This window comes from Loxodonta africana, chromosome 8 (genome assembly GCF_030014295.1).
Source record: "Loxodonta africana isolate mLoxAfr1 chromosome 8, mLoxAfr1.hap2, whole genome shotgun sequence".
NCBI lineage: Eukaryota > Metazoa > Chordata > Mammalia > Proboscidea > Elephantidae > Loxodonta > Loxodonta africana.
Window position 1 is genome coordinate 78,749,703 of NC_087349.1, and position 1,153,433 is coordinate 79,903,135.

A 1,153,433-nucleotide genomic window follows, 5' to 3' on the forward strand; every position below is an offset into this window, starting at 1 on the left:
AAACCTCCAACCTTTCAGTTAGCGGGGAACACATTAACCATTTGCACCACTCAGGGACTCATTTTATAGGTAACGCATAGCAAAGGAGGATAAGGCAAGGAGTAGGTGTAGATCTTGAAATAGTGTTCTCTTTAACAAAACATTTTATACTCTTATATGGAACCTTACCAAAACACAAAATCCTCTCACGTTCCACAGATCCTTTTTTTAATTTCTTGGCTAATGCATTTTGCTTGTATCAGCTTCTTGATATTATTTTAACACATTTTTCTATAATTTTTTTAAAATGTGCCACTTGAGTTTTCAGGAGTGTTCTGAGCTGTGATTGATCACTGTACGTGCATTCTGAGTAGGGACATCTGTCTCTGCAGCATATTACATCTCCTGATACACCATTGCTCAGATGACAGTGGAGCTCTAGGGGGCGTAGGTTTTAGTTAGAGAGAGTACGTGATTTTTTTTTTCCTTCACAGAAAGTGGGTGGTGTTACATTTTCTAATGAAATAATAATTAGTTGGGATGGCAGATGATCCAATTTGCTTTCCTACATGGACTGAATGTAAAACTAGAAATAATGTGTATTCATTTTAATCTTTGTAATCACTTCAAAAAATTTTAATAGAACATTCACTAAATCAATTTGTTTGTCGTCATGGTGAACAGTGACAAAAGTGGTTTCTTGGTCTTTTCCCCCAGATTTTTCTTCCTGCATCCTTTTCATTTTTCTTCAATATTCTAAATTTTTCTTGCATTCTATCATATGAGCATAGTTAATAATTTTGAAGCAAGTTATAATTAATTTGAATTAATTTTGATAGCATTTTAGTCCAGTCATTCAGTAATCATATGACAGTGATAAAAAGAATGGAGGTACAGAGACAATTAAATGAGTTTTGTGTGGACTCTGACCTTGAGGAGGTCCCTGTTTAGTGTGAAAAGTAGGTGAAAGCACCTTCATAATGACAAGATGTGGGCACTCAGGCAGAAGTAGGAATGATGGCCCATGGCACGCTGACAGAGAAGACACTTAACCCAAGTCTAAAAAGTGAATGTGAGTTTGCCAGCAAAGAAGGAGGGGAGAAGGAGCAGACAGTGCAAAGGGGAGAAGAGAGAAAGGTCTTGTCCTTTTGAAAGAAAGTTGAGAAATTCCTGTACCTTCAGTAGTAGGTGTGCGGGGAAATGACAGACGAAACTGGAAAAGTAGACTTTTCATTTCAACATAGAATTTAAAGACATTTTCTTCCATTTTGATAGTTTCTGCCTGCCTGCTGTGCAGCCCCTAGCATTTGCTAGGGCCACTTGCAGTTATTTGTCTAACGTATTTTCTCGTTTCCTCATAACTTCTTTCAATTGTGTTGATTAATTTCCAAATGTGAGAACCAATTTCAGTTACCATGATCAAAAGATTGTATTAAAAGGTCTTACCTTTGATCCTGCTAAATGGTTAGCGGATTTACTAATTGCTTTCAGATATACTTTATAGTTAATTAATAACAATTTTTTTAAGTCAAAGTGATTAATTCTTCTCTTTGCTTAATTTAACTGTTTAAGAGGTTAAGTATTAAATCTTTTGTGTATAGTTTTTTTTTAAAAATGTAGCTTTTATGCAACTAGTTAAGGTTAGTCCTTTTCCATAGCTATATCATTGCACTTCTTTGGGTAATAACATCAGAACCTTTACTCTACTCGCAGCACCCGACAAACAGAGAGGAACACCATCTTAAACTTTTCTCTGGTGAAATGTCATTCCCCTTTATTGTAATTATTACTTAACTAGCTAATTACCACTTCTGGTTATTTTGGTAGGATTTCAGAGCATTTAAAAATCATATATGCAGCTCCTTTCAGTTGCAGGTACTTAAGGTAATTAAAACACTTCAAGAGATTGCCTACATGTCCAGAGTCTGTGCTTTATACAGCTCTAAAATATGTTTTATTTGTTCGCATTTAACAATTTTTTTATTTTTAAGCTGAATACATTGCTTTATTAAAATAATAGAAGAACTTGGTAGAGAAAGAGCTCCCAGGGAAGAGGTTAAATAATATAAATAGCTCTGCTGAGAGTGCAACAAAGTTCTCTACTGTGCTGTTGCCACAGCAGCACCAATAATTCAAAACAAGGAAATGGAGTCTCGTGTTTAATATAATACAGACTTTTCCCTAGAACTTCTGTGGTCAAGGGTTTTTCAGGGATCGGCATGTTTATCTACATATGTCTAAATTTAGACATAGCTTTTATGTAACATGGTAAAAGAGAAGTACTTAAAATTCTATAAGATGCAGTTATTTCTTAAGCATATTTTTGTTCTAAATGGACTTCAAAACATCAGAAATTTTCCGTGGTGAAATAATGCCCCAGGATATTATGAATATGTGCATATGAAGAGAGACATGATCCTTTATGCACTTCATTTCCAATTTTGAAAGGTCACTTTGAAAGGTATGAAGAGGTGTTTGGTAATTCAAGAAAGAAAAACGCTTTTTTTCTACTGAATTTTTAACACGAGAGCTGTCGCTTGTATGGAAGTAAGTACTCTATTCTGAAGTGAGAACGTAGACTCTCAAAAACATGCATGTGGAACTTCTGGTGGGGGGTTTAAAGTAAACTTTATGTCATTTTAGAAAAAATTTTGAAAGCTCTTGAACCGCAATGTCAGGCATGCATAAGCTTCGATTCACAATTCAATAAAGTACAACTAGACCTCCACCAAAAATAGCATTCAAATACACAATAAAAGTTTGTTTATACAGAAATATTTGAAGGTAGCAAACTATTTTTTATTAAATGCACCTGACACAACATAGTCCAGATACAGACTTTTTTAGATTTTTAAATTTTTGCTATCCCTAGTGACTTCATCTCCCAGCTGGCCTGGCATTCATACTACTGATTTTCCCTTTGTTCTTAGTGAAGAATAAATGTGAGTAAATCAGAAATTCTGATTGCTGTGGAATAAGAAATGGCTAGGGAAATTTTCATGTTCTGATGTTTCCTACCCAGTGTGTTCTAGATGAGCATGATGCAAAAAATGAATCAAATACAGTTAAGTCAAATGTATATCCAATAAGTATGTGTGTTTGCATTTACCCATTTAATAAGGACAAATATTGCCTAGGAATATGTTTTTGCAAAGGTTTAAATTATGTATCCTGTGCAAATTGACCAAATATTGTTTCTTGCATGAAAATTCTATTACAAAATTATGACTCCATTTTTCGTATACTTCATCTGTTGGACTGAATGTTGGAAGGGGATTTCTCAGAGGTTTAAGAAAACAATTGTGAATTACCCTTGACTATGATCGAAAAGTAAAAAAGTAAATGAAAATGTATTCATCTATTTAGTAATTATTTGTTAAGGACCTTCTTTGTCAGGTATGTTTTTAGACACTATGGATAAAGTATTGAAAAAGACAGGATAAGCTCATGAAGCTTATATATAATCAATATTTGAAGAGGATATTTGGATAATAAAATAACCTGTTGACATTTTTCCAGTATTGTTATGATTTTTCCTTTCGTGCAATCGTTCATCCAGACTATATTTATTCATGAGTACATAAAAATTTTAATTTTGTACCCATATCTCCCTTTCTTCATTCAGTGTTACCTTTTCCAATCCCCCGCCAAAGGAAAATTAAAATTAAATGTACTTCATGTGTCACTTAAAAACAGAATCTGGATTATCCATTCCAGGCTTTTGTTATATTTTGCTGTTCTCATCTCTACCTTCTGGATACTTTACTTTTGTGAGAGTATGACTGAGTTAGACTAAGTGTGAGATACAAGGTTCAAACAGCTTAGTCTGTGATCTGAACACAGGATCAGGCAATGATATATGTTTTCTGGAGGATAATAAGCTTTCTACAAGGTGGCCGTGTTTTATTGTGGTATTAGTGAACATCATAATTAACCATTGACTTCTATTCATAGATTTTCTCAAGGGTTACAAAAATATTGCATGGGCTTTGTGGCCCAGTCTTTCTGTTCAGACTTACCATGCTTTGTGGAGCTTGCTTTTATAGGTTCTGTATTCTTTTTAAGAGAGAGAGGCTGACAAAAGCTTCCATGACTTCTAGTCTTTGAAAGATCAAAATTGAGGACCTGGTGAAGGATTTCAGGAAACCACTTACTTAATTGGCTCTCTTTTCAAGTAAAGTATATTTCAAGGAAAAATAGCCTAAGATTTGACTCCACAAGCTTAAGCGTAGATGAGAAATTCTTCTGGCTGAGCTATATAGCTAATGCTCAATTACCTTAGCTTTTATTGAACCATATTCTAAACACCTTCCTTTGTAACCATCACCTTGTGCAGAAGTCTATATTTTTAGCCTTTAAGCAGAGCTCAAGCACTGTATTTAGACATCTGACTTGAAGACTAAAATTTGCTCAGTGAGCAGAACAAATGTTCAGGAAATAACATTTCAAGGTTGGAGTTGGTGTCCTGAATAAAATTTCTTTTCTTCTTTTTCTCTCTATTGAATATAACATAAATAATGTACCTGACTGACTTTCAAGATTAAAAATCAGAGAATAACAGTGAACTTGGAGAGGGAAGAGGGAGTAATTAAAAATTGAAAGGGTTTCTGTTGAACAATTGTTTGCTTGAAACTAAGTACACGTTTTAGTCTTGATTCTGTAGGATTATGAATCTTAAAAGGATTTAAAAAACTATATAGTAAAGGTTTTAGAAAAGGGGCCAAAGTGAGCATACACCTACTTTAAAAATATTAAAAGAAGCACGTGCGCACACACACACACACACACAATCCACACACAAACACATGCTGTATACCATATACAAAGTCATCATAATATCCTTTGTACTATGGAGAGGCTAAAACTAAACTATTTAAATATTGCATATTACTGAACACTATAATTGTAGCTATCAATTTTTGACCATTTCCAAGATGCTAGTCACTGTGCTAATAGTGACCTTATTTAATTTTTACAATAATCCTATGAAATAGGCATTATTTGACATCAAATGAGAAAATAAAGACTGGGAAGTTCAATAACTGTCTTAAGTTGATAGAGTTAGTGAGCGGTACTACATTATGGAGATTTCTCCCCCAAATCCCAAAATAGTATCTGAGACTCCTTAGCTTTGAGAGATAAAATATTTTACTTCTTAATGGAATAATCCAGTGCCACCGATAGGGTCACTATGAGTCAGAATCGACTCGACGGCACTGGGTGGGTTGGGTTTTAATGGAATAAATGAGACCGATATATTATGATTGTTATTCTTAAACAAGACATTCCAAGGTCTCAAGACTCCCCTGAAAGAGAAGTTTCATATTTGCAGTGATGGAGAGTGGGTAACATTTCAGGATCTATCCTGAAGTACAACACCATCAGTGATAGAATAATATCTATGTGCCTACAAAGATGAACTGCTAACCAAAGGGTCGGCAGTTCGAATCCACCAGACACTCCTTGGAAACTCTATGGGGCAGTTCTACCCTGTCCTATAGGGTTGTTATGAGTCAGAATTGACTCGACGGCACTGGGTTACAAAGATGAACTATTATTTAAATTTATGCATCAACCACTGATGCCAGTGATGAAGAAATTGAAGTTTTTTATTAACTTCTGCAGTCTGAAATTGATCAAAAATGCAACCAAGATGCACTTATAATTGCTGGCTACTGGAATGCGAAATCTGAAAATAAAGAAGAAGGATTGATAGGAAAATATGGCTTTAGTGATAGAAACAACACTGGAGATTGCTTGATAGAATTTTGCAAGACCAATAACTTCTTCATTGCAAATACCTTTATTAAGCAGCATAAATATTGACTATGCATGTGGATCTTGCCAGATGGAATACACAGGAGTCAAATTATCTGCATCTGTGGAAGGAGACAATGGAAAAACTCAATATCCATCAGAACAAGGGCAGGGCTGATTGTGGAACAGACCATCAATTGCTCATATGCAAGTTCAAGGTGAAGTTGAAGAAAATTAGAACAAGTCGACAAGAGCCAAAGTATGACCTTGAGTATATCCCACCTGAATTTAGAGACCATCTCAAGAATAGATTTGATGCATTGAACGCTAATGACTGAAGACCAGATGAGTTGTGGAATGACATCAAGGACATCACATATGAAGAAAGCAAGAAATTGTTAAAAGGACAGAAAGAAGGAAAAGATGTAAATGGATGTCAGAAGAGACTCCAAAAGTTGCCCTTGAACATAGAGTATCTAAAACAAAAGGAAGAAATGGTGAAATAAAAGAGCTGAACAGAAGATTTCAAAGGGTACATCAAGAAGACAAAGTATTATGATGAAATGTGCAAAGACCTGGAAGTAGAAAACCAAAAGAGAAGAACACTGAGCATTTCTCAAGCTGAATGAACTGAAGAAAAAATTCAAGCCTTGAATTGCAATATTAAAGGATTCTATGGGGAAAATATTAAGTGACACAGGAAACATCAAAAGAAGATAGAAAGAATACACAGAGTCACTGTACCAAAAAAGGACTGGTCAACCGTCACAATTTCAGGAGGTAGCATGTGATCAAGAACTGGCAGTACTGAAGGAAGAGGTCCAAGCTGCACTGAAGGCACTGGTGACATACAAGGCTCCAGGAATCGACAGAATACCGATTGAGATGTTTCAACAAATGGGTGCAGCACTGGAAGCACTCAATCTCCTATGCCAAGAAATTTGGAAGACAGCTACCTGGCCAGCCAACTGGAGAAGATCCATATTTGCACCCATTCCAAAGAAAGATGATCCAACCAAATGCAGAAATTATTGAACAATATCATTAATATCACATGCAAGTAAAATTTTGCTGAAAATCATGCAAAAGCAGTTGCAGCAGTACATTGACAGGGAACAGCCAGAAATTCAAGCTGGATTCAGAAGTGAACGCAGAACAAAGGATATCATTGGTGATGCCAGATGGATCATGGCTGAAAGCAGAGAGTATCAGAAAGATGTTTACCTGTGTTTTATTGACTATAAAAAGGCATTCGACTGTGTGGATCATAACGAATTATGAATAACATTGCAAAGAACGGGAATTCCAGAACACTTAATTGGGCTCATGAAGAACCTGCACTTAGACCAAGAGGCAGTCATTCGAACAGAACAAGGGAATAGTGCACGGTTTAAAGTCAAGAAAGGTGGGTGTCAGGGTTGTAGTGTTTCACCATATTTATTCAGTCTGTACACTGAGCAGATAATCTGAGAAGCTGGACTATATACAGAAGGATGTCGCATCAGGATTGGAAGAAGACTTATTAACAACTTGCAATATGCAGATGACACATCCTTACTTGCTGAAAGTAAAGAGGACTTGAAGCATTTACTGATGAAGATCAAAAATTACAGCCCTCAGTATGAGTTACATTTCAATATAAAGAAAACAAAAATCCTTAAAACTTGACCAATAAGCATCATGATAAACAGAGAAAATATTGAAGTTGTAAAGGATTTCATTTTAGTTGGATCCACACAATCAATGCCCCTGGAAGCAGTAGTCAGGAAATCAAAGGATCCATTGTATTGGGCAAATCTGCTGCAAATGACCTCTTTAAAGTGTTAAAGATGTCACTTTGTGGACTAAGGTGCAGCTTACCCAAGCCATGGTGTTTTCACTCACCTCATATGCATGTGAAAGCTGGACAATGGATAAGGAAGACTAAAGAAGAGTTGATGCCTTTGAATTATGGTGTTGGAGAAGAATATTGAATATATTGTGGACAGATCTGTCTTGGAGGAAGTACAGGCAGAATGCTCCTTAGAAGAGAGGATGGCAAGACTTCTCACATACTTTGGGCGTGCTATCAGGAGGGGCCAGTTCCTGGAGAAAGACATCATGCTTGGTAAATTAGAGGTTCAACGAAAAAGAGAAAGACCCTCAAGGAGATGGATTGACACAGTGGCTGCAACAGTGAGCTCAAGCATAACAATGTGAGGATAGCACAGGACCAGGCAGTGTTTCATTCTGTTGTACATAGGATCTTTATGAGTCAGAACCGACTTGATGGCACCTAAGAGCAACAGCATCTATATATCTGTACCACTAACCATCCATCCGTCCATCCGCCCATCCCACTTCCTCAAAACTTTAAGAATTCAGTGGGCTTGGATTGTGCATGAATTGGTGAGGAGTTTATTCCCTTGTGTTCCAGGCAAAAGGATGTTGTAATTGCATTTCATGATGGGACCATACCTTTACCCCTGGGAAAAATAATAAATGAGTCTGGGCACTCACTCCTCTTTGACACCTGGTTGAGGCTATAGAGTCTTCACTCAGTGTCACCCAGTCTCAATGTGAACAGCACCTGCTAGAACCCCAGGCCATTTGAATGATCAGAGATTCCCATCTTTGGAAATAGGGTTGAAAGAAATGTTAGAAATGCTGGATATTTTTCAGGCAGTGCATTTAGAAGAGAATAAAATGCATGTGAAAACTGTTGACCTTTCTGTGATCCTTGATGTCCTGAAATTTCTATTGTATGATTTTTTTAAATACTCAAAATACAATCTTACCCACCAAGTAGAGCCATTCCATAGCGGGGTACCGTAATACAGAAGAGAGAGAGAGTAAATCAAAGGTGAGTTAGATATTTATTTATTTTTCTCATTTTTAAATATTTTCTTGTGGTAAATTATAACAAAAATTGCCATTTTAACTATTTTTAAGTGTATTATTTGTTGATGTTAATTACTTTCACCACATTGTGCAACCTTCACCTCTATTACTAAAAGTTTTTCAACATCATGAATAAAACCTCAAAAAAAAAATTTTTTTTTTTTAATTCCTTAAGCAGTAACTTCCCATGTCTTCCTCCCTCAAGCCCCTGGTAACCGCTTTGGTCTCTATGCTCTTCTAGATATTTCATGTAAAAGAGATCATACAATATTTGTCCTTTTGTATCTGACATGTTTTACTTAGCATAACGTTTTCAAGATCGATCCTTGTCGTAGCATGCATCAGAGCTTTCTCTTTATGTTTGAATAATGTTCCATTGTATGGGCGGACATACCAAGTTTTGTTTATCGTGAATAATGCTGCCATGAACATTGGTATACAAGTATCTGTTTGATTCCTCACTTTAAGACTTGTGGGTATATACCTAAGAGTGGTATTGCTGTGTTATATGGTAATTTTGTTTTAACTTGAGGAACTGCTGAACTCTTTTCCGCAGTCGTTGCAGCATTGTACATTTCCACCAGCAATGCACAAGGGCTCCAATTTCTCCATAATGTTGCCAACACTTGCTATTTTCTTTTTTTCTGATAATAGCCATCTTATTGAGTGTAAAGTGGTGTCTCATTGTGGTTTCGATTTGCGTTTTCCTAAGGAAGAAATAATGACATAAAAGAGCTGAACGGAAGATTTCAAAGCGCGCCTTGAGAATACAAAGTAAAGTATTATAATGATGTGTGCAAAGACCTGGAGTTAGAAAACCAAAAGGGAAGAACATGCTTAGCATTTCTCAAGCCAAATGAACTGAAGAAAAAATTCAAGCCTTGAGATGCAATTTTGAAGGATTATCTGGGCAAATTATTGAATGATGTAGGAAGCATTTAAAGAAGATGGAAGGAATACAGAGTCACTGTACCAAAAAGAATTGGTTGACATTCAGCCATTTCAGGAGGTAGCATATGATCAAGACCCAGTGGTATCAAAGGAAGAAGTCTAAGCTACACTAAAGGCATTGGGGAAAAACAAGGCTCCAGGAATTGATGGAATGCCAATTGAGATGTTTCAGCAAACAGATGCAGCAATGGACATGCCCACTCTTCTACGTCAAGAAATTTGGAAGATAGCTACCTGGCCAACTGATATATATATATATATATGTATATATCTATCTATTTTATGTATCTATCTATCTATATATATGGCTTTATTTCTGGATTCTCTATTCTATATTATACCAATACCACACTGTTTTGATTACTGTGGTTTTATGCTACATTTTGAAATCCTTTTACTTTGTTTTTCTTTTTCAAGATTGTTTTGGCTATTTGGAACCACTCTTTCAATTCCATTGGAATTTGAGGATTGGCTTTTCAATTTCTGCAAGAAAGGCTATTGGAATATTGATAGGGATTGCATTGACTCTATTGATTGTTTTGGGTAGTATTGACATCTTTACAATATTAAGTCTTCCAATCCATGAACAGAGTATGTCTACATTGTTTAATTCCTTTAAGGAAAGTTTTATAATTTTCTTTGTATAAGCCTTTCACCTCCCTGGCTAAATTTATTCCTAGGTATTTTTTTCTTTTAGATGTATATTATTAATTGTTCCATCAGTATCCTTTTCAGATTGTTCATTGCTGTTAGATAAATGCACAACTCGTTTTTGTGTGTGGATCTCGTACCCTGCAATTTTGCTGGATTCATTTAATAGCTCTAGTAGCTTTCTTGTGGATATTTTGGGATTCTCTGTAGATAGGATTGTGTCGTCTGTGAATAGAAATAGTTTTACTTCTTTCTTTATGATTTCGATACCTTTGATTTCTTGTTCTTGCCTAATTGCTTTGGCTAGATCTTCCAGTACAGTGTCGAATAATAGTGGTAAAAACAGGAATACTTGTTTTGTTCCAAATATTAGGGGTAAAGCTTTCAGCCTTTCATCATTGAGTGTTGATCTTAGCTTTGAGTTTTTTACAAATACCCTTTGTCATGTTGAGGAAAAGAGATTTATTTTTAACCTTAGTGCATTGCCAGGTTTATGAAACAGAAAGTATAACAGCAGACTGACTGTTATTTGGTGAACTGATTATCATTTCCTCTTTGCATAATGGATTGTCAGTACACATGGCCAAAAATGGTATCTTAATTCTTCATTTAAAATTTTAAATGTTTGCATTTCATTTTTAAGTCAAGCATGTTGTGTTGCTCTGAGATTTTTGAAGATACTAAAATATGATTTCATTTAGTCATTGAATCATTTACGTTTTCAGAACTCTTGGAGGTCATCACCATTATTTATAGATGAGAACATTCATCCTGGGAAATTAAATGGTTTGTTCAAAGGAGGACAATAGCAAATGGCCAAATCAGCCATCCAATTCTTTGTGTTTTGGAAAATTATTAAACATAAACCCAAACAACAAACCCCTCAGTTTTTGTGTTTGTGGAATATTATTCCCTTATCTCTCTCCCCGGCGTCCAGGCAAAATGAGGAGATAGAAAGAACATCACTATGAGAGTTAAATATGCGTTCAAACCTTGTCTCATGTCACTAGGTATAAAACTTGGGGAATTTACCAAACCTTCATTTTCTTAAATGCTACAGGAGTTTTATGTGTGTGCATAGAAATAAGTCTAGGAGGCCACTACATTTTAAACAACAGCTACTTTTTAGTAATTATGTGTTATTTTTTACTTATGTATTTTTTTGTTATTTAATTTTAATGATCATGTATTTCTTGTATAATAAAAATAGTTAGAAATTTCCCTTTAAAGTCAATAAAAATAATTATGAATTTTATTTGGTATTTACAAATAATAAACAAGATGGCAATTTAAACACCTTCTTTGTCATATATATGTTGTTGTTAGGTGCATTCAAGTCATTTCTGACTCATAGCGACCCTATGTACAACAGAAAGAAACACAGCTGTGTCCTGTGCCATTCTCACAATCGTTGTTATGCTTGAGCCCATTGTTGCAGCCACTGTGTCAGTCCACCTACTTGAGGGTCTTCCTCTTTTTTGATGACCTTCTACTTTACTAAGCATGATGTCCTTCTCCAGGGACTGGTCCATCCTGGTAATATGTTGAAAGTATGTGAGATGTAGTCCTGCCGTCCTCGCTTCCAAGGAACGTTCTGGCTATACTTCTTCCAAGACAGATTTGTTCATTCTTTTGGCAGTCTATAGTATATTCAGTATTCTTCTCCAACACTGTAATTCAAAGGCATCCATTCTTCGGTCTTTCTTATTCATTGTCCAGCTTTCTCATGCATATGAGGTGATTGAAAATATCATGGCTTTGGTCAGGTGTGTCTTAGTCCTCAAAATGACATCTTTGCTTTTCAACACTTTGAAGAGGTATTTTGCAGCAGATTTGCCCCACACAATGCGTCGTTTGATTTCTTGAATGCTGCTTCCATGGGTGTTGATTGTGGATCCAAGTAAAATGAAGTCTGCAGCAACATCAGTATTTTCTCCATTTATCATGATATTTCTTATGATCCAGTTGTGAGGATTTTTGTTTTCTTTATGTCGAGGTATAATATGTTTGGCAGTGGTCTTTGACCTTCATCAATATGTGCTTAGGTCCTCTTCTGAATATGTCTTGAATTTCTGGCAGTTCCCTGTTGATAAACTGCTGCAACTGCTTTTAAGTGATTTTCAGCATAATTTTACTTGCATGTGATTTTAGTGATATTGTTTGATAATTTCTGTATTCTGTTGGGTCACCTTTCTTTGGAATGGGCACAAATATGAATCTCTTCCAGTTGGGTGGCCAAGCAGCTGTCTTCCAGGTTTCTTGGCATAGATGAGTGAATACCTTCAGTGCTGCATTCATTCATTGGAACATCTTAATTGGTATTCCATCAGTTCCTGGAGACTATGTGTGTGTGTGTGTGTATATATATAAGTATATATATATATATATTTGGATTTTTTTTTGCTTGCTTTTATTTTTTATTCCCCCACCCCTCCTTAAACATTGGGCATACTTGGTGACTACATGAACCTTTGAGATTACTTCTATTTCGAATACTCTGATCATGTGTCTGGATTTTTCATTCAGAAACAGGGCCACAGTTGCATAGTCAATTGTTTATTTTTTTCAATTCTGTATTAGTTTTTATTTTATCGTCTACCATATTTACTACAGAGAAAGAAAGTGTGCTTCATTATTGTCCTTGTTGTTGTTGTTGTTAGGTGCTGTCGAGTTAGTTCTGACTCATAGCGACCCTATGCACAACAGAACGAAACAGTGCCTGGTCCTGAGCCATCCTTACAATCGTTGCTATGCTTGAGCTCATTGTTGCAGCCACTGTGTCAATCCACCTCTTTGAGGCTCTTCCTCTTTTCCGCTGACCCTGTACTCTGCCAAGTATGATGTCCCTCTGCAGGGACTGATCCCTCCTGAAAACATGTCCAAAGTATGTAAGAGGCAGTCTCGTCATCCTTGCCTCTAAGGAACATTCTGGCTGTGCTTCCTCTAAGACAGATTTGTTTGTTTTTTTGGCAGTCCATGGTATATTCAATATTATTGTCCTTAATCTTGTTTATTTCGTGATCTTTAAGGATTTTGTTCTTTAATCTGTTGGTTAATTTTAAGACTATCACAGGTGAACTATCTCCCTTCTAGAAAAAACATCCTTATATACTGCTAAATATTGGTTTTGTAGTAAGCATCATCTGTGGTCAATTCTGGGCCGCCATTTATCAGTGAGACCTGAGTCAATTTATCCAATTTTTTGAGTAAATTTAGTCTTCTCTTCTGTAAAATAGGTGTAAAAAAGCCTAACCTTCAGAATTGTGGCAATCAAATGTGTTAAAATTTGTTGAGTGCCTGGTGTTACAGAGACTAGATAAAAGTAAATTTCCTTCTCCTTCACTTGGTTAAATCCAATACCCATTGTTACTCTCATCCCAGCTAGAAATTTATATATTCATTTTACAGTAAATTGGATCTGATTTGTAGCAGTCTGTTTTTACAGGTAGTTGAATCTCTTGTAGAGTGAGTGAAAAAATGACCAGCTGATAATTTTTCCATATTAACCTATGGTTGATTTCACCCTAAATCTTCTGGGTTACCAAACAAGCTGTACTTTATCATGGAGTAAAATAAAAATCCACAGAGCCAAAAAAAAAAAAAAAAGATAAATAAAAATCAAAATCTCAAAGCCTAAGGACCAAGTAAGGGAAACCATGATACATGAAAATATTCTGCCACTCATGAAAAGTGCTGCAGATATTTTTGTGAATATTTTTGGTGTCTTTGTATTTATGACCAGAGCCCTGGTGGCACAGTAGTTAAGAGGTATTGTGAGCTACATTTGCTAACCAAAAGGTCAACAGTTCAAATCCACCAGGTGCTCTTTGGAGATTCTGTGGGTAGCTCCACTCTGTCCTGTAGGACCGCTATGAGTCGGAATCAACTCAAGGGCAACAGGCTTGAGTTTTTTTTTTGTGGGGGGGCTTGTATTTATGAAGTGTTTTTTTTCCTAATTCTCAGTGTAGAGACCTTGGAGTAAAGAAAATGTATAAAGAAAAATACTAAATTTATCTACAATAATACCAGCCAGAGATAATCACTCCTAACATTCTGGACTTTTCTTTTAATGTTTTTTCTATTGAATATGTAGGTAAATAAAAAAAAAACTAAAAAGTTTTTTTTTTTTTTTTAAAGAAAATGTATAAAGAAAAATACTAAATTTATCTACAATAATGCCAGCCAGAGATAATCACTCCTAACATTCTGGACTTTTCTTTTAATGTTTTTTCTATTGAATATGTAGGTAAATAGCGTATGTGAAGTGTGAGAATGTGAACGGTGTGCGTGGTCTCTGTGTGTGTGTTTGTCTTACAAGATCTGGATCATAATACGTATGTAGTTTTATACCTTCTTTCCTTATTTAACATTGAAAATTTTTAGTATAATTAAATATTTCCAACACCATGCTTTGTAGAAGCTATATAATTCATCATATAATTACACTATAATTTCTTTTATTACTTCACTTGTATTGATCATTTAGATTATTTGAAGTTGTCCAATGACATTTTAAAATAACATTGTGAAGGGTGTTCATTTACATAAGTCACTATCTACATGTTTAATTTTTTTTTTTTCCTTAGAAATGATTCCTAGAATTAGAATCACCTTCAAAGAGTATGAATTTTTCTTAAGGCTCATGAAATACTGTGATAATTTTTTGTCCAGGAAAAATGTACAAATTTTCACTCCTATCAACAGTATGTAAGAGTACTTTCCACATCATATGCTTATCATCATCATCTGTTATAACATCAATTGATAGGTAAAAATATAAATCCTTAATAATTTGTATTTGTTTAATTACCAATGAAGTTAAATACTATGCCTTAGCAATTGATGTTAATCTTACTGAGATATATATACGATCACTCTTCTGATTTGTTTTCAGTATATATATACATACATATATATATGTATATATATATGACTAGTCATGGAAACCCTGGTGGCGTAGTCGTTAAGAGATATGGCTGCTAACCAAAAGGTTGACAGTTCGAATCCACTAGGCACTCCTTGGAAATTATGGGGCAGTTCTATTCTTATAGGGTCTTTTTGAGTCAGAATCAATTCAAAGGCAATGGGTTAGGTTTTTTAGTTTATATAGTCATATCCTTTCTTTTCAGCAAATAATTAGAGACATTGTATTCCAATGGCAGACTTTAAAAAGTTTATTTGAGTATATGTCAAGAAGCAAAAACCTTGGCTAAAAATTATCACCTGCAGAAAGTTCAGTCTAATGCCTAAAGCATTTTAAAGAAACTAAATTAGGGATGGTTTTATCAGAAAGATGTGCTGTAAAAGATTTTTTTATCTCCTTTTATGCTGAAAAAAAAATTTTTTTTTTTTTGGGCAGTTGGTAATTTTGTGTGTTTACCCTGGGTTCCCCAATAATGGTGAACTAGCAAATTTCAAAGCAGCAGACATCTGCTTTTGTCATCAAATTGAAAGATACAACTGAAAGGAAAGATTTAGTTCACAAACTGTATAATCATTTGATTCTGCAGAAATGAAATGAATAAACCTGAAGAACATATGTAAAGACTTAAGCTCTAGTCAGCATATAGCTTAAAACAGGAGAAAGGGCAAATTTTCTTTCAAGGTAGGTACCAGCATGACTATAGTCACCGAGAAGAAGAGGTAACATCTCCAAAAATTTTATCATCATTTCCACACCAACTGCCATGCTTCTGAAAGTTGCTTTCTATGTAGTTGGGTGGTAATTTTTTACAAATTGCAAAAAATTAGTGGTAATTGCAGAATTTGTGGTATATATAGTTTTTTTTTTATAGTTTGTATGTTTTAAATGGTGTTATGAGGTATGATTTTTTTCAAAATGTTAGCTTATTTTTTAGGGTGTTGTTTTTGGTGCCTACAACATTTCTAATTAAATATTTCTAATTTGGGGGAAAATAAGTTTTTGTAGGAGTTAAATGTGGTCCAAGCCTTCTGCAGGTTGGAGGATAAGACTGGTTTATAAGAAGAGAGGCTTTATGAAGTATTTTTTAAGCCTTAGAGGAAGTTAATAAAGTAATTTTATTGCATTTGAACATGACTAAGCTTCTAAAATTAATTTTATAAATAGGAAAAGGGTAATTAAATTACTAAAACACCTTTATTTGAAAGGTTAACTTTATTATTATTATTAGCTCATAGGTAAGTTTATTTTCTATGTATTTTTAAAGCCCAGGCCTCTTTAAAATCTATGTAGTTATTTGTGTGCTTTCTACTTCATGCTCTTTAATAGAGTCAGATCCTGCATTGTGGGCTCTGGCCCTCTAATAAAGGAGATAAAACAATGACTTATATATCTGGAACATATACCTGTCTGGGCTTACTACTTGAGTACATCACTGTCCTGATTTCTCTGCAGCTTATTTTTTACATCTGGTCTTTAACCATTGCTTGAAATGAAGGAGAAGTGGATATTTGAGAGGGATTTTATTCATTTGGCCATTTTAACTGTGGTCCTTTCCGAATGGGTTCCCAGAGCTTTTCATAGCTACCTGCCTCTAACTTTTTTTTTACACTAAAGGTGTCTTCTATTCTTTTTTTGTCTGTAAAATCTTATGTGTTGATGTTAGAAAAAAATAGAAAATACTGAAAAATACAAAGAAAAATGAAAAAAATATCGGTAGAGAATTCCTGTTTTTTATGTATAATTCATATTTAGTTGTTTTTACAGAATGGGATCAAAGTGGTTGGTAACCTGCTTGCCACACTGATACCATATTTTTAACATTGAATTTTTTTTACCAAAATAATTTTAAACAGTGCCCCGTTTTCACACAAGGCATCAGTATTTTTGATTGAGCAACTATTATCTAGGACAGAGATCATGTCAACTTGCAGATGTATTTTGTTTAGCCCAAAAAGTATTCGCCAATCTTTACAACAGTACTTCGAATACAAATCTAGATGTCTCTTTATCTTGAAAGATGGGAGGTATGGCAACAGTGGGGTTCACAATCCTGCTTGACCACTGACCACAGTTAGCTGGAGCTCAGTGGCAGCTGTCTGCCTTAGCTGAGGTATGTGTTCTGCCATCACCCCAATTCTCTGGTAGTTTCCTTTACTCCTCAATGTTTCCCGCCTGACTGCGCGATTCAGCTAAGTTTGCAACCTTTGTCTAGGTTAGTGGTTTTCAGTGAAGAAGTACTGGCCTCTGAGGGGTGGTTTGGAAATTTGTGGGAATGTTTTTTTGGGTGGCATAATGCTTGGAGGGTGCTATGGCATTTAGTGGGCCAACATCAGCGGTTCTGCCTGTTGCCTTCAAATCGATTCCAACTCATAGCAACACTGTAGGACAGAGTAGAACTGCCTCACAGGATTTCCAAGGAGCGCTGGTGGATTTGAACTGCCAACCTTTTGGTTAGCAGCTGAGCTCTTAACCACTTCACCACCAGGACTCCTCAGGGGTCCTAGTAGTGCTGAAATGTGAGGGACAGCCCTACACCTGGAAGAATTTTTCTTGTGTCCTCCATTTTCAAATACCCTGTTGGACAGTCATGTAGGTGAATTACCTGTTTATAATTATCTGAACTTAGAAACTAATTGTATCACACAGATAGAAACTAAGTGTATTTATACAGTGTTAATGCATTTTTGTAGGACTACAACTACCGTATAGTTTGAGGTGAGACTGTTCTTTGTTTTATTAGAAGTTTTACTATGAGTTATTCACCATTTTGAATACCATTCTGACCAATATCAAGATATAACCTTGGGGGCTTAGAACAGTGCGGTCATTTCTCTTGAAGGAAAATTGTAGGTGGGATCCCAGAGCAAGGCATCGCTGACAATAATGTGGTTCATGGTATTTGAAGAACCAACACAGCACAGCCTTTTCAGTGTGCGCTGGAGTTTCTTTATTCAGTATAGAAGAAAGGAAACTTGAATCTCCTTTAAAAGGTTTCTCCCATAAGAAGATGTTACTCTTCCGGTTTCTTTTACTTCAGCAGTCTATAATTTGCCTTGACATATCATCTGGACTTTAGTGAACATCATTTTTTCTTTTACCATATGCCTGTAAGTCTGTTTTCTTATTCTAATACTAAGCTTTATTCTCATGTCTACTGAAATCTTCGGTCTTTCACTTTCTTATACTTCTTGTAAGGACTGTTTTCTTCTGTTCAATCCAGACTTACTCACTGGTTGTAGTGCAAGCATCAGAGGGCTTCTTTAAAGTGTAAATACTCACCCCCCCATACCCTTTTAACTCAGTACTGAGGTTCAATCCTGAGACTCACCCTTCAGCCAAAGATTACACAGGCCCATAAAACAAACAATAATATACGTAGCTCAACCATGTATACGAGACTAAATGGGCACACCAGCCCAGAGGCAAGGATGAGAAGGCAGGAGGGGACAGGAAACCTGGACAAATGGAAACGGAGAACCTCAGGCAGAGAAGGGGAGTGTATTGGCATATCGCGGAGGTGGCAACCAATGTCACAAAACAATATGTGTATTAATTGTTTAATGAGAAATTAGTTTTCTGTGTAAACCTTCATCTAAAGCACAGTTAAAAAAAGAAGCAGATTACAGCCTTGGAAACCCTATGTAGCAGTTCTACTCCATCCTGTAAGGTCACTATGAGTTGTAATTGACTCAATGGCAATGAGAAAGGCGCCCTGGTGGTGCATCGATTAAAGCGATTACCTGCTAACCAAAAGGTTGACAGTTCAAACCCATCAGCATGCTCTGTGGGAGAAAGACCTGGTGATCTGCTCCCATAAAGATTACAGCCTAGAAAATCCAATGGGGGCAGTTCTACCCTGTCCTACAGAGTCGCTATGAATCAAAATCGACTCGACGGCCAACCACAACAATGACAGCATCTGTGGCTATGGTGCTCCTTTAAAAACTGGTTACTCTAAAGCAAAAATGAGAAGATAAGGGGACAGGGAAACTAGAGTACTAGAAATGAATAACCAGAACACAGTTAAAGAGAATGTTAACACATTGTGAAAAAGGTAACAAATAACGCCATACAGTTTGTAAATTGTCAAATAGGAACCGAATTTTGCTGTGTAAACTTTCACCAAGAACACAATAAAATATTATTTAAAATAAAATGAAAAAGTGTAAATACTCATACCTGAGAGCACTATATTGGTTTCTTAAACTATACTGTACAGAGGTTGGTTATATAATCTGTGAGTTTCATTTTAGGTTAGTAAAAGAAAAAGAGCATCACAAAATACTTGTTTTAAAAAGGGTGCTTTGTGTTTGGTAAGCTTAATGATCTCGGTGACTATCAAGGGCATATATAAGTCCTAAAGAGGATTACAGCCTTCTAGAGAGACAATAAGTAGAAATAATTTATGGCTAGATTGAGAGGAGCTATGAGTCGAAATCGACTCGACGGCACTGGGTTTGTTTTTTTTTTTGTTTTTTAGATTAGGAGGATGTTTGAAATATACTCTAGGGTTTCTGAAAGGGGCAAATTGGTGTGTTTGAATGAGGGAGGAGAGCTTCTGGAAGAGGCTAAAGAGTAGCCATTGGACCTAGAGGATTGGAGAGGCTGTGTGTGGACTGCAGAGAAGAGAAGAACAGGGGCAGTTCTCTCCCTTTCTTCATTTTTCCAGTCCTTCTTTCTTTTTTTTTTTCTTTTCTAGAACTCTCTTTTACTCTTTCTTTCCTGAAGATACCGCAGCTACATATCGAAGTGAAAGGGACTAAAGCAACTTGGTCATTGTTATAAGTGCTGAGTTTTAGGTATTTGTTCTCACCTTAAACTCTTTTTTTTTAAACTCTGACCAATATCAAGATATAACCTTGGGGGCTTAGAACAGTGTAACTGTTTTTCTTGAAGCAAAATTGTAGGTGGGATCACAGAGCAAGACATCATTAGTATTTCACTTCAGTATAGTACATTTTCTTAGATCTAATTAAGAAACACAAAACACACATAGAAGTAAGAAATAAATGCAATAACTCTTCAAAATTTTTCCTTATTTTATTAGATGGGTAATATTGAGTGGAATGAATACTTAGGAGGGATGAAAGTAGTGAATTACTAGTTTCTTAACCTGTCTCAGCTTCCCAAATTTAGTTTCTTTGGACACCATCACCATGTGTGGCTATGTGATAGCCTTCAGAATTTTTCTCACTGGGCATTTTCTCAGCTAATCAATGGCCAAAGGCTCACAGACCTTCAGCGATGATTTGGTCTTTAGATATTCTCTTTGTTAATGTCATAATCCTTAGATGTGGTGGGAAATACACTTTAAAGTGAGTATTCTGGGCTTTAATTCAAATGCCACCATTTAAATAACTCAGAAAATTGCATGATGTCAGCTTCTGGGTTGTGCATATTTTGTGTGTTGCAATATTTTTTGGGTGGTTAGAAATATCAACGCATTTAGTTTAATTAAGTTACAGGCTCTGTAATTTCTTCTCCTTCATTACAGTTTTATACTAGGAAACAGTTGTAGCCTTCTTCTCAGGATGTTTAATTTTTCCCTCATTCAGAGGCACGTATCTGCTACGTTGTCCTATGTTTTAATTGCTAAGTTCCAGAGGAAGAGAGCCTTCCGAGCCAGGGCCCCAAGTTGTGGAAGTTTCTATATCCGGTAAACTGGCTTTGTTCCAGGGCAGAGTAATGTATCAACAAATGAAACACCAGCCACTTCCCACACGTCCTCTGATTTCATTAAAAAAAAATCACTCCCCCTCCCACCCAACTCACTGAGTTCGCTTACGGTATGAAGCTGACATTCTCTTTCCTCCTCCTCATTTTGTTGAATTGCTGGTTTCTGTAGCCTATCAGGCATCTTATTAATAGGAATAAGATGTTCATTCATTAACTGTCTCAGGTCTATGAACCAGATATAGTCACTCTCTTTGCCCTCAAGTTATGCTGTTTTTATAAAGTAGTGCTGTAGTGGGGAAGTGAGCTGGAAAACTGATTTTGCGTCTGTAGCATCAGGTACTATTTAACCAGTGGGAGGGACTGATAAAATTAGCAAGTTGACTAACCACTTCCCTTCCCTGTGGCTCTTTAATATTATAACGGATACAGAAGAGTTCAGAAGGACTGGGCTAGTTTTCTAAACCACAGCACACTTTGTCAAAGCGGGAATGCACAGCGGTACGGGTAAGTTTCTTTCTCTTATCTTTAAAGAGAACCAGGAAGAGGACATTGGGGTGGATGTTTTTATGTCTGACTATGCAAATAGCCTTTAGTAACAATTTGTAGGCTGTGGAAGGATAAACCTGTTAGAAGGAGGAAAGCAAAAGGTTTTCTAATCAGCAGCAGAAGCAGCAGCAACAACAAAAATTAGAGTGCAAAAAGAATGTCCTTATTGCTCCAAATGGAGAAGACTAAAATATTTTGGGGGGAAGATTCTTGAATTAGTGTAAGTTTTCATAAATAAGTTCATGTACTCTAAATTCTTGAAATTCAGACTTTGAAATTGTCAGCAGAGATATCAGTTATTGAACCTACATGTCCCTCTAGTTCCTGAAAAGGCTTAAGAGCTTCAGTTATCTGCTTTGTGGTTGAAATTTTTATTGCTTTTAACTTTTTATTATGGGACATATCAAACATTAACAAAAGTAGAGTCAACAGGATAGGGACGCCCCATGTGCCTGTCACACAGCCTCAACAGCTGTCAACTCATGTCCTATGATGTTTTGTCCACATCCGCATGTAATGCTCCCCCTAATTGTGAGTCGAATTGGAATATTTTGTAATGTCACCCTTTTGAATATTAGATGAAAGAGACCTGGAATCTCCTAAATGCTCATAGCTGCTCAGTAATATAATTTTTAGGGAAATATTATTACAGAAAATTAAATTATGAGTCATAGGAAGCGAGACCAAGTTTCCAGTGGTTGTTTTACCGGTGGGAGTGGGGAGTAGTATTTAAGACCATGGATGCTGGAGCCAGACTGCTTGTGGTCACATTTTTATTCCATTGCATTTCAGTGTCCTTGTGTAAGTTCCTTAACCTTTCTATGCCTTAGTTTCCTCACCTGCAAAGTGAAGGTAATAATAGTACTGATCTCCTGAGGATGAAGGACAATGAGACAACATATGTAAAGCACTAAGCAAATTTCCAGGAACACAGAGAGTGCTCACTGTGTGTCAGCTCTACAGCTGTTTACTGAAATTATTAGAGTAATGGTAGGGATGAGATTTGTTCACATGCAAGCCAAACCTCGTGTCTGAGCATACTGATTGTCTTCTGAACAAAACATTGCTTTCCTCCTGGTTATTTGGTGATGTGAGGCCAGGAGAGATCTCCATGGAGACCTCTTGTTTTCTCCTGGGCCCTTGAAAACTCCCTGGTCTTACCCATCCCCACCAGCTCAGAATAAATTCTTGGAAGATAAATAGGGCCAGAGATTTCTTGTCCATCCTGTCACTTTGAGGATGAGAGAGTAGAGATTGGTGTTAGCTCACAGATGAGGAGTAACAGATCTGAGGGGAGAACTAATGTCATGGGCTGTGAGGAGGTGTGCTCAAGTTGAGTTTAGGTAACCCTGCTGGGCCCTGTGAGGCTGCTTTAGGTCCTGGTTCTTGTCCTTTCCTCACAGAGACGGGGGTGTCCAGGACTACCTCTGACTTCTTCCATGGCTACAAGCTTCCCGTATATTTCCTTTCATTAGTAATGAGGATGAAATCTTGAGGAGGGCAACAAATGGGGAGATGAGGACCTTCCCTGCACCATTTTTCTCTACATTATTGATAATAGTAATGGATGCCATTTATTGAACATTTACTATGTAGTGGTAAATAAGGGAAGTGGTGGTTCAGTGGTAGAGTTCTCACCTTTCATGTGAGAGACCCATGTTTGATTCCTGGCCAGTGGTTCTCAAGCGCAGTCACTACTTGTGTGTCAGTGAAGGCTTGCATGTTGCTATGATGCTGAACAGGTTTCAGTGGAGTTTTCAGACTAAGACAGACAAGGAAGAAAGGCCTGGTGGTTTACTTCTGTAAGCTATTGAAAACCCAGTGGATTCCATTGTGCATGTGATCTCCAGAAGTTGGCTCCCAACTCTTTAGAAGCTAACAACAACAATATGTGCTTGGTACTATGCTGGATGGCTTTCTCATTTCATCCTCCCAATAACCCTGTGCGATACTTACTGTTAATGTCTTCATCTTATAGATAAGGAAGTAGGCACAGAGAGGTTAAGCAACTGACTTTTGATACCCAGCTAATAGGAGACAAAGCAGGGATTTTTGGGGGGGGTGGAGTAGGGGGACAGGTCTGTCTGATTTACTCACTTCTTAGAGAATTTGTCTGTAAGAATTTAGCTTATTCAAATATTTGCAATAAAAATACATGCATTATTTTGATCTCAGCCTTCTGGAAGGTGAAAGTTGTCAGTATTCTTTTAAAGCAAGCTAAATGGAAAAGGCTTTTATCTAGCAAGATATTTCCCATAGTGAATTTTTATGATGTCTAACTATAAACTGGGAATTTGTCATAATTTTTGACCAATACAGAGGCTGGCGGGATGGGGATGCAGTAACCACTGTAATGAAGTAAATGTTGCACTGAAAGAGTTAAAAAAAGAAATGTTCTTTTAGTAAGTTAACCGTGCCTCAGTGGTGGATTTTCTTTTTAAGGCCATTTGTCTCTCTTGAGTTTTTGTAGATGGTGGGTGAAATTCATCTAAGTCAATTTTCAAGAACATGCAGTGCTGTTGTAAAACAAATGATAAACACTGATGCGCTGCAGAAATAAAAACTGGCTGGATCTTCCAGGAGGTGCTGAAGAGAACTGGGACATGCACAGTCAGACATTTTAGAAACCTGGAATTGACTTTCAGTGCTTTTTCCCTAAGATTACTGGTACAACTGCAAAAATAGAACCAAATGTGTGAATGAAGAGAGAGGTTAATTTCACAACTTTGGAGAATTTTTTTTTTCAAGTGGAGCAGTGGTACTTTTACAATTTTTTTCTTTGTGGAAAGGGCCACTGTCTGGAATTTAGAGCTAAAAATAAGAATATCAGATATGAAATGATGGACTTGTCTTTTATCAGGCCATCTGATACAATCTGCAGGATTTCATCTTTATCTTTCCTTCACTGACTATAGTGTTATTGTCGTTTTGATAGTATCAGCCAAGCTTTACCTATTGAAAGAGATTTGAAATCACACTCTTTTTTTTGCAGAGAAGGGAGGCTATAAAGGGAGTTGGAGCTGCCTGGTGGGGGAGGGAAGGAAGTAGGCAGATGTTGTTATAAAGCATCCTTGTATTCTTGAACCATTGAGAGGGCACAGAGGCCCTTAAGCACTGGTGACTGCAGACCATTTTCCAGAGTTGTTTCATCACTTCTGTTTTTTTCTTTTCTCTAATGTCTTTATCTTATAAGAACACATCATTTATACCTCATAAAGTAAGATTCAGAGTTGGAAATTTTTGTCTCACTGTCTGTGCTTAAAGACAGACTCAGAAGTGCCCTTACGTTGGTCAAGGTTCTCATTATCTACATCTCCCAGATCTAACGCAGTGACTTCCCTGTGGGCTTGGTCACTTGGAGGGTTTCAGTCCCAGTGCCCCTGGATGCTTCCAGACCTCCTTTTCTGTTAATCTTTAACACTTACCAATGTTTTTATTCACTGCTGTTTTGAGATTAAATGTTTTATGGGAAGTCTTGAATAAGTAAAGCATTGTTCTTCCTTGAGATGAGTTTTCTCTTCATTTGTTTTTTTGATCATTTAGTCACATGACTTGAGTATCTTCTGGGATGGAGATTAGAGTCACTGGGTGGCACAAACAGTTAAGCACTTGATTACTGGTAATCAAAAATTTGTGGTTCGAGCCTATCCAGAGGCACCTTAGAAGAAAGGCCCAATGATCTGCTTCCAAAGGTCACAGCCTTGAAAGCCCTGTGTAACGCAGTTTTACTCTGCAACACATGAGGTTGCCGTGAGTCTGAATTGACTGAATGGCAACTGGTTTGGGGCTGGAGATGAAAGAGGTAAAGGAACCAGAGCTCCTGCCCCTACAAAGTTCACAGAATAGTGAGTGAAACAAAGTTGTGTGAAATGAATGAAGCAGTAGTTCATAAAATGTGTTTTGGAACACCTACCCTGGGAGAGGCAGTGTGTATGTGTAGATAAGAGCTGAAATTATAGAATGATACAGCCTAAGTTCAAATCTTGTTAATCTGTGATTTTGGATATCTAACTAACTTGCCTGAGACTTGTTTCTTCATCTGTAAGTGAGACCAAGCTCATAGGGGTTTTTTTTTTTTTAATTATATAATATGTTGTAGTTGTTCTGTGTCATTGAGCTGATTCCAATTCACAGCGACCCTATAGGACAGAGTAGAACTGCCCCATAGGGTTTCCTAGGCTGTAATCTTTACAGGAGCAGATTGCCAGGTCTTTACTTCCCCAGAGTACTGCTCCATAGCTTTTCCAGGGAGCAGCTGGTGGATTTGAACTGCTGACCTTTTGGTTAGCAGCCGAACTTTTAACCACTGCACCACCATGGCTCCATTATATAGTATACCGTTGCCATTGAGTCAATTCTGACTCATAGTGACCCTGCAGGACAGAGTAGAACTGTCCCATAGGGTTTCCAAGGATCAGCTGGTAGAGTCGAACTGCCAACCTTTTGGTTAGCAGCCTGAGCTCCTAACCACTGTGTCACCAGGGTGGGATCAGGGGGAGTCTCTCAGAGAAGACCCGTTGCCTTTGAATCAGTTCCTACTCAAAGAAAGTTGACTCTAAACTGAGACTGAATAACAGAGAGAGAAGATTCTTCTAGTCACGGAAACAGGAGGAGAGAGTTTGGCCTCTTTGAGAAAGAGAGTAAAGGCCAGTGTGGCCGGAATAAGTAAACACAGAGAAAAGTTGCTTGGAGGGGTCGGCGGAATCCAGATTGTGCAGGTTAGTGAGGCTGCATACTCTTTGATGCACACTCAGAAGTGACTGAAAGGTTTATAAGGGCACTGTGTGATCTGAATAATATTTTTAATTTAGTTGCAGAGTATAGTTGCTTGAAAAGCAAGAGTTGACACGTGGAAATGTGTTAGAAAACTATTGCAGTAGCCTAGAAATGATGTAACCTAAACTAGGTAATGGCAGCGAGAGTGAAGGCAGTGGACAGAGCTGGAAAATGTAATGATATAGTCAGTAAAAACCAAAACACCAAACCTATTGCTGTCAAGTTGATCCCGACTCATAGTGGCCCTTAGGAAAGAGTAGAACTGCCCCATAGGGTTTCCAAGAAGGGTGGATTCGAACTGCAGACTTTTTGGTTAGCAGCTGATCTCTTAACCATTGCACCACCAGGGCTCCATATAATCAAGAGGACTTGTTGAAGAATTGGGTGTGAGGGAAGTATCGAGAATGATGCTCTGGAGTGAGCAGCTTGGTTTAGGAAGATGTCACATATGAAGATGGGCATACTGGAAGAGGGGCAGACTTGAACACCTCAACTGAAATGCTTTTGAAATGTTTGAGGGAAGAGGTCATGTAGTCAATTGATGGCTTGTTGATGAAACATGAAGCCATAGAGGTATATGTAATCACCTAGGGAGAGGGTGTAAAGTGAGAAAGCTGAGGCCCAGTACTCAACCTTGGGAAATATCAAAATTTAGAATATGGGTAAAGGGGAAGCATTCAGTATAGGAAGTGGGCCAGAGAAAAGGTAAAATCAGAAGGTTGTACTCTTTAAGTAAGATGCAAGAAGCCAGCATATCCAGGAGGAAGGAGAGGTTACCCATGTCCAATGCTAATTAAAAAGCTAATAAGTGATTAAAAACCGTCATGGGATTTGGTAACATGGAATTCATGGACAGAAAATAAATAGGTGGAAAATTTAATTTCTTTAAAATATTGCTGCAATTTGACATACTGGTTAATCAATTTTAACTCTTGATTAATTGGATATATACATGAAGGCTATGTAAAATTCATGTTATTTTCCCAAGTGGCAGTATATTTATACATTTTCTTATTTTCAGGTAACCATATGATATTCAAAGAGAAAATAATAAACTTAATTATGCTGACCTGAATTTGTTTCTCCTAAAGTATAAACTGGTAACGCTGGTCATTAAGAGTTTGACTGCTAGTAGTGCCTGCAGTCTTAAAAGCCTGTGAGTGGCCATCTAAGATAATCCACTGGTCTCATCCCTTCAGGAGCAAGGGAGAGTGAAGAAAGCTAAAGACACAAAAGGAAAGCTTAGCCCAAGGGACTAATGGACTACAACTACCACAGACTGAGTACAGTACAACTAGATGGTGCCCGGCTACCACCACTGACTGCTCTGACAGGGATCACAATAGAGTGTCCGAGACAGAGCTGGAGAAAAATGTAGAACAAAATTCTAACTCACAGAAAAAGACCAGACTTACTGACCTGATAGAGACTGGAGAAACCCCCAAGAGCATGGCCCCCGGACACCCTTTTTGCTCAGTAATGTAGTCATTCCCGAGGTTCGTCCTTGAGCCAAAGATTAGACAGGCTCAGAAAGCAAAAATAGACTAAAGGGGTACACCAGCCCAAAGGCAAGGACTAGAAGGCAGTAGGGGACAGGAAAGCTGGTAATAGGGAACCCAAGGTAGAGACGGGAGAGTATTAACATGTTGTTAACCATGGGTTGTTAACCAATGTCAATATGTGTACTGAATGTGTACTAAAGAAGCTAGTTTGTTCTGTAAACCTTCACTGAAAGCACAATTAAGGAAAAAAAAAAACAAAACTCAGCAGCTAAACAAAAGGTCAGCAGTTCAAATCCACCAGGCGCTCCTTGGAAATCCTATGGGGCAGTTCTACCCTGTCCTAGAGGGTTGCTATGAGTCGGAATCAACTCGACGGCCATGGGTTTGGTTTTGGGTAAATGCCGCTAGTACCAAGATTGAGAAACCCTGAAATAGATTGTCATGCAGACTTGCTCATTGGTCAGCATGAGACCTTGGCAGTCGTGGCTCTTCACTAGAATTTTTCTGCAAGAAAGTGGGGGATCTCTTAATATGTTTGTAGAGTAAGTGATCTTTGAATTTGATTTTGAGATTGAGACTGCTTGGTAGAAAGAGGTTAATAAAGAAAAGTAACAGTGCATTTGTATGATCTAAAATCTATTGCTGTGGAGTCGATTCTGACTCATAGCGACTCTATAGGACAGAGTAGAGCTGCCTAATAGGGTTTCCTAGGCTGAAATATTTGTGGGAGCAAATCTCCAGGTCTTTTCTCCCTCTTGGGTTCGAACCTCCCCTGGTGGGTTCAAAGCACTGACCTGTTGGTTAGCAGCCATGCGCTTAACCACTGGACCACCCGGGCTCCTTTTAATGATCTACCTGTGCAGAGCTGTCAACAGATTACATCTATGGTTAGAAACAAAAACCAATGCTCTACTCGGTAGTCATTAGACCGCTTACATCAGAGCTGGGACCTTTAGGTAGAGTTAGTTCCTATTCTAAAGCACATCTTAGGGAAGTTTCGGTATGTAAATTTTTAAAAAAAGTTATTAGATTTGTGTTTTTTTTTTTTTTTAAACCCATTCCAAAAAACTGTTGCTGTCAAGCCAATTCTGATTCATGATGACCCCAAGTTCTTCAGAGTAGAACTGTGCTCCATATGGTTTTCATGGTTGTAAACTTTACAGAAGCAGACTGCCAAACCTTTCTTCCGTGGTGCCATTGAGTGGGTTTGAACCACTAACCTTTTGGTTAGTAGCCCAGCATGCCCTTTGTGCCACTCACGGACATTATTTAACCCTGTTAGGGACTTAAAACATATTGTTATTTTCGTTTTTTTATAAAATAAAGTTCATACATCTAAAATTGTACATATATATGTGTATATATCTACACAGAGACATCACTCTCTCTCTCTCTCTGCGTGTGTATGTGTGTGAGTAATAAAATAAACCCCTAGGTACTCCTAGCTGGCTTAGGAAATTGGATTTAACCATTATCAATGAAACCACTTGTGTGAGGCTCCCCACCCCACACTAAGGATAAACACAATTATGAAATTTGTGTTTATTGTTTCCTTAATTTTTCTTAAAATTACTACATATGTACATATCCCTAAACAAGGTATAAATTGTTCTAAAATGTCTGTGTGCGTAGGGTGGATTGACAAGTGGAGGAGTGGAAAAAATGAAACAAGCTTGATGACTCTGAGAAATACAGGTATGTGGCTGTGAGACCTTACACCAAGGATGGAGAAGTGGAATGGAAACCAGGGGAAATATATAACACCATTAGAAAGGAGCAGCCATCCATCGTGACCTTATGCATCCATGGATGAAGAACCCAAGGTCAAGGTGACAATGTTTTAAACACAGTGGTAGGATGGAGCTTTTATTAATAGAAGCCCAGGAAGAGGAAGGGGACAAGGTACATGCAGAATAAGATTGATTTTGTGTGCTTTGCCTTGTTTCAAGAAGTTTGAAATGTGGCAACAGGACATCTAAGAGTTTGCCTTCTCTAGACAATCCAAGATAGGTGTGTAGCTGTTGTTGAGATGACAGACCTAGAGATAGAGATTTGAGAGTCTTCAGTTGGGGTGAAAGTTGAAGCCATGTGAAAGAGGAAAATAGACACAAAGGGTATATAAAGTTTGGGGACTGCCCGTAGGTAATGTCAGAATTAAAAAAGAAAAAAAGTAAGCTTTTTCTATTGTTTTTTCCTTATTTTTATTTTTGAAATCCCCTATGAATTTATGTCTCTTTCATACACATCCTCTGTGTTTTTACAATATGTGTTAATATAGTGGATTAACGTTCAAAAGTAGGTTGGATCCTTGTGGTGGTCAATATGATGTGGTTTGGCTTGGTATTGTCTAAGAGTTGGAACAAGTTTTTAGTCCTGATTCAAAGGAGTTTATCAAAAGAACCAGAAATGAGATCAATGCTAGGCAAGATTGTGACCTCAGCAAAGTTTGTTTTTAGGGCTGCTGTTTTCCTTTTTCTTGGTTTCTTTGGTCCTAAATTTCCTCATCTTCAAAATAAGTTGGTCTAAATAAAGTGTAAAATAACATTCACTTTAGAAAAAAAAAAAAACTTTTTCTCTACCTTTTGAGCCTCTCTCCTTTTTACCTTCAGGAACCTCCTTTCACCTCTTAATGGTCCATACCTGAGGGATTTCACTCTGCTCTTTCCCCACTTATGCCCGATTTAAATATTACAGTTCTAAGTTCCCTTTTCTCAGAGTCCTGCTAGTTACTAATGTGAATGTGCTAAGTCTGTATTATTCACAGTAACTCACAATAAGCTATTATTGGTCTAATGTATTCACTCCCAGATGGCATCTTCACTGGGGACTTCATTGCCTGAACCTAAAGTAGTACTTAATGGTGAACTATTCAGGTACCATGCCAGATGCAAGTTAAACAGGGCTATATTATTATTTACTTTCACAAATACTTTTTCAGTCATATTTAACTGTAATATTAGAAACTGAAGACCTAAATTTTTACATTTTTTTCTCATTTGAAATTATTTTAAAAAAATATTTTTAGTTTTAAAGTGATTAACTGTCTTTTATTCAACCGGTACTTGAATTTCTGGTGGTTGACTGTTCTTTGGTCAATTTTTATTTGACGCACTTAGACATGTGATACAGCTGCTAGTTGTTTTAAATGTTCCTATGTGAAAAGTTAAAAAAAAAAGTAAATGTGCTAATATAGATTTAACTATAAGAGAACTGAAATTTTATTAAATTGCTGTACCAGAATTTTGTGGTTTTGTAATAATTCCTTGAATGAAAACCCAGTAGGTACCAGGTAGCTGTACTTACGGGTAGAATTGCATCCGTTTGATTAAAAATGTTAAGAGTTAGTTTCAAAAATTTTGGGGAGCCTGATTTTTCTAGTGTTTCCAAATGAATAAAGATATTTATATAATTAAATTCAGTTTATTATTAAAAACTGAGTTAAGATGACAGTGAAAGAACAGCCTCAGGTGTGTGACTCTGCATTTTAAAGTGCAACGTTTAATGTTTATGCAATAAAACTTTTTTATAAAATTTATTTAAAAAAGTGATTAGCACCTTGGCTGTATAGCTCCTAAGATTTTTTTTTTTTTTGTAACACTGCATAAAATTTGAAGCCTTTTTGCTTCAAAATTTGACCTACTTAGAAAAGTTCTGATAATTCCAATGTAATATATTCCCCCAGTTTTGTAAATGCCTTTAGGTAATGCATTGGAGAGGCAAGTAATCTCATCAAGGAACGTAATGGACCCTATCACATTTCAAGATGTATTTTTTTTTTCTACTACTTCTGCTTCAAATTTAGTTCTGTGTTTAATGATACCACACTCTACTGGCGAGTGTACTTTTCCAGTAGTTTAACTCTCTTTGCATACAAATGGTGTTTTTGGCCTGGCTGCCATTGCAGATCATTTCCTTGAATTGAGGTAACATCATTTAATTTTTACCGTGATAAAAAAAAAGTTCCTGTTCATCTTGAGAGGTTAGAGAAAGAAGGGTTGTCACTGAATAAATACATGACTTGACTGCATCAAAATAATGGGTTGTTGCTAGCTTGAGATGGCAGGCACCGGCTCTTGTTGGTTGCCAAGCACAGTTGGCCTGGTACTAAAGGAAAATCCCCAGAAGCAGTCACAGGGGGCTCTGCAGTGGAGATTTTAAGCTGTGCAGAGGGAAGGGGCCGAGTTCACCTTCACCTTGTCAAATACTCCTCCCCTTTCTGATTCCAATGAGTTGCATATTTTAAAGTCTTAGGTGTTAGATTTTGATGGCTCCTGAAGAGACTCTCTTGACAAGTAAGATACTTCTTACTATCTCAACTTTTACTCATGCGACATTTGAGGCCCCAAGAGACGTTAAGTAACTTTGCTAGGAACTGAGGATATCACCATCATAAAATGCAGGTCTTCCTTCTCTGAGAGCTGCCTTTCTGGAGGTACTGCCTTTTCCTAGGAGTATCAAGGGTAAGATCTGGTTTTAATTGGTTCAACTCCTAGTCAAAAGCTTGCTTGCTTCTGTAAGCACCAGGTTTTCTTTGACTTGCTAATAACTTAATAAAGAAACACAATGAATAAAGGACATTTTAGGAGTTGTGTGAGCCCCTAAAAAAATATTTGATAACCTAGAAAATATTCTGTTTGTATTAAGTGGAAAAACACAGATATAAAGCAATATGTTACTTATATACAGAGGTTATTTTTTATCAAAATAAAATTAAAGCATATGGCAAAAACAGATTGAGTTTGTAAATGTCTTAATTTATATTTTCTTAAGTAAATATCCTAATAAATATAAAGTTTACATTTTGAACTATGTACAACATAAACTGTTTGAAGCAAACAGGTAGATTATATTAAAAGCAAACAGGACCTTATCTTGTCTATACTTGTTAGAAATTTCCAATGTATTTTGCAAGACAAAAATAATTCCATGTAAATAATTGACAAAAATTACTTTTAAGAGAACCACAGTTATTTTATTAATGGTATGAAACAGCAGTTGAAAACCCTGAAATTTTGAGTTCTAGTTAATAAATGGAGCCCTGGTGGCGTAATGGTGAGGAGCTTGGCTGCTAACCAAAAGTTCAGCAGTTCAAATCCACCAGCCACTCCTTTGAAACCCTATGTGGCAGTTCTGTTCCATATATAGGGTCACTGTTTTTATGAGCGGGAAGCTACTTAACGGCACCTAACAACAACAACAGTTAATAAATAAGAGCTCAAACCATTCTTCATGCAGCATGCTGAGAAAAATACTGTCAAGTAAAGAATTCAGTGGAGTTAGAGAAATTAATTTGTTTCATTGAAACTGAAGTTAAGAAATGGAAACATTTTTGGTCTCTAGGTTAAAACAGTTTTTCCATTCATGCAATTTTTTCAAATAAAATGATTATTGCTTATGCATCTTTTATGACCATATCATACTCACTTTGTGTGAAATTGCTTAAATGAATAATCCTTTAAGATTTAACTCTTTCAATAGGTACTTTCTCTCATCTCCACATAGCCAGTAACCAGTTGCTGTCTAGTTGATTCCAGCTCATGGCAACCCTATGCATGTCAAGTAGAACTGTGCTTTATAGTGTTCTTAAGGGCTGATTTTTTGGAAGTAGATATCCAGGCCTTTCTTCCGAGGCACCTCTGGGTGGACTCAGACCTCCAGGCCTTCAGTTAACTGTTTACACCACCCAGGGACTCCATCTCAAGATAAATATCAGAACTGTATTTTAAGGTCGTAATATCCATGAGCTATTGTCTAAACGAGTTGAGGATGTAATGTCTATATTCTCAGATGGAGCAAGTTAATTTAAGTATGGCAGTTGAAGCTGCGTTTTCTGATAAGACATGAAGTTGTTGTCTTTTTTAACTTATACTGAATATAATTATAGCAAAAAACCATCTAGATACATTATAGACTTTTTTTGGCATAAGTAATTTAATCCTTTTTTATTTCAGATACTTACTTAGCTTTCATTTAATGTCCCACTGGGATACTAAATAGCTTAATACTTTCTTTGATATTACTATCCAAGCATTTAAATATAGAAATGGAGACCAAAACTGACTCCTACTACATTTGAATATATGAATTTACATATATAAAGATATGCAATAATAAATGTGTACAGAACATATCATTATAATATCTTTACTTGTAACTCATACTACAGAGGCCCAGAGATCAAAATAAAAATGCCCTCAAATGAGCCTCTTCTCCCATTTCTCCATCATATACTCGTGTTTCGTAATGAATGATCTGATGTAAAAAGGTGTATCTTGTTAATTTGATGTTCTCAGATGATAAAGTCTTAACATACTGCTGCTTTCCTATTCCTGCTTAACCATCCCAGAATTCAGTATTTAAGAAAATTGGTACTGTATAAGTCTTCTAAATTGGTCATCTTTGGGATATGTATTTGACAGCGTAATTAATTCATTTCAGTGCTTGGTGATTCTACTGCTTTTGAAGTTGTTGTCTAGTTGTTTGAAATCTAAAATGGTCAAGTGTTAAGAACAAAGGTCTCACCATCAGTTGGCGAATTCCTAAGTGGGGCCTAAGTTTAAGAGCTCAAGTTGTACAGCAATTAAGTTGAAAATGTACACGTGATTAATAATACTCCCCAGTCTGCTTGTTTATTTGCACTCCTGGGTCAGGGCTGCTGATTTTATGCACTTAATTGCCACTTGTGACGTACACCTATGTGCACAGTTCTATAATCATGTTTCCTACGGGAACTCACTTGGCATGTGTAGTTTTTGTGGATCATTTCAGTTAGAAAATGAGAAAAAAACCCAGACTACGATATTAAGTAAGCAGTATACTCTTATTTAAGAAAAAAAAAAAAAAAAGCAAAAACCAAACCCATTGCCATTGAGTTGATTCCGAGTCATAGCGACCCTATAGGACAGAGTGGAACTGTCCCATAGGGCTTCCAAGATGTGGCTGGTGGATTTGAACTGCTGACCTTATGGTTACCAGTCATCAGTCTTAACCCTTAACCACTGTACCCCCAGGGCTCCAGAGATGTTTGGTTAAGGCATTGTTAATAAGTGTGGTGTCGTTGGAGCTAGGGAGATGGGGAGTCATGGAAAGGGGTTGGAGCCAAACAGACTTGGGCTTTAACATAGGCTGTATCATTGACTAGCTGAGTGACATTTGCAAAGTGACTTTACCTTTATGAGTTTCAGTTTTCTCATTTATAGTGGGTATTCTGTAAGGAAGGAAACCCTGGTGGAGTGGTGGTTAAAAGCTGCGGCTGCTAACCAAAAGGTCTGTAGTTCAAATCCACCAGATGCTCCTTGGAAACTGTATGGGGCAGTTCTACTCTGACCTATAGGATCCCTATGACTCGGAATCCACTCGAGGGCAACAGCAGTGGGTATTCTGTAAGGTGGTAAAACAAAACAAAAACTAAACACACTGCCATTAAGTCGATTCCGACTCATAGCGACCCTATTGAACAAAGTGGAACTGCCCCATAGGGTTTCTAAGGCTGTAATCATTACGGAAGCAGACTGCTACATCTTTCTTCTGTGGAGCAGCTGCTGGGTTTGAACTGTCAACCTTTTGGTTAGCAGGCTCTGTAAGTAAGATGGTAGTGAAGGTAAATGATTTATGTACAGCTAGAAATTAGCTTTCTAGAAGGTACAGACAGTGTCTCGTCTCTAGTACAGTGTTAGGGCACAGTGTTGCTGTGGTTCTTAGGTGCCATCCAGTCAGTTCCAACTCATAGTGACCCTGTGTACAACAGAATGAAACACTGCCCAGTCCTGTGCCATCCTCACAATCGTTGTTATGTTTACGCCCATGGTTGCAACCACTGTGTCAATCCATCTCATTGAGGGTATTCTTTTTTGCTGACCCTCTAGTAAGCATGATGTCCTTCTCCAGGGACTGATCCCTCCTGTGACAGCATGTCCAAAGTATGTGAGACATAGTCTTGACATTCTTGCTTCTAAGGAGCATTCTGGCTGTACTTTTTCCAAGACAGATTTGTTCGTTCTTTTGGCAGCCCGTGGTATATTCAGTATTCTTTCCAACACCACAATTCAATGCCATCGATTCTTCCTAGGTCTTTCTTATTCATCAGCCAGCTTTCACATGCATAGGAGGCAATTGAAAACACCATGGCTTGGGTCAGGCACACCTTAGTCTTCAAGGTGACATCTTTGCTTTTCAACATTTTAAAGAGGTCTTTTGCAGCAGATTTGCCCAGTACAATGCATCTTTTGATTTCTTGACTACTGGTTCCATGGGTGTTCGTTGTGGATCCAAGTAAAACGAAACCCTTGGCAACTTCAATCTTTTCCCCATTTATCATGATATTGCTTATTGGTCCCGTTGTGAGGGTTTTTGTTTTCTTAATGTTGAGGTGTAATCCATACTGAAGGCTGTGGTCTTTGATCTTCACCAGTAAGTGCTTCAAGTCCTTTTCACTTTCAGCAAGCAATGTTGTGTCATCTGCATAACACAGGTTGTTAATGAATCTTCCTCCAATACTGATAAGCTGTTCTTCCTCATATAGTCCAGTTTCTCAGATTATTTGCTCAGCATACAGATTGAATAAGCATGGTGACATGATACAACCCTCACGCACACCTTTCCTGACTTTAAACCACGCGGTATTCCCTTGTTCTATTTGAACGACCGCCTCTTGACCCCTGTACAGGTTCCTCATGAGCACATTAAATGTTCTTCAAAATGTTTTCCATAATTTGTTATGATCTACACACTCGAATGCCTTTGCATACCCAATAAAACACAATAAGACCCCCACGTGTCTGTCAGTTTGTAGTACTGTGGGGGCTTGAGTGTTGCTGTGATGCTGGAAGTTATGCCCCTTGTATTCAGATACCAGCAGGATCACACGTGGTGGACAGACAAGGGCACAGTGAGTGCTCAGTAATTGCTCGTTTGAATGAATTAAGGCACTTAAAATAGTGGTAGATGTTTAACAAATATTAGTTCTATGTTTTTCTGTTTCCTGGGTTCTATATCTGATTGCTAATTGTAGCTAAGGCCTCAGTTAAGTAACTTATTCTTCCAGCTCCTAAATTCCTACATCTATAGTATTAAACAGGATTGTGTCAGTTGGTCTTTTCACAGCTTTTATAAAAGGCATATGATTTCCCTGGATGCAGCAGTGTAAAGAAGCCATCAAAATACGTACAGTTTTCATAGAAAGGGCACAAGTTACTAAGAGTGTGGTGAATTTATGAGCTTGCCTTCTCCACTGTAACATGGTCAAGTAATGGCATAATAAACTGTTAATATTCAGAAGTTGCAAAAGGGTAGTTATGGAATGAGACTTTACAGTCTTTATAGTGAAAAGCATAGTGTTAGAATCCATGGCAGATATTGTTAATTGTCTGCCAAAGTCCTCTTATTCTATGGAAGTGAAGTCATAGCTGAGCACATGGCCCGCTGGCTAGACACTGCAATTCCCAGTCCCCATTTGAGGTAAGTGTGGCTGTGTGACTAAGTTCTTGTGAATAGAATGTGTGTCACTTATGAATCTGGGCTTTAAGACATTGGTTTGTTACTCTCTTTCTCCTTCCTGTGGCTGGAATGTCAAACAGTTTTGATCCAGCTTCAACCGTAAGTTGACAGAAGTGCTCTAGGAGGTGCCAGGGCAACAAGGTGAAAAGAACCTCGGTTGATGAAGATGCTGCCAACCTGGAATGCTGCACAAGAGAGATTTGGTTTCTTTATGACAGCATAGACTCTGGTTGATCTGAGCTCTGCCCTTTGTTAGCAATGCAACCTGAGTCTCCAAGCCTTATTTCCCTTATGTTAGATGGTACTGTTGTGGCATTATTTAAGAGTTAAAATCAGCATTTATAACACGCCAGGCAGTGTGCTAAGTGCCTTACACATGCTGTCATTTAATATTCATAACCAATTTACGAGCTAGAAATTATCTGGATTTTATGGATGGGATACTTGAGGAATGATGATTGTAAATTACTTTTTCAAAGGTCTAGAGCTAGTAAAAAGGAGCCTTGCTTGCACAGTGGTTAAGCACTGGGCTACTAACTGAAAGATTGGCAGTTCAGATCCATCAGCTGCTCTGTGGAAGAAAAGATCTGGCGATCTGCCTCTGGTAAAGATTTTAGCCTACGAAACCCCATGGGGCAGTTCTACGCTGTCATATAGGGCCGATGTGAGTCAGAAATGACCTGATGGCATACAGCAACGACAATGAGAGCTAGTAACGATAGAACCAGGTTTTAAGCTTAGGTCACCTGACTCTAGAGCTCACAGTTTTAAGCAAAGAGAGGTAGCTTCTCTGTGACAAAAAGATAAATAAAAGGAAATATGGATCATTGAATCTTAGAACTTGGGTCATCTACCATGAGGTCATAGATTTTTGTCACATTCTGTTTGTATTAAATTCAATTAATAGTTAATAACTGAGGTACATGTACAAATTTCAGTGGAGATAATGCAAGGAAGGATTTTACTTATCTAAAAATAAGTTTTGGGATTTATCTAAAATAATTTCTCTAGGAGGATGGAAGGGTGGTACTCTGAGTACAAGATGTATCCACATCAAGCATGCTCTCCTAGAAATTAACATATGCCCCCACTCCCTCCTCCTCACTCTCCCACTAGTGAATCTGCCTTAACAAAACAGGTTGCCATAGCCCTCAACTTTATTGGAAATAGGATAAAAAGTTTAGGAGCCTACATTTCTGAATGATATTTCTTGTTATAATAAGAAATCAAATGTCCATTTTTCTTACATGCTCATCCTTCATGAGCCTTCCGTGACCAGCTCCATCTACATAGTCCCTTTCTTTCCTGATTATTCTCTTTCACTGGACTCTGTATATTTTCTCCATAACCCCACTTTTCATAATTCTGATTTTATTTGTGTAAGTGTACGTTGGTTTTTACTTACATATCGTCTACCTTCTCCCACCTCCACTTTGACTATAAGTGCCCGGCAGCCATATCCTCCCAACCAATGTGCAGCGATTAGTGCCTGACACATAGGAGGTGCCCAATAAACAGTTACTGAATAAGAAAACGGGTGCATTTATAAGAAATAAAAGATGACAGTGAGATAAGTTTAATTAACATTGGGTAATATGTGGGTACTTAGGAACTGACCAGTAGATTTTGAAGCCTTCCACACATAGTTTTGATCTCTCCTCACATAATTCTCTTATGGTACTCTTTGGTACTTCTCTCCAACACCTTGGGATCAAGGTGCTCCCTACTCACAATCCTTGGATGGATACACATGCTGGCAGGACCACGTCTTAACTCCTGAGACATTCATTCTAGACTTCCACAATCTTTAGAACTGTTTTTCTAGCTTCATCAATATTTCTGAATCTAAATCCTTACCCCAACAGGCTTGTTGGCTTATACTCCTTCTTTAAGCTTCTGCACTTCTGGACGTGTGAAGCACCTCCCACTCACCCAAATTCTTCCCATTCTCCATGTCCACTTCAGGCCTCACTGTAGTGTACTGAGCCAGCAGAGACCTCCCTTGTCTTCATTGCACAGTTCACGTTGTCACATGTCTTCTATTTATTAGTTTGAGTTGTTATTTCTCTCTTTTGTTATTTAATTTGTGAGGTGCCTGTTTCCTGGCTACAGAGCTAGATTGTGTACTCTTTGAGAGGAACAAAAAACAAAAAAAACAAACGTATCGCCATCGAGTTGATTCCAACTCATAGCGATCCTATAGGACAGAGTACAACTGCCCCATAGAGTATCTAAGAAGCATCTGGCGGATTTGAACTGCCGACCTTTTGGTTAGCAGTTGTAGCTCTTATGCTACCAGAGTTTACATTGAGAGGACAGTTCAATTCTATGTTTATGAAAAGCCAGAGTACCTGCTCTGAAGTCAGGTAGCCTAAGTTCCAATCCTGGCACCCTTTATTAGCTGTATGTCCTTGGAAAGTTACTGAAGCCTCCATTTGCATGGACCTTTATGCTGGTCAAACCAAGAGAACAAAAGGAGTTCACCAGAATGCAAGTACTGCTTAATGTCTGTTAGAAGATAGAGATCTTGACCTGAGAATCATCTTGAATATTTATTTTAGTTAATGGTAATTGTCTAGGGCTATTTAAAAAATGCCTCCTTTCTTACCCAGTCCTTCTTTTTACCCTGTCATTTTCTAAAGTTAAGTGGGCATTTTTAGATTCTAAAAGTAGTTTGCAACATTGTAAAATCATAATGATCAAAAGCATAGTGATATTTTAAAAACAGTTATCACACGTATATAAACAACATACATCACCAACTAGCAACAAAGATCAGTGTGGGAAAAGAAAGCTATTTATACCTATGATTCTCCATCTGGCCAGATGTACTTTCTAGGTAATACAAAAACCTGACGTCATTTCTGAGACCTGCAAATATATGTATATAAGAAAATGTTACAAATAAGGTAGATTCTTTCTTAAAAATTATCCCGTGATCCTGTAGAGTGATTTAAAATTTTTTTCTGTATGCATAAACACATCTTAAACTTAAATAAAATTTTACGTACTTTGTCTTAGTTTATGTATAAATTCCCAACAAGCTTCAACATTTTAACAGTGTCAGTAACTGATATTGATTACTAATAACTTCTTCATTCAATTTATTATCAGTTATCTTGGGTCTAGCAATCTAGTTGAACTGGATTAATTCAGTGTAAAATTTACAATTTTAAATTTACATAGAAAATTTTTAAACATTAAAGAGGAAAAATGTCAAATCATTGAATGTTGCTTTAACAGTCACATATTCTTGCTTGACCATGTATAAAAAAGGAAAATTTTTCCTGTGAGGAAAAACTTAAACTTGAACTCTGAGCTGTAATTACTTAACCTTGGAGGAGTCCTGGTGGCACAGTGGTTAACGCTCTCAGCTGCTAACTGAAAGGTTGGCGGTTCCAAACCACCAGTGGCTCTGCAGGAGAAAGATGTGGCAGTCAGCCTCTGTAGAGATTTACAGCCTTGGAAGCCCCACGGGGCAGTTCTACTCTGTCCTATCAGATCGCTATGAGTAGGAATCAACTCAATGGCAGTGGGTTTTTTTTGAAAAGTTCACAGCCTTGTTATCTTCTCCTGTAAACACACCGTACTTCCTCCTAAAGTGATATTTGACCTGCGTTTAGTTCTTGATAGTGGATTTAAAATTTTTTAAAGATGTAAAAATTTGGTGTCCTCTGTAGATGATTGAGGAGTCCTGGTGGCACAGTGGTTAACACTCTCAGCTGCTAACTAAAAGGCCAGCAGTTGGAATCCACCAGCTGTTCCTTGGAAACCCAGTGGGGCAGTTCTACTCTGTCCTATAAGGTCTCTATGAGTCAGAATTGACTCAAGACAACAGGTTTATAGATGACTGGAGATACACTACTTTTGGGAAAAATATTAGGTATGTCAGACCTGAAGAGAATATTCCGTTAACCCCTTTCTTGTGCCAGATTTACAGGAAAAAGAAGTGAAGAAAAGATAAAGTCAGTATAAATGTTATCTATATTGTGAAAATGAAAGGTCTAGCCATTATTTTCTCTCTTATTCCTGGCTTCTCTTAATTTAAACTCAAGTTCTGGGGATTACTATGAGTTTTTATGTAAGAACATGAAGGCAGGAAAATAAAGTCCATGCAATGCCTTTTTAATGTTGCAAATGGTTAAGTGCTCGACTACGAGCTGAAGGCTTGGTGTTTTGAACCCATCCTGAGATGGCTCAGAAGACAGGCCTTGCTGGTGTGTTTCAGAAAGGTCACAGCCTTGAAAACCCTATGGTACAGTTCTACTCTGCCCACATTGGGGTCAACAGAGTCGAGTCGAGATCCACTGGACAGCAGCTAACAACAGTGACTTCTTAGTACTCTCGCTTCAGGTCCAATTTAAAACAGGCTTTACCTGCATTTGCAGATGTAGAAACTAAGGTCCAGAAACACCAAGGAGCCTGCTCAACATCACATGGCTGGTGAGGAGGGTATTAGTTTCAGTTCTGCCTAATTCCAAAACCCAAGCTCCTGCTTGTACTTGTTCACGTCTGTACATCTATTTACATTATATATATTTCACAGCAGAATTGTAACTTTACTAAGACTTTGGCCAGCATTGTTTGTAAAGCTGGCCTTGTTTTATGGTGTTAGGGAAGAATTTGAAGTACGCCACCTCAAAGATAATGAAATAGTTAGCCCTTTAGTCAGTATTCGTTTCTGTCCTCCTGTTGTACACTCACCTTTGGTTTAAACGCCCATTTTCTTCAAGGTCTTTCTAAAGGGACTTTGCAATTTTTCCAAAAAATATATTGTGTCACTGACAGTTTACTCACCTTATGTACATAGTTCGAGGAACTGCTTGTTTAAATTTAGACATTGTCTCTGATGAAATGTTTTGACAAAGTAATACCGGCTTGATACTATTTAAAATATTTTGACAGATGGGAAAATTGTTTCAGTCTGAGTTGAGTGATACTTCATTGCAGTATTTTGTGAGTTAGGAAAAAAAAATGGTAAAGGTAGCCTCACAGTTCCCGAAAATAACATGCTTCCATTTTCCCCGAGAAGGGAAAGGCCTCCATTCAGTCATAGATTACGATATGTGTGCTGCATATGTTAAGAATTCATGCAGTTTAAACAAGAGGGAACATTTGGAGATTATTTCCAAACAGGAAACATTTATTCTGTAAGCAAACCGAACCTAAAGGACTTTTAGAAATATTTGTTGCTATAGCACTCTATCAAGGAGCCTTGGTGGCACAGTGGTTAAAGTGCTCGGCTGCCAACCAGAAATTCTGTGGTTCAAACCCACTAGCCTCTCTGAGGGAGAAAGATGTGGCAGTCTGCTTCTGTAAAGATTTATGGCCTTGGAAACCCTATGGGATGGTTCTACTCTGCCCTGTGGCGCTGCTATGAGGCAGAATCTACTTTACAGCAGTGGGTTTTGTTTGGGTTTGGTATAGCACTTTATCAGAATCCTCGCATGTGCTGGTGAAGGTACTCTCAATTAACAAAGTTAAATCAGCAGGAGTTAAAAACTGCTTGGTTGAAAAAAAATCTTCAAATCAAACTGCTTAATATCTAGAGTTTTTATAAAATGACATTGCAATAAAAAATATTTAAGCCTTTTAAATTAATTGAAAAGGAATAAAATACAGGTGGGCATTGTTTTAGATACACTGAACAAGTATGTTGAAGAGATATGATAGGGCATTGAGTCTCCAAATGTGGTTTCAGAGCCAGCAGGATCCTGTCACCTGGGAACTTGTTGGAAATGCAGATTACCAGACTTTGCCCCAGGCCTTCTGAATCAGACACTAGTGGGCCCCAGACATCTGGGTTTTAATAAACCCTCCCGGTCATTCTGATGCATGCTCTGGTTTGAGAACTGCTGAGATAGAGATAGAGACTTTTAAACTATCTCTTAGAGCTCCTTCAAGGTCTGCCAAGTGGAAGGAGGGGGAATTAGAGAGGGGATCAGCAAAGTTTCACCACCCTTGTTTCAACTAAGGGAGCTTTGATTTTCTATTTTACATATCAAAAGGTTTTGTATTGGGTTCAGCAACTAAACAAAGTTTTGGAGACGATCTGGGGGCATAGATCTTTGTCTGGAAAAGAATGTCTGGTGGCTCAGAAAGACTTGACAAGGTGACGGCATCTCATACTCTGTCCACACTGTTATAGCCATGTGTGTCCTGAAACTTGGTTTGCTCAGTAAAGTACATGCAGTTGGTCTGTGTGTCAGCGACAGCCTCATGCTAGCCAGACTCCTAAGGAACACATGTACAAATCACAAGGCTACTTTTAAAAATTTTTTTAAATTACAGTAAGAAGCATAACGATAAAAAATATGCAAATACTCATGTTTAACTCCGTCTGTCTCTTCTCACTGTCCACAGGTTAAAATTTTGAGTTAGGGATATCCTTGTCCAGTGACTGAATTGCCACTGATACTTATTCAGGCCCCCACCTTCCTCATATTGCTACAGGTGAGATATAAAACTACTAATGGACTGTAACTTTGCCAACATGGAACCAGAGGAATGGGAAGTTGATATGCTCTCTAAGTCATCATAAACCTGTATGAATCCTCTTGACAGCACAGGCACACAAAAGTTCATCATTTACTGGATTGATGGAAAAAAAAAAAACCCTAAATTCTGTCTTTCTTACCTAAAGTATGTTACTTAAACCTACTATAGATATGCTTTCAAATTCTGGTTTTTAAAAAGATATTCCAAGTTATCATTGACAATTATTTCTATAAAATTTTAATACATTATTAAACTCCAATAAGATCTGTACTTTATATATATATTATGTATATTTGCTCCCATCAATTATGTATTGATTTTACTTGTTTACCTCTCTGAATTCTGCAGATGACGATGATGATGATGATGATGATGATAAAGACAGGTTACCATCATTATAATAAAGATCAGAGCAGCTAACACTTATAGTGCTTACTAAGTGCAGGTAGTGTTCTTGGTACTTTGTGTTTATTAATGCATTTAGTCTTCATAGTCAACCTCTAACAGATACTTTTAACCTTCTGAACATGACCCCAAGTGAGAAATTAAGAATTAGTGTACATATATACCCTCTATGTGTATATTGGGGCCCTGGTGGCACAGTGATTAAGAGCTTGGCTGCTAACCAAAAGTATGCGGTTCGAATTCACCAGCTGCTCCTTGGAAACCCTATGAGGGAGTTTTATTCTGACCTGTAGGGTCACTATGAGTCAGAATTGACTCAGTGGCAATGGATTTGGTTTTCAGGTAATGGATATATTATATATGAATGAAAAATATTCATGAATTGCATTTTACTGTGTTATAGCTTATAATACTTTCTTTCCTATTCCATTCCCTTTTATTATTTTTTATTCCATTAAAGAAATGCTAGTTGATATTCAGTAAATTTATTTCTTTACTCACACTAATAGGTTAGAACCTGAAGAATGAAAAATTTTATTATCTATGTATTACAGATAAGGGTGTAGGTACAGAGAGGTTATGTAAGTTGCCCAACTTTATATAAGTGGGAAAGCCAGGGTGCAAACTTGTCAGTCAGTCTCCAAAACCCTTACTTGTGAAGGCTGTGTTCTGTGATGGCTACACAGTACCTTCAGATTGTACTACAGTCAAGAAGGGACTTACCTAATAGTGAATTTTTCTCCCAATATGGGAATGTTGTAGTGGTGGCCTCAGAATTTCTAAATAGAATGGCTTAGAAATGGTGGGTGGGGATTGGATGGGAATGGCTTTGTTGCCACCTTTCCACTGCAGCTACCCTGTTTTACTTAGAATGGGTGTTTGTCTGGGATAACTTTGTAAAGAGGCTGATGGAGATTATTATGGAGGGGGAGATGACTTATGCCACCAAACTACTTTCTCGTCACTACTTTAAATTTACTTTAAACAGTCCAAAGAACAGTGTGTGCCCAAATTAAAATAAAATCTTTCAGAGCTTCCTGGTGAATAATAAGATTAAATAGAAGTGATTTGATTATTTTATGACTTTTTGTTCTAGCTCCTTCCAGGGCATGCAGTTAGATGTGAAGGGCTGCTACTTTGGCTGAATAATTTTGGGCACAAGCCTTATTCTTTTCCTAGTGTTTATTGACTATGCAAAGGCATTTGACTGTGTGGATCATAACAAATTATGGATAACACTGCAAAGAATGAGAATTCCAGAACACTTAATTGTGCTCGTGAGGAACCTGTATATAGATCAATAGGGAGTCATTCAGACTCATCAAGGGGATACTACGTGGTTTGAAGTCAGGAAAGGTGTGCGTCAGGGTTGTATTCTTTCACAGTACCTATTCAATCTATGGGGTCGCTATGAGTCGGAATCGACTCACTGGCAATGGGCTTGGTTTTTTTATTTTTTGGTTTATTCGATTTGTATGCTGAGCAAATAATCTGAGAAGCTGGACTATCTGAAGAAGAATGGTGCATCAGGATTGGAGGAAAACTCATTAACAACCTGCGTTATACAGATGACACAACCTTGCTTGCTGAAAGTGAAGAGGGATTGAAGCACTTACTGATGAAGATCAAAGACTGCAGCCTTCAGTGTGGTTTACACTTCAACATAAAGAAAACAAAAATCCTCACAACTGGACCAGTAAGCAACATCATGATAAATGGAGAAAAGATTGAAGTTATGAAGAGTTTCATTTTACTTAGATCCACAATCAACACCCATGGTAGCAGCAGTCAAGAAATCAAAAGACACATTGCTTTGGGCAAATCTGCTGCAAGAGACGTCTTTAAAATGTTGAGAAGCAAAGATGTCACCTTGAAGACTAAGGTTCGTCTGACCCAAGACATGATATTTTCATTCACCTCATACGCATGCGAAAGCTGGGCAATGAATAAGGAAGACCAAAGAAGAATTGATGCCTTTGAATTGTGGTGTTGGTGAAGAATAGTGAATATACCGTTGACTGCCAAAAGAATGAACAAATCTGTTTTGGAATAAGTACAACCAGAATGCTCCTTGAAAGTGAAGATGCCGAGCAAGACTACATCTCAAATACTTTGGACGTGTTATCAGGAGGGATTAGTCCCTGGAGAAGGACATCATGCTTGGTAGAGGGTCAGTGGAAAAGAGGAAGACCCTCAATGAGGTGGACTGACATAGTGGCTGCCACAGTGGGCTCAAGCATAACAACGGTTGTGAGGATGGCGCAGGACCGAGCCATCGTTCTGTTATACATAGGGTCACTATGAGTCAGAATTGGCTCGACGGCACCTAACAACAACAGTGTTATTTGATAAAATATTAATAAGATTTAAAAGATATGTATTCGATGCACAAGGTACAATTTCAAAGGTAGAAATATTATATTATGAAAAGTCTCTCTCTATTTCCCCCTACACCTTGATTTCGAGCTTCTCTCCTCCAAATCTATTGCTGTAACCTATTTGAGTAGTCTTCCTGAAATGTTGTGCTGTGTGTAGCAAATGTTAACATGTTATAACACATTTTCTGAGCCTTGTTTTTTATTTCATCCCCTTACTATAATTCTCAGAGTTTGTTCCATGTATAGAAGTGTCTTCTTTTCCATAGCTACATAGTACTGCATTGTATGGATTTTCTAAAATTTACTTAACAGTCTTCTATTAAGAGAGAATAAGTAATTTAGAATCTTTTGCCATCCTGATTATTTTAAATATAAATTGTCATTGGCGTTGTGAATTCCTGCATGGTCTCTTATTCTTAGCCGGAGCTTCACAGACTTCTGGGTCTTCAGCAGAGATTGATAAAGATCAGATTCTTGAATTAGATCAGGTTTGTGTCAGGAAGTTGGTTGATCTCAGTTTTCTTGTGTGACTATTTTTAGCTTCCCAACAGTAATCGTGGTAAGAAATCTTTGTATCTTGCCCTAGACAATCTTCTCTTGAAAGATTAAAGTGGCCCCCTTTAAGAGTTTGGCAAATGCAGTTAGTGGGTTGATTAGGGAATTTGAGTGTTTATTTCTAGTAGGAGAAAACCTTTGTGTTTTGAAAATTCTATCTGCTTTATTCTCTACAGTTCTTAGAACATTTTCAGATTTATTATAATTCATGGAGATTTGGAAAATTATACATAAGACATATATTTTTATAACACGTGGTTACCTATTTCTTTGTCCTGTACTTTGAAGACAGTTCTGGGACTTGTTAGTTCAGTTTTATAAAGAAAACATTTCCTCACCGTCTGAGTTCTCTGTCATCCGTGCATTGTAAGAATATTTTAGTGATTTCTGGGGAAGAAGTATTATATTCAATATTAAAAAAAAAATTAGTAAGTGATAATTATATGAAAAATGGTGTCAGCAAAGCAATCAAGTGGGTAGTTGGTAGAGGTGTATGGATAAGTTATCTGGTCCATCCTGTGTTTTTCTGACCCAATTATATTCACACTAACTCAGAGATAAAGAAATTGGTGCTATGTAACAAATAATCTGAAGAAAACAATGCTGGAAATTCTTTGAGAAGTGATTTTAGAATTTAATTTTTTCCTGTCAGATTTATATCCTGACAATGAGAATTATTAAGGCTCAGATCCAAATACTTAGTTCATTTCCTCTACCTCAGCATCTAGTAAAGATGTGGAACACACTAACCAGATATTGGTTAGCCAAGCTTAGGAGTCAAGATTTGATATCCTTGTCACCACATGTGAACTTTTGAATATTTGGATTTTAATATATGCAAATGCTTTTATAATGTGTGATGTGTTAGGTGAAAAATTATTACACAAGCTAACAATTTAATTTAAAATGCTACTGTTGAATATTTTATAAATCACTGAAATAATAACAGATCTTTAATGAGCATCAGAAAGTTTCTGCTTTCTTTAGTAAATTTCATGGCCTCATATTTAATACACTGCCTCAATTTACCCTTTCGTGTTAGGGATTTCATGTTAAAAGGGAAAATGATCAACAAACCAAATTGGAGTGCAGTCACATTCACTTGGGGAGTTGCATTTGAAGACATCTGATGCATTTTTGGAGGCATTTCAGGGATATACATTGGTTAATTTGAATCTATAATTTGGTTATATATGAAGTTACAGTTAATCTAAGTGGACAGAATCAATAACCTTCTGAATTTAATTAGATGGCCAGCATCCAAGGAAGAGATTATTCTTTTTACTATCCTCCCATCCTTTTTTCCTTACAGGGTGAAATAATTCCTTTGTCAAAAGTATGTTGGATGATTCCCTGGTGACAGGTTCTATAGAAACTTGCAGCTATGTTGTTAGGAACACGAGACAGAGGGAAGGAAATGTGGGAGCAGAGGCCATTGTATTCTGGAGATGGTAATATGTGCACCCTATCTCCACGTCACAGCCTGGCCAAGGAGATAGTGTGTTTTATTTGTAGTTGATCCGCAGAGGCTCTTTCTAAACCAGACTTATAAAGCAGGATGGTGTTCTTCCAGGCTGAAGGATTCCAGGACAGAAAGACAGGAAAAATGAGGAAATAAACTACAAATTAGACTGGACTTGCAGTTGGAGGATCCTAAAAGTGATTGTTTTGGTTGATAAGGGATGTCTGGAAATGTGGCAATAAATTGAAGCTGAGATTTTATTTCAGGCAATAACTTTCTTTTTATCTTTGTTAGAGCATAGGTAAGATAACTACAGGAGTTTTAGAAGGCCTGGATCTTATAACCTTCATCTGTTTTCATGTTAAATGCCATAAATAGGTTTTTATGTTATTGAGGAGGAGGTTGTTTACAATATTTTAAGAAAGCAATTTGACTCTAGTCAAATTTGACTGGGTTGAGTTGTTATGGTAAATTTTATAAAATTACTTGTTGGGTAGATGCCTTTTTAGCAATAAATTCACAGTAAGCTTAGTAATATTTAAGATACATGGAAGTATTTCTAATTTTGTGGATTTTTAAGAAGTAAATGAATTCAAAAGTTTGTATTTTATACTTATGATTTTTATTCTTCATGTTGAATCATCATAGATAAATGTTTGTTAATCAGCTACTATGGGCAAAGCACAATGGTGAATGCAAAGAAATATGAGAAAGGTCCTTGTCCTCAATGGTTCTCAATAATCTGGGTGAAAAAGACATGGCAAACATACATGAAATAATTAAGTAGTGATACCACATAAAATTTGTAATCTTATTGTAGGTGTCATCCAAAGTGTCACGATGTAAGGCATTGTCTAAAAACCAAACCAAACCAGTTGCCTTGAGTCGTCAATAGCTATGGCCTTTTGGAAGTAGATCATCAGGGCTTTCTTTCAAGAGACATTGCCTAAATCGTCATATTAAAGGCTGTATGCATTTTTTCTGCCTCCTCAGTGTACTATGACTTTCTGGGAAGATCTTTATGATGACATGTGTCACAGATCACAAGAGATTCATCGAAGTCTCAGGTGTCCACACACTGAAAGGTTCCTTTATGGACCAAACAAAAACCAAACCCATTGCTGTGGTCGATTCTGACTCTTAGCGACCCTGTAGGACAGAGTAGAACTGCCCTATAGGATTTCCAGAGAGTGGCTGGTGGATTCAGACTGCTGATGTTTTAATAAGCAGTGGATATCTTAACCACTGCTCTACCAGGGCTCCCTTAGGGACCAGATGGAAGCATATTTCTTTTCAGAGATGGTCTTTGCCTAACGTTCCTTTTCATTTATGCCAGTGGTTGTCAAACTTTAGCGTGAATCACAATCACCTGGAGGATTTATAAAGAAAAATAGGGTTTATTGCGCTCACCCCCAGAGTTTCTGGTTCAGTGGGTTTGGAAAGGGGCCTGAGAATTGGCTTTTCTAACAGGTTCTCAGGTGAAGGTGACGCTGCTAGTTAGGGGACCACCCTTTGAGAACCACTGATTAACTCTAAAAATGTTAATAAAAGGAGATTTTAGGCCAGTGTCTCACTCTTTAAATGCCCATCCTTTTATTTAAAAAGATTAGAAGATCTAATGGACAGCTTTCTTGGTCCCTGGAAAGACTCCAGTACTTGTCTTAATAATATAGTAACCACTGATTAGATACAGTGATTTTAATAATCATTGCCTACATTTTTGAGTGCTTACTACATTGGCAGGCGCTCTGCTAGGCACACTGTCTATGTTTTATGTAATAAAACAGAGATCGGTGATATTCTTGTCTTCATTTTACATTGGGAAACTGAAGTTTAGAAAAATATGCAGCTTTCTCAAGATAAGAAGTAGAGCTAAAATTCAAATCCAAATATTGTTTGGATTCCAGTAGCCTTGTTTTTTTCCTTTTAATTCCAAGATGGGTGAGCTGCGTTTCAGTGAGACTTCGAGTTTCATCAAATACTGTCTTTCATTTTCATTTCTTCTTCTATTTACGTTTTTAAGCATCATAAAATTGCAGGCGAGAAAAATTGTATGACGACAGATTTTTAAAAGAAAATGCATACATGTAAATGGCTGCTGAAAATGTGACTTTTTACATTCCTAGTGGCCATCTTAAATTTTCAGGAATTAAAGTATTAGTGATGAGAAAATAAATTTTTGTGGTTTGGTATTTGATAGGTTCTCTTTACTTCTCAAAAAAAAAATTTTTTTTTTTTCTTTACTTCTCAGTTGTTTGGTAAGCTCCTGTATCTATTCACAGAAAGGCTTTCAAGAATTGATTCTTAAACTGTTTTTCGGGGACATAGATTCCTTTGAGAGTCTGTTGAAAACTATGAACCTTCTCATGAGAAAGGTGTACCAAACTTTGCATCCTACCTAAGAGATGAAGACATTTTGCCTTAAATACAGCACTGCAGAGAGAAACGAGTTTTCCTTCAGATGGAACTGGGTTTACATCTGTCTCTTCATATTTATGTGACCTTTGGAAAGTTATTCTATGGCACTGGGTTTTTTTGGGAAAGTTATTAGTGAATCTTTTTTCTTCATCCATAAGATGGATGATGATGATAATATCTACTGCATAGAATTGTTGTGAGGATTAAATTTGAAAAAAAAAAAGCATATATAAAGTGCCTTGCTCAGCAACTGCTACACTCGTGTTTTTCAAAATTTACAGTGCATAGGAACCACCTGGGGATCTTGTTAAAATGCAGATTCTGATTTGGTAGGTCTGGAGAGTGGCCTGAGATTTTGCATTTCTAACAAGCTCCTAAGTGATGCTGATACTGCTGATCCAGGGACCGCATGCAGCACTTTGAATAGCAAGATGCTACACACTATGCATAGAAGTGTTTCGGTTGATAAATTTATTTATAACTTCATATTCAGTTTGGGGCTATCTGCTAAAAGAAACATATACAATATGTAAATATTGAGAAGGAGGATGGTTAGAATATTCTCATTTGGGTAATAATGATTCTGCTGCACTGTACCCGAAAACTCAATTAAGAGCTCTTTTTGGAAAAAGAGTCCATTAAAAAAATTACCCTCTTTAAAATATTCATATGTGGTAATGGAGAATGTGTGTTGGGTAAATTTGTGTCATATGTTTACTTCTGGCAGCCAGATTTTCTTGACTAGAGCAATAACCCTGGCCTCTGCTCTCTGATCATTCTAAAAAGTAACTTTATTATCTTCTTTTGAGAGAATTGCTCTTTGTGTATTTTGAGTAGGAAATAGGCTAACTTTTGGCTGAAAAACTTAAATCATAAAGTAGATTTTAGAAGATATGAGAAGAAACCTATAGATACTCAGTCACTTCTGATATTAACAAAATAATAAAATCTATGACTTACATTTATCTTCCCCAAACACGGGTTGAGTAACTGGCTCTAGTTTGTCACTGATGGCAAGTTTCCCTAGCGCTCAATTTGTCTTCTCTAACTACTAAATCAAATGGCTGCTGAAAAGTAGTGGTGAGGCAAGGTGAATAGTCTCTGGTGACTTGTGGAATTGTTAAGGCTGAGTGAACTTCCTACTTGGGGAGAAATTTATTTTGTAAGGCCCCACTCTAGTTTCATTTCCTTTGGTTAGACTACTTTGTGTTGCTGAGATTTCTTCATAAAGTTTATTGCTCCATCTTGCCCAAACAGCCCAGTATAAAAGTCTTTGAAAATGGTTGGTTCTGCTGAAGAATTTCCCTGTAAAAATGGAAGTGGGCAGAGAGACCTGCCCTATTTAAACTCCAGAAAATATGATAATGGTCATCTGGAGGAACTCTGGCTAATCATGTATTTTCTAATCATGAGTCTTTGCCATCTAACTAGCCGCAAAGTAGAGAGGGCAAGAGCCACGTCATAGCCTGGTTCACCCCAGTGTCCTGGCCGCCTGGGGAGTTTCCAGAATGGAATGGGAACCCAGAGGATATGCCAGCTTCTCTTGAATCAATAACTTTTATGAAATACAGGAGAATTACAGAAGGACTATAGTTCTGGCCAAAGAATTCATTGAAAGATTACAGTTTGTGTGTGTTATGATCCAATAGAAAGGAACCCTGGTAGTACAATGGTTAAGCGCTTGACTGCTCATGGAAAGGTTGGTGATTCAAACCCACACTGTCACTCCCAGGAAAAAGGAGCCTGCGATCTGCTCCTGTGACGATTACAGCCTAGAAACGACAACAATTCAATAGAAAATGCTCAATAAATGCCTGACTTTTTCTAAAGGTGAAATCTTTTCTTCCCTCAAGCCCACGTACTTGACCCACATGAACATCTCACAGGTGCCATAACAAATGGAATACAGATGGTGTTTATCGTAGTAGGTTCAGACAGTTTAACAAATGAATAACTTTGGTGATTCCCAGAGTCACCTGTGGAGATGTTGAAACTATTTTGTATTCTCAATTCCCACCACATTTGAAAAAAGAAATTATACTGGAGTGGGGTGTAGGCATCTGGATTTTTTAAACAGCTCTGTTGTCGATTTGAATCAATTCATTGTGGATTAGTAGGTTCTTAGTCCACCCACCCACTGGTAGGTAGCCTTAATTACTGATGACAAGGGATCCTTTTCTGGAGAGATGAAGGCAGTGAATTATCTTAGATAAGACACGAGCCTTGGCTTTGAAGAGGCCCGGGTTCATATTTTGGTCCTGTCACTTACTAGTTGTATGAAATGCCTCTTTTCCTCAGTTTTCATGTTTGATAGCTGAGGATACTACTACTTGCATTCTAGAGTGGCTCAGAAAGTTAACTGTAAAAATATATGCCTAGTATAGGGCTTAGGACATTATAGACTTCTGCTCCTCAGAGTCTGATCTGCTGGTCAGCAGCATCAACATCACATCAGGCAGAGGTTGGAAATGAAGATCCCAAACCTCACCAGCCAGAATCTGCATTCTGACAAGATCCCCAGGCTCCAAAACCAAGAAATCCCCAGGCTATTCCTATATAAATTAAAATTTGATAAGCACCCATCTAGACTGACCTCAAATGTTTTTTAGTGTTGTAATGTTTTTTTTTTTTTAATGTTTATCTTGTTGTTGGGTGCCTTTCAGCTCTCAGCTGATTGCTCTAAAAACACATGATGATGGTTGAAACAAAAATACAGCATTTATTTTTTGGTACCTTCTCTTTATTATTTGTTTCTAACTAGTTTTCTCTTGCTAGTGAAGATTCGTTTTGGTTCAGTAAAACATTTGAAATTGTCTTTCAAATCTTGAGATAGCATTTAGTTATCTACTTCATCATTTTATGTTTATGCGTTTAAACATAAACTGTAAAGCCAGAGATACAGTTTGAAAGTAGTCACAATGTATTTATAAATAAAAGCTCATCTAACAACCAATAAAAGGGAAACTTGTGTATGTTTTCAGCAAATTGCCAGCCAGATTTAAAAAAAAGAAATCAGATCAAATATTTGGAAACTATGCTATTTGTTGATGTCCATAAATTTAAAAATAAGACAAACAAATCTGCTATTCTCGAGAAGCCTAAGTTTTATGAATTCCTCATCATATTGGAATGAAAAACCACTATTGTAAACATGTTGCTAAATTTAATTTCTTTATTTCACTTTTAAAACTCACCAATATATTGCCTGTAAGTTCGCTCTGGCAAAAAATTTAAAAAGTCTGAATTTAAGAGGCACTTCTGTTGTGAATCTCAAAAAAGTTTTTAGCCATTCACCTTTCAAAAGAAGATAAAGAAGTATTTGCCGTCTACACCCAGGCTTAAAAATTATTGAAGCCATTATCAAAGTCTTTTAAAAAGTTTCTTTGCAATTATTTAAACTAACAGCATTTGCCATTAACAGTAATCACAAAGTTCACCCGCTATTTTGATTTTTTTTTTCTTGGAGCACAAACTGAGAGAAAAGTCATTTTCTTTTTCATGTATAGAATCTGTTTTAGTTACTGTGGCAGTTTTTTGTTGCTGTTGTCATTGCTGACTGATTTTCAGTTCCAAATTTTATAACCCTAACACCTCCTGATGATGAAAACAAAAGATTTTCTCTCTCCCTCTGTGGCTCAAGTTATCTCAGCACCTGGTGCTCACCATAGGAAGCACAACCTTTAACAGGCTCATCAGCAAATCCGTGGGAGAAAAGTCTGGAGGACATTCAACCACTTAAGGTGCCCAGCGATCACCAAGGAGGCATGCAGTAACAGCCTATTAAGTTCAGTTAACAAGTTGGAGGCTATTAAGAGATCTGTGAAGATCTTTCAAATCAGGTTTGGACGTTCTTTTTTTATGGCCCGTATCATCTGCTTATGTGAGTAATTTTGGTTGACCAGATAGTTAACTATATTCTTTATCTTCTCTCCTCTCTGTGCTCCATGGTTGATCTTTCATTAAATCCTCTAGTGGCTTAGAAACCTGTCTTGAATTTCCATCTAAAGGAGATGCTGGTGTGTGAATGGTCTGAGCTCCCATTTTTCAGGATCATAGTAATGACCAAGGGTACGAAACCCTTTGCCTTGGCTCTTTCCTGTCCAGGCCTGCAAGATGTATCAGCAGGACCCACAGCTCTTTAAAGTATCCCTTATTATCAATCACACTGACTAATCACCAGCAGAGGACTTTGAATTTGGTGAATTTGGGATTTACTATCAGAAATACCACTGGCTCAGGGAACTTGGGAAACTGTCATCCTTTCTGCTGATTTATTTTTTATTCCTTCATTGTTCTCCACTTGAAAGAGAGCCTTATTTCGGTAGATAGAATTTTGTCCCTCAGTGAAATTCTTAGTGTGCAGAGAAGTCTGACATTTGCGCTTCCTCCCACTTTTTTTTCATATTTTGTCCCCCACCCCCCATTGTTTCCCTGGTGCAGTGGTAAGAGCACTTGCTGGGGAGTGAACCCTGACTGCTGGTCCCTGCTCTGATTATGGCTAGTTGTGTGGCCTTTAACAGTTGCTTATCTCTCCGGTGATTGTGGGAACCAGTTGGACCATATGAATATTTCAGTTACATACTTTCCAGCATACGTATTTATTATGGTCGAGCTGAGGAGACAGGAGAGATAATTAGGGACCTAATTGGATGTGGATTACTCAGCAATGACTGTAAACATATTTAGCTTAGACCATATAAAATTTCCATTTTTTAAGTCAGGCAATTTCGTATGGCTTGATCTAATAGTTTCCTCTATCCACACCTCAAGCCCTGGGGATTTTAATATATATAAGGCAAGTTTTACAGAAGATTTTCCTCTTGTCATAGTCATATCTGGCTTGAGTCCAAATAGTGGAACTCATGGAAATTGTTCTTAGTATCTATAGTTATTTTTTTCCCTGTCTCTTCCTTTTTATATTGTTCTTGCTTCTCCCTAGTTAACTCCCAGCCTTCAGAACCTTCATCCTCTTCCCATCTTATCCATTCATTGTCAGTCCATCTACTTCATTCATCTCCCCTCCTGCCCCTCACATGTTTTCAACACTTCCCATATGCCATGTAGTCTGTGAGATAAAGGAAAAGAAGACATGTGAAGAGGAGCTCAAAAATTATGATAAAACCAATAACCAAGGGGAGAAACAAAACCAAACAACACCAGTTGCTGTTGAGTAGATTCCAATTCATGGTGACCCCACATGTGTCGAAGTAGAATTGCTCCCTAGGGTTTTCATGGCTGTGATCTTTCAGAAGTAGATCACCAGACTTCCCGAGGAACCTCTAGGTGAATTTGAACTGCCAGCCTTTCAGTTAGTAGCTGAGTGCTTAATTGTTTGCTCTACCCAGATACTCCAAACTCAGTAACAGCCCATTATAAATGGATGATACGCCTTAATGTTACTAAAGATAATTCCATTTTAACCAAAGCATCATTTTGTAAGCTTAAAAAAAAAAATTATGTGTGTGTATATGTGTGTACTGGGTTGGGATATGTGTGTGTGTGTGTGTGATTGAGTAATTATAAGGATAAGAAAATTAGTTGGGAAAGTGGTTGTTTGATTTGAGTCAAAGAGCCCTCTCAAAATAGTATATATTGGTGAGTTCTAGGAAGAATAGTCCTTTTGAGAGTAACTTCATATATTGTGCTTTTTTGAAGACTCACATTCCCGTCTAATTTTAGGTAGCACATGAATAATTGCCTTATAAACTTTTCTTAACTGAGCCAAGTTCCAATCAAATCATACAGTGAGCCCCAGATAAGATGCACCCTGATGCATAACAGAACCATATAAATGCTGGTATCCATTTCTTTTAAATTGGAGAGCTGTACCTTTTTTTTTTTTTTAATAGCTTTGAATATTTCATTTAGAATTTATTTAAAAAGTAGAACAGGAATTGAAATATTTCTGCTTTCCATTATGTATTAGACTCATTTTCAAGGAAATATTTAACATTTCCAACTATTTAAATTTATTTTACCCTTCTTTTAGCTGAAAATTCCTTTGAGATTTCTCGTAGCAGTATATAACTCCTATGTCACTAAGCCTTCCATGGCCCTTTCCCTTTTATTTGAAAAATCGTTTGACAATTACATGTAGAAAATTTTTTTCTGTGGGAAAAGCTGATATTAAAATCATCCTTTCATCTCTGTAGCTTTAGCATCATGAAATGGTGTTCATTTGTAAAGTTGCGGCCAAATTGGAAAATTACTTTTTCTAGTCCAGTACTTCAGGATTTGAATGTGAGCAACATAATCTGGGATTACCCAGCTTGTTTCTTTCTCATAATCATAGATTTTGGGGGCATAAGAGAAAAGTGTTTTTAGATACCGATGAAGGAATATCAAGTGTAATTTCCACTATCATAAGCCATCACAGAGCAGCTAATTTTTGTGAATTATCACATCAGATACCACAGAGTCATTTCCCCTTCAGGATTTTAGTTAGATATATTGGTTGTCAGTGAAAATAATTATCAGGATTTCCTTGAAGGAAGTATATCATTTTTGATATATTACAGTGCCCATCGCCTATTTACCATAGGATTATGTTTTCACATTGGAAGGGCTTTATTCTATAGACAGTGTTTTTTTCCCTCCACCTCCACACTATGCTGGTGTGGATCATGTTAATTCTGGCATGGGTGTGCAAGGGGTTTTCCTAACTAGGGGTATGGGAGGAAAAAACAGACAGACATGGAGGATGATAGTAGGAACTTGAGAGCAGGATTGAGGGTGATTTATGGGGTCACTGTGGAGGGGGAAAGCATGAAGTCCAAGGACAGAGGAAAAAGCAAGAATCCAACCCCTTCTGGAGAAAAAGATCTCTCAGGTCTGGGGAAAAGTTGGGAAAGGATCTATGACAGAGAAGAAGTGTTTTGGAAAGAGTTGGAAAGTTGGCTTGGGGAAAAAAAAAGGCCTGGTTTAGGGAAGGCTATCAGGAAGGAGGGAACACTGGTGGCATAGTGGTTAAGAGCTATGGCCACTAACAAAAATGTTGGCAGTTCGAATCCACCAGGCACTCCTTGGAAACCCTCTGGGCCAGTTCTACTCTGTCCTATAGGGTGGCTATGGGTCGGAATTGACTCAATGGCAATGGGTTTGGTTTTTTTTTTTGGTTTTTTATCAGGAAGGAGAGAGCATGACAAGGAAAAGAACTTTCCCATTTCTAAAGGGTGCTGATCTCAGAGGTGGCTGGCCTCTCTTCTGAAATGAATACCATCCCATGCTTACATGTTACTCTTTTAAAGTGTTCATTGTGTTAGTAAGTAGCAACTGCAGTCTTCTAGTTGCTCAGGCCAAAAATTTTAGAAACATCCTCAATACCTTCTATGACCCAGACCCCACATACAATCATCTTCAATTCCTATTGGCTCTACCATGGATGCCTTTGAATTATGGTGTTGGGATAGGATATTGAATATACCATGGACTGCCAGAAGAAGGAACAAATCTGTCTTAAAAGAAGTATAGCCAGAGTGCTCCTAAGAAGCAAGGATGGTAAGACTTTGTCTCACGTACTTTGGACATGTTATCAGGACAGATCAGTTCTTGGAGAAGGACATCAAGCTTTGTAAAGTAAGGGTCATCGAGAAAGAGGAAGACCCTCTGAGAGATGGATTGACACAGTGGCTGCAACTATGGGCTCAAACAGAACAATGATTGTGAGGATGCTACAGCATTTTGTTTTGTTGTGTGTGGGGTCACTATGAGTTGGAAGTGACTCGATGGCACTGACGACAACAATTACCATGGAAAATATATCTAGACCCATGATTACTTCTTATCATTTCCATTGCTGCCCCCACCCCATCTAGACCACCATTCTCTCTTACTCGGAGTATTATTATCCCTCTTACTTGGTAGCCCAGATCTTGGCTTTGGCCCTTGGACCCCTGTAGATTCTTTTCAGCACATCAGCCAGAGGGCTCCTGTCAAAACTCTCCAAAGGAGGCTCACCTCACTCAGAGTAAAAGTCCAAGCCCTCACTATAGCCTATGAGGCTCCATGTTAGAGGTTATCACCTGGCAGAGTTTAAATCCCTGGGAATCTGGGTATTATATCTTTCAAAAACTCTGTGTTCTAAGATTTGGGGTTTTGACAATGAGTACGACTGAGTTCCGACTGTCAAGCTTTCAACACCTGGCGTGGAAGACCAGGGGACACAGGATTGCTGTAATATTTGTTAACAAGCACTATTCTAGCGGAATGAACAAATTGCTGGGGAACCTCAGGGGAAGCCAGGAAATTAAACAAAATGAAGAGAAGTCAAAGTGATGGCATCCTCTTGGGCTTTGAAGGATGAAGAAGATTTTCCCTGAGAAGGAAGGGGAGAAAGTACATCCAAGCTGACCTCATTTATTTTAGTTATGTTAGAGGAAGCATGTGTGATTAACAGTTTAGGTGTTTGAATCAGGCAAACCAGGTTCAAATCCTTGGGCAGGTTACTTCACCTCTTCATACCTCAATCTTCTTATCTATGAAATGGTGATAATAATAGTATGTAGGGTGTGAGAATTATCAACTGTTTGGCACATTGTAAGTGCTCAATAATGTTAGCTTTCTATAAAAGCTAACTAGGCATTTTTCTCGAAGAAAATTGAGACAAATGCCTTTAATTGGTCCCTGTGTATTCATGCCTTGTGTTGGGTGCTGTAGACTTCTGCCATTTACAGTGTGGTTCTCAGACCAGCAGCATCAGCATTAACCTGGAAGATGGTCAGCCTTGCAGTGCTACAGACTCCATCCCGGAAGTACTAGACAGAATCCTCATTTTAAAACTATCTCCAGGCAATGTGTACACATTCGATTTGAGGGGCATTTCTGTAGAGCATAAAAAGAAGCATAACATATAGCTCTTGCCTCATAAGGAGCTCTTGTGGTGCAGCGGTTAAGCACTTGGCTGCTAACTGAAAGGTCAGCAGTTTGAATCCACCAGCTGCTCCAAGGGAGAAAGATGTGGCAGTCTACTTCCATAAAGATTGGAGCCTCAGAAACCCTATGGGGCAGTTCTGCTCTGTCCTACAGTGTCGCTACGAGTTGGAATCAACTCCATGGCAACGGGTTTAGTACAGGTTTGTGCCCTTGTAGAGCTTAGAGTTCCATGAACCAACTTTAGTATTTACAGAAATAATTATAATGCAGGGTATAATGTGATAAATGACATGAGACATCTACACCAAATGCTAAAATATACTGCAGATTGTTTCAAGCTCAAGTTGAAAATAGTATGAAATCCCTTTTCCAACTGGTAAATCTGAAAGTTCTTACAGTTACAATCAACTCTTTTCCTTTTCTGCTACCCTCCAAATACTGTAAACCACAGAGCTTATGCTACATTTAAGTGAAGGGCTAAATTTATTTATGTATCTTAGGGACAGTTGACCTATGGTACAAGTTGAATCCACTGCTTGAAATAAAAGATGTACCAGAAGGTAATAAAAATAACCCAGTAATTTTGAGTTACCTGAGTTTTTGGTACTCAGTGGTTTTGAAAATAAATATTACAGTTACCTGAGTTTTTGGTACTCAGTGGTTTTGAAAATAAAACTAATTTTTAAATGCAAAAGCAATGAATAAAACAAAAAAAGGTTAATAATTTTCCGCTGTTGATGTTATGAGCAAAACATCATCTTATTCATTATTCTGTTTTTAATAATACTGATATCCTGTAGTCAATAATGTACCATTGCAAGTTACCAGAATAGCCAAAGATAAAGCTATTTAGTGAAAGAGGATGACTAAACTCTATAATCCCTGTTGTTGTTGTTAGTTGTTCTGACTCATGGCGACCCCATGTATAACAGAATGAAACCTTGCCTGATCATGTGCCATCTTCATGATTGTTGGTATCCTTGAGTCCATTATTAAAGCCATTATGTATTTTGAGTGTGTCTAACCTAGGGGGCACATCTGCTAGCACTGTATGGGACACTACTCTATTGTAATTCATAAGGTTTTCACTGGCTAATTTTCAGAAGTAGATTGCCAGATTCCTAGTCTGTCTTAGTCTGGAAGCTCTGCTGAAACCTGTCCACCATGAGTGATGCTGCTGTTTGGAATACTTGTAGCATAGCTTCCGGCATCAAGGTAACACCCAATCCACCACAGTTCAGCACAGTCTTTACAATGTACTTTTACTATTTTTAAAAGTATTAGCCACAAAATGAATTGAAATGATTCTTAAAATATAGAAGGAGGCTGGTATCGTTTAGTATGTCTGAAGCAGAGATGTGACGTATGTCTGTGATGTTTCTACTTTTGCCTCCCTCCAAAAAAACTTTCAAAGAAGATAACAGACAGATGCTTAAGACAGATAATTCCCATAGCATACAAGATTCAGTTCCTTCCCTGATGAAATGGAAATTGTTGGGTTTATACGGAGGCAGATAGCTTTGAATTTGAAGGCTGTTTCAGTAATATTAAAAGGAATCATGACATTTTATTTTAATTTACAAGTAAGTTTTTTTTTTTTTTTAAATGAGAACATAAAATTTTTTAGCTTAGGGATACCTCACATTGACTTGTGATAGAACCACATGGCCCAGTATAATATACTCAACAATCATATTTTGAAGCATTTAAATGTTTCTGCCACTAGCTATAGTTAATGATGTTTAACAAACATGATTAAATTCAGCTGAATTTTGTTCTCAATACACAGATGTAAATGGTGAGACATTTTTCAGGTGGCAAATTGAGCCATTATGATTCTGACGTAGTGGAAAGTGAAATTGTTCATGGTTAATTTTATTTGGTATTGTTTTTGTTATTGGTAAACTTAGACCTGTTATTGTCTTATTTCAAACTATATTTTTTGTCTGGCAGTAGTCTTAGTTTTTGCTTTTCAGAACTTAGACGTAAATTGAAATTTTCTACTTAAATTCTTCAAATAATATAAACCTGAATAAAGCTACCTAAGAGAATGTCTTTCTCTTAGAAATGGAAACGTTCTTAGGATTTTTTATGAGTTGTTTTTTTGAGGAGAGGAGAGGCTTGAAGGAAGCCTAAATTGGATAACAGGGATTGAGAAATATTTATATTATTTTCTTCGTTATTTCATGCAAATGCAAATACAGTGGAGACTCTACTTTCTCTTTAGGAATTTTCAGTTCTGAATTTCCTCTTCACCACCTTTATGTTTCTGATTTTTGTTCCAAGTAACAAAACATGCTGGCATGTTTTCATGCCTGGAACAAAGAGCCTGATTAGGAAATGGAGCATATTAAAGATGTATATGATTTATCTGTAATAAATATGAATGTATACTTTGGATTAGTTGCCACTATAAAATTTTTTTCTAACTCTCTATTAGAAGGACTAGTTAAGAGTTGTATACTGTGTGGGCCGTGTGCTTTGGTGAAATTCCATCTTTGCAAGCTGCTGCTTTCTAGTTATGTTCCCTTCTTTAGAGGAGAAATTTTGCAGAAATCTGAGGTCTTCATAGTTGGAATCCAGGGGAGAGTTGACGTTAGGTAGTTAATTGAATGACTAAGTCACAGAAGTCTTTCAGGTAAACACGGACTTTTGCCCTGAATGCCCTGTTTTCCATCATTTCATCATTTTTTTTTTATGAGTTTGGATGCCTCAAAGCGTCTATAAAAGTGATTAAGGATGGAGGAACTTTTTTCCACACGTCCCATCTGAAAGGACCCTTTGAAGTCCATATAAATAAATTCTTACATTGATTTTTCTTTGAGCTGGTCTTACATTTAACTTATTATTTATTGGACTTAAATTCATTCAGCTTGAGTAAGTAAACGTCTGTGTTTAATATTTAATTAGTACATGGCAAGCTTAAAACCAAAAAAAAAAAAAAACCATAACCCACTGCCGTCCAGTTGATTCCAACTCACAGCAATCTTACAGGACAGAGTAGAACTGCCCCATAGGGTTTCCAAGGAGTGGCTGATGGAGTCGAACTGCCGACCTTTTGATTAGCAGCTGAGCTCTTATATGATTACAAATAGGAAAGTAAGCTCTTTTTCTTAGATAAGCAGACTTACTTGGTATAAATTTAATTTAATCTGATAATAAAAATGTTATTATTTTTAGTTTACGTATTAGAAAATAGATATAATTAGCTGGAAAACCTAATGCTACAATATGACTTTTTCATCATAAAAACTACATTTTTTAGTAAATATTAGAGCCGTATGAAATTGCTGATGTTTGATCATTTTTGACCTACAGATATGGCAACCGCATATGGTTCAACCTACTATTAAAAACCAAAACGTGGAGTGTTACACTAATTAAAACAATAACAAAACAAAACATGGCATGAACAGCACATGACTCTGAGGGTGCAAATTTTTATGTTAAAAAAAAAAGTAAAAGCAAAATAATTATTTCTGAGAAACTTGTTGTTTTTTAAATCATTGCACAAATGTGAAAAAGCTAATTAAACCTATTAATAACCAGAAAACTGAAGACAAAGTTGAAGAGCCTATACCAACTAAAGTTGGATGAATGGCAAAAAATGCACATGATTACTCTAATTTTTTTTTTTTTTTAATGCTCTCTGACTAATATCAAATTCACCATCAAATTTAGTTTCTGGAGAACTCCTTAGTTATTAATCTACTTTTGGTATTTATTTCCTTTTTTTATTGTTATAGGATTAGATTATGTACTTTTGGTATTTATTTCCTTTTTTTATTGTTATAGGGTTAGATTATGTATTAACCCCAGTTTATTCCTTTGTAAAAGAGTAGGTTGGATTAGGAATGTTACTAAGGTACCTTTTAGTAATACGCTGCTATGCAAATAGGAAACATCTGACATGATTTACGGGGTATTTATTTAAGTAGTAGTTACGACCGGAAAATGTCAAGATGGAAATGAGGTATGGTTTAGAAGCCTCTTTGCTTTAGCTGATTTTTTTTAAGTTCATTAAAATACAGTGAAATTGTAAAAACTTAAAGCATGACTGTTTTTCTCTTTTAACTTTTATCCCTGTTGAAATTGGAGCCAAAACCACACAGCAACTTAAGCCAGTTAACAGGAGAGATTGGCTGCCCTCCGGGGGCTTTCACGAGGTGGCATTACCTTTACTCATTCAACAAAGTGCTTGTTATGTGTCAGGGGCTGGACTCACAGGTTACAGGGTGTGGATATAGCAATGGAGACAAGAAACTTACTTGGTTAGCATATTAAGACTACAGCTGTCATGTAGGGACAGTCTTGCGTTATTTTACAATAGGAACTCTTTGTTCCGCAGCTAGCTCAATTGGCATAACATAGGTTATAAAGAAAATGTTCTACATTCTACTTTGGGGAGTAGTGCCTGGGGTCTTTAAAGCCTGTGAATAGCCATCTAAGATACTCCACTGGTCTTACCCTTTGGGAGCAAGGGAGGATGAAGAAAACTAAAGATGTGAGGGAAAGATTAGTTCAAAGGACTAATTGACCACAACTACCATAGCCTCTACCAAACTGAGTCCAGTACAACTAGATGGTGCCCGGCTACCATGACTGTCTGCTCTGACAGGTATCACAATGGAGGGTCCTGGACAGAGCTGGAGAAGAATGTAGGGCAAAATCCAAACTCACACACACACACACACAAAACAGACTCACTGGTCTGACAGAGACTGGAGAAACCCTGAGAATATGACCCCCGGGGACACCCTTTTAGCTCAGTAATGAAGCCACTCCTGAGGTCCACCCTTTAGCCAAGACTAGACAGGCCCATAAAACAAAACAAGAGTAAAGAGGCACACCAGCTCAGAGGCAAGGACTAGAAGGCAGGAGGGGACAGGAAAGCTGATAATAGGGAACCCAAGGTTGAGAAGGGAGAGTGTTGACATGTCATGGGGTTGTTAATCAATGTCATAAAACAATATGTGTATTAACAATTTAATGAGAAGCTAATTCTATATACATTCTAAAGTTCAATTAAAAAAAAAAAATTCTTGGTTCCAAATAATTTAGAATACACATGTAAATCTGCCCAGTACTTACCACTGAAACTTATTCTACAGGGACTATCAAATTATAATTCAAACGCCACTTGGTGAGTATGGGCTTAAGAATTAACATCTGAATTAGATGATTCAATGTTTGATGATATTGGTCTCCTATATCCTGATACATCCGTTTCCACAGTCATCATGCACCTGCCTGAGGAAACAGCGCACTGAAGTCTGTGGGACAGAATATGCCTTCTTTAGAAGTTCTTGGATGCAGGTTGTCTTTTGAAGGTTTTCCTTTCTTTTCTGCATTTCACATTCTGAATACCGGCCCTGTTATTTTATATAAGTTTACTAACCCAACGCTTTAGCTTAATGCTTGACTCAAAAATACTCAAGAAACATTTAATCTATTGTTACTACCATTTAGTTAGCTACAAGATTTTTATTTTTGGTTTAAGAATGGTAAACATTTTACTTCTAAGATACTTTGAGTATATCTTACTGCTTCATTCTGTGGCATGGTGTGTTCTCACCCATCTGTGTGGATAATGGGAAGGACATCATATTTAACCTTCTATGTTTTGGAAAAACAAAAATGTTCTGATTATGTTATCTTGCAAAAGTTCTAGATAGGCTTATGTCTTTTTTGTTTGGCAAATAAATATTTAGATTGTGAAGTGTTTTTCTAGAGACAAAGCTTCAAAACTAAGTGAAGCTCAGAGCATCTCCAATTCTTCACAGTTTACTGATGATGGTGGTGGTGTACGTGTGTGTGTGTGTGTATGTGTGTGAGAGAGAGTGTGTGTGTCTCTGTGTGTGTGTGAGAGAGAGAGTGTGTATGAGAGAAAGAGAGACGTGCTTTTTAGATACTTGGAAGTCAATTTCAGATGCTTAGTCATTTTGCCAGGAATCTGAAACTTGTTGGCTCTAGTCTACCCTTCACCAAATGAATGATTTTTTTTTTCTCCTACAACTGCCTGACTATTATGAATATTAATGCATATACAAAATATCTTGTCAGTAAGTTGAACAGATAATTTTAATATTTTTGCCACAATTACGCAAGCATAAGTCTACAGTGTAGACTAATGGGTTGAAAAAGATACTAACTTCAGAAAAACCAAAGAGAATGAATCTTTCAAAATACTTCTGAAACCACCAACTTCTGTTTTTTATTTTTTATTTCTATACCTCAAAAAAAAACTTCCCTTCCACTCCCGCCTCTTTTTCTAAAAATAATTCACTCTGGTTTGTTACCCTATAACAAATGCCAGAATGCAGCCCAGAGTGAATTTTTGTAGCCAACTTGGAGCCCCCAAAATAGAAACTGCTGACAGTTCCTTAAATACAGCAACACTGGCAGGTGCCTGGGTAATAAATTCACAGGCTAAGAATCCACAAAACAATAAAGTTATGCAAATTGGAGCATGTAGGAAGAATAATCTAAAACAAATGGCAGAGCAGTAAGTTTAGTGCTGTCGCATCCTGGTTTTGCTAACATAAGGCAAATAACCCTGAGGAGAAGCATAGGGAAATTTAAGATCAAGAAGGGAGATACAAACATACTAAATAAATGAGTACAGTTAGAGCTGACCAGTGCGTTCCCTGTTACCACCACCATAAGCAGAGATGAGAAACTGAACAGAACGTTTTGCATTTCAGAATTTAACAAAAGGTAAATGGGAAATAAAAAGAGATCTTAACTTGATTGAAGCTGTCAGAGTTGCTGTTTTAATTGTTCCTTCAGCATCATTTCCATCAGTCATATTCAGATTAGTTGTTTAATTTTAGCCAAACAATCAAGCATGTAATACATTTATGAATTCTGTTTATTTTAAATGTACCCATTTAATTGTCTTTTGCTTTTTTTTCAAATAAAAAGAAAAAGCAGTATGATCAGTTACTTATTTTTAGGAAAAACATATTTTCAGTTAAAACTTAACATAGCTGTAATAACCACATAACCGCAGACCAAAATGGAGCTGAGGAATATAACACTATATATATATATATATATATATATAATTTTAATTTTTTTATGTACGTGGTTAAATGTAACTCTTTGAACCTATACTATTGCTTGTGGTGTGTAACAGGAATGTTTAACTTCTATTTGTTTTTGGCATCTTTTTGTAACTCCTAAAGGAGCGCAAGTTTTGTGCACAAGAAAAACATATTAGAATAATGGATATTTTCAATCATACTTGAGTTTTAGAAGTAGTGAGTGGACTAAAAGTTACTTGGAGGCTAACCTTTTTAGTGCTATATCCCATTACCTAGCAGTGTTGTCTGGCACATAATAGATGCTCAATAAATATCACCTGAAATTAAGAAAAATATCACCAGAAAACTTAGGTTCACAAAAATTGAGCTGGATGGAATGGTGGTGATCATCTGTGTAAAGCCTCTCAGGAGAGTGAGTTATAGAGAAGGGGAACGAGTTGGACACTAAGGTCATAGAGTCAGTGCTGGAAAGCAGATACTAGAATTCCATGAGGCGCAGTAGAACCACACTTGTCAGTAATTCAAGAGTTTTTTTTTTTTTTTTTTAAACAGTGCCGTTTATTTTCTTTTAAATTGGAGTTAAAATTCTTTCTAGGAGAGAAGTGGAAAATTCATACAGATACTTAATATTATCCTTGAATATTTCCTCACTTAAACATTTTCAAATGAACAAACAAAATATTCTGTTGGAAAGAAGGTTGCCTGGTAAATATCAAAAAGTGGCCTTTGTAGCCTATGTGTCCAGAGTTTCCCTGAGAGCCTTAATTGTCCCTACTCAAAGATGATTTTCCATTTTTTTCAAATATCTGTAATTTGTAGCAGTGCTTAAATGCATGTATCTGATTTTTCTAAAACCCATCTTCTCACTTAAACTTCACTGCTGCATCTCTTCTGGCATGTAATCTTTCTAATCAAATGAGCAAAATGTTCTGAAAATCAGTGAATATATCCCACAATTGGGTCAATAGGAAGAACCACATTAGAAGGTCAATAGAAAGAACCACATTAGAAGGTCAATAGAAAGAACCACATTAGAAGGGAACTATATAGCACCAGGCTCCAAAAAATGGTTCTGTCCTTAGCTACCTTGTATAAGATGTGGGACTGTAAGCAAGTCATTGAACCCCTGTGAGTTTCAATTAGTGCATCTGTAAAATACTTTTTAAAAATTCAAGATGGTGGTTATTTAAATGGTTGGAAAATATTTCATCTCAATGTGGCCTATCTTTTGGTGTTGAAGCTGTGGGAAATTATCCCTTTGCATGTAGAATAGGTAATAGTTTTGTTAGGCACAGGGAAATCAACATACGCTTTATAAAACTGGGACAGTGAGAACCTGGATTTATTTCAGAAGTAGAGCACACTTCGATGAAGAGATCCTATTGTAAAGAAATGAACTTACACTAAGTACCTGGTTCACAGTATTTACTATAGAATGTGAAGTTTATTCTTTATCATACCAAATTTAGTTGCTAATGTTGTTAATATTATGTGCCAAAAGATACTGTATATATCATATATTTTTACCACAATGTAATAAAACCAGAAATTACTTACAAAGAGCTATATTATAAAATAAACAACTACTTAGAAGAAATAAGTGATGACAAACTACTGAGTCAGAGGCAATTAAAACTGCGATTATGGGTTATTTAGAAAATAATAAATTATTTAGGAAAAAATTCATGAAATACAGACAAGGCTGTCATTACAGGCAAATATGTAGTATTAAAATGCTCCCATCATTAAACTAAATTAAAAAAAATTAAAAGGAATAAAATGAGATAAAACAAAATTCAAAGAAGCAGTAAAAAGTGGAGCTCATAAATCCAAGTGCTGGTTGTTAGAAAATAACAATAAAAAAATCTGGAAATATAACTAAGAAAAAACATAAAGCACAATTATTTTACCATGTATAAAGAAGTTGAAATGAAAAAAAAAAATCAATACCTATTCCTGTGGGAAAATGTTCATAAACTAGAAATAAACATTATTTGTAGGAAAATGTATTTCAATTAGATAATATACAATTTAAAGTAAAATGCCAGAGGCATTTTTGCTAAAATTGGGTGATTTATTTGATGGCATGTTAAGAATTATTAGCAATAGTCACTTTTTCAGATTATCAAATAATTCTTCCAATATATGAATAAAAGCATATGTTTGGAGCCACTATTTGCAGAGCCTCCCCTAAAGTAACAATAAAGATTTAAAAGTGTAAACACCCAGGGAGAATAAGAACAAGCGAGGAGATAATTCTGGACAAGAGATGTCAACAGATTTCTGGAAGATGGGAAGAGGGTAAAGGAGTGGCAACTGACTTAGTACCATGGAGGAAACTCAAACTCAATTGTCTGCAGAGAGAGTGACATAGAGAAATAAGATGATTCGCTCCCTCAAATTTTAAAGGGCCTTAGTGATTATAGTTGGGGTGAGGCTAAGGGGTGAAAGTTTTAGACAACAGGTCACCAGGTTTCCCAAACTCTCTGTTGCCCTCACCCATCAGAAGAGCCTACTCTCCTCTTTGCCTAGCAGGATTTGGGAAGTTTTATTCTCTGAAAAAATTAATCCAGAGAATTTTGAGACTTTAGAACACCAGGAATATGAGAAACTGGGGGTGAGGAATGAGATTGATAACTAAGAGATTAAGTGAAATTGTACATAGTGAATGTGAGTATTGTTAACCTGCTTTCTACCTGGCATCCAGAAGATCTGATCTTTCAAGAGAACTTCCAACCATAGGGAGGGAAATAAAGCCATGCATTCAGAAAAAAAAGGAACTCAGAAGAAACACATTTAATGCAGAGAACAGAAGAAAATTAAAACAATATAACATAGTCTCAGAGATAGAAGAAATACATTACATCAATTAAATAAGAATAGAATGCTATTTTGTTCTACTATAGATCCTTTTTCTCTGCTTTAAACTCAGTCACTCTTGTCTCATCATCATTATTATTATTATTTGACCCTGTCACCCTCTTCTTTTCTTAATACTACACAGCCTTTGTATCACCAAAGTTCCTAAGTTCTAGTCTTACCAAGACCTTGTGGCTTCTTCAGCTGGTAGGCCTGAGACTCAGAGATCCTATCTCCCGGTCCTGTATTGATCATGGTGGCGCTCCAAGACTAGATTCATGATATCTTCATATAGACGGCTTTACTGCTAACCTTTAGTGTGACGCTGGGAATGTTACAGGCCTGTTTTTCATTGCCTTGGTCACCGAGATTCTCCTGGACCCTGGGAGAAGTAAAGAGTGAGAATGATGCATCCTTAATAGAAATGTAGGAAGAACACTATAAAAAAAACAAAAAATTTTTATAGAAGAGATTAATGGGGGAAAGTAGCTTATTCTCATGTAAGGGATGGGGAAAAATGTTGAGCTTTAGAACGTCCTTCTCATAGAAGGGAGCAAAGAGGAAAAGGTTAGGGAAAAGGTTAGGATTACCAGCCATGCTGTATATAGGATGGTTGCAAATCATCACCTTCTTATCTATCAGCAATAATAATGAGTGGGGAAGGGATCATGGCAGGTGCAGTAGCAGGGGAGGGAATTTTACGTTTGGGAGGCTAATCCATATACAAGGCTCAAGCACAAATAAGTCATGCATTAGTATAATTCAAAAGCTTTTCAGGTACACAAATATTTTGTAGTTTGCAATTTTTTTTTCACTTATTTTATTGCTCAGGATGTTATATTGATGGCATAAATTATATACCTATAAAAGATAATTTTAAAATACATAGTTCAATAATTTTAAGTTTTTCATAAGAAAATTAAGAATTCACCCAGAAGGCCTAGGGTGAAATTTTCACTCAACTGTTTACTAGCTATAGAACCTTGACAAATGTTTCAACTTTCCTCCTTTAGTTTTCCCATCTGTAAAATGGGAATAATAATAACACATACATTGCAGAGTTCCATGAGTATCAAATAGCTATTATTATTATTATTACAGTGGTTTTGGTCTAGCCTCATTTTAACCCATTCATGTGATATTGCCTAGTTCTGATTATCTGTTTGCTGTATCCTAAGTCCCTGGGTGGTGCATATTACTAAGTACTCAGCTGCAAACCAAAAGTTTAGCAGTTGAACCCACTCAGTGGCCCCTCAGGAGAAAGGCCTGGTGATCTGCTTCCCTACAGATTACTGCCGAGAAAACTCTATGGGGTAGTTCTGCTCTGTCATATGGGGTTACTATGAGTCGGAATTGACTTAACAACCACTACCTCTCTTCTTACTTCTTGTTTTCGTATTCAAACACTGACCCAAATGCAGTCAAAATATAAGCCAGATCAGCAAACAAGGCACTGTGCAATGAATTCTGTAAACAGAGACCTGCTAGTATATTGTGAAGAAGGAGCCCTGGTGGCGCAGTCATTAAGCACTTAACTGCTAACTTAAAGTCAGTGGTTCAAACCCACCAGCTGCTTTGGGGAAGAAAATGTGACAGTCTGCTCCTATAAAGATTACAACATTGGGAACTCTCTGGGGGGCATTTCTACTCTGTGCTATAGTGTCACTGTGACTTGGAATCAACTTGATGGCAGCGGGTTTGATTTTTTGATTTATATTGTGAAGAAAAATATATTTTAACATAAAAGGCACTTTTCACTATGAATATATGTAAAATAAGTCTATATTTTAACGAATAAGCTGGTAGAATTTTAGCTGCAATCCTGGCCATTTGGGAGAGATTTAATTATTATTGCTAGTTTAATCTTATGTCAAACATTTCTAAAGAGTCACTCTCCAAGATGTGATGGGTATAGATGTAAACAGTAGGGCTGATGAGTGAGTTATGAAATTTTATTATGTTAATTTCATATTTCATGTGATGGCAAACTATTGCCACTATTTATTCCTTGTCTCTTTTCTTTTGAAGAAGCCAACTGAACGTTAAGTTCTTGTGGATGTATTTCTTTAAAAAGTAGTGGTGTCGTACCACCCACTGTCATCATTGAAAAACTGTGACATTCTGACAGTGTGTCAGAAACATGGTGGCTGAGTGAAATTTGCATGCCTAAGTTTGTAACTAAAACTAATTTTGTCAGGGAATATTTTATAATTACCAAATTAAAGAACTGTATAATTAAAGGAAAATGAGATCTGCGTGTGCCTAGAAACATAATCTCTTACTGCTTTTTGTTAGTTTTTCTCCAGTGACATTATTTTGTAATATATATGTAATTTATTACAAAAATAGTGACAGAGTGAGGTTATTTGCCAAGATTGCAATCATTTGGAGAAATCCGTGAACAATTTAGTGTGTTCAATTATTCTCACATTCAAGTTAGTGACTTCTTAAAGAGGAACAGCACATCAACCAACTTTCAAATGCCCCCCTTCACATACTTCTGTATTTTATTTATAGCAGAGGAAAACCTTTCTTCTTTTCTTCCTGTCAGCTGTGCAGAGGCAATTTTACTGAAATTGGGTAAAAGAATCTCCAAAATACTTTTAAGCACTTTGAGCAAGTCTCTATTAAATAATTTCATTAAGATGATTATTTTTCTTGCTTAAGGTGACTGCATAATTCCATGATGTGAGGCTAAAAAAAGCAGCTTATTTCTTTACATTCCTAGATAAAGCTTTAAAAAAAAGCCCCTTAGTAAAGGGAATTTATTTTTATGGAGTAAGTTGGGGAAGTATAATGGATATTATTTATATTTTGGGCTCCAGTGTTATAATAGTGTGAATTCTTAATTTCCTGATCTAGAGTTTTACTCACATGAGCATGTGCTCACTCCATGGCCGGTCAGATCATTTTGTCTTGAAATTCACTAATTTTTTTTTTCTCCAATGTCTGACTGGCCACTAGGTTACTTGCAAACTTTTTATCCTTTGGTTGCAGTTAGGCATAACTAGATTAGTGCTCATCTAGGGCTTATTTTTTCATAATACTGAGGGAAGACTTTTCAGCTTGTTGCACCCCATGTCCACTGAATTATGAGGCTTTTCTATCTGGTTGGTGAGAACAGGCATTTTTTCCAGCTATTTGTGACCATCAGGCACCAGAACCAAACCAAACCTGTTGGCATTAAGTCCATTTCAATTCATAGCGACCCTTAGAACAGAGTAGAACTGCCCCGTAGGATTTCCAAGGAGTGCTTGGTGGATTCGAACTGGCAACCTTTTGGTTAGCAGCTGTAGCTCTTAACCACTATGCTATCAGGGTTTCCACATTGGATACTGTTACCTCTAATCTTTTAGGATAGTTCTTTCCCTGGCTTCAGGAATTTTCCTTACATACATGTGCTAATCGTTATTCACCTGATTATTTGAGGGGACATCTGCTCATCATAGGAATTCTATCTTTTGGTGCTGCTTGGTTCTCTCTGGCACTCTGTCCTATGAACACTTTGGTGTCCCTGGACTTTCAGCTCTGTCATTTCAACAGTGGGAGTCTGCTAGGTTCTTCCTGGGTTGCCACTTACTGCACCGTCACCTGGAAAATCTTGAAAGACACTAACCTGGAGCCATCATTGGGCTCAGGTTGTTTACTTCACATATGTCAGGGATTACTATCTTTTGTTGCCTAGTGTCCAATGCCTTAAAACTGTTGCTTCATATATTTTGTTAATTTTTCAGTTGCTTCTGATGGGAGGTTAAATACGATCCATTATTCTGTCTCAATGGGAAGTGAAAGTCTTTGCTTCACAGTAATTTTTGTATCATAAATATAATTTCTTAAAGGATCCTTTTCTTTCTTTTTTTACTAAGAAGGTTAGTTAACCTCTACATGCCTCAATTTTCTCCTCTACAGAAATTGTAAAATTGTAATTAGAACATTATAGTTATAGTTGTGCCCACTTTCTAGGGCTGTTGAGAGATTTAATTGATATAATCCTATAAAGCGTTTGATAAGTGCATAGCAAGCCCTCAGTGAATTAGTTGTTATTATCATTATTATTATTTTTATGTTTATAAATCATGAAGCAATCTCTCACCCTTAAATGCATGCCCACTTTAAAAAAAAAGAAGCATTTTGATTTGATTTCTGTATAAAGAACTGAAATATTTATGTGATATTAAGCAAAGGTCTAAGTGGATTTACTGAATGTGACAAGAGCAATCGTACATCTTGAAATACAGACATGGTAACAGGTGAAGTTTCTTGGAGAAATTTTGCTAAGGACACTTAACGTGGTGCACAAAATACTCTTGTTAAGATGAAAGTCAAATACCCTATCCAGACAAAAGTTTCCCAGTAATGATTTTACGATGTCATATGTTTGTGACTTGGATCATCTCTGAACCCTACTGGCATAAAACCACCTCCTTTAAAAGAAAATACATGCTTAAAACCATCGTTCTGAATAAAATGTGGGCTGCTTAATCAAACAAGCTCAGCGGCTTGAGATTTTAGCATATCACTATGGTATCTTGCTCATCAGTTTTTTAATGCTTGGGTCACTGAAGTTACCTTTTGGAAACATTTCAACATTCCCTAAGGTGAAATAGAGAAGCTGTTTAATAGTAAATATATCACATCTAATGAACTTTTGGCAAAGGAAGCAATTAGTAACTTGCTATTTAAAACCTCCAGGGGAATTTATGCTATATAAATTCTTAATGCCCAGTTTTAATACATTATATAGTAGACATAGCTTAAAGGTAACAATATTGGGTATATTTCAAATCATCATAACATTGAGATTGTCTACAGAATTTCCCAGATGTACTGCGAGTTTGTAGGTCTGCTGTGTCTATTTGCAAAATATTGACAATGAGGAGGACTATTCTTTCCTCAAAACTAAAATCCAAATTCGTATTTTCATATTTTTGTTTTTAATAGAATACCGTTTAAATATATATATATAAAATTGAGTTTTAGATGAAAGTTTATACATTTGCACATTTAAAAACACACCAAAATATAAAGTACAAGAAATAAATATCTATCTTGATCTTAGCTGGAAGACTCATTTGTTTTCTCTACTTTTTTTGGATTCTGTAAAATAGCCATTTTAGCATAGATTTTATTTATACTAATGAAGACTTTCTTTTTTTAATTTTTGCTGTGCTTTAAGTGAAATTTTACAAATCAAGTCAGTCTCTTGTATAAAAATTTATATACACCTTGCTATATACTCCTAATTGCTCTCCCCCTAATGAGACAGCCTACTCCTTTCCTCCACTCTCTCTTTTCATGTCCGTTCCACCAGCTTCTGACCCCCTCTGCCCTCTCATCTGCCCCCAAGATAGGAGATCCCAGCATAGTCTCAAGTGTCTACTTCATTCAAGAAGCTCATTCTTCACCAACATCTTTTTTCTATCCCATTGTCCAGTCCAATCCCTATCTGAAGAGTTGGTTTTGGGAATGGGTCCTGTCTTGGGCTAACAGAAGGTCTGGGGACCATGACCTCCAGGGTCCTTCTTGTCTCAGTCAGACCATTAAGTCTGGTCTTTTTATGAGAATTTGGGTCCTGCATCCCACGGCTCTCCTGCTCCCTCAGGGGTTCTCTGTTGTGTTCCCTGTCAGGGTAGTCATCGGTTGCACCATCTAGTTCTTCTGGTCTCAGGCTGATGTAGTCTCTGATTTATGTTGCCCTTTCTGTCTCTTGGGCTTATAATTACCTTGTACCCTTGGTGTTCTTCTTTCTCCTTTGCTCCAGGTAGGTTGAGACCAACTGATGCATCTTAGATGGCTGCTTGCTAGCGTTTAAGACCCTAGACCCTACTCTCCAAAGTGGGATGCAGAATGTTTTTTTAATAGATTTTATTATGCCAATTGACTTAGATGTTCCCTGACACCAAGGTTGCCAAACCCCCACCCCTGCTACACTGGCCTTGGAAGCATTCAGTTTATGCAGGAAACTTCTTTGCTTTTGGTTTAGTCCAGTTGTGCTGACCTCTTCTGTATTATGTGTTGTCTTTCTCTTCACCTAAAGTAGTTCTTATCTACTATGTAATTAGTGAATACCCGTCTCCCACCCTCCCTACCTTCCCTGCTCATAGCCATCAAAGAATATTTTCTTCTCTGTTTAAACCATTTCTCAAGTTCTTATAGTAGTGGTCTCATACAACATTTGTCCTTCTGCAGCTGACTAATTTCACTCAGCATAATGCCTTCCAGATTTCTCCATGTTATGAAATGTTTCACAGATTCATCACTGTTCTTTATGGATGCATAGTATTCCATTGTGTGAATATATCAGAGTTTGTTTATGCATTTATCCATTGATGGGCACCTTGGTTGCTTCCATCTTTTTGCTATTGTAAACAGTGCTGCAATGAACAGTGATGTGTGTATATCTGTTTGTGTAAAGGCTCTTATTTCTCTAGGATGTATTCCAAGGAGTGGGATTGCTGGATTGTATGGTAGTTCTATTTCTAGCTTCTTAAGGAACTGCCAAATCGATTTCCAAAGTGGTTGTACCATTTAACATTCCCACCAGCAGTGTATAAGTGTTCCAGTCTCTCCACAACCTGTCCAACATTGATTATTTTTTGTTTTTTGGATTAATGCCAGCCTTGTTGGAGTGAGATGAAATCTCATTGTAATTTTGATTTGCATTTCTCTAATGGCTAATGATCGTGAGCATTTCCTCATGTACCTGTTAGCTACCTGAATGTCTTTTTTAGTGGAGCGCCTGTTCATATCTCTTGCCCATTTTTTAATTGGGTTATTTAATCAAAATTTTCTAAAAAATATATTTACGTTTTAGTCAATATATGTATATATACAGATATACGTATACACACACATATATATATAAAAAAGAGCTCATCCACAAGAGCCAAAATACAACCTTGAGTATATCCCATCTGAATTTAGAGACTATCTCAATAACAGATTTGACACATTGACCACTAATGATCATAGATCAGACTAGTTGTGCAAGGACATCATATATGAGCAAAGCAAAAGGTCACTAAAAAGACAGGAAAGAAAGAAAAGACCAAAACAGATATCAGAAGAGACTCCGAAACTTGCTCTAGAATGTAGAGTAGCTAACATGAATGGAAGAAATGATGAAGTAAAAGAACTGAACAGAAGGGCAGCACGAGAAGACCAAGTATGATAATGAAATGTGTGAAGACCTGGAGTGAGAAAACCAAAAGGGGAGAACACACTCAGTGTTTCTCAAGCTGAGTGAACTGAAGAAATTTAAGCTTTGACTTGAAATATAGAAATATTCTGTGGGCAAAATATTGAATGATGCAGGAAGCATCGAAAGAAGATGAAAGGGATACACAGAGCTACTGTACCAAAAAGAATTGGTCGATATTCATCCATTTCAGTAGGTGGCATGTGATCAAGAACTGATGGTATTAAAGGAAGAAGTCTGAGCTGAACTGAAGGCATCAGTGAAAAACAAGGATCCAGGAGTTGACAGAATGCCAATTGAGATGTCTCAACAAACAGATGTAGCACTGGAGGTGCTCACTTGTCTCTGCCAAGAATTTGGAAGACAGCTACCTGGCCAGCTGATTGGAAGAGATCCATATTTTTGCCCATTCCAAAGAAAGGTTGATCCAACAGAATGCAGAAATTATCAAACAATATCATTAATATCACCACCAGTAAAATTTTGTTGAGATCATTCAAAAGTAGTTGCAGCAGTACATAGACAGGGAACTGCCAGAAATTCAAGCCAGATTCAGAAAAGGACCTGGAACAAGGGATATCACTGCTGATGTCAGATGAATCCTGGCTGAGAGCAGAGAATAACAGCAAGATGTTTACCTATATTTTATTAATTATGCAAAGGCATTCGACTGTGTGGATTTTAACAAACCATGGATACCATTGCGAAGAATGGGAATTCCAGAACACTTAAATTGTGCTCATGTGGAACCTGTATACAGATCAAGAGGCAGTTATTCAAAAAGAACAAGGTGACACTGCTTGGATTAAACTAAGGAAAGGTATGTGTCAGGGTTGTATCCTTTCATCATACTTATTCAGTTTGTATGCTGAGCAAATAATCTGAGAAGCTGAACTATATGAAGAGGACAAAGGCATCAGGACTGGAGGAAGGAAGACTCTTTAACAATCTGTTATATGAAGATGACACAGGTTGCTTGCTGAAAGTGAAGAGGACTTGAAACATTTACTGATGAAGATCAAAGACTACAGCCTTCAGTGTGGATTATGCTTCAACATAAAGAAAACAAAAATCCTCACAACTGGACCAATAAGCAACATCATGATAAATGGAGAACAGTTTGAAGTTGCCAAGGATTTCATTTTACTTGGATCCACAATCAATGCCCATGGAAGTTGTCGTGTTGTTATTAAGTGCCGTCGAGTTAGTTCTGACTCATAGCGGTCCTAAGCACAACAGAATGAAACATGCTCGGTCCTGTGCCATCCTTACAATTGTTGCTATGTTTGAGCTCATTGTTGCAGCCACTGTGTCAGTCCACCTCGTCGAGGGTCTTCCTCTTTTCTGCTGACCCTGTACTTTGCCAGGCATGATGTCCTTCTCCAGGGACTGATCCCTTCTGACAACATGTCTGAAGTATGTAAGATGCAGTCTTGCCATCCTTGCTTCTAAGGAGCATTCTGGTTTTACTTCTTCCAAAGCAGATTTGTTCATTCTTTCGACAGACCATGGTATATTCAATATTCTTCGCCAACACCACAATTCAAAGGCATCAATTCTTTTGTTCTTTGGTGTTCCTTATTCATTGTCCAGCTTTCACATGCATATGATGAGATTGAAAATAGCATGGCTGCACCTTAGTCTTCAAGGTGACATCTTTGCTTTTCAACACTTTAAAGAGGTCCTTTGCAGCAGATTTACCCAATGCAATGCATCATTTGATTTCGTGACTACTGATTCCATGCTGTTGATCTTGGATCCAAGTAAAATGAAATCCTTGACAACTTCAGCCTTTCCTCTGTTTATCATGATGGTGCTCATCGGTCCAGTTGTGAGGATTTTTGTTTTCTTTATGTTGAGGTGCAACCCATCCCGATGGCTGTGGTTTTTGATCTTCATTAGTAAGCGCTTCAAGTCCTCTTCACTTTCAGCAAGCAAGGGTGTGTCATCTGCATAACGCAGATTGTTAATGTCTTCCTCCAATCCTGATGCCCCATTCTTCTTCATATAGTCCAGCTTCTTCGATTATTTGCTCAGCATACAGATGGAATAGGTATAGTGAAAGGATACAACCCTGACACACACCTTTCCTGACTTTAAACCAATCAGTATCCCCTTGTTCTGTCCGAAAAATGCCTCTTGATCTATGTAATGGTTCCTCATGAGCACAATCAAGAAATTGACCAAAACTTATATATGCTGCAAAAGACCTATTTAAAGTGTTAAAAAACAAAGATGTCACTTTGAGGACTAGGTACGCCTGGCCCAAAACATGGTATTTTCAATCCCTTCATAAGCATGTGAAAGCTGGATAATGAATGAAGACTGAAGAAGAACTGATGTCTTTGGATTATGGTGTTGGCAGAGAATATTGAAAATACCCTGGACTGCCAGAATGAACAAATCTGTCTTGAAAGAGGTACAGCCAGAATGCTTTTTAGAAGTAAGGATGGGAGGACTTCATCTCAAGTACTTTGGACTTGTTGTCAGGAGGGACCATTCCCTGGAGAAGGACATCATGGTCAGCGAAAAAGAGGAAGACCCTCAAAGAGATGGATTGACACAGTGGCTGCATAACACATAGGCTCAAGCATAACAATGATTGTGAGGATGGCACAGGATTGGGTAGTGTTTTGTTTTGTTGTACATAGGGTTGCTATGAGTCGGAACTGATTCAGTGGCACCTAACAACAACAACATATATATGTGCATATATACACGTACTCTTACCAAAAATGAAATAATCCTAATATTCTTTCATCAAAAAATAAAAATGTAAAAATGTGTGATATTTGTTATAAGGAACCTACTAAAGTAATAAAATAGCCTAATGTAGTCTAGAAATAGTTCAGGGAGAACCTGTATTGTTTTAGTAACTCAGCTTTATCGGGCTAAGACCAAAATATATCTGCCTTCTCTAGAATTTCCTCTGTAGTGGGTATTTCAATAGGATGATCCTTTTTTAGGTTTTAGTGAGTAATTATTTGGAAGGAAGACAGTATATATGACAGAAAATACTCAGTTTGTTAGCAGAATTCTCTCATTAATATAAAGTCCCTGGTTAGGAACGTCTGTTTTATCAACAAGTGGTACTTGCCCTTTAATGTTATGCAAATTCACGCTAACTTTGAGATGATTGAACCAATACCTACTGGCAACAAATTCCTCATCTCGAGCACTTTCACTTGCTGCATGTGCAACTTTCAAAGCATTGCAAAAGCTTTGAGCCTTTTCTTTCACTAAAGTAAAAAAAAAAAAAACCGTATGCACCTGTTCCAACTTGCCTAAGAATTCAACTTAAAGACACAGTAACAGATCTTGTTCGTAACCTGGAGACTGTCTGTAATGTCCAAAATCAGTGTATTTCAGATTTGAAGTTAAAGCTGGAAATGTCTTTTATTATTTTTCTTTTGCAGATGTTGTTATTAGTATCTTGAACCTAGTAGGTGCAAATATCTATTAGGATAGCATAGTAGGGGTAACATTTATTGATTACTTATGGTAGAAGTTAGGTTAGATATTTTAGAGAAATTTTCTCATTGACTCCTTTCAACAAACTTATGCAGTACTATTATCCCCATTTGACAGATAAGAAAACTGATGCTGAGAGGTTAAGGATATTGGCCAAGTAGCAAAGAAATAGTTCTAATAAATTTGTCCAGTTTCAACGCCAGATGATGATGGTGATGATTTCAAGGTATCTGTGTTGAGATATGGTCTCTAGAAATAGTTCAGGTAAGATTAGTATTAAAATAGCAAATCACATTAATCTATTCATGTATTGGTCTTTAAAGCATTTTTCTTTGCATCCAAAATTATCATTGTAAAGAGTTTTCAGGGAAGATAGAATCCACATATTTTGAGCCTTTGTCTTGGCAGAAAAAAACAGGAATTATAAATTTGCAATTTGTTCAAAGTGCAGATATGCTGTGGCATTCTGGCATTGTTCCAAGGGCACAGATTTAACTTGGAATTTTGGTGGCTGTTACCAGGAATGTACTGTTTATCAAATTCAGTGTTAACTGCACAGTTGAAGATTTTCTAGCAAAACTCTTTCTCTTTTTAACACTTAAAAAAATTCTTCCGCCAGCTTCTGAGGGTTGATAAGTGAAATCCATAAGGAGATAGAGTCTCTGATGAACAAAGTCTTCTATTAAAGGGTAGTCAACGAGATCCTTCTGTAGAATTTCTGTAATCAGAATTTAGATGACCTTGGCTTATGTACTGAAACCTCATGGCCTCCTACTATCTTAAGGGAAATAGGAAGAATAGAGTTACTAGCCTTTCACTGACTTAGTGAGTTAGAAAATGAGCCAGCAAACACCAGGCAGGTCGTAGTAGGTGCTCTTCAGAAATTTGACAGGTAGAGTAGAAATCAATTGTATTGGTAATTCTGTGATCAAAGGGTTATTGTCTTTCTAAAGGCTGGAATTTCCCTTCTTCTAGATAATACCTTGCCCCTGTGTATAAAATGCCTTCAAATGAAACTTTATGAACATGGAATATATTTCAGCCTGTTGCTGAAAACTCTTGCTGGCTAATACTTTTTTATTGCTTCCTCAAATTTTTCCCTTCTCTGTACTTCTATGTTAATTTATGCAGGTCATGTTAAGCATCAGTATCTTTCATGGACTAGAACAGATATGATGAAGGGACCATCACACTAGGAATCCTGACTCTCCTAATTGACCCCACAGTGCAATTAAAGAAATTGTTGATTTATTGTTGTTTAATGTAAGTATATGGCTGTATTCTAGCAGGACGACTTGTTCTCTTTATTAGTCAACAAAAAATTAGGTAAAAAAAGATGACAAGTTTTCAAGGTGCTAGTGGACTGACGAAGAACTGCTCTATTAACTTATTATGCTAGACAACATTTATGTTAGAAGAGGTGTGTTTTTTTTTTAATAAGATTGGTGAGGCCTACAGTATTTTTACGCAAATAACACACACCTCATTTGCCAACAGCACCCTCCCCCCCCAGCAAGGTATTTTCATAATTACCACTGTGCCAATTTTTTTTACACGTTGCTGTAAAAAAAAAATTAACATAATGTGCTTACAAAAATACCTTGTGGAGGGAAGGGTTGGGTTGGCAAACAAACATGGGAGGTGCACATTATTTTCATAAAAACAGAGCACTCTCAGTTAATTAATTCTTTAGGCCAAGGTCATAAAGAATCTGATTATCGGGTCTTGGGTGCTGACTCTTAGGCTGGAGCAGCAATCCTTTCTTTCCAGACTGGTCCAGGCTGTACCCATTTAGCATTTTTCTTTCATGTTACGTATATTTTGGGATTCCACTCCCTCTGCTGGCCCTGGCGTGAATTAGAGTTGAATCTTTTCCAAGGACTCTAGATAATTGTTCCTGTTTGTTTCTCTTTAAGACTTCTCAAGCACAGTAATATTTATGTTCCAAATACAGCAGCAGCCACCTAAGTTTAAAGGTAGATATGTTTAAGTGTTTAGGCTTTCATTTTTTTCTGAAAAATTTCTTAGAGAGATCAGAATAGACTGACGCTAGCTTAGAAAAGACATTCTGAATGCTAAATGGTAAATGTAATTGATCTAATTAAAAATAATTTTTGGAAGAACAGTTATGCTCTGGTCATTATGAAAGGTTCTTTTTTCCCTCTTAAGAGAGCAGTAATCGCTCTACAAAAAAGGAAAATCAAATGTTTCTATTTTAAAAGTATTCATAAAGTATTTCTTTGAAACTGATAACTTGATGTTAAAAATAAATCGAACTAGGTAATTTCAAAGTACATTTACTTCAACAATGCTTTGAAAGAAATATCACCTACTGTCATTAAATCTTTATAATTTATTTCTTCATGAGATACTTTGGATAATTTAAATCTCCATAATTGTCACATGCTATTTTAGCCTTTGTAGTTTTGCTTTTGCTGGATGCTCCAACCTGAGCTACACAACTTTCTTTTTTTCTTTCTATTTTGGTTGGACTAAAAGATGAATGTGAATATTTCCTGAAATCCATTTGCTTCAGGTTGAAGATTTGTGGTTTTCACTTTGCTCTTTTGTTGTCATTAAAAGAAAAAGAAAAGAAAAAAAAAAAAACCTGACCAGGAAATAGTATTTTTATTAACTGTATTCTCAGGATCTTCTTGCCATCTGAAAATCATTTAGGGCATTGTTGCTTTTTGATAAATTAATGGTCAATGAGATTGAAAGATGCTTTTTTACTTGTGCATTTATAATAGGCACTGACTGGTGTATTTGATTGCTGACTCTCAGAGATTTCATGGAAATCTCAAACACCAAGAGAAGGTGGAAGTTTCCCATTGTTTGCTTGGGGGTCAGAACTCATTTTTCTTGGTCTTGGGATAGTGGAATGGCCAATCTGCTACTTTCCTTTATTTCCTAGGTCTAAAAAGCTCTCCCCATCTTTCTCTATTCATAGATGTGGCCTTCATAAGAGGGGTTGGTGGCACAAAGATAATATGATGCCTACCAGATAATTTCTTTGCATCATTCCTTGGGGAGTTCTAAAATTTACCCTTTGTTATCTACACCATACTGAACGTATATTTTGTAGTATATTTTACAATACACAGCTTTGTGAAAAATATAATAATTCACCATTTGAATGTGAATCATCCAGTCCTAGTTAACAGCACTGCAGAGTACGCCTCAGCACTTGCCAGAATATACAGCAATGTGTATATTTATGGCATATTAAGTTTTTTCCAAATGAAGACTTTTCCTACTCTTACCAGAAAGTAAAGGAAAATTTTTTGAGCACTTCGTGGGCAACACTTTTATTTGTGTTACCAAGAAGAAAGAAAAAAAAAAATGAAGAGAAATTTCTAGATAGTGTGAGACTTGTAAGGACCTAGGAGGGAGTGCTTTTTTACAGTAAAGTCCACTGAAAATTTTCCAGCAATGAGAAAACCCTTCTTTAGATATTTTCTTGGATTCATAGCCTGTAATTGGAAAACAAAACTAAAAACAACTCTGGTGTAGAGTATGCTTATGTCCATCCAGTTAAAACGTGAATGGGATCTTAGACAAAGTCAATGCATTGCAACATTTTAAGAAAATCTGTATTGCAGGGCCCTCTGTCCTTGCAGAGTAGGAAGATAACCATTGGGGTTTGAATTAGGTAGAGGGATGAAAGGGCTATACGTTGCTACTTTCTTTTTTTAAAAAGAAGGAAGGACTAGGTAGCATTATAGAGTTGAAAGGAGATTATGCATTAGCCAGGTATTTCCCAACATTCCTGTATTATCAGTCTCCTGGATTGCTTGTTAAAAATACCGATTTCTAGACTACACCACAAAAGATGGGCTTCAGTGGGACATAGGAAAAGCACAAGCACCCCAAATGATTCTTATGATCAAGAGAATTTGGGAAACATTTATGTGGTTTAATGGATTTTAGAGGAAATATCAGCAATTTAGCAGTGAGATTTGGAGTGAAAATTCATATGTTGACTTCTAAGACATTTATTGAGTCCTTGCTATGGGCTAGGATTTGAGCACATTTATTAGATATGTGATTTTGGACATATCCTTTATCTTCTGTGGATCTCAGTTTCCTCATTTTAAAAATGAGTTTAATACCTTACTCATAGGTTGTTGGGAAGATTTGATTAGATATGCTCTAAGAAGTGCTTAATTTTAATGAGCAATACAACTATTCTTATCCACTGAATAATAATTTAATGATCCCAATTAGGTATTTGTCTTGTACACCCAGTTCTTATGAAATTGCACATCTGTTAGTTCTGAGCTATGGTTCTGACTGGCATCTTCTAGAGATTTATTTAGCAGTCAAGAGCCCCTTAACATCTTCCAGGATTCAGTCTTTTGGAACACCAACTTTCTCCTTCCACTTTCCCCCCAGCCCTTTTTGATTATTTGTATGTGTCCTTTCTAAGCACACATCGTGCACATTTTTCTAGCCACTAACGAGATTATTAACATGGCAGCTACTATTTATTAAGCATTTACTGTAATCCAGGCACAATCTTAGATGCTGTTTTTACTATAGAATCTTCATAATAGTACTACAGTGTAGGGATTATGACCATTTAAATGGAAGCTGAGAAAATACAGTAAGCAAGCCAGGATCTCAGAACTGTGACATGAAAAAGTAGAAACTGTTTTAATCCAGATATGCCTGTCTTCAAGTCCAAGTCCTAGGCACTGTGCCACAGGCACTATTCCCATAGCCTGAGTACCATCCCAGTGCCATTTCATCTCTCTCAGAGTAAAATTCAGAGTCCTGACCAAGATCCACAAAGCAGGGTAAGACGTGTTTTACAGGATCTAGAACTTTGCACTTACTGTTCCCTCTGCCTGGAAGTATTTTCCCCTAAATATGCCATATAGCTCTCCCCCACCTCACCAGAGATGCTGTCACACACAGATAATGCCATATAGGACCTTGAAACCAGCGGCTTGATGGTCACTGCTATTTCTCCAGTGCCAGGAACATAATAGGGACTCAATAAATATTTGAATATTGAATTTGGTAACATAGTTGATATTCTCTATATTAATAAGTTTATTGTAAATTTACCATTAAAGCTTCATTAGGATGTCTTGGTAATTACACTAATACCTTCTGTATTAATTGAACTGCTCATAACAAAGTCCCTGACCAAAAAAGGTATTGTTAGGATGCACATTTTATACCACCAGGAATATCACTCTACATAAAATAAAGTTCTATTTTCTGGATACAGTAGTAGGAATGAAATGTTTTTTAAAAAGACTCCTTAGTTAAGTAACTTAATAGCTTTTTAGTATTACTGTTCAGCATATTTCACTTGTTCTTTCCTTTAGGAATCAGAATATTAGAACGTATGTGAGGATTAGGCATTGCCTCAGTATTAGAAGACATCTGTTTGGGATAGAATACTTCCTAGATACCAGCTCTGGTCATCATTTATTATTATTATATAAGTGCTGTAACACTAATTCAAAAGGTGTCTTTTTTTTTTTCTTTTCTTTTCTTTCTGTTATTATTTATCTTTTACTCTTCAGTTTAACCTTAGGGCAAATTGGATTTATGGGTGGCCAGAATTATTGTACATGTGCGTAACTCAGTGATTTAAGGGCAGGTATCTGCCATGACTTTTTGTTTAAAAAATTCAAGAAAGTTCCAGCAATGTCATTGCTATCTCAAATAGTGTTAATGTGTAGTTTTGAACAGAAATTTATTTTTGGAACACTAGTTTGAAACATTTGATTTCATGAAAAAAAAAATCAAGAGTCAATTGTGTGCCAGGTTTGTCAGCATTTGTGAAAAACGTTTAGCAACTGTCAGCGGCAATGTGCATCCGATTTGTGTTTATCATTAGCAGGCTAATTATGTATCTTTGTCAATACTAGTATTTTAATTCCCTCTTTCAGGTATCTTTCTGTGTTTCCTTCCTCCTCACTCTCCCTTATTTTCCTTATTTTAAGTTACTTAAAAAAAAATAAAATAAAATTAGTGACGTTTAAGATGCAAATTAGTTTGGAAGTGAGAAGGTGGATATTTATATATGTGTTCTGTGACAAGGGGTTTCTAAGTCTGTCCCAATGGGGATGGTTAGTACATTCCATAGCCATAAGGGAAAAATACAAGTTTCCCAGAAATAGAGGTCAGGCGACATGGAACAACTTTTTTATTATTTGCTTTGCAAACAGAGGGGATATGATTTATGTAGGATATAAGCTGATGTCATAGCCTCGCAGGTGCTGCCGTGAAGCCATGACCCTGTCTAATCCCCATAACGACACTGGGCACTGACAGCATTTGCTTTGTTGTTACCGAGCTGCTTTCTCAGGGGCCTTTTAGTTTCTGAACCCAGCTGCTGGGTAGCCAGACGGCCCATGTTTGGTGCAAGCATATTGCTTCCTAAGTGCAACCTAAAGTACATTTTATGATCCTTTTCTGAGTGAAACGACTATAGATTTGAGATGGGACCTTGGTGATTGGAACTACAGTCTCATATAAACGCTCTTTATTCTTGATGAATTTTGTAGGCAATGATAAATATGTTTTTTCTGCTTTTTTTTTTTTATTGTAGGAAAGTAATCAAAATCATTTATTTAAAAAGTAGTAAACAGTTGCTGGAGCCCTGGTGGCACAATGGTTAAAGCGCCTGACTACTAACCAAAACTTCAGTGGTTTAAACCCACCAGCCACTCCTTGAAAACTCTTTGGGGCAGTTCTATTCTGTCCTGTAGGGTCCCTATGAGTCAGAGCCAACTCAGTGGCAACAGGGTTTCTTTTAAACAGTTGCTTTGATATTTATAAGATTAAATGTATAATTTTGATATTGTCTTTGATAAGTCATTGGCTGATTAGCTTATATATTTTGTATGTAGTATTAGAACAACATAGTTACTATTCTTCCATATTGTTTTAATACTTGGTTGAGTTTATTCCCCAAAGAAAAATGACTTAGTAAATGTTTGCAAGTCTTCACAAAGGATTGATTTACAATTTAATTCTGCCTTTCACTATCCATCTACCAGGATTTTAGTATTTTTTAAACTTTCCATGTGCCATGAATTAGAGATAAATTCTACCTGGAAGAGTATTTGAATTACTTTCAATCTCATTAATGCTTTTTTATGATGTGGAGAACAATCTGTCTATTTAAGATTCAATTTAAGTTAAATTCAAGAATTTAAGAACTGGACTCTGGAGAGAAACTGCTTGAGTTTGAACCCCATCTCAATCTGTGGCCAGCTCTGTGATTCTGAGCAGCTTGAGCAGCGAGTTCCCTTTTCCCATCTGTAAAATATCAGTATTGGTTGCCTTCAAGGTGACTGAGACTCATGGTGACCCTATGTGTGTCAGAGTAGAACTGGGCTGCATAGAGTTTTCAATGGCTGATTTTTTGGAAGTAGATCCCCAAGCCTTTCTCCTGCAGTGCCTCTGGGTGGACTCAAACCTCCAACCTTTAGTAAGCAGTCGAGTGAGAAGTTAACTTTTTGCACCACCCAGGGACTTCTCATCTGTAAAAGGTGAATGATAATAATAGTACCTATCTCATGGGTGTTACAGTAATCAAATGAGTTAATATTTGCAAAGTCATACATAAAGATTTGTAATATATTTTGCCATGAGTGGGAATCAGCTCGATGACACTTGGGTTTGTGTGTGTATGTTTAATGGAGATAGGTAAAGTTTAACTTTCCCAACTAAGTATTTTGATGGTTGATTCTTTTTTATTAAAGCATTTTGAGTCATTCACACAGGTTATTACAATTTTATCAAGAAATTATTAGCCTTAAATCTTGAAAAATGTTAACTTATGGTAAGTAAAAAACAAAACAACCAAACCTATTGTCATCAAGTGGATTGCAACTCATAGCGACCCTGTAAGACAGAGTAGAAAGGCCCCATAGGGTTTCCAAGGAAAGGCTGGTGGATTCAAACTCTTGACCTTTTAATTAGCAGCCGAACTTTGAACCACTGTGCCACCAGGGCTCCATAGTAAGTTAAGGGAAAGTGAAAATGTGGAAAATTGTCCCCTGTTGGTGTGTGGGACAGAGCAGAAGTTAGGTAATATAACTTTGGAAACAAAACTCAAGAAGAAAAAAGGTCAAAATAAATTTATATTTTTCTCAATAGCTGTGGGCACCTTTCAAGTTGCATTTAAGTGATGACAAAATTATTAAACTGTATAATATTCAGTTTCTTAATTGCTTGCAAGTCATCTTTCTGTGTGCCAACAAGTCATCTCTGAGAAGCCTCAGCTTGTTATGGTGTCCTTAGGCTGTTTAGTTATTTGTCTGAAAATTTTGCATGAATAAATAGGCTCTTCTAACCAAAGAAATACATATTTAATACTTAGGAAAAGCTGTAGCAAATATTACGTTTGAACAGGACAAAGGGAAATGAGATAAGATGGGTGAGGCAAAAAAATGTAATATTATGCTTATAAGAAAACAGTGGCTTATCAGTTATCTTTAGGTGTACTGTTTAAAAAACATTTGGGATGGAAGGCCTGAAATTGCAATGTGGCTTATGGCAACATGGTCTGTGGTCCCTCAAATCATTAACTGATGTAAAGTATTTGCCAAGGAGAGACCTCTGGAGGGCAGTGCAGTCTTATATTTGCTGCAGGAGCTCCAGGTACCTTTAAACTTTCCTGAAGTTCATATTAAAGTTTCCTGGTCTTGTCAGACATGAATCACCCTGTTTTTTGGTTTTGTTTGCTTGTTTGGTCGATTGTTTAATTTTAATAAAATATAGAGAACATGAAATTTTCTATTTTAACTATTGTTAAGTGGGGTATTCAGTGACGTTAATTATATTCACAGTGCTGTGTAACTGTCATCACTATTTCCACAATTTTTTCATCCCCCCAAACAGAAACTCAGTACCCTACAAGCAGTAACTCCTTCTTCCTCTCTCCCCCAAACCTCTGGTAGCCACCCATAAACTTTTACCTCTATGCATTTGCCTATTCTAGACATTTCAGGTAAGTGAGATAATACAATATGTGTTCTTTTGTGTCTAGCTTTTTTCACTCAGCGTAATGTTTTCCAGGTTCATCCTTATCGTAGCATGTATGAAACTTCGTTCTCTTTCTGGCTGAATAATACTGCATTGTCTGTGTGTGTGTGTGTGTATCTCACATTTTGTTTATCTCTTCAACTGTTGAGGGACATTTTTCACCCTGTGTTTTAAAGAATCAAAAGAGACTTAAAGGTAAAAGTAAAGTCTTCCCTGTAAGATGGTTCGCATGGTCAATCGGGGGTACATTACTTGAAAAAGGACTTTAAAATGATGACACTGAGTGGGTGAGGCTGTGTGGATATGTATACGGAGCTGAGTGATGCTTGTCTTTGTTTCACCTTAGTTCAAATACTCATGTACCTCCCCCTTTATTTTCCTTGTTTTGATCTCTGCCTTACTCTAAAGTACAAATCTGTATCTTCTAAGAAAATCTCTTGACAGTCTCACTATGTAGTGTCTCGGAGAAGGTCTGCCCTGCAGCCAGCAAAATATCTTCCAGTACCTTAACAAATCAGCAAAATATTTTCAGAAATGCTTTACTTTTATGAACAAAATACCCTGATAGTTATTGGATTTGTCACAGCATCTAAGGTTTCTCTCATAACCACACTGACCTTCGTGTGCTATTATGTTACAAAACCAACTCTTTATGTAATCAAACCGAAGCAAGAATGCTTAATTAGCTATACATGACCCTACGTTAAAATATAGGCATACACGAGTTATTTTCTTCAGCACTATCTGACTATGGTATAAAGAAACTCCTTTATACAGAAAGGCCTGGGCCATTTGAAGTCTCTGGAGTAAAGTAATAATCAGGGACTTTTTTTTCTCTGAATCTGTGTGAAAGCTTTCAGCGGGGAAAGACCACATTTAAAGGTTGCTTAGGATGTCATAATTCCAAGTGTCACAGAAATGTATAGGTTATGAAAGGCTTTTCTCGTGAGCAAAACAACTATGCTTTTCAGCCTTAAATCATGACATAGCCTTGCTATACACAAAGAATTAAAGAATGTCAAGTAAATGATTTTTTTCCCTCCCTCTGTGCCTCTGAGGACAGTTATTAGTACCGATTCTTTGCAGCTGAGTGATCCTAAAGCTACTGTCACAACCTTTTATTCCCTGAGTGTAAATGAATCCTTTTTGAGGTAATTGAAGGAAATTGATGACATTATTTGCTGTATCTTGGGTATCAACAGTATATAAATGAAAAACACAGCAGAATAACTGGCCCATGTTACCACACTGACGGACACATTTGGGTTAAAAAGATCTCAAGCTCTTTTCTACCTAAGCGGGCTTTGCACCTTTCTGTTTTATAGTGAAATAGCACGTACAAAAAATTTTTAAAACTATGAATTTCTCGTATTAGATTACCGTTGCCAGGTGTAAGGGCTAAGTTTTTTAGAGGCACAAAGGATCTGGACTTATCCTCTTTATTTTGTTCCTCTTTGTGTGTTTTAATGTAGCCATCACAGTCTGTGCAATGATCTGTTCCATAGTTTTTTATATTGAATGTTGGTGTACACACATTATGAGCCAAGGAAGGGTTTAGCCTTTTGTTAAATCTCACCATTTTGGACTTAAAAAAATTCTGGGTTGTGTGTGTTGTTGTTAGGTGCCGTTGAGTAGATTTTCAACTCATAGCAACCCTTGGGAAAGGGCAGAACTGACCCATCAAGTTTTCTAGGCTGTAATCTTTATGGGAGCAGATTTCCAGGCCTTTCTCCCAAAGAGCTGCTGCATGGGTTTGAACTGCCAACCTTCAGTTAGCAATCAAGGGTTTAACCATTGCACAACCAGGACTCCTTTGTGTGTGTTTAAAAAAAAAAGAAAAAAATCCGTTGCTCTCTAGCTGATTGTGACTCATAGCGACCTTAGAACTGGCCCATAAGGCTTCCAAGGCTTTAATCTTCATGGAAGCAGTTGGCTACATCTTTCTCCCAAAGAGTGACTGGTGAGTTCCAACCATCAACATTTTGGTTAGCAGCTGATCACTTAACCGCTGTGCCACCGGGCTCCTTGTGTGCATTAAGGGGGTGGGGGGAAGGCAAAAAGCACTAAGAAGAACATGCTTGAGAAACTTTATTAAAATATAAGTTATCAGTGAGTGATTTAAACAGATAAATTATTTTAAATCATCACTACTGAATGAGCTATACTAAATGAACATTCATTTACTTAGCTAGGGAAAAAGACATCTTAAGTACGGTCTCTAGTTACTTTTCTTTGCATTTATTAAGTTTGCCACCTCCTTGTGACCTTACTGTGACCTTGTAGTTTATGGGCTAAAGGTAACCTTTATGCCATAATGAAAATATGCAGAGCGAGCTTTACCACCTTGAAAGAATTGGTTTCTTGTATTTTGTTTAAATTAACACACTTTGCTGTTTATAAAACTCTGCTCCATGGTGCTTAAAAGAGGAGAGAAGCATTAATCACAATTAATGTGCAGATTTGGGCTTTTAGAAACTGTGTTTAGGGCAGGTGAGTCAGTAGGCCTTGTTACATTAATTATAGTGGTTTGATTCTCCACTGGTTTTGATTCACAAAGATATTCACTGTTCCTAACTTAAAAAGGCTTTAAACCATAAATTGCTTGGGGAAAAAAAAAACTGTAAATCAAACTATTAATACTCTTCTTTCCTGTTTGGTTTGATTGCCTTTATTTTACTTATCCAGTCCCAAATTTATTCCACTTTAATCTTGCCATAATCTGACCTCTGTGAATGCAGGCAGTTCGCCATTAGGATGTGGTGAGAGAAATGCTCTAAGAAGGAACCAAAACAGGCAATACAAAAAGCTGTAGAAGGAGGTTCACGTATTCATGGCATGTGCACCCTAATATATGCCTCCTCATCTTCTTTTGAGACCAGCCTTGGAATTCTTCCTGGTTGGCCCTTTGGCTTGGAAATTAATAGGCACTACAGCTGCCATCAAAGATCCACAAAGCATACAAGTCATTGTATATTCATTATTTAAAAAAAAAAAAATTCTTCAGGCTGCCTGTTGCCATTCGTTTTTCTAATACCAATCACAAACCCATTTTTTGCTCTGAAATCGAAATTACTATAAGTTCCTTGGTAAAATAACATTTAGATAGTATCGATGGGAACAGTTGCCGCAGACTGTGTTCCACGCATACTTCTAAGTATACCTCTGATAAAGATTCTCATTTTCTCCATTGTATGGAGAATGAAACTGAGGTAAGAGAAATTAAGTACCCTGCCCAGAATAACATAGTGAATTCCAGAGCTGGATCCCACCCCAGTGGAGTATCTGTGGCTCCCTCACCTTAACCTCTGATAACCTGGGTTTCTGAGCGAATCTTCAATTTCATCGTACAGTCTGCGTCATGTCACCTGGATTAAAATGCTCTTGATAGACTCAAAATGGAGATTTTTTAAAAAGCTCTTTAGTAAAGAAGTGAATAATTTGGAATTAAAAAAAAATTCAATTACAAATGAATTGCTATTAGCCTTTGGAGCCCTCATGGTGCGGTGGTTAAGAGCTTGGCTGCTAACCAAAAGGTCGGCAGTTCAAATCCACCAGCTGCTCCTTGGAAACCCTATGGGGCAGTTGTACTATGTCCTATAGAGTCACTATAAGTTGGAACCAACTCGATGGCAATGGGCTGGGGCTTTTATTAGCCATCAGAGAAATGCAAATCAAAACCACAATGAAGTGCCATTTCATTCCCACTAGGATGGCTAAGATTAAAAAGGGGGAAAAAAAAGGAAAATAACAAGTGTTGGATGGGGCGTGGAGACATTGAAACTGTCATTCATTACCGGTGGAAATGCAAAATGGTACAGCCATTGTGGAAAACAGCATGGTGGTTTCTCATAAAAACTAAAAGTAGAGCTGCCATATCACCCAGCAATTCCACTTCTAGGTATAAACCCTAGGGATCTAATAGAAGTGACACAAACACAGATACATGCGCCTTTGTTCATTGCAGCACTATTTACAACAGTAAAAAAATGGAAACAACCTAATTACCCATCAACTGATGAAAGAATAAGTAAAATGTGGTATTTACATACAATACAACTCAGAGATAAAGAAAAATGAGTTCTTAAAACATTGTGGCACCGAATATGAGTGAAGTTTGTACAACATGACTGATATAACTGATGTCAATAAATCTTCATAGGGAAAAGGGATGAATGGGCAGATATTAGGCTGTATATGGTTTTGCAACAATAACAACCACCAAATAAGGGGGGGTGGAGCTACAGATGCTGATACTAATTAGATATAATCAATCACCTCATGGGATTAGTTCTCTTGGTTTGGGTGCTGTTTTAGTCAACTAATGTTGCTATAGCAGAAATACTACAAGTGGATGGCTTTAACAAAGAGAAATTTATTTCTTCACGTTAAAGTAGCCAATCCAGGGCATTGGCTGCAGGGGAAGGCTTGCTCTCTCTGTCAGTTCTGGAGGACAGTCTTTGTCCTCAATCTTCCCCTGGTCAAGGAGATTCTCAGGCGCAAGGACCTCGGGTCCAAAGGACATGCTCTGCTCCTGTCACAGCTTTCTTGGTGTGATAAGGTCTCCAACTTTCTGCTTGCTTCTCTTTCCTTTTATCTCTTAGGAGATAAAAGGTGGTACAGGCCACAGGCCACACCCCAGGGAAACACCCTTTACATTGGATCAGGGAGGTGACCTGAGTAAGGGTGGTGTTACAATCCCACCCTAATCCTCTTAATATAAAATTATAATCACAAAATGGAGGACAGCCACACAACACTGGGAATTGTGGCCTAACTAAATTGATAGACACATTTTTGGGGGGACATAATTTAATCTATGACAGGGGCTTAGGGCCGTGGTCTCCTGGGATAATCCAGTCAATTGGCATAATACAGTTTTAAAGTTTATGTTCTACATTCCAGTATTGTGAGTAGTGTCTGGGGTCTTAAAAGCTTATGAGCCGCCATATATTATACAACTATTGGTCTTTATTCATCTGGAACAAAAGAGAAAGAAGGAAACCCAGGAATCAGAGAAGAAACTGGACTACAGGACTGTCCATATGAACCACACTGCCTTCTCTACCTTGAGACCAGAAGAACTAGATGTTGTCCAGATACCACTGCTGAATGTTCTGATCAAGAATACAATAGACAAATCCACATAAAAAGGGAGAAAAATGTGGAGCAAAACTTCAAATTCTTAAAGAATCCAAACTTACTGGACCTATTGAAGCTGGAGTTCTCCAGATTATGGTCTTGAGTTACTCTTCAAAACTTGAATTAAAACTAACAGTTTAACCCTAAGAATAAAGATTGTCACTCTTGAGTGTTGTGTTTCTTTAAAAAAAAAAAAAAAAAACCTATATGTATATGTATATATAGATATAAAAGACCAAAGAATCAACAGCTATTTTAAAGCATAGATAAGACAGTTGGGGGACTGGGAGACTAAATAAATGAAAGCGAAACAACCAGAACAGATATATCAAGAATGTTGACGCAATGTGAAGAATGTAACCAATGTCACTGATCATTATGTCTAGAAACTGAAATGGAAGCGGGTTTTGCAGTGTGTATTTCACCAGAAATTAAATTAAAAAAATAAATTGTTCATACCCAATCCACCACTTGTCTGTCAGTTTGTCATACTGCGGTGGCTTGCATGTTGCTGTGATGCAGCAAGCTATGCCACTGGTATTTCAAATACCAGCAGGGTCACCCATGGTGGACAGGTTTCAGTGGAGCTTCCAGACTAAGACAGACTAGGAAGAAGGACATGGTGATCTACTTCTTAAAAAAAAAAAAAAATTTGGGAAGTGAAAACCTTAGGAATAGTAGTAGAACATTGTCTGATACAGCACTAGAAGATGAGCCCCTCAGATTGGAAGGCACTCAAAATGACTGAGGAAGAGGTGCCTTCTCGAAGTAAAGTCAACTTTAACGACATGGATGTAGTGAAGCTTTTGGGACCTTCATTTGCTGATGTGGCTTGACTCATAATGAGAAGTAACAGCTGCGTTAAAATTGGAGTGTGGAATGTATAAAGTAAGAATCTAGGAAAATTGGAAGTTGGCAAAAATGATATGGAATGCATAAAAATTGATATCCTAGGCATAGTGAGCCGAAATGGACTGGTATTGGCCAGTTTAAATCAGAAAGTAATATGGTCTACTATGCCAGGAATGACCAACTGAAGAGAAATGGTGTCACATTCATTGCTGAAAAGAACATTTCAAGATTTATCCTGAAGTAAAAAGCTGTCAGTGATAGGATAATATCCACATGCCTATAAGGAAGACCAGTTAATACAACTACTATTCAAATTTACTCACCAGTCACTAAGGCCAAAGATGAAGCAACTGAAGATTTTTACCCATTTCTGCGGTTTGAAATTGATCAAACATGCAATTAAGATGCATTGATAATTACTGGTGATTGGAATTCGAAAGCTGGAAAAAAAGAAGAAACCTCAGTAGTTGGTAAATATGGCCTTGGTGATAGAAATGACACTGGGGTTGCCTGATAGAATTTTGCAAGACCAACAACTTTTTCATTGCAAATACCTTTTCTCAGCAACATAAACAACAATTATATACATGGATCTCACCAGATGGAATACACAGGAATGAAGTAGACTACATCTGTGCAAAGAAGACAATGGAAAAGCTTAATATTATCAGTCAGAACAAGGCCAGGGGCCAACTGCAGAACAGACCATCAATTGCTCTTATGCAAGTTCAGGTACACTTAATTGTGCTCATGAAGAACCTGTACATTGACCAGGAGGCAGCCATTCAAACAGAACAAGGGAATACTGTGTGATTTTAAATCAGGAAAAGTGTGTGTCAGGGTTGTATCTTTTTACCATGCTTATTCAATCTGTATGCTGAGCAAATAATCCAAGAAGCCGGACTGTATGAAGAAGAACGTAGCTTCAGAATTGGAGGAAGACTCATTAGCAATCTGCGATACACAGATGATACAACCTTGCTTGCTAAAAGTGAAGAGGACTTGAAGCACTTACTGATGAAGATCAAAGACTACAGCCTTTAGTATGGATTACACCTCACCGTGAAGAAAACAAAAATCCTCACAACCGGACCAACATCATGATAAATGGAGAAAATATTGACGTTATCAAAGATTTCATTTTACTTGGATTGATAATCAGCACCCATGGAACAGCAGCCAAGAAATTAAACGACATATTTCATTGGGTAAATGTGCTGCAAAAGCCCTGTTTAAAGTGTTAAAAAGCAAAGATGTCACTTTGAGGATTAAGATGCACCTGACTCAAGCCATGGTGTTTTCAATCGCCTCATATGCACGTGAAAGCTGGACAATGAATAAGGAAGACCAGAGAAGAATTGATGTCTTTGTATTATGGTGTTGGCAAGGAATATCGAATATACCATGGGCTGCCAGAAGAATGAGCAAATCTACCTTGCAAGAAGTACAGCCAGAATGCTTCTTAGAAGCGAGGATGGCAAGACTTCATTTCATGTACTTTGGACATATTGGCAGGAGGGACCAGTCCCTGGAGAAGGACATTATGCTTGGTAAACTAGAGGATCAGTGAAAAAGAGGAAGACCCTTGATGAGATGGGTTGAAACAGTGGCTGCAAGAATGGGCTCAAGCGTAAGTAACAAGGATTGTGAGGAAGGCACCGGATCGTGCAGTGTTTTGTTCTGTTGTACATAGTGTCACTGTGAGTTGGAACCCATTAATTGGCACCTAGCAACAACAACATATCCACTGAAAATGAATATTAAAATCATCAAGCCTTTATAAATCTTGGTATGTGGAACTTCTTATTTTGAAATGAATTGTTGACCTGTAATGCTAAGTGTCTGTTTCCTACCCATGGTTAATTTTCACATAGACATTAAGACAGATTTAACATCACCATTAAAATTGCAGAAGCTAAATATACATTGTGTGAGACATTTAGAATTAGGTATTTACATGTACTACCCCTAAAATTTTGTCTAGGTAAAGGATTTAATCCCTATTTCATGGCAATGAGCAAGGAAGACATTTTGAAGCATTACAAAAAAAAAAAAAAAGGAAATTGCCTAGATAGTTATGTGTAGAGTGTTTATATTTTATATTCATATTTCAAAAATTAAGTAAGAGGCAAATTTATGGAGATAGAGACTAGATTAGTGACTCCCAGTTAGGGAATGGGTGTGGGCATTAGCTGTCAAGGGAAGGAGTGATCTTACTGGGGATGATGGAAATATTTTAGAACTGGATTATGGTGATGTTGAACTATTTTGTAAATTTACAAAAAAATCATTAAATTGTATCTTTAAAGTAGTTGAATTTTATCATATGTAAATTACACCTTAATAAAACTGTTTATATATGCATGTAAAAAAACTAAAATAAGAAAAAAGTTGAAAGAAGATCCAGAGTTGTGTTTTCAGAGGGCATTGTATTATTTGCAGCAAATTCAGAATTTCCTTTCTATGATATTAATTTCCTTCTCAAATTTAAAGTCTGACACTAAATGTAATAAGTTAAGCCAGAAAAATAGTAACGATAAACATAAGCTCCTCTCACCCTCTGCCCCTTTACCTTTTTTATATTTTCAGGTTGATTCCTTTTTCCTTACAACCTCTAGAGGGAAGTATATGTGTTTTATTTGAAACACTAATGTCTTCAGAAGCCTTTCCTTCCCAGGACAAACTGCAGAAACTCTGAAAGCATTAGGAATGTCAGATTGCTTCACGTGAGCCTTCCAATTTCAAGGGTTCATCCTGAGGACCTTGACAGTTGAGGGTCTTCCTTCAGTGGAATGAGTCCTCCCTTCCTCCCTGTCAGCTGCCCCCTTCCACCTCTAGATATTTATACCCTGGAGACATCTTTTCTTTTGGCCCAAGAGGAAGAAGGAATTTCAATTGAGACTTTCACAATCTTTTTCCTTTAGAAAGCCTTGGTTTTCAATAAAAACGATCGTCAGTTAAAGAACAAAACCATTATTTGCACATGGTGAAGGGGAAACCCAGGAGATTGTGATAAGAATCTTTGAATCTCTTAAATTTATAAGGTTACATGGGAAGAATCAGGCTATGACTAAAGGCAAATGCAATACTAGTATTCACTTAATGTATGAACAGTTAGGAATGCAGAACTTTGAAGATCTGTAAGAAGTTTCTAAATTGTTAAATGTAACCAGCCTGTTTTAGTTCCCCCCCGCCCCCGTTCTTTTTATCTAAATATTATTAGTCTGGCATAGTGTAGAAAGAACAAATAATAATTGAAAGGGTAAATTAATTAGAACTAAGGTAGACACCTGAAGGTCATTTAAGAAATGACTCCCTTTCTCTCACCCCTGGTGGTGTAATGGTTAAGAACTATGGCTACTAACCAAAAGGTGAGCAATTAGAATCTACCAGGTGCTCCTTGGAAACCCTATGGGGGCAGTTCTACTCTGTCCTATAGGGTCGCTATGAGTTGGAATCGACTCGATGGCAACGGGGGGCTCTCACCCCTCAAATTCATGGCATTTTCCCTGTGGTTACTGCATTTTAAAAAGACCTGCAAAATTACACCATTCTGGGATATTATCTACATAAGAATTTATAGGAGTTGACAGTCAGCAATATTGTTATTTAAATGGCCTGATCTAGTTTTTAGACACTATTTCAAAATGTGTAGGAATCTGAAACAGAGCTTGGGTGCTAACCGAAAGGTTGGCAGTTCGAATCCACCAGCCACTCTTTCAAATCTCTAGGGGGCAGTTCTACTCTGTCCTATAGGGTTGCTCTGAGTTGGAATAGACTCAAAGGCAGCAGGTTTGTTTGTTTTAAAGTCTGTTTTATTTTTACTGAAATTCTTCCTATATCCAGTCCAGTGTATATGTAAAAAAGGGCAGACCAAAAAATTAAATAAAAAGATAAAAAATAACTTGAGAATTCTTCACAATCCAATGATAAAAAATTCTGTTTGGAGGAACATGGCAGTTAAACTCCCCCCACATCTATCGGTTTGTTATACTGTAGGGGCTTATATGTTGTTGTGATAGACCTGGAGATAGAAAACCAAAAGGGAAGAACACATTTAACATTTCTCAAGCAGAAAGAACTGAAGAAAAAATTGAAGCCTCAAGTTGCAATATTGAAGGATTCTGCAGGGAAAATATTACATGACACAGGAGCATCAAAAGAAGATGGAAGGAACACACAGAGCCACTATACCCAAAACAATTGGTCGACATTCAACCATTTCAGTACATAGCATATGATCAGGACCGATGGTACTGAAGGAAGAAGTCCAAGATGCACTGAACACACTGGCGAAAACAAGGCCCCAGAAATTGACGGAATACCAGTTGAGATGTTTCAACAAATGGATGCATTGCTGGAGGTGCTCATTTATCTATGCCCAGAAATTTGAAGACAACTAACTGACCAACCTACTGGAAAAGATCCATATTTATGCCTATTCCCAAGAAAGGTGATCCAATGAAATGCAGACATTATCAAACAATATCATTGTTATCACACACAAGTAAAATTTTGCTGATAATCATTCAAAATTGGCTGCAGCAGTGTTATCAACAGGGAACTGCCAGAAATTCAAGCCTGATTAAGAAAAGGGTGTGGACCCAGGGATACCATCGCTGATGTCAGATGGATCCTGGCTGAAAGCAGAGAATACCAGAAAGATGCTTACCTGTGTTTTATTGACTGTGCAAGGGCATTCGACTGTATGGATCATAACAAATTATGGATAACATTGCGAAGAATGGGAATTCCAGAACACTTAACTGTGCTCATGAGGAACCTGTACAAAGATCAAGAGGCAGTTGTTCCAATAGAACAAGGGGATACTACATGGTTTAAAGTCAGGAAAGGTGTACGTCAGGGTTGTATAATTTTACCATACCTATTCAGTCTGTATGCTGAGAATGTAATCTGAGAAGCTGAACTATACGAAGAAGAATGGGGCATCAGGATTGGAGGAAGACTCATTAACAACCTGTGCTATGCAGAAGACACATCCTTGCTTGCTGAAAGTGAAGAGGACTTGAAGCCCTTACTGATGAAGATCAAAGACCACAGCTTTCAGCATGGATTACACCTCAACATAAAACAAAAATCCTCACAACTGGACCAATAAGCAACTCATGATAAACAGAGAAAAGATTGAAGTTGTCAAGAATTTCATTTTTCTTGGATCCACAAGCAACACCCATGGAAACAGCAGTCAAGAAGTCAAGCGATACGTTACATTGGGCAAATCTGCTGCAAAAGATCTCTTTAAAGTGTTGAAAAGCAAAGATGTCACTTTAAAGACTAAGGTGTGCCTGACCCAAGCCTTGGTGTTTTCCATTGCCTCATATGCATGTGAAAACTGGACAATGAATAAGGAAGAATGAAGAAGAATTCACACTTTTGAATTGTGGCGTTGGAGAAGAATATTGAATATACTGTGCACTGCCAAAGGAATAAATAAATCTGTCCTGGAAGAAGTACAACCAGAATGCTCCTTAGAAGAAAGGATGGTGAGACTGTGTCTCACATACTTTGGGCGTGTTGTCAGGAAGGATCAGTCTCTGGAGAAGGACATCATGATTGGTAAAGAGAGGGTCATCAGAAAAGAGGAAGGCCCTCAACTAAGTGGATTGACACAGTGGCTACAAGAATGGGCTTAAGCATAACAACGATTGTGAGGATGGTGTAGGACCAGGCAGTGTTTTGTTCTGTTGCACGTAGAGTCACTGAGTCAGAACCAACTTGATGGCACCTAACAACAACAACAACAAGCAGTTAAATTAACATTTTTAATTCTTTCATCCCCTCTCTTCTCTTTTTCTCCTCTACATTCTTTGTTTCTGTCTTTCAATAAACAAACATCGATTGCCTGCTAATTGTGTGCTAGACATTCCATTAGGTCCTACCTATATATTGGTGAAAAAAGGAACATAGTTCCTGCGCTTGTGGAATTTTAGCCAGTAGACAACAAAACGTATAGACAAAATGTAAATGCATATTTATGGATCAAAATTAATTCTAAAAAGGAAAAGGACAAGGAGAGTAGTTGTTGGGGCCCACTTTAGGCTAGGTAGTCAGGAAAGGTGTTTCTGAGGAGGTACCTGTAGGGGAAGAGCTCTGCTAGGCAGGGGAACAGAGTTTGAGGAGGGCCTGGTCAGGAATGTGCTCGGCTTGTCCTGGGAGCTGAAAGACAGCCAACGAGGTGTCTCACTGAAGAAGGAAGTAGGAGAGGTGATGGGCCAGGTCAGAAAGGTCTTTGTGAGGCATTTGGATTTGTTTTTAGGTGCGATGATAACTTTAAAAAGGTAAAAGAGAAATAGAGACATAATCTGATGCAGTTTTTAAAGGATAGTTCTGGCTGTTCTGTAGAGAATGGAACGGAGAGGAGCTCAAGTGGCCCTGGGAAAAGATCAGAATCAGATGCAATATTCTGGACAGACATGATACTCAGGTCCCTGAGCTGAGTTCCAGCTGAGTTTGGTGACTAGGAAGTACTGTGTTGAGTTCCTCTGCCACACACACACACGTTGGGAGTAGAAAAAAGGTTTTTTTGTTGTTGTTGTTTGTTAAAGGTATGAATAGTCCCCAGCTTCTTAAATATGGCTACATTGAGACAGTAGTTAATGACCAGAGTGATATTTAAAAGTACATTTAGAAACATTAATATCTTGTATTTCTCTTGCAAATTGACATTGATTATAAAAATCCAGGCAGTTCAAACATCTTTGTTTGAGTGTTTCTCACTCCAAGGGATGGAATTTAGAGATGTCGCTGGTGAAATGTGGGAATAGATGAGAACACTAAGAACATGATAAATATATTTACATATCTTTTACTATTGTTTTGTTAGGAACTTCTCTTTTAATAAACACAGTAATAGAATGCTGAAACTTTTAAAATGTCAAAAAACGTGAATAATATTAAAACACTCAGGAAGACTTTATACATGTGCATCTACAAATACATATATGCTTATATTCAGGAATGCCTAAAATATTTTGGTAACACTTCAAAATCATGTGAATTTACAAATTTGTGACTGCAGAAGTGGTATGGAAAACAACATTTGGATCATTTTGTGTTTACTACATAAGATTCCTTCCTTTTGAGGAGGTTGCTGTGACATATAATGCTAAAAATAAAAATATCACAGATCTCCATTGCAACATGTCTGGGGGACCAGAGGGAAGAGCAGGACAGATAAACTCCACGGCATCATCAGTTGCTACTGCCCCTTCAGATTTACAGATTTGATGTCAACAGGGGTAAAAGGCTTAGAGCCTGGAGGTGGACTCTTATTATGACCAGTTGCCGTTGAGTTGATTCCCACTTTTGGTGACCCTTGTATTGCAGAGTAGAACTGTGCACCATAGGGTTTTCAAAGCTGTGACCTTTTGGAAGGAGATTGCCAGGCCTTTCATCCAAGGTGCCTCCAAGTGAGTTTGAATCATCAGCCTTTCAGTTCGTAGTGAAGTACTTAACCGTTTGCACCACCAGTACTTCTGAGATGACCTGTTGTTGTTGTTGGTTGCCGTGGGAGATAGATTGCCAGGCCTGTCTTTTGAGGTGCCTCTGCTTGAGTTTGAACTACCGACTTTTGGGGTAGTAGTCCAGCTCTTAGCCATTTGTGCCACCCAGAGACTCCTTGGGTTCAAATCTTGTGTCTGCTGCTTTCTCTTTTTGTGACCTAGAACAGCTTATTTAACCTCTCCGTGCTTCAGTTTTCTTCTCTGTATAATGAGAATAATAATAGCATCTACCTGGTGGAGTTCTTGAGATGATTAAAAGAGTTATATGAGAAGCATGTAGAACAGTATGTGGCACAAACAAAGTACTATACCAGTGTTGGTCATATTCGCCAGTAGCATCAGTCAGTCACTCAAGAATATTTGTTAAGCTGAACACAAGGCAAAGTGTGTCATCAGGTGCTACAAGGTATTTCTTAGGGAGCATAGGATTTACTGCTTTAGGCACCAGCGTGGACATACCATTTTCTGGGTACCTTTTTTCTTTAGTCAGGAACTGTAAGGTATGAACATATCATTAGAGTAAAAGTGATCCTTTGTCCAGTCATGCAGAGGTTACAACCCAGCCCAAAGAACTTTTGTATTTTGTTTCACATACAAGTAGTTTTAGAACACTTTGAATTAGTCATCAGCATAACAATTCTCATTTCTTCCTCCTTTTGAAAAATTAAAGATCTGTAAACATGGACCTGCTTTTCCACATGGCAACCATTGACTGGTACTGAGCAGTGGCTACTCCTCAAGCCCCACCCAATTGGGGGTGATCGCTCCAGTCCCCCAAACACATGTGTTACCTAACTGGGCCTTGCATTTTACTTCAACTTCAGGATAGCTTTGGGTTGGATGCATGTTAAATAAGCAAAGATTTAGAACGGAAGTGCTCATATGTTAGGGATGGTCCTTATGCTCAGGAACTCAGCATACGGTAAATCACAGTACCTTATATCCTTAATGATTCCCTCTCTATATTGTTTAGTAGCTAAGAAGACAGGTTATGGAGTTCATGAACCTAGTTCCTGTTTTGATCACTTCCTAGCTACGATGTTAAACACATGAACTCTCACTGAGCCTCTTCAACTGGAATATTGAGATATAACACCATGTTATAAAAATGCAGGGAAGATTAAATGAAATAATGCATCTGAAGTACCTGGCACATAGTCATTATTCAATAAATCCCAGATTAAGTGACTTGCCCAAGGACTCCAGCTAATAAATGGCAGAGATAATAAATGGCAGGCATGAACCCACGAGGTCTGTTACCAAAACCTGCACACTTAATAACTACCCTGTACCTCTTCCTTAATTGAGATGTTGGGGAGAGAGGGCAGGAGGGATATTTGCTGTTGTCTCCAGATTATCAAATCTGCTTCTTCCCATCTTTTCACTTTCATTTCCTCAATTCTCATTCACATTTTCTAAAATTTAAGAAGAAAAATTTCTGAGTTGCACAAAAGCAGAGAAACTAGTACATACAATGGCATTCCTTGTTATCCATAATCCCTAATAATTACTTTCTGTTTCCAGGGAACTACCAAGTTACCCTGGAGATTTCCAAACGAAACCCAAGAACGTCTTCTCAATTTCAGTTTCTTCTCCAATAGAGGCTGCTGCTGACCAACAACACTTGTGCTTTGAAATTCTCTCCCACCTTAGCATCACTGTACTCCTTCAGCCCCCCAGATCCTTCTCTTAACTACTTACTTCTTGGTCCTCTGATCATCTTTTTCTATGTTATTTTTTTTTAAAGCTCTACTTCCTTGGACTCAACTATAATTCCAGTTTAGATGGTCTCTACTCTAATCTCCAGTCATGAACTCCGACCCCTAACTGTATTTATTTCTACATTTTCAGTTAATTCTAAACATTTCTGAACAAACAGATTTCTCACTGACTAGAATTCCTTTCTGTCATCATTTTCCTCATCTTATACAAGTGAGGCTAATAAATCCTGCACGTATCCCAGGGTCCACTTTCATCTCATCTCCTTTTTAAAGACTTCCATCTTCTCTCAAAAAATAATGGCTTCCCTTTCTCTAGTTACTTCAGCACTCTTGGTACCACTCGTTTCAAAATTGTTATATACTGCCCTGCTGACATTTTTTATTTATTTGTCTTGCTTTACCAGTAAAAGCACTTTCCAAGAGCTGGGCTGAATTCTTATACTTACTTATTTACTCCCACGGTGTCTATGACATTTCTCTGTACATAATTTTTGATTGATCGATTGACTCTTGTACTTGAAATTTGTCAGTGAAATTATCCTTGTCTGTATTGGTTGTGTAACATACCACAGTCACAGGCAATTTTTCAGTTCATTAGCTTTATTCCAAAATAACCTGCTTCCTAAGAGTAGAATGGTGTTTCTCCTTGAATTATAAGGAAGTGTTTTAGTTAGCTTTTCCCCCATAGCTAGTTCTTTGTCTCTCTACCTTCCCACTGTTAACAATAATATATTTTAGACACTATACTAAATTTTCTAAAAGCTGGAGGGGCTTATTCTTTTCTCTGGTCTAGACTAGCAAGGAGAGAAACTGTGGGTTTTTTTCTCCTAAAATTATCATTTCTCATTAAAAACTCAAACAGTAGGCAGGTAAGTGAAAGTAAGTGACCAATGCCTTTTACTCCACCCACACCTCTCTCCTGAAGTTATCCAGTACAGTGGTTTCCGTCCCTTTAAAACATCTAATCTATTGCATGTTGATTTCATGTGTGAGTAGCATTTTTTTCCCCAGAAAGAACTTAATCCTTTAAATTAAATTTCAGTTTAAACATTCTCATTCTGTGTAGTTGGTAAATAATTACATTGAGTTATAGTACACCAGAGAAAGGAAAATATTCATTTCTTTCTTTTTGGAAATACTTTGACTGACTCAATAAGCATAACATTTTAGTGACGATTAGATTTCTGTTCCGTATGTGGTTAATACTACTTCTGTTTAAGGGAAAAAAGGCCTTGACTTGAATACACAGAGCAATGCTGTTGCAAATACGTAATTTTCCTAATTGTCCATAGTCCACGGAACACTTTAATGTACTATTTCCTTTATTGCAGAGAGTGAGAAAAAACATTCTGGCAGAGAACCAATTTATTACTGATACACCCAGGAGACACACTGTCAGCATATGATATGTTATTTTCCTCCAAGTCCTCCTTATATCTTTCCTTCTCTCCTTGCCATCCCCCAACCCTTCTGGAATTTCTTGGTTCAAGGACAAGTGCTGACTCAGCATGGACCACTGTCTTAAGCTAACGTAGTGCTTTCCCTGCTCCTGAAGACTCGCCTTGAGGGGAGCAAATGGAGCACCGGCGAATTCTCCAATTCTCCAAGGGGTCGTAGTTCTCCTCACTGATTATGAATTGTTTCTGGGAGAACAGAATGAGCTGTTAGGCTGCAAACGATCTAACCTTTCATACTCGACCGTGTGGACTTACAGCATTTGTAATGTTCCAGCCCTCATTTCCAAGTTTCACTTCAGAATTGCAGAAATTGAAGGATTCCGTGTCACAGAATAAAACTTTGTGGTGTTTATGTGTTGTACCCCTAGTGTCTTTCCATAGGGGTGTTAGGGGAAAGTGATAGATCTTAATAATAACCATGTACAAGAACTTTGGTTTTTAATAAAAATATGAATCATGGAAATGTAGAAATAGAATATGGCCCAGTCATCAAAATCATGATCTAGGTTCTAAAGATTGAGGAATTTGGAGATTTATGATTCATAAAGGCATGAAAAAGCAATGCATTTGTAGATGGTAAACAGATAGAAAAGCTATTATGTGTAGAAGTGTTAAGTGAAAAAGCAGTGACTTCCAAAAATGAACAGAGTGACCTAGGAACGAAGACATTTTTGTAACCCTTATTTGCATCATATGTCAACTTATCATGATGGTAATTTTAAATTTCATATACCGGCTGTCATGCTACATGTATCTCTTAGCAAGAATTATTCATGAGTCTCACATATGAAGACAAAACAATCCTGAATAGTGAGTTCTGGCTTATGTTTTTAAAGGTCAGAAAATATAAATTATTATGTTTAGTTTATATTTTTCTTCTAGTAAAAATCTCTGCCTGACAATTACCACAGTGTTGAATTTATGGGGAAAAAAAAGATTTATCCCAGATTGATTCATGTACTTAGAGGTGCCTATTTGAGACTTAGGTTGATAAAGCTTATTTAATTAGTAAACTCACTAATAAGCATTTTTGAATTTTGGATTGATTAAAGAATGTTTATGTGAAGAAAAGCACATTATGAAAGTAATTACAACCATTAATTGTAAATGATACTATTTATTTTCTTTGAAGAGGAAGGATTTAATAAGGTGGTTTTTCATAGAACTCTAATCCACAGCTTTTATTTTAACCACAGTGGATTTTCATATAATTTCCTTCTTTGCTTTCTCTTAATGTCGAACAACGAGGTATATATCTTTTGTAACTTCCTGGTGCCTGACCTCAGATACTTCTAAAGCTAATTGTGAGGATTAATGAGCAAGACTTCTGTCTAGTAATTTTGTGTCTTAGAGGAAACAGTAATTCTAGAGAAAGAACTGGCACCATTTTGCCTTTTTTTGCAGAATTTGGCTTAGATTAGGAAAAAAACAACAATTTTTGGAGGCTTCTGGTAGCTCGTTTTCCTAAGAAAGGAAGCACTGTTTTTTTTTTTTTTTTTTAAATCTGCATTTGGTACTATGCTATGTAGATAAATCAGTGAAAGCTAAGTTAGGCTTGATTTTGAAGTTCTGTTATTGATTCACTTAGTACCACTAAGTCACTGCATCTGCTTCTTATTTAGAAAATGGAGATGTTTTCTGCTTCTAATTTGCCCTTCAGAAGTGCAGTGTTATGAGGATTAATTAGGGAAGACCAATAGACTGAGCATTGGGGAAGACATAAACAGAGACAGTGGGCAACGTTACCAGGTGTCTCCTCTTTTTATGTGTGGTTCCTCTGGATCCTGAGACTCTTGCTTTTTGCCTTTTTATACAGAAGGCATCTCACTGTGTCAGTTTGTTCAATGACTTACTTTGTAAGGGTCTGAATGCCCCAGAGTTTGATTTTCCTAGTGAAACACCTTACCCTGAATATATTTTCACCACCTTGCTTGCCCTAAAGATTCTTTAGATTCTGGAATTTAATTCTGAATGGATGGAATGTATCAGATTATTTGGCTGTAGCAATTCATTTCACCCTTCCATCTTGTTCTCTCCAGCAGATTTCCTGTAATAGTTCATAATCTCTCAACAGCCTTTTCCCCTTTTCATCACACCTTTTATGCTCCTCTTCTCAGGATGCAACTTTGGCATCACTGGCTTGCTCGTGGCTTCTTGAACAACACTGGGGCGAGGCAGGACAGCAGATGTTAAGGACTGAATCCCTACTGCAAAGTGTTTGGGCAGTGTTGATGATGCTGCTTAAATTCTCTGTACCCCAATTTTACCACCTTTAAGATGAAAAATTTCTCAGAGATTCTTGTGAGGATACATTCGGGTAATCAATATAAGGCATGTAGCACAGTAGCCAGCACATAACAAATGTTCAAAAGAGTACTGTTATTTTTATAAGTATTAGAAATTTTTAATCTTTAGACACAAGGAAGAGGAAAAGAAGTCAGTCTACAAGGAGCCAGGAAAAGGGCAATTAGAAAATGGGGAGAACCAGCATGGGGGTGTGTTTTGGAAGGAAAAAAGAAGAGAGTTGCATACCACCTTACTACTCAAAGCGTGGTCCATGGACTGGCAGCATCAGCATCACCTGGAAGCTTGCTAGAAATGCAGAATCTCAGGCTGCAGCAAAACCTACTGGATGAGAGTCTGTAATGTAACAAGGTTCCGAGGGGGTTCATGCTAATACTTGGGAAGGTCTGTCTACAACATTAGGTGCTGCAGAGCAGACAAGTGGGAGCGAAATTAAACAAACATTGAATTTGCCTACTGGACTTTAAGTGGAGAAGAGGAAGGAAAGAATAGGTGGAAAAAAGGAGAGAAAGAGAGATGGAAAGCAAGTATTGATCATCCTTTCAAGAAGCTCAAAAGGAAGAAAGGATTGGAAAAAAGTTAGATGATAACTTTTAAATTATAGCAGGGTAGAGGGAGAAATTTGTTTATTTTTATGAACAGAAAAAAAATTGAGCATGTGTTTAGTTGGAATTTAAAGGAGGACACAGTGGGTAAATGATTGAAAAGTAATGAGTATGTGAAGGCATGAATGGCTAAAAGATGGGGCAAAGAGGAAGATGATTGATATCTGGTAAACTTTTCAAAGGGCAGCTTGAGAAGGCAAAGTAAAATATTACGATGACTTGTGCAAAGACCTGGAGATAGAAAACCAAAAGGGAAGAATATACTCGGCATTTCTCAAGCAGAGACAACTGAAGAAAAAATTCAAACCTTGAGTTGTGTTATTGAAGGATTCTATGGGAAAATATTAAAAGACACAGGAAGCAGATGGAGAAAAGTAGATGGAGGAAATACACAGAGCCACTATATCAAAAAGAATTGGTCCACGTTCAAGCATTTCAGGAGGTAGCATATGATCAAGAACCGATAGTACTGAAGGAAGAAGTCCAAGCTGCACTGAAGGCATTGCGAAAAACAAGGCTCCAGGAATTGATGGAGTACCAATTGAGATGTTTCAACAAATGGATGCAGCCCTGGAAGTGCTCACTTGTCTATGCCAAGAAATTTGGAAGACAGCTAGCTACCTGTCCAACTGACTGGAAGAGATCCATATTTGTGCCCATTCCACAAAAAGGTGATCCAACAGAGTGTGGAAATTATCAAACAATATCATTAATATCACACATAAGTAAAATTTTGCTGGAGATCATTCAAAACTGCAGCAGTATGTTGACAGGGAACTGCTAGAAATTCAAGCCAGATTCAGAAGAGGGCATGGAACCAGGGATATCATTGCTGATGTCAGATAGACCCTGGCTGAAAGCAGAGACCACCAGAAAGATGTTTAGCTCTGTTTTATTGACTATGCAAAGGCATTTGACTGTGTGAATAATAACAAAGTATGGATAACATTGTGAAGAATAGGAATTCCAGAACACTTAATTGTGCTCATTCGGAACCTGTATATAGATCAAGAGGTAGCGGTTCAAACAGAATAAAGGGATACTTTGTGATTTAAAGTCAGGAAAGGTGTGTCTCAGGGTTGTTTCCTTTCACCATACCTATTCAGTATGTGTGCTGAGCAAATAATCCAAGAAGCTGGACTATATGAAGAACATGGTATCAGAATTGGAGCAAGACTCATTAACAACCTGCATTATGCAGATAACACAACGTTATTTGCTGAAAGAAAAGAGGATGTGAAGCGCTTACTGATGAAAATCAAAGACCACAGCCTTCAGTATGGATTACATCTCAACATAAAGAAAACAAAAATCCTCACAACTGGACCAGTAAGCAACATCATGATAAACAGAGAAAAGATTAAAGTTGTCAAGGATTTCAGCAGCAGTCAAGAGATCAAAAGAACTGATTCGCCTTGGGCGAATCTACTGCAAAAGACCTCTTTAAAGTGTGGAAAAGCAAAGAAGTCACCTTGAAGACTAGGGTGCACCTGACCTAAGCTATGGTGTTTTCAGTTGCCTCATATGCATGTGAAAGCTGGACGATGAATAAGTAACACCTAGGAAGAACTGACGCCTTTGAATTGTGGTGTTGAAAAACAATATTGAATATACCATGGACTGCCAAAAGAATGAACAAATATGTCTTGGAAGAAGTACTACGAGAATGCTTCTTAGAAGCAAGGATGATGAGACTACATCTCATATACTCTTGACATGTTATTAGGAGGGATCAATCCCTAGAGAAGGACATCATGCTTGGTAAAGGAGAGGGTCATCAAAAAAGAGGAAGACCCTCAATGAGATGGATTGACGCAGTGGCTGCAACAATGGGCTTAAACATAACAATTGTGAGGATGGTGCAGCACAGGGCAGTGTGTCGTTCTGTTGTATATGGGATCGCTGTGGTTTGGAATCAATTCAAAGGCACCTAACAACAACAAGAAACTTCAGAAAAACACCTCTTTTAGACAAGTGCAAGAAGTAAAAGAAAGTGTAGATGGAAAGAACTTGAAGTCAACAAGGGGGAACACAAATGTGTTCTGATTGGATGTCTTCTGGGCTGCAGGCTTATTTGCTGGAATTAATTAGGGCGGGATACTATTGGTAGGTAACTGGTGTTTTGATAGGTTTGGAACCACTGTGGTGGTGATATAGGACTAGAGTGACAAATAATGTTAGATTTGGTGCCAAATTTGATTGATTGGTAATGGCTTCAGGGAATATGTATTGAGAGGGAATCTGAAGCCAATACTATATAAGCAGGTAAGAGAGTTTTGCTGTGGGTAATTAGGGAGAAGTGGAGTAGAAGATGTCCTGGCACAATATGAAATTATTGAGTAGAAATTAAGAAGTAACTTTAACATGAATCAATTTGTAGCATTATTTGATCTTTCTTCAGTAATATTTAACAGGCTAGGAGTAGAAAATATAGTCAAAGGAATAAAAAGCAGTAATATTTATTTTTATAATATCTGACTATGATACCCATTTTCCCTACAGAGTCAAGTAAAGACTGAATTTTCAGAATTACATATTCTAGGAAGTATAGCCTAATGCAAAAACAAAGATTATAGAATTTGATCACCAGATCTGCTATTTATTAGGTGCATTATTGGGCAAATTATAATTAACCTTTTTGTAGAATGAAAAACTCACTTTTCTTATCTTTAATATAGAAATAACAATAAATTTCATATGGAGTTTAAGAGAAGATTAAATGAATTTAACAAAGTACCTGATGTTAGTTTCTTTCTCCCTTTTTTGATGTTTCAATTGTTTTTTTCCTCCCAGTTTCTGCTTCATTTCTTCTAATTTTCTCTGAGCATTCAAGGCAACTGGAAACAGTGGAATGGACTTAAGAAAATGAAATGGCAGACTGGTATTCCCATTCCCATTCCTCATTACTGTAATTTAATTTATAATCTTCTTGATTTCCATTACTTTATGTGTTAGGAGATAAGCTGGAGGAAAATTGACCTTAGGCGATGTTGCTTTGCAAAATAGTTGTGGGCAAAGCTTCTTCAGAAATGGACAAATTGTTCATTGAGTGACTCAGGGAAGTGGAGCTTCCATTGCAAAGCAGAGTCAGTTATTAGTTTCCAATATTGTATAAAATATTGGAGAATAAAATAATAGACTTTGGGAATAAAGGTTTCTAGATCATCACAACTGGCTTGGAGCTTAAAACCTTGAAAATAACTTCGTATAGTGAAATCAAGATGTATTACTTACTCTTCCCTGGACTCTGGCCTTTTAAGACACACTTGGCCAAGAACCTTCTTGTCTGATGAACTTTCACAAGAATACACTGCAAAGGAGTATGGCTGAGAGCCAAAGGGTGGGATGCATAAATTCTATAGCCACCTTTTCCTTTTTATTCTTCAAGAAAATTCGAGAACATACGACGCTGACAGATGATGACATTTTTTGGCAAGTTTCTTAGGCCCTTGCTACAAGGCAGCTTTCCATCTTTGTAGTTGTAAAGTTATAACTCGGTTTATAAAAGAAATGCTCGTATTTATTCACCTAGCTCATATTCCATTCTCAGCTTGAAATTCCAATGTATTGACTCATATTTTTATTTAAAAATGATGCCTTTAGCTAAGTGATTACATTTCCCAATCTTACTTACTTCATTCAGTTTAATAAGAAAAAATAAGAAAAACAACTATAGAAAACATTTTGGATGGGATATTTTTATTAAAATGTCACAAATTTGGCTAGTTTTATTAACATGCAGTTGCTAACTGTAGCATTCACTACATATCTCATTCTCTTGTCATTTATATGAGAGTTCTTCCTTTTCTCTTGGAATATACACCAAAATAATGCTTGTTTCTTTCACACACATTATAAACATTCATTGCAGAAGAATAAAAAGCACAAATAAGCAAAAAGGAGGAATGAGACCATATTTAATTCTATCACCCAGAGAGAGCCACTGTTAATTCCAGTGCTATTCCACTGTTAATTCCAAGGGATTTCAAACTCAGATATTTAGAGGGGCCAAGGTGGTAACATAAAGGAACAAATCAAGCTGGATAGAGGTCATGGGACTAGAGGGAACAGTTTTTACTTGACTCCAGTGATTTTTGTACCATGCAAGAATGTGGGCCCTGAGTCACCAGTTCTGCCTGTTTTTTCAAGAGAAGGTGGGTACCAGATTTTTATATAACATAATTCGTATTGAAATTTGAGCAGCAAAATAAAAATTTGTGAAGACTGTGCAAACCAAAAAGAGCAGATATGCACATTTTTCTTTCTTTTGTACATGGAAAATCTGACATTACAAATTGCAATTGTGTTTGTAAATTTTAGTGCATGGTTTTATCCATACAGAAGAATATACAATTTATAACTTATTATGAAATAAATAGTCCACCAAACTCAAGAACTTTACCAATACCTCCTACAGTGCTCTGTTTTCACACCAATCCAATCCCATTATCGCTGTTACTCCCAAGTTTGTATTTTTTCATTCCTGTTTGTTTTTCATGATAAATATACTATATGTATATATTCCAAAACAATATTTAGTTTAGTTTTGTTTGTTTTAAAGGTTTGTAAACATGGCATGATACTGTATACAGTCTTCTGCAATTTGATTTTTTCACTGAATATTATGTTTCTAAATTTATTCTAAGGTTGTTATGTATAGCTGTAATTCATTTTTTTTACTGCACTTTAATTTTTCATTTCATTATTTGAATAAACCACATTCATTTATCCATTTTCCTCTTAATGGGCATTTACATTGTTTTAGGTTTTTGCTATTATAATCAGTGATTTTTTAACGTACTTGTATGTTTCCTGGTACACGTATAAGCATTACTTTAGGGCATATCTGGAAGTGGAGTTGCTGAGTTATAGGGTAGATGCACCTTCAACTTTATAGAATAATGTGAAATTATTTTTGAAAATGGTTGGTACCGATTTATACTCCCATCAGCAGTGTATGAAAGTTCCTGTTATTCCACACCTTTCCCAACACTCATGTGTACAGACTTCTTATATTTGTAATCTGGAGAATGCTGATATGACCTTAAATTGCACTTTCTTCATTAGCTTGACGCTGAGCATCCCTTGCTGTGTCAATTCACCATAGAGTTTCTTTTTATGTGAAACACCACTTTTGCCTCTTTTTCTTTTGGCTTGTTTTGTAGCTCTTTTTGGCCTATAGAAATTGTTGTAATAATCTGATATTAATCTAGTGTCAGCTTTATGTTGCCAATTTATCTTTTCCAGATTGTAGATTGTCTTTTCACTTTCTTTATAGTGTCCTTTAATAAACAGAAGTTTTTAATTTTAATGGAGTCAAATTATTATTTTTTCTTTAACAGTTGATTCTCTTTGTTCTGTTTGAAGTCTTTTCTACGAAAGGTTATGCAGATATCTGCCTGTTTTTTATTCTAAAGTTTAAGTTCCCTATCATATTTTACCTTTTAATCCACCTAGAATTTGTGTATGTGTGTGGTGTGAGGTAAGGATTCCGTTTCATTTTTTTTTCCTTATGATTAACCAAGTGTCCTAGGTTAGCTGGTGATCTGCAGTGCTATCATTAGCATATATCAAATCTGTCACATATCAAATGCATAGTTCTATTTCTGAATTTATTTGGTTCCATTGATGAGACGTTTGCGTCTCTCACACACATTCTTTTTGTTTATAAAACAAAACATTGTTTTCCTAAAATGTGCTTTATTTTCTAAAAAAATGTTAAAGTTAATTTTATGGCAAAAGACTGTGTCCTTTCCCTTCCACTTCCTTTGTCTTGGTTGTAAGTATTCACTCTTTCTATTGTCCAAGCCTCATGATAATCCACTTGTTTGAGTAGTGTTGGAGAAGAAGACAGACCACTTCCAGGTTTCAGAAACACACTCAGGTGGCAAAACTAAGTGCAGAAACTCTCATACCACCAGTGGCCAAGCCAAAAAGGGCAGGCGTCTCTGTGGCATCCCTGAGCAGGAAGAGGGCTTATAACTGATGAACTCACTATGTAGGCCGCAGCCTTGTGTGTGAATATTTTGCTGACAACAATCTTTATAAATATCTAAACGCAGTGATTATAAATTATCCTTTCCTCCATCTGTTATTAGTTTAAAAATCTACTAAACCCATTTTTCAGCCCCCCAAAATCTACCTCCTGACTGAGTGCTGTCACACTATTTATGTCTGGAGCACTGAGAATTAAAAACTTTTTTTTTCCTCTGTTCTACTCAATGTCCCTTATGTGTTTAAAATGAAAAGTACCCTCACCTTTTCCATATTTCTGACTATAAAGAAAAAATTGGCCATATCGTGCTATGTCACCCACTATTTTTTTGAATTAGAAATGGAATGAAATCCTGGGTTGTAGAAGTATTTTAAATCTACTCTGTCTCATGTAGCAGTAGAATATTTAAATGCTTATGTAAACTATTACATTTAAAACATTCATATTTAATGAACTTAAATTTAAGGAAAAGGTAATTAACAACTTATGCTGTTATTTTTCTATAGCGCTGTTTAGAATATAGCAAAAATATACTTACCCTGTTACCTGAAAATGATTCAAGAGGGTTACATGAAGATGATCTGTTCTCTTTTCCCTTCTTTTTTACTTTACCTTTCTTTTCCATTCCTTTCCTTTTTTTTCTTTTTTCTTCTCTCTTAAATGTCTGTAAGTTAGTGCTCTTACATTGCAGTCTTGAGAATGCTTTGTCTTGGGCTTCATTTCTAGTCTTCATTGATTTAATGATCCCTTCAATGGGATTTCTAATTATGTGTTGAATATACTTTCCATACATGATGTGGGGTTTTGCAGTAAAGGAGACTGTATACAAGGAAGATTAACTTGATAGCTAGCATTGTAATCCTAAAAACTTTTTAGAATGATGCATAGCAAGTCATGAAAAGTGTTTCATGGTCGATCAAGAAGAGACTCAGAGGGATGATTGAGGAAGTGTGCCTCTCACTGCGTCTGTCCCTACCATCATCCCAAAATGGGATTGTTTGCATCAGTGTAACTGCTGCTCTGAAGGGGAAGAGGTTTATAGAAAATCTTTAAATCATTCTAGTTAGGAATGAATTATATAAGGTCAACTTTCCCACCACCTGCCAATGCAATAATTTTTTTTTGTAGGTTCAAAGCGTATTGAGTTTTTTTTTTTTTTAAAAAAAAGCTCCCTAAGACTTACTTTCTCAGTTTCTTTTTTGTAACTGTAAATACAACTTGACGATAGAGATAATGATACTGCAAAAAAAAGTATGAATTTTAATAGACTGGAGTGTAGGCTATTATGACGGTAATTTATTCCTGCAATCCATTCTACATGTAGTCCTATAGGTTCTTCAAGCCCCAAATGGGTTACCTTCTTCCTGTACTCACTATCAAGCCAGTCAGCGTGGTTCTAGTTAGAATCCCATAAATCTGCAATATAATTAATTGCATATCCTTTCAAGCTAGCAGTGAAAAGGGTAACATTGGCCAGGATTTTGATGTCTTGCCATACTCTAAAATCAACATGATGGTCTATGACACTGCTGAAAACATTAATTTAGAGGGTGGCTGGAAATTGCTGAAAATATTGAAATCCAGCTAGTGAACCCAAACATTCTCCTTTTTTTCTACTCCTAGATCAGAGAAGTCCATATAGTTAAAACTTCACTCCTAATCTGATTCTCTGTTTCAAATATATATATGCATATGACCATATTTTTTTTGTTTAGCAGGCTGAACACTGCTTCTTAGAAGTTTATAAATCATATGCACGAGGCAATTGGATCATTGTGCTTTATAAGGAGCTTATTCCACAATCGCCAGTTTATTTTATTTGACTTTTATCTAGCCCTTGCTGGCAATATACTGGATTTTGTTTGATGCATTTTGCATAAGGGTTCTATTTGGTTCATAATGGTTTGTGTAATGAACTATTTGTCCTCTGCTAGATGACAACCAGTTGCTTAAAACCTATAATGAGATGTCAGGTGAATTGCACTGATTGGCATTGATGGATGGTTTTGTTGAAATATTGCAGAATTTCCTGTAGGGGCATGGAGGAAAATGGCTGTTTAGAGCTTTGGGTCTCCTAAGCATTGAAACCGTAATCACATAAACAGAACCACTTCTGCAGGTCTGAGGTGTCATTGTGAATTTTCTGGCTAATCCATCCATTCATCTCAATGGTCCAGAACTCGCGCTTCATGTCACTCTTTGCCTTTGTTCTGCACTTTGATCTTTCAAAATGGCTGTCAGAAGAAAAGTGTTTATATTGAATTATGTGTGGAAAGGGGTAGGGTGCATACTTCAGAAGCTTGGCATGAAATTTGCTAAACAAACCTTGCCAGTTGTTCTGCAGCAATATTCCAAGTATGGATTTCAGTTTAACAATAGGTCAATAGGTAGGTGTACATTTTTTCCCCTTCAGAAAACTTGCACGTTTAGGTGTGGAAGATCTTATTTTATTTTTACTGAAGAATGCATCTGGCACACTTATTGTTAACTGGTAAAATTATTGTTAAGATAGAAGATAAATGAAGTGTTTCTTTTTGTTTTTTATATCAACCTTTTCCTCCCAAACTTCTGATTATAGGAGTTAACTAGATGAATTAAAATGTTTGGGATGAGTATCTTGATGTGTATATATTTTATCTTCTTGGTTCTAGTATTATTTTAGATAGTGAGTCTATTTTAGTATCTATTATGTCTGTTATATATAATATGTGGATTAGAACATATTAGGAATTCCACAACAAAACCTAAAACAAACAAAAATAGGAACAGACTACACTGAAAGTACTATACAGACACAAAAGCAGGAAAAAAATGGGTGAACTACTTATTGCTGTATCGTTTCACAGCTATCCTTTTGTTCTCGCATCTTTTTAATAATTATGGAATGAAGATCTTTTTTTCCTTAGAGTATGTCAGATGGTTTAAGAACTCTGAGTCAGCTTTTATTCAAGCGGTGCTAAGGGCAAGAAGATACATACTTGTTCCATTCCCCAGAGCAACTTACTTTGCAGTGAGCAAAACCAGAATTCAGAGATCTTTTGATATTGGTCATATGTCTTTGCCTAATCTGGAGACATGAAGTATTGGGGCTCTCCACTTTTGTACCCTGAGCCTCTTGAGGTAAAGGCAGGTCTTGTGCTTACCTTGGGAGCCCTGGGAAATGAAATGGAATTTTAACCTCCAATGTGTATATATTGGAGGTTATATACATCTTGAATCAGTTGTTTTCTCACTACAAATAAGGCATTCATGTAATCCAAATGAGCTCAGCCAGCCCAATAAGGTAACACACACATGACAGATTTTGATGTGGGTTTGGATGAGGCCCAGCCATCAGTATTTTTGAAAGTTCCCCAGGTAATTCTAATGTGCAGTAAAAATTGACAACCACTGGACTAGGGAGAGTAGTAACAGTAGTTATAACTCTGGAAATGTTCAATTATCCAGACAAAATAAAATACCTGGACAGTAATGAGTCACATAGAGTGGTAACTTGCCCTGCTGGTCTTCAGAGGGCTTCTCAATCCTGAAAGCCAAGACAGGGATGGCAGAGTGAGAGAGCTTGCAAGGCAAGGGTAGTCTGTGTGCCATGTCTGGATTCCCCTTAGCTCAAGATCACCTTAGGTGTTAAATAAAATTTTTGATCCTTTAAAGAATGCTTTAAAGGTTACAGACACTCCTTCACCGTCCATAGGATCATTTTTGATTGGGTAGAACCATTTTGATAGAAGACCAAGGGGAACAGAGCTGTAATTATTTCTTGGAAAATTTTAAACCTGAGAACATCCTGGGCCCAGACCAGGCCTAGTTTATTCTGTCATCTTCCAGGGCTAGTAGGATAAAAAGGCTTTCCTGACGAGATGACTAGCTTCTGGCAGACTTGGTTGTGTTGGATGACACTGGTGATCATGTAGGTGATGTTATGGTAGCGGCTAGCTACCATAGATTATAAGAAGGACAAAGTATTTTGTACAAGCAAGCAGTGATATGAACCATATAACTGATTTCTCTATTCATAGCAGTGGATTTTAATAAGCTGGAAATTGCATGTTTACATAGTCATTTGCCTAATTTGGTTCAAAACATAAATGATTTGGAGTCAAAAGACTTGAGTTTTTCCTACAGTTTTAGTAGTTTTAGCTGAGCACTGTTGAGCAGGTTACTTTTTGTAGTGTAATGAGAAAAAGTAGGTATGTTTATTTACTTTCAATTTATTATTTATGTAAAGTCCATCTTATTTCAGAAAGATCCCTGGATGATACAAACGGTTAGTACTTACCTTTTAATAAAAAGGTTGGCAGTCCAAGTCCACCTCAGAGGTACCTTGGAAGAAAGGCCTGGAAATCTCCTCCTGGAAGATCACAGCCATTGAAAACCCTGTGGGGCACAGTTCTACTCAGACACATATGAGGTTGCTGTGAGTTGGAACTGACTCAACAGCAACTATTTGCTTATTTATTTATTTTTATAGTATTAATATCTATTTTATCTAACATGAGAAAGGATCACTTAGGTATATCTCTGTGCCTCAGTTTCTCATCTTTAAAATGGGGATAATAACAGCACTTACCTCGTGGGAGAGCCCTGGTGGCGTAGTGGTTAAGAGCTTGGCTACTAACCAAAAAGTCAGCAGTTGAAATCCACCAGCTGCTCCTTGGAGACCCCATGGGGCAGTTCTACTCCGTCTGTTAGGGTCGTTGGGGGTTGGAATCGACTCAGTGGCAGCGGCTTACCTTATGGGGTTATTATAATACTTAAATATGTATATTTGGTGGGTCTGAGCAATGACATTAATAATTCTGTTGAGTTTTGTGTCCAAATAATTCATAAATCCTGATGAACTTTTATTTGAATATTGAAGGCATTTTGTTAATTTAATGCGATTTTATAGTGGCTTAAACCCCATGCCAGGAAATAATGTGTGAATGCCACATTTGCAATGCTGCTTCCCTTGAAATCCAGGTGAAACTGAAGGAGCTTTGAAAGGAACTCACCAAAACCTGAACTCTTGAGGTAACCCTTCTTTATTAATCATTGACATTTTTTAGCTTTGCCTTGAAATTTTGCTTTGGGGGAAAAAAAACTGATAATATATTATTTTCTGGCATTTAATGGCATGTTAAATATTAAAGAGAAATAGGTAGACTTATGCTATGATCCTTTGAATTTCTTGTGGTTGACACGGTATTTTTAGAAACATAAAAGCACATTGTGATTAGACATTTAACCTGGGTACTTCCAAAAATAAATATTTTTTCTATACTTCCAAAAATAATGAGAGAAGTAAATTTATTAATGCCATAAAATTTTATAGAATATAGTGAATATAAAATTAATTCTTAAAATTACAAATAGAGCTAGAATATGACTAATTTTCTATCAGATGTGTTTCTTTTCCTTTGAAGTAATATTTATTCACTAAACCGTACATATACATAAACCAAAATATATGCATTTTTTTTTTTTTTCCCTTTCCGTCTCATATGTAGTAATAGGCAGCAGTGTTCTCAGAAAAGAGGATGGGCATTGACGTCAAGTGGGCCTGCCTATTTACTAGCTGTGTAGGAAGGAGCCGTGGTGGGGCAACTGTTAAACACTCAGCCGCTGCGTGAAAGGTTGGCAGTTTGAACCCATCCAGTGTCTCTGCAGGAGAAAGACCTGGGTATCTGCCTTTGTAAAGATTACCTCCAATAATGGGTATGTGGCAGCTCTACTCTGTCACATGGGGTCGCTATGAGTCAGAATCAACTCGATGCCACCTAACAACAGCGTTGAGGGGGTCACTTAATTTCTTTGAGGTTTATTTTCCTCTCCTGTAAAATGAGTATAGTAAAACCTTTTTCTTAAGATTGCTTGGGAGAATAAAGGAAATAATGTACATAAGATATCTGATATATAGCAGGCATTTAATAAGGTATTCTTCCCCTTTGCACTTAGCTGGGCCACCATGCAGGCCGTGGAGATGGTGCTCTGCATCTTGGTACCTGGCTGAGAGCTGAATGGGTGTTAAAGTCCTGCCTGCCTTCCTCCCCTGTAATCAGCCTCAAACCCTGGCACGGAGCTGAGTTCACACAAAGGCACTGTAAGAGAGAGTGGCGGCCCTGTCCTCTTAGAGCCCAGAGGTGAGAATCTGAAATTAAGTGAATTCTGAAGGGCCCTAACTAGCTAAGCAAACCTTTTTGAAGATGAAATAAGGTCTATGAAAAAATAATTGTAAAATTAATGGGTTATTTTGGAAATTCCTGTGTAGTAAAAATTATTTTTATGCAAACTAAAAAACTAAACAAGACCCTTGCCATCAAGTCAATTCTGACTCATAATGACCCTGTAGGACAAAGTAGAACTGCCCCATAGGGTTTCCAAGGAGCAGCTGGTGGATTCGAACTGCTGACTTTGTGGTTAGCAGCCAAATGTTTAACCAGCGTGCCACCAGTGCTCCGTGGAGACTAGGAAAAATCATAAAAATGTTCTTGAATATTGTTTAGTTAGGTGAGTGGTTTTAAAGAAGGGACCAAGAGATCTTTGTGACTCTTAGGGAACAGAGCTGCCATGTGTGAAAATATCAAGGAAGTTTAGGAGTGGGCCTAAAGAGAAGGTGGCCTAAGAAGCACAGCAGAGCAGGAATGAGAGACTGGAAGGCTGCCTTGAAATGCAAAGGTTAGAGCACAACGTTATGTTGCCTGGACAAGAGACATTGTGAAGGAGCAGGTGCTCTGCTTAACTATAAAATCTATCAAACTTAATTCAGTCTTGTTGAAGTAAAATTGCAGTTCCTCTTGGTGGCCTAGTAGTTAACAGGTTAGCTGCCAACCAAAAGGTCAATCATTATTTCACATACACTGGCTGTTCCTTGGAAACCCTGTGGGGCAGTTCTACTCTGTCCTGTAGAGTCACTACGAGTTGAAATTGACTCGAGGCAACAAGTTTCTTTGTTTCTCCTAAATAAGATTTGAAATGTGTACATTTCTAATAGTTCCTTATCTAAAACATAAATATTATTAAAAAAATAATAAACTTGCCCTTGTCTCAGAGAATGAATGCGCACTTTCTTCAGGCTTCATATGCAGAATGCACTGATTCATCATCTTTGAAATATTCGGCACTCTGACTCCCTGAATTGATGCATAATTCTACTTTTGCTGTTCAATTATTGAAGTCTTTATTCTATATTTCTACTGCTATGGGAGCCTTGATATTCACAAAGTAATTCTGGCATGTTATTGACACTGGCTTCCATCTATTAACTCTCAGGCTAAGGTAATGTTCCCGTCCCCTTGGCTGGAATTAAGAAAAAACTATGAGAGATGCTGAGGCTAAGGCCAATAGCCTAGAAGCATGTTATGGGCCAACACTTTGTTCATCTCCAGCCTAGAACTTCTACTTTACAGCCACCCTAAGTTATGGAAAGCTATGTTCTTTCCCCATTTAAAAAAATTATTGGTAACTTGGTTTCGTTGAGGTTTTCATTTAAAACGAGGGTTTGTTTTACCTACAAAATACTGTAGATATTTTATTAGTCAGTAATATTTATTAGGAGTCCCTGGGTGATGCCAATGGCTTATATGCTCAGCTGCTAACCAAAAGGCTGGCAGTTCAAGTCCACTCAAAGGTGCCTTGAAGAAAGGCCTGGCAATCTACTTCTGAAAAATCAGTCATTAAAAACTCTATGGAGCACACTTCTACTCTGACACACAAGGTTGCCATGAGTCAGAAATGACAACAACTAATGGTTTAGAGGAGTGGTTAAGAGCTATGGCTGCTAATCAAAAGGTCAGCAGTTCAAATCCATCAGTTGCTCCTTAGAAACCTGATGGGGCAGTTTTACTCTGTCCTATAGGTTCGCTATGAGTCGGAATCAACTCGATGGCAATGGGTTTGGTTTTTTTTTTGGTTAAACTATATTAACTACTTATTTACTTAGGAAAAATTTTTCCATATGTCTTTTATATTCAATGTCCGCATAATTGAATGACACTGGTGTTGGTTGAAGCTTAAGTATAGTTAAGATAATAGTTTCCATCTAAGTCTTAAATACTGTTATCTGAGTGAACATGGCAAATGTGTTTAGTATGATTTAAAATTTAAATATCAGTCTCCAGAATTCAGGCACACATTTTTCTTTCAGTAAATCCGGCTGACTACAGATACACAATAAGCAGGTACTGTGATCAAACTGTTATGCTTGGTGCTCCGAAGATAATAATAATGTAATAATGATTCCTTGTTAAGGATATGATTACATTTAAACATTTAAAAAATCTATAGCTGTTCCTCATAAATACAAGGATTTTGTTTTTTTACTACTTTTCCTTTTGTTCTCTAGATTTAATGTAGAAATTTGGTCCATAAAATAGACAAGGGACCATAGAAGGAAAGGATTCAATTTTACACCTTGAAAGATACTTAACATTTATTCCAGAAAACCTAAAGGAGTTCTCGGATTCCTCAGTAGGTGGAACAAAACTAGTAAATACCAGAGACTTGAAAATAGATGGTGTTTTAAATGATCAGTCAGCAAAATGAAGGGCTTGAAGGATTTTGAGGCAGCAAAAGACAGAGAGGCATACTAGCTAAATTAAGTGCTCCTCTGTCTAGTGAGAAAGTGGCCTATACTGATAGTACCCACCAACACCTACCCAGGGGCTTGCAAATATGACTGGATGATTTAGCCCAGCTTTAGGAAAATATAAAAGAGATTAAAGTAATTGGCAGATGACTAGTCAAAGGAGTTTCAAATGTACGAATGTCCAAGCCAATATAAATTTTCTTCTAGTATAAATGAATACCACAGCTAAATTTCTGAGAGAGTAAATCATTCAGTGAGTGAATATATGGTGGCACTGTGATTAAAGCACTCAGCCGCTAACTAAAAGGTCAGTGATTCAAATCCACCAACTGCTTCACGGGAGGAAGATGTGGCAGTCTGCTTCCATAAAGATTAATAGCCTTGGCAGTTTTATGGGGCAGTTTTACTCTGTCCTTTATCGTGGCTATGAGTCAGAACCGACTCAGCGGGAGTGGGCTTTGTGTTATATATAAATTTATCAAACTACAGTATCTATTTTCACATGTGTTTGTGTGTATACTTAGAAAATATATTTGTTTTGCTTTACATCATTGCTGATTTTATTACGTTGTTGTTGTTAGGCGCCGTCAAGTCAGTTCTGACTCATAGCGACCCTGTGTACAACAGAAACACTGCCCAGTCCTGCACCATCCTCACAATTGTTGCTATGCTTGAACCCATTGTTGCAGCCACTGTGTCAATCCATCTCATTGAGGATTTTCCCCTTTTTCGCTGACCCTCTACTTTACCAAGAATGATGTCCTTCTTCAGGGACTGATCCCTTCTGATAACATGTCGAAAGTGTGTGAGACATAGTCTTACCATCCGTGCTTCTAAGGAGCATTCTGGTTGTACTTCTTGCAAGACAGATTTGTTTGTTCTTTTGGCAGTCCATGATATATTCAATATTCTTCACCAACACCAAATTCAAAGGCATCAATTCTTCTTCAGTCTTCCGTATTCATTGTCCGGCTTTCACATGCATATGAGGTGAGTGAAAACACCATGGCTTGGGTCAGGTGCGCCTTAGTCCTCAAAGTGACATCCTTGGTTTTCAACACTTTGAAGAGATCTTTTGCAGCTGGTTTGCTCAATGCAACGCGTCTTTTGATTTCTTGAGTGCTGCTTCCATGGGTGTTGATTATGGATCCAAGTAAAATGAAATCCTTGACAACCTCATTCTCCCCTCTGTTTATCACGATGTTGCTTATTGGTCCATTTGTGAGGATTTTTGTTTTCTTTATTTTTTTTTATGTTGAGGTGTAATCCATACTGAAGGCTGTGGTCTTAGATCTTATCAGTAAGTGCTTCAAGTCCTCTTCACTTTCAGCTAGGAAGGTTGTGTCATTTGCATAACACAGGTTGTTAATGAATCTTCCTTTAATCCTGATGTCCTGTTGTTCTTCATATAGTCCAGTTTCTTAGATTATTTGCTCAGCAAATAATGCTGATTTTATTCTAGTAATAGTTTTTTTTTCATAGTAATGCCAGATACAAATATCTGAGACTGGATTAAATTCACATTAAGAATAGTGGGGGGAGGAGGGAACCTAACCTCAGAAAAGTAAAATTTTAGTAATCTAATTTTTTTCCTGTGAATGTTTATCAGAATTAAGTGGATTTCATATTTATCTATGTCTAACTGTAGATATGTATTTATTTATGCACACATGTTTATATGCATATAAATATGTTTATGTATATGAATAATCTGTTTTGGAGTAAAAGTATGAATTTTATAAAAGTGTAGACCATACCAAAACAGAGCAAAATGCCTTCGCTTCAATATGTCTGAGCTTTTGAAGTGATAAAGCAGATAGCAAAGGGAGCTTGTTTGTATTAAATGACATCTGTATCATTTTTAGCATAAAAATATGGAAAGCCTTCCCTTAATTCAATTTTATCTAAAGCTGAAATTGGTTATTTGATCTATGGGCACATCAGTTTTATTCAAATACCAAAATAAAATCAAAGCTTGTTTTTTAATGATTTTTATCTAAAAATCATTATTCGTTCCCCACATAGGAATCGATGTTTTCAGTCAAGGTGCAGTTATTGAGATTTATAACTTCATAGCTTGTAAATGACTTTTGCATTAGTAATACTTTTGAAAATCCTGCACTCAAAAGTTTGATTTTGTGAATAATACAAGATGCATTTAAGAGAATGAATATAAGAGCTATGTTATTTTTAGTACATCATCAATCAGAGTATATTGATGCTTAGATCAGTAGAGACTGAAATTGTAACCACATATTCTTACTCTTAGTTGTCGCTGTTCAATTTCTAGTTGTTCTGTCAGTAGAGCAAGCGATTAGGTTTACCAACTTAGCAAAACTCAACCAAGCCCATTGTCGTTTAACTGATTCCGGCAACCCTATAGGACAGAGTAGAACCGCTCCATAGAGTTTGCAGAGAGCTGCTGGTGGATTCCAACCACCGACCTTTCGGTTACCAGCCAAGACTTAACTGCTGTGCCACCACGCTCCCCAACTTAGCAAATAGGCCCCAAATTCATGTATAACAGAGAAACAACTCTTTTGCCTTGCAGAGAGAGAGCTGTTTATTTTCTGAACATGTCAGGAAAATCAGTATGAATTTTTCATGGACCCTTGAACATGCTGTGCTTTATTAGCTCTAGATGGCCTCCTGCCCTATATCAGAAATTGAACTGATTTTAGGTGAGAAATTGTGTAGCCCGCCAATTATGTTTTATTGAACTGACCTTCCCCCCAAAAAATCCAACTTCATAAGCAGTTCTTAAATGTTAAGATTAATCTTAAGTATGCAAGCCTTTCCTGTTTTAATTTTGCACCAGTTACAGGGCACTGAATCCTTTTCTCAGCACTTGCTTTTCTATATTACCGGGAGGATTGTTGTCTTCCTTTATTGCGTAGCTGCTTTTCCAGGGCTCACAGCACATTCTTAGAAAATCGTTACTACGTCTCTGGTTTCTGAACAAATCTAAGGGATCTCAGTTCCTAGTGACCCCCCAGAATTCCTAAATGCGTTGACTTGAACTTCTTGGAACAGTCTTGGATTGGGTCTTGCAGCTAGCTGACTCTTACCCAAAGAAAACCACCAGCAGGTGGGAGTGAAAGCCTCATGCTTCTCCCTGCTTGAAATGAAATGAGTGGAGTACTTTTGTCTTGCTCAACAAAAACAAAGCCAATTGAGTTCCTACAATAAAGCTTCAGATCCTGAAGTAAAATGAGACATTTAATTACGCCAATGAATTTGAATGCATCAAATTTTCACTTTAAAAGGCAAAGGCTTTCTCAGATTAAGTTAAAAAAAAAAGCCTCTTTTCCAAAGGTCTAAATAAAATGACATACAAAGATTAAAATAATGGATTAAAATGTATCAATTAAATGCAAACGAGGAAATTCACATAATATCCAGTAGAATATAAGACAAAAAAAAACATTAAATGTGAAAAATGGTATTATTTTATGTTTAAAGAAACACCCACAGTGAAACAGTTATGATACCTAACGTATCAAAAAATAAAGAGATGATGCTATTGCCTACCTAGAATATCAAAGTGTGTAAGGAGAAAATTATTAGAAATAATAACAGGAAATAGTGAGTTAGAAGGATATAAAATACATATAGAAGTAGTAGTTTTTAAATAGGCATTTAGAAGATGTAATGGACAAATGCTTCCGTTGGCAATAGCAAGAAAAAAGATACGTAGGTATAAACTTTACAAGGAAGGACTGGATGTATAATGAAAAAATACACATATATGAACATGTACCAATATGTATGTGAATAATACAAGATGCACTTAAGAGAATGAATATAGGAGCTACATTGTTTTTAGTATGTCATCAATCAGTGTATATTGATTCGTAGATAAGCATAGATTGAAATTGTGTGTTCATAAAAACACACATACACATATACACACATATGTTTAATTGAGGGTATTAAAAAAAGGCATGGCTAAATGGGATGATTATGTTTCTGTCTAGAAAGGCTCATTGTTGAAAAGATGTCAATTCCCATCATAAGTATTTATAAACTTAGTGCTATTGTACTGCTAACAAGATTCTTTGGGAAACTTGTAAAAAGAATATAGCACTTATGTGGAATAGTAAACCTTAAAGGACAACCATAAGTATTTTGATTAAGAAGGGAAATAAAAGGGCACCCAGGCTACAAGATTAAAATATATCATAAAGCTTCAACGGAATCGAGATGGAAAACCCAGAAATCAGCTATAAGTGCAGGATGGCACATTGGTGGTACAGTCACTGTCTTTTCCCACCTTCCTTGCCATGGCAGACACTGCTAACTCACCTTGGCACCCTTCCCTGCTGCTCCTGGACATGGTCTCAGAATACTCCAAAACCAAAAAAAACAAACCTGTTGCCACCAAATCGATTCTGACTCATGGCGACCCTATAGGACAGAGTAGAACTGCCCCACAGAGTTTCTTAGGAAAGCCTGGTGGATTCAAACTGCTGACCATTTTTTGGTTAGCAGACGTATCTCTTAACTACTATGCCACCAAGTTAGTAGTGGAGTGCAAACTGTTTTGTAAATTAATACCTTCAACTACTAGGGACCTTCACAAGCAGAATGGGGCTTATTTTATTTATATCTGTCATTCAGATCTTCCAGATGGTGATTTGATACATAGGAACATTTCTCCTATAAATGATGTTGGTCTTTTGAAGACTGAAATATCAGAATTGGGAAAAATATGAGCTCTTTCTGCTCCTATTTGCCGCTTGCAGATTTGAGTCTATGCTTGGAGATAATCCTTCAATACCTCTTTTCTGTTCCATCAACTTGTAAATCTTGTATTTGAGGTCTTATCATTGCCAAGAGTGTTACCGTGTAAAAAGGAAAGGTTCATTCCGTATTTTAGACAACAGCCTGGGGCATTTAATTCTCTGTGTTATAGGCACCCTGCTACAAAAGAGGCAAGGTGATGGGATCACGTGCATACAATGCACCCCCAGCTAAGAAATAAGCACTACTCAAATGCAGAAGTATTTTGGGACTGTTAATTATACTAGAGAGGTATACATTCAGTGAATCTTTCTTCTCTCAGCATGTACACATCTCAAGTTCCATCATTTACTTTTGAATAACAGCACAGAAGAAATGAATAAATTTTTGTTAGTATGATAGTGAATATAGCCAGTTTTCAGCTTTGGTCTGGTGCATGTTAGTCTATTAAAGCAAATCTGTGAATACTCTGGGACGGTTCATCATGATTGGTAGGCTGTATTGTTCTCTCGCCTGAGTTTGGGGCCTTTCTCTCCTTCTGGTGACAAAGGAACATTATTTGAAAACATCTAACTAGATATAACAAGGCTCAAATAGACTAAAGGCCACAGTTATATTGAAGTTATCGTTCCTCTAGAATTATTTGCTGATAGCAGTTTTATTCTAAACTGGGTTTAGACTACATCTAAACAGCATGATAGTGACCACTTTGTTTGACAGCCTCCCAAATTGTACAAACCCAGTATGCTGAAGATTTGATTCTTTTTTTTTTAAATGTAGCTTTATTGGCATTTTCTAGGAGTTGAAGAAAGAACTCCTCCGCACAAAGACTCATAAGCATGCTATAGTAAAGACAGTATTTACTTCCACTTAACTTTTTCCTTGTTCTGAATTTTCGGTAGTTACGCCATCGCTTGTCAAAAGAAGTCATACCCCACAGAGTCCAAGACTACATTTCAGGCCACTTCTATTAGTTAATGTACCCTTTGTTCCAGCCAAATTGTAGCATTCAGTATTCAGTTGGTCATTTCTTATTCTATTTTGTTGAGTTGTCCTGTTTTTGATACATCTTTCTCTTCTGTCTCTCGGTCTCTCACTGGTGAAATACTACTTGCCCTTAATGACCCAACCTAACTCCTCAGTGAAGCCTTTCCTCATCAAGAGCTCTGAACTCCTACAGACGCTAGTTTCTACCTCCTGTGTGGTACCATACACATTGTGTAGACCCTTTTAAAAGTTCTCTTGCTGATCCAGTTAAGCCTGCGACAGCCCCATGTTATGCACCTGAGCACATGCAACATGTATATGAAGCTCTGTAAGACATGGATAAATTCGTGTTAGTGTGCTATTGAATGTAGCCAGTTTTCTCTTGTTTAGTCCATTGGATAATTCTTCACTTCTCAACTCACTTGGTTTATATTTTCCATTGACCCCAGTTTTACCTCTTATTTTTATTAAACCTCTTGCATTGAAAACCTCATTTTATAATTTTTATCTTGAAATGGCTTCTTCAGTACATCTCTTCAGGGAAATTTTACTAGCTCTAGGGATGTCACCTAATACATTTTTAGTTCAGAAGGACCTTGAGATCAAACCATAACCTGAGACCCAGGTCACTGTCACCTTGTCTCTGCCCCTTTGCTCAGTACCACTTCCCAAAGGAGAGGAATTAAACACCTATGAGGATATCACATTTAATGTTGCAATACATGAGGTGGTTTCCTCCAGTCCCTTTTGTGGAGCCTAGTTAGAGTAACAGAAGTGACTTATTATAGTTAAGTCGTAGCTGAAAAGGAGAATATTCACTTTCTTCAGCTTCAAACAGTCTATTCCCACTCCTCTTCAGTTCTCAGGGTAGAGAAGATCCTAGACTGCCTTCTTTAGTCTTCTCAGAATTTTCACTGAGTTCTTCTCGTGGAATTTAGCCCTAGTCTCTTGGGGCACAAATCCATTCCTCACTTTTGGCGGAGACATCCCTCATGGGTCTTCTCCCTTGACTTCCCTTTTTCCCTCTCGCCATCTTCTTCCCACCCCATCCCCTGATGGAACAGCTGGTCAGTTACTTTATGTCCTTGTACTCTACTTGTGCCTGGCCTTTTATGGAGATTGTTAGTCTTGGATATGCCTAGTTCTGCTGATAGATGAAGAGGGATGAACTTCAGCTTCCGAATATAGAAGAATTTTTGAGTCCTGGCTTTAGAGTGCCAACCAGTTGTTGTTGAGTCAGTTCAGCCTCATGGCATCTCCAATTGTTTCAGAGTAGTACTACGCCACATAGCATTTTTAATGGCTGTGATTTTTTAAAACTGGATTGCCAGACCTTTCTTCCAGGGTGCTTCTGGTTGGATTTGAAGTGCCAAACATTTGGTTAGTAGCCAAGTGTTTAACCATTTACACCACCCAGGGTCTCCATTTAGAGTGACTCATGGCTTTACTAATCAGATAGTTTGCACTGTGCAGATGAAACTTCTGCTGCCCCATCTCCTGCTTCCTTTTTATAACCATAACCTTTTCTGTATTTCAGCATGGAACGAGTCAAGGTGGGAAGCCTGCTCTGTCATATCTTTTCTGCTCATAACCATTTTTTGCTTTTTTCAGGTTTATACTGCCAGCCAGTACCCAGTGAGGAGTCTTGCACGTAGAAAGTATTCAATTAAATACTGGATTCATAATCCTGTCCATATTTTCTTGAATTCTCACATGTTATTCATTTTTGCTAGAGTAGAATCTGAGTACAATTAAAGCCTCCAAATTGCCTGTGTTGTATATCTCAGTCAGATGCTTGCAAAGAATATTTTAAACAGTTGTCGTGTGGGCTTTTTCTGAAATGCCATGTCACTCCAAAAGTGATACTCTGCTATTTTGACTACTCACAGAAAATGAGGAAGGAGGTAGGCTGAACAGAGAGAAATTCCAACTGAAATACTATTCCTAACCAAGCTGGTGGTATAGGAACATTGCTTATCTTCAGAATTTTAGAAATAATTGAGGCATTGTTAGTTTTTTTAAATCCCTTTAATCAGTGGCAGAAAGTACATGACTAAACAGTAATAGGAATTGGCATGGGGTAAACTGTTGAATGAAGCATCTCCTTTCCTGAAATTGTCCACGTTGATTCCAGCAGTGTGATGTGGTTATATATACTTTGTTAGGGACTGTGTATATGCGAGTAAAACAATACATTATATCATCTAATTATTTGAAAAGCACCTTAACTTTTTTTTTTTTTTCTTGTATGTCTTAAATTAGATTACAGGACACAAAAATAATCAGTGGAGAAAAAGCTTTCCATTCATATTAAAAATGCAGTTACCCAGTGATTTCCTGCACTTTCAAGTGTTCCTGAAATTTTAGTTTTAGATTCTAGTAACGATACTTTAGATTATACAGAGAAGGTAGGTGGGTTCATCTCGTAGAAGGATCTATTTCACCTAATCCTGTGGGCTGGTTTTACAAAAACAATATAAATATTCTGACTAAAACACCCTGCTGTATTCGTATGTGTGGCAAAGACAGCCAAATGATAAACCAGAAAAAACAAACAGACAAACAAAAAACCCTAACCCATTGCCATCTGGTCTATTCTGACTCATAGCAACCCTATAGGACAGGGTAGAAACTTCCATAGGGTTTCCAAGGCTGTGATCTTTATGGAAGCAGAGAGGCTGGTGGGTTCAAATCACCAACCTTTCTCCGTTAGCAGCCTAATGTTTAACCACTGCACCGCCAGGGCTCTTTGAATGATATCCACCCACTGCTGTCAAGTTGATCCTGACTCATAGTGACCCCATAGGGTTTCCAAGGCTGTAAATCTCTGTGGAAGCAGACTGCAATTTCTTTCTCCCATAAAGCCTCTAGTGGCTTTGAAATCACAGACCTTTCGGTTAGCAGTAGATTGCTTTAACCACTGTTCCATCATACTACACCCAAAATTGTCCCTGGAACATTTTATTTGTGTTGTCTGAGGACCCTGCCACAAGCCTTTAGGAGGTTCTCCTTTGTCCATGACCCTTCCTAACACATCAGAGGTGGGCAGTGGGGAAGGTGACCATCTAGGGGGCTAATAACTTTTACAGCCCACTTCCTGGTAGCAGAAGTTTAGAGCCCAGTATGTTTTTTCAGCTTCTGAGAATAGAAGAGGAATAAAGGAAGAAGGGTTTTTTTTATTTTTTGTTTGCTTGTTTTTTTGACAACTGGCTTCAGAGAGCCTTATGAAAATGCTAATCAAATGGTTGGCTTCTTTTGCTGTAGGCTCCTAGTTTCTCCTAGTTTCTTGAGCAGTACAATTATCTATGAAATTTATTAGGTTTCTGATATATTCTTTCCAGTCAGTTTCAAGGCCAGGACCTACACCCAAAGTTTTTCTAAGCATAGTTCTTAACTCTGCTTTTTTTTTTTTTTCTTTCCCTCCATCTTTCATGTTTGTTTCTTAATTCAGTGGTGCCTCTTGAGCCCATCTGAAACAATAGGCTGTAGCAAGTGGTAGCGGTGGCGTCAGATACGATCTGCTGTTTCCCACCAAGCTAAATTTCTTTGTTTAACTGAGGATTGTTGATGGGCCTTTGTTGTTCAAAGCCTTTTACAGTTCGTTCATTTATCAATCAGAAGCAGTCAGATTTTCAAGCTACAACTTCCCAAATTTCTGGTCTTTCTCTAACCCTTTGCCATCTAGTCAATCCTGACTCATAGTGACCCTGTAGGACAGAGTAGAAGTGCCTCACAGGGTCTCCAAGGCTGGAAATAGACTGCCACATCTTTTTCTCCTGGAGCAGCTGGTGGTTCAAACAGCCGATCTTTCGGTTAGCAGCTAAGCGCTTTTACCACTGCGTCACCAGGGCTCCTTTGGTCTCTCTTTACTCCCTTTTATTTGTGTCTACAAACTGTTTAGTTTTGGCTTAGTTCATCTCTTTGTTTTCGTACATTGCTATAAGCAGCAAGGTAAAAATAATACAAACCCACATTATGGCCTTTTGCAATCTCTTATCCTAGAGCTACAGGTTCACAAGGCAATTGGTCACTGTAGGCTTCAATTTTACTGTGTGTTTTTTTAATGGCATGGGATGCCAGCTTTCCAGCTTGTTATAGCTGTTTTCTTGTTACCAGCTTCTAAACACTAGTGTTACCAGTGTTAAGGTTTAGGTCCTTTGCTATGGCCGCCTACCATTTCAAGTTGTCAATGAAATTTCTCTGTGAAACTAGGCTAGATGTGATAACAGAGAGACCCACAAAATGGCAATGGATTATTACAATAAAATGTTATTTATATAAGAATCCTGGGATTATAGGAGCTTAGGTGAGCATGACAGCTCTCCTTTACTCTGTTGTTCTCCTTCAGGGACCCATACTGGTGGTAGTCTTGCTGTGTTCCACACATTGCTTCCAGTGTTGCCCAGGATGTCAGCATTCCAGACACTGAAGGGAGACGGCATATGGAGGAGAACACATGGTTGTTCTTTATAGGCTGTATCTAGAATGGCACACGTCGCTTCTGCTCACACTCCATTAGAGAATGTTGACACTTCATCCAACTGCAAAGGATACTGGAATGTATATGAGAGGAGGAGAAAAGCATTTAGTAGATAGCTAATGATCTCTGCCACAAAATGGTGGGAAGAATTTTATGTGTATCAAGGATATGCATAAGGAAAAAGAAAATGAGTACATGAAAGACAGTTGTACTTGACGATTAGATGATAAAGGACCAAAGATGAAAAAGAAACTGTGAACTAGTCATGAATATAATGTGACAGTCTGAAAGATGTAACTACTCTGATTTGTTTTCAACGTAGCAAAAGAAAAATGGGAAGTTAATAAAAGTTGGTCTCCATGGTTATATTCTTTAAAGAGTATGTGACTTCCTGAGGATATAGTTTTTTATTTATTTTGGCATATTGTGAACATGACTAACATGTTCTCTACACACGTCAATTAGTGTAGTTGTTTTGAAAAAATAAAGTATTTTTAGATCTCAGTTGTACTTGCCCGTGGAGAAAGAAAAACAACACACACACACACACACACACACACACGCACCAATCTGAAGGGGAAGCAATGGGGGATTAGCTAAAGGGTGAGAGCCAAAAATTTGTTTAAATGTTGACCATAATTTTCCTGGCCTTTGATGGGAATGAATGTAGCTACATTTAAGCATAATTCTCGAATAATACTAGAGTCAATTAGATGGTATTCATGTGGCTTTCAGCAGCTGACTATTCCCAGGAGAAAGCTGATGGAACTGAAGAGGGCATTTCGGTGCCAGCCCTTTGGCTTCTTCAGAATTGTGGTGAAGATCCTACTAGGTCAGCATGTTCTATCTCTCACAGAAAATACTGGTCCATAGCAACTCCCAAGGTTTACTTCTGTTCTTGAATGTTTGATATCATTCTTGCTTCATGCTTTTTCTTCTTGCTACCTCCAAGACCAGGCCACTTTTCATGTCATTCCTGAACAACTGCAGTAATTTTGTAATGGCTGCTAATGTCTGTTTCCTTATATATATTCTGTACCCTGCTTTTTCCTGCTCATAAAAACTTAAATTGCTATGTCTTTTCTACATATATTTCAAGACATTTCACTAAAGGTCTGTGCCTAAGCCAGGCTTGGTCCAAGAGGCAGAGGTGTTCAGTCTGGCTCTGGGTTTGCCACTAACTAGCTGCATGACCACGGAGAAGTTGCTGAGGGGAGTATAACCTTAACCTGTTGCTGTGTGGAACAATAGCTATTCCTCGGGTTTAACCCAGCGTACCTCTCACTTAAAAAAAAAAAAAAAAAAAAATTTTTTTTTTTTTCTCACTTACTGCCCGTCAAATCCCTTTGTTCGTGCAGCATGTACTAATACACCAAGCAAGTGATGTTTCCTAAAAGATAGTCTGGAAAATAGTGGACAAAATTTAATGACACTAAGGACTTTCTAAAAATTCTCCACTTTTTCATCTTCATTTCCTATTATTTTTCTAGGGGATCTGAGACACTTTTGACATGGGAGGGGTTCAGTTGGATACATTAGCTGAAAAAGAGCCAGAGGCAGGCCAAGGGAAAGAATTGAATACACTTTCCTGCTGACCCTGTTTATTTGCTGGACTGTGACATAAACAGCTACCAGTTGCTGTAGAATTGGTTCCCACTTATGGTGACCCCATGTGTGCAGGGTACAGCTGTGCTCCATAGGGGTTTCAAGGCTGTGAACTTTTGGAATCAGATCACCAGGTCTTTCTTCCAAGGTATCACTGGGTGAATTCAAGCCATCAATCTTTTGGTTAATAGTTGCTCGCCTAACTGTGCCACCCAGGAATTGCTCTAGCAGTCTGCTAGAAGGTTCAAAAGACATGAAAGATAGCAGGTGCTGAATGTAGATTTGGAAAATAATTGACAAAATAATTTTAAAAATTAATAGAATAGCCGATATTCTGCAAAGAGTTGCTTTAAATATGAGTGTGAAGGTACAAATAAGCATTATTAGAAATAAAAGAGTATTATAATGATTTGATAGAGATTTTAAATTTATAAGGAAATATGAAAAACTATGTGCCAGTAATTTAAAAAACTTAGATAAAATGCATTTTCTAAAGAGAGAAACATAAATTGACTCAAGATGAAATAGAAAACCAGAGTAGACCAGTAAGAAGTAAAAAAAAATTAATTTAGGCTACGGTACAGAGTGAATTAAACTGGGAAAGCTTGTAAGACCAATTCTAGATAAAGGATAAATATAAAATTGGTCAAAATTAGAATTAGGAAAAAAAGAGTTTAGGAGGAGAGAAAATTTTGGCCTGATATGAACAGGGATGTTTCCACAAGATAGATTAGACCTGGATAGTAAAAGAGAAGAAGGGATAAGAGATTTGAAATGTGGGAAAATGTTAGCCTATTTAAAATCAGGCATGCTTCTCATATTATTTTTGCTACTTTTCTGTAGATTTGAAATATTTATAAGTTGAAAGTTAACTTTTTTAAACAATGGATAGAAGGAGGAGGGGAGTGGGGAAGGCATTTAGGACTATGAGCAGAACACTTCATCTAGAGTAGAATTTTGTTTTAGAAGTGCTGGAGAAGAATGAGCTCAAAGTCAAATCATAGAATCTGAGTATTATGTGAGCCTCCAATTTTCCATCCCTGCTACTCTGGCAGTGCTGCTTTTAATTTTCTAGATGTTGAAAAGCTAGAAAAAAAAATTTTTTTTTTAAGTGAAATCATTTTGGCCTTCCTTTTCTTGGTTATGGGAAATTGTTTCAGTGAAAATTTCCTACAGGCTGCTTGAAAGCAATGCACGGAACAATGGGCCTTGTGGCAAGTGAAATGTGTGTGGGGAAGTACTTAGAGTTTAACGTGAGTTATTTTTATTTCCATTCATAGACATGTCTGAGTGAAGTTCAAATTATCCCTTGGACAGTAGAAGGCAGTCTGTTAATTTAAAAGTAGACTTTTTTTGGTTCCATAAAGCCAAATTTAGGATAGATTTCAAAAGCTAAAATAAACAACAGTCTACCTCCCCATTAAAAATGAGTGTGTCAGGTTTCTGTGTACTTAAGTCTTTAAATAATCTCCACTTAGCATTTCTACAAGGGGCCTTAAATATTTAGGAAGAGACTATCCTTTACGTTGTCTGCGAAAGGGGCACTCAGAGATGGAGATCGTCTTAATCTTATTACTAAAGTTCTGTAGGTGTCTTGTTCATTTTAACAAATTAAAACAGAGGCTGGGAAAGTTGTGTGAACAGGGAGTGGTGTGTTTGTGAAATGTTAAGAGATTGCAAAGGCTGTGGTCCTTATAAACATTACTTGGCATCATTTTTCTATAATGCAATAAAATATTACTTTAAAAAATTGTCAGAGGACACTAATATTAAGCTTTATAGCAATGGCTCTGAATTTTGATTGTTTAACAAAATCCTTTCTGAGGTTTTTAAAAGGTACAAATATCTGGGTCCTTGGGAATTCTCATTCACTAGTTTAAGGTGACCAGACCTGGGTGGGTGGGTGGGGGTGTGTGTGTGTGATATATAAAGTTCCACAGGTTATGCTGGTGCAGATCTCATGATGTGTGCATATGTGTGTGTGTGTGTGTGTGTGTGTGGTATATAAAGTTCCACAGGTTATGCTGGTGCAGATCTCATGATTAGGGCCGTTATGATACACCGGATTTTTTCTTTGTGGAAATTCATTGTTTAAGAATTACAGTGTATAGATTTTCACACATGCGGAGCTATAACAAGCCTATTACTTACAGGATTACAGGTAAAGACTTAGTGTAACTGTTGTATGCATGTGTGTATCATTTCTATATCAAGGCATACCTTATAAACCAATAACAGAGTTATTTATTAATTATGTATTTTAGTTTTTAAAATTTGATTTGCCATAACTCAACAAAATGAGTGAAAAAAAAACAACAAAAGTTAGGAAATCTAACATTATTCTGATTAATGTAATAGTAAATAGGATTTACAGGAAAAAAAATCCATCAAAATGATAATATAGTAATTTTAAAATGTAGGTTTAAATTTGTAATTCATTATGTTTAATTGCCCTTACTGAGTGAGGATGTTTTTGTTAAAATGCCATTGTTTATGGAGGCAGTTATCATAAACTGGACAGAGCTTGATAATTGAATTAAGTTCAGGTTTTGAATCACGGCTCTGCCACTAGCTGTGTGACCCTTCAGGTAACTGAACTGTAAAATGATAATACCCCTTGCAGTCAAGTCAATTCTGACTCATGGTGATCTCATGTGCTACAGAGTATAAATGCTCCACAGGGTTTTCTTGACTCTAATCTTTACAGAGCAGATCACCAGGCCTTTCTTCCACAGCACCATTGAACAGTTTGAACTGCCAAACTTTTGATTAGCAGAGAAGCTCAAACCATTTGTGCCATCCAGGGACCCAACTTTAAAATAGGGCTAATTTTTTCAACTTTACAAAGCTATCTTAAGGATTAAATGATACAATGTGTGTCTTAGTCATTTGGTGTTGCTATAACAGAAATACCACAAGTGGGTGGCTCCAACGAAAAGAAATTTATTCTCTCATAGGCTAGTAGGCAACAAATCCAAATTTTGGGCATCAGCTCCAGGGGAAGGCTTCCTGTCTCTGTCAGCCCTGGAGGAAGTTCCTTGTCATCAGTCTTCCCCTGGTCTAGGAGCTTCTTAGCACAGGGACCCCAGGTCCAAAGGATGCACTGTTCTCCTGGCTCTTGTTTTTTGGTGATATGAGGTCCCCATGTCTCTCTGCTCATTTCTCTCTTTTATATCTCAAAAGAGATTGGCTTAAAACACAATCTAATCTTGTAGATTGAGTCTTGCCTCATTAACATAACTGCCACTAATCCCATCTCATTAACATCACAGAGAAAGGATTTACCACACATAGGAAAGTCACATCAGATGACAAAACGGTAGACAACCACTCAATACTGAGAATTATGAATGAGCCAAATTGACAGATATTTTGGGGGGACACAATTCAATCCATAACAGTGTGAAAAATGCTACCTAAATATAAAAGCAGTATGATTAATTATTTGGATTGGGACTGGCTTTTCATTTTTCCTCTATTGGAAAACGGTTGGCAAATCTGCTGCAAAAGACCTCTTTAAAGTGTTGAAAAGTAAAGATGTCACTTTGAGGGCTAAGGTACGCCTGACCCAAGCCACGGTATTTTCAGTCACTTCATATGCATGGAAAAGTTGGACAATGAATAAGGAAGGCTGAAGAAGAATTGATGTATTTGAATTATGGTGTTGGCAAAGAGTATTGAGTATACCATGAGCTGCCAGAAGAACGAACAACTCTGTCTAGGAAGAAATACAGCCAGAATGCTCCTTAGAAGCAAGGATGGTGAAACTTTGCCTCACGTACTTTGGACATGTTATTAGGAGCGACACATCCCTGGAGAAAGACATCATGCTTGGTAAAGAAGAGGGTCAGCAAAAAAGAGAATGACCCTCACAGAGATGGATTGCCACAGTGGCTGCAAGAGGGGGCTCAAAAACAGCACGACTGTGAGAACGGCGCAGGACTAGGTAGTGTTTTGTTCTGTTATACATAGGAATGCTATGATTTGGAACTGACTCGACGGCACCTAACAACAAAGACAAAATGTATACGGGAATACCATGTGGTAATTTTGTGTATGTAGATTGTGGAATCACAGAAGAAATACGTTATGCCAGACATTTTCATATTTATATTTTAAGCAGCCTAAGTCTTTCAAAAGGAACTAACTATAAATATCGCTATACTCTTTTTGGAAAGTTAGGGTGTTCTCAGGTGTGATTATTCTCCCCAGAGATTGGGTTTCCTTGGAATTATATATGATTACATAAAAAGATATATTCTATATGTTAGGAACTTGAAATTGCCAATACAAATTAGGCTTTTTAATGTGAAACTTTCAACTATTCCTTCCCCAACACCATTTTACTTACAGGAAATTATTTCAAAGAAAAAGCCTAAAGCTTTTAATTTCTCCTTAAAATTATAAAGCTGTAGAATTTCATGTTGATATCATAACATTTAATGCAATTTTCTGATGTGAGAAAAACTTTGGAGGTGCCTTCTTTTGAAGATATATGTATGGTCTAGTAGTTGATTCTACTTTAGATCATGTTTTCACACATGATGAATTACAGTATTTTGAAATTATGCTTTTTATTCTATTAGGAAGGATATAAGGACAAGACAATCATTTTATACTATTACCAGTTAAGTAGATTGTCCTGTCAGTGATTTTCAAGTTGTTTGCCATTTCTCAGTCCTTCCTACTTTTTCCCTTTCATTCTTCCCTTTTCTCCCTCCCTCCCTCCTCATCTTGCTTCCTCCCTTCTTTCCCTTCCCTTCCTCCCTCCCTCCCTTTTCTTTCCTCCCTTCCTTCCTTTCTTCTTTCTTTCCACATATGTTTATTGAGGGACACATAGGGATAGGCATTGTGCTAGGCATTTGGAGTAGATGTGTTTAAATAACACACAATCCCTCCTCATATAGAACTTATGTTCTAGTGAGGAAGACAGACAATAAATAGATTAAAAAATAGATGAGATGATTACAGAATATGACAAGGACCATGCAGATATTAGCAGGGTGCTGTTGTAAAGGGAACTTGGGATTTAGGTGAAGTCATCTCATTGAATGGGTCACAGGATGTACAATTAGGTTAATGATATACCAAAAGCATGGAAACAAAGAGCAATTGATATCCCATTCTCTTCCCCACTCATTCTCCTTTGTAATTTTTTTTTTTAATCCATTGAGGTTGCTCTTGCTTTTTATTTGAAACTGATTCTACCCCTGTAAATTGTTCTAAGGGATAGAGGTCAAGGTGTTGATTTTTACCTCTGGCTGGCATTCTTAAGAGATGATGCCCCTAAGTTTTACACTTCTCTATGGGGATCAGGTTTAAAAATTCCAGATGTAATTACCGTAAACAGCCATTACATTAAAGACTGCTTAATACTTGGAATTTTACTTAAGAAAAGATACTTAAGTTAACTTGTTCTCTCTGTATTTTTGTTTGCTTTTGATAGACTTTACTTGGGCCAAAGGTTGTCAACTTGTTCTAAAATATATTCCTTTGGTTTATCTCTTTTGACTTATAATGTATTACTTCACCCCCCACCTCCTCAAGATTCAGTCATCTAAGTGAGAGAAATCAATCCTATATTGAAAAATCATTTCTGTTTCCTTTCTTGAGGTAGAACAAGAGGGGATAAAGAGAATAGATTTAGGATGCATGGAAATAGGTTATTAAGGGAGGTGATGGATATGAATGTAAATATAGGGGCTATAAGCAGTGGCAGTGGGTTAAGTATAATAGGTGAATGTGTGTGGAAAAGAATATTTGGCAAAGGGTAGAAGAGAGTGGTCATTGTATGTTAGAGTTTATGTAGTTTTTGTTTTAAGAAAATTATATTTTCACATACCAGCTAGTGGCCATTAGAGTCGATTCTAACTCATGGTGACCTCATGTGTTTTGGAGCAGAACTGTGCTCCATAGGGTTTTCAAGGCTGTGGTCTTTCAGAAGGAGATCACTAGACCTTTCTTCCAAGGTACCTCTGGGTGGGTTCAAATAGCCAACCTTTCAGTTAATAACTGAGCACTTAACAGTTTGTGACACCTGGGGACCACTGTTGTTGCTGTTAGATGCTTTTGAGTTGGTTCCAACTCATAGCTACCCCACGTAGAACAGAATGCTATGCTGCCTGGTCCTTTGCCATCCTCATAGTCATTATGTTTGAGCCCATTGTTGCAGCCACTGTGTTAATCCATGGTAGTAAGTTAATTAAGAAATTTGCTGGTAAAAATACCAGTGTATTTTCTACTTAGAATGCCCTGAAAGGCAAGCAAATGCTTGTTTATAACAGAAAGAAAAACATGTCACAGAATCTGGAAATGGCAGTCAGAAATCAATAAAGCTCCTCATCAAGAACGATCAGCATAGGGATTATTCCCTGGGTGAATTTTTGGCAGGTGGATCATTCACTTTATTCATTGTTAGTGGTAAATTTAAACACCGCTTCCTTCTGAGAAAACGTGTAGCTTCTCTCCTCCCTGTGTTAGTGGGTGTTATTGAGAATGCTAAATTATTTTAATATTAACTTAAGCCAGACATAATTAAGAAATGCAATCTGGTTTTTGAAATTCATATACTATATGGAGAAGTTAAAAATTTGTTGTATGGAATATGTTGTTGTTGTTAGGTGCCATTGAGTCAATTCTGACTCATAGCGACCCTGTGTATAACAGAATGAAACACTGCCTGATCCTGTGCCACCCTCACAATCGCTGTTATGCTTGAGCGCATTGTTGCAGCCAGAGTGACAATCCATCTCCTTGAAGGTCTTCCTCTTTTTCACTGACCCTCTACTTTACCGAGCATGATGTCCTTCTCCAGGGATTGATCCCTTCTGTTAATATGTCCAGTGTCATGTGAGACATAGTCTCACCGTCCTTACTTCTAAGAAGCATTCTGTTTGTACTTCTTCCAAGACAGATTTGTTCGTTCTTTTGGCAGTCAATGATATATTTGATATTCTTCACCAGTATCACATTTCAAAGGCGTCAGTTCTTCTTCATTCTTCCTTAGTCATTGTCCAGCTTTCCCGTGCATATGAGGTGATAGAAAACACCAGAGCTTATTCTCTATGATATCCCCTCTCCATTACCTGATAACAAGAAGCCAGTTGCAGTGAGGTTTAGAGTTCAGAAGACAAAACATTCCACATGCCCGACTATTACTGAATCAATCTCTAGTACTGAATAAACCTAGAGGGCTAGAGAGAGGGCTTCCCATGGTGTAATTTTAACAGTTGATCCAACAGGCCCTTAAGCCAAAAGACTCTCATAGATATTATCTGTGTATTTTGTTCTAGAGTGTGAAACTGGAAAGGATCCTGGTAATTCCAAATCTAATCCCATTTGTTTTATAGGTGAGAAATCTGAAATCCATAGATGTTAAGTGATTTACCAGGGTTACAATAAAGAAATTTAAATTCCTAGTTTATTCCGAAAACAAATTTGTATTACAGGATGGCATAATTTATTTCTAAACCCTAAATTATCCCTTATGGTTTCAACTTATGACGATTTTCTACAACTGCTTCAAAATACTGCCCTTTTCAACTAATGGTATTTTAAAATAAGCAGAAGATTTTCATTGTTGCTGTTAGTTGCCACCGGGTCGGTTCCACCTCATGGTGATCCCGTGTGTGCAGAGTAGAACTGCCCCATAGGGTTTTCAAGGCTGTGACCTTTCAGAAGCAGATGGCCAGGCTTGTCTTCTAAGGGGCCTCTGGTGGGATCAAACCTCCAACCTTCAGAATAGCAATCAAGTGCTTAATAGTTTGCACCACCCAGGGACCCTATCACTGGTTAACATCACAGTAATGAACACTATCAGTTTTTTCTTTATTATTTCCATGTTTTAGCTAATAACTCCTAAAGAAGGCATTTTCAATGTGAATGCTGTTGGGGGAAAAAAACAAAAACAAACTTTTGTTCTTAGAAAATTCTTTTACTTTAAGCATTAGAAAGTAAAGAAATGCTTTAGAGTTGTTTATTTTTTATTTATTCTTTTTCTCCTTGTCTTTGGCTAGAAATATTGTGGTGTACTTCATAGATCCTTAGATTCAACAAGTGGAAAGCCACAGGGCTGTGGGTATGATCCTTTGCTCAGCTCGGTAATTGAGCCATGTCAGCCCAGTGGATTCTTTTAAGATGTACTTCAGTTGTAATTTTGTCATTGAAATGTGCCTAAACTGAGTTTAGTCAATTCTGGTACATTAAAAAAAAGAAAAAGAATTTGCTGCTGAGCTAAGACTCTATATGCCATATTTCAGCCCCAAGCAGATTTTTATGACAAAGTAATAAACCCCTGGAAACGGGTTTATAATGGAAAATGCAACTTGACCTTGACTGGAGCAGCCCAAATACACCTTACAATGGCACATTTTTGAAACATGCAAAATCCTTTTCTCCCAAGGGTGGTATCATAGAAGGAAGGTGTATAATAATAGTTGTATTTACCGTAAATACCTAACATATTTTATGATGATTTGATTGTATTAAAAATTTCACCTTATAGATTTTAATAAAACTGCCTATGGGCAAAGTTATTGCAGTTAGATTTCTTTTCCTTTGCCCACTGGTCTCAGTGGAAAGAAGCAAGCAACCCTTATAAAAGGCTTTAGTTTTTAGTACCTGGTTAATAAAAAATAATTTCCTCTCCTTTGGACTTGTTCACCAAGCTGAAAAATGACTCCACAGGTCAGTGGTGTGTGGCAAAGCTAATTTCTATAAGCTTTTTATCAGGTGGTACTGAGTAAAACAATATGGAGAAACTGAAAAACCCACCGTTCTGTACCAAATTTACAAGAAAGGAGTTATACTCAGTGTCACAAAATGGCAAAAAAAACCCAAAAAACAGCAAAAAAAACACTTGTTTTCTTCTAGATTTCTACTACAACACAAAATTCTGTGGTCTATAAAAGGTACAGAAGGAAAAACTATAGCATATGGGAATTTTCAGCTAAATATAGATTTTAAAATCTGACACAAATGGCACCCATTGTTTAAAATCCAATAAAACTCAACTTTCATTTGTTGTTTTGTTGACAAGGGAACCTCACAGTTAATAAGCATGAGTGAGTCGATGCATATCATAGCAACCCGGAGAGAGGTTGTCATTCAAATAAATGCTCTCCTCTGCAAGGTTCCTTTTCCCCAAGCATCACATTTCCTCGGAGGACCATTAGGACACTCTAATCAAGAAAAATCGGGCTTCTTCCCTTGAGGTTCAGCATAGTGTTTGCTGTGTGTCTTGCAGAGCATGACAGAGAGGAACATCACACCCCTCCTGTCTCTCCAGGATATTCACAGGCCACCTTCCAGGAAAGAAGCTGGGAGCAGAGCTGCATCAAGCACCCAGGCACCTGTGTGGCCGGCAGCTTCGCTCCCAGTAGACTAGAAGTCATCTTTCTTTCTCTGGTTCTTCAAGCCTGGGAATAGCAAGGATGTACAGCAGCAAAGTATGCTTGGGCGGTCATGGACCCCCTCTTTACTATCCTTGTTTAAAGGCAGCCCAGGCCTCCTTGCACTGGCCTGTCTCCCTCAGAGCCCAAAGGAAGAATCAGAAACTGCAGGAATCTGGAGAGGTGATGGGTGAGTCTTTCTCTGATTATTTTTTATTTCAATGGCTAGCATGGTGACTTGGAAATGACAACATTGTATGGGAGAAATAACGTGGTACTTCGGAGCCACGTCTGAGATGAAGGTGAAAGCGAAAAGCAATTATAAGTCCTTTGGAGGATGTAGCCAAAGGACTTATTTTCACTTTTTTAAGTTCATTTTTAACAACAACAAAAAAAGTAATGGCATGTGATGTGTAAACATGAGAGAGATTTTGGACCATTAGGATGGAAATATATAAAATTGCAAGTATAATGCTGTGTAGCAGCTGTGGGATTGTTTGGGATAGCTATGGACAGGGAGGAGAGCACATTGTACTACTGAAATGGGAGACAGGTATTAAGGATGGGTATGGAGTCAGGCAAATGTGCGGTGTGGGAGCCAAGGATTGACAGTGTACCTCTGCAAAAGATGACCTCTTAATTTCTCTGTGAAGTTGGGCATGCGGTCATTTATGACATGTGGGAAAGAAATGCGGTTGGGAACTTGAAGAAAGTGTTAAGTTTCAGGAACGGGAGAGGATGCTGACCAGTGACAGTGAAGAATCAAGAGCCCAGATTAGATTTATACATGGAATTATGTGAGTCAAGAACAGGAGAGATTGAACTGGGACTCTGCTGGATGGATTAGGCAGAGGAACAAGGAGGTGGAAGTATGATGAAAGAATTAATCCTGAGGCCTGGAAGAGGAAGAGTAACCTTCATTGATCATTTCCTTTAGGAATTGGAAGATTGTGTCATGTAAATCAAGTCTTCATTTTGGAAAATTAACTTCCTTCTTAGGTTTTCTTTCCCTAATGGAGTGGAGCATGAGTGTTTGAAGGAGCCCTGGTGGTCCAGTGGCTAAGCCCTCGACTGCTATCTGAAAGGGTGGCAGTTCAAACCCATGAGCCTCTCCATAGGAGAAGAGACCTGGGGATCTGCTTCCGTAAAGATTACAGACCTGGAAACCCTATGGGGCAGTTCTAATTGTCCTATAGGGCCATTATGAGTTGGAATTGACTCAACTCAATGGCAACAGGTTTGTTGTTTATGAGTGTTTGGATTGAGCTATCAGGTGATAAACACAGCAATGAAATTTGTGTAAACTAGGTTCAGAAACCATAGTTGTGGTATGAAAAGGATGGGAAACTCTTCTCCCTGAGATAGTCTATCACTTAATCATTTTTAGGCTGTGTGGCCCTTCTGGAGAAAATCAGTCATCTTACATTTTGCCCAGCTTTTGTTTCTTTTAGTCCTTTTGGTTGTGGCATGTCAAAGCTTTGAAAACTACTGGGAGTTGGTATTTTTATCACTATTGTACCTGTAAAATATAACACAGTTGGGATATTATAGGCTAATAGAAGATAAAATGAACTGCAGCTCCTCTGGGTTTTATGAAAGGGATTTATGTTCAAGGAAAGGATAGTTCTTCTCTAATCCTTAGAGAGCCCTGGTGACACAGTGGTTACAGTGCTCAGCTGCTAACCAGAAGGTCAATGGTTTGAACCTACCAGCTGCTCCACAGGAGAAAGATGTGACAGTGTGCTTCTGTAAAGATTTATAGCTCTAGAAACCCTATGGAACAGTTCCACTCTGTCCGATAGGGTCACTGTGACTCCACAGCAGCGGGTTTGGTTTTGTTTGTATGTGTTTCCCTAATCTGTATACATCTACTTGACATTTCTTTTCACCTTTGCATAGCTGCTTTGCAACATTCTAAGGCTGTTTACCTCACTTGGTGATGTGGTTGGGAAGAAGATGTAGGAGTAGCAGTGCTCAGGTTGGGGTGGATGTAGTCTCCTGCAAAAGATTCAGCTCTTCTAGACCTTCCCTAACCTGAGATCTTTGTTCTTCGTATGCCATTTAGCCATATTTAAAGTGATAGAGCTGGCATATACTCAGCTGGTGGTGTGATGTTGGTGACGGCACTATCCTTACTGCCTCAGCAGTATTAGATAGGCCGCAAATCATGTTCTTTCCTCTCAACCAGGCTCAAAAAATCTACAGTGGTTTTTGCCTTAAGAGCTACGGCTGCTAACCAAAAGGTCAGCAGTTCAAATTTACCAGGCGCTCCTTGGAAACCCTGTGGGGCAGTTCTGCTCTGTCCTATAGGGTCACTATGAATCAGAATCGACTCAACAACAGCAGGTTTGTTTTTTTTGTGGTTTGCGTTTTATGGACTAAACCGCTTAAATGGATGGGGCTTTAAAGAACCTCATATTCTAGCCCTATCCTCTTTTTCATTTTTATTCCATTTTACCCTGTTACGTATACTTGAGAGTTACTGCTTATTGTTCACAATCTGTTGTTACTGCCTCTGGGGTTTATTTATGCAGGCCATTTCATGGTCCTCTTTCCATTTGTTTCTAAGAAATTTTACCCATTCTGAGAGAGCTAATTCAGATATATCTCTGGTTTAGAAAGACCGCCTTGATTTTCTGAATCTGTTGTTTCCTCTTTCAAACTCTCATTAGTCTTTATTCATACACTCCTGTGCAACGATTTTCATATGAATTTCCTGATTTGTGGCTGTTTATATACTTGGCTCATTCTTCATCCTTCTAATCTGTTGTGTAAATTTCATTTAACTTTTTGAGCAGGGAAATGACTAATATTTATTAAGCGTCAATCTTGTGGTAGACACCATGGCCAACTTTTTTTTTTTTTTTAATAATTTTTACTGTGCTTTAAGTGCAAGTTTACAAATCAAGTCAGTCTCTCACGTATAAACTTATATACACCTTACTACATACTCCCACTTACTCTCCCCCTAATGAGTGAGCCCGCTCCCTCCTTCTAGTCTCTCCTTCCGTGACCGTTTTGCCAGTTTCTAACCCCTTCTACCCTCCCATCTCGCCTCTTGACGGGAGGTGCCAACATAGTCTCAAGTGTCTACCTGATACATGTAGCTCACTCCTCATCAGCATCTCTCTCCAACGCATTGTCCAGACCAATCCACGTCTGATGAGTTGGCTTCGGGAATGGTTCCTGTCCTGGGCATGGCCAACTTTTAATAGGGAGGCAACAAAGAAAAATAAGACATTCTTCTCTGTTTTTCAGTTCTCAAGGATCTTATAGTCTAGCCAAAAGTATGACAGATAAGCAGAACATTTCGATATGAAGTAATAAATGTAACCATACAGGCATCACAGAGTCTCCTGAGAAACAGAGTGAGTCACCTAACCCAGGATGGTGAGGTCAGAGAAGGCCTCCAAAATGAAAGTACTCCTGAACTAAAACAAAAGGTTGAGTAGACTAGCAGCTGGGAGAGTAGGGGGTTCTGGGCTGAGAAAGAGCACGAGCAAAGGCGCCAAGGTTTGAGGAGCTTATTGAGTAAGAGGAACTATGAGCTTTTTACTGTCAGTGGAGCATAAGATGATTAGATGAGATAGGGTGAGCTGGAGTAGAAGGTAAGGGTCAGTTCATGGAGGTTTTTGTTGGCCAAACCAAGGAACTTGAATTTTACCCTGAAGGTGTTGCAGAATCACAGGAAAATTTCAGACATATGAGAGGCATGATGAGATTGTTGGTTTAGAGAGCTCATTCCGTGGCAATATAGATGATGAACCTGGAAGTGGAGGACTGATTAAATATCGGGTATTGCTGATAGTTGCAATGAATTTTGTGTTTTTAACAACACCTAAAACAGTTTTATGAAAGGTTGCTTTCATGCCTTTCTTCATTGGCTAGGCACCTCTTTGAAAGATAAACTCAATAATATGCCGTTTGCAATGTAGTAGCCTTCCGAGAAAAAATTTGGGGTGGCAATTTTTTTTTTTTTTTTATAGCTAGTCTAAAAAAACCCATGGGAAATCTGATGTTCTAAACAGAGTGATTATATAAAATGCTGGCTTGTGGCTTAAGCAAATGCAATCAGAGAATTGCATAGTTGTGAGTCAGAGTCGACTTAGTCCTTAAAGTCCCTTGCTCAATAGTAAATTAGTGGCTTAGGAAAATATGCTTACATTTTATTTCTTATTGTACATCTGATTGCATGTTTTGAGAATTGGGTACAAAAAAATCTTTATTTACAAATTTGGAGCAGGGAATTATATTGGCTGTGTATACATACAGACTAAAGTTTCCAAGTTAAGTGTGTAAATACAGTGAGGTATATGCTTACATAGTAAGATATTGTTAATTCAGCACTTTATTGTATATAGAAAACATATCTCAGGTGTGATAATGAAATTCAATGGCTCTTAGGGTAAAATCTTCATTACTGTATAATCACATATTAGGTCTCATGGTGGTCAGTAATAATTTATTGGGGATGGGGGATGGGCTTAATTATTTTTTAACTATTTATTCCCGTGTACCCCCATATTTCTTTCTGTATAAAGTTAAAAACCTTATTACTCTCATTATTTTCTTCTAGATTTTGTATACTTTTTTCGAATGCCAGTTTAGCACAGATGCAGTGATTATGGCTGATGTTGGAATTGAATGGCCAAATGAATAAATGAGTAAATCAATGTAAACGAATAAACAAATGAACTCTAGCCCAGTCAGTGCTGAAGCACTCTAAGTAGTACCTGTTACCATTGAGCCGATTCTGACTTACAGCGACCCAAGAGGACAGAATAGAACTTTCCCATAGAATTTCCAAGGAATGGCTGGTGGATTCAGACTGCTGACCTTTTGGTTAGCAGCTGAGCTCTTAACCACTGTGCCACCAAGGCTCCCTGTAAGTAGTAGGAACAGCCATTTTGGATCCTTTTTTTGCCCACATTGAGCTCCCCTTCATCATTCGATCTGAAACACCACATCCACCATATGTGCTCGTCACTCAGAAAAGTGATGGAGGCTGAGGCATGAAAAGGAATGGAAATAAATTTCAAAATGCAAGACAATTTTTCAAGTAATAAAAAATATGCTGGAGAGATAAGGGAAAATTGACAGTGATAGAATACTTACACTTGAATTTTCCTTTAAAATACTCAAAACTGTGACAATAAGCTCACCTTCAACTTTAGCACTAAAAGCCATAAAAATAGAACCACTGGGCCAAGAGTGAGGTAGATTGTACTCCACTGTGTATGTGAATAGCCCCCCTCCCCTTGGTTTCTAGCTGGGTCAAATGTGGTTGCCTGGAGGCTCCTTTTGTTGCGTAAACCTGCTCTTGCGTAATTTGCTTCCCCTCATCCCTGGGCTGCGAAAGTCTTGTCTTTCAGAGTTGTCCTGGAACCAGCTACTTTCAGACCATCATTGGTGTTATAAATACTCATTTTAAATATAAAAACAATAACAGTTATAATGTCCCTGGGTGGCACAGTTAACTCGCTTGGCTGTTAACAGACAGGTTGATGGTTCAGGTCTATCCTAAGGTACCTCAGAAGAAAGGTGTGGTAATCTACTGAAAAATCAGTCCCTGAAAACTCTATGGAGCACAATTCTACTCTGACACACATGGGGTTGCCATGAGTTGGAATTGAATTGATGGCAACTTTTTTTTTTTTTTTTAAATAGAAGCAATGCAATTATATTACCTGAAGTTTTTAGAATAGGAAAAACATTATTTAGAAATACTGATAACCCAGTCACCCTATCACAACCAAGAGTACCATTCTGGTTTATACTCGTACTGTGACTTTACGGTTGTATGACTTCCCCATAATTGTGAGTATAGTGAAAACAAAATATTGTCCTACTCTTTGATTCAACCATTTTTATAGGGCACCTATTTTCTCTTTTTGCTAAAACACCTTCACGTGTACTTTTTTGGATGTCTAATTTTTTGGTCTAGTAGCTTAATATTTGTAACATTTCTCTCGTGGTTAGAATTTTAGGCTCTTTCTTTTTATATTTTCTCTCTCTTCTCTCCCTCTCTTGCTCACTTCTCACTATTAAAAATAACACAGCAATGAATGACAATCTCCATATACATAAATACATATTGCTTAAAATTATTCCCCTGGGATAGTTTCCCAGAAACAATCAGATAAATCTTCTTAGATAAAACAAAACAAAAAGCTTGGTTGCATGCTTTGAAAATAGTCATATAAGTATAGAAACTCTGTGTCTGTATGCAATTAAAGGTACTTCAAATAAATATAGGACCCAGCTTAGGTAGTTTCTCTTACTGAAATCTTCTGATCTCACCGCATGTATTTCTTTGTAAGCCTCCCAAAGTCCAAGGTCTGATTCTTTTTTCTTTTATTCCAGATCTTACTTCCCTCTCACATCTGTCAGAGAAAACTCAACTTTGCCAAGTCTTCAGGTTTTATTGACCTTTTTATTGAGCTGTTTGCTCTATTTCTAGGAAAACCTATGAGTTCTATTTAATCATCATTATATGTGAACCAAGGATCATTTCTTCTCTGCCAAAGGAAAATATTCAGTGCACATGCCCTGCAGTAGGCATCCTTGTTCTCCAGGGACAAACAACATTGTGCATTAATATTTTGCTTCTCTGTGGTTCCTATTCTGAGTTCTCACACTACTGGTACAAATCTAACAGTAAGGGGAAATATATGTAGACACAGAAAGAGTCCAAAAATGTGTGATCAGCCAACAGGAACAGGAGATTCAAAGACAGTGCTCAGCCCTCTGTGATTGGTCAGTTTACAAACTAAGATCCCTGGGAGAAAATAGTCCTATGTATGCAGCTCCCATAATCCTTAGCCCTGTGTGTCTAGGCACTTAGTAAATTATGTGTATTCAATTTCTCTAAATCTTACAAAGGGTTTATGCATTGTGTTAATGCACCAGGGATACATTAGTTTCATAGAATAAAATAGTAAAGCTTGTAAAACTTTTTTTTTCAGATGCCTATTAGGTATGTGGGAAACCCTGTGTGGCGTAGCAGCTAAGTGCTACGGCTGCTAACCCAAGGCTCGGCAGTTCGAATCTGCCAGGCGCTCCTTGGAAGCTCTATGGGGCAGTTCTACTTTGTCCTATAGGGTCTCTATGAGTCGGAGTCGACGGCACTGGGTTTGTTTTTTTTTTGGTTTATTAGGTATGTGTTCTGGAGACCATTAAGAAAAATGGTGCTGCTATTCTTGCTTGTTAAAGGAAATCTGTGTTGTGTTTCCTTTTGTCTAAATATATAAGTTCTGCAGAAAATTCCTTTATGTAGTAGGTTGGGATCCCCCAAGACCGGATCCTAAAATATTTCTCAGAGAGAAATAATGACGTGATAAGAACAAATGCATTGGATTCTAACAGAAGTGGGTTTGAGTTCTGGCTGTATCCAGTTGTGTGTTGGTAGGCAAGTTATTTAACCCCGTATTTGCATAGTACTTGCATCATGGAATTTTTGGGAGGATTAAATGAGGTAATGTATGTATAACGCTAATATTTATACACTTGGCACAAAGTTAGTACTCAATATGTACTAAAAACAAATAAACAAAAAACAAATCAAACCCATTGCCTTGGAGTTGATTCCAACTCATAGCGACCTCATAGAACAGAGTAGAACGGCCCCCACAGAGTTTTCCAAGGCTATACTCTTTATGGAAGAGGACTGCCTCATCTTTCTCCTGTGGAGTGTGCTGGTAGTTTTGGACCATTGACCTTTTAGTTAGCAGCCAAGCACTTTAACCACTGTCAGACACTTGTTCCTGGGTAAGCTTCTTGTCACCACCCAACAGGATGGACACATAGTGGTGGATCATACCCGTGAAAAAGGTGATGATAATGATGGGCAGGACTACCCAGAGGCAGACGTTGGAGTTGAGCAGTGGTGTCAACTAAGGGGGTGCGGAGGGTATAGACCACACCGAGTGACACTGTCAAAAGAGGTGACACCAAGATGACAGTCTATAAAAACGTCTATGTAGTTAGGTATAATAACAACAAAAACATTTTTGTAAACCCAGCTTACATGTATCAGTATACCTGTAAGGCTAAAACTCTGTGCTAATTTGCTTTTTGAGCCTTCTAACAAGCTCCAGTGAGAGCTGTCATTATTACCCAATTGCAATGATGCTTCAAATTATGTGGTTTCATCTGTACATACTACAAGCATGTGCTGCTTTCACTGTGGCTGGTGTTCTCATAGTCACTGATTTTGTCAAATTTTCTGGTGTTTTAGCTACAATATTGTGGTAATTAGTACTTGTAAACCTGTGTCAATAACTTTTTTGAGAATGAGGTAATAATTATAGGAAAAGAAGTAGTGATATACAAGAATTACGATTTGCAAGTAACAGTACAAAAAAGTTACTAAGGATTCTGTATGGCCTGGTACAGGAGGAGGTGGTGGAGGTGACACCATGAGTTACCACATTGGGTGACACCAGTCCTAGTGATGCCACTGAAGTTGGTAGTAGGTCTGGCTCTACCATCTTCACTGAGAGACCGCCCCACAGCCCAGAGTTGCCAGACTTCTCCCTGGGGTGCAGAGGCTCCTTTTTGGGTTTACCTCTGGTCCTTCTCACACCACTCAGCCTGGCTGGCCTGGACTCAGCAGTGGCCTCAGCCTCGAGTACTCCCGTCTGGGCCACCTGGCTGTCTACTTACATGCAGACTTACTACGTACTACATACATACTAGCTACTATCATCAATATTACTAGTTTGTGAATTTGGTGCTAAAAAGAAGAGATTCTGTTAAAGTTAGCAATATTAAAGAACCAGTCTAATGATTTGTCCTCACTAGATTATCAGATACAGGAGGGCAGAAGTTGTTGTCTTTTTTTATCACTGTTGCTGGAGTACCTAGTTCCCGAGGTGTAGAAGGCACTCAATAAAATCAGAACGAATATGAATGAATGAATGAATGAACAGATTAACCACTTCCTAAGTTCCTAAGATATGTTGGCCTTTAGGTATGCAGATATTCTTTCAACCACAGGAAAATCAGACATCATATACTACTTCCATGAGCTTTCTGGCATAAATCTTTTAATTTTCTCCTAAGAGCCTAGTTCACATAAATAAAACACTAGAAAAAGAAAATAGCTCTGCCTGGTATTGTAAGTTCGGAAAAATAACCAATTTCTTAATATGGTAGTAATTCCTAGTTTGACTCTCTGGGCTGGGACTGTAACCAAGGCCCTTGACACTAATGGACCATTTATGAAACTTCCATAGCCTGAAGTCATCCCATCGGAATGTTGTCAGTAACCCTCACCATTGTTACAGAAGAGAATCCAGGGGTGTTTTGTTTGTTTGTTTTGCTTTTTCAATAACTTTTTTAGGTTTTTATATTTTGTGAGTCACATATTTGGGATCATGGTTTGGGTATTTACATAAGAGCAAACAGTTCTAATAAATACATAATAATTTGGAGCACAACTTCTTTGGTAAGTAAAATAAAGCAAATTGCTCAGATCTGCAGGAGTCAGAATCGACTTGAAGGCAACGGGTTTTTGTTTTTGTATAACAACATTAGAGAAGGTAGAGATTGAACTTGAAACAAGAGTAACCTACTCTGGCTATAATCCTTCAGGTAGCAGCTTTTTGGAGATAATCTAATCCATTTTTGGACATCCATATTTTCACTAACTCTATGCCCTCCATAGAGTAATGTTTTCTTGATATGCGTTTGTGCCCATTTATTTCTTGGTGACCTGGGCAGAGAATCATGCCTGGAATATAGTTGCCTTGCAAAAAAAATTCAAGGGAATGTTTTCTAGGCTTTCCTGACTATGCCTTGGAAGCAAACAAGTTATGGTTCAGGGCTGGAACTTTACCTACTTGTTAATTGGCAGGTTAAACTTTTATGAGTTTCTGGTACCCTGGTGATACATGACTATTAAAATTTGCAGGTGGTTCAGGGGAAGAGAGATGTAAGTTCCTGTGCTAGTAATATATCATAAAAGTGCGTATTTCATGTGCCTGTTGTGAAAGTGGACACTTTAATACTCTTTCACAATATAAGCTGATTAAGGAATCTTTATGGATCTCATTAACTATGGGTCTTTTTTCATAGAAAAGTGAAAAGTGTAATGCTCATAGACAGAAGCATAGAGGAAAATAATTACCACAGTGGTACCCCTTTGAAACTAAATAAAAGCTTAGTGACACCCTCTGAATTCACCTCCCACCTCTCAGAACCTGCCCTTGTTTCAGAAGTTGTTTCTACCGCCTTAAATGCTGCAAATCTGAGGTTTTTATTTTCCCCTCAGAAGACTTGTTGGCTTAATTACTCTTATTTTTTTTTGTCTACCTTTTCATCAGGAAATTTTAAGACATATACTATGCCCAGATAAAGTAAATTTTGTAAAAAGCAATATGGTTGTATTCTTTGGAGGCTGTATATTTTTATAAGTGGTTTTAGGGAGAAAAAAAGGCACTTGAATATTAGCTAAATTAAACGTTTCCCCTTAAATCTTAGAAGTAACTCTTTGTAATTAGGATTATAGCTTGTTTTAACATAGGGAGATACTGAAGTGAATAGTTTTAATTAAGAGAAAATTAGAAAAATGAACATAGTGTTAGTTGATGCTTAATTTATAATTCAGCTTTTTTCCTTTACTGACTTTTTTGGGGAATTTCTGTTTGTTTTTCTTCTCTTAGTGTTAAATCATATTATAAAAATAGCTCTTTTGGAATACCTGCTTATGATTTAGTTTCTTCACTTTTTTTGTGAATAGTTTACATTTTAGTTGGAAAGAACTGCATTTAGTTTATACTTGTTTCTGAGAAAGAAAAACAGACTCTTCAAATCCATTCTTTGAAAAATTGATCACTTTCTAACTTGTTGGCAAGGCCGGAGGGATTGGGCAGGGGATGGAGATGCTGGAGGACAAAAGGAGCATGTTATGGAGAAGCTGAGCACCAGGACCCGAGAGAGCAGTGGTCAGTGCTAACAATGAGAAGAGGAAGTTGTGCTGGCTGGACAATCCTGTTGTGACTTGTAGTTTCTGCATCAATTGTTTAAGAACTTTGTCTCCAAAACTCTGTGTGCTTTGGTGAAGACTGCTTTCTGAGCATGACGATCTTTCTCTCTCTTACACACCCACCCACACGCACGCACGCACACATACACACACGTTCGCGTTCATGCGCATACATATAGTTGCTATTAATGTATTTTTGTTAGGGCTCAAAGTATAATTTTATGACTTTCTTTAGTTCAGCTATTAAAATCTCGTTTTAAAAACGTGACAGTAAAGTATAAAAAATTTGGTAGCAATACAGTCCTTTGAAATATTTATTCCTCTCATCTTTTTTTTTTTCTTTAAGAATCTTTTTCTTCAGGAAAAAAGAATTATAGGTTCTTTTGACCTTATGAAATGCAAGAGGGTGGAAATAGGGATATTTATCAAGGTTTCTGTGTAAATATATATATTTTTTAAGTACCCCAAATGAAATTCTTATGAAGTAAATAGTTTTAGAAATATGTAGTAAATAGAAGCTTTATAAAAATTTTACTGTTTTGTTGAGTAGTGTGGGAGGTAAACTCCAATTTGTAGGAAAGATGTTTAAAAAAAAAAAAAAGCTTTAGAGATTTATAATCCAGTCAAGGAAGTATTTGGGAATTGAAGCTCAGTTTTGGAAATCCATTTCTTGCCAAGTGAAAAGGTGCTAAGCTGCTCAGCAAGAAACAGCTTGTGGAATAGGCTTGTCTGTAATGATTGGGAGGTGCTAATAAGCCAAGAGCTCCAGCTCCGAGTACTTGGTGTATCCATCCATGGAGGGTTAATGGATGCCTCCCCTTAAGGAAAGATGCAAGTCAGTCCACAGGATTCGTTCTGTATAGAGCCTTTCACTAGGTACCTGTCTGGGGAAAGAAATTTTATTTAAAAATGGATCATGGGGATATGTCTTCTCTTATGTACTCTTTATATCCTAGCCAGAAAAACAAAGAAACAAATTTTACCTCACGAGATACTTAAAAAACATAAAAGTCTGAAATACAAATGGAGCATAGAAGTCAGAGGAGGAGGCAGGGTTATGGGTTTCAAAAAAGGAAGGCTTTCATAGTACTGCAATACTGAATATATAGTACTGAATGATAGTGATAGGGATTGCTTCCTGTTATTGAGTGACTACTCATTGCCTGGCTCTGTGCTATGTGCCTTATCATCATTATTTTCCTCGTTTAGTGTCATAGGAACCCAGTGATGGAGACATAATTCTCCTCCTTTTAGGTGAAGACCCTGAAGTTCACATGAGTGAAGTAACTTGCTGGGTGGGCATCATATCACTAAGAAACTCACACCTATGTCTCACCTGCTATAACGCCTGAGCCATTTATGACATGGCAGAAAATAAAGTGAATGTTATTCAAAATAAAATGTACATGGGACACATATAGCGACACACTTAAGTGTGCTCATAGTTCAGTTGTGAGATAAACATTATATACAAATCAGAAGAAATGACCATCTAATCAGTGAAGACAATTCATTTAATGAAAAATTGAAAAAGAATTAAAACAGTAGTGTAATTAAACTGATCATTTCTTTTCCCTTATCTGTGTTTAAAACAATGTTGGTTTTAAAAACTTTAGAATCTAATATAAAATGAGACAGTTTAAACAATAACATCAAATGTCACTTCAAGGTTTAAAATATGTACATTTTCAGAGTAATTAAAATATAATTTTCCTTAGGAAGCAAATTGTAAAAATTCTCCGTCAATAATATATATTTACTAAAGTTTTGTTCTTTAATTTAACTATCAACTAAATAGGGAAGGTGTCTTAGTTTCTTAGTGCTGCTATAACAGAAATACCACAAGTGAGTGGCTGTTTTGAACAGAAATTTATTTTCTCACAGTTTAGGAGGAGGCTAGAAGTCCAAATTCAGAGTGCTGCCTTTAGGAGAAGCCTCTCTTTCTTTCTGTCCGCTCTGGGGGAAAATTCCTGTCCCTTTCAGCTTCCCTTCCCTAGTTTCTTGGTGATCTCCATGTGGTATCAATCTTTCTCCATTTGTGCTTCCTTCTCTGTGCCCAATCTGCTCTCTTTATATTTCAAATGTATTTAGTTTAAGACATACCCTACACTGATCTGATCTCATCTCATTAACATAACAAAGAAAGTTCTATTTCCAAATAAGATTACATTCAGAGGAATAGGAGTTTAGAATTTATAACACATATTTTTGTGGAACACAATTCAATCCATATCAGAGGTAATGCCATAATTTGGTAGGGCATTCTAAATAATAGTATATAATTGATTGCCCTTAAATGTTTCAGTTATAAATTCTTATTTGATGTAATGCTATCCCAAAAGGAAAGCAGGGTGAGGGGAGATGGAGAAATATTAAACTTAGTCTGCAGAAAATTTGTGTCATATTTATAATATACTATTGGTTCTATAGGTTCAATTTAAGAAAGCATTAAAAAAGAAAGAAATTCTTAGAGCTAATGGTTCCACCTAGGGTCTTTCTGTGAATCCTTAAGGATCCACCAAGTTAAAAATTTGAGCTTTCATTGATATTTATTAAAAAACCCTACTGTAAATACCTTTACTCCAGTTAGGACTATATGGGACTTAGAATGTTGAACTCTTTCACTCTTTATTGTTATATTAATAAAAGAGTATGATAACACTGTGTTCTCATATACATGGGAACGTCTGATTGGCTGTTGCAAGCATGTTAGTTAATAAAATATATGAGAACAAATTAATTCCTTACAAAATTTGCTGGGTAGGCACCATCTTCAAAATAAATGGATAATTAGAGGAATAGATAATAACAAAAGGTATAATAAGTGTGGGGGATCACTATTTTTTGTATGCTTAGACATGTAGATGAATAAAATAACATCTCATATCGCAACATAGAACTAACACTGATGTTTATGTTATATATTTTTTTTAAATAAAAATCAATTTGTTGTTCTGTGTTCTATTTCACTGATTTCTGCTCTAATATCTAATATTTCCTTTCTTTGAGACTTTTTTTTTTCCTAGTTTCTAAAGGAGGAAGCTAAGGTCATTCATTTGAAATATTTTGTTTTTTTCTAATATAGTCATTTAGTATTAAGAAATTTCCCCTAAATACTGCTTTGACTGTATCCCACAAACTTTGATATATTGTGTTTTTTTTCATTTTTGTTATAAACTATTCCAATTTTTCTTTGATATAATCTTAACCTGTGAATTATTTATAATTATGTTATTTGATTTCCAAATATTTGGCCCTTTGGGGATCTTTCTGTTATTTTTTGTATTTTAATGCCGTTGTAGTCAAAGAACATATTTTGTATGACTTTAATCCTTTTAAATTTATGGAGACTTGTTTTGTGGCCTTAGGATATGTTTTTTCTGTGTAAATGTTACATGTGAACATGAAAAAAATGTGTTGGATGATATATTGTTGGGTGGTACATTCTACAAATGTAAATTAAGTCAAGTTGATTAAGTGTTGCTAATTCTTCTGTATCTGTACTGATTTTTGTCTGCATGTTCAGTCAATTAGTGAGAGATGGGTATTGAAATGTATGACTGTAATTGTAAACTTGTCTATTTCTCCTTGCAGTTTTGTTACTTGTTTGCCTCAGGAATTTTGAAGGTCTTTTGTAATAGTCTTCAGTATTGTTCTGTCCTATTGATTAATTGACTTTTTTTCGTTATGAAAAGATTTTCTTTTTGCTGGTAACATTTTTTTGTTGTTCTGAAATCTACTTTTTCTGACATTAATATAGCAATCCAACTTTGTTTTGACTAATGTTAGCATGACATATCTTTTTCCATTCTTTTATTTTTAACTTGTGTCTTTACATTTAAAGAGTGTTTCTTGAAGGAAGCATATAGTTTTTTTTTTTTTTTAATTCAGTCTGACAATATCTGGCTTTTAATTGGACTGTTTAGACCATTTATAATTAGTGTAATATTGATATGGTTAGGTTTACATCATTTTTTCTGTTTTTTTCATTTGTCTTTGTTTTCTCTGTACTTGTTTTCCTCTTTTCTTACCTTCTTTCAAATTAATTGATTTTTTAAAATTCCATTGTTGGCTTATTATCTATAACTTTGTTTTGTTTACATTTTTAAAATAACATTGTGTTTTTGGTGAAGTTTACAGAGCAAATTAGGTTCCCATTTTAGGTCTGTAAATTTTTATAGTCTAATGTCAAATGATATTATGCCAAATCACATAACCCCAAAACCCAGTGCCATCGAGTCTCACATACCATATATAAATCTCAAAATAGCATACTTCTATTTCATCTTCCCAAACTTTATGCTGTCATTTTCAAACCTTTTACTTTTACATCTATTCTGAACCCCACACTGTATGGCTTTATGTTTATTTAAACAACTATCTATAAGAAATTTAAATAGTTAAAAAAAAATACTTACATACTTGCCATAGTAGTTGCTATTTTTGGTGCTCTTCATTTCTTGTGTAGGTCCACTTTCCCATTTGGTATCATTTCCTGTTGCCTGATGGACTTCCTTCAACATTTCTTGCAATTTGGGACTGATGGTGATTAATTCTTTCATCCTTTGTACGTCTGAAAATGTCTTTATTTTGCCTTCAGTTGTGAAATATATTTTGCTGGATATAAAATTCTAGGTTGACCATTATTTTTTCTTTCAGTACTTTAAACATGTTGTTCCACTGTCGTCTTATATTGTTTATAAGATATCTGCTGTCGTTCTATTGTTTCTTTGGTTTTTTTTTTTTTTAACTCTGGATTTATAAAGTATTTTTTCTTTATTAATGGTTTTGACAAATTTGATTTTGTTGCACCTTGCTCTAGTTTTCTTATGCTGCTTGTGCTTGGACTAATGCCCATGCTTCTTTAGTTTCTTGGATCTGTGGATTTATGTATTATATCAGAATTGGATAATTTTCTTCAAATATGTTTTCTGCCTCTCTCCCCACCTCCTTTGAGAACTTGAATTACACGTATTAATTATAGCTTCTTAAAGTTATCTCCAGCTCACTGATTTTTTTTTTTCTTTTTCTCCCTGCTTCCTTTTGGATAATTCTGTCGCTATGTCTTCAAGTTTACTAATCTTTTCTTCTGCAGTGTCTGATCTGCCATTTATTCCTCCAGTATACTTTTCATCACATACCTTCTCATCTCTGGAAGTTCAATTTATATCTTTTTTATATCTTGTGTATTTCCACTTAAGTTTTTAAATATATGATTACAGTTTTAATGACTGTCTTAATGTCCTTGTCTGCTAATTTTACTGTGTGTCAATGCCAGATTGCTTTCTGCTGGTTGGTTTTTCTTCTCAATATCAATCATATTTCCTGCTTCTTTGCATGCCTGGTAAGTTTTTATTGGAAGCCAGGCATTGTGTATTTTAACTTGTTGGGTACTGAATGGGTTCTGGGTGTTTTTGTACTCCTATAAAGCTTTTTGAGCATTGTTCTGTTAAGCAGTTATTTGTAAAAAGTTTTGTTCTTCCGGGTCTTGCTTTTAAGATATGTTTGGCAGGACTAGATCGGTGTTTAGCTTTGGACTGGTTGTTTTCCAGTTCTGAGGCAATGCCCTCCTGGGCACTCTACCCAATGTCCTATGTATTGTGAGGTTTTCCAGTCTAGCTGGTGTGAAGAGGCACTATTCTGGCCTGTGTTAGTCCTGGTCACTGTTACCTCTAAGTCTTTCAGGTCATTCTTTCTCATGCTTCAAGTAGTTTCCTCACACATACGCGTTGATTGTTATTCTGCTTCATGCTTACTGGAGATTCTTTGTGGACTTTCAGATTTCTCTGTACAGCTCTTGTCCCTCTAGTAGTCTGTCTTGAAAACTCTAGCTACTTTATTCTACCTGGACTCTCGGCTCTGTATCTCAAATCTGGGAGTCCTCCAGGCTCCTCTTGGGTTCCCGCTACCAATGCAGTCACCTAGAAACTCTCCGATGGAAACAACCTTGGATGATTGTAGGGTCCACTTCATTTGTTCCCATCTCTCAGGAATTACAATTCTTTGCTGCTTCAAGTCTAGTTCTTGAAAACTATTGTTTCATTTTGGGTATGTTTGTTCAGTGTTGTAGGCAGAAGGATTAATTCAGTTTTTGTGACTCTAGGTTGAATTTCTTAACAGTACATTTTTTCTGTCTTTTTTATATCTTCTGTATTTCCACTAAACTTTCTAAATATGCTTATTAGTTTTAACAATTGTCTTAATGTCCTTGTCTGCTAATTTTACTATGTGCGTCAATGCTGCACAAAGTTAAGTTTCTTAACACTGGCTACAGAGCTAAAGTGGGGAGACTTTAGGTTGGACACTGAAGTTTCAGCTTTAGAGAGCAAGATGCAGAAGAATAAATCCTTCCTTTTTGGCTGTTGGATAAACCTTTATACTTAATTTTTTTTTTCACAAAAGAGCATCTTGCTCATTTTAAAAAATGGGAAAAAAGCAAAACCAACTACAATCAAAAAAATTAAAAAAAATTTTTTTTTTAATTTAAAGTTTTCTTTAATAAATTAATAACATAAAATAATTGTGGGTAATGATAGATTATGCAGGGTGATCCCAAAATGTCATGTCCATGGATGGTACTTTTCTTTAAAGAAGTTTTTTTTTTACCAGACCACAGAAGAGTAAGAAGAATGTAGGGAGTTTTTCATAAAACTAAATTTATCCCATTTAAAACATTTTATTTTTGGTTGTCTCCTTCCCACATTTTTAGTGATATAATTCCCTTATGTATTTAATTTTTTTTTATGGTAGAAGTGTAAACGATCAATCCTTTGTTGATTCCCCATAAAATCAAAAAAAAAAAAAAAAAAAAAAAACCCAGTGCCATCAAGTCGATTCCGACTCATAACGACCCTATAGGACAGAGTAGGACTGCCCCATGGAGTTTCCAAGGAGTGCCTGGCGGATTTGAACTGCCGGTGCTTTGGTTAGCAGCTGTAACACTTAAGGACTATGCCACCAGGGTTTCCTGATTCCCCATAAAATATTTGTTTTTCTGCTGTGTATGCCAATAGTCTGGAAACAACTCTTTGGCTATGTGCAGACATTTAGCTTAATCTATTTTTATACAATGGTTGATAACCACAAGCCTTTATTCAGGAAAGCAAATAAGGCTTCTTTTCTTGAACATCCTCACTTTGGGGAGAGTATGCTTTGCTCTGTACAACTCATAGAGTATGGACAATGGGGGAGTTCTGAGTGGTCAACTTATATCACTTTTATATGTTCTTGCTCTCTTTACTCCATACTGGCTGATGCAGCCCAAGTCATTCCTCCATATTTATAAGCAGTATTTCAAAACCAATGATTTGTTTGTTTCCTAATGTTGTTTCTCTATATTGTATGACAAGAAAACAAGACTTGACTTGGACTCTGCCCTTTTTGTCCTGAGCATATGGCCAGTGAGAAAAATGCCTTTTCAATTATGATATTAATTATGATAAATTCAAGTGTCAATTATCGATGTACTAAGAGGTATGAGTTGGAATTGACTCGACGGCACTGGGTTGGGATGGGAAGAGGTAAATTATATCATTCAGTATTCCCAGCAGCTCTGTGAAGTGGCTACCATTATCCTCACTTTACAGATGAAACAACTGAGTCTTAAAGAAGTTTAGTAATTGTTCAAGATGTCACAGCTAAGGTAAAGCCATGGACTTGACCTCACGTCTGTGTCACCAATGACTGTTTTCCACTGCCTCCTCATGAGAAGAAAAGTGTCAGTGTTTTCCAAATAGTGGCAGTGTTCCTCTCCAGATAGTCTTCTGTATCTCCACAGAGGAGCAAATGACTCTCTTCTATGCACTATGTATTGCTTCTGTATAATAACACAGAACTCTTTATTTGAAGAACAGAGTGCTGTTAATGATAAATTATACTCTGTTTTTGAAACAAGCCTTTTAGCCCCTTCAAGAGGGTTGGAAACTGAAGGAAACAGACATTCCAGAAGGGGCATGACCTGTTTTTCTTTTTTAAATAAATCTATTATTTTGCTAAAATCTCCTAAAAATATTTCCATTTTTATAAAAGTGTTCTGGTTTCTTTGTGAAAATAGCTGCAAGGATATGTCATTGGGTAGGTTCGTTAAAAATTACAAGCATGCACCATTACTGTGAAAAGCTCCTGCGGCCTGTTTCCTGCACTTGGAGAAGGGTGTAGTTTTCCAGTGATGGCTTCCCATGAATCTTGGAGGCCCGCACCTGCAGATTCCAGCCTCAGGCACCGGCACTGGGATAACAACCCCCATTTTGTAAAAAACGAAAAGCTCTGCTGTTCTGCAGAAATGTTTGGGACAGACAAGTGGACCTCTATGAGATAAACAAAAGCCATAAACCACTGAGATTAGATAAATTGCTAGACTTATTTGGAAGGCCAGGCAGGAACAAACATTCTCTTCTTAAATGTAGTTTTCCTGCACTTGGGACAAGCACACTATCTGATTACCCAGGATGATTTATTTATCTTTCTAGACTGTTGACATGAAGTCTGAATTTCAGGCCCAGGAATAGGTGTACTTCCTGGAGTTATTTTGTTTGCAGAAGTCACTAACTTCTCTCGTTACTTTTTGTGATTGCCCAAGTTAGCAATATCAAAGTTTAGTACACTCACCTCGTCTATGATGGTAATATCTTAGTAAATCACTCTGGGTTTGAAGTACAGATCCCAGCATACGAAATGAACAGTAAATAGAGTTACTGTTTTTTATATGGTTTTAGCTACCGCCTATTATCTGTGATACTTCAGTTTCTTCTTGACGTAAACTTTTGATGCTTAATAACTCATAAAACCTGTGCTGCAGGGTAAGTACACTTTTCTCAAAGTGTCCATCCATTTATTAATTTATATATTCATTGACTATACAACCTTTCATTGAATACTAAATCTTTGCCAGACATTCTTATGGATCATGGAGACTCAGTGGTGAACAAGAAAGTTAAACTCTTATTTTTTTTTAAAAGTTGGCGTGGAGTTGATTCTGACTCTTGCAATCCCATATGTGACAGAGTAGAACTACTACATAGGGCTTTCAAGGTGGTGACCTTTAAGAAGCAGATTGCCAAGCCTTTCTTTTGAGGCACCCATGGTGGGTTCTAACCTCCAAACTTGTGTTTATTAGTCGATGGCTCACCCGTTTGTGCTACCCAGGGGCTTCCTTGCTCTTATAGAACATACATGTCAGTTGGGTCAAGGGGGGAATGAATAAAACAAACAAAAAATATCAGGTAGTGATATATTTAAGAAAAAGTAAAACAAGCTGAAGCAATTGAATGTGCCTGGAGGCTTGCTTTAGTCTGGGTGATCAAGGAAGTCCTCTCTGAGGAGGTGGCTTTTGAGCTAATACCTAAATGAGGAGGAAGTCCCTGTGCAAAGATTTGATGGAAGAACATTCCAGGTACAGCCAAGAGCTAGTGCAAAGATACAGCTGTAAAGAAGACATGGATCGACACACATCACTTCACCTTAACTTGTTATCATGATTTGCTTTTACTTTTACCATTCAAAATTGTCCTTCTGTACTTTGCCCCACCCTACCTCACCTTCAAATATGTGCATTCTTAATGAAAACTATAATGTTTGGAGATTATAGAAATATTATTGTTTTAATTAATTGATTCTGTAGTGTTCTCAGGAAACTCAGTAATTTTGTAAAGCCATATTTAATTTAAAAGTTTATTTAAGAAACAAGTAAATTTAAAAACAAGCCTCAAAAAATTTTTTATCTAAAATCTCACATTAAAATGAGCAAATATAACATCTCTTAAAAACACACGCACACAAAAAGAAAAAGCACAAATCTTTTCATGTCTGGAAAGATATGAGAACTTTTTCCCAAATGAGCTAACTTTGAAGCTGGGAGACAGATTCACACGTTTGTAAAGTGAACTTCCAGGGCATAATTTCCTCAATTATTTCTTTCACTGCCCTCTTGGTAGCCTAGTGTCATGGATGAGTGAGTTTACCTCACAAGTAAGCATTTAGCTCCCCAAGAACAGACTCTTAACCTTAGCTCGCCACGTGATTAGACTCGGGGTGAATGCACAAGATTAATGAGGGCCCTGAGTGAAAACAGTCTCTTGTAAGGAAGGCACTAAATCTTGAAAGCCTGGTTGTTATTGTTTGTGGAGGCTGAGCCCTGGAACAACCCCAGAAGGGATCATGGCGGTGGTGGCCCCTGGTCTGGGTATATCTTTAATGCCTTGGCCCTGTTTCTCTGTGACTGGCATAATGTAGCTCTCTGTTAGAATCTATTTTTAGAAGCCATTGTGTATCCTTTTCTCACTGTGTCTAAATGTAGATTTTATCATTCTGCTTTTACTCCACTTATTTTCCCAGATGATAGAAAGAGGACACATTCTCACATCAGGAGATATATGCCTAGTTTATTCTTCCTCCGAGCACAAAGATTTTTTTTTCTCTTCCTAGTGTTGGTCTTTTAGTGGACAATACACTGGCGAGAAAAGTGTCTGCTAACACTTCCCGTTCAGTTTAATTTTCTGCTATCTTGTGTGCTTTTTTCCAGCTTGTCTCATTTTAGTAATAGAAATATGAGACAGTGATAGTTAGGAAGAAATGTCTAGAAAGGAGAAGTCATTGGTAACTAACAATTAGCCAAGCAATAGAAACAAGAGATTTAATACTGGCAGGCAAGATGGCCTGGTTGGAGAATGCATATTATAAATAGATTATTAACAAATACTTCTATACATGAGGAAAATCTGAATCGACTCCACTCTACCCAGTTTCCGTCAATTGACTGCTAATGATGGTCTCCAAAGAGCACTCTAATAGTCAAGAAAGAGGCATTGATTTTATAGAATAGAATCTTCAAAGGAGGGGGAAACCAGGCCTGTGGGGAAAGAAAGCAGAAGTCTGTCAATAGGTCATGGGAAAGGAAGGAATCACCATGGGGTTTGGACTCAGAGAGAGAAAGAAGTAGCAGCAGGCCACAGCCCAACCTGTCATTGGCTTAAAAAAAAAAAAAAAGCTACCACTAACCTCAGAATGGATTGGGTTGAGGATTATTTTTCTTCCCCTTTCTAGACTCATTTTCTATCTTAAGTTTATGTTAATAATTTCACTACTTCTCTGAAGCCCTGAGTTTTGGGAGGGGAAGAGGTTCTTAAAACTTTCAACCTAACAGTCCTGTGTATGCCCCAAAAATGCAATGTGAAGAGGTATCTGTTAACAGCTACAAATACATCAGTTTTCTATCAAAAGTCACTTTATAGCGGACTGCTATTGGGTAACTTAGATGCACTTTGCTAAAATCGTAACAGGTTTAAATAGCAGGTTTTATTAATACTTGCTTTTATATTTACAATCCAATTACCTGGAACAGTACAGTTTATTCAGAACAGGTACCTTTTGTTTTTATTTCAAAAATATGTGCTTTATTTTTGTGAATGTCTAAAATTAACAGCTTGATATGCCTTTGGAGAGTGAAAATTTCAGTAATTCTTGATTGTTCTCCATTTTGGGTATGTATTTGCTGTGCTTCATTTGTACCATAGAAGTTTTTACTTGGGGATATATATATTTGTTGTTAGTTGCCATGGAGTCAATTTCAACTATGTATTTGTGTGTGTGTGTGTGTGTGTGTGTGTAAGGCTTTCAGACATTCAGTAATCCTAAATTATTTGTTTTCTTAAACGATTTGAGAGAATTTAGTCTCTAGGTGCTAGATGTTCCATCAGGAGAGCGCTTTATTCCTAAAATATTATGAGGCGCTTAAAGCAGTAGCTTAAAGAGCAGATTTAAGTAGTCGCTATTTTCGTGTTCTAATGCTGTGTAACAAATCACCTCAGAATGTAGTGGCTTAAAACATGACCAATTATCTGCTTATAAATTTTGCAATTGGGATAGTACTTGGCAGGCATGGCTTTTCTCTGTTCTGGCATTCAGCCAGGAGCTCAGTTGGGACTGGGGATGAAAAATCCAAGAGAGCTCCTCTTCTCCAGGACCTTTCTCTACATGGCATCTTATCATTCGTCATTCCAAGCTTCTAACATGAAGGCTAGATCCCAAGGGAGTGAAAGCCTAGGCCTATTTCAAGGCTGGACCAGAACTGACACATCACTTCCACCGCATTATATAAGTCAAAGGAAAGTCACGAGGCCAGCCTGTATTCAAGGGAAGGGCAGAGGGACTCCATCTCTCATCGGGAGGAGTGATGAGCTTATGCAATGAGGGAAGGAATTGCTGGTCTACAGATTTTGAGACTGCCTACTGCACCATTGTACCAATACCTCTTTGAATAGAATAAGAAAACTCCTCAATTATTACAGGTCCTTTTGATACATACATATATATGCTATAATTTTGTATTCACTCTTAATCTTGCAATATGACAGTTTCCAAATGTTCACCGTTATTCATTTGGCAATCAGCTGAATTATTTTTGAAAACATGCCCTTCAGCATGGTATAATGAAAAGAAAATGGAGGCAGATGGATCTGGGTTAAAATACAGATCCCTGTCCTTATTAACTGTGTACACTTTTGGGCAAGTTCTTTAACTTCTTTGGGCCTTATTTTCCTCGCTTGTATAATGAGAATAATTATATGTACTTCATCAGGTTGCTATGAAGATTAAATAAAATAATTATACAAATCACAAAACAGTCACCAGGACACAGTAAGCTTTCCCTTTCCCTATGTTCCTTCGTTGTAATAAAATTTCTTTTTATTTATTTTTTATTGTACTTAAATGAAGATTTATGGAGCAAACTATTATCTCATTAAACAGTTTGTACATATTTTATAGCATTGGTTAACAACTCTACAACATGTCAACACTTTCCTTTCTTGACCTTGGGTTCCCTATTCCTTGTTCCTGGACTGGCATGCCCCTTTAGTCTTGTTTTATTGGCCTGTCTTAAGTTTTGGCTGAAGGGTGAACCGCAGGAGTGACTTCATTATTGAGCTAAAAGGGTGCCCAGGGGCCATATTCTCATGGTTTCTCCAGTCTCTGTCAGGTCAATAAGTCTGGTCTTTTTTCGTGAGTTAGAGTTTTGTTCTACATTTCTCTCCAGCTCTGCCCGGAACATTCTATTGTGATTCCTGTCAGAGCAGTCAGTGGTGGTAGCTGGGCACCATCTAGTTGTGCTGGACTCAGTCTGGTGGAGACCTTACAACAAGGTCATTGAATAAACTAATGAAGTTTTTTTCTCCAGTTAGCCATTGATAAATAAATTATAGTATAAATAAAGTAATAACAATGACAATGTATTTTATGATTATCTAATTCAGAATGTTCTATTGTACATTTAAACCGCATGGTACTCATGTGTTATGTGGCAGAGATATTGTAGGTTACCTAGGAAAGATTTATGAAAAATCTTTATTATGAATTACAGTCTCTATGTGTAGTAGATGAATTTTCTTCTTGTTATAAAACAGCCTTCAGAAAGTTAAATGTTGCCTTTTACTGAAATTGATTGGACCAGGAATTTATAGGCACCTGACAGGATTATGTCTAAGTAGATTAAAAATTTCAGAAAAATGAAAAACTATCATTAACAAAAGTGTTGCAGAAAATTTTGCCCAAATAAATATAGAAACAGTTGTAAAATGACAGTTTGTAGCTGAAATGTATCACAATGACTCTATTTTGAAAGTTGGATAAGCACTAAGATAATTCAGCAAGTACTCACATCACCATGAGCTGAAGGTGGTGTGACAAATTTTCCCATTCACAGCTGAGTGGGCAGGTGACACATGTTAGGGAGCTGCTTTCTTATTTCTCTCTGATGAAGCTTGCCAACTAAATTGAATTTGGGGCTTTCAGTGTATTAGAGTGGATGCCCTCTTCAACAAATGTTAGCATTTAAATAACTCTTATGCATGGCTTCAGAGAAGGATCTTTCTTTTCCAGTTAATACCAAATTATCAGTGCTTTGTCAGGAAGAAGAAAGTGCCACGTGGGTTGTGATTCTGGACAGTGAACATTTAAATACTTATTTATTGTGTGTTACATGTATAGCAAATGTTGTGAGGAAATTTCTCCTTGGCAAGTTGCATCCAAGGCTTGGGGTCTTTCTAAAATAAACTACAAGTCTTTATAACACCATCTTTGGGATCTATGCATTTAGGTGAGAGCATTGTATGTCTGTTTTAATAGATCCATTTTGTACTTCAGTAATTATATACGCTTATAATGAATTCAAGTCCAATCTGCCTCCTACCAAAAAAAAAGAAAACAACAAACAAACAAAAAAAGTTGCCATCAAGCGGATTCTGACTCATGGTGACCCCATGTGTTACAGAAATAGAACTGCTCCATAGAGTTTTGTTGGCTGTAATCTTTGTGGAAGAAGATAGCCAGGCCTTTCTTCTGTGGGCCGCTGGGTGTGTTTGAACTACCAACCTTTAAGTTTGTAGTCAAGTGCAATCCATTTACACCATCCAGGGATCTTGCTTCCTACCAAGCCAGTGTATATTTTTCAACTTTGGGAGGAGATAGCAGAAGAGAGATTCCTTTTCACTTTGGACAGAACTGAGTACTTGCTCTCTCGCAATAGGGGAATAGAGCCATACAAGAGCACACCAATATGTGGATATACAACGCAGCAATACAGACTCATTATTTGCCTTTCATTTTTGCTACTAGCACACATATCATGTTTCTTCTGAATAAATCAGGCATAGTTATGAGTCACATGTGACTAAAGCAGGTAGGGTAATTCTAGGGAACTGATTGGCATACATCGAGAGCTTTAGAAGAGAAATGTCAGTGGTTTATATTTATTCTCTTTTGTTCGTGGGAACCTCTAAAGGCAGCTGCTGTGCCAAAGTCATTTGCCATTCTTTCTCTCTCTCGCTAAGTGCCAGTTTGCCTAGTGAGTTTCCATTTCAGTGGAAGCATTTACTCAAATGATAATACCGCTTTTTCATCTCCGTGAGAAGCATGGTATCTGCATATTTTACTAAAGTACAAATGGCAGTGGTGTTTAATATCCAACAGCAACTTTAATCCAGGCATAGCTATATAATTTACAATTGAATTTGGCACAAATCACACACATTAAGAGTACTGGGTAACCATATTTAGACCATAATTTATCTGAAATATGAGCAAGCTGAAAGGAAATGTGAAATTGTCATTCAGCATCTTTAAAGAATAGAAAATGACTAACTACCTCAGGCATATAACAACCAAAAATTTTAGTTATGTATATATACACAATTTTGGAAATTGCTTTTATTTGCATCCTTATTTCAAGTCTAGTTGTATACTTTATGAATCCACAAATGATTGCCTTTATTGAAAGGTTTGTGTTATTCAAGATGACTTGTAAAGTTTACTTAATCTTCTCTAGCAAGGGAAACAGGAAATTCCAGAGAACACTAGACTCAGCAAACCTATAAAATCTGAGAAAGCAGACCATTATTTCTGGAGACTTTTCACATAACACTTTGGGAAGCAATACTAATTAGTTTTTGGTCTTAACAATAGCACTTTCAGTTTTTTTTTTTTTTTCCTCTTTTATTGCTTTCATAGTAGGCAAAGAAGGAAAATGGCTCTGAATGATGAAATACTGGCAACGTGTGCACTTGCTCTCTGTAGGAGCTCAGCTCTTTGATCCTTAGTACAATTACCTGCCTTGCCTGGCTGGTATTAACTGGCTAGAGAGTAACCATCAATTGTTGCAGGCACGGCAACTTCCTACTATGCTCTGCCTCTAGCTGATTATTTCAGATCGAAGGCTCTGTTTTCTCTGTTCCTAAATTCCTTGTTGGAAGTTAAGCCCTTAAAGAAATACAGGGGCTTGTTCAAACCCAGAGCATCTTCTTTCCCATGTTAGCACCTTGCCTAACAACCCACCCCTGGCTGCCATGGAAAAATTGGTTGTTAGCAGGGATAAAATTTATTCTGAGTTTTTGTCCCTAGGTAGTGCAGATGGTTAACATGCTTGGCTGCTAACCGAAAGGTTGGCATTCCAAGTCCACCAAGAGATGCCTGAGAAGAAATCCTGATGATCCACTTCCAAAAAACAGTCATTGAAAACCCTATGGTGCATGGTTCTATTCTGACACACATGGGGTCACCATAAGTCAAAACCAGTTGGATGGAAACTGGTTTATTAAAAAATTATACTTTCATAACTCTGGTGGCCTTCCTTGACTCTTTTCTCTCCTATTCTATATCGAATCCATTATTGAACCTATCAGCTGCAAATCTCTCCATCTCCACTATAATTCTATTCCTCCTGGTCTCTACTCCCTACGCTATAATTTTACTCATCCTGGCTCTTGGATTATTACAGTAGCCTCCTAACGGATCTTCTCGCTTCTGCCCTAAACTCTCTTTACCGCCCCTCCTACCCTTCCACCACAGTTTATTTTAACCCAGAAGCCCAAGTGAGGTCTTAAAAAGCCATATCATGTTTCTCTTCTGCTCAGAATCCTCCAGTAGCATCTTATGTCCCTTAGACTAAAAGCAAAAATGCTTTCCTACAAGAACCTACCAGAATCTGTGCCTCCTTCCAATTATATCTCCTACCACTCTTTCCTACCACACTGGCCTCTTGCTATACCGCCAACACGACAAGCAAGTGCCTTTGTACTTGCTATACCTTTTGACTAGAAAGTCATCTATCAGGTATCTGTGTGGCTCACTGCCTCATGTCTTCATGTCTGTACTCGATTACCACCTGCTCAGAGAGTCCTTTCTTGACCACCCTGTATAAAATAGCAGGCTTCTCTCTCTCCTTACCACAAGCCTATGCTCCCTTTTGCCTCACCCTGCTTTCTCCATAGCACTTATCACCAGTCAGCAAGCTATGTATTTGATGATTTGTTTGTAGTCTGTCTGCCCTCGTTAGAATATAAACTTCATGAAAGCAGGGGCTATCTGGTCTCCTTAGTGCCTAGTACTATAAATATTTGATAGTTGTTTACTGAAAAAATGAATAAAAGTTAATTTGTCTACTTTATACTCTTTTTGTTCTTTCATTTCCCTTATGCATCCCACCACTACTTCTCTTCATTCAGTCTAGTTCTTATGTCTGAAGAATATGGTATTTTGATGCTTTTTTTAGTTAGAAATGTGTTACCTATTCAGCCATTTTTGTGGAAAAGTTACTTTCCTTTGGATGCTTGAACTTTTTTTTTTTTTTTTAATGTCCTTAATTGCAAATGACTAGCAAAAGTTTGGAAACCCTGGTGGCGTAGTGGTTAAGTGCTACGGCTGCTAACCAAAGGGCCGGCAGTTCAAATCCACCAGGCGCTCCTTGGAAACTGTATGAGGCAGTTCTACCCTGTCCTCTAGGGTCGCTAGGAGTTGGAATTGACTCGACAGCACTGGGTTTGGTTTTTTGGTTAGTAAAAGTTTGACCCTGTGTGTGTGAGAGAGTGTATTGTATATGTGTTTTAAACTTTGTCTTTATACTGTTGCAAATCAAAAAAGGGAGACTAAAGATAACATGCTTCTCATATAACTTTCCCGTGTTGTTGCAAGCAATTCAAGAATGAAGACAAACCATAAAGCTTACACTTTTAGCAGCAGATTTTAAAATGTCTTTGAACCGAATCATGGAAATCCTATGCTATTTAGATACACTTTCATTTGAGTCTGAAAGCTGACATAGAATATAAATTATTCACAATAGTTAGACATGATTATTTTTTAAACTTTTTTTTCAGTATTTAAAGTGTTAAAACAATTCATTTCAGTTTCCTTCAACTAACATATACTAAGAAATTACAATGTAAAGGAATATAATTTATGAATACTACTTGGGTGTCAGGAACTCTACTAGACATTTCATAATTAGTCCCTTCAACTTTAATGTTTATAACAGTTCTGTAGAGTATCAGATATCACCCTTATTTCACGTTAGGAATTTGTGGCTTCAGAGAGAATAAATACGTTTCCCCAAGTCCACAGAGACAGGAATACCAAAACTGGAAATTGACTTCAAAGTCTGACTTCAGATCCTCAACTTATTCCTGTAGGCCAGTGTTTCTCAAACTTGCTGACCATACCCCAAGTAATAAAATAATTTTATATTATAATTATTAGTACACATACTTATAATCAAAATAAGTATTTCGTTATATAATATCCTTGCCCTGTGTGATGTACTGATCTATTCTGTTCTACTCAACTCTATCCCAGCTTATCCCACAACCAACTGAATCAACTCCCTGACGCACACGCTATTCTAGCTGCTGCTGCTCTGTGTGTGAAGTGCTGTAGACACAAAATGTGACAAAATCAGACCTTAAGGAACCTACAAAGGGATGGAAAAATTAATAGGTAGAGCAGTAATACAAAATAACATATTAAATGTCAGAGGCCTTTTTGTCAGTTTTATTGAGGCACAAAAGAGGTAGATATTCCCTGGATTTCTTCTCTCAGAGACATTTTTGAGGGCCCCAGCCTGATGAAACCCTGAGAATTGGGAAAATGACCCCCATAATATGGCCACACTGTGCCTGTGCAACTGTGCCATTTACTTTATGCTAATCTGTGATGCTGATTTTGATACTTAATCAAAGACTGTTAGGCTTTAATGTCATGTGTGCTTTTAATACAGTGTGGCCCTGGTAGTGCAGTGGTCAAGAACTTGGTCAAAAGTTGGCAGTTTGAATCCACCAGTCACTCCTTGGAAAACCTATGGGGCAGTTCTACTCTGTCCTATAGGGTCGCTATGAGTCAGAATCAAATCAATGGCAGTTTTTTTTTTTTTTAACACATACATATTATGTCCCCAATAACACTATGAACTCCAATTCAGGAAAGGAACAAATGAGATAGTAGTTGTCAATCAGCTTTTAAAACAGAGGGCTGAATGTGCACATTGCTGATGTACATATCATAGCTGCTAGCATTTTATTATTATTATTATTCTCATAATGCCTTGAAAAGCAAATACCGTATTGGTGAATGAGGGAATTATATACTGGTTTCAAAAAAAAAAAAAAAATTTTTTTTTCAATACTGTGCGATACTTGCAATCGTGTGTGTAACTGTGAATTACATATCTATTGCTCCATTCTCCAGCATTTATTTATGTGTTGTGAGAAAATCCGCTTACTCAGCAAGGATTCTTTGAGAACTTGGTTTGTATACAACACTGTGCTGAGTACTTTCATTATTGTTTACATCATAAAGTATGAATTCCTTAGCAAGTCTTCAACCTCCTCTTCTGCACGCTCTCCCTCACCTCCTGCATGCTCTACCTCACCTCCTGCACATACTACCTCATCTCCTGCACACTCTCTCTCCTCTCTTGCACGCTCTCCCTCACATCTTCTCTGTGTAAATGCTACTTAAAATGTCCTGAATAAAACATGCGTCCAGGTTTTTGGGCCTTAGCTCAGCTCTTAGCCAAATTTGCCTGACAAATCTAATTATGTTTTTCAAAATCCATATCAATTGTTGCTTTATTTCTTCAAGGGAGAATTATGCTTCCATCCATTGGTCCACCCAACAAATGCTTATTGAACACAACTAGGCTCCTTGTACTGAACTGGGCAGTGGTGATAGAGCAGCGAATATGGCAAATTCTCTGCCTTTGGGAAGCATCTCTTTATTGCTCCCCCCATCCATTACTGTTAGGGCTGAACTGTGTTGTTGTTTTTTAACCAGTTAACTTCTCTGTTTCATCTGGTAGATTATGAACTCTTGTGAGGACATATATTTTAAGTTATTTATCTTTGCATTTTCAGATTCTAGTATGAGGTCTTGCATACAGTTGGCACTCAGTAAATGTTGGATTGATAAATGGAGAAACATGCAATAAAAATGTATATAGAGTTCTCATTACACTTCTCACAATGCAAGCTACCCCAGTCCCTCATATTTTGGGCTGCTGTTGAAGCATTCTAATGCATTCATGTTTGTGTATTTACCTGCAATCAGGAATAATGGTATTTTTCACAACTGAACACTGAGGATGGTGCTGGAAATTTAAATGTTCATTTTGTGTGCTTGAAACTTCTGGAATGACAGATGCTTCACACAGTGATACACTGCTACAACAGGAGGATCAAAGCCTTTGGTTATATAGACTATCCCATACTAGAATCAAATAATAGTAATGTATAATAATTATGACTTCTGCATATTTTCTTTGAAGATACTGAAGTGATAGATGAGAAATAGTAAGTTTTATAAAATTGATTATTGCTCAGTCCCTAAGTGGTATTGATCAATCAAAATTTTATTGAAATGCTATTTTTAAGATTTGTACTCCAAATAGAGTAATGCAAAAGATTATTCTTTTGTCTCTATCTGAAAGGCTTAGGCAGTAATCTCAATGGGAAAAAAATCTACAGTTACTGAAAATTGGTGTAATCCTATTAAGAACTCTGGTGAATTGTGGCCAGGAAGATGGGTAAAGTTTCCTCAATCTATTCATTTTTCTGTTTAAAAAAAATCTAAATCTTTTGTTTTCACCCTAATTTAAAGATAGACAGACCTTTAGGAATCCCATCTGTCCTAATGGTTTTAAGCAGCGGAATTATGATGAGGAACTGTTTTATGCTTCATGTGTACAGTAAAAATTTCATTTAACTTCTTCGCAAGGGAAAGGGTGCAAAAAGGGTACAAAACCCTTTACCATCTGCTAAGAATGGTTGTCCCTTATAAACTGGAAACTCAATAGATGGTTTTCTTAAAGATTTCATATTTGTTAAATGAACCTCCATTGTAATTCACAATTTGTAGTTAAATCATCCATGTTTTAGCGTTAGCAGGTAATGAAAGTAGATGAGGATTTATCTGTATTTATTTATTTGAGGGAAGGAGCGGATGGATAAGGAATAGATTTGATGCAGTGGAAATAATGGGATTCCTGGTACTGAAATTCAACCTCTGTTATATCTCATTCACTGATGAGTAAATCTAGCTATACTAATACTTCTGACATATGTATTGTTAACTAATGATTCTCTTTAGGATGAGGCTAATGTGAAGAGAGAGGAATTTACTAAGGCTTTCTTCTAATGGGACTGGAGTTTTTATATACTAGTTAAAACTCTGTAAATCTCCTCGTAGCATTGGCAATCCAGTGTCAGGTTTTCTGAGCTGATTTTAATTAAAGTTGATTTTAGGCTCAATTTCACTTCATTTGAAGCTAAAATGGTCTGTGGAAAGTAGTCTTTCGTATATGAGGGGAAAAGAGAATTTTAAAAGAGTCTATGTGTGCATGTGGTATGTGTGTGTGTTTATGTATATGTAATATATTCAGGAACACTAAGATAAGACCTGCCAAAAATATCATATGTCTTTTTTGTTACTGCAACTTGTTTGAGCTCTAGCCAGAGGAATTTCAGCCAACTAAATTCAGACCTTCTTAATCATAGGGTGTAGACCTATTAGTTATATGATCATGGACAAGTCATTTAACTCTTTTCAGACTCTGTGTGTTTACAAAAAATTCTTACCAGCAAAATATATACTTCAGAAAACATAAAGGAAAAGATTGCAAATTTGACATGTTGCAGACTGAAAGATAATGTATGTAACCTATATATTAGGTGCTGAGTTAAGATATAAAGAATTCCTGCAAATCAGGAAAAAGAAAAACTCAGTGTATATATGTGGACAAGGGATATAAAAATACAATTTAAACAGAAGAAATTCAAGTGATCAATAAATATATGGCAGATGCTTAAGTTCATAAAGCATCGAGAATATTAAAATTACTATGAGATACCTTTCTTCATTCTGAGAATTAGTAAAAAATTTTCAAAGATTGGTAAAACCCAGTGTTGATGATGGCATGGAGAATGCTGGGAATCAAAATGGGAAGATTGCTACATAAAATTTTCAATCAGTCCCTCCTCCTTCATTCTCTCTCTTTTTCTCTGTGTGATTTCATAAAACTTTCGTTTCTCTATGTACGTGTGTGTAGCAAACACTGACATACGCATATGCACACATACACACGTGCATATCCTATGCAATATTTATTATTGAGGCTTGAGTTTAGAAAGTTCAAAAGTTTCTATTACACTGCCTATACTTAATGATACTCTGTAGTAATATCCTTAGCTTATATGAAAGCATGATAAGAGAAAATATTTTATGAAATCCATCATTGCATCTACTCTTCAGATGTTATCAAGGAAGTTATTCATTAAGATGACACTGGGTATAAATTCCTGCATGTGATTAATGTAAGAATAACTATACTTCTGCTAGTTTATTCTTTATCTTCGGGACACTGAAATGTGTGACAGAACAGTTTTACTTCTTTGTTGTTGTTTTTTTTTTTTTTTTGTATTTATATTGTATTTAAAAGCCTAGAGCTAAATTTGGGGTCTTTCCAAAAGTGAGTATGTAGGTTGTTTTGTCATGCAATTTCACTTTTTTTTATTCCTGACATCATTTTGTATCCCAACTCTTGTTTTCTCTACTTCCATTTCATTATCCTTATAGATTATCTTAAACCTTTTTTTTTCTAAAATAAAGGATAGATAGACATATGTATGTGTTCATAATTGTAAAAAGCCATTAACTACAGTTTTTGCCATGATAAACCAACATGACAAAACATGTAAAACTCTGGAATGTACTTGATCCTCTCACTACAGCCTCACATGTATCTTTTTCAAACCTTGATAATCTCATATTTGTATTGAAATGCTATCATCTCTGATAGCATTTGACTTCCAGGCATTCCTATTAACATTTTGTAAGCCAATCCCAAAATAAGAGTTAATGGTATGAGCAGAGCATGAGGGGAAAGGAGAGATCTGGCTTTTAGTTCCAACTTTACCGCTCTTTGATCTTTGGGAATTTGGCAATTCAGTGAACTCCTCTGGACCTTGTTTCTTCATCTATAAAATGGATATAATACTATCACATGTTCAAAAAAGTTGAAGGACGCATTAGATTCTGACTCAGAATCCTTTCTAGCTCTAATGTTTTTGTATCTAAGACCGTGCCATCCTAATGTTAATAGCAACTTCATAAATTTTTTCATGTCTGGAGCTACATAGACTTCTGGCCACTGCCTTTTAACTAGCCTATCACTTCACCCATATTACCTGTCAGCTTTTATTGTTATATTTAACTTAAGCATTTGTTGTTCCACTTTGGGATTACCTTTCATGTTTCATGAATTTTTAATATTTTAGCACTTGTGTGGCAATGTAAAATGTTACAATTATAAATATATATGGAAGGCTTTAGAAAGCACGCAAAACACACACATACTTATGTCCATATAGATGTGTGTATAGAATCTATTTTTTCTACACAGTGGTATGGCACTTACTTGAAAAGAATATGTTGTGATTTATCTCAGCCTTTATTGTCACACATGCATAAGATAGGTTGCACATTATCTTACATTCTGAAGATGTTTTTCAGTATTCACTTGTTTTGCAGTAAGACTCTCAGGAGACCAGTTTTAACAATTTAAAGAAAAGAAAGCAAATTATATATCATAGCCCCACTCTTCTTCCATCCGTCTTTCACTTTGAGAGGGACTTATACAGTTACAAGGGCTATAGAGACACAGAGGGGGAATTAATTTTCACACAAATTTTTAATGCCTGAAGTGTTCACTTTTATCTCCATTAGGGGGGCCCATAATCCATTGGTTACCTTGGAATTTCAATGGAAATCTGAGGGTCTACATTATCTGAAATACTACAGTTGTTCTCAGAGTAATCTGAACAGAACTATGCCTGTAATAGGTTTTATCCTTTTGAGCAGAATGAGTTTACACCATCCTACTACTTTGCAACATCTATTTATAATTCTTTATGCTGCAGTGCCATGGGAAAGCTGTATTTTTTCATCTCTCTGGGGTTTTCGGTGGACGTTCTATAAAGACAGTGGCTGGTTAATTAGCATCTGGTTTGTCCACATCCCCAGAGACTCATTCAGTCCCAGCCCAGCTACAAATGTACAGCTTCAAACCTGGAAAGGTAACTGACGTGAGGCTGATGTGATTTGCAAGGGGAATTGTTTGGAGATTTAGCTATAGTGAATGTACCAGCCACCAGAATGGTTACCCTTTGGCTGCTAATATCTGAATTATTCTCCTGAATCCATACAACTCGGTGAGAGTCCCTGATTTGCTGGAGTGCCACGGACAGAAATGGAATTCATAGCAGCCCTTGCCCTGATACAAACCCACTTCCAAGTAATTACTAATTTCTGACCAGCCAAGGATGGTAAGGTCCTACTTTACCTTAAGTGGTTTGTTGACTTGAGATTTTTTTAGAAGAAAACTGCTTTGATTGCTTTCGATGATAAATTTCCACAGGGATGTTGTATTTTAGCATTAGTTTTGTATATAATGGCAAAATAATCAGGGGAAATTATTGAGTGATTTAATGTAAGTGTATTTTGTCTGACAGAAAATTAAACTGAATACCAATGGTTAGTCTTGCCCTTCTAGTAAAAACCAGGTTGGAAACTGTTTGTTACAGGAAACGCACACATACACCTCATAGAAATAAATAGAACTAAACAAACAGGAGGTAGGTGAGTACTAGTTATACCATTGAGGATCTTTTTTTTTTTTTTTTTTTTAAGTCTTGGCTTTTCAGATGTTAGTTGTTGTCCATTCTAAAAAACATGTTATGTTCTCATAATCACAGCCCTGGAGACAAATATTAATGAAGCTCTCAAGACGGTATAGCTATGTATATGTTTAAACCTGAATGTTTAACTCTTCGTGTAACTAGTAGATTACCACTCTTCATTTATAAAATAGAATTTAAAAAAGAAAAAAAAAAGAATTTAAGAACTATAAAATGCTTTGAATGACAGAGGAACCCAGTTTGAAGTTGTGTACACACACACACACATTTGTATATGTACTGTGTGACTGTGTGTGTATGTGTGTGAGTGTATACATATATATCAGGAAGAGAAAGGCATCATTAACCCGTGCTTGGTGTGAGAAACCCTTTAAAACCCATTGCTGTCAAGTGGATTCCAGCTCTTAGTGACCCTATAGGACAGAGCAGGACTGTCCCATAGGGTTCCCAAGGAGTGCCTGGTGGATCTGAACCGCCGATCTTTTGGTTAGCAGCTGATCTCTTAACCACTTCGCCATCAGAGCTCCATAAGTGTGGTGATTTACTATAACAGCAATAAAATCGGTCTCTAAATAGGCATTTCAGTCTATATGTTTTAAATACTGAATGGTAGATCCTGTAAATAAGAGGGGAAAGCTAGATCACTATATTTCAACCTTCAAATACTGTATCCCTTACTTATCTTGATATTTAAATTTGCAATGTACAACTTTTTAATGAATATGAGGATGAGGTGACAGTACACGGGAGTCTGGTTATTTGACATTAACAAAACCTCTTTTTCCTTCTGAACTGCAGGTTAATAGTTCTTCATATTATGCCATACCCAAAGAATGCACTCAATAAATTAATATAATTTATTGCCAACTGTGATAGATAAATCTTTTATGCCAAAATATAAATTGTTTACATTCGGTTGCTGGTAACACTGGTTTATTGTCATTTTTCTCAAAGCAGGGTTTTACTAACTGCTCTTCTTGCTCATTACCATCAAGTACTATTTATAATCTTTTGTTATAATGTGAATTCCCTCTATTTAGTTTGGATATACTAAAGATACAAAATATTATCTTTTCATCTCTTTAGTGACTAAATTTTCCAGAGAATATGCAACTGATGTATTATTTAGAACTGGAAATATTTAGCTGTATGAATGCAAACCTGAAGCTTTCATATTTTATTTGTAACAGAACTTAATCATTCTATAAGCTGAGAAGGTCCTGCCCAATTGCCACTACATGTATTGTAGAAGTACAGGCAGTTATATTTACCATTTCAATGATATAAGAATTCACAGCTGCGTAAAAATGAATTATGCATTTTCTCAAGACAATAATCATTTCATGGCAACAGATTACTGTACTTAATCAACTGTAATCAGCTTTCACTAATCATGGAAGGTAAAATTAGTTCTATTAGCTTAAGTCACAACTTTCTTTAAGTAGTAATCTACATCCAATTACATTGAGTTACTTTAACTTTTTTGGTGAATACTTTATTGTTTCCACTAGAGGCTGTTTTTGAATGAGTTGTGTAATTTGTTTATGTATTTACATTATTTTCTGTATGGTGGTATAAACCGAATTTACATATTGAGAAAGTGTTAACTTTCTGCTTACTAAATTCCTTCCCTATGTTGTCATGTACACATAATGTTAAAATATACAGGGGCAGAGTGGACCCCTATAACGGAGTTTTAGATTACATCTACCACTACTGAGAGAAGTGCCTGTGATAATCTGTTGATTTTCAAGAGAGTTTTCTGGGCCACTTTTAATGAAAATTTAAACCTAGTACTGTTCATCAGTGCCAACAATTGTTTTTTTCTGTTTGTTATATCCAGGCCTATCTGTTCCCAAATGCCTGTAGGCAGAGCTCTTTGCAGATAGTTAGCAATGAAGGCGTTGTTTTGAAACTCAGCTTGCCTGAATCAGATACCTTCTTTTATGCATGGTTAGTTAATTAAATTGGTCAAAAACATAGTTGACAGCGATATTTGAAAATATCCTGAAAATGGCTTGACCTTTTCATTAGGTACTTGAAATAAAAGCAGAGAATAAAAAGAAGACTTTTGTTTAACTTTTGATTAAAAATCTGCTTACAAGTCAAACGCATCTTGGGTATGTGTGTGAGCTGCTGATGGCTTGGAGGCTCATTTGCTCCTTAAAGAACACAATTTGATCAGAAGGAAAGAAAACCTTTCTCTGGAACAAGTAAGCTCTATTTTAAAAAAAGTGTAGGTCTCTATTTAAAGAGTGTAGAGCTGGCAAGGGCCTTTGTCATCTGGCCAGCCCAGAGTATAATGTGCAGAGACATTTAAATTCAGTGGGACAAACACTACCCTTTGTTGGCTCACTCACTCTCAGACACATACACAGAGCTTCCACTGAAGTTAGAGGACTGTATCTAATTTAGAATTCAAAAGATAACCAAAAATAAATAAAGTTCATTGTCATATTCAGATTATGTTTATGGTTTTGTAGGTTGGCGCGTATGACATCACTGCTCTAAACCCAGCCATTCATCAACACTGGTCACTCTTCTTTCACATGCCAAGTGGGGGTGGATTTTAAAGAGAAATTAAAAGAGAATGTGTTTAGCGTAGATTTGATGAGCCTTGGAAAAAGAAAAAGACTAGGGATACATTTTAGAGTCAAATTGCCAAATCTTCTTTACCCTAACCTTGCTGTCTTTGTAAACTATGTATTATTAGTTTTCATTTCTTTATTACAAAATAAGAACATACTTATTGTTTAAAAATACTGACTTAAGAGTGAATAATTAAAAACAAAACAAAACAAATCTCTCTGCCTCTGTTTCCATTTCCTTGGACAAAGTACAGTTAATAACATGATCCTTCCAAGCTTTTTGCTGTACATTTACAAATATACAAATTTGCGTCTCTCTCTCTCATATTTATCTATCTACCTATCGATCATCTTTGCATATTTTCCTGCAAGATTTCTTTCTACTCAGCAAAATATTGAGGACAGCCTTCTATGTTGAAAGATATAAAAAAAAAACAACTATTAATTTATTTTAACAGTTGCATATTACCCACATTGTAGGTATACGTGATTACATTTTTCCCTAATGTCGGGCATTTAGTTTGTTCCCAGTTATTCTCTATTACAAAAAAAAAAAAAAAAATTCTTCAATGCATATCTGTGTATTTCTTAATCAGTGAATACTAGTGACCATGTGAGCTTTACATTAAGCAAAAAATTCTGAATATTTGAGTTAATGTTGAATTCTGGTTAAGTTGATACATTTTTTCTTTCTGGTCTAGTAATCATATAGGATTACTGATGTATTTAAAATAATAGAGATGTTTATTGGACCTGATGTATCTATAGCATTGCTGACCTTTTTAGAAAATCCAAATCTAAATATGAGTCAGTAGTATGAAAATAAAAATAGAGAACTGTTTTAAAATGATTTATGATGAGATACATTGCCATCTAAAATAAACTATGTGAAGAAATATTCTAGCTGTTTATTTTAATACGATTCCTGTATTTGACAGAAACATTTCTATACTGCTTGCCAAAATTCTGGTCTATAATATTATCCTATTTTTTGCTTTTTTTGAGGGGGGTGATAAATGCTAGATGATACTATGTTGCTTATAAAACAGGAGATTAAAATGTGTCTAATTTAATCATTGTTGTGTAACCATTTGTTAATAGTACATGTGGGGGATAAAACAGAAATGCAGCTATTTCCATCACCCTTTTTATTCATGTATAGCCTAGACTTTGAAATACGTAAAAATAAACGTAAGAGTAATGACCTTAAAAAAAATAGTTGTGAAAAATTCAAATTAAAGTTGAGGTCGTTTCATGAGTAGTAGAAGTATTTATATTTTTATTACTTATAAACTCTATTTTCCAGACTGAATAATATAGAAACCAAAAAACCCATTGCTGTCGAGTTTGCTGTGATTCTGACTCATAGCGACCCTATGGGACAGAGTAGAACTGCCCCATAGGATTTCCTAGGAGTGGATGGTGGATACAAACTGCTGACCTTTTGGTTAGCAGCTGAGCTCTTAACCACTGTGCCACCAGGGCTCCAAATAATACAGAGAGACCTTTATTTGTCATCATATAGATCTAAAATCACCGTACATTTTATGAAAACCACAAGTTTGATTCCCTAAAAAAATGGACAGTGGCTCATATTTTTATACATATTAAGATGTTTGGAAGAACACAAGAAACTAAAGCATGTCCAAAGAAGAGCAATTAAATTGCAGAAAGTCCAAAACCATGTAATGGAATCGTAAAAGGGTCTGCGAAGAAGAGTCAACTGTAACTCTTGTAAAATATTTCAAGAGCTCTCACGTAGGAAACAAGTTAAATTTATTCTGTGTGGCTACATAAAGGAGAACTAAGACCAGTAAGTAGATGTTGAAAGGGAAGCAAATTTCAATTTCAGTATAATCTTTTTGGATTTTTTCTACTTATAAATATAATGTTTATTGTACAAAATAGAAGAAAGTATTAAAACAATATCACCTTTACTCCCACCACCAAGAAAACTACTGTTTATAGTTTAGTATATTTTCTCTCAAGATTTTGTAAATGCACAGTTGTATTCAAATTATTTGAGTGTTCCTAGTTGGACTTCTCACAGTTATTAGGTTGCATAGTAAAAAAAAAAAAAAAAAATCAAATTGCTTTGTAAGAAAAAAACCAAAAACCAGACCTGTTGCCTTGGAGTCAATTCCGACTCATAGTGACCCTATAGGACAGAGTAGAACTGCCCATAAGATTTCCAAGGTTGTAACCTTTATGGGAGCAGATTGCCACATCTTTCTCCTGAGGAGTGGCTGGTGGGTTTGAACAGCCTACCTTTCTGTCAGCAGCAGAGCGCTTAGCATAGATAAGAAATGGTTATTATAACAGATATCTCATGGAAAACTGAATATTTATAACTTCTATTTTCACACAAATATTTCTTCTACTTGATTCCATTTTTTTTTTTTTTTTTTAATAAACTCACCTATCCAGTCAGCTTCCTATTTGGTCAGTCTCCTCTTGCTTTCATATACAATTCAGAAGGAATTCTTTTAAAAAAATATAGTCTAAATACACAGTGCAAATTGATTGCAAAATGAAATTGCATATTTTGCAAAAGAGTCAGGATTTTATTAACTTGCTGAAAGTCATGTTGGAAAATAATTTCAGCAGCAAAGCTACGGAAATTCTGGTAGAATTTCAGCGGTCGATAGGCCGATAAGAGGAAGTCGGTAAGATTTGTGGCATGGTAGATGCTAAAGAAAGAAAAAGAGAGTAATTTGCATACCCGATGAATAAGAAAAGTTCATGGGGAAACTGATAAAGCCCTAGGATATTTTTGCAAACCTGAAGACTGTAATGAAATTCTTAACTTTTTTGCTTTTATGTTAAACCCGGAACAGTTTATATTAAATCTGAACCTATGCCTACTCTGTGACCCAGCATTTACACCTCTGGGCACGTACCTAATAGAAATGTATGCATGTTTATCAAAAATTCATGTACAAGGATGTTTATAGTAGTCCTGTTCATAACAACCAAAAAGTGGAAAAGCCCAAATGTCCATCAATATTCAAATGTACAAATAAATTGTGATATAAACATGTTGTGAGTTGAATTGTCTCTGCCCCCCAAAAAATTCTCAGAGCCTACAGAAAGAACCAACCCTGCCAACACTAGATTTCAGACTTCTAGCCTCAAGAACTGTGAAAGAATACATTTCTGTTTTTTAGCCCACCCAGTTTGTGACAGCAGCCTTGCAAAACTAGTACAACCAGACGCGTGGGGGAGGGGCAGAGGGGGGTTGTTGCAGTGGGTGCAAGTCCAAACCAAACCCCACCCCACCCCGTTGCTGTCCAGTGGATTCCGACTCAAAGCAACCCGGTAGAACAGAGAACTGCCCCATAGAGTTTCCAAGGTGCCAAGTTGAAGGGAGCACCAGATGAGGCATGCAGTGACAAATACGAAAGGTGACTGACAAGAGGGGGGAAGGCGTTTCTGCTGACTGGTTGCCACTATCAACATCTATTCATCTTGAAACTGGTGGGGCATTGAGGAGGGGGGAGAGATTGCCCTTGGGTGCTCGTATTGGGGGAGAGGAACAATTTAGAGATTGCTCCTGGGCACTCCTTATCCTTGCTATGCCCCTGAATACAGCTCAAGTAATGGTGTATCATACAGCAATAATATTGATAAACTTCACAAATATAATGTTGAAAGAAAGAACCCAGATGTAAGAGTTTAATTTTTATAGAGTTAGAAACAAAACAAAACAAAACAAACAAGCAAAACTAAGGTATTAGAAGTCAGCTTAGTGATTACTTTAATGAAAATTAGTGATGGGGGGGCAGAAGGAGGGCTACTTTATCTTGGCTGGTTTCCGGGGTGTTTATTTTGTGTTAATTCACTGATACCTACGCAAAATTTGCCCAGTTTTCTGTATGTATATAGCGGTTGAGTAAAAAAGTTTGAAGAGAAAAACACCTCACCCCCGCCAAAAAGAAAAAACCCTTAATTCATTTTTTGTTCATTGTAAGAAGGGCTCTGAATAGTAAGTATAAACTATGTTTTGTTAAATTAATTAAAATCAACATATTTTTACAATATTTAATTTTGAGAAAAGATTTTTTTTCCACACACATGGTTTATTATGAAATTTAAGTTCATTAATAACCTTTTCCTGGAGTCCTGGTGACACAGCGGTTAAGCATTTGGCTGCTAACCAAAAGGTCGGCAGTTCGAATCCACCAGCCGCTCCTTGGAAACCCTGCGGAGCAGTTCTATTCTGTCCTATAGGGTCGCTATGAGTTGGAATCGACTCAAGCGCAACAGGTTTAGTTTTTTTTTTAGTTTAATAATCTTTTCCTAGTTTATCAGATAATGGAAATTTCCAATTTATACCACCAATATAGATCTTTTTTTTTTTTTTTTTAATTAAGCATAGTGAGAATCATACCTTTAAGATATGTTTTTACTTATTCTTTTTTTGGCATTTTTCATGACATTAATTATTTTTAATTGGAAATATTCCATCGATTGGAAGTACCAAAATATATTTACTATTTCCCTGTTTGGGAGAATTTAAGCTATTTTCACTTGAGGAAATACTTTTTAATCGAAGTGTTAACAGGTGAAACTAGTATCTCCAAAGCCTATGCTCCCTTTATTGGAAACATTCAAGCTGAGGCTGAGTGGCCACTTGGAGAAGTGAGGGGAATCAGAGTGAGAGGTCAGCACCTGGCAAATACAAGGCTCTTCAAAAATGTCTGTGGAATGAGTTAATGTTTTTTGCATGTCCTTCCAACTCTGGCTGCTTAGCATATGTTAGCAAGCAAAGTCAACAAGAATGTTGTGAAATGCTCACTGAGACTGTTGTTAGGTGCCGTCAAGTCGCTTCTGACTCATAGCGCCCCTACATTCAACAGAATGAAACACTGCCCAGTCCTGTGCCATCCTCACAATCGTTGCTAATTAGTGTATCATAGTGCCTGATTCTAATGATTACTTTCACATCTGTGATTCTTGATTGAACTCCACTGCTTTGATGTTTATCCATCAACTTTGCCATGTTTGGGAAACCCTGGTGGCATAGTGGTTAAGAGCTACAGCTGCTAACCAAAGGGCTGACAGTTCAAATCCGCCAGGCGCTCCTTGGAAACTCTGGGGCAGTTCTACTCTGTCCTGTAGGGTGGCTATGAGCCGGAATCAACTCGACAGCACTAGGCTTGGGCTTGCCATGTTTGAAAGACAGATCAGCCCCGTTGATATTTATGAGATCTTTTGCTTTTGGCAAATGCTAGACAACAGTCTCCAAAAAGGGCTTTCTTTCAGTGGCTGTTGAAAGTTTAACAGAGTTGTACACTTCATTTTTATTCCCCATCACCCCTGCACAGTGATGGTTACAAGGTAGGCGCTGTTAGTAGCCTTCTTTGCATGACCCAAGTATTTTGTAACAGGGAACCTATGATTTAATTGTTATTGACATCACTCTTCCCCTGGCCCTGTGTGAATAAACATGATCAAGACTAAGAAGGAAATGATTTCTTATTTCAAGCGTGTTAACATTCTCTTTTGTCTTACATAACAAAGAGATCTGACATTGAAATTGCACTTTTGTTGTTTTTATATATTTACACTATATCTGATACTATTTAATACTAAACATTTTAGTCTGTGCTTCTTTATTATTGGGAAGAAGTGAAGCTCCAGAGATTATATAACAGGTCGATTTCCTAATCAAAGGAAAGGAAGGTTTTTGATTAGATATCCCTTACATTTACCCTTTGAGTGCAATATAACAAGGCATGAAAAATGAAGGGAAAGTGGTAGGAAAGAAAGAGAGTACCCACTGCCATCAAGTTGATTCTGACTCATACTGACCCTATAGGACAGTGTAGAACTGCCCCATAGAGTTTCCAAGGAGCGCCTCGTGGATTTGAACTGCCGACCTCTTGGTTAGCAGCTGTAGCACTTAACCACTATGTCACCAGGGTTTCCAGAAAAAGAGTAGAAGAGGTTAAATATAATATGTGTTTCTGTATGGATATATATTAGTATATGGGTTATGTATAGATATGTGTACATATATGTGTATATATACATATATTCCATGGCTATAGTGTTGTTGCCGAGAAAGTAGTTTGGGCTTCATTTATCAAGGAAATTTGTGTGTAACTATAGGAGTTAAGCCTGTGATTTACATACACAGATAGAGGACATGTGAGTGGTCATGTGAGTAGTACTTACATGCTGCATCAGTATTGATTACTAAATAGATTGATAATATAAATGTATTGAAACTTGGAATCAGGGAAGCCAACACCAATGAAGTATTATCCTTGTCTCCAGTGGGAGTTCTACAATGATTTTCCTTTTGTTTCATTGCTGTGATACTTCTCACAATGTAAGTTACAAAGTTCTCATTGAAGAAATTTATACCTTCTTATCAGAATTTTCCTTAGGAACTTTGCTAGTCATGAGATCAGGGTAAAAAATGCTTTTTATACATCTGAATTTTCAAAGACTAGAATTTGCAGTGTATCTTTTTATGTATTTAAGATAATCGTCATGTGCTTCCAATACATTTCTCACATCGAGTTATTTTTAATAATAATAACCTAATTCTATGTGAAATGAAAGGAAGACCCGGTGGTATAGTGGTTAAGAGCTATGGCTGCTAACCAAAAGATCAGGAATTTGAATCCACCAGGTGCTCCTTGGAAACCTTATGGGGCAGTTCTACTCTGTTCTGTAGGGTCGCTATGAGTCAGAATCGACTCGACGGCAGTGGGTTTGGGGTTTTTTTTTTTTGGTTATCTGAAATGATGGTAAATACACAAAGGTCAGCATTGATACAAAAGGGAGTATGTGTTAATTCTGGAGCTAAAACCAGTTTAATTAAACAGATTCAGAGCATACTTAATAGATTGCTGCAACCATGTCATTAAGTTTTGGTCTGAGACACAAATAGGCAAAAAAAAAAAAAATTTCTTCCTTGGCGGTCAAATCCACAGAACCAGTAGCAGCTGCCTGGAGTACCGTATTAAGAAAGACGCTGAGGCCTGGGGGAAAGGAATTAGTAATGCTTGTCTAGAAGCGCTCAACCTAGTGACTGGGAGATTATGGTGGCACAGGTGCCACGACTTTTCGGTCCTTGCCTAAAAGTTTTCCTTAACTAGTCAGTTTAGCTAGTTCACTGTCTCTATATAAAATAATAATTTATTTTTTATTTTCCACAAATTTTCTACAGATATTTTAAGTAAATGTCAGGTTTTGTATGTAGCTGTTTGAGACTAAGTTATCAACATTTATGAATGATATCTTCTCGTTCAAGCAATATATTTTCCCAAGGAATCTACAGATGAAAACCAGAGTCCCGTTTAAACCTGCCTACAAATGGGAAGGGACTCGTCAGCCTTAACTAAATGAGGAAATTGTTCCTTTTCAATTCAATTGCAGAAATATTTATTTAGCAAATACCAGGATATTCTACGAATTAGATTATACACTGAGGGTTTCCTAATCTAGTATGAAAACAAACATAATATTCAGAAATTATGGTTGCCTAAATTAATACTTACAGAATTACTAAATTTTTCTTAAGTGATGATTATGGAACTATTAAAACATAATTTAGAAATATCAAAAAAGACCTAAACTTCGTCTGATACCTATATTAATCTTATGAAAATACTGGAAACTTCATGAAATCGGTTTTTTTTTTTTTTTTTTTGAGAAAAAAATCCTTTGAATTAGTAGTTTGATGAATTGTATTCTTCTTGGGCAATGTAATTAACCTTCTGATTTTAGGCGGGTCATGCCAATCTTCAGGTTAAAGCTTTAGAAAATTTTATGATAGCAGTATTTTATATTTGAATAATGCTTTACAATTTGCAAAGCATTTTGTTTTGAGGTACTTTACGTGGTGATAAAAATAGGCCAAGTGTTACCTCCATATTTCAGATAAGGCTACTGTGGCTCAGAATGTTTAAGTTAGCTACTTAAGTTTTCAAAGCCAGTGGAGCTGGAAGTCAAACACAAGTATTTGAACTTTTACTTTACTCCCAAATCCTTTTTTTTTTTTTTTAATGCTACGTTAAGTCCAACATAATATATTCTTGTAAATGGCTTAAAAATATAAATCATATTAAGGTAAAATAAAATTTTATTCATTTACTTTCCTTATTGCTCATTAAATTGAGAACCTGTGGATGGCAAGAAACCTGCTTTATTAACTTCCTAATTAAACAAATAAAATTGTCTTCTACCTTATTACACAGCTGTTGTTTTCAGCATTTATCCTTAAAAAAAAAGTGGCATTTGATAATTAACTAATTATACAAGTTTTATTTAACAATTCTGTCTATCTCATTCCTGGGTTAAATGTAATCATTTCTCTGTAACTGTGTGAAGTAGAACATCATAAATTACTTGTCATCATGGACCTTCGTTCTTGCTGAGACCAAATATTCACAGTAGAAATTTTCTTTTACCTGAAAATGGAAGCGGATAGTATCAGAATTGACTTTCTTCTCAACTGATTTCCAATTAATTGTCCATGAGCACACAGGTCATGTATAATACATGGCTGTCATCTGGATTTTTCTTTTAAAAAAAAAAAATTTGAGTGCTTATTTGCTTCCATCAAAGCCCAATATTTGCATAATAAAATGGAGGCAGGGCCATGGAAGTAAAGGCAGGAAAAAAGCCAGAGCTCTTCCTCTTTGCTTTAAGAATCTTGATATCCTGTAGCTCAAGTCATGTAAAATAACACCAAAATAAAATGAATTTGGCTTTTCCACTTTAAGTTGAAGATAATATTTAAAGTGTGTTTTTCAATGTTAAACGTAACTCAGAGGATCCCGTAAAACTTGAACTAGAATTACCCTGTGATACCCTTGGCCCCTTTTCCCATTGAATGTGACATTTTACGCCTTATGTTGATTTCATTACAGAATTAAAAAAAAAAAAAAATCCCATGCAATTAAAGCATGTAAATGAAATGAAAACAAACTCAGAAGGAAAATTCTTACAGTGAGTGTCAGTCAGCTAGGCCTGTGCTTCCATAGCAATCTATATGTAAATAAGTGTCTTTATTTAACCATCTTCCAAGGATGGATCTAAGCACAGGATCTGTTGCACACCCAGAAGAAAGTGCAAGAAGAATGGATGAGTTGGGGATGTAGCCAGCCGTCTAATAACACAAATAGGTTCATAGCACAGTTGGGTCACAAATAGTGATTCCAAACTTAGGAGATGAGCCTTGACCATAAATTATTGAAAAGCACACTCTGATCCTCCATTGTCCATATCCCACAAATTAGATTACTGAGAGCTATAAAGCGTCTTTAGAAAGTGTTATCCTTGCTGTTTTAAACTTTTCCTTTATCATCAATTAGTGCCAACTTTAAAAACATCAGCTGTAACCAGAAAACATTAAACCAAAAAATAAAATACAGAAGCAAAGACTTTCTAAAAGAAACAGAAGCTGATTTTTTACCTGTTAGGAAGATTTAACTTATTAATGAAATATTTGTGGATTTCTATATCCCAAATTTCCTTGGGATAGAAATGTAATAACATATTACATCGACCCAGTTTTGACATTTTATTTCCATGTTGATATCTGTTGTTGGTAAAATGATCATAGTTGGACTAGAATAAATTTTGTGAAGATAATTTCATCCTCTCATAAATCAACTCCCTTATGTTATTAGTCCACATTTAACTTTTAAATTCACACATAGTCACCATTTTGACTCATAAGATTAAAAAATCTGAAAAGGAGTTGGTGGAAGATATGAGAGAGTTTAGGAATAACACGACGCTAAATTTTAGAAGGTTTGGCCATTCTACTTAGCTTATAATTTTTTCTGTGTCTTCTTTCTGTGTCTATAAAATGAGAATAATAACCTCTTTTCCTTACTTACTAAAATGGTATGATCAACAAGCTTAGTTTGTTTTTGTTTTCCAAAATCTAAATTCAATATAGGGCAGTGGGCCATTTAAGTCAGAATCAGCTCGACAGCAACAGGTTGGGGGCAAGTTAGAAAATACCTAAAACTAGCTGAAATTAAAAGTGTATTTATTGGCTCACATAACAAAGTCCTAGAGGTAAAACCGGCTTCAGATAGAGCTATGTTCAGGAGTTGCAAAATGGATTTCTCCATCCTCCGCTCTGCTACCCACTGTGTGGACTTCAGACTTGAGTTTTATATTATAGAAAGGTAGCTCCAGTGCCTACCATTCTGAGATCTTAGTCCGATAGAAGAATAAGATTCCCTTCCCCAGGATTCCTTGCTGACACTCATTGAGTCACATGGGTTCTGATAAGTTCACATGTTCATCCCTAAACTTAACCCTTTTCTAATGAGAAAGGAAAAAATACGTTTTTTTTCCAGATCCTAGTTGTGTATGCCGCTCTGAATGTTTTTCCCGACATATTTTGAGTGAACTTCTTAGTGGCCATACATGATGGCAACTGCCTTACTTTCTTAGGACAAAATAGAATGAGTTGTCATTAACTGAAAGGGAAATTCAGTGGATATATTTCAGTAAGGGTATTAGTTAAGAAATAAAATTTATGAGACATTTAGGAATGTACTTGCTTTTAAAATGTTAATTTAATGTTTAAAATTAATTACAAAATAATCATTTTTTTAAAAAAAATCCCATTGTTCTTAGACTTTTAATTAGTGTTTCTTTCTGATTAGTTACTTCATGACTGTACATGGGTGACCCAAATTTATGTTTATAAAGTGGTCGATTTCTGCATTTGGGTCTTAACAGCTTTCTAACTATGTTATAAAAATCTGCTCTAATTCATCTTCTCTAATACCAACTGAATGTGACAGCATTGTTGGGGGATCGTCGTTGTTAGGTGCTGTTGAGTCGATGCTGACTCAGTGACACTACGCACAGCAGAATGAAACAGCCCGGTCCTGTGCTGTCCTCAAAATTGTTGCTATGTTTGAGCCCGTTGTTGTAGCCACTGTGTCAATCCATCTCGTTAAGGGTTTTCTTCTTTTTCGCTCACCCTTTACTTTACCAAGCACAGTGTCCTTCTCTGTGGACTGATGCCTCCTGATAACACATCCAAAGTATGTGAGATATAGTCTCGCCATCCTTGCTTCCAAGGAGCATTCTGGTTGTACTTCTTCCAAGACAGATTTGTTTGTTCTTCTGGCGATGCGTGGTACATTCAGTGTTCTTCACTGGGGCATCACTGAGTTTAAAAAATACTGAATTAACAAAGAGCTCCATTTTGTTGACTGGTCAAAAATATTGTTAAACTAATTTCACTATGTTGGAAGTCACAGATTTTCAGGTGGTAAGAATTTTTTTTTCTTTTTAAATTTTTAATGTGCTTTAAGTGAAAGTTTACAAATCAAGTCAGTCTCTCATACAAAAATTTATATACACCTTGCTATTTTATATACTCCTAGGAAACCTTGGTGGCGTAGTGGTTAAGTGCTACGGCTGCTAACCAAAGGGTCGGCAGTTCGAATCCGCCAGGCACTCCTTGGAAACTCTGTGGGGCAGTTCTCCTCTGTCCTATAGGGTCGATATGAATCGGAATCGACTCAACGGCACTGGGTTATATACTCCTAATTGTTCGCCCCCTAATGAGACAGGCCACATCTTCCCTCCACTCCCTTCTTGTCCAATCCACCAGCTTCTAACTGCCTCTGCCCTCTCATCTCCCCTCCACATAGGAGATGCCAACATAGTCTCAAGTGTCTACTTGATCCAAGAAGCTCATTCTTCACCAGCATCTTTTTCTATCTCATTGTCCAGTCCAATCCCTGTCAGAAGAGTTGGCTTTGAGAATGGTTCCTGTCCTGGGCTAACAGAAGGTCTGGGGGCCATGACCACTTGGGTCCTTCTAGTAGCAGTCAGACCATTAAGTCTGGTCTTTTCACAAGAATTTGGGGTCTGCATCCCACTGCTCTCCTGCTCCCTCAGGGGTTCTCTGTTGTGTTCCCTGTCAGGGCAGTCATCAGTTGTAGCCAGGCACCATCTAGTTCTTCTGGTCTCAGGTTGATGTAGTCTCTGGTTTATGTGGCCCTTTCTGTCTCTTGGCCTCGTAAGTACCTTATGTCCTTGGTGTTCTTCATTCTTCTTTGGTCCAGGTGGGTTGAGACCAATTGATGCATCTTAGATGGCCGCTTACAAGTGTTTAAGACCCCAGACGCCACTCTCCAGAGTGGGATGCAGAATTTTTTTTAATAGATTTTATTATGCCAATTGACTTAGATGTCCCCTGAAACCATTGTCCCCAAACCCCTGCCCCTGTTACTCTGGGCTTCGAAGCATTCAGTTTATTCAGGGAACTGCTTTTGTTTTAGTCCAGTTGTGCTGACCTTGCCTATATTGTGTGTTGTCTTTCCGTTCACCTAAAATAGCTCTTATCTACTGTTTAATTAGTGGTTACCCTCTCCCTCCTTCCTCCTTCCCACCTCTCATAACCATCAAAGAATATTTTCTTCTCTGTTTAAACTATTTCTCATGTTCTTGTAATAGTGGTCTTATACAATATTTGTCCTTTTGCAACTAATTTCACTCAGCATAGTGCCTTCCAGATTCCTCTATGTTATGAAATGTTTCACAGATTCCTCACTGTTCTTTATTGATGCATAGTATTCCATTGTGTGAATATACCATAATTTCTTTATCCATTCATCCATTGATGGGCACCTTGGTTGCTTCCATCTTTTTGCTATTGTAAACAGTGCGGCAGTAAACATGGGTGTGCATATATCTGTTCATATAAAGGCTCTTATTTTTCTAGGATATATTCTGAGAAGTGGGATTGCTGGTAGTTCTACTTCTAGCTTTTTAAGGTAGCGTGGAATTGATTTCCAAAGTGGTTGTACCATTTTACATTCCCACCAGCAGCTTATAAGTGTTCCAGTCTCTCCACAACCTCTCCAACATTTATTGTTTTCTGTTTTTTGGTTTAATGCCAGCCTTGTTGAAGTAAGATGGAATTTCATTGTAGTTTTGATTTGCATTTCTCTAATGGCTAATGATCGTGAGCATTTCCTCATGTATCTGTTAGCTACCTGAATGTCTTCTTTAGTGAAGTGTTTGTTCATATCTTTTGTCCATTTTTTAACTGGGTTATTTGTTTTTTTGTAGTTGAGTTTTTACAGTATCATGTAGGTTTTAGAGATCAGGCGCTGATCAGAAATGTCACAGCTAAAAACTTTTTCCCGGTCTGTAGGTAATCTTTTTACTTTTTTGGTGAAGTCTTTGGATGAGCATAGGTGTTTGATTTTTAGGAGCTCCCAGTTATCTAGTTTCTCTTCTGCATTGTTGGTAATGTTTTGTATACTGTTCATGCCATATATTAGGGCTCCTAACATTGTCCCTATTTTTTCTTCCATGATCTTTAGCATTTTAGATTTTATATTTAGGTCTTTGATCCATTTTGAGTTCGTTTTTGTGCATGGGGTGAAGTATGGATCTTGTTTCATTTTTTTTTGCAGATGGATATCCAGTTATGCCAGCTCCATTTGTTAAAAAAGACTTTTTCCCCATTTAACAGCTTTGGGGCTTTTGTCAAATATCAACTGCTCATATGTGGATGGATTTATGTCTGGATTCTCAATTCTGTTCCATTGGTCTGTGTATCGTTGTACCAGTACCAAGCTGTTTTCACTACTGTGGCGGTATAATAGGTTCTAAAATCAGGCAGAGTAAGGCTTACCACTTTATTCTTCTCTTTCAGTAATGCTTTACTTATCCAGGGCCTCTTTCCCTTCCATATGAAGTTGGTGATTTGTTTCTCCATCCCGTTAAAAAATGTCATTGGAATTTGGATTGGAATTTCATTAAATCTATAGATTGGTTTTGGTATAATAGATATTTTTACAATGTTAAGTCTTCCTATCCATGAGCAAGGTGTGTTTTTCCACTTATGTAGGTTTCTTTTGGTTTCTTGCAGACGTGTTTTGTAGTTTTCTTTGTATAAGTCTTTTACATTTCAAGTAAGATTTATTTCTAAGTATTTTATCTTCCTGGGGGCTACTGTAAATGGTATTGACTTGGTAATTTCCTCTTCGATGTTCTTTTTGTTGGTGTAGAGGAATCCAACTGATTTTTGTGTGTTAATCTTGTATCCTGATATTCTGCTGAACTCTTCTATTAGTTTCAGTAGTTTTCTTGAGGATTCCTTAGGGTTTTCTGTGTATAAGATCATGTCATCTGCAAATAGAGATACTTTTTCTTCTTCCTTGGCAATCTGGATGCCTTTATTTCTTTATCTAGCCTAATCGCCAACACAATATTGAATAAGAGTGGTGATAAAGGGCATCCTTGTCGGGTTCCCGATCTCAAGGGGAATGCTTTCAGACCGTCTCCATTTAGGATGATGTTGGCTGTTGGCTTTGTATAAATGCCCTTTCTTAGGTTGAGGAATTTTCCTTCTCTTATTTTGCTGAGTTTTTATCATGAATGGGTGTTGGACTTTGTCAAATGCCTTTTTTGCATCAATTAATAAAATCATGTGATTCTTGTCTTTTGTTTTATTTATTAATTAATTGTTTTTCTAATGTTGAACCATCCCTGCATACCTGGTGTGAATCCCACTTGGTCATGGTGAATTATTTTTTCAATATGTTGTTGAATTCTGTTGGCTAGAATTTTATTGAGGGTTTTTTCATCTAAGTTCATGAGGGATATAGGTCTGTAATTTTCTTTTTTTGTGGTGTCTCTATCTGGTTTTGGTATGAGGGATATGGTGGCTTCATAGAATGAGTTTGGTAGTATTCCGTCCTTTTCTATGCTCTGAAATACCTTTAGTAGTAGTCATGTTAACTCTTCTTGGAAAGTATAGTCGAACTCTGCAGCGAAGTTGTCTGGCCCAGGGCTTTTTTTGGTTGGGAGTTTTTTGTTTACCTTTTCAATCTCTTTTTCTGTTATGGTTCTATTTAGTTGTTCTCCCTCTGTTTGTGTTAGTTTAGGTAGGTAGTGTGTTTCTAGGAATTCATCCATTTCTCCTAGATTTTCAAGTTTGTTAGAGTACAATTTTTCATAGTGATCTGATATGATTCTTTTAATTTCAGTTGGGTCTGTTGTAATATCACCCATCTCATTTCTTATTCAGGTTATTTGCTTCCTCTCCTGTTTTTCTTGTGTCAGTTTAGCCAGTGGTTTATCAATTTTGTTGATTTTTTCCAAGAGCCAGCTTTTGGTCTTGTAAATTCTTTCAATTGCTTTTCTGTTTTGTGTTTCATTTAGTTCTGCTCTGATTTTTGGTATTTGTTTTCTTCTGGTTCCTGAGGGTTTCTTGTGTTGCTCTCTTTCTATTTGTTCAAGTTGTAGGGATAATTCTTTGATTTTGACCCTTTCTTCTTTTTGTATGTGTGCATTTATTGATATAAATTGACCTCTGAGCACTGCTTTCACTGTGTCCCAAAGGCTCTGATAGGAAGTATTTTCATTCTCACTGGATTCCATGAATTTCTTTATTCCTTCCTTAATGTCTTCTATAATCCAGTATTTTTTTAACAAGGTTTTTTTCAGTTTCCAAGTGTTTGATTTCTTTTCCTTGCTGTTTCTGTTATTGATTTCTACCTTTATGATTTTATGGTCAGAGAAGATGCTTTGTAATATATCAGTGTTTTGGATTCTGCTAAGGCTTGCTTTATGACCTAATATGTGGCCTATTCTGGAGAATGTTCCCTGTGCACTAGAAATGGAAGTATACTTGGCTGCTGTTGGGAGGAGTGTTCTGTATATGTCTATGAGGTCAAGTTGGTTGACTGTGACATTTCGATCTAACTGTGTCTTTATTGAGCTTCTTTCTGGATGTCCGGTCCTTCACTGAAAGTGGTGTGTTGAAGTCTCCTACTATTATTGTGGAGCTGTCCATCTCACTTTTCAGTGCTGATAGAGTTTGTTTTATGTATCCTACAGCCCTGCCATTGGGTGCATAAACATTTAATATGGTTATATCTGTTTGGTATATTGTCCCTTTAATCATTATATAGTGTCCTTCCTCATCCTTTATGATAGATTTAACTTTAAAGTCTATTTTGTCAGAAATTAATATTGCCACTCCTGCTCTTTTTTGATTGTTGTTTGCTTGATATATTTTTTTCCATTTTTTGAGTTTTAGTTTGTTTGTGTCTCTAAGTCTAAGGTGTGTCTCTTATAGGCAATGTTTTTTAATTCATTCTGCCAGTGTCTATCTCTTTATTGGTGCATTTAGTCTATTTACATTCAGCGTAATTATGGATAGGTATGAATTTAGTGCTATCATTTTGATGTCTTTTTTTGTGTGTTGTTGACAGTTTCTTTTTCCCACTTAATTTTTTGTGCTGATAATTTATGTTTATATATTGTCTTTTCCTCTTATTTGTTATTGTTGATGTTGTTTCTGCTGAGTCTATTTTTTTTCATATATTTTATTTTGATGCGTAGGATAGTTTGTTTCCTTTGTGGTTACCTTATTATTCACAGATAGTAAGAATTTTTAAATTGATTTTTATTTTCCCTGGACAGCCCCTATTCTGACAGGTAGGAGCTAGATCTCTGTCATTGGACAAGATCTTTTGCATGTGGCTTCACAGGATACACGTGTCTATGCACACACACATAGTGACACTGAGGAATGTAGTACTCTTGCTCTTTATGTCTCTCACCTTGAGGTTGTGCATGGGCATGCAGGCCTCAAATTCAGCTGTTTTTTATGTTAGGACTGAATCACATGTGTTTTGCTGTGACATTTGCTGCCTCACCATCAAATAGTAGGTGCAGTTGTGCTGGCAACTCCTTGGCATTTTGCCTTAGGGGAGTGTTACTTTATCAAAAAAGGTAGCTACTCTGTCAGTAATATGCTGCTAATTAAAATGTTGACATTTGAACATGATTCTCAGGAGAAAATGATGAAAAGAATATAGTGAAATGAAAGCATTAACCAGGCAGAGTCATCTCTAATGAGCAAGCGGAGAACTCTTTTAGACTCAGTATCTTAGATGAACATATGTGAAGTATGGTTAATGTTTCTGAAACAAGATGGTTACTAGGAAACTCTGAAAAGCTCCCTAATATGTGACCTTCAAATTGTGCAAATATATATAGAATTAAGATCATGTTGTTCTAAAACCAGTAGTTAACTAACCCACTGATATTCTTAATATCCTTTTGGTTTGTTTCAAAAGGCAGTAAGAATTACTGTCCATATTAAGACCAGATACTAGTTCAAAGAGGCTGCATTTACTTAAAAGTTCATAGACAATGCTATTGTGTTTTAGCTATTGCTTCTTTGTTTCCTATCAGAGTCTTGTATATCATGGCTACAAGTGGCAAAAGAATATCTTAATTTAAAAAAGGGTTTTTTACCTGCCCAAGAGCGCCAATTAAAAAAAATGTTAACCACTTGACCTCTACCCAAAGCGGTAACAGAGAACCAAAGATGTTGGTTCTTGCTTGCCACTCCTGTGGAGGGTCCTTACTTGCCAAGCCTGACTTTCCTATCTTAGCAAACTTTTTTATAATCATATGATATTAGATATAATTACAGGGTCACTGTGAGTCAGAATCAACTCAATGGCAATGGATTTTTGTATAGGTTCTTTGGATGGTGAGACACAACACTAAGACACTCAGAGAGATGAAAGGCAGACTCATTGTTAGTTGCAGCTCCAAAGGAGAGAAGGCTACCAGGCAGGGTCACACAGGGAGCTGCACCTGGGAACAGGGTAACAGCAAGCTGGAGTTGTCAGACATGGCTTATGTATGGCAAATGTAATGGGGTTAACTAGGTTTCACAGACTTCCTGGGTATTGGGTATTTTGAATAATTCCATAGGTTTGGGAGATAGGGGATACCCTTCATTGTTTGGCCCTGGTGTGATTAAGGCTGGTGTATAGTGACTCCTGTGGAAATGGTTAATCCATTTGACTACTAACTGAAAGGTTAGCACCTCAGAAGAAAGGCCTGCTGATCTACATCCAAAACAACACCCATCACAAGCCCTGTGGAGCAGAATTCTACTCTGACGCACGTGGGATTGCCATAAATTGGAATCAACTCGATGGCAACTGGTTATAGTGACTCCAGAATGTGAGAACTGGATAAAGGAGATGGAGTGGCTGAAGTGTGGACTTAATCAGCTAATCAAGAAGGGAAACTGACCAGTCTGTAGCTAGAGTCTCAAAACTGGGTCAAGAGAGCATTTTAAGGAAAAACTATATTACAGACCTCTAGTGGACCCTACAGCAGTGGCCACTGTAGTGTGTTCCAGGTAGATTCAGACTTCTCCCTGTTCCTTTGATTTCTTTGGAGTTGAGCTGAGCTTGACTAGATAACTTCCTTTTCCCAACTATTAGTCAAAGCTGTGGTCAAGACCAACTTTGGCCAAGATACCCCTAACCCAGTTCTGCATAGTGACTGAACGAGGGATTGTTTGGGAGTTGGCATGAGTCGGAGAGGAGCGTCATCAGCTGTGCAAAACTCTCGGGTTGATTGGGTGTGTCTTTGGGTCTTTTCACTTCTCTTTAGTCTTTTTTTTTTTTTTTATCTTACCTCATGTTCCTAAACTCCTTCCTCTCCTTAACCCCAAACACTTAAAATCTGTAATCTATTACTTCAAAATCAATGAATGAATTCTACTAAGTTTTAAAATTTAAATAGAGTTTAAAACACTAAGAATTAACTCATCTCCTTCTAGAAAAGTTGGATTTTAAAAGGATACTGTAGTGGGGTAGGAACTGAATAGGAAAGCATAAAAATTATATTAAAAAAATTAGGTTGAAATATAATTTTCTAAGAAAGTGATGAGCAAATAAAATAATATGTTGGTAGTATATCTTGGTAGAAGTTCCTGGCTGGTGAAAACTATTAATGTACCCAGCTGCTAACCAAAAGGTTGGAGGCTGGAGTCCACCCAGAGGTGACTTGGAAGAAAGGCTTATTGATCTACTTCCAAAAAATCAGCCACTGAAAACTCCATGGGGCACAGTTCTACTCTGACACAAATGAGGTTGCCGTGAGTCAGAGACAGCTCCAAGGCAACTGGTTAGTATATTTTGATAGTACTATGTTTAGATGGTTTATTTTTCTAGTTTTCTTGATGAGGCTGTTTCTGGGGAAGCAATTTTTCAACAGGTAAGATAAACTTCATTTCACTGGCTGTAAGTGACTAATGGCAACCATAGAAAGTGGCCCCTGGCCTCCAATTTTTGTTCCCTTGCCACTGAATCAGCCTGCCTAGGGTGATGGTTTAATTTTCATGGTGTTCAAATTACAAATTAATGTTTGCAAGTGTAGATTTGAGGGATTGTGCTCAAGCCTAGTAGAGTTCTCTGAGAATGGTGTGCCCCCTTGGGCCACATAACTTCCTTATTAAAGTAAAAGGAAATTGCCTTTTGATTTTCTTATATCATATCTTCTAGTCCTCATATTTAAGAAAGACATTAATCTAACCTACCGAATCTTTAAACCTCATAAATTTTCCTATGTTAAAATATTTCAGATCTTTGAAAAATCTACTTGTTGATTAAGTTAACTTACAGTGATTCGAACAGTAGACTGTAAGTTTCCTTTTAATAATTGGTGTTCATGATCACAGTGTATAATTCTAGCCCAATCATCATACTGATAATCATTCATAGTATTACTTGTATTTGTGCTTATAATTTCACATATACAGAATTATAAGGAAGAAACAACTTTTGACATTGGTCAAGCTTGGTTTAAGGGTAGGATAAGCAATTATTTTTTAATTATATAAAATGTGGAATTATAATATATGAGAGCTGTATTTACGGGACAAAATTAATAAAAAAATTTCATGGTTCTGAACTTTATTCTGTGGTACCAAGAATTGACATTTCTGAACCCAGATATAAAATATTTAAAGGGAAATACTAGTATGTTTTCCTGTAAGATTGAGCAGAAAAACTATAAAAACAACCTAATTCTCTGCTGTGCCTAACATTTGTAACTTGACCTCTCTAATAAAAAAGTGCCATAGTCTCTGGAAAATATGCAATGATTCCTATAAAAGAGTGAAAAAGCCAGAAAGAGAAAATTAAATTACTGGCGCTCTTTTTGTAAGGAACCCTATTAACTGTGGAAAAGAATAACAAAGTCAGACAAACTCTAGCAAACTCTGCATATACATACACACATCGTTCCTTCAGACATATTTGGACGTTGCAGTCAAAAAAATTTGGAGCTCCAAGTGTTTGGTTAAATGCCACAAACTGATACCAAATTGGTTATTAGAATGCAAAATTAACCCTTTTTGACATAAATATAAAACCAACAAAACAAAACAAAACCTGTTGCTGATGAGTTGATTCCAACTTATAGCCACCCTATAGGATTGAGTAGCGCTACCCCAAAGGGTTTCCAAGGAGCAGTTGGTGAATTCAAACTGCCAACCTTTTGGTTTGCAGCCAAGCTCTTAACCACTGTGCCACCAGGGCACCGCCATATACATAGATTGATCATATTATAAAGTTCACAATATTTGAAAATAAAAATCTATTATGGAACGCTGAAGTAGATATTCATAATTTTAGGTAAGTGAGTAAAGAGAAATTTTAATGAAAGTGATTTTTATAAGTTTAAAGATTTTCAAAGATTTTATTTACAATTCAAAAAAAAAAGCAAAAGGTCTTAAATCCAGTCATTCCTAAAATATTTTATAAAGTCATAACTTAGTAATAAAGCATTTGCAAGTAATTTTCTTAGTAGCAGTATTATGCTATCTGATAATAGGAATCTTAACATTTTGTTCTGTTATACACAGGGTCACCATGAGTCAGTGTCCACTCAACGGCAACTAACAAGATTTTTTTTTTTTTTAGTGCAAGGTAATGGTTTTATTCCTGAAATGTATGTCCTGGATTTATAATAACATAAAAGAAGATCCAATCTCTAGGATCCCACCTTCTCTTTAACCATTGGGATTATTTAACTTAATTACATCCAGTTCTTTATTATGTCTATACAATATGGTTATTTTTTTTATTTTAAATATTTTTTATTGTGATTTAAATGAAAGTTTACAAATCAAGTCAGTCTCTCACATATAAACTTATACATCTTACTACATACTCCTACTTACTCTCCCCCTAATGAGTCAGACCACTCCCTCCTTCCAGTCTCTCCTTTCATGACCGTTTTGCCAGTTTCTACCCAACTCTACCCTCCCATCTCCCCTACAGACAGGAGATGCCAACACAGTCTCAAGTGTCCACCTGATACAAGTAGCTCACCCCTCATCAGCATCTCTCTCCAACCCATTGTCCAGTCCAATCCATGTCTGATGAGTTGGCTTCAAAAATGGTTCCTGTTCTGGGCCAACGGAAGGTTTGGGGGCCATGACCGCCAGCATTCTTCTAGTCTTAGTCAGACCATCAAGTCTGGTCTTTTTATGAAAATTTGGGGTCTGCATCCCACTGTTCTCCTGCTCCCTCAGGGGTTATCTGTTGTGCTCCCTGTCAGGGCAGTCATAGGTTGTGGCCAGGCACCATCTAGTTCTTCTGGTCTCAGGATGATGTAGTCTCTGGTTTATGTAGCCCTTTCTGTCTCTTTTGCTCATAATTACCTTGTGACCTTGGTGTTCTTCATTCTCCTTTGATCCAGGTGGGTTGAGACCAATTGATGCATCTTAGATGGCCGCTTGCTAGCGTTTAAGATCCCAGACACCACTCTTCAAGTGGGATGCAGAATGTTTTCTTAATAGAATTTATTTTGTCAATTGACTTAGATGTCCCCCGAAGCCGTAGTCCCCAATCTCCCGCCCCTGCTCCGCTGACCTTCGAAGTATTCAGTTTATTCAGGAAACTTCTTTGCTTTTGGTCCAGTCCAGTTGTGCTGACCTCCCCTGTATTGAGTGTTGTCCTTCCCTTCACCTAAAGTAGTTCTTATCTACTATCTAATCAGTAAATAACCCTCTCCCACCCTCCCTCCCTCCCCCCTCTTGTAACCACAAAAGAATGTGTTCTTCTCAGTTTAAAATATATCTCAAGATCTTATAATAGTGGTCTTATACAATATTTGCCTTTTTGCATCTGACTAATTTCACTTAGCATAATGCCTTCCAGGTTCCTCCGTGTTATGAAGTGTTGCACAGATTCATCAGTGTTCTTTATTGATGCGTAGTATTCCATTGTGTGAATATACTATAATTTATTTATCCATTCTTCCATTGATGGACACCTTGGTTGCTTCCAGCTTTTTGCTATTGTAAACAGTGCTGCAGTAAACATGGGTGTGCATATATCTGTTCATGTGAAGGCTTTTATTTTTCTAGGATATATTCTGAGGAGTGGGATTTCTAGGTAGTATGGTAGTTCTATTTCTAGCTTTTTTAAGGAAACAACAGATTGATTTCCAAAGTGGTTGTACCATTTTGCATTCCCACCAGCAGCTTATAAGTGTTCCAGTCCCTCCACAACCTCTCCAACATTTATTTTTTTGTGTTTTTTGCATTAATACCAGCCTTTTTGGAGTGAGATGGAATCTCATCATAGTTTTAATTTGCATTTCTCTAATGGCTAATGATCGAGAGCATTTCCTCATGTATCTGTTAGCCGCCTGAATATCTTCTTTAGTGAAGTGCATGTTCGTATCCTTTGCCCAACTTTTAATTTGGTTGTTTGTCTTTTTGTGGTTGAGTTTTAGGAGAATCATGTAGATTTTAGAGATCAGGTGCTGGTCAGAGATGTCATAGCTGAAAATTTTTGCCCAGTCTCTAGGTGGTCTTTTTACTCTTTTGATGAAGTCTTTAGATGAACATAGGTGTTTGATTTTTAGGAGCTCTCAGTTATCTGGTTTCTCTATGTCATTTTTAGTAATGTTTTGTATCCTGTTTATGCCTTGTATTAGGACTTCTAACATTGTCCCTATTTTTTCTTCCACGATCTTTATCATTTTAGACTTTAGGTTTAGGTCTTTGGTCCATTCGCAGTTAGTTTTTGTGCATGGTGTGAGGTATGGGTCCTGTTTCATTTTTTTGCAGATGGATACATACCCAGTTATGCCAGCACCATTTGTTAAAAAGACTATCTTTTCCCCAATTAACTGACACTGGGCCTTTGTCAAATATCAGGTGCTCATATGTGGATAGATTTATATCTGAGTTCTCAATTCTGTTCCATTGGTCTATGTGTCTGTTGTTGTACCAGTACAAGGCTGTTTTGACTACTGGGGCTGTATAATAGGTTCTAAAATCAGGTAGAGTGAGGCTTGCCACTTTCTTCTTCTTTTTCAGTAATGCTTTACTTATCCGAGGCTTCTTTCTCTTTCATATGAAGTTGGTGATTTGTTTCTCCATCACATTAAAAATTGTCTTTGGAATTTGGACCAGAAGTGCATTGTATATATAGATGGCTTTTGGTAGAATAGACATTTTTACTATGTTACGTCTTCCTATCCATGAGCAAGGTGTGTTTTTCCACTTATGTAGGTCCCTTTTAGTTTCTTGCAGTAGTACTTTGTAGTTTTCTTTGTATAGGTCTTTTACATCTTTGGTAAGATTTATTCCTAAGTATTTTATCTTCTTGGGGGCTACCGTGAATGGTACTGATTTGGTGATTTTCTCTTCGATGTTCTTTTTGTTGATGTAGAGGAATCCAACTGATTTTTGTATGTTTATCTTGTAATCTGAAACTCTGCTGAACTCTTCTATTAGTTTCAGTAGTTTCCTTGCTGATTCCTTAGGGTTTTCTGTGTATAAGATCATGTCGTCTGCAAATAGAGATAATTTTACTTCTTCCTTGCCAATCCGGATGCCCTTTGTTTCTTTGTCTAGGCTAATGCTCTGGCTAGAACATCCAACATAATGTTGAATAAGAGCGGTGATAAAGGGCATCCTTGTCTGGTTCCCATTCTCAAGGAAAATGCTTTCAGGCTCTTTCCATTTAGGATGATGTTGGCTGTTAACTTTGTATAAATGCCCTTTATTATGTTGAGGAATTTTCCTTCTATTCCTATTTTGCTGAGAGTTTTTATCGTGAATGGGTGTTGGACTTTGTCAAATGCCTTTTCTGCATCAATTAATAAGATCATGTGGTTTTTGTCTTTTGTCTTATTTATATGGTGGATTACATTGTTTTTCTAGTATTGAGCCAACCTTGCATAAAAAAACCTGGTATAAATCCCACTTGGTCATGGTGGATTATTTTTTTGATATGTTGTTGAATTCTATTGGCTAGAATTTTGTTGAGGATTTTTGCATCTATGTTCATGAGGGATATAGGTCTGTAATTTTCTCTTTTTGTGGTGTCTTTACCTGCTTTTGGTATCAGGGATATGCTGGCTTCATAGAATGAGTTAGGTAGTATTCCATCATTTTCTATGCTTTGAAATACCTTTAGTAGTAGAGGTGTTAACTCTTCTCTGAAAGTTTGGTAGAACTCTGCAGTGAAGCCATCTGGGCCAGGGCTTTTTTTTTGTTGGGGGTTTTTTGATTACCATTTCAATCTTTTTTTTTGTTGTTGTTATGGGTCTATTTAGTTGTTCTACTTCTGTTTGTGTTAGTTTAGGTAGGTAGTGTGTTTCTAGGAAATCATCCATTTTTCCCAGGTTTTCAATTTGTTAGAGTACAATTTTTCATAGTAATCTGATATGATACTTTTAATTTCAGTTGGGTCTATTGTGATATGCCCCATTTCATTTCTTATTTGGGTTGTTTCCTTTCCTGTATTTCTTTAGTCAGTCTGGCCAATGGTTTATCAATTTTGTTAATTTTTTCAAAGATCCAGCTTTTGGCTTTGTTAATTATTTCAGTTATTTTTCTGTTTTCTAATTCATTTAATTCTGTCTAATTTTTATTATTTGCTTTCTTCTGGTGCCTGACGGATTCTTTTGTTGCTCGCTTTCTATTTTTCAAGTTGTAGGGACAGTTCTCTGATTTTGGCTCTTTCTTCTTTATGTATGTGTGCATTTATCGGTATAAATTCACCCCTGAGCACTGCTTTTGCTGTGTCCCAGAGGTTTTCATAGGAAGTGTTTTCATTCTCATTGCATTCTATGAATTTCTTTATTCCATCCTTAACGTCTTCTATAACCCAGTCTTTTTTGAGCAGGGTATTGTTCAGTATTTGATTTCTTTTCCCTGATTTTTCTGTTATTGATTTCTACCTTTATGGCCTTATGGTCTGAGAAGATGCTTTGTAATATTTTGATGTTTTGGATTCTGCAAAGGTTTGTTTTATGACCTAATATGTGATCTATTCTAGAGAATGTTCCATGTGCACTAGAAAAAAAAATTATACTTTACAGTTCTTGGGTAGAGTATTCTGTATAAGTCTAAGAGGTCAAGTTGGTTGATTGTAGCAATTACGATCTTCCATGTCTCTATTGAGCTTCTTACTGGAAGTCCTATACTTCTGCAAAAGTGGTGTGTTGAAGTCTCCTACTATAATTGTGGAGGTGTCTATCTCACTTTTCAATTCTGTTAAAGTTTTTTTTTCTATGTATTTTGCAGCTCTGTCATTGGGTGCATAAATATTTAATATGGTTATATTTTCCCTTATTTTCCCAGTAAATTGTCCCTTTAATCATTATGTAGTGTCCTTCTTTATCCTTTGTGGTGGATTTAAAGTCTATTTTGTCAGAAATTAATGTTGCCACTCCTGCTCTTTTTTGATTGTTGTTTGCTTGATATATTTTTTTCCATCCTTTGAGTTTTAGTTTGTTTGTGTCTCTAAGATGTGTCTCTTGTAGGCAGCATATAGATGGATCATGTTTGTTTATCCATTCTGCCATTGTCTGTCTCTTTCTTGGTGCATTTAGTCCACTTACATGCAGCGTAATTAGAGATAAGTGTGAGTTTAGTGCTGTCATTTTGGTGCCTTTTTTTGTGTGTTGTTGACAATTTCATTTTTCCACTTACTTTTTTGTACTGAGAAGTTTTTCTTTGTAAATTGTGTGTTCTTCTTTTTCATAGTAGTTGAATTTATTTTTGCTGAGTCATTATGGTTTTCTTGGTTTTTATTTTGAGCTATGGAATTGTTAGACCTCTTTGTGGTTACCTTAATATTTACCCCCATTTTTCTAAGTAAAAACCTAACTTGTATTGTCCTGTATTGCCTCGTTTTCCTCTCCATATGGAAGATCTATGCCTCCTGTATTTAGTCTCTCTTTTTTGATTATTGTAATCTTTTACATAATGACTTCAATGATTCCCTGTTTTGAGAATTTTTTTTCTTTTTTAAATTAATCTTATTTTGTTTTTGTGATTTCCCTATTTGAGTTGATATCAGGATGTTCTGTTCTGTGACCTTGTGTTGTGTTGGCATCTGATATTATTGATTTTTTAAAAAATTTCCTTTAGTAATTCTTGTAGCTTTGGTTTGGTTTTTGAAAATTCTCTAAGCTTGTGTTTATCTGTAAATGTTTTAATTTCACCTTCATATTTGAGAGAGAGTTTTGCTGGACATGTAATTCTTGGCTGGCAGTTTTTCTCCATCAGGGCTCTGTATATGTCATCCCGTTGCCTTCTTGCCTGCATGGCTTCTGCCAAGTAGTCTGAACTTTTTCTTATTGATTCTCCTTTGTAGGTGACTTTTCTTTTATCCCTGGCTGCTTTTGAAATTTTCTCTTTATCTTAGGTTTTGGCAAGTTTGATGATAATACGCCTTGGTGATTTTCTTTTTGGATCAATCTTGTATGGGGTTCGATGAGCATCTTGGATAGATATCCTTTCATGTTTCACAATGCCAGGGAAGTTTTCTGCCAACAGATTTTCAACTATTCTCTCTGTATTTCCTGTTATCCTTCCCTGTTCTGGAACTCCAATCACATGCAAGTTATTCTTCTTAATACAGTCCCACATGATTCTTAGCGTTTCTTCATTTTTTTTTTATTCCTTTATCTGATTTTTCTTCAACTATATATATATATATTTTTTATATTGGTGTCAATTGCCTTATCCTCCAACTCCTGCATTCTGCATTCCAATTCCTCGATACTGCTCCTCTGACTTCCTACTGAGTTGTCTAATTCTGTAATTTTACAGTTAATCTTTTGGATTTCTGAATGCTGTCTCTCTATGGATTCTTGCAGCTTATTAATTTTTACACTATGTTCTTGAATAATCTTTTTGATTTCTTCAACTGCTTTATCAGTGTGTTCCTTGGCTTTTTCTGTAGATTGCCTTATTTCATTTCTAAGGTCATCCCTGATGTCTTGAAGCATTCTGTATGTTAGTTTTTTATATTCTGCATCTGGCAGTTCCAGGATCGTACCTTCATTTGGGATTTTGATCCTTTAATTTGGGGATTTGCGGAAGCAATCATGATCTGCTTCTTTATGTGATTTGATATCGACTGCTGTCTCCGAGCCATCTATAAGATACTGTAATGATTTATTTTATATTTGCCCACTGAATTTTATCTTCTTGTTTTGTTTTGTTTCAGTATACCCAGATGGGCTACTAGCTTGAGCTGTCTTGGTTGTTGTAGCCTTTGAATCACTTATGTCTTATTACCAGCTGGTTTGAGCTATTACCAGATATATGAGCCTAAGAGTCCATTCACTACTCTTGAATAGAATCAGCTTAGGTGTCCTGATTTTGGGTCACCAAGTGTGTGATGTAGGCTGTCACCTATTAAGTTAGAGGAGTAGTGGTGATAGTTTTATGTGCCAGATTCTAGTAGTGTCAGGGGTTCATGCTCCAAGGAGGGCAGGATGCTGACAACCTTTCCCCACATGCCGTTGAGGTAGGTATGTCTCTATTCCTGGAACACTTTGGTGGGTGGGCTCTGCAGCTGTCCCTTAGGCACCCAAAGCTTGTACCTCTAAAGATTGGTAGGCATCACTATCCTCAGACCCCTTTAGCAGGTAGCTAGGTGGTGTGGGTGGAGCTTTAGCCCTCAGTTCCCGGCTGTGGATCAGTGAGGGCTCTGTTTAATAGGTAGAGAGGTATCAGACCTCCAAAACTTGTCTTTCCACTGCTCCTCTAAAACAATTACAGTCAGATCTCTGTCAGAATTGCCTTTGCATTATAATAGCCACCTTGTTCCCTGTAGTGATGAAAGCCAAAGACAGCGGATCTCTTACGCTTGTCTGAAGCTGGTTCTGCATTTTTATTCCAGTTTAGGGAAGTCAGGGAAGGATTCCGCCCCCTCCCCCGGGTTGTTAATTGCTGGTTCTCTCAGGCCACGAGAATGGGTTAGGAAAAAAAAAAAAAAAAGAAAAACCCACAGAGCACTTCACTACCTGGCAAGAATATTTTTTTATTATATAAAAATAACACTGAATTTGGTGCTTAGGAAAAGCTGGTGCTTTTTCTATCTCATTTTTTTTTTTTTCTGGAAAATTTGAACTGAAATCTTCATTTTCTTAGGAGTTACGTTACCTACCTGTATCTCCAGGGCAGAGTCTGACTAGAGATCCTCCAATTGTTTTAAGATCATTTTCACTGCATAACTGTTAGAAGATCTTTGGTCATAAATATCTAGAATAAATATATTTTCTTGTTTGATTTTTGTTTTCACTGTACCAAACCCCAAATCGTCTGTGATTTGTTTTATTTGGGGAGCTTATCAGTACTATCATATTATAGAATTTTGCAAGACTAATCACCTATTAGTTGGAAATACCTTTTTTCAATAACAAAAATGGAGACTATACACGTGGATCTCGTCAAGTGCAATACAAAGAAATCAAATCGACTTCATCTGTGGAAAGAGACAGTGGAAAAGCTCAATATCATTAGTCACAACAGGGCCAGGAGCCAACTGCAGAGCAGACTATCATTTGCTCATATTCAATGTCACGCTGAAGCTGAAGAAAATTAAAACAAGTCCATGAGAGCCAAAGTATGACCTTGAGTGTATCACATCTGAATTTAGAGACCGTTTCAAGAATAGATTTGATGCATCAAACACTAATGATGGAAGACCAGATGAGTTGTGGGATGACATCAGGAACATCATACATGAAAAAAGAGCAAAGGGTCGTTAAAAAGAAGGAAAGAAAGAAAAGACAAAATGAATGTCAGAAAAGACTCTGAAATTTCTCTTGAACATGGAGTAGCTAAATCAAATGGAAGAAATGATGAAGTTAAGATTTGAAAAGAAATTTCAAAGGGCAGCTTGAGAAGACAAAGTAAAGCATTAGAATGAAATGTGCAAAGACCTGGAATAATGAAACCGAAAGGGAAGAACATGCTAAGCATTTCTTAAGCTGAAAGAACTGAAGAAAAAGTTCAAGCCTCAATTTGCAATATTGAAGGGTTCTGGAGGCAAAATATTGAACTATGCAGGAAGCATTAGAAGAAGATGGAAAGAATACACATAGTTACTGTATCAAAAAGAATTGGTCGACATTCAGCCATTTCAGAAGGTAGCATATGGTCAAGAATTGATGGGATTGAAGGAAGAAATCCAAGCTGCAGTGAAAGCACTGGCAAAATGCAAGGCTCCAGGAACCGACAGAATGCTATTTGAGATGTTTCGGCAAATGGATGCAATCCTGGAAGTGCTCATTTGTCTATGCCAAGAAATCTGGAAGACAGCTACCTGACCACCTGACTGGAAGAGATCCATATTTGTGCCCCTTCCAAAGAAAGGTGATCCAACAGGGTGTGGAAATTAATATCATATGTGAGTTAACTCTGGCTGAAGACCATTCAAAAGTGATGGCAGCAGTGCATGGACAGGGAACTCCCAGAAATTCAAGCCAGATTCAGAAGAGGATGTAGAACAGGGGATATCATTGCAGATGTCAGATGGATCTTGGCTGAAAGCATGTAATAGCAGAAAGGTGTTTACCTGTGCTTTATTGACTTATGCAAAGGCACTCGATGATGTGGATCATAACAAATTATAGGTAACATTTCGAAGAATGGGAATTCCGGTACACTTAATTGTGCTCACGTGGAACCTGTGCATAGAACAAAAGACAGTTATTGGGACGGAAGAAATGATACTGCATGGTTTAAATTCAGGAAAAGTGTGCATCAGGGTTGTATCCTTTCACTACTTCAAACTGTATGTTAAGCAAATAATCCGCGAAGCCAGACTATGTGAAGAAGAACTTGGCATCGGAATTGGAAGAAATCTCCTTAATAACCTGCAATGTGTGGATGACACAACCTTGCTCGCGGAAAGGGAAGAGTACTTGACCCGTTTATTGATGAGGATCACAGATCACGGCCTTCAGTATGGATTACAGCTCAACATAAAGAAAACAAAAGTCTTCACAACTGGACTAATAAGCAACATCATTACAATTGGAGAAGAAATTAAAGTTGTGAAGGATATCACTTTACTTGGATCCACAATCAAGGCATATGGAAACAGCAGTCAAGAAATCAAAGTACATATTGCATTGGGCAATTTTTATTTGTAAGAAGATTTTTAATTATAGGTTTAATTTTTTAAATACTTGTTAGGGATAAACAGATTTTCGTTTTCTCCGTGTGCCACCTTTGTTTTGTTTGTCAAGGAATTTGTTAATTTTATTTAAATTTTGTTTTTTAATGGAAAACCATATTATGGTACGCTTAAGTATCTAGCCATGTCCCCTTTTATATTTCTGCATTAATGCTTTTATTGATTTTATTATTCCTTTAACTTTGTTGATCCTCTCTATTGTACATAATTTTTCTATTTAAATAATTTCTGTAGTTACTTTTAATTCATTTTAAAATTTCTTTTGATTTAATTTTTAGTTGTTTTTCTAATTTTTTATGTGGTTGGTTTATTTTTTATCCTTTCTTTATAATTTATATATTGGCAACTATAATTTACCTTCTCAGACTGTCTTTAGCTTTTGCCAAGTGTTAATGTTTTATTATCATCCACTTCAAGCTATTTGATTTCTTCTCTGACCCATGGGTTATTTATAAGTGTATTTCTTAACTGTGAAGCATACAGGTATTTCCTACTTATCTTTTGGTATGGATTTCTAGATGAAATCCACCATGAGTAGAGAACGTAATCTGATTTCAATACTTTGAAATATGTTGAGACTTCTCTGGTAATTCTTATAAAGCTTTTGTATATTCTTGAAAACTGTTTTGTATTATTGTGGTAAATATATATGCAACCATATATTTGCTATTTCAGCATTTTTTTTTTTTTTGGCATGTATAATTCAGGGACATTGTGTTCATCATGTTCAGTCATCACCACTGTCCATTTCCAATTTCTTTCTGTCACTCTTAAGAGAAGCTCAACATCCTCTAAGTAATGACTACTTTTCCTCCTCCCTCCTGCTGCTGGTAATCACTAATAAGCTTTGGTCTCCATATACTTGCCTATTTTAGATATTTCGTGTAAGTGGGATCAAACATTTGTCCTTTTGTCACGGAGTTATTTCATTCAGCAAAATGTTTTCAAGGTTCATCCATGTTGTAGCATGTATCAGGACTTCATTTCTCCTTATGCCTGAGTATATATATAACATATTTTGTCTATCCATTCATCTATTGATGAACATTTATGCTATTTTCACTTTTGGCTATTAGACTTTACTCTTTTGAAAGCATAATAATTCCTCATACATTCAGATTACTCCTTTCTTTGTCCAAGGCTCTTCTCTGCTTCAGTGAAACCTTATTCTTCCGAATTTCCTCCTTTTATTTTTCTACCACATATTTCTATGCCCTTTCTCTCCCTCCCTCCTTTTTTCTCCCTTACTCAAACTTTAAACATTTCTTCATCTTCATGACTAGACTATTTTCTCTCTTTTTCTACCTTTACCGAGGCCCTCTTCTTCACTCCAGTAGCTTTAATTACCATCTATGCACTAGTTGCTATGATTCACAATTGACTCGATGGCAACGGGTTTGGTTTTTTGGTTTATACACCTACGATCTCACATCTCTATTGTGAACTCCAGACCCACATATAAAAATGCCTATTTATATCCCTCCTTGCATGTTTCTTTATGTTTCACATCCCAATAAATTTTAATAAATCAATTAATTCACGATCATCTTTCCCACTCATTCATCCCAAATCTGCTGGTGTTCCAACATTTTCTCTTTTAGTTAATGGTTCCACAATCCTGATAAATTATGCAGGCCAGAACCTAGTAGTCATCGTTGATATATTTCTCTCCCTCATACTGCACTTCCATCAGTCACTGACCTGCAGATTATTCATATTATTTATCCCTTGAATGTTTCTGCTTTGCTGTATCTCACTGTCATATATTCTGGCCTTCATTTTACTCCAGGTCTCTGCTGTTTTCTCTGCCTAAAACAACTCTGTTGTTCTGCCTGCTCTTTTTGCCTAACTGTGTTATTCCTCAGACATGACATAAATTGTCACCTTCTCAAGAAAGCGTTTCATGACATAACAACCTATGGTTCTCTTTCATATCTCTTATCACAACTATAAATAATTGATAAATTATTTAACTTTATAAAATTATGTTTTTATTGTAGAAAATTTTATGTATTATTAACATTTCATATTACTCTATTACATTTGCCACAACCAAAGAAATAACATTGGCAGATTGCTATTACCTAAATGCCACAGGGTATTTGGATTTCAGAGTTTTTCCCTTTTATCCTTTTTCTATTCCAGTTTTTATTTCCGTCCAAGATACCATATTATATTTAGTCATCATGTCTCCTTAGGTTCCTCTTGGTCTGTGATATTTTCTCAGACTTCTCTTGTGGAGCCCTGGTGGCGCAGTGGTTAAGAGCTTGGCTGCTAACCAAAAGGTTGGCTGTTCGAATCCACCAAATGCTCCTTGGAAACCCTATGGAGCAATTCTACTCTGTCCTGTAGGGTTGCTATGAGTCAGAATCAACTTAATGTCAACAGGTTTGGTTTTTTGGTTTTGACAGTTTTGAGGAGTACTGGTCAGGTATTTTGTAGAATGTCCATTAATTTGAGTTGTCTGATGTTGTTCTCAAATGAAACTGAAATTACAAGCTTTTAGAGGAAAATTATAGACATAAAGCACCCTTCTCATCACATGATATTAGGGGATGGGTACATGATATCAATATGACTTATCCCTAATAATTTAAACTTAAACACTTGGCTGAAGTAGTGTTTGCTGTGCCTCTCCCCTTTTAAGTTCCTGGTTTTCCCCATTTTTATCCACTCTTGGAAAGCAAGTTGCTAAGCACAGCTCACACTTAAGGGGTAGGAAGTTGAGCTAGACCTTTGGTTTTTTTACATAAATTATTTGGAATTCTTCTGTATGGAAAGTTTGTCTCTTCTACCCTATTTATCTATGTATTTATATCCATGAGTATGGACTCACAGAAATTTATTTCATTCTCTGAGTTATAATCTGCTACTACATTATTTATTTTGTTGCTCAAATTATTCTAGCTTTGGCCACTGGGAGGTGTAATTTTTTAAATGTCTCTTTTCCTGGTTTGACTATAAACTCCAGAAGGATGCCTAGCATGTCTTGCTTTATCCCAAATGCTTCATAAAAAGCCTAGCATCTGGTAGAAATCAACATTTATTTCTTGCAAAAATAAATTCATGAATGAATGGAACTTGTAAAGATGAGATAATCCTTTTGTGCTTATTTAGTGTTGGATGATTCCTGAGTTGTTTTTATTTTCTAAACTCTTGGTTTTCATTTTCTTTGAGCCTGTAGACACTGTATAGGTGCAAATCGGATAATACAAAAATAAATTAAAAGAAAACAAAACCTCTCTGTGGTCAGACATTTTGTGTTTAGAAGGATGAGATCATTGCTACCTTGGGCATCTGTCTAATTCTGGACTTTTATTTGTGCTACTTAGTCATCTTGCCATTTTTTCAGGTCTTATAATCATCTCTGTATTGATTCAAACCCAAGCACAATTGCGGTGGCCTTTGCATTTTCCCATAAATGGCCAGCAGGTATTTATAACTCCTAGTTTTACTTCATTGGCCAGCAGGTATTTTTAACTCCTAGTTTTACTTCATTGTGGACCTAAATGTGTGTAATTTTTGTTTGGCTGTACATTGAAAGAGGAATAGCGTTAACATGTTTATAATATTCTGCCATTTTCATTTTGGGGCACAGCAGTACATTTTCATGTTCAAATTTGAAAACTTCTCACTATTACTCACCCTCAAGTACTGATCTTATAAATCAAAGAGCAGTTTTAAATGTCATATTTGTATATGCTATTTCTGGGAAACACCAGATCTAGTTTTATTTTGGGAAACTGTGGGTTGACCTTGCAAAAACTCACATTAACAAGAAAAACCCCCGCAGGTCTTAAACAGTGACACATCTAACAGAGAGCTTAAGAGAGCAAGAAAAAGTGTGTAGGTGTTCAGTAGTAGCAACCTAATGGTACCACATTGTATTTCATGAATGGGAGCAGTTCACAAAGTTCCCACAAATAGGACCTCACGCAAGATCATAAGTTGTAGCTAGCTTTCTTTATCATTCATTTTATCAACCTTTTACCAGTCCTTACTATGTACCAGGAGCCCTGGTGGTGCAGTGGTTTAGAGCTTGACTGCTAACCAAAAGGTTGGTGGTTTGAACGCACCAGCCACTCCTTGGAAACCCTATGGGGGAGTTCTACACTGTCCTATAGGGTCACTATGAATTGGAATTAATTTGACAGCAATGGGTTTGGGTTTTTGACTGTATGCTGGGCAGAATCCTGGTTACTATGGAAATAAAAAGGAGTGAGTTAAAATCTTTTTCTCTGTATACCTCAGTCTAGTGTGGGTACCTCAAGTCTTATAGGTGAGTCACTTATATTATTTATTATAGAACTAATTAATTGTAGATAAGATCAACTTTGAGGATATAATCCCATCAATAACAAATCTTGAACTAAAACAACCCCCAGAGGTCACCTTGTAGCAAAATAACAAATTGGCTCAAAAGAGAATGCGTATCATCCTTAAATACTGTGCTTCTTTAAAAAATCATTTATATGAGACCAAATGGTAAACAATTACTTTAAAACAAAGATGAGACGGTAAGGAGGCAGGGAAACTAGATTAGTGGAAACGAATAACCAGAACAGAAATGAGAAGGTTCATGCATTGTGAAGAATGTAACCAATGTCACTGAGCAACTTGGGTGGAAATTGTTGAATGGGAACCTAAACTACTGTATAATCTATCATTGACAACACAATAAAATATTTTTAAAAATCCTATCACCAAGGGTTCTGGGGTCACCAAGACTATGTGCCTCCTTGTATTCAATAAACTTGTTACAAAGAGGACTATAAGGAGGTATGTCAGAAACTTAACGGAGGTGATATCTCTGTGTTTCTCATTACTAGTGATTTTATAAATGTTCTATGGTTTCTCAAATGAGCATAGTTCTTTAAATTTAAGGGGAAAAAGCCACTTATTTCAAGCTACTGTAACTTACAAGGTTAATCTTTATGTCTCCTTGCATTTACTCTCAATGTTTAGCCTGTTGTAGAATTTTCTTCTCCTTAGTATTAAACTTAATTAAAAAAAAAAAAATCTAAAATGCAGAAGTAGGAGAAACTTTCACTACAGACTTTAGGTAAACTGCATGAAAATCACTTGAGGCAGAATTTGGCAAATCTTTTCTGTAAAGGGCCGGATAGTAAATGTTTTAGGCTTTGCAGGCCATGTGGTCTCTGTCACAGCTATTCAACTCAGCTTTGTAGCAGGAAAGCAGCTATAGACTATAAATGAACCAATGGGTGTGACTGTGTTCCAGTAATATGTTTGAAAAACAGATGGAGGGCCAGATTTGACATAGGGTTCTTATCCTTGAATTAGGACGTTATTTAAAAATGGAGATACCTAGTTCTCACACCTTACTATCTGAAACATTCCAGGGAGAGAGGCTCTAGGAATCTGTGTTTTTAACCATTTGCCAATATTATTATTACTTGCATGAATATTTAAAGATTACCACTTTATGTTTCATTTACCTTCCTAGATACCTGATGCAGGAATTTGGCTCTACAGTATCTCTGAGGGATTTTCATTTTTTTTTTTTTTGAATGAAAGTTAGTGGAGTATGTATCCATAGTACGTGGAACCTCTGTAGCAAATAATTGAGAAAATATGAAGAGGACATTTCCGTTGAGTGAAGGTCCAAAAATGGAATTTCTAAGAGCACAAAGACCTGTTTACTGCTATAGTTCCAGCACCTGCATGGTGCCTGGCAGAGGGGAGGAGTTTTGTTAAATGGTTGTGGAATGAACAAATGTACTTTCACATTGCTTCATGCTCTGCATACTGATGTCCCATATCCAAGTGGCCTTATTGTCCCTGTATTTGATATCTGAGTAAACAAGTCCTAGCCTTACCTTTCCAGCTTTTTACTCTGATCTTTTAGATTTTATCCAAAGCTCCATCTCTTCTGAGTAATTTTGGTGTTATGAATCCAGTCTTCAAGTATATCATTGTTATTCCCACATTCATGATTCCAAAGCAGGATGATGTTTATAAGAGTTGATGATTATATTAACTAGGAACTTCTGGCTATAACCAACAGAAATCAGTATGGTAAACTTAAACACAAAGCAGGTTTATTAAGAAATTAGGTTAGGTGAGATCTCAGTAGATCTCTTTGGATCTTCTCTCCGGAATGCCCCCAAGATATCTCTGTACCCAGCCTTTTTCCCACCTCTAGAAACTTTTGGTTAGCTGCTGAGCTCTTAACCACTTCGCCACCAAGGCTCCAGACTTTTCACATACTATGCTCAATGCAAGTTTAATATTCCTGGAGAGAGATTGGGATTGGCCTAGCTAGGGTTCAGTTGCCTGCTGTTTAGTTTAATCGCTTGACCAGTGGATTAGGGGTACCATTATGTAACTAACCCTGTAAAAGACTACCAGAAAGATGTGGAAGTGGGAAAAAGATGCTAGGAATACTTAGCTAGTTTAGACATGCTGATTTGGGTGCCTTTTCTTTTATTTTTTAAAGCTTGTAAATGACTATTCACACTCTGGTTTTCCAATGCCAGTTCCTATGTTTTAAATTCTGCTCCTAACCCAAACCAGGCTGCAAACCTCTAAGAGATCTCTGCCAGTACTCCTCTGCCTGCAGACTGCCCTGCTGTGAACGGTGCTGTTCTGTAATTGTTGTGGACTTCCTCTAAACCTGCAGATTTGGTTTAGAGCCCTGCTTTAGCTGCCTTTCACTGGAAGTTTTGATTCTGAGACCTGTTTTTGCTTTTAGATTATATTTATTTATAATATGTATCCCTACTTATTTCCAAGAAAAGATTTTTACTGGCAGTTTTAAAATCAAATTCCACTGTAGGAGACGTCATAGATAATATTCAGACTGTTCCCTCTAATTTACTCACCTCTGACTCTGTCAGTCATTAGCTGCCTCCCAGACAGTCATTACCCTAGTATAGCCCTGAACCCACCACACAACATTTAAAACCAAACCAGTTGCCTTCCAGTCAATTCTAACTCACAGCAACCCCATGTGAGTCAGAGTAGAACTGTGCTCCACAGGATTTTCAATGGCTGATTTGTTGGAAGTAGGTCACCAGGCCTTTCTTCTGAGGTGCCTGTGGATGGACTTGGACTACTAACGTTTTGGTTAGCAGCTCAGCACTTAGCTGTTTGCACCACACAGGGACTTCTACTACACTACATCAGGGCTCATACAAAGAAAGACTGAAGTTCTTTCCCACTTTGTGATCCATCTTCTACATACCAACCCCCCGAAGCCCTCTCTTTGTTCAGTATTGATTGTGGTCTGCAAGGCCTGACAGGTTCTGACTGCTGTCTGTTCCAGAAACACCTGTACCCCCTTGCTACTGCTCCGTTTGCCGTAGCCCCACGGGCCCACTTTCTGTTGCATACACACAGAAAGTCTATTCTCTCTGTCTGAGATGTGCTTTCTCCATGTCTTAACACCAGTAGCTCCTCCTTATTTTTCATGTCTCAGCTCCAGTGTCACCTCCTTACAGAGATGCCTTTTCTAAAATGAGGCATGCCTTCTAAGTCACTCCCTACCCCATTATCCCATTTTATTTCGATGTTGCAGTTACCACTATCTGACATCTCACTTCTTTGTGTACTTGCCTATTGTTTGCTTCCTTCCTTTAGAGTAAGCCCCCTGAGAGCAGGAATCTTGTCTCTGGTCTAGCCCAGATGATTAAAACAGTGCCTGGTGTACTAGGTGCTCATTTGAACAAATGAATGAATTAGGCCTTTTTGCAGTTTCCAAATTGTCTTTAATGCTCAATAGCCTATATGCACAGCGATCCAGATAGGCTCACCTATCTGGGGTATATCAAAGTCAAAGAGAACAAAGTTCAGGGATCAGCATGATTCAGACTGTGGGGAACTGAGATCCCTGGTCTTGCTGAATCTCTAGTCCCAGAAACAAATGCAGGCAGGGATCGCTAGTGTCACTTAACACTCATTCAAAGAAAGGTGCTGGGGATTTGCAGCAGCTTTTATACCCATGCTCTTGGGTCGCCCTTCTCAGTTTCTGTGCCAGCATGTTTGTAGAGCTCAGCAGAGAAATTTGCCAGGCTGGGAAGAAGTAACATGTGGTAGGTGTGATAGAACCTTAACTCAAGGCATACCTCTGACATGAACTCAGAGGACTTATTTTTGGTTCATCCTCTTATAAAACACCATCATTTTTATTTTCTGCTGAATCAACAGTACCAATAAATACATCAGCCTCACAAGTCTCTATGGGACAATATTTCTTTTCCACTCATACATACACCTATAACCCCAATGCACATGTACATGTACAAACAGACTAGCCACTGCATTTCTGAGAAGTGTTGGCATAAGCCAGGCCATAGCCTAAGTCACTAAAATGACCTCGGACAATATATGGAGCAATTATTTTAGAACATTTTGAGGTAAAATATAAGGGCAAAAGATATGTCAAGTTGTCTTTGGAAACCTTCATTTTTTTCCCCCAGTACCACTTCTTGGGGCAGCATGCTTAATTATTCACATTTTTTTATTATATAGTAATATATGGGAAACCCTGGTGGCATAGTGGTTAAGAGTTATGGCTGCTAACCAAAAGATTGGCAGTTTGAATCCACCAGGTGCTCCCTGGAAACTCTATGGGGCAGTTCAACTCTGTCCTATAGGATTGGAATTGACTCGACGGCAGTGGGCTTGGGTTTTTTATAGTAATATATGGAGTCCCTGGGTAGTGCAAACAGGTAACGTGCTTGGCTGGTAACCAAAAGGTTGGCAGTTCGAGTCCACCCAGAGGATCCTCAGAAGAAAAGCTGGTGATCTGCTTCTGAAAAATCAGCCATTGAAAACTCCGTGGAGCACAGTCCTACTTGAACACACATGGGATGGTGGTGAGTCAGAATTGACTCAACGACAACTGGTTTTTAGTGATATAAAATTGTTTCTTCTCACTGACTAGAGCCTTGTCATAGTGCTTTTGTTAGTGTGTCATGCTGATGGATAACCCTGTTGGTGAACTTGTAAAACAAGGCACTTAAAATATGTCAGAAATCAAACCTTTTGACTTCCTTGGGTAGAGGCTAAGAGCAACCGTCTGCTGTATCAGCTACATAGTAAATAATGCTGTAATAAGTCTCCTGTATGTGGTGTAGTGGTTAAGTGCTATGGCTGCTAACCAAAGCGTTGGCAGTTCAAATCCACCAGGTGCTCCTTGGAAACTCTATGGGGCAGTTCTAGTCTGTCCTATAGGGTCGCTATGAGTCGGAATCGACTCAACGGCACTGGGTTTGGTTTTTTTTTTTTTTTATGTGTGTATGGTGCTACACACACATTCCTTTAAAATGCAGGAATGAAATAACTACTTCTTAACTTGCCGTGGCCTACTGCTTCTCAGCTTCTTATCTGTGTTACTGGAGATCTTTTAAGAAGAAATGGAGGAAAGAGATTGCATCCCAGTACTTCTGTTGGGAAGGCTATTTCTGTCTTTCTGCTCATCACTGATACGAGCCTTGGTAATATCTCACAGCTTTTGTGTGTGTGTGCCTGTGTGTATACATTTACCGGAAACTAAATTAAGTTAAATCAAACTAATGGCAGTATGATGTGTCACAGTGTTAAAAATTGGTGAATCAGGGTATAGGGTATATGGCATTATGTGTACAATTTTTGCACCTTTTCTATAAATTTGAAAAATATGTAACAAAATGTCAGTGGCATGTAGGGTAGTCAGAGTCATGCTTTCCTTCCTCAGGTATCTAGCGTAGCTACCCCTGTAGCATCTGTTTCTCCTTGGGAGACACTAGCCAAAATGATCTCTAGGGCAGACTCCACTGAGCCGATGAAATCAGAGGCCTGAGGAAATGAACTTTGAAAAAATGAAGCTTATAACTAATTTTTAGAATGCATCAAAATGATCCTGAGGAAGTAACATTTTAAAACAATAGAATATTAATATATTCCTTAATGCGGAGAGATTTTATCATCTTCGAATACAACTTCTTCCCTTTGGGGGAGTAAGGCAGATCCATTACCAAATTTTAATAAACCTTTACATTCTTAGATAATTTGAAAAGCAAGTTTGATATATGATTATTTTGTGTGTGGCAGGTATCTTGATACTCATTTTCTCTAGTTTCAGGATATTAGAGAACGACTTCTTTAAAAAGACCTGAGAAACCTGAAAGTCAAAGACACAAAAACTGTTTGGTTTCCCTCCCTGCCTCCCCTCCTTTTTCCCTCCCTCCCTTCCTGTTTTTATTTAATCTCCTTCTCTTCTTTCAAGCCTTATTTTCAGAAAGCCATGTATTAAATATCAATTATAAGCAAGGGCCTATCCTAATCTTGGTCTCTCTCTGCATTTACTCTCTCAATTCATATACTCTTTCTCCACAAACACCCTGTTGGATATAAAACCATCCAAAGCAAGAATGTGAAATACTCAGGAGGGAAAGTGAAAAAAAAAAAAAATGCTCCTGGAAGGAAGGGAAGAAAGAAAGGAGGGAGAGAGAAAGGGGAGGAAGGAAAGGGACACCAGAAAAAACAGACAAAGAGAAAAAAAGAAAAGGGGGAGGAGAGGAGGGAGAGAGAAAGGGTGGGAGGAAGGAAGAAAAGAATGAGTAAAAAAAAATCTATAAAGACACATTGTGCAATGCTGTCTTCACTAGATTGGAAGTGTATAATTGAAAGCAACTGAACAAGCGTTAATAGAATTTTAAAATAACGTTCATCATATGGTGTGAATTTACCCTGAGGGGTTTGTGAAATCCCAGGCTGCAAGGAAGGCTGGTGCAGTGACAGGGTCAGGTAGAGCCTTTTGCCCAACAAGCAGAGGAAAGGATCCTGCTGTGGTTAATGGCCAGGTCTTGATCTTCCCACCCAAGGAAGCCGCCACCCTACCAAATCCCTGAAAATGGGAACAGGAACCTTTTCCTCTTTGGCCATTGCCAGAACCATATCACCAAATGTTCTGTTACTTGAACTAGTACAGAATTGTTCTGTCTATGGCATGAGTCTCCCATGTGTCTGTCAGTTTGTTGTACTGTGGGGGCTTGCGTGTTGCTGTGATACTGGAAGCTATGCCGCCGGTATTCAGATACCAGCAGGGTCACGCATGGAGGACAGGTTTCAGCTGAGCTTCCAGACTAAGACAGACTAGGAAGAAGGACCCGGCAGTCTACTTCTGGAAAGTATTAACCAGTGAAAACCTTATGAATAGCAGCGGAACATTGTCTGATGTAGTGCTGGAAGATGAGGTCCCCAGGTTGGAAGGCACTCAAAAGATGACTGGGAAAGAGCTGCCTCCTCAAAGTAGAGTCGACCTTAATGACATGGATGGAGTAAAGCTTTTGGGACCTTCATTTGCTGATGTGGCATGGCTCAAAATGAGAAGAAACAGCTGCAAACATCCATTAATAATCAGAACCTGGAATGTACGAAGTATGAATCTAGGAAAATTGGAAATCGCCAAAAATGAAATGGATCACATAAACATCAATATCCTAGGCATTAGTGAACTGAAATGGACTGGTATTGGCCATTTTGAATCGGACAATCATACAGTCTACTATGCTGGGAATGACAACTTGAAGAGGAATGGCGTTGCATTCATCGTCAAAAAGAATGTTTCAAGATCTATCCTGAAGTATAGCGCTGTCAGTGATAGGATAATATCCATATGCCTACAACGAAGACCAGTTAATACGACTATTATTCAAGTTTACACACCAACCACCGGGGCCAAAGATGAAGAAATAGAAGATTTTTATCAGCTACTGCAGTCTGAAATTGATCGAACATGCAATCAAGATGCATTGATAATTACTGGCAATTGGAATGCGAAAGTTGGAAACAAAGAAGAAGGATCAGTAGTTGGAAAATATGGCCTTGGTGATAGAAACAATGCCAGAGATCGAATGATAGAATTTTGCGAGAGCAACGACTTTATGAAGATGTAGGGGTTAATTTTACAGAGAGTGCCAAGCTTCTTAGAAGCAAAGCTCTGGGTAAATATTTTTAGTTTCTTTCCCCTCTGTCCCTGGAGATATCCTGCTATCATCATGAGAAGTTGATTATTATTATTGTTATTATTATTATTATTGAAGGAAGAGGTTCACTCTGTAGCCCCACAAAAGGCAAATGTGGCAATTGAACATTAAATCAATGCTTTAGCTGTCAGCATGGAGATGCATTTTTTTTCTAATTTTACAAACGCTCTAGCCAGTCCCCATGCCTCCCCAGTCCATGCAGCTGCATAATTATACATCAGAGCCTCAAAATGAATTAGTTTATTTTTAAAACAGCTAATTGCCTTAGCAGAGTCATGTTTTACCAGAAGTACAAAAGGGCTTTGTTCATTGCAGGGAAATTTTCTTCTGGAATGACTGTTAGTCTCTAGCTTCTGTGAATGTCAGTCAAAAACAGGAAAATATTAGCAAAAATTCACTAAGATCACTGATATTCCAGGATATCCCAATGTGATTTCAGCATTATTTACTACACATGTGTCTATGTGATCTTAAAATTAACATGGTATACTCAGGAATATTCTATAGTATAGTGATATGTCTATATCCCTTTATATATGGGGAGCCCTGGTGGTGCAGTGGTTAAGAGCTTGGCTGCTAACCAAAAGGTCGGCAGTTTGAATCCACCAATCACTCTTTGGAAACCCTATCTTATAGGGTCACTATGAATCAGAACTGACTTGACAGCAACAAGTTTATGTGTGTACATTCTATAGCACGAATTAGGTCATGTGTCTCGAAACCTAACTGCATATTTATAAGGAAAATCTTTGATTGCGTGGCTAGTCTCTGTTGTGAGTGATAAGCCAATTCTTTGAAGAGCTTTCCTCTATTACAGTAATAAATATGAACTTAATTTTGTTGTTGTTGCATGCTATTGTATTTAAATAGAAGAAGAAGGGGTAATATTTATATCCCACCACTCAGCAGAGGTAATGCTCTCAGAAAACACTGATTAAAGAATTTTGGCATAGGTCACCCTATCAACTACAAGTGCCTGCTAGCACACATTTGCAGGGTGACATTACCTTGGCAAAATCAGCAAAGCCCACAAAGACTAATGGATTCACTCTGAATGTCAACTGAATGCTACTCCCAATGAAAAGTGTTACCCAAGGAACAGTATCCTCATGATCTCTGACCAGCAAATTCTGGGAAACAAGATTACAATTAGAAAGATGATAGTGGGATTTTGACTCAAAACTATGCTTGTTGATTGTTGTTGTGAGGTGTCCTCAAGTTGGTTCTGACTCATAATGACCCTGTGTACAACAGAATGAAACACCGCCCAGTCCTGCACCATCCTCACACTCCGTGCTATGTTTGAGCCTATTGTTGCTGTCACTGTATCAATCCATCCCATTGAGGGTCTTCCTCTTTTTTCATGTCTCTGTACTTTACCAAGCATGATGTCCTTTTCCAGGAACTGATCCTCCTGATAACATGTCTGGCTTTCCTCGCTTCTGAAAGGAGCATTCTGGCTGTACTTCTTCCAAGACAAATTTGTTCGTTATACATTCAGTATTCTTCACCAACACCATAATTCGTTGTTGGTTACATGGTTTAATTGTTTAATATAGCATGGTGTTAAGAAGGCTGGATGTCTCTGCCACTGTGGGACCCAGATGTGGCAGTACCACCACAGAGAGTCTTGATCTGGCCCAGAACCCAAAATGAAGTAAGTTTTCGGACTTCGTTGCATTTCCCAAAGGCAGATTTAACTCCTTAAACTTTAAGGCTTAAAGCATTGGTGAGTATTTTAGACTACTGAAGATTTTCTATAGAGTATGAATACCACGCTTAACTAATTCAAACCTAATTTGAAATCACCATCAAATATTTTGGTTCTTCCCCTAACTTTCCTCCCTATCAGCCAATAACCGTATCTGTATTAGTTCTCTTTGTCCATACAGTTGCTCCAATACATTGTTATTGTCTTGAGCAATTCAGTTCTGGCTCCAATTCTGTATTCTTACTCAGAAAAGCAAAGCCTGGAGTTAGCTGAACCTTTTCTATTTTTCCAGTTTTGCTACTCGTTTGCCCCATTGAGATGTCACCTTCCATGCTAAATCTTTTATGAACATGTTCACTTAATAATTCTTAGGAAATCATTCTGCTGCCAAGCAAAATAAGATTTCTATTTATAATTATAGTGATTCTCTTGTGTCTGGGACTGAACACCATCTCCCAGAGCAGAGTTTAGATGAGCACTGATGTGTTCATCTCTGTGTTCCATTTCTTCTCTGATTTCGATGGTCGCTAACATACCTTCAGATATTACATTGAAGTCAACTATGACTGTCTGAGATCTATTATGTTTTTATACTGAAGTTAGCGCTCACAGGTTGTTATTCCCCTTTTTTCAAGTTCTTGGGGAAAACCTCACAGTGGCCCCAAATAACTGACAATTTGAGAATTGACAATATACAGCCAAAAGCTGACCAGGGCAGCTCAATATCCCTAGAGTCAAAATTGCTAAACCCAGGCTAGCAGAGGAAGTGACTGGTTTTAGAAATAAACAAATGCACACGTGTGCACATGCATGGGCACACATATTTATTTATTTGAGGAACCAGAAGATTATGTATTTACAAAATGTAATTGAGATAGGGATATTTATTCAGATCAAATTCAGTCCATAAGGAAAAAAAAATATTTCTTTACTAGTAAAATAGATTTTTATAATGGCCTTAAGATTGTCTCAAAATTAATTTCTGTTCATATTCCCTAGCATTCATGAATCATGGAAACTTAAACCTGGTAAAGACCTTATTACTTGACTGATTACAAAATTGAGATTTACAGAATGTAATGTCGATTCTTAAAATTTGTCATTCTCAAATTATATTTATTTCATATAATCATGAAAATCAAGAGAACCTTAGAATAATTATAAATCTTCTTTTATCTATTAATAACATTTCACAGAATGTTTTTTTTTTTTTTTAACTACATTCTGCCCTTTCTGCAGGTGGTATATTTATTCAGATATGTTTAAATAACTTCCAGTGTTTTTCATTTTGTTAAATTGCAATGTGTTTAGCTATCCTAACTCTACCTGTATTTTACGATTCTTGTATTTCACACTAGCGAACAAAGATCAGTCGGTACTTTAATTGCCTGAAGGCTGTAAACAGACATGAAGATTTCCTTAAAGCAGTAACCATCTTTGGAAAGGAAACTATAGTTTTAAGTGCAATTTATGCATTTACTAATTCTTTGCTGCACTCTTGAGCTGATGGCTGACACATTAGCGCTTTCCTTTTATGTTAACGTTACTTAATTTGAAAATCAACTTTTATTGCAGGTGCCATAGTAATTTCTCATTGTTGGTAGCATCATTACAATGAGAATATCTTGAAAAGAATAAATTTAGCTTAAATTTAAGCAAAAAAAAGAAAAGAGAAAGGTGAGCTTAGCCAAGATTCAATTTCAGATTTTACCCAGAATTTTTAGTTGCCTTAGAAAATACAAAGTGTCACTATTTCAAATGGAGATTTCTTCAGAAAAACCAACTTTTATGAAATGAAATGTTTATAACAAAGTAAGTTTTCACTATCGTGGTATAAGAGTTCGTATTACTCAACATTTATACTAATATTCGGTATTATTAGACTTAATTTTTACCTATCAGCTGGGCTTAAAATGATATCTCATTGAGCTTTGATTTTTTTATTTCCTGATTACTAGAGACTTTGAGCATATTTTTCTGTGTGGGATGGCCATTAGAATTTCCCTTTCAGTGAGTTGCCTATTCACATCTTTTGTTCTCTTTATTATAGGGTTATGTCTTTTCTAATCAATTCATAGGTATTATTAGTATATTCTGAATGCTCATTGGTTAATTAAATGTATCATAAATATTTTCCCTAATCTGTTATACTTTTTTCCTTTTTGTAATGGCATCTTTGCACAAACATTGTATTCTTATGTCATATTTACCAGTCTTTTCCTTTATGATTTGTGTTCTTCTGTGTCTTATTTAACAAGCCTGCCCTTAATTTCTAGACTGAAGCATACTCTTTTATACTTTTTTTCTAGAACTTTTAAAGTTTGATCTTTGTATATAGATTTTTAATCTACTGGGGGTTGATCTTGTGTGTGTGTGTGTGCGTGTGTGGTTTAATACAGGGATCTAATTTCTTCTCTTTCCCTAAATAGATCCCAGTGGGCTCAGCTCCATTTATTGAAGATCTCTACTAATCTATGGTACTAGTACTGACACATGTTTAAAATTTTTTGTATATATATATATATATAATGGGCTTCATCTTTGTTGCTCCAGTCAGTTAACTTTATTTGTCTGTATTTAAACCAATGATACCTTCTCTTTTTTATAACTAGTGGGTTATTTTGAAGCTCATTTTGATCTTCTTCAAAATTGTGGTGGCTTTTCCTGGAGCTTTGCTCTTTCATATACTTCTTAGAATTACCTTGTCAAGTTAAGAGTGATATTAATAATAAATATTGATTCTGTCCATGGATGTGTTCTATCTGGCCATTATTATGGTATTATTATTATTTTTATTATTATTGCCTTTCACCTGTGACTTCTAAAATAGAGTGCACTTTACCTAGTTTGATCGTCTCTGAGGCTGCCTTTATTAATATCATTTTAATATTATGTAATATACTAATCATTTATCATGTGTAAATTTTTTTTTTATGGAATAATATGTAATGAGTGATTAGCATATATATTACATAATATTAAGGTATATAAGTAGGAAGGAGCTCTGGTGGCACAATGTTTAAGCACTCAGCTGTTAATCAAAGGTTGGTGGCTCAAACCCATCCGTTGGCTCTTCAGGAGAAAGACCTAGCGATCTGCTCCCGTAAAGATTACAGCCAAGAAAACACTACGGGGTAGTTCTCCTCTGTCACATGGGTCACTGTGAGTAGGAATCTACTCAAGAACATCAAACAACAGCATGTAAGTAGGCCTATTTGTTGTTGTATTGTTGTGTGCTGTTGAATCAATTCCAGCTTGGAGCCCAAATGGCATAGTGGTTAAGTGTTTGGCTGCTAGCCAACAAGTCAGCAGTTCAAGTCCACCAGCAGCTCCTTGGAAACCCTATAGGGTAGTTCCACCCTGTCCTATAGAGTCACTATAAGTCAGAATTGACTCGATAGGAACAGGTTTTATAGGACAGGGTAGAACTGCTCCATAGGGTTTCCTAGTCTGTAAATCTTTATGGGAGCAGGTAGACAGGTCTTTTCTCCTGCAGAGTGGTTTGAACCACCAACCTTTCGGTTAGCAGCTGAATGCTTAACCACTGTGGTACCAGGGTTCCTTGGTCTGTTTATGCCTACACTCAGTTATCCTAGATTATAGGCTTTGAGGGTCTTATATATGCTAATTTTAGCTTTTCTTTCTTCTCCTATATTTTATAGATTCATCTCTGACTTCCTTTTACTGGAAGATTGCCTGTTTGTAGCAGGACCCTTTACCCCTTTCTATTTGATTTTTCTAATCTGTTGCTCACAAACTTGTTAGCATTTTGTCAAAAAGTAAAGTGAATACATTTTGAGTGTAAGTTTAAGAGTTTCTTCTATGAGAAGACATAATAATTGTATTAGTTACTATTTGATTGTAGCTTGTATAATTGTTATGTCTTCTCGTAGAAGAAACTCTTAAACTCATACTATTATGCACCAATATTTATGTGTGACATTTTGTTTGTCATCACAGCAACACTCCTATTAGGGATGTATGAGAACAGCTAATATGTGGATAAAACTGAGGATAACTTGCCTGTGGTTGTGGAGTTGGTGTTGACTGGGTTGAGTCCAAGTCTAGGCTTTATTCCTGCACCATTGTGCCTCTAGTAAGTCACAAGATGTTAAAATTGAACATTGAATGGAGACACCATGATATAAAATTCTAAACCCAGATAATCTGATCCTGAGGAGGGATCAGTACCTTCCCCTGCCCTGTGGGCTGTGATGCTCCTAATTTGCCGGACAGCTTCTGGGATGTTTTGGGAAATAGAAAAGAAAGAGGCAGTTTTTTAAAAAATGCTGGTGGTGGGCTAAGAAAAACATCACCTCTATGTCAGAGCAGAGGATTAGGAAGAGAGAGGAAATAAAGGGAGCTTGAAGATGTATGGCCTGCTTTACTACAGCACATGTTCCTGTAACAAAAATTAAATCAAGTGTGATTGGTAAATAGGGGGTGATAACAGTATAAAGGGGATATTGGTTTATATGTGATGTTTTTTTCTTGGCACGGGGAACCAGAAGAGCAGAAGGAGAGTAATAACTTTCTGTAGGAATGAAAAAAGCCATCAATTTGGTGGCTAAACTGGCAACAGGAGCCATTTTGACTGTATTAAAGAAAATTAAAAACCAGTGCCTGTGTCCAGGGAGTCCCTGACCGCAGCAGCACCTGCCCAGCCTTGTGCAGCTTCCAGCTCATGATCCGTCCTCCAACGCTCACCTCCAAGGAGCCCCAGCCTCATACCTCTACTTCTGTCTGCATCTTCTCAGCACCTGAGCTTCTCCTCCATACTCTTGGCTTTTTGTCCATTTGTCCACCCGCTGTGGCAGCCTCTGGTCAAGAGGTCTGATTATTTTTTTGTTCATTTGTTTTTTTCATGGATTCAATTTGTTTCCCGAATTAACAATTGTAAATATTGGTAATAATAGTGACATTATTATTATTATCTTTATGATGATTGTGATGATGGTGATGATGTTAGACATGTGACTATAAAACTACACTGGTTGGGGATACGTTGCTACTAACCCTATCATAACCATGAAGTTGCGATTTAGGGTGCATATTTTATAGAACATGAGTTTTCTCTGGGATGCAATTTCCATGTTAGAACTAAGGTGCATGTATTGCTTAGGGTCTGTTGTTTCCCTCATGGGGTTCAAAAAATAGAAATAAAGGACTTGTTTTAGTTTGAAATTACTTTTGGGTTAAAGCAAATGTGCCTTTCTAGCCATGACGCCACTGTAAACTACTGAACACAATGGAACAGCGCTTTTTGAAGGTTATATTTGGTTTTGTTAACTTCGAGCACCAGACCTTTCATCACCAGTAGTCAGCTTATGTGAAGGCAGCATCCATTACCACAACTAGAAGATGTATTTTTAACTTACGGCTTTACAAATAGCATAGAAAGATTTACTGTGAGTTGATAATTCACTCTATGCCTTATTTTACTGCATAAAGTTAGCAAAATTATATACAACAAAAGGTGAGTTCTGATACCAATCTTCAGTTCCTTCCTCACTGTGGAAATAATGTGTACCTTTATCGTATAACACCAAATGGAGCTAATTAATTCCAGTTTAGATTTCTTGTCCTGTGTAGTCTGAACTCTACAGTTTCTCTTCTGTGTGGCCTACACCATTCTTGTTCCATGATGATTTTTATCTAATTGTTACTTCCTCGTGTCAAGACCCTTGTTATTATTTGCAGAAAATGATTAGTCTGTAGGTCCCTTGTAGTGCCAAGTCATCACCGTTAGCATTTCTAAGGAGTTTTGTTTTCCCTCCGAACATTCATGAAATGCCTGTTGCAAATTCTGTTTTCCTGGAGCATGATCTCTCAGGTGCCTTTGTAGCTGACTGTGCTCTGTATTTTTCTCTGCAAGTTTGGGGCAATGGAAAAAATCAGATTCTGCTCTCTCTGGCAAGAAGAGAAACTTCTTCCAGGGGTCTGAACGGAAAACGGTTCCATCACTGGACAAACCATGGACACTGGCAAGCCCTGTCACACTGCTAAAGGGTCTCACTGGCTGCGCATTTAAGGGATTTCTTTTGAACAATTTTTCCCATCTGTGGGTATTGTTTGTTCTTTATCTTTATCTCGGCTATCTCCCAGCAGTGAAGACTTGAGATGTCATTGTACTAATCAAAGATTAGAAATGAATATGACAGAAAGGTAAAAATAGAAATTGGAAGATTAAAAACAGGAATTATGAAGGAAAAATAACCAAGCAAAGCCATCTATCTGTATGTATGTATCTGTCTGTCTGTCAGTCAATCTATCTATTCACTGAAACAGCAGAAAAATAAACCCAAAAAAGGAGAACTGGAGGGTAGTTTTTAGTGGTGTCGATTATTCCACAGCAGGAGAACCTTAATTAATAATCTAATTGGTATTGGATGTGTTTTAATGATTATTTATGAATTGTGTAAGCAAACATCACTGTTGTGATCAAAGGAAAATCCTGGGGAATAGTGAATAGTGGCCGTGATTGTCTAATGTGTCTTCTTCTTCAGTTTACCTCCATGTTAAGAGATTTTGTTCTGCAAAATTAAAATTGCTTCTCAATACACATACAAACTTCTGTGGGGAAACCTTTATTTCTGGAAATATGAACCCACTGCTGTCAAGTTGAATCTGACTCATAGCGATCCTATAGGACGGAGTAAAACTGCCCCATAGGGTTTCCAAGCAGCAGCTGGTGGATTCAAACTGCCAACCTTTTGGTTAACAGCCATACCTCTTAACCATTGCACCACCAGGAAAATATAAAATTTTTACAAGTCAAGCTCTTTCTTTTGATCTCAGTTTTTTTTTTTAAACTAATGCCACATTGGTGATTATGTCAAAGTTCAAAGTTAATAGATTTTATTTTCAAAAAAGCTAAGAAGATATCATGACTACCTGTGTATTGGACGTAATGGCAAAGATTAAAAATTTTGAGTATCATCTTAAACTTGCTCTTTCTTATCAACTGATTTTAATCCTATAGATTTGTATGTCTAAAAGCCAACATAGGAAATATTGTTCTATTTAATGATTCAAACATACTTGAGATGTTATGATAATTCATGATTCATTTGAAACAAAAAGAGTCCTTCAGTTTTACCCTTATTACTGGATATTAAAAATATGGCAGGAGGCGATATAACATATGGTACAAATTTGCCATGTTACAACAGGAAAAATAACAAAAACCAAACCCGTTGCCGTCAAGTCCACTCCGACTCAAAGCGACCCTATAGAGCTTAAAGGCAGTTATTGGTTCTTATGTCTCATCCCCCATATTGGCTTATTTTTTCTTTTCTCCCCCCATATAATGTTATATATGTAGTCAATCCTGTTTTCAATGAAGTACATATTTTAAATGAGGTCAGAAGCCTGAAGTTCTTAAATGTTATTTACTATTATTTTTTTCCCCCTTGCTTGTAAAGGGGTAGCATTAACCCATGCTTGAGAGCTCTTTTTTTTTTAGCCCTCAGAAAATTATTGCTTTTGGAATTTAGTGTCCTTTAACTAGTTGGGTTCAGTCAAGTCAATATACAATTATGCATAATGAAAATTATGAAAATGTGGTCAATTTAAATCTAACTAAGGTCTTGAATTTAAAATAACTGATTTTAGCTTACAAAGGGTCCCTTGTGTTTATAGCAAGTCCAATTGAGAATTCCCTTCAGATACAACCAAAATAACACTACAGGCCCACTTCATTACAAAAATAGGTTGTTATAGCTTCAGGTGAAGTAACTATTGTTAGCCTATTGATTTTTAAATAGACGGTCCTGCCATCTGGAAAGAAAACATTAGCTAGGGAAATGCATTGCGTATTAAAGATATTCTTAGGTTGCGATTAAATGGTAAACACATGTAATTCAGGGCACCCAGGGACATTCCTGTGTTTCATGTGAGTGTCGTTATTAATCTCTGCTTAATATGTTAAAATGCCACATTTAGCCTTACAAAGAGTATGTGGCAAACGACCTCCCATATACCATTCTCATTCTTGTTTGTTATTTGCATGTCTTATTTTGAAGTTAGGAATCAATGAGTTGGTGAATACACATGCCCTGTTTATCATCTTGGTGAGTGATATTAATATGATAAGACTTTTCATTTTAGTTTTTCTTATCTGTCTTACATATAATCATCTTTTCCCTTTAGGCAACGGGAAACTAAAGATCTTTAGATTCTCTTTTACTATGTACATAGTTCAGAATACAAAAATCCTCAATCATTCAATTCTGAATTTGTATGTTAATCCTGTGTTCTGATAATAATAATGATTGTGTATTGAATACTTACTATGTTCCTGTCAATATGCTATGAGTTTTTTTTTTTAATGCTATGGGTTTTATATTCACTACTTTAAAATATTAAAGCAATACTGCAAGGCAGATGTCAATATCCCCATTTTTAAGATGAGGGAATTGCGAGTCAGAAAGGTTAAGTCATTTATCCAAGTTAAATAGCTCATACCTAGCTAATAAGTGGAAGAGACAGAATTAAAATCAAATGCTGTTTGACTTCAGAGCCTCTTCTCCATCCATTAAGCCACATATTTGGAATATTATGTGTGTGGCCTTCATATAAAAGATATGCCATGGCTCTCATGAATAAAATCTAAATTAGTACTGAAGTGGAAGCTTTCCCATTTTCCAGAACATATCATTTTGATTTGGAAAATATGTAAACACAAGACTGCTTCTTCAAAGAGCTCAGTCCATATAGGATCTCTTGAAAGCTAAAAAGGAACCTTTCAAGTCAATGAGAATGTGAGGTAGAACTTTTTTTTATTTGAGCTTTGATGTTGTCAGAAGAGTAATATCAAAATGTCCTCTTAGGAACTGTGACATGAGCCAGCCTGGCCATTAGACAGAACCAGGGAGAGCCTTTAGAGCATAGGAACAATTGTTAAAATTTCTGAAATTCCTTTCTTTGTAGAAATGGAAATGTTTTAAGTAAATTTTCTGAACTCCTGAATTTCTAATTTCTTGTGCTTACTTCTAGGAAAAGAAAACATAATAGAATTTATAATCTCTATGTTTTACGTTGATTATTTGAAACTTATATATGGTGACAATATTATCTTAAAATTATTATACAGTAAAACTTGTGAAAGCCAAAACACATGTAAGGCAGAAATCTGTTAGAGAAGGAAAACTCAAATATTTTTCACTAAAAGGAGCGATAATAAAGTGGTAAGACTGCCAAAGGCGGAAAACCGGCGAGACCTGGAAAAACAAGGCAGTCCTGTCGAGTCCTGGCTCTCACAGGTTTCACTGTATATAATATAATCTTTATACTTATCTGACCAGGTTAGTGTTGGTGTTGGGTGTGGGAGGTGAGCCCTTCTGAGAGAGGAAAATCAAGTCCAAAGGTTAGATTTGGGAAGAGTGGTAGGTGAGGATGATGCAGAGGGTGGTAGACATTTTCTGCCTGACATTATTTGTGGGAAAAATTATTAGTGGAAGGGTATCATGTGAAATATGTGTAGTTTTTCACATATATCCATTCCACCAACTTGTATTGAGTGCTTATTGTTTGCAAGGCAGTGTGGGACAGGCACATGGATGAATGACAGGCCTGTTTTTGACTTGTTGAGGTCTTGTGTGGGGAACAGATATGTAACCAGATTGCTAAAATACCCAGTAATTCATGTTATGATAGAAGTAAGAACAGCATTAGGTCCTATCATACATGACTGCCCAGGTCAAGGAAGGCTTTGGACTAAGATTTGAAGCGTGAAAAGGATTTACTGTTTTTAGTTCCCGAGGAGATGATGAACCAGTAAGGGCTGCTATTTCACTTTCATGAACTTAGCACATGCAAGGGACTTTTATATTGCATAAAAGAAAAAAAAAAATCCAGAAACATACTGTCTATAAGAACTACTTTTAAAATAATTGGATGCAGAGTATGAAAATACAGGGATAGAAAAGCATTTATCAGGCAAATGTGAGTTAAAAGAAAGCCTCTTATAGTAATTTTAACCAAAAAAAAAAAAAGTCATAAGGGACAAAGAAGGACATTACATACTGGTAAATGGAAAAAAGAGTTTCCGAGATGGAAAAGAGTGGAAGAGCGTACCAGACTGATTAGGACAGCATGCGCCAAAGCACGAAGAACGAAGGATGTGTGTGAGAAATACCAAGAAATTGCCTGTGTCTGGTGCATGAAGCTCAAAAAAGAGAAAAAAGTTGGGGGGAAGGTGTTAAGCTTCTACATCAGATTGTGGTCAGAACATGAATGGCCTTAGACGACATGTGTCTCTGTTCTTGGCACTGAAAAAAGAGTCCTGAAATAGGAAAGATCCTATACCCATGGGATGTCTGACAAACTTAGTGATCCGTCCAATTGCAAATGTTTGTACTTTAGTTATATGCCATTGCTATAAATATTTTTAATCAGTCAGAAAATACGTAAAGTATGTTTTTGGTGCTCGCTATTTCTTAAACTTGGTAGTTGGCACCCGACTAGATGAATTATGAAGTCAGAATTTAATTGCAACATTAAAAAATGTTGTTGCTATTTTCAGAGGCAAACATTCTAACATTCTCTTGATTTAACTTGGTGATAGGCATGGTTTGGAATGATGAATATCAACTAGATCTTGGTAGCAAGAAATGATGTTAAAAGCTCTGGGTTGCTTTTTTTTGTCTGTTATATCCAAAGCCAAAAACCAAACCCATTGCCATTGAGTCGATTTCGACTCATATCAGGATGTGAAAAATCATTTCTATCACAGCTCTCAAATGTGGTATTTATTCAGATACTACACATGACTGTATTACTTTTTGTTGATCAGAATTCCATTTATTTCCAAGGTGATAACTACTAATGGTGAAGCTACATAAGAAAGTTATCAAAGTGCTGATTCTACTTGACTTCTCAGAATTTTTATTTTTCTAGTCCTGTAACTTCCAGTAGTGTTTTGTCTTGAAACTGAGATTCCTAATGAGGGAAACTGGTCTACATGAACACCTTGTAAATACAAAGTTTTGTAAATATAGGATAAGTAAGTCAAGGTTGATTCATATTTCAAGTAGATGGTGTTAAAAAGAGAAAATAATGCTTCATTATCTGTGTGAACCATTACATGCCATTTAGAGGAAAAGCAAGGATTTCTGGCTGAGGTCTACTGATACTTACATTCAGGCATATGTTATGCATATACTCATGCAAAATGGTGTTAACCCGCATAGAATGCTTGTCTGAAATATTAAGTTTTAAAGTCACAGAAATATTGCATATACCAAGTGTTACAAGTTTCTCGATTGACCTTTCAAGGGAGGGAAGATAAGAACCTGGAGCTGTATTATAGTCCTTTCAGAATCCTGGTATGAAAATGATGTACTCAATGGAATTCATCAATTTAAAATATAGCAGGTGGACACTAGCTGATACAGTTGATTACCAGACTTTTCTAGAAGCCCTGCCATCTATGTATTTTCTGGTTCTCTTAATATAAAGTGGAGCTACAAATGACTTTTCATATTTATTTTTTAGTGCCAATATCTGTAAGACACCTCTCAAGAAAGGTATTCTCATATTTTGTACATTCGAATTTTACCAGAGGCTGGTGATCACATTAAGTAATCTGTGTGGGATCGTTTCTGCCACCGTCTTATAGCTGACCTTTTTCACAGGTTATTCTACATTGTGAGACATCAGCAAGACAGGGGGAATGCAGTTAAACTACACTTAATTTCAACAGAAGATTCTTTTTTTGAGACATACACTTAGTCCTTTTTATTTTGAGTTATTATTGATTTGCAGATAATTAGTGAAATTTTGATACTAAGAAACTGATAAAATGAGTAACAGTGAAATATTAGATGTTGAATATTATAGTAGTGATTCCCTCTAAATCAGTAGTGACTTAATAGGATCTTTTGAAGAAGGAATCATTTATTCATTTCACAAATATCTGTTGAATGAAATATTGTGTCAGATGTCATGCTAAGCTCTCGCAAGACAAGGAGAAACAAAATAGGCTGTCCTTTTAAGTTGCTGAATGAAGCTTCTAAAGATATGGGTAAGGGACTCAGTGGTTAATCAATTACATAATTTCCTTTAGAATGTATACAGTTCTTTAGGAAATTAGACCAGTAACAGTTTTCAGTCATTTTAGTCACCATGAATTAAAGGCCCATATGGGATATTATTATTGTTATTAGTTATGTTAATAATGTGGCAGTGGCAGTTCAGTGATAGAATTCTTAACCCTCTATTCAGGAGACCCTGGTTTGATTCCTGGCCAATGCACATCAAGTGCAGTCACCATCCGTATGTCACTGGTGGCTTGGGTGCTGTTACGATGCTGAACAGGTTTCAGCAGAGTTCGGAGCTCTGGTATTGCAGTGGTTAAGCATTCAGCTGCTCACCAAAAGGTTGGCAGTTCGAATCCACCTCCCTATGGCGAGGTTCTACTCTGTCCTATAGGGTCGCTATGAGTTGGAACCGACTTGGGTTTGGTTTGGTTTTGTTGGTTTCCATACTAAGACAGACTAGAAAGAAAGACCTGGCAATCTACTTCAGAAAAATCAGCCAGTGAAAACCCTATAGATCACAACAGTCACATCCCGTTGTGCATAGCGTTGCCATGAATTGGGGGCAGACTGGAAGGCAACTAACAACAACAACAACATAGTAATATTAGTAGTAGTTACCATTTATTGAATGCCTAATTGCTAGTTGAAGTCCCTGGGTGGTGCAAATGGTTAATGCAGTCATCTGCGAACCTAAAGGTTAGTGTCTCAAGTTTACCCAGAGGCACCTCAGAAGAAAGGACTGGTGATCTACTTTCAAAAAAATCAACCATTGAAAAGCACAATTCTACTTTGACATACCTGGGGTCCCCATGAGTTGGAATCAAAACTATGGCAACTGGTTTCTGGTTAGTGGTTAATCTAACCCCAGATATGATATAATTTCCTTTAATCCTTGTAATAGATGTATTATTTTGAACTCATGGTTGTAAGTTAAAAATCAAGGAAGATTGAAATAAAATTAGAGTTATACAGTTTGTTACCAAACTGTATAGTTCATTTTTTCATTTTATTTTTTAAATTTTTATTTTTTATTATTGTACTTTAGATGAAGGTTTACAGAACAAACTAGCTTCTCATTAAACAATTAATACACATATCGTTTTGTGAATATCGGTTACCAACTCCATTATATGTTAACAGTCTCCCTTCTAGAGCTTGGATTCCCTATTACCAGCTTTCCTGTCCCCTTCTGCCTTCTAGTCCTTGCCCCTGGGCTGGTGTGCCCCTTTAGCCTTGTTTTGTTTTATGGGCCTGTCTAATCGTTGGCTGAAGGGTGAACCTCAGGAGTGACTTCATTACTGATCTAAAAGGGTGTCTGGGAGACATACTCTCGGGGTTTCTCCAATCTCTCTCAAGCAAGTAAGTCTGGTCTTTTTAATTGCCCATGTTCTTGACTAAAAATTCCGTGAAAGCAGAGGCTGTTTCATTGATCTTGGGTACCCTTGTAACTTCAGGGCTTGCACTAAGGATATGAAATAGTGTTGCTGTTTTTGTTAGGTGCTGTCAAGTCAGTTCTGACTCATAGCAACCCTATGTACAACAGAATGAAACACTGCCTGGTCCTGCACTGTTCTCACAATCCTTGTTATGTTTGAGCCCATTGTTACAGCCACTGTATCAATAAGTGAAATAGTAGATGCTCAATATCTGAATGACTGATGTTCATAGAAAAAACAAACCTCCCTTGATAGACCATTAAGTTTTACTTGTCCGTCTAATTACAGGGCTGTGCATAACCATATTGCTTTCTTCTGCCATGCTGGCTGATCTGAACTCTGCGTATAGGGACTGATGTGCAACTGGTAAAAATTAGAAAACTAGAAGCTACAACAAAGTACCTTAGCAAGGAAAAGCAGCACACACGCCCATCACCTTAAATGTACAATGCTGATGTTATTTGCAAGCTAGAGGATCCTTTTCTGGACAGTCCTTCTCAGTCTTTTCATACAGTGAATATTAATGGCCCCATTGTCCAGTCTCTTACCTAGTTTAAATTTTTCATTTTTAAAAATTGTTCTTAATCATATGGGCTAATTTGAAAATGTACCAAAAGAGATACTTTATCCATTTATATTTTTAACCATCGAATCATTGCTTTGAAAAGGACGATCTAATCTAGCCGTTTTCAAACTTCATTGTGCATCAGAATCACTTGGTGGGATTGTTAAAATGCAGAATCTCTCCAGAGGCTCTGATTTTGTAGTTCTCGGGTGGACCCACATAATTTGCATTTCTAACAGGTACCTGGGTGATCCTGATGCTCTGTACTCCCCTCAAAACAGAATAAATTATGGATCAACACATCCATTTGGAGGAAAACCAAACCCACTACTGTTGAGTCTGATTCCGACTCATAGTGACCCCATAGTGTAAATCTTCATGGAAGCAGATTGCCACATCTTTCTCCCACGGAGCCGGAGCCACTGGAGGTTTCAAACCACCGACCTTTCAGTTAGCAGTCACTTTACTACTGTGCCACCAGGAAGGAGGAAATAAATTATTTTCAGTGAAAGTAAGGCTGACAATCCCAGTCTTTTGATGTTGTTTTGTTTTGTTTTTCTTCATGTGATACCTTCTCTGTAGAATTTCATTGCAGATGTATTTTGTCAAACCCTTTACCCGCTTATGGGTCCAGGAAATATTTCATTATCTGTCTACCATCTGGTAACCAATTAGACTTTTCATGGAATTGTAACTGAATTTGGGGTCTTATTCTGTCCTCTTAGCCAATCGAATTAAGACAGACATACACCACCAATTGCAATGGAAACACAAAGTGGGAATTTATTGTTTACACAAACTAGGAGCAAGGTGGGGCCTCACAGCCGAAAGACCACATACTCCCAGCCCCAGGGAAGCTGGGAGCTTTTATGTCCTCAAGTCCCCAGGGGGCAGGGATTGGTGCCTGAAATCCAAAACCCCAGTCCTCCCATGCACAAATCTGGAGATCCAGGTGCTGAGTGATGTTGCAAAGGAAGTCTGCATTTTAGGACCTCCCATTTTGCAAAGGGGCTCAGATGCTGCAGTGTGCTAGAGAATATCTTCCCCTCCAGTGATGCTCAGGTCCGGGGTCAGGTAAGGACACAGTTCTTCAGGTCCTGTGGTTTGTGCATGTGCAGAGATCTGGTGCCATATTCAAACCATGGTTAGGGGCCCCGACTTGGCCGCCTCAGCCCAAACTGCAGTTAGAGACCGTGACTTGGCGGGCTGTGAATGGAAAGTGGAGGCGGGGGGACCTTGGCAAAGCAGGGGAAGCCTCAGCAGAGGCTTCAGAATCAGTTGTAAATTGAGTATCCAGTTTTCAATAAGAATTAGTGCTCTTCCTCTTGGAAATAGCAAATTCAGATAAATAAACTACTTAATTAAAAACCAAAAAGTACACTGTACTTTCTTCATCCTGTTTCTTGGAGTTCTAAGAGAACCAAGTTTATTGACTGAAGATAAATGGCAATAGTTTGAGAAATGTGAGGATAGGGGGACGCATCATAAGTACCAGTTATTGGCCAGTAATTTGTTGCTTTCTAGTAACACGAAATTTAGTCTTTGAGCAAACAAGTTTTGAATTTTATTTGTTCTAGATTCCAGAATCATAGGATTTAGTACTGCATGAAAAGTCTCTGCTTGCTTACAGACGAACATTAGATTCATTATTGTTGTAGAATACATTTGAGTATACTCTCTGCTTTGCTTCCTTCCAGCAGAGACTTCTGTCATCCACTAAGACAATTTGGGAAGAGGTCACTGTGAGCCTAATAGTACTAGAATTCTGAGGCCATATAGATATTTTTATACTTTTTTTGCATTGCTTATATACCTGCATAAAAAATTTTAATTATCAGAATAACTTGAATTCCCACTTCAGGTTCTCTTAGATGGGGAACCTTTTTTTTTTCCCCCTTATTCTGTAAAAATGTGAAATATAATATTTAGATCAATTTGAAAAGTGTGTATTAAATTGAATTAAAATGTATTATATTTAGATTTTTTATAACTCCCCATTGATTCTAACTTGGCACTTGTATAAAACTTGCTGTGGCCTGTAATAGAAAATATCTTTTTTATTTTTAAAATAAGTAAAATTGACTTTAAAAATACCCCCAAAAGAAACCTAGTGACATTTCTTTACAAATGTTATTGCAATGATGTGACAAGAATAAAAAATCAACTTGGACAATCTAACAATGGTAATCAATACACAGTACTTGGTGATTCTTTCAGTGATGCTTATTTTTCCTCCCAGAAACAAATATGGTCTATTTTATGACTTGCCAATTGTCTTTATACTGTAAAGAAATTTTCCATCATCAAGAGTTTAATGAAAGAGAAGGCTGGTAATGGGAATAATTCGGAAAGAATGCAGAGATGAAATGTAAATAAACTTCAAGTTAAAAAAAATTGGTCAAAAGAAAACGCAAATTTATAGAGAACAAAGTTTATTAGTGGTTACAAGGGGCAGGTGGGAGGGGGAAAAGGGGTGTTAACGGTGATGGAAATATTGATTTAATTAAGGGTAGAGTTGCACAGCTGATTATTGAAAAACCTTGGTGAAAATGAAGAAGATACAATATTTCTACCATGTTAATGTGGAATGCCCCTTCCTGGAACCTCTGTGGAATAGGATAATTACTAACTCACTCTTCTGGATTTTTTTATTTTTTTAAGTTTGGAGACCCTTTTTGTACATTGTTGCTTAAGAGTATAATTTAAACTTAAAATGACAAAATGTCTAGGCAAAGTATGTTAATACTGTGATTTTGTTCTTATATGTCTGTCATAGTTCTCTGGTGTTGCCATAACAAGAATACCACAAGTGAGTGGCTTTGAGGAACAGAAATTTATTTTCTCATAGTTTAGGAGGCTAGAAGTCTGAATTTAGGACACAGGCTATACAGGAAGACTCTCTTTGCTCTAGGGGAAGATTCTTGTCTCAGCTTCTGTAGTCCTGGTGTTCCTTGGTTCCTTAGGGATCTTCACATGGCATCCCTCCTGCCCCGCTCCTGTTTTTTTGTGCTTGCTTCTATGTCTAATTGCTCTTTATATAACTCAGAAGTAATTAGGTTTAGAACTCCACCTACACTGATGTGGCCTCATTAACATAACAAAGAAACCCTATCTCCAAATAGGATTATATCCATAGGTATACCGTTGCTGTGGAGTTGATTCCAATTCATAGCGACCCTATAGGACAGAGTACAACTGCCCCATAGAGTTTCCAAGGAGCGCCTGGTGGATTCAAACTGCCGACCTTTTGGTTAGCAGCCGTAGCACTTAACCGCTGTGCCACCGGGGTTTCCATCCACAGGTGTAGGGGTTATGATTTCAACACATATTTTGGGGGTACACAATTCAATCTCTAACAGTGTCTTATCACTATTTTTGTATGTTCTATCAAAAAAATCACTCTTAAACAATTAGGCAATGCTTCCATTTTGCATCAGTAGATGAAAAATATATTACATTTTATGTGACTATCTCAAATAATTATTTGTGTCATGGATTGAATTGTGTCTCCCAAAAATATGTGACAACTTGACTAGGCCATGATTCCCAGTATTTTGTGGTTGTCCTCCATTTTGTGACAGTAATTTTATGTTAAAGAGGATTAGGGTGGGATTTTAACACCCTTACTAAGGTCACATCCCTGATCCAATGTAAAGGGAGTTTCCCTGGTGTGTGGCCTGTACCACCTTTTATCTTACAAGAGATAAAAGGAAAGGGAAAGCAAGCAGAAAGTGGGGACCGCATACCACCAAGAAAGAAGCGTCAGGAGCAAGGCGTGTTCTTTGGACCCTTGCATGGAGAAGCTCCTAGTCCAGGGCAAGATTGAAGAGAAGGACGTTCCTCCAGAGCCAACAGAGAGAGAAAGCCTTCCCCTGGAGCTGATGCCCTGAATTTGAACTTCTAGTCTACCAGACTGAGAAAATAAATTTCTCTTTGTTAAAGCCATCCACTTGTGATATTTCTGTTATAGCAGCATTAGATAACTAAGACAATTTGCATCATTTCAGTAAGGGACAAGATGGTGGAATTCAAGAATGTGGATTCTAGACTTACTGGATTAATTAATACCTATTTTATGTTACCATAGGGACCTTGGTGGCACAGTGCTTAAGAGCTTGGCTGCTAACCAAAAGGTCAGAGTTGGAATCTACCAGTCACTCCTTGGAAACCCTATGGGACAGTTCAACTCTGTCCTATAAGGTTCCTATGAGTTGGAATTGACTCTATAGCAACGGGCTTGTTTTTTGTCTGTTTGTTTGTTTATGTTACCTCAAGCACTTCTCTTTAGTCCCAACTCTACTAGTGACTGTTTTTGTAACTTGTGTAATCTTTGTCAAGTCTCTTTAGTTTTTTCATGTGTAAAATGGGGAACTTATTTGGGCTAGGTGAATAGATTTCAATTTTTTTTTTTTTCTTAATGTAAGACGTTGGTGATCAGTAGAAATCTTAGTCAAATGTAATCAGATACAAATGGGCTGTACTGGTTAGAAGGAGAACCTCTTTTGGAGGAACCTGTGAGGTAGCTTGTGAGGTACTCTGGTTTGTTGAGGGATAAATTTGAACACCACTGCAGCCAATCTCTAAATTTCCTGCCAGGTCTAAAATGCTATGGTTGTTTATTTCATAAATATATCATCCCCAAGAAAATAGTCAGATTCACAATATTTCAGACCCTTGACTTTTGCACATAAATTTCTTAACTGATTAAAGGTTTACTTATAATGTCAGATGCAATCAAGTTGTTTTTGTTTTTTCACTGACAGGAATATGAGATTTTTTGGTTTAGTTTAAGTTAAATTTAGTTTGGGATAACTTTTTTTTTTTTTAATTTGTAACTTATCTATCCAAATATAAGTTGGCAAGCAGTATTCGGTAGGAATTAGTCTATGAAAGAATGGGAATTCAGTGCCATTTTCTACATCAGTGGTTTACCTGACTAATGATTAATATGTTCCCTGCCTTTCCCACAAACTCTCTGTCCTCTCATTCTCTTCCACCTTTCCTGCACAGTAGTTGACCAGAATCCCTCCTCCACCTGATGGCTCTGAGACTGTGAAACAATCTCATTCTTCCCTTTTGTTCCCTGTTGTTACTGATGATTTTGGAATTCTATTTTCCTTGCTGATCTAGTTCAGAAAAGGGAGCAGAGCTCCCACGAACAGTGAATTATCACTTTTGGATTTGCCTTTGGGGGCGGTTTGATGTCAGCATCCTAATTTGGAATGCAGAATTTATCTCTCATATGGAAATGATGTTATAAATGGACACCAGAGACTATAGAACTTTTAGTATTACATACTGTAGTTGATTTACCTTATAGGTGAATGCCACAAATGTGCTGATCTGGCAATCTAACCACTATCATAAATGCTATTTCTATAAATGCGTATATATTCCAGACAACTAATGTCGAGAGGAATGCAGAACATTCACAGTTGGGCACAGATATTTAACAATCTACAGGTGTATATCCAGTCATTCAGCATCCATCTGTAAGAAAGCACAGGCATTTTTTTTTTCCTTTTGCAGGTGAACTGAAGTTAGCTCGAGAGTCTTAAATAGAAGGCAGGTTTTCAGGTTTAAACCATATACATATTTTTTAATTTAGATATTGTAGAAGTTGGGTCAATAAAATTGATAGGTGATAAGGATTGTGAAGTGAACAATTGCCTTACATAAATAGTAAAAGGCAGAAAAAAAATCAAGCCAGTCCTTCATAAACATTTTATTCTGGAGTGTGCTTGTTTTCCAAAACTACCTCTACTAAATCTCCTGTCAGTCCTGAAACTAGAAGGCAGAAAAGCTGCTAGTGCTACAGCCAACTGCAGCGTAGCCAGAGAAACAGGCAACAAAAATAGAACACCAGGATTGCTGTGCGTGGGTGAGGCAGAAACCACATTACCAGCAAAAGCTTCCAGTATTATTTTAGAACCAATACAGAGCTCTGCACTGCTCTCTCGCTTCTTCTCTCTTCCAAAAACACATACTACAAAAATAAAATGAAATGAAATGTATGTGCATTTGCCCTCTTTGAATTATGATTCTTAATTTTTTCTTGCCTTTCTTTCTTTGGAAGCTGATCGCCTGCGTGGAAACCGTGTGTAAAGCAATCTTGAAGGAAGGAAAGAGTTAATAGCTTTTAAGGACCAGCAATAGAGAATTATGGTTTGAAAGATAGAGGCCGGACAGCTGGGTTTGCTAGGGTATTTTTAAATGCATTAATGCAGGCTCCAATCACTAGGCCATGCTTGACCTATTTTTGGCTCAGGCAGACCATTGTTCTATTTCTGTGCCTGTGGGCCATGCTGTTGTTGATTCATATGCAAATGGATTATCACTAGCTTTAGCCAACTTGAGCTGAGAGACCCAGAAAGGAGGAAGAGAGACACACACATAAACAGATAGGAGGAGGGCACCGGCGGGAGCCACTTGCCGAACTAAGAGTTCTTGCCACAAAACCCAGGCAGCCTGAAGAAATACAACCCAGGTTTAATTGGTTTCTTTTTCTCGTGGGGAGAATTAATATTTTTCTACTTATTCTGACAAAGAAATAACCCCGAAGCACATTCCTATTTCCCACCTGCTTTTAGTTTCCGGGATAACCTAAACTCCAGCAAGCTATAGCATCCACTCTGTCCTTTCTGCTTTGCACACAGGTTGGTAATCTAGTAAGTGTCTGGGTCTTTTAAAAAGTGTATGTCCATTTTCACAGAAAGGAAATCATTGTCGAAGTTGATCCTCTGCTGCTGCTTCTCCTCAGGGAGGAGGGAGGACCAGCGAGAGTAGCTCCTGGGGCCCGTGCACTGAGCAGTGATGAATCTTTCATGTAGCTGAAGTAAGAGTGATTGGAATATGCTGCAGACAATTTACGAGAGTGACTCGTGTTTTTCTTCAGATGGGGTGGCTGGACGAGAGCAGCTGTTGGCTCAGCAAAGAATGCACAGTATGATCAGCTCAGGTAAGATCCTCTTTCATAACCAAGACGTTTTATATTTGAAAGTGTACTAGCTTCAGAAATGCAGCTAAGAAAAGCACCTCTCTTAAGGAATTGCTGCTTTTTCGTGTTGATGTTGCTATTTTCTTGGTGCGTCTGTAGGGTTTAACTTAGATCCCTTCCATTACTGTTTCCGTGCATATTCAGAGTCTGTTTAGGGACTACTGCTTCTGAATGAAATTGCAAACTATTGCTTCCGATGAAAGATGAGACTGAGATAAGTAACATGTAGTCGGAGGTTTTGCCTTACTCTGCAGCTAGAAAACGGATATCTCTCCTGATTGTAAGCGTATTCAGATCGGGACTTTTAAAAATCAGGTAAGTTCACATCGGGGCTTCAAATTGCAGCCTCGGGCAGCCTGATGCTTTGATATTTACAGTGTGCTACAGAAGCACACCTATTTATAGACTCACCTTCTGAAATGTGTTTGCTGCGGAGTTGTGAAGGTAGTTTTATTCTTTCCATAATTTTTTTTTCAGCAGCCCAAAATGAAACTCTTCTGATGAAATAAAATTATTATTATCAGATGTTTGTTTTATTTTTCTTCACAAACATTTGGTAAGTCTAGCATTGTCAGGCAAATGCAATGCCATAGTACACATATAAATGTGTTAAAAGCAGGTGCAACGTTTTAAAGGCTAACAAGTCGCAGATTCCAATTTCTAGTTTCTCTGTGTACATCTTTGAGCTCTAAAGGAGATGTGATGGGATATGAAGCTTTTCAGTTTTGTCAGTTTATATTTGTTAAAAAAGCAGGCTCTCGATTCCCTGTAATTACTGCTTTTTGTATTTATTTCCTATAGCTCATTCAGAAAGCTTTTGGGACTTGTTGTTTCTCTCCTCTTCTGATTGCTTTACCCTAAATTGTCTTAAAGTTCTCCTTCCAATCTTTTACGTTCTCAGGTGGGTTTAATCATAATTAGAAGTATTATAGATCACCACTTAGACTCCGTGATAAGAATGCAACATAAAGCCACGTTTACTTAGTAGAAGTAGGTGTGAAAGAAATATTCCACAGGTTGGCATGATGTCTGTTTTGATGTTGACATACCTTCCCATCTGTTGATCTGTGTTTGAAGTAAATTTTCTTTAAACCTTTGTCAGTTAGGATGATTTTAAAGAGTGTTTTGTTGACTGAGCCTTTTCAGGGAATTAGAACAAAATATCAACTTTGTGTAATTTGGGGTGTTTACACTTAAGCGACAGGCATTATATCCATTGGTGGTGTCTGCTTAACAAAAGCAAATCTGCCAGAATTTCTGTACCGTGTATTATCTTCATAGCTTCAAAGCTGACAGGAGGCTAGGGGAGGGATACCTCTGATGGTACTGGTCATTTAACATGGCATTTCAGTTTTAACACGTGAATAAGACTCTTTCAAAATGACCATTTTAGGTATCTTTTTTCAGTACTATGCTTTATCTTTTTAGTCTTTACCTCTGTGCTACAGGTTTAATATTTCTTTCCTGTGATACAAACATAACGATGGCTTCCACGAAGCGACTCTGCTGACGATGAGGCTCCCTACAGGTGTTCGCAAGTTTTTCTGTGTCTCAGTATCCTTGATCTTCGCATACAACTTACTCAGATTGTATGATTGTCATTTTTCCTGACATTTAATGATTTTTGTACGATGCCACAGTATTTTCAAGGAGGGGTGTGCTGGAGACTCTGTGCTATTGTCAATTCGAAAGGAAATAACATTTAAGCATCAACTATTAAAAGAAAAGTGATATAGGTTGATGCCAACTCCCAATCCTGGGTGGTGTAAATGAACTCCAGGTTCTGTTTATTTTTAAAATTTGAAATATAGAAACAATTGCATCCTTCCTACACAGTTGTGCGACATTTGATTTTGTTTACTAAAAAATGTCCTTAAGTTTAATTCACCAAGACTTCATTTTATATCTCACTTGGGGTCACCAGGAACATTTTACAGAATGCTGATCCCTGGGTTCCACTCCCAGAGTTTCTGATTTAATTGGTATGGGGAATAGCCTGGATACTGGGATAATTTAAATCCTCTAGTGGTTCTAACCGACAGCAAATTCTGTGATGGTGATGCTGGTGAACCGTTATCAGTAGGGTTGTCTTCAGAGTTAATGACTAGATTAGAAGTGTTTTTGTATTAATTTAGACGTAAATCTTATTCAGCTCTCTTTTGGACCAGTGGCATCAATGTGATTGATAGAAGCGGATGGAGTCTTTGGATCTGAAAAGGAAAACAGACATATGGCAGCTGTGCATACTGGTAGAAAGAGCACTGTTCTGGGAGTCAAAAGCCCTGTTTACTAGCATGAGCTCTGCTGTGAGTCAGTTGTGTGACCAGTTTACTCATCTATAAAATGAATAATAATTCCCTCCTGTTTCTCTGAATATATATTTGAATATATCAAAATGTCTTTAAAGTATAAACTCACTGTTATTGTTACTATTATTGTGGGTTGAACCTGGAACCATGACTCTTCAGTGCCACACCCTATCTTGCTGGACAAGCCAGATGAGTAGATGAGTGAAATTGTACATCACAGGGAGAAATGATTTTTTGGTTTGTTTTGTTTTGATAATCAGTTCTTTTTAATTGTCTTATAAATCAGCTATGTTTTTGGTTACCTTGATCTGATAACAATAGACCTAATTCAATATGCTTAAATCTTTTCTTTTGCAAACTGTGACTGTAAATCAGGGTAGCTAGTGTGTGTGTGTGTGTGTGTGTGTGCGTGTGCACGCACGTTCTGTGAAATATCTCATTACCTAATAATCAATATTTGATTGATCAGGGAAACCCCCAACAGCAGATTTCTTGAGGTTATTTAAAAAAAAAAAAGTATTGTTTTGTTGTTCAATTGTTACTATCAATCGCTTCAGTGTTCCCATATGTTACTATAGTTATATTGTATATTACACATCAATGTAGAAGATTTGTATTCGGATCTTTTTACATACTCTTAGATTGCAAGTGGTTTATATAGTTCCTTTTTTTTCTTTTTTCTTTTCTCTTCTAATATTGATCCAGTCGGCTAGACATGTTAGGTACAACTAGGTTCTACAATGTAGTCAGCTGATGTCTTAGTTAAAAAGTCTATAATATTAAATCTTGGAATTCAGTGTGAGTGACACATTTTGCCTATCAATCTTGACTTTTGTGGCTTGTGTGGAACAGTATAAGTGATGACTGTGGCAGAAACTGAAGCCTGCAGAAATACTCAGGTCACTCAGCAGTTGCTGGCAGAAGTAAGGGCATTCCCCTGTTGCCCAGCATGTTGCTTAACACGTTGGACAGGAGAGCTGTCCAGATAGTATTGGAACAATTATTATGAAGGAATTTCCTGGAGTTTGTACAGCATTAAAGTAAAATACAGTTAAAATATGGAAAATTCATTTTTACATTGCATTCTTATTGTAGGATATATAAAAAAAAATAAATCTAAATTTCTTTCATATAAAATGTACCTTCATGCCTTTCTCAACCCTCTTTTCCCTCGGTGTGTGATATCAAGAGGAAGGCAACATTTGAGATTGAATAGTCATTTACGTCTACTTGAAAAGCAGAGTCTGATTATGAAAATGTAAGTGTGAAATTCTCCTGTCATGTCAAGAATCACTTCTGGTATTTCCCTTAATTACTATTTTTCTGTTCTCTAACTCAGGTTATCTTTACTTACAGGGCTGTTATCAATTGGGATATTGGATAGGTAGCAATCAAAAATCTAGTTATAAATAGGCCCATTGAGATGGGGACAAGAATGAGCATTTTATTGTTCTGTGGATGACACAGGTGGCATAATCGTTCTTAGTCTGCTACATAAGAAAATATAATAAAACTCCTCAGAAGACTGAAATAAACCAAAATTATGAATTAAAAAAAAAATGTTCTGAATGGTGATTGTGATTTTGGAGATGAGGGATTTGAAAGTGTACCACATAATCTCTCATCATTGAGAGAGAATGAAGTGAGCAAAAAACAGTATAAGGCAGCAAAAAACATACATCCACCCTGCAATATTAAGCAATATCTGAGCAAAGTAAATGATATAACCCAATGCAACAGACCTCAGAAACAAATAGCCAAGGGAAAAAATTGGAGACGAGGGTCTCTGATCAGAACAGAGACTTAACTGAGCTTGTCTGCTGGGCCTCCTTAGAATTTTACTGGCAATTTGACAACTTCCTGATGCTTCTCGCTAGCATTCTCAAATCTGAAAAGAAGCAAACTGAGTGGATATCCTCAGCTCTTATTTGCTTTTTTGCCTTGTGACCAAGGAATAGTATAAATAATTCTGGAAGAGAAATGGAGGGCAGTGAATGAACTTCTTCTCTGGAGAAATGAAGGCTTTAGAGCATCTATATACATGAGGAAAATGATACATAGCTTCTTCTGATGGGATAACCTTCCCCCCACTAAGGTTCAGAACCTTGAATGAAATCTTACCACAAGGGGCATTGACCATATGAAACAATTAGTATTGCATATTAACATTTTCAACTCTGAATATACTTCTCTGCCCTCCCCAGAGTTCTTGTATAAAATTGTGGAGGTTATGTACTGTCTGGATTCATGTGTACAAATTTGTATATTTTTTATACAAATTTCCAGGAGATGACTATAAAGTATACTGAGGAAGGAGAGGCTGTTTTTTCTTTGTTGTTGTTATTCACACAAAGACACTATTCAGGTCACTGGTTGCCCTGCTTCCCCTCTAATTCCTCAGTATACAGAAACATGGATAAACTACAATTTCCTCAACACTCCAACTCGGAGAGTCAGATACAGTAGGATGTTAGATAAAGTGGGAAGAAGGCCAAGAAGTCACCTAACTATCTATGCTATTGCAGATGGAAAAGAATAGCTGGTCAGAGCTGCCAAGCATAAGTAAAATGAAACAAAAGGGGTTAACAATTATGCAAGCATACTGTAGGAAAATTAATAGATGTAGAAGTAAAATAAAGAGAGGACAATTGCAAGGAAAGTCAGAGATTCTAGTAAGGACACATCAATTCTTTGAACAGATGGAATTGTCTAGTAATTGCTTCCCACAAGTAGAGCACCTTCATAAGAACATGAATTTCGTAACATAAGAGCTCAAAGATGCCATGATAAAACAATAGAATGAGATGAAAAAAGGAGATTGTTTTTTTAGATCTAACGAAACAAATTAAAAATGAAAAAAACATAATTATAGAACTAAAATATTTATTAGAAATAGCAGGAAACAGAATAGATACTAGTGCATAGCTTTACAAAGACAATAGACTTGAGACCGTGTGTGTGAAAGAGAAAAATGGTTAAAGCAACTGAAAGTATAGTAAGCATATTATTTGTGTCCCTGAAGTTGATAATCCAAAACAATAAAATGGAAGAAAATTTTGCAAAAATGAAGAAAGATAATTTCACATAAAAAGAATAATAAAAAAAAAGAAATCTGCAGTTGAAAGAGCACCCTGTGGTTTAGGAAAATCTGATACAAATGCTTAGCCCAGAGTCATATCCTAACTCGGTTACTGGATCTCAAATGATAAAGAAATTTTCAGGCATTTCAGGCAGGTAAAGCCAAGTATCTATGGAAGGAGAGGATATGGAGGAAGGGAATGTATGGGGATTCACTATGGCCCCAGACTTACCCAGTACTCAATACCAGAAGATAATGAAGAATCTCTAAAATTCTAATGGAAGTGCAATCCATGATTATTATACTCAGCCAAGATGTTATTAAACTACAGAGAAAATAGGTAGACAGGATAGAAATTCTCAAGCACAAAAGAGGTCTGTGAGTGTAGCTTCTAGGAGCCCTTCCTGGAAAGACAGCTTGACAATGAAACCTAGACAAGGAAGGTAGGAATTTTAAACAAAAACAAAAAACTGACTTTAGAAGTAGAGAAAACAGTGTACATAGTGTAAGTAATGGGGCAAGCATTGACTGTATTTAACAACCATAGGATTATGGCTATAATAATATAAGGAAAGAAAGTGTTATAAAGCAGGGCAATGTAAATATATTAATGAAACTTGTTGTTAGTTACCATAGAGTCCATTCTGAGTCATGGGAACCCCATATGTGCAGAGTAGGACTGTTCCTTAAGGTTTTTAAGGCTGTGACCTTTCTGAAGCAAATTGCCAGTCCTGTCTTCCAAGGCACTTCTGGGTGGGTTCCAACCTCCAATCTTTCAGCAGTAGTCAAGCACTCCACCATTTATGCCACCCATTGACCCTTATTGTTAAGAAAACTAAGCCTAACAGATAGGAGGCATTGGTGAAAGGTCAGATGAGAACATGTGGGAAAGTGCTAATATCCTCCCCTTTCAGAGCAAGGAGAGACTCTCCGCTGCTGCTTAAAATAGAAGCACATAGTTTTTTGTTTTTTTAAAAAAACAAAACTCCAAAACCTGATTTTTTTTTTTTTAATTAGTGTTTTTATATAACCTTAAAGAGATCTTTTAGGGAAAAGTATCTCTTATGGTGGGGAAGCATTTAGTGTGTTTTGTAATTCCTTCAATTTCAGTTTTATTTCTGTTAAATTCAGTTATATTCAAATTTAGTGTTTTTTTTTTTTTAATAAAAATAGTATCAGCAATAGGATCACACTTGTGTAAAAGTTTTTTCCTCTCCATCCAACTCCTAGAAGAATTCATATATAGATATTAAGACATCAGAAAAGATTTTCTGGGAATGCAGGGGGAGGGCTTTTTTTTCTTTATCTTCATACTTTTTTGGCATTGTATGAATTTTTATAATATGCACATATCTTCTAAAAAGTTTTTCTTACACACACAAACACAAAGCTAACGTGCCAAAATACTAATGGTGGTTTGTCCTAAGTAGTAGGTATATTAAGTTGTTTTCCGCTGCAAGTGACAGGAAATCTTACTCAAAGTGACAGGCAGCAAGGACACATCAGTTAATAACATAGCAGAGTGGTCAGGCAGTACCAGGTGCTCAATCCTGTCAACAGCATTCAGGTCCGTCCTTTCACACCACCCTCTGGCCTTAGCATTGGTATCATCACAAGGCCAGTTCCTCTAATGGTCACAAGTTGATTATAGCAGTCCCAGGCATTACCAATTTATGCAGGACCAATTTCAGAGACAAGGGAAACTTTGCTTCCTTGTGTCTCTTTTTAAGGAAGGAAACCTGACCTAGAACTGATTGGCCAGAATAGCCTCACCTGCCCATGCTTTAACCAGCATGGTTTAACCAGCCATTGAGGAGGAGAGAGGGACCACCTTAATAGGTCCCTAAGCCTTGGCTGAGCCCAAGAGGGTGGATACTTAAACTTAATTGTTTCTATTAGGAAAAAAAAAAAAAAGAGCTAGAGGAATAGATGTTAGCTAAGAAACACACAGTGTGTATATTGGTGATTGAAATTTTCTTTAGTTTTTAATTAAATATATAAAAATTAAATTAAAATTAAAAATAATTAGAATGAAATTTAAATATATAAATTTACGTAAATAATTTATAACTATAATGATTATCGAAGCCCTGGTGGTACAGTGGTTAAGCGTTAAGTCTGCTAACCAAAAGGTCGGCAGTTCAAATCCACCAGCTGCTCCTTGGAAACCATATGGAGCAGTTCTACTCTGTCCTGTAGGATCATTATGAGTAAGAATTGGCTTGATGGCCATGAGTTTGTAATGATTTATTAAAATAAATATAATTTAAGAAGATATTTATATTAATAAGTAAATAGACTATATTTTTAATTTCCCTTTCAATTAAATTCTGGGTGTTAGTTAATTTTCATGAAGATAGTACATTGATTTAAGCACTGGTATAGTTTTTTTTTTTTTTTTAGTTTTTTACTAGTATTGAATAGATTTTTTTTTTTTTTAGTTTTTTACTAGTATTGAATAGATAGCTTTCCTGAGTACTATTTTTTGTTAAAAAGTGCCCTAATAAAGAGACTACAGTAATTGTGGAAGAATCCTGTGTCCTTCTAAGTTGTAACTCATTTTTCAGAAGGAAGGAAAATCATCGTTGTGGACTGGGGCAAAACAAGCGCTTATTATAAAATCGAATAGAGTATGCCTTTAATGTTGGCTTTGAGGGATACAGGAAATACTAAATTTACCTAATACTGAATAAATTGTTTTCAGTATATGAAAGGAGGATTAAATATTTGGAATTCAATTTCTTTGCCAGAAGGTTGCCATAATTACTGCATTTTAAGAGTAATGAACAATTTTAACATTATGGAATGATACCTATATTTTAACTATTTTTTTCTGAATTGGAATACTTCGGAAACAGTCTAATTGAAATAAAAACCTAGGAAAATGACTTAAAAAACAAACTTTCACTGAATGAAATTCAAAGATATTTTAACGTACACTTCATATCAGCATGGCAATGGCCGTGGTCTGTCTTGTTATTGAAGAAAAATTGAAGTGTCAGTTTTTAGCTTGGAGGCATGGTGTCCTTACTCTTGCAGTTTTCCCCTTTTCTAATCCTAGGAGGTTGGCAATAGGAAGGCAGAAGGAGGAGAAAATACTTTTTATCTACTAGTTCAAGTCTTCTTCCACTTAGTCATTTGCACAAGACACGTTTAATTTAAACAAGATTTTACAACACTAAGCTACCTACACTTTTTTAAGTGTTATCAGAAAACATTATGTTTAGAGTTACCGTAAGCTGCTTGGTTCATGAATACAAAACAACATACGTTTTATATTCCATAAGAATATCAGTTTCATTCTTTATGGTAATGACAGCTTTGCCATGGAGCCCTGTTGGCGCAGTGGTTAAGAGCTATGGTTGCTAAGCAAAAGTTCAAATCCACCAACTGCTCCTGGGAAACTCTACGGGGCAGTTCTGCTCTGTCCTATGTGGTTGCTATGAGTTGGAATTGACTCCATGGCAAATGGTTTGGTGTTTCGGTGGTCTTTGCCATAGTAAAATAAGTGATGGGCTGTTTATGCGTGGTGCTTTTTAAAGCACCTAATAATTTTTAATAATTAAATCCAACGAAAACCACTTTAAGGAAGAAAGAAATTTATCAAACCACAGAATGTAACTAGTCATTTACTTACGATTAAACTCTTTGCATGTTGATAAGTTTGGAAATACCCAGAGCTTTATTTTCCTGCATCCTCGAACCCTCATGTTCCACCACTTGTGCTAGGAACTTTTTAATTAGTAGCTTAAATTCATCATTGGCCCAATTGTAGCCATATGGATTTCATTTTCAATTGTTTGATGTACATTTTAGTGAGTGTCTAAGGCATGTTTTCAAACTGGGTTCACATATGAGAAAGTCATGAAGCTTTTTCACATTTTCAAGTTTGAAATTAAGAAAAAAAATACATACAAAAATTTCACTGAATTTCCATTCAATCACATTGTGCCCTGGAAGTTCTTGGTTTAGTAAAAACATGTTTACCAAGAAAGTTTTCAGGGAACCCCATGTTGACTAAACTAGAAAACCTCTTGGTGAGTGCTCACTGTTTTAACTTCATTCTTGATGGTTCTTTTAAAAGCAGTTTACAAATAAAATTCAAATGTATTTTGAATCCATAATTTTACGTTAGGAACTAGAGATTTTAGATTAGAAAGGTAATTTACCACTGTCAGTTATCCTTTTTATGCTTTTTCTGGCATATCATCCTCTGATATTTTAGTAGTTTAGTCTTAATTCAGGGGGTTAGTGGTTGGTCTCATGTTTTTTTTTCATTTTTTATCAGTATCATTCTTCTTATTGATATAATAATAGTTATTATTTTGAGGGTTTTCTTTTTACCAGGCATTGTTTTATCATTTAATCCTTGCTGCAGTTTGGTAAGTTTTGCGGTAGTTTCAGCTGTATTCATGTTTTACATTTGAGGAAACTGGTTCAGAGAAATAAGTAACTTACTGAAGATCACCATGGCTAGGCAATGACAGGGTCAGGTTTTGAACTCGATGTTTACCGTGCCGCTGCCACAGAAAAATACTTAGCATAGGATAATTTTTTTTTTTTCCATATCTCATTGTTGTACAATTGCCAAGTCAGCTACATTTATAAACACAAATCTAGTCAAGCTTCTTAGGCCTGGGAGGCTTAAGGCACAAGTGGGCAACTATGTTGTAAAATTGTAAGCTTATTAATTCACATTCACAGTGCCTGACAATTAAATTGGAAGAAGTTCCACAGTAGTGGGTCTGAGATGAGTTTAAGACAGGGGTTTGAACCGGAAAAAAATGGTTTTTAACAAGATCGCCAGGTGATTCTTATGTATAATACACTTTGAGAACCACTGCCCTACTAGTGGTTCTCAAAATTGGTCCCTAACCAGCAGCTTTAGCATCACTTGGGAACTTGTTAGGAATGCAAATTAAGTCACCCTTGGTCTTTATCTAGAAATGGGGGTTGATAAAGTCTATGTCTATTCAAATTCAGATTAATGTGCAACTTGAAATCCTTGCACCAAAAGAAAGACCTAGCTAATAAAATTTAGATTCTTCTTATTTTGAATATAAATTGCATCAACATAGGACCCATTTGGACCATTTGGGTACAAAACCCATTGGCAGTGTTTGTATGTACTGTCATGTTGCTACATTTTCCTTTATCTTGAGTTAAACTTTATTTCACTGGATGAATATTGTATGTTCTGTAGGTGGCTTGTGCATAAATTCACCAATTAGATGCTAATCCAATTGTATAAGAGTCAACTCTTTGGCTTCTATCAACTAATTTTTTAAATCTTACTTGCTATGAGAATCTTGAATCATCTTTATGAATCAATACATTGTAAAAGCATTATTGATTATCATGTTAATGTCCAACATAATTTGTTGCCTTCTTAGGGGAAAGAAGCTTTCAAAAGATTATTAAATCCATTAAAATCTGCAGATGGCCGCATGTCTGTGGCTCCCTTTAGCAGGCTGACTCCTTTGGGTCAGTTATTCTTAGCCTCGGTATTTCTATCTTATGGCATCGCAGGTCTAAGATTAGCTTGTTAGGCGTTATCATTATCATGCCATCTGAGTTACCTCCTAATATAACTCTACGCTGGAATGATTATTTATAGAAAGAGCATTCTGTCATTTTTGGGTTATTTCCAGTAGTTTAAATAAAGAAGAACAACATTCAAGTGAAACCACAGATTCCTTCCTGCTGCCAAAACAGCATGATAACTGTCTGCTTAAGGGGCAATAATATTGTTTAAATGTGTGCTTAGGGTAATTGTAGAGTTCTTTTTATCTCTGCCACCTTGAGACAAAGGAGAGGGCTTTGGGTAGCAATGTGTGATGCTTGTGGAAAGGCAAAGAAGTGGCCTTAATGTTTTCTGTCACCGAGCTCACAAGATTCTGGTTGATGATGACAACAAGGGACACAAGTGTTTATTTTTAGAAACAGACATTGCTAAGCTCTCTGTTTGTTGTTAATATGGTTCATAAACAAGGTTCCTTGGCTGTTGACCCTTCCAGTGAAAATGCATTACACACACACACACACACACACACACAGACACGTTTTTCTTTTTTAAATTTGCAAGAATCACTCTAATTTTTAAAAATAATTAGAATAGTTTTCTCTTTTTGGCTAAAAAAATCTAAATTCTAGTCAGTTCCTGCAGTACGTGTGTGCATGTGTGTATGTGTGTGTGTATAATATATATATATATATACACATATATGTATATATTGACCCTGGTGCCATAGTGCTTAACAGCTACGGCTCCTAAGCAAAAGGCTGGCAGTTTGAATCCTCCAGGCGCTTCTTGGAAACTCCACAGAGCAGTTCTACTCTGTTCTATACCAAAAACCAAAACCCAGTGCCGTCGAAGTCAATTCCGACTCATAGCGACCCTATAGGACAGAGTAGAATTGCCCCCGAGTTTCCAAGGAGCGCTTGGCGGATTCGAACTGCTAACTCTTTGGTTAGCAGCTGTAGCACTTAACCACTATGCCACCAGGGTTTCCCTCTGTTCTATAGGGTCACTATAAGTCGGAATCAACTCAACAGCAATGGGTTCTTGGTTTATATGTATATATTGTACTTTCTATAAATTCCGTTAGAATTAGACTTACAAGATGGTTTATGAAAAGGAACTGAACGCTGTATTCTAAGCACAGTGAACATGCAGGTTGACCATAAGACCAAGGTGTGGGAAAATAGGCAAATATGCATCATAAATGGCTTGTTGGTAATATAATGCCTGTAAAGTAATATTATCAATGTTTCTAGCTTTACAGTCACAATATATAAAATGTAGCAATAAAAGATAATTCTGATTATAGTACATTAATAAAATTTATAAGTGAGAAGAAATTCTCAGCATATGAAAAAAGTAGGTATAAGCCTCTGCTTGTTTTTCAGGTATAAGTAACACTTGGTGTACCCAGCAAATTACATGTACAATAAGATATGCAGTTTCATATTTGAGAAGTAATATTTGGCCAACTTACATTGTGTGTTTAATCCAGACCTTAGTAACTGATAGTTTGCATTAAAATTAGGATTGTGATTTTAATTTAATATGTATTAAATAATATATGCATTTTTGAGAGTCACTATGAGTCAGAATCAACTTGATGGGGGTGGGTTTTTTGTTTTTTATGTCTTGATTATTAACTCATCATTGCTTGACGATGAAAATGTTACAATTGTGTGCTAAAACATTTCATGTTAAACATTATTTGAAATGCTTTTAGAATAGATAACTAATAGCACTCTCTCAGAATATTAATAGTTTTATCATTATTTACTGAAAAACCATCATGGAATCCCTTGACCATCAGGAATTTACAAAATAACAGACAAAGCCCAGAAAACATAGCAAATACAATGTATCTTAAAAGGAGCCAAGTTGTAAATAAATCCAGAGGGTAGAAGAACAAGTAATTGTTGGGAAGGAGTAAGAAATTGCATCTTTACCGCTCTTTCAATTAGCAGGTTGAAGGTTTTCAGCCTTTATTGGTTACTGATGAAATGTTTTGAAACTTTGGGATGTGAAATGAAATAATCATTCCTACCTTCATTTTCTTTCTTTCTTTTTTTTTTTTTTTTAACTCAAATGTATTTGAGAGCCAACCCTGTTCCAGGCATGGAAGGTGAGGTATAAGCATGATATAAAACAAGTGGATACATTGTTGACAGATTGCTCAATTGAATGATGAATGAATAAGACTACTTTAGATAGTAATACCTACTAAAGAAAAGTAAAATACGACACTGGATGCCGTGCAGTGAATTACTTAATACAGCCCTTCTAGCCATAGCCTTTGTGACTCCTACAAAATGATGGGGCAGAACTATGCAAATACCGTGTGGCGTACCAAGGGGGTTGTACAGCCTGCTAAGAATGCAAATAGGTGTATGGAACCCCTGTGGTGGTGGGACCATGCAAATAAAGTATATGGAACCCTAACAAGGGGATTGGTCAGTTTTGTCATCTGGCTAGGCTTAAAAAAGAGATCCAATCTCAGAGTGAGGGGGGACTTCACTATCACCAAGAAGAAGCAATGGGAGTGGAACATGTCCTTTGGACCTGGGGTCCCTGCACTGAGAGCCACCTGGACCCACAAGACAGAGAGAGAGGTCTGTAACACTGGAGATGGTGCAAGATGGTGAGAATGGCAGCAGAGAAATAATGGCAGCAGAACCAGGAGACTGGAGTGAGACAGTGCATTGGGCTTCCCGGCCCATGCAGCAAAGTGGTTACAGTGGGTGTGCTGACCCATGGAGCGAGAGAGCTGAGTGCTGTGAGACAGGAGGCTTCCTAGTGGAGCGAGGTGTCCTTGGGCACTTATTGGTAGAGCTAAAGAGCTTTTTAACACTTGTCCAAGCAGGGCAGAAGCAGAGCCGGCCCAAGAAGTGAGGGCTAAGAAGGCCCTAAGAAGGTTAGGGAGAGGCCTGTCTGTGGGCACAGCCAAGAAGCTGTCCTGATTGAAGAACTGTATCCCGAGTCAATCCTGATCCTGAATTGTAACCTATTACTTCCCTAATACCCCATAACTGTGAGTGTGGTCTGTGAATTTGTGTGGCCATTGCAATGAATTATCTAACCCAGCAGAGAAGCAGAGTGCCTTGGAAGGGATGTCTGGTGTCAGAATTGGTTAAAAGGCTGGAGAGAGGAGATATACCTGACCTCCGCTTCTGAGGAATTAGCCTTGGGCTGTTGATCTTGATTCTTCTTCCCTGTTGTGAAGTTCAAAACCCAAACCAAACCCCTTGCAGTCAAGTCAATTTTGACGCATAGTGACTCTGTAGGTCAGAGTAGAACTGTCCAGTAGGGTTTCCAAGGAGCGGCTGGTGGATTAGAATTGCCGACCTTTAGGTTAGCAGCCAAACTCTTAACCACCAGGGCTCCCTTGTGAAGTTAGAGGAGGTCAAATGCCCAGCCTATCATTTGTACAATGGAATAGAAAATGACGGCAATGTTTTTAATGGTAGCAGGATCCAGTAGCAGGAGCAGTGGTGGGTAGAATAGTCAAGTAAAGTCTTTTGGGAAGGCTAAGCCATGAAGGACATCTTCCCAATAAAAGTAGGTTTTCCCTCTACATTCCAATTGGTCTAAGTCGAATGGAATGAAAGCACAGTTAGAATAAAACAGGATATGTTCTGAGGCTATTTTAGTCTCCACTTCTGCTTTGTGGAAGGGATGGGAAGAGCTTTAGCAGCCGGTGGGTGAGGGAGCCAGGGAAAGGCTGTCAGCTACTATTTTCTCTGTTTTCCGCACAGGAAGACTGTGAAATCAGCTGACTCCTTACTAGGATTAACATTATTGACTGGAAGTCAAGGCCTTTTTAGAACCTTTACCTTCCCTTCCTCCTGAAAGTTCATCATTGCCCTTCCTTCCAACTCTACCCTGCATTGTGCTGAACCGTCTACACCAAGCAGTAGGAACTAACACTAGTAGTTTAGTGGAGCAAATGATCCCTCTTCACTGAAGACTGCAAAGTGGAGGAACAATGTATCCTCATCGACTGAAGTTAGAAATCTGAGTACATTTTTTCACAAACACCATATTGTAGTTTTCAGGAGTATAAATATAGTATTCATTAAACAAGTATTTATTGACCACCTACAGTGTACCAGACATTTAATTCATGGAAATCATGGGTCAAATAGCACCTTGTTATATGGCTGGAGAACTCTAACTCCCAAACAAAATGTTTAGAATATATCGTCTTCATGTGTTGGTGTATGGACAGACTTGCAGTAAGTTGTTCTAATAATTGAGTAAGGAAATATTTTGTGAAGATGATGGGTCTCTTTTAAAAATGGAGAAATAGCAGTGTATGCCAAGAGCTGTGTTGCCGACATACCATGCTTTCTCATGGATAGGGAACAATGATGGATAGACACAGTAGGCTGGACAAACATTTTTGAGAGTCTGACACATTATCTCACATGCTTGATGCCTCATGGGGTTTTCCCTCAACATTCCAATTGGTCTAAGTCAAATGGAATGAAAGCACAGTTAGAATACAGCAGGAAGCGTTCTGAGGCTATTTTAATCTCCACTTACTTCGGCCTTGTGGCAGGGATGGGGAAGCCTTTAGCAGCGGGTAGGTGAGGGAGCCAGGGAAAGGCTGTCAGCTGTGATTTTCTCCAGCCTCAAGAGGATGGGACTGAGCCAAACTCCTGGCTGACATGCTATCTGGATTCATAGCATAGCTTCAGGAAAATAGTTAATAGCCACTTAGTTTTATGTCCAGTGGCTGTCTCATTCAATCAGTATTTCAGTAAATATTGATTGAGTCATTGACAACTGTATTTTTAAGTTAGATTTCTTGTTTGTTATTGTTGTTGATTTTTTTTTTATATATAAGGGCTAAGGATCAGCTATTTTCTTTTTCCAAAATACTCTCCTGCTCTGTTCCAATGTGTCCACACTGGGGAAATCCTAACTCTTACAAAACCCAGTTCGGATGCCTCCTAATACCGGATGCCCTCACTGACTCCACCCTAATCCCCTGCAATACTTCCCCAGTTATGTCTATTTTCTTCTCTCCCTTAGTCCCCATAGTCCTTTATGACTCTCTTATGACATTTCCATCTTCTGGCTTACACTGTGGTTATTTATGTATGTGTGTTCCCATCCCCCCAATTAGTTATATTATAAACTCCAAGAGGAAAAGGATCATGTTTTACTTCTATTTTTATTTCTTACAGTGCCTAGCCCATAATTGATCCCTGAGACTATTTTTAGATGAATAAATGATTAAAGACTATAGCATTATTGCACAAAGTCTGTGTTGATAAATTTTTTACCCGTTTGATATGATTTCTTCTTTTATCTAGAAAATAACACCTATTTTCTTTGCAACTTTGAAAAATATAGACATTTTGGGGGTGTGAGAGCCTTTATTCAAAAGTTAAAACCATTTATTGTAGAATATAAGTTAAGGATGACCACCAGTGCTGTGAAAATATATATACAACCTTTAAACATTTTATTCTTAACAAAGGGAATTTTGGAATAGGCTTATTTGATTTTCCAATGAATAATATCAATAGAAATTTCATGAGATATGTGTCTGCATACAAAATGTTAAGTGTGAAATAGCTAATTTAAGACTGCCTGAACATAATTGCATACTTTTTTTTTTTAAGGAGAAGAATAAATTTGGTTGTGAAAATGATTACAGGTGTACTTTTTATGTTATTCAAATATCACTTCACATTTATTCCTAGTTTTTTTCTTCCTTGATATTTTCATGTGGAAATGTTTTTCTTAGATAAAGGACAAAAATGATTGGAATTTTCTAACAATAGTATCTATTTGAAACAGTTCTGCCCCTGGGACTGCTCTTTAGAGCTCATCTATATTTATTCAGGAGTCATTTAACTGAACATATTCTTCAAAAGGGGGACAATGAAAGAAGGGAGTTTTTTAAAATTAATAATTTAATAATCAAAATGTGAATGCCAAGGGTATCAGTAATCTTAAAAACTATCTAAAGTAAAATGTCAGAACGTGGAATTCATGTAGTGAGATACTAAGTTAAGACAGATGGAAAGAATGAATCAATCCTTATACACAGCTATTCAAGGAAAAGAATGAAATAAATATACTGGAGTCTAAGTGGGAGAGGGATGGTGAATAGAATAAGATGTAATGTAAGTAAGGAAAAAATATGTAATTCTTTTCAGGGTAGTCTTTCTGCTCTACTTTAGCCTTAAATCTCACCATAAAGTTAGGTTAAATAAAAGGCATTAAAGCTCAGAAAATTGAGCTTGGTGATAATGTAAGTATGGGCCAAAAGAAGTGTTGGGTCATAAAACCAAATTTTGCAGCACAGCTGTTTAACTCAGCTTGGTAGATCACTGTGAAACTTATGACAGTGCCCTTTCAGCTACTTTGTAAATGCTGCCAATTGTGTTTTCTCATCATTGTAGATCCAAGGTAAATTGTAGCTGGTATAATAATCATATTGAGATGAAAAATATTAAGGTTGGTCTGATCTTGGGCTTAGAAGTTTTCTATTATGATAGTATACATTAACAAGGCATAAGAATTAGTTCAAGCAAATTTCCAGAGGCTTATATCTTTGCAACTATAAACTTATTTAATTGGAATCACTCATTTGTTTTTGTTCCTCAAAGACGAATATAAATATGTTAGAAAAAATTACCTGGATATCACCTTAACCTAACTTTAATATTGCTTAAAAGTAGGTGAATAATTTAAACAACCTGAGGCATCTGATGATTAAATGTAATAAAACAATGCTTATAGTCTAAAATCATTTTCCCCAGACTTTAATCAAGAGTGAGCTCTGACTACCCATTCTCTCAATAAATAAATGGAAATTCTCCGAAATTCTTGGCCTGGAAAGATCAATGATCCTTCTTTTAACTTTTTTTCCAGCAGATAGCCTCAGACTAGAATAAAGATAAAACTCTAGAAAACCATATATGAGTCATTTTCAGATGACTAGAAAACATTAAATTGCTTTATAAACATAGAAGAGAACATCTTTCTCTTTGATAATCTACTTCCTGCTCTACTTCCTTGGGCACTGAACAAATTTATAGTAGAGATTATGTTTATGCTTCACCAGTAATATATGTGAGAACCATTTTCCCCACATTCTTGCCAACGTTGGATATTGTCAGACTTTAAATATTTTTACCAAAATGAAAGATGAAAAATGGCATAACATTACTTTTTATGTGACTTTTTCTGATTACTGGTAGGGTTGAATAGTTTCAATGTGTTACTTGCTATTTGGGTTTTCTTTTACAGAGAAATAACTCCAGGAATGCAAGAATGGTTAAAAGGAAAACATCTATCAATAGAAATAATTTTATTAACAGATTAAAGGAGAAAAAAATATGATAATCTCATTAGATACAGAAAAATATTTGATAAAATTATCAGTATCATTTCATCATAAAAACTCTTATTAAACTTGGAAAAGAAAAGGAAGCTTTATTACTCTAGTAAATGTGAAAAATCAACACCCATATATGAAACTTTCTTAGTGGAAAAATTAAAACATATTATCTCTTTAAGTCAGGAACTTTTGTCTTATAGGTCCTCGTTAATGATCCAGGACATAAACACTGGGTAAGTGGTATAAGAATCTGAAAAGAAGAGAAACTAATTGAATGAATAAAGAATTCAGTTAGATTGCTGAGTACAAGATCAGTACAACGTTAAAAATTTGAAAGAATTGCTTTATATCAGAAATAGCCAAACACAATATGTTATAAAAAATAATACCATTCACATTAGCAATCAAAGTTTTTTTTGAAGAAATTGGTAAAATTATTGAAAAACATATAAGAAAACCTGATCAAATTTGAGAGATGCCATATTCCTGGATGGGAAGCTGCATTAAAAATAATTATTCCTAAATTATCCTGTACGTCTCTTTGTCTTCACAATAGTTAAGTAACTTTCTTTAAAAAATAAATGATTCAGGCATAATACAGCAATCAAAATATACTAAGTGGTTTGTAGTAAAAAAAGTAAATCTCACTCCCGCCTCACCTCCACTAGCCAATCAATTCCATGCCTCATAGATAACCTGATACAAATTTTCCAAGTGCCTTACAGATACAATGTATATCAGTACAGTTTCAGTTCAGATTCTAATCTGTTAGAATCTTTCAGAGAACGTCACATAACTGATTCTAAAGTTCATACATAAAAGTAAGTGTGCACAAATGGCGATTTTGCAAAGCAGCAAGTGGAGAGGATAGGTACCAGATCATACAAAGCTATACTAATGGTCCATTTGGTCAGGGACACAGTCAAATAGATTAAAGGTTAAACGGGAAAAGTCCATCAGTAGTAGAAGTCACTTAGTTAACAGATTAAAGGGTAAAAAAAGAAGTATATCATCTCATTAGATACAGAAGCACATTTCATAAAATCCAATACTCTTTCATGAAAAAAACTCAAACTAGGAATAGAAGAGGAAGCTTTAAAAAAAAAAAAAAAAAAGAATAGGGTAATAAAGAAGAAGCTTTATTACCCTAATAAATATCATAGATCAAAACCCTACAGGAAACTGTATACTTAACGGGAAAATTAAAACAAGTTCTTTTATTTAGAAAATAAATCCTCAGTTTCTTTTTAACTTTGACAAATATAGACATTTTTAAATATAAAACTACAATGTTTTAAATAACTTTGTATGTGACAGATTTGGGTTATATATAAATCGAAATAGGACAGGCTATTAATTAAATTTTGGGGGAACAGTTAATGTATGCAATTTTAAGTTCATAGTCAAATTGTGTTGTTTATTTTTATACATAACAATGATAACCGATTGAGTGGACTACAATGTAAACTTCTGCAAAGCAGATGAATGTTAAATGCATGTAGGGTCTTGTGTGTATGTGCATATACATCTTCATCTAATGGAAGGAAAGGAAGAATTTTTATGAAGGTGGGGAAGGAGTTTTATTAGTTCAGGTGAACTAAACTAGGTAAGAGAAGTACTCAGTATTTATATGCTGTTGTTGTTGTTAGGTGCCCTCGAGTTGGTTGCAACGCAGAGTGACTCTATAGGACAGAGTAGAATTGCCCCATAGGGTTTCCAAGGAACAGCTGATGGATTTGAACTTCTGTCGTTTTGGTTAGCAGCCAGGCTCTTAACCACTATGTCACCAGGGTTCTTCAGTATTTGTATAGTTTACCAATTTTCAAAACAAAATAAAATAAACAATTTGAGACTAATTTAAATAAAAGGTAGAGATTTAAGAGTAAAGAGGGGTGCTAATTCAGTCAAGAAAGAAGGGTAGATAAGGCCTCACCAAATGTCAGTTATTGAGTAGTACATAAAAAGGCCAAGGAAGAAGCCCAGGTGCAAATGACTAGAAGGGCCCAGCTGTGCAAAGATCAAAGAAAAAGGCATTCCAGACAAAAGGAATAGCCAATGCAAAAGCCCCTAATTCCGCAGTACGTTTGACTGTTTTTAGAGTGATGGCCAATGTGACCACAGCATTTTTAGCAAAGCAGAGAAGGAAGGTAAATAGGTAGGTAGGGGGTACTTGAATATTGGATCTAAGCTATCTTTTGCAGCAAACTTGTTGCAGTACATGTTTTCATATTCATAAGTTAGGGTTTCACTTGCTCTTCAGTACACCGATATCTGATAGTCTTCAGAAAGTACAATTCAAGTTCTAAAGGAACAGAAGGTTCTATATTTTTTTTATTTTTCCCATAAACTGGATGTAATTCTAATCCAAATGTGTTAAAAAAAACATTTTTTAATTACACAGGATGTTGTTGTTGTTAAGTGCTGTCAAGTCGATTTCAACTCATAGCAAACTAATATGGCAAAGTAGAACTGCCCCATAGGGTTTTCTAGGCTGTGATCTTTCAGGAGCAGATCATCAGGTCTTTCTCCCTTGGAGCCACTGGGTGGATTCAAACTGTCAATTTTTAGGTTAGCAGCCAAGTGCTTAACCATTGCACCACCCGGGGTCCTTTTGCATGGTATGCTGGTTGCCATTGATGGTGACTCTATGGGACAAAGTGGAACTGCCCCATAGGGTTTCCAAAGCTTTAATCTTTATGGAACTGCTTCATCTTTCTCCTGCTGAGTAGGTTCAGACCACTGGCCTTTCACTTAGTAGCTGAGCACTTTAACAACTGCACCACCAGGGGTCCTTTTACATGGTATAACCCATTGCCCTAGAGTCAAATTCCGAGTCACAGCGAACCCTGTGTGACAGAGCAGAACTGCTCCATAGGGTTATTCCCAAGGCTATACATTTTTGCAGAAGCAGACGGCCACATCTTTCTCTCCTGAATGGGCTGGTGGGTTTCAACCGCCGACCATTTGGTTAGCAGAAAGTGCTTAATCACTGCACCACCGGGCCTCCTTTTACATGGAATAAACAAAAAAAAACCCAAACCCGTTCCTGTTGAGTGGATTCCGATTCTCAGTGACCCTATAGGACAGCGTTGAACTGCCCTACAGGGTTTCCAAGGCTATAATCTTAGAGCCCTGATGTCACAGTGGTTAAGAACTCCCAGCGGTTTGAATCCACCAGCCGCTCCTTGCAAACCCTGTGGGGCAGTCTGCTCTGTCCTGTAGGGTCTCTGTGAGTCAGAGCCGACTCAACAGCCACGGGTTTTGTTTTGGTTTAGTTTTTGCGGAAGCTGATTGCCACATCTTTGTTCTACATAGTGCCTGGTTGGTTTGGACCTCCCACCTTTTGGTTAGCAGCTGAGAGCTTAAGCACTGCACCACCAAGGCTCCCTATGTGGTCTAAACCAAAGAAACCAGAGTAGAACTGCCCCATAGGGTTTGCAAAGAGCAGCTGGCAGATTCAAACTGCCAACCTTTTGCTTAGCAGCCAAGCTCTTAACCACTGTGCCAGGCTAGTGGATGTAAAATCAGGAAAACCGGTTTATTTATGCATTGAGGTTTTTTTTTGAGCCTAGTCATGGTACTAAATGATTTTAGGAATAATAACATTGATGAAGAAATACCAGCTCCTGGTCTCATGGAGCTTATAACTTAGAGAGATTTTAGGCCGGGGCTTGCAACTGATTCTGTGAAAGTAGGTAATTTACTTGTCTTCCCTTGGCCGCTATAAAACATGAGAGGGGTTGCCTAGATGAGTATTAGGGTTCCCACCAATTTTAAAAATGTCAGAGATTCTTCCTTTTAATCACCTGACAAAGATAAGATCACAAACGCATATCTTTTTTGTACACCAGAAGTAATTTTGGTTCAGTGGGCATATTACCATAGTAATGTGTTAGTCAGATCCTGTCATTTATACCACTACATATTTTAGGCTTGGAATCTCATTCTGATCTAACTTATTTGAACTTTATTACTTATTTAGACACTTGTTTTTTGTTTTTTTTTTTACTGTGTCTGACTTTGGATTTAGAGTCCTACCTTTTCACAAAAGTGTTGTGGTCGGACATGTTCACAAAGAACGATTCAGTAATTGTCATGAATTATCTGACTTAGTTGGATAATTTAATACAGTCTCTCTGTACGCACACATATACACACACCCGTACGTGTGTATATATTCCCAAACCAAATCCATTGCTGTTGAGTTGAACATGACTCATGGCAACCGTGTAAGACAGAGTAGAACCGCACCATAGATTTCCAAGGCTCTAAATCTTTATGGAAGCAGACTCCCGTGGAGCAGCTGGTGGATTCTAACTGCCTACCTTTTGGTTAGCAGCTGAGCACTTTAACCACTGCACCACCAGGGTACCTTATATATGTACACGCACATATATATATAAGTTGTATATATGGCAATTACAATTGAACTATTTTTCTCTATGTATCAAGATTTATGACTTTCTTCTAATAGAAATAGAAGGAATTAAAAGGAAAAATGTGATTATATACTAAAATCATTATCATAGAGCTAGTTACTTGTTTCCATTTTAGTAATGGAGAATAGCCCCTTGTTGTTTATCAGAAATATCATATACCCAGTTTTTTAAGGTTTTATCAAGTCAGTGTTCTTTTTTTTCCTTCCCATCTTTTTGCCCAGTGACTACATTTGAATTTTATAGATTTCACTTAGGATTACATTTCACTTTATAAAATCATGTTTTATTTTGAATGTAGCAGAAATTTCAGTTTAAATATCACTTTAACAGAAATTGTTGTAAGGAAGCAGGAATTTTAGTCAAATATCTCAATGAATATTGCTGTTTAGTACCATGAATTATTGTACATCAGCTGCTTAACAGATAATGAATCACTTTCATTTATATTCTTTACCCAATTTATTTTAATCAAAAATATTCTTCTTTCTAAAAACAGTATTTTGGAAAAGTACTACAGAACCCTTAGTAATAATTTTTATTAATTTTCTTCTAAACCACATTTCATAGTTATAGGATTAGAATTTAAAAAGAGAGATCATATTGATTACTGATTGAAACGCCATAGTTTATTGGGTTTTTCACCAACTATGGCTGATATTTAAATGATGCCAAAACTACATGTTGCACTCAAGATAACAACAGTATTTTTTCCTTCTTTCCCATTCCAATCTTTAGAAATGTAATGCATGGAAATGTTTCTTTCATATGTTAAGTGTATCTCATTGCTAAATATAGTGTGCCTCACTGAATATTCACTTTGCCAAAAACACATCAGTCATTCACAAATATTCCGTACTCTGAGAATGAAATTTTTTTTTAGCTACTTGGGTAGTTGGTGAAAGCCAGTTTGCAAAGATTTCTAACTCCCACAGTTTTAGATTTATTATGTGGAATCTTAGGCTTAATATTAGCACTCATCGCATAAGGTTCCAGATACATCGGACCCTGCAGGCTACAATATTTTAGAGTAAGATGTGTAGAATGATGAAGTCGGTTAACAAAATGACAGTAATCCATCTTCTATTGTGTGGATGAGATAAAAAATTACGGTAATTTTGGAAAACAAAATGGGCTCTATCCTTGAACATATTCATTAACACTGAAAGTAAATAGCTATAAAATGAAAATAAAATCCATGAATTCATTAAGATATGGAAATTCAAATAGCAAACCAAAGACCTAGAAGAATGCCTGGCATATAATAGTTGTTTAGCAAATGTTTGTGGAATGAATGATTAAACAAATGGACTGAATATTATCCATATACAGCAGTTGATATTTAAACCGCACATGGGCTTTTGTGCTTTCAATGTTCTAGGCCCATTATACTGGGCTATATAAGCATAAAGATACATAAAGAATTTATTTTAAAAACCAATCTTTAAAAAAATAAATTAAGAGCTTCTCTTCATTTTTCACGATACTTTTATTAAAAGTATATGGTTATTTTTACCAATATTAAATATGTCATGCGTCAAATATAGGGATCCTTCAGCAGCACTTAAGGTTTTTTGGGTCTCTTTTTTTTCCTCTAGACAAAAATGGCATTTGCAGCTGTGCTTTTAAACTCTTCATCCTGCCTGTAGGCCTCACTCTACTGGACCACATTCTGTCATTTAATTTACTTTGCCACCACTGTCAGTTTGTTATAGTGTGGTGGCTTGCTTGTTGTTATGATTCTGGAAGCTATGCCACTGGTATTATGGGTAACCAGCAGAGTTACCCGTGGTGGACAGGTTTCAGTGGAGCTTCTAGACTAAGAGAGACTAAGAAAAAAGGCCTGACGGTATAATTCTGAAAATTAGCCAGTGAAAACCCTATGGATCACAACAAAATGTTATCCAATATAGTGCTGGAAGATGAGCCTCCTAAGGTGGAAGGCCCTCAAAATACAGTGAACTCCAGCATATCAATGATTGTGAAGATGGTGCAGGACCAGGCATCATATTCTCTTGTACGTGGGGTCACCATGAGTTGAAGCCAACTCGATGGCAAGTAATAGTAACAACAATTTACTATGTACATTATAGTCAGGGAAATTGGCTCTTAAATAAGAATTAAAAGATCCTCAGGAAGTATTTGTAGGAATTTCTTTCAAGTAAAGTATATCGAGTTAAGTTCATAGCCATAGAAAATATAGTTTGTCCAGTAAGATGCCAAATGCTTGGGTCGTTAGTAGTTTTCTGGATGTCTGAGGTTATTAGAGTAGTGACTTCCAGCAAAGAAAATGTTAGAGGACAAGCCTACCCAATATCCTATTTTCCTGAAAATACTTACAGGGAAGGCCCAGTGCAACCTTCCAGATCCCATTCAGAAAAGAGCACCAGAGGGTGTTCTTATGCATGTCAAATTCAAATTCTAGGATAATAGCACATTGAGCATCTAACCTGATTTAGCTGAAAAATCAAACATCTTCTTTAAGAGTAGTAAAAAAAACTAATAGAAAGATTATAAAAAGACCAGTATTTGATTTTAGGCATCTTTAAAACAAAAAAAATTTCAGTTAAGATTGTCTGTAGTTATGATTTCTCTTTAAATAAACATGAATATTGAGTTCCGTGTGGGTCCACAACTGGTGACCTCCCACATGGAATAATTCGCTTTCTTGTTTTAAAGACAAGTGTGTTTGCAGAGGTTATATGATGTGAAGAGTACCAAGTACTTACGGACATTGATGCCTTTTCATAGTTTCTTTCATAGGAGTGCCTCATTTCACTGCTTGACACCTGACTCTGTTTCCATGAATGATAAAAATTCAAAGAATGTGTTACAAAATGAATTTTTAGATGTTTTCTTTCCTTGCTGCTCTCTCTTTGTAGTTTCATGTAAAGTAGGGTCGCTTGTACATGCTAAGAACTCAGTACATTGAATGGGAATGAATAAAGGGTAAGCTTCTTAGAGGCAGAGACATTTCCTCCCCTAGCCTGTGCTCTCTGACAATCTCGGAGTCTAGAACAGCTGCCATTATGGCTCCATACATTTATTGTTCTCTATTTTTCAACCAGGGTTCATTTCTAATTCTTGACTTGACCACTTACCAATCACTGGGGACAAGCGCTTTCAGGTGGAAGAGTACAAGGACCTTAATTAAGGAAAAGGCCTTTAATCCTTTTTTTTTCACCCCTCTGTTTCCTGCTAGGATTGTGGCAGCAGGGTAGAAAGTGGACTTTTTTTGCTAATTTGACAGGGCATAGGGCAATGAAGAATAGATTTTCTTTCACATGCTAAGGAACTCTTGACTATACTTCTGACTGAAATACACAATTTTTAAAAAATACAAATGGCCCCCTTCATTTTCTTATCTGAGCTCTCACATTCACATGCTCACACTTATAGCATTATACAATGTTCACACATACATTTTTCATTGTTTTCTCATTTGAAATAACATAATAAATTTTCACCAAGTATAAATAATAGCATTTTTTAATATGTTATGAATGTTTACAAGGGTATTATTTATTATGATTTCATATAATTTAGAATTTGCTAATTTACTGTCTTTCACCATGGTTGTTGTTATTGGGATTTGTCTTCTCTGTTTAACTAGACTGACTTCTACTAATGATTCATGTATTTGGGCCTCCCCTATGTGAAAAAAAATCAAGAGTTTGAAGTAAACCAAAAAGGAATCTGGAGAGATCCAGGGATCTATGAATGGAGTTTAGACAGTTACGAGATACTCTGCACATTACTGAACTTATGCACACATGCATTTTTCTGGGGGTAGATTGCCTATTCTATGTCTAATGCTCATAGAAATGTATGACCCCAGTAAATTGAAAATTGAAGTGTTCATTTTCAGGAGTGATAACAAATTTGGCTCTTTGTGTTCTCAAACCACAAAATATTAGAAGACAAAGATTAAAGTCAGGAAATGGTATTAAAACAGTTGCCATCGAATCAACTCCTAGTCATGATATCTGTCATGTGTGTCACAGGAGAACTGTAGGGTTTTCAATGGCTAGTGTTCTGGAAGTAGATTGCCAGGCCTTTTTTTCACAGTGCAGTAACTGCCAGGCCCAGTGATGGCTTTGGTCCTCCACATTCTGACGTCTTTAAAAGCAGGGATAGTGTCATCTCTTTTGGTAAGAGGAACTGATACTTAAACTGACAAGCTTCAGACATCTGAAATGTTTGTTTTGTAGAGCCTTTAATTCCTCTATGAAATCAGATGGGTGTATGAGGGTGCAAGATCTGTCACCTGCTATACTGTCATGGAAAATGAATCTCCTCTACATCCTGAAGCACAGTGCTTATGTTAATAATTTTGCACACATCTTTGAGCTTCATTAAATGAGGGATACAAAGACTTTGTATAGAATAAACCTAAGGCTTGGCTTCAAGCACCTGCTTCACAGACCAATATGAAAAGAGTGCTAGCAGAAGCTATAGTTTGGATATTGTGCTTTAGAAAAATATTGCTATTTGTATTAATGAGCTTATGAGCATGGTCATTGCAACTCATTCTAGGAAAGATCTAGGCCAGTGTAATCCTACCTGGAGAGAGTCAAAAGAATGATGGTTGACTTGGCATTCTAAGTCAGGAACAAATTAAATAACAAATGATGCCACTGGTTTTCACAAAAAGACAAATAGGAAGTATTTACTACATGTTGGAACACTGAAGGAGTTAATATTTGTAATACACAAGTATAAACTATAAATCAATAAGAAAAAGACCGATGATGGAAAAATGATCAAAGCTATGAACAGCACATTCACAAAGAACCAAAAATAGCCAGTAAACATATGAGCAGGTGAGCAGTCTCAGCAATGATTAAAGTATCAATGAGGTACCATTTTTATATCCATTATATTAGTAAAAATAAAAACACTAATAATACTCAGTTTTTAATCAGGTTTGCAGGAAAAAAGCACTCATGTATTAGTGGAAGTGTCTACTAGAAGTATAAAATTTGGGGGGACTATAAACTTGGCCGTATTATCAAAATTAAAAATATACTTATCCTGCAATCTGATAATTCCACAAAACTGCTGTACAGAAATACTTGCACAAATACACAAGTACTTGTATACCAGGATGCTTATTTTCAGGGTTATTTATTGTCATAAGAAATTGAAGGCAGTTTAAATATTAGTTAATACAGATATAAATTGCCATAATCCATACTCTGAAATTCTATGTAGTCATCAAAAATAGTAAGATCTGAATATATTAACATGGGCTATATATATGTTATATATATAATTATATGTTATTTAGTTATATGACATATAATTATATAATGTATAGTGGCATTTATATGCATGCGTGTGTGTATATATATATATACATACACACATACACACACACACACACACACACACGAAAGTGGAGCCCTGGTGACGCAGTGGTTAAGAGCTTGGCTACTAACCAGATTATCCACAGTTCAAATCCAACAGCTGCTCCTTGGAAACCCTATGGAACAGTTCTGCTCTGTCCTCGAGGGTCGAGTCAGAATCGACTCGACAACAATTGGTTTTTTTATTTATGAGGGTAAGTCAAAAAAAAAAGTATTGCTGCAAAATTATAGAAACCTCCATTAAACGAAAATATCAAAATGTTAAGCTACTGTTTCTCGACATGTCCTCAATCTAGGTCTATACACTTCTGAAGACGATGTTTCCATCTCGCTAACCCTTCCCAGAAGAATTCTGCCCTCTTCGATTTACACCACACCAAAACGGCAGTTTTGGCATTCTCAAGGGAGTCCAATTGTGTTCCTTCTAAATGTTCTTTGAGTTGGAAACAAAAAGAAGTCTGAAGGTGCAAGATCAGGGCTGTAGGGTGGATGGGGTAAGGTTTTCCAATGAAATTTTCATAGGACAGCCCTTGCTACCCCCAGAAGAATGAGCACATGCATTGTGATGGAAAAAATTCCTCAGCACAACTTTCTTGGCCTTTTTTTTCACTAATGCAGGTTTCAGTTTTCTAAAAATGTCTTCATAATAAGCCCCCATGATCATCCTGTGCCCTTCGAGAAAATCTATCAAGGTTATGCCAAGAAATAGTCACCATAATTCTCTGAGCAATCTTCCTTCTCTTGGCTCGTCTTTGAGGTCTTCCCGACTTCCTTAAAATGCTTGATCAATCTAAAAACTGTTGGTTTATGTGGGGCAGCATTCCCATAAACTTGTCGCAGTGCTTCAATGATTTTGGACGATGTCCACTTGTGTTTTGTAAAAAAATTGATATTAGCTCTGACTAAATCATTTTTTTCCCATGGCCCAAAAGTATCTTTTTTTTTTTTTTGAAGACACGCTAATGAGACTAAGAGAAGTGTATTACTGAGAGAACTTGTCTGCAGCCATCCACTGATCGCAGAGATATAAATCCATGCATGTATGAACTGAAACCCTAGTAGCAATACTTTTTTGACTTATCCTTGTGTGTGTGTGTGTATACATAAACATGGGTTAGAATTATGTACATGTAACATGGTAAGCTCAACCAGTAGAGCCATGAAGTTGTCATTGTTTTATGGTTGTAGTAACAGAGGAAAAGTAGTAAATAAGAGCATTTCAATCTAAAGAAAAAATGATAAAATGAGAAATAGCAGTTAAAGGAAAATTTGTTAAAGCCAGCATATTAATTTTAGGCTGGCAAGTGTTGCTATGTCAGTGTGTTAACTTAAAGTTAAAATTAAAAGCTTTAATAAATTTACTTTAGCAATAAGAACAGTGTACTTATTTCTGGGAGTCTTACTGATATAGATCAGAATTCTAAAGTAATGATGTAATATTTTTCTTTCCATTCTGAAAACCACCTCTTGCAGGTAACTTCTGTTTATATTTTCTTACACTTTATTATTCTCCTTTTTTTTTTTTTTACTTTAGATATATCTCACAATCATAGAAGAGGGTTACCTGTTACTTAGAGCAATACCGCTCACTGCTAATATCACCTTGCAGCACAGGAAAGTTTTCAGCATAATTAGTGCCAACTGGCCTGCTTAAGTAGAGTGGTTAATTAAGTTATAAAAACGTAAGGGAGTATGATGAACTGCTAAGTAGACATATGTAGCTGGAGCTTTCTGTTCTCCTTTTTTATCAAATGTTCTGGCACCTGGTTTTTCTCAACTGCCCTTCTGTTGAATATGGTTTTCAAATTGATGTTAGGAAGAGTAGTACATTCTGGACAAGTAAGCTCTTCATTTATAGAGTAATGATATGTCAACACACATTTTCCAAAATAACAGCCCTACTACCCTCAGTGTCTTGGAAAGAGTTACGTGATACCCAGAGAGTAGAGTACAACTAGCCTCCAGCCCTACTCTGACGATAAGCAAGAGGGTTTATGAAAGAAGATAGCCCAGAAAGCTGGAGCCCTGCTCTGCTGTGTCGACATGTCTAGAGCTCAGAATAAAACTGAGTTTCCTGCTTTAGCCATAGCTAGGCCTTAAAATAACCTGAAGAAATTATAGTTCTGATTACATAGAAAGTGAAGGACTTAGAACATTCTCCTAATAAAGCCATGAGAATGACACAAAGCTTAGTCATCAGCAGTCCTTCTCTAACAGGCATTTTAGAGAGAAAAATAGAGCTTTGAAATTGGATAATTTGATTTGAAATTTTGCCTAATTATTTTAAAAATGTAGAAAACCTTTCTTTCTGGCAAAAAAAAAAAATGATCTGGAATCTAATTATGAGAGAACAAGCTTTTAAAATGTTTGATTATCTCCTGTAATGGAGAAAATCATGTCTTTAAAATTACATTCTGCTGAAAGTCTCATTCTTGGATGTCTTGATTTTTGCATTTTGAGTGGACGAATTTAAAGTAATTTCCTTTTGGAAACATGGCCTTGGAAAAGTTAGATGGGATGTTTAATTATATGTTGGATCGTATCTACCAGGGTACAGATTTTAGGAGCGAAAACATTTCTTGTTTCATTTTAATTCCCCAAGGGAGATATCTGACTTAACCAGATGCCTTGAGATTTGTCACAACAGAGATCGTTTATATGGAATCAGTGCCCAATCATCCATCTATTTGATTAGCATGCAGTGAATAAAACGAACAAAGTGGATAAAGCCTCTAATAATCCCAGTATTTTAAAATTTATTACTTTCCACCGTTAATATGCTATCTCAAGTGGCATTTATCACCCCACTGTCTCACCATGTTTATTCATATGCTATTGCTTTCTCATCGTACTTTTGATTCCCATAGTGGTTGAGTTGTAGCCATATCAATAATATGACTGACCATAACAATAGTCTTGTATTTCCATTAAAAAAATTATAAAACAAGTTAAAGGGAACCTATATTAAGATATTTATTACTTATAATTTTTAAAAAAATCATTCAGCTAATAAAACATTTGGATTAAAATCATGAAATGGTTCCAGTGATTTTTAACAAAGTTATCTGGACCTTCACAGAAGTTTTCTGTCTCACATGGGATTCAGATTTGACTAAGCCTTAACACAGTGCCTTGAAAGAAGAGGTTGACTAAACATTTATTGAAAGGAAAAATCAGCTATTGAAATATTGCATCTTGTGTATCATTCTTTAGAAATGATGGTACGACAACTTAGTAGAAGTGACTAACAACTACATATATACAGAAGACAGGATGCAAGTCTCCAAGGTAATCAAGACCATCAGGAGGCTGTTAGACCAAAATTAACACCGCAAAGAATGTGTTATGCATATATTACAGCCCACTTGTGGAAATCTGTTCATTTACAGAGAGATTGCCTCTTTGTGAATGGCTAAGTGGGCTCCACCAAGCAAGAAAGAAAATACTTAGGGCCATTCAAAAGTAACAACCGTATACTCAGATTTTAAACAATAAGATACCTGCTTAGTAAATGCATCTTTAGACATGAGGATGGAAATTTTAGCAGAAAGGGTAGGGGTATAGACTCCAGGGATAAGACTCAAATCTGAGAAGCACTGAGGGACCAGAATATTATAACAATATCCTCAGAGCTCACCCCAGCCATCTGACCACATTTTCATTTCTGTTCTTGATTCAGAGGATTGTTGATCTGTTCTCTCTTTTTTTCTCTTAGCCCTATTTCTTCCGAAGCCTACAACTGGGCAGATGCTCCATAAAACAAATCAGTTACTACTGAAAGGAGAGACAAACAGGTTAAAAAGCAAAATATAACAAAACAAAACAGAAAAAGTCTCTCTTATTCCTTAACCAAATACCAGACCAGCTGCCATCAAGTCAGTTCCAACTCATGGTGACCCCATGTGTGTCAGAGTAGAACTGTGATCCATAAGGTTTTCAATGACTGTGATCTTCCAGAAGTAGATCACCAGGCCTTTTTTCTGAGTGTCTGTGGGTGGATTTGAACTGCCTACCTTGTGGTAAGTAGCTAAGTGCTTAACTGCTTACACCACACAGGGACTCCATCTCTTATTCCTTACTCCTATCTAATAGTCAGAATGCTCCTCAGCAGCAAGGATGGTGAGAGGTCATCTGGTGTACTTTGGACATGTTATCAGGAGGGATCCGTCCCTGGAGAAGGACATCATGCTTGGTAGAGTAGAGGGTCAATGAAAGAGAGGAAGAGCCTCAACAATACAGACTGGCACAGTGGCTGCAACAATGGGCTCAAACATAGCAATGATTGTGAGGATGGCGCAAGACTAGGCAGCATTTAGTTCTGTTGTACAGAGTGTCACAGTGAGTTGGAACCCACTCATTGGCACCTAACAATAACAACAATTTTCACTTAGAACTTGTAGGTGAGGTGGTTGAAGTGGGACTAAGGATGTGTCTGAAGAAAGAATAACTTTCATTAAGCATCTATTGGAGCCCAGGTGCAACAGTTAAGAATGCAGCTGCTAGCCAAAAGGTCTGAGGTTTCAGTGTATGATATTTCCTATGTTCTTCCGAAGGACTCTCTCTGTAGGTAGTAAAATCATTTAAAAAGTGAAGAAACAGGGCTCTAAGAGGCTGAACAACTTCAATTAACAGCATTCAAGTAGGCCTACTGTATTTTAGGCCAATATTAATAATACAATATCTTGCTTCCAGTGGCACAGGGTCTAGAGTGGAAGAAAAAGGCAAAGAAGGTATAGGCGCCAAAGCCAGAGTATACAAGATTGGGAATGCCTGAAAAAACCTTTCAAAGGAGATGGATGAATGAGGGTGCGTTCAGTGTGCTTGAGGCTGGTTGTAGGCATAATGTATAATATTGCTGTGGCAGGAGATACAGCTGTAAACCAGGCAGGAGACAGATGATCAAGTGTCTTTAATTCTATGAAAATCTGGTGGCTGTGAACCTCTGAAGGATTTTAAGCAGTAGAGCTACAGGATCAGAAATACTTCTTGGAAATGTACCTGTGAATGTAGAGTAAAAGACGAGACACACCTTTAAAAAGTTCATGTAACTATTAACTCATTACCAATACCTATTAATGCCAGGCAGAAATAGAGGATAATGAGGGGGAACTGGAGGGCAAGAAATAGAGAAATCAGGAATTGAAGAAAAAAGGTAAAGGAACAAATCCAGAATGACTCTGAGATTTTTAGCATGCATGGTTGGGTAGATGTGATGCCACCATTTATTCATCCAACAAGTATTTTTTGGCCAGACATCCTATGTCCTAGACATTGTCTACGTGCTTGACATAGATAAGGAAACAAAACAGATGAACATTCCTCTATCCCTGCCCTGGTGGGATATTCCTGCTTTTGTAGAACTTGGAATCTATCCTGTGTGCATGCAGACATGTCTGTGTGTTTGTGGAGGGGGTGCAGGTAATGAACAATGACCATAATAAATAACTAAATTATGTAATTTGTTAGAAAGTGATAAACACCATTGAATAATGAAAAGATAGGCTAGAGAAAGGTGGATCAGGTGTTGGAGGAGAGTTACAGTTATACATAGAGTGGTGAGAATAGGTCTTTTTGTGAAGGTGAGACTTCCAGCAAAGGCTTGAAGGAGGATTGCTGAGGTGAGGAGTTACAGGAGAATAACAGGCAAGGAGGCAGATTACTCCGTATTTTCCAGATTCAAATGTAGAAACAAAACTCTTTTTTTTCTCCCCATTACTTGTTCTGCTAAAATAATCTACCCCACTGGACAGATAGAGGTACATGGTAGAGCCTGGTGGGGAAGGTTGACTGATATTTACTGAGTGAAGAGTAGGGGAAGGATGAAAATAGAAAACCTTAAGCAATGAAAGCATAGAAGGGAAAGAAGCCCTGTGGAAACTTGAGCATTTGGCCAGGTTAGCTGTTCTCAGGTTAAATATTCATGAAAGATACATGGAAACTGGACATTGTCATACACACACACGCACACATCTATATTAATACATATATTTACATATGTAGGAAATATGAGAAGGTTAGTGTACATATAATTAAATACTGTATTCCCTTCAGGACTAAGAGTTAATCTTGTGTACTTGAAGAAAACTCTATTGCTGGGATTTTAAACTTAGAATCACTGATCAGTTGTAAGCTTGAGATACAGACTCTTGACTTTTCCTCATTTAAAGCACTGAAATTACTTTGGCCATATGGTTTGTGATGAGGCCTGCTGTTGGCGCTGAAGTTCAAAGGTGCACACACTTCCTAATAGTCGTTGCCTGTCCACGTAGAGACAAGCACACAGCATGTACAGAGGTTGGGTTCAGGCTGGCAGTATAATGTGTTGTGGCTTCAAGATATTTAGACCTAAAGTTAATAGCATAAAATTAAAAAAAACTTTTTTTATACAATGGAAAATGAAGTTCACACTTGGAAGAAGAAGAAAGATTAAAAGTATAGAAATATCTTTTGACAGAGAGAGAGAGGTTGAGAAAGAGAACAGGAGTGAGCTATTATATGAACTATAGATTAACAGAATGTCATCACCCCAATTCCTGGCTCGTCAAAGTTTACATGGAGAGTTTATGTAAAAGATTTCAGGTTGGAGATTGTAATAAAAGTTAGCGATTTAGATGTATCTGAAATGAAGATAGAAAAGTATGTACATGGACAAAAATTTGCTTTTCTAAATGTAATGCAGTGCTCTCTCGTACATTACCCAGGAAATCTTAGGAGACTCCAAAATTGTATTAGAACTCAATGATAGTAATACATTTAAATTTTTAGGATATCATCCATTACAGACTAGAAAAGCCTGATAAATCAATATGAATCAGTAAAGCCTTGTAGATTTACATGGATAAGTGTGCTTAAATTTTTTTTTTTTTAAGCACACTTATCCATGTAAATCTAGGAAAAATTACTAATTATCTGATCATTTTAAATTAGGAGTAGATATGTTGACAGCTGAATAAAACATGTAATGGCTTGGAGAGATCAGATGTTAACACCATGCCAAATAAATTGAGGACTTAAAAAATAATAACTGATGAAAAAAATCTCATTGGTTTAAGTGACTAAAGCACCAAAGATTTGGTTTCTTTGGTCCTTTTTCTACTTGAAATTTCAAGTTCTCTTACTTAACTACTTTGGTGATAATACAAGATAAATCTTTAAAATTACTGAGATTGAGTATTCAAAAAAAATAAAATAATATTAATTTCAAACATTTTCCTTGACTCATATTTTTATAAACCCTGACTTGTTTTTTAAAGTTATTGTTTTTTGTTGTTGTTGTTGTGATGTCCTAGTTATTTATGTATAATGTTATTTAAAATTAGAAATGCTACTGAAACATAGACTGTAAAAAAAAAAAAAAACTGATGATTTAATGAAAACAGAGTTTCTCTTTGAGTAAACCATACACTAGGTCTGTCCTTACAGAGTCAAGTAGGGTACCAATTTCTTGTTCTTAGAACTTTTGGCCTTGGTTCCATTTGCATTGTGAGAACTTATTGCTCCTGGATCTCTTTTTTTTTTTCTTTCTTTCTTTCTACTTGTAGCTTTTGCTTTCAGAATAGACTCCTGGCTCACCTACTTAGTCATCCTCCATTTTATTTCACCTACTTATGTTCTAACTGCCAGTCTTGCCCCTGTGTAGCAGTTCATATTCTCGTACAATCTAAGACAGTTGTGATGGTTAAGGTCATGTGTCATTTTGGCTAGGCCATGATTCTCAGTGGTTTGGCAGATATTCTATAATCACCCTCCATTTTATTTTCTGATGTGAGCAACCAATCAGTTGAAAGGCCAATCAGTTGAAAATCAATCAGTTGAAAGCCAGTTTTACACATATATGCATATGTATATGCACATATAGATATGTAGATATAGGTGTAGATAGAGATGTTCTAGCAAAGTTCTCTCTGGATCCTGTATCTGACTCATTGTCTTTTGACCTCTGGTTCTCGGGACATGAGCCAGCAGCCTGCTACCAGACCTGTAGATCTTGGAATTTGCCAGCTCCCACAGGTCCGTGAGCCAGCAGCCTTCTGCCTGACCTGCCAATTTTGTCTGTCAGCCCCTGCAACCACATGAGTGAGGAGAAGCCTCCAGCCTGATGCCTGACCCACAGATTTGGGACTTGCCAGCCTCCACAACTTCATGAACCATTTTCTTGAGATAAATCTCTCTCTCTTTCTTTATACGTTTCACTGGTTTTGCTTCTCTAGAGAACCCAGCCTAAGACAACAGTGTTCTATGGTTTCTCCATTTTTGTCTCTTTGCAAGTCACTCAACAATTATTTATTGCTGTATTAGATTAAAGGCATTGTTCTAGGTACTATCTGGGGGACCCATAAAGAACCACTTCCCCTGAAGAGCCTGCAATCTTAATAGGAAAGGTTCACAAAGCAGTTTTAATGTAATTTAATAAGGTTTTATATAGTGGTTGTTACATGAACTTCTTGTTATATGGTTTTTGGACATGTATAGCCATATTTTTAAGTTGTTATTATTTGTGAATTCTTGTGGCTTTAATTATCTTTTTACTAGACTGATGCATAAATTCTCCCACTTAGTACGCCAACGCCAAAAGAAACATGGAGTGAAACTGCAAAATGATCTATTAGAATTCAGTAGCCCTCGCATATAAAGATGCTAAAATATTAAAAGGATGGGATTTTCAGAGCAGTAGAAAACCTTGTTGTAGGTATTTCAGTTGATATTACCTTCATTACTACTCTGTGTCTACATCTGAAGTCTCAGACTATGGTAGTTGAAATATAGTAAGTGTAAAAGGTGGAAGAAAAAAATTCTTGTCAATGTGTAACCAAACATATCATCAAAGTTAATCTCATAAGGTTGTCAGAGGAAATTAAAGTTGGTTTTGGCTCCATAAGAACTGACTGAAATTTCCAACTACCTCAGTAGGTGATTGTATACAGCAGCAGGAAGCCTTGAGTTTACTGCATCACTTCTATTTGTAGTATGAAGGATCTGTGATTTAAGATAGCCTACATAACTTAAAAAAGAAACAAAAAAACTAGATCTTAGCAGGATCCTAAAATACAGTCTGAGAGAAAAGGGTATACAGGGTTAGTTAGGAGCTAGTAACTAATTCAAATAATTATACTATAATTCTATACTAATTCAAAGAAGATAGTAACTAATTCAAAGGAGAAGGACCTTAGGTTGAACTTTCAAAAATGTTCTATCTAGTCAGTAAGTTATTCACTGAAAATTTCTTTGAAAGGAAGGTAAGCCAGAATGTAGAGCAACTTTCTATATTCTAGAGACTGTAGCAATAAAATTTGGCAATATAAAATGATTTAGTAGAGAAAAAGATGTACTTTTAGAAGAATGTTGGGTAGAAGAGTTCTTAATGTTATTAAATTGAATTTCACATAGATTAAATAATGAAGATCATTTCCACGTGATACCCAGTCTGGGGCCTTTTTCTAGGACTAAAGTTAAGGAAAAAATGGAGGAATATTAAGAGAAAGTTTTAGGGAGTAGTAGTGGTTCTAAGGAGCCCTGGTGGCATAGTGGTTAAGAGCTACAGCTGCTAACCAAAAGGTCAGCAGTTCAAATCCACCAGCCACTCTTGGAAACCCCCTGGGACAGTTTACTCTGGCCTATAGGGTCACTATGAGTAGGAGTCAACTCGATGGCAAAGGGTTTTTTGGTTTACTGGTTCCAATATTATTCTTTTATCCTTTGAAACTATAACTTACACTAATTTTTTTTGGGGGGGGGGACATGTTGGTTTGTGAAGCTTCAGTGTCTTTTGCATAATTTTTGTCAAAGCAGGATGATCAGAGTTTTGCCATCTTTATTCTTGGTTATTTGTTTTCCTATTTTTCTCCTCTGTCCTGCTGCTGTATGGATGATGTCTATTGAAGTTGTTGAAGAAGTTTTTAGAACATTGAGAAAATTGTTGATGCTCTCTGGGTAACGTAACAAAATTTAGATTTGAACGTCATTGAAAGAAATATTGTGGCTCAATGAGGAAGTTGTTAGGTTTGTGATAATTCTGAAAAACATCTCTATTTTGGTTTTCTCTAAATTGGGGCTAACAATACAAAAGTCATCCTGAGAATTGTGATTAGAATAAAAAGTCTAACATTTTGCACAAAATTTGGTAATTATCCGTAGAGCCAATCTATGGATTTCTTGTGTTAATATATTTATGTGGAATTTAAATGATGAAACATTCTAATATGAAATTATTTTTTGAGTTCTGAACTTACTGGAATGTTTATTCTATATGTGACTTCTATATAGAACATAATGATAAATAATTTTGACTAAAGAAGTGATTCCAAAAACACAACATGGAAACTCTTTTATATAGAGCATAGTTTGCATTAGCTGTTTTTAGAACCACTTGGAAGTCAAAACTATTTATTTTTCAGAAAATAAATTAGAGATGATAAATACTAAAGGAGGGTCTTAGAAGAAATAATCTTATATGTAAGTGAAAACAAAAATTAATGTATGCGAATATTCATAAACGGTGAAGGAAATGGAATACATTCTCTTTTGATTCTTCAGACCAAATGGACTTCCTGGTCCTTTACTTATAATTTTGATGTATCACTCGTAAAATTACTATTTTTTCTGATGTCCCTTTTAATTTAGTTTTTAAAAGTCTCTAACAGAGCATCAAAAATGACTTAACAATCTCATAATTATATAGCGGCAACTTTCTTTTTAGGAGTTTTATTCTAATAAATGACTTTTTTACAGTTTTACTAATTTATAAATATTTTTACACTAATGATAATAATAATAAATGTGGTAGTGATAAATACACAGGAAGATAGGAATCAATAAGAACAAGGATTTTTATGGAATAGAGCTTATTATCTTTCAGCATATGAAGTATTATTGGAAGGTAATACTTTTCCATCTCCACAGCTCTTCCCTTAACTTCAGCAATTTCCTGCCCATTCTAGGATGTATATATTTGGAACGATATTGGTTGCCAAAGGAACCACATAAGTCAAAACTTGAGGTATAATAGCTATTTCTGTCATCAGAGGTTTTCTAGGGTATTTGTATTACATTTCTGTTTTCTCGCTTTATGTCTTTTTTTTTTTTTTTTCCTTTTTGTGAATCTCTTGATTCCCAAACATATGTCTGGGCCTTTTCATTATATGACTCAGTATAAGAGGACTTCAAACAAAATAGTAATGAATGGAACATTTCTGTAGCCAAGAAGAAAATTAATAATTAGAGACAGGAAAGACCAGAGAGGAAAAAACTTCTGAGTAATGGTAAAAATGTTTTCAAGGTAACCTTCCAGGGAAAGATACCTCTCATCTCCTCCCTTTCTTTCCTTTTGTCATCCTCCTACTAAGACCATCAATTGTGTAGGAAATAAAAGCAAAGGAGAAGACAGTAGGAAAGCAGCCAATTAAGAAAGTGAAGGATGGTCCAGATCAGAATGAAAACACACATACTACTTTAGCCTGATTCTAAGTTGAGTTTTTTCCATCAAATTCTTAAGTTTTGAGGAATTGGTAGTTAGCAAGTGAATATCCCTATAGATTTTCATCCAAGTAAGTACTAAAGCAGACTGCGAAAGCTAGTGGGCCAGTCCCTAGGCTTTGTTGGAGGAATTTGAGAAGCTTCTTATCATGATTTTACATTAATAGAAAAGATAGCTGATAGCTGATACATTTATGTATTTATGCTTATACTAATTATGTAGTTTCTTCTATATATAGCCTGATTTTTTTCCCTCTAAGTCTTTGGATTGTTTTGTTTTCTTATAGAATTAAGAAAAGTTATTCATACATTACTGAGGAAAGAGTTTTGAACCAGTTGGATTCAGCCAATTTTTAAAATCTTTATTGGTTTCCATTGGTCTGATGTGCTTCAAAACTTGCCATGACATTGATCCTTTTAATATTAACTATAAAATTCAGCATTTGACTCCATTTGTCACATTACTTATCCATAAAAATTTGGTCTAATTTATATTCTAATCATTTTTAAAGAATATACATTTAGTTCTTTAAGAACCTTACAATTATAATGGATCTACTACCTGAAAATATGGCAATACATTCTTAACAAACTCCCAGAATTGAGAGAGGCTCCCTGATTTGAAGTGAGCCAACCTCATGACTGCTTCAAAAGATGAACAATGGTTTTACATAAATGGGGTTGAACAATAACAACAACAAAAATAATTACTTTGCTGAAAGCTACTTTCACTGCCATGTGACTCCAGCAAATGGTTTATACTGGTTTTCAGCTAATGCAGAATCATCTAGAAAGAAAAAATAGATAAATAAATAAAAACTATTGTTGAGAAGTCTCTGAAAGGTTATGAGGTTTCTGATTTTATATTCATAAAACTTTTCTAAAAAACTTTATTTTATTCAAAGTTCAGAAATAGAGTATTGGTCATGCATTGTGGACTTACCATCTGGGGCCACCTAGCTTCCTGAGGGGTTTCCCCTGAGGTCAAAATTGGCGATGTGGCTCAGGTTTGTAGAAGTATTGAGAGTTTAAAAAGTTTAAATATCTACGTGCATATTCTATGTACACATAATATATATGTATGCACATACGTACATACAAATACACATTCATATATACACACATACATGTATGTAAAGTGTATGTAACACTTGTAAGACTTAAGAGTTTAAGTGTATGTGTATGTGTTTATAGTTTTAAAAAAATCAATCCGTGTAGAAGGGCTTATTACAATGTAAAGAAATTGTTCCCTGTCCTACTTCTGTTTACTCCCCAGTTTTGCTTCCTGTATTAAACCAATTTCTGCCCTTTATTCTTCTAGTGACAACCTCTATATCCTTAAATAATCCACTTGACTTTTCCACATTAAACTTGGTAACTGAGAATAATTCACTAATTTTCCTCTTTCCTCCCCCGCTTCATAATATAATTACATCACTATTCTTAGTTCTTCCACTTACCGTGTTATTTTCTAGAAGTCTTTATTACTACTCGGTAAACCTAGGAACAGTAGAGTTCTTTACTGCTCTTCAGTGTATTGAGGTGTCTGCAGAGGCAGATGACTCGGGATGTAAGTAAGTAGATGAGCAACAGTAAACGCCATATAAATGTGCCTTATTAAGGACTGTGGTTACACTCACATTACTACTTTGGTTAAGAAGATAAGAATTTTAAACCACTTGACATAAACTGGAGGAAATTGCTGGATGATTTATCTTAATTGAATTTCTTAGAATTCTTTCCTCTGATGTGCTAATATGTATGCAGTTAAGAACCAAATAAGAAATGGATTCTAAATTTAAAAGAAACGTCACAGGTTTTCTATGATGAAAGAAAAATATCAAAACAACTTTAAAAGGTAATGCATGACATATATGTTGCTTTTGAACAGTCTTTAAGAGGGACACCCATAGATTCCTTATAAATAAGAAATGGGAAAGAAAAAGAAAATCCTCTGTTTCCTTCATGCTTTTCTTCCTGATTCACCAACTGTACAATTAGAATTCTGCTTTTATGTGCTTGTGTAAGCAAAACTCAATACCTTTAACCTCTCAGAGCTACACTTCTGCTGCCTGAGTTACACTGAACTCAATTTCGGTACAAACAAGTAAAGGAAATGTTGAAAAGCTGATGCCTGATGAAAAAATTAACTATATATGTTTTGTCCTGATGTTGGTGATTTTGAGGAAAAAAAAATTGAAAATGAAGTTTTTTTTTTTTTTGTCCAAAGCATTTGTTTTTCTCTTTTGTTTTTATTTAAAGAATAAAACAAAAACCTCCATGTTAAGTTATCACATTTCAGCTATCATCTCCAGGAATACTGTTGCCTACTATGTGAGGTCACTTGCTTTCTAAATATGTGTTTCTACAGCTAGATTTGAAAGGTTTATTATTTTAGAATATAGCATGGGAAGAGAAGTGGTCCTAATTGTTTATTCGGAATGTATTAACATAGACAATTAATTTGTACTTTCTTATTAAATAATACAATTTTAGTAGAATATCCTAAACTTCCCTTTTATTCCCCTTCTCTCTCAGCTCAATGTTAAGTATAATGAAACCCATTCAGGCTTTAAACTCTGATTTGAAGTCCAGGTCTCTATGGGATTAATAAGTAAAATTATTAAAATGTTATATGTTAATCTTATGCAATTTTTGTTTTAAATGCAAGTTTTTTTTAAGGCATGCATTGAGTTTAGAGATTCATAACTCTACAATGAAAATAGCAGTTTTGTGATCTGCCTCTCTCCAAGTAGCTTTCCTGCTATGATGCTTATTCTTTTCTTTTTTACCTCAATATTTCTAAATAATGTACTCATAGCAAATTCTTGATTTACCAGATTTAAGCATTATGTATTGTTTTCTTGCCCTGGGAAATCAGGAACTTCTTTGAACACCCATATATACACGTGTGAGTGCATGTGCTCACACACATATACACACACCCCCAATCACATGCGTGCGCACATGCTCACACACACACGTACTTTTTTTCCTTCTCCACCTTTCCTCCAATAGTCGTATCATAATGTTATGCAAAATCAACAGTTAGTATTTATATCACTAGTCAAATCGTGTCCACTGCTGAGCCAAGTAATGTACTGCAACTTTACTTCCTTTCTTGTTCAACTCTACTTTTTTCCTGGATTTCATTGCCCCTGCCACCTCCCCCAGTTTATCTAGTTTTCTATGCTTGGATGTCTTTGCCATGTGCTTTTAAAAATGTTTTCTACACCTGTAACAGACAAACTCTACTTTTTCCTGAAATTTCTCATCTTTTGATTCTATTGAGTACTGGTTGCTTTCTAGGCACAGCAATTGTCCTGTAACTTTCCTTTGTTGATCTCTTGTTTGATCCTCTCTTTCTTGATCCCTGTGACTCTATTTGCTTTTTCATTGTTTCTTTTCTGAGGAACATCTTACAGTAGCATATATTGATTGTTTGCTTGCCTGCACATGTCATTTTTCTGTCTTTTGATCGATTGTTTGATTGGCAGTAGAATTCCAGTGGAAAATCATTGTGAATTCCATTGCCAATTTGATTCTCTTTCCTTTGTATGTGGCTTCTCCACCCTCTTTGGAAGATTTTAAGATCTTCTTTTTTTATTTCCATTGTTCCAAAATTTTAGAATAATATGCCTTAGTCTTATTTTATGTATTTTGCTGGGTAATTCTATGGACTCTTTCAATTTTTAGGCTCATCTTCTTAAGTACTTTGATATTTACTTGAATTGCCTTTTTTTTTTTTAATTGTTGAATATTTTTAATGCATTATTTTCCCTGCAAAAATATTTTTTTATTGTAGTAAATATATATGTAACAAAATATTTGCCACTTCAACATACCTCACATGTATAATTCAGTGACACTAAGTGCATTCATTATATTGTACAACCATCACTACCACCAATTTTCGAATTTTATTTTTTAACATAACTTTTTCCCCTTTATTTTCTCGTCTTCCATTTTTTCTGGAACTTGAATTAGTTGAATATTAGACTTTCTGATTTGATTCTCTGATATGTTGATTTTATATTTTCTTTCTGGGAAATTTTCCTCACTTTGCCCTTAAGGGCATTTAGTAACATTTTAAGTTGTACTTTGAATTTCAAAGAGTTCTTTGTTTTTTTTAGCCTTTCCTTTATTAAAGCACACTATTCTTATTTTAAAGTACCAGATAAGTTCCAGTATTTGATTGGGAAGATTATTTATAGCTAATAAAATTTTTATTTTTCTACTTGCATTTTATACTTTTGCACCCAGCCTCCCCAACGTCATGTTTATTTTGATCTCTCTCCTTCGTGTTGGCAGCTTTCATACTTCAGAGTGAACTTTTGCTGATTGGAAGCACATTATTTGTGTGCAGCAATTATGGACTAGAGGGCTTCAGTGGAAGAGGCTTAGAAAGTTAGCAGTTGTTTGTACATGTGTGTTTGAGTGTATGTGGTTGAGGGGAATCCTTGCATATCAATGTCTTTGATTTTCTTCTTCTGGAGAGTTGTTCAGAGTCTACAGAGGAAAACCCACTGGGCTTCTACTTGAAGTGAATGTGCTTGCCTGGTAAAGTTCAGGGAATAGATTGGCAGGTAGGCTGTGCAGACTTGCACTCAGTCTGCCACTTTTCACCTCCAGACATGTCCTGTGTTTTCTCCTAGGCTGGGTCCCCACCTCAGTTTGCTTAGGGAATAACTCTGTAGACTTCTAGTGGTAATGGGAGGGTGGTATATGAGGAGGGTGGGAAGACGACTTGAAGAGGCAGAGAAACATCTTTGCTATGGGGAAAAGGACATAGTAGTTTAAATGTTCTGTAATCAGACTTTAAACAAGTCTGCTTTTGGCCCTGCACCTGACCACTCACCTTGCTTGGCGATTATGCCTGCAGATTCTGAGCATCCTGGTGATTCTCTGGGATGAGGCTCCTGTATATTCAGCTCACCGCAGTTACTTCAGTGGTGCTGTCTCCTTTCAGTGGGACTGTTTGTCACTATTCTGTTCACTTTCCCTCTTCAAATATTCATTGAACCCTCTTGAACATTCTTGACATCACTTATATTTTCTTTTTAGTTATAGGTTTATAGAATTTTAATTCTCTTAGTGATATTTTATGGCATTTCTGGATGGAACTGAAATAAATGCATTTGGTCAATCCATCATTTTTAATCAGAAGTCATACAATTTTAAAGTTATGCAAAATTACTATTATTAATATTATCGTTGTTCTTATTATTTGTAACATAAAGTATTTTAAAATATAACAGGTATTTTAATATTTAAGATAGTAATACTGGAGCCTTCCCAAGAAATTTCCTAAAATAGACTACAGTAATTTCCCAGGTTATGAACATCAAACTTACAGACAACTCCTACTTCCGATTTAATGTTATATAAATTTGCCCTCACTTTGAACCAACTGAACCAGCTCCTACTCACAACAAATTTTTCATCACAGTCACCTTCACTTGTTGCATGTGCAGCTTTTAAATCATTGAAAAGGCTTTGAGCCTTTTTTGCATTAAACCCAAAACCTGTTGGCATCGAGTCGATTACAACTCATAGCAACCCTACAGGACAGGGTAGAACTGCCCCATAGAGTTTCTAAGGAGCACCTGGTAGATTCGAACTGCCAGCTTTTTGGGCACTAGCTTTAGCTGTTAACCACTATGCTACCAGTGTTTTTTTTTCTTACATTAAAGTAAGACTCAATAAGAACCATATGCACCTGTTCCTAATTACCTACAAATTCCTAAAGACACACTTAGGAGCAGATCTCATTCATAACCCGGGGACTGCCTGTACTGAACAACAACAAAAAAAAACAACAAAAAAAAAACTAATTGCTGTCGAGTCAATTCCAACTCATAGTGACCCTATAGGACAGGGTAGAACTGCCCCATAAGGTTTCCAAGGAGTGGCTGACAGATTCAAACTGCCAGACTTTTGGTTAGTAGCCATAGCTCTTAACCACTATGCCACCTGGGCTCCACCTGTGCTGAGGAAGCCCATTATTGTCATGAACCTGATAAACCAAATCAAACTCACGGAGTCAATGCCCCCTCATATCAGCCCTGTACAGTGAGTGAGTGGAGCAGAGCTGCCCCATAGGGTTTCAAAGGCTGTAACCTTTATGGAAGCAGACCGCCAAAACTTTCTTCTGCGTAGTGGGTGTTTCACTTAGCGGTTGAGCACTTTAACCACTGCACGTGCCACCAGGGTTCTGATAAACATCTATAATTTTAATGAAGATGTCATAAGATTAAAATTTGTGATGGACATTTGTTTTTTTTTTATCAATGACATGTTCGTATCTGCATCATTCATTTCTTTAGTAATAGCTCATCCATCCAGAAATCAGCTATTCAGCAATCTCATTTTATTGGTAACAGATGCCAGAACAAAGATAGTATCGGAAAAGGCTTTGAAAAATCACAGATCTGTGCAGTGATCTGCAAATGTTTCTCTGGGAATAGCCTCCAAGGGCCTTAAGCAAAAAGGCATTTACTTCTATTTAATAACCAAGTATAACAGCTTCGAAATTTGGATTCCAAATACACAGGAATTAGAACCAACAAGGCAGGGGAAAGTAAGGGGGAAGCCTACCAGCAGGCAAGAAATAATCAATGAAACTCTTAAGCACAAAGGAAAGGTCAGGGGAGCTGGGAAGTGGTAAACAAAGGAATTCAAATTCCTGTTAGGAGCTTGTAGCAAAAAGCTATAGGTGCCCCTCCCCCCAGGTTTTTCAGGGCTTTGTCATTGTCATTTTCCTGCTCCCTGGACTGGCTTTTGCCAGCACAGATCTCTATTTGCTTAAGGGCTTTCTCTGGTAGCTCAAGCCTACACCACAGTCATAGCTCAGGTGCTTGACTGGTCAAAAGTGCCAGAGAATTAATGCCACTGGAAAGTAGCCCTCAACCAATGACTGACAGGAGTTGGTGTGTAAATATCCCAGCTTCCTTGCTGCTCCATTCGGATAAGTCTAAAATATGTGTTCTGCTCTGGTGACCAACATTGCAGAGATGAAGCTCCAGTTGTCCACAGTGATAACTTGCCTGCTTTCTTGGCCACCTTCCTTCCCTGTCTTACTTTCCACTATTCTACTGGTGTTTTCTACAATCATCGCCCAAATAAACCGCTTGCACTAAGGTTTTGCCTTAGCTTGGGAGAACCCAAACTAAGAAAGAACTATTTGGATTTGGGGAACAATTACATATGTCTCAATAGGGTGTTCTCATATGTACAGTTATATCTAATCAGTTATATCTAATATTTCTCTTTAAGAATGTGAAAATTATGTGTATATTTAAGAAAAATTTCCACTTAACATACCTAATAAAGTTCCAGTGTTTGACCTTATAAGGAAATTAAACTATCCAAAATGATTAATTTGATTAGAACTTTGAATATCCAAGATGGTATTTTGATAATTAAATATATGTGTGAATGATAAATTATTTTAAGAAAGTGGGATTATCTTCATAGTGTTGTTGTTGTTGTTGTTAGGTGCCTTCAAGTCAGTTTCAACTCATCATGACCCTACATACTACAAAATGAAACACTGCCGAGTCCTGCATTTGTCCCGCACTGTCCTCACAATTGTTCTGTGTTTGAGCCCACTGTTGCAGCCACTGTGTCAATCCATCTCATTGAGCCTTCCTCTTTTTCGCCGACCCTCTACTAAGCATGATGTCCTTCTCCAGGGACTGGTCCTTCCTGATAACATGTCCAAAGTATGTGAGACGTAGTCTCGCCATGCTTCTAAGGAACAATCAGGTTGCACTTCTTCGAAGACAGATTTGTTAATTCTTTTGGCAGCCCATAGTATATTCAATATTCTTCACCAACACAATTCAAAGGTGTCAATTCTTCTTCGGTCTTCCTGTCAGTTCTTCTTCGGTCTTCCTTATTCATTGTCCAGCTTTCACATGCATATGAGATGATTGAAAACACCGTGGCTTGGATCCTTAAAAGGACATGGACATCTTTAACACTTTAAAGAGGTCTTTTGCAGCAAATTTGCCCAATGCGGTATGTCATTTGATTTCTTGACTGCTGCCTACATGGGCATTGGTGGTAGATCCAAGTAAAATGAAATCCTTGACAACTTCACCCTTTTCTCTGTTTATCGTGATATTGCTTATTGGTCCAGTTGTGAGGATTTCTGTTTGCTTTATGTTGAGGTGCCATGCACACTGAAGGCTGTATTTTTGATCTTCATCAGTAAGTGCTTCAAGTCCTTTTTGCTTTTAGCAAGCAAGGCTGTATTTTTGATCTTCATCAGTAAGTGCTTCAAGTCCTTTTTGCTTTTAGCAAGCAAGGTTGCGTCATCTGCATATCACAGGTTGTTAATGAGGCTTCTTCCAATCCTGAAGTCACAATCTTCCTCATATACTCTAGCTTCTTGGACTATTTTCTCAGCATAGAGATTGAATAAGTACGGTGAAAGGATACAACCCTGGCACATGCCTTTTCTGATCTTAAACCACTCATCATCCTCTTGTTGTGTCTGAACAAAATCTGCCTCTTGCCTATGTACAGGTTCCACGTGATCACAATTAAGTGTTCTGAAATTTTCATTCTTTACAGTGCTTGCCTTCCATTTAGTCCTCTTCTTCCCAGTCTTAGTGGTGTTATCATGTTTCACCACTAATGACAGGTCCTGTCTATCAGTGTGTGAATTATCACACAATCAGCTACAGACTTGTGATATAAACACAGTAGCTCAAGTTTGTTGGTTTGTTAAGGAGTAGAGATAAAATATGTGCTTTGCCTGCTAGAAACAGTGACAGGAATTTATCGCTTCAGTTTTGTTGACATTTATTTTGAGGTAAATGAAAGGACAGCCTGGTAAGAAGGAAACATGCATTTAGAAATCAAATATTCATGGACTTCTGTCTCTTCTACCTTTTACCGGCTTTGTGCTAATTACTCCTTTGGGCCTCAATTCCCTTGTAAAAACAGGATGATAATATTTGGTCTCATGTGTGCTTTGAGGATTAGTGTAAAATGCCTTTACATGATAAAGGGTGAATAAATTAAGCTTGCAATAGTAGTAATAGTAATAATTGAAATTAGGGACTCACTCCCAATGAATGGAGTATAGAAGGGGGAAAGTAGTGCTTTTACAGTGGAGAAATCTAGCAGAAACCTCTTTAACCAAGTGATCAAGATTAACATCACCAGTGATAAGATATGAAAATGTAATGTATTCATGGGATAGGATGTGATGAAAAGAATACTTCACCTCTTTGGAATTCTTCCTCAAAATCCATAACCTCAGTCTAATCAGGAGAAAACATCAGACAAATTCAAATCCAGTGGCGTTATACAAAATATCTGATCAGTACTCTTCAAAAAGTGTGACAGTCATATAAATCCAGGAAAGACAGAGAAACCATCACAGATTAGAAGAGACTAAGGAGTCATGATGGTTAAATGCAGCGTGGGACCCCGGATTGTATCATGAAACAGCAAAATGATGCCAGTGGAAAAATTTGGTGAAATTCAAATAAAACCTGTAGTTAATAGTACTGTGGCAATGTTAATGTCTTAGTTTTCACCATGCTTATATAAGATGTTAACATTAGGGGAAGCTGGTTGAAGGGTACACAGGAACTTGATCATGGCAACATTTCTGCAAATCTGAAATTATTCTATAAGTTTTTTTTTTTTTTAAATGTTTAAAATTAAAAGGAAAAGAGATGGCTTAAGATGGCTGCTTAGTCAGTCACATCATGCCGTCCCCCTACAGCAAAGACCCAAGAAAACAAGTGAAACAGAAACAGATGACAATTCTGGAACCCTGAGCATCGAATGAAAGGATACAGAATTAGATTGAACACCAGTTGGAAAAAGAAACTAAACAAAAACAACAAATGAGGAGAACTACAGAGCAGAGGTGCTCTTCCAGCCAGCCAGGCACAGCATGGCCATCTTGAGACAAAGCCAGCAGTGATCATAGGTGAGGAGCACAGGAAGGTAACTTCATGGAATTCCCAAAAGGAAACAGAGAAACTGTCTAAACATACCTGGATTGAAGCAAGGTGAGAAGGACATGAACTGAATCTAAGGAGGAAAAGTACAGGAAGGTGGGTGATAGCCCCAGGAATCCTGGCATCCACAGAGCAGGGAGGGAGCCAGGATCTAGAGACGGGACTACTCACCAGTGGCAGGCCCTGACCATTAGGGTGAATGATGCACATGGAATAACAGACCCATAGAGTTTTTTTAGAGTATCAGCAGGAGGTCTACCACCCAAGTGAATTCTGGGTAGCCACCCCCTCCTACACTTGGTCGGGGCCAGGTTCCGAATGCTGGCTGCAGTCAATGGGAAGTGCCCAGGGATGCACACCTGGTGACCGGAGGAACATCCTCCCTCCCCTTGCCCTCCTGGCGATTAGAGGCAAGAAACCCCTCCATGCTTGCTGCCCTGCCCACCCAGGCATCATGGTACAAGCTCCCCCTTCCCCCCGCCCCGACCAGCCCTGTCCACCACCCTGCCCACCCAGAGAGTGGCAGTAAGTGCTCCCATGCCACTGGGCACCCATCATATTACTTGTCCACCACCCTGCCCACCCAGTGAGTGCTGAAGGGTGCCTCATGCTCTCAATCCTCCACCACACCCCCCACCCAACTGACAAGCAGCAGAGAATGCCCCTAACCACTGGTCACCTACCATACCCCCACCCACAGGCCCACCAACCTAGCAAGTGGCGGAGAGCGCTCTCATGCCCCCAGTCACCTGACACATCCCCTCGCCCAATGCCCCCCCCACCCAGTGAGAGGCAGTGAGTGGTCCCACACCCCTGGTCTCTCACCACATCCCCCTATCTACCACCCTGCCCGTGCAGCAAACAGCAGTAAGTGTTCCTGCACCCCTAGTTGCCTGCCACATCACCCTTCCCACTGCCATCCCACCTGGTAAGTGGCAATGAGCACTCCTGTGCCCCTCATCACCCACTGCACCTTTGCCTGCTGGCTCGCCCAACTGTCAAGGGGCAGAGAGCACCCTGCCCTCCTGGTCCCCTGCCACACTCACCTGCCTGCTGCCCCACCCACCCAGTGAGTGACAGAGAGTGCTCTCACTCCTGGTTGCCCGCCATGTGCCCCTGCTCGCTGTGCCACCCACCCAGTGAGCAGCAGAGAGCACTCCATACCCCTCACCACATTCCCCCGACCACTGCCCTGTCTACCTAGTGAGCTGCAATAAGCACCACCATGCCCCCATTCCCTACCGCACCCTTCACCTGCCAACCCACCCACACAGTGAGTGCTATCATGCTCTTGAGTGCTGCTGGACCAATGAAGGCAGGAGCCCATGCTCACCCATCCCACCCTCGGCCACCCTGCATGCTCCGTAAACATTGACACATGCTCACCCTGTCATCCACTGCCCCATTCACCTGGAGACAAATGGTGAGTTCTCTCTTGCTGCCAGATGAGCAATCAGCAGAGCACGCCTTCCCTGCCCTCCCTGATATATCAAAACAAAAAATCAGGACTAAACAAATAAAAATAAAATTAATCAACAAATACATAAATAAATAAAATAACATCTTAATGCCTCAGATACAGCAGACAATGACAAATCATATGAACAAAGCAGGAAAAGATGGCTCAAACAAGTAAGTAAAATAAAGGACAGAAAACCTTTCAGAGGAAGAAACAACAATAGAACTACCTGAGAAGGAATTCAAAAGACTTATATTTAGGATCCTCAAAGAGATCAAGAAAAACACAGAAAAAACCCTAGAAGAATTCAGGGAAACAATACAAGCACAAAATGACAGACTCAGTAGTCAGTTAGAAACCATACAAAAAGAGTGATTAGAAATTCAAAAGATTAACTATAAAATATCAGAAATAGGGAACTCAATGGAAGGACAGAGAGAATTGAATCAGTAGAAGAAAGAATTAGCAAAATAGAGGATAAATCTCCTGATTCTAATTTATAGAACAATGAGAAAAAAGAATGGAAAAAAAATGAAGAAAACCTAAGAGTTATGTGAGACACCATCAAGAGGAATCATTTATGCATAATTGGAATTCTGGAAGAGGAGGAAAAAAAGAAAAGTATACAGAGAAGTTTTGAAGCTATATCGGCTGAAAACTTCTCAATTACCCTGAAAGATGAGATTACCACTCCAAGAAGCTCAATGAACCCCAAAAAGGACAGACCCCCCAAAAAAACACCAAGACATATCATAATCAAACTTTCCAAAACCAAAGACAAAGAAAGCATTCTGAAAGCAGCTCATAAAAAATGAGATATTGTTTACAAAGGGTCAGCAAAAGACTAAGTGCTGATTTCTCATCAGAAACCATGCAGGCAAGAAGGCAATGAGATGTTATATATAAAATCCTAAAGGAAAAGAATTGCCAGCAAAGAATCATATATCCATCAAAACTGTCTTTCAAAAATGATAGCAAAAGTAAAACATTCCCAGATAAGCGAGAACTAAGGGAATTTGTAAAAAGTAGACCAGCCTTACAAGAGATATTAAAGAAAGTCCTTCAGATAGAGAATAAATGACATCAGACAACAACCTGAGATAAAGACACACGACAGGAATATCCAGATACCAACCCAGATAAAGAATTCACAAAAGCAAAATAAAGCTAAATAACTGACTACAGGGAATCAAAGCAGTTAAGCTGTAAATGACAACTTCAAAAACAAAAAGGAGGAATAAAAGATGTAGTTACAGAACTTCCATATGGGAAGGAAGTCCAGGCGATTTCAAGATATAACAGACTTTTAGTTTTAAGAGGATTAAGGTAAACTTCGAGATAACCACAAAAATGTAATAAATCTCACCAAAATGAAGAAGAAAACAAAAAAGATTCAGTAAACACAAAGACAGCAATTGACAGCAAGAAAATTAAGAAGAACAAAGAAACTAGGAACACTGCACACACACAAAAAGTATAACAAAATTACCTCAATGAATCCATATCTATTGTTAATCACACTGACTGTAAATGGATTTTTACATTTACACACCAGTCAAGAGACAGTAGCAGAGTGGATAAAAATCATGACCCTTCAATATGTTGACTACAAGAGACACACCTTAGACACAGGACATAAACAAGTTAAAAATCAAAGATGAAAAAGATTGTATCAAGCAAACAGTATCGAAAAGAGAGCAGGACTAGCAGTAATAGTTTTGGATAAAATAGACTTTAAGTCAAAATCCACTGTAAGAGACAAAGGAGGGCATTATATAATAAAGGGCCAGTCCACCAAGAAGACATAACAATAAATATCTGTGTATCATGACAGATCTACAAAATACGTAAAGCAAACTCTAACAGAATGGAAAAGAGGAATAGACAGTTAGTTATACAATAATAGTAGGAATTGTTAACACACCATTTCCGCTGATGGACGGAACAACTAGAAAGAAAACAAAGATACAGAAGATCTAAATAACACAACCAACTTGATCCCATAGATATATCCAGAAAATACCACAAAACAGCAGCACAGTACACATTCTTCTCCAACACATATGGACCATTCTCCAGAATAAACCATATTTTAGGCCACAAAGAAGACTCAATAAATTAAAAAATATTGACATACTAAAAAGCACCTTCTCTGGCCATAATTCCATAAAACTAGAAATCAATAACAGAAAGAGCAAGGAAAAAAATTAAATACATGGAAACTAATAACACCTTGCTTTAAAAACTACTGGGTCTTAGAAGAAATTAAAAAATTCTTGGAATCAAATGAGAATAAAGACACAACGTACCAAAACCTCTGGGACACAGCAAAAGCGCAATGCACAGAGGAAAATTTATAGCAATAAATGCACACGTCAAAAAACAAGAAAAATCCAAAGTCACAATTTAACCCGACAACTTGAACAGATAGAAAAGGAAAAGCAAAAGAAACCCAGTCAGTAAAAGAAAGGAAATAATAAAGATCAGAGCAGAAATCAATGAAATGGAAAAACAATAGAAAGAATCGATAAAACTTAAAGTTGGTTCTTTGAGAGGGTCAATAAAATTGGCAAACCACTGGCCAAATTGACGAAGAAAAAAAACGAGAAGACACAAATAGCCCAAATAAGAAATGAAATGGGTGGCATTACAACAGAACCAACCAAGGTAAAGAGGATTATTACAGATATTTTGAAAAATAGTACTCTAAATAATTTGAAAACCTAGAAGAAATGGACAAATTTCTAGAAACATACTATCTATCTAACTAACACAAACAGAGGTAGAAAACCTAAATAGACCCATAACAAAAGAAGAAACTGAAGATGTCATTAAAAAAAAAAAAAAAACTCCCAACAACAGCAACAAAAAGCTCCAGCCCAGATGGCTTCACTGGAGAGTTCTACCAAACATTCAGAGAAGAGTTGACACCACTTCTACTCAAAGTGTTCCAGAATGTAGATAAGGAAGGAATACTTCTTAATTAATCCTATGAAGCCAGCATAGCCATGTTACCAAATCCAGGCAAAGATGTCACAAAAAAAGGAAATTACAACAAATATCCCTCAAGAATATAGACACAAAATTTCTCAACAAAATTCTAGCCAATAGAATACAATAGCATATCAAAAAAATAACACATCACAATCAGGCAAGATTCATACCTGGAATGCAAGGGTGGTTCAACATTGGAAAATCAACATAATTCACCACATAAATAAAACAAAGAAAACGAAGTACATGATCATCTCAATTGATGCAGAAAAGGCATTTGATAAAATCCAACACCCTTTACTGATAAAAAGTCTCAGCAAAATAGGAACCGAATGGAAATTCCTCAACATAATTAAGGTCATGTATACAAAAACAACAGCCAACGTTATTCTCAACAGAGAGAGATTGAAAGCATTTGCCTTGAGAACAGGAAAGAGACAAGAAAACCCATTATCACCACTCTTGTTCAGACTGTACTAGAAGTCCTACCCAGAACAATAAGGCAAGAAAGGGAAATAAGGGCATCCAAACTGATAAGGAAGAAGTAAAACTATCCCTGTTCACAGAAGACATGATCCTTATACATAGAAAATTCCAGAGATTCCACAATAAAGTTACTGGAACTAATAGAAGTTTTCAACAAAGCAGCACTGTACAAAATCAACATACAAAAATCAGTTGGATTCCTCTACACTAACAAGGAGAAGTTTGAAAAAGAAATCAATAAAACAATACCATTCCCAGTAGCCCCAAAAGTATAAAATACCTAAGAATAAATCTAATTAGGGACATAAAAGACGTATGCAAGGAAAACTAAAAAAACACTACTGCAAGAAACCAAAAGCAGTCTACATAAAGGGAAAAACATACCATGCCTATGGACTGGAAGACTTAACATTTCAGCAATGTCAATACTACCCAAAGTGATCTATAGATATAATGCAATTCCAATTCAAATCCCAACAACATCCTTTAACAAAATGGAGAAACTAATCTCCAACTTTATATGGAAAGGAAAGAGGCCCCGAAATAACTAAAGATTTATTGAAGAAGAAGAACAAAGTAGAAGGCATCATACTTCTTGATCTCAGTACTTACTACACAGCCGCGGTAATTGAAACAGCATGGTACTAGTATAAGGACAGACACATAGACCAACCAACAGAATTGAGAAACCAAATGTAAATCCATCCAGGTACGGACATCTGATCTTTGACGAGGGGGTGAAGTCCATTCGATGGGGAAAAGATAGTCTCTTTAACAAATAATGCGGGCAAAACTAGATATCCATTTGCAGAAAAATAAACCAGAGTCTGCGCTTCACATCATACAGAAAAACTAACTTAAAATGGATCAAAGACCTAAATATTAAACCTAAAACTATAAAGTTCCTGGAAGATAACATAGGGAAAAAGCCATGGGTCTTAATTTATGCTGTAAATACGCTATCAAACATAACTAAAAATGCACTAGATAGCTGGAATCTCCTAAAATTTAAATACTTACGCTCATCAAAAGACTTCACTAAAAGAATAAAAAGAGAACCTACAGACTGGGAAAAATTTTGGGGGCAATGACATTTCTGACAACGGTCTAATTTCTAAAATTTCAGCACCTCGACAACAAAAAGACAAATACTCCAATCAAAAATGTTCAAAAGACACTTCACCAAAGAAGGCACTCAGGCGGCTAACAAACACATGAAGAGATGCTCACGATCGTTAGCCATTAACCCCCCCAGTGCCGTTGAGAGAGATGCAAATCAAAACTACAATAAGATATCATCTCATCATTTTAAAAATGGCACTGATCAAAAAAACAGAAGACAAATTCTGGCGAGGTTGTGGGGAAATTGGAACTCTTATACACTGCTGGTGGTATTGTAAAATGGTACAATCACTATGGAAAACGGTTATGGTGCTTCCTCAAAAAGCTAGAAATAGAAATACCATATGACTTAGCAATCCCACTCCTAGGTATATATCCTAAAGGAATAAGAGCAGTGAAATGAATAGAATATGCACACCCATGTTCACTGCAGTATTATACACAATAACGAAAAGACAGAAACAACCTAAGTGCCCATCAACGGACGAATGGATAAACAAATTGTGGTATATACGTACAGTGGAATACTTCTCGAGGAGAAAGAATGATGATGAATCCGAGAAACATGATAACGTGGATGAATCTGGAGTACATTATGGTGAGTGAAATAAGTCAATCACAAAAGGACAAATATTGTATGATACCACTTTTATAAAAAGCCAAGAATAGGCTGACACACAGAAAGAAACATTCTTTGATAGTTACCAGGAATGGAAGGGGAGGGAGGGAAAATCACTTACTAGGCAGTAGACGCATGTTAATTCTGGTGAAGGGAAAAGCAATACGTAGTATGTGGAAAGTCAGCACAGGGCGACCAAGGTAAATGAAGACACTGAAAGTTAGGCAGGAATGAAGGATAACTATGGTAAATGCTATAATATATACAATTCTGCAACAACAACAATAACAGCCTAAAATTTGTGAGTGGTTATATAGGTAGATATGCCTGCTGTGTAGGTGTGGGAGGGCATATGAGAGCACCGGAAAAACCAAACCTGTTGCCATCTAGTCAGTTCTGACTCATAGCGACCCTAAAGGACAGAGTAGAACTGCTGCATATGGTTTCCAAGGAGCACCTGGTAGATTCAAACTGCCAACCTTTTGGTTAGCAGCTGTAGCTCTTAACCACTGGGCCACCAGGGTTTCCGTATGAGAGAGTACATGCAAGTGCATATATAGCTATAGTTGCAGGCATTTGCATATACATATTTGTATATGCAGCATATATATCCATATAATAGAGCATACATGAGGCACAGTTATGGAAACATCTTCGACGTATCCAAACCCTCTGTAAGACTGAGTTACTGGGCTCGAAGGCTAAGGACCATAGTCTCAGTGGACATCTAGATTAATTGGCATAACACAGTTAATAAAGATACTGTTCTACATCCTAGTTTGCTGAGTAGCATTTAGGGTCTTAAAAGCTGAGAGCTGCTATCTAAGGTACAACAAACAACTGGTCTCTTCCCATGTGGAACGAAGGAGTGTGAAGGAAACCAAAGACTCAAGAAAGCAGTTAGTCCATAGGACTAATGGCCCACAGGAACCAGAGCCTCCTCTAGCCTGAGACCAGAAGAACTAGATGGTGCCTGGCTACCGCTGCCAACCACTTTGACCAGGGACACAATAGAGGTCCTGGTTAGAATACGAGAAAAATGTAGAACAAAACTCAAATTCATAAAAAAGACAAGACTTACTGGACTGATAGAGACTGGAGGAACCCCTGAGACTATTGCCCTAAAACAACTTTTAACCTGGATGTGAAGACACTCCCAGAGGTCACCTTTCAGCCAAATAATAGATTGGCCTATAAAATAAACAACACCACCCATGAGAGGAATGTGCTCCTTAGAACAATCAATTATATGAGACCAAACAAGCAACATCTGCCTAAAAGCAAAGATGAGAAGACAAGGAGGGGCAGGGAAACTGGAGGGATGGAAATGGAAAGGGCAGGGTGGAAATGGGGAGAGTGCTGACACATTGCAGGGGTAGTAACCAATGTCACAGAACAATTTGTGTATGAATTGCTAAATGGGAAACTAATTTGCTGTGTAAACTTTGACCTAAAACACAAGAAAATGTTCAAAAAAAAGAGTACATGAAGCAAAATTGATAGAACTTAAAATAGACACATATACAATTATAGCAGAAGATTTCAGTGTCTCTCTTTCAAGATTTGCTAGAATAAGTAGACAAAAAAAAAAAAGGAAAAACCTGTAGTGACAGAGAACAGATCAGTGGTTGCCAGCAATCAGGGTGAAGGAAGACTGTGACTACGAAGGGTAGCATGAGAGTGCTTTTTGGAGTGATGGACCTGTTCTGTATTCTAACTGTAGCTGTGGTTATGTGAATCTATACATGTGTTCACATTCAGAGAACGAAAAATGTCATTTTTACTGTATGTTAATTTGAAAAGTAAAAATGAATGGGCATAATTAGGTACCTTTACAATAAATATTGGATATAAGAAGTAAAATTCTGTGGTTTTATGACTCTATACATGCATTAAAACTCATGAGTTGTATAGCAAAAAGTCAGTTTTATTGTATGCTAGTTTAAAAAGAAAAATGTAAATGGGATGAATTTTGATCCTTTAGAATAAGGGAGAAGCAGAAAAAAAGTTTATAGACAGACTATAAAATTACAGCTTTTTTTCCTTACATTTAATACTGTCATCATCAAATCAACAAAAGTTTATTGAATAGACTTTATTCTTTCATTTAACAACTATGTGTTGAATCCCAATATGTTAAAAAGTGCCTGGAGCTGGACAAGAATTTGACATGCTCTAGGTGTTAAAAGAAGACCGTATTTCAAAGCAGGCCAACATATACGATAAAAAAGTTCTTGTGATGAGTCAGAGCGCAGATATGAGAAGTTAAACAGCAGCAAGATATGTAAATAATATTTCAAGGTAGTGTCAGTACTATATTAAGCCAAGTGCGTTATGATAACCTAAGTTCAGAGGAGACATGATATGGCCTTGGATTAAGAGGAAATGTTCATGAAGGAGGTACATAGAATTTGGGATAGTGTTTCTTGTCTGTGGTTTAAGATTATTATATTTAGGAAGGGAACTTTGGTATTTAAACAGCACAATAATTTTGTTTCTAAATTATTTTAAAATACCCAGTGTAAATGAGTATTTAGCCTATACACCATTTTAAGGATTTTAGAGGGCAGTAGTAGTTCAGAGGTGGAACTGTCGCCTTTCATGGGCGAGACCTGGATTCCATTCCTGATCTCAGGTGCAGCCACCACTCAGCTGTCGGTAGAGGCTCGTGTGTTGCTGTCATGCTGAGCAGGTTTTAGCGGAAAGTCCAGACTATCTACTTCTGAAAATTTTTCAGTGAAAACCCAATGGATCAGAACAGACTGATCCGATTGTGCATGGTGTCGCCATGATTCAGGGGCCAGCTGGATGGCAGCTAACAACAGCAACAAGGAAGACTTCACATGTATTAAACTATATAATTCTTGCAAGAATCCCAGGAGATAGATACTATTATTTCCCCCATTTTAAAGGTGAAGAAACCGAGGCACCAACAGTTGGTGAAATGATGTGCTTAAGATCATACAACTATCAGTGGCAGAGCCGGAATTTGAATCCATGTCTGGTCCCAGAGCACACACTTCAAACCACTAAAATACGTGGCAAGGTGGTTTAATTTTCCCAGCTTGAAACAAGCATCAAATATTTCAAATTTCCAGAACCCTGACTTTTCTGGAAAATCTACTTTAAAATACAACTGGTTATAACTTTTTTTTTTTTTGGAAGCAAATAGCCCATCCATGACCTCCAGTTGGCATCCTTTCCCTGCAAATGTGCGGGAACGGGTGCCTTCCACTCTGTTGCCTGCCAGCAGACATGACCTTGGCAGCCTGGGATACTCACCAGGATTCTGATATAGCAAAAGTAGCACTTAAGTTCCTGAAGAAACTCTGTGAACCACCAAGTATGCCTTGCCATGTCTATTGACATGGCAATAGCCGTTTCACAGGGTGGCATGATGCCAGCAATTCTAAATAGGCCTTAATATTTCCTCAATTTGCTTACAAAGTTATTGTGATTCTAATGTATTCTTCTCTACATTTGTGTATTTCTATTGTTGGTATTGCTGAACTTGTTTAAAATATTCCGTTTCACTATTCTCAGCAATGACCCCATTTGCTTGCAAGCAGTGTGGTGACAAATGTAATAATTATATGGGATTTTGTTTTGTGATTTTTTGTTGGGACAAAAATGGGGATTCTGACTTCTCTGTCCTTATTGAAAAACAAGGTTACTTTTAAAGTGAATTATATGTGGCTAAATGTTCATATTTTGTGGTCTATTTAATTCTGAAAAGCTTAATAATAAATTTGATATCAAGCTGCTAGTGAGCGGAGTTGTAGATAACAGCATATGTTCACAGTGATCGATAAAAATGTAATTCTTTATGCTGCAACTCTTATGTTGTTTATACCAAATCTTTCTCTCTGGCCTAGACTACTTTTCTGAGTGCCAAACTCTGTATAGATATATCCATTAGATTGGAATTTCAGTGCCAAACTTTATACAGATAAATCCATTTAGATTGGAATTTCGGCACTATTGACATTTTTTGGCTGGATAATTCCTTGTTGTCAATTGCCGTCCTGTACATTGTAGGACACTTAGCAGCATCGCTGGTCTCTGCCTACTAGATGCCAGTAGTACCCCCTTTAGTTTTAACAACCAAAAACGTCCCCAGGCATTGCCAAATGTCTCTGAGGAAGCAAAATTACCCCAGTTGAGAGCCACTCCTTTCGATGTCCTATAGGCACATGAGGAGGTCAGTGATGGTTCAGTGGTAGAAGACCTAGGTTCGAGTCCCAGTGAATGCACCTCATGCTCAGTACCCACCTGTCCCTCAGGAGCCTTGCGTGTTGCTATGATGCTGACCACATTTCGATGAAACTTCCGGAATAAGACAGAAAAGTCTACCAATCCATTTCCAAAAATCAGCCAATGAAATCCTTGAGGATTAAGACGGTCCAATCTTTAGCTGGTAATGGAGATGGTGCAGGACCAGGTAGCGTGTTTTTCTGTTGTACCTGTTGTATGCCATGAATCAGTGGCCAATTCTATGTCAGCTATCAACAACAACAACAAATAGGCTTACTAAATTCCATATATACAAAATTAAACCCACTTTTCTCTCAAATCTCCTGAAAAGAAGCTAAGAACATGTCTGAGGCAAATCTTAACTATCTCCTTGAATAGCTGTGTAACTTGATCAAGTTACTAATTTCTCTACACCTCAGTTTCCTTGTCTAAAATAGATTCATAAGATCTTCAGAGGGATGTTGTTAGGATTAAGTGAACATGTATAAAACACATAGAACGACTCTTGGCACTTAGTATAATGGTCTGCTCCTATAAAGATTACGGCCTAGAAAACCCTCTGGGGCAGTTTTACCCTGTCATATGGGGTCTCTATGAGTGAAAATGGACTCGACGCCTAACCACAACAACAGTATACCAAAACCAAATATTTGCAAGTAATAAATTAGTGCTATTAAATGTTAGTGATAATCATACAATCTAGGAAATGTCTAAGAATTTCCTTTCTAAAGGATGTGTGCAATTTACGAAGAGAAATACAAGTACCAATAAATATACAAAACAGTGCTCCAGATCACTAGTAATCAAGAAAGTACAAAATAGCATCATGATGTACTATTTAAATCTATCATATTTGAAAAGATTAAAAAATAATATTGATAAGAGTGTGCAGAAAAGCATTCTCTACCATTGGAAGAATGTGTGGCTATGTCCTTGCTGGATGATCATTTGGCAATATGTATCGGAGCTTTAAAACACTGGCAACTAGAGTAGAGAGAAAGAGCAGCCTCAAGGATAACTCTAAGGTTTTTGGCATGAGTAGCTGGATGAGTTACGGTGATATTTTCTGAAGTGGTGAGCGCTGGGTATGAGGAAGGTTAAGGGATGAAAGCATGGATCTTGACCATGTTAGGTGTGAGATGCCAAGCAGACATCAACGTGGAGATGTTAAGGGAGCAGTTGGACATGGAGGGCAGGAGTTCAGGAGAAGGGCTGGAAAAGAGATAGGGTTTTGGGCATCATCAGCATATTGTACTTAAAGCAATGGAACTGAATATGTCCACCAGGGCTGTGAGTGGAGATTTGTGAAGAAACAGGATCTGAGATCACTCCAACAGAAGGGGATCTGATAAAAAGATCGAGAAAGTGTGCTTAGTGAATGGGAGAAAAGCAGGAGAACGTGTTTTAAGAAAGGAAGGACAGTTTTAAGAGGGGAGGGGGTAATGGTCAGAGTCAAATACGTTAAGAATTTTTCACTGGATTTGAATTGTGGAGGTCATTGCCAAATGGCCACTGTTATTATGGCAATGATGCATTTCCTTGGCAAATGTTGATCAAAGGATCGGTTTCATCCGTTAAACGTATGATCCTCAACCAGGGGCGATTTTACCCTCCAGGAGAGATTTGATAATGTTTGGAGTCCATTTTTGTTGTCACAGCTGGAATGTGGGGTGCTATTGGCATCGTGTAGAGTAGAGACAAAGGGGGCTGCTAAACAATGTACAAGGCACAGAGCAGCCTCCTGATAATTTTAACAAAAAATTATCCAGCCCCAAATGTCAATACTGCCACAGTTGAGAAACCCTACACTACACTTATTCTCAAACTGTATGCTGAGCGACTCCAGAGTAAACCCATGGGAATCCTATGGGATTTTGTAAGTTTTGGACATACATATAAAGACATCTGTAAAATACGACATGAGTTACTTCAAGGTAGATTCGACATTTGATCTCTTCATTCCTTTTAATGACATCTTATGTTTTGCAAAACTGGATTTTCAGAGATTGCAGTGCTAAAAATCAAATACTTTGTGAAAATCAACATGGAAGAAGAAATGAGGATGGTGCTTTCTAATTTGATTCCAAGGTTTGAGAAGTGGTGCAGTACCTGAAAGGCAGAAATAGTTATTAACTTTTTTGTACCTGACCACTCAATAAACTCAATTGATAGATATTTCTTTAGGCCTAGGGGTGTAGTAAAAAATTACTGAGACACAAATGTGCCATGTAGGGGAAAGTGTGGAACCACTGCACTAGACTTTAAGTTCCTTGAGAATAGATGTTATGTATTAGTACTTTCTATGAGGCCATTAAGGAACTCTGGTGGCACAATGGTTAAGCGCTTGGCTGCTAACCAAAAGTCAGTGGTTCGAACCCACCTAGTAGCTTTTTTGGAGAAAAGACCTGACGACCTGCTCCTCTAAAGATTAAAGCCTAGGAAACACTATGTGGCAGTTCTACTCTTCCCTATAGAATCAGCTGGATGGCACAGAACAACAACAACATGAGGCCATTGGTGGGTCAGTGGTAGAATTCTCACCTCCCAAGCAGGAGCCCCGAGTTTGCCTATCTGCCAGTGTACCGCATGTGCAGCCACCCACCTGTCCGTCAGTGGAGGCTTACGTGTTGCTACGATGCTGAACGGGTTTCAGCAGAGCTTCCAGATTAAGATGGCCAAGAAGACATCCTTATGGAGAGTTCAGGAAATTTAATAAATATAGAATAGCATCCATGGGAGAATGAACGAAGGTGGCACATGTGCACTGGAATGTTAAGGTAACAATATAGTAAATAGTGAAATTTTGCCTACTGGTTCATTGTACGCTAACAGATCCCAAAATAGCTCTCTATTTATATGTGGTTAAAATAAGACAGAGAGAGAAATAAATAAAGCTTGGCTTTCTTCTTGGCCTGTGAGTCTCAAGACTAATATTTTTGAGGTTAGTACTTACAAGTTTACTTCCTCAGTCAGATGGCATTAATTTTTTTTTTTTTAACCAATCCAGGGTTTTATTCTCTCTTATATTATGCATGTTGATAAAACCATGATCTTATTCTGCAGGAATATGTGAGAGGAAAACATCTGACTATCTCCTAAATTTTTGGCTGCTTTTCTTCGTGTCCCTCTTGTCAAGCATTACACGCCCTTGCCTAATGATTACATAGATGCTGGAAAGAGATGTTATCCTTAGATGTAGTCATTCTATTTTGTTTTAAGGAAAAAAATAACCCTTTCAGTAGAAGAATATGACGTATGAGTATAAATTGACTTACAGTAACATTCTTGGCGCAGCTGGAAGAAGAAGACTCCTGCATCCCACCCTTATACAGGGGCTCCTTGAGCAAGGTGTTCAGCCCTTTGATTCCCAGTTTTGTAACCTATAAAACTGGAAAATTCTGTCCTTTTAAAATTGTTATGAGGTTTAAATGAGTTGGCAGATGACAAGTACCCAGAAAAGTGCCTCACACTAGAGTAGATGTTTCAGGAACTCTGCCTCCTCCTTTTCTCTCGACCTGACCCATCCTGGAACTTTTCTTCCTCTTCCCTGTTCTCTGTGTCTTTTTTGCTGGTTTGTTTGTTTTTTACTTTACCACTAGGTCGAATTTTGTAGAACATATTACCATTTTAAAGTAGACAAGTTGTTAGTTTTGTTGGTATATTGTATTATGTAATGATATTTTCCTCTTAATGGTATAGAACAGCACTGCATTAGAGGATGTAAGCATATCCACAGAAAATGACCCTGTAAGAGGGAGGCCTGGAGAACTGCTGCACCACCAGGGGCCCATTCTGGTCTTCCCCATCTGAGAGTATTCACAGTGAAATTCCCGCCCATGGTTGATATTGCTCAGTTGCTATAGACAGTTCTCAAGAATTTTAAATCATAGACTTCATGAATAATCATATTCCAGGGTAATTCATTAAGTCAGTTCTGACTCATGGTTAAATATTTTTGACATGTGACAATCAGCAAAAAAAAAAAAAAAAGATGGATGATTGTGCTTTCGAATTGATACCAACTCTTGGAGAACCCATGTGCGTCAGAGTAGAACTGTGCTCCAAAGGGTTTTCAGTGGTTGGTTTTTCAGAAGTAGATCTCCAAGCTTTTCTTCCAAGGGGCCTCTGAGTGGACTCAAATAGCCAACCAGAGACTGCTTCTTGCACCTTGGGAATATATTAAAAATTAACCCATGGGCCCATGTTCTACCACGTGGCAAAAGGGCAAAGCAAAGTTTGATCCTGAGGCTTTCTTTTCATAGATATAAAAGATGAAAATTGTGTATGTGTGTGCACATGCACTGTAGTTATATAATACATAACTATATGGATCCACAGTAGTTATACAGTACATACCTATATGAATCTATTGTAGTTATATAATACATAACTATATGGATATACAGAATAAGTGTATGTGAATGAATGTGTTTCCTTTAAAATTTTTTCCTTTAAAATTATTTTGAGGAAGTAGAGATAGTTTAAAGAGATAACATGACTATGCTGATAAACTAAATGCCAGAAAAAGAGGGATTTTTTAATCAATTTTTCCAGTATAGCTATACCTTTTTTAAATGAGCTCTTAGATTTATTGTTTTAATAAATGTATTTAATATAATCTTGTGACAGTATAAAAAACTATACCTTTGCAAACTATATATCTGACAAAAGATTCATATCTAGAATAAATAACTCAAAATTTGAAATTTGACAGTAAAAAAAAACAGTCCATTTAAAAAATAGGTTATTAAGATGGCAGATAAGTACATGAAAAAATGTCCACTATTAGCCATTAACCCATTGCCATGGAGATGATTCCAACTACTCATAGCGACCCTGTAGGACAGAATAGAACTGCTCCACAGGGTTTCCAAGGAGCAGTTGGTGGATTTGAACTGCTGACCTTTTGGTTAGCAGCTGAGCTCTTAACCACTGTGCCACCAGGGATCCTTATTAGCCTTTAGGAAAATGTAAATTAAGACCACAGTAAGATATCACTACGTACCCACTGGAAGACCTCAAATAAAAAATAATGACAATACCAAGTGCTGATGAGGATGGTCTAGCCACTCTGAAAAACTGGCAGTTTCTTAAAAAATATAAACAGGCACTCATCATATAACCCAGCAATTGCACTCCTGGGCATTTATCCCAGAGAAATGAAAACTTATGTCTACACAAAAACCTGTACAAGAATGTTCATAGCAGCTTTATTTTTAATAGCCTCAAACTGGAAATAACGACAATGGCACCCAATAAGTGAATGATTAAAAAAAACTACCTGGTACAGCCCTACCATGATTCCCTGGTACTTAGCAAGAAAAAAAAACACAAAAACTGTTGATACACAGGATAATTTCAGTGGATCTCAAGAACATTATGGTGAATGAAAAACGCCATTCTCAAAAGGTCATATCCTCTATCATTCCATTTATATATCATTCTCAAAATTCCAAAATTCTAGAGATGGAAAATATTTTAGTGATTCCCAGGGGTTTGGAATGCTGGGGCGGGGGCAGGGGGCGGGGGTGAGGGTATGTAAAGATCACGAGGGAGATCTTTGTGGTGATGCGACATTTATGTCTCTTGATTTTGGTGGTGGGCACCCAAGTCTACCCAGGTGGTAAAATGACATAGGACTAGCCACACACCTTGTACCAGTGTCAAAGTCCTGCTTATGATATTGTACCACAATTATATAAGGTGTAACCATTGGTGTAAACTGGGTTAAGGGTACATGGATCCTGTCACTGCTGCTTTTACAACTTCCTGTGACATAATTATTTCAAAATAAAAAGTTGTGGGGTTTTTTTGGTTTGTTTTTGTTTTATTGAAGCCATACTTTGCTGACTTTCCTGTCAGAAATTTCTTAAAGTTATTTTGAAGTAGATTGGGAGTATAAGCACTTCACTAACTCTGGCATAGTGCCTTCTGTCTTGTGCCTTTCTTTTTAGAAAGACAACTTCTGTCACCATTATGGATTCAGTTTTAGCTAATTAATTTTATTGTAATTATAATTTGCATATATGGTTCCTCCAAGGAGTCAAGATCATTTCATAGCTATCTCATTGTGTTTTTTGTTTTTTCTACTCAGCCTGATTTTTGCAGATTAGAGCTAACATGGAGAATACAGCAGGAGGCAGCAAAACTGGGTAGCAAAACTTCGAATAGCCAACTGCCCTACCAACCTGTTTTTTTTGTTGTTGTTCTATTTGGTCTACTCCACAGTATCCCAATCTATTTGATTCCATTCATTCTATTCTATAGGTAATTATTGAGCATCTGCTATGTGCCAGTTATTATTCTAGGTGGCTTGGAATGTGTTAGTGAACAAAATAGACAAAAACTGCTTCTCTTCTGAAATTTACATTCTAGTAGAGGGAGCTAGAAATAGACATAATGCATAAGTAAATTATGTAATATGTTAGAAGTTGGTTGGTGCTATGGAAAAAAGGAAAACGCCAAGCAGGAAAGCAGGGTAAGTGCGAGGTGAGGGGTCAGATGAGAAATTGTGTCAGGAGGTAAGGGATTAGCCATGAATGGATCTGAGGGAAGGGTTTTTGGGGCACTGGGCATAGCAAGCACAAAGGCCCTATGATGGAGGTGCCTGGAAGGTTTAAGGAACAGCAAGGAGGCCACTGTGGCTGGAGCAGAGTGTGTAAGAGAATAGTAGTTGATGGGTGAGGCAAGAGAGGAAGAAAAAGGCCTGATCACTAGAACCTGTGGGGTTTTTGTCTTTTACTCTGAGTGAAATGGGGAGAAATGTAGGGTTTTCAGCAGAGGATCACATGACCTGGATTACAGTTTAGGACCACTGCAGTCCTGTTGAGAAAGATGATAGCTTATACCATGGCGGTAGCAATGGAGTTAGAAGTCCTCACATTCTCTACCAGAAAAGTCAGAGTGTTTTATAGACAGAGCTAATAGGCTTTCAAGATGGATTCAGTGTAGATTGTAAAAGATGGCTCCAAAGTTTTGGGCCTGAGCAACTGGAAGGCTAAAGTTGCCAGAAACCAATATGGGTAAGACTATAGAAAGAGTAGGTTTGAGAGGGAAATCAGTGGTTTTAGATTGGTTACTTTGAGATATCTTTTAGACAAGCGGAAATGTTTTGCAGGCATTTGGGCATATGAGTCTGGAGTTCAGGAGAGAAATCCAGACCAGAGATAATAGATTTGAGAGTTCGCAACACTTAATGGTAATTAAGGAGCCCTAGTGATGCAGTGGTTAAAGCGCTTGACTGCTAACCAAAAGGTTCAGTGGCACAAATCCACCAGCTCCTCCTCAGGAGGAAGATGTGATCATCTGCTTCAGTAAAGATTTCAGCCTGAAACCCTATGGGGCAGTTCTGCTCTGTCCTATGAGGTCACAATGTGAAACCCTATGGGGCAGTTCTGCTCTGTCCTATGAGGTCACAATGAGTCAAAGTTGACTTGATGGCAATGGGTTTGGGTTTTTCTGGTAAGACTAATTAAAGTCATGAGATTATATGAGTTCACCAAGGAAGTGAGTGTAGATAGAGAAGAGAACCAAGGGCTTAACCCTGGGAAACTCCAGAATTACTGGGGTCAAAGAACCAGCAAAATGGGACCAAGATGAAGCAGCCAGTGAGGCTGGAGGGAAACTTAAGAGCATAGTCCTGGAAGTCAAATCAAGATAGTGTATCAAAAGGGATTCAGTTACTAAAACACATCCATTACAGCCAGTGCAAGTGGGTGTGATGTGATTCAATATCTTGCTGTACCCCTAGTGTCTATTTTTATTGGAAACGATCATTTTTGTTGTTGTTCATAATTTAGTCTGCTAATAAAAAAGTAGTCTTTTTGTTGTGCCTCAAGTTTCAAACAGAATCGACATGGTCTTAAATTGTTTTAAGAACTAGGTATGGTCTTTATAGTTTTTCTATCGTAGTTCTGTATTTATTTGACCTATTATTTAGAACAAATGATGGTGTGATATCTTGAGATGCCCATTAGACTTCTTCTGGGAAACTAAATTGAAATGTATTTTGCATATAATTATTGCAGGAAAAAGAAATTAAGCACCTTATGTTTGTTATGATCAGCCTTATTATAATTAGCATCTTTGATATACAACACCTTTTGCTACCTTTTCTCTAGCACCTATGCATGTTAAAAGATTAAATGTTTGCCATGAGATTATAAAATAACCTTTTGTAATAACTGTGATTAAAAATTATGTAATAATATATTTCAAGCTGTGTCTAATACAGGGAGGTTTACACTTTTCTTACTGAATTTGTCCATATATTGTATTCAGGGATATCAAGTTTTCATATGCCAAGTACATGTGTGATTATAGGTGAAAAATGTAAATTATTAGTAATGCAATTTTATTGCCCAGGGAAAGGGTCTAGATTTTCAGAATTTTATTTATTTAGAGCCTGCCGACTATCTGGATATTAATTTTTATGTATTTGGTGTATGTTTATATTGCCTTTTGCATATATTCTGCAGTTCAGGCTTCTGAGTTACCACCTGAAGAGCTGACTTTACAGTATCCACAAAGTACTGTAACAAAGTCAAAAAAAAAAAAAAAACTACCAAACTAATGAATTGGACTGCTGAGAACAGAGTTGAATACACACAAGCTTCCCTTTCTGCAGTGACTGTTCCAGACTAAGCAGAAGCTGCTGCTTTATTTCAGGGGAGGGAAATAATGACCTGGCTTCCTTTATTTTTTCTGGTGACAATTTGACTGCTACCTCCATTTACCATAGTCCCCAGTCCTTTCATTGGAATGTGGCTTTAACTGTAGGTATGGCATTCTTTACCACAATGTATATTTCCAGCCATGTTTATGAACACAGATATTTAGTTTCTCTTTGAGGTGTGGTCTAGGGGCAATTGTTCAGAGAGAAATCCCACACCAAACCTGGAGGTACAACCTGGTCCAGGCATTTAAGTGTGTGTGTGTTTGTAGAATTATGATGGAGAGAAGATTATTCTCCCAGATGGCATTACCTTAATAGCAACTGCTAATATGCACATGCCTGAAAACCATTTCTAATCCAAATGTACTGGCAATGTGTTATTTTCAGAAGTAGTTCAATTAACTCTCTGAACCTTTTTTTTTTTTTTTAGTTATCTTACACCTTTAAACTCGACTTTGTGAAAGATAACAGCTATCGCAAATAAGTTATACTTTGCGTATTGTGCATGTACATGTTTGTGTGTATTTGTGTTGTGTGCAAACCACTGTATATTTTGGCATGGCCAAAGTCAGCAGGAAGGCTCCAGGGTTGAGGCTGCTTTCATCCTATGTTACACCCTCACAACCTTCGTGTTTTACGATAATTCTGAAACCTAATGCTTCTGCCACTTTTAATTCAGAACTGTGTTTATTTGCCTGTGGCCTGTTTTATTGTAAAATAAAAATCTTAAGAACCTTGTGTTTTTAGGGTGCTTTTTTCTTAAGAACAGCGTGGTTGTCTTAAAGGCCAAATGACTGTGTTTTAATGGTGCGTAAAGATTCAGTAAAAAATAAATCATGGCAATTTTGTTTTAAGAAGAAATTTTTAAAGGTAATACATGCTGCAGACTTCAAAAAGTCAAAAAAAAAATTTTGAGAACAAACTGTACTTGTGTAAATTTATCATTTTAATCTGCATTTTCTGTGATGTGTAAAATCTTAAACTTCAGAGATTGTGATTCAATTCCAGATACTCATTGGTGGGAGATTAGAACCACAATTATTTAAAAATGTATTTTCACAGATCTTGAATGTCTCTAGGAATATCTTCCCAGCCCCTGGGGTCCCTGAGTGGCACAAACAGTTGGCAATCAACTACTAACCTAAAGGTAGGGGGTTCAAACCCACTCAATGGCACCAAGAAAGGCTTGATGATTTGCTTTCATAAAGACTACAGCCAAGAGGACCCTACGGAGCAGTTCTGCTCAGTGACACATGGGGTCAACATGAATTGGAATTGGCTCAAAAGCAAGGGGTTTGCATTGGTTTGGTTTTGAGGCAAGTGAAAGAAAATTAAAGCTGATTTGCTTTTCCTGCCAATGTAAATGATTAGATCAGTGGATGCTATCAGTTTTACTTTACAGCGTACGGCCTCGTCATTTTCTGGAAATGCCCTCCTGTGAAGCATGTTAAGTAGTAAAATAAATAATCAAACAACGGATGAGTGGTTTGAACATTTTACTAATTTTCATTTTAATCTGTGAAGAGTTATTCGTTGTGCGTGTATCCTGTATCCAGCCTCCAGGTGTTCTAGGTGTGAGGAGGGTAACGTGTATAAAATACATTTCTTGTCCTCAAGTAATATACAGTCTGGCTCATTATTTCTTAAGAAGGAGAAAAGTGGGAAGGGTCTATTGGCCTTACAGGCAGGACAGCCCTTTGTTGTGGGGGAATATTTGCAAACATTGCAGGAAGTTAAGCTTCCCTAGCCCCTGCCCACTGAATGTCAGTAGCACCATTAACTACTGTGGCAATGAAAAATAGCTTCATATACTTACCAAATGTCCATGAGAGAGACCATACCCCTTCATCCTGAGAACATTTCGAAGGACTGAAGTAGTTTCTACAGGTAGGAAGTAATTATAGAACTGTGTTGTTGAAACTATGTTAAATCAAATATTATTGTTGTTCGGTGCCTTTCAAGTCGGTTTCAACTTACAGCAACCCTACGTACAGCAGCACAAAACACTGCCTGGTCTTGCACTATTTTCACAGTTGTTATGCTTAAGCCCTTTTGTTACAGCCACTGTGTCAGTTCATCTTGTTGAGGGTCTTCCTGTTTTTCGTGGACCCTCTCCTTTACCAAGCATGATGGCCTTCTCCAGGAATGGATCTCTCCTGATAACATGTCCAAAGTATGTGAGACATAGTCTCACCGTCCTTGCTTCTAAGGAGCATTCTGGCTGTACTTCTTCCAAGACAGATTTGTTCGTTCTTTTGGCAATTCATGGTATATTTGATATTATTCCCCACCACCATAATTCAAAGGTGTCAATTCTACTTTGGTCTTCTTTATTCATTGTTCAGCTTTTGCATGCATCTGAGGTGATTGAAAACACCGTGGCGTGGGTACGGTGCACCTTAACCTTCAAGGAGACATCTTTGCTTATTAACACTTTAAAGAGGTCTTTTGCAGCAACTATATGTTGGGAAAAGGCTGGGACAATTGCAGCTGTGCACACCAGGTTGTATTACAGATCGGTCTTGCAGCTCATGCTGATCCTTCTGCTGCGACTGTCCTCATTCGTATCCCTACTTTTTGTCCTGGCAAACTCCTACTTAAGCATCATGATAAATTGCATTATTGCTTCCAAGAATGCTTTGTTAATTTTCTCTCAGGCTGGGCTAGATAATACCTATCTTTGTTCTTCTAGATCCTTGAGCATATCTCTATCATTGTCTTAAAGCATTATATTGATATAATCTGTTATGGATCAGCCATAGCTGCTCAGTAGATTGTATACTCACTGAAGACAGAACTATACAATACGTTTTTTCTACCTAGCTAAATGCCAGGTCTGTAGCACACGTTCAGTAAACTGGCCTGAACTTGACAGGTAAATGATGGAGGCGTATAACCTCGTGTTGTTTTGTTTCTTGACATCAAATTTAAATTGTGTTCAAAAGTTTCCTTTAGTGTTTAAACGTGCTCTTTCTAAGGACATTCTCATGCCCTGCTGTTGGAAATGTAATTTGCTATAATGCTTTTGGCAAGTCACTTGGCAGTGGGTATTAAGAGATTTACAAGTTCAAAGCATTCGATTCATTAATTCCATTTCTGGGAACCTCTCCTAAGGAAACAATTCTAATTATAGAAAAAATCACATGCACAAAAGTCTCCATTTCAGCACTGTTACTAATAGCAAAAATAAATAAATAAATAAATAAATTTGGGAAGTCTTCAGCAAGTCTGAGTAATAAAAATGGGGATTTTGCTAATTTTTGAGAAACCAATTCTAGCGGGCAATTTTTGTATAATGTTGGGGAATTGTGTATGAATGCAATCTAGCTACTAGATAAGATGAAATTACTCTGAAATAGGAAAGTGGAGATAGTTGATCCAGAAAAATAACATAAAATAACATATTATCTCATTTCAGTAAACACACACACACAGATGTGTTTTTAAATAAGAGATCTAACAGGATCCATTAAGATTTTAACAATGGTAACCCCTGGGTGGGAGAAACTGATATTTATATTTTCTGATTTTATTTCCTAGTTTTCTACAAAGCCTATTATATAGGTGTAGTAATAAAAAGGAGTCCCTGGGTAGTGCAAACGGTTATGCGCTTGGCTGCTAACCAAAAGTTTGGAGGTTGGTGTCCACTCAGAGGCACCTTGGAAGAAAGGCCTAGAGATCTATTTCAAAAAAACCAGCCATTGAAAACCCTAGGGAGCACAGTTCTACTTTGATACACATGGGGTTGCCATGAGTTGGAGCTGACTTAATAGCAACTGATGCTGGTAATAATAAAAACATATTTTAAAAAAATAAGAAAAAATTGAAAACAATTTGAATGTCTGCTGGTAACGTAATGATTAAATTAATTCTTGTGGGTTTACATTCTAGATTCTTTGATAGCATTTAAAGGCAGTATTTATGAAAAGTTTTAACAGCATAATAAGTGTCCGTAATATAATATTCACTGAAAAGAGCAAGGTGCAAAACTTAGTGTACAGGTTGGTCTCTGTTATATATGTAATCCAAAAATAGATCTCACTGCAATTGTTCCTAGATGGCAAAATCATGGGTTTTGTTTTTTTTTAATGTATGTTTTTGGTTTTCTGTAATGCACATATAATAGTTTTTTAATTGGAGAAAATATGTATCATCAGAAATTCTATTAGAAGAGCTTTAGCATATGTTTTAAAAGTTTTAGGCAGGCTTTTGTCCCAAGCGGAAACCCTGGTAGTGTAGTGGTTAAGTATTGCAGCTGTTAACCAAGAGGTCGGCAGTTCGAATCTGCCAGGTGCTCCTTGGAACTCTATGGGGTAGTTCTGCTCTGTCCTGTAGGGTCGCTATGAGCCGGAATCAACTCGACATCAGGGGGGTTTTTCTGGGTATTGTCCCAAGCAGTTCAAAAAAGTTTTGGCTGCAAATCATGGCTGTATTTAAATGAAATACTGATCTTCATGCTGGAAATACATGCGAGGAGGGGTTATATTGTGTCTTCTGTAAGGATAGGATGAGAATCTACAAACTTATTTAGGCAAAATGATCAGAAGGGTTATATAAATTCAGCATAAAAATTGGTTCCCTAATATTACTTTTTATTCATTCATTCACTCATTCATTCTTCAACAACTATTCATTGAGTATGAGTCTGAGTCCAGGGGACTTTGAAATAAGAAATATAGGAGAAGACAACCTAAAATCAACTGTTCCCTTTCCTTTTGGGCAGAAATTGGAAGGAAGTTTAATTATTTTATGACAGCAGCATCATATGTGATCAGAAGTCCAAAGCATGTTTGCTACCCACGTAATATTTACTAAATTTCCAGATGTTTTCTCAGCTCTTTAATTAGGTTCCCTGATTTCTGTCTTATTCCATCGCTGAAGTCAGCAGCCAAATGCCACATATGGAAAAAATGTTCCTCTGGAAGTAAATTGAATATTTTAAAATTTCTGTCATTCATCTTAATATTTAATTCAATAAAACTTCTGTTTTTTAGTGTTTCCCCACACATTTTCATGTGTCTGCTAAATTGTTGGTAATACTTCATAATTCAGCAGAAATCTAAAGCAATTAATTCTGCCTCATGATTTTAGCGGCAATGCGATAAATTATGAGTCAGAATCGACTGGACAGCAACGGGTTTTTTTTTTTTTTTTTTTTACATGTGATAAATTATTCTTTGGAATAATTAAAATAAATACATCTAACTCGTCTGCTAACCAAAAGGTTGATGGTTCAAACTCACTGAGCGGTTCCATGGGAGAAAGATCTAGAGATCTGCTTCTATAAAGATTTCAGACAGCCAGATCCTATGGGGCTGTTCTACTCTGTCACGTGGGTTTGCTACAAGTTGAAAATCGACTTGACGGTACCTGACAACAAAACAACAAAAATAAGTACTGTTAGATTTCTTACTGGTTTAGCCAATCTTTTTATTCCCTTCATAGCTCTTGAATATTACAATTTATTAAGAAGGCTTCTGAATCTTTCTCTTTTATATATAGGTTGTCCGTGAATCAGAATCAACTCAATGGCACACAACAGCTACACACAGATACACACATATGTCCCTGGGCAGCATAAATGTTAAGCACTGGACTACTAACCAAAAGGTTGGTGGTTCAACCCTACCCAGAGGCACCCAGAAGTAAGGCCTTAGTCATAGCCTTAAAAATCCTATGGAGCAATTCTACTCTGCACACATGGGGTCACCATGAGCTGGAATCTACTCAGCCACAACTAACGACAACATCTCTGTGTGTGTGTATGTGTGTGTATGTGTGTGAACGCATTTGCCATTTCAACATTTTTTATGTGTACAGTTCGGTGACATTGATTACATTCATCACAGTGCACAACCATCAGCACTATCCATTTCTATTTTTTTCCATCCCCTTTAAAAACTCAGTGTACAAAAATCTCTTAATGAGAAAATTTACTTCATGATAGTAGAGAATTAGGGAATCCAGTAGATTCAAGATCTCATTAACATTTTAGCTTTTAAGTTAAGAGAGAAGGCTCTGTGCTCACACTTCCAGCTACTTTAGGAAAAGTATGTTTGTGGTTATTTCTAAAGCCAGAACAGGCTATTTTGGAGTCCTGTTTGACATTGTAGATCTATTCCCCATATGATAGTGACTTAAAATTTAAAAAGCAGATGTAGGTCAAAGGAGATTCTGCAAACACTTTCAGTGTTTTATCTTGGGGGCTTGACGACTTTAAGGCAATGGCGAATATTTCTTTATCTCTAACCTAAATTCTCCTCCTGCATTTTAAAGTCATCTCTTCATAATCTTTCTTTATTACAAATGTAAATAAAAATATAATACGGTTGTTCTTCATTTCTGTGACAGCATCTGTTTTGTTCATAATACACAGACATCGAAACATAGCATTTCATGAAAGATAGGCATTATGAAGCAGACACAAGAAACAGTTAGTAGGGGTTTCCTTTAAAAGTAGTGGGAGATATGGAGAAAAAGGGGAAATTGTACCTCCCATTTTATCTCTTGTACTCTTGAGATATTTTACCATGAGCATAATATTACTTTTATAATTTGAAAGATGAAGATAAAATTTTGCTTATTGACACACTTAAGTTTATATTAAACTTTTGGCTTGTTAGAAGCTTAATAAATATTTAATTGAATTTCAGCATTTACTTACTTTTATTTTTACAAGTGAACCTACCAGCTGCCAAACTTGAAAGACTGTAGTATTTTTAAGTTCTTAACAATGTATGTATGAGACCTAGAAAAAACAAGCATAAAAGCTTTTAACGTTTTTAAAAGCTGTTTAAAGAATATTTTTATTTTTGTTAAACTTTGGCCCAGAAAGCTTTTCTTTTTATAAAAAAGGACCTGAAAACAAGACAGAGTTAATAAACCAAAATTACTGGATACATTTTATGCCACATAGAACTTCATACAATAGTCATATTTTCTGACCAGTCATTATTAATAGTTATTCTTTTCATGTCTTTCTTATTTTATTTTCAAGATCCTCAGAAAACACATTAATTTTTCCTATTATTAAAACAAACAGAATAACTTATTCCTAAATATAGTGTATTTCCAGTTATCAATGTTTCTTTCACAGGCTGTAATAAGTGAAGAAGCTGGAGAGAAATAAGAGATGAGAGGAGGCAAGAATGATGTCTTGAGAAGTTTTTTCTCCCAAAATCCTCTGAAAGAACTCTATCCAAATCAATATCGTGAAGTCAATTTTGACTCATGTTGACCCAAATCTAAATTCTTCCTGTATTTATTTTAGTAATGGTTTTAATCATTAATATTAATTTTACTAATTCAATTGTTTGAATAGGTAGCACATAACATGGTTTGAAATCTAACATGTGCAAAAGAATGTATAATGACAAGCATGGCTTCCTTCTGCACCCGTATCCTGGTCATTCCAAGAGGCAAACATTTTATTAGTTATTTTTAAAATTCATTTGTCAAATATTTGTGGAAATCTGAAGGTTCATGTAGATAACTGATCAAAACCATTTCCTAACTGGACTCAGACCATCCTGACTTACCTCCCCATGTATGTCACCGATGAGCAGAGACACTGGACATGGAACCATAACTACACTAAATCTTGGTGTTTTCTCTGTAAAATGGAAATCATAATACCAAAGACCTTGCAGAGTTGTAAGAATTAACTAAGCAAAATAGATTTAAATTGATCAGTACAGTTTCAGTTACAGAATATTTGCTCAATAAATATTAGTTTTTTAAAGTCCCAAACACTTTGTCATGCCATATAAGCTTCTACCTCCTCGCCACCCTCAACACTTCCTCCCTGCCACTAGCACCCTCTATGTTCTGTAACAATTGTTTGGAGTTTCCTGCATGTAAAAAATCCAAACCAGTTGCTATGGAGTTAATTCTGACTCGTAGCCACCCCATTTGTGTCACAGTAGAACTGTGCTCCATAGGATTTTCAATGACTGATTTTTTTGGAAGTAGATTGCTAGGAATTTCTTCCAAGGCACTTCTCAGTGGACTCAACCCTCCACCCTTTTGGTTAGCAGCCAGGCATGTTACATTTTGCACCACCCAGGGACTATATCCTGCTCCAAAACCTTCTTAAGTAACGTGTGTCCATAGTGCCTTGTGCATACTTCTGACATAGCACCTCCTCACCGTAGTGTAATTGAATGTGTATTTGTCCCCCAATTTAGTGCTGTATTCAGCATTCTGACACTCAGTGCAGTGATGGGCATGTAGTAAACAGTATGCCTTTGTTGAAATGAATGAAAAAATTGATAGCAGGGAAATGGAGAAAGGTGACAGAATTGTGGCATAGGAGTCTGGGGATCATTGGACTTAGTTCACCTAGAATCAGAAAGAGAGCACTAGGTGGGCGGCAGAAAGGTGATGTTAAGGAGAAGCAGAGGCAAAGGAGGACGTGAAAGTCAGATTACTTATTGAGAAGTTTCCATTGGAGCTCATCTTGCTCTCTCCTCTGCTCCAGGCATTAGAACTTGGTGATGTGATTAAGAAACTGGAGCCCTCAAAGGAGACCACCCATGTAGCTACATTCTTTGTCGTTCACCTGATAGAGCCTAAAGATCAGGGGAAAAGAAGGGATTAGAAAAGTGAATCATTTTTCCCTTGCTCACTTAAAGGATCTGATGCCTTGGTTAAAAAGATCGAGTTAGTCGTGGTGGCATTTTAAGTTGATGCTGTCACACAAATGCTGCTTCAAGGGAAGCTGATACTAGTATGAATTGAATTATTAATGTAGCCTTATCAGCTAGAGTGAGAACACTAATCAGGCATTGGCAGCTTTCATATTTCATACTTTAAAATTTCTAAAAAAAGTAACAGTTCCCATGTGGTTATCTTTTGTATTTCTGAAATGAAGAAATATTTTGTTATAATGTATATTAACTTTTTGTTATCCCTAGATCTCAGTGTATTTAAACAATTTCATTAGATTATTTAACAGCTTTATTGATATGTAATTAATATAGTATAAAATTCATCCATTTAAATAAGATAGTTTGATGCTTTTTAATACAGTCGCAGGGTTGTGCAACCATCAACACAACCTAATTTTAGAACGTTTTTGTCCCCCCTTAAAGAAACCAATTTTTTTTTTTTTTTTTAAAGAAACCCTTTATCCATTAGCAGTCAGTTCCCCTTCTGCCTTTGCCTCTTACCAACCATAAGCAATCACTAGTCTACTTTTTGTCTCTATAAATTTGCCTCTTCTGGGCATTTGGTATAAATGGAATCATGTAATAGATAGTCTTTTGTGACTAGTTTCTTTTACTCAACATAATGTTCTCAAGGCTCATGTATGTTGTAGCAGGTATGAGTACTTCACTTTTTTATGGTTGGATAATATTTAATTGTATGGATATACCACTTTTGTTTATCTATTCATCAGTTGATGGACATTTGGGATATTTCTGCTTTTTAGGCAGAAATATTAGGAACAATGTTGCCATGAACATTTGTGGACAAGTTTTTGTGTAGATGTGGTTTCATTTCTCCTGTTGTATAAACCTAGAAGAAAAATTGCTAGGTCATATGATAACACTTTTTGAGCCATTTTTACTGTTTTCAAAGCAGCTGTACCATTTTCTGTTTCCACCAGCAGTGTATGAAGGTTTCAGTTTCTCCACATCCTCCCCAATGCCTGTCTTTTTAATTCTAGCCATCCTAGTGTGTGTGTGAAGTGGTGTCTCATTGTAGTTTTGACTTGCATTTTCCTTAAGGCAGCAACTTCAGGAAATAGAGCAACTTTTCATGTGTTTATTGGCCCTTTGTGTATCTTCTTTGGAGAATTGTCTATTAGAAATCTTAGGCCATTTAAAAAATTTGGTCATTTACCTTTTTTTATTATTGAGTTGAAAGATCCCTTTATATATTTTTCATGCCTGTCTCTTATCAGATATATGATTTGCAAATATTTTCTTCCATTCTGCAGATCGCATTTTCACTTTCTTGATAGTATCATTTGCAGCCCAAAGGTTTTTTAAACTTTCATGTAGTATGATTTATTTATTTTCTTTTATTGTGCTTTTGGTTTCAAATCTAAGAAACCATTCCTAATCCTAGGTCATGAAAATTTACTCCTGTGATTTCTTCTAAGAGCTTTATAGTCTTCTCTCTTACATTAAGTCAGTGATCCATTTTAAGTTAATATTTGTATATGGTGAAAGATAGGACTTCAACTTCATTCTTTTGTATGTGGATATCTAGATGTACCGGCACCATTGGCTGAAAATATTGTTCTTTCCACATTGACTTACTTTAGCTTCTTTGTCAAATATCACTTGACCTTAAATGTAAGGTTTTATTCTTAGAGTCTTGATTCTATTTCACTGGTCTGTGTGCCCATCCTTATGCTAGTACCTCACTGTATTGACTAAGTTTTGATATCAGGAAGTGTAAGTTTTCTAAATTGGTCTTCTTTTTCAAGCTTGTTTTGGCTATTCTGGGTCCTTTCCATTTCCATATGAATTTTAAGATCAACTTGTCAATTTCTGTAAAAAACAAAACAAATGAACCAGCTGACATTGGGATCCTGTTGGATTTGTGGCTCAATTTGGTGAGTGTTGCTATCTTAATAATATTCAATCTTCCAATCTATGAACATGGGATGTATTTTTATTTATTTGGATGTCCTTTAATTTTTTTTCCATAACTTTTTTCTTAATAATTTCAGTTTATAAGTCTTTTCTTAAATTCTTACCTGCCTGTTATTCTTTCTGATATCGGTTATGTTTTATTGACCTTTCACTTAGTTTGATAGTATTTGCTGACCGAAAGTTTCCAAAAATTTCTAAATATATTAGATTGTGGTTTGGTACAGTTAGAAAACTTTTGATGACTAAGAAAATAGTTTATCAGCATTTAATCTGGGAAGTTTTATATGCTCCCATTTTTATTCTTAAATGAGTTTGCTTCTTTAAGAAAAAATGTTTATGTATTTTTTTTATCCTCTGATTTTACAATTAAGAAAAAAAAAAAAACTAAGTCCTGTTGCTGTAACTTTGCTACCATAATCTAAATATATCAGTGATTTTTTCCACAGGATTTTTACTTGTTTTACCCAATAGGTCTTCAGATCTTACTGACTATACCTTAAAAGGAGTCCTGGTTGCACAGTGATTAAGAGCTTAGCTGCTAACCAAAACTTTGGCAGTTCAAATCCACCAGTGGCTCCTTGGAAACCTTTTGGGAACAGCTCTACTCTGTCCTCTCAGGCCGCTACGAGTCAGAATTGACTTGACGGCAGCGGGTTTCATTTTATACTTTGAAGTTTCTCTCAAATTCATTCATTTTTTTTTTTTTTTTTCTTTCTGTTTGGTAGCCCTAAATATTCAGTGGTCATGTTCTCGTTAGCTTTTTTTTTTTTCTTTTCCCATTATCTACTCTCTATTTTGTACTCAGAAGACTTTCTTGAGACCTCTACAGACAGAGTTCATTTTTCTCATTTCTGTGTTTTCCTAGTGTATTTAAGGTGTTTAGCCTAGTAGCTTCAATGGAGGAAATGCTCAAATATGAGCCCTATCACCATTCCTAATATTTTAATAGTTAGTACATCCTTTATCACGTTCAGTGTCTTTTGCATGTTTTCTTCCCGTCTTGTCCTTCAGACCTTCACCCTGTTTAGACTGTAAAATGTTTGAGCACACTAACTTGTTACTCCTCATCTTTCTATTCTCAGTGCCTGCAAAGATTAGAAACAAGAAAACTGACTAAAGTTGGAAGAGTATATTAAAAAATTTTCCATTATTACAAATTAGTTAATTTTTCTTGACGTTGTAGCCATCAAATTATATGTAATACTTGGGGAGAACTTTTTTGATATATAAATGAGAAATTACAGCTTTCTCCAGTTCATAGTTGTCCTTTCTTTGTCTTGCCTATTACTATTAAGAAGTCCCCGGTTGGTGCAGAAGGTTAAGCACTTGGTTATTAACCAAAAGGTTGGGGGTTTGAATCCACCCAGAGGCACCTCAGAAGAAAGTCCTGGTCATCTGCTTCCAAAAGGTCACGGCCATTGAAGACTGCGTGGTGCACAGTTCTACTCTGAAATAGTTTGGGGTTGCCATGAGTCAGCATTGATTGCACAGCAACTTTTTTTTTGTTTTAGTTTTTGTTACTATTAAGCTTCAACAAAAATATTTTTCAAAGGTTTCATATCTGGCTTTTTAAAAACAACAATTTGGTTTTATTTATTCTATCTGTTCACAGACTGAGGGGAAGCAACCATTAGGAATCTAAGCTAAGTGGAAAATAAGTACTCAATCCTAATACACAAGAATAGGATCTAATAGATAATAGATAAGTGGTAACTTTGGTGAAGGGTAAGACAATACACAATACTGGGGAAGTCAGCACAACTTGACCAAGGCAAGTTCATGAACGGTTCACAGATGCACCCAAACTCCCAAATCACTGGGCTGAGGGCTGGGGACCAGGGTCTCGGGGGACATCTAGCTCTATTGGCATAACATAGTTTATAAAGAAAATGTTCTACCTTATACTTTGGTGAGTAGCGTCTGGGGTCTTTAAAGCTTGTGAGTGGCCATCTAAGACACTCCAGTGGTCCCACCCTGGCTGGAGCAAGGGAGAATGAAGAAAACCAGAGACACAGGGAAAAGATTATTCCAAAAGACTAATGGACCACATGTACCATGGCCTCCACCAGACTGAGTCCAGCACAACTAGATGGTGCCCGGCTCCCACCACCAATGGCTCTGATGGGGATCACAATAGAGGACCCGGAACAGAGCTGGAGAAAAATGTAGAACGAAATTCTAACTCACAAAGAAAGACCAGACTTACTGGTCTGACAGAGACTGGAGAAATCCTGTGAGTACGGCTCCTGGAGACCCTTTTAACTCAGTACTGAAGTCACCCCTGAGGTTCACCCTTCAGCCAAAGATTATACAGACCCATAAAACAAAACGAAACTAAACAGGCACACCAGCCCAGGGGCAAGGACTAGAAGGCAGAAGGGGACAGGAAAGCTAGTAATAGGGAACCTAAAGTCAAGAAGGGGAGAGTGTTGACACCTCATGGGATTGTCAACCAATGCTACAAAACAATGTGTGTATTAATTATTTAATGAGAAAATCCTTTGCTCTGTAAACCTTCATCTAAAGCACACGCACACGAACTGTATTCATTACAGTTATTCTGTACCACATGCTTATGATGTCAATTGGGTCTCTTATTCCTCTTTCTTTTGGTTAAGATATTACTTCTGTAGAAACATTTTACTATTATAGTTCATTAAAATACTGCTCAGCCTGTTCACTACTTCAATTTTATACCTTTCTTTACATAGCAAGTGCCATTTTTCTAAAAAGTTGTTTTAAGCTCATCTTTGAACTTCTACTGTTCCTTATACTTCCCGTTTTCATTTTAAACTAGAAAATCCATGAATTTAAGGACCACGTCTTAGTTGTCTTTGTATCTCAAATGTGTAAGCCAACATTGAGTGAATGTATTTTTAAAAGTATCCTATGGTTTGTTTATCATATAATGTAAAATGAAGAAGCCAAATATTTTTCAAAGAGAGGAGAATTTCTGAGACTGAATTTTTTCTTAACATCTTAATATCCGAACTCTGCTTTCTCACAAGATGACTTAATCAGCACCATATCAGAGACAGCTTGCTGTGTTTACCATTGTTAGTTGGGCCAGCATATGTCTAAAACAGTTGGAATGAGAAAAACAGCATTGACTTGAAGCCAAATTAGAGAAGTGGGGAAAAGAAGTTTTTTAGCTATTGAACAGGACCAAATGGTTTGGATAGTATAGGATGTTTTTTTCTGTAGAAAAATATGGAATCGTTTCAGCAGGGGGGAAAAAAAAGGATGTATTTTGCAATAGCTAAATGCACTCAAATAAAAACTAATTGGTGATACGGCTTTTATTTTGTTTATGTAAACCTTTGCAAGTGACATAATCTTTTTATGTTAACTAAAGAAGGGGATTCTAAAGTATTTATAATTGTGGATTTTTTTTTTGAAGTTGTACCCTTGTAACTTTAGTTGTTTTGTCATTGTTGTTTGTTTTTGTTTGTTTCTAATTGCTGACAATTTTCTGTTACTTTATTAAACAATGTGAATGCTCTTGAACATTCATCACATTTCCTAGGACCAGAATATTTCTACTATTTCTCAATTAAATATTGTATTGCTCCTTAGTAGAACTTTTTAGGAAATGTGTATTCTTTTTTCCGTAAGTAAGGAATTGAAAAATGTGGTTATTTTTGGTCATTAACCCTCCCTGAGAAGCAACTCTTGTAGAAAAAGGTATATTTTCATTGAAACATAAAACAGAAAGTAATGTTTTGCTATTTATAACGGAAACTTGGAGAAAGATTTCCAAACACCACAATCAAGCAATAAAACAATTTGTGCTGTAATTTAGTTTTGTATATCAGGCAAGGCCTTGCCCTAGGATAATTTTTAATTAGCTAAAGCATTTCGCTAGTGGTTCCTGCTTTTAATTCTCTGTCATTGCCCTTGTTTGATGGAAGCACTTCTTTTCCCTCCCGGGGACCTTCCCTTTCTCTATGGCCAGAACCTGCTGGTTATTGATTTACCCCAAGAGGTCAATGGTGGCCAACAGTAATTACCTCATTCATGAGATATACTTTCTAATGGATATATATATACACACACACACAGAATTTCATGTATAATTCTAAGACAGCGGGAGATATTCTTGGCATTAGAAAGAGCCTTGGGAATCATTACTTCAGCCTCTTTGTTTTATTTGTTTTATACAGAAGGAGCGGGGAAGTGGTGGTTCAGTGGTAGAATTCTCACCTTCCATTTGGGAGACTTGGGTTTGATTCCTGGCCAATGCTCTTTATGTACAGCCACCACCTATCTGTGAGTGGAAGCTTGCATGTTGTTATTTTGCAGGTTTTGGCAGCATCCAGTCTAAGATAAACTAGGAAGAAAGGCCTGGTGATCTACTTCCAAAAAATCAGCCAGTGAAAACCCTGTGAATCACAACAATCCCGTACTGTTGTGCATGGGGTTGCCATGAGTCAGGGGCCTACTCAACGGCAGGAAATTACAAACATACATAAGGAATCCAAGGCCCGTAGAAGTGAAGTGATCACGATTAGAATGGGGGACTCTGTTCTTTCTGCCATGTTCTGCTTCTGCTCATTGGCAAGATATTGGACATTAGCCAGTAACTGAGACATTGAGCGATATATTAATTTATTCTTGTATTTGTTCTCCAAAGTAATTGCGTCCCATGCTTTGGAGAATCAAGTAAGATAAAGACTTGGTTGTAACAATAAGGATATTACTGATGAGTTTGGTGAGAGCGTTTTCAGAGCTGCATAGAAAGTGGAAGTAGGTTTTTTTTTTCTTTCCTAGGACCTGGAGTGAAGAGATGGAAGTGGGAGTGGCCAGAGGGGGGATGCACCTTGTATTCAGAATCAAACCATCTTTCAGGTCTTGAGTCTTGGTTATCAGGTCAAGTGTATCAGAGTGGCTTCCTCTTTGCTGAAGATGAGTTTTTCTTAGGAGGTGCCTTAGTCATTTATGCAAATGGACATCTGTGCCAGTCCCACCTGTTCTCCAGACATGCCCAGAAATTTCCGGACACTGGCTTTGACTATGTCTTGCATCTTGCCACTTTCGCCTTGGGAGGAATAAACCCAACTGAAGGGCCATACATAAACCTCAACAGAAACATTCTTAATGTGGCAGGTTGAATTTCCTTACAGACCTAAAGAATCATAAAGGGCACTATAAGGAAGATCAGAGAATTGATACCTTTGAAATATAATATTGGTGAAGAATATTGAATATACCATGGACTTCCAGAAGAATGAACAAATCTGTCTTGGAAGAAATACAGCCAGAATGCTTATTAGAAGCCAGGATAGCGAGACTTCGTCTCACATACTTTGGTCATGTTATCAGAAGGGACCAGTCCCTGCAGAAGGACATCATTCTTGGTAAAGTAGAGGGTCAGTGAAAAAGAAGACTCTCAGTGAAATGAATTGACGAAGGGGCTGCAACAGCAGGAGTAAACATAGCAACAATTGTGAGGATGGCACAGGACAGGGCAGTGTTTTGTTCTGGTGTACCTACAGTTGCTGTGAGTCAGAACCAACTTGACAGCAACCAACAAGAACGACAGCACTATCTACCGACTTCTCTCCTGCCTGGCAGGGAGAGGGCACATGAATAACTCCTGTACAAATATGCCTCTTTTAGGCTGAATAAAAATTACATTTTTTTTAAATTCTTTTGTTTGACTTGGTAATTGACACTGTTTTTTTTTTTTAATTTCAAAGATTATAAATTCTAAACCATTGATTTAAATCTTTTTTTTTTTTAATGAGAACTTAAGCTGAGTGAAGTAAATCAGTCACAAAAGGACAGATATTGTATGATCTCACTAATGTGAAATACCCAGAATAGGCAAATGTAGAGAGATCAGAGTTTAATAATGGTTACCAAGGGCTGGAGGGAGGGGAAGAGCAGAATCATTATTTAGGAAACACTGAGTTTATAGCAATGGAAATTTTGGCAATGGATATTGGTGATGGTTGTACAACATGATTGATATAATTGGTGCCCCTGAACTGTACAAGTAAAAAATACTGAATTGGCAAATATTGTGTTATTTTTTATTTTTACAACAATAAAAAAAGATTTTAAAGTTTTTTTTATATCGAATAAGTTACTGAGCTGCTGAATCCTCTGCTGGTCTGCTCTGTGTTGTAAATTCTATGGGAAATAAAAAAAGAAGGCATTGAATTCAAAATGGCTTTGCTAAGCTCTATGATTAACAATATATTTCTTGTGATCTTGGGTTGCATTGATTTAAAATTACATTAATATCTGGAGGAACACTTGGATAACTTTTGGTTTTTTTCCATACATTTTTTCTTCATAATACCTAACTACTAGGACTATTTAGTTTGAGGCACCAAATTTCTTTTCGTGGTTTGGCTACAGATCTATCACAAGGGTATAATAGCCAACCTTGTAGTATTATTTAGAGCTGCTTGGAGGTACATAATGATGTTTCTTTAAAATCTCAAAGTTTTAAAATATTCAGTATAAACTAAATCAACCCACACATTATTATAAAAAATTTACATGTCGAATAAATACAATACTCTTTCATTTTCAAACATTCCTGTAAAAATGGCATGGGGGCAGGGCATCTGACCTCCTCTAACTTCACAAGGAGGAAGGAAAAATCAAGGTCAACAGCCCAAGGCTGATCCCCATGAGGCAGAGGTCAGAAGTGTCTCCTCTCTGCCATCTTTACCAATTCTGACACCAGCTGTACCTCCCCCAGCACTCTCCCCTTCTCTGCTGAGTTTGGTAATTCACTGCAGTGGCCACACAGAACTCACAGACAATACTCACGATAGTGGAATTTATTAGAGAAGTAACAGGTTACAATTCAGGTTCAGAAACACTCAGGATACAGTTCTTCCATCATGACAGCCTCTTCCGTGCTCACAGGCACGCCTCTTTCTGGCCCCTCTGCCTCAGCCCTGCTGAAGTTAGTGTTACAAAGCTCTTCTAGCTCTGCTAAGTGCCACAAAGCACTCCACTTTGCCAGTAAACCTTGTCCTGCAGCCACTCAGCTCTAACTCTGTGGATCCACAAACCTATTTCCTCCAAAGGCCCAGAGGCATGCTACTCTTCCAGCAAGGCTCTTGCCCAAACCGAGTCAAGCTTTATTACTCGGTGAGCTGTGAAGTCCACTGCCCCATCTCCTGCTGGTCTCTCCTGCTGCCATTTCTCTGCCACTGCTTCTTGCCATCTTCAGTGTTACAGCTCTCTCTCACAGTCTCCTGGTTCCAGAAGCTTCTCAGTGCAGGGATCCCAGGTCTAAAGGACACACTCCGCTCCTGGCTGTTTTTCCTTGGTGGTGGTGAAATCCTCTCTTTCCTGCCTCTGGGATGGCTCATTTTAAACCATTTTAAGATGACAAAGCTGACCAATCCCTTCATTAGGGTTTCATAGACCTTATTTGCATTGTGCCACCCAATCAGTTGGATGGGAGTTACAAGACCGTGGTGAGAAAGGCCACACAAAAGTGGACCCATTACACTGCAGTTCCTTTGCTAAAATCATTCAAACGTTGATTTCTATAAAATATACTGGTCTTTTTAGTTTTTATATACATATATAGTATATTTGTATGCTTAAAAATTACAGAGCAACTGCAAAACAGATTGGAAAGGTCTTATGTCATTGCTTCATTTTATTAAAAACATTTTAACTGAACAAGTATTTGTTCTAGACCTAGTTTCATACAGGGTTTCCTATCTCTGCCTTATGGAAAAGAGATAAATTAGGAGGAGAACCCACCTGAATCTTTTAGTATAAGATATGTTGTAGTGTTGTTGGTTTAACGCCATTCTAAATATATATCGTGTTTTGGGGAAAACAAGATAAAAAACTGTAGGACTTAAAAAAAATGAAGTTTGTGTACATGACCTTGGAAAATTCACTTGAGCCTGTCTAGCACTCATTATCCTCATCTGTAAGATGGGAATGACAGGTTGCAGTGATTATTAAATGAGGAAATTCCATATAAAAATCATGGTTAGTACTCAGAACATATTAATCATTTAAAACCACCATTCCGCTTACTTAAGTTTGTGTTTTCCAGTTAACTGCTTAATGTGAAGATCAAGGAATGAAGTCTAAAACTAATACATCAATCCAATAAAAATACGTAGAGCTTCTTTGAGGTGGTATTTTCCTTTTCGACGTACTCTGTTTCCTAATTATGTTTTATTTTAGACGAAATAAGCTATGGCAATTTTTAACTTTTTACATTAATCTAGTAGGATAGGGAGGAGGTTTGGGAATTTTAATTAACATAAGGAAGTTCCTTTGTTTGAGAATAAAAAATGGACATACATTGTCTACAACAAGGGTTGGCAAACTTTTTCTGTAGAGGGCCAGGTAATAAATATTTTAGGCTTTGAAGGCCATAGTCTCTGTTGTAACTACTCAACTCTGGCTTTGTAGGGTGAAAGCAGACATAGACAATATATAAACAAATGAGAGTGCCTGTGTTCCAATAAAACTTCATTCATTAGCATTGGAACTTTTAATTTCATATAGTTTTCACATGTCACAAAATATTTTTCTTAAAACAATTTTTTTTTCAAACAGACAGTAAGCAGGATTTAGCCCATGGGCCATAATTTGCTGACCCCTGCTTTACAATGTCCTGTTCATTTTTAATGCATTCAATAATTTCTTATGCTTTTGTTTATACAGATAGTACCACTTCGAATTGTAGACTGATCACCTCAAAGCTGTTCTTAAGATATTGAAAAGCATTCCGTAATGCTGACAGTTCTCTGAATACAGGCTATTTCTATAAACAGATACTATGAGTTCCACCAGAAATAGAAATTATAATGGCAATCTAATTAAAGGGAGGCCACACAGAAGAAGTATTATATTTTCATATGCCAAATTCTAAATTTCTTTAATTATTGCACAGATATAGACACATCGATCTCTATTTATTTATGTGGAAAAAGTAGATTTTCCTAATAGCTTCAGGCTCTTTGGGATAGGCTATTCCATTTATCTAATAAATTATGTCTTAATGGCAAATGATTATCTCTTACAATGCACAGGGAATCATGTAAAAAAAAAATGCACTGAATAAGAAAAAAATAAACCACCACAGTCTATCCTGTCAAATCTTTTCTCACACTGTCAAAAAAGCATCGGCCTCTTATTTTTTGTTACTACTTTCTTCAGTTAAGAAATATATATATGTATCTGTGAACAATACACTCAAACCTCATCAATGCTGTTTAGAGTTAATCATGATTCTGTATATTTACATTTGATGCCATCTAAGGGATTTAGTTAATGAAATACCAAAGAAGACTTCATTATTTCATTATTGAGCAGCCTTTACCTTCGAGTCAATAGATGAACAGATTGCAGAGTGAGGACCTAGTGAGAAGGAGATGGAGAAGAAGAAGAGGAGGAAGAGGAAGAGAAGGAGGAGGAAAAAAGAGGAGGGAAGGGGAAAAAGAGAGAGGGAGGGGAGAGGAGGATGACAAAGAATATTGTCTAGACCCACGGAATTTTCTGTAGTTAAAAGACTGAAATGCCAAATTTGGAACTCTTAAATACAAAATTCCTCCTAGGAAGAGCATTTAAACACACATATTAGAAAGACACTTTGAACTCACTTGAAATACACAAACGTGTCAAATATGCAGAAGTGTGCTCCATTACACATTTCTCTAAGAAATATATTGGCGACTACAAAGAAACACTTTTTTCAGCTCTAAAAATAAAAACCTATAGTATTATTCTGACAAAAACTTTTCAGTCTGTCTTTTATCAAGGCGCACTGCAAAGTGAACTACGTGGAAATAAAATTGAATACCTATTTAGTAGAACTCAAGAAGAATCAGAGTGTGATGGTTAAGCTTATGAACTGTGGAACTGAATGGTGGTGGTTCGGACTTCTGTCCTACCACTTTCTAGCTGTGTGACCTTGGCTGAGTTACTCTCCATAAAATGAGGATTGTAATTGTTCCTATTTCATATTTTACAGGATTGTACAACCTCATAGGATTGTAAAAAAGATGAGATGAATTAACATTTACTTTATAAACTATTCAAATTGTGCTTGACACAAAGTGTCATATTAGTGTTTGTTCCATAATGTAAATTAAACAAAACAAAAAAAAACCTCTCTAGACCCATCAAAATTATGCTATCGCTCTCTAAAAATAGATTTTTTCTTACCCAAGTTTGGAAGGCCAAACTTGAAACCAGCCCAGGCAAGTCACATTTTATTAGTATGCTTAAACCCTGAAAACTTTTCATAATTCAGAGCTTTCATAATTATTTTAAATCTCAAATCCAAAGCAATTCCTGACAAAAGTGGTGCCACCATGTGGCTATAAGATAAATATAGCTCCCAATCCATTAGGCTGGCTAGGTTTGCAACTATGGAAGGGTAGATGAATTTTTATTTTTTAACATTTATTACTTTTTTTAAAATTGTATGTACAAAGTATTAACTTTATATATAGTTTCAATTCAGAATTTCCAGATTCCCATAATTTTGATTCTCATAAAATAGGAAGGCACTGTTCTTCGAAAGAGCAGTAATATAATTTGCCTCTGATTTGAATCTAGCAAAATAAACAAAGAAATAACATTAGAACAGTGATTTTCAAACTGAGTTCCGTGGAGTTTGAAGTAGTCCCAGGGGAAGGGACAGGAAAGGAAATGAATGATTAGACTTTGGTTGCACTCAGTTGCATTATTGCTGGCTTTATGTGTTAGGCCTATTCATAAGATTTTATTTGAAGGAAGCATCTAGCTACTTAAAGAAATGTTTTTGTTTTTGAAAAACCAGTGCAATCCTATATTAGAAGGTTTCAGTGCCACTCTAAGACTTTTTTTGTTGGGGGGATGGTAAATATTTTTTTCAGATTTTAGGTAACAGTTGAGATCTGGATGAAGTCCTAGTCCCATTCTGCCGATCGAAGATGAGAGAATAGGAAAGGAAAAGACAAGGGCTGAATCAAAAAGAAAAAGGAGTGAAGTATCACCCATGGCATTTTTCCTTTTTCTCTTCCTACTTTTCTCTACATTTTAATGTTGGTTGTTGTGTTGAATGTATTAAGTATTAAAGCTTTCAGAAAATATTGAAGTATTTTTCTTGGTTAAAGGTAGTTGTTTCTTGCTGGCAGGGTACAAAACTGGTAAAGGTTTTCTCTCTACCCATTCACAAATAAACAGCACACAGATTGCAAAAGAGGGTGGCTCGAAGAAGGGCAGGAACATACTCTTTGAAAAGCTAACTACCTGAATGAAGAGTTAATTTGGTCAAAAATAGCATTGTTTGGGAGGAATATCTGCTGAAAGTCATTTATTCAACCAGTATTTATAAAGTATATACTGTTACATGCCAGATGACATACCAGGTTCAGAAGTTGCAAGGGAATTCTCTGCCTCAAAGGTTATGTTTTCATAATGAGAAGAAACTTTTGTTGGCCATTTGCAAATAACAATAATTTAGTACTTGTTTGTAACTTAGAAGAAATTGCAAACAGTAGGAAAAAACATGGAAAGGGGCTAGTTTGTTCCACCTTTGTAATTCCTTTCAAAGTCAGTTTGCTCTATATCCCAGATGAGCTGTTATATGTGACTAAATAACTCTTAGATTAATACCTATCTGGGAACACTGGTGGCATAGTGGTTAAGTGCTACAGCTGCTAACCAAAAGGTCGGCAGTTTGAATCCACCAGGCGCTCAGTGGAAACTCCATGGGGCAGTTCTACTCTTTCCTTTAGGGTCTCTATGAGTCTGAATCGACTCGACAGCAACGGGTCGGGTCTGGTTTTCGGGTTTTTTCCTCTTTTAAAACATTAAAATTCCTTATCTGTGGATGGTTTTATTTACAGGTGCCATTACATCAAATTAAATTTTTAATATGGATTAGGTTCTTAGCTCCTATTACCTTGAAGTCACATAAATAACTTAATTTTGTTTCCATGCCATGCCAAGCTCAATGAAGCTTTTACTCAGTCCTCAAATAGTAAAGAGCTAGCAAACACTGCAAGACTTTAGAACTAAGTGGGTATTACAAATTAGTTGGCAATTCATGTTCGTGTTATGGTTTGTTATGACTGCTTAATTCAAAAGCATATTTGCAGAGAGGGAGTTTGAATTAAGTAAATCAAAATAGTAAAGGCTTTGATTAAAAACTAAGCTTCCTTTAACTTAAATGCTGATATTTCAAGGCCTACTGATATTTTAGTCATTTGTGGTTATTTTTGTTTCCTGTTCAGACCCCAGGGAAATAAGAGACTAGTAAATCAAAGCCCAGATTGCTGTTTGCATTTATTTTCTTTTCATTAATGCCATGTATTTGTACACTTTAATGAAACTGAAGACATGTATTACTTGAACAGAATCACTTTGAGGGGGGATTGTATTTCTGGAATAAACAATATAAATAATCCTTGTTATTAAACCTATTCTTTTCATGTTTGATAATTTACTAGTTCTTTTTATTTCATGATGATGCTATCATAAATATTAAAGGTGAAAAATCAGCTAAGAATAGTTATATTACTAAAGTAGAATTGAGCAGTGTTGTCATCAAATCGAGGTTTTATTACTAGTTTTCCCGTTTTTGATTTAAAGCATTTTCAAATTTATTAATTTACTTTTTCATATGAAATGTGCTTTCTGAGACAAATTATAGTAATATACATTTTAATAAATAGGCTTCAATAGAAAGCACTTCAGCATTAAAAAAATAAGCTATTATGTTAAATAAAATGTCAAGGAATTCTGATTAAGTAACTTTCAAAGGGCTTATTTTCTATATTGATAATTATTGATTTCTTTATCTCTTCATCTTTTGAATAGGAGAACTGAGAAAATTCTTAGATTACAGCTTACCAGTATCTCGGTTCTGGGCTAATTTTCTAATAATGTCACATGGGGTCATCTTTAATGAACTGGGTACATTTAGGTAATTTGGAATCCCTGAGTGATACAAAGAGTTAATGGGCTTGGCTGGTAATCGAAAGGTTGGAGGTTCAAGTTCATCCACAGGTGCCTTGGGAGAAAGGCATGGAGGTCTACTTCCAAAAAATTAGCCACTGAAAACCCTGTGGAGGACAGTTCTCTTTTGACACCCATAGGGCTGCCATGAGTCAGAAACAGAAAACAACTGTTTTTTTTTTTTTTTTTGTTTACTGATTTAGATAATTTAGGATTATGGCCTTATATTTGTTCTCCCATCTCATTTGGCTGATTATCACCTGAAGAAGTACACCGGGATGTTAGTAATGTGAAGTGACACCTTGGGGTAGAAAAAATTTTGTGATTGTTTTCAAATACTTATTCAGTGTTGCCAGAAACTCATTCACTTATCAATAAGTTAACTAAAAACCCCCAAAACCCAGTAATATCTGTCTGAAATTCAAACAACCAAAAAACCCTAATAAGTAAATGCTTTAGGATTTTAATGGGGTATCTATATATGTGCTCAAGTGTTTTTCTAATTTTATTCCCAGAAAACTCTGTGACTATCATTCATTCATCCATTCAAGCATTCTAAGTGTGTATTGAGGTCCTACAATGCTTTTGTGCTGTTACTAGGCACTGAAAACACAGTTCCTGCTGTCATGAAAGTGAAAAGTGGGGAATGTAGACAAGTAACTAAGTGTTATGAAAGGGAGTATAAGGTTTAATGGGAAAAGCAATGAAACTCAGACATCCAACACCAAGTCATGTTTGAGCTAAGATATGAAGGATATGTGTCAGCCTAGAAAAATGAGGTGGGATCGGGGGAAAAGGTTTTAGACAGCATATATGAAGAACCTCTGAGACTTAGGACAATATGACCTTTGCATTCAAGGGACTGAAACTAGTTCAGTTTGGCTAAAGTGAAGAGAGAGTAGGCTGCAGACACAGGCAGAAACCACGTGATGGAGCAACAGTCAGGCTGTGTGAAGCAGTGGGATTCCAGTGAAGGGTTTTAGCCAAGAAAGTGACAGAGACCTGCTTTACTGTGCTAAAAATACCAAAACCAAACCCATTGCCATCAAGTCCATTCCAACTCGTAGCGACCCTATAGGATAAAGTAGAACTGCCCCATAGAGTTTCCAAGGAGCACGTGGTAGATTCTACCTGCCGATCTTTTGGTTACCAGCCTTAGCTCTTAACCACTACCCCACCAGGGTTTCCATTCTCGTGATAAGATATGAATAATAAAGGGAGAAAGGAGTCAAATATCCCTTCCGTGTTTTTCTTCTGGCTGCAGTTATTGAGATGAGAGACACTGGAGAAAGAACATAATGGGAAGGCTAAGTGGAAAGTTCTAGTAGTAGTTGTACATATAGGTCTGAAGTTGGGAATAGATGTTTAGGCTGGAGATAGAATTATTACTGTATAGGAAGCAAATACAACCCTGAGAGTAAAAGAGGGGTCACCATGGAGTGTCCCAGAGAGAAAAGAAGGCTCCAGAGGGAGCCTGGAGGAACACCATGAGTTTATGGGTCAGTTTTCCGCCTTCCTTGAGGGCAGAGATGGTTTTACTTGTCTTGTTGACTACAAGCTGTTTGACATTTAATTAGGCTTTACAAATCTTTGGTGAATAAACAAGTGAATGAAAATTGACATGTAAATCTTGTTGTTGTTGTTACGTGCCGTTGAGTCGGTTCTGACTCATAGCGACCCTATGCACAACAGAACGAGACACTGCCCGGTCCTGAACCATCCTTACAATCCTTATTATGCTTGAGCTCATTGTTGCAGCCACTGTGTCAATCCACCTCATTGAGGGTCTTCCTCTTTTCCACTGACCCTGTACTCTGCCAAGCTTGATGTCCTTCTCCAGGGACTGATCCCTCCTGACAACATGTCCAAAGTATGTAAGACACAGTCTCGCCATCCTTGCCTTTAAGGAGCATCCTGGCCGCACTTCTTCCAAGACAGATTTGTTCGTTCCTTTGGCCATCCATGGTATATTCAATATTCTTCACCAACACCACAATTCAAAGGTGTCAACTCTTCTTCAGTCTTCCTTATTCATTGTCCAGCTTTCACATGCATATGATGTGACTGAAAATACCATGGCTTGGGTCAGGCACACCTTAATCTTCAAGGTGTCATCTTTGCTCTTCAACACTTTGAAGAGGTCCTTTGCAGCAGATTTCTCCAATGCAATGCGTCTTTCGATTTCTTGACCGCTGCTTCCATGGCTTTTGATTGTGGATCCAAGTAAAATGAAATCCTTGACAACTTCAATTTTTTCTCCATTTATCATGATGTTGCTCATTGGTCCAGTTGTGACAATTTTTGTTTTCTTTATGTTGAGGTGCAATACATAATGAAGGCTGTGGTCTTTGGTCTTCATTAGTAAGTGCTTCAAGTCTTCTTCACTTTCAGCAAGCAAAGTTATGACATCTGCATAATGCAGGTTGTTAATGAGTCTTCCTCCAATCCTGATTCCCCGTTCTTCTTCATATAGTCCAGCTTCTCGGATTATTTGTTCAGCACACAGATTAAATAGGTATGGTGAAAGAATACAACCCTGACGCACACCTGTCCTGACTTTAAACCAATCAGTATCCCCTTGTTCTGTCCGAACAACTGCCTCTTGATCTATGTAAAGGTTCCTCATGAGCAAAATTAAGTGTTCTGGAATTCCCATTTTTCGTAATGTTATCCATAGTTTCTTATGATCCACACAGTTAAATGCCTTTACATCGTCAGTAAAACACAGGTAAACATCCTTCTGGTATTCTCTGCTTTCATCCAGGATCCGACATCAGCAATGATATCCCTGATTCCACATCCTCTTCTGAAACTGACCTGAATTTCTGGCAGTTCCCTGTTGATACACTGCTGCAGCCATTTTTTAATGATCTTTAGCAAAATTTTGCTTGCATGTGATATTAATGATAAAAAAATATATATATATATTGTTCTATAATTTCCTCATTTGGTTGGATCACCTTTCTTGGGAATAGGCATAAATATGGATCTCTTCCAGTCAGTTGGCCAGGAAACTGTCTTCCATATATCTTGGTGTAGACGAGTGAGCACCTCTAGCACTGCATCTGTTAGCTGAAACATCTCAATTGATACTCCATCAATTCCTGGAGCCTTGTTTTTCGCCAGTGCCTTCAGAGCAGCTTGGACTTCTTCCTTCAGTGCCATCGGCTCCTGATCATATGCCACCTCTTGAAATGGTTGAATATCGACTAATTCTTTCTGGTACAATGACTGTGTGTATTCCTTCCATCTTCTTTTGATGCTTCCTGCATCGTTTAATATTTTCCCCATGGAATCCTTCACTATTGCACCTCGAGGCTTGAATTTTTTCTTCAGTACTTTCAGCTTGAGAAATGCTGAGTGTGTTCTTCCCTTTTGGTTTTCCATCTCCAGCTCTTTGCACATGTCATTATAATATTTGACTTTGTCTTCTCGAGCCACCCTTTGAAATCTTCTGTTCAGTTATTTTCTTCATCAATTCTTCCTTTTGCTTTGGCTGCTTGATGCTCAAGAGCAAGTTTCAGAATCTCCTCTGACACCCATCTTGGTCTTTTCTTTCCTTCCTATCTTTTCAGTGACCTCTTGCTTTCTTCATGTATGATGTCCTTGATGTCATTCCACAACTCGTCTGTCACTAGCGTTCAATGCCTCAAATCTATTCTTGAGAGGGTCTCTAAATTCAGGTGGGATATACTCAAGGTCATATTTTAGCTCTCGTGGACTTGCTCTGATTTTCTTCAGTTTCAGCTTGAACTTGCATATGAGCAATTGATGGTCTGTTCCACAGTCGGCCCCTGGCCTTGTTATGACTGATGATACTGAGGTTTTCCATCATCTCTTTCCACAGATGTAGTCAATTTGATTTCTGCGTGTTCCATCTGGTGAGGTCCATGTGTATAGTCACCGTTTATGTTGGTGGAAGAAGGTATTTGCAATGAAGAAGTCTTTGGTCTTGCAAAATTCTATCATTTGATCTCTGGCATCGTTTCTATCGCTAAGGCCATATTTTCCATCTACTGATCCTTCTTCTTTGTTTCCAACTTTCGCATTCCAATCACCAGTAATTATCAATGCATCTTGATTGCATGTTCGATCAATTTCAGACTGCAATAGCTGATAAAAATCTTCTATTTCTTCATCTTTGGCCCTAGTGGTTGGTTTGTAAATTTGAATAATAGCCGTATTGACTGGCCTTCCTTGGAGGCGTGTGGATATTATCCTATCACTGACAGCGTACCTCAGGATAGTTCTTGAAATGTTCTTTTTGACGATGAATGCAACACCATTCCTTTTTGAGTTGTCATTCCCAGCGTAGTAGGTTATATGATTGTCCCTTTCAAAATGGCCAATACCAATCCATTTCAGCTCACTAATGCCTAGGTTATCGATGTTTATGTGTTCCATTTCATTTTTGATGATTTCCAATTTTCCTAGACTCATACCTCGTACATTCTAGGTTCCGATTATTAATGGATGTTTGCAGCTGTTTCTTCTCATTTTGAATCATGCCACATCAGCAAATGAAGGTCCCGAAAGCTTGACTCCATCTGCGTCATTAAGGTTGACTCTACTTTGAGGAGGCAGCTCTTCCCCGCTCATCTTTTAAGTGCCTTCCAACCTGGGGGGCTCATCTTCCAGCACTATATCAGACAATGTTCCACTGCTATTCGTAAGGTTTTCACTGGCTAATGCTTTTCAGAAGCAGACCACCGGGTCCTTCTTCCTAATCTGTCTTAATCTGGAAGCTCAGCTGAAACCTGTCCTCCATGGGTGACGCTGCTGGTATCTGAATACCGGTGGCATAACTTCCAGCATCACAGCAACATGCAAGCCCCCACAGTACAACAAACTGACAGACATTTGGGGGATGTGAATCTTAGGATAATGTAAAAACAACCACTTTGGTGTGATTTTACCTACATAGGATCGTAAGCAGTCTTTGATACTTTTTTACTTGGTATAAAACTTAAGAACTGATGCTGTAGTGCAGTTATTGAGTCAAAGGACTAAAGAAATCAGATACAAGACAGAAGGCATGCTCTCTGTCCACAATCAGATATAAACCAAACAGGATACAAAGAATAATAATGTAAATACAATTATAAGCTGTAGTTTTTTTAGTTCCAAATTAAATGTTTAAAGGGGGGATGTAAGTAGCAGGAAATTAGAGAATGGAGGTATCTAGGAGGTTTAAAATAATTTAAATTAACTTCATGGAGTTCAGCTCTGAAAGAAGACTTAAATTCTACTTAATGCAGCCTGTGAATTTTACCTGAAAAACTCTCTTTTATTTCCCTCAACATTTCTCCCATTTTCAGTGCTTTAATCCATGAGTTGGATAGAGAACTAAGATAGGCATGGATTGATTGATTGATCGATAGAGAGATAGACAGATAGATACAGAAAGAGAGTCTGAGACTCTTCTCCAGTCTCCCTCACTCCATGCCTTCCAGTCTATGCTTTTCATGTTTTTAAAACATCTGATGTCAATTAGTGCTCACAGAATAAGAGAGAGCACAATTAATTTAATCTGTTTTACTCCTCACAACAAAGTAGGTCAGATTTTGCAAGGGAATAAATTCAGGCTACCAAGGAGTTGAGTCACTTGTCTCTCTGTAGCTTGGTGCTGACGGCTATGGCCTCTGCCACATTGTTTGCTTCATGAAATAACTGCTTCTTGCCTATTTTTCTGACATTTTATACCACCTGTGCCTATTAGTATCCAGTCACACCAAACTATGTTCAGTTTCCTTTTTATTTTCCTGTTCCTTTGCACATGCTATTCTTTCTGCTCCCAGTTTTTTCCCGGCCTTTTTAATGGCCTTTGAAGGGTCAGGCAAACATAAGCCTTCTCTGACTTGGCCAGGAAAAATGAGTGGCTTCTCTTTTCAATCCCCTTTTAATAAATAAGACTTTTTTTTTTCGCATCTGTGCATATATCATGCTTTCCTCCTACCCACAGAAATTTTCACCCCATCCCACCCATCACCAAATTATATGTACTACATTGTGAGCTACAGCAAGCAAAGACCACATCATACTCAGTTTTATTTCCATTATATTTAGCAGAGTAAAAGCATAGCATAAAAAAAAAAAAAAAATCCATTGCTGTGGAGTGAATTCCAACTCATAGTCACCGTACAGGACAGAGTAGAACTGCCGCACAGGCTTTCCAAGGAGCAGCTGGTGGATTGAACTGCCTACCTTTTGGTTAGCACCTGATCTCTCAACCACTGAGCCACCAGGGCTCCAAAAGCATATCATAAAAAACCAAAAAAAAAAAAAAACCCATTGCCGTGGAATCAATTCCAACTCAAAGCAACCTATAGGACAAGGTAGAACTTCCCCATAGTGTTTCCAAGGACCTTCTACTGGATTTGAACTGCCCACCTTTTGGTTAGCAGCCGTAGCTCTTAACCACTACATCACCAAGGTTTCCTAGGTGCTCAAAATATGCTTGCTGAATTAAATTGATAAGGAAGAAATACATATGGGGAGAAGATGTAGTGTAAATATGAAAAGATATGAAGGTAGGACTATATGCTAGAAACTAAGATTTAGTTTCCTCAAGTGGTAGCAGGAGACAAGTCTAGAGAGGTGGGTTGAAAGCCTGTGATAATTTTATTGTAGGCAAAGCAATATTTTAGGAATCCCAGTCTAGTGATCCACAACATGACTGCAAGAAAGAGATTGTAAAAATGACTCATTAAAAAACCCTCTGACTGAACTTATCACAGACCTCCACCATGCTAGTGCCCGAGATGCCTTTCTCAGAGTGCTCTGTGCAGGGAAGGAACAGCTTCCTGGAGCTGGGAGCCATTTGGGCGATTGGAGCCAGAAGAACAAGATGGCGGCATCGACAGGCTTGCCATGAGTGACAGGCGTTCCTCCGGGAAGTAGCACTGCCTGAATTCACTGCCATGTTTTCCAGCTTTCATTGTCACTGCTAAAGCCAGAAACAGGTGGCCACTTCACTCATGGTGGCCTTGTGGAAAGAAACCTGACAGGGCCGCAGTGATCAGCTTCATCCTGGTGGGTTCTAGGCTCCATAACACTGAGAAGAGCCTCGGTTTTCTGTTCCTGATGCACCACCTCCTCAGACTAACCTGTGGAAAAGTCCTAGAGGTTCCCATCCTCACCTTGGAGCTGTAGAGTCTTGTCTCCGGGGCACCCAACCCCCCTTTTTCATTTCAGCATGGTGAACAGCAGCTCTCCAAGGCCAGATTCATAAATTCATTATCAAAGAGGAATATCAGCTCGTAAGAAAGATAAGGTCTAGTTTCTTCCGGGACATTTATCTGAGTAAGTGGCAATGAAGCTAAAATCTCAGAAAGCCACTATCCCTGATTGCTGTGTCAAAGCAGACTGTAAGATTCCTCAAGGTGAAGTTGGCATCCTCACATACCATTGTATGGTCAGGCAAAAGACTGCAATGTGCTGGTCATGGGTCTTCTTGGACTCAGCCATGAAGACATCATACTCAGTTCAAGAAGATTCCCAGTGAAAAATATGTTAGCTAATGAGATGATCAATAAAAATGAATATGTACACACAAAGAATTTTACACACAGAAACTTTAAACGAGATATCTTTCTGATGGGTAGCGGGTGGCACATTAGCGAATTATTTCTTACTGATTTTAGTTTGGCCAAAAAGTACCGAGACAACAGGGCAAGCAACACGTATTGACAGAGAAGATAATAATCTCCCTGGCACTGCCCTGTATACTAGCATTAGTGCACGTATTGGTATTGAGCAGTTTCAGACATGCCATGGTATTATCAGGATTCATGTTGATGTATGGAACCAGGTTGTTATGGCAAGGCCTAAAGCCTCCCACAAAGAAACAAAAATATGAAAAGATGTCTACTCCTGTTGAAGTTTTGTATAAGGGGTTTCCTGTAGAATTTGCCATGTACTTAAACTACCGGTATGGGTTTCACTTTGTGGAAACCCTGATTCCACGTATTTAAGACAGTTATTCTACATTCTTCTCTGGACCCAGAACTCCCAATATGACTACATAATTGACTGGACAATGTTAAAGCAGAGAACAGCACAGCAGGCAGCTTCTTTCAGTGGGCCGTGACAGGAGATGATACCTCCACAAGGTTTCTATGCATGAAAGGAAGAACAGAAAAGCAGAGTAGATGCTCATTGCCACACATTTTTTTCCTCCCCTAATGCAGAAATTTTAACTCATATATTCACTTGCCAGTGGTTGTGGACAATCATGTACTTAATATAAATTACTTCAGTATAAACTAGCTCTAGGCAGCTTTGTTGATGCAATAGCCTGACTTACAGGGGCTGGAATCATGAATATTAACAGAGATACTGAAACACAGTTCAAGTTTCTATTGCATTTTTTTTCAAGTGGAAAAATAAGTTGTTGATACACACACATGCACACATTGGTGGAGAGATTGTGCATAGGCCAAATTTTGGTAAAATCTTTGGTCTTGAACCTTACTCCTTTGAGATCTCATTTTAGAAGAATAATATGAGTTGCGATGGTTGTAAATGTTTACTATTGTGTATTCTTAGGGTTTTCCATCCCTGGGGTTTGCAAGTTGTTCACTTAAAACTTTCTTCCAGTGGTTGGCTTCTTGTTTGCAAGCAAGCTGATAAGATAGCAACCAAAGTTGCCAGTTTTTGAGTATATGAAAGCTTCTCCCTGCTTACCTGTGCTATAAATAACAGACTGTAAAATGAGTAATTAAGTAAAATTTCATGGCTTTTAGATTATCATCAGGGCTGTGAATTAACTGCATAGTGGTACTGATATTTTAAAAAAGCATATTTGTCATAGATATTTATTAACATCTTACAATCCAATATGTGTGTATATTGCTTAAATAAATGTAATAACTATAATCATCTATATGATCTGGGATTTTATTCTTATTTTGAATCGGGAGCTTTTTGTTTACAAGTTCATTGTAAAATAGAAGCTTTCTAAAATAACACTGCATGATTTGATGAACACTACACAGAAGTAGGAATAACTATAGGAATAACTATTCTTTACATTGGAAAGAATATAAAGAATAAAAAGGACTTTGTAAAGTGACATTTGAGAATGGTCAGTGTATCGAAATGTTCAGTAGAGCAGACAAATTTGATCATATAAGCTATGTAGCTTTCATTTCTACTTAAAACCACTTTCTATTGTAATAATAATAATTTGGTATTAGAATATAATAGAAATACAGCATATAAACCCATTGCCATTGAGTCGATTATGACTCATAGCAACCGTATAGGACAGAGTAGAACTGCCCCTATAGAGTTTCCAAGGAGCACCTGGTGGATTCGAGCTGCGGACCTTTTGGTTAGCAGCCATAGCTCTTAACCACTATGCCACCAGAGTACCCACAGCATATATATATAAAATCTCAGGCAAACAAGGTGAGTCCAAATAAAGCAGTATAGTGTCATAGTCCTTCCACATATCTGCTATGAGATCTTAAGATTTATTAAAAATTATGATTCATTTGTAACCCATGCTATTTGTTGTTATCAACTTCCTTCTAACATATGTATCCCTGCCTACCTGTTCTAAGTAATTTGGGAGGAATTTGCATGTTCCTAGACAAAGAATGGTGTGAACAGGGATGCTCCCCTTTCCTCACTGTTAAAACCAGTGGTTAATTCATTTCTTTGTAAGTTAGTTATTTCTAATTATGATAATATGGCAGCTGCGGACAATGGCCTTTCTTTCACATCTATGATATAATAGTCACTGGGACTTGTTGAAACTCAGCCCTGGTATTGTGTTACTATTATTGCTCCTGGGGAGGCTTATTAGCCTGTCACAGAAGATGTAAGAAAAATTCATCATTCCTTTTGGAACATGATGGGCATTTGTCACCCACAATGCAATTAATGTTCCAAATAGAAAGAATGGCTATGATATGATTATGATTAGCCAGAGATGAGCTATTGTCCGAGAAACAGGAACTAATCCAGCAGGCTAAAGATGACCGACACAGAGCCATCAGTTCGTTGATTGCCGTTTCTCTCTGAGTTTGATGAAATATTCATGCCTTTACTCTCCTCTGCAAGCACTATTGATTTCTTGTATAAACGCTGCTATATTTAGTCTAGACAAATGGAATGTGGATTGCTGCTGAATAAATTGGATGAAAGACTGGGATCTTGCCTGCCACTTTCTCTCAGTCTGGGGCAATTATTTATAATCAAGAGCAGTTTTTGTAAGTTGAGGGTGATTTTTCACAATTTAGTGATTAGTCTCTGAACAAAGGCAAGCAGTTATACACAATCATTTCTGTTGGGATAGTAGGTTAAGAAGTCAAATTACCCTTTGAGGTTTACAATAACTGTTTCAGAGAGTTGTGGAACTTTTTTTTTCTTCTTTAAAGGGTTTCGATGCTGGCAGTTTATGGAGAGTAATAATACGAGCAAGAAGAAGCCTTAGAGTCCTTTGAAATTTTACATTTTGTCTTTGTAGGGTTAAATTCTGACCTTTGTTTATTGGGATTTCCATGTAAAATTTAGAGGCTATAGTTTAGCCTTTTAATGTAATGTTTTGATTTTAATGTAAAGTCAAAATATGTCATTAACAGTCTTTGCTTTCAGTTGGAATTATGGTAACTCTATTAGGTCGTGCTCAAAATCTGAAGTTACTCCAGAGCCTTAACTGAAGGTTCTACATTGAACACTCCAACTAAGAGGTCTTACAGGCCATCATCTTCAAGTTGATTCCGAACTTGTCACAATTAATTTCTTTTCTTTCACAGATACTATGTCTTAGAAGACATTGTCCACAAATCTATACTTTATCATTTTTCCGTTTTAATTAAATTGACAAATGTAGAATCATCAGTGTAATCTTTCAATCACTACGTTGAAAAATAATCATTGGTAGCACTCCAAGATTGATACCAGTCTGCACACACCCACACACATTCACATTCAAATGAGAAGGAAGGACATTTAAAGTTTTATTTAGTATTTGCAGCTTTCACATCTATAGATAGGATTCTCTTAGGCTTTCTTCAGTTGCTGAAGATAGTTCTTAAATCCACATGGAATATGAACTTTGTAGTTCCCAACCTGGAATCTAGAAATCTTTTAAGTTATATTTACATGAAACTATAACTTACGGTGGTAGAACAATAGATGCAATTTGGAAAAATAGAGAAAAGTAGAATAAAAAGGGAAATCGTATTTCCACCTAAAACACAACCAGCTTCCGTATCTCACTAGCCTTTGCTGTTAGAATTCAGACTGTAATGTAATTAAAACTTCCCACTACAGTATATGCTCCATGAGGGCTGGAATTGTTGTTTCTTCTGTTAACTACTAAACTCCCAGTACCTGAGTCCATGCTGGCACTTAAAGGTGCTCAATAAATGTATATTGACTAAGTTATGTTTGTGTATTTTAAAGAGTTAGTATAGGGTATATGTCACTTATGCTGCTTTTCACTTAATATTATAAAACCATATTTCGTATTTCCATAAATATTATTTTTAAGTATTGCCTATTTTTCTACCAAATGGATGTGACATATTTCACTTACATATTTCCTTGTAGTTGGAGAGTTAGATTATAATCATAGTAGTAATAATCCAATAAAAATGTGGCATTAAGCTTTTTTTTCTCTATTAGTAATTTTTTCCTCAAGATACATTCCTTGAGTTGGCAAAGCTGAATCAAAGGGTTAAAAGAAAAAATTAACACCTCTTAATTCTTATCACCAAATTGTTTTTCAGAAGTTTTGTACCAATTGACAGTGTCACTTGCCATGTATAATTGTCTGTTTGGCCAAATGCCTGCTGTATGTATTGGGGCATCATTATACACACGCAAAAACATACACAACACACAAGTATGTAATTATAATTGATAATTAGAAAGTGATACCTTATTTTCCTTTGTAATTCTCATTTTTTCACTAGTGAAGGTGAAATTTTCAATTGTTTAGTTGCAATTTTTTCTTCATTCATATATCTAGAAGTTTTTTGTTTTATTGTCTAACTTTTAATAGAAATCATGTACCATTTCCTTTTCATATTTGCTCCTAAGGGTTTTTTTTTTTTTTTAGCCACTTAGTGTTGATGATTTAATACACAGAAAATTTCTCTTTTTATATAAAAACAGTAGCAACAACAAACATTTATTGAGAGATGTAAGTGTTGGTGGTAAAGTAATTAAAGAGCTTGGCTGCTAACCAAAAGGTCAGCAGTTCAAATCCACCAGCCACTCCTTGGAAACCCTATGGGGCAGTTTTGCTTTATCCTATAGGGTCGCTCGGAATCGACTCGACGGCAGTGGGTGGGTATAGGGTTGCTATGAGTTGAAATCGACTCAACGGCAGTGGGTTTGGTTTCCTTTTTTGGTTTGGTAAGTGCTTTGAATGTTTTATCCTTTTAATAACTCTATGTTGTTATTGTTACTGTCATTATCTGTATTTTACATATGAGGTAACTAAGACCTACAAAGGTTAAGTAACATGCCAGAATAACACAGGTAGAAGAAAGGGAATAGGCATTTAAATTTTAGAGCAGAGGTTGAAAACTGGCAGCCTACATGTCAAAGTCGACTTCAGAAGCTCTTCGTTTGTTTCCCAGAGTATTTAAATCTTTTCCTTTTCTTTTAATTAAAAAATTGAATGACTTCTGTCTACACTGGAACCTGTATTTCTTTTGTCAGTAATTAGTTGGATCTGATAGTAGCTGACCCCAGTGGAAGAGGCATGCAATGCAGTTCCTTACGGTTTCCTCTCCACAATTCCCAGTTGTCTTAAACTCAACCTGTTTAACCCAATTATATAACTTTTCTGATTCCTGTGGCCAAGGGTCATATTCAAAATATTTAGCAACTAGTTTGGCATAAGCACTAACCAATCAGAGTGGACACGACCATAAACAACTGATCTACCAGGTGATCTCTCCCACGTTTGTCAGCTTTGCTGTTTATGCCACTCTTTTAGAAACAGCGTTTTTAACTATTAGGAGTTGTGCTAAGTATCTTGTATACATTGTCTCTTTTAATTTTTAAGACATTTAAACATTATCTTCTGTAATTTATTTTTAGTTCATCAAGTTTTTCTTCAGTCATTTAATTAAATACTTGTTTTATATCCCCTCATACTTTTCCTGCCATGTTTATTTTAAGAACAAGGTAACTGAAATACAGATTATTACTACTTAAAAACCACTCATTCTCACTTCTAGCTGTTTGGAAAAGGCACCGTTGCTGCAGTTGATAAATTAATCTACTCAGCATTTCCCACATTTAGCATGTAAATTTGTATTATTTCTTAGCTAGGTTCAGTAGCCCTGCAATTGTGTTACTAACTTCACTTTTAAAGATAGAATATATCTCCTAACTTTGATTACAAAGTGATGGTCATAAGTGCACAGATTCAGTTGTGTTAAAAAAAAAAAAAAATCCCGTTCCCATTGAGTCCATTCCAACTGATAGCGACCCTATAGGACAGAGTAGAAGCACCCCATAGAGTTTCCAAGGAGCACCTGGTGAATTTGAACTGCTGACCTTTTGGTTAGCAGCCATAGCACTTAACAGCTATGCCATGAGGCTTTTCCAGTTGTGTTAGAGGTTCTCTATTATAACACCTTTCTCTCAGTTAACTTGCAAGTTTTATTCTAAGTTAACTTGATTTTTGCATGTGGTCCAGTAGAATGAGTCCAGTATGAACAACTTTGATACCAGAGAATAATTGCAGTAATCTTTTTGAGAAAGAGAAAAATGGAAGATGTGTGGCAAATTGTTGATGGAAAATTAGCATATGTTCTGACTTATGGAAAATTGTTGAGTGAAAATTAGCATATGTCCTGTTTACCAAAACTGATACGCAGAAAACCTTTATCATCATTTTAAAAACCTGACTAGATTTGTTTGCTTAAAATTTGTTGTTCAAGGTGTGGTGTTGCTGTATTTTTTGTTTATTTTGTTTCCATAGAGATGTGCTAATTTTCTATTTTCTCCCCACTTTCTTTATTTCTGATTCTCCAGTGGATGTGAAATCAGAGGTTCCTGTGGGCCTGGAGCCCATCTCACCGCTAGACCTAAGGACAGATCTCAGGATGATGATGCCCGTGGTGGACCCCGTTGTCCGTGAGAAGCAGCTGCAGCAGGAGTTACTCCTCATCCAGCAGCAGCAACAAATACAGAAGCAGCTCCTGATAGCGGAGTTTCAGAAACAGCACGAGAACTTAACAAGGCAGCACCAGGCTCAGCTTCAAGAGCACATCAAGGTAGCAAATGTTTTTTTGTCTCTGACCTTACCAAGGTGGCCTTCACGGTGACATGGGCACAAGAAGGAGCACTGGGCGAAAGTTCGTTGTGGTTAAGACACGGATGTATGGCTTTAAGGATATTGTGATTGTACTAGTGAGAACCATGGGTCAGTAGTAAGAATGCCAGCCAAAGTCCTGCTTTGCTTTTTGGCGAGATCTGTACCACTCCTGTATCCCTTAGCTTTATAACATAAATAGTAGGGCATAGTAATTTCTTATACCCTTTATAGATTTTCTTCTACTCAATTTTGTTCATTTCCCTCATTTATTCTCCCCTCAAGAACAACCATGAGCCTGAGAAAATCTATTTTATATTGCTAAAGAATATGCATATACTATTTATCAGAAGGAGCCCTGGTGGCACAGTGATTAAGAGCTATAGTGAGCTAAGGCTACTATTCAGAAGGTCAGCAGTTCGAATCCACCAGCCACTCCTTGAAAACCCTAGGGAGCAGTTCTGCTGTGTCCTACAGGATTGCTATGATTTATCAGAAAGAATAAATTAGTTACTTTGTGTGAAGAAATCACTTTTTTTTTTAGTCTTTTGTCTATAACAGGATGTTCTGAGTATGTCCAGCTCTTCCTTTTAGAGGGGAAAAAAAAAACCTCATAATGTATACATTCAAAATACTTGCATAATAAAAATCTCAAGACATATATGAAGAAACCAGTGCAAATATTTTCAATGTTGTTTTTATGAGTCTAATAGATTTTCGACGGCACTGGGTGGGTAACAGACTGTAAATAAGAATTTAGTGAAAAAATTCGGGAAATTGTTGACAATTTGAGATCCAACTTGTTTAAATTATTCTGGGAGAAATATGTCCATGTCCCAGAATTTTTATGTTTTCGTATAATGGCTGATTTTATTATCAGATTATTTTAGATGTATCTCTACATTTATTTATTATCTTGTATATTCAGGGGCAAGTATTACTGTACCATTTTCGTAAAATGTCAGCTTCTTGATTAAAAAGAAGTAATAACAGAATAAGTAGATGTTTCATTTAAATTTATCATGGCGGCAATAGTAAAGCACCAAATATTTACGGTACAAAATCCTCTTTTATATTCAACTCTTTCAAAGATGACTTATTTATTACATTATGTTATATCGTATCATATCATAGACCCTTGATGTGTTACTCAAGCACCAGTCCTTTGATGAGAGGTTACTATACCGGTATTATACACGTATAACATGCACCTTCTATGTTTGTCTGCCAACCATGCCCTCCCCACACAAGGTATTTTCGTAAGTGTGCTGTCGTAATTTTTTTTGTTTTACAGCAACATATAAAAAAAATGGCATAGGTGCACTTACGAAAATACCTCACCGGTCGAGGGCGCAGTTGGTAAACAAATGTAGAAGGCACATGTTAGTTACATAAAATACAGTAGATAACTAATCCTCAATAATATTATATACTTTTCCTCAATAATATTATATACTTTCACCTCATTAATATTACAATATCTGAAAAGCTAAAAATACTATCTGCTTCCCTATGTTTCTTGTTTTACAAGATATATCCTTAGCCTGGAAGGTCTGTTTTATCTTATTTCCCTAAAAAGGCTCTTCACCATGGGCTATAATCTTTTTTTTTTATTTTACTAGTAAACTTTACTTAAAAAGTTCTTGAATTTTATTGATCTATCTGAAACCCTGGTGGCGTAATGGTTAAGTGCTACGGCTGCTAACCAAAGTTCAAATCCGCCAGGCACTCCTTGGAAACTCTATGGGATAGTTCTACTCTGTCCTATCGGGTCGCTATGAGTCGGAATCGACTCGACGGCAGCGGATTTGTTTTTTTTTTATCAGATACCTTAAAAATAAGAGTGAGGATTTTGGATCCTATATGGAATCGGTAGCTCCTGGCTATATTTTGCAGTACGAATTGCCTTTCTTTGGTTTGTTGACTTACATTTGAATGAATGCCGAAGCATTATTTCAGTTTGACCTTTGAAATGATAACAGAAACAGTGATGACTAGATCTTCTTTTTTAGTCCTCCTTTTTAGGCCTGTTAGGATGGCAATGATGAATTAGTAAAATTTATATTCTTCACCATACTTTAAGATTTAAGGAACCATTTTGCTACTGTGTGCTAAGTCATATTTTCCTGGATGCAAGGCAATATTTAGAAATTACTGCTTTAGATACTTCCTTTCATTTAGGTTGGGTGCCTTTTGTAGCTGTATATATAAATAATTTTTTTTTAAGTTATTTGTTGCTTGATTTTAGTGAAAAATTAATAATAGTAAATAGGTAATTAATTGTTCCCTTAGTATAAACAAAGTGATATAGTAGATTTTACTGACATCTGGAAAATATTGAAGCAAAAGCACTTGAAAAAAGGAATCTGAGGTAGCTAAAAGGAAAATTTAGCTTCTAAAATTATTTTTCAAAGTAATAAATTGTTTTCTCAGAAACTAAAGGCATAGTTATAATTTTTCTTTTAAGAATAGGAAGTTTTTTACTTTTTAAAATTTTTGTCTTGTTTTTTTATGGGTAATGCTGAAAGTTGATATTTTTAACATTTATTTGGATTTTATTTTTCTGAGGAGACACAGTGCATGGTTAGCTTATACTAGCTTTTTTAATCTCTGGCTTCTGTAATCAGCATTTGTTGAATTAGATGCTCTTTTCCCATTTTTCCATCTACTAAACTGAGACAGGGAGAAATAATGTAACTTAGCCAAGGCCACACAGCTAGTAAGTGGTTGCTCCAGGAGTTGTAGTTATGCCTTGTCTGCCTCCAAAGCTACTATTCAGCCTGCTTCTCTCCTGGGCTAGAACATCTAGAAATAGAGGAGTGAAGTTTAGTTTGTTTTTATTTATTTTTTAAGCTTATCCCAGCAATCCTCGATAATAGTAGCTATGGAAATTAAATTGCTTGATTTTCTAGGTTACAGGAGAGATTACAGTTCAGTCAATTGGGGCGTTGGGTGAAATACTGAATCGATTTGACCAAGCCCAATTTCTGTACAGAATTAATAGTTAAGGCAGAGTTAAGTAGAAGTGCAAATTCTTCTGTTACAACAGAATATTTGGAAATATTAAGGGGCTAGAGTATCAAAGTCAAAATGACAAAGATTTTAATACGAAGTGTAACAAGAAATGCTTGTAACCATACCCCTTCTGGAGCTGGTGGGGGCTATCATGGTTGACATACAAAGTTGGCTTCCCGTTGTTCCAGGGTAACTGATGCCATTCCACATAGCTTTTGAGTCCCTGGGCAGTACAAACGGTTAAGCATTTGAGTACTAGCCAAAAGGTTGGTGATTCGTATTCACCTAGAGGCTCCTTGGAATACGGGCTTGGCTATCTGCTTTTTAAAACTCAAGCCTTGAAAAGCCTGAGGAACAGTTCTACTCTGTACACATGGGGTCGCCATGAGTCAGGATTGACTTGTCAGCAACGTACAGCAACAACAAATTTTCAGTGTAAAATTCAGAGTTTTAGGTACCTATCTAATGTAAGGAAACCCTTGGTGGCGTCGGGGTTAAGTGCTACAACTGCTAACCTAAAGGTTAGCAGTTCAAATTTGCCAGGCGCTCCTTGGAAACTCTATGGGGGCAGTTCTACTCTGTCCTATAGGGTTGCTGTGAGTCAGAATCGACTCAACGGCAAAGGGTTTGGTTTTGGTTTTTATCTAATGTAAACACAGGAAATTTATATTAATTTCAGTAATGTAATGTACATACAAAAAAACAAAAAACAAACCCAGTGCCATCCGACTCATAGCGACCCTATAGGACGGGGTAGAACTGCCCCATAGAGTTTCCAAGGAGCACCTGGCGGATTCAAACTGCCGACCCTTTGGTTAGCAGCTGTAGCACTTAACCACTACGCCACCAGGGTTTCCATAATCTTACATATGAGGAAACTAAGGCTCAAAGTAGATTAATGAATTGTTCTGATCTCATATTTTGTAATATCATAGCCTTATTAGAACTCAGGGTCTTTGGTTATTACTCCATGAGCACATTTACTGTTCCTCAAGAATGACCGTTTCTTAGTTTGAGAGGAAACTGACATGTCAAGATAGTTATAAAGAATGTTTTATATTCATGTTATTCATGATTTTGAAGTGAATTTAAAGGCTTCCGAACAATAGTGAATTAAAGCATAGTTTTATGGGAATGATTTCTTCTTGACCTGTGTCTTTAAAGGTTTTTATGTCTTTGATGAATGAACTAAACTATTACTGTTTCATAAAAAATCATGCATGTATATATAGATTACATTAGTCTATTGAGAATATTCTCTGTAAGGTTTCGAAATTTCTATCATTCATTCTATTTTAGATAACCAACCCAAAACTAAAACCATTGCTGCCAAGTCAATTCTGACTCATATTAACTCATATCCCACAACTCTAGTCACTTTGATTATTTTCAGGTTAAGAATTGAAGATTTTAGTTGTTTATTACTAATATGAGAGACTTCGTGAAATACACTTCTGGAAAGTCCCTTTATTTGCCCTGATTTCTTATATTTCAGTAATTTGTACAAAAAAATTGCTCAGGGAATTAAGGAGTTAACCAGTAAAAACAAAAAGACCTGAGTGAATTTGGTAACGATCTTTGATAAGGTAGCACAGGTAATGGAGCCACCTAAAAGCTAGCTTGTTGATAACATTAGAACCATCTATGTCATTAGTTGTGTGTCTTTAAACTCCAATAATTTACAAAAAAAGGGGGGTAAAAAATACAAACTAATATTATCAAGATCCAAAAGCTCATAGTATTTCAATTATGGTCAGTGATGACTCTGAAGCCTAAAAAAATTGCACACTCTCACGTCTTTCTCTTCTCGCAAGTTGCAACAGGAACTTCTAGCCATAAAACATCAGCAAGAACTCCTAGAAAAGGAGCAGAAACTGGAGCAGCAGAGGCAAGAACAGGAAGTAGAGAGGCATCGCAGAGAACAACTTCCTCCTCTCAGAGGCAAAGATAGAGGACGAGAAAGTAAGAGGCACCAGGGTAAAAGATGGATTCCCTTCCCTCATCTTTAGCTGATCATCATTCAGAAAGAAGTCTGATAAAGAGTGGAATTAAACCTGTCAAAATTGTCTGTGTTTAATTAAAAGAACAAATAACTTATTACAGACCTACACGTAAAGCTTTGACATTCACATACAGGCATTCTTTCTTCAGTCTACAGAGCATCTCAAGAAGTAAATATAACATTGGCAAAGATCCTAATTTCTGTTGTTTCAAACCTTAAAAATTATGTTACACTAAAGCAATCTAGTGTAAGCTTTTCTGTTAAACAATAGTCACGTCCACATTTTCTCACTATGCCTTCCTCCTGCTCTGGAAGTCGAGCCCTGCCTCCATTTAGTTTCCCAGTACTGAGGCTTCGTTCAGGATGATTTAAGGCAGAACACTTGCAAAAGAACTATCCACAAGAGGGAGACAGATCCAAATAATTCCCCTGTATGAGGTCAGTTCAAAATCAGGTCGTAGCAAGGTTTAAAATGTGATGACTTGAACAAGAATTGTCAGCAATATTTATTTGTTTAATGCTCAAAGGGGTTTAAATACAGTCCGGTTTTCAAACTAGCAATTCCAAAAAGATCGTTTTAATGTGCTTAAGGGGCTTATACAGTCTTGATTTTTTTTTTTTTTAAGTAGTGTTTTGTTTTTTCCTCAGCAGTATTTTTTAAAGCTTAGAAAATAATTAATATTAATTCTGGGAATCCCCTTTCTGCAAAAGCAATTAAAGAAAACATTGAATGTCTTGAAATTTGGCAGTTTAAACAATAGTTACAAAAAATTTCCATGCCATTTTCTAAACCCTATTTAGACTGGTTTTTCTTCAGCCTACTGTGTTCTTTTAATAGGTAAACTTTATAGGCTGTGACCGACGATGTTACTTTTTAATCTTTGCTAAATATTCTAAGGGCAAAAACCCACAATCAACATCTGTTTCGCTGTGTGTGTGTTTTAGGGGCAGTGGCAAGTACAGAAGTAAAACAGAAGCTTCAAGAATTCCTATTGAGTAAATCAGCAACGAAAGACACTCCAGCTAATGGAAAAAATCATTCCGTGAGCCGCCATCCCAAGCTCTGGTACACGTATGTTCAGTGTTCGCAGTTTTCATTCCTAGGGGGTAGTAAAGAGTATAGGTTCTGCATTCTGCTGGCCTGGGCACAAATCTTGAGCCTCACAGTTTTCGGCTGGGTGGCTATGGGTAAGTTCCTAAAATCCTCCAAGGCTCGGTTTCTTTCTCTGTAAAAAGAGGATAATGATAGTACTTGCGCTGGAGAGTTGCTGACATGGTCCCATGAAGTAACATGGTAAAGTGATTCACATTGAGCGGGGCTTAATAAATGTTGGTAATTATTGTCTTGCAAGGAAGTATATAAGTTTTTTTGTGAAATGAATAAATGACACATGGTGGGTGGGCGTAGATGAAATTAATTCGTATTTTGCATTTCCCTATTCTCAGATGGTGCATCTGATATCTATACAATAATTTCTGAAATTTGGCAGAGTGGGATTTTATCTTACTTGGCTTGATATAAGGTAGCAGAGGTCTGAGCTATTTTTAAAAGTTCAGAATATTTTGACTCAATTTAAAAAAAAAAAAAACAGGAAGGAAGGCATAAGAGGGAAGGAAAGAGAAGGGAGGTAATGAAATAAATAAATCTAGATCTTCAGTTACTAGTTTACCCCTGCCCATCACCTCATTCTTCCACACAGTAAAATGAGACATACAAGCTGATGACATAATACCTTGTAGTATTACTTTTTTTATGCAACCATGTTTCCCTAAGCCTAGTAAAGAGATGCTATGCAATGCACAGTTCTCCAGTAGCACAATCATATCTCTTTTACTCTCTCCACTCGGGAAAGGAAATAAATTCTTAAAAACGAGTTGTATATTGAAGAAGAGTGTGATTGCCACTCTTGACTATTGGCGTTACTGTGTACCTCAAGAGACGTGAGGCTTGAGGCATTGCATTGTCTCTTCAGTAGAAAAGCCACCCTCGTGCACTCCCTTGTACAATTTCATAATTTTCAAAAACGGAATCTTTCTATGTGTTTACTTTTGCATGGGTTGCTATACATTGTTGCTATAAAACCATTCAGATGATGACTTTCTTCACTAGTATGGCCCTTAAGAAAACAGACATAATCTCAGATTAACAAAAAACCTCAGGCTCTTAGTAAATTCTCTCCTTTAGGGAAGCTAACTTTTCTATGTGAATAAACACACTGTGTGCATTCTTGGAAATCCTGCATCATTCTGTAACATATGCTAAAATGAACTTGGTTACATGAGGCCATGGTTTGTACACAATCAGAAGAAAGAACGTAAACGCAGCTGAGACATGTGTACAGCATGTGACACTGATTACTGCTGACCAAGATGCAGTAAAATGTCCAGGGTAAATGGTGAGCCCTCTTTGTCTTTTGTAGGGCTGCCCACCACACATCATTGGATCAAAGCTCTCCACCCCTGAGTGGAACATCTCCATCCTACAAATACACTTTACCAGGAGCACAAGATGCAAAGGATGATTTCCCTCTTCGAAAAACTGGTAAGCTTGTTTAGCAAGAAGACTCCATTTGCTCTTCCATAACATACCTGTAATTTCATTTCTCCATGCCTCTAGAGGAAAACCAAAGGATATTATGCCTTCTAATCCCTTCCCCCAGTATAAACACTCATGTGCGCGCGCACACACACACACACACACACACCCATTTCTATACCAGTTGGTTCAGTATATAATCAGAGTACCTTTTTTACTTTAAAAGTGTATCATATGTGGATTCCAGAAAAAATCATTACCTTACTAGCAATAAAGCATAGAATAAAGGCAAATAGAAGTACGATTTCTCGGAAAATTTAAAGCTTCTCCATTCATAAAGACCTTTGTAATTTCTTCCATTCTTCTGATTTTCTGCTAAGCCTTAGCCATTTATTACAAAAGTGAGAATGATAAGCTTGTTTTTGTTGCAATTATTTAAAAAGAAAACTTCAAATTTTAATTGTTTAAGTAGTAAAAAGAGTTAAGGCCAAGGCTTGGTATTCCCGAGTAAGTGACTTGCCTAATGTCTCCCAGATTACAGGAGAACTCAGAATGAACTGTCTGTAGTCATACTAAAATTTGCTTAGGGAGACTGGAACAAGAAAACTTCTATTTGGAAGTTAGTAAAGAGCCCTGTAACTCCAAGGCCTATCCTTGTTTTCCCATCTTCTTATCCTTTCTGAGCACTTTGATATGTGCGTACTTAATGTGTTACGTTTTCTTACCATCATAATACATATATTTAAACCTTAGCTTAATAGGAGCATAAATAACATTTTTGTACATTCTGTTCTAAATTTTATGGTGTTAACTGAATATAATTCTTTGGAGAACATTGTAAAATTTTTAATTTTTATATCCACAACTGATCTGAAAAAGTATTCAGACAAGATAGTTTGGTCCATCATATTTTATTCAGGTCTATTTGAAGAAGTATATATCTATGTAATTTGTATATGAAATCTACAGAATGAAATGCTTTAAAATAATTATATTCATTTTCCCAAGTAATTGTGAGTAATTAAAATGGATATAGATTATAAAAACACATGCTGAAGCTATTTTCTGTCATATAATTTACCTGTAGCATAATGAAGCTTTAAAAATAAAATCAATCATGAGTAAGAATTTAATACCAACCATCTAGTGCATATCGTGCCAGACACTGAAGAAGAATGGTCAAGTATTGCAAAGCACTCTGTACTGTTCTGTTTTAATAGCCTATAGATTTTTGCATTTCTAATGTAAGGTGATAGGTATAATGATATATTCTCCAATAGGAAGTTATGCAAAGGGAAGAATGATTTTTATGTACTGCATCAGAATTTCACACTATGATCTATACATCAGACTGCCTTTTGAATAAATAAACTCTAGGATAAAAAAAGTGAGCTTCTATACATTTCTAAAACATGGAATAGCTTATGAAAACTGATCCATGAAGGAGGCGAGTTTTAGAACGTGGGGTCTTTGATCTACAGCCTTGACATTTGGGTCTACCAGTGGCATATGTAGGATCTATTGACAGAGATTTTGTGGCTATTGCCCCAGGTCTCAGGGCAGTGACTGGCATTCAGGAGTCACTAAAAGGAAAGAAAACATGAGTCGCCTTATGGCAGGAGGTTGCTGATGAGTGATACAGTTACTTTCACAGAGAAAGACTTCTACCCTGCTGTGCACACAGCTTTAAATGTATTTCTACCACTGGGAGATTGAAAACTGGCTGCAGAACTGACACTGACATTGAAAAGAAATGGCATTTAGAACCAGTATGGATCAGGACAGAAAATCTGATCTTTTCTAATACTTAAGGACAAGCCCTAACAACCCAAACTTTGTGTCCTACTGTTTCCCTGAGACTAGCTTAGGGCCTTTTCTCTGTGAAGAGTGAATAACGAGCTCTTAATTTGTTCTCTTAGAAATACTTGATGTACAACGAAATTCAAAGAGAGATCCTGCTCAGGATATATGTTCTAACCTCTTATTCAAATCGGTATTAATATATAAAACATCTTACGTGCTTGTCTGCAAGGTATATATAAGAATGAAAAGATACAATCCTGATTTTTTCTAGTAGAATATTTCTGTATTTGCTAAATATTTTATTTTTCTTCATTTAATATTGAAAATCTGATATATACGAAGTTCAGGTTGTTGATCTATAAAACCAAACATTTTCGGGCATTGTAACAGTAAATTTCTTGAACAGCCCTTAATACTTTTATATCTCTATAGGGGTTTCAAAATATTCCTTAATTCAATTCTCATTGTCCGTGTAAGAGAAGTATGATATAATTAAATACAGATGTTTTCTACACATTATCTAAAATACTTAGAGATACCCTTCATTAATTACAAATGGGTGGAACTCTTCCAGCTTTTATAAATAGAATCCATTCGGTATTTGTCCAGTCTTATCATGAGAAAGTTTAGACATATATTCGCATTAAATAGATGAGGACTGAAATATGGTCAAATAATTTTTGCTTCAGCATTTGTTGTCTTTTAGTGACTCAATAGTCATTACAAAAAAAAAAAAATACCTAAACACAATTTTACCATATTGAAATATATATGATGACTGGGGAAATTTAAGACAATCTTTGCCCAAAGCAACATCATATTAAATGAAACCTAGAGTAGTACCATTGATCCTATAATGGAAATATCAGGACAGCTGTTATAGAGCCATGCATTTCTGCTGAGGCCAAATTATGTACCTGTTTTTTCTACTTGGATTTCATTGAACTTAGTCTTCGATTTAAAAGAAATTGTCAAATGAATGAATTCTGTTACTTGATCTGCATATAATACTAAATTCAGTTTCTTTTTAACCTGTATAAGCACTGAATTGCCAATATATATTAGAAAGATTTAAGAGAGTAAAACTAGAACCAGAGCAAGAAAAATCCTAGTGACCTTCAATTGATTAAAGTAGGCCCAGGGGTGTCCCTTAAGCAGTGAGAACAATTTGGAACCTCTCTTGACCTTTTAGGACTCAGCCAGACAGTGATGACCCAGAAACAGTCATCTATAGAAGTCTCCTTTGCCTCCAGAAATCTGACCTTTGTCATGCAAAGTGGACCTTTACTTCCTTCCCCTTAGGAGAATCATAGTTGCCCCTAGAATTTGGGCATTTTGAAAGAATCTGCATGAGCTGGCTCTAATCATTCCCTTTCCTAGTTCACTTTTCTTTTAAATGTAGGAATTGGAGAATTCATTTACTCCTTTCACAACAAAGAATACCAAAGCCTTTACATAACTGGTCATGAAGTTGAGAATAAAATAATTGTTTTTTATATTTATTATCTACCTTTAAAGTAACAGTTCCTTCTAGAATTATCCTCCGTGAGTCCTTTTGTTTCATGAGACAGGAATATGATACTGAATTTTGGAATATTTTACGCTTTGGCTAAAGAAAATAGCATGGTGCAGTAGGTACCTTTTCTTTCTTTATAAAGCACACTGCTGGACCGATAAACTAAAAAATAGAGAAAAGAAAGTTCTGAGTCTAGGCACTTTGAAATAATATATATTTCTCACAGAGATGCTGCGTATGTGGTGACTGTGAACTGACCTTCAAAACCATTTGAACTGGATTCTGTTCCTATGACTGTGTGCATATGTTTCATAAAATATTATGGTAAAAAACTCTAGAGGTTTTATGCTCCATTATATTATCGAGGTCTTACCTAGTGAACTTGGCCTTTCTTTGAATGCTGCAGTCTTTCCATTTAATACTTCTGAACAAAGTGAACTGGCTGGCTAGATTAACATCTTAAAGTGCACAAGCCATATAAAGTTTGGCATGGACTAATAAGTCTATTCCAGCCCCACTTGAAATACTCATTTTAATGGTGAGCAACACTAGAATAAGACTCAAAGATGGAAAGGGTCCAAACATAAGCTAAGGGTTTGGAAGGCCAATGTCATTTTCCACACTGAGTAAATCGTAAAGAAGGCAAAGATGAGATATATAGCTTTATAAATCTCCCTTTAGTATAGCAGTCAGCAGTTATGATATGGTACCTTAGTGATCAGTTGTAGTTATTATAATCCACAATTAACACAAGATTTCTTTTTAATGTTTTAAAATCTCTCTGTCTTCTTCTCTCTCTAATTCTCTTTCTTATACATATACAAACATACAAGTACGTAAACACAGAAACATGCACACACATGTTTATGCACACAGAGCACTAAAGTAGCACTTTTCCTTAGAAGAATATCAGCTCAGAATCTTACCTCAGGTTGACAGAACAGGAGCATTGCAATATATCTCAGCACACCCTCTTAGTCCTCTTGGAGCTAATCTTGTTTAAAATTTTCAAACTATCCTCCTCATGATAAATTTTACACCAATTTTCTCAAAATTGAGAGGCAATATGGCACGGTAAGCCAGGCTTTGAATCCACAGATACTGTTTGAATAATCTTGGGTAGCTTATTTAACCTCTCTAGGCCTCACTTTTCACATTAATAAGTGGGGATAATAATTCCACTTGATTCATAACATTATTTTGAGGATTTGATTAAATAACACATGTCAAGCACTTAGCATCCTACCTAGGATTTAGGAAGTGCTTAGTAAATCTTGGAAAGCCTGGTGGCGTACTGGTTAAGTGCTATGGCTGCTAACCAAAGGGTCAGCTGTTCGAATCCTCCAGGCGCTCCTTGGAAACTCAGTTCTACTCTGTCCTGTAGGGTCGCTATGAGTCGGAATCGACTCTACAGCCCGGGCTTTGGTTTTTGGTTTGGTTAGTAAAACTTAACTTTATGTTTGTAGTTGATAAGGAATTAAGTTTCATTTATTTTCACCAGGTCAAAATGAAAACTCTTTTTGCTGTGGAAGATCTCCTTAAGGTCTTGCATTCTGCCACCTCTATTGATAAAACAAGTAAACTGAGGAGGAAGTGATAAACATTTTCCCTTTAAGCTATGCACCACGCTCAATGCTAATGTCAAGATGGGATTAAACGTCTTTGTTAATTTTGTATATTCCCTGCCATTTCAGAGCCCTGCATGGTGTCCAAAAGCACCAGCAGATTTGTTTCTCTTCTTCACCATATGAGGAACTCTTAATTGATGCTTTATACTCAGTAGGGCCAAAATGATTTTTAATTTCTGCTATTGACTTTTTTAAATTAATAAACCTTATTTTTTAGAACACTTTTTGACTTACAAAAAAATTGAGCAGATAGTACAGAGAGTTCCCATATTGCCTCCACACCACACACACAGTTCTTCCTATTATTAACCTCATCCTCTTGTATTAGTGTGGTACATTTGTTATATTTGATGAATCAATTACATTATTATGAACTAAAGTCCATAGTTTATATTAAGATTACTTCTGTGTTTTACAGTTCTGTGGGTTTTGACAAATGTAATGCATCTGGCCACCATAACAGTATCCAACAGAATAGTTTCACCATCCTGACAATTCCTTGTACTTCACCTATTTATCCATTTTCCTTCCTCCTCAAACTCCTAGGAACCGCCAGTCTTCTTGTTGTCTCTATAGTTTTGCCTTCTCCAGAAAGTCATATAGTTGGTGTCATGGATTGAATTGTGTCCCCCCAAAATATCTGTTAACTTGGCTAGGTGATGATTCCCAGTATTGTATGATTGTCTACCATTTTGTCATCTGGTGTGATTTCCCTGTGTGTTGTAAATCCTGTCACTATGATGTAATGCGATAGATTAGTGGCAGTTACGTTGATGAGATTTACAAGATCAGAGAGTATCTTAAGCCAATCTCTTTTGAGATATAAAAGAAAGATGTGAGCAGAGAGACATGGAAACCTCGTACCACCGAAAAAGCAGTGCCTGGAGAAGAGCACGTCCTTTGGACCTGAGGTTCCTGTACTGAGATTCTCCCAGACCAAGGAAAGACTGATGACAAGGACCTTCCTCCAGAGCTGACAGAGAGACAAAAAGCCTTCTCCTGGAGCCAGCATCCTGAATTCCGACCTCTAGCCTACTGAACTGTGAGAGCATAAACTTCTCTTTGTTAAAGCCATCCACTTATGATATTTCTGTTAGAGCAGCATTAGATGACTAAGACAGAATTTAGTATCAGGAATGGGGTGCTGCTCTAACGGATAACTAAAATGTGGAAGTAGTTTTGAAACTGAATGGATAGAGGACTGGCAGCAGCAGAGAACTGGCAGCAGCAAAGAAGCAGCAGCAGCAGCAGAGAACTGGCAGTAGCAGAACCCGGAGACCAGCGCCACACAGTGCTGGAGCCAAACCACAGAGCAGGAGAGCTGAGTGCCTATGCGCAGGAGGCTTTCTGGTGGAGTGGGGTGCCTCCAGGCATTTATTGGTGGAGCTAGGCTTGACAACCCATGGAACAAGAAAGCTAAGCCCCTTGCAGCCAAAGTTTACTTGTGGAGTGGGATGCCTCCAGGTACTTATCAGTGGAGCTACTGAGCTTTGTAACACTTGTGCTAGTAGGCAGATGTGGGCGTGAGGCTCGGGGGCCAAGAAGCCAAGGAACACAGGAAGCTGAGTTGCCTGAGTCTCAAAAGGTATGGCCATAACCTCTGGGGCTTCAAAGGGTAGAGCGATGACCTCTGGTGTTTCTAAGGGTGGAGTTGCCACTCAGGTGGACTAGAAGAATGGTGCATCTAAAGCCAAGGGAACAGAGATGCTGTCCCGGTGGGCCTGGAAGTGGAACTGAAGGCCTTCACTCAGAATCCAGAGAGTGTGGCCAATACTTACAGTCTAGAGAACAGGGCTATTGTGTAAAGTGTCTCAAGAGAACAGAGGATTATTTTCAAAGCCTTGAGGGCTAAAGTAATGTGTTCTGCTGACTTGCTTGGTGCCTATTATGCCTCCTTTCCTTCCAATTTCTCCCATTTGTAATGGAAATATCTACCTTGTGGCTGTGGCACCATTGTACTTTGGAAGTGGATAACTTGTATTCTAGATTTCACAGACAAAGGGGAATTTTTGAATTTTGGACTTGGAGTTGATTTAAGACTTTTGCTATGATATGATGGAGTGCATATATTTTACATGTGGCAAGGACATGAATTTTTGGCAGCCAAAGAGTGGAATGTCATGGATTGAACTGTGTCCCCCCAAAATACCTGTCAACTTGGCTAGGTCATGATTCCCAGTATTGTATGATTGTCTACCATTTTGTCTTCTGGCATGATTTCCCTGTGTGTTGTAAATCCTATCACTATGATGTAATGAGATGGATTAGTGGCAGTTATATTGATGAGATTTACAAGATTAGTCAGTACCTTAAGCCAATCTCTTTTGAGATATAAAAGAAAGACAGGAGCAGAGAGACATGGGGACCTCATACCACCAAGAAAGCAGTGCTGGGAGCACAGTGTGTCCTTTGGACCTGATGTTCCTGTGCTGAGATGCTCCCAGACCAAGGAAAGACTGATGACAAGGACCTTTCTCCAGAGGTGACAGAGAGAGAAAGCCTTCCACTGGAGCCAGAGCCCTGAATTCAGACTTCTAGCCTACTGGACTGTGAGAGAATAAACTTCTCTTTGTTAAAACCATTCACTTGTGGTGTTTCTGTTAGAGCAGTACCAGATGACTAAGACAATTGGAAACATAAAGTCTAGCCTTTTCAGACTGGCTTCTCTCATTTAGAAAATGCATTGAAGTTTCCTTCATATCTTTTTGTAACTTGATAGTTCATTGCTTTGTATTGCTGAATAATATTCCATTGTGTACATATACTACAATTTTTTATCCATTCACTTATTGAAGGATATCTTTGTTTTTTCCAGTTTAGGGGCATTATGAATAAAGGCACTATAACCATCTTTGTGCAATTTTTTGTGTGGGCATAAGTTTTCAAATGAATTGGGTAAATACCTAGGAGGGCAGTTGCACCATTGTATGGTTAAGACTATGTTTAGCTGAGAAACTGCCAAACTGTGTTCAAATTGTCTGTAAATTTTGCATGCAGTGGATAGATCTGTTGATCCATATCCTTGACAGGATTTGGTACTGTCAGTTGTTTGGATTTTAGCCATTCTAATAGGCAGTGGGTTTTTTTCTTTTTTTTTTAATAGGTATGTAGTGATTTCTCATTGTTTTTTAGTTTGTCATTCTATGATGACATATGTTGTTGAGCATCTTTTCATATGTTTATTTGCCATGTGTATATTATCTTCGGTGAGGTATCTGTTCATGCCTAATACACATTTTTAATTGGGTTGTTTGCTTTCTTATTATTAAGTTCTAAGTGTTTGTATACCAGATCCCTGGTGGCACAGTGGTTAAGAGCTTGGCTGCTGACCAAAATGTAGGCAGTTCAAATACACCAGCCACTCCTTGGAAACCTTTGGGGGCAGTTCTACTCTGTCCTGTAGGGTCACTATGAGTTAGAGTAAACTTGAGAGCGATAGGTTTGTTTTTGATTTTAATCTTTATGGAAGCAGATTGCCAAGACTTTCTCCCACAGAGCAGCTAGATGAGTTCGAACCTCCAGTCTTTAAGTTAGCAGCCAAGAGCTTAGCCAGTATAACACCAGGGCTGTTTTTATTTCGGATACAAGTCCTGTATTAAATATCTGTTGTCTTAGTCGTCTAGTGCTGCTGTAACAGCAATACCACAACCGAATGGCTTTGACAAAGAGAAATTGTTTTTTCTCACAGTCTAGTAGGTATCTAAATTCAGGGCGTCGGCTCCGGGAGAAGGCTTTCTCTCTGTGTCTGCCCTAGAGGAAGATCCTTGTCATCAATCTTCCTCTGTACTGGGGGCTTCTCTGGACAGGAACCCTGGGGCCAAAGGACTCACTCTGCTCCTGGTGCTTCTTTCTTGGTGGTATGAAGTCCCCGCTCTCAGCTTGCTTCTCTGTCCTTTTATCTCTTGTAAGATAAAAGGTGGTGCAGGCCACACCCCAGGAAACACGCTTTACGTTGGATCAGAGATGTGACCTGAGCAAGGGTGTTTCATCCCACCCTAATCCTCTTTAACCACAGGCAGAGATTATGATTTATAAGACATAGGAAAATCACATAATGAAGGACAACCGCCCAATACTGGGAATCATGGCCGAAGCAAGTTGGCACATATTTTGGGGACACACGACATCTGTTGTGCAAATATTTTCTTCCACTCTGTGGCTTGATCTTTGCATTCTCTTATCAGGTTTTCTTAGAGAACAGAAGTTTTTAATTTTATAAAATATAATTTACCAATATTTTCTTTCATGGGTCATGCTTTTCATGTTGTATCTAAAAATTCTTATCAAACCCAGAATTTCTCTTATGTTATCATCTAGAACTTTAATAGTTTTTCATTTTACATTTAGGTCTATGATTCATTTCAGATTAACTTTTGTAAAATTTGTAAGGTCTGTGTCAAAATTCATGGTTTCACACAAGGAAGTCCAGTTGTGCCAGCGTCGTTTGTTGAAAAGACTCTCTTTTTTTCTCCATGTTATTGCCTTTGCTCCTTTGTTAAACGTTCACTTGACTTTATTTGTGTGGTTCTATTTCTGGGCTCCCTGTTGATCTACTTGTCTATTTTTCACCAATACCACACCGTCTTGATTAATTTATCTTTTTAATTTGCTCTTCCTTCTCAAGTTTTCTAAGGTAGAAGCTTAGAATTTGTGGTAATTATTGATTTTAGACCTTTCTTCTTTTCTAATGTATGCATTCAGTGTTATGAATTTCTCTTTAAGCACTGCTTTTGATGCATACCCAAATTTTTTATATTGTATTTTCACTTTTACTTAGTTCAAAATATTTATATTTTTTCAATTTCCCTTGAGACGTCTTCTTTGACTCATGTGTTATTTAGAAGTGTGTTGTTTAATCTCCAAATTGTTTGGAATTATCTAGCTATCTTTCTGTTATTGATTGCTCATTTCATTCCATTGTGATCTGAGAGCATACTTTGTGTGATTTCTATTCTTATAAATGTGTTAAGGTGTGTTTTATGACCCATGATGTAGTCTGTCTTAGTGAATGTTCAATGTGAGCTTGAAAAGAATGTGCATTCTTATGTTGTTGGATGAAGTAGTCTATAAATGTCAACTAGATCCATTTGGTTGATAGTGTTATATTCTTACTGATCTTCTATTTTACGAATTTGTCAGTTACTGATAGAAAAGCGTTGAAGTCTCCAACTATAATTGTATATTTTTTCTATTTCTCCTTGCAGTTCTATCAGTTTTTGGCTCAAGTATTTTGATGCTCTGTTTTTAAGTACATACACATTAGGACTGTTATGTCTTCTTGAAGAATTGACTTCTATGTCATTATGTAATGCTGCTCTTTATCCCTGATAATTCTCCTTGTTCTGAAGTCTGCTTTGTTTCAAATTAATATTCGTACTCTAGTATTCTTTGTATTAGTGTTAGCATAGTGTGTCTTTCTCCATCCCTTTACTTTGAATGTATCAGTGTTTTCATATTGAAAGTGGATTTTTTGTAGACCACATATAGTTGGGTCTTGTTATTTTATCCACTCTGACAGTCTCTTTTAATTGATGTATTTAGACCTGTCACACTATTTGTAACTGTTTTCCATTTATTTTTTAATATCTGCTTTCTGACTTCTCTGGTTTTAATTAATCATTTTACATGATTCCATGTTTTCTCTTGTCTTAGCGTATCAGTTATACTTCTTTTTATTTTTTTAGTATTTGTCTTAAATTTTTAAATATATGTTTCAACTCATCTAAGTCTACTTTCAAATAACAGTATATCAGTTAATTGGAAGTATAGTTGCCTAATAACAGAGTATTTCCAATTCCTCCCTCACATCCCTTAAAACATTTCTCTAAATCATTTCCCTTATTCATATGCTATAATCACTGTGTACACTGTTGCTGTTATTGCTTTGAACAAAATTATCTATTAAAACAATTAATAATAAGAAACATAAAAGCTTTTGTCTAACTTTCCTTTTTTCTTTCTCTGGTGTTCTTCTTTTCTTATGTAGACCTGAGTTTCTAATGTATATCTTTTCCTTTCTGGGAAGAACTTCTTTTAATATTTCTTATAAGGTAGGTCTACTGGCAACAATTTTCCTCTGTTTTGTTTCTCTGATAAATCCTTTATTTCTCCTTCACTCTCGAAGGATAATTTTGGTTGATAAAGAAGTTTAGTTTGGTGGATTTTTTCTTTCAACGCTTTAAATATTTTATCCCACTGCGTTCTTATTTGCATGGCTTCTGATGGGAAATACATTGTAATTCTTATCTTCGTTACTCTAAAGGTAAGCTGCCTTCCCCATCCCCATTCTAACCCCACCTGGCCTTCTTTCAAGGCGTTCCCTTTGTCTTTGGTTTACTGCAGTTTCAATATGATATGCTAAGTGTAGATTGTTTTGAATAGTCTCTGAGCTTCCTGGATCTATGGTTTGGTTTCTGTCAATATTTGAAAATCCTCAACCATTGTTTCTCCAAGTATTTCTTCTTTTCCTTTGACTCTTTATTCTCCTTCGGTTATTCCCATTATACATATATTATATCTTTTACAATTCCACAGTTTTTTGGAATTTTTTTCCGTTTTTTCCATCCTTTTCTTTCTTTTGCATTTTGGTTTTGGAAGTTTCTGTTGACATATCTTCAAGGTAAAACTATTTTAGGTCACATTTTGAGTGAAATGCCATACTTTATGCTAAAGTCTTTTGCCTAATGATTCATTTTTTTTATCTATGCTCTCTTTTATGTGCATCTTACTCTTCCCTTCTTAATGATTCTTGTTACTTTGAAAATAAGTTTGATAAATTATTAGGTTGGAAACAAAGATAAACTGTGTTGTAAGCAAGACTTGGGAATCTTAAAGACCCCCCCACCCTGAATTTCCCTTACTTTTCTCATATTATTAAAAACTGGAGATTTGAGATGTTAAGAAAACCAGAACAAATGTTGGCTGTCCCCAAAATAGAAATTTCAGCTCCTTTTTAAAATAGGATTTAATATTTTAAAAGAAGACTTTTGCCATCTATATTATGAAAAGTTACCAATTTTAATATGCCATGCTTCATCGATTTCAAGATACTAATTTTTAAAATAAACACGTGAGATCTAAATGTGGCAAATTGATGGCATTTCATATTTAACTAGCGGTGTTTTCTGTTTGATTTTTTTAATGGTGTGTAAGATAATACTTCATCTTAGAATAATTGATAAGTTGCCGTAGTATTTACCCCAGAGTTAAATGGTTCAGAAAAGAAGATTTTTGTGATAATGAAAGAATACACATATAAATATCTGGTTTTTCCTTTTAAAATCATTTTAAAAAATAGAAATTAATGTACCTAAGAATTTTGTATTAAAAATTAGATAATATTGGGTTAGAATCAATAAACAAAGTCCTTTTAGTTTCACAGTTCGAAAAATGAGAAGCTGTTTTCATTGACTGTATATGCAATTTGTACAATAAATGGTAACAGGTAAGTGCAAGTTTCAATTGAGAATTGTGTGATAATTAATCAGCCTCTTAAAATTTTTGATAATGTAACTCAAATTACTTCCTTGTGGAAGAAACTAGTATGAAAAAAACAATATAGTCTAGAAAGACAAAGCCAAAAAAAACCAAACACAGTGCCATCAAGTCGATTCCGACTCATAGCGACCCTATAGGACAGAGTAGAACTGCCCCATAGAGTTTCCAAGGAGTGCCTGGCAGATTCGAACTGCCAGCCCTTTGGTTAGCAGCCATAGCACTTAACCACTACACCACCAGGGTTTCCCTAGAAAGACAAAGGCATGAAAAATATCATGCTTTGGAGTTAGATGAATCCGACTGAGAATTCCAGCTTGACACTATCACTTAGATTGGTGTGACCTTGTGTGCTATGCTACAAGACTTATCTGAGTCTTAGTTTTGTTTTGTTTTTTTCAAGTGTCAAGTATGGACATATTTACCTTGAAGGGTTATTGTAAGTAGTAGAGATATTTTATGAACTTGACCAGCACATTGCCTGACATATAGCAGAGTCTCAGAATATATTGCCAGTATCAGTTACTGAGAATACGGATGTGGTAATAGTGGTGGGAATTATTAATAGGAGCCACATGGTATAATTGCATAAGGATCAGAATGTCAAAAGGAGTTTTGAGTTCTGTTCCCAATTCTGCCACTAATATGTGACCTTTAGCATAGCACTTCATGATTTGGATCTCAGATTTCTCAATTAAATGAAAGATTTGGACCACATGATTACTAAAATTATATAAAAGGGGAAAAAAAATGATAGACCACTATGTTTCATGAAGTATAAGATAAGAACATGTTAATGATTTGGAGAATTTATATGTGAGAAGTAAATGACCTTACCTTTGCAGAATTGGATCTCTAATTCATTATAATTGTTAACTACAGCAAAGGCTAATAACATATTTTTCACTCTTTGTAAAATGCTCAACCAGAAACAGGCAGGACATTTTAGATAAGATGGAAATGAGAAATTGGCAAAAACAATAATTAAGCCTTTCAAGGCATCTAGCCATCTGTTGTAAAATCATGATGATGATTGAAAAATGTCTCCTAATTTATATATTCACAATTAAAGAGCTTGAAACACTGGGAAATATTTCATGCAAGTATATGTACTTATATGTGTCTTGATACACCTAATGAGATAAAAGATGGTACAAAATAAATAATGAAATATTTGAAATTGAATTTTTCTTAAATTTTCAACAGCCATCCACTCAATTACTTTGAAAGGAAGAGTCCTTTATGGCCTAGAACGCTCACGTGTATGTATATGTGTGAACGTGCACGCACATGCGCTTTGGCAAAATGAGGCTATGCCCCCTCTTTTCTCTAAAATTAAGAAACGTTGGTAATTAACCTTTTTTGCAAGTTTTCTATGTAATTTTTGGTGGTGAGAGAGTTTGCCAAGGAAAACTGGTCTGTCCCTGTGCAAAAAAGCATAAGTGATGTGAAGTCCTAATGTAGAACTGCCAGAACATTGTCTCATTTGTTTTTTATTTGTCAAATGACAATAATCGCTGCAGTACCAATCACCCAGCATTGTTAGAAAAACATCACTTGGTAGAGTACTGGGAAGTTTTTTTGTGTACTAGAGCAATAAGAAATGTAATGTATTACTGCTTGTTATTGTCCCTTTGAAGGGTTCTCTATCTGCTTGCTCAAAAACCTTCTCAGTGTCTATGATGGAAAATCATAACACTTTATTCTCGTATACAGGATCTTTCTTCAACTGACCTTAATTTACCTAACCAAAGTTATTTTTTTCTTTAGGTCTCAACAACTTCCTCTTTTGTACAACAGTTCAGTTTTTTAGCCTCTTTTTTTTTTATTTCAATAGTCATAGTGTTTCCTCCATTCTTTTCTACTTGTTTATGTACAAGGTAAATTCAAGAAGCCATTTTTTCATAAATAAAACCCAGCTTTATTCTGACATTTCCTTTATCTGAATTCCCATACCTCTGTGTTTTGTGCTATAAAAGCTGCAATCATATGTCAGTTGTTAAATATCATATTTCATAGTGTTGTTTTTATCTTGTTCTTCTCAAATTCATGTTAAAAAGTCCTTGAAGAAAGCATTTGTAACATCTTCATTAATCATGTGACAAAACCCACTCTTTTGGACAGACTATATGCTGGGCCTAGTAACCAATATGAAGGAAAAAAAAAAAAAAAGAATTTTGCCATATGGAGCTCACAGTCTGCATTAATGAGACACATATAGTAGGTTTCTGATAGGTTGGTTAAATGATGTTATCAGATCAATGTGTTCAAATATTGTTATTAAAAATATGAGTCTCCGTCTTGGCTCTGCTTGACTTTGTACGTAGTAATGATTTCTCCAAAGGGTGACAAGTATTACCGTTTTAGACCCTATTATTTTCTCCTTTGATTTTTTTGTTGCTACTATGTGTTTTCACTAATGAAGTCATGCTGGTTAACGGACCAATTCAGGATTTGTGTTATTAGTTATGGATTTTGATACCCATTATCTGGGATCATAGGGTCCCAGCTGACTCTGGACAACATGAATCCTGCCAATGTGAGTCAATGATGAAATCTTTTGTTTTTGTTGTTTTAATTTTATTTCTTGAAAATTTGCAAAACGTGAGGTAAAACGTGAAGGCAGCTAGGAATGACTGCACATACATTTTATTCTAGTTTTGTTTTTCTAAGCTTTTTTTATTATTTTTCATGAAAATTTTCGAAACAGGGTACAGTGCATTCTTCCTTACTGCGAAAGCAGTACTTAACAGCCCAAATAATATAAAGCCAAGGGATTTTTTGTCTCAGGAAAATTACCTTCTTCATTACTGCAAAAGTAGTACTACAGGCCAAACAAATAAAACTAAAGGAATTTGAATCTCAGGAAAATCACCACTGCTATGTATTCTTCATTATAACAAAAGCAGTACCAACAGCTACAAAGCAGGCGCAGTTGCCCTGGAATACTGCAGAACTGCTCACAGCAGTGCACTTCACCTGCTCCGTGTGGAAGCAATGATTGGGCCCTAAGATTGAAAATATAGGTTAAGAATAACTTATAGGAGTCACAGTCTTTTGAACAGTACCACTGCAGTGCATTGTTTCTTATTTCAAAGGCATTATTTATGGTTTAGAAGCTAGAAAAGCCAGTAACACCTGATAACAATGAATGGTGTCAAGTAGAAAATGGCAACTGCGACTGAAAGAAGACTGGCAATGGTTTATGCTCACAATAAGTACGTTCTTGTGAGAACATAGTAACTGGGAAACATAGTGACGAGGCTTATCTCACAGAAATAAAGGCAACCTGTCAAAAGTTTAGAAAATTCACATGTCCAGGAGGTATCACCTAAGACAATGCTCAGTCTACACAAAAATGAGGCTCCCGCTCAGGGTTCTTGAGTTTCACGCATTTCAAAAGGCTCCCATCTTGAGGCTAAATGCATTAAAATCAGGATACCTGTTTTCCAACTCCAGATGCAGAAAAGTTGGTGAGGTACAGTATGTCCCAGGGGTTTTCAAAGGGATAACCAAAGTAGCTCCAGGTTTACCTCTTAGCTTCACGAGCATAGTGAAAAAAAAAAAAAAATAGCACGTCTTTCCCAATAAGTAGTTGCCTTTGAGTCAGTTCTGACTCATGGCGAGCACATCTATGTCAAAGTAGAACTGTACACCATAGGGTTTTCAGTGGCTGGTTTTTGAGAAGCAGATCATCAGGTGTTTTTTCAGAAGTGCCTCTGGACGTTCTCGAACTTCCAACCTTTTGATTAACAGGCAAGCATGTTAACCGTTTGCAACACCCAGGAACTCCTCTTCCTCAATATTTCTGGATAAATTCCCATGACTAGCTCCCTTGAGCCACTTGAGTCACGTGCCAACCCTGAATGAATCACTTTCACAAAGGGAGATAAAATACACTGGGAATCTTGGCCTGCACCACTTGTTAACCAAACCCACTGCCGTCAAGTTGTTTCCAACTCACAGTGACCCTATAGGAAAGAGAAATTCCCCAGCCCCATAGAGTTTCCAACGCTGTAAATCTTTGTGGAAGCAGACTGCCATTATCTTTTTCCAGCGGAGCAGCTAGTGGGTTCTAATTAGCAGCCCAGCGCTTAACCACTGCACCATCAGGGCTCCTAAGGAGTCAACCTGAATCCACTGGGTAAGAAGTTAACAGTAGCTTCCAAATGACCAGGGCTCCTTATCCACAGGTATGTTGTTGTATGCCTGCAAGTTGATTCTGACTCAGAGTGACGCTGTAGGACAGAGCAGAACTGCGCCATAGGATTTCCAAGGTGGTGAATCTTTGCAGAAGCAGACTGTCACAACTTTCTCCCGTGAAGCAGCTGATGGGTTCGAACAGTCAGCCTTTCAGTTAGCAGCCCACCTGGGCTCTATATCCACGGGTTAAAACCAAAAAACTCAAACCTGTTGCCATCAAGTTGATTCTAACTCATAATGACGCTATAAGACAGAGTAGAGCTGCCCCATAGCATTTCCAAGCAGCGCCTGATGGATTCAAACTGCTGACCTTTTGGTTAGCAGCTGTAGCACCATGCCACCAACACATATTTTGAGGGACGCAATTCAATCTGTAATATATTCTCAATATATCATCGTTTCCTTTCCTGCCTTATCTCCTATTATTCCTTACACATATTACCTGCCTCTTGTACAGAATCCTCATACTTGGCTCTGGGCTTTCCTGGCTGCCATTCAAATCTGAATTGTTTACTCATCCCTTAAAAGCCATCTTAAGTACTATCATTTTTAAGAAGCTTTTCCAATCCTCTTCTCTCCCTGGGCTTAAGCAATGGTATTGAAATCTTTAAAATTTCAGCTTCTTTTATTTGCCCTTTCTATGTTATGTTAAGAAGCCCTGGTGGTTCAGTGGTTAAGCGCTCGGCTGCTAACCAAAAGGTTGGCAGTTTGAACCCACCAGCTGTTCCAAGGGAGAAAGATGTGACAGTCTGCTTCGGTAAAGATTACAGCCTTGGAAACCCTATGAGGCAGTGAGTCAGAATCAACTTGACCGCAATATGGTTTTTTGGTGTAACTTAACGTTATTCAATTGTAGACACTGCCCTCTATCATAATGACATTTACTCATTGGCAGGATTTGTATTTTATCTCTGTGTCTTCAACAAATGAAATCACAGTATTTTTATGTGGCATATCAGTGTCTTTGTTTTGTTTGTTTTTTGGCTCTTGCCCAGTACTGTACCACACTGAATACACATGAACATCTAAACAAAAAGAAATGCAAAATACCCTTATTATGTATAATACTTTCTTTCACATTGTTGTCTTTCCTTTTTTTTTTCATTTTTAGAAACGCTGGTCACAGCACAATAAATTCACATACCATTCCTCAGTTTGTGAAACACAGTAGGGATTATAAAATGAACACTGAATTTGCCACAGAGATCTGCACTGAGATCTCTGTGTCATAAGCCGTATTTTGGGAATAAAGAATGTGATATTAAGAAGAATGTGATGAGTGATGACATGGTGATGGTGTTTTACCTAGTTTAGATGCTGTGTTGCTCCACAGTAAAACCACAGACAAACAAGAGGGCAACACATTACGTTGGTGTGATATTTGATCAGGAATAAATGGGTAATCAGTAGATTTTGAGATCACAACAGGCAGAAATAATATTCTAATATGTTTTCAACTCTGTTTATTAAATAATTTTGAAGAGAATTGATGTTAACAGCTGAGTAGATTTATATGGTAGTAATAGACGATTTTTTTTTTTAATAGACGATATTGGTCATTAACCACGTGCTAGACACCATGCTAGGCATTTATTGACTTTCATACAATAACCTTTAAAATACATCTCATTATATATCACCAGTTTCATAGCTAAGGGAATAGTCAAGGGTTTAGTAACTTTTCTGAGTTCTCATTTATTATCTCACTAAATAGCAATGTCAGATTTGAATACAAGGAGTCTTATTTCTGAACCTGGTTTGTTAACCCCTATGATGTGTAAAGAAATATGTAGTATTTGATGGCATTCAGAAAGGCAGTTTTGCTAAAGTACCATGCTGCATCCATCATAATAAAGATAGTGAATTGTGACAATTTAGATTTTACCATTTATAAGTTAACTTTTTTTTTTAAGTTAACTTTAGTCCAGTGATGGATAATGTTAGAAATATTTTAGAAAGAGTATGCATTTGGACTATTCTTTGCAAGTCCAACTATGGCAAACATTTTCCATTGGAAGCAAATTATTTAAAAACACTAATTGATGTACTTTTTTTACATCTAAATATTTAAAGAGTTTCTAAAAATATTCCAGAAGTATCATCATATTAATTTGACTCTTCAAATATTTTTGCTACAAATACCAGAACTAATTTGTACATCAGTTTCAGAATTCTGAGAAACTGTAAGTGTAAAAATAGTGCCAAAATATGTTATTTTTCAGTTTCCATAGAAGGAAATACTTTTTTCCAAAGCTGCTAGATTTCATTAGGGAAATAGATAAGCTTGTGTACATAAAAGAACCAATAGACATGTTACTGTTGTTGTTAGGTGCCATCGAGATGGTTCTAACTCATAGCGACCCTACGTACCATAGAAAGAAACACTGCCCTGTCCTGCGCCATCCTCAAAATTATTGCTATGCTTCAGCCCATTGTTGCAGCCACTGTGTCAATCCATCTCCTTGAAGATCTTCCTCTTTTCCTCTGACCCTGTACTTTGCCAAGCATGATGTCCTTCTCCAGGGACTGATCCCTCCTGACAGCATGTCCAAAGTATGTAAGACACAGTCTCACCATCCTTGCTTCCAAGGAGCATTCTGGTTGTACTTCTTCCAAGACACATTTGTTTGTTCTTTTGGCCATCAATGGTATATTCAATATTCTTCACCAACATGACAATTCAAATGCACAAATTCTTCTTTGGTCTTCCTTATTTATTGTCCAGCTTTCACATGCATATGATGCAATTGAAAATACCATGGCTTGGGTCAGGCGCACATTAGTCTGCAAGGTAACATCTTTGCTTTTCAACACTTTAAAGAGGTCCTTTGCAGCAGATTTACCTCAATGCAATGCGTCTTTTGATTTCTTGATGCTGCTTCCGTGGCTGTTGATTGTGGATCCAAGCAAAATGAAATCCTTGACAACTTCAATTTTTTCTCCATTTATCATGATTTTGCTCATTGGTCCAGTTGTGAGAATTTTTGTTTTCTTTATGTTGAGGTGTAAACCATACTGAAGGCAGTGGTCTATGATCTTCATCAGTAAGTGCTTCAAGTCCTCTTCGCTTTCAACAAGCAAGGTTGTGTCACCTGCATAATGCACGTTGTTAATGAGTCTTCCTCCAATCTTGATGCCCCATTCTACTTCATATAGTCTAGCTTCTCAGATTATTTGTTCAGCATACAGATTGAATAAGTAGGATGAAAGGATACCACCCTGAAGCACACCTTTCCTGACTTTAAACCACTCAGTATCCCCTTGTTCTGTCTGAACAACTGCCTCTTGATCTATATAAAGGTTCTTCAGGAGCACAATTAAGCATTCTGGAATTTTCTTTCTTCACAATGTTATCCATAATTTGTTATGATCCACACAGTCAAATGCCTTTACATAGTCAATAAAACACAGGTAAACATCCTTCTGGTATTCTCTGCTTTCAGCCAGGATCCATCTGACATCAGCCATGATATCCCTGGTTCCACGTCCTCTTCTGAATCTGCCCTGAATTTTTGGCAGTTCCCTGTTAATATACCGCTGCAGCCGCTGTTCAATGATTTTCAGCGAAATTTTGCTTGCGTGTGATATTAATGATATTGTTAGAGAGTTTCCAGATTCAGTTGGATCACCTTTCTTGGGAATAGGCATAAATATGGATCTTTTCCAGTTGGTTGGCCAGGTAGCTGTCTTCCAAATTTCTTGGAATAGACGAGTGAGCATTTCCAGCGCTGCATCCATTTGTTGAAACATCTCAGCTGATATTCTGTCAATTCCTGGAGGCTTGTTTTTCACCAGTGCCTTCAGTGCAGCTTGGACTTCTTCCTTCAGTACCATCAGTTCCTGATCATATGTTACCTCTTGAAATGGTTGAACATCGACTACTTTTTGGTATAATGACTCTTTGTATTTCTTCTATCTTCTTTTGATGCTTCCTACATCATTTAATATTTTCACCGCAGAATCTTTCACTACTGCAACTCAAGGCTTGAATTTTTTCTTCACTTCTTTCAGCTTGAGAAATGCCAAGCGTGTTCCCTTTTGTTTTCTATCTCCAGCTCTTTGCACATGTCATTATAATACTTTGTGTTCTCGAGCCACCATTTGAAATCTTCTGTTCAGTTCTTTTACTTCATCATTTCTTCCTTTTGCTTTAGCTGCTCGATGTTCAAGAGCAAGTTTGAGTCTCCTCTGACATCCATCTTGGTCTTTTGTTTCTTTCCTGTCTTTTCAATGACCTCTTACTTTATTCATGTATGATGTTCTTCTGGTAGTTCTTGGTTTGTGGCAGCATAACTCTAATCTTGGACATCTTCCCCCTGCATCTTCCAGTTTGTATCTCTTCTCCTCTTAAAGGGACACCAGTCAGATTGGATTAGGTTCCGCACTATTCCGGTATGACCTCATGTTAGCTGAACTGATTCCATCTGCAAAGACTCTATTTCTAAATAAGGTCACATTCACTGGTACCATAGGTTAGACTTAGCTTATCTTTTGGGGGGGAAAAATCAACTCATAACACTTTTTTATTTAATTTGCCAGTTTAATTTATGTAATTTCTTGTGAACATCCTCAAGTTCTTTTGAAGGTGGTATGGCATAAATAACTAAATTACAAGATTGCCATTTCATATTTGTCAGAAATAGGAAAAAAAATAATAAACTGAAATAATGGGCAGGTGTGATGCTCCCTGAGTGAAGAAATGTTAAAAGTGAAATATCTCTAAGGATGGAAACCCTGGTGGCGTAGTGGTTAAGAGCTATGGCTGCTAACCGAAAGGTCTGTAGTTCGAATTCACTAGGTGCTCCTTGGAAACCATATGGGGGTGGGGGGCAGTTTTACTCTGTCCTGTAGGGTTACTATGAGTCGGAATCAACTCAGTGACAATGGGTATGGTTTGGTGTTTATCCCTAAGGATTAATGCCAGAATTGGAAGTTTTGTAGTTGATAAAATTATTAAATTTCTAATAAAAACTCCAGAAATATTTTCTCTGTTCCTGTTATGGCCCAGTTTTGGGCTATATTGATTCAGAATACATATTAAACAAGGATTCGGCCTTCACAATGCTTAGGATCTAATTGGTGAATACATGTACAGTAAATACAAATGGAAGATATGTCTGCCTATGTATTCATTTGATTTTTTTAACCATTGCCCACTTCACTCCCAAATATATTTGATAACAATTTAGAATGTTATGTGAGTAAAATGATAAACTTTTACAAGTTTTAGTTTTGTTTTTGATAGTTTTATAGGCAAGGAGTAAGGTTAAGAGTACTGAGGGACACTTTCGTGGAACGAATGGGTTCACGGTATATCCCAAATATTGGTTACATGGAGAGTTAAAAAAAAAAAAAATGTTGCCATCGAATCAATTCTGATAGGACAAGGTAGACCTGCCCCGCGGAACTTGCAAGGAGTGTCTGGTGGATTCGAAGTGACGACCTTTTGGTTAGCAGCAGTAGCACTTAACCACTATGCTACCAAGGTTTCTGGTGGAGAGTTAGTTAGAAGCAAAAAAGACAAGTTGATGAAGGTTGAGCTTCTTAAGTTTATAATAAGGTAGAGGATTTATTTTAGTCAGCAAGGAGAAACTTTTGCTAGATGGGGTCGTGCCAGATCATGGAGAGCCATGTGAGAGCCAGTTTCTGAGGATTCTCTTTCTTTTGATGCCTAGTGTGGTAAGAGGAGCAAAGAAGTCAGCTCACCACATTTTTATGTGTAAGATGAAGATGAAACAATAAATAAACACCTTAGAAAGATCTGTCTTGATATTGTGTGCATATCAGAATGAAAAGTAGAGAGCCTAGCTAACTGGCTTTTGTAAAAATTCACAGAGAACTTATAAATGTATCCAAGTTCACCCAGCTAATAAACGGCGCTGATAGAATTCTAACTCAGAAATTTCTGACACCAGAGTATGTGGGAATAAACATAACCTGTTCGCACTCTAAATACCACTAGAGATGGAAGAAACGATAATCCAATTGATGTAAGGTAAAAATGTTGTAGGGGTAATTTTTTCCAACTTGGGGAAAAAGGTGGGTTATGTTTTGATTATATTGTGAAAGATGGGTATAAGACATACAAATAAAAATATTCAGGATAAACTGACAAAGTTCAGAACTGGAGTTTTCTTGGAGTCAGTAACTAACATAGAATTATTAGTTTTGAGAGTTTTTGACCCTCCAAAACAGAAAGTGGGGGGAGGGAAGGAAAAAGGGGAGAAAAGGAGAGAGAGAGGGGAGGAAGAGAAGGAGAGGAAGAGGGGGGGAGAAAAGGAGAAGAAGGGAGAGAGAGAGAGAGAATGAATGGATATGAATATTAGACAGAGAATTGAGATACTCAAGGCAGACTCTAGGGTAGGGAAGAAGGTAAGAAGGTGTAGAATTCAGTGATGAAGGATTGTGTACTCTAGAAGAGAAATAAAATGTTGCATATTTCAAGGATAGGCATTGGAAACATAATATCTTTAACTTATTTAAAAATAAGTCATAATCTATAGGCAGTAGTAGGTGAAATCTAAAGATGAATAACATACAAACACAGGAAAATATTCAGTTAGAGAAGGGAATGGAGATACTGCCACAAGGGGATAATCATGATTATTAGAGCCCTTCTTTTTGGAAAGGTGCAAGTTCTAAGAGGAGAATGTAAAAGACAAAAATCAGTAAGATTCCTTTGGGAGTAAGGAAGAATGAAGGAAACTAAACATACAAGGGAAAGATTAGTGAAAAGGACAAATGGACCACATCTACCATGGCCTCCACCAGACTGAGTCCAGTACAGTGAGATGGTGCCCAGCTACCACCACTGACTGCTCTAACAGGTATCACAATAGAGGGTCCCAGATAGAGCTCGAGAAAAACGTAGAATGCAATTTCCAACTCACACAAAAAAGGACCAGACTTACTGGCCTGACGGAGGCTGGAGAAACCCTGAGAATATGGCCACCGGACGCCCTTTTAGCTCATAATGAAGTCACTCCCAAGGTTCACCTTCAGCCAAAATTAGGCCCATAAAACAAAATGAAACTAAAGGGGCACAACGGCCCAAGGGCAAGAACTAGAAGGCAGGAGGGGACAGAAAAGCTGGTAATAGGAAACCGAAGGTCAAGAAGGGAGAGTGTTGACATGTCCTGGGGTTGTTAACCAAAGTCATAAAAGAATATGTGTGTGTACTAACTGTTCAATGAGAAACTAGTTTGTTCTGTAAATCTTCATCTAACATACAGTAAAAAAGAAAAAAAAAAGTAAGAAATAAAATAAGGAAGTTCATATATTATATTCACAGTGATTTAAAAAAATTTCAGTATATTAAACGTTGAACCCTTAGCTTGATTAGAAGAAAGTTTCTGAACCTGTCGGTAGAACTATATTAAAATGTGTAGCCTAAAAAGTTGTGTATGTTTAACATATAATTAGAAAAAATTTAAAGTTGAGTAAGGGTTGAACAACAACTCATACAAGATAGATGAATGAGATGTCTTCCTTTGACTTTGAATATAGTCTGTTTTTTTTTGATGACTTCACAGAATGGAGATTGGTAGGGACTACAAAACTTGGGAAAACCAGTTCTTATGTTTTTTCATTCTTTTCCGAGTATCACTGGCAGTCTTAGAATTTCAAGCTATTACAAAGAAAGAAGTAGTTGCCCAAGGCTGCGCTTTTCACTTTTGCGGAGTGAGACAGGATAATGGGGGAAATAAGACCAAACATTTGTTCAGCACTAACTCTTGGCCAGAAATTGTGGTCACTCTGGGCCATAAGTAGTGGTCAGTTTGAGCACCTACAGCTGATTAAGAGACCATCTTTGCTTTCACGAAGATCAGAGTCTTTTTTAAAAGACTTTGTTCAACTATCCCCCTAACATAAGCATCTTCTATGCCTTCGGATTTACAGAATGCTGTCAACATTCAAAACTGATTCCTAAAACAAGTTTAAAAAATAATTTGTTCCTTTCCTTAAAAATAAATTTAAAAAATAATAATTCACTTAAATTGCCTACTACATGTAGTAGCTACAATTTTTTATTCCTCCTTTTTTTTTCCTTTTTTTGTCACCTGTACGATTCAACTCAGAATAACATTTGTTGAGCATCTATTCTGGATTAGCTATTCTGGTAGATGATGATGTTGCATACACAATATACACAGTAATGGACTCAAACATACCAAGGATCATGAAAATGGCTTAGGACCAGGCAACGTTTTGTTCTATCATACATAGGGGTCACCATGAGTCAGACCCAACTTAACAGCAACTAACAACAACAATCTGATATTATAGAGATGTATATCAACTGTTTCAACCATTTTTTTCTCTACTAAATCAGCTGTCTCACAGGTCACCAGTGATTACAAACCCCCAAACCAGTGGATTTTTCTCAGACCTTTTTCTTGATCTCTCTGTGGCTTTTGACTCCATTGACAAACCTTGCTTCTTGAAATTTTTACTTCGTATGCCACCCTTTCATTCATCTTTTTCTCCCTCTTTCTTCCCGTTACTGCATCCTTTTCTATCTGCAGTCCATGAAAGATGGGGTTCCTTAAATTCAGTCCTTGACTCTTCTCTACATGTTCTTCCATTGTTTTTTCACTTTCCCACATTTTAATTCTCATCTCCGTGTAAAGGTCTAGATTCTATTTCTTAGTCTAATTTCTAAATATATCTAATGTTTGGATTTACCCAGTTTTCTCATCTATAAAATGAAAAGACTGATATGGACCATTCTTAAACTTTTTTTTTTACTTTTAGTTCTTTCATTTGGAGTCTAAATCCACATCTGTAAATCTGTACTCTTGAACAGCCTCTAGGCCAACATTTAAAAGATATCCTACAGTTATTTAAACTCATCAGGTTTAAAAGTTGACCCTCCCATTTTCCACCTCAAGACCTGCTCCTCCTCCCGATTTCCACAGTTCTGCTAGTGCCTCATTCCCAGTCATCCATGCTTGATCATTGAATTCATCTTTGGCTCGGTCATCTTCTCTCTTGTTTCCAGTCCATCACCAAGGTAACACTTCTCTCTCAACTGATCTTGCTCCCTTTTTTTAAAAAAAAAAGTAGGAATTATCTTTTTAGATGTATTTTTCCTTTATAATGCCCAGTTTACAACCTTGCACAGAGGAAGTGCTCAGTATTTATTGGAGTATCTCATTCTTCTCACCCTCTTTTCTAGCTCTGTTAGTACTTGTTCAGAAATGGTGAAGCATCATTAAAGCCAGCAAAATACGAATCAGAGCAACATTCTCTTTTTTCCACCCCAGCTCAACATTTAAACCACCTGAAGTAAAGTGGTTAGAAAAACAAAGTTCTTCTTTGAGCCCCTACAGAACATAAATTCAGTGAAAATCTGTTCAAACCACAACTCTAATTAAAGGTTTTAGCTGCCAAATAATATCTTCTGGTTAAAGCCAAGCTAGTATTATGGAGTGTTTCATGAATAACGACACAAGCTGTATACTCTGATGTTGATTTTCTCATGGGAAACTCATGTAAAGGAGAGTGATACCTCCCTGTTGAATTTAACTTTTAGAAATGCAAAACATGCTGAAATTGTACATAATTCTCTTCTGAAGAAAAGGAAATAGCATTTCAATGGTTTTCCTCAGTGTCTTACTGAGTTATGGTAGGGCACAATTATGTCTGTTAAATTGATTTACCAGATGGAAGGTTACATTTAATATTTAGCTGATTAAGTTGTAAGAGACTAGAATTATATTTCTTACCATAAAGACCATATATAAAAGCAAAATTGTTTTAATTAACTCCATTTTGAAAGTATTTCATTAGAGGTTTAAACTGTTTTTCCCTCTTAAGTTTAACTAAAAAAGAAAATTGTTCTTAGAAATGGGCCTTATCACAGAGTTGTTATTTGGCTTAACAATTTAATATCTCAGATGGAATCTATAAAAAATTGTAAAATGTTCTCTCTCAACTTTAGGAAATATTATAGTTATTTAATATGTACAAAGTATTTTTAGTATTTTAGAGTTAAAATAAATAATTCTTAACTGACTGCCTTGTAGAACTTTCACAGAAAGTTTTAAAAGAAAGTTTATTTTCATCTCCTCCCCCCGCCTTGGGATCTTTTTGCAAATAAACAAAAATATTAATTAAAATCTTTACCTTGTATGCAAAATTAAATCATATAAAGTGTTGCATATTAATTTCAGGTAAATTATGAAGTAAATTATTTTGAAAAGTGATGGGTGTGGGTATAATCATTAGTAGTTCTCTTTAACATCCTACTTCATTACCTAAAACATAATACAATCAAAACAGAGCACAGTGAAACGTGGTCTAGTGAGACCCAGTGTTTCACAATGTTCAGACCTGCAAAGAAGCGCCAACCTTGGAATTTATTAGATGGCTGCGTTAGTTTCCTATTGCCGCCATGACAGATTACGAAAAACTTACTTGCTTAAAGCAACACAAATTCATTATTTTACAGTTCTGGAGGTCCGAGGTCTGAAATGGATTTCACTGGGCCAAAATCAAGGTCTCAGCAAGACTAGATTCCTTTAGGAGGCTCTGAGGGGACAATCCATTTCCTTGCCGTTTCTAGCTTCTGGAGGCAGCTCATAGTCCCTAGCGCATGGCCCCATTCAGCCTTCAAAGCCAGCAATGGCCAGTTGAGTCTTTCACACACAGCATCACTCTGACCTTCACTCTTCTGTCTCTGTTCCACATTTTTAAAGAAAAGGACATTGTGATTATATTGAGCCCACCTGTATAATCCAGAATAATCTTCTTATTTTAAAGTCAGCTGATTAGCAACCTGAGTTCTATTTGCAACTGTAATACCCCCTTGCCATGTCAGGTAACATATTCACAGGTTCTAAGAGTAGGATGTGAACATCTCTGAGGGGACAGGGGAAGGAGGGGGAGGCATTATTCTGCCTATCAAAACTGCTTAGAGTTTTCAGTAGGATGATGTTTTCTAAGCATGCTTTGACTTACTGGTTCTTTGTTATTTTATTTGAAGTTCTGTGTGAAGTTCCTTTATTCAGATAAGTCTCCCAGATTGAGAGACAGTTGATTAAATACAAGGTGTCTAACTCAAGATAAAGATAAGGATTCCAGGGAGACCTGATAAATCTGTACGTAGTTCATATAAATCTGAAATAGACAACAGTATTTTCTTAGAAACATATATTATAAAGGAAATTTGTATTATATACTAACGGAAAGCTATGACTTCCACTGAGGCAGAAGTAAATTTTCAAGAATATTCAAAAACCATAAAGATTACAAAATCAAAACTTTCAAAGGAAAATAAATAATAGTAAAACCTGCCTGAATGGCTTGGCAGGTTTCAAAACACAGAAAGAGTACAAGAAGCAGGTGGCATTTGTATAAGGTGGAGGCTAAACTCCTTTTGGTCAGAAGCTGTTGTTGACTCTTTGTCACTGGTGCTGCATATCTGTTGTACTGGGATGTATCTGAGCTGAGGGGTGGGGTGATGGTTTGGGGTATTTGAACGGCCAGATAGACTAGGGTTTGCCTGTAAAGACTTGAAATTATATTGAGGAAGATAACAGTTCTAAGGGATAGTAGTTAGTTTTTTTTTTTTTTTTTTTAATATGTATATGAAAAGATTGGCCAGGAAGCCATTTAAACTAAGTTGAACAATGTGATTTCCAAAAGAAATTAATAGAACCATCTTCTCTGTAATGACTTCATACAGAAATCTGGGAGGCACACCTGGCTCCTGGTTCACTTGATGTTATCAGATATTAACTTTTCTCATTGCTTGCTCTTAAAGCGCCTCTTCCTCGTCAAGCTTTTTGTTTCAGTTTAATCCCCATTCTAATTATCGACCGTGTTCTGCTTCCAGCACACCCCTGCCCAGTCTGTCCTTTCTAATGTTTAAATCTCTTCTTCCTACTCTCCTATTTAAGAACAATTTAACGCCTCTTCTATCATGTATAAGACTAAAGTCCCTCCATTGCAAGCACGATCTCTCTCACCCCTCCCCACTCTGCAACCCCATACCTCTTTGTCAGAGCAATACTGGACAAGTTGCAATTCCATGAACAATTCTGTTTCTCACTCACACAAGCCATTCCTAAAGTGTCTGCTTTAATAGTTTATTTAAAAAAAAAAAAAAAAGTTGCCATCAGGTCAATTCCGACTCGTCACAGACTGCCACATCATTCTCCTAGGAGTGGCTGGTAGGTTCAAATCGCTGACCTTTCTATTAGCAGCCGAGGGCTTAACCACTGTGCCACCTGGGCTCCTTTTAAAAGTTCATAAAAAACCAAAAAAAACAAACCCAGTGCCATCGAGTCGATTCTGACTCATATAAAAAAAATACTTATCTTTAAATGCTTAGTTCCACCAGTCCTCCCTAGGTACTCCATATTTTATACCAAAGATGTATGTCCCAATATGGGTTGTATATATCTCCATGTATAGACAGTGAAACCTGTGAGAGCCAGAACATGATGGGACTGTCTTGTTTTCCTGGGTCTCGCAAGTTTTCCACCCTTGACAGAGTGCATGCTGTCTTAACCACATTTCTGTTACTCATTTTAATGGAAAGTATTTGCGTTTTTCCTCTTGGACAGGTTTCTGCCTTAAACAGGTTCCAGCTTTCGTAGATTTTACTGTATCCCTGTGTTAAAAGTAAAATTAGTTACCTAGCTGAGAAATCTTTGAGGCAGCATCTGTAATTTCTTGGTACTGTATTTCCAGCATCTTCAGGGACCTCAAAATTGACATTCAATAAATTTTTCTCAAATAACGGAATACATATAGAGACTCGACGGCACTGGGTTGGGTCTCGGTTATATAGAGACTAAAATAGGAGCAGGTATGTATCTATAGAGTTACTATAGGGTCTCTGAACTGGAATTGATTTGATGGCAACGGATTTTTGTTTTTTTTTTGGTATAAATTTATCAAAAAGGGGTTCATATGAGTTGGAACTAACTCGACAGCAGTGGGTTGTTTTGTTTTTATTAAAGTAGCCCTAGCGATACAACAAGGAGCCCTGGTGGCACACTGGTTAAGAGCTCAGGCTACTAACCAAAAAGTTGGCAGTTGGAATCCACCAGCCTCCCCTCGGAAACCTTACAGGGCATTTATACTCTGTCCTGTAGGGTCACTATGAGTAGGAACTGACTGGGCAAGGGGTTTAGTTTAGTGGTACAACAGTTAAGTGCTCGCTGCTAACCAAAAAATTGGCTGTTGGAACGCACCCAGTGGCTCCCAGCTATCTGCTTCTGTAATGATTACAGCCAAGAAAACCCTATAAGGCAATTCTACTCTGTCACGTGGGATAGCTATGAGTCGAAATTGACTCAATGGCACAGAACAACAACAACAAAATACATCTAATTAAGTATTTTTAAAAGTTGAGAAATTTCTTTACCAAAAATTATTTAAGAATTTAATTTACAGTAAATTTTTGGAGGAAAGGGTTTGAGCCTTTGGATGGCTATAAACTGGGCAAGTCAAAAGAAAACAAAGGAAACAAAGTTTTCTCACGATCAAGGTGATGTTATAGTCCTTTTTATATTTTTATATTTCTTTTAGTTCTTATGGAGTGAAATGCCATATTAGAAGATGTTTTTACAATTTTATGGGAAGGAGCTAACATTTTGTAGATAAACATGACAGCAAAATTCAAAAGTAATGTATTTGAGGAAAGAAATTTGGCATTTAAAATTAGACAGTAGTTGACTTTTATCATTCTATTCAATACATGTGAACTCTTTAAAGTGAGGGGAAATGACGTTATTGTTCACGTATTTAGGCAAGAAAATTGAGGCACATTAAATACTTATCCCAAATTACATAGTTGGTGGTAGAGTCAAGACTGGAAAACAAATCCAAATTCTTATGAGTGATAACAAGGTGAGATTCAGGCTGAGAGCACAAGGAAGTACAATGACGTTTAATTCATGGCTATACCCAGTGAGTTAAGGGGATAGGTGTCACATTTCTGGGCTGTAGATTTCTGACTGTAAGGTGGTTTTCTGGGAGAAATTCTGTGCTATTCTAGCATGTGTCTCTCTCGAATATTGGGCTACTCCAATTCACATCTCACCCCCTAAAATGGTCCTTACCACCACATGAAATCAGTTCATATTTATGTTTACACATGTAGCTCTTATGAAGTCTCTGGGTTAAAAGGGCATTAGAAAGTTGTATATTCAAAAATAGAACTGCTTTTCTTGACATTTCTATTTGAAGAGTACATAAAAGATATATCTAACAGATGAGATCAAGAAAAGCATAAAGTACATGGTTTAGTTTTTTCATGCTTACCCAGGAATTAATTCATAACTGAAAGAAAACTTAGAACAGAATCAAATAATTCTGAATTTTTATTTATAATTATAGAACTTTAGAGGGCCTTTCTCTTAGACAAAAGATGAAAATATATGTATAAATCCAGACTTCTCTCAAAGTAGCACTTATTTAAGTTGTGAAATACTAACTCAAAGTAAGACTTTATTATAAACCTTCTTTAGACCTCAGCGGACACAAAAATTTATTTTAGAAAGTGGGTTGAAGAAGACTGAAACATGTTTATCATGTAGTTTTTTTTTAATGAAGATAATTAAAATATGTGCCATATAGGTTTTCAGAATTTATCTTTACTTAAAACTCATTGCCATCGAGTTGATTCTGACTCATAGTGACCCTACAGGACAGGGTAGAAATGCCCCATAAGGTTTCCAGGGAGCGGCTAGTAGATTCGAACTGCCGACCTCTTGTTTAACAGCTGTAGCTCTTAACTACTGTGCTACCAGGGCTCCTGTCTTTTCTTAGGAAAATAAAATATTCAAAAAATTAAAACATATAAAGGAATTAACATATGAAGGTATTCTAGGCTGTATAGGATATAGATTTCCTTAACTCCAAAATATAGTATGTATGATGCTTGCCAGAAAAATGAAATTCCTCCTGCATTCCACATGTGATCTTGCCCAGAACATTCAACACAAATAAATTCTTAGAAATTAGAAAGGTTAAAGTTTAGCTAGTTCTCTTCCAAACAACATTTGAAACCCAGCTTTTTAATGTAAGTTTCCTTTTATATTTGCATATATGTAGGCATGCATTTATTCATTCAAAAACTGCCTACTGAAAACCAGCATGTCTAAGTTGCTAAGGACTAAGAAAGAATAAACACAAAAATCAACTGTTAATTACATTTACTGTTTTAAGTGCTATCTGTGGTAGAGTAATTTCAGTGAAGTCGTGAGGACTAGAGCCATATTGCAGTGGTTTGAGGTTAGGAAATGGCGGTGGCAAGTCTAAAGGTAAACTCTTTTAAAAACTTGACTGTGAATTGACATATAGATGCTGGTGATAGCTAATAAGATGTATAGTTTTTTGAACCAGAAGGACTTGAGCTTGTCTACCTGATACGACTCATAGAGACCCCACGTGAGAGAGTAGAACTTCTCCATAAGGTTTTCTTGACTCTAATCTTTAAAGAAACAGATTACCAGCTCTTCCTCCTGTGGAGCTGCTGGATGAGTTGAAAAGTCAATCTTTGGGTTAGTAGATGAGCGCTTAACTGTTGGAATCAACTGGACGGCACCCAACAAAACAACACATGATAAGAATAAAGGGCCAGAAGAAACAGGGAGTTGGAAGATGTAGGTTGAATAGCCTCTGTCAATATGCTATAATTTAGCTAAATTTTTCTCGATATTTATCTTTGAAGCCTTATCTTCCATTTAGCATACTTAATTCCTATTCCTTAACCTTGCCAGTTCCATCACCTGAAGGTTGTTGTTTGCCTAGAACGTCACTTCCCTCCCAACTCTACCTGTTAGACTCTCACTCAGCTCCCCCAGGACCTGCACTAAAGGCAAATTAATTTCCTTTGCCTGTACAGCCCCACACTGTTTATACTTATCACATGGCATGTATCGCAATTAGTCTATTAATTTTTCTTGCTAGACCATGAGTGTCTAGGAGACACAGGCTTTCTGTCATATCTTTGAGGCAGTTGTCTCAACATTTAATACCTTTTCCCACTAACTCAGTCACTCATTCAGTGAGAAGCTAATGAGTTTATTCTATGTAGTGGGCTCTGTGGAGTCCCTGGGTGGCACAAATGGTTGAGCACTCAACTACTAGCTGAAAGGTTGTCAGTTTAAACCCACCCACAGGGGCCTGGCTATCTGCTTCCAAAAGATCACAGCCTTGAAAAACCATGTGGAATAATTCTACTCTGAATACGTGGGAACACCATGAGTCGGAATGGGCTTGATGGCAACTAACAGCAGTAGATACTTTATTGGTGCAAACAATGGGAACATAATTGGAAATGTTCTCAGTTTTTATGAAACTCACTTTGGTTTTCAGTATTGTTATTTATTAGCTTGTAATTGAATTTAATTAAACAATAAAACCACCAGTGGCCTTTGAATTGATTCCAACTCTTGGCAACCCTATGTTTTTCAGAGTAGAACTGTGCTCCATAGGGTTTTCTAGTAGCTGAGTTTTGGAAACTGATCACCAGGCCTTTCTTCCCAGGTGCCTCTTGGTGGACTTGAGCCTCTGATTTCTAACGTGAACCTCCAATTTAGCAACCAGAGTTTGCAACACTTAATGACTCCCAATTATTAAACAATGGAACCAACTGAATGCAACTTTAAGTTTTACTATAAAAAGTGATTAAATATTTTATAACTTATATTTTTTGTCTACCCAAAGTTATATTGTTTGGATTAAGGTACTTTATGTTTTAAAAATGGTAATTTGTACTTAAAATATATACAAAAATTAAAAAAAAAAAAATTAGTCCTTTGCTCCGACATTCAAAAACAACGACATTGATTAGCAGTTTGTGTATTAATTCATTCACTGAGTAAGTCTGCTGATTGCCAGCTGAGCCAGCTGAGCACCAAGCATTCTTATAAGTCTTGAGAAAACACCAGTGAGGAAAAGGCAGCAGGATTCCATGTACAGTACTACTCTTAAATTGAGGCAACGATAGTTCCTGCCCTGGGCATCTGAGCTTTAGAGAGCTCTGCTCTGGTCCACAGATACTAAAGAAAGTTGCCCACCCAGAGCTAGGAACCCTCCCATTCTAGACCACACGCCTGTTTGTCCCTCGCCTCCCCCCAAAAAAACATTGCTGTTGTATCAATTCCAACTCATAGTGATCCTACAGGACAGAGTAGAACTACCCCCAGAAGATTTCCAAGGCTGTAACCTTTACAGAAGCAGATTGCTACATCTTTCTCCCATGGAACCGCTGGTGGGTTTGAACCACTGACCTTTCGGTTAGCAGCTGAGTGAATAACTACCCAGGAGCCCCAAATCGTCTTCCTAAGCTGCCCTGAGCTACTTCCAAGGACTCAGTTGTACTCTATGCGTGCCCAGTGCTGTCTTTTCCTAATCGTAGTTTGCTCTTGTTGTTGATGCTTGGATGTGTGAGAAACATAAGAATTGAATTTCCATTGACACAGAGATTCACAGACATGATGTGTATAATCCTGCAATATTTAAACGCAGAACATTATAGACCACCTAAATGCTCAGTGTTCTCAAATGCTTAAACAAAATATGGCATATTCACACGTAAATGAGGATAAATAACATATGATATATTCACAAAATATATGTTTTAAAAGAACATTTAAAGCCTGGAAAATGACTCATAATGGTTTTTTAAGTAAAAAAAGAAAAGAAAAGAAATGGAATGCTTTTAAAGAATGTATAATTGCCTGGGAAAAGACTCATAATATATTGTTTAGTGAACCAAGAGGATACAATCAAATATAATACAATTCTCGTTTTCAAATACTTTTACAATGAAAACATTTTAGCAGAGTGTACCCAATCCTTCCTCTACTTTTTACCTTGAACTTGTATGACTTACGTAATCAGAAGCAATAAATGTTATTAAAAATAAACACTTTTCAGAAGACAGCACTGCAAATTGAGTAACATTTACAAATATGCTTTATGAAAAAGACTAACTCTCCTGACAAAGGCATAATTGGTATGTTTTCAGGAAGGAAATGGATAGATGTCTGCAGTAGTATTTCTGAATGAACAAAGAAAAGTATTATAATTTCTCCAGGAAATTGCATTTATATGGTACCTTAAATATGGCTAGTTGTTAGAAGTAAAATTATCAGAGAAAATTTTTTTTTAATTTTTATGTATTAATTAAAAGCCCGTTGGCATGGAGTGGATTCTGATTCATAGTGACCCTATAGAACGCAGTACAACTACCCCGCAGGGTCTCCAAGACTATACATCTTTACAGAAGCTGGTGGGTTCAAACTACTGACGTTTTGGTGCACAGCCGAGCCAAGCACTTAACCACTGTACCACCAGGGCTCTGTATGTAAATTAAAAAAAAAAAATTATATCATGTTAAATGAGTATAACAAAAATAGGTAGGTTAGAAATTTTGTTCCTCTCAGAATGTATAAAATCTGACTCATACCATTAAAGACTCATATTGTCCAAGCCAAAAAAAAAAAAAATGCAGTTTTGTTTTAGGTTAATTGTACTATGATGAATGCTGATTTTGAAAATACATACCATTTGTCTAATTATGAAACTTTTAATTAGAGTAACCTCTGCCTCTTGATCAACTAGATTAGAGAGTTTACTATATCCCCGAAGTGTGTTTTCATAATTGTAATAGTTACTTAGTTGAACAGTTCACATATGGCATAGATTTAGCCTAGGTGAGAGAAGTGACTGGGGCAGGAACTACTCCAGGAAACCAAATCTTCATGAAGTAACTTCAGAGTAGAGTCAGCACGTGATGGATTATTTGGGTTTGGTTCCAGCAGAGAATGTTAGGGAACGACAGTGCCTAAGGTAGTACCGTGGATGGGCGATAACAGCAGAAACCCATGAGAGGGAGAGGCTGTCAGATAAACCGACAGATACCCAAGCACAGAGGGGGAGAATAGGACAGTGCCAACTAAGGGATCTGAGGCTGATGGTGAAGTCCTGACTTTCACCTATGATGATAGAGCTAAAGGTGCATGCAGGTAGAATTGTGGCATCTCCTAAATATTCATTAGTATAAACATTTATTAATCTAGAACTAAAGTTGATGACTAATTAATAATAGTATTAGCCATGACTCAAGGGAAACATTTTTCTTTTCTCTTTAGATTCATTCCCACTGGGAATGAAGAATTCCAATATACCGTGATACATGGTATTGAATTTTTTGGGTAAATAATTGGTGGGGAAATTATTCATAACCTAGGATTAAAAACAAACAGAGACAAAATTCACACAGTAGGTAATCACTCTTTGTGGATTGTGATATATTTATGATATAGAACTAAATAGAAATTATAAACAGGTCAATTTAAAAAATGAGTTAAATTTACGTAAAAAGTCAATTATTGACCATAAGGTATTTTAAATATATACTGAGTAAAAGACCAGAGAACCATTGTTATTTTTGTTATTGTTGTAAACCATTGTACTAGGAAAAGGGGTAGACCAGTTGTAGTTGGTCTAGAGAAGGACGTCATGCTTGGCAAAATAAAAGGTCAGTGAAAAAGAGGAAGACCCTCAACGAGACGGATTGACACAGTGGCTGCAACGATGGGCTCAAGCATAGTAACAATTGTGAGGATGGCTCAGGACTGGGCAGTGTTTCGTTCTGTTGTGCATGGAGTTGGTATGAGTCGGAACCGACTTGACGACACATAACAACAACAGTTGTAACCATCTATCACTCTAGTTACCTTTTTTATTTTGTCTTGTTTTATTTTAATATAAGCTTCTTAGTCTTATACATGGACTGCATTAAAGACCCATTTATTCAACATGTATCTACTGAACACCCTTTTTGTAACAGCCAGCTAAGTGAGCTAGAATCTTTATTCCATTCCTTTAATCTCCCACCACGATATATGCTAGGCATTGATACTGCTCTTTTATAGATGATAAAATGATTCACAGAGATTACACAACTCGGCCAGGGTTACAGTTAGTATGTGAAAGAGTTAGCATTGGGAACTGAGTTTGGTTTATTTGTATCAGAGGTATGTGTGGTTTTACAAAAGATAACTGTGTGTCTGTTTCTGTGAGCACTTGTGTAAAATGACACATCAGTCTCCACTTAGTGAAACAACAAGTCTGGGCCTTGTCAGTTACTTTGCCTTGAAATCCTAATTTTTTAACCTGTGCTTCTGCTACCTGACTTTACTATTCTCTTCCCAATTTTATTCTCATACCTTGTCACCCTGAATTCATTCTACACCATGGAGATCAATATAAGAATAATGATTTGAAATACCTTTAGCTCTTGAGGCATTTTTTTCCAAATGTGTTTCATTTTGTTCAAAGTTTTTCAATTTTTTTTTTAAGTAAAAGGAGAAAAAGTTTTTTGGTCTGTCATCTTTATTTTAGTATTAATTGCTTCATTTAGGTAATGATCCATTTTTATGCAAGGTTATCTTCTCTGCAGGCAAATGCATTCATATGGGCAGACACACTATAAAAAGTTGCCTTCAGTTTCTTTGATTAATTGAGATGTAGAGAGTGATGGGTGTGGGGTGGAAAATAGAAAGGCAATTAGTGCAACTAAGCATGAAATACATTCAAATACAAGCAGAACCTCTCCCCAGGTAGTGATCTCTTTCTGGGCTCTGAGGATTTGCATCCCATTAGTAAGCCACTGGTATGGAAATCTTCAGCCTTTGGGGAGACCAGCACATTAAAAATGGAATTAACTCTAACTGCAGACTGAGTCAGCATAATAGGTGATTAATCCTACTATTTAGGCATATATCACGCAGAGCTTTGGTGTGTGGGCTTCAGAAATGTTAGGAGTGAGTTTATAGAGTGTGGCAAGGACCAAATGATGGCTATCTATCATCCCAACTCTCAGCCTCAGCACTGAGACACTCATATCTCTGTGACTCAAAACCAGTATTGAAATACAGGCAAAACCTTTAGCTAGAACCAGTGGAAATGGGTTTTAGTTAGAGAAGTTGTATATTGTGTAATTTGTGGAAATAAACTTACATTGCATTTTACAACATAGCAGTGATTCCTAGTTTTTAAAAACTTATGTCTTCAGTTAAGGAGCCCTGGTGCGCAATGGCTAAGCACTTGGCTGCTAAATGAAAAGTGGGCAGTTTAAGCGCATCGGCAGCTCCTCAGGAGAAAAGACCTGGCGATGTGCTATATTAAAGATTTCAGCCTAGGAAACCCTATGGGGCAATTTTACCCTGACACATAGAGTCGCTATGAGTCAGAATCAACTGGACAGCACACAACAACAACAATGTCCTTAACTGATAAAGATAAAAATATCACAATGCCTCAAATATTATCCTTCTCAATACTGAAATTTATGGCTTTTGCGTATCTCTACCAGCCAAGAGAAGTTGTCTAGCTTTACTTTCTTCAGAAATATTAGTGGTATTAAACACATTTTTTATTTAATTTCCAAATATAAAATTTATTGAAATCTTTATTTTTTAAAGCTGTGTGTAGTGCTTCCTGATTCCTGATAATCTTTCCTTTCTTCCCTTTCCCTCCTACTTCCCCTTTGAAAATCTCTTGATAGATGTTATTATCGCCTTTGAACAACTGCCCTTTAATGATTGCTTAGCCTAGGGTTTCTCACTGTTGGCATTATTGACATTTTGGGCCAGATAATTCTTTGTTGTAGGGGATTGTCCTATGTGTTGTGGTATGTTTAGCAGCATCCCTGACCTCTACTGACTAGATCCTCCCCCCATAGTGATCGGCAAAAATATCTCTAGACATTGCCACCTGTCCCCTGGAGGCAAAACCTTCCTGTGTTGAGAATCATTGGCTTACCCTAAGTAGACATTATTTCATTTGATTCTACACTAACCTTGCAAGACATGTAAAATCATTTGCCCCCAAATCCATTCCACATGTGTCAGAGGAGAACTTCAATCCACAGAGATTTCAATGGCTGATTTTTCAGAAGTAGATGGCCAAGCCTGTCTTCCAAAGCACCTCTGGGTGGACTTCAACATCCAGCCTTTCAGTTAGTGACGTAGTGAGTTAATTTCTTTGTACCTCCCAGGGTCTCTGCAGCATATGTAGGACTGTAGTAATCAAGGTTCTGGCACATCATACGAGTCCTAGACTCTTATGAAGGGACTACTTACAAAGAAGTGAGCAGGGTTAGAGGAAGTGCTTAGAAATGTTGAGACACTCAGAAAATGGCAACAGCAGGAAGCCATTCCCATCCCTCATGTTGAAGGAGCAAGGAGAGGAAATAGTGTTTTTGGAGCTCTGGAAGAGTTGGAGCCATGGAGCAGAGACTTCCAGAGGGAGTTGAAATGGGAAAGAGACAAGGCTATAGGGAGGGAAGCAGCACTATAGCAGGAGAACATGATCTACCCTGACCCCTCTCTCCTCCTTAGTCCTAATACCACCAGTGGGTTGAGCCCAACTGAAATCCAGCCAGCAAAGGCTAGGGGTGATGCAGTCCCTGTGGTTCAGCACCTGTAGGCTCAGAGAAGGAAGGAAAATGAATCTGTTGGAGCAAGTAGAGAAAAGCCAGCAAAACTATCCTCATTTTAAGATGAGAAACTAAGGCTTATAGATAAAATGTAACTCTCTTAGAGACAAATAGCTAATACATAAAACAGGCATTTAAACCCACATCTATTTGACTTCATCCACTACAAACCTGCCTGATTTGCGTGAACGAACTGATGTTCAGTGAGATTATGAATTATTCAAGGTTATTGATCTTAGTAGGTAGACTCAAAACCTGAACCCAGTTCTCATTCCTATATTGACAATCCCTCTTTTATGTTGACCACTAAAAGAAATTTAAGAACTGTATGCCCCTCTCATTCTCAAATAGATAGCCATAGTAATGAAAGCTATCTGCCAATTTTTAGTCTTTTTTGTTTGTTTTTCAGAAATGCTTATGGAGTTCTAGGTTACAGATAGGGTGTTTAAATGACATTATGCAGGTGTTTCCAAACCATTGGCACATTTTTGCCTTGACTGCGGAAACTCAGCCCCAGCAGTGAGATGTGTTAGGAGAAGGGGGAAGACTTGGATAAAATTCAGGAGATTTGAGATCCAGTCCCAGTTCTGCCATCACCATCATTGTAACCTTTAGCAATAGTATCAATCATATAAATTCCGTAAACATTTTTTCCCTTTCACATTTGCCCAGATCTTCACAGTTATCTAATGTGGTGGCCCTAAGCCTGTGAATTAATGAAGATACTAGACTTCATGTTTTACAAATGAATAATCAGGCTGAGAAAGAAGTGGTGTAGGTGGAACTCAACTCCACATCTTCTCGCTGAAGACAGTGCCTTTTCTACTCCACCCACTGCCTTTTGAAGTGATTAATCAATCAGTATACTCCCTCTGGACAACCAATCTGTAGCATTTCTTCCACTAGGTTTCATCATAAAGCTGTGTCTAGATCTGAGTGTGAGATACTTTGATTTTTGTCTTAAGGTTGATTTTAAGCAAGGCTACAGCTGATGCTAAGATACTTAGCACTTAGGGATTCACGGTTCCTCATTTTTCCTTTCTAAGTTGTAGATGAACATATTTATTACCTAGTGGTGCAGTTAAAGTGCTCAAACACTAACCTAAAGGTCAGTAGTTCAAACCCACCAGGTACTCCACAGAGAAAGATATGGCAGTCTGCTTCCATAAAGATTTACAGCCTCGGAAACCCTATTGTATAGTTCTACTCTGTCCTATAGGGTCACTATGAGTCAAAATCAACTCAGAGGTGATGAGTTTTTGGTTTTGCTTTTTCAGAAACTAGATTAGTATTTCTGGAGGAATTTTAATATATATATGTATAAACAGGGAAACCAATTTAAGTAAATTAATACAGCCCGATTTTCTCACACTAATAATGTCTGAATTGGATGCTAGTAATTGAGATTTGGGACTTCTCCCTTAAGTTAAATTGGAAAGTCTAGCAAAAACTTTAATCCTTCCCCAAAACTGTTTATCTACTTTGCCTTCAGGTGGGAAGCATAAGAAGCAATACATTTCAGCTCTCTCTTCCTCTGACTGACTCATTCTTGACTCTGATCCTTGAATTTTTTACTTTTACAATATTTCTAGGAATAAAATCAGGCATACAACATAAAAAAAGGTAACTTGCTTTATCATTTGTAGCTGAACTTAATCTTTCCTTCAAGTTCATATTAATGTAGAAAATCTAACCAACCCAGGAAAACCCATAGTGCAAGCCTTCTCAATCCAAGTTTAAAATTGCAGAGAAAGAGGGACAAAGAAAAGAATGAAGAGAAAACGAAAGTATAGACATTTGAAGTGTGAAAGCAAAAAAGATAGGAAAGGAGGGAGAAAGGGAGGGAGGGAGGAAGGAAGGAAAATCATTTGTAAATTCTACCTTTGATAGCTGTAGTCTAGCAAAGGTATGAAATCCCTTCAAAGAAAATAGTTTCACTAATCAAAAATATAGCTACATTACAACATTGTACTGATGGAGATAATTGGTCATACTTTAGAAAATCTGTGTTACAAATTTACGGCGTTCCTACAGAGGGAGGAGTGGAGGGGTAGTATTTTCAATGTTTAGAAGAATGGACTTGAGCCCGACTACCTGGGTTCAGATCTTGGGTTCACTCATTTACCTATGTGACCTTGGGCAAGTTACTTATCCTCTCTGTGTTTTGGTTTCACCCTTGATGTAATTAAGGTATAAATAGTATCTATTTCATAGAGATTTTTTAGGGCTAAACAAGTTAATATTAATAAAATTCTTAGAGCACTACTAGAACATAGAAGTAACTATATAAGTCTGTTATCATAAGTGTCCTGTTTATAATTATCATCATCATTAACATTGTCTTCAACAGTACTCCCACTGCCACCACCACCACCATCATATTGCTACTACACAAAGACCCAATCCAGTCTTTCCACTCTTCTAATGTATTATTGCTTAAAAACCTAATAAATAATTACAAATTATACAACCAAAGAAATATCAACACAATTTATCCTTTAGATAGGTATGTGAATATAGTCTGTCCAAATGCTTACTAAGTTAAAAAAAAATCATCTGTAAAACAAACAAAAGAAAATAATGTGTATTTGTATTTTGGAACATGTAATCTGAGTCAGAATTTCAATTTCAATAGTTGGTCATTCTTACTTTCATCTGATTATATACTGAATGTATAGAAAGGTTTGTTTAGCAATGACTCTTCTGGGTTTGGTGTTCTTCTACTGAGCTTGTTTTCCCAGGGTCTCAGGTTGGAAACTGCTGACAAAGAAATATTCCAGGAGTCAGAATAGTACATAAATTATATGCTAGAGACAATCAAAAGCTGCCACAGAGGTGTCTTCTTATTACCAGAAGTCAGGCCAGAGTCTCCAAAATCACATTAAGTTACTGTTTTTGTGGCTATCGAATTTCACCCTTGAGAGAATTAAGAGCACCGACAATGAAGTATAATAAATCTTACTGTGTCCCAAATATAATTAGTGATTCAACTTTCCGTTAACAAGCCCAATTCTGTTAAATAAAATATGTAGAAAACTTATATTTTTGCTCTTTTTTCATTTTAAGTAAAAAACATTTCACATGTTTCATAAAAATAATTACTATATTTGTCTGCTTAATTAATTGAATGCCAATGCCTATTTACATGCTTGGGGTTTTCATTTTAGAATGAGAAGGGACCAAGAAAATGGTGACCCTCTTTTCTACACAGGAGCAATCGGCTCTCTATTTTTTAATTTTTATCTATTCTCTTTGTCTCAATCCCCAGCCTCTGAGCCCAACTTGAAGGTGCGGTCCAGGTTAAAACAGAAAGTGGCAGAGAGGAGAAGCAGCCCCTTACTCAGGCGGAAGGATGGAAATGTTGTCACTTCATTCAAGAAGCGAATGTTTGAGGTGACAGGTAATTGAGGACTGGACAGACTCGCATTAACAAATGCTGGTAGTAGGACTGAAAAAAAAGTAGTTTAGAATAAACATACCTGCTGCTTATTAAAAGTTATTCTGAGGAAAAATATTTTTTGCAAGGAAATTATATTGAAAATTCTCAAGGAGTCCAGTGAACCTTGCTATGTATTCACCAACTGTGTCAAACAGGAAATGAATGGAAAACAGAGCTGTGTGTCAATCAAGGCGTAACGGGGGAATGGCAAAACTCACCTTAATCTTTTTCAGAAACAGGCAGTCCATTCTGGGAATGCCAACCAGGAGAATATAACTTTTAATGAAATTTGATCAGAAATAAGCAGAGGGAGGTCCAAGAGGAACACTTCCCCCATACTCAGGCATGAATGTACAAAATACATCTGGGAAAATTAAACTGCGTGGAACAGCAAAACCTTGACTTTTCAACAAATTTACAGAACTCATAAATGGCTTTATGTGTTTACTAGTGAACTGGGACTTATGGCAGGAGGGGGATATATTGGCTTTTATGAAGGGGAAGGAACTGTCATTTTCACTAGTCTCAAATGGAAGAGTTCTTATTTTTTTAGCTGCCTGGTTAGTAGTGGGGTGAACAGGTTAGGAAATTCAACCTGATGTCTTACAAACCCTTCTAGTCCCAGTTGTACCTGCTCTGAAATTAGAGAAGACCTAAGGATACAAGAACCAAAAAGGCTAGCCAAAATATTAATCCTGACTACTGTTTATTGAGTACCTGCATAGAGTCAGGCACTGTACCTGGTCATTTCATTTGGTTGCATGAATAAATGAAAAGTGATAATCTGCAACTATTTTTCTCCATTCTCAAGGAAAGCTGAGCTTATACCCATGTGGTCAGTGGATATTACTTCTCCAAGATCATATCTTAATCTTCACAGTTTTTTAAAAAGCCTTTGTTTTTTACATCTCCTTTGGCCATGACGGGAGTCCTGGTTGCGCAGTAGTTAAGAACTGCAGCGAGCTGCGGCTGCTAACCGAAAGGTCGACGGTCCGAATCCACCAGCCGCTCCTCGGAAACCCTGTGGAGCAGTTCTGCTCTGTCCTGTTGGGTTGCTATAAGTTGAAATCGACTCAATGGCATTGTTTTTTTTTTTTTTTTTCTTTTTTGGCCATCACAGTATCTAGTTTTGAAGGCAGTATGGGGGAGACTGGGGGGCAGAGGTAATAAAGTGTATTTAGATACAGAACACTAATAAAAGTTTGACAGGTTATTTAGAAAAAACAATTTTTAGTCTCCAATTAAAACATGACAGATTAATATGCTTATCTGAAGGAAAGTAGTAAAGATTTTAATGGGAAAGTTTTTTACTTGAGGGATAATAAAAAACAAACAGTGAAAAAAATTATTGAATTTATATTTGTTTCCTATTAAATATAAATTACTGGTTTAAAAAATTATTCAAATTTTTACAGCAAATATTCTTTTTTTATAAATACTTTTTAAGAAATACTGTCTTTTTTCAAGAAATATTGTGTTTGTCGTTAGGTGCTTTCGAGTCGATTCTGACTAATAGTGACTCAATATAACAAAGGCGAACTACCTCATAACTTTTGCTTGCTGTAATCCTTACAGAAACAGATCACCAGGTCTTCTTCCTGCAGAGCCGGTGGGTGGGTTCGAACCACCAGTATTTTGGTGAGCAGCTGACTGCTTAACCTTTGCATCACCCCCAACCCACCCCAAACGCCAACCCACCCAGGGCTCCTTATATTGTATTTAAGTAGATAACAATCTCAAGTTTCCCTGAGAGAGGTATTTGGTGGGAGTGGGGCATTTCATGAATGTAAAAGAATAATGAACATTATCAGTTGTCTAAGGTAAATGGTAAATGGAGATAGGCAGTTTTTTACATTTGGAGAGAAGGGACTCCTCATTACAGAAAACATTGAAGTATGTAGAAAACCATACATATTGCTATTGTTTTTTTGCCTTAGAATCTCTATCTGTGGTCATATTTATTTATCCCAGAGTTTCTTCTGTTCTGTCAGTTTCTTTTCTTGACCGTTACTCTTTCTCCACAATCACCAGTTATTTGCCTTTTTTTTCTTCTTGAATCGCAGTTGAATTTACTTCTGAGTAATGATTACTTCTGACTTATAAAGGTTATGAATTATCAGAGTTTTACTAGAGTTTCTTTACATGTGAAATATGGTATTTTTCTCTTCTTAATTTTATGAGGTAATAACTCTCCTTTTCATTTCAGAAAATAATTTGTAATCAGAGAGACTTGTGCATTTATTAGGTACACATTTCTGTTCAGTGAGCTGGGACACAGGGAAGCTTTGGTAGATGTTTTTAACTGGTGTGTTGCAGTTATTCCCAATGTCTTTGGAGAGCTCTGGACTGCCAAACACACAGCTGTCTTCATGTGTAACTCCTTCCCCTTTGTCTTCCAACTTTCATCCAATTTGGATGAGCTTTGTTTGGATTTCAACACTAATGAATGATTTTCAACAACTAGCCAGAGACCATCATAGCAGTTAAATAGCCACTGCTGTTCTCGCGCCTCTATATTACGTCTCTCTTCCACATCTCATATGAGTCAGAATCGACTTGACAGCAGTGGTTCAAATGTATACTCTTGTGAATCCATTCCACCTCACTCCTCCCAAAAGTTGACTTATTGACCACTTGTCATCTTCCTGTTTTTCAAATGTAAGTGTTTTCTGCCCTCTACTAACCTTAATGAAGGCTTTTAAAAATTACAGGCCTTGGAACATTCCTGTGTTTGCAATGCCCTCTCCTCCACTCTCTGTTCTCTGTTTGCCCATTTCATGAACTATGTTTCTTCAAGCTCCAGGTCCTCTAGTATCACTTCTTCTTGGAGATTTTCTCAGGGTTCCCAGCAAATTAATGCTAGCTCCTACGAGACCCCATCCAGTGTGATGATGTGGAATCTTCTATCGCAGTGTTTTTTTCCTTCCATTCTTAGTGCTTATCACAGTGAATCCTACAGAAAGAAACATTTTTATCTAAGTAGCACATAAAGCGATACAATCTAAAGTTGGTAAATTGGTAAAGTTGGTTTAAGAAAATTGTTTTTAAAAAAGACAGGATATGGAAATGAGACATATTATGAAAAGTCAGTACTTAGTCATACTGGAAAGACAAAACTAAATAGTCAGGGAAAAAAAGCTCCTATAAGGATTTTTCAAAATTTAAATATGCATTTTCTTAGTTAAAAGAAAAAGTAAAGGAGAAAAAGGCAAAAAAGAAAAAAAAAAACAGATTAATCAAAATGTAAGCAAGATACCTAGAAAGGCAGTGAGCAAGATGTGTTTTAGCATTTTATGACATCAATGACTTGTTCAAATCCCAGTCAGTGGCAGGATTAGAATTTTGTCATCAATCTGAGCTTCTTTCCATGACACTGACTTTGAGTAGAGAAATATTTTTAGTAGAAATTACGAAGCTATAGGAGTTCCAGGGGAGGACAATAAAACATTGTATGAAAATTGGGAGCTCCAGTTCCCTGGCAAAAAGATACCATGTGAACCAGGCTTTGAGCTTCAACTTGAGATTGCCCTTCCAATGAAGTACTCCAAGTGGAGGAAGAGAAGATAAATAACTATGAAATGGGGAAGTGTTTGGCACTTACAGCAAGTAGGTGATTTAATTTGCCTGAGTGCAGAGTGCCGGGGAATGATGTTGCTGTGTCTATTCCCACTCATGGCGACAATAGTAGGAATAATGATGAGTTCTGTTTTGGAGCACAGGGACATGGGGAAAGCTGTCAGTGTGGAAGACAATTTTGATAGTCCATTATAACAACTAAGAAATATTAAGAAATTTTGCTTATACTCCCTGAGGAAATAATGGAGGCTTAAACTGAATGATTGTACTTGAAAATAGATGTGAGATAATGTAAAAAAAGAAATTGAAGGGACCTAGTAACTGATTAGATTTGGAAAGAAGGGGGAAATGAGGATGACTCTTAAAGGAGGTGGTAAAATTAACAGAGATAGGCATGGTGCGTTTTACATTGGAATACATTGAGTTTGACACACTTGTAAGAGGATGTTAAAAATGTCCAGCATTTCATAGGGATTTGGGCTGGAATTTACGATTGTTAAACATGAGAAATATAGATTTCATACGAGTTGTCTGCCTGAAAATAACAGTTTATGTCACAATATTGAATCACTTTCACAAGGGAAAGAAAATGGCTAAGGCACAAAGTCAGGTGAATTTAAGAAATGGTGGAAGACGAGAAGTCAGAGAGATGGGAAGACAGACAAGGGGGTAGAGAATGTTGCTATTGAAAGTGTGAGAATGAGGATTGTGGTGTCGAAGGTCTTCAGATTTGGTGGTGCTGGAGAGAACACTTAATTGATAGTGAGAAAGCCAGATATCCAGGGCTGAAGAGAAGAGACATTGTGAGAGAATACTACTATTCAAGAATTATTTGTGTGCTTTCAGCTAGGGGGACAATTCTGGTGGAGACGGAGAATGTAAGGGTTCAAGATAATTGATGGAGTAAAGTCCTAAAACAAGTGTGAGGGAATGGGATCATCACTAAGAGTGAATTTGCTGGCACTGAAAAGGGAAGAGGGAGAGAAATACTTTGCCTTAGATGGGAAAGGAGAATGTGGGTAAGATAATCATGAGATAAAAGGAAAAGTCACTGGTAGAAATCATGTCAGAGGTCTTCAGTCTCTGAGAAGTATGAGGCTGGATCATTTGTACTGAGTTGGGTTCACAAGATATAATAAGAATGAAGGAACTAGAAAATTTTTGAAATGAATGAACTATGGAATGTGCTAGGGAGTTGATTAGAGCTGAATAAATAATTTGCTGAGGCTTGACAAGATGACTTGTATTTTTTTAATTAAATGTTTTAATAAATACATTAGTCCCTTTATAAGTTGAGGTACAAGATAGTTTTATATATGATGATAAAACACATGAGTTAATCCGTATTGTTGTTATTTAACTTTGACTGAAAGGAGTTTATTGTTGTCATTATATTGGTGTTTGAAGTTTTGCATATTAAATTTGGGCAACTGCTCATCTTCTGAAAAATAAATTGGGCACACTTAAAGTCAATTGATGCTGCCATCAATGCAATCTTAAGATTTTATACCCTGCCATATTTTCTTCATACAACTCTGAGTAAAAAAAGCTCTAATGAAGTATAACCTTAGTATTTCAAATAAGGAGCAATTTATAGCACATTGAAGCAATTTTTCAGACACAACAGGAATGTCTCTGGGCCTCGTGTGTTGATGGTATGTTTTTATGGCCTTTTTGAAGAGCTGGTGTCACAGTGGTTAAGAGCTCCGCTGCTAAACAAAAGGCTTGGAAGCTAGAATCCACCAGCCACTTTTTGGAAACCTTATGAGGCAGTTCTACTCTGTCCTGTAGTGTTGCTGTCAGTCAGAATAGACTTGATGGCAACAAGTTTGGGATTTTTTGGTTTCTAAGTCCATTATTTCTATTACTGTTTCTTCTCCCCCCGCCCATAATACAAGAACAAGTAAAAGAAGCTTCTTTTCTACCCCTCCTCCCCGCTGCCAATTACAAGCTTATACAACACTCCAACTGTGTATCTTCACTTCTCTAGAAACTATTGAATACTATGTTGTTATAGTTTTAGCAATGGAAACAAAGGAGGAAAAATGGTATGAAAATTCAGAAATTCTCTAGACATTTTCATAGTTCTTTGTATTTAGTGAAAGGGTGTTCGTCATTTACATAGAAAAAGAAAAAAAAAAGTCCAATACTGTTTATTATTAACAGTAACTAAAAAGTTCATCTTTGTATGTTTTTCATAAATAAGTTTGTACTTCACGATGTTTTTCAGAATCCTCAGTTAGTAGCAGTTCTCCAGGGTCTGGTCCCAGTTCTCCAAACAATGGGCCAACTGGAAATGTTACCGAGAATGAGGCCTCGATTTTGCCACCTACTCCTCATGCTGAGGTAAGACACTTATTATTTTGGCTCTTTTAGAAATGCTATTCTTCATTAGCTACCTAATAAAGAGTGATATTTCCAAACTGAAGATTAAAACCTTCTATCTCAGTTATTTTTCTTCTAAGTTTGTCATGTGTAGAATTGAATAAGCTTGACCTTATTTATAAAGTTTAGATGACAATCAGAGTTTGAACAGTATGGAAACTTAATCCTCAATTAAAGTGTGCTTAGTGACCCTGAGTATAAACTACTGAACCCTTATGCAATTCAGTAGTCCTGAGTTATTTTGGTGGGGTAGACCAATCAATAAGTAGAGACGACTTCATGCAGACCTCTTAGAAAGACAGCCTACAAAAGGTGGGCTTTATTCATTTGACCTGAAGAGTGATGAAAAATATTTGGATATAGTTGAGGTACATAGGGCTCCACTGAATGTTTATTGAGTACCTACTATGTGCCAGTCATTTTGCCTGGTAATAGGCAAATAAAGGTGAATAAGAAATGAACTCTGTCCCTGAAGAATGATGTGTGTCTAAAATAACACATGGCTTATGTTAACCAATGATACAAGACGGAGAGAAAAGTAAGTGCTGGGACTCAGCAAGAATTTGGCTACGTGGTTTCTGTACTAGGCTAAGCAAATGCAACTGTCTGAAAATAGCCACCCTTCTGTCATCAGGTGTTCTGAAGTAATCATCAGTTGCCTCCTTCACCATGCATTGCTCTATACCGGGATTGCTGGTATGATAGGTTTTCGTATATGACCATGACATGTTTCTTCCTCTTATTTTTTATAGAGTCATCCAAACCTTGGGGATAAAAGGGGCTGATCTCTGATTCTTGGATCACCTTTATAGCTTTCCTACCATGTGATTATCCAAACTTTGCTTGAATACTTCCACTTATAGGGAACTCACTTCACTGTCTCTTGAGGCAATCCGTTTGATTTTGGACAGCTGGCTTTACTGATACAAATGTTTTTCCTTACATTTTACCAAAATCTGTCTCTCTGTAATTTTATATACATAAACACACGATAAATTGTTTATAAATTATAAAGTTATCAGACCAAAATGTAAGTGAGGCAGAAAGCAAGAGGGATAAAGAAAGAACCGAAGCCATTGAAATCACTTTTTCTTTGAGTACATTTGCAGACTTGAATTTCGAGCTTTGGTTTTTAGGATTTCACAAAAGTCAGGATATGCAAAACAAAGCCCAGTACACACCAAGGAGGGTAGTCTAATAGGAGATTCTCCAGACATAAGCTAGTATCTCAGAGGACTATATCTTTGCTACATGGGTGAGTTCCTCCCAGTTCCCCTCTCCTCCCCACACACAGTGCTGTCTTGGTGCTCAGCAGAGCAGGGAGCAGAATTTCACCCTGTTGTAGTCATAAGCTGGTCCTTGCATGGATTTGCAGTACAAATTCACGTAACCTCAAGCGGTTAATTTTGTGGAAAGTGATCTCAGTTTTGCAGTGCCTTCAGGTGTCTGGAAAAAGCAAACAAAATTTTTTTCCAGAGGAACACGCCTTCATTCTAGTTTTCTAAATTTTCCCTGAAATACTTTGCCAAGGAAAATGAGCAGAATAGATAGATGCTCTCTCACTCTTGACCGTCTTTCAGTTATTTGAAGAACAGCAGTCATGGCCTCTACATGTCCAGGTTCATCTACTTCTTACCTCTTAGCATCCTGTTGTCTTTATCAATACTGTTTCTAAAACATGATACTAAACTGAATGAATACTTCGCATATATTTGCAGCTAGAGATGTAAATAGGATTATTGGATCCTTAGTTGTATTTTTATTAGGGTAATTATATCTAGATTTTTGATCAGTTTTATACATCCCTTTAATCAATTTCCAGGAAAGAACCACTTGGCACAAGTATTTCTGAAAATTTTTGGATTTCAGTTCCCTCTCAGTTTGAAGAATGGATTCTCAGTAATTGAAGAAACACTAAAGAACCTGGGTTCTAATCAAGCTCTAGATGTATTTTATTCCCTTGGAAAATGAAAATGACATACTACAAGTATCTACCACAGCATGTATGAATCTGAGAAACACATTGTTGAGTCCAAAATGTTGCAGAGGACCACTTACCATGTGATAGTATTTTATTAAGTTCACATACAACAATGAGTAGTAAAAAAAAAACAAAAACAAAAAAACACCCATTGCCATCAAGTCGATTCTGACTCATGGCAACCCTATAGGACGGAGTAGAACTGCCACATAGAGTTTCCAAGGAGCACCTGGATTCGAACTGCCGACTTTTTGGTTAGCAGCCATACTCTTAACCACTATGCCATCAGGGTTTCCGATGTGTAGTAAAACTGTACTTAAAAAAAGGCAAAGGAATGATAAATGCAAAATTTAGTAGTTGCAAGGAAGGGGGGTAACATGGTTTGGTGGGTACTGAAGACAAAGATACATGTATCAGTTTATCATAAATACATATATATGTGCGTATAGTACTTAGTACAACGTATAAGGACATCCAAGAAATGTATATTTCTGAGATTGGATAGAAATGGAAAAGGCAAGAATTTTCTCTTTACTTCAAGACTTTTATTGACTTATTAATCTAAATTGAGTGTCGTAGATTGTGTGACTTTATCTTTAAATTTCAAAATATATACAGGGGAGAATGTAAATTAAAGGAGTTTACATATATGTTTTTAATCTGCTTTATATTCCCAAAATTTTTAGTGACGCAATTATCTGTTTAGATGCCCCAGCTTTTCAGGAAATTGTTGAACATATTCTGTCACTACAAACCTTTCCCTCCACCCCCACCATTTAAAAAAAAGGAAAAGAAAAAAACAGAAGGAAATGTGATTTAATGGAGTTTGAAAGGGTAGAGGTATTTCTTCAGGTCAGTGACAGGACATTCACCTCCAAAGCGGGAATGACTAGTTCAAAAGCAAGCAGCGACTTACCTCATAATGAATTAATTGTGTGCCTGAACTATGATCCAGAAGGCCAGGTGGGCAGACCTTTATGCACTGATGGGTAGCCTCTCTGTGGCCCAGAACCAAAAATGCAATGCTGATGGCTAACATGTGTTTTTCTCCTGCATGGCAATTACAGAGATGTGGGGTGTAATTCATACTGGATAGGTGAGGAAACAGCAGAATTCAGACCAAGACTGTCAGCAAATTAATACGCTAGCTTTGTAACACTAGATGCTTCCACTCAAACCACAGAAGAGAGCCAAAGAAATATTTTCGGCCCATTATTGATTAATAGTTATTTAGAATTTAGTGTGATTCTTTCAGAGGTTTTCTAAGACTAATAATAGCATATAATTTCTTACGAACAGAAATATTTTGGGGGTAGAAATGATTTACATCAAGAATTGCACTCTCAAAAACCAAGTTAGTTGCATACTTCACCATTTACAAAATCGATTCATTCGACCACCTTGCTTGAGTAGCACAGGTGAGTTTTCATTTTAAAATAGTACAGCAATGTATATTCAAACAAACCCTTTATTCTGTGGCCTGTAAGTAGAAAAGCATGTCACATAATTATTTCAGGAGTCATGTAAATTAATGGGATCCTACCTTCCTGATTAGGAAATGGGAAAGTAAGGCTGCATTTAAGGATCTTAAGGCCTAGATTAAAAAAATAATAATATATATATATACACACACACACACGTATATGTATATGTGTGTGTATATATATATATATATATATATATATATATATATTTAAAACTTGTTCAGTATCATTTAGATTACAGGCCAGCACAGAAGTAGAAAGTGAAACTACTCAGTTAAATCAAGGCTCAGGGAACAGTACAATGTAGTTCAAATAATGGCCTTTCCATTCAGAAGGTGCAGCATGAACCCCGCACCAGCACCACCAACTTTGTCATCAATGATCAGATTGCCAAGCTTCCCCTCAACTTCGGATTCCTTACCTAGTAAAAGGTAGTCATACCTAGTGCAACAGCTTTGTTGTTAGGAATCAGTGATGTGGAGGCAGGTGGTAAATGGTGATGTGCAAAGCAAGTTCAGTTTTTGTTGTTATTATCAGTGCTGACTCCTGGTAGGGAAAACTCATTAGCGTGTTTGTCTTCAAGCCAGCAACTCTCATGTGAGAGTGAGTCTCCATCTGCTCTGACCACTTCTGTTCCATTTCTTCTATTTCTTACATATGCTCAGTCCCCGGACTCAGATTGTTGGAGCTACTTGCTTTACTCATTTGTAAACTTGGTTGAGGAGCTGAAACCTCAGGGCTTTCTATTTCCAACTCCAGTCAGAGACGTCTTTACCTGTCTGCTTACTTTATTGTTAATTTCTGTGGGCCTGTGGCTTCAAATGTTTCCATGGTTATCAACACCATTACTTTAGCTTCGGTAGATTTATTTGATAGCTATTTTAACGGTAGCCAAGCCAGCTGGTTTATTGCTACTTGAACATTAGTGGCTGGCCCTGCTATGCAATTTTTTAAATAATTTTTTCCAGCAGATACAAACGATTTTAAAAAAGGATTGTAATAATAAGGTTAAGTGCTCTAAAATCATCTGAAATGTCACTTGTTTTTGCCCCAATCTCACATGACTCGTTTGCCTATTGTTTCATAATAGTTGTTGTGACATTTGCTGTAAATGTTATGCTCCCTTCTGAGTGGGTGTAGAGCTATGGTTTTAGATGGCAGCGAGTAAAATACCATTCCTCCCCTCAGGGAAAGAAAGTTGCTATGACAAAAGAATCATATACTGGGAATAATACGAGTCAATACTGTAAAGCAAAATCTTTAGCAAAACATCAATGCCTTTTAAACTCAAAGCAAGCCATGTCAAATGATTTTTTTTTTTTTTGGTCCCGCAGTCATTTTATAGTAATACATTATTGAGTGTCCAATAAAAATGAAAGGTTAGAGATCTTTTACCACCTAAACAATTTTCTTCATTACATGAGGGTTTTACTTTTCTATCAGCTGCCTGAAAGAAGAGTAGAAAATAAATACTATCATGGAAATTACTATGCAAGTCATAGCCGAACATTATATGATTAAGAGTTTTGTTTTTGTTTTTAATGTGGCTCTCTTCTTTTTAGATAATCTAGATTTGGGGATTTGGGACCTCTCAAAGGCAAAGTGGATTGAGTCATAGAAGTGTGTCTTCCTGGATGCTGTTCTAATAGGCACAGATGTTTACTGATAGAGTTAGGCAGAGGTGTAGACACCAGCCTGTGCTGTTCTTTTCAGTCTATGCTGAAGCTCAGGGAAGATAGGTGGCTGCCCAGAGTCACAAGCCAGTAAGCGGTAGAGCCTCAAGTATAACATCTCAGACCAAAGTGCCTTTTACTAGTCCAGACTGTTTCTCACCAACGCTCTGTTTTTGTTTTTTTCTGACTTTCATGCATACTGTAGGAAATTTTGAACATGCAGAAAAGTGAAAATTCTACATTTCAGTTTTCCTATGAGCATCTTAAAAAGTAGGTTGTTATTTATAAAACTAGTATTTTAAGGAGTCAGTTGACTTCTTCATCCTCAAGAGTGAAAAAGTTGTTCATCTAGTTTTCTTCCTTCCTTCCTTTCTTCCTTCCCTCCCTCCCTCCTTCCTTTTCTTTCTTCTTCCCTTCCTCCCTCTGTATCTCCTTTCACCACGTTCATTTTCCTTGCCCACATAGGTAGTCATTCTCTGCTGTTTAATGTGTATTCTGCTTTGTATGTGTTCTTATATCATATTTTTTTTTTTGCTTTGAGGCCATTTATTTTAATGTGTATAAATGGCATGGTGTTATCAATCTCGTTCTGTTTCTTACTACTAAGCATGTGTTTTTAGATGCAGTCTTTATGTTGAATGTAGACATCTAGTGGTTTGCTTTTGATGGCATAATCCTCCCCAGTGGGCACTGCCCTACTTTACTTGCCCATCCTCCAAGTGAATTCCCAGGTGCCGTTCATTCCTGCCCACCACCCAAAATTGCTTCAGTGTATATGCTTTGGCCATCACCCTCAGCAGAGAAATTGCCGGATCATGATGTGTACTGTAATACTTTGTTTTATAGTGCCAGGTCTCCTTCCAGAATTGTGTCAGTCTGTCACCTGCCAGCAGTGTGTGAGGGTTCTTACCTTTCTAAATACCTGTCAGCTTTTTACATTTATTTTTCTAATTTTGCCAGTGGTATATTTTTGAAGAGATTTTGGGCCTTTCTAATTAAAACCAGATTCTGGATTTCAATGACTAAATATATAGCCCTGGTGGTGTAGTGGTTAAGCACCCAGCTGCTAAACGAAAGGGCGGTGCATTTTGAACCCACCAGCTACTTCATGGCAGAAAGATGTGGCAGTCAGCTTTTATAAAAATTTACCAAAAAAAAAAACAAAAACAAACCAAACCCATTGCTGTCCAGTCAATTCTGACTCATAGCAACCCTAAAGGACGAAGTAGAACTGCCCCATACGGTTTCCAAGGAGCGCCTGGCGGATTTGACCTGCCAACCTTCTGGTTAGCAGCTGTAGCTCTTAACCACTATGCCACCAGGGTTGGAAATCCTATGGGGCAGTTCTGCTGTGTCCGTTAAGTGTCACTGTAAGATGGAATAGATGTGACAACTTTTTTTTTTAATTGAGAGACACGATGTTTCCGCCTATGTATATTTTATTCATCTGGATTGGAAATAGTCTCCATAAGATATCCTTTCAGTTGGCGTGATGGTGAAAAAATAAGTCAAAATTTTGAAGGACATTATTAAAATGTGACTAGGCCTGCACTTCCCCAACACCTGGCTGAATTCATCTACCTGTTCCCAACATCGTACTCTTTGTGGCAAAATGCTAGTTAGCCATCAAAGTCTGGTTTAAAATAGACACCCTTCTCTGTGCCATCAAAATGCTTTAACCATACTTTAATTAGTAATTATCACAAGTCACTCGAGTTGGTTTTCTACTTTTTTGTGCACCTGACTGACATGTGAACTTGCGTGGTATAGGGCATCTTTGTATACCTAGCACCTAACACCGTTAATCTAACATAGAGGAGTTCCTCATTAATTGTTTTGTGAATGTTAAGTAATAGTCATTTATAATTTAATATTTGCATTTTATCTAACTATAAACTTTGTGGTTCTGAAAATGTTTCAGATTAAAACCGTCTTTCTTATGTTCTAAGGTATGAACTGTTGGCATCTTAACTCAGCCCTGATTTAAGGGCTGGATCAGTTTCAAAACTACTTTCTGGAAAAATCCTGGCTTGGCCTGCAAATAATTGTGAGCTTGCTATGTTGCTAAGGTGGGGTGACTTTCCAGCCTTGCAGGAGTACTGGTTAGGCGTCTTCATTGAGTGGCATGTTACCCTCACCACCTGTTCGTTTGGCTTTCAGATCTGGGTGCACTTGGTTAGTAGTGTAGAATACAGCTCCAGATTCTCACCAAGAGACATTAACCTGGAACAGACAGACTAGTCCTATCAAAAGCCCAGTTGAGGGAAGCTATATTTAAAGAAGATAATTTGACGAGGACTGTTCTCCAGTTCTGTCATTTGTAATTCTAGGCCATTGGAAATCTACATAAACTCTTAATCTGTTCCCTTATCTGTAATTGAAGGAGTTAAACTGAGTGACCCCTAAGTCCCTAATGGTCTATGATGTGATACTATACCAATCAGTTTCTGTTGGAAAAACCAACTCTACCCAGCGGGCTTGGGAAACACCGGATTTAGCTTGCTTCCTCAGGAAGCTCAAAAATGGTCTCTATGACTTGAAGATCCTCACATCTGTAAAGTCCCCAGGACCTTCTTCTGCTCAGGTCAGCAGGCTCCCAGTTGCACACTTGTATTCCTTTCCATAAACCTTAGGGCCTGAGTTTGCTTCCTTTTCTTCTCTAAAGCTACTACTTTTCTCCGTACTTTTTATGATTCCTCTCTCTTCCAACAATGACCGCGGAGTGGTGTGTAGTCTGCAGCAGCACCTGAAGACAAATTACATTTAAAAGCTTTTTTGTTGATGCCACTTGGGAGCATGACTGGGGAAATCACTCAGTTTCCTCATCTATAAAAATGAACAGAATGGTACCTAGAGAGTGCCTATGAAGAAAATGTTCACAAAAACCAAACCGGTTGCCACTGAGTTGATTCCAACTCATAGCAACCCTCTAGGACAGAGCAGAACTGCCCCATAGGGTTTCCAAGGAACAGTTGGTGGATTTGAACATGCCAACCTTTTGATTAATAACCAAGCTCTTAATCACTGCACCAGCAGGGCTCCAAGAATAGTCTAGCCTCTGAAAAAAAACCCAACACAGGGCAAGGCATATGGCACAAAAAAAACCCAGTTGTCACTGAATCGGTTCCGACTGATGGTGACCCCATGTGCCACAAAGTAGAAGTGCTCCATAGGGTTTTCAAAGCTGTGACCTTTCAGAAGCAGATCAGCAGGTCTTTCTTCTAAAGCACCTCTGGGTGGGTTCAAACTGCCAACCTTTCACTTAGAGGTCAAGCACTGAATGGTTTGTACCACCCAGGGATTTGTGGTAGTTGCTGAAAATCAATACACTGTTCCAGGAAGTGGAGGCACCATCCCAAGTCTTTTTTTTTTTTTTTTAAATGAAACTGCAGGAGTCTGCAACACCACAGTAAAAATATCTCCAACTAAATTTGCTTTAGTCAAACCCGTGTGAGCAGCCAGTATGTTGCTGCCATTTTTACTTCTGAGAAGAAATGACATTTCCTGCTCCTTGTGATGAGGTGGCAGGATATGGCCGAAGTTCTGTTTAGGACACGAAGATAATCTCTTTTGTGAGGTCTGTGGGATCTTTTGGTGTCATTCCCACAGTCCACGTCATAGCCCAGGTCTGTGAGAATGAATGAATATGATAAATTACTCGAAGTGCCTGTTTTTCTACATTTGTTTTCTCTTCTGCGAATACAAATAATTGAGCGGAATGATCTTTTATTTTAAACGACTGTTTGCTGCCAATAAGCTAGATAAAATATATTTACTTCTTGTTCAGGTATATATTCTACATTTAAAATTTATTTCAAAGGCATATTTGTAAAAGCACAATAGAGGCTTGTCTTTTTAAGTAGAGCAAATAGGTAACTATTGTTGACAGCTCCTAAAATAACATCACAATTTTACACTTTATTATGATAAAATCCTTTCCAACAATCTTCATGATAGGGTATCTCGGACAACTTTAAGTTAGTGAATGGCTGCATATAAAGTCAATGTAATGTTAGTGGTTTCCACATACCTGTTAATTTTCATGCACAAATATTGGACTTGTTCTTTTAAGATAAAGCAAAAATCTGAGTTGCTTGGATTTCCAAGTTGCAACGAGAAGGCTCCACGTTTAACCGTCTACTCTTATTATGTTAAGGCTCAGACTCATCTCCAAACAAACACATGATTGAGGTGATGTTTTGGAATAACATCCTGTGTTTCGGTGGAGCATCACTCTTCAGTGACATTCTGAGGTTGCATTGTATTAGCACATGATATTTTCCCCAGTTAATTGATATCCCAGGTTTGTCCACGGGAAAATCTACAGCTCCCCCAAACATGCTTGACAAGTTATTATATTTACTTTAGTCAAAACCCGTGTGTGCAATATCCCTCTTGGAGGTGGTCTATTATTGGAGTCCCATATGCTTTTTGTTTAGGAAGAAAGCAGTCACTGTGTCATACTGTTACATGGAGTATTCTTTTTCAGGGATGTTGTTCCCTTGGGGACCATATCAGGCCAGAGTTCCTTAGTCTAATAAGACCTTTGTAACTCTTATTGTATAAAAGTTCTGGGAGGGAAGCAAGAGTTAAACAGAAAATGTAATTCAAGCAGCCATATTAGGCCACATGTGAGAAAGCATGACTCTTAGTATTGGATTTAAAAACAGTATTTGTTGTAAAAATCAGTGTGATGCCATAACATTCAGGGTATTTCTGTGTAAATGAAGGCTATTGTGGCACAGGGAACTCAGAATGTTATAACATTTACTTTATTTTCTGAATATGAATGATTTAAAAACATTACACAGAGTTGTCTATTCATAAAAATTTATATTAAAAAAAGGAAACAGATATTATCATTATAGAAGTCTTATATAGTGATATTTAACCTAAGATTTTCTTGTGTGCTATTGCCAATCAGTAAAATAATGTGTAATCTGTATGAAAATAATGGCCACTGCAGCATCGTAAACATATTTTTTCACACATTAGTACAAATAAAGTATATATACTTTTCAGAGTTACTCAATTTGATTATTGTACTTTTACCAATAGATGACAAATAGCATATTTTCAATAAGAGCTGGTTTTTAAGAAACGGATTTTGCAAAATGAACACAGTTCTTTCTTCAGCTTTTTATTATGATGTCTGGTGAAGAAAATTTTTATTTTATTTTTTATGTCTAACTCATGGATATAGAAAGAATAAAATAAATACTTAAATATTACCCATAATTATGATACTATTACACTTATTTTTTGAAGTGTGACAATTTTACAGTAAAAATATGGTATTGTGATAGTTTGAGACTCTCCTTTTAATTTTTTTCTTACAGCAAATGGTTTCACAGCAACGCATTCTAATCCACGAAGATTCCATGAACCTATTAAGTCTTTATACCTCTCCTTCTTTGCCCAACATCACCTTGGGACTTCCAGCAGTGCCATCCCAGCTCAATGTAAGTCATTACACTGTATCAGCTGACACCACTCTGAGAGAGATTTTCCTAGCAGTGACTCCCTTTCATTTCTTAGATATTTAAACTTGCTAAAAACGTGGTTGAGTCAACTTCCATTTCACTCTGCTGAGTTGTTCAAATTGATTCAGTATAATTTCATTTTGAAGACTTACACAAATTAGCATAATATCATAAAAATAGTAACTGCCATTTGTATAATGCTTTGTCGTTGTTGGGTGCCATCAAGTTGATTCTGACTCATAGTGACCCCATGTGACAGAGTAGAACTGCCCCATAAGGTTTTCCTGGCTGTAATCTTTACAGGAACAGTTTGCCAGGTTTCTCTCCAGTAGAGTCGAAGAGCCACTGGGTGGGTTGGAACTGCCAACCTTTTGAATAGCAGCTGAGTGCTTAACCATTGTACCACTAGTGCTCCTTGCATAATGCTTTAGAGTTAAAAAAAAAAAAACAAGAAAAAAAACTCTCTAGCTAATTCATTTTGGTAGCTCCACACAACCATCCTGTGAAACAGAGATTACAGTCTACATTTACAGAAGCTGAGACTTGAAGAAGTTAGAAGCCCAAGATCACAGATCCCGTCAGTGGCCGTTCTGGATCTCAACCCAGACCAGTGCTGAGAGGCATAGCTTCTAATGTAAATGACTTTATTTAGGAAATTTAAGTTACTGATTCTGTGTTACCGAAGAATACGTATCTGTAGAAACTCTCTAAGAACAATATTAAAATATTCCCGGGAGGTTCAAAGTAAATCAATTAGTTTAAAAGCCCTGACAAACTGAAATAGGATCTTTTGGATGTAGTTTTTCTACTAGCCGAAGATAGCTTTAAGTAAACCAAAAAAAAAGTCAAACCCATTGCCGCCAAGTCGATTCCAACTCACAGCAACCCTATAGGACAGAGTAGAACTGCCCCCATAGGGTTTCCAAGGCTGTAAATCTTTACGGAAGCAGGCTGCCACATCTTTCTCCCATGGAGTGGCTGGTGGGTATGAACCACAGACTTTTTAGCAGCCAAGTGCTTTAACCACTGCACCACTAGGGCCTCTTAGCTTGAAGTAGTTACTATTTATTTTACGTATATTCTCTAAAATTATGTAAGTTTTGGTCCTTGCAGAAGACTGTGAGCCTTACCCAGAATATTTCATCTGTGAAACATTAGTAAATTAAGTTGTACTGGTATAGAGGTCATGTGATACATTTGGTTTAAAGCAAAACTCATTTCAGCTCTTGTCACCAGTTTTCACAGTCTTTGGCAGCCAGTGTTCCACTGAGTCCAGCATGTCAGGTTCCCATCTTTTATGATATTTCCTGCATCAGAAAATTCTGAAGAGTTGGCCATTTTATATTTAATTCTATTTTCAGAATATAAGGCATATATGCTGATTTATCCATAAGCACACCTATAATGACATGTTTACAGGATAAATTTTATAATTGTATCAGTGCATATTTTAAACTTAATCTAAGAGGTATTTTATCTGGTGTTTGTAATAGAGTTTAATGTTATCTCATGTGATAAAATGATCTTATACCATTGGGGAGAAAGCAAAATTTGCATGTCACTTCATAGCTAGGGATTAAAGAAGAAATGTTTAAAATCTAGGTGCTCTGCCCTTGAAATTTCACATGAAGCATGTGAAATTAGTTCTAGTGAAAAGAAAAAAAGAATTAGGAATGAAACTAAACCTCAGTATTCATAGATAATGTTTTAATGTCTTCACTTATTAAAAACTATTTTTTTCTTTGATTTCTCTTTTTCCTGTCTCTTCTGATGGTAACTGAATACCAACACAAAAACTTTTGATGACACATGGTTAGGTAATTTATTCCCAGTACTTTTGTATGTTCTAAAGCACTCCTCCCTGCTAACACACACACACACACACCACTTTTAATGTGGTTAGGGAGAATTTTTTCCCAAAGGACCAAGTACTAAAGCCAGACCATTTAATGTTTCAATGGTAATATGATTTGGTACCACTGGCTGAATAAACTGATGTGGTTTGGATTGAAGTTTCATTTTTCTTCGCTTCCATTTTGGTGTGGATGGGGCCATCACAATTAATTTTTCAAGCTTAGCATTCCTTTGGCAAAGGAATCTCTAATATTCCGTTTCCCCACTGAATAGTGGGAAATTTTAAGGAAAAGAGGCCAGGACAGGGAATCACATCTAGATTAAACATTGCATTGACTTGCTCTGTTACTCAGACAAACCATTTACCTCTTTGTCCTGCAATTTCTCCATCACTAAAAATTGCTTTGCTTCCCTGGTGCACAGCAATTTTGAAAGATGAAACACAAGTTTTGAAAAGAAACATGCCACATAATTTTGAGGTATTAGACTTCTGCTTTTGCAACACCAAAATGACCACCATTCATTAAATCGTTTCACTGGGATAATTCGTTATTACTATTGATGATATAATTATTATTGCCTTATTACTATGTTATCATACATTTCAAGTTCTTAATAGCATTTTTATTTGATATCTGATTTCACTTTAGTTTACTTCATAAAACAAAGAATCTGCAGTGTCATTTTCAATATTTTAGAGATTTGAGGATCTGTTAGGAATTAATGTAAAATACATGTTTAAATCAGATTCCTGTGTATTTTTTAACATCTTTCAGTGAGTTCTTTAAATGATTATATTTTAAAAATTAAATATTTTTTAACTTGCAGCTCTGTGAACTTATCAGAGGAAAGGCAGAGAACAGGAGAATTGTTCCTTTTGTTTGAAATTACAGACCTTTAAAATTACAGCCTAGAAATCCCTATGAGGTAGATCTATTCTATTATGTGGGGTCACTATGAGTCGAAACTGACTCAAAGGTGCCTAACAACAACACCAGATCCCTATAATGTAGTCTTTAGCTGTTCAAATAAATTTTACTTTTCCAACCTACCTTTTACTAAAGCAGTGTATTTTAATATATTCTTAGGAATTGACCCCGTTTCTTAAGGCAGAAATCAGCATGATTTTTAATGTTAAAAAAAAAAAAAACTTTTTCATTTAAGCTCAACACAATGATACCCAATGCTAAATTCACTCCAGAGTTTCATTTTGTTTGTATTTCTCCTTTGTTAATTCACTCAGTTTAAAAGACATGCTGTTATCCATTTTCTCTGCTCCACCATTGGGTAACGTGGGGTTTTTGTTTTGGAAAATCATGGCGTAAGAAACTCGTCTAATGATGTAAAGACGTAATGGCTCACATGAATGAAGAGGATTAACATCTGTATTACTTCTTGACACAGGCTTCGAATTCTCTCAAAGAAAAACAGAAGTGTGAGACCCAGACACTCAGGCAAGGTGTTCCTCTGCCCGGGCAGTACGGGGGCAGCATCCCGGCATCTTCAAGCCATCCCCACCTCACGTTAGAGGGAAAGCCCAACAGCAGCCACCAAGCTCTCCTGCAGCATTTATTGTTGAAAGAACAAATGAGACAGCAAAAGCTTCTCGTTTCTGGTAATTAGCAATGGAATCATTTATAGGTCATATTAGAGCTTATATTTTTTCAGATATCCGGTGTAAATAGTCTCTTGAACTTAAGACCCTAGTAAAGATTTACAGTGTTGTACAAGGGTCCCCCGACACTTTGTACTGGTGGGAAAGGGTATTATCCTTATTTCTTCCCCTAGAGCTACACACGTGCATGCACACACACACACACACAGCCTCACTTAACTTTCATACACACCAGAGTGAACTACTGGTGAAGCATTTGGCAGATGCATACTTGCTCTATGCTTCAGCACTTTTATCTTCTCCCCCCCAATCTAACCTTCCTCTGATGTTTGCCTGGTAGTATCACTACTTGTCATAAAATTTATCTATCCTATGTCTATTGTCTGTAGATTCTTGTCTTATCTTAAATAAAAAATTATGTGTGCACATATACGCATACACAACTGTAGATTCTTGTCTTATATTAAATAAAAAATTATGTGTGCACATATACGCATACACAACATACCTATATATATCCTATATATGTATATATATATATTTTTTTTCAGGTGGCGTTCCCTTACATCCTCAATCTCCCTTGGCAACAAAGGAGAGAATTTCACCTGGAATTAGAGGTACCCACAAACTGCCCCGTCACAGACCTCTGAATCGAACCCAGTCTGCACCTTTGCCTCAGAGCACGTTGGCTCAGCTGGTCATTCAGCAGCAGCATCAACAATTCTTGGAAAAGCAGAAGCAATACCAGCAGCAGATCCACATGAACAAAGTAAGCCCCCAAACCAAGTCAAAATGTCATAACCACTGGTGTGGAAACCATCATTACGTTCACAAGACTGACTGTATAGCAAAATGGAAGTTATAGATCAAGGAGATCGTTCCTGTTTGAGTACCTATTTTAATACACAAAAGCATACAGAGACGTGCATGTAGAGCCCCATTTTTTAGTATTGTAGAAAAGGGTTGAGGCAGAGTTGAATGTGGAGTATTGACACGCCAAAAAGTTTACACGGGTGTTGGGAGAGATGGCACAGAGAGCTAATAAGGCATTTCTTGGTGACTTGTATGCATCCATTTTGTATTTATTTTTTAGTATTCCTCAGTTCATTCCATGAAGTGTTTGAAGCAGTTTCTTGGAAATTGTGATCATTTCTTTCTGGCAGCTTATTGTGGCTGAAATGGACAGCAGATATCAGTACCACATCACATCCTTAGGAATTCTCCTGCTCAGGCAGCCACAAAGAAGTAGTGATTACAATATAATGATAACAGACAGGCTAGTAAAGCATTTTCAATGAATGTGTGAGTGAAATGATATTAAGGTGTACAGTTTTGCCACCACTGTCAGCTATGGTACATTTACAACATATTCATTCCTAGAATATGTTAAAGCCCTGAATGTAAAGATTCTATTCCCTCTCCTTTGTATTGTGTCACCTAAAATTATCTCATAGAGGCATAAGAAGCATTATTTTGAGAAACGATGTCCTGTTGACTGATCATTGGGTGGTGAAATTTGCTTAGGCAATTGAACACTTTATTGTAGTGTGATGTTTAAAAAAAGAAAAAACCTCATAGGCAAAATGTTTAACTATCTTCCTAATGGCAGTAGGAGAATGGGTGTCATCATGTGTTCACCTTATTGCAGGCAAGGCTGGAGTTTTTCTGTTCTTTCTGGCCTGTATCTTAACAAAGGCAGGGCCATGAAGGGGATATGGGCTGAAGACCACTAGTACTGACCTGACATTCTTCCAGCCCAGTCCTCTGCTGCTGCTCTCATAGATGTTTGTGAGGGAATGGGAAGGTGGGAGTGGGGAGGGGGACTGGCAGACAGTTGACTCTCCTGCCATCTTTAACCTTGTCAAAGGTTAAAGTACCCGCATTGCAGGTAGTTCCAATATCATCAGGTTGATATCTGTTTTATTGCTACACCATCTCTCTAAATTTATCATATTATTTGTAAACGAATTAGTTATTGAGGGGAACTAACTTTCATCTCTCTGTAACAATGTAATGCTCATCGACTTGAAAATGACTATGTACATTTGCTATATGGTGGTAGAGGTAGTTTTATATGTTTGTTCTGTGGTCTCTTAAAACACGACTTAAACCTACACAGATATTCTTTGAAAATTGTTCAGCATTCATTGAGAGAGATTGACGCTGAATTAAAGATTGGGAACTCTACTTCTCACCTCATAATATATTGGTCTGGCATTAGGTTCATTTATAAAATCAGGATTGGATTGTAGGTATACTTTCTGTTCCTCTTGGTTCCATTTCCTAGAAATATGTGGATGGACATATTCTACTAACCAGGTAAATAGATTCCTAAAATGATTCTTATAAATATCTTTAAATATATTTTGAAATACATTTTTAAGACCTAGAGTTGCCACTGTTTCAGATTCAGATGGTGTGCTAATATCAGAAATTTTTTTTTTTTTTTTATCATGCGTGATATTTTGACAAGCAGATGCTAACCCCAGTCACATGGAAGAAACTGAGATGAAAAGCAGGCATTTGCATTTTAGCAACAAGAGAAGCAAATCTTATCAGGGACCTTCTCCAATGTGGAGCTGATTCCTTGGAATCTGTTAAGAATTTCCCCTAAAATCAGAAACAAACCTGTACTTTTAGGTACATGTTTGTACAGTGGTCTGATTATTAAATCTTGTCTTAATTAGGCAAAATGAAGACCAGAAAACTTCAAAGTACGGAGCTGGTCTTTATATGTTAACCCCTCTCAGCTTGGGTGTTTAGATTACTCAAGTAGGTCTCCAGTTGGCTTTTCTTTAAGTATGGATTCCATATGTTTAATCAAGATGGCATATGTGCATTGGGCATTCTCCAAATTTTGAAAATATTTCACCTGCCCTCAATTGTCTGAGAGAACAGAGAAAATCTTATTAAAGAAAATATTGAACCTCTTTCCTATTCTGAAGTATTTACAATAGAAACATCAAAAAGTGAATTGCTACTGTTCAGCCTTCTCCATGGGGTGATGAAGACTATTATTTCACATTGGGTTAGGGTCATGACCTAGATGCCCAAAGCTAACAATTTTCTGTATTATACAGTGAAGCCTGTGAGAGCCGGAGTTCGATTGGACAGCCTTGTTTTTCTGGATCTCACAACTTTTCCACCTTTGACAGGGTGCAGTCTTACCCCTTTGCTATTGCTCGTTTTAGTGGAAAGTATTCGAATTTTCCTTCTCTGACAGGTTCCCACCTTACATAGGTTCCAGCTTGTACAGGTTTTACTGTAATACATTTGTGTGTACTCTCTTTAACCATTAAATACCCATTGAGAAATAACTACAGAAACTGTAATTTTGGTCATTTTCCCCAGTTTAAGTGGATGAACCTTATTGAAGTCATTCAAGTTGGAGCAAATAAGCAGCATCATAAAAGTATGGTCCTTATTCTTGAGATATTTATTATAGCAGGAAACATAGGCACACATGAAGACATAGGTATGCAAATGACATTTAAAATGTCTTTTTACATCTCAACTTTTTTATGGTTCTTTTTTGAGGAGTTTAGAGAAGCAAAAAATGGAGTGGGAGGAAAAAAAAAAGATTTATCTCTACATCCAACCAAATATGATTGACCTTCCTGGTATGAGATTTGTAATGGTATGTTTGAGTTGCTAATAATCTTTAGAAAAATTAGTCGCAAACCTATACTTTTAGAAGCATGGTTTATCCAATGATTAACTTATTAAAATTTGAGAACTTCCTTATATTTTACTATTATTTTAACACGTTTATGAAAGCAATCATTCATACCTGTTATAACTACACAATGTAAATATTACTTCTCATACTGTATAATTTTCCTACCTGTTGCCTGACACTTTAATGACAGTTTTATGGAAAATTTGTGTATATTAGGAATTATTTGCCTCATATAGTATAGGCTTTCAAGACCTTAACAAAAATATTTATCCCCTGAAATGAGTTTACCTGGTATTTGTATTGTTATACCTGCCAGTAAACAAAGGCTAAAGATAGAAAGGCCAGTGGTGAGCTGGAGAGGAAGTCCTGTCAGAATGATGTATTTCTCTGCTCATCAGTTTGAATATGCTGTTGCCACCAAAGTGTTTCGAGCAGTTTAACTGTAAGAAAATCATGGCTTAAAACATTTGTCTTTTGGTTTTTGAGACATTTTAAAAGTTCAGAAATTTATTACACAGTTTCTATTGCTAATATGCAGTAAGTCCATGTGATGATAACTTAGATTTTTGTGAGCCTTCAAAAATCAAGTTTCCTTACACTGACATCAAAAGAAGACTGTTACTTTTGCCAGTATACTTTGTTTTTCTTATTAGAAGAAAAAAAAAATTCTAATGTAAAAGTTTCCCCATAAATACAAAATAGCAAAGAAAAAAAAAATATGAGGGTATTGGTAATGGTAAGTTTCTCTGGAGCCCATTTCAAGTTTAAATATTGCCACTTTTTTTTTTTAATTCTTTTCGAAACAGAAATATAGTTGATGAAAACAAAACACACCACAGTACCTTGGAGATTTGATGGTTTTGAAGGAGTATTCTTACCACTGCCTAATTAAGTTAATAAAAGGGAAGTCTCCAGTCACATTACTAACTGAATGGTGCGCGGAAGTCTTCCAAAGTATCCCCAGGCATTTTTGTTATGAGATAATTTGACATAACCCCCCCATAACGTTATTCTTTGAATTATTTCTCTGCAATAGTATTAATATAATAGCGTTAATTCAGAGCTAATGGTTTCTGTGTTAACTAAAATTTTAATACCGAATCTAACACCTTTGTTTATCATATTTATTCTGTCAAATCCATATGAGCATAAATTCTAGAAAATTCTCTTTTTCTTTCATGCTTATTTGACTAAAATACTAACCGATTCATGTACCCATTGAGCAAGTAATTATTGAATTCTTACATTGAGCCAGATACTGTTTTTGGCACTAAGAAAACTATATTCAGTGTCCTCATGGGGCTTACGTTATTGGTGGTAGGGAGGGAAACATTAAACAGTAATACAGTGCGTTGTATATTAGGATAGCAGACTTGAAGGAAATTGATTTCTTTGAGGAAATAAGACTACGTCTCTATGGGTCTTAGGCTAGGTTCTCTAGGGGACCAAAGCTACTGAAATATGTAGAGAGAGAGAGAGAGAGAGGTCTAATTGAAGGAAATAGTTCACGCAGTTGTAGAGGCTGGAAAGTCCCAAATCCGTGGGTCAGGTGTCAGGCTGAAGGCTTCTCCTGAATCACGTCCTTGCAGGGGTTGAAGACATTGGCAGGTCAGACATCAGGTTGCTGCCTCATGGGGCTGCCAGAGCTGGTGAATCCCAAAATCTTCAGGCTGCAGGCTCACGTTCCAAGAACCAAAGGTTGAATTGGATGCAGGATTCAGAGTGAGAGTGAGCCTTGCTGGAACATCTATTAATTACTGGAGGCAGGCCACACCACCAAGAAAATACCTCTTTGAACTGATTGGCTGCTCATAGCAGATCTCATCATGGAGGTGATTACATTATATCAGATCTCATCATGGAAGTGATTACATTATATTACATTATGGAAGAGTAATCAGTCCAGTGCCTGTCAAACCACTGAGAATCATAGCTTAGCTAAGTAGTATATAACATTAACCATCATACTGTGTTATCTTGTCTTGTTTCTATTTCTTTCTCTCTCTTTTTCTATTTCTTTCTCTTTCTTTCCTTCTTTCTTATATGCTGTGTGATGAATGCCTTGTGCATTCCTGTGACTGGATATCAGCCAGCACTTTAAAAGAAAACCCACATAAATCATGAGATGATATCTTACATGTGTCAAGGTACAGTCTAGATATAAGTATTTATTATATATTTATTACTATGATACTTAGGCATTTTGACATGAGTGCTATTTTATCATAATAAAAATATATCTAAGACAAGACCAGTAAAGGGGAGGCCTAGCAGATGTCCTGTGTTGCCCTTATTAAAACAGGTAGATATTATATTCTGACAAGCTAGGCATGAATATAATTATGCTCAAATGTTGCATCAGAGCAAATGGGGAGATTTCATGATTTTTTGGAAGAGAACGTGACCCTTTATTTGAGTAATATCTGTTGTATTCTGTTTCTTGACATAATTTTCTAACATAAATATTACATGCTCTCCACAACCTCTCATGATTCATACCACTCCCTATCTCCAACCACTCATCCACAGCAACCCAGAGAGTATATTCTTTGTTTGAGCTCACGTAAAACATAACATGCATAGATATGCGTATGTGTGTGTGTGTGTGTGTGTGTGTGTGTACCTGAAGGTAGGTCTAATAATACAGAATTCCAAAACTATTTTGTGTACTATTGATAAAAGTGTAAATTTTCCCAAGGAGATTAATTTGAAGAACAACAGTTATATAGATACATATATTCAAAAAACTTACGCAGTTTGATTTCACACCTCATATGCTCAAGTAAGCAAATACTTCATATTAGCTTTCTTCTAATAAGTGTAATTCATTCTATCCATGTCTTGTTTGTTGGCAGATTAAAAATTTAAGTATATGGGGACCATGTACTATTAACTGCTTTTTTTTTCCTGCACCTATTTCTCCTAGTATCTCTCGTTCTCCCCTACTTTTATTCACTGTGCATGTTGTCAGCACCTTCTCAAACATCATTTAAATAATATCAACTCCATTTTACCTATGGAATCTACAATGAGCTGGGCACCATACCAGCATTCTTATGCATATTATTCCTCAACATGATGAACTTTTTTTTTTTTTTTTAAATATCAGGGAAGTTCATTTCAAAGTGCTTAGGCAGGTGGACCAAGGTGACAGCAGTTAACAGAGCTGGAATTCCAGCATTGATTGTATGCCTCAAAAGTCTGTCCTTAACTACTCTTGCTTGTCTCACTGTTGTTTTTAGCAGCAAGTAGGAGGTAAGCTCTCCCTAATTTTACTTTTGCCAAAAAGTAGAAAATTCACAATTGAAATCAAAGCAGAAAATAAATTAAGACTAGGAAGGTCATCTTATTGATTTGAATTTTCCAGAATGAAGAAGTCTCTTTCCCCAGACCCGCTTCACAACTTCCCCTGCATCGCCCTCCATCCAGTTACTTACTCTGTACTTGAAGCTGAGGGCAGGGCATTCAGCTCTCCCTTTGGATTACGAAGCTTTCCAAAGCAGTGCAGAGTCAACTACAGCCAGGCCCCATTTTGTTCCTTTCTCTCATGTTGTTATGTTGCTATTCTTTAGGTTGGACAAACATCTTCTCACAGGAGTTCCAAGCATAAAGCTGGACGTCTACTGACTTCATTAAGATCAGCTAAAATGCAGATGTTGGCATCTCATCTTTGGGTGGTTGGAAAATGCCTTTTTTGGGGGGTTTTGAAAAATGGATGAGTAGAAACTTGAACTAGACTTTCACTTAGGAAAGCAGGCATTACTGTTGTCAGGTTTAATTTCTTTGTGTTCATTTGACAGCTTGTTTCCAGGCAGAGTCTTTTAATCACCAATTTAGAATTACATTTTGCCCATTAGATGGATACTACATCAAAAACTTTAGCAAGCATTGAAAGGCAGTCTTAATTTTATAACAGTAAAAAGCTTTCTAGATTATTTATCTATCTATAAAGGTTTATAAAAGAAACTTTGACTTTACCCTTAAATAGATGCTATTTTGACATGATTAGCCCAATGTAAACAGATCCTTGTAGGTATGTATTGGGCTTCAAAAAAAAAAAGAAAGAAAGAAACCACTTATGCTGCAATACCAATTTACATCATCACAGAGAATTCATATAGAAGCATTTCACCATGTAATTACAAGTTGATGGTTTATAATATACAGAAAATGGCTTGTTGCTTTATTATTATATATTTATTATTAGATGTGATGAAATGCTGTGTTTGGAAAAGAAACTAAATGACCATTTCAGTGGATTAATGTGTAACATTCACAAACATTCCCAGTGCTGCTTTCATAACTTGAAGACCAAGGGAAAGGACCTCGACCTTGCCTTTTCACTCTGCACTGTTAATCTAGTCAGAGACGCTTTTATTGAATGAGAAAAACAATAGTTGGACATGACCATGAGGTAAGAAAAGAGGGGAAAGAAAAATATCTCGGGAATTAAACCATGTGAGTAGCTTGACTGATGTTGATTCCAGGCAGTTCAAAGGGAGAGGGAAGCTAAATAATTCGGTTGCTTCCCAACCTTGACAAATAGTTTCATTTGACAGAATGAAATAATTAAGTCTTGCTAAGGAATTTTTAATATAGCTAAGTGATTTGTAGATATGAAGGCCGCCAATGTGTAACAGTCTCTTTGTTACAAATTTTGGTTGCTTCTAAGTTCCTGACTTCAGTTCCCTTTTTTTTTTCCCTGTATCTTTTTGCTATTTCTCTAAACACTTAGGAAATTGGAGGGATTATAGTGACACTGAAATGTCATCTGACCTAGAGTATTCCCATTCCTTTATGCAGAATTGCACCCAGGGCCATGTGCCCGTATCCTAAATGTACCCTGTTGTTATTAATGTAGTTATATCAACCAGTGATAAAAACTCACTTCTAAAAAATAATTTCCTGGCATGGAATAATTGATGATGTTACACAAAGATTTATTTATGAACAACCATTATGCTGCATACTGGAAATAATAAAATGAAGACGTATTCTTTTGCTTGAATGGCTCACAGACCTGCAAACAGATACTTAAAATCAAAGATGATTCTATATAATGCAAGTCTATACAAGTGGCAAAATCTAGACTACTTGATAGCTTTTTCAATTAGAAGTTGCTCAGGTCCTGAACAATTATTCATTTTTTGTGCAACTTTGGTCAAGCTGTTCAACTTCTTTGTCTAAAAATTCTCTGACCTTAAATCTTAGAGGCTTATATTCCTGCTAGTTGCCATGGAGTCAGTTCCAACTCATGGCAACACCGTGTGTGAAGAGTGGAACTGCTCCATAGGATTTTCAAGGGTGCAACCTTTTGGAAGCAGATCACCAGGTCTGCCTTCCAAGGTGCCTTTGGGTGTGTTTGAACTGCCAACCTTTTGGCTGATAGTCAAACATTTAACTGACTACCAGCTCCTAGAAGCTTTAAAAAAAAAAAAATTTTTTTTTTTTTTAATAATAGGATTAAATGAGAGAATGCATCACGAAGTACTTTGTAAACATGGTAAGTACTACTGAAATCTAGCTCAGTATATCTATCCCTACCTAACATTACAGTTCTGTTTTCCTTATTATGTTATAAAAAGTTAGTTGTCTGGATGTACTAGAATATTTCCAAAACATATATTCCCCACTTGTCTAATTATTACATCAAGCTACTTCATTGTGTACCATACCACTGAACTTCATTCAAGCCCTTTCATGTGTCTTTGTAGATTATCATGAAGAAGACCTCGTTTTCTCTTTGGAACAATATTAGTGAGTGATTGAATTTTTTATTGAGGTATAATTTACATACAATGAAATTTATCCCTTTAGCTGTAAAGTCCAGTGAGTTTTGACAAATACATATGATTATCTGTTTACAACAATCAAGATACAGAATAGTTCCATCACCTTCCAAAATTCCCTGTGTTGCCTCTTTGAAGTCAATTCCTACCCCTACCCCCAGCCCCTGGCAAAGTAGTTGCATTTTTGACCAAGTAGGGAGCAGAAAACATACCACAAGCTTGGGGGGGGGATGGCGTGTTTTAAAAGCACACAGACATCAGCCCTAAATGATCTAAACCATGGAATACTCAAACAAGAAGGAACATAAGGGATTATTTGCAGAGGTCACAAGCCTACAGTGCATGGACTGGACCCACCCCATGAACCTGATGTCTCAATAAGCATTGGAATTAATGACTAATCTTTTAAAAATAGAAAAATTTCAAATAAAAATCTAGATTTCTGGCATTTTCTGGAAAATTGAAAAGTCTGGCCACACTGGCCCCACATTTCCAAGTGACAGTTATCATCTAGGGCTAACTCTTGGTTGACCATTTTAAACAGAACTTGCACTGCTCTTCAATTTACCAAAGCAAATGATTGATCGATGGAGAAAGAAGGGAGAGGTTTACAAGTTAAGCGGCTGGAAGTTCATCGACTTTGAACTACTGTCCATTCTGAGACCCACTCCCAAACCACCAAGGTTTTTCAAAGAAAATAAGGATGTCTTACTGTGCCTCTATTCTCTAATCTTAAGGAGAGGAGGAAAACTTTGAAATAAAGTGTACTGCCAGCTGAAGAGCTGAAAGATACTTATAGGAAAAAAATACTGTTATGTATAAAAAGAAAAATAAAATTCATAGTGCTGTAAAAGAAGGAAAAGTGACTCATTTGTGTTCTGTTCAAAAAAAAGCCTCTGATAGCTTTTGTTACATTTTATTGCTGAGGAATCGCTGTTCTGAAAGGTCAATCTCCCTGCTTCCACTTTTGCCCCCCTAAAATTTAATCATTTACAAATATAAACCAAACTGTGTCATGTTACTGTTGTTGGTAGCTGCCTCCCAGTTGTCTTGGACTCATGCAACCTTAGGTATAATAGAAAGCAGCATTGCCCAGTTCTGTGCCATCTCCATGATCTTTGATATGTTTGATCCCATTTGCTAAGGCTATTAATCATGTCATAAGCTTGCTTAAAACTCCCCAGTTGCTCCTTGTTGTTTGCAGGATAAAATCCAAGCATCTCTACATAGCCTACAAAACTGTCGTGATCTGGCCCTTGCCCTCTCACTGACTTCATCTCCTACTCCTTTCTTTCACTCGCTGAGCTCCAGCCACACTGGCCTCCTCCCAGGTCTTTGGGGAATCTCATTCCGCCTGCAGGAGTTGTGCCACGTTCAGTTCTGCATGAAATGCTTTGCTCCCAGGTCTTCTCATGATTGAATCTTGTTGTTGGGGTCTCCGTCAGCCCAGATGTCACCTCTTCAGAGGTGTCTTCTCTGCCCATCCAAACTAGAGTAGACACAAACTCCCACTTCCTGCCCCTTTTATTCTCTACCACATGAAGCTTCGCTCTTCAGGTGTTTATTTTTAAGATCCCACTGAGAGATGGGATCTTGCCTAACTGACCATTATCTACCCAGGGCCTGGCATATGGTGAGTGCTCAATAAAAATTTGTTGAAGGAATGAAAGAGTGGGTGAGCAACTTCCTTGTCAGCTGGAAGGAGGAATTTTTCAGTCTACGTTCCAGAAGGGAATAATTATTTATGTTGTGGAAATATTAGGAAGTATTGCAAGCCAGCAAAATGATACTTTAATTGCAGGCATTGTTTTGGACAATTGTTTATAGTTAAAAAGGTAAACAAGTATTGATTAAGAATTCACATGGTCCCTAGCCTAGTTTTATACCTTTTTAATATTGGTAAAAAAGTGATATTTTCCAGGTTAGACTTTTAATTTATGTGAAAAATAAACCAGTATTTACAAAATCTTTGTTCTCTTATTATTCAATTTTGGTTCTTCTGATTATTTCCCTAAAATTCACAGAAGTGAAATGACATGCAATATTTTGACTTGAGGCTGGAGTTCTTCTCTAAGTAGACCTCTCAATTTGAAAGCCCTCCAAACTCTGCATGTTGTTTTTGAGAACAGTTGGTACATACCTAATCTGTTTCTGAATTGATAAAAAATTTTAATCATTATTTTAAAATCTAGTTTCCTTGGAGCTTAAGGAAAGGGTATATTTTCAAAAGAAGAATTTTACGTTTATATGAAAAAAATATTTTTGTGTGTGATTCTTCAAGTAAAATCTGTCTTAAAATCTGAGGCAAAATAAAAAATGATGAGTTTAAAGTCATTTTGCATAGTTCCATAATCACGTAGAAACACTTGTACTTACGTGTTTGCTGACAATTTCAGAAACGGAGATGACTATCAGAAATGAATTTACTCCTTACATGTTTATAAGGTTCTATTCATAGTCAACATTCCATATCTGAACATGAAGAATTTCCACCAGAAAAATTGAAAGTATAGAATTTAAGGGTATTGTACTTAAAAGCACTCGTTCTTCTGTTGACTTGGATCAAACAATGTTAAGATTGGCAGCATCACTTTTAAATATTATGTAATGAGTGTTGTGTTATGCGCTAATAGACTATCCGATGTTTAACATGGAATGCAAAACACTGATATGATGGACTTGCTGTAATTATGGCCCTAGCAGAGATCAATAAAAATCAAATAATTTAGTTGAAATATTTGTTAGAAGTTTGGATAAATGATCATGCTCCCTCGCCCATAGATTATCTGTGTGTATTTGTATGTGTGCGTTACCAACTCGGAATGCTTGTAGACTGCCTGTAGCATGCTTTGTGTTCGGCGCATACGGTAGCATAAAGCATAAAGAGACACACTAACAGCTGAGTAAGAGCACAGATAAAAGGAGACGCTGTGCAGTCATTGTCTTCATCTCAGCTGGGTTCCCCTCCAAAGTAACTCACCTGATGTCAGCCAAATGGCACACAGTGTGTTTTACAGATGGGGCTTCAGCAGTGATTCACACAGGCTGGCACGTTTATCTGTCACACAGATGTTTTGTCTTGTGTTTTCTAGCCAGCAAGGCAACAGCTCAACTTTGCTGGAGGATCACCTCCAGATGTTCAGCCAAAGAGAGACCCTGCTACCCCACTGAGAGTAAGCAGACATCCTCTCTGCATCTGGGGCCACTCAGTGACAGTACGCATTAGGGAAGGGTTCTTGGCCCATACCATCTTTTTAATGGTCATATTTGTAGTTTTCAAACAGAGGGCAACATAGCCAGAATACTTCCTTTCCTTGTCAATAGTCAGAAATTCACAAATAGCACCAAATAACTTTTTTATTTTAAAAATATGAAATAAATCCAACCTGGCAGGCAGAATTCGCTGCAACCTTTGTTTGTAGATTTTCCTTGCTGATGTTAATTGGTAATGTTTCCATTCTGGTAAATTTGGCTGTTTAAACACAGCTTTCATCAAATACCCAAAATAAGAAGCATAGTTAAACTCTCTCTGTGCATTTATATTGTACAAAACCAGCTCCAGGAGGCCCTGTTTATCTTTTTTTGTGTTTTGTGAAATTTCACAAAGAGCACATTTTATTCCAGAGATGGCAGAAAAGTGGATATTAATATTTGCTTCATACCCTTGGAGGAAAAGTGTCCAAAATTTGCTAACCAGTTGCCATGGAGTCAATTCTGACTCATGGTGACCCCATTTGTGTCAGAGTACAACTGTGCTCCGTAGGATTTTCAGTGACTGACTTTCTGGAAGCAGATCACCAGGCCTTTCTTCTGAGGCACATGTGGGTGGACTCTAACCTCCAACCTACTGGCTAGCAGCCAAGTGCATTAACTCTTTGCACCACCCAGGGACTCCAAAGCATTGTTACTATGCATTAATTATATATATATATATATATATATATATATATATATATCGGAATCGACTCAATGGCACTGCGTTTATATATATATTAAGGCCCAGCTAGGAGCCATGCAATGTATTAAGGTATTGGGGATGTAAACTTAGAAGCAATAGCAAGCCCATGCCCTCATGAAGTTTATATTGTAGTGGGGGAGATAAACAATTACTACTATAAACAAATACAGCCATATAATGTCAGGCAGTGAAAAGGGCTATAAAGAAAATGTGTTAACAAGATAGTAATGGAGAGAAAATCTGTATGATAAGAAGGAAAGAGTCATATAAAGATCTGAAGGAGTGAAGAGAACAGTCCTGTGGTGAGAATAGGCTTGGCATGTCAATGGCACAGCCAGAAAGCCAGTGTAACTGGAGTATGCCGGGCAGAGAGGTACAGGTAGGAAATGAGGTCAGAGAAGTAGGTGGAGTCAGGTCATAAAAAGGCTGTAGATCATTTTAAGAGATTTGGATGTTGTACTAAGCTAACGAAAAGCCATTGGAAGATTGTAAAGAGTGAATTGATGTCACCTAAATAATAATATAATAATGTTAAAAATTATTATTAGAGATGTTGTAAAAGAATGAACCGTTGGAGCCAAGAGACAAACAGGAATTCCAAACAGTAGTCTGTTTGGGTGATTCAGGCAGAAACTGATGGCATTTCAGATACAGCGGCAGCAATGGAGATGGAGAAAAGTGTCCAGATAAAGGCTGTACTTTGGAGGTTCAACTGCCAGGGGCTTGCTAATAGATCGAATGGAAAAGATGAATGAGAGAAAAACAGGTCTATAGATTTTTGGTTTCTGAAATTGGGTAATGCTGTTTACTCAGATGAGAAACACTGGATGAGCAATATATTCGGGTGGGATGGCAATAAAGTTTATTTTTGAGCTACTTCAAGTTTAAGATGCCTATTACATACTCTAGATCCAAGCAAAGAACTTAAGTAAGCAGCTGGATATGCAAGTCTGGAGCTCAGGGGAGAGATAGAAATTGTTTATATTAACTCAGTTGTCATCAGAATATGGACATTTTCAGAGGAGGATTTAGAATGGTATCAAGATCTCTAGGCTCCTGCTTTTTTCTCTTTTTTAATAATCAAAATTTAATTTTGTGATCTTCAAGAAGAGTTGGCTTCCCTTGGGGATTAGATTCCTTCTTTCTAAAATAAGGGTTTGAAGAATGTTGTTGGAAATGTTCCGACTCCACAATTTTGTGACTATTTGATTTCCACACACAAGGTCCTGTTTTATGTCAAGAAAGATTTCTTTTACTAACCGTTAAGGAATTCTGCTGTTGGAATAGGATGCTTTTGCCGTTTGGACTTTTTGTCCAGTGATCAGAACATCGTTCATTCTGGTTTTTCTCCCTCGTGTTTCCTTTAGTACCTCAGACATACAGGTGAAGCCAAAGGCATTGCTTGGAACAAATGGCATTGTTTCACCATTACACACTGAAAATTGTTATATACTGTTTCATCTGTGAATCTATGTCAATGACGTTGTAACTGCCAACCAAATTTGAATCATGGACTCAATTATGTTATTTTTGGTTACTTCAGTGACCTCAGAAATACATTAACAGGTCAGATTTCAGAAGGTTTCCTGTTGAAATTTACATATATATTCTGTGAACATTTGGGGTTTTGTCAGTATTGGAGATGTTCTTTGACTTACTTGGTTTCTATGGGAAATAACATTCCATTAAATTAAGTCTCAGTTTGTCTGGTCTTTGGCTGCACCGATTCTAGTGCTATCAATCTCTTACTTTCAAAGCTGTTATGATTTTGCCTTGCTGTTTCCCTTTCTGAAATGCATCTCCCCTACTGTTTAAATGCATATTGGATTTGGCATCTATGCAATCATTATTGACCTTGAGGAGAGATTTTGGTCAAAAGGTGGGGATGAAAGCCTACCATGTATTCTAAAGGGAATTGAAAAAGAGAAATGAAGACAGTGAAGAGTTTAGTATGCAGGGAAGTGGTATAAGATGGAAGTGGGAGGTCAAGAGAGGTTTTATTTAGGATGAATGGCATGACTGGAAGTATACTAATGAGAATATCCCAGCAGAGAGGGGAAAAAGATGTATGATGGAAGACAGAGGGAAAAATTGCAGAGATGGGATCCAGGACATAAGCAGAGAGATTGACAAAAGATAGTCGTGATATTTCACCATTATAACAGATGAAAGGGACAGTTTAGTAAATGTGGTGGTAGCCGGATGTTGTTTCTATCCTGACGCTTCAGTTTTGTCAGTAAAATGAGAAGCAAAGATATCGGCAGACAGTGAAGAGGAGGCAGGGATATTAGAAGTATGAGGAGACAGGAGATGGTATGTAATAGTCATTGATATGAAATAGTCATTGAGAGAGTGCGAGTGGATTTACTAGAAAAGTGTACTGGAATTGCTAGGCAGTAGGAGGGTACATTTGAGGGTTCTGACTGGAAATTAAAAAAAAAAAAAAAACTCAACATAATTGTCTTTTGTTTAATTGTTTTCCAGCACATTCAGCTGCTTGGGTTTGGCAAGGATTTAGTATTAACCAATATTAGAAGCTTTACCGGCCCAGGTAAAAACACGTATTGAAAATGGCAGGGGAGTTGAAGGCATACACAAGGGAGTGATTTTCAGTGACGGAGTATAGAACCTAGTCCAGCAAGGAGGGAGTGAGGAAATGAGGGGGGAGACAGACAATGAGAATGTGGTAGGCTGAATGGACTGGAGGACCTATTAAATTTGAGGAACAGTTGGGGTCATAATACTTTTGGGGATGAGCTAAAAGAAAGGAATGATGTTTGAAACTGAGATGTGGAGAGTGCACAGTTATTGATAAAGACCAGGTCTAGAGTATGTTCACAATGTTGGGAGCTGAGGTAGAATGAAGATGAGATCATTGGAGGCTAGGAGGTCAAGGAAATGAGAGGCCATATTGAAACCAGGAAAAGGGAGGAGAGGAGCAAAGACCAAAAAGTCTTTATACTTAGCAGGTGGAGCCTATATTTTTCTCTTGGTTATTAGATACTCCCTGTAATGCCAGACATCCAGAAGCTGACTGTGGTGCAGTCACCCTCAGCAAGCAGGGACTCCTGATGTTGCATTTCCTGGACACTGGCCATATGTTCTCTGGCTGACCCTTCATGAATGGCCCTCAGCTCCTGTCCCCTGGCCATACATCCCATGAAGCTTTTTTCTGCTGTCCCCACAGAGGCTTTTGTGATCAGAGTCTTCTGAACATCTGTCTGTGGTGTTTGCTTGACTCACAATTGTCCTTGGCCCACCAACTCTGATGAGCAAACTCTCGTGAACTTTTTTTCTAGCTAAACTCTAGTAGTGTGAACAAAGTTTCTACAGTTCAGGAAGCATCCATTCAGAAGATAGATTGTCAGCCATCCTCTTGCAGAGAGTGTCTCTGAGGGGTTCTTTGCCTGGTTAATACCTCCTCTCAAATAAATCTCTTTCCTACAAGATCCTCTTGTCTGCTCTTTTACTTAATCTGAAAGTGAGTGATGGACATAAGGGTTGCAGGACTGACAGACTGATAGTCTCTCTCTCTCTCTTTCTCTGTAGAATGCGTGGGTGTTTGTCACTCAATGCCTTTTCCCTGTGACCCCAGCCAAATTTCAGACAATAGAAAACTTTTCAGTTAAAATCCTGTTGGTTTTCTATGGTGTTGGTGCCTTCAGCATGTTTTTCTCTAGTAGCCAATTAACTGGGATGTTATAATTGTGTAGTCAAAAATTTAAAATTATTACATTATCACTCTTCTCCAGAATCTCAACTGTGTGTTAAGTATTATATATTAACTACAGGAATGTCTGATTAGCATTCAGAGTTGGTAGAAAGGTCCCGAAAATTGTTTCATAAAAATTATTTAAAGACATTTAAAGCATGAGGAAATGAATGCTGTCCTTCTGCTGACTTCCCAGGGATAATGGCAGTTAGATTGTCAGTCAAAGGAAATTAATATTTAAGTTTGCTTTCTCCATTTTGGGCTGGGCTTTAATAAGTATGTATTTTCTTAACTTGGCCTTATCTGACTTAGGTTTGGGAATATTTAGGTCATATATGTAGTTCATCTTATGATATATTTTATTTTTCTAGATTCTTATCCTCTGCTCAAATGTAAACAGTGTTACTCCCTCCACCATCATCTTCCAGCATTCTGCCCCTTTCTTCCTGTGATCAAACTCCATTGGCCTTCATTCAGTTCCTCAAGTGCACTGGTGTCCTTTACAATTCAGGGTATCCACTCACTGTGCCTTCAGCCAGAAACACTCTCTACACCTATTTCCACCCCTACCCGACCCCTTACTTACATTTGTTGTTGTTGTGTACCCTCAATTCAATTCCGACTCGTAGCAACCCTATAGGGTAGGGTAGAATTGCCCCCATAGATTTTCCCAGGCAGTAGTGTTTACGGAAGCAAATTGATTAGCAACCCAGCACTTTACCATTGCACCACCAGGGCTCCTTGGACACACATCTAGCTGACTTGTTTTTATCCTTTGTGTCTCAGCCTAAGCACATTACTTCCTCAATGAAACCTCCCTCGACAGCCCCGGCTCCCACTCCCATGCTGCCCAGCATATACTCCTATAACACCCTATGTTTCTTTCTTTAAAGTATTCACCATACTTGAAAATAAGAATATGTTTATCTTTTTCATGACTTTCTAACAAACTAAACCAAAACCTCCACAAGGGTAGGAATATGCTATTTTGCCAATGCTTAGCATAAAAAAAAATAATAATAATTTTTTTTTTTTTTTTTTAGCATGGTGTCTTGAACATAGTTGGCACTCAATAAATATTTGTTGCTCAAATGAATGACAACACCCAATTACTCTACCTACAGTGAATGTAAAGGGTTTTGGTGGCTTGGGCGGCACTTGCAGGGCCCTTTAATGGTGTTTGCCTAGGGGAAAGTCAATACGCCTAAAGAAGTTAAGGTGAGCTTTACAGTTTGAGTACTATGTATTCAAACTTAAAGCATGTGTTTAGGTTTAAGAATCTACTTAGGTGTGAGTGGGAGGCAAACTTAAAGTTGACATTAAAAGATCTGTATTCAAGATTTTAGTGGTGGCGTTCTAAGTGGGGGCTAGTTAGGATAATTGCCACGTTGCTTACATAGGCACTGACTCAGCAGAAAACTCTAACTCCTCTTGAAAACACAGTTCAAGAACTGGAGATGATCAGTCAATAGTATTATTGTCAAATAAAACAAAGGGCCTATGTGAGATGAAATCATCTGGAGAATTTCCCCCTATTTACTGAGATTGTGTACTATTGTGTTTTGCTATTTTTTAAGTTAGGTATATTGTAAATTATCTTTTTTTAATCAGTAAGTAGTTAATTCATATACTTCTGAAGACTTATCAGGATTTAATTTTTAAAAGTTTTAAATAATGAATTTTTAAAACACAAGATAATTTCCTGTTTGCTTCCTATTCTTGAATTTCTATGCATGTATATTCACAGAATATTTTAGTGTTGTCAAAATTTTAAAATCCTGCCCCCTTTTAAAGTTCAGAACTTCAAAAATCATTCCTACTCTTTTTTACAAGCATATATAAGAAAGTACCTTATCATTTGACTATATAGGTACAAGAAAATTAGGTAGCCAAGAAAGACCAGTAGTGTTTGTGCTTATGGCTTTTATAGTGGTTAACATTCATTCGAAAATGAGACTGAGGAAGTTTTTCATTATGCTCTTTCCTCTGTTGAGAAAAGTAATATTCCCAGGTTATTTGGATTAAATTGACTCAGTAAAACCTGTTCTTATGAAAGTTTCATGGTTTCCATGGGAAAAAATCAGTTTACTTTTTCCCATTTTCTAAGGGTGTTAAGGAAAAATCCATTAAAAAAAAAAAAAGTTAAGACCTCATTCCTTGCCTGCCACACCAATATTATATGAAAGTGTTGGGGCTGCTTCCGATTTAGCATCACTGAGGAAGCTTGTTGCATTCAAGTTCATTCTGAAATTAAAGGCAATGACTCAAGTAGAATCACTAGAAATCAAATGTGTTTTGCTTCTCTGTTACCACCAAGAACTACTGAATTTTGAACCCCTGCAAACTCTCTTCTAGCTGCTTTCGAAATCTATTGAACAACTGAAGCAACCAGGCAATCACCTTGAGGAAGCGGAGGAAGAGCTTCAAGGGGACCAGGCGATGCAGGAAGACAGAGCACCCTCTAGTGGCAACAGCACTAGGAGCGACAGCAGTGCTTGTGCGGATGACAAACTGGGACAAGTTGGGGCTGTGAAAGTCAAGGAGGAACCAGTGGACAGTGATGAAGATGCTCAGATCCAGGAAATGGAATCTGGGGAGCAGGCTGCTTTTATGCAACAGGTAATAGGCAAAGATTTAGCTCCAGGGTTTGTAATTAAAGTCATTATTTGAACATGAAATGAGTTGTAGGTTTTGATAAATGGATATTATTTCTTATCAGTTTATAGCACTGGATGATTGGTTTTTAGTGTTTAAGGATTCCAACTAAGACGGATATCTGTATATATCTATATATGGATCTCTCTATGCAAAGATCTAGGTATAGATACCAAGGTTTCATTGAAACTACTGGTAAGGAAATACCTGTTACACTAAAATTATGCTATATAAGTATCTGAGTAATTAATAGGCTTATAGCCATCCCAAAGCCTGCCACATCAATTACTTCTAAGGAAAACAAACTCAATGTTGATATAGTTTATCTGTTGAGATCAGAGACTGCTGGACATAGTTTCCCAGACTGATCAATGAAGCATTCTATTAGTTTTGATTTTTTTGGACATGTCAAATGCAGTTTTCACATCACTGTACATAATGTATCATACTGCAGTCTTGAACACTGTTAAAGGTAGTCTGCCCCTTCCTTCCTCTTCTTTTTTTTGTTAAGTAGAAATGTTCTAGTACCATACCATGCCAGTAGTCCTAGGTATGCGTGCAGATCGCAACTGAAAATATTAGGAATAGAGGTGGTTTAAAAGATATAGATGCAAATTGCAGCATATTTTAAATATTACATTCAGTTTCACATTGCACTGCTCGTTTTACTTTAACCTTGTGTTATTCAGTGACATCGTCTATCGAAAAAGATCAAATGAAGCAGATGCAAATATTGGCAAGAAGTAATGTGCAGCATTATGGTCCAATCAGATACTATATTGTATCTACAAATGCAGAAAACACAGCACAGTATGATTACTATCAGAAATAAAGTTAAATAAAAGTCACTCTTAAAAGAAGGTGTATCACATTTTATGATCATTATCACTGGGATCTCTTAAGTGTAATTTCAGAAAGACGTGGCCTGTAACATACCCTTTTGACAAATAAAAAAATTTAGCAAAGTTAGGTTTAACAGAAGGATCTACTTGTACATAATGCACCTTCATAAGGACTATGTCCTTTGATGCCATAAAATCCAAACAACTTTGAAGGCAACAGAAGACAATGTTTATTTAAGTCAGTTCTTTGTCAGGTTCCTGCTGTTCTCCTACAGAAAAGTGATTCTGTGAGGCTGAACAGGAAATGCCTTGTGGAAACAGGAAGTCCAAGTGATTCATGTGCTGAGGAATGTAGGAAAAAAAAGTCTGAGGATAGTGTTTTACTCTTTCTGTTTTTAAAGGGCACTCTATGAATTGATTTATTGTCTAAGAAAATAACACCACAAGCAGGGAAATTGTTAAGGAAGCTTTTCACTGAAACATTTCCTTCATATTCCCTTTTGATATGTTTACCTTGTTTTATAGGTTTACTTTTGTTAAGCTAGTTAAAGATTCATTGTGTTAAGCCCCCTTTAATATGGATAATCCAAATTGACCTAGAATCTTTGTGAGTTTTTTTCTATTAAAATATTTATATTTCTAAATCCGAGGTATTTTAAGGTGTAGTATCCTGTTTCAAAGGAGATCTAGTGGTTTTGCCAAATGTAGTAGTCATTATTCAACTGTATGTTATTGGCACATGTTGTTTACATTTTTCTGTGACATTTAAAAATATTTCTTAAAAATGTTACTGCTAAAGATACATTATCCTTTTTTAAAAAGTCTCCATGCAAATTAAATTAGCATAACTAGAAATTATAAAGTTTAAAACTTTTCCATATAATGAAACTCCTTCTGATAATTTGACAAACAGATACAATAGGCAACACTCCCTATCACCAATATATTTTGGTTAGTATATTCCTTCATATTAAATGACTTTTTGTCAGTTGTTTTGCATTAAAAATATGGCATGCCTAAGATAAAATTATATATTTTTCCATCTCATAAATATTCATTTTTCTTCAAAGTCTTATTTCAATTTCATAAAAAAAGGGATAGTGCATCTTTTAAAATACATTTTATTTGGGGAGGAACATGTGGCTGAGCAGACTTTTGTATAATATTACTTCAAAGATATGTAATCATAAACAAAAAAACCCTATTTTTTATAATGTCATTTGAGAGAGCTTCATCAGTGCAGTTGGTGGACTTCAATTGTTTGAATTTGATAGTTTTTGAATTTAATCAAGAAACTACCTGGAACCAGTGAAAAAGGAAAGCTGGACTTAAATAATCTTAGATCTAAATGATAAGTGTCTCTTACTTTAAAAATCTACTGTATTTATTATAATTTACACCCTTGAAGGTGATCTCTTGTTTTGTGTTGTAAATATATTGTTTGTATGTTTCTCTTTTTGCCTTCTGTTATAAGTCTCTTCCTTTCTCAAATAAAGTTTTTTTTAAAAGATCCCTTTTCATACATTTGGCTTTGTGTAAACTTGATATATTTAATCAAAGTTGAAACCTGCCCATTAGGTATCATACACCAAAATATATTGCCATTCTTTGTTGAAACAAACAAACAAAAAAAGATATTTTGAGCAGTTACTTTTAATACCATTAATAATAATAAATCCAACAATAATGATTTTAAACTATTCACATCAGCCATTATCAAATTGAAAACACATGTAGAATTTGTTGCATTTTCATTTTCCCAGTGTGGCCTCTTTTATGAAATCTTATCATCTTTGGTATTTAAATTAAAATATCAACTTCTAAATATAAAATTTTACATAAACAGATGTCAGTTATTAACTTTCTCTCCACTTTAAAATTATTTTTTAAAAAGTTTGTCATAATCCCTTGAACATAACAAGCACTCAGTAAATATTAAAATGAGTAATTTTCCATGTATCATATTAGTTGTCTATTACAGTGAGATTCTGACCTACGAGTATAAAGTGACAGTATATGAATTTAAAAAGAAAGGAGTCATTAAATTATCTCCCTTTATATGGTAATGATTATTCTAATGCTAGTGTGAAAAACAAGGAGCCCAAATCAAGGTCAAGTGGACTGTACCGTATATGTCGCATGGGTCATAACATTTCTTGCTTCTCTTCTGATCTGTTGCTAATATAGCTTATTAGTCAATCCTTCAAAATGTATTACCGTGTATTCAGTTTAACAGGTTAAAAGTAATTGTTCTGTATTCTTTGATACACCTACCCTAAATTTTAATAGTGCCATATAAGTTAAAGTAACTTTAAGTCACACCAATATTGCATTAGAGCACTATGAATTTTGCACATTTAATTATTGACTATTATAAAGTGGATTATCATTTCATAATGCCAAAATTTGAACATTTGGTCAGAATTTTGGAAATATTGTTAATGCTACTCATAGTTTCCTAAAAGTCATCTTTGGACCATAAAATTACCAGGGTAACTTTAAAAATAGCTAGGGGGATCAATTAAATATTTATTTTATGCCATATACTTGATTTTCAAAAGAGTACTGTATTTTTACACAAATAATGCACACCTTCTATTTTTTTTTTTGTATGTTTGTTTACGAACTGTTCCCTCCCCCCATGAGATATTTTCACAAGCGGTGCTATGCCAATTTTTTTTTTTTTACATGTTGCTCTAAAAAAATTAGCATAGCATGGTTACGAAAATACCTCAGGGGTGGGCACGGTTGGCAAACAAACGTAGAAGGTGCACATTATTTGTGTAAAAATATGGTAATATAAAGTGACTGTTTTAATAAAAAGCCTCAACAAATATCAGAAAACTTTTCCTCAGAAAAAATGTTTTTGCCAGGGCTTACAATAAATAACCATTAACTTTTCTCTTCTGGCCAGAAAAAGTCACGTTTTTGTCGAAGAAGGTGGTTGCTGTAGTGTAGAATGCTACTTTTCATAGGTCTGAGATAGTCATTAAGAAATGTTTATATAGTTCTGTACTCCCTTTTTTCCCTTCAAAGGATGTTTAAAAAAGTATTCAGACAATAACATTTTCTTTCTTGAAACCAAGTACTCCAGAGATATATAGGTGGACAACATAGTTTTTTTTTTTTTTTAATTTGACATTTCTTTGTGATTTTTATAAAAATTGAAGTATATAATTGTAATTATGGTAGGTAAATAACGGTAGTATATATACAATTTTTTTTTTTATATATACAATTAGAGGTGTATGGTGGTGGGCTAACAATTATAAATAATTAAGGCTTACAGTAGTAAGAAATTACAGTCAGAAACTTAGAGATGCTAGAGAAGGGAACATTTGAGAAGTAGACTACCATTTCCTTTATTATTTACAATTCCTTCATTTCTGTTTTAAAGGAAAAGTGTGAGAGGGAACTCAAAGACCTTAGGCAAGTAAAACAGGGTATTTGGAATATGACTTTTCAGTGAAGCTAAGAACTTACCTATTTAGACAATGCTAAACATTAAACACTAAAAGGTTTTTAGTCTATGATTCTCATTTTGTAAAAACTGTCTTGAGGCTTATACACAGTAGGGTTTAGACAATGCAGCTTTGTCCATCTTGATTTACAAAAGGATTTTTGCTTTTAACTATTTGCATTAAGCAAGCAATGTACCAGGTATTGTTGTAAGCACTTTATATCTATTAACTCTTTTAGGCCTCATGACAGCCTTGTAAGGTGGGTATTAGTTTTCATTCTGTTGGAGAAAGGAGAGAACTGGAGCACAGAAAATTTAAGTAAGGTCAAGGTCACTCAGGTAATGGCAGTCTAGCTCTGATCTCTAGCCCAGGCAGTCTAGAGCCTGGAGTCCTTTTTTCTCAATATGCTGTGGAAACAAGAATTGTGGAACAATTCTTTTTACATATTCAATAAGCTTACTTCTGCCCAAATTTATTCAGTTGTTAGTACTTAAATCCATTTTTTACCCATTAGCATTTACAAAACTTTGAGTCAAGTACTTCCTTTGGTCATTGCTTTAGATTACAAGATTAGGATTCTTTAATTCACAGCTGTTGTTGTTAGGTGCCATTGAGCTGGTACAACTCATAGCGACCCTGTGCACAGAGAATGAAACACTGCCCGGCCCTGCACCATCCTCACAATTGTTGCTATGCTTGGCCCATTTTTGCAACCACTGCGTCAGTCCATCTTGTTGAGGGTCTTCCTCTTTTTTGCTCACCCTCCAGTTTACCCAGCATGAAGTCCTTCTCCAGGAACTGATCCCTCCTGATAACATACCTAAAGTATGTGAGACACAGTGGAAACCCTGGTGGCGTAGTGGTTAATGCTGCAGCTGCTAACCAAGAGGTCAGCAGTTCAAATCTGCCAGGTGATCCATGCAATCTCTATAGGACAGTTCTACTCTGTCCTATAGGGTCGCTATGAGTCGGAATCGACTCGGCGGCAGTGGGTTTGGTTTGGGTTCGGGTGAGACGCAGTCTCACCATCCTTGCTTCTAAGGAGCATTCTGATTGTATGTCTTCCAAGACAAATGTGTTCATTCTTTTGGTAGGCCATGGTATATTCAATGTTCTTCGCCAACACCACAATTCAAAGGTGTCAATTCATCTTTGGCCTTCCTTATTAATTGTCCACCTTTCAAATGCATAGGAGGTGATTTAAAACACCATGGCTTTAGTCAGGCACACCTTAGTCCTTAAGGTGACACCTTTACTTTTCAACACTTTAAAGAGGTCTTTTGCAGCCAATTTGCCCAATGCAATAAATACATCTTTTGATTTCTTGACTGCTGCTTCCACGGGTATACACGAGTGTCCATAGATAAGCGATCTAATTCCTGCACCCATTGTCTTCAACTGTTTTTAATCCTGAGAATCTGTGAGTTTATTTTCTACCAGAGCCAGTCCTGGACTGGAGTGAAACAGAGACTGCCCTCAGGGTTAACGTTTTCATTTTTAAAATTTTTAATGAGGTAAATGTAGATAACGTAAATTTTGCCATTTGGTTTTTTTTTCCGTTTGTAAATATACAATTCAAGGAATGCTGGTTGTGCAGTGGTTAAGCGCTCAGCCGCTAACCAAAAGGTCAGTGGTTCAGAACTACCAGGTGCTTCACAGGAGAAAGATGTGGCAGCCTGCTTCCTTAAAGATTACAGCCTTGTAAATGCTGTGGGAGGTTTTACTATGTCCTGTTGGGCCCCTATGAGACAGAATGGATTCAATGGCAATGGGTTAAGTATACAGTTCAGTGTCATCAGTTACATTCACAATGTTGTATAACATCACCACTGTTTATTTCCAAAACTTCATCATCCCACACAGAAACTCCGTACTCATTAAGCAATAATTGCCCATTCCCCTGTTCCACCAGCACCTGGTAACCACTAATAAAATTTTATTGCTATGCATTTGCCTATTCTGGGTATTTCATATTAGTGGATCATACAATATTTGTCCTTTGTGTCTGGCTTATATCACTTAGCATAATGTTTTCAAGCTTCGTCTATTATACAGCGTGCGTTAGAACGTCATTTTTTCTTATGACTAAATAATATCCTATTGTGTACCTATACCACAGTTTGTTTTTTCCATTCATCTGTTGTTGGATGCTTGAGTTGTTTCCGCCTTTTGGCTATTGTGAATAACCCTGCTATGAACATTGGTGAACAATTATCTGTTTGAGTCCCTGCTTGCAAGTCTTTTGGGCATATATCTAGGAGGAGAATTGTTGCCTTATATGGTAATTCAAAGGAGCCCTAGTGGCACAGTGGTTAAGCACTTGGCTGCTAACTGAAAAGTTGGTGTCCACTCAGTGGAGGAAAAATACAGCAGTCTGCCTCCTAAAGATTACAGCCTTAGAAACCCTATGTGCAGTTCTACTCTGTCCGATAGGGTCGATATGAGTCAGAATTGACTCTACAGCCACTGGTTTTTTTTTGTTTGTTTTTTGTTAATTTTGTGTTAAACCTTTTAGGAACTATCAAACTGTTTTCCACAATGATGCACCATTTTACAATTCCATCAGCAATAGATGTGTGTTCCAGTTTCTCCTCATCCTTGACAACACTTGTTATTTTCTGTTGGTTTGATCTTAGCCATCCTAGTGGGTATGAAGTAGTATCTCACTGTACTTTTGATTTGTATTTTCTTAATGACTAATGATGCTGAGCATCTTTTCATGTGCTTATTATCCATTTGCTTATCTTCTTTGGAGAAATGTATATAGAAGTCCTTTGCCGATATTTCAATTGGATTGTCTTTGTTGTTGTGCTGAAGGAGTTTTTAATATAGTCTGAATATTAAACCCTTTTGAGATATATGACTTGCAATTTTTCTTTGCTATTCTCTAGGTTGTTTTTCTGTTTTCTTGGTCATATTCTTTGGTGCACAAAAGTTGTTAATTTTGATGAAGTCCAATTTACCTATATTTTCCATTGTTGCTTGTGATTTTGTTGTCATATTTAAAAATTAATCACCAAATCTGAGGTCATGAAGATTTACGTCTACATTTTTTCTAAAAGGTTAATGGTTTTAGCTCTTATATTTTGGTAACTGATCCATTTGAGTTAGTTTTTTTTGTTGTTAATGGTGTGTGGTAGGTATCCAATTTCATTTGTTTGCATGTGGAAATCCAGGTGGCCATTTGTATATCTTCTTTGGAGAAATGTCTATTCAAGTCCTTTACCTACTTTTAATTAGGTTGTTTGTCTTTTTTTCAAAGTTTTTTTTTTTTTTTTTTTAATGTATTCTGGATACTAGACACTTAGGAGATATATGATTTGCAAATATTTTCTCCCATTCTGTAGATTGTCTCTTGACAGTGTCCTTTGATGTGCAAAAGATTCTAATTTTGACAAAGTCTAATTTGTCTGTATTTTCCTTTGTGATTTTGGTGTACTATGTAAGAATCTGTTGCCCAATCCAAGATCATGAAAATTTACATCTATGTTTTCTGCTAAGATTTTTATAATTTTAGTTCTTGCTTTCAGGTCTTTGGTTTGTTTTGAGTTATATACATTGTTTTTTAATAATATTCTTCAGCATATTCGAGTACTTTTTAAAGAAATAAGAACTTCATGATAGTTGGACCCCATTTTCTTCTGCATAGTCTTAGTTTTCCTTATTTTAAGTTAACGTTAGTCTTGTGCCATTCCTGTTGTAGTCTCTTGTTGCTTCCTAGCTTTTGATACCATTTCTTTTTTCTTCCCAAAGAATAATATAAATGCTATAATGTTGATGCTTATCATATCTAATATAAACTGTTATTGAACATTAAGTTTATTTTTCTTTAAGGAATGCCCTTATTCTGGCAATCTTTAAAAAACTATATCAGGAATGTTTTTCTTGAGTGTTCATGTATACGGCTTTAAAGTTCTTTTTTTATTCATTTTTACTTTATGCTCATTTTGCTCAGAAACTTTAAATTGCACTAATGTTCACCTCTTTGCTTTGGCCTTGGTGCCTGTGTTGACAGAATCCCTTCAAGATTTGCTCTGCAAAATACAGAGGCCACTAGCCACCTGTCGCTATTGAACACTTAAAACATGGCTGGTGTGAGTTGAAATGTGTTGTAAGTGTAAAGTGCACACTAGATTTCAAAGATATACTACCAAAACAATATAAAATATTTCATTAATATTATGTATATTTTTAACTTGACTATTTTTTTTTATACTAGGCCCAAGATAGGATCACTTACACTAAGCTCCATATCAGCAAACTGAAACTTAGCTAGTTTCTATTTTTTGTAAATTCCTGGCCTTCCTAGGATCCAAAACTTAAATCAACTGATCCACACTTGCAACCTCAGCTATGGCAAGACCTTGCTGCAGAAGTTCTCAATATGCCATATAAGGACAGTGACTTACAACTAACCAATCGCTTTTGCCCAGTGTTACTTCCTTGTTTTTTCTATCACTTTGCCCATACAACTTTGGTCTCTTCTGCTTGCCTTTCAGAGCGCTTGTCTGACTTCTAGACCAGACATCCTCCAGTTCATGAATTGAAGATAAAGCTTATGAGTTCCTAGACAAATTTTAATCTGCTGAAAGCTTTATTGTCAACAATATAGACTACATGCTCAAATGATAATATTTTAATATATTGGGTTAAGTAACAAAACTAAGTGCCCTCAATTTGTTTTACTTTTTTAATGTGACTATTATAAAATTTACAATTATTTATGTGGCTTTCATTTGTAGCTCGCATTATATTTCTATTGTGCAATGCTGCTTTAGATAGTCAGCATCTCTTTTATATTGTTATTCAGTAGATCTCTTCACATCATTTCGGAAAGAAGTGGGCTCTAAAACCTAAACAAATATTTGCTCTTGTCACTATCTTTATATTGATGTTAATTAGTCTAACACGTTGTTGTTATTAGGTGTCATCGAGTACGTTCTGACTCATAGTGACCCTAGGCACAATAGAACAGAACACTGCTCAGTCCTGCACCATCCTAACAATTGTTATACTTGAGCGCATTGCTGCAGCCACTGTGTCAGTCTTTTTGTTGAGGGTCTTCCTTTTTTTCGATGACCCTTTACTTTACCAAGCATGATGTCCTTCTCCATGATGTCCCTCCTGATAACATGTCCTAAGTATGTGAAACAAAGTCTTGCCATCCTTGCTTCTAAGGAGCATTCTGGCTGTACTTCTTCCAAGACAGATTTGTTCATTCTTCTGGCAGTCCATGGTATATTCGATATTCTTCACCAACACCATAATTCAAAGGAATCAGTTCTTTGATCTTCCTTATTCATTGTCAGCTTTCACATGCGTGTGAGGCAATTGAAAACACCGTGGCTTTGGTCAGGTGCACCTTAGTCCTCAAAGTGACATCTTTGTTTTTTAATACTTTAAGGGGTCTTTGCAGCAGATTTGCCCAGCGCAATGCATCTTTTGATTTCTTGACTGCTGCTTCCATGGGTGTTGATTGTGGATCCAGGTAAAATGAAGTCCTTGACAACTTCAATTTTTTCTCCATTTATCATGACATTGTTTATTGGTCCAGTTGTGAGGACTTTAGTCTTTATGTTAAGGTGTAATCCATACTGAAGGCTATATTCTTTGATCTTCATCAGTAAATGCTTCAAGGCCTCTTCTAACAGAGGCAGAAAATATTTGTGTTAGAAGAAATCTGAGGCATTTTAATGGATTAAGCTTTTAAAGATCTTTCTTTTTACCTTAATGTCAACTTTCTCAGAAGTTTTAGTATTACTTGTAAGCATAGTTCAGTTATTGCTTTACTCTCACCTAAAAGTAAATTCATCATCCATGAAATTTGCCATTTTTTCCTGCTATCCCATTTCTGGAGCCCTGGTGGCACAGTAGTTAAGTATTCTGCTGCTAACCAAAATGTCGATAGTTCGAATCCACCAGTCATTCCTTAGAAACCCTATGGGGCAGTTCTACTCTGTCCTGTAGTGTCACTATGAGGTGGAATCAACTGGATGGCAATGTTTTGTTTTTTTTTTTTTCCTCCCATTTCTGCCAGTGGAACCATTATCTAGACACTTGGCATAGAAACCACCATTTAAACACTTGGGATGAATTAGCTTAAAGTCACCTTTGATTATCTCCTTTTCTTAATCTCTCCTATGCAGTTGGTTCTCTGATTTCTGATTTCAAACCATTATATTTCCTAACTTTCTTCTTGGCTCATACTCAAACCAATTCATACTTATTATTGCAACTACCTTTTACCACATCAACATGACCTTTATACTAATTTGATTAACTTGCTAAAATCCCAGTGCTATTTTCCCATTTTCTGTGGCAGCACTAGCAGTGATTTCTTTCTAGTTATTTCATAACGAAGTTACAGCCCTCATAATTCAAGCTTTAGACTCTGACTAGGCCCTCCCACTACCAGTCTAACTTATCAGTAATCATGGGCCAGCAAACACTGGGAGCTCCATTCCTATGAGTTTCATCAAGCTTTTCTCCCTTCTGGAAAGCCTTTAACTTCCTTTTCCAAACCCTACACTTCTTTCTCCCTTCAGCCCTCTCTGATTTCTCCAGCCCACTCTAGATAGTGAATGATCAAAATGATCTTTGTTCCATAGAATATATCAAGGAAATATTTTTGATCAGTGGTATCTTTTGATAAGCTTTGTCTACACTCTGATCTTCTCTAACTTTAATCCCCACCCCATTTCCAGCACCAAAGCTATCACCCAGGAAGTGAAACTCAGAAAATTGGCATTGCCTAGTGGCCTACAAAGGATACTCTTGTCATTTTTGCATGAGCCTCTGCCTTTCTTTGGAGTCAGAAAGGAATAAACAATAATACTAAATAATTCTTAGTCTTTTTAAGAAGTGCTCTGAGAATTTCTGTTTTTCTTCTAAACAATAATACTAAATAATTCTTTGTCTTTGCTTTTTAACAAGTGCTCTGAGAATCTTTTCTTTTTTGTTTTTCTTTATCTCTAGTTTGGTGACTCCTAAAAGAACTTGGAATGAGTTCTCTCTCTTACCTTTATTTAATGCGATAAGAAATAAGAAAGCCTATTTTACATTATATTTTTAGCATCTTAGATGTTTCCCTCATAAAGCTGGTGCTGTCAAATCTCTCTTTATTTATACTTTATGAATTAATAGTAAACTTAACATTGGAGTTTTTTTGGTGCACGTTTTAAACGGTTTGATTTCTGCCTTATTGCTCGAGTTGTCTAGCATACTAATATGAAAATATCCAACTTGATTCCTTTATTATTTTCTTTTCCTTATATAAATCTTAACTATATCTATGTAGTTTATTCCTAACAATATATTGGTTAATTGTGTCTCAATGTAATGTTCTTTTAGATACAGAAGCAGATTACAAATTTTATTTTCCTAGAAAGAAGCTCCCCAATGGGTTAAAAAAAAAAAAAGGCTGATTTTTAATATTCTGTTTTGTTTCTTCATGATAATTTGAATTAGAATTTTAAAATGAAATTTGTACTTTGAATAATTTTAACTTCCCTTCCGAAAGTTAAATTCATTTTAAAATCTATTTTTTGAAATATAATTTGCATATAAAATACATTTATTTTACATGTACAATTTAATGAGTTTTGACAAATATATATACCACAATCTTGATACAGATTTTTATATCACTCCAGAGTTCCCTCCTGCCCCTTTTCAGTCAAGTCTTCATCCCCACCCTCCACCTAGCCCCAGGCAACCAGTGGTCTGTTTTCTGCCTCATAGATTAACTTTGTTTTCCAGAGTTTCATATAAATGAATCATATAAAAAGAGTCTTGCTATTTTGAGTCTGGATTTTTTCTTTCAGAGAATGTTTCAGTGATCCATCCATGTGTATAGCAGTAATATGGTTGCGTTTTTATTGCTGAATTCCATTGTATGGATATGCCTCAATTTGTTTACGTATTTATTGATGGAATTAGGGGTTATTTACTAGTCTGGGCTATTATAAATAAGGCTTATATGAATATTGTATACAAGGCTTTGTAGACATTGTTTTTTTCTTTTCCTCTTTGTGTGTGTGTGCGTGTGTGTGTGCGTGTGTGTGTAAATACCTAGGGGTAGAATTGTTACGTTTTATGATAAGTGTGTATTTATAAGAAATTGCCAAAATATTTTTTGATGGTTTTCTTATTTTGGAAACCCTGGTGGCAGAGTGGTTAAGTGCTATAGCTGCTAATCAAAAGGTTGGCAATTCGAATCCTCCAGGCGCTCCTTTGAAACCCTGTGGGGCAGTTCTACTCTGCCCTGTAGGATCACAATGAGTCAGAATTGACAGCAATAGGCTATAAAAAAAAATGTTTTCTTATTTTACATTTTCATCAACAATAATGAAAGTTCCAGTTGCTCTGTATCATTGTCAACACTTCATTTTTTTTGTTTGTTTGTTTTTGTTTTCTTAACTTTAGTCATCCCAGTGGATTAAAAACGAACAAAAACACTCAGTGCCATGGAGTCAAATCCCACTCAGAGCGACCCTATAGGACAGAGTAGAACTGCTCCACAGGGTTTCTGAGGCTGTAAATCTTTTGCACCACCAGGGCTCTTTTCTAATGGATGAATAGTGGAATTTCATTGTGATTTTAATTTGCATTTTTCTGATGACTGATGTTGAGCATCTTTTCGTGTACTTATTGGCCATTTGTGTGTCTTCTTTCTTTTAGTTGCATTGTCTGATTGATTGTAAAAGTAATTTATATATTCTGGATACAAGTCTTTTTCTAGAAATACATTTTGCCAATATTTTTACCTGCTCTGTAGCTTTTGTTTTATTCTGAAAACAGAATGTTTTCATTTTGATGTGGCTCATTCTTCATTTTTTTTTCCCCTATGGTTAGTGCTTTAGCACCTTATCTGAGAAAGATTAAACTCTCTGTTTTCTTCTTCTAGTTGAGTTCTTGCATTTAAGGCAAAGAGCCATTTTGAGCTAAATTTTGATGTAAAGAAAGCTGGAGGTTTATTATCTTTATAGAAATATCCATTTTTTTTCAGCACCGTTTATTGAAAAAAAAAAAAAACTGTCCTTTCCCCTTCGGAGATGTTTGTTGCCTTTGTTATAAATCAACTGACCATATATATGCACATAAATTTCTGAACTCTGTTCCATTTCATTGATCTATATGTCTAACTTTACATCAGTCACATAGTGTCTTGATTACTGTTGCTCCGTAGTGAGTCTAGAATTCAGGTAGTGTGTTTTTTTTCTCAAGCCGTTCTTAAGATTTTATTATCAAGTTTCTGAAATTTGATTATGATGTATTTAATGCAATTTTCTTTGTGTTTATATTACTTGGGTTCACTTAGCTTCTTGTGTCTGTGGGTTAATATTTTTTAAAATACTTTTAATATTTAGAAAATGTTAGGCATTACTTCTTCCAGTATTATTTTTTTTTCTTGCCTCTTCTTTTTTTTTCCTCATTTTTGGGACATCAGTTACACATAGGGTAACTGCTTGATTTGTCTCACAAGTCAGGCTCTGTCCATTATTTTTTTTTCTGTGTTTCAGTTTGTATACTTTCTATTGCCATACTCATCTTTCCTTCCTAATAGGTAAACATCTGTTAATCACATCTAGTAAATTTCTAATTGAAGATACTGTGTTATTCATTTCTGGGAGTATCTTTTAATTCTTTTATATATTTTTCATGTCTCTCATTGTTATATTCATGTTTCTCTAAATCCTTGAACATATTTATAATATCTATTTTAAAGTCCATTTCTACTAATTTCATCATCTCTGCCATTTTTGAGTCTGCTACTATTGGCTAATTTTCTTCTTGAATATGGATTGTTTTCCTGTTCGCTTTCATGTCTAGTAAATTTTCATAAGATGCTAGGCAAATGTACATTTCTTTTCTTTCTTTAAAGAATATTGGTATTTATTTTGGCAGTCAGTTAAATGAGTTGCAGGTCACTTGATCCTTTTAAGACTTTTTTTTTACTTTTGCTAGGAAAGCTCTTCTAGTAACCTCTTCTCTCAGCCTGATTTCTCTGTCTTACTGAGTTGAGAATTCTCTGGGGGTACTATTGAATACCCTGAATGTTCAAAGGGGTGGATGGCCCCAGGGAGTAATCAGTCTCAGCCTACGGCCCTCTGGCAGGACTGAAGATGGGTAAGGCAGGCATGGAATTTAGCAGAAGTGTGAAGAGACTGATACAGCTAGTTAGAGGAAAAAGAGCTGCTTCGGCTTAGTCTTAGTCCAGGTTTCACTTTGGAAGCTGGTCAGTTGCCAGATTCTACCAAGTCAGTTCTTCAATGTGGCTTGGCCATTTTTTTCTAGGCTTTGAATATCTTGATTTTTAGTCATCTTTACACTCAAAGATTAATTTTGAAAGCAGATATGAGAGAACAAGCGTTAATGGTTGTTAGTTTCTGACATATATACACACAGACTGAATTATTTTTCATGTATGAATGTGGCATCAATAACCCATGTGTATTAGATGGCTTTTTGGCATCATACAGTTATATGGAAAAAAACAAGTGAAAGCATAATAATGATTCATAGTTTTTAAAAAAAAACCTTTTAAATCTCAGTTTGAAGAATTAGACTTTCCCTCCGTTCTTCCTCTCCCTCCCTTTCTCTCTCTTTTTCTTTCTTTCATTCTTTTTCTTAAGATTAAACACCCATGAATTGGTTGTGATTTTGTAGTTAAAGTTTACACTATAATTTTACTAGACCGTGGTTCAGTAAGTCAAATCTTTCATATAGTAAGAGATAAGAAATCTAATGAAAATTGGTAAGTTCAAATATGCAAAGCATGGAAATGGAATATTTATAACATTTGAATACTGGCTACCACAAAACTAATTTTTGTCAAAAAAAAATTGGGTATCATTTACATTTTAATGTTTCTTTTTAAAGATAAGTCATGATCTACACTGATTCTAAATTTTGAGTGAAATTAACTGTATGATCTTCTAATTTGGGCTCTCTTTGAAGTAGTTTTCTTGTCCTTGTTTTTCCTACCACATGCTTCGGATCTTGTCTGTTTGCCCACTTACTATTTCATAGTTCCTATTCTTTAAAAAAAGATATCAATTTAACATTAAAAAGTCAGTGCCAATGAAAACAATGATAGAAGTGAGTGGCACGTATCAACCCACAGAAATTCTTCTAGAAACTTTGCAGTATGGATGTGCTTAAAATAATGTCTTGAACAAAGGCCTAGAACTGCCATGACAAACTTAAAGAAAATTATACTATTGGGTGAGAAATTGTGGGAAGCCTGGGAGGACAGGATTTTTCTCAAAAGATTCCCAAGGCTTTTGTGCCTTTTTTCAATTTATCTTTTAATCTTCAGTTGAGAAAGGAGAAGGGAGGATATAAAAGTGGTGGAAAAGGAGCAATAGCTTTTATTTTGACATTGATTCAGAACACTGAGGTTTTTATTTTATTTGGTGTAGAAATGTGTCCTTAAATCAATCAGAATATTGGCTTCAGTTAAAGGGTGGGTGAACCTTTCGAGGGTTTTCTTTTTCATTCTCTTTAATTACCATGGATTTTTAGGTGGCTCCTAGAGTAAATTAGGAAGTTCCTAGACATTTGGCATTAAAGGCCAGGGCCAGAGAGTTTGTGTGGGCATGCAACTTCTGATTCTTGAATGGTGTGTTGATACTGTATATTTTTTAATGGTTATACTCTTCCTTGACTAGTATAAAAGATTTACTGTTACAGTTTGTGTGTGGCCAGGCAGTGGCATATGGAAAAGCTGTTTCCTGCTATTTAATTTAATTAGCCCAATCACGTGCCAGCCTTCGGGCATGTCACTCTGGACCTCTGAGGTTCTTTGTCTGTCAAAGAGATGGACAATATCTTGGCTTTGTTTGGTTGCTCGGCGTGCTGCTGATAAAACCACTGGAATACTGACTGTTTGTTTAACCAAAACTTTACGTTTTTACCATTTGGCTTTGATTTTGTTTTACAAAAAAGATGACATTTTGGCCTTGGGAAGGTGAAAAGCAAATATTGAGGAGTTGAAGAAAAGCTCTGGCTCTCTGTGGTTTAATGTAGAGTTGAGAATATGATTGTTTTCTGATCAGGAATAAGCTTTATTATGAGAAATTAAAGACAATCATCACCGAGTCATTTTGGCCCTGATTTAGCTGATAAAGTGACATTTAGCTGATAAAGCTTCCTTTTTTTGATTGATGTATATGTATATGTTTCTGTGTGATTTTCTTCATCTTGCCTAATCTGTAAATCTTTCAGTGAATTCACTGTTGATGCAGAAAATATTTCGTTTGATGCCTTGGGTGAGAATATTCTAGTTTTTTGTTTGTCCTTCATAGAAAAGAACATGATTAACACATTTAGATATGTCAGGAATTGTTCCCTATATTTTAGCATATCTTTTAAGGTAAAGGTATTTTAAAATGATTTGCTTTTATAATTGACACGTTCAAAAATGTAAAATTGTCTTCAGTCATGTTTAAGACATTCTTATATTCCGAATACTTTTCAAGCTGTAAAATTAGTCAAGACCATTTGCAAAGAAACAGCAGATTTTAAAAATACATGCTGTAACTTAGGAATCTGACTTTTAGTGAGGCCTTTTGCCTGAATTTGCAGCTGAATTAACAGCTACTTCCATGAATCAGAGTGACTTGTCCAAGATGATAAACTTACTGAAATACTCAGATTTTTAAATTAGGTGTCCCAGATTTTGCATTCTTAGTCTTAGACATATGCACAGTATAGAGCTCTGAGAAGATTTGCAGGTAGACGTAAGTGTACACGGAGAAAGTTACATTAGATCACACTGAGCACCACTGTCTACTTCAGTCAGTATCTGCTGTTGTCCTAGGTGTCAGGATACATTTACCCTCTGATATTTCTTGGCCTTTGGGGCAGCCCCTAGGACCTACACTTAATAAAGGAAAATTATTCTCAAATAAAATATCCATGTTCTAAAACTAAAAGATTCTCACTTTTCAAAGGGTTAAGAATTTTGAAGAGGATTATTGGTAGATTTCACTTTGATAAAATTTGCAAGTAAGATTCCTTCCTCTAATCTTTTTTTTTTTTTTAATAAAAAAGGTTAAATGGTTAAAGAAAGGAAAATTCAAACCTAAATATTTAAATCCTCTTAACCAACAAGATTTTTTACAATGTAATTTGTATTTAGATTATAGATGTTTTTAATAACCACTTACCTAACATGGTTGCTACCACCTATGCAAAGTCTAAGCCTTGTTATGGACTTGCATGGATCTTGCATTTTGTTTTAAGGGCAAGTCAACAATTAAGAACAAAGTGAAAGTTAGGCTTCTGTCTTCTAGTTTTTTTTTTTTTTTTTTTTCAGTGTAGTTTACTTAAGTCCTCAATTGTATCTATTTTCAGACTCTATTATATTTTGCAGCTCTTTATACTATGTTTAATTCTTTCATCATTTTTATTTCCTTTTAAGTTATGTGCGAGAGGGATTTTTCTGAAGTCAAACACTACCACAAATGTATATACCTGCACACATACACACATGCACACCTGCCACCACGTGTTGATTTTAAAATGAAGTAGTACACATTTAAGAAAATTCATTTTACTGGTAACTTTTTAAGAATGAATATATTTTTTAATACAAGTGATCCCCAACTTACAACCAGATTCCATCCCAACAACTCTGTCGTAAGTTGCTTCTGATGTAAATCAAATACCTGTTTTTTTTTTTAATTTCATTATTATTGTCTTTTATTTTCAGTATCTTTATAAATACCATCTTTATTTGTCTTTGAGGGTTGGAAACATTACATATAAACTCATAGACATATTTTAATATGTACATATTGCTAACAATAAGATGTAAAAAACAGAACAAGACGGTAGTAAGTGTAGTTCCACTTAACTCCAATACAGCGTAAGTTGGGGGCTACCTGTATGGAGAAACACTCATATTTGCTAAAGAAAAACCTTGTGGCAGAGATACAGTAATTTTTCCTAAAGCTCTGTTTTTCAGGAATGATACTTATTGAACATGTTATAAGTACAGTATGACTAACGTTTGAAATGAAATTAATAATGAAGTGATAGACAACTCAGAGTTAGAGATCTGCTTAAAATTATTTAAAAACAGATCTTTGAATATAGGTATTAAATTGGTGCAACCTAGCCTCTGCTAAGAATTATAGACCTTGTGCGAGTCCTTTTTCTTTCTTTCTTTCTTTTTAACTAAACTGATAACCATGGTCAGAGGTGATGATGCAGTTTTAAATAAAAAAACAGACTGGTTCCATGGTGTTGATTCTGATTCATGGCAACTTCACATGTGTCAGAGTAGAACTGTGCTTCATAGGGTTTTCAATGTCTGATTTTTCAGAGGTAGATCCCCAGGCCTTTCCTCTGAAATGCCTCTGAGTGAACACCAACAGCCAACCTTTCAGTTAGCAACTGAGCTTAACTACCTGTGCCACCCAGGGACAAATAGATATTTAGAAATGGCAAGTTGTGGCGAGCGGGTCCTTGTAATTAAACTTACTAATTAATTGAACTTACAACAAACATTAATGCAAATTTTCTTTATATATCATTCGTAAGTTTTATTTCGAGTACTCTTATGACTCCGTGTCTAAGTTGGCTTTTATATATAGATATATGTTTTTTTTTTTCTGGCAGTTTAGCCTACTAAATAGTAATACTTCAAATCAACTCAATAAATGTATATTGAAAAACTAGTATGTGCTCAGACATTATGGCAAGGACTGAGAAGGTTGCCCCAGAAAACCAAGATAAACGACGCAGCCATATGGGGTTCTGAATTTGGTCTGTTGAAGAAATGGCTGACCCATTGCCGTGGAGTTGATTGCACTCACAGTGACCCTATAAGACAGAGTAGAGCTTCCCCATAGGGTTTCCCAGGTTATAATCTTTATGGAAGCAGATTGCCACATCTTTCTCCTATGGAGCTGCTGGTGGGTTCAAACTGCTGATCTTTTGGTTAGCTGAGCACTAAACCACTGTGCCACAGGGCTCCTTTGAAGAAATGGACAGGTAAACGGATGACTAAAATACAGGCTAATTTGTGCCACAATGGTAGAAACGAAGCACAAAGACACTGATCAATATCTAACAGCTTCCAAGCTCCTAAACTGTGATTGAAATCCATATCTACTGTCCCTGTTCTTTCCAATAAACATTGCTACCTCTGAACAGAACCCAAGATCACCACTGGTTTTGACATCTTGTCCCTGAATTTATTGAAGACTGAAAACAAGAAGGACATTTTGAGTCCCACACTACAGTTCCATGTTGTCTGTCATAAGCTAAGAAATGTCTAATTATAACAGTGGATTTTTTTGTTTGTTCTATGACCATGAGGAAGATTTATTGAACAGATTGCCAGTCTTTTTTTAGGAAGACTGAGCAGTCTTTTGTATGTTTTCACTCATTCATTTAAATGGAAGGCTATTGCAGGCATAAACCAAATTAAAATTTTTTTTTTTTTCAATTCTACCTGTTGCAAGTTGGAGGCATTAAAATTTGAGTCAAGATATTGGGGGTCAAGTTTTATAACTACAGTTTCTGTAATAAGCTTCCATGTGTGGAATTTTTGTTAATTTTTAAGTTTTATTTACTGTCAAATAAGAGAGTAGCAATAACTAACTCACAAGGTTCAGGAAACTATTTATTGATCAATTTTATTAGCAGCTGAAAAGTTTACCAAAGCTGTCATAAGTTACTAAAATGGTCTTGGTTAACACAGTAACTGTTATCTTTTAGATTATTTAAAGGCATCTTTTGAGCTTTGCCCTAATTATTGTGCTTTTTCTTTGAGTAAGATATCCAATTTTTAAATGATGTACCCCTTAATTTTAAGTGTAAGGTCAAGGTACTAAAAGCTAAGATATAGACTGATTATTCTTCCATGGTCTGGGAATCTTATTTCCTGCCCCAAAGACAGCTATATTATAAAATAATCTTTCATATGTATATATATATATATGGCAGATTCGAACTGCCAGCCTCTTGGTTAGCAGCCATAGCACTAACCACCGGGGTTTCCATATATATATATATATATATATATATATATATATATAATTATATTTACTTTTATGTATTTATGATCGGTTGCTGAGTAACAGTGATCTGCTTCCTTTGCACATTTTTCTTCATACTATCATGGAAATTTCCTCCAACAAAATTATGTTCTTTGAACCACTCATCTGGCTGTTTAATCAGTTCTCTAGCTTTCAAACATTTTGAATTTGAATGAAAATGGTTTCTTCTGTAACATGCTCCTTTCTATTCAGCTTTATGTGGTTTTCTTTTCCCTGTTGCTTTTCCTGCTCAAGTCCTACCACTTTTTGGTTGTTAAATAAAATATGATTGAATCTCTCTTTGAAGATAATTTACGGAAGAGAGACCGTCCTCCACCCTCTCTGTGGCTTACCACAGCCTCTAGAAAGGTTAGCTGGAGTACACTGAAATAAAACGATGCTGGCAAACAGCAATTCTCCAGCTACAACATACATTGGTATTTGGACAGAAAGCTCATAAAATGAAGTGTCAATGTGTCCTTCATAGTACCTGCAGTTCTGTGTCTTAACTCTATCACTCACTCCTTTAGCTATTTACCTGAGGAAAGCCTACCCAGCCTGGCTGGCCTGTGTGAGAGAGTAGTGACAATCAGAAAAGTCAGTCTTTTTCTTTTCCAGTATTGACCACCTATATGATTTCTAGATTGTTTTGTGCCTCAGTTTCCTCATTTATGAATGGAAAGTGTTAATCTTGACCTTCTTTGAAAGGTTATGCTTCGCTCACCCAGCCTAACAAATAAAAATGATAAATATCCGCAGTTATATTGACAGCTATCAGGGAAACGGAGTGCCTGGGTTGTGCAAATACTTAAGCAGTCTGCTACTAACTGAAAGATTGGCAGTTTAAGCCCGCCCAGAGGTACCTCAAATGAAATGCCTGGTGATCTCTGTCTGAAAATTCAGCCACCGAAAACCCTATGGAGCACATTTCAATTCTGATACACATGAGGTCATCATGAGTTTAAATCGATGGCTACTGTTTGTTTTTGTTTTGTTTTGTTTTTTTGAATTGGGAAACTGTCCAATGTTGAATGACCATCTTGTTTTAAAATTTTATTTGTTTAATTTTATATGATTTTCTTAAAAATTGTAGATGGTAAAAAAAAAAAAGGCTAGTAGAATATTGAAAAAATGGCAAGTGAATGCTGATTTACTATGTTTAAACTGTAATTGACAAACACATTTTTTCCTTTAAGAGGGGAAGATACGAGAAACACATTCTATACTATCAGAGTTTTTGATATTCCTTATGAGTGAAAATAACCCAACTAAATTAGTCATGAAATATATGCAAAAATTGTCAGTGTGTGGCAAAATTTAAGTCTGACAGAAAACAATATTAAAAATAACACAGAATGACAAAAGTTTATTATTGGCAGGGACAGTGTACAATGACAATAACAATAAAAGCTAGTATGTATTGAGGACCCATTAAATGCCAAGCAGTGTGCCAAGAAATTTACATATATCATTTAATCACTTACTAGACTTCAGAGTGGTTGAGCAGTGGCTAAAGTCATACATCTAGAAAATGGGTAGAGCTGCAATTGAAACCTTAGTTCAAATCACAGAGAAGTTGGGAGACTGACTTGTCTCACAATTTGTGAAAATGCTGTAACTCAGAGGCAGTTCTGACTCATAGATCATTGAATAAATTTAAAATCTACTTCTTTCAACTTCAAATCAGAAAGCCATTCACTACTATGCTGAAATTTTAACCAAGTTTCCCTCGCTCAACCAATTATTTTAATGAGAATGTACTAACACCTGTAGATAGCAAAGTCAAAAGTGAAAAATTAAACCTCCTAAGAGGAAGTTGTTGTATGAATAGTTTCACAGCTGTGGCTCTGCTCTTTTCTTCTTACTGAATACACACTCTTGAATTCTCCTATTTAACTCTAGTTCATAAAGCATACATCTTAGGAACCCTGGTGACACAGTGGTTAAAGCTAACCAAAAGGTCAGTGGTTAGAAACCACCAGCAGCTTCTCCGGAGAAAGATGTGGCAGTCTGCATCCATAGAGATTTACAGTCTTGGAAGCCCTACGGCGTCACCATGAGTCAGAATCAAGGGCAGTGGGGTTTTTTTTTTGGGGGGGGGGGTTGGGTAGCGGGGCATGGTTTAGAAGACACTGCAAAAGGAACATTCATTCATGGAATCCCCAAATCTTCAATGGTTACTGTTCATACTTGATGTGGAACTTATTTTATTATTAAATTTGTTTTGATTTACAGTATATGTTCATTCCCTTTGTATCTTAGTATAAAAGTGAAATGCATGACTTGATGTAAATCCTTCACGGGTAACTCAAACCTCCTTAATCTGCAGTATTAACTCTGACTACCATCACACCAACATTTGCGCAAACTCTTTTCCTCTGTCTTATCCATAGGAGCCGCGGTGGCATACCAGTTAAGCGCTACAGTGAGCTATGACTGCTAACCAGAATGTTGGCAGTTCGAATCCACCAGCCACTCCTTGGAAACCCTATGGAATAGTTCTGCTCTGTCCTATAGGGTCGCTGTGAGTCAGAATAGAAGGCAATGGTTTTGGTTTTGGTTTTTTTTAATGTATAGTTATAAGGGAAATCCTGGTGGCGCAGTGGTTAAGTGCTAAGGCTGCTAACCAAGAGGTCGGCAGTTCAAATCCTCCAGGTGCTCCTTGGAAATTCTATGGGGCAGTTCTACTCTGTCCTATAGGGTCGCTATAAGTCAGAACCGACTGGGCGGCAGTGCGTTGGTTGGTATAGTTATAAGAAGTCCCGGTGGCACAACAGTTAAGTGCTCAGCTGTTAACCGAAAGGTTAGTAGGTTTGAATTCACCCAGAGGCTCCGAGGGAGAAAGACCTGGAGATCTGCTCCCATAAAGGTTTCAGTCTAGGAAACCCTATGGAACAATTCTACTCTGTCACATGGGATCCCTATGAGTCAAAAATCAACTAGGCAGCACCTAACAACAGTTTATAGTTATAGTAAAACACTAGGTTTGAAAAGAAAATACGGGAATTCTATCTCCTTTATATTTAAAGATCCTCATAAAATAAAAATATCAACTAAGCTAATGTAAATCTTCTTTTCTTTATTTGTTAACTCCCTTTTTATCATAAATCTACAATGTGCAGGGCATTGCTTTAAGTGTTGGACATGATTCTGCTTGGCTGTAATAAATTTATAATCTAGTAAGGGGGGAATGAGTCACATATATAAATAAATGTTAAACAGAAGTTGTTATGTACTGTAAGATGGGTACAGATATAGTAGTACTTTGGGAGTTGATATCTTGATAACTGTTAAAAGGTTGAATTTGCAAAATATCCTGTGATTTAATACAAATAGATATATTTAATGACCATGTAAACTTTACCGTTCATCAAAATTCTTAATTTAGCTGTGTTAACATTGTCCCTATGTATATGCATGTTTGTAGGTAAACACATTTTCTAGTATAGACAATAAATTGTTCAACATATAAGCTAGCATTTAATGTTGTTGCTGTCACTGTTAGATGCCATGGAGTCAGTTCCAAATCATAGCAAACCTATGTGCAACAGAACAAAACACTGCCCGGTCCTATGCCGTTGTCACAGTCATTTTTATGCTTGAGCCCATCGTTGCAGCCACTGTGTCAATCCTTCTTGTTGAGGTTCTTCCTCTTTTTCCCTGACCCTCCACTTTACCAAGCATAATGTCTTTCAGGGACTGGTTCCTTCTGATAACATGTCCTGAGTACATGACACAAAGTCTCGCCATCCTCGATTCTAAGGAGCATTCTGGCTGTACTTCCAAGACAGATTTGTTTGTTCTCCTGGCAGTCCATGGCATATTCAGCATTCTTCACCAACACCATAATTCTAAGGCACCAATTCTTCTTTGCTTTTCTTTATCCGTTATTAAGCTTTTGCATGCATATGAGGCGACTGAAAACACCATGACTTGGGTCAGGTGCACCGTAGCCCTCAAAGTGACATCTTTGCTTTTTAATGCTTTAAAGAGGTCTTTTGCAGCAGATTTGCCCAATGCAATACATTGACTGCTGCTTCCATAGGCATTGATTGTGGATCAAAGTAAAATGAAATCCTTGACAATTGCAATCTTTTCTCCATTAATCATGATGTTGCTTATTGGTCCAGTTGTGAGAATTTTTGCTTACTTTATGTTGAGGTGTAATCTGTGTTGAAGGCTGTGATCTTTGATCTTCCTCAGTAAATGCTGCAAGTCCTCTTCATTTTCAGCAAGTAAGATTGTGTCATCTAAATAACACAGGTTGTTAATAAGTCTTCCTCTAACGCTGACGCCACATCTTCTTCATATAGACCAGCTCTTCAGATTATTTGCTTAGCATAAGATTGAGTAAATGTGTTGAAAGGATACAACCCTGATACACACCTTTCCTGATTTTAAGCCATGCAGTATCCCCTTGTTCTGTTTGAAAGACTGCCTCTTGGTCTGTATACAGATTCCACATGAACACAATTAAGTGTTCTGGAACTCCCATTCTTTTCAATGTTATCCATAATTTGTTATGATCCACATAGTCAGATGCATTTGCATAGGCAATAAAACACAGGTTAACATCTTTGTGGTATTCTCTGTTTTCAGCCAAGGTCCATCTGACATCAGCAATGATATCTCTTGTTCCACGTCCTCTTCTGAGTCCAGCTCGTATTTCTGGCAGCTCTGTGTCAATGTACTGCTACAACTACTATTGAATGATCTTAGACAAAATTTTATGTGTGATATTAATGATATTGTCTGGTAATTTCCACGTTCTGTTGGATTACCTTTCTTAGGAATGGACACAAATATGGATATCTTCTAATCAGATGGGCAGGTCACTGTCTTCCACATTTCTTGGCATAAATAAGTGAGCTCTTCCAGCTTGCAACCATTTGTTGAAACATATCAGTTGGTATTCTGTCAATTTCTGGAGCCTTGTTTTTTGCCTATGCCTTCAGTGCAGCTTGGACTTCTTTCTTCAATACCATCAATTCTTGATCATATGCTACCTCCTGAAATGGTTGAACATCAACCAATTCTTTTTAGTACAGTGATTCTGTGTATTCTTTGTCCTCTTTTGATGTCTCCTGTGTCAATTCAATATTTTGCCCATAGAATCTTCCGGTATTGCAGTCTGAGGCTTGAATTTCTTCTTTAATTCTTTTAGCTGAGAATGCTGATCTTGTGCTTTCTGTTGGTTTTCTTATTCCAGATCTTTGCACGTTTCATTATACTACCTTACTTTGTCATCCAAAGCCACCCTTTGAAATCATCTGTTCAGCTCTTTTACTTCATCATTTCTTCCTTTTGCTCTAGCTACTCTACATTCAAGAGCAAGTTTCAAAGTCTCTTCTGACAGCTATTTTGTCCTTTTCTTGCTTTCCTGTCTTTTTAATGGCCTTTTGTTTTCTTCATGTATGATGTTCTTGATGTCATCTCACGACGCTCCTGGTCTGTGGTCATTCACGTTCAGTGCATCAAGTCTGTTCTTGAAATGGTCTCTAAATTCAGTTGGGTTATACTCAAGCTTGTATTTTGCATCTCATGTACTTGTTTTCATTTTCTTCAGCTTCAATTTGAACTTGCATCTAAGCAAGTTCTGCGGTCAGCCCTTGGCCTCATTCTCACTGATGATACTAAGCTTCTTCATTGTCTGTTTCCACAAATGTAGTTGATTTGATTCATGTGTGTCCCATCGGCAAGGTCCACATGAATAGTCACCATTTATGTTGTTAAAAAAGGCCATTTCCAATGAATATTTCATTGGCCTGGTGAAATTCTATCATGAGATCTCTGGCATCGTTTCTATCACCAATGTCGTATTTTGCAACTACTGATCTTTCTTTGTTTCCAGCTTTCACATTCCAATTATTAGTAATTATCAATGCTTCTTGATTGCATGTTTGATCAATTTCAGACTCCAGAAGTTGGTAAAAATTTTCAGTTTCTTCATCTTTGGCATTAGTAGTTGGTGCGTAAATTTGAATAATAGTAGCATTAACTGGTCTTCCTTGTGGGCATGCAGATATTATCCTATCACTGACAGTGTTGTACTTCAGGATAGACCTTGAAATGTTCTTTTGGATGATGATTGTGTTGCCATTCCTCTTCTATTTGTCATTCCTGGTACAGTAGATCATACGATTTTTTAATTCAGAATTGCCGACACCAGTCCATCTCAGCTCACTAATGCCTAAGGTATCGATCTGTATGTGTTCCGTTTCATTTTTGGTTATTTCCAGCTCTCCTAGATTCATACTTCATATATTCCATGTTGCGATTATTAATGGATATTTGCAGCTGTTTCTTCTCATTTTGAGTCGTGCCATATCAGTATATGAAAGTATCAAAAGCTTTATTCCATCCATGTCATTAAGGTTTATGTGAAGAAGGCAGCTCTTCCCCAGCCATGTTTTGAGTGCCGTCCAACCTGAGAGGCTCATCTTCCGGCATTATATCAGACAATGTTCCGCTGCTATTCATAAGAGTTGCACTGGCCAGTTTTTTTTAGAAGAAGATCGCCAGGTCCTTTTTATTACTTTGTCTTAGAAGCTCAGCTAAAACCTGTCTACCATGGGTGACCCTGCTTGGTATTTGAAATACCAGTGGCATAGCTTCCAGCATCATGGCAACATGCAAGCCACCACAGTTAGATAAACTGACAGAACTGTGGAGTAAATAGTATAATTGATTTAAATACATATGATTTAAATATATCATCCACTCAGTTCACTGGTCATGCTGGCTCCCTTTATGTATATTTGCTTGGAAAACCACAGACTAGTTTAAGATTCCTAAAACAACAGTTGACTTAATTTATGACATACTTGATACTATTATAAGACTCCCATTGACAGGCAGAAAATTTCTACATGAAGTAAGTAACACCTGTGGTATTCACAATTACTTTAGCGAATTTTGTATCCTTTCATTGTTCCAACTCCAGGCATTTAAGTAGCCATAATACCTCATTATTTTGGCAACATCTTGAATATTCAGATATCTTTAATATTTACTGAGGAATAAATCTTTTTGGTATAGAGAGAATAGATCCAAGGAAGTGATCTCAAGGACCTGGAGGTTAATTAATGGTCTAGGATAGCCTGACTCAAAATGAATAGGAATTCAGAAAAGGAGGGGAGGGGGAAGCTGTGTATTTCTTCAGGATTTCGCTGCTACTAAGATGGATGTATTTTACTATGTTTTCTCACAAGGAAGACATTTTCCTCCATTGTATGTTGGGGTGTGGTTTCTTGTAATAAAGATTTTGTTAATCTGTACTCAATAAATTTTCCCCATTATCTACTATAAAGTCTGGCTAGATACCCATTTTACTTTGAAGAGTTTTTCTGTAGTGTAATGTGTGAAGGAATGAGGTGGCTATCAGATTTCCCTTTATAAGCTGACTAAAAACAGGAAAATGCCACAAACAGCCCATATAACTTAGAAACTGAATAAAAATGACACTATATACACGGGCTTATGTATGTATACACACACATACATACACACACACTTTTGTGTGTTCATATATATGTATACGGAAACCCTGGAGGTGTAGTGGTTAAGAGCTATGGTTGCTAACCAAAAGGTTGACAGTTTGAATCTACCAGCCGCTCCTTGGAAACCCTATATGGCTGTTCTACTCTGTCCTTTAGGGTCACTATGAGTCGGAATCGACTAGATGGCAACAGGTTTTTATATATGTATATGTGTGTATACTCTTTAGAATAATTCTCTATTAGTTATTTTGATATTATTTTATTCATAAATTCCTTAGTTTCTTATTAATGAGGGGAAAATAGAAAATATGATTTCAAAAGCAACACCAAAATATCGTATCCTCATCAAAAGAGCAAGAGGAGGTAGAGGGAAAATACAGTTGTATAAAGTCTATGAGTCCATTTTGTCCAGCCTCAGTTTAGCAGTGACACAGGGAGTGTTTTTCTGTAAATTGCTGAATAAAGAATGCCCCATTTCTAGTGTGTTTAAAATAATATTCAATTTCTGGATTTGAGATGATTTGCTTAACAACAGTTCCAGTCTCATTTTAAAATCAATTCTTTTAGAAATATTTTTGTATGTTCACATATATTGCTGATAAAAGTTGACTCAAGAAAAGTTTTTTATTTATTATTGCTCATAGTTTTTTTTTTTTTCCTGATTTTGATATTGAATTCTGGACTTACTTCTTATACCTGGCACATCTTTTTTTCCTGTTTACTTCTTTCTAAATTTCCTCCATTCAATAACCAATTACCCTGTCCACATATTCTTTCAAATAGGAGATAATTTGTTGTATAGAAAGAGCCTACAGATTCCACTGAAAAACTGGAAGAAGCACACATACAAGGGAAATGTCTTTCAGTTTATCTTTAAATTGGGGTAGGGCAGAGGTCACTAGCTGAAAGGAAGTCAAAATGACAAGGATCCTTATGGTTGCAAAAAAGGTTAAGACATGTAAATATCTTTCCAACTGGACACTTGGGCTGTTGTTAGCTCCATGGGACACACCACTTCCCAGTAAATAAACTAAGACATTAGTGACTTAGAAGACATAAGGAAAAGGTAGTATAACTTAATAGAAGTCTCAAGTATAGTCTGTTTTCAAAGCAATTTAACTTTATTGCTTCTAAACCTGTATTCTCTCACTTGAATTAAAACTAGTAAGTAGGAACAGGTCAATTAAAAATACAATTCACAAAAGACTTACATTGAAAAAGAAGTTATCATTTACATAAACACCATCAATATGTAAAACTTGACAGCTAGAGTCTACCCTAACTTTGGGGAAGAAATTCTTAACCTGGATTTTTGAGAATTTTCTCTTGTAAACATGATAGCAAATTCCTAATGAATACATTTTCTTCTCTCACTATGGAACCAATAATGAGTCCATACTAGGACATGGGAGGCAGCAGAGAGATTTCAGGAAATATGGCCTCCATTATCATTTTCCAAAAGCAGAAATATATCTGTTGGCTTTTCCGGTAAGATGTGGCAGAGACACAATGCCACAAAGGTCAATAATAGCTACTGAAGAGGACCTAAATGATAAGACTGGAATAATTTAAAAGGCAGAGAGAAAGAAAAATAATTACAACCAAAGAGTCCCACCAGTAGTGTTTTAGAAAGCTCTTGAAAGTTCTCTTAACTGAAGCATTGTGCCTGATATTATTGGAAAGTTTTTCCTACTAAAGACAGAGCTTTTGTCTGTTTATGGTTTTACAGCAATGTCGATTAGTCAGTTTTGTGCATCCATGGTAGCAGTAAGACTAGTGCTTAGCCTGATGGATTTATGGTGCATGTTATGCTTAAAGCCATTACGATCACAAACGCCCAGTTTTCCTTTGATTTAAGCAGGATATTGTTGGTTTGGTTGGTGGTATATTTTTCTGAGGTTGTGGTTGGCTTAAAATAAGCATTTTTGATGTACAGGCCAACTATAACTATCTAGGGAGATGGAATAATTCAAATTGTCCAAATTTCATTAAGATAGGGAGTCATGTTCTTACTCAGGTGGTATGAGAAAGGACACAAATTCATTGTGATGTGTATAAGGCAGAGCCCTGATTGCACAGTGGTTAAGAGCTTGACAGCTAAGGAAAAGGTCAGCAGTTTGAATTCACCAGCCATCTTTGAAAACCCTATGGGGCAGTTCTACTCTGTCCTATAGGGTCACTCTGAATCTGAATTGACTCAACAGCAAGAGGTTTTTGGCTTTGGTGTATAAGACATTCCTTCATGAGTACTTTTATCACCTTAAATCAAGATTTATTGATGTCAAACAGTGGTATTTCATCAAATGGGCTGAGCCTCCTCCAGGAAGTTGTGGAGACGGTGACTATGGAATGAGGCACCACGCTTGTACGCAGGACTACAGGTTCAGTTCCAACCAGCCAGCACATTGTTGCCTGTTTCTCAACCCTTTCTGCAAGACCTCCCTTATCTGATGGCAGCTGAGGCAGTTTTATTCAGATTTCATATTTCCAAATCTTAGGTATGAACTGAAGCGCATTTTAGCTTTTGAGCGTACACAGAGATATGTTACTGGCAATGATATGCTGTAATGCAGAGGCCACAATTCGCATTTATGAAACTCAAGTGTTTGCAAATCATACCCCATAACTGTTCATAGATTATACGGTAGGAGTATTGGGACATTTTTTATTTGACCTGAAGCTGTATCTTTAAACATTGACCCTCCTTTGCAGATTGATGCTGCAAGGGTGGCTATGAGTGTAGCTATTTAGCCAATCCTTCTCTTCTCTCTCTTTTTTTTTCTCTTCTGGGCCAACAAATACCTTAATTTTCCTAATGTTAGGAGGAGTCTGTTCCTCTGTCTCAGAGCTCTTCTTGTGTTCTTTCTGCTGTTCTGATAGTGAGACGGCACCTTCTTGCTATTTCCAATAGCATCAAATTGCTTTAAAGTACTATTCATTCAAAAATTGCTGTTATAAGACTAGAAGGACCCCAGAAGTCATGGTCCACAGACCTTCTGTTAGCCCAAGAGAGGAATCATTCCTAAAGTCAACTCTTCAGACAGGGATTGGACTGGACTATGGGAAAGAAAACGATACTAGTGAGGAGCAAGCTTCTTGGATCAAGTAGACGCATGAGACTGTGTGGGCAACTCCTGTCTGGAGGGGAGATGACAGGGCAGAGGAGGTCAGAAGCTGGCTGAATGGACACGAAAATAGAGTGGAGGGAAGTAGTGTGCTGTCTCATTAGAGGGAGAGCAACTAGGAGTATATAGCAAGGTGTATATAAGTTTTTGTATGACAGACTGACTTGGTTTGTAAACTTTCACTTAAAGCACAATACAAATTAAAAAAAAGAAAAAAATTACTGTTATAATAAAAAAAAGTTATAATAGATATTGTATATTCATTTTCCTCTTAAGGAAGAGAGAAAGGTGATTGCTTAGGGAGAAATTTTTCTTTAAAGTTGAGCAAGTATAGGATCAAGTAAAGAATTTTGCAAACTAGGTATAGATAATATAACTAGCATATTTCATCATTTTGTGTGTGTATTTGTTTCTATTAAAAGAATAGAGTAGATTAGTTTCCTTTAGGAAATTTACATCCCCACACTAAGATGACAAAGAGCATATTTCAGTGTCACCTGGAACCCTTTCAATGTAGTTTTCCACTAATGAATTTTTTTTTTTTTAATTGTGCTTTAGGTGAACATTTACAGAGCTGATTAGTTTCTCATTAAACAATTAATACACATATTGTTTTGGGACATTGACTGCCAACCCTGTGATGCATCAACAATTTCCTGGACATTGGGTTCCACATTTCCATTTGTCCAGCTTTCCTGTCCTCTCCTGCCTTCTTGTACTTGCCCCTGGCTGATGTGCCCATCTAGTCTTGTATATAGTTGAAATACATGTGTTATTAATTATTTTATAGGCCTAATCTTTGGCTGAAGGGTGAACCTCAGAAGTGACTTCAGAACTGAGGTAAAAAATTGTTGGGGGTCATGCCCTTGGGGTTTCTCTAGTATCTGTCAGACCAGTAAGTCTGGTCTTTTTTTTTTTTTTTTTTTTGAGTTTGAATTTTGTTCTACATTTTTCTTCCAGCTCTGTCCAGAACTGTCTATTGTGATTCCTGTCAGAGCAGTCAGTGGCGGTAGCTAGACGCCATCTAGTTGTGCTGGACTCAGTCTCGTGGAAGCTGTGGTAGTTGTAGTCCATTAGTCCTTTGGACTAACGTTTCCCTTGTGTCTTTGGTTTCCTTCATTCTGCTTTGCTCCAGATGGGGTGAGACCAACAGACGTATCTTAGATGGCCGCTCACAAGCTTTTAAGACTCCAGATGCTACTCACCAAAGTAAGGTGTAGAACATATTCGTTATAAACTATGTTATGCCAATTGAGCTAGATGTCCCCAGAAACCATGGTGCCTCTACAAAAGAAATTTATAGAAATAAAACAAAACAAAAATCAGAAAAACACAAATGTACCGATGTTTTCAGATTTTCATTAAACGCATATTTATGTCTGAATGGCTCCTCTGGAGATATCTATATCTACATGTACATCTACAACTACAGCAAATCATCTGTGCATTCTGAGGAAAAATACTAATTTTATTTGGTTTACAATACTTGCACATGCATAGCAGCATCCTTTCTTACCTGTGAATGGGACGCATATAATTTTCAGTGGAGAGAAAGTGTCTGAGGACAGTAATTCCAGAGGTGTAAGAAACAACAAACCATTGAGGTCAATTGCATGCTCACATCTATTTTCTGCATTGGGGGAGGAGGGATATCTTTTGTTTCCTGAGAGAAATTCCCTACAATTTAAACACTTAAAATGTCCCAATTAATACTAATAGAAGATGATCCAGAAACTTGAATATATGTTTTTGAAAAAGTTTCCTGGTGGGTTTGTGGGTCACTTTATATTGGTTTTTCTGGTCTTATGTTTGTTTCAGTACCAAAGAGTAGGAGGACTGAAGTGAGCAGTGTAAAACTAACTTATATGTTGATTTTTCCACGGGCTATTAATATCTTGTTACTGTGAGACAGAACGAGTTGCTTGGTGGTTTTTGGCTTGGTAGCATTTAGCTTGCAGGTAAAGGGAAGGAAAACATAGACCACCTCTAACATGAGTGATGACCTCCAACTGTTCTTTAACATAAATTACTTTTGGTTATTTTCAAATTTATCTTTGATGAGTATTTTAACATTTGTGCATTCTCCATCCTACTCAGTATGTTATAAATGGCAGTCATTTAGAATGCATAATGTTATAAATAAAATCAAATGTGCTAATTTTTCCATGCTAGATAGGATTCAAGTTAATGTATTCTGCCGCGGTAAAAGATCAAACCATCAGGACTACCAACGTGAGGTAGAACATGTTGGTCCACAATTATGTTATGTGACCTAGACATACCAGAGAAGCCACAAAAGAGTTTCATCGAAAGAGAGCAGTTGTGTAACACAATGTAAGGGAAAGTGGGTGGGATTTGCAATGAGCACCTCTTGTGTTTAACTCCTGGCTCAGCCACTAACTCTCCCTGACACCTCTTAAGATTTCTGAGTCCTCATTCTTTATTTTTGAGATGGGTTAATAATACCTATGTCTCAGGGTTGATGGTGAGCTATAGAAGAGGCAACATATTTCAGGTCCATTCTCATACCTGGTGCAAAATGTGGTAACTTGGGTTGGAAAGGAAAGAAGTATCACTTTCCTTAAGAACACACAGAAGTAGAAAGCTTGGATGACTTAAAAGAGAATTTTCCAAAATGTGTTTTTTGAAACATCAGTCCAGGGTTTTGGACTGATGACTTTTGGGGATTAAAAAAACAAACCAAACCCAGTGCCGTCGAGTCAATTCTGACTCCTAGCAACCCTATAGGACAGAGTAGAATTGCCCCATAGAGTTTCCAAGGAGTGCCTGGAGGATTAGAACTGCTGCCGTAGCACTTAACCACTACGCTACCAGGGTTTCCAGTTTTGTAGATACTGCATTCTATGTAAGTTTTTGGAGACACCCAATGTACTTCACAAATTAATGGCTGTGCGAAGTCCTGCAAGAAAACAACATATTTTAACACTGTTTAATCTAAACTTAAAAACAAAATATTTGATCATGACGTTTTTAAAAAAGGAGAAAACCTGTTCATTTAGCCCCTTACATCCTAGTCTTTAGCTAAACAGCCCAAGTTAAATGATGTGGTTAGCTGTGATAGTTGATTCCGACTCATGGAGACCTCTTGTGTACAGAGTAGAACTGCTCCACAAGGTTTTCAAGGCTGTGACCTTTTGGAAGCAGATTACCCTGTCTGTCTTCTGAGCTGCCTCTGGGTGAGTTCAAACCACCAACCTTTCAGCTAGTAGTCATGCAGTACCCAGGGACCATTGAAATTAAGTGTAACCAGCAGCAAATCCTCCCTTAACTTCTTTGTGGCATATGGGAGGAAATATTTTTAGGGGGGATTGAATTCCATTAAAAAAAAAAAAGTTGCCTTAGAGTTAATTTGAACTTACGGAGACCCCATGTGTGTCAGAGGAAAATTGTGCTTCATGGGGTTTTCAGTGCTGACTTTTCAGAAGTAGATCGCCAGGCCTACTTGGTGCTGCTGTAACAGAAATACCACAAGTGAATGGCTTTAACAAGCAGAAATTTATTCTCTCGCAGTTTAGGAGGCTAGAAGTTCAAATTCAGGACTAGCTCCAGGGGAAGGCTTTCTCTGTCTGTTAGCTCTGGGAGAAGCTCCTTATCATCAATCTTCCCCTGGATCTAGGAGTTTCTTGCACAGGGACCCTGAGCCCACAGGATGCGCTCTGCTCCCAGCTCTTGTTTCTTGGTGGTCGGAGGTCTCTCCTCTCTCTGCTCACTTCTCTCTTTTATATTTCAGGAGAGATTGACTCAAGATACAACCTAATCCTGTAGATTGTGTCCTGATTCATTAACATCATAGAGGTTAGGATTTACAACACATAGGACAATTGCCTCAGATCACAAAATGGAGGACAACCATACAATACTGGGAATCATGGCCTAGCCAAGTTGACATACATTTTGGGGGAACACAATTCAATCCATAACAGGTGCCTTTGGGTAAACTGAAACTTCCAACCTTTTGGTTAGCATCTGAATGCATTAACTGTCTGCACCATTCATTTATCTTGGACTAAAATTGGCTTTTTTTGTTGATGTCTCTTAGAGAAATTTCATGGGCTACAGAAAACTAACGAAGGTCTAGTATATAGCTCTACATTAGCTCTGGAGATACAATACAGAGTGCTTTCTCAGCTTGGTGTGGCTAAGTTTTCCTGTTTGCTGCTCTTGTAGATAAATTGGGCACATAGAACAGCAAAAGGTAATGATCTGGTACCTTCTTCAAATAATCTATAAAGGTGCCTATTTTAAAACGCAATACTGGTAAAGAGTGAGAGTTTTTTTGTTCTTTTTTTTTGTAGAGTGGACCTTCATTATAGTCAGATGGTTGCTGTCAAAGCATATAGCCACATTCAGTAGTCAGTGAGAAATATTTTCAATGTAATGTTTTGTATACTAATTTCTTTTTAAATAGTAACCGAGTAGGAAAACTAGGTCAGCTTAGATATTACTTAAGCCCTGTGACCCATGAGGAACGATAAATTAAGATCTTATTGGCAGGAGAGAAAAACAAACTTCTTTTTATTTCTTTTTACTACTTGGACTATTATAATGTTTTCCTAATAGTGATTAGAATTATCAGTTATATCAACTAAAACTGAAGACATTCTTTGATTAGTATGTAGAAAAAGCATCCTTGAATGGAGGACTAAATTACTTGTAAGACTGTTAAATGAATCATTGAGTAAACATAATACTGTTTGTATTAAGGTCAGAATGTCTCTGTAGGATGTATATGGTGTGTCTGTTTCAGCTAAATATTCAATATTAGAAAGCAAAGTGACAGTTTACTTTAAAGTGAAAAATTTTAAGTCCTCCCAACAACACGCTAGATGCTTCTAGTCTAGCAGCAGCAGAGACTGAGCTATTGTCCAGTAGGGGCTGCTCTCAGAGCAGGGAGCCTGGCCCTTCCACGTTCATGACTTCATGGAGGCTAGGATTTCAAGGCCATTCAAAATAACCTCTTCGTGTCCTCCTGGAGTGACCCTGCCTCTGATATCTACTCTGATACAATAGTATGTAGCCTGCTCTAATACAATTGTATGTGTAAAACGAAGAAATCACTAAATCAGTCATTTACATACTGTCACGACATTCTAGAAGCCACATTTAAAATGTTGCTGTGCATTAGTGAGGGAACTCATAACTGTTTTTCCAACCAGAATCAAAGTGTTGTTAAATTGTTTTTAAACACAAATTCAGAGAATGAAATTGAGGGTAGTAAACGAGTAGCCAACCAAAGCAAAACAGCCTGGAATGTTGGTAACCGATTTCACACACAGGATCCAAGGAAAACATCTTGAATTGCTAGTACCATAATAAATTATAGTTTTTACATTTGTATTTTGCAAGTGAAAACAGCACTAAGTCAAGCTTGTGAAATACAGACCAAACGATGATAATTCACCCACACCTTTGACAACTAAGTAGACCTGCTACATCATGCAATACATTGGATAACTGAGGTTGAGCACAGAAAAGGCAACTAGACAGACACACCATGGGCAAAACGCAGTTGTAGATGGGAGGAAATGGGTGAGGTAGGAAAAGGGTTAATTGTCACATAGGATCTAATGAATGTGAAGGTCTGTCTTCCTTGCTTTGTCCCTCCTCTTCTCTAGAGAAGACCTGTACTACATTCACCTAACACCCAGGGGCTGTTATCTCATTTTCTTCAGAGTTAATTTTCTCTCTTTAACGTAATAAGATAAAAGGCTGAATAAGCTGGTGTCCTGGGAGTTTTCAGAGGGCAAGAAATGGTCAAGAACTGGTTTATCTCCAAACTTCATTAGCCTATTAGATAACTGATGCAGGGCACCCCAATTAACTTAAAGAATGAGAGACTTCTGAAGGATGAGCGGCAGTGCTTACAATAATGGAACTTGGCCTCCTGCTTCAGAAAGGAGAGTCACAAATCCCCTTCGCAGAGCGGGACTCTCCTGGGTGGAGAGGATGGGCTGATTTATTTCTCCTCGGTGTCCTGGAGTCTATCTGCCCTGATTGACTCTCTTGATCTTGCCATCAGTCACTTAAGAGTCAAGATAATGAAAACGGCATTAAAGAGGCTCCTCCAGTTTATGCAAATGCAACTTTATCTTCAAAGGAACCATATCCTTAGGAGAGTTTTTTTTTTTTTTACTACTTTAAAAGTATTAATAAAAGAGAATGTGTTCAATTTTTCCTCCCTTCTACTCCTTGTTTCCTCTAATTTCCATATCCAAGGGGGTGACTTTTTTTTTTTAATTTAAACTCTACGCCTCTTTGATACTTTATCTAAGGGAAGCAAGTTTTATTTAGTCTCTAGTTTGCTGCATGGAATTAGCAAGTACAAAAGTGGGGTTCAACATGGCTGTAGACGAAGTCATGCCATGTAGCACACCTTGCTAGTAAACATCTGGAGCCAAAACAACTGGAGGAAACTCAGTCTTGCAACTCACAACAGGTGTTCCTTAGTACAGCGGTGCAAAAATAATGGCACCATCTGGAACTACATCTGTGTGTGGACTTCAGGAGCCCTGATGGTGCACTGGTTAAGCACTCGGCTCCTAATTGAAAGGTTTGAACCCCCCAGTGGCTCTGTGGGAGTAAAGCCCTGGCAATCTGCTCCCATAAAGATTACTGCCTAGAAAACCCTGTGGGGCAGTTCTACTCTGTCATGTAGGGTCACTAAGAGTTTGAATCTACTGGACAGTACACAACAACAACATGGACTTCGGATGCTACTGCTCAAGTTAGAAAGGAATCATATTATGTCTGTACACGGATTCTATGGGTGGGAACGTGAAATAATGCACACTGAAGAAATGCTGGAATCCTGGGGGAGTTCCATTTCACTGTCTTTTCTGCCATGCTATTTATTTAAGAAACAATGACAATGTAAAAATTGAGACAAAAGATGAAGGTTGTGTTTGCATGGCATAGACCATGTTTACTGGGCATTTTAGTCAGTTGATTTTGAAAGAGTGTTTGTAGACTTCCCTTCAGATACACAGAAGGAGACTGTGTATAGCATAGTGCTACTTCCAATGACCAGAATGGAACTGACAGAGCAATGGCGAAAGAATGAACAGTTTGCTTGATAATAATCTCTCTGGTGTTTTCAAAGTGTTGCCAAAGTTAGAGATACAGGATTTATTTTGACCTTCATGTCAGATCTGTTTTCCTTGGTATTCTGAATTTAGAGTGAATGGGTGGTTTATGACTGTCCAACGGGAGCTTATCCTCACCTGAACTTTCTTTAACAACAATCAAAAAAAAAAAAAAAAAAAAGCCACACAGCTTTCCTTTTTCTTGAGAAAATCTGTACCTAAAGCTAATGCCTCAGTTTTCTCTCATAGTTTTATTTACTTTCTTGCTGGTATTTTAAATATAATGGGCCTTGAGGGTGAACTGTTTCCCATAAATATAACACATATGACTATTCTGCTGAGTGCACGCAAACTCGTAATTTGAAAGTTAGCATTTGTGATACCTTTTGTCACAACACTATATTGTCCTTATGTAACATGTATTTAAACTGTGACAAGATGATTTTGCTCGTAATATCATTTTTGTCTTCTCAGTATTTTCAAATCGGGTACTAACGATTAACTGGATACATTTATACAGTATCCCAAAATAACTTTTTAAATCCAATAGACTTTTACTTTAAACTAATCACTGAAGCAGGTTGGCAGTGAAATAATAATTAAATTATCTTATACTTCACCACAAAATATAGAACTCAATATTATAGTTATATACTTAAATCCACTGCCGTCGAGTCGATTCCGACTCGTAGTGACCCCATAGGACAGAGAAGAACTGCTCCACAGAGTTCCCAAGGAGTGCCTGGAGGATTCAAACTGCCGACTTCTTGGTTAGCAGCCGTAGCACTTAACCAGGGTTTCCAGTTATATACTTATATAAGTATAATTATGTTGTACGTTGTAGTTATTATATACTTGTTGCTGTTGAGTCGATTCCTACTCATAGCCACTCTATAGGACAGAGAAGAACTGCCCCATAGGGTTTTGAAGGAGCAGCTGGTGGATTTGAACTGCCGACCTTTTGTTTAGCAGCCATAACTCTTAACCACTGTGCCAATTATTATATAGTATAACATTATATTATATAGTTAATGTTACATTTTAGTGGTGTGATCACTATGGTAATTAACCAGAGGTCATTCTTACTATTATTTGAAAGAGGAATTTGATGGCTGTGTGATCATAGCTTATAGTCACAATAAGTAACAACCATTTGGCAAGCACAGTGATCAATCATTACATACTCAATGAGCATCATCAGCTTTGTAGGCAAAATATATGATGATTATAAAGATATCTGTTGGAGTTGGCATTTTTTCCCACAAACAGACAAAAACAAATTTTTGAGGAGAAATACATGGACGGTAACTGGAAAGTTCCTTTGCTGGTGAAGGAACTTACAAATATAATTGTTACAATTGGGCTAAGAGCGAAAGAGGACTTTTTACTTTGAAAGTCCCAAATTCTTTTTTTTTCTTAAATTTATTTTATTTTATTATTGTAATTTAGATGGAGGTTTACAGAAAAACTAGCTTCTCATTAGACAATTAGTACACATATTGTTTTGTGACATTGGTTGCCAACCCCATGACATGTCAACACTCTCCCCTTCTCGACCTTGGGTTCCCTATTACCAGCTTTCCTGTCCACTTCTGTCTTCTTGTCCCTGTCCCTGGGTGGGTGTGCCCCTTTAGCCATGTTTTCTTTTAATTGGCCTGTCTAATTTTTGGCTGAAGGGTGAACCTCAGGAGTGACTTCATTACTGAGCTAAAAGGGTGTCCAGGGCCATACTCTCTGGATAAGTCTGTATCCGGAGACCAGTAAGTCTGGTTTCTTTTTCTGAGTTAGAATTTTCTTCTACATTTTTCTCCAGCTCTGTCCAGGACCCTCTATTGAGATTCCTCTCAGAGCAGCCAGTGGTGGTAGCTGGGCACCATCTAGTTGTGCTGGACTCAGCCTAGTGGAGGCTGCGGTAGTTGTGGTCCATTAGTCCTTTGGACTAATCTTTCCCTGGTATCTTTGGTTTCTTCATTCTCCCTTGCTCCAGATGGGGCGAAACCAGTGGAGTGTCTTAGATGGCTGCTCATAAGCTTTTAAGATTCCGTATACTACTCACCAATGTATAATGTAGAACGTTTTCTTTATAAACTATGTTATGCCAATTGAGCTAGATGTTCCCAGAGACCATGGTCTCCACAGCACTCAGCCCAGTTATTTGGTTCCTCAGGGAGTTTAGATGTGTCTATGAAGCTTCCATGACCTTGCCTTGGTCAAGTTGTGCTGGCTTCTCCAGTATTGTGTACTGTCTTATCCTTTGCCAAGGAAGTCCCAAATTCTTAATGTGGAAAAATCTCCTCCTAAGGGCAGCCTGCAGGAATCTTGGTGGTACAGTGGTTGAAGTGCTTTGCTGCTAACCAAAAGGTCAGCGGTTTGAATCCACTAGCCACTCTGAGGGAGAAAGATGTAACAGTCTGCTTCCGTAAAGATGCACAGCCTTGGAAGTCCTGTGGTGCAGTTCTACTCTGTCCTGTAGGGTCTCTATGAGTCGGAATCAACTCAACAGAAGTGGGTTTGGTTTTTTTTTTAAGGACAGTTAATCCCTCAAGTACTAACTGAGAGATTGGTGGTTCAAACTCACATAGAGGGCCTTGGAAGAAAGGCCTGGTGATCTGTTTTCAAAAACTTACAGCCTTGAAAACCTAAGGAACAGTTCTACTTTGCACATATAGGGTCATCGTGAGTCAGAATCAACTGAATGACAACTTTGCTTTTTTTTTTTTTTTCTTTATTTTAAGGAAGGTCTAGAGCTTCTCTGAGATGATGTCAATGGAGAAGCTCATCATGGCCAGACCTAGCCTACTCAAGATGAGATTGTCAGCATTTCTTTTTATAAGAGAAAGAGAGAGAGAGAAAAAAAAAGCCTACATGCTTTCCTACTCATTCATGTGATCCCTGCCTCTTTTATTTTTTAGTCAGAAGGAGTACATCTTTACAGAAAATTGGGCAAAAACAGACAAGTATAAAATGCAGGTGAGGAATCATTCACAATCCCACCACCCAGAGGCAAGCAATATTAACCTTTTGTATGCTTCCTGGTAGTGCCTCTCTCTTTCTTTCTCTCAGAGTAAGTGTGTGTGTGTGGGTGCATTTACCTTGCTGCTTTGCAGAGATGAGAAATATTTTTCCTTTGAGCAACTTCTAAAATATTTAGGTGGAAATATTGTCCCTCTCCAATACCTTTCAACTACCACTTATATTCAGACTGTTTAAACTGATGAATCTCTTAGTTACTGACATTTCTAATGTGTTCAGATGGCCATTGGCTGCCCCCTGAGCCACCGAGGTTTGCTCAGTATTCGTAGGACCTGAAAGCAAATTCCTCTCAGTGATCTTGGCATAAGCCAAGAGTTCAGAATGGAAGTAAACAGGTTTCTTTCTTTGTTTCTCTAGTTCACAATGGAAGTAAACAGATTTCTTGTGATGCTCATCACTGCCAACATTTTCACTTGATGAATGTGGCCATTGTTACAGCCTAGTCTAAAAAGAAGAATTCTGATGGAGTCCTGGAAGTGTGGTGAACCCTGAAGCCTAAGCCTCATGAACCAATGATATCATGAATAATATTAAAATTCGACCCACTAGGAGAATATACATGTACAAAAATTATGCGATTATTAAGTCATGGGACAGGTGCGAAATTTAGCTGTTATTGTAAGTGCAGATTATAACCCCGAGAACATTTCACCAAATAGATCAAAAATATTTTTAACAAGAATTTAATACAGGCTCGAGTTGATAATGTAAGTCTCTTGCTACCTCCCCCCAGAACTCCCCCAAATGACTGAATAAACTTTATTTTTCGAGTTGAAAGGACCTTTCTAAAATTCCTCATTCTTAATGCTCTAAAACGACCGGGATCGGAAAATTAAATTACGCCATTTTTATCTGTTTGAGATCAGCTCTGTTTCCTCCTTTGCTTTGTGTTTACTTTCCTGCAGTAGCTGACATCAAAATGTTTTCTGGAATGCTGGGGCTAAATAAGTTATGCTTAACTCAATATCTAATACAAATAGCCCTGGGGAGCTTCAGCGACACAGTCATAAAAGCTATAGTTTCTTTTAATAGCTTGCCACACTTTGCTGATATAGTATTTCTCTAATCACCAATCTTTACGTGCCTTCCTGACCTTGGAGCTCTCAGCCCAAATGGCTTTGTGGTATCAAAGGCCTGTGTCATTGGAAGAGTGAATGGCTTTCATTTTTCCCCCTTGAAACTTCCGGTTCCTGGCATCTGTAAGGAATTACTCTGAGCGGTGTTTTGCTGCCTTGCGGCCACTGCCCCATCCAATGGAAGTGACTTTCCCAGAAAGGTCACAGTGGTCAGTAATAGTTGGATATTGCATTCAAAGAGGAGGTAAATCCGATTTCTCTGTTTTTTCCGTTACAATATTAATTACTTATTCTTGCATCATATTAGCTGTTAAAAATACAAGTAACATTTTGCTTGCAACATATTTCAGCAAGAAAGTATTAACATTTTGTCATATAGTAAGGCTGAAAAGGTTAGCAACAGACTTCTTAAAATCACCCTATTTGTTGCGAAAAAGTAAAGTTTCCACTTAGACGTTGTTGGGAAGATTACTTTCTGGCAGTGCCCATGAACGCATCTTCAGAATGCTTACTCCACAAAACATAGGAAGAACACACAAAAGATGTGATACTGCAGTGAGGCAGAAGGTTCAACTCTATTCTGCCCCAATAACTGTGTCAATTCACTTTCAGCCACTGAGACCTTCTGGACTTTTGACTCAGACCTTAAAGCAGGATTCCAGCTGTTACTTAAAATTGCATTTCCCAACACAATTATGGTTTATATTTTCTGCATAATCAATAGTGAGGAACTATATGGATATCAGGTGCTCGTCAGCAAAGGGTTTGGTTTAAGTTTTTGGGTACTGGCTTAGACTGGAAGTGTGGGTAATGGATACCGTTTCCAAACATTCCGACGGTTCAATGAGTTGCTCTTAAAGAGTTTGTCTTCTCTGTGCCTTAGAATCTTAAAAAGAGAGGTGAGAGAGAGAGAGAGAGAAAGAAGGTAGAATACTACTGAGTCTTGTGAGGCAATTTGATGTGTTTCCAATGAGGGATTCTTAATGCAAGGAAGAAGTGAGTGTTATTAAAAATAAAAATTAGTGTAGAAGAACCAGATTTAAAATGTTTGAGATACTTGCATGGTATGAATTTTTAGCAATATCATCTATCTATCTATCTATCTATCTATCTATCTATCTATCTATCTATCTATCTATCTATCTATCTATCTATCTATCTATCTATCCATCCATCTATCCTATCATCTCTCTCTCTCTTTATCCAAAATTCTTACATGCTTTTACTACTATTCTGAATACCTCATGCGCTTATTCCCGGGAATGCCCACTATCTATAATTTGGTGTCAGCTTCTTAGTACTTTTTCCTAAATGGTTCTTACAATATTATTTTATATATTAAAACATTCCCCACCAATTTCCGGTTTATGCTAATTTATATTAATATCTGTGCATATTAATACTACTGAGGATTATAATTAGAAAAGAATTTCCATAATTCCATCATAACCTTTTATATTTGAGTACATTTTCTCTAAAATCTTTTTTTCTATTTTACATGTAAAATATTTAGAATTTTTACAGACTTGAATTCATATTAAATATACAATCTTGTAAAGTGTTTTTATTTATATTTGCACTTAGCATTTTATCATGTATTGACTCTTCTTTGAAAACATTTTTTTATACTAACATAATGAACTAATAGATGCAAATACTGTCACTTGGTTTATCAATTCTGCTATTGTATTTTTTTCTTTCTTTCAAATTTTTGTTGCTCTCGTAAAAATGCTGAGATAAACATTTCTGTACATACTGCTTTCTTTAAGACAGTCTTGATGCAGATTTAGTGGGTTTTAAGGCTCTTTATCCATATGGCTACATTACTTTCCAGAAAGATTCTGAGAATTTACATTTGCACCAGTGGTCAGTGACCATTATTTTTATTTTTTCCTTTCCAACATTATGCTTAATAATTTTGCTAATCTTTTAAATTGGATCTTACATTATGTTTTTAGTGTGTCTTATTTTATAAATATAATGCTTGCTTATTATTAAAAACCAAAGTTTTAGGTGTTTGGAGTTTAACGTTTTCTGAAGACGCTAGCATACACGTTTTACCACCATCTTTTGTGAATAGTTCTACGTGTGATGCTAAAGTGGAAGCACAGCTCAATGAAAATAAAGGATTTGAAAGAGGAAGTCCAAATATAATAAGTCTCACCTTAAATTATGGCTGTTTAAATGAGAAAACTCAATCTAAATCCCAATATATGTTTGAAGTCTTCATAACCTGCATAGAGAGATTTAAAGACAAAAGAATCTCTCTTAAACACAATTAAATATAAATGCAGCAAAGCCGAAAATAAATTAGCAAATACATTAGAAACATTAGATTATTACTAAGTATAAGACTAATAGTTTTTTTTAATTTCCTATAAACATATAAAGATTGAAGCCATAAAATTCACAAGAACATATTCTCTGCTAAAAAAGAAAACCAATATTGCTATTTTTTCCTGTATTTATTTCACCTGCATGTTCAAATACATGTCTGCTTTCCACTTGATGATGTCCATCTGTTAGATAGCTATTTGTTTCAAAATTAGAATAGTTTAAATAAAAAAGAGAACGGAGGAGGCATCACTTAGACATCAGCCTCAGGAATCCCTTCAGTATAGAGTCCTTTTCATGGCAAATTAACTTTTTACTAACAAGGGCCAAACACGCCCCTCTGGAGGACTTTTCTTTAAGATCTAAGAATTTAATTCTGTCACAATTCATGTACAATTAAAACTGTCTCACTCTTTTTTAAGACTTTAAAAAGTGATTTTTTTCCACTTATGTATGAAGACCTGAATTAGCGCTTTAAAAATATCAAAACTGTTGCTTAGTAAATCCCTAAATGTTATTTTATTGTAAAATGCCATGAATTTTGTGTTTATACTGGCACACCAACCTTGGAGATGGAAAGGTTTCACCTATTCTATGGATGGAAAGGTAGAATTATTTCGTATAGTTACAGATAGGATAAAATCAAAAGATTTAAAGTGTTTTGCTTGTTTGTTTCCTGTGACTTTTACAATTGCTCTTTTGATGAACTGAATTATTTCTAACTCTAGTTCTTCTGCCAATTAAGTGGGTATAGTAGCCTCTCCCTAAGAGCTTTTTCAAGAACCTTACCAGAGAAGATCTCAATATTAATTTTTAAGTAATCCAAATTGATTAAATTAGAGAAATGTATGTAATTGTGGAATAGCCAGACTATATTAAATGAAATACCACTTTAAGGAATAAGCTTCATAGACGATGGTGGCAGAGTAACAGGCAAGATTATCCTGGCATTGGAAACCTGTAAGAAAGGAAAAAAAAAAAAAGTTTCTTTCTTGGAAAGATAACCATTCTGAAAGTTTTCAGGTCTTAGAGCATTTAGGAAATTTGGATGTTTTTTGTACAATACTGTGTGTGAGAGAGAGAGAGAAAAGGAGAGGAGAAGAGAGGAGAGGAGAGGAGAGGGGAGGGGAGGGGAGGGGAGGGGAGGGGAGGGGAGGGGAGGGGAGGGGAGGGGAGGGGAGGGGAGGGGAGGGGAGGGGGAGGCTGGGGAAAGCAGGAGAGAACAGGAGAGAATATTTGTAGGTTTTGGCTTTCTATGAAACACGGAGAAGTCTCATCAATAAGCTTGTCTTCTCCTCATTGTCTTTACAGGCAACCCCTGGCACCCCTCACTTCCCCCTGAGGATTTTCCCATAAAGACTGGTGACAGTGAAACTGCTTTCCTAGAATTTGCTGTTGTTGTTAGGCGCCATCCAGTCAGTTCCAATTCATAGCCACCCTATGTATAACAGAACAAAACACTGCCTGGTCCCGTGCCATGCCCACAACGGTTGTTATGCTTGAGACCGTTGTTGCAGCCACTGTGTCAATCCATCTTGTTGAGGGTCTTCCTCTGTTTTCACTGACCCTCTACCCAGCATGATGTCCTTCTCCATTCTACATATAGATACCTGAAAGTCACTGAGGCAGCTGATATGTTCATCAAGATGAGAGGGAGTTTGTCTCCCATGGAGAGTTAGTAACAGTTTTTAATCACTCCAGGACTCGGCTGGATTTACATTTACATTTTTGGAGAAGCAGTACTGAGTTGGGTCGCTTTTGCTCTGTAACAAACCAGCTTAAAACCACACTAGTATTATTTTTCATGAATCTGTTGATCAGCTAGGTGGTTCTTCTTATCTAAGCCAGCTGGGCTGGGGCAAAATGATCTAGAATGGCTTCCTTCACATGTCTGGGATGGCTGGGAATACTGAGGCCTCTCTCCAAATTGTGTCTCATCCTCCAGAAGGCTAGCCCTGGCATGCTCATACACATGGTGTGGCACGAGGGTTCACCCTAGCCAGAAGGAGCAAGCCCTAGTGAACAAGCACTTTCCAAGTGTCTGCTTGTGTCATGTTTGCTATTGTTCCATTGGTCAAAGCATGGCATGGCCATACCCAAGGTCACATGGGCATGATTCCTTGCTGGCCGTTACTATGACATTACACCACCATTGTCTCCCAAAATCCTGAAATTCATTTCAGTTAGTCAAATCCATAGCCTAATTAAAATTCATCAATAATTTTACATTAATTTTTCTGCAAAGTTAATATTAGGATCAATAAACTTAAGTATCTAGAAACTTGTTTTTGAAAAGTGTTTGTTTTTTGTCTTTAAGAAAAAAAAAAATCCCTCTTAGATCTTTAGAAATTATCCCCATTTTGGCACATCATTCTAGTCATTTGAGATATTTGGGGAAATAATGAATGCATATGTTTTACACAACTGTGATTTGGCATGCCAAACAGATATTTTTTTATTCTCTTATTTATCTCAGGACTTTATCCTGTGATGCCATCTGTTTAAAAAAAATGTATCGTACACTAGTACTATGAAACCCAATTGATTAGTATTTCCATGTATTTTCAGATGAAAGCAATTTCTTCTTTTTATTTATTTTTTATTGAGCTTTAAGTGAAAGTTTACAATTCAAGTCAGTCTTTCATATAAAAACTTTTGCATCCTGTTATATGACCCTAGTTGTTCTGCTTATAATGTGACCATATACTTCTCCTTTCCACCTTGTATTTCCTATGTTCATTCAACCAGCTCCTGTCCCTTCTTCCTTCTCATCTCACCTCTGGGCAGGAGCTGCCCATTTAGTCTCATGTATCTCCTTGAGCTAAGAAGCACACTCTTTACAAGTATCATTTAATATCTTATAGTCTGGTCTAATCTTTGTCTGAAGATTCGGCTTCGGGAAAGGTTTTAACTTTGAACTAACAGAAAGTCCAAGGGCTGTGTCTTCTGGTGTCCCTCTAGTCTCAGTCAGACCATTAAGTCTGATCTTTTTGCTAGAATTTTAGTTCTGCACCCCACTTTTCTCCTGCGCTCTCAGAGACTCTCTGTTGTGTTCGCTATTAGGGCGGTCATTGGTGGTAGCTGGGCACCATCTAGTTCTTCTGGTCTCAGGCTGATGGAGCCTCTGATTTATGTAGCCCTTTCTGTCTCTTGGGCTCATATTTTCCTTGTGTGTTTGGTGTTCTTCATTCTCCTTTGCTCCAGCTGGGTTGGGACTAATTGATGCATCTTAGATGGCCACTTGCTAGCTTTTAAGACCCCAGAGACTACTCCCCAAAGTAGGATGCAGAATATTTTCTTAATAAACTTTGTTATGTCAGTTGACCTATATGTCCTCTGAAACCATGGTTCCCAGAGACAGAAAAGCCCACAAAGACCAGAGACTCCATCAACCTGAGACCAGAAGAACTAGATGGTACCTGGCTACTACCAATGACTGCCCTGACAGGGAGCACAACAGAGTCCCTAATGGAGCAGGAGAAAGGTGGGATGCAGAACTCAAATTCTGGTAAAAAGATCTGGCTTAATGGTTAGACTGAGACTGGAGGAACCCCAGAACACATGGTCCCTGGACTCTCTGCTTACCCAAAACTAAAACCATTCCCAAAGCCAACTCTTCAGAAGAAGATTAGACTGGGCTATAAGACATTAAATGATACTTGTGAAGAGTGTGCTTCTTAGCTGAAGTAGATAAGTAAGACTAAATGGGTAGCTCCTAGCCGGAGGCAAGATGAGAAGGCGGAAAGGATAAAAACTGATTGAATGCACATGGGAAACTGGGGTGGGAAGGGGGAGTGTGCTGCCACATTATAGGGAGAGCAACTAGGGTTACATAACAATGTGTATATAAATTTTTGTATGAGAAACTATCTTGAACTGTAAACTTTCACTTAAAACACAATTAAAAAGAAAACTCTGTGGAGCACAATTCTACTCTGACACACAAGGGGTTGCCATGAGTAAAGTAGAAATCTACTCCATGGCACCTGATTTTTTCTTTTTTTTTTTTTTTGGCTTTTTCAGAGACCTGATAAATTTTGTTCCGTACTGACAATCCAATAGCTCTGCTGCTAGTGCTTATTAGTACTGCAAGTAAGAGGCACTCAGGGGCCCTAATGAAAACTTAAAAGACAAAAGCAAAAGCCATAAGTGGCTTTGTGGATATCCTGATGTTCGCGGCACCTCCAGAAACTGGTTGTATGAGCAAGGTGAAGTGGAAGGCTTCTATGAATGTAATTCTGCAGTGCAGCCTATAAGATTTCCCATTTCCTTGGCTTAAATTTGTGTTTTTGCTAAACATTGGATGGCTTAATGTGTCAGTGGGTCAGAATCAAAAACACTTTAGGACAACCATAATGCTATTCTGAGAGAACCCAGGGACAAGCTAATTAGGAATAAAGAGGTGAGATGGAGAAGACGGGTATCTGGGTAACTTCACAGGGTGAAACCCCCGCATGTGAGGTGGCAGCACGGAAATCTGCGTAGTAACAAACCTGTCACAAATCTAGGATGACTGGACAGAACAATTAGAATTAACATCTTATTCTGACATTTATCAAAAATCTCTACCCACGTTTTACTCTCTGCCATGAAAACTGTGGTTTTGTCTGAGCATTTAGTAAGCTGTTGTCTAAATGTTCGTTTGTAAGGCAGGCACTCCCTTGCACAAGGGTAAGAAAAATTATATCTTCTGAAATCCCCACATCCCATATGAATCCTAAACTCATTTCGTTTGAACAGCAATCACATATTGTGAAATCTGCACATACCACATGAATCCTAAACTTACTCCATTTGAATGACAAAAGCTGTAAAAATTCAAGAAAATATTAAATATTTTATAGTAGGTAACATCTGTTTCAATAACCCATTCTTCAAAACCTGTTTCATTTTAATAGTCCTAAAACTCTCTGAATCTGGTCAAAGAAAACCACAAACTGGGAGTTTTTTTTTTTTTCTTAAAAAAAAGAAACATGGCTGCAATTTTTTAATGTTCATTTTATAAAAAATACTTCAAATATGTTTTATTTCTGAATAGAAGCTCAGAGGAAACTAAAAAGTTAAAAGTATTATGGAATTTTACAAGTTGTATTGTAATCACATCTAACTTTCTACAGCCATCAAATTATTACAAATATTCATAGACCAGAAAACACGGTTTTTTCCCAAATAATTAATATTTGAAATTAAATAAAATACTTTAAAAGTAGCAATAAGAGTGAAAGCCCCTTGTTCGATTTCTGACTATATAAGTTAATAACAGACCCTTAAGAAGACAGACTTCAGAGTAAGTCTATGTTGCATTTCTCAGCTTGTATTTAGGAACAACAACTGGGATATTCTCTGTTTTAGCTTCTTAAATATTACTCAGTTTATTTAAGCAGAGTGAGATAATGCATGGAATACCAGATAATATTTACTAGGGTTTGAAATTAGAAGAGCTGGGAAGAAAACAAAGGAGAGAGAGAGATTGCCAGACAGGTCTGAATATGAAAATGGAGAAAAGAGAATTTTCTTCTCTTTTTTTCCCTGAGTGCCTAGGCAGTGTCCCATTCCTACTTCTTTCTGCAACAGCACACATGTGTGATCTGAGTTCGCTCCTTCATAGTCTCCCGTTTCTCTACAACATAGGCAGACATTCAGTCCATTACTAATTTTAGCCATTTCCTTCTGGGGATTCCCACAAGCAGATCCTATGCCATGCTTTGACCTTGTCCTGCCTGATCAATGCTGCATCCTTGCCACTCCTGGGCCTGGGGAGGATGGCTAGGAGGAAAACTGTATCAAGCACAGCCCTTCTAAACCTGCTGCCCTGCAAGCGACATCTGTCAGACCCTTTTCAGGGCCTAGGAGTGTCACTGGCATAATAGGACCCAGTAGGACCTGTTTGTTCTGCCTAGCCTTCCTGCTGCTACTCATAAGGTTTTCACTAGCTAATGCTTTTCAGAAGTGGACTGCTGGGTCCTTCTTCCTAGTCTGTCTTAGTCTGGAAGCTCAGCTGAAGCCTGTCCTCCATGGGTGACCCTGCTGGTTTATCTGAATACTGATGGCATATCCAGCATCACAGCAACACGTAAGCCCCCACAGGACAACAAACTGACAGACATGTGCAAGGAATGGGAATTCCAGAACACTTAATTGTGCTCATGAGGAACCTTTACATAGATCAAGAGGCAGTTGTTCAGACAGGACAAGGGGATACCGATTGGTTTAAAGTAAGGAAAGGTGTGTGTCAGGGTTGTATTTTTCACCATACTTATTCAATCTGTATGCTGAGCAAATAATCCGAGAAGCTGGACTCTATGAAGAAGAACGGGGCATCAGGATTGGAGGAAGACTCATTAACAACCTGCATTATGCAATGACACAACCTTGCTTGCTGAAAGTGAAAAGGACTTGAAGCACTTACTAATGAAGATCAATGACCACAGCCTTCAGTATGGATTGCATCTTAACATAAAGAAAACCAAATTCCTTACAACTGGACCAATGAGCAACATCATGATAAACAGAGAAAAGATTGAAATTGGCAAGGATTTCATTTTACTTGGATCCACAATCAACAGACATGGAAGCAGCAGTCAAGAAATCAAAAGACGCATTGCATTGGGTAAATCTGCTACAAAGGACCTCTTTATAGTGTCGAAGAGCAAAGATGTCACCTTGAAGACTAAGGTACGCCTGACCCAAGCCATGGTATTTTTAATCTCATCATATGCATGTGAAAGCTGGACAATGAATAAGGAAGACCGAAGAAGAATTGATGCCTTTGAATTGTGGTGTTGGCAAAGAATATTGAATATACCATGGACTGCCAAAAGAATGAACAAATCTGTCTTAGAAGAAGTACAACCAGAATGCTTCTTGGAAGCAAGGATGGCAAGACTGCATCTTACATACTTTGGACGTGCTGTCAGGAAGGATTAGTCCCTGGAAAAGGACATCATGCTTGGTGAAGTACAGGGTCAGCGAAAAAGACAAGACCCTCAACAAGGTGGATTGACACAGTGGCTGCAACGATGAGCTCCAGCCTAACAATGATTGTAAAGATGGCGCATGACCGGGCAGTGATTAGTTCTGCTGTGCATAGCGTCGCTATGAGTCGGAACCTACTCGACGGCACCTAACAACAACAACAAGCCTTCCTGCAAACACAGCCTTGATGGGATCTAACTTGCTACCAACAGAAAAATGGAATCTTAGGATCCCAAAGGCATAGCTCAGGTGTCACCCTGACTTTTGCTAACACACCTCTTCCTCCATAACTTTGTTGACTTTGGGGGACTTTGAACTTTCCTTGTTTAGAAATACTAGAAATATAGTGGGTTCTTCCTTACCGTTCGTGTCTTCAAGATCCAACATTTTTCCATGAACCACAAAAAAATTTTACTGCAATCCATTTTCCTCTAAAAACTTTCGGAAGTGATTCTAACTAAATTTGTAAGTCTGAATTCTCCTTGAGTAACTGACTCAGCCTCACTAACAACCACATCCTTGAGTGTTAGCTGGACACTCCCCAATGACACACTCATCTGCTCTGACCTTGACAGCCTAGTCCTTTTAGTTACTTCTAAAATAGAACAAAAATGTGATTTGGAGCAAGGATACAACTGAGAATTTCCTAGAAGTCTAAACATACAAGTGATTTAAATGTTGTTGTTGTTACATGTCGTCAAGTCAGTTTTGACTCATGGCAACCCTATATATAACAGAACGAAACACTGCCCAGTCCTGCACCATCCTCACAATGTATTATACTTGAGCCCATTGTTGCCGCCGCTGTATGAATCCATCTCATTGAGGGTCTTCATCTTTTTTGCTGACCCTCTACCAAGGATGATGTCCTTCTCCAGGGACTGATCCCTCCTGAGAACACATCCAAAGTATGTGAGGCATAGCCTCCCCATCCTTGTTTCTAAGGAGCATTCTGGCTGCACTTCCTCCAAGATGGATTTGTTCGTTCTTTTGGCAGTCCATCGTATATTCAATATTCTTCTCCAACACCATGATCAAAAACCATTGATTCCTCTTTGAGCTTCCTTATTCATCGTCCAGCTTTTGCTTGCATAAGAGGCTGTTGAAACATCATGGCTTGAGTCAGGTGCACCTTAATGTTTAAGGTGACACCTTTGCTTTTAACACTTTAGAAGTTTGTCATACTGTGGGGGATTGTGTGTTGCTGTGATGCTGGAAGATATGCCACCAGTATTCAGATGCCAGCGGGGTCACCCATGGAGGACAGGTTTCAGCTGAGCTTCCAGACTAAGACAGACTAGGAAGAAGGACCCAGCAGTCTACTTCTGAAAAGCATTAGCCAGTGAAAACGTTATGAATAGCAGTGGAACGTTGTCTGATATAGTGCTGGAAGATGAGCCCCCCAGGTTGGAAGGCACTCAAAAGATGACTGGGGAAGAGCTGCCTCCTCAAAGTAGAGTCGACCTTAATGACATGGATGGAGTCAAGCTTTCGGGACCTTCATTTGCTGATGTGGCATGACTCAAAATGAGAAGAAACATCTGAAAACATCCATTAATAATCGGAACCTGGAATGTACGAAGTATGAATCTAGGAAAATTGGAAATGGTCAAAAATGAAATGGAATGCATAAACATCGATATCCTCGGTGTTAGTGACCTGAAATGGACTAGTACTGGCCATTTTGAATTAGACAATCACATAGTCTACCATGCTGGGAATGACAGCTTGAAGAAGAATGGTGTTGCATTCATCGTCAAAAAGAACATTTCAAGATCTATCCCGAAGTACAACGCTGTCAGTGATAGGAAAATATCCATACGCCTACAAGGAAGACCAGTTAATACGACTATTATTCAGATTTACGCACCAACCACTAGGGCCAAAGATGAAGAAATAGAAGATTTTTTTTCAGCTGCTGCAGTCCGAAAGTGATCAAACATGCAATCAAGATGCATTGATAATTACTGGTGATTGGAATGTGAAAGTTGGAAACAAAGAAGAAGGATCAGTAGTTGGAAAATATGGCCTTGGTGATAGAAACAATGCCAGAAATCGAATGATAGAATTTTGCAAGACCAACAACTTCTTCACTGCAAATACTTTCTTTCACCAACATAAATGGCAACTATACTCATGGACCTCGCCAGATGGAACACACAGAAATCAAATTGACTAGACCTGTGGAAAGAGACGATGGAAAAGCTCAATATCATCAGTCAGAACAAGGCCAGGGGCCGACTGTGGAACAGACCATCAATTGCTCGTATGCAAGTTCAAGCTGAAACTGAAGAAAATCAGAGCAAGTCCACGAGAGCCAAAATATGACCTTGAGTATATCCCGCCTGAATCTAGAGACCATCTGAAGAATAGAATTGACACATTGAACACTAGTGACCAAAGACCAGACGAGTTGTGGAATGACATCAAGGACATCATCCATGAAGAAAGGTCACTGAAAAGACAGGAAAGAAAGACAAGACCAAGATGGATGTCAGAGGACACTCTGAAACTTGCTCTTGAGCGTCAAGCAGCTAAAACAAAAGGAAGAATTGATGAAGTAAAAGAAACGAACAGAAGATTTCAAAGGGTGGCTTGAGAAGACAAAGTAAAGTATTATAATGGCATGTGCAAAGAGCTGGAGATGGAAAACCAAAAGGGAAGTACACGCTGAGCGTTTCTCAAGCTGAAAGTACTGAAGAAAAAATTCAAGTCTCGAGGTGCAATAGTGAAGGATTCCATGGGGAAAATATTAAATGACACAGGAAGCATCAAAAGAAGATGGAAGGAATACACAGAGTCATTATACCAAAAAGAATTAGTTGATATTCAACCCTTTCAAGAGGTGGCATATGATCAGGAACCGATGGTACTGAAGGAAGAAGTCCAAGCTGCTCTGAAGGCATTGGTGAAAAACAAGGCTCCAGGAATTGGTGGAATATCAATTGAGATGTTTCAACAAACAGATGCAGTGCTGGAAGTGCTCACTCATCTATGCCAAGAAATATGGAAGACAGCCTCCTGGCCAACTGACTGGAAGAGATCCATATTTATGCCTATTCCCAAGAAAAGTGATCCAACCGAATGTGGAAATTATAGAACAATATCATTAATATCACACGCAAGCAAAATTTTGCTGAAGATCATTCAGAAACGGCACAGCAGTATATCGACAGGGAACTGCCAGAAATTCAGGCCGGTTTCAGAAGAGGACGTGGAGCCAGGGATATCATTGCTGATGTCATATGGATCCTGGCTGAAAGCAGAGAATACCAGGATGTTTACCTGTGTTTTATTGACTGTGCAAAGGCATTTGACCCTGTGGATCATAACAAATTATGGATAATGTTACGAAGAATGCGAATTCCAGAACACTTCATTGTGCTCCTGAGGAACCTTTACAGAGATCAAGAAGCAATTGTTCAGACAGAACAAGGGGAAACCGATTGGTTTAAAGTCAGGAAAGGTGTGTGTCAGGGTTGTATTCTTTCACCATATCTATTTAATTTGTATGCTGAACAAATAATACGAGAAGCTGTAGTATAAGAACAGGGCATTAGGATTGGAGGAAGACTCATTAACAACCTGTTTTATGCAGATGACACAACCTTGCTTGTTGCAAGTGAAGAGGACTTGAAGCACTTACTAATGGAGATCAAAGACCACAGCCTTCAGTATGGATTATACCTCAACATAAAAAAAACAAAAATCCTCACAACTGGACCAATGAGCAACATCATGATAAACGGAAAAAAGATTGAAGTTGTCAAGGATTTCATTTTACTTGGATCCACAATCAACAGCCATGGAAGCAGCAGTCAAGAAATCAAAAGACGCATTGCATTGGGTAAATCTGCTGCAAAGGACCTCTTCAAAGTGTTGAAGAGCAAAGGTGTCACCCTGAAGACTAAGGTGCGCCTGACCCAAGCCATGGTATTTTCAATCGTATCATATGCATGTGAAACCTGGACAATGAATAAGGAAGACCAAAGAAGAATTGATGCCTTTGAATTGTGGTGTTGGCGAAGAATAAGTACAAACAAATCTGTCTTGGAAGAAGTGTGGCCGCAATGCTCCTTACGGGCAAGGATGGAGAGACTGCATCTTACATACTTTGGACATGTTGTCAGGAGGGATCAGTCCCCGGAGAATGACTTCATGCTTGGCGTGAAGGTCAGTGGAAAAGAGGAAGACCCTCAAGAGGTGGATTGATACAGTGGCTGCAACAATGAGCTCAAGCATAACAATGATTGTAAGGATGGCGCAGGGCCGGGCACTGTTTCGTTCTGTTGTGCAAAGGGTCGCTATGAGTCTGAATCAACTCGACGGCACCTAACAACAATGAAGAGGTCTTTTGCAGCAGATTCGCCCAATGCAATACATAATTTGATTTCTTGACTGCTGCTTCCATGGGCATTAATTGTGAATCCAAGTAAAATGAAATTCTTGACAAATTCAATCTTTTCCCTGTTTATTATGATGTTGCTTTTTGGTTCAGTTGTGAGGAATTTGTTTTCTTTATGTTGATGTGTAATCCTTACTGAAGGCTGTGGTCATTGATCTTCGTAAGTAAGTGCTTCAATTTCTCTTCGCTTTCAGCAAGAACGTTGTGTCATCTGCATAACACAAGCTGTTAATGACTCTTCCTCCAATCCTGATGCCCCGTTCTTCATATAGTCCAGTTTTTCGGTTTATTTGCTCAGCATATAGACTGAATAAATATGGTGAAAGGATACAACCCTGATGCACACCTTTCCTGGCTTTAAACCATCCAGTATCCCCTTCTTCTGTACATAGATCAAGAGGCAGTCATTCCAACAGAAGAAGACTGATTTCAATAGCTGATGGATAACTCTAAGTCTGACTTTAGCCTACCAGTGGCTACCAGTTGAATATTAAAATATACTATAATAAATTAAGACAGATTAAAGAATGGAAAAGGGTATTACACAAATTGCCAATGGTTAAAAGAAGATTTCAACATTTTGCAGGAAATAAGATACTTCATTGTTTTATTGATAAGAAGAAGAAATAGACTAGATCAAGGCTGTGCAATAGAAATGTAATGGAAACACAAATACGAAGCACATATATAATTTACATTTTCATGTAGCCATGTTGAAAAATAAAAAAGGTGAAATTATTTTCAAAAATATATTTTATTTTACTCTATACATCTAAAATATTTTGCTCAATACATCTAATACATTATCAGGGTTCATGATAAAATAATTTTTTTAGATCCTGTGTTTAAAGATGCACACACACACACACACGTAGTGGTTAATAGCTACAGCTACTAACCAAAGGATCGGCAGTTTGGATCCATCAGGCTTCCCTTGGAAATTCTGTAGCGCAGTTCTACACTGTCCTATAAGGTCACTATGTGTTGAAATTGACTTGATGGCAATGGGTTTCGTTTTTTTGGTTTTATGTTTAAAGGCATTAAACAGGATTTTACTTTGTTCTATTTTTTTCCCCACAGAGCTTCTAGATCCTTTAATATGCTAATTTGTGTGTGGAGCTACAAGCCTGGGATAGAACAGGGTTTCTCCAACTACTGACATTCCAAAACTCCATCCCAATAATCCTTTGTTGTGGAGGGAGCTCTTCTGTGCATTGAAGGATGTTTAGCAGCATCCTTGGCCTCTACTCAGTAGATGCCAATAGCACCCCCCATCCAGTCAGGCACACAAAAATATCTCTAAACCAGTTGCCATCAACTCCAACTCATGGCAACCCCATGTGTCAGAATAAAACTGTGCTCCACAGAGTTTTGAATGGCTGATTTTTTGGAAGTAGAACACCAAAGCTTTCTTCTGAGGTACCTCTGGGTAGTCTCAAACCTCTAAAATTTCAGTCAGCAGGCAAGTTCGTAAATTGTGTGCATTATCTAGGGACTTGCCAAATGTACCCTGGTGTGCAGAATTACTCTGGCTGAGAACCACTGGGACAGAGTGTGGAGCACGTGTCCACCTGTTTACTCACATCTGCTTATCTAAATGGATCTATGTCTTCTATTCCAATGGTTAACTGGACACATTTACATGTTCTTATTAAATGATCTGAATGAATTTACAAATGTTAGACCTTTAGGCAGTATGAAGTATTTCATTGGCACAAACACAAACACAAATCAATATATACTCAGTTTCTAAAATGATGCTAGAGTTAAATAATCTCATTGGTGTCTGGGCAGATGTGTGTCCTTGAAGACCTACGTGCTTATCCATCTGTTCGAAAGCTTTTCCTTGTCATTTCCATGTTTCTGAAATCACCCCACCCCCTTGTCTTCTGTGCCAACGAAGTCTGCTTTTCACAAGTGGTAAAAGATCTATCTCCTCTGAAAATTTCCTTCTTATTACTTGCCTCTCCCTGTGCAGCAATAAAATTTTCAAATCACCATGGTGAACCTAAACTTTCCACTTGTAGTGTTAAGTTTCCATATGCATGCTGGTTGCATGTCTGATCCATTTCTTTCCTGCAAAATTGTAAGCTCCTTGAGGTTAAAGACTGTGTTGATATTCAATACCCACCATGGGTCAAGAAAACTTGTTGGCAATAAAATATTTGCTTAATGATTGACAATAAAACTTGAATGCTTTTATAAAAACAATAACATGTTCCCATTAATTTTATTTTTCCCAAGTATCCTTTGTATTTTGGCCCATTTCTTTATTGCACATCATTTATGGAAGGCTGGCCATGTGCCGGGCACTGGGCTGGGTGCTGCGGGAAAAGTGATGAATATACAGGTACTATTTTGGCAAAGCTCACAGTCTATCATAGTGGTTCTCCACCTGGAGTAATTTTTTCTCCAGGGGACATTTGGCAATGTCTAGAGGCATTTTTTATTGTTGCAATTGTGTGTGTGTGGGGGGCCTCCTAGCATCTAGCGGGTAGAGATGCAGCATGCTGTTAACTATCCCACAATGCACAGGATAGAGCCCACAAAAAAGAATTACATGACCAAAAATGTCAAAAGTGCTGGGGTTGGGAAACCCTGAAGAGAAAAGGGCAGATCAGCGAACAGTTGAAACTGAGAGTAATGTATGTCAAGGTAGAGTTAGGTAAAGGATACTATGAGAGCGTAGGAAGAGAACAGTAATTCTGAGTGCATGGCTGACAAGCAGAGAAGTCTTCCCAGAGAAGATAATCTAGGCTGAGGGTGAAGCTTGGGAACCAGGAGCATATGAGTGAAGAGTGAGGCATCAGTTACCTCAGGGAGAAAGAGTGGAATTTAAGGAGATGAAACTAGGGATGGAGCTCCAGGGAAGCCAAGTGTCAAAGGTAAGCAGAAGAAGAGCCCGCAGAGGGGATAAAAGGGAGGAAGTAGAAAGATGGAAAGCAGGAAGATGGATTCATGGGGGCCAGAGGAGAAAATTATTTCAAAATGGAGAGAATCAATAACAATGACAAATACCTTGGAGAAGCTGAGTGAGATGAACACAGGAAAGTATATTTTAGCATTAGTATAAAGATACTTGGTAACTTTAATGAGAGCAATTTCATGTCAGGTAAATAAAATATAAACGGTCTTACACAGAAAAGTGAATGGGAGAGTAAAAGTATGGATTTGCCTTCAGGAACCATGTTTATGATCATGTATAGAAGAGAAAAACTGAAAACAGCCTAACAGCCTAATGGAGAAGGTATTTATTTATTTTTATTGTGTTTTGAGTGAAAGTTTACAAATCAAGTCAGTCTCTCGTTCAAAAATTTATATGCACCTTGCTATGTACTCCTAGTTGCTCTCCCCCTAACGAGACAGCACACTCCTATCCACCCTGTATTCCCATGTCCATTCAGCCAGCTGCTGTCCCCCTCTGTCTTCTCTTGTCCCCTCTAGACAGGGGTTGCCCACATAGTCTCATGTGTCTACTTGAGCCAAGAAGCTCACTCCTCACCAGTATCATTTTCTATCTTATAGAACAGTCCAATCTCTGCCTGAAGAGTTGACTTTGGGAATGGTTCCAGTCTTGGGCTAAAAGAAGGTCTGGGGACCATGACCTCTGGGGTCCTTCTAGTCTCAGGCTATTAAGTCTGGTCTTTTTTACGAAAATATGAGGTCTTCATCCCACTGTTCTCCTGCTGCATCAGGAATTCTCTGTTGTGTACCCTGTCAGTGCAGTCATCTGTTGTAGCTGGGCACCATCTAGTTCTTCTGGACTCAGGCTGGTGTAGTCTCTGGTTTATGTGACCCTATCTGTCTCCTGGGCTCATAATTACCTTGTGTCTTTGGTGTTCTTCATTCTCCTTTGCTCCAGGTGGGTTGAGACCAATTGATGCATCTTAGATGGCCTCTTGCTAGCATTTAAGACCCCAGATGCCCCTCTCCAAAGTGGGATGTAGAATGTTTTCTTAATAGATTTTATTATTCCAGTTGACCTAAATGTCACCTGAAACCATGGTCCCCAGATCCTTGCCCCTACTACTCTGGCCTTTGAAGCATTTGGTTCATCCAGGAAACTTCTTTGCTTTTGGTTTAGTCCAGTTGTCCTGACCTCTCCTGTATTGTGTGTTGTCTTTCCCTTCGCCTAAAATAGTTCTTGTCTACTTTCTAATTACTGAATACCTCCTCCTTCCCTCCCTCCTCACCCTCGTAACCATCAAAGAATATTTTCTTCTGTGTTTAAACTATTTCTTGAGTTCTTATAGTAGTGGTCTCATACAATATTTGTCCTTTTGCAACTGACTAATTTCACTCAGCATAATGCCTTCCAGATTCCTCCAAGTTATGAAATGTTTCATGGATTCATCATTGTTCTTTATTAATGCATAGTATTCCATTGTATGAATATACTGTAATTTATTTACCCATTCATCCCTTGATGGGCACCTTGGTTGCTTCCATCTTTTTGCTGTTGTAAACAGTGCTGCAGTGAACGTGAGTGTGTGTATATCTATTTGTGTAAAGGCTGTTATTTCTCTAGGATATATTCCAAGGAGTGGGATTGCTGAAAGGTATGGTAGTTCTATTTCTAGCTTTTTAAGGAAGCACCAAATCGATTTCCAAAGTGGTTGTACCACTTTACATTCCCACCAGCAGTGTATAAGTGTTCCAATCTCTCCACAACCTCTCCAACATTTATTATTTTGCATTTTTTGGATTAATGCCAGCCTTGTTGGAGTGAGAGGGAATCACATTGTAGTTTTGATTTGCACTTCTCTAATGTTTTTTAATGGCTAATGATTGTGAGCATTTCCTCATATATCTGTTAGCTGCCTGAATGTTTTCTTTAATGAAGCGTCTGTTCATATCATTTGCCCATTTTTTAATTGGGCTATTTGTCTTTTTGTTGTTGAATTTTTGCAGTATCATGTAGATTTTAGAGATCAGATGCTGATCGGAAATGTCATAGCTTAAAACTTTTTCCCAGTTTTTTTACTCTTTTGGTGAAGTCTTTGGATGAGCATATGTTTTTGATTTTTAGGAGCTCCCAGCTATCTAGTTTCTCTTCTGGTGTTTGTGAATTGTTAGTAATGTTTTGTATACTGTTTATGTCATGTATTGGAGCTCCTAGCATTGTCCGTATTTTTTCTTCCATGATCTTTATCATTTTAGATTTTATATTTAACTTTTTGATCCATTCCGAGTTAGTTTTTGTGAATGGTGTGAGGTATGGGACTTATTTCATTTTTTTGCAGATGGATATATAGTTATGCCAGCACCATTTGTTAAAGAGACTGTCTTATCCCCATTAACAGACTTTGGGCATTTGTCAAATATCAGCTGCCCATATGTGGATGGATTTATGTCTGGATTCTCAATTCTGTTGCACTGGTCTATGTATCTGTTGTTGTACCAGTACCAGGCTGTTTTGACTACGGTGGCAGTATAATAGGTTCTAAAATCAGGTAATGTGCAGCCTCCCACTTTGTTCTAAAGAAAGTATTTAAATTGTTACAAAAATAATGCAATAATATGCAATTTTAATGGATATGTTTTGGGTTTTTTTTAAGGCTTTGGAGATTTGGTCATAGTAAGTGAAAAAAAAAAAGGATGCAAACTTATAAACTAGTTGTCCTCAAGTTGACTCTGACTCATGACAACTCCACATGTGTCAGAATTGAAGTGTGCTGCATAGGGTTTTCAATGGCTGATTTTTCAGGAGTATATCACCAGACCTTTCTTCCAAGTTGCCTCTGGGTGGACTCTAAACTCCAAGCTTTGTTTAGCAGCCAAGTGCATTAATCATTTGCACCATCCAGGGACTTGGTATGCAGTATGATACCCAATTTTTTTTTTTTTTATGTATATGCAGAGAGAAACAAAACTAAAAAACAATACAAAAAAATTACATTCATCATCTGTGGGTGGTGGGATATTATGGGCAATTGTTTTTTTCTTCTTTAAAAATCTTTATTGTCCAATGATTTTAAAATAAGCATGTGTTACTTTTAAAATCAGAAGAAAACTTTTTTTTTTTTTTTTAATAAGTTTGGCTGAGAAAGAAAAGAGAAAGTTTTGGCAGTAGCTTGAAAGGAACACAGGGAGGGGAAAGGAGTATATGTGTGTGTGTGCATAGGTGCTTGCTTGTGTCTGTATTTAAGTTGGAAATGATGAGAGTGTTTTTGTGCATGGCGGGGAGAGAGCCAGTACACTGAGACAGGTTGAAGATACAGGAGCCTGGATGATTGATGGAGCATGTCCCTGAGGGAGCGGGAGGGGATGGAATCCAGATCACAGGTGGTGAGATTAGCCTTGGCTAAGAGGAGAGACATGGCTTCAACTGAAAAATGAGGGAAAGAGGTAAGGATGGATGTGGGTGCTGATAAGAGTGTAGAGGAGGGGTCAGGAAGTTGAGGGAGTTGTTGTCTCTTGGCCTTTATTTCCTTTGTGAAGAAGAAGATGAGGTCATTTGCTGAGTGGGGTCAAGGGTTTAAGGAGAATGATGGGAATTTGGAAGGGCTGCTGAGGAGAATGAGGGAGGAAGGGGACTAGGAACCCAGAGATAGATTGCCCTGCATCTATCTCTTGTTGAAGCTGAGGACTGAATTTTTAATGAAGGGCATCTAGATCTGTATTTGTGTGGCTTTCTCTAGTAACACTCATTTAAATATAGAGAAAGCAAATAAGGAGACAACTTCTAAGGTTGCAGATTTTAGGGGGAGGCCCTGCAGAAACACCATTGTTTCGAATGTCTGATGTTATAGAGTGTTTGTTGGAGAGCAAAAGAAATGAACTCAGAAAAGAGTTTCAGGGAATGGAAGTCAGAATGACATCCCAAAGTAAGGAAAGCAAGAGAGTGACGCACTTGAATAATCAGAGATTTTGGCTAAGAATAGGTAGTAGAAAGTAAGATTCTAGGAATGAAAGACTGATGGGTGGAGGTGAGAGTTGTGCTCAGCCAGCCAGTGTTTCCATGAACACTTCTGGCTGGTGTGGTCTGTGGATGATGAAAACACAGCTCCTGTAACACGTGGAGCATAGAAACACTCACCAAAACAAACAATGTAGATTAAAGACCCTCATCTCCCTGAACATACACACACATACATCATACATTCATGCCCCTAAAAATGTGAAATATTATTCACACAGTGATTTTGAATTCGGACAATAATTTTGAACATAGATATTAAACAGACTCCCACCCAAGTAAAAGAACCTTGTTTTAATGCAATCAGTTCAAGTCATCTTCCCATTAGAAAATGTAGTTTTCTCATTGCCAAAATGGGTTAAATTATAGCTATTTAGCAAGTGATTTTGAGAATTAGATTAAAACTTTAGAACGTATTTCGGCGTTTGGAAACCACAACTACTGTAATTCAGTTCACTCATTCAATGAATATTTATTGAGCACTACGGTATGCTTGTATCTGTGACTGGAAATCTAATGGTGAACAAAACAGACACAAAAGAGAATCTAGTTGGGAAATTTAAGAGATTACCATACAAGCATGGAGCAGTAATAACACCTTTTTAACCCTATGATTCTATTCCTTACTCTCATGCCTAGATATAAGCCAGCATTCTGCCAGGGCCCTCCTGAGCACAATGCTGACTCTGGAGAAATTTCAGGGAAGAAAGAGATGGAATATTTGAGATCACAATTTGTTAACGTCTCATCTTGTGTTACTTTTGTGTCTATTTAGTAATTTAAAATCTTGAACTCAAGTTTTTAATCTCATTTTTATACCATTGTTTCTACATGCTTACATCATGCATACTCTTGTACGTGAACATGCACACATTTTATATATGAATGTTCTTGTTGTTAGTACACACACACATATGTATTATACGTATATTCTGGTATGAATACAACTCATGCTTAATCAAAGCCTAAAGAGAGTTTAATGTTCAGACTATTAGTCCATAAACAATCGGCATATTAGGAATAGTGCCTATACTGATACGCTTATTCACCTAAAAGATGGTTGGTTAGCATTCATAATTAGGGGTTGAAAGTACAACAAATGCTCTTTGATGAGCTAAGTAAAGTGAAAAATTAAGTGCTATGCCCCTGACAATAAAAGTGACTTGAGTTAAAACAACAAAGAGGTCATGGAATAGAGAAAACAAGTCAATGCAGCATATGTTATTGCTTTACTATTCAGTGGTAAAGATTAGCTAGTTGCCCATATGTAAATACATGTGTATATTTATATGTATAAATAATATATTTATACGTATAAATAAATATGAATTTTAAACTAACAATTGTAAATGATATCATATGTTTCAAAATGGCATACAAATAGGACTTCCTAAAATTAACAATTCGATTTACTCATGACTTGAATACTCCCTGCAGGCATAGTTCATATGTTCTGAGTGCCTACAATGTTCCCAACACTGTGCTAGATATTGTAAGGGTATCATCTCATTTAATTTTTACAGAAATATATATGTAGCAGGTTTTACCATTATTCAAAGTTTTACAAATTCAAATAATGGGGTAGCTGAGACTTTCAGAAGTTAAGTAACTTGCCTGTTACTGTAGAGCTGATGAGTGATGAAGCCAAAGCGGTGTTATTTCAGACCCCATGCTCCTCGTGTTTGCTTCGCTTTACCTCCCCATGTAGAGAGGACGTCTTCACAAATCATCAAGTCATGTTGGCTCTGCCTCCTCTCTCTCCTGGTTCTGTCTTCCTTTCTCCAACCCACTGCTGCAACCCTGGCTTGGGCTACTGTCAACTTGATTAGTGTGGAATTTCCTACCTGTTTCTGGTACTCTAACTCCCTGAGTTCACTTGTAATGCATCTGGTTGGGAAGTGGGTACAAATAAGGTCACAGGAGCATTGATTACCCATATTCTGCTGTCACGATAGCACCTAACACCGTAACTCTGGAACAGGAACCTGATTCACTGTCCCTCAGGCCCTGAGTATTTCATATCTGCCACCACTGTCTACAATTTGGTTGCTGTCCCATGCATTTCAAAGTTTTGTAATCCTCAGAGTGCCAAATGGCACTTTGCTCCCTTTACTACTCAGTAATATTTCCTACCAGAAATGAGAAGAATGTCTTCCAATTCTGTGTTCCATTTTGCCCCATGAGGCTCAAAAAGACACTGCTTTTGCTCTAGGTCTCCTTTGAAAACAGCTTGCTCACCTTTGTCCTAAAGGCCTGGTCTCCAGGAAGTCAAATAGTCATTCAGCGGGGTAGACTTTTTTGCAATTCTCCATTAAACATGTCTTCCTATCTTCTCTCTTTCATACCAGAATTTCTCCTTTTTCCTTCAGCAAAAACAATCAACCAAACAAACACAAACACAGCTCAAATCAACAAATGTCCAGTCTATACAGAGGGCAGGTGGGCAAGAGAAAGGATGTGTTGCTGACTCACTGGTCTGCTGGATAGGGCTCATCAGTTCTGTTCACAGTCTTTGAATCTCAATTCGACTAACCTGAGGCACCCTAAGGCCTCTGTAAGTGCAAAAGTAGTCATGCTCCTTCACTCCTTAAAATACCTCAATGTCTCCTCATTGCCTTTAGAATGAAGTTAAAACTCCTAAAAATGGTTAAAAGGTCCTTCATTAATTAGATACTGAGTTTTCTTCTCCTTCTTCATCTGTTGCCACGACCTTCTCCACCAACCTAACTTCAGACTCCATGGTCTAGACAAGGACTGAGCTCTGGCATACAGAATTAGGGTAGGACAGGATAACAGCAGTCCATAGGCGTGTTGTAGAATGCCATATGGACCTATTCTGCTAGTTTACAATAATAGCTATGTCAGTTTAGAAATAGCTACTGTTTACTGAAACCATGGTTTAAAATTGTCAGGTATAGCCAATAATAAGACTGAACATCTTAGAATGAAAACTGCTTTAGACTTTGCTCAAGTTGTGAATAAATACTATTTTTTTCTATTCTTGCTGGAGAACAAAGAAGATGAAAACACCAGCAAATACTATGCATTGCAGATTAATGGATACATTGTAAATTAAAGATACTTAACTTGGTGATAACTGAATATGTTGTTGTTGTTGTTAGGTGCCATCGAGTCAGTATGTACCACAGAATGAAACAATGCCTGGTCCTGCACCATTCTTACAATCGTTGTTATGCTTGAGCCCATTGTTGCAGCCACTGTGTCAATCCACCTCGTTGAGGGTCTTCTTCTTTCTCGTTGACCCTGTACTTTACCAAGCATGATGTCCTTCTCCAGGGACTGATCCCTCCTGACAACATGTCCAAAGTATGTAAGACACAGTCTTGCCATCCTCGCCTCTAAGGAGCATTCTGTTTGTACTTCTTCCAAGACAGATTTGTTTGTTCTTCTGGCAGTCCATGGTGTATTCAATATTCTTCACTAACACCACAATTCGAGGCCTCAATTCTTCTTTGGTCTTCCTTATTCATTTGTCCAGCTTTCACATGCATATGATGTGATTGAAAATACCATGGCTTGGGTCAGGCACACGTTAGTCTTCAAGGTGACATCTTTGCTTTCTAACACTTTAGCTGAATATAGCCACTTCTAACATTTTATTCATATTTATTGAATATTTTAGGCTTATAAATATGATTTTTCAATAAAAGGCCTTGATGCTTGATAGAAAAAAATTTTAATATATTTCAGTGAGAGGAACTAACTTTCAAATTGAATAGTTTACTCAAGCCAATAATTATATTAGTGACATTTACTTTCTCTCTGCTGATTCTGTCCAGAACTGAATACATTGTACTAAAACCAAATAATACCACACAAGATGTTAAACTAAATTGTTAAGCATTTTCTAATTGCATTATATTATCCGTTTGTTCTTGGTGGATATTTTAAGGTTCTTTGCTAATGCTAAAGTATAGCTTTATCCCTTTTTTGAATTTTAAAAAGGAACTCTATTGTGCTATGTTTATGGTGCTTGGAATGGGTAAACACAGGTCAATAAACATTTTAAATGCAGCAAACTGAGACAGATGGAATTGTCTCAGGGAAGAGAAGATCGATCGATCGTTGGCCACCTAGTATATGGAGAAACCACTTTTTGGAATTGAGAACCGAGAATTTTAGAATTGAGAAGCATTATCATTTTTTTTTTTTTAAGTTTATCAAAATAGCGGTTTCAGGTATAGATAAACACTAAAAAAAAAACTTACTACAAGCAATAAAACCATTGTCTTTATTTAAAGTACTAATTTGTACTTGAAGTTATAAATCGAGAGGACTTTTTATATACCATCCCAATATTATTAGTAAAATCCTTTATGAATGAAACATTTTTTAAATAAGGATTTTTAAGAAAGTGTAACTAACATTGCCCTGCTTATTAATGTCGCAGTAAAAAGTTGAAGAATTACTTATAAAGGAAGCTAAGTATTGCTGATATACTCTGATGGTTATAACTATAACTAATATAATACAGTGCCTACAATGTACCAGGCAACATTATAAAATTTCTACATTTATATGTAGAAATATATGTATGTATGTGTATATATATACACACACATTATGTACTTTTATTATTATACCATTGTAGAGATGTGATTCTAGAGCTAAGTTTAGTTAATTTCTCAAAAATCATACATTTAATAAGCAGTAGAGCTAGATTTCAAGTCCAGACAATCTGCTTTTAGATTCCATACTCTTAACCACTGTGTCACTTCAGAAACTATAAAATATTTTAGTGAAATATCAAAAACCTAAAGGGAGATTCCCTTGTAGAGAGAGACACAATTTCTGTTTGATGGGCATAAATCAAACCTGTTGTTGGGGACTCGATTCCTACTCATATAGACCCTCTAGGATGGAGTACAACTGCTACCTAGGGTTTCCAAGGAGCTGCAGGTAGATCTGAACTGCCAACCTTTTGGTTAGCACCCATAGCTCTTAACCACTGCGACACCAGGGCTCATTGATGAGCACAGGTAGCTGAAATTAATCTATTTTTTGGATAAAGTAATGTAAGTTCCACGGTAGGACCAAAATATTTGATGTGCGGATTCAGTGGGTGATGACAACTAGAAATAATTGTGAAAGATGTATAATAATTGGAGTTTGGCTATTGATTGATGTGAGCAACATATGGCAGCTAGTAAGAGCACACTTAGCAGAAGCTGTACATCTTTGGTTTCTGTGGACGAGGGTCTTAGTTAAAACATTGCTGTGAGGATAATACTCTGGTAAAAAGCATCACAGGTAAGTTGATAAAAATAATTGCTCACGAGACTAAATACAAATCTAGGAATATTTCAGAAGCCAACCACGAAAATACATGCAAGAATGGAGATGTCACAATAGACTCAAAAAGCTTTTTTTTTTTTGTCATCCTGCTATCTATAGAGGCATTAATAGAAAGAGGATTTATTAATATGAAAATCTTAGTAAAGTATAATAATATATGTAAGAAAAACAAGCATATGTATGATTCTGAGAAAGGAGCTAAAACAAGTACGGGCACGGAAAAGCAGCATATTTGGTGGTTACTAAAGTTGTGGAATCCCTGGTGGTATGGTGGTTAAGTGCTAAGACTGCTAACCAAAAGGTCAGCAGTTCAAATCCACCAGGTGCTCCTTGGAAGCTCTATGGGGCAGTTCTACTCTGTCCTATAGTGTCATTACGAGTCGAAATCAACTCAGTGGCAATGGGTTTCCGGTTTTGTTTTTTTTTTTTTTTAACTGAAGTTGTTTATGAAGATGGATAAAGAGCACGTTACCTATCTACCCTACACAAAGTATGGGTGGAATGATCATATTAAAATACAAATGTGTTCTGATCAACCCCCTCTAAGTGTCCAAACCCACTCTGAAAAACCTGGAAGCTTAAACCAATCACTGACTTGACATTGCTCTTAGGGATATGATGCAGTATCTTTATGCAGAATGTAAATTCTCTATGGCCTTACCCGACCCACTGTGAGCCAGCAGCCCACTCACATTATGAACACGTGCTGATCTGCCTGTCTTCCCTGGTAGTTGCCAGGCACCCTATCACCAGAGTAACTTCGCACATGCTGTTCTCTCTGTATGAAATGTTCTTCTTCCTCTCTTTGCCAGTTTAAATACTCTCTTCATTCATCTTTCAGTTCAAGCATCACTTCTTCAGAGAGACTTTTCTTGACTGCTCCTAAAGTAGCACCCTGTAACACTCCTTCGTAACCTTTTCCTCAGTTGCTTTTCTATGTATATTCACGCAAAACCCTGATTAACGTTTGTCTCCCTCACTAGACTGAAAACCCCATAAGTCAGTGACTGTGTCTATTTTGTTCACCATTGTATATCATCTACTTTCTGATACAGGGCATAACACCTAGAAGGTCTTAAATATATGTTAAATGAATGAATGGCTGAATGAATGAATAAATAAATTCCACCACAGTCCAGAAATAATTATAGAATAGTTTTAAATTGTGAATTGCCTTGTTTGTGATCTTTATTTTTAAGTTTGAAGAAATGTTTAACAAAGACATTCCTTTCAAAAGATAAACAACGTATTTTTAGATGTATTAAGTTACATTCATCTTAACAAATGTACCACAGTATTATTGTTAATGGTCTGGTTGCTGAGGAAACAGCAATTTTCAACTTCGAACTACAGTGACAAGTGTTTTATTCTATTTAAGGTGTTTTCTTACTTGCTATGGGTTGACCTGTGTGTTTCCTCAAACACTTATCTATTTCAAGAGGAGGATTTTCTATTTTAAGAGGATTCTGTGGTTAAATGCCAAAATGAATATAGGTTAAACAGTATTTTTTTTTCTTTTTTGTTAGCTAAACATTTTAGCAGGAAGCTATCAGACATTGGTTTCTGGTTTAGTGACAAAAGAGACTTGAAATAACTGGTCTTTGACCCACACTTACTTTGGGGGAAGGGTGAAATGGAGGTAAAGTCACACATTTTCTTGAGTTTGACATATTTGGTAATTTGCACAAAACCGTTAGGATCTGGAGACTGGTTGTGAAATATCATGGGTGACTCTCCTGTTGTTGAGTTTAGTAAGACCCTTTGTTGGGTTGAGTGATGAGGGAATGGTGTTTAGTGCCTGATTCTGCAAGAGCTCTGATCCTACTCACTTGGGGACACCTCTTCAAGATAAATCCATTGAAGTCATGTGTCTTAATTAGCAATGATTCCTATTGCTTGTCATCCTCTCTCAGCATAATTTTTTTTCTATCTGGATTCTAATCATCAAAGGGGAGGAATAAAGGAAATGGTCAAGAGATTCATCATATTCAAATGAAACCTCTTTTTCCTCCTTTATCTTCAGGCTATTATTTTTAGACCAGAGCTCTATTCATTTTATACTGTTAATTAACCACCATCCAGACAGAGGATGCTAGCCTAGGCTGTTGCACAATATCATCTTCCTCTGGGCTCTTACGTAGTTAAAATAATTTCAATCTGCTTTCTTGAACATTTTTTATACAGGCAATTGTAAAAATATGGAAGCTGAAAAACAAAGGAACAAAAATATAACTTGTTTTCTTTACTTTTTTTCATTGTGAAAGAAATTACTCAATATGGACTAGTTACTCATTTAATTAGAGAATTCAAATGTGGTTTCTTTTGTATTCTACAGTGGAGAAAAATCCCCATTTTCCAAGCACACTCCAAAGAGGTTGGATATTAAACATCTCTAAACCAAGACCCTTTCACAAATGTAAACATACAGTACAACCAAATTAGTCACTTATTTTCCCCTTATATTAGTTTCCTAAGGAGTGCTGGTGGTGCAGTGTTTAAGTGCTTGGCTGCTAAGTGAAAGGTGAGCCACTCCGCAGGAGAAAAATGTGGCAGTCTGCTTCTGTAAAGATTACAGCCTTGGAAACCCTATGGGGCAGTTCTATGCTGTCCTATAGAGTCACTATGAGTTAGATTCTACTCAAAGGCTGGGGTTTGGTTTGGTTATTATTTTCCTAGGAATGACATAACAAAGTACCACAAATTGGGTAGCTTTAAACAACAGAAATTTATTGTCTCATGAGCTCTGGAAGCTAAGAGTCTGATATTGGGGTGTCAGCATGTTGATTCCATCACAGGCTTTCAGGGACAATCTATTCCATGCCTTTCTCCTAGGTTCTGGTAGCTCCAGGTGTTCCTTAACTTGTAGCTGTAGCATCACATGTGTCCTTTCTCTTTCCCTGTCTCTGTGTATCTTCTTCTCTTTTGTAAGGATACCAGTCATATGAGATTCAGAACTAACCTACTCCAGCATGACTTCGTGATAACTGAGAACATCTTCAATGGCTGTATTTCCAAACATGGCCGCATTCACTGGTATGGGGTTAGGACTTCAATGTATCTTCTTGAGGAAGAGAATCCATAACACCTCCGTCACCCTTATATCTGAGGATATGGACAAATGTTCCAGAAGCTATTTAAATGCCTTGTATGTTAGGTAGTAACATTTACAAACATTCTACCAAATTGAGGGAAAATGTTGCTAAAGAGTTTCAGCTTCACAGGTCAACAGCAACATTAGCATAAACCTCTAAACTTCAATCCAGAATTATGGTTTAACTAAACACTATGCACACTTTCAATAGCATGCACATAAATGCCAATTAACTTGAAATCAATGCCGTCTCATTCTGCCCTGATGCTTTATCTGAAAGCTGTATAGTTTTCAGGCCCCCAACCCTACTTTGTGAGTCATGGAATGTGTTGTTTATGGATTCTCATCATTTGAAAATGAGGACATTATACTATGCACAAAATTTTACCTTTTCTTTGTGCTTCTGTGTGTATTGTTTGCTGGCATTTAAGATAGAGATAGATAAAGACTCATGTTTGGAATGAGAAAAACTTGAGAACGAAAGAGGGGGACTGACCGGACCTCACTGGGAGAAACCAGTGAGGACACGGATACATCATCTATTCTGTGCCTGAGTCTGCCCTAAGGGCCACCACTTGGCACTGGAAGGAGGGGTGGTGGAGAAAAAAATGAGTGCTTTCTGTTGCTGGCGAACACTGACGTGTTAATCCATCTTCTCCTGTGACTATGCACACTCTTCCACACTAGAATGAATAAATGCTACTTACCACACCATTAGAGCGTTAGAGGCACATTCTATCTTTTTGTGTTTTTACTTAACACAAAAGAAGTGCTTCGGCATCCAACTCATGAATTAGTTGGCAATTTTATTTATCACAAGCAATAAAATATTTTAGCATGTACATATATATTAATTATAAATAGATATTCACAAATTATATAAAGCACCACTGTGTCAATGTATTGTATATGTTACAAAGCACACACACAATATAGAAACTGAAAAACATAAGATAAAAATAAAATAAACATTTTAAAATAAATTTTATTTTACGTGTTAATGAGATACTTTGTTGTGATAAAATAAGTGTCATTATTTTTTAACAGATTTCTTAAGATATAATTCACATACCCTACAGTTCACTCATTTAAATTATACAATTCAATTATTTTTAGTAATTAAGAGTTGTGACACTAACAACAATTTTCATAGCCCCCGAAAGAAACCCTGTACCTATTAGTAGCCAAGGTTCCTGGGTAGCACAAATGGTTTGAACTTGACTACAAACCTAAAGGTTGGCAGTTCGAACCCACTCAGCAATGCCATAAAAGAAAGGCACTGTAACCTACTTCCATGAAGATTACAGCCAAAGAAACCCAACTGAGCAGTTATGCTCTGTAAGACCTAGGGTACTGTGAGTCAAAATCAGCTCGACAGCCATTGGCTTTTTCTTTTTTTCTTTTTAGCAGTTATTCCCCGTGTCTCCCAAAACTCCGAGCTGTAACTAATCACTAATCTACCTTCTGTCTCTTTAAATTTGCCTTGTCTGAACATTTGATATAAATATGTGGTCTCCTGTGATGGGCTTCTTTCACTTCCTATCTTTTTACATTTCATCCATCTTGTAGTATGTATCAGAACTTCATTTCTTTTTATTGCTGAATAATAGTTCATTTCAAGAATGCCGTATTTTATTTATCCATTCTTCAGTTGATGGACATGGGTTGTTTCTACTTTTTAACTATTATGAATAATGCTGCCATGAACATTTATGTACACTTTTTGTGTGGATGTATATTTTAATTTCTCCTGGATATATACTCAATAGTGAAATTGCTGGATCAGATGGGAACTCTATGTTTAACTTTTTTGTTGTTGTTGTTGAGAATATACACAGCGAAACGTACACCAGTTTAACCGTTGACTGTGAAAAATTCGGGGACATTGATTACTTTCTTTGAGCTGTGCGACCATTATCACCCTCCCTTTCTGGCCCCTAAGATTCCTATGTAATTCCTATCTAATCTTTTGAGTTGCTGTTGTCACTTTGATCCCATATATCTGTTGCCTGTCTAGCCAATTCTGACTCATAGCAACCCTATAGGTCAGAGTGGGACTGTCCCATAGGATTTCCAAGGAGCAGCTGGTGGATTCGAACTGCTGACTGTATAGATAGTTCTTACAAGAGTATAATGCTTAAGGCAGATTTGGTTTTAAGAAGGCTTCAGGGGATATTTTTGGTTTAAGGATTATCTTAGGGAAATAGTTTCAGGGGTTCTTCCAGCTTTCATGGCTTGAGAAATTCTAGAGCCCATGAGAATTTGAAATTCAGTTCTGCATTTCCGCCCTTTTGATCAAGATTCTTCTATAGAATCTTTGATCAAATTTTTCAGTAATGATAACCAGATACCATCTACTTCTTCTAGTCTCATGGCAAAGGAGGCAGTTGTAAATTTTTAAGGAACTGCCAAACTGTTTTCCAAAGTGACCACATCATTTTACATTCCCATCAGTGGTATATGAGGGTTATAATTTCTCCACATCCTCACCAACACTAGTTATTATCTGTCCTTCTGACTCTAGCCATTCTAGTAGGGGTGAGAAGTAGCATCTCATTATGGGACTGATTTGCAAATCTCTGATGGCTAATTACGTTGGTCATCTTTTCATGTATTTATTGGCCGTTAGTATTTTTTCTTTACAGAAATGTCAATTCAGAAACTTGGCCCATTTTTAAAATTGGATTGTCTTTTTATTATCAAGCTGTAGGAATTATTTACATATTCTGGTACAAGTTTCCTAACAGATTTACAATTTACAAATATTTCCACTATTTTGTGAGTTGTCCTTTCACTTTTTGATAGCCTCATTTGAAGCACAAAAGTTTTTAATTCTGATGAAATTCAACTTAGTTTTTCTTTGCCACTTGTGCTTTTAGAGTCATATCTAAGATTTACTAATTTATTTTCTTCTAAGAGTTTTATAGTTTTAGCTCTTACATTTAGTTTTATGATCTATCTGTAGTTTATTTTTGTGTATGTTGTAAGAAGGGGTTCAACATCATTCTTTTGCATGTGGGTATCCAGTTTTCCAACTCCATTGATTAAAACGACCATTCTTTCCCATCATGACACCAATTTTAAAAATGAATTGAACCTGAATGTGAGGGCTTATTTCTGGACTCTCAATTCGGTGCCTTTGATCTACATGCCTAGCCTATGCAAGGCACACACTATCTTGATTACTGTAGCTTTGTAGTAGGTTTTGAAATTGAACACCTCTTTCCACCTTGGGATATACCTCACAGGGAATTTCTGCTATAAGACCCTTGTTCAAGTTTCAGTGTCTATCCATATATTAAATCTTATTGTGGTTTGTTTTCTTGTACTTGTATTTGAAAATCAAATATGAATAGAAGCTCTACTATTTTCTCCTGTACCCTAACAGATTATCATCTACACCTCACTTTGGAGACCACTACTCTCAGGTACTATATCAAGGTCTTACTTTGTACTATACTTGTCTTTAGCCAGATGTCATTGGCCAGTGTCTTGTCCAATATTTCCAAGAAATATTGAATCACTTGTACATACTCAGTGACATTTTCCAGGAGAGTAGGTTGCTATGAGTTGAGAAATCAACTCAAAGGCACTTAACAACAACAACCAGACATTCTCTGAACTTCATTGTTACAACCCTGTGTTGTCTATGGTTCTAATGGGGTAAGGTAAGGAACACACAAAATCCTAGAGGGTATTTTAGTGACCTAGAATTGTCGACAGACCTCATACAATGTGAAGAAGGACAAAAAACAACATGATTTTACATTAATGTAGATACAGCATTTCAGTAAAAAAAAAAAAAAAAAGAAAAATCAGAGAGTAGATTTTTCCCTCCATCTTAGACTGGAAACAGTTGTATTTCTATGCTGTAAATACACACATTCCCCAAACCTAGCACCTAGTGAGTCCCTGTTGTATGCCAGGCTCTACGTTCATGACCAGGAGAACAGTGCAGTTGGGGTTTCTGTTCATGAGTAGCAGTCTCACCTTGTCCAAATCCAAACTAATTATCTGTGTTTTTTTTTTTTTATTATTATAGATACATGCCCCCCACACACCACCTTGACTTAGCAAATTCGGTTACCTAAAATAGTGATATAATAACATTTCTATATAAGTTTTAATGTAAAAAATATGTTTGTTGTAGGCAATTGGAAAATACAAGTGAGCAAAAATAATAAAACAGCAACCAATCATATTATCAGTATTCAGAAATAAAAAAAAAATTTTTTTTAAATAATTGCTCTAAAAGTATCTTTTTATTTTTGATACTTTTTAAATATTTATACATTTAGATTTGTTGTTTCTTCTGTCTCAATTCTACATTTTAAGCTCTTAATTTACATCTTTCTGAATTCTTTTTATGAATACTTTTAGTATGTTAAGTAGTTTTCTCACTCAGAAAAATGAGTTATTTAGGTATGTGTTTTTAAATTTTAAAGAGTAGTTTTGTTTTGGCAATGGATGTCTCTGTTTATAATGTCAGTGTACATGGTCTATATGATATTAATTCTTTAAAGTTTATTAACACTTGCTTTATCATAATGGTCAATTTTGTAAATGTCACACATATGTTTGAAAGCATATGTGTTTATTGGCTGCGAAGTTTAGTATATCTTCAAGTAAGAAACTATGTTATTCAAATCTTCTATAATCTCCCTCATTTTTGTTACAAATATGTTATAATCTCCTGTGATGTGCATTTTTCAGTTTTTCCTTGTAGTTCTGCCAGTTTATGTTTATACATTTTGAGCCTATGTTATGGGGTCCCTACAACTTTATAATTTTTGTTTGGTTAATTAAACTTTTCTATTATAGTTATCTTCTGTTCCTTTATATACTTTTCTCTTAAATTCATTTTGTCTATTTTTAATATGGCTATACAGGATTTTGACTCTTGCTTTGTTAGTATTTTGTCTATATATCTTTTTCCAACTTGTAATTGAATCTTGCTCTGCCACAAAATATGGCCTTTTAAATATTTAAATATTTAGTTCGATCTGACGATCTCCATCTTCAACTAGTAAATTGGGCACATTCACATTAACTGTGTTTAGTGGCATGGGAATTTGTTCCTAGCATCTTTATTTTGTGGTTTATGTTTGTTCAGGCTTTTCAATGCTTCCATTTTTCTTTATTTATTTTTAGATTTTCTCTTTATTTTGCTTATTTTACTTTTTCTATTTTAAAGTTATACACATTATTTCCATTTATTTCATATCTACACTTAAATTATTAATATGCATATTTTATTTAACAATCCCTAACATTAACTAATCTTTCTAAATCCATCCTGGAGAATACAAAGACTTGAGAGCATGTAAAGTTCCATTAGCCTTTGGCATCTTGCAAGAGAATCTATGGGGATATTTCCAATTCTAATTTTCTGTAAAATTGAGACTTCTGAAATTCAAAATACTATGAAGCAAAGAGAAAATTCAATTTGTTCATGACACCAAAACAAGGAAGAACATATTCTTTAAACAAATGCTTTAGAAATAGAATTTTTAATGGAAATATATTTTTATCCTAACAATTTTTCCCCATGATCTTTTCTTCACTTACTTTTAGGTCTTATCTTTAATTAAACAAAGTCAGAGAATTCTGATTATTTCAAAGACTGAACACATAATTTTTGATTTCTATTATTATTTGCTCACTGGCAATGTATGGTGATATCAATTATAACACAGTAAGTAATGCCTGTTACTTCCAAATATATCTGGAAACCAACATAACCATCTAGAACACAGTGAAAACTCAGAAGCCATAAAATTGGTCCCTGGATAGTAACAACAAGAAAGCAAAATGAAAATAAAAACAAAACAACAACAAAGAGAAAGCAAACCCCCAAAATTACAGCTTAAATAAAATAATAGAAACTTTGAATTCTTTTTAACCCAGAGGTTTTATTCCTTTATAATCCTAATTAGCAAATCACCATTGCATAAATATTTTACTCTAAGAAAGAACACTATGCCTGCCATACACAGAACTTCAGGACATAACCCTCCTCGTTTCTCAAACAGATGGCTATGCCTATCACCACCTACGACTCTGGGGTGCTGGGGCCATGATGGCATTAACGTCTTGGTAGGCAACATTAGGAATTTATACAATCGATGCAGAGTACCTCTTCTGTGAAAGTAGTTGGGCAGCTTTTATCAGTGGGAGCAGACAAACGAGGCACAAGCACAGTGGACTGAGAGCACCCGTATACAGAAAAGTCTTCATATCTCAATAATCTCAGAGAATTTTCCTATATCACATTCCAGCAAAGTAACCAATCAAAACAAAGATCCCAATTAAATCACCTGAAAAAAGAAAGACTAACTTATGCATAAGAAAACAGACTTAATATGGTATGTTTAAAACTTATTTTAATAAAAAATAAATTTTTAGGGGGTTATTATTCACTTAAGAGGCATGGCACATTCTTCATTGGTGCTCAAAAAATAAAAGGTTAATTTGGGTATCTAATTTTTGCTAACAATAGGTTCTGCACTGTTCAACACTTTAATTTTCTATGTAGGAGAGAAACACGCACTTTTGTACTTCAAAAAAAACCAAACACCTTGCCATTGAATCCATTCCTACTCAAAGCAACTGACAGAGTGGAACTGCCCCACAGGGCTTCCAAGGAGGTGCTGGTGGATTCAAACTGCTGACCTTTTGGTTAACAGCCCCAGCTCTTAACCACTTCACCACCGGAAGTACAAAAAAAGAACCACAGCCAAATTTATTTCTCATTAAAGTTGCTAATAAGGAGCCGTGTTGGTACAATGGTTAAGCACTGGGCTGCTTAATGGAAAAACTGGCAGTTTAAACCCACCCAAAGGGCTATGCAGGAGAAAGACCTGGCTATCTTGTTCCTGTAAAGATTACAGCCTAGAAAACCCTAAGGCGCAGTTCTACTGTCACAAAGGGTTGCTGTGAGTGGAAATTGACCCGACAGCACCTAACAACAAGATAAAAAAAAAAAAAGTTTTTTTTTTTTTTTCCAACAACATAGCTAATTAAAAAAAAAAAAAAAAAATACTGAAATACTGAGATCGATTCTAGCTACAACAGTACAGTATAATCTGTTTCCAACGTCTTAGGAAGCATGCTTTTTTTGGTGAGGAGGTATACCACCTGAAATAAAAGTGGCTTAGCATTTTGTGATAGCTTGATGACTAATATACTCCATAATATTGTGTGGCTTACTGAACCGTCACTATTTGGTCTCTATATTAGAAGCCATCTCTCATTCGTAAAAGCACATACTGTAGCAACTCTTTTTAAAAATGAATTTGCTTAACCAGACAGTGTTTAAAATATTTTATCTCCTCTATAGTCCTTTTTTGGCAGAAGGTCCAAAAAATGTTTGACCTGTGTCTGCTCTAGGTCCCGCGATTATGAATCTGTCTTAATGAGGCGTTCGAAAGGTTCAACGTTTACCATTTTTCTTAATTAAAGTTTAATATAGGCGATATTTGGAAAACTTGGAAACCATACAAAAGCAAAAAGGAAAAATAATCCATATACCACCGAAGTTTTTGCATCATTATCTCTTGGCTCCAACACTAACTAATTTCTTTTGATAATTAATGCAAAGTATAATGTCCTTTGATAATTGTTTTGTCTGGTCTTTATTCTCTGTCACTTCTTGATTCTTTTGTGTCATGATTGCTTATAATATAATTTTTTTGTTTCATTTTATCCTTAGGGTAAGATTCTAAGGATCACTACATATCTCCTTTTTATTCATTTAACATTTATTTATTAAGCACTATATGAAACAGAGCCCTGGCTGCACAGTGGTTAAGAACTTGACTGCTAACCAAACAGTCAGCAGTTGGAATCCACCAGCCACTCCTTGGAAACCCTATGGGGCAGTTGTACTCTGTCCTATAGGGTTGCTATGAGTTGGAATTGACTTAATGGCAACAAGTTTGGTTTTTACATATGAAACATTGTCCTGTGGATGGATATAAAACCTTCAATAGGCAAAGCCCACATCCTGGTGGTATTTACTAACTAGGAATAAGGTGCTTGAATTTTGGGTGTTAATACCCAAGATCAGGAACCATGCTTAATTCATTTTCCTTTCCATACAGCCCAGCACAGCCCTCTTGCCTTCTGGTTGCATAATAGCTATTGGACGAACACTAATATTCGATGAATAAATTATCAAATAAGTAGTTATTTGTCACTTACCTATATTGCCACATTTCTAATGGCAAGACTGTTAGAATATTGGTTAAGTAGGATGTTGCCCACCTTTGGTTGTGAAATTTTATTGTATTTATGACTTTGCAAACTTTTATCCCATTATCTCACAGGTTCTGAGAAACTCAATTAAAGCAATAAATACGCACTCTTAAAAATAGTAAGATGGTTTCATGACTTACATGGAGTTGTTGCGGGATTGAGGTATTCTTTAAGAAAGAAAACATTTGGTAACCTCATTCATCTAAATCATGGTGATGGTGCTGAAAAAACCAGGACTTTTGCCTTGCAAATATCTGTTGCATATTCTTATGTTTAATGTGCAAATAATTATTTATCTTCTACAAATCATTAGAAAAAATATAACATGCAGCAAGAGACAAGTGGACAGATGAGTTAGATCCAGTGCCAGGTTCAAAAAGCTTTCAATATTATTTCACACACAATGCACACGCACACACACACACACACACACAATGTATCTACAGGTTCCGCACAATCTTCACTTGCCTAATTCTAATATATTGTTTGCATCTCAAATTAAATATCACTTTCTAAGAGGGAAATCCCCTGACTACGTACATCAGTTTCTTCTTTGTAGTTTTTCATAGCACCCTGCAATTTTCCTATGCAAAACTCATTATAGTCATAATTTTATCATACTTACAAATATTTTAGTATCCATCTCTGCACTACAGAAAAAGTTTCAACTAGCAAAGTATTTGGCACAGAGTATGAGCTCAGTAAATAGTTACTATGTGCAATAACTAATATATGAAAAACTATGGCAGGGAATGGGACAGGGAAAAACAAAGTGTAATCAGAATTTAATGGAGGGGGAAAGCACATTTAATACGGGAGCTCAAAAAAGGCCTTGTGTAGAATTCGAAGTGGACCTTAAAAGACATGTATGAACACTAAATGTGGAGCTCCGTAAGCACCGCTAAGGGGTGATACAGAAATGATACATTGATGGAATCAGGAATGTTCCTGGCCAATGTATCCACTAGGCACAGTAGACACAGAGCCCAGGGCTTGAGGTAATTTTAGGGGCCTGCAACATGTTTTCATTTTAATATTTTTTAACCTGAAGAAATATCAATATGAAAATAAAGAATCTGTAATGGATCCAGTCTGAATTATATTTGTCTTTATACCAATGTGATCATAAAATATAAATTATACATATATATGTTTTTATTTTAGCTTTTTTTTTTTTAAATGGAGAAAGGGTCCCAAAAGGTATAAGTACCAGAGCCCAAAGATATGATAACACAGCTGACAGGGATGCTATTTGTTAAACAGTAAATAAGATTTTGGCTAGAACTTAGAAAAGTAATGGAAGATCTAAGACTGAAAGTGTAGATTGGCCTCAGGTTAAGGACAGTCCCAGATAACAGGCTGAGGAGGTTCTTCAAACTTTGGTCTACTTTCAGAAACTTTTTTTGTATCAATTCCTTGCTTCTAGCAGGGCTTTAGGAAGAGAATTCTTGCAGGAATGAATAGGATGGTTAGTACCAAAATTAGGGTGATCACTTGGGGCCTTTTGCATTAGTTGAGATGAGGGTTAAAGAGGAGATTGCAAGGGATAGAAGGGTTGGATGCTACCAACATGAGGAATATATTTACCTATGCATTTTAGATCAAATGAAAAAACTGTCTTTTCAAGACAGAAAAACTCCACAGTCGTCATTACACATTTGAATCCCCTACTATTGTAAGTTCCATGTGAGGAGGGACAGAGTCAATCTTACTGTTGTATCCTCAGGGCACTGAACATGGGAAACACTCGAGAAAACACAAGAATTAGGCTCTTGTATAAACTGTTAAGACTATTATAACTAGAACTAGATCTCTGACCCAAGCCATCCCAATCACCAAAGCAAATGTCCAAAGTCTGAGTATGTGAAAAATGGCCTTCTGATTGATTGGTGGTTTAATTATTCTTCAGAATAAAAGAGAAGTAGTGACGTGCACATTAATTATAATCTTCTTTTAAAACTAGATTTAAATTATCGTTATTTTCTTTTCCTAAACTGAGAAATCTCTACTAGGATCTAAAACAAAACTCATTCATAATTGTAACATATATTCATACATAACATTAACGCGTATATACAGAGAAAGCTACTATTACATAGAACTGCATAGTATCCATTGAGTACAAAGGTTTTGTATATATTGCTTGTTTTCTCCTTATTGTATAATTTTTACCCTTAGGATATGCCAGGACTCATGCTGGAGATTCAAAATGAATATGACATTTTAATGGAATATGCTGGGTGCTAGGGGAGTACCATCAACTCACAGTTACCCTATATGGCAGGGTAGAACGGTCCCATACGGTTTCCAAGGCTGTAAGCTTTGCGGAAACAGACTGCCACATCTTACTCCCGCAGAGCCAATGGTGGGTTTGAACTACAGACCTTTCAGTTAGCAGCCAAGCACTTTAACCAATAGGGTTGCTATGAGTTGGAATTGAGGGCAATGGGTTTGGGGTTTTCTGGAGGGGAGCACTTAAACGAAGGTTAATGGAAGGTGTCCTTAAGTGAGGTAGTGTTTGAGCCAAGTTTTGAAAGAGTAAATGCTATCTAGGTAGATTGAAGCAGACAGGCATGCACATTTTTTAAATTTTAGGAATTACATTTGTATTTCGGGATATTATTAACCTTTTGGAGGGTCATCTTCCATATGCATGAACTATAAAGATCATGCTTTCCTACCACTGTTCAACTGTTTTCCATGCTCACAAAAAACATGAAAAAGGAAAGGAGCATAAAAAAAAACACAAAGGTTATAAATTCTTGATGTTGAAGAAAGAGGAAATATTCAATGTATAGTAATGATGGTTAGATTAGCTACCCATCTGTGTTTTAGTGATTGTCTTTCTTAGAGACAGAGGAATAAACTGAGTCTTCCAGAAGCTTTCAAACTGGTTCTTTGAGTTTGTAACTTGAGAAGTATGAAGAATGATAACATTGTTAAATCACTGAGAATATATTTAATACTCTATAAAAAAATTAGTAACTGATAATATTGAGATTATACCATACAACAGCCACAAAAAATTAATATTCTATACATTATACGAAGGCTGGAAACCCTGGTTGCATAGTGGTTAAGTGCTACAGCTGCTAACCAAGAAGTTAGCACTTCGAATCCGCCAGGCGCTCCTTGGAAACTATGGGGCAGTTCTACTCTGTCTTATAGGGTCGCTATGAGTCGGAACCGACTTGACGGCAGTGGGTTTTGCTTTATATGAAGGCTACAAGGTCTCAACACATGCCCATTTAATTCATAATTTTTAGAGGCTCCATAAATTTCATTAAGAATATTACTGAAATAAATTTACAATAGAATTTTTGGAATTAGCCTCATTGGCAGTTTGAAGGCAAATAAATTGTTCTCCCACTTGGTGTTGCAACGGTTCTGGGGTTGTATTCAAAACGTTGATATCAAGATGCGAAATGAGTCTAAGTCGATGTTACTCTTGAGGTTAAAGGTCTATTTCTTTCAATCAGTTCAAACTGACAGGCCTCCTGCCATCACCTTCTCCTTAGCCAGACAGACAGGCCTGGCCTTCAGTGTGAAAACATCTGTTGAATGGATTTATTGACTAGGTCTTGTTTTTTCTCTCCCTTTCTCTATTTTTTTTTCTTTTTCCTTCACACCGTTTATTATGTCTCTGACCTGATGAACTTAATTTGTTGACATGTCTCCCTCAATTCTGGTCTCACGTTTCTTTCTACTGTGCTGTTTTCTTGGCAACAGCCCTTCCTGGAGCCCCAGCATGCACATGCGCTCTCCGTGCTCCAAGCTCCGCTGGCTGTGGTTGGCATGGATGGATTAGACAAACATCGTCTTGTCTCCAGGACCCACTCCTCCCCTGCTGCCTCCATTTTACCTCACCCAGCAACGGACCGCCCCCTCAAGCCTGGTTCTGCAACTGGTAGGAATCCCTAAAGACTTCTCCCCTTAATAGGCAGGCTAAATGCGCTGTTCTCGTAGGATTAGCCGATTTAAATGCTCTGAATAACTCCAATAACAAAACGCTCTGTTTTAACCCAAAGCAACACAAGTTTTATGAGGTTATATTGGCCACAAGACAAACAGCACATCTGATAAATCTTGGGCTTAGTATTAATAGCCTCATAAATTGTTATCATTCAAGGGCCTGGAAAATACATCAACAGGTGCATGGGCCGCTTTTTTTGCGGGGCGGGGGGGAATCCTATAACATTCTTTAGCAGTGTTCCTCAATCTCTTCCCTTCTAGAAGCTTGGCCACTAGGGAATTTATGATTCTGAGCGTTCTCATTTGACTCTAAAGAGTGTCCCCCACCCGCGTTGTTTTGTTTGTTTCATTGTTTTCTCTGAGTTCCAAGGCAAACAAAAGACGAAGGTAAACCGTGCTTGATTCTCCATAAGCTAGTTTCATTTCCATTTTTTATGGTACCTGCGGATGGGCTTTTTGGCCAACCTCTTCCTTTGCCTACAGCTGTGTTGATATTTCAAAACTTGCCTACAAAGGAAAACAAGCCAAATAATTCCAACACTACAGGAAAGTCAGGTCTAAAACACCCAAAAAAGGAGTGTTAGTCCATCTGCAGAGGAACCATGCTGTAAATATATGTGTGGATAAATGTTCTTTTTTATCTGCTGGACCCCGTTCTTGTTCCATTCTCTGAAACTGTGGCTGATCAAATGAAAGATACTGTACCCCTAAGGGATTTTATAACTTGGATGCAGCAAGGGGAGAATTCTTATGTACCTTTCCCCACAGGCTCTCACAGGTTATCTGATTTATTTTTAAATCAATTTTGAGGATTCAGAGCTTGTTTTTGTGGCTTCTATGACTTCATGCAGCCCTTTCTGCTTGGAAAAGTTAAAATACCCTTTTTCTGAAATCATGTTCATAAACATTGATATCATCTTTCTTTTTTAAATTAGTGCATGAAATGACCAAGTTATTTAACTTCGCTAGGCATCTTTAATAAGTAGGCATCATAGTGGCTACTTTTAATAATGTGCTATACCATAAACCAACATTCCCTACTAGGAGCTACTGGTTGCGTATATTTCTTTCACCACATTAGGCCCTGCCTGTGATCTGTCTACCTCCTATAGCATAGAGAACCTGTCCCAGTACCCGAGGTGACCCAGGACTGCAGCCCAGTGTCAGGGAAGCTGCTGGATCAGGCATACTTGGTGTTATCCTTGTGTCTTCACGGAGTTTTTGCTCAAAACCAGATATGTGATGTAAAGGACTACATTGTGTAGGTTGTAAGAGCATTAGCTTTTAAGAAGTACTTACTTTTCAATTCTTTTCCCTGAAAGTGTCTCTTATTCAGTCATAACCTGTCAGAGAACCCACAGTGACAGCCATTCTTTCATAATACCAGTTCCATTCACTCAAAATAATTTTTTAAATTACAAAGTGAGCTTAATTTTAAAATTTTGTGTCAATGCTCCCGTTCTCATGTTGGCTGCTGTCTACTTCTATGCTGTTTACTATTGTAATAAGGAGCCCTGATGGTGCAGCGGCTCTAACCCAAAGGTTGGCAGTTCAACCCCACCCAGCCACACCACTGTATGGGAGGAACAGCTAGCGATCTGCTCCTGTAAAGATAACAGACTAGGAAACCCTAGCGGGCAGTTCTAGAAAACCCTATGGATCAGTTCTTCTGTGTCATATGGAGTCACTATGAGTCAAAACAGACTTGAAGGTACCGAACAGCAACACTAGTGAAATCCTACAGATAGAGTTTCTTTTCTTGGTTAGAAGGGGTGTCCCTTTGTTCATATACTGTATTTTCTTTAATTTTCATATGTTATTTAGATACCAATGAAAGAAAATCACTAAATATTGGAGAGCCCTAAAAGTCTGAGAAAATGGTGTTGCCAAATCAACAGGTTTTGTAGCCCTTAGGAAAAAACCAGATAGAAGAGTGGACTGCAAATCTAACAATATAAACATGACATAAATGTAACATAATCACCCACACTGAAGATGGAGTCATTTCAAATAATTGGTTTCTTTCTCATGATGCCATCATTCTTGTATTGATTTACCAGAGAATGTATTTGAAAGAGAAACAGGAAAATGAACAGGGAATTTTTTTTTATATTTAATGAATTTGGTGAGAACAAATGCTTAATAATAGAAGATTATGTAAATTTACTTTTAAAATTACAGGATTTTATACCTAATAGACATTTGATTTTAGCTGAATCAAGAAATGTTAATTGCATAGTAAACCCTTACAAATTCACTAGTTTAAATTTGAATTTACTGAAAGTGAAAGTCATTTTATAATTATTGTTCTGGCTAATCCTGTTGATGTTCAGGGTTATATACCTGAGTAGAGAAAAACACGCTTACTGTTTTATTTGAATGTAAAAGTACTGCATCCTAAGACTTAAATTCATATAAGAAAAAGTTCAGTGAAGTCTTTAAAAATCCTACAAAGTATGTACTTTGTATATATCTGTTAATCACCTCTCTACTGATTTTAGATTAAAAAAATATATATTTAGCTGGCAAATTTTCATTTAGCGCTATCCCAAATCCAAAGAAAATTAAATACGCTGTCTTGGCTCTGCTCCTCCACATCTAGCTCTGGCTTTATCCCAAACTTGAATTTCCCCTGTAGCCTGCACCATTTTATAATCGCATGATCTCAAAATGCACTTTAGTGGTCCCAATAATCTCGATGATCTCTAAGGCTTTCATTTCTAGCCTATCTGAATTGATATATTTTTAAACATTAAACTCCTTTCTTTTGACTTTTAAAAAACATTTATTAGTTACAAATACGTTTTAGAAAAGTCAAAAGTGACATTGAAGGCAAAGCTCACATAATTTTGAAGGTACACCTTTCAAACCTTCACAGTCCATGTGGGCCCTCAGCTGCCAACCGGAGTAGCCATCTCCCCCTCTCCCCCACCCTTGTTTGTAAAGACCAAAAAAAAAAATGTTCCAAGGGAAAAAGTGTAGTCTGATTTGCGTTGGTTGTTGAAAGATGTCTTCATACCATATCCTGTGAGGACTTCAGCAGACTCAGACACAGAGACTAACGTGTAGCCACTACGTGATGGCCTCACAGAGAGACTGGAAGACGGTATTTCTAGGATGGACAAGAGGAACATATGTCCCTGCAGATGTTGAGGTGATAAAGAAGAAAGTGTGTTGTAGGGCTAGGTTGCCACATATTCAAATAAATTTTATGTTATACATGAACATGAGTAGTAATATTCATTTTCAGAGGTGTGTTTTCTTTCTATTTCTAATCAAGACATGGTGTTTATATGAAGTTTTGATGACGCAGGAAAAGACAATGTGTTCACTACCTCTGCTAATGTCATCTCTTCTATTCAAGAGATGGGACCTGCCCATGGCTTACAAGAGGACATTCACAGTAGATAAAAGTGTGCCAGCTTGTACCAAATGGTGTTCATCGCAGCAAAAATTTAATAGCAAAATATCTGCTTGACTTTATCTTCCTCACGACCCAGCACAAGCTAAGTTCATTTCCCAACACTGGATTGCTCTGCATAATTCACCTTTTTAACATGATCCTGTTAGACAGAGTCTAATATAAAATAGAATCACAGTGCTCAAGCTAAACCAAAATTTGTGCAAAAGTTATTTAATAAATAATTTATTTAAATGGATTTTAAAAATTGATGTTTGGTAGCTAGCACAACATGATGGAATGTAAAATGCATTTGAATATTTCAGTCTGAGAAAAGCAACACTGAGCTTTTTTTCTCTATTTTAGAAATCAAAGATGTTTTACCAAGCAAAGGCAAACTCTATAGGACCCTTCAGATTTCAGTTTATATGTTATTTGCTTCAGGAAGCCTTCTTTGGCTGACTAAATTAAAATTGTATCAACCTATTTTGTTCCCTCTCAACAGACTGGATTATTCTCTGCAAAAAATATAATTATTTATTTAATTTTGGAATTGTGTCCTAATGGGCTGTCCATGAGGTAAGGGCCTGTATTTATGTCCTCTCTCTGACCTTAACATATAAGTACATGATCAGTACTTGGAAGGTGCTTAATGTATAGTTTTGTACAGTGAACAAATGAATCAAATAAATGTACATATGAATGAAATGAGATTAAGTAGACATGGGTTGCATGAAATTATACCAAAAAAATATCAGTAGTACCTTAAGTGAAATGTTGGGGAAACCTTTCTGTTTTTGTTCCTTACAAAATAGGTAAATGTACATGAAGACAATTTGGTAAATCTAGAAAACTATAAAGAAAAATCACTATTATTCTGTCACTCACAGGTAACCACAATTAAAATCTGGACACATTTATTTTCAGTATTTTTTTTCCTTTTCTTATGGGCATAATGGAGCCCTGGTGGTACAGTGATTAAGAACTTAACTGCTAACCAAAAGGTCAGCATGTTCGAATCCAGCAGCTGCTCCTTGGAAACCCTGTGGGGCAGTTTTACTGTTTTACAGGGTTGCTGTGACTCAGAAGTGACTGGAAGGCAATAGGTTTGGTTTTCTTTAATAGGGTAGCTATGTGTTGGAATCGACTCGATGGCATTCAGTTTGGTTTTGGTTTGCTTTATGGGCTTAATAATACCTATTAATCTGGAATCATTATGTATATTTTACCCTGTTTTATCTTACTTTGTCAGTTAATGCTATGTAATAAATATTTTCCTATTCAATAAATAATCTTTGAAAACATTCAGTAGAGATTAAGGAATAATAATTATTAATTTATTTTAAATTGTAAAAGCATTGGACATATATGAATTATGCCATTCTTTAACAGCATAAAGAAAAGTTGTATATGTGTGTTTGTGTGTGTGTGTACTTTAATACCTTCCAGAGTAACATCTGTTTACAGCCTTAATCAGAATGGAGAGATGAATTTCCTCTGGGCAGAAAAGTGTTTTAAAACTGCTGTCCTCAAATATCTGGGCTTGAAGTTTCTTCTGAAAAACTCCTCCCGAAGTAGCTTATCTAATTCTCACTGAGAATGACAAAAATAGTTCTTTTTTTTTATTTAGGAGAATAACTCAATTTGATAACGTGCAAATTCTTTCAGAGCCAAATTTTGACCCCATCGGTATATCCAAAACATAGTCAGGATTTTGCCCTAATCTAAAACGAAACAAAATGAAATAAAATTCTCTTAAAGAGAAATTTATGCAATAATTCTGAAAAGCCAAACCCTATTCTTTTGACATTTTGCATAAACTTTAAAGTGAATATAGACTCTGCATTTTTGATTCGTATATTTCTCTACTTTTATTCTAAAATGTTTTAACTACCATAGATGAAAATTAAAACAGAATAATTCACCCATTCTTCTATTTTAATGACACAATTTACTTTATAATGAAAAATTCCAAGCACACACAATAGAAAATAGTATTATAAACCCTCATCTACCCATCACCCTGACATAATAAATTTAATACTTTGCCTATTTGTTTCATATCCTTTAATTTTTTTTCTTTATAGTGGGTTTGCTCTAGTTAAGGAGCCCTCATGGCACAGTGGTTAAAGCAATTGATTGCTAACCAAAAAGTTAGCAGTTCAAAACCACCAGCGGCTCTGTAGGGTACGATGTGGCATTCTGCTTTGGTAGAAATTTATGGCCTTGGAAATAACACAGGGTCACTGTGGTCAGAATTGACTTGATGGCAGTGGGTTTGGTTTGGATTTTGGTTTGTTCTAATTAGAAGCCAAAGAAGATCCCTATATTCAGTTTCACTGTCAGATCTCTTGGTCTTTTTAAATCTAGTGTGGTTTCTCTTCCCTTCCCTCTGGCCCCACCCCATGCTGCCATGACTTGCTGAAGGAATGGTGTCAGTTACTAATGGAATATCTCCATTCTGGATTAGTCTGCTTCCCAGTGGTGTCCTTTAGCTTGTTTCTCTATCCCTTGTATTTCTTGTCACCGAGAAGTTAGTTTTAAAGAACTTATTAGATTTCTGTTCAATTTTTTTACCGTTATTGTGACAGTACTTCATATTGCATCACCATGATGACAGGTTGTCTTACTTTTAGTCATGTTAAGATTGATCTGTGGGTTCAGATGGTGACAGTCTGATCCCTCCATTGTAAAGTACCTCATCAATAGTTCATCTAATGGTCTTACCCATAGATAATTTTTGCCTGAATGAATTATTTCATTAGAGGTTTCAAAATGGTGATTCTCTGTCATTCCTTCTACTTATTGCTCTTGGTTATAAATATTATTGTATAGATATTTTATACAAAATTCAATAAAAAAATGTTTAAAAAATGCCTCATAAGCCCTCATCCCAAGATAATTTTATGAACATTATGTATGTACATATACATATAGATATATATGTGTATTTACACATACCTGTATATATATATTTTAAATTTGCATCATATTGAATATACAGGACTTTGTGGGTTTTATGTTTGCTTATAAATAAAAAACTTGATTTTTAAAAACTACATTATATTTTATAGCTAATATGACAGCACTGGGTTTTTTTCTGGGATGCTTGGTCCCACTTCTGTTATCTGTTATTATGCCTTCTATTTTTAAATGCTTCCAAAGCCATTCAATTTCTATTTTATCTTTAGTTATATGAATTAAGAACAATTTTCTCTATTAATTTGGAAATACACATATTAGTTAAAATTTAAGACTAACTCTTAACTTTAAATATTTCAGAAACAATTTAGTACTGTCTCTTTCTGCAAACTAGAAAGGAAACACTGCCATTCATTTCTACCTTTTTCTTTCTAAAACCTGATGATTCCAGTTTCACTTAATAGGTGTGATGGGCCCATAGGAAGAGAAAAAAATTCTGAATATAACATTTTAATTGTGACTGCCTGTGATAGAATAATGGGTGAGTCTCCGTTATAGTTTTCTAGTTTTACCAAATTGCCTTCAATGACATTGTATCATTTTTTTAAGTGTATCAATTTTTGTAATTTCCAAAAATATAAATGTTAGTTCACCATCTAGAATTTTACACATGAATTATATTGGCTAAATTAATATTTTATTGAATATTTTCTCCATTAGGACTAACTTTGGACATGTCACCTAAGCAGAATTATTTAGGATTAATTTTGAGATTTACTGACTACAATTCTCTGAAAATTCTGTTGCATTACAACTCACCCGTTCTTGAAATCATAATTTTTATACATAGGTCATTTAGCCAGAGTGTGTATTGAAGAAATTTTCAAAAAGGTTGTGTATGTTTTTTTTTTTCATACCTGAGAATGTTATCCTGTTACCTTCATACATGAATATATGAATTATTACTTTTTTGGGAGCACAGATTTTTGTCTGAAATGCCTGGAAATGTGGACAAAGGCTCAAGTGGTTTAGCACTGAAGAGGAGAATTCGGAGGCCATATTGACACGTGTTCTGTAATGAGGGGGATTTTGTAATCTTTTCTGGAGCCAAATAGGGAATTTGATTTATCTTGTTTATTTAAAAAATAAATTATCTTTATGAAGAGCCTTTTCAGTTTCATACTCATACACTTGTTTGTTTCTACATAAGGAAAAAAATACCTTCAATTATTCTTGTTATTCAGTTAGTCTTATTTCCTCCCCAGAGGCAACTACAACTTCTTCTGCTCTCTATTTTCTGATGTCCATATTTTTATCTCCTCTTGTTGTGTACCTCTCAGTCCCTGGGCTTCTGAAAATTGTATTCAATGACACTGATCTAATTTTCTGACATATAAATTCCTTTAAATATCTCTTGCCTCTAATCCAGATTGTAATTTTGCTACTGTTTATTTTGTTTCTTTGCAATCCCTATTTATCTTATCCAGCTCTCTTTTTATTTGTACCATTGTCTTTTTATTTTATCTTAATATGTCCTTTTAGCTTTTGTTCCTGTTTTATACGCCTAAAACCTTTTTGATCTCCTGTTAAGGATACCAGAAGTTTTCTAAAATCTTATTTGGGTCCCAATAGAAAATCATGGAGTCCCTGGGTATTGCAAATATTTAATGTGCTCGGCTGATAACTGAGAGGTTGGGGGTTTGAGTATACCCAGAGGCAATTCAGAAGAAAGGCTTGGTGAGCTGGTTCTGAAAAATCAGCTATTGAAAACCTTGTGGAGCACAGTTCTACTCTGATACACATGGGGTCAAATGAGTTAGAACTGACTTGATAGCAACTTTTTTTTTTTCCATAGTAAATCATATTCCTCAAGTTGCCTTTTCCTAAGTAGTCAGAATAAATTTTTTTCTCCTCTTTCCTCTGTTTTTCACTCATTCTTGAAGATAGAGAAATCTTTCCATGTATTTTGCCAGCAAGTATGCAGTTAATTGTTTTTGGCTTCACCTTCTGCCAGTTTACATACCAGTAGAATCTTCTTCATTGTGTAGTTGGATGGCAACACTTAATCCAATCCCTAGGCTCTGGCAGATTTGCATACAGTGTTAGTTGGAAGGCTTAAGGTGGAATTTCATCTGTTTCCTTTCTAACTGTCTGATACTCTGGTAACAGATCATTTACAGGAAAAAATAACTATAAATACAGTTAGTCCCCAACTTACAACGTATTCACATTACAACGAACCACATTTATGGCCGTCCATTTTTTTTTTTTCTGTATATCTTACCATTAGTAACATGTACTGCATACACTGTTGCAGCATGTAATTTTATGATGTTATCATTCTCAGATGTTCACTGGCAGATGTTCAGTTTTATGATTTACTTTTCAAAACACCACTGTATTTTGAAATGAAAACTTAAAAAAAAAAAAAGAGGTATTTGACTTATATCAGAACTGACTTACAATGCAGTTGTCATAACAACCCCGACGTACGTCAGAGTTACCCTGTATTAGACAATACTTCTTATCTAGCGAGAGGCCCAATTTACTCATTTTTAGAAAAATAATTTTGGGACATTACATCATTTGTTTAATGGGCAAATGAAGTTTTACACATAAATAAAAAGTGCACAGTTTGGCTCTTTGATTTAAGGGTTTCTGTTAAAAGATATTATAAAAAAAGAATCCTGGTAATAGAATGTAAAGAGTATAGTAAAAGTGGAAAAAGGGGCAAGATCAAATTTATGGATCTATTACGCTTACGGGTAGACAGTATAACAGCAGCTGTATAGTTCTGATTTGGAGGCCGTTAGGAGTGACCCTTGCCTCGAAATAGCCCCTTCTGTTTTAGTAACTCTATCATTTGAAGGTTTTTTTTTTTTTAAGAGACCTTCTCTGGCCTCCTACTCCCATATTTATTTTTTTCCTTGCTTGCAAGACAGTTTTGTTTTGTTTTTAACATGCCATGTAACTGTATTTACACCTGCCTCACCTCTACTACTAGGTCATATGTTAAGTGTAATAAGATGAAGCTGATACCTGGAACATAGTGAACATTCATGAATCTTCAACAACTGTCTACTGAATCTGCATATTTCATGGGAGATCCTGTGTCATTTGTATTTATATCATGGCTGGTCAGCCCCTTGATTTTACAAAGTGTTTGATAAATGTTATTAAGCAAATATCTTAAGAAGGCATGAGACCTCAGGCAGCTACCAGAGATTCAATATAAAGTTGAATGTTAGGAATCAGGATCAGAAATTTCAGGTCTGAAGGTTCTAGACTCAACTTCCTTGATAGACCAGGTGGATTTAGCCTAACAGTGTCCTACAAGATTGAGTATAAACCTAGAAATATGAATGGATTCTGTCACTAAATAAGAACTCCGTATAATGATTAATAAAGGAGGTCCTGGGTGATACAAGCATTTAAGTTACTAGCTGAAAGGTTAGCAATTTGAACCCACCTAAAGGCGCCTCAGAAGACAGGCTTGGTAATCTGCTCCCAGAAGGTCACATCCTTGAAAACCCCATGGAGCAGTTCTGCTCTGCACAAGTGGGGTTTCCGTGAGTCGGCATTGACTCAGTGGCAACTAACAACAAAACAATGATTAATAAAAGGGGTAACCACTACAGTAGGGGAGGTATATACATTATATCATTTAATAAAACTGAAAATCAGAGAAATAAATAGAAGTACAAAGACTAAGCTTGTCTAAGGACACATATGAAAAATTGTAGGACCTTAAAAAAAAAAAAAACTATCAGGATAGAAAATGCTGGCAAGGAATTAATGGAGAGAGAGATTGATCCATTGGCTTATATTGCAAGTGGTAAGCAGTGCGGCAGAAAGTCAAACCAAAGTAGAATTCCACATGAATCCCAGAGAGAAGGACAGTCTTATTTCTCACCCTATAAGTTTTTGTTTCTGGAAAGAAAGAAAGGAATGGAGATGAAGGATGAGGTTAAAGTTTCACCTTGCCTTCTACCTGTTAACACCTCATTGATACATCATTTAGATGAGTCAGTGGAGGTTTGGGGTTCCAGAATTTATTTATTTCTCCGTAAATTCAAAAGACTTTCCAAGAGTTCCTGGACTTTGTATTATAATCTCCAGATACCTGACTACAATTTCTCACTACTATAACCCATATCACAATATTTTTTTTGGTAGGTAGTGGTTTATGGGGAAAATGTTATCTATGGAGGTGAGGCTAGATATGTCAAGAGATGAAATAGTGAAAAAGTTAATTAATGAATAGAATCTTCACTCTTCAAGAAAATGTTTTTAAAACGAGGCAGATACTATACTATTTGTTTCTATATTGTTGTTATAGATCTTTCATTTTACACAGTATGAAATTGTGGTTGAAAAATGTTAAATTTTCCTGTTATACAATAACAACTCATAAATCCTTGATAAATCTGAATCGTGAAGGCATTTCTTTTATGCCTTTCTTCATGTTTTCATTTTGGATTTATTTAAAGATATTTATTTATCTCCTCTTTGTCCAAAATGACATGTAGAATTATAGAGCCAAGTAAAATAAATGCCTGTACTAGATGCACTTGAAAACTGGTGGAAATATAAGACATATAAAAGGTGGAACGTTAAGGAAGTTGTTGTTAGGTGCCGTTGAGTCGGTTCTGACTCGTAGAGACGCTGTGCACAACAGAACGAAACACTGCCCGGTCCTGCACTATCCTCGTAATCATTGTTATTCTTGAGCTCATTTTTGTGGCCACTGTGCCAGTCCATCTCCTTGAGGTTCTTCCTCTTTTTCGTTGACCTCCTACTTTACCCAGCATGATGTCTTTCTCCAGGGACTGATCCTTCCTGATAACATGCCCAGAGTATGTGAGATGATGTCTTGCCATCCTTGCTTCTAAGGCGCATTCTGCGTGTACTTTTTCCAAGACAGATTTATTCATTCTTTTGCCAGTCTATAGTATATTCAATATTCTTTGCCAACACTATCGCCGAAAGGCATCAATTCTTCAGTCTTCCTTATTCATTGTCCAGCTTTTGCATGCATATGAGGCAATTGAAAACATCGTGGCTTGGGTCATGCACACCTTAGTCTTCAAGGTGACGTCTTTGCTTTTCAGCACTGTAAAGAGGTCTTTTGCAGCAGATTTGCATAGTGCAATGTGTCTTTTGATTTCTTGACTTCTGCTTCCATGGGTGTTGATTGTGGATCCAAGTAAACCCAAATCCTTGACAAGTTCAATCTGTCCTCTGTTTATCATGATGTTGCTTATTGGTCCGGTTGTGAAGATTTTTGTTTTCTTTATGTTGAAGTGTAATCCATACTGAAGGCTGTAGACTTTGATCTTCATCAGTAAGTTCTTCAAGTCCTGTTCACTTTCAGCAAGCTAGGTTGTGTCATCTGCATAACACAGGTTATTAATGAGTCTTCCTCCAATCATAATGCTCCATTCTTCTTCATGTAGCCCAGCTTCTCAGGTTATTTGCTCAGCATACTGATTGAATAAGTATGGTGAAAGGATACAAGCCTAATGCATACCTTTCCTGACTTTAAACCACTCAGTATCCCCTCGTTCTATTCAAAAGACTGCCTGTTGATCTATGTACACGTCCCTCATAAGCACAATGAAGTGTTCTGGAATTCCCATTCTTCGCAATGTTATCCATAATTTGTTATAATCCACACAGTCGAATGCTTTAGCATAGTCAATAAAACACAGGTAAACATCTTTCTGGTATTCTCTGCTTGCAGCCAAGATCCATCTAACCTCACCAGTGTTATCCCTTGTTCCATGTCCTCTTCTGAATCCGTCTTGAATTTCTGGCAGTTCCCTGTCAATGTACTGCTGCAAACACTTTTGAATGATCATCAGCAAAATTTTACTTGTGTGTAATATTAATGATATTGTTTGATAGCCTGCATTCAGTTAAGAAAGTAAGACCTCAAAAATCAGATGGCCAAGGAATTTTCCCTCACTAGGCTGATTAAGAAGGCTTTATAATGGAAATATTGGACCTAGTTCTAGAATTCGTTCATTTGTTTGTTTTTCATTCATTTAATAAACAATATTTTTAAGGTATGCCAGGCACATTTCCAGGCATTGGGAGATCAGTGTTAAACAACGCAAGTGTAGCCTGTGCTTTCATAGATTTTACCATTGCAGTGGTTAAGTGCTCGGCTGCAAACTGAAAGGTTGATGGATGGAACCCATGAGTGGCTCAGCAGAAGAAAAGACCTGGCGATTAGCTCCCGTAAAGATTACAGCCTAGGAAACCCTGTGGGACAGTTCTTCCCTGCCTATAGGTTTGCTGTCAGTGAGAATCAACTCATTAACACACAACAACAAGAATACCGTCTATTGAGGAAAACTGATATTTAACAAAATTACATGAGAATTATATAATTGAGATAAATGCTCTGAAGGTTATCTAAAGGGTAATATAAGCAAATAGTAGGAGAGCTGATTTAGAGATCTTAGGATATGCTTTGTTGAGAAAGTAACATGAAAACCGAGCCTTAAAGAATGTGTAGGAATTATTCAGAGGAGGGATGGAGTTCTGGGCGGCAGAAAGGAAGAATTTCTGGCTTATATGGAGCAACATGAATGAATATCCCAAGACCAGAAAGATGGTGTCCCTTTTCAGGAATGGAAGGAAGGCCTTTGTGGGAGAAATAGAGATCAAGAGAGGCAAGGTTGCAAGATGACATTGTAGAGATAAGGAGGAGCCTGTGCTTCAAGAATTTCAATGTTGTTGGTGAAGTGACAGTTGGATTTTTAAGCAAAATTGTTGCTATTGTATGGCAAATGGATTAGAGTTAAAGTCAGATGACCAGTTAGGAAGATATCTCAGGAATCTAGAACCAAGACAGTATTACCTTTGATTGTTTCTGGTTTTGGAGATGGAGAGAAGTGGGTAATTCAAGAACTACTTTGGTGGAAAGATAGGTAGTACTCTTTGGTTCATTGGAGAGGGCATGTCTGAAGGACACTAAGTTTTCTGGCATGAGCAATGGTTGATCATGACGCTCTTTTCTGAAATGGTAAACATTTTGGGCAGTTTCGGGCTGTAAATTCAAATTAAAGGCTTTTTCAGTTTATAAAAACCATGAGACATCTGTCTTAGTTATCTAGTGTGCAATAACAGAAATAGCACAATGGATGGCTAGAGCAAACAAGTTTATTTTCTCACAGTGTAGGAAGCTAGAAGTCTGAATTCAGCATCAGCTCTAGGAAAGGCTTTCTCTCTCTGTAGGCTCTGGAGGAAGGTTCTTGTCTCCTTAGCTTCTGCTTCCCAGTTCCTTGGAAATCTCCATGTGTCTGGGTATCTATCTTACCCCATCTCTTCTTGTTAGCTTGCATTTAATCTCTTTTATGTCTCATTGACTCAAAATACACCCTACACTAATCCTTCCTCTTTAACATATCAAAGACAACCCATTCCCAAATGAGATCATAATCATGGGCATAGAGGCTAGGATTTACAACACATATTTTTGGGGGGACACAATTGAATCTATAACATTCCACCCTTTGGCCCCCCCAAAATTCATGTTTGCCACATGCAAAACACATTCAGCCATCACATCATCCCAAAAGTCTTACATCAATTCCAAGTCCAAAATATCTTCTGAATCATCTAAATAAAAAAAAAAAAAAAATGGGTGTGAAGTGAGGCATAGTCTATCCTGTGGAAAAATTCCTCTTCATCTGCGAACCTGTGAAATCTAGAATACAAATTATTTGCTTCCAAAGTATAATGGTGAAACAAGCATGAGGTAGACGTTTCCATTACAAATGGGAGAAATTGGAGGGAAAGAAAGGGTAACAGGCACTAAGCAAGTTCAAAACCCTGCAGAACAAACTACATTAGCTCTCAATCCTTGAAAATAATCTTCTGTAAGACCATCTGGTCAATGGCCCTGACCTCCAGACTCCGGGTGTTGGCCACACCCTTTGAATTCTGTATGGTATCTCCTCACCTTTGAAGCCATCTGGAATGGCAACTCTGCTCCCTTGGCATTAGGCAGTCCCATTCTCCTATTCCATCTGAGTGGCACCACCACCCTTTAAGCCGCAGCAGGCCCTGTTCTTCTGCCCTTTAGGCTTGGCAGTCCTGCCCTCTCAGCTTGGGGTGGCATCCCCATCCCCCAGCAGAATTTAACAGCAACCTCACACTCCAGAACCAAGTTGGCAAAGACCCAACTCTTTGATACCTAGAGGCTGTGGCCCCACCCTTTTAGATCCAGTAGACCATAGCCCCACCCTTTGAAACTTAGAAGGTCCTGCTTCCCGTGCTCCTGCTGTAACAGAAATACTGCAAGTGGATGGCTTTAACAAACAGAATTTTATTTTCTCACAGTTTAGGAAGCTGAAAGTCTGAATTCAGAGCCCTGGCTCTAGGGGAAGGCTTTCTCTCTGTAGGCCCTGGAGGAAGGTCCTTGTCTCTTTCACTTCTGCTTTCTGGTTCCTTGGAGATCTCCATATGTCTTGGCATCTATCTTACCCCATCTCTACTTGCTAGCTTGCATTTAATCTCTTTTATATCTCAAAAAAGATTGATTCAAGATATACCGTACACTAATCCTTCCTCATTAATATAGCAAAGACAGTCTGTTCCCAAATGAAATTATAAACACAGGATAGAGGTTAAGATTTACAACACAAACCCAAGAGACAGAAAGGGGCACATGAACCAGAGACCTACATTATCCTGAGACCAGAAGAACTAGTTGGTGCCCGGCCACAATCGATGTCTGCCCTGCTAGGGAGCACAACAGACAACTCCGGAGGGAGCAGGAGGCCAATGGGATACAGACCCCAAATTCTCATAAAAAGACCATACCTAATGATATGAATGCGACTAGAGGAATCCCAGAGACAATGCTCCCCAGAACTTCTGATGGCACAGGACAGGAACCATCCCCGAAGACAACTCATCAGGCATGAAAAGGACTGGTCAGTAGGGGGGAGAGAGATGCTGATGAAGAGTGAGCCAATTAAATTAGGTGGACACTGGAGAGTGTGTTGGCAACTCTTAACTGGAGGGGGGATGGGAAGATAGAGAGAGAGGGAAGATGGCAAAATTGGCACGAAACGAGAGACTGAAAGGGCTGACTCAATAGGGGGAGAGCAAGTGGGAGAAGGGAGTAAGATGTATGTAAACCTACATGTGACAGACTGATTGGAATTGTAAATGTTCACTTAAAGCTTAATAAAAATTAATTTAAAAAAAAATTTCACAATGACACTGAAAAAAAAAAAAGATTTACAACACATATTTTTGGGGGACACAATTCAATCCATAACAACACCCCAGTAGAGATTTTGAGTGGGTAAGTGAATAGATAAGTGTGCAAATGTGCAGCTCAGAAGAGAGGTCAAGGCTAAGAATGAAAATGTGAGTGTCATGGGCATAGGGATGAATTTTGAAGCCATTTGAGTTTTAAGAATGGATTCTGTTTGGACCAATAATATATATTTTGTTAGACAAAATTTTACCACATGATTTCAAAGTGCATAGGTGATTCCTCTGCATGATTTTTTAAACTATAATGGAAGTAAAGGGAGAATAAAAGGGTTTAAACTAAACTCACTATACAACACAAATTGCTGGTACGTATCTGTTGCTGAATGGATATTTATTTTTCTTTATTCCTTATCATAGATTCTCCCCCTCCCCCCATGGAATTCTACGGTAATTTATTGAAAGAGATTTAATTAATTAAATAATTTCTTATGTCAGGCATGTTTTTCTCTTCAAGGGGTAGATTTGAGGGTGTAAATCTTTAAAATTTACCAGAGGTACAATTGTCAACTGAATTTTTGCTTAAAATGTTTTATTTTATAAACTCCTGATGTTTCGTTTCATCAAATTTTTATAGAATCATTCCCCTTGCAGAGTCTAAGCGAAACATAAAACGTACTAATTCAGGATAATTTAAAAACAAATTTTATTCATTAATTATCTGTGTAATTTTTTTTTTTTTTTTTTTTTTTTAGTAACAGTATACCAAATTATTCCTGGGCTTTTTAAAATAAGTATTTCAAAAATCCCATAATATATAAGATATACATCAATATTACTTGCATAATGGCATGTATTATGAGAAAAGCACAAATAAGTAAAGAAGAAATTCTTTTCACACAGCTTTGATGACAGAATAGACAGGCATTTGGAAAACCTCCAGTTTATAACAAGGATGTAAACCTCATCTAAAGTGAAACTAGAGTTACTCATGAAGTAAATTCAGGTTTTGAAGAGCCAGTTCATCTTGTGACTTTAAAGATAAAATTAAAACCTCTGTTGAATTACCTGTCTAAAAATACTTTGTAATAATTTAAAATACTGGTAAGATGACAGTTATTATTTTTTTTTATCTGAAGTTTCTTAAAGTGTCACCATCCTCATCACTTTACAGACTTACTAAGCTGAGTTCTGAGCACTGTTTTCACCATTTTTTTTTAATACATATTCAGATACATAGAACTAAGTAGCTCTTATGGCTCCAGAGAACTTGTTGATAGATATTATTTCTCTGTGCATAGAATTCATTTTTAAAAGATTAACTTTTTTTGAGTAATCATGTTTTCTAATTTGTCCCTTAAATCATTACTCAATCTTGTGTTGTGTTTTCTTTGTCTTGAAGGAATTGCCTATGACCCTCTGATGCTGAAACACCAGTGCATTTGTGGCAATTCCACCACCCACCCTGAGCACGCTGGACGAATTCAGAGCATCTGGTCACGGCTGCAAGAAACTGGGTTGCTAAATAAATGTGAGGTAATCCTGAATTGGCCACACTCTTCTTCTTACTTAAATAAATCATGTATAGAGGCCAAGATTCATTTGGGTCGTAGTACAGAAATGTTAACCATGTAGTACAAACATCATGATTAATGAACTGTCATAGAAACAAGTAGCACAGAACTTAGCACCTGACTCTGGGCTAGGCACACAGTAGGTGTTCACAGTTGATGGAATGAGCAGTTGGCTGATGTATGCCTGTTATGATTCCAGCATGTGTTTTGTACACATGATAGCATTTTTGTTTCCAAATGTGTATCATTTATTGTGCTAATCTTCTGGAAAAACTTTAACTAACCCAATGTAATTGTCATCTTTTTTTTGTTTGTTTTAAGCAACACTTTGATCTCAGATATATGCCAATTTTGCCTTACAGAAATGCATAGATTTAAAAGATCAACCATTGTCACACCAATAAAAGTCACTTCTTTTTAAGGGTGCAATTGATATTTTTATATTTTTTTGGTAGAAGTTTCAATACTTTAAGTGTTTCTTTAATTTCGGTAGAATCTTGATAAGTCGCATTTTTCATTAAGAAAAATCTATTTCATTAGGCTTTCATAGGTTAAAGGCAAACATGATATCAGTTCAGGAAGACTTCTATCATCACGTTTTCAAAATACGTAACCATCAGGAGCTGTTTGATTTAGTGGCTTTTAATGCTCATTTTTGCCTAAGATTAAGTAACATTCTGTATTTGATCTATAACCTTTTTAAAAGGAAAAAAATCCCCCATTATTTTCTCACATTAATTTAACATTTATTGATTAAGTACATTTTTTTTTTTAACTCGTTCTGTATTATGTGCCAGACACATTCCAGACACTCGAATTAAGGAATTTCACAAGACAGATTCTGTCCCTGACCACACACACTGACAATTTAACACGTTGCTATTTGGTTCCTGTATTGTTCCTCTTTGCAGATCAATAAAGGGAGTCCAGCATAGTTCTCACCTGTTCAGGAACGAAATTAAATCAATAATATTTTGACTCTGGTTACCTCATGAGGAAACTGATGCATCAAGATCATATTCAAGCCAGTATACTTCAATGAAAGCTAAGAGCAAGCTTTTGCATCTATACAGTTTGCATACACAAAGTCTAAGGTCAGGCTTTCAAAAGAGCTGATTATATAAGGGGTTCTATAGTTGCTATTGATTCACAAAAAATCTTTGAAAACCATCTATAGTACATTAATTTTTAGCGACTCAAGCTGTAGTCAGGAAAATTCCTGGTCGAAGCCAATTTTGTTTAAAATGCACTGGTAAAGATTTTTTTTAGTTGAAACAAATGCCAAAGCAGACAGAATGCTACTAAGGGCCAAGTGCTTTTGCATGAGTTATATCAGTTTGATCCTGCTTCTCTGAAAAGTGGTCAAATAACTTACTTTTGAAGATGCAGAGTCATTCATTCGGTGTATTCCTTTCTAAGGATAAATTATTTTCTTTATGAGTTTTCTCTTTAAAAAGTGAATAATGTATTTCATCTCATAGGGGAACTCAATTAATTGTTTTTCTTTAAATCAGAACGTTGATAATGTTTTATAAGGCACTCTGTACAGATTGCATCTCACAAGCTTTACTATATATTTGTAATAGAATTATCTAATGTATTTCATATTTAATGTTCTGCTTTCAATTAAATGTGTCTTTTACCTAGAAAACCCCAAAGTGAAGGAATTTGAGATAGAGTTCTCTCTCTAATTCTTTCATGAGTGAAAGCTTATTATTCATCTTTTGCCAGTGGCATGGCAGAACACTTTCATATTCCTTGGTTAATTTTAGAGTTATCTTTAAGGTTATCATGTTTTCGATAATGCAGTTTGGAGGCCAAACCCCTCTGTTTTCCACACAATTCTCTATGAAGTACATAAAGTAGACCAACAAGGAGATTTATTTCTGGTAGAGTGCTCTTAATGGACAAAATGCATTTATTCACGTGAATATTTTTGTCCCAGCTTTGTATCTGCTGTAGATATTTTCCTGCTTGTCATCCTTTCTGTATTTTTGCTAGCCAAGACGTTGCTTCTTATATTTTTCCACATTCAGTGCTTGTTAATGTCCTGGAGCAACTGGCCTGGTCCAACCAGTCAAATTGGGAATGGCTGATCACAGCCTTCGAAGACATTGCTAGATAGTGGGATTCCTAAAATCTGTCACTTTAAGGGGGACTGTTTGTGAACGCAGCAAAGTTCAGGAGTACATGGAATGTATTATGGTTCACACAGATCTTTCATTTTAAAAGTCTATTATCATGTATTTCCAGTCAGTCTTCTTTTTCAATTCCTCATCCATCTCCATCGCATCACTTTTAGTCCTATATTATTTGAGACCATGCAATTCAATTTCTGCAGCACTGATCAATGGGATACAGACACAGGGTGAAACAGCAGAAGCACTATGGGTCTGATGAGAATGTGTGAGGCTGCCTCCAGTCCACTGTTGTTGTTAGTTGCCGTTGAGTCAGTGCCGACTCATGGCGGCCCCATGTGTGCAGGGTAGAACTGCTCCATAAAGTTTTCAAGCCTGTGACCTTTGGAAGCAGATCACCAGGGTTCTTACAAAGCACCTCTGGGTGGGTTCAAGCCACCAACCTTTTGGCTAGTTTGTATATTTGCTAGGCTCTCTTCCAGCACTAACAGCGTATGAAATTAGAATGGCCAAGGAGTTGATTTGGAACATAAAGTTCTCTTTGGTTAAGAGTAGACAAGATGTTTAAGATATTTTAGTAAGCACACTGCTCTTAGGTAGTAAGCTATAATGTAAACTGGCCCTGCTTAATGGTCCTGATTGGCAGTCAGCGAAAACATCAGTCCTCATTACATTAGATTTACAGTGGTTACATGGCTCAACTTCTTTTGACATGATGTGGCACTTTTTTTTTTTTAATTGAGGCTGTTAGTAGTCCTTCAGGCCAATATCATTTAATTTTTCCCCTACTGAATCATTCATACATAGTTTAGTGATTCTGTTGAGAGGATAAAGCAAAACCAGCAGCCTTATTGTCACTGTGAGAAATTAATCTGGAAGGGTCATTCAGAGTCCTCTCTAGGAATGAGCTCTTTGATTAGGTAGCCAGGTTTCTAAAGTGTGTGCACTCCTGAGGAAAAGAATGTGCTCTTTTTGGCTTTAAAAAAATTGCAGAGATTGACCCATCATCTGTTAGAAATGCCTTTGCAGTTGTTTTTCCAGAAGTGCTCATGACTTGCAGCCCCACCAAACCACCCACAGACATTTGCTTGCTCTCACATTTGTTTTGAGAATAATAATGTTTTATAATGCTTTTGTTGGATTACACATTATGTGGAATTTGCATTGCCTCTTTGTGACTAATATTGGATAACCTTGTTTCACTTAATTCATAAGTAGGAACCTTAAGCAACATAAACTGCTGAAATGTTTAACTCTTTTTACGTAAGTGCCAACACCACGTAATTACAAAACAATTCTCGGACATAAAACCCAGCTACTGTTGCCCATTCTAGGACTTCTCAGCAGTCCCAATGAGAAAATTGAAGGTCGGTTCTAGTGTCACATCTTTAGATGCCAAGGACCTCAGAGGGAGCGTCTTCAGCACATTTTTCTTCATATTCATGTGCTTTTGTAAAACCTTTTGCAAATCTAAATAAAGACACACACTGCTCTGCGGAGAAACACTTACGTAATGTTGAGGTGTTCTGACACCAAAGCTGCAAAGCATTGGCTACAGCAAGTTAATGGAAATTCAATTAAACATTTGTTTTATAGAGTAATCTAACTAGGTGGCAGCACATAACAGCTTACTGTTTTGTTTAGCTTGCAAAATAAAAAAAAAAGTTTGTATGTGTTTTAGATTCTAACCACAAACCAGTAAGAAACTCAAAACGGGGAGTCCTATGAATTATCTCTGAAGGGTATGGCAGTGTTGGGGAAGCAGTATAAACAATCTAGATGTGATGAGCAAATCAAAGAACAGTATATCATTGCTCTGAGAGATATTTGGATATCACAGTAGAGTGGACCCAGGAAGATAAATGCATCGAAAATAATTGTGCAGCCTATGATCAGAATGAAGATGATTTATAGTTTTTTTTTTGGCTTTGTTTTTAATTGTTGCTAAAAAGGAAGAATTTATGTGGGAAATAACCAATACAAGAAATTATGAGAGGTTGCCCTTCTGAGTAGATCTGAAGGTGGTACAGGAAAGAAGAAAACAGAAGCATTAAAGTTTTCTAATAAAAATGAACAGTTCTGTATTTTCCATCCACCTAAAAATTGTAGTGCCTGAGTACCCCAAAATACTCTTGAGAGAAAATGTGTTTCATGTATGATTACTTCAGAAAAGCATTGTTTCAAATTAAGCCACTAAAAAGTTTATTTATAATTTTTAAAACAATAATTAGAGAGACTAAGTCACATAAAAATTATGAAAATGGAGTAGTTAAACTAAAATTTTTCTTTTAAAAAAAATTTTTTTTGATGAGCATAATAATTTGAAGTAAATAAGTTAATTTGGAGTAAAAAAGATATGTATAATACATATACTTCTTATCACCTCAGACCTTTAATATGGAATGGGATATGCTGTTTTTCTGAAATGCTTTTCAAATTACTCCATGTCATGAAATATTTTTAAATAAATTGTATTGACTGAATCAAGCAGTATTACATACAAGTGGAAGATACTTGTCATTTTGACGATAAAGTAGTTTGCTTTTATTCCCCAACCTCTCCCCTACCAACTGTTTATTTTAACTACCCCATAGTTCCAAATGTTGGTTGGTACAGTGTTAGTATCTTGAATTCACTTCCGATCAGGAAGAATGGACAGGTCCCTCTAACATGTGGTTCTTTACCTTGGCTGCCCACTAGAATCTGCTGGGAAGCTCTAAAGCATCTAGATATCCAGACTGTCCACAGCTAAAGTTCATTGGAAGCTCTGGCAGTAGGACCTAGGCATCAATATTTTTTAAACGTCCCCAGGTGATATTAAGGTGCAGTCAGTATTAAGAGCCACTGCAACATAAACTCAACTTCTTAATATAAGCTTAACGAGGTAGAGACAAATATATGAACGGAAACAAATACTTGGAGGTGGGGGAGTAAGAGCAGTAAACAGTTATCTTGGAAACAAAGGTGGCATTCATTCAGAAATGACATCTACTTTTTTTTAAAAAGTGTTCATTATTTTGAAGTTGCTACAGGCTAAGAGTATGAACTCTGAAAAATGCCCATACTTTTCAGTTATGATTGAACTTAGAAGAAATGGACTTCAAGAAACAATTGGAGTCCTTTCCAAAACTCTCACAGGCAGATCTCCTTCTTGCCTCAACTATATTATCACTGCAATTTTATATTTGATTGCCTAAGGCAAATTCACACATGAAAGTAAAGTGTAATTATTGAGTTTTGATTATGTATAATGTTATTTCACATAGAATCATATCATTTTAGGACTAAATGGGAGCTTTGAAGTAATCTAGGGAAATCTCTTTACTTTTTTAGGTGAAGAAACAAAGGCGCAGAGAGATACATCATAATAGGCACATTAAGGACAATAAGAGGCAGACCTAGAATTCAGGTCTTTTCTCTCCATGTAGCTGGTATCAAACCAAAAACCAAAAACTAAACCCAGTGCTGTCGTGTCGATTCCACTCATAGCAACCCTATAGGACAGAGTAGAACTGCCTCATAGAGTTTCCAAGGAATGCCTGACAGATTTGAACTGCTGACCCTTTGGTTAGCAGCCATAGCACTTAACCACTACGCCACCAGGGTTTCCATGTAGCCAGTAGGAAGGACCAAAGCCTGCTAGGCTGCCTGCCTGCTTGATTACCTCCTTTCTTCTTTTACTTTCCTTTCTTTATTAGTAAAATCCTAAGCAGACCGTGTTTTTGGATGATGAGGGTGATATGGAAAGAGAGAAGATGGTGGGGGGCCCTTGAAAACCATACTTTATATAACATAAAAAAAAGCATTTGGCTGCAGTATTTGAAATCTCCAGTAGGTGTGCTGGGGCATGAGCAATAAGACCAGGTTTTTGTGTTTGTTTTTAAGAGAGAAATGGGTAAAGAATAATCAACAGGCTATGAAATGACTCCTTGAGTATTAAGTATGGGATCCATGGCAGAGGGCAACTTTGAAACTAATCAATTCATTTATGATTTTTTTTTTTAACTCTATAAATCTGTAGCCCTGTAGATTCTTGGAGAGGGAAAAAAAAAAAAAAAAACCATGTCCCCCTATTTAGTGACAATGGATGAAATATTTCAGAAAATGAGATATTTCAGTGGAAATTCTTGCCTAATATGTCACCACTTTGAAAATGATTAAAGAAAATGGAGTCTCCCCCAGAGGAGGCAGGTACTTTTACTTGTCAAATTTAAGTTGGACATTTTCTCATAGTTTGGAACTGCCACAAAATGAGCCCTTTCATGTCCTCAATAATACCAAACCAATGCAATCCATCTGTTCTGCTAAATTATTTCTAGTTCCTTAACCAAAGGCACTACTTTTTCATGCATTTTATCATGATTTTATGCCCTTTATTATATTTTACAAAGGGTTCTGATTCCTCCAGGGCCAATGAGAACTGATTAGGACACTGGCCTCAATCCAGGCTTTGAACACAGGAGGGGAAGGAATAGAACTGTTTCCTTTTTTCCCTGTTCCTTGGCAGAAAAAAATACGAATCTATACCGTGTGTGTGCTCTGTGTGTGGGTGGGTGTGGGTAGGCTGCATTTTATCCTGTCACAGTATGACTTTGTAGAGCATGTTCAGAACATTCCTTCTATAATCAGGTTGCATTAAGGGGTTTTATTTTGGAAAGACTGTTTCTTCAGGAAAGACCCACGGTGTGCTGTGAGACTCAATGATATGGTCATTTTAAAGAACTTCCAATCTGAACATAGACCATTTTGGGTCTACGCTGGGTCTGATCTAAATAAGGTGCTTAGCACAGTATAGGCACATTAGCTCTTTTCATATCTTAGGGAAGAAACTAATTGAATGTAAGTCACAGAGAATGCTCATTTACCAGTGAACACAATCATATACCACAGTGTTCCTTTATGAACATGAAAGGAGAGCTATAAATATCCATTCCTAGGCCTATATTGGTAATGCATTAGTAGTTGTTAGGTGTCAGTCGGTTCCGACTCATAGCGACCCTGTGTACAACAGAACGAAACACTGCCTGGTCCTGTGCCATCCTCAGAGTCGTTATGCTTGAGCCCATTGTTGCAGCCACTGTGTCAATCCATGATGTCCTTTTCCAGGGACTGGTCCCTCCTGATAACATGTCCAAAAGTATGTGAGTCGAAGTCTCGCCATCCTTGCTTCTAAGGAGCATTCTGGCTGTACTTTCAAGACAGATTTGTTCGAAACCTTTATTTGGATCTCCAGTGAAAATTCCCCAGATAAACTCCATCCCTTAAATATGCAGAGTGTCCCAGTATACTCAGAAGTCTCAAAAATCCTTTTGGTCTGAATATCATAGGTGACTTTGGGTAGAAATCCTCCAGACCAGGCATCTCTAAGAAGAGAAATCGGTATCTCCGCATGTTAAGATTATGGAAGCACATTATCCTATTCTGTGACTCACTGTGCTATTGACCTTTGACTCAAGAGAGCATCATGTGAGAGACATAAGAGATAAAGGGCACAAGAAATAGAAAATATGGAAAGGAATTCAATGAGAACTATCTCTATTTAAACATAAACAAGTAGCATAGTAAATTATGCATACTGATACCAAGAAATAATATTAGTTGACCGTACTGGAGAACTCAATTTAAGGCATCTGATAAAAGTGAGGCAAAATGGAGCTACTCCAGGAGATCCTATATATTAAAAAGTAGAAAGCTTTTGCTGTTTTGGAATTTTTAATGAAGTTCTTATACCAGTGCTCCTTCATGATACAAATCTCAAAATAGACTTTCTCTGGACTGTTTTTTCAGGTATAAACATTCTTACTGAGTTGGTTTTCACCTCTCTCATTCAGTAGAAACATGTGCACAATGTTTGTGGGGCTTGTTCTTCAGCAGCCATAGAAGTGGAAGGAGATTATCAAGGATAATGACTTCATTATACTTCCTTATTTTTTAAAAGAATTTTCTACTATAATAGTAAAAAAAAAAAAAAAAGTAAGCATAACATACTTTCTAGGAGTCAAAGAAAGTAGAGAGAGGGAGAAAATAAAAAAAAAAAATAAAAGCAAAAACTTCTGCATTGTGTCACATTTTAATAGTAAGGGGGATGGTTAGAGAGTAAACTAGAAGGACCTACTCTTAAAATAAATAAATGCTAGATAGGTTGAAGCAGATGGTGTATTCTTACTGTGAGTTGACTGATATTACACAAGGGGATGACTGAGATTCAGCAGATGTCCCCTTATGATTTACCAGCACTTGAGCTACTGTCAGTAATTAAATCTTGCTAGCAGATTATTTTTCAAATGTGTGATTGAGCATTCACTCTGAAGGATAATGGGAATGTGGGGAATGAAAAAGGAGCTGGCATGAGCACAGGGCATTTAGCATATAAATATATATGGCTCTTTTATGAAAACAAAGAATATTTATTATTAATGGTATTTAATGAGTAAACATTCAACCTCAAGCTGAAAAAATCTTTATAGAAAAGGAAAAAGGAAAGAAATTGATGAAAGTTAATGCTTACAGTCAAAACATGGATCTCATTGTTAGCTATAGAACTGATATTAAGATTCATGTGTTTGTATCAGTGTATATACGTTAGTGGCTATGGATTTCATAGATTCATAGAAATTAGAACTGGAAGCCATGAGATAGCATTCATGTTCACTGTTTTGCCAGATTAGGACTGGTTGCCTTAGTCTGTTTTCCAGTGCTTGGCTCCTTCCATTTTTCTGTCACTCAAACCATGGGATCACCACTACGTGTCTTGGGGGAGTTTCCACCAGCTGAAATCTCACAGTAAAGTGTTTCCTTTTGATGTCAACTTTGACCTTCCTGTTATTCATTTTATCTTATTACTTGTCATTCTATTTCTTAGATTGTTCTCATCTTCCATACATTTGTTCAAGCTTAATGTTTACTTTCAGGGAACCCTGATGGTGTAGTGGTTAAGAGCTACAGCTCCTAACCAAAAGGTCGGCGGTTCAGATTCACCAGGCGCTTCTTGGAAACCCTATAGGGCAGTTCTACTCTGTCCTATAGGGTCACTACGAGTTGGAATCAACTCGACAGCAACGGATTTGGTTTTTTTTTTTTTTTAATGTTTACATTCAGGGCACCTGGGCCAGTAACATGTTTATTGAGCAGATAATGGTTGATCAGATGGCCACCATTTAATTTGCCTTAGTCTTCAACATTACAGTTTTCATTTGACCTACCTTGGAATGATTTCTCTAAAGGATATTTTTGTGTAAACGTAAAGTGGGTTATACAATGCTAAATGATAGCATCAAAACAAAACTTCAATGCTATGGCAAAGAAAATTGTGGAAGTATTTGTTTTTTGACACATAATGGCATTGTGTCAAGGAGGTTCTGCTTTAAATCATTCCCTTACTGTTAACCCCCAAGTCTTCCCCCATTCCTTTTCCACTCTGACCTGATCATTTATTTTTAATGACAAGCAGAGCTCTGGCTTCTACCTAGCAAACCTCTAGAAAGTTTCAGTATATCAAGGTTTTGCTGGCCAACCCCCTTAGTGAACCACACATCAACATTGAAGAGTATGGCAGCAGCCATATCACCTTAAAGCTAGGAAGGCTGATTCCTGAGAGAGGTGTTGTCACCTGATGTTTCCATGTAAACTGATAGTTCCATGGTCAGGAACGTGGGAAGCAAGCAATTCACCGAACATGTCCCTTTTGGATTTCGCTGTATTTCTGTACTGAAATATTACCTTATAATGCTTGTGGTAGTATATATTTTAAGTGAAATATTAATACTGTGCAGGTAATTTTAGGAAATCCAACAGATTCCAAAAGTTAAGGTTCAAAGGAGGGAAACCCTCAATGAGATGAACTGACACAGTAGCCACAACGATGTACTCAAGGTACCAACGATCATAAAGAGGCTTAGGACTGGGCAACGTTTCATTCTGTTATGCATACAGCCGGCATGAGCCAAAGCTAACTAAGTACAGGGCAACTAGCAACAACAACAAGAGGTTCATTAACTTTATATACACCAGCCTATGCTTATCAGGCTCATGAGCGTGCCAACTGAGAAGTGTGGCCAGGAAGAACACTTTGCATATTGGCTAGTTAAGATTTAACTTAGTGTTCAGTTTTGCCTGTATTGAAGGACCATTGTTTGTTAGTTGGAGTGTAAAATTCTGCCTGGCTTGTGTGAAAATACTGGCAGAGTCTAGAACAGTGCATCACAAACTATCTCTGGTTAAACAGCAGGTCCCCACCCCCCACTTAATTTCCCATCTGTTGTGGATCAATAATTTTATAAAATACAGTAAAAATGAATTACTACAAAAATGAGGTATTTAAGATATACAAAGTACAATTCCCATTTTTTATATTAGATTCAGCAGAAATAAAAAATATTCTATCAAATTGCTATAAAAATTTCTAAACATTTACTCTGAATTTTTGTACTGACCTCGTCACAGACCATTAACAATGAATTCCTGAACAGTTATCGATCCCATGGAACACAGAGTAACCTTGGTCTAGATTAACACTGCTGTAAGGTGCATACACATGAAGCATCAGCATGTTTGTCATAATTAAATACATTTGGTACTTAAGTCCTTCAAGAAAGCATAAGGATCTAGTTCGAACAGCTTCTTAAGGTGAGTGTAAAATAAGATTTTAATGAATTTACTTGTTCTTGGCTAAACAGTTGCCCTTGTGTATTTTTAAGCTAATACTTTTACAAAGGAGTTAGCTATTCTTTTTTTTTTTTTTCTTTTTAAGCCAAAAGAAGAATATGCTTCATGTAAATTGCTCACTTAGGAATAAGCATTTTTGTATCTGAGCCTTGCACACACTCATTTTTCAAATATTATTATGGTACTTTAATAAGCAAATCAGTGTCACATTCCTGCATGATGAAACTCAGCCCATTATTAATCATCTTAAGTGTTATTTGGGGTCTACTTTTCTCTAAATTTTGTCAGTGGAATACTGTAGGCTTCTGCTGTTTTTTTCCAGAGAATTCAAGGTCGAAAAGCCAGCCTGGAGGAAATACAGCTTGTTCATTCTGAACATCACTCACTGTTGTATGGCACTAACCCCCTGGATGGACAGAAGCTGGACCCCAGGACACTCCTAGGTCTGTATGAGCCTCTATTCTTCTGACAACAGCACATTCCAGCACTATCATTAGTCAGTGCTGGTGTCAGTTCAAAATACTTGGCAAAAAGTGTGACAAAAAAAATCATTTTTTCCAACAGCATTGCTCTGTGGAATGAGTCCATTACAATAGAGGCCAATGTGGATTAAGATAATCCTCCATTAGAATATAACAATGCCAGTACCATGATGTCTTACTTTAAAAGTAACCTTTATTTGGATAACATTTATACTGTGTGCTTTAGCATACAGGAATAAATGCATTATAGAATTTGGTTGCTTACATTTTTAAACTAAAAGGAAAAAGGATATCAAATTCTTTATCAAAATTAGCTTCAGTGTTCTCATTTGTTTTGTGTCTTTCAGTTCTTTTTGCTCTTTTTCTATGACCTTGACAGGCAAAGGACATAGTATAACCTCTTTTTTAAATGAAAACTCCTTTTTACTCTGCCTGGCACACTATACTTTTAGTAATGTTGTATTTCAAAATTTAAGGTAACATTTTTAATGCATGGTTTACTTGTGGAATTAAATAGTAAAGGAAATGGCCGATGAGGAAAACCAATAAACTTAATTTTTAATTATTATGTATATATTTTTAAACATGTATCATCTGATTTTAAAGTAAAACGTATGTTGCACACCTTTATATTAGGAGATTTATATGAGTGATAGAAACAATTAATTTTTGGAAAAATTAGTGGTACAACCTTATTTTATCTGAGGCAATTATAAGTTTACTAATAACCTACAATTGAGCAACAGTACACCATGGCAGTGTCTGCTAAAAGGATCATATTTTAAGTTTTTTGACTAAAAGAGATTTTAAGACCTTTCCTTGTCCCTTTCTTTTCAAATAAACTTATTGTGTCAGTTCCAAATTATTGGGACTATTTCACTTAATTCAGTATTATTTCAGAATAGTTTTATGTTAAGTGGCCCTTAACAGTTCAAAAGGTAGTATATGATGTGTAGGAAGTCAGCGTCTTGGAAAGCAAGGTGACATTAACAATTACACAATTTAACACTTACTATCTGCCTTTTTTAAACAACTGGCAGGCACCTATAAATCATAAAGTAAAAGCATATGAGCGAACGTTTGTGTGCGTACGTGTCTGTATATGGAGTATATGAGTTGAGTGGTGGTAGGTTGGATAGAAGTAGGAAGAAAGACAAACACATGAAAACATTAAAATTTAGTGATTAAAAACAATTTATATAGTTGAATCCGATTTACAGATTAATTTGAAGACAATTCAAACATACATGCTGTGTAGGTTTTTTGTTTTTATTTCTGTTAAAGGAACCAACCTCCGTTCATTGAGATACTTTACATAAAGTACTTCTTTTTAATGTGAATACTATATAATAAATATCCTTATTTTAACATGAATTAATAATCCCATCCTACCAACCACAAAGATAAAGTAAAACATATTAACTTTCATAGTTTTCTAAGGTCAAAATACTCAGCATTTAGATAGGAAACTATTTCCATTTTAATTATTTTTTAATTTAGTTAAGGGGAAGCAAGTAGAAAACCTTTTTTTTTTTTTCTTACCATGGTCCCAAACCATCAATCAGCCCCATCATAGATACCCTTGAATTTCATTGGAATACCAACACAAGAAACCCTGCTGTTGAGTGGATTCTGACTCACAGCCATCCTATAGGACAGAGTAGAACTGCCTCATAGAGTTTCCAAGGCTGTGAATCTTTATGGAGGCAGACTGCCCCATCTTTCTCTTGTGGAGCGGCTGCTGGGTTCAAAGCACTAACCTTTCAGTTAACAGCCAGGTGCTTTAACCACTGGGATACCAGGGCTCCTTCTTTAATAACATGTTATTGTTGTTAGGTGCCATTGAGTCCCTTCTGACTCGTAGCAACCCAATGTACAACAGAATGAAATGATGCCTGGTCCTGCACCATCCTCAAAATTACTTATTGGAATGTTGTTGTTGTTGGGTGCTGTCGAGCTGGTTCCGACTCATAGCGACCCTATGCACGACAGAACGAAACACTGCCCAGTCCTGAGCCATCCTTACAATCGTTGCTATGCTTGAGCTTACGGTTGCAGCCACTGTGTCAGTCCACCTTGTTGAGGGTCTTCCTCTTTTCCGCTGACCCTGTACTCTACCAAGCATGATGTCCTTCTCCAGGGACTGATCCCTCTTAACGACATGTCCAAAGTTTGAAAGATGCCATCTTGCCATCCTTGTTTCTAAGGAGCATTCTGGTTGTACTTCTTCTAAGCAGTCCATGGTATATTCAATATTCTTCACCAACACCGCAATTCAAAGGTGTCAGTTCTTCTTCCATCTTCCTTATTCATTGCCCAGCTTTTACATGGATATGATGCAATTGAAAATACCATGGCTTGGGTCAGGCGCACTTTAGTCTTCAAGGTGACATCTTTGCTCTTCAACACTTTAAAGAGGTCCGTCCTTTGCAGCAGATTTGCCCAATGCAATGAGTCTTTTGATTTCTTGACTACTGCTTCCATGGCTGTTGATTGTGGATCCAAGTAAAATGAAATCCTTGACAACTTCAATCTTTTCTCCGTTTATCATGTTGTTGTCCATTGGTCCAGTTGTGAGGATTTTTGTTTTCTTTATGTTGAGGTACAATCCATACTGAAGGCTGTGATCTTTGATCATAATTAGTAAGTGCTTCAAGTCCTTTTCACTTTCAGCAAGCAAGGTTGTGTCATCTGCATAACACAGGTTGTTAATAAGTCTTCCTCCAATCCTGATGCCCCGTTCTTCTTCATAGAGTACAGCTTCTCGGATTATTTGCTCAGCATACAGATTGAATAGGTATGGTGAAAGAATACAACCCTGACACACACCTTTCCTGACTTTAAACCAATCAGTATCTCCTTGTTCTGTCCGAACAACTGCCTCTTGATCTATGTAAAGGTTCCTCATGAGCACAATGAAGTGTTCTGGAATTCCCATTCTTCGCAACGTTATCCATAATTTGTTATGATCCACACAGTCGAATGCCTTTGCATAGTCAATAAAGCACAGGTAAACATCCTTCAAAAAAAATAATAATTTTTTATTTTTAAACATCCTTCTGGTATTCTCTGCTTTTAGCCAGGATCCTCTGACATCAGCAATGATATCCCTGGTTTCACGTCCTCTTCTGAAACTGGCCTGAATTTCTGGCAGTTCCCTGTTGATGTACTGCTGCAGCCATTTTTGAATGATCTTTAGCAAATGTTGCTTGCGTGTGATATTAATGATATTGTTTTATAATTTCCACATTCAGTTGGATCATCTTTCTTGGGAATAGGCATAAATATGGATCTCTTCCAGTCAGTTGGCCAGGAAGCTCTCTTCCATATTTCTGGGCATAGACGAGTGAGCACGTCCAGCACTGCATCTGTTGAAACATCTCAATTGATATTCCATCAATTCCTGGAGCCTTGTTTTTCACCAATGCCTTCAGAGCAGCTTGGACTTCTTCCTTCAGTACCATCGGTTCCCGATCATATGCCACCTCTTGAAATGGTTGAATATCAACTAATTCTTTTTGGTATAATGACTCTGTGTATTCCTTCCATCGTCTTTTGATGCTTTCTGCGTCATTTAATATTTTCCCCATGGAATCCTTCACTATTGCAATTTGAGGCTTGAATTTTTTCTTCAGTACTTTCAGCTTGAGAAACGCTGAGCGTGTGCTTCCCTTTTGGTTTTCCATCTCCAGCTCTTTGCACATGTCATTATAATACTTTACTTTGTCTTCTCGAGCCACCTTTTGAAATCTTCTGTTCATTTCTTTTACTTCATCATTTCTTCGTTTTGCTTTAGCTGCTTGATGTTCGAGAGCAAGTTCCAGAGTCTCCTCTGACATTCGTCTTGGTCTTGTCTTTCTTTCCTGTCTTTTCAGTGACCTCTTGCTTTCTTCATGGATGATGTCCTTGATGTCATTCCAGAACTTGTCTGGTCTTTGGTCACTAGTGTTCAATGTGTCAAATCTGTTCTTCAGATGAGATATACTCAAGGTCATATTTTGGCTCTCGTGGACTTGCTCTGATTTTCTTCAGTTTCAGCTTGAACTTGCATACGAGCAATTGATGGTCTGTTCCACAGTCGGCCCCTGACCTTGTTCTGACTAATGATATTGAGCTTTTCCATCATCTCTTTCCACAGATGTAGTGACTTTGATTTCTGTGTGTTCCATCTGGCGAGGTCCATGTGTATAGTTACCATTTATGTTGATGAAAGAAGGTATTTGCAATGAAGAAGTCATTGGTCTTGCAAAATTCTATCATTCGATCTCTGGCATTGTTTCTATCGCCAAGGCCATATTTCCCAACTGCTGATCCTTCTTTGTTTCCAACTTTCACACTCCAATCACCAGTAATTATCAATGCATCTTGATTGAATGTTTGATCAATTTCAGACTGCAGCAACGGATAAAATCTTCTATTTCTTCATCTTTGGCCCTAGTGGTTGGTGCATAAATTTGAATAATAGTCATATTAACTGGTCTTCCTTGTAGGTGTATGGATATTTTCCTATCACTGACAGCAATGTACCTCGGGATAGATCTTGAAATGTTCTTTTTGACGATGAATGCAACACCATCCCTCCTCGAGTTGTCATTCCCAGCATAGTAGACTATATGATCGTCTGATTAGAAATGGCCAATACCAGTCCATTTCAGTTCACTAATGCCTAGGATATCAATGTTTATGCGTTCCATTTCATTTTTGACCTTTTCCAATTTTTCCTAGATTCATACTTTGTACATTTCAGATTCCGTTTATTAGTGGATGTTTGCAGCTTATTCTTCTCATTTTGAGTCATGCCACATCAGCAAATGAAGGTCCCGAAAGCTTTACTCCATCCACATCATTAAGGTCAACTCTACTTTGAGGAGGCAGCACTTCCCCAGTCGTCTTTTGAGTGCCTTGCAACCTGGGGAGCTCATCTTCCAACACCATATCATACAAAGTTCCACTGCTATTCGTAAGGTTTTCACTGGCTAATGCTTTTCAGAAGTAGACTGCCGGGTCCTTCTTCCTAGTCTGTCTTAGTCTGGAAGCTCAGCTGAAACCTGTCCTCCATGGGTGACCCTGCTGGTATCTGAATACTGGTGGCATATCTTCCAGCATCACAGCAACACACAAGCCCCCACAGTACAACAAACGACATTTTATATTTATTGGAATAATAGACTGGGGTTAATCAGATTTTCAGTATCAACGTGCCCATGGAAGTCTAAGAGACATTTCTATACAACCATTATTCTATATTTTAAGAGAAAATATGTATTTAAACTTTGGAAAAATCAAATTAGTTATGAAACGTGGCAGTACCACCCTTATATTTTTATGAAATTTAGCCATTTTGAACAAAGCCAGTATTCTCAAAATGTTCAATATGTGTATCATTTTAAATGGTTATTTAAAAGTGAATTCCGTTGCATAATTTGGAACTTAGAAAAGGTTTTCATGTATGTATGCATAAATGATCATAGCACCAAGTAAAAATGATTTGATTTTAAAAATATTACTCCATAAATTGGTCATTGGTCTTATTGGTTTTGAATATCTAATGTGCAATAATATTCATAAAATTAATGAACTTTACAGTTGACTTTTGATGCACATGTGTAGTTCCCTAGACACCTGTGAGTGATCAGTGCAGCATTTTCAATATCGTGTGGCAGGTTATAGAAGCACAGAAAACCAGGGGGCATTGCAGGCTTTGAACCTCAATGTCAAGCACTAAATTCAGTTTCACAAAAGAAACTGAAATCATTTGTAAAGGATGATTTCAGCTTCTCTTATGAATCGAGAGATATAGGTAATTTTCCCCAATCTAAGTTCTATTTTTATTATTCTTTTATTGTACTTCAGATGAAGGTTTACAGAACAAATTAATTTCTCGTTAAACAATTAATACACATATTGTTTTGTGACATTGGTTGCCAACCCTGCGATGTGTCAACACTCTCTGCTTCTTGATCTTAAGTTCCCCTTTACCAGCTTTCCTGTCCTCTCCTGCCTTTCATTCTTGCTCCTGGGCTGGTGTGCCCCTTTAGTCTTATATATGCAGTTGAGCTATGTTTATTATTGTTCTAAATCTAAGTTCTAATGAAAAATCTCAATCTTTTAAATGTTTAACTTTACAAACATTTTTGTTTTTTTGTGAAGTTTGGATTGTTGTTGCATTTTAAAAGTTATTATTTATATGTGAAAGACCAGGCTGACGCTGTCATGTATAAACATATAGAAACTCATAACCATCAAGATACTTCCTTTTTCTCTCTCTTAATCATTTTCTGTTACTCTCATACATCTCTCTTCCTCCTCTAATCCCCTCCAGCGCAGATGGGGGGATCTTTTCTGAGTTAAATTGATATTACTACGTTTGGCATTTACTTTCCGGAGTAAAGAGGAAGGATTTAAATAAAAGTTCGGTATGGCCAGACTTACCAGTCTTTGTATCCATCTTGAAAGACATCTGCAGTTTATAAGACAATTAGATTTGAAAACGGGCACCATTTATCTCTTTAAGTATTCTATTCCCTGTCAGGTGACCCTCTGAAAACATTCTCTGCGATCATTTCTGAAGCGGGGTTTTTCTTAGCATTAATATTCGTGTCGTTCTTACCACCAGTTTTCATTATCTTGAGGCTGGTGCGATCTCAGTCCATTGATAAGGCAATGTGACGTTATTAAAAATTAAATCTGTTCAATTCAGTGAATTAAATATTGCTTACACAGTACTCATGTTAAATGATCAATTATTTGCTTGTTTCATATTATGTAAACATTACAAAATAAATAAAATTCTCCTTAAGCAACTTATTTATTTTCCTTATTCTCTTGAGGGGTTTTTACTTTGTAAAAATTACTTTTAAAATTTATTTTATTATACTATAATATCATCTTCATCATTTTTCACTGACTACAGAATGAATGAGGATTTCAACATTATAGTGTACATATATATATTTAAAATTTGATTATGATAAAATATATGTAACAAAATATTTACCATTTTAATCATTTTTAAACGTACAATGTACATTTAAATGTACAATGGAATTAATGTACATTCACCATTAATTACACTTACCATAATGTTTGACTATTGCCACTATCCATTTTCAAATGTTTTTCTTTATCCTAATCAGAGACCCAGGAGCCCTGGTGGTACAGTGATTAGGAGCTTGGCTGCTGACAAAAAGGTCGGCAGTTTCAATCCACGAGCCACTTCTTGGAAACCCTATGGGGCAGTTCTGCTCTGTTCTGTGGGGTCACTACGAGTCAGAATTGACTCGAGGGCAACAGTTTTTTTCTTTTTTTTTATAAATCAGAGACTCAGTGACCTTTAAGTAATAACTCCCTAATATCCCTTCCCCCAACCCTCGGTAACCACTAATAAACTCTTTTTTACGTGTTTACAAATTCTAAATATTTCATAAAACATACATATAAATTTTTATTTTACAGATAATATGTGAATACATTCTTGCAAAAGATTCAAGGATACAGAAACGTCCTTGTTCAGAGCAACAACATTAAAAAAAAAAAAAACTTTACCCCTTCCCATGCTATCCAGAAATATTTTGATATGTCTTTTATTGATGCCAGCATCCCAGTTTTAATATTATCCCATCATTTGTTCATTTTTCTACTTCTCAACTTTTTTTACCTCATCATGGAGATCCCTGCATTTAACTAAATACCATATTTTTCATTTGCACTTACATTTTTGTTTATCATTTTCCATCTGTTACCAATTGCATTTGAAAAATCAACTCATACAATTTATTGTTTTGAAAATAAACTTTCTTTTGTGACAGCAAAATCTATTTAGATTTTTACTGACATGGCATGTGAATTCAACCATAAACCTGTTTTCAATTCTCAATATTATTTAGTTCATTGGTCATCAATAGGACAAATGAATTGGGATGGCTGGATTGGAAGTTTATACTTTGTTCCACTACTGCTCTGCTGAGTGACCTATCTGAGTCACTTCAGCACCATTTGACTATGAAATAGAAATGCCTGCTGCCTTTCTCTTTAATTACATCACAGAGCAGATTTTAGCCTTAGAGGATTAGGAGCAGTTAATATTGTTTTTAAGGGGCACCGGTGGCACAGTGGTTGCTAACCAAAAGGTCCACAGTTTGAACCTACCAGCCACTCTGAGGGAGAAAGATGTGGCAGTCTGCTTCTGTAAAGATTACAGCGTTGGATGGAAACCCTATAGGGCAATTCCAGTCTTTCCTATAGGGTGACTTCGAGTCAGGATTGACTCAATGTAGAAAGTAGAAGTGCAGGTAAACAAAATAATTACTGAAAATCACATGAAATGTCAATTCCAAGAGACAATTAAGATTTTGTCATAAATTTTAAAAGATTTATTTTTATGTTTTGTTTAGCTTGTTATAATTTTATTATATTACATATATACACACATGTTTTTTATATACATATATACACATATGTATACGTATATACATACATACTTACACACACACACACACACATATATATATATATATGGCCCTGGTGGCCCAGTGGTTAAGCGTCTGGCTGCTAACCAAAACGTCGGCAGTTCGAATCCACCAGCCACTCCTTGAAAACCCCATGGTACAGTTCTGCTCTGTCCTATAGGGTCACTGTGAGTCTGAATAGACTCAATGGCAATGGATTTATATATATATATATATATATATATATATATATATATATATACACACAGTGCTCTGTGACTTGATTATTTACAAAATTGTGAATGCTGTAGAGGCTTACTAGGTATTTGGTGTTAGCTATGTCTGAAATAGAAATTAAGAATAAATCTGTATATTTGAGATGTTCCATATTTAAAATATTTAGAAAATGACAGTGTATGGTGTCTTTAGGCTTGCTGGCTTAAAATATCACATTGGCGAGATATATTCAGTGAATAACAGTAGTTTTCAATAAATTATAAATAAAAAGATAGTACAATATATGTTCTGGCTGTGTAGGTTAATTTAAAGCAAACCTTGTGACCCAAATTTTGTGGGTATGTGTTTGTTCACATGGGGCAATAGACTGTACATGTAATAATATTTGTATTCAGTTGCTTTGAGTTCTTAAGTGTGTGTGTGTGTATAAGACAGTAATATTCTGAAAATTTGCTCTATTGAATAATTGATGTGACAATTGATCTAAAATTCCTTTAGTTTCTGTCTGTGTCACTTTATAAATACCATATAATATAATATTATGAGGTAAATACTTACCAGAAATAAACAACTATATTTATATTCCCAATATGTTTATATATATATATATATATTTTTTTTTTTTTCATGTGTGCTTACCTTATAGGTGATGCCTCTCAGAAGTTTTTTTCCTCATTACCTTGCGGCGGACTTGGGGTGAGTATGAGTTCATTTATTGCAGTTAAATAATCAAACTTCTAAAAAGCCGTCTTTGCTTTATCTATACAGTTAAGTTTAAGACTGTTTCTTAATACAGATTATGCTAGACTTCAGGGCTAGTTACATAATTTGCAGGATCCAGTGCCAAATGAAAATGAACAAAAATTAGTGTCTGTATTTTTAAAATTTATTGTTCAAAAATTATGAAAAATTTCAAGATGGTGATGACAAAGAATTAGACCAAGTGCAAGGCCATTCTAAGTGTAAGGTCCTTTGGGACCACACAGATCCCATGCCCATGAAGCCAACTTTGCTGTGCTTTCATACAGCTGAAGAAAAGATAATACTAGAGGGCTTAACACAGTTTTGCAGTAGAATTCATTTGTAATAGAGTCACACTAAGTATGCACATATGTTATATTTCTGTTGAAAATGGCATAAACTTCACAAGGTGCTTTGCATTGTGGGTATATTTTTTGTGAATCCCCAGAGACCATTTTTATCTTCAACAATTAACAAGGCCTTTCTGACCAAAGATATTTATACCTCATTTCAAGGGCAAATTTGCTCGAATTCAGCATCATATGAAAAAAGTCTACATTTTTGTGGATAATTAGAACATACCTCATACCCTGCAATCTATTTAAAGTTAACCCTTACCAGAAACAAACCACTATCCTGTGGAACTAGGTGTGAAGTCATGTTCCCACTCCACCAAATTTACGACAACGTAGTTCTAGGTCAGGTTTCCAAGGACTAAGGAATTTCAGTCGATTAGGTTATTTGGCTGTTGCAGGGAAGGGACAAACCTAGCTCTGTATGTATCATGTTTTAGGTACTTTTTTGCTGTAACTAGATTTTATGCAGTTAAATCCCATATATTTTTAGTTCCTTCTGTCATTTTAATGATGCTAGTTTTAGCATGTAGTATCTTTTCTATTTCTTCATCTGTGATTCTGCACCTTCTGAAAATAATGGCAACTACAACCAATATCTGTTCGGACTTTACAGTTTACAAACATGCAGCTGAGTTTCATAACGATGCTGCCTTGGTTATCCAGTGCTGCCGTAACAGAAATACCACAAGTGGATGGCTTTAACAAGGAGAAATTTATTTTCCCACAGTTTAGTAGGTTACAAGTCCAAATTGAGGGCGTCGGCTCCAGGGGAACGCTTTCTCTCTCTGTCGACTCTGGAGGAAGGTCCTTGTCCTTAATATTCCCCTGGTCAAGGAGCTTCTCAGGCTCAGGACCCTGTGTCCAAAGGACGCGCTCTGCTCCTGGTGCTGCTTTCTTGGTGGTATGAGGTCCCCAACTCTGCGCTTGCTACCTAATACAAATATGTAGCCACACCCCAGGGAAACTCCCTTTACATTGGATCAGGGAGGTGAGCTGAGTAAGAGTGGTGTTACAATCCCACCCTAATCCTCTTAACATAAATTACAATCACAAAAAGGTGGATAACCACACAATACTGGGAATCATGGCCTAACCAAGCTGATACACACATTTTTCGGGGGTGGGGGGGGACTTAATTCAATTCATGACAGATGCTTTAAAAGTAGTCTGCTGTTTCAAAGATGAGAGACAGAGGCTCAGAGAAGTGGAATTATTTTCCTGAAGTCACACAGTATGGGATGAAAGGCTGAAAATATGCTGTTAACATGCAAATCTGTGCAGCCCCTGGAGACATAGCAGTGCAGCAGTGTGACTAATGGAGCCTGGCCCTCTTTCTGGCAGCTCACTAGTGGATGGGGTTTGCTTTTTGACTTCCAGCACAGGATGATCAGCACCCTACATTAATCCTTGCTTATTCTTAGCAAGGGAAACCCTGGTGGCGTAGAGCTAAGCCTGCCAACCACAAGGTCAGCAGTTTGAATACACCACGTGCTCCTTGGAAACCCTATGGGGCAGCTCTACTCTGTCCTGAGTCAGAATTAACTCGATGGCAACAGGTTTGGGGTTTTTGTTGGTATTTTTAGCAAAACTCCTGTGAAGTTAGGAGCTGGTAAAGTCATTCTAGAAAGCAGAGGAATAAACTGCCTTTAACATGAGTTTCATTGGCTTTTGTTCTTATTTTCTAGCATCCCAAGTAGACATTTTAAGGGACTGACTGAGTACCTGCAAATGAGTCAGAGAAAGAAACAAAGCTAAGCACTAGTTAGTGAATACACTGATGGGAAGGAAGTTAAAGTTGTTAAAAAAGTGGTGGTCATCAAACTTCCACTCCTTTACAAATATATTTAATTCATGGCCCAGAACTGAGTTGAGGACCACTCCCTGGGACACATCTCCCAAGTCTGACCTGGATAAAATCCCTAACTCACTATCCTTTGAACGTAAAGTGCCTCTTCTCAACTGCTCTAAACACATATGAAAGTAACTTCTTATCCTTTATCCAGAGCTGCTGACATAAGTTCTTAGACGTGCCTAAGGACTAGTGACGATTGCTGCTGGCCTGATGTGTTTAACACAAACCAGAGTGGATGTCACAGAATGTTGTTGTTAGCTGCCATGGAGTTTAGTCTGACTCATGCTGACCTTATGTGCTACAGAACCAAATGTTGTCTGGTCCTGCGTCATCCTCACAATTGCCAACTTGTTTGAGTCTATCATTGTGGTTATTGTGAGAATCCATCTCATCCTCATTGGCCCTTTACTTCACCAAGCATGATGTCCTCTTCTAGTGATCGATCCCTCCTAGAGACATATCCAAAGCAAGTGAGTCAGACAACATTCTGTTGGGATCCATAAGGCTGTTTTTTTTTTTTTGGACTAATTTTCAGAAGTAGATCACCATTTCTTTCTTCCTAGTCTGTCTTAGTCTGGAAGCTCTGTTGAAACCTGTGCACCAGCGGGTGACCCTGATGGTATTTGAAATTCTGGTGGTGTAGCTTTCAGCATCATAGCAACACTCAAGCCACCACAGTACACAAACTGGTAGACAAGTGTCATAGGACAAGCTCTCAATAATGCTCCCCTCCCCGCCCCAATACTGGATGGTGGAAGTAGTGGTGATAGTTAAGCCTAACTTAATCAAGCAGACAAAGGAGCAGGAGGATAACTGGATTAGTTAATTCTATCAGTGCTGGAAAAGGTTGGAGAGAGGGACCTCAGTTTATGAAAACAGGTCTATAGATCTTTTGGTAGTGTTTATTTAGGTCCAGGTGAATGTGAATGTGTATGCGTGTGTGTGTGTGTGTGTGTGTGTACAAGTTCACACTTGCTGATGCTCTAGAGAAGTAGATTCATTCAGTCTTTTTATTTTTTTGTAGGAACCAAATTGTGTTCTTAAGGCACTCAGGAGCCATTTCATCCCCTCATATTTTTACTTTTGATACAAGTCCTAGGAGAAAATTGGGGTCCTCTGGATTTGAGCCAGTCTAAATTTTCACCTCCAGGAGAGTCCTAGGCATATTAAGCATACAGAAAATACCCAGTATGCACTAGAAGTGGCCTAACTTGGTAATGTGGAGTGTACCCTGGAGAGCTTAGAAACCACTGAAATTGCTTTTGTCTTAAGACACTCTTATGGTTCAGATTATCTAGGATGGGCCCATTGGTTTCAATTCCAAAATAATCAATTCTCTCCAATATTTAAAGTAAACTCGGGTTACTGAGAATGTATACCTTCCATCTGAGATGGGTTTACTATGTACCTACTGAATGCTGATTAATTGGCTTTTGTAGAGACTATCTGGGTCGTTATGAAATCAGGAAATCTCTACTTCTTATTCAGTTTTCCCCGAAAATTGCATAAAATTGATAGTGTTGGCCAAGGGGCTTTTCATGATCAATTGACTAATGGCATTTAAGGGGCTTTAAAGTACTCTCCAGAATTGTGTTTTGAGCAACAATCACAAGGTTTCCAAATTCCTTTGTGTTTGGTTCTCGTTTTGTTTAGTTACTACTGCATGACTCATTTCTGATTACTGTGTGATTACATTACAAGAAAATGCACCAGTTGAAAAGAACATTTTAACAAGTTCCAGGACTTGGTCATCGCAAAGTGAAACAGATAATTAAGGGGCTCGGGGAAACAAAACCCAGTGCAGGACCACTTTACTTTTCACTCCTCAGGGTACAGCACTAAAAATAGTGATCATTTTCCTGTCCATCTGACCCACTGCTGCTGTGTGAAGAAATCTTGAAGTCATTTCTCAGCCTTATTTTTCCCTTTTCACTCGATAGGCCACAAAAAAAAAAAAAAAAAAAAAAAACCCACAAAAGCAAGGACGAGCAGGCTTTTATGATAATGTCGTCATCAGTTCCCAGCTTCAAACGTTTCTGCGGCTTTTGAGTTGTCATTTATAACTTGGAACTGAATCGACCCATAATTCCCCTGATACACTTAGAGAAATTGATAACAGACTCTGCGCTTCTTTATGGCTCGGCGGAGGCACCTCCAATCACATCAGTATTGGCAGGCAATATTATTTTTTGACATGGTTGTAAAAGTATAAAGGGGCTTATGGCATTTGTTTAGATGAGGAATGGGCTCTCAAGCTGTGCTGGGGTTTACGAGACCAGATTAGTGAGAAGCAAAGGGAATATGATGTTTGCAAACAGGATATGATTTTATATAAGTTTGGGTTTCTTGCTCTGTTCCCTGGGGAAAGCCCTGCAGACAGCAGAGAATTCCTCTTTTATTCCACAACAGACAAGTTTCTAGTGCCAAAAGGCAGGAAAATAAACCTGGTCAATGGGCAGCGTCAGACCCTTGATTGGAAGAGGAAGAGTTGGGGAAAAGACAGAGCAATTCCTTGGAAGGAATGAGCAATTGCAGAGCGCAGGCAGAATCTTGGCCTGCCTAACTGGCCAAAGATGTGCCAAGAATGAGGCTCTGTGATGCTCAACCAAGTCACCTTCTCCAGCAGCAACTCAATGAATCTGTGAGCACAAAGCCAGCTTTTTATCATAAACTTTTACTCTGTCCATATTCTGTTTGATTACACCTAGATCTGACACATCGTAGGGGCTAGGGATGCCATTTCTATGAGCTCGGGAGGGAGGTAGGGGGAGAAGGATTAGGTGACTGTGGGTAGGTAATTTAAGTCTCATTTCAATTGCTCTGAGGTTTTCTGCAGACATTTCAGCTATTTAGTAGGGCTGATATATAAAGGAGGCAGGTTTGGGTGAAGAGCCTTGAAGTTTTTTTTTTTTTTTTTTTTCATTCTGTCAGAATTAAAATGTAAGCTCTCATTTCTGAAGTTGAGAGATCCCTGGTGGTGAAATGGTTAAGCAGTCAGCTGCTAACTGAAAGGACAATGGTTAGAACCCACCAGCAGCTATGCTCAAGAAAAGACCTGACAATCTGCTCCCATAAAGATTTCAGCCTAGAAAACCCTATGGGCCAGTTCTGCTCTGTCAAATGGGGTCGCGATGAGTCAGAATTGACTCGATGGCATACAACAACTACGCACACACACACATACACACAAAGACAGAAAGAGGGAGAGAGAGAGAGAAGAAAATTCTGTATATTAGACCTGCATTTTTTTTCCCATTTGTTGCACCACATTGGCCACCCATATTTATTCTTCTACAGAACAGTAAAACAAAATTCCAGTGGGAAGCCTTTCAAAGGACTGCCCTGTCTTTTTCTTTCTATTAGATTTTAAAATATAGTAATTACTTTTATTTGATGATCAAATCTGTGGGCATGTAGTTAAATGCAATAGGAAAACAAACAAACAGTTGCCATCAAGTTGATTCCAGCTCATGGCGATGCCATGTGTGTCAGAGTAGAAATGTGCTTCATAGAGTTTTCGATGGCTTTTTATTTTTCAGAAGTAGATCACCAAGCCTTTCTTCCAAAGGGTCTTTGGGCGGACTTGAACCTTCAACCTTTCAGATAGCTTCTGAGGTGTTTAACCATTGCACCACTGAGGAATCAAATGTAATAGGAAGATTCGGTTAATACATTTTACTGTTGCTATTTAGGGTAACCTTCTAAATCTTCTAAAACATTACTTTAGAAGGTATAAGATATGCTATGGGATGAGAAGTGAGGGGCAAGAAGAAGATGTCTTGTTGTCTGTAACTAGGCAAGGTGCAGGAATGCAAAGACTAATGAGATGAGGCCCCTGTTCTTAGTTGTTCAGGGCCTATCCATTGGGTTGATTTGGATAAGTGTTGTGCTATAGGAACATAGAAGAGGGGCTTCCAAAACAGAAAAGAAAGGAAAGAGGGTATGGGAGGGTTCTTGAAGCAGCCAGAAACTAAATCTTCAAGAATAATTAGTAATGAGTGTAAATAATTATGTAAGTTTTTGAGTGTGCGTTTGTGTGTGTATGGGTGTGGGTGTGGGCTGGGGGGAGTTGGCCAACTATATAGGTCATAATGGCAAATATATTTTTGGCAGTTTTGCCAAGCTGTTGCCAATTAGTAGGGGATTAAAAAAAAAAAAAAAACCTAATATTTATACCAAAATTTTGGATGTCTCTGAGGTTGTGATACTGACTTGCGAACCCCTTCCTTTTATCTTAAGTAGCTGTAGGCGTCATGGCATTTCTGAGGCTCATTTGGCATTTCTGAGGCTCATTTATCCTGAGTAGGCACAGTGCCTTTTGTTTCCTCAGTAGAAAGAGGAGGGGTGGCATCTGTTTCTCACATACAGTAATCAGGGTAATGCTGATTTCCCTCACATTAAAGTTCAGCTCAAACCTGGCTTGCAATCAGTGCTTCATTTCCTCTACTGTTGCTATCGAAGATGCCTCCAGTCCTCTTCCCTCGGGCACAATCAAAGTATCCGCGCTGATTTGAAGTCTCTCTTCCCCAGCTCCCCTTTCTAATTGTACAGTGAAACCTGTGAGAGCAGGACTTGACAGGACTGCTTTGTTTTTCCAGGTCTCTCAAGTATTTGACAGGGCATAGTGTTAACCACTTTTCTATCGCTATTAGTGGCAAATATTTGAGTTTTCCTTCTCTGACAGGTTCCGGCCTTACATAGGTTCTGGCTTTCACAGGTTTTACTATATTTGGATTTCCATTAGTTTAGTTTTAAACTTGATGCAAATGGTACTAGTGGGAACACCTTGAGGCACCTAGAAAAAGTAAAACCGATAAGACGCTTTAATGAAATTGTTTGGGAATTTTGTTTCATGCTGTTGATTTTACGTAAAGATCTTGTTGCCCCAGACTTGGAACATACAGTAAGGCAAGCCAGGGAATTCCTCCTAAATGACAAAGGAAGTTTTTAGTATTGCATAGAGTATGGTAATTGTGTATATTCAGTAATATTTGTTGGGGTGTAGACAACACTCCCCACCAAGATAAACATATATAAATGACTGTTTACTACCAAATGTGAAATTGTATAGACTCAGTAAGTGTCTGATGTCAATTGCAGGAAAGAGGAAAATTAGAAATGAAAACCTTAACTTCCTCCTTAATTCACTCAGCTGTAGCATCCCAACTGCGATTAACTTCTTTTGATTGCTTTGACATTATGGCTAAGCAAAACAGGATGCATTTTGAAATAAGAATACTTCATTTTTTAAAATTTAATGTAAACACAGATATAACAAAGTTGTCAAAATGAGACAGCAAAATATGCTGTTGTCTTCTGTTGTCAAAATGAGATAGCCCAAAAATGCATCATCAAGTTTTGTGTGTGTGTTTGTTACGTACCTGGGGCCACACCACCTGTAATACACATATCTTTAACTGTGTAGGCCACAGTAATGTCAACAGCAGGGAAGCAGACTTATCCATTCTTATAATTTCTTGTTCTGCGATTTTCCTCTGTTCTCTCATAATTTTCTCTACTTTCCTAAATGCTGTGGTTATAAACATTCCAACAAGAAGAGATTGAGCCTTGGCCTCTGTAGTTGCTAAAGGTAGAAGGATTTAGGAACTTTAAGTTTCCGTCTAACTCAGGAAATTTACAACTCTATGAAATAAAAACACTGAGAAGTAATTGATAATACTTGAATAAATTTGAATGTATGATCGTCTACTGATTTCCATGGCAGACAGTCAAGAAACATAAGGCCTTAAAAGTGAATGAGGGTACTTAGGAAAAAAGGAATTTCACGACACCTTCCATGTTGTACAGCCCAAAATGCAGATAAATCTAGATCCAACTCAGCTTTTCATGTTGGTGTGAAAAAACTGCACTTTTATTTGTTTGTTATCTTTCTACTCTGGATTGTTCCAGAAGCTCCAAATATTCATCCCAATGACAATCTCATTTCTACTACTGATGTATCATTAATATGTCTTGGTGAAGTATTTTGGCAGAAAAGTAAAGCATAACTTCTACATTCTCAAACAATATATTGTTTTTCTTTCAGTGCTCAACTGAATTGGTTTACGGAATTCTTGGGCTATCGGCAGGCAGTCCACAGATAGGAGTCCCTAGGATTTGAACACTTCAAATCAAGAATAGAACCCCATACTTCTGACTGCTAGACCAGCAACATTATTAACATAGTGAAATATCTTTTTTAAAGTATAAAATCTTAAGCGAAATAAAGAAATAAAAAATCTAAACAATATCATAGCAACAAAGCATTATAGAGTCATTTTATGACAATTAAAAAGACTAACATATTTGAGAATTATATGTATTCAGAATAATTTGGTTAAATTATTCTATTATCATTCTGTTACTCAGAATATCAATTATTCTAAATAATATGATCTATATATATATTTTTTTTATATGGACTAAGGAAACCCTGGTCGCATAGTGGTTAAGTGCTACGGCTGCTAACCAAAGGGTTAAGCAGTTCGAATCCATCAGGTGCTCCTTGGAAACTCTATGGGGCAGTTCTACTCTGTCCTTTAGGGTTGCTATGAGTCGGAATCAACTTGACAGCACTGGGTTTGGTTTGGTTTTTGAATATGGACTAATTAATACTTACTGTGGATACATGGAAACCCTAGTGGCATAGTGATTAAGAGCTATGGCTACTAACTAAAAGGTCAGCAGTTCAAATCCACCAGCCGCTCCTTGGAAACTCTATAGGGCAGTTCTACTCTATCTTGTAGGATCGCTATGAGTTGGGATCGACTCAATGGCAATGGGCTTGTTTTTTATTTGGTTTATGGATACATGTAGATCTGCTTTATGACTATCTGTAAAGACTTCTCAAAATGATTTTATTGCGTTGTGAAAGGTGGCCAAAGAAACAACAAACCAAGGCCTACAATTAGTAAAATTATTTGCTGCTAAAGAGATGTTTTAGTTATTATTAATCTATGGTCTCATTTAGACACTTCAATATTCATTCATTTATTAAAGAAAAATGTCTTGAGAACTCCATAAGTACTAAGCACAGTGTAACATCTAGCCTCATGTTTTTTTCTTTTTTTATGTTCTTTCCTTTTTAGTTCTCACCCATCTCTTATTATACTTATCACTTAGATTCTATGTTAATCTTCCTCTATTCCTACTCACCAACCCTGGTGGGAAAAACCTGTGAGATCACAGGAATATGGACAAAAGGTAATTGGAATATCTGGACTCCTGGTTGAACAAAATCCACAATCATTTTCCTACTGAAATATTTCCACAAGTTAGCCTTCTTGTGTCCATGTTCTTTGATGAAGGCATCAAATCCTCATTCTGAGAACTAGGCAGTGCAGCATCCAGCATTGGTCTAACATTCCATTAATTGTTATTGTTGCTCTTGTATGCCATCGTGTCAGTTCGACTCATAACAACACTATTTGGCACAGTCAAACTGCCCCATAGGATTTCCAGGTCTTTTCCCCTGTGGAGATGCTGTTGAATTCGAACCACAGACCTTTTGGTTAGCGGCCAAGTGCCTAACTATTGCACAACCAGGGTTCCTTCATTCCATTAAAAACAGGTACTAAAGAAGTAAAAAAAAAACCAGTACAAATTGTTGGAGACTCTTCTTTGTGCTTTTGGACTTACTATACTTACAGCTTCTGATGGCTACCACATCTTGGGGCAGAATTCATTCACTTATCTTTTCATTTGTTTATACTACTTTATGACTGTCTGTAAACAAATAGTTACTGAGTCATTGTTATATGTCAGGAACAGCAGATACAGCACTGACCAAAACTTAAAAAATTCTGTTCCGATGTAATTTATATTCTAGTGGGGAATGCAGATAAGTAAATATAAATAAGTTTAAGAGTGTGTGTGTGTGTGTGTGTGAGATAAATGTTATGGAAACAGAAAAGCAAGGAAGGGAGTATGGAGTCTGAGTTGGGGGGCACAACTGGTCATTGAGAAAGTGCTGCTTTTTGGAGATAAGAATTGACAGGTGAGGGATGAACTGGGAGTCTTGGCTTCTTGTGGTGACTAATTTAAACAGGAATATAGGGAATAAGTTCCATACTGAGGATCTAAGACATAGTGGTGGGGAAGCAATGAGAGTTTGGAGTCTGGGGACTTGCCAAGACTGCTCAGAGTTCTGGGGCCCCAACTTTGCTCCTGCCCAGGAAGATATGGACAGCTTGGGATAGGGTTGTTCTGTCCAGAGTATACAGAGATCCTGGCATCCCTTTTGACTCCTGGATTGAGCCATGCCCATGAAGGTCTGGAGGAGCTTGGGATGGGGCACTATTTGTTAGGATAGTCAGAGATCTGGGGCTTAATTGCAGGTCTGAGGCACTGAAACATCTGGGTGACTCCAGATATTAGCAACAGTCATGTGCTTTGGGCTTGCCGGTCCCTAGGGAAGTTATTTGGACATAATTTCCTATTTACGTTGTGCAGCTGCAAATTAGATACAGTACTCTAACACCTGCCCATTTTCAAGTATAATGAAAATGTCCTGACATTTGTGTGATATTTCCCAGTGCCTTTTAGCAGCTTCTTGTATGACATATATGCATTGTGGCCGCAGTTGACTCTGGCTGGTCCCTGCTGATTTATACCTGAGCTGTGAGATACACAGTAACTGATCCCATTAGGTTAGTACACGTACCAAAAGGTGGTAACGTCTCAGTTTCTACATAGCCCACTGTGTGTTGCATATGTGTAGTACAAGGAACACAGACTTTGGAGTCTAAAATCCAGGGCTACTTTTTACTATCATCTATCAGATTCTGATTCTCAGCATCCTCAATATTAAATAATACTAATCAATAAAAAAATTCAGCTAAATGACTTAGGACTTGCTGTAACCATCTAACTAGAATGCTAATCCTTCACATTGACCCTAATGGTGACCACAGGATTGACCTTAATGATGGGATTAGCAGTTAGGGAGAGTGACAGTAAAATGCTCCGGAATAGGCAGAGCCATGTTGTTGTTGTTGTTAGTTGCTGCTGAGTCCATTCTGACTCATGGTGACCCCATTCGTGCAGAATAGAACTGCTCCATTGGGTTTTCAAGGCTGTGACCTTTTGGAAGTAGATTGCCAGGCCTGTCTTCTGAGGTGCTTCTGGGTGACTTTTAACTGCCAACCTTTTGTCTAATAGTGGAGCGCTTTGTTTAAAACACACCCTATTGGCTTTCACAGAGCTGGGCTGATTTACAGCCTCACAGCAGAGAGCACCCATTCTTTATACACAGCTTCCTCTGATAGCCTACCTCATCTCTTTTAATCCTCACAGGAATCCTAAGAGTCTTACTACTAATGAGGTAACTGAGGCTTCCTCTTCTATAGAAAAAGAAACTGAGACTCAGAGACTCGTTTAAGTCACACAATTAGTAGGTGGTGAAATAGAGGTCCACCTGATTCCCAAGCTCTTAGTCACAATATTGTGCGTAAACAACTCACCCTAATTTCAACCTCATATAATTGACAATGTCCCTTTCCCGAATGAGAGTAGCCCTAGCCATAAGAAAGCACAATTGTTTCTTCTGCCATAAGAATTCTCTTTTTTATTGAAATTCCAATAAAGTATTAATATACTCAGACATCATTAATTTTGGGTAAATCCAATTATGTAACTGTACACAGCATTTCAACTCTAATTAGAACACTGAAAAATCTCTACTCTTGGGCCAAATCACTATGGAATGAATGAGAATCCGATTTTGCATACCTTCTGAGTCAGAGTTATTCTTATTAAGCTAATTGTGGTAAGAATGGGGCTCTAACATGCACTGCCTAGTTTATGAAAGTATTAGCATACTAAGAACTCTTCATTACATAGTATGTTCATCAGATTAAATGAAGAAGCAGTAGGAAAATACTGAAATGGTATCACTGGGCTCTGCTTTTAACTCAATCTTGGTAAGACTGACCAGTAGGTCATTGCAACTGTGAGTCTTAACAATAAGGATTCTCAGATTTCTTGACCAACCATGTAGCCCCAGGATTCCATATATTACTTGGCAAATCCATGAGTCCACCAGTATCTTAAGTGAGGATCCTTAGAGTCTCAGGTTGTAGCACTTTTGCCAGAACAAACATATTCCTCTACTTGTAAATAGCAAAGGGTTATTTTTTGGAAGATGAAGAGTGACTAGAAATTGCACATGCAAGGCCAGTAGATCTGCCAGAAAGCAGTCAGTCATACTGGTATGGGGTTTGTGGTAGAGCGTTAATGCACACGACATGCCCATTGTCTCTTTCCAGCTGCCACATTAATAGTTCACGCCTTCTTTCCATATGGAATATTGGTCACAGTATTCATCCATCATATCCATGGTTTTACGTGGAATCTGAAGGTCCTCACTGTAGCTGTTCTGTTTCTTTTTCATCTCACCATGACTAAAGAAGCTAAGGTGTGGGCATTATAACCTACAAGTGATCCCAAGGGAATAGACTGTCATTCATGTCTTTCTCCCTGTGCTGAACAAAAGAGAGAAAGCATGTGAGTTCACCCACCCATTGTCATCATAAATCCATCCTAGCCCCATTTCAAAGGCCTCGGGGTTTCAGCAGAACATCTAAAGTGAAATGAATGTGTACATTCAAAGAGTTGGCACGTTGTACCACATGGGAGAGTGGAAAACAGCCACTGTTACAGGCCTCAGAGAAGATTGAAGAAGACTACAATAAAGAGCACCATTGGTCCTCTTCTCAATATTCTAACTCTCACCATTATCCTACAGGAGGAAAAAAGTGACAGTCACTCAGCTTACAGATGACTTAAGAGGTTTTGAAGTACTGCTACCCAAGCTACTGTGGAACTAACTGCCTTTAAGTGATTTTATGGTTTTAGGAGATGCATTCTTCTGCCCAGCCCCAGAGTCAGAGAAAGCAGTAATGCAGAGTCTCTGTTAATTGTTATTTCGCTTATCTCTCTGAGCCTCGGTTTCTTCACCTGTAAAATTGGGATGGTCAGGCCTTCTTTATGAATGGGCAAATCATTTAGCATTTCTGGGCCTTAGTTCCTTCACCTATAAAGTGGAGGTGATAAATGAAATACACTTTATCCTCCTCTCTGGAGATCAAATACAGCTTTATTAGGTGGTAATAAAAAAAAATTTTTTTTTAATACTTTATCCAAATTTAAAACAGCTATTTATTTTTTCTTTTTAAGATTTTATTTTGTTTTTTGTTGTTTAGAATAAACACAGCAAAACATGCAAGAATTCAACTGTTTCTGCATGTACAATTCAGTGACATTGATTACATTCTTCAAGTTGTGAAACCATATTCATCCTCCTTTTCTGAGTTGTTCCTCACTCATTAACTTAAACTTACTGCTCCCTGAGGTTCCTACCTAATCTTTTGAGTTATTATTGTCAATTTGATCCCATATAGATAATTCCCAAAAGAGCATAATACTCAAGGCACACCTTTTTTTCTATTTAAGCTAAACTATTGTTTGATTTTAAGATGACTTTCAGTTTAAGGTTTAAAGATTATCTCAGGGGTTCATCCAGCCTCCATGACTCCAGAAAGTCTAGAGTCCATGGGAATTTGAAAACTTATTCTGCATTTTCCCCCTTCTGATCAGGATTCTTCTATGGAGTCTTTGATCAAAATGTTCAGTAATGGTAGCCAGGTGCGGTCCAGTTCTTCTGTCTCATGGCAATGGGGGCAGTTGTTCCTAGAGGCAGTTAGCCACACATTTCATATCCTCCTCCTATTCCTGACATTCCTTCTTCCTCTGTTGCTCCAGGTGAATAGAGACGAATTGTTGTGCCTTGGGTGGCAGCTTGTAAGCTTTTAAGACCCCAGGCACTACACCTCAAATTAAGAGTTGCAACAGAAGTTCTAAAGGTATTATTAGGCCACTTAACTGGGTGTCCCACGAAACCATGAGCCTAAACCTCCAAACCAAGGAACCAAATCCCATGAGGTGTTTGGTTGTACATAAGCAGCCTCAGCAGCTATTCTTTTTTTTTTTTTAAGTCATTGTAAATATATCTATCAAATAACTTTTTCCAATTCAATTTTTACAGGTGTATAACTTATTGACAGCAATTACAATAATTGACTCTGCAACCCTACCCTTAATTAATGTAATTTTTCCATCACCATTAACCCTCCTTTTCACCCCCCCTCCTGCCCCTGGTTAGCACTGATAAACTTTGTTTTCTAAAATAAAAAAACCAAACCCACTGCTGTCTAGTTGATTCCGACTCATAGCGACCCTATAGGGAGTAGAACTGCCTCATAGAGCTTCCAAGGAGCGCCTGGTGGATTTGAACTGTTGACCTCTCAGTTAGCAGTCGTAGCACTTAACCACTACACCACCAGAGTTTCCTTGTTCTCTATACATTTGCCTTTTCTTGCCTTTTTATATAAGTGAGGTCATACAATATTTGTCTTTTTGTGATTGGCTTATTTTGTTCAGCATAATGTCTTCAAGCTCCACCCATACTGTAGTAAGTGTCAAGACTTCTTTTCTCCTACTGGCTGAGCAGTTTTGCATTGTGTGTATGCCCCGTATTTTGTTTATCCATTCATCTGTTGATGGGCGTTTAGGTTCTTTCCACCGTTTCCACCTTTTGGCTATTGTGGATAGTGCTGCGGTGGACATTGGTGTACACTTCTCTTTTTGAGTCTGTGCTTTCAAGTCTTTTGGGTATATACCTAGGAGTGGAATTGCTGGGTCATATGGTAGTTGTATTTTTAGGTTTTTGAGAAACTGCCACACTGTTTTCTACAACGGCTGTACCATTTTGCATTCTGACCAACAATGGGTAGGGGTTCCAGTTTCCCCACATCCTTGCCAACATTTGCTATTCTCTGTTTTTTTAAATCTTAGCCATCCTATGGGAGTGAAATGGTATCTCATTGTGGTTTTGATTTGCATCTCTCTGATGACTAATGACGCTGAGCATCTTTTCATGAGTTTGGTAGCCATTTGAATGTCCTCTTTGGAGAAATATCTTTTCAGGTCCTCTGCCCGTTTTATGATTGAGTTGTCTTTTTGTTGTTAAGTTCTTGAAGTTTTATATATATTTTAGTTATTAGGTTCATGTCAGGTAAATGGTTTCCAAAGATATTCTCCTGGTTGTCAGCTTGTCTTTTCACTTGTTTGGTAAAATCTTTTGATGAACAAAAGTTTTAATTTTTCTGAGATCCCAGTTATTTATTTTGTCTTTTGCAATTTGTGCTTTTTTATTATATTAGATAGTCCATTGTTGAAAGCTAGACTTGATAGTATTATCCCTGCTTGTTCTTCTAAGCATTTTATGGTTTTGGTTTGTATATTAGGTCCTTAATCCATTTTGCACTTGTTTTTGTGTATGGTATGAGACATGTAGAAATCCGGTTTTCCCAGCACCATTTATTCAATAGATTCTTCTTCCCCCATTGAATAGACTTAGTGTCCTTGTCAAAAATTAGTTGACCATAGATGTGTGGGTTTATTTCTGGACTCTCAATTCTGTTTGGTTGGTTTATGTGCCTATTGTTACACCAGTACAAGGCTTGTTTTGATTACCGTAGCTGTATAATATGTTTTAAAATTAGGAAGTGTGAGTTCCCCTACTTTGTTTTTCTCTTTCAACATTGTTTCAGCTATTTGGAGCCTCTTGCCATTCCGTATAAAGTTGAGGATTGTTTTTTTCTATTTCTGTAAAGAAGGCTGTGGGAATTTTGGTGGAGATTGCATTGAATCTGTAGATCACTTTGGGTAGTATTGACATCTTAATAGTAAGTCTTCCAGTCCATGAACATAGAAAATCTTTCCATTTATTTAAGTCTTCTTTAATTTCTTTTAGCAGTGTTTTATATTTTTCATTGTCTAAGTCCTTCACGTCCCTGGTTAGATTTATTCCTAATTATTATATTTTCTGAAATGCTTTTGTAAAAGGAATTGTTTCCCTAATTTCCCTTTCAGATTTGTCATTGCTGGTATATAGAAACCCAACTGATTTTTGTTTGCTGACCTTGTACCCTGTAACTTTGCTAAATTCCTCTATTAGCTCTAAAAGTTTTCTTGTGGCCTCTCTGGGATTTGCTGTATATAGAATCATATCCTTCACAAATAGAGATAATTGTACTTCTTCTTTTTCAATCTGGATACCTCTAATTTCTTTTTCTTGTCTTACTGCTCTGGCTAGGACTTCTAATACAATATTGAACAAAAGTAGTGAGAAAGGGCACACTTGTTCCTGATTTCAAGGGGAAAGTCTCAGTTTTCTCCATTAAGTATAATGTTGGCTGTCGGCTTTTCATATATGTACTGAATCATCTTGAGGAATTTCCTTTCTATTCCAATATTCTCTAGGGTTTTCATCAAGAAAGGGTGTTGGATTTTATCAAATGCTTTTTCTGCATAGATAGAGATGATTATGTTGTTCTTTTCATTTTTTTCTATTAATGTGGTGTATTATGTTGATTGATTTTCTAATATTGAACCATCCCTGCATTCCTAGAATAAATCCCACTTGGTCGTATTGTATGCCTCTTTTAAAATGCTGTTGGATTTTGTTTGATAGCATTTTGTTGAAGATTTTTGCATCTATATTCATTAGATATATTGGTCTGTAGTTTTCTTTCTTGTGGTGTCTTTGTCTGGTTTGGATATCAGGGTATGCTTTTAATTAATTTTGCTTGAGAGATCAGCTAGCAGGCTCCCATTAGCTTGTCATTGGCGATCTGGTTAACTGTGTCTTAGACAGGTAGTCTAATAGTTGGACAAATAGTTACAGGACAGGGCAGTTTCTATAAGGGTAGGAGCGATCATTGACAAACAGAGGTCCAAAGTGCTGGGATCACCACAAATGCTGCTGGGTTCCAGGCCTGGGACAACAGTGCTGGCAAATAAGAGCTGTAAGTCTAGATATGGTTCTAACTGAAGAAAAGCAAATGGCTCTTGTCTATATTGTAGGACCTGGATTATATCTATATTGCAGGACCTGGATAGAGGAGGGATCTTTATATCACATTTTGTAATATTTTTAACCATAGTAAAACAAGAAATGTATCACTATAGTATTAATTTGTTCTCACTAATTAATTCATTCACTTGACAAAAATTTATTGAGCATCTATTAGATGTCAGAACCTGATGATGTAGTGGTAAAGACAGACACCCGTAGTTCCACCCTCATAGTACTTACACTAACTCTCGTGGTACGTCAGTAGGAAGAGATCTGTGGAACAAATGACATAGAAAATCTTTTTTAAGTTGATAGCCATGTCCGGGTGGACTTTGGTTTAAATCCCAGCTCTGCACCTCATCAACTATGTAACTTTGGTCAAGTTACTTAACCTCTCTAAAGCTTCAGTTTCCTTACTTGTAAATGTGACTAACAATACATTTATTAGGCTGTCATGAGGACTAAGTTAGGTAATGTTTGTAAAATGCTTAACATAGTGTGTAGCACTTAGGAGGTTCTCCATCTTGTCCCCCACATCCTTTTCTGATGCTAACCAATGATACTTACTGCATGCTTTCTTTGAGCAATAAGTTTGACTTTGCTACCTCTTCCACTGAATCTACTAAAATATTAGGCTTTTATTTTTCTGCATTATCCAAACTCCCACCTCCTCTGTCACCATCCCCAGAAACAAAATATCTACTGGAATCTTTGGACATAAGAGTGGAGGCTTGAGCATAGAAAAACACTGCACTTCTCAACACTTCTTCTCAAAACAAGCAAATAATACATGGATTTGCAGATGCCATTATATGCAACATGTAAAGCTCAAAGCAGAGTTAGTCAGAAAAACTAATGCTAAAATATTTTAGTAATTAAATCAAGCTAAAATTATTTCAGTGATTTAAAAACTTAGGTAATTTCTAACTTATTAAATCAAGATACTTTATGCAGGAATATTGATGCACAACAGATGATTCCTTAAAAAAAACTCCTCACCTGATGCAGTGCAAAAATCAAAAAGATATTTAATCTCTTTTACAGTTAAATTTGCAGACAACATGCCTACAATGGCACAGAATCGGTACTGTTATGAAAAACCTCAGTTTCTTTGTTGAGTCTGGTGTCTGTCAGTAGGTTTCTAGGGGCATCTTGATCATTATTTAAGCTTAAACTCAGTTATTCAGAAATGCCCTGTGGCCTTAGCAGTGGCATAGTGTAGCAGCAAAAGCTTACCAAAGTGCTCAGTGTTAGGTGAAGAGTTTTGTTTCCCAACTTTCAGGGCAAAATATTTAAGGCACCTGAGGAAGGATCATGTACCACGTTATCTATGTAGAGTGCATATGAAACCTGTTTTGTTAATGATCACAATACTATTATATTAACTCTGTGAATATTTCCAAAAGGAATCAATAAACTGCATTTCAGTTATACAAAGAAGGAGACGGTGCCTAAATTCCTTCTAAGTCATCCCCTTTCCCTTTTAAATACCATCGCATCCACTTTCAGGACAGGTAGCTTAATTTCTATCATGTGCGGCTTTTCAGAGCATTAGCTTTGTTTCGGGTGCCAATGATTGAGCTATGCTGAATGTGCTTGGAAGAGTCTGCAAAGGCCCGCATTCATTCAGGAAACTCCAGTTGAACTAGATCCATATGTTGCTCAAAAAAGAAAAAAAAAATGTAGCTTTCTGATTGGAGGGAGTTTCTGGCTTCCAGCATTATCACAGATGATTTTCTGTTCTTTGATGTGCTGCGGCATATAAAGTAATGTTAGAAACAAAACCCTGGAATTTTTTTTTTTTTCCGTTAGTTAACATTTACTGAGAGCTTGCTACTTCCAGTACTAGGTTGCACTATGTTACGTGTGCTGACTAATTTAATGCTGATAGTAACCCTATGCGGAAGACGATACAGTCTATGATATTTTTCATAGGGATTGGAGCTGTTAGCAAACTTGCCCAAGTTTGAACAGCTTGTATGTGGTGGAAGTGCTGGTTTTCAAGATCTCTAACTCCAAAGTCAAAATAAATAACGTGCTATTGTATTAAATGTCGATGATTCCCTTGTCATTGCCACCACCCCCCAAAATGGGATAAGATAGAGGAGACTGTTCAAAGGTTAGTTCTGTGGAATCGCTGTTAAAAAGCCTTTGAGGAAGCCTGACAATTTCTGCAAATCCTGAGGTTGTGGAAACCTCTAGGTACCAACTGTAGGTATACTGCTTGAGATAAATTATTGTAACCATTCTGTCTTGGTACAACTTATCTTGACAGGGATAATTCATTAATAAAACTCCTAACACAAATTTCTAGTTTTACCTCTTAGCTCCACCTATTCGTTCTACCCCTCTCCTCAAAGAGAGTTCTTCTCTGCGCAGCTTGGATGAGAAGTTCTTTCTCTATGAATTCAATGCTTCTCAGATTATCGTGTGGTGAAAGACAAGGTTTTGTTTATCTGTGTCTTATTTCCAATTTGTCAAAGAGTAATACTTTTGTAGGATGTAATAAAAATGAATTAAAAAAAGGAAATAAAAAAGATACACAAAATAAAATCCCCAGTGATTTATTATTATATTCAACAGACATAAATTTAAAACCAAAAAACCCACTGCCGTCGAGTCGATTCTGACTCATAGTGACCCTATAGAACAGAGTAGAAATGCCCCATAGAGTTTCCAAGGAGCACCTGGTGGATATGAACTGCTGACCTCTTGGTTAGCAGCCATAGGACTTAACCACTATGCCACCAGGGTTTCCAGACATAAATATACTCCACACAAATTGCTATAAAAGTTTCTAAATGTATATTTGTGTTTATCTTGTTGTGGACTGGAAATAAATACTCTCTGAGACATCCTTATTCTATGGGCCACATGTTGAATAGCAGTAATCTAGACCAGTGGTTCTTTATATGGTTGGATTTAGACCTGCCATCTTGCTAGTTTGTCTGTTTGTCCCATCTGGTTTTTGTTGCTGTTTTTCCTTTTTCTCTTTTTCTGCCTTCTTTTAGATTAAGTATTTTTAAAAATTATTTCATTTTATCTCCACTATTGGCTTTTTTTTTATTGGCTTATTAATTGAACATCTTTTTTTCATTTTTAGTAGTTTCCTGGGCATAATATTCATCTTTTATTTGTAACAGTCTGCCTTCAAATACATTTCAGGTGTAATGTAAGAAACTTAAAGAGGTATATTTGTAGTTCCTCCCTCCCATTCATTGTGTAATTATTGTCATACATTTGACTTTTACATGTGTTATAAACCCCAAAATACATTGTTTTTATTTTTGTTTTAGACAGCCAATTATCTTTTTCAAGGGGTTAAATATGAGAAAAAAATTATATATATTTACCTGCATGATTACCATTTGCATCACTCTTCATTTCTTTGTCATAAATCTGAGTTTTTATCCTGTATCATACTGTTTTTCCTGAATAACTTCCTCTATCAAAAAAATTTTTTTTTCTAGCTTTGATCTGATGATGATATGGTACTTTAGCTTTTGTCTGCATGAAAAAAATCCTTATTTTACCTTCATTAAAATATATTTTACTGTTATAGAATTCTATGTTGATATTTTCTTTTCTTTCAATACACTGAAGTCATTTTATTGTCTTGTAGCTTGAATAATCTCTGCTAAAAAATCTTTTATATTTCTTATCTTTGTTCCTTTCTATGTATGTGTCCCTTTTCTCTGGCTGCCTTCAAGATATTCTCTTGAATTTTTAGCAGTTTTACATATGATATGTCTAGGTATGCTTTTCTTGTTTGCATGATTGATGATTATGATGTGTCTAAGGTTTTCCTGTTTGTGTGATTAATTTTTTTTGTAGTATGCTTTGAGTTTCTTGGATCTTTGGTTACATTATTTAAAAAAAAATTCTCTGGTGTTATCTCTTCAATATTTCTTCTGCTTCATCCTCTCTGTCTCTCTGTCTTTCAAGTCTCTTATTACCTCTATTAGACTATTTGATATTGATCCATATTCTTACATTTCTGCTCTATTTTTATAACTCTTTATGTTTTTGCTTATTTTTATTGATTTTTCACTCATCTGTGTTGATTGTACTGTTGAACCTATTCAAGGAATTCTTTATCTCTGATAGCAGTTTATTTTTAGCATTTCCATTCGACTCTTCCTTATACAGTAAAACCTGTGAAAGCTGAAACCTGTATAAGGCAGAAACCTTTCAGAGAAGGAAAACTCAAATATTTTCCACTAATAGAGAGCAATAAAAAAGTGTTAAGACTGCACCCTGTAAAAGGCAGAAAACTTGCAAGACCTGGAAAAACAAGGCAGTCCTATTGAATTCCTGCTTTCACAGGTTTCATTGTATTTCCCATCTTTCTACTGAAATTCCGTATCTGTTCATTCATGGTGTTCAGCTTTTCCATTGGTGGCTTTACCATGTTAAATCACAGATATTTTAAAGTGCTTGTCTGGTAGTTCCAACATATGGGTCATCTCAGTCTTATTCTGTAGATTGTTTTATCTCCATATTGAAAAAACAATTTTGTTTTTTCCTGATTTTTAATGTGACTCTTTTATTTATTTATTTTTAATGCTAGACAGCATGCGTAGAATTATAGAGACTGAGGTAAATCACAGTGCTCTCTGGAAATGGGCAAGCTTCTCTGTGTAGGGTGTTCAGTCAATCTAGTCAGGAGTTGAGCTAGCTTGGAGTTTTCTTGTTACTGTTGTTACCTTTCATACATTTGTTGTTGTTAAGTGCAATCAGGTTGATTTAGACTCGTAGTGACATAGTCTTTAAATTTCTCTAGAACTATGCCTTCTACTGAGGGTAGGGGCTAGGGTACTGGAGAGATTTTCTCAGTGGTTCTGCTTCCTCCTCAACTATTAGCAAGCCCTACATGCCTGTGCCACAAGAGGCGTTCTCTCTTCATGTTCTTACCACTATCCATGTGGTAGAGTGCTTTTACTTATTAGTTACTACTAGACTTTTGGTGAGGGCGGGGGATGTTCCTTATTGCCATAGTTAAGTCTCAGTCTTAGGCAGGCTCTGTGTGTCCGGACCATTTCTTAACATTCCAACCTTCCTTCCTTTGGCAGCCAAACTGTACCTTATATCTGTGGTTGGGCTGGGTTTGAATTTCTCAGTGCTAGCTTGCCTCTACGTGGTATCAGTTTAGAGTACTAGATCCAAGATGACTACTTCCGCATGTTCCAGGTGTAGAGAATTTTTTCTTCAACTCTTCTACAGCAACAGAACTTAACCTATATGTGAGGGGCCAATGGTTTTCCTGCCGTCTCCAGTACGGCACAAGGGTTTTGCCTCTCTTGCAGCCCCAGAAGCAATAGATATTTGCCTGGGTCCTGAGGGCCAGAAAGTTTGCTACTCCTCCCCAAGGGACTGAAACTTTTGCTTTGTGGGAGAGAAGTTTTCAGGAAAGCTAGAAGGACTCTGTGCTTGTCCTCCAGCAGCCTCTATTACCTAGCCCTGCCTCTAGTTTTTCTCATGAGCACTCGGTGAAGGAATGTAGGAAACAACTCGAGAGTGACTGTGAATTCTCCTAAGTCTGGAGCTTCCAGCTATTTTAAACTGACAAGCTAACCCACACTTGACCTTTAACACTTTATTAACATTTCAGCTGATTTCTTCTTACTGGCTTATATGGAGGCCACTTCTCTCTCCCATGCTCTGGTGAAGGAGATTTGTGTCTGCCATTACTCCACGGAGAGGTGTATATATATATATATATATATATATATATATATATTTTAATTCAAGTTACTTGGCTACCTGTGACCTTCACTCTGTAATGTGCTAAAAAATTATGATTTCATAATTATCTGGCTTTTCACCTGTTATTAGGGTGAGAGTATCATTATTTGCAGCTTTCTAAGCCATAGGCAAAAGAACAAGTTTAGATCAATTACTCTTAAGTTATAGCCACAAACTCTTCGGGGACCATGAAGTTATTAATTATAAGACATCCTTGAGTTCATATATTTGCCAAGCATTGTCCATGAACCGAGTAAGTATTATGTATCACAAATATGTGGGCGACATTTTCAAATGCATGTAGGTGTTGCTGCAATTAATCTACTCAAAATTAATTTCGAATTGCTGAATTACTTATAATTTTTCATCACTGTATTTTCTCAAGTAAAAAATTTTAATGATATAATAAAACTCTCTGCAGGGTTTTAAATATTTTTAACATTTACTGGAAACATCATACTTCAAACCCTGAGCAGCCATGCTGTAATCTTATCCTCAGACAGAAGTTGGAATCCTTTATAGATACACCCACAGAACAGAGTAGTGACACTCTTCAAGTGCCTACCTTGAGAAATACTCTTGAGTTAAACTGTGATGAATGCACACAAGGAAGCTACCGAACTACTTTCTCTGAGACACTTTTTTGTCCTTCCTACTTTATAACCTAACTTTGTATGAAAAAGCCATTCTGGACTGCAGATATTAGGCATTGGCAAGCCAGTGGTTATATTGAAAACACAGGTTTGTTTTAGCCTGGCCAGGGATTTTTAAAAAATTGTCAGTATTTAAGGTTGAAAATTACACTTAAGAATACAGATTTATGGTTACTGATGAAACATTATACCCTCATTTCCTTATGACAAAAATTTTCTGGAGCTGTGTAGACATTGCCCGGTAAGACATGGCAGAGAAGCTCCAGTCAACCACAGATTCCACCAGAATGGGTCCTCCATTTACCTTGTGTTACATTCCATATACATTACCAGTTCAGCTTCTAGTGTCATCAACCATGTAACCATTATGTTTACTCTGATCTGCATTGCTTCTATATGCCAATCTCTCCAGGCTCTTTTTTGTACTCTGTCCCTGTCCATAGACTATACGTGGTCACAATATGTCTATCTTGGTCATCTATTCTTCTTAGCAACCAAAAAAAAAAAACAAAAACTTTACATCCTAGTGAGCATTTAAATTATTCTTGTCCCATATCTGAGGAAGAAGGGAGAAAGGTGGTTGTTGTTATTTTGGGAGAAGGTGGTTGTTGTTATTATTTCTTAAACTATAAATGACATGACAATATATATTATCCAGTGACAGATCTATTTATGGACCATTGACTTCCTTGGAGCACTGGTCATTTTTTTATACTTCATGTCATGATTTTATTTTTTTGTCCATTTTAATGTGATTGTTCTCACAGCGAATAATAGAAAGACGAAGTAGAAACTGAAGGATACCAGATACTTACCCAGAAGGTTTGTAGAAGCACAGAGCCTTCTGAACAATGAAGTATACTTGGGAAATGCCTTCATGTTCTTGCAAATTCTGAATCTGTCGTGGTTTCTTGTCATTTATATTCATGTTCCTAACTCACAGTAGAAAAAAGAAACTGTGAAAACAATGTTTTTTACAATGTTATTTTGAACTCTTGGCTGTTTGGAATCTATGTGTGGAGGGAAGTGAACATTTAGAAGGATGGGCACACTCAGAAATGGTGTTTACATACTTACACTCAACAAAATGAGTCATGGCTGCTCAGAGGCAGCATACTCTCCATCTACTTCCAGCCTGACACGAGTGCAGGGACAAAACCTACACTGAAAAGCAACCATTTCTCAAAGAGCTAATTTTAAAAGGTAGAAATGGCTGTTTTTTTTGTGCATGTTTGTAGATGCCCATAATCATATGATGTTCCCTGATCTTTTAATTTTGCCACTAATATATATTTCTTTTTTGAAATCATGAAAAGAAAGTGAAGTCCTTTTTCTTTGATGTATTAAGGAAAGATAAGTTGAGATTGGAGCAAAAATTTGGGAAGAACTCTAAAAGGTTTTTTCTGGCTCTGTCACTAGCATTTGTGAAACTTAAGAAACTTAAAAGGGCAGAACAATGCTTAGTAATAACTTTATAACAGAGTTGGCTCTGTTCAGTTCTCAGAATTATTTGGATAAATTCAGGAACGGAACAATTGTGATAGAAATTATTCTTGGTTGAATTCCAAAGATTAAAAAATGAAAAAGAACAAGAGACAGAACACAACATATAAAAAAAAGAATGAAAATATATAGCATTTTCCTGTTTTCTGTCTTCTTTTTCATACTTTCTCTCTCTTTTTGCTGCTTCTTTCTTTCTCTCTTTTTTCTTTTTCTCTCCAGCTATATTCCATAAAGGATTTAAAGCAGCTTCCAACAACAAACAAACATGAACTTGGTTTCTTTTTTCTTTTTTTTAACATGGATGTAATAATCATTCAAAAGTGAAATTTCAGTGAGGCCAGAGATGAGATTAGTGTATACAGTGCACACTACAGTAGCTACTGTTTTGCTAGAAGGGCACCACCAATTTGCTTGCAGATTCCTAGCAGCCAATATAAAGAAGGTAACACAGTTATTTATATTGTTCTCAGTAATGCTAGGCCAGAATCCCTCAGCCTTGGCATTGCTGGTGTTTCGGGCTGGACAATTCTTTCTCAAAAGAATTTTTCTTTCTAAAAGTCCTGTGTATTTAGGATGTTTAGCAGGATCCCTGGCTTTGACCCACTGGAAGTCAGTAGTACCTTTGCCTCAGTTGAAATCACCAAAAAATGTTTCTAGACGTGGTGAAATGTCCCTATGGGGAAATCACCCCATTGAGAACCATTGCTGTAAGAATGATGACAAACAAATTACAACACTCAAGAAAAGCCCAACTATTCCAGGTTCAAACTGTAACATTTACTGAAAAAATGTATTAGGAATTTTATCATGGCAGAAGTTCAGTACCTTTAAAGATAAAATATGTATGTAGTTCTTACCATCCACCTGGCTAATTGATTTAATTAGGAAAATCTTTAATTCTACAGATATGATTAGAATCTTTAATTTTTTAAATTTAGAATTTAAAAAATTGTTTATTATTCATTTATCCTTTTAGTTTTTTTTTTTTAACTAGGATAGAAATCAGTATGGGTTAAGAGATTGTGATTTTTTTTTCTGGGTTCTCATCCAACTCCTCTAGTTACTAGCTGAATAAAGTCTCTGAATTCACGTATAAAGCTATTTAATAATAGCACCTATGTCAATGGTTGCTGTAAGAATTATATGAGTTAATACAGCTTTGCACTGTGCCCGGATCTTAATAAGTACTCAAAAATTGTTCGATGATAGCTACTACAGATATTATTAGCATTATAAATAATAAAGAACAGGAATTCATAAGGTAGGGGAATTTATAATAAAACTGAAAACTTGAACTTTCTATATTAGTTTTCTAGTATTTTCTCCCTTTATATTCTGAATTGCATTCTGCCATGACTTTGATCATGTTTCTACTGCTCATGTTCCCATAATTAGTGTTTATCTTAACAATTCTTATTCTCTTTCACTACCAGTAAGAGAGATTGCAACATGTTTTTCTTCTTTTTAATGTGGATAGTATTACCTAGTGGCTAAGTTTTTATAAATAGATGTGTAACTAGACTTTTTTGCCCTCACTCTCCTTTCTAGTACAGTTTCTCCACACCTCTGTAGAGAGAGCACCTTTCTCATTATTTTAGGAGCCTCTGAATGATGACATGACTAATATGAACAATTGCCATATGCTTCTGAATTGCAGGACTTTTTTTGTTCCTGTGTCTCTCTCTGCCCTCTCCTCTTCTTTCTTTCTCCCTTTCTTTTGTACTGATGTGTCCTGCTGGCCACAACTTAACATCTGTTACTGATGTTCTGAAGCCTTTACATTGCCGTTGCTCTGGATTCTCTTGAAGCCCGTAGAAAAGTGGGGAATATGCCTCTTCCCAAATGATACCATGTTGTTACTGCTTCGTTCCCGTTGTTTTATGGAGTTTTAACTGCATTGCCTATTTCAGTTTTTACTTACAGATTTTTCAACTTCTCTACCCCTTTTACCTGCCTTAATAAATATGAGTTTCGGGAGTATGGACTGGGAGGATCTCAGTGGTAGACACTCTGTTGCCTTCAGAATTGTGCCCCCTCGTCTGATTATTCAATCTTCCTTATGGGCCGAGTTTGTATGATTCTCCACTCTAAGGCATAGTTCCACTCTATATCATCTCAACTTTGCTCAGTTTCTTGCACGAATAGACTTTCTCTGGACCAGCTCCCACCTAACATGCACAGATATTACTGAACCTCAGTTTTGGGCATATGTTAGGTCCAGACCCTCCTTCATATTTATAAAGTGAGTTAAACTTTTGGAAAACTATTTCAAGATTGATGAATCTTAATTCTGTCAATAAAACTAGGCTTCTGTGTACGTATTACTCGGTGGACCATTAAAGCTACCTCAATGTTTGTATATTAGCTACATTGTCAGAAATATTTAAAAGGTAAAAGCATTATATATATATATGTATATATATATATTTTAGGAAGTTATATAAGCAAAAGCTTGGTAAAGATTCTAGGTGAATTCTGAGCAGTTCAGTAAGTTGGGTATTACAACATTAATTCTAAAATTCAGTATATCCCACTATCCAGGTATGTAGCATATCCTTGGGGACTTCTGCCCAGAATCCTGACAAGATTTTTTTCCCTGTCACCCAGAAGAATAATTTCTGACCTTAAAAAGGGGACGTGAAATTATCCATGCTCACTCAGATGTGAGATGAATACACAGTTTCTTTTTTCTCCCAATTCTGGTGATCTACTTCACAATTAAAAATGCATCAGTCTCTTCTTGTTCAAACAGCTGCCTTACAGTTTAAAAATGGTTTCTTCGAAGATCAACTTATTTTTGGACTCAGTCTCTTTAGGTAATTTAATCTCTCAGAGTCCTCTCCTAACACTTTCTTCTCTCTCATTTGGATGCCTGAGGGAGAGTTAGAGACTTGAACGGGTCCCTGGATATTTGTATTGTCCTCTGGACACTCACATTTCCAGGGCAAGATTCCTGATCTACCTGGTTGTTCCTGATCTCCAAACATTTGAAGCTGTTTGGCAGATGATTACCTTCTGATTTCTGCTTTCACTGCAAGCTGGTGCTTAGCGGGGCTCTTGGGCTTAGACAGCCTCATTTCAGATCTCGCTGGTGTTGGGCGTCACCCTGAGCTTATATAAGCCTTGAGCTCCTTTACATTCCAGCCACAAGTAGTGCATTTCATAGACTCTCCCCATAGCACACTACTTGGATGGTTGTGGAAACTTGAGTCTTGCAGTCACATCACACGGGAACCAAGAGCATCCTAGGAATGTTTCATTCTGGTCTACCATTTACCTTTTAGCAGGATATTGTAGACGTAGACTGAAAAAAACAAAAAAACCAAAAGTGAATCAGAACAAAAGACCTCTTATAGTTTTCTCAACTTACCTAATAGATTTTCCTCTCTATAAGCATTTGTTCACATACACTCTTTACTGCCCCCCCCTTTCTATCATACTTCCTTGGTCTGCCTGTCACCAATATCTTCAGACAATGAAAGGGAGCTTTTGACCTTTTCTTTCTCTGCATCATATCCTATCTGTAGCCTAGGTGAGAAACCCCATGAAAGCCTGTCACAGGTAGAAAGAGTCTCTTCTCTGGATATCATTCAAAGAAACAGTGACAGCATTCTCCTGATGCTATCATCAGTATAGAGAGCCATATGATCTTAATCCTTGATATATAAAGAAATTTGGAAAAAAACATTCCTCTTTCACCTGCTGATTTTTAAAAAAATTTTTTTCACTCTATTTTGGATGAAGGCTTACAGAACAAACTGTCTTCTCATTAAACATTTAGTACACTTATTGCTCTATGACAGTGGTTAACAACCCCATGTTATGTCAACACTCTCCCGTTTTGACCTTGAGTTCCCTATTACGAACTTCCCTGTCCCCTCCTGCCTTCTAGTCCTTTCCTCTGGGCTGGTGTGCCCCTTTAGTCTCATTTTGTTTTATGGGCCTGTCTAATCTTTGACTGAAGGGTGACCCTCAGGAGTGACTTCATTACTGAGCTAAAAGAGTGTCTGGGGCCATACTCTCGGGGTTTCTCCAGTCTCTGTCAGGCCAGCAAGTCTGATCTTTTTTTGTGAGTTAGAATTTTGTTCTACATTTTTCTCCAGCCCCATCTGGGACCCTCTGTTGTGATCTCTGTCAGAGTAGTCAGTGGTGGTAACCAGGCACCATCTATTTGTGCTGGACTCAGTCTGGTGGAGGCTGTGGTAGTTGTGGACCATTAGTCCTTTGGACTAATCTTCCCCTTGTATCTTTAGGTTTCTTCATTCTCCCCTGCTCCCAAAGGGGCGAGACCAGTGGAGTATCTTAGATGGCTTTCACCTATTGATTTTAATACCTATTGATGCGAAATCCTATTTTGAATGTGAACAACATTATCTTTACATTCCTTCTGTAACAATTCTAATACCCTTTTTGGCTTATGTACCACCATCCCCAAACACAAACACACATACAAATGTACACACACACACACACACACACACCCCAAGAACAGGGATGAATTGGACAAATCAAGGGTAAGTTCATATGTATGGAAAGAAAAATGATAAAAGCATGCCAATATTTTTATGTATGTATGTATTTTTTTTTTTTTTTTGGAGCCCTAGTAGCTCAGTGGTTAAGTTTGGCTGCTACCCAAAAGGTCACCAGTTGCAGTCTACCAGCTGCTCCTTGGAAACCCTCAGGGGCAGTTCTACTCTGTCCTATAGGTCACAATGAATCAGAATCAACTCAACAGCAACAGGTTTTTTTTTTTTTTTTTAAGTATTTTATTTATTCATTTACAATATATCCCAAAATCAAGGAAAAAGGAATTTTGAATTGTATGTAGTTTTGAGTCACTCGGTAAATCTTTAGGAATTATTGACTTATTTTATCTTTGCTTGCTTTCCCGATAACATTAAATCGTATTATTGTGAGCTTTCCTAGGGCTCCTATGATTCTGTAATGACGTAAAAACCTGTTGCTGACAAGTGGATTCTGACTTATAGTGACCCTATAGGACAGAGTAGAACTGCCCCATAGGGTTCCAAGGCTGTAAATCTTTATGGAAGCAGACTGCCACATCTTTTTCCTGCAGAGCGGCTGGTGGGTTAGAGCTCCCGACCTTTCAGTTAGTAGTGGAGCGCTGAAACAGTATGCTACCAGGGCAGGTTAAAAACAAGATCACACAATATAAATGCTGGTTTTAATTTTCAAGTTCAAGTAACTACTTCAGTTGGCTCAGTAAAAAATTGAACTTCTAATTTTGAGGACAAATGATCAGGGCCAGCGTGCATTGCCTCACGTTTTAGCTAATAATGTTGACTGTGATGGTGACTATGATGTTGACGCAAAAATTAACCCTTTGGCTGTGTGAACCCACCCAGTGACTCTGCAGGAGAAAGACCTGGCAATCTGTCTTTCATAAAGGTTACAGCCTAGATAACCCCATGGGACAGTTCTACTCTGTCACATGGGGTTGCTGTTAAGTTGAAATTGACTCAACACCACCTAATAACATGGCACTAGCTGAATGTTTTCAGTAAGCAACCAGAACTTGGGGAGTGTCGTAGAAAGACATGTGCTGTCGGGGTCAGAAGCTCTGTGTGATGGTCCTTGGACCAGTGAATAACCTCTCTAAGCCACACTGTCCACTAGTTCAAAAAACACTAGTGAGAATCCCTTCTGTGTGCCAAACATTACAAAATGAGAAGTAGCTAACTTTTGCTCATCACTCATTTGATCTTTACCAAAATCATGTGCAACTGATACTTTTTGAAAATCCCCATTTCACAGACAATGGAACTGAGGTATAGAATAGCTAAATAAGTTGTCCAAGGTCACTTGGTTTTAGTGGTGAAATCACTGGTGGAGCCCAACAGTCTGACGCCACAGCCATCTCTTTTCACCGCTATGCTATTGCTGAAAAGATTTAATTTTATGATTGTTTGTTTTTTCAGACAGGATTTAGGTTGGTAAGGATCTCATAAAAAAAACCATGTGAAAATGCTTGGGAAAGTGCTTAGTGCATTTTTCACATATGTTATTGTTATTTACTGCATTTGTTGCTTTTGCCTAGGCCTCCGGCATTTAATTTATATTTTTAAAAATATCTTTTTCCCCCACTTAACCCATTTGGAGGAAACCCTGGTGGCATAGTAGTTAAGTTCTATGGCTGCTAACCAAAAGGTGGGCCGTTAGAGTCCATGAGGCACTCCTTGGAAACTCTATGTGGCAGTTCTACTCTGTCCTATAGTGTCGATATGAGTCAGAATCAAGTTGATGGCAGTGGATTTTTTTGGAGGGGGGAGACGGAGTGTTGATTTTATGTGTGCTTATTGAATGCATGAAAAAGAGTAAACAGATTTTATAAAAGAAGACGTGAAAGAATATAGGTACAAGCTTTGTTTTGATAATAATGTCCTTCTCGTGTAGAAGCAGGAGCCCTGGTGGCCCAGTGATTAAGAGCTACAGCTGCTAATCAAAGATTGGCAGTTCGAATCCACCAGGCGCTCCTTGGAAACTCTATGGGGCAGGTCTACTCTGTTCTATAGGGTCACTATGAGTTGGAATCGACTCGATGGCAATGGGTTTATTTTGCTTTTAGTATAGAAGTAACCATGTATTTTACTGGCCAATCCAGTTTTAACCTTGCCAGTTTACACTGCACTCAGCTGCCAACCATCACTAAAAGTTAGAAATTTTAAGCTTCCACTTTGAAAATTAAATTGCTCCCTGCAATTTAATGTTGTTAATGTTTTAAGCAAGGACCACACACTCCGTGGATTTAGCTGGAGAACCTGAACTGTGCCTGCTACTTCCTATTCACTGACTGCTACTGCTACCTGTTTAATAATTGTCTTTGGCTCCCTGTAAACCTACAGCCAGAAAGGTATTTGAATTTTTTTGTTTTAGCACTTGCAAATCCGATTTTTATGTATAGCTAAGTGCTCCTAGCTTTTGCTCTATCTACTACTTGTGCCTGGTTTCTAGCAGGCCTGTAACTAAGCCAGATCCGGCCTATGTAATGCTGTTTGTAATGAGAAATCTAAACAGGGAATGGCAGTGAGGCATGGCAGGAATGTGTTTCTATTGGAGAAGTCAGTATAGAGAAAAAGTATAAGCAAAGCCATGTCCAGAAGGCCTTTTCAGCTGGCCAAGACGGAAGACTAATGTTATTGTACATAGGCTGTTACCCTGCCAGCCCTCCCTCACAGATTTGCTTTCTCTCTCCCTTCTTCTCCCTCATGCTCCCCTCCCCCTCCCTCCTCCCTTCACCTCTTCCCTCTCTTTCTCCTCCCTCTCTCTTTCTTTGGGCTCTGGGACTGTTTGCTCAGGTGGACAGTGACACCATTTGGAATGAGCTGCACTCGTCCGGTGCTGCACGCATGGCTGTTGGCTGTGTCATCGAGCTGGCTTCCAAAGTGGCCTCAGGAGAGCTGAAGGTGAGGTCTGGGTTGCATTAAGTGTGGGAAATCCAGAGAAGAAGCTGAAACAGAGATGTTGTTGTTTGGGAATTGTGGGGAGTGTGATGTGGTAATAAAAGGAAAGAGGTGGAGGGAAGGGGGCAGGGAGATGGCCACTAAGGTGTGATAATAACTTTTCTGTAGGTAGGTAGTAGCTGATCTTGCTCTTCGGGCCCTTCTCTCCCCAGGAAACTGTGGTTAGGATCCTCTGGTGTGTTTTTAAGAGTATAGAGATGGTGAGCAAAGCTATGGTCCAGGTTAAAAACACCAAAAAACTTAGTATATACATATCTATCATGCTGTCCTGGGATTCTCTTTTGAAGCAATTTAAAAAATATGATTACTGAGTAGTATATATAAGCTCAAAATACCACCCAGAGAGAGGCGGGGGGGGGGCGGGGGGGAAGGTAAATACCAGACGGGAAGGATTGGGAGGAAGAAGGAAATTGTTGATTAGGAGGGTAATGATCCAGAGTATGTTTTTCCATGAAAGAACTTCAAAAATGAACTATGCTTTATTGTTCTTTTCTTTTTATGGTCTCTTCTTTTCTACATCATATGAAAAGAACAATGTACAAACCCCAACGTTCCCCAGTCTAAACAATTTATAAAAGCCAGAGACCTGACAGACGTTGACATTTTATTTGGTATTTTAACAGTGCTATTTAAAGGTATGCCATGTGTGGCTTGAATGCAGTTACCCCAATAAACTTTGTTGGTGCTAACATGACTTTTTAATACACTGGTTCACACACTTCATAACGCAATCTGAGTGGTGATTGATTTGGCATTTTTAGCAATTGTGGGGCTTAAGGGAAATATATCATGACCAATAACATATGCACTGTGAGTTTTGTTAATCTAAAATAAAATCTAATTAGGAGTATTTTTCTTTGTGTCTAATGAATTTTTATTCAATTACACCTGACTGTTCCACTTGTGATCATATATGCAGGGTAGGAATGTGCACTTTATAACACGTTGTCTGTCCCAGAAGCCTTTGCTCTAACTCTTTAATTCACTTTCTTCTTAAAGAAGTCAGAACCTACAGAAATGTTTAAATAAGGCAGACTATATTAAAAAAAAAGATGTGCCTTATGTGCTGTTGACATGGTCAGCCTCAAGACAATAATTGTTCATCTCATGGGATTAAAGGTGCTTTTAATGTGGTGCTTACTATTCAGTCTTTACCTTTGATCCCAAGCAATTGAATGTGGAAAATAATCAGCCTTATAGAGAGATTTTCCCGGTTTTCCAGTAACACTTTTGGAATAACTCTCCTGTTTGAGTGATGTCATTTGTAGTACTGGAATAAATTGACATTTTAAAAGAACAAAATTTGAGGGTCTTACTTTCAAAAGAATTCAAATGTCAGACAGCAGCCAAGCCACAATATTGTAATTTTCAAAAAAATAATGCTAACATAGTCCTACTTGATAATAATAAAAACTGTTGTTAGTATCAACAATTTATGATTGTTATAAATATGTAAAATGTAATCAATAATTCAGAATCCTTCTCAAGTAGAATGCCTACATGTTACTCACTCTTAGCAAAATCATCAACATTATTTTCTCACTGTGTGTAGAATTGCCAAATGCATGTATGAAGAGAATTGAACAAAAATCTAATTCTATTTTTAAGAGTTAGCTATTTATAGTAGACAACTACCAAAAAAAAAAAAAAAATCAACAACATATAATGTGGACAAGCTGACAACCAGCTGTGCTAACATTGGCTATTTATGTAAAGAACAAAGATTTGGACAAATGCTTCCCCCTCCCTGCCCCCCCCGCGCCATGGTTTAGGAATTAGCAGGAATGGTTAGAAAAGAAATAGAGGGAAAAAAATCAAGCTTAAGAATCAAGAAGCCCTAGTTCAGCCTCTTCTACTTGAATACTCTGTCATTTGTGGCAGATCCCTTAACTTCTCTGGGCATCAGTTTTCTGTTCTGCAAAATGAGCAAGGTGAAATTCATGATGTTGAAGATGTCCCTTGGTACTGGCATTCTGAACTATTCTGTAAGTAAAAAGTAGATCTGATTCTCAATTATATATACTGTATCATCCCAAATAGCAGATATTGCAAAGCTAATTGCAACTTACTTTGGCAAACATCCCAAATTTTACAACTTGTTTATCTTTCTGATTATCAAGCCCAATCAATGTAAAGTCCAAGGCAAGCAGGACCATCACAGAGGCTCCATTGTTGACCTGACAGGTCAAGAGACTGAACTCCTAAGTTTATAATAATTTGAACAGGCCTCTGTGAAAGCCATGTGGCAAGGGTGACATTCACAAATGATTCAGAGCCACAGTGAAGAACTGAGGTACAAAGCTATGTTTAGAGAAGCTTAACCTGAAACACCAAACTTGTCGCCATCAAGTTGATTCTGACTCATAGCAAAAGTAGGAGAAATGAAAAGAAATAATAAAATATGGCCATAAACAGGAAAAAAAAAATTAGTCAATGGAAACTGTTCCACAGGAAGCCATATGTTATAATTACTAAACAAAGACTTTAAATCATATGTTTTAAATATGTTCAAAGAAATAATAAAAACCTTGTTCAAAGAACTAAAGAAATGTATAATGGTGGTGTCTCAACAAATAGAGAATATAAATAGATTATAGAAAGAAGCAAATAGAGATCCTGAAGTTGAAGAGCGCAATAACTGAAATGAAAAATTTACTAGAGGGGCTCAACAACAGATTTGAGCAGGCAGAAGAAAGAATCAACAAGCTTGAAGATACATCAATTGAAATTACAGAACCTGAGAAATAGGAAGAAAAGAGAATGAAGCAACATTATCATAGCTTCAGAGACCTGTGGCACACCATTAAGTGTACCATAATACGCATAATGGGAGTCCCAGAAGCAGAGGGGAAAAAGAAAAGAAAATCCCTTTGCGTAGTCAATAAAACACAAGTAAACATCCTTGTGGTATTCTCTGCTTTCAGCCAAAATCCATCTGATACCAGCAAGGATATCTCTCATTCCATGTCCTCTTTTAAATCCAGCTTGAATTTCTGGCAATATACTGCTGCAATGACTTTTGAATGATCTTCAGCAAAATTTTACTTGTGTGTGATATTAATGAGACCATTTGATAATTTTTTGCATTCTATGGGATCACCTTTCTTTAGAATGAGCACAAATATGGATCTCTTCCAGTTGGCCAGGTAGCCGTGTTCCAAATATCTTGGCATAGATGAGTGAGCACTTCCAGCGCTACATCTGTTTGTTGAAACATCTCAATTGGTATTCCATCAATTCCTTTAACCTTGTTTTTCATCAGTGCCTTCAGCACAGATTGGACTTCTTCCTTCAGAACCATCAGTTCTTGATCTTATGCTACCTCCTGAAATGGTTGAACATTGACCAACTCTGTGTATTCTTCTAGGATGCCACCTAGACAATAATAATCAAATTGATGAAAGACAAAGAGAGAATCTTGAAAGCAGCAAGAGAGAAACAACTCATCACCTAAAAGGAATACTCTGTTAGGTTAACAGCTGGTTTCTCATCAGAAATCATGGACCCAAATGGCAGGGTGATGACATATTCAAAATGCTGAATGAAAGACTGTCAGCCAAAAATTCTGTCTCCAGCAAAACTAGCCTTTAAACATGAAAGAGAAATTAAGGCATTCCCTAATAAATAAAAAGTGAGAAAATTCATGGCTGACAAACCTACCCTACAAGAAATACTAAAGGAAGTTCTTTAGGCTGAAATGAAAGACAGTAAACAGTAATTTCAAATCCACTTGAAGATTTAAACAGCAGCAGTAAAAGTAACTACATTTCTTTTTGTTTGTGACTTTCTTCTTTCTGACTTAAATGACTACTGCATAAAGCAATGGTTATAAATCTATGTTCATGAACACACAATGAATAAAGATACAATTTGTATAACATTAACAGCACAAAGTAGGGCATTGAAAATGGAATTGTATGAGAAAAGCAAAGTTTTTGTATACACTGAAATTAAGCTTTTATTAAGTTGAGTTAGATTGTTAGAAGGTAAGATGTTAATTGTAATACCCAGGACAATCACTAAGAAAATAATTCAAAAACTATATTAAAATAAATGACAAGGATATTAAAATGATACGTTAGAGGAATAGCAGAACAAAACAAGATATAGGATATACAGAAAATAAAAACCAAAGTCATTGTTTCAGTTTCAAACCATACCAGTACCACATGTGAGTTCCCACTGCTTTTAATACTGGCCTATACTTGACTGTCTTAAGTTGGGTTCTCTAGAGAAGCAAAATCAGTAAACTATATAAACAGATATAAAGAGAGAGATTTATATCAAGAAAACAGCTCATGTGATTGTAGAGGCTGGAACATCTCAAGTCCATGGATCAGGATAGAGGCTTCTGATTCATGTAGCCACAGGGGCTGGAGAATCCAAGATTGGCAGGTCAGAGAACAGGACTCTTGCTCACAGGCTGTGAAGATCAACTAATCCCAAGATCTGCAGGAAAGCTGCTAGCTCAAGTCCCAAGAACCAGAGGTCAGGCGAACAAGAGGCAGCCGCAGGATCCAGAACAAACCAAAAGCCTTGGTGAGGCGAGCAGGAAGGAAGTAGGTGGCAGAGGGCAGAGAGATTGAGGCTGAGGGGGAGGTGAGTTGCCACAGGCCCTGCCTTTGCCAGTGCAGCTCAGCAGATTCCATCATGGTGGTGATCATATATCAAATTTCAACAGGCAAGTGATCACAACATTCATTATACAACTGCCAAAACACTGAGAATCGATATACAATCTTAACCATCACATTGACATTTTCAGACTTTTAAGTGTTTACCAATTTAGTGGGTATAAAATGACATCTTATAGCAGTGTTATTTGTATATCCTATACAATTAATGAGGTTGAGCATTATTTTCCATTCAGATTTCTCCTAATGTGAACTCCTTTTTGTCTTTTGCCTATTTTTATATAGAATTGTTTGTTTTCTTATTATTTTTTAGACAATTTTGATATATTCTGGATAGTAAACTCTGTCAGTCATGTGTTGTAAATGTCCTCTCCCAGGTTGTAGGTTAACTTTTCATTTTTAAATCATGTGACAAGAAGATATCTTAATTTTCCTTCATTGTTATTCTATTTTGCATCTTATTTAAAATATACTTGCTAGTTTTGAGGAAATTAAAAAAATATTCTCTTGTATTTTCTTTTTTCAAGTTTTAAAGTTTTGTTTCTACAGTTAAGCCCTGAGTCTATCTGGAATTGCTTTTTTTGTATGTACTGTGAGGTATGGATACCATTTCTCCTGCTCCTCCTACAACTGTTTTGCTTTTTAATGTGGATGATCAATTTTCTCAGCACCATTTTTTGATAATACTATTATTTATTCACTGATCTGGAGTGGCATATCTGTTACATACCCACATTCTATATGATGGTTGGTCTGTTAATGGGAACTCCATTGTACTCTATTGACCTATTTACCTATCTCTATGCCAGTACCACACAGTATTTATTACCTTAAATTTATAATAAATCCTGATTATCTGATAGGATAAATTCTTCCACTTTCTTGTCCTTCTTCACTAGATCTTGACTTTGCACTTACATACACAGTTTAGACTCACTTTGTCATTTTGTGTAAAACAACCTGTTAGAGTATGATTGCCATTCCATCAAATTTGTAGATAAGTTTGAGAGGAATGAACATCTTTAGAATACTGAGTATATTTATTTTTGACTATGGTTTATGTTTCATTTATTTATATTTTTGGTAAAGTCTCTTTGTCAAGTTTTATGATTTCTTCAAGGACAATAAGTTTTATACATAGATAATTCTTACTTAAAAGAGAAGTTTAAATGGTGTGATCATTAAGGTTGTGTGTCAATTTGGTTGGGCCATTATTCTCACTGTTTTGGCAGTTGTGATGTAGTTTGGCAGTCGTATAAGGATGCAAACGCATCCGTGATGAGATCTGATATAATGTAATCACCTCCATGATGAGATCTGCTATGAGTAGCCAGTCAATTGAAAGGGAGTTTCTTTGGGAGTGTGGCCTGCTTCCAATATATGTAGACTTCCTGGCAAAGCTTGCTGGCTTTTGCTCTTCACTGCTCTGGACCCTGCATTTGACTTGTCAGCATCTGACCTCCAGTTCTTGGGGCTTGGGCCAGCGGCCTGCTGTCTTACTAGCTGATCTTGGATTTGTCAGCCTTTGCAACCGTGAGCCAGCAGCATACTGTCTGACCTGTGAATCTTGGGTTCATCAGCCCCTACAGCTCCATGAATCAGGAGAAGCCTCCAGCCTGATGCCTGACCCACAAATTTGTGAGCCATTTCTTTGAGATAAATCTCTCTCTCTATATATATATATGTATACACGTGCACACACGCACGCACGCACACACACACACACACACACACATATATATATACTTCACTGGCTTTGCTTCTCTAGAGAACCCAGCCTAAGACATTTGGAACTGAGAGAGGTTCTAGAGAAACAAAATTGTAAAAAAAAGATGAGTTTTCTAAGTTGGTTTTTGAGTCTGGTTAGTCTTAAAGATGTTCATGACTCTGCTTCAGGTAGTAAAGAGGGCACTGCTAGTCCTTGCTGTGAGGTGGCAATAGAAATACACAAAATATCACCACCAATAGATCAAGCATTGTTGAGAAGCAAGGCTCTGGGTTATTGCATGTATGAAACCTTTCTACAATTTTTTCATAGTGAAAAGTATAAGGAAGCTGGTTGGTTGGTCCTATTTTTGTTAGACAAAGTGGTGAAAGATGAGCTCAGGGCTTCAGGGTCAAACTCAAGTGCCACGTAACTAACCTCAAAGTTACCACTTGTGCCCTGTAAGAAAGCCTTATTTCTTGTAGTAACAGAGCCAATATTGCAGAAAACCAAACTCAGAGTCTTATCCTAAGGGTGACTGTATTGTGCCAGTTGCATGCCCAACCTTGAATGGTGTCTGAAGCTAAATTGAGGGGAATGACTGGGAAGAAATGGGACCCTGAAACTTGGGTTGGGGACATATAGGTGGTTAATCAGGAAGTTGGGGATACTGGGCCCCTAAAATCCATTGAATCACCCCTGCCAACAAAACTCTTAGCCCCTCCACCCCCCTCTGATGAGATTAACCCAGCTATGTTTGAAGAGCTTTTTTCTGAGATATCGCCTGGGAAGTCATCCCCTGGGGAGGCGGCTGAGTCATCCCCTGGGGAGTTGGCCAAGTCATTGCCTAAGGCAGATGCCTTAGAAGACGTTGCTGAATATTCTGAAAACACATCCCCACTGCCTATTTTGGCTTCTAGACCTATAACTAGACTTCAGTTCCAGCAAGCTCCAGTAGGTGAAATACAAAGTATGACCCAGGAGGACTCCAAAAGAACTGCTTGACATTTCTAATGTGTACCAACAGAAACTTCGGAAATATATATAGGAATGGATAATAAAAGTGTGGGATAATAATGCAAGGAACATAAAGATGGATCAGTCTTAGTTTATTGATATGGGCCCACTAAGCACAGATTCTTCATTCAATGTTTCAGCTCGAGAGGTTAAGAAAGGATTTAATAGTTTATTTGGTTGGGTCACTGAAGCATGAGTTACGCAGTGGCCTACACTAAACCAGGTACTAGACCTGTCTTGGTATACCGTGGAAAAGGGTATCCAAAGGCTTAGGGAAGTTGGCATGTTAGAGTGTATTTATCACGTTAGACCCACAGACCCACACGTGGAGTGTCCAGAGGACATACCTTTTACGCAACGGTGAGGAACAAATTTGTGAAGGGAGTCCAAGCATCCTTGAAGACTGTTGTGATTGTTATTTTATGTAAATCAGATTTTACAGTGGAAACTGCCACCACGGACTTAAGACACCTAACTGCAATGGCCCCCATGGTGGTAGGGCCAAAGTGGCAATACTCAATTGACAAAGACAAGTTGGGCATGTTACTGTAATGGACAGTGAGTCAAAGCAATAATCAGAATAGTCTGACTGGTATGGACTCATGGCATTAGCTTCTTACTCATGCTGTCCCAAGGACTGAAATAGATGGAAAATCTGCTAAATATTTACTTGATCTGAACAAGCGGAAGAATTCTAGGTCAAGTGAACAGCAGTCTTAACTTGAATCACCGGAGTAGACAGTCACGGCCCCTGAGTCGATTCCCAGATCTGAGCAACTTTACAGACCCACAACCCCTTGAATGAAGGGGACGCTAAGGCTCCTTGAGGAAGAACCTCACTACACTACCAGAAATTTATACTCTTAGTCTTTCTCCCAGCCTTCCCCAAAGGGATCTATGGCCTTTTATGAGTGTGACTGTTCATTGGGGAAAAGGAAGTAATCAGATTTGGGGGGATTACTGGATACTGGCTGTGAACTGACACTAATTCCAGGAGCCCCAAAACATCACTGTGGCCTACCAGCCAGAGTAGGGGCATATGGAGGTCAGGCTAGTAATAGATCCTTAGCACATGTCCATCTCACACTAGATGATTGCTGCTTTTCTACTGCTCCCCGAAAGCTTTTCGGAAGAAGAACTCTTTATAGAGATTGCAGGACTCTCCTATTCAGGTGACTTTCGGATGATGGTTGGAGAGGATAAGTCAAAAGTGTTGAATATCGTGAAGCCCAACGTAGTTCACTTTCGTGAACTTTATGGCACCATACTACAGGAGAATCCCCAAGTGGTGTATAAAATAAAGCAAGGCAGACTGGAGCTAGATAAGAGCCCAGGACAATTCACTCAGCTAATGGCACTGCCCAAAACCTTACAGCAATGAAGAAATCATATTATGGGCCCTCCTGGAAAAAACAGAAATGTGGAAGAAACTTTATTTCAACTTGCTAACAATCCTGACTGTTCAGAGGTGGTGCGCCTAGGCCTTTCAGCAATCGTCAGACCCTCCAGTGTGAGACAGAGCACCAAGGGCAATTTTACTGCTGGCATGAAGAAATCGGTGATTTATAGTTCATTAAAACTACACAAAATGTGGAGAGGATGGCTGAGGAAAACCTAATTTTGCTTGCTTTTATGTATGTTATGTAGAGATGAATAAAGTGTTTGACCTTTTTGACAGAAAAAAAAAGATAATAACTTTTGAGAACCACTGCTCAGCTAGTGGTTCTCAGAATTGATCAGTAACTAGCAGCATCAGCATCACCTAGAAACTTTTTAGGAATGCAGATTCTCAGCTTGAACCAGAATGAATTGGTCTGAAGTCCTGGAATTCCCCACCCACTCACCCCTGTTCATTTGCCTGCGTCTGGCTCACCTTTCAAGGCCAAATCCAAGAACCTCCTTCTTGAAAAAGCCTTCCCCAAACATTCCAGTCCCTCGCTGCAGCTGTGGTAGACAGTTCTGTGTCATCTTGGATTCACAATGACAGCTTTCCACCAAAGGGGAGGGGAGCCCATCCAAGATGTGGAGACTGAGAGTCACGACCAGAATGGCAGCCCTGAGGCAGGAGGGGCTTGGGGAAGAAATACCCCGATCTCTCTCTACTCCTGCTCTGCAGACTCTCGCTTGTGCTGCCCACGGTCTCAAGCAACAAGAAGTCAGCAGACAATGGAGCCTGGGTGATGCGGCCTTTGCGGATCAGCCCCCCAGGACAGAGTAGAGCAGAGAAAAAAGGAGACTGGATCTGGCAGGGCAAGTGGAGAATAACCAGCAGATTTTCTAAGATACAAGTGTTGCCCCATCATTCTTTAATAATAAAAATAATGACAATAAAATTAATGTTAATGCTAAAAAAAAAACAAAAAAACAACAACCAAACCTGTAGTGATTTCCCCAGTTCCAGAATGCATAATTGGAATAGATACTGGCAAAACCCCCACACTGAATCCGTGACAATTTGGAGTAAGGGCTATTATGGTAGGAAAAGTCAAGTGGAAGCTTTAGAGCTGCCCCTACCTACGAAAATAGTAAACCAAAAGCAATACTACATTCCTGGAGGTACTGCAGAGATTACTGCCACCATCAAGGACTTGAAGGATGCAGGGGTGATGATTCCTGCCACATCCCCATTCAACTCGCCTACCTGGCCTATGCAAAAAAACAGATGGATCTTGGAGAATGACAGTGGATTATTGAACACTTAAACAGGTGGTGACTTCAATTGCAGCTGGTGTTCCAGATGTGGTTTCATTGCTTGAGCAAATTAATACATCTCCTGGTACCTGGTATGCAGCTATTGATCTGGTGGGAAATTTACCCAACAAACATTCTGGTGCCTTCTACCTCAGTAAAATTTTGAGGGGTCCAGTGGTATGGGACATGTCAAGATATTCCTTCTAATGTGAAGGATAAGTTATTGTATCTGACCCCTCCCATGACCAAAAAGGAGGCACAATGCCTAGTGGGCCTCTTCAGATTTTGGAGGCAGCATATCCCTCATTTAAGTGTGCTTTTCCAGGCTATTCTCCATACCTGTTTCAAAGGACCGACCACCAGAAGCAGTTTGCCTTCAGCTGGCAAGGCCAGCAATACAACCTTTAGTTGACTGTGCCAGAGCTACATCAGCTTTCCAGCTTTATGTCACAATTTACTCTACATGGACCTTGATCACCTTTCTTTTCCACAAGATGTCACACTGGTCATTACATTGATGGCATTATGCTGATTGGACCTAGTAAAGAAGAAGTGTCAGTGACTCTAGACCTATTGGTGAAACATTTTTGTGCTAAAAAAAAACCATTGCCGTTGAGTCGATTCCAACTCATAGCAACCTTACAGGACGGAGTAGAACTGCCCCATAGAGTTTCCAAGGAGTGCCTGGTAGATTCAAACTGCTGACCTTTTGGTTAGGAGCCATAGCTCTTAACCACTATGCCACCAGGGTTTCCATTTTTGTAGTTGAGGGTGGGAAATTAACCCAACAAACATTCTGGTGCCTTCCACCTCAGTAAAATTTTTAGGGTTCAATGGTGTGGGACATGTCAAGATATTCCTTCTAATGTGAAGGATAAGTTATTGTATCTGGCCCCTCCATGACTAAAAAGGAGGCACAATGCCTAGTGGGCCTCTTTGTATTTTGGAGGCAAGATATCCCTCATTTAAGTGTGCTTTTCTAGGCTGTTCATCAAGTGACTGAAAAAGCTGCTAGTTTTGTGAGGAGTCCAGACCAAAAGAAGGCGCTATATCAGGTTTAGACTGCCATGCAAATGGCTCAGCCACATGGGCCATACGATCTGGCTGATCCAATGGTGCATGAAGTGTCAGTGGAAGACACAGATGCTATTTGGAGTCTTTGGCCAGGCCCTGTTAGTGAATCACAATGCAGACCCTTAGGGTTTGGGAGTAAAGCTCTGCCATCCTGTGCGGATAAATACTCTCTTTTGAGAAGCAGCTTTTGGCTTGTTACTGGGCCTTACTAGAGAGTGAATGCTTAACCATGGGTGACCAAATCACCATGCAGCCTGAGCTGCCCATCATGAACTGGGTGGCCTGCAGAACCATAAAGTTGGAAATACATAGCAGCCCTCCCTCATTAAATGGAAGTAGTATATACTTTTTTTTTTTTTTTTTTAGTATATTACAAGATAGGGCCCAAGCAGGACCTAAAAGCACAAGTCAGTTGCATGAGGAAACGACCCAAATACCCATGGTGTCCACTCTTGTCACATTACCTTCCATCTCTCAGTCTGCGCCTATGGCCTCATGGGGAGTTCCTTATGATCAGTTGACTGAGGAAGAGAAAACTTGGGCCTAGTTTATAGAATGTTCTGTGCGATATGCAGGCACTACTCGAAAGTGGACAGTGGCAGCACCTCAGCCCCTTTCTGGAACCTCCGTGAAGGACAGTGGTGAAGGGAAATTCTCCCAATGGGCAGAACTTTGAGCAGTCCTCCTGATTGTTCACTTTGCTTGGAAAGAGAAATGGCCAGATTTGTGATTGTATACTGATTCATGGGCTGTTGTCAACGATTTGGCTGGATGGTCAGGGATGTGGAAGGAACATGATTGTTAAATTGGAGGTGAGAAGGTATGGGAAAGAGATACGTGGATAGACCTCTCTGAATGGGCCAAAGAAGTGATGATATTTATGTCTCATTTGACTACTTGCCAAAGGATGATCTCAGCAGAAGAGGATTTTAACAATCAAGTATATAGGATGACACGTTCTGTGGAAACCAGTCATCCTCTTTCCCTAGTCACTCCCTTCATTAACCAATTGGCTCATGAACAAAGTGATCATGGTGGCAGGAATGGAGACTATGCCTGTGCTCAGCAACATGGATTTCCACTCACCAAGGCCCGCATGGCTACAGCTACTGCTGAGTGCCCAGTTTGTCAACAGCAGAACCCAGTACTGAGTCCCAGATATGGCACCATTCTTTGACGTGATTGGCCAGCAACTTGGTGGAAGGTTGATTACGTTAGACCACTTCCATCAAGGAAAAGGCAGTGTTTTGTTCTTACTGGAATAAGTACTTACTCTGGATATGAATTTTCCTTCTGCGCATGCAGTGCTTCTACCAAAACTAACATCTGTGGGCTTACAGAATGCCTTATCCACCATCATGGTACCCCACAAAGGATCGCCTTGGATGAAGGGACTCACTTCACAGCAAATGATGTGTGCCAGTGGACCCATGACCATAGAATTCCCTGGTCCTACCATGTTCCCCATCAACCTGAAGCACCTGTCTTGATAGAACAATGGAATGGCCTTCTAAGGACACAATTAGCTAGGTGGCAGTATCTTGCAGGTTTGAGGCAATGTTCTCTAGGATGCTGCTCTATCTCAACCTCCAATATATGGTGCCCTTTTTCCTATAGTTCAGATTTATGGATCTAGGAATCAAAGGGTGGAAATGGGAATGGGACCACTCACTATTACCCCTAGTGACCCACTTGCATATTTTTTGCTTCCTGTCTCCGTGACTTTGTGCTTTGCAAGTCTAAAGGTCTTAGTTCCAAAGGGAGACATATCACTGATTCCATTGTAGTGGATGTTAAAAATGCCACCTGGCCACTTCAGGATCCTTATGCCTCTGGATCAACAGGCAGAGAAGACTTTACCATATTGGGTGATGTGATTGACCCTGATTACCAAGAGGAAATCAGATTGATATTACATATTGGAAGTAAAGAAGAATATGTCTGGAATGTAGAAAATCCCTTAGGGCATCTCTTAGTACTACTGTGCCTTGTGATTAAAGTCAATGGAAAACTACAGCAACCTGACATGATTTAATGGTCCATACCCTTCAGGAATGAAGGTTTGGGTCATCCTACCAGGCAAAGAACGAGGACCATCTGGGGTGCTTGCTGAGGGCAAAGGGAGTACGGAATGGGTAATGGAAGAAGGTATTTCTAAATACCAGTTATGATCGTGACCAGTTATAGAAATGAGGACAGTAATTGTTACGAGTATTTCTTCCTTGTATGTGTGCATCAAATATGTTTGGTTTCTTCACTTGTAAAATATAAGATGTAAACAGGGTAGTGTGTTTTCAGTTGTATGTGTGTTAGTTGTATAATGTTAGGTGCAGGTGTGACTTTATAATTGTCTTCATTCAGAGATTATGTGGTAGTTTAAGGAGATGTGTGCAGGTGACAAGTTGACAAGGGGTGGGCTGTGATTGTTAAGGTTGCCTGTCAACTTGGCTGGGCCATGATTCTCAGTGGTTCGGCAATTGTGATGTAGCTTGGCAATCATGTAATGATGTAATCACCTCCATGATGAGATCTGCTATTAGGACCCAGTCAGTTGAAAGAGTTTCCTTGAGGGTGTGGCCTGCATTCAGTATATGTGGACCTTCTGGCAAAACTTGCTAGCTTTTGCTCTGCTCTGGATCCTGAATTTGGCTTGTCAGCATCTGACCTCCAGTTCTTGCAACTTGGGTCAGCAGCCTGCCATCTTACCTGCTGATCTTGGATTCCTCAGCCTTTGCAGCCATGATCCAGAAGCCTGCCGTCTGACCTGTGGATCTTGGATTCATCGGCCCCTGTAGCTACATTAGTCAGGAGAAGCCTCCAGCCTGAAGCCTGACCGATGTACTTGGGACTTGCTAGTCTCTACCGCTGCATGAGCCATTTCCTTGAGATACATCTCTCCTCCCCATCTCTTTCTTTCTGTCTCTCTCTCTATATAATGACAGTTTTATTTCTTCTTTTTCACTAATTATGCCATTGTAAATTTTAAATTACTTTATTACATTTGCCAAAACCTGAAATGTAATGCTGAAGACAATTAATGTTCATGAGTATTCATGTATATTTTTAGATTATCTGTTTCACAAATATTATGTTTACTAAAGGTTATTATAGATATTTTTTATAATGTAAAGGAAATTCCCTTCCATTCCTAGTGTTCTAAGAATTTTCTAAGAATTCATTCTAAGAATGAATGACTATTACATTACATAAAATAATTTAATCTGCAGTTATTGATATTATTACATGATTTGTAGTTAATTTGCTAGCATGAAAAATTACATTGAGTAATTTTTTCAATATTAAAGTAACTTTGAATTCTTCAATTAAATCCACTTTGTTTATGATTTACCATCATTTTCATACATTTCCACATTTGATTTACTAATATTTTATTTAGGACTTTTCATATATCCTTTACTGTATTTTGTCTGTAATTCTCATAAACACATCATAAGTTTTAGGTATCAAGACTTCATAAAATGTACAGACACATAGGTCAATGGAAGGGAATTAAGAACCCAAACATAAATCCATCCACCTGTGGTCAGCTGATCTTTGACAAAGGACCAAAGTCCATTAAATGGGTAAAAGACAGCCTTTTTAAAGCAAAACTGGATTTTCATTTGTAGAAAAATGAAACAGGACTCATACCTTGCACCACACACAAAAAGAACTCAAAATGGATCAAAGACCTAAATGTAAAGCCTAAAATGACAAAGATTATGGAAGAAAAAATTGGGACTTTGCTAGGCACCCTAATACGTGGCATAAATAGAGTACAAACCATAACTAACAATGCACAAACACCAGAAGATAAGCTAGATAACTGGAGTCTTCTGAAAATGAAACACGCTAATCAAAACGGTTCAAGAAAAGAGTAAAAAGAGAAATTACACACTAGGAAAAAATTTTTGGCTATGACATAGCCAACAAGGGTCTAATCTCTAAAATCTGTAGAATACTTCAACACCTCAATGATAAAAAGACAAATAAATTAAAAAAGGGGCAAAGGATATGAACAGATGCTTCACCAAAGAAGACATTCGGGCAGCTAACAGACACATGAGGAAATGCTCTTGATCATTAGCCATTAGAGAAATGCGTATTGAAACTACAATGAGATAACATCTCACCCCAACATTACGGGCAAAAATAAAAAAAAACAGAAAATAACAAATGTTGGAGAGGTTTGTGGGGACATTAGAATTCGTATGCACTGCTGGTGGGAATGTGAAACGGTACATACAACCACTATGGAAAACAATATGGCAACTCCTTAAAAAGCTAGAAATGGAAATACCAAACAATCCCACAGTCTCACTCCTAGGAATATATCCTAGAGAGATAAAAACCATCACACAAATAGACATATGCACACCCGTGTTCATTGCCGCATTCTTCGCAATAGCAAAAAGATGGAAACAACCTAAGTGCCCTTCAACAGATGAATGGATAAACAAATTATGGCACATACACACAATGGAATACTAAAAAAAAATGGGATACTACATAATGATAAAGAACAGTGATGAATCTGTGAAACATCTCACAACATGGATGAATCTGGAAGGCATTATGCTGAGTGAAATACATCCATTACAAAAGGACAAATATTGTATGAGTCCACTATTATAAAAACCCAAAAAAAGGTTTACATACAGGAAAAAAAAAAAAAAACTTAGATGGCTACGAGAGAGGGGTGGGGTAAAAAGGGAGGGAAAATCACTAACTAGATAGTAGGCAAGTGTTAACTTTGGTGATGGGAAAGACAACGCACAATATTGGGGAAATCAGCACAAACTTGACCGAGACAAAACCATAGAAGCTTCCCAGATAAATCCAAACACCTTCAGGGACCGAATTATTGGGGCTGAGGGGGCTGTAGACCATGGTCTTGGGGGACCTCTAGGTCAATTGGCATAAGATAGTTCATAAAGAAAATGTTCTACACCCTACTTTGGTGAGCAGCATCTGGGGTCTTAGAAGCTTGTGAGTGGCCATTGGTCCAATCACATCTGGAACAAAGGAAAATAAAGCCAAAGACACAAGGAAAATATTAGTTCAAAGGCCTAGCAGACCACATGAACCACAGCCTCCACCAGTCTGAGCCTAGAAGAACTAGACGGTGCTTGGCTACCACCAGTGATTGCACTGACGGGGATCACAATAGAGAATTCCAGAGAGAGCTAGAGAAAAATACAGAAAAAATTCAAATTCACAGGAAAAGACCAGACTTACTGGTCTTACAGAGACTGGAGGAGCCCCTTAGACTATGGTCCCAGGACACCCTGTTAACTCAGAACTGAAGCCCTCCGGAAGTCCGCCTTTTAGCCAAAGATTGTTTTTGTTGTTGTTAGGTGCCACCGAGTCAGTTCTAACTCATAGTGACCCTGTGTACTACAGAACGAAACACTGCGAGGTACTCCGCTGTGCTCAAAATCGTTATGCTTGAGTCCATCATTGCAGCCACTGTGTCAATCCATCTCCTTGAGGGCCTTTCTCTTTTTGCTGACCCTCTACTTTACCAACCATGATGTCCTCCTCCAGGGACTGATCCCTTCTGATAAAATGTCCAAAGTATGTAAGACACAGTCTTGCCATCTTTGCCTCTAAGGAGCATTCTGGTTGTACTTCTTCCAAGGCAGATTTATTTGTTCTTTTGGGAGTCCAATATTCTTCACCAACACAACAATTCAAAGGCATCAATTCTTCTTCGGTCCTCATTCATGGTCCAGTTTTCACATGCATAAGATGTGATTGAAAATACCATTGCTTGGGTCAGGTGCATCTTAGAATTCAAGGTGACATCATTGCTTTTCAATACTTTAAAGAGGTCTTTCACAGCAGATTTGCCCAAGGCAATGCGTCTTTTGATTTCTTGACTGCTGCTTCCATGAGTGTTGATTGTGGACCCAAGAAAAATGAAATCCTTGACAACTTCAATCTTTTCTCCGTTTACCATGATGTTGCTTATTGGTCCAGTCGTGAGGATTTTATTTGCTTTATGTTGAGGTGTAATCCATACTGAAGACTGTGGTCTTTGATATTCATCAGTGCTTCAGGTCCTCTTCATTTTCAGCAAGCAAGGTTGTGTTGTCTGTATAACACAGGTTGTTAAGCAATCTTCTTCCAGTCCCCATCCCCCATTCTTCTTCATACAGTTCAGCTTCTCAGATTATTTGCTCAGCATACAGATTGAATAGGTATGGTGAAAGGATACAACCCTGATGCACACCTTTCCTGACTTTAAACCACTCAGTATCCCCTTGTTCTGTCCAAACAACCACCTCTTGATTTATGTACAGGTTCCTCATGAGCACAATTAAATGTTCTGAAATTCCCATTATTCTCAGTGTTATTCATAATTTGTTATGATTCATGCAGTCAAATGCCTTTGCATAGTCAATAAAACACAGGAAAACATCTTTCTTGTATTCTCTACTTTTACAGGTTCCATCTGATGTCAACAATGATATCCTAATTCCGTGCCCTCTTCTGAATCTGTCCTGAATTTCTGGCAGCTCCCTGTCGATAAACTGCTGCAGCCACTTTTGAAAGATCTTCAGCAAAATTTTACTTGTGTGTGAAACTAATGGTGATGTTCGATAATTTCTACTTTCATTTGGATCACCTTTCTTGGGAATAGGCATAAATATGGACCTCTTCTAGTCAGTTGGCCAGTTAGCTGTTTTCCAAATCTGCTAGCATAGATGAGTGAGTGCTTCCAGCAGTCCATCCCTCCATCCATTTTTTGAAACATCTCAGTTGATATTCCGTCAATTCTTGGAGTCTTGTTTTTCATCAGTGCCTTCAATGCAGCTTGGATTTCTTTCTTCAGTACCATCAGTTCCTGTTCATATGCTACCTTTCAAAATGTTTGAATGTCAACCAATTCTTTCTGGTATAGTTACTCTGGGTATTCTTTCCATCTTCTTTTGATCGTTCCTGCAACGTTTAATATTTTCCTCATGGAACTTTTCAGTATTGAACTCGAGGCTTAAATTTTTTCTTCAGTCCTTTCAGCTTGAGAAGTGCCAAGCATGTTCTTCCCTTTTGGTTTTCTATCTCCAGCTCTGTGCACATGTCATTATAATACTTTACTTTGTCTTCTCGAGCTGCCCTTTGAAATTTTCTGTTCAGTTATTTTACTTTAGTAAAATAGTTATTTTGCTTTAGGTACTCTGTGTCCAAGAGGATGTTTCAAAGCCTCTTCTGACACACAGTTAGGTCTTTTCTTTCTCTCCTGTCTTTTTAATGACCTCTTGCTTTCTTCATGCATGATGTTCTTGATGTCATTCCACAACCTGTCTTCGGTCATCAGTGTTCAATGCGTCAAATCTCTTCTTTAGATGGTCTCTAAATTCAGGTGGGATATACTCTAGGTTGTATTTTGACTCTCAGCAATGTGTTCTAATTTTCTTGAGTTTCAACTTGGACTTGCATATGAGCAATCGATGGTTTGTTCCACAGTCAGCCCTTGGCTTTGTTCTGACTGATGATACTGAGTTTTCCATCATCCCTTTCCACACATGTAGTCGATTTGTTTCCTGTGTATTCCATCTGGTGAGGCCCGTGTGTATAGTTGCTGTTTATTTTCGTGAAAGAAAGGTATTTGCAATGAAGATGTCGTTGGTCTTGCAAAATTCTGTCATGCGATGTCCTGCATCATTTCTATCACAAGGCCATATTTTCCGACGACCAATCCTTGTTTCCAACTTTCGCGTTCCAATCACCAGTAATTATCAATGCATCCTGATTGCATGTTCAATCAAATTCAGACTGCAGAAGCTGGTAAAAATCTTCAATTTCTTCATCTGTGGCCTTAGTGGTTGGTGCATAAATTTGAATTATAGTTGTATTAACTGGCCTTCTTTGTATGTGTATGGATATTATCCTGTCACTGACAGCGCTGTACTTCAGAATAGATCTTGAATTGTTCTTTTAGACAATGAATGCAATGGCATCCCTCTTCAAGTTGTTGTTCCTGGTGTAGTAGGATATATGATTGTCTGATTCAAAATGGCCAATACCAGTCCATTTCAGCTCACTAATGCCTAGGATATCGATCTTTATATATTCATTTTTCACTACTTTCAATTTTCCTAGATTCATACTTTGTACATTCCAGGTTCTGATTAGTAATGGGTGTTTGCAGCTGTTTCTTCTCATATTGAGTCATGCCACATAGGTGAATGAAGGTCCTGAAAGCTTTACTCCATACATCTCATTAAGGTTAACTCCACTTTGAGGACCTAGCTCTCCCCCAGTTGCATTCTGAGTGCCTTCCAACCTGAGGGGCTCATCTTCCGGCACTATATCAGACAATGTTCTGCTACTATTTGTGAGGTTTTCACTGGCTAATTCTTTTTCAGAAGGAGACTGCTGGGTCCTTCCTCCCAGTCTGTCTTAGCCTGGAAGCTCAGTTGAAACCTGTCCACCATGGATGACTTTGTTGGTATCTGAATACCAGTGGCATAACTTGCAGCATCACAGCAACACGCAATCCCCCACAGTACATCAAACTGACACGTTAGCCAAAGATTAGACAGGCCTATCAAACAAACAATAACATAAGTGAGGAATGTGTTTCTTAGTTCAATCAAGTATGTAAGACCAAATGGGCAATACCTGCCCAAAGGGAAAGACAAGAACGGAGAAAGGGACAGGGAAACTGGATGAATGGGCACGGGGAACCCGGGTGGAAAGGGAAGTAGGGGAGGTGCTGACACATTGCGGGAGTACAATCATTGGCAGAAAACAATTTCTCTATAAATTTTTGAGTGAGAAACGAATTTGCACTGTAAACTTTCACTTAAAACATAATAAAATTAAAAAACAAAAGAACTTCATAAAATGTGCTTGGATTTTTCTCTGTTTTTATAAACTTTGGTTACATTGGGCTATTCCTTGAATGACTAATAGAATTTGACTTTAAAACCATACACGCTTGATGTTTGGCAAGATTCTTAACCATTGATTCAGTTTCTTTCGTCATTATGAGACTATTTGTAATTTTTATTTATTTTTGAGTCTTCTAAGAAAGTTATATTTCTTCTAGATATTTATCTTGGAGCTAAGTTTTCAAAAATACCTGCAAAAGTTTTTTCATAGTATCATTTTTTAATCTTTTAATGTTCACAGGAGCGATAATGATGTATTCTTTTCATTCTCATATTGTTCATTTGTTTTTTTCTCTTTTTTCATGACAGAAAAAACTTTAGGCACTTGCATATTTATTCTATTAATTTTTTGTTATTATTTTCTTCTATTTTGGAGGAAATTATTACATTTTTTCTTTTAATAATTTCTGTTTGTTTAGTTCATTATTTTTCAGTCTGTCTCCTTTTTTAATGTATTCATACAGCTATATATTTTCTTCTAATTACTATTTGAGTTATACCCATATGCTTTATATAACATAATTTGCAATAAATTTGGTTCAAAAAGCTCATCTATATTATCTTTTTGACCCAGTAGTGTATATGAATGTGTTTTGAAATTTCCAAATATATGTATACTTTAGTTATGTTTTTGTTATTAATTTATAACTTAACTACATTGTTTTTAGAGGGTTTGGTCTATACGATACAGAGTTTTGGATATTTGTGAAACTTAACTTTATTGTCCAGTGTTCATGATACTTGTAGAATACTTCTTGAGTGCTTGAATATAATCTGTACCCTCCTGTTGTTGGGTGTAAAGTTATTATGTGTCAGTTACACAAGCCCATTGTTTTTGTTCACATATTCTTCATTTTGCTGTATGATCTTTGCAGGATTTTATAATGTCTGCTTGAAAGAATTATATTAAAGTTTCCAACTCTCATGATGTTGTTGTTAGTTGCTGTTGAGTTGATTCCAACTCAAGGTGACTCCATGTGTGCCAAGTAGAACTGTTCTGTAGGATTTCAAGGCTGTGACCTTTCAAAAGCAGATTGCCAGGCCTACTTTTTGAGGTGCCTCTGAGTGTGTTCAAATCACCAACTTTTCAGCTAGAATCCAAGCACTTAACCATTTGTGCCATCGTATCTCCTTACAGAACTGTCAATTTTTGCTTTAAATATTTCGAACCTCTGTTATCAGGTATGGACAAATTAGGATTGTTATATACTTTTTGAACGTTTTAGTAACACTTAGTAATTATCATAAGCAAAGCTTTTTGCCCTCGATTATAGTTACATGGTATTAATATTACAAGAGCAGTTTTTTCCATCTTTTTTAGTATTTGCTTGTTTTATCCTTTACCATCCTTTTACTTTCAAACTTTTTATTATGTGTTAGATGCATACCTCAAAAATACCATGCAGCGAGATTTTGTTTTCTAATTTATGTAATTCTAACTGGTATGTTCAATTTATTTATACTTACTATGATTGGTAGTATACACAGATATATTTTTACCATCTTATTTTGTGTTTTTTCATTGTCCCACTGTTTCTATGTCTCGTTCTTCATCCCTCCCTTTTGCCTTGTTTTGAATTGAACTTTTTTCTCATTCTATGTTTCCTCTAGATTTTTTAAAGATACACAGTTTATTTCTATTGTTTTAATAGTTTTTAAAAATTTTAACCTAATAAATCCTGAACACAATCTATATCTTTACCTTTTCTCCTAACAACACAAGTACAGTGTGTTAAAACTAATCTCCTTCTCCTAATTTATGTGCTGTTATAGATCAATACTTTATCTTCTTTTTTTTTTGTTTTATTTTTTAATACTACTAATGGGACATGATTATACTGTTTTAAACCATTAGTGTTTCTTTATACTTGCCCACATATTTACCATTTTTCTGATTCACAGTTTATTGTTGTATCTGAAACCTCCCTTCTTGGATTGTTTTCTTTCTTCCAGTACGTTTTTTAGAAGTTTTTTTAGTGATAGTTTCTGAGTTTTTGTTTATCTGTGAATGTCTTCCTGCCCTCATTCTTGAAAGATAGTTCTGCTAAGTACACAATTCCAGGCTGACAGTTTTTCTCAGAACTTTGGAGATCCTTCACTCTTTCTGGCTTCTAATTTTAATATGGAGAAACCAGTTGCCAGACTAGTTATCATGTCATTGTATATATTCTGTCTTTTCTCTCTGATTGCTTTTATGTTTTCTTTTTGGCTTTGACATTCTGTATTTGGCTTACCAGATATCTGATAGTGGACAGTACTGAGTCAAAATTGCTTAAGATATGTATTAGCAAAGCCACAATTTCGAGGATTAATTATTCATGTACAAAACAACTATATATCAAGCACCTATTATGTGCCTGGTACTGCTGTAAATACCAAACATGTCCTGGTAACCAAGACAAGCAAATTAGGTGCCCTTATGGAGAGCAAAAATAAGCAGATCACCAAATACACCTGTGACACAAGCTGAGGTGAAGGTATGTGCTATGCATAAAAAATACAGCATGAAAGCTAGTTTGTAGTTAGAAGGGGACTGGGGCAGAGGGGCAGCTCTGTTAGCTTAGGTGGCCAGGGAAGGCCTTACCAATAAGGAGATAATAGAGGTGAATGAAGTAAGAAAGTGAGTCATGGAGAGATGTGGGGAAAAGCAAATATAGAATCCCTCTGATAAGGTGGGAGAAAAAAGTCTTGACATGTTTAAGAAACTAAAAGAAAGTCTGTATGGCTAGATCTGAGTGATCTGGGGAAAGAGTGGCAGGAGATGCTGTTAGAAATACATAGGATAAACACACACACACACAAACACATACACAAACACATCACTTGTATATTATAGGACATACAGACTCATGTATATGCAGATTGCATTAAAAAAAAACTGGGATTGTTTTTAATAGTTCTGGGAGTAAAGAGAAGAACTAATTGTTTAACTATTGATTGTGAATAAGAAAACTTGAGTTGCTATTTCAAATTCATTTTGTCGTCACTTGGTGTTTTAAAAAATATTATACTCTTTGTCTATCCTACAATGATATAACACTTAAGGTGTGGAATGAAATATTTTTTGACTCAAATTTTGACCAAGGCCCCAAGCTGAGGACAGTGGGTGTTAATTATCTATACTAGACGGCTCTTTGACTGATTCATTAAGAGTTGGCCAACTAGGCCTTCAATTATCAAACTCTCATGTAATCCAGTTCAAGAAGAAAAGGCTACGATAATAGAGATGTGACTGATGAATGATCCTTCAAAGGGAATTTAAGTATTTTGACTGTTCTGCTCTGCTCTGTTTCTGTGCTTTTCCCCCACCTATGCCAAATGTGTGAGGGATAGAGAAGGAGTCCAGGGAAATCACTATGCCTACAAGCAGGAGGAGTAGCTTTTCAGTCCTTACCTTGACGCATGTTGAGCTACAGTAATTTGTAGGACTGCTTTATACTATTACCAGGGTGAGGCATGAAAGACTTCACTAAAGGAAGGTCCTGATGTATGTATCCATTTTGTGAGTCTGTGTAAAGATAGAAGAATGCTGGAACTCCCCACCTGGAGAAGTGTGAAGTGGAGAGCTGGCTGAAACTGCCCATGGGGGAAGATGGAAGAGAGAGGGGTGAACAGTTGGGCCAGCTGCACTGACACCATTGATGGAACAAGGATTTTTTTTTTTTTCCAGTTGTGGACCAAATGCACACTTTGGGTGGAAGCCAGATTTAAATTGTTTTTAAAGGATCTCACCAGAGGACTGCCTACCAGGATGAGAGAGCCCAATAGAAGGAAGTGTGTGAAGGTTGATGAGGGCTTTCAAGGCTAGCCAATGAGGGTGTTGCTCATATCAGGGAAATTTGCATTCTGGAGATCACTGACAGTGTCTCAGAGGAACCCATGACTACTCCTGTGGTAATAGCAACAGCATTTGGAGGCCTGCCATGACAGAGGGCACTTAAAGAACCAAGAGAGATCTCAGAACTGCACTGCTCATTGAGTCTTTGTCCTCCTTCTTCTTCCCACCCTAGAACTGGAGGGTTTATAAGCCATGTATATCAAGGAAGAAGAGCAAGAAGAGTAAAAGTATAAACCATAGGCAGCCTCTTTTCCCCAACACATAAAGATATGCACAGCACATTTACCCTCTGCTGATTTTTTAATTAGACTGAACTGGACTTTTCAGTATCTAAAAGTGAAACTGTTCCAATAGCTGAAAGTGATCTGAAAAGCTGTGGAATATATCAGAAGAAGATTACAGAAATATTAGTGCTGGCAGAAAAATAATGCTGATTCCTTTTTTATATAATTTCTAATCAGCCATTCAATATGCCAGTGTATTTGTCTTCTACTGTTGCTGTGACAAACTATCACAAATTTAGTAGTTTAAAGCAACATAAATTTGTTTTACAGTTCTGTAGGTCAGAAATACTGTGCAGGTCTCACTGAGCTAAAATCAAGGTACCAGCATGACTGTGTTTCTTTCTGGAGGCCCTAGGGGAGAATCTGTTTGCTTGCTGGTTCAGGCATTGGCAGCAAAATCTATTTCCATATGGTTGTAGGACTTCAATCACTATTTTCTTGCTGGCTTTCAGCTGGGGTCTGCGTTTAGCTACTGGAGGCCTCTGTATGGTCCTTGCACATAGCCGCCTACATCACAGAGCCAGCAAGAGGGCACTGAATCTTTCTCACACAGCCATCTTTCTGACCATCCTCTGATATGGCATCTCTCTGATCACAGTAGAGAAGGGTTCTCTGCTTTCAAGAACTCATTTGATTTAGCTGGACCCACCTGGGTATTCCACAATAATCTTCTCATCTCCAGGTTTTTAGTCTTTCAGCCCCTTTTGCCATGTAAGATTCTGAGGAATAGGACTTGGACATCTGCAAACCAGTTGCCATCCAGTGGATTCCTACTCATAGTGACCCTATAGTACAGAATAGAACCACCTCATAGGTTTCCAAGGAGCGACTCTTGGATTCAAACTGCTGGCCTTTTTGGTTAGTCAAGCTCTTAACCACTGCGCCACTAGGGGTCCATGGACATCTTTAAAAAACCCAAACCAAACTCATTGCCATTGAGTGGATTCCGGCTCAAAGCAACCCTATGGGGCAGAGTCAAGTAGAACTGCTCCATAGAGTTTCCAAGGAGTGCCTGGTGGATTTGAACTGATGATATTTTGGTTAGCAGCCATAGCACTTAACCACTATGCCACCAGGGTTTCCCTGGATATCTTAAGGTGGCCATTATTCTGCTTATCACAACCAGTTACCCAAAAATTAATTCCTTTAACATTTCCATTATATATGCAGTTTAATAATCAGCTGAGATTTTTCAGAGAAAAAAGAAATTTTTTTTTAAATTTAAGGTATAACTTACATTGAATAAAACGTATAGATTTTCAAGAATATCATGTCTTTTGACAAGTGTCTATACCCCTCATGCTCCTTGGCAATCAACTCCTCCCCCCCACTCCCCACCTTGGCCAGCAAACATTGATCTAATTTCTCTCATCCTAATTTAATTTTTCCTGTTTTAGAACTTGAATTATGTAGAAACATACAGTATATAGTCTTTTGTGTCTGCCTGTTTTCACTTGACGTAATGTTTTTGAAATACATCCATGCTCCTCCATATATGGGCAGTTTGCTAACTTTTATTGCTTAAGTCTTATTCTGTTGTGTAAATATTACCTGATTTATTTATTCATTCAAGCTTTGTACTATTATGAATAGAGATATTATGAAGTTTATTTTCCAAATCTATTTTTGGATCTATGTTTTTATTTCACATAAGTAAATATATGCTTAGGAAAAAAGTAGTGATGTTACAGGTTAAGTGTATGCGTACCTTTATAAGAAAATGCCAAACTCTTTTTCAAAGTGATTACCATTTGATGTAGAATCTATAGCACTATTGCCTCTCTCATTCCTGGTAATTTTCGTCTCTTTTCTGTTCGTCAGTCTGGCTATAGGTCTATCGATGTTGATCTCAAAGAGCCAGTCTTTGATTTCATTAATTTTCTTTATTGTTTTTCTGTTTTCTGTTTCACTGATTTCTGCGTTGATCTTTATTTTCTTTCTTATGCATACATTGGGTTTCATTTAATATTCTTTTTTTAGTTTCTTAAGGTACAAACTGAGTACGTAGATTTGAGACTTTTCTTCTTTCTTAACATTGACATTTAATGCTATAAATTTCCTTCTAAATACTGCTTTAGATGCTTCCTATAAATTTTGACATGTTGTGTTTTCATTTTCGTTATGTTCAAATACTTTATAATATTCATTTGACTTCTTTGGCATGTCAGTTATTTATAAGTGTGTTGTTTAATTTCTGACTATTTGAAATTATTACTATTATTACTGTAATTGATGTGTAATTTAATTCCCCTGGGGTTAGAAAAATCCTTTCCATGACTTGAACCCTTTCACAGTTATTGAAAATTATAACGTTTAATTCTATTTTCCTCCTACCTTTTCTATTATTTTATCATACATTTTACTTTTACGTATCTTATAGATTCCCACAAAAAAATTATCATTATTTTTTACTTTAAAGAGTTAAGTGTTTTTAAGCAAGTTTAAAGTGTGTGTGTTTGTGTGTATGTAACAGAAAGAGAGAGAAAGGCAGAGAAAGGGACAGAGAGAGAGAATGCGTTTGTATATAATAATATATAATTTGTTAAATGATTTTTACATTTGCCAACATATTTACTATTTCTGGTGCTCTTTATTCCTATGGGTAGATTGGGGCTTCCATCTGGTATCATTTCCTGCCAGCCTGAAGAATTTCCTTTAACATTCCTTCTATTTCAAGTCTACTGGCAACAAATTCTTGTAACTTTTGTTTGTAAGAAAATATATTTACTTTCCTACCATATTTGAATGATATTAACCTTGGTATAAAATTCTATGTTGACAGTTATTCCACACTTTAAAGATATCTTTCCAATATTGTATTGTTTCATTTCAATTGTTTCTTTTTTTTATTATGAAAATCAACTGTCATTGTTATTGATCTCTTAGTTTAATGATTTAATGCATCTTTTTTCTCTAGCTGTCTTTAAGATTTTCCGTCTTAGGTTTTTTAGCAGTTTAATGTTTAAGTAAACTTTTATTTCTGTATTTATTCAAGTTGGAATTCACTGAGTTTTTTTGATAACAATTGGAGAAATTTTAGCTAATATTTCTTCAAAAATTCTTTTCTGTCCAATTTTCTATATCCTTTGTTGCTCAGAGTCCAGTTATATGTTTATCTGAGTACTTCATACTGTTCCTCAGATTATTGAGGCTCTGTTTGTTTTCTTCAGTCTTACTTTCTTCTTTGTGCATCTGTTTGGATAGTTTCTCTTGATCTGCCTTCAAGTTTATTGTTCCTGTCTTCTGTTGTGTCCGATCTGCTGCTAATCAGATGTAAATGTTTTTTTTTTTTATTTCACATAATATACTTCCCTAAGATTCTCATTTAGTTTTTTCTTTACAGCTTCCAAATCTCTTTTGAAATTCCCCTTCTCTCCATTTTTTAAATCCATCTTTTCCTATAGAGTCTTTAATATGTCTCTTGTAACTAATGTCTTTACCTGTTAAGGGTAATATCATAAACATTTGTGGATTTCTTTCTATTACCTATTTTTCACTTAATTATGAGTCTCAATTTTTCCTTCTTTTTGTGTCATGTAATATTTGATTTTATGCTAGGCATTGCGTATTTAATAAACAAAGGCTAGAAGGGGCTTGGTCTTCTGGAGCTTAATTATTTTTTTACTTTTTTGAGCCCATGGCTCTTCAGTTATACAAAGAAAAGTAAGCTTTTTGTTAGTTTATCCAGTGATATATTGTTGTTTGGGCATGACTGAAAGTTTTGCACATTCTTCTTCATCCTTACCAGGTATGGATCTCCAAAATAAATTCATTTTTGAGAACATTTTGAGATCTTTCCTGTTTCAAATTTTATCTGTCACACACATTAGGGACAAATGCCAGTGGTTAGAACTAGGCCAAATTGACTTATTTCTCTATTTAATTCATCAACTTTTAAATGAAGAAAAAGATAAATATGTTATCAATATACTGTTTGCACATCCACTGTTGAATGACTAGCTAAACATTTGAGAAAGAGAGAAACCTTGACAGCATGTTTACTGTTGTACCAAACTGCCTTGTTCTTGGCCTTCTCTCCAATATAAGGTGCTCCAACTCTGTGTAAAATCTTGTGAGTTGGTCAACTCGTAAACGGATTTACATCTCTGAGAAATGACTCTTAAAAGCTCTTGGGTGAAGTAAAAAAAGGTGAGCCTACCTATTGCTCAGATTCTTTTCTCATTAACCAAGACTGATTGCCTATTTTGCCAGCCTATGGTATCCTCACTGCGGTTGGCTTGCTTCCAGGTTTTATTTGGCCAATCTGCTTTTCTGATGGATAATATTTTAATTTTTAGTTTTAGTTTTAACTGCCTGCCCCATAGTTATTGGATCTACATATCTCCAGCCTCTCTGCCTGGATCTTGGCTTTGGACTGTCCAGATTTCAGTACTCGTACATGGTTTAGCCCAAACTGATGAAAAAAAATTGCATCTTCAGACTGTATCTATATCCCTCTCCTTTCTAAACCTTGCTGACATTTTTTAGTCTATGACACCTACTTTACACTTATTGTCCAAGTTTTGATGATATTTTAAAAATAACTTACATGGGAAAGAATGCTTCCTGAAATAAATTTGCTTCAAATTTTACATTTATCTACAAGTCTTTCTACTGGTATTTTTTTACTTCAATCCATAAAATATAGAACTCACAAATGATGTTAAATAGAAAAAATCTTCCATATAATTTATGCTTGTTTTTTATTTTTGATAGTACTAAATTTAATACCTGCTGGTTTATGGATAATACAGATGTTTCTTTGCTCTTTAGTTTCAAACTCTGCAAAAGACATTGTTTTTCTTTTTGATACCAATGTCACAAAATTGCACATATCGTACACCTTTGGAGAATGTAAGCATTTTACACCTTTGTCATTTTATATGGCAATAAAATACACACACACACAAACACAAACACGTGCATGAACACACCTACACATATGCTCTGGTTGTAAAATGAAAAGTCTTGTCAATTGATTCAGTGTTATTTTAACATGGTATTATCATGCACACAATGCTCCATAATTTTATTTTTTGTTAGTTTTTATTTAATTGGCTAGTTCTTAGTAAATTGTTCTAATTTACTTTTTAGTAGCCATTATTGCTATAGTATATGATCATGAAGAATTAGAATTCAATGCAAGAAGAAAGTTTACAATTTAAGAAAAAGAATAATATGGCCAAAGTTAAAATTATCTACCGAAAGAGCCTAGATATTTTGATATAGTTATAAAATCCACATTGCTGAGTTACTCTTGATATTTTTGGAATTTTATTTGTCTAATTGAATATATATACTAAGACACCAAGAATATCAGAACCACTGTTGATGTAAATCTACTGTGGTAAGATATATGTATAAAGATGAAGAAGTCTTATGGAACATTTGTTGATATTACCTTCTTTTCACCATTATCATTTTTGCTCAGGTTTTGGTCATTACTAGTATTTTGTGCTACTATATTCATAGAAGTCTACAATCATCTATCTTAAAAAATTACTCTTTGGTTCTTCAAACAAGCAAACAAAAAGCCTCTTTGCCATAATTTCTTTTTTTTCTGAATTTTTAAAAATTTTTATGCTGAGCCTCTATTTACATGATGAAAAATACCTGATATTTTGTCCAAATACTGGTTATGTTTCAAAAACATCAGCCAATTGAATTGTTGGGCCTCGTGTCAGCTGAAACCACTGATTGATAAACTAAACAAATTGCTTTCAGTGGATTATTATTGCCTTACCAAGACTCACATCCTGATGATTTTCCCTTTCACAAGAAGAATTTCTTCATAGTGGATCTATTGTTATTATGTTCATAGAGGACTCAAGTTAAATTATATGTAATATTTAAAAAAAAAAAAAAAGCAGTATCAAATATCATCTCCTTTCTGCCATGAGCCTGGGTTTTCATGAATGTGTTCAGTCTCATAACCATGATTCTGCCAGGCTGAAGACTGTAGTAGGCATTATGGCCACAGATGCCAGGCTTCCTAAGAACAGTTTTCCAGTGCTGTTACAAAGCTTCTTCCTTCTGGATTCTTCAGGGAGCTGGGCTGGCAGCTGTGCATAGGCTTCGAGGTCCACCATTCAGTTAAACTGCTAATGCCAGGCTCCTGTTTTCCTGGCTCCCTTGAGCTCACTCGAAAAAACAAAATGGTATTCCCATATGTCCCTTACTGTTTTCTTGGCAAATGTCCCTGCCTCCCTTAATTGCCCAGATTTTAGTATGTGAGAGACAAACTTTCTTTGTGAAGCTTCCTTTCCTTAGAGGATGTAGATTAATAGTGTTGCTTCTAAAACAAACTGTCTTTTTTAGAAGGTCCTTTTTAAGGCCGAAGTAAACTGTTTGGGGGGGAATTTATTAGCATATCCCAAAATATCACCTATATTGGTGAACTGTGGTTAAAGGCAACACAAAAGACTGACATTACTAATGTGATGTCAAATACTGCAAATAGTTCTGATCTTCAAAAAAAAATAAATAAACCAAAAGCAAAGAAGTTTCCTGAATAAACTGAATGCTTCAAAGGCCAGCGTAGCAGGGGCAGGGGTCTGGGGACCATGGTTTCAGGGGACATCTAAGTCAATTGGCATAATAAAATCCATTAAGAAAAACATTCTGCATCCCACTTTGAAGAGTGGCGTCTGGGGTCTAAATGCTAGCAAGCAGCTGTCTAAGATGAATCAATTGGTCTCAACCCACCTGGATAAAAGGAGAATGAAGAACACCAAGGACACAAGGTGATTACGAGCCCAAGAGACAGAAAAGGCCACGTGAACCAGGGACTACATCATCCTGAGACCAGAAGAACTAGATGGTGCCTGGCTACAACCAATGACTGCCCTGACAGGGAACACAACTGAGAACCCCTGAGGGAGCAGGAGAGCAGTGGGATGCAGACCCCAAATTCTCATAAGACCAGACTTAATGGTCTGACTGAGACTGGAAGGACCCCGGTGGTCATGGCCCCCAGACCTTCTGTTGGCCCAGGACAGGAACCACTCCCGAAGCCAACTCTTCAGACATGGATTGGACTGGACAGTGGGTTGGAGAGGGATGCTGGTAAGGAGTGAGCTTCTTGGATCAGGTGGACACTTGAGACTATGTTGGCATCTCCTGCCTGGAGGGGAGATGAGAGGGTGGAGGGGGTTAGAAGCTGGCGAAAGGGACATGAAAAGAGAGTGGAGGAAGAAAGCGGGCTGTCTCATTAGGGGGAGAGTAATTGGGAGTGTGTAGCAAGGTGTATATGGGTTTTTGTGTGAAAGACTGACTTGATTTGTAAACTTTCACTTGAAGCACGATAAAAATTATTAAAAAAAAAAAAAAAACAAACCTAAACCCGTTGCTGTGGAGTAGAACTGCCCCACAGAGTTTCCAAGGAGCACCTGGTGGATTTGAACTAGACAACCTTTTGGTTAGCAGCCATAGCTCTTAACCACTATCCTACCAGGGTTTCTAGCATTAGGAGAAGCCTATTTCCATTGGCTTAGTATTCAGATATTCTGCCATGTAGTTTTTAATCCTCTTGTTCCTTTTCAGTTCTTTCCTTGAAGGAAGAATCACAAAACTACATTTCAGATTATTTAATATAGAGTTAACAATAAAATGTTATAAAGTATTTCTTAAAGACTGGTGACACTGAGCAAAAGTGAATAAATCTGGAATTTGTCAGTGGTAGTTCCCTAAATTGATTTAATTTGATCCCTTCATTCTTTCTCACAGACTGACGTGCTAGGGCAAGCCACCTATCTGCAAACATTAGCAAACATAGTGTGTTTCTTTTTACTTCTAAATATGGTTTAATTCCAACAAGTGAAAGCTGGGAAAGGAAATATTCTGCTCTTACATTATTGTTGCCACTGTATAAATCATGTAGAACTATTTTTCAGCACAGAGATGAGTGAAGCTGAAGAGGAAGACAAGGACCTAAAGTTACTGTTGAATAGGAACTTTGCATGGGAGTTGGGATAAGATATGTTGAATAAATGAGAGAGCTGCCTCACATCCATAGTGGCTAGCTCAACAACACTGCTGTGACTGAGCCTTTCCTAGAAAGTGGAACTGAGCCAATTATTGGACAGGTTCTTATAAGGTAAATAGAAGTGAAAGGAGGCCAGGTAGAAGGAGAGAATATCTGTTTTGTTTTTTTGTTTGTTTTTTTCTGCTCCTGATAGCTAACTCCTCAAATCCATTACCAGAGAGTTATAGCAAAGGACAGCAGTCATCATCCAACTTTCATGTATGATCTTACCTGGCAATTTTAACATTCAGTGATATCAGCAAAGACGCTGTCAACAATGTCCACTGAGCAATTTTTGGTTTCTTTTGTGAAAATAGAATCTCATTGCACTGTACTAAGTTCCATCAACACCATTTTGGATGGGCAAGCAGAATCAAGTCAAGTTTAGCTGACCTCTCGTAGCTGCTCTACAAGGCCCCAAAGAATTTTGATTGACTTTTTTGTCTCTGTCTAACTTTACCTGAATGGAAGGAGAAATAATACTTATATATGAAATGCTTAATATAACAAGATGAGCAGTGCTATTTATGTTTTAAAATCTGTTACGATAAGTATCATTGCCGACCAGAAACCAAAAACAAAAAGCTCTCACTAAAGATTTTCAAAATCCAGAGAGAACCCAATTACTTCAAGCAGTGACTTAAAAAAAAAAAAATTAGCATCACAAGAGAACATCACAATCTTCTATCCAATTAAATCTTTCAGAAGCATTTTATCTGTATTATGTTTCTGACTTCTTGACCTCTGTGCGATCTAATATAAAGGACCAGAAGTTTATTTCCATAAATTATTTTTTAAAACATGTTACACCAATGCTTTATTTTTTATTACTCTTGTGATCCACTACTAAGTAAACACTGATACACATGGCAATTAGTTCATTGCAAAGCCTACTTCTTACGGGCAAACAGATTTGTTGGGAGAAAAAGTGTGTCATAGTAGCACAGTTGTGTAAGTTGCAGTTTCTGGCTGCTTTCAACACTTCTTCTACCAGAGCCAAATATCTTATGGAGACATATTTGATAAATATACTTAACACTGAATAATAAAGTAGATTAAAAGATGCCCAACTACCCTTCTTTAAAATAATTGATGTACATATAGGTAAAGGAATGTTTCTTAAAGTCATCTTCAAAATTGATAATATATCAGTATGAATCTGGGTAGCTGTGTTTTTTGTTTTTAATTCTAAATAAATATTTCAAGCAGATAAAATATTGCCTATGAATTTCCAATTCAGTAAATGTATTGAAAGTAACAATTCAACCATCACATGAAAAGACATACTGTAGAGCTTTTCCATGCTCTGCCTGGCTTTGATACATATTGTTTCACTGAGGATTAATACTTTAGTACATTTAGAACTACTTTAAGGGGTAATACTTAAGCATTGGTAAGCTCTATATTTGCAATGCACTAAAAAAGGTATTTTAAAATCAGAGTCCCAATCAACTGGTCTGACAAGCTCAATTAATCTTTGGATAGTAGGTAGTCATATTATACATAGAACATTTTCTCAGAAGAATGAATTCTTTGGTATTTTTTCTTGTAACTTCCTAGAGTTACATTTTTTTAAATTAAAAAAAAAATTCATATTTGATCAACTACTTCTAACAAAGAAATATAAACATCTCTTCTTGTTCTCAGTTTATAAATATAACAGATTTTTTGTTCTTTGCAGTACAATTATACTTTCATTCAGAATAAGTAGACCAAAATAAGGAAGTGTGAAACGGGACTACTGGATATTATAGGTAGTGTTAGTTTAAACCCTAGTTCATTCCTTAACATTTTTGAAAGTCTATAAATTAGCTTTGCTTTTCTGTTTTGGGTTCTGTATCTATTGACCTATTCTGGTACACAATTTCTTTTTGACTTTATACATCATTCTTATCAATTGTGATTAGGACCTTTTTCCCCATAATTCCATAATTTCTGAAACCAGGGATGGTTTCCCTGGGGAAGTGATGCTAGAGCTGAAATGTGAAGATGAAGAGGTGATATCCAGGCAAAAGGAGGAGGTAGGCAAGTGGAAAATATTCCACAATGAACTAGGAGCATGTGCCAAGGTCTGCAGCTAGAGAAACCAAGGCAGGCACCGTAGGAACCAAAGGAGCCAGTATGGCTGGAGTGGCGAAAGCAAGGTAGAAGGTGGGACAAGATGAAACTGAAGAGTTGGGCTGAGGCCAGATATTGCAGCATGGGTAGTCTTAAATGCTTGTTCTTAGTTGTCAGGCTATCTGAGATGAAATCCTAGCACTGCCACTTACTAAGATGAAGTTTAAGCAAGTTCTTTAAACATTCTGTGCCTTAATTTCCTCATTTGTGAAATGGGTATAATGATATTATCTGCCTCAAAGATGTCATTAGAATTAAAAATATTCGATTTCGTCACATTTTATTTGCGTTATATTACATGTAACATGAATTCTGTTATGTTATCTACTTTAATTATTCTATTTTCTAAGTGAAATAAGAAGCAAAGTCAGAAGCAAAGAGTAAAACATGAACAGGGGTTATTGGAGATTTGAAGAGAGAGAAGAGGGTAGAAATACTCATCTAAACAACTTGGAAAGTGAATTGATTAAGAAATATAGTAATGCTGGGCATCACAAGAACCTATTTGAGATTTCTAGGTCATGTGGTCATTGTGGCTTTTACATATGATTGGGTGCAGGAACAGAGAAAGTGGGAATTTTGCTTACTCAGGGTTGTAATTTTACCAGGGAAGTGTGCTGGAGGGAGAAAAGGGGAAGGTGACTCAAGGTATATGCAATGAAGGAGCTATGATAATGGACACTGGACTCTAAACTAGTTAAGAATGAAAGTGAAAAATGCTGCTGGGGGTGAATTATGGAAAGCAAAAATTAGGTAAGGTCAATGCATTGGAAACCCCAGTGCAGTTGAGAAATTAGGTGAAAAGACAGGATGATGAGAGAGTATGGTGTTTGACACTGAAATTATAGAGGGGCTGTTGTTATTGGTAATGAAAAGGTCTAGCGGTATGACCGTAAACAGAAGACACACATACTGATAATGAGCAGTCAGAGAACCAAGAAATCAGGCTATGGAATAGATTGTCTGTGGATGTTAAAATCACTAGGAAAAATTACAGGACGAGTGATGAAGAGAAAGAAAGTCAAAAGGCAAAATATTTCAGGAATTAATGTAGAGATAAATACATAGATGTGAATGCTATTTATAAACAAAATTAACAAGAATTGATCATTAATTAAAATGACATGGAGGAAGTATGGAGAGGGAGCCATAAAGAACTACTCTTTGGTCCCTGACCTGAGTCACTGGATGAATCATGTTGTCACTGCTAAAATAGAGAAGGTTAGGAGAAGATCAGGAGTTTGATTTTGGACATATTGAATTTGAAGTGACTTTGCAATATTCAAGTGAAGATACTGAATAGGTGGGTGGATAATTTTGTCTGATGCTCAAAGGGGGGCTCATCCTGGAAATTAAAATTTGTGAATTATCTGATGATGGGTGCTAAATGAGTACATGAGAGTGGGTGACATCACGTACGAAGTAAGTGTGGAATGAGGAGAGAAGTTTAAGACTGGGCCTTGAGTAACTTCAGAATGTAATAATTAGTCTGAGAAGTATGAGCCTTCATGCCAGACTGAGTAGAAAGTGGAAAAAGAGCTAATAAGAAAACCGGAGTATGAAGTTACAGAAACCAGCGGAAGACAAAGCTTTTAAAAAAGAAGATGTAGCCAATAATGTGACAAGCTGATGAGGGTCCCAGTAGGCTGATAAAATAAAAATGCCATTGGATTTAGTGACATGGATGTTATTGGTGACTTTAGCAAGAGCTTCGTCAGTGAACTAATGGAGGTGGAAGATACATTAGAGAAAGTTGATGACTGAGGCAAAGAGGAAGAAAAGCAGAAAGCAAGATGGACAAACTTTTCAAGAATTTTGGCTGTTAAGAGGGTAAGAAAAGAAGCGTGGCAACTGGATGGATGGAGGGATGATAGATGGTATTGAAAACATATAAATGTACTCGCATATACATACATATATATGTGTGTGTGTATATCTATCTATATATATAGATATATGTTGTTGTTAGGCTTCAACTTATAGTGACCCTTTGTATAACAGAACAAAATATTGCGTGGTCCTAGGCCATCGTCACAATCTTTTGAGCCCATTGTTGAATCCAATGTGTCAGTCCATTTTGTTGAGGGTTTTCCTCTTTTTTTACTGACCCTCTACCAAATGAAATGTCCTTCTCCAGGTACGTCTCCCTCCTCATAACATGTCCAAAGTTAAACAGAATCTCACCATCCTCACTTCTAAGGATCATTCTGGCTATACTTCTTCCAAGACAAATTTGTTCATTCTTCTGGCAGTCTATGGTATGTTCAGTATTCTTCACCAACACCGTAATTGAAATGCATTAATTCTTCTTCGGTCTTCTTTTTTCATTGTCCAGCTTTCCCACGCATATGAGGCAGTTGAAAATACCATGGCTTGGGTTAGGTGCACCTTAGTTCTCAAAGTGACATCTTTGCTCTTTAACACTTCAAAGAGTTCTTTTGTAGCAGATTTGCCTGACACAATATGTCATTTGATTTCTTGACTGCTGCTTGCATGGGCGTTGATTGTGGATCCAAATAAGATGAAATCCTTGGCAACTTCAGTCTTTTCTGTTTATCATGATGTTGCTTATTGGTCCAGTTGTGAGGATTTTTGTTTTCTTTATGTTGAGGTGTAATCCATATATACAATGAAAAGGATACAATTGGGAGGGAAATCTTAATATGAATTAATGTTATTATTTTAATATGTTAAAGTAAGTGATAGTTGAAAACAGGAGGGGATAGCATCCAACCCGTAGGTGGTGAGATAGATTTTTGGAAGACTGAAGGAGCCCTGGTGGTGCAGTGGTTAAAAGGATCTACTGCTAACTAAAGGGTCTGTAGTTCTAAACTAGCAGTAGCTACTCGGAACAAAGATGTGGCAGTCTGCTTCCATAAATATTTACGGCCTTGGAAACTCTATGAAGTTGCTATGAATCGGAATCAACTCAAAGGCAATGTTTTTTTTTTTTTTTTTTTTGGTAGCGCCTTCTCTACTGAAACAAGTTGAATAGGGAGCCAGGCTTCCTTAGGAGTCAGTCTCAGACATCTTATTTTTTTTTCTCTCTGTGTGATCTAATCCTTTTTTTTTTTTTTTACAAAAGAGTGTTGTGAGGGGTGAGTACTAAAGGATTTGTGCTCTCAAACCAGCAGTGAGAAACAAGGAGCACACCAACTCCATCTTCTGATGCTGGCAGGTTTGTGAGGTGTGAGAGAGGAAACAGCTACCACTTGAGTGGAGTGTGGGAGAAGCAGTCTTGCCAGGTTTGGCTAAGGGAAGTGGGGCACTCAGAAAGGAAGTGGGAAGTATAGGAGAGTTTGAGGTCCCTGAGGGCACAGTGAAGGCTTGGGTGAATTGTTATGACTGAGAAAAGATTTGTTGACATAGTCAAGAAGATAATTTTCAGTCTTAGATCATGCAGCTTCAGAATTTAGCTGAGTGATGGAGGTAAGTAGATATTGCAGATTATAAAGTGAAAGGAAGATTGAGGAATTTGACTATAAAGGAAGATAGAATTCAGATTCCATTTGGCTTTCTTTGGCCTGTACATTCTAGCGTCTTGCCTGTGTGATGTCATTTCCACTTTGTTCCTTAAAGTGAACTCAAGTCAGATTGACTTCTGTACATAATCCATTTTTAAAATCCTTTCTTCTGAGCCATTGTTCTTACTGTTTTTCCAGTCCAGCCCCAAAACCAAAACTGTTGCCGTTCAGTCGATAGGGACTCATAGTGACCCTACAGGGCAGAGTAGAACTTTGGCATAGGGTTTCCAGGGAGCAGGTGGTGGATTCAAACTGCTGACCTTTTGGTTAACAGCTGAGCTGGAGCTCTTAACCACTGCGACACCAGAGATCTGTACCTTTAAATCTTATTTTTACCTATATGAATATAACTCTTCATGTAAGACTCAATTATCATCTACTCTCAAGTTTCTCTTTCCCTTGTAATATTTTTCTCACTGTAAAATAATTCATGTTTCTTGTAAAACCAATTTGAAAAATATCGGAACTTAAAATTCAAAATAACCCATAATACCACCACACAAATACATACTGTGTATATTATTTTCATCACTAATACTTTTAAAATTGTTATAAATTTTTTCCACCTCACTAATCTTCATAACAAAATTTTAATGACTGAATAGTATTCTATGACATAGATGTACCACGATTCGTTTCCGCATTCTCCTAATATTAGCTAATTTAGATAATTCCTATTTTATCCTATTGTATATAAAACAGATTACCTATTACATAAATTCTTGTCTACATAGTAAGTAACACATTTAGGGCAAAAATCCTTTAAGTTGAATTAGGAATTAAAAGGATATGAATGTTAAAGTATCTGGACATATAGAGGCAGGTTAATTTCCATGAAGTTATAATAAATTATCCTCCTACAACAGCATTTTAGAGTGTGTAAAGCATTACACAGATGTTCAATAATTACCACATTCTTTGGATCACCTTTCTTTGGAGTGGGCACAAATACGGATCTCTTCCAGTTGGCCAGGTAGCTGTCATCCAAATTTCTTAGAATAGATAAGTAACCGTCTCCAGAGCTGCATCCATTTGTGGAAACATCTCAGTTGATATTCTGTCAGTTCCTAGAACCTTTTTTTTTTCTTCCACAAATGCCTTCTGTGCAGCTTGGACTTCTTCCTTCAGTACCACGGGTTCTTGATCATATGGTACGTCCTGAAATGGCTGAACTTCAACAAATTCCTTTTGGTACAGTGACTCTGTGTATTTCATCTTCTTTTGATGCTTCCTGTGTCATTCAACATTTTGCCTATAGAAACCTTAAATATTGCAACTCGAGGCTGGAATTTTTTCTTCAGTTCCTTCATCTTGTGAATTGCAGAGCATGTTCTTCCCTTTTGGTTTTCCAACTCCAGGTCTTTGCACATTTCATTATTATACTTTGTCTTCTCAAGTTTTTCTTTGAAAACTTCTATTCAGCTATTTTACTGCATCATCTCTTCCATTTGCTTTAGCTGCTCTACGTTCAAGAGCAAGTTTCAGAGTCTCTTCTGATATTCATTTTGATCTTTTCTTTTTTTCATTTCTTTTTAATGACCTTTTGCTTTCTTCATATATGATGTCCTTGATATCATCCCACAACTCATCTGGTCTTTAGTCATTAATGTTCAATGCATCAAATTTATTGTTGAGAGGCTCTAAATTCAGGTGGGATATACTCAAAGTCATATTTTGGCTCTTGTGGACTTGCTTTAATTTTCTTTAGCTTCACCTTGAACTTACATATGAGCAATTGATGGTCTGTTCCTCATTCGTCCTTTGGCCTTGTTCTGACTGATGAGATTGAGCTCCTTTATCATCTCTTTCCACAACTGTAGTCAGTTGATTCCTGCGTATTCCATCTGGTGAGGTCCACATGTGTAATCGCCATTTATGTCATTGAAAAAAGGTTTTTTCAATGAATAAGTCCTTGATCTTGCAAAATTCTATCATGCTATATCCATGGTCCCTTCTATCACCAAAGTCCATATTTTCCAACTACCAATCTTTCTTTGTTTCCAACTTTCGAATTCCAAACATCAATAATTACCAAGGCAGCTTGATTGTGTGTTTGATGAAATTCAGACTGCAGGAATTGGTAGAAATCTTGAATTTCTTCATCTTTGGCACTAGTGATTGGTGCATAAATAATAGTCATATTAACTGGTCTTCTTTGTAAGTGTGTGGATATTGTGCTACTACCACTGACAGTGTTTTACTTGAGGATTGATTCTGAAATGTTCTTTTTAATGATGAGTGCGATGACATTCCTCTTCATTAATATCGCATGTAAGTAAAATTGTCCTGAAGATAATTCAAAAGTGGGTACAGCAGTATGTCTATAGGTAACTGCCAGAAATTCAAACCGTGTTCAGAATAGGATGTGGAACAAGGAGTATCATAGCTGAGGTCAGATAGATCTTGGCTGGAAGCAGAGAGTACCAGAAAGGTATTTACCTGTGTTTAATTGACTATGCAAAGGCATTCAACTGTGTGGATCATAACAAATTATGGATAACATCTCGAAGAATGGAAATTTCAGAACACTTAATTGTGCTCATGAGGAACCTATAATAGAACAAGAGGCAGTTGTTTGAACAGAACAAGGGGGTACTGTGTGGTTTAGAATCAGGAAAGGTATGCATCAGGGTTGTATCCTTTCATCATACTTATTCAATCTGTATGCTGAACAAAGAATCCAAGAAGCTGGACTATGTGAGAAGAATGTGGCATCAGGAATGGAGGAAGACTCATTAACAACCTGTGTTATGCAGATGACACAACCTTGCTTGCTGAAGGTGCAGAGGACTTGAAGCACTTACTGTTGAAGATACAAGACCACAGCCTTCAGTATGGATTATACCTCAGTATAAAGAAAACAAAAATACAGCTGGACCAATAAGCAACATCACGACAAATGGAGAAAAGATTGAAGTTGTCAAGGATTTCATTTTACTTGGATCCACAATCAACACCCGTAGAAGCAGCTGTCAAGAAATCAAACTAAGTATTGCATTGGGCAAATCTGCTACAAAAGACCTCTTTAAAGTGTTAAAGAACAAAGATGTAACTTTGAGGACTAAGGCGCACCTGTCCAAGCTGTGGTATTTTCATTCGCCTCATATACATGGGAAAGCTGGACAATGAAGAAAGAAGACCGAAGAAGAATTAATGCATTTCAATTTCGGTGTTGGTGAAGAATACTGAACATACCGTGGACTGCCAGAAGAATGAACAAATTTGTCTTGGAAGAAGTATAGCCAGAATGCTCCTTAGAAGTGAGGATGGTGGGTTTAACTTGGGACATGTTATCAGGAAGGACCAATCCCTGGAGAAGGACAGCATGCTTTATAAGAGGGTCAGTGAAGGAGAAGAAGATCCTCAATGAGATGGATTGACACAGTGGCTACAAACTCTTGTGAGGACGGCACAGGACTAGGCAGTGTTTCACTCTGTTGTACATAGGGTTGATGTGAGTTGGAACTGACTGGAGGACACCGAACAACAACAACAAAAAAGGCGTTATTTCATTAGCAACATAGAATATTTTTTAAAATTCCAATTTTCCTGAAAAATGGCTTCTTGTTGGGGTTTTTAATCTGCATTTATTTGACTACTAATTAAGTTGGATTTTTAAAATAGTCCCTGAATTTATTTCTTCATGTTGTTTAGTTATGACTTTTGCTCATAAAAATAATAATTTTTATGTGATATATAAAAGTTGTTGAGTAAGTTCTTTACATGTTAATTATATTGCTCCTTGGTATATTGTTGTTATTTTCACCCTAACTATGGTTTTCCCAATGAAATATTTTGTACCTAGAATAATCTTTACTGATCTTGCCATTCTCAGAAGTCTTACAGCATTTATAGCCTTACTCTATATCCTTAATATTTCAGTCTCTGTTACCCTGTGTTGTTCATTAATAGTTTCTTTCATATGAATCATTGATCTCCAGAGATAGTATCTTACCAACAGGAACAAGAGAATATGTTTATCACCATCCCTAGATTTGTAATTGATATCGCAATATTTAGCTTCTAATTTGCTTCTGAGATTGTCTCTATGCATATGCTCATCAAAAAAATAGTGAATTAACTCATCTTGTGTCATTACCATAATGTACTGGAAAAATGCATATGTGTTTAAAGCCTTTGGGAATAGAATATTTTTCTGGATGTTATACTTGCAGTGAAATATTTTGAAAAAAATTCCTAGAGCATACTAAAATTATTTCATGGGTTTTAAGATTGTGTACTAAAGAAACATTCTCTTTTGAGCATGTTATTCGAATTCGAGTTAAGCAAAAGGTGATTACCATCTGATAACCACCTTTGGTGTGAACCATCTGATAAATGATTAATTCCATGTCAAACAATCCTGCTATTCTGAGCATGATGCCTTTGAGAGGATTTATAGTTCCCTGCCTTCATGCTGGAGTTGCTTCAGCTTTCCATGATACATTCCAACTAATCTGGAGGTTAAGACATTTCTTGATCATGGATAGATATGATTGCTACTCAGCCCTGGAATTCTTTATAAAATTCCAGAACGTGGGCTAGAAATTGACTTAGGGAATCCAATAAAGTTGCAAGCCTTGGCAGTCATCCAAGCTGAATTTATAGACTGGAAGAAATATGGGCTTTCCATTGTTCTCTTTTCACCTTTCTGGGGTTTCTTTTTTGTATATGTGAGTGTGCGAGTGTAAATTTATCATTTTGCTGACATTGGAGTGGAAATAACCATTGAGGGGATTCAGCTAAAGAATTTTTACTTTGGATCTTCCCTGGTCTCTCCAAACTTTGACCCCAACCTGCACCAAGAGTGGATTTCTTCTCTCTCTGTAGGATGTTGATGTCATAAAATAAGAGTTTGTTCTTGAAAATGAATCATGTTAGTACAACAGCTGACATGCACATTTGCCAGCTAGGTACAGCTCCCAAATCTCTGTTCTTCCCCTGGCTTTGTGAGAGCCTTCTTTTTGAGACAGGATCTGAGAAAATGTAATCATATGTATTGTTTCTGTTCATTCTATGAAATAGTAATAAGGGCAAGAAAACAGGCTCAACCGCCTCTAATGGTCTTCAGGATGTTTTGTGTGTGCCTGCTGCTCTGTAGTAACAGAGATCCATGCACTCCCCAAATATCTGATCACTGAAAACCTATCTTGTTCTTACAGAATGGATTTGCTGTTGTGAGGCCCCCAGGCCATCATGCTGAAGAATCCACAGCCATGTAAGTACCAGGGACTGTTGCCCATCTCCAAGCGCCACGGTTCCTAGCGGTCACCTGCCCTGTGCATGTCTCTGAAGCCTCTAATTGTTAGCAGATGGACTGAAAAATCTTGCGAGGTACTCCCAGAAGCAGATTTATGGCTTCAGAGATCATATAGCATTTTAAAAAATGCTCTGAACATTATTTATAATGGTTTTCCTGGCTGATTTGCTTTCTTATTTCTCTGTTCTTCTCTATTCCGCAGGGGGTTCTGCTTTTTTAATTCAGTTGCAATTACCGCCAAATACTTGAGAGACCAACTAAATATAAGCAAGATATTGATTGTAGATCTGGTATGTATTCCTGGCCAGAGCTGCATTTTCAGTGACTCTAGATAAAAGGAGTAAATTTGTATTTCTCTGTCCGGCTGTCTTGCTTTTAGCACTTGCAAACAACTGAAGGGTGTGTTTCCTTTGAATGTGGAAACTCATTAAATTCAGGATTGCAGTTCTGAAACCATAAACATTCACATTTCACTTTCATGGTGTTAACTGCAATTTAATGAGAAGAAGGCGCAGATCAGGGCAACTTTTATGATCCTTAAATGAATTGATACTTCCACAGTTAAAATAACCCAACAGAACCTGAATTTACTTTTCCCTACAGAATATGAACTTTAAATAGTCAGATGTGCTGGAAAGAATGCTGTTGCTTTGGTTACCAAATTGGCCACTTCCCCCGGTTAGCAATCATGTTGCTTGTTGTGCAACAGTGGTATTATTAAAACAAGTCAGCATCTCATTCTTTCTGAAAAGATCTCAGATCCTGGATGCCAGTTTGGGACGACTCCCTGCAGGAACCCTGAGTGATTAAAAGTCAGCGGCATTAGATTAGTATTGCATTTTAACGTGATACTTCTTACACAATAGTTATAATTTGTTTAACAAATGGCTTGTTTAAATGCAGATGACACTTGGCATGTTGTCTATAGTATATTCATGAATAATGAGCTGGAGATCTGCCCCATACAAAAAGGACCAGCCTAGGAAAGGGCGAAAGAGAAATGAATGGTGATTTATGAGCCCCGCTTTCGGTTTGCCTCCAGTTCACAAGGAGGTGTAATAGGTTGTCTGACAAAGCATAGACAGGAAATGAACCCTGGCATCCAAACCGAACCTGCTACATCTGCACTTAATTAATTTTTGCAGGTGATAAAAGATTTAAAGGCAAAATATGTTAAAGGCTTCTTTTCTTTTTGAAGGGCAAGGCTTAATAGTCTAAATCTTGTTCGTATCTGCACTCATAATTAAATCTTATCGGGAAGTCGTGGCCTCGCCATCCAGCCCTCTGATTCCGTTAAGAAGGCACACCAAAGGCTTGAGAGCAGAGCCATCTGAAGAAATACTTGGTTGAGTTAAAATGAAGATAAAAGGAATGAAAAATTGATAACTGTTTCTAGGGCTTGATTGGAATGGGTATTATTCACACCCTGTATTATAGCTTTCCTGTAAGCAGCTTGGTGTGGACAATACTGAAGCCCTTTTTTCTGTGTGTATTTCCCAAACATGCTTAAGTTTCACGTGCAGGTCATAGTTCACCATTAAAGAAAAATGTCGAAGGCTAGATGTACTACAGGAGCGAGGTCTTAAAATTTTACAGAAATGAGGGCTTCACTACCTATTTTCCCATGTACATAGAAAATGACATTTTAAATAACTCATAATTACTGTTTTGGGTGATTTGTAAGATATTGAATTATTTTAAAAATATGATTTGACTAGCCTTCTTAGTATGTTCCTAATTCTACCATGGAAAAATAAGCCAAAAATTTGAAGAAAGGGTAGCAGTTGAAGATGAGGATTATAGGAAAATTTTTTTCTAAGTTTCTAATTTTGTCAAAATTATGTGGGAAGGGAATTGATAAATGGTGCGCATCCTATTCTTAAGAATCTTTTAGCATTTACTTTCTGAGGAAGCCCTTCTAACTACCAATTTATGGTTCTATAAAGATAATCAGTAACTGTGAAGAGTCCTTTGAAAACACATGTGTGATATCCAGATGCCAAAGTAATAAATTGTACAATGGACTTGAAAGCTAAAATGCCTAGCTGTGGTACATGGACCCTTTGTACCTCGGAGGATCTGTGTGTAAAGTTTTGTTTTTGTACATTAATATTAGAAATAATAGATTGCTGGGGATAATTTGATAAAAAAAGATGATTTATAAAATAAGTTAGTTGGTAGCTCTGAGGAGGCTCCTGCAAGCTTACTGGCCTTTGATTATGAATTTATTCCATTATCCAATCTTAAAGGATATTTATTTCCCAGCAGGCTGTAGCAGACGAGAAGTTTTAGTTTCAAATTCTCTAAATATATGAAGCTCTATCCAAAGGGTTGCCTCTGAGATCACCACCAGCTCACATATACTTACTTACAAGTCTTCCAAATTCTGCAGCTGCAGCGCTACTTTGAGGAAATTCCCCTGTTTCTTCCAGCTGCCGAGAAGGAAGTTTTAAAGTGCCACGTGGCGCTGAGACATCCGTTCTCCCTGGCTGACAGGTCTATTTTGTAAGTTAGCAAAGGAGAAGAGGCAAAGGCTCTTCAATGGCTGAAGAGGTTCATTGATGTATATCTGATGTCGTTAATGTTAGCTAGTGGATGTGAATTAGCTCCACGAATTCTTAGGCTGAAAGTGAATCTACTCCATTGTCCAGCAGCTAGTTTCAGTATTTTTATATGCCTGGTAAGTAGAGAAGGCCCTAGGGGGTGCAAACCATGTGCGCTGAACTGCTAACCGAGAAGTTGGCAGTTCAGATCCACCCAGCAGTGCCATGGTAGAAAGGCCTGAAGATCAACTTCTGTAAAGATTACAGCCAAGAAAACCCTAGGGAGCTCAGTTCTACTCTGTAACACAAGGGGTCACCATGAGTCAGGACTGACTCCATGGCAACAGCTTTAAGATTACTTAGTAAGTAGGGGAATAGAGTTCTGATTCACCTCCTACTTGGGGCAACAGCCAAATGGGAAGGAGTTGAGTATTTTCGACAGGAATGATTCTGTTTGATCTGTGGAGGTTATTCATTCCAGTTTTCTTTCTGGGGAGATTCCAGAGACATTCAGAGTGGTGAGGAGAGGGAGCAGGCACAGCAACTTGCTTCTCAACTGGTAGGAGACCAGCTGTTGTGTTCAGAGCATTACCCTGTCTTAGAAGTAGGATTCACTTGCATGACTCAGGTAGCTTTTGTGGCATGTGATTTTTTTCCATATTAGGAGTTTCATAGAAAAGAAAAATCACTTCAAATGTCCTTAGATTTTGACAATTCCATTTTTGGTCAGGTACAGTTAGAACTTTGTCACATATTCTTTTACCAAATATTTATGAGTGATGACCTTAACTAGTAGTGTGACTTATTTGAAGATATTTTAATATAATAAAGGATAATATATTGGCTCTAAACCCTTGTAGAAAATCTATTTTTGTAGAACTGTTTTAACCAGTAAAGTACTGAAATAATTCTTCAGCACTTCCTAGCATCTTAGATACAAGGTCTACTTGGGGAATTTTAATGATTCAGTTTATTTAATTTCCACAGTAATTTTTCACAAACTTTTTCCTGTGTTAGTTTAGTATGATTTCTCATGGATGCTAGTGTTTTATTGCTATGGAGAAACAATACTCAAAGCATACCTGAGCAGGCAGTACTTAGTATGAATATTTGAGAGCAAAGAAAGCTGAAATAAAAAATTTTCAAGGTTCTTGCCCAAAATGAAAAGCATACTAGGACTTACCTTTATCTCTAAATATTTCATGAATGTAAGTACAGGATCAAGGATTGCCCAGTATTAGAATGGATTTGTGCATTTTAATAAATAATGTTGGTTGGAAACATTGTTATGGAAAAGAGTGTATTTCTTATTCAGAAATTTATGCACTAAGGATTTTATTTATAAGCTAAATTAGCATCTTTTATTTAACATTCTTAAATAATTTTTTTTTACCAAGTCCCAAAAGAAACAAAAGCAAACTGGGCAGTGTTGTTCTGCTTTAGAAAGTGTGGATGCATTTATGCCCAGAGCACAATTTTTCTTACGATCTGGACTAAAAATTTTATTGTAGAGCGGAAAGGCAAACATCCCTTCACTGTTGCTTTTCCAAGTATTTTGTTGTCTTTGTTGGTCCTCCTTTAGGTATCCAGTAGCAACCTCAAAAGACATTGTGGCTTAAACCGTTTCAGTTTAGTTCACTTAAAGGAAAATCATTTTGCTCTATCTTTCTTCATTCAGAAATTATGGAATTAGGTATTTTCAGTTAGCTATTTTTTTCTGATATGTATGCCTTTATCTGGAACAAGTTTATAGAATAATGCATATCTGTCCCACATTTTATGTTTCCCTGACTAATTTTGGATATGTATACTATGCAGAAAAGGGGGAGAGGGTTAGTGTATTTCTGCACTGTGGAAAAGCAAGCTCAGTGCAGGCTTTTAGAACTCACCAAAAGGAGGCTTTGGTAGTGTCTAGTGCAAGAATTCTGGGCTGGAGGTTGGAGACAAATTGAATAAACCTCAGCAAGGAACAATAATGATCCCCAATCTCACCTCACAGATTTTCTAAGAGGATGACAGAGAGAACAAATTTAAGTGCAAGTTAACATTGTAATGGTTAAGAGCTTGGCCTTTGGAGTAAGAAGTGAATTCAAGACCCAGCCTTGCAACTTACTCACTGTATAGTCTTAGTAAGTTGCCTAAACTCTCTGAGCCTCAGTTTACTTATCTCTTAAGTTAGAGGTAATAGCACATCCCTAATAAAATGATTAAATAATCCATGCAAGGTGTTTAATATAGTGCCTGACTTATACATGAGAGGAATTGTTGTTGAAATTAGTGTGATTCTTACTGATATAAAATAATGAAAATACAACATAAACAGAGTTATAGGTTATCAACTTTTTTTTAAGTAACAGAATGAGAAACTACATATGAGCTAAAGATACAACACTATTATATAGGTTATTCACTTTAAAGAGTGGTCCATTTTACTTTTGCTCCAAATATAGGAAGTATATTAATTTATGTTCTTAACACCTGAGGTCTTTCAGTGAAGACATTTGTAAAAATGCTGTTTTCTTTTTCACAGTATACCTAGGCTTCCCCATTTCTCATGTCAATTCCTACCTATGTCTATTTCATAAAACAATAAGAAAAAAAGGACTGCAAAGTTATGAATCATCAATCATTATATATATAAATGTCCAAAAAGGTTTTTTTTTCTTTTATTTTTGTCTATCCATTTTAATGGCACAGGTTTCTTTTTTTTTTTTTTTTTTTTTGAGTGGGAGAGAGGAGTGGTGTGAGTAAAGAAGAAAGGACAGGAAAGAGGCTGGGAAGAGAGCCATGATATAATATTAAAATGAGCGGATGGGACAAGATTGCATAAAGCCCCATGCCATCTTTCTTTGGCCCGACTGATTTAATAGCTAATGAGCTCATGCTCCCGTGTCTTCTACTCTTGCCATCATGATTTTACCAAAATGAAATATGAAGTCCTTTTTGCATCTGGCATTCTCTTTTGAAGTGATTCTAACTGCTGAGGGATTGCTAACTGAACTGACTGCCTCAAGAAAGCCAATTTACTCAGCTGGTTGCAAAGCCTTTGACCTCAATGGTGGGACTTGGCAAATCAATGCATACACGTTTGTTTAGTGTTCTGTCAAGAATTGCGAAAATGCTCTCTAAGCCATAGATCCTTCTGCAAAATACTAGTTTCTAGTTTAAACATTAGTCTTCCTTCAGAGGCCAATGAGGCTAGTTAATTAAGCCTGAGGGGTTATGAACTGTTGGCAGTTAATAAGTCATAAAATTCCTCCATAAAACAGGATGCGAGATTCCATCACTGAAGCAAAGAGTACAAAGAGCCGGTGTATAAATATCTAATTGTACCAAAGGACTGGGCTTTCTCAATGACTGCTCATCTGGAGTCTCCAGGGCATGCTCTCTGTGGTTTCCTGATTTTTTAGAAGCCAGTTTAAAAAATGAGTGCATTAAAGGGTAATTTGCCTGAAAGTTCAGGAAGTAAAGGGGGTGGTGTAGAAGAAGGCAGAAAGGGAGAAAGAAAAAGAGGGACATAGTGAGAAGACAAATTGAGAAGAAGGGTGGGGTAGAAAGACAGGGAACTAGAAATCAGAAAGGTTGTCTCCACATGGACTTATACATGACTATATTTGTCATCTGTTTTCTTTTCCCTGTAGGATGTTCACCATGGAAACGGTACACAGCAGGCCTTTTATGCTGACCCCAGCATCCTGTATATTTCACTCCATCGCTATGATGAAGGGAACTTTTTCCCTGGCAGTGGAGCCCCAAATGAGGTTCGGTTTATTTCTTTAGAGCCCCACTTTTATTTGCATCTTTCAGGTAATTGCATTGCATGATTACCCCTAATTTTCTTGTCCTTTGCTGGTGTTTTAAATTACACGAGATTACTGAACTGTCCCCTGGGACCAAGAACCAGTGCAGAACAAGTGCATAACGCAGAGCACTGGTTGTCAGGCAAGGTTGGGCTGATTTGACATGTTGTTTGATGTTTCTTTCAAGAGCTCACATGTGTTTGTTTCCGTCTCTTCTTGCTTTCTTCCCTTTGCCCGCTTCTCTACCCATGGTGGTGTGTTTTCCTCTTCCCAGGTTGGAAGTGGCCTTGGAGAAGGATACAATATAAATATTGCCTGGACAGGTGGCCTCGATCCCCCCATGGGAGACATTGAGTACTTTGAAGCATTCAGGTTGGTAGTCCTCTTTCTCTCTGAAAGTGGCAAATTGGAAAACATGTACATTGAAGCCACGCCAAATCTAAAAGTGAAAGACAAATTTCTCACTAAGGAAAAGTAGCAAAAAAGAGCTGGTATATCATAGCTTCAAACAAATGTTTGATTTTGATGACTATTGCTGCATAGACACAAAAGAAATATGTGTAGAAAGAAAACAGGTCTATCAAGACCTAGTTTTAGTTACTCAGACATATTGGCCAATGGCCCTCACACACTCTGTACCTTCCTTCTTGGAAACATTTTATTATTAAATAGCTCTGGAAAATTCTGCCTGTATAACATATCACATGATTTACAGTGGACATCAGCCTACTAAATGCTCCAAGAAGTACTTCACTACCTATTTAACTATGTTGAACAGGCATTTTGCAAACATAGAATTCTTTTTGCACGTAGCACTCCTTTGCATTCTTAACTCTGAGGAACTAACTCACTTTAAGGAACGTTGGCCCAGGCAATCTCATTTGATGGTAGAGTAAATGACTTTTGTATATTTTTCCTCTCTCACTAAAACATCAACTAACTAATTGGGTGTTTTCTGTTCTCTGCAAAACGTAGGCCATAAACGCAATGTATATTTTTATATATACACTGCATTCTGCTGTTTTGCTAAGCAAAGAACATTCAAAATTAATTTAAGCAAGAAATACAGCAAATTCAAAGCTTTCTTTTTTGGAGATGAAGTTTTTTTTTAAAGGACATTCCTTTTCAGAATTAAAAAAAAATAGTGCTAGGAAAGGCCTTTGTTTTAAAGAGTATCAGATTGTGTCAATATGCATCTCAGTTGCAAGGTTTTGGAAGGAGATTTTAACCTATTGGAAATGCATCATTTTTTGAATATTTTGTTTAATTGAAAGAAAAAGCAAATAACTACATGATAAGAAATTTTAGAAATATTCATAGTTTTAGAATTTACTATTTATACATTCCAAAGGGAAAAAAATCCGATTGCTAATGTGTTGTGCATAGTTAATTTTCTCATTGGATTGTCATTTTCATTTTTCATTAGAGACAAGGCCCTGGATCACTGATATAAAATAGTTCTATTTTCAAAAAAATACATTTAGAAGAAATGTATTTGACTTGGAATTCCTAGATACCAAAGATAATTCTACCCACATTCCAGATTTGTACTTTGGAAAAAAAAAAAATACGTATACACATATGTATCTACAAGATTCATAGAAAAAAATAGCTGAAATAAGTTTATTTACTGTAAGGCTTGGGTTTCTATGAAGATATTTTGGAACAATTAGCAGTAAAACTTCAACCAAAAAAATTATATTAAGAAACCATAGGGTTTCAATTTTATGAGTTCAGTTTGCCTATATTTGAAAATTAACAGATTTTTTTTTAATTAACTGTTAAAGAAAACTCTAATGGGATAATAGACCTTAGCATTATGTCAGGTGTAAAATTTTGTGCTTTCCAAGTTAAGCAGGTAACTTGTATAACACACAAGTTAACTTTCTGACTCTACCATAGCAAAATGTTATATCCATTGATCTTCAATGACGAATTCTTGGATTTTTTTTGTAATGCTTTAATATTATTTGTAGTACTATAGCGTTACATAAAAATGGATCATGTAGGCACAGCAGGGAAGCACAGCTTTTTTTTTAAGAGACCCTTTTTTTTTCCTAAGAAACCCTTTTTTCACAACTATTTTCATTAAATAATGTAAAAACAGGTATCGAGTGCACCTACAGGTCATGATTTTGTGATTGAAGTGGTATGAATCAAGTGTTCATCAAAGTGGCTGAGTGTCCTCAAAAACTGTCCCTTCTCTTTGCCTTGAATGTGGACTCCTTACATTAGCAAACTTTTCTAAACTTCCTAGTGCAGTCACCATACCACACCTACCATGTTTAGAAGAGAAGTGTCATTATTTCACTAGGCTGTAGAAATTTAATTGTGGCTTTAGCATTTGTAGTTATAAAAACACCAGATTTAAATGATAGTAATCCTGTTAATTTTGAATTATACCATGTTTGCTATTCAACACGTATGGCTCAAAGAAGTACTTGTGAATTTGTTATGGACAAATGAAGTCAGTCAGCCATTCATTCAAAAAACATTTATTGAGCACTTATTATATGCCAGGCACTTGGAATTCAAAGCTGTCTTTGCTCTCAGGGGTGATAATAGAAGTGATGATTAATGTTCTAGAGAACAAATGTGCTTTGAGATCAAGAAAGGCTTCACCAAGTGCTGTTCAACCTGTGCTTTCAAGGATGAGCAGGAATTTTCATGGGAAAAAAGGAGTTGAAGTATGGGAAAATTCATTCTAGGTAGAAGAAATAGCCTGAAAAAAGCATGGAGTCATGAAACAATTTTGCTCTGTTAGCACAAGGGCATGAATGTGGATCATACTTCACAAAGTTTTTGCAGGCAAATAACTGTCCATGTAAACATAGAAGTGCCTCTGTATGTTGGGGCTTTAATGAGCTAGCCTTTCAAATAATTTCTGATATAGTAATATTTTAGAAGAATATCTTCCTTAATATAGCCTTTGTTCTCCAATGTCGACATGAATAGATCTTTTTGGTATCTGCGTGTGGGTGTAGGAAATGGAGAAGGGGGAAAAAGTGAAGCTGTCTTCTCGTTTTTTTTTTTTTTTTTCTTAATTTTTCATTGTTTCTGAACTGTAATAAGTATTTTTGAAGGGAAAGTCTCTCTCTGAAGGTATAAATATAGTGGCATATAAGCATGGCTAGTTATTTTACCAGTGAAAATTTGTCCTACGTGCTGCCCTTCTGGCTTTTATTAGGTGGTTTTTTCCTGTGGCAGAAAAAAAAACATAGGCAATGAAAATACTTTTTAAGTTTGTTGTAAGATTACCATAAACTTTGAAAATACAATGTTGTTGATGTTGTTAGGTGCCATCGACTAGGTTTTGACTCATAGCAGTTCCGACTCATGTACGGCAGAACTAAACACTGCCCTGTCCTGCGCCATCCTCACAATTGTTGATAGGCTTGAGTCCATTGTTGCAGCCACTATGTCAATCCATCTCACGGACCGTCTTCCTCTTTTTCACTGACCTTCTACTTTACCAAGCATGATGGTCCTTCTCCAGGGACTGGTTCTTCCTGATAACATGTCCAAAGTACATGAGATGAAGTCTTGCCATTCTTACTTCTAAGAAGCATTCTGGCTGTACTTCTTCCAAGACTGATTTGTTCATTCTTCTGGCAGTCCACGGACATTCAGTATTCTTCGCCAACACCATAATTCAAAGGCATAAATTCTTCTTAGGTCTTCTTTATTCATTATTCAGCTTTCTCATGCATATGAGGCTGTTGAAAACACCGTGGCTTGGGTCGGGTGCATCATTGCCCTTAAAGTGACATATTTGCTTTTCAATATTTTAAAGAGATCTTTTGCAGCGGATTTGCCCAAAGCAATACATCTTTTGATTTCTTGACTGCTGCTTCCGTGGGTGTTGATTGTGGATCCAAGTAAAATGAAATCCTTGACAACCACAATCATTTCTCTGTTTATCATGATGTTGCTTATTGGTCCAGTTGTGAGGATTTTTGTTTTCTTTATGTTGAGGTGTAATCCATACTGAAAGCTGTGGTCTTTGACCTTCATCAATAAGTGCTTCAAGTCCTCTTCATTTTCTGCAAGCAAAGTTGTGTCATCTGCGTATTGCAGGTTGTTAATGAGTCTTTCTCCAATCCTGATGCCATGTTTTTCTTTATATAGTTCAGCTTCTTGGATTATTTGCTCAGCATACAGATTGAATAAGTATGGTGAAAGGATACAACTCTGACGCACACCTTTCTTGACTTTAAAACATGCAGTACCCCCTTGTTCTACTTGAACGACTGCCTCTTGGTCTAAGTACAGGTTCCTCATGAGTATGATTAGGTGTTCTGAAATTCCCATTCTTTGCATTGTTATCCATAATGCTTTTGTCAGATGCTTTTGCATAATCAATAAAACACAGGCAAACATCTTTCTGGTATTCTCAGCCAGGATCTTTCTCATATCAGCAGTGATATCCCTTGTTCCATGTTCTCTTCTCAATCTGGCATAAATTTCTGACAGTATTTTGTCGATGTAATGTTGCAACCACTTTTGAATGATCTTCGGCAACATTTTACTTGTGTGTGATATTTATGATATTGTTAATTTCCTCATTCTCTTGGATCACCTTTCTTTAAAATGGGCACAAATATATTTCAGATGACTGGTTATTTTTCCACACAAGTATCATTTATCACTGAAATAATTTTAGAGTACACTTTAGATTTTTTGCCTGTTTTTTCTGTATTCTATAATATCAAATATCTTTATGTTCACCTAAAATATATTTCCAAGATTATCTTTTTTAAAAATAATTATAGCTATTTTTATTAAGCTCTTGGGTGCCAGCTCCTAGGTCAATAACTTTACAGACATTATGTTAATTCTTAAGTAGTTTGTGTAAGTCACAGAATTACTAGGCCCTTGATTTGAACTCAGCCCATGGCTCCTAAATCTATGCTATTCAGTCACTCCACACTGACAATCTATTCTACTGCTTATAACTTAAAGTCTAAGGTGTGGTAGGGCACAGTGAACATTTACTGAAATGTAAGGCCTTCACCCTCTGATTTAACTTTCAAATGCTTATTGCGTAATATGGCAAAAAAGAGCTACTCTGTAATATTTGCTGAATGAGTGAATGAATGACTGAATGAATGAACAGGAGAAGAGAGAGGAAATGATGTCGACTAGGATAGGAGCATTGAAAGTCCCTTGTATTAAGTGGGCCTAGCAAAAGTCTGAGGGAATTACTTGAAACCTGTCACTTGGCCCTTCCAGGTGTATGCTTTATAAAGAACTCTGGACACCCATTCACTTGGTTATAAGAATGTCAGACATCTCTTCATTCAACAGATGTTTTGCAGAATGTTTCTACTCAGTCTTACTTTCAATCATTTTAAAAGATTGTTCCCATTGGTTCTATGTTCACCGTGGTCCCTGGGTGAGCACTGGACACATTGTATTTTTGTAAAGACTACTTTTTGAAAAGCATCCTGCAAATGCTAAAGATGATAATTTATATAAGACCATTTAAATGGTTGTTTATACTGAACAAGAGATAATGGGAATCTCATGCTTCTAATTAAATCTAATGACAAAAATATCTCTGAGTGTTGAAAAAGAATGAGTATCAGTTTCTAACTTTGGAGTAAGATATTAGTAGCCCCTGAAATTATGCCCGCTTGACTGAATAAGTAAGTGAATGAATGACAATCTCTGTGTGACCTTTTAATTTCAAAAAAGAAGTACAAGCCCCTTAAATTCGGAAGGTTTTGATGAAGTAATAAATGACCCATTTGGCATACAGCTAAAAGAGTGGCATTGAACTTTTCATCTGGGTTCTTTAGATGCAAATAGCACTACCGCTGCTTGGTGTCACTGAGTGAACTCTAACTCACAACGACCCCCGTGTGTGTCAGAGGAGAACCATGCTCCACAGGGTTTTCTGTGGCTCATTTGTCAGAAGCAGATCATCAGACCTTTATTCTGACTCAAACCACCAACCTTTCCGTTAGCAGCCAAGTATGTTAACCGTTTACACCACCCAGGGTTCTGATTTAAAAACTTACAATTAACCAAGCCAGTCTTTAACTAGCTTGATAAATATTTGTTAATGATGAAGTTTTCCAAAGCACACAAAATCGGTAAATATCAGCTCATTGCAGATATTCATCTTAGGGGAATACTCTGAGCAAGGATGATTTTATTTATGAGGTTGTCAGCGTGCCATCAAATAAAGGGATTTGAATGAGTTGCTTGATCTAGGAAATAAATATTTAAGGGAATTTTTTTGGTAATCTACCAATTTTTTTCTTTTCCTTTGCTTATGAACTATATTTAATCAAAATGATTTGTGTTTTCAGATGTGTCCTTTGCTAAAATACTTTGGTCATATAACCAACTAGAAATTTTTTACTTCGTGTTTTTGCTACATAGTCAAAGTAGTTGAACCAGTTGAGGACATAAAAAAAGCCTGTGTCTCTTTTTCCTGTCTTTGGTTCATACCTATTTGTTTTAATGACATAAGCAAATCTAAATTCCATTAACACCAATCTACGATTTGGAAATCTAACCAAGTAGCATATGGAGTCTTAGTTCATGAGTCAAACTGTTAACTTCATCCCTGATGCAGGGCCTTTAAAATAGGAAACATAGATTTCTATGATTCCAACACTGCTGTGACAACAACAAAAAATATATATTTAGTTTGAGCGCAAAACATAATAGAGTCTTTTATTGTCATATTTGTAAAACAAACACGTTTTCAGACAAGTAGCCGATAACATCAGCCCAGAGTTTTTTACAGTGGTTGGGTTTACTATGGAATGATGATAGAGCATTTTGGGCAGGAAACATATAAATAGGTACAATATTTTATTTTATTTTAACAATTATTTTATTGTTATTTATCAAGTATGCCATCTTTATTCTAATAAATGTCAGAGGACAATCTACATAGACTGAAAAAAAAGTTGCTAATTTCTAAGAAATGCTTTGGAACTATAGTGAATATTTAGCTTCTCTCATTTTATTGGTAAAGATAACTAAGATAATATTTTTATGGTTATAGTGTTTATTTTTTACCATATTTTAATGTAATATGCTAAGAAAATGGAAAATAATACCTTTGTAAAACAATAAAATAGGAGAATCATAATAATATAGTCATATAGAACATTCACTGGAGACTTCATTTTTTGCTAACTGCTCATTTTTTTAATCTTTACAACAAGTTCTTGAGCTAAGTGCTCCCATTTTTGAGATGAGGGTACCAAGCATTTTGAGTTTCAGCAAGTTGCCTCATGTCACAGACCTGGTAATTGGTGAGCAGGGACTCTGTGACATCAAGTGGAAACAGAGCTCCTTTGCCCTCAAATTATAAGCTGTAGTTCCTTTGTCAAGAGTAGAAGATGACAAAGTGATAAACTAGTGCGAATGTCTTTGAAAGGACATTTCAGCCTATACAACATTTGGTTGGGACATCTAAATTTGTAACGCTATTTTAAAAATTGAAAAATAGCCCTTAGATTTTCATTACCCTTGTGTTCTATAACGGAGGCCCTGGGTGGTGCAGAGGGTTTATCACTTGGCTGCTAACCAAAAGGTTGGGGGTTTGAGCCCACCAAGAACCACTTCAGAAGCAAAGCCTGGCAATCTGATCCCCAAAAGTGACAGCCATGAAAACTCTATAGAGCTCAGTTCTACTGTGCAACACATGGGGTCACCATGAGTCAGAATCAACTCGAAGGCAACTGTCTTGGTTTGGGTATCATATAATATCTCCAAACCACTTCTCCTTGTACCTTCCTGTCATCTCACATACTAAGAGAACCAATCATTTTAAACTCCTGTAATTTTTCTCTCTTTTGATAAACAATTTACAATAAGAAATATATTTTTTGCTTCTTTGTAAAAAGATGTCTTTTCTTCTCATATATACATTTAGATTTTCTGAAGGAAGATGAAATCAAATTTGAGAAACCCCAAATTAAATTTTAATAGAACATGCAGTGATAAATGAACTTTTAGATCCAACTTTGAAATAAATAATTATTTGTTGTCATCTAAAAATCATACCTAATTCTGTAAAATGATTTTGGGTATTATTTTGTCTATAAGAGCTGTAGTTGATGCTTCCTAGTCTTGCAATGGTTTCACAATTGTTAGTGACAACCAAATATATTATGGTCATGATATTATGTATTTTCCCAAGGATGTCCAAGACATTTTGGGAAAGAGGGTGGAATTCCTTGAAACAATTTACCAATATGAAATACTGTACATATCAAATTGGCCCTACTACCATCTTTCCCAGACCGTTTATCATAGCTCACAAATCAAGCCCACATTTTCTCTTTCTGAAAGAGTTGGCTAATAAAGAAGAGGTGGGCTTCAAATACAAACTTGTCAATCAATCTTGGGAACAAAGCAGTAATGATTTTCATCCACTAATATCTTATTTCAATGAAGAACACTACCTATGAATTTAATGCTGCTTAATCTACAGTTTTATTCATTGTTCAGATTCTGTTCTCTCTACTTCAGCATGTTCAGATGTTTCAAGGAGTTTTATCGGAACAGGTCACAAGAAAAAGATCCATAAGAATAAATTTTAGAAAGCTGTCAACCCTATCTGCTCTTTAGTTTCAGGAATAAGCATAGTTTAAGAACTTTTTTTTTCTCTCTCTCTCATCTGTGCAACATATTGTACCAATTTTCATCAAAAAAAATTACAATTTCTATAGGTGTGTGTCTCTAGATACCCTTAGAATTTCTGCTCTTTGACCCTGGGAGTAAATTGATCTTATGCACACCTGTCTTCCTCGGGAAACTTGCAAACTTCATTTTTGAGCTGAGCATCAAAGAGATATGATATTATTAGACAGTGTAGAGCTTGGGTAAAAAGGCCAGGAAATATTTTGAACTGCTTTAAGTTGGAAAAAGTGAATGATATTATCTGCAACGAAGAATAATCAGCTATTTAAAATAGATCAAAAGCAATAACATTTTTTTATTATTTTAGAAGATCAGATCAACTATAAAAAAAATTTAAGGCAACGTTTTTTTCTTCCTGCCTTAGAACAGTTCTGTGGCCAAAAATCTCTAAGAATTTACTGTAGCAGGTATACAGTTCTCCAAATAATAAGAGTGGCTGTGTTTAATTAGCTCTTTTCCCCAGCAGTTCTCCAAGAAAAAAGGCAATTTGTATGCCTAGAAATGATTTGTTTTTATGTTCTAGATGAAATACTGGATTATAAAATCCTTGCCTTATCCAAAATCTTCCCAACATATGTGTAATACTCAAAGATATCAGAATATGAAATCTTTCCACAAAACACTATTGTAACGCTTTCGAGGCCACAGATAGCAGACCTTTCGGAATGTCAGGCAGCTCAGATCAGTTCATCTACTTAAATCATCTCATTTCATCTAATAATAGTGGAGCCATTGTAATTATTATATGGATAGCCAGAATGGGAAATAAATGTAATGAAAAAGTTATGGAGATACACTTCTTTCACAGTATTAGTAAATATTTTAAATTATGCTTAATTTTCTGGCAAGATAAAACACCGATCAAAATAAAAGTCACCTCTACTTCATTTAAGCTCTCTCGGCTATTTATTAACCGAATGTCAATGCCTTTGAGTATTAGAGTGGCAATGTTTTTTTGAAACCAAGTAACTCCTCTCCCTTTCCATGATTTTACACCAAAACTTTATTATAACTAGATTTATTGAGATGACAATGTGAAAAAAAAGAGAAAATTTTTGTTTTAACATACCATAAAAATAAACTTGTAGTCCCTTTTTGGAGAACTGGGTAAGTGTAATGGTTTCCTAATAGGAATTTACTTATTGACTTTCTCCAGTGGAAGAATTGTCCTTTTGGAAGTTCTGTTCAACAGAAAGTCTGTTCAGCTATTACTTCTGAGGTGGAAGACTGAAGTTAACAGTATTTTCTTGTGAACAGGACTTTAAGAAAGATGTTCAAGTCTTTGCATGATATCAGACATCTGGATGATAAACTCAGTTTTCCATTTTTCATCCAAATGTTTTGATGGCATGTAGATGAAACTTGTAAATGAACATCTGTTCTCATTTATGGAGACGTTTAAACTCCTCTGGCAGTCTTCTGGAAGGGTGAGGACTTGTCCTCATATCTGTTACAAATCTGCCCATCTTTTGTGGGCACCGCAGTACGGGGTATTGGTTTCTAAACATATTCTGTTCCAAAGAGTAGCGCTGCTGTTGTAAACCTTATAGAGGACAGCGAGCTTATGAACTTTGTACAGATACTTTTTATGGAAAAGGCCTAGAAAATAACATTCTTGCCATTACAGTTCATGTTTCACAATTTAAAAAGTGGGTGGGAGAAGAGGAGATATAGATGATTCAGTCAATTTTCATGTCCTGCAGAATTTTAAATCTATCTTCATCTCACTGTGAGAATATTTAGCACCCTAAAACAACTGTAGAAAAGGCTATTAAGAAAGTACCACCTACATATTGTTGATCTTTCATGTTAGAGATACATATTGTTGCACTTCAGAACGAAATGTGGTTCCATCCACGATACATATTTCAGTTCGTTTGTAACGTCTTGAAATTAAAACAATGCTGGAATTACTGAAATGGACTGAATATCAGAAATAAATGAACATTTTTATTGTAACAGCAGACAAAAAACCCATTGCCTTTGAGTCAATTCCAACTCATAGTGACATTCTAGGGGCGAAGTAGAACTGCCCTCGTAGGGTTTCTAAGGAGTAGCTGGTGGATTTGAACCGCTGACCTTTTGGTTAGCAGCTATAGCTCTTAACACTGTGCCACCCGGCTTCCTAACTCTAGACAAGAGGCAAGGAAAAAAAGAGGAGTTTACTTGGAACTCAAAGCAAGAATAGAGTAGATTTGCAATTTGAAAGTTTTATAGCTTAAAGAGGGCTTGGCCTCTCAATTCCTCTTGGTCTTTAGTCTCAGAAAAAGTCTCTTAGACGTTAGAACCGCTACATCAGGCCTCTGACTTAGCTTTATGGACCCAATTCCTCTACCTTGCACAGGTGGCTGACACTATTAAGTACCTTTTATGTTCCAGAATTTCCAAACTGAAAATATCATTGCATAGATTATTCAATGATACATTACTTTTCAGTAAATAGAATTACACTAAGTATCACAGCCTGTGAAAAAGGTGGGGACAGAAATAATAGAACACGGTGTGTGGCATAGTTTACAGATTCAGTTTAAATTATCTGATTCAATTATAAACTCTTCAGAAAGCTTAAATCTGCCAAAAGTTTGTTAATATTTTGAGAATGTGACAATTGATTTAAAAAAAAAAATCAAATGATTACGTGTAGAATCCAAATGAAAAATATTGAATTAATTAAAGAAGGATCACTTACCTACTAACTTACTAGTGACAGTTTCTTTTTTCAAGTTAAGGAGTTAAAGTTTCATCCATGTGTCCTCTGAAATAATAATGATATATACTATATTTGATATAATTCTCTAATCATGCTTTTGAAGAAATTTGAATGTAAAGAAACCATCTCATTGTCAGGATCGAGCATACAGTCCTGCACCAAGTCCGAAGGGCTTCTATGGCCCAGTTTAAAATTTTGTCATTTTATAATAACTTCGGAGACGTGTATTGTTCCCTGTAAAATACACACATGTTCTCCTTTGGAAAGGCTCCAGACTGTAACTGAACCACGAGGTTGCCCCCTGGTGCTTTATGTATTGTTTAATTGTTTGCCTTTGGTGGATGCTTTTATTAAAAGCCTATTATTTAGGATATGACCAAAGTGTCATTTTAAGAACAGCAGAAGCAGGGCTGTTCAATCCCATAGCTCTTTTTCATAGGTGTGTTAGTGAACACTGGATACAGCTAATGAGACTGCAGACATTTTTCCTTGTAATACTTCAAAAGAACAACAACAACAAAACAAAACCCCGGGTTTTTATTTTCCTCCAATAAAACATAACTGGATTGGCTAGAAGTGCTGTGTGAGTCTGTGTGGACGAGCCCAGGGCATGTGGGAGGAGAGGTATCTGTGTGTGTCCATACGGTCTGTCTGTGTTTTGGTATAGGAAGTTTGTCTGGAGTTACATGCACGTCAGTACACATAGTCATATCAAGCCTGACAGCATGGGAGACAGGGAAGTCCGTGTGTTAGAAGCGTAGTGGTGGGCTTTCTGGAGTGTTTACCAAGCCTGTGTGTTCTTTAGTATATATCGAACTACAGAGAAAGTTCTTAATACCCACCCCATCCCATTTTACAATCCAATTGCAAGAGGATTGCAAGCTCAGACCATCCTGAATGAATATAAGTTAGGTTTGGGAAAAGTTTTTAATTCAGTTATTCTCGTTCTACAAATTTTTCTCCTTCCTGAATCTTTTTTCTTTTCTGAACTGGCATTATATCACTCACTGCACTCTCAGAAGTTGGCCCTGGAAAGAATTCACAGTGTTCACTAACAGGTCCTTGCCACAAAGAGCAACCAAGAGCTGGATCAGTTGTCTTCTCAAACTAGCCTTTGCAACTGTGACCCGCCCTCAGGCAAAAAAAAAACGTAAAGGCAATATACCTTGATACAATTTCTAGGACTTAAATGATCTCATTAAACTCCCCACTCTAGATATCATGTTGACATTTGAGGAAATATGATTATTGACAAAATGTAAGCCTGTTATACACTATATCACTTCAAAAGGAGAAAGGCCATTAGGACATAATTACATCAGAAACAGTATACACATTTGGCTGGTTTATAAACTGTCACTTTCAGAAATATGAAGACGTATAAAAGTTTCCAAAGGTTCCATTATGACCCTATTTCCAACAGTATTCTCTGACAAACTAAATAAATTACTGCATGTATTGGACCTTTGAGGCTTGGGGCAAAGAATGGAAAAATTATTTACAAAAGCTTGAAAATATTTAATCACTGGAGGCAGGGGGGCAACGGTGTTTTAATTAGCAGGTCCTCGGGCCATTGGCTGACTGGAGGCCTTCTCAAACAACCACACAAATGCACTGAATAGCTGTTTGCCAGCCTTAGGGTCAGGCCTGAGATGAAACAGATAAGATAATTGGCTCTAATGAAATCCAGAAGGCCTTGGCTTTCTTGTTTGAGCTTGGATTTGAAAAGTGCGTGTGGAAGTGAGGCTTAATTCAAACCAGAACTGAGCTAGGGCCCATTTCTCAGTGACTTTGATATTGTTTGAAGTTCTAAAAGTGTTCGCCACACCACTAGCCTGCTGGGCTGGGCCTCCCTGGTACCCTTAATTACTAAGCTTTATTGCTGACTTTACTGCACAGGAAAGGGGCCATTATATGTTCCATCAACATCAGCTCTTCTCAGATTGGAGGAAAGGGCAGGGTTAAAGGCCACTGTAGGAAGGCAAAAACTTCACTTTGAGGTAGTCAGATCATTTACCAGTGTTGAATTTCACCGTTATGTGCATACATTCCTTACAATACAGAAGCCCAATTTCCATTTTTTAAACAAGTGATTACTTTTCAAAACATTTTTGTTTGTGCCTTTTTTTTTTTTTTTTGCAAAGAGAACATTTACTTTTAGGGGCTACAATGATTGCACTTGATATATTGAAGAAAAAAAAAAATGCCTCCCAATTAATCATCACACCAGAAAGGTCTGGTTGGATTCTATAATAAGGAGGATTATTATTTACCCCTTTGAAGTGGAAATAAGTGAGGAACCCTCCTGTGGTGTGAGAGTTGTCCTGACACCCTGAGGAGTAAAGACCCCTCTGGAGACTCTACAAAATTAAATCCCAGCTTCTAGAGCAAAGAGGTAACACAAAAGTGCTTCTAATTCAGTGCTAAGCCAAGAAGAAAACAGAGGAAGTTTCATTCTTAGGGGTCAGTCATGGTGTCACCAAAGATTCCATCCTCCATGAGTTCACTGCTCCTTCTCTCTTGGTCCAATTGGTCAAGATGGATTATGCTTCTGTGGGAATTAATAATTATTCAACTCTTAGCCTTCTCAGACGAGGAGATCTGGTCATGCTATGAAAGCCAAGGAACATGAAGTCCAGGCCTATTTCCTGCCCTATTAATCACCTTTTGGGTAGAAAAGTCATGAGTGATACCATGAAATGTGGCTCATTATGAAAAAAAAGTTGATCAATTTTGCATTATTTAAGTAAACTTGACATTACTGTGTTTCAATTTCATGCATGATCCTGGTGACCCCTCATTTGGTATTCCTTTGTGAGGGTTCTCATGCATAGACTTGACTGGGCACTAGTGCTCCACCAGAATGTTGTGTTTTGGGCCTAAGGAACCATATCGAGAACCCAGAGAATTCAGTTTCAGAAAGACAATCGAACTTCCATACTTTTACCTCCCCTAAAATAAGGAAGCCCTTGACAGATTTTTGGAGTTCCTGGGTACCACAGAGAGTTAAGCACTCAGCTACTAACTGAATGGTTGGCAGTTTGAATCCACCCAGAGGCACCTCAGAAGAAAGGCCTGGCAGTCTGCTTCTGAAAGATCATAGCCATTGAAAACCTTGTACAGCAGTTCTGCTCTGAAACACATAACTCAACAGCAACTGGTTGTGTTTGGTTTTGGTTTTGACAGATTTTTGCCATGATGTCACCTCAGACTAGAGAAGAAGCATTGAATACTCAGTTCATTCAAAATACATTTATTTCCATTAAGCACAAAAAAATTCTTGGGAGACCAAACAACCCAATAATGGTTCTAAATTTGAGGTACCAAAAAATAAAAAAGTATTTGCCAAACTACATCTTGCTAAATGCTAGATATAAAAAAAAAAAAAAAAAGATATAGGAGATATTAATAACTGTTTCTCAAGAAAAAAAAATATTTTGTGGTGAAAAATCTCTTGAAGATATATAATTTGCAAAAGCTATTAAAGACTTTGAGAAATCCAGCAGCAAGGAAATCTATTTTATTATTTAACTCATTTCCGAAAACTATCTGAACATGGAACTCTCCCTTTTACTCGGCTTTTTTTCTCCCAAAATACGTATTGGTACCATGGGAAATGAGCAGTTACAGAACCCAGTTTGAAAAATCCTTTTATATAGAGAGAAAATTTGGTGGGCATTTTAAACCATTCACCATTAATTGAACAAGCCTTAATCGAATACCTGCAGGATAGTGATGACACAATAGTAAATGAACTACATCTGTCCTTGAGATTCTCACAATCAAGCTAAGCAAAAATAAAACAAATGCAATGTATATCATACATTATGATAATATTATACTATCACATAAACTGAACCCTTAGGTGAACTCTGTTCTGCAGATTCTTCTCCATTCCTCACTGTTTGAATCTGGGTAGTTCTTAGATAACACACCATCATAAAGACAAAGAAAGAAAGGAGGAGAAACAGAGTTGACAAGAGATGGGGAAAAGGGAAAAGAGGGTCAATTTCCTTTGATATCGCTATTAAATAACCCAGTGAATTTTCTTAGGATAAAGTTACTGCCATTCAAAATTATAGCAAATTAGTGATATTTTACATTACTGTGTGTCTTTTGTTTCAGCTTAAATATGAGCATCTCAAACTTATTTTAGATCAGATATGATACATTAAAAACATGGATTTTTTTTTAACTCTTAAAATTAGCAGCTAATTATAGTGTGAACATATAATTGGTTTTATGAGTAAATCCATTTGTGGAATTACAAAGTTTAAGACCTTATTTGTTATTCATGACTATGTATTTTGTTGAGGGAAAAAAGGGAAGGATTGATTTAGTTTACTTGTCTTTATGCCAACAAGGGGAGCGTTTCCATAAAGTGAGCGCCCTTCGTGATGAGAGAGCACCCTCTGAAATAAGACAATATGTGTAAAAATGCATTACTTTTGGTGGTTCAAGAAAAAAAAAGTGACTTTGGAAGTATACCCTATGGGTTTCATGGTATAACAATGCCATTTTATTTCTAAAAATAATGGTTCTAGGTGTACAGATGTTCTGAACTTTACTGATCACGTATTTATTCTAAAAACATCACAGCTATCAAAGCAATAAGTCAGCATACGTCCTTAGTCGTTTGCCTACAACGCTCTTTAATTTTACTGCATATATACCAGCACTCAACCAACTCATAGGGTCGCTATGAGTCAGAATCTGCTGGACAACAATAGGTTTGGTCTGGTTTTGGACTCAACCAACATCTTTAGGAAGTCCATTTAGGCTGAAATATGTCAGTGAGGAAAAAGAAAAAAAAAAGTGTAAGTAAAAACACACAAATAAGCAAACAAAAAGTATTATTTGCATCAAAGCATTCAGAAGTTATAAAATAACATTACGATATGTGGCCTTTATGAGATATTATAGGTTCAAACAAATGGTTTTCTTGAATATCACAAGAGTGCAGCTTTCCTTGGTTAAACTGACTCTTTTTACAATATGCTGAGTAGGGGGTGTGCTTGGAAAATCATAGTGTGGATCAACGGCGCTATGCTTCACGTCGTACTCCTTGTTCTGGGAGATGCAGATAAGTGATGACTATCTCTTCCCAAAATGAGAATTGAGGAAACATTTCTTCCCTGGAATAAACCTATAGAGCGCTTTCTTCCGTTGACTACCAGTAGGATTTTCCTGGGCCCAACAGTATAATGAAGCGCTGTTCTCCAAAAATCTCAAAAAACTCTGCAGCCATTACAATGTTTTATTTGTCTCCAACCATCCTTATGAACTGGAAAAGGTAGTTACCAAGATCACACAGGAAATTAGTGGCAGGGCTAGAAGAAAAGCTTGTATATTCCTTCACTATTAATTCAAAATAGGAAACTGAGTGCATTCCTAAGACAAAGAGGGATGGATTTAGAAATATACTGAGACGTAGCCTATTCTTGTGGTTAGAGAACTTCAGCTTGCCCAGCGGTAGTGCCTCTTCTCTTACCAGATTCCCACCAGAAGCACCTGGGGAGCAGTATCTGCCTACCTTGTTTTTTTTTTCTGGTGCTTTGCTTTATTTTTCTTTTTTTTTTTTTGCTTTATTATTGTCTCTTAGTAATTATCATCCTTTATTTGCCTTCCCATGAAACTGCATTTTTAATTTTCAAAGGGTGCATGTGAAAGGTTAAGATCTGGATTTATGTGATGTAATTTTTCTGAAGTGTTAGTTGGTATATTAGTTTATGTTACATCATCCAGTCAGCTTTTTAAAAACGCCATTGACATCAAATGCCTGTAATTAGGTCTATCTTTTAAAATATTTTTATGAAAGTGAAACATTTTCTGTTTTCTTTCTTTTGGGGAGACATCAGCTCCAAGTTGGCTTCCTGAATGCTTAGATTCATTAAACTTTCTTAACCTTTTTTAATACAGAGCCAGCCACGTAGCAATGTCTCCTTCCCTTCTGGCAGGCAGGTACCTGCCTGTGGGGAAGTATCATAGAAGATGAGGTTGATTGGCAACTTTTTCTCCCGAATGAACTCCCCTGACCTGGTTGCTGAGGAGTGCAGAAATGGCACGGCCCAGCTCTGGCTGCCTGATCGGTGTCTCAGTTTCATCTTTGGTGCTTTGAGACATCTTTCCTTGGTGAGCACGGATGCAAATAAAGCTGCCTTACAAATAACTGACCTGCTCTGTGCTCAGCTCTGAGCTAGTGGCTGTGGAGGAGGACGCAGGAGCCCATAGTGGGCCCTCTAGAGAAATTTACAGGCCTGATTGAGAGTGAAAAGAACTATGAGACAGAGAATGAAGGAAAAAAAAAAAAAAAACATTAAGGACAGAGTAGAAGTACCCCGTAGTTTCCCAGGCTGTAAATCTTTACAGAAGCAGATTGCCACATCTTCCTCCGTTGGAGGGCTGATGGCTTTGAACCACTGACCTTTCGGCAGCAGTAGAGCACTTTACCACTGTGCCACAACAAAGCATGAAATATGGAGCATGCAGGGGGAGAACACAGGTAAGGGAAAGGGCTGCTGGCGGAAGATTTATAACAGCCCACCTTCTGCAGGCACTTGCAGGAGCCTGGGGATGATTAGTCAGGTAAGAATGAGTTCACACAGTACACACGTGCTGTCTTTCCTACTCAAGGGCAGACCGCAGTTTGTGGGCCTTAATCTTGTAAAATTAAGGGGATTCTCTTTAAGGGAAAGAATACAAAGGTAAAAATTCAAAAATAGGTGCAGGGTCTCAGAAGAAAACTATGACAGTGAAGGGCTCTGAAAATTAAGTAGCGTTATGATAAATACCGTTGGGTCGTCTATGGCTCATGCCTTGTGTTGCCATGAATTGGTATGAAGCATATTATACACCACACTTTGTAAGGACCTTTTGGTAAAGTTAACGGCTTCTGCTATGCCAGGACCGGAAGCAAAGAAGTTCTGCAGAGGTGGGGAGTTTCTGAGAGAAACTGCATTGACAGGAAATGGGCTTGACGTCAAAACTCAACCGGGATGCATTTTTCATCTTAGGGCACAAGCGGAGGAGATCAAAGTAAAGGATTTTTTTTCCTCTTTCCAGTGTATGTGAAGGTAGATTTGTTTTTTTCCTTTTATTTTTTTTAAGACAAACAGAAAGGAGCCATCTAGGCAAGATAATGATGTCAATTGAAACAAAACAAAACAAATCAAAAGTAGAAGTGGGGAAAGCAACTCTGTTTAGATGAGGAGTGCACACTTTTCCATTGGTTTTGCTATGAAGAGTCTGCACCTGTATGTGAACATTTTCAAAATCTGGACTGAGGCGAATCCCCAAGCTGGCCTGGCTGCAACTTTCCTCCTAAGGGGTAGAGTTGCTTTAATGCGGTTCGCGTGTAGGGTGTTTCATCTTAACCGGAGTGATAGATGTTAATGAAATGAAACAGAGAAAATACCCTTGACATCCTAGTCTCCTTTAAAAAATATTAAATAAATATGTCTAGGACTTTTGTCTGATTATATTTATTAAAACAAATGGAAGACTTCAGTACATTCCAGAATAAATTTGTAGGTGACCCTGGGTAGTTAAGTCCATTGGGGGGGAAAAAATGAGCGTTAAGGTTTCTTACCAATCCTCAAAGTTCTAAACAGTCATTAAGACCAGTAACAGGAGATTCAGACACTGGGCATAAATTCTAAGGTAGTTTCTATTTTAATGTAGAATGCCCTTTTGTTTAGCTTCTGAAATTTGATTTTCAAATCGTGACTTATAAAATATATTAAGCGTCTTTATAAATCAAACTCTAGGCCATTTATTGCCTTAAGCATGAATCACGTTTTCTTTTAAGGGTATCTCTTTGAAAGTGTTGTGGTTGAGGTATTATGGTTTAGGTTCTAGTTTTTAATTGTCATTACCATCTTGCTAATAGAGAACTAGTCATTTTAATAGAAATTACAAGCAGCATAAAGATTTTTAGACACTTAGATTCCATTAGCTTGCATTCATTTATCTATCCCTACACGGCATCATTGTGCAATTAAATTCCACGGAAATTAAATTAGTTAAATGAATAGATTTTAAAAAAAACTTCTTAATTGGCATTTCCCCCATAAGTTGTAATTCATATGTCTGGTTATCTAAACTGTTGGTTGAATTGTAGTTTTTCCAGGTGATTATGACATTTAGAAAAACCATAATTTGCCAAGGGAAAAGTAATTTACTTGCTAGGAATATATTGACATAGTCTTAATTTTTTTGGTCTGAGTAAATAGTAATCAAGAGCCCTGGTAGTGCAGTGGTTAAGCACCCGGATGCTAACTGAGAGCAAACCCACCAGCTAGCCGTTTTGCGGGAGAAAGATGTAACAGTCTGCTTCCCTAAAGATTTACACCTTGGAACCGTATGAGGCAGTTCTCTGTCTTATAGGAATGCTGTTAGCTGAAATCGACTCAATGGCATTGGGTTTGGTTTTTTGGTTAAATAGTGATCTATTTTTGGAAGACTTTTTAAAGTCAAGATTAAGAACCAAAACTGAATAAATCTTTTTGTCCATTGCTATTTCTATTCAGATCTGATATGTACCAGAAATTTGCCTAATGCAATTTAATTATGGGTATTAGTCAAGCATGTCAGGTGGCAGCTACCTGCTGATATGTAAGATCAGGAAATAAAATTAAAAAGAAATTTTTTCAATACGTTTCTGAGAAACGTTTAGCTCTATCTGCCTGTTAATATACCATTACACTGTCATGCATTAGCTACTGAAAAATTATATTTTTGCTTTTAATCTCTTGGATATAGATACAAGTGATATTCTCTATTCTCATGGGCTTCGTGGCAGTGATATTGATTCCAGTGATGTTGATGATAGTGATTTAATGAGTTCAGAGGCTGTCAATGTATCTTATAGCACAGAATATAAATCTGGGATACTTCAAGACCATTAAGAATTAGACAGGAAAGGGGAGCAAAAGAAGGGTCAGTAGGAGGGGAAGATAGTATAGAAATGACTAAGGGATATAAGAAGGAAGCAAAGGCAAGTGAGGGCGGAATAAAGGCTAGAGTATGGAGTGCTGAAACTGGAGAAAAATATGAAGTATTTATATAAAATAGAAAAAGCTTAATAAAAAAGCAAATAATGAACTCAGGGATAATTTTTTTTTTAAGGAGATAGAAATAAGGAGCCACTGAACAAAGGGGGGGAAAAAAAGCAAAAATAGGAAATGCCATTATTTTCAGTTACTGCTGTGATTTATAAATGTGGGATTTTATCACGGTCATTGATGTTATAGCTTTATGGTATATTTATTTTGTCAGTGTACTTATTAACCCCCCAGAAAGGCAACATTGTCAGCATCTGTACGGATTGGTCAGGCCTTGTGTTCTGATTATTAAATGTTTTGAATGTGCTCTTGTAACATAATGGGAAAAATAATGCATTTGGTTGTTAAGTGATTGGCTTCAGATTTCAGAGGCAGAAGGAATTAGGTAGAATCCTTTAATCCCACCCCTTTCTACTCTACAAAAGCAGAATCTGAAACCAGGGAAGTAAAAAGACCTGCCTCCATCACACAGCTAGTAAATGGCAGGGCATGGTTTCAAACCCAGATTGTCTGACTTCAAGCCTGACTTCTTATTTAAACTAGGTGACGTACAGCAAACTTTTCTAAATCTACATCCCGAAAGGTCTTTCTCGCCCTTGCATCATGTTACTGTAGAAGAACCCATAGCCACTGCTGTCCAGTCGATTCCTACTCATAGCGAGTGACCCTACGAGAGAGTTTGAAAGTATGACTAATTAATTAGTAGTCACTATCATTTTTTTTTAATCTGTGAACCTCACATAAATGCACATTTTCTCTATTTAGAGGAAATAGTTGCAATTTTTTTTTTTTTTTTTTAACCTGGCCTCATTCTTATTACTGCCAAAGATGATTGTGTTTTAAGTATTCACCATGAGCTCTCCTTTCCTGCTGGTCTTCTGCAGAAACTGTTCACAGATCTTCATTCCCATTGTGTTCAGAAATGGTGGCCATGCTGAACTTGAACACCCCTTTTCAGCTGCCTGTGGTTTCACCACTTCTTAATATGTTAGATTCAGTTAGACTGTGGTTGCTAGCCCCTTACTTTTTTGTTTGCCATTCAGTCCGTTAATGTTTCCCTTGCATTGGTCAGAAGGGACAGAGGGACGAGAAGAAGGGGAAGGGAGTCTTAGCCAAATCCAGGTCAAGCTGTCTAACCAAACGGTAGCTGCTGCTACTACTGACTCAGTCTCTGTTTCCCAGCCTCTGTGGTACCAAGAGACCATTGCAGTAATGGAAACATTACTACTTTTACTCCCGTCGTCTTCCTTGACTTCATGCAGAGAAACACGAGGGGCAAAATAATTGTAAGCATTGCAGCCTTTCACTCTAATGACCTTGACTCTGCACAGGGATAAATGTCTAATTATGAAGAATTCAGCACAGACCACATTAGCAGGCTGATGTTTGCTTTGCACACAGACTTAACATCTGTTGTATCTTTGGAGTTGGGCTGTTGGTTATAGGATCTGAATCCTGCTGTTCTCTTAAAATGCATGTGTTGAAAAGAAGGTACTTTTGTAATATTTCATCCTGAGAGATACTGCGTCGTAGGTGGAGGCTTACAGCCCCAAGAAACTATGAATAACTGGTTAGATTTTGAATTTTTGATCCATTCCTCCCGAAACTAGAATGTATCTTGCTGTTTTGGTCCTTAAGAAATACAGATGGAGTTGACCATACACCCAACTACCCACAACTCATGGCTATTCCATAGAAATGGCCCCCAAAGGGCATCAATATAACTGATTTCAGAAACAATCTCTCTCTTTTTTTTTTATACATTGAATCTCCTTTGGAAATATCAAAGTGATGTAATCAATTGTCTTCTATTGATTTTTTTTATTATTAACTTTTATTGAGCTTCAAGTGAACGTTTACAAATCAAGTCAGTCTGTCACATATAAGTTAATATACATCTTACTCCTTACTCCCACTTGCTCTCCCCCTAATGAGTCAGCCCTTCCAGTCTCTCCTTTCGTGAAAACTTTGCCAGCCTCCAACTCACTCTATCCTCCCATCCTCCCTCCAGACGGGAGATGCCAACACAGTCTCAAGAGTCCACCTGATATAATTAGCTCACTCTTCATCAGCATCTCTCTCCCACCCACTGTCCAGTCCCTTTCATGTCTGATGAATTGTCTTCGGGGATGGTTCCCGTCCTGTGCCAACAGAAGGTTTGGGGACCATGACCGCCGGGATTCCTTTTATTGATGTTTTTATGGTTAATGTTTACTGTACTGGCAGATGTAATAGATTCAGGTGCAATCTATTTCTATTTGGGGCGCCAATTGTCTAGTTTGCCACAGTGTTAAAAAAAAAAAGTTGTCTAATTACCTAAGGAAACCCTGATGGCATAGTGGTTAAGGGCTACAGCTGCTAACCAGAAAGTCGTCAGTTGGAATCCACCAGGCACTCCTTGGAAACCCTATGGGGCAGTTCAGTTCTACACTATGAGTGAGAACTCAACGGCAATGGGTTTTAATTACCGAAACTGTTGAGCACTCTGGAACCAGACCACCTGGTTTCAACTGTCCTGTGGGGTTTTATTTTAAAATAAATAAAGAAATGCTGAAGTTTATCATGCATACCCTCATGGAGTCATGGCAAGGTGCACAGGTAAGACCTGTGCAAGAAATTCAGTTAGGACCAGAGAATCAGGACATATTAAGATTAGTCCAGTGGTTTAGAGTCTAAATCTTTAAACATCAGATGTTTCCAATTTCACATGACTTCAAGTAACTTGATAGTTTGTGGCTTGGGAGCATTACAGAGCATACATAACAGCTCCTCTACTGTGTGTCCTTGAGCAAGTCACTTAACCCAACTCTGCCACAATTTTCCTCATCTGCAAAATAGGAAAAAGTAATAGGAAATAGTTCCCAGGATTCTGTGTGGAATTGATGAATCTGTTTAAGTAAAAACTTAGACTTGGACCTGACATATTTTAAATGCCATATGCTATTATTGTTACTCTTTTAAAGCAGACTTTTTAAAGTGGTAAGACCACTTTTTTTACTATATATACTCAGAGAAAAATTTAGATTCAGTCCAGATGGCACGTACTCTACATTATTCAATCAAAAAAACCAAACCAAACCCACTGCCGAGTCGATTCCAATTCATAGCGACCCTATAGGACAGAGTAGAACTGACCTATAGTTTCCAAGGAGAGCCTGACGATTGGAACTGCTGACCTCTTGGTTAGCAGCCGTAGCACTTAACCACTAATATCAATATATATTTAATGGTCTAACTGACAAAATGCTTCACCTCAATATGAGATTTGAAGGTTCCTTTTTTTTCACAACACTAGTGAAGTACAAATTTTCTGCTGTCTTCTACAACTCCTCTGTATACTATATATCTATGCACATGCTGACTTCAGACTTGTGGGATGTTTTGTTCCCAGGAAAGGTTCTAAAGGAATTTTATTTCCCCATGAAATAATATGCTAATTGACTTAAGGATTTAACCTTAATTACAAAAGTAATGCTTGTCCATTATAGAAACTATGGAAAATAAAAGTATAAAGAATAAAATTAAAAAAAAATATATAGTCCCACAGTCTAGGTATAATCTTTAATCATTTTGTGTATTTTCTTTATCTTTCGCATGCATTTTAACACTTGCAGTTTTTTACTCAACATGAGCATTTCCTCATGTCATGAATTTTTTTAAAAACACAACCAACCTCAAATTATGAATATGAACCCTTTTATTATTTAGATTGAATTAAACCATAATTTCTAATAGCCATATACTGTGTTTTAATCAAGCCCCTATTGATAAACATTTAGGCTGTTTCCAAATCCTCATTATTTTAAAATATTGAGCAGCCTTAAGTTCTTTTCATTTTAAATGTGGCTATTTCTTTAAGGATATAATTCTAGAAGTTGAATTTTCAGTCAACAGGTATAGTATTTTTTAAGTTTCTGGATATGAATTGCATAATTGATTTCCATAAAAATCATGAAAATTTATAATCCCATCATTAACATATATGAACACCACATTGAATTCACCTTTACCAACACAGAGTATTAGCATTAAAAAAAACCTTTGCCAATTGATAAATGGAAAGTGGCATATGACTCTTTTATTAATTTGCTTTCCTCTAATTACTAATAAAATGAGGTGGATACCTTTCAAACATTTAATGACCATTTATGTTAATTCACTCTATGCCCATTTAAATAATAATTTTAGAAAACTTTTTGAATTTTTAAGAATACAGTTGAATACAAGAATCCTTAAAAATGGTTAACTTAAATTTTGGAAATGAGAACAATTTTATTTTCTCTTTACTTTTCTACTTTGTTCTAGTTCTAGTAGGACTGTGTGCTATAATGCCAGTTACCCTAACTCAAACCCCTTCTCTGTAGGAATATCTCTTGAAAATTGCTCCTTGTTATCCATCCTACTTCACTGCTTTCATTGAGGCCTTTGTTATCTTCCCTGTGACCTTGCATTCTGGGCCATTCTCCACATTACTATCTTCCCACAAAGCACAGGGAGCTCGCTGTATTCCACCTTAATAATCTCTGCTGGATCACTATTGTCAAGCTATATAGCTTATGTACTCCTAGTAGGGAAAGTAAGACTTTTTACATTCTGGTCCTAGATCCTTCTACCACATATTTAGCCTTAGCATTTCTTCTCTATTTTTGATTCCTCCTATCCAGTTTCCAACTTTTAATCCCCATCCCTGTCCTGCTTCGACTCTTACATGCCATTTTTTCTACATGGCAAGATTTCAGTAATTCCATGACTTGCAGATGCTGTTCCCTTTGTCTGAAACTATTTTTGTCAGATAGCTTATTGCTTCTCTTCCCTTATGCTAGCATTTTTCAAACTGTGAGTTACAGCTCATTAAGAGGTTATAAAATCCATTTAGTAGATCAAGAACATTTTTTAATGGAATGGACTATAATAGAAAGTACAAAGTACGAACTTTTGTTTAAGTTGTGTGCATGTATGTGTGTTGGTTTAGGAGGTGAAATGCTTTTTTTTTTTTTTTTTCGCTGTTTTTTGTGACTTGAAAAGTTTGAAAGCTACTGTTTAATCAGCCAATTTACCTCACATCCTGTCTGCAATGCACTCCTCTTTCCCCTAGGCACAACTAATAACTCTCTTTTCTGGGTCCATACAACTTTGCTATATTTTTAGAGCACTCAACACATTGAAGAGGGCAAAAATCTATATCTCTATTAAATAACTTAACCACTCTGAACTGGAAATTTGTTTACAGATCTGTTTCATGCATACCATGTCAGGCCCTTAAGTACAGGAACCTGTCATAATAATATGATATCAAGCACTTGGCACCATAGCATCAAGGCTTCATGTAGATACTCAGTGAATGCTGGGTGGGTAATGAACACGTGAACAACAACAAAAAACTATGAATGAAACAACTTTGTCAAAGTCAGTGCTTCAGCTACTTTATTTTACAAATGGGAATTGCTATATACAAATCAATGTAAGAGTATTTATCAAAGGTCTGATATTTGGAAAGGTTTTTAAAAAGAACTTTAATCTTTGTAATGTAAGGTTGTAGTACTGCTGTTCTGATGGCTATAGAGGATTTTATACATGGTGGTGAGACGAATGTGCATGCAAAAATATGATTAATTTTCAAACTTTTATCCATTGGAACCTCGGGTTCTACCAAGTGGTTAGCGGCTTGTTTGGCATGTCCCCAGATCACTGTAGCAGCATACATATGCCACTATAATATCCAATTTTTTTTAAAAGGAAAATAATTATTCAGATACCCAGCTATTTGTGTATACGGAGCCAGACATCTGGATATTTATAAAAATGCATGGTCAGTTTATCTTTTCACTTCTTATCTGGAAGTTTTCATATATACAGACATTTGTTCATACTAATCTAACTGACAATCCATAGTCTAGCTAACTAGTTGATGGTATAACATTTTTATCATCGCTAATAAAACAGTGTCAATTACTCTATCATGCCAACATGGGAAGTCCATGTTTATTGGTGGAATGACCATCATGGTTGGAATTGTGCTTGGAAATAAATTACTGTTGAATGAATATTCACAGTCATTTTCTCATTTTTACCATGTCCTGTAAAGTGGGGAGTAACATACCTGTTTCCTCCCTAACTCACTGACACATCAAAGACGTTAGTAATTAGATATACATGGCATATCTTAAATCCCTCCTAGAAGCATAGCATTTAGAAATATTAATTTTTCACCCCATAATGCAGTTAAAAGGCAGTGAAATTGTCAGGTTTCAGAGAACATAGTCTTTTGATTCAGACAGATCAGGGTTTGAATCCCAGGTCAGTCAATAACTTGCTGAGTCAACTTGGCCGAGTTACTTAATCTCAATTAGTCTCAGTTTTATTATCTATAAAGTGGGTTATCAAAATATATAATTTTGGGTATGTTGTAGGCATTGCCGCATTGGAGGTAATATGTAAGTGCCTAACTCAATTCCTGGCATGTGGTACATTGTCAAAATGGCTGATAATTTTATGGTTATAGTTTGAAGAAAAGCATTCACTTGCCCACAATGTAAATGAACTGTTCCTTTAACTCTGAGATTAATTATACTTTCCTGTCACTTTTAGATGTGAATCAAATTCAGTCTCCTTTATTTTGGACTCATCCCCTGATTTAGGAGGTCCATCAACTTTGCACTTGAGAGCACCATTAGAGTCTACACGTTCTTTCTTCCTTCTGGGTCTCTTTCTGGCTATGCCTCAGGGAACTGGAGGGTTTCAAGTTACAAAATGAGCTTGCCTTTTGTCTTGTTGATCTCACATTGTTATGCAATTAAAGGGAAAAAAAAATCTTGATGATGCTGCCTCCCTCAGAAAGGCCACATCAAAAGTTAGAGTTCACCAAAAATAATACACACTTTTTCCTAAAACACAAACAGTTCCTTGAAAAGGATGTCATGCTGTAATTTGTTTTGTGAATTCTGTAAACCACAGAACATTTACTTACAGTCAAGTTTGACCTTTCTTTATTTTCCTTCTTTTTATGCATACAAAGCTCCATTTTCTCTTCTTTTGAGAAGAAATATAAAAGCTAACATTCTCTTTAAAGAATATATATATATATATATATTCTAGATTAGATTTTATTGGAATACTGAGTTTTATTTTTAGCCAGGGTCTTTTGGCTTTATGCAATAATATTTTATGGAACGCAATCACTTGCGTAAAGACCAGAGAGGCCCATTGAAACTTTACAGAAAGAATATTCTGTGCTGCTCTTAGGATGATGGGAAATGCAATATGTGTACTAAGCTCCACATTGCACCCCATTGAAAGGAGAAATTCCTATGACTGATTTGATGGTAGTAAAACCTTTTTAAGGATTTTTTTGGATAAAGAAAGTAATAACAAGAAATGGGCATATAATTAAGTTTCCAAATTGCATGTGTCATAAGCGTCTTATTGTCCCTCTGGAGGGGAAATTTATTGTTGACTTAGTTAGGCATTTTTTCTACTACGTGCTCCATTTTTTAAAATCAGTCTCTCCAAATTCTCTAAACAATTCTCTGCTGTTTGAGTTATAAGAACTTTTTACTGGCATTTGTGTTTTATTTCCATTCATTAAGGCACTGTTTTACAACCACCAGGTTACTATAGGAATGGAAGTAAATACAGATTTGGAAAGATACTTGTTGCAAGGTCTTGTTTTGCCTCTCTTGTGAATCATGTGGATGATGCTCTTTGTTGAATATACCTTCTTGTTTGGTAATCCAGTTGGTCTTCACCTAAGGAAATGAAGTTGGAAAGTCTGTGGTCTGCTTTGTGTGAAATCTTTTCCATAGTCTTTCTTCATTCTTTTCATGTCCTTTAAGAATACTTTGATCTAAAAAAAGATTAAAAAAAAAATAGAGAAATGAAAGAAAAAGGAAGGAAGGAAGGAAGGGAGAAATGGAGAAGGAGAAATATAAGTTAGATGTATAAAAAGTCTGCTTTGGAACTATTATAATTTCATAATGTGAAAGTGGTCTGTCAAGCCTCTCTGTAGGCACTCAAAGTAACCTTAAGGGAAACTGTATCTATTCAGGTAGCAACAGGCAATTTGCAGACTTTAAAGAAACAATCAGCGGTTCCAGTGCATTAGTTTGGAGAAGATCCCTGTGCTCCCCTCTGTGGCTCAGCATTGTTTCCTTAGGGCTTGGTCTTTGTTAACTGGATTGGAGCAAAGTGAGGGATGGAGGGCTGTTCCTTTCCAGACTTAGCTTTTACAAATTTGGGAGAACCAATTTAGTAATGCTTATGAAACTAAAGACTTGAGACCATCTGTAAGTTACTGGAGCCACATTTGAAGTCATAATAAAATATTTCTTGAAAACCACTGTTGCAAAATTATTGCCACATTTTTGGCATATTAAAATACATTATATTTATATACTTTCATAAAATAATGACTGGAAAGGGACATGTATAAACATATATACATTTCATTCCATATTTCTCAGTGAAAGAATGTTCATGTCAATAAAATTTTAATGTTAACTCTTAAATGATTCCTAGAAATTCCAAACTAAGCAAATTTCAGAATTTCCTAATTCTGTTAATTTTTCTAGACCAAATTTCAGTATAGAGTTTGACAATAGAAGAAACCTGTTAATCCTATGGCTACTCTGTTTGCATATAGTCATTAGGTAAGGATCATTTTATTCATTTCAGTAGACTAACAATTTTATGATTTTAAGCAGATTGCTATGTGTGAGTTTGAGATTTTGTCTAGGGAGCCAGAATCACACCATATTCAGAGGAACACCAAATATAATAATTGAATACTCACTGACAGTGTCCCAAAGCCAAGAAGAGAAGCTGTTGAAAAAGATTTGTCTCCCAACTCTCAAGTCAGAGACACATTGAGCAATATCTCTTAGTAGAAAATATTACTGGCTACGTGACACATTTTAGGCAAGGAGAGGCCTTACTCCTTTTAAAGATTCATTCTTTTGAAAAACACAGTGCTCTAAATTAGTGTTGGCATTTTAATGTATTAAAATATACAAACTTACTAAATGTCATATTTAAACTCTGATCAAAATAATTGACTTTCTGGACTAAAAATACATATTACTAGTTTTACATATATATATACATTATGTATCTGTGTACATATATATTATATATAAACCTGTTGATGTTCAATCAGTCCCTACTCATAGCAGCCCTATAGGACAGAGTAGAGCTGCCGCATAGGATTTCCAAGGAGCGGCTGGTAGATTTGAACTGCTGACCTTTTGATTAGCAGCTGAACACTTAACCACTGCACAACCAAGGCTCTATTATAAAAAAATATATATATATACCTAGATATATATAAATATGTATGTAGTTGTCCAAAAAGTTTATCTTTTTAATTAGGGATATATGTGTATGTAAATGGAATAATATAAAATAATAATATAATCAGATCTTAAACCTATTATTATGCTCACTTTTAAAATGTGCTATTTGTACATAAGTCCTTAGCTCACAGTTGATGTTGAGTCAGTTCCAACTCACGGTGACCTATGTGTGTCAGAGTGGAGCAGAACTCCATGTAGTTTTCAATGGATGATTTTTCAGACGTTAGATCGCCCGGGCTTTTTTAAGAGGCACTTCTGGGTCAACTCAAAGCTCCAACCTTTCAGTTAGCAGCCGAACACTTTATCTGTTTACACCACCCAGGGACTCCTTTAGTGCAGTCAGGCAATATAAACTTGCTAATGTCATGTTTAGAACTTCAGTCTCTTTAGAAGTGACAGTTCTGCTCTAGGAATAAGCTCATAAAAACTTAGTTCCTGGAATGACATAGTTTGCTTCAGACGCAACAATCTAGAGTCATCAGGGGAAAGATGACTTGAAAGGGTAAGGGCAAAACAGAGGGTACTGTAACATACAAGATTTTGACTAGACGTTGAACTTCAGGCAATAATTTTCCTTATCAAATGTAAAAGAAAGAGGGAGAACAAGAATGGGAAATGTGCCCCTTTCATTTGGTAATTATGGAACATAAAAGAATCATAGAATGTGAGAGTTGCATGTGATTTTAGAGACCACATAAGTGAATTCCTCCCTTCCCCCTTTCGTCTTATAGTTGGGGAAATTGAGGCGACTTCCTAAGGTCACATAATTAAGGGTAGTATCAAGAACAAATTAGATGTCATAAGTCAAGTCCAGTGTTCTTTCCATTCTACTACTGTTCTTCACTGAAGTCATAGGATGCAATCCTGGGATGCATCCAGTGGGAAACGTTGCAGAATTTGACCACATTTTTGAAAGTTTTTGGAGAAGCTGCACTTAATTTCTTCTTCCCCGTCTCTTTTATTCAATGCCAGATGGTTAAAGAATAGCATCCTCTGCACTGGCAGATACCATACTAAAATGCTTAATTTTAGGAGAGGAAAATAGAGAAGAACAATATGGTAAAGAAATAGAAAGCACATCACATATTTGAGAAATAGCAAGGAGCAGTGTGAATATAGTCCTTGGGGAATGTGGCAAGAGATGGAGTCAGAGAGGTGATGGGCAGCACCATGCAGAGACTTGTGAGACATTTAAAAAACCCTTACTTTTAATGCCAGAGAAATAGGGTTAAATGGAGATCAACTTGTCTGCTTTGTTGAGAATCGAGTGTAGAGGGATAAAAGGAGATGTAGTTTTTTTTTTTTAGGGATCCTAGGTGAGAGATCATGGTGACCAGGGTGGTAACAGTGGAGGTGTTGACACACAGTAAGTTTCTGAATATATTTTGATAGTGGAAACAATAGAATTTCCTGATGGATTTGATATGGGCTTGTCTTAGTTATCTAGTGCTGCTATGACAGTCTCTCACAGTTTAGGAGGCTAGAAGTACGAATTCAGGGTGCCAGCTCTGGAGGGAGGCTTTCTCTGTCAGCTCTGGGGAAAGATCCTTGTCATCATACTTCCCCTAATGTAGGAAATTCTCAGTGCAGGGACCCCAAATCCAAAGAACACCGTCTGCTCCTGATGCTTCTTTCTTGATGGCCTGAGATCCCTCTCCATGCTGCTCAGTTCTCTCTTTTATATCTCAAAAGATATTGACTCAAAATACAACTTAATCCTGTAGATTTAGTCTTTCCTCAAGAACATAACTGCCTCTAATCCTGCCTCATTAACATCATAGAAGTTAGAATTTACAACACATAGGAAAATCACATCAGAGGAGACAAAGATGGGAAATGAAGGCAATAAAGACGAAGGGGTAGGGAAAGAGAAAAAGAGATGTGTGTGTGTGTGTATGTATGTGCGTGTGCGTGTGCGTGTGCGTGTTTTGGGGTATGTGAGAAGATGGAGGGTGAAAAATAAGGGAAGAAGAGCAGGACTTCCTAGGGTGGAGAACACCAATTATAACTGGTGAGAAGATGTGCGGGCACTTAGCCTCTTCCGCAGAAGTGTGCATGATGGCCCTTGTTGTGTGCTTCTCACAAGGACCCCCCTGGTCGAATGGTGAGTGAGGTGCTGGAGAAGGTCCTGAAGTGCTAGCAGCCACAACAACTGCCTGGAACCTGCTTTAGCAGCCACTCTCTGATGTGCTGCCTTCCATACTTGTCCAAGCATGAACTGTCATGAAGAGTTTTCCCTGGGCACACCTTCCCTTGCACTCAATGCACAAACATAGGCAGATGAATGAAAGAATGCTCAGGTTGAAACGTGCACTTTTATTTTTGTAAGAAAAACCTGAAAGAAAAGAGGTCCTTGTACCATTTGAAAGTGTATAATTTTATAATCTGATCCTTTTTAGCGCTGACCTACAATTAAACAATAAAGGAAAATGTAGGCTTGGATTTTCACCTATAATTCGTATTCACATGATTATAATATGCCATTATAAATTATACAGGGGATCAAAATCTGCTCTCTCAGAGGTCAAAAAGACTCATAATTCTAAAGGACACTAAAATACTCACCCTGATTGATAGAGATAGGTATTACATAAATCAGATCATGTCACAGCCCTACTCAAAAACTTCCGGTTTCCCTTCTTGTTCAGAATGAAATCCAAAGTCCTTGCAGTGATCTACAAGGCCTTACAGAAACTGGCTCTATGCCTCCTTTCTGATTCCATTTCCAGCCACCTTCCCTCTCATTCATTTTGCAGCAGGCATAATGACAGCTTTGTGATGTCTTCAGTACACCAAAGGCCCTCCTACTTCAGGACTCTTCGCACTTGCTATTCCCTCAGCTGAGTGCTCTTCCTCAAAATTCCACTTGATCTACCTCCTCACTTTGTATAGTTCTCTGTTCCATTGTCACCACCTCAGAGTGGCCTTCTCTGCCCACCTATATCTATATCTGCACCGCCTATGATTTTCTATCTACTTACTCTATTTTATCTTTCACCTTAGTCTTTGCTCCATGCTTGCTGGTTTTTGTTTTAAATATGTACTGCCTTTCTCTCCTATTAGAACGTAAACTCCATGAAGGCAAGACTTTGCTTCTCATGAAGGGCTTTGTTTGCTGCTAATCCCTCACTGTACCAGTATTTGGCATATAGCAGGTGCTTGAAGAAGTTTGTTGAGTGAAAAAAGTGAATGAATTGACTTTTTGATGCATTGACATGATAGTCCACCTTCGAGTTCTTACAACACTCCACCACCTTGGCTTCTTCAACATTGACACTTTACTGACTCTGTTCTAGTCATTTAAGGTTTGGGATTGGCATGCCTTCATAGCCTCTTCTGCAAATGCTACCTGATATGTACCGTATGCTGTGGTCATATCAAACTAATTGCCACAATCCTCCATACCCTTTCAAATTCCTATGCCTTCGCTCTTGCTAATCTACTTGTCTGCAATGTGTTCTTTACTTGCTGTACTTGGCAGCCTCCTATATTAATGCACAAACTCACTTTTCAAGTCCCTTACTCTGGTGGATTTTCTTCATACTGCCTTCCTCCATGGTGGCTGCTAACTCCTGTCTCTGTCTTGGTACACCGTTTGTACCATGTCATACTGCAAAGACGTTTGTTTCCCATCTGCCTTTCCTTGGAATCTATGAACTCATTTAGGGCAGATCTACAGTTTAATTGCCTTTTTTTGAATACTCGCACCATCCTATTGCCTCCCACATACTAGAGACTCAAGAAATGACTGCTGAATGAATAAAAAAAAAAATTGTCAAATAACAATATGGGTTAAAATGCTTTGGACGCTTTAAAATTTGAGTTGAAAGCTGAAGAGCTGAGCCTTTTGTCTTCCTTTGAGCAGAGCAGTGCTCCTCTGGTGCTCCTTCCCTGCAGCTGAGCGTGTCAAATGAGTGGGTAGCATTGTAGACTGTTCACTCAGCACATGCCGGGTGAGTCACGGGACATCATTAGTGTGGTTCAGCTTAAGCACAGCACATGGCTCAATGTCAGTGTAACCAATTGTTGGCCCAGCAATTGGAGATGAACTCGTTCCAGAGGTCTGATTCTAACTGAGGAGGTTCTGAATCAGAATCAAGTGTCACAGAAAGAAATTCAGAATAGAATGCCTTTGTCCCCATACTGTGTAGGAGCACCCTAGTATCTGGTCCCATAATCTGTTGTTGTGTGCCGTTCAGTTGATCCCAACTCCTTGCAACCTTATATGACAGTGTAGAACTGCCCCATAGGGTTTCCTTGGCTATAATCTTTATGGGAACAGATCACCAGGTCTTTTCTTCCACAGAGCAACTGGTGAGTTCGAACCGTCAACCTTTTAGTTAGGAGCCGGGCCCTTAACTCTTGCACCACCGGGGATCCTTGGTCACATAATACATGCCTCTATTTATTTTTATGGGCTCAATGCACTCTCTCTAGGATAAATTTCACTGGGGAGAGAACATGCAAAGAAGGGAGAGATAGTTGCTTCTTCAAGAAGAGCATAGAAGATCTTCAGTGGTCAAGTGAAGATGAGAAAGCATATGTTGTTTATTGGTAGGTGCCGTCGAGTCAGTTCCGACTCATAGTGATCCTGTGCACAACAGAACGAAACACTGTCCGGTCCTGTGCCATCCTTACAATTGTTGTTATGCTTGAGCCCATTGTTGCAGCCAGTGTGTCAATCCACCTCGTTGAGGGTCTTCCTCTTTTCCGTTTACCCTGTACTTTGACAAGCATGATATCCTTCTCTAGAGACTGATCCCTCCTGACAACATGTCCAAGGTATGTAAGACGCAGTCTCGCCATCCTTGCCTCTAAGCAGCATTCTGGCTGTACTTCTTCCAAGACAGATTTGTTCATTCTTTTGGCAGTCCATGGTATATTCAATATTCTTCGCCAACACCACAATTCAAAAGCGTCAGTTCTTCTTTGGTCTTCCTTATTCATTGTCCAGAAATCACATGCATATGATGCGATTGAAAATACCATGGCTCGGGTCAGGTGCACCTTAGTATTCAAGGTGACATCTTTGCTCTTCAACACTTTAAAGAGGTCCTTTGCAGCAGATTTACCCAATGCAATGCATCTTTTGATTTCTTGACTGCTGCTTCCATGGCTGTTGGTTGTGGATGCAAGTAAAATGAAATCCTTGACAACTTCAATCTTTTCTCCATTTATCATTTATCATGCTCATTGGTCCAGTTGTGAGGATTTTTGTTTTCTTATGTTGAGGTGCATATATGCTATTATTATTGCATCTATTATTTCTTTGAGGAGCTCTGGTCGTACAATGGTTAAGTGCTCAGCTTCTAACCTAAAGGTTGGCAGTTCAAACTCACCCAGCCTCTTTTTGAGAAGAAATAACCTGGCAATCTGCTTCTGTAAAGATTATGGCAAGAAAACACAATGGGGCAGTTCTGTTCTGTCACATGGGTCTCTCTGAGCCAGAATAGACTCGACAGTACCCAATAATTATTTGTTTTCTCCCAAAGTAACGCATGTAAAAATCATGCCTCTTGTTCGTGGACTCCAGCCATCTCTCTCTTACTCTCTCCTACTTCCTGGGTCCTGTGCCTTTCAATTCTTTTGGCTTACTTTGTTTTACAGAAGTAACAACACATTATTCACAAAGTGTTCATTAGCATTAAATTTCTGAACCATTTGTGTGTCTTAAAATATCTTTATTTCAGTCATACAATTGATTATTTGTTTGGCTGGAAAATGGAGGTAGAATTAAAAGTTAATTATTTTCCCTCTAAACTTAAGGACATTCAGTGTTGCTGATTGATGCCAATCTCATTTTGTTTCTTCTGAGATGTCTTTTTTTTTTTTTTCTCTCTCTTTCAAGGATCTCTGGGGATTTGAAGTTTCATGAAATTATGTCTGCTTGCATTTTTTTTTATACATTATGCTTTGCGCTCGGTTGGACTTGTCACATCTGTAGACTTGAATCATTCTTCAGTTCCTAAAAATTATCTTCCTTTGTTAGTTAATAATTTTCTACTCTCTTTTTCTTAGCTCTCTCTGTGACTCCTGTTATTCAAATATAGGACTTTTGCATTGATCTTTTGTTTCATATTTCCCCACTTATTTTATATTTTATCTATTTGCTTCCATTTTTAAGAAATTTCTTAAACTGTATTTTTTCAAACCTTGCATTTTTTTTTTTATAATTATGCAGTCACAGCTTTTGTCGCTGTTTTCCTAGTTCATTGATTATTCTTTTTGTCATAACAACATGCCTTTGTTTTAAAGATAAAATATTTTCTTGAAGTTCTTTGAGATTATTATTTCTGTTCCCTGGACTTGTTATTTCCTCCAGGGTCATTTATTTTTATGTTTATTTTGATCTTTTATTTTTCACATTTTAGGTCTCATGTGCTAGGAAAATTTCTGTTTTTCTCCTCATATTTAAGAAACTAGTAACTGTGTGAGTTTTCCCTGTGTAAATAGATCAATTGGGAGCCCTAGGAGTTACACAGACACAATTATAGGCATGTCTACTTTAACTGGAAAAAAATCCATCAGCTGATGCATTTTTTTTTATTTTTCATTTTTTCTTACTTTTTTGGGTAAATTCAAATATATAGGATGAGTCCTGCAAGATGGAACATTTTGAAAATCTGTAAGAAATTATAAAATCCATGTTTGTGGGTTCTAGAATGATCTGCATAAGAAAGTGCTATTTGCTTCAGTCAGAAACCAGTAGATGTTGTATATCCTGAGCTACAAGGCATAGGAAGATAACATTTCCCCTGCAAGTAGGTAAGATATATTTATTAACAAAATAGTTGTATGCGAATGAAAATATACTGCATTCCATGCTAATTTTCAAGTAATAGACCAAATTTCTTCTAGTCTATTCTAGAGTTAGATGGAAATTTATAAAAACATTTTGATGGGGGAATGGTTTTTGTACCTTTCTGTTTCTTAATTTACTGTCTCATTTTAATGGAGTATGACATCCAGATGGAAAACGTGGGGGTGTAGTGGTCAAGTGCTACGGCTGCTAACCAAAGGGTCGGCAGTTCGAATCCTCCAGGCACTCCTTGGAAACTCAATGGGGCAGTTCTACTCCATCCTATAGGGTTGCTATGAGTCGGAATCCACTCGAGGGCACCGGGTGTTTTTTTTTTTTTTTTAACATCCAATAGCTTCCTTCAAAAATTACTTAGAGCAGATGCTACTTTTAAAAAATATTTTGAATATCTAAGTCTCCATAGCTCTACTCTCACATTGATTGTCAGTTTGGATGGACCTGGAATTCTTAATTAAAAAAAAAAATCCTTAAAATTTTCCTCAAATGTATCCTAAATGTAGCCTCTAAATCTCTGATCTGTTCTTGGCAATTTTCCATGTCTGTTTTATGTTCTACTTTCTGAGAGAAGTCATCAACTTTGTCTTCAAAACTGCTCATCAAATGTTTTTTTTAATATTTTTTGTTTCCTTTGATTGTACCCTCTGATTTTATTAAAAAAAAAAATTTTTGTTTTTTTTTTAGTTGTGCTATTTTACTTCTTTAAGAATAATTCAACTTTTTGAAATTCTGGTTTCTTTTCCTTATTTTATCTGTGTTTTTAAGCTCACTTTCCTGTATTTCCATGTCAGTTTTGTTCTGTCTTTTATGTAAGAGCCTGTCTGCAAACAAATAGGGGCCGTCCACTCGTATTTCAGAGAGGGACACAGAAAAGATAAGTGGGAGCTATGTGTGCCTCAGCTGAGCTTTTTGACTGGAGAATTCACCAGTCAAAAGGAAGATTGGAAGAAGACCTGCCTGTTTTTTCTGTTTTCTTGTCGCCCAGCTAGTTTCTCCAGAAAGAGAAGAATCAGCTTGCTTTTCATGAAGTTCTCTCTGTAGACATTTATGTTTAGCTTTCCCCTCTGTAGATCATCTGTATGCTTTCATATTCTAAAATTATGTTAACAACCTTTTGTCGCCTGTTTCTCCTCTCCAATCTCTTTGTCCTTCAAAAAACAAATATATGTATGTATATATATATGTGTATGTATTTAGTGTCCATCTATAGAGAGATGCCTTTATGGAAAAGGTAATCAATCTGTACCTTGAAGGATTAGTAAAGATTAACCAAAAGCCAAACCCATTGCCATCGAGTCCAACTCATAGCAACCTTAAAAGGCAGAGTAGGACTGCCCATAAGGTTTATAAGGAACGGCTGGTGGATTCAAACTGCTGACCTTTTGGTTAGCAGTCAGATGCTTTAAATACTGTGCCACCAGGGCTACAAGTAAAGATGGGACAAGTGTAATTGTCTGGGGAGTAAAGGTGTGGAGGGAAGAAGCCTTTCCAGATAGAGGGAAAGAAACAAAAAAAGAAACTAGTTTGTGGGGGAGTCGATTCCGACTCTTAGAGACACTTTAGGCTTTCCAAGCAGTGGCTGGTGAGTTTGAACGGCCAACCCTCTTAACCACCACACCACCAGGGAATAGAGGGAAAGCAGATGGAAAATTGATTTTTATGATACATATGATAGGATGGGGAACCTTGTATAACTGTCTACCTACCCATTTTCGTAACAGTGTTGTTTGTTCTCTAAGGTGTTCATAGGATTAATCTAATTAAATAGGTAAGATAAAACAGACTTATTTGTCTGCGGGGACTTATTTCAATATATTATATTTCAGCAACATACATCACATGGTTATTTCACTCAGAAGAAAAATAGTGACTTGATTATATGTGACACTTTTATGAAAATTAAAATGTAAGAATCGGTAATATTGGGAAGGGAAAGAATTGAAGATTTTTCACCTGATAATGCAGGATATATATTGAAAAAAAAAAAAAGATTAAATTGTACATGTTGTTGTTGTGTGCTGTTGAGTTGATTCCAACTCTTAGCAACAATATAAGATAGAGTAGAGCTGCCTTGCAGGTTTTCCAAGGCTGTAATCTTTTTGGAAGCAGACTGGCACATCTTTTGTCCATGGAGCAGCTGATGGGTTTAAATCGCCAACCTTTCAGTTAGCAGCCGAGTGCATAACTCCTGCTCTGCCAGGGCTCCTTAGTAAACAAAATTAGGTTATTTAGTTTCACTGATGGTGACATTTCAGATTTGTCTTTCCAATTATTGGAAGGACTAATATAGAAGACATTTACATATGCATTTATGAGCTTGAAGGATTGAATTTTGATGACAGTAATGGAGTTATTAGAAATAATATTTCATACAGTCTTATATCTAGGTAGGCTTCAAATAAATATTAAAGTATTATGGTACAAATTTTATTTAATATCTGATATTTCATAGGCATCAACGGATATTAAAACTATAACAAAATAATAGCAAAAACAACTTACTTAAACCTCTTATCTCAGTCTCTGCATGTAAATTAATAATGATGAGAAATAGCAGTGAGATAATTTTCCTCTTTGATTTCGGTTTATAACTTTGACAACTTGTTTAGGACATGCAATTACAAGTTTTATCATAAAATTAATAGGCAATCATTGTAGAAAATCTGGGAAATACAAAAAGAATTTCAAATTAAAAGAACTCAATTATCTCACTAGGAAGCATTGGGTTTGTAGTGACGGAAAATTTGGCATTGGATATTAGTGATGGGTGCACAGCATGATTGATGTAATTGATGATACTGAATTGTACATGTGAAAAATGTTGAACGGGCAAATTTGTGTTATCTATATTTCCAAACCAAAATAAACACCCAAACCCATTGCGGACTCACAGTGACCCTATAGGACAGAGAAGAACTGCCCCATAGGATTTCCAGGGAGAGGCTGGTGGATTCAAACTGCCTACCTTTTGTTAGCAGCCACTGCGCCACTAGGGCTTCTATCTATATTTCTACAACAATAAAAAAAGAATGAAATAAATATGTATTAAAAAAGGATAACGATTTTAATATTTGGTTTAGTTATTTTTCACAGAAGCACACACAATGGAGATATAGTTTTAATTTCAATACAGTATGAGATTTCCTCATTTCATTAAATAGTCTTTAACAATTGAATCAATGATGGCATACTGGTCTTAAAGCCTCCAATAAAAAAAAAAAAATCATTTTATAAAGCCCAGTACCATTCATTAGTTTATTCTGTTTTTAAACCAGCGCTGAGGAGAAAGGGGTTAAGGAGCCCTGAGACAATAGAGGTAAGTGCTGAAGTGTCTGAGTGGGCCAGCAGGGGTTTCTGTCAAGGGATGAGGCTGCCACATTCCTAGTGTGTCTGACCTTAGACTCACTTAACATTATAATCTGGATTCTATTAAGGAAATTTCGTGTTTTTCCTTTGCAAGACTCACCCCCTACCACGACAAATATTTAAATTTTTTTTTTTTTTTTAAAGTCGGGAAAGCAAACTTTTTCCCAAAAGAAATTTATAGTTCAAATTTACACCAAGTTCTCACTAACTGGAGCAAGCCAGGTTTTCACTAAAACTTCGGCTTTCCTCTGTAAAACATTAGTCACTCCCTTGGAAGAAGCAGTTTTTTTTTTTATAGACCATGGGATAAAATAACCACAGATGTGCAGTAATAGGATGGACTTTAGAATGTACCTGCAAAGCATTTTTTTTTTCAGTTAGAGAAAAAAAAAAATGAAATAAAAAAAAAAAAAGACTGAATTAGAATGCTTACAAAGAAAAAAACTGATTTAGCATTAAGGAAATGATTAGTTTTTGATCCATTGAAATAGTGTTTTCTTTTCCTTTGCTTTATACTTCGGAAGTTCTTGAGGTTGTGCCAGTCATTTGCACTGAATGATTTTGAAAAGTATTCACTGCTCCCATGTGTAATTGGTTGCTTTTCTTATTGTGCAGAACTGTAGTGACGCCTGTGGCCAAAGAGTTTGATCCTGACATGGTCCTAGTTTCTGCTGGATTTGATGCATTAGAAGGCCACGCCCCTCCTCTGGGGGGTTACAAAGTGACAGCAAAATGTAAGTATGTCATTTTGGACTTTATGAAATGCTGTGATACCAAAACATCTTTTAAGTCTTTAAGACAGAAAACATTTTTTATGCCTGCGTCTAGTACACTTTGGTGAGACATTTGAAAATGTTTCAGACAGTGTTTATTGTTCAGTCAGATTCTTCTGTCTGAAGCCATTGGCCTTTAAAAAAATGAAGTTAATTTTTTTTCCCTTGGTGGACTTGACATGACATTACAGAAACTTTATGCTTTTCAGAAGTTCCATTTTGCCATTTAAAGGCAGAAATGATAGGGCGTTTGTTTAAAATATGCTGAATGACTTGAGACATAATGAATCTAGAAAAGCTACTGGCTTTTTTGCAAAGACAATAGAAGTCACTGTTTCATTTCATTGTGCATGGTTAAATAAACCCAGTTGCATCAAGTCGATTCCAACTCATGGCGACCCCATGTAGGTCATAGTAGCACAGTGCTTCATAGGGCTTTCAATGAGTTTTTGGAAGTAGATCGCCAGGCCTTTCTTCCGAGGCTCCTGTAGATGGACTTGAACCTCCAACCTTTCAGCTAGATTGGAGCATGTTAACTGTACCACCCAGGAACCTGTTCTAATAATGTTCCTCCAGGTTTGAATACAAAAGCGTACTTCCTCCTTGCTCAGAGGCTCTGTGTATGCCTACAAGCAGCCTTCGAGATCAGCACTGGTTTTCTGTTGTGTTGCAAGGATTAACTTTTTTGGCTGGGTTCCTTAGCAATTAGACACCAACTGAAGAAATGAATTTTGTGTAACACTACTTGTGAATAATATAACCTAATGGAATCTGGCTAGAAAGAGGATTTAAAATGATTTCCTTGCTTTGTGAGTGTGCAAATGAGGTGTATGTGTAGTCTGCACATACACTGCAAATCTAGATATCCATAAAAAGTAAAAAAAAAAAAAAGAAAAGGATCCCCTATTGTAGGAAGAGTTGAAAAAACAAACAAAGCAAAAACAACCAAATAGTTTTAACTGGGAGAAGTGAGTTTGGAGCAAGTGTGTTTTATTAATTTGAAAACAACCAAAGAAACAGCATCATGTCAACCTTTGTCTGTAGCTGGGTTCTCATGTGAGAGTTTTCTGCACTCTAATTGTTCCAGCAACATTGTTAGGTAGTACCTATTTTTAACATCTTTTTTTTTTTATTATTTGCACAGTGTTCTTGGTGCCTTGTCGTCTACTGAAAACATTAAAAGAGGCAACTCCACAGAGACAAAGCATAATTATTCACAATTTTGGTCAAATTGGATAGAGAAGTGTTTGTTCGTATCAAATGTCTTTATGATCCTTTCCTCTCGCCCTCCCCTCATGGAAGTCTGCTTAAATGGCAGGCAGCCTTTCCAATGAAGATAAACCTCATTTGAGTCAAGACAGGTGAATAGTTAAAATAAAGGAAAAAAAAAGAAAGCACCTCAAATAAAGATAAACCCAAACAATATAAAACACATGGAGACCAAAGATGGAAATCTAGAAAAGGCGCTCTCTGCCATTGAATTCAGGAACCTCCCTCAGAAGGGAGGAATGTCTGTCTTTGAGTGTTTCTGCTTGCCAAGTGAGCAGGTTGTAACCAGTCCATTTCTTAGAACTAGCTGGCAGGGACTGATCCTTTCGTTTGCCGGTTGGCTTATTTCTCGCCAAGTCATATTCAAATCTCCAATGCCACTTTGGAAGATAGAATAGAAAGTAGGAGTAATACGGTTTCCTTTGGTCATAGACCTAAGAAACATGGTTTCTGTGTTGTGTTAGCTTTAGTACAGTGCATTGAGACTTTCAATTATTGTGTTTTCTTAAACATTTGGGGGAAACTGTTCATTGCTGTCTACCCCAGGGTAAGTTTGTCTATAATTTCTCCAAACCCTTTTTGATATGTTTCTCTCCTTTGATATTTTTTCTCCTCTAGAAACCATAGGCTTTCTCAATAGATGCCTTGTTTCCTAAAAAAAAAAAAAAAAGGCGTAAGTTATAAGTGATTTAAGAACTCTTTGTTGAATATTTGCGTTTTAATAAAGGAAAGATATACAATGAGGAGAGAGAATCTTAAAGCCTGAAGAGATCATAGTAAAATTGCCTAGAACATTTTACCTATCTTTTAGATGAGGAAATTCTTATTTTATTTCACTATCTGAAATAACTAAATTAAAACTTAAGTGTTATCCTGAATTTGCAATTAGATGAAATTGCATGAGCCTTTTACTGGATTTCATCCACTAAAGAGAAGACATTTTTTATGAAAGCATGGAAACAGAGAACTCAAATGCACATTAGAGAAGCCACATGGGTGCCCAAGACCTTAATTTCCACAAACACAGTCCATGATAGACACTAACTAGTCCCATGATCCCTAAATGTAAAACAACAGAGCATCATAGCAGGGCAACTCTCTGTATATATCATCTCATGTAGGTATATGTTTGCCAGCTATATTTTCTACAGAAACTGCTAGAATTAGATAGAAGCTAGAATTTCTGGACCGCTTTACAGTTATTCCCCAAATGTCTCACTATTGGGTCTCTTTTTTTGCTTTCTAACAACCTGGCAGATACATTTACATTGCTTCGGTTTGAAAGTTCTGGTAGACAATTAATACCTTGTTCTCACTGTCCTATGACAGAATTTATCCTCCATCTGAAGAGGGTCGGGGGCGTCCCAGAATAAGGCTATAAATGGGCTAAAACCTAAAGTTAAAAGTTGGTAGAAAATACAGAAATAAATACCTCTCCTAATGTTTCTTAATTGTGCTAAAACACATCCCTGCCCCAAGTAGAACATTTGACAATTTTTGAGGGGCCTTAGGATGATATCCCATTGGAGATGCTAACGTTTTCTTTTCTAAGCACATTGAATTAAGCAATAATTTTTAATAATTTTGTTCAAGATCTCTGAAAGGAAAAGAGAAATGAACTAGTGTTTTTAAATACTTAATTAGCTATCCGATTTCTTAAAAATTGGAATTGGTGTTTTAACAAAAGTCTTAGCCCAAATATAAAGGCAATTGAAAATTGAAGATTAATTCTTGGTTAGTTTTATTTTTCTTCTTTCTCTCCTCTCTTCTGTCCTCCTTTCCTTACATATGAAGTGTTCTCAGTTGTGAAACTACAACAGTCATATTCAGATTGGTTTGTGTGAAATTAAAAAAATATATATGTGAATTAGTTATTTAAAATCTATGCTGTTCTTTTGATGAAACACTAGGCATAAGGCCCAAACTGAAGGGAATGTCTAGCTTTGTGTCCTGCCCTAAAACCTAACCTACCTCAAGCTTTACCTTGAAGTTATCAGTTTATTTCTCTTAAGGTACAGATTCAGATCTAACTGTCTTCTGGTTACGGTTTAAGAAGGTTGTCATGGCAGCTGAGTGGCATGTTCAGGTGATAAAATTGATTGACCATAATACCATGCAGCTCAGTATGTCACCTCTCTACACATTTTATTTGGGCCCATGGAGCTGAAGACAAGCTCTGTCAGAAGTAAGTACTTTTCGGTAAAGTTGACTTCTTTTCTTCTCACTGATGTTACTACACCTATCTTAAAATATCCCTTACTTTCTAAGTCTCTGATTTCCTGTCCACTCTCAAATACTATAAAGGACCCGATCACATTTACTTTTGTATTTTACTTATTACCTGATTCGTACTTTTTAAAGTGTGTGAATTTCAGCAAATGTAATAGTTCCACTTGAGTGTTCCATCTTTGATTATTTATCCCTAATTGCCAAATCAATGATTTGTCTCCTCATAATAGAAGTTCTGGCCACAGAAAATGGGTGTGGGAAAAAAAGAGGATATCTACAAAACAATAATTCTTGAAGAGTCAAGGTTAAAGTGCTGCAGTTATTTTATATTAGCATGGAAGTTGAGAGAATATCTCCTCATCCAGCTACACCAGATTAACGTCTCTTATTTATCTCTGCTGTGTCCGCAGAAGCTGGCCTAATGCCCGCTAACCAAAAAAAGCCAAACCTATTGCCATTGAGTTGATTTTGACTCATAGCAACCCTATAGGACAGAGTAGAACTGCCCCATAAGGTTTCTGAGGAAAGCTTGGTAGATTCCAACTGCTGACATTTTGGTTAGCAACCATGCTCTTAACCACTACACCAGGGCAGTAGAAATAATTTCTTCTTATTATTATATGTTTTTTTTTATGAATGACTAAAGCTAAAATGAACTCATGATCTTTTAAGCAAATCAAACGCTTTCTTCCATAATATTTGATGTTACTTGAATTAGAATTTCACTTCTTTTTTTTTTTTTTTTTTGGTCATTGCTATCCCCATTACTCCCACTACCTTCTAGATCTGGGACCACATATTTATACCTCCTATAATATTTTTAGTTAACACAAACTTGTGTTTCTGACAATTGTTTCTGACAGTTATCACTTGTTTAAATGTCCTTTTAATAGAAGTATTATTGAAAAGAATGTAAGCATTAAATGGGAAAGTCATGGTTTCCTTTTAACAGCAGGCCTTGGGCAAAAGAGCTGAGTCCCAACTGTTAAAGGCTTCCAGATAAACTCAGTTTGTCCCTGCTTAGAAAAGCAGGACAGTGGGAGATGATTGAATCCTTATATAACACATTTGAAATAACCATGAAAAATTAAAGAGAGTACAAATGAGCTCATCTTGGTATCAGAAGATCTATGTTCAAATCACACCTTTGCTCTTCACTAATTATGTGATCACATTGAGAAGAATGGGAATTCCTCACAACTGGACCAATAAACACCATGATAAACAGAGAAAAAATTGAAGTTTTCAAGGATTCATTTTACTTTGATCCACAGTTAACACCCATGGAAGCAGCAGTCAAGAAATCAAAAGACATATTGCATTGGGAATTCTGTTGCAAAGGACCTCATTAAAGTGTTGAAAAGCAAAGATGTCACCTGGAAGACTAAGGTGCACCTGACCCAAGCCATAGTATCTTCAGTCGCATCATATGCATGTGAAAGCTGGAAAATGAATAAGGAAGATCGGAGAAGAATTGATGCCTTTGAATTGTGGTGTTGATGAAGAATATTGAATATACCATGGACTGCCAAAAGAATGAACAAATCTGTCTTGGATGAAGTACAACCAGAATGTTCCTTAGAAGCAAGGATGGCGAGACCGCATCTTACATACTTTGGCCATGTTGTCAGGAAGGATCAGTCCCTGGAGAAGGACATCATGCTTGATAAAGTACAGGGTTAGTGGAAAAGAGGAAGACCCTCAACGAGAAGGATTGATACAGTGGCTGCAACAATGGGCGCAAGCATAACAACGATTGTAAGGATGGCACAGGACTGGGCAGTGTTGTGTTCTCTTTTCCGTGGGGTCATTATGAGTTGGAACCAGCTCTACAGCACCTAAAAACAATAACAATTATGTGATCAAGTTAGATTCTTTATTGGCCAGTAAAGCATTGGGTGGGTGGAAGGGAGATGATAATTAAACCTAAACCACAAGTAAGAACTAAGATCAGGGATGATTTATGTATTTCTAAATGATTAAGCATCATGAGTTAGTAGTTTTGGATTTTATCGTTGATAGTCTAACAATTCTAAAAGTACAAAAAACTGGGCATTTAGATGGTGTATTTGAACAAAGATATACAACACAAATGTAAGAATTTATTGGAAGATATTTCAGGCTCTTCTTTGGACAAAAATAGAAAGAGGATGGCCAAAAATCCTAGGAAGGTATACAGGATTCTAGGTTAATGGTAAGTGTATGTCCATTCAATTGTAAGTCAGTTTAGTAAGAGAAATGCCTACATCTCGTATTTCCATGTCTGTGTGTATCCCTGCTTTATAATATAATGTGGGAGCAGATGGAGTAAAATGACAATACTTTTTAAAGGAAAATAAAGCATTATTATTTTTTCAATTAGATACTTTGGTCCTTTACTGTCTAACGGCTGTGCAGTTTGTCTTGCTATATTGAGGTGTGCTTGGCTTTTGTCATTATTAATATACTGAGGCAGAATAGATTTTTCGGTGATCCCTTTTTTAGCCATTGAGCTATCTGAAACACAGTAAGGAATTAGAAAATGAACAGAAGACACTTATGAAAGAAAAATAGATTCAGAAAGCCCATTTAAAAATTTAGAGATCAGCCCTCTTGCTCTCACTAAGACTGTTTAATTCTTTACACATATAACTATCTTATTTTATAAGATGTCAGTTTGAGGACTAAGGTGCGCCTAACCCAAGCCATCACATTTTCAATCACCTCATATGCAAGTGAAAGCAGGGCAACGAATAAGGAAGATTATAGAAGAATTGATGCATTTGAGTTATAGTGTTGGCGAAGAATATTGGATATACCGTGGATTGCCAGAAGAAAGAACAAATCTGTCCTGGAGGAAGTACAGCCAGAATGCTCCATACAGGCAAGGATGGCAAGACTTCATCTCACATACTTTGGACATGTTATCAGGAAGGACTAGTCCCTGGAGAAGGACATCATGATTGGTAAGTAGAGGGTCAGCAAAAAAGACGAAGGCCCTCAAGGAGATGGATTGACTCAGTAGCTGCAACAACGAGCTCAAACATAACAATGATTGTGAGGATGGCGCAGGACCAGGCAGTGTTTCGTTCTGTTGTACGTAGGGTCCCTATGAGTTGGAGCCTACTCTATGGCACCTAACAACAACAAAAATTTTAATATCTACCTAATATTCCAATCTGCAGGAGATTTAAGCAGCATTTTGGGAGTGGAGGTAGATGAGTGGGTGTTGAGTATATTTCTAATTTAGGAGTTTTTAAACTCAGGTTCACAGACCTGCCAGAGGTACACGGATAGAATTCATGGGGCACGTGAACTTGGGTGATAAAAAATTACTTTGTTATTTTTACTAACCTTACCCCTTATGATGGATAGATAGATTAAAAAAAAGATAAAAAACTAAACCCACTTTCATCAAGTCAATTCTGGCTCATAGCAATCCTATAGGATACGGTAGAACTGACCCATAAGTTTTCCAAGGCTGTAATCTTTATGGAAGCAGACTGCCACATCTTTCTCCAGCAGAGTGGCTGGTGGGTTTGAACTGCCAACCTTTTGGTTAGCCAAGCACTTAACAACTGGGCCACCAGGGTGCCACCAAGCCCCAGGTCACTGCCGTAGAGTAGATTCCGACTCCTAGCAACCCTACAGGACAGAGTAGAAGTGCCCCGTAGAGTTCCCAAGGAGCACCTGGCAGATTCGAACTGCCGACCTTTTGGTTAGCAGCCATAGCACTTAACCACTATGCCACCAGGGTTTCCAACAGATAGATATAATTCAAGTTTCTGATTTTAGAGAACGTTATGGAAAAATTAAGTGACTTGCCCAAAATGTTAGAGCTAAATCATTCCAGCTCTGTATTTTTTCCACCGTATTCAAAAGGTTATTAAAAATCCCCCAATTAATGAATGGAGTTTTTTGAATTAATCTAAAATCTTCTTCTGACTTCTAAAAATATATAAAACAAAATTTTCCCACAATGTGTTTATTATTTAAACAAAATTCTCCAGGTTAAAAAGCAATCAGAGCCTTTCCAACATATGGGAGCTTACCAGTTTGCAGACAATGTTCCCTATTTTTCCTGGAGCATTCTGCACAAGAACCAGTCAGAAAGTTACCTTTGGGCTTAAAATTTGAGCATACTAGTATGTCTCTTTGTTGTAATTGTAAGCAAGTACAGGGCTCCCTGCAAAGACAGAGGAAAGTGGGTTTGCAGGATATTTATGAATTTATGCAACATATTTTAATTATACATATCTAACAACATAAAGAAGCAACATAACTAAAAAGGAAAAATGTCAGCATATGAAAAAATAACAAATCTTAGGTTTGGGAATAATTTTTTTTTTTAAATATTAGCCAAAAGATTTATTCCTGTGAGTGAGTGCTCCATATTTTACTATTACCCTGCCTTCATTTATTCTCAATTGCCCATTTCCTTTCATCACATGACAACTCAGATACCAAATAGTAGGAGAACATTTTCCATCTGCAGTTACTGGTGTCATGAAGCAATTCTTAGGCTAGGATGACGGTTGCTTAACTTTGAAGACCAGAATTGCTATAACTGTACCATAACTATGGCCAGATTAACAGTGCCTATGTCGACTCAATGGCACTGGGTTCTGGGTATGAAAAGAAAATACATAAGCACAGTTTGCCCTTAAGAAGGATTCCAGCTATAACTGTATGGTAAAATTGGTGCTGTATTTCATTGATGCCAAGAGGCACTTTTCATATTTTGACATGCCTAAAACTGGGATGCCTCTGACAATTGATGGAGCCCTGGTGGCATGGTGGTTAAGGGCTACGACTATTAACCAAAACGTCAGCAGTTCGAATCCACCAGCCACTCCTTGGAAACCCTATGGAGCAGTTCCACGCTGTCCTATAGGGTCTTTATGAGTTGGGATCGACTCAACAGCAACGGGTTTGGTTTTTTCATTCTTACAGTTGATAAAATTTCATTGTTGAATTTAAACATTTTTGAGGTTTTTGGGGGGGTTATATAAAATAGTGGTATTTCTCACAATTTATGGCATCTTACATTCAATAAAATATAGTAGTTTACCCTCTGAGATGTTGTTTTAAAAATCCCAGCCAAAGCCCGTACTGAAATCATAGCTTAGGTTTCCATTTTATATTTATTCTCCAGGGTTACAATAATTGCATAAAATACTGAGGCTTTAAAAAAAAAAAAAGACAATAAAAACAAAAAATCGCATTATCAGGGAGAAATTTTAAATAGTGGATTCTCTTGACATGAATTTGCTCTTAGCTTCAGACAAAAATTGTTTTTCTGTGGCCTGAAATCACTGTGGCCACGGGCTCTGACTTCTTAAAATGATGATCTGCATCAGTAAAATAACTGGTTTTCAATCCATTTTTAAAACCAAACCTATACCAAAAGACAGTTAATTGAACAGCTTGTTAAGTTAATGTCATAGGACAGGGCTAGTAGATGCAGCATTGAAGATGTTATCATGGAAGCACATGAGCCACAGTTGAGTGACTATGAATAAATGGGATACTAATATATGTATATTTGATTAAATAATCGAGGAAGTTTTGGGCGAATGACTTACTGTCCACCCGCAGGAAGCTCTTCTCACGTTACTTTCGTGGGATAAAGAATCCCTATGTTTTTATGGTCTAGTACAATGATTTCTGAATTAGCAGGCATCAGGATCACTTAGAGGGCTTGAGACTGCTGGGTCAGCTTGCAGAGTCTCTGATTCAGTAAGCTCGGAGTAGGGACTGCAGTTTGCATTTCCAACAAGGTCACAGATGATGCTGATACTCCTGATCCAGAGACCACACTTTGAGAATCACTGGTCTAATTATAGAAAGAACATGGGGTCTCCAGTTGGTAGATCTGGAGTTTCGCTCTAGTGGGCTATCAACTGACTTGTCTGAACATCTTTGTCTCTCCAACAGAAATAATAAATAAATACATAAGATATAAATTGACTGAATGATTATTTTCCTAAAGAAAAATAAAATAAAATGACCTACTAAGTTTCCATAAAGTCAATCTGTTGTTTTCTTTGGCATGAAAAATTTGGTGCATGGTTGTATATTCAAGATATTTTCATTAATAAGCAGGTATGTTGTTCCGTGCGTGTTGCTATGAAAAGAAGAGAAACAATAACCAGCCTGCCAGGCAGCATTAAATCCTGCATTAAAAAGGCTGGCTCTGGAGCGTAACTTTCCAGGACTAACATTTGGCTCTATCGCTTTTCTAACTGTGTGACCTTGGGCAGCTTACTTTTCCTTGGTGTGCCTCCATTTTCTCATCTATGAGTGGGACTGCCTATTCCATAGGTTGTGAAGATTAAATAAGATAGCCCATTTAAAACTACTGAACCTAAAGACTGACACTTAGTAAGCACTCAAGAAATGTTAGCCAGTATTAGTCTTAAAAATTTCATGTGCCCCAAGGGCGCTTTTCATTCCAACAAGTCTAATGCATGCAGAGTATATTATTCTTATACATTGGAGCTGTGTGTTAAGAACAGCATAGAGATATCTGGCTTTTAAATGCTTCAAACTCAGAGATGAAAACTGTCATTATGAGCAACTGTTAAAAGTCTGCAATGCATGACGTCAGTAAAGTTTGGAACATCACCTTTGTTGACAGAATGATTCTTCGAGGCAGTCTGTCTAGCTAGCCTAGCTCGTATTGGTAGTACACGCTAGTGTATTTGGGATATACAGCAAACGTCTTCAATTAATAGGCGTTTCCATAAAGATCTCAATAATATTTCATATGCATAAAAAAAGATTCTTCCACGTGCTCAAGAAAAAAAGGAGGAATAAAACTGAGGGACCATTTCCATTGGCGATTAGGACTGTACCATATATCATACTCATTGTGGTTGATTACGTTTTCAGAAAGAGTTTTTTTTTTAATTATGAAGAAAATTTACTGCAGTATTGCATAAGAAACATTTATTTTTGAACACTAACACGAAAATGTATTTTTGGTAGTACCATAATAACTTTTTTTAAATAATATTTTATTATGTTTTCAATGAAGGTTTGCACAGGAGTTTAGGTTCCCATTCAACGATTCCTACACAAATTGTACAGTGACATTGGTTACATTCTTCACAATTCATGAACATCCTCATTATTTCCATTCTGGTTGTTCTATTTCTGTTAATCTAGTTTCTCTGCCCCCTTTCATTTTCATCTTTGTTTTAAAGTAATTGTTGACTATTTGGTCTCATATACATGATTTTTTTAAGAAGCATAGTATTTACTGGTGACATTCATTATTTTGTGAGCCAGTCTATTGTTTAGCTACAAGGCAACTTCAGGGATTACTTTTGGTTGAAGGTGTGAAGAGTGTCTCAGGGCAATAGTCTTGGGGAGTTCTCCAGTCTCAACTCGTACAGTAAGTCTGTTTTTTGTTTGTTTGTTTTAGGAATTTGAGGTTCTGTTCATTTTCCTCTTATTCTGTCTGGGTCCACTATTTTTGTCCTGATTAGAATGGTTAGTAAAGGTAGCTGGGCTCCATCTAGTTTTTCTCGACTCAGGGTAGACGAGACCGTGGTTCATGTAGACTACTTGTCCCATAGGCTAGTTTCTTCTTTGGGTCTTTGTTTCCTTTCTCTTTTGCTCCTGACAAGTAGAGGCCAATAGTTGTATCTTAGATGGCCATGTTATAAAATTTACATGAATATATAAGACAGAGATAAAAGAATAGGTGGAACTGGTGATGAAAAGCCAAAGGTAACCCCAGTGAGACCAGATGATTAGGTTTTTTTAATGTACTTAGGATTTAATTTACTTGGCTGACCTTCACTCAACTCTGTGTAGGATATTTTGGCAAGTATGTCTGATCTGGGTTTTACAGCATATGTTGGTGTACAATATAAAAATCCAGTCTTCTCATTTAGAATCACTTACCTTAAATCCAAAATGAATGGCCAACTCTGTTCATTTATTTGAGGTTGTCTGGATCTACTGTAAACTATTTTCTTAGATGCAGTTATTTCTGGTCAGAGATTTCTCCCCACAGCATTTTCCTTTTGCACAATATTTCCTTCCTGTTTTGTGGTAACCATCTAAATAAGGCACAGATAAGAGTCCCTAAAATTGCCTTATTGTCCAAGTAGCCAGACAGAATCATTTATTAAATGTAGCTAATTTCAGTGACTGAGGCACATTAAATGCCTAAAGAAAACAGAGGACTGTCGGGCTACTTGGGATGATTCCAGGAAGATTGTACTTTAAGAGCTACATTTTATTAAGGATTGTGATGGTTATTGGAACTTTTCCTGTTGTTTTACTCAGTAATCTCCAGGGGACTGTTTGGCACTAGGGTGCAAAATGAGATCAGCAGTTAGGAAAAGACACCACTGCAGGCTCTTTAAGAGTAAATCATTGAGTACCAGACTTAATAGCTAGTAAATGCCAGGCCAGAGTGATAGCTCAAGGGTGTTCATGAGTCCAGCTTCTTCTTCTTTCCAGTGCCTGCCTTGGTATTCATTGTGTGACTGCCTCCATAGGTGGTATTCAGGTATTTGGCAAGAGGAAAACCCATTGCAATTGACTCTTAATCTCAATGGAACAGGTCACCCAAAAGACTTAAGAGTTTTATCATCTAGAAGCTAAAAACCCCTACAATGTTCACATGTATCTATCTTGGGGCAGCCTGAGACCCACCATCCACATAGGGCAGAGGCACTGGTTTCATAACAGCCTACGAGGACTCTGTGTAAATGGATCTGTTCCCTTTGGGGGAGGAGGGTAGAATGTTTCTAGTTGATCTGTTCTATGACTCCCACGTAGGTGAAGAAAAACCTTAGAGAGCAGAATGTTAGGTAACTTCTTACTTGCAACTAAAGCCACAATTTTGCAACTCCCCTTCTGCTAGCTCTGATTACCCATGTAGCAATTGAGAAAAGAATGTGAACGAATGAATGGGAAGAAATGGTGAACATTCGAGTTTATGGTTTATCGGAAAGAACATTAGCTAGGTTTTCAAGGCTGACCTTCTGGAAACAGATCTCCAGGCATTTCTTCAAAGGCACCTCTGAGTGGGTTCAAACGGCCAACCTGTTAGTTAGCAGTGGAGCATTTAATCAATCAAGCCACACAGGGACGACTAACAAGGAATTAGGAGATTTGTATTCTAATCATCAGTGAGACACTATGTGTCTACTTAAAGAAATCATGTCTCCATACCTCAGCTGTAAAATGGGGTATTTGAACCAACTAAAAGAATGGTTTACAATTCTTTATCCAGAATAGCAGAAACTGCAAGCATTTACCAAGTGCTTATAAATCTGTAGTAAACACATTGCATATACTAACTCATTTAATCTTTATAACAACACTATATACAATAGATAATATTACCAGGATCCCCATTTTACTGATGAGGAAACCAAAGCATAAAAAAAATTAAGAAGTAGGGCCAAATTTATGAAAGAACTAGAGTTGGGATTGACAGGTAATCTGGCTTCAGAGCTGGTGGCATGTGTTTTTTTTCTGTTTTTTTTTTCCCCCTATGTTCGTATCAGAAATTGCCGTTTAAAAAGGAGATGCAGGGATCTAGGGCACACTTAGGACTAGCATTACCACTGGGACCCAACCTTGTAATTAAGTTCACTTCCTTGGATGGAATAGCTTTACCTCTTTCTCTCCTTCTTTGCTATCCCCACCTTTTTCTTCCTTCTCTCCTGGATTAGGTCATTTTCTGTATTGAGAGCTTAAAGCTGTCCACCATGAAAGACTTGGGCCCTGCTTAGTGTACGGGGAAATGGGTAGAGGAGACTGCACTAACACAAAGAGGATTCAGGAAGGTGTATTTGATTTTGTCCCAGGCATATCATGCTGTTTAAGTCTTCCTCATCTGAAATTGATGGAATTTTTTTCCTGGTAGAGAGATGAGATTTATATTCTGAAGACATTTTTTTATTGAATTTAAGGAGTCCCTGGGTGGCACAAACAATTAAGCACTCTACTACTAGCTGAAAGGTTGAAAGTTCAAACCCACCTAAAGATGCCTTGAAAGACAGGCCTGGCAATCTGCTTCCAAAATATCACAGCCTTAAAAACCCGATGGAGCAGTTCTACTCTGCACGCCTGGTGTCCCCATGAGTGGAAACTGGCTCTACAGCAGCAGCACCACAGGTTTATGTCAGATCTTTTTTTTTTTTCTCTTTCTTTCCCAGGCTGAAACTGTGCCACATTCTGCTAAATTATCTCTTATTACTTGTTGCTTCTCATGTTTGACCTTGCATTTGAAGCTGAGTATTGACAGTGGCATCAGAAAGGAGAGAGAGAAAGCTGCAGATTCTAAACAACTGAGTATTTATCTGCAAAACCATGTCACCTATTCAGGCTCACCACTTGTGGTTGTGCAGTTTGTTCTCGGTACAAAGGGCTGCAGGGAGAATAGGAGTAGAAATCTATCTTGCACTCCATTAACCACATACCGCGGCAATGTTCAACCAGGGAAATGAAACCCAAACGAAAAAAAAAGGTGATTAATTTATTCAACACATATACACTGGCCAACTACTACATGTATGAAATGTCGTAGGTGCTAGGGTCTAAAAAAAATCAAAGCTTCCTGTTCTCATGCAGATTATATTCTAGCTGTGCCACTGGCCACATGTGTCTATTTAAATATAAATTAATTAAGACTAAATCAACATTTTAAATTTACTTCCTCAGTCACACTAGCCACCTTTCAAGTGCCCAATAGTCATACCTGCCTAGTGGCTGTCACATTGGAGAGTGCAGATACACAACATTTCCCTCATCGCAGAAAATTATTTTGGATAGTGCTATCTAGTGGTTAAGGGTGAAACAAATAGATAAGTAAACTATGTAGAACATTTGGAGTTGATACACTGTGAAGAAAATTAAAGCAGGGAAAGGGTTAGGTTATGAAGGGAAAAGTGCGATTTGTAGTTTTTAAAAGGGTGATCAGAGATGACCTCACTCATAAAGCAACATTTGAGTAAAGACCTGAAGATGATGAAGGAGCAAGCCATGAAATCATTATAGGGAAGAACATTCTAGGCATAGGGAATAGTAAAATAAAGGCCCTGAGGCAGGACCATGCCTAGTGTGCTCAAGGAACAAGGAGGTGAGTATAGCTAAGGTGGAGTCATCAAGGTGGAAGGGAAGTGAAGGTGTGAGAAGTGTTATATTCAACAAACCCCAAAACCAAACCCACTACGATTGAATCGATTCCGACTCATAGCAACCCTATAGAACAGAGTAGAACTGCCCTATAGAGTTTCCAAGGAGCACCTGGTGGATTCAAACTGCTGACCTTTTGGTTAGCAGCCATAGCTCTTAACCACTATGCCATGAGCATTTCCATTCTACACTTATTTTAAAGGTCAGTGAACTGCATTTGCTGACAGATTGGTTTAGAGTGAGAGAAGTAGGGAGTAAAAGATGACACCAGCATTTTAGGTCTGAGCACCAGGTAGGAATGAATTGCTGCTAACTGAAGTGGGGAAACTTACGGAAGAAGTTTGAGCTGATGATCTGGTGTTTGGTTTTGCATTCATTAGGTCGGGAATTTTTCATGGACATTCAAGTGGAATTGTTGAGAAGACAATTGTCCATATGAACTTTGAGTTCTGACTAGAAGTCAGAACTAAAGGTACAAATGTGGCTATTATTAGCATTTTTTTTGTGTGTGTGTGCTTTAGATGAAGGTTCACAGAGCAAATTAGTTTCTCATTAAGCAATTAATACACATATTGTTTTGTGACATTGGTAGTCAACCCCATGACATGTCAACACTCTCCCCTTCTCAACCTTGGGTTCCCCATTATCAGCTTTCCTGTCCGCTCCTGCCTTCTAGTTCTTGCCCCTGGACTAGTCTCATTTTGTTTTATGGGCCTGTCTAATCACTGGCTGAAAGGTGAACGTCAGGAGTGACTGCATTACTGAGCTAAAAGGATGTCCAAGGGCCATACTACTGGGGTTTCTCCAGTCTCTGTCAGGCCAGTAAGTCTGGTCTTTTTTGTGAGTTAGAACTTTGTTCTACATTTTTCTCCAGCTCTGTCTGGGACCCTCTATTGTGATCCCTGTTGGAGCAGTCAGTGGTGGTAGCCACACACCGTCTAATTGTGCTGGACTTAATTTGGTGGAGGCTGTGGTAGTTGTGGTCCCTCAGTCCTTTGGAGTAATCTTTCCCTTATGTCTTTGGTCTTCTTCATTCCCCTTGCTCCAGATGGGATGAGACCAGTGGAGTATCTTAGATGGCAGCTCACAAGGTTTTAAGACCCCAGGTGCTACTTACCAAAGTAAAATGTAGAATATTTTCTTTATAAACTATGTTATGCCAATTGAGCTAGATGTTCCCTGAGACCGTGGTCCCTACCCTTCAACCCACTAATTCGGTCCCTCAGGGAGTTTGGATGTGTCTATGGAGCTTCCATGACCTTGCCTTGGTTGTTATCAGCATTTAGGTGGTATAAAAGCCGTGGGCCCGGGTACCGGTACAACAATAGGCACATAGACCAATGGAACAGAATTGAGAACCCAAATATAAATCCATCCACATATGAGCAGCTGATATTTGACAAAGGCCCAGTGTCAGTTAATTAGGGAAAAGATAGTCTTTTTAACAAATGGTGCTGGCATAACTGGATATCCATTTGCAAAAAAAATGAAACAGGACCCATACCTCACACCATGCACAAAAACTAACTCCAAGTGGATCAAAGACCTAAACATAAAGACTAAAACAATAAAGGTCATGGAAGAAAAAATAGGGACAACATTTAGGAGCCCTAATACAAGGCATAAACAGAATACAAAACATTACTAAAAATGATGAAGAGAAACCAGATAACTGGGAGCTCCTAAAAATCAAACACCTATGCTCATCTAAAGACTTCACCAAAAGAGTAAAAAGACCACCTAAGGATTGGGACATAATTTTCAGCTATGACATCTCCGACCAGTGCCTGATCTCTAAAATCTATATGATTCTGATAAAACTCAACCACAAAAAGAAAAACAACCCAATTAAAAATTGGACAAAGGATATGAACACGCACTTCACTAAAGAAGATATTCAGGTGGCTAACAGATACATGAAAAAGTGCTCTTGATCATTAGCCATTAAAAATAAGAGAGATACAAATTAAAACTACGATGAGATTCCATCTCACTCCAACAAGGCTGGCATTAAGCCAAAAAACACAAAATAATAAATGGTGGAGAGGCTGTGGAGAGATTGGAACTCTTATCCACTGCTGGTGGGAATGTAAAATGGTACAACCACTTTGGAAATCTATCTGGTGTTTCCTTAATAAGTTAGAAATAGAAGTATCATAAAAAAAAAAAAAAACAACTGTCATACAACCCAGAAATCCCACTCCTTGGAATATATCCTAGAGAAATAAGAGCCTTTACACGAACAGATATATGCACATCCATGTTTATTGCAGCACTGTTTACAATCGCAAAAAGCTGGAAGCAACCAAGGTATCCATCAACGGATGAATGGGTAAATAAATTGTGGTATATTCACACAATGGAATACTACGCATCGATAAAGAACAGTGGTGAATCTGTGAAACATTTCATAACATGGAGGAACTTGGAAGGCATTATGCTGAGTGAAATTAGTCAGAGGCAAAAGGACAAATATTGTATAAGACCACTATTATAAGATCTTGAGAAATAGTTTAAACTGAGAAGAACACATTCTTTTGTGGTTACGAGAGGGGGGAGGGAGGGAGGGAGGGTGAAAGAGGGTTATTTACTGATTAGATAGTAGATAAGAACTACTTTAGGTGAAAGAAGGATAACACTCCATACACGGAAGGTCAGCTCAACTGGACTGGACCAAAAGCAAAGAAGTTTCCTGAATAAACTGAATGCTTTGAAGGTCAGCGGAGCAAGGGTGGAGGTTTGGGGACTATGGCTTCAGAGGACATCTAAGTCAACTGGCAAAATAAATTCTATTAAGAAAACATTCTGCATCCCTCTTTGAAGTGTGGCATCTGGGGTCTTAAATGCTAACAAGCAGCCATCTAAGATGCATCAATTGGTCTCAACCCACCTGGATCAAAGGAGAATGAAGAACACCAAGGTCATAAGATAATTATGAGCCCAAGAAACAGAAAGGGCCACATGAACTAGAGACTTACATCATCCTGAGACCAGAAGGACTAGGTGGTGCCTGGCCACAACCGATGACTGCCCTGACAGGGACCACAACAAAGAACCCCTGAGGGAGCAGGGGAACAGTGGAATGCAGACCCCAAATTCTCATAAAAAGACCAGACTTAATGGTCTGACTGAGACTAGAAGAATCCCTGCAGTCATGGTCCCCAGACCTTCTGTTGGCCCAGGACAGGAACCACTCCCGAAGACAACTCATCACACATGGATTGGACTGGACAATGGGTTGGAGAGAGATGCTGATGAGGAGTGAGCTACTTGTATCAGGTGGACACTTGAGACTGTGTTGGCATCTCCTGTCTAGAGGGGAGATGGGAGGGTAGAGAGAGTTAGGAACTGGCAAAACAGTCACGAAAGGAGAGACCGGAAGGAGGGAACGGGCTGACTCATTAGGAGGAGAGTAAATGGGAGTATGTAGTAAGGTGTATGTAAGTTTATATGTGAGAGACTGACTTGATTTGTAAACTTTCACTTAAAGCACAATAAAAATTATTTTAAAACAAAACAAAAAACACATTGGTAATACTCTTCAGTTTTAAACTTAGGAACTTAAATTTACAGAAAAAACAAAATCACAGCCAAAAGAAAAAAACGGAACTCTGAGTTCTAAATTGCTTTCAATGCCCTGAATTTCTTCTGACCTTTGTAATAAAAATGTGTGCTTTCTGATGGTGAAAATGGTTGTACAACTTGAAAAATGTAATCAATGTCACTGAATTGTACATGCAGAAATTGTTGAGTTGGTATACGTTCTGCTGTGTACACTCTCAAAGACAACAAAATAAAATTATAAAAATGTAAAAAAAAAAAAAAAAAAAGCCATGGGCCCAGATGAGATCCCTAGGGATCTAGTGTAGATAGAGAAGAGATCTAAAGACTGAGACTTGGGACACTGCAACATTAAGACATCAGTCCTAAGGGAGGAGCCAGATGAAGAACGGCTGATTTTTCCCGTCAGAGTATGGTTACCTGGAACCCAACTGAAGCAAGTGTTTCAAAGTGGAGGGCATGGTTAGCCATATGAAATATTGGCAAGTAAGGAAACTGAGAACTGATTATTAAATTTAGTAATACAGAGGTGACTGGCAACATTGGGGAGAAAAGGGTTTGGTGAGTTAAAACCCCAGCTGTAGGAGAAAATTGGAGGACAGGAATTGAAGACTGTATATACAGAATGGAGCTCTGATGGTGTAATGGTTAAGAGCTTGGCTGCTAACCAAAAGGTTGGTATTCAAATCTACCAGCCACTCCTTGGATACCCTGTGGGGCTGTTCTACTCTGTCTTACAGGGTCACTATGAGACAGAACCAACTTGATGACAATGGGTTTTTTGTTTATTTGTTTCGTTTTTATATATAGATTACTCCCATTTTGACAAACTCTTCTGTAAAGGGGACCAGATAAGTGAACCAGTAGGTGGAAGAAGAGGAGGGGTCAAATGAGCATTTAAAATGTAATATTAGATAAATAACAGCATATTCATGTGATGTTGGGTATGATCTAGTATAAAGAGAAAATTGATGCTGCTGGAGAGAGAGGAAAGAATTGCTGGAGAAATATCTTTGAATTTGTGAAAGGAATGCCATCTGGTTCACAAGTAATAGGTTTAGCCATAGATAAATGGTTAATTCATCTGTAGCAACAGTTGAAAATCAATAGGAAAATCAAAGTCAGTGGGTCTAGATGCCTGCAAGTATGTGGATGTAATGGTAGGAGTTTTATGAAGTTTGCTTCTGACTGGCTTTTGTCTCAGTGAACTAGAAACCAAGTTCGTCACTGAGAATGAATTGAAGGGGCAGCACACTTTGGAGGTTCAAAAATAGAAAAGAAGGTATGACATATTTAGCTAGAAGAGTGGAAAATGGAATTTAATAGGAGAAAAAGCATGGAACATTCTAAGAGTCCATGTAAGTTTCATAGACATCACTTTAAAGTGAGACCAGTCAGCATAACTGTGTCACTTTCACTAGCTGTGTTCAGGTTCCTCTAGGTGGAAAGCTGGATTTAACCAGGGTTGAGTTAGAGTGAAGAGGCAAGGAAGTGATGATCTGATTAATGATGGATTTCAAACAGTGTAAGTAAGGAAGTAACAACATGAGGAGAGTAAGGGAAATGAAAAGTTGATTACAGATCCCAGAATGATTGTAGTCGCGGTAGTAGAGGGAGTAAATTGAAAAGACAGGAGGTGATGATAAAAGAAGAAATGCTCGGAATTGACATTATGGAAGGGTTTCAATTATTGCTAATGAAAAAGACCAGGGCATGATCATAAGTGAGGATCAGTAAATTCTAGTCTAAAGATCAATTCATGAGGGGATGTTACTTTAACATTTTAATAGGTCAGTGTACCCCACATCTGAATGAAGGCGTTATCTCCTTATGAAAGAAAGTATATTTGATGAGATACAATCAATTGATGCTTTAATTAAAAAATAAAAAATATAACAGGGGCAGCACGTTCCCTTCAGAATAGCACTCTCATCTCTTTTACCTTCTATTCTCCTGTGAAGCTGGTCAGGACAATGTTGCAGTTTGTATTCAATCTGAACCTTAAGCTTCTTGTTCCACCCAATTTCCAAGAGTTTCTTTTTTAGGGGCTTTAAACACAGGCCTAGTAACAATAATGCATTATTTAATTTTGCTAAGTATTCCCAAAAAGAAAGGGAAAGTAGTGTTCTAGGTGGGGACTCTGTACTCCTTGACTGAAAAAAAAAAAACATAAAAATACCATCGAGTTATTGAGATAATTGGGGGGAACCTCAAAGAAGCTGGGAAAGATTTCACTAAAGCACAAGGTAAAAATCAAGAAGATTCTTTTCCTAATGTTATAAGAAATTCTAAGTGTTAACTCCTTTATTACTGAAGAAAACATTTGATGAAACACAATCATGTGATGCTTAAATTTAAAACTACAAATTTTATTTCCAATCAGCATTTTACTTGTTTCCTAAATAAACAAACATGTTTGTATTTATTCCTGAGACATAAATGTGGACATATGTTTGCTTACAGACTTTAAGATTTACTGGCATTCAGTGATAAAAAAAAAAAAAATTATTTATTTTTTTAGTGATAAAAAATAGAAAAGGGACAAACTTTTTATTTAAAGACAAAACAAAAATATGTATATTTTCTCCAACTTTACAATGACTATGATAAAACGCTCAACTTGGTCAGGCAGGATTCATTCACCATTGTGTTTAAAAGCATAAGTTGGAAACTTACCTTCATTAGGTGCCACTGAATGTCTGGCACCACATAACTAACGGGAGAATTCAGTAGCTTAGGGTCCATAGGATGCCTCAAGTTCAAAGGGAATAGAGACATCCTGTTCGGTGTTGTATTTCACTCATGCTGTTAAAACTGCCCAGACCCCCTTGTGTTTTCTTTTTCATTCTTGAGTATGATCTTCTTTGTCCCTCACCAATAACACAAAGCATAGTAAAACTCAATGTCAGACCAAATAATTTTCAAAACGTGTCACAAGATTTTATTTTTGTGTATAAAAACCTTTCTCTTCGTACAAGCACCATTTTGCAAATTATGGACAACACTCCTAAGAACCTGGGGAGTGTTAGAAAAGCAAGGACATTGCTTTGGAGCTGCCAGTTCTGGCCCCAAACCTTCAAAGTGCAAATGCTGTTACTGAAATTTTACTACAAAGGATGTCTAGGGAGAAATCATGAAGGTAGATAAACTAGGAGCTAACTTGTTAAATCAGGAAAATTCATTTTCATTTCCCGAGACCGTAAACATGAACAGAGAAAAATAAGGTGTTTTGAACTACCTCTGCATTTAATAGTATTCTAAAAGGATTAGCAACATGCTATCCTCTGTTCCAGAAAATGCAGATGTTATTTTTTTTCCTAGTATAAAATCATGGCTTATGTATAACTTTCTTGAATTTCCCAAAGCTTGCTTTCACTAACATTTCCTATTTTTAAAATCTAAATGGTAGAAAAGATACTGGCTGAACAAAATCTGGTCTGAATTTTTAGGAATAGACTTTAGTGGTTTTTTTCACATACTTCTTACAGAGGGTGATAAATACATATGAAAATAGAAGACCCATACATTTGATATTAAAAAGAAACTTGACTGTCATTTGGGGGGAAATTAATAGTGTCCCAAATGATCACTTATTGAATAATTGTTTGAAAACCTAAACAGTACTCAGACTTGGATGAATCCATGGTTTGTTAAAACTCTAAGACTTTACACCTTTTTCCCTTGTGCTCTTAGAATATATTTATAAGAACATAGATAAGTATCAGATGACTCCTAAAATTCAGTGTTACAGTTTACCACAAGTTGTTTAAAAAATATTGTGTGCTGATTCTTACTGTTTACCGAGCTACTTTAATCTGCACAATATCAGAATGATCAAACAGGTAGGTCACATTCAATTTGACCATGTTCTACTGGAGAAGGTCTGGTGAAGACATTTGATTTGGCAACCTAAAAGTTTGAACTGTGGGCTATGATTCTTCATATATATCTTTTTAGAACTGGTCACCAGTTTTAAATTTTATTTGCTATTTTTTACATAAGTCAAATGGGTATAATTTAATTTTGGAAGTGGTTATAAAATAAATGTTACCTTTTCCTCATCCACATGCCCTTATAAAATTTGGTTGTCTCCCCATTACAGCAAAAGAAAGGTCTTTGCCACCAGGAAACAGTGACACGTATCTAATGCTTTTAAAACACCATGTCTATGTGTGGTCTTTCCCAGACTACTGCTTTTTACTGTCAGTCTTAAAATGCCGTCTATGAATCAATCTCTTCAGGAATAAAGAAGGATGTGAATAAGATGTAAACTTTTATATGTACAGAAATTAATAAAATGTATCTCAGACCTTTAAAGGAACTACCTTTTCTGGAGCATGAACTTATATGTGGGTGCTATTAAAGCACCATTTAGACATTTTACAGTGGAACTAGTTTTTGATTATTGTATCATTTAGGGTAATCTGCTGCAAAACACTTCTTTAAAATCTTAAAAAGCAAAAACATCACTTTGATGACTAAGGTGTGCCTGACCCAAGCACCCCATGGTATTTTCAGTGCATATGAAAGCTAGACAGTGAAAAAGGAAGACCGAAGAAGAATCGATGCATTTTAATTATGGCTCTGGCGAAGAATATTGAATTATGCTATGGATTACCGGAAGAATGAACAAATCTGTCTTAGCAGAAATACAGCCAGAATGCTCCTTAGAAGCAAGGGTGGCAAGATTTGTCTTGCTTACTTTGGACATATTATCAGGAGGGACAAGTCCTTGGAAAAGGACCTCATGCTTGGCAAAATAGAGGGTCAGCAAGGAAGAGGGAGACCCTCAGAGAGATGACTTGACATAGTGCCTGCAACCGTGGGCTCAAACATACCTACAAGTGTGAGGAAAGCGCAGGACTGGGCAACATTTCCATTCTGTTATACATGGGGTCACTATGAGTTAGAGCCAACTTGAAAGCACCTAACAACAACATTGAGTCTTTGAAGTTCCTGGTAGTTCAAAGAATTAAGGGAACAGCTACTAAATGAAAGATTGGAGGAAGTTCGAATCTAGTCAGAGTCTCCTCAGAAGAATACATGGGGTCACAATGAGTCGGAATTAACTCTTCACAGACTTTTTTTTCTTTGTTTTTAATTGAGTCTTTATCATCCAGTAAACATTCACGGTCTATTAAGAGACACATGTATACAACTATGATGATATAGATGTAAAATATTTACAATAAGTTATGGGAACACGGGAAACGAAGCAGATCAGTTTACTTGGTTGAAGAAAGACCTCCTGAAAAGGTGACTTGTCTAAAAAGATAAGTGATACTTTGCCAAATGCAACAACAACTAAGGAAATTTCACACAAATGGGAAAAAAAAAGTTCTAAAATCACAATGTATTTTCAGGAAAATAAGGATTGGCCTTGTATGAATAGTGTTTAGGAGGCATGAAGAAAAGTGAAGTGATTAAGAGAATGCAGAACCTCTGTGTGAATTTCATGTGACCACTAAACAAGGTGTTAGTGGGAAATATTGAGGGAAGCCGTATTTCATTTTATCTAGGTTACAAATTCTCAGCAAGTCTTTGTGCCTCTATCTACCTACCTATTTCTGTCTGCTGCCTACCTAGCTATGTGTTTGATTTACCTTATCTATTTATCTGTCTTTCCATCCACTCATCTATCAGCTATCTACCCCCATTTGAATTCACATGCACAATATATGAATGGGAAAAAGGAGATGAGACTTTTTCCTGGACAAAAAAATAACTCTGATTTAGTAGACTGGTATGACAATGAGGCCTGATATTGCCAGTTTGATTGTGTGTAGGACATTTTTCATAAATTGAATAAGCTCAATCCAAAGGGCCAATACTTTGATGGAAATATTTTCAGAGCACTTATACGATATTCTTAAAAAAGTATATCCTTTAAAAAATATGAGCTCATGAAAGTATTAGACATCTACTTAAAATATGCAACAGTGTACATAGTTTCAAATTTTATTAAGATCATGCTAGCAAAAAAAACACAACAAAACTATGAAAACCACGTAGTTAGGAAGTTATTGCATAGGGAAAGTTTTCAAAGTATGGCCTTGGGTTTTGGAATCTCCATTAAGCAAACAGTTATTAATGAGAAAACATTTTACTCTTAGGATATATTTGCTATGGATTCACTGATTGAAAATATAACTTTTGAATGAGCTATAGACTGTTCTTTGTCAGAATAAAAATGGTAATTTGATGTCCCATCAATAGAGGACACTTTTTTTTTTTAGTGCTTAGATGTTAACTTACCTCTTTAAGGTAGATAGCAATTAGTATGATTGAGTTAACTCACTGCCTGATATTAACACTGACATTACTTTTTCTGAAAGGCCTATGCTTGAACATGAACTTGATTTCTTCTTTTTCAGTATCTTTAATGAAGTTCATGAAAGATCTGACAGACTAGGCTAGATTATGTTAAAGGTATGGATGTAACAAAAGAGTGTCAACCACCAGAAGCAAGTTTCAACTAAATATATAAATTGAGTAAATTGTATTTTTGATTTTTAATAGACTCCAGAGGGATAAATTTTAATTATATGTTTTAGTACAATTAAAATTTTAATTATTCCTTTAAAAGACATGGTGGCTAACTTACCTCACAAGATAATGTGAATACAATGGGTTAATAATATTTTAAAATAAAAGTATAAGCCTTGTATTATTCAGTATAATTTGTCATCTCCCAAGTCGTGTGGATAAAGACAGAGATCTGCATTACTCATATCTAACTTTTAATAAACTTTATATTCTCCACATCCTGGCATATAAAGCAATTTTATCTTGGGTATGAAAATATTATAATAACAGAAAAATTCAACTTTCTATGTCTTATTAACAGATCTCAAAAACTGAGAATGTTTGGTGTTCTTTGACATGAAGCATTCTTTGAAAGAATTGGTAGTACACACACAAAATATTTTTGGAAAGAGATGATAGTACACACACAACTATTTGAAAGATGACAGAAGGGACTATCTTAGTATATGGATCTCAAGCAGAGAGTGTCTCTCAATTTAAAAAAAAAAAAAAACAACTGGTCAGAAACATACACTCAAAACAAAACAAAGAATTTCAGCAACATCCAGTATTCCAGAGGCTTTTTCTCCAGCCCAAAGGATGTATGAGTCTTATGAACACATACTTGAGTTTTGGTTTAATTGTGATAGACTTACTTTCAAGAGTACAAAGAACCATCCGAATCTGCTCTCTGCCCCCCCGCCCCCGCCACACACACAGTGCATAGACCTACGCATACTTATCATTATTTAGAGATCAAAGGTAAACAAACTCGAAATATGTACCACTAAGATTGGGAGAGCATGACAGTGCTGACACCAGTAGGCATGAGATGTACTTGATCCCGGGATGGTGTGAAAATGACGAGTTAGCAGACTGAAGAACAGATGGCCCCTAATCACCCCATGTGGCTAAACACACAAATGCCAATGTCAGAGACGCCTTACCTTTGCCCCGTCTGTCCCCTCTAAGCTGGTTCTGTTATATTAAGGGTTATTGGCTTTTTGGCCCTCCCTGCAATCAGCTTTTGAAGTCCATGGCCAAGAAAGCAGTGTGAGAATACCATTACGAGGAAGGTGTTTGCTTAGAGACTATTCTAGATGAGAACTGATGGATTCCTTGATAGTCTAGCAGGGAACCACAAACTTCGGCCAATATCTTCTAATCCCCTGAGGGTTCAGGACTGCCCACCATAAAAATATAATGGGCTGTTTATCTGAGCAGCTGGGAGATAACATCTTAGAGTTACAATCTGGGTTAACAGACTGGTGACATGAAGCAGTAAGAAATGCAAATCCCTCCCCACCCTGGGAAAAACAACATGTGAACAACCCAGTATACAGATACCATTGGGTGCCCCTTTCTCATGCTAATGAGAGGCACAATTTTCCCAGCATTTTTCTGTTAAATAAATTAAATCTACTTGGTCAGAAAAGGGTAGATCCCACCCCTTACTCCAGTTGCATGTTTTATACTGTTTTTGAAGTTTGGGAATATGTTAGGAAATATTCCCACTGGCACAATCAAGTGAATTTTTGTGGCACATTTTGACTTCTTTTCAAAGAATGTTTAAATTCACTGACATTCGTCATGACCATCTAATAAGATACTACAGAGATTCCCAACAAGATGTGTGATTCCCAGGGCTCCCATATTGCAACAGATCAAATGAGATTATATATATGTGTGTGTATATGTATATATATATTCTCAATACTATATTTTCTCCTGTGATCCTTCAACTTTCTGATGGGGCAGAATTAAAGTATTTCAAAGTGGGAAAAAAAAAATCATCCTTCTCTAAAGACCTAATAATTGTTTGCATTGCTGTCATTAGTGAAAAGAAAAGCTAGGCTTGGTATTTAAACAGTCTATTGAACATTTAATACAGTGGAGATTTGACGATTTTACTATTGTTTATTTCTAGTGAGCCTGTTTGTTATTATCAATCAAGTATGAGAATCTCATGCTCATAGAGTGGTTTTCCCCCCAAACAGATAAATCTCTATGATTATGGATAGTGATCAAATGAACCACTTAATTGCCGGTTTTCACCTCATGGGATATTAAAAAAAAACTATTGCCGTCAAGTTGATTCCAATACATAGCTGCCCTATAGGACAGAGTAGAACTGCCCCATAGGGTTTCCAAGGAGCACCTGGTGAATTCGAACTGCTGGTCTTAACCACCAGGCCACCAGGGTTTTCCATGGGATATTAACCATATATAAATATGTCCATGAATCAACTGCAATTTTAACTTAGTTCATTTTAATCATTTCCTAAACACTTGATAGGATTGTTTTTGTAACAAATCTTATCTAATCATAAAAATTTTGTGCACCGTCAAGTCAGTTCTGACTCAGAGTGACCTGTAGGACAGAGTAGAACTGCCCCATAAGGTTTCCAAGGCTGTGATCTTTACGGAAGCAAACTGTCACATCTTTCTGCTGCCGTTGGGAGCCAAGCACTTAACCACTGTGCCACTAGGGCTCCTTCAGTCATAAAAATAGGGTCCATGTATTGGTTTAATATTTTTGATCTAATCTTTTTTATCCTCAACTCTGCATATATAATTTCTTATCTATTGTGTTTAATAAGTAGCTTTTGTTTTCATTCCTTTCAGTCATTTCCCCCAGGCGCTCCTTGGAAACTCTGTGGGGCAGTTCTACTCTGTCCTATAATGTCACTATGAGTCGGAATCGACTCGACAGCACTGGGTTTTTGTTTGGGTTCTCAGGGATAAAGCATATTATTTTACACCAGATTCAACTTAGTCATAAGCTTTGCCTGGTCTTACCTACAGTGTTTTCTTCTGCCATTTTGTTAAGCCTGTAAAGTGGTAGAACAGCTAATACACATAAAATTGCTCTGAAACGTGTAGAAACAGCCTCAGTCACAACTGCCTAAAGGAACCTTTATGGACGATGGTTACCAGAGGCTGAAGCCTCCAAAACTAGTCTCAGGGAGAGTACACTCGATCTCCATCAGTTTTCCTATCCATGACTGACGGAAAAATGAAATGTCTACCCTCAGTGGGAACGTGCCCTAGTACTGCCTTCTCTTACAACTTGAAAACTTTCTATTGGTATTAAGAATCTGCTTAATCAACCCTAGCAAATGTCTTTTCTCCCTCCTGGGACTGTTGAGTAAAACATGGATTCGGGCAAAGCCTTCTAATGTGTCCTTAGGAGAGTCATCATGGTGAGATCCACAAAGGGGTGGGGGAAATGAACAGGCTCCAGAAGACTGCCTTTAGCCAAAACTAAGGAGAAAAATGAGGCTTTGGCAGGAGGAACTCCCTGTGTTTGAAACAAAAGTATGAAAGGGAAGTATGTCAGTAAAAAGATTTCCCAGTAGGTTCATTTGGGATAGAATTTTCAATATAATGAAGATAAAGCAGTTTTTGAGAACCCCCTCTAACAACATTTCATTTCTAATAGAATTGCCTGTGAGCAACTGAAGCAATTGACAAGGGCAGGGGCAAATACTTGATAGAATAAACTGTGTAACACTGAAATCACCAAAAATACGCTTACCTCAGTTAAACATCCTGTTGGATTGCCTAGAATATAATTATTTCCCTAAATCAAATTACCAAACAACAAAATTAGCAAACCAAAACAAAAGAGGAAAGTTTGGGGGTTTTAGTACCTGAGGAATTGAAAATGTTGGGGGAAAGAAATCTCACAGTATTTTTAAGTACAGCATTTCTCTGTCCTCAATGTGTGGGCTTCCTCAATGCAGAACTCTCACTGATCTAATTCCTTTGAGTGTTTTCTAATAAGAATAATTACCCACAGTAACAGCACTTGTTTACATGTGGCATTGTGCTGAGGGTTGAACAAGAGAAATTGTGCAGACATAGTGATACAATAAAGCATGGTACAGAGTTTTTCCCGGGGAAGTGAGCAAATACATTCAGCAATTCACTGCATGAGCTATTTGCAAACAATTTACATGCTTGTTGTTGGGTGCCATTGGGTGGATTCTGCCTCATAGCAACCCTTGTGACAGAGTAGAACTGCACCATGGGATTTTCTTGGCTGTAATCTTTATGGAAGCAGATTGCCAGATCTTTCTCCAGCAGAGTAGCTGGGTAGCCTTAAACTGTCAGCCTTTTGGTTCACAGCCAAGTGCTTAACTGTTGTGCCACTAAGGCTCCTTTTTACATATTTAGGCCAGAGAATAAGTTTATTGATCAGTATGGGAAAAAGGGGATACTTTGAGAATTGATGGAGAATCTGGCCTGGTGGTTAAGAACAAAGGCTCTGGAGCTAGCCAAATCTGGGGACTTGGGTTCTGGTTGACCCTCTTATTAACGACATGACTTTAGGCAAGTTGTTAATCTCCTAAATCTCAGTTACCTCATTTGTGAAACAGAGATAACAACTGTACTTTATAGTTTGTGTAAAATACTTGCATAGTGCCTAAGCAGTGTTCAAGTGTTAAACTAAAATTAGGTAATAATTATGTATTTAGATGAAAATCCTTTGAATTTTTCATCTTTCTTGGCTTCTGTGTTACTAATACTTTGTTTCATCACTCTTTCAACTAGAACTCCAGTGGAACTTCCTCTCTTCCACTTTCCGAGAACATCCGTACGTCTTCTCTTTTTAGCTTCCTTAATTTTCCCTTTTACCATTATCTCACTGGCTACCAGTATTTGACCGTGAACAGGCTTTTACATCTTTGCTGAAAACACAGACACTTATCCTTCTTGTCATCTGTTTACTGTCATGTTTTCAGCTATGTTTTTTGCCAAACACTCATATTTCCTACCTACGTCTTAGAGTAAGCCCTGGTAAGTTGGAGCTTCTATTCCATTCTGAAGGTCGCCTCTCTTTCATTGTTAGTCACCATTAGTCAAGAATGTGCCATTTGGCTGGCTTTGGCTTGGGATCTCTGTAGTCTGGTACGCTGTTCTCTCTCTCTATTTTATCAATCTGGAGTCACTTTAATGTTCCAAATGGAATTGGAGCCAGACCTATGCACAACTGGCAAATGATCTAGGATCAGAATAATGCTGGCCAAGATTGGGAACAGAGATCCTGCTGAAAGTCTGAAGCTTCAATACTTACAATCGGCACAGTTCTTATCTCTCAAAAAAACACCCAAAGATTGAAACAAGTACAAGCTTTAAAATACTGTGGATAAAAAATGTGTATTTCCCCATTTCTTTTAAATAAAGGCCATTTTCTACTTTACTGAAAAGCAGCAATTTACTAAAAAATAAGATTTATTTCTACTTTATATATCCATATAATGGGAGCAGAAGATGATTATGAAAGACATGCTGTTTTTCACACTGACAACGTATTTTTAAAAAGGAGGAGAAAGAAATGATGTTGCTAATTAGTCAGAGAATTCACAGCCTACCTAAGGGCAGCAGGATACTATGTTGGTATTGTATTAAAGAAGTATAACTAACATAAAATGTGGACTTGGCTTGGCCCTTAAGTACATTAAAATCTATTTGGAAGAATAAGAAATATGTAGTAGGGATGAATTTGCTCAAAAATCCCTAGATACATGAAATATTGCACTGGTTTATTTTTCTAAATAAAATTTGATCTGGCTGTGAGCTTTCCACTTGCAGATCCTCAACGTAAGTCTCTGGGGAGCCCATCGCCATCCACAAAGTCATGCCTGAGACCTGAGTGGGAGGGCAGATGGGGGTTTCAGAGTTAATAAAGCTTCAGAGGGCTTGTAGCTTTCAGTCCAACACGGTTGCTATTGCCGACTGTCCAATCGCGTAAGGTCCATTTGAAGGAAAGTGGTTTCACTCTGTGCCAAGCAAGCAGGCAGGGACTTTTTTCTCCTTTGATTACCAATTTTACAAGCTTTTGGTGCTCTGTTGCATCAGGAGATGCTTCCCCATTAGCACTCCTGCCACTTTCTGCAGAACGGTTAAGGGAAGATAAAAAAAAAACAGCTGCCATGGAGGTGATTCCAACTCATGGCAAACCCATGTGTGTCAGAGTAGAACTGCGCTCCGTAGGTTTTCAGTGGCTGATTTTTTTGAATAGCTTGCCAGGCACCTGTGCATTCATTATTCTTTATTTGTTCCTACACATCTACTTTCCAACATGCTCTTTGCCTTGAGGGGCTAACCTCTATAGACTGCTTCACAAGACTCCCTTGATTCTTGATGGATGTGGCCAATGTGGGATGGGGTGGCAGGAGCTCAAAAGGTAGAAGGGGAGAAAGACTGGAGTATTTATTCCCCAGCGCCTCCTCCTATGTCCACCTGGCCTTGGGCAGTGGCTGCATTCTTCTTTGTATGGTCACAGCTCCTATCACCTTGCCTTTTTCCCCCACAGCTGCAGATTGTCTCACTCCCTTTCTTTGCCTCTCAGCTCTAAAGGATGCAGTGGCTTCCCACTCTTGCAAGTACCTTTGCCTGGCCCCCATCTCAGTGAAGAATTGTATCTAATAAACTGCCTTCTTACATCCTCTAAGATCTCACCTGATTTCTGCTAGAACCCAGACTGATGTTACTAGGGATGCAGTTGTGAGTTAGATGAATTCGCTGATTCATGCAACTTACTTACGAGGGAGGGATGGGAGTGGAGAGTCAGATAATTAGCAAAATTCAATTAAACAAACATGGCTAATGTTATTAGTAGTAGATATTCTTTTGTATTTGCTTGTAGAGATATGATATGCAGTGCAGTTTTCTTACAGTGTTTAAGCTCAGGAAGGCCCTATTTGCAGAAGTGAGCTATCCAGGAACTTGTATCCTAGCGATAGGACAGTTTGGGTGTAAACTTTGAGGAGTAGTGAATATAAGGTAGAGAAAAAGACCTTTTTTTCTCTTCACACCAGGAGCAGCAGCTCCTTGTGTGTCCAAAAGATTAGAAACCACAAGGAGGCACTGTAGAAACAGGCTCCAGTTACAAACCAATGAAACCCAAGGTGGAGAATCCATCTTGCAGGATATTGTACCAGTCAGAAGATAGAAACGTGTATTTTTTTCTTTACAGTTTAGTTTGAACAACAACACAACAAAACAATATTGAGTTCAAGGTAGAGGGAGAAGAGAAAGCTTCTCTACACAAATCACTAGAATGCTTTGATTTTGAAAATGTATACCAGGTAACATAGAACAATGCAAAGAGTAACTATCTGTTAGAAATTTTTATCACTAGGTAAGGTATATGAGATTTTAAATGACTTAATTCTTAAGTGATTTAGTTTTATTTTAAAATACTTTTTAACGAGGGGACATGCCATAAGAATTTACTATGCATATGAAGAATTTATTACCCAGCTTTCTTCCCAGTGTGGTCATTTTGCTAGTGTACGAATTCCCCATAGGTCTTGTGATGTCAGATTGTTAGCTACAATTTGACAAAAGGTCAGTCATACCATAGCATTGGAAAAGCAGTATAGAATCCAGTGACAATGTTGTTGTGGCCCGTCCTTATGAAAAGGACCACAGGTTTTTAGAGCCACAACTAAGCAATTCCTTGGGGAAGAGTGGAGAAATGATCCCCAGTATTATGCAACCCAATGGTGTGAAATCAGATAATCCTGGAAGGAAAACAAAACTTACCAAAGGGCAACATGCTTACAGTTTGCTGTACTCTTGGTAGGGTAGTGACATATTGGTGGGGAGGAATATCTGGAGAGTAGGTATAAGAATATCAGGTCATTTTTAGCACCATTCAGGTGCAGAAAAATCTTGATATAAGGGTTAAAGACAACTGACTGTCTTAGAGTGGATCCTGAGCAAATTTATATCCCTAACATAAGTCATAGTGCTATTTTCACAATACTTGTTCCATGATAAGGTATTTTATTGTAAAGGACAGTATTATAAAGATTTAATTTTTATACTACTTCTTAGCATATAGTAGAGAAAAACTATGTGGGGCACATTTTTAATTGTTGCATGAAAAAGTTGGTGCTTCACAAATTTATGTATCTTCTTAAAATGTTAGTATTCTAGAAAAAAGCATAAGCTGGAAGCTAGCATTGTGCCTTTACATAGTTAGCATACTTTACGTACTTAGCAGTTAATAATTTTTCACTGAATATTTAGATATGAACTTCAGAATTAAATGGTTTAGTTTTAGATCCAGTATAATAGCAGAGCTGTCTTTGAGAAATTATTTCCTTCTTTTGGCTTCAATTTTCTCGTATATCAAAATGGACATAAAGACATATATTCATGGGTCGTTATGAGAATTAAATGAGATGTAACTTTTTGGAAACAACAAAAGTATCTGAGAAGTATAAGAAATTATTATTATAGATTTTTTTATTCTTCGTTATTAAATAAGAGACCACTGAAAATGTTCTGTATTAAATTAATATTTTCACTGAAAATCAATCTAATTCAATTGTTCTCAACTGGAGGTGATTTTGTGCTCTAGTGGGCATTTGCCAGTGTCTGGAGACATTTTGGTTGTCTTAACCGGAGTGTGTTACTGACATCTATTTCTTAGAAACCAGGGATGTTTCTAAACATGCTGTAATGCACAGAGCAGCCCTACACAAAAAAGAATTATCCAGTCCAAGATGTCAGTAGTGTGGAAGTTGATAAATGCTGATCTGATTTTAGGATTTAAAAAAATAGTAAAAATAAAAACTGTATATGATGTAAACTGTAAGGGTTCTAATAAATGATAGCTTAGAATTTGGGATAAGACAGATTTGTGTTAAACCTATATTCAGGCATTGCAGTTTCATCAAGGACGTGCTCGTACTCCCTGAGAATTATATTATACCGGAGTTATGTTTTGTACTTGTCTCATTCCTACATTACAAATAAAAACCCAAACCAATCCCATTGCCATCGAATCGATTCTGACTCATAATGACCCTATAGGACAGAGTAGAACTGCCCCACAGGGTTTACAAGGAGTGGCTGGTGGATTTGAACTGCTGGCTGTTGGCTAACAGCCGAGCTCTTAATGGCTTTGTCACCAGGGCTCCTTACAAATAATACCAATCTTAAAATATTAAAAAATAGAGTTTCCTGTGAAAAAAAATTTCCAAAATACTGGCAGCATATATGAATGGATATTTTCTCAGCTTGAAAATGTCCTCTTTCTCTTTGGGGGGTAAACAGAATCTGGCATGTTTGAGGACTAGTGTATAAATAATGCAGTCTTTTCAGCAAATGGCTAATTTTCATGGTCAGACTTTCTCCAGTTCTTATCCAAATCTCTTCCACATCCCCTCCGGAGAAAGAGATCTTAATTTTTCTGTGTCTAAAATCTGTTTGTATTCAAGCCAGTCACTCATATCAGAATAATAGAATTTAAACTACTTGACATAGAAATGTTTTTCATTTGTAGATGGGGGCTGGTGTCAGAGTAGGATGGGAGGAAGTTTGGCAAGCCATCTGATGATTATTTAATACTTAAGGGATTAGGCTACTTGACATAGTTGGTGCCTCCCTTCTAGACATGTATAGTCCAAGATTTTAAGGTAATGACCTAGCAATACATACTTTACTCCCCCCTCCTTTTAAAAGATATGCGTACAATTTTCTTTTTGTTTCACTTGGACCACACGTGCCCAATTCTGTGCCAGAAAATAAGAGGAATCCTTACCAACCTTCCTAATTATGGTTGACATCATGGAGTACATAAGTCTTTGTTAAAGCTTTGAGAGGTGGTTCAGTAGATGAGAAAATACAATTTTATTCTAGGCGGAAGAGAAGGTAATAAACCCTGGAAGCTGGGAATGTAAAAGGAAATCAAGACATTGAATAACAGTGAGGGGATTAAAGAATAGGAAGTATAAGTAAGGGAAGTATAAGGAATTTCAGGTTGTGGGCAAGTAGAAATAGTTAAATAAATTTTAATTCTCCCCTTGAGTGTTCTCAGAAAAGGACGGCTGACAAAAGGAAATTCCAGTTTTCAGTTCTTACTTGAAATAACCAAGATAAAATACAAAGATAAAATAATCACTGTAAATTAACTGTTCAGATAATTCAGGTACAAAGCAATTAGTGGTGTGCTGGTAAATGTTTGAAAATAGGCTCTCAAAAAATAAATAAGTAAATAAAAGAGAGAAAGAAGAAAAGAAAAAAAGGTCCATGGTGTAAATACTCCTACCTGGCCAATACCAAGCTACCAAAGTGAAGTTACTGAACAAAAGTTGAGAAGAGATATGAATTAGCAAGCCATTATATAGTATTTCTACCACATAGATACAATTGACATAAATAACATCAAGAGCATAGATAATAGAAAAATGTAGTAAAATAATGAGCAAGTGATGAGTTTTGAGTATTTATAATGTTTTTAAAATATATTTCATTTAGATTTATGTAATTTAAGTTTTAATAATAGCTGTACTCACAAAATTTCTGAAAATTTAACAATCAGCTCTTACAAGCCAGTATGAGATGGCCCTAGCACACCACAGATGGGGATAGTTCTTTCAACGTCCCACTTCACTTTGCCTGTATACAGTCGAAACTTGACATAAAATATGGTAAGAAGTCACTGAAGATGTATTGAAGGTCAATATATTAAATTAGAAACATAATTGTTGAAATTTTGACCATTAAGAGCATAGCAGAAAAGAAACCCTGAAGGAGGGAGTTCACTGTAAAACGGGAAATAAAGTATACCTGGATTAGGAAATGTGTAAGTATTGGAATATATGATATGATAAAACTAAGAAGAGATTATAGAAACAATATCAAATGAGGAAGATAATTTAGTAAATAAGAATTATTTACCCTGCTCATATTTGCATTTAGATTTAAAAGGTACTATTGTTTTTCTTTTTTTTATTGGATTACAAAACCCCCGTGTGTTGTCGTTGCTAGGTGCCGTCCAGTCGGTTCCTACTCATAGCGACCCTGTGCACAACAGAACGAAACACTGCCCGGTCCTGAGCCATCCTTACAATCGTTGTTATGCTTGAGCTCTTTGCTGCAGCCACTGTGGCAATCCACCTCGTTGAGCGTCTTCCTCTTTCCCACTGACTCTATACTTTGCCAAGCATGATGTCCTTCTCTAGGGACTGATCCCTCCTGACAACATGTCCAAAGTATGTAAGACGCAGTCTCGCCATCCTTGCTTCTAAGTCGCATTCTGGTTGTACTTCTAAGGCAGATTTGTTCGTTCTTTTGGCAGTCCATGGTATATTCAATATTCTTTGCCAACACCATGATTCGAAGGCGTCAATTCTTCTTCAGTCTTCCTTATTCGTTGTTCAGCTTTCGCATGCATAAGATGCGACTGAAAATACATGGCTTGAGTCAAGTGCACCTTAGTCTTCAAGGTGACATCTTTGCTCTCCAATACTTTAAAGAGATCCTTTGCAGCAGATTTACCCCAATGCAATGCGTCTCTGGATTTCTTGACTGCTGCTTCCATGGCTGTTGATTGTGGATCCAAGTAAAATGAAATCCTTGACAGCCTCAATCTTTTCTCAGTTTATCATGATGTTGCTCATTGGTCCAGTTGTGAGGATTTTTGTTTTCTTTATGTTGAGGTGCAGTCCATACTGAATGAAGGCTGTGTTCTTTGATCTTAATTAATAAGTGCTTCAGGTCCTTCTCACTTTCAGCAAGCAATCCCTGTGTATCTTGGTCAGAAACATGTATGTATGTATGACTACTGACTGATAGCATGAGATCGATTTGTATGGGTTTGTGAGTGTATGTGGGGATATGTGTTAAAGTGTGGCACCTGCCAGAACAAATTTGAAATGCGCAGTTTTTTTCATTAAGTACCCTTGAAATCTTTTGTAATTAGAGCATGAAAACCAAATAGACATTTTCTTTGGACTGCCTGAAAATTTAAGGTACGTTTTGTCCTTATACCAAGAGAATTGGGTACTTTAACGGGTAAACCTTATATTTCTATGGCTTTTATCTAAAAAAGTTTCGTTTATTGCTCTGGGTTTTTCAGTCTCATTCTTGTCTGCAGAAAACCACAATAAACTATTTTTTTTAAGTGGATTTAAAATAAAAGTAGAATGCTTCCTTTTGGAGGGGAAAAGGATAACAGAAAATTGAACTTAAAGAGAAGTAATATTACAAAAAGCCATGTGCCACAAGGAAGCTTTGAAAATGAAGCTATGAAAAAAAAATGAAAGAATGACAATTTGTAAATCAGGAGTCCAGAAGTTCTGTTTTATGATTATGTTGCAGTTTAATTTCTTTATATCTTTCTGCCATTGTTAAAAAAACAGCCAGGACTTCAAAGGGAGCCTGCATGTGTTCCGAATCAGGGCTTCAGAGCTGATGTCTGACAGCCCAGAAATTAAAACGAAATAAATGTGCTGTTTAAACTCCCGTTTTTTCCCAACAACAACAACAAAATCACTTTTTATGTATTTAGTTTTTTTTTTTTTCTTTGTTAACTTTAAAATTCTCTTTCCTTCCATTTTTCCTCATTTACCAATTATGGGCAGGGGCCTAGGAAATGCAGAATTCCCATGAACTTCAGAGGGAATTTCAGACAACCAGAGGGAGATGTCAAGACTTTGGAATCAGCCTTTGTGACATTTTCTGTACATTAAAACAGATTCCCCCCTTAAAAAAAAAGACAAAGACCCTTAGTTGTTAGGCCATGCCCAAACACCTGCGTTTGACTATTCTTGCATTTTCTTGGGATGACGGAAACAGACATCTCCAAAGAACAAAGAAAGGCTCCGGAATGGTTTGTGTTTGAAAGTGCACTAGCGTGGATATGAAACGTTCGTCACTAGCCAGAAACTTGGCAGCCATTTCTTGGAGCACTGAAGAGAGTAATCAGAGCTTGACACAGAGGGCTGTATTATGTGGGGGTAAAGAAGAGTCCCTGAGGGACTGACGAGAATCATAGATGGAAAGGGACCTTGATATCATCTGAAACAATTTCTTAGTTTTTTAGTTGACAGTGAGGCTCAGAGTGGTAACGTGGTTTGCTCAAGATAAGGCAGCTAGAAAAGTGTCGTAGAAGTTTGGGAAATTCTATTTTCTGGCTAACGAGATGGGGATTGAAGCTACTGGGGTTCAAAGAAAAACAGACAGGAATTCTTTGCGTTTAGGGACTACTTAGGGTTGCTTTGAGTCGAAATTGACTCAACAGCAGTGGACATCAAGGCCATTGCTTCTAAGCCTACCCCTGCTTTCCTCTTTCAATCAATATTGACAAACAGCTAGGAAGAGTGAAAAAACCACAGCCAAGAGCAAAGGGCTTCCCCGCCACGTCTGTGCAAAGAAACTCAGCTAGCACGCCACTCTGGGAGTATTGCAGCATTAACAGGCCTGGGTTCTCTTTCTCCTCTCCCGTAATGCCATCCCACAGTCTCCACATCTGGCCTGCAGAGCATCCCAGAATGAATATTTATTTCCGGACCCTGAGAGGCTTTCCTGAGCATTGCTGGGTAGAGTCTACCTTTGTGTTCATGTTAAATTACATTCTGAGAGTATATAGTGCCCACACGAAGGAGATGATACCCCTCAGTTTTCACAGTATCTTAGAAGTTCTGTAAGCATGTGCGGTGGAGAGAAATTAAATAGCCCATAAAGATGAGTTGAAATGCTTTCAAAGTTCACAAATACGAAGTCTTTATACATTCCTTGAAAAAGAGCAAAGAAAATGCCAGAGCATTAGTCTCCCTGGCTCAACCACTTTTACCATGTTTGCAGTCCCAATTCAAGCACAGGCACTGTTCAGCCTTAATGTCTCTCTGAACATGAATGTGAGGAAAACTGACATTTTACTTATTCAAAGAACACTTCTGTGTTGGTTACTGGCTTATAGGCCAAGAATTAGGATGTTGAATCTCTGTTTCAGAATCTCATATATATATATGTGTTATGTACATATATATAAATATATACGTATATGTATATACACACACACATATATATATATGTGTGTGTGTATATGCAGGAAAAAATGTGTGTGGATCAAGGAAATTTCTCTGAATGTAATGATGGGGGCAGTAGAGCTAGACCTTGAATGATGAGATAGACATAGATGAGAGGAGGAGGGGAAGCAGATGGAAAAAATGGCACAAGCAACTGTATCACAGTGATTCTCCAATAACCATTTGCTGATTTTACTATGTTCTAGGCGTTGTGCTGAGTGATTTACATCCATTATTTCATGTGTGGAACCCTGGTGGCTTATTGGTTAAGAGCTCAGCTGCCAACCAAAAGATGGGTGGTTCAAATCCATCAGCCGCTCCTTGGAAACCCTATGGGGCAATTCTATTCTGTCCTATAGGGTTGCTGTGAGTTGGAATCGACTCTAGGGCAACGATTTTTTTTTTCTTTTTTATCGCATGTATTCATTATAATTTCAGATGTTATTATGCCTAATTTACAGAAGAAAGAATGGAGACTCATGGATGTTAAAGAATGTGCCTGAGATCACATAGATAACAGTGAGGAAAGTGGACACAAACTCCAGAATTTGTACCCTTACCCAGTGCACTCTCCAGAAGGAAAGCCTGCAGCCGATTCAGGAAAGAGAATTTGACAACAATGGCACATTTACATAGAAAATATTTACAGAGGGCTTTGATCCGTAGCCTTGTAGTTTGAGCATTATCATTTACAGATGTTGGGGATTCACTTCTAGATGATCTATTGGCAGAAATAGAGACATTAGGACAAGAAGCTGATGAAGATAGACAATGGATAATATCTGGTATTGTTAGCTGCCATCAAATAGACCCCCAGTGCATGGCAACCCCAGGCACAACAGAATGAAATGCTGCCAGATCCTGTGCCACCCCTGATCGTTTCAGATCTGACCTCCATGAGGCTTTCCAGTAGCTTATTTCTGGAAGCACATCAGTAGGCCTTTCTTCCTATTCTGCCTTAGTCTGGAAGTTTTGCAGAAACGTGCTCAGCATCACAGCAACACATACGGCTCCATTGACAGTCTGGTGGTGACTGTACAAGAGGTACATCAGCTGGCAGTTGAACCTGGATCTCCCAATGGAAGGAGATAATTTTACCACTGATCCACCAGAGCCCCCAGATAATATTTAGACAGGTCCAATTCAAGTTAATAGTGAGATGTACAAAGAAATGCCCTACTGGCAATTTGTGATTGAGGATTAAAGCTAGGAAAGGAAGGTAGGGAGAAGTGGAGATTTTAGTCTTTGGCTTAAGGATAATGGATGTAACTATGACAGTGAAAACATTCACCCGTGGACAATGTTTACAGGGCCCAGGTTTAAGAGTACCAACATTTCTTAGAAGTAGGTAGGGATGTATTCAGGGTCGTACTATATGAAGAAGGAGGAGGCATCAGGACATAGAAGAACTGGTTACAGGATACAGAAGAGGAGAGGAAGGGGAAAACCTGACTGTGATGTCATAAGGCTATTTGAGAAGAATGTTTCATGAAGCAGGAGAGTGTAAAACCGATGAATCATAAAGAAATTCAGAGTATCAGCTAAGAAATATTACATAGGTTAATGTATTTAAATAAGATATTTCAATAAATTGTATTATTTACAGTTTTTTTTTTTTTTTCCTCTTATGTATGCTAAGAACTGACATAAACATTCCAGGCTTTTTGTAGGTCATCACTAAACATTTCCTTGTTCATATAGTCCAGCTTCCCAGATTCTTTGCTCAGCATACAGATGAATAAGTATGGTGAAAGGATACAACTCTGAAGCACACCTCTCCTGACTTTAAAATACACAATATCCCCTTATTCTGTTCCAATAACTTGGTCTGTGAACTTGTTCTGCATGAGCACAATTAAGTGTTCTGGGATTTCCATCCTTCACAATGCTATCCATAATTTGTTATGATCCACAGAGTCTAATGCTTTTGCATAGTCAATAAAACACAGGGAAACATCTTTCTGGTATTCCCTACTTTCAGCCAGGATCCATCTGACATCAGCAATGATATCCCTTGTTCCACTTCCTCTTCTGAATCCAGCTTGAATTTCTAGCAGTTCTGTGTCAATATACTGCTGCAACCACTTTTTAATGATCTTCAACAAAATTTTACTGGCACGTGATATTGACGATATTGTTTGATAATTTTCACATTCTGTTGGATCGGTTTTCTTTGGAATAGGTATAAATATAAATATGGATCTCTTCCAGTCAGTTGGCCGGGTAGCTGTCTTCCAAATTTCTTGGCATAAACGAGTGAGCACTTCTAGTGTGGTATCCATTTGTTGAAACATCTCAACTGGTATTCCATCAATTTCTGGAGTCTTCTTTTTCTCCAGTGTCTTGAGTGCAGCTTAGACTTCTTCCTTCAGTACCATTAGCTCTTGATCATATGCGACCTCCTGAAATGATTGAACATCGATCAATTCTTTTTGGTAGAGTGATTCTGTGTAGTCCATCTTCTTCTGATGGCTCATGTGTCGTTCATTGTTTTTCCCATAGAAACCTTCAGTATTGCAACTCAAGGCTTGAATTTTTTCTTCAGTTCTTTCAGCTTGAGAAATGCTTAGCATGTTCTTCCCTTTTGATTTTTAAGTCCAGGTCTTTGCACATGTCGTTATAATTCTTTGCTTTTTCTTCTCCAGCCTTCCTTTGAAATCTTCTGTTCAGCTCTTTTACTTCATCATTTCTGCTGTTTGCTTTAGCTACTCCACATTCAAGAGCAAGTTTCAGTCTCTTCCAACATCGATTTTGGTCTTTTTTTTCCCACCTTTTTAATGACTTCTTGCTTTCTTCAGGTATGTTGTCCTTAATGTCATTCCACAACTCGTCTGGTCTTCAGTCATTAGTGTTTGATGCATCAAATCTGTTCTTTAGATGGTCTGTAAATTCAAGCTCATACTATATGAAGAAGAACCTGGAATCAGGATTGGAGGAAGACTCATTAACAACCTGAATTATGTAGTTGACACAACCTTGCTTGCTGAAAGTGAAGAGGACTTGAAGCACTTACTGAGGAAGCATAAAACAGCATAAAACAAAAATCTTCACAACTGGACCAATAAGCAACACCATGATAAATGGAGAAAAGATTGAAGTTGTTGAGGATTTCATTTTGCTTGGATGCACAATCAACACCCATGGAAGTAGCAGTCAAGATATCAAACAACACATTGCACTGGGCAAATCGGCTGTAAAAGATCTCTTTAAATTCTTAAAAAACAAAGATGTCACTTTAAGGCCTAAGCTGTGCCTGACCCAAGCCTTGGTGTTTTCAATAGCCTCATATGCTAATGCAAAAGCTGCAGGATGAATAAGGGAGACTGAAGAAGAATTAATGCCTTTGAATTATGGCGCTGGTGAAGAATATTGAATATACTATGCACTGCCGGAAGAATGAACAAATCTGTCTTGGAAGAAGTACAGCCAGAATGCTTCTTAGAAGTGAGGATGATGAGACTCCATCTCAAATAATTTGGACATGTTATCAGGAGGGACCAGTCCCTGGAGAAGGATAGTATACTTGATAAAGTAGAGTTGTCTTTGCTGTTAGGTGCCATTGAGTCGGTTCCAACTCATAGCAACCCTATGCACAACAAAACAAAACACTGCCCGGTCCTGAGCCATCCTTACGATCGTTGTTAGGCTTGAGCTCGTTGTTGCAGCCACTGTGTCAATCCACCTCGCTGAGAGTCTTCCTCTTTTCCGCTGACCCTGTGCTTTGCCAAGCATCATGTCCTTCTCCAGGGACTGATCCCTCCTGACAACACATCCAAAGTATGTAAGATGCAGTCTCACCATCCATGCTTCTAAGGAGCACTCTGGTTGTACTTCTTCCAAGACAGATTTGTTTGTTCTTTTGGCAGTCCATGGTATATTCAATATTCTTCGCCAATACCACAATTCAAAGGTGTCAATTCTTCTTTGGTCTTCCGTATTCATTGTCCAGCTTTCACATGCGTATGATATGATTGAAAATACCGTGGATTGGGTCAGGCGCACCTTAGTCTTCAAGGTGGCATATTTGCTCTTTAACACTTTAAAGAGGTCCTTTGCAGCAGATTTACCCAGTGCAATGCGTCTTTTGATTTCTTGACTGCTGCTTCCATGGCTGTTGATTGTGGATCCAAGTAAAACGAAATCCTTGACAGCCTCAATCTTTTCTCCGTTTATCATGATGCATAATGCAGGTTGTTAATGAGTCTTCCTCCAATCCTGATGCCCCATTCTTTTTCGTATTGTCCAGCTTCTCAGATTATTTGCTCAGCATACGGATTGAATAGGTATGGTGAAAGGATAGAACTCTGACGTACACCTTTCCTGACTTTAAACCAGTCAGTATCCCCTTGTTCTGTCCGAACAACTATTACTTGATCTATGTAAAGATTCCTCATGAGCAAAATGAAGTGTTCTGGAATTCCCATTCTTAACAATGTTATCCATAATTTGATATAATCCACACAGTCAGAAGCCTTCGCGTAGTCAATAAAACACAGGTAAACATCCTTCTGGTATTCTCTGCTTTCAGCCAGGATCCATCTGACATCAGCAGTGATACCCCTGGTGCCACGTGCTCTTCTGAAACTGGCCTGAATTTCTGGCAGTTCCCTGTCGATATACCGCTGCAGCCATTTTTGAATGATCTTCAGCAAAATTTTGCTTTCATGTGATATTAATGATATTGTTCTATAATTTCCACGTTCGGTTGGATCACCTTTCTTGGGACTAGGCATAAGTATGGATCTTTTCCAGTCAGTTGGCCAGGAAGCTGTCTTCCATATTTCTTGGCATAGACGAGTGAGGACCTCCAGCACTGCATCTGTTTGTTGAAACATCTCCATTGATATTCCATCAATTCCTGGAGCCTTGTTTTTCACCAATGCCCTCAGAGCAGTTGGACTTCTTCCTTCAGTACCATCAGTTCCTGATCATATGCTACCTCAAATAATTCTTTTTGGTAGAATGAATCTGTGTATTTCTCCCATCTTCTTTTGATGCTTCCTGCATCGCTTAATATTTTCCCCATAGAATTCTTCACTATTGCAACATGAGGCTTGAATTTTTTCTTCAGTTCTTTCAGCTTGAGAAAAGCCAAGTGTGTTCTCCCCTTTTGGTTTTCTGTCTCCAGCTCTTTGCACATGCCATTATAATAATTTTTCTTCTCAAGCCACCCTTTGAAATTTCTGTTCAGTTCTTTTACTTCATCATTTCTTCCTTTTGCTTTAGCTGCTCAAATTGACTACATCTGTGGAAAAAGACGATGGAAAAGCTCAATATCATCAGTCAGAACAAGGCCAGAGGCCGACTGTGGAACAGAGCATCAATTGCTCATACGCATGTTCAAGCTGAAACTGAAGAAAATCAGAGCAAGTCCACGAAAGCCGAAAAATGACCTTGAGTGTATCGTTCCTGAATTTAGAGACCATATCAAGAATAGATTTGATGCATTGAACACTAGTGACTGAAAACCAGACGAGCTGTGGAATGACGTCAAGGACATTAAGTATGAAGAAAGCAAAAGGTTACTGAAAAGACAGGAAAGAAAGAAAAGACCAAGATGGGTGTCAGAGGAGACTCTGAAACTTGCTCACGAAGGTCAAGCAGCTAAAGCAAAAGGAAGAAATGATGATGAAGTAGAGAGTCAGTGAAAAAGAGGAAGACCATCAATGAGATGGATTGACACAGCGGGTGCAACAATGGGCTCAAGCATAACAATGATTGTGAGGGTGGTGCAGGACTGGGCAGTGTTTTGTTCTGTTGTACATAGGCTCGCTATAAGCTGGAACCTACTGAACAGCACCTAACAACAACAAATATTTCCTGTAAATTAAGTCACCAAAATAATGGTAATATATATCCCCTTTCTTTCCATTATATTCATGCACAGCCAATTTGACCATATATTCCCACAAATGTCTAGATCTTAGTTTCAGACAGAAACAAAACTTCAGTCGCAAAAAAAAAAAAAAAAAAAAAAACTTCAGTAGATCCAGTTATTTGATTCAACCAGTAGATTGAAATAATCAGGTATCCTAGGAATCTGCTTCTTTTTGCAGATTTAAGGCTGACAGTTGGGATTAACCTGAGGTTTCCTATTAACCTCTGTTTTTTAACTTCAGGGGCCAAAAAGGTGTGTTCCACTGAGAATCATGGTGTCTGGAATTTAGTTCTCTGGTTGGGTATATACATTGCAAGTTTTTTTTTTTTTTAAAAATAACATGTCTCAGATCTTGTATTCAAATCAAGCCTTGTTCTTTGAATTATTAGGTAATAAAGAGGCAATAAAGGAGCCCTGGTGGCACAGTGGTTAAAGCACTAATGAAAAGGTCAGCGGTTCGAAACCACTGGTGGCTCCCTGGGAGAAAGATGTGGCAGTCTGCTTCCATAGAGATTTATAGCCTTTTTTTTTTTTTTTAAACCCTGTAGGGTTGCCATGAGTCAGAACTGACCTGATAACAGTGGGTTTTTATGTTTTTTCTTTTTTTTTTAACGAGGCAAGTACAGTGTAGAAAACTTTTCTCAGTAAATTCTTGTGCTAATAAATACTAAGCCATGATCAACTTAAAGGCCTAATCCTGATTCTAATATATTTAGGGAAAAAAATATCTTTAGCTACATGAAGTCAGGAGGGCATTTATGTGTCATTTTGCCATTTATTTCCAAAGAACTGCCCATTATCACAATACCCTAAAATTATTTATTTACCATTAGTGGGAAACCCAAACCAAACCAAACCCGTTGCCATCTAGTTGATTCTGACTCACAGTGACCCTTCAGGACAGGATAGAACTGCCCCATAGGGTTTCCAAGGAGTAGCTGGTGGATTCTAATTGCCAACCATTTGGTTAGCAGCCATAGCTCTTAACCAATAGCTCTTAACCAATACGCTAACCCATAGCAACCGTAGCTCTTAACCAATACGCTATCAGGGCTCCATTAGTAGTAAGTTTTCTTCATGTTGCCATTTTAACCAATATGCTATCAGGGCTCCATTAGTGGTAAGTTTTCTTCATGTTGCCGTTTTACTTTTCGTAATCCAAAATGATGGTAACTAGGTTTGGTCTAAAATGGAAGTAGATAGTTTCCTTTAAGATTATGTTTTGGGAAAGCCAGAACTGTCCCATCTGTGAAATCTTCCTTATAGAGGAAAAAACCTTTTATTATTCCAGAATTACCAGTTATATAACTCTTACAATGGGTCAGGCATTTTTCTGGGAACTTTGTTTTTAGTTGGCATCGAATTGATTCTGACTCATGACGAACCCATGTATGCAGAGTAGAGTTGTTTGATAGGGTTTTCAAGGCTGTGAACTTTCAGAAGTAGATGGCCAGGCCTGTCTTCTGAGACACCTCTGGGTGTGTTCCAACTGCTGACCTTTTAGCTAGTAATCAAGTGCTTAACTGTAACCTTCAAATATTGAGATGAGGCCCGCCAAATAAAGAAATTCCTGAGGAATACAATCCCTTGATGTAAAGTCACTGTGTCAGAGCCCTTCTTGAAAGCAGATTTAGTGGGGACCAGAAAAAACAGTACTTGAAAGGAAGGCTAGCATGAATTCCACGGCAAGGAAGAGACAAAAGGACAGGTTGAAAATGCTACCTCCTTCTGAATTTCATGGAAGCTTAACTCTTTTTTTTTTTTTTTTAACTCTGGAGTAACTCTATTATTTTGATTTTAATGCTTATTTACCATACAGATAAATAAAATAAAACTGAATCAGGGTTTTGTTTTGCTTTTAGTAGGCTTAAATTGTTGACTACTACAGTTATAAGAAATATGAAAAGATGAACACAAATGTCAGAACTGGAAGGGGACTTCAAACTCTAGTAGTTAGATGGCTTTCAAACCTGAGTGCACCTAAGAATATGTTAAGGGACTTATTTTAAATGCAGATTCTGGGTCGATGCCTTTGGATTCAAATTCAGTTGGAAATAAGGCTTAGGAATCTGCCTTTTGACAAACATCCATGTGATTCTGATTAGGCAGAGGTGAACCTTGCTTTAAGAAAACTAAAGCCTGAAATGGGAATTGGCTTTATCTAGCAGGTCATACAACTTGAGCTAGAACTTAGCTGATAATATCCGTCATAATCATTGAATAATGTGATTCAAAATCAGAATAAGTGGTGCCACACTGATTTTGTCACTGATCTTCACACAGACTAGACAATCTTTTCTAGCAACTACCACTCTTTGGGCAATAAGAATCAACAAATGCTTTGGGAGATCTTAAGCGGCTGGCAAAGAACATCTGCATTTTTCTTAGGAAAAGTAATTTCTCTTTAATGAATTTCTCTGAGGTTGAAAATATTATGGTGAGTTACACAACTCTTTTGAGACATAATGATGATGATAAAAGCCATATCACTTTAATAGTCACTTCAAATTTCTTTTGTCATCTTCTGTTAGGTAATTTTAAACACCCATTTGCTATTGTTTCTAAAGCTATACTACTTGTACTTGGGATAAGAAAATTTCTAAAAGTCACACCTAAATTAAATTTTCAGCTTATAAATCTGTCCCTTTCTAAAATCTTAAGTATTTATGGTAAATCCGAATCCATCCCAAGTGCATTCCAGCTTGATTCCCAGCCTAGTGCATCTGGGAGCATCTTTAGTCTGAAAATTGGTTGCCTAATCTCATCAAAGACTCTTGTTGAAAGATGTCCCTGACCTCCCAGTTCTAATAATTCTAGAATTACCAGGAGATTATGCTCCTTCATTTATTCTGGTACATAACCAGTTAGTCCCAAAAGTTCTGGCAGTTCCTCTTTATCTTTGATCTACCCATCCTGAATCTGGCCTCTGCTTATTTCACTCTCTCCACATTCAATTCCTCAGCCTTATCATCTTTTTTCAGATTACTTACGTGTCTTGAAGTGTGTGACCTGAAATGCCACCACCCTCCCTGAAATACTTCTGTCTTTTTAAGATTGCCTTTATGATTATGAAGGTTTTATAGTATTTTGGTATAAGATGGATATTGGGCCTCATCAACAAAGAAAACTGTTCAAAACCTTAAGATGCAAGACCTCTAGCTTGATCAAGGGAAGGCAACTTTTTCATGTCCTATACCTCCGATTTCAGGAGCCCTGGTGGCGTGCAACAGTTAAGCACTGGGCTGCAAACCAAAAGGTTGGCTGTTTCAACCCACCCAGCGGCTCCGCGGGAGAAGGACTTTTTGATCTGCTTCCATAAAGATTACAGTCAAGAAAACCCGATGAGGCAGTTCTACTCTGTAGGATGGGGCCGCTATGAGTCAGAATCGACTTGACAGCACACAACACCACCACCTCCAATCTGCGTGAGCAGGAGAAAAAAAAAATACAGGAAAAAATGATGAAGCAATGCTTTTTGGAATATTCAGCTTTCTTCCACAAAGTGTAATAATTATATTGAAATGTCTGATGAATATGAGAGGAGTTCCTGTTTTCACCATCCTTTATTTTAATTCAATGATTTTTAGATATGGCAGGTTCAGGCAAAGCCTATAACAAACTAAAATCACTCTGATAATAAGTATTTGAAATAAAACCTTTTTTTTTTTTTGTCTACATTGGCAAGTTTTATCATAGCATTTGTAAAGATTATGTAGGTACCTGGCCATGTTTGCACTGTACATTTTCTGCCATGATGTTGGAGAATGGGCTGCTTTTTTTTAGGACGGCCCTACTGAGCTCATGAAAAAAGCATTAGTTTCTCATAGGTTTTGCTAAATGTTTGTGAATGTTCTTTAAGTATTTTAATTAAATGGCAATTTATTTTAAAACATCAGCAATAACAATTGTGTAATAGAAGCCTATGAATTACAGAATTCTTAATCTTTAACAAATACATTTGGAGCCCATTCCTGTTTATTTAACATACAATTGCTATCTAATTTAATCTAAATTAAGTGGTTGCTTAAAAAAAAAAAAATTTTTTTTTTTTTTTTTTAACCTATAATTTGGAGGATTCCTGAAACTCCTCTTATGGCAAGAAAAACATGAAATCATCGTTTTTTTCCAGATGGTGGATCTTATCTTTTGAAATCAGGTATTTTTGGTCTTGAAATTAAAAACCTAAGCCATTTGGAAATTGCAATTGCAAGGAATGTTTTTGGCAAAGGGACGTATGTCCCCGTTTGCTTAGACAAGAATAATTTGTTTTTCTATCATTCAACAAACCTTCAAAATTTAGCTGACTCTTATCCAGCACTATGAGGATGAATTATCATCAGTCTTATTTATAGGCATCTGTTTATGTGGAATGCATTCCATGATGACTCAATAGTGAAGATTTTGTTTAGGCTGTTATTTGTTTTTAAAGAAAAAACCAGATAACTTTGGGTATTATATGTTAGGCACTGTGCTAGGTATAATGATCTTTTTTTCTTTTTTAACAATTAGTCATAAAGTCATCACAAGGACAAATAGAACAAACCAGTCCATAAGCAATGGTCAATACAATGGTTACTACAGATGTTGCCATGACCATCATTGCAAGAGATAAATTTGGGGAGTGTTGTCATAAATCGATGCTAGGATGAAGTTGAAACACAAGCTTAGGTCCATGAGTGTGGTTGGAAGTGAATTTTAGAGGCCTTCTTTTTGGTGGGGAAACCCTGGTGGCATAGTGGTTAAGTGCTATGGCTGCTAACCAAAGGGTCGGCAGTTCGAATCCGCCAGGTGCTCCTTGGAAACTCTATGGGGCAGTTCTACTCTGTCCTATAGGGTCGCTATGAGTCGGAATGGACTTGATGGCACTGGGTTTGGTTTTTTTTTTTTGTTTGTTTTTTTTTGGTGGGATGTGGAGGGAGTAATATTTCTTTCTCTAATGACAAATATCAAGAAGAATCAATTATCAATATTTCTTCTTCTGAAAATAAATTTTTGTGAATGTAGGTTAAAACCTGAATAAGGGGAATGGGTTACAGGCATCAACGCTTGAGGAGGATTATCATTCGGAAGGTTCCTTGGGTGGTGCAAATAGTTTGGCGGTTCAAATCCACCCAGAGGCACCTCAGAAGAAAGATTATACCCATTGAAAACCCTATGAAGCACAGTTTTACTCTGAAACACATGGGGTTGCCATGAGTCAGAATCAACTCGATGGAACCTTGTTTTTTTTGTTGTTGTTGTTGTTTATTTGTTTGTTTTATTATTCAGAAAAGATTGGCACTGTGGCAGTAGGACTAATACATTAAATTAGCCCTTTGGGCTTTGCCACATCTCCTGTGGGAATGATGACCATTATCAGCAACCAGACTGTTGACGTTCCAGAAAATCTTGACATCAGTCTGAAGGGATGCACAGTTACTGTAAAGAGCCCCAGAGGAACCTTTCGGAGAGACATCAATCACATCAGTGTAGAACTCAGTCTCCTTAGAAAGAAAAGAAAAGGCTTCATGTTGACAAATGGTGGGGAAATAGAAAGGAACTGGCTAGAGTGCGCGTCATCTGTAGTCATGTACAGAACACAATCAAGGGTGTTACACTGGACTTCTGTTACAAGGTGAGGTCTGTGTGTGCTCACTTCCCCATCAACATCGTTATTCAGGAGAGTGGGTCTCTTGCTGAAATCCAAAACTTCTTGAGTGAAAAATATATCCATAGGGTTCAAATGAGGCTAGGGGTTGCTTGTTCGGTATCTCAAGCCCAGAAAGATGAGTTAATTCTTGAGGGAAAAGACATTGAACTAGTATCAAATTCAGCTGCTTTAATTCAGCAAGCCACAGCAGTTAAAAACAAGGGTATCTGAAACTTTGGGATGGTATGTATGTCTCTGAAAAAGAACTGTTCAACAGGGTGATGAGTAAGATCTCAGAGTTGTCCAGCTATGAAAACCAGGCTGGATAATTCCTAAAACCTATGGGTGATATTTTTAAGATGCAATAAAATTTATCTGTTCATTTGGGTCTTTTTATTTTCAAAAGCCGTCTCTTTCCTAAACACTAGTAAAGATTCGTAGTCTTCAATGAAACTGACTGTGCTTTCCAATTAATTGGAGAGTAACAATTCAGAAATAAGAACACAATACTAGGGAAAAATAATAATAAATCAGTGCTTCAGTATCCTTTGGGTTTAACCACAGCAGAGCGGTTTTGAGGACAGAGCCTAGAGTCAGCCAACCCTGATTCTTATCACAGCTTTGCCATTGACTGAGCACGTGGATTGGGCAAGTTAACTTCTTTATAACTCATTCTCCAGCATGTGGAGCTGTGTCATGGTTAAATGAGATGTGTCTCAAACCCTTTCATGGTGCCTGGTTGTGTTAGCTCTCAGTAACTAATTTTTTTTTTTTTTTTAAGGGTAGAGACCACCTTTGTTTACCTCCTAACTATATCCTCAGTGGCGAGCACAGTTCCTGTCACATAGTAGCCTCTCAACAAATATATTTTATTTTACTTTTTTATTGTACATTAAGCAAAAGTTTACAGTCCAAGTTAGTTTCTCATACAAAAATTTATACACACATTGTTATGTGTCCCTAACTGCCCTCCCTATAATGTAACAACACACTTCTCCTTTCCACCATGGATTTCCTGTGTCCATTCAACCAGCTCCTGTCCCTTTTTGCCTTCTCATCTCGCCTCCGGACAGAATCTGCCCATTTAGTCTTATGTATCTACTTGAGCTAAGAAGAACTGTCTTCACGAGTATCATTTTATGTCTTATAAAAAAAAAAAATTATAGTCCGGTCTAATCTTTGTCTGAAGAGTTGGCTTCGGGAATGGTTTCAGTTCTTGGCTAACAGAGAGCCCAGGGGCCATGTCTTCTGGGGTCCTTCCAGTCTCAGTCAGACCATTAAGTCTGGTCTTTTTACTAGAATTTGAGTTCTACACCCTATTTTTCTCCTGCTCCGTCAGGGACTCTGTTATGTTCTCCGTCAGTGCGGTCATTGGTTGTAGCCAGGCACCGTCTAGTTCTTCTGGCCTCAGGCTGATGGAGTCTCTGGTTTATGTGGCCCTTTCTGTGTCTTGGGCTAATACTTGCTTTCAACAAATACCTTTTAAATGAATCAGTCTGCCACAACTGTTTTCTTAAGTCATCTTGAAGACATGGTGTTTCAGTTTTACTCTGTGTAAACTGATTTAAATCAATGAAATTATTTATCAGTTTTACTGACTTTGTGTAAGAAACAGTCTGTGGCAAGAAGGACTTGAGTTTTCTCTTTGAAGTGTTATTTATTTAACTTCTTTCTTAAACACCCACCCCATTCTACATATACTGGCCATAGTATCTTTAAAAAAAAAAAAAAGAACAGAAAATAGATCATCTGAAGCAGGTATATATCATAAAAGCATACCATTTTTCAGAGTTTTGATTTTACTTTCCTGCAAAAATTGCTCTCCACTATCACTACCCAGTGCCATCAAGTCGATTCCGACTCATAGCGACCCTATAGGACAGAGTAGAACTGCCCCATAGAGTTTCCAAGGAGCGCCTGGTGGATTTGAACTGCCGACCCTTTGGTTAGCAGCCATAGCACTTAACCACTACACCACCAGGGTTTCCCCACTATCACTATGGGCCTTGAATCAAAAAAGTTTGGTATTGTGGTTATGAGCATGAACTCCAGATTCAGAACAATTTATTTAACATCTCTGTTTCCTCATCTCTAAAATGAGAATAATGGCAATACCTCTTTTATGTATACATATTTTTTCCTTGAGGAATAAATGAGTTAATGTATGTAAAGTATAGAGCAATGAGTCTGGCATGTAGTAAGCACCATATAAGCTTTAATTATTATCACACATTCAGTCAGGTCCATAAAGTTTGCTTTAACTGTTTCTACTATTTATTCATCAGTCATTTAACAAACATTTATAAGAATGCCCAGCATTGTACTAGGCACTGGATATACGAAGTCAGGCAAGATGTAGTCCCAGTCATCTAGTATATTGTAGCCTCGTGGGGTGGACTGACAAATAAAGGACTACAGAATATAGTCCTTATATATATATATTTTTTATAGTTCTATAGTATAGACAGAAATGGCCATGGAGAGAACATAGAGGAACACTGTCTACATTGCACAGGTGGTTCGTGATTCTACTTAGGCTGAATTTAAAGGATGAGTAGGAGTTAGCTGAATATGGAAAAGGCATTGCATTGGTGGAGGCTCAGACTTGTAGGCCACTATTTAATTGCACTGCTCATCAAGCTGTAAATTAAAAAAAAAAAAAAAGTCCCATCCGGTGAATTCCAACTCATAGCAGCCCTAAATAAATAGAAGAGTGAATTGAATGTGTGATTGTGGCAGAAGTGAGGCTATGAGAGAGAGATACCATGCGTTGAAGGATTTGAATTTAATCCTGAAAATTGTAAGAAGAAGGTGGCAGGTGGCTGGCTGGCTAGCTGGTGTGCTGAGCTCACTCTGAACCCAGGCGCTGGGCCTTCTCCTATCTGGTATACCGTTTCAGTCCTCTAAGACACCCAGCATTCCTTGAGCACACTGGTTGTAAAAAACCTGCAAGTGTCCAACCTGATCTGGCCAGTGATTACATTCCCTAAGAGAGTCTTCGTCCTTCAGTGGTGTTCCCAGCTCTATAAATCACTCTACTTGAAAAGAATCATCTAATCTGTGTAAACTCAGGCTCATCCAGGAGTGGGGTCCTTGTACTCTTTATCACAGAGTGACATACTGCCTTTGGTTTCTGTTCTGGGTGATAGAGAAGCCAACGTCACTGACTCTATTTGCAGTACTGCATCACAACTGAAAATTCATCACAGTCTCATTTTCTTCCTACAACCAATCTCCCCAAGATCCTATAGTCAGTTTGCTCAGGCATTGTCAAGGTACCCATGTTATCCTTCAGCATACTGGCTCTTGGCACCTAGTGGGGGAAATGGGTACAGAATAGTGATACAGATGAACCCCTTAGGGCACATGGTGATGTGCAGTTATTACTTCATCTCATTCTAAGTGAAAATGCTTTATTTGTTCTTTAAGAAAAAATGTTTTGGGTTGTCCTTTTATTTTAAAAGTAATGTGCTCATGGGTTCAAGAAATCAAATGACGTATTGCACCGGATAAATCTGCTGCAAAAGACCTAAGCTTTAAAGTATTCAAAAGCAAAGATATCCCTTAGAGGATAAAAGTGCACCTGACCCAAACCAAGGTGTTTTCAGTCACCTTATATTCATGCAAAAGCTGGACAATGAATAAGGAAGACCAAAGAAGAATTGATGCATTTGAATTATGGTGTTGGAGAAGATTATTGAACATACCATGGACTACCAGAAGAATGAACAGATCTGTCTTGAGACGAGACAGCCAGAATGTTTTTTAGAAGTAAATCTTGATTACTTTGGACATATTATTAGGAGGGACCAGTCCCTGGAGAAGGACATCATGTTTGGTAAAGCAGAGAGTCAGTGAGAAAGAGGAAGACCTGCAATGAGATGGATTGTCACAATGGCTACAATGTGGGCTCAAACATAGCAACAATTGTAGGATGGTGCAAGACCAGGCAATGTTTTGTTCTGTTTAAGTAGGCTTGCTATGAGTCAGAATGGACTTGATGACACCTAACAACAACATGCTCAGAGGTTAAGACTCCAGGTTCTAAAGTCAGCCTGAGGTGAGTTCTGGCTCTACTACTTATTAGTTGTGTGACCTAGGGAAAGTTGCTCAACTTTTCTCACTCTTTGTTTGTACTTCTGTAGAAAGTTCGATACTCTCTGTAGCTACCTCATGGGGTTGGCATGAGGATTGAATGAGAAATCTATGTAAATTCCGGGACCTAGCACATGATAAACATAGAATTGCTGTAGTTATCATTGTTATTTTATCTCACTTGCCCTATATTCTCATTTCTATCTTATAAACTGGAATTATAATATTGATTTTTCTCAGGCCTGTTGTCGGATGGGTGAAAACCCAATGGCTTAAAACAATACCCATTTATTATCTCACAATTCTGCAGGTCAAAAGCCTGGGCAGACTCAAATGGGTTCTCTGCTTATGGTCTACACCAGCTGAATTCAAAGTATTCACCAGGCTAGACTCTTTTCTGGATGATCTGGGGAAGGATCACCTTCCAAGTTCATTCAAGTTACTGGTCAAAGTTCAGTCCCTTGTACTTGTAAGACTGAGGTCCCCATTTCCTTGCTGGCTAGAGGCCACTGACATTCCTTCTTACATACCCTTTGCAAGTGAGTCAATTCTGATGTCAGGTTGATTTTGACTCGTAGCAACCCTATAAGACAGTGTAGAACTGCCCTGTACGGTTTTCAGGGAGCTGCTGGTAGATTTGATGTGTCAACCTTTTGGTTAGCAGATGAGCTCTTAACCACAGTGCCACCAAGGTTCTTCATTTTCCAACCAGCAGTGGTACATTAAGTCCTTCTTATGTTTCAAAGTTTTCTTTCTCTTCTGGAAACAGCTGGAGAAAACTGCCATTTTAAAGGGCTAAGTTACTAGATTATTCTCTCCTGAAAAATCTCCCTTTTGATCAACTCAGACTCAACTGAAAATCCCTTTTGCCATACGACAGAAGTATTAACTCATCGTATGCACAGGTTCCACCCACACTCAAAGGGGATGTAATTATACAAGGGCAAGAATCATTGAGAGTCACTCTTAGAATTCTTCCTACCAGCTGTCAAGTTGACATGGAATCAAATAATCTTGAGTAGAATATGTTCAATCCAAATTTATTCATTCTTTCAGTAAACATGTATTTAGCACCTACTTATACCCAACTTTGTGCTAGATTTGAAAATATTAATCAATTTTTGGCAATTTAGCTTCTTGAGATGAGTTTTAAAGAGCAGAATTGTCTGGAAATATAAGTTCCCATCCACTGAGGTCACTTTTCCATTTTTGATCTTTGCTGTTTTGAAATTATATATGATCCCATTGCAGCAAAATTGAGTAATTCTAGAGCTACATTTACTAAAATAAAAACAAATAAATATTGCCTGTTTATCTAATACGGGTTTTAAAAATCAGGTTTATGGGCTGGAAAGCAAAAGTTAGTACACTCACTGTGTGTCACGTGCTAGGTGAATGCATTTTTAATACACTTTTTTCACACCAGAAGAGAAGCTAGATAACTGAGAGCTCCTAAAAATTAGATACTTTTGCTCATGCAAAGACTTCACCGAAAGAGTAAAAAGACAACCTACAGGCTCAGAAAAAAAATTTGGCTATGTCAAATCTGATCAGCGTCTAATCTCTAAAGTCTACAAGATACTGTAAAACTGCCACAACAAAAAGGCAACCCAATTAAAAAATGAGCAAAGGATATGAACAGGCACTTCACCAAAGAAGACATTCAGGAGGCTAACAGACACATGAGGAAATGCTCATGATTATTAACCATTAGAGAAATGCAAATCAAAACTACAGTGAGATACAACCTCACCCCAACAAGGATGGCATTAATCCAAAAAATGCAAAATAATAAATGTTGGAGAGGTTGTGGAGAGACTGGAACACTTATACACTGCTGGTGGGAATGTAAAGTGGTACAACCACTTTGAAAATCAACTTGGCACTTCCTTAGAAAGCTAGAAATAGAACTACCATACAATCCAGCAATCCCATCTCTTGGAATATATCCTAGAGAAATAAGAGCCTTCACACAAATAGATATTTTAGTACTGTTTACAATAGCAAAAACATGGAAACAACCAAGATGCCCCTCAACAGATGAATGGATAAACAAATTATGGTATATTTACATGATGGAATATGATAAAGAACAATGATGAATCCGTGAAACATCTCATATCATGGAGGAATCTGGAAGGCATTATGCTGAGTGAAATTTGTCAGTTGCAAAAGGGCAAATATTGTATGAGACCACTATTATAAGAACTTAAGAAAAGGTTTAGACACAGAAGAAAACATTCTTCGATGGTTACGAGGGTGGGGAGGGAGGGTGAGAGGTATTCACTAATTAGATAGTAGACAAGAATTATTTTAGGTGAAGGGGAGGACAACACACAATACAGGGGAAGTCAGCACAACTAGACTAATCCAAAAGCTAAGAGGTTTCCTGAATACAACCAAACACTTCAGGGGCCAGAGTAGTGGGGGGGGGGGAGGCGGGGAGCAGCAGCCTGGGGACCATGGTTTCAGGGGACATCTAGGTCAGTTGGCATAACAAAGTATATTAAGAAAACATTCTACATCCCACTTAAAAGCTAGCAAGCAGCCATTTAAGATGCATCAATTGATCTCAACCCACCTGGAGCAAAGGAGAATGAAGAACACCAAAGACACAAGGAAAATATGAGCCCAAGAGAAAGAAAGGGCCGCATAAACCAGAGACTCCATCAGCCTGAGACTGGAAGAACTAGATGGTGTCTGGCTACCACCAATGACTGCCCCGACTGGGAACACAACAGAGAATCCCTGCTGGAGCAGGAGAAAAGTGGGATGCAGACCTCAAATTCTAGTAAAAAGACCAGACTTAATGGTCTGGGATCGGAGGGACCCCAAAGGTCATGGCTGGCAGACTCTCTTTTAGCCCAAAACCAAAACCATTTTCAAACTCAACTCTTCAGACAAAGATTAGACTGAACTATAAGACATAAAATGATACTGATGAGGAGTGTGCTTCCTAGCTCAAGTAGACACATGAGACTATGTGGGCAGCGTCTGTCTGGAGGTGAGATGAGAAGGCGGAGGGGGTACAGGAGCTGGTTGAATGGACAAGGGAAATATAGGGTGGAGAGAAGGAGTGTGCTGTTACATTGTAGGGAGAGCAACTATGGTCAGATAACAATGTGTGTATAAGTGTAGGTATGAGAAACTGACTTGAATTGTAAACTTTCACTTAAAGCACAAATATATATATATAGTTTCATTTAAACTCAACAACGTTACTACTCTTTTGTCAGAGATGGAAAGCTGAGACAAAGGATTTCAAATTCATAACACTGCAACTGTTTAAGGGTATTTCTTCCTTGATCTTCCTTCAAGTTTCCTCCAGGCATATACCATATCATCCTTCTGTTAAGCTTTATAATATTTCAGGAATTTTATAAAAATTGTCTTTCTCTATGCTGAGTTATATTTTATCTGGTACATGTCCCTTTTATTTTAGCTCCTTGGAAGCAGGAGCTATATCTTACTCATCCTGTGTTTCCCTGGCTATTATCAGAGTATGTACTCAGTAAGTATTGGTTGAATTCGAGCAGTGCAAACTACCGTAATGGACTCGTCATTGCTTAGTATGAGTCTGTCCTGATGCTGTGCCATCCCACTTGGCCAATTATGCATGAGCATCAATGAGAGATTAGATCCCATGTGCTAGATGCATTATTGAAAACAGCAGTAAAAACTAGAGATTGGCAAATCAAGTTGCAGTTGGGGTTTGGTACAAACAATTTTCTTGAGGGGCAGGAAGGAATGGTCCTATGATGTCCAAAAGCATTTTCTAGAGACTTTTTTCGTCAGTGTTTAATACTTGTGTATTTTCAGGAAATTTAATTTGCATGTTTTTGGCTTGTTTACACTTAACACACCAAAGCAATGGTTTTTAAAAGCCCTTTGGTGTCTAGAAAGTCTTTGTAAAGTTGTTCCTTTTTAACTTGAAATCATGTCTAAAAATATGGGCAGTATTATTACCGCAGATCTATGAGTTGGTAGCAAAAAATGGTGGGAAATTGACTCACTGGGAGATCTAGGTTCTAACCCCTGCTCTGCCGTTAGCTGTTTGCCTTGATAATTCACATTTTTGGTCCTATGTTTCCTCATCCTTAAAATGAACAGATTGGAATATATGATTTTTAAATTCATTTCTATATCTAAAAGTCTATGATTCAATTCTTTTATATAAAAATAAATACTGAGCACAGGCTATGGGTCAATATCTGTTTGAGGTACTTATAACTTTGTTGAGATGGCTATTTATGATTAGATAATTACATCAATTCTGTGCAGTACATGAAATAATCTTCAGTTATATTTACAGGTGAGAAAACAGGTTCAAATATGGGTGGGCAATAGTACATGTTTGAAGTATCACAAATGTTTGAAGTATCGCAAATGTTTAAAGTATCTGATATATATCTAAAACTGTGGCACATACTAGTTTTTTAGCAAAAAATTATTAAGTTGTAGATGGATCGTAAATGGATGAATGGATGGATGTACAGTTAAAATCCCAGTCAACGTTCCTTGCCATTTTTATTCTTAGGAATTCATGAGGATAAATGTTTTTCAGTTTCACCTTTCAGAAATAACGACATTGGAGTATTCTATTATCTCAGACTTTGTTTAGGACATAAACTGAATAATTATTTCCTTACAAAAGGTGCTGAGAATATAAGCTGACCTCCTGGAGCATGAATGACTAGAACAGTAAAAGGATTTTTACTGTGGTTGAAAGTGCCTTCTCTAAAACATATGCAATATTTATAGGGCTGCTTGCATGAGCCAACTGAAAGACTTAATGATAATAATCTCCATATTTCTTCTAAAATTGATTTCCGGTTTCAATGAACTTGGAAAGAGTCCTGGGACATCAAATAAGTACAGATCTTAACATGAAATGAATCTTCAGAATATATTCTTAAATTTACATTTTAAACATGATATATATCTTTTCCATATTAAGGTGATACTTTAATGAAAATTTTTCATTTGCATGAAATAAACCTTTTTGGCTACAGATGAAAGGATTTTATGGTAGCAACAATGGTTTTGTGAGTTCAGTGATCCCAACATCATCAGGAACCAATCACAAGTGCCTAACATATGAATTACAGCACCGTGAGTCTTAAAAGGTATTTCTGTGGAAAGCATTCTTCCCATCTGCAACAATCAGGTTCTGCTTTGAAGTCCTGCTGGAGAGCCTCACAATACATGAGACTGCCACATGCTACCCAAAATTCTCTCTCAATTTCAGTGTGCCTACATTTTCAAGAACAACATGGAAAACTTAACGTTGATGGCTACAGGGAGTAAAATGGCTACCATTTTTGTAATTATACTTCATTCTGCATGCATTCTTCAGTGATCCTTTCTGGATATAATAATAAAAAATACTTCAGCTGTTGTGCAAAATTAAATCTTATATTTACTTTGGACATGTTATCAGGGGGGACCAGTCCCTGGAGAAGGACATCATGCTTAGTAAAGTAGAGGGTCAGCGTAAAAGAGGAAGACCCTCATGGAGATGGATTGACACAGTGGCTGCAACAATAGGCTGAAACAGCAAGGATTGTGAGGATGGCGCAGGACTGGGCGGCCTTTCCTTCTGTTGTACATAGGGTCATTATGAGTTGAAACTGACTGGACGGCATCTAACAATAAAAACAATGCATCAAATATATGCAAGGAAGTCTTCACAAATGAAATGAATCTGAAGTTCAAATAAGGTGAAAAATGAGTAAATTGTTGCTGATGCTTTTTGGCAACATCTGAGTTATAAAAGTGATAAGGTCATTGTAAGACATCAAGAGTTAATATTTCAAAAAAGCCTGTCACTCCTGCTGACTTTCAGTCCATTACCTCTGCTGAATGGCCACATCATTTCTGCTGTTTTACTTGAAGCTTCCTTCAAAATGAATGAAAATAATAGTGGGGAAAGACTTACAGTGAACAGAAAACTGACCTCAGCAAAGTTAAGAGATTTTTCATTAAAGGTAAAATGATTTGTGTCTGTATTTCTTCATTAACGAAATGAATCATGACTGGGGTACCCTTCTCTGATAGTTGGTCCTAGCGTCTGAGCTACAGGATGGCAGGATAGCAATGGCACCTATATTCTCTCCAATAGGTTGGAGAGAATCCACTTTTCAACCTATTGCAGAATTCCTCAGTTTTGTCTTTCATAGACAGTCCCACTACACTATTTGCTATTTCATAATAGAAATAGTCATTTTGGTAGTATCTTGGAGATTATGCCTTCATTCAGTTATCCACATCATGCATCGCCAAACACACATAAGTTCTAAAAGAATAGTTTATAAAGGTTTGACTGCACTTTGTTCCTATTTTGCCTTTCAATGCTTTGCTGTTTAATCTGGTTAAAAAAAAAAAATGTTAGCAATAAAGAGTAAGCTTATTTCCACCCTAAAAATAATAGACAGTAACACTGGAATCAGCTAATTGCTAGTATATGTACCAGCCACTTAGGTCATACACAAGGATATTATTCGCAATCTTATATCTAAAATTAAAAGCCTATTTGTAAGTGAAATGTCTAGAAACAGAGAATTGAATAGTATGTTAATATATTTAAAATGATACTTTAAAAGACATGAAAAATATTTCTACCGTGTTGATAGTTGTAAGTGTAAGTTTATGAAGCATTATAATGTGATTTTTATTTTAAAAATACACACAAAACAAGCATGAAATACACAAAACTGAAAGTAGCTATCTCTGGTGAAACTCTGGATTGATTACTATTATATATATTAGTATTTTATGTATTATTTATTTTATTTTTATTTATACCGTAATAAACAATATATTTATATAATATATACTCTATTATGTATTTTCATACTATCATTATTTTACCAATCATTTATTTATTATTATCTATTATTATATTCATAATATATATTATCATATACTATTATGCTGCACTATATTATACTATTATTTTGTTCTCCATTTTCTAATTATTATAGTCCCAACTTTCTACAGTGAACATGTATTCATTTATATAAAAAAAATTATATAGTTACTTTAAAATGCAAATTAACGTGAATCTAGTTAGAATTATCTCCTTTCTCTACTGATATTCTCTGGGAACTATCTGGGAAAGGCTAGAGTGAAGCTTTTGAGATATGCCATTTTAAAAGATGAATTCTTTTGTGCTCATTGGTTTAGTCTTTAAATACATACCTAAGGTTTAATCTTTGAGCCTTCTCAGAGAAACTTTTCACTTGAAACAACTTTTCTGAACTAGTGAAAAGGCTGACATGCTCTAACTTCTTAGGCAGAAACAAACCCCTGTAGAGAATCAGGAAATCAAATTGCAACTGATAATTTAAAACTACTACCATATTTAGCAACTTATTTAATACTCTTTTCAGAAGGAACGAAATTAAATGTACTTCTAGTAAATCAAAGGAACTACAGAGAAGATTTCTAACTGAAAATGCCCTTCCAAGTCTCTTCTTCAGTGATGCCTGGTGGACAGTTACCCGGTCAGCTGTGTTTGATTATCAAGAGAAATGATTTGTTACGATGTAGCTTCCTTCTCATAATTTGATGCTGGGTAGAGTCTTTTTAAAAAAAACTAGGCTACATACAAGATTCTACATTATTATTATTATTAGCTTGTTAATGCCTCGTCCTAAAATATTACCTTAAAAGAGCTTAAGGTGCCAAATCTCTCTTTGAAAAAAAAATCTCTTTTAGAGATTCTTTAGTAGTCAATGAAGGCAGTAAGAGTTACTGCCAAGACTGATTTTCAATCAGTATGCACCGGTATGGCCATAAAAAAACAATTGCTGTGGAATCCATTCGTACTCATGGTGACCCCAAGTATGTCAAAATAGAACCCTGCTCCCTAGGGTTTTCGATGGCTGATTTTCTGGGAGTATGTGTCCGGACCTTTCTTCTGAGGTGCTTTTGGGTGGACTGAAACCTCCTACCTTTTGGTTAGCAGGGACTGCTTAGTATGGCTATACTCATTGCTAAAACTTCTATACTGATTGGTAAGTAGTCACTACCGTGAGCCTGTCGCTTGCCTATCTTGCTACTCTAAGTATCAAGGTCCCCCCGTCAGTGCCCATCTCTACCTCCTGAAAGTTTAGAAACTAAAGGTATATACACATCTTAAGAACCCATTTGCAGCCCCATATCTGGTGACTGCTTCAGCCCGTAAGCAGTATGCCGTTTAGATATTTTTCTGTTGATCACCCTCCCATCAGCCCTCACACTTAGGGTGCTCCAACCCCCTTGAGAAAAACACTGCCATCTAGGGTATCTGATACAATTTTTCAGGTATGCAGGTTACTTTAGGTTCATCGTATAAAGTAGGATGGGTATCTTTCGTAGACGTAGAAGTACAAACTGTTATATAAAACTGGTGGTCATACGTATTAAAAACATGTTACATGACCTATAATCAAATAGTGTACATACATACACACACACACCCCACTGAAACTCTTGTGTTATGTGTCCTAGAAAATAATTACCTTACAGTGGTAACCATACCTGGCTTTTCAAATCTTTCCAAACTGCACAGCAGCAGTGGATTCAGTGGAATGCAGGTTAACAGGACTAAAACATTTCTTGTTGGACTCAACTTTAACTGGAAAAGAGAGCATGAGTCTTGTGGAGATTTTGTCTCTTTACTTCGATGTTTTGTGCACACATAAATCAGAGTTCAGCTGCTTCTATCCCTGACTCCAGAGATCACATGGGTAACATGTGAATGGAAATAAACCCTGTAGGTAAAAGAAAGAGGAATTTGGATAGAGATCAAAGATTAACTTCATTCTACTCCTTCCTTCCACTTTTTACTACCTAGTAACCTAGTGCCGTTTTTGGGTTTTCACTTTTTACTATCCCATCTAAATTTGGTATTTTATGAAACGTTTTCAATCCTAGAGGAAAGGGTGAAATTAAATAGGATTTGGTGTTTTCTCACAATGTTTTTTTCTTTTTTTTAATCCACGTGGTTTTATCTGCTCAATAGTGACTTTAGATAATTAAATTCTCAATTGCTAGGAACCTTCTGTGTGAAAGATATAATTTACTGGCTTGATACATTATTATATCTTTTTAAATTATCACTACAACACTGATTTAGGTTATAGGAAAATCTGTTGAGAAAACAGCAATGTGATTAGCAGAAATGTGTACTTGCCTATATATTTTTTTGGAGTAGAACTAACACTTATGTGCAATTAATTTTGACCATGTACAATTTGTCTGGACTTAGGCAAAGAAGATTTTTTGAGCATTAGGGATCAGAACTGTGCACTACACATTTTCTGGATCCATATAATTCTTTGTATAGTAATCAGGTGAAATGGTAGTTTTTCATATGGTCAGCTCCATTCTTAAATGACCTATCTAAAGGATTACTATTGATACTATCATGAGGTCCATAGTGATAGGAATGAGTGAGAAATCTTGAAATGCTTGAAAGGTTCTGGCCTATTTTTTAATTTTCTTTAGAATAGCCTTTCTTGGTCAATTACTTAAAAAAAAATCAGATAATTGTAAAATGACTATTTTAATTTCCATCAAAATAGTAGCTAAGTGGATAGAATCAACATTAAAGTGCTTCAAGGTGGTAGGAAAATTAACTCACCCCATTTACAGGTAATTTTAAGTTCCAGACAAAACTGAAAACCTGGGCAGTTCTAGTTTATTAGGTGAATATCTCAATACATCCCAAGGATTATGATTATATTATTTCATTGTTCCAAAGAGAAGCAACTTCTTTTAGTTTTGCACTGTCATTGTTTGACAGTTTTATAAACTTTCCTTTAGTTCTATCGACTGTATTCTGTAGGTTTCTTTAAAAAAAAAAAAAAAGGACTATTGCTAATTTACTTCTAATGTTATTTTACTTAAGTTAGGAGGTGAGTGACCAGGTTTTTGTTACATAATTATACTTTATAATGTATACAGCTGTTTATATATTTGTTTTATTTATCAACTATTTCATAATAAAAGAATGGCTACCATATGACCCAGCAATTCTACTCCTAGGTGTAAAATAATTGAAAGCAGGAACACAAATACTTGTACATCAATGTTCATTGCAGCACTATTCACAATAGTCAAAAAGTAGAAACAGCCTAAATGTCTATCAACAGATGAATGGATAAACAAAATGTGGTAATATATACAAAGGAATATTACACAGTCATAAAGAGAAACAAAGTCCTGATACATGCTACAACATGGATGAACCTTGAAACTGTTAGGCTGAGTGAAATAAGTCAGTCACAAAAGGACAAATATTGCATAATCTCATTTGTATGAAATATCTAAAATAGGCAAGTGTATAGAGATGCAAATTTATTAGTAGTTACCAGGGGCAGGTGGGCAGGAGAGAAAAAGAAGGATTCAATCTTTAGGGGATACTGAGCTTTCCGTTAAGGGTGATGATATTATTTGTGAATGAGTAAAATTATGGTTGAACAATATGATGAACATAATGTCACTGAAGTGTACATGTGAAATGTCAAATGTTTTGTTAAATATATATTTACAAAATAAAAAAATTAACACTAAAAAATCTAATGTACTAATTAAATTTGATGTGATATGTGGAAAACTTCCTCCTATAATATAGTAAAGGCATATGAGGGATACAGGAAGTACATGACAAACGAATGGCATAGTTCTCCTTATTAACATTGGCTGAATAATATTCAAGTTTTTCATCTAGATGCATATAGACCGTGTTAAGGGAAGCAATTCTGTGTACTAGTGAAAAGCCAGGCTGATTACTGCAAATCTCGTACGTGATAATTCCTAGCTGTTGGACCTTGGGCTTTGGTTTTTCTCCCCAGTAAAATACAGATAATAATAGGAACTAACCCATAGAGTTATCTTATTAAATAAGTTAGCACATGGAAAGTACTGAGAAAGAATATACAAAGAATAAATGCTAAATAAATACTAGATTTTAGTAGTCACTTTCTTTTGATTTAATACTTGGAAATGTTGTTCTTGTTTTATGGGTAGGCTTTGGTCATTTGACGAAGCAATTGATGACATTGGCTAATGGACGTGTGGTGTTGGCTTTAGAAGGAGGACATGATCTCACAGCCATCTGCGATGCATCAGAAGCCTGTGTAAATGCTCTTCTAGGAAATGAGGTAAACAAACTAAAAATACAAAAAAGCAGGAGTAAAGGAAGTATACACGCGTAGTTCAGTGCCTTTTATTTTTTTAAAACTCAAGTACTCAGAAAGCACAATTGTCATTCTCACCATTTTAAAAAATAATGCAAGCCTTAGATATGAGAAATTTACATGTTTTAATTTTATATGCTGTGACTTTCATCCAGTTACAGAATCCACACAACACTCCCCTCGATCAGATTATTGAAAGAGCTCAACAAATGAGTAAAGATAACCCGTGGAAAGAGGAGTGCTTTGTCTACTGACCCAACCACTGAGTAATGAAACATTAAGAATAAAACTCAAGGAAGAATTTCTCTTGAGATTTCCTGTAGGACTGTGATAGTTCAGAAAAAAAGAACTTTTTAAAAATATTGGTAAAACACTTTTTCTGCCATCATTTAAGAATTCTCAAGGCCAAGAGATAGATATTTCTATCTTACAGATGGTGACAATGAGTCTTAAAGAGGTTGAGAAATCCACAGAGCCAGCATGCATGAGACCCAAGATTTGAACTTGAATCTAAATGGCCATAGGTCATCCTCTTTTCTTTCACATCACATAACTAAACTGAAACATTTTTGACCACTCTGCAGACTTGAGATCAAATTGCCATGAAATTCGCTTCCAGATCATGATAAGCTTTTGGACCTATTAATTGCAGTTAGGCAAATATTTCAGTTTGTATGTGTTCATATTATCAATTCATTTAATTTGCTAATGAATATATTGCAGTGTTGATGACTATTAAATATATTTTGCCTTTCTTTCATGAACTTGAAATGACTTTGCTTATTAAATAAACATTTACAAAATCATTTCAAAATCTATCATTTATATTGTGTTTTTGACAGTAACTCATGCATTTCTAAGAAGCCCTGCTAGTGCAATGGTTAAGAGCTCAGCTGCCAACCGAAAGGTCAGCAGTTCAAACCCACCAGCTGTTCTGTGGGAGAAAGATGTAGCAGTCTGCTTTTGTAAAGATTACAGCCTTGGAAACCCTATGGGGCAGTTCTACTTTGTTCTATAGAGTTGCTATGAGTCAGAATTGACTCGATGGCAGTGGGTTTCATGCCTTTCCAGTATTTTCAAAAGAAAAAGAACTTTTTCTTCTGTACATTGAGCACATAGCTTTTAGCATCATCATTGTCTTACAGATTTATGGTGTTTCAAAATTATTTTTTGCCATATTTATTGAAATAATATGTATATTTTTAATTGAAAAAAAATAAGTGAGAAAACTCAAACACTGCTCAAGTACTTTATCCTGTTGTATATCTTATCAGTTAGTGTTGGGCGGTTTGTATACCAGACAAAATTTTTTTTATGTAGTCAATATTGTCAAATTACTTGATTTTAAGTGTAGAAACGTTTTAAAGAGCCTAGTGGTTAAGCACTCAGCTGCTAACTGAAGGTTGACAGTTCAAACTCACTCTGAGGCAGAAAGACCTGGCAACTCCGAGGCAGCAATTCTCAGACAGAAAGACCTGGCAATCTGCTTCTGTTAAAGATTACAGCCAAGAAAACCCTATTAGGCAGTTCTACTCTGTCATATGAGGTCACTATGACTCTGAATGTACTCACTGGCACCCAATAACGATAGCAAATAGAAACATTTTAGGGAAGCAAGACTGATTTTAATATTTGCACTATAAAGGCTTATGCCAGATGTGCAGAAAATCACAGTAGGTTGTGGATTGTGGCTCCGTGGATGATTGATCTGTCCAAAAAGAAATGCTACCCGGCTGCGAAAGCCAACTACTTTTCCAGCTATGTGGAAGGAAATTACGGATTTCACTGGCTCTTTTTGAGCACACTCATTCAAATGCGAATCTGTCTCTGTGCTCTTGTAATCTCTGCACTTGATCCAACTCTCTTCTTCCAAGGGAGGATTTCCAATGAGGATAGAGTAATTTCTCTTGTGGTTTCTTTCTTTAAGAGATGAATATACTTCAGAACAGATTCAAGTCATTTGTATGGAGTAACATGCTTTTCGTAATTTATCTATCTGAGTATACTAAAAAGCAAAATGGATGTGTCTGTATGTCCTTCATTTGAGGGGTGGGGTCTGTGGGCAGTTCCAGAAATCAAATAGACTGCTTTTATAGAGCAATTGTGACATTAGAAGGACATCACCTGAATTAAAGTTTGAAAACTGTGCCTTTTTTCTACATTCTTAGATAAACCTGGCCTGAAATAGAGGAAGGGATAAAGTTATCATTGGTCAATATCATAAACATGCTCATGTGGGTGTATAGATTGCTAAAAATTCCAGTAAGTGAAAGCTGAGATTATTATTTTTGGCTATATTGACTATTTAATGGATTTTAATTGTCTGGATGCCTTATAGTACATCTGATATAGTTATTCATATACCATCTCGTCTCTTTTGGTTGGCTATCTTCAATCATATAAGCACAACCTAAAAGTTGTTCATCATGAACTAAAGGAAGAGAGATTTAAATAATTTATACCTTTCTGTATGTTTTTTTTTTTCCACTGAGAACTCTTCGGGTATAAACAACAATATAGAATTCCCACAAAATACTTTAAGGATAACAAATGGATATGGTACACTGAACTTCAAAAGGTAAATTTTGATGTGTCAGCCTATCAGTACATTGAGGAACAGAGTTAAGAGAAACATTTTTTAATGAAAAATACAAGTGTGTTGTACATTATAATTCATTTTTTAAAAGGAAATGAAAATGTAATACTTAAAACAACTCAAGAAACAGAGTTCTCCTCACTTTCATTGACAATATAATTTATAATCCAAGGCCTGATTTTCTGTATTTTTTTTCCAGCTCAGAGGTCATCATGACTAATGGCATAACTCCATTGAAGTTTTAAATTTCATTCCTTTAGGAAAAACAATATTGCATGTACTTCACCATTTAAAAAAATGAATGCATGCAGTTTTCACAGTAGTTTTACGTGGTAAGTTTTAGGTAAGAAAATAAAAAAGGACGTCTTTCAGATACCAATTATTTCAATTTCAAATCCCAACTTCCCCCCAAGTCCCCTTTTCAAGTGATTAATAGGGCAATTATAACTTATTATCTAGGACTTCACTTTTACAAATAACAAAATGTAGTAAAGCTTGAGCTTAAAACATTGGCAGGACCTACTTTGGCTTCTCAACATTGAACATGCAATTGAACTCAAATTAGGAAGGTCAAGAATGGCCTTTTTGAGGGTCTCTGCACTTTGTCAGATGTATTTATTCATGTGCAGAGGATTAGAATTCATAAACATTTTGCCATTTTTTTGAATGCTATTTCTTTCCCTTGTTGTTCTTGGCCAGGCCATGTCAATACTGCAAAATGCTGCTTCATATGGCTTATTATCAGCAGAATAATATGTATTACATAACCCAAAGGAATTGTAAAATCAGCAGGAACTCCTGGCTACATATCTCAGTGCAGATATAAAGATGGGTACCACAAAAAAAAAATTGATTTTTTAAAAAGTAAATTATCTGAGTGCTGTACCCAAAACAGGCATTTTCTTCTTTCTCATTTTTCTTTTTTAAATCATGAATGTGATCTAGTTAGCGAAACATCTCTTAACTATTCTTTTAAGAAATATGCACAGGGTCAGTCAAAATAATATACTATTGGATTAAAGCTAATTTGAGCATGGTACAGGAAATTCCTAGAGGCAACTGATTTTGAAGACAAACCAGAAGTCCATTTTTTTCTTACTCTTGGCAAAGTTCAAAACTTAGATTTATCAGTACAATCAGTGCGTGATGAATATTCTTGAACTTCTTCACTGAAGCACTGGCACAACAGCTTGGGGTTTACAAGAAGTTAAAGTGACTATCTAAATGGGAAGATCATTAGGCTCCCTGGAAATATACCAGGGATACTTATGTGAATAGCCAATAAATCTGTTGCTGTTCAGTCCATTCCAACTCATAGTGACCATATAGGACAGAGTAGAACTGCTCCGTAGGGTTTCCAAGGAGTGCCTGGTAGATTTGAACTTCTCATCTTTTTGGTTAGCAGCCAAGCTCTTAACCACTATGCCATCAGGGCTCTGAATAACCAATAGTTTTTAGAATTAGGAGCTGCAACATCTGTGAGGTTCCCAGAGAACCTGAATTTGGTAATCTGTATTTGTGTTGGTTGGCAAACAATGTCAGAGTTGTTTTAAGGATAAATTTGCCTACTGTTAGGCAAAGCCAATTAGAAGCACCCTGGGCTGCTTCCTCTGAAAGACACCTTCCCAAGATGTGAGAAAAGCTTTAGAGCTTGACACTCCTATGGAATCTCAAATGAAAACATTGAAAACCTTGAGGCAGGTAGAAGCAAGGAAAGGATGTGTAGTAATAGTATTCTTGGGTAGTGAGTTGAGAACGTGGCCATTAAAAGGCCACCTGTCAAAACAGAATAAGACAGTTTTAAGCTTGTTAGAGAAAAAAACAAATTGCCATAGACCTGGAAACTGTTGAGATGATGCCACAGCCTCTGGTACTAAAAGCTCAGCACTTTAATTTGGATTGAATAGCTCGTTTTTTATTAATCTCCCACAATCTCTTTAAGGTTTGGCTTTTTCCTTCCTTCCTTCCTTCCTTCTTTCCTTCCTTCCTTCCTTCCTTCCTTCCTTCCTTCCTTCCTTCCTTCCTTCCTTCCTTCCTTCCTTCCTTCCTTCCTTCCTTCCTTCTTTTCCTCCTTTCCGCCCTCCCTCTCTTCCTCCCTCCCACTCTTCCTTCCTTCCTTCCTTTATATTTCCCTCTTTCTCTCTCTCTTCCCCCCTCTCTCCCCCTCCCTCTCTCCCTCTTCTCATCTTTTCTTTGTAATGACTCTGTTACCACCTGTTGAGTAGGCTCAGCTGCTTTCATTTGACTTGGATTTCAGAAGCGGTGGCTGAACTTAGCAATTGTGTTTGTTGATAATCTTTCTAAAATGACTTTTTGCTCTAAAGCTGCTGAAAGAAGTCTCTTGAATTGATCTGAGTTAAGTGTTGACAACCACCCCTGAGGTGAAGTCTTGAGATGTTGTTGTCCAAGTTGCTCATCAGGGGTTTGTTTGTATTAGAGTTTGAATGGGGAAGTCGTTTTTCCATCTTTTTTATCCTTTAGATTATGTATGGCTGAGGTTTACTCCACTGGGGAATTGGTGTGAATCTGGGAAAGCTTACAAGCTACCAAATAGTTGCAATTCATGAGTAGAGGAAACGAGAACCGAATACAGGAGAAATGTATTATATGTCAAAATAATATTTTTCTATGGTCTTCTCTTAGACTTTGAAAACTCTCCACATTCTGAAAGAGAATGTATGGATAATCTAAAGAGATCACAGATGTTTTGGAAAGTTATTATTTGAAGATACTTTCCAGTGTAGACGTGGCCAGTGATGTTCCATTTTTATATCTGACAAGGCTTATGAGAAGCAGGTACTCTGAGAACCAAACTGATTTTGGGTTTGTTTTGTTTTGTTTATCTGCTTCAGGAAATGCCAAATGAAGTGGAGGTTATCTGGGTAATTCAAAACTCCATGAGTCAGATCCTTCTGTATCATTTGTCTTTTAGTATTTCAGAAGATATTAAAAGAAAGATGGACTGAGAATCTGAACACTTCATAGGTTTTGGTTACCAATAAAAAGAAGAAAGCATTTGTTTTCAATGGTGAAATAAACATGTTACCTCATTAATTTACTCATCAATTCATTTGATAGTCTTTTACTGAGCATCTATTTTGTACTAAGAAGTTCAAATACATGTAAAAGTAAAATGAATTTAAACAAAGTGCTTTGGGAATGCAAAATAGCACCCTTTGTTCTTAACTATAGGAATGGGAAAAAGGTTTTAATAAAGGAAGTGATATTTAACCTTGGTTTTGAATAAAAAGTGAGATTTTGACAAGCTAAAATCAAAAGAAAGGATTTATCATGTGTCCTACTTAACTAGTGCTGCCGTAACACAAATACGACAATTTGGCTTTAAAGAGCAAAAATTGATTTTCTCACAGTTCAGGAGGCTAGAAGTTCAAATTCAGGGCATGGCTACAGGAAGAGGTCCTTTCTTGTCTCTTTCAGCTTCTATGAGCTGTTAGCAGTCCTTAAGATATGTTCCTGGGTGATAGATGCATCTGTCTCTATCATCTGTCTTCCTCTCCACAGTGTATGTATCTCTGTGTCTGTTCTGCTCTTTTTGTAATTTGGAAGTGATTAGGTTAGGACCCTCATTAACACAACAAAAGAAAATTCTATTTCAAAACAGGATCACATCCACAGGTTCAGTGGCCAGGACTTCAATGCATATTTTTTTTTTTGGCCGGGGGGGGGTGGCGGTGGGGGGAGGCACAATTCAATCCACAGCACCATATAATGTAAAATGCATGGATAAAGACATTAAAACTCCTTGGATTTGTGGGTGGTTGTGGTATGGGTGTTTCTTTGTGTTTGTTTTTGATAGAGGAGAGGCTATGTTGAGTGGACTAAAAGTCAAAAATGAGGCTGGATCAGGAGAATGGAAACAGCATAAAGGATCAGAATTTCTGTGAAAAACATGGAAGCTTTGAACAAAAGAGCCCCATGACTTGGAGAAAAGAGCAACAACAACACAGTATATGATTATGGGAGAAGGCAGAAATTCACACAAGAAAACAAGAACTTGTTAAGGAAATAATAATTAGGAATAACTTTGCCTAGATTACCAATAAACAAAATTATACTCTATTAGTGATAGGCTATAGCTGGCTCTAACTGGCTTGTGAGATCCAGCTGTGTGCATCTCTTCTCAAATCTGAGTTTAGTGACATCACATTAGTAGTTTGAAATAGGCCATGATGGAAGTATTTACGCCATGAAAATCGGCAAATCAGAGCTCTTATTTCTTGCACATCCAGTTGTTAAACATTGACCAGAACACCACTGTTACCTGATGTGAAATAGATCTTCCTAGTAGGAAAATCAACATTTGGAAAAGACTAAGCACAGAATCTTTTTCGTGAAATAAACAAACAAAAAAATTAAGAAATAAACATTTTGAAATCATGAAAATTAGCAGGTTAAGGGAAGGGGAAATAGAAAAACAAACGAGGAATAGAACACCAGTGATCAAAAAAAAAAAAAAAAGAAATGAAGATTTAGAAAATATAACACTCAAATTTAAACTTACTTGCTAAAACAAAAACAAAGAAAAAACAAAGCCGTTGCTTTCGAGTCGATTCCGACTCACAACGACCCTATAGGACAGAGTAGAACTGCCCCATATGGTTTCCAAAGAGTGCCTGGTGGATTTGAGCTGCCGATCTTTTGGTTAGCAGTCATTGCTCTTAACACTATGCCACCAGGGTTTCCTTGCTAAAATAGGAACAGGTAAATAATGAGATTTTGGTATATAATGTGAACTAAACCTTCTCTGTATAACAATTGATGTCTAAACTATACATAGCATATTGGAAAATCACAGATAAAGAGTGACTGTATATCTACAATCTTGCTTCAGGGACTAAGCAAAAATATTGAAAATCTGAATTACCGAATTTCATTCCGTGTCCTCTTTTCACTAGGTCACTATGCCTTCTTTTTAGCTTTAAGTTTATTCTAAATTATTTAGCTGACTATTGCTGTAGATGTTTAACTATGTCATTAAATCCAAATTTTTCATAGTTTAGTGCCATGGATATTATGTGGGTTGGGTAGGGAATAGAAGCATTTATTCATCGTCTTCCTCGTTTTATTCATTGGCTGATATATCGTATAGCCTACATTTCTTCAAGCCATGAGAACTTTGGATAAAGCTCAACTAACTGAAAAATAGCCAAAGTAATGTTCAATTAATAGAACAATAGCCACAATAATAATCTCAGATTCTAGCCCACTGGTCATTTTTATCTAATATGAGGAATTCCTACTGTATTTCATGTGACCTGAATGCCATTCTTGGTCTTCCTGATACTCTCGTAAGAATTCTTAGGTTTGTATCATTCCTCTGGGTCAGAGATGTTTCTTTACTGCTGAGTTGATGTCACTCTTTCTCCTCCCCTTGTAGGTTGGATACAGCCAGACTGAATCTGAATAATCTTAAGAGTCTGTTAGTGTAACTCTATTGTCAATAGAATCCACCCTGATTTAAATATTTTTTTCAATCTCTTTGGTCAGGGTTCTTAATGTGAAACTTCAAACAAAAAAAGGAGGTTATTTTAGAATGACTCATGAATCACAATAAGGATAAAATCATATCCAGATTTACTTAAGCAATCAAATTAAACGTATACAACTAATTGTAGTCATTTCTAAGATAATTATTTAAATGAGGGTTGAGTTTTAACCACCGATCCTCTCTCACTAGGGAATTGATGATAGTTCATCAGCAGGGAGGGTCAGATCTCTATCTCATTCCACTTCCCTTGTCGTCTTCTTCTCAAGCATCATATTCTTCCAAAGTTCCACAACCTCTTTCAGCCTGACAACTTAACTCTTTCTGCATTTTGTCTGGTTTGCTATGCATGTTGTAGGGAGACTTTCAGTTCCCTTTGTAAAATTTGTGGCCTGTATCAAAGAATATAAGTTGTTTTCCTTGCTGCAAAACCAATCATCATCTTTTTTTCTTAGAGACACAACTATATAATGAAAAGAGCCAGACTTTGTTTCCCTATTCTTTTGTATCAGCGAGCTGACTCCATTTTTAAAGTGGTTTTAATTGTAAAATATAATACACACACAAAAAACTGCACAAAAAGTGAACGTACAATGAATGCACTTTCACAAAGGTAGAACATATGTAACCATCAAGAGGTGAAGAAATAAAAGGTGCCACCACTCCCAAAGTCCCCATATTCCCTCACCAATTATTATCGCCTGTTTTCTGAAAGTCATCACTTTTCAGATTTTAACACTATTGTTTAATTTGCCTGTTTTCAATGTATTTTTTTGTTTTTTATACTCTATTATGTCTAATGTCTTTGCTCAGTGTTCAGTTTCTGAGATTCATCCATGTTGTTGCAGCTAGCTATAGTTCATTCATTTTCGTTGTTATATAGTATTCCACTCCGTAAAAAGAATTTCTGTCAAAATGCCATAATTTATTTATCTCTTCCACTCTTGATGGACATAGGAAATTTTTACAGCTGTAGGGTTATTCTGTGCTGGTCATTTTATACACATCTCTTGGTCATTTGTATATACATTTCTGCTGAGTATATATCTCAGAGTGGTATTTCTGGGTCACAGAATATGCATGTGATCAATCTTCATAGGTAATAGTAAACTTTTCCATATGGTTGCTCCAATTTATAATCCTACTAGGAACACATGATTGTTCCCATCATTCCAGACCATTTCCAACACTTGGTATTATCTATCTTTTCAAATTTTAGTCATTCTGTTGAGTGTGTAATAGTATATCATCATCATTTTAATTTGCCAGAATACTAATGAGGTGAATCAATTGTTTGTTTATTAGTCATCTGTATATTCCCTTTTGTGAAGTGCCTATTCAAGTCTTTTGTCGATTTTCAGATTTTTTGTCATTTTTCTCATTGATTTGAACAGTTTTTGTAGATTTTAGATTGGAGCCTATTATTGGTCATATTTAACCATTTTATGCCACTCCTTTGGTTGTCTTTTTGCCCTCTTAACGGTCTCTATTGATAAACAGAAGTTTTTTGTTTGTTTTTTAATGCAGTACAATTTATCAAATATTTTCCTTTATGATTAGCACTTTTTGTAGTCTCTTTAAGTAATCTTTCAGTATCCTGACAGTCATAAAAATATCAATATTTTCCTATTCTTTTCTAGGAAACCCTGGTGGAATAGTGGTTAAGTGCTATGGCTGCTAACCAAAGGGTCGGCAGTTTGAATCTACCAGGTGCTCCCTGGAAACCCTACTGGGCAGTTCTACTCTGTCGCATAAGGTTGCTATGAGTCGGAATCGACTCAGTAGCAATGTGTTTGGTTTTGGTTATTATCTTCTAAAAACTTTATTTTTGACATTAAGATATAGATCCACGGTCTTCAGGAGTAGAATTGCACATGACATGAGGTAGAGGCGAAGTTGTTTTTTTGTTTGTTTGTTTGATTTTAATGTAGATAAAGAGTTGGCCCAGAACCATTTATTGAAAAACCACCCATTCCCATGGTTTGGCAGTGCTAACTTTTAATATACGTGAAGAATATTCTATTCCACAGGCCTTTTTGTCTATTCTTGGGACGTTATCAGACTGTCTTTTAGACCTGCTAAAACAAATCATCCAGTTTGTTTTTATTTTTCAAGACCATCTTTGCTACATTTGGCCCTCCGCATTTCCATATAAAATGTTAGAATCGACATATCCAGTGCCACAAAATGCATATCAATGGATTTAGCCCACCAATAAAAGACAAAGATTATCACATTGTAATTAAAAATGCCATGTAAAGAGACACTTTCTGTAATATAAAGTTTGAACATAAAAAAATGGAAAAAATTAAGCTACAAAAACTAACTGAAGGAAAGCTGGTATGGCTATATTAATATCAGATAAAGTAGACTTTAAGGTAAAAAAGAGGAAATAGAAAAAGTGATACTTCCTAATGATAAAATATTCTGTTAACTATAAGATAAAACAATTAAAAGTCTATGTACCTAGTAATGCAACTTTAAAACATATCAAGCAAAAATTGAAAGAACCACATGGAAAAATAGGGAAAAGATAGGCAAATCATGGTGACAAATTTTAACGCATCCCTCTCAGTAACCGATAGAAGAAGAAGGCAATAAAGGCGGCGGGCGGGGGTGGGGGGGAGGAGGTATAGAAGATTTAAACATCTGATTAATAAACTTGTCCTAACTGACATTACTAAACCATACTCAATAACTGCAGAATACCATTCTCATTAAGGACACTTATAACATTTTCAAAAATACACCATATTTGGGGGGCATAAAAAGAATCTCAGTAAATTTCATCTATACAGAGTATAATCACTTACCACAGTGGAATTAAGCTGGAATCAATATTAAAAGATAATTATAAAATTTCATACATTTGAAGATATCAAAATATATTCTAATTCGTGTGTCACAGAAGAAAGCACAATGAAAATTAGAAAATATTTTAATGGCATGATTATGAAAAATTGGGATACTAAACTTGTGTGATATATAGCTTTAAAGGTATACATTAGGATAGAAGTAAGCTTGCTATTAATGATAAAAACATACATCCTAAAAGATTAAACACAAAGAAAGTAAAGAATGTCTAAGAACGGAGATAAAGTAGAAATGAAATAGAAAACAAACATATAATAAGAAGCAAATCAAAAAAGTCAAAGGTTAGTCCTTTGAAATAACTAATAAAATGGATAGAACTGATTAACAAAAATAAAGCATAAGTTACCAGCATTTGGAATGAGGGGACTCCATTATACATTTTAATGACACAAAAAAGATTATAAGAGGATAATAAAAATAATTTAATATTGAAAATTTATTTGAAATGGAAAAATTCTTATAAAAGTCCATCCTTGCAAACTGAGTTAAGAAGATAGACTATTTGAATAATCCTATAATTATGAAAGGGGCTCTGGTGGCACAGTGGTTAAAAGCACTTGGCTGCTAACTGAAAGGTCGACAGCTTGAACCCACCAGCAGCTCCGCTGGAGAAGGCTGTGGCAGTCTTCTGCCTTAAAGATTTGCAGCCTTGGAAATCCTATGGGGCAGTTCTACTCTGTCCTGTAGGGTCCCTATGAGTCAGAATTGACTTAGCAGCAGTGGGTTTGGTTCCCGGCTGCTGTAATAATTAGGAAATTGAATTTTTAATACCAAATTAACCAAGAGAAAACAGCAGACCAATATAGTTCCACCAGTGGATTCTAATAAAAATGTAAGGAAGAAATAATACCAATACTAAACAAACACCTTTAGAAGAAAGGCAGGAGGGTGGGGGGTGGGGGAGGGAAGACTACTTCTCAACTGATTTTTTGTGGTCAGAATAACATTGATAATGAAAACTCAAAAGGAATATTGTAGGAAAATTTTGCTCATAAGCATAGAAGTTAAAACTCTAGACAAAGTACTATCATCTTAATATCTAAAAATCACCATAACAAAAATGAATTTATCCCTGACATGTAACGTTGTGTTAACTTTCCAGAATTACTCAATGTAATTCACCCTACTAAAGAAGGAAGGACAATAATAATAAAGCCATTTCAGTAGATGTTTAAAAAGCATTTGGTAAATTAAACACTCAGAATTAATATGTAAATTTAACAAGGTTGATGGAAGCAAGGTCAATTAAAAAATCAATTGTATGTCTATTAATATATAACCATCATAAACTGTAGCAAATAAAAAATTTTAAAATACAATGTGTTTATGTAATAAGTAATCAAAACTGAGTGAAAGGTATATGGGAACTGGAAGACATCTATATGCGTGCCCATTACAAAGAAAGGTGATCCAGCAGAATGCGGAAATTATTGAACAATATCATTAATATCACACACAAGTAAAATTTTGTTGAAGATCATTCAAAAGCTACTGCAGCAGTACATCAACAGGGAACTGCCAGAAGTTCAAGCCAGATTCAGAAGAGGATGTGGAATGAGGGATATCATTGCTGATATCAGATGAATCTTGGCTGAAAGCAGAGAATACCAGAAAGATGTTTACCTATATTTTATTGGCTATGCAAAGGCATTCGACTGTGTGGATCATGACAAATTATGGGTAACATTGCAAAGAATGGGAATTCCAGAACACTTAATTGTGCTCATGAGAAACCTGTGCATAGATCAAGAGGCAATCCTTTGAACAGAACAAGAGGATACTGCATGGTTTAAAATCAGGAAAGGCATGTGTCAGGGTTATACCATTTCATCTTACTTATTCAATCTCTATGCTGAGAAAATAACCTGAGAAGCTGGACTATATAAAAAAGAACATGGCATCAGGATTGGAGGAAGGCATATTAACACTCTGTGATATACAAATGACATAATCTTGCTTTGCTGAAAGTGAAGAGGACTTGAAGCACTTACTGACGAAGATCAACAACTGCAGCCTTCAGTATGGGTTATACATCACCATAAAAATAACAGAAATCCTCACAACTGGACCAGTGAGCAACATCATGATAAATGGAGAAAAGATTGAAGTTGTCAAGGACTTCATTTCACTTGGATCTACAATCAACACCCATGGAAGCAGAAGTCAAGAAATCAAACGACACATTGCATTGGGCAAATCTGCTGCAAAAGACCTCTTTAAGGTATTGAAAAGCAAAGATGTCACTCGAGGACTAAGGTGAACCTGACCCAGTCCATGGTATTTTCAGTAGACTCATATCCATGCGAAAGCTGGACAATGAAGAAGGAGGGCTGGAAAAGAATTGATACCTTTGAATTATGCCATTGGTGAAGAATATTGAATATACCATGGACTACCAGAACAATGAACCAATCTGTCTTGGAATAATAAGTACGGCTAGAACGCTTATTATAAGCAAGGGTGGTGTACTTTGGACCTGTTAAGGGTGGTGTACTTTGGACCTGTTATCAGGAGGGATCAGTCCCTGGAGATGGACATCATGCTTGGTAAAGTAGAGGGTCAGCAAAAAAGAGGAAGACCCTCAACAAGATGAATTGACACAGTAGCTGCAACAATGGGCTCAAGCATACTAATGACCGTGAGGATGGCACAAGGCCAGGCAGTGTTTTGTTCTGTTGTACATAGGGTTCCTGAGTCGGAACAGACTCAACAGCACCTAACAACGATAACATATACATTTACTATCTACAAAGCAACAAGCATATCAAATAAACAAAAAACCAGACCCACTGGTATCGAGGCAATTCTGGTTCATACCGACCCTAAAGGACAGAGTAGAACAGCCCCAAGGGATTTCCAAAGCTGTAAGTCTTTACGGAAACAAAATGTCACATCTTTCTCCTGCAGAATGACTGGTGGGTTCAAACCGCTGACCTTCGGTTAGCAGCCAAGTGCTTTAACCACTGCACCAACAGGGCTCCTTTAACATGCCACATGCCACACACCAGATGCCTAGGATTAAATCATTCAAAAATATGACCCCTGTGGTGAAAACTCTAAAATGTTTTTAGAGAAATAAACAAAGATCTAAATAAATGAAGGAATAAACCCTGTTCATGGACTGGAATTCTTAATATTGTGAGGATGTTAATTCTTCCAAAATTGAACTAGAGATTAAGTTCATTTCCTTTCAAAATCTGATTTTATTTTTTCTTTATACTCGTTTTTTTTTTTTTTCCTTGCTCAATGGAGAGTGATTTTTTTCTCTTTGAGCCACTGGCAATGCCATGCTGATCCTGCTTGCTCTGGGATATTCTATTTCTTTTCTATTTCCCTCCGTTTCTGATCTGTCTACTATTCAGGAAACCCTACCAATGGGTAAAGAGAATAACTTTCTGATGATTCTGCAATGTCAATTCACCTCAGAAAGAACAAATTATTTTCTTTCTGGTCTTTCACCATAAAACCACACCTTGATTATAGCAGGCAACCAGGGGGTAGAAACCACTCCATCTATGTCTGTTAGCTGCAGACATAGATGTTTTCTTTCAATTAATACTTCCTCCATTCATTCAATAGTTGTTTTTTGTTTGTTTGTTTGTTTTTACCTCATACAGGATTCTCTCTTTGCCTGTAAATGGCTCACAACATAGTTGAGGATAGCAGAGAAGGCTGAGTATAATATAAGATGTTTAGTAGAGTAAGCAAGGGTATTTGTGGATAAAGGAGACCCAGAGTTGGAAGCAATTTGTTCCATCAGAGAATTTTAGGATAGGGTTCAAGAGCAGGCAGTGTTTGAGCTGCTTCTTGAATGATTAGTAAGCTTTCACCACTCCAAAGAAGAATGGAGAAAATAGAAGTTAGAGGGAGCAGAACAACATAGAGAATGGAGAAAATACTTGGCATATTTGGGAGATACCAAAAAATAAAAGCTATCCTGAGTATTTAGTAGACCCCTTGATGTGTACTTCCTTCCTTACGTGCCTGTTGTTTGTAAAGGCTCTGTTTAGCTTCTTTTCTCTTTTGTTCCAAATCATGAAAATAACAGTGAGCTGATTTTCATTTCTTGTAGTTAGAGAGCAAGTTTTTTTTTTTTTTTTTTAACTCTTGCTCAAGAGCTGCTTCAAGGATATCCCTTGCCTTTTTCCGTAGATGGATCTTAGCCAACTGAAATGATTTTTGTCCTACAGAATAACACAGATTCTGGATTTAGTTGGTAGTTTAATTATGTTTTCTTGTTGTTAGTTGCTGTCAAGTCCATTCTGACTCACAGTGACCCCATATGTGCGGAGTAGAAGGTTTTCAAGGGTGTGACCCTTCAGAAACATATCGTCAGGCCTGACTTCCAAGGTACCTCTGGGTTTGAATCACCAACCTTTTGGTTAGTAGTTCAGCGCTTGACCATTTGCGTCACCCAGGGACTCTTAAAATAATTTTTGATGATTTAAATAATCTGATTCTGAAAAACCTGGAAAATACTTAGCCACAAGATGCTAATGGCCACAATTTTTATGTGTTTTAAAATAACTATGTTGTTATTGTTGGGTGCCCTAAAGTTGATTCTGATTCACAGCCACCCCTGTGACAGAGTTGAACTGCCCTGTAGGGCTTCCCAGGCTGTTGTCTTTATGGAAGGAGATCCATCTCCAGGTCTTTCCGCCGTGGAGCAGCTGGGTGGGTTTGAAACAGCAAACTTTCAGTTAGCAGCCGAACACTTACTTAACCTTTACACCACCAGGGCACCTTAAAAAATAGCCATTGTACTTAGTAATTATCTAGTATGTGCAACTTAAACTTCTGAATTTTGTCAATATGGTATTGCAACTTTCTGTAAAAGATGTAGGGAAACAAATTCCCTGTCGCTTAGCCTGAAAATTTGTATAAAGATGGATTAGCTTTAGATACAATAAAGCTGGATGAGAGCCTCATATGTCTAGAAGTTGTGCTAAAATTATCTAGTGCATCTTATAACTCCATGGTAATTATCATTACTAAACCGAATTCCCAAAGGAGATGGCATGACGGATGTGTAATATTTCCTACATCTGCATCTGTTTTATTTTGCTGTAAAGTTTGTATGCAAAAGTTCTCTGGTTTGAATAAATTACTTCCTTATTTATCTTTTATTGACTCTTACTGACATTAATTAGCCTCAAAAGCTAGTATTTCCACTACATCTTATCACCCAAACTAAATATATAACACAGCTTTACTGCATATTTTTATTTTTTGCTACAAATTTATAAATTGACTATTTAATATTATTTCATTATAGGTAGCTATTAGATTACTAATAATGACCAATATTCATTAATATTTGTTACATAGATGCTTCAATCACATGTTTTTAGTGCTGATAATTGTGAATGATTAAATCAACAAACTCTCTAGAAAAGACAACTCAATTCTGTGGTCCCTCCATACAAGCTTTTAATTTAATGAAAACAGACTCTAAATACCACTTGCCTTCTTGCCAACTGGGAGAGTATTACCCTTGCCTTTTCTGCAGAGCTACCAGAGAAAAATAAAGAACCTACTTTGAGAACTTCGTGAATTCAGCTCTGTCTGTGTATACAGTCAAAATGAAACAAATTGGGGCAATTTACTGAAGGTTAAATCCTCTAAATGACATTCACCTAAAACATGCAGGGGAAATGGTTTGGGAGGCTTAAATTATCATGTAATTGCCTTAATTCTCTGGGTTGCTTTCATGAGTAGACACAAGTTTGTCGTATGTAACTGAAAATCCCAAATTGGGGGTTTATGGTTGTTTGTATTTTTACTCTCAGCCCCCTGAATCACATATACTTTCTGCAAAACCCAAGTCTTAAAAATATCACACAGACCTCAAGGAAGAACATTCCAGAAATTGGTTTTTGCATTAGCGATCTGCCTGTATTTTCCTTCCAGTAGCCCATGACCTTTCCACATGTCGTCAGCATTTTACTCTGAAGCTACAGGGAGGCTTTTTCAAGAACCTAATATGCTGATATCACCTTGTGTTTTTGCTCTTAAATATTTGAACATAGGGTGATCTTTCAAAAGATTTTATTATTAAAATCTAGCTGATTTCTATTAGCATTTTTTCTTCTCTAAGCCCTAAGGCATAAGTGGAAGGGAAGGTTATTTATGAGCAAGGTGGCTAAACTCTAATTCTTGAGTAAGAATTTCCCAAGTAACCTTCAGTTTATGATTCTGTAGTTCCTCTGAGTTATGAGGGTGTTACTAGGATAACATATTCTTGAAGATACTATCTGAAATACCAGCTTTATAAAAATAATTCTTAACAAATTTCGAGTTTAAAATTGCAGAAACTTTTGCTGACACTGTGTGTTTTCTTCCCCTCTCACCAAACTGTATTGCAAATAAACCTTTTTGATGTTTTAAAGGTTTTTCTTTGGCAGCTAAGAAAAACACTCTGGAAAGCTATATTTAGTGAATTTGCCCGTGTATAAATATCCTGAGCTAGTCTGTTATCCTATGGCATCTGGAAGAAAGGTGCTATTGTTTTAGATCCTGTGATTGAAGTCCAGAATAATCAATTCAGAGAGACCCTGGGGGGAAGATTCACTCACATGTGCTGTGGAAACTTGGAATCTCTAAGCTTTTTAGTCTTTTCTTCAGCTGAAGAGAAGCAGATTAGTTCACGTTTTGGTACACTGTGTAGTGACATTGGTTCCAATCACACCACAACCATATTATAGTATGACCGTCAATTTGTATCTGAGACTATTAACTTTAAATTTTCTAGTAAAACTGCTTGTTTGTTGATTGTTTTGTTGCTATTACTTTGCCTGCTTTCTGGGTAACAATAGCTGGACAGCTATTTTGTCTACAAGTGCCCCGGCCACCCACTTTCTGCTGCAACACACCCAGCTACATCGATCCCCAGGGCAGTCTGAGACAGGCATCATCAGACTTGGTTCTGATGAAAAGGCTTCATAAATGATTTAAAGCTGCTCTTCACTTCTGGCAGAGCAGTATTTCCTGACCTTCTCCATGAAAAATCCATGTCATTCCAGAAGACCGTGATAGATTTGCAAGAAAGGACTCTGCCCTGCGCTTAAACATGGACATATGCGTAGCTAAGAATAAAGTGAAAGTTAAATGGAAATGTACAGTTATTTTACCTTTGGTTTTGTTTGAACATTTTCTCTACTACTTTATTCAACAGCAGTTGAGTAAGAGCACCTGTGTCTCATGGCTTTCCAGTGTGAAGTGTTCGAATGTGGAAGGCGGCTAGCTGTAAAACCACAGCAAAAATACGAATAACCGCCTACTTTCTGTCTACTGCAACTTCCCTGAGGTTTTGTTTGTAGGACGCAGCTGCATATACAGACATGATGGAATTTGGTTTGTGAGGGCTCTACAAAAATTACCGAAATAATTCAGATTTTTAATGAATAATACACAGACATGCACCTGCTTCAGGGACATCATAGATTAGCTTTGCAACCAATAGAAAAGCCTCTTGGAATTCAATTACATGGTAGCAAAACAGAAAATAAAACTGGCTATATATTTAGAACTGATATCAGGAAATGTTAACTAGTTCCTAGAGCAAGTTTTGCCTGAGGATTAAGTTGTTTCGATTTGCTTTGCTTCTGTGAGACTTATTATAAAGCCATAATATACTGTTCATATTATCTTCTCTTCTTGCAGCTGGAGCCACTTCCAGAAGATATTCCGCACCAAACCCCAAATATGAATGCCGTGATTTCTTTACAGAAGACCATTGAAATTCAAAGTATGTCTTAAAATTATTTTTTTAAAAACCTCTAATCAGGTACAAATAATTAAATTTATATTGACAATTAGAGCACAAAGGAACGTATATAGAGTTATTGTAATTTGCACATACTGTAGTGTTTTAATACCTAGATGTGCTATTGCCTGGAAAGCCTGGTGGCGTAGTGGTCCTTAATTTAACATGGCAGTCTCATCTTAAAGACATAACTCAGAGACTCTACATTTAGAATCTTGTTTTTCTCATATTTTCAAATACTGGAATTTTTCAATCACTACCACTGAGCATTTACCTAGAACAATGACATAAATATAGAAATTATGGTAGTGTCATCAGACTTAACTAAGGGTAAGTTATTTGTCTTCTAATAATGTTGGCATTTAGCAATGATCTACTGGTTTTACATTTGTCAGAAGAGGAAAAAAGTTAATGAGAAAGTTTCAGTATTAAAAAATCCATGTTAACAAAGCAGGGAAAGTCAGAGTTTTTGTTTTGTTTTTTTTTTTAGCTATCCAATTCCCTTCACATTGCCATTACTTTGTCAAGAGTTATTCTTTTTAGACGACTGAACACACACACACACACACATACACAGAGAGAGAGAGAGAAATCAATCACAAGCTAACATGAAAGTTAGTAGAAAGGAGAAAACCAAATTGCAAAATTAGATTTGAAGGAGCATCAGGAAAATCCTTAGCTTTGCTCCCATCCTGTAGAGGAATTTTTGGAACACCAACCAGGGAAACCACTGCCAGCCCTCTGAGTCGCTGTCTTTGCTTGCTTAGTATAAATTTGGAGATATAGGTATGACTGGGGCTCTATTAACCACTCATCTGATGCTGTAAGTGTTTACAAATCATACCATACAGACACTCAAAGTAATCCCTTGCCTTACTTAGTCTCACACGTGCCTGGATTGAGGGCTGTAGGTACCCAATAAATATTTATTGACTGCAAGTCATAATTGGAATGAACTATGAATTTCCAAGATTTCAGAGAACAGAAAAACAAACATTCCAATATTGTAGATGAAAGCTTCTGAGATAAGGTTACAGTAATGGAACTAAAAGAGATAAGAAGGGGAGGTTGGAGAGGATTTCATAAGTTTGAGTACAAAATCCTGTCATCTTTGTACTGACTCTGTCTCATTTCGAAATCACTGAGGGTAGATCAAGAGGCTCTATTGCATGTCATTCCAATCTCAAGGCAAGGATCCTTGAAAAGATCTTGGATAGCCTTCTCATATTTATCCAGTGCCTCCTTTCAGGTCATCAATACTATGAAAACAATTCAGTCTTTATGCACATTATTCTGTTTTTTTTTCTTCTGAACATTCTTTTAACGTTTACTCACAAGAGTGTCATCAATTGTTATTGTTCCTATGTCTACTCTGATTATCGAACTTTCAGTAAGCATTTTTGAACATTTGTTACGTGTTGATTTGTTGTCAAGGCACAGAAGATCTGAAGGGTATTATTACTCTGTGAAGAGTTTCTGGCTTCTAAGTGCATAACTACAGTACAGATCATTCTAATGCAGTGTCACTGGGTGCAGTGAAATCATGGAGAAGCGGCTGTTCTCCTCAGCTGGGGTAAAGGCCTGGAGAGTGAGGAAGCTTCAAGAAAGGCCCCTTGGCAGAGATAAGGCCTGAGCTTCCTCTTAGAGATTGAATAGGATTTGGGCCAAATAGGGAAAGAGGGGAAATGTTTTGAAGGAAACCACAGAAGCAAAAGTTTCCATTTTCACACAGGTGTGAAAAGCATATAGTTTGTGTACATCTTCAGGAACTACACCATTGCCTTTGCATTGGATCTAATACAATGTGATGAATTTTTGCTGTGTATTTTTTCCTTTCATTACTGACAGTTTTGAGTGACTGGCTAATGTAAGACTCTTGAAAGGGATTCAATCTATGGGCAAACCTTTCTGTATAAGAATCCTGCCACCATGGATTCTGAATCCTTCCTTTCTGTCCCACACTGCATTTTCCCATAACTCAACACTGACCCCTTCCTCCATTTAAAAAATCCATTTCCTCCTAAGCCCATATTGAGGATCCCACCCAACTCTGGTCAATCCAGGAATTCCATAAGCTCTCAGCACTCATGTGTGGATTTTAGTCAGCTATATTTTTATTTTTATATTTTTGAGGTAGTTGACTTTCATATTTTTAATTTGTATTGTGAGAGTTTCAAGGCCTGATAGTCTTGGTTCATTAATTAGATGATACTCACTAAGAAGATGGGAATCATATGTTCTCAGTCTTGGAGGTCCCTGTAAGAAGAGCTGACAGCAGTGAAAAATTATGAGATGCATGGAACTCCAGGGTAAGCAGATAGGAATAGGTGTGATTTGAGTAACTCTTCATGGTCCTGGGGAACCATGCATCACAGGTAGCCTCTAAGAAAGAGCACTTCCTTCTAAATCAGGAACATATACCTAGCCAGTAAATATGCCCTTCTCCCTTCTACTTAAAAGGAGCCTGATTTTACTCACTAATCTTTACCATAAGATACGTGCAACTCAGAGTTAGCTGAACTTATCCCCAGCTCCAGGGAATCCATTCTTAGCTAAGCGAGTCAACCCACTGAATGGTGATTGGTTAACGAATGAGTACATGGCCCCCCTTCTAGCCAATGAGAATCAGGGCTGGCTCCATGGGTATGCAACCTGTGCAGTCATAAAGGCCCCATGGCAAGAAGGGCCCCAGGCTTGGTTTAATGCTCTTGCTGTCATTGCCTTGAACAAGGGGCCCATATTTTTTACTATGCACTGGATCCTGCAAATAATTTAGTCAGGTGAGAGTCAAGTGGCTGATGACTAGGAGAAATAATTACCAGGAAAAACTGAAACCAGCAGTGCCGCAAGCAGAACTCAATTGTAGCTGAGAAGGATCCGAATGGTGGGTTGAGGCTGTCAGTGGAAAGACAAACATAAGATGGGAAAGCAATGGATAGCTATTTGGGATCTGGGGTGAAAATCAGTACAAAGTAAGTGGTTCCACACTGATGCTTCAACATTGTGTGGTATGTTTTTATGTCATGCTAATTGTGTGTCTTTGGAGCTGTTCTTCGAGACTAAAGGAACGGAAAAGGGCTGCATAAGGTTCATAGAGTGATAATAGAGCAGACATTTGGGAATCGCAAACTACGTAAAGATTTAGGAAACCGAGATGATGGACTCCTGCCTTAGGAAACAATGTTTTATTTGTTTACAATATAAAAAATTGCATTCTTACTTTTCCTTCCTTTTCCCTGTTTTACATCCCACAAATGTCTATTCCTCCATTTGAAGGGCTTAAGTGGGAAGGTAGTCTGGACTGGCTAGATATTTTGTGGGGCCCGGTGCAAAATAAAAAATTATAAAGAATTTCAGTAAGGTGACAGCAGAGCATTAAACCAAACATTGGCCCTTCTCAACGCATGGCCCTGTGTGACTACGTACGTTGCTGCCCTGTGAAGTCAGCCCTGAAAGTAGTCTTTGTTTCACAGGAGAACTTCCTCTTCACATAGGTTTTTCAGCACCGTGCAGGTGCCTCCTTTTAACTTTGGAAGGTGTTCGGATTTCAGCCCACTTCCCAACCCAGGTTCTGAAGGATTCTTTTGTGCTACGGTTTAGGACTACAGTATCAGAAAGCTATGCGAATGGGAAGAAGCAGGTCTTGTAGCATGTGGGAAACATTCAGGCAAGTTCCTAGATAGCCCGGTCCCAAGGCACACAGCAAGGTGCTGACAGGCCTTATGTGAATTTCTCTTTGAGAACTGAGCCCCCCAGCTGAGGGTATGCAGGTGCTGGAGGCTGTGATTAGCATTGGCCCTTCGCCTAGCCACATGCCTGTAAATATTTTGCAGCAGGATCGTTCCTGTTGTCCTGTCCTTGTTTATGTTACTAATTTAGTTGAGGAGAAAAGACCTTATAAGGCAACGTCAGGCAATCATTTCCCCTGTAAGGTGAAGACCTCTCCTGACAGGTCAGGGTCTGGTTTCATCTCTTGATGGTGGATGCATACAAGGGTCAACCATCTTGAAATGGCAAAAGTGAAGTACGGTCAAGAAGCTTCATGTGTGCACATGTTGCTTACTCTGCTAACAAAATCCTCTGCTTCATCCCAATTAATTTTCCAAGACTTAGCTCAGATGTTACCTCTTTTGGGAAGCCATCTCTCTACGCTTCTTCATCCCTAGTCTCAATTAGGTAAATTTTCTGTGTGTTTCTGGGGCAGAGATTGCTTTCGTTGATGTTCTTATTTGTTCGTTTGTTCAATAGCTGTATCTGGCACATAATAGGTGCTGTGAAGATGTTTTTTGAATGAATGAATCAGCCAGTCTGTCAGTGTTTGCCACTTTTTTTCTTTTTTTTCTTAAGCCCAACTTCATTTCTTAACCAAGCTAAGGTAGTTATGCCCCTTGGCCAGCCCTTACAGAATTAGGAGTTAAGAAGACCAGGCTATATATATACGTTTCTTCTCCCTTTTGCACAACCCACAAGGATGAGTCACTGCTAAACTAGGAAGAACACAAATTACTTTTGTGAGCTACCATTTCCATGGCTAAGCTTGAAGGTAACTGTTCTCAGAGATGAATCTAATTCTTAGTTGGCTGTAATCACCAACAAGTGATGCCAGGAAGAGTCAGCTAAGTGTAGGATAAATGTGTGCTTATACAAAAGGCCTTCATATGGATGTTTCCTTTCCTGAAATCCACCCTCACAACTTAGAGAGTCCGGGCAACCTTGCATTCTTCCTTTCTGCTGCATGGCATGGTGAGAAGCAGGATGCCTAAGTGCGTTCTTCACACCAGTGCTGGCCTGTGCTCACACCTTCACTGATTCGGGAGGGGAAGGACTATGAAATGAGTTTTCTATTAAACTAAATTTATTTAGTTTGGAAGACTATAATTTTAAGCTCTAAAAACACATCATGAGGGATATTGATCTTGATCTGTGAAACCCTAAAATATGAGAACCACAAGCATAGAGGCATGTTTTCCTTGTATTTATGTTTTTAGTAAGAAAAGTACTCCTTTTAAGTGTCAACCAACTTTGTAGACCTCCTACATGATAATAGTGGTAATCATAGTATCTTTTGATTTGTGAATCAAGGAAATATATGTGCACGTGGATTTGAGGATTCTTTTAATGTTTTGCTGCAGCCCATCAGTGGTTTGCAGCTGATAAGTTGAAAAACACTAGTGTAGAGGATTTTAAAAAGATATAAATTCCAGCATAATCCTCTCTTCCATTCATCAGGCATGTGTTGATAGGGGGTTGCCTTAATAGTTCTGAGGAATTTCAAGAGGAATCACGTGGCCTATCACCCCACTGCACGTCTGAGTTGGTGTTTCTCTGGCAAGAAAATGGTGGTAGGAAGCACAAGAGTAAAGGGGCAGTAAGAATTTTTTTTTTCCCTTAACCCTCAGTTTTATCTTTTCCCACCCTAGGAATTCATCCCTTGTTTAACAGATTGGGGTAGTCTTATAATTCCTTATTTTGCCTACCAAGGGCAAATAGTGACATAGGCCTGAATGGGGAAGGGACAGCCTTTGCAATGTCATCGTGTGTTCTTATCAAACTTGTTCTGCATAAATGGGGGAGAAGCTGCCATGCCTCTTGTATGTAAAATGTGGCAGTATGGCTAATCTCCTCTCTATTTTTTAATCAACCAATCACATACACACCATATACATTACAAAGTATTATCTAGGACAATGAGAAGTGAATTTATGGTCCTTTGAATTTACCCAACTCTTGAGGCCAGTTGTGAACAGGGATATTATTTCCTTTGTTGCAAGAGAATGTACCATATAACCATGTAATTGACCACATAGTAGCCCGTTATCCATGTGGATCAGGCACCTACAATGTACAGAGCACACCCTTTCATACATTCTAGAGAAATAAGGATGAAATAAAATTTTCTCCAGGAGATCGGAGGTATATTTGAAACCTTCTCTTTGTTAGAACTGTGCTTAACTTATATTCTGATATGTGTGTTACTGAGCAAGTGACAATGACTTGTTGCTCTTCTTCTCCTTCATCTTCCTTTTCCTCTTCTTCCTGTTCTTCCTCCTCCTTCTCCTTTATCTCTCCTTCCTCCTCTTCCTCTTCCTTCCCTTCCTTTTTCTTCAGTATTATCCTATTAAGTATTATCATATCTGTAGTTCCGGAAACTACCAATAGAAGTAACAACCAATATGAGAAAAGAACAAAAGAATGCTAATTTGGTTGATTTCATTTTGACTCAATTTCCAAGGAGAGATAGCTACTCGGTTAATCAAAATACTAAATAAACACTGTTGATGTTGTATTAAAATGGGTAATCATAGCTTATGCTACCTGGTTCTCTTGGTGATCAAGAAATCTGCATACCAATTAATGAAAAAAGCTATTAAAGTGAGATAAGACTTGCTCTAAAGATAACAACCTTTGTCTTTTTTTTTTTTATTTGAAACATAATTCTCAGCCTCCCCTCAAATCACTATAATACCCTCTACCTACCCCCTCCCTAAGGAGAAGGGGCATTTACATCAGGCAGTCCAGGAGAAAATCCAGATAGTTTCTAAGCTGAAAGGAATTTGTATACATCTCTTGTTGTGGGGAAATTGTCCAATATTTTGACCTCATGGGACTATGCACATAGTTAAAAGGGTTGTTTCTCCAGATTGCAACATGTGCTGCATAAATCATCTCACAAGCTTTACTAGCTTCTTGACTCCACACCCAAATGCTAAACTATATTCCATTTTTCGTCTCCTTTTGTCCCTTCCCATTTCACTTTGATTTTCTGCGTTTTTTCTTCTCTTTCTTTTTCTTCTCCTCCATCTCCATCCTATCGATGTCCAGGGAAGAGGAACAAGAAGATATCCACAGTATTGGAAAGGAATTTTTCAGTCATAAATGTTTGAGATTTTCTCTCAAGCAGGAGAGAAACATGATCACATCTGCATTTCGAAAGATCACCATGTCTGCAGTAAGGACTAGAGATGTGACCAGTTTCATTCCAAGGTGGAATTGGCAGTATGATGATTAATTGCCTGGGGAAGGATTAATACTTTTTAGGCTTCTCACGGGGACAACTGCTTAAATGGTTTCACCTCCTGAGATAGGGAACAATGGAGAAATAAAAGATTTGAAAGGGAAGATGAGGAATATTAGACTTATGAAAAAGAAACTTTGCTGATGGGAAAGTTTGAAGGTTGGGTGAAAGGGGGCATCATGCTAAACATCATTTTTCACTACACTGAAGTTGTGGAGAGATACTGGATGGAATTATTTACACAACAATAAACGCTGTAAGCTGTTGGCAAATAATCAAAATTTTTTTTTGCATTACTATTTATTTACTTATGTTCATTTGCTTTATCTTTGTAAAAGAACTGCAGTCTACATGAGGACAGGGATCACACTATATACATATTTTTTTAACCCTGGTGGCATACTGGTTAAGAGCTATCACTGCTAAGCAAAAGGTGGGCAGTTCAAATCCACCTGACACTCCTGGCAAACCCTATGAGGCAGTTCTACTCTGTCCTCTTGGATCGCGATGACTCACAATCGACTCGACGGTAATGGGTTTGGTTTTTTTTTCTAGAACACCTAGCTCAGTTTCTTTCCATAGTAACATTTCAGTAAATACCTTTTCAAAATAACACTGTTGTTAGTTGGCGTCGAGTCAAGTCCAACTCATGGTGACCCCATATGTTACAGAGTAGGACTGCTCCATCGGGTTTACTTGGCTCTAATCATTTTTTTTTTTTTCAGTTGTGTTTTAGGTGAAAGTTTTACAGTGCAAATCAGTTTTTCATTCAAAAATTTTGTACGCGAATTGTTTTGCGACATTAGTTGTAATTCCCACTATGTGTCAACACTCTCCCTCTTTCCCTTTCCACTCTGGGTTCTCTGTGTCCATTCGTCCCGTTTTCCTGCCCCTTCCTGCCTTGTCTTTGCTTTTGGGCAGGTGTTGCCCATTTGTTCTCGTATACTTGACTGAACTAAGAAGCATGTTCCTAATGTGTGTTATTGTTTTATAGGCTCAAATAACAATTATCGAGAGTCAAGTACTGTTCTAAGCACTCTTGTTAATATATATTAACTCATTTAAGGAGCACTGCTGGCTCAGTGGTTAAGCATTTGGCCAATAACCTAAAGATCACCAATTCGAACCCAGCATCCGCTCTGTGGGAAAAAGATGTGGCAGTCTGCTTCCATAAACGTTACAACCTTGGAAAGTCTATGGGGCGGTCTGCCCTTTCCTAGGGTATGTATGAGTCAGAATTGACTCATTAGTAACAGATTAAGCTTTTTAACAACTCTACAAGGTAGGTACTATTTTCATTCCCATTTTTACAGTTGAGTAAACTGAAGCACATCCAGGTTAATTAACTTGCCCAAGGTCACATGGTTAGTGAGTGGCTAAGGCAGGATTATAATGAAGTAGCCTAGCTCTAGAGCCTCCCTCTTAGCCACTATATTATACTATTTCACAAATAAATTCATTCCCTTTGCCGTTTTTACATATACTTCTTTTGAGTATCTCTCCCAAAAGTGACATGCTCAGAAAACATATCTATTTAACTGAAGCCTGGGGATTTTGAAGTTCTGGTTAATTGAGGTTTTAGCCACAGTCAGTTCAGGAAGCTCAGTGCCAAATTCCAAGAAGCCATGTAGCTATGTGACTGCCCTCAGGAGCCCCTTGTAAACTTGTAAAATACATCTAATCAGAAAAAAATGCAAGGATTGGCGGAATTTCAAATCCCTGCCCTGTTGAGTTTAAAATCCTGACTGTTGTCAGGTGTGAGCTGCTATTTGTCATAGATTCTTTGGCTTTAGACAGAGGCCTTGACGTTGCAGCCCTGGGCTAGGCAGAACTTCATTGAAGAAAAGCAGTGTTAGGCATTTTCCCGCTATTAACCCCACCAACCCCCTTGCTTGTATCAGAGCCAGGTCAAACTTGTACATATGGCTTTTTGAAAATTGATTTTGAACTTCTAACTAACCATTCTCTTGAAATGTTGAAACTCTGGTTATTGTGTGGTGGAGCCCTAATAATGGAAAGTACCATAAAAAAAGAGGAAAACCTACCATCTGCTTACAGACTTAAATTGTCTGGCTTTTTTTTTTTTTAAATCCCAAGAGCATCTGTAATTATGAGTTTTTTCACTCACATTTCCACCAAGGCAAAACTAATCAAGCCAAGAGAATAAATAAAACTATGGAGGTTTCTGGGACTGAACTCTGTAAAAACAGAATACTGTGTTTATATACTCAGCTCTTAGTACCCAGACGAATTTCACACACATATGATACCATTCACAGATATAGGGAGTGTTGGAAGGTCAGGTATGGGGGAAGATCATCTGCTAGTTATTTGAATATATTACTTTTAGTTCTCACACAGGAGCCCTGGTGGCACCGTGATTAAGAGCTCAGCTGTTAACCCATAGGTCGGCAGTTCAAATCCACCAGCTGCTCCTTGGAAACCCTATGGGGCAGTTCTACTCTGTTCTACATGGTTGCTACAAGTCAGAATCATCTCGATGGCAACAGGCTAGTCCTCACGCAACAAATGCATAATTATTTTCTTCATATTGTTCATGAATAAATTGAGGCCTAACCCAACTTTTGGTAGCTTGCTGAAGGTCTTTCAGTTAGTAAGCAGTGGAACCAAAATTTGAACCCATGTCTGGCTGTGATGTCAAAGCCCACTTTCATTCTATTAAAGCACCTGTTCCCACCCCATTTCACAGGGAAAAACAGAGTTCCATTAGACTTCCTATTCCCAAGTATAGCAGGATAGACACTATAATAGGCCTCTATTAAAATATAATAGAGTCTGCATACATTAAAACAAACAACTTTAATGCATTAATGGGCTTGCTAGAAGGTCCTCGGGTGGCACAGTTTGCACTTGGCTGCTAAGTGAAATGTTGGCAGTTTGAACCCGCCCAATGGCACCAAGGAAGAAAGGCCTGGTGGCCTGCTTCTGTAAAGATTATAGCCAAGAAAACCCTATGGAACAGTTCTCTCTGTAACACATGGGATCATCATGAGTCAGAGTTGACTTGAGGGCAGTGGGTTTGGTTTTCAGTTTGAGCTTGCTAGAATGTAAGAGAATGGGAGAAAAAAGAGCACAAGCTGAAATTTAACAGAGAGCAAGCAGGAACACAAAAAGGGGATGGTGTCCCTGGCACAAATGATGGTATCAGTAATATAAATGCACAAGAAAGCCTGGGGCCTGCAGCAAAGGGGTATGAATTTAACGGCAACTAAAGAGGTTCCCTCTTGGTATACTCCTGGGTTCTACAGGAATCAAATTCAGTTTCTTTCTGGCAGAAAGTATCCCTAATTTAGACACACAGAATATGCGGAGATCAAGTCCAACAGAATATGCACTGAAGTAAATGCACGCGTATATAATCAATGAATAAAATCAAATGCACAAGGACACAAGCCACTAGTTAGAGTCAGCAGAAATGATAAGCAACACAATAATAAGTCTTATTTATAGAGTTAAAAGGGAAGGGGGGGTTACTATTTTCAAAGAGTAATAGATTAAGAATACTCATTTACTTTTCACTTCTTCCTGAAGCACCATGAAAGTAATATCCACTTTCTTTTTATAAGACATACATTCATAGGGGCAAAAAAAAAAAAGAAAAAGAAAATAATAGGAACCTGGAGAGCAGATGACTGTCTGTAACTGTCTTAGCAGATTTGAAAAAAGAAAGGAATCCTAAGCCAGCATCAGCAGGCATGTCTCTGCCAAGGAGCAATACTTCAGGCCATCAGGTCCACATGCCATGAAACTGTTGACTCACGCTCCTAAGACTATTTTATTTCCTAGCTTCTAATCCCTCATTTCTCCCAATTAATTATACATTTCCTTTCTTCACTTCCTTCTATGTACACATTAACAAAAGTAACACTTAAATTCCTTTGCCTTTCTATCTTTCATCACACCAGTTGAAGAAGACCTCAGCCCTGGATATATTCTACAAACACCTTTCTCCAACACTGGACCTAAATGAACAGATCTGCTTGAGATAGTCATGAAGTATGCAGATTGGTCCACTGTAAAATTTATGATAACCAAACTCAAAAGGACCAATCCTGCTGCATTTCTTTGCCTTTTGCAAGCTATTCTTTCAAAATCCTCCACTCTCCTTAAAATTTTGATTCTGTCTCCTCCCATCCCTTAATCTCAGCAACAAGCCTTGCTTAGAGTAAATTGTAACTACAGAACTGCTTCCTCCTAACTGTTCCTTCCCATGAACATTTAAACTAAAATATCTCCCATCTTAAAAACAACCAGCCAAACTCCAGCCACCTCACTCTTTCTTCAGTTTACCGTCCTATTGCTTGCCAACCCTTAAGGAACAAATTCTTGAAAAATGTTTCCAACATACGTATAACATTTACTCTTAACATAACTAAGGAGATCTCTGTTTCCTCAACTTCACATTGCCGTTAGAGCCACTGTAGTGTGATCACCACCTTCCTGTGATCACCAGTGGCATGCATACCACCAGATACAAAAGTCATTTTTTTTTTATTTTTTTAATTTTGAAATAATTTTAGATTTAGAGGAAATTTGCAAATATAGTACAGAGAATTCCTGCATAACCTTCACCCAGCTTCCCCTAATGTTAACATCTTGCATAACCATAATGCAATTATCCAAACTAAGAAATTAACGTTAGTGCAAACTATGGACAAAACTATGGATATTCAACATTTTGAATAATTGTCATTTTGAGTATAGTCGACTGTTATTCAAATTTACATACCAGCCACTAATGCCAAAGATGAAGAAACTGACAATATTTACCAACTTCTGCAGTCTGAAATTGATCAAACACGCAGTCAAGATGCATTAATGATTACTGGTGATTGGAATGGAAAAGTTGGAAACGAAGAAGGACCAGTAGTTGGAAAATGTGACCTTGGTGATAGAAATGACACTGGAGATCACATGATAAACTCAATATCATCAGTCAAAACAAGGCCAGAGCAAACTGTGGAACAGACCATCAATTTCACATACGCAAGTTCAAGTTGAAGCTGAAGAAAATTAAAACAGGTCCATGAGAACCAAAGTACAGCCCTGAGTATATGCCACCTGAATTTAAAGCTCATCTCAAGAATAGATTTGACTCACTGAACACTAATGACCAAAGACGAGACAAGTTGTAGGATGACATCAAGAGTATCATACATGAAGAAAGCAAGAGATCATTAAAAAGACAAGGAAGAAAGAAAAGACCAAAATGGATGTTAGGAAAGACTCTGAAACTTGCTCTTGAACGTAGTGTAGCTGTAACAAAAGCAAGAAATGATCATGTAAAATTGCTGAACAGAAGATTTCAAAATGCAGCTTGAAAAGACAAAGTAAAGTATTATAATGAAATATGCAAAGACCTGGAGTTAGAAAATCAAATGGGAAGAACATGTTTAGCATTTCTCAAGCTGAAAGAACTGAAGAAAAACTTCAAACCTCGAGTTGCAATATTTAAGGATTCTGTGGGTAAAATTCAATGATGCAGGAAACATCAAAGGGAGATGGAAGGAATACACAGAGTCACTGTACCAAAAAGAATTTTTCCACATTCAGCCATTTCAGTAGGTAGCATGTGATCGAGAGCCCATGATGTTAAGAAAGAAGTCCAAACTGAACAGAAGGCGTTGGCAAAAAACAAGGCTGCAGGAATTGACAGAATACCAATTCAGATGCTTCAACAAATGGATGCAACACTGGAAGTGCTCACTGCTCTATGCCAAGAAATGTGGAAGATAACTACCTGGCCAGCTGACTGTAAGGGATCCATATTTGTACACACTCCAAAGAAAGGTGATGCAACACAATGTGGAAATTATCAAACAATATCATTAATATAACACACAAGAAAAATTTTGCTGAAGACCATTCAAAAACTGTTGCAGGAGTGGATCAACAGGGAACCTGGATTCAGAAGAGGATGTAGAACAAGGGATATCATTGCTGTTGTCAGATGGATCTTGGCTGAAAGCAGACAATACCAGAAAGCTGTTTACCTGTGTTTTATTGACTATACGAAGACATTCAACTGTGTGGATCATAACAAATTATGCATAACATTGCAAAGAATGGCAATTCCAGAACACTTAATTGTGCACATGTGGAACCTGTACATAGATCAAGAGGCAGTCATTTGAACTGATCAAGGGGATACTGCATAGTTTAAAATCAGGAAATACATGCATCAGGGTTTAGCCTTTCACCTTACTGATTCAACCTGTATTCTGAGCAAATAATCTGAGAAATTGGACTGTATAAAGAAGAACATGGCATCAAGATTAGAGGAAGACTCATTAACAACCTGCAATATGCAGATGACACAATAATGCTCACTGAAAGTGAAGAGGACTTGAAGCGCTTCCTGGTGAAGGTCAAAGACCACAGCCTTCAGTATGGATTACACTTCAACATAAAGAAAACAAAAATCTTCACAACTGGACCAATAAGCAACATCATGATAAAAGGAGAAAATATTGAAGTTGTAAAAGATTTAATTTTACTTGGCTCCACAGTCAACACCCATGGAGGAAGCAGTCAAGAAATCAAACAACATATTGCATTGGGCAAATCTGCTGCAAGAGATCACTTTAAAGTGTTTGAAAGCAAAGATGGACTAAGGTGCGCCTGACCTAAGCCATGATATTTTCAATTGCCTTATAAACCCTGGTGGTGTAGTGGTTAAGAGTCTGGCTGCTATCCAAAAGGTCAGCAGTTTGAATCCACCAGGTGCTCCTCGGAAACCTTATGGGGCAGTTCTACTCTGTCCTACAGGCCATAAGTAAAAATTGACTTGATGGCAACAAATTTGGGTTATATGCATGTGAGAGCTGGAAGACTGAAGAATTGATGCCTTTGCATTATGGTGTTGGTGAAGAATACCGAATATACCATGGACTGCCAGAAGAACCAAAAAATATGTCTTGGAAGAAGTACAGCCACAATGCTCCTTAGAAACGAGGATGGCAAGACTTCATCCCAAATACTTTGGACATGTTATCAGGAGGACCAGTCCTGGAGAAGGACATCATGCTTGGTAAAGTAGAGGGTCAGAGAAAAAGAGGAAGACTCTGAAGGAGATGAATTGACACCAGTGGCTGCAACAGTGGGTTCAGTAATAGCAAGGATTGTGAGGATGGCACAGGACCAGGCAGTGTTTCGTCCCATTGTACATGGGTTGCTATGAGTCAGAGCTGACTTGACAGCATCTAACAACAACAAGAACAACCTAAATATTTATTTTAAATAAACATGATTCCTACTGATAACTCTGATTCAAATCCAACAAACATCACAAGATTTATTGTAACCTTTTTTCTTTATTTGTAGCATCTTTCTTCAAAAGTACAAAATCTGGGGCTCATTATCTACAATTTATTTACTTAATTTTTCTACCCTCCATTAAAAAATCTACCCTAGCATGCAGATAATGTAGTTTCGGAATTACTAACCCCCATTTTCATGGAACCCTGGTGGCACAGTGGTTAAAGCAGATGGCTGCTAACCAGAAGCTCGGCGGTTCGAACCCACCAGCTGTTCCTTAGGAGAAAGATGTGGCGGGCTGCTTCCATAAAGATTTACAGCCTTGGAAACCCTATAGGGTCACTATGAGTTGGAATCGACTTGATGTCAGTGGAGTTTTTTTTTTTTTTTTGGATCCTCATGAGAAACAAATTTCTGACTCTACCAATTAGTCAACCAGTATCAGGTGAATTTTAATTCTACCATTGTTTTATAATTTCACAGAACTCTTTTCCTTTTAGCTGTTTATTTCAGTTATAAGACATATACTCAATCATTTGATGAATAGCAGTCTTGTGCTTAGGCTTTAAGTTCTATGAAAGAATACACATCCTATATTTCCAATGTCACAATGACTGGCACATAATAAAAGCTGAAAATCTTATTTACTAGGTGATAGAAATAACCTCTTGAATGTCATTTAGTTTCCCATGTAGATCAACCCACAGGAATAAAATGCATTGGTCATTTTGACAGAGTTCCACCTCTTGGACTAAATGAATGAACTTACTTTGCACTTATTAATACTCATTCATTAATAGTTTATGAATTATGCTAGTAACAACTAAAGACAATGACCCTCTCATAGGAGATGAGCATGCAGGTCATTGACCATCTATTATTTTGGCTCCATGTTCAGCAAGAAAATTCTAATATCCATGTAATGTCTACCCACAGGGACATAATTCACTAGTTTTGTTTAACACAAGTATTTCCAAGTCATGGGGTAGTTCATTTCTCATTGAATTTTTTTTTTTTTTAGTTCAGCTCTAATGCATATCATGTGCATTTTAATAATATGTGTCTCCAAGCTTGATCATACCAAGATCCTGGCAGAGGTTAAGTCTCAGGATTTTCAAAGGGGAGAACAATTCCTGTTAGATTCTCCTAACCTCCATTATACATAGGGTGACTGTATTGCTTTGGGTTCTTTCAGAAGCAGACCCCGAGACAAAGAGCCATGTACACATAATGTATTTGCAGATTAGAGGACAAAGGAATGGGAATATTTTAAGTGAGACTTGGATGGGAAGAAAGTAAGTTAAAGGAAGTGCCATTGGCCCAATTACCATTGTAAAGTGCCTTAAGTTTAATTCCTCTGGGGAAATTCTGAGAGCCAACATGAAACTCGTGGCTCAGAGTTATTTTACTTAAAGGGTGAAGGAGTTGGGATATTTTATACTCCAACTCCAAACAATTACTGACTGCGGGCTGCTCCTGGGGGTGATATTTCCCTGATATTTCTGGCCAACCATGCAAGCTCCAATGGCAAGAAGAAGCCCTCACACATAAACATGTTGGTGCTGGCAAATGGAAATCCGTCTGTGTGCACTGGTGTAGTTAGAGCAAGAATATATGGATAGGACACTGACAATGGCTGCTATAATGGCAATACTTTCCTGTTTGTAAAGGACACTCTTGGTTTATGTCTAAACATCCCATCCATTTTTTTCCAGATATTTCTATTTAATAAAGTATTATTGTCTATGGTTGCTATAACATAATTAGGGAAGGGTTGTTAAACCTGCACTTTCTGCTTCTGCCATGGTCGCATCTGGCAGTGTGTGAGATACATGAAAAGTGAATAGAATTTTTACTTGAACAACTGGTTAAGTCTGCAGAGCCACTATTGATAACCCATCTTTCTCTCCCAGACTCTATTTTGAAGCAACAATTAACACTTCGTTTTTTTCTTTTTAAAATTTCTTTATTGTTGAAAATTTCTTTATTTAAAATTTCTTTATTGATGAAGGTCTACAGAACTAGTTTCTCATTAAACAATTAGTACACATATTGTTTTATGACATTGGTTACCAACCCCACAACATGTCAACACTCTCCCTTCTCAACCTTGGGTTCCCTATTACCAGCTTTCTTGTTCCCTATTGCCTTCTAGTCCTTGCCCCTGGGCTGGCATTCCCCTTTAGTCTTGTTTTGTTTTATGGGCCTGTCCAGTCTTTGGCTGAAGGGTGAACCTCAGGAGTGACTTCATTACTGAGCTGAAAGGGAATCCAGGGGCCATACGCTCAGGGTTTCTCCAGTCTCTGTCAGGCCAGCAAGCCTGGTCTTTCTATTTGAGTTAGAATTTTGTCCTACATTTTTCTCCAGCTCTGTCCAGGCCCCTCTCTTGTGATCCCTATCAGAGCAGTCAGTGGTGGTAGCCAGGCACCATCTAGTTGTACTGGACTCAATCTGGTGGAGGCTGTGGTAGATGTGGTCCATTAGTTCTTTGGACTAATCTTTCCCTTATATCTTTAGTTTTCTTTATTCTTCCTCGCTCCTGAAGGGGTGAGACCGTTGGAGTATCCTAGACGGCTGCTCCCAGGCTTTTAAGACTCCAGACGTTACTCACCAAAGTAGAATGTAGAACGTTTTCTTTATGAACTATATTATGCCAGTTGAGCTAAATGTTCCCTGAGACCATGGTCCCCACAGCCCTCAGCCCAGCAATTCGGACCCTCAGGGAGTTTGGGTGGCGTAGTGGTTAAGAGCTACATCTGCTAACCAAAAGGTCGGCAGTTCGAATCCACCAGACACTCCTTGGAAACCCTATGGGGCAGTTCTACTCTGTCCTGTAGGGTCACTATGAGTCAGAATGGACTTGGTGGCAATGGTTTGGTTTTATAGAGCGCTCTGTGACCTTGCCTTTTACAAGTTGTGCTGGCTTCCCCAGTAATGTGTATTGTCTTACCCTTCACCAAAGTTACCACTTATCTATTGTCTATTTAGTGTTTTTCCATCCCCAACCCTCCCTCCATCGTAACCATTAAAGATTGTTTCTTTTTGTGTGTAAACCTTTCCAGGAGTTTTTACAGTAGTGGTCTCATACAATATTTGTCCCTTTGTGATTGACTTATTTCATTCAGCATGATGCCCTCCAGATTCATCCGTGTTATGAGATGCTTCACAGATTCATCGTTGTTCTTTATTGTTGTGTAATACTCCACTGTGTATATGTACCACAGTTTGTTTATCCATTCATCTGTTGATGGGCATCTAGGTTGTTTCCATCTTTTTGCTATTGTGAACAATGCTGCAGTGAACCTGGGTGTGCATATATCTATTCGTGTGACAATTCTTATCTCTCTAGGATATATTCCTAGGAGTGGGATTGCTGGATCATATGGTATTTCTATTTCTAGCTTTCTTAGGAAGTGCCATATCGTTTTTTGAAATGGTTGTATCATTTTGCATTCCCATCAGCAGTGCATAAGAGTTCTGATCTCCCTGCAGCCTCTCCAACAGTTGTTATTTCCTGTTTTTTTGATTTGTCCCAGTAATGCCAGGGTGAGATGGTATCTCGTTGTGGTTTTGATTTGCATTCTCCAATGGTTAGTGATCACAAGCATTTCCTCATGTGTCTGTTGGCGCTTGAGTATCTTCTTTGGTAAAGTGTCTGTTCATTATCTTTGCCCATTTTTTAATTGAATTATTTGTCTTTTTGTTGTAGAGGCATTGAATTTTCTTGTAGATTTTAGAGATTAGACCTTTGTCTGATTTGTAATAGCCAATTTTTTTTTCCAACTTGTAGGTTCTCTTTTAACACTTCCCTTTTAAGGAAAGCTTTTTAGACTGTTCCTGATACAATAAAATGTAGTTAGATACCAACTATAAGGGACACTTTACTCTGTCTGATCTGGGAGGTAAAGGGAGTAGCATTCAGCATTACTGTTACTTGGTGAACCTGCCACGTGTGCTGTAGTTAGTGCCACAGCTTATGCCAGAGGTGGGTTTGGGGGGAATATAGAGAATCAGAGGTTAGGTATAGGTTAAAAAATGTTCCAAAAATATAGGCAGAACAGTCCTGTATGTAGCATTTACACTTTGAATACTTTTTCTACAGAGATGGTATCAACAATTCTACATTTTAACTTCAGAAGTTGTTACGTAGTTTATGATTTGTTATCTGTTTTAATTTTGCCATACAATTGGCCAAAATGAGCTAAAAAAACAAATGTGTGCATATAAAAAATGTAAATTCAAACACATAGATGATTACATTAAGTGGTCATAACTCTCCAGTTAAAGGGCAGAGGTTTAAGATTTAATAAAAATGCAAGACCCAACTCTACGTTGTCCATAAGAAATCCACTTGAAATAAAGAAACATAGATAAGCTAATAGTAAATGATGAGAAGAAATACACCTTGCACACATTTATGACAAAAAAAAAAAAAAAGAAAGAAAGAAAAAGGACGTGGCTTTTTTTTTTAGCAGAAAATGTAGATGTCAGAACTAGGAGTATTACCAGGGGTAAAGAAGGACATTGCATAATGATAAAAAAGAGGCCAACTGATTAAGAAGACAAAACAATACTAAATGTTTTTACACCTAATAACAGAGTTACAAAATATATGAGATGGAAATGTGAAATGATGCATCAACTTTATAAAACAATTTGGCAACAGCTTATAAAGTTAAACATACATTTACCATACAGCTCCTAAGTATTTGTCCAAAATAAATGGAAATATGCCTACACAATGACTTATACATGGACATTTACAGCTTCTTTATCATAATAAGCCCAAATGGAAAACAACTCAAATATCCATGAATTGATAAATACATTTAAAAAAAATGCTTATACTCTTTAGCAATAATAAAGAACAAATATTTTACCTACAACAAAATGGATGAATCTCAAAAACATTATGCTAAGTGAAAGAAGTCAGATATTAAAGACTATATAGTGTATGATTTCATTTATATAAAATTCTAGAAAAGCCAAAAGCACAGTGACAGATCAGAGGTTGCCAGGGCCAAGAGAGAGGGTTAGGTATTGACTCCAGAGGACCAAAAGGAAATTTTGGGGGTGATTAAAAAAATTCTATATTTTGATTGATGTAATGGTACATGACTGCAAACATTTGTCGAAATACATGATATTCTATCCTTAAAGATGGCGAATTTTATTGATTGTAAAGTATAAAACCGATAAGAAATAGTCATAAAGAGGCAGAGCCAGCATGGCATCCTAGACAGCCACACCATGCTGTCCCTCTACAGCAAAGACCTGAAAAACTAAGTAAAACAGATAAAAATGTCAGTGCTGGAGCCCTGAGCATCAAATGAAGGGACAAATAACTAGGTCAAACACTGAATAGAAGAAGAAACTGACAGAAAACAGAGAACCAGGAGAAATACAGAGTAGAGGTCGCCTGTCAGCTAACATGGCACAGCATCACCGTCTTGAAGCACAGCCAGCAATGACCCTGGACAGGGAGTGTGGGGGAAGGCAACTTCACAGAGCTCCCAATAGGAAACAGAACACCTGGTAACCAGAGAAACACCCTTTCCCAATCCTCACGCAGTCTGGTCCCTGTGTGCAGCCATGGCTAGAGGGCCACTGGTGCACTCCCACACCAGTCTGCCCTGCCCCGCCCAACAGCTTCTGCTGCAATGCTGTTTTTTTCCCTTTCTCACTTTTTTTCTCTCTTTCACCTAGCCCTGTACACCACCTTCACCACTTCGCGTTGAACCCCCACTGTGCCTCTGTGGCTAGAGCAACTGTTCTGCCACCAACCCAGGTCTGCCCTGCCCCACCCGCCAGCTCCTGCCATATGATAGTTAAGATTGTGTGTCAACTTGGCTGGGCCATGATTCTCAGTGGTTTGGCAGTCGTATGATGTTGTGATTACTTCCACGATGAAACTTGATATAATGTGATCACCTCCATGATAGGATCTGCTGTGGGTAGCCAATCAGTTGAAAGAGGATTTCCTTGGGGGTGTGGCCTGCATCAAATATAAGTGGACATTCTGGCAAGGCTCATGGGCTTTTGCTTTCTCTGGATCCTTCAGCTGGCTCCTGTTCATCTGACCTTCAGTTATGCGGACTTGAGCTAGCAGCTTACCTGCCATCTTACCTGCTGATCTTGGGATTCATCAATCTGCACAGCCTGTGAGCAAGGGCCCTATGGCTACATGAATCAGGAGAAACCTCTATGCTGACTCACGGACTTGGGACATTCCAGCCTCTACAAATGCATGAGCCATCTCCTTGATATAAATTTCTCTCTCTATGTATTTATACACGTTAGTGGCTTTGCTTCTCTAGAGAACCCAGCCTAAGACACACCACAATACCATTATTTTCTTTTTCCTTTCTCCCTCCCACCTAACCCCATATGAAACCTCCCCTCTTCCTGTTGGCCCCCACCATCCCACTGCAGCTAGAGAGTCACTAGCCCTCCACACTCCGAGTCTACCCTACCCCCACCTACCAACTCCTGCTGTGACACTATTTTCTTCTTTTTTTCTTTCTCTTCTCTAGTTACTTTCTCCCTCCCACCTAAACCCATATGTCACTTCCCCTCCCTTTCTACCAGACCCCAATCTGCCCCCACTCACTGGCCCCCGCTGAGCCATTTTTTTTCTCTTTTTCTCTTTCTTCCTTTTCTTTCTCCTGCCCACCTAGCCCCTGTGCCACTTCCACCCCACCTGCCAACCCCCACCATGCCACAGCAGCTTGAGAGCCACCAGTACACAGGCCCACTGCTGTCCAATGTCTGCCCTGCCCTGCCAGCCCCCATCATGCTACCATTTTTTTTTTCTTTTCTTTCTCCCTCTCACATAGCCCCATACACCACCTCCTTCCTGCCAGCCCCCATCATAGCCACTGCCCTGCTGCTGCCAGGGTCTGCCCCACCTTCACCCTCCGATTCCCGCCATCCTGCCTTTTTTCTTTTTTTTCTTTCTCCCCACCTAGCCCTAGAAGCCACCTCCCCTCCCTTGCCACCCACTGGCCCCCACTGTGCAGCCATCTCTTCTTTTTTTTCTTTTTTCTTTTTCCCTCCCACCTAGCCCCATATATCACTTTCCCCCTTCCCACAAGCACCTAGGTCTACGCTACCCCCACTCACTGGCTATAGCTGCACCACCCCCCTTTTTTTCCCTTTTCTCCTTCCAACCTAGCCCCATACAACACCTCATCCCCCTTCCTGCCAGCCCCTGCCACGCCAACATGGTTAAAGTCCTTCCAGTGCTCAGGCCCACTGCCACACTGGATCTGCACCACCCCTCTCCCCACCACTTGACCAGCAGCTGAAGGGTGGGAAACAAGCCTGTACCACTCCCTGACACCACTGCCCATCTGGCAAGGGGCTGTGAAAGCTTCTACATTGCTGGACCAACATAAGGAGGCATACAGTGTCTGCCCAGTCTGGCCTCAGCCACCTCACCAAGCCAATGTACAACAAAAAGGCCCACCCTGCGTGCTGCTACCCTTCCCACCCAGACAAGGTGGTGAAAGCTACTCCACCCACAGGTGAGCAAACAACAAAGCACACCCAGCCTGCCGGTCCTGAGATATCAAAATAAGGCAAAGAAGCAGGACAAAATAAATGAACATGCCATCAACAAAGAAAATAATACCTAATGTCTTGGAAACAGCAGACAATATCAAAACATATAAAAAAGCAGGACAAGACAACTCTAGCAAGTGACCAAAATGAAGAATCAGATAACCTTCTGGTAGAAGAAGAGGCAGTGGAACTAACTGATGTGGAATTCCAAAGACTAATATTTAGTGCTCTCCAAGAGATTAGGAAAGGGATCAAGGAAAACACAGACAAAGCAATAGAAGAATTCAGTTAAATAATACAAGAACAAAACTTCAAAATAAATTAGAAATCATACAGAACAGCAACTAGAAATCCAAACAATAAACAACAAAATTTAAGAAATGGACAACTCAATAGAAGGCTTTAGGAGCAAATTTGAAACAATGGAAGACAGAATCAGTGAGAGTGAAGACAAATACATGAGTGCCACTTTGAGATAAAAAGCAGAGAAAAGAATGAAGAAAACCTGAGAATTATGTGGGACACAATCAAGAGCAAAAATTTGTGTGTGATCAGAGTTCCAGAATAGGAGGAGAAAATGGAAAACACAGAGAAGATTGTTGAAGATTTGCTGACAGAAAACATCCCAAATATTTTGAAAGACAAAAAACTGACCATCCAAGAAGGTCAAGGAACCCCATATTGGATAGGCCCCAAAAGAAAGTCATCAAGATATATCATAATCACACTTGCTGAAACCAAAGACAGAGTCCTGAGAGCAGCTTGAGAAAAACAAAGAGTCACACACAAAGGAGAAACAATAAGACTACATTCTGATTACTCAGCAGAAACTATCCAGGCAAGAAGACAATGGGATGACATTGATATTCTTTTTCTTAAAAGAAAACAACTGCCAACCAAGAATAATATATCCTACAAGACTCTGTCTTAAATACATTGGTGAAATTAGGATATTTCCAGATAAACAGAAATTAAGGAAATTTGTAAAAACCCAAACCAAACTTACAAGAAATATTAAAGGGAGCTCTTTGGTTAGAGAATCAATATTTGATAGCAACCTGGATCTAGGACATAGGACAGCATCAGCCAGGCACCAACCTATGTAAACAACTCTCAATAATAAAACAAAGCTAAAAGACTTAAAACAGGGAAACAGAGATGTCAATCTGTAGATGATAAGTGTCAAAACAATAAAAGGGGGAATAAACAGTGTAAGTATAGAACTTTCAAATGGAGAGGAAGTTAAAGCAATATCAGTTAATAAAAGACTGGTTCAAACTTTGGAAGAAAAGGGTGAATTTCAAGGTAACCACAAAGGCAGCTAACAAACATACTCATGAAAAGGAAAAAGAAGAAAAACATAAAGGCTCAGTAAACACAAAATCTATACTAATGAATGAGAAGAAAAGAAAATCCACAAACAAAAAGAACTCAGTACAGGAAAGTAAGAGGAACAAAGAGTGCGTCAGCACCACACAAAAAAAAAGCAAAATAATATGACAGCAATAAACCCACTTAAACCCACATCTATTGATAATCACACAGAATGTAAATGACTTAAATGCACCCATAAAGAGACAGAGAGTGGCAAAATGGGTCAAAAAAAAAAGACCCATCAATATGCTGTCTACAAGAGACACAACTTAGACACAAAGACATAAATATATCAAAAATCAAAGGACAGAAAAAAATATACAGAGCAAACAATAACCAAAAAAGAGCAGGTGTGGCAATACTAATTTGAGATAAAATAGGCTTTAAGGCAAAATTAATCATGAAAGACAAGGAAGGATCTTACATAATGATTAAAGGGACAATCCATCGAGAAGACATAACCTTAATAATATCTACACACCCAACAAAAGACTTCGGAATACATAAACAAACTCTAAGAGCATTGAAAAGAGAAATAGACAGTTCCACAATAATAGTAGTTGATTTCAACACCTCTCTCAATAAAGTACAAAAAACCTCGAAAGAAACTTAACAATGATACAGAAGATTGAAAGGCCAAAGTTAACCAATGTGACCTCACGGACATATATAGAACACTCCACTCAACAGCAGCAATGTATACATTATTTTCCAATGAACATGGAACATTCTCCAGAATAGACCACATGTTAGCCCACAAAGCAACCCTCAGTAAAATCCAAAATACGGAAATAATACAAAGCATTCTCTCTGATCACAACACTATAAAAGTAGAAAGCAATGACAGAAAGAGCAAGGAAAAAAATCAGTTACATGGAAACTGAATAGCACCTTGCTTAAAAACAAGTGGACAATCAAAGAGAGAATAAAAAAAATTCCTAGAGTCAAATGAGAATGTAAAGACATCATATTAAAACCTTTGGAACACAGCAAAGGCAGTGCTCAGAGATGAATTTATAGCAATAAATGCACACATTAAAAAAAAAAATAACAGACCAAAATCAAAACATAAGCCTTGCAATTCAAAAAAATAGACAGAAAACAGCAAAAGAATCCCCAGGCACCAGAAAAAAGGAAATAACAAAGATTACAGATGAAATAGAGAACAGAACAACAATAGAAAGAATTAACAAGACCAAAAACTGGTTCTTTGAGGAGATCAACAAAATCAACAAACCATTGGCCACACTGACAAAAGAAAAACAGGGGAGGAAGTAAATAACCCAAATAAGAAATGAGATGAGGGACATTACAGTAGACCCAACTGAAATAAAAAGGATCATAACCAAATACTATGAAAAAATGTACTCCAACAAATTTGAGAAACTAGAGGAAATGGACAAATTTCTAGAAACACACTACTTACCAAAACTAACACAAACTGAGATAGAAAATCTGAACAGACCCATGACAAGAGAAAAGATTGAAGAGATAATATATATATATTTTTTTAATTTAGAAACTTCTAAAAAAAAGGCCTGGCCCGAATGGCTTCACTGGAGAATTCTGCCAAATATGCAGAGAAAAGCTCACACAAGTACTACTCACTATTTCAGCACATAGAAAATGAAGGAATACTCCCAAATTCATTCTATGAAGCCAGCAAAGACACCACAAAAAAAGAAAATTACAGGCCAATATCTCTCATGAATATAGATGCAAAACTTCACCAAAAAATTCTAGCCAATAGATTTCAGCATCATATAAAATAATAATAATACACCATGACCAAGCGGGATTCATACCAGGTATGCAAGTATGGCTCAACATTAGAAAATCAATCAGTGTAATCCAACACAAAAGTAGAACAAAAGAAAAAAAATCACATGATCATTTCAGTCAACTCAGGAAAGGCATTTGATAAAGTCCAGCACCAATTCCTGATAAAAACTGTCAATAAAATAGGATTAGAAGGGAAATTTCTCAACATAATAAAGGGCATCTATACAAAACGGACAGCCAATATCATTCTCAATGGAGAGAGGCCGAAAACACTCCCTCATAGATGGGAACAAGAAAAGGATGCCCTTTATCATCACTCCTATTTAACATTGTGCAGGAAGTTATCGCTAGAACAATAAGGTAACAACAAGAAATCAAGGGCATTCAAATTGGTAAGGAAGAAATAAAACTATCACTATTCACAGATGATATGATACTATATATAGAGAGAGTACCCCAAAGATGACACAAGAAAACTACTGGAGCTAGTAGAAAGATTCAACAAGTAAAAGGATACAGGACCAACATACAAAAATCAGTTGGATTCCTGTACACTAAAAAAAGAGAACTTCGAAAAGGAAATCAAGAAAACAATACCAAATACAATAGCACCTAAAAAGATAAAAATACTTAGGAATAAGTCTTACCAGGGGCATAAAAGACCCATACAAAGAAAACTACAAAACACTATTGCAAGAAACCAAAAGGGACCTACGTAAATGGAAAAACACACATGCTTATGGATAGGAAGAGTCAACATTGTGAAAATGTCAGTTCTACCCAAAGCGATCTACAGATATGATGCAATCCCGATCCAAATACCAACAGCATTCTTGAGATGGAGAAACTAATCGCCAAATTTATACGGCAAAGAAAGATGCCCCAGATAAGCAAGGCATTACTGAAGAAAAAGAACAGAGTAGGGACCTCACACTACGTGATCTCAGAACCTACTATACAGCCATGGTAGTTAAAACAGGCCGGTACTGGTACAATGACAGACACACAAAGCAATGGAACAGAATTGAGAATCCAGATGTAAATCCATCTACCTACGGTCAGGTGGGATAAAGGACCAAAGTCCATTAAATGGGGGAAAAGACAGTCTCTTCAACAAATGGTGCTGGGAAAACTGGTTGTCCATCTGTTAAAAAATGAAAGAAGACCCATACCTCATACACAAAAACTAACTCAACAGTGGATCAAAGACCTAACAATAAAACCTAAAATGATAAAGACCATGGAAGAAAAAATAAGGACAATGCTAAGGTACATATATATGGCCTAAATAGAATACCAAACATAAATGAAAATGCACACACCGCAGAAGATGAACTACATAAATGGAACCTCCTAAAAATTAAACACTGATGCTCATCAAAAGACTTCACCAAAAGAGTAAAAAGTGTACCTACAGACTGGAAAAATAGTTTTGGCTACAAATATCTCACAAGAGTCTAATCTCTAAAATCTATAGAATACATCAACACCTCAACAACAATAAGACAAATAACCCAGTTTAAAAATGTGCAAAGAATATAAACAGACACTTCACCAAGAAGACATTCAAGTGGCTCACAGACATACGAAGAAATGCTCAAGATCACTAGCCATTAGAGAAATGCAAATCAAAACTACAATGAAATACCATCTCATACCAACATTACTGGCACTAATCATAAAAGAAAACAGGAAGTAACTAATGTTGGAGAGGTTTTAGGGAGATTGGAACTTGTATGCACTGCTGGTGAGAATGTAAAATGTTAACAACCACTGTGGACAATGATACAGTGCCTCCTTAAGAAGGTAGAAATAGAAATACCATACGATCCTGCAATCCCATTTGTAGGGATACATCCTAGAGGAAAAAGAGCTGCCACACGAATAGACGTATGCACACCCATGTTCACTGCAGCATTATTCACAATAGTGAAAAGACGGAGACAACCTAAGTACCCATCAACAGATGAATGGATTAACAAACTGAGGTACATACACACAATGGAACACTACGCAACAATAAAAAACAGTGATGAATCTGTGAAACATCTCACAACATGGATGATTCTGGAGGGCATTATGCTGTGTGAAATAAGTCAATCACAAAAGGACAAATATTGTATGAGGTCACTATTATGAAAACCCAAGAAATGGTTTGCATACAGAAAAAAACAACCTTTGATGGTTATGAGAGAGGAGGGGGTGGGGTGAGGAAAGCATTAACTAGATAGTAGACAAATATTAATTCAGGTGAAGGGAAAGACAACACACAATATAGGGGAAGTCAGCACAACTTAACCAAGGCAAAGTCATAGAAGCTTCCTAGACACATCCAAACACCTTGAAGGAATGAGTTGCTGGGGCTGAGGCCTGGGGACCATGGGCTTGGAGGACATCCAGGTCAATTGGTATAACAGAATTCATAAAGAAAATGTTCTACATCCCACTTCATTGAGTAGTGTCTGGGGTCTTTAAAAATTTATGATAGGCCACCCAAGATACATTTATTGGTCCCATCCCATCAGGAGCAAAGGAGAATGAAAAAACCAAAGACACCAGGAAAATATTAGTCCAAAGGACTAATGGGCCATATGAACCTCAGTCTCCACCAGCCTGAGCCCAGAAGAATTAGATGATGTCCAGCTACCATCACCAACCCCTCTGACAGGGATCACAATAGAGTGTCCCAGAAAGAATGGGAGAAAAATGTAGAACAAAATTCAAATTCACAGAAAAAGACCAGACTTACCCATCTGACAGAGACCGGAGGAACCCTAGAATATGACACCCATAAAAAAATACACCCTGCTAATTCAGAACTGAAGTCACTCCTGAAGTCCATCTTTCAGCCAAAGATTAAACAACAAAACCCTTGCTGTTTTGAGTCCATTCTGACTCATAGCGACCCTATAGGATACACTAGAACTGCCCCACAGGGTTTCCAAGGAGCAGCTGGTGGATTAAAACTGCCAGCCTTTTGGTTAGCAGCTGATTCCTTAACCACTATAAAACAAACAATAAATAACACGGGTGGGGAATGTGATTCTTAGTCCAATTAAGTATACAAGACCAACTGAGCAACACCTGCTGAAATGCAATGACAAGAAGGCAGGAAGGGACAGGAAAACTGGACAAATGAACATGGGGAACCTGGGGTGGAAAGGGAAATGGGGAGAGTGCTGACACATTGCAGGGACTGCAACCAATGTCACAAGAAAATTTGTGTATAAGTTTTTGAATGAGAAACTAATTTGCACTGTAAACTTTCACCTAAAGCACAATAAAATTAAATTTTAAAAAAAGAATCATGAAAAGGAGCAAAAATTATCAACTTTTGAAGTTTCCAAAGAATTGAAATTATTTAAAAAAAAAAAAATGCTTGCAAAAAGAAAAGCACTTAAATTGATCCCTGTAAGAGCAAGGAAATAAGTGAATAAATTGAAGGATAAGCACTCAAACTATGCTGAAGATTTACTTTTGAAAATCTAAAATTGGACTTTGAAAGATCTTTATTCATGCATAGAATCTTTCATGAAACTCCTACTCTTAGTTGGATAAATTTATATTCTGTTCTGGAAGGAAATGAAATTGAGAAAGTCATATTTTGCAGTATCTAAGTTTGGTAAAATGTTGAAAAGTCATAGAGACAAATTTTGACAAGTTTATCTTATAAAAATGTTTACCAAAGAAGAATATTCTGACAAAAAAGTACAGTAAGGCATGAAAATGTTTGGGATGAAAGTTTTATACATTTCAGTGTTTAATAATTAGAAGTGAAAGTATTCTGCAATTAACAGATATTGCTCTGAGCTTACCGGGTGCCACCATACTTATAGAGACAGTATTTCTCACCAAAAATAGTAATATCTTGAGAAGAGTAAGTTAGAAATGCCACATATTTCAATTTTATTAACCATAAATTCCATTTTGAAGAAGGTTACAGGTAACGTTATGAAAATCTAAAATATTTAGACCACATCAAAACAAAAATACATTCTTCACAGAGAAAACCAGTGATATTGTATCAGTGAGAGATATGACCAAGAAACTGATATGTATATGAATTTTTACCAAGAACCATAATTCTGGTTTATGTTACTTTTTAATATTCAGATAATCAATATAAAAAGTTGATTATTGTGCTTTGAAAAAGATGAACTATGCTATTTTTATTTTTTAGAAAGAATTTCAGTTTTGAAAATAATTTTTGAATAGGACTATATTGTAGGTCCACATATATAAACCAGTAAATAAGAGGCAGGGCCAAGATGGTGGAATAGACAGATACTTCCGAAGAGCCCTCTTACAACAAAGACCAAAAAAAAACAAGTGAAACAAGTATATTTATGACAAGCTAGGAGCCCTGAACATCAAAGGCAAAGATAGAAAATGAATTCCACAGCAGGGGAGGAAGAGACGGTTCAGAGCAGAGAGGAGTTACCGGACCTGAATCTCCGAGAGCCCTCAGGCACCCTTCCTGGGAGTGGCTGTGGCAGGCTAGTACTAGCGTTCGGCTGCAGTTTCCACAGGGAGAAGCAGCCAACCACACAGCCTATTCACACCTCTGGAACCAGAGAAGAACAGAGTGGCACTCTTGGCAAAAGCTAAGTACTTGCATGTATTTTACCGCACCCCCCACATCCAAGCCGGCTTCAGTGGCTGTTGATTTCCCTGGGCCTGAGATAGGCCCTGCTGAGTGCCTAGAGGCATCCTTCTGGCCTTGGAGAAAGAATAAATTCACAGTTGGGGGAAAAGATAATTTGCCAGCTCCACTAATCTGGAGAGCTAAGGACAGAAGCGGCTCCTGTCCAGGCATAAATGGTCCATGGACTTTGAGTACCTTTCCCCCCTGCATGGACTTCTATGGGCCTATTTCACGAGAATAGGCCCTTGTTGGCAGACTACAACTGTTTCAGCTGTGCAGTGGAGAGGTGGGTGTTTAATGTTTAACACCACTTTGCCTATTAAAAAGGGTCCTCACCTACCCATATCAGGGACCTAAGGCCTGGTGGCTCCACTCAGGTCACCCAGCCACCAGTGACAGCGGTCCAAGGATAATTGGTACCTCCCAGTCCTTACAACCAAAAAATTTTGGGTACCCGTGGTCTGTCTGCAGAACCCACCCACCTGTACACTCCAGGGAAGAGGGACATGCTTTCCTGAGCAACACTTTGGGGATGATTCTCAGTGTGCTGCCTTGTTCAGAGCATGAACTCCTGCTGCAACCTGATGCTGGTACCTACACCAATCACCCCTGCCCCTCTAAGACTGTAGGACAGAACCTGTACCACACACTTGGTGATCAGCTACCTGGACACCTGAGCTGAATCCATACAAGAAAATTGAATGGACTCCCAGACTGATAATACCTGATAACAGCTCTAGCCATCTGGTGACAGGACGTCAGAGCTTCAAAGGTGAAAATAATCAAGCTAGCTCACTCAAGCAACCCATTTGGGCATATCAAAACAAAACAAACCAAGAAGCTAGGATACAGTAAGCAAACATAAAATAAACTAATACAATAACTTATAGATGGCTCGGAGACAGCAGTCAATATCAAATCACATAAAGAAACAGACCATGATCACTTCAGAATCAAGGGATCTTCCAGATGAAAGTGCTTTTCTGGAATTATCGGATGCAGAATACAGAACGCTTCAAGACATTAGGAAAGAATTCAAGCAATATGTAGAACAAGCCAAGGAACACATAGATAAAGCAGCTGAAGAAATTAAAAAGATTATTCAGGAACATAATGAAAAATTTAATAAAGCTGGAAAAATCCATAGACGTACAGCAATCAGAAATTCAAAAGATTAACAAAAAAATTACAGGAGTAGACAACTCAGTAGAAAGTCAGAGGGGCAGAATTGAGCAAGTGGAAAGCAGAATTTCTGAACTTAAAGATAAAGCACGCAGCACCAATACATTTGAAGAAAGATCAAAGAATTAAAAAAAATGAAGAAACCTTAAGAATCATGTAGGACTCTATCAAGAGAAATAACCTACAAGTGATACCAGAACAGGAAGGGATAACAGAAAATACAGAGAGAATTGTTGAAGATTTGTTGGCAGAAAACTTTCCTGATATCGTGAAAGATGAGAAGATATCTATCCACGATGCCCATCGAACTCCGTATAAGGTAGATTTTAAAAAGAAACTCGCCAAGACATATTATAATCAAACTTGCCAAAAACAAAGATAAAGAGAGAATTTTAAGAGCAGTTAGGGATAAAGGAAAAGTCACCTACAAAGAAGGTTGGTAAGAATAAGCTCGGACTACTTGGCAGAAACCATGTAGCCAAGAAGGCAATGGGATGACTTATATAAAGCATTGATGGAAAAAAATTGCCAGCCAAGAATCATATATCCACCAAAACTGTCTCCCAAGTATGAAGGTGAAATTAGGACATTTCCAGATAAACATTAAACTTCATAAAAACCAAACCAAAACTATAAGAAATACTAAAGGGAGTTCTTTGGTTAGAAAATCAATAATATAAGGCATCAACCCAAGACTAGAATAATGAACAGAGCAATGAGATGTCAACCCAGACAGGGAGATCACAAAAATAAATCAAGATAAAAAAAATGCTCAAAACAGGGAAACAGCTATGTTATTAGGTAAAAGAAGACAACATTAAAACAATAAAGAGGAACTAAGAAATGTAATCATAGACCTTCCATATGTAGAGGAAGACAAAGCAATACAAAGAAACAAAAGTTAGGTTTAAGTTTAGAAAAATAGGGGTAAATATTAAGGTAGCCACAAAGGAGACAAACTATCCTACACGTCAAAACAAAAAATACAGACTCAGGAGAAACAAAATCAACAAAAACAAAGATGAGGAAAAGACAATATATAAACTACTCAGCACAAAAAATTAAGTGAGAAAAGGAAACTGTCAATGACACACAAAAAAGACATCAAAATGATAGCACTAAATTCATACCTATCCATAATTACCCCGAATGTAAACGGACTAAATGCACCAATAAAGAGACAGAGAGTGGCAGAATGGATAAAAAAACACAATCCATCTATATGCTGCCTACAAGAGACACACCTTAGACTTAGAGACACAAACTAAAACTCATATGTAGAAAAAAAAATACATCAAGCAAACAACAATCAAAAAAGAGCATGAGCGGCAATATTAATTTCTGACAAAACAGACTTTAAAGTTAAATCCACCACAAAGGATAAGGAAGGACACTATATAATGATTAAAGGGACAATATACCAGGAGGATATAACCATATTAAATATGCGCCCAAAGACAGGGCTGCAGGATACATAAAACAAACTCTTACCAGCATTGAAAAGTGAGATAGACAGCTCCACAATTATAGTAGGAGACTTGAACACACCACTTTTGGTAAAGGACAGGACATCCAGAAAGAAGCTCAATAAAGACACGGAAGATCTAAATGCCACAATCAACCAACTTGACCTCGTAGACATATACAGAACACTCCACCCAACAGCAGCCAAGTATACTTTCTTTTCTAGTGCACATGGAACATTCTCTAGAATAGACCACATATCAGGTCACAAAGCAAGCCTTAGCAGAATCCAAAACACTGAAATATTACAAAGCATCTTCTCTGACCATAAGGCCATAAAAGTGGAAATCAATAACAGGAAAAACAGGGAAAAGAAATCAAACACTTGGAAACTGAACAATACCCTGCTCAAAAAAGATTGGATTATAGAAGACATTAAGGATGGAATAAAGAAATTCATAGAATCTAATGAGAATGAAAACACTTCCTATTAGAACCTTTGAGACGCAGTGAAAGCAGTGCTCAGAGGTCAATTTATATCAATAAATGCACACATACAAAAAGAAGAAAGGGCCAAAATCAAAGAGTTATCCCTATAACTTGAACAAATAGAAGGAGCAACAAAAGAAACCCACAGGCAACAGAAGAAAACAAATAATAAAAATTAGAGCTGAACTAAATGAAATAGAAAACAATTGAAAGAATTAACAAGATCAAAAGCTGGTTTTTTCAAAAACTCAACAAAATTGATAAACCATTGGCCAAACTGACGAAAGAAAAACAGGAGAGGAAGCAAATAACCCAAATAAGAAATGAGATGGGCGATATTAAAACAGACTCAACTGAAATTAAAAGAATCATATCAGATTACTATGAAAAATTGTACTCTAACAAATTTGAAAATGTAGAAGAAATGGACGAATTCCTAGAAACACACTACCTACATAAACTAACACAAAGAGAGGTAGAACAACTCGATAGGCCCATATCAAAAGAAGAGATTGAAAAGGTAATCAAAAAACTCCCAAAAAAGAAAAGCCCTGCCCGGATGGCTTCACTGCAGAGTTCTACCAAACTTTCAGAGAAGAGTTACCACCACTACTACTATAGCTATTTCAGAGCATAGAAAAGGACGAAATACTCCCAAACTCATTCTAGGAAGCCAGCATATCTCTGATACCAGCACCAGGTAAAGACACCACAACAAAAGAAAATTACAGACCTATATCCCTCATGAACTTAGATGCAAAAATCCTCAACAAAATTCTAGCCAGTAGAATTCAACAACATAACAACAAAAAAAAAAAAATCTGCCATGGCCAAGTGGGATGCATACCAGGTATGCAGGGATGGTTCAACATTAGAAAAACAATTACTGTAATCCATCATATAAATAAAACAAAAGACAAGAATCACATGATTTTATCAATTGATGCAGAAAAGACATTTAACAAAGTTCAACACCCATTCATGATAAAAACTCTCAGCAAAATAGGAATAGAAGGAAAATTCCTCATCATAATAAAGGGCATTTATACAAAGCCAATAGCCAACATTATCCTAAATGGTGAGAGTCTGAAAGCATTCCCCTTGAGATCGGGAACCAGACAAGGATGCTCTTTATCAGTACTCTTATTCAACATTGTGCTGGAAGTCCTAGCCAGAGTAGTTAGGCTAGATAAAGAAAAAAAGGGCATCCAGATTGGCAAGGAAGAAGTAAAAGTATCTCTATTTGTAGATGACATGATCTTAAACACAGAAAACCCTAAAGAACCCTCAAGAAAGCTACTGAAACTAATAGAAGAGTTCAGCAGAATATCAGGATACAAGATAAACATACAAAAACTGGTTGGATTCCTCTACACCAACAAGAAGAACACTGAAGAGGAAATCACGAAATCAATACCATTTACAGTAGCCCCCCAAAAGATAAAATACTTAGAAATAAATTTTACCAGAGATGTAAAAGACTTATACAAAGAAAACTACAAAACACTACTGCAGGAAACCAAAAGAGACCTACATAAGTGGAAAAACATACCTTGCTCATGGATAGGAAGACTTATTGTAAAAATGTCTATTCTACCAAAAGCAATCTAGAGATACAATGGAATTCCAATCCAAATTCCAATGGCATTTTTCAATAAGATGGAGAAAGAAATCATCAACTTCATATGGAAGGGAAAAAGGCCCTGGATAAGTAAAGCATTACTGAAAGGGAAGAACAAAGTGGGAGGCCTCACTCTACCTGATTTTGGAACCTATTATACCACCACAGTAGTCAAAATAGCCTGGTACTGGTACAACAACAGATATGTAGACCCATGCAACAGAATTGAGAATCCGGACATAAATCCATCCATATATGAGCAGTTGATACTTGACAAAGGCCCAAAATCAATTAAATGGGGGAAAGACAGTCTTTTTAACAAATGATGCTGGCATAACTGGATATCCATCTGCAAAAAAATGAAACAAGACCCATACCTCACACTATGCACAAAACGAACTCAAAATGGATCCAAGACCTAAATATAAAATCTAAAACAATAAAGATCATGGAAGAAAAAATAGGGACAATGTTAGGAGCCCTAATACATGGCATAAACAGTATACAAAACAGTACTAACAATGCAGAAAAGAAACTAGATAACTAAAAAAACTAGGAGCTCCTAAAAATCAAACACCTATGCTCATCCAAAGACTTCACCAAAAAAGTAGAAAGATTACCTACAGATTGGGAAAAAATTTTTGTCTATGACATTTCCAATCAGCACATGATCTCTAAAATCTACATGGTACTGCAAAAACTCAACTACAGAAAGACAAATAACCCAATTAAAAAATGGGCAAAAGATATGAACAGACACTTCACTAAAGAAGACATTCAAGAAATGCTCAGATCATTAGCCCTTAGAGAAATGTAAATCAAAACTACAATGAGATTCCATCTCACTCTGACAAGGCTGGTATTAATCCAAAAAGCACAAAATAATAAATTTTGGAGAGGTTGTGGAGAGACTGGAATACATATATGCTGCTGATTGGAATGTAAAATGGTACAACCACTTTGGAAATCGAGTTGGTGCTTCCTTAAAAAGCTAGCAATAGCACTACCACACAATCCAGTGATCCCACTCCTTGGAATACATCCTAGAGAAATAAGAGCCTTTACACCAACAGATATATGCACACCCATGCTCACTGCAGCACAGTTTACAATAGCAAAAAGATGGAATCAACCAAGGTGCCCATCAACAGATGAATGGATAAATATGGTATATTCACACACTGGAATACTATGCATCGATAAAGAACAGTGATGAATCTGTGAAACATTTCATAACATGGAGGAATGTGGAAGGCATTGTGCTGAGTGAAATTAGTCAGTTGCAAAAGGACAAATATTGTATAAGACCACTATTATAAGAACTGGAGAAATAGTTTAAACAGAGAAGAAAATATTCTTTGATGGTTACGAGAGGGGGAAAGGAGGGAGGGAGGGAGGGAGGGAGAGAAGTATTCACTAATTAGATGTAATTAAGAGCTGTTTTAGGTGAAGGGAAAGACAACACACAATACAGGAGAGGTCAGCACAACTGGACTAAACCAAAAGCAAAGAAGTTTCCTGAATAAACTGAACGCTTCCAAGGCCAGCGTAGTAGGGTCAGGGGTCTGGGGACCATGGTTTCAGGGGACATCTAAGTCAATTGGCATAATAAAATCTATTAAGAAAACATTCTGCATCCCACTGTGGAGAACGGTGTCGGGGGTCTTAAATGCAGCAAGTGGCTACCTGAGGTGCACCAACTGGTCTCAACCCACCTGGAGCAAAGGAGAATGAAGAACACCAAAGACACGAGGTAATTATGAGCCCAAGAGACAGAAAGGGACACATAAACCAGAGACTACATTAGCCTGAGACCAAAAGAACTAGATGGTGCCTGACTACAAGCAATGACTGCCCTGACAGGGAACACAACGAGAACCCCTGAGGGAGCAGAAGAGCAGTAGGATGCAGACCCCAAGTTCTCGTTAAAAGAACAGACTTAATGATCTGACTGAGACTAGAAGCACCCTAGTGGTCATGGTCCCCAGACCTTCTGTAAGCCCAAGACAGGAACCATTCCCGAAGCCAACTCTTCAGACAGGGATTGGACTGGACTGGACTGGACTATGGGATAGAAAATGATACTGGTGAAGAATGAACTTCTTGGATCAAGTAGACACATGAGATTATGTTGGCATCTCCTGTCTGGAGGGGAGATGAGAGGGCAGAGGGGCTAAGAAGCTGGCCAAATGGACACTAAAAGAGAGAGTGGAGGGAAGGAGTGTGCTGTCTCAGAATTCTTCACCAACACCACTTCCTTCTTCATTCTCCTTTGCTCCAGGTGGGTTGACCAATTAGGAGTATATAGGAAAGTGGTGTTGCTCTTAGGGTCAAAGTTTTGTTGTGCTTAGGGTCGTTATGAGTCAGAACCGACTCGATGGCACCTAACAACAACAACTGCAGCAAAGTGTATATGAATTTTTGTATGAGAGACTGACTTGATTTGTAAACTTTCACTTAAAGCACAATTTAAAATAAATAAATATTGCCATAACATACAATTTTTGTTATTTTTAGTTCCCACTTTACCCTCAAAATTGCCCCACTTTGGATGAAAGCGTTTTGGTCACTACTTTGCACAACAGAACGAAACACTGCCCAGTCCTCCGCCACCCTTACAGTCGTTATTATGCTTGAGCTCATTGTTGCAGCCACTGTGTCAATCCACCTGTCGAGGGTCTTCCTCTTTTCCAGTGACCCTGTGCTTCGCCAAGCACGATGTCCTTCTCCAGGGACTCATCCCCCGTGACAACACGTCCAAAGTATGTAAGATGCAGTCTCGCCATCCTTGCTTCTAAGAAGCATTCTGGTTGTACTTCTTCTAAGACGGATTTGTTCATTCATTTAGCACGCCATGGTATATTCAATATTCTTTGCCAACACCACAATTCAAAGGCATCAATTCTTCTTCAGTCTTCCTTATTCATTGTCCAGCTTTCACATGCATATGATGCAATTGGAAATACCATGGCTTGGGTCAGGCGCACCTTAGTCTTCAAGGTGACATCTTTGCTCTTCAACACTTTAAAGAGGTCCTTTGTAGCAGATTTACCCAATGCAGTGCGTCTTTTGATTTCTTGACTGCTGCTTCCATGGCTGTTGATTGTGGATCCAAGTAAAATGAAATCCATGCCAACTTCAATCTTTTCCCATTTTATCATGATGTTGCTCATTGGTCCAGTTGTGAGGATTTTTGTTTTCTTTATGTTGAGGTGCAATCCATAGCGAAGGCTGAGGTCTTTGATTTTCATTAGTAAGTGCTTCAAGTCCTTTTCACTTTCAGCAAGGAAGGTTGTGTCATCTGGATAATTCAGGTTATTAATGAGTCTTCCTCCAATCCTGATGTCCCGTTCTTCTTCATATGATCCAGCTTCTGGCATTATTTGCTCAGCATACAGATTGAATAAGTATGGTGAAAGAATACAACCCTGACGCACGCTTTTCCTGACTTTAAACCAGTCAGTTTCCCCTTGTTCTGTCTGAACAACTGCCTCTTGATCTATGTAAAGGCTCCTCATGAGCACAATTAAGTGTTCTGGAATTCCCATTCTTTGCAATGTTATCCATAATTTGTTATGATCCACACAGTCAAATGCCTTTGCATAGTCCATAAAACACAGGTAAACATCTTTCTGGTATTCTCTGCTTTCAGCCAGGATCCATCTGACATTAGCAGTGATATCCCTGGTTCCACGTCCTCTTCTGAAACTGGCCTGAATTTCTGGCAGTTCCCTGTCGATACACTGCTACAGCCGTTTTTGAATGATCTTCCACAAAATTTTGCTTGTGTATGATATTAACGATATTGTTCTATAATTTCCACATTCGGTTGGATCACCTTTCTTGGGAATAGGCATAAATATGGATCTCTTCCAGTCAGTTCTCCAGGAAGCTGTCTTCCATATTTCTTGGCATAGATGAGTGAGCACCTCCAGCGCTGCATCTGTTTGTCGAAACATCTCAATTTATATTCCGTCAATTCCTGGAGCCTTGTTTTTTGCTAATGCCTTCAGAGCAGCTTGGACTTCTTCCTTCAGTACCATCGGTTCCTGATCATATGCTACCTCTTGAAATGGTTGAACATCGACTAATTCTTTTTGGTATAATGACTCCGTGTATTCCTTCCATCTTCTTTTTATGCTTCCTGCTTGTTTAATATTTTCCCCATAGAATCCTCCACTATCGCGCCTCGAGGCTTGAATTTTTTCTTCAGTTCTTTCAGCTTGAGAAATGCTAAGCACATTCTTCCCTTTTGGTTTTCTATCTCTACCTCTTTGCACATGTCATTATAATACTTTACTTTGTCTTCTCAAGCTGCCCTTTGAAATCTTCTGTTCAGTTCTTTTACTTCATCAATTCTTCCTTTTGCTTTAGTTGCTGCATGCTTGAGCACCCATCTTGGTCTTTTCTTTCTTTCCTGTCTTTTCAATGACCTCTTTCTTTCTTCATGGATGATGTCCTTGATGTCATTCCACAACTTGTCTGGTCTTTGGTCACTAGTCTTCAGTGCTTCAAATCTATTCTTCAGATGGTCTCTAAGTTCAGGTGGGATATACTCATGGTCATATTTTGGCTCTAGTGGACTTGCTCTGATTTTCTTCAGTTTCAGCTTGAACTTGCATATGAGCAATTGATGGTCTGTTCCACGGTTCACTCCTGGCCTTGTTCTGACTGATGACATTGAGCTTTTCCACCATCTCTTTCCACAGATGTAGCCAGTTTGATTTCTGTGTGTTCCATCTGGTGAGGCCCATGTGTATAGTCACCGTCTATGTTGGTGAAAGAAGGTATTTGTAATGAAGAAGTCTTTGGTCTTGCAAAATTCTATCATTCAATCTCTGGCATTGTTTCTATCACCAAAGCCATGTTTTCCAACTACTGATCTTTCTTCTTTGTTTCCACCTTTCGCATTCCAACCACCAGTAATTATCAATGCATCTTGATTGTGTGTTCGATCAATTTCAGACTGCAGCAGCTGATAAAAATCTTCTCTTTCTTCATCTTTGCCTCTAGTGTTTGGTGTGGAAATTTGAATAATAGTCGTATTAGCTGGTCTTCTTTGTAGGTGTATGGATATTATCCTATCACTGACAGCGTTGTACTTCAGGATAGATCTTCAAATGTTCTTTTTGACGATGAATGCAACACCATCCCTCCTTGAGTTGTCATTCCCAGCATAGTAGACTCTATGAGTGTCCAATTCAAAATGGCCAATACCAGTCCATTTAGGCTCACTAATGCCTAGGATATCGATGTTTATGTGTTCCATTTCATTTTTGACCATTTCCAATTTTCCTAGATTCATACTTCATACATTCCAGTTTCTGATTATTAATGGATGTTTGCAGCTGTTTCTTCTCATTTTGAGTCGTGCCACATCAGCAAATGAAGGTCCCAAAAGCTTTACTCCATCCATATCATTAAGGTCAACTCTACTTTGAGGAGGCAGCTCTTCCCCAGCCATCTTTTGAGTGCCTTCCAACCTGGGGGACTCATCTTCCAGCACTGTATCAGACACTGTTCCACTGCTATTCATAAGGTTTTCACTGGCTATTGGTTTCCAGAAGTAGACTGCTGGGTCCTTCTTCTTAGTCTCTCTTAGTCTGGAAGCTCAGCTGAAACCTGTCCTCCATGGGTGACACTGCTGGTATCTGAATACCAGTGACATAGCTTCCAACATCACAGCAACACGCAAGTCCCCACAGTGCGACAAACTGACAGACACATGGGGGTGGTCAATACTTATATACACCAAATTTCAATGCATGTTGTGTTTTTGCACTTCTACTTGTTTTAGATCTCAATACTGTTCTCCATGTAGCCAAAAATGTAGCTTTAAAAACTATTAAAAAGTTCTGAGCTCTCTAGATTATAAGCTTAGGCCCTTTCTAAACTCCAAACAACCGAAACCAAACCTATTCCTGTCGTATCAATTCCAACTCATAGTGACCCTATAGGACAGATTAGAACTGCCCCATAGGGTTTCCAAGGAGTGGCTGGTGGATTCGAACTGCTGACCTTTTGATTAGCAGTCGAGCTCCTGATCACTGTGCCACCAGGGCTCCTTCTAAACCCTGGGTCTCAAAAATCTCTGGGATCAAAGGTGATAGGAAGAGGTTTGGGTATCAGTTTCTTTTCTTATGGGAACATGATGTGTATTAGGGAGGGGGGATACTATTCAAATGGCAAGGAAATTAAAAAAAAAAATACATGAGAAGGAATGACTCTAAGACTCCCAAAAATGATGATGGAGAGGAATGTTTCTAGGGTTAGGAGATTCTCAAAGTGGCAAAGAGCTTAGGTTGGTAAAATTATTGGTAAATGGTAAATTTGATATATTGATAGGTGGGTTATCTATTTGATAGAAGGATAGTCAGCACCTACCTCCTTTTCCCAAATTATTCGTCACCCTGAACAATCTGGGTTATGCTGAAATCTGATTACGTGGTAAGATGTCCTCTTATGGCTCCTGTCTGGCCCAGTGAAACCCCAGCTGTGGGTCCCACTTCTAACTCTTGAGTGTCTGCATTCCATTATTTACTTTTCTCCTCTATTGTAGATTCACTCTTTGCTTTACCTTTGCTATATAAAACAAAAAGGGACAATGTGGAAGGCTTCAAAGAGTCATTAAAAAAAAAAGCACTGAAAAATGTGAAGATTACACAGTGGGAAAGTGAATAAGGATAAAGGATATGACTGAAGAGGAGATATGTGTCCGTTTTTAATGGATCTCTTCTCTTTTGCCATTTTATTGCCATAGGAGAGCAACCCAGTGATGGCTAGTTACTAATATCTTACTTTATGAATAGCAGCCCCTGAAAACTTCAGCAGTAAACCTTGTTTCACTTGTCTTATGCACTAATGGGGATATTATTTCCATGCCAACAGATAGGATTTTTTGCACATGTTTTTATAAGGAAAAAAAAATCCTACCCATCATGTGGAAATATACACCATAAATTATGGGGTTTGAATTGGCTGCATATTGCATAGCCTACACAATACTCACTTCTACTTTAATTATTTATTCTCCTTTATGAATAGAGATAGTGGTCTATAAATGCATTATTAATGTAAAATATTCCCTTGTTTTTATAGACTTTGCCAGAGGCCATATTGACTTCAAAATTTTGTGTCATTTCTGAGTCAGGAATCATACACATGGATAAAAGCCAAACTTCTAACATTTAATCTTAACTTTTTGGTATATTTTATACATATTAAATTTTGTCCAAAAAGGTCTCAGCTATTTAAAATCCATCTTACTACTCACATACACATATGCCAGAATTTAAAGCATCATTGTCAGTGATTGTGGTGAAAGATTTTTATTGATTCATACCGCCTGTACTGATTGTGTTTGGTGAGTAAAGATGTTTGTTTTGTTCATGACCAAGAGCTCTTTCCTTGAAGAGAAAGTACAGTGCTTGTTAATTAAAGCCCTTAGTTTTTCTGTATGCACCATATTATTTAAAAGTGTTTGCTGATCTCTTAAGGATCTTTAAGTCATAGAAAATAAAGCTTTGCTATAACAAATTTATTTTAATGTTCAAGAGTGGTATGTAATGCAAAATTAAAAGAACCATAATCATTGAGAATTAGAGCAGAAAGAGCCCACCACTATCATTTTATAAATGTGGAAATTGTGCGCCAGAGCGATCCAGTGACCTCTCTGGGACTAGCAAGGGGTCTCCAATCTGGAAATCTTGACTTTTAGTTTAGGGGTCTTTCTTTGTAACATCTTCAGTGGACTTCTTATTCAAACTCCTCAATAAGCAGTTGTCTCCAATTTTGTGATAACTCCATCAGCGACTTAAATGGCAACCAGCTACTTGTGATAGCACAAAGTTATGAGAAACGAAGAGTAAGTGAAAGAACTAGTCTGAATATGCTGTCTCACTTTCTGCAATAGGCCCACTCCATGAAGTCAATAAAATGTGGGTTAACTGAGTCAGCTATTTAAGGAACAGTGAAAACTTATTACCAAGGGTGATTTGTTTGGTACAGTGAAGACTGTATGTAATTCTTTTGTAATATGTATAATTATTTTAAATCAAGATTTTCACATATTGAGACTACTTACATATTTTTAAGTGTAGGGGAGGAAAGTAGAGGAGGACTAAATCAAGAAAGAGGGAAGCAGAGAACAGGGGAATAGGTAGTATGGAGTACAGTTCTACTCTGATACACTTGGGATCTCCATTAGTCAGAATCAACTCAATGGCCAACGGGTGGGGATAGTGGTAGTGCTGGAGGAACTTCTGATGGTTGTCAATAATTGTCTCCTGTTATCTTTTCTGGCAAGTCTTCCCTTGCCTTGCTGTCACCATGTCTAGGCTTGAGTAATTGTTCTACTTAGTCCTCTCAAGGCTCAAGTGGACCTTTTCCACACAGAGTTATAATTGTTAACTAAGAGGCCTGCTCAACTAGACTATGAATTTCTTGGTGTCAGGACAGCATCTTTTTGTCCTCAACATTTGGCACAATCGTAGCTTTAAAAAAAAGTGTAGATTATTTCAACAGTTCGAATTGCTATTGTTTGGTTTAAGTTAAAAGTTTTATGATTCTCAGACTTTGGTCTAAGTAGGTGGTCACAAAAGTCACACATGTGTGAGAAGGTGCAGTTGGCATGGGGAGTAGATGGGTAGACTGGGTCTCCTGCCTAATATGACATCCATTCCTTTGTGAAGCATTAAGATAAAGAAAGGCCAATCAGGAACTCTTAGTTAGACTTTAAAGGAACTTAAGAGACAATTCAGTCCATCTGCCTGAATTGAGAGGCATAAATATAAAGTCCTGGAGAGCCTTGCTAGGGCCATAGGGGTGATCAGGGGCGGATTATCCAATAGGCAAGGTAAGCATAGCATTTGCCTTGCTTACAGATCATCCGTAGTGAACAATTTCACGTTTTTTACAGCACATCAAAGATGCTGCTTCTAGGTATGGCTGGCATTTATCTCTCTCCCAAGCCTCTTTTCAAATTTCAGTCCCTGAGAGGGACGGATAACTCAGTAAGCCAGGCAAGTACGGGCTTACTTGTGCTTACTTACTAATCTGTAGTGAACAATTTCACATGGGTTTCAGATGGTCATCCGCTCTGGGGCATGAATCAGTGACAGATGTAGGTCCAGAGCCTAGTTATTGTACTTCTCAATTCAGTGTTTATTCATTTGTCTTTTCTGCTATAGTGGGACATTTTTTTGGAAGTAAGCAAACTATACATACCAAGTCCCTGCCTTATTGATCAGGCTGCTGAGATGGTTCTCACCTGGTGAGTCATGTCAACACCTAGGGAGATTCTTCTGCTCTTGATATGGGTCTACTCAACACTTGATGAAAAATGGCTTAGGGGCTGCAAGAAGGCCATTGACTCTGCCCTTTCATATTTATCCCACTCGCATGTTCTTGTGAAATAAGCTCTCATTTTCCTCTCATTCTCCTTTCTTGCCTCAAAAAAAGAAACATCCTTCTGACCCATGGAAGGGTTCAAACATCAGCCAGTGCATATATTAAAGTTTAAATCAATTATTGTTCTAGTACACACCCTGAGGTTGAAGAAGAAAGAACATCCAGGACTAACAAACCTGATTGTTCTGGCAAAGTCACCATTTGATTCATGCTGGCATTTCTGGGCTTTTCTTTTTCTTCAATATTATAACTTCATTAAAAAAAAAAAAAAGTTACTGTCTCAAGTAGCAATTTTTACCATTACTATTTCATTCATTTTCTCCATGAGACTTACTTCTACCTCCCAGTCCCTTGAGGATTTCCCAAGGGGCGCGATGCCCAGAGTTTGCTTATTTAGTTGCAGAGACAGCCATCCATCTGATAGTGAGTTCATTAGACCATGAATTATTACTCAATTTATTACCTTCAGAGCAAGGGTGTGACTTCGGCTTTGGAATATGAGCACTTCACAACTTGGCATGCTCAGATCAAGAAAAATTCTTAATCATAACAGTTAAGAAACCAAATTACAACTATGTATAAATGGTGAATTTTAACTTTATGGCACCAAGTTGGACCTATAGGAGTATTCTTATTATTACTGCTCTAGCTAAAATTCCCATAATTTATGATGCATGTTTTTTCTAGGCAAGTACTGGAAGTCGATGAGGATGGTGGCTGTGCCAAAGGGTTGTGCTCTGGCTGGGGCTCAGCTGCAAGAGGAGACAGAGACCGTTTCTGCCCTGGCCTCCCTGACAGTGGATGTGGAGCAGCCCTTTGCTCAGGAAGACAGCAGGTATGGATCCAGCCTGGGAGAATCACTCTGGTCAGTAACGTCCAGGTTCACCATTAGAGCTTGTGAACTTCCTTCTTGCCTTCCCTTCACCTGTCTCCTCTACTTCCACCACCTGTCTTCTCCAAAGGCACAGATGCCACAGCACAAGTAGGCTCTCAACCATTCATTTGTTTCATCCTTCATAGGAAATACAGGGCTGGAGCATATGGCTGCAGTTCTCAGAGAACTAGAAGGGAGAAGATGGATGGTGAGAAAAATCACTCCTTGTTGGATAATTTAGTCCAGATCATTATAGAAAGAGCTGTGTAGGGGCTTAACTTCTTTCCCCAGTTATCTCCATTTTTCCAGATGTTCTTTTTTCTTCTCTCATGATTTTGAGATTACTGATATAAAAAAGGGAACAAAGGAGAGCAGAAGCTGGAGGTATTACCAGTCAGCTGAATGGCCGAAATACATAGACACTTCTCATATGACAGTCCTTGAGGCGCAAAAAAATGGATGAAGGCTGAAGTGCCCTCCAAAGAGAACAGGGAGTATGTATAAAGGATCATGTGAAACTGAATCTGATTTGGCTTCATTTATCATAAGAAGGGTCTGGCTTTAATGGGTCTTCATATAAATATAGCTTTGTGGGAATAAAAGGGTTAATAACCTACAATTAGGTTTGCTTATTCTCTTTGTAAGTAACACCTCTCAGTTTGTGCATTTTGGTGTTCTTCATCCTATCCTACAGACAATACTACATCCAGGATTTCTTTTAAGTCAGCTGTGACCAACACCACTACAAATGTACATTAACATTGATGCTTTCTATGGCTGATTTTGAGGTCACGTTTCCTCAATTTAAAAACGAAGCAGGTGAGGCTTTTGCTAAAGCCCTGCCAGCTTGCACTCTTAAATTGCTTCTGTGAAGGAAATAGGACTCCCTCCATCAATAACATCACCATTAATTACACAGATCCTGCTACTAGTGCATAGGTTGGCAATTTTCCCAAGAATGCACAAATTTGAACAGTTCTAGCTTTCTTGCTTATACTGGATCCTTAGAGTTTAATGGATTTAACATCTTGTTTTGGTCATGAGAAGTAGATACACTGAATAAGAAGTTTCATTTTTATGCAATTATTTTTTCTTACTATAACCACTTAAAAAAGCAGATTACTAGGAGGAAAAAAAACAGTGCTGTAGTGCTGTAGTAGAAAGCACCTTCTCATGGGCATCTGGAGCATAAGGGAAAACTTACTTTACATCTTTGATGATATGAACAACCCCCCGGTAGTTACCAGCTAAGAACTGAACCAAGTTCATAGTCCAAAGGTGTTGCAATTATTCCCAAAGCCAAATACAGTTAGTTGTCTGTCATCTGAGGGCTATAAAACTGAGGAAACTAACATCTGTTAGTGTTGGATATAAAAGGAGCATGGCTATTCTTTAGAATTCATTTAATATAAAGAAATAAAGCTAAATTCCAACTTGAGTGAAATGAATTGGAAGTAATCTTGCCTGTTAAAATGCAGAGTGTACAATTATCAACAGTAAGACGTCATGTTTTGAGCCCCGAGTGTGTAAAAATCTCAGCACTTCAGTAGAAACTGGAACTGTAAGCATGCTTGTTTGTTCTCAGGTAAATACTGTGCTTGACTCCTGATAACCACAGTGATTTAACCCCGGCTTCATTCCACAACGGGAGTCCCTGGGTGGTGCAAATGGTTAACACGCTCAGCTGCTAACCTAAGGTTAGAGGTTCAAGTCCACCTCCAAAGAAAAGTCTAGTGATCTACTTCCGAAAAATCAGCCACCGAAAACCCTACGGAGCACAGTTCTACTCCGACACACATGAGGTCTCCATGAGTCAGGACCGACTCTACAGCACCTGGGTTTTTTTTTTTTTTTTTGTCTTTAGTCCACAGCAGATCTTAAGCTTAAATCAGAGTATGTGAATGTCAATGTTCTGGTATTCAGGGAAGCATAGTTCAAGCTTTCAGCCTGGATTCATGTTAGTTTATCAGTTTTAGAGAGATTATATCTATTTTGATTGATTTTTCTTGTAAGAAGAAAAATAGTTTTGCCTGGAATACTTTGCTGAACTTGGGTTTTCAGCAGAGAAAAAGAATAATTCTTGTAGAACTGGCTATGGTATGTCCATTGAACCATGCATCAATTTCATCTAATAGAAGAGAGAGAGACAGAATGAGAAGAGAAAGAGACCCAAGCCCTTCAAAGCTACAGTGAGAAAAGGATGAACTCTTTCAGGGAAATGCTGTCAGAATCATCCCCGTACTGAATTCAGGAAAAAAAGGACATTCAAAATGAGATAAAGAGACAGAAATGTTCTTGGGCCTTTGTTATGAATGCAAGATCATAAATACTCAGGAAATTGAAAAAATTAAAAGAATCAGAGCACTAAATGGATGGAAAAGGGTGAAGGCTAGATTCTTTTTATAGGAAATTCTTGCCAGTTATTTTGGAGGATATATTGGTGTTTGGAGTGAGATGACTCATTTTGTACTAAGATTTTGGGTAAAGCAGCTCTTTTCCTGGCCAACTCATATCTGACTCATTTACCACTAGTGAATAAGGGATAAAATGCTCCTGGCTAAGAACCATAGTAAGTATTTTTTGTTCATTTTTCTTGGATGGGGGAGGGGATGACAATACAGTACAAACGGTCATTTCATTTTTATAACTGCATTGATAGACCGTGAAGAATAAATGATTAGAGAAGGTTGATATATGGGGGGGTAGTAGGCTGAAATACAATTTTCAAAACATAATTTTCAAGTGGCAAAGGACTGAGCAGGAAACAAATGGTATGTCAGTAAAAATAAATAAAAATAAGCAAAAAAAAAAAAACAAAAAACTGAGTGGGCCAAGTTATGTATTCAAAGAAGATTTTTAAAAATGGCCTGATAGCATATTATTTAAAAGAAAGAAGTGTAATATTAGTCTCTTTCTTTATGTGTGTGTGTTTTCCTGTTTGCTAGAAAAGTGCACCTTTAAAAGAGTTATAGTTTGCATTTGTCAGATATCTAGTTCAAAATGCTCCTGCGTTGGAAAAGTTGATGCAGTACTCAGGTTTATTCTTAGAAACCAGTCCAGGCTCTGCCGAAAATCAAGAAAAAGTCCTCTCTGGCAATTAAGACTTTAAGATGATTGACTATTAAATTATTAAGAGCGCATTTACACTCCAGAATCCCTAACCATGTCTTTTCTTTCTCTCTCTCTGTTTTCTTTTAAACTAAAAACAAACATTGAAAATTAGGTTTCTAACATCAGTTGAATATGGTGTGAATCATTTTCCATTTTCTAATACAAGCTGATATAATAGCTTATTTAAGTCTCAACTCATGACAAGTTTTTTCATTAAAGGAGTGGTTTCAAGTCATTGTGTATAATACAAAAGCATGAGAAGCCATATGATTCTGAGTCTGGGCTAAGAACTCTTCTGCTAACCAAAAAGTTGGCAGTTCGAATCTACCAACCGCTCCTTGGAAACCCTAGGGGGAAGCTCTGCTCTGTCCTGTAGGGTTGCTATGATTTCGAATCAACTCAACGGCATTGGGTTTTTTAATGGGTTTATCTCATTTATGAATATAAAAATGTAAAAATAAGCTGAAAAATCCCAAATATCATTGGCCTTAGCTCTGAATGGTTAAGCAATCCCCTCAAAGGCATTGATGACTCAACTCTCCTGAATACTTTATAAAAATATAGATCATTGTTAAATACACATTCATCTCTCGTGTATATTTCCTTTGGGGTTGTGTCTCCAAGGGCTTTTAGAAGTTAAAAGTTGCACAAATTATGCAGGTTTCTGATTTTTCTCTATAGTACTGTTATCTTTGAGAACTGTTTATCTAACTAAGCAGACATTCCAATACAAATTTTATTCTTAATTTTATTCCAGTGTAAACAAAGCCTTGGTTAAAAAGTAGGCTGAAATTTGGGAGTTTCTGGTAAAAGTAAGAACAATCCCTCTCCTCTTATCTTCTTTTTTCCTACTCTCCCTGGGGCCATATTTTTATCTCTAATTTCAGTGCCTAACATGTGGTCTTATGGTCTGTATTAATGTGTTAGAGATTAAACCCAATCATGATTAAGAATTTAAAGATTTAGTTCTGTATTCTTTATACAATGGTATTTGATTTGGAAAAAAAGAAAATAAAACCATAATGAAAATAAGATAAATAATAACGAACTTTCCATTTCATCTTTGTCTCCATCCCTCAAGCCTATCATTTACCTCTTATCATTATAGAGGAACAGTAAAGTGTGACTTAGGGTCCGCTTGCCTAGGTTCAAATCTCATCACCACAATTAGCAAGTGTGTGGTCAAGGTCAAGTTACTTAATCACAATGGGCTTTATTTTCCTTGTCTTTAAAATGAGGGAAAATTTTCATAAGGTTTTGAGAATTAAACGAGACAGTATATAATAAGGATTTAACATAACAACTGACAACTACTCACTAAAGGCTAGCTTTTATTATTTTTTCTGCCCTTTTTTTCTTCCTCAATCTGCTCTATTTTTCTCTCCCTTAATACATTTATTCATCATTTAGTGACCTATAATCTGAAACTATAGAGACTAACTGGGCATGAAGATGGTGCAGAACCAGGTTTTATTCTGTTATATATAAGGCTGCTGTGAGTCGAATGTGACTTGATGGCACCTAACAAGACATAGGCATCTAAACATTTGCCTGTTCATAGGTTCATAAAAATTAACAGTATAGGCATTAAAAATAAGTAAGAAGCCACAGTGGCACAAATGGTTAAGCACTCAGTTGCTAACCAAAAGGTTGTCAGTTGAAACCCACCAGTGGCTCTGCAGGGGGAAGACCTGGTAATCTGCTTCCATAAAGATTACACCCAAAAAACTCAATGGAGCAGTTTTGCTCCATCACATGGGGTTGCTATGAGTTGAAATCAACTTGATAGCATCTAACAACAACAACCACCACCAGCAAATAATCACTAAGCAAAAAATTGATTCAGTTAATTTTAATCTGTGGTTAGCCCACCTAGCCCCACATTGTAGATAGTAAACAAATATTTATTGAATGATTTATTGATGAATGGATCCATCAGAAAACAAAACATCATTAAATTGATAATATAACATTTATAATAACACCTCAGCTCTTCCTGTCTCTCTGTATTTACTATGTCTTGTAAGGGAATCAGTGTTATATTTTTACAAGGTTTTTAAAAATGTGTATTTTACATTTATTTTATTTCATAATACTAAAATGATAATGTTCATTTTCAGATATGCTGGTTAATCAGAAGCCATTTGCTATTGTTGTTAGCTGCCATCAAGTTGGCCGCAGACTCATGGCTACTCCGTGTACAGTGGAATGAAACACAGCCTGATTTTGTGCTATCCTTATGGTCATTCAGGAATTGGACCGTTGTGATCTGTAGGGTTTTCACTGGCTTATTTTCAGAAGTAAAGCGCCAGGCCTTTCTTCCTAGTCCTTCTTAGTCCAGAAGCTCCTCTGAAACACGTTCAGAATCATAGCAGTATGGAAGCCTCCACTGCCAGACAGGTGATAGCTGTGCGTGGGGTATATTGGCCAAGAATGGAGTCCAGGTGTCCCACACAGAAGGCAAGAATTCTACCACTGAACCACCAGAAGCCCTTGTAGTCTTATTTTCATAAAGATGGAACATTAAAAAAGGAGTGTAGGCAAAGTTTCTACTTCAGTGGGGAAATGAATTGTATTAAGGAAAGGAGAAAAATATGGAATGATGCTTATAGGTTTCAGGACTACCCTCCAACCTCTAGAATTAGGAGGAAGAACATCAGTTTCATTCATTCTTCAAACACTTTCTGATTGCCTTCTACATGCCAAACAAGGTGCTGGGATCCAGGGTCACGAAGCCATCGTGAAATCCTCAAAATGTTCACATGCCCACAAATTGTATTAATCTTCTATTGCTGCCATAGTAAATTACCACAAACTTACTGTCTTAAAACAACACAAATGTATTATCTTACAGTTTCATAATTCAGAAATCTGACACAAGTCTTTTTGGACTAAAATTAATAAGTCAGCAGGGCTGTTTCCTTATGTTTCTGCATCTAGTGCTTGCCTACATTCCTTGGCTCATGTCCACCCTCATCCATCTTCAAAGGAAGCGGTGTCACTTCTCTCTGACCCTTCTTCAGCCCTCACATCTCTTTCTGACTATATCCAGGAAAGGTGCCCCACTTTAAACAACTCATATAAAATTCGTTTGGGCCCAGCAGAGTAATCTCTCCACCTCAAGACACTTGACCTTAATCACATCTACAAAGTCAGTTTTGCCATGTAAGGTAACATATTCACAGGTTCCAGGGAATATGACATAGAATGGTCCCTTGGGGAGACCACAGTTCTACCTCTCCAGCAATCAAACATGAACAACCAGCTATAATAAATGACATGTTGTTTAATAGATTAGGCAGCAGAAGGAAGGAGGACTTAACACTGGCCAAGAATTGGGGAACAAATCACAGAGCTGGGGACATCTGAGTTAGAGTGGAAGAATATGTAGGTTTCACTAAGAAAATATGAAGGCATCCAAAACAGATTCAGGAACTTGAGCACATCATCTAATTCTTTGTAGTTACTCATGTTAGTGCACAATCCAAACTACATTCACCTCTCAAGCAAACTCTTGCAGTAGCTTCCTAACTTATTCCCATACCCATTACCATAGATGTTCCCTGATGCCTCAGGAGAACATGACCTCCAGGTCAAAGTGACCAGATACTAGACATCTGGTCATGAGATGGAGTACAACCATTTCAAGAGTAAGAAAACTGGACATAATATACCATTTGACAGAGTATTAGAAGAGAACACATAATTTAAAATGAGCAAGATAAATACACTTACAGAGATCAGGTAAGATGTTAGTTACATGAAACATAAGCAAGAAATTCTCATAAAAACTGAGTAGAAATATTGGATATGAAAATATAATATTTGAAATAAAGAATGCAATAGATCAAATGCATAGAGGATTGATAGAGCTAAAGAGCAAATTCATGAGTTGGAAAACTAGGTTAATGAACTGTTATAAAAGACATGAAGAAAGAATAAAAAATGCAAAGAGAAGTTAAGAAGAGGAAAGAAATACAAGTGTCATCTGCCTAACAGGAGTCCTAGAAAAAAATAAAGATAAAAAATGAAGAGGATGATACATTTAAGGAAGTAATGACAATAAACTTGCAGTAAACAAATAAATACTGCAGGCATCAGATTGAAAGAGCCCAAAGAGAGTCCGAAAGGAATGATGAAGGGCAACCCACATCTGCAATTTTCCTGAGAGAATTAGCAGTTCACCAAAAAGGAGTAAGAAGCTAATTGACATAGGATTTGTCAACATTGCCTTGTAGTAGGGAAAAAAATCAATCAGAGAATTTTATGTGTGACCAAGTTATTTAAATATGATTCTATAATTTTAAAAAATACACAAAAAGGGACAATTTACCAGGAAGATATAACCATGTTAAATATTTATGCACCCAATGACAGCTCTGCAAGATACATAAACTCTTAACAGCATTGAAAAGTGAGATAGACACCTCCACAATTATAGTAGGAGACTTCAGCACACCACTTTCGGTGAAGGACGGGACATCCGGTAAGAAGCTCAACAAAGACACGGAAGATCTAATTGCCAAAATCAACCAACTTGATCACATAGACTTATACAGAACACTCCACCCAACGGCTGCAAAGTATACTTTCTTTTCTAGTGCACATGGAACATTCTCTAGAATAGACCACGTATTAGATCATAAAGCAAGCCTTAGCAGAATCTAAAACATCAAAATATTACAAAGCATCTTCTCAGACCATAAGACCATAAAAGTAGAAATCAATAACAGAAAAACCAGGGAAGAGAAATCAAAAACTTGGAAACTGAACAATGTCCTGCTCGAAAAAGACTGGGTTATAGAAGACATTAAGGAGGGAATAAAGAAATCCATACAATGCAATGAGACTGAAAACACTTCCTATGAGAACCTTTGGGACACAGCTAAAGCAGTGCTCAGAGGTCAATTTACATCAATAAATGCACACGTACAAAAAGAAGAAAGAGCCAAAATCAAAGAACTATCCCTACAACTTGAACAAATAGAAAGAGAGCAAAAAAAAAAAAAAAACCCTCAGGCATCAGAAGAAAACAAATAATAAAAATTAGAGCAGAATTAAATGAATAAGAGGACAGAAAAACAACGGAAAGACTTAACAAGGCCAAAAGCTGGTTCTTTGAAAAAATCAAAATTGATAAACCATTGGCCAGACTGACTAAAGAAATACAGGAAAGGAAACAAATAACCCGAATAAGAAATGAGGTGGGCCATATCACAACAGACCCAACTGAAATTAAAAGAATTATATCAGATTACTATGAAAAATTGTACCTAACAAATTTGAAAACCTAGAAGAAATGGATGAATTCCTAGAAACACACTACCTACCTAAACTAACACAAATGGAAGTAGAACAACTAAATAGACCCATAACAAAAAAAGAGATTGAAAAGGTAATCAAAAAACTCCCAAAAGAAAACAGCCCTGGCCCTGACAGCTTCACTGCAGAGTTCTACCAAACTTTCAGAGAAGGCTTAAAACCACTACTACTAAAGGTATTTCAGAGCATAGAAACCACTACTACTAAAGGTATTTCAGAGCATAGAAAAGGACAGAATACTCCCTAACTCATTCTGTGAAGCCAACATATCCCAAAACCAGCTAAAGACAACACAAAAAAGGAAAATTACAGACCTATATCCCTCATGAACATAGATGCAAAAATCCTCAACAAAATTCTAGCCAATAGAATTCAACAACATATCAAAAAAATAATCCACCACAACTAAGTGGGATTTATACCAGGTTTTTTTTTATGCAAGGATGGTTCAATATTAGAAAAACAATTAATGTAATCCACCATATAAATAAACAAAAGCAAGAACCACATGATTTTATCAATTGATGCAGAAAAGACATTGACAAAGTCCAACACCCATTCATGATAAAAACTCTCAACAAAATAGGAATAGAAGGAAAACTCCTCAACATAATAAAGGGCATTCATACAAAACCAACAGTCAACGTCATCCTTAATGGAGATATTCTAAAAACACTCCGCTTAAGAACGGGAACAACTCTTATTCAACATTGTGCTGGAGGCCCTTGCCAGAGCAATTAGGCGGGATAAAGAAATAAAGGGCATCCAGATTGGTAAGGAAGAAGTAAAAGTATCTCTGTTTGCAGATGACATGATCTTATACACAGAAAACCCTAAAGAATCCCCCCAAAAAACTACTGAAGCTAATAAAAGAGTTCAGCAGAGTATCAGGTTACAAGATAAACATACAAAAATCAGTTGGATTCCTCTACGCCAACAAAAAGAACACTGAAGAGGAAGTCACCAAATCAATACCATTCACGGTAGCCCCGAAGAAGATAAAATACTTAGGAATAAATCTAACCGGAGAAGTAAAAGGCCTATACAAAGAAAACTACAAGGTACTACTGCAAGAAACCAAAAGGGCCCTACATAAGTGGAAAAAAGTACCTTGCTCATGGATAGGAAGACTTAACATTGTAAAAATGTCTATTCTACCAAAAGCCATCTATATATACAATGCAATTCCGATCCAAATTCCAACGACATTTTTTGATGAGATGGAGAAACAAATCACCAACTTCAAATGGAAGGGAAAGAAGCCCAGGATAAGTAAAGCATTACTGAAAAAGAAGAACAAAGTGGGAGGCCTCACTCTTCCTAATTTTAGAACCTATTATAGCACCACAGTAGTTAAAACAGCCTGGTACTGTTACAAAAACAGACGCATAGACCAATGGAACAGAATCGAGAATCCAGATATAAATCCATCCACATATGAGCAGCTGATATTTGACAAAGGCTCAGTGTCAGTTAATTGGGGAAATGATAGTGTTTTTAACAAATGGTGCTGGCATAACTGGATCTCCATCTGCAAAAAAATGAAACAGGACAGTACTTCACACCATGCACAAAAACTAACTCCAGATGGATCAAAGAACTAAATATAAAGTCTAAAATGATAAAGATCATGGAAGAAAAAATAGGGACAACGTTAGGAGCCCTAATGCATGGCATAAATAGAATACAAAACATTACTAAAAATGCTGAAGAGAAACCGGATAACTGGAAGCTAATAAAAATCAAACACCTATGCTCATCCAAAGACTTCACCAAAAGAGTAAAAAGACCACCTACAGACTAGGAAAATATTTTCAGCTACGACATCTCCGACCAGCGCCTGATCTCTAAAATCGGCATGATTCTGCTAAAACTCAACCACAAAAAGACAAACAACCCAATTAAAAAATGGGCAAAGGATATGAACAGACACTTCACTAAAGAAGACATTCAGTCTGCCAGCAGATACATGAGGAAATGCTCTCGATCATTAGCCATTACCCGTTGCCGTCGAAGAAATGCAAATCAAAACTACAGTGAGATTGCATCTCACTCCAACAAGGCTGGCATTAATGCAAAAAACACAAAATAATAAATATTGGAGAGGCTGTGGAGAGATTGGAACACTTATACACTGCTGGTGGGAATGTAAAATGGTACAACCACTTTGGAAATCACTTTGGCACTTCCTTAAAAAGCTAGAAATAGAACTACCATACGACCCAGCAGTCCCACTCCTTGGAATATATCCTAGAGAAATAAGAGCCTTTACACGAACAGACATACGCACACCCATGTTTACTGCAGCACTGTTTACAACAGCAAAAAGATGGAAGCATCCAAGGTACCCATCAATGGATGAATGGATAAATAAGTTGTGGTATATTCACACAATGGAATACTATGCATCGATAAAGAACAGTGGTGAATCTGTGAAACATTTCATAACATGGAGGAACCTGGAAGACATTATGCTGAGTGAAATTAGTCAGCTGCAAAAGGACAAATATAAGACCACTATTATAAGATCTTGAGAAATAGTTTAAACTGAGAAGAACGCATTCTTTTGTGGTTATGAGAGGGGGGAGGGAGGGAGGAAGGGTGGAGAGGGATATTTACTAATTAGATAGTAGATAAGAACTACTGTAGGTGAAGGGAAGGACAACACTCAATACAGGGGGGGTCAGCACAACTGGACTAAACCAAAAGCAAAGATGTTTCCTGATTAAACTGAATGCTTCGAAGGTTAGTGAAGCGCGTTTGGGGACCATGGTTTCAGGGGACATCTAAGTCAATTGGCATAGTAAAATCTATTAAGAAAACATTCTGCATCCCACTTTGAAGAGCGGCGTCTGGGGTCTTAAATGCTAGCAAGCGGCCATCTGAGATGCATCAGTGAGTCTCAACCCACCTGGATCAAAGGAGAATGAAGAACAGCAAGGACACAAGGTAATAAAAAGCCCAGAGACAGAAACGGCTACATGAACCAGAGACTACCTTATCCTGAGACCAGAAGATCTAGATGGTGCCCGGCCACAACAATGACTGCCCTGACAGGGAACACAGTGGAGGACTGCTGAGGAAGGAGGGGAACAGTGGGATGCAGACCCCAAATTCTCATAAAAAGACCAGGCTTAATGGTCTGACTGACCCCGGTGGTCATGGCCCCCAGACCTTCTGTTGGCCCAGGACAGGAACCATTCCAGAAGCCAGCTCGGTGGACATGGATTGGACTGGACAATGGGTAGTAGAGGGATGCTGGTGAGGGGCGAGCTACTTGGATCAGGTGGACACTTGAGACTACGTTGGCACCTCCTGCCTGGAGGGGAGACGGAAGGGTAGAGGGGCTTAAAACCTGGCAAAATGGACACGAAAAGAGGGAATGGAAGAAGGGAGTGGGCTGTCTCATTGGGGGGAGAGTAATTGGGAGTATATAGCAAGGCGTATATAGGTTTTTATGTGAGAGAATGACTTGATTTGTAAACTTTCACTTAAAGCACAATTAAAATTATTTAAAAAAAAAGTTTGTGAGCGGCCATCTAAGATGCATCAATTTGTCCCAACCCATCTGGAGCAAAGAAGAATGAAGAACACCAAAGGCACAAGGAAAATATTAGCCCAAGAGACAAAAGGGCCACATAAACCAGAGTCTCCATCAGCCTGAGGCCAGAAGAACTAGATGGTGCCTAGCTACAACCAATGACTGCCCTGGCAGGGAACACAACAGAGAGTCCCTGACAGAGTGGGAGAATAGTGTGGTACAGAACTCAAATTAATATAAAAAGACCAGACTTAATGGCCTGAGACTAGAGGAACCCCAGAAGACAAGGCCCCCGGACTCTCTGTTAACCCAGAACTAAAACCATTCCTGAAGCCAGCTCTTCAGACAACTAGACTGGACTACAAAATATAAAATAATACTCGGGAAGAGTGTGCTTCATAGTTCAAGTAGATACACAAGACTAAATGGGCAACTCCTGTCCGGGGGTGGGATAAGAAGGCAGAAAGGGATGGGAGCTGGTTGAATGGACACGAGAAGCCCGGGTTGGAAAGGGGAAGTGTGCGGTCACATTATAGGGATTCCAACTAGGGTCACACAACAATATGTGTGTGAATTTTTGTAGGAGAAATTAACTTGAGCTGTGAACCTTCACCTAAAGCACAATAAATAAATTAAAAAAAAATACACAAGAACTCACAAAAAACCCAAATTAAATACATTTTAGACAAATTGCTAAATTTAAATTAGAAATAAGTTTAGAAGATGCTGCTCAATATGTGAGAAATAATAATCAAATAGCTTCATCAAGTTTATTGTTGTCTTTAACAAAAAGAAAGAAAATAAAGAGCACAGAAAAGGAAAAGAAAAATTAATCCATAATCAGTCAGAGCTAAAATTCTAGATGGTTGCAGCAGTGCATCAACAGGGAACTACCAGATAGATATTCAAGCTGGTTTCAGAAGAGGACTTGGAATGAGGGATATCATTGCTGGTGTCAGATGGATCTTGGATGAAAGCAGAGAATACCAGAAAGATGTTTACCTATGTTTTGTTGACTATGCAAAGGAATTTGACAGTGCGGATCATAACAAATTATGGGTAACATTGTGAAGAATGGGAATTCCAGAACACTTAATTGTGCTCACACAGAACCTTTACATAGATCAAGAGGCAGTCTTTTGGACAGAACGAGGGGATACTATGTGGTTTAAAATCAGGAAACGTGTGCATCAAGGTTGTATACTTTCACTGTACTTAAACTATATGCTAAGCAAATAATCAAAAAAGCTGGATTATTCGAAGAAGAATGCAACAGTAGTATTGGAAGAAGAAGTATTAACACCCTGTGATATATAAATGACATAACCTTTCTTGCTGAAAATGAAGAGGACTTAAAGCACTTACTGATGAAGATCAAAGAACACAGCCTTCAGGATAGATTACCCCTCAACATGAAACAAAAATCTTCACAACTGGAACAATAAACCAATATCATGATAAGCAGAGAAAAATATCGAGGTTGTCAAGGATTTTATTTTATTTGAATCCACAATCAATGCCCATGGAAGCAGAAGTCAAGAAATTAACTTATTGCACTGGACAAATCTGCTGCAAAAGACCTCTCTAAAGTGTTAAAAAGCAAAGATGTCACCTTGAGGGCTACGGTGTGCCTGACCCAAGCCATAGAATTTTTAATTGCCTCATATGCATGTGAAAGCTGGACTACGAATAAGTAAGACCAAAGAAGAATTGATATGTTTAAATTTGTTTGCAAAGAATATTGAATACACTATGGACTGCCAGAAGAATGAACAAATCTGTCTTGGAAGTACAGCCATCGTGCTCGACAGTGAGACTTGGACTCAATTACTTTGAACATGTTATCAGGAGGGAACAGTCTCTGGAGAAGGACATCATGCTTGGTAAAGTAGATGGTCAGAGAAAAAGAGGGTGACACTCAACAAGATGGATTCACTCAATGGCTGCAACAATGGGCAACAGTGGTTGTGAAGATGGTACAGGACTGAGCAGTGTTTCCTTCTGTTGTGCATGTACAATTAATTGTTCTGGAATTCTCATTCTTATTCATAATTTTGTTATGTTTCACACGGTCAAATGCCTTTACATAGTCAATAAAACACAGGTAAACATCTTTCTGGTATTTCTGCTTTCAGCCAAGATCCATCTGATATCAGCAATGATATCCCTCATTCCACTTCCTTTTCTGAATCTGGCTTGAACTTCTGGAAGTTCCCTGTTGGTATACTGCTGCAGTCTCTTCTGAATGATCTTCAACAAAATTTTACTTGGGTGTAATATTATTGATATTGTTTGATAATTTCTGCATTCCGTTGGATCACCTTTCTTTGGAATGGGCACAGATATGGATCTCCTCAGTTGGTTGGCCAGGTAGCTGTCTTCCAAATTCCCTGGCATAGACCAGTAAGCTCTTCCAGCATTGCATCAATTTGTTGAAACATCTCAATCGGTATTCTGTTAATTCCTGGAGCTTTGTTTCTCACCAATCCTGTCAGTGCAGCTTGGATTTCTGCTTTCAGTACCAGGGGTATGCTACCTCCTGAAATGGTTGAACATTGACCAGTTCTTTTTGGTACACTGACTGTCTGTATTCCTTCCATCTACTTTTGACGCGTCCTGCGTTGTTCAACATTTTGCCCATAGAATCCTTCAGTATTGCAGCTCAAGGCTTGAATTTTTTTTGTCAGTTCTTTCAGTTTGAGAAATACTGAGCATGTTCTTCGCTTTTAGTTTTCTAACTCCAGTTATTTGCACATTTCATTATAATACTTTATTGTATCTTCTTGAAGCACCCTTTGAAATCTTCTGTTCAGCTCCCTTATGTGATCATTTCTTCCATTTTCTTTATCTAGTCAACACATTCAAGAGCAAGTTTCAGAGTCTCTTCTAACATCCATTTTGGTCTTTTCTTTTTTTCCTGTCTGTTTAATGACCTTTTCTTTCTTCATGTATGATGTCCTTGGTGTCATCCCACAACTCATCTTGTCTTCAGTCATTAGTGTTCAGTGCATCAAATCTATTCTTGAAATGGTCTCTGAATTCAGGTGGCATATACTCAAGGTTGCACTTTGGCTATCATGGACTTGTTTTAATTTTCTTCAGCTTCAACTATAACTTGCATATGAGAAATTAGCCAGGGGCCTTTTGTTCTGACTGATGATCTTGAGCTTCTCCATCGTCTTTTTCCACAGAGCTAGTCAATTTGATTCCTGTGTATTCTATCTGGTGAGGCCCACATGTATAGTCGCTGTTTATGTTGTTGAAAATAGGTATTTGCAATGAATAAGTCATTGGTCTTGGAAAATTCTGTTATGCGATTTCCTTCACCTTTCCTTTCACCAAGGCCATATTTTCCAACTACTAATCTTTCTTTGTTTCCAACTTTTGCATTCCAATCCCCTGTAATTATGAATGCACCTTGACCGCATGTTTGATTGATTTTAGATTGCAGAAGTTGGTAAAAATCTTAAATTTATTCATCTTTGACATCAGTGGTTAGTGCGTAAATTTGAATATTAGTCGTATTAACTCATCTTCCTTGTAAGTGTATGGATATTATCCTATCACTGATAGCAGTGTGCTTCTGAGTAGATCTTGAAATGTTCTTTTTGACGATGAATGCGATACCGTTGCTCTTCGTCATTCCCAACATAGTAGAATATATGATTGTCCAATTCATAATGGCCAATACCAGTCCATTTCAGCTCACTAACACCTATGATATCAATCTTTGTGCATTCCATTTCATATTTGATGACTTTCAATTTTTCTAGATTCATACTTCCTACATTCCACATTCTGATTATTAATGGATGTTTGCAGCTGTTTCTTCTCATTTTGAGTCATGCTATATTAGCAAATGAAGATCCCAAAACCTTTAGTCCATCCACATCATTAAGGTCAACTCTACTTTGGTTTGTTTGTTTGTTTGTTTTCTTTGTTTTTTTTATAGTATATGATTATTATTATTGTGCCTTAGGTGAAAATTTACAGCTCAAGTTAATTCCTCATTCAAAAATTTGTATACATATTGTTTTGTGACATTAGTTTCAGTCTTCACAATGTGATAGCACACTCCCCCTTTCCACCTCCAGTTCCCTGTGTCTATTCGACCAGTTCTTGTCCCTTCTTGCCTTTTCATCCTATTTTTGACAGGAGCTGCCCATTTGATCTCATATATCTGATTGAACTAAGAAGCACGTTTCTCATGTGTATTATTTTTTGTTTTATAGTCCTGTTTAATCTTTGTCTGAAGAATGGGCTTTGGGAATAGTTTCAGTTCTGGATTAACAGTGTGTCCAGGATCCATAGTTTCTGGGGTTCCTCCAGTCTCTTTCAGGCAATTAAGTGTGGTCTTTTTATGTGGATTTGAGTTCTGTTCTACATTTTTCCTCTGTCTGGGACTCTGTTGTATTCCCGGTCAGGGCGGTCATTGGTGGTAGCTGGGTACCATCTAGTTCTTCTGGTCTTACAGAGATGGAGTCTCTGGTTCATTTGGTCCTTTAGTCCTTTGAAGGTTGACTTTACTTTGAGGAGGCAGCTCTACCCAGTCATATTTTGAGTGCTTTCCAACCTGAGGAGCTCCTCTTCTGGCACTATATCAGACAGTGTTCTACGACCATGCATAAAGTTTTTACTTGCCAATTTTTTTTTTAGAAATAGATCACCATGTCTTTCTTCCTAGTCTGTGTTAGTCTGGAAGGTCCGCTGAAACCTGTCCACCATGGATGGCCTTGCTGGTATTTGGAATACCAGTGCTGTAGCTTCCAGCATTATAGCAACCCAAAAACCACCACAGTATGACAAACTGACAGATGAGTGGTAGATGTGTGGCTGTTGTTGTTAAGTGCCATTGAGTTGTTTCTAAGTCATGGCAACCCTAGGTACAACAGAAGGTAACACTGCCCTGTCCTGTGCCATCTTCACAATTGTTGGTATGCTTGATCCCACTGTTGCAGCCGCTGTGTCTGTCCATCTCGTTGAGGGTCTTCCTCTTTTTCTCTGACCCTCATTTTACCAAGCATGGTGTCCTTCTCCAGGGACCGGTCCCTCTTAATAACATGTCAAAAGTATGTGAGACAAAGTCTTGCCATCCTTGTTTCTAAAGAGCATTCAGGCTATACTTCCTCCGAGACAGATGTGTTCATTTTTCTGGCAGCTTATGGTATATTCAATATTTTTCACCAATACCATAATCCAAAGGCATCAATTCTGCTTTGTCTTCTTTATTTATTGTCCAGTTTCATATTCATATGAAGTGACTGAAAACACCATGGCTTGGGTCAGGTGCACCTTAGTCCTTAAAGTGATATCTTTGCTTTTTAACACTTTAAAGAAGTCTTTTTCAGCAGATTTGCCCAATGCAATGTGTCATTTGACTTCTTGACTGCTGCTTTCATGGGTGTTGATTGTGGATCCAAGTAAAATGAAATCATTGACAACTTCAGTCTTTTCTCCATTTATCATGATATTGCTTATTGGTCCGATTGTGAGGCTTTTTGTTTTCTTTATATTGAGGTGTAATCCATACTGAAGGCTGTAATCTTTGATCTTCACAGATAGTGCTTTAAGTCCTCTTCACTTTCAGCAAACAGGATATGTGCCTAGTAGTCACTGTATTGAATACAGCAGTTCTAAACAAGAACAACATTAAGGGGGCTGGGTCGGGGGAGAATAATGGGACATGAGAACTGACTTGTCAGGGAATAGATACAGATATTGATAAGTGAGGAAATTCTTAGGAGTAAATAAACATGAGTTTCAGTCACACAGGCAACCACCTTAAGATAAAAACTAGCATGTAAAACATCTTAACACAAAAAGAACAATTGATAAGGCTCAATATTTAAACATTATAATAAAATGTTTCACTGAACCAGAAATAGAAGGTAAGTTTTTTCACTTGGTTCATTGTTACATGTCAACACGGTATAATAACCAGAGACAAAAATGCCTTCTTTGTCTTTCACTCCATCTCTCTCTCTCTCTCTTTATATATATATGGTTGGACAGTAGTTAAGAGCTACGCTGCTAACCAAAAAGTTGACAGTTCAGATCCACCAGCTGTTCCTTGGAAACCCTATAGGACAGCTCTGTTCTGTCCTATAGGGTTGCTGTGAGTAGGAATCCACTCGACAGCAATGAGTGAGTGTATATATATACATATATGTATATAAAAAATTTCCTTAATTTAGGATAAAAAAATTTCTTTTAAAGACTTACTGATTCATAAGCCTCTTACTCTGAGTTATATGGTTTGTTGAAAGAGAAGTCTTTAAAGCCATGCCAAGTCCATTAGTTATCAGAGAAATGCAAATTAAAACAACAACAAAATATTACTATAATTTTACACTTACTAGATGGCAAACATTCAGGTACACTATAACATCCATGTAGAATATGAGCTCCATGAGGGCAGGAATTTTTGTCTGTTTTGTTGATTGCAATATACGTACTGCCTAGAACACAGCAGGTGCATATTAGGCACTCAGAAATTTATTTGTCAAATGTGTAAAAAAAATCAGTAAGCTGGGTAGTGCCGGCATTGGCCAAGATGTGGTGCTGTAGGAGCCCTCACAGCTGTGGGAGAGTAGACTATGGCAGGATGTTGGAAAGCAATCTAGCACCATTTAGAGTACACAAAACTTGTGACCCAGTATCCTCTCCTGGGAATGTATACCAAAGAGTTTCTCACATAGGGTCATTAGAGTACATGTACTGGGAAGTTAACTGCGGCTATACAGTTATTCTGTAATTGTTTAACTCGTCTTTATAAAGCACGTTCTCTTCCATTAATTCTTTTGATTCTCACAACCCTAAGAGGGGCAGGTCAGGAATTATTTTTCCAATTTTAAAGAGAAAAAATTGAGAATCTAGAGAGAGCGTTTAATTTTAGCAAGTGGCAGAGCTGAGACTTGAACACAGGACAACTACCTTGAAATCCAGGATCTTCTCCAAGTTGCGGCGTTACTAACACTATTTCCACGCTGAAAAGACACAAAAGGGAACTGGTTAGTTATGTGTATGTGGATTTCATGCAACAGAATGTAGAAGCAGTAAATGAACTTTTTTTAAAGCACATTACAGGCTAGTATGCAGTGATTTTGAAGGGGGAAGAGGAAAGAGAAGATCTGATGGAAAGCTTTGTAATCTACCTGCAAGTCCCCATATTTCAATAGAAGAGGTCCAGTTTTTGCCAGTGACTGGGTTGCAGTGCAGACATCCTGCTCATCTTCAAAGCCTAGGCTGGCCGTGTGTGCATCTGGAGAAGGCACAGATCCTTCACCGAAGGGAGGCTTTCTTATATCTGTAATCCCTTGAGCATTTTCCACACACCACTGTGTCTGGCATTCCAGCGGCATCGAATCTTGGATATGGAGGGGAGGGCAGCATCCCACTGTGGTTTTGGGTTAGAAATAGGGAAAGTAGTCTCCATGAAAATACCCAGTATGAGAAATCTACATATTCTCAGAAGTAAACAAAATTAGTTTATAAATTTTAATGTTTCCTTAATTTAAAGAGATTTAATAAAGTTTGACTCATTTAAATAAATTTATCTGATATACAAACTCTAAACACTTTTCTCACAACTCCTTATCCTGAACACTATTGGACAAGCTATAACTTCCTAAAGAAGTGATTGATTTTCCTTCCACATGGATTCTTTAGAAATTTTCTCTTTTCAGTAACGTTAAATAATGCATACCTATTGATTTTCATTTTTTAATTCTTAAAAGATGTGCTAAAATGTTTTTTACTACCATTACATGAACAGAATCTGTCTTTCAATATTTTAATTTACCATAAAAATGCTAAGCTAAAACAACCCCTTTTGTTATACGTATGTTGAAATCTTGACTTTCTTCCCCTATAAATCTGTAAAATAACATAGCCAAACAGTTCGTTTTCATAAACAGCTATGTTTTAAACATAGATTTTTTTTTTCCCTGATATGAAAGTAAAACTAAAACCAAACCAAACCCATTGCCTTCAAGTCAATTCCGACTCATAGCGACCCTATAGGACAGAGTAGAACTACCCCACAGGGCTTCCAAGGAGCAGTTGGTAGATTTGAACTGCCAACCTTTTGGTCAGCAGCCAAAAGCTTAACCATTGAGCCACAGGGCTCCATATGAAAGTAATTCATTATAAAATACTGCCATGTAGACGAATGATATAATAAATAAAAAGCACCTATTATTTCAACACCCAGAGAAAACCAACATCGGAGCCCTGGTGTTGCAGTGGTTAAAAGCTCAAGCTGCTAACCAAAAGGTTGGCAGTTAAAATCCACCAGCTACTCCTTGGAAACCCTATAGGGCAGTTCTACTCTGTCCTATAAGGTAGCTAGGAGTTCAGAATCGACTTGATGGCAACAGGTTTGATTTTTTGTTCTTGGTCCTTCTAGTTGGGTGGGCATAACTCTGTACCCAAACGCCACTCAACACATTCGTATGCATACATTTGATGACCAAGGGACAAGTATTAAATAACTCAAGTGTCATAATGTTTGTTTACAAATCAATTTTATCTCTCTATTTTTTAACCTTTATTAATTCTGCAAGAAGCATCTTTTTTTCTCACAGCTTTACACTTGAAATCAGAGCTTCACAGAAGTGTCATGACATTCCCAATTCCGACACTAGCAAACAGCAGAGCCCAGACTCAAACTCAATTCTCCCAGCATCTTAACTCCCAGTATTCGTCCCACGACAACCCAGCTACCTCCTGCCTTTGGATTCCTGCTATGGTTTGGTCTTTTTGACTAAATTAAAAATCGTTCTAAAAGTTTGCCTTAAAACACCCTCAAAGTGTTACTAAATTAAGGTTAAGTCTCAAGTATAAATTTTCAAGCAATTAGTTTTGGTTTTGCCCATGCAGAACACCCCACAGAGGATGACGAAGAAAAACTATTTACACACTACCATAGTGCAGTGCTTGTAAAAATGTTGGGTCTGTAGCAGCGATTTGCTAATCAAATTCAGAATTTGATTTGAAATGCCTCCGGCAGGCAGCCAATCCAGTTATGAAAGAACAGAAGCAAAAACCAGAGCCCTAGTGAGTTCCCTCCAAAACCTAACTGGGTCTTTTGCTCTTGTTGAAAAACTGGTTCCATAGGAAATCACTCTTAAAATAAAATATTGTAGTTAATTTTTTCAATAAATTATTGAACCATACCAGACACAAAACATGTATATTTCTGAATCTAGAGTTATAAAATATTCTGACATGTTTTAATATAAACAGGGACATTTCCAGTGATTGCTTGGATCTAAAATGTTTTTCCACTTGACATTTGTTTATACTTCCTAGGAAAGAGACTCTATTTATGGATAACTGAATAACACAAATAAACATCAGAGAAAGCTGAAAAATCAGCTTTGATTATGCATGAAAATCTACAATGTCATTGTGTACTCTTATGCCGTATTCTGATTGCCTGTTTATTTTTACAGAACTGCTGGTGAGCCTATGGAAGAAGAACCAACCTTGTGAAGTGCCAAGCCCCCCCCCCGATATTTCCTGTGTGTGACATCATTGTGTATCCCCCCCACCCCAGCACCCTCAGACATGTCTTGTCTGCTACCTGGGTGGCACAGATTCTATGGAACATAAACACTGGGCACAAAATTCTGAACAGCAGCTTCACTTGTTCTTTGGATGGACTTGAAAGGGCATTAAAGATTCCTGAAACATAACCGCTGTGATTCTAAAGTTACAGTAAACCATGATTGGAAGAAACTGCTTCCAGCGTGCTTTTAATATGCTGGGTGACCCACTCACAGGCACAAAGTATGAACCAGAAACATTCAGTACAGCATTAAAAAAAAAAAAAAAAAAAATTATTATTATTTTTTTTAGATACTGTTAATTTCAGAAGCTACAATAGCCAGCGAAATTTGGGGCAAAACCTGAGAAATACACATTTCTGACCTTGTGATCAGTATTTTATGGGGTAATTTTGTAAAAAACAGTCTTAAGTTGTTTACAGGATTTGCTTTCAGCTATGAACGGATAGTGATTACAAACAGATCACTTTTTATTTTTTTGGCCTTTTGTTTTAACACCCGCTTCAACTCTGACTAGGAAGAGTTCAAGATGGAACAACTGAGATGAGGCTTTCTTCAGTGGAATAAACCACATTGTATCTCCAAGTCCAAATGCCAAAGGAACCTCACACACTGTATGTAACGGTGCAATATTTTATGTAACAATTCTTAAGAAAAATTACTCTGTTTCCTTGACATCCCTCTCTGTGTTCGCACACATGGGCGGTTTGCAATTGTATTTGACTGTGACGTCTCCTTCCCCCACACACATCCCTTGTCCTGATGACAGTAACTTTGAGCATGTGTTCCGTGGGGATTTCTTGTGCATAACTTTTCAAAGATGGTCTTAATTTGTTCCAAATTTATCAAGAATTTATTCTCTCTCTCTTCATGTTCTGCCCTCCATTGCTTCCTTTCTTCTTACCTTTCATCCTTTAGTAAAGCTCAAGATTACCCATAATCCCCCTGTTTCTCAGGGGCTTGGAGTATTTAATTCATTTTGTGGACTTTCCAAGTTAACACAGTTGCTTTGCCCGATGGTGTTCTTTTAGCTGTGAAACCATTGAGGTGAATATGGTTTAAGTAATGCCTCAGAATTTTCTGTGTCTTTGAAATGTGTTAATGACGGCATTGCCTATTGGAAGTCACCATGAATTAAGTTGACCTAGACTTGTGCCTTCATGTGAAAACAACAACAATAAAACCTTTACACATGTTGCCTTAGTGTCAAAGGTTAAAAATAAAGGACGATTCTTTTCCGAGATTTAAAGGAACTTACTAAATATAAGTTGGTTATCCCTCTACCTCCCCAAATTCTCCTTCAATGTATAACTCAAACCTAAAGACACTGAAGTAGAATACCTCGCAGTATTTAATATCTGACAGTGCTTTTGAAAGAGCTGATGTTTCTTTTTATATATTTTCCTAACTCAAAGGATATATTAAAGCCATAAGTGAAGATTGTCATGCTTTTATTCAGAAATCTAAAAGAAACCTTAATTAAAACAAGGTTTTAGGGAAAGCTATGATATGAAAGATATGGAACAATATGGTTTTAGTTAGAGAGGACTCTAACCTGTAAATCAAAGATGAAAGATTTCACTCAAGTAGAATTATATAACTCCCTTTTTTTATGCAGTCAGACCATATTTTTCATACAGTTACTTTTTTTAGGATTATCATTTTAATTTTCAAGCTTTTTTATGTATACAAAAATGGCTCAATATGTGGTTTAACATCTTAGAAATTTGAGACACCCTTTGAAATAGGAAATTTGAAATGGAATGCAAGTCAGTATTAGGTAAAAATTACATAATGATAAGGTCCATCTAGATTTTTAATAGTAATAATTTTTTTTGAAATTTCATTTTCAGACAAAGTCATGCCAGTCATATTTGAGAGCCCTTGCTCTTTTGCCGTAATTGCTTGAGGAGATTTACTTTAAACAAACCAAATAGCAGAGCCAAAGGCTTCAAATAAAAGAAACTCCCTTTTACAAAGTTACATCATATTTCAATTGGAAATGTAATTGTGAAATTTTAAAATCAACTTCATAATTATAGTTCTTTATTATTACTCTTCAGTCCTCCCAGATATTTTTTAGATGTTGAATAAGAAAATGAATCAGTGTAGCGCAAACATACTAATTTCCTGAAGTTTCCTACAACAATTTAGCCACATACTTATGTTGAGCCATCAATCTGATAAGGCCAAATCACTAGGACAACCCCATGGTTATTTAGATTTAAAACATGACACATTAATGAGTTAATCACACATCCTTCCATGTGATACAGTACCCTTTGGTTGCAGTTAGAGTCTTTAGGATACCCAGAGAGGCAGATAAGCTAGGGGGAGGATTAATCACAGCTGAATGTAGTTGTAAGAACAGAATACCACTGCTTTTTGATTATACCATTACAAGATGTAGCATAGCCCCGGGGACAGAACGGAGGCTTTTGGAGAATATCAACACTTCTTTTGAAATAGGCCAGCACTTTTTGAAAGGGCAGTTTCACTTGGTATAGTTTTCTTCACTTCGTCGTTTAACTTTTATTGCTCACAATAGTTCTCAATCGGACTATTAGGACAGCATCTCTCTAGACATTACCAATAATTTCTCTTTTTGATCTATACTTTACAGGGTACCCACAGAGGCACTCTCACAACCTCAAAGTTACTCTTATATGATGAATAAATAAAATTTTCTGTGAGAAAGCTATCAGGAAACAACGCTAGCAGTTTTCATTTGTTATTTAAATCATTCTAAATAAGGTTTAATTTAATAGTATTTGATAACAGGGACAAAAAGAAAAAAAAGAACTTTAATTTTCCCAATTATATAGTATGATTTGAGGTTATATGTTAAACTGGAAAACGCAGTTTTATTAGATAGCGAATGGACTTCAAATGGAAAATGTTGTTAGTCGCCATTGAGTCAATTCCTACTCATGTTGACCCCATGTGTGCAGAGTAGACCTACTCCATAGGGTTTTCAAGGTTGTGCCCTTTTGGAAGCAGATTGCCAGGCCTGTATTCTGAGGCAGCTCTGGGAGGGATTGAACTGAAAACCTTTCAGCTAGTAGTCAACCACTTAACCATTTGTGTCACCCAGGGACTGGTTAAATGGAAAATAAAAGCTATGTTATCATATGCTTAAATCAGAAGCATATTTTGAAATTAAATATTTTAACAAATTTACAACAGCGTTAATGGAGCTAAAAGTCAGCTTTTGGAGACTACAGAAATGTTTATGAAAAACTGCAAATCACATTTTCGCTACCATCCCTAAGACCTGAAATCTTGCCTTTGGTTCTGATTACAAAGCAATGCAAAACTCTAATTTCTCTCTCTCTCTCTCCCTCCCTCTCTCTCTCTCTGACATGGTAACCTTGAAAGCAAGACATTTCTCACATGAAAACTTCAGAAACTACAGGACTGGTCTCTCCTAACAGTTCAGTACTGTTTTATTTCTGAAGGTCAATCATAAAGCCTTGTGGACTTACTGGATTTCTTTACAGACTCCATATGGAGGTAAAATAGAATGATTAAGTGGAAAGCCTCCTGGGAGAAAATTTCTCTTCAATCAGCACTTATTTCTTATTCTAGCATTTCTCTTTAGGACACTTTATTTAAATATTTCTTATTATTTATCTTTGAAAGTTTACTCTCAGTTTGTCTCAATGAAAGATGTATTAAATGTCTAATAACCCCAAACAAGCCAAACGTTCTCATCTTAAAAGGGATTCGTTCTGAGCTTGAAAGAATCACTCTACGTGAGTTTTACATTGTCACTCTAGTGGAATCTATCTTAACATTCTTCTGCTTCACGAATGAAATCTCTTGATTTGCTGAAAAAATAAGAAAAGAAAAAAAAAAAAAGCAGAAATAGGAAACAACATGCCTGTTCAATAATTTCTATAAAGAGGGCATTTTCACCTCCAAAAGAAATGAAAACCAGATCTATGCTAAGAAATGAAGGCTTTTATTTTACCGTTGTCTTCGAAATGATAGTCAACATGGTCATCATCATCATCAAATATTTCTTGCCTTCCCAAAGGACACAATTATATTTTGGACTCCAGCAATATTTTGTACTACTTAACTCCCTTCCAAATGAAGTATTATGAAGTATTTCATCACCTTCATCAACACCATTACTAAAATACATAAGTGCCTATCTGTGTGGCTTCTTTTTTCTGGGCATATTTACATTGCAAATCATGGTCTTGCCCTCTGACAGCTTGCTTTTACCTCCTCAAGTGCTTCATGAAGCACAGCGCAATTTTCATGTGGCCAAGGTATACATTTTTAAGATAAACATGGTCCACTCATACGAAGTTGAAGATCTTGGCTCCTACAAATCAATTTTAGTCCACTTTTTCCTATATATATACATATATGGCTGATTTTATAAAATGGATTAAGGAACAAGTGAATCAGTTATGAATATGTAGGAAATAGCTGGGTGAGATGATTGAACCTTGGACTACTGATTTGGGGCTCTTTGGACTTGATCTCAATGATAAAGTTCTATTTCTCAAACCATCTTAATCCCCAAATTGGAACATGTAACAAATAGTGGTAAATTCACTGTACGGTGCCAATCTTTCTAACCAATAGTTTCCTCTCCACCCTTTTCTCCTTTCCCCCTGCCCAACTGCCAATACCAAATTGCCATATCTAAACAATTAGAATAATTGCTTAAATCCCTACTTTGTTTCCTCAGTAAAAGTGACCCTGGCAACTTATTTCCTGAGATACCACTAGTTACACTTTCTTTCATGTCATTTTATATAAACACTAGTAGATATTCTTTATCCTCCCTTTTCTCACTTCCTTTAAAAGTATGACTTTTTTTTTTTTTTTTACAACTTTTTACCTTAAAAGATAGATCAAGTTATTGTGTTTTGATATACAATCATGGAGCAGAAACTTTGTGTCAGTAATACAGAATTTTTCTTTTTGCCTCCAAAATAGTTTTCCACCATTCTTGCTGCTACCTGTGTTATGCTGGTTATCGTGTAGAGAAGATTGTACATATACCTTCCCTGCCTTTTGGATGATATCTTTTTAAGTCAAACACAGAAGCATGAACTCCCATCTATTGAAAAAATGGCAAAAGAGAGGCTTTAAATCAACATAATTTGGAAGTAAGATATTTCTAGACTATTCAAAAAAAAAAAAAAAACAACTGAAGTCCTTTTTTCCTGTTTTGGCTTTAGGCACATTTGAGGCAAATGTTGCAACATCAAATATAATAAATAGGGTTAGCTATTTTGTTGAACATTGTGGTCATGTCCTTTTAGCCTTCATTGCAGTGTCCTTTCTTGGAGCTGGCATTTTATGAAAATTTATAGGGCTTCTGCTGCAATTTCTGGCAATTGGTTTTATTAACTTAAATTTTTGAATAGAAATGGAGGAATAAAAATGAAACAAGAATTCTAAAATCTGTGAAGGAATGGCATTTTCTTGGGTATGGGAAGATTGTTTTTAAATAAAAATTTATTGCTGCTCTTTCTAAATCGTAAGATTCTCTAACTCTTTCTGGATAAGCAATGTCAATGACTGTCTCCACAATAGCTGGGTTACATGAACTTACCCTTTCAGCGGTTACTGGGTATAACAAGCATGCTGTTGAAAATGAGTGACCATTTTCTAGTCACAGCCTGGGTCATTTGTGTCATTTGAAAGTAAATATCCTGATATTTTAAATAAGATGGGCAGGGCAGGCAAGAAACCAGTATTTATTACTCTTGTGATTAAACACTGTAGACCAGGCTTGTTGATGTATATGCCAATAAGCTGGAGTTTCTGGCTTAGTGTAAAACATAAACGTCTTTTCTATTGTGGCCTGATAGCTGTTTTTATAATAAGATCAGTTTGTTGTCCTCTGTGCACCAGTGGTTTTGCCCTTAATTTTTTTGGCTAGCATTCACCATGATCTGTCATCCAGAACTGCTGAGAAAAATACATGTTGCCAAACTTCTTAAAATTTTGCTGCCAGTGTTATTGTCCCAGACATGAAAAATAATTATCTAATAAAGGATTAATATCTACTAACAGTATCATTGTTGAACATGCTTGTGGAATGTTCACCTTGCTCTTTCTGATACTTTTTTGTATTTGAAAATATTAAATGGAAAACACAATAGTATGCTCCAAATTAATGTTGATGTTGTTAGAGTAATGTCCTGATTCTCCCTCAAAGAGGATGAAAGATCCCCTCTTGTCTTGTGTTTTCTACTGAAATAGATTTTCCTCTAGTCTTAGTGTGAATAAAAGCTATTTGAAATAAAAGTGTTCTTATTTTTCTACCTCCTTAGTGCCTACCATTAGACTCCACATACTAGATATTTGACAAATATTTGTTGAATAAAATATCATTATAGTAAGTTAAGGTGGCACATACTATTCTGTTTTCAAAGAACGAAAGCTTTACTTGTGAGCAAATCTCCCTTATAATGAGTGGGAATGCACAAAAGAAGAAAAAGTAAATTAAAAGAGGGTTGAGTGTAGCTTGCTGGTCAGTATAAAGAATAATAGCTACCACCAATTAAGCACCTAGCATGTGCCTATGACTCTACTGAGTACTGTACCAGGATTATCTTTAACTATCACATGAATGCTACATCAGTATGGATTATGACTTCCATTTACAGATGAGAACACTGAGCACTGGAAAAGTTTCCTCACTTACTTACCCATTGTTACAGCTACTGAGAGACAAGATTCGATCCTTATCTGTCTATCTGGGCTGGCTTTAAAGTCAGATATTGTAAAGTATATACTCTCTCCAAATGGCATACATGATATGAGCAAGACAGCATACTATGAACATTCTTTAATCCAAAAACTATGCCTAACATTAAGAATAGACTGTATGCTCAGTCTGGAATAACCTTATGATTTTATTAAATTATCATTTTAAATGGATCTGGTAATTGTGCCTAGGTTCATATAGTAAGAACAAGTTACGAAGCAGTTCTTTTTACTCCCTATTTCAAGATCTTTCTTAAAGATAACCTTTAGAAGTCTTTGGAACACATACTCCCAAAATTCCTGAAATCTATTCAAAGAGCGATACTAATTCTTGTATTTTATAACTCCCTGCAGTATCTAACAGTCTAAAACACAACTGTTTCCAATGGGTACCAGTATGGGTGCCTTCTGGGAAAAGATAGTAATATTTTGTCTAGCAGAAAGTAAACTTGAGGTGGAGTGGGCTGGTACAGGCAGTAAATACCTTTGGCTTAGTCAGTTTTGTAAGTTGCAAATGTTACTTGGTGGTTCATTGCTTCCTTTAAGTTTACATGGTGAAAAGGGAACAATTGAAAAAGTAAGTAAAAAATAAGAATGAATGTCGTATTATTATTTAAGGAAATTAGTTTGTACTCATAAACAGAATTCTAAAGAATTTTAACTACATAAAACTTCTATGGTGCTTTAAAATGATCGAACTTAAATTTTTTTCAAACATAATAATTATTCCTCATCTTTGTAATATCAATAGGCTACGTTCCTATGGTCCTCCATAGATAGATCATTCCCTGATAAGTCTTAATCAGCGCTTTGGAAAAGACCGATACCTGTTCTTTTGAGGTAGTAAAAATAAAGAAGCAAAGTTTAAGGAAAGAAGTGAAAGAGTTTTTTTTTTTCCTTTAAAGAACTGGAAGAATAAGACAATAAAAGAAAAATCATACCCATCCCAGTTCAAATCAAATTTAAAGTTCATGGCGTATCTAGAAAAGGCAATATTCACTCCATGTTGAAAGCTTATACAGTACATACACATATGTGATCCCATATGTATATTTTATTTTTTCCCAAAAATATTTTTTTCAAAACCAATAAGGTAAAAATCTTAAGATGCGGTGAAGTAAATCACTTTAATGATTTAATAAAACAGAGAATCTTTTATGCTGAATTAAATATATATTTGTGAAATTTATTCTTAATTGAATATGAAGACTTCGTATTCATGTAAGATGAGATCGTTTCCTTCACAGATTTGTGTTTTGGTGCATTATTTTTACTTTCACAGCTTTGTCAAACATTTGTCTTCTTTTAGTTTAGTTTTATTTATTACAAAAATAAAATATTAATAGTTATTGAATAGTTATCCTGTGCTCTCATTTAAATCTCCCAACAATCCCTTGAGGGGAATAATTTAATAGATCAGAAAATCGAGCCTTCAAGGCCAGAGCAAAGCCCATCTTCTTTCCTGCTGTCCAATCTATTTTATTTAATACAATCAACATTCGCTGAATGCCTACTACATAAATAGCATGTATTCAGTACTTGTTCTCATCATAGTGTGGAACATAGCAAGAAAATGTGCAATATAACTATATAACCGAAATTAAAATTTCTTTAAAGCTCCCCCTGCTGTAGCTGCAAAAAGAAGATTATCACAGAATAGATTTAGAAAGGATCTCTAAATAGAATTGTGTGATTCTAAGGCTTTAAAGAAAATGTGGCCTCTCTTTCGCCATAGAATTGTAACAGTGGTAGACATAGAATACATTCAAGAAATATTAGTTATTTAAATGAAATACAATTATATTCACTGGATAACTTGAGCACAGCCCTATCAAGAGTAGATATGATTTTGTGTGTTATTAATGTCTGTTTCATCCCTAATGTCTACAAGGTCAGCATTCAATTAAAGGGATATAACATTGAGAATTAGAAAGTATAAGAGAATAAATGTGTAGAGATCCAAAAAAATCTCCTTAGAAATTAATTTTTCCTAAATTCAAGTCATCTGATTTTCCCCCATTATTATTATTACTTTTTTTTTTAATATAAATTAGTTAATTATGATTTCTGGTGAGCCAAGGCCCAAATAACAAGTTCTATCATAATCAATTCCACTTTCTTCCATTGCCCTTTAATGAAATATAATTTCCAACCTCTTTTACTTTTCAAAGCACTGATCTCAATAAGCAGTACTTTCAGTCCTTTCATCAAACCTCAAACCCTGATAGGCTGTAACACCCTCATCAGACAGATTGTATTTAGAGGTGGATTGAGCCTATACTTAACCAAATGTAGTCTAACATTTTTATGGTTGAATGTCCATTTCTCCCACTAGACTATTATATTCAACCCAGCAACACCCCACACAACCAAAAACATTGCTTTGCAATTGATGCAAATTTATAATGTATATTTAGATGCTATGAAATAGTCCTTTTTTTATTATTACTCCTTTTAAGCTCAGCGGAAAGTGGATGGAAAGATATATGGAAATTCATGTTATAATCCATGTTACAAAATCATTGTCCATTTGGTTTAGATCAAACCAAGTCAAGTATTTATAGCTATAAGAAACAGTTTTAAAAGCAGTCCAATATATAAATCTTGTTTACTCCAAGAAGGTTCAAGTTTGGTAGTGTATTTCCAAACAGTAGAGAACATGTAATTCCTTGTGCTTTGATTTAGGCACACATCCGAATTCTCTGACATGGTCAGTATTTCCACATACACCCAAATGTGTTTTCAGAAGTTTGAGAGATGTGTTAATTTTTGCTTTAATCTTAAATACAGAAACATTTCTTTTCTAAATTTTAATAATTATTACCAGTAACAGAAAAAGACAAAATTAATAAATGAGACCTCATAAAAATGAAAAATTTTTTTCACCAAAAGACTTTACCAAAAAAAGTGAAAAGATAAGCTACTGACTGGGAGAATATCTTCAGAAACCATATATCCAATAAGAATCTAATAACCAATATATATATAAAACTTTGACAACTTAACAACCAAAAGACAAATAACCCAATCATAAAATGGGCAAAAGACTTGAATAGACATTTCACCAAAGACGATATTCAAATAGCCACAAAAGACATGAACATGTGCTCAACATCATTAGCCATCAGAGAGATGCAAAACAAAACCACAACGAGATACCATTTTACTCCCACTAGAATGGTGACTGTCATGGATTGAATTATGTACTCAAAAAAATGTGTGTATCAACTTGGTTAGGCCATGATTCCCAGTATTGTGTGGTTGCCCTCCATTTTGTAATTGTAATTTTATGTTGAGAGGATTCGGGTGGTATTGTAGCACCACCCTTACTCAGGGCACCTCCCTGATCCAAGATATAAGGAGTTTCCCTGGGGTGTGGCGTGCACCACTTTTTATCTCTCAAGAGACAAAAGGAAAGGGAAGCAAGCAGAGAGTTGGGGACGTCATACCACCAAGAAAGCAGCATGCGGAGCAGAGTGCATCCTTTGAACTCGGGGTCCCTGCACCTGATAAGCTCCTCAACCAGGGAAAGACTGAGAACAAGGACCTTCCTCCAGAGCTGACAAAGAGAGAAAGCCTTCGCCTGGAGCTGATACCCTGAATTTGGACTTGTAACCTACTAGACTGTGAGAGAATAAATTTCTCTTTGTTAAAGCCATCCACTTGTGGTATCTATGTTATAGCAGCACTAAATGACTAAGACAGTGACTCATAGTGACCCTATGAGTCAGAATCGACTCAAGAGCAACAGGTTTAGGATGGCTAAGACAAAAAAAAAAAACAGAAATTAAAAAATGTTGGCAAGGATATGATTAAATTAGAACCATTATCAATTGCTGGTAGGAATGCAAAATAATATAGCCCTGTGGAAAACAGTGTGGTGGTTCCTCAAAAAACTAAATCAAAACTACCATATGACCCAGCAATTCCACACCTAGGTATAAACCCACAAAACTTGAAAGCAGAGACTTTTACTCCAATGTTCATTGCAGTACTACTTGCAATAGGCTACAGGTGGAAACAACCTAAGTATCTATCAAAAGATGAATGGGTAAACAAAATGTGGTACATATAGACAACGAAATACTACTCAGCCAGTAAGAGAAACAAATTCTAAATACATGCTACAATATGGATGAAGCTTGAAAACATTATGCTGACTGAAATAAGTTAATCACAAAGTGACGAATATTGTAAGACCTCACTTATATAAAAAGACAAGAAAAGGCAAATGTATAGAGACCAAAGTTTATTAGTTTAACAGGGGTGGGACGGTGGAGGAATTGGGGGGAGAGTTAATGGTGATAGAAAATTTGCTTTGATTAAGGGTAGGATTACACTACTGATTATTTTAATTGCTATCAATAAGTTGTACACCTATAAAAAGTTGAATGGACAAAAGTGTGATAGATACATTTACAATGACAAAAAAAAAAAAAAAAAAAGCTCATGAGCTGCCTATGTACATCCAAAAACCTCATCGGATTTGTTTCCTTGGTTTGGAGGTTTAAGGTCGTGGTTTCATGGGACATTCTAGTTAATTGGCCTAATAATGTGTTTAGTGCTTCTGTTTTACCTCCTAGTTCATTGCGTAGTGCCTGGGGTCTTAAAAGCTTGCAAGCAGCCATCCAAGGCATGACACTTGGTCTCCATTTGCCTGGAGCAACAGAGGAAGAAGGAGAGTCGGGAACAGGAGGAGGATATGGAATGTGTGACTAATTGTCTCCATGAATAACTGCCTCCTTTTTCATGAGACTAGAAGAACTGCATGCTGCCTGGCTACCATTATTGAGCATTTTGATCAAAGATTCCATAGAAGAATCCTGATCAAAAGGGGGGAAATGTAGAACGGAATTTCAATTCTCATGGATGAACCCCTGAAAGTATTACCCTGAGATAATCTTTAAAACTTAAACCAAAAATACCCCCTGAAGTCTTCTTAAAACAAACAATAGTTTAGTTTAACTAGTAAAAAATGTCTGCTTTGAACATTATGCTCTTTTAAGAACTATTTATATGGGATCAAAGTGACAACAGCAACACAAAAGATTAGACAAGAACATCAAGGGGTGATGAGTTTATGGTCTGGGGAATAACAACTCTGAAAAGGCGGGTATGAATGGTTGCACAACCCAAAGAATGTAGTCAATGACACTGAGTTGAACAAGTAGAAATGGTTGAATTGGTATATGTTATGCTGTGTATATTCTCAACAAGAAAATTTTTAAAAAATGAAGAATTATTACCAGAGGAAAATCTGCCACATACCAGGTAAAGAAAAATAAAAATAGAAAAATTCAAAGTTTAACGTATAGATAACATTGGTTTTGACAGACACCAGCAGCTCTACGAAGGGCTCATGTGAACCAGTCCTTCAAACACTGTAGTCCTAGCCACACACTCCAGATTATGTTGATGGAAGCAATGCATAGAGAAGAAAATGCAGGACTGCGACACAGACTTGATTTCCCACCCTAGTTCTACAATGAACTAGGTTGTGTCATTAGGTAAGCTCATTACTTTCCCAAAGCCATAATTTCTTTATTCTTGTCTCCCTTTAATGGCTTGAAAGATAAACATTCTGATTCTGTTATTTCAGGGAAAATTACACATTATAATTCTATTCTTTTAGTAGTTACTCATATTCTTCGTGTAGTGGTTAAGCATTCAGCTGGCTGTTAACCAAAAGATTGACAGCTCGAATCTACCAGCTGCTCCTTGGCAATCCTATGGGGCAGTTCTACTCTGTCCTATAGGGTCACTGTGAGTCAGAATTGACTCCACGGTGATAGGTTTTTTGGCTTGCCCTCCGCTTGCTGAATACAAGTACCTTAAATTCCAATGATACCTATATACCCTATTTACCTGTACGTATGTTATTATTCTCTAGCATTTAGCTTCACTTTGTTTTTAAACCTCCATTTTATAATAATTATTAATATTATATATCAACAATTATGAATATTGTTCCACTTAATAACAACAACAATAATAATAGTATGTCAAAACTTACTGAGATTTCATCATGCTTCATGATTTCTTTCGTCAATAATTTTTACTTGCATCCCATTTCTTTCTTCTTTCATGCAGGGGAGGATTAACTTTTTCCAACTTTGTTTGTGTAAGTTTTTTTTTTTTTTTCCCCCTCACTCTTGAATGATATGTTGGCTGGGTATAGAATTCTAGGTTGCCAATTATTTTTTCTCAGCAATGTGTCATCATAATTTTATTGTCTTCTTGCCTCTACTTTCATTGTCAAGATGTCTGTAATTGTCTAATTATTATTTCTTTGTAAGTATTTTATCTTTTATCTCTAATTGCTTTTAAGCTTTTCTCTGTGTACAGATGTAATCTCTGCTGTGTTTATCCTGTCAGGGACTTGATGTGCTTCCTATATTCAAAGACTCATTTCTTTCTTCTGTTTTGGAAAATTCTAATCCATTCCCTCCTTCTCTTATACATTGCTAGGCCTCATTCTGTGTTTTTTCTCTGTAATTTTGTCTTTTACATTTCCCATCCAACTATCTTTATACTGTCCTTTGAGTAATTTCCTGTAATCTTTCAGGACTAATTTTATGTACTTTATTGTATTAATTTTAATTTTCAAAAAACACATTATTCATTTTTAAAAGATTTAATCACTTCTTTGTCAAATACTACAATTTTTCTGGTGTCTTGTCATATTCTTTTGACTTAGATCTTTTATATTTTAATCATTTTCTACACATTTAAAGTGTCTATAAGATTATGATCTCAAGTACCCAAATAATTGCTCATATTAGTTTCTTTACTCCCCTGACAATTTGTGTGTGTGTGTGTGAACTCATATTCAGTAGAGCCTCTACCTATGGGGATCTGTGGGGTCTGGGTTGAGGACACACCCCTCTGCAGCAGTCTTGCATTTGCTTCTGGCAGGCATCGCAGGGGCATTACCAGGTAGGATGATTTTAATGCTAATTTTGCTGCTTAGGGATTTTTTGTAGCTAGATAACTAATATGAATTTAAATCACAAATACATGTCCAGGCTTAATAATTCTCAGACAGGCTTCCACCCACCCCAGCATCTGAGAAGAAATAACAAGCTTCCGGGTTGTCATCCTGTTGTCAGTGGGTATATACATTTTTTTTTTTTTTTTTTCCAATCTGCTGTATCACTTACGGGGCAGCCCTTCAAGGGTCCTGGATTAATTGCAAGCATGTATATGATAGTATGGGTTTCTCGGTTCCAATTTACCTAAAGAAGTCCCAAGAACTCATTTTCTGTCTGTACATGGGTATTAAAACATAAGGCCGTGGGTTACTTATATTGGTAACCCATCACAAGCCCTTTCCCAAGCTAATGGCAGTATCAGCTCTCCCGCTTAACATTCTCATTTTCAACACCTTATTCCTTTCTTGTACTTGGAGATTTTCCTAGCTTTGGTGAATTCATCTATGCATTTAAAATAAAGTTCCATCTAGCATGCCTTGGTCCTTGTGGCAGGAGCATTCAAGTTTAATTGGTTCGTCACATTGACAGCATTGGAAGTGGTCTCTGGCTCTTTCTACTACATGAGAGGATTGAATACCAGATCTCTATGATCCCCTTTAGTTCTGATATTTTGTGAATTCTTCAAATTCATTAAACTGACATGTTAACCTCTAAAACTCCCAGTTCTTCCACTGCTTAAGGGAGATACTCACTGTGGGTAATGAGCAGCCACTGTCATAACAATTTTTCACAAAACCATACTGAAGAAAAAGAGTTTGCAGGCTGAGAGAGAAACAGGAAGTTGGAAGCACGCAGACCATCTGCAGAGATTTGCCTATTCTTAATATGTGGGGTTTCTTGTGCCGTTTGAAAACTATCTCTGAGGATACAGTGGTAGAAGTCCTTTCTTTGGGTGTGTGTGCTGAATCTTACATTAGCAGCAAATGAAAAAGTGGAAGGTATTACTGTGACTGCCACTTGTCTGAACCTTAGAAATGAGGATAGGGTTACATGAACATTATTTTATTCTCTCTCAAAACATGACAAGAAAACAAATACCCATCACATGTCAGAGAGCGAAAGATTTGGGCTAATGCTTGGCAGGAACATACATAGCTGAGGTTTCATTTCTTTGCTCTCTAGTACATACTGTGGCCATGTTAAAGTTCAGACTTCACATTCCTTTCTGGTGAAAAAGAGATTTAATGATTATGCTACATGTTCTTCTAGCTGCTGAAGGACATGCATCTTCCTCTCATTTGGGCTGCCCCTTTTTGAATACCTTGGATAGACTGTGTGCGGGTATCCTTCTGACTGAAAACTGGCCATTGAGAGGGAAAGGGAACTATTGCTGAGGGACAAAAAACATTTACCCTCAAAAAAGAATGTACAAGCACACAAAAAAGATGTGGGATTTTTATGAATCATATCCTGTAATTTTCCACTTTTTTTTCCAGCTACCTCCTTCTTAGAACAGAATCCAAGAAAACCAAAGAAAAGTATTTGTGCTGTGTGCAAAATTTTTGCCAAATTGAATTACATAATTCATCTAGCTGATTTGATGAGTTCCTGGATGCAATTTGCAAATTTGCATTTTGGGCACAAGGAAATAATGCATTTGTTATATATGAAAAACAGCATTTGTTACAAAACCTTATTTTGGAGCTGCTCAAGAATGTCTCTGTATATGTGTGTAGCAGATACACTTAGGAATGAAACTTGGCTATTTACCACATACTCTTCAGGATATTTGACAGTGAACATGAATTCATGAATTGCTGTCAAGTAAGCATTTTTAAAGAAGTATGATATTTAAAATGTTAGTTAAATATATTAATTAAATTTGTTTGATCATCTTTCAAAATTCCCAGCTAAGGAATTATACTCACTTTGAGAGAGCACAGTTGGAAGCATTGTACATTATGCTTTCTTTCTTAAAGTAAACATTCTAAACATTTGCTAGAACTTTTGGAAAAAGTTTAGAGTTAGGAAACTCTTAATATGAGTATGAAATTTTGGGCGGGTTTGAAAAGAATGTTGGCAGCAAATAGCTTGTCAATATAAGACCCATTTAACTTTTGATTTCACTCTTCCAAGTGAGTTCAATGTTCTGATACATGATGCTTGACTAAGAATCTTCAAGTTGATAGTGCATATGTTTTATTCATAATATTCCAGATACATCTTTAATACATTTTTTATTGTGCTTTCAGTGAAAGTTTACAATTCAAGTCAGTTTCTCATACAAAAACTTATATACACATTGTTATGTGACCCTCGTTTCTCTCCTTATAATGTGACAGCACACTCCTCCTTTCCACCCTGCATTTCCTGTGTCCATTCAACCAGCTCCTGTCCCCCTCTGCCTTCTCATCTTGCCTCTGGACAGGAGCTGCTCACTTAGTCTCACATGCCTACTTCAGCTAAGAATCACACCCTGTCTTATAAAAAAATCCAGTCTAATTTTTGTCTGAAAAGTTGGTTTCAAGAATGGTGTTAGTTTTGGGCTAACACAGAGTCCAGGGGCCATGTCCTCTGGGGTCCCTAGAGTCTCAATCAGACCATTAAGTCTGGTCTTTTTACATGAATTTGAGTTCTGCACTCCGCTTTTCTCCTGCTCTGTTGGGGACTCTCTGTTGTGTTCCCTGTGAGGGCAGTCATTGGTGGTAGTCGGGCACCATCTAATTCTTCTTGTCTCAGGCTGATGGAGCCTCAGGCTTATGTGGCCCTTTTTCTCTCTTGGGCTCATATGTTCCTTGTGTCTTTGGTGTTCTTTATTCTCCTTTGCTCCAGGTGGGTTGGGACCAATTGATGCATTCTAGATGGCCACTTGCTGGCTTTTAAGACCCAGACACCTCTCACCAAAGTGGGATGCAGAACATTTCCTTAATAAATTTTATTATGCCAATAGACCTAGATGTCCCCTGAAACCGTGGACCCCACATCCCCGCCACTGCTACTCTGTTCCTCAAAGTATTTGGTTGTTCAGGAAACTTCTTAGATTTGAGTTTAGTCCAGTTGTGCTGACTTCCTCTGTATTGTGTGTTGTCCTTCCCTTCACCTAAGATAATTCTTGTCTACTGTTTAGTGAATACCACTCTTCCTCCCTCCCCACCCTCATAACCATCAAAGAATGTTTTCTTCTGTGTTTAAACCGTTTCTTGAGTTCTTATAATAGTGGTCTCACACAATATTTGTCCTTTTGCAATTGACTAATTTCACTAGCATAATGCCTTCCAGATTCATCCATGTTATGACATGTTTCACGGACTCATCATTGTTCTTTATCATTGTATTTCATTGTGTAAATATACCATAATTTATTTATCCATTCATCTGTTGATGGGCACCTTGGTTGCTTCCATCTTTTTGCTATTGTAAACAGTGCTGCAGTGAACATGGGTGTGCATTTATCTATTCATGTGAGGGCTCTCATTTTTAAAGGACATATTTCAAGGAGTGAGATTATCGGATTGTATGGTAGTTCTATTTCTAGCTTTTTAAGGAAGCACCAAATGGATTTCCAAAGTGGATGTACAATTTTACATTCCCACCAGTGGTGTATAGTGTTCCAGTCTCTCCACAACCTCTCCAACATTTATTATTTTGTGTTTTTTGGATTAATGCTAGCCTTGTTGGAGTGAGATGGTATCTCATTGTATTTTTGATTTGCATTTCTCTAATGGTTAATGATGGTGAACACTTTCTTATGTATCTGTTAGGCACCTGAATGTCGTCTTTGGTGAAGTGCCTGTTCGTATCCTTTGCCCATTTTTTAGTTGGGTTATTTGTCTTTTTTTTTGTTGAGGTTTCACAGTATCTTGTAGATTTTAGAGATTAGATGCTGATCGGATTTGTTGTAGCCAAAAATTTTTTCCCAGTCTGTAGGTAACCTTTTAACCCTTTTGGCGAAGTTTTTGGATGAACGTGTTTGATTTTTAAGAGCTCCCAGTTATCTAGTTTCTCTTCTAGTGTTTGTGCATTGTTAGTAATGTTTTGTATGCTGTTTACGCCATGTATTAGGGCTCTTGGTGTTATCCCAATTTTTTTTTTCCATGATCTTTATCGTTTTAGATTTTATATTTAGGTCTTTGATCCATTTTGAGTTAATTTTTGTGCATAGTGTGAGGTATGGGTCTTGTTTTATTTTATTTTTCTGCAGATGGATGTCCAGTTATGCCAGCATCATTTGTTAAAGAGACTGCCTTTTCCCCAATTAATGGACTTTGGGCCTTTGTCAAATATCAGCTGCTCATAAGTGGACGAATTTAAGTCTGGTTTCTCAATTGCGTTACATTGGTCTATGTATCTGTTGTATCTTTGCCAGCGTGTTTTGACTACCATGGCAGTATAACAGGTTCTAATATCAGATAGTGTGAGGCCTTCCACTTTGTTCTTCTTCTTCAGTAATGCTTTAGTTATTCATGGCCTCTTCCCTTTCCATATGAAATTGGTCATTTAGTTCCCCATCTCATTAAAAAATGCCATTGGATTTTGGATTGGGACTGCATTGTATCTATAGATCGCTTAGGGTAGAATAGACATTTTCACAATGTTGAGTCTTCCTATCCATGAACAAGGTATGTTTTTTCGCTTATGTGAGTCTCTTTTGGTTTCTTTTAGTAGTGTTTTGTAGTTTTCTTTGTATAGGTCTTTTATGTCTCTGATTAGATTTATTTCTAAATATGTTATTTTCTTGGGGGCTATTGTAAATGGTATTGATTTGGTGGTTTCCTCTTCAGTATTCTCTTTGTTGGTGTAGAAAAATCCACTGAATTTTTTTATGTTTATCTTGTATCCTGATACTCCGCTGAACTCTTCTATTAGTTTCAGTAGTTTTCTTGAGGATTCCTTAGGGTTTTCTTTGTATAAGAGCATATCATCTGCAAATAGAGATACTTTTACTTCCTGTTACCAATTTGGATGCCCTTTATTTCTTTTTCTAGCCTAATTGCTCTGGCTAGGACCTCCAGCACAATGTTGAATAAGAGTGGTGACAAAGGGCATCCATGGCTGGTTCGTGTTCTCAACCGCAATGTTTTTAGGATGATGTTGGCTGTTGGCCTTTTATAAATGCCCTTTATTATGTTGAGGAATTTCCCTTCTATTCCTATTTTGCTGAATGTTTTTACCAAGAATGGGTGTTGGACTTTGTCAAATGCCTTTTCGGCATCAATTGATAAGACCACATGGTTCTTATCTTTTGTTTTATTTATGTGATGGATTACACTGATCGTTTTTCTAATGTTGAACCACCCCTGCATACCTGATATGAATCCCACTTGGTCATGGTGAAATATTTTTTTGATGTGATGTTGAATTCCATTGGCTAGAATTTTGTTGAGGGTTTTTGCATCTAAGTTCCTGAGGGATATTGGTCTGTAATTTTCTTTTTTTGCTGTGCCTTTATCTGGTTTTGGTATCAGGGTTATGCTAACTTCATAGAATGAGTTTGACAGTATTCCATCCTTTTCTATGCTCTGAAATACCTTTAGTATTAACCCAAACCATGGCCGTTGAGTCGATTCCAACTCATAGCGACCCTGTAGGACAGACTAGAACTGCCCCACAGAGTTTCCAAGGAGTGCCTGGTGGCTTTAGTAGTAGTGGTGTTAATTCTTCTCTGAAAGTTTGGTAGAATTCTCCAGTGAAGCCATCAGGGCCAGGGCTTCCTTTTACTGGAAGTTTTTTAATTGCTTTTCCAATCTCTTCTTTTTTTATAGGTGTATTTAGTTGTTTTACCTCTGTTTGTGTTTAGGTAGGTAGTGTGTTTCTAGAAATTTGTCCCTTTCCTCTAGGTTTTCAAATTTGTTAGAGTACAGTTTTTCATAGTATTCTGTTATGATTCTTTTAATTTCAGTTGGGTCTACTGTGATATCACCCACCTCATCTCTTATTTGGGTTATTTGCTTCCTCTCCTGTTTCTCTTTTGTCAGTTTGACCAATGGTTTATCGATTTTGTTGATCTTTTCAAAGAATCAGCTTTTGGTCTTATTAGCTCTTTCAATTGTTTTTCTATTCTCTATTTCATTTAATTCTCTAATTTTTAATATTTGCTTTCTTCTGGTTTCCGAGGGCTTCTTTTGCTGTTCTCTTTCTGTTTGTTCGAGTTGTAGGGTTAATACTTTGGCCCTTTCTTCTTTTTGGATGTGTGCATTTATTGCTATAAATTGACATCTGAGCATTGCTTTTGCTGCATCCCAGAGGTTTTTGTAGGATGTGTTTCCATTCTCATTTGATTCTATGAATTTTTTTATTCCATCCTTAATTTCTTTTATAACTCAGTAGTTTTTGAGCAAAGTGCTGTTCACTTTCTGTGTGTTCGACTTCTTTTCCTTGCTTTTTCTGTTATTTCTACTTTATGGCTTTGTGGTCAGAAAAGATGCTTTGTGATATATTATGGTGTTTTACATTCTGTTAAGGCTTGCTTTATGGCATAATATGTAGTCTATTTTGGAGACTGTTCCGTGTGTGTTGGAAAAGAAAGTATACTTGGCTGCTGTTGGGTGGAGTGTTCTGTATATGTCTGAGGTCAAGTTGGTTGGTTACGGCATTTAGATCTTCCATATCTTTATTGAGCTTCTTTCTGGATGTTCTGTCCTTCACTGAAAGTGGTGTGCTGAAGTCTCCTACTATTATTGTGGAGCTGTCTCTTTTCAATGCTGTTAAGACTTTTTTTTATGTATTTTGGAGCCCTGTCTTTGAGTGTGTAAATATTTATTATGGTTTTGTCCTCCTGAAGTATTGACCCTTTAATCATTGTATAGTGTCCTTCCTTATCCTTTGTGGTGGGTTTAACTTTAAAGACTATTTTGTCAGAAAGTAATATTGCCACTCCTGCCCTTTTTTGATTGTTGTTTGCTTGATACATTTTTTCCATCCTTTGAGTTTTAGTTTGTTTGTGTCTGTAAGTCTAAGGTGTGTCTCTTGTAGGCAGCATATAGACAGATCATGTTTTTTTTATCCATTCTGCCACTCTCTGTCTCTTTACTGGTGCATTTAGTCCATTTACATTCAGCGTAATTATTGATAGGTATGAGTTTAGGGCTGCTATTTTGATGTCTTTTGTCCGTGTGTGTGTATGTTTTTGACAGTTGCTTTGCTCCACTTAATTTTCTGTGCTGAGTTGTTTTACTTCATATATTTTCTTTTCCTCTTTTTCATTGTTATTGATTTTGTATTTGCTGATTCTTTATTTTTTTGTGTGTGTGTAGGATTGTTAGTTTCCTTTGTGGTTACCTTAATATTTATCCCTACTTTTCTAAGTTGAAACCAAACTTTTATTTCTTTATATCACCTTGACTTCTTCTCCATATGAAAGATCTGACTACATTTTTTAGTCCCTCTTTTTCAATTTAATGTTATTATCTTTTATGTAATGATGTCTTTGCTTCCCTGTTTTGAGTGTTTTAGCTTTGATTTATTTTTGTGATTTCCCTATCTGGGTTGATATCTGGTTGCTCTGTCCTGTGTTCTAGTCTTGATTTGTTATCTGATCTTATTGACTTCCTCACCAGAGGACTCCCTTTAGTATTACTTGTAATTTTAGTTTGGTTTTTGCAAATTCCCTAAACTTCTGTTTATCTGGAAATGTCCTAATTTCACCATCGTATTTGAGAGACAGTTTTGCTGCATACATAATTCTTGGATAGCACTTTTTTTCCTTTAAGGCTTTATGTATGTCTTCCCATTGCCTTCTTGCCTGCATGGTTTCTGCTGAGTAGTCAGAGCTTAGTCTTATTGAGTCTTCTTTGTAGGTGACTTTTCATTTATCCCTAGCCACTCTTAAAATTCTCTATCTTTGGTTTTGGCAAGTTTGATTATATGTCTTAGTGACTTTCTTTTGGGATCTACCCTGTGTGGTGTTAGATAAGCATTTTGAATAGATATCTTCTCATCTTTCACAATATCAGGGAAGTTTTCTGCCAATGAATTTTCAACAATTCTCTCTATTTTCTGTTATCCACCCCCTGTTCTGGTACTGCAATCACTTGTAAGTTATTCCTCTTGATAGAGCCCTACATAATCTTAGGGTTTCTTCTTCTTTTTTTTTTTTAAACTATTTTATCTGATTTTTCCTCAGATATGTTGTTGTCAAGGGCTTTATCTTCAATGTCACTAATTCTGACTTTCATTGCCTCAATTCCACTCCTATGATTTTCTAATGAGTTGTCTAATTCCGAAATTCTGTTGTTAATCTTCTGGATTTCTATTTGCTGTCTTTCTATGGATTCTTGCAGCCTGTTACATTTGTCATTATACTCTTCTTTAATCTTCTTAAGTTCCTTTTTTGCTATATCTGCATACACCTTGGCTTGTTCTGCATTTTGCCTGACATCCTTATTGATCTCTTGAGGATACCTATATATTAACCTTCTGTATTCTACCTCTGAAAATTCCAGGACATTCTTTTCATCTGGAAGATTCCTTGATTTTTGTTTTGGGAGCCTGCTGAAGCCATCATGGCCTGCCTCTTTATATGATTTGATATTGAATGTTGTCTCTGAGCCATTGATAGGTTATTATATTTATTTATTTTATGTTTGCTGTGTTCTAGTTTTGTTTTGATATGCCCAAATAGGCTGCTTGAGTGAGTGAGTTTGATTACTGGCACCTTTGAAGCTCTAATGTCCTGTCACCAGGTGGTTAGAGCTATTATGTGAGCACAGGTATGTGAGCACAGGAGTCCATTTATTTTTCTTGTATGGATGCAGCTCAGGCGTTCAGGTAGTCAGTCACCAAGTGTGTGGTGCAGGCTCTCACCTACAGTCCTAGATGAGCAGGGATGGTTGGTATAGGCACAGATATCAGGCTGCAGTAGGGGGTCATGTGCTGAGCAAGGCAGGGGGCTGACAACCACTTCTGAATGTCTGTGAGGACAGCATGTCCTGTTCCCTAGATTGTATAGGTGGGTGGGTTTTGCGGCCAGACTATGGGTACCCAATGCTGTTGGCTGTAAGGATTGGAAGGTATCACTTATTCTTGGACCCCTATCACAAGTGGCTAGGTGGCATGGGTGGAACTACAAGTCCTCAGGCCCCTGATATGGGTAGGTAAGGACCCTGCTTAATAGGCAGAATGGTGTCATGTGTCATAAACCTGCCTCTCCATCATATGGCTGAAACAGTTGAATTTAGACTTTAGGTATATGCCCTGTGTTAATGAGGGCCTATGCTGTTGAAATGGGCCCACACAGGTCTATGCAGGGGTGAAAGCCATTCAAAGTCCATGAACCACTTATGCCTGTGCCTTGGCAAAGGAGCTGTTTCTTCACTGAGTTCCCAGTTTAGGGGAGCCAGCAGATTATTTTTTTCCCCTATTTATTAATTTGTTCCCTCTCCAAGACAAGGAGAATGGCTCAGAGTGCATAACAGGTCCTACTTCTGGCCCAGGGTCCACGAGGCCGTCTCTAAAGCCGGCAGATAAGTGGGAGAGAGGTTTATCCCGATGGGATGTTTTTTGATCCACTTGGTAGGTTAGATGCGTGTGCTTATCTTTTGCTGACCAAGTGCTGCTTTTTTGCTAATTCTGGAGGTGTGAGTAGACTCTCCACCGCTTGGTCTTTTCCAGTGTTGAAAACGCATCCTGAATGCCACTGCTTTCTACACTGATGGCGCCGGCTGATCCGGGCCTGCAGGGCGCTGGTTCCCACCCAGTCAGATCTAGCAACTCCCTGCTGCTTTTGAACTGTCTCTCCCTTCCCCTGCTGCTCAGTCTGATTCCTCAGCATTGCCTTTGATGTTTAGGGCTCCTAGATTGTCAGATATAATCAATTCACTTGTTTTGGGGGGTCTTCATTGTAAGAGGGACCACAGGAAGCATCTGACAACTGTGCCATCTGGGCTCCACCCCCTTTAATATAATTTTTATGCACCGTGATTTTATACAAAATGTGTATGAACATTACAAGGACCTTCATAAATAAAGCTGTGAGAATAAATAAAGGAAATATTCTTATTTATGTAACGGAATGGACTATCCCTTATTATCAAAGTGGTTGCGATATCAGATAGAAGAGAACAGGACTAAGATCTGGTTTCTATTTTTAAATATGTCATCATATTTTAAACCATTGTGCTTTGCCTTACTATTTTTGTGGATCCAATTCCCCATTGGGAGCTATTGTGAGAATCTGCTGGGAAAGTCCAGTAAACTCTTGGATAGGACTCTGTATCAAGGCAATTCCTAAACCAGATCAGCAGGTCCTCTTAGCCTTCTGTCCCAAATTGTTTAACATGAAGAAAACCATTAAATTATTAAGGAGCAATACAAATACCTTAGGGGAGGCTGTGCATTAAATTTTAAGTCATCTATGTGCAGGGCAGTGTGTGGAAGCAGAACTGAAACAAACAAACAAAACAAACTTGTTGCCATAGAGTCAATTCCAACTCATAGTGACCCTATAGGACAGAGTAGAACTGCCCCATGGGGTTTTTAAGGAGCAGCTGGCGGATTTGAACTGCCAATCTTTTGGTTAGCAGCTGTAGCTCTTAACCACTGTGCCACCAGGACTCCAAGCAGAACTCAGGAGACAGAAACACCTATGGAAACTTGACAGAAAACCACCGGGAGTACAGAAAATGCTTCACAAGAGAAAGCTGAAAAAGCTGGGAATAAACTTCTACATTATATTAATGCTGTAGGACAAAAGAGCTATATATTCCCCTTTGCTAGGATTAATAATCTTTCTTCTAGTAGAAACCATAACCTCTATCTTTCCTGTTCATCTGTACTGAACGACAAATATTTAGTAAAAGAAAAATCTTATATTAACCTATCCATATTAAAAAAAAAAAAGTCTATTGTCTATTGACTGATTTTATTCTAAGCAGACCGTAGTGCTTTCCAAGGCTCTAAGGAGTTGTGACACCTGTGCAGGTGAATATATGATAGATATTATATATAATTAAAAAAAATAATAATAATATTAAGTATCCCTGGCGGCAGTGGTTAAGCACTCGGTTGCTAACTGAAAGGTCAGTGGTTCAAACCCACTAGCTGCTCCACAGGAAAAAGATGTGGCATTCTGTTTCCGTCAAGATTACAGCCTTGGACAGACACCCTATGGGGCAGTTCTACTCTGTCCTTTAGGGTCGCTTTGAGTCAGAATCGACTAGATGGCAATGGGTTTTATATATACTACTGCATTTCAGCTGGGGGGTTTCTCTGCAATAAAATTCTGTCCTTAGCAGTTTCCACAGTAGAGTTTTCCTGTCTTCAGAAGGAAGTACTGTTGGGAATGTTATTTTGATAACTATGGTTGTTGTAAGCCAAATAAGACTAAGGGGCAGTCTATCTGGTCAGTTTCCTTAAAAATCAACTATAAAAAATACTAAAATATCACTGGAAAAACAGTAAAATTGTGCCAGGTAACTCAGGTTTCCATGGGGGACTTCATACAAAACTGTCAAAAGGTCAATTTGTCCAGCTTTCCAGGAAGCAGATAGTACCCCAGAGTGGAAATAAAACACGTTCACCACCTCACTAACCTGTCTTGATGGGAAGATTTTGTCTGAGACAAATGTAGGCCATGTGGTGCAACCAGGGGTCTTGATTCCTGACACCAACAAATGAATAGTTGCCTAAAGTTGGGCACCACAGGGCTGGTTATATTTCCATCTAAAAATGAAGACCATTCAATTTGTTTCCAAAGAAGTTGTTTAGTTCAGAAAATCACCAAGAAAAGAGAAAAGGAAAAATTGGAAAATACTTTGCCTAGGTGAAAGCTGGGGGTGGGACAGGTAGGAAGAAAGGAAATTTAAACGTTATCTTTATTTTTAGATAGTGTGAGTGACTGATGCTATGTAATAAGGAGTGGTGGAAAATTTGTAAAATGAAAGCAATTCTGAATAATTTTAAATGTTATGTTATATTCTGTTCAAGTCATTTATTTGTAATGATGAATATAAAATGTATTAATAGATTAGTTTATCCTTAAACTCTGCTAAGTAAATGTTTAAATTTTTTTAATTAAAATATTAAGTAAAAAAAATGGTAAACGAAACAAAATATTAAATCACACTAAATATGTAAATTTTTTTTCAGTTTGAAGGGCCCATGATGCTTAGTATAAGACACCCAAATGTCAGTCTAGTCTTGGTTGTGAGAATTGATGTTATAAAACACCTTTATTAAATGTATATGAATACAATAGTAGTATCTTAGAGTAATTAGTATATGACTAGGAAACAGCTAAATAATTCACATCCTTCTTGAATATTGACTTTCAAATTCTGTTAAATTTGGAGGTGAGATTACAATTTCTGGCCACCAGGGGATGATGTATTCTACTTCAATTTCAAAACTAAATGGTTTCGTAAGTACCCAGCATATGGATAATTCATGGCTAAACTATGACAAATCAATTTTAATAAAAGGTAAAGAAAAATGAATTTTATAAAACCTCGTATATAGAGACAAGAACTAATAAACTAGAGCTTATGAATAGCCCAATAACAGCTTAGCAAATTAAGTACCACTTCATAGGGATTGTTCATTCCCAGGCTGGATGGATGACAAGGGCAGAGACATGGTCTCTATAGAACCACTGTAACTATTCTTGTGTTATCTAAAAAGACAGCCCATGGTGTTATGGGCAATGTTCTCTAGCCTGATGTCATTTGACCTCTAGGTTCTTAAGACTACCAGGTGTTAGCTTAAAAGATAGATATTTGTTGGTTAATAACACTGATCTGGAAAAAAAAAAATTGCATTGTGGCATAGTGTTGGAAAGAAGGTGTGAGAAAACATGAAGGTGGACAAGCGTGGGTGGCCAGAATAGGTGAGTCGATTCCAACCCATAGTGACCCAATAGGACAGAGTAGAACTGCCCCATAGAGTTTCCAAGGAGCACCTGGTGGATTCGAACTGCTGACCCTTTGGTTTGCAGCCGTAGCACTTAACCACTACGCCACCAGGGTTTCCACTGCTAGATATGGAAGAGTATAAAGATCAACTCTGACTCAAGTTAGCCCAGATTGTCAGTATTCCTCATCCCCAAAAGATTTGCAAATTGTGGGTTTGGATAAGCCAAGTTTGAAGAGCCATGATGTCACAGAAAACAAAGTGGTCATAACTTCTCTTGACATAATGACACTGGTAAAACCATACCAAGAAACTGGATTCTTAACTGGGTATTCACATCCAGAATGATGGAGACAAACTGAAAGGTTTTCAGTCTAAGGAAACTGAAATTACATGAACATTGGGGAGAATAAAAGGAACATATTTTACATTAAGATGTATTTTTTGGCTAAGTAATGAACACAGCAAAGCCCCGTCATACTATCCCCACGTCTTTTCCTACATGTAATAATTAGATTTTTCAAGTTCTAGAGAAAATCCCAGCAAGCAGTCTTTCACCCTTGGAATGTTCCGTAACTTCAAAAGTTTTCTTAGTCCCTTGGAAAATTTGTATCAAAACTATAATAGATTTTACATTTTAGCATCAAAAGGAGAAGGCAATTACTTAGCAGTTTCCAGCACTAATTTTTTAAAAAAAAAATAAATGATTGAAAAGTAAAACTTACCCTCTAATATCCTAGCAGAGCTTCTTATATATAAAAGAAACCACCAGCCATGTTGTGACCAAGAAATGACAAGCATGAGAATGAAAGACAAGATGCTAAGCCTGGCCATGTACAAAGTTAGAAAGAGTCTGGAACCCTGAAAATATCATTGAGCATCTGCATCGGCCCTGGGAAGCCTACGCTTGAAATCCTTGTTGTGAGAAGAAAAATAAGACCCTGATTGTTTAAGCTGTCATTAGTAGTTTTTCACTTATCTGCAGCGGAAGATATTGTCTGCAGTTAACTGATAAAAGGTCTCAAAACATGACCCACAAAATATGCAATTGTCAGACCATTTTTGTTGCTATATTCCCCAAAACAAAGATCACAAACCCCAAAACCACCTTTGCTGCCCTTCCAGTGGGTACCAGCAAGCTCTCTGTCACCCCACCCTGAGTCCTCAGCTAGGCTCAATGTCTTTGGTCTTAGAGGAAAGAGGGACCATGGCTTGAGGTAAGACTTTATGATAACCCAATACACTTTAGAAAAATAAATGCATAGAATTTAGATGAGTCAATGCTAATATTGGCAGAAATGACTGTGAATAATCTGAGAAAGAACTTGAGGTGGTGGAATTCTGTAAGCATGTGACTTTTTGAGAGGGGTCCTTTATTGATAATAAGTTACTAAATGTTAGAATTATGGATGAGTTCACAACTTTAGTGTCTCCATCACAAAAATTTACAATTTTTTTTTTTTTTGATGCTCAATTTGATTTGCATGAATCCTTTTCCAGTGCTGGTTTTACCTTATTAATCCACAACATTTTCCCAAAGAGATAGTAATATGTCAAAATAATAATACTTTAGGAAGTTTCTCTGTATTTAAGAAAGTAAACAAATAAACAAAAAATTCTGAGAAACAGATCTCTGGCGGAAAAATGGGTAAGTGCTTGGCTGCCAAAGGAACGTTTGGCGATTCAAACCCATCCAGTGGCTCCACGAGAGAAAGGCCTGGAGATCTGCTTCCATAAAAATTATAGCCATGAAAAGCCTATGGGGCAATACTACTCTGTAAGGTGGGGTTGACTGTGAGTTGGAATCTACTCAACAGCACCCCCCAGCAACAGCAAGAGGCCTCTGGTATTTAATTGAATTTCAAAGTGCCTGGAAATAATAAGGGTATGACATATTTATAGAAATTTATCCTTTCAAAAGTGGTTCTTCCCATATGAGCTGATATACTTTTGTGAAAAGCTTTTGGCTCACATAAAATATTTTCCCAAATAAAAAAATTAATGTTTAAAATTTCAAAAATATTATTTTTTTCTAACCTTGGATGAGGTACCAGTATATGAACTCAGCAGAGTGCATGCACTAAACTTGATATGTTTATTTTATCATCTGTAGCTAAAGAAATATAATTATTTAAGGGGGTGTAATTTAATGTTTTGGCATCCCTCAAATTACAGGATGAAAATGACTTTAATCTACACTTTGGCCAAGGAGTACATTAAAGACCAGTAAGGGAACACTGCAAGAGGGAGGCACTTCTACTTGCTTATAAGATATCTCAGCGTCATCTGATCAAGGAACAGTTGTATAAACACATTATTTACTTGGCCCTTTTATTTGTTTAAGGATTTTGTCATGTATTTACATTTTTGAATATTCTTTATCAGGTCAACATGCTGTCGTTTGAAAGCCAAGTTACCTGTTGGAAAAGCTGTGAGTCAGAAGTCTATTGAAAGTGAGTGCCTTTGGCAGTAAGATTACTAGCTACATCATTTCAGAGAAAGGATTGTCAAGATGGAGTATGGGATTTCCAGATATGTGTGTGTGTATGTGTGTGTGTTACACACACACATTTTCCTTTCTTCTAAGTGAAATGCTCTGCAGTCAGTAAATTAGTCAACCCTTTTTTTTTGCTTACAGAAATCCCAACCCTGAAGCAATGGAGGAAACATACAAATAAGAAACAATTTACTTTATTCCAATTCTAATAGTTTCTACAGTTTTGGAATGGTGAAAGCCAGGGCAGCTAACTGCTTTCTAGCAATTGCAAATCAATTCTCTTGAAGCAAAAAGTAAATATGTAAATAAAATATGACTACTTAAAGAGAAACTTTGTCCTACTTGATTAACTGGGTGTGGTCCTGTTCATAAAATGACTACTTTAGAAAAATTTAAATTATGTGGAGTGTTCCTAGCATTTTGGCAAGAATGAAAATACTCAAGTCAACTTTTATTAGTGACAACTCCTTTACGAAACCATCTAAAGCACTTCTCAGCTGCTTTTATACACTTAATTGGTGAACATAAAAGATGACTTGTTTTGTCATTTAGAGAAAATTATTCCAAGTTTGAACAGCCAAGCCCCCATTTTGCCATTATTCTAGTATTAGTCAGGTCAAAAAAATAAGCTAAAGTTATTGATGTAAAAACCTGAGAACTACTTATGATTTTTACTTCTACCAGCAATACAAAACACCTTGTCTTTTCTTTCATTCATTTAATCAACAAATATTTATTGAGTTGATACTATGTGTCAGATATTGTGTATTGGATCTATCAGTAAGCTAAACAAAGAATCTTGCCCTAGTAAACCTTATATCTAACTTGGAGAGATAGCCAAGAAAAAATAAGAGTAATAAATAAATACATATATTTAACACTAAGTCATTAGATGAAAGGGTGCTTTCAGAAAAAGAAAAAGTAGAGCAGGGTAAGGGGACTCAGGAGTTAAGGAAACTGGAAACTGTGATTTTAATAGTGTGATCAGTGTAGGCCTTTTTATCCTGGTGTAAATACTCCTGCTGTGGTCAATTTCATGCAACCAAGTTTTGAACAAATGGCTTGCAAAATTCCTCAATATTTAACAATTGGCTCTCATGAACTGGTAATAGCTGGGTCCAACAAAAAATTTGAGCAGAAGTTAGAAGCAATTGAAGGTCTCAGTCAAGCAGACATCTGAGAAAAAGCCTTCCATGGGGAACAGGTAGAGCAATGGCAGTACGTGGAGGGTTTGGGGAACCGCAAGGAAGTGAGTGTGCTGGTGCACAGGAAAAGAAATTTCAAGCAGTAAGGGAAAAATTCAGATTCTGTCAGGCCTTTTAGGCTTTTGCAAAGACTTTAATTTTCCCCCTGAGTAAAAAGGAAATCCACGGTGGAGTTTAAAGAAGAAGAGTGACTTTACCTGACTTACATTTTCTAAGGATTACTTTGGCTACTTTGTCGAGAATAGACTGTATGAGAACAAATCTACAAGCAAGGAGACCAATTTGGCAGCTAAGACATTAATATAGATGGTAATATTAGTTTTAACTAAGGTGTGCCTGACCCAAACCATGGTCTTTTCAATCATCTCATGTACATGTGAAAGCTGGACAACGAAAAAGGAAGACAGAAGAAGAATTGATGCATTCGAATTATGGTGTTGAAGAAGAATATTGAATACAACATGGACTGCCAGAAGAACGGAGCTCTGGTGGTGCAGTGGTTAAGAGTTTGGCTGCTAACCAAAAGGCTGACAGTTTGAATCCACCAGCCGCTCTTTGGATTCTATAGGCAGTTGTACTCTGTCCCATAGGGTCACTATGAATTGGAATTGACTTGATGGCAATGGGTTTGGTTTGGTTTGGCCAGAAGAATAAACAAATCAGTCTTAGAAAAAAATACAATCAGAAATGGTCCTTAGAAGTGAGGATGATGAGACTTTGGCTCTTTTAATTTGGACATGTCATAAGAAAAAGGCCAATTCCTGAAAAAGGACATCATTGTTGGTAAACTGAAGGATCAGCAAAAGTGAGGGGAAACCCTCAGTGAGATATATTGATACAATAGCAGAAACAATAGATTCAAACCATGCCAACAATCATGAAGATGGCGCAGGACTTGGAAACTCTTCATTCTGTTACGCGTAAGGCCACCGTGAGTTAGAGCTAACCCAGTGGCAACTAACAGCAACAACTTTAGTTCAGGTCAGTATGGCAGTAGTGTGGGTGGTAAAAAAGATCTGGCTTTATATTGATTTTTAAGACAGAACCAACTGAATTTAATGATGGATTGGATGTAAGGCGAGAGTGAAAAAGAGAAGTCAAGGATGACTTCAACGCTTGGGAGCTGAAAACTAGAAAGACAGAGGTTCCATCAGATTAGAGGGGAGGGCTGTGGGTGAAGCAAGCTCCAGGGAAAAATCTGTTTTTAACAGCTTCCATTTGAGATGTCTATTAGACATACAGTCAGAGATATTCAATAGTGCAAATTATGATTAGAAACTTTGAGAGACAAGTCTGGGCTAAGAATATAAAATTTAGAGTTACCAAAACATGGATATTTAAAGCCCTGTGATTGGAGGAAAGCACCAAAAGAGTAAGTGTAGATAGATACAAACCAAGGACTGAGTCATGGAGCATTTCAACATTAACAGCTTGATAGAAGAGAAGGGATAAAAAAAAGATAAAAAAGCAGTAAGAAGATAGAGAAAAGCTAAGAAATTGTAGTGTCCTAGAAGCCACGTAAAGAAAGTGTACCAAATATGGATTCAATACCTCTTCTTATTGAAGTGAATTTTTTCTCATTCAGACTGATCTTTTTGCTCATCCTAAACAGGTATCCTCTGGGATTTAAAACTATATAATTAACATTCTAATAAAATTATATTTATTGGGTGGCTAATATCGAATAGTTTCACTGTACTTATGTATGCTGAGCAAATAATCCAAGAAGCTGAACTATATGAAGAAGAAAGGGGCATCAGGATTGGAGGAAGACTCATTAACAACCTGCATTATGCAGATGACACAACCTTGCTTGCTGAAAGTGAAGAGGACTTGAAGCACTTACTGATAAAGATCAAAGACCACAGCCTTCAGTATGGATTACACCTCAACATAAAGAAAACAAAAATCCTCACGACTGGACCAATAAGTAACATCATGACAAATGGAGAAAAGATTGGAGTTGTCAAGGATTTCATTGTATTTGGATCCAGAATCAATGCCCATGGAAGAATCAGTCAAATAATCAAACAATGCTTTGCATTGTGCAAATCTGCTGCAAAAGAACTCTTTGAAGTGTTAAAAAGCAAAGATGTCGCATAAAGGACTAAGGTGCACCTGACCCAAGTCATGGTGTTTTCAATTGGCTCAAATGCATGTGAAAGCTGGACAATGAATAAGGAAGACTGAAGAATTGATGCCTTTGAATTATGGTGTTGGTGAAGAATATCGAAAACACTACGGACTTACAGAAGAATGAACAAATCTGTCTTGGAAGAAGTACAGCCAGAATGCTCCTTAGAAGCAAGTTTGGCAAGACCTCATCTCACATACTTTAGACGAGTTATCAAGAGGAACCGGGCCCTAGAGAAGAGAGAAGGACATCACGCTTGGTAAAGTAGAAGGTTAGTGAAAAAGAGAAAGACCCTCAAGGAGATGAATTGACACAGTAGCTGCAAAAATGGACTCAAGCATAACAACGATTCTGATGGTGCAGGACCAGGCAGTGTTTCATTCTGTTGTACACAGGGTTGCTAAGAGTGGGAACTGACTCAACGGTTCTTAACAACAGTAATATCCTTTACCATAACAACGATCCAAAACAAATCACATCTATTTTAATAACTTTAATTAGATTTGCATTCAGCACAAAAACAAAGCTAAAAATTTTGTTAGGGATTCCACTATTGAATCAGAATTTTAGTGGGTTTTTTTGGATACCATGGGCACACAAAATTGAATTAATCATAATTTTTGGTTCATAACATACTCAGCATTGCACAGCCTGCTTTTATTAATATAGTTATTAAGAATTTTATATTTAACACCCATAAAATCACCATCCAAGACTCACCACTCATTAACCTTATAGTTTACCTCCCATTCCATTCTCCTGGCTACCTGTACCCAAGATAACAATTATCCTGAATCTTATGTTAAACACTCTTCTTTTGCTTTACATTTTTATAGACTTAGTGCATCCATATCTATTTCTTTAAAAGTGTATTTTATGTTCTTTTTAACTTTATAAAATTGCAAAGTGTTTAGTATTTTAAGGCTGTTTCATAGAATCTTATATTAATGAGATTCATAAACATTGTATATTTGAGTAGCTCACTCATTTTGACCACTGTATATTTCATTGTGTAAATATATCCCAGTCCATTCATCCACTCTCCCATTGATGGACCCTTAGGTTGTTTTCAAATTTTTAGGATTGTGAACAATGCTGTCACAAACATTCTTATACGTGTCTCCTGTCATATATGTGCAAGAGTTTATCTTGAGGATATACCAAGGAAGGAAACTGCTGGCTCAAAGAGTATATGCATGTTCAACTTTAAGAAATAATTCCAAAGAGTTCTGAAAAGTGGTTGTACCCATGCATACTCCTAGCCAGAGTATATGAGAGTGTCAGTTGCTCCACATCTTGGCCAAAATGTTCTTGTATTAGAATCTTCACATTAGGAGAGCCCTGGACTTTGCTTTCTGTCCTCTAGGCCGTGAATGGCCTTTACAACCAATGCTCAGCTTCACCAGAATGTTGTAAATGCCCCTAAGCCGAAGCCAGCTGCACGGCTGTGCTTACCTGACTTCCTGCTTCTACTTAGCTTTTTGCTTCTGAATATTCCTTACACTCTTGGCAGCTCATTGATACACTGATAACAGTTTCATTTGAACTTTCATCCAGCGTTTTCAGTTGTTTTAGGAAGAGCATCAAGAGTACCATACTGCCAGGAAGGAGAGTCACCAGTTGTTAATCATCCGGAGCATGTGAAGATTCCAAGTCTCCTGAACTAGGAAATGCAAGCCTGAGTATTTTTACCCCTTAAAATGCAATTAAATTCCTCTCTTTAAAGAATTAATTAAGTTACTTTGTGCAATTTTTTAATAAGTGCAAATATGCACAGACCCTACTGAGTCCTGTTTTGATATGACACTGTAGAAAAATGGCAAGCCTTAGAGCACTAGATTTGCTACATGATTCAAGGAGAAGCAATAAATATCTTCAGGCAAAATAGTCCCTAAAAATTAAGGTAGTGTCTAACAGAAGCCATTAAGCACAAAACAAACAAGCAAAGAAAAGGACCAAATAGAGTTATAAAAAAATAAAAAAATAAATTTTTTTTTTTTTTTTTTTTATTAGAAATTCAACACGTATTGCACTAGTTGCAGGTCGGATTATCTGGGAGCAGAGGCTGAGACGAAGTTTGTCATACAGGATATACTTAGGGATTAACACCTGTGGAAGGGTGAGGGAAGAAGCAGAAAGGGCCAGACGGAAAAGTCACACTGGGATGCAGGCCCGACAGAACCTCAGCCAACCATTCAGCAAGATCTAGCATTGGAATGGCTCTTCAGAGTTCTCCAGCATTGAAAAGAAATGGCCTCTCTTTTATAGTGCCACCTTCACCAATAATTGGATTGGCCGCCCCAAGAAAGGTGTGACCTCATGTCAGACACCCCTCTGTAGCTGAGGCAAATCCTGAAGGGGATGACAGTTGGAAGCTGTCTGCTAAAAGGTCAAGTCCTCCCTTGAAAAGAGGTCTATGCAGCATGTCTCCCTAACCACAAAAGTTCTCATGTTCAATTCCAGACACCATGCTAGGCAGTATGGATGATGCCATTGGGCATGGTTTTTAGAATGCCAATTGGAAATAAGATAAGGACAAATGAATTCGGATTAATTTTTTTCCTTTTTTTTTTTTTGCATCCCTGAAGCTTCCAATCAAGCCACACACCACAATGCTTCATGATGGGTACCAAGACTCAACCTGAGCTAGAGGTGGGTATACCCACATCGCACAGCCCATTCTCCTGTCTTATTGACAAGCCTTAAAAAGTTATTAGGGGTTTAGGTTATCCATATCAGGTATTGTTGGTGTTTCTTTTAGGTTCCCACAAGTCAGTTCCAACTCATAGTTATCCTATGTACTACAGAACAAAACACTGCCCATCCTGTACCATCCTCACAGTTATTGTTATGCTTAAGTCCTCTGTTGGAGCCACTGTGTCAATCCATCTCACTGAGGGTCTTCCTCTTTTTCACTGGCCCTCTACTTTACCAAGCATGTTGTCCTTCTCTAGGGACTGGTCCTCCTGATGACATGACCAAAGTATATGACAGGAAGCCTTACTATCCTCCTTTCTAAGAAGCATTCTGCTGTACTTCTTCCAAGACAGACTTGTTCATTCTTCTGGCAGTCCAAGGTAAATTCAATATTCTGTGTCAATGCCATAGTTCAAAGGTATCAATTCTTCCTCAGTCTTCCTTATTCACTGTCCAGCTTTTGCATGTATATGAGGAAATTGAAAATACCATGTCTTGAATCAGGCCCACCTTAATACTCAAAGTGACATCTTTGCTTTTGAACACTTTAAAGAGGTCTTTTGCAGTAGATTTGCACAATGCAATACATTGATTTCTTGACTACTGCTTCCATGGGTGTTGATTATGGATCCACATAAAATGAAATCCTTGACAGTTTCCATATTTCTCCATTTACCATGATGCTGCTTATTGGTTCAGTTGTGAGGATTTTTGTTTTCTTTATGCTGAGGTGTAATTCATACTGAAGGCTGCAGTCTTTTATCTTCATCAGTAAGTGCTTCAAGTCTTCTTCGCTTTTAGCAAGCAAGGTTGTGTCAGCTGCATATTGCGGTTTGTTAATAAGTCTTCATCCAATCCTGATGTCACATTCTTTTTCATATAGTCCAGCTTCTCTGTTTCTCTGATAATTTGTCCAACATACAGATTGAATAAGTATGGTGAAAGAACACAACCCTGATGCACACCTTTCCTAATTTTAAACCAAACAATATCCCCTTGTTCTGTTGGAATGACTACCTCTTGGTTTATGTGCAGGTTCCTCAGGAGCACAATTAAGTGTTCTGGAATTTCTATTCTTTGCAATATTATCCATGATTTGTTACAATCCACACAGTCAAATGCCTTTGCATAGTCAATGGAACACAAGTGAACATCTTTCTGGTATTCTCTGTTTTCAGTGAAGATCTATCTGACATCAGCAATGATATCCTCAGTTCCACATCCTCTTCTGAATCTGGCTTGAATTTCTGGCAGTTTCCTGCACATGCACTGCGGCAACCACTTTCAAATTACCTTCAGCAAAATTTTTTTTCAGCAAAATTTTACTTGCACGTAATAGTAACGATATTGTTCGATAATTTGTGCATTCTGTGGGATCACCTTTCTTTGAAATGGGTGCGAATATGGATCTCTTACAGCCAGTTGACCAGATCTTCCAAATTTCTTGGCATAGGTAAGTGAACACCTCCAGTGCTGCATGTCTTCATTGAAACATCTCAATTGATATTTCATCAATTCCTGAAGCCTTGTTTTTTAAAAAAAAAAATTATTATTTTTTTTTTGTTTTTCACCAATGTTTTCAGTGCAGCTTGGACTTCTTCCTTCAATACCATTGCTTCTTGATCATAAGCTACCTGCTGAAATGGTTGAATGTCATCCAATTCTTTTTTATACAGTGACTGTGTGTATTCCTTCCATCTTCTTTTGATGCTTCCTGTGTTATTCAATAGTTTGCTCATAGAATTCTTCAATATTGCAACTTGAGGCTTGAATTTTTTCTTCAGTTCTTTCAGCTTGAAAAATCTTGAGTGTGTTCTTCCATTTTGGTTTTCAAACTCCAGGTCTTTGCACATTTTATTATAATACTTCAGTTTGTCTTCTCAAGCCACGCTTCTAAATCTTTTGTTCAGCTCTTTTACTTCATCATTTATATTTCCTTTAGCTGCTCTACGTTCAAGAGCAAGTCTTAGAGTCTTCTGACACCCATTTTGATCTTTTTTTCTTGCCTGTCTTTTTAATGACTTTTTGTTTTCTCATGTATGATGTCCTTGATGTCATCCCAAGGATGGTTTGGTCATCAGTCTTTAATGTTCAGTGCATACACTCTGTGTTTCGTATGGTCTCTAAATTCAGGTGGGACATACTTAAGGTTTTACTTTGGCTCTCATGGACTTGTTTTAATTTTCTTCAGCTTCAACTTGAACTTGCCTATGAGCAATTGATGATCTGTTCAGCAGTCAGCCCCTGGCCTTGTTCTTAATTACGATACTGACCCTTTCCATCATCTCTTTCCACAGATGCAGTCAATTTGAACCCCATCCAGCAAGGTCCACATGTATAGTTGCCATTTATGTTGTTGAAGAAATGTATTTGCAATGAAGAAGTTGTTGCTTTTGCAAAATTCTGTCATGCAATCTCAGGCCTCTTTTCTATCACCATGGAGATATTTTTCAATTACTGCTCCTTCTTCTTTGTTTATAACTCTCCATTCCTATCACCAGTAATTATCAATGCATCTTGATTGCATGTTTGATCAATTTCAGACTGCAGAAGCTGGTAAAAATCTTCAATTTCTTCATTAATGGTTGGTGCACAAATTTGAATAATAGACGCATTAACTGATCTTCGTTGTAGGCTGATTAATACTATCCCATCACATGGAAACTCTGGTGGGGTAGTGGCTAAGAGCTATGGCTGCTAAGTAAAAGGTTGGCAGTTCAAATCCACCAGGTGCTCCTTGGAAACTCTATGGGGGCAGTTCTACTCTGTCCTATAGGGTCTCTATGAGTCAGAATTGACTCAATGGCAGCGGGTTTGTGTGTGTGTGTGTGTGTGTGTGTTTTGTTACTGGCAAACATTGTACTTTATGACAGACACTGAAACATAATTTTTGAGGATGAATACAGTACCATTTCTCTTCAGTATGTCATTCCAGCATGGTAGACAGTAAGATGGTCCAATTTAACATGGCCAATGCCATTCCATTTCAGCTCACTATTGCCTAAGATATCGACCTTTAAACCATTCCATTTTATTATTGACAACTTCCAATTTTCCTAGATTCATACCTCCTACATTCCATGTTCTGATTACTGATGGATGTCTGCTGCTGTTTCTTCTGACTTTGAGTCATGCCACATCAGCAACAGAAGGTCCCATAAGTGTTATTCCATCCACGTCATCAAGGTTGACTCTACTTTGAGGAGGCAGCTCTTTCCCAGTCGTATTTTGAGCGCCTTCAAATCTGAGAGGCTCAAGTTCTGGCACTATATCAGACAGTGTTCCACTGCTATTTATAAGGTTTTCACTGGCCAATTTTTTTCAGAAGTAGACCACCAGGTCCTTCTTCCTAGTCTATCTTGCTAGTCTGGAAGCTCAGCGGAAACCTGTCCACCATGGGTGACCCTGTTGGTATTTGAAATACCGGTGGTAGGAGCCTTGCTGGCATAGTGATTAAGAGCTCAGCTGCTAACCAAAAAGGTTGGCAGTTCAAATCCACCAGCTGCTCCTTGGAAACCCTATGGGGCAGTTCTACTCTGTCCTATAGGGTCACTATGAGTCGGAACTGACTCGACAACAACGGATTTAGAGTTTTTTTTTTTGTTTTTGGTGTATCTTCCAGCATTACAGCAACATGCAAGCCATCACAGTACAAGAAACTGACAGATGAGTGGTACATATGTGTATATCATATCACATATCAGGATTACATATCAAGTGTGCATACACGTGTACTCTGATGAAGAAATTAAATGCCAGTAAAGAAGCTTCAGAGTTCATAGGTGGTGCAAATGGTTAAACATTTGGCTGCTAATTGAAAAGTAGGCAGTTCAAGTCCACCTAGTGTGGCCTGTGAAAAAATGGCAATCTAATATTGAAAAATTAGCCATTGAAAACCCTGTGGAGCACAGTTCTATTATGACACAAATGGAGTTGCCACAAGTCCGAATCAACTCAACGGCACCTGGTTTGGTTTTTGTTTTTAAAGAAGCATTGAATAAAGAAAAGAGAGCAAATAGAGATATAACCCATTGCTGTGAGTCAATTCCGAAACTCGTAGTGAACCTATAGGACAGAGTAGAACTGCCCCACTGGGTTTCCAAAGAGCATATGGTGGATTTGAACTGCCGATCTTTCGGACAGAAGCCTAGAAATTAAACAAATATGTATTGCTCTTGTGGGAGTTTGGGTTTTCTGGAAACAGAGGCTGAGATGAAATTTGTCACATAGGATATTCTGTAGGGATTAACACCTGTGGAAGGGAAAAGGAAGAAGCAAAAGGGCCAGTGAGTTAGAAAAGGTTAACTTCGCCACATGGGGTAAAAAAATTCCTCATATTCATTAAATACATTTTTTTTCTCATCCATTTATTGAGAAAAGAAAATCACACAGGTTACTTGGAATATTAATACAAGCATACTGAGAATTCATACAAACCAGACCAAGGAGTAGATAGCTTCTGAGAGGTAAATAAGGAGAATTGTTAATAATGCCACTGTCACATGTAATGTTATCACACCCCGTTTAATAATGTAAAGCCTGATTTTATGAGTCCATGTTAAATAAATGGGTATATTTTTAGCTTTTGCACTCTTTTCCAGTCCTGGTTGTGTGCTGATATTTAAAAGATGCAAATATCCTGTCATTTTTCTTCAATATTTGGCAAAATTACAACAATGATCTTAAGGAAAGTCCTTACATTTTCTTATCACGTGTGTGCCCTGAAGAAATATGTTCTGCAATTATTTCCAGGAGGAAAAAAAGTATTCATATATTAAAACCTTTCTTATAAATCTTTGTCTTTGAAAATGTTCTCTCCTTTTAGCCAAAAAAATGAAAGTTTGTATGTAGCATAGGTCAAAGACAGCAAGATACAGTTGTCTTGAGGATTCTTTCCAGATTATACATAACTCAAAGTAGTGTACATTAGGCGAAACAGTGCCTTTTAGGTGTATCCATAATTTTTAGCCTGACTTTTGTGATCTATACATTTTGGACACATAATTCCAAGCTTTTAATGAGTTAAGAGTTACCAGTATCTGCAGAAGTTAACAGAAGTAGTAGCAGTCAGAATGTCCAAGATCTACTTCATTGCCTAAAAAGAATTCCAAGTGTCCTGGTATTTAATGCCACAGCTCAAAATGCTTTGTGCTATAGATAATGTGACTACTTGTAAACTTGCCATTCTTTTGTGAAGTGTTCTTTCTCTCCTTTGGAATTCATCATTTCAGTATTTGCTCTTTTTTTCTCCCGCTTGTCTATTTTTTTTTTAAATCATTAATTGTTTCATGAGTTGTATCAAGCCTGAATAATAATATGATGATGATGGTGAATTAATCTAACAACTGCCAGATTATGGCTCTTTTAAAGTTACTGTTGATGTCTCTATGCATTATTTTGCCTCAGAGTGTACATCATACTGATACTCAGAATGTAGTTGCCTCCCAGTTCAACTTAATGAAGTGTTAACTGAGAAGAATAATTTAACGACTGACCTTTCATTATTTTTCCCAAACAGCCCTATCCAAGGGGGAGGAAATGATTCCTATTAACCTATAGGACACACTTAATTGGGAGAACTGTCTAATTGAGACATCTTCCAGATATTCCATTTAAATATAATGACGCATAATGGCAGTAACTGCCACTTAATTAATGTAATTCTGCTACATTGGAAAGTAACCAAACTACCGAAGGGTGCTGTTTTCCTATTATACGGGTAAATCTCCTATAGGTTCAGAAATCATATTTCACTAAAGTCTCGATTACTATGATATTAGAGATATTTCTGAATATTTAGCCCTATTTCTATCCTGAAATTCCAATTAATACTGGCTATTTATCTTATCTGAAATAATTGGAATAGTTTTTACCTGCAATGTTATCTTGAAAAGTAAAAGGGAAAAGAATGAGAGTTTACAAAGTGCCTATGCTTTGTTTCAGAACCCTGGTAGCACAGTGGTTAAGAGCTTGACTGCTAACCAAAAGGTCAGCAGTTCAAATCCACCAGCCACCCTGTACTCTTTATCAGGACCCAACACATGTGATGATTCAGTTACTTGCAGAAACAGTTTATGTTTTCCTGCATTGAACTCAATTCTATATGTGAAAATGAAATAAGGAGAATATGACAAGTAGGCAGAGGAATAATCTGCTGCCACTTTCAGACATGAATCCTTTAAGAGAAATAAAATAAAGCCACAAAAATGACTAACCCAAGACCTTAACACATATTTTCTTTAGGTTTTACTGAGGCCAGCAATCTTGTTCCAGCCTAGCCTACTGGACATAAGACATGATGCCATAGATTATATTTACAGGTTTTCTAGTCTAGTGGGGGTTTTTATATTAGCGCCTAACAAAACCACACACACACACACACACACACACACACTCCACCAAACCCTTTCATCCTAAAGTGATAGCTATTAGAGTCTCATACTTTGTACATATACCAGAGTTAAGTAAAGAGAGTGAAGGTAATTTTCCAAATTGGGCCCCCAAATCTTCTGTTTAGGAAAAAAATTCAGTTTAACTGTCTACTTTGATCAAATTTTCTAGTTAAATGTTCAGTTTTACAGTTTGCTATACCTGTACAGATGTTTCTAGAATAAAACCAAGAAAAAATAATGCTCAGCATAATATCTATATATTTTTTAAATTAAGCTAACATAGTTTCCTATAAATTTAAAGTAAAAAAAAATTAACCCCAATTATTATATTTATCAATTATCACAACTCATAAGTGACAAACTACTACAGTTAGCTTGTCATTATCCAAGTGATTATTTCTTCTGATTAAAAAATATTTATGCAACATCAACTCCAAGAGTTTGCTGGAGTTGTGAGACTTCAATAATAGGAAACACCCTTTTTTGTCATACTGGACACTTAAGGTATCCTCAGAACTTATGAAAATAGAAATTCTTACAGTGAAAAAAAAAAAATCCCAGCAACTGGACTCCTTTAAACAGATATTGTTTAAAAAAAAAAAAAAAAACCCGCTGCCCTCGAGTGGATTCCGACTCATAGCGACCCTATCGGACAGAGTATAACTGCCCCATAGAGTTTCCAAGGAGCACCTGGCAGATTCGAACTGCTTACCTATTGGTTAGCAGCCTAGCATTTAACCACTACTCCACCAGGGTTTCCATTGCCTAAAAGCACCATATGTATAACAGAAGGCCTATATCCATTTAAGTAAATTAAAATGGAGGGTAGGAAACTTGATAAAGTGGGCAATTTATTACTAGATAATGGGACAACTGACTAATTTGATCTCAAAAGATGAGATATAACTTATTATTTATTCAAAAATGCATTGAGTCTATGTTCTGTGCCACTCTGTGTAAGATAACAGGTGTACAAAAACAAATTCTCTAAATGATAATGAGTGTATGGGGCAAGAAAGGAGACAGGAAAGGCAGGCTGGGAGTCATTTTTCCTTGAAAGAATGGCTACCAGACAAGCTATGTGTTTCAGACTGGAGTATCTGGCTGGCATTTCCTCAAAAATGAACAAAGTGAGCTTGTCGCTTTAAACCAACTGAAAGCATTTGTTGACAATGATTAAATTTACTCCATTAAACAAAAATTTGAAGTTTGAAAAACTTGTATCAACCACCCTGAGCTTAACAGTTTCACAATATTTAAGAATTTTTGGATGACATTGGTGATATTAATGACTGTGGTTTTTTGATACTGTACAAAAAACGTATGAGCAGCTGGAAGTTTTGCATAACTCAGTGAACCAATATTTTCCAAATGATCAATGCATAATGTTACAAAACCATACATGAGTAAAGGATCCACTCAAAGTACAAGATAACCAGAGTAGAATTGCCCCATAGAGTTTCCAAGGCCATAAATCTTTATAGAAGCAGATTACCACATCTTTCTCCTCGGAGCAGCTGGTGGGTTTTTGCTGCCGACCTTTTGGTTAGCAGCCAAGTGCTTTAACCACTGCACCACCAGGAATCCTTAAAGTATAAGATAAACCAATAGATTTTAACGTAACAGAACAGGACAAGTGCACCGATGTGATTTCATATTCCATATTAAAACTAATCTTTAAGAAATGACTATTGTTAAGTTTTGGTATAGTATCAAAGAACATTATTGGAAATTATCTTAAAAAGCTAGTAAAATACTCCTCCTTTGTCCAACTACGTAGCTTCTTAAGGCCAGATGTTTGTCGTATATGCCAATCAAAATAACATAGTGCAGTAGATTAAATGCAGACGTAATGGTCTTTTTTTTTTAATTAATTATATTATTATTAGAAATTCACAGATTACTACAAGAAAAAAAATTGATAATTATATTTAAAGAAATAACAGACAAGGTTAAAAATATCTTCAAGCAATGGGAAATTATTTTTAAACACCTATATTTGAAAAAGAACCTAAAAGATATCCTTATATGATCTGAACTTTTAAATTTACATGGATTAGTGTTCTTTGTGTTTAATGATGTCAAAGTGAGATCTTTATGTTTCTCATTCTGTCCATTTTTGGCTTTCTAGAATTATTACTCAATCTCTGAGAATATTCACTTTTCGAAGATAATTTTCTGGTACATTTCAATTCTGTTACATCAGAACACAATCCTCCTTTGTAGGAGACCTTATTGTTTCTTATTATTTTTTAAAAAAATAATTTTTTTTTTTGTATTTTAGGTGAAAGTTTACAAAGCAACTTAGGTTGCCCTTTAACAATTTTTGTACAAATTGTTCTGTGTCGCTGGTTACAATTTTTGCAATGTGTCAACATTCTCATTTTTTCCATTTTCTTTGCATTGATCCAGCTTCTGGCCCCCTCCTTGCCTTCTCATCTTTCCTTTTGGGTAAATGTTGACTGTTTGGTCTCATATAGTTAACTGTTTAAGGGTCTAGCTGACTTTTATCAAGCCAGATATCAAGAGATTTGGGGAATGCCACTCTTCTCATTACATTTCTTAGTCTTGGAAAACAGTTATTTTTCAGGAAAATATATTCTCAGATTTCATTTCTAATAAAATAAATATCTCTGCATTTAAGCCAGATAAACAAAGGTTCTTTGGGGTCCTCAATAATTTCCAGGCGTGTAAAGAGATCCTAAGACCAGAATTTGAAAACTACTGGTTGTCAATAATCTCATACAGAATCTCTTATGAGAGATTTCAGCAATTCAAGTGAAACCACAAAGAGAGCTTTACTTCCCACTAGGGTTTAAGGCATTTTAGAAAAAAAGAAAGGCCATCTTTGAGATAGTTGCCTTTTGAGGTCTTAAAATTCTGTCATAGTTATTTTCAAATTGCAATGTTTGAAGGGTAGGTTGGCTGAAGACAAGTCTATTACCTTTGCATTGTTTCAAGGAAAAAAACAAAGTAGTCATACTATGAACACTAAAGTAAAGGCAAAAACTGATAGTGTAGGGTGGAAAAGAGCAAGAGGAGCTAATGGAAAGGAAATAAACAGCCTTATGGTGTTCTGTAGGGTTGCTATGAGTTGGAATCGACTCACCGGCAATTTTTTTTTTTTTACTGTTCTAGTGTACCAGTCTGTCAGTTTGTCACATTGTGTTGGCTTGTGTGTTACTATGATGCTGGAAGCTATGCCACCCTTATTTCAAATACCAATAGGTTACCCATGGTGGACAGATTTCAGTGGTGCTTTCTAAGATAGACTAAGAAGAAAGGTCTGGCAATCTACTTCTAAAATCAGCCAATAAGAACCTTATGGGTCACAAGAGAACCCTGTCTGATTTGCTTGCTTTGGACATATCATCAGGAGGGATCAATCACTGGAGAAGGACATCATGTTTGATGAAGTAGAGGGCCAGAGAGGGTGTGGGAGGCCTCGCTGATAAGGACTGGCACAATAGCTGCAAAAATGGACTCAAACATGCCAACCATTGTGACGATGATGCAGGACTAGGTGACATTTCATTCTGTTGTATATAGGGTTGCCAGGATTTGGAGTCAACTCCAACACAGCTATCAATCTATCCACAGAGGGCTCTAGGCAGGCCTCAATAAAAACTGGCAACAGAGCTAGGGCATGGGGTGGGATGAACTCAAAAGACTGGGAAGGAAATAGGCTGCATTTGAAGACAGAGTATAAAGGATGACTCTGGGATTTCTGGTTAATGGCTGGGTGTTCTATATAAGATGACTGACAACCAGGAAAATCTAAATTATTACCATTTAGGTCTAGCTTTCTGTTTTCATGTGAATCCTTGGTCAAGTCAAGAAGTCCTTGGTGTTCTGTGATTAGAACAGAATGACACGAGTATCTGAGAGCATTTGATTAACTTTATTTTACAGATGAAGAAACAAAACCCTTGAATCCAGAAACTATTTGCCCACATCGAGCAGTCAATACTAAAACCCAGATTTTCTATTGAATCAAGAGAAATTTTTATGGGTATAAAGAAAAATGACACCTCAAATATTTTTATCCCAGGGAAACCAAGTGATCCACTTCATCCTAAATGGTCAGAAAAGCTTTGACAAATATAAATGTTCTGTAGTCTAGGTTTGAATTCACTGAGTATGTCAAACCTAGATTAACCCAAACAGACTGGCTTTTCCATATAAGTTGTTTTAGAGAGGAATGTCAGACATTATCACATGTGTAGCTGAAATCTCATTTCATGAATTCCATCTGCATCCACTCCTACTTTTTCCTTTAAGTGTAGGGCACATTGTTCCCCTTAAATGTATTGCATACACCCTGGTTTACAATGTGTGTGTACTATCTCTGAAATATTGCTATGCTGGTCCATTTGCATGCTCTAGTTAATGGGTCACAATAATGGTGCAATATGTAATCCAGAAAACACTTGATTCTCCACATTAAAAGAAAGAAACAGGGTGTGGATAATTCAAAATTGTGACTAATCCAAAAGTCATTTAAATTTGTAATGTGCTTTGTGCTAACATTAAATATGGACATAATTATGTTTTGAAAATTTTCTTCAAACAAATGAAGTCACTCTACAAACGTTTAATTGTCCATAGCCAATTGCATATCCTCCCTTTGCTATATTTCAGGATAGTTATGTCTGAAACCTTCAAAAGAGCAATTGCTTTAGAAGTATAAAAGCCTTGTAAATAATATAGTTAAGATATAGCAAATATTTACTTCATATATAGCTATTATCTTATCCTTCAGCCTTAGTAGACATCTCTTATTGGTTGAAACACTCCTGACCAATGAGTCTGTCTTAGTTATCTAGTGCTGCTATAACAGAAATACCACAAGTGGGTGACTTTAACAAACAAAATTTTTTTTTTCACACAGCTTAGGAGGCTAGAATTCCAAATTCAGCGTGCCAGCTCTAGGGGAAGGCTTTCTCTCTCTGTTGGCTCTGGACATAGGGCCTTGTCTCTTCTTAGCTTCTGCTCCTAGGCAAACTTCATGTGGCTTGGCATCTCTTTTTTTCCCATCTCTGCTTCTTTCCTATGTTTGCTTAATATATTTTATATGTCAAAAAAGATTGACTTAAAACACACCGTACACTAATCCTATCTCATTAGCATAACAAAGACAACCCATTCCCAAATGGGATTATGACTACAAGCATAGAGGTTAGGATTTACAACCCATGTTTTTGGGGTAAACAATTAAATCCATAACAGAGCCTAAATGGTGCTTCAGAATCCTTCTCAACACAGTACTCCCTACAACTGTTTTGGACTGACACAAAAATTAAAACATATTTGACATCGTTGATCTAATCAAATCTTCCTAATGATGCTTACTCCTCGTCCAGTAACATACAGCACAGATGGTTAGCTACACAACTAAGCGTAGAATGCGAGACTCCTTATTCCAAGTCTTTTTGCTTTTTGCACCATCTTTTCTTTTCAAAAGACTTACTTGTTTAGGTTTAATATGAGTTAACTGAGTTAATTCATTTAATGAGTTAATATGAATGTATGTAATGTAACCGTTAAGTATTAAATGTATAACAGTAAGCGTTGATTCTAAAAATCTATAGTGTGGATGATTAGAGTTAACCTATAATTTTTGTTTATCTTAAATTACCGTTAATGTGTTCATGCCTTTATATTTTCAAAGAGCATTAAGGAGACCCGATTCTTGCATTTTTTAAATTTAAGTAACTTTTATATTGTTAATTTTGAAAGAGCTTAAAGATGTTTAAAACCCAGACTTAATCATCACTCCTATGGATGTATCTAGCTGAACTATATGGTTGGTTGTAGCAGAAACTGGTTAATTCGTAGCCAAATCTGTTTCCTCTTTCTCCTGGATTCACAGCTAATCTAGTACTATTCAAACTGCCTGTTGACTACAAGAAGCTTGCATTAGAATGTACATTGACATACAGCTTATTTCATTAAAAAATTCACTAGTGAACTCAGGAGTGGCCTACAGACATAAAAAAAAAAATAGTTGATTTATATTCCAAAACAAGTTCTTTTTTTGGTCAGAGATCAGTAGCAAATATAATTTATGGATGGGCAGCCAATCCACGCACTACAATTTGACCTATACTACCATTGACCTATATATTATAGCCTCCCTTGTAGTTAAGTTCTAACAATGGAATGTAGGTGGATGCAGTGGGATGGGTCATTTTTGTGCAGCTTTTCTCACCATGTCTTGTAACTCCCACCCAAGTGATTGTGAGGGACCATGTAAATATGGTCTATGGAACCCTAACAAAGGAATTGGTCAGTTTTGCCATACCACTAGACTTAAAATGAGCCATCCCAGAGGCGGGAAGGAGATAATCCCAACATCACCAAGGAAGAAGAGCCAAGAGCAGAGCGTGTCTTTCGGACCCGGGATCCCTGCACTGAAAAGGTCCTGGAACCAGGAGACTGAGAGACAGAGAGATCGAGAGAGAGAGAGACTTGTAACACTGAAGACAGCAAGAAGTAGTGGCAGAGGAGTGGTGGCAGGAGAGACCGGCAGGAGAGGATATGGTGGGCTTCCCAGCCCACAGAGCAAGAAAGCTGAATGCCTTTGGGCAAGAGGACTGCTGGTGGAGTAACGTTCCTCCAAGCACTTGGTGGAGCTAGATTTGCTGACGCATAAAGCTAGAGCTGAGTGCCTTCAGGCCGAGATTTACTGGCAAAGTAGGGTGACTTGGGGTACTTACTGGCAGAGCTAAGAAAGCTTTGGAACACTTGCCTGAGCAGGGTAGAAGCTGAGGGGCCAGAAAGAGATGTGCCTTTGAGAATGGCTGAAAAGAGGCTGTTCTGATGAAAGAACTGTATCCTGAGCACTCCTGAACCTGAATTGTAACCTAATAAACCCCAAAATCGTAAGTATTGTCTGTGAGTTCTGTGTGACCATTGCAAAAAATTATTGAACTCAGCAGAGAAGTAGGGAGTGCCATGGGAGGGACAGTTGGTGTCAGAATTGGTAAAGATGGCAGAGAAAGGAGGCACGTCTGACCTCTACCTCATGGAGATAAGCTTTGGGCTGTTTGATCTTGATTCTCCTTCCCCCTTGTGAAGTTAGAGGAGGCCAGACACTGCCCCCACGCCATTTTTACAGTGGAAATAAAATCCTCCCCTTCGAGGGTTGACTGATTATGCACATCTCATGCCCTATTTCTTCATTATTCAGTGAATCTGGAAGTCATGTGGATAAAGACGATAGAGTTGAGCAAAGAGTCAAGATCCCTAAATTATCCCGCAGAAACATCAGTATTGAACTTAACTTATGCAAAAAGTAAATTTTGATTGTGGTAAGTTACTGTTATTGGAAGGATTCTCTATAATAACAGCTAGTGTTAACTAACACAGTGTGTTTATATATTAAGACCTTTAATCAGAAATTAATCACTTTACAAATTAAGTGGCTTTATTTTTAAGGATTTTCTCACTTTCAGAAAATAAGTATTAGATAAAGGTTTAATATATTAAGTTAAAATTTTAAACACATTCATTAGCTAGAGAGTATTACAGTAAAGAAATCAATAAATGTATATAAAACTAATTACATTATTTTATAGCATGCTGTGTATGATTTAATTAAAGTGTCTTTGAAAAGCAGAGATTAAAATTATTTATTCATGAGTACCAGATTTTACATAATCATTTTTTAAGCCCTAAATTAAGTTTTTCATTTTTCTCAAACAGGTCTTGGCTGTCAGTTTTTAACAGGAACAAGCCAACTACAAATGACTTAATTTGGTATATGCCCTCATTAATTTTCTCCCAAGAGCACTCTGAACAGAAAAGACCATGTGAGAAGAGATTGAGTCTGTCTCTACCACCTAGGATAGATACCACCTAATATAAGTCTCTGAATGAATACTTAAATAAATGTCGTTACTCTTCACATATACATTATCATATGCCCTTCTCTATAAAAAAAAAAAAGTATCCTTTACTTTACAGACTTACCTTTGCTTTTTACTCTTCAAACCTGCATTTGCACTTGGGCCTCTTTGCTTTATGTATGCACAACCTCTCTTCTTGATATTAAAATTCTCATACAGAATGCATAAAAGACCTCTTCATTCTGGAAGTTGTGCCTGTTACTCAAAGTATACACGATAATAATAGCATTATTTATTGAACATCTAGCGTGTGTAGGGTGCCAAGCTGGGTGCTTTCAAACTATCATTATTAATCCTTGTAACAACTCTACCAAGCAGACATTATTGTGACCATGTTGCAGATGAGAAAACCAAAGCTTGAAGAGGGTACCTTGTCCAAACTAACAATGCAAAAAAAGGAGTGCTGTGATTTGTACTCCATGGTCCATAATCTTTCTACCATCTCAGTCTGTCAAGTATATTAACTGAAATATTGCACTTCTCATATTCTTAAAGTAATTTTTACTGCACATGTTATTTGTGGCCAACCCACTTGATCCCACTATTTAGTTGCTACTGAAACAGGCTACTTCCATGAGTCTTCCACACGATGAAGACTTTGAAGACTTCCATCTCAGCACAGGGACCTGGATGCGTTCTAAGATCTCATCATAAGGATGCCGTGAACCAGCTGGGATGTGATTCTAATATAATTATTGAATGGGCCAGTACTTCCACTTCTGATAAGTCCAACTCCTCAGGCAAAAAGAAAAGTGAAGCCTTGGGTGATTCCTAGGCTTTCAGCTTACCTCTCAGTCTCTTTAAAAAAAAAAAAAAAAAAAGAGGAGCCAGCTGCAGGATACGACTCGAGCAAAAGATCAGTTCTGACTCGTAGCAACCCCACGTGTGTCAGAGTAGAATTAACTAATCTATTCAGCTCCATAGGGTTTTCAATCACTGCTATTTCAGACATAGGTTGCCAGACCTTTCTTCTGAGGTACTTCTGAGTGGACTCAAACCTCCAACCTTTCCATAAGCAGCAGATATCCTTAGCCATCTGCATCACCTTGGGACTTATCCCAGTCTCATATTTTGTTGTGTGCTGTGCAGTCAACTCTGATTCACAGCGACCCTATCTATAGGACAGAGTAGAACTGCCCTCAGAGGGTTTCCTTGGCTCTAATCTTTACGGGAACAGATTGCTGGGTCTTTTCTCCTGCGGAGCCACTAGTGGGTTTGAACTGCCACCTTTCGGTTAGCAGCCAAGCCCTTAACCACTGCACTACCAGGGCCCCTTGCCAGTCTCTAAGCATAGTATAATGATTAAGAGTGTGGGCTGTGAAGTCAGGCAGAATAGGTTCCAGGCACAGACGCTCCATTTACTGGCCACATGACCTTGAACCAGTTTCATAAATTTTGTGACATCAGTTTTCTCTGCTTTCTATTCATTGAATCGATCTGATGATTAAATAAATGAACGCATATAAACCAGCTAACCCAGACACAGGCCATGGTGAATACTAAATGAAATACCAGTTATTACTGATCTAGATTTCTTGTTTCCAATTTCTAGTTTTACATCTTTGATTCTTTCACTGGAAACTGCCCTGTTTTCTAGGAGGAGGGGTAAGATTATGGTAGTGATTTTCATCAGGAGACATTTCATGTTTGGGTAAATACATGGAAAAATGGAACTAAAATCTGATTAATCATAAAACAGAGAAGAAGCCTAGATGAAGGAAAATATCAAGGAATGTGGTAGAGAGCCTTTACAGTGATCTGTGTAGAATGTGAACTGACATGCATACCACATTTACTATCCCTAATTAATATTAAAAAAACATGAACATTAGCGTTAAACAAACCAAACATTAATTATAGCTCTCTTGCACAGGAGTGGCTCAAAGGAAACAGAATTCACCATTTTAAACTCTAACATGCTATCTTTCAAACTTCCTACTTTTCATTTTAAAAAGTTACATTTTATGTTGTCTTTCTCTTATAATATTATTTAAAGATAATGTAAGATTTTAATATATTTTAGGCCCTTTTTAACCTTTATGCTGAATGTTTTCATGGGGTAGAAAATTAAATATTATTTAAAGTCACTCTTGCTAATGATATTTTAGAGAGGTCTCCTAACATGCTGCAAATCCATGTTACGATATAAAAACTAAACAGAAACTGCTCTTCAAACTGACTGTACAGTGGCAAAACAAACAAACAAAAAAACTGACAAAAAGCAAAGCAATGTCAAAAACTCATAGTTGGCAATATACTAACACTTCGACAGGGTCCACCCAATGAAATGTTTCATAAAAGAACATTTTTAAACAATAAATTCTGTCATCTTGAGAAGATAATTCCAAAGAGTTTCCTGTCTGCTCCACATTGCAGGACTTTGTGTTCTCCAGTGTGGGAAGAAAGAGTCAAATAAGAATTTCATTTACGAGCTTAAGCCCGTCTAAATAAAAACCAAATTTTTAGAAAGTAACATGAAAAACTTGGAACTCTCCATCTAACCAGGTATTTACTGCATTTATGAAATTCATCCTTTTATAAACCCAAAACAAAGTAATTTATTTGAATCATCTAAAATAGTTTTACAGTGTACCCACTCTAAATTTGATGGTATACCCTCTCTAAATTTGATGGTCATAGCAAAACAATTTTATATAGAGCATAGTTTGCTATAATATGATTAAAATAACTTTATTGCATAAAAATACATTTGCAATGACAAAAAACAAAACAAAAAAGACAATACCACCGAGAATCATAGTCCTTTGTAATTTTTTTCTATGCACACTTAAAAAATGCATACTTGTGATTTCATATACTTATATAGACGATTTGTGTTTTGCTCTTTTGACTTACCTTATTGTAAGTATTTTCGATATCATTACAAATTTTCTGTAAAAATAATTGAATAGGTACATAACATTCCAACATATGAGTGGGTGCCATAGAATTTTTATTTTCTAACATAGGGTAGTAAAGACAATTCCATTCTTTATATAGTTACTTCTAGTCCAAATATATTTATGCATAAGCTTTTATTCACATTACAGACTATTTCCTCAGGAAAAAATCCAGTAACTATAATTATTGGCCCAAAATGAATGTGTGAACATCACTGACATACACATAAGTTCTATTGCTCAATCATGACAGCCTTCCTAATTTGAGACTCAAGAGTTGAAACTTATTTTGAATTTCTTTGATTATAAATGAGATATATACCATTTGTACTTTTTTTTTATCATCAGTTCATTGCTTATAACCTTGATTCCTTTTTCTTTTCAACTTATGCTCATCTAAAAATGTATACATTAAGGCTATTAAGTCTATGTCATACTTGTTGAAGATGTCTATTTTTTGCCTTCTAATTTCACTTGTGATTTAGACCAACAGAACTGACATAGACGTTTTTATGCACTCATGTTTGTTGGTTTTTTTTGTGTGTGTGTGTGTGTGTGATTATTTCCATTCAATTAATCTAAGAAAGTTCTTAGAGATCAGATGGATACTCATGTCCCTTTTTTCTTTCTTCTTTTTCTTTTTTGGAGGGGAACATTCAATTAGTTTATTAATCTGAAGTGCAGTTTTGGTTGAAATGTATGTCTTTCAAGTATCTATCCATTTCCCTGATATTATTTTTTGAGGAGTCTATCTATTCATCACTGGTTTTTAATTTTATCTTTATATTACATTAAATTCTTATATCCACATCTAGATCTAGATCGATATGTGTAGACAAAAATATATTTTCATTGTAATTTCTTGTTCCACTGCTTTGACTGACTACTTTTGCCCCAGAACCACACTGTTTTAATTATTATAGCTTTAAAATTTATTTTAATATCCATGCATTTTGCCCTATTTTTTCAAAATTTTCTTAGAATTTGTTACTGCTTATTTTTCCAAATGAATGTTACAAAGATTTCTCCAAATATCCTGTTAGTGCTATGAATGGATTTTTTTTAAGCTTCTTACATTTTTGGTAAACTGCATCTTTATAATGTTTAGTTTTACCATTCTGGAAAATGGCATGTTAATTTACTTGCTTAAGTCTCTTATTAAGTTTAGTAATTTGAATAATAATAAAACCAAATAATAGCCACTATTTATTTATCACCTGACATTTTCTGTTAATATGCATTACTTCAGTTAATGTATTCATCACGACAACCTATGAAATTAACATGTACCCTCATATATTTATTCCTATTTTATCCCTTGGCAAACAGAAGCTCTGAAACAAGTTAATTATTGATGATCCTACATCTAGCAAGTGAGAGACCTAAGATTTTGCACCTGAATACAGCTGTATTTTCTTACTATATAAACACTTAATTTGGGTCTTAAAAATTTCTTATATACGTTATTTAGCATTTTATATTTTTCACTGCTTTTATGTGTAGAATATTTTTTACACTGATTTTTTAAACTGTTGAAAATATATGTGGGAAGCAAAATTCAATAGAAATACCACAAATAGGTCTCAGTCTTACTATAGTATTGGTTACCTATATTCCAAAGCCAAACCAAACCAAACCCACTGCTGTCGAGTCGATTCCAACTCATAGTGACCCTATAGGACAGAGCAGAACTGCCCGATAGTGTTTCCAAGGAGCGCCTGGAGCACTCGAACTGCCGACCCCTTGGTTAGCAGCCATAGCACTTAGCCACTACGCCACCAGAGCTTCCCCCTACATTCCAGAGTAGTCTTAACCACGCAAACTGAAGACCATTTGCTAGACACTCCATGTTCTCTCTCTTCCCTCACAGGCTGCTAAAATCCCAGCCTTGCCTCAGCCTTACTACCTTATAGTCTAAGGTCGACTAAAGGCATTCTCTTTCTAGTTCAGAGAATGCCACCAGCTAATCTTAGTTTTAGGAGAAAATTGTGAGACCAACGTTGTTGGAAGGAAGCCTCCCAAAAGCACTTCTGGATTGATTTAAAATTCTTAAATATATATACAACTCTACATGTTCATGACAGAAATATTATAGAGACAAGCCAGAATGAAAAAAAAGATAATTCATCCATAGTTCTAACACACAAAAATAGCCATTTCTATAAATTTATCACGTATGCTTCCACATATACGCTTCTCCTACACTTCATCTATATACTGTGCATTGTTCCATGTTGTTAAACGTTTTCATGAGTCTTCGAATGTATGATTATACCACAGCTTCATTCCTTACCAGAAACCCTGGTGGCCTAGTGGTTAAGAGTTCAGCTGCTAAACAAAAGGTTGGCAGCTCAAATTCACCAGGTGCTCCTTGGAAACCCTATGGGGCAGTTCTACTCCATGCCAATGGGTTCATTCCTTATTGCTGGAAATTTGGGTATTTGGGTTATTTCCCTTTTTCCCCCTTTTATAAATAATGATATGATTATATATCCTTGGGGCAAATTCATGGTGTATACACATAATTAATTGTGATACATATAATCCCAGAGATAGAACTGTTGGCTAAATACATGCACATTTTAAAGGGATTTTATGTTGTGAACTCGAAAAGAATGCAATAATTTGCATATTCAGCAAATGCGCTTGAAATTACCTGTTTCCCAGCACTCTTGTAAAACAAAACAAAACAACAATAAAATTAATATTTAATGAAGTCTTATTTCTTTCCAGGCACTGTTCTAAGCACTTGAGTGTATTGATTCATTGAGTACTCACAATAACTCCTAAAGTAGCGATTATTATCCATCAGTTTTTTTTATTTACTGAAGCTGAAAAGGAGACATAAGAGATAAAGTAACTTGCCAAAATTAATCTGTCCAGCCGGTAAATGGTAATAAGGATTTAATTCCAAGTACTTTGATCCACACTATTTTTCTAATTTTTATTAAAAATATATATTAATTGCTATTATAAATCACAAGATTAAACATTTTTATGTTTATGTATCAGTTTTATTTTTTGTTTGTAACCTTTTTATATTCAACTTTATTGAGATATAATTTACATAAAATATAATGTAACCATTTTAAGTATCAAGTTCCATGAGTTCTGACGAATACATTCAGCCGTATGAGCAGCACCACAATGAAGATGTAGAATATTTTTGACATCCAAAAATGTTTCCTCTTGCTCCTTTGCAGACAATAACCTCTTCCCGAAGCCCAAGTAACCAATGATCTCCTTTTTGTCAATTTAAGTTAGTTTTGCCTACTCTATAATTTCACATAAACGTTATCACACATAACGTACTCTTTTCTGTTTGACTTCTTTTGCTCAAAAAAAAAAAAAAAGTTGAAGTTAATCCATGTTTTCCCATATGTGATAGTCCGCTAATTTTTCCTGTTGAATACTACACTATTGTATAGATATACCACAATTGCTTTATACATTCACTTTGACTAACATCTGGGTTGTGTAATAAAGAGTTTGACTCTAATGTTTAACCACGGATTGTTTTCAAGCCTCACTTCTCTGCCTGCTCCACATTTAGAAAGGCGGATAAGAAAACCCAGAAGCTCCCTCCTTTGGTGACAGTGGGAATTTCAAACTATGCAAGCCTCAGCAAACACGTAGGAAAGCCTCACCCAACTCCACCCCCTAACTGCCCAAACACTCCAAACCTACCTCTTTTCCCTACTCTTTCAACCCATTTTGAACTTGCTCGGGAGTCCACCCTACTTTCCAAAAAAAGCCTCTTTATGTGAGTAATAAACCTTTTCATACCCACTTGCTGTCTGAGTCATTATTAGTCTTGACATCCAAACCAAATTTTGCGTGAGGGAGCCAGCCTGTCTGCAGGGTGAACACAAGAAGTTGCTTGTAGTTTGGGGCTATTTTCAGCACCCATAAAAACCCATTCCCGTTGAGTCGATTCTGACTCATAGTGATCCTATAGGACAGGGTAGAACTGCCTTCATAGAGTTTCCAAGGAGCGCCTGGTGGATTCAAACTGCTGACCTTTGGCTGGCAGATATAACTCTTAACCACTATGTCACCAGGGTTTCCATTTTCAGTAGAGTTGCATTTAAAACTTTGTGTAAATATGTTTTCAATTATCTCAGGCAAAAACTTAGGAATAGAATTAATGGATCATGATTGACTCTAAAAGAAACTACAAAACTATTTTCTAAAATAATTGTATCAGTTGGTTACATTCTCAGTTACAATATATGAGAGTTCCAGTGGCTCCTCCACATTTTCACCAATGTTTTATACTGCTAATCTTTTTAAAATTTAGCCATTCTAGTGGGTATATAAAAACCAAGCTCATTACCATCGAGTCGATTTCAACTCATAGTGACCCTATAGACAAAGTAGAACTGCCCCATAGAGTTTCCAAGGAGGGGCTGGTGGATTTGAACTGCTAACCTTTTGGTTAACGCTGAACTCTTAACTATGGCACCACCAGAGTCCCAGTGAGTAAATAGGGTGTCTTATCGTGTGAAGAATATGGAATATACCATGAACTGCAAGAAGAATGAACAAGTCTGTCTTGGAAGAAATACAGCCACAGTGCTCCTTGGAAGTGAGGATGGCAAGACTTCATCTCATGTACTTTGCACATGTTATAAGGAGGGACCAGTCCCTGGAGAAGGACATCATGCTTGGTAGAGGGTTATCGAAAAAGAAGAAGACCCTCGATGAGACGGATTGACACAGGAGCTAAAACAATGGGCTCAGACATAATAATGACTGTGAGAAGGGCTCAGGACATTCTGTTGTACATTGGGTCGCTCTGAGTCGGAACCGACTCAATGGCACTTAACAGGAACAACATTGTGGTTTTAAATTGCATTTTCTTGATAATTGTTTAAGTTCAATATCTTTTCTTATGCTTGTTTTTGTTAGGTGCTGTCGAGTCGGTTCCGACTCATGGCAACCCTATGCACAACAGAGTGAAACATTGCCCAGTCCTGCGCCATCCTTACAATCATTGTTATGCTTGAGCTCATTGTTGCAGCCACTGTGTTAATCCACCTCATTGAGGGTCTTCCTCTTTTCTGCTGACCCTGTACTCTGCCAAGCATGATGTCCTTCTCCCGGGATTGATCCCTCCTGACAACATGTCCAAAGTATGTAAGATGCAGTCTCGCCATCCTTGCTTCTAAGGAGCATTCTGGTTGTACTTCTTCCAAGACAGATTTGTTCATTCTTTTGGCAGTCCATGGTATATTCAATATTCTTCGCCAACATCACAATTCAAAGGCGTCAACTCTTCTTCGGTCTTTCTTATTCATTGTCCAGCTTTCACGTGCATATGATGTGATCGAAAATACCATGGCTTGGGTCAGGTGCACCTTAGTCTTCAGGGTGACATCTTTGCTCTTCAACACTTTGAAGAGGTTCTTTGCAGCAGATTTGCCCAATGCAATGCATCTTTTGATTTCTTCCAAGCTGCTCTGAAGACATTGGCGAAAAACAAGGCTCCAGGAATTGATGGAATATCAATTGAGATGTTTCAACAAACAGATGATGTTTTCTTATGCTTATCTGTCATTTATAAATCTTCTTTTGTAAAGTGTTTAAAAATATTTTGTCTATTTTTTAGGTTGATATTTCTTATGATTTATTTGTAAGAGTTCTTTATATATGTTAGATACAGATGCTTTTTTATATATATGTATTGCAAATATTTTCTCCATTCATTCAGATGTGTTTTGTAAAAACAAAATCTCAGGGTATACTTAATGCTTCAATGATTTGCGTAAAGGTTTGTCATATTAAGCATTTTGAAAAATAAGTAAGACTATATGTAGTACACTAGGTTCAAATGTTTAAGCACATGGCTTTATCTGAAGGTTAAAAAGAAAAACATAAAGTTAACCTTAAAAATCTAATTTTCATCACACATAGTAAAAATGCTGAAAGCTAAAGACAAAAATAAAATCTTGAAAGCAGCAAGAGAAAGATGATGTTTCACTTACAAGGTAATGCCAGTAAGATTAATGCTGACTTCTCATCAAAAACAATGGAGGCTGAGAGGCAGTGGGATAACATATTCAAAGTGCTCAAGGGAAGAAAAAAAAAAAACTGTCAACCAAGAATCCTATATTTAACAAAACTATTAAAAAAATAAAGGTGACATAAAGATATTCACAGATAAATGAAACAGAGAGAATTTGTTGCTAGCAGATGCTTCTTACAAGAAATACTAAAGGAAGTTATCCAGACTGAAAGCAAATGACCCTAGACAGTAATTTGAATCCACACACATAAAAAAACAAAAAGCATGGATAATGGTAATTATGTAATTGTAAAATGGGTATTTCTTCTCCTTAATACTTTTAACTGATTTAAAAAGCATTTATATAAAATGATGTGTATATAATGTATTCTTGGGCCTATAATATATAGAAATGTATCATATTTGTCAATAATAGCACAGAGGAAGTGGTGACAGTAAAGCTGTATTGAGCTAAGGAAATGATTCCAGATGGTAACTCAAATCCACAGGAACAAACTAAGAGAGTCAGAAATGATGACTAAGGTTAAATAGCAAAGTAATAAATACAAATTCGTTCTCCTCTTTTAGCTTCTATGAAAGTCATAAAATTATATGAAGTAATTATAACACTGTATCATTGAGTATGACATTTATAGATACAGTATGTATAACAGTATCACATAAAGGGGAAAAAGTGAATAGAAGCAAGATTGGTTTAACATCTAAAAATCAATTAATGTAATATACTATATCAATAGAATAAAACCACATAATCATCTCAATAGTCCACAAAAAACTCATTTGACAAAATTCAACACCCTTTCATGATAAAAACACTCAACAATCTAGGAATTGAAGAGAACTTTCTCAACTTAATAAAGAGTGTCTCCAAAAAAATAAATAAATAAACCCACAGCTCACATCATAGTTAATGGTTAAAGACTGGATGCTTTTTCCCTAAGATCAGGGACAAGACAAGGATGTCCATTTTAACTACTTCTATTCAACATTGCACTAGAGGTTCTACCCAGGGCAATTAGGCAAGAAAAATAGATGTAGGTAGGTAGGTAGGCAGGCAGGTAGGCAGATAGATAGAAAGAGAGAGAGAGAGAGACAGACAGACAGATAGATAGATGGATTAGGTAGATAGGTAAGTAGGTAAGGAAGGAGGAAGGGAGGGAGATAAGAGTCATCCAGATTAGAAAGAATAAAAGTTGCAGATACAATCTTGTATATAGAAAATTCGAAGAATCCACTAAAAAAAGCACATTAGAATTAATAAACAAGTTCAGCAAGGCTGCAGTTTACAAGATCAACATACAAAATTCGCTAGTATTTCTATATACTTGCAATGAACAATCCAAAAATGAAATTAATGGAAAAGAAGTGTGAGAATGGTTTCACAACTTGAAGAACGCAATCAGTGTCACTTAATTGTGAGTTCAGAAATTGTTGAATTGGTGTATATTTTGCTGGGTATAATTTTAACACCAAAAAATAAAATAAATTATTAAAAATGAAATTAAGAAAACAATTCATTTGGAGTAGCATCAAAAAGAATAAAATACTTAAGAATAAATTTAATTAAAAAATATAAAACTTAAGATATGAAAACTACAAAACATTGTTGAGAGAAATTAAAGCAAATCTACATAAATGCTCATGGGTTGGAAGACTTAATATTGTTAAGATGGCAATACTTCCCAAATTGATCTACAGATTAAATGTAATCCCTATAATCCCAGCTGACTTCTTTGTAGAAATTTACAAGCTGAATTTAAAATTTTTATGCAATTGTAAGCTACCCATATACATTATACGATTGCATTTTATGAAATGTCTAGAATAGCCAAATATATATATATAGAAAGTAGATTAATAATTGCCTAAGGATAGGCAGGATGGGGGGGGGGTTGGCTGGCAATAACTAAAGAGTACAAGATTTTTTCCGAGGCATGAAAATATTCTAAAATTGACTGGTAATCCTTGAACATATCTGTGAATACACTGAAAGCTAAAAAAAGATCAAAGAAGGGGGACTCGCAGTTCCTGATTTCAAAACTTACTAAAAATCATCATTAATGAAGACAGTGTGGTGCTGACATAAGGATAGACACATAGATCAATGGAATAAAATTGAGAGTCCAGAAACAAACCTATGTGTCCACAGTCAACTGATTTTCATCACGGGTGACAAGACCATTCAATGGGGAAAGAATAATCCTTTTGACAAATGGGGCTGGGACAACTGAATAGCCACATGCAAAAGAATGAATTTGGACTCTTATCTTACACCATATAGAAACATTAACTCAAAATGGATCAACAATCTAAATGTAAGAGTTAAAATTGCAAAATTATTAGAAGAAAACACAGGGATAAATTTTCATGATCTTGGATTGTCAAATGAATTCTTTGGTATGATACCAAAAGCACACACAACAAAAGATAAATTAGATAAATTGGACTTAATCAAAATTTAAAACTTTGATGTTTCAAAGGACACTATCAAGAAAGGAAAACAAAGACCACACAATGGAAGAAAATAATTGCAAATCATATATCTGACAAAGCACTTGTATCCAGAATATACAAATTACTCATACAAGTCAATAATGTGAAGAAAACCAAATTTTAAAGTGTGCAAAGGAACTGAGTACACAGTTTCCCAAAGAAGTACAGGAATGGCCAATAAGCACATGAAAAGATACGCTAGCAGAGAAATACAAATCAAAACCACACTGAGGTACCACTTCACACCCTTTAGGATGGCTACAACGAAAATGTCAGATAACGACTGCTGCAAGAATTCAGAGAGACTGGAACTCTCATATTCCTGGTGGGGATATAAAATGGTGCAAATGCTTTGGGAAACAGTTTCAAATGGTTCAACGTAGAGTTACCATAAAAAAATGACCTAGCAATTTCACTCTTAGATATATACCTAAGGGAAATGAAAACATGTCCACACAAAAACTTGTATATCATGTTTACAGAAGCATTAGTTATAATTGCCAAAAGGTGGAAACAAACCATATCTCCATCAATTGATGAATGGACAAACAAAATGTGGTATATCCATAAGTGTACAATGGAATATTTTGGGCCATAAAATGAAAGGAAGTACTGATACATGGTATAACATTTACGATTCTTACAAAAACAGTATGTTAAGTGAAATAATCCAGTCACAAAAGACTATACATTATGTGATTACATTTTATGAAATGTCCAGAATAGCCAAATATATATACAGAGAAAGTAGGTTAATAATTGCCTAAGGATGGGCAGGATGGGGGGTTGGCTGGCGATAACTAAAGAGTACAGAATTTCTTTCTGAGGCATGAAAATATTCTAAAATTGACTGGTAATCCTTGAACATATCTGGGAATACACTAAAAGCTATTGAATTGCACACTTTAAATGGATGAATTGTTTGGTATGTGAACTATGGCTCAATAAAGCTGTAAGAATCTACTTTTCAACACACCAGTTATAGAATTGAACAATATTTGGAAAATCTGAAAGAGCATATGGTCAAATATTTTTCCCTTTGAAGTCTTGTGTCACTAATACCTCTCTTTCTGATTAATTTACATGTGATTCATCAGCATGGTTTCTAAGGAGGCATTTGATGACTAAACCCAAAGCCCCAGTGCCCTTAAGGGGACTGAGAAATCTTTTATTTGGTGAGCCTTGGTTGGATGTTTTTCTGTTTTCCCTCTGAACTACGATGCGGTGCTTGACAACATTAGCTTTAACATAGTTCTGGAAAGGTTCATTTCCAGTTCCAAACTCAGTTCTCAGGAATTGCAAGAGAGTCCTGCATTTTGTAAAAACACGGAACATATTATTTCCTCTGATGCAAATGATGAAGCAGATTACATGTGACACCAATGAGCAAGATAGCAAGTTCAAATGCCTGGAGGTTTTAGCCATACGTAAAGAAAGACATAGAATCCAAAATGTGTTTGACACTAGCTCTCTTTGTTGGGGGTGGGGAAGGCTACTGACTAGAAGAGGCAGGAGGAACAGTCATAGTGAGTGCTTCTGCTGACCTACCTACTGACCTACTCTCACTACAATTACCGTCTGCTATCTCCCTCATCTGACTTAAGTCTATGGGAGCACAATAAAAGTGAAATGTACTGTGGACGCATGGAGTGATGTTGGTGCTCCATGGGGAAGAGAAAAAAGAGTTATTCATCTAATTTTTAATTGTGGAATTTAAATGCAGCACCCAGTGCCCTAGAGTCAATTCCGACTCATAGCAACCCTATAGGACGGAGTAGAACTGCCCCATAGAGTTTCCAAGGAGCGCCTGGCAGACTTGAACTGCCGACCCTTTAGTTAGCAGCCGTAGCACTTAACCACTACGCCACCAGGGTTTCCTCAGATACTGAAAAAAAAGGTGTTCAGGAGGGACTCTCTGCCTCAAAATTGCGAGAAGGACAGCACAGAGCACATGCCATTGAATAATTCCACATAAAGTGCTCCATCACCCATTTCTGGGAGTAGCAAGCATAGTATTGTCCTTGGGACATAAAATTGGGTGCTAATTGCCCAAGAAAGACAGGTAAAACTGAGGATTTTATTTTGTTAGCCTTAAAATCTTGAGTGGTCACACCTTCTTGAAATAAGTACTACTATTGCCCTACTTAACAAATATAAAAACTGAGTCTAGAAAGATTGAGCACCTTATACAACATCACATTCCTGAGCTGGCACAGGGGAGATTTGAACCAAAGTTAGACCAATATGTGACATGGTAAGTGGGTCTGGAGAAGGTCAGCCAGATACATGGTCCTAACATTTAGCTCGATTCACCGTAAGTTTATTGAAAGTATTCTATGTACAACAAAAATCACAGAACCCAAATGTACTTTTTCTACCCCATATTAAAGTCCAATCACTAGGATCAAATACGGTGGGAAAAGAGAACTTATTTGATCTAATTTATTTTTAGAACTTATATTCATGGCTAGGAAGAAAGGCTTTCAGTCATGTATAAAATACCAAACCCGTTGCCGTCCAGTCAATTCTGACTCATAGTGACCCTACAAGACAGAGTAGAATTGCCCCACAGGGTTTCCAAGGAGTGGCTGGTAGATTCGAACTGCCAGCCTTAGCAGTTGTAGCTCTTAACCACTAAGCCACCAGTCATGTATATGAACGTTTAATATATAAAGCATAAAAATTTGGGTAAAGCTGTGGAATTTCAGCTTGATTGAAATTATATGAAAGTGACTATGGGGTCCTATATTAAGTAACAAAGTTAAAAGAAGTAAACAATCTCCCTGCTTAAGAATCACAGAAGAGTTGCAGCCTAAGAATAGATCAATCACATGATTTAAACAACTCCTCTAGAGAATGCGGAGGGAGCATGAAGAAAGAGTGATATCTAAAAAAAAAAAAAAAAAAATCTCCCTAGAAACTTGAGAATAAAGGCAGCTTTAACAATGTGGGCACTGAGCCCAAAACTGCCAAATTGCCTTTGGGGATAAAGACAGTTAACTGCGTTCCTGGCTGGATAGCAAAACAGACTGCTTTCCTCTTCTCCTACCTCCCCTGTAATAAATACTCAAAGATGCTCCGTGTGAAAATGCTGTATTTGGACTTTGAGACCATATGCTGACACTGTGAATCTGAAGTGGGCTGACTCATGGGCCTTGTGATTTTTTTCTTCATTGTCCTAATTAACAAGGTTAGTTGAAGTCACGTTATGGGAAAATCAGTTGAGAAATGATGGATGACTTTTCTTTCTTTTCAGAAAATACCACCCAGCTTTTAATTACACAAGCTATATTTACAAAAAAGAAAAAAAAATTCTTTGACTTTGTTGAAGAGTAGCATTTTGACAATATTTTACCCTTCAAAAAAAAAGCAGAATATCTCAAAGTATTATCAGCCTACAATTAGGTACATCCTGGTGGCACACTGGTTAAGAGCTTGGCTGCTAACCAAAAGGTGGGCAGATGAATCCACCAGCTGCTCCTTGGAAACCCTATGGGGCAGTTCTACCGTCTCCCTCAGGGTTGCTACTAGTTGGAAGAAACACGATGGCAATGGTTTGGATGTTTTTGTTTGTTTACTCCACCCCAATAGAGTGGCCATTTTGACTAGAGACAAAGCGGGGCAGGATGAGAAGTCATGGGCTTTGAACTTGACAGACTTAAATTGAAATCTTGGCTCTGTCAGTTAATGGTTGTGGGATCCTGGTTAAGTTATTCAACCTCTCTGAACTTTATTTCCTTATTTGTAAAACAGTTTATATATATCACACTGTGAGTTATTTTAAGGATTAAAGATAATGTATATATATTTTGGACATGTTATCAGGAAGGGCCAGTCCCTGGAGAAGGACATCATGCTTGGTAAAGTGGAGGGTCAGCAAAAAAGAGGAAGACCCTCAACAAGATGGACTGACACAGTGGCTGCAACACTGGGCTCAAGCATAGCAACGATCATGAAGATGGCTCAGGACCAGGCACTGCTTCATTCTGTTGAACATAGGGTCACTATGGGTCGGAACTGACTCAACGGCACCTAACAAAAATAACAAGATATATATGCCCCGTGTACTTTTTATCTGATGAACCGATTGGCCTATAGAGATAGATAATAACCAAGAAGTTCCTTCACCTGACTGACACTGCTTCAAAAGTTTTTGAAGCCTTGTGTAAAAAGTGCTTTAGCTAAACATTTTAGACTCATAGGAGAGCCAGGTATTTTTTGTTGCTTCTGTAACCTGCAATGTGAAAGATTTGTTGTTGTTGTTGTTAGGTTCCATTGAGTTGATTCCGACTCACAGTGACCCTATGTACAGTGGAATGAAACACTACCCAGTCCTGTGCCATCCTCATAACAGTTGATATGTTTAAGCCCATTGTTGCAGACACAGTGTCAATCCAACTCTGGGAGTGTCTTCCTTTTTTTGCTGATCCTCTACCTTACCAAGCATGATGTCCTTCTCTAGGGGATTGGTTCCTCTTGATAACATACCCAAAGTACACGAGATGAAGTCTTGCCATTTCCCCTTCCAAGGAGCACCAGCTGTACTTCCAAAACAGACTTGTTCATTCTTCCGGCAGTCCATGATATATTAAACATTCTTTGCCAGCACCATAATTCAAAGGTGTTGATTCTTCTTCCATCTTCCTTATTCATTGTCCAGCTTTTGCATTCATATCAGGTGACTAAAAATATCAAGGTTTGGGTTAGCCGTATCTTAGCCTTCAAAGGGAGGTCTTTGTTTCTCAACACTTCAACAAGTGCTTTTGCAGCAGATCTGCCCAATGCAATGTGTCCTTTGATTGTTGACTGCTGCTTCCATGGGTGTTGATTGTGGATCCAAGTAAAATGAAATCCTGGACAACTTCAATCTTTTCTCCATTTATCATGAATCATGATGTTGCTTATTAGTCTAGTTGTGAAGATTTCTGTTTTCTTTACGTTGAGGTGTAATCCATACCGAAGGCTGTAGACATTGATCTTCATCAGTAAGTGCTTCAAGTCCTATTCACTTTCAGCAAGCAACATTGTGTCATCTGCATATCACAGGTTGTTAATGAGTCTTCCTCCAATCCTGATACTGCCTTCTTCTTCATATAGTCCAGCCTTTGGGATTATTTGCTTAGCATACAGATTGAATAAGTACCGTGAAAGGATACAACCCTGAAGCACACCTTTCCTGATTTTAAACCACACGGTATCCCCTTATTCTGTTCAAACGACTACTTCTTGGTTAATGTACAGGTTCCCCATGAACATGATTAATTGTTCTAGAATTCCCATTCTTCACAATGTTATTCATAATTTGTTACAATCCACACAGTTGAATGCCTTTGCGTAGCCTATAAAACACAGTAAATGACTTTCTGGAATTCTCTGCTTACAGCCAATATCTATCTGACATCAGCAGTGATATCCCTTGTTTCATTTCCTCTTTTGAATCTGGCTTCAGTTTCTGGCATTCCCTGTCGACTACTGCTGCAGCCACTTTTGAATGATCTTCAGCAAAATTTTACTTGTGTGTGATATTTATGACATTGTTCGATAATTCCTGTATTCTGCTGGATCACCTTTCTTTGGAGTGGGCACAAATATGGATCTTTTCCAGTTGGCTGGCCAAAATTTCAGGGCGTAGATAAGCGAGCATGTCTAGCACTGCATCTGTTTGTTGAAACATCTCAATTGTTATTCTGCCATTTCCTGAAGCCTTGTTTTTTGCCAACGCCTTCAGTGCAGCTTCGACTTCTTCCTTCAATACCATCAGCTCTTGATCATGTGTTACCTACTGAAATGGTTGAATGTCGACAAATTCTTTTTGGTACAGTGGCTGTATGCATCCCTTCCACTTGTTTTTGATGCTTCCTGTGTCATTCAATATTTTGCCCGTAATCAGTAAACCCGTTACTGTCAAGTTGATTCTGACTCATAGTGACCCTATAGGACAGAGTAGAACTGCCCCATAGAGTTTCCAAGGAGCGCCTGGTGGATTTGAACTGCCGACCTTTAGGTTAGCAGCCATAGCACTTAACCACTACACCACCAGGGTTTCCATTTTGGCCATAGAATCCTTCAAAATTGCAACTCAAGGCTTGAATTTTTTTCTTCAGTTCTTTCAGCTTGATAAATGCTGAGCATGTTCTTCCCTTTTGCTGTTCTAACTCCAGGTCTTTGCACATTTCATTATAAAATTTGGTCTTCTCAAGGCGCCCTTTGAAATCTTCTGTTCAGCTCTTTCACTTCATCAAGAGCAAGTTTCAGAGTCTCTTCAGACATCCCTTTCGGTCTTGTCTTTCCTTCCTGTCTTTTTAATGACCTTTTGCTGTCTTCATGTACGATGTCCTTGATGTCATTCCATGACTCATCTGGTCTTTGGTCATTAGTGTTCAACATGTCAAATCTATTCTTGAGATGGTCTCTAAATTCAGGTGGGATATGCTCAAGTCTTACTTTGGCTCCCATGGACTTATTTTAATTTTCTTCAGCTTCAACTTGAACTTGTGTATGAGCAATTGATGGTCTGTTCTGCAGTCAGCCCCTGATCTTTTTTTAACTGATGATATTGAGCTTTCTCAAAGTCTCTTTCCATAGATGTAGTTGATGTGATTTCTGTTCAGTGAGGTCCACGTGTATAATCAACGTTTATGTTGTTGAAAAAAGGTACCTGCAATGAATAAGTCGTTGGTCTTGCAAAATTCTATCATGCGTTCTCCAGAGTTGTTTCTATCATCAAGGCTATATTTTCCCACTACAGATCCTTCTTTGTTTCCAGCTTTTGCATTCCAATCACCAGTAATTATCAGTGCAACCTGATGGCATGTTTGGTTAATTTCAGACTGCAGAAATTGGTAAAAATCTTCAATTTCTTCATCTTTGGCATTAGTGGCTGGTATGTAAATTTGAACAATAGTTGTAGTAACTGGTCTTCCTTGTGGGCATATGGATATTATCCTATCACTGACTGCATTGTACTTCAGGATAGATCTCGAAATGCTCTTTTTGACTATGAATGTGATGCTATTCCTATTCAATTTGTCATTTTTGGAAGAGTAGACCATATGATTGTCTGACTCAAAATGGCCAAAACCAGTCCATTTCAGCTCAGTAATGTCTAGGATATTTATTTTTATACGGTCCATTTTATTTTCAATGACTTCCAGTTTTCCTAGATTCATCATTCCTACATTCCATGTTCTGATTTTTAATGGGTGTTTGCAGATGTTTCTTCTCATTTTGAGTGGTGCCACATCAGTAAATAAGGTCCCAAAAGCTTTACTCCATCCACGTCATTAAAATCAACTCTACTTCGATGAGACAGCTCTTCTGGAGTAGTATTTTGAGTGCCTTCCCACCGGAAGGGCTTGTCTTCAGGCACTATACCAGACGATGTTCTGCTGCCGTTCATAAGGTTTTCACTAGTCAATTTTTTCAGAATCAGGCCGCCAGAGCCTTCTTCCTAGTCTGTCTTAATCTGGAAGCTCTGCTGAAACCTGTCTAACACGAGTGAGACTGTGGAGGGTTTGTGTGGATTGATCTAGGAAAAAACAACTCTTTGAAGTCACTCTCTCTACGTCCAATGCCAACATAGTTTTTTAGTTATTTAAATTTTATCATGTCCCGGGTGGCTACTTCTAATATCAGCTGAGTTTTTGCTTAATTACCCAAGCTAAGTTTTTGTTTGTTTGTTCATTTCAATTATCCAAAAGTTTTGTCAATGTATATCCTGGGAATCTCACCTCTAACTATGAGAACTATAAATCAAATACATTTTGAGTTTTCCATGATCTCAGCAAAATTTGAGAGAAGAGATTTCTTGCTCAAGGTATTTGAGGCAAAAATTTTTCAATACTCCCCAGGCAGGAAAAAAAGGCTCTAAAATAAGATGAAAGCAACTCAGTGCATCTACCTTCTTATTTATTTTTCAGTTCACATGACTTCAACCATAAGGATACGCAATTATAAAAAGTATATGCCAGTATATGCAATTATAAAAAGTATTTGTCATTTATGAAAGAGCTTCAGTTGTCATCCTCTGTGGCCAAGGATGTCTCTTTCTTACCCATAACCCACTTGCATCTCCCTTTTGGCAAAAAGGTGAGGTATTAGACTAGGACTAGACCTCTAGATTTCTTCTTTATGAAAGAGGACTATTCTTTCTACTATGCAATATTCTCCTTATTTTCAGTTGAACTATTCTGGAAAAAATGACATTTTCATTTTTATTTTTGAGATTTCACTGGCATGTAACATAAAATTAGTATCTTTTAAGGAGGCACTGAAAAAATGATCTTAGTAAAGATTTTTTTTAAAAAATTGTGTTTAAAAATCACTAATTTTTCCTTTCTCTCATTTGCACTGTTACTCTTTCTGTCACACACACACACACATACACATACACACACACTTTTCTCTCTCCTGCACCTTTCAAATAAAAGAGGTAGCAGATTACTAAACAATATCTGTCAGCAGGGAACGATTTGGGAGAGTATCAGTTCTTTCCCATTGATATCTCAGAGTTTAATAGAAAGTCAGATCAGCAGAGCAGGAAATTCCTGAAAGCCCCCACTTTCACATCTGCAGCCTCTTTTTAAGTCCAGTGGAAGTAGATTAACAGTGTTGCCAAATTTCTTCAATTAATCCATTTGTTAGCAATTTCCTATTAGTGACCCTGTATTTTTTGGTGGATCAAAGACCCCCAAGTCCTTTTGGTCAGAAAGATTAATACTGTTAAAAGTGTTTGCAAAGAGGTAATAAGAATATAACACTTTTCATATACTGGTAGTCTGTACCGCACACATACGCGTACAATTATCTAAACAGTGCATTTGTCAAGTGTGTTATATTTCTAACATTCTTTTTAAACCATTATCTCATGTACAAGTGCTTCAGTAAGTAGGCAGTTATTGTCCTGGTCTTGGTCCTACTGATTTCTAGGGGTTAGAGAAGACAAGTGGCAGAAATGCTAACTGATTCAATCAACAAATAGCCAAAACCTAGAACCCAGGTCTCTTGCTCCTCGTCTAGTGCATTCCATTCCATAAAAGCACATAAATGCTGTGCTTATCTGCACACAGCACATATGCTTAATCCTCTCGATAATTTGAATATGGCAGATTTATTTTTTTGCAATCTGGTGGTTTGATTGAATTTACTCATCAATCAAGTGGAAAAAAGTTACTCTGGCTGTATAACAACCACTGCCTTAAGGGGTGTAGTATCTGGGACACAGGTGTGCTTTGTTGTGTTAGTGGGACTGAGTGCAATTAATGTTCTCTTTCTCCTGTCACCTATTTAGCACACAGCAAGGCTGGCCTGTTTGGGAATCCTCCTGTGATCCTTGATTGCATTACAAAATATGATCAAAAGATTCCACCTCAATGTGCGTGATTGTGTTGCTTGCTAAACTCAATGCCAATTTATTTAAATCTGATACTCTGCAGGAGAACTCCTTCAAAGAAAAGGCACAACAGGCCGTTTATCATTTCCATGCGAGGCATTTGGAATTATTGCCTCTTGAAAGCATTGGGGGAAACAAGGATAATGCCGGTGGAAGAGTTAAAATGTGATATGATCATAAGTTCTGCTCTCTATGTACAATGCTAGTTATGTCCTAGAGTTAATAGCTTGGTGGTCTCTTCTTAACACAAATCAGCCTTCTAAAGAGAGGAAAGGGATGGGCGTGGGTGGTAAGGAAATTAGGAGCATGGATTCTAGACAACAATGCATCTGAGATAATCGAGTGATGCAAGCACGATACTATTCAGTGTGTGGCTGAGTGCCGCTAATTCACTGAAAAGCTAACTCAGGCAAATCTAAATTAAAGCATGTGCAGAATCGGATTGTAAAAAATAAGAGCAATTAGCACTGCAGTATGTACACATCTGCAATAATTCTTTTTGATGCATCTTCTATTAATTAAGTTTATGGGAAGAAAAAAATCAGGTCAACAGAAGGAAAGGCACAGCTTTTGGCCACTACAAAGCATTTCCAAACATTGACTTAATTTTGCCATGTGAATGTGTCAAGTGTTCTGCTTTAAGTCCAGAATAGAAAGGCAAACTGTAAAGTTTGTAAAGTTGTGATTGTTAAGCTTACAAAGTTTAATTTTTAGGAGTATGTTAATGACAATTTTTGTCCATGAGCTCATTTGTCTCCGTGGAAACATGCTTTCCATGATTATGGGGAAAATTATGTTAAAAAGTAGGTTGAATAATATAATTTATTTACACATGAACTGCACCCCATCAAATCTGTGATTTGGACTATGTAAAGTGAAAAATTATAATTATGTTCCTGAATCTGGAAACACTTCATTTGTATAATCCATATTCAGCAATATGTTTTTAAAATTTTTATGTTCAAGTACAGAAAACAAAATTTTAGGTCTAAGCTAATATATAAAGATTGAATTAGTTTGGAAATTATTCTTAAATGCAGCAATTAATCCTTCCCAAATTATAAAAACACTTTAACTCTGAGCTAATAGGTTGTTAAAGATTTCTCATGAAATGTCTATTTTACCAGTATTTTCTGAAATCAGCAGTATAAGCAGGCAAATTATCAGTTTCCAATAAATTGAACAGGGGGTTGAGAGGTCGAAATTTCTTAAATACAGCATCTACTATATCTCATTTTTATCATCAATTTGCCTTGAAACAGATAGAGGTCTTTTTTAAATTAAAAAAAAAATTATATTTGGGAGGTAACACCTATGTAAAAAACCCCAAAATTATTTTTCTTCTTTAATTAAAATTAGAAATTACATAAATTTATCTTCAGCTTTCTGATTCCAAATGTGATGCTTACTTTAAAAAACTGAAACTTTTTGTTATTACCATTTTTCTTTGTCATTTACAAAGAACTCAATTAATATGGCTATAATTTAAGCAATACATTAATTAATTCATTAAGTAATTATCATCGTTTAGTCCTTTTGACAAAACTTCCTGCTCAACAGAACTATTTTCAAAAGTATACTGTTACCGTTATGTGATGATACACTTTAAATAATGCCATCAAGGGTATACCTAGTTCAAGGGCTGCCCGTGTTTCTATTTTTATAGATTATAAAAAATTAAAATATTACAGTCAATCAAATAAAAGTCTCTCATAAATTAAATCTAATAATTATAATGAATTATATGTTTATAATTTATTAAATATAAAACCTTTAACATAGGTGTTCTTATTAAAAGTTCAAAATTATATTTTCTGCACTAAAAAATAAGCATTTAACATTAAAATGGAAACAAGTAGTATAAATTCTTGAGAAAAAATGTTATATAATTTAAATGGATTCGACACAATATAATAAATGAGATCAAATAAAATAATTACAGGTATATAATTTATGAACTTCAGTTTCTATACAAATATATGTATGGTAATGTCTGAAAAGCAAAACTTAAAAAAATATACTCTGCAACACTTGAACTTTTGCCTTCTGTGTTATGTACATACAGGAGACTTTATTTCCTGAGACCTAATCTGTGTGAACAGCCTGAATCTTAAGCAAGATCAATAAAACACAAGGGCTTGAAAGCACTGCTTCTCCCATCCATACACTATATGCACAGATTGCGAAAATGAATAAAATTTAGAAAAGGAAATAAAAATAAAATAAAACTCATTTGAGAAGTCCATACTGTTAAAACATCTACACCAGAGGCCAAAATCTACATTGTCATTTTAGAAGTCTTTTGAATGGATGATTTTTATCCATATATTAAGGAGAAACAAGGAAGAACTGGTGTTTATCAAGGAGATTATTTTATATCAAGTAAATGTGAATGTTGTGTCTCAAATATATTATATTAACCATGTGTGCCCTCTAAGACGTTATCCTGCCAATGCTGCTTTTTGTTTTTATATATATGTGGGTTCTTTTTTTTTTGGGTACTACCTGTCATTCTTTGAACGTCCTCAAGTCCCTAGGACACAGAGCCAGATCAGGGTTTCCGCATTAACTCTCAATTTCCTGGCTTTTTGAGGGCTTTGGCAGACCCATAATGTTTCTTTAACACTGGTTTTTTTGTGGTTTAATATTTCTAAAAGCAGTAAATTATTTCCAACGTATGTAAAAAAGACAAATTTCTCTGTGGTTAGTGACCACAAAACAAAACAAGAAACAGAAATACTTTGGAGTACAGACCCTGAGTTTCAAGTTTTAAACACTTATTTTGACGTCATACATGAAAAAGAAAAACTTGGATGAAGAATTGTGAATCAGTATTTTAAAGAACTCTTGTGGACAGTAACATTCCTGTACCTTCATTTCCATTATCAATAATAAGCATGGTAATTGCTACATAAACACATACATTGTCTCTCACATGTATGTAACATAGCTATGAACTGTTGACAAGATTAGTATTGACTAATAAAGATATCTTATGAATGATTTAGGAAGACAGAATCCTAATCTTTGATTCAAGGGATTAATAACAAATGCTTTCTTTTGACAAGAAAAGAGTGAAGTAAAACTACCAGCAAATGATGTTTAATAGCAAGGAGATGTTATTGATTTATCAGTATTTTTGTATTTGCTCCCAGATCTCAGGTTTTTGTCTTTGGTTTTTAACAATATAAATTTGAGATTCAGAAAATGTTGCTGGATTTTTAAAATAAGTTGCTTGCCTTTTGTAACTCTTAAATTAATAATTTTGAAAAACATTAAAATTTAATGGATCGTATAGATTCAAACCAGGCATCTGACAGAAAGAAAAAAAAAATCTTGGCAATTTAATTTAAAATGGTAACTTTTAGGGAAACCTGGTGCCCAGATATGGTCACTGAGTTGGCTAAGTAACACATGTAATAAATGGTAGAGCTTGGAGTAGACCTGTGCTTTGTTTTCTTCAGATCCCAGACTACCCCAACTCCACATCAGAAATGGAACTTTCACTTAGGGCAAAATTAATAATGCAGGAAGAATTTGTAATCTCAAAAAATAGATCCCTATGTCAAGGAAAATGGCAGCATTATGAGTCTGACTGACTTTTTAAATAAAAGGAGAAGCAGCAGAGAAACCGTGTTTGGATTATCTAATAAAGAAGGAAGCATTCTTAAGCATCTTCCATTGTTTCGTGTTGCTAAACCTTTACCTTTTTCCTCAAATTTGGCCTCATCTGCAGAGAGAGCACAAAGCAACAGAGATTTCATGGAAGAGAGAGGTTAATAATGAACATAAAATACAGTACAGATTCTAGATTCTCAAACTCAGGCAAAGTAAGATAATCAAGTTGTTAACTTTTTTCCATCATTGCTCCTGCTTGTTTATGCATATTTCTTTCGGAGCAGATCAAAACTAAGCTAAAAACCAAGATGGTATGCACAGATTAAGAAAATGGGCATATCAATTCAAGATTTCTACCCCCTGACACAGTAAAACTAATGATATACATGGAACAGCTTTTTCTGAATTCTCTGAATAACATATCTTGGTTCTGAGAAGTTCTAAGGTTAGAAAAATAAGAAAACGCATTCCCAGGATTTTTTTTTTTTTTTTTTAACAAATAGTTATGAGTAGGATTGCCTAATGATGGGCAGCTTTGGTTTGGGTGTTATTAGAATCGTTCACGTGGTGCAATGTTTTTTTTTGTCTTTGTGTTTAATTCATTACACTGAAAGATACATACCAATTAAAAAACCAAAACTGAAGATAAAATAAAGGAAAAGAAGATAGAAACAAATGATACATTGTATTGTTTCAAATGTATAAGTAACCTTAGATAAAAATTATACCCACCCACCATCCACTGCCTTCGAGTCGATCCCGACTCATAGTGACATTATAGGACAGAGTAGAACTGCCCCATAGAGTTTCCAAGGAGCACCTGGAGGATTCAAACTCCTGACCTCTTGCTTAGCAGCCATAGCATTTAACCACTACACCACCAGGGTTTCCGAAAATTACACAGTCACCTTTATTATGAAATCTTCTCTATTAAAAATATAGAGAGTATATACATAGTCCTTCTAATAGCGTCTCTCACTAGAAGAAAATCCAGAATTTGCTTTATATCCAAGAGCAGAATTGGATCCCTACCTAAAATTCGATAATGAGTTTTAAAGCTAAGACTAAATTATAGTATGGTGTTCTGATAGAATATTAAAACATATGTGTTAAATGTAATAGCACAGTTTGGGTTATTAAACACTGAGTTAATAGTAAATCACATAATGATGTCAAGGAAGAATAACTAGTCTCAGGTGATCTTCAGTCTAATGACGATGACGCTGAAGCAAATGATTACATTTAGAGATAATGGGGTAAAACAAAATTTCAGGAAGGAAAAAGATAGTCCTAAACCAGATATAAGTGAAATAAATGCTTTTAAGTTTTAAAAATGTGCAAATGGCTTAGTTAAAGAATGTGTGTATACATAGCTATATTTCACACTAAGCGTATACTCCCTGATTGAGATCAACACATGGTATTTCACTTATCAGGAATGGCGCTTAAAATTTGCGCTTCCATTTTCTGTGTGCAAGTGAGATTTCTTTTATATTTTAGACCCATTAGTTGGACTAGAAGCTGTGACCTTTTTCTACAGAAGTGAGGCCCAAAGAGCTCTCTATCTTTGACTTTTCCAGATTTGCTGATCTTTTCTCCTTGCATTGGAATCTTTTTCTTATATGCACAAGGGTGCCATTTCTTAGAAATTTTCATTCTGAAAGCAGGAGCAGATAGGCAAGGTGTCAAAGAAAGAGAGCCATCCTAAAGGTCCGGTAGATGGGCGTCTCTGTGCCCTTGGATGAGTCACTTAACCCTACTGTGTCACAACTGCCCCACCTGCAAAGGCACTAATCACCTTGCCACGGATCTTCCTCTCAGGGTTGTTTTGAGACTGTCATAATTGGTCATTTACTTATGCACTGACGAAACACCCAACGCCTTTGGACCTCTGCATGTGTATACTCATGTGCAAGCTCAGCTATGAAACTATATCCAACAGTAATATTTCCTTACTGAAACAGACAAAGGGCAGCCAGTTGAAGAATGCCAGACCCACATGACATCTTGAAGGCTTTTGAGATTCTCAGATGAAAGGCTTTATATAAAAATACAGCATTATTAGCTAGGCAGAGAAAAATGCATGCATTTTCTGTCAGCATTAAACAGCCAACTATAATGGTGCCCTCTGCTCCCCTTTGATATTTCGTTTGCATTTAGTTTGATGACAATATAGATAAATCCTCTATTTAGAGCCATTGAAACTGGGTTTCATTTCAGTGTGTGGAAAATGACGAAATGAAAGACAGAAGCCTTTGAAAGAAAGTGAAAATAAATGTAATAGCCGAAAGCCAAATAATAGTCACAGTATATTTAAAGTCTATTAGAGAGCAGCAGTCAGGGTATCATATGCACCCTCTCTCATCCTCTGTGGTCAGCCTACTATGTGGACCACCTGCCTTACATTACACGAGTTCACCGCATCCCTAGCATGAGGGGGAAAGGCAGAGGCAAAAATGGGGGTGGAGAAGCAGCTTTCGTCATTCATACTAATGGTACCAAATTTCCCATCTTTTTCAATTCACAATCAATTATATTTCAATCTATAAGCCACCACTCTTGCATCTGGAATAATACATACATATATGTAATAAATAAATAGCTTGGATTTTCCAGTTTTTCTGTAGACACTGATTTTCAGGTACTGTTCAACGATCAATGACTATGCTGTTTTGGAGGTGACAGAGAAGTGTTTAGCTGTTTATAGCACAGAAATAGAAGAAAATGGAGCCTCAATTGCCCGGATCAGAAAGAAGGGACTATTCTCCAAAGATTCCCCCAGTGTGATAAAGAAGCACACGTGAAGAGTCTGCCTTTAGGGCTTTCATAGAAATCAAGTAGAATCAACTGCACAGACATGAAAATGTACAGATAATAAGCTAGTTGGCTTCTTTATTAGGCTTAACAATTACTGCTTTTGGGGTGCCAAGCCTGCCACATGTGGTTGTGCAGGATATTCTTTGAACAAAGACACCTGGCCCACTGGCCCATGGAGCAGTGGGGACAAGAATCCAGCCCTGCACTGCCAGGTAGGCCATTAACCCTGGAAGAAGGGGTCCCTTTACTTATTCACACAAAGAGATCATATAGGCAAGTAATGGCTATGGACTCCATACAGAAAGGCACTCTGGAACACTTAGGTTAAAATAAATGTCTGAGTTACAATTCCTTAATGAGTCTCTTGTGAATGTCTTTTAAGCTTACTTGGGTTTTCATTCCAAATATGAACTTGAGAGCCAAGAACATAAACTTTCATACTGTTATAGTATGAGACAGTCATACTATCTTTTTTCAATTCTTTTAGATGTGGGTTCTGAAATCCTTGCCTGAATTTTCTTATTAGTATAATGGTGATGTTAGTTCAAATCTACAAATATTCCATGGGCCAGGCTCTAACCGAGGCTCTGGGGCTAGAACAGTGAACTGGACAGCTACCTGTCTACAGAAAGCTTACAGTCTAATAAGTGACTGGTAATCTATAGGATATTGCTACAGATTGATGAATGTGCATTGAACAGAAATAAAAGTAGAAATGCAAAATGTTATATTCTTGGGCTCACTTCTACTGTTCGTTCTAAACTTCACACTCTCAGAATTCTAAATACAGATGAACCTCTTTCCCTCCCACTCCTATTCTCCCACAGGCAGAGAGGGAAGTAGCTACTGCAGGGGCCTCCAATGTACGTGCAGTAAAATATCACAGGTGAAGCAGCCTTCTGTGATTAGAGGCTTCTTCATGTGCTGAGCATGACACAGTCACCTCTGCATAGTCCTAGCCCTTAGCAAGACACTCAAGGAATATTTGTTGCCTGAATTCTCAAGTGTTTGATTAATTAAAGGCAGCACCATAGTGGCCATTCATGCAACCTGTCACTTGAGGAATCATGCTTGGGGAAGAGAGAACATTTCTAAATTGCTTCGGCAGTGCTACATGGTTTTTTCAACCTGAGCCCTACAATCAGACAACTGAGTAGATCATTTACAGGAATAAACGAGAATGCTCGTGGCTATACTACACTTGAACAAGTCCACAAACTCTTTACATAAGCTGCTATTTTTCCAAATTATACCACCTACAATATGGCTGGACCCCTTGTGGTGCAGTAGTTAAGAGCTTGGCTGCTAACCAAAAGGTCAGCAGTTCGAACCCACCAGCTGCTCCTTGGAAATCCTATGGGACAGTTCTACCCTGTCCTACAGGATCATTACGAGTGGGAATCAACTCAATAGCAACTGGTTTTTCGTTTACAATATGATTACCTTTTTTTTTTTTTTAATTTTGTACATAAGTAACTCATGAAAACAAAATCCACAAAGAAAGCATGTCAGATGTAAGAATGGCATCACAGATCACAGATTGAAGAGGCCTCTGGGATCATTTGCACAGAGTAGGAAAAACCACTTATGATCACTTTCCTTTGGTTCTGCCTCATTCCATAATCACTCCATGGGGCAAACTACACTCCTGGTTTTTCTGCCCAAAACCAGTTTCTGTACATGCTAGTTAAATTATCTTTCTTTTTTCATCAGTCTTGAATTCATAAGAGTACCCTTAGTGGTAATTATCCTTATAAAACTCAAAAGTAATGGTCCCAGGGCATTTTTCCATAAACGAGGCTTTGTATCAGAAATGTAAAACTCAAAATAAAATTAAAGTTCTGTGAAAGGTACATATATTCATAATATTACTACTACGATTTTTAGTGCAAATAAAGACACACTCATTCTCATTCTTAGGAAACAAAAAGATGTAATAGCTAAATAGTACTCATTTCTGTATCTAGGCTTTTACAATTTACCAAGTGTTAAGTCTATACACAGAAAAGTGTTTAACCTCATTTTTTTTAAGAGGCAGTCTTGTCTTGTCATCTGTTTTGTTTATCTAAAACTTGGCAGTAAAAGAGAAAGATAGTGAGCCTTGGGGAGTAGCTGTTGAGCTGGATGAGAAGGGGCAGTTCTGGTACCCAAGCCATTGTGGTATTTATTATTCTGCTTAGAGTCCTTTAACATGTGCCCAAGCAGAGAAAAAGTGCTGGAGTAGGCCAAATTAGTTTTGGGCAAATGCCTTAAACACTTGGCCTTCAGAGCCCATAGCTGTAAACTAAATGGTTGAGCTAAATAAATTCAAACATGTGAGAGAAACAGAGACTTGTTTCCAATGGCGGAGGGCTTACTGATAACCAGTCAGGAAAGGTATGTAAAACTGCCACTAGGTCAAGAGACTGGGAACCGGTTATCTTGGGAAGCAGACAACCAGGTACCCAAAGCAACTCCTGAAGGCACTGTGAAGTGAACCACAGGGAAAATAGGAAACAATGACCATGACATCAAGCCAACTATCAGCGTTTATCAGAGGAATGGTCAGAAAGGAGCAGCTGACTGGTGGATTAACCTGCAAATCACCAGTGGAAGTTTGAGTGGCAATTTAAAAAATCAAAAGTCTTATGGAGGTTATAAATGGAAAAGAAGCTGCAGCTTATACATGGAAAAAGTATGTTCCAAAGAAAGTCTACTTATAGTTTGCAGATTATTCCAAGTCACACATCAGTTTTGCCATCACAGTTGACAATAGAAATGACGTCACCAGTGTCATCTCTCTATGAAAGAGGCCACCTCTTGGTAGGGAGAACCATATAGGTCGGGAAGAATATTTGGATAAAACACTTCAACAGGCAAATCATGCTAGGTGTTAAAAAGTAAAAATAGCCGGACCAATATACACCGTGTCCATCCTCTCCTCCTCACTGAAATAATATTTGCCATTACGGTCATCACAAACATTTTCTATGGAAAACAAATGCCAAATACATAGCAGTTCAATGTGAATTTATCCTTACCCAGAATGGAGCTGACCCCTTTGTCCACCAACCTGTCTTTCATGCTTCTTTCCGAAACCCTGTCAGAAAGAATAAAAGTTTCTGTGGCTTGTGGAGCCTTTTGGAGGTACAAGGTCTTGACCAGCAAATATGAAAGTATATTGTTCAGTTTCCTCTCGATATCAATACTTAGTATCACATTTTGGGTATTGTAAGTGCTCCCATATGTTTCAGAAATAATTAAATTTTTATTGACATTTTGGCTTGACTCCTAAAGATGAATATCCTTCAGCTGTTAAACATTTGATAGGTTTGAAGTTGGGAAAGGTTTTTTCTTTAATATTTTTATGCTCTTGAATACATACATACATACATACAGAAAGGACAAGAGGTGACCTGAGCCTTTTGATGTAGTGATCCAACCCTAGGAAAAGGGCAGCTGCCTTTCAAATATTCTCAGGCTACCCTTTGGGAGAGAGGAGGGAATAATCAATATGCTTTTTGTCATATGATTAGCCTTATCGAATCAGGATCGGTTCTACATCAACCAGTAAACTCGGATTTGGTTCCTCGTTTTGTAACTTTATGAAGAATGAGGAAGGCTTGTACTTTGGAAGTCAAGTTGGTTTAAAGTCTCTTGAGTTAATCTGTTCCCTTTCACCCAGGAAATCAGGCTTATTTTCCAATTGAGAAGGCAAGCCTCTGACCTTCAAAATTACTAACATAGAAGGCATTTGGGAGGAGGAGAAAGGGTGGAAGCTCATCAAAAGAGGCTGAGATAGATACTGTTCCTCAATTATTACACATTTCCAGCTTGTTGGAGTCTGAGCAAATACCCAGCATCTCACTCAGGGCTAAACCTTCTTTTGAAAACAGACTTTTACAAGTAGTGACCTGGCCTCGATCCCTTTCTCCGCTGGTCTCTTAACCTGTGCAGCTAATTTCTTCTTTAACTTGCCTTCGCTTTGGGAAAGAAAACAAAGCCCCCCATCCCCACCCTCACCGCCACCCTCACCCCCACCCTCACCCCCACCTCCAATCTGCTACATTTCGAAGGAGAAAAAATGGCTGGAAAACCTCGTTTCCTCTTGGAAAAGCGTCCGCTGAGGCTACTGCGGGTCGAGCCCACCTTTAGCGTCAGGTTGACAAACACCTTCAGCGCGTTCTCAACTCATCCCGCCCCGGAGGGGGTCCCCTAAAATCTCGCTAGCGTCCGCCCTGTCTGACCTGCCCCCCTGCCGCGGCGCACATTTCAGCTTTTCAGCTTCTCGGTGGAGCTCGCAGTAATTAAATCGGGAGGGTTATTTTTCCTGGCCTCTTCGCGGTCCTGAGCCTGCAGGGGTCTTTCGGAAAGGCATCGCCTCCTCCCTCCCCCGACGCCCCGGCAGCTTCTGAGCGTGGCCTGAGCCTCCGCCCCGCAGGAACCGAGATTGCGATCCAAGCGGCCAGGGCCAGAGGCTGAGGCCTGAGGCTGAAACCACCAGGGGCCCAACGGAGGGCTTATCCCCGCCCCGCTTCATATTTGGGGGTCAAATCGCATTAACGCCAAACCACCAACGGGGCGGAGAGCAGGTGGTTAATTGCACAAAGCAGAGTTACTGGAAGAGGCTAACTTTGCAGAAGAGTGACTCAGTTTCCCTCGGTAACTTGTCATCATAAAAGCAGGCCCCTCCCCCTCCTTAGCTGGGAGGCGGGGAAAGGTTATCAGCTGCTCTAGGAGGAGGCTGCTGTGCGCTGCGGATTTAGGTGGCTGGCAAGCGGGCGCGGTAGGCGCGCGGGATCCTATCCGCTTGGCTATTGGAAGCAGGTTTCCCTCACCCCTTCCTTGAAGGTAAGAGCTTTGGCATCTGGAAGTGTCAGAAATGAGCCTTTTGCCATAAATCATCCTGAAAAGCATTTAAATCAGACAAGCGTCTAGAGACCCCTTAGACACTCCACCTCCAAAATCCTAGATCAAAGTGCAGTTCCATGAACCATAAACACCTATTATATGCAAAATCCTACTTATCTGGAGGATGCTGAAGCTGAGGGGAAAAGAAGGGTCGGGCACATTTGTCGCTGTAAATCCCCCGCACAAATGCACAAACTGCCTTTTCCTAGCACACAGAAGATAGCGCTTCTAAGCTCGCCCAGTACACGTTTCTGGGAGCCTTGGTACAAATGGCCCGAACGTTTAGGACGCGAGACTGGACATTCGCCTTCACTTTTTTTTTTTTTTTTCCTTAACCAGGAGAAGCAGGTGCGAGAGAGCCCGGGGCTTGGGACGTAGAAAGGCGGGAAAGGCAATTTACTTGGTCCTAGCGCAGAGGACAGCAACTGCTGCTTAGATGATCACACTAGCGCGGCAAACCAGAGTGCAAAGCACCGTTCATCCGAAACTCACAAAACCCGGAACAGAGATCGCCTGCCTGGCCAATTTCAGCTCGTGATGAACTCTCCTGGCTGCGTTACATTTGACCGTAACACTGTGCAAATCTCCAAGTTCTCTCAAATGTCATCAGGGGCACGAGAACAGTAAGAGAGGACCTGAAGGGGAGGTGTCCTCGGTTCTGAGTAAGCAATTTCCTTGTCTCGGAAATGAGAAGACTTCAGTTTACTTCCGCGGTTTCCTTTGTCAAACCGGGCAGGGATGGTCCGAGCAGGGGTCTGCGGCGGAGGCTAGGGGGCGGCGAGGAGGAGAACCAAATAGGAGAGTCCCTGCCCCCACCCGCTCAGACACTTCCAGCTGAGAGACGCAATCGCAGCGCGGGTGCGGCGGGAGCCAGCGATGGGAACCTGGGCTCCCGGCCGGCGGCGAGCAGGTTTCAGAGTCGAGATTATTCGACACGTGTCTTTTACTCCTCGCAATCCATTTCTTACAGTTGATATATGAACGAACCTCTTTGATCAGAGGCAGTTTTATCTGTTTCCACTACTACAGATGACAGATGAAAAAACAGATGAGGCTGCTAAAATACCTCATCTCTTCTTCCTAAAACGTTGCTTCCCCTTCGCAAATGCTGGTATTTCTTCTCTAATGATCCCACTCCGCTGCCTCGTCGCCCCCCCCCACCCCATTTGCTACATTAGTTGCAATCCCGCCGGGTGGTTTAAGACAACAAAAAAGCTGGGCAGGGTCAGTTGGGAGCTAAGGCAGGCACGCTCTGGGCAAGCCATTTTCCCGCTGCCAGGTGTGTTGGGGTCCTAATAAGTCCCCCAGCCAAGGTTCTGGAGAGCTCACTTCCAAATTGTAGGTGCTCGCCTTTGGTAGGGAGAAGGCGAGGCCCTCCTAGCCAAGTCCCCGGGGACCTGGCCTTGCCCAGAGAAGGCGGGAGCTGGAGCAGAGCGCCAGAAAGCGGAGGGCAGCCTCAATACGCGGTTATCTGCGGGCCAGGGCTCATCAGAACGACCACTTTGACTTAATTGGGGAGAGGAGGAGGCGGCAGGAAAGGGGGAGAGGAGATCACGTTACTGAGCCTCCTAGTCCCTAATAGGTAAAGGAAAAGCGGAGTCTCTGAAGCGGTTATTAATAGTAGATTGTGTGTGTGTGTGTGTGTGGTAGTAGTATTTCATTAAAACCATATCCTGGAACAAAGACTTGTTCTTTCATGTTTCTTTGCTTTGTTATTACTCTGATAGGAGTTCTAAAAACAAAATTTTCCAAATCAAAGGATCCCTGGAGTCTTCTGCCCCCTCCGAGTTCCCCTTTTCCTCCACCAAACTGCTCTTGGTATCATTATCCGGTACGGATTCCTTCTTATACTGTTGATTTAGCCGGAGGACATTTAATAGCTGACTGGATTAAATATTGCAGACTGCAGCCTGGGCTATTCGAAAATCCGGGTCGTGGACTATGCCTAACATCAGAGAAGGAAAACTGATCTATGAGATGTGTTTTAGGTTTCACTCAGTCGGGATGGGAGAGAAGGCAGAGGAAGAAGGATTCTCCGCTCCAGGTCTCTTTTATATGTAAGAAAGAAATTTTAAAAGGTGTGTGGAGAATGGGGGTTGCAAGGGAAGTCAGGGGTGGAAACAGAGAGCGACAACCTTAGCGAGAGGCTGAAAGAAATGTGCTTCTCTCCTAAAGCGGAAAAAGAGATTCATGAGAACGTTGTAAAGAATGCTGTTCTTGAAGGTGGGGTACTGCCCCCAGGAAATGAGCGCTGGTTTAGGGTGCATCCACAAACCTCTCAGAAGACTTTATTGTCCTTGCTAAACTTGCAGTTCCAAGATGGTTTCCTCTGTTTGTGGCTTGTCCATACCCTTCGCTTTCAACAACAGTAACGATTCTTTGATTGGTGTTAAGTTACAGGAATAAAGAGGAAAAGAAATAGGGACTGTTTTGTCCAGTACTATGTTTAGAAAATAAGGGTCTGCAAACCCCAAAGAAAAGATTTACAGGCACTGCAAATGCTCAGGGTCCAACTCAAGGTCCTTCTAGGCTGGGTGAACCCAGAGGGGTAGGGTCTGAAGCGCATCAGTGTCCTGGACGCTTTGGAGGCTAAAACTAGATAATATGATACACACCGAAAGGTAATAAATCATGGTTAAGATTCTCCAGGGAAAGCTGGATGGGTATTTAAGATTAAATGCTGTGGAAAGAAAAGGCCCGTCTGTTTATCTGGTCCTGTGCATTTTTTTTAATTGTCCACACGGAACGCTAACGTGATCACTTTGAGTGTATTTCCATGCTGACCTCGCCTGTAGAAAACCCAGAAGAGGAATAAGACAAAACCTGATGGTAAAATTGGATTTAATATTGTGGAAGAAAATGCCCTGACATTTAAATTTTGTTTAAAAGAAGGGGACTGTGTGGGTGGTTATATATATAATGCCATAAACCAGATGCAAGGTCAATTTAATAGAGATTTAGGAATACATTGCATTTAAATGAAGAGCCACAGCACAGCTTATTTAATATAGTCTTAAAGACATTGGTGACAAATATTCAAAATCTTAATGTGCGCAGAGACCCAGGCCTGCACACATCTCAATATTCACAATAATCTCTTATGAACCTCTCTCTTAAATACAGAGAAAGAAATTAGACTCTCTTCCACAATTGGAAAACTGCTAATCATTTTAATTTTGTTTGTAAACTGAGCTCCCTTCTTGGGTTAAAAACAACAGCAGCAACAAAAACCCTCTTATCTGTACAAGTGATTAAAAAAAAAAACTTTTCAATCAAACCGATCTCTTATCTTGGTAAAATCCCTGCCCCATGGTAGGCAGGGAGCGAGATCCCCAGAGCTCCCAGTCCCCGCCCGGCCAGGGCCAAGGAGGAAGGGCTCGCCTGCTCATCTTTCAGCCCAGCTAAGCATCTTGGAGGTTTTGAGTCTGACAGGCCTGGCATTCCTTCTCTCTTCTTATCACTCTCTACCCCTTCAAAAAGGCAATTGATTAGTTTCAGCTTTTCCAAACTGAGATCTAATACGTTTCTCAGGATCAAACGTCATTGAGAACCCGACAGAGAAACATGGGGGTTGGGGAATGTGAAGAAGGAAAGCAGGGAGCAGACCTTGCCACCCCACTCTCAGCTCCTTCATCACGCCCCCTCCTGTCCTGCACCCAAGGTACCTAGGGGGTAGGGCATGCTGCTCAGGAGAGGGAATTGTGGCTTCTGAAAGATGCACTTAACAACATAAGATGTGCCTTCCCTTTGCGGAAGCAAATATTTAAAGGAAAAAATAGGTATCTAGCAAAAGAGGTTAATGATTTATGCCTAGATTTCCCTCCAAGCATTTGCCTTTCTTGTATTTACAGGCGTGGCTCCATTTGCAAGTTATACATCTGTTCTCCTCACGTGACATTTCATAAAAGCGCTAACATCTGGGCAAGATAAACTTCCTTCAGGTACCTGCTTAACTTTTCACTTGTCACACTCGCGTCAACCCTGGCGCGTCCCTTTCCCCCGCTCTCCTGCCTTAGTGGCTGCATCTGCAGCGCGCTTTGTTCCAGCCCACCTCCATCTGGCCCCCTTTCCCCACCTCCCTCGACACCGTCCCCCTCCTAGTGCCAACCTTTGCCAGGGCTAGTTCCTTTGGCAGACCCCATATTCTTACATCTTCGCCTCTGGTTTGACTCTGCAGGTAAATGAGGGAAGTATCTTGAATGTAAGGAGAAAAATTATATTTCAGTTACAGCTACAGACCGAAAAACAAAACAAAAACTGCCTAATAAGGAACACTCAAACTTGCACTTAGGTTCGATAGACTCATACACCTTTATACATTCCTCAGAGAACTGAGAAAAGGAAGCTGCCGATTTTGATGGTTCTTTCTATTGAGCGTTCTCTTCTATCTGGTAATGTTTAAACTGCGTATTTTACAGAAATTTAATTTCACTCGCTCGCATCCCCCTTTCTTCCCCCAAGAAGGAGGAAATGAATGTTCATGGATTTTTTATTATTACTTTTCCTAACCTGGGATTTTGCTCATCAGGATTGACTCCACGGAAGTAGGTTTGGTTTGGGTTTTTGGCTTCAGCCTAAATTGCATGCAGAAATAAGACACATGCACAAGCTTAAGAGGGAGAGGGGAAAAAAAAAAAAAAGGAAAAGAAAATAGTCCACGTAAACAAGAAAGGCGGCCTTCGAGGCCCTAGCTGCTGCAAACCCCAAGCGATCTCATTGCAGGGCGCCCACGAAATCCCGGCTGTAATTGAATGTTTTCTTTGAGGTTTTCTGACCATGTGCTTTTTACCATGGTTACTATGACTCTGATACGAGAATATGGATATTTATTATAATCCCGTCCCAAACTTTTGCCAAGGCTTATCTCCCTGACCCTTAGAAAGAAGGGAAATACAGACAGGGGAAATTTCGTGCCAGTGATTTTAACCTGGTCCACCTTCCAGTGACCTGACACATGCTCTTTCTTACTTTATAGACATCTGGGAATTCCATACATGCTTTAAACTCCAATTACACACCTTCTTCAAAGGACACGTGCTTTGATTTGCTAAGAACATTAAGTGGGCTCACATCCCGGGGCCTTGAGACAAAAGAGAATGGAAAATGTATCTCATGCCTGTTTATGGGTCTGTTCTTTGCTGTCCAGTACATAAGGCTAATTAATAATCCTTCTGTTAGCATTTTCGAAGGCTCGGTTTGAAAAGAAGTGTTTCTAAGAAACAGTGGGGTTCTCGGCTTTGAGAAATTATGAGGAAGTGGATTTATCCTTCCACTTTGGCGTTGTTCTTTCCTTCACTTTCTCTGGTGCTGGGGGTGGGGCAAGCTTTATGACGCACACACAGAAAATTCTGGAAAAGTGGCCCTCCGGGGATCCTCCTCCCGACCCCTTTTTGTCGCTCATGCGGGCTCGTCCCTGGAAATCTAACGTTGGGCCTTTGCCTGAATCTCTCGGTGCGGCTGCCCCGCTACTGCTGACACTTGGCGCCGCCGCCTGCCAGCAGCGGCCAGAAGCGGGGCCCGGGCCTTCACGATGTCTGAGGAGGGCACGAACACCGTCATTCCCCCCACTGTGCGGGCCAGGCCCGCCACCCACGCAGGGGAGCCCGGGCCCGCGCCCCTCCTCCCGCGCCCGCCGCAGGTGAGACCCCCGCTCCCCACGGAGTTCTGTTTGGGTTTCCGTGGCATTTGTTCCCCCGCAGGTTTGTTTGTTTTTCTTCAAATTACAGATGCAGGGAAAACCGCCTGACATCATGAGAGCGGGACAAACGCTCACTTTGAAGGATTCCTGGGCAGGACTTCAAGTGAAATCATATGCTTGAGAAGAACTTGATACCGGTCTAGAGAAAATAACCAGTTCTGAGTTTGCCAAACCGTGGAATGTGCAAAACGCTCTACTTTTTTGCAAGAGGCCAAGTGTCCCTTAAAAAGCCCGGTTATGAATATGAACCTGAAGGCCGGAGGAACAAGAAGTTTGTGCCGTTGGTGAATGTGGGAAAAAGTACACACGTCGTGTGAGTTTCTGCAATTTCACATTATTTTATTGATAACATGTTCTGCTTGGAGTGGGGGACCTGCAATTGTGCGTGAATTATCATCTGTGCATATGCTTATCCAGTGTGTGCACAGAAAACGAAAATAGATGTATACGAGAATAAAAAAAAGTGCTTTGCTATGACTGAAGGCTATCAATTGAATAAAATTAAAAACAAGATAAAAATAGTATGTCTACAGTAAAGGAAACATTCAATTTTCTAGAATTCACCAAAGAGAATTTCATGCAGTACTTTCCCCCAATGAATATATTCTGGCTGAAGGGCCAAGGCCTGGGGTCCAGGCACCACCTTAAAAGTAAAAGTTCAGCTTCTCACTTCAGGAACAGTGGTAATTCATTCTATGTGTCCTCAAAATAAGTGTAGGTAGCAAAAAATAAGATAAAATGAAAACAGGAAATATAAATTGTGGACGGAAACACAGTTGGCTTAATTTCTATTCTAAAATAATTAGCATTTTACTTCATGTGTATGGTGGTGCTATTTGGGAATACAGAAATAGTCTGCAGACTGAAAATTGTAGTCTAGCAGTTAATACTTTAAACCAGGAATTCTCATCAAAGTAAATCTATTCACCACCTTTCTTTCCTTCCTTTAATTCTCTGAAAATTTGGGGGAAAATATTACCTTCACGTTAGGATTTAGTATTACTCACACAAATATGTCATTTGCTTTTCTCCAAGGTGTTTCCTCTTATGAAAAAAACTGGAAAGAACAAAATCCTTCCTCCCCGCCCCCCCCAAAAGCAAATACAAGGCCACCTTTCTTTGAAACCTCTAATTTTTACATCACCAGAGTTAAGATAGAGGTTACCTTCTCAGCAATGATGGTCAGCTCCATCCTGGTATACGCCAAGAAATCTGAAATATCAAATAGTCAGACCAAACTGTCGTGAACAAGGCGATTCTTCCATGAACAATTTAGAAAATGGAGGTATTTGGAAGATATACACAAAAAAGAAAATTACCATCTCAATCCTCTCCCTCTTCCTTCTAGGGTACCTTCCTTACACTTCTGTTCCACACACACACACACACACACATGCATGCACAAACACAAATATACCCACACAAAATCACTTTCCCTTCTCATTTTTTGGTAAAGGACTATCAAAATCCAAAAAACAATCCCCCCAAGATCTCAGTAATCTTTTAATATAAGTGCTGCAGAGTCCTTATTGTAAAATATGGTCTAAAGTATGCACAATAATAAATTTACAATATTGTTATGTCAGCATTCTGTGGTGATGTGTGGAAAGGGAAACAAAAACCTTTAGGCATTAAAATAATCTCTACCTGAGCTGAGCAAACACATTCTGTTTGGGTACAGATGCTTATTTGTCATAGTCATTGTATGAATCAGGCAGCAAAATAATTTTCCAGTTTGAAAGCTTCTCTGATTACATTTGAATATAGTACACTAAATGAAAAAGTTAAGAGCTAATTAATGCCAACATCAGTATTGCTTATTACGTTAATTACAAAAGCCAGTGTTTTTCTGGCCCAGAAATAACCAGAATGAAATAAAAATCAAGCACCGATCATCCATTATTGTTTTTTTTTTTTTTTTTACTTCATCAGATTTGGTGTACATGTAAGTAATCAGAGGAAAATTCAGTGTAATTTTGGATAAAAATAAATTTGCCTATGAGCTGATTACAAACTGAATCGCTGTACCACTTAAACTCTCAACTGTTCCAACATTTACTGAGGATACTGAAAGTTCAGTTTCTTTGTTTATTGTGGTTTACTCCATGGCCAGAAAGAGCATGCTTCCCAAATGGGTAGCATCAATATGGAAAATAATCTCAACCTTCGTTTTTCTTTTTAGCATACCTGACACTCAATGTCGTTTTCATTCACAAAAAGATTTAAGTAAATTACAAACAGAACTGTTTTCCCAGCTGGATTAAACTTCATTATTTTCCATACATTTGTATCATTCATGTGTGTGTACAGCTAGATAAGCAGATAGGTAATTTTCATATTTTCTGTACCCTCTCGCGGAAATGAACTTATTATTTAAAAGTTCTTACAAAGACTGGAGGGTATGACACAAATATACAGTAACAAGAGAAAATAGTGCTGGTTTCATACTGCTTATTTACATTTAACCGTTTTACAACTACCACCCCAAAATGTAAGGAGAAGTGAATTACAAATTTGTTAAGTTTTTGTTGTTTGGGGATTTGATAAGAGAAGAAGAGATGCTTGCTACCAAGCCCACTGACTGAACACAAAACTGGAATAATAATAAAGCTGTCTTTTAAAATAACATGCCTGTGTCTGTCAGTAGCTGGTTTATTTGAGTTATTCACTGCTTTGTTTAGATTAGTGCCCCCTCCCGCCTGGTGCCTCTGGAATTAAACAAGCAGGTATTTGCCTCTAATTTAACCCTAGGTTTTAAAATTATAGACCAAACTCTAAGGTTCTTAAATTTTTCAGTCATATTTATTTATTGCAGAAAAATAATATACAAAGATATTTACAAAACAATCATAAAAATATGAATGCATTTAGACACCGGATCTATTTGCATTTACCATGGGTCATCAATAAATAAATAGAATGTTGTTTTTTGTATTTTAAGTTTTTTTTTTCCCCTCAGAGGAAGAATGAAAAAAGGAATTGACTGACTATGATTTTGCAGGTCAGTTTGATCCCAATATTTTTATTTCTAAAGATGTTCTTAAAATTTCCTCTGATTGTTACCATTTTAAAAGAGACAAAGTCCATAATGACGCCTTTCCTTTCAGTGGCTGATTGGCACAACCTCTTGCGAATGCATGCATGAAAAAATAAAAATAAAAACATTCTTCGTCAAAAAAAAAAAAAAAACACAAACAACTGTTCATACTTCTATCAGAATGTAGAGGTGTGAGGATGGTGCCGCTGCCCGTCTGGGAATCACTGTCCACGGGCCTGTCTCGCTTTCTCTTTTAAAAGTGCGCCCCACGCCCTGTTTCTTTGAATTTAGGTTCTGCTCTTCTAATTTCCAAGAAAATCTTTGGCATGTATATATATTTTTAGTTATCCAGCTCCAGAGTCTCTAGACTGTCCATTTTCTCCTTCTCTGGAAACAATGACATCTGCAAAAACCCAGGGGAAGGGGGGGAAAGTTGGTTATTGTTTAGGTCTCTGGTTGTTTCTAAGACTACTTAGCACTGTACTTATCACCACCACAGAGAAACTACGCTGAACAACCTGGAAGGATTTCAGCCCAAGGGCAAGAGGAAGTGGGTGGGCGGAAAAAAGGAGGAGGTGGAATTTGAAAACATTTCTTTTAAGGACGAAATTTTAAAGCCCAAAGAAAGGGAGGTCCTGGCAACACTGTCCTTACCGGTGGCCTTGAGTCTTTCTGCCTTCCCTCCTGTCTTTCACGTACACTCACGCACATACACACCCCTCAAAAGGGCGCATCCCCCGGGGGACCTCTCCTTAGCGGGTACTGAACTGACTTCCTAGGACTCGGGAGGTGGGGAGTGAGGTGGCGGTACCAGGTTGGGTGGGGATGGCTGAGAAACGGAGGTAAGCGAGAAGGCGGACAGGGGGACCGCGGCCTGGACGTCAGTCCGCCTGTCAGTCACCTGAGCGGCCAAAGGGGCACAGAGGCTCCGGTCCTTACCTAGGTCTCCGGCCCTGCCGAGGGGGTGGGGGGCTCCGCCTGCTAGTGGGACGCGGACATGGACCAGGCCCCCTCCATCCTCCAGACCGAGAAGGCGTAGCTGAGCCGCTCGTGGGCAACATAGCTGCAGCTTGCCATCTTGGAGTCCAGCTCGTCGCTCTGGAGAACCTGGTAGAGGAAGTCGATGTACCTGGCCGCCAACTTGAGGGTCTGGATCTTGCTCAGCTTGTCCGAGGGCAGCGTGGGGATGATCTTCCGCAGCGCGGCGAAGGCCTCGTTTAACGACTGCGTGCGCTGGCGCTCCCGCACGTTGGCCATGACCCGCTGCGTCTGCAGCTCCTCGTACGACTGCGGGCTCCCGCCGCCGCTGCTGCTGCCGCCGCCGCCCGCGCCGCCGCCGCACCCCGCAGACTTCTTGCCGCGCTTGCCCTGAGCCGGGCTGCCCGGCTCGTCGCCGCCTCCGACGCCCCCGCCCGCGGCCCCGCCGGGCCCCGCTCCGCCGCCTGCACTGCGCCGGCTGCTGCGCCGCTTGCGCCCCCCGCGCTTGCCGCTCGGCTGCTGCTGCCGGTCCGGCTCCTCCTCGCTGTTGCTCAGGCTGTCGTCGGCCGGCGAGACTGGAGAACTGGACACGTCCTGCATCATCTCTCGGGCGGCGACGCGCGGCCTCGCGGGCCCGGGGCAGAGGGGCGGCCCGGGAAGAGAAGGAGAGCCAAGCGCTTCAGCCCGCCAGCTTCCCCCGCGCGCGGCGCCGGCCCGGGCGGTGCGGCCCGCAGAGGAGGGAGCCGGAGGAGGGACGGGGAGGACCTCTGCGGGGCGGGCGCGCGGGGGAGGCGGGGAGGGAGGCGGGAGGGGGAGGGGACGGTGTGGATGGCCCCGAGGTCCAAAAAGAAGGCGCCCAACGGCCGCACGCGCACCCCCGCTCGGCCGCCTGGAAACGCTGTGGGTGCCGGCGAGTCCGCGAGGTGTCTGGGAGTTGCACGAGAGCGGCAGGCTTGAAGGCTCTTATACCTCCGTGCAGGCGGAAAATTTGGGGGCAGCCGTGTCATTGGCCTGACGTGGGGAGGAGGGACTTTTCGAAGTTTTATAGGAAAGTTTCCGCTTTCCAGCCCCCCTCCCCGCCCCCATCCCCTTCCTCAGGGTCTAACAATTCGTCCTCCCAAACCATTCAAAAACGACCTGGCCCCTCAGCCCGCCTCCTTGCTTCCCTCCCCCATCCCCTCTCCGCCGCCCTCCTCCGGCGGGCGCGGGGCGATTTCCTTCCGCGCCGGAGCGCGCGGGCGGCGCCCCCGCACCCGGGCGCAGCCGGGGAAGCGGCCGGAGGGCACCGTCCAGGCCGCGCTGGCGGCCCCTCCCGGAGCGGCTGTGACAGCAGCGGCGACAGCAGCTTCTACTCGGGTGATATCTCGTCTCGCCCTAGTTTCCTCTAATATTATGCGGCCGGTTTGGGGTTGCTGGGGCGGGGGGAGTGACAAGAAAACTGGCAACAGCGGAGTCCACTCCATGGGCAGGTACATGGGCCCCTAGAGTCCAAGGGCCAAACCCCCACGGCCTGGCCTTGAGGTTGTGGGCGTTTCTGAAGACGTGGCCGCGTCGCGGGGGCTGCGGATCTGCTTCCCGGCCTGCTCTTTCACCCCTCTCCGAGAAGCTTCTGGGCCTTCCTTTTCTCTCCACGGACACCCAATCTAACACTTTCCAACACCCAAAGGGCAGGCCTCCGAAGGTGCTAGAAAGAGGTAGAAGTTCATTCTCCTGCTGAAGGCAGCCCTGTTCTTGAGGGAAAGGAGCAGAAGCGGGCAGGGGCAGCGGCAGCGAAGAGCTCTTGCGACGCCGGAGTCTCCTGCTCTGCCAGTTGAAGGTGGAGGACCCAATGGACAATCCACCACCCCTAATCCCGGATAAGGCCCTGCCTAGTGACCTCTGAAGGTCAGCTCTTAAGAGTGAAGTGGCGTTCAACAGGGTCTGGGCACATGGGTCTGCTCACTTAGAAAGCTCCCTTTGCTCCTCCCTAGGAGGTTGAGTGGGCAATTAAGCAACTTGCGCCCTAAAGCTTTCCAGTTGCTTGGATACTTTTGTACTTTAAGCATGTTCATCTAATACGTTAAAAGTGAAGAATCCCAAAGAGGGTGTTATGCAGATTCTGGGCAACTAGAAGTAGCAATAGGAATAAAGTCGGTGAGCTGAAAAGGAAGTGGCTGTGCAAGTGAAGCTCGTGGGTGCAATGCTATACTTTTTCTTTTTTCGAAGGAGTTGGGGTAGAATAACCATTTTATGCTCATCCCTTACGTTGCAAAGCAAAGCAGAGGCCGAAATCAGTGTTCGGATGCCGATTTGGAGGCGCCCAGGTCCCGCGGGCCCCGCGCAGGCCGAAGTCCGCCAACAGGCTTTCCAGTCAGGACTCGCCCAGCAAAAACCGTTAACTCAGGGAAGCGCCCCTTTCTGGGCCGGCTAAGGGTCTCTGCTTTGCGTGTCTGGATGAGGAGAAGGGAGCCCAGGCGACAATGCGGGCAGGCCACGTGGCTGTGCCCGGTTAAGGTCTGCAGCTTTAGTACCGGAAATCCCGGGGTCTAGTGAGCTTTGGGCCCGCAGCCGGACTCAGCCTTCTGGGGGAGATGAGGGCAAGAGGCCTCCCTGCCGCGGGGTGGGGGGGTGGGGGGGGAGGGGGGCGCAAACAGACCTGTGTGGTCATGAAAGGGGCAACCTGCCGGGTTTCTCCCTCACCATTTTCACAGAAATGTTCAGACAACGTTTGCCAACTGACCTGCTTCGTGAGCCGCTGCCATCTATTAAAATGACAGCCTGTCTGAAAATAAGATTCAAATTGACCTTCACTTAATTCCAACAGCTCACAGACCTGAAACCGAACCGGTTGTCTTGGAGTCGATTCCGACTCATAGTGACTGTATAGGACAGAGTAGAACTGCTCCACAGGGCTTCCAAGGCTGTAGATCTTTATGGAAGCAGACTGCCATACCTTTCTGCTGCCCAGCAGGCTGGTGGGTCAACCTTTTGGTTAGCAGCCCAGCTCTTAACCACTGCGGACCAGGGCTGCTTAGCACACAGACAGGTCTGAAAACAAAGCTGCTCTGATAAGTTTCGCCTTGTGTTTGCATCTTCCGTCCAAAGGATTTTATCTCTTGGAAGCCGTTAGCGAATAAAACAAATGGAAATTCTGCCCCACGGTCTACCTAGTGTTCACTTTTGTGAATCTGAATTGCAGAGTGTTCCGCAATTCATTTCTAACGTGGCTGTAGAAATCTCAATTTTTTTCCCACCTTTTGCTCTCTTGTTTTGAGATCAATCACAAACCTTGTTATGTTTTTCTCTTTAGCTGAGTTCTCAAAAGTAAATAAAGAGATGGAATGATTGGACTCTTTCCTTTGTGGCTATGGGTAAGCAAGACAGGAAAGTGTGGGAAGTGTGGGCAAAGTGTAAAAGAAACCTTACCTGACCAAGGGGAATTGGGAATGGGCGGGCAAGCTGGAGGAAAAACCGAGTGCACAACAGCTCAGCAGCCAGGGGTCATTAGCCAGCCTGACTTGCAAAGTCATCAATCTCCAAGACTACTTAAATAAGTGAGCCCAGCCCTACTCTGGGCACTGAACTTCTAGAGAATGAAGAGTGCCTGGCCATCGGGTACAGGGACCTCCTGAACTGGGGTGACACTCCAGACCTATGATGCTTAGAAGAGGGTTTAAAATGAATGACCTAACCAAAACCATTACAACCAACGAGACTTCCAGACGGGGCTTACAATCCTGTCTCTTCAAGAGGAAATTTTTGAACTCTTCTGAGGCGTGGAGTTATAGGGGATGAGACCAGTTTTTGAGTTTTCTTCTTAAGTGAGGCTCCACAAGAGAATAACCTTTCAAAATGTATGGGGCTTGATGCTCTCTTGAGCTTGTGGCCAGACTGTCTGATCGTCTAGAGCTGCATCCTGTACGTTGCATTTTATCTAGGAATTTTTCTTAACCACACTTGGAAGGCAAGAATAAAGGTGGGCTCCCATTTTTTTTTTTTTGTGCTGACAAGTCAACTATAATCCTGGATAGCTCACATATGCAATGATAATTGTAACTTGAACAATATTCATTTTTAAGATAGAAAAGGTCATTTCCTTCTAAAGTCCTAATTTCAGGCTGTTAAAAACAGTGTTAGAAATTTCCCTCTGGAGGTAAACTCGGCATGACTTGAAGGACGGCCAGTGGAGGACTACCTTCTTTGGGAATGCCGGGTTAATCAGGATTAAAACATTTTGTCTAGTTCTAAAATAAAGTCCCTGAAAAATAGTTTTAACTGAAAACAAAGTTTTTGTTTTGCACTTGGTTAATTCAAAACGAGCTTTGTTTTCAAACTGCAGACTTGGCATGTTTGCAATCCTTCCTGAGGAATGTGTACTGTGTTAAAATTTGAAAAAAAAGTACTGTTAGAAGTAGCAGTTAGAAACCTCATACTGAGCATATGCACTAAGTATGTAAGTACCCTTACAATTTGCATATGCAGCATTGTTCTCTTAGCAACAATCGATTATCGATATCCTTTAGATACGGAAAAGAACCAAACACACTAGAATTTTTGGCAAGCTGGTAAATTTTGGAATTTGGATTTGCACAAAAGGTGAGCTCTTGACTCTGTTGCCACACTTTTCTTCCTCCTCAGACTTTGGATGCCTACCACCTGTTTGTTGGCTTTGAGTTCTGTGAAATAATTTCTCCAGCCTGCGTGAAGGAAACAGAGGAATGAAGCAGAGCATTCGCACAGAGGAGGGCGCAAGCTGGAAAAGGCTTCAGCTGAGTGGATCTCCGATGAGTATATCTTAGACCTCATCTTGTTTGAACATTCGGCAGGAATTGTCCTACTAGATACTTAAATGGGAGAATTTTATCAAAGTGGAAAAGAAAATTTGTGTCAACCCAAATGACTTTGATCACTCCTTGTAAAAAGCAGGTTCTTCTTTAGTGACTAGATAGTCTCAACAATGTTTGAACACCTTTACCCTAAATGTGAGCTCTTTCTCTTTTAGTGAATGGTTTACTAATTAACTGGTTCTGCTTTTCCCTTTTAGAATTTAAGAAGAAAGAAAGAAAATTATAAAAGTCGAGGCTTTCATCAAGAAGTGAAATGAAAAAGTGTAAAACTAGAAATGCAGGTGCCAAGAGCACTTCAAATGAGCAAGTCAAATTTTCAAATAAATCTTAATCTGACCTTTTAGCTCAAAATGACAGGATGAGGAGATGCCTAAACTGTGGAGAGGGCAGGATCAGAGCATGGAAAAGTATAAAGTCTTGAGGAACCTTTTAATTGTTTTTTTTTTTTTTTTTTTCGTTAGCTTATTGGATGTGGGCCCTGGAATGCTGGTGTCCCATCTCTGCTACCAGTTAAGCTTGTTGAAACACTCTCACTGTACTTACTTCAAAGAGTTGCTGGGAGAACTGTTGAAATAGTGTAAGAAATACATAGTTAGTCATAGGAGCTTTTATTATGACCACAAATGTCCTACAGAGCAAGCACTTTTATGTCTTCCTTTTAATCATTTATAATCAAGCATTTAAAATGTAGATCAAATTATTTACATTTTTTTAAAATTTAAATTTCTTTTATGATTACAACTTTCACCTCTCTTCACGGGATTTCCTTTTTTAACAAATGGCTTTTCCTGAAACCTTAAGTCATATTTCCATTGTTTGAATTAGTTCTTCCTATAGAAAACATGCTGTTTTTGCCAGTGACCACAAGAGGACACAATTTCCCAGAGAACTTTGTGGCAAAAGAAGTTTATAGAAGAGGAAGGCAAACAAAATAGCAAAAATGCCACACATAACTAACTGATGTCATTTTGGGCATGTCTTTTGATTTATGTCACTTTTATTAATTTTTAAAACATAATCAAACAGGTTGGCATTCAAACTTCAGATACTTTTGGAGATCATATGTCTTGTGCAACATAAAACGAAAGCATACGTTTACAAAAAGATATTAAATATTACTTTTGTAGTTAAGGAAAAATGTTTATTTTACATTGTCTGGAATTTGTACAGAAATATCAGTGACCTGGAATTTTACTTACTTAATTTTAGAGCAGTGTTTGGCAATGAAAAACATTTATATATATATATATACACATACATCTCCAAAATGCCTTTGTTGGAAATCCTGAATTTTTAGTTTGGATATTTAGGATGCTTGTATGTGAAAAATTAATTTGTAAATTGTGTTTTATGCTATGTCAATTACATTTTAACATACATGATTGATTAATAGCTAGTTTTTTTCAGAGATATGGTAGAACAGGATATTTTATGATACTGACTCCCAGCACTTCCCTATAATAATTATATACAATCTTTGATTTCATTTAATAATGTCCTCCTCCTTTCCTATACCCTTCTCTCAAAAATGGTTTCAGAACATCTGATTAATTTGTAAATTAAAATGTATATTAAAGTGAGTTATGTCTTGATATTTTTCTGGAAGAATTTCATAGTTCTGGCGTTGCCAGCACAACCAGGCTGGGGAATCCCTGCTTCATTTGGAACTAAATGCTTTGCTTTGCATTTGTGTCTTCAAGCAAATACATTCCTAATAACTTTCTCTGAGAACCTCCAAGGAGGGATGGAACAATGGACCAAAAGAAAAAAAAAGACGAGGGAGAGAAAAAAATAAAATAAGGAGGAGATCGTTGGAGAGGTGGCAGAACCTGAATACCCAATGCCATGGAGTCGATTCCAGAACCTGAATAGAAAGGGTAAAAGAGGAAGCCAGAGCAAGTGATCAAGAGTGAAAGAGAACAAGAGAGAATGAGGCTTGATATGTCAAGGGAAAATGGGCCTAAATGGCAAGAGAAAGGAAGAAATTAATGCACAGAATGGGGGATAGGAAACCACCAGGAATATTTACTCCAGTTTCTGCTCAAAGACATCATTGCAAGTAGTTGCTTGTCCCTGGGTGTAAGCATTTAGTTTTTCAAATCCTTGTCATTCTCATCCAGGTCATGACAGAGTGAGGAACAGGGTAAAGGGCCATAAAACTTTTAATAAAGCTTGCTGTTTAATTGTGGAATATGCCCCATCCTATTTTTTTTTTTAAATTAGAGTGAAGCTGGTAGCATGCTGTCATTACTGGACCTCAGGGTGGTAGAGGAAAAGAGATCTGGGGGAATGCTGATATCATTACTCCATGAAAAATGCTATTAACCCTAATGGAATTTCAGAAATCTTATGTGGTTGCTGAGACTCCCAGCTCATTATTTATTTTCCATTTGACCTCCACAATGGAAGTCAAACCGGACGTTTTTCCATGTGGCGGGCCAGGATCAATGGCTCCCTTCCCTACCTCAGATAACTCAGGGAAGGACAGACCTGCAGATGATAAGTCTTGTTCTCACTCACCCCTACACAAGACCTTGAGAGATTGTAAGCTCCAACTTCTGCCTAATCGTGCATTCTGGAGACCAGAATTCTCGTTTCAACTGACATTAATTAATTGTAGTGCATTTATTGATTCTTTTATAATTTAACAAAAATACTCTGGTTCCTCCTATTATGTTAAATGACCTGAGTAAAAAGATTTAGTCCCTGACCTCAAGGACTTCACAGTCTAATGGGAAACAATTTTATAACACGAGGAGTTAAATGCTATGATAGATGTTTGCAAAGCGTGCCAATGAAGGACATTGAATGATAACTGAGGTGATAAGAATGGCTTTGTACTTTGAGAAATTATCTTAATGCAATGGTAGCCTCTATGTATGTATCCAGGAAGGCTATCCCAAAAGGAAAGGAAAAGAAAGGCTCAAAAACCAAATTAAGATGCACACCCAAAACCCACTGCAGTAGAGTTGATTCCAGCTCATGGTGACTGCCTCATATGGTTTCCAAGCCTGTAAATCTTTATGGAAGCAGACTGCTGCATCTTTCTCCTGGAGATGCACACATCACGGGGCTTATTGTGTCAATTTACAACACACAGCAAAAATGACATAGGTTGAATAGGTTAATATACAAGGATAAGTTGCAAGCAAGTGGAAGGATCACATTACCCAGATCCTGGGGTAACCAAAAACAAATTGCTGTATGTCACACTTATTTCTCCCTCTCTCTGGTCTATCTCTGTCATCTGCCTTCCCTGATACAAGCTTGCCTTATTAGGGAGACAGGACAAATATGCCTGGCTACAACTGTGGCTTGGCACTGAGCCCACTGAGCAGCTATGGACTTTACTCCCTGATGTGCACCTGCTGGGTCCTGTGTCCCCCCTAGAGGAGGCATGCCCCAGGGCAGGGTCTCCCTCTGCTTATAATTCGGTGGTAGTTGTGACTCTGGGCCACTTCTTGGTACATGAGCTCAGGGCTCTGTCCTCACTCCATGGCTCCCGCCCTCCCCATGACTCTCCCCTCCTCTTCCCACTTGGGACCTGGCAGTAGCCTGTGGACTGAACCTCACACCCACCCGGTGAATGCTGCAGTATTAATTGTGATTCCTCATGCACCTTACAGCTGTGCCCAGAACTTCCTTTCAGATTCCAGTTTTCATAATGAATGAGATGGTTTTCTGAGCTATGTATTTTATGTCAAGAAGTAATTATCTTATTTGTTAACTTATTTGGGGCATTTAGGTTAGCTTTTCTGTTTTGCACACCTTTGTAATTAAGTATAGAGATAATGACAGAAAAAAAAAGTCATGTGGGATAGAATGGATGTCACCAACAGGGGACCTCATGAATATAAGAGCCCCATGAATTTTAGGTACACCAAGAGCTTTATGACGACTTGATGCTTGCTCAGTCTTTCTATCCCTTCCTATCTGTGCAGCCCAAATATGCCCTATGTACTTCATCCATATCCGAGATGTCCCTGAAGTGACGTGCTTCTGTACTTAACTTCATCCACCTTCTTTACTTGTTTCTCTTATTTTCTTTAGCAGAATTGGATATTCCAAAATAATACAGCAAGCATACATTACAGCTTTTTCGAAGGACACTCTATCTCAGCATTAATCTTGCAGGATAAGTAGAAGTGATCCAGATTAGAAATAGAAAGGGTAGCAGGAGAAGAGTATTACTGGCTTTGGGATCAGCATGGACAAAGGCATAGAGGCATGAGCATGCGTGGTCCCTCCAGGAACACGTAGGTAATTGGGTATGGTTGGAGGTGAAATGGGTGCAGAAGCAGCCAAAAATGAAGCAAAGTGCAGATCACAAAGTGATTTTGTGTGCCGTGCTAAGAACTTAGGGCTTTATTCTGGTGGCAGTTGAGAGAATTTAAGAATGTTAAGCAGGGAAAGGACATGATCAAATTTATATTTTAGAAAAATTCAGATGAGGGGCAATGTGAGGGATAAACAGCTACAAGACTAGATCCAGGATGTTTTATTGCATCAATCCACTATACACCTAATCTAAGTACATCAGCTCGTGAGAATTTATACCACGGCAGTAGTGGCTATGGGGACATGGAAAGGATACATGTTATTTTTTTGTTAGGTGCCATCAAGTTGATTCTGATTTATAGCGACATCATGTACAACAGAACTGAACACCACCCAGTCCTACACTATCCTCAAAATCATTGTGTTTGAGCCCATTGTTGCAGCCACTGTGTCAGTCCATCTCATCGAGGGTCTTCTTTTTCCCTGACCCTCTACTTTACCAAGGATTATGTTCTCTAGGGACTGGTCCCTCCTGATAACATTTTCAGAGTACATGAGATGAATTCTCACCATCCTCACTTCCAAGGAGCACTCTGGCTGCACTTCTTCCGATACAGATTTGTTTTTTCTTCTGGCAGTCCATGGTATATGCAGTATTTTTCACCAACACCATAATTCAAAGGCATCAATTAGCAACATAGATTTGAGAAAAAAAATGACTGGATTTAGTGAGATTTGGAGGCATCAGTTTCCTCATCAGTAAAGCGGAGAAGTTGGATAGATGATTTGAAGAAGTTGAAAAATGTTTAAGCTTTTAGGAATATACATTTTTAGTGATTTTAGACATTACCTAGTCCAACTAGCTAGTTTCACAGATGAGAAATTTTTCTCTTTTCTTCCTTCTAGCTCAAATTCTGCAACCTGAAAGCATTTTCTTAAGTGGTCAGGATGAGTAGTTTTCTAGCTCTGGAAACCACTTTGTGGTCAATGATGGGCCTAAACTTTTGTGCCAAAAATGAGTAAAATACGCAGTGGAGTGGTTTGAAGGGCCACAGAGGGGCACCCTTCAAAAACCACCTTACACTTCCCATGGCCATGCTTTAAATTTATCACTGGTGACTTATTAATTTGGAGCTGGCATTGTCCTCTCCAGGTTCCTCTTTTAAATGGCAAAGTCCTCAGGGTGAAGTAACACATTAGGTCACTAACACCTTTGAGTGAATTGGATTGTATGATGTTTTTCTCAAGACAGGAGGGGCTCAGGGCAGTGAAAGACACTGGAATGTGCTGGCAAGGCCAGGCTGAAAAGTGGGGAAAATCGTGAAGAAAGGAAAGGTTGTCAAGCCAGGGCCTTTGTAATTTTTCCAAGTGTAGGCCTTGGCCTGACACCATGGGTGTTCCCAACCTTCCAGGCTTGTCATTCAGTGTGGCTGAAGCTATCCAGCTCTGTCCTCTGGATTCATTTCTAGATAGAGCACTGTGAGATACTGAGGAAACAAGAACATTCTCCAGTTCAGCAGTCCACTGACCCTGTCTTATCATCTCAATTCTTGGCAATTGGAAGGTCTTAGAACCGTGAAATGTGTCTATCAAATAAGGGATAATCATCTACTTCACTATCAAATGTGAATTAAGAGAAAACAATGCAACGTCTCTGTTTTAACTAGAACTGGCCTGTTTAAATACTGTCATGTTCATGGGTAGAAATATTTCCAGGGAATATGAAGTGTTGTGTGTGATGACAATTGAGAAAACAAAAATATCAACTAATAGTCATTAGAAAACTTAATGCCAATTTTAATTTTGTAGCCAAATTTTTGGACTGAAGAGAAAGAGTAGTTCAAAATACTTTAAAGGGAAAGACAAAGATGTTAAACCATTTCGAAGTACATCAACAGGCTTGGGATATGTGAAGAGTAGATAATGCAAATAAATTATATTTAGTTTATTATTTGAAATGGGCCATCCTCCAAGATAGACTACAGTCTGATATAATTACTAGGAAAAATAAACTCTGCTTTTAGATTTATGTGACATTTATTCACTGTTATTTTTTTATGTTGATACTTACATATAAATTTGAGCACCCAGATATTTTACTTGGATTTATCAAAATGTTTCAGGGTAGTTGGCCAGAAAATTTAATGCACTTTTTAAACATGAGGGATAATTTTATGGACAAAATTTGAGAAGACAGAATGACTACCACATTTTTTATGTGAACACATCAGCAATGCTGTTGTTAGCTGCCATCTAGTCAGCTCTGACTTAAGGTCACCCCATGCACAGTGGAACAAAACACTACTCAATCAGTTGCCCATAGACCATCACAGATCAGGGTTTTCATTGCCTCATTTTTGGAAGTAGATCACCAGACCTTTTTTCCTAGTCTGTCTTGGTCTGGAAGCTCTACTGAAATCTTTGCACCATCATAGCAACATATGGACTAGATCATGCAGTACCTTGTAGACTGAGATAATGCATTTCAATTCAGTTCAAGTACAATAGGAAATATTTAAGGGGTAAACAAGGAAATTAATTGATGGTCCATTTGTTTGTAGAACTGCTCCTACATACTTATATCATGCTTTAAAGACTCAAAGTGCAAAGTGGGGACATAACTGAATGAGGTTCAATAATTTACCTATGCTCTATTTCCGAGAAGTGATTGCAGGAATTATATGTCCTCTTCAATTTTTGTCCTGGGTGGTATCTTCTCTGAACTAAAGACTCTCATATTTAAATGCCTACCTGATACTTCATTGTGGGTTTCTCATAGACATCTAAAACCCATTACCACTCTGAACTAACCTGCTCCTTCCACACCGGCAAATCATTAAATTTCAATAAGTTGTTTATTTAATTGCTTATGTTTAAAACCTAGAGTTGTTGTTGTTAGATGCCATCGAGTCAATGCTGACTCATAGCAACCCCATGTGACAGAGCAGAAGTGCCCCTTTAGGGGTTTCTAGGCTGTAATCTTTATGGGAACAGATCACCAGGACTTTCTCCAGTGGAGCTGCTGAAGGTGGGGATGGGGGGGTTCAAACCTCCTACCTTTCAGTTAGCAGCTGAGCGCTTAACCATTTGTGCCACCAGGACTCTTGAAAAACCTAGAAGCCATCATCAATTCCTCTGTTTTTCTCAGTCCACCCTCTTCTCGATCCATGTGGTCATGAGGAGTATAGTCTCCCACCAAGCCTGGCACACTGGATATTCACTCAATAGTAAGCAGCTGGCTTGGATGTTGGAAAATCAATAATATTCCAAGAGACAGCCTGGAGCACTCAGTCTCTCTATATCACAATTTAGTATTCAGCAACTTGTGTTGATGTCTGTTTTATTTGTGTTAGTTTTTTTTTGTCCCAGGTGATTGCCATAAGAAATCCAGACTCTTCTTATGTTCCTCATGGGTTTCATAATGTGAAAAATAAATACTCCATAAATACTTCCTTATTATTACTCTTTCTAGAAAGGTACAAAAAAGTGCAGATACTTCCATAGGTCAGTTTACCTCAGTGTTACCATAAACCTGTGTTTGAACCAACATAGACAAATAAAAGTGAAACAATAATGTCCTTAAAAATGAGGATGGTGAGACTTTGACTTGCTTACTTTGGACACATCATCAGGAAAGACGAATCGCTGGAAAAGAGCATCATTTGGTAAAGTAGAGAGCCAACAAAAATGAGAGAAACCCTCAATGAGATGGGTTGACATACAGCCTCAGTAATGGACTCAAATATACCAACAATCATAAAGATGGTACAGGACTGGGCAACATTTCATTCTGTTACACATAAGGTCACCATGAGTCAGAGCCAACTTGGCAGAAACTAACAACTAATACTGTTCTGGTCATGATATAAAGACAGCACTCCACCATAAATCTCAGAACTCATGAGTATCCACTTGATACTTGAGCAACAAATAATACTGACTCAGTAGTATGCTAGATCTACTTCTCATTGGGGAAACTGAGGCACTAGTTAAGAAGCCACTGCATTAGTCTAAGTGAGAGGGGATTTTGACCAGAACTGGGTGGTAACAGTGGAATTGGAATTGGAGAGAAGTGGTCAGATTCTAGATATATTTTGAAAGTACTACCAACAGAATTTGCTAAGACAAGATAACAAGGTATGAGGGAAAGGAATCAAGGATGACTCCAAGGCTTTTGATTTGAGCAGCTAGAAGGTGGGAGTTGGAAACCACTGAGATAGAGAAGGCTGTAGGTGGATCACATTTCAGGGGAGATAGTTCAGTTTCAGACATGTTGAGTTTGAGATGTCTGTTAAAAATCTAAGTGGAAATGTTGAATAGTCAGTAGGATATGTAAGTCTGAAGTTTATGAGACAGGTCTGGGCTGGAGGAAAAATTTGGAATTCATCAGCATATACATGGGATTTTAATTAAGCTAGGTAACTGGAGGAGATCACCATGAAAGTGAATGTGTGTGAAGAAGAGATGAGAACTGAGACCAAAATAAATATCATAATTGCTTCTATGGAGAAAAATAAATCAGGCAAGGTGTCTAGGGGTTAATGGAGAAGGTACCATTTTAAGTATGGTGACATTTTTGAAATTTAAGATAATTCCTTTTTCCAAGAAGAAACTAGAACATATGGAGAAGAAACAGTAATCAATAATAAAAGACAAAATAGAAAAAAAAAATTCTCCAGGCTAGGAAAAAGATAACAGTTCATGGAATGGAATGGCTCACTGCACTCCAGGCAAAGGTAATAAATGCAGATCCATTCTCATAAATATTCTCAGAAAAAAAATTGAATAACCAAGGTGAAGAAACCGTCCTATAGGAATACAGATAGAAAACACTCATTAGTTATAAAAGAATAAAAATCAGGTTACTTATCCATAAGATTAAAAAGTCAAAAGAATTCAAATGTTTCAAGGAGTTCATATTCCCAGCCAAGATCATATTTACACTTGAAGTGACAGGTGTGGAAGAACTCAAAAATACTGTTTTGTCCCCTTAGCAAAAATTTATAAAGTATATTTTTTAGTTGGTTGAGGTGACATCTACAAAAATGTGTTGAGATCAGGTTCCGGTCAATATGGCACATTAGATACACCCACTGTAACGACTCCCTGACAACAAAGACTCAAGAAACTAAGTAAAACACACAAAAAAATGACCCCGGATCCCAAAACATCAAACAGAGCATTCAAGAAACACCAATTGGAAAGAGAGGCAGAATGAAGCCAGTGGGAAAACAGATTCTCAGATCAACTGTGCCTTGCCTGCTGGCTCGGAGCAGCTGGGCCATTTTGGAACAGCATCAAACAACAACCCACAGTGAAGAACCCAGGAAAGCAACTGTAAAAAGAGCACAGCTAATGGCAGAGATTCTGTGAAAACAACCCTGGAAAGAAATGACAAGGTAGGCAGGATGCAACCAGGGACAAAGCCTCTCTGATAGGGGAGGCACAGGAATGGCATAGTTTGAAACCAGGTAACCACAGGGAAGTGTCTCTAGAGCAAATGAAACAGACTGAATCATTGGAGCCTTAGAGAAGAAGAAAGTGTAGATAGGGAGTGCAGGCTTGCGGGGAATTAAGGAGAGGAACAGAGAGGTGGGTAAGAGCCCCAGTCCCTCTGGTGAGTACAAGAAGGGAGGGAGCTTGGAATTAGTGCAGGGACTGCTTGTCAGTGGAGTCATCCAGCAAAAAGTCAACTCAGAGAATAACAACTAGAGACCCCCCCTCCCAGAACTGGCTCAGTGCATGCAGCCACACTACCTGCCATCTGCATTAGTGTGTACTCTGAGGAAACCGTGGACAGATCCAAGGCACACAAGACCAGTCACGCCCACCATCCCCTGCCCAAGGCACAGGAGACCAGCATTGAAGGGCACAAGCCTACCCACATCCACCACTCCCTCCCTGACATGCAGGCAGCCAGCATTTCTGTGTGCAACCTTGGTCATGCCCATCACCCCTCCCTTAGGTGCAGGAGCCCCCCATCTGTTCCACCTACCCCCAAACCACGTTGTCCACCCAGCAACCACAGGTATATGCTCCTGCTGCCAGATCAGAGACTGGAGGTGTGAGACCCCTCCTTTTCCTCACCCCACCATCTTGCCTGCCCAGTGACCCATGGTGCGAGTTTCTATGCCATCCACCTGGTGACTTGTGACCCATGCACCCTTGTCCTGGCCACCTGGCAACTGGCAGTGAGCACACACAGTACCCAACCCAGCAACCAGTGAGAACACTCCCTGTACCCCAGCGACCTGTTGGACAGGCACATCACCTTATCAGCAATGCCAGTCACATCCTTACAGGCACCATCTGTACCTCTGCCAAATGATGAGCAGGAAATCCTAGTATCCTCATCCAGTGTCTGCCCAGCTGCAACATAACGTGTCCTGCACCCAAACAGTTCCTGCAGGCCTTCTACACTGATATTCCACCATCTACTGAGATGCCAACTTGTGCATGCACAGTTCCCTACCCTGTCCATTTGGGTAGCACCCCCTCACAGAGGATATGGAGACACCCTGCCCTGATCTCCAGAGAATGCACTAACTGCTAGCTCCAACCTGGAAAGATCCCGTGGTCCCACAAGGGCAATGGAGGGACCCAGACCACCCAAAACTTGTCACCCAGTATCAGGGAAGAACCTACTCTCCATTTAATCCATTAAGGAAAGAGGTATGATTATAACCACAGAGGACTCACACATGACTGAGACTCACCATTCCCACTAGTGAGAGGAAATAACACTCAGCCAACAGACACCACTAAAGTCACATAGAGACCAGAACTACAAAACAATAACAATTGATACAAAGGAAGAAAGACATTCTAAAGAAAAAGAAAAGAAACAAAACTTCCAATACACCAAAACAAAAGAAATAACTCAGTACAAAAAAAATAAATACACCAAACCAATAGATAAATACATCAATCAATCAACACCTTAATGCCTCGGAGACAGCAGACAATAACAAATCATATGAAGAAACAGGATAAGATGGCTCAAAAAAGTGACCAAAATAAAGGGGAAGAAAACCTTCCTGAGGAATAAATGGTATTAGAATTACCTGGTAAGGAATTCAGAAGACTTTTCTATAAACCAAAAACCTGTTGCCTTCGAGTCGATTCGGACTTATAAAGACCCTATAGGACAGAGTAGAACTGCCCCACAGAGTTTTTAAGGAGTGCCTGGTGAATTTGAACTAGCAGGCCTTTTGGTTAGCAGCCATAGCACTTAACAACTATGCCATCGGGGTTTCCACTTATGTATAGGATCCTCAAAAAGATCAAGGAAAACACGGACAAAACCCTAAAATAATTCAGGAAAAGAACATAAGAACAAAACAAAAATTAAAGGAATTTGTAAAAACCAGATCAACCTTACAAGAAATATTAAAGGGAGCCCTTCAGACAGAGAGCCAACGACATCAGACAGCAAGCTGAAATTAAGATACACAATGGCATCACCAAGATACCAATCCAGATAAAGAATTCTTGAAAGTAAAATAAAGCTGCAAAACAGAAAACAGGGAAACAGAGATATTGATCTGTAAACTACAACAACTTCAAAACAAAAAGGGAATAAATGGTGTAGTTATAGAACTTCCATATGGAAAGGAAGTCAAGGTGATAGCAAGGTTTAACAGACTGCCTTAAACTTAAGAAGACAAACGTGAATTTCAGAGTAACCACAAAGAAAATTAATAAATCTACACACAAAAATAAAGAAGCAGAAAGTAAAAAAGACTCAGCAAACAAAACTGACAACAAAGGAAACAAAAAAAAATCCATAAACAAAAATAACTCAGCCCAGAAAATTAAGCAAAGAAACTGTTAACAGCACACACACACACACACATACACAAATGGCAGCAGTAAATTCATACCTATAGATAATCACACTGAATGTAGATGGTTTAAATGCACCAGTCAAGACACAGTGAGCGACAGAATGGATAAAAAATTACCTATCAAATGTTGCCTACAAGAAACACACCTTAGACACAAAGACATAAATAGGTTAAAAAAATCAATGGATGGAAAAAATATATCAAGCAAACAGTAAATAAAAGAGAACAGGAGTGGGAATAATGATGTCTGATAAAATAGAATTAAGTCAAAATCCATTATAAGAGACAAAGAAGGGCATTATATGATTAAAGGGCAAATTTACCAAGACGATATAACCATAATAAATATTTACCCACCCAATGGCAGGGCTCTAAAATACATTAACAGAATTGAAAGGAAACCCTGATGGTGTAGTGGTTAAGAGCTACTGCTGCTAACCAAAAGCTTGGCAGTTCGAATCTACCAGGTGCTCCTTAGAAACCCTATGGGGCAGTTCTTCTCTGTCCTATAAGGCCAACTCACTAGGAGTGGTAATCGACTCCATGGCAACAGTTTTTTTTTTTTTTGGTCTGTTTAACAGAATTGAAAAGAGAAATAGACAGTTCTACAATAATTGTAAGAGACTTTAACATACCACTTTAGATGATGGACAAAACAACTAAAAAGAAACTCAGCAAGGATACTGAAAATCTAAATAACACAATCAACCAACTCAACTTCATAGACATATACAGAACACACCACCGAACAGCAGCATAATACACATTCTTCTTGAACACACATGGATCATTCTCCATAAAAGACCATAATTTAGCTACAAAGCAAGCCTCAATAAATTAAAAAAAAAAAATTGAAATAATACAAAGTGTCTTCTCTGATCATGATGCTATAAAACTAGAAATTGATAACAGAAAGAACAAGATAAAAATTAAATACATGGAAAGTGAGTAACACCCTACTTAAAAACTACTGGGTAGTAGAAGAAATTTAAAATGAAATTAAAAAATTTCTAGAATCAGATGAGAATGGAAACATAACATACCAAAACCTTTGGGATGCAGCAGAAGCAGTGCTCAGAGAATTTATAGCAATAAATGCATATGCCATAAAAGAAGAAAGGGCCGAAATCAGTACCTTTACCCTACAACTTGAACAAATACAAAAGGAAGAGCAAAAGAAGTCCACGGTCATCAGAATAAAGGGAATAATAAAGATCAGAGGAGAAATAAATGAAATTGAACAAGGAAAAACAATAGAATCAACAAGACTAAGTAGTTAGTTCTTTGAGAGGATCGATAAACTTGACAAGCTACTGGCCAAACTGACAAAAGAAAAAGTGAGAAGATGTAAATAACCAAAATAAGAAATGAGATGGGTGACATTACAAAAGAACCAACTGAGATAAAAAGGATCATAAAAAAATTACGAAAAATTGTACTGCAGCAGATTTGAAAACCCGGAAGAAATGGACAAGTTTTTAGAAACAGACTACCTACCTAAACTAACAGAAATAGAGGTAGAATATTTGAACAGACCTATAAGAAAAGACAAAATTGAAGAGGACATAAAAAGAATTCCCAACCAAAAAAAAGCGCGGCTCAGGCAGCTTCACTGGAGAATTCTACCAAACATTCAGAGGATGGTTGACACCTATTCTACTCAAACTATTCCAGAGTGTAGAAAAGGAAGGATTATTCCCTAATTCATTCTATGAAGTCAGCATAACCCTGATACCAAAGCCACGCTAAGACTCCATTAAAAAAGAAAATTACAGACTAATATCCCTCATGAATATAGATGCAAAAGTTCTCAACCAAATTTTAGACAACAGAATTTGACATCATATCAAAAAAAAAAAAAAAACCATCATGATCAAGTGGGATTCATACCAGCGATGCAAGAGTGGTTCAACATTAGGAAATCAGTCAGCATAAAAGTCCATTCAATGGGGAAGAAAGAGTTGCATTAATAAATGGTGCTGGCAAAACTGAATATCCACATGCAGAAATATGAATCGGGATCCATACCTCACACCATGCACAAAAACTAACTCAAAGTGGAATAAAGGCCTAATGTTAAAGGATAAAATTATAAAGTTCCTGGAAGATAACATAGGGTCAAAACTAGGAGGCCTAATATTTAGCATAAACAGCCTATCTATCAAACAAAACAAAAAAATGAACAAATGACAGAAGATAAATTAAATAACTGGGACCTCCTAAATATTAAATACTTAATGCTTATCAAAAGATTTTACCAAGAAAGGAAAAAGAGAATCTACAGATTGGGGAAAAAAACTTTGGCAATGACATATCTGATAAGGGTCTAATCTTGAAAATATTTATAAAACTTCAACAACTCAACAACAAAAAGATAAATGGTCCAATAAAAAAAATGGGCAAAAGACATGAATAGGACACTTCACCAAAGAGGAAATTCATGTGGCCAACAAGTACATGAAAAGATGCTCCAGATCATTGCTGTTGTTAGGTGTTGTCGAGTTGGTTCCAACTCATATCGACCCTATGAATGACAGAACAAAACACTGCCTAGTCCTGTGCCATTCTTGCAATTGTTGGTATGCTTGAGCCTATTGTTGCAGCCATTGTGTCAATCCATCTCATTGAGGATCTTCCTCTCTTTCAATGACCCTCTAATTTACTAAGCATGATGTCCTTCTCCAGTAACTGTTTTGTCCTGATAACATGTCCAATGTATGTGAGATGAAGTCTTGCCACCGTTGCTTCTAAGGAACATTCTGGCTGTATTTCTTCCAAGACTGACTTGTTCTTTCTTCTGGCAGTCCATGGTATATCCAATACTTTTTGCCAACACTGTAATTCAAAGGCATCAATTCTTCTTCAGTGTTCCTTATTCATTGTCCAACTTTTGCATGCATGTGCGGCGATTGAAAATACTATGGCTTGGGTCAGGTGCAACTTAGTCCTTAAAGTGACATGTTTGCTTTTTTAATGCTTTAAAGAGGTCTTTTGCGGCAGATTTACTCAATGCAATGTGTCATTTGATCTCTTGATTGCTTCTTCCATGGGTGTTTATTACGGATCCAAGTAAAATGAAACCCTTGACAACTTCAATCTTTTCTCTGTTTATTATGATCAGAATCACCTCGAGGGCAACAGGTCATGATTATTAGCCATTAAAAAAATCAGTGCTGTTGAGTCGATTCCTACTCATAGCAATGTTATAGGACAGAGTAGAACTGCCTCAGGGTTTCCAAGGCTGTAAATCTTTATAGAACCTGACTACCACATCTTGCTCTCTTAGAGAGGCTGGTGAGCTCGAACTGCTGACCTTTTGGTGCTTTAACACTGCACAACCAGGGCTCCTAGTCATTAAAATCCGTTACCTGTTGTTGTCAAGTCAATTCCAAATCATATTGACCCTATAGAGCATAGTAGAACTGCTCTATAGGGTTTCTAAGAATCCCCCGGTAGATTTGAACTGCCAGCCTTTTGGTTAGGAACCATAGTTCTTAACCACTATGCCATTAAAAAAAAAAAAAAAATTAAAAAAAAATGCCATTAGAGAGATGCAAATCAAAACTACAATGAGACACCATGTCACCCCTGCAAAAAAGGCAAATGATCAAAAAAACAGAAAGCAAAAAATACTGGCAAGGTTATCAGGGGTGGTGGGTGGAACACTTATACATTGCTGGTTGCATCGTAAAATGGTACAAGCACTGTGGAAAACAGTATGGTGCTTCCACAAAAAGAAATGGAAATACCTTATGATCCAGCAATCCCACTCTTCTCCTAGGTATATATCCTAGAGATGTAAGAGCAGTGACAGGAATAGACATATGCACACCTATGTTCATTGCAGCATTATTCACAATAGCAAAAGATGGAAACAATCTAAGTGCCCATCGACGAATGAATGGATAGACAAATTGTGGTAAATACATGCTATGGAATACTACCCAACTATAGAGAATAATAAGGAGTCTGCGAAACATCTTGTAACATGGATGGAACTGGAGGACATTATGCTGAGTGAAAGATGTCAATCACAAAAAGACAAATATTGTATGATCCCACTATTATAAAAAACTCAAGAATAGGTATACACACAGAAAGCAAAGTTCTTTGACGGTTACCAGGAATGGGAAGGAGAGGGAGAAAGAATTACTTTCTACACAGTAGACATTTGTTACTTTTGGTAATGGGAAAGGCAATTCCAAATATGGGTGAAGTCAACATAAATTGGCCAAGGTAAATAAAGATACTAAGAAGTATACAAGAAAAAGGAACAATTTTGGTAAATGCCATAACATATACAATTTTGCAACAATAGTAAAAACAACCAAAAAATATGTGTGTGGTTTTATATATATAGGTAGATATGGATGCATATATGTGTATAGGAAGACATACGTGAGTAAATACAGCATCATGTATAGGTATGTGTGCTGCATATATATTCACATAAATAAGAAACCCCATAGGGTGCACAGTTATGGAGGCTTCTTTGAAATCCAAACAACTCACAGGATTGCTTTATTGAGTCAAAAGTCTTGGGATCATAGTCTCAGGTGACAACTTAGTCAATTAGATAACACAGTTCACAAACATAATGTTTTACATCTGAGTTTGGTGAGTAGTACCTGGGGTCTTAAAAGCTTGTGAGCATCTAAGGAATAACTATTGGTCTCTACTAGTATGGAGCAAAAGAGAGTAAAGGAAATCAAAGGCTCAGTAGCCCACATGAACCACAAACTCTTCAAACCTGAGAACCCAGAACTAGATGGTACCTGGTTACCAAAAATGATCTTTTTGCCTAGAGGCACAATAGAAGATCCCAGATAGAATAAGGTAAAAATGTAGGACAAAACTGAAATTTCTAAAAGGCCGGACCTACTGGACCAAGAGAGACTAGAGGAACCCTTGGGACTATCACCCTAAGATACCTTTGAGCTTGGAATTGAAGGTTGCCTTTCAGCCAAATAATGGATTGGCTTATAAAATAAACAATATCACCCAGGAGTCATGTGCTTCCTTAAACAATTAACTATATGAGACCAACAGTTAATAGTTACCCCAAAGCAAAGATGCAACGACAAGAAGGGGAAGGGGAGCTAGATCAATGAAAACCGCACAAGCAGAATGCAAGTAATGAGAATGCTGATGCATTGTAAAAGTTGTAACCAATGACACAGAACAACTTGTATAAAAACTATTAAAGGGGAACCAAGTTTGTTGTGTAGACCTTCACCTAAAACACAATAAAATATTATTTAAAAATGACCTTCCTGGGGTCTTAAAACCTAGTGAGTGACCATCTAAGATGCATCAATTGGCCCCAACCCACCTGGAGCAAAGCAGAACGAAAAGCACCAAAGACACGAGGAAAATATTAACCTAAGAGACAGAAAGGGCCACATAAACCAGAGACTCCATCAGCCTGAGACCAGAAGAACTAGATGGTGGCCAGCTACCACCAATGACCGCCCTGACAGGGAACACAATGGAGAGTCCCTGACGGAGCAGGAGAAAAGTGGGGTACAGAACTCAAATTCTAGTAAAAAGACCAGACTTTATGGTCTGACTGAGGCTGAAGGAACCCCGGAAGGCACAGCCCCCAGACTCTTTGTCAGTCCAGAACTAAAACCATTCTCAAAGCCAACCCTTTGGACAAAGACTAGACTGGACTCTAAGACATAAAATGATGCTCTTGAAGAGTGTGCTTCCTTAAGTAGATACATGAGACTCAACGGGCAGCTCCAGTCCGGAGGTGAGATGAGAAGTCAGAATGTGACAGAAGCTGGTTGAATGGACACGGGAGATCCGGGGTGAAAAGAGGAGTGTGCTGTCACATTGTAGGGATAGCAACTAGGGTCGCATAACAATGTGTGTATAAATTTTTGTATGATAAACTAACTTGAGGTGTAAACTTTCACTTAAAGCAAATTAAAAAAAAAAAGAGAAAAGACTTTACCAAAAAAGTGAAAAGACAAGCTACCAACTGGGAGAATATCTTTGGAAACCATCTATTTGATAAGAATCTAATAACCAAATATATATATATATATATATATATATATATATATATATATATAAAACTTTGACAACTTAATAACCAAAAGATAAATAACCTATCATAAAATAGGCAAAGAGCTTGAATAGGCATTTCAAAGAGGACATTCAAGTGGCCACCAAACACTTGAAAAAAATGCTCATTGTCATTAGCCATCAGAGAGATACAAATCAAAACCATGAGATACCATTGCACTCCCACTTGGATGGCTAGGATAAAAATAAATAAATAAAATATTGGCGAGAATGTGGGGAAATTGGAACATTTATCCACTGCTAGTGGCAATGCAAAATGGTAATTAGATTTTTTTTAATTAAAAATAAAAATTTTGAAAATGTAAAAAAGCATGTTGAGCAATGATACAAGTAAACATAGATATATAAATCTAATCAGCTGTTAGAAATATGGCAACAAGAGTAAATACAAAAGTAAAAAAAAAAGAAAGAAAAAAGCCTTATGAAGAGCACAGTACGGAAATGGCCTAGTATTTATAAATACACACTTAATTCCAGAAAAAGGTTCAAGATAAGTGATGTTAATAGAAAAAAGTAAGCATGAAGGGATATATTTAAAAAATAAGTAATATAAATTAATCGGAAGGAAAACAAGAGTGGAAAGTGAAACCTAAGTTAGCAGCAGAATATATATCAAATGACCTATGTATTTTGCAGGGACAGGTCAGATACTTAGCACTAAGAAGTCGGATCTATAAGGAGACACACATACATACACATGCTGCCCAGGAAAAACTCAACTATTCCCAGTACCATGATGAGAAAGTATTTTTTCACTGAAGCTCAAAGAGAAGAAAGCGTTAAGCATTGTAAAAGTACCCTTGATAACATCTGATTATTAAATTCTCAATAAGTTTCATAGGGCTTTTTTTTTTTTTTAATAAATAATGTCACTTATTTTGAGACTGTGCTCCCTGAAATTTGATAGTTAAATCCAGTAATCTAGGTTATTAGTGAAGTACTAATCTCTTGAAGAAATCACTGAACCCATCAAAATCTTAAATGGAAGAAAACCAAAACCAAACCCCTTGCTGCTGAGTCGAGTCTAACTGATAATGACCCTATAGGACAGAGTAGAACTGCCCCACAGAGTTTTCAAGGAGTGCCAGGTAGATTCAAACTACTGACCTTTTGGTTAGCAGCCATAGCACTTAACTGCTACGCCACCAGGGTTTCCCTTAAATGGAAGAATTATGCTTAATTGGCATTCACTCTTGCCCCTAATTGGAGGTAAAGGTGTTGGAATTAACAATTCATTCATCATCATCTACAATCCAAGACAGTTAGCCCACATTTGTATGATCAAAGTTCCAGCAGACTGATGAACTAAAAGTATGCTAAATTACTTACATTTAAATTTAGACAAGATATATATTTTAGCTATGTTTTTAAAAAACTTTGTTGAATCAAAATTTATACCGTTTGTACTTTCATAGAGAAAAAATAACTTTGAGTTGTGTTTCATAATACACATAGTTGATTTCCATCTTATCACATCCCATGCTCTCTTTCATTTTATATGGTTAGACTGTTTTTTCCATCCAAAATATCAGAATGATACTTTGTGAGAACAGGTTAGAGTACAAGGAGTTAAAAAAGGAGTTGACACGCGTTATAAGCTATGATGGGTAAAGAGCATTGCGTGTAGCCTGCTCTCCCTCATACCATCCTAACATGCTCATACCAATTGCAACTTGTCCTTTGCGTGTTTGTACTTTGGCCTTGGACCTAAGAACCTCCTTGTAGCCTGAGGCCATTCTGTTCCTTGGTGGTCTGCAACATCGATCCTGTTATGGAGCCCTGGGGGTGCAGTGGTTAAGAGCTTAGCTGCTAACCAAAAAGTTGGCAGTTCCAATCCACCAGCCACTCCTTAGAAACTCTAAGGGCAGTTCTACTGCCCTATAGGGTCACTATAAGTTGTAACTGACTTGATAGCAACAGATTTGGCTTTTTGTTTGTTTGTTTATTACGTGTCAAGCACTGTTCCATACGGATGAAGGGATGTATTGGGCAGGATATGGCACTATAAGAAAGAAACCCAAAAATATAGTGGCTGAAACAAGATAGTTGTTTATTTATCTTGTTAAAAAGCTTGAATAGAGGCTCCAACTTGGTTCTATGGCTCAGCCATCTTGAAGATTCAACTTATTGGTCTACCATCCTCAAAGTGTGGCTTCCATTTCGTGAACGTAGATGGCCATTGCAAGCTCATTTCAATTTTGCCTTCCAGCCAATGGGAAAGGAGAAAAGCAAGGAGAAGATATGTCCCTTTCTTAAGCGGCCTATCTAGAAATCACATATGTGACCTCTCCTCATATCACATTACTAGATCTTACTCACATTGTCACGACTAACTGTAAGACTGTGAAATGTAGTCTTTATCTGGGTGGCTGTATCCCAAACAGGTATGCTCCTTGGCTTTCACTTGGCTTTGAGGCTAGAATTTACTCTTTCAGACCTAGTCATGGGCTGCATGCTAGGTATAGAGACATTTTACTCAATCTGCCGTTGTTGCTCTCTAACAGCCTCAGTAAAGGACAATTAGGTATAAAATAGTATAAAACTTAAAATATATTAATTACATTTCTCCTGCTCTATCCTAGTAGCATCCCATTACTAATGTCTCCCCAAACTGGTTAAGTGTATGTCCCTTACTCTACTATGAGCTCCCTTTAGGCAAGGATGTCTTAACCAAATTAGAAAACGGTATTGAGAACAGAGCCAAGTCCATAGTAAGCATACAATAAATATTTGATGGATTTTTGTTAAATTGGTGATGAAAGCACAAGAACTGGATGCTGAACAAAGCAAGAAAAGTCAGTCTGAACCAGCCCAATTTAAATGTAAACTGAGCCTACATTATGGCTACTTTTCACTCTACCCTCACTATGACATTTATGTGCTCGTTTAGTTCAGGGCTACATATAAGAATGACCATGAACTCTTGGCTTGGGAAAGGGGAGGCAGGAAACTGTTCGCCTTACTGATCACTTTGTCAACCCCTCTCTCCCAAAGGAGACATTTATGTAGTCCAATGACTTCACTAAACTGTAATAAAATATACCGTTATGTTTTCTGTCTCTATAATTTCTGTAGGAAACATATAATTTGCATGCATTTTTATAGAAGAAAAAAAATCTTGAAAAGAAACTTCTAATTTTCTATGCTAGCATATGAAATGCTAGTCAATGAATCCAACTGACAGTGTCAGTATGAAAGCAAAAAAGACTGGAGAAAGAGAGGTAGAGGGTGGGAGGAAGGAAGAAAGAGAAAGCACAAAGATCTATAATAATTTTTTTTGTTGTTGTACCTAGCCACTTATCCCTGTGACATGAATGATAAATGTAGAACTATAATACAGTCCAATACATTGAAAGCCAATTACTAATGATATAGGAACATTAAAAAGCAACTACTACTAAATCGTAGTGTATCAGTTACAGTATAAAGTAAAAATATTAGATTTATGTAAAAATGAAATACTCTTAAAGAATATCCAAAATCAGAGTTGTAATAATGGTATTAAACTTTAAGCTGATGAAGAAAATATTATAAATCACATCTTCTGACTTGGAAGTTCTCCCAACTGTTGGAATTTTAGTTCAAGAGAAACTCTATTTCCGAATTAAACGCCATAAATCTGAGAATTTTATTCATTTTTTTCACGTGATACATTTGGTAATAAATTTGTGGTAAGCTTCCATGAAAAGTTTCCAGTCGCCTTCAGACTCCTAGTTACAGTTAGTCTGAGTAGTGCCCTTTCCTCTCAGAAGATATTTCCCTGGTGTTTGTTCACACTGTCCTCTTGATGCCAGCACCCTTAACACCTCTGACCTCAATGCTGCTCTTGTCAATGATTTGGGCTCCTTGGCTGTGACAGTATAACTTAGCAAACATTTCTTACACTAATGTTGCATGTGGACATGAGCCAGCCTTAGTTTTCGGCCTAGGCGCTATGTTTTCATTTTGTTGAGATGATGAGACAAACAACTTTAAAACCAAATTAAATGTTAAATGTTCACATTAGAAATTCACCTAAATTTAATTTTGATAAAGAACAGAAAAATAACAGAGAAATCTGAAAGTAGCTGTGTGTTGATGTCCATTTGACTGTGGTAGGATAGACCTGGTTAAAACATAGACTAGATTTTTTAATGGTCTTATTTTCTCCCCTCTCCCACCTTTTATTTATTTATTTATTTGCTGTTGCAAGTGTCATAAATACACCCTTTAGAGTACTTTAACTGACTATATACATTTTAAGTAATTATGAAGCAGCTGCTTTAATGAAATATATCACCTGGAATAAACACCAATGGTAGGCTTGAGATGGTGGTCTTTTTATCACAGCATCAGGCAGTAGGACACTATGTATGTTTATCATACATATGTATTTTGGAAGCATTTCGGGAAATAGCTGAACTTAAATGCAAGTAACTCTTTCACATTCTGTGAACATGAAGCACAAATAACACAGAAAACGAGAGTAGAGGAACAGACTTCAAATGGTCATAGCAACCCTATAGGACAGAGTAGAACTGCTCCATACAGTTTTCAAGGCTGTAAATCTTTACGGAAGCAGACTGCCACATCTTTCTCCCACGGAGTGATTGGTGGGACCGAAGTTCTGAACCTCTGGCCATTTGGTTTAAGCACTTAATCCCTGTGCCACCAGGGCTCCTTGTGCTATTTGAAAGGTGGTATAAAGTGAAATCCAAGGCAGTAACAGGAATTTTGTAAAGGAGTCCTTCAGTTTATGCTCATAAAAGTGCCCTGCCAACCTGGCCACCCACATAATGCTGGGCCAACTTTGCAGGGATTATATGCAAGCCTACACCTAGTTGGTCTAGGTATGGAGCTACATTATAGCAACATTTGTCACAAGTTACCTATTGGGAAGGAAATGACTGGGTCGAAATATAGTCCCATTAGCATCTAAGCTTGGACAAGCTGGTCTAATCAATTTGGACTTGTCTCTGTATCTCTAAATTGGAGGTATTAATATCCATCGTAGTAAATCTTTGTGAGGATTGAATCACATAATTTATAGAAACAACTAATGTATAATTGTTTATTGCTGTTGAGTTGATTCTGTCTCATAATGACCCCACGTGTGCAGAGTACAACTGCTTCCTTTCAGATGAAGATCACCAGGCCTGTCTTCCGAGGTGCTTCAGGTTGGTTTGGAACCGACAACTTTTTGGCTAGTAGTCAAGCTCTTAAGGTTTGTATCACCCAGGGAACCTTTTGAGTTGTTCAATAAATTAATTGCTTTTCTCATTGTCCATGAGGTTTCTCACTCCGTACTGGCTTTATAAGAGGTTGGCAATAACTCAGCAAAATAGCCTACAGGAAAGAAGGTGCCTATCTATGTCAGCTGAGGCAAAAAGCAGCCAGACAAAATTGGATTAGTTGCTCATTATTGTTGAATCTGTCCTTTGTGTTCCTTTTAACCAGCAGCGGAGATAACAGAGAAGGCAACAGAAAATAAACACTGTGTGGTTTTTCATGAACTTTTCTCTCTAGAAATGACCCAAATTTTCATAGTTTTAATAGATGATTAGTATTTGACAATTAAATGTGAACAAAGAATAATTGTAAATGCTATATAATACATGAACAGGGTTTTGTTTTGTTAGTTAATCCTCTTGGGGCTAATATGACCATATTCTAGGTATTAATTTAGCTTAAGTGGCTCCTACTTAAAGTATTTTGGTTTCTATGGAGAATTTTGCTCTGGTTTACTGGTATATAACTGTTTTCTCACCTTTTCATTTCCTGAAATAGCACCAAGTACAGTATCTAAATTCTGAATAATATAAATCAAAGCACATGCTCTCTTTTCAGTAAGGTCCTCTATTTCAACAGGTGTGCAGGATTTTCCTTTTTTAATGTATTAAACATCTGTTATTGCAAATGGGGATAAAATGTCACATGTTATAAATGATAGAAGTTATTAAAAACCATGTAGGTTTTAAATATTTTTTATTATTTGTTTTAGAAATCTTTTTTTTTCCTTTTGGTCTATGTCAGATTTCCTACCATGAATATGTAACATATGTGAAAATGAATATGCATATAATATTATAAGCTTTTTATATCACATTTATTTTATGTTCTAATATGTCCGTTTAAAAATTATTATTAATTATGGGTGAACTCAACTGTATTTTTGAAGAAATCCCTCAATATTTTAACTGAATTTTCTAAAAAAGTGTCAGTGAAATCGACGTGCACATTTGATAAGTACTTTTCCTTCTAATTTTTAAACCCTGAGTATTTAACAGTAAATTTAATCCACATAATTCTCATTAATTTCAACTTTTGTCAGAGTATTTGATTTATTAAAGATAGATTTAGAAGTGGGGCTTTTTCCAAAAGCCAATACACTAAAATCCCAAAGGTTTTAGATATGTGAAACAGAAGAGACTCACAATTGATTTTATAAATGACAATAAGCATTATCTTAGTCCTAAGCACTTATTTTCTTGCATGCAAATTGTGTCTATATAGTACTACCTATAAGAATGCTATACAGTTATAGAATGAATGATTCATTACTATATGCAGCAATAAAATTCATTACTAAATGCGTAAACATAACATTGAGGAAAAATGTTAGACAGAGAAGAGTATTATTACATGATTTCATTTATATAAGACAATACAAAAACTGGTAAACCCAATCCATGCTTTTAGAAGTCAGGATACTCGGTTTCCTTGCAGGAAGAAAGGGGTAATTACTTGAAGGAATCACTAGAGGCTTCTCTAGAGTGCTGGTAATGTTCTGCTCTTCCGGCAAGAAAAAAAAGTGAATTAAGGAATATCATCAGTAAGCATCTTAATTAGTTAGATTAAATGTTTTAAGTTAAGAAGGCAAGTGTCCTCACCAAGATAACAGCGTTCTACCCTTCAACTAAAAGTTAAGCTTATAAATTGTATTGCTGTGTTCCTCTTTTTAATTATATTTTACCATTTTTTATGATTACAAAAGGATGGTAGAAAACTTGGAAAATACAAACAAGCACAAAAAATTACCAGTTTTCCTATTAAAAAAAAAAAAGCCATTGCTGTTGAGTTGATGCTGACTTGCAGCGACCCTATAGAACTGCCCCATAGAGTTTCCAGGGAGTGCCTGGTGGATTCGAGCTGCAAACCTTTTGGTTAGCAGTCGTAGCACTTAACCACTATACCACCTAGGTTTCCAGTTTTCCTATACTCAAACCCAACTAAACCCAGTGCCGTCAAGTCGATTTCGACTCACAGCAACTCTACAGGACAGAGTAGAACTGCCCCATAGAGTTTCCAAGGAGCACCTGGCAGATTCAAACTGCCAACCCTTTGGTTAGCAGCCATAGCACTTAACCGCTACGCCACCAGGGTTTCTAGATTTCCTATAGCATACATAAATAAAAAAAAAATAGCATATAGAAAATTAACATCTATACCTATAAAGATACATGCACCTACACATATATACTGACACACATTCCCATGAGACAGAAATTAAACAATGCCTTACATATTGTTTATAAAAAATGATTTTATAAATCATTTTTTACTTATCAGTTATTGAAACATCTTCCCACAGCATGAACTGTTCTTCTACACATCCTTTTAAGGACTACCTAGATTTTTGAATAAACAACTTTTTAAAAAAATTTAGGTTATTTTCCATATTTTAATATTATAAACTATTATAAATACTGAGATGAATATTTTGTAGTACAATCTTTGTACATATTCTTGATTATTTCCTTAGACTAAATTCTTATAAATGAAATTTGTAAGTATGCAACAGATATATAATGTTCTAATAACTTTAATTCTTAAAACAAATTGAACTCCAGGGATTTTTGTTTTTGTTTTTAACCAATTTACTGTCTCGCCAATAAAGTGGAAGAGAGAGCCGGCTCACTAATATCCTGTCCAACACTAAACCCGTCGCCATCGAGTCAGTCCAACCTATGGTAACCCCATGTGTGTTAGAGGAGAACTGTGCTCCATGGGATTGTCAATGGCTGATTTTTTGGTATAGGTTGCCAGGCCTTTCTTCTGAGGTGCCTCTGGGTGGACTTGAGCACCAACCTTTTGGTGAGCAGCTGAACACATTAACCATTTATACTATTCAGGGCCAACACTAGGTATTTTAATTCTTTTTACTCTTCGATAGTCTGATAAATAAAAAATGGTAATTATTCAGTCTTTTTTTTATTTGCTAGTAAGCTTAACTATTTTTATATTGTTATAGACCATGTTTTATTTTTTTAAATTTTACTGATTTGCCCAGTGTTCTTTTGGTAATTAAAACTTTTTTAGTTCATTTAATCGATACTGATATAATGACTCTTTTTGTATTAAGAATATTAACCAATTATTTCTTATATATTAAAAATATTTGCCCACTTTGTTTATGTCTTTTTGTTTAATTTGATTTCCATTGAGTTTTTTAAAGTTTTATACAGGCAAATCCAATAAATACTTTTTTATTATATGTATATATAGTGAAAGTTCCTTACATCTGTACTATTAAACAAAACATGGATGCTGGTCCAGAGAGGTTACATAGTCAAGGATTTTATTTAAGAATGCTTATGTAATGATATGAAGCTTAGATCAGATATATATCTAGATACACTGCTCATGTAATAGTTATTTCATCTGATACTGTTTTTCTTTGATGCTTTTGAATTTCTATTGTGTTACCCTAACTCCTAGATTCTACAAATACTAGTATCCAAACAATCATTTCTTCGAAAGTGCCAGTCTGGACCTAACCTTTTAATTCTTACTAATAGTGCCAAGGATTTAACAAAAGTATAAAATTCTCAGGCAGTTTACTTAAAGCATTTTGAATTTCTTTTTTTCTTTTTCTGATGAAGATAAAACTATGTAGGTAAACTGTAAGAATTCATAAAATGTCATAATGTGGTATAATATGGCTTAGGTTTTTTTAGATATATCCAGTAGGAGCCAAAGCTCAAAGAGTGTTCTTGAACACATCCTAACTCCTTTCTTGATGTGGTAAATAACCTGAACTTCATAGATACTCTTGAACCTTTCCAAGAGGAAATAGCTCTCTTCCCAGGGAAAGTTCTGGCTTTCTCATTGAATCAATGACCCTAATCTAATCAATAACTGTTCTGTAGTTTTCCTGAATGGCAATTCCAGACACCTTCTTCTCTACCATTGGCTGGCTGCTGGTCTTAATAATAATATTCAGGCTTGATATACTTATGTGGGAACAGTGTTCAGTCAAGAACTAGGGTAATTCCTGGGCTTATTTTTACTGTACGTAAAGACACTTGTGCTTACTTAAATATTTATTTCAGTGGACAAAGGGTGGAAACATTTAGCAATCATTATGACATATGAAGTGCTTAAGAGATGTTTATCCCTAAAAAAGAGTGAAACTCCCCAAGAATGCAGGAAACAGAAGAAAAGTCAAAGCTCAAGGTTTGAGCTAGGAGTTAAAAAAAGTATTCATCCCTCAAATTCATGCAAAAGAACTTTCTGACGGAAATACTTTTGCATGTATGCATACTTGCACATATGTAAATCACACAATGGAGGTTGTCTTAGGTTGGGTTCTCTAGAGAAGCAAAATCAGTGAAGTATATATATAAACTTGTTGCTGTCGAGTCAATTCCAACTCAAAGTGGCCCTATAGGAGTAGAACTGCCCCATAGCATTTCCAAGGAACTGCCCCATAGCATTTCCAGGCACTCAGGCAGGAGGCTTCTCCTGACTCATTTAGCTGAAGGGGCAGGCAATATGACAGGCAGTTTGTTTAAGGCCCAAGAACTGAAATTCAGATGAGAATAAGCCAGATGCAAGATCCAGAGTAAGAAAGTGAGCTATGCCAGGATGTCCATATATATGTTAGATGCAGGCCACAGCCCTGAGGAAACTCTCCTTACAACTCACTGGCTGATCACATCATGGAAGATGACTACATCATTACATAACTGCCAAACTATACCATTACATAACTGCCTAATTACATCATTACGTAACTACCTAACTACATCATTACATAACTGCCAAACCTCTGAGGATCATGGCCCAGCCAATTTGACATACAACTGTAACCATTGCAGAGGTGTTCTGGTATAGACATTCTGAGGGTGTCCAAGATAAGGACTCTGAGCTTTGGATTGAGGTATAGTACATATTTTTGTTGGGATGTAATTTAGGAAGATTTGTGTGGTATAATACTTTCAGTTCTAGGCAGTTTTTCAGCCTATATATCATGTTAATTATAGAAGTTGATTGAATTTGGTGAAATGCAGTGTACTAATAAAGTGTGCAAAGTTTAATTTGTGGTTCTGTCATCTTAAAATAAAATGGCATCAAATATATATATTTTTACTGAGGTCATCTGCTCCAATTTTAATGGGCTTTGGTGACATTAGGCAAATGAATAGTGATGAAAGAAATGGTGTGATATGTTCAATAATATCTGCAATTAACAAAACCACTACTTGTCAAATACTTGTTAGCTATAGTCGCTATTTTTTTTTGCCAAAAATATAAACCTATTTACAGAATATTTGAAATCGAGTCTGTTTCCTAAGTCAGAAAACTTCCAGTAAATTTCAGAAGGCCCTGTATGCTGCCAACAACCCTTAAATGAGCCACTTCAAAACTTTTAAAAGGAACAGCATATTAAATAATTCTCCTCTCAACCTTCTAGATAAGGAGGAAAATTTATCATATAAAATATTAGATAGGAAAGAAGAGTTGCTTTTTTTAAATGCTGAAAGATTAATGCAACTTAAGGCCAACTTTACCTTGTCAAAAAAGGATACACGAATTGCAACTAAATCTAAGCCAAAGAACACAAAGCTTTTGCAGAGATATTGTATACATCCACTAGTGTCAGAATGTAAAAAATTTGTGCGAATGAGAGTGAATGAAGGCTGTAAGTGGCAGAAATAACACAGGATGCCCAAGGATACACTTTGGGTCTCTCTGTTGCTTCAAATGCTATGAAGAAGGGTCTTTTCTCTTTCCCTCTTTGATTCCTTTTGACAGCAACCAGTTAACCTTCTTTGGTGGATTTGTTGTTGCTAGCAGTTGCTGGCCCCACTTATGGTAACCTCATGCACAAAGGAATGAAATGCTGCCCAGTTCTGCAGGATCCCTGTGATTACTTGAGGATTGGTCTATTGTGATCCATCAGGTTTTCCCTGGCTATTATTTGAAATTAGATTACGAAACCTTTCTTCCTACTCTGTCTAAGTCTGGAAGCTCCACTGAAGCCTGTGCAACACAAGCCTCACTGACAGATGGGTGGTGACTGGCCAGAATCAAACCTGGATCTCCTGCACAGAAGGGGAGAATTCTACGGCTGAACTACCCATGGCTCACTCTTAGGTGGACAAACCCAAACCAAACCAGCCGCTGTTCAGTTGATTCCAACTCATGTGTTTCTGAAAACTGTGCTCCAGAGGGTTTTCGATGGCTGTGACCCTCTGGAAGTAGGTCACCGGGCCTTTTTCCTAAGGCACCTGTCTTAGTTATTTAGTGCTACTATAACAGAAATACCACAAGTAGATAGCTTTAACAAACAGAAATTTATTCTCTCACAGTCTAGGAGGTTAGAAGTCTAAATTCAGTGTGCCAGCATGAGAGTAAGGCTTTCTCTCTCTGTTGGCCTTGGAGGAAGTTCTTTCTCATCAATCTTCCCTTGGACCAGGAGCATTCTCTGTGCAGGAACCCCAGGTCCAAAGGAGCACCCTGCTCCCAGTGATGCTTTCTTGGTGGTACGAGGTCCCTTTGTCTCTCTTCTCACCCCTCTATTCTATGCAGCAAGAGATTGACTCAAAACACAACCCAATCTTGTAATTTGAGTCCTGCCTCATCAACATAATTGCCTCCAATCCTGTCTCATTAACATCATAGAGGTAGGATTTACAAAACGTAGGAAAATCACATCAGATGACAAAATGGTGGACAGTCACACAATACTGTAAATCATGGCTCAGTCAAGTTGACCCACATTTTTGGGGGCACATAATTCAATCTATAAAAGCACCTTTGGGTTAATTCGAATCAACAACCTTTCAGTTAGTAGCTGAGTGCTTAACTGGACTCCTATAACTTTCAGAGAACCTACAGCAAAGAACAGCCTTGCCACCTTATTTCTGGTTGAATCGGCTAAGTGAGTCCTGGGTGTTTCGATTTCCCATGAATCTACCTAAGGCATGCATAAATGCTGAGGAAACCCTACTCCTCAATTACTATAACCAGCAGCATGCCGTTCAAAATGAATTTGCTCAAAAATTAATTCCCGGAAGATTTACCAATTGAGCTATAATTTTTTCATATGCAAAGATTTATATGTAAGTTTTAGCTATGAATTTAGAAATGTAGGATTTACTCTGGTCTTCCTGGTGGACCTAAGATTGTGATTACACGTGTTACAAGCAAAAAGTTTTACCTTTAAATATCTAAGATTATTTATTTATTTTTAACATCATTAGGGAAGCAGCTTACATTGAGCACAAAATGCCTTGCTATTTAAAAGATTCTGATTCTATTTAGGAGAAGCCATACAGAATTATTTAATATTTATTTCTTTACGTGTTCTTACAGGCCTTTCTAAAAGGCTAAACTCTCATTTTGCTCTATATACACATCCATTATTGAAATACCATAAACAGCAACAGCAGTGGCATTGACTGCATATTTATTGTGTGAGGCCCTGTGCTAAGTACATTATATTACCTCTTCTGACACTTTAAATAACTATGTGTTTATTATTTCCACTTCAGAGATCGGGGCACTAAGACCAGAAGGCTTAAGTGAGTAATGCAATTTAGTAAGTAGCAGAGTTAGGGTGTGAAGCTCCCCCAATACTACAAATCCATACCTGAGAATGTATCTGGCCAAGAACATCATCATGGAACAAGGGACCCAGACATAGACACTGAGTTCTTAGTTACATCCTTTGGAGCAGAGTTAAAAAGTGAGATCCAACTTTTGTTTCAGAACCCATACAATACCAAGCACAAAATTATGGTTTTACTTTTATGAAACACTTGAACAAAAATTTTGGAACATATCATGACTGAAATGCCTGTGAATGGCTCCTGAAAATTAATGATAATTTACATTTGTATGGTATTTTGTAGAAGGAGCCCTGGTGTCTGAACGGTTAAGTCCTTGGCTGCTAGCAAGGTCTGATTTTCCAACCCACCAGTGGCTCTGTAGGAGAAAAGACCTGGTGATCTGCTTCCAGAAAGACTGTTGTTGTTGCTGTTAAGTGCCATCAAGTCAGTCGCAATTCATAGTGACTGTCGTAGGCTGTGTTCTCGAGAGAAGCAAAACTAGTAAAGTATATAAATATATATATACCAAAAACCAAAACCAAAACCAATTCGCTGCCATTGAGTTGATTCCGACTCATAGTGACCCTATAGGACTGCCCCATAGAGTTTCCAAGGAGTGCCTGGCAGATTTGAATTGCCGACCTCTTGGTTAGCAGCCGTAGCGCTTAACCACTATGCCACTAGGGTTTCCAAAATATATATAGAGAGAGATTTATATCAGGGAAACGGCTCACACGATTGTAGAAGCTGGAGTGTCCCAAGTCTATGGGTCAGAATAGAGGCTTCTCCTGATGAACATAGCCACAGGGGCTGGCAAACCCAAGATCAACAGTTTGGAGAGGAGGGCTCTTGCTCACAGGGTGTGAAGATCAATGAATCCCAAGATTGGCATGCAAGACCACAATGCTTCTCCTGATTCACGTAGCTGCGGAGGCTGGCAAACCCAGGATTGGCAGGTAAGCTGATAGCTCAAGTTCCAAGAACCAGAGGTCAGAGGAACAGGAGGCAGCTGCAGTATCCAGAGAAAGCAAAAAGCCAGGATATCTGCTTATATTGGTATGCAGGCTGCATCTCCAAGGAAACTCCCCTTCAACTGATTGGCTACTCACAGCAGATGTCATCATGGGAGTGAACACATATAAACACTGAGAATCATGGCCCAGCTAAGTTAACACACAATCTTAATCATCACAGTGACCCTATAGGGCAGAGTGGAACTGCCTCATAGGGTTTCCAAGGAGTGGCTGATGGATTTGAACTGCCAAACTTTTGGTTAACAGCTAAGCTCTTAACAACTATGCCACTCTTAGAAAATCCTATGGGGACAGTTCTACTCTTTCACATGGGGTAGCTATGGGTTGCCATTTTGTGAAGCATTATGTGATGTACCTGTGATTCAAACACACTTCTGTCAAATTCGAAAGCTTATGTTTATAACCATTATGTTCATAAAAATATTTCTGATTCTTCCTTTTTGGAAGGAGTGTACTGTACTGAAGGCATCTGCAGTAAGTTGCGGTTTTAAAATATCCATAGATTATTCCAAGGCCTGTTCAAAAACTTCCACTGTAATCTACCAGCCCAGTCTCATTGCAGAATCTTGTACATAATAAGCCCATGGCTACATCCCTGATCCTCAACAAAGATGAAGAATAGCTGCTTACTGTTACCACAACATTTCTACTTGAGTATAATGATCATGTAATCTTTCCCAGATTACATGATTCTAAGAGTTTGGTCTCTGAAATTCTTGATTGGTTGTAAATCTTAGCTCCACTACTTACTAGCTGGTTGAGCCTGGGAAGGTTATTTAACTTCTCTTTTACATAGTGTCTTCATCACTATGGAGTAGAAATAGTGCCTGTGTTCTAGGATTACTGTGAGGACTTTAAATTTAATGTATAGCACTCAGCTCTGTATTTGGAATATGTGCTGTCATATAAGCAAGCAATATAAGAGATTATTATTATAGGTAGTATTACTTCTTCCAGACCTAATAATCCAATTATTTGTTGAGCTCTGAAATTATTTAGAATTTCTCTAAGATTTCACTAAACTATAGGTTCCGGAATAGACAACCAGTTCAAGATCTGAACAATAACAATCAAATATAGCTTTCCAGTTTCACTACCTTTGAAGAAGCTACAAAATTATCTGCAGTAAAATAATGGTATGATCATTTATTCATTCTAACACACTTGTATGGTGTTGCCTTGTATTGCTCCCTAGCTCTTTGATCTATTTCTACATTCTCATAGACATTTTTCTCCCTTTTGAAGACTGGAAATCATAAAAAGCTGCCCATAACAGCTGCTTTGAGGTCATCTACGTTTGTTGGCTGCAGGTGGAAATCTCCTTCACAGGACCCTAAATAGAAGATTGTAAAATCTGGCCTTTGAGGGAGCCAAACCATACCAGCGTTTTGTATAATTTATCAGCCACAGAATGTGTTAAGCTGCTTTTGATCTTTGAAGGCAATATCTTTCAAAGTGATATGGTGTTTATTCATGAGCATCAGTCCTTTTCAGAAATCCAGAATCACGCTGGTTTCACCGATGATTGAACGAATTTCTAAGATGGTGCACTGATGACTCGATTTAATTGAGAGACTATACACCCCGTTGAAATATAATTCTGAGGATCAGCTGAAAGAAAGTATGTCAATGGTGCTTTGAAAAGAATAAAGCACTAAGAAACCACAAGACATTTTATTATGATAATTTCTGTCGTATTTATCAAATTCTTGATTTTGCTTATTATTAATCATTGCTTGCCTTCTGCTGCATTAAGGGTGGGATGCTACCAAATACTAGCCAAAAAGAGTTTTTAAAAATATATTCTTACTTTTTTTTTTTTTGCATTTGTATTATAGGAACAGAATTTTAAAAAATGGTGTCACAGAGAGTTGTGGAAATTCATAGGCTTTGGTTTCTTGAGCCTTACTTGAAAAAGTTTTTCCATCTTTCTGGTATTTTATTCCTGTCAGTTTGCATTGCTTCTTTCCTTTCCTTCTCCTCCTCCGCCAGGTTTGGTTTTGAGCTTCGGATTCAAAGAAACCCCAAAGTCAAAACAAAATGGTCAGAACTGCTGAGTCTTGTTTTGTAACCTTTTTTTAGTCCAGTCTTCACAGGAAGAGAGGGCACTGACCAGAATTTGGGCCTACCTCACTTCACCCAAAATGTTGGCACACTTCAGGAACCTTTGAGTGAACTTGGGCCAAGTTATAGATATATAGCAAAACTTCAACACTCTTCTAGAGGCATTTGAAATATAATTTAATAAACTAGTAAAAAACCAAACCCAAACCCATTGCCTTCAAGTTGGTCCTGACTCATAGCGATCCCAGAAAACAGAGTAGAACTGCCCCATAGAGTTTCCAAGGAGTAAATCTTTACGAAAACAGACTGCCACATCTTTCTCCTGCAGAGTGGGCTGCTAGGATCTTTCGGTTAGCAGCCATGTACTTAACCACTGTGTCACCACAGCTTCTTAGTAAATTAATATCATACTATGAGAGGTAGGATTGGTATTTAACATTAACTATTAATCTGCTAGCTATTTTTAATAAAAAACAGAATAACAGTGAAGTTTATATGTTGTAGTAAATAGAATCTTTTGTGTTTTAAAGTTACAAGTACATTCTGAAACCTCCTGTGTAAAATGTTTTTAAGTCTCTTTATTACCTTTGAATAAGGAAGTCTGAAGAAGAATTGATGCCTTTGAATTACGGTGTTGGTGAAGAATACTGAATATGCAGTGGGCTGCCAGAAGAATGAACACATCTGGAAGAAGTATAGCCAAAATGCTCCTTAGAATCGAGGATAGCAAGACTTCTTCTCACATACTTTGGAGATTTTATCAGGAGGGACCAGTCCCTGGAGAATGACGTCATGCTTGGTAAAGTAGAGGGTGAACAAAAAAGCAAAAGACCCTCAACAAGATGGATTGACACAGTGGCTGCAACAATGGGCTCAAACACAGCAACAATCGTGAGGATGGCCCAGGATAGAACAGCGTCTCATTCTGTTGTACATAGGGTTGCCATGAGTTGGAATCCACTCAATGGCACCTAACAACATTACCTTTGATGTTTTCTTAAAGATCTGTAATTAAAAAGAGTTATGTTAAAACTGTGCCCAAGTTTCATTTCAGAATTTTTATAGCTATGATATAAGCCTCCCACAATAGCGTTTTTATAATGGAAAAGCTGACAAGTACAACAGTGAACACCAATCCAAGGGTCTTAGTTGTATGTTCATGCAGGGATTATGCAAGCTATTATAATAGTTGCTTCAGTTTCCAGTGCTAATTCGGGCAAAAGTGTGTTCACACTGGACAAATGTAAAAGAAGATCAGCCTGTTGATGGCAAAGGCTTCTGATTATTTTTACTTTCCTTGGAACGCCTACTTATGTCTTTCAAATATGATTTCATTTAGACCTCTTTTTGGTTTACATGTCTGAATACTAATAGTAACCTGATAGTTATGGGGAACCAAAAGGCAGTTTTCAGTCAGTAAAGAGTGTATAAATAAATCGCCTCCAAGCAACTTCTAAAATGATGTTTAAATTCCAAATGTCCAAATAACTTTAAGATTTCAAAAACCAATTATTATAATTTTCCAGAAGTAACTGACACTATTAAGATTTTTTTTGCTGGTGGAAGTTATTGAAAGCCAATGTCCAATGATATTTCTATCAATGTTGGTTTTCTAGATAAAAAGTGAAGCAATTTTAAAGTAGTGTATGCTATATGATGAAAAACTTGTATTAAAAAGTACACTGAATTTATGGGTCCAATATATTTGTGAAGAAATCCAATAACTGTACTGCTTAGAAAAGCTGAATGCCAAAATATGGAGGGGCACTGGACTTAAGTTCTGAATGTGGCTTATTTTGTCTTATCTTAGCGAATGATTCGCTGCAAGGGGTAAGTCAATTCATTTTCTGTGTCTCTGATCTTTCTGCTTCAATTTTCTCCTATTAATATGATAAGTAAGAAAATGCCTTAAGATATTTCACATCTTGGGGTAGCTTCTAAACATGTAAAAATCTAGAAAAAGCAAAGCATTTATAGGCTGTAGTAGTTTTAAGAATGGTGGGTATAATTCTTCTAGTGATAACTGGGAAAACAGCTTTTCATTTAGAGGCTCTTTGTATATCATTTACTACGATAAAGAGGTATTCATTGGAGGAATAGTATGTGCTTACTATGAGCATGTATAACAGAATGAGTAAGAATATGAAACAAATGAGTAAGATGTAGGGGTGTAGTCACTCCTCAGGACCCAGTGATTTTGATTATCCTTTATTTACACAGTTTTGTTTCTGGTTTTCAAAGGTGGTTCTTTCAACAAAATATTAAGAATTTCCTAGATTTGAATCAGTTTTTTTTTTTTTTTACTTTTTTAACACTTGAAGATTTTTTTTTTCTAATTGTGTTTCATTTCCAGGAGGACTTGAAATGGGAGAAGGAAGGGGTACTTTCCAATCCAACCCATCTGCAAAATGACAAAACATTCTTCATTAAAAGAGTGATAATTGAGTTGATAAAGATGAAATTTTGATGGAGTCACTAAGCACCCCACAAGGAGTTGGAAAACAGAATATTATTTAATGATGAATTGAGAAATACTTATTTGTTTTCCGTTAACATGCCAAAATCAGTAATCTTAAAATTTGTCTTAAAAATATAGATTCTTTAGTTTGGGATCCAAAAGTTGTTTAAAAAAGGAAGAAGCAAAAAAAAGAGAGAGAGAAAGCTAGTAATTTTACATTATAAAATTGAGATAGCAGTCTTCATCCAACTTTCAGTTCATTTTGATAAAAGTATAGAAAATAAAAACATACACTCTCGGTTTTGAGTTTTTTTTTGTAACTGGTTATATTTGTCTCACCTGTTTATCCTGAGGTTCTTATAGCAGAGGTAGAAAAACCCTGGTGAAAAGACATAGTCAAATTAAGACAGCACCTTCCTCAGGAAGAGAGTGTTATTTCAGAACTTAGGCAGCTGCTATAGAAAGAAGAACCTCGAAAGATTTTAGATGTTAACATTAAGTGCTTTTAAAGACACTGGGAGACAGGCAAATGCCTGCAGTGGAGTATGAACCAGCAGAGTCTTCTTGGAAGGTAATCTGGCCACTTTATTCGCAAACTTAAATGTTCCTTCAATCCAGAAATTTCATTTTTAAGTATTTAATATGAGGGAATTATTATAGACAGAAATATTTGTAGGAATGCTCTTTGCTGTATTATTATTTTTAATATCATAGCTTTCCATCTATAAAGGATTGGGGTTAAGTAAATTGTGATGGATAGATACGACAAAACACTAAAAATTTAATATTTAAAGTCAAGGGAAGAATGCTCATTTTATACGAAGAAGTGAAAAAAGATGAGTATCCAAAACTCTCCCAAATTTTAAAATATATTGAATTTATATCTGCATAGAAAAAAGACTAGAAGGAAATAGATGAAAATGCTAAAACTGTGGTAATTCACCTTAATTTAAATTTTCTTTTTTTACTCTTGCTTTCTAAACTTGCTACAATGAGTACGTATTATTTTTAATGAAACGAATTACGTTTCTAAAAGTATGACGGGAACATTGTGCGCGCACACGCGTGTATGCGTGTGCGTGGTGCGGGGCAGTTGCCCTCCAGTAGATTTGGACTCTTGGCATCCCGAGTGTGCACAGCAGAACTGCCCTCCGTAGTGACCTTGAGGAAGCAGATCGTGAGGCCTTTCTTGTAGGAGCCTCTGGGTGCGTCAGAGCCGCAACTCTCCGGTTGGTAGTCAAGCCCTTTTCCACCATCCAGGGACACCATCCAGGGGACCAACCGTCTGCACCATCCAGGGACTCCTGACTTTAGAGAGTAGAACTGCCCCAGAGGTTCCAAGGAGAGCCTGGTGCATTCGAACTGCCGGCCTTTTGGTTAGTAGCCGTGGCACTTAACCACTAAGCCGCCAAGGTAACACTTAACCACTACACCACCAAGGTAGCACTTAACCACTACGCCACCGGAGTTTCAGGAATTTACAGTTAGGTGGGCATTATTCACTCTAGATTTCCTCACGTATCCGCTCCGTTTTGAAGAATCCCAGTCCAGGTGCTAGCACGTTACCCAGAAGGAAAGACTGCAGAATGGCAGAGGGTTCAAGCCCGAGGCGGCCCCCAGGTTGGTCCCGCTTTAACCTCATCTCTATCGCTTTTTGCAAAGCGCAAGAACGCCATGTCCTCTTTTGACTTTCTGCGTCCCCTTGTCCCTAGATGCTATTAGCGTGAGAGCTAAGTGGGCGCTCCGGGGAGCTGCTCCCGGGCGGACCCACCTCTATTCCCAGGAGGCAGCAGGTGGAAGTGCCGGCGCGCGGCACGGGTGCTTTGCTGGTTCCTCTGGGTGCGCCCCTGGCACCCGGCAACCTCAGGGAGCATCCAGGGCTACCCCGAGGCCCTCGGCCTGGGGTCTGGGAGAGTCAGAAGACCGGAGGGAACGGAATCCGTTTGCTAGTTCGGCCCATAAGGGGCAGAACAGCGATTTGTAGTTGGGGGAATGCACCGAAGGAACCCGGGAGCGACCTTGCTACTTGTCGCGGTCCTTCCGGGGCCCACTGGGTCGTGGTCATAGCATTTCCCACTCTTACAACTCACGGAACCGGATCCTCTCACCGAGAGAGAGACAGAGGGAGGGAGAGACAGAGAGACAGAGAGAGATGAGAAGATAGGAGAAAAAGAGAGATTAGGGGAGCAATGTCCCTTGTCAGCGGTCGCACTTTCTTAACTTGTCCCTTAAACTCCCCTTTCCGCGTCTCCTTCCTTCCCTCCCTCTGCCAGCCCCAGAGGACCCGACGGGAGATCCGGAGCCCTTGACCTCCTAGGAGATTCCACAGCCCTGCACCCTCCGCCTGTCTCTGCTCCCGGACCTCCGCAGGGGCGCTGATCCGAGGGCGCGCCTGCCACGGCCTCGGAGCCCTACACACCCCGCCTGGCGAGGGGAGCGCAGCACCGACTCATGAGGCATAATAAAAAAGTACAAATTTTTACTTTATTACTTCTATTTTTTTTTTTTTTTTTTAAAGTAAGGAGGAATTTTTGAACACCATAGAAGCCCTGAAGGATGCTGTTGGCGGAGGGGATTAGCTCTCCACCCATCCGGCCCGCGGAAGCTGCTCGCGGGCGAGGCCTCGAAGGTCCGAGTGGTTCTAAGAAGTTCTAAGGCTCCAGGCCCGCCCCCGTCCCGGACTTCAGCAAGGGCGATCCCGTACATATTAACTGTAGAGCTACCACTCTTCCCGAAGGCTGTGGGAATTTTACAATCCCGAAACCAAACTCCAGAAGGCCAGACGTTCTCTCTTGGAGCGACCCTCCTTGCCTTTGAGCCTCATCCACTGCCGGGTCCTGAAACACCCCAGCCTGCACCCACGCTTGGAAGGGACAGGCACCCTCCGTCTCCGTCCGGGCCCCCAGCCTCAGCCGGTTTCTTTCTTCTCGTAGCTCTCCAAGAGCTCAGTCATGAAGGAGATGTAGACGATGGCCAGGCGCAGGGTCTCGATCCGGGACAGCCTCTTTTCATAAGCAAATGTGGGCACCTTTCTTCGCAGCTGGTCGAAGGCCTCGTTGAGGTTGAACATCCGCTTTCTCTCGCGGATGTTGGCTGCCTGGCGCTGGGCGTAGGTGATCACCCTTTTCCTCTTCGGACGTCCCAGCAGGGAGGCGCCTCTCTGGCGCTCCTCATCCTCCTCGTCCCCCTCGTCTACTTCGCACTCCTCATCCTCCGGGTCCCCCTCCTCGAAGTGCACCAGGCTTCTGGGCCTTCCCTCTCGGAGCAGAAGGGCTCGATCCCCAAAGGGGACCCCAGAAGCAAAGTCGCAAAGGAGAGGGGCCCCCGGAGAGGCCAGGGACAGGTCTGCGACGAAGTCCAGCACGGTGGCGTCCACGCAGTTCTCGGGATAGGCCGCCATCGCGTCGGCTTGGCCTTGTGTCTCATCTATTTTATTTCTCGCAGGAAAGGAAGAGGCTGGTGATGGGCTTCTTAAGGGCCTAGAATCTGCTGCGGCACCATCACTGAAGGGCCAAGGACATTAATATTTATAATCGAGTTGATAACAGGATTAGTCGCACAGGCAGGGAAGGCCGTGACAATGTTCCTCCTCTCGAAGTTGATGGAAAGAGACAAGCTTGAGCCAGCAGCGGAGGGGGTGTGGGGAGCACGCGTGGAAGACTCAAAGGGAAGGGCCTCCAGTTTTGAGATCCTTTTCGCTGCGCTACCCGGGACAGTTCCTTCTTGGCAACAACTCCCTGCTCTTGCCTGCTGTGCTTTTTGTGTCTTTCCTTGCCCCCGCAGCCAACTAGTGTTCTTCAGGCTCCTTATCTCATGTAGTTCTTTAATTTAGGCTTGGATTTCAAAGCGAGGATGTTTTCCACAGGGCTGGCTTCTCCTGGGCTTCGGGTTAGGAGTCCTGAATCTTGCCACCCCAGGCTGCCAATGGATGTGAAATAAGCGCATGTGCTTTTAATGATGTCCTGAAGAGGGGCCCTGTCTGCCAGGGGTGACGGGGAACTGTTTGCCCGGTATCCCAGTGCAGCGGCTGCTGAAAGGCAAGACCTTCCATTAGCTTAAGTAAGCATGGCAGGGGGGCTGAGAGCGCATTCCCCAGAGTCTCTGTTGGAATCGGTTTTCTCCTTCCTGGGCACCGCAAACAGCTCTCCTGGCGTGCTACAGACCCTGACTTCTAAAGTCTGTTTTGTTGCAATCAGCCTAACAATTGAGATACTTGACTTTCCTTTCCCTCCCCTTACCTCCTATCATGTAAAGTAGAGGATTTTACTCCGAGGGCAAAAGTTATGATGGTAATACAGTGACAGAACATTTTTTCTGAGCCTGCTTCACTAATACCAGCGTGGGGGTGGGGGTGGGGATAAAGCAAATTTTCCTCCCAAACAAAGCCACTGTATTTTTTTTTTTAAAAAACGGGATTGACCCTTTGATAAACAAACAGGATCGATCAGCTCCAGCTCACCCTCTGCTGAGGACTCCTGCGACTTTTAAATTGCTGATTAAGTATTTGTTTGCGAACAAAGAAAAACGCTAACACATCCCATCTGGTTTGTTTCCCCATTGATTTGTACCTTTAAACCTTAGGATTTAAGATCAGAAACTATATTTTTTTGAGTTCTGTTTAAGGGAGTTTTTTTTTATTTTTGCTATTTTTAGATCATTTTTTGAGATAAAAAGGGATTTTAAATTTAGTATAACAAAATGGAATTTTATTGATTTCATATTATCCTACATATTTTAACAAAGAAGGTTATTTTCCCCCTTCATCTTTGCCGATAGCTATATTAATTTAATTACCCAGTATAGAGACTTTTAAGAAGACACCAAGGAGGAGATAACATGCTCGAAAATGATTTTAAAAGTGAATTAAAAGACTCAGCCTAAGGAATATTAATACAGAGATGTCTTGGTTCAGGAAAGCACTGCTAAGGACGTTCTTATTAAGGAGGTAAATTGTGGCTGCGAGGATGATACAGCTAGTACTTTGGACAGCTCCCAGAAACAGCCTCTTTCTAACAGGTAAGTACAATTCCTTTCCTTCTTTCTAGTCTCCCAGTGTGTAATCAGGAGCCCTGGTGGTGCGATGGCTAAGAGGTTGACTGTTAAGCAAAAGATTAGATAGTTCAGATCCACCAGCAGTTCCTTGGAAACACTGTGAGTCCAACTTGATGGCAACGGGTTAGACTGTAATCAAAGCAGTATAACCTTGAAGTATTTTTTGTTTTATAAACTCATTTGTGTCTGAGCTGTCCCTCTTTTGCCCTTTAATTGATTTTTTCTTCTCTTGGTTGTGTTTAATCTTCACTCTCCAATTTGTGTTGTAATAACACAGGCAAAGAAGAATTGGAATTTATGTTCCTGAAAGATGTTATTGAGAATGAGTTCTTTGGTTATGATGGACGATTTAGTTTTTACTAAACTTCTTGCAAACATTAGACTGAAAAATGAAGACTAACTGGAATTTCAGCAGAGGCTAAGGAACCAGTAAATGGGAGAAGTATGTTTTGCTTTGAGAAGGAATAACATGCTTTCCTTTTGTTACTGCACTTTTATTTTTATTTTAAATTTTTTGATGGCATGTGTTTTCAGTATTGGGATGCATGCTTACTAATTGAGTGTGTTGAAATTTTTTGCTGGTAATATGGATTTTGAAAAAAATGATAGGGTAATATAAGCCATCCATAAGGTGAGGGGCACTGTGGCACCACCAATCTGTGGTATGATAATGTACCAGAAAGAACTAAATAGAGGATTTATTGTCGGTGCCTTTCCATTAGATTACATGGGGGAACCTCTGGTTTTCTAAACATGGCATATAAAAAACAAAGCAAACTCATCAGGGCTCCCTAACTATCACTCAGGAAAGCCGTAATTATGCTTGCAAAACTTATCTCACAGAAATAAAGGGAAAAAAGGCAAAAGTTCACAGAAGTGTATAAAACTAACATCCTGGAAGCATCACCTAATAGAAAGCTCAACCTACCCAACAATGAGGCTCCAACTCCAGTCTGCTGAGCCTTATGCATTTCACAGGGGTCCTGCTTTGAAGCTAAAATGCATTAGAACAAGAATAACATACTGCCTACCAGGTCCAGAGGCATAAAAAGTGGCTGATATATTGTTAAACCAATAGTAACTAAAGAGTTAGCTCTTGTTTGACTTAATGTGTTATTATATATTGTGTAAATTTATAGTTAATTAAGTTTTTCTCAGTGACACAATTTTTTTTTCTTTTAAGTACTTATATAAATGGATTAAATACCTCATTAAACTGGGATCTAAATTCACAAAAAATACATTAGGTCACTTACTAAGGACAATAATGGTAGAAACTTAAAATTTAATAAAATAGGAGTCACAAGCTTTCATGAGACTCTGAAGAAACAATTTCCTTGAACTAAAATCTCTTATGATTTTAGTCAAGTTAGTGCTATTTCAACAATCATATCACAAAAGAAACTGTAGCAAAATTAACTGGAAGCAGCACGGGAGACTCCAGTTCAGCCTTTGTGCCTCTTTCCAATTACTAACTACACTATGTCTTGGCTTCTGAGATTAATCTAGCCTATTTTTGTGTGTTAAATAGAAGAAACCATAGTGTAGATACCTGCTTGTGTCTTTCACTCAATGTTTTGTTTGCCAGAATTATCTGTGTCATTCCCATTGCTGTATAGTATTACACTGTGTGAATATATCACTATTAATTTATTCCTTCTACTGGTGATGGACATTTGGGTAGTTTCCAGTTTTTAGCTAATACAAATAACAGTGCTATGGAATTAGTGTACGTATCTTTTGGTGAGCATATTTATGCATTTCTCTTCAGTATACACTCAGAAGTGAAATAGGTTTTGTATATGTTCAGCTTTAGCAGCTACTGCCTAATCATTTTCCAAAATGATTGCAATAATGTACATCGTCACTAGCAAGGTATCAGAGCTCTGGTTTCTTTACATACTTGCCAACATTTGGTATTTTCTATCTTATTTATTTTAGCCATTCTGAAGATGTGTCTGGGTATCACACCATGGTTGTAATTTGTATTTCTCTGATGACAAATGAATTGAACACCATTTCGTATTGGCTAATTAGGTATGCCCTTTGGTGATGTGCCTGCTCAAGTGTTTGGCTAATTTTCCTAACTTTTTTTGATTTATGCGAATGTTTTAGATATGAATTTTATTCAGAAATATGTATTGCAATTATCTGCTCAAAAATCTGTGGCTTCCCCTCCCCCACCTTAATGGTATCTTTTGATGAAAAGGAGTTCTTGTTTTTAACGTAGCCAAACTTACTACTTTTTTCTACTTGGTTAGTGCTTTTTGTATATAGTTTAATAAACCTTAACCTATTCCAAAAGAAGATATCTTATGCTTTCTTCTAAAAATGTATTTTTTTCTCTTACATTTAGAACTTATTCAACCTAAAATTAATTTTTGTAGGAATTGACTTGAAGGCAATGGGTTTGGTTTTTTTAAATTTAAATTTTTATAGCTACTTATTCAACATACAGAAAAAACAATCCTCACAGTTGGACCAACAAGCAACATCATGATAAATGCGGAAAATTGAGGTTGTCAAGGATTTCATTTTACTTGGATCCACAATCAGCACCCATGGAAACAGCAGTCAAGAATCAAACTACCAATTGCATTGGGCAAATCTGCTTCAAAAGACCTCTTTAAAATGTTAAAAAACAAAGATGTCACCTTGAAGACTAAGCTGTGCTTGACTCAAGCCATGGTGTTTTCAAACACCTCATACGCATGCGAAAACTGAGCAATGAATAAGGAAAACCAAAGAAGAATGAGGCCTTTTAATTATGGTGTTGGCGAAGAATATTGAATATACCATGGACTGCCGAAAGAATGAAAAATCTGTCTTGGAAGAAGTACAGCCAGAAATCTCCTAAGAAGCAAGGATAGCGAGACTATGTATCATGTGCTTTGGACATGTTATCAGGAGGGATCAGTCCCTGGAGACAGACATCATGCTTGGTAAAGAAGAGAGTCAGCAAAAAAGAGGAAGACCCTTGACGAGATGGATTGACACAGTGGCTGCAACAATGGGCTCAAGTGTAACAATGATTGTGAGGACGGCTCAGGACTGGGCAGTGTTTCGTTCTGTTGTACATAGGGTTGTTACGAGTCAGAACCGACCTGACAGCACCTAACAAGAACAACAATTACGGCAAGACTGTTTATAGTTATCTGCTTACCCCTTTTCCTTTTAGTAATAGACCCACCACATATGTTTTAGGAGGCTACATTTCTGTTCCACTCCATTCCTGCCAATGAGATATGAGCAGAAGTGATATGTGTAACTTCAAGTTGGTCTATTGAAAAGGAAATTGTTTGGTTTTCACTGTCTTTTTGTTGTCTTGCCATGGCCTGGAATGTGCATACGTTGTTGCTGAGCAAGCTTTGACCATGTAGACAAGGACAATGCCATACAGCAGAGGTTGCAAGATATTTTGTGTAAATGGCCAGATACTACTTTTTTAACCTTTGTGGGCCATATGGCCTCTGTTTCAACTACTCAGTTCCACCATAGTAGCATGAAAACAGCCATAGACGGTACACAAGTGAATGGGTGTAGCTGAGTTCCAGTTGTTGTTGTTAGGTGCCATAGAGTCAGTTCCAACTCATAGCGACCTTATACACAACAGAATGAAACACTGCCCAGTCCTGTGCCATCCTTACAATCGTTGTTATGCTTGAGCTCATTGTTGCAGCCACTGTGTCAATCCACCTTGTTGAGGTACTTCCTCTTTTCTGCTGACCCTGTACTCTGCCAAGCATGATGTCCTTCTCCAGGGACTGATCCCTCCTGACAACATGTCCAAAGTATGTAAGATGCAGTCTCGCCATCCTTGCTTCTAAGGAGCATTCTGGCCGCACTTCTTCCAAGACAGATTTGTTCTTTCTTTTTGCAGTCCATGGTATATTCAATATTCTTCGCCAACACCACAATTCAAAGGCGTCAATTCTTCTTCCGTCTTCCTTATTCATTGTCCAGCTTTCATATGCATATGATGTGATTGAAAATACCATGGCTCGGGTCAGGCGCACCTTAATCTTCAGGGTGACATCTTTGCTCTTCAACACTTTGAAGAGGTCCTTTGCAGCAGATTTGCCCAATGCAATGCGTCTTTCTATTTCTCGACTGCTGCTTCCATGGCTGTTGATTGTGGATCCAAGTAAAATGAAATCCTTGACAACTCCAATCTTTTCTCCGTTTATCATGATGTTGCTCATTGGTCCAGTTGTGAGAATTTTTGTTTTCTTTATGTTGAGGTGTAACCCATACTGAAAGCTGTGGTCTTTGATCTTCATCAGTAAGTGCTTCAAGACCTCTTCACTTTCAGCAAGAAAGGTTGTGTCATCTGCATAACACTGGTTGTTAATGAGTCTTCCTCCAATCCTGATGCCCTGTTCTTCTTCATATAGTCCAGCTTCTCGGATTATTTGTTCAGCATACGGGTTAAATAGGTATGGTGAAAGAGTACAACCCTGCCACACACCTTTCCTGACTTTAAACCAATCAGGATCCCCTTGTTCTGTCCGAACAACTGTCTCTTGATCTGTGTAAAGGTTCTTCATGAGCACAATTAAATGTTCTGGAATTCCCATTCTTTGCAACGTTATCCATAGTTTGTTATGATCCACACAGTCGAATGCCTTTGCATAGTCAATAAAACACAGGTAAAGATCCTTCTGGTATTCTCTGCTTTCAGCTGGGATCCATCTGACATCAGCAATGATATCCCTGGTTCCACGTCCTCTTCTGAAACTAGCCTGTATTTCTGGCAGTTCCCTGTCAATACACTGCTGCAGCCGTTTTTGAATGATCTTCAGCAGAATTTTCCTTGGGTGTGATATTAATGATATTGTTCTATATGAGTTCCAATAGAACCTTGCAATAGCAGGCGGCGAGGAGTATTTGGTCCTTGGATGTAGTTTGCCAGTGCCAGCCCTAGAGGATGGCAGAGCAACAGAAAACTGGGACTTGGGGTGATCTAGTGGAGCAGTGTACCAAACAACCCGTTGCCATCAAATCGATTCTGACTCATAGTAACCCTACAGGACAGGGTATAACTGCTCCATAGGGCTTCCAAGCAGCAGCTGATGGATTTAAACTCCTAACCTTTTGGTTATCAGCAGAGCTCCTAACCACTGTGCCACCGAGGCTTCAGTGGAGCAGAGTAGCACACTCAAATACACAATATTCCGTCAGAGTTAATACACTTTCACGTTGTATGCATCACTGTGTTTCAAATCTCTGTATTACAATAGCTTGTTTTCTGGTGGCACCTTAAAAAAAAGTAAAAATAATTTGAAAGATTAAATGGGTAGATATGCTACTTTATATCCATTTTAAAAGTATTAAAAAAGCTACTTAAAATCACTCAAGAAATTTCCTCCTACAGGTTTTTCCTCTTGAGATAAAATAATTCCATTTCAGTTAGCCTTTGGGGTAAATCCATTTTCCAGATTTTCAGTTATTAGTTCTTACATTAGTTGTTGTTTGAATCCTCTCCAAATTCTTCACTACTTTTTGAAAAACATGTAGAAAATTAGAGAGGTGTGAAGGAAAAAAATATCCCCCAGGATATAATAAACTACTACTTTCAAATTTCTTTTTTTCTCATTTCTTATACTATATGTTTGTACATTAATTTTAATAGTTACTTTCCTTTGTAATAAATGTTATAGGTTTGACCTTCATCCTTAAATCCACCAAGTCTTTGAAATTTGGAGCTTAACCACTATACACATGATTTTGTAAAGTCATAATTTTTCAAAAGTTATAACTATTATACTATTTATGATTTGGAGAAAAGTATTAATATTAAGACATATGAAACTGCCAAAATCAAATAATTTTTAACCTAATAAAAGGGCATTTTCATTTGGTTCAAACTAAATTGTTAAATGTGTTGAAGGGGATAAGTGCTATGAAAAAAAAAAATTCAATAGGAGGGGGATCAAGAGTTCCAGAAGCTGGGGGCAGGTTGTGATTTTAAACAGAATTATCACAGAAAAGCTTGATTGAAAGGTGACACTTGAATATATACTTGATGGTGGTAGGAAGTTAACTAAGCGCATGTAGTTTCAGTTTCCCTCGATAGAACGTGAGCTCCAGGGGGTGGCCATGGAAGGCAACTGGCTGAATCTCTCTTTCAGGTGTGAGTATTGCAATTAACCAACATGTTCCGGCTGCAGTGCCTTTCCGATCCATTGAAGCATTCAAGCTGAGGCCATGTTCTTTTGGGGCAGCCCCAGGTCAACAAGAATACTAGGGCCTGTCCATTCTGCTCAATATGGGACTACTCTGTTGATAATATTCGCTCCAAAGCTCCCCATTCTGTTTGTCGAGTTTTTTTTTCCAGCTTTGCGTCAGAGTCTGGGACTCTTCCTGTCCAGTTCGGCTTCCTCCCTGTTTTCCTTTCGTAGATGTCGTATCTGTATCATAGCATGAAGGCTTTCTAAGCTCATTCCCTTTATCTTTCGCAGGAGTTATCTACTACTCCACCCCTTCCCTCCAAAACAAACAAACAAAAAGCCAGAACCAAACAAATGAAAACAAAACCAAAAAACAAACAAAAAAACACCTTCTTGAACCCCTAGTTTGGTCTCAATATTTCCTTTCTGAAGGACTTGTATTGACACAGTTGCTACTGGGAATGGACCTCATAGTAGGTAGTATGTAGAACACAGATGTCACTAGTGCAAAGTGGTGGTCCATTTGCTAAGACTTTCACAAGTGGTGATTGAAGGGGATGTTTCAGTGTAGGGGATTACCATGGCTGGTGTAATGATTCAGGATTTTGAAAAGCATGCGGGGTACAAGAAAAATGTAATCAAATGTTAGTAAGTTGCAATGGTATTGTAGTGAAGAATAATGAAAAGTTACAAGCAGTTAACAATTGAAAATAAAGTGTGAAGGCCAGACATTCTTATCTCCTCCAGTGGGAATGTAGAAAAAGCTGAAGACAAAATTTAGGACTTAGAGTGTTAGAGATTGAAAGATTGGGCAAGAGAGCGAGAATCTCATTGAACTACAAGCTCTGAGTAGCAGTATGACACTTGGAGTCCTAGTGCCTAGGGTCTAGCAGGCAAGAAGAGGATTCATCATCTTCTGATGAGGAAGGAGAAGTAGGAGGAAAATATGTGGCACTCAGGTGATCCACTTCAGTGCCTCTTAGCACTTTTTGCCAATGGTGACTGAGGAGGGTATAATTCCAGGGACTCAGATGCCTCAGGAAAGAAGGCTTGAGCCATACTATCAGGTAACTCTACAAGCCCAGAAGAGGTGGTAACTGAGGATGCAGGGAAGTTAGAGTAGAGAGTAGAAGAAGAAGAAAATAAGTACCAGTTGCAACCCCAAGAAGAACTACAGGGACAGGGGGCTATAATTCGTTCTATTAATTTCCCTCTTCTAATTTTCTCCTCAGGGAGACAAACCAGCTAGAAACATGGAGGGCCCTCACCCTAAACATGTATGGAGAAGTAAATCCATGTGGTATAAAGAGTGGACTATGGCATCCATGGAAGTGTACCACTCAAATCTCCCTTCCAGGAAGAATTTCCAGGTAGTTTTCAGCTTCAAGGAGAGCAGTTAGTTGACATCTTCCAGCTGCAGCATCTACAGAATCTATTGCAGCTTTCAAGCTGAGGACACATTCTTCCCAGGCAGACTCCAGACAGTGACTGAGCACAGTAGTGGTACTAACTTGGCCATTTTTGCCCAATGTGGGACTCCTCTAATGGAATACCTTGCAATGGATTTCCCCTTTGTATTGGCTAAGAATTTGTTGCATCTATACCATAGTCTTGCATTCTCCCTGCTCAATTCTGCTTCCTCATCTCTTCCTTTCACAGGGCTTGGATCTGTATCATGGTCTGTAGGCTTTTTCTTTTTTTAGACAGTTCTACTTCCTTCCTCTTCATCTTTCATCAGACATTACTGCTTTTCTCACCACTAACTGCTTACACTCCCGAATGGATCTCCGCAACTGATTTTTGGAGTACCCAAACTGACAAACTCCATAAAAACAGGACTTTAGTTTGGAGCCCTGGCAGCACAGTGATTAAGAACTCAGGCTGCTAACCAAAAGTTCTACAGTTCAAATCCACCAGCCACCCCTCGAAAACCCTACGGGTCAGTTCTACTCTGTCCTATGGATTGCTATGAGTCGGAATCAACTTGATGGCAGTGGATTTGGTTTGCGTTTTTTTGGTTTATCTTTTTAATTCTCTGCTGAATCCCCAGTGCCTTTAACAGTACCTGCCAAGTTGTAGGCATCTAATAAATGTGTTTTGAAAGTTGTAATCTGAGTTACACATAATAATTATTTCTTTTCTCATTAGAAGATGGGCTCCCTCAGGACCAATATGATGATAATGAGGAGGAGGAGGATGATGATGGTGAGGAAGATGATAATAATAAACAATAAAAGTTAATGAGCACTTAATATGTTTTAGGTGCTGTGCATTTATTATCTCATTTAATTCTTACCACAACTCTATGGAGAAGGTTCTCTCATTTATCCACTTTTTAGATGAAGATCAAAGTGATTGAGTTCACTCAAGTCAGTATTCAAACCTGTGTGAAAGCCTAAGACTTTGATCACCAAGTTACGCTGCTTCCACTTACCCTTCTTAATGGTACTGATATCAGCACCTTGAGCAAAAGCTGGCACAGTGTTTCTTCAATAAATGTTCTTGAAGGAAACATTTCTTTCATAGTCCTTCTATGAAATGTACAACTTTAATTGTATTTACATTTTATTTGAAAGCTTTTATCTTCTTTTTTTTTTTCCAGTGAAGAATATTGCATTGAGTTCACTACATATTTCATTAAATGACTTTCTTTAAGTAAGGATAACAAAGGTATCATTTAGATTTATTTCTGTGCTATATTATCTCTTCTAAATTGTGATTTACTTAAGCTGAAAAATGCTGGTTGTGTCAGAACTAACAACTTTGAAGTAAAAGGCTTCCTAACCCTTTTCCTGCCTTTTTACTTACTCTCCTTGGGCAGGGTGTTCTGGTTATCCTGCCACTGTCTTTAGCCTCTTTGTGGCTTCTCATAGCTATCATTTGAGGATTATGGAATCTCTATATCGGTTAGTATCATGGATGGAGAAAACCATCATCATGGTGGAAGCTATTACTGCCTTCATCTTTGTGGATCTGAAAAGATGATGGCCCTCAGGAGTATTCTCACCAGTGTTGGTCTGTGCCAAAAGAAAATTCTAACTTTTAAAATGAATCCCCCCTCCCTCATCCAAAGGGCATTAATGTCATATTGGCCGTCTTATTTGGCAAAGGGATTTGATACACTTTTTTTTTTCTTTTGATAAATCTATAACATTTATTGGGAAAACTTTCCAAGATATCTCTACATCGACAACTTCTTGTTTTCCTAGAGTTAACACATGTGGAGGAAATACGATCAACATTCACTGAATTTAAGAATATTTTTCTAAATGAATACCTTTCCTAAACTTTTTTTTTTTATATATATTTAGGGTGCTGATAGTACAAGCAGTCCCTAGATTATGAGTGAGTTCCTTTTCTAAGTCTGCCTTTACAGCAAATTTATAATACTTAAATTGGAATAATTAGGAACAGTTTATATTTAACGTCAATTAGTCAAATGTTTGTCTTAGTATATAGCACACGTTTCTATGCATAAAAAACATTAAAGAAGCACTTCCAGATATACTAAAACATCTTTAACATCATAATACAGTAATAATAATAATGTTTTGATGTGCATTGCAAAGTAGCGCCTGTTCGTTACTACAAACCATTGTATGTACCTCAAATTTTTAATATAATAGGCTTTATGGGCATTGGTTTGTAACTACTGATTGTACACTGAACGTGTATAATCCATGAACTGCCTGTGTAAAGTTCCAAAAATGCGCTATTTCCTATAGTTTGCATTTAATATTCCAAATTATATAAGAAAGATGACCTCATTTCTAAAGAGCAGACATAGGTCCAATATTTGTATGTTTATATATTGTACTAATAAAGCTAATAGTAATGATTAGTATTTATTAGTGCTAATCATATGCATTTTTTTTTTTTTTAATCATATGCTAGGAAATGTACTAAGGCATTTAGGGATTTGTTACACTTTTAGATTGTCTTCCTCCTAGAGGACAGATTCAAAAAGACATCTTTTATTAAATTCCTTTAGGAACTCATGTTGGTCTCAGGTTCAAATCTAAAAGACAGCTTCCAAAAGACCATTTCTGTCTTCTAGAGCCAGCTTGGCTCAACCACATAACATTAACCTACAGGTCCCTTAAATCAAAGTTCCCACACCCATCAGTGACCAGATAAATTGAATCGTTCTCTAGCCTTTATCTTACCTTTTATCTCAGACATGCTTGCAGTCTCAGTCTATCTCTTTTTCCGCCTAGATTTCAAAATTTAGTCTCTGTACTCCTACCTAGAGTTCTGATTTTGTACTCTGCATTTGACCTGTTATCCTTCTCCATAGCCAGTTGACTCTGAAGTGGTTCTTGGCACTATTACCTTCAGATTAGTTATCTTCAGCTGGAATCTCCACTTGAGGGTCTACTTTACAGATTTCTACCAAAGCTTATCATAGGGTAGTTAATCTCTCTGTCTTGTTTTCTCTCTCTGTCTCTCTTTCTTGTAGTGCAATGGGAAGTGTATTCACAATTTATTTCTGTTCACTACAAGGTAGAGCTATAAGGTAGGAATTTAAAAATGGTTCAAATGTTGTTAAAAGTTCTGGCAATTTTTCTATACTCTTAACCTTGTTGTAGTGGTTAAGAGCTATGGCTGTTAACCAAAAGGTTGGCAGTTCAAATCCACCAGGTGCCCCTTGGAAACACTCTGGAGCAGTTCTACTCTTCCTAAAGGGTCGCTGTGAGTTGGAATTGACTCAATGGCATTGAGTTTGTTTTTTTGGTATTGGTAAAAAAAAAAAAAGACTTTAAAGATTTGCGTTTTTCTAACTGTAGGTCACAGTCTGGTGACTTTGACTGTGTTTGAATATCAGGTTCAAAGTTGGTACACTGTTGAGGCCCATGGAAGCTGTGCAGGGAATGGGTGAACTGGTTCAGTGCTGACTTTGGAATTAATAAACTAGCGATGTTAAAAAACAATACCCCAGAGAGGTTACTGATTGACAAGTTGTTCTCTCCCCTCTGAGAAGGACCATTACAAACATATCTAATATTTTAATAGAATGGGCATCTGGGGCCTTTTAACTTTAAACGGTTCCATGCTGTGTGTTCTCCCCTTGCCCATCTTTCTCTCCTTTTCTGCTATGTGTTTTTTCATTGTCTCTTAGATCTCATAATAACCTCCTTTTTCACTAGGCTGTGGACTCCATCAGAGCCCTCGTGGCGCAGTCATTAAGAGCTTTGCTGCTAACCAAAAGGTCAGCAGTTCAAATCTACCAGCCACTCCTTGGAAACTCTATGGGGCACTTCTACCCTGTCCTATAGGGTTGCTGTGAGTCAGAATCAGCTCAACAGCAACAGGTCTTTTTTTGGGGGGGTGAGAGGAGGGTACAGGTCCCATCACCACAGGTGGATGGTACGGTACTAAAAAAAAAATCGTTATTGAGCACTTAATATGCATTAGGCACTGTGTAGGTGCTGTCTCTCTCTACCCCCAACCTCTGACTGTGGTTAAGCCAAGACTGAAACTGTCTTTTAGAAGTTTTTTTCTTTTCTTTTTTTATAACAATGTCCTATGAAGAGCAAGAATTTTAATTTTAATGAAAACCAGTTGGTCAATTTGGTAGTTGGTGTTTTATGGATCATGATTTTGGAGTCACATCTAAGAACTCTTTGCCTAACCTAAGCTCACAAAGGTGTTCGTGTTTTTCTCCAAATTTTATTGTTTTAGGTTTTACATTTAGGTCCATGATTGATTTTGAGGGGATTTTGATTTGGCAGTTCAATATACATAAAATCACATGTACTGATCTGGTGACCCAGAGAAGAAATGCACGGTGCCTAGTGAATTGACTGAGCATTATAATCACAAGCTGGGTGATGGGAAGAGCTTGAGGATGGTTTGAAGGTCCTGCTACTGGGGAGTTTGTCATATATTTTGTCCATTTTTTGTTTGTTTCAAGGAAAAGGGTAAATTCAGTCCTTGCTGTTTCATCTTGTCCAAAAGAGAAAATCTCCTATTCTTTCATATTTAGTAGAGCTTCATGTCCACAATTCCTATTTTTTTTTCTTACCTGGAGAACTGTGTGGGGTTGGGGAGGGGACAGAATTGTGTGGTGTCAGGGTTGGGGTAAGTGTCCTACATGTCAGAAGGCCTGAAGAATAAATATAGTCTATCTGAGGGGTTCGAAGAGCCCAAGCATGTCTATAACAAAGAGAAAAGATAAGTGTTGGGCCTGGAGGTTGGCAGAGATCAGATTACAGAAGACCTTCTAAGTCATACTGTGGAGTTTTTACTCTATCCTAAGAATATTTGAAGTCACTGAAAGGTTCTAAGCAGGTTAGTGGCAATCAGATTTGCAATTTAAAAGGGTCACTTTTGCTGCAGAGTGAAAAATAAGTTAGTTAGGGTCAAGTGAGATATTCAGAGACCAGTTAAGAAATGTAAACCATTTGGGGGGGTGGGGGTGGGTAGAAGGAGGACATCATGAGCAAAGGCAAGTAACCTGTAATGAGAAAACATATTCCTGGGATGGTTAAGAGAGAACACGATTAAGTTGGAAGATAGAGGAGCATGAAAGGTCTTTAAACATACTCAAAGGTGTTCATGTTGCATGTATTAGAAAAATAAATATTGAGCAATTGAAGGTTTTGTGTGGAAGAACGTCAGAGAAGTTATTTAGGTTGATGATAATATGGTCCATGGAACAGCAGAATTGAAGATGACTTTTTCAAGGACATTAAGAGATAATTTCGGATATTGAATCAATGCAATACACATTGGGGTCTTGAAGTCTGCACCAGAAATTATTTCCCCTCCTCCTTAGGAATGAAGTAAGAGAAGAACTAAGGAGAAGCCTTGTTGTCTTCCCAGAAAACAACACTTCTCTTCATTACTTTTATTCAAAAATCAGTTGATTTCTCCAGGGCTGTAGTGGCAGTCTTAGTTGAATTCATAACTTGAAATAAATTTCAAACCTGATATTCAAATAAACTAATATCCTAAAAATGGTATTACTTAAAGGATGTTATATGTGAAACGTGAAACTTCATCCCACAATGACTTCGGTATTCATCAAAGCCACCCAGCCTTTCTTAGAGAGTCCTGAAGTGGTACATTCCAGACCTTATTTTGCTTAGGTTCTGTAACTAATTCACCAAAGCTTTACTCAGGATATTAATCATAATCATATTCTATTGGAAAAAGAATTGTTCTCTCTGTGTATTCATGATTAAGAGTAAACCGATCATGATAATTCAAGAAAATTACTTTTTCTTGATTGAGAAATACTCAGAGAAATGCTTGGTCTAGACTGGATGCATACCATGGTTGAGGAGAAGGCAGAACCTGGGATTAGGGAGACAGCACCTGCACAGTGCCCAATGCAGAGTAAGTGCTCGAAAACTTTTTGTTTAATATTGTACCCCTGTCGTGAAGGAGTCTATACCTCTCCCCCTACCAACAAAACAAAACAAAACAATAAAACACTGGGCAAAAATATCAACAAACACTTGAACAAAGAAGATATATGCATGTGCATAAGCACATGAAAAGAGGCTCAACTTTACCAAAACAACAACAAAAAATGAAAAAACAAACAAAAAACTCATTGCTGTCAAGTTGATTCTGAACCATAGTGACCCTATATGACAGAGTAGGACTGCCCCACAGGGTTTCCAAGGCTGTAAAGCTTTACGGAAGCAGACTGCCACATCTTTCTCGCATGGAGTGGCTGGTGAATTTGAACCACTGACCTTGCAGTTAGCAACTGAGTGCTTTAACCACTGTGCAACCAGGACTCCTTATTAGTCATTAGGGAAATACAAATTAAACCACAGTGAGATACCACTACACATCTATGAGAATGGCTAAAATTCTAAAGACTGATCAAAAGAAGTGTGTGGAGAAAGTGGAACTGTCAATCACTGCTGTTTGGAATGTAAACTGGTCAACTACTTTGGAAAACAATTTAGCAGTTTTTAAAAAAAGTTAAATATACATTTAGCATATGATCCAGACACTCATATGTGTTGTGCATGAATGTCATAGCAGCTTTCCTTCTAATAGCTAAAAACTGGAAAAAACTCAAATGTCCATCAACAGATGAGTGGATAAACAAACTGTGGTATATCTAACCACTGGAGTACTACTACCAATGGTACTACTACCAAGAGATGACTTTTTGATACATGCTACAACGTGGATGAATCTTAGAATACCTATGCTGAGTGAAAGAAGACAGACCATAAAAGAATATGTATTTTATGATTCCGTTTACATAAAGTTATAGAAAATGCAAGCTAATCTGCAGTAACTGAAAGCAGATCAACCATTTCCTGTGGATGAGGGGAATGTGACTAGGGAGGAGGAATTATAAAGGAGCATTGACGAAACTTTTGAGGGTGATGGAGACGCTCATTTTGTTTGCAGTAATGTTTTCACAGGTATATACATATGTCAAAACTCATCAAATTATATTTAAATTGGAAACCCTGGTGGCATAGTGATTAAGAGTTATGGCTCTTAACCAAAAGGTCGGCAGTTTGAATCCACCAGGTGCTCCTTGGAAACCCTATGGGGCAGTTGTACTCTGTTCTATAGGTTCACTATGAGTTGGAATCAACTTGATGGCAACGGGTTTGGTTTTTTCTTTGGTTTATTATGTCTCAATTACACCTAAATAAAGATGGTTTACAAAAATGAATATCTGTAATAGGCAGAGTTTCTATCCAATTTTTGTTGCTGTCCTGGATCAGTGAGAGAGAGGTTCTATTATTCAGCAGACTGTAGTGCACAGCCAACACTGAGAATCTCTAACTTGGGAGTTTGCAGAATGTCCCTCCCAGTAGATTGAGTTCTTGAGGTATACACCTGGAAATATTCAAATTATTAAAAGTTGTTGGTATTGGCTTAGAATTCCAGTCCATGCTCCAATTATGCATTCCTTGAATTCAGTCTTTCACTTTTGTTTTACCTATAATTCAGTAAGATGTCTTTGTGCTCTGTTGTTTAGATTACTTATATAACACATGATGCAGATATGAAAAAACCCAAAACCCATTGCTGTCAAGTCGATTCTGATTCATAGCAACCCTATAGGACAGAGAAGAACTGCCCTATAGAATTTCCAAGGCTGTAATCTTTATGGAAGCAAGGTGCCACATTTTTCTTCTGCAGAGCGGCTTGTGAGTTCAAACCACCTCCTTGCGGTTAGCAGCCCAGCGCTTAACTACTGCTCCACCAGGGCTCCTAGAGTTTTTTGGAACCCAATTTGTAATCTCTAATTGATTTTGGAAATTCTGGAGAAGGCCTTTTCATCATTATTTTAAACTGATATATTTTTAATGGATCACATTATTTAAATTATTTTAATTTAAAATGCCTTGATTACATTTATCATTAGTAACCAAACCAAACCCTTTGCCATCGAATTGATTCTGAAAAGAACTGCTTGCATAGGGTTTCCAAGGAGCAGCTGGTGGACTCGAGCTGCCAACCTTTTGGTTAGCAGCCAAGCTCTTAACCACTGAGCCACCAGGGCTTCCATTAGTATAAAACCTGATGCAAATCTCATTCTAAACCTCCACGGAATTTAATGTGATTCCATTATTTTGGAAGCTTGGAAAGCCTCTCTGTGTGGTGAGCAATTAAATGTAGGACCAACGGTTTTAGTAAATAGGCTAAAAAATATGAAAACCACATAACCCAAGTAGTTATATAATACTAAACAAACTTTCTGAAACATATTTTTAGGGCTATATTCAGTCCAAAATACATGGAATCAGCAGTTTTCCCATGGATTATTTTTTGATGGCTTAATATTCTGGTCCTTGCATGACTAAAATTATAGAGGGCATTGAAATTTACATTGCTGTGAAATTCTCTTCCTTCGTTGTTTAATAATTTGTTTTTTGCTTAGTATTATGGTGTTTAATCTACCAAATGTTAGAAAGATAATTAATATATTATGTTAAAAATATGCAAATAATTGTACTTAGGCCACTTAGGGCAAAATTAATTAGGAATTTTTGGTCAAAAAGTGATAATATATGCATGTTCCTCAACAAACATGAAATGAATATTATAATCTTTCTGTTCATATAGGCAGTATTAGGTATTGTCTTCTTAACAAACACTAATGAGATTCTGTATAATTTTCACAATTCCGTGGGGGTAGTTCTTAATAGGCTATAATGATTGGTCTTTTCAATATAGGAATATACTGTATTTTTAAGCAGTTGATTGTTCATATTTGGATATTTATTACTTACCTAAATTACATTATAAGGTTAAAATTATGGCGCGGCCTATACTCATTTATACTTCTTGAGACCTGGACTAGTCATTTATTAGAAGGAAATAAACTGTTCTTCAGATATTCATATTTTGATAATGGCTTAATTGTACAAGTGGATGTCATCTTCAATATCACATTGACTTTTGCTAACCCTGTCTATCTTGACAAGAGGCTAGCTTGACAATTTTACTCCCAATTTTTTGGACATGTCTTCCTCTTCCTCTCTATTCTTTGACAGAATTGTTGTTTGAGACCTATACTACCTTTGAAAGGGCCAAGTACTCTAATCTTTCCAGTAGAATTTCAGACTTCCTCCAACAAAAATCTCTGTGGCCTTAGAGAGCCATCTTTCAGGACCACTTTGAACTGTCAGCTTAGACACTTCCTCTATCTCTTGAAGCTTGAAATGATTTACAATTCTTTATTTTACTTAATCATAATTAAAAATTTTGGTCATAGTTTTTAAGGTTTCTTCTTACTGTCTCCCTGCCTTCTCTGGGCACGTGCTAGACCAGCGCTGACTTTTCAAAGTGTAACACAAGCCATGTATGTGATGTTCAATTTTCTAGTAGCCTTTAACATTCTGAGTTCAATATGGAAGTAGCAATTATACAGTAATTTAAACAGGATAGACTTGACGGCACTGGTTTTTTTTTTTTTTAAACAGGGGAAGTTTAATATAAAGAATTCAGATAGGAGAGTAACTTTGAAGATATAAAGAGAACTCTAAAAGAGAGAACCCTAGGGCTGAGGGAGAGTATCCAAGGCAGGATAAACTTGGAAGTGGGGCCATTTTCCAAGGTTGGAATTCAGACTTCCTTGGAGAAAGTGTGGTTGCAGCCCACAGGGTGGCAGAGAAATTTGGTGAGCTGCCTGGGCCGGAGATGGTTCGTAGTCCCTGGACAGCAAGAAACAGTCCTCTGGGCTGCAGGTGAGCCATGGCTTGAGGCAGGTTCTCAGAAGGAGTTGAGACACTGTTGCAGATGTGTGGCCTGGAGAGTGTGGTGCCTGTGTCAGAAAGGCTGTGGGAAGATGTTCACTGGGCTTAGGGCAGGTCTGTGAGGGCACTGAGGGACTGACTGTGTGCTCTAGGCACATGGCTGGGGCAGAGCGCCAACGGATGTTCTCAAACACCCACACTGCTGACTGACTATGCAGCAGGAGCAAGATAAAAAGTGGAGGCTCAGCAGTTAGAGCAGAGGCTTCCTTCATCCCGAAATGATTCTCAAGCGCCTTCTGCTGACAAAGCTTAAGATCATGTTCACTATAAAAGAGAAATGCATGAAAAATCTAGTCAATTATTGCAGAGCAGATACTGAGAGATGAATTTGAAGCTCAGAGGCAATAAATTGAGAACTGGTTCAGAGCCACATTATATTGTTGTTGTTAGGTAGCACCAAGTCAGTTCTGACTCATAGGGACCCCATGTGACAGAGTATAATTGCCCCATAGGGTTTTGTAGGCTGTGATCTTTAAGGGAGGAGATTGCCAGGTCTTTCTTCCGCAGAGCCACTGGATTGGTTTGAACTGCCAATCTTTTGGTTAGCAGCCAAGCACTTAACCATTACAGAAAGTAAAAAAGAAGAGGTGAAATTAATTTTAATAGCTTATTTTATTTAATGCAATATATTTAAATATTATTTTAAATGTAATCAATATCAAATTATTAATAAGAGATTTTTCTTTTTTTTTTTTGGCACTAAGTCTTAAAATCCAGTGTTTGTTTTATACGTATATCACATCTCAATTTGGAAACTAAATTTTAATCAGATATACTTAATCCGTTTTTAAATTTCTTAAAATTGGCAGTTTTAAAGGTAACTTCACACGCCCAGGTTTTCCAGATTTGCTCAAAATTTTCCAATAACTTAATTGATAACCAAAAATTATTTTCCTGTAACATTCACATTGACATTGTGACTGTTCATCTGTTTTAAAGAAATTAAGATGACTTTAAAGCCAAGGCATATCAGTTTCAAAATTATATCTAGCCAAGATAAGTAACTCAACTAACTCTTGTAATAACTCAGTATTATTAATATTAAATTCAAAGGGCAATTGCAAAATTGGAAAGTAGCTATGAATTTACCAATATCAACCAAGTGCTCTCTACAATTTCTTGTAGATTTGCAACCAACTTACATAATGCTGTCAAATAAAATTAAATCTCCATAAACAGCCATGTTAGAAAAATGTACAAAATCATTATTATTGTATATTTTGTTGTTATTGTTGTTAGGTGCTGGTGAGTCAGTTCCAACTTATAGCAACACTATGTACAGCAGAAGGAAACACTGCTGGGTCCCTCAAAATACTCACAATTATTACTGTGATTGAGCCCATTGTTGCAGCCACTGTGTCAATCCATCTTGTTGCGGGTCTTCCTCTTTTTCACTGACCCGCTACTTTACCAAGCATGATGTGCTTGTCTAGGACTGATCTTTTCTGATAACATGTCCAAAATATGTAGGACTAAGTCTCACTTCACTTCTAAGGAGAATTCTTACTGTACGTCCTCCAAGACAGATTTGTTTGTTTTCCTGGCAGTCCATGGTATATTCAATATTCTTCGCCAACATCATAATTTGAAGGCATCAATTCAGTCTTCCTTATTCCTTGTCCGGCTTTTGCATACATACCATAGCTTCGGTTAGGCACATCTTAGTCCTCAAAGTGACCTCTTTGATTTTTAGCACTTTAAAGAGGTCCTTTGGAGCAGATTTGCCCAATGCAATATGTACTTTGATTTCTTGACTGCTTCTTTACTTCCATGGGCCCTAAAATGAAATCCTTGACAACTTCAATATTTTCTCTGTTTATCGTGACGTTTCTTATTGGTCCAGTTGTGAGGATTTTTGTTTTCTTTATGTTGAAGTATATTCCATACTTAAGGATATAGTCTTTGGTCTTATTACTAATGTTTTAAGTCCTCTTTGCTTTCACCAAGCACGGTTGTGTCATCTGCATATCACAGATTGTTATTGAATCTTCTTCCAATCCTGATGCCCCATTAATCTTCATATAGTCCAGCTTTTCAGATTGTTTGCTCAGTATATGGATTGAATCAGTACAGTAAATGGTACAACCCTGATACACACCTTTCCTGACTTGAAAGCACGCAATATCCCCTTGTTCTGTTCGAACGACTGCCTCTTGGCCTATGCCCAGGTTCCACATGAGCACAATTAAGTGTTCTGAAATTCCCATTCTTCACAATGTTTTACATAATTTCTTATGATCCACACAGTCGAATGCCTTTGCATAGTAAAACACAGGTAAATATCTTTCTGGTATTCTCTGCTCTCGGCCAAGATCCATTTGACATTATCAATGATATCCTTCTTTCCATGTCCTCTTCTGAATTGGGCTTGAATTTTTGGCAGTTCCCTGTTGATGTATTGTTACAACCATTTTTGAATTCTCGTCAGCACAATTTTACTTGCATGTGATATTAATGATATTTTTTGATAATTTCTGCATTCTGTTAGATCATATTTCTTTGGAATGGGCACAAATATGGATCTCTTTGAGTTGGTTGGACAGGAAGTTGTACTCCAAATTTCTTGGCATAGATGAGTGAGCTCTTTCAGTGTTGTATCCATTTGTTGAAACATAACAGTTGGTATTCTGTCAATTCCAAAAGCCTTGTTTTTTGCCAATGCCTTCAGTGCAGCTTGGGCTTCTTCCATCAGTTTCATCATTTCTTGGTCATATGCTAGACGTTGAAATGGTTGAATGCTGACCACTTAGACAAATTATTTTTGGTAGAGTGACTATGCATTCCTTCCATTTTCTTTTGATGGTTCTTGCATCGTTCAATATTTTGCCCACAGAATCCCTCAATATTGCAACTGGAAGCTTGAATTTTTTCTTGTCTTTCCGCTTGAGGTTGTTGTATTATAAAACATTTTAATTTTAACATAAATTCTCATACCTGTCTAGCTAGGTCATTAATAAGCATTTCCTTTCCTTGGAATTTAGCTCATTCATATGCAGTGTGATATTAATGAAAATATGAAAAATTGATATTTTGCCTTTTTTTTGTTTTTGATTATTGAATATTTGTAAAATATTTCTTTTGCTTCCAGAAAATCCTGAATTGGAATTAACAGTACAGTAAATCTTTGTAAATTTTTTTTACAGCTTAACCAAGGAACATTGGCAAAGAACACAATTTCATTATATTCACTGTCTTTAATATCTTTCAGTAGTTTCATAAGCTGTAAATGTGTATATATATATATATACACTCACACATATTTTTATGTGTATATAGAGGAGCCCTAGTGATGCAGCGGTTAAGTGCTCAGCTGAAATCTGGAGGTTGGCAGTTTGAACCCACCCACCACTCTGCAGGAGAAGAATGTGGCAGTCAGCTTCCATAAATATTACATCCTTGGAAACCCTATGGGGCAGTTCTACTCTGTCCTGTAGGGTTGCTATGAGTCAGAATCGACTTGATGGCAATGGGTTTTGGTTTGGCATATATATATATATATACCTACACGTAGTAGATAGAAAGGCACCTCTTAAGAAAAGTTTTGCTACTGAACTGCAGGGAATATGATCAGCAAAGAGTCTCCAGCTGTCAGCTCTGTTAGAGTTTGCTACAGTGCAGAGACCTACCTTGCCTAGGATGGCCCAATGTGGGGCATTCTGATGGATACTGTTTCCTCCAGGGGAACAAGGTTTTGGCTGAGCCCTTTGTTGAGACTGCATCACTGTCCAATCCTGCTTCCTCTTCTTTCCCTTACACACATATTGGTTCTTAAATGTCTTGCATCCCAATCTCTGTCTCAACATCAGCTTTCAGAGAACCCAGCCTTCAACAATATCTATATCTATAGGGCCTTATCTACTGATTTATTTAAAAAGCATTGGATAGATAATGCCAAATTTATGATAGTATGGTAACTTCTTTTGAAGAGGGAGAGAGGGACACAAGAGTGGGAGAGGAACATGCAAAACTTCAGCATTCATTCTAAGGTCTTAATTTATAATTTTGAAACAAATATGATAAATTTTATATTTGGCAGGTATATGGATTTTGGTTCCATTTTCATTTGATTTTTTTTTCTTTGATTAATTTTTCAGAACAAAGAAGAAAAACAAAAAATTCATTTTTTCTACCACTTTTATTTCTCGTTTGTTCTCTGAAATTTGGAAAACTTAGAGACTTAATTAAAGTGTACACATATGTAAAGTTTTTGTTAACAGTTTACTTAAATTAAGCATTTGTGAATGTTCTCATTATATAGCTTCGTATCTGTCCTTCTTCCGAAGTTCAAGGCATCAGTTTTGCACATGCAGATAGCTCAGTAGAAATGAAGTGCACACCAGTGTGGTTTCTTCTGGGCATCCTACATAAAGAGATATCAGGGAGTTATAAAAACCAGAACCAAACCCAGTGCCATCGGGTCGATTCCGACTCATAGCGACCCTATAGGACAGAGTAGAACTGCCCCTTAGAGTTTCCCAGGAGCGCCTGGCGGATTCAAACTGCCGACCCTTTGGTTAGCAGCCGTAGCACTTAACCACTACACCCCCAGGGTTTCCCAGGGAGTTATAGTTAGTGTAAAGTAGATCCGCTAATGGTGTTACAACGTTAATAGAATCATGGCAAAGGAAGAGTTAATATGGATTTTTGATCAGTCTCTGGAAGGGGTTATTTGGATATAGGCCAGCATTCAAAGTAGGCTGTAAAATGCCATTAATTTGGGATGAAAGGGGGTAAACAAATGCCTTTAATTCCCTACCCCAAATTATTATTTTACTATGACTTATTTTCACGTACAGTGATATTCTAGTAGTTTTGTGTGTCCAATATGATATTTAATGAATACTTGTATTTTCCAGTCTCTGGAATGGAATCTATAATATCTAGTTATTTATACTTTTATCAGTGATGAGATTATTTGGTCGTAGCTTTTTTTTTTAATTGGTGAAGAGGGCTGTATCGATCATACTCCTCATTTTATGGCAAATCATCTTCATTGGTCTGCACAAAATTTCTCTATTTATTTTTTAGTTTTTTCTGTTTTGTTCCCAATTTACACCCTCTATCCTCACTCTCATAGGCAACTATGTAGTGTGTTTGAGGGGTACATTCCATTTTTATTTATTCTCGTAAAAAGTATATACTTCTGTTTCATTTATTATTAGTATACATAAATTGTATTTTGATATCTATCTAATTTTGTTTCTTAGTTTTTTCTACTCAACATTATATTTTTAAGATATAGCTAATGTTACTCTTCTTATATTTGTTCTGTATTTTTCCTATTGCTGTGCAGCAGATTATATTGCGCCTACACACGTTTTATCTATCTCCTTACTATTGGTGGACTCAAAGCTCACCAGGTTCTCACCATCACAAACAACCTCTTACAGCTTCCTTTGTGGACTGGGTCATAGATTTTATTCAGCTTAAAACAGGACTGTTAATATTGCATCTGTATAGCCTGCACATATATATGTAATTTTAAAGATTCCTATCCTATGTTTCTCCCTGGGAATTTAAATTAAAGATCATAGGAGGAAACATTTAATCTCAAATTAAGAAGCCACTGATTTTCCCACAGACTTACTAATGAAGTGAATCAAGCCATTATGGTGTGGTTTAAATTCTGTGTGAATATAGAGTATTGTTTAAATAGTCATTAAAAAATACTTATGGAAAGAAAAATTCTCCCATGGAAGTGTATGAAAATTGTTGCTATCATTATAAAGTCATTTCAAAGTAGCATATTATTTGCTAGACAGTCTGTCATAACTTCTTACTTTAAAAAAAAATTTTAAGTCCCATGAAAGAATTGCTGTTTTCTGCCCTATAATCATGAATCTTGGCATCTTTGACAATTCATTTGAGTTTAACTGAAATGATAATCCATAAATAATATCATCCATCAAGTTTTCAGTCTAGCAGCCAGCATGAATACCAAGTACATTTGAACATTAGCCAATGTTATGTACTAAAAAAAATTGTAGTTTAATGACAATTTCAAATTAAATCTCTGATAGGATAAATCACTTTCTTCTTATGAACAATGTTTAAACATATTGAAATACATTAACGTTTTCTCTTCTTTTGGAAATTTGGGGAATTAATTATTTTTTTTCAAAATCAAAGTTGAACTTAAGAATTATTTCTGGCCAGTAGCTTACTATGGTAGGGCAAAGGTGGCCACAAATTATTTGATACTCCTCCCACTGAGAAGTAGAGACTATTCCATCTCTTGAATCTGAGTAGGCTGTGTGATTGCTTTGACCTGTAGAATATGGCCAAGTTTTCTTGTGTCAGTTACCAAGCCCAGTTTTAAGAGATTGGCAGTTTCCAGTTTTTACCTGTAGGAATGCTTGTTCTGAGGTCAATCAGCTTTCATATAATAAATCCGGTTATGATGGGATGGCCATGCTGTGAGGGAGCCCAAGGTAGCCTCATGTAGAGAGACGTCCAGTCAGTCTCTAGCTATTCCACGTGCTCTATCCCAGGCATCAGGCATGTCGGTGAAGAAGCCTTTGGATGACTCCAGGGCCAGGTGATACCTGACTGAAATCCAATGAGAGACCCAGACAAGAACCACTTATCTGAGTTCAGTCAACTCACAGAATGTTGTGAGATAATAAATCATTGTTTTAAGCCATTACGTTTTGGGGAAATTTAATATGCAGGCATTAGATAACTGGAACACTTTATATGCAAATTGTTGCTCAGACTTAAGGGATGCTATGGTGATTATGCTAAAATAAAATGAGTCAATTAGGTCATGTGCTTTTTTTTTTTTAATTTTTAACCAAAATAGTTTATTTCCATCTGTGTTAACCAAGACAAGAAGCAGGAGCTATAATAGCAGATAGAAGAAGTTGAGGCTTTTGAATTTCTAACGATTTCACTGGGGTTGAAATTTATTACTGTTGTGATCCATTGGCCAAAAAAGGCATTTAGGAGAACCGAAAGGAAAAGGAAACAAATGTGTTTGCAGCTGGGGACTAGATTTGATGGGCGTGAAAATGATTCAATTTTTATAATGCTGAAGAATTTCTTTCTGGAGAGTTGTTTTGCCATGCCCCAGAGAATACTCAGCATTTCTCTGATGACTGTCAATACTGGGAAAGGCTCCATTTTTATAAGATGAAATTATATTCATTTCCCTGATACTGTGCATAAGGTATCAGAATATGTGGACATTTACACATTTACCAGTCTGTATTTGTATACTTTCAAACTTCCTATGTTTGAGCCCTAGATCTGTCCTTACCAGGCCTGTGATCTCAGGCAAATGTCTTAGACCACTGACCCTCAGTATCTTCATCTGTAAAGTGAAGATAATGACCACAACCAATTGTAACCAACTGACACTCTGTGTTGTGAAAAACAAAAGAGAGAAGGCATGAAACACTCAGGGGAGTCCATGGCCTATTACATGCTCTTTAAAAGTTCTCACTATTGTCCTCATCATCACCATCATATGTGTTTATACAAAATATGATTATCATTCTTACTATTTACTGAGTAAAATGATACTAATGGAAAATGAGAGGTAGCAACATGAGAGGCTATTTAGAAAGGGACTGAGTCCACAGTTTCTCCATTTCCAAGCAAATTGCAACAGGGCAAAGAGCCCAGTGGAATCTCATCCTTCCTCGTTCCCATTTGTAGTTGTCCTAAAGACCTTCCAAAATATTTTATTCAGTAAGTAGTAAATATTGGAACACCAAAGTAAAATGCTTTTTGTGGATTTATTTCTTTTAAAAATAGATTAAGTCTACATTTTCGAAAAATGTATGTTTTGCAGCCTAGACCAGGAAGTGGAAGACTCTCCAGGTTTCCAAGGGTCTCCCGATGACATGTAAAGAATTCCTTGTCTAAGTTTGAACTTAGAAGAATTGCACCTTTGAATTATGGTGTTGGCAAAGAATGTTGACCATACCATGGACTGCCAAAAGAAGGAACAAATTTGTCTCAGAAGAAATACAGCCAGAATGCCCCTTAGAAGCAAGGGTGGTGAGACTATGTTATCAGGGGGAACATGTTATCAGGGGGGACCAGTCCTTGGAGAAGGACCTCATGTAGAGAGTCAGCAAAAAAGAGAAAGACCCGCAATGAGATGGATTGACGCAGCTGCTGCAACAATGGGCTCAAGTGTCACAATGATTGTGAGCATGGCGCAGGACCGGGCAGTGTTTCGTTCCGTGGTATGTAGTATCACTCTGAGTCAGAACTGACTTGATGGCACCTAACAATAACAAAAAGTTTGAACTGAGTAATGAACAGTGTAGGTTTCCTTTCTGGGGTGGTGGAGATAGGAAGGGTTATTAAATCCTTCATGTTCTGAAGTTTTTTTTTTTTTTTTACCCTTTCTTCTTAAACTCTCCTCGTTACTTGCTTTAAATTCCTCATTTTCAGCATGTGGATACATGCACTTGCTGCACTTTCTAATCTCTGGGCGGTTACACATCTTTTCTCTCTGCTAGGAATCACCCACCCCTTCCCCTTTCTCTGACTAAGGCCAATTCTTTGTTTATCAAGTCTCAGTGTATAAATCGCTCCTGTGAAGCTTGCTCAGATTCACCAGGACAGAGTTAGGTGTCCTCTTTTTAATTTTTCAATAGCCACCTGAACTTTGCTTAACCTAATGTCTGTTCCACCGGCCTGTACAACTTAATGGATTTGTCTTTCTCTTCCACTAGATTGTAAGCTCCTTGAGGGAAAGGACTGGTTTTTGTTCACTGGTGTGTACATTGATGGTGTACAAAAGAGACCAAATAAATATTTCTTGAAGCAATGACTGAAATCATTAATGAATTCAATCATTGAGGCTCGTACAGAGGAAAAAGAGCATGATGCTGGTGAGAATTCTGACCTGTGGCTTCAACTTCCCCTGTGGACTCAGTGGCTACTTGTCCAACTACTGTTTAGAGCTAGTTGAACTTTATTAGCTTTTCTTTTTTCCTTATCTTTTTCACATTTACTTTAGCTTTTGTGTTTCTGTACCTTTCTAGGTTTCACCATATATTATTTATGCAACTAGACTAAAAGTCTCATCTAGGCTAACTCTTTGTTATGTAAAGCATTTATGTGTTTTTATTTTTTAGCCCAAAAGATTGAATTTATTTTTGCAGTAACAGCAACGGTGATTTTCGTTGCAAACCTGGATGTTCCCTTAACACACATTAAGACAGTATCACACTCTATAGCATTCCAGAAAGGAAGGTGAACTGTTTTCAAAGGTAATAAATAGCTTTAACAACAAAGGATGTAAACACCTCATGAAACAAAAAGTCTCTAGTCATATGAATGACTTGTGGCTAAACATTTCAACAGGATCAACCTTTGTTTCTTTGATCTTTAGGTTTTTACTTTTGAATGTCCACACCTGGCGTCTGCAGTAAAATACACAGCATCTGGACTACAGAATGCAAATAACACCCATTCAGGCCAATCTTCAAGAATAGCTGCTCCAGTGCCTGCATCATGCCCTGGAAATAAATTGATTTAGTCTGCAGTAGGTGTTGGGTTTAGGTATTTTATATAATCTTGGGAGCCGATTTCAAATTTTTTTTTTCGATTGACTTGTTATATTTCCCTTTGGATCTGTTGCTATTCTCAACCTCATTTGAATATGAAACAGTATTAACCTCGTATGTTAGTTTTGCTTCTTGAAGTTTCTGTGTACTTTTCTGCTTCAGACACGTTTCTAAAGCTCAGGCAAGAATTAATCATTAGCAAAACACTGAAATATTTCCCTTAAGCTATTTATAGTAAATTAGTTAAAAAAAAAATTTTTTTTTTTTTAAGTAACAGGAAAGTGTAAAAATTTGAAACAAACCAACAGATTTGTTTTCTAATTGTACCTCGTCATGACTTCCTTTTTCCCAAAGCTTTTGTGGAAGTGGGGAGAGGGAAAGTGGAGGGATTGGCAAAACATAAAACAGTATAAAACAAAACTCAACAGAGAAAGGCAAATACAAATTATCTTGCATAACGGAGTAAGGTGGATATTTAAATTGAAAGTGTATTTGCACACTTAGAAACAAAGTATTTCTGGAATAGGCTTTATGTTAAATAGATAATCATGTGATTTAGTGCTCCAAGAAGACTTAGAGGTTATGCTGTCTTTATGTGGACTGGTAAATTTTACTTTGAGCTGTAGTAAAAGTGATTTTAGGTTATTCTAGTAATTTGTAACATATTAATAAGTCAAGATGTTTTTCACTGAAAGATGTTTGGTTATTGTGCATTTATAAGTGCCCGATACAACTGGGTTGTGAATTTTTATTTCTATTACAATCTGGTCACCATTTAAAGAAGGCCCACGAATAAACTATTATAATTAAAGTGAATAAAATTATATACAATGAAAATCTATTCATTCAGACGATGCTTTAGTTCTGTTAATTTTTTTCCCCATCCCTATCCATCTAAATAACCAGATGTTTGATGTTACATGTGATTATACGAAGGCTCTGATCTGAAATCCTGTGGTTTACTGGATTACCCTTTACCCACATGGTTTAAATTAATAATAAAAAAATGAACCAGGGCAATCTTGCAACAAAAGAACAAGACTTTATTGTATAACAGAATTGCAGATGTGGAAAGGTGCTCATAATAAAGACAGAATATTTCTGTTTCATAGAGCATCCGGAATGCCAGAGGATCTCTAAGCTATCAGGAGCTAATGTTAGACAGCCTGGGTTTGTGATTAATTTAATATTCAGGGGAACTTTTTTTAAAGCCTTGTGCCATTCATCATCATAATGTCATTTTTTCAATCCTAAAATGATTTACAAAGTCAACTTTCCCCCCTAATTTCTAAAACAATATTAAGACATCAAAAAGTTTCAGATGCAAACTTCAAAGAGCAGCCAAATCAGAGATTTCTGGCTAAGACAGTTAAGATCATTTAATATCCTCTGGTTTTCCTAGGATTAAATTACAGCCTGTAGAATTCTTGGAATCTGGCTAAGGAAGTATTATATAATGTAGCATGGCAATTTTGGTGGGGGTGGCAAAGGCCTGCACCGGGGAGGAGATACCAACTTTTCAATTGATCAGCCTTACGTGAGTGTTTGTGAAATATTAGAGGTATGAGAAGTGATCCCAGAGGGAATACCAAGGTCTGAAAACCAGAGCAATGTTTGTTTGTGTGTCAGCTCAGGATGACATTCATTTGGAGACACTTACTTTCTTCTTTGTGGTCAGCACATTGCAGGGAAGCTTGGATTCAAGGAGTGGAGTGAGGGCTCCTCAATGAACGTCTGAAGCAGGAGCAGACACCAGGAACTCATTCTGGCACCGCCACAAAGGGAACGCTTCCAGTTGCTGTGGTTTGCTAGGGACAACAGTGACTTCTGGCTGCTTGTGTGCTGCCCTGACGTGGCATGAGAGAATCACGCCACACATCATTCTGGCTGCAGGAACAGCCCTGTATGTAACCTTCCTGTCTCTCTGAGGAAATTTAGCATTTTCTAAAAGAACAGTATAAAGCTTGAAGTTGAGCTGGTAAAAGCAAAGGTCTGTAGAACAAATGTGAATTCTCTGACTAAACCAAAATATAAATGGTTGTTACGGTAAATGACTCCCTAAGAAGGCTTTTCCACCTCTAACACGAACATGCCGCCAGAAAGGTGAGCGTGGGAGACAGGTTGCAATGTGCATAAAAGCAAACTGGATTTTTAAAAACAAGATTTTGGTGACTCCAAACTCCACAGTTGGTCTAATAATCAGATTGGTTTCTATGTCTTAAGTAGCAGTAAATTGTATAAATAAAAAGGCTCCCAAGGTCTCCTGATTTGGAGCAGAAAAAAAAAAAAATCATAGAAAGTACAGGGAAAAAATGTGTAGAAAATTTTAAATTTATTAAAATTTTTAAATGTGTATTTATTAAGTTGAAAATACTTCCATGATTTCTGCACATGCACAAGAGTGTTAGTAACAAGCCACAAGAGTATGATTGAAAGTCAGAGTGTTAGATCTTCTTAAGTGTGTAATGTAGGGAAACTCTAGTCTTAGGAAACCAGAGTTCACTTTGTAGATATACTTCGATTTGGCATAACTAAATAGATCCAAACATCTATTAGTTCAAGCTGCATTCTGTACTGTTCCTACCATGTGTTGACCCTCCCAGTTTATTTTATTTTCACTTCATGTTTTCAATTTGAGTATGGTATTCCATCACAACGTGACTACTTCTCTGTTGCTTTTAAATAATCAGGAATGTAATTCTTGATTTGTTTTAGCACGGAGTCTTGCATAAATTGCTCTATGTCAGTTTTTCCCCATTTTCTTCCTTGGATACTCCCACATAGTTACTTAAAATTTCTTTGGGTGTGAAATGTCTAAAATAAAGGAAACCATAACAACGCTGGAAAAGTTACAATAGGCAAGACCATTCCATCATCACTTTGCACATCCTTTCGGTGATATGCTGTCCATCTTCAGTTTAAAGATAAATGAAAGATGGTAAGGAGGGAACAGGTAAAGGAAGGAAGCACAGATATGATTAGAAATTGGGATACCCAGTGAAATTAGGATAGAAAGACATTAAAAGGGAGGTGACGATTGATCAGTGGTTTATGCTTTGCTTAAAAATGTTAAAAGTACAATGGTGGACAGAGAAGGGAGCAGATAAAATTGGATGTGGCCTCAGGGGGTTTATCAGTGATAAAATGTTCTCCTTTTGCTTTCAGGCTGATAACCCTCCCACGGGTTTATTATGTAACTGCCAGCATCTCAGTTATTTTATTTAAAAATTAATTTACCTATTTCTTGAGGTCAAACATGAATGCTTAATAGGGACTGGACGGGTAGTGAAAACAGTAAAGTTTTCCTAATGGGGATTACGGCCAATTGGAGTGCACTCGTTCTTTCTAAATGGTGCTCTGTCTGCTTGTTGCTATGAGGGAATGTGAGGTCCATGTAGCCGGAGCTAACCGCTACCCACATCCATCAGAAAACAAAACTCGTATTTTCCTATTATTTAAAAAAAAATACAGGTTTATTTAATTCATCCCAGATATCTATAAATTGGGAGAAATCTGATGAAATGACATAGGAATATCATAATTTTGTGTGTGGATATATTGAGACTACATAGTGAAATACATATCCCTTTTGGAAAATTAAAAAAACTATGGAAGATATGGAACAGTCTCAGACCCTGGATTTCCAGAAGAGAAGAATTAAGTCCTTGTGTTTTTTGTATTGTATTAGTTCTTCTCTCTGTGTTAATTCTTTCTTCTCAGGAGTGGCTCTCATGCACAACTGAGGGATTAGAGTACAGGTTGTATGTGGAGCGTTATGCCTTCCACTGTTCTATTTTTTTAATCTCATGTACATTAGTAAGGCAAAAGAATGTCAGTTTCAGTGAGTACAATGAGATGGTTTCTCAGGTCCTCCTGTAAGTCTTCTGAACTTAGACACGTCCCTATAGAAATACACCCATAGTTGTCTGAATTCCACTAAGATCATGCGTTCTCAGAACTGTACATTCACTAACAAGAACGTGTGTGCCAAAATGCAAATATTTGATTTAAAGGTAGGATTTAGCAAAGTTTTCTGGGTCTATCATGCAGGAAATTGCTGTGGTCTTTTTACTTGTGAGATAGTTTGGGGCATCACTTTTAAAAATCTCTAGGATCCCCTTGATAAAAGACCTTGGAGAACTTACCTGATTGTCAGGTATTTCAACAGTTATGTGTCTTTGTGGGAAATCACTCAGCTCCTGGGAATGGCCTCTACTGTAGGCGATTTCTACTATTTTTTTTTTTCAATGAGAATTATGAAATTTTGTTTAAATAAATTAAAATATTTTATGCATAGGGAAAAATGATGGTGACATATGAAATGTGGAAACAGCACAGCAAAGATACACCTTTCAGACCAGAAACAAACAAACAAAAAAACCCAACACACTGCCATCAAATCAATTCCGACTCATAGCGACCTCATAGGGTTTCTGAAGCTGTTAATCTTTAGGGGAAGCAAGCTGCCACATCTTTCTCCCACTGATCAGCTGGTGCTTTAGAACCACTAACCTTTTGGTTAGCAGTCAAGCACTTTAACCACTGCACCACCAGGGCTCCTCAGATCAGATATGTCTCTTTAAAATTCTATATCAAATGTTAATTTTCAGTAGAGCCCCATGTAAGGTAAATTTATGGCTCCACCCAAATGGGTTTAGGTTTTTTAAGTGATAGTGAAAGTTCTTTGTACCTATGTGCCTTTTTGGTCAAACATAAATATCGAAGGATACATGTGAATTAATATAAATGACTCAGAAGCTAATTCTAGTTAAAACAAATCTAAAGAGGCTAGAAAAGACTTCAGTTAACTGAGACTTCCTAGTAACCATTCATAAGAGAAAACATAAACGTTGTAACATTTATTCCCTCCAAAGACAGGTGCTATCCAGAAGATTGAACATCAAAGACCTTTGCTTTGCAGTTAGTTGCTGATATCTAGGCTCATCACTTGTGTTGGCAGCTTCGAGACTGGTGTGGGGCCTGTGCTGGGTACAGAATGGGAGTGCCAAGGAATACATAACTGCACTCCTTCTTCTTTGCTGAACATCATTAAAATTCAATTTCAAATTTTTTTATTAACAATACAAGGGGCCTGAGACAGATGCAAATGGCGTTGTTCTTGGATTATTTTGGGCAGGTCCACACTAATGGTGTTGCCCTGTAAACATAGCCCTGCTGACTATAATAGCCTCTTCCTCTCTCGTATAGCTCTCAGTTGGTCTCCTTTTGCAGGCAGGCATTTTATGTCTTAGGAGTAGCTCTCTTCTTTCTTTTCCATGTCACTTGGAGGTTAGTGATTAAGACAGTACCATGAATACCTATATCTGTAATTTCTAGAAAAATGCTTTAAGGATTTCATGAATCATAACACTGAGGTTTTGACTTTTTTTTTTTTTAAACACTGAAGAATTTCTATGTAGAATTTCTTTAAAGGCAGTAGATTCTAGCATCGAACCCCCTAGTATATACTGTCAACGATTTTTAAAGATCAAAATTCTATTTGAATTAAGCCTTTGCATGGAAAAATTAGAATTATTATTATTTTTGGTTTCTTTTTGTTTGGTGTCAATATACATTTAGAAACAGTGTATGGCAATATGTGGTGAAGTGGCATTATGTACCGATTAACCTTATAGTTAGCATTTTATTCTCCATCTCTTTGGCTTGGACAGTCTGGCTGCCTTAGGATCTACTAGAAAGTGCTTATGAATCAGTTCTTTAGGCTTTCATTAAATTGAAAAATATTAGTCAGCTAGTGATTGAATAAAGATAATAGTACTAGGGTATGTTCCTAAGGAGGAGAAATGAAAGCAGAATCTTCTAGACCAGAGTAACATGATAGGTAGATGTTTAGTGTATGGGAAACTGTTGCTAAGAAAGAATCGAGAGTTAGGATTCCAGAATAAAAAGAGTTAGACGAGAATCTACATCTTTATTCTTTATCACCAGCCATATTGTAACCATTCATTTATTTAAAAATATTTATTGAGTGCCTCCAATGTTTAAGACACGGCACTCTCTTATCAGCAATAATCACTCTCACTTCTTCCTTCATAAACTCGATTCAATTTGTGGCTGTCGCCCCCTCACCTCTCTATTCAATTTCCCTCCTCATATTGCTAACACTCGACTCGACAGCACTGGGTTTTGTGATTGCTAACACTGACTTTAGTACTGCAGCATGGTGGTCAAGAAGAAATTATGCAAGAAACATGATGCAGTGGTTTGAAAACAGGCACTTAAATCTCTTTCCAGGAAGCCTGGAAGTTAGGAGGGCTGTCTAGAAGGCCATCCTGAAGAATAGCAGAATGTCCTTATTATAGATTTACAGGGTTTCAGATTGAGGGGCAAATGAGGTATAGCAGAGAGAACATTGCCTTGGAAATCAGGAATCTTGAGCTATAGCATTGCATGTGTTACCACTTACGTGGCACTGAACAAGTCCCTAATATTTCTGGCCTCTACTTCCCTCTCTATAAAACAAAAGGGTTTATTTAGATGGTCACTAGGGACTCTTCTATTGTAAAATTAATTCTATTATTTCAAGAGTATAACCTTAGGTAGTTGAACATCTGTTACCCATTCACTTGGGAATCAGGAATCTATTTAAGTTCATTTATAAAAAAATGTGAATGAATATGATCAGACAGTACTCCCTAAGGTTATCTGTTGAATTTGTCTTTTAAAAAATCTTGGAATTACTAGGCACTGAAACTGCTGAAAATTTCAAGACTCATTAATAGAGTGTTTCCATTTTTAAACACCATAAAGAAAAAATATATAATCACTCTTTTTATTAGGAATCAGGATCTGTAAGAAATAAACATTCCTGGAGTCATTTAAACTTGCTTCCTTGCTTTCAATTTCTCAAAAAATAACAGAGTTAATATGCCAATGTCTTTTATGTAACAGCTCTTTATAGTTATTGATAGCCTCCTTATCATTCTATGAAGTAACGCCTCTGGCTCTCTCCTCTCTAGTATAAATAATTCTTTCTTTTATTGTATTTTCTAATTTAAAGGGTTTTCAATGAAGCTAAATGATCTAAAATGAATGTTTCAAGTATTTGCTACTCAGGGAACTTCACTGCATCTTGGGACATAAAACAGAAATATGATCTCCTTAATCTTGATTCTATTTTCTACATGTTCCATAACTTCCTCCATCAATACAACCGAAGCAGCTGAAAGTTAGAAAACTGTGGTACTTGTCTTCAAATCCCTTTGCACTTAGGTAGTGGGTGTGAAAACAGAAATGTAAGAAACAGAACATGTGTGATATATGAATCAAAGTGTAGAGGCTATTTGGCATGGAACAATGTGATCCTTGTAGCTCCTGCTAATGCATCGTACACCAAATGCTTGCAAAGGACAGAGTTTTCAATGGCAAAAACAGTCTCCTGCAAATAGACCTTTCATTCAGTCCCTTGCATGAAACTTCACTGGATGAAAACAAAGGAATATCTTTATCTTATGAACCTAAATAGGTGTCTGCAAATGGATATGTAACAACTACATGGAAATAAATTTGTTCACATCATTACCTGTTTTCCTGCAAAACTAGCTTCTTCCCATTTCGGTTAAAATTCTTAACATGTAACAAGCCAAGGTGTCACATCTAGCACATGGGAGCAGAAAGAAATGTGGCTGAGGCATATTTTCTAGGGGGGAAAACTTAACTGGTTTTGCTGGTCTTAGGCCCCAAAAGATGATTATAGTAATCAGGTAGAATTCATACAACCCAGGTGCCTGAATATAAGTACCTGGAAGGATTCTTCAATTCAGAATTTTATAAAGGTGGTATGTATAATTGTTAAGCATGGCCAAATTATAGTATAAATAACACATATTCTATTCAGTTAACTAAATATACCTATATAACAAACTTCCAAATAAATATTGCAGATGTCAAGTCATTTGATTCAGTAACTGGTGAAAATGGATACGGGTAACAGTGTATAGATAATTATTCATTTCTGGTCTTTCACAGATTTCATGATCCATGATATTTTTCTGAGTATTCCCAACTGTTTTTTTTTTTTTTTTTTTTTTTTTTTTTATCTCATGCTGCTGTGTGCCTAGTTGTTTCTTCTTGGTTTTAGTACTTCTGTTTGTGTAAGTCTTTGTCTCTGCTTCTGTTATTGCTCTAAGATGTCTGAGTACACATCAATATCATTACTATGGAAGTGTTTTTTTTTTTTTTTCTTTCAATAAGCCCCGAAAAATAAAATGAATTACTTATTACCGTTACAACGATGTCCCTCTAAATGCTTTACTGCAGGACAACTTTCTTACCAGAACGTCACTGTTCTCTGGTCACCTGCCTCTGTGGAGATTGGACAGGGTCGGGGTCAGAAAGTTCTACTTTTCATGATTAGGGCCAGAGTTGAAAATGCATTCTTCTTTGGATCGCCTCATGACACAGACTATGTAATTCAGTCAAACAGGCCCTAACTCCCTGCTCTCCACATCCTGATCTCGCCATCAAAAAAAAAATTATCAGAAACTGTATTTCATAATGTTTCTACCACTTCTGGTCCTCCACACTTTCTCTTTTTCCCTAGCTAGGTCAATAAACTATTTATATAGTATATATACTGTGCATATCAATCTTGTGTATTTAGTTTTTGCATTTATTGCTTCACTGTCTCCATATGGGAATGTTTTGCCTGTGTTTCCTCTAGTATACCCTCTGCTCTTACTCAGCCTTTTTAGTTTTTCCTCCCTTGCTCCCTGCATCCATAGGCTGATTGCAGTGGTAGGCAGGTGAGAGAAGCTCTGTTGAATTTGTTTCTTTTTTCTTCTACTTAACAGATAATTTGAAGTTGCAGTGATATCTGTCTGCTAGTAATGCTGAAGCCATGGGTCTTTTATGGATTAATTCTTATCCTTGTTGAGTTTATTTGTTCTTTGGGGAAGGTAAGGGAGGTGTTTGGAAATGGTCACTATTATTCTCCAAAGCCTCAATATTTATTTTTAATAAAGATATTGAACCTATTTGTAAATATGGTTGGTGGCCTACATGAAATCATTGATTAAAAGGTTCCAGTACTCCAACTAGAAAACGGTTGCTCGTTTAGATGAACAGGTATTAGTTATTAACTTTGTTCAATCTAGTGAGAGGTTTTTTGAGGACAAATCGTGATCATGCATGGAACAATTTTGTAAAATGAATGACACTTCATATTTGGTAATTGGCATTATTACTCATTCATGTGTCTACTTCTTCCAGGTCCAGAATTCTCCTTCCCACTTCTGGCCATATCCAAGTTCTGATCCCTCTGTATAGAGTGAGATGCCGTTCCATCAGGGTTTTTAATACCGATATTTAAAAACAAAAAAAGATGGATTAACATGTTCAGAGATCATATATGATTGGGAGATGCTATGTTTTTTTTCTAGTATCAGAAACATTTTTGGCAGTTAGAATGCCTTTTAATCTTAGCTCTCCCCCCTGAGGAGCTACGCATGTTGAGGTATATGTTGTTCTGTAAAGCTTCCTTATATTTTTGGAGAAATATTGGGTATAACGTGAGCAAACAAAAAATAATTAACCAGATGTTTCTTTTTTCATCTTGAGAATGAGAATTTATACTAATGGCTAACATTTCTACAAACTTAAAAATAAGATACCATGACTCTAACATGATAAAAGATTCATTTGGATAATCTGACTTCAAAGTGATTTAGTATATGATAGTAAAGTGAGAAGATTTAGAAAGGAGGACTTTATTTTATTCTCGTATATTTAAGTTATTAAACTCTTATACAAAACTAAGAGTAGATTTTAAAAAGTGTTTGCACTGGAAACTTTGACTATCCTATTGTTTTTGATTTTATTTCAAGAACCTCTAGCTATCTATAGAATTTCTATTATAGTAATATAATACATGGAGCCCTGGTGGCACAGTGGTTAAGAGCTATGGCTGCTAACCAAAGGGTTAGCTGTTCGAATACACCAGTTGCTCCTTGGAAACCCTATGGAGTAGTTCTCCTCTGACCTCTAGGGCCACTAGGAGTTGGAATCAACTTGATGGCAACAAGTTTGGAATATAAAATGTAATAGATTATTATAGAATTACATATGTTAATATAATATGTAATTTTATAAAATTTTAATACTAATTGATACATTTATGCTATACTATGACATGAAAATACAACAGTTATTAATGTATTATGCTAATATATTTATACTAGTATAACATAGTATAATATATATAATGTGCAGATATATTTAATGTATAAAATGTTTATGATAATATATTAATTTTCATCACAATTTATCTTTCATTGTAATAGCTATATAATCAGTCTTCTCAATGTGACAAGAGTGTTTCCAACTTTTCTTATCTCACTCTCGTGTGCCTAGTTGTTTCTTCACTGAGGATACAAATTGTGCCTGTATGTTCTTGTTTAGTGTTTTGCACATACTGGTTATTTCCCTAAATTTCTGTTCTTAAAGTATATTCTTTGTTATATCAGTTCCTTGGATATTAATCGTTTTCTCCCAAAAGAAAAAGTATTCTGCCACAAATAAACTTAAAAAACTCTTGGTTAAAAAAGAAAGTAAATAGGTTTCTTTACAGCGGAATTTCTCAAGATTCTTTATTAGCTCATGTCTGTTGTGAATTCTTATAATGGAATTATAATAGTATGAGTGATTGCATTCACTCATTCATTCACTATTTTTTTTCTTTAGTATCTTTAGTGTGGCAGGCAGTGGTCCATCTATGGAGACTTAAGCAGTGAACAGGAGGCAAAGACTTGTGTCCATGGAGTTTCTCTAAACATATTTGACACAGTATTCTTTTTTTCCATGGACTATCTTCTAGGAGTGACTGCTACTCTGCTGTTAATATACCAATATATTCATCCTTTCCTTTGCTTCTGTCTTCACTGCAGTTTATGGATACAAAGATCCTCAATCACTACTATAATGGCTAACAGTAAATATGCTAGCTATTGTAAATAAATATTGAGTTCACTAATAAAATGGAAAGTTAGAGGGGTTCAGTCTAACTCATCTTCAGCATTATTTTTCTCTTAACCCAATTTGCCATTACTTACCATTTTATTCCTAAATTTCCATTAAGCTTAACCTTAACACATTGGGCTATTTTCACGGGTGTGTATTTTCTTCTAAGTTTCCAGTCAGTGCAGAATTACAGGAAGGCTGGAGAATTAACGGTTTGATGATTTTGGTGCCTGATCATCTTAAGAAAGGATTTTGTGTTCCAAAACCCAGTTTGGCCAAGACTGGAGACAAATTGAATGGCTTATTGGAATCTCAAATATTACCACAAAGGGATCATTGCTTGACAATGATGTAGAACCAAGAGTAGAGGCCTTGGACCAAGAAGATGCTTTATCACCAGAGAGAGAAACAGGTTCCAAACAGTGGCAGTCCAGGGAGAATTGCTGATGGTCATTGTGTCAAAGTTCCCATTCCTTACTTTTCATTGACAGGAGCTGGCCCAGATCTCAGCTATGTTAGGAAATGTGTTTTTGACATTCGAGAGGTGAGAAGAGAGCCAGGAAGGAGACTTTGGGACCTTTCAATGATTATACAACTTAAACTAGATTCATATTCTATAGAAATTATCATATTGAGTTATAAGTACAAAAATCTGGCTCCACAGTTTTATATTCTCTGTAGGGCTTAATATTTCTTCTCATTTTATCCAGCAACAATATTGTGATTCACCTGCATTTAGCATTAGGAAGTGAATATTTAGTGGAATTAAGTAACGGGCTTTATGCTCTGATAAAGGCTTTAATAATTATAAAAAAAACCTTCAGTTCTGTTTTTGATCTTTTTTTTTTTTTTGTTAACACTCTTTAGCTAGGCCAAAAGACAAGCTGTTCCTTTATCCCTTTATGTCTACGTTCAACACAGTGTTGTAGAATAAATTATTGCGTTATAATTCCATTGAGGTTGGGTGTTATTTTAAATGTAATTTTGTAAGCATTTTAAAAGTTAAAATTTCTTCAGAATTAGAACAGATTATTGTGCATTTACTTTTGTGCCACGATTTCTGCTTCTTACTCAGTGAAGGGTTATGGGGTTAGTACAAGCAATTCCTCCTCTTGCTCTCTTTTCATGCTCTGTGCTCAAGATATAAACAAGGTGGGTGTGCTGATTCAAAGAAAGCATTTTGTCAAGAGTGCTGCTGCCAGCTCTGCCCCACTTGGGCTACACAGAATTTTGGTTGGCCTGTAACAGCAGGCTCAGGAAGCCCCACCTAATGACACATGAAGGCAACACGTGATATAAGATTTTATAAATTCAACAAAAAACTGGCTAAGATGAATTCGGTTCATACTATGTAGTTTTCTATACAGCCAAATTTAGTTTATAGGCTTAAAACAAAACAAAACAAAACAAAGAGAGCAATGGTCCTGGCGTTAAGTACACACTCACCCACTGGAATGTTGGTGGGGTACATGGTCATGCAAGGCCTCCTCCCTTCATCCTCCTTGTTTGGGGTCTTCCCTTCCATAATCTATACCGGCCCGCACAGCTCACAGATTCATATCCTACTGATCACTTCCTTGAACCCGGGCCCATATTCCCATTGCAGAGTGCTTTGTTTATGTCTGCAATTGCTCAAATGCCATGTGTGAAGCATCGAGCTGTCATGCCTGTATTTCAACTGGCTCTAGTTATTTTTCTTCCTATTTTCTATGGCACGAGTAAGTGCAATTTTTAGAAATCAGACTTTTTTATGTGAATGATTCTGCTAACACCTAGCAAAAATTTATTGATTACAAAAGGCCTTCTGCAGCTGAGGTAAATTTTTTTTTTTTTTTTTTTTTTTTTGGCATCTGTCAATTTAGGCATAGAGAAAGTAGGTTCTCATTGGAATATTGCCTGGTAGACCATTTATCTCCTTATATTACTCATACACTTTTATTTCTCGGAGTGCCTTCTGCTGTTTGGTACTAAATCTACTGAGCTACAGTAGAATGATTAAAATTATCCCACTAGACGCTAGATGGTGGTTAGCTAGGAAAGTGGGACCTGTGAGTATCTGTGTCAGGAAGTTGATCATTCAAAACTGCTTCACATTTCCCTAAACATTATTGTTGTTTACATGAAGGATGAAAGTTTAATAAAGTATCAGCTACTTTTTTGTGCCCTGAAGATAAGTATGCACGGGATATGTATAGATAATGAGTTAATACAGAAAGTGCATATGATAGTGTATGGCAAGTACTAAGAAATATATCATTGTTAGATATTATTGCTGTTGGTGTTATTATTCTCTTTAGAGCTACTGTGGGGCTACTGTGTAGTAACCACAGAAAATGCATTTTTTCCCCAAAATAGGTTCATAGAAGAACTCAAGGAAGCAATTCAACTTGCCATTTATAAGACATCTACATAATGATAAGGAACTTCCACATAATTTTTTTCCCTCTACATAATGCCTAAAAAAACATTTCTCGTTTTTCTTCACAGAAAGTGAAGAAGCACGAAAGTGGTTGAAGAAGGAATATGTGCCTGCTTTAGGTAACTATCTCTAACCTAGTTATAAAATAAGGTGATATTTCAAGTGGATACATCAGATAAAGGAACGATGGCATAAATGGGCTGACCTGAAGGTTTTATTTGAGTTAGTGGCAACTTGAAAGGTTTATTGGAGACATAGCTAATACAGTCCTGGATTCAGAGTCCGAAGACCTAAGGCTTGCTACTAGCTTGAGCTTTGTGTCGTTCACTTCACCTTTGTTTCTTCTCCTTAAGAGATGGATAAGAATACTAACTCATGCCAGGAAGGGACATAGGAATGTTAATTAGGTAGGGATTTTGACTATTAAGACTCTCAGAAAACGTGTATTTTAAATACTATATTTTCCCCAAGGTATTTGAAAAATGTTAATTTTTTTCCCTTGTTCTCCAGGGTTCTGGATTGTGTTCTGGTGAAGCCCATCAATTATGACCCTACATCTTCAAAAAAAAATTTTTTTTTCAATAGGAATATTATGAGGTGACAAGGTAATGAAAGCAGATAAAGCTTGCTTCTAGTCAAGGTTTTTTTCTTTTTTAACTGTTTTGGTTTTGATTAGAGTTTAATAATGCCCTTTAAATTTATACGTAGAGTAATAAATAACTGATATTTATGTGGCGTTTTGTTGTTTCACAAATGCTGGCACATGTTATCTCACTTAAACGTCACAACAACTTTATGTGACATTGCCTGAGGAATTTGGATTTCAGAACGATTAAGTGGCTTACTCAAAGACACCCAGCTGGAAAGAGGTGGAAGCAAAACATAGATCTTCTGCCTTCAAATCCAGTGCTCTTTGCAGTATCCATCCCAACCTCATCAAAGACAAAAAGACGTAACCCCTCGGACTTGCATCTGATAAGCATTACGATCAATACGTACTCTACTAAGACAAAGCCTAAATAAATCGATGATAAAAATATCAGAAGACAATCCCCCAACCACCCCTACCCCCAATTCCCTAAGCCCCAAATCTTTCTTTAAATCTTTAAAAGGCAAAGGATCTTCTTAATTTACTTGAAAACTTTTTGGCTAATATGCTCACATGAAATATGAAAAATGAATTTTTGTGTGTGTGTGTGTGTTTTAACTCAATCTATAGTAATTGGTACTTTTTACTTGATGTTCTCACATATCACAAAACAAATTCTCAAACATTTTTTGGCCAAGAAGTGGAGGAGTGATTTGAATTATAATGCAGCTGGCAAAACTACAGGCATCAGTGGCAATTAAGTTCATTTTGACATGTTTATCATTTAGGGCAAACAGTGTTATCTGATCTAGTTTCCTTAATTCTTGGTATTTTATTATGCTTCACCTCTTCCATCTATTTTGCTGGTATTGATTGTTAAGTGCTTAGCTCATTCTTCCCATCTCATACATTTCAAGCATTTGCCTATGAATTTACCAGGGGAGTAGTTATCTATGCTTTCTCTTAATAGAAAGAAATGAAATGGCTGCCATGAAGTCATGTTTGCTCTATGCTTGATGTTTATTCTTTTTCTTTATCTGCTTTTAGCCTTTTAAACTGTAAAAGTGCCAGGATAACAACGTTGAATGACTTTTAAGAAAACATATAAATTCCAGTCCTTCATACAATGGGTTTTCCTTACTCACTTGACCTTATGACTTCCTTGTATTTCATACACCTCTAAGTGACAGGCAGAGCTGGCTTAGCCCCTGTTAGAATGTCAATTGGACTGCATTGTAATTGTCAATTCACCTATTGGTCTTCCTCTCTAGATTGTAAACTCTTGTAGAGAAAGGGCCTTATTTTGGTAGAATTTTTATCCATAACTGGTAACAAGGTCTCTGGCACTTACAAGTTATTTATTAAATGTTTAGTGAATAAATGAGAAAGAATAACAAATCACGTGAATTGGGTTAGCATCTTGGCTCCACCATTCCCTGGCTGTTTTCTTTTTGCAAGATGCTCAGTCTCTTACCTATGAAATAGAAACAATGATAATATTCTCAGAGACTACTACGTTTATTAGACCCTGTATTTGAATGTTTTTATAAACAATGAAAACTCATCAAAAGATTATATTAATAGTCACAACTTTATATTCTGTATGCTTCGCTTCCTGTGAATATACCATAAAAATATTTTTCTTTAATTCAGGTCTGGATGATTGCGAACACAATTTACCTAGTCTCTGTGCATCAGTTCTCCTTCTTTATTCCACGCTGCATCTAGACTAACATTGAAAAACATAAAATGGGATTGTCAATTCCTCACTTCACAGCCTTTAACAGAAGCTTGTCTGTTTTCTTCACCACCACGTCCCCAGCTCCCAGCCTAGGGCTTGTTATCTGTCCTTATAAGCACTTGGTAGGTGTATATCCAGTCTGGGATGGGAGACCTCTCATCAGTGCACCCTGCACATCTTTCTAACCTCCAATCTCACTGCAGCTGGGCTGGAACATATCCAGGAGTATATCCATAAAGAAAAACGTGGAATTCCCCAAACTGGCTATGCTCTTCGGCACCTCAGTGCCTTTGCATATGCTTTTCTCTCTGTCCAGAGGCAGCTGCCTTACCCTGCTGGGACATCTGACACGTGTTTATCCCTTACAACTCAGCTTAACATTAGACTCTTCTGCTAAGGACTTTCCTTTCACCAGACAGAGGTCCCCTGTCCTTTGAACTCCTGTAGCACATGGCATGTAGGCATATCTACATGGTACCTAAGTAATCTATAATAATTGTTTCCATGTGCTTTTTCATAATGATGAGCTCTTTGCAGGGAGTCTGAAACAGAATGTTTGTATACCCTGCACCTAACATGGTGTTTGGTGTTCCATAAGCACTCAGTAAACGTTTCTGGAATAAGTTATTGTGCAACTTTTGTGAAAATTTTGTTAGCACCAGTATATCATACTGTATTCTTCTACTAGAATTTACTTCACTATTCTTCTATTGTGGAATTGTTGGAGCTTTTCAATTATTCTTCATGTATATTCCTCTTTCAATTGAGTAGATCGCTAGGTCTTTCTTGTGTGACACATCTGGGTAGATTTGGAACTTCCAGTCTTTCAGTTAGCTGCCAAGTCCATTAGCCGTCTGTCCCACCTAGGGACTTTGTCATGGATTGAATTATGTCCCCTCAAAAGTGTGTGTATCAATCTGGCTGGGCCATGACTCCCGGTATTGTGTGATTTTCCTGTATGTTGTAAATCTTGCTTCTATGATGTAAATGAGGGAGGATGAGTGGCAATCGTGTTAATGAAACAGAACTCAAGTCTACAAGACTGGATTGTGTGTTGAGGCAAGCTCTTGAGATATAAAAGAAAGAATTGAGCAGAGAGACTGGGGGACCTCATACCACCAAGAAAGCAGTGCCAGGAGCAGAGCGAGTCCTTTGGACCTGGAATCCCTACACAAAGAAGCTTCTAGTCTGGGGAAAGATTGATGAGAAGGCCCACAGAGAGAGAAACCTTTCCTTTGGAGCTGACACCCTGAATGTGAACTTTCAGCTTACTTTGCTGTGAGGAAATAAGTTTCTCTTTATTAAAGCCATCCACTTGTAGTACTTTTGTTGTAGCAGCACTAGATAACTTAGACTCCTAGGTTAAATTAGAAGGGAGAAAAATGTACATTTGCAAGGCTGTCTGTAGGTAGGTGCTCGGCATGCATTATCTCATCTAAGCCTCATAACCACTGGCTGAGGGATGAATTGACATTTTATAGATGTAGAAAGTGAGGCTCAGTAAAGTTGAATAATTTGCCTGGCAAGTACAAGTAAAGGGTTAAATCAGTGTCTTTCTGATTTAAAAGCTATGATATTTTTCTGTTCCCCCCCCCCCAGTTATTGCATATCATGTGATGAGTGGAATTAATCACACACCTTAGTCCATAGCATATTATCAGTCATAATCAGCCAGTGTGTGTGTGTGTGTGTGTCTGTGTGGGGTGGGCTCATTTTTCTCGCTCCCTCCCCACCTTTTTCCCTCCCTCCCTTTCTTCCTTCATTCTGTCTTCCCTTGTCCACAGTCCCAAACCCCTGTAAACACTCATTCAAACATGTTTGAAATATGCCTTAAATACTCAAGTATCCAAGCAAAACACATTGTGTATTTTGTGTTTATATATGACTTTAATTTATATTTGTTGTTGTTGTTGTGTGCTGTTGTGTCTATTCTGACATATAGTGACCTATAGGTCAGAGTGGAACTACTCCATAGGGTTTCATAGGCTGTAATCTTTATGGGAGCAGATTGCCAGGTCTTTTCTCCCACAGAGCCACTGGTGGGTTCCCAAACACCGACCTGTCTTTTTGCAGCTGAGCATGTAACCCACTGTGCAGCAGGGCTCCTTTAATTTATATAAGGAGTATGTAAGACAAAAGACTAAATAGCAAAATGGATAAGTAGACAATTCACAGAGAGTAACTATGGATGACTTTCAAGTATGTGAGGAGATGTTCAAACTCACTAGTAATCCAAGAGATGCAAATTAATATGTCAATAAGATAAAACTCACTTTACTCCAATCAGAATGACTAAAATAAAGATGGTTAATAGCAAGTGTTGGCAATGACATAGGAACACATATTTTTGCACTTTAGTGGAAGTATAGACGAGAGCTGTCATTCTGGAAAGCAATCTTATAGTACGTAGCAAAATTAAGTATATTTTTTAGAGTGTTGTTTGTGGTAGCTGGGAGATGAAGCAGCCTTGATGTCCAGTGCAAGAAAACTAGATAAGAAGTGTGGTGGATGCAACTTTTGGAGTATAGTGCAGCAGTTAGAACCAAAGGGACAGATTAACATATGATGATGTAAATATTGATAAAAAAGTGAAAATATTATGTGAAAAAATAAAAATAGAATGCAATATATACTTATACTTTCTAATATACCATTTTCTTTCCCATGTTTTAATGGCAATGAGGTAATATAATTATAATTTTGTCTTTTCTTGTCCTGTTAGAGAAATGAAAACTTCTATAGTAATGTTACAGTTAGGTAACATGTTCTAAAGCTATAGGTCTTCCTTTTCTTTTTTTAAAAGGTGCTGCAGAGCAAATTAATTTCACATTAAACAACTAATACACATATTGTTTTGTGACACCGGCTGCCAACTCCGTGACATATCAACATTCTCCCCTTCTTGACCTTGGGTTCCCGTTTCCATTAATCCAGGTTTCCTGTCCCCTCCTGACTCTTCATCCATGCTCCTGGGCTGGTGTGCCCATTTAGTCTCATATAGATGGTTGAACTACCTGTGTTATTGTTTGTTTTATAGGGCTGTCTAATCTTTAGCTGAAAGGTGAACCTCAGGAGTGACTTCAGTACTGAGTTAAAAGGGTATCTGGGGGCCATACTCTTGGGGTTTCTCCAGTCTCTGTCAGGCCAGTAAGTCTGGTCTTTTTTTGTGATGAATTTTGCTCTACGTTTTTCCCCAGCTCTGTCTGGGACCCTCTTTTGTGATCCCTGTCAGAGCAGCCAGTGGTGGTAGCTGGGCACCATCTAGTTGTACTGGACTCAGTCTGGTGGAGGCTGTGGTAGTTGCGGTCCATTACTCCTTTGGACTAATCTTTCCCTTGTGTCTTTTGTTTTCTTCATTCTCCCTTGCTCCAGGTAGAGTGAAACCAGTAGAGTATCTTAGATGGCTGCTCACAAACCTTTAAGACCTCAGATGCTACCTACCAAAGTAGGATGTAGAACATTTTCTTTATAAACTGTGTTATGCTGTGATGGTTAAGATTGTGTCAACTTGGCTGGGCCATGATTCTCAGTGTTTTTGGCTGTTGTGTAATGTTGTGATCACTTCCCTGAGTAAATTCAATATGTGATCACCCCCGTGATGCTATCTGCTGAGTGGTACTGGTGGGGGTGGGGCCTGTGGCAGCTCACCGCCCCCTCAGCCTTTATCTCTCCCCCTTCTGCTGCCTACTTCCTATTCTGCTTGCCTTGCAAAGGTTGTTGGCTTGTTCTGGATCCAGCAGCTGTCTCCTGTCTGACCTCTGTTCTTGGGACCTCACTGATCTTCACGGCCTGTGAGGAAGAGTCCTGCTCCACGACCTGCCTATCTTGGGTTCACCAGCCCCTGCAGCTATGTGACTCGGGAGAAACCTTGCGGTCTTGCCTGCCGGCCTCAGAGATTCCTCAACCATCACAGCCCGTGTGCAGGAGCCCTGCTTTCTGACTCCCTTATCTTGGTTCACCAGCTTCTTTGGCTCCATTAATTGGGAAAATCCTCTATCCTGATCCAAGGACTTGGGACGTTACAACCCCTACAATCATATAAGCTCTTTCCTTAAAATAAATCTCTCTGTATATATTTGTGGAAACCCTGGTGGTGTAGCTTAAGTGCTACAGCTTCTAACCAAAGGGTCGGCAGTTCGAATCCACCAGGTGCTCCTTGGAAACTCTATGGGGCAGTTCTACTCTGTCCCATAGGGTCACTATGAGTCAGAATCGACTCCACGGCACTGGGTTTGGTTTTGGTTTTTGTATATATTTGTATGATTTACTGGTTTTGCTTCTCTAGAGAACCCAGCCTAAGACATTTGGTACCAAGAGAGTGGGGTGCTGCTCTAACACATACCGAAAATGTGGAAGTGGTTTTGAAACTGAATGGATAGAAAAGCAACAGCAGCAGAGGGCCAGCCAAGCAGAGAACCTGCAGCAGCAGAGAACCTGCAGCGGCAGAGAAGTGGCAATAGTAGAGAACCATCATTAGCAGAGCCAGGAGACCACTGCAAGACAGCACTGGAGCTGACCCACAGAGCGAAAGAGCTGAGTGCCTGTGTGCCTGAGGCTTCTGGCGGAGTGGGGTGCCTCCAAGCACTTATCAGTAGAGCTAGGGTTGCTGATCCATGGAGCCAGAGAGCTGAGTGACTGTCTGCAGGAGGCTTCCTGGCAGAGTGGGGTGCCTCTGGGCAGTTATTGGTGGAGCTACTGAGCTTTGGAACGCTTGCCCTAGCAGAGCAGATGTGGGTGTGAGCCCCAAGGAGCTAAGAGTTCAAGAAACCAGGAAAGAGAAGCTGAAAAGACAAGGAACACAAGTTCCTGAGCTGCCTCAGTCTCAAAAGGTATGGCCATGACCTCAGGGGTTTCAAAGGGTGGAGCCGCGGCCTCTGGTATTTCTAAGGGTGGAGTTGCAACTCAGATGGAAGAAGAGAATGGTGTGGCTAAAGCCGAGGGAGCAGAGTTGCTGTCTCAGTGGGCCTGGAAGGCGGAGGTGAAGCCCAGAGCTGAGGGCCTCCACTCAGAATCTGGAGGGTGTGGCCAAAACCTAGTGTCTGGAGGGCACAGACATTGTGTAAATTGTCTCAGAGAACAGAGAATTGTTTTCAAAGCTTTGAGGGCTAGTGTAATGTGTTCTGCTGACTTACTCGGTGCCTGTTATCTCTTCTTTACTCCAGCTCTCCATCTGTAATGGCAATGTCTAGCTTGTATCTGTTCTTGCATTGTACCATTGGAAGCAGAAAACTTGTATTCTAGATTTCACAGATGAGAGGGAATTTTTGGATTTTAGACTTGGAGTTAAGACTTTTGCTATGATATGATGGGGTGAATATGTTTTGCATGTTTCAAGGATGTGATCTTTTGGAGGCCAAAGGGTGGAATATCATGGATTGAATTATGTCCCTCCAAAAATGTGTGTATCAATTTGGCTGGGATGTGATTTCCAGCATAGTGTGGTTGTCCTCCATTTTGTGATTATAATTTTATGTTACAGGGATTAGGATGGGACTGTAACACCACCCTTACTCAGGTCATATCCCTGATTCAGTGTAAAGGGAGTTTCTCTGGGGTGTAGACTGCACCGCCTTTTACCTCTCAAGAGATGAAAAGGAAAGGGAAGCAAGCAGAGAATTGGGACCTCGTACCACCAAGAAAAGAGTACCAGAAGCAGAGCGATTCCTTTGGACCTGGGGTTCCTGTGCAGAAAAGCTCCTAGTCTGGGGGAAGATTGACACAACAAGGAGACAGAGACAGAAAGCCTTCCCCTGGAGCTGACACCCTGAGTTTAAATTTTTAGCCTATTTTACTGTAAAGAAATAAATTTCTCTTTGTTAAAGCCATCCACTTGTGGTATTTCTGTTATAGCAGCACTAAATAACTAAGACATATGCCAACTAAGTTAGATGTCCCCTGAGACCATGGCCCCCAACCCTCAGCCAAGTAACTTGATCCCTCAGGGAGCCTGGATGTGTCTGTGAAATGTCTATGACTTTGCCTTGGTCAAGTTGTGCTGTCTTCCCCACTGTTGTGTACTGTCTTACCCTTTACCACAGTTACTACTTATTTATTGTCTAGTTAGTGTTTTTCTTTCCCCTCCCCTCCCCTGTAACCATCAAAGATTGTTTCTTTCTGTGTGTAAACCTTTTCATGAGTTTTTACAGTAGTGGTCTCATTCACACAGTATTTGTCCTTTTGTGATTGACTTATTTCACCTAGCATAATGCCCTCCAGATTTGCCCATGTTGTGAGATGTTTCAAAGATTCATCATTTTTCTTTATTTTTGTGTAACATTCCATTGTGTGTATGTACCATAGTTTTTTATCCGTTCATCTGCTGATGAGCACTTACTTTGTTTCCATCTTTTTGCTATTGTGGATAATGCTGCAATGAGCATGAGTGTACATGTGTCTACTCGTGTGACAGCTCTTATTTCTCTAGGACACATTCCTAGGAGTGAGATTGCTGGGTAGTATGGTATTTCTATTTGTAGCTTTTTAAGGAAACGCCATGTCATTTTCCACAATTGTACCATTTTGCATTCCCATCAGTACTGCATAAGAGTTCCAATCTCCCTGCAGAATCCCTAATATTTGTAATTTTCTGTTTTTTTTTTGCTTTATACCAGTATAAGATAGTATCTTGGTATAGTTTTGATTTGCATTTCTGTAATGGCTAGTGATTGTGAGCATTTTCTCATGCATGTGTTAACCACCTGAATGTCTTCTTTGGTGAAGTGTCTATTTATATTCTTTGTCTATTTTTTAGCTGAACTGTTTTTGTTTTAGAGGCGTTGGAATTTCCTATAGATTTTAGAGACTAGACCTTTGTCAGATATGTCATAGCCAAAAAATTTTTCCAGCCTGTAGGTTCTCTTTTTATTCTTTTGGTGAAGTAGTTTGATAAACGTGTTTACTTTTTAGTAGATCCACCTTATCTAGCTTATCTTCTGATGTTAGTTATGGTTCGTATCCTATTACGCCATATATTAGGGCTCGTAGCATGGATCCTGTTTTTTCTTCCATGGTCTTTATAGTTTTTGTTTTTATATTTAGGTTTTTGATACATTTTGAATTAGTTTTTGTGTATGGTGTGAGATATGAGTTGTGTTTCATTTTTTTACAGATGGACATCCAGTTTTGCCAGCACCATTTGTTAAAAAGGCTGTCTTTTCCCCATTTAACGGATTTGGGGCCTTTGTTGAATTTCAGTTAACCATAGGTAGATAGATTTACATCTGGGTTCTCAATTCTATTCCATTGGTCAATGTGTCTGTCATACCAGTAGCCCGCTGTTTTGATTACCATAGCTGTATAGTAGGTACTAAGGTAGCGCGAGGCCTCCTACTTTATTCTTCTTCTTCAGTAATGCTTTATTTACCCAGGGCCTCTTTCCTTTCCATATAAAGTTAATGGTTAGTTTTTTTCCATCTTGTCAAATAATGCTGTTGGTATTTGGATCAGGATTCCACTCTACTTGTAGATTGCTTTGGGTAGAATTGACATTTTCACAATGTTGAGTCTACCTATCCATGAGCATGGTATGTTTTTCCATTTATGTAGGTCTCCTGGTTTCTTGCAACAGTATTTTGTAAGTTTCTTTGTACAGGTCTTTTAAATACCTAGTTAGATTTATTCCTAAGTATTTTTTTAGGGGCTATTATAAATGATATTGTTTTTGTGATTTCCTCTTCATAGCTCTCTTTATTGACGTATAGGAATCCAGCTGATTTTGGTGTGTTTATCTGGTATCCTGCTACTTAGCTGAATCTTTCTATTAGTTCCAGTAGTTTTCTTGCGCAGTCTTTTGGGTTCTCCATGTATAAAAAAAAAAAAAAAAATTTATTTTTTATTTTTTTTAGTATTGTATAATTCACAAATAGGGGTAGTTTTACTTCTTCCTTACCACTTTGGATTTCTTTTTCTTGCTATATTGCTCTAGCTAGTACTCCCAGCACAGTGTTAAACAGGAGTGGTGATAAAGGGTGTCCTTGTCTTGTTCCTGTTTTGGGGGGAATGTTTTTGGCCTCTCTCCATTACGAATGATGTTGACTGTTGGTTTTGTATAGATGCCCTTTATTATGTTGAGGAATTTTCCTTCTATTCCTATTTTATTGAGAGTTTTTATCAGGAATGGGTGGTGGACTTTATGAAATGCCTTTTTTGTGTTGACTGAGATGATCATGTTATTATTTTCTTTTATCTATGTGGTGGATTATGTTGATTGGTTTTCTAATGTTGAACCATCCTTGCATACCTGGTATGAGTCTCGCTTGGTCATGGTGTTATTTACTTTTTTGATATGGATGCTGAATCTATTGGCTAGAATTTGCTGAGAATTTTTGCATCTATATTCATGACAGATATTTGTTCCCAATGTTCTTATTTTGTGGTGTCTGCCTGGTTTTTGTATCAGGGTTATGCTGGTTTCATAGAATGACTTTGGAAGCATTCCTTCCTCTTCTTTGCTCTGAAATAATTTGAGTAGTACAAGCATGAGCACTTCTCTGAAAGTTTGGTAGAATTCTCCAGTGAAGCTATCTAGGCCAGAATTTTTTGTTTTTTTTTTTTAAAATTATTACTATTATTATTACCTTTTCAGTCTCTTCTCTTGTTATGGGTCTGTTCAGATTTTCTACCTCAGTTTGTGTTAGTTTAGGTAGGTAGTGAGTTTCTAGAAATTTGTTCATTTCCTGTAGGTTTTCAAATTTGTCAGAGTACAGTTTTTCGTAGTACATAATCATTTCTTATTTGGCTTGTGTCCTCTCTTGTTTTTCTTTGGCCAGTTTGGCCAATGGTTTGTCAATTTTCTTGATTCTTTCAAAGAAACAACTTTTGGTTTTGTTGATTCTTTCTATTGTTCTTTTCTCTATTTCATTTATTTCTGCTCTTTATTATTTCCTTTTTATTCTCTTTCTGTTTGTTTGAGTTGTAAAGTTAACCTTTTGATATTTTGCCCCTTTCTTCTTTTTGGATATGTGCATTTATCACTATAAATTGACTTCTGAGCTTTGCCTTTGCTGTGTTCCAAAGGTTTTGGTGTAATGTGTTTTCATCCTTGTATGATTCTGGGAATCTTTTGATCCCATCTTTGATTTCTTCTATTACTCAGTGGTTTTTAAGTAAGGTGTTACTTAGTTTCCATGTATTTGATTTTTTTCCTTGCTCTTCCCGTTATTAATTTCTACTTTCATGGCATTTGAAAGGAGAGAATGCTTTGTATTGTCTCAATGTTTTGGATTTTTTTGAGGGTTTCTTTGTGGCCTAAAATGTGGTCCATTCTGGAGAATATTCCTTGTGCTTTGGAAATCAATATATACCTTGCTGCTATTGGGTGGCATGTTCTTTATATGTCTTTGAGATCAAGTTGGTTGATTTTGGCCTTTAGATTTCCTGTACTTTTGCTGAATTTCTTTCTAAATGTTCCATCCTTTACTGAGAGTGGTGCATCGAAGTGTCCTATTATTGTGAAACTGTCAACTTTTCTTTTCAGTGCTGTTTCTTTTATGTATTTTGGAGTCCTGTCATTGGGTGCATAGATATTTTATTATGGTTATGTCATCAACGTGAGCTGTCACTTTAATCATTATAAAATGTCCTTCATTGTCTTTTATGGTGGATTTTGTTTTAAAGTTCATTTTATCTGAGATTAGTATTGCTACTTCTGCTCTTTTTTGGTTGCCGTTTGCTTGATATATATATTTCCACCCTTTTATTTTTAATGTATTTATGCCTTTGTTTCTAAGGTGTTTCTGTAGTAGACAGCATATTGATGGGTCCTATTTTTTTATCCATTCTGTCACTCTGTCTCTTTATGGGTGCACATAAGCCATTTACATTCAGTGTGATTATTGATAGATATGAGTTTATTGCTGCCATTTTGTAGTTCTTTTGTTTGTGGTGCTGATGTTTTCTTTGTTTCTGTCAGTCTCCTGTACTGAGTTCCTTTTGTTTGTGGATTTTTTTTTTTTTTTTTTCATTTTTCTTGAGCTACTCTCAGGATACTTTGTTGTTTTGGTGAATGTTACTATGATATGTTTTGGTGACTTTCTTTTGAGGTGTATCCTATATGAGGTGTATTAATCTTGGATGGTCAGCTTTTCGTCTTTCATGATATTGGGGAAGTTTTCTGTCAGCAAATCTTCAATGACCGTCTTTGTGCTTTCCATTTTCTACTCCTGTTCTGGAAGTCCGATTGTCTTCATAAGTACTGCTATAACAGAAATACCACAAGTGAATGGCTTTAACAAAGAGAAATGTATTCTTTCACAGTCTAGTAGGTTACAAGTCCAAATTCAGGGTGTCGGCTCCAGAGGAAGACTTTCTGTCTCTGTCCGCTCTGGAGGAAGGTCTTTGTCTTCAATCTTCCCCTGGTCAAAGTACTTCTCAGGCACAGGGACCACGTGTCCAAAGGACAGGGTCTGCTCCTGGTGCTGTTTTCTTGGTGGTACAAAGTCCCCAGCTCTCTGCTTGCTTCCCTTTCCTTTTATCTCTTGAGAGATAAAAAATGCTGCAGGCCACACCCTAGGGAAACTCCCTTTACCTTGGATCAGGGAGGTAGCCTGAGTAAGGGTGGTGTAACAATTCCATCCTAATCCTTTCAAGATAAAATTATAATCACAAAATGGAGGACAACCACATAATACTGGGAATCATGGCCTAACCAAGTTGATACACACATTTTTTGGGGGGACATAATTCAATCCATGATATGGTTGGAAAATTGGAGACAAGGATTTGTGGGGAAGAGGTATGTGGACAAACCTCTCAGAATGGACCAAAGAAGTGAAGATATTTGTGTCTCATGTGAATGCTCACCAAAAGGTGACCTCAGCAGAGGACGATTTTAACAATCAAGTGGATAGGATGACGTGTTCTGTGGAAACCACTAAGCTTCTACTCCCATCATTGCCCAACGGGCTCATGAACAAAATGGCCATGGTGGCAGGGATGGAGGTTATGCATGGGCACAGCAACATGGTCTTCCACTCACCAAGGCTGACTTGGCTATAGCCACTGCTGAGTGCCCAATCTGCCAGCATCAGAGACCACCACTGAGTCCCTGATATGGCACCATCCGTTGAGGGGACCAGCCAGCAGCTTGGTGGCAAGTTGATTACATTGGACCACTTCCATCATGTAAAAGGCAGTGTTTTGTCCTTACTGGAATAGACACTCTGAATATGGATTTGCCTTCCCTGCATGCCATGCTTCTGCCAAAACTACAATCTGTGGACTTACAGCATCCCTTATCCACTGTCATGGTATCCCACATAGCATTGACTCTGGTCAAGGAATTCACTTCATAGCAAACAAAGTGCTCATGGAATCCACTGGTCTGCCATGTTTCCCATCATCCTGAAGCAGCTGGCTTGACAGAACAATGGAATGGCCTCCTAAAGACACAATTACAGTGCAGCTAGGTGGCAATACTTTGCAGGGCTGGGGCAGTGTTCTCCAGGAGGCCGTATATGTTCTAAACCAGCATTCAATATATATGGTGCTGTTTCTCCCATAGCAAGGATTCATGGGTCCAGGTATCAAGGGGTGGAAATAGGAATGACACCACTCACTATCACCCCTAATGACCCATTTGTAAGATTTTTGCTTCCTGTCCCTGTGACCTTACACTCTGCCGGCCTAGAGGTCTTAGTGCCAAAGGGAGAAATGCTCCCACCTGGAGACACATCACTGATTCCATTGAACTGGAAGCTAAGAATGCCACCTGGCCACTTTGGGCTCCTTATGCCTCTGCATCAACAGGCAAAGAAGGGAGGTACCATATTGGCTGGTGTGATTTATCCAGACTGCTAAGAGGAAATTGGATTGATATTACATAATGGAAGTAAAAAAAGAGTATGTCTGGAATGCAGGAGACCCCTTAGGGTGTCTCTTAGTACTACCATGCCCTGTGATTAAAGTCAATGGAAAACTATAGCAACCCAATTCTGACATGACTACTAATGGCCCAGACACTTCAGGAATGAAGGTTTGGGTCATCCCACCAGGCAAAGAACCACAACCAGCTGAGGTGCTTGCTAAGGGAAAAGGGAATACAGAATGGATAACGGAAGAAAAAAACATAGAAGGCAGTTCTAAATACCAGTTACATGTGACCAGTTGCAGAAACGAGGACTGTAATTGTTATGAGTATCTATGCTTTTTATGTGTGCATCAGATATTTTTGTTTTTGTCACTTATAAAATATAAGATGTAAATGGGGCTAATGTGTTTTTTGGTTTAAGTATGTTAGTTGTATCATGTTAGACGCATGTGTAACTTTGTAATTGTGTTTATTCAGAGATTATAGTTTGGGGAAATGTGTACAGGTGCCAAGTTGACAAGGGGTGGATTGTGATGGTTAAGATTGTGTGTCAACTTGGTTGGGCCATGATTCTGAGTGTTTTGGCAGTTGTATAATGTTGTGAACACTTGCCTGTCAAAATTTGATATGTGATCACCCCCATGATGGAATCTGCTGAGTGGTACCAGTGGGCATGGGACCTGTGGCAGCTCACTGCCCCCTCAGCCTTCTTCTCTCTACCCCAACTGCCTACTTCCTATTCTGCTTGCTTTGCAAAGGTTTGTTGGCTTGTTCTGGATCCAGCAGCTCTCTTCTGTCTGACCTCTGGTTCTTGAGACTTGAGCTGGCAGCTTACCTGCCCATCTTCAGATTCACTGATTGTTATCACCTGCGAGCAAGAGTCCTGCTCCCCAACCTACCTATCTTGGGTTTGCCGGCCCCTGCAGCTATGTGACTCAGGAGAAACCTTGCGGTCTTGCCTGCTGGCCTCAGGGATTCCTTGACAGTCACAGCCTGTGAGCAGGAGCCCTGCTCTCTGGCCTGCTCATCTTATGTTTACCGGCTTCTGTGCCTCCATGAATTGGGAAAGACCTCTAGCCTGATCCAAGGACTTGGGATATTCCAATCCCTACAATCAGGTGAGCCGTTTCCTTGATATAAATCTCTCTATATGCTTTACCAGTTTTGTTTCTCTAGAGAACCCGGCCTAAGGCACTGATCATGTGCAAATTTTTGCTTTTTATTGTATCACACATCATTCTTAGGTTTTCTTAATTTTTCTTCATTCTTTTCTGATTTTTCCTCAAACAAAGCAGTATCCAAGGATTTGTCTTCATTTTCTCTGGTCCCGTCTTCCAATGTTTCAAATTTGCTCCTGAAACTTTCTATTGTGCTGTCCATTTCTGAAATCTTGTTGTTTATCTATTGTAGGTCTAACTGCTGTTTTTGTATCATTTCTAATTGTTTATTTTGACATTCCATTCTTGTATTATTTCCTGAATTCTTCCATTGCTTTGTCTTTTTCCCCCTGATTTTGTCTCTATTTCCCATGACTTTTTCTATTTTTTTTCTTAGTTTTGCCAATGTTTTCCTTTATCTCTTTCTTAATCTCTTGGAGAGCCCTGAATATTAGATTTTTGAATTCCCAATCAGGCAGTTCCAGTGCATTTTCTTCCGCTGAAACGTCATCTGGTGTTTTATTTTGGTCACTTACTGGAGCCATCTTGTCTTTTTTTTTTTTTTTTTTTTTTTAATGTTTTGATATTGTCTGCTGGCTCTGAGACATTCAGGAATTATTTTCTTTGTTTATTGATTGTAGGCTTGTTTTTTTGTCCTGCTTTTTTGTTTTATTTGGTTATGTTTGTGCAAATGGGCTGTGTGTATTTTGTTGCTTGCTCACCTGTGGGCACGATAGTTCTTACCACCTTGTCCAGGTGGGCAAAGCCAGTAGCTCAGCTGTGGTGCAGCAGGGCAGGTCCACTTGGGGGGGGGGGGAGGGATGAGGACATGTCATTTGCAGCACAAAGTGGGGCTGGTGGGGTGGGTACAGGGTAAAGCATGGGTGGGGTTTGGGGGTATGACCTTGCAAGTGCCACTTGGGGGCGTGGTTCTTGGTGTGTGGTGCAGACAGACAGGAGGTAAAGGAGAGGATGTGATGTGCAGATCAAGTAGAAGAGAAAAAAGAAGAGAAACAAAGAAAAAATAAATAAAATGGTGGCATTGTGGGAGTCAGAGGGTGGGGACAGGGCAGACCCGGGGAGGCTGTGTGCCAGTGGCTGTCTAACTGAGCAGTGTGGCATTGCCAGTTGAGAAGGGCTGGGGGCAGTTCATTGGGCTTGCTGGGTGAGAGAAAGGAATGGAAGGAAGGGAAAGACAGAGGAGAAACAATGAAAACAAAACAAAAACAACAAAAAATATGGCACTGAAGGAACTGGTTATTGGGAATGAGGTGGAACCTGGGTAGCGGCAGACTGGTGTCTCTCTCACTGGGTGGCATGAATGACCCCTCAGGAAGGGGCAGAGAGAGTGTAGGGCCTACGTGGGAGGGAACAGGCAAAGGGATAAAGGGAAAAAAAGGAAAATAAAAAGTATGGCACTGAGGTAGTTGGCGGGTGGGGTTGGGGCTGACCTGAGGAAGCTGTATGCAGGTGACTCTCTAGCCAAGCGGTGCAGCATGGCCTGTCATGAAGGGGCAAGGATGGTACATGGGGCTAAGTGAGTGAGAGAAAGGAAAGGAAGGAAGGGAAATAGAAGAAAGAAAAAAAACAAAGCAACAACAAAAATACGATGCTGAGGGAACCGGCAGTTGGGAGCACAGCAAAACTGGGGTGGTGGTGGGCTGGTGTCTCTTTTCTGGGTGGTGCCACACCACCCATCAGGAAGGGGTGGTGGCAGCACAAGGCCTACGTGGGAGGGAGAAGGAAAAGGGAGAAAGGGAAAGAAGGAAAAATAAACAATATGGCACTGAGGGTGTTGTGGGGGTGCGACAGACTCAGGGAGGCCATGTGCCATGTGCAGGTGGCTCTCTAGCCAAATGGTGTGGCACAGCCCATCAAAAAGGTGCACATGTAGCTAGGAGGGTAGGAGAAAGGAAAGGAAGGAAGCAAAAGAGAAAGGGAAAGAGAGAGAAGAAACAAAACAAAACAAAAATGGCATGAAGGGAACTGGCCATTGGGGGTGAGACGGAACCAAGGTGGTGACAAGCTGGTGTCTTTCTTGCTGGGCAGTGCAGCACAGCCTATCAGGAAGGGGCGAAGGCACCACAGGGACTAGGTGGGAGGGAGAAAGAAAAAGGAGAAAGGGAAAGATAAAGGAAAATAAAAAATAAGGTGCTAAGGGAACCAGTCAGAGGGATTGGCATAGACCCAGCAAGGCTGTGTGCCAGTGGCTCTCTAGCTGAGTGGTGCAGCACAGTCCGTTGAGAAGGGGTGAGAGTAACACATGGGGCTAGGTGGACAAGAGAATGGAAAGCAAGGACGGGAGAGAGAGAGAAGAAAAGAAACAAAAACAAAAAAGATATGGAGCAGAGGGAGCCAGTTGTGGGGTGGCACAGACCAGGGGAGACCATGTGCTGATGACTCTCTAGCCAAGTGGTGTGTCACAGCCTGTCAAAAAGGGGCAGAGGGAGCTTAAAGGGGTAAGTGGACAGGAGAAAGGAAAGGAAGGAACGGAAAGAGAGAGAAGTAAAAAAACAGAAAAACAAATATGGCACTGAGGGAATCGGCCATTGGGGGTGGGGTTGATATGGGGTGGCAGTGAGCTGGTGTTTCTTTAACTGAGTGGCTGTGGCCCATTGGTAAGCAGCAGAGACAGTGTACAGGGCAGAAGTGAGGGGGTGGGAAAGCGAGTGCCACTGGTTACTGGGTGCTCTGTCTCCTGTTGGGAAATCCATGAAGTTGCCTTCCTGTACTCCCTGTGTGGGGTCGTTGATGGCTGTGTTCCAAGACAGTGAATCCATGCTTTGTTAGCTGGCAGGGGACCACCACTCTGTAGCTTTCCTCATTCTTTGTTCTCTGTCAGTTTCTTCTTCCATTCGATGCTTGATCTAGTTCTTTATACCTTCATTTGATGCTTAAGATTCCAGGATGGACATTTGTATCTGTTTTTCTTCGTTTTTTGGGTCTTTGCTGTAGAGGGACAGCATGGTGCTTCTGTCTATAGTGCCATGTTGGCTCTGCCTCTATACTTATTACTTAGGGAGATAGAAATTAAAATGAGCTTATTGGCAAAACAATGAAGGTTGAACTTACATTCCTCTACAGTATATGACTATGAGAAAAAAGAATTTTATTTCAAAAGAATATTGCTTCCTGCTACTTAATGTCTAAAGTTATATTTGATGAATTGCTACTTACAGTATTTTAACTTTTTTCTTCTTTCTGAGACAGACATGGAAGCCAAAGGATTAAGGAGAAATAAAAGATTAAGAAGGAATGAATATAAAATATTTAAAATTTTCTATTTAAGAAAGCAAAAAGTCACTTCTTTTTCATGGTATTTTACATGGATTACATTGCTGAGTGTTTTCCCCTTGCTGCTAAAATGTCACTTGAGAAAGTGGGCAGAGATATTAAATCAACTCTACTTTTTACAATCATAACGGTAATCTGGGTGGCAAAGATGGAGCACAGAAAGTGGAGGATACCTAAAAGTAGAGAAGTTGGCAACTATATAATAATTTTGTGGGCAAATTTAAGATTATATATGACTTGTTTCTGCCCACCATGTTTCTCCAGTTAAAAACTATCGTGGTTATATTCAACTAATCTATTTAACTCACTCCTAGTTGTACACAAGGTTAAAGTCTCTGAAGGTCTCCCTTCTAAATACCTAATACATCTCTATTTTACCATAACATCTCTATTTAATTTCTTTCTTAGTTCACTGTAACAGCCTTCCTGTATTATTAGTCTCTCTTGACTGTAATCCATCTCCAGGGTTATCCTTTTAGACCGGTCACTGAGTTGCATAAATGTGGCTCCCCTGTTGTCTGCAGGGTCAAGTCTAGACTCCCTGGGATGGCATTCAAGGCTCTTTGCAAAATGGCCTCAGGTTCACTTTCTGCTCTCATCTTCCAGCACATTTCCTCCACACTGTTCCCCATATCTAAAGTTGTGTCTTTGTTTGATGAATGTGATATATTTTTTTAACACCCAGCACAAAATGGCCCTCACTCTCTGAAGCTGTTCTATGAAAAGATGCGCTCATCCTATGTGTTTCCATTGTGTTCTGTAAATGCGTCTATTCCAGCACTTATTCCATTTCATTACACATTTTGGTGTAGGAGCCCCTGTCCCAAGGAAGTGTGCTACAGTGTCTGGCAAGGTTAGTGCAGATATTTAATATTTGTTTACTTAGAAAATCATAATGCTGGCCATCTCTCTTTGGGAAAAAAAAAACAAACAAGTGATAGAAAGCTTTCTTTGTGAGAACTGGGATATCTATTTATCAATCATCTATCATTTAATCTCTGTGAATGTAACTTCTGTAAAAAGGGATCAAAATAGATGATGGACGGATACATTTGAAATCCTTTCCAGCCTCACTTTCCCCAGATTTATATACCAACTAACCCTTTAGATATGACTATTTTCAAAGGCCAAAATCATTGTATTTGTAATGAAGAATATTGTTATTTATGCCTATCTTAGTTATCTACTGGTGCTATAACAAATAGGATGGCTTTAACAAACAGAAATATATTCTCTCACAGTCTGGGAGGCTAGAACTCCAAATTCAGAGTGCCAGCTCCAGGGGAAAGTTTTCTCTCTCCGTTGGCTTTGGGAGAAGGTCCTTGTCTTCAATCTTCCCCTGTTTTAGGAGTGTCTCAGCTTAGAGACCCAGTGCTTCTTGCTTGGTGGTATGAGGCCCCTCTCCTCCATTCTCCCTTTTATATCTCAAAAGAAATTGACTCAAGATACAACCTAATCCTGTAGATTGATTCCTGCCTTATTACTATAACTGCCTCTAATCCTGCCTCATTAACATCATACAGGTAGGATTTACAACACATAGGATAATCACATCAGATCACAAAATGATGGACAATCACGCAGTACTGGGAATCATGGCCTAGCCAAGTTGACACACATTTTTGAGGGACACAATTCAATCCATAACTCTTCGCCCTTTGACCACCAAAAATTCACGTCCTTTGTCACATGTAAAACACATTCACCCCATCATATCATAGCAAAAGTCTTAAATTAACTCCAAGTCCAAATTCCAAAAATTCCTCTTCATCCGTGAAATCTAGAAAACATGTTATCTGCTTCCAAAGTGCAATAGTAGAACAGGCACAATGTAGACATTTCCATTACAAATGGGAGAAATTGGAGGGAAAGAGGGGATAACAGGCACCAAGAAAGTCAGCAGAACACATTACATTAACTCTTAACACTTGAAAATAATCTTCTGTTCTTTGAGACCATTTAGGCAATGGCTCTGCCCTCCAGCCTCTGCGTGTTGGCCACACTCTCTGGATTCTTCGTGGAGGGTCCTCAGATCTAGGCTTCAGTTTCGCCTTCCCACTGGAATAGCAACTCTGCTCCTTCGGCTTGAGTTGCCACATTCTCCTAGTCCATTGAGCGGCAGCTCCACCCCTCAGCCCATTCTTCTGCCCCTTGGGCATGGCAGCTCTGCTCCATCAGCTTTGGGCAGAAGATCTGGCCCCAACCTGCTGGAACTCTTGAAAGGGAGTCCCTTACTCCAGAACTGAGCTGGTAAAGATATGACTCTTTGAAACCTAAGAGGTTGTGGCCCCACCCTTTGAAACTGAGGAAGCTCTGCTTCCTATGTTTCTTATCTCTTCAGCTTCTGCTTCCTGGTTCCTTGACCTCTCTGCTTCTTGGGCCTCTTGGCTGGTCCAGTGCCTGTCCTGCTCAGGCAAGTGTTCCAAAGCTCTTTAGCTCCACCGATAAGTGCCTGGAGGCACCCCAGTCCACCAGTAAACCTCATTCAGAAGGCACTCAGTTCTCTTGGTCCATGGGTCAGTAAGTCTAGCCCCACCAATAAATGCCCGGAGGCAACTCACTCTGCCAGGAAGCCTCCTTCCAAAGGACTCATCTCTCTTGCTCCCTGGGTTGGCTCCTGCACCATCTCTCTCTGGTCTCCTGGTTCTGCTGCTGACGTTTCTCTGTTGCTGCTTCTCACCATCTGCACTGTCTCTGGTATTACAGCTCTCCTCACTTCCTTCTGAGCCCTCCCCAGAATTGCCTTTGATGTCCATAATTCCACCAACAGTCTCTTCAAAGCAATCTAGGCCTTTAATATTAGGCACTTTAAAACTCTTCCAGCCTCTACCATTCATAGTTTCAAAATTGCTTCCAAATTTTAGGTATCTGTTAGAGTAGCACCCCACTCTTCTGGTACCAAATTCTGTCTTAGTTATCTAGTGCAGCTATCACAGAAATACCACAGATCAATGGCTTTAACAAACAGAAATGTATTCTCTCACAGTCTAGGAGATTCAGGGTGCCAGCTCCAGGGGAAGGCTTTCTCTCTCTGTTGGTTCTGGGAGAAGGTCCTTGTCTTCAAACTTTTCCTGTTTTAGAAGGTTCTTAGCTCAGGGACCCTGGGTCCAAAGGACTGGCTCCACTCCTGACACTTCTTGCTCGGTAGTATGAGGTCCCTCTCCTCTCTGCTCCATTCTTTCTTTTATGTCTCAAAAGAGATTGACCCAAGATACAACCTAATCCTGTGGATTGATTCCTGCCTTATTACCATAACTGCCTCTAATCCTGCCTCATTAACCTCATAGAGGTAGGATTTACAACACATAGGATAATCACATCAGATCACAAAATGGTGGACAATTACCCAATACTAGGAACCATGGTGTAGCCAAGTTGACATACATTTTGGGGGGATACAATTCCATCCATAACAATGACACAGGTCTTTTATCTTAAAATTCATTCTATTACAGCAAAATTGGGCCTCAGACTTTTAGAGTCATACAACTGTAGGTGAACAGAATGGGAATCAGATGTTCAAAAGTTTCCTTGAATTTTTAAAAAATACTGTGCTCGTGTTATTTTATAATGAACTTAGATTAAAGATACAAAGGTAGGCATTAAAGAATATCCATACTTCTACTATGAACTTGAAGGATAAACAGCAAAATTGGGGAACAAACCATTAACTTATATTTTGGTCCTTTTTGAGCTCCATTTTGAGTATAAATAAGACCTTGTTTTGTGTAATTTGGAAAGCTCTCTGTAACCAAATGGTAGAGATTTTTTCTGTCATTTGTTTAGACAAAAAGACAAAACTAGTAAATTTAGGATTTCTTTGTGGAAAGTCTCTGTAAATGAAACTAATGAATCTTGATTCAATAAACTTGAATGAATACGTATTTTGTCATAGTTGAATGATCTAAGTACTCTGAAGTCAGATGTGCTTTCAAAATACTCCCATAAATGTAAATTCTTAATTATGATCATTTTTAGGGAATTTTCTGTCTCCTGGTGGTTGTTGCTACTTTGGCTCCCTTTATATGTTTTGGACAGAGAAGGAAACACAATGCTTGCATTCCTGTGGTTGCTATAGTAATGGAAAAAACTGCAGCTGTGATTGTAGACTTGAAGAAAAAGACTGAGGTAATTTCAGCCCTGGAGACTTAGTAAATATTAATTGTAAAGAAGAAAGCTCTTGCTCCCATTCTCTAATATTTTTTTATAAGAGCCAGAAGTCATTATACTGAGATAAATTGTGACTCAGTATTACTGCCTCTTAATTGCATTCCAAAGGTAGTTTGAAACCTTAGCTAAAATTCCAAGCAGTAGGATTTTGCATTCAATATAATGAATTCCCTGGCCAGAATTGATTTGTAAGATGCAAATAAAAAAACCATGGCTTGATAAAAAATATAGTTGGTGGTACTCTTACAAAGCAAAGAACTACAGTTCCCTGTCAGGTGCTTTCTTGGTTAAAATTTTTACTGAATATGTATTCAATTGTAGGCTGTTCTTTGAACAATTGCATGGCCCATACAAAGCCACCTCAGAGCAAAATACGCTCTACACTGCATAGAACCCAGACACTATGACAGCCCAAGATAGCAAACACTGAAATCTCAGTTGATGCTCAAAAACTATGAGCTCCCATATTTATTATTATTGTTACTGTTGTTGTAGTTTTTGTTGCTGTTTTTGGTTGCCCTCATGTTGATTCTGACTCATGGCAACCCCACGTGTGCAGAAAGAACTGCTCCATAGGGTTTTCAAGTCTGTGGCCTTTCCAAAGCAGATTGCCAGGCCTGTCTTTCAAGGCACCTGTGTGTGGGTTAGAACCACCAACCTTTCCACTAGTAGTCAAGTGCATAACAATTTGTACCACCCAGGTAGTCCTGTTTTTGTAGCAGAAGGTATCATATTATTATTATTACTTTTGTTCCAGGGGTAGCATTCTGAAAGGAGTTTGGGATCAGGGATACACAGTCGAAGGAGAAAATGAACTGTCATAAAGACAAAACAAATGCCATTTGAGCAGAGAACTTGCTTAGTAGTGAACAGCTGGGGAGTTCATGTGTACTGAGTGCTTCCTATGTATTGAGTCACTGTGTTAGGAACTATGGGTACAAAGAGGTATAGAATAATCTTCTTTCCTGTCCAAGATGGACTCAGAAGGGTTTACTACTACAATGTGAGAAGTGCCATAATAAAGGCATGTGTAGAGTGCTGTACAAACACAGAGGAGGGTAAAATGGAATCAGTTTGAGAGAAGTAGCATTGCAGCTTGGTTATTGAGAATAGACTGTAGAGAGCAAATGCCTAAGTTTAGACCTCTGCCATTTCCTCACCTTACAGGCTTGGATATGTTCTTTAACATTTCTGTGTCTTTCTTTCCTCTTCTGAAAAATATGGGTAATAAATACCTAGCTTACAAGGTGTTAGGAAGATCATGTTTGCTACAAAGAAACCAAACAATCGACTCCGACTCTTGGTGACCCCATGTGTTACACCTTAAGACTGCGCTCCTTAGGGTTTTCAATGGCTGTAGTCTTTTGGAAGTAGAACTCCAGGCCTTTCTTCTCAGTGCCTCTGAGTGGGTTCGAATCACCAACTTTTTTGGTTAATAGTAGAGGGCTTAACAGTTTGTGTCACCCAGGGACTGTGTTTGCTATAAATACAGATTGTGCATGCGCGTGTGCGTGAATCTCTATCTTTTAGAATGGTACCAGGCACATAGCAGGTGCTGTATACTTGTAAACTCTTATTGTGATCAAAGTCATGCCAGTAATACTTCTGATGTACATAAAATCTCAGTCCTGGGTCTTCTGGTCCTTTGGCTTACTTAAGTGGGCAATGATTCTGAATCATATTAGAATCCAGGGGTCCCCTAATGAACATCCCTTTTGGAATGAGTGTGTTGAATACATATACACTCTAATCTCACTGGGGCTGCTTAGGAAAACTATTAAACACTGTTAAAATTTTCTTTTTTTACTACGCTAGAGCAAACTATGTAGAGTTGTACAAGTAAGAAGCAATTCAATTAAATATCATGCTCAATTAAAAAGTAGTTTAATTAAATATATTTAAATATTAAGTATCATTGAGATTTTTTTGTTTTAAATAAACTCATACATAAAACCACTATTTATGTTCACAGTATTTTTTGAAATATGGCATGTCCTTTACAATTGGCAGACACACGAAAATCTTGCTCCACTTTGATACCACTCTGAAGCCTCTCCACATGCTATAGGTCTATATTTTAATTAGGCTATATCCCAAAGATACAACCCAAATATATGAAGCCATATCCACCCATTTTTGTGTGTAATTCAGAACAAAAAATTAAATAGATGTGTGTACATGTGTCACTATATTATTATTATTACTATTTTATTACCCTTGTTAGTATTAACAATGGACTGGAGATTGGACGTAGCTGTAAATATGGGGAGTAGGCACCATTCTCATACTCTTACAAGGTACAAATGATTTGATGTACTTTGTTATTCGTAAATACCTTAGGCATTGTGGATTAAAAAAATTAAGGTGTGACATACAGTGGACTAAAGAATATTTGGCCAAGGATCCCTAGATCAATAAAGCTCAACAGGGTCATTGCCATTTAAGATTTAGTACTCTGTAATTTCAAGTCTTAGATCAATTTTTGGTAGATTCTGGGGCATTTATGTCACACTTAGTTGATTCCATGTCTTAGTATTCCTGAATCTAATATATAAATTAGAATGCAAACTTACTTTCCTCCACAAAGGCCTTCAATGGGTCCTAGTAGCTTATTGGGTAAATTTCTAATCCATCGCAATTAATCGCTCCAAGATCTGACCCAAGTTACTTCTCAACCCCATTATTTCTTTCATGGCATTCAGATGGAAGAAAAGAAAATGCTACTTAAGCCCTCAAGTCCTCTAGTTTTCCGCCAAGGACTTTAAAGTCATTAGAAATGCATCCTACATTTCTTTTGTGTTAAATACTTTCATATAAGCCAGACAGCAGCAGAAGTTGATAGCAGCTGGTAGGTTTGATAGCAAATGATTGGCTTTATTCACATACCATATACACAGTCCAGAATGATATCTCACCTCCTGATTAGGCACAGAAGGTCATCATAATGCTGGAAGCTGTCAATTGCTAATGTACACTTCTTTTTATTAGGACTGATAACTGTCCTTGGGGCTTTTGGGAACGGAGATCCCTTTTTACCATTTCTTGAAGAACGGGTGCCATTTGTTCTGTTTAAAAAAATCTGGGTGTAGCTGCTGTAGGAAGAGCCCCATATGTATTGTGTTGCTCCAGTAGTACAGTACAGAAATTTTCCTTTTTCTAGTCTATGTCCAATTATCATTATTGTTTTTTACTGATCAATTCTTGAGACAGGCTTTGAATTATGCTAAATATCCTCCTTCCTGAAGTCTGTTTGCTTTAAAGTTTTTTGACTAAATCTTTCCTCCATGATGTCTAGCACTGGTAGAAACACAAAACTTCTAAGGGCAGTTGATACACTCCTTAACCTCTCTGGCTCTCAAGTTTGCTTGCCTTTAAAGTAGGGATGGCAATAGCATCTACCTCATGGGGTTTGTACTTAATTACATTGAATAAATTATTTAATTATGTTATTTAATTCATATTTAGCATAATGACTTGTGTAAAACAATCACCTAATGAATTTTAGTTACTTTTGTTTTCTGGATGGAAAAGGCTGGAATGAGGATGGAGAGTAAGGGAAGGCAGAAGGCCATACCTGCTCTTGGCGCACTGAACTGTAAACCTAATGAAGCTCAAAGAGGGAAATAGGATTTGAAACAGCTTAGTTAGGACATCCCTCCACTCATTTCCCCCACTTCTGTTCTAATCTATTTCCAAGTTTACCATACAGCAATTTCATTATTCATACTGTTTTTGATGGAAACCAAAGTTTGATTTTTAAACCAAGAAGAGGATCATATTGCAAAGTACTGTGAGTGCTGAGGAGAGGTTATCTTACATGAAATTTTAGGCTTTTTCATTTTATGATTCAAGCACATTAGTGGTTGCAAGACCTGAAATAGACACATTTCAATGAAAAAGAAGCTTAAAAGAGTTGCTTTCTGGCAGATGGAGGGATTTAGTTCATATCTAAATATGAGCTTTGTTTAGTTTTATCAGATTACCAACTCTGTAAATTGGATTAATGTGTAATTTTAAACACAGCATAAAACTTCATAGAAGGGTTTTATATTTCCAGCATTTCCATCCAATTGAGTTATTTTTAATTTTTGCTACAGATGTTGGACAATGATGTATTGTCACTCCCTTTCTAGTAGCTTTGATGTATATAAAATAATGTATTTCTCTGATAGACGACTTGAAAGAAATTGGCTGTTGATCACCCTTGTCTAGTATTTTGCAGCTAAGAGGAATAAAAACTCAGACTGTGCTACTGGGAGGCTGGGAAAAATAAGGCCTTGCTAGGGAAATTCTGTCTTTTCCCTATCCCAAACCCACACAATTTTGGATCTGTGGTCAAAGGCACAGCTAAGCTCAGCCCTGGGCTTGAGTTCCAGCCATACCGGGCTTCTGCCATCAGTCTTTCTCTCAGAGTAGGGTCTAGAAATCTGAATTCAGCATCTATGTAATCTCTTCCTACAACTTCATGTGTCCCTGTATGACTTTATAGCTTTTCTTGTGATTCAGACATCAAAGTGACAGCTTTTGGCTTTGCTGGTAGAAATCCCTCAGTTTGTGAGGTGTAAAGGTGTAAGCACCACGGCAAGCCCTGCCCCTGTTCCCCAGGCCCGGTTCAGCTCATACTAAAAGGAAGCTTTTTGAGGGAGAGGCAGAAGGATTGCGTAAAAAGAAATGGTTGTGGTTGAGTGCAGAAAAAGTAATTGCATATAGCAATAGTATGTTTTTCCATGAGATAGATTTTGTAACTATTCTTTAGTTTCTAATTTGAAGAAATACTTGCAATGTTGCACAGCTTAACAAATAGTATCATGACTTATATTTCAAAGTGTACATAGATGATTTTATCCTGCTTCTGGCTCTATCGTCTTTTTTTGGGATGTTACATTAGAACACTAGAGTGAGTACATACCATGAAGGGGGTTGGGAGGTGCAGTGAGGAATTCTCTATAATCTCACATGGTACACTGCGGGGGAGTTGTATTTTCAGACCCTGCCTTTCTTTTCCCTACTTCTAAATCAAAATAGGAAACCCTGGTGGTGTAGTGCTTAAGTGCTACAGCTGCTAAGCAAAAGGTTGACTGTTCGAATCCACCAGGTGCTTCTTGGAAACTATGAGGCAGTTCTACTCTGTCCTATAGGGTCACTATGAGTTGGAATCGAGTGGAAGGCAACGGGTTTCTTTTTTTTTTTTCACTCAAAATATCTTAGGAAGAGATTTTATTAGGTTTACTTTAGTTAAAACAATTGAAGTGCTTTGCAGAGCCAATCACAGTCCTTAGACTATCTCAGAAAGACTCAAACGTTTGCATGATACTTGGTAGCTCCAAGACTGAATTTTGCATTTCTCTATTCATGGATGCAGGTTATATATGGCAAAATATAATCTATACCTTTATACTGGGAGCCTCATAAAGCCTGCTTGGCACAGCATTCTGGATGAAATCACAGGTTCTAGAGACAACCTAATGTTATAATTACATGCACACCCAAAAGACAGAATCTCCACTTCATGGGGAGGGAAGCCACAAAACTGTAAGAGTCATGGAAATAGAAAATTCACCCAGTGTAATTCAGTTATGACGCCATCAATCAAGAAATCTGTTTGCAGTCGTCTTGTTGCCATCTATTGCCACAGGTGCGTGAAATAACATATTTTATATTTTTGAAATGAATGAGTATAGATTATCAGAGAAATTTTAAACAATTGAAATCAACTATAGCTAAGATCCGGACTTATTTTCCACTCTAGGAGTCAGTCTTCTTATTTTTGCTGACTACTGGCCTCAATTCTGTCTACTAATATTCAGTTACAGAACATTTAGCTCAAGCTTTAGTGGAAATTCTCTAAAAATGCATAGATCATGCTTTAGTGCAACACACAGTTTTCTTCCAGATGATACTTCATATTTACTTTTTCTTTGCTGATTTTTGAGAACTCTCCAATGATTTAAAAAGAAATTTAATATATTGTCTGGAAAATGTGGAAGAAAATAAGTCTGAAAGTGGGTATCACATTAATTTTCTAGACAAAATGAGTCATTATAACCCTATAAAAATATTTAACACATATCTCTAAAATGCTTTATTAACTAAGTCTATTTTTAGTATGATTTAGTGGTTATTTGTATCCTCCATCTTAGTACTGCAGAATAACAGAGTAAACATTAATAGATTAAATAATTTCAGTTCCATAACATATTAATCCTTTATGTATAACAAACCTAATATTTCTTGGACTTTGCATTCACTTTACAAAAATTCTTTTACATTTTGAATTAGTTAAATTAAAATTTTGCATGCACATTTTCATGTCTATTGCTGAAACAAGGTGAAGGATAATATTGTGAATCTTCTATAATTTCTTTTAATTAATTTTGTTTCACATATATATTTTAATATGTTTGCTTTGATTATAAAAATAATTCATATTTATTGAGAAAAATTAAAAAATATATAAAGAAGAGATTAAAATCATGCATCACCCTAATAACTAGATAATATTTGGTTAGTGATTGGATGTATTTTATTTATATTCTTATATAGGTTCATCTGTATCAATATCTACAGCTTTATATGTCTAATCAATTTGTATGTGTTATGGATATGAAAGTACTGGGCAGTTAATTCAAAAAGTGTCTTGTATGAATATATACATTATTTTTCCTACTCAAATGAGTCTTGAGGCAAGTCTCCCTATATGTGTATTCACTTAATATGACTTTTCTTTCTTTATGACTTGACCCACACAGTGGGCCAAGCAGGATCAGTGAGATCTTTCTCTAGGGGATTTGGAAGGGGAATGGACAGATTCCAGCTTCACATTCCTGGATCTATTGAATAGAGGAAAATCAAACATGTTCTGACATGTAGAAGGCAGAAGAAGGCAAAATGCAGTGGGGGAGGAGAGCAAGACTAGCAATCAAAAAGGAGTCCAGAAACAGGGGAAAAACCCATTTCAGCTCACAGAGACCCTACTGGACAGAGTAGAACTGTCCCCATAAGGTTTTCAAAGAGTGGCCGGTGGATTTGAACTGCTAACCTTTTTGGTTAGCAGCCTAAGCTTTTAACCACTGTACCACCAGCAACAGGGAGAAGGTCCTAATTACCCTGAAGGCCATGGTTCTTGTTATTTCCAAGGTTTGGCTAAATTCTTGCCTTTGGTTTTCATGGTAAATTTTCCTTTTTACTTAACCTAGGTGGTGTGGGTTTCATTTATTTTAATATCAAAAGGTGTCTAATAAAATATAATATTGAGACAGAACCCCCACAGTGCTGTATTCTTTACCTGGCTTCCTCTCCTACAGTGTTGTACTGCAAAATCATTTCCTTTGCTGGATTCCCCCCCAAACCCCCAGCTTTGCGTTTGAATCCTGCTTTTGCTTGGAGGTTGTATGTAAACCCCACTGCGCCTGTGTAGTATGATTAAGAACGTTGCTGACATAACTTGAATAAACTCTCTGCTTGTAAGCCCCTTTAAAAGTAACCTGCCTGCCCACCCTTGGTGAGCAATCTTGGCAGCAGTAAGCACCAACTGACTCCATTTCCTTGTACAATGAAATAAAGGTGCCTTTTTTGCTCTATCACCTTGGTCTCTCGTTTATTGGCCAATACGAGTCATGCCGAGTAAAAACCTGAGATTTCCACCTAGTGACATATTTTTGCAAACTACTGTTTCATTTATCAGTATGTTATGTTATGTACATTTTCTCATATTGTTAAATGCGTTTCCTTAAATTTTTTTTTTTTTTTACGTTGTGTTTATTTGCTTAACATAATTTCTAGAAGTGGAAGTACAAAGTTGAAGAGGATGAACATTCTTATGAATGTTTGTCAATATTTGCTAATTCTCCTCCAGAAGGACATACCAAGCAGTGAGTTCCTTTGCTCATTTACTAGTACCAGGTATTATCACTCAAAAAAAAAAAAAAAATTAAATTGATATTTCAAATTTTAAAAATATATATTTGAAAACATAATAGTGAAAATAATGTTCCATATACAAATCTGTTAGCTTTTTAGAGCAGCTATAACTTTAAATTTTAATATAATATTAAATTTGTAAGAAAAAAAAAAAGCCAAAGGAAATACAAAATACACAAAATACAAGATGTAAGAAACCAATCATTTTTAAAAAATGCAGTCTTGCAAAGAATAAGAGCAAGGGTAAGCATTAAAAACAACAACAAAAAAAATGAATTAAAATGGGAAATTCCAGACTGTTTCTTCTGAGTGGGAAAAAATCACACCTATAATTACCAGACTCTTAGTTGGTCATCCCATATTTCCTTAAGCAGTTATAAAGACCTCAAGTAGAAGTATTTTCCCTTAAATAGTGTTCAGTGTTGAGTAACTAGTTTCTCAAAATATGGCCAATGTCCATTAAAATAAAATGTGCACATTTAGAAAACTATTTGGAGAAATACACTTAAAAAAAATAAAAATACCAGGGTACAAGAATAAGGATAAAAGCATATTTGTTACAGCATAATTTTGGTAACAAATGTGCACCCAAATTAGGAAAAAGTAAATTTTCATTATCGATTGACTAAATTATGGTACATCTCTTATGGAATATTATGTAGTTAAATCTGTACATAAAAAGCTACATGTAAGTGCACATGTAGGCACATACTTGCATTGAGAAACTGCCTTAGGAAATGTAAACATTTTAAGCTTGAGAAATTGGAGTCTGTAGGGGTGGTACACACTCTTTTTCATCTTCTGTGTCATCATTAACCTTGGTTATCATTAACAATTGGTCATCATCAACTATGGAATGCTTCACTTTGAAAAGTCCAAGAGCTGTGCTGAAGCATTCTGGACCTCTTACACATTTCTACTCCCCAGGTGATACGAAGATCACACTGTAAGGGAATTTTGAAGGCCTTTCTTCTCTTTGAAATTTGGGAAATCTATCAAGAGTGAGAAAATAAACAGTATAAATTATTGCACTATTTATTGAGGATGCAATTAAAAATATTTTCAAATGCATTCCCGTGTTGTGAAATTCTGTTTTCCTGTAACTCTCTTCTCATTGAATCAGTGGTTTTCTTCTCTTCTGGAGGAAAGCAGATGTAACCTTGACTGCAAGGATCATGAAGGACGAAGCTTACTTTTTTTTTTTTTTAAGTCTGTAGCAGAAAATAGTATTAAGTGACATTAAGAGTTTTCTAAATCCCTTAAACTTACATCGACACATCCAGGTTACTAAAGCCACAGAACAGATAGCGAGTTGGAAGAGGAAGTGGGATGTAAAATTTCTTGTATTAGGGTTCATCCTTGAGTGGGGATGAAAAACTTTCAAGTCTGTATGGAGATACCTAAGTTTATGTAGTGGAGTTAGAAGCCTGCTGATCTAGGCATAATTCAGAGAGGCTTCAGCCTCTAAAAAAGATGTAGCTTTCTACTCAGAGCCTTGGCCACTCCAAAGAGGAGGGCAGCTAGATGGATGAACTAAAAACTACACTCCTGGACCCCCACAGCCTAGTCATGCCATCGATAAGGTACACAAGATTCTCAGTGCTGTGGGTAGGGGATGGGGCACTATTGAGGAGAATGATGCCAAAGGATCATATATGCCCCCTGTATGCCCACATGGCATCACAAGGAAAGATGGGAGAGGAGGGAAATCAGAAAGACTGGGGCATTCACCTGAAAGAAATTGATGTAATTAACAAGAAAGTGATAGAATAAGATGCCATTGATTGAATGGTTAAACAAATTTCACCAGTAAATCTTCAGGCATGAGTGATAGTATTCAGTGATAACCTGTCTTTAATCTAAATATTCATCATGAGGTTCTTTCTTTTTATTCTATCTACTTTGATACTATGCAGTCTACGAGGCATGAGGTGGGAAATTCACACGGATTAGCCTTCAGAGTTCTCAGTTATTTGTGAAAAGTGCCAACCTTCAATGCCAGTGGAATGCTGGCATTTAAAGAATGTTACCACCACCATACCATTATAGCAGTTGCCAGGAGTGAAGAGGCTTAATAAAAATACAGATTTTATCCACAGAAAGTTTCCATCAGCTCTCTACTATTTTTAATTTCAGCATTTTAAAAAACACATGAGAGTGACAGTAAAACTAAGATATTAAACAAAGCACTCGAACCAAAAGATGAAGTCCCAAATTGTTTGATTCTGTGCTGGAGACTTTAGAGCCAACATTGGCATTGTGAAGCAGTAGTAACTCCTTTTAAAATATCCATGTTGTTCCATTCATTTAGAAAAAAAAAAAGGTGTCTAAGTGTTGGCCAAATTATCCATATCACCAATGAAATGTTTATTTTACTTTTGCTAAAGAGATATGATTTCTTTCTTTTTGTTATTTTAAAAAATATAGACAACACGACATTTGCCAGTTCAACATTCTTCGCATGTACAATTTAGTGACAGCAATTATATCAATCATATTGTGCAACCATCACCCATATTTCTTGACACATTTTTTATCACCATAATATGATGTCTTAAGCTAACATCTCTCAGTGTTTTGTGACCAATTGCAAAGAAACAGGGCCCAAAATATCTAGCTATACCATAAATGTACCAGAACCTGTGGTATAACTTTTAAAGATTGTTGGCCCTGGAAATAATGCCCTGTTATTACCACATCTAAATGTATTCCAACCAGACCATGACACAGACCATAGTCATCTTTCTTTCCTTATGATGGCAGCAGCTGCCTCCAAAACAACCCTGCAGTGGTCTTGACTGCTTAGTCATAACAGGCCTTGACTCATTCATTTAGTACATATTGGGAAAACCAAGCTGTTTGGAATAGCTTCTCCTCTTATTCTCTTTTCAAAGGTACATGTATTCTAGACATCTAAATTATGTATGTTAAAATTTTTGGAATCTTAGAACATGAGATCTTTCTTACTATGTCTTACTCACAGACCATATCTTCAAGATAAAAGTACTAAATGACATAATATAGTGGTAAATATTTGGTTGTCTAACTTTTTAACAGCCATGTCACTAAATATTGTGTTTTAACTCATTTCCTTCAAGCATCATCAGGTTATGTCAGACCTTAGAATAACAGACCTCACACATTAATATTTGCAAAATGAAAAACTCTTATTTATATTATAATTTCATTGATCAAGTTGCAAACAGTTCCCCTGTTTTACCTCACGTCATCATTAAAACAGGTCAACGCTTACTTAATTCATGACATATATGAAAAAATAGGTTTACATGGTATTTACTGTCGGAATTTTTCTTTCTTGTCTCAGAAGTACGATTTTCCCCTATTTTTCTGCATATGGTTATGATTCCTGTGATGACTTTTATCTTCTTTCTTTTAGTCACCTCTAATTTCACACAGAATTACACATAACTATGTAGGGGAAACCCCATGTGTCTGTCAGTTTATCCTACCATTGCTATCATATAGGAAGCTATGCCAAACGGTATTTCAAATGCCTGCACTGTAACCCATGGTGGACAGGTTTCTACAGAGCTTCCAGACTAAGACAGACTAGGAAGAAGGGTCTGGCAGTCTACTTGTGAAAAAATTGGCCAGTGAAAACTTTATGAATAGCAACAGAACATTTCATGTATAGTTCTGGAAGATGAGCCCCTGAGGTTGCAAGGCACTCAAAATACAGGAAAAGCTGCCTCCACAAAGTAGAGTCAACCTTAATGACAGGGATACAGTAAAGCTCTCTGGACCTTCATTTGCTAATGTGGTACAACTCAAAATGAGAAGAAACAGTCACAAGTACCCATTAATAATCAGAACATGGGATGTAGGAAATAAGAATCTAGGAAAATTGGAAGCCCTCAAAAATGAAATGGAGTGCATAAAGATTTATAGCTTAGGTATTCCTAAAAAACAAAACCAAGCCCCATGACCTCAAGCTGATTCCAACTCATAGCGACCCTATAGGACAGAGTAGAAGTGTCTCATAGAGTTTTCAAGGAGTGCCTGGTAAATTTGAACTGTTGATCCTTTGGTTAGCAGCTGTAGCACTTAACCACTACGCTACCAAGGTTTCCAAACCCAGTGCCATCAAGTCGATTCCCGCTCATAGCAACCCTATAGGACAGAGTAGAACTGCCCCATAGAGTTTTCAAGGAGTGCTTGGCAGATTTCAACTGCCGACCCTTTGGTTAGCAGCCATAGCACTTAACCACTACGCTACCAGGGTTTCTGCCTAGGCGTCAGTGAGCTGAAATGGACTGGTATTGGTCATTTTGAATCAGACAAACATATGGTCTATCATGCTGGAAATGATAAATTGAAGAGGAATTGTGTCACATTCATTGTCAAAAAGAGCATTTTGAGATACATACTGAAATACAATGCTATCAGTGATAGGACAGTATCCATACTCCTATAATGAAGATCCTGGAAACCCTGGTGACGTAGTGGTTAAGTGCTACGGCTGCTAACCAAAGGGTCGGTATTTCAAATCCACCAGGAGCTCCTTGGAAACTCTATGGGGGCAGTTCTACTCTGTCCTATAGGGTCACTATGAGTTGGAATCCACTTGATGGCACTGGGTTTTTGGGTTTTATAATGACGATCAGTTTATATTATTATTCAAGTTTACACACCAACCACTAATGCCAAAGATGAAGAAATTTAAGATTTTTACCAACTTCTGTAGTCTGAAATTGATCAAACATGCAATCAAGATGCATTGATAATTACTGGTGATTGGAATGTAAAACTTGGAAACAAAGAAGGATCTGTGTTTGGAAAATATGACCTTGGTGATAGAAATGATGCTTGAGATCGCATGACAGGATTTTGCAAGACCAGTGACTTATTTATTGAAAATACCTTTTTTTCACCAAGATAAGCAGTGACTAGACACGTGGACCTCACCAGATGAAATATATGGGAATCAAATCAACTACATCTGTGGAAAGAGATGCTGGAGAAGCTCTGTATCATCAGTGAGAACAAGGCCAGGGGCCGCCTGCAGAACAGACCATCAATTACTCACATGCAAGTTCAAACTGAAGCTGAAGAAAATTAGAGCAAGTTCACAAGAGCCAAAATACAAACTTGAGTATATCCCACCTGTATTTAGAAACTATCTCAAGAATAGATTTGACACATTGAACACTAATGTCTGAAGACCAGATGAGTCATGGAATGGCATCAAAGACAATGTACATAAAGAAAGCAAAAGATCATTAAAAGGACAGGAAAGAAAGAAAAGACTAAAATGGATGTCAGAAGAGACTCTGAAACTTACTCTTGAACATAGAGCAGCTAAAGCAAATGGAAGAAATTATGAAGTAAAAGAGCTGAACACAAGATTTCAAAGGGCAGTTCGAGAAGACAGAGTATTATAATGAAATGTTCAAAGACATGGAGTTTGAAAACCAAAAGGGAACAACAAGCTTAGCTTTTCTCAAGCTGAAAGAACTGAAGAAAAATTCAAGCCTTGAGTTGCAATTTTGAAGGATTCTAAGGAGAAAATATTGAAGGACAAAGGAAGTCTCAAAAGAATATGGAAATAATAGAGTCACTGCACCAGGAAGAACTGGTCAACATTCAACCATTTCAGGAAGCAGCATATAGTCAAGAACCAATGGTATTGAAGGAAGAAGTTCAAGCTGCAGTGAAGGGAGTGGTGAAAAACAAGGCCCCAGGAATTTATGGATAACATTGGAAAGAATGGGAATTTCAGAACACTAACTGGGGCTCATGAGGAAACTGTACATAGACCAAGAGGCAGCCATTCGAACTGAACAAGAGCATACTGCCTGCTTCAAAGTCAGGAAAGGTGTGTGTCAGGATTGTATCACTTCACCATACTTATTCAGTCTGTATGTGAAGCCAGTAATCTGAGAAACTGAACTATATGAAGAACATGGCATCAGGATTGGAGAAAGGCACATTAACAATCTGTGATATGCAGATATACAACCTTGTTTGCTGAAAGTGAAGAGGACTTGAAGCACTTACTGATGAAGATCAAAGACTACAGCCTTCAGTACGGATTGCACCTCAACATAAAGAAAACAAAAATCCTCACAACTGGATCAATAGACAACATCACAATAAATGGAGAAACTATTGAACTTGTCAAGAATTTCATTTTACTTGTATCCATAATCAACACCCATGGAAACAGCAGTCAAGAAATCAAACAACACATTGCTTTGGGCAAATCTGCTACCAAAGATCTTTTTAAAGTGTTTTAACAGCAAAGATGTCACTTTGAGGACTAAGGTGGACCTGACCCATGCCATGGTATTTTCAATAGCCTCATATGTATGCAAAAGCTGGACAATAAATAAAGAATACTGAAGAAGAATTGATACCTTTGAATTATGGAGTTGGCAAAGAATATTGAATACACCACGGACTGCCAGAAGAAAAAACAAATCTGTCTTGGAAGAAGTATAGCCAGAATGCTGCTTAGAAGCAAGGGTGATAAGTCTTTGTCTCACATGCTTTGGACATGCTATCAGGAGGGACCAGTTCCTGGTGAAGAACATCATGCTTGGGAAGTGGAGGATCAGCGGACAAGAGGAACATCTTCAATGAGATGTATTGACACAGTGGCTGCAACAATGGGCTCAAGCATAACAAAAATTATGAGGATGGTACCAGGACAGCTCAGCGTTTAGTTCTGTTGTACATGGAACCGACTCAAAGACACCTAACAACGACAGGGAAAAATACTTCAAGTAGGGAAAAATACTTCAACGATTGATAAAAGATTGGGTAAGAATGATAAATTTTCGTTTTTTCACAGGTCTTGTCAATGTGCCTTTAGTACTTTTTTTTGGTATAGTAGTATGTTGACTTCTATGGGGAACAGACTATGTAGATTCTGTTTCAAATAATAACTGATATTTTTGATTTAAACATTTTGTAGACATAGTTTGGGTTAAGTTATCTTAAATGCACTAATGCTATGTACACATCATTGCCAAATCCTCCTTTAGTTAGTTCCTGCTCCCCTTGTTCTGTTTTATTTAATATTAGGCAATTTCATCTGCAAACTTGGAGACTTTACATTTATTCTTGCTCTCTCTCAAGGTATTTATAAACATATGTAAGTCGCTTAACTGCTCTCACTTCAGTTATTAAAAAAAACAAAAAACCAAACCTGTTGCCATCGAGTCAATTCTGACTCATAGAAACCCCATAGGACAGAGTAGAACTGCCCCATAGAGTTTCCAAGGAGCACCTGGTGGATTTGAATTGCCAGCCTTTTGGTTAGCAGCTATAGCACTTAACCACTACGCCACCAGGGTTTCTACTTCCTTGATAAAGGAGTCGGATAGACTGGGTAATGCTTTAGTTCCCATCTAGCTCTGAAAGTTTGTGGTTTTCTTAAAACTGAAATTGGCAGTTCTCTGAAAAGTTATTACTTCTATGTTTTTTCTCCAGAGAAACGTCTATTTAGTCTGACCTTTCCCCCTCTTTTAAAAACAATTTTCGTATATGTGACAAGTCAGCTTCTTATAATTATTTGGATTGGAATCTTTTATAAGCGTTTCATAAGCACATTAACAGATTCATCAGGAGTAATTTTCACTGACCAAAATTATGTTGCTTTCACATTATAGAGTATATTTAAGTTGCCTGAATTGCAGTTAGTCATAGTAGATATTGTGTAGAGAACAAAAAAAGGCTTTCTATGCTACACTATATTTCTGCCCTTCTTTTAGTGTCTGAAGATTACAGTTACCACCCAAATGGGATTTTAGAGTTATACTACATGGATGTGTTGAGTTCCTTAAACTTAATATCCATGTCTTTTCCTTTGTTATTATCCCCAGTTTCTAGGATATTGCCAGTGCAAAGTAGATGCCCAATAATGTTGGCTGAACTGCATTTGATTATTTATGTTATTAATTTTTACTATCGATTTTCTGTGTAGGGGTGTGTATGTGTGCACACAAAATGGTAATTCAGTATATAAAGAGAAAAAACACTTTTCACCGACAGTCAGATATTTGAGTTGCACATTTGCAGCTGTGAAGTCTTGGATGAGTTACTTCTCACCTGTGGGACCAGATTCTTCATCTGGCAAATAAGGGAGTTGGATTAAATCTAAGGACCTTTTTCCTACCTAAATTTCTGTGAATTTAGAAAGCTGTTCAAGTTGGTTTAGTGTAGCATTTCCAGAATACGTTTCTCTGTAAAACTTTTCTCTTGCAATATCTGATAACCTGATATTGACACTGAGAAAGAAATATTTGAGAAATGTTGGCCTATTAGGATGGTATTTTGACATGTTAACTCTGTGTTTTATTCCTGGTGGTCCTTTTTGTTCCATGGCCTTTCCTTCCTTTAGCCTAGTTATTCACTGCCATAGGTGAGAAATGACAATGTCAAAAACAATATAAATATACATATTTTTTAATTTTAGAAGTTAAAATGTTCCAGTTGGAAGCACTTCGTTAAAAACTTCAGTACATCCAGTTTTTGTGACAAATAGCAAACCGAGAAGGCTGGATAGTGCTGTAAGAGTCAGGTTTTTTTTCTGCCCCAGAGGAGATGAAGATTGCTGACCAGAGAGAGTTTAACATAGTTGCTACTTCATCTTCCATGTGCTACCACAATGTTTCTCCTGGTCCAGGTATGTACAAGTGTCTGGTATGTAGACACAGGACAAATGAAATGGAAGAACTTGAAGGTGGCAAGGGAAATGAAGAACTTGAAGGTGGCAAGGAAAATGGAAGAACTTGAAATTATCTGTAACCGAACAAGATTATATTTTAAGATGGAATTGGGTTTAAAATAGGTTTTTAAACTATAGACAAAATACTTGCAATTCTTGCACTAGTATTGTGGATTGACACTTATGCCCTCACTATTGATTTTGGTAAACATTCAATTGAATCTAAATATATATATATTATATATATATTACCCTTCGAGAACAAAGCTTTGTACTGTGCAACTTGAGTGATCAGAAATGCAGAGAGGTAATCCTTTCTTTGATCTATTTAAAAAGTGATAATTCTCTAGTTTTCAGATAAGTGCTTTCTAAATTGTTTATAAATTTTAATCAAAATTTTCCAATTAAATTCCCAAAATTTGTATGAATTCGTATTTTCCTTGAAACTACAGTCTGTAATTTTCTCTCAGCATTTTCAAAAGCAACTCTTTATGTGATTTCAGAGTAACATTTTCCGAATTACCTTATAAATAGGTACATGAAAGTATAAAAATATATAGAAATACAATATATTACATAATTACATAACATTCTGTAATAGTAGAGGTACCTACCTAATTTTAATTCTACTGTAACCAATCACCTTTTTTTTAATCCAGTAAGCTAACTTTTTTATATTCATTTTTCTTCAGTCTTTTAAACTGTTTTTCCACTGTGTCTCAGTTATTATTTTTGGAGACTTCACAAAACCTGTTAGTGAGCTTTCTAACATTCTTATTTCACAGTTTCCAGCTCTCAAAACCCTCTATCTCCATTCCACATTAGCCAGCCTCAAGCACAGAAAACCTTTCAGTGAGTATACTTTGCCCCTTGGCAGGCCTACCCACATACTGTGCTGCAGCTGGCCCTTCCTCCAGGCATGTATCCAGGAATGGTTCTCACCTACTGGTCTCCTACTCCTATTGGCTCTCTGAAATCTGGCTCATCTCAGCATTTGATATTGGCTTTTTGTATCCTTAATTTTGGCCACCTGTTTGCACTCTATTCCCAGTTCACAGGCTGTCTTGCCTTTCCCTTGGTTTAAGCAGCTCCCTGAAGCCAAAGGTGAGAAGAAACTCTCCGTGAACTCAAGACCCAAGGGAACCCTTCCATTTGTGCCAACTCTCTGAGCTCTCCAGAAGCGAGGGCCCAACCAATATTCAATACTTTCTTATCTACCCTTTGAATTCTAAATCATTCTCCCTGATCTCGAAGTCCTGGGTTCTACTTTTGCACCCTCAGATCATGGACCCTGCAAGGCTTTACCTCACTGACTCAAAATTCTCCTGGTCCATCACCCTTGTTCTGTCTTCGTGTGCTTTGTTGAAATCACATGATTGACCATTTTCACAGGGCTCTCAGTAGTACCTGGGCATCCTTAACTATTGGTAACAATCCCTCTTCAGGGTGTCCAGCATTAACAGTAGTCACTCACAGAACTCTGCTGACTCAGATCAAAGCTTTCTTACATAATCTCTCTCAGCCCTATTTCTGGCCACCTCAAGATATTTGGACTAGGACATGTCCTTTCTTTTGCCTTCATCCTAAACCTCTTTTTCTTCCTGATTTCCTTTTGGTTTTGTGTCATCCATTCTCTAACAATACATAAATAGATCAATAAAACTCCCCTAACCTTAACACCCATGTATGTATGTATGTTACGTTAGGTAAGAACACACATGTGGTGAGAACACACACACTGTCACATGACCTCACCACTCATCTAGCATTTTCAATTCATAACCTGGCTTCTTTCCTCAAATCCTCCACTGAAATGAAAGACTTGAAGATAAATGATAACTGTGTTCTCCAACCTTCTCAGCATTTCTTTCTTATTTCCTGTCCTCTTCTATCCCTTAATAGCCACAGTCCCTCCCTTATATTCTACAACTTGTTTTTCTTTCTTCTCTGCACTAATTGATCCTTCCTCTTTCTCTAAGGGGGACAAGTGAGAAGGTGAAGAGAACCTCATAGTGATTGATGGAAGGCTATATATAAAGCACTATGTTACATGATTTTGTACAACTTATCTCACTTATTCTTCTGTATAATTCTGTTGGAGAAGTATTTTTCCATTCAAGAAATTCTAGAAAAATTTTCAAAGTCACACAGGCCACGGTGGAATCCGAATCTGAACTATTTCCTGTCCTTATTCCATTACATCATGTGCGCTCATATGCTGTTTCCTCTTTCCATCTGCAAAAACAGAGGCAACCCCTGAAGTTCTGTCTTTTGCCCTGTTTGCATTAGTTTATGTTTGTTCTCATGCCTTGAGCTTTTATGACAATGACTCCAACATATATATCTGAAGCCCAAGCCTCTCATGAACCCCAGACTCGTGTCCCTTCCGTCCTTTCTCCTCTTCTCTATTCTTCCCATTTTTCCTTCCTCCCTCTTCTTTTGCTCTTTTGTTTTAAACATTTATTGAGCACTCTCTAGGTGTTAATCACCACGATGGGTACTTCACATGCACTGTCCTATTCTCATAATGCCCTTACAAGTAGCTCAGTTTTAAAACGGAAGGAAAGAATGCTTAGAGAAGTTATACACCTTACCGAAGTCAAACAGCTAGCAAGTGCAAAACCAAGCCTTGAGTCAAATTTCCTCTGAAATCAGTGCTCACTTCCTCATGCCATTGAAGGATTACTTGCTATTTTCTGAACATGCACAGTGCTTTTCCACTTCCTTGCCTTGCTTGTGCTGATCCCTCTGGTGTTCCTGTCAGAACTCTAGCCATTCCTCACTGTCTAGGTAATCGCCAGGAAGTCTTCACTGAAACCTCTTGATAAGATGTATTCTTTCCCCATTTCCCAACCTCATAGCACCTTGAATCTCATGTATTCTGTTATCTCTGTGTGCGTGTGTCTGTGTGTATATTCGATAAACTTTATAAGCACTTTGAGGTGGTAACTGTCTTTCACAAATACTGGGTGCTCTCAATAAATCTTGTTAAATTGACATCAATTCCAAACTTACAATACATTATTTTCTTAAAAATACAGAGATGGAAAACTTATATTTCAAATGTAGAATTACTGAAAAAGCAAAGTAAATTTTTGTCATAACCTAAATATTACTGAAATGTAGAACACATTAATATTTATTTATTTCATGGCTTTGAAGTTTGATAAGATTTTTTTTTCTCATTTCTCAGATGATTACTCTCTCATCCACAGGACTGAAATTGCTGGAAACCTCCCATTGCTCCATTTGTAGTGCTTTGATTGGAAACAACTTCAAATGGCAGCGAGCTCATTACACGTGATGCTATTTTAATGTCTCTTTAATTTTTCTGGTCATTACCTCCAAAGCCAATGAAAGAATTTCAAATCTGTTGTCAGACTTCACTGATATAATTAAGCAAGACAACTCTAAGGGTCTGATCAAACGAGATAGTTTTGTATTTCCTGTTTGTTTTATTTCTGGATTCTCCAGTTTCTAGTTTTGTGGGTCAGATTTAAACGTTTACATGGATGTAATTCCCACAGAGAGCCAAGGGAGACTGGTGTGAGAGGAGATTACAGGCTGGGTATAAAGGAATCGTGTTTCTCCTTTCTTTTCTTTATTCTCCAGCTGTTGTTCCTTAAATAAAACTTTAAAAATAACTTTTATAGGGTGGCTAATACATTCCTACCCTGTGGGGACAGGCTACATTCTCAGCCGGCCAAGATTTTAGGCAGGCTCTAGTAATTTGGGCTAAGAAACAGGCTCTTGACTTGAGTCTTGAAGCATTGTCACAGGTCAGGGCAAGAGCAAGAAAAGGGCGGCCACTGGTGAACTTGCATTCTGCACACACTTTCCTAGGCAGTGAAGATGAAGATCGGGACATGGTTGTAAGGGTAGCCTCAATTTTATGGGAGAGGGAAATTCACAGTTCTTAAATTTAGAAGTTAGATGTGCCCAAGTTTGATTCCTGGTCAATGCACCCAGTGGCATCACTAGAGGGGTGTAGGGGGTACAGACTGCACCAGCTGACACTGTCAGAGGGGGTGAAACCAAAATGACCGTCTATAAAATTTTGTGCAGTATTTCAGCAGAAATTTATTATTTTTTATAAAAATACCTCTGTACTTAGTTACAACAACAAAAAATTTTTTCGTAAGCCCAGCTTACATGTGTCAATATACCTACAAGGCAGGCTAAAGCTCTATGCTAATTCACTTTTTGAACCTTCTAATGCACTGTGGTCAGAGCTATGGTTATTACCCAATTACAGAGACATTTTGAATCATGTGGTTTTATCTGGACGCACTACAAGCACGCACTGTTGTTTATGCTGCTGCCGGTGTTTTTATAGTTGTGATTTTGTCAAATTTTCTGATGGTTTTTGCTATAATATTGTGGTAACTATCATGGGGGGGGTGATACCATGAGTTACTGCACTGGATGACACTGACCCTAGTTATGCCACTGAATGCGTCTCATGTGTGGCCACCACCTGCCTGTAGTGGAGGCTTGTGTGTTGCTACAATGCTCAACAGGTTTCAGTGGAGTTTCTAGACTAAGACAGACTAGGAAGAAAGGCCCTGTAATCTACTTCTGAAATCAACCAATGGAAACTCTGTGGATCACAATGATCTGATCCGACACTAATCATGGCGATGTCGCAAGGCCAGGCAGTTCTTTGATCTGTTGTGCATGGGGTTGCCATGACTCAGAGGACTCTATGGCAGCTAACAACAACAATAATAATTCTTTTTCAAGTAGTTTATTCTATCATCCTTCACCCAATGTTTATTGGGATAAACGTGGAAATTGGGCAACCTGCATAAGTGCAGCAGGTAGTGTGTACCATCTCTGTGGCTCCATATGAAATTATGTGTTTTAAGGTTCCTGATTTCCTTAGGGAAGCAGACTGAGCAGAGGTATACTGGGAGGCCCTGAAATCCCAGTGGCCCAGTGATCCTGCGTGTAAGAATAACCTCCTTCTGGGCACACAGAAGGGGCAGCATTATATGCTGTCACTCCTGCCAGGCAGAGGAGCTGTTAAATCCATTAAGCCATTGATTTGGACATTTGCACTATCTTGTTCTCTGAAAGGGATTTGGCATTTATGGAAGAATCCAAACTGAAAGGTGGAGGGGATTCTTGGATATCATCTACCTACCTGTCCTCACCTCTGCACATTTATACCATGCCCATTTTGCAGATGAAGGAATGGACAGGTTGTAAGAAGAAAAATGGATAATTTACATTTGTTCAGTGCCTTCTATGTGCCAGGCACTGACCCATACTTGTTCAATGTTACCTAACAAAAATAAGGTTGACCTCACATAAGACCAAACAAACAAAAAACCCAAACCCATTACTGTCGAGTCAATTCTGACTCATGGCGACCCCATATGACAGAGTAGAACTGCCCAGTAGGGTTTCCAAGGAGCGCCTGGTGGATTCAAACTGCCAACCTTTTGGTTAGCAGCCATAGCTCTTAGCCATCACACTACAGGGTTTCCAAGACCAAACAAGTAGATATTAATATCCCCATTTATAGATTTAAAAAGTAAAGCCCAAAGAAGACAAGAAATTGAAGAATTATGGAGAAATTATTATGTTACTAATGTTTGAGCCTTTAGTATACTAGTGGGGGAGAGTTCACAGAATTGCTTTGACACCTTTGAGATTTAATGCTATCATATTTTTTTGGACTTTGTAATTTAAATAGTGCTTTTTCTTGTACTGCTTGATTTTTATAATTATCTTATGAGTTGTCCAAAAAGCAGACATTATTCCCATTTTACTGATATAGGTACTAATTCAAGAGATGTTTAAGTTTGTATGGTAAAGGAGGCAACTAGTGCTCAGGTATTTCATGACTTCAGGCTAAGTACAATAGGTACTGAGCGCTTTAATGATCACCTATGTCATTTCTGCCTTTTGTAACCCTTTAGCAGAGTTTTTACCTCATAAAAATTAATATATGTCCCTTATAAATAATGCCAAAAATTCTTCCACCCAAGATTTTCATTGTGGTCTGTTTCACTTCTTTGCCAGTATAAATATGTACAAAAACTGGGATTATATTCTGTATATAGGTTTCTAGCCTACATTGTCACATAACCAAAACCAAAAAACCAAACCAACTGCCATTGAGTCAATTCTGACTCATAGTGACCCTGTAGGACAAAGTAGAACTGTCCCACATGGTTTCCAAGGCTATAATTTTTATGGAAGTAGACTGACACATCTTTCTCCCATAAGCAGCTGATGGGTTTGAATCTCCGACCTTTCGGTTAGCAGCTGAGCACTTAACCACCATGCCACCAGGGCTCCTTATTGTCATATACTATTTCGTTTTTCCCCATGATCATATATATATATATATATACACACACACATACATATATATTTATATATAATAGTATATAGTTTTATGATGATATAATTGTATTATAATTTATTTAACCATTCCTCTATTTTTGTTTCCATTTTTTGGTCTATAAAAAATACATCTGCTCTTAAAAAGCATACATCATAATCTTTGCTTCCTTTCTGATTGTCTTCTTGGATTAGATTCCTACAGGTTAAGTTACTGGTATGGTAGACATCTGTTATCTTTATGTGCATAGCATCCATTTCCCTTCTCCTGGAAACAGCACCTGGATTTCTTTTGTGAACTCCTTCTTCCCATGCTCCATGCCTGTGATTCAGGCAGGATAGAGCCCATACACTACTCCCATCCAGTGAGCTCAGTTTGCTCTCAGACCATAGTGATTGTTTCAGGGAGGAGTGTGTCACCCAAGGCATGCCAATGAGATATAATGAGGTACAATCCTGGGATCTTACAGGAAATAATTGGGAAGAAGTCCTTTTTTTCCTCCCATGGTAGAATATAAGCCTGGAGCTGCAGGTTGCCATCCTTCATCTTGAGGAAGAATATGCCTGGGAGGACAAAAAGAAAAATGTCCATCACAGTTGAAAGCATAACTGACACGGAGAAAGAGAGCTTCATAATTGCATGTTTGAGGGCTGGGATCTAGCATGAGTGCCACTGGAATTTTCACCTGTGTGAGCCAATGCTTCCTTTCCCTTTTCTCCTTATTACATTTTGAGCTGGGTTTCTGCACTCGTAAGCAGGAATGCTTCTTAGTGAACTGGCTCAAAGGGCATGAATACTTCCAAAGTTCTTTATACATGTTGCAAAACTGATTTACAGACACCATTCCCAGCAATATTGCTTTTTGTCTATACATCAATATTGACACAAATAATAAACATTTTATATGTGAAAACATTCCTTTACATTTTTAGAGTTCATTTTTTTCCCACATGATTATTGACTGTATTTTTTCCATGATTCGTGGGTTCATGATTTTTACCTACTTTTTGTTTTAGGTATGTTAGTACATTACTTCATTTTTTTTTTCTTTTAGAGCTTTTTTTTTAAATTAAAAAATATAAGTAAATCTTTTGTATATTTGTGTCATACCTGTTACATGTATTTCTCCTGTTTGTTATTTTTTAATAAATTGTACTCATTCTACGTTCATACATAATAGTAACTAAGTACATAGTTTCCTTTTTTACATTTAGAATGTTCTTTACTTATGTAGGATGAATTAAATATTCACCATTATTTTTATAGTTGCATTATATTTCATTTTAAAATTTAACTTATGTTACCTTTGGAGTTTATTTTGGCATGTACAGTAATTTTATTTAGAAGTATTCCGATTATAAGCCGCAGGAATTCTAGAGCTGTCAAAAAGTGGTGGTTTCTTGTGAAGAGTCCAGGGGTGTTTCACAGAACCCACATTTAAGAATGCAGCCACACTCAGGAAGAGACAGGGAACTTGGCCGTGGTGCCATTGGGACTCCTTGTCTGTTACTTCCTCTCTGGCCTGTGCTCTCAGCATGTTTCCTCATCCTTACTTGTTTCTGTACTTTCCTGTCCCAGTGGGAACTTCCAACTATCCAGAGAAAGACTAACTCTAAATCTGGCTCTCACTCCCAACCCAAATCCCCAGTAAAGCAACCCTGTTTTTTTAATTTGGATACGGTGCTTACTGTTGCCCTGAAATGAGGTCACGCTGGATGAACTGTGGCTGCTTGAAGCCTATTCTCTGTGGATCAGATTTCATACCAAAGAATAAGGGGAAGGGTAGTTGCCAGAGAAGGGAAAATAGTTTGAGCTGGGGAGACAAACCAATAGACAGGTATTTATTACAGAGATGAAGCCTTATTTTATTCTTTTCCGAATAGTTTTCCCAACAAGTACTGGTGCCCTATACCTTCCCTGTTGGGGAAATACTGATTTGCTACGTCAAATGTTAAATTCATAATTGTGTATGTGTTTTTGGGCTAAGACTTTCTGATACATTGGTCTTGTTGTTAGTTCTTACAAAAAATTTTATTTCCATTATTATAGTAGGATATATTTCTCTTTCTTATTCTTTTTTTTTTCAAATTTAATATATATATACTCTTCCATTTATTCTTCCAGAAAACTTAGGTTGCATATAGGAATAGAATATTCTTATAATAACTATTAAAAAGTGTTAAGGAAAGCTATTATTTTGATTCATTTATCTTCATCTATGATTAATTCTAAGAAATTTTTAGTTCTCTTGGATTTTATATCATATCTTTGTCAATAATAATAGCAATTTAATCTTTTCTAATTAGACCTTTCATTTCTATCTTATGTCTTAGAGAATTGGTCAGAATGTTCAATAAAGCAATGATTGTGTTAAACAGTGCCATTAAGAGCAAGAACTGGTATCTACTGACACCAAGTGCCAAGTGCAGTGTTAGAAATATATATGAATTATCTAATCCAATGTTATTATTGTTATCATTTTTCTGCTGAAGGAGCTAAGACTTAGAGAGGGAAAATTACTTGACCAAAGTCACACATCTGATATGTGGTGGAGCCAAGATGCAAACCTAAGTCTGTCTGATTCCAGAAACCGTACTTGTAATGATTATCTATACTCAAAACCAAACCAGTTGCCATTGAGTCCATTCTCACTTTGTGTTTCAGAGTAGAACTGTTCTCCCTAGGTTTTTCGTGGCTGTGACCTTTGACAAACAGACCACTAGGCTTTCTTCTGAGACACCTCTGGGTGGATTACAACAGCCAACTTTTTCATTAGTAGTCTAGTGCTTAACCTTTTGCAACCCTAGCTACTCCTACCTCCCCCAAAAGGGGAAAATTAAGGTATCATTATTGCATACATATGGTTATACACTTAGAAAGCTCGAGAGAGTTTTATAACAAAAATGAAATCTTTTGTACAGTTCTAAAGAGGTCGCTGGTAAATTCTAAAAAGTTCACTGATAAAACTTTTAGGCTTTGGAGTCTTTTGTGAGACAGTTGATACTTTTTGCAACCTGTTCCATGGTTACTGGTCTATTCAGTTTTCTGTTCTTTTTTGGGTTAATGTTAACAACTGTTCTTTTCCCTAGAGAATTATCAGTATGATTGAGAATTTAATAATTGTGTTGAGTAATCTTTCAAAATTTAATTTCAAGAAAGTTATAATACTGTGCATAGCTCTGCCCTTAGAGTGAAAGTGACAGATGGAATCTCAAAAATTCTCTTTTAAAATAAATAAGAAGAAAATAGTAAGAAATTGTTAGAACATATGCCAGAAGATTTCCCTTTTCAGTCTTCAAGTAAGAAGAATAATGAATAAGGATAATGATAAGGATAATGAATGCAAAAATTGGCCAAATGCATGCAAAGTTGCTACCTTCTTGGCATCTGAACACATTATACTGTTACTTGATTTAAAAAAAAAAAAAAGTACAGTGCCTATACTAATGGAGGCAGACCTGTGTTGACATATCATCTTCCAAACAGTTTAACATAGTAACTGTACAATTTGTAGCCTCTGTAAACATATGTGCATTTATTTTCAGGCTGATGAGGAATAGAGAGATTAAATGTGCAAGGTGAAACCACCGAAATACGCCAAAAATACAATTAAGTGGACTATGCCAGTCTAGTTTGGCATATCCTGTGAGAACGAGAGATAGAATAAAATTCCAGATGGAGCTACTGACCTGTGTCACACACACGCCAGACAAATGTAAATGAACAGGATAGGCCTGGATCAACTGTATCTTTGGTGTGGTGGTGATGTGGTAGCAATCAGTGACTTTCTCCGTAAGTCAGATGAATATTTGCATTGTTTTCTAGTCACTCTAATTTTATTCTAGATATGACAACACATTCACCTGTTGGTATGTTGTTGTATAGATTGAGTAGGTTGCACGATTGAAAGCAGTGAACTTGGAACCCAGCTCTGGTCCTCACTCTGACACTAGGTTTTGACTTGTGGACAAATACTTTAACAACTGGAGTTTCATTGCCTCTTCTATGAAAGAGATAATGATATCTTCACTGTAATCAAAGAAAGGGAAAACATCATAAAACTATAAGATTAATAAAAGACATAAAGGATTAAATCAAAAGATCCAGAAAATTTCAATATCTTTCTCCAGGCCATATTGGAGACAGAGCTCACAACAGAACTCAGGCCTTTATCCTATTCCAGTAAATGCCCTCCCAGGTTCTACATCTCTGGTGGCACTGACGTGTTTGAACAAAAGCTTCAGCAGCTGTACCAATCTTGCCTAGTAGATAGGTTAACAATGCTATTATTTTTGTAAAATATGTACAATTCTGTTTGTTCCATTGATTTTTAAATAGTCCATTAGTGACTAAAAGATGTTGACATATAATAGTAATTAGAATAATGTATTTAGATGTATTATTTTTGGGTACTGAACCACCCAGCAACACCATGGAAAAAAGACCTAGCAATCTGCTTTTGTTAATATAACAGCCAAAAAAAACCCTATGGATCAGTCCTTCTCTGTAATACATGGGGTTGCCATGAGTGAGAATCGACTGGACGGCAACTAACAACAACAACAACAGCATGTTAAGAATAATTGGGGAAAATATAGGATAAATAATTAACCAGATGGTAATTTTCAAAGATGGCCACAATAATATCTCCCATCCCATATTCTTTGGCTATGTTGTGACTTTGACACTCTTCCCATCAAGAACCTGGGAGGGAGGGGGAGGTTTGTGATAACAGCAGAAGTGATGCTCTGTGACTTCTGAGGTTGGTCATAAAAGGAGGTGTACTTTCTGTCTAAAGCACACATGAGGAACCTCTGAGTTTCTGTGTAAGTAGTCCAGCTTCCTAGAGGCCTCCACTCTGTGAGGAAGCACAAACTGCCCTTAACAGAGACGCTCCAAGACTACAAGAAGAAAAACGTGTGGTCAGTCTCCATATGGTCCAGCTCTGGGTGCTGTCAAACCACAGCCCAAGCCAGAGCCACCTAACTGAACCTTTTCCAAATTTCTGTCTCACTGAAACCCTGAGAGATAATGAAGTGACCATTGTTGTTTTAAGACACCAACTTTTGGAGCAGTGTGTTGCACAGCAATAGATGTCTAGGACATCATCAGTTAGTGCCCCTTCTAACTAAAGTTTCTCTTAATATTGTTTATAAATCATTACAATGTCTAAAGAAGTATTATATTAGTTGCTGAAATTTGAATTCTTCTTGGCAGGGGGTCTATCTTTTTTAGGAAAATGACTTGGTAAACTGCTTGAAGGCTGACATCATGAAAATAAGGATAAGCTAGTCAAGTTTTTTTTTTTAGTCAAGTAGAGAGATAGTTAAATATTCTGCACTAGAGATGAAAAGAAACCAGGTTTGGGAAAAAAGACAAGTTTTAATGCGTGTTTACTGAAAAATAGATGGATGGAGGTTTTTTTAAGAATTTTAAAAAAAAAAATAGTTGCTTTTGAGTCGATTCTGACTCAGGGCAACCCCCGTGTTGTCAGAGTAATAGAATTGTGCTCCAAAAGGTGTTTTTTTTTTTTTTTTTTGCCTGTCTTCATCTATAGTTCTTTTTTTTTTTCCCCCGTAAGATTTCTAATGGCTGAGTTGGAAGTATATCACTAGTCATTTCTTCTGAGTTGCCTCCAAGTAGACTTGAACCCCCAACCATTTGGTTAACAGCTGAGTGAGTTAAATAGTTGTGTCTCATTTTCTATTTGAAGATATTTATGGTTGTGATATAAAATTTCCTCTCCACTGAGGCAAAATGCTTCATTGTCTTCAGGAAAATCTCCTGTACACACTCATATTTCGAATGAGTGGTGTTTAATTTGGTGGAAATGACAAAATGGCTCTGAACTCCCCATCTGGATTGATGCAGTGTAGACAGGAACAGCACACTCAGAACATTAAGATGATCCACACTGAAGTGATTTCAGTGGAAGCAGCTGCTCAGATAGACGAGAGGAATTAGCAAAAAGTTTAGGAAGAGCATTACTCATCTACGGGGCATGGAATGAGTGAGTGTTCAAGTAATCCAGGTGAGATCTTAAGACGTAAGTGGATGCCAGTTGACATCTGGCCTACATATGTTACACGACTGATGCTCATCAACTAGCTATTATTTAACCTTACTCTGAATGACTGTCTAGGTGTTAATGCATCCTGGATATTGAGACTGAGGTAACATTTTCTGTAAAACTGCTCATACTTGAATGGATGGGGTAGAGATTGCCTTTATTTTGATCTCATTATTATATTTCTGCAAAAACAGTTTAAGACTTTAATCACAGGAATGAAACCTTAAAGTACATTATTTTTTCTTACTCTACATACAAAGACCTCCATAGGAAATATGTGGCGTACATTGTAGATGAAAACATTGACATCTTATTGCTCGGTTTTATTTAAAAATTATTTTTAAACTATGAGAAAAGTACTCCATAAAACAGTATTTCTACAAAATCTATTCCAACATCTTCAGTAAGTACAAAACCTGAAAATATCACTCTAGCTTATAATTCCCCTCATAAATAGCAGCAACATAAAATTGAAAAATGTAAGGAACCCTCTCAGACTCTTAATGATTCTATAAATAATATACTAAAATCATTTTAAAAAGCTATTAAAAGAAATGACAATGAAATACACCGCATATTACATCACTTTTTGAGGAAACATTAACTATGTACTTACCTGAATATGCAAAATGAAAATAATAACTCTGAATGGTGTTGATGCTTCATGAGTTAAGCACTGGAGGGTAAAGACATTTTATTTCTACATCAACTAATCTTGACTTTAAGGAGCAGCCTCCAATTCTTTGCATCTTTGAAACATACAAGTGCCTTTGCCACCTGTTACTTTATAGGGTGCTTATATAGGCTTCTGGCTTTTTCCTGAATTTCATTTCCATTTAGAATTATGTGTGGCCTTTGGGTAACCTCACACCACAAGTTTTTGTTTAAAGTTTTATCTCATCTAATGATTACATTTTGTACTGAAAGAAGTAATTGCTAAAGTAGTTTCCTTAGTCAGATTTTTTTCTTTAACAGAGCGTATGGTGAACTCATTCATATAGCCATCACATTTGACTGTTCATTCTCTAATTTATCAACAATTTTTATTTTCTAGTTAAGGAAACATTGCTTTCTGAGACTCCTCCATTTTCTTTTCACATCTATCAACAAGACTAGCCCTTAGTATTCTTCAGAATTTTTTCTGGAAGCAACGCTTTGTTCAGCTTTATTCACCTCAGGAGACTTACTAAAAAGCCTTAGGGGAAGGAGACAAACAAAACCTTGAAATAAGTGCATTGAAGTGAGCTATGGATACTGGGCGGACAGTGAGGCTCACTCTGCCACATCAGCCTCTAAGCATGCATGATGCCCACTTGTAGCTCAGAAAAATATTTAGTTTCATAGGATTTTAAGGAGTTTTCAGATTTTCTTACTAATTGTTGAAATTGGAAATATCAATTACTCATGTGCCACGGAAAAACCAAACCAAAACCAAACCTAGTGCTGTGGAGTCAATTCCAACTCATAGCGACCCTACAGGACAGAGTAGAACTGCCCCCATAGAGTTTCCAAGGAGAGCCTGGCAGATTCGAACTGCCAACCCTTTGGTTAGCAGCTGTAGCACTTAATCACTATGCCACCAGGGTTTCCGTACATGCCACGGATCTACTATAATTTTAATCAAGACTCACAGATCAAGGGATGTGACAATCACCGGGAGGATAAAATAACAGTTTGGGAACCATTGTCAATAGTCAATATCTAAGGTCTGTCCTAGTGGAGAAGTTGTTTCCCTTTGCTGTCATTTAAAAGAGGAAGAAAAATGTTTGTGTCCTATAATTTAGTCTAAAATCTTGGAAGAAACTTTCACCACTTTCAAAAATCTGGTTCTGGGAGTAAAAATGAAAGTATTTTAGATTTCACACTGCACTAATTATAGGTGCAATTTTGAAATTTCTCCCTCTCTTAGATTTGACAAATGTTACCTAGTATTTTCATAATGGCACAATAGTTTGGTGTAGTACACAATCAAAATGTTATTATTGCATATTATCCAACCACTGAACACACCATTCTTTGCCAGAGAATCTTTTCTTAGTACATGTATTTCAAAAGTACTTACTCTGTAAATGAAAGATTAAGGCTTAGCTGACCTAGATTGAGCTGTGGGGATTTAAAACCCAAGGATCAATCATCTCGGGTCTACCTCAGTTCAATTTTTTCCCCATATTTTAGATTACTCAGTGGATTCAGCCCAGTTTTTTGGACAAAAAAAAGAAAAACCCAAAACAAAAAAAAAACTTTCATACTTGCTTAAAGAAGATTTAAAAAAATAAAATATAGGAAATGAACAAAACATGGTGAAATAAGTAAGCATGATTAAATGATGCTCTTTTTAATAGAATATCACAAGTAGCTTCCATTTTATAATATATTGAGTTAAACTGAAAATTCTATTGTCATCTCTGGAATTGCATTGGCGATTGACAGCTATGAGATGTGTTTGATAGCATTTAACCCTAAGCTCTGAGGTGGATATAGCATTCTTTTATCCCTTATTCATGAAGAACCAACAACAAGGAGATCCAGCATAGGTGGTGACATTGCCCTTCCCCTTTTAAGTCTTATAATTAGTGAGATAACAAACATGAAGCTTTTGAAGTGTATGTACCCAGTATTTATGTAATTTTGAAAATAGAGTCTTCCATGGATGAGTTCTTTTATAAAAAGTCTGCATGATGTCTGATTCTGCTTGCATTTTAGGAAAAGAAAATTATTGAAAATATCTTTGGAAATTTAAAGACTCAATTTTCATTGAAAATGGAAAATACAGCTGAGTTTAAGAATATTTTTTAACTTTAAAAGAAAATTAGTCTATGCAGCAATTTGATTACATATTAAGACACATCATTAAAATATTCAATTAAAACAAGCTTATTTTTATAGGAGATTTTACTTGAATATTCACTGTGTATTGATAAGACCTTCAAATATAAATAAAATAATTAAATTTTAAGATTATACTTTTTTTTCCATCGAGCAATTTGTGCACAATAAGAAACAGTATAGACTTATTTTTTTTTCACCATAATGGAATAACTGGACCAGATTTAACCTTTCACCTTAAACAACTAAAAAACTTTGTGAAACATTGGCTTTCAGACTTTGGCCCATAAGGCAAGCACAAGCAAGAACGATCTCTGGGAGAAAAAAACAAAGGAAGTGAGTTCTATGACTGCCCAACTCATGACTTGAAGGGAGTTTCCAGGATGTGGCACGTGAAAGGGAGAACTGAACAATGTTTGAATGCCTTGGGAAGTTGAGGAGGGAGAGTTTGAGGAATTTGTGGAAAAAAATAGCAGAGAGAAGGGAGCAGCAGAGAACTTCAACTATCCGCAGGGGATTCTTTTGAGTTTCTGAGTACCAATATGAACATACATGTGAGGAAACTACATGAGGCCAAGCAATGAACCCTCCAAAAAATAAATATGACAAAAATCTTATCAAATCACTATCAACCAAATATCTAATAGTGATTAAGAGAAAACTTGAAAGCAGAAAATAAATAAAAAGCATTGTACTCATGGAACAAACATAAAAATTAAAGCAGATTTTTTGTCAGAAATTATCCAAGTGAGGAGAGAACAGAGGAACATCTTTAAACGACTGAAAGAAGAAGAAGAAGGAAGAAGGCCTATTGCCTAACCTGCAGATTTTGGATTTGCTAACCCTGGGCAAACTTGTGAGCCAGCAGAGGCCTCTAGCCTTCCACCTGACCTGCGGATTTTGGGTGTGCCAGCCCCTACAACCCTGTGAGCCAGCAGAAGTCTTCAACCTGTTGCCTGACCCATGGATTTGAGACTTGCAGGCCCCAAAATTGCAGGAACCATTTTATCAAAATTGCGTGAAACATTTCTTTGAAGTAAATCTATATGTATCTATATACACTTCACTGGTTTCGCTCCTCTAGAGAATCCAGACTAAGACATAAAGTCAAATAATATTCAAAGGAATTCAACTAAATTTCAACAAATAAAATTCACAATGGCTGTAACCTCACAAAAAATTACTAGTCATGAAAGTAATCTTGGAAATATGACACATAAAACACAAAAATATATCAGTAGAAATCAACCCAGAAATGACCAACATGACAGAATTAGCAGATAAAGATGTAAAAACAGATATTATATTTCATATGTTGAAAAAGGTTGATGAAAGTGTGAAAACTTGATGAGGAGAGAAACAGAAGATCCAAAAAAAAAAAAATTTTCTAGACAACAAAAATATATTTGAAATGAAAAATACATATACTTTGCGTACAAGTTTATTCAATTTGAAGACACAGCAGTGAAAACTATCTAAAATGAATTAGAGGAAGAAAAAATCTGGACAAAAAATAGTGTAAAATTAATCTGTGGGACAATAACAAGTGTCCTAACATACATGTAATTTAAGACCTAGAAGGAAGAGGCAGGAATTATAACGATAGGAATAACCAATCAGCTGTCACTGAGTTGATTCCAACTCATGGTGACCCCACGTGTGTCAGAGTAGAACTGTGTTCCATAAGGTTTTCAGTGGCTGATTTTTTGGAAGTAGATTGGCAGGCCTTTCTTCTGAGACATTTCTGGGGGGGACTTGAAACCCCAGCCTGTCAGTTAGCAGCAAGAACGCTAACCATTTGTACCCTCTAGAGACTCAGTGATAGGAATAATGGCCAAAATTTCTCCATATTTGTCAACAACTGTAGAACCATAGATCTGCAAAGCTCAATGAACCCCAAGAAGAAGAAATATGATAAAACCATACCAAGTCATGTCAATCAAATATCTAAAAAACAGTGATAAACTTTCAAGAAAGCTTGAAAGTAGGCAGAGGGAAAAAAAAGCAGTGTACACATGGAACAAGCATAAAAATTACAGGAGACTTCTTGTCAGAAATTATTCAAGTGAAAAGACAATACAGGAACTTCTTTAAAATACTGAAAGAAAAAAAAACCCCTGCCATCTTGGAATTGTATATGCGACAAAAATATCTTTCAATAATGAAAGCAAAATAAATACTTTTTCATACATACAAAACCAAAGAGGAATCATTGTCAGCTAATCTGCAGTATAAGAAAAGCAGTACTTTGGTCAAAATATAATAAAAATATAATACCAGGTGGAAATTTGGATCTTCCCCAGTGATCCATTGACAATCACTGGAAATGATAAAATGTGGTTAAATATAAAAATTTTTCCTCCACAATTTAAAAACTCTTTAAAATACAACCAATGGTTTAAAGCAAAACTAATAATTCATTTGAAGATTCTAATGTCTATAGCAATGAAATGTATGGCAATAATAGAACAAAGAATGGGAGGGAGGAAATGAAAGAATATTGTTTTAAGATTCTCTCAATATATATGAAGTGGTATAAAATTATTTACATGTGAACTGCAATAAGCTAAAATATATGATATAATCCCTAGAACAACCACTAAAGGAACAAAAAAGAGAGTTTAGATAATAAGCAATCAGTGAAGGTAAAATGGAATCACACACAAAAATTTCAATTAATCCTAAAGAAGACAAAAAATGAGGGGGAAAGGGTACAAAGAATGTATGTGAAAAATATTAAAATCTCAATCTTATCAACAAACACACTAAATGTAGATGTTCTAAATACTTCATTTAAAAGACAGAGATTGCCAAATTGAATAAAGAAACATAACCCTATCTGAAAATAGTGAAATAATAGAAAAAAGATACAGTCTTACATATATAATATATAATTTTTATTATCTTTGTTTCATCTCTCTATTCACGTATTTCCTTCCGTATTTCCCATGCTTATATTTGACATGCTGTCCTTATAATGAATTTGTGAAACTTTACGCATGATTTTCTATTCATATCAGAAGCCACTATGCCTCTTAATGAATTTTCATTGATTGCTGAATGCAAAACATAAAGTATAGTAATATATATAACTTAGAAAGTAAAGGATTAATTCCGTAATTTCACAAAGCATGTGGAGCTTTAAAATTTTTCTTTTAAATGAATGTTCTTAATTTGTGCAGCTGTAATGATCTAGAATTCCACATATACCACAACTTCATTTGATAATTCAGTATTTTTAGCTTGTTTTCATTAAAATTATTTTCCTGTTATAGCAACTTTCTTTTCTAAACTGTCTGGATTTTATTGTATGATGACTCCACAGTTTATTCCTTTTTCCAAGGAGGTTGTTGTTGTTGTTAGTTGCTATCAATTGATTCCAACTTATGGTGATCCCATGTGTGCAGAGTAAAACTGATCCATGGGTTACTGTTTGGATTTTAATATTTAGTTTTCCCCTAAGCCGAGTGTGTACCTTGAGTTTATTTTTTGGTATTTATGCTGAAATGTCTAGGCTTTGCTCAAATCATTCTGCAACTAGGGAAATGTACTTTAAAGACACTGGTCAAAGTTAGGGGCATCAGCTCAAACCTGTAATTTTGTCTTTCGCTATTCCCATGCTCTTACAAATTTAGCTAACTGGCCTAGACCTTAATTACTAACTGGTTTATTCTTATTTTTCTCTCAGAAGGCTGTGACCCTAACGTCTACATAATATTGGGATACATAATGTAAAAATAAATTGCCAAAAATGATAATAAAAAACACTCTTTGTGATTATAAAATAGTCTCTTTTCAGAGCCCTAAGGGAGTAGTCTTGTAATTGCAAATTCAAAGAATTTTGATGCTTTTTATGTGCTTATTTTTCTACATAAAAAATATTTTTCTACATAGGAAACCTTTATTGCTCAAATGGAAGAAAATGTGTTTTAATAAATTACAGGTTTCTTAAATGGAAAAAAATCTTGTTAAGAATTCCTGCAGCATTTTTTTATTACAAAATTTGTTCTGTTCTCCTAACACAGAGAATGTATCATTTACTTTTCTTTGGAGAATTTGGTTTACTTTAGCAAACATCATTATTTCAGGATACTGATGATAAATTCAAATTACTCATGCTTAAATTCTGGTTTCATAAGACTCACACTCGAAAAGCATATCAAAATACAGATTCCTCTAAGCCTCGCTCTTTAGAGATTCTTATTTAGTTTTTGGCTTTATGCTTAAGAATTGGCATTTTTGAAAAGGTATTCCAATGCTTCTGATGCTAGTGGTTTGAGGACCACACCTTGTGGAACACTAAGCTGAACTTTCTGAGCTTGTACAGAACAATGGCGAAAACTCGTTGTTGGTGAGTTGATCCCGACTCATAGCGACCCTACAGGACAGAGTAGAACTGCCCCCATGGAGCTTCCAAGGAGCACCTGGTGGATTTCAACTGCTGACCTTTAGGTTAGTAACCGTAGCATTTAACCACTTCACCACCAGGGTTTCCAAACAACAGTTAGTGATACGTAAAATAGCCTGTACCATAATGCTGTAGTGATTGTCTGCATAAAAAAAATATAGGTCAAGTATGTTGCCAGTTAAAGGAAGGTTCATGTGCTTTAAATGGAGACCATGTTGACATTTTCTTATAAAATAAAATTAAGCCCAAGGGGTATATAGTCTTCCAACTTTGTCAAAGAGAACACCCTCAGAATATAATTTGGAGTTGATATCAATCTGTGGAATAGTAGAGAATAAAGTACCCATTGTTCTGTCTCATAATATTAATACAATAATTTTAACCCATATAAAACCTAAATAAATAAATAAAATCTGTCCTATAGTGACCCTATAGGACAAAGTAGAATTGCCCCATAGGGTTTCCAAGGAGCAGCTGGTGGATTTGAACTGCCGACCTTTCGGTTAGTAGCTGAGTTCTTAATCACTGTGCCACCAGGTCTACATACATCCATAAAAAGCAATGTGACCAAATTATCACTGTAGGCATTCTTTTAAATGAGAATTCTGAAGAAAATTTGACCAAAAAATTGTAAAAGTAATAAAAATAAAAATAAAAATAAAAAAATCTGGGCAATGGGATCAAGATTTTATGCTGGATTATCTACTTTTAAACAATTTTATGTCCTGATATGTCTTTTCATATAACTAATTGCAGCATGTACTCTCAGTTATATATAAAAAAAAAAATGCACCTTTTAGAATAAGTGAGTTCATGAGATATTAGCCAGTTAAATTTTGAAGCTATGATGGCTTCAGTTTAGAAAAGTTGTTTTTAAGATAGATCTTTAAGGTGATTAGTGAATCATTCTAGGTTCACACTAATAAATGTTTATTTTCCATATATATTGGAAAATTCTGTCCTGGTTTCTAAATAGTGGGCAAGGAAGAGGGGAGGAGGGCTTACGTTCAGTTGACCTCCAAGTTGAAGCAAGTTATTCAGGTAAAAAAGTAAGTAAAACCAAAATGCAATCGTGTTTTACTTAACTGGAAAAACAAAAAAAGCCTGTTGCGGTTGAGTCGATTCTGACTCATAGGGACCCTATAGAACAGAGTAGAACTGCCCCACAGAGTTTCCAAGGAGCGCCTGGTGGATTCGAACTGTCAACCTTTTGGTTAGCAGATGTAGCTCTTAACCACTGTGCCACCAAGGTTTCCTCTCCATTGAAAAGCATAGCCTTATTCCTTATGCATGTGCACTATAAGTACACAGACACAAGAAAAAATGGAAAGGCTATTTATGGAGATTTAATTGAAGGACATGCAATTCACCAAATCTTCTCCTCTACTTTCCGAGGTAGTTTAAATATCAGTTTACATAAAAACAAAAAACAAAACACCAAACCCAGCGCGGTCGAGTTGATTCTGACTCATAGCGACCCTATAGGACAGAGTAGAACTGCCCCATAGAGTTTCCAAGGAGCGCCTGGCAGATTTGAACTGCCGACCCTTTGGTTAGCAGCTGTAGCACTTAAACACTACAGCACCAGGGCTTCCATCAGTTTATATAAATTTTAAAAATCCCCAGAGGGTATTAAAAAAATTTTGAAACTTAAAAAAAAAAAATTTTTTTTTTTAAAGCCTCAGAGGAAGCTTGCCTGGTTTTTCATCGTTGAATCTTCCCCCAGCCTTCTTACTGGAGCTTAGTATCTTCTTTCTCTTCTACCCTTTTCTTTTTAAAAATTGAGCTAAATCATTTATGAAATATTTTAGACATATAGAAAATTTCAGAGAACTATACAAAATAGCTATTCCACCACTCAGACTTTTCTTTTTTTTAATTTTTATTGTTCCTTAAGTGAAAGTTTACAAATCAAGTCAGTCTCTCACACAAAAACTTATGTACACCTTGCTACATACTCCCAGTTGCACTCCCCCTCATGAGACAGCCTGCTCCCTCCCTCCCTCCACTCTCTCTTTATGTGTTCGTTCATCCAGCTTCTAACCCCCATTACCCTCTCATCTACCCTCCAAACAGGAGATGCCAACATAGTCTCAAGTGTCCACCTTATCCAAGAACCTCACTCCTCACTGCATCCCTCTCCAACCCATTGTCCAGTCCAATCCCTCTCTGAAGAGTTGGCTTTGGGAATGGTTCCTGTCCTGGGCAAACAGAAGGTCTGGAGGCCATGACCACCAGGGTCCTTCTAGTCTCAGTCAGACCATTAAGTCTGGACTTTTTATGAGAATTTGGGGTCTGCATCCCACTGCTCTCCTGTTTCCTCAGGGATTCTCTGTTGTGTTCCCTGTCAGGGCAGTCATCAGTTGAGGCTGGGCACCATCTAGTTCTTCTGGTCTCAGGCTGATGTAGTCTTTGGTTTATGTGGCCCTTTTTGTCTCTTGGGCTCATAATTACCTTGCGTCTTTGGTGTTCTTCATTCTCCTTTGCTCCAGGTGGGTTGAGACCAATTGATGCATTTAGATGGCCGCTTGCTAGCATTTAAGACCCCAGACGCCCCTCTCCAAAGTGGGATGCAGAATGTTTTCTTAATAGATTTTATTATGCCAATTGACTTAGATGTTCCCTGAAATCATGGTCCCCAAATCCCTGCCCCTGCTATGCTGGCCTTCAAAGCATTCAGTTTATTCAGGAAGCTTCTTTGCTTTTGGCTTAGTCCAGTTGTGCTGACCTCTCCTGTATTGTGTGCTGTCTTTCCTGTCACCTAGGGTAGTTCTTATCCACTATCTAATTAGTGAATACCCCTCTTTCACCCTCCCTCCCTCCCCCATCTTGTAACCATCAAAGAATGTTTTCTTGTCTGTTTAAACTATTTCTTGATTTTTTATAATAGTGGTCTTATACAGTATTTGCCCTTTTGCAACTAATTTCACTCAGCACAATGCCCTCCAGATTCCTCCGTGTTATGAAATGTTTCACAGATTCATCACTGTTCTTTATGAATGCGTAGTATTCCATTGTGTGAATATACCATGATTTATTTATCCATTCATCTGTTGATGGGCACCTTGGTTGCTTCCATCTTTTTGCTATTGTAAACAGTGCTGCAATTAACATGAGTGTGCATATATCTGTTCATGTAAAGGCTCTTATTTCTCTAGGATATATTCCAGGGAGTGGGATTGCTGGATTATATTGTAGTTCTATTTCTAGCTTTTTAAGGAAGCACCAAATTGATTACCAAAGTGGTTGTACCATTTTACATTCCCACCAGCAGTGTATAATTGTCCCAGTCTCTCCACCACCTCACCGACATTTATTATTTTGTGTTTTTTGGATTAATGCCAGCTTTAAAAAAAAAAAAAAAAAAAAAATTTTTTTTTTTTTTTTTTTGTTGGAGTGAGATGGAATCTTACTGTAGTTTTGATTTGCATTTCTCTAATGGCTAATGATTGTGACCATTTCCTCATGTATTTGTTAGCTACCTTTAGTGAAGTACCTGTTCATATCTTTTGCCCATTTTTTAATTGTGTTGTCTTTTTGTAGTTGAGTTTTTGAAGTATCATGTAGATTTTAGAGCTCAGGAGCTAATCGGAAATATCACACCTAAAAACTTTTTCCTAGTCTGTAGGTAATCGTTGTACTCTTTTGGTGAAGTCTTCGGATGAGCATAGGTGTTTGACTTTTAGGAGCTCCCAGTTATCTACTTTTTCTTCTGTATTGTTAGTAATGTTGTGTATACTGTTTCTGCCATATATTAGGGCTCCTAATGTTTTTTTTTTTTTTGTAATGTTATCTCTATTTTTTCTTCCATGATCTTTATCATTTGAGATTTTATATTTAGGTCTTTGATCCATTTTGAGTTAGTTTTTGTGCATGGTATGAGGTATGGGTCTTGTTTCATTATTTTGCAGATGGTTATCCAGTTCTGCCAGCACCATTTGTTAAAAAGACTGTCTTTTCCCCATTTAACTGCTTTGGGACCTTACTCAAATATCAACTGCTCATTTGTGGATGGATTTATGTCTAGATTCTCAATTCTCTTCCTTTGGTCTATGTATCTGTTGTTGTACCAGTACCAGACTGTTTTGACTACTGTAGTGGTATAATAGGTTCTAAAATCAGGTAGAGTGAGGCCTCCCACTTTGTTCTCCTTTTTCAGTAATGCTTTACTTTTCTGGGGCCTCTTTCCCTTCCATATGAAGTTGGTGATTTGTTTCCCCATCTCATTAAAAAATGTCACTGGAATTTGGATCGGAACTGCATTAAATGTATAGATCGCTTTTGGTAGAATAGACATTTTTATTATGTTAAATCTTCCTATCCAGGAGCAAGGTATGTTTTTCCACTTATGTAGGTCTCTTTTGGTGTCTTGCAGAAGTGTTTTCTAGATTTCTTTGTATAAGTCTTTTACATCTCTGTTAAGTTTTATTCCTAAGTATTTTATCTTCTTGGGGGCTACTGTAAATGTCACTGACTTGGTGATTTCCTCTTTGATGTTCTTTTTGTTGGTGTAGAGGAATCCAACTGATTTTTGTATGTTTATCCTGTATTCTGATATCTGCTGAACTCTTCTATTAGTTTCAGTAGTTTTCTTGAGGATTTCTTAGGGTTTTCTGTATATAAGATCATGTTGTCTGCAAATAGAGGTACTGTTACTTCTTCCTTGCCAATCTGGTTGTCCTTTATTTCTTTATCTAGCCTAATTGCTCTGGCTAGGACCTCCAATACAATGTTGAATATGAGTGGTGATAAAAGGCATCCTTGCTTGGTTCCTGATCTCAAGGGAAATGCTTTCAGACTCTCTCTGTTTAGGCTGATGTTGGCTATTGGCTTTGTATAAATGCCCTTTATTATGTTGAGGAATTTTCCTTCTATTCCTGTTTTGCTGAGTGTTTTTATCATGAATGGGTGCTGAACTTTGTCAAATGCCTTTTCTGCATGAATTGATAAAATCATGTGATTCTTGTTTATTATTTTATTTATGTGATATATTACATTTTTGTTTTTCTAATGTTGAACCATCCCTGCATACCTGGTATGAATCCCACTTGGTCATGGTGAACTATTTTTTTGATATGTTGTTGAATTCTATTGGCTAGAATTTTGTTGACGATTTTTGCATCTAAGTTCACGAGGGATATAGGTCTGTAATTTTCTTTTTTTGTGGTGTTTTTACCTGGTTTTGGCATCAGAGATATGCTGGCTTCATAGAATGAGTTTGGGAGTATTCCGTCCTTTTCTATACTCTGAAATATCTTTAATAGTAATGGTGTTAACTCTTCTCTGAAAGTTTGGTAGAACTCTGCGGTGAAGCCATCTGGGCCAGGGTTCTTTCTTGTTGGGAGTTTTTTTATTTCCTTTCCTACCTCTTCTTTCATTATGGGCCTATTTAGTTGTTCTACCTCTGTTTGTGTTAGTTTAGGTAGGTAGCGTGTTTCTAGGAATTCATCCATTTCTTCTAGGTTTTCAAATTTGTTAGAGTGCAATTTTTCACAGTAATCTGATATTCTTTTAATTTCAGTTGGGTCTGTTGTAATATTGCTCCTCTCAATTCTTATTCGGGTTATTTGCTTCCTCTCTTGTTTTTCTTTTGTCACTTTGGCCAATGGTTTATCCATTTTGTTGATTCTTTCAAAGCACCAGCTTTTGGTCTCGTTAATTCTTTCAGTTGTTCTTCTGTTTTCTATTTTGTTTAATTCTGCTCTAATTTTTAGTATTTGTTTTCTTCTGGTGCCTGAGTGTTTCTTTTGTCGCTCTCTTTTTATTTGTTCAAGTTGTAAGGATAATTCTTTGATTTTGGCCCTTTCTTCTTTTTGTATGTATGCATTTATTGATATAAATTGACCTCTGAGCACTGCTTTTGCTGTGTCTCAAAGGTTCTATTAGGAAGTGTTTTCATTCTCTGAATTTCTTTATTCCATCCTTAATGTCTTCTATAATCCAGTCTTTTTTGAGCAGAGTATTGTTCAGTTTCCAAGTGTTTGATTTCTTTTCCCTGCTTTTCCTGTTATTGATTTCCACTTTTATGGCCTTATGGTCAGAGAAGATGCTTTGTAATATTTTGCTGTTTCGGATTCTGCTAAGGCTTGCTTTATGACCTAATATGTGGTCTATTCTAGAGAATGTTCCATGTGCACTAGAAAAGAAAGTATACTTGGTTGCTGTTGGGTGGAGTGTTCTGTATATATCTCTGAGGTCAAGTTGGCTGATTGTGGCATTTAGATCTTCCATGTCTTTATTGAGCTTCTTTCTGGATGCCCTGTCTTTCACTGAAAGTGGTGTGATGAAGTACTCTACTATTATTGTAGAGCTGTCTATCTCACTTTTCAATGCTGATAGAGTTTGTTTTATGTATCCTGCAGCCCTGTCATTGGGTGCATAAATATTCAATATGGTTAGATCTTCTTGGTGTATTGTCCCTGTAATTGTTATATAGTGTCCTTCCTTATGCTTTATGATGGATTTTACTTTAAAGCCTATTTTGTCAGAAATTAATATTGCCGCTCCTGCTCTGTTTTGATTGTTGTTCCCTGGTATATTTTTTTCTATCCTTTGAGTTTTACTTTGTTTGTGTCTCTTTTGTAGGCAGCATATAGATGGATCGTGTTTTTTAATTCATTCTACCACTCTCTGTCTCTTTATTGGTGCATTTAGTCCATTTACATTCAGCATAATTATGGATGGATATGAATTTAGTTCTATCATTTTGATGTCTTTTTTGTGTGTGTTGTTGACAGTTTCTTTTCCCCACTTAATTTTATGTGCTGAGTAGATTATCTTTATATATTGTCCTTTCCTCATATTTGTTGTTGTTGATTTTGTTTCTGCTGAGTCTCTATTTTTTTTTTTCTTGTATTTTATTTTGATGCGTAGGATAGTTTGTCTCCTTTATGGTTACCTTATTATTTACCCCTATTTTTCTAAATTTAAACCTAACTTTTATTTCTTTGTATTGCCATGTCTTCCTCTCCATATGGAAGATCTATGACTACATTTCTTAGCCCCTCTTCATAGTTTTAATGTTGTCTTCTTTTATATAATAACATCTTTGTTTCCCTGTTTTGAGCATTTTTTAAATCATGATTTATTTTTCTGATTTCCCTGTCTGGGTTGACTTCTGATTGCTCTGCCCAGCGTTCTATGCTTGGGTTAACACCTGATATTGATTTTGTAACCAAAGAACTCTCTTTAGTATTTCTTGTAGTTTTGGTTTGATTTTTACAAATTCCCTAAACTTCTGTTTATCTGGAAATGTCCTAATTTCACCTTCATATCTGAGAGACAGTTTTGCTTGATATATGACTTTTGGCTGGCAATTTTTTCTCCTTCAATTTTGTATATAAGTCATCATATTGCCTTCTTGCCTGCATGGTTTCTGCCAAGTAGTCCAAGCTTATTGTTATTGACTCTCCTTTGTTATTGACTTTTCGTTTATCCCGAGCTGCTCTTAAAAGTCTCTCTTTATCTTTGGTTTTGGCAAGTTTGGTTATAATGTGTCTTGGAGACTTTCTTTTAAAATCTACCTTATGTGGAGTTCGATGAGCATCTTGGGTAGGTATCTTCTGGTCTTTCACTGTATCAGGGAAGTTTTCTACCAACAAATCTTCAACAATTCTCTCTGTATTTTCTGTTATCCCTTCCTGTTCTGGTACTCCAATCACTCGTAGGTTATTTCTTTTGATAGAGTCCCACGTGATTCTTAAGGTTTCTTCATTTTTTAAAGTGCTTTTATCTGATTTTTCTTCAAATATATTGGTGCCAAGTGGTTTATATTCAAGTTCACAGATTCTGCCTTCTACTTGCTCAGTTTTGCTCCTCTGACTTTCTACTGAGTTGTCTACTTCTGTAATTTTATTGTTAATCTTTTGAATCTCTGATTGCTGTCTGTCTATGGATCTTTCCAACTTATTAAATTTTTCTTTATGTTCCTGAATTATCTTTTTAATTTCTTCAATTGCTTTATCTGTGTGTTCCCTAGCTTGTTCTGCATATCGCCTCATTTCCTTCCTGATGTCTTGAAGGGTTCTGTATATTAATCTTTTGTATTCTGTCTGCAGTAATTCCAGGAAGGCACTTTCATCTAGAAGATCCCTTGATTCTTTGTTTTGAGAGCTTGTTGAGGCGATCATGGTCTGTGCCTTTAAGTGACTTGATATTAACTGTTGTCTCCGAGCCATCTATAAGTTATTGTTTCAGTTTATTTTATGTTTGCTTACTGTGTCATAGCTTCTTGCTTTGTTTTGTTTTGTTATGCCCAAATGGGTTGCTTGAGTGAGCTAGCTTGATTATTTGCACCTTTGGAGCTCTGACATCCTGTCCCCAGATGGCTAGAGCTGTTATCAGGTATATCAGTCGATGTTCAACCATTTTGGGAGGTGCCATATGAGCAGGAACCAGTGGTTTTGAAGGAAGAAGTCCAAGCTGCACTGAAGGCATTGGTGAAAAACAAGGTTCCAGGAATTGATGGAATACCAATTGAGATCTTTCAATAAATAGTTGCAGCACTGGAAGTACTCACTCATCTATGCCAAGAAATTTAGAATACAGCTACCTGGCCAACTTTCTGGAAGAGATCCATATTTATGCCTATTCCCAAGAAAGGTGATCCAATTGAATGTGGAAATTATCAAACAATATCATTATTATCACACCCAAGTAAAATTTTGTTGAAGATCATTCAAAAGCTGCTGCAGCAGTGTATCAACAGGGAACTTCCAGAAATTCAAGCCTGATTCAGAAGGGGATGTAGAACCAGGGATACCATTGCTGATGTCAGATGGATCCTGGCTGAAAGCACAGAATACCAGAGAGATGTTTAAGTTTACCTGTGTTTTTTTGGCGGTGTAAAGGCATTCAACTGTGTGGATCATACATAGCAAATTGTGGATAACATTGTGAAGAATGGGAATTCCAGAACACTTCATTGTGCTCATGAGGAACCTTTACATAGATCAAGAAGTAGTTGTTCGGACAGAATGAGAGGATACTGACTGGTTTATAGTCAGGAAAGGTGTACGTCAGGTTTGTATCCTTTCACCATATCTATTCAATCTGTATGCTGAGCAAATAATCTGAGAACCTGGACAATATGAAAAAGAATGGGACATCAGGATTGGAGGAAGACTCATTAACAACCTGTGTTATGCAGATGACACAGTGTTGCTTGCTGAAAGTGAAGAGGACTTAAAGCACTTACTGATGAAGATCAAAGACCATGGCCTTCAGTATGGATTATGCCTCAACATAAAGAAAGCAAAAATCCTCACAACTGGACCAATAAGCAACATCATGATAAACGGGGAAAAGTTTGAAATTGTCAAGGTTTTCATTTGACTTGATTCCACAGTCAACAGCCGTGGAAGCAGCAGTCAAGAAATCAAAGCACCCATTGCGTTGGGAAAATCTACTGCAAAAGACCTCTTTAAAGTGTTGAAAAGCAAGGATGTCACCTTGAAGACTACAGTGAGCCTGATCCAAGCCATGGTGTTTTCACTGGCCTCCCATGCATGTGATAACTGGGTGATGAATAAGGGAGATCGAAGAAAAAGTGACATCTTTGAATTTTGGTGTTGGCGAAGAATATTGAATATACCAGGGACTGCCAAAAGAATGAACAAATCTGTCTTGGAAAAGGTACAGCCGGAGTGCTCCTTAGAAGCAAGGGTGGTGAGACTGCATCCCACATACTTTGGGCATGTTGTCAGGGGGAATCAGTCCCTGGACATCATGCTTGGTAAAGTAGAGGGTCAGCAAAAAAGAGGAAGACCCTTAAGGAGATGGATTGACAAAGTGGCTGCAACAATGTGCTTAAGCATAACAAAGATTGTGAGAATGGTGCAGGACTGGGCAGTGTTTCATTCTATTGTACATAGTGTCACTGTGAATTGGATCTGAGTCCATGGCACCTAACAACAACAAGCCTATGAAAATGTCTGTTTCTCCACATCTTCACCAGTGCTTGTTATTGTCATAGTTTTAGACTTTTGCCAATGCAATGAATGTACAATTGCCCAGTTACCACCACTGACTGCTCTGACAGGGTTCACAATAGAGGGTGCTGGACAGAGCTGGAGACAAACGTAAAACAAAATTCTGACTCACAAAAAAAGTCCATACTTACTGGCCTAACAGAGACTAGAGAAACCCTGAGAGTATGGCCCCCAGACACCCTTTTAGCTCAGTAATGAAGTCAGTCCTGAGGTTCACCCTTAGGCCAAAGATTAGACAGGCCCATGAAGCAAAAGGAGACTAAAGAGGCACAACAGCTTGGGGTGGGGGAGGGGGGAACTAGAAGGCAGGAGGGGAAAGGAGAGCTGGTAGTATGGAATCCAAGGTCAAGAATGGCGAATGTTGACATGTTGTGGGGTTGTTAACCAATGTCATAAAACAATATGTGTTCTAGCTCCTTAACGAGAAACTAGTTTGTTCTGTAAACCTTCATCTAAATTACAATAAAAAATTTTTTTTTAATTATTCTTTTCAAATTGTTTCTTGCTGCTATATAGGAGTGCAGTTAATTTTTATATATATATTTTTTTGTATAAAAGTTATATTTATTAAATATAATTTTTATATATTAACCTTTAATTCAGAAATATTGATGAACTTTCTTATTGATTAGAAGCATTTGAATCTTTTATGCAGAAAATCATATATAGTATGCAAAAACAATTTAGTTTCTTTCTGTTTCTTAGTTTCCATTTAATTTTCTTGTCCTACTCCATGTATGTATGTGTGTTTGCTATGTCTTTTTAGAAAACTTTTTGTAATGTATATACATGGATTTTCTTTTTTTAAATCCAGGCCGAGACTTTTTTAACAGGCAAGATTGATTCGTGTATACGTATTATATTTACTTATATGTTTGTAATAATTTCAACCACTTTATTTTGTGATTTCTGTTTGCCTGCCTGTAGCCATGACTTAGAGCCCTGGCAGCACAATGGTTAAATGCTCAGCTGCTAACCAAAAAGTTCAAGGTTGGAACCCACCCAGCGGCTTCACTGGAGAAAGACCTGGAGATCTGTTCCTGTAAAGATTAAGGCCAAGAAAACCTTATGTGGGAGTTCTACTCTGTCATATGGGGTCGCTATGAGTCAGAAATGACTCCATAGCACCCAGCAACAACATGACTTGCCTTATTCTATTTCTCTCTACTGGTATGGGAGTTAAATATTTTTATTTCAATTAACAAACCTAAACCTAATCACTATTTTTATCCTTTTCTGGAACAATAAAATAAATTAAGAATGTTTAACGCTGCTTTCCTTCACCTGTTTCCCTCCATTATTTTTGTCAAGTATATTAGTTCTTCCTTGTATTTAAATTCTCCAAATTAGTTATTATTATTATCATTAATAGTGAATACTTGCTTAGATTTACTAACATTTTTACAATTTCTTCGTTGATCATTGGGTACCACTCCTTCCTAGGCTTAATTTTGCTCTTACCAAATTGTTTTGTTGGGGAATAGAATGATGAGGAGTAAAATTTAAAATAAAATATAATTATGTTAAACTTTAATTAGTATTTCAGAAATAAGTAGATTTAACAAGGGGTAAAAGGGATGTAACAACACAAACAATCATGCAAGAACGATCAAAATAAAACAGCAAAATGATACGTATTCAGACTTTATACCCATACTTGACTCTGGCCTAAAATTTTGATTTCTTTGCTTTTCATTTTATTTCGTGTTCCTGCTCTAACCCCAATCAACAATTCAGTTCCCTTTTCAACGACAAAGTACACTGTCAGGCTCCACTAAGGATACTTTTCTTGGAATGGAGTGGGCCATGTTTCTTATTTCCTATAATCACAGAAGCATCCTTTAGCCCCTAAACCTGTTGTTGTCAAGTGGATTCCAACTCCTAGTGACCCCATAGGACAGAGTAGAACTGCCACATAGGGTTTCCCAGGAGCAGCTGGTGGATTTGAACGCTGACCTTTTGTTTAGTAGCCACAGCTGTTAACCACTACACCACCTTAGCCCCTAGGATCTATAAAACCAAAAAACAAACAAACAAGAAAAAACCTGTTGCTGTCCAGTTGAATCCAACTCATAGCTACCCTGTAGGATAGAGTAGAACTGCCCCATAGAATTTCTAAGGATTGACTAGTGGATTCAAACTGCCAATCTTTTGGTGAGCAGCCATAGCTTGTCGTAGCTCTTAACCCCTGCACCACCAAGGCTCCATCTAGGATCTATAAAACAAAACAACCAAACCATAGAGTTGATTCTAACTCAAAGCTACCCTATAGAACAGAGCAGAACTGCCCCATAGGGTTTCCAAGGAGCACCTGATGAATTCGAACTGCTGACCTTTTGGTTAGCAGCTGAATTTTTAACCATTACTCCATCAGGGTTTCTATAGGATCTATAGGTGCATTGAAACCCTCATGTTTTTAAACTCTACCATTTGTTGTTGTTGTTTTCTTTTAATGTAATTACATTTAATACAAAATTCTTATGTGTCATAGAGGGAGAGAAGTGTATCTGGGTCAGTTCCGACTTCTCCATTGCCAGAAAACTCAAGACTAGTTTGTACACAAGGAAGATAAACTTCGAGTGGCTTTTTTTTTTTTTTTGGCTTTAGGGTTTTTTTTTTTTGTTTTTGCTTTTTTTAAGTACTTTTGCTTTCAGTGTGGTGACAAAAGCAGTGTTTTCCTCTTGTGTGAAACCACCATAAACTTAAAAAGTACGTAGTTTCAGTAGTGATTTTTTCACAAAGGTAACACTGATGCATGTGACTTTCAGACTTAAAAAGCTGTGAACTTGAGTCTTTGGTCATGATAAAATAGATATGTCTATCATACCGTCGTAAAAGTAACCTTAGAGAAGAACCTGTGAACATAAGAAGCAGCTTCTCAAGGACAGCTGAAATTTCTCAGCCTGTGGTGGCAGAGCTTACTGAAATCAAGTTAACAGCCACGTCAGTGGTAGAATGCACAGTCTAAGTTTGCTAGCACAGATCACAGAGATATAAATGTTAAAACACCCATCATGCTTTACTTAAAAATATGGGGAACTTCTGCTTTCTACTTCAAGCTCTGTTTATTTAAATTGTTTTTTTGGCTTTACTTTCTTTCCAAATATTAAAATACATTAATCTTGTGCTTTGAGTGTTATGGTTATTCTGAGGCTTCATATGTTTCTTTGGAATTTCCTTGTAGGTACTGCTATTTCTGTTTGAAAAATACAAGTTTAGATAAGAATGCTTTATGAATGCTTAAGCAAGGTAACGTTGAGTAAGATACAAGGTTTGGAAATGACTGCTTTGTTATTCATGTATTTTTAGAAGTTTAGAAAAACTCATGCATTCTTAGAAGATTAAGGATTTTAAAGAAATCATCAGATCTACTCAAGTGAATATGTAGTGGAAGAAGAAACTCAGTGCTGAAATTTTAAAAATATTTGCCTTAAAATCTTTGTAGAACAAAGTATATTACAGGGCCAAATAATCAATATCCCAGACCTGTTGCCGTCCAGTTGATTCCAACCCCTGGCGACCCTTTAGAACAGAATAGAACTTTCCTACAGGGTTCCCAGCAGCACCTTGGAAACACTATGGGACAGTTCTTCTCTGTCCTGTAGGATTGCTATGAGTTGGAGTCAACTGGACAGCACCAGGTTATTATTATTATTTGTATAAGGTTTCCAAGGAGCGACTGGTGGATTTGAACTGCTGATCTTTTGGTTAGCAGTCAAGCTCTTAACCACAGTGCCACCAGGGCTCCTAGAAAAGTACTTAATAAATATTAGGACTTACTAGGCCTAGTGGTATGGTAGTTGAACATTTGGCTGCTGACCAAAAGGTTGGCAGTTGGAATCCACCAGCCACTCCTTGGAAACCTTATGGTGCAGTTCTACTCTGTCCTATAGGGTCGCTATCAGTCTCGAATTCACTCGACAATAATTTTTTTTTTAATGTGTCAAGCGTTGTTTTAAATATCTTTTCATTTATTTATTTGTCAAAAGAAGCCTATTATATGTCCAAATTATAAATAAGCAATCTGAGTGAGAGAATTGTGTCCCCCGGTACACTCAACTAATCAGTGGCTGAGCTGGGATATGAATATAGCCAGAGCCTGAACTTTCACCACTAGTTAATTTAAGAATAAAGGTGGGAATCCTCTGATAGCGCCTAACTCTGGACTTAGCACTCTTTCCAAGGCATTCATTTCCTATGAATACTAAATGGAGTTTGTTCATATTTATTAGTTTCATTTTGCTAAATTAAACTGTCAAATAATTGAAGCTTACAAATTTGAGCGGTACACCTTAATAACTTAACCTTCAACACATTTGACATGGGGATTACACTGGGGATGGTGAGAACTGATTTACCACTCATTTCTTTAGACTCTTACACTTTGTGGTAATTGCTCGGAAGGCAAAGAAACTTAGGTTTAGTGATTGTATTTAGTCATCCTTCAATGTTTGTAATCATTTCTTCCTGGGTTTTGGTATAATTGCTGAATCACCTAGATAGATTTGTAACATCTTGTTGCCATGGTTTGATCAATTGTAAATGTGTATCAGTACCATGTCAAATTCCGAAAGCACTTCTTTATGTGTCCAGTAGAAGCTAATAAGAGCATTCAGTGATGAGTTTGCCATGAGTTAAAGTCAGAAATTAAAGGTTGTTTGCATTTCATTTAGTTGCAACATTGCAACTGAGTGCGTTATGAGCTTTCCCTGTGATTTATCAGTATTCTCAGAAAATATAATTTTTTTTGATATTTCAATCAATTTCATATTTTGTTCTTGGTAAACCTGTCCAACAAATATATTTATGCATTGTTTCTTAATGTTCATGTTAATTTGCCATGTCCAATGTAAGAATGGAGCCTGGTGGCATTGCGGTTAAGAGCTCAGCTGCTAACCAAAAATGTAGGTAGTTAGAATCCATCAGCTGCTCCTTGGAAACCATATGGGGCAGTTCTACCCTGTCCTTTAGGGTCACTGTGAGTCAGAATTGAATCAACAGCAATGGATTTGGTTTATTTTTCTGGAATCTAAGAATGGTTGAAGCTCACTGGGATTAAGAGGGCCTTGTCTAAGATAGAGAGTAAGTCCAAGGTGGTCTACTTCCACAATTGTAGGGCAATCATACATTGGCCTGCACACTAGTAAGAACTGTCTTAGTTAGTCAGGTTTGGGCTATTTCTTCCCTTGAATAAGAGGTTGTTTAGCTTTATTTATGATCCTGAAAATGTATCTTTGTATTCTCAATTGTAAACTGGTTACCACAAATGCTATGTTCATAAACTCCTTAACCATTACTGTTACAACGATATACCAAGAAAACTCATCTTTGCCAAATCTGTACCACAGATGTAGCATCTATTTAAGTGAGAGCTCCAAACCTTTTTATTTACTTTCGGAAAACAGTAACGTAGGACTGAATGATGGCCTTGAATTGCGTTGTTACAAATTCGTTTTGGTTTAGATGATATGGTTGAATTTTTGGCACTTTAACTCATTGCCTTTGAGTCGATTCTGACTCATAGTGATCCTGTAAGACAGACTAGAACTGAAGCATAGGATTTCCAAGGAGCGGCTTGTGAATTCAAGCTGCCGACCTTTTGGTTTGCAGCCGATTTCTTAACCACTGTGCCACCAGTGTTTCTTTGGCAGTTAGAAAGCATTAAACGTCCATAAATTTAACTGCTAATTGGGTAGGAACGTGTCTTAGTTATGTAGTGCTATTATAACAGAAATACCACAAATGGATGGCTTTAACAAACATAAGTTTATTCTCTTACACTCTTGGAGGCTAGATCCAAATTTAGGGAGCTAGCTTTTTCTCTCTGTCAGTTCTGGGGAAATGTAGTTGTTGTCAATCTTCTCCTGGCCTAGAAGGTTCTCAGCACAGGGACCCCTGGTCCTAGGGATGTGCTGTGGTTCTGGAGCTCTTTTTTTTTGTGGTATGAGGTCCTCCTGTCTCTCTACTGGTTTTTGTCTTTTATATCTCAAAAGAGATTGATCCAAGAAAAAACCTTATCTTGTAGATTGAGTCTCATCTTGTTAGCGTAACAGCCTCTAATCCTGCCCCATTAACATCATAGAGGTAGGATTTACAACAAATAGGAAAATCACATCAGATGACAAAATGGAGAACAATCACACAATACTGGGAATCACGGTCTAGCCAAGTTGACACACAATTTGGGGGGACACAATTCAATCCATAACAGAATGTGTGATAAATATTCCAGAAATTTATTAAGGTTAATATTTGCTGAAGTGTGAATGATTCTGGTTGTAGATTGGACTCTCCATAGATACAGCTGGATAAAGATTAAGATAGTTTTTTGATTAAGACATTTTTAAATTTAGTCTTGATTTACTTCCTCATCAACAAAACTTTTGTTTTAAAACTGGGGTGTCTTTCCCCTAATCTTATTTTAAAATTGCAAATCATTTTGTAGAGGAACGGAGACTTGTAGAGTTATAGGCTTGAAAGTATATTTGATTTCTCTTCTATTTCTCAACTTACCAATGCCTCTTTCCCTGTATATGATAATTCTTTTAGCTTTAAGGTAGGATGACATACTGAAATGGCAGAATAAGCTGGTAACTTTGAGACATTACAGATGCTGAGATTCCCAAAAGGAAAAAAAAATTCCTCTCATCCTTGCAGACTATCAGTGCTGGAGTTTATTATTAACAAAAAAGCACAAAAGTAAAAATTCATGTGACCCGTTGTTAGGTTGACCATATAATTTGTCTCCTAACCCACACACTTTTGAGAGTAAAATGAGTCAGTATTAGTAATTACACTAGGACAATAAGCATAAAGTGAGACTGTCCTGAATAATCAGTTATTTTCCCTGTTATGCACTCTGATCAACACTTCAAACAAAAAGTTTTTTTTTTTTTTTTTTTTTTAAGGTAAATGCAAAATTCCAGAGTAGAATTATGTCATTCTTTTGGCCAACAGAATCCAAAGCTATTATTGGACAAATCCATTAGGATTTAGCCTAAGGCATCTTTCCTAAGGGAATAAGTTACAGGTCTTGCTAGACTCACGGCACCTTATAGGACAAAATAGAACTGCCCCATAGGGTTTCCAAGGCTCTAAATCTTTATGGAAGCAGGCTGCCACATCTTTCTTCCACAGAAGAGCTGGTGGGTTTGAACTTCTTATCTTTTGGTTAGCAACTGAGATTTTAACCACTGAGCCACTGGGGATTCTTGGCTTTTTTTTTTTTAACTTGTTCATACAAGGATGAAGGATACCTCTAAACTAGTGTATGCAAATCACCAGAGGATCTTGTTTTAAAATGCAATTCTGACACAGTAAGTCTGGAATGGAGCCTGAGATTCTGCATTTCTGAGAAGCTGCCTGTGATGTAGGTGCTGCTAGACTTGGGTCCCTACTTTGAGTAGCAAAGTTCTAAGTTGTTTTATACAATCCACACATCTTGAGTAGCTCTAATTTCACCAATGAGAACCCATCTCATTATTCAAACGAACAAGTTAAGTCACTGTTTTCACCAATAAAAACCCATTTTAGATATCTAGTAGCCTAAGTAGCACAATATTATCCATTGATCAAAGATAGAATTTCAGGAAAGCTGTCTAGCCATCTCTCAAATATGGCCCTTTCCAATGGCTTGCTTTGTCTTGACTGCATCAAGACTGCATTCTTGATTAGCATGTCAGTTGACCACTCCTTGAATGTGCTTTCTTGATAGGCACTTGAGTGTTGGCTTAACCTAAGTAAATCACACTTGGTATACTGCTTATGGAGTAGTGTTTTAAAATAAACATCAGAAAACATTCACTTGAAGCTCAACAAAAGTTAAAAAAATAAAATAAAATAAACATCAGAAATCCATTACTCTTGATCTAATTTGTCTTCTGTTTTTCCATAATCAATATATACTCTCTTTGGAGCCCTGGTGGTGCAAAGGTAAAGAGCTTGGATGTTAACCAAAAGATCTGGGTTCAAACTCATCAGCCACTCCATGGGAGAAAAGACCTGATGTTCCCGTAAAGATTTCAGCCTAGGGCAGTTCCACTCTGTTCTATAGAGTCATTATGAGTCAGAATCAACTAGACAGCATACAACAACAACAATGTAATTTTCATAGTTGTGTGATTATTTGGTGCTAGCATGAGGGAGAATACAAATACTGAGACTGATTAAATGTTGCATGATACTGAAACTCACAAGCTGACCTCCCACATTAATAATGAGAGATTTAATGGTCAGCTGAGTTCTCCCTAATAGCAATGGGAGAAGTTTTTTGTGTGTTTTCAAAATGTATTCTTTGAAGATAAGTGGGGGATGCCCGTAACCTGGCTCCCATACTGACCAACTGGGACTAACGACATCAAGACAGTAAGGTAATATAAATCAGCATGGCTAATTTCTAGAAAAAGATTTATAATGAGAGCCAGAAGACCTGAATTGAAGAGGCTCTGGCTCTGAGACATCTGGGACCTCAGATCAGTCACCTAATGTTTCTGACTTTTCACTGTAACAAAGCACAATTACCCTACCTGTCTCATAGCATTTCCAAGATTTTCAAATGCATCAAATACTTTAGAAAAATAAGATGCCATAAAAATGCATAAAACCACCATTTTACATTTAAAACAATATTTAATTATTTTTAATCATCACAGGTCACCTTTGTGGCCCTAAGCCCATCAAGAAATTGAGGGAAAACAAAATGGTCCTCTCTTACTCCCAAAACTTTAAGAATTAATGATGTGTTATGGTTAGGAAAAGAAACAAGTATATAAATGTTAATCATAAAGATTTGCCTTGTTCAGCTTTCAAAGCAGAAGGATTTAGAATAATGAAAATCAGATATTCTGTTCCTAACATTAGAATATATATCTATGAAATCTAGTTTTTGTGTGCTAAAGAAGGAATTGTCACTGTTATTGTCTCTCTTTTCTAAGATTTAGTCTTCCTGCTAAGATAAAGAGTACCGGGTACTTGTGCCATATAAATGACCATTTGTTTTAGATTTAAGTAGAAGGATATATTCTTTTTTTTTTTTTCCTCTCTTTATAACCAGGATCACAGACATTATGGAAAGTCTCTTTGAAGTTTCATACTAAGTACTTTCTGCTAAAATTCTCATTTTCCTCATCCTTACTCACTACCTTTCCATTGTGGTAAATCACTGACCTGACATCTCATAGGCTTATCCTTACAACAAAACTATCATTGCTTTCTTTCTTTTCTTACATTTTTTATCTTTCTTGTATTTTTTTTGTGACTTAGACTCCACATGCCACTTTTAGGAATAATGTTATCTTTTTTTTATACAATAGTTTTTCATCTATTAAGCATGTAGTCTCCCTACAAAGCATATCACCTGTAAATCATATGGTAATTGTGAAATACAAGTTAAATACCAGTAAAATAAAAATAAAACATTTTTAAGTTTGCCTTAATCTCACCTTTCTACTTTGTCACCATATTCTTTAATTTTTTCACTTGTCATAAAAATGCTAGCCTGGATCTTTAAACTCGTGTAAGCCACTTACTATAGTAGACACATTTTAAAACATTTTCCACATGCATATGACCCAGTGGTAACATTGCTCTGTAAAAATATTTGATGAGTATTATTTATAATTTTTTACATTTGTGGTCTTCAAAAGTATATATGTTGCAGGGTAGAGAAAGATGAGGAAGTGAGTGGACACTCCCATTTACTCCCCCAGCAACTAACTCCTTGAACAATAAATAAAAACAAACACAGACTGAGATCGCAGAACTTCGGATGACAGATGAAATGTTGGAGAGTCTAAGTGAGTCCAGAAGCAGCAGGAGAAAGGAGGAGTGAGGATGGCACAGAAGCTGGGAGAACCTCCTTGCTGACATTGAGAACACTCATTCATTGCAGCCATTTTGGGATGGGCCTGGGCAACACCAGGAACAGGTAACATAGAGAGCTAACCTGAGGAAGCTATGGCCCAATTTTTTAAAGGCAACCCAAATTGGCTGTGGGAGTTTGCAGGCTGTGCAATTGAGAGGGAACAAAGGGAGACCATGATCCTGCAAGAGAGTGCCGTTTAACCTCCCTGAGGCCCAGAAAGGATGTGCACCAGGACCAGGAGGAACTGGAATGGCAACAGGGTGAGGGGAATACTTCAGACTGGCAAGAAACACAGAAGAAAATGTCTGGCTCCCTGTCAACAGTGGGACACCATGGGAGAGCCTGTGCAGGGGCCCCCATGATGGAAAGACACAGATAGCCCCCACCACAGGAAAGCTGAGCTCCACCACTTATGTAAGTGTCTAAAACAAGCTAACCCCCACTTCAGTGAATGCATATTGAATTCCAGAGATTAAGCATTCAGAATTCTGAATTGGCATTGAAAAAACCTAAATATAACAGTGTCCTCTAGAGGTTTTCAGGGGAAGATAACAAGCCTACTGCCACTGGGTTGATTCTGACTCATAGTGACCCTGTGGGGTGGAGTTCCCCTGTGGGGTTCCTGGAACTGTATTTGTGAAGGCAGGCTGCTGCATTTACTCCAGTGGAGCGGTTGATGGGTGTAGGCCCTGGCCTTTCAGTTGGAAGCTGAGTGCTTGTCCACTGCACCACCAGGGAACCCAATCAGAAAAATTTTCCACAAAAACCAGAAAAAAAAAAAATTAAAGTAAAAATAAAAAAGATAATAAATTGGCCAAAGTTCAACAAAAAATAGAAAAACTTAAAATCACAAGAGAAGGACCAATAAAAAGCAAAATATGAAGAAAAGGAAATTTCTCCTATGGAGGCCAGACTAATGCAAAGAATTGAAAATTTTTAGACTATGGTGCTAAATATGTTTAAAGAAAGCAAAAAGCACACAGAAAATAAACTAGTGGAGATCAGGAAACAAATGGAGGAATAAAATGAGACTCAACAAGGGAATTGAAAATACATATATTAAACAAACAAACAAAAAACCCAAAGAGAACTGAAGAATAAAGCAACTGAATTAGAAAAAGCAAGAGAAACACTCAACAATAGAGCAGAACAGACAGAAGGTAGAATAGATGAACTAGAAGATAAAAACTGAATTATCAAGTCTCAAGAGAAACAAAAGAACAAAGAAAAGTGAACAAATCCAAAAGGATATATGGGGTTCAATTAAAAAATCTCACATTAGAATTATTGGAAATCCAGAGCACTAATGTCAACAACAGAGGCATAAGAACAATTTTCCAAGAGATAATCAGAGAGGATTTGCCAGACCTGAACAGAGAACCAAGTCTGCTACATGAACCTCAATCAGAAGAAACATAAGAAGATCATCTCTATGCCATATCCTAATAAAATTATTGAAAACCAAAGACAAGGAGAGGATTCTGAAAGCAGCAAGAGAAACACACAATGCAACATAACAAAAGCCTTTCATAGTAATTGCTGTGAATTTCTCCCCAGAAACTTTAGAGGCCAGAAGACAATGAAGCTACATATATAAACTACTGAATGAAAACAATTACCAACCAAGAATTCTTTACCCAGCAAAGTTGTCTTTCAAAAATGAGGGGGAAATCAAGACATTAAAAAAAAAAAACAAACAAAAACAGAAGCTCTGGGAATTTGCCACAACCAGAACAGATCTGCAAGTATTACTCAAGGGAGTGCTCTAAATGGAAAAGCAAAAACATTAAATAAATACTTTTATCTATACAAGGGAAAATATATATAGATAATAAGAGAGAGAAAGGTTTCCAAAAAATGCAACAGCACAGGCAATTACAAGGACCAAGTACATGATATTCTCAGAGAATAAACTCAATAATTTAAATCCTGTTAGCAATACAATATCAACTTTGCAAGAAATAAGCACAAAGTAAACCTATTGAATGTAGGTTGTATATTGATGTTAATGGAGACACACCAACAGAAATGGGGGGGGATATATCAGGCATAGATTTATTATGTTAAGGTTGTATGTTAACTGTTGTTTATATGTTAAACATTGTTGCAATTGTAAATTGTGTAATGTAATATATGTGGTAACCATTAAGAAACCATCAAGAAAAAAACATTCAGAAGAAAAAAGGAAGCAAGCAAAAAGGCTCATCACAATAAAGCAGCCAAATACAAACAAAAACAGAAAAATCAGAATAAAAAAAACAAAGAAAATGTGAAACACCCCCCCCAAAAAAAAAATAGCAAAATGAGTGAGGTAGACAATTAGTTTTCAGTAATCACTTTAAATATAAACAGTCTAAATGCTCCATGCAAAAGGCAAAGAATGACAGAATGGATTAAAAAAAACATGATCCTTCCTTTTGCTGTCTACAAGAAACACACCTTAGACCTAAGGATACAAACGGACTGAAAATAAAAGGATGGGGAAAAATATTCCATGCAACCAGTAAAAAAATAAGAGCAGGTAGCCATACTGATAACAGAAAAAATAGAATTTAAATAAAAATCTTTTAAAGAGATAAAGAAGGACATTACATAATAATAAAAGGGTCAACCCAGAAAGAAGACTTAACGATTATAAATATATATGCATCTAACAGCAATGTATCAAAATATATGAAAGAATACTGACTAATATGAAAGAAGAAATACACATCTCCATAATAATAATTGAAGAATTTAACAAACCACTTTCGATTATAGACAGAATATCTAAAAAGAAGATCACTAAGGACATTAAGAACTTAAATAAAACTGTAAGCCAGTTGGACCTAGGGGACACTCAACTCAGCAGAACAATACACAGTTTTCTCCAGGGCACATGGATTGTTTTCCAAAATGGACCATGTGCTAGAGCATGAAACAAGTCTCAACAAATGTAAAAAGATTGAAATCGTACAAAGCATCTTCTCTGACCATAATGGTATGAAGCCAGAAATCAATAACAGGAAAAATAAGGGGGGAAAAAAACACATAGAAACTGAATAATACACTACTAAAAAACTATTGGGTCATAGAAGAAATCAAAAGTGAAATTAAAAAATTCCTAGAATCAAATGAAAATGAGAACAACATATCAAAATATTTGGGACGCAGCAAAAGCAGTACTCAGAAATTCAGAGCAGTAAATGACTATGCTGAAAAAAGGTCCAAAATGATTTACTGAAACTGACAACTTGAACAAATAGAAAAGGAAGAACAAAAGAAGCCAAAAGCTACCAGACAAAGAAAATAATAAAGATCAGGGCAGAAACAAACAAAATAGAAAATAGAAAAATAACAGAAAGAATCAACAAAGCCAGAAGTTGGTTCTTTGGAAGGGTTAATAAAATAGACAAACCACTGACTAGATTGGCAAAATAAAAAATTCAGAAGAGGTAAATAACCAAATTACAAAACATATTGGTCACATTATAACCAATCCCACAGAGATAAAGAAGATCATAACAGATTTCTATGACAATTGTACTTCAACAATCTGAAAACCTTGTTGAAATGAATAAATTCCTAGAAAAACACTACCCACCCAAACTAACCCAAAAAGAGTCAGAAAACTTAAACAGACCCATTACAAAAGAAGCGATTGAAGATCTCATCAAAAAAATACCACCACCACCACCACCACCAACAAAAGAAAGCCTAGGACCAGATGGCTACACTGGAGAATTCCACCAAACGTTCAGAGAAGAGTTGACACCAACCTTACTCAGCCTCTTCAAAAACAGAAACACTACCGAACTTGTTCTATGAAGCCAGCGCAACCCTGATACCTAAACTAGGCAAAGACATCACAAAAAAAGAAAATTATCAACCAATATCCATAATGAATATAGATGGAAACATTTCAAAACAACTCTAGCCAACAGACTTCAGCAACACATCAAAAAGATAGTACACTATGATCAAGTGGGATTCATACCAGGATTACAAGGGTGGTACAACATTTGAAAATCAATCAATTTAATCCACCATACAAACAAAACAAAGGAAAAGAACCATATGATCATGTCAATTGATGTAGAAAAGTCATTCTATAAAATTGAACACCCTTTCCTGATAAAAATTCTCAGCAATGCAACACTGCATTGATTAAGGGTAAGGAGCCAAGGCGATTTTTGTAATTGCTGTCAATAAGTTGTACACCTATAAAAATTGTATAATAGACATATTTACAACAATGACAAAAAACAGAGTAGCTGCTGAGACTGCTTCTGTAAAACCAAAATCATCATGGTATTTGGTTTCTTTGGAGGTTTAGGGTCAAGGTTTCACGGATCAGCTCAGTTATTTGGCCTAATAACTTGTTTAGTGCTTCTGTTCTATCTCCTAGTTCATTGAGTAGTACCTGGGGTCTTAAAAACTTGTAAATGGCCATCCAAGGCACAACAATCAGTCTCTATTCTGGAGCAACAGAAGAAGAAGGAGAATATGAAATGTGTGGCCAATTGCCTCCATGAACAACTGCCTCCTTTGCCATAAGACCAGAAAAACTGAATGTGCCCAACTACTATCACCAAACATTTTGATCGAAGAGTCTACAGAAGAATCCTGATTAAAAGGGGAAAAATGCAGAACAGAATTTCAAAATATCATGGACTCCAGACTTCCTGGAGCCATGAAGTTTAGATGAACCCATGAAACTATCGCCGTTAGATAATCTTTAAACCTTAAATCAAAAATATTCCTTAAACTCTTCTTAAAACCAACAACAGTTTAGCTTAACTAGTAAAAAATGCCGGCTTTGATCATTATGCTCTTTTAAGAACTACCTACGTGGAACCAAACTGGCAACAGCAACTTGAAAAATTAGATAATAACTTTAGGGGTAAATAAATTTATGTTAATGAGGGAGTAACAACTCAGTAAAGGACGGTGAGAATGGTTTCACAACTTGAAGAATGTAGTCAGAGTCACTAAATGGTGCATGGAGAAACTGTTGAATTGGTGTGTGCTTTGCTGTGTATATTCTCAACAACAACAAATTAATAATAATAATAAAAAGACTCTCAGTAAAATAGGAATAAAATTAAAAAACCCACTGACGTTGAGTTATTCCAACTCACAGTGACTTCATAGGGTTTCCAAGGTTGGAAATCTCCATGGAAGCAGTTTGCCACATCATTTCACCAGCACAGCCACTCGTGGTTTTGAACTGCCAAACTTTTGGTTAGCAGTTGTTTGATTTAACCACTGCACCAGCAAGGCTCCTGAAAATAGGGATAGAAGGAAAATTTCTCAGCGTATTTAAGGACATATATGCAAAGCCAACAGCCAACATTATACTCAATGGAGAAAGGCTGAGAGCCTTCCATTTGAGAATGGCAAGGAGACAAGAATGCCTATTATCACCATTCTAACTCAACATTGTACTGGAAGACCTAGCCAGAGCAATAAGACAAGAAAGAGAAATAAAACTATCCAAATCAGAAAGGAAGAAGTAAAATTATCTCTATTGGCAGATGACACGATCCTTTACGTAGAAGACCCTAAAGATTCCGCAAGAAAACTGCTGGAAGTAATAGAGGAACTTAGCAACATTTCATGGTACAAGATCAACACACAAAAATCAGTTGAGTTCCTCTACACTAATGAAGAGTACTCTGAAAAAGAAATCAAGAAAACAATACCATTTACAATAGCCCCCCAATTGATAAAATACCTAAGAATCAACCTAACCAGGGACATAAAAGACTTACGCAATGAAAATTATAAAATACAAGAGACTAAAAGAGAACTACAAAAATGGAAAGATATCCTGTGCTCGTGGATTAAAAGATTTAATATAGTGAAAATATCAATTCTACCTAAAGTGATCTACAGACAAAATGCAATCCTGATACAAATCTCAACAACATTATATACTGAAATGGAAAAACTAATGACCAACTTCATACAGAAAGGAAAGAAATCCAGAATGCCCAAAGCAATATTGAAGAAAAAGAACAAAGCAGGAGGCCTCACACTCCCCAATATCAAAACATATTATATAGCCACTATAATCAAAACAACCTGGTATTGGTTCAATGATAGACATACAGACCGATGGAATAGAATTGAGAACTCAGAATTAAACCTTTTTATCTAAATTTTTTTTTTTTTTTTTATCTATGGCCAATTACTTTTCGACAAGGAGCCGAAGTCCATTCGGTGAGGCAGAAAGTCTCTTTAATAAATGGTGCTGGGAAAACTGGATATTCAACTGCAAAAAAAAATAAAATAGGACCCATACCTCAGACAGTACACAAAAACTAACTCAAAACGGATCAAAGACCTAACTGTTAAATCTAAAACCATAAAATTTCTGGAAGACAGCACAGGGAGAAAGCTATGGGACTTAATCTTTTGTAAAAACAGGATAACAAATATTATAACAAATGCACGAATAGAAAAAGACAAAATAGATAAATGGGGCCTCATAAAAATTAAAAACTAATGCTTATCAAAATACTTTATTAAAAGAGTAAATAGACAACTTACAAACTGGGAAAAAACTTCAGAAACAACTTATCCAATAGAGGTCTAATCTCTAAAATCCATAGAAAACTGCAACAATTCAACAACAAAAAGACAACCCAATCACAAAATGGGAAAAGACATGAACAGAACCTTCACCAAAAAGGACATTCAAGCAGTCAAAAAACATAAAAATATGTTCATGATCATTAGTTATTAGAGAGATACAAATCAAAAGTACAATGATATTATCTTAAAAAAATTACCCCGGCTAAAATCACACCAGTAAAAAAAAACAAAACAAAAAGCAGATAATAACTGTTGACAAGGATGTGGCGAGATTGGAAGATTGCAAACCTTATTAATTGATGGTAGGACTGTAAAATGCAACAACTGCTATGGAAAACGGTATGGCACATTTTCTAAAAAGTAGGAATAGAACTACCCTATGATCTAGCAATCCCACTCCTAGGTATATACTCTAAAGACCTAAAAATAATGACGAAAACAGACATATGCACACTCATGTTCACTGCTGCTTTATTTACAATAGCAAATAAATTGAAACAACTGAAGAGTCAATGGATAAGCAAATTGTGATACGTACAATGGAATACTATATAACCTTAAGGAACAATGATGAATCTGTGAAACATATAACATGGAAGGAACTGGAGGGCATGATGCTAAGTGAAATAAGGGAAGCATATAAGGACAAACATTGTCCTCTTTCATAAGAAGATAAGAATAGATACATATAGCGAGAGACTAGTGTTCATAGGTGGTTACTAGGGAGAGGGGGCGGAGAGGAAAATATGCTTTAGATTGTAAAGACTTGTTATTTTATTTATTTTTGGTGATGGGAGAAGTGGTGCCAAATGTGGATGTAGTGAGCACAATACAACCAAAGTAAAAACAAGTGCTTGAGAGCATATGGATGGGTGTAGGCATATAGGTACATGGGTATATACAGGTGTGTACATAGGTAAGAACAGATTGAAGTATCCATTAAAAAAAAGGTGCATGTAAATAAAAATATGCGGATCAAGGACATATATTCATTGAATACACATATATGAATACTATACAGACACAATCAAACACCTTCCAAGATGGGTTTCTGGGTTTAAAAGCTTAGGACCATAGTCTCACGGGACAATGCAGTCAACTGGCGTAACATAGTTCACAAAAGTCATGATCTGTATCCTAGTGAAGAGAGTAGTGTCTAGGGTCTTAAAAGCTTGTGAGCAGCCATCTAAGACACAGCTGTGGGTGTCTATCCACCAGGAGCAAAACGGTATGAAGGTAACCAAAAGTTCAGAGAAGAAACAAGCCTACATGAGCCACAATCTCATCTATTGTGAGACCAGAAGAACTAGATGGTGCCCAGCTACAAACGCTGACCTTTCTGACCAGGGTCACAAAAGATGGTCCTGGTTAGAAAAGGAGAAAAATGTGGAGTAGTACTTAAATTCTTATCGAAAAAAAAAGCCAGACAAACTGGGACAGTAGAGGACAAAGGACTCCCTGAGACTATCACCCTGACATGCTCTTTAAACCTAGCACTAAGCATACCTCCTAAGATCACCTTTTGGTGAATTATCAGAGTGGCACACAAAATAAAGAATATTATGCATAAGATCTGTGCTCTACTTAAAAAACCATCAATATAAGACCAAAAGGTCAACAATTACTCAAAAGCAAAGATCAGGAGATAAGGGACAGGGAAACTAAAAAAAAAAAAATTTGTACCAGAAATGGGACAAACAGAACACAATTAAAGAAAATGTTGATACATTGTGATAAATGTAATAATGTCACTGAACAATTTGCATAGAAATTGTCAAAAAGGGAACCTAACTTGCTATGTGAACTTTCATCAAAAATGCCATAAAATATTTTAAAAAGTGTGTATGTTTTAGTCTACTGTTATTTGATTGAAATTTCGCATCACATTTGCTTCTTATGAATAAAGTAGATGTGTAGTGTACATGTCTCAAGGAGTCTATAAATCTTTTACAAGGAAATTTGGAAAACAAATAAGAAGCCAGAACCTATCATTCGACCCATATTATTTTAAACAATATTTTCAAAATGATTATAAAATGAGTGAAAATTAATATTCCATTTCAAATAAAATTACATAGTTCCCTCTTTTGACCTGCTGAATACTAAGGTTTTAAAAATATAATTCAATAATTTAATTGCTATTACTGTAATTAGTATGAATTTTCCAAGAAATCAGCCCATAATTATAGTTTCTAAATTATCAAACTCTGTTAGGAAATAAAAAATGAATTTACTCCTCTGGAAAATAACGTGGCATGAACAATACTTTCTATTATATCAATATAAAAGAAAATGTCACAGATTTCCAGAATCCCTCTTAAACTGGATTTAGGGAAAAAGAATTTCTGTGAATTGTCATCTACCAAGTCTCTATGTCAATTTTCCAATGTGCAGATATGACAGGAGTAGTAAGTTCTGGACTCTGTGCTCTTTTTTTTGCTAATTATTTATCTTTGTACCCCCAGCATCTAGGGTAGCCTGGAATATAACAGTTGCTTAATAAATGCTTGATGACTGAACAAGTGAATCCATTTGGCATGCTCATAAGAATATGCAATTCAGGTTATTCTTTCAAATGCAGTTCCTTTTTCCTCAGGGAACAGGTCCACTTTGTGATTAAAGCCTGTCATGGATTGAATTATGTCCCCCCAAAAATGTGTGTAACAGTTTGGCTGGGTCATGATTTCCAGTACTGTGTAGTTGTCCTCCATTTTGTGATCTTCCTATGTGTTACTAATCATAATCTCTGCAAGTGGTTAAAAAGGATTAGGGTGGGACGTAACACCCTAGCTGAGGTCACATCCCTGATCCAATGTAAAGGGAGTCTCCTTGAGGCGTGGCCTGTACCACCTTTTACCTTACAAAAGATAAAAGGAAAGGGAAGCAAGCAGGGAGTTGGGGACATCATACCACCAAGAAAGAAGCACCAGAAGCAGAGCGGGTCCTTTGAACCCGGGGTTCCTGCACGGAGAAGCTCCTAGTCCAGGGCAAGATTGATGAGAAAGACCTTCCTTCAGAGCTGGGAGACAGAGAAAGCCTTCCCCTGCAGCTCACTCCCTGAAATTAGACTTTAAGCCTACTTGACTGTGAGAAAATAAATTTCTCTTTGTTAAAGCCATCCACTTGTGGTATTTCTGTTATAGCAGCACTAGATGACTAAGACAAAGCCCCCCACACAAACTTGAATATTAAGGCGGATATATTGGTTGACGTGTTCATACTTGTGGTGGTTTATCTGTTCTACTGTCCTCTTATATTTTCCCCCAGGCCACTATAAATAAAAAATATATTTTCCCCCAGGCCACTGTAAATAAAAAAATATATTTTCCCCCAGGCCACTATAAATAAAAAATAATAGAGTGAAAAAATATATCTACTCATAAAACATAACTTAAAAAAATACAATTATCGTTTATCTAAATAACAAAATAACTATTGCAGTTGTTTTGTTAGTTGCAATCAAACAAATCTGATCCTCAATGTGGTTTCTCAATTTCCGATTGGTACATAAAACTAGATTAATCACAATCCTTGGTCCACGACATGCTATCATTGTCGGTCCATGCATGGCCATATTTTTTAAAAACATTTTTTTTTGTTTTTATGTTCAATCATAGTATGTTTTTATATTCAATCATGGAATGAACACTAGTGAACTTACTACTTAGCCAAAGAATTTGGTTAGCAGTAACTTACCTCAGTATTGTTTCTGTATCCCAACTATCCTATCTCTCACACCAGAAATAGCAATTATATTGGAATTTGTGTTTATTATTCCCTTGTGTCATTTTTCTCTTTAACTCAAATATGTATACCTATGGAATATATTATTTGGTCTTTTTTGGTTTGTTTTTGAGTGTATAAAAAGGATATTATGAGTATCGTTTGATATAAATTGGAGTTAATTTATTGTATGCCTGTAATTAATTAGCAAATTCATTTATTTTACAAATATTACATTATATTCCAGACATTTTTCTAGGCTCTATGAACCTATGCTATGAGTCAGAACTGACTTGATGGCAATGGGTTTTGGTGGTTGATGAACCTATGAACTTAAATTTGACAATATTTCAGTCATGAAGGGATTCTCAGTCCTTTAACGGAAATAGACTGATAAGTAATATGTAAGATATGCTTTATGATGTGTACCAGCAGGAGAATTGAGCTGAGCCCTGAAGAATGAGCAGAATTTGCCTGTTAAGCAAAAGCAAAGGAAAGGGAAGGGCACTGAAGCTTATCTACATTGCATAACGTATGAAACTCAGGCTAGTGGTGTAAAATGGAGCTAGAAAACAAGGCAGAGGCCAGATTATTAAGGATTTTACAAGTCATACAAAGAGATTGTACTTTATGGGGAATAGTAGAGGGAGTCTGGGAAGATTTGAAGAAGAAGATGATATGATCAGTTTTGTTCTTTAGAGAAATCACCCTAGTGGTGGAGTGGAGGAGAGGTTGCAAAGGAGGAGAAATTAGAGGTGGTTACCAGTCTATGGCAATGATCCAAGTAAGAGATGTTGAGGCACCGATTTAAGACAGAGGCAGTGTTGAAGGAAAGAAGTGAGAAATTTATAAAGAATTTAGAAGAGAACTTCAACAACATCCACTTGCCAATATGCATGACTGGGGGAAAATGATACTAAATGGTGAGAAATTTAGGAAGACCCCCAGGTTTCTGAATTGGGTTACTGAGTGAATGGTGAGGCCATCAGCCAGTCTAGAGAATTCTGTGAAAAGAGTAGGTATAGCAAGGGATATGGTAGGAGTGGGGTTGAAATTGAGTTTAGTCTAGCACCCGATGAGTTTCCTAGAACCTATAGGACAGCGCCTAAGGTTGAACACCTCATCACAAGGCCCTATACTAATGGCTCTGAAAGACTAAAAACCAAATGCATAGTTCCCAGTCTTAGAAGCTTTACTGCCAAGGAAGGAATAAGACAAGCACCCAAGTATCTCTAAGACACTGCAAAATACCATACATGACATCAAATAGGAAAAAGCACTACTATGATTTTCCAAAGACAGAAAACTCCCAGTTTGAGTAACCAGGACAGGCTACCTGAATGAGATGTTGCTTAAGGTTTACCTTGCTGGGACCTGAGTATTTTAGTTAGGAAAGATGGTGGTGGAGAAGGGAAGGAGACTAGGAGTAGGCGTAATAGGGACAGACAATAGCATACAGGCAGGAGGCTTGAGATATATTTGTGCATAGAATTCCCCATTTTGACTCCAGTTTAAGAATCAAAAAGAATATGAGTGAATGATGAACCTGATGTGAAAATTGGGACCAGATTCTGAAGGCCTTTGAATGCTAGGTTAATGTATGGTAGTTTATTTTCTTGGCAACTGCAACAACAGTTGGAGCTATAAGCTTAAAAATGATTTTAAGGGTAGAATGGCCATATGAGAGTTTTACTTTAAGAAGATTAATGAGATACAGCATATAAGATGAATCAGGGAGAATAGACCATGTCTGTGAGGATCCCGTTAAGAGCTGATTATAACAATCTATGAGGAGAAAATGAGAGCTATAAAGGGAAATTGAAAAGAAAAATGTGGGTATAATTTAATAATATATTTAGATGAAGAATGAAGGGAAGGAGGGAATCAAGGATTTTTCTAAGAATTTGGGTCAAGCATTTGTTGGGAAACTCTCTGTAGCCAGGGGGTAACTAGTGTGTGGATCTGTGATCCTCTCAGATGACTACTTGCTGGAATATGCTTTCGGGCCTGAGTAATTGGGAGAAAAACATTTTTCTGGGGGATAAAAAAGAAAAACAAAAAACAGTTACCCAAAGTACCAAAGCTAGTGACCTGAGCTTAATCAGAGGAAAATGTGATGAAATTCATTTTTAACCTATCCAGTCTGAGAAAGTAGAGGGGTTTCCCGATCGTGATCTCAAGGAAGAAGTTGGAAACTATGGATGAGGAGATACAGATTTTTGAGTACTATGGATAGAGGAATTGGCGAGTACATAGACATGGTCACCAAAGAAAGGTGTATAAAGAGACAAGGAAAGAAAGCCCAGGATAGCTTAAGACTGGTTGTTTTGAGTGAAAGGCAGGAGAGAAGTCTTGAAAGGATGTGGAGAGAGTAAAGTGATGCAAAGCTAAGAAGCCAAAGAAAGATCTTTTTAAAATGAAGGTACGCTGTATTTGGGAGTCCCTGAGTGGTACCAAAGGAGTCCTGGTGGTACAGTGGTTAAGAGCTTGGCTGCTAACCAAAAGGCTGTTAGTTTGAATCCACCAGCTGCTCCTTGGAAACTGTGGGGCAGTTCTACTCTCCTATAGGGTCGCTATGCGTCTTAATGGACTTGACAGCAATGGTTTCGGTTTGGAGTGGTGCCAAAAGTAAAGCACTCAACTACTAATCGTGAAGTTGGTGGTTAGACCCCATCCTGAGGCACCTTAGGAGAAAAGCCCGGCAATCTACTTCCGAAAGGTCACAACCTTGAAACCCCTATGGAGTGCTGGTCTACTCTGCACATGTAGGGTGGCCACGAGTTGGAATTGACTTGACAGTAACTGTTTTTTTTTTTCAATTTATTGTGCTTTAGGTGAAAGTTTACAGCTCAAGTTAATTTCTTATACAAAATTTATACACATATTGTTATGTGACCCTAGTTACAATTACTGTAACATGACAGCACCCTCCCCATTCCACCCCAAATTTCCCATGTCCATTCAACCAGCTCCTTTCCCTTTCTGCCTTCTCATTCCGCCTACGGACAGAAGCTGTCCATTTAGTCTTGTGTATCTACTTGAACTAAGAAGAACACTCTTCACGAGTATTATTTTATGTTTTATAGTCCAGTCTAATCTTTGTCTGAAGAGTTGGCTTCAGGAATGGATTAACAGAGATTAACAGAGAGCTCTGAATTAACAGAGAGTCTGGGCACCGTGTTTTCTGGGGTTACTCTAGTCTCACTCAGACCATTAGGTCTGGTCTTTTTAGGTGAATTTGAGTTTTGCACCTTACTTGTCTCCTGCTCCGTCAGGGACTGTCTATTGTGCTTCCTGTCAGGGCAGTCATTTGTAGTAGTTGGGCACCATCTAGTTCGTCTGGTCTCACGATGATGGAGTCTCTGGTTTACGTGGCCCTTTTGTCTTTGGGGTAATATTTGCCTTGTGTCTTTAATGTTCTTCATTCTCCTTTGCTCCAAGTGGGTTGGGACCAATTGATGCATCTTAGATGGCTGCTTGCAACTTTTTAAGACCCCAGATGCCACTCACCGAAGTGGGATGCAGAACATTTTCTCAATAAACTTTTTTTATGCCAATTGACCTAGATGTCCACCAAAACCATGGTCCCCAGACCCCCTGCCCCTGCTACTCTGTCCCTTGAAGTAATTGGTTGTGTTCAGGAAACTCCTTAGCTTTTGGTTTAGTGCAGTTGTGCTGACTTCCCCTGTGTTGTGTGTTGTCCTTCCCTTCCCCTAAGATAATTCTGGTCTACTATTTAGTTAGTGAATTCCCCCCTCTCTCCCTCCACACCCTCATAACCATCAAAGAATGTTTTCTTCTGTGTTTAAACCTTTTCTTGAGTTTCCATTATAGTGGTCTCATACAATATTTGTCTTTTTGTGACTAATTTTACTTAGCATAATGTCTTCCAGATTCATCCACGTTCTGAGATGTTTCATGGATTCATCTTTGTTCTTTATCATTGCATAGTATTCCATTGTATGTATATACCATCATGTGTTTATGCATTCCTCTGTTGATGGGCACCTAGGTTATTTTCATCTTTTTGCTGTTGTGAACAGTGCTGCAGTGGACATGGGTGTGCATATATCTATTCATGTAACGGCTTTAATTTCTCTAGGATATGTTTCAAGGAGTGGGATGGTATGGTACGTCTATTTCTAGCTTTTTAATGAAGTGCCAAATTGATTTCCAAAGTGGTTGTACCAACTTACATCCCCACCAGCAGCGTATAAGTGTTCCAGTCTCTCCAGAATCTCTGCAATATTTATTATTTTGTGTTTTTTGGATTAATGCTAGCCTTGTTGGAGTGAGATGGAATCTCATTGTAGTTTTGATTTGCATTTCTCTAATGGTTAATGATCGTGAACATTTCCTCATGTATCTGTTAGCTGCCTGAATGTCTTCTTTGGTGACGTGTCAGTTCATATCCTTTGCCCATTTTTTAAATTGGGTTATTTGCCTTTTTGTCGTTGAGGTTTTGTAGTATCTTGTAGATTTTAGAGATTAGATGCTGATCAGTTTTGTCGTAGCCAAAATTTTTTTTCCCACTCTAGGTTTTCTTTTTACTCTTTTGGTGAAGTCTTTGAATGAACATAAGTGTTTGATTTTAGGAAATCCCAGTTATCTAGTTTCTCCTCTGGTGTTTGTGAATTGTTAGTTATGTTTTGTGTTCTGTTTATGCCATGTATTAGGGCTTCTAGCATTGTCCCTACATTTTCTTCCATGATCTTTATCGTTTTAGATTTTATATTTAGGTCTTTGATCCATTTTGAGTTAGTTTTTGTGCATGGTGTGAGGTATGGGTCTTGTTTCATTTTTTTTGCAGATGGATATCCAGTTATGCCAGCACCATTTGTTAAAGAGACTGTCTTTTCCCCATTTAATGGACTTTGAGGCTTTGTCAAGTATCAGCTGCACATACGTGGATGAATTTAGGTCTGGACTCTCAATTCTATTCCTCTGGTCTATGTATCTGTTGTTGTACCAGTACCAGACTGTTTAGACCACCGTGGTGGTATAATAGGTTCTAAAATCAGGTAGCGTGAGGCCTTCCACTTTGTTCTTCTTCTTCAGTAGTGCTTTAGTTATCCAGAGCCTCTTTCCTTTCCATATGAATTTGGTGATTTGTTTCTCCAACTCAATAAAAAACGTCATCAGAACTTGGATCGGGATGGCATGGTATCTATAGATCGCTTTAAACAAAAAAAATTAGAATAAACATAAACACAATGTTGAGTCTTCTTATCCATGAGCAAGGTACGTTTTTTCACTTTATGTAGGTCTCTTTTGGTTTCTTACAGTAGTGTCTTGTAGTTTTCTTTGTTTAGATCTTTTACATCTCTGGTAAGATTTATTCTTAAGTATATTATCTTCTTGGAGGCTACTATAAATGGTATTGATTTCGTGATTTCTTCCTCGATGTTCTTTTTATTGGTGTAGAGGAATCCAACTGATTTTTGTATGTTTTTCTTGTAATCTGATATCTGCTGAACTCTTCTATTAGTTTCAGTAGTTTTCTTGAGGATTCTTTAGGGTTTTCTGGGTATAAGATCATGTCAACTTCAAATAAAGATACTTTTACTTCTTCTTTACCAATCTGGATGCGCTTTATTTCTTTATCTAGCCTAATTGCTCTGGCTAGGACCTCCAGCACAATGTTGAATAAGAGCAGTGATAAAGGGCATCCTTGTCTGGTTCCCAGTCTCAAGGGGAATGCTTTCAGACTCTCTCCGTTTAGGACGATGTTGGCTGTTAGCTTTGTATAAATGCCCTTTAATATGTTCAGGAATTTTCCTTCTATTCCTATTTTACTGAGAGTTTTTATCAAGAATTGGTGTTGGACTTTGTTAAATGCCTTTTCTGCATCAATTAATAAGATCATATGGTTCTTATCTTTTGTTTTATTTATGTGATGGATTACATTGATTGTTTTTCTAATGTTGAACCATCCCTGCATACCCGTTATGAATCTCACCTGGTTATGGTGAATTATATTTTTGATATATTGTTGAATTCTATTAGCTAGAATTTTGTTGAGGATTTTTGAGTCTATGTTCATGAGGGATTTGGTCTGTAATTTTCCTTTTTTGTAGTATCTTTACCTGATTTTGGTATCAGGGATATTCTGGCTTCAAAGAATGAGATTTGGAGTATTCCATCCTTTTCCATGCTCTGAAATACCTATAGTAGTGTTGATGTTAACCCTTCTCTGAAAATTTGTCAGAATTTTCCAGTGAAACTGTCAGGGCCAGGGATTTTTTGTTGGGAATTTTTAAATTACCTTTTCAATCTCTTCTTTTGTTATAAGTTTATTTAGTTGTTCTACCTTGGTTTGTTAGTTTAGGTAGGTAGTGTGTTTCTAGAAATTTGTCTATTTCCTCTAGGTTTTCAAATTTGTTGGAGTACAATTTTTCATAGTATTCTGTTATGATTCTTTTAATTTCAGTTGTATCTGATGTAATATCGCCCATCTCATTTCTTATTCAGGTTATTTTCTTTCTCTCCTGTTTTTCTTTTGTCAGTTTGGCTAATGGTTTATTGATTTTGTGGATCTTTTGAAAGAACCGGATTTGGGTCTTGTTAACTCTTTGTTTTTGTACTCTCTATTTCATTTATTTCTGCTCTAGTTTTTATTGTTTCCTTTCTTCTGGCGACTAAGAACTCCTTTTGTTGCTCTATTCTTATTTGTTCAAGTTGTAGGGTTAATGTTTTGATTTTGGCCGTTTCTTCTTTTGGATGTGTGTATTTATTGCTATAAATTGACCTCTGAGTGCTGCTTTTGCTGTGTTCCAAAGGTTCTGGTAGGATGTGTTTTCATTCTCATTTGATTCTATGAATTTATTCCATCTATGATTTCCTCTATAGCCCAGTATTTCTGGGCAAGGTGTTGGTCAGTTTCCATATATTTGATTTTTTTTCCTTGCTGTTTCTGTTATTGATTTCTACTTTTATGGTTTTATAGTCAGTAAAGATGCTTTGTAATATTTTGATGTTTTGGATTCTGTTAAGGCTTGCTTTGTGGCCTAATATATGGTCTACTCTGGAGAAGGTTGTATGTGTGTTGGAAAAAAAAGTAGACTTGGATGCTGTTGGGTGGAATGTTCTGTATATGTTTATGAGATCCAGTTGGTTGACTGCAGCATTTAGATCTTTCCTGTCTTTATTGAGCTTCTTTCTGGATATTCTGTCCTTCACTGGAAGTGGTGTGTTGTGGAGGTGTCTACTATTATTGTGGCAGTGTCTATTTCTCTTTTTAATGCTGTTAGAGTTTGTTCTATGTATTTTGGAACCGTGTTGTTGGGTGAGTAAATATTTATCATGGTTATGTCCTCCTGGTGTATTGACCTTTTAACCATTGTATGGTGTCCTTCCTTACTCTTTGTGGTGGATTTTGGTTTAAAGTCTATTTTGTCAGAGATTAATATTGCCACTGTCTTAGTCATCTAGTGCTGCTGTAACAGAAATATCACAAGTGGATAGTTTCAACAGAGAGAAATTTATTTCCTCACAGTAAAGTAGGCTAAAAGTCCACATTCAGGGCGTTGGCTCTAGGGAAAGCCTTTCTCTCTCTGTTGGCTCTGGAGGAAGGTCCTTGTCCTCAATCTTCCCCTGGTTGAGAATCTTCTCAGGCACAGGGACCCTGGGTCCAAAAAACATGCTGTGCTCCTGGTACTGCTCTCTTTGTGGTATGAGGTCCCAGCTCTCTGCTTGCTTCCCTTTCCTTTTATCTCTTGAGAGATAAAAGGTGGTGCAGGCCACACACCAGGGAAACTCCCTTTACACTGGACCAGGGAGGTGACCTGAGTAAGGGTGGAGTTACAGTGCCACCCTAATCCTCTTAACATAAAATTACAATCACAAAATGAAGGACAACCGCACAATACTGGGAATCATGGCCTAACCAAGTTGATACATATTTTTGGGGGGACACAATTCAATCCATGACAGCCACTCCTGCCCTTTTTTGATTGCTTGATGTATTTTTTTCTATCCTTTGAATTTAAGTGTGTTTGTGTTTTTGAGTCTAAGGTGTGTCTTTTGTAGGCAGCATGTAGACAGATTGTGTCTTTTTACCCGTTCAGCCACTCTCTGTCTCTTTATTGGTGCATTTAGTCCATTTACATTCAGTGAAATTATTGGTAGGTATGGGTTTAGTGCTGTCATTTTGATGTCTTTTTTTTGTGTGTGCCTTGTTGACGGTTTCTTTGTTCCACTTAATTTTCTGTGCCGAGTCCTTTTTCTTTGTGTATTTTCTTTTCATCTTTGTCATTGTTGTTGATTTTGTATTTGCTGATTCTTTATGTTTTTCTTGTTTTTTATTTTGATGTGTAGGATTGTTAGTTTCCTTTGTGGTTACCTTAATATTTACCTCTGTTTTTCTAAATTTTAAACCAATATTTTATGTCTTCATATTGCCTTGACTTCCTCTCCGTATGAAAGTTCTATGACTACATTATTTGTTGTTGTTGTTATTAGGTGCTGTTGAGTTGGTTCTCACTCATAGTGACCCCATGCAGGACAGAATTAAACACTGCCCAGTCCTTCATCATCCTTACAATCCTTGCTATGCTTGAGCCCATTGTTGCAGCCATGGTGACAACATGGTGTCTTCCTCTTGTTTCCTAACCCTCTACTTTACCAAGCATGATGTCCTTCTCCAGGAACAAGTCCCTCCTGATAACATGTCCAAAGTATGTGAGATGTAGTCTTGCCATCCTTGCTTCTAAGTAGCACTCTGGTTGCACTTCTTTTGAGCAGATTTGTTCATTCTTTTGGCAGTCCATGGTATATTCAATATTCTTCACCAACACCACAATTCAAAGACGTCAATTCTTCCTTGGTCTTTCTTATGCATTGTCCAGCTTTCATATACATATGAAGTGATTGAAAAGTCCATGGTTTGGGTCAGGCGCACCTTAGTCCTCAAGGTGACATCTTTGCTTTTTAACACTTTAAAGAGATCTCTTGTGGCCGATTTGCCCAATGCAATGCGTCTATTGATTTCTTGACTGTTGCTTCCATGAGTGTTGATTGCAGTTGCAAGTAAAATGAAATCCTTGACAACCTTAATCTTTTTTCTGTTTATCATGATGTTGCTTATTGGTCCCATTGTGAGCATTTTTGTTTTGTTTATGTTGAGGTGCAATCCATACTGAATGCAGTGGTCTTTGATCTTAATCATTATGTGCTTCAAATCCTCTTCACTTTTAGCAAGTAAGGTTGTGTCATCTGTATAACGCAGGTTGTTGATGAGTCTTCCTCCAGTCCTTATGCCTCGTTTTTCTTCATAGAGTCTGGCTTCTCGGATTATTTGGTCAGCATACAGATTGAATAGGTATGGTGAAAGGATACAGTCCTGACACACACCTTCCCGAATTTAAACCATGTAGTATCCCCTTGTTCTGTTCAAAATGACTGCTTCTTGATCCATGTATGGATTCCTTTTGGGCACAATTAAGTGTTCTGGAATTCCCACTCTTCACAATGTTATCCATAATTTATTATGATCCACACAATCAAATGCCTTAACATAGTCAATAAAACACAGGTAAACACCTTTTTGGTATTCTCTGCTTTCAGCCAGGATCCATCTGACATCAGCAATGATATCCTTGGTTGCACGTCCTCTTCTAAAACTAGCTTGAATTTCCGGCAGTTCCCTTTTGATATACTGGTGCAGCCATTTTTGAATGATCTTCAGCAAAATTTTGCTCGCATGTGATAATTTCCACATTCAGTTGGATGACATTTCTTGGGAACAGGCACAAATATGGATCTCTTCCAGTTGGTTGGCCAGGTAACTGACTTCCAAATTTCTTTGTATAGACAAATGAGCACTTCCAGCACTGCATCTATTTGTTGAAACTCTCAATTGGTATTCCGTCAATTCTTGGAGCCTTATTTTTCATCAATGCCTTCAGTGCAGCTTGGACTTTTTCCTTCAGTACCATAGGTTCCTGATCATATGTTACTTCCTTAAATGGTTGAACATTGACCAATTCTTTTGGTATAATGACTCTGTGTATTCCTTCCATCTTCTTTTGATGCTTCCTGCTTTGCCTAAAGTATTTCCCACAGTATCCTTCAGTATTGCAACTCGAGGTTTGAATTTTTTCTTCAGTTCTTTCAGCTTGAGAAATGCTGAGCATGTTCTTCTCTTTTGGTTTTCTATCTCCAGGTCTTTCCATATGTCATCATAATACCTTACTTTGTCTTCTTGGGCCACCCTTTGAAATCTTTGGTTCAGCTCTTTTACTTCATCATTTCTTCCTTTTGTGTTAGCTACTGAACATTGAAGAGCGAGTTTCAGAGTCTCTTCTGACATCCATTTCAGCCGTTTCTTCCTATTCTTTTTTTTAAATGATCTCTTGCTTTTTTCATGTATGATGTCCTTAATGGCATTCCACAACTCGTGTGGTCTTTGGTCATTATTGTTCAATGTGTCAAATCTATTCTTGAGATGGTCTCTAAATTCAGGTGGGGTATACTCATCCTTTGGCTCTTGTTGGTCGACTTGTTCTAATTTGCTTCAGTTTCAACTTAAACTTGCATATAAATAATTGATGGTCTTATTGGTGTTTGGCCCCTGGCCTTGTTCTGGCTGATGACATTGAGCTTTCCCACTGTCTCTTTCCACAAATGTAGGTGATTTGATTCCTGCATATTCCATCTGGCGAAGTCCTTGTGTATAGCTGTCATTTATGTTGCTGAAAAAATGCATTTGCAATGCAGAAGTCATTGGTCTTGCAAAATTTGATCATACGATCTCCAGCATTGTTTCTATCACCATGGTCGTATTTTCCAACTACTGATCCTTCTTTGTTTCCAACTTTTGCATTCCAATCACCAGTTATTATCAGTGCATCCTGATTGCATGTTTGATCAATTTCAGACTGCAGAAGTTGGTAAAAACTTCAATACCTTCATCTTTTCCACAGTGTTTGGTGCATAAGTGTGAATAGTTGTATTAACTGGTCTTCTTTGTATGCATATGGATATTATCCTACTGCTGACAGCACTGTATTTCAGGATAGACCTTGAAACGTTCTTTTCGATGATGAATGCCATGCCATTCTTTTTCAATTTGTCATTTTCCACATGGTAGACCATATGATTTTCTGATTCAAAATTACCAATACCAGTCTATTGCAGCTCATTAGTGCCTAGGATATCAATCTTTATGCATTCCATTTCATTTTTGACAATTTCCAAATTTCCTAGATTTATACTTTGTACATTCCACATCCTGATTATTAATGGATGTTTGCAGCTGTTTCTTATCATTTTGAGTTGTGCCACATCAACAAGTGAAGGTCCCGAAAGCTTGACTACATCCACATCATTAAGATTGACTCTTCTTTTAGGAGGCAACTTTTCCCGAGTCATCTTTTGAGTGCCTTCCAACCTGGGGGGCTCAGCTTCTGGCACTATATCAGACAATGTTCTGCTGCTATTCATAAGGTTTCCACTGGCTAATTCTTTCAGAAGTAAACTGCTGAGTCCTTCTTCCTTGTCTGTCTTAGTCTGGAAGCTCAGCTGAAACCTGTTCTCCATGGGTGACCCTGCTGGTATTTGAATAATGGTGGCATAGCTTCTAGCATCACAGCCACATGCAGGCCCCCATAGTATGACAAATTGACAGACACGTGGGGGATGAGTACATTATTTAGTGCCTCTTTTTTATTTTAATATTGTCACCTTTTACACATTGATTTTTTTGTTTCCCTATTTTCAATGTTTTGGTTTTGCTTTATTTTTGTGACTTCCTTATCTGAACTGATATCTGGTTGTTCTGTCCTGTGTTCTTATCTGATGTTATTGATTCTTTAACCAGAGGATTTCCTTTAGTATATCTTGTCATTTTGGTTTGGTTTTTTACAAGTTCCCTTTAACTTCTGTTTATCTGGAAATGCCCTAATTTCACCAACATACTAGAGAGAGAATTTTGCTGGCTATGTAATTCTTGGCCTGCAATTTTTTTTTTTTTTTCTTCAAGGCTTTATATGTGACATCCCATTGCTTTCATGCCTGTGTGGTTTTGCTGAGTAGTCAGAGTATAGTCTTATTGGTTCTCCTTTGTAGGTGACTTTTCATTTATCCTTAGCTGGTCTTCAAATTCTCCCATTGTCTTTGGTTTTGGCAAATTTGATTATAATATGTCTTGGTGACTTTTTTTTTTGAGATCTACCCTGTATGGATTTCAATGAGCTTCTTGGATTGATATCTTCTCACCTTTCACAATTTCAGGGAAGTTTTCTGCTAACAAATCTTCAACAATTCTCTCTGTATTTTCTGTTACCCTCCCTCCCGCCTTTCTGGTACTCCAATCACTTATTAGTTATTCCACTTGATAGAGCCCAACATAATTCTTAAGGTTTCTTCGTTTTTTAAAATTCTTTTATCTGATTTGCCTCCAGTAGATTGGTGCCAAGTACTTTATCTTCAAACTCACTAATTTTGTCTTCCATGGCCTCATTTCTGCTCCTATGACTTTCTATTGCATTGTCTAATTCTGAAATTTTATTGTTTATCTTTTGGATTTTTATTAGCTGTCTCTCTGTGGGTTCTTGTAGCCTGTTAAATTTGTCATTATGCTCTTCTATAGCCTTCTTAAGTTCCTCTGTTGCTTTGTCTGTGTGTTCCTTGCCTTTGTCTGCATTTTGCCTGATCTCCGTCCTGATCTCTTGAAGAACTCTGTATATTAATCTTTTGAATTGTCTGGTAATTCCAAGACCTTATCTTCTGGTGGGAGTTTTCTTGGTTCTTTGTTTTGATCACTTGCTGAAGCCACCATGGTCTGCCTGCCTCTTTATTTCATTTGATATTGACTGTTGTCTCTGAGCCATCAATAAGTTATTATGTTATTTATTTTATGTTTGCTTACTGTGCCCTAGCTTCTTGTTTTGTTTTGTTTTGATACGCCAAATAGGCTGGTCATGTGAACTACTTTGATTATTGGCATCTTTGAAGCTCTCACGTCCTGTCACTAGGTGGTTAGAGCTACTAGTAGGTATGTGAACCCTGGACTCCATTTACTTTTCTGGTGTGGATTCAGCTCAGGCGTCCAGGTTGTCAGCCACCAAATGTGTAGTGCAGGCTCTCACCTTAAGTCCTAGGTGGACAAAGGTAAGTAGGGGTGGTTGAAGCAAGCACAGGTATCTGAATAGTAGGGGGTTATGTGTTGAGCAAGGTAGGAGGCTGATGGCTACTCCTGAATGCCTGGGTAGAATGTGTGTCCCTGTTTCCTAGAATGCATAAGTGGGTGGGTTTTGCAGCTGGACTTTGGGAACCCAATGCTCTTGGCTATAAAGACTTGGAGGCGCTGCTTATTCTTGGACCACTGTCATGGGTGGCTCGGTGGAGTAGGCAGAGCTACCAGTACTCAGGCCCCTGATGTGAGTAGGTGAGGACTCTGCTTAATGCGTAGGGCAGTGTCAAATGTCATGAGTTTGCCACTCCCCCTTAGCTGTGGCAATTAGAAATAGGCCTCTGGTATGTACCCTGTTGTACTATGCTAATGAGTGTCTACACTGTTAAAATGGGCCCACACAGGTCTAAGCAGGGGTGAAAGGCATTCAAAGTCCATGAACCCCTTATTCCTGTGCCTAGGCAAAGGGCCTGAGCCTGCCCTGAGTTCCTGGCTTAGGGGAGTTGGCAGATTATTTTTTCCTGTTTGTTAATTTGTTCCCTCTCCAAAGCTGGTAGAATGCCTTGGTGTGTGCAAGAGGTCCACTTCTGGCCCAGGGGGTGTGGCAATTGCAGAAGCCTGAAAAGGACCTGGAGGAGAGCAGGGAGGGGGCAGGTGAATGGGATTGAGGTCCTTCCCAGAGGGGGAATGGTTTTTTTGATCCCATGTGTTATGTTAGATGCTTGAACTTAACTTTCAAAGATTCAGTGCCATTTCGCCCTGGTTTTGGAGGCTTGTGCACACTTTCTGCCACTTGGTTTCTCCAAGTGTGAAAAACGCATCCCTCGTGCTACTGCTTGATCCAGCCTGCAGGGTGCCAGCCAGGTCAGGCCTGACAAATCCTTGCTGCTTCTGAACTGTCTTTCCCACCCCCTGCCCAGTCTGGCTCTTCAACTTTGTCTTTAACGTTCAGGGCTTTTAGACTGTCATATATAATTGATTCATTTTGTTGTTGTTTTTGTTGTTGTTTGGCCTTTGTTGTAACAGGGACTGACTACTCTGCCATCTTGGCCCCCACATTTTTTTTTTTTTTTTAATTCTGTACTTAAGTTTTAAGGGATGTGAAAAAAAAGATAAACTTAGAAAAAAAAACTGGATTTAGCAATTATGAGTTATTCATCACCTTTGGATAGGTGGATTTATGAGAATTGCACCACAACTCAGCCTAAATTACCATAATCAATAGTTTCTTAGCTTTTTATAGAGGGTAAATGAGGAAACTCTGGTGGCATTGTGGTTAAATGCTACGGCTGCTAACCAAAGAGTTGGCAGTTCGAATCCGTCAGGCACTCCTTGGAAACTCTATGGGGCAGTTCTACTCTGTCCTATAGGGTCACTATGAGTTGGAATCGACTCGAAGGCACTGGGTTTGGTTCTTTTTTTTTGGTTTAAAGGAGGATGCTGAGTGAACTGAGCAAAACTTCCTGTCTGATTTTATCCAGGCTTACAGAATCCAGTGCACATGGAATACAATGTCTTAAACTATTGGCTACACATAAAAATAATGTTTTTTTCAAAGAAGGTGATTACATAGATAACTTTAATTTTTAAATTAGAACTTCACACAGTGACACATATAACGCTTTACCTTTTTCAGTGTAAGTAAAGACAGTTTACAAGTGAATGCTTAGGGAAATCTTCTCCACTAGTAGTCATCTACAAACCTCTTTGACTTGGAGTCAGAACTGGGAAACTGTAACAGGGTCAAGGGCACATACTCTTTCAAGTGCCAGCAGATCCATAGTAATTGGACTTCAAAACCATGCTGAGTTAGTGTTTTTTGAAATCCAAACTGAGACTTGTGTAGCATTTAACAATAAAATGACATTCCCTGGCCAAAATCGAAATCTTAAAATGTCAACCATGTACAATCTGGACCCATTCCACTTGCTTTCGAAAGCAGCCAAATGTTTACTTTCTTCTCATTTTGTCTTGTGTTGTGTTTTCACTCATAACACATATTTTGCACCAAAAATAATTTAGTGGCTTAGTGGGAATAGAGCCATAAATGAGGAGAAAATGGAGAAACTGCTGGCTGGTGGAGCAGAACTACGATTAATAAATTGTGCAGCATGTGACTTGGCAGCTCTTTGATTCACCAGCAGAGTCCCCTCCCTTGTAAATTCTAGTTGGCTTTCCCATACGTTATTATGTGGATTCCTTGTAACCACTTCCCTTTCTGATTTTCCAGAGACTGGGTATAAAGTTTCCCTGAACGCCAATAAAATGTGAAATCCTATCCCCTTCTTTAGGCTGGCTTTGTGTAGTCATCTTCTAAAATAAGAACAGCAAATGTCCTGAGTGTTGCTATTTTCTATTTTTATGTTCATTCAATAGTTACAATGCTTCAGAATATCATAGTTTTCATTTCAACAACTGTTGTTTGTTAAAATTTGAGGGATGAATACTGAGAAAGTATAAGCATTTTCATGGCCTTTCAAAATAAAATTAATTTTGTGTACCACCTTGAAGAAAAATCCAAATCCTTCAATTCGTACAAAATATACACTAATTTCTCTGCCTCATCAAACTCTATAGGTGACTGGACGTGAAGGAAGTACATTAACTTTAAATGCTTCTAACGTGCAGTCTCAGTTTACTGGTATATTTCTGAAGTAACATAAAAACACTGGGGTTCAAATGTTGATTTTGTTTACATAATCAGGGAATTTTGTTTTTTTAAATTGGAGGCAATAAATTCAAACATCGTTATTAATCGTGACTGGTTAAGAAAGGATGCTTTACTATACTATACTGAAGCTTTTGTTGACAAGCTCTTAAGAGGGGTTTTCATTTTGAGCAATGGACGAGTGGAGGAATATAAATAGCTTTCATCGTGTGCCGTGTCTTCTGAGAATAACTTTTTTCTTTTTTCTTCTTTTTAAATGAAACATTGGCAAGGAAAAGCCTAAAATATATACATAGCATTACATCGTTTGTATTAAATCATTTGTGTTTTTTTAGAGGCCTTCTCAATTCAGAGAGTAGAAATTAGAATGAAAAGATAAATTGTTCAATATGTCTAATAGCCTTAGATCCATGTTCCCCAGTATCAGAAAAAGTTCATGGCATATTTATTTCAGACTTACAATGTATAATCCCTGAGTTTTTAAAAGGTAACTCGAAACAAAACTGGAGAAGCAAGATTTGCAAAAGGAGTTTAGTAGACCTGAGATGAAGGACATGCAGTTTCGCTTAATGTAGATTTTTATAGTTTTCAACAAAACTTAGGTAACATAGGCAATATTTTGAAATTTCTGATGTGTTTTTTCCATCTCTGAGTACCTGACTTTCACGCTTACCGGACTTGTGCATTTCCCTGCCTCTGGAGGTTGGGCTTGGTGCAGAGGGTGAGTGTAGATTAGATACGTTTCTAAAGAGAAGGGGAGAGAAAGACCTAGACAGAGTTCAGCTGTTTTTGCAGCAAGATTACAGACTTGAAAGTCAGATTTGGGGAAAGAGAAGTTTCTTGAACTCACATTAAGATATCAAAGTCCCAGCCTAGAGAACAGATTCATACAGCTGGTCCTTGCTGTAGATGGGATGCCCTTTCTGCCTGCTCCAGCAAGACTCTTCCACAGCAGCAGACCGACAAGACATGAAAAGCAAAAGAAAACCCTCCTCTTTCTGGTGGCAGGGGAATACAGGAAGGCTAGGAGGTAGAAGGAGGTGAGAAGAGAAAACTGATCAGACATGCATCACCTGTCTGCCCAGGTGTGTTAGCTAATTGGGATGGGACACTGAGACCTGAGGGATAGTGCCCAGTTCCCCATTTAGAAGAGACCACAGGGCAAGGGGGACATTCTAATATGAAACACGCTGGTCAGGTTAAGAGGACAGAGAAGCCTAGTTAGACAGAGAGGATCTGGCTGGCATACCTGAGCTTCCCTCAGCTCCCATGGATGTGGTTACTGAAGTGAGATGCAGGGGAGCAACTGGCTGAGGTGAGACATGGGAGAAGCTGAGATGGGTGGTCAGGCCAGGGTTCAGGTAGAGACCTGACAGAGACTTGTGTACAAAACCAGTGATAATTAAGGAGAAATAAAGCCAGCAAAAGTCAATAAGGCAGTTCATGTTCCTGGGGAATCTCTGCAGCCCAAAGAACGGATGGTAAGATAGCAGCAGAGGTTATAAACAGAAGGTAGCAGAGTGCCCAGAAATCAAGTGAACTGGGAGCCCTATGGTTAGAAACAAGCCAGAGTACATGTGGAAGTCAATTTAGGGAGAGAATTTGGTGGGACAGACATATAAGACAGCAAGTACTGTTTATGTATATGCATCAGATCTGATAAGGCTACAGGATGTTTCTTTTTTCCCCACTCTCCAGTAGGTGAGGGTGCAGGAAGAGAATCAGCTTAATTATAGGCTGAATAAAGGAGCTACATTTTCACAGCATATTCAAGGTCTACTAACCCTCCTATACTTAGAACAATGCACTGGCCATATTGCTAACATTACTGGGTGTCTATTTGCAGCATCACTATAGCTGAATTCTCACATCTTGACTGGCTGGCACACGACAACAACAACATACTTGGAAGTGGCAGTGAAAACTTCACTCTTTACTTTTTTTTCTTTTAAAGCGAAATCCTTCCTTGGCTTCTCTTTGCAAACAACGAAAACCACAAATTGAGTCTACAGGCCAGATGGATCAGTTGCTGTCATGTCGATTCTGACTCATGGCAACCCCATGTGTGACAAAGTAGAACTGTGCTCCACAGGGTGTTCAATGATTGAGTTTTCAGAAGTAGATGGCCAGGCCTTTCTTCTGAGGTGCCTCTGAGCGGACTCAAACCTCCAACCTTTCAGTTAGCAGCCATGCATGTTAACTGTTTGCACTGCCCAGGGACTCCTGTAGAGCTTATATAAAAAAAAAAAAAAAAAAAAAAGAGCTTATAGATATGTTTTATTTGACCTACACAGTGCTTTCTCTTATGTATAAAATTAAAATATTTAAAAATTAATATGTTTCACAAAATAATGGATTTCTGGTTACTATCGCAAAGATTAGGAGGCTTGGCAGCACTGTGCTGAATTCCCAAAAGGAACTTATTGCCAGAGCCGAGTATTGGGTGCTCATTTTACGTGAGTGATTGTGCTCCACTTTGCCACTGCCCCTGGCAGTGAACCAGAGATTTTTAAGCTAAGATCTGAAAAACTTTCAGTAGTGTCCTGGCAAAGAGATATAATTTTTTCCACCAGGCATGCTTCACTCATGACCCTTAGCTCCCTGGCACCCCTTAGCATTGAATTTGTGACCCCAAGCCCCCTATAATGCCCACCAAACCTATATTTTCAGCCTCACCTTTCATTACCTTTCTATAAATTGTATCATTTCCAAACATAGTGACACATTCTTTTCTTCTTGTATTTGTGTGACTCCATTTCTTTATTCATGATGCTTGAGTTCCCTAGCCCTACCTACCCCCCTCCCCCTTGGCCGAACCAAACCTTCAGGATAAAAAGAGTAAAGTCAAGCCAAGACCACAGACATTTCCTTAAGATGCTTGTATACACAAGGCGTTGTGTTGGATGCTGCTGGGATACATTTCTGTAGAAGATTACAATATCTTTAGGACTCTAGCACATAAACACATAAAAATTAGATTAAACATACAGTGCATTAAATATCAGATCTCGAGAATGATAGAAAAGATATAATGAGGTGTACAGCCAGTGGCGCCACAGCAATCTTTATCAGTTGCCCACATCATCTGCATCTCCTTAGGACAGAGAAGCCTTATCCTGGTTTTGTGTCATGGGAGAGCAGCTCCATGTATTTCAAGGGTGTCACAAAAATCTCAATTAAAATTTTATTTATTTAAATTGAAAACAAAATCTAAGAACAAACAGAATTTACATCAATTTACAGCTTGATTCTATGCACACACACACACAAAGAATAAAGAACACCTCTGGGTCTGGTTAAGTATATATATAATAACGTATATGCATATTTCATGTTTCTTCTAGTTTGTCCATCATGGTGTCCTAGTTATCTAATGCTGCTGTAACAGAAATACCACAAGTAGGTGGCTTTAACAAACAGAAATTTATTTTCTCGTAGTTTAGGAGGCTAGAAGTCCAAATTCAGGGCACAGGGTCGAAAGGAAGGCTCCCTCTGTCATCTCTGAGGGAAAGTCCTTGTTCCCTGGCTCCTTGGTGGTCTACAAGTAGCTTGGCGGCTGTCTTCACTCATCTGTTTCCTTAATCTGCTCCTTTTATATCTTTTAAGAGACTGACTCAAGATACACCCTGCCTCATTAACATAACAAAGACAGCCCATTCCTAAACGGGACTCTAACCATAGGCATAGAGGTTAGGATTTATAATACATATTTTGGGGGAACACAATTCAATCTATAACAAGTGTGGTTATTTAAAAATTTTGTATCTTAAAACTTGATAATGATAAAACTTTATAGTTCTTTTCTTTTCAGGTAATGTAAGAAAAAAAAAAAGTATTTTTTTCTTAGCATACCAGAATTTTTTGTATAAAAATATCTTGCCATGAAAAATAATGTTCTTTGAGGAAATATGAGAAATTTTTTTTTTCTCCTTTCTGTCATACTGTCATGACTTGCCTATGTTTAGGCCTAGTTATGAAATCACAAAGATATCCTGCTGGTAAGCAAGTTAGCTGTTAAATAAGACTGTAGGGTTAAAGGTTAACAGGCATGGCTTCAACAACAACTTGTTATAATAGACATGTATCACACCTATTAACCTAAACACCCTGTTATATTTATCATACTTGGTTGTATTTTATTTCACCTTCCACTATTCCCACTTAACAAAATTGTCTCTTCCCTAATATTCCTGGAACAAAGTCACTGTTGTCATTTTGAAATTAGTTCTCTCTGTTGGTCTTATTTACATCAGGCATTTAAAGTATTATTTCATTAAAAATAATATGAAATAAAAGGCCTAAAGGGAGTTTCATTTGAATAAGCTGAATTAATGTTCCTGCTTCTTTCTTATGATTTCCATGAATTAATTGGTAATTAATTAATTTAATTGGTGAAAGTGAAATTGCATAAACCAAAAGATTATTGTACTAGAGTGTGTATGGCAATCCATTTATTTCAGCCAACTTAGTGATCAATGAATATAGGATTGCTTTAGCCTGCCTGTGTGGTGTCCTTTGGGGGTTAATAATGACCATCCATCTACACTTCTGCCATCGGAGTAAAGCAGCTCCAGGAACTGGAAGGTATATAGTCTTCCACAATTCCATTTACATACTGCATAGTAAAATTAATGTTCCTATTTGAGTAGACCATAATCCCCTAGTTCAAAAGAAGTGACATAGCAGCAGAAGGAGGCAGATAATTCTTCCTCTCTCTCTTATCACTTTCCCAGGACACACTAAAAGATAATCAGGCCTTAGTTTAAAAATCCCTGGTCCTTGCCAGTCTGTTGCTTAGCAACTGAATCATTTTCCCCTCCCCGTTTTGTTACACTCACCTTGCAAGCTAAAAGACCAAAAAAAAAATGAAAGAAAAAAAAAAAAAAAAGTATGTGAAAAATAGACATAAGGAATTTCAAATTCAGAAGCGTTTCATGGGTTTAGGGACATGCCAGGAATGTAGCTAAACGCTAATGCTATCCAGAGTATCTGTGATGAAACAGGATGTAAGTAGATTTGAGTAGCAAAATTCTATCAGTCAGAATGGTTATTTTTATCAAAATCTTTTATTTAATGACCCTTGATTTAAAAAATCACATGCAAGTATTTTTTTTTTTTCTGGGATTAAAAAAAAGGGGGGGGGGTGCAGTCTTATGGGCTCTTCTAAATGAAAACCCAAAAAGATAATCCTGTAATTCTTAAAAGTTGCTGCCTAGAATAAGAACATAGTGTTTCTTGACAGTAACTGCATTTCCTTCATACTAGGAATATTTCTATGATCTCCATCTTGTTTATGGAAACTTTTATTGTTTTAAAAAGCCAAAGAAATGAAAATTCTAAGAAAAAACAATTTACATTCATGTGTATACTGTTATAGAATTCATCTGTCTTTTTTCTTTCAATTAAATTCTCCCCCAATTTCAGGTTTTTCTAAAACATTTATTTGGCAGAGTAGATTCTCTATTTTAGGTATAATTGTAAAGAAATGCATACTGTATTTTTACATTTTTTTCTTTACATGCTTTAAAAATAAATTAGCACCACACTCTTACAAAATACCTTGCAGGGAGAGGGCATGGTTGGCAAAGAAACTTAGAAGGCATGAGTTATTTGCATAAAAATATGGTAAGTTGAAAGAAACACTCAAGTGCACTAACACATCAGTGTAGTGAAAAATATGCTGATGATTAAGTTTTCTTGTCTAAATATTTGTAAATGATTTTGTCAGAACAACAACCGCCACCACAACAAAAACCAATGGGATAAGCTTCAATTTGGGGCCATAAGACTATGTAAAACAGGCTCACTCCTAATTAGAAATTAGGCAGAATTGTGGTTAGCTTTTTTTTAATGAAAAGGCTCCAAAGTGTGCCAGGCCAATAGAAAAGGACCTGAATCTAAAGACAGACAAGCTTTTCTTGATTACAGTTATTACATCATGGTCATTAGAATTTAAAGTAACTAACCCAAACACAGACATCATATCTTCATTCGATAGCTGTAGTCTAGTAAATAGTGGGAAAGGATGTTATGTATGGATTAAGCTTGATGAAATGAAAACAGACATTCTTTTTGAACCTGTCTGGCAAAGAAAACAAGAACTTCAGAATCAGGCAGTAAAGTTAACTTTCAAAGCTCAAGTCCTTTGATTGGAAGGGGTCTGTGGAGTGTTTTTGGCTATTCTTTGTTTTATAGGAAGCAACTACAATGGCTAGCTGTGGTGGAGTAAGATGCATGAGACTTACCTTTTTGAACTTTAGACAGTAAGTGTTTTTAAATTTTCAAAGCAGAAGGGGTTGCTAGCAATGTCCAATTATTTATTTTCTTATCAACTGTAATACAATTAACCTCAAGAGTGAGTTCTAACTCTTCAAAAGCCACCAGTCCACAGTCTGCAGGATGCTACCCTGCTCTGCATGTAGACAATTCATGCTGAGAAGACAAATGCTTTGCTCAGGGGAAAGGGATGCATTCATTGGATTACAGTTGGAGCTACATACATGAAAGCAGAGCCCGCTGGCCTCTGACCTGAACCCCTACTTCACAGCACTACCTGTGGGAACGCTGCCTCTAACCAGAAGAGCCGTTATTTAAGATCAGGAGAGGGAGGCAAAGAAAAACAAGGCATAGAGCATAAAACGACATGGTGAAATTTCTCTGTATTACTTTTCTTACTGGAGAAAATCCCAGTTTGGTTGAAGAAAATGTAGCCATTCGACTGTATTTTGCATTAGGAAAAAGAAATGCAATGACATGCATCTGCATTATGTAATTTTATGACCAAAAAAAAAAAAATGCTGATAAGACAACTTGTGGTCTGAATTCCAGGAAGACATTCAGCATAAGTAAAGAGAAAGAAAGAAGACCCATGTTAACATCAACTTCATCATTATCATCATCATAAAGCATTTAATGAGTGTCTGATTGCATTGAGCATCATGGAAACTACTAGAAGAAGGAAAATTAAGTCTTAATGTAAACACAGCTCAAATAACATGAATTGATATCAGATCCGTATATTGCACCTTAAAGAAACCATGAGGTTGTTGAAAGTAAACCGTATAGAGACTACACATAGAACTTGAAAGTTTTAGCACTCTGGTAAATAAGTGTTGCATTTTCTACTTTTCTGAAGTTTCAAAATGGTCAGAGGGACTCACAAAGGGTTCATAGCAATTCCCAGATAAGGTTGTATTATCACCAAGAACAAAACATGGATTAAATTAACCTTTCAAAATGTCTTTTCTGGAGTCACTCTCTCTTGAAGTAAGTCCATCAACTTTGCAAAGGTTTACATTACCTGTTGTCCTAGCATCTGCTATAGCCATTGCCAAGGAATTTTCCTCAGAGCCCAGAAAACCCTCAGATAAAATGGCAGTGCCCGCAAACTTTTAAGTCTCTTTGGATACTGAGAACCTGAAACTCTAGCCTAGTCTGATAGCAACCAGGCAGGTGGCCATGTCAGTAAGAATGCACGAAAGCCTCAGTAAGTAAATGCATGTGTTCACCTTTCACGACATGGGTCCCAGCTGATTTTGATTTGATTGTTTTAGGCTGAGGACCAGGTAGAAGTATGGTATAGAATATCCCTAGATAACTCTAATGTTCACCGCAATATAGTTTGTGGTTCTATTATCTATTTCTAGTTATGAAAGCAATGCTTCTTATACTCAAGTGATCATGGATTTTTCAAGTATAGCAGAGATCAGAATGAGTGTACCTCTAACAGATAAATGAGAACATATTCAAACTCCTGGGTCCCTACAAATTCTGGTCAACTGAACAAAATAGAATATTAAGATTTACAGCCATATCATGGGATATAAGAGAAAAAAGGGAACACTGAATTATGTTGAACAGGTCACAGAGAACTTGTTAGACACTGTGATCTCTTCATCAATTGAAAATAGGCATCACTAAGTTGTCCTGGGAATGAGAGGATCCTAGATTTGGGGAATTTATTAATAAAAAATAGTAAATTGCAATGCAGATTCTAAAAACTGGTAGCATTGTTTGGATAAATGCCAAGTTGAAGTCTAGTTCCAGGAGAGCCAAATGGGGTTACAGGCAGATGCAAATCACACTGGAGCCAAAATCAATCAATCAAGCAAGCAATCAGTCTATCAATCAATCAGATTTTGAGGAAACAGGAGAGTTAAACACTGCAGGATGAGAAACCCAGAGCTATTAAGGAAACTGGGTGAAAAATTCAGACTAGTAAGCAGGGAAGTCAAAATTGGTAGCTAAAGGATAACTTGGAAACAGAGGAGGTGTTCTTACCTACTTTGTTGTTGTTAAGTGCCCTCGGTTTGGCTCTGACTCATAGCAACCCCATTATAACAGAATCAAATGTTGCATGTGCCATCCTCAAAATTGTTACAATGTCTGAGCCCATTCTTGCAGCCACTATGTCAACCCATCTCCTTGAGGCTCTACCTCTTTTTTCGCTGACCCTCTAACTTACCAAGTATAATGTCTTTCCCCAGTGATTTGTCCCTCCTGATGACCTGTGCAGACTTTGTCTCACTATCATCAGTTTTAAGGAGCATTCTGGCTGTACTTCTTCCAAGACAGATTTGCTCATTCTTCTCTCAGTTTGTAGTATATTTAATATTCTTCGTCAACACCACAATTCATATGTATCAATTCTTTGATCTTACTTTTTTATTGTTCAGCTTTCTCATGCATATGAGGCAATTATAAATACCATGGCTAGGGTCAGGTGCACCTTAGTACTCAAAGTGACATCTTTGCTTTTTAAGATTTCAAAGAAGGCTTTTGTGGCAGATTTGTCCAAAGCAATATGTCATTTGATTTCTTGAGTGCTGCTTCCATGGGCATTGATTGCTGATCTAAGTAAAATGAAATTCTTGGCAAATTCAATATTTTCTCCATTTATCATGATGTTGATAATTGGTCCAGTTGTGAGGGTTTTTCTTCTCTTTATTTAAGGTGTAATACATACTGAAGGCTGCAGTCTTGATCTTCATCAGCAAGTGCTTCAAGTTCTCTTCATTTTTGGCAAGCAAGGTGTTGCCTGCATAGCACAGGTTGTTAATGTGTCTTCCATCAATCAAGAACGCCACATCCTTCTTAATATAGTCCAGCTTCTAGGATTATTTGCACGGCATACAAAATGAAAGGATAAACCCCTGATGCTCGTCTTTTCATATTTTAAACCATGCGGTATCCTCTTGTTCTGTTCAAATGACTGCCTCTTGATCTATGTACATGAGCACAATTAAGTGTTCCAGAATTCCCGTTCTTTGCAATGTTGTAAATAATTTGTTTCGATTCACAGAGTTGAATGCCTTTGTGCAGCCAATACAACACAGGTAAACCTCTTTCTGGTATTCTCTGCTTTTAGCCAAGAACCATTTAACATCAGAAATGATATCTTTTGTTCCACATCCTCTTCTGAGTCCAGCTTGAATTTCTGGCAATTCCCTGTTGATGTATGGCTGCAGCAGTTTTTGAGTTATCTTCAGCAAAATTTTACTTGCATGTAATATTAATGATGCTGTTTGATAATGTCTACATTCTGTTGGTTCACCTTTCTTGGAATGGACACAAATATGGATCTCTTTTAACTGGTTTGCCAGGTAGTCGTCTTTCAAATTTTTTGGCATAGATGAGTGAGCACCTCCAGAGTTGAAACTGTTTGTTGAAATACCTCAATTGGTATTCAATCAATTCTTGGAGACTTGTTTTTTCCAATGCTTTCAGTCCAGCCTGGATTTCTTCCTTCACTACCATTTGTTCTTGATCATACGCTACCTCCTGAAATGATTACTGTTGCTGTTGCTAGGTGCTGCAGAGTGGGTTCCAACTCATAGAGACTCTAGGCACAACAGAATGAAAACTGCCCAGTCCTCCACCATCCTCTTAATCGTTGTTCTGCTTGAGCCCATCATTGCAGCCACATTGTCTGTTAGTCCACCTCACTGAGGGTCTTCCTCTCTTTTGCTCACCTCTCCTTTACCAAGCATGATGAAATGGTTGTGCACTGACCCATTCTTTTTGGTACAGTGACTCTGTGTGTTCTTTCCATCTTCTTTTCCTGCATCATTCAATTTTTTGCCCATAGAATCCTTCAGTATTGCAACTTGAGGCTTGAATATTTTCTTCAGTTCTTTTAACTTGAAAAATGTCAAACATGTTCTTTCTTTTTGGTTTTCTGACTTCAAGTCTTTCCATATTTTTTTGTAATACTACTTTACCTTGTCTTCTCTAGCTGCCCTTTGAAATCTTCTGTTCAACTCTTTTACTTCATCATTTCTTCTGTTTGCTTTAATTACTCTGTGCTCAGGAGCAAATTTCAGAGTCTCTTCTCTTCTGGAACTCATTTTGGTCTTTTCTTTTTTCCTATCTTTTAAATGACCTTTTACTTTCTTCATATATGATGTTATTGACGTCATCCTACAACTTTTCTGGTCTTCTGTTATCTGTGTTCAGTAAATCAAATCTATTATTGAGATGGTCTGTAAATTCAGGGGGATGCAGTCAAAGTTGTACTTTGGCTCTCTTGGACTTGTTTTAATTTTCTTCAGCTTCAATTTGAACTTGCATATGAACAATTGATGGTCTATTCAATGGTTGACCTCTGGTCTTGTCCTGACTGATGATCTTCAGCATCTGCATCATCCCTTTACACAGATTTGATTAATTTGACTCCTGTGTATCCCATCAGGTGAGATTCATATTTATAGTCCTTGTTTGTGTTGTTGAAAATCTGTCTGTCATTCTGTTGTACTGTTATGGCTTGCGTGTTGCTGTGATGCTGGAAGCCTTGCCACTGGTATTTCAATGCCAGCAGGGTCAGCCATGGTGGACATTTTTCAGTGGAGCTTTGAGACTAAGACAGACTAGGAAGAAGGACCTTGCTCCCCACTTCCAAAAAAAAAAAAAAAATTAGCCAGTGAAAACTTATGAATAACTGCAGAACATTGTCTGATATACTGCTGGTAGATGAGCCCCTCAGGGTGGAAGGCACTCAAAATATGACTGGGAATAAGAGGTCTCCTCAAAGTAGAGTCAACTTCAATTATGTGGATGAAGTAAAGCTTTCGGGACCTTTATTTGCTGATGTGGCATGACTCTAAATGAGAAATAATAGCTGCAAACTTCTATTAATAATTGGAAGGTGGAATGTACAAAACATGAATTAAGGAAACTTGGAAGTTGTCAAAAACAATATGGAACACCTGAAGATTGATATATGGGGCATTACTGAAGCAAAAACGGGCTGGTATTGGCCATTTTGAATCGGACAATCATGCAATCTACTACGCTAGAAGTGACAAATTAAAGAGAAACGGCATTGCATTCATTGCCAAAAAGAACATTTCAAGATCTATCCTAAGCTACAACATTGTCAGCAATAGGATAATATCCATATACCTACAAGGAAGACCAGTTCGTCTGAGTATTATTTAAATTTACACACCAACCACTAATGCCAAAGATGAAGAAATTGAAAATTTTAGGAATAACGCCAGTCTGAAATTGATCAAACATGCAATCAAGATGCATTGATAATTACTGGTGAAGGGAATGCTAAAGTTGGAAACAAAGAAGGATCAGTGGTTGGAAAATATGCCCTTGGAGACAGAAATGTTGCAGGAGATCACATGATAGATAGAATTCTACAATACCAAGGACTTACTCATTGCAAATACCTTTTTTCAAAAACATAAACAATGCCTATATACATGGACTTCACAGGATGGAATACACGTGAATCAAACTGACTACATCGGTGAAAAGAGGTGATAAAGAATCAGGACCAGGCCAGGGGCCAGCTGTGGAACAGATCATCAATGACTCATGTGCATGTTCAAGTTGAAGCTTAACCACTTAGAAATGTTATTCATGATTTTTTGCAGGGCATATTGTGAACACCAGAGCTAAAAGACAAGGGCAGGCAAGTGTATAAAAATACTGAAAGGGAAGATGAAGTCGGTAAAGGTCAACTAGTTCTCAGTCTCAAGAAAGCATTTACAAAAACTACAGAGACTGATATAAGACAGAATTAAGTAAACAAACACTTAAATATGTGAATGAGACTTTAAGTCCTGGACATAAGGAAAGCAGAAATTAGGGTTTGGAGAAAGGCTTATAAAGACACTAGCATGTTAACTGAGTGCTCAACAGAAGGTTTTATTTAAAGAAAGGTGGGAACCGCTTTTCAGACATAAACCAAGGATGCAAGTAACGATGTGTAATGGCTAGCAGGAGTGAAGCTCTGATTTTAGAGAATTAATACTGGAAACAGAAGGTGAGCCAAGGTTATGGAGAATATTGATATTTCTAGCAGTTTAGATTTCATGAGAAATGTATTAATAATTGTTGAATCTTCTTAGGACAATTTGTTGAAGTTTTTTAGATTGAAGGTCTTCTTAAACAGCCTTTTTTAAAGAAGATTGACTGGATAAGGTTATGAAGAATGGCCTGAGGAGGTAGTGACTACAGAAGGAGAAAGTACTGACATTTTTGGTAACAGAGTTTGTTGTTTTCTATGTATTTTGCAACAATAAGATAATATTAAAGATCATTTTGAAAAAAGGAGAAATATCACCTCTAATTCCTCAACTCAAATACAGTAGTTTTCAATCTTGATTGCCAAATATATTTTCACATAATGTTACTTAAAGAGGTTATGTATTTTTTCATATTCTTGTGACAGTGTATTAAAAATAATTTCGTTATTGCTAAAAGCCAAAAGGATTTTTGAAGGAAGAAAAATGGAAGGTTGAATACTTGAATGTTGAGGGTGTAAATGATAGAATGCAGAAATTATCAAATATCATTAATATCATACCCAAGTAAAATTTTGCTGAAGATTCAAAAATGGTTACAACAGTAAGTACATCAACAGGAAACTGGCAGAAATTTGAGCTGGATTCAGAAGATGACATGGAATAAAGAATATCGTTGCTGTTATCAGATGGATCTTGGCTGAAAGCAGAGAATACCAGAAAGATGTTTACCTGTGCTTTCTTGACTATTCAAAGGCATTTGACTGTGTGGATCATAACAAATTATGGATAACATTGCAAAAGAATGGGAGTTCCGGAACACTTAACTGTGCTCGTGTGCAGACTGTACATAGACCAAGAGGCAGTTGTTTGAATAGAACAAGGGAATACTGAGTATTCTGAAATCAGAAAAGGTGTGCTTCAGGGTTGTATCCTTTCACCATACTTATTCAATCTATGCTGAGCAAATAATCTGAGAAGCTGAACTATGAGAAGAACACAGCATCATGACTGAAGGAAGACTCATTAACAACCTGTAATATGAAGATAAGACAACCTTGCTTCCTGAATGTGAAGAGGAATTGAAGCACTTCCTGGTGAAGGTCAAAGCCTTCATTATGGATTACACCTCAACATAAAGAAAATGAAATCAGAATTGAAACCACTCCCAAAGCCCATGTTTCAGACAAAGTTCAAACAGGCCTATTAAAAAAAAAACAACAACACGCCTGAAGAGTGTGCTTCTTAATTCAATCAAATATACAAGACCAAAAGTGTAACTCCTGCCCAAAAGCAAGACAAGAAGGCAGGAAGGGACAGGAACTGAACAAATGGACACAGAGAACCTGGGGTGGAAAGGGAAACAGTGCCGTCACATTGTGGGGATTGCAACCAACGTCACAAAACAATATGAATGTAAATCTTTGAATGAGAAACTAACATGAGCTGTAAACTTTCACCTAAAGCACAATTAAATTTTTTTAAAAAGAAAAAAATCTTACAACTGGAACATTAAGCAACATCATGATAAATGGGGAAAATATTGAAGTTGTCAAGGATTTCATTTTATTTGGATCCTCAATCAACCTCCATGGGAGGAGCAGACAGGAAATTAAGCAATGTATTGCATTGGGTAAATCTGCTGCAAAAGACCTCTATAAAGTGTTAAAAAAAAAAAATATAACTTTGAGGACTAAGGTGATCCTGACTCAAGCCGTGGTATGTTCCATTGCCTCATATGCATTTGACTGCTGCGCAATGAATAAGGAAGACCAAAGAAGAATTGATGCCTTTCAATTGTGGTGTTGGTGATAAACACTGATCATACTATGGACTGCCAGAATAATAAACAAATCTGTTTTGTAAGAAGTATACCCATTATACTCCTTAGAAGTGAGGATGGCAAAACTTCATCTCATGTACTTTGGAAATGCTATCAGGAAGGATCAGTCCCTGGAGAAGAACATCATGCTTGGTAAAGTAGAGGGTCAATGAAAAAGTAGAGGGTCAACGAAAAATAGGGAGACCCTCAAGGAGATGGATTGACGCAGTGGCTGCAACAACAGGCTCAAACGTAGCAAGGATTGTGAGAATGGCCCACAACCAGGCAGTGTTTAGGTCTGTTGTACACAGGGTAGCTATGAGTCGGAAGTGATTTTATGACACCTTTTTTAACAACAACAAATGATAGAAAAATTGAATATCACTTCATGAAACATTTGTAACAGTGGGGGAACTAATGCAAAGTAAGTTGGTTTGTTTTGAAAAAAAAAAAATACTGACAATATCTTGAAAATACTTCAGAGACAGTCAGACATATAGGACAAGAGGCCTGGTCTGGACATGCAAATTTGATGGTAGGAGAAAAAAGTCAGGATTTATTATGATCTTTTATGTTTATTATCAGAGTGACCTCAGGCTAGTTATCTAACTCTTCAGAATTTTAGTTTTTTTGAAAAAGTCTATTAAAATACCCTGAATTTGAGGTTAGAATTTTGTAGGCACAACTGAAATGTGAATTATTCCAAAAAAAAAAAAACAGTTATCAAGGAATTCGTTGGAGCATCTCCACTGCTGTTTAATGTCCATTGAACTTGCCCTTTGTTTAATAATTGGGAACGCCACCCTGAGCCAGTGTGAGTTTTCAATCTTTTGTTTGTTTGTTTTTAAGTCAGGAACCCTCTAAATTGGGCAGATTGGCTCACTACACACAAAACCATTTATTGGTCTGGCATAAATCTGTTTTAAATTAGATGATTGAAAGAACAAAAAAGATCATATTTATCACTTTGCTTTCCCTGAATTAACTTTCCTTCAACACTATATAACCTTTATAAGACATGGTTAATGTGAAACCTACATTTTTGCAAAAGCTGTCTGAGAAATGAGTAATGAGAAATGGTGATTTCTGTGTAGTTGGAGTATGCCTATCAGAAATGATACTTGATGAAATGTGAAAAGGCTGATTAATGAAGAAGAGATTAATACAGGTCTGGACTGAAAGATAACTCTGTACTCCAAGTTGCATCTGAAAGCTAAGTACAGGGAAAAGGGTTCTGCCTTAGTCTGTGCATAAAAGAACTTCTGTCCCTGTGACTGCCCATCTGGCATTTTTCACCAGCACCAAATTCATTAACAATGATAAGCCCTTTTCTCCAAACCCCTCACTCAAAATAAGTAAATAAAAGGAGAGTTCAGGCAGTAAAAGATCAAGGGACAGTATCTGTATTTTGAGATGTCTTTAAGTTATCCTGATTGGTCAAAACCTAAACAAGCATTAAAGAAGGAGCTACGTGATGAAAAGATGAATCCTCGGTAAACATCTCCAATGTGATATTCTATTTAAGAGAACATGGAAAATTTAATTGAAATAACTCACATATATTGACAATTCATCATGTGAATGTAGATTTAAAATGTCATGAAAAAAATATTTTGCTTCTTTATTTATTTACCTCATCACAGAGAAAGATATGTATAATTTGTTATAATTTATTGATGCATATATATCTGTAATGGAAATCTTCAGAATATGTATAAGTTGCTTTTTTTTAGCTTAGCTATTTTTATGTGTAATATTGTATTAAAAGATATGTTTAATGCTGAGTCATCAAGTGGTTGATATGACCATCCAATGTGATAGTATTTAATATTGTAAAGCCAATAATTTTCCTAAAAGCTTTAGTAATTAATCATGGTCAACATTGAAACATCAGCAGAGTTAACTCTAGATTTTCAAGCCCAGTTATGACTTGAAGCTTTCATGTGAAAGAGAGAGAGAATTTAAGGATAGGTTTCCCTGAAGGAAATCCCTAAATCACTCACTTCTCAGAAGTTGCTATTTTAGAAAGTGATTTCTGAAGGTCATAACATAATATTGCATTTATAGACTAAAGCAAGGATTTGCAAAAACTTTAAGAAACTTACTTCAAATTACTGATTAAATTCTTCAAATATAAGACTTAAATATTAGACACCAATTATAAGAAATGAAGAAAATGATCACTATGCAATGATCAACTTTGTTGTTGTTGTTAGGTGCTGTCAAGTCGGTTCCGACTCATAGCAACCCTATGCACAACAGAATGAAACACTGCCCAGTCCTGCACCATCCTTACAATCGTTTTATGCTTGAGCTCCTTGTTGCAGCCACTGTGTCAATCCACCTTGTTGAGGGTCTTCCTCTTTTCTGCTGACCCTGTACTCTGCCAAGCATGATGTCCTTCTCCAGGGACCGATCCCTCATGACCACATGTCCAAAGTATGTAAGATGCAGTCTCGCCATCCTTGCTTCTAAGGAGCATTCTGGTTGGACCTCTTTCAAGATGGATTTGCTCATTCTTCTGGCAGCCCATGGTATATTCAATATTCTTCGCCAACACCACGATTCAAAGACGTCAACTCTCCTTCGGTCTTCCTTATTCATTGTCCAGCTTTCACATGCATATAGTGTGATTGAAAATACCATGGCTTGGGTCAGGCGCACCTTAGTCTTCGGGGTGACATCTTTGCTCTTTAACACTTTGAAGAGGTCCTTTGCAGCAGATTTACCCAATGCAATGAGTCTTTTGATTTCTGGACTGCTGCTTCCATGGCTGTTGATTGTGGATCCAAGTAAAATGAAATCCTTGACAACTCAATCTTTTCTCCATTTATCATGATGTTGCTCATTGGTCCAGTTGTGAGGATTTTTGTTTTCTTTATGTTGAGGTGTAATCCATCCTGAAGGCTGTGGTCTTTGGTCTTCATTAGTATGTGCTTCAAGTCCTCTTCCTTTCAGCAAGCAAGGCTGTGTCATCTGCATAACACAGGTTGTTAATGATCAACATACAAAGTATTAAAATCATGTTAATATTAGATGTAATACATATACTAGTTAACAGGGCTGAGAAATAAAAGAAGTTCCTTTGTCAAATACCATACGAGAATGTCTTTTCTTAAATATATTTCCGTTCATCCTTGTATAAATCCCTGTCATATTATTTGTTGTTGCCCTTTAATATTATTACTGAGTATCATTAGAATTCAATGTTATATTAATCACTAGTGTTTGGTTAAAAAAAGAAGAAATCACCTTTCCTATTCTCAGCAGCTAGTATGTTTCTATCATGTTAGCATTGTGCTGCATAAAATGCATTGCCTTCTTTGCATTGGCTGCTAGGTAGCTCAGAGCCAAACCCATGACCCATTTCTAAAAAGTTCAGAGGACACATGGCATTCTTTATGTACAATAACTTTTTTTTTTTAATACCTTTATGTTCCTTTCTCTTCTCATTTTTAGTTACATTATATGTTTTTGAAAACCTATTCTGTAACAACATTTGTATGGTAACTACACATTCAATATCATATGCATATACTTCAAGATGGCTAATGCTTCAAAAAATAAAGAGAACATGCATTCTAAAAAACATGATGCAGAGAGCCACAGCTTTTCTTGAGGGTCTGATTTGTAAATGTGTTCACAAATACAATATTGTCAATATAGGAACATTATTTGAATTTTTAAATAATAGGGGATCAACGGCACTGGATTATGTATAAGGAGAGCAGCTAACATTTATTGACCACTGTGTTAAGATACACACTCACACATCCAAAAAAAAAAAAAAATCCCATTGTTGTTGAGTTGATACCAACTCATGGCAACCCCGTGTGTTAGATAGTAGAATTGCTCCATAGGGTTTTCTTGGCTATAACATTTACAGGATCAGCTTGCCAGTCTCATCTTCCACAAAGTCACTGAGTGGGCTGGGACCACCAACTTTTTATGTTAGCAGCTGAGTGCAAACCCTTTTTGCCACCCAGGATTTCCTTCATGTATATATTACAAATATATAATTTATTTATTTATATAGAGCCCTGGTGGCACAGCTAACCAAAAGTTCAGCAGGTCGAATTCGACAGCTGTTCCTTGGAATCCTATTGGGAAATCCTACTCTGTTCTATAGAGTAGCTGTGAATCAGAATGGGCTTGATGGCAGTGAGTTAGGTTTTATATGTATATATATATATATATACACATACACACACACATGCACACAGACACACATGCACACAGACACACAAGGAGCCTGGCAGCGCTATGGTTAAGCATTTAGCTACTAACCAAAGGACTGGCAGTTCAAACCCACCAGCTGCTCCTGGGAGAAAAGACGTGGTGATCCACCCCCATAAAGATTACAGCCTAGGAAACTATACGCGGCAGTTCTACTCTGTCTCCCAGAGCCACTTTGAGTCGGAATTGACTTGACAGCATGCAACAAAGTAATGCATATATATACAGTAATAGTAAATATTTGTGTGTGTGTATATATATATAGTGTCTCATATCAGATTCATATCATAATATCATAACCTTAGAATGGTAGGACCTATTTTTATCCCCATTTTACTGATGAGAAAAATGAGGCTTGAAACCTTAAATAACTTGCCTGAAGTTACATTGTAGGTGGTAATTCGAAACCTTGAACTCCGCATTCTTAAGAAACAGACTAAACAGAAAACAAAGTAATATTCATGCATGAAGGTATATTGTTAATGGCCTAAAATTTCCTTTGCTAATTTTGCCACTGAGAAATTAATTTTCTGCTATTCGAAGTCACTCAATATCACTTTTCCTTTAACTTCTTATTTTTTATAGGAGATAGTACATGATCAAAAACCTATGGTACTGAAGGAAGAAGTCCAAGCTGCACTGAAGGGAATGACAAAAAACAAAGCTCCAGGAATTGACAGAATACCAATCGAGATGTTTCAACAAACAGGCGCAGTACTGGAGGTGCTCACTTGTCTATGCCAAGAAATTTGGAAGACAATTTCCGGGCCAATCGAATGGAAGCGATCCGTATTTGTGCCCATTCCAAAGAAAGGTGATCCAACAAAATGTAGAAATTATCAAACAATCAATGGCTATGGAAGCAGCACTCAAGAAATCAAATGACACGTTGCATTGGACAAATCTGCTGCAAAAGACCTCATTGAAGTGTAAAAAAGCAAAGATGCCACTTTGGGGACTAAGGTGCGCCTGTCCCAAGCCGTGGTATTTTCAATCACCTCATATGCGTGTGAAAGCTGGACAAAGAATAAGGAAGACAAGAAAAATTGATGCCTTTGAATTATGGTGTTGGTGAAGAATATTGAATATACCATGGACTGACAGAAGAATGAACAAATATGCCTTGGAAGAAGTACAGCGGAATGCTCATTAGAAGCAAGAATGGGGAGACTGTCTCAAGTACTTTGGACATGTTATCAGGAGGGACCAGTTCCTGGAGAAAGACATCATGCTTGGTAAAGCAGAGTGTCAGCGAAAAAGAGGAAGACCCTCAAGGAGATGGATTGACACAGTGGCTGCAACACTGGGCTCAATCATAGCAATGATTGTGAGGATGGTGCAGGACTGGGCAGTGTTTAGTTCTGTTGTATTGGAACTGACTCAATAGAACCTAACAACAACGACAACAAAAGCTAAGGAGTATGTGTGTGTACATGCCTGCGTGTGTGTGTGTGTGTATGTGATGGGCAGAAAAGGGAGAAAGGATATCACAGAAAGTGAGTTCTTCTCACGGCTAGGGAATGCTGAATATTGCTGAAAATGATCGCCTTGCTCTGAGAACTATTCTTTTAAATCACCGAGAAGGAAGCGTATGGTTCCTGAAAAGAGGCTTTGTGCTTAGATCTTCATTCACTTTGATTATTTAAAGGATGGGATTTCTGATTGGAGTAAACTGGGTGGGGCACACTGAAGCCTTAACTTCTGGATGTCTCCATCTTTCTCTGATGGCATTAGCAGATTGAGAATTTATGTTTTTGCTTTCAAAAAAAAAAAAGGAAGAATTACTAAATCCTAGAATGAGAACTAGCATGGTAAAACATTAGCGGTGCGTATATGTCAATATTTGCCTGATATATCAATTATTTAATGATTATGGTGGCAAAATTAACCTGTCAGACATTATAACAAAGCCCATGATGATTTTTGTTCCACCTGTACCTCTACTGGAAACCTCCCATGCTCTTAAGCTTCTGTCCACATTGAAGGAAATATCTAATAACCCAAACAGGTCCATTTGAAGTTTGTGGAACCTCTGAGTCTTTTTCACAGTTATTTTTATTTGTTTAAGGATTACAAGCAGGTAAGTCATCTTTGAAATAAGAGCAAATCTTAACAACTTTATCCGCTAATAAGAATCAGAAATCTCTGAACTACCCTACCAGTTGCCCATTTCAGTGGCTTGTGACAAGCTGTAAATCCTCCCTTCATCGTATGTTCTAGACATACGTTTTCCTGATGTCTATAGTCATTCAGTAAGCTTATCTTTGTAACGGCCATGGTTTACTTTTGCAGATGTAGTAGAAGGAAGAATTGCCAATACTTAAGAAACTTGATTTCTATCTGGGCAATATGGATTCTCTACTCAAACAGCTATAAAGCATCCATGAATAAAAATGTTTAGTATGAAATCTTTATTGAGGAGCAGCATGGGATAAAGGCTACAGGGCTAGAAGTCAACAGTCTTACATTGTTGTTCTAGTATAATCACAAACTAACCTACCATCTTTTAAGTCATTTAACTTCTCTGGGGACAGACCATTCATTTGTTAAACAAAAGCCTTAATGTCTAGGTACCCCTCTTAGTCCAACCCAGTCAATAGTTTTTTTTTTCCCTCCAGCTTTGTTTGAGACCAGAAGCAAGTCCATTGCCGGCTCTGTTGACGTGAGTGCTTGCCAAATGATAAATCCTGAGAAACAAGTATTTGGCTTGGTTAGCAATGCTAGATGAAGGCTAAAGTTTATGAAACTGCTGTGGCTTTAGTTGTTTTGGCAGCACTTTTTATTATCACATCTATGTTTTATAAGTATTGATTAGTTTAGAGGGGGCAACAGATTTTTCCTATAAATGTTTTACATGCTACAATCCTACTTTTAAAATAAATCCCTTGTTTGGCTGGGACTGTAGGAAAGTGGTTTTATTTGAGAGGCTCCATTTTTTAAAAAATTAAAAGTAATAGAAAGTTCAAAATAGATGTATGAGAACAACAAACAGGAGGGTTTAAAAAGCTGATTTATTTTCTTTGCCTGCCTTGAACTTTTAGTCTTATATAGCTAAAAGTAATTATTCAGGGAAACTGAAAATTTTCTTTTCATAAATGTACTAATTAGTTAATTCACATTTAAGCTAAGATAAGCTATTTCTACTTCAGTAAATTAGTCCAAAGCAATGAAAGGAGAAATTGAGCTCTTTTTAATTATTTTTATTTTTAATATCATATTAAAAAGTTATAACTTAATTAACAAAGGTGATAGGTCTAAAAGCACACATAAATGCCTTGCCTTTACTGTTCCCCTTCCAACTCTGGAAAGTGATTTCTAGGTTTCTAGACTGTGACACTTGCTGAGACTTTAATTTCTAAATCGAGTTATATCACTTTGTTGGTGTTCTCCTTCCCTTGGTTAAAACTCTAAGTTGATATTCAAGAACGATTCACACAAACTTTGAAAATACAAGTATCTTTTCCACTTTTTCTTAAATCTTATAGCTATTTTGAGCACTGTTCAGGAAAGAAAACATTACAATTTTTGATAATATAGGAAGAAAATATTGTTATCACAGCTTGAAATCTGTTCACAGGAACTTCCTTTAAGGCACTTAGTCCAACAGAAATTTAATTACAAGAAGATTTTCCCCTTTTCAGAAATACTCACATTAATGTCAGTAATGTCAGTAATAACTCAATGAAGAGCTTATTGAATGGTTCTGCAGTATAAAGAACGATGAAGGGGATGGGGAATCCCTGTCACGTGCACACTAATTGCTCATTGAATATAAGATTTTCTTTTGGATGATCCCAAACAAAATATCAAGTAAAAATATTAAATCAGTGTCCATTCATTAGTATCGTATTGGTTGTAATGTTTCACCAGAGAGCTGTGGGGGCTATTTACTCTGGTCTGGTATGGAATTAGATCTATAATCACTGTTGTGGAGAAGTATGAGAGGAACAGTAGAAAATTGGTAGCATCTTTTATTGTTTCTTCCTTGATCATTGACCCTTGTGTTCAGAGTACTACTTATAGGACAAGCTGCATGAACTCTATACAGAAATCCAGATTTTAAATCTTATTTAGGACCTGCATTTAATAACAGTGCAAGAGTCAAGGTCAATAAACAATCCCCTGGAAGATCAGAGAATAGCTTCAAGTGTTGTGCCATAGGTCCTTTTGCTGTGCGGAACAGGAAAAAAAAAAAAAAAAAGTGCTAATGAAACGTGTTTATTGTAAAAAAAACAATAGTTCCTTGAAATAATTTATCTCATGAAATAATTTCCGTTATCCATCTAACAACCCTCAGAAAGAATGGATCACTTTACAGAGCTCTTACTATGTGTGAAACTCTTCACATAAATTATTATTTCACTTCTCATGATAAATTGATGATGTGGATATGTTGTTGTTAGTTGCCTTCAAGTCAATGTTGACTCATGGTGTCCTCATGTAATTATGCTCTTTTCCTAAGACTTCAGAGGCGTAAAGTGCATTTTGTTAGGTCGTTCAGTTAGAACGTGATTGTTACGGATTGAATTGTGTCCCTCAAAAATATGTATTGTAAATCCTAACCTCTATACCTGTGAAGGTGTAGAGGTACACTTATTCTACATTTGGGAATAAGGTTTTCTTTGTTATTTTAATGAGGACATATCCATGTAGGATGTGTTTTAAGCCAATGACTTTCGAGATACTAAAGTAGCAGTTTAGGCACAGAAGCAATGAAGCACAAGTAGGGAAAGATTTATGTCATATAGGGATTACCAAGGAACCTAGGAAGAGACAAAGATTTTCCCCCAGAGCAGACAGAGAGAGCCATGCCCTAGAGCTGGTGTCTTAGTTATCTAGTGCTGTTATAACAGGAATACCACAAGTGGATGGCTTCAACAAAGAGAAATTTATTTTCTCCCAGTCTAGTAGCCAGAAGCCCAAATTCAGGGTGTCAGCTCCAGGGGAAGGCTTTCTCTGTCGGCTGCAAAGGAAGGTCCTTGTCATCAATTTTCCCCTGGGCTAGGCGATTCTCTGTGCAGGAACCCCTGGTCCAAAGGACTCGCTCTGCTCCCTGAACTGCTTTCTTGGTGATATGAGATTCACAACTCTCTGCTTGCTTCCCTTTCCTTTTATCTTTTGTAAGATAAAAGGTGGTGCAGGCCACACCCCAGGGAAACTCCTTTTACATTGGATCAGGGATGTGACCTGGTAAGGGTGTTACATCCCACCCTAAACTTCTTCAGAATAATCCGATCTTGCCTCATTAACCACAGGCAGGGATTAGAATTTACAACATATAGGAAAATTGTATCAATCACAAAATGGGGGACAACCACACAATACTGGGAATCGTGGCCTAACCAAGTTGACGCATATTTTGGGGGGGACACAATTCAATCCGTGACAGCTGGTGTCCTGAATTGGATTACTAGCCTCCTAAACTGTTAGCAAATATTTCTGTTACAGCAGCACTAGCGGACTAAGACAATGAAGGAGCCAGGATTCAAATGTAGGTCTGCTGACTCCATGTCCTATGAACTTAACCATATCATTTTTCTATGGCTTTAGCTGGCAATTTGAAATATCCTCTGAGAAAAATTCCAAGGCCAAAATAATATGAGCAAACCTTTTAGTCAGCACTTCCCAACCTACGGATCACGGATCCCTGGGGAACTTCCAAGTTAATATAAGGCATCCTTTAGTCCAAGTGTCTAGAATATGAAGTATTATCTGTGGACAATAAATATGTCACATACTACTACTTGTTAAACGTAAATATATGGTTTGTGAATAAGGAAACGGAAACATAAATTCAATTATAAATCACTACTGATTCTTAGGAACTTAGTTCATTATCATTTTCACAGTCAATTAATACCAACAGGAATAAATCTGTGTGGGAATCCTCTTGGGGAGAAAGACCTGGCAATCTGCTCCCATAAAAATTACAGCCAAGAAAACCCTATGTGGCAATTTTACTCTGTCCTGTGGGGTTGCTATGAGTTGGAATCAACTTAATGGCACCCAACAGCAACAACATGTGGGAGTCAGCAGAATTTTTTACTTTTTCTTTTTGGTAAACGGGGTCTCATCCTTGAAAATGCTAGGAAATTATATTACATTTTATGGGTAAAGATTTGGGACCTGTTTTACTTAGATCATTCATTTGTGTATTCATTCAACCATTCAGTTTTTAACTAATGCTTATTGAATTTCAACTGTATTCCAAACACTATTATATTAGCTGGGGTCAGGTGGTAAAGAAAATATACAAAGATAACTGCTTTGAAGAGATTACATTCCAGTGTCATGTGTATTGTTTTATAACGTATCTGTAGTAGCAAAACCAGAACTGTTTTCTAAAATAATCTTGGCCCTCCTGTGAAGATATTTCCTTGATACACTTTTTGGTAGAGCTTGGATGGTGCATTGAGTCAGGCTAGTATCTTGTAGGCTCCCTTAGGGACAATTTTGGAAGTGGGTTGGATAAGTGTTCAGTCAGAATCAGCTGTATAGAATTGCTGCACTCCAGGGTATTACTGGAAAATACAACTTTGATCACTCAACTCTTATCAAAACTTGATTTTGAGAAATAATATGAAAAAGATTGCCTGAAGGATATGCATCCCAGTCCATCTAGTCTGCTAAATTGCATAAACATTTATCCCTGGTTAAAGTTCGGCAATCAGAGAACTGTGTGCTTAGATTGTGTGGTTTTGGCAGGCCTGTAGAACTGCATTTATTGAATTGTGCCTTGGCACGAAGTGCTTGGTGAATACAGAGCAGCAGACACAGGAAGAAAGAGCTCTATGGAGCTCTCTGTGTGATGTAGGAGTATTATTGAAGATGACAGCCCCAGAGTTCCTCAGTGTCTTCTGTGTGAGAAACCGTCCAAGAATTTTGTGCACACTTCGATATAGGGAAATGTGTTCTGTAGAATAACTGTTTTTTTTCTTTCTTTTTTTAACTCTTATGTATGATGATAATTGTATAATTGATATTTCTCACTTCACTTTGTCTGATGGAGGACAAAGAACTAAATATATATATATATATATATAAAAAAAATATGGTCCACCTTTATTTCTTTTGCAGAAATATGCACATTTATTTCTGAGTTCCTACTTTCTGGGTTCTTCATAGCATTGTTGTTATTGTTGTTAGTGGCTGTCAAGTTGGCCCCCAACTTGACATGGCAAAATGCTACACAACGGAATGAAACCCTGCCCAGGCCTGAGCCATACCCATAATCGATTGTGGATTGGATCTTTGTGATCCATAGTATTTTCATTTGTTGATTTTTTGAAAGTAGATCACCAGGCCTTTCTTCCTAGTCAGTCTTCATCTTGAAGCTCCACTGACACTTGTTCATCATCATAGCAACATGTAAGCCTGCATTGACAGATGGGTAGTGGCCGTGAGATGGATTGGCCAGGAATCAAACATCAGTATCCCACATGGAAGGTGAGAATTCCACTACTGAACCATCACTACTACTTCATAGTATATGAACCTCATTTTCTCTGTTCCCTGACCTTCCTAAATTAATTATTTTTATTTTAAGATATTGATTTTTATAAGCAACTGTAAATATTTTTGGGATCAAGGCAGACTACATATCGATTAATAAAATCAATATAACAATAAGAGCTAAGAGAAATTTGGGAAAATATAAATTACTCTAAACCCCTTGTCTTTAAGTCACACAATTTTAAACTAGCCCTCCATGGTGACTGCTACCATCTTCTTGAGAGCTCTGCAAAACAGATTCTAGAAAAATCTCTCTTCAACCATCTTCAGATTCTTGCCCCCCATGGTTTGTTGTTCCCATGGCTTCCACTTCTCTATAGAGTGGTTCAAACAAAGAAGTTTACCAGAAACGTGAATTTAAGCAATTAAAGATAGAATTGTGCAATATATGTATGCTCTTTTATTTGAATTACACTCAATTTAAGATAGAATCTTTATCCCAAATACTAAGTTGCCTAAAGTGTTTTGATACCTACACTGTTTGTTGCATTCCATTTTTTTTTTAATTAGAAAACTTTGAAAAATCATTTAACTTCAGTCTCCTATAAATAAAATTCATACTAATAGGAATGTTTGCTTACTTAACAAACCAGGCATTAAAAAAATATATTCTGTAAGTTTCAGAAACCCAATTATATTAAGAATATAGAGCTATCATCATTCTCTCCTCATGCTAGTCTATCTAACAATGCCAGTCAGACTGTACCGTCTACTTCACTGGTTTATTAACTGTAGGACTTTTTTAAGTAACTGATACTCACAGGAGGTTCCTGTTTGAGTTCATTGGACTGAGGAGGGTGGATCTCTTAAGAGGAATTTAGATTAGGAGATGTACAGCTCTCACAGGTCATATTAAGCTTACTTTCCCCACATATGACTGTAGTTCTTTTCACAGAGCAGAATTCATAATCTTCCATGGTCCCAATGAGATTGTCCATGTAAACAGGAATTTTCTCTAGTGGGGTGAGAGAGGAGTCGAGCAGGATGTGAACCAGGCTAATAAAATGTGGATTTATGGGTGTTCTGCTTCGAAGCCCTCTCTCTGTGTCTGTTACAGCAGCCCTTCCTAATCCCTCCCCACTGCAGAGAGGAGCTGTTTCTCTCTCTCTCTCTTTTTTTGTAGTTAATGAGCATGAGGGTTCGCTGTGACAGAATATAAGCATTATGGAAATGGAAGCAGACTGATGTAACCATATTAGTGCTCAGGTAAAGTAGGAAGCCCCAAAGCCCAGGCTCAATAATCTATCAGAGCTTGCTAACATGACATCTATTTGGCTATGTACTTGATAAGAGGGTGCACCACTTCCTTAAAAGCTTTTTCTTAATGATTTAATTAATCCTGAAACAATCATGTGCCTTGATAATTGTCTGCATATTTACTTTTAAGATTAATAACAGATCTAAAACCTTCAGAAACAATTAAGCAGCAGGTATTATCAGAGACTCATAGGGTAATCTTTTTGTCTGCAGTTAAACAAACAAACGTTCGTTGTGAAAAATAATACCGATCACAGCATTTCCATGGCAGTCACAAATAATAAACTTTGTGGTTTTTAAAGACATCTAACACTTTCCTCAAAGTGAAAGGCTCTTCAGAGTTGATGTCAAATATTTCTGTTGAGTGATTCTGAAAATGCGTAAGGATGTAAATGGCCAAAAATTGAAGTTAACCTTTTTTGACAATTCTATAATATCTACCATTACACATCTGAAATGGGATAATAATTCTATATGAAATCTTGGCTGGTTTGGTCTTAAAACATTTAGGATAAAAAGTCATGTGGGATGCTCCCACGTAGTATTTCATAAAAATATGATTTCATCTGACCATCATAGCCTGGAACATATTTTTCTTGGTATTTGGCTTTTTCCCCCTCCTGCCTGAAATAAGTATTCTGAAGTCTGTGTCTTTGCAGCATACTACATACATAGAACAAAAATATCTTTCTTCTCTAGGGAGGAACTGAGGCAAAGCCTTTTTCACAGAAGGTATTTCATTGCCCGCATTTTTTCAGGTGCTGTTGCTTAGATGTGTCAGTCGGGCAATTTTTATTCCTTGCTATTTTTTTTTTTTAAATGCACTAAAAACTTTCCTTCCTATCTTGTCTATTATAAACTCTGTTAACTCAAGTTCACCTGCCACTGGTACAAGTTTTAGATCTTTCTGGAGTGCTGCCACCTATCCCCTACAGTTTCATTACTTTGCTTTTTGTTTCCTTCACTTTATGTTGCTTTTCTTAGTGCAGGCTCTTCGGTGATGCTTGACAAATGCTTGTTTAATGAATGAACAAATAAACCTGTCTGTAGCATCTACTATATACTGCCTTGCATTGAGGTTAAATTGTGTATATACAAACTGAAAGTTCCTTGAGAGCCGGAATGTTGAAATACACGCCCCCTTCCCTCTGCGTGTGTGTATGCACACACACACGCTCTCTGACACACACGCTTGCTCAGACCATTGCCGCGGTAGGTGGTAGATGCCAAAGCATTTATATTGGATATATATATCAAGGTAGGGTAATGGAAAGTCAAAACACAGAAGATACTGATATTACATCTTAAATGTGGTACCACTATTCTTCGTTCATTTATTCATTCAACAAATATATATTGAGTTTTATGATATGTTACGCACTGTTCTAAGCACTAACACAGTGGTGGTGAACATGACAAATAGGGTTCCTGAAGTCATATGTCTTACATACTAGTGAGGGAGAGAGACAGTAAATAAATTAATGAATAAATAAATGACACGTCAGTATTGATAAAATACTCTGAAGAAAATGAAGCAGTGTCAGGGCCTAGCAAGTGACCATGAAGAGAAGGTTTCTATCGAATAGGGAGTCAGAACAGATCGCTCCACAGATAACAAGAGGTGACAGAATGAGTTATGTAACTATCTGGAAGAAGGAATAGTTTTTTAGGCAGATAGGACAGCAAATGATTTGAGGTTAGAATGAACTTGGCTAGAAGTTTTGGGGCTAGAATAAGCAAAATGGTCAATGCGATACACACAGAGTGAATGAGATGGAGACAGTGTGTTTACCAAATGGGCATTTCCATCCATTTCCACTTGGGTGTTACACAGGCATCTCCAACAAGGAGGAGCCAGCAAATGAGACTAAGAAGGAGTGGCCATTGAAGTTGAAGGAAAACCAGGAGATGCGATCCATTGGAGAAGAAACTGTTTCAAGGAGCAAGTGATCATCTGTGTCAAATGCTGCTGAGAAATGAAGTAAAATGAACACTGAAAATTGATCAGTTGATTTGACAAGAAGAATGTTGATGGATATCTTGAAAAGAATACTTTCAATGAAGATGTGGGAGGAACACATAACTGGAGTTGGTTAAAGAAAGAATGAGTGGTGAGGAATTGAAAATGGTGAATATACGCAGGTCTTTTGATGAGCTTTTCTAGAATGGAAAACTGAAAAAAATAAGGAAGTTACTGAAGGGGGTAACTGAGGCCTAGAGAAATTTGTTGTCTGCTTATTTATTGTATATGCTGGTCAGTAATATAGCCTATGAAGAGAACAATATATCCAACAATGTACAATAAAACCTGCAAAAGCCAGAACCTGTGTAAGGTCAAAACCTGTCAGAGAAGGAAAACTCAAATATTTTCCACTAAATAGAGAGTGAGAAAAATGGTGACTGCACCCTGTCAAAGGCAGAAAACTTACAAGACCCTATAAAATAAAACAGTCTCGTTGCGCTCTGGCTCTCACGGGTTTCACTGCATAGTATCTGTTCTCTGCCCGTAAGATAAGGGTATGAAGTTGTGAAATAAATCACAGTTAGCCTGACCTGACAGCATTGATTCACAAACACAGACAGACACACACACACACACTTTACACATACAAATATATATTAGTATTGGCTTTAGTTAAAGTGGAATAATTTAATTTTGGGAGAGGATCTTACAATTTTCAATTCCTTTTATCTCATCCCTGCTTTTAAGTGAAAGGTCTATTAATGTGTTTGTGAAGTGTTCATCCATTTGTTTCATGAGTGTTTATAAAATGGCTGCTCTGTTCATTAGACGCTGTTCCAGACTTTGCTAGTAGAGTGGAGAACTGAATAGACACGAGCTGATTTAAGAGAAGTAGGCCTATTTTCCTCCTTCTGGTCTCATATTGTGTGTCTCTGGTATACTGATTGGAATAGTACAGGTCGAAATACCCAATTAAAAATTTATTCCCATTTCTACAGGGTCAACTGAATTTATATTTTTATAAGAACATTCTAATAAGCAAAGTTTATTTGCTATATTTCAGGGCTGCCAAGTGCTTTTGGAACATAGTTTAATTTTATTGAGAAAAAAATATTTTAATTGCATCTTCTGTGAATATCAGCTACACTAATAATGAGTAAAATCTTTAAGATTTTTTTTTTTTTAATTTCATATAGGGTTGTAAAATGTTCTTTCTAAAAAAGAGTCTGGAAAAAATACTTTCAGTCGAAAACATCCAAGTCCAAGATACACATTCAAATCTCTTAACACCTGGAATGAATCTCTTATTATCTGGGATAAATATGACAGTCACAACTAACCACTATATTTGCTATGTGGTTCCTCATGCAAAAATTATTGACTGTATAGGGTGAGTCTGATTGGCATTTTTGTCATTTCCACCTTAGCTTTTACCAAACATTTTTTGAAACTTGAAAACTGATCCACTTTTCTGGAGGAAATGTGAAAGAGGGAAAATTTTCCGTGAATCTGTTCCACAATGATACATGCCCAGCATGGGGTGGAATGTGAAGAAAAAAGGTGGAAGAAACTGAACAACTTTATTGCACCTCCTGTGTGGTGGTTTACAGTCAGACGTTATTATACTCTTTGGAGTGAATCCCCAGAACAGCAGATTCCATCTTAGTCAAATGTCTCTAAAACAATACAAACTCTTGATTCAAATTACACGCTTTCCTAGGAGGACTTGTCAGCTTAGATTGTCCACTCTTCTGTTTTGTTTCATCGAAATAAATGACATGCAGTTACTTGTATCTCTGTAAAACTTATTATGATTCTTCTTAATTAATTCTATGGTTTTATTTGCTTGATTTCTTCTTCTCAAATCAACTATAAAATCCCAGTGTAATATTTCCCATGTGTTTTAAGTTTATATTTTCAGATGAGTATATTATGGTTATTATTTACTTTATTAAAATTGCAATTGACTTATGATATGCAATTGATAAGCATTTCCTGATAAGAATTTCAGGAAAGTAAGACATTTTCTTGGATTGGGGGGAATCAAGACTACTTGTTGAAGACATAATATGTGTTTAGTATTGTTCCAGGTGTCACTGGGGAAATGACATGTCACATATGGGCCTTGATATTATGGAATTATCATTAAATCAGGGAAAGGGAAAATACATGTATGTATAAAAATTACCGAATGCAAAAAAGAATGTTTCTTTGAAATAAAGTTTTCTAGGTTAACATTTTGTAAGTTACCTCTTTTTCCTCAAATTCTCTTCTAAAATGCCTAAATGCATTTTTTAAGTTAAAATAGTCTGTAACAACAAGGAAACATTGGGCTAGCTTTCAAAGAACCCAAGTTACAAGA

The 1,153,433-nt window shown here is 37.3% G+C and overlaps 3 protein-coding genes, 2 long non-coding RNA genes and 3 pseudogenes across 11 annotated transcripts; 6 read left to right on the forward strand and 2 right to left on the reverse strand.

Annotated features, from left to right (window-relative positions):
- The first annotated feature begins 22,919 nt into the window (after positions 1-22,919).
- Positions 22,920-817,617, forward strand: HDAC9 (histone deacetylase 9). 7 transcript variants are annotated; one of them, XM_023544374.2, is made up of 25 exons: positions 22,920-29,337; positions 247,707-247,769; positions 354,508-354,749; positions 359,617-359,764; positions 360,750-360,876; positions 362,225-362,346; positions 404,724-404,855; positions 410,701-410,816; positions 421,333-421,455; positions 424,735-424,945; positions 425,497-425,714; positions 444,439-444,702; positions 527,955-528,132; positions 545,159-545,292; positions 556,455-556,575; positions 565,945-565,994; positions 598,382-598,489; positions 641,517-641,572; positions 641,817-641,904; positions 647,799-647,918; positions 648,232-648,329; positions 688,545-688,663; positions 753,885-754,018; positions 772,693-772,777; positions 817,304-817,617. In XM_023544374.2, the coding sequence occupies exons 1-25, from the start codon at positions 29,172-29,174 to the stop codon at positions 817,600-817,602; spliced, it is 3,522 nt and encodes a 1,173-aa protein (XP_023400142.2). In that variant the 5' UTR covers positions 22,920-29,171; the 3' UTR covers positions 817,603-817,617. The 7 variants fall into 7 exon arrangements, with proteins under 7 accessions (XP_023400142.2, XP_064146105.1, XP_064146106.1 ...); XM_064290035.1 differs by lacking the exons at positions 527,955-528,132; positions 545,159-545,292; positions 556,455-556,575; ... (8 more) ...; positions 772,693-772,777; positions 817,304-817,617 and adding an exon at positions 437,506-437,586 and having other exon boundaries at positions 360,750-360,870; positions 444,439-447,690; XM_064290036.1 differs by lacking the exons at positions 527,955-528,132; positions 545,159-545,292; positions 556,455-556,575; ... (8 more) ...; positions 772,693-772,777; positions 817,304-817,617 and adding an exon at positions 437,506-437,586 and having other exon boundaries at positions 359,626-359,764; positions 444,439-447,689.
- On the forward strand, positions 346,614-352,517 carry LOC135232242 (casein kinase I-like; annotated as a pseudogene).
- LOC111749720 (uncharacterized) lies at positions 425,727-437,496 on the forward strand. The gene is made up of 4 exons (XR_010322706.1): positions 425,727-433,038; positions 434,086-434,127; positions 434,339-434,381; positions 434,958-437,496. It is a non-coding gene; the product is annotated as an uncharacterized LOC111749720 (long non-coding RNA).
- On the forward strand, positions 605,500-608,577 carry LOC104845611 (phosphatidate cytidylyltransferase, mitochondrial-like; annotated as a pseudogene).
- Positions 738,016-739,062, forward strand: LOC111749719 (large ribosomal subunit protein uL6-like; annotated as a pseudogene).
- Positions 817,618-929,221: 111,604 nt separating the features above from the next.
- TWIST1 (twist family bHLH transcription factor 1) lies at positions 929,222-931,258 on the reverse strand. The gene is made up of 2 exons (XM_010587439.2): positions 930,196-931,258; positions 929,222-929,659 (listed from the first exon to the last, which is right to left on the reverse strand). Exon 1 carries the CDS (start codon positions 930,835-930,837, stop codon positions 930,238-930,240), a length of 600 nt encoding a protein of 199 aa, XP_010585741.2. The 5' UTR covers positions 930,838-931,258; the 3' UTR covers positions 929,222-929,659; positions 930,196-930,237.
- A 198-nt stretch (positions 931,259-931,456) lies between these two features.
- Positions 931,457-937,874, forward strand: LOC104845602 (uncharacterized). The gene is made up of 3 exons (XR_775596.3): positions 931,457-931,590; positions 933,524-933,584; positions 934,852-937,874. It is a non-coding gene; the product is annotated as an uncharacterized LOC104845602 (long non-coding RNA).
- A 36,683-nt stretch (positions 937,875-974,557) lies between these two features.
- Positions 974,558-975,049, reverse strand: FERD3L (Fer3 like bHLH transcription factor). The gene has a single exon (XM_003407090.1). The coding sequence runs from the start codon at positions 975,047-975,049 to the stop codon at positions 974,558-974,560; it is 492 nt and encodes a 163-aa protein (XP_003407138.1).
- Positions 975,050-1,153,433: the final 178,384 nt, after the last annotated feature.

Coding starts and splice junctions, on each gene's coding strand:
- HDAC9 (XM_023544374.2), top strand. CDS start 29,172: ATGAAATTTGTGTTTATTGTTTCCTTAATTTTTCTTAAAATTACTACA. Junction 410,817..421,332: donor CACCTACTCCTCATGCTGAG/GTAAGACACTTA, acceptor TTTTTCTTACAG/CAAATGGTTTCACAGCAACG. Junction 421,456..424,734: donor CAGTGCCATCCCAGCTCAAT/GTAAGTCATTAC, acceptor TTCTTGACACAG/GCTTCGAATTCTCTCAAAGA.
- FERD3L (XM_003407090.1), bottom strand. CDS start 975,049: ATGGCGGCCTATCCCGAGAACTGCGTGGACGCCACCGTGCTGGACTTC.
- TWIST1 (XM_010587439.2), bottom strand. CDS start 930,837: ATGATGCAGGACGTGTCCAGTTCTCCAGTCTCGCCGGCCGACGACAGC.